The sequence below is a fragment of the Lepidochelys olivacea genome (genome assembly GCF_965140295.1).
Source record: "Lepidochelys olivacea isolate rLepOli2 genome assembly, chromosome: 4".
Classification (NCBI taxonomy): Eukaryota; Metazoa; Chordata; order Testudines; family Cheloniidae; genus Lepidochelys; species Lepidochelys olivacea.
In genome coordinates this window covers 77660378-78682370 of record NC_140414.1, presented here as the reverse complement: position 1 = coordinate 78682370, position 1021993 = coordinate 77660378, and the positions used below count along the sequence as shown (strand labels likewise).

At 41.1% G+C, this 1021993-nt stretch overlaps 1 protein-coding gene across 1 annotated transcript; it reads right to left on the bottom strand.

Annotated features, from left to right (window-relative positions):
• Positions 1-60578: 60578 nt before the first annotated feature.
• Positions 60579-1004122, bottom strand: GALNTL6 (polypeptide N-acetylgalactosaminyltransferase like 6). Its single transcript, XM_084626308.1, has 14 exons — positions 1002781-1004122; positions 1002319-1002441; positions 1001387-1001697; positions 639423-639531; positions 565473-565611; positions 501643-501809; positions 193467-193652; positions 186928-187111; positions 141276-141393; positions 124724-124831; positions 98395-98616; positions 85097-85213; positions 66360-66509; positions 60579-61318 (listed from the first exon to the last, which is right to left on the bottom strand). Exons 3-14 carry the CDS (start codon positions 1001537-1001539, stop codon positions 61151-61153), a joined length of 1821 nt encoding a protein of 606 aa, XP_084482434.1. The 5' UTR covers positions 1001540-1001697; positions 1002319-1002441; positions 1002781-1004122; the 3' UTR covers positions 60579-61150.
• Between the last annotated feature and the right edge of the window lie 17871 nt (positions 1004123-1021993).

Below are 1021993 nucleotides of genomic sequence, written 5' to 3'. Positions count from 1 at the left end.
AAAATCCAGGACATTTCCTGTTTGAGAAATCCGCCAGGACAGAGGATGTAGCCTCGCTCTCAAAAAAGGCAATGTCCTGCAAAACGAGGATGTAACCCTAATGTAGTGTCATTCACGAGTTTACACATAGATCCAAGCTAGGATATTGCCTTAATATGAATTACTTTTCTTTAGTTTCAGATAGCTGAATATATTTTAAAGAAAAAAAAAGTTAAACGTTTGTTGCCATGTTTCATACTAGTGATGATACAACTGATAACTGATTTGAAGAGTCTTACTACGCATTAGACTATCAGTAAGTTATCAGTAATGACTGGTTCAAACACTAAAGGAATGTGAAAATCTGGACAGATTTCATTGGAATTTAAAAAAAACAAACATTTAAATTTTGTTTCTCTTTTAACATAACTTAAATTCTGGATCTAAACAACCTGACAAAACTACCTTTAAACTCATTTGTTGATTTAGCTTTTACAGCTAAACTATATGTTCAGTCATGTTTTGGTGGAAAAGCTGAATCCATAGCTGAAATGCTGGTGTGTTACACACCTTTTTACCTCCCTGGCATGCATAATAAATTGCTGTAACCACACCACACATTTTGGATACAAAAATTCCCTCCTGTTCAATTTTCTCATGCCTGATTCAGAAAAGCACTTAAGCTTGTGCTTAAGTCAATCTCTGTTCTAATCACACACTTAAGTGTTGTCCTGAACAGGGAAGTTTTCCTGTATCAAAGCCTTAGTAGTGGTATAAAACAGTTAAAACTATGCACCTTTTGGTCACTCCACGGTAAGCAATTTCCAGAACAAATAGCAGTTTTAAAACTATATAGTCGAGTATATTGCTACTTCGCATCTTTTAAAATTTCTCAATACTGCTTTGGAGAAAAGTAGAAGAGTTTTACTCTAAGTAGCATGAAACTTATGGGAGCAGGATTATTCATTTTACTGCCAAGTATATTTGATGGAACCAAAACCTTTCAAGGATCATCACCACACATAACGTAATATTTATTATTATTGAAAGTCAGAAGCTTTACATTAATACATATTAAGCATAAAAACATGCTCCTAGACAATTTCTTAACATCTGCATATCTGTGGTGATTACAGAAAGTAAGAGCCTGATCCTGCCAGTAGCTGAGCACTCCTCCTGGATGCTGAGTGGCTTCCACTCCTGTAGTGTTCCCATATGAAAAGAATGCTTAAACAGTGGAAGGCATGGTTATTCCAATTAGTATGCTTTCACACCAGAAATTTGATTAGACTTTCACTCTGTTAGACATGGGACAGTCAGTGGGAATTGCAACTGTGTAACTCGGAGCAGCAGCAGCTGAGGGAGCACAGCATCTTGCATGATCAGGCCACCTATTACTAGATTTAGATTTATCAGATTTTCAGTAAGTAAAGTACAAATCAGTAATGTTGTGCTAAAACCTCCTCTCTTTGACGTTTCAACATATAAAACAAAGCCACCTGGATGACCATTAATCCGGTTTTGAGAAGATGCAATGTTCCCAACACTCATCATTTTATAACAAGTATTATATTTATTTTCCCGAAAGGTTTCACTCATTCTAGCCTTCATGGTTTTGGAAAAAGGTTTGAAAATATGAACCTTAAAGGCACAAAATACAAAAGGCAAATAAAGTTTTTTAATCTCATGATTTTGGGGTGGGAGGCCTGACTCATGATGTTTTAGCACATGAAGTCAGTAATATTGATGATGGCACAATCTCACAAAGCTCAGTTGTGGTCCAACCCTGCAAACCTTTATTTATATAAGTAGTCCTAATGACTTTAATGGGACTGTCAAGGTTCCTTCCCCACTCTGAACTCTAGGGTACAGATGTGGGGACCTGCATGAAAACCCCCTAAGCTTATTTTTACCAGCTTAGGTTAAAACTTCCCCAAGGTACAAACTATTTTACCTTTTGCCCTTGGACTTTATTGCTGCCACCACCAAGCGTCTAACAAATATATAACAGGGAAAGAGCGCACTTGGAAATGTCTTTCCCCCGAAAATCCTCCCCAAATCCTACACCCCCTTTCCTGGGGAAGGCTTGATAAAAATCCTCACCAATTTGCATAGGTGACCACAGACCCAAACCCTTGGATCTTAAGAACAATGAAAAAGCAATCAGGTTCTTAAAAGAAGAATTTTAATTGAATAAAAAAAGTAAAAGAATCACCTCTGTAAAATCAGGATGGTAAATACCTTACAGGGTAATCAGATTCAAAACATAGAGAATCCCTCTACGCAAAACCTTAAGTTACAAAAATATACATTCCATTCAGCACAGCTTATTTTATCAACCATTTACACAAAACAGAATGCAACGCATAGCTAGCTAGATTACTTACTAAGGTCTAAGACTCCATTCCTTTTCTGTTCCCGGCAAAAGCATCACACAGACAGAGAGCCTTTGTTCCCCCCCCCCCTCCAGCTTTGAAAGTATCTTGTCTCCTCATTGGTCATTTTGGTCAGGTGCCAGCGAGGTTATCCTAGCTTCTTAACCCTTTACAGATGAAAGGGTTTTTCCTCTGGCCAGGAGGGATTTTAAAGGTGTTTACCCTTCCCTTTATACTTATGACAGGGACTGTTCACATAATTTGTTTTCACAATGGGGCCAAAACATTGTTTTCCACAAATGCCCAGGTACAGATTGGAGGACAAAAGCAAATCTTTATTTTGTACAAATATATACACTGCATAGTATAACTTAACTGTTTTACTTTGAGTTTATCAATCAACAGAGAAACCTTCCTTTAGAAAAAGAGGATTTACAGTGACTAGATATTAAGCTATCGCCTAACTAATTTTTCCCACTTTGTAAAATCATTGCTCTTGAAACCAGTTTAATTTTTCCATCTACTTGTAAGATTAAAAGAACTGGGAAGGAAGTTATTTGTATTTGCATGACTTCAAATAAGAACAGTAGCAATTAGATATTCATTCTCAAATCTATCCTAAATACTCAAGGGGCTACTCAATGGGAACTGCCCCAACATAACTTGGGGCAAAACTGATCCCCTTACTGCTTTTAATTTCACCACCTTCTTCAACAACATAATGGAAAATATGCCTAATTGTTTGTAGAACAAACACAATATTGTTGAAATTGGTGAAAAGCATTTTTGTTTGCAAATTAGGCCCCTGGTAATAAACAAGAGGGCTAAGGGCAAACTGGGGGCTACAGAAAACATGCATAATGTTAAACAGCCTTCTTCCTCCTTGGGAGATGCATTCTGAACCATTTGTTAGGGGGCTTATTCCTTCACCCACTTACTTCCCTGGTCCTTCTCGCATAAACAGAGAGCAACAATACCTGAAGTCCAAAGGTGCAAACAATTCGATGTTTATTGGGGTGAACTTCCAGCAAGCATGATTCCAGTTTCCTTCCTTAGTCTCCTCCTTCCCAGCTCTGACACCACAGAGCCTTACACCTGTGTCCCTGTTCCCATTCCTGCCCTTAGCCAAACATGATTCCAATTTCCCCACTCCCATTCCCTGTTCCCATTTCCCCCTTTAGCAAAACATGATTCCAATTTTCTTACCCCCATTCCCATTTCCCTCACCCGCATGCCCACCCCTCTACTTCCTGATTGACTGCAGACTATATAGTAAAACTCGAGTTCTGCTTTGCTATACCTTAACCAATCATGTTCCTGAAATTTAACTAACCAATCCTAACATATTGTAACATGATTATGTACCCAATTATATCCCACCACCTTAATTAGTTTACACCCAGCAAAAATTAATTATACAGCAGACAGAAACAACAAACAGCAAAGCGGGAACTATAATGACAAAACATACAGAAGTGGGGATTTCACATCCCAGCTATTGATAAGTGAGTTCTTGCCAGACAGGATGCTATCAAACTAAGTTTTCTTTTACATTTTCTAGGCACTTCCCTTTTTCTGGAGGTGATAGGAATACAATCCTGTCCTGATAGTGCCTAACAGCCCAATAGTACCTTATTTCAATGTGACTAGTTTGGAATGTGAGGATGTGACTGTTCGCTTCCTAGCTTATGGCTGCCTCTGCTGCTTAGCCAAAGGCCTTAGCCTAAGAACAGGGCCACAAACTGTCACAAGTAAGAGAAGGCCCTTACACCGGCAGACAGTGATTTTGATTCTTTCTTTTGTACCTCTATAACTAGCCAAGTGATAAGAATACACCTAAATTCTTAGAGTATAGGCCTTTACAGACAGTCCTGAATATCTATATCCTAACACCATTGTTTGATTCACAGCCGGGCCAAGTAAAAAAAATTGGTTGGCTCCATATCAGCTAACAAAATACACCAAGATAAGGCTCAGGTTTTAAATGATTTTTTTTTTTTGGTCTTTTATCTTCAGGCCATCAAACAAACAGGTTTATCATATAAATAAAAAGGAAAGCAATAAGTTACCTTTCTCTCAGGCTTATACCCCAAAGCCCCTTCTCTTCTGACTCATAGGGCTCAGCTTTGGGTGTCAGAATTGATTATTACAACGAAGGAGAGAGAGAGCCTCCCTCTCTCTAATATTTAGGTCAGCTCTGATATTCTCCCTAAGTATATCTGGGCCACATCTTTAATTAATCCCGGAAGATTCCATCATTGCTGGGTTATCTCAGTCAGCCTCACCTAGAGGAACACCTATCTTCATTCCTGGCAGTAGAGATTTTACCTCAAGGAACAGACAACTTCTTTTCTTTACTCCAGGGAAGAATTTTAACTTCCTAACCACCATAAACAATGTAGTCTTTATGCAACTCTTCATACAAGCCATATGCAATCCACTTGGCACCTCTGACTGAGAACAAACTCAGATGGTGTGGAGCATTGTGGGGGACACAATAACCCTTGGGGAGCCCCCTTCCATTTGGCCATGTCACTGGTATCCTTGGCTCCAGCACCTCTGGCTCCAGGTTGTCTGTAGCTCAGCCCTCTGACCAAGGCAAAGTTCAAACCTCTTCCATGGTATTGGAAACATGTCCAAATTAATCTGAATAAATCTTCTGCTCCTTTGGCTGTTGAGGTCTTCTCCTTCTACTTGCAAAACTCTATCTCAGAGTTTCTCTTTCACTACATCTGTAGTATACTATATCATTATATCTGGCTATTACCCTAACCCTAGGTTTTTCAACCAGAGAAACCTGTTCCCTCTGCAGTGTCTCCATCAACTGAGCTTCAATCTACTTATTATGGCTGACCTCAGCCCCCTCTGGCTGGGAGCCAATTAGCTGCTCACCCCCCTTGTGCAGAACATGACTAATTGGGTGTGTTTGCTAGCCTAGTAGGTGATGGGGGTTAAGCCCCATTGCACACACACACCCTCAAGGTAGTACCCATCAGGTTACTCTCTCCCTGTGTCTCTACAGGGCCCTGCAGTTGCTCCAGCTCTTCCTCTAAGTCATATACTTGGGTGAACTAACATCTAGCACATCAACATAACATAACATTCCTTCCAGTATTCTCCATCTTGGGTGTGTATATGCAGGGCCTCCTCTACAGCAGTTAAAACTCCCTGATTTGTGTACTCTCTATGACTGGTCTGGCCTCCTGTGGTCACCCTTGGAGTGGCAGGTCAGGGTCTACGATCAAGGCATCTTCTCCTTTCTCCTCACTCAGGATATCCATTCCCTACAAACTCACTCAATTAGTTTCCTCTTCCACCGGGGCCTGTTCTTGGCTTCCAGAGGTCAGGGCCCCCTTGTCACATTTCCATGGTTCGCAGAGCAGTTTGCTCCCCTTCAAGTTGCTTCTGACAGTTCTTTTCATAGACCAGATCTAGTCTTGTCTGAATCAATTCTTGTTTTGCCAGATCCCATAAATGTGCTGCCTCTCTAGGCGCACCCTCCCTACAACATAGGAAAGACTCTATCCTAAACCAGCGATGGTATGCTTCAGAGGTCAGTCCCAAGCTATCCAGAATGGCTCCTTTTCCAATTTTGTAAGGCTGTGCCTGCTCATCAGACAAAGCTCCATAGGCCGCTTGAGCTGCTCCTAAGAGGAATGGGGCCACTCAGGCTGCCCAGGAGGATTCACCCTCCTGCCCACCCTCCTGCTGTTGCTACCCTATTGAAAGTGTGCAAAAACACCTCTGGCTTATCACCTGGACCCAAGTTTGCCAGGGTGGGTACTGGTCTGGCAGAATTTTCTTCTCCCGAAATTACCCAGGTCCTTAGGGTCCATTTTCTAGGCATTGCAGGAAATGTTCTTGCTGTCCTTGTAATAGATATAATAAGGAGCACGCAGCTGCTCCTGTTGGGCTGCCAGCATGCAGACTACATCCTCCATGTTCCCCAAAGGAAATAAAAAAGCCTTAGTGTGTCCAACTGCTCCTGCCCCTAAAGTAGTTGGTATCTCCCTTCTTCCTTGGGGTCCCCAGAATCCTAATTCTGGTACCAATATGAGGGGGCACATTCACCCTTGAACTGCCGCCTTGCATCCAGGTGCAATGTCAGTGGAATCCAGTTCTCTTGCTAGCCATCTGCTCTGGCTCCAGGTCTTCTGTGGCTCAGCACTCAGTCCAAGTCACAAAGTTCAAACTCCTTGCAGGGTATCACAAACAAATCCAAATGAATCTGGATAATTATTCTGCCCCCTTGTACTACCGAAATCTCCTTCTACTGGCAAAACCCTACCTTGGGATTTCTCTTGCAGGAGCTATGCTGTCCCTATGTGTGCTACCCTTGTTATCTATTATCCTAATCCTGGACTTCTCTCAGGGGCAGAGACCTGTCTCTCCTGCTCCTTCAGTCTACTAATTATGACTCAGCTCTGCCCCCTCTGGTTCAGAGCTAATTAGCTGCTCACCTCTCCACATGCAGAGTCTAGTTGGGTGCATTTCCTAGCCTTGACAGTGGTGGGGATGGAGGCAAGGTTAAACCCCATCACAAATCTGCTTTACATCCTGAGGTCCTGGGTCATTCTACCGATGTGGGTCTCCCTGCTGGGGAAATCAAACTGCTACTCTAATGCTGGTGTCTCTTGGGGAAATAATGAGTAATCCACCCTAACAGTTGATACTGTACTCCCTTCATAAATAAGTATGCAATTCTTAAATAACCAAACAATTCCAATAATATTTATTTAAACAATGGAAATTATAAACACAACAAATGCAAGAACTAGTTATACTCTCTCTCTCTCCACCCTGAAGATGAGTCATTCAAATGAATTTCTCCCATCAGCTGAGTTTGCAGATCAGAGCAAAAGGGGGGATAGGGAATTAAAATCTCTAATAAGAAGGAACAGGATCTTTATGCTGCTTGCACTCTGAGGGTTTTTCTAGGCATAAGCAAAAGAACCAGAGTGCTTACCTGGATTTACCCTAAAGGACTTATAGCATTTGCTTATTAAAGAAACTTCTATTACCTTTTGAAACTTAAGATGGTAACTCATTTGCATATGTATGTTTAGCTGCTTTTACCTTGTAAATAACTCTTGTTTCCTTTTCCTAGTTAATAAATTCTTAGATAGTTTACTATAGGATTCGCTAGGAGTGTTGTCTTTGGTGTGAGATTTAAAGTGAAATTGACCTGGAGTATGTGACTGGTTCATTGGGACTGGGACTAACCTGAATATTGCTGTGATTTGTGCTGTAAGGGACCATTTATCACAAAGGTAGGCTTACCTGGGTGGCAAGACACATTGGAGTGTTAAAGCTGTTATATTTGCCTGGGGAGTTTACACTTAATAAATGGTTCATGAAATCTAGAACTCACAACCCATTTGGAGTTTATGCCCTGATTCTTAACAGTCTGTCGTGAAGTTAATATTCATGCTCTGAAGTCATGGCCGGCAGCTTGACAAATATATACAAATATGGCTAGATTTTTAAAATATATGTACATGCCATAACTCTGTTTTATTTTTCTGTTCTGATCACTTTACACAATCACCAAGTCCAGGTACTGGTTGGTGTTGCACTTGTAGACGTTGCAGGCACTGTGTGGTCCAGTGTCCATCTTGTCAGAGGGGTCCAGAGCAGTCTGGATCTCAAAATAGGTTCTTAGTTCCAAGTGGTAGTCTGACGCCTGCTCACGCTGGGGTAACAAGCTTAGCTATAAGCTTTCTGCTTTCCTCCTGGCTGAGGTAACTGTCAATGAGTCGGCTGTAGAAGGTAGCTGGCTGAACTAGCCATTGGGCAGTCACTCCCTTCACAATGGTGTGGTAGGCCCTTAGGTTCCCAAACTCAATGGTTTCCCAGTTGCAAATTGGGAAAACTGAAAAAAACGGTCAATCAATCACTCTGTGAGAGGAACTGGATGTCCCTTGCCCTCTCTCCCTTTTCGACTGACACCCCAGAGGGAGGGACTAAATCCTCTCTCCCAGCCATATGGTCCATGGGGTAAAGAACCAATCAGAGCTCCCCTCTTTTGGGAAATCTTGGGCTGCTGCTTTAGTTCCCTCCCTCCAGCCTCCTCTCTGCTTAAATGAGGGTCTCCTAGCAATGGGACAGCAATGCTTCTGGGATGCAATCTTTGGCCCTGGCAGTGCCCCGGTAAGTTTCACAGCCTCCCCCTTAGGATAAGGGATGTGTATATGTTTATAATATATTGTGATTGCAACTACATAGACAATCAAGTCAAATGTAATCGTCTAACTGTCTCTGTGACGGGGTTTGCTACTCACGGCTGGGGCGTCTCCTAGTAATCATCTGGGGATTAGCTCTCAGCTAGTCTGACAGCCCTTCCTTTAGTTGCTTGCCCCATCTCTCTCCATCTTTCTCTCTGGACATGATTGCTCCCTCTTTGTAACTCAGGATCCGTATAATGCAAAGTAGACATTGGAAACTCAGGTTGGGACCCAAGGTTCAACAACCTGGGGTTGCAAATGAGCACAGATACTCAAGCCCTAAAATAATAAACCCAGGGTCTGCTAACTTGAGTTTTACTAATCCTGGCCTTATGTTGCAATGTAAACATATCCACAGTGTCTGTGCATTGGCTTCCCAGATAGAACCAACTAATTTGCTGATCAGGTTGATCAGGGCCAAATCGCACCTGGAGCTGCAGCTAGCCAGAGATGTCAAGAGTAACAAGAAGGGTTTCTTCAGGTATGTTGGCAACAAGAAGAAAGCCAAGGAAAATGTGGGCCCCTTACTGAATGAGGGAGGCAACCTAGTGACAGAGGATGTGGAAAAAGCTAATGTACTCAATGCTTTTTTTGCCTCTGTTTTCACTAACAAGGTCAGCTCCCAGACTGCTGCGCTGGGCATCACAAAATGGGGAAGAGATGGCCAGCCCTCTGTGGAGATAGAGGTAGTTAGGGACTATTTAGAAAAGCTGGACGTGCACAAGTCCATGGGGCCGGACAAGTTGCATCCGAGAGTGCTGAAGGAATTGGCAGCTGTGATTGCAGCGCCATTGGCCATTATCTTTGAAAACTCGTGGCGAACCGGGGAAGTCCCGGATGACTGGAAAAAGGCTAATGTAGTGCCAATCTTTAAAAAAGGGAAGAAGAAGGATCCTGGGAACTACAGGCTAGTCAGCCTCACCTCAGTCCCTGGAAAAATCATGGAGCAGGTCCTCAAAGAATCAATCCTGAAGCACTTGCATGAGAGGAAAGTGATCAGGAACAGTCAGCATGGATTCACCAAGGGAAGGTCATGCCTGACTAATCTAATCGCCTTTTATGATGAGATTACTGGTTCTGTGGATGAAGGGAAAGCAGTGGATGTATTGTTTCTTGACTTTAGCAAAGCTTTTGACACGGTCTCCCACAGTATTCTTGTCAGCAAGTTAAGGAAGTATGGGCTGGATGAATGCACTATAAGGTGGGTAGAAAGCTGGCTAGATTGTCAGGCTCAACGGGTAGTGATCAATGGCTCCATGTCTAGTTGGCAGCCGGTATCAAGTGGAGTGCCCCAAGGGTCGGTCCTGGGGCCGGTTTTGTTCAATATCTTCATAAATGATCTGGAGGATGGTGTGGATTGCACTCTCAGCAAATTTGCGGATGATACTAAACTGGGAGGAGTGGTAGATACGCTGGAGGGGAGGGATAGGATACAGAAGGACCTAGACAAATTGGAGGATTGGGCCAAAAGAAATCTGATGAGGTTCAATAAGGATAAGTGCAGAGTCCTGCACTTAGGACGGAAGAACCCAATGCACAGCTACAGACTAGGGACCGAATGGCTAGGCAGCAGTTCTGCGGAAAAAGACCGAGGCGTGACAGTGGACGAGAAGCTGGATATGAGTCAGCAGTGTGCCCTTGTTGCCAAGAAGGCCAATGGCATTTTGGGATGTATAAGTAGGGGCATAGCGAGCAGATCGAGGGACGTGATCGTTCCCCTCTATTCGACATTGGTGAGGCCTCATCTGGAGTACTGTGTGCAGTTTTGGGCCCCACACTACAAGAAGGATGTGGATAAATTGGAGAGAGTCCAGCGAAGGGCAACAAAAATGATTAGGGGTCTGGAACACATGACTTATGAGGAGAGGCTGAGGGAGCTGGGATTGTTTAGCCTGCAGAAGAGAAGAATGAGGGGGGATTTGATAGCTGCTTTCAACTACCTGAGAGGGGGTTCCAAAGAGGATGGCTCTAGACTGTTCTCAATGGTAGCAGATGACAGAACAAGGAATAATGGTCTCAAGTTGCAGTGGGGGAGGTTTAGATTGGATATTAGGAAAAACTTTTTCACTAAGAGGATGGTGAAACACTGGAATGCGTTACCTAGGGAGGTGGTAGAATCTCCTTCCTTAGAGGTTTTTAAGGTCAGGCTTGACAAAGCCCTGGCTGGGATGATTTAACTGGGAATTGGTCCTGCTTCGAGCAGGGGGTTGGACTAGATGACCTTCTGGGGTCCCTTCCAACCCTGATATTCTATGATTCTATGATTCTTGTCTTTATTTTCAGCAAGGTTTTGGTAAGATGTTCCATGAAAATCAAGGTGCACTCCCGTGTAACATCTAGATACACAGCATTGGTGTGTGATCCAGCCTGTGTCTATTCAAAAAGAAGTTGAGCTGCTTATTGGCCTTTGTGTGATATAGATGGAGCAGCTGGAAACTGTCTTTTTGATACAAGGTTTAAGTACCCATCTTTTGTAGTAGGGGGACATCTCTTTCATGTCAGCATTCAGGACTTCTCTAGGTGACTGAAATCCTGGTCCTGTACTGCCAGACAGATGTAATCTGCATAAATTAAACACCTGGCGTGGTCTTGAGAAGGTCATTTTTGAAGAGGTTGAAAAGTGTTCGTGTTAGAAATGAGCCCTGAGATAGACCATTGTTTTGGGACCTCCAGGAGCTGTTTCTTTGTCCAAGTAAAACTTGGAACCAGTGGCTGTGACAGATATGGCAATTTCCTGATTTATTCTTGGGAGCCCTTATTTAGTTAAGTATCTTTGGGGTCCATTGTATTAAATGGAAAGTTTATGTATTATTGTGGGCTAGAATTGTATGTAACCTCTCCAGGTGAGGGGATGTGATTCAAAAGACAATACTGAAAATGTGCCAGGCAAGAATGGACTTTGGGGACAATAAGTGTGAAGTTGATTTTCTGGGGCATACCTAGAGAGAAGTAAATGCAAATTCCCCACCTCCAGTTATGCAAAAACCTCACCTTTTCAAGGTATGTCCTGAGGAGTGAGTCATTGTCTGCTAATTACCTGTTCCTTGAGACTTGAGCTCCTAGGCCTGAGCTGTATAAAGAAAGAGCTGATCTGTTCAGCCACTGTTCTGGTTCTGAATCTGAGACAGTGATGAACTTGTAACCATGCGGAAACCCCAGTTGTGGGTTTTGAAGGACTGATACCTACCAGAGCCCAAGGATGGAGTGGGGCTGACCTCACGTACGCATTGTAGCATATGTGTAGGTTCTCTTATTGTTTTTAATATGTTTTCCCTGTAATGCTTGTAGAATACAGGTACTTGTTTAGAAAGAGCTGTGGTAAATATACTGGTCATAGCCCTTGGAGAGAAAGCAAAGCTGTTTCCCACTGCCGGGAAACACTTTCCCTGTTGTGGCGAAAGGCTCCAGCAATGGGGAGCTGCCCGAACCTTTGCCTGTTGCTGGAGCCTTTCACTTCAGCAGGGAACGGCTCCAATTGCGGGGAGCTGACAGAGCCTTTCCCCACAGCCAGAATCTTTACCTGTGGCTCGAAAAGGTTCTGGTGGGGGAGGCAGTGTGAAAGGTGACGCTTTATCAGATGCCTCCTTCCTGCCAGAGCCTTTCCCCGCTGAGGAAGTCTTTTCCAGCAGCAGCAAAAGGCTCCAGCAACAGGGAAGCAGTGGGACACTACACTGCTAAAAATAGCAGTGTAGACAGGAAGACATAACTTGGGCAAGTAGAGAGCATGTCGGTATGTACTCACATACATACCCATGCCCTTCAAGCATGCCTTAACTCTACTTGCCTAAGCCCTGCCTCACCATTCACACTGCTATTTATACAAGTACTGGGGTTATGCAGGTATGTACTCTACATGCCGCCAAAAGAAACATGCAGTCCAGTGTGGCTTGCTGGAGCTATCATAGTGTAGACAGGGAATTGTGCAGCCTTAAAGAACCCAGTCAGGAGCTAGTGAGACAAGGATCTCTCCCCAATAGAAGTGATAGCTGGGAGCCAGAAAGCTTTAAGCATGTGTCCTCAAAGGACCACATAAAAGAAAAACAGATGCAGTTACCCTGAAACTGTGAGAGTGGTTTCTCAGTAACAGCTGCACAGCCAGGACACCCCACGTCGGTAAGATCAATGATAGCTTGTACATGGGTCTGTATGCCAGATTGTGTCATATGAAGCAGTAAGATCTAGAAACATTGCGCCTGTCTTCTGCCTGGGCATGGAAGCCATTCTTGATGTAGATGCTGAGTGCCAGTATTTGGTGAGACTTACTGTGGTTTGGCTGAAATATGCTTGACCTACACTCAGGACATCATCAGCGATGGGGCAATTCTTTGAAGGATAAGCCTTTCAAGTAACTTATACATTCAACTTAACAAAGAGATGGGGAGGTAAATTATTGCAAGTTGAGGTCTTTCTCAGATTTTGGCAGGGCTATTACTTTGGCTCTCCACAAAATCTTAGGTATTAGATGATCTAGTGGCCCCTTCAGGTCTCAGAGTCATAGAGTTTATTTTATTCCCCTGGATGACTCTAGAAGAAAGATGGCTAGCCTTTGTCTGCTAGTTATTCCAAAGTGCTTCAGGAATTTGAGAGAGATGTTATCAAGTCCATAGGCTTTACCTATTTTCAGTGTTTAGAATTACCTTTCTATTTCATCTGTGGTGAAAGGCTGGAAGTCTTCTGTTTCAGGTATGCACTGTTTATATTGCTGCCATTTCTTCTTCACTTATCCTTCAAACTTTTTGTCCTTGTCTGCCTTTGCAACATTTATTAGGTGGGTAGCAATACTGTTTGGAGAAAATGGTGCTGTGCTGGAGGCTTCTGAGCAGCACAGAGTTTTCTGATTATGCCCAAGCTTTGTGGCTGGATCTTTCCATGTTTATTTCCACTGTGGCCTGCTCTCATCATGCTCTTCTAAAAGAATTCAAGCTGTCAAAAAGATATGTGGCGATGCCTGGATCACCACTCTCTTAATATTGCTTGAGCAGTTCTGCACACTCCTCACCTAGGCAAGGGAATACAGGTCTGACGATAACCTCGTGGAATTGACTTAGTGGCAGCTTCATAAATGGCTATTGTGAATTGTATGTAAGCTTCTTCCACAGGGATGTGTGGGATACAGTGATGTAGTGGTCAGTGAATTGTGCAAAACTGGGCCAGTTTGCTTTCTGATAGTTCCAGTGAGTTTTATTACTGCTCGCAATAGGTATAGTTACTCCAACTTCAGTAAGGATTGGATGATGTTGACTATGCGGGAAGTTTTTCAGTACACTTGAAGTAGATGATTGCCTTTGCTAGTGATCCAGGTGAGGTCAGGGGAGCATCACAGAGGTCTGAGTTAGATGGGAATGGTTCTAGGTCAGCAAGATGTACTCTAACATAGGTAGCACAGCCATATTTAGTATGCAGAGAGTAACTCACAACTCACCTTTGATGTTAAGGCAGTGGGCAGAAAAGGAGTTAACATGCGTTTTCTAAAGGCAGATTATATCCATGTTTCATTTGGAGTCTATGAACTGAAGAATGGAGCATTTAGTAGCTGAGAAACCTTCAATGTTTAGCTGAAGTATTTTCAGGAATGGGCCAATGTCCAAGGTTTCTTGATCATGGTTAAGATCACTGAGATCACTTGAAAGTCCATGCTGACTAGGATCTGAAAGATTTGGCCTGCTTGTTGCAGCTTTGGCATATATGATAGGAATGCAGCTGCTTTATACCCCACACAACCCATAGGATATGAAGTATATATCAGGGGTGGAATCCTGACCCATTGAAGTCAATGGGAGTTTTTCCACTGACCATAATGGAGTCAGGATTTAATTCCAAGTTTTATTGGGATGGATTACACCAAAGATGATGTAAAACTGTTGATAGTGGGGTGTGGGGGACAAGGTTCTGGTGGTATGCAGAGGGGTTCAAGGCAGGGCATATCATCCCTGGCAGTAATCTGGGGGAGCACATGACTCTGTGTGCCTCCCTCCCCATGCATCACATCTGGATTCCATTAGGTATCCCCAAATCATAAAGTTTTTTCTGTTCTTTTTATAAACAGACCTGGTATACAGGATAAAATGTTTACTCAAAATATAGGCCAGAAGATTTCCAAATATACAAGTCACCTAACTCCCGTTGAAAGTCAATGGGCATTAGGGGCCTAAATCCCATCTGTGCTTTTTAAAATCTACCCCATAGTTTTCTCTGTTCACTTACTAGAATTATGTAAACATTCTGTTTTGGGGAGTAAGTTGATCTGTTCTGTGAGGTGCCTGAATCAAGCGTGCAAGTTCCCACAGGTGCTATGAAACAGTGCATACATAAAAGGTTAGCGGAGATGCAAAAAATGAAGTCTTGTCCCCAAATCAAAAGTGACCAAGCATGTTTTGAAATGGGATTGAACTAGGAAAATAATATATCGATAATCAGTTACCACAGTCCATACATGTACTTGAAATCATAACACTAAAAGCAGCGCTAGGAAATGCTCTGAGCGGTACCATGTCTCCACACAGCAACTCTCTAGATTGTGTCCAAAAACATAGCAATACATTGCAACAAACTCTTTTTCAATCTTTGATTTATGAACTCAGTCCTGTAATGTACTGTACATACACATGACTGTTTGACACAGAAGTATTCTGTTTAAAGACATGCCACATTTTATAACCTATGAGGAACAAGAAATTCCTGTTTTTAATACTTACTAATAACCTATTAAAATAACAAAAACAACAATCTGGGCGTTTTTGTAGCTAATGGGGTTTTCATTTTTTTACCCCACCCTTAGTTTTGAAATTTATGTCCTTGAAATCTCAAGTTCTCATACAGCAAAGATTTTTGTTGCATTTTATACAACACAATTGTCAAGAAAACTTTTAAATAGCTTCAGCTAATAGCTTATTGAATTTCATAATATTATAAATGTAAATAGGATGCAAATTGTTTTACACAATACTTATATTTCCCCACGTGACTACAGAGACAGGACATTCTATGAATAAATGCTCAACACCTGCATATTAAAAATATTCATTTTGAAAACATGCATTTTTAAAACTAATACACTGTCAAAAGCCAGGAGGGATGAATAAAAGAAAGACCAACCATACTGTATATTAAGAAGAGTTTTGCCTGAGTAAGTGGAGAAGTATCTTTTGATCTGCAGGATCTTCCCTCACTGATTTTTTTCATTAGTAAATTACTGTATTATTCATATCCTAGTCAGTTTCTTTGGAAACCTTCATTCAGTGACCATCATCCATATTTCAAGTGCTGCACAATTCTTCTGACAATTAATTTTTGCCTTTGATAAGCCAGGCTTCACAGCAAACTGTTTATAGGTCCCATTACTGTTAAATCACTTAGTTCTCCAAGAGCCCTAAGAATTGAATGCATACAACTGCTCACCACTATTTATATGCAGTTTCAAGTTCAAAAATGCAAGTATTTTTGGCATATGAAACATTAAACTGTACCTTTTCTGAGTTTTTTTTAAATAAGCTTTCACCACTTGTTTATTTGTACCCATTCAGACTTAAGCATCATGGACTCAGCTGGTGTAAATCGAGTCACTCCAGTAAAGCTAAAGGAGCTATATTGATTGATACCAGAATCCGGCTCTTTTACATTAGTTGGAGTGAAGTCTGGTAAAACTGACAGTAATCTCCCAGCCGCCTTAACCGCATCCACATCCTTCTGTACCCCCCGAATCACTTTCAATTACCTCCTTCTTAATACATAACCCTCAGTAATTCTTTCCTTCCAAAGCCGCCTAAATCCTTCTAGTATTTTTTTTTAAACTTAACTAATTGTTAGAAGCATTTGTAGCTCTTTGAAATCATACTTCAGAATGTATTGTGGTATGTTGACTCTGAGGGCTAGAGTTTCTAAGCAGCTTTCAAAATAATGAGATTTGTGTGCAAGGCTCCCATGGACTGCTTTGAAGATTTACTCTTTATAGTTAAAAACTTTTTAAAGAATCAGTTTCTTTGTGATGTTCTCTTGTAAACAATGTGCCAAAGCATGCAGTCTTTACAGTGAAGATTTCCCCCAAGATATTCCACTTTTTTTGTCATATATGCTGTACTGTTACAACAGTTCTGCTTCTTAACATAAGGATGTAGTGCCTTTTCATCTGATATACTGTGTGGTTTTGATGCCAGACTTGCCTGAAGCCTGCTTTCAGCCTTGTTGTATACACATTCCAAACAGGAGTCTGATTCTGCTTTCTCTGCACACCCAAAGTCCCCAATATCTTTGATAAGAATTTGGGCTATAAAAGGAATATGTGAAGTATACGATGTATTTCACATTGGCAAGCACTTGGATTGTGCAGATTTTTATTGTTTAACACTGGAAATGAATGTTGTGGTAATTGCACTATGATATTTTACATTAATAGTGTTTCTTTCATTTGCTGATCTCAAGATGTTTTACAAAGATTAAGTATCTCTCCCATTTTAAAGATGGGGGGGAAACTGAAGCACAGAGGGGTTAAGTCAGTGGAAGAGTTGGGAACAGAATCTATTTTTCAGACCCCCTGCTGTAGATACTAGACTTGCTCACTCAGTTGAAAGTTGCATAGTAAAATTGAATGTCATGCCTGTCATGAGTCACGTGATTTTCATGTTTGATTTATTTTATACAGTATTTCCATGACTTTTGACATTGTGGGATTTTCAGATGATGATGATGATGATGAGCAAGAACAAATTGTAATAGTACAAACTTTGGGCCACATTCTGTCAGTGTTACTCCAGTTCATAAATGTCTTACTTTACAAAACAGTCCCACTGACTTCAATGAACTACTTATGAAATATGGTACTGCTCAGAGTAAGAGTAGCAGAATCTACCCTTTTCAGAGAACAGCCAGTAAGACTAAATGGATGTCTAATAGGGCCAGATTATGTAATGTGCTGAGCATCTCCTGAGATATGCTTAGCACTTCAGCTACCATTAAATGTCAATAGATGTTGAAGAGACCAAGCATTTCATAGGGGCATTTGATGGGTTACAGATCAGATCCTTAGAGAGCAAAAGATCAACAATAAAAGTGCAGGAACACAAGGTAAGACTGGTAGAATCTAGACACAAACACTAGAGTAATAGAGCTTTACAGGACAAGGAGGTAAAAGGGAAAAGCTGTCAGAAAGACACCTTTAATAAACACACACAGATGGAAAAGTGACCATCTACTATATATGGCTACACACACAGAGTTACAATATTGGTAAGAGACAGTAGCTAGGTACCCAAGAGCTAACAATGTGGAAACAAATAATTTAGGGAAAAAAATACATGTAGAGGCCTGATTCTGTGGTTCGGTACCCACAAGATGCGTTTGTGATGTTTCAGAATTTCTGCCCTGACTTGAGGAGGGTTGTGGGGCTGTCACGGTTCCTCCCCCACTCTGAACTCTAGGGTACAGATGTGGGGACCTGCATGAAAAACCTCCTAAGCTTATCTTTACCAGCTTAGGTCAAAACTTCCCCAAGGTACAAAATATTACACCTTGGACTGGCCGCTACCACCACCAAACTAATACTGGTTACTGGGGAAGAGCTGTTTGGACGCGTCCTTCCCCCCAAAATACTTCCCAAAACCTTGCACCCCACTTCCTGGACAAGGTTTGGTAAAAAGCCTCACCAATTTGCCTAGGTGACTACAGACCCAGACCCTTGGATCTTAAGAATAATGAACAATCCTCCCAACACTTGCACCCCCCCTTTCCTGGGAAATGTTGGATAAAAAGCCTCACCAATTTGCATAGGTGACCACAGACCCAAACCCTTGGATCTGAGAACAATGAAAAAGCATTCAGTGTTTTACAAGAAGACTTTTAATAAAAAATAGAAGTAAATAGAAATAAAGAAATCCCCCCTGTAAAATCAGGATGGTAGATATCTTACAGGGTAATTAGATTCAAAAACATAGAGAACCCCTCTAGGCAAAACCTTAAGTTACAAAAAAGATACACAGACAGAAGTAGTTATTCTATTCAGCACAATTCTTTTCTCAGCCATTTAAAGAAATCATAATCTAACACATACCTAGCTAGATTACTTACTAAAAGTTCTAAGACTCCATTCCTGGTCTATCCCCGGCCAAGACGACTACAGACAGACACAGACCCTTTGTTTCTCTCCCTCCTCCCAGCTTTTGAAAGTATCTTGTCTCCTCATTGGTCATTTTGGTCAGGTGCCAGCGAGGTTACCTTTAGCTTCTTAACCCTTTACAGGTGAGAGGAGCTTTCCCCTGGCCAGGAGGGATTTCAAAGGGGTTTACCCTTCCCTTTATTTTTATGACAGGGGCCAACCACATGTGACACTGTGATGGGCTGGATCACAGAAACCCCCTTGGGGCTACCAACTGATGTGCCAAGATTACTTCTGCCCCTGCCTTCCCTGCCAATTTGGGACTCCAGAGCCCTGCCTGGTTGTGCCAGACACGCTTGCCGGCTACAAACACAGACCCAGGTTTGAACCACAAACTGCAGGCTTAACTGAAAGCAACATAAGAAATGTTCCTGTCTCTAACACTCAGATGCTTAACTCCCAATGGGGTCCAGACCCCAAATAAATCTGTTTTACCCTGTATAAAGCTTATACAGAGTAAACTCATAAATGGTTTGCCCTCTATAACATTGACAGAGAGCTATGCACAGCTGTTTCCCCTCCCCCCAGGTATTAATACATACTCTGGGTTAATTAATAAGTAAAAAGTGATTATATTTAATACAAAAAGTAGGATTTGAGTGGTTCCAAGTGATAACAGACAGAACAAAGTAAAATAAAACATGCAAGTCTAAGCCTAATACAGTAATAAAACTGAATACAGATAAAATCTCACCCTCAGAGATGTTTCAATAAGTTTCTTTCACCAACTGGACGCCTTCCTAGTCTGGGCACAATCCTTTCCCCTGGTACAGCCCTTGTTCCAGCTCAGGTGGTAGCTAGGGGATTTCTCATGACTGCAGCCCCCTATGTTCTGTTCCACCCCCTTATATAGTTTTGGCACAAGGCAGGAATCTTTTGTCTCTCTGGTTCCCCACCCCCCATTCTAAATGGAAAAGAGCTTTAAGATGGATTTCAGTACCAGGTGACATGGTCACATGTCCTGTGAGACCCCAAGCCATCATTCCTCCCAGCCTGACTCACAGGAAGGCCTGCCTGCAAACACAGCCATCCACAGTCAATTGTCCTCGTTGATGGGAGCCAACAAGATTCCAAACCACCATTAATGGCCCACACTTTGCATAATTACAATAGGCCCTCAGAGTTATATTTCATATTTCTAGTTTCAGAAACAAGAATGATACATACGTACAAATAGGATGACCACACTCAGTAGATTATAAGCTTTGTAATGATACCTTACAAAAGACCTTTTGCATGAAGCATATCCCAGTTACATTATATTCACTCATTAGCATATTTTCATAAAATCATATAGAGTGCAACATCACAGACACTTCCAAATATTTGATATGACAAATCAATACCATCACAGTTAACTGTCTGCATTGTGCTAGATCCAGCAGTTTGCGCTTGAGTTTTGGAGCTTTTGTGTTTGGCTAATATTGTTTTGCTAAGGGTTTGTTTGCTTTATTAATTTTTCACCTTTTTATCCAGGCTTTAGCAAGGCTATTTGTTCAACCTTGAAGTCACACTGACTTATTATGCCAAACAAGGTTTGTTATTGCTGTTGGTGGCTAGTTACTTGAATGGATTGAACTAACAAATGATGACTCTGCCATCCCATGGCTGTTGCTGTGTGTGCACCAGCAAATTACTGCAGGCAAGACTGAATCCAGAAAGGAACCTCTTTATTTGTTTCATGACTTTGGCTCTTGTTCTTTTTTGAAAGTGCTTGTGGTTGTAACAGGACCACCTGCCCCTTTAAGAGGCAGGAGGCCTTGGGCCAGCCAGCCCTGTTTTGAGGAAGAGCCCCTTAAAGAACAGGTGTCTTGAGCCAGACCCAGTGAGGAAGGGATAAGGTGATTACAGGTGAGAAGCACCTGATTTCTATAAAGTTTAGAAGAGTTCACTCAAAGAGGAGTGTTATAGGAAGAAAGTTGGAGCCTAGGGAAGGGTTACTGCCAGAAAGGCATGCATGAGCTGTAGAGAGCAGAAGACCCAGGCTGGGACGAGTGATGTGCTGAATTTGTGTTATTTGGAAGAAATACAGTTGAAGAGCTGCAACAGAAGGCCTGAACCAGACTCCAGGTGGGGTGTCAGTCCTGGAGCTGTGGGGACAGGTCAACAGTACTATGACCTCTTATAGTTTTGGGGGAAAATAATCAGAAAAAGAGCTAATCAAGGTGTATGTCCAAGCAATTTGCATGCAGCCAATTACTTTCCTTTGCAATTTTACATCTAAAACTGTACACTCCTGTCTACTTAGCAGTTCTAATGTGAAATTATCAATCCTCTTACAGCTAGATTTCTGAAGGGGACTTAGGTGCCACTGGCATTCATAAAACCACAACTCAGCTGCTACCTATCCCTTTAAGTGTCAAAAGTCCTCATGACACCTGAATTTGTGCTGGTGAGTACATGCACAGCCATGTAAGTCCTGACCCCATTGAACAGCTTGGCACCTAACTTAAACCTGAGTCCTGGTGGAATTCATAAATGAGGCATTCCCCTACTATCTCACCAGTGGAGCCTGATGCAGTAGATGTGCTCAGAGGCTGCCTAAAAGCCCACCTACCAAATAGGGTCCTGTGTGAAACAAAGCTGGGGAAGTGGTGAACACCTTGTACACTATAACCCAGTGATAGTCACCCAGGTTCAAATCCTGACTCTGTCTGAGTAGGAGCAGAGACTTGAACTGGGGGTCTCCCAGGTGAGTATGCTAAGCACTGTGTTATTGGGTATTCTGGGGTAGGTCACGCTCAGTCTCTCCTGTTGAATCTGTTCCACTCTGTATGAAATATGTAAATATTTATTGGAGCACGGACTGGAACCTGTGCACTAGCCACTAGACTACAGAGTCAGTCTCTGGCTCAATGAATATTTAAGTATTCTTACAAAGTGGAACAACTTCAACAGGACTGATTGAGAGCCCCACCTAGAATAACCTCTAGCCCAGTGTTCGGGGCACTCTTTTGCAAGGTGGGAGACTGATTCAAGTTCCTGCTCTGAATCAGGTAGAACAAGGATTTAAATCCAGGTCTTCCACATCCTGGGTGAGTGCTCTAACCATTGGGCTATTGCAGGGGAGGCACCTCTTCTTTCTCTGAAACTTTTCTTGAGAAAGGACTGATCTGCTTTAGGCGCCAGTTTTCAGGTGAGGGTTCACAGTTGTGAATCCTGAGCAGAGACAGGTCCAGAATTAGGCATGTAACTCTCTTTGAGGGGCAGGGTTTAGGCTACACCCCTCTCCTAAGCACTGTTTACTGGCTGTCTTAGGCAGCTCCCTGCTCAGCACGATTGCTTCTGTGAATTTTTTTAGGTGCCTAACTCTCATCAGGCATTTTATAGAGAGCTTGGTTGCCTAATTTGGGGTTATGATTTCCACGACTGCAGGATGACTAAAAGTCAGACATTGCAATGCTTAATTCCCCCTTGTGAATGTAGCCCTTTTTTTCACCCAGTTGGTTTGATTACTGACTTTAAAGGGGTAACTTTGAATTTCCCTTCCCCTCTATTTGCTATGAATATACATTCGGGAGCTTGGAGGAAAGTAGAAAGGGGGTATGAAATTTACGGAAAAGAGGTAGTCTATAGGAGGTATCATCTTATATAGCTCTTCCTCCAGGGCCTGAATAAAAAACAAACAAACAATAAAACCATTTTATCTCACCCTCAGCAAAGAAGTGAATCCCATCAGTGACCACGTAAACTAGAATGACTTACTTTTAATTGTACATTGTTTACATTGACTCCAGCCTCCTTTAGAACTATATACTGTATGAAGAAAAATCCTTTAAAAATCCTTGTTGGATAACTAGATTACTGAAGGCAAGCATTCTCTACTCTCCATTAAGACTCCAGGGGCCACCAATTATACAAAGAATATTAAGGATAATGCTAGTGTAGCTATATATACACACTTCCTAGACCCTAGATCCTGAAATTATAGTGCTTACACGTAAAGGGTATTGGAGTGACTAAGTATTACGCTTAATAATGGAGACATATAGGTCTGGAACCAGTTATAAAAATCAGTGCACTGTGGGGCACATTTTCAATACCACCCCCTACAAGCTGTTCCAGTACATTGTCTCCTCCACATTTAAGATGTCTGTAACCATTTCTTTCAGCCTTAATGACCTTCTCATGGGAGGGAGAGACAGTGAAGGAAAATGGGAGGATGGCAGTGGTACAATCACTCTGCTAGTACAATTGCTTCTGTACACACTTCTTAAAGTCTTTGTAAGGTATATTATTTTTGGATCAAGAGCATTTTCCAAAGTAGATATTACAGGAACAAAGGAAAGATGGGAAACTGGAGTCTCTGAGGGCAGATTTAAGATTGTTTGGGTGACCTTAACTGTGCATTTTCATGCTTTCAAATGTTTAGGGTTTTTTAAAGATTAATCATTAGTCAGAATTGCAGGGTTCTAATGCTTGGGTTTTGGTTTTTTTAATCGTGACAGTATTCTCATAAGGTTTGTTTTGTTTTTTATCCTTAAATTACTGTCATGTAACTTCTAAAAGATTTTGGTTGGGAATTTAATAATCTTAGTCTTCTTTGATTTCATTTAAAAGAACTGCTGTACTCAGATATATCTGCTTCCTTATATTCACAAGGAGTAGAGGATTCTGCAAAATTGCATTGTTATATTCTCACAATCCAAATCCCCATCAGGTTTCTCTCATTTAATTGTCTTCAAATGCTGGGAAGCAGTCTTTGTTGCAACATCCGAGAGCTCAGTAAATAGTTAAGTTACTTGGCACGTCCCTTTAACAGAGATGAGTCAGCAGGGACCTAGAAACAGGCTTTTGTTCTTGTGAATAGTTCCATGTTATAGTTCAGTAAGCAAGGGTGTGTCTATTTGATGTATGCGTAGAGCCTCTTGTATATGTATTAACCTCAGCAATCTTAACACACATCTCAAAAAAAAAAATAGCATTCTCCCTAGAAAATGGAACTTAAGTTAGCATACATTCAAAGGTAATTTCTACACTCTTAAAGAAATATACTGTACGTAGATGCTTTACATTATTATGGCTGTCCAGTACACCAACCCCCTCAGGTGTCAGCAGCAATGCCAGGTGTACTGCAACTTGGAGACAAGCACAGTAGGTGCTTTACCAGGGTGGCCTTGTAGATACTAGCCTTGGTGCGTCCCCATAACTACTGAGACACATGGTTAAGGGAAAGGGTGTTTTCCTAGTGCTGGCTGGAAAAGGAAAATTCGTCGATACTCTAGGTACAGAGGCTAAGGGCATGTCTTCACTAGCAACATTAAAGTGCTGCTGCGGCAGCGCTTTAACATAGTTGTCTAGTCACGGCACCAGAGCTGGGAGAGAGCTCTCCCAGCGCTGTAAAAAAACCCCACCCCCTACAAGGGGAGTAGCGAGCAGCACTGGGAGCGTGTGTTTTTTCACATCCCTGAGCGAGAAATTTTCAGGGCTGTAAAGTGGCAATGTAGACAATGCCTAAGACAGTTACAGTGCAAAATGAAAAGAACAAGAGTACTTGTGGCACCTTAGAGACTAACAAATTTATTTGAGCATAAGCTTCCGTGGGCTGAAACCCACTTCATCGGATGCATGCAGTGGAAAATACAGTAGGAAGATAGATATATACACAGAGAACATGGAAAAAATGGGTGTTGCCATGCCCACTATAACGAGAGTGATCAGTTGAGGTGAGCTATTATCAGCAGGAGAAGAAAAATCCTTTTGTAGTAATAATCAGGATGGCCCATTTCCAACAGTTGACAAGAAGGTGTGAGTAACAGTAGGGGAAAAAATAAACATGGGGAAATAGTTTTACTTTGTGTAATGACCCATCCACTCCCAGTCTTTATTCAAGCCTAATTTAATGGTGTCCGGTTTGCAAATTAAGTCCAATTCAGCAGTTTCTCATTGGAGTCTGTTTTTGAAGTTTTTTTGTTGAAGAATTGCCACTGTTAGGTCTGTAATTGAGTGTCCAGGGAGGTTGAAGTGTTCTCCAATTGGTTTTTGAATGTTATAATTCTTGACATCTGATTTGTGTCCATTTATTCTTTTATGCAGAGACTGTCCAGTTTGGCAATAACAGTTATTGTTTGAGCTCCTGGCACTGTCCAAAGCAAGAGTCAGGGCTCTTCAGGCCTAGTGCCTAGGGTGCCCTCTGCAGTCCAGGCTCTATTTCAGCAAGTAGGTACTTGCAGTGTTCCAGGCCAGGCTCAGTTAGTGTCTCTCATTGGACTCCCTATCCAGCTGCTGCTGCTTCCCAGTAAGTCCCATAAAGACCTGCATCCAGCTGTATCATCTGACGGCCACAGCCTGCTCCACATGTGGCTCTGTCCTCTTCCTCGGGCTTCTCTCCAGCTTCTTGCTGCCACGAGTCTCCCACTCAGAGGTGAAAGTAAGCCGGTACACCCCAGTACGGTGTACCGGCAAGAGCCAGTGCGCCGTCCTGGGACCGGCTTTCCCAGATGGCAATTTAAAGCCCTGGGGTAGCGGCGGTGGGGCTCCCACAGGCATTTAAAGGGCCCCACTGCTCCAGCCACTGCTACCGCCCTGGCCCTTTAAATCCCTGCCGGAGCCCTGCTGCCGAAGCCCTGGGGTAGTGGCGGCGGGGCTCCGGAGGGGATTTAAAGGCCCGGGGCGGTAGCAGCGGCTGAAGCCCCAGGGCCCTTTAAATTCCCGACGGAGCCCAGCCTCTGATACCCCAAGGCTTGGGCAGCAGGGCTCAGGCGGGGATTTAAAGGGCTTGGGGCTCCAGCAGATGCTACCACAGCGGAGCCCCAGGCCCTTTAAAGCTCTGCCAGAGCCCAGAGCCCCAGGGTAGCCATGACAGCCAGGAGCCCCCAGGGCTCTGGCAGTGATTTAAAGGGCCTGGGGCTCCACTGCAGTAGCGGCAGCTGGAGCCCTGGGCCTTTTAAATCGCCCCCGAGCCCCAGGGCTCCTAGCCACCTCTGCAGCTGGTAGCTCGGGGGTGATTTAAAGGGCCCGGGGCTCCCAGCTGCCATTACCGCAGCTGGAGCCCCAGGCCCTTTAAATCAAGATTTAAAGGGCCCGGGGATTTAAGGCCCTGCCTCTTCCGGTTCAGGCCACGCCTGTTCCAGTTGAGGCCACGTCCCCTCCTCAGGAGTCCGGCGTACCGATAAGTCTTTTAACTTACTTTCACCTCTGCTCCCACTCCACTCCCGTCCCAAATGCAGCCAGCCACTGTTTCAGGACCTTTCTCCTTACCCGGCAAGGGAAGTGCAGTTGGGATGGGGCTGATGGGAACTGTAGTTCTCTGCTTTGTTGATCATCGCAATTCACAAAAGTGCCCAAGAATTTAACTTTTGTAATCATACACAACTCTCACCATTACAAGGGTTGTCATCAGCATTCACATATTTAAAGGCTTTATAACTAAGCAGGGGTTTCTTCTTTGACCTGGAAGGCTGTCAGGGTTCCTTCGCCACTCTGAACTCTAGGGTACAGATGTGGGGACCCGCATAAAAGACCCTCTAAGCTTATACTTACCAGCTTAGGTTAAAAACTTCCCCAAGGTACAAACTTTGCCTTGTCTTTGAATAGTATGCTGCCACCACCAAGTGTTTTTTAAACAAAGAACAGGGAAAGAGCCCACTTGGAGACGTCTTCCCCCCAAATATCCCCCCAAGCCCTACACCCCCTTTCCTGGGGAAGGCTTGATAATAATCCTCACCAATTTGTTACAAAATCATCAGAAGACCCAAACCCCTGGATCTTGGAACAATGGAAAAATCAGTCAGGTTCTTAAAAGAAGGATTTTATTAAAAAAGAAAAAAGGTAAAAATCATCTCTCTAAAATCAGGGTGGAAAATAGCTTACAGGGTATTCAGATTCGAAACACAGAGGATCCCCCTCTGGGCAAAACCTTAAAGTTACAGAAAACAGGAATAAACCTCTCTCTTAACACAGGGAAAATTCACATAAAATAAAAGATACACTAATCCGCCTTGCCTGGCTTAGCTATCCTGGTTGCAATATTGGAGACTTGGATTAGGATGGGTTGGAGAGGATGGATTTCTGTCTGGCCTCTCTCAGTCCCAAGAGAAAACCAACACGTAAACAAAGAGCACAAACCAAAGCCTTTCTCCCCCTCCAAGATTTGAAAGTATCTTGTTCCCTTATTGGTCCTTTGGGTGAGATACCAGCCAGGTTAGCTGAGCTTCTTAACCCTTTACAGGTAACAGGATGTTGGCTCTGGCCAGGAGGGATTTTATAGCACTGTATACATAAAGGTGGTTACCCTTCCCTTTATATTTATGACAGAGGCAGACTCAATTTGGAAAAAAATCTCTTTAAAACAGAGTGTAACACTAGCTTGGTCTCATTCTTCCCCTATACAATACACAACCCCAGCTTTTGTCTCTCTCTGCCATTCTAAAAGTCACTGCTGTGTGTCCTGCAGAGGGACGCCATGTCACCTCTTTGCCCGTGCAGGTGTGCCATTTTGTGAGCCGCAGTCCTCGGACGTTAAGCAGGAGACATGGTTCTACTAGCCAGGAGGATAAGTGTGGCACAAGAATAAAAAAGGGGATTCCTCCAACTCGGGAAACAACCTTCACCCCATGAGCACAGCCTTTCCACAGCCCTTAGTCCTTACTTAGCAGGCAAACCCAGCATAACTCACTGAACTAATGGGAGCAATGCTTACAATCCAAGGGGGTCCATGAAGCACAGGACAGTAAAATCACAGAATGTGGGCAGTCCACCCTGAATGGCTTCATTTAAACTAACAAGGGAGTAGAAAAGCTGAAGAAAAAGTCTGATTAAATAACTCTATTGGAAACAGTCTAATACTATAAAATCCCACCATCAGACCTTTCCAACAGAGACCACCCCACACTTCATTCAAGGACTAATTTCGAACACACACGAGGTGGTGGGCTCATTGCAACAGGCAATGGACTCCAGCGACAGGATGGAAGGGAGAGGCACAGAGCCGTGATAGGGAACAGATACCTCTGCAATCATTAAGGCTGAGTGTGAGGCTGAGGCTGTAGCACCTACTCTAACCCTGGCGGGCTACTTTCAAAAAGGTGAGCTCTTGTTGCTATGGTAATTGGAGCTAAAGCCTGTACTCCAATCAGAAGGCCTGGGGCCGGGGTAGGGGTCCAGGAGTCACTGTTGCAAGTTGGACTGCAATTATATGAACCCCTGAACTCTACAGAACTCACAGAAATATGGTAAATTCCACCCTGGTTACATGACACAGTGCTTTCGCTATGAGTTTTGCTTATTGAGGTCATATAGAAATGTTACATATAGCACTTTCTGTGATCTTTAATTTCCAGGTTCAGAAACTCAAGTAGTAATTTTTTCCATACTTGTAATAGTATCCATGGCTTCTTTGTGAGACCTAATTCCTAGTGCTCCTCTATACCTCATCCATTCACGGTTCTCTAGAAGCCTATGCTTCTACTCCACAAAGCTATTATTTATTTACAGCTGTTTTAGAATAAAGTTTCTGATCCTAAATATATGGTGCTTTTCTGCACTACAGTATGCCCACTCAGCATCCCCACCCTTTCATATTGCTTACATTTGATGCTAGACTACGAAATTTCTCTCTCTTGCTCTTACTTTAGCTGATGCTAAAATTGTCAGTAATTGATCTGTCTTTGTGTTTATGGTTTTCACAAACTCACATTGATCCTTCGTGCTCGAATCTTCAAAGAAGTGAACTGTCAGCAGTAGAGCAGTTGTCTCCATCTGTCAAGCTTAAGTATTTTGTTTTTACTCTTTGTCACCTTGGGAACTTTCTCTGCATGCCTTTTTTATGCAACCAGAGGAACTGAGGGCATCTCCCAATTTGCCTGTAAAGTTACATAAGTTTTAAATAAAAATCAGTGCACCCTATTATGTTGTTTACCTGCACTTGTATTTCCCTTGATATAGGAGCTCAATCAAAATTTTTCTATTCATACGCAATAAAATCATATATTGTAGTTGATTAGATTTGCCTTCTCCTTACAGTAACCGTATGTGGTAGAGAGAGAGAGCCTCCATTGCTCAGTTTCTGTTTCATGATCCTGCACGCCACATGTGGCCTTTTTGTCACACTTTGCACAGCCCACCCCCTTATCCATATCGATGTTCTTCAGTAGCAATTATTGCCTATAAGCTGCTGCATAAAGGTGGATTTTGTATCAGACTCTGTGAATATTCAGGCTAGGGTTCTTTCTGATCTCCTCTAGGTTGTGTTCAATAATAAAAACCTAGCTGCAAGAATGTTGCATTCTGGTTCCTGAAAGTTTCACACTTAACAATGAAGGTTTCTAATATATCTTCATTGAGACTTACCCAAAGAACCTAACTCTGTCTCTGTCCCCAACTATTCAAATTTGGGGAAACTTATACTTCTATATACATGTGTTGGGTGGCCCCATCGAGGTAGTAGCAAAAAAAAAAAAAAAAAAAAAAAAAGAACACTAGTTTCAAGAGATTTTGCATTCAGAGTATTAACCTTACTTAACCTTAGCTTCATTTAACTGCATCTTGACTGGTTGGACTAATGTTTTATTGCTTAAAAACCTCTTCTTGAGGTATTTGTGTCATGCATACAAGTTTCTGTGGATTTTTACAGTAACAATAAATGGAAAACAGGCGTAGAAAGGAATCCAAAGAAATTAAAATAACATGTTAACAGTTGTAATGACTATGCAATTAGAATCTAAATTCCTGTCCCAGATATGTTGTTATTCAAAGACCCCTGGAGTAAGGTAACTTTATTATTCAGCTGCCAACCTGAATCCCCTGATTACATTGATATGTAACTACTGGAAATGTTCAGTTGTCTTCTGTTAGGGTATTTCTAGGGATTTTGCTAGTGTAAGGTTTAACTTCTGTAGAAAGCTTGGAAGGTTATTATTATTTTTAATGAAATGTGTGGCTCAGTTTACCTACCTACTTTTGTACAGAGACTCAAAGGGTTAACTCCTGCTCAGAGTTCTCCACCCAGGAGACCAGAAAGAGAGGCAATGATCTAAAGTAGGGCCTGCTTAACTAAGCATGGAGAAGCTAAAAAGTAAGGTAAGATTCATGTGTACAGCCTTAGTTACTTCAACCCATATCTGACTTCTGGGTTCCTGTTGACACATCATACATTGTTTTTGAAAAGCCTGAAGTGTGTCACTGCATACATTTTCTGGTTACTAAGATCCCAAATACTTAGTCCTGCCATGAGTGCAGGAGACTGGATTAGATGACCTCTTGAGGTCCCTTCCAGTCCTACAATTCTATCTTTCTAAAGAAAGAAGACTCTTTCAGGGAACCAAACCTGGCTCTGCTGCAGGAGCCGCAGTGTGAAACAGGGATGCTGAAGCTTAGGGACCCAGTATGAGAATGGCAGAGTCACAGGACTCCCCCTTTAATGAAGCAGAGGCCCAGGACTTATCACCAGGAAGGGTGCACTCATGAGAGATTGCAGAAGAGTACAAAGAGTATTGTGTTCTGTGACCCTTTTTGATTGGTTTCAGAGTAGCAGCCGTGTTAGTCTGTATTCGCAAAAAGAACAGGAGTATTTGTGGCACCCTAGAGACTAACAAATTTATTTGAGCATAAGCTTTCATGAGCTACAGCTCACTTCATCGGATGCCACAAGTACTCCTTTCCTTTTTGATTGGAATTTCTCAAAGTGGATTTGTTTTAACTCATGATATCATATACTACTTGCATAATCTTGGTAACCCCTTTTCTTAGCTCTCCTGCAAGAATTAGCCATGTTGATGGTATGAAAAATGCCTCTTAATACTCTCAGAAGAGATAAAATGCAACTCCTTTTAAAAAATTGTGAGACTGTTCTATTTTACACATCATGCCAAAATCACTGACGATAGAAGTTAAGCACCAATAAGATTTTACTTGCATCATTCTTTATTTTGTTTTAAAAAACCCCAACAAATTGGATAAAATTTCTGTCCCACAGACTCTGGTCTTGATTTCATTAAAGCCTGTGTTTAAGCCTTTGTTTTCACTGATTAAAAATTATGTTCTGGCATTAACTAATAGCCAAGATGTTGTTATCACTGGTTCTGGATGTAATAAAAACAGTGACAAGATAAAATGACTCTTGACTTTAGTAAAATGAACTGTAAAACGTTACAAAACAAATTCAGTTGAAAAGTGGGTAAGGCATGAAATATAGATCACTTCCCCAACACTCAGCAGCAGTGTGCCAAGTTCAGAGAGAGACAAGGTGAGTGAGATAATATCTTGTATTGGACCAACTTCTGATGGTGAGACAGACCAGCTTTCAAGCTTACACAGAGCTCTTCCTCAGGTCAGGGAAATGTACTCAGAGTGTCACAGCTAAATACAATATGGAACAGATTGTTTAGCATAAATAGTTAACACAGACAGGCCAGTCCTTACTTACAGACAGCCCCCCAACCTGAAGCAAATACTCACCAGCAACCACACACCATACAACAGAACCACTAACCCAGGAACCTATCCTTGCAACAAAGCCCGTTGCCAACTGTGTCCACATATCTATTCAGAGGACACCATCATAAGGCCTAATCACATCAGCCACACTATCAGAGGCTCGTTCACCTGCGCATCTACCAATGTGATATATGCCATCATGTGCCAGCAATGCCCCTCTGCCATGTACATTGGCCAAACTGGACAGTCTCTACATAAAAGAATAAATGGACACAAATCAGACGTCAAGAATTATAACATTCAAAACCCAGTTGGAGAACACTTCAATCTCTTTGGTCACTCGATTACAGACCTAAAAGTGGCAAAAGAACTTCAAAAACAGACTCCAACGAGAGACTGCTGAATTGGAATTATTTGCAAACTGGATACAATTAACTTAGGCTTGAATAAAGACTGGGAGTGGATGGGTCATTACACAAAGTAAAACTATTTCCCCTTTGTTTATTTCCCCTCCTACTGTTCTTGTAAAGTGCTGGAAATGGCCCACCTTGATTATCACTACCCACTCTCCTTCTGGTAATAGCTCACCTTTCTTGATCACTCTTGTTACAGTCTGTATGGTAACACCCATTGTTTCATGTTCTCTGTGTATATAAAATCTCCCCACTATATTTTCCACTGTATGCATCCAATGAAGTGAGCTGTAGCTCACGAAAGCTTATGCTCTAATAAATTTGTTAGTCTCTAAGGTGCCACAAGTACTCCTTTTCTTTTCACATATTTCAAGGGACTATTCAAGTTGAAGTGGCCTGTTAACACCCCTCCAGCCATGGGGGTTGGGAGGGGATGCTGGGGAGGAAAGGAAGGGTAAAAAAGGTTCAGAAAGTAATACTTTTCAGCTCCCAAGCAATTTTTGATCTCTTTAAACTAGTCATGCTCTACCTCTCCCACTTAGGCCATAGCTATGCTCGAGATACCTTACAGTGGCATGGCTATACCGCTGCAGCTGCACCACTTTAAGATGTCCCATTTAGCTGCTCTGGGCCGACAGGAGAGAGCTCTCCCATCAACATAATTAAACCACGCCAACATAGCACTGTCCACAGTGGTGCTTCTGTTGGTGTAAATTATGTCACTCGGGGTTGTTTTTTAACACTCCTGAGTGACATAATTTATTCTGACAAAAGTGCTAGTGTAGATATAGCCTTAGATTTGAGAAAGAAATACTGCCATGACACTTTAAAGCCTACCTGATGACAAGATCCCGTTATTGGGTCTTTCTATATTAAACATGGAACATATTGCAGCTAATGATGTGTTCTGGAGACATTTTTAAAAAACATTGATCTCCTTGAAGAATTTAAACACAGATAAGTTTGTTACAATAGAATTTCCACTTAGCTTTTTTAGCTGCTTTGATTGCAGGAGGATGGAGAACATCGCTCACTCAGATATGGCTAGCATCTTCAGACCGGACCATGTTACTGTAAAGGATCACCAAGCTCTGTTTTTCAGTTTTCCCAATTTCTTCCTTATCAGTTGAATCTAATGTCAAGTTGACCCGTCCAAGAGCAGCAACTATCTGGATTTCCTCCTGTAAGTGAAATACACCACTCATTGGCCCCTCTGCGGCCCTTTCACAGAAGGAAATGTAATGTTTCTTGACCTGCCAAACAGAGAAAGAAGAATGGAAATCAGCCTGCCTGTTGAATTGTGGACCCTGTTGTCTCATGGCAGGCTGCTTTGCCTTACCATATAAGGAGCAAATAGTATGCACCAAGACAATTCTATCAAATAACCTAAAACAGCCTCTGACAAGTTCAAACCAATATTAGGCATGAGATACCTGTTGCTGTCCATAAACAATCTTAGTTAATTCAGTAAACATATTGTTTCATTTCACACCAGAAGGGAAATCCAATTATTTAACAATTCTTTACCACTTTCTCTGATGAAAACAGCAGGCTTGTAGTTTCTAAGGGCAAATCTACACTACAGTGCTATATTGGTGCAGCTGCACTGATGCAACTGCGCTGCTGTAGGGTGTCTGGTGAAAACATGCTATGCTGACGGGAGAGCACTCTTTCGTTGGCATAATTACTCTATCTCAGTGAGAAGCAGAAGCTATGCTGGCAGGAGAGCATCTCCAGTTGACATAGTGCTGGTGTGGACAGCACAAAACTTGCATCGCTTGCAGGATAGGGCAGACTTTTGCACACCCCGAGTGATGTAAGTTAGAGCGACTTAAGCGGTAGTATAGACCTACTCTAAGTAACACATACCTCACATACCTCAGCTGTTTGTTTTGTCCAACCAACTTTACTTACTGACACATTCTTTTGTGTAGTGTGTTATAACTTCCTATTTCCCTTCCTCAATAGGTCCCACTTTTATTGAATGGAGGCCTTCTGTTAGTGGGTGTTGTCCTGTAACCGATATCTGTTTTTTTAAAAAAACAAACATTTCAGTTGTGTGAGCAGCCGCTGTTCTCAACCAGTTCTACAAACATAGTGCGTACACTTCAAAGTTCAAATTCCCTTAGTAGGTTTAGTGACCCCACCCCACTCTGCCCTGCCCATAAAAGTTACTCTTAGGAGTCAGTCATAAACCTTTGCTGTCAGACTTTGTCCAACTGCTGCCTCTTAACCTGAATCTTCTCATTCTCCCATACAGCTTTCCAGACACCTTTTCTCTCCTCAATTTCTGCTTGGTGTCCCCTTCAGGTTCCCTACTTTTGACCCTTTGACCTTCACACTTGTCCTTGCTTTCTCTTTTGTTGTCCCCCATACTTATTTGAGTCCTGGGCTCAATGGCCCCTCCCCTTAGGCTGGGGGAGGAGCCTTTAGCTGTGGGTAGGCTTGTAGCTGTCCATTTCCTGGAACCCAACAGGACCTTTTCGCTCCTCAAACTGTGTTGATCAGATCATCATCCATTCGTTCCATTCAATTTTCATAAACTTTCAGGTTTTGAACCTCAGATTCTTTGAAAATTTGAGCTAGATGCCTGGGGCATGGGCCTCCTGCTACGTTTAAGTATAGTTCCTACTCTGTAGGCACCTTTATAGCCTTTTCCTGCCCATATAATTCATAGCTTCAGTTTTGGTTTCATTCATTGTATGACTTCAGATATTCCCTTTTGGGACCAAGTAAACTTGGTATAGAGACAGTTGTTTGTAAAATAGGATAAAATATAACCTGTAGAGAGGGATTTTTTGTGTCTCATCAGTGATCCCACGGATGTCGTATTCTTTGTGGATATTGTTAGCCAACAGTTATAAGACCATGCAAATAACAAAGGTGAGAGACATTAGCCTACTCTTGTAACATGCTGTAAACTGAAAACATGTGAGCTTGAGTTATTAACCCCGACTTGACAAAATGGAAAATAACAAAGAATCTGTTTCTTGCAAACCCTTTTAGTCTATGGTCTGTAAAAGACCATGCCCATTTACAGAATGGTATGCTTTAACTGCTCAATAATAGTTAGATATTTCACATATTTTGTATATATCTAGTCTCATCCATCAACAGATATTATGAAATCTAATCACAGCTACATATTTGAAACTGCTCAAATGGTCAAAACCTAATCTATGTACTAAAAATGTTGTTTGGTGAGCAAATTAACAAAAAGCTGCAGTAAAAATTTAGCTGAAAACTTTCAATATATGTATACAGCATAAACAAGGATCTCAAACTGCTGGAACACTGTTCATATTAATTGCTAATCTTTTGGTACCAGTAATGATTGTTTGTGATTACTTGTAGTGGCTTGTTGCTTCACCATTTGAAATGCAAATCCTTTTTCCATATTAATAATGTTGTTGAAACTCGCTCTGTTGCTTTTCTTTATAATTTAATTAGATAGTTTTCTAAGACCTGAAAAATACTCGTACTGTGCATCAGCTTATGCATTTTTTCATTGCTTGTATGGTAGTCTCACTTCCATATGCATACGTATGCAATTAAATACTACACTGACGAGTGCCATACAAGAACCTAAAAGAAACCTATGTAGTTCAGTGTTCTGGATCTGTGATAGAAGATGAAATATTTGACTGTGTATCTCCACCTTGATGGTGTCTCTCAGGGTAACAAAGTGGATATGCTTAGTTTTAGCCAAGCCTGGACTTTTTTCTTTTGTGTCACTTCATCCTCCATCCATTTTTGACAATCCTGTATTTCCTATGAGGGAATTATTACATCTTTAATCCTTTGAAAAAGATCTTGGGGAGGAAAATCTTGATAAACGGTTCAATGAGTCACCAGTTCAGAAAGGAGAGGGTTTCTTGCAAGGAGAAGAGACTCAGCAGCAGCATGAGGGCATGGAGGAAGAGGATAATTGGACCCTATCTGTTCCCCAACCACATGTAGCCAGTACTTTAGGGACACATGGCCCCACGAGCATCCCTGTCCCTTCCCTGAGCACTATATTGTTGACTGGAGCCCTTTGTTGAACTCATGGGAGGGTGACTATTTAAGGATAAACTCATTTGTAGTAACAGCACGGGGAGGGAGCTAGCTGAATGCCTTCTTTCCACTACCCCACCTGCAGAGACAGGAATTTGGAGGCACATGGAGTTGGCATCTTTACAGTGTAGGAGTCCTGATGATGTCAGCAGTTCTGTGTGCTGTCTTTCAGTGTTGGGAGACAGACTTTGGAGTGATAAGGGCTATAACTGAGAGAGGTTAGGTTATGGGCTGACCAGGGTGACACCTCCAACAGCCTTGGTTGCAGTGACATTAGAGTATAGGTTCCAGGATCAATGTGCCCTCTTGTATCTGACACCTGCAAGGATCTACCCTTGCCCCCTGGGTGCTGGAAGTGGCCTGGGAGAAACCTGAGGACAAGGTGGCTTTCCAGCCTCCCCGTGGAAGCAGAATCTTAAGGGAGGGAGCGTAAGGCAGAGTGGGTGGGTGGGGCAGGTGGTACGATCATGTCAGAGTGTTATTGATATAGTTGTTTCTTTGTTAAAGCAATCTAGACTATAAACTCTTCAGGATAGAGGCTGCCTCACAGAGTGTTTTTGTGAAGTGTCCAACACAATAGGGAGCTGATTTGACTGGGGTTTCTAGTTTCACTGTGATATGACTTGTAATCACTACTTGCTAGGTAAAGAAGTGATTGGGGATAGTCTACACGGAGAGGCAACCTAGTGACAGAGGATGTGGAAAAAGATAATGTGCTCAATGCTTTTTTTGCTTCTGTCTTCACTAAGAAGGACAGCTCCCAGACTGCTGCGCTGGGCATCACAACATGGGGAGTAGATAGCCAGCCCTCTGTGGAGAAAGAGGTGGTTAGGGACTATTTAGAAAAGCTGGACGTGCACAAATCCATGGGGCCGGACGAGTTGCATCCGAGAGTGCTAAAGGAATTGGCGGCTGTGATTGCAGAGCCATTGGCCATTATCTTTGAAAACTCGTGGCGAACGGGGGAAGTCCCGGATGACTGGAAAAAGGCTAATGTAGTGCCAATCTTTAAAAAAGGGAAGAAGGAGGATCCTGGGAACTACAGGCCAGTCAGCCTCACCTCAGTCCCTGGAAAAATCATGGAGCAGGTCCTCAAGGAATCAATCCTGAAGCACTTACATGAGAGGAAAGTGATCAGGAACAGTCAGCATGGATTCACCAAGGGAAGGTCATGCCTGACTAATCTAATCGCCTTCTATGATGAGATACTGGTTCTGTGGATGAAGGGAAAGCAGTGGATGTATTGTTTCTTGACTTTAGCAAAGCTTTTGACATGGTCTCCCACAGTATTCTTGTCAGCAAGTTAAAGAAGTACGGGCTGGATGAGTGCACTGTAAGGTAGGTAGAAAGTTGGCTAGATTGTCTGGCTCAACGGGTAGTGATCAATGGCTCCATGTCTAGTTGGCAGCCGGTGTCAAGTGGAGTGCCCTAGGGGTCGGTCCTGGGGCCGGTTTTGTTCAATATCTTCATAAATGATCTGGAGGAGGGTGTGGATTGCACTCTCAGCAAATTTGCAGATGATACTAAACTGGGAGGAGTGGTTGATACGCTGGAGGGCAGGGATAGGATACAGAGGGACCTAGACAAATTGGAGGATTGGGCCAAAAGAAATCTGATGAGGTTCAATAAGGATAAGTGCAGGGTCCTGCACTTAGGACGGAAGAATCCAATGCACAGCTACAGACTAGGGACCGAATGGCTAGGCAGCAGTTCTGCGGAAAAGGACCTAGGGGTGACAGTGGACGAGAAGCTGGATATGAGTCAGCAGTGTGCCCTTGTTGCCAAGAAGGCCAATGGCATATTGGGATGTATAAGTAGGGGCACAGCGAGCAGATCGAGGGACGTGATCGTTCCCCTCTATTCGACATTGGTGAGGCCTCATCTCGAGTACTGTGTCCAGTTTTGGGCCCCACACTACAAGAAGGATGTGGATAAATTGGAGAGAGTCCAGCGAAGGGCAACAAAAATTATTAGGGGTCTGGAACACATGACTTATGAGGAGAGGCTGAGGGAACTGGGATTGTTTAGTCTGCAGAAGAGAAGAATGAGAGGGGATTTGATAGCTGCTTTCAACTACCTGAGAGGTGGTTCCAGAGAGGATGGTTCTAGACTATTCTCAGTGGTAGAAGATGACAGGACAAGGAGTAATAGTCTCAAGTTGCAGTGGGGGAAGTTTAGGTTGGATATTAGGAAAAACTTCTTCACTAGGAGGGTGGTGAAACACTGGAACACATTACCTAGGGAGGTGGTAGAATCTCCTTCCTTAGAAGTTTTCAAGGTCAGGCTTGAGAAAGCCGTGGCTGGGATGATTTAATTGGGGATTGGACTAGATGACCTCCTGAGGTCCCTTCCAACCCTGATATTCTAAGATTCTATGAAAAGCAGCAGCATCCCTTGCCTGCTGGGTAATGGCGTAATGGGAAGTGAAGGTATGGACTGAAGACCATGTTGCTGCCTTGCAGATGTCCAGGACAGGGACCTGTGCCAGGAAAGCTGCGGACATCGCTTGTGCTCTGGTGGAATGCGCTGTAATAGGTGGAGCTGGAATTTTAGCCAGGTCATAGCACATCCTGATGCAGGACGTGATCCATGATGAGATTCTTTGTGATGAAATAGGAAACCCCCTCATCCTTTCTGCAATTGCAATAAAAAGCTGTGGTGATTTACAGAACGGTTTTGTGCATTCAATGTAAAAGGCTAAGGCCCGTCTAACATCTAAGGTGTGAAACATACACTCCCTGCTGGTGGCATGGGGTTTAGGGAAGAACACAGGCAAGAATATGTCCTGGTTCCCATGAAACTGGGAGGCCACTTTGGGCAAAAATGCAGGGTGGGGATGTAGCTGCACCTTATCTTTATAAAACACTGTGTATGGGGATTCGGAAGTCAGGGCTCTGAGCTCGGACACCCTCCTTGCAGAGGTTATAGCTACTAGGAAGGCCACCTTCCAGGACAGATAGGAGAGAGGACAGATAGCCATAGGCTCAAAGGGGGTCCTCATGAGAGAGGATAGGACCAGGTTTAGGTCTCGGGGGGGTGGGAGGGAGGCAACGGGCTGAGGTACATGTAGGTAAAGTCTGTCAAGGCCCTTAAGGAACCTGCCCACCATAGGGTTACTGAATGCTGATCCCCCGCCCAGCATTCCCGGCTGGAAGGCTGAAATAGCCGTCAGGTGTACCCTTAGGGATGATATCGCCAACGCTTGGCTCCAAGAGGTAGTCTAGGACAAGGGGAACTGGGGCTGATTGTGGTTCAGATCCTCTTTGTTGGGACCAAATGGAGAAATGCTTCCACTTGGCCAGGTACGTGGCTCGAGTGGAGGGTTTTCTGCTTCCCAACAGGACTTCCCTGACTGAGTTTGAGCACTAAGTTCCAAAGCACGAGTTCCAAAGGGTTCAACCATGGCGTTTCCACACTGTGAGGTGGAGAGACTCCAGGTTGGGGTGCTGCAGCCAGCCGTGGTCCTGCGAAATTAGGGATGGGAAGATGGGGAGCACTATTGGTGTGACCACTGAAAGGTTCAGCAATACGGTGAACCAGTGCTGGCGGGGCCACGCTGGTGCTATCAGGATCAATGAGGCCCTGTCCTGGTGAACCTTGAGGAGCACTCTGTGTATGAGGGGGAATGGTGGGAAAGCATACATCAGGTGCCCTGCCCAAGATAGGTGAAAGGCATCTGCAATGGAGCCTGGGCTGTGGTTCAGGAAGGAGCAGAACTTCTGGCACGTCCTGTTGCCCCGCATGGCGAACAGGTCCTTATGGGGAAAGCCCCACTTCTGGAAAATTGAGTGCGTCATATCCGATCTGAAGGACCACTCGTGTCCCTGGAACGAGTGGCTGAGGCGGTCTGCCAGCTCATTCTGCACCCCAGGAAGGTATGATGCCTGCAGGTGGATGGAGTGTGTGATGCAAAAATCCCACAGGGCAAGGGCTTCCCAACAGAGGGGAAAGGAGCAAGCACCACCCTGTTTGTTTATATAAAATGTTGCTGCAGTATTGTCTGAGTACTGATATGCACCTCTCCCAGAGATGGCTCTGAAATGTCTGGAATGCAGGCGAACTGCTCTCAACTCTCGGACATTGATGTGCAGCAACAGCTCTGTCTGGGACCAGAGGCCTTGGGTTCTGACACTGCCCAGATGAGCCCCCCAACCGAGCGCCGAAGCGTCCGTAACCAGGACAATCGTCAGTTGGAGCTTTGCGAAAGGTATTCCCGCACAGACCATCTAAGGTTGGAGCCATCAGTGGAGGGAGCTGAGTATTCGCGGGGGGAGGGTCACTATTGAGTCCAATGGATCCCTGCCCTGCCTGTGCACCGGTGCTAACCACGCTTGTAGAGGTCAAAGGCGGAGCCTGGCGTGTTGCACCACATATGTGCAAGCAGCCATATGTCCCAGAAGCCCCATACAGTTTCTGGCTGTGGTGGTTAGAAAACGAAGGAGGGTATGAATAATGTTCACAATTGCTTTGAAGTGTAGCTCTGGGAGGAACGCCCTCACGACCGTAGAGTCCAGGAGGGCTCCAATGAACTCTATCCTTTGAGTGGGGGTCAGGATAGACTTGCGTTCATTCAATATAAGGCCCAGCCTGAGGAATGCTCCTGCTTTGAGCAGGGGGTTGGACTAGATGACCTACTGGGGTCCCTTCCAACCCTGATATTCTATGATTCTATTCTATGATTCTATGAATGTGTCCCTGACCAGGGATATGTGCTGCGCTACCCTTGTTTGGGATTCTGCCGTGAAAAGCCAGTCGTCCAAGTATGGGAAAACCTGGATCTGGCGCCTGCAGAGGAACACTGCCACTACCGCCACACACTTGGTGAATACCCGAGGAGCGGTGGAAAGGCCGAACGGAAGCACCCTGAACTGGTAGTGATGGCCACTGATTACAAACCTGAGAAAACGCCTGTGGGAAGGGATAACTGAAATATGGAAATACGCGTCCTTCAAGTCGAGGGCGGCATACCAGTCTCCCTGCTCCATTGAGGGAATGATGGTGGCCAGAGAGACCATGCGAAACTTCACCTTTTTTATGTATGAGTTGAGGTCTTGCAGGTCCAGGATAGGCCGAAGCCCTCCCTTGGCCTTGAGGATAAGGAAATAAGGGGAGTAGAACCCCTTGCCCCTGAATTCCTGAGGGACCTTCTCTATTATCCCTAGTGCTAGGAGTGACTGAACCTCCTGTAAAAGAAGTTGCTTGTGAGAAGGGTCCTGAAGAGGGGTGGGAGGGCGGTAGGAAGCAGAATTGGATAGAATATCCTGCCCCTACTGTGCTGAGGACCCAGCGATCTGACGTGATCTGAGCCCAAGCCCGGTAGAAGTGGGACAGTCAGTTCACAAAGAGACGGGAAGGATCTGGTAAGGCGGCTGGTGCGCCATCCCCGTGCGTAACTTCAAAAGTTAGGCTTAGGGCCAGGGAGCTGTTTAGTCGAACCCTGGCCTTGGCCCGAAGAAGACTGTGGGTGCCTCCTTCAAGGTGGGTCCCATCTAGGGGGTGCTTGGTAGAAGTGAGATGGGGGCTGAGGCCTAAAAGGTCTTCTCTGAGGTGCAGGGGTGTGCAGCCTAAGAGATCTCCACCTCAAGGACTCAGGCCATGCTGAGTAAACGTTTGTCCGTATTTTGGGCAAACAGGCCCTCACGGTCAAAGGGAAGGTCCTGTATGGTATTTTAGACCTCGGGAGGGATACCCTAGACCTGGAGCCATGCACTACGTCTCATAGTGATGGCAGTGGCCATAGTTCTAGCTGCCGAATCCGCTGCATTGAGGACTGCTTGAAGAGGAGTTCTAGACACCACCCTGCCTTCCTCCAGGAGGGCTCTGAACTCCCTACATGAATCAGTCGGGATAAACTCCTGGAACTTGGCCAACACCTACCAGGAATTAAAGGCCTAGCACTGCCTGTTGGTTAGCTATTCGAAGCTGAAGACCCACAGTTGAATAGACTTTATGGCCGAAGAGGTCCAGCTTCTTTACGTCACATGACTTAGGAGTGGAACCTGGTTGACCCTGCCGCGCCTTATGATTTACTGCGTCTACGACCAATGTACCCGGTTGGGGGTGTGTAAAAAGGTACTCACAGCCCTTTTGTGGCACAAAGTAGCATCTCTCCATACCCTTAGCCGTCGGTGGTATAGAGGCTGGAGTCTGCCAAAGCACGTTGGTGGTGGTCTGGATAGAGACTTTATGAGGGGCAATGCAACTCTGGAGGGACCCTCTGGGGCGAGGATATCTACTATGGGGTCTAAGTCCTCAGCAACTTCCTCCGCCTCCTAAGTAGGTCCTGGTGGCCCTTGACATCCATTGGTGGTAAAGCGGTGGACGTGCCTGCCACAGCCTCATCAGGCGAAGAGGAGGAAGATGTTCCCGGAACCAGGTCCTCCTGCCCCTCCGGGTGTCTAGAGTCCGGACATGGTAACTCAGGAGTCCTGACAACGATCGGCTGAGTGGCCTCTACCATCGGTGAAGTGGGAGCTGTGGCCGTCTGCGGCTGATAGACAGTCACATCCTGTGTCAGGTCCTCCAGTGCCCTAGAGGAGCGGTGTGCCATCGATGACGCTGATGGAGGGGCATGGGGCCCCGATACCACCGACACAGGTCTAGAACCTTGGCCTTGCACCTGATGATAGGCCCAGGGGGTCCAAAAGAGACATTGTACTGGGCCCTGCCACTGGGGTAGCCAAGTGGCTACCGGCGCCGCTTGCTCCCCTGGCCGATGGTGCCGGAAACGATGTTGGGACTGAGATCGGTAATGACTGCATCGGGACTGTGAAGATTCGGCCTCTGACTCTGAAGAATACTCTGACGCTGACCACGGTGAAGCGGAGCCCGACAGTGCTGGAGAACGGTAGCGAGGGGACAGAGACCGGCACCGTAGCAACATGGCTTTACCACAGTGCTGGATTAATGGTGGTGCCGGCATTGCTGTCCCCAATGGTGCCGTAGCCATCGGAACCGCCATCATCGGTGCCACTGTTATTGGTGCCGCCATCATCGGTGCTGCCGACATTGGTACCAACATCATGCTGAAGTCATTGGTGGTATAGTGGTGCCTCTCGGTGCCGGGGACACTACTACGGTTGGTACCAATGCTAGTAGCTGAGTCTGCAGGCCCGGATCACGCACATGCGGGGCTGGATACTGCGACATTATATCAATGAGGTCGTGGGCCGCCTCATAGGTGTCCAGACTGGAGGAGAGGTCGAGCTCTTCCTCCAATTCCCCACGGGTAGGAGACTCCATACCCGCCGGACTCAAGGTCTCTGCAGCCGGGGCCGAGGCTGACAGCATTGGCTCTTGAGGGCCTTGACAGGGGTGTCCAACCAGAGGACTCACCCCATTGTGATAGCCCTTCGGCTTCCTGACAGGGGAACGACCTCTGTCCGGCTTCTTTTTCTTATGTGGCACCGGAGACTGGGGTCGGCGCTGATGCGAGGCACTGGCCTTGCATGCCAAGAAACGGTGCCGGTGGCTCCTTGCCGGGTCCTTCCTTGGTGCTGGGACATCCCGCATCGAGGGCGGCACACTATGTACCAAGGAGACCGGCGCCGGTTCCGTCTGCGGCTGAAGGGCCGACTCCCTCAAAAGGAGTTTCAGGCGGTAGTCCCGCTCTTTCTTTACTCTGGGTTTAAAGCCCCTGCAAGTAGGGCACTTATCTGTTTGATGGCCCTCGCCGAGACACTTGAGACAATTGGCACGTGGATTGCTTGTGGGCATAGGCTTCCCACACCTCTCGCACGGTTTAAACCCCTGCGGCCAAGGCATGCCCGAGTAGAGCAAAGGCGGGGAACCCCCTGGGAGAACAATAACTACAACTATTAACTTGAATAACTATCTACACTGAAGACAAAGGTAATCACTAGGCTAAGTAACTTGCCTAGAGCAAACACTAAGCTGTTCCAACGACCGTCATGGGCGGTAAGAAGGAACTGAACGGGCGGCAGGTCAGCAGGCTCATATATACGTCACCATGAGGGCGCCACTCTAGGGGTCTCCACTGCTGACCTGACGGGTACCACAAGGGAAAAGCTTTCGGCACTCGTGCATGCGGCGTGCGCACACACCTATTGGAACGCACATGAGCAATCACTTGAAGAACCCCAAGATTCATACATGCTGGTACTAGGGGTGCTGGGGGTGCGGTAGCACCGCCCTGGCTTGAAGTGGTTTCCATCATATACACAGTTTACAGTTTGGTTCAATGGCTCTTAGCACCCCCACTATACAAACTGTTCCAGCACCCCTGCAAAGATCTCTGTCCTTCACCTAAGAAGACAAAGGCACCAGCAGCTTTAGGCCTCTAGGAGTGACCCTGACCAGGGAAAGGGTCAGTCACCATCTTGCTAGAAGACTGTGGGTGAGAAAAGCCATATTAAACAAAGACTTGAACGAAAGCTTTGCCAGAAGCTGGGACTGGGCAACAGGGGATGGATCTCTTGATGATTAGCTTTTCTGTTCATTCCCTCTGGGGCACCTGGCATTGGCCGCTGTCAGAAGACAGGATACTAGGCTAGATTGGCCTTTGGTCTGACTCAGTATGGCCATTCTTATGTTCTTATTAAGTTTTAGACTTTGACAAGTGTTTTCACTTTTATTGTCTTATAACCATTTCTAACTTTTGTCTCTTATACTTGAAGTCACTTAAAATCCTGTCTTCTTTTGTGAACAATCTCATTTTATTTTTAATCTAAACCAATCCAGAGCTGTATTTAAACTGAACTGTTTAGTAACTACAGTTAAAATAACTAACAAACAGTTGAATATTGACTCCATGCTGGGGCAATTAACCTTCATATATGAACTGACTGGGAGATGGCTGGACAGTGCAGAACACACATTTTTGGGAAAACCTGGGTTTGGGCGTGTGTTGGAGTCACCCTGCAAGTAGTAACCATGTCTGGTGGAAGCCTGTTTGTGACTAGTGTATTGTTGGCAAGCTGCTGGACAAGGGCTGCACCTATACACACTCAAGGTGTGACCTTCATGCTGTAGGCTGTTTGTGAGTGGCCCAGGCTGGGAGCTGCAGCAACAAAGCATTATGAGGCACCCACGGTTACCCACCAGGGGAAGCTGGTGACACAACCCCTCACTGGTCTGGACTGCACCCAGAATGTGACGGCTTGATGTTTCGTGTTATGTTAATTGAACAGTAAGGTCACACCTACCAACCTCAAAAGGGTTTTAACCCAACCCATGAAAAGGTTTCACCCACCTAATAAGCTATGTTGAAAGCAATATTATATATTGTTATCTTAAAGACACCAAGCAAGGCTAAAATAAAATGAAATGGGAAACCTTTTTAATGTTCTTGTCCTACCGCCTATATTTACATTCTGCATCCTGACCTGATAACGAGATATAAAGTAACAAATAGAAAACCAAGAACTTTTGAATTATGTTAGTCAACTTACACTTTAGTCTTACTGAAAATGACACTCTGGCTTCCAAAATGATAGCTGTATGAATTTTGGGCTGTGCCTACACTTGAAGCTAGTAGGGTGATTCCTAACTCACATAGACATATCTGTTCTAACTCTTATCAAGCTCGTGCACTAAAAGTGGTAGTGTAGCTGTGGTAGCCTAGGCAGAGACTAGATGCCCCAAATACAAACCTACCTGGAATCTGTGGCTAGGCTATTTATTTTAGCATGCTGGCTTGATGAGAACTAGCAAGTATGTCTACACAAGCTGGGAATTACACCCCTAGCTCCAAGTGTAGACATAGTCATATTGCTAATAATGTTATGATGGAAAATTTACAGTATAGCGATTTCTAGCCCCGTATCTAATAAGATTCTAGTTGACTTCAGTGGGTTTTGGACCAGGCCCCATGCTACCTATATTTTCAGTGACCACACACTCATTTTGGGTCTTACCACACAGTGATTTTTAGCCTACGAAGTTGTGCAAAGAGGGACTGACCAACTTCATTTCTCATGTGGTCCAGAAGTACGGTGAGAAGCCGGGCATGTGTTCCTCTTCCCTCCATCTTCAGACAGGCATATGTTCCTCTTCCCACTCCAACTCTCATCACGTTCCCCACACATGCCCTTGCCTGCAAAATGCTTTCAAAAGCCTTTTTTGTAGAGTGTCTGCATCTGATACAATGTTCAGATAAGCCTGTCTTGTATTTTATACAAGTCCTTTCCTCAGGCTGGGAGTTCCTGACAATACTGAGGAGAGAAACTTTAGCTATCCTATGTTCTACTTCAGGCCATGTTGTTTATCTTAAAACTGATGTCTAATTGTTTGGGGGTGGTTGGTTTTTTTTTGAGGTGTCGAAAATGGCTTAATGTTCTTTTAATAACTGTCCTTTGTTGCCAGTTGTTCTCTTGCCAAGCTTAGTTCCTCTGATCTTAACAACTCCCGCCTCCTTTGGGATCCGGAGCTAATTTTTGCAGCTGTCTTGCTATTCATGAATTCTCTTCATTTAAAGCAGTGATTCAGGGATATTTGTTAAGTACTACACAATTGAACTCCCTATAAAGGCTTAGGCCCAGATAACTTCGTTATTGGATTGGCTAAAATGACAGTTAAGATAATCAATCAATTTTTTCCTCCTCAGTTGGCTGCTATTATTTTTAGTTGGGTTTTGATTATAGGCACCTTTTGTGCCTGTTAGAGAAGCAGCAATCAGTTATTTTAATGGGCGCTTGTAGTCTTTCTTGTCACCTATTATTTTTAAAGGGCTTGAAAACCAAAGCTTGCTTCATTGAAGCTTCAGAAGAGTGTTACAATAAACAAATGCTACCCAAAACAAATTGTGCCAAATTAATCCCTGGTGAAACTCCACTGACTTCAGTGGAATGTCAAGTATTAATTTATTGAGAATAATTTTTTAACCACAGCCCTGTGCAAGTGAAATGTGTGTGAGGATATACATATAAAAGAATAAAAAATGGGAAAGAAACAAAAAATATCATTCCTTGCTTGCCTGAAAGAAAATGAACATACATTAGCAAAAAATACCTTGAAAAGACGATTGATTATTGTCATCTACACAGCATGAGCAATCAATTGCTGCATTGCATGTTCAGATTGGTTCAGTAGGCAAAAAATTCTATTACCAACAAAATGGATACAATTTCTATTTTATAGATAGAAGTTGGAACTATTTACTGTCTGTTGAGGTGATTTCTGTTGTTATTCATCTTCAGTTGCAATGGAGTTGAATAAGCATGTTTCAACCAATCTAATGAAGTAAGGACATGACAAGAAGAATCATCTCTGATGTACTTAAATAGCTAAGTCAAGCAAAAATAATAAAAACACTGGGTAAAATCCCAGCTCCGTTGACATCAATGGGAGCTTTGCCATTGACTTCAGAAGGGCCAGGAATTCACCGGAAGAGCCTGTCTCAGCTTTCACAGAGAATATACATAGGTGTGACACCATTACTTCAGTGAAGATACTCCCAATTTACACCATTGTTAGATCAGAATCAGACCCCTACTATCTTTTTCAGCTCCTTTGTTTCTACTTTATATTGTGTGGGCTAGTGTGTATGTATACAACTGCCCTCTATAAAATGTCAGATATATTGAAGTGTGTATGTCCATATCTCCTTCCAGTGGCTGAGCCACTGAGGATATCAGCCCTAACATTGCTATAGCTAACAGATTCTCTTTCAGTGATAAAGGCTTGTGTTTTTTGGAGAAGAAGATGCTGAGTTTTGTCCCTGCTGATGATCACAAAGTCCATGGGGTCATGGCGTGTGGAACTGCAAACAGTTATGAATTCCTACGAAGCCACATAATTGTTATACATGGCTTACTCATGAAAAAACTTTTCACGTTCTTCATCCACTTGACAGAGCAGGTCATTCTAATACAGTTTCTTACCATCTTGCAAGTCTTAGGGCGGGGAAAAAAGCAAAAGAAACAACAACAAAAAGACAGGAACATGCAAAGCACCTTATTTGTGTTTCTGTTCTGTTTAGGTCCAGTAAAGAATAGAGACAACTGTAAATTATTTTTATTACTGAGTCTGAAAACCCCCCTATATAAATAAATTACAATGATTTGGATGTGTGTATGTGAATATTTATTTGTTTTTCCTAAAGTTAATTAAGTATTTTAGGAAAAATTGTCAGTGTTGCCACCAGCAATAGTTGGTGGCCACACTCCGAGGTCACCAAAAAAATTGTTGTTAGAACCCCTGTAGCAATGTATACAAGGCAAATTGAAAAAATAAATACTGTGATTTCTGAGAGGTATTTATTCATTCAAATCAAGGTAATTTTTTGGAGATGGTACTTCAACAATTTTTTCCTTTTGTGTCCCATAACTTAATACAATTGAATATAAAACAGGACAGGCGAATAATTTTTATTCCGTATTTCAAGATCTGCATTACAGTCTAGTAATTTACAGGCATGTGCTCTCTGTAAATCCTTTAGGATTGACACTGAAATGTTATTTTAATGAATCAAGTTTATCAAAGCTTCTACAGCCATGATTAATTAAGATCTAAGCCAACTATTTTAGCCTAGTCAGCACAGAATGTAGGCTTGCATTTTATTCATTATAAAGTATATATTATTGGTCATAGTCCAGTATATAATACCTTAAGTGCACACACCTGAAAAATAACATTTTCCCACAATTTCAGAAAGATTTAACAAATTACAGTAATCATTTATTGTACTGTCAACTCCCATGGAATTAGACAACTTTGTCTTATCTGTTAATTGGTCATAATTGATGTAGATTGCCAGTGGCTGGCATTGCCTACTTGCTGACTGGAGTAGGAATATGCCAATTTCTCTCACTGAGCACAAGTGGCGCTTTGTGAATGTCTTGGCACCTTTTAAATTTTCCTCTGTTGAGGGAACGGGGGGAGCAATCCAAAAAAAAGGCGCCACTCGCTGCAGCGCTTTTACTCACCTGGCGGCGGGACCTTCAGTCACTCACTCACTCGCGCCGGGTCTTCGGCGGCACGGTGGCGGTGGGACCTTCAGTGCCGAAGACACCCGGAGCAGGTGGTTCCTTTTTTTTTAATCGCTCGCCCTGTTCCCTCCACCTGGCTACGTGGCTGCAGAGAATATCTGTTTTGGGTGGTGTGAAATAGTAAACCTTGTGGGTACACTCAGGAGCAGTGTGGTGGACAGTCCTAGAAGAATGGAAGAAAAGGATCCTTGCAGGAAAGGGTGTCTAACTCACTGATATGTCTGGAAGAGGAGATGGCTGTTACGTAGGTCACTTTGATTGTAAGAACATAAATGAAGCTTTTGAGAGGTTCGAAGAGGGCTTTAAACCCGACACTGAGTCTCCATTTTGTCACTAGATACCTGGTAAATTCAGTGTAGGTCTGTCATAAATATAAAGGGAAGGGTGACCACCTTTCTGCATACAGAACTATAAAATCCCTCCTGGCCAGAGGCAAAACCCTTTCACCTGTAAAGGGTTAAGAAGCTAGGATAATCTCACTGGCACCTGACCAAAATGACCAATGAGGAGACGAGTTACTTTCAAAGCTGGAGCGGGGGAGGGAACAAAGGGTCTGTCTGTCTGTGCTTTTGCCAGGAACAGATCAGGAATGCTCTTCAGAACTCCTGTAAAAAGTTAGTAAGCAATCTAGCTAGAAATGTGTTAGATTTTCTTTTGTTTAATGGCTGGTAAAATAGCTGTGCTGAATGGAATGTATATTCCTGTTTTTGTGTCTTTTTGTAACTTAAGGTTTTGCCTAGAGGGATTCTCTATGTTTTGAATCTGATTACCCTGTAAGGTATTTACCATCCTGATTTTAGAAAGGTGATTCTTTTACTTTTTCTTTAATTAAAATTCTTCTTTTAAGAACCTGATTGTTTTTTCATTGTTCTTAAGATCCAAGGGTTTGGGTATTCACCTATGCAAATTGGTGAGGATTTTTATCAAGCCTTCCCCAGGAAAGGGGGTGTAGGGCTTGGGGCGATATTTTTGGTGGGAAGACGTCTCCAAGTGTGCTCTTTCCCTGTTCTTTGTTTAACATGCGTGGTGGAGGCAACATAGGGTTCAAGGACAAGGCAAAGTTTGTACCTTGAGGAAGTTTTTAACCTAAATTGGTAAGAATGAGCTTAGGGGGTCTGTCATGCAGGTCCCCACATCTGTACCCTAGAGTTCAGAGTGGGAAAGGAACCTTGACAAGGTGCTAGACTACTTTAAGTAATTAAGGAATGGGATTGCCAAATTATCCAGATATCTGGTTAAGAATAGAGCTTCGAGGGCTGATGTTTGTATCCACATGGAAATGTGTCAGTCCAATGATGAACCCATCCTAAAGGAAATAATGAAAGGAATTTATAGAAGTTTTGAGAGGATAGAGACCTATGGACTCGAACCACTGGAAGATGACTCCCCACGCTGATCAATAGGTTCATATGGTCAAAGCTTTATTGGATGTAAAGATATCTCTATAATAATGGGGGAATAGCCAAAAGAATCCCAATTCAATTAAATTCTGCCAACCTCTTAGTTATAAAGACTACATTGGCAGGATACAGATAGAGAACGGGACCCTTGTGGAGAAACATGGTTATGACTTGGATGGTTACTTGGTAAGAAGGCAAGAAACCAAGATCTTGGAGGCCAGCCCTTGAAGTTAGTCTGTGATCTGTTAACCTCCTGTGGGGAATCTTTTTTCTTGGCCATCCTATGAGATTTTTTAGTGAACAATGTTCATGTATGGCAGTTAGACATAACAGACTTTGTAGAAATGGCATTGTGAAGTTCCGTGTTGGCTGTATTTCAGCGATTTAGCTGCCAGCTCTGCAAATTCAGCTTGAGTTCTGGGAGTCTAGCTGAGTTCTTTCTTTTCTGTCATCTGTGACAGCCACCATCTTGGCAGATAACTTGGGACATCCAGAGCTAAAATCATGAGCAGCTACATCTTGAGCTAAGGACCTGTAAGTGGCTTTGTGACAGATTCCTATGCTCTGAAGATCAGCACACAGCGGTACTTATAACACACTCTTCACTGCATTATACATAGTCACTTCCACTACACTTATATAACACTTCAATATATTTTCACAGGTGTGTCTTACTGGAATTTAGTACAATTCTGTTTAGAATACACAAGATGGAAAAACATTCAACTCAGTCTCGCATAACTCTGACTCTACAGGGTTAATTTTGTCACCAAATTAAGCAGATACTCTGAATACACATAAGAAGCAGACCTGTTAAGATGCTTTTTTTTTTTTAAACATACAGTCCCTTTTCAGAGTAGAACTGTATTTTATGGAGGCAAGAGACGATGGGATACCTGCTGCTAGATGGTGCTGGGCCTATGGAATCTTCCCCCTCCCTCAGTGAAGATATAATGCCACCTGTCCTGCTAGGCTGGGAACTTTTACTCTGTCAGAGACAGACTCTGCAGAAAGATTGAGTTGGAAGGATGAGAGCTCTGAGCTCAACTGCTGTGGTGGGTCACTGGCTAGTGTAGCAAGTGGGTGAAGGCTGGGAGACAAAGAAGGCAAAGCAGGGAAGAGGGGAAAAAAAAGAGAATAGTTGGCGGCGGTGCGGGGGGGGGGAATATCTACAGTGCAAATGCTGGAAGTTTTGATGCTGGAGAAGGAAGACTGGGGATGAAGGCATCAGCTGACTTTTAAAGGGCTAAAGAGAATGCCTAGAGAGAAACTTGCATAATCTTGCCTCTGGACAGCAAGTGGCAGAGCTACTTGGTAGTGATCTGGATTGGCGGCTCCTGGAACATCTGGGTACTGTTTTTTCTCCATCTAGAAAAGCCTGCGATGCAAACTGCTTTCAGAGATAAACCTTTTATTTTAAGTTGAGATGAGAGCATTGATCCCAGTGTTCTGCTTCAGCCTATTTGATTTGCAACACATACCCACAAAGTTAAAACTCAGTGCTGGTTTGGTCACCCAACAAATCACCACTTTAGTTTTACATTTTGTCATTAATGTATTTTGGACTCTGCAATTGTTCTCGTCATTCTAAAAATGAACCTGTTGGAAAATACTGGTTACCCATCTGTTCCTGCAGATTAGTGATGGACTAGTTATAAAAGGTTTAACATGAATAAGCACCCAAAGTTTCCAGTGGTTGACCTTTGGAATAAAGGGAGGTCCTTCTCCCTATATTTCAAAGGTTAGCCTATCTATAATGTGTAGGGGAGAAAAGCTGTGAGATCATGGTGGACTTCAATTTGAGTGTCATATGCTGGAGGTCTCATGCTGCCAGTAGTAAAATATCCCTGGAATTTCTGAATATTATAGATGACAATCTTCAAGTTTAAAAGAGTGTTTCACCCAACACAGGGAAATTCTATACAAGACTTCATTTTGACAGATAAAGAGGAACTGATCATAGACCTAAAAATTAATGGTAACTTAGGTACAAGTGATCATGACTTGATCACATTTATAATGAATAAATTCTCAGCCAGTGAGAAAGACAGATACTTGGTGCTTTAAAAGGAACAATTTCACAAAGTTGAAAATAATTATGAGCCACATCAGCTGGGAAGAATTTAATCAGAAAAATATGAGTGATAATTGGGAATTATCTAAGAACTCGTTACTTGATGCCATAAAAGACACAATGGAGGAAGAAGGCCATATTGGTTACAAACTCATCTGGTTAGAGGGGAAGTGAAGGCATCTATAAAAAATAAAATACATATATATATATAACAAATGGAAGAAAGGGGAAGTCGATATTATTGAATATAAATCAGAAGCTAGGAATTGTAGAAAATTGATAAGAGAAACAAAGGGACACAAGGAGAGATTAATGACCAGAGTTAAGGACAATAAGGAGGAGATTTTTCAGGATATTTGGTACTGGTCCATTACAAGATGGAAATAGTAGAATTATCAATAATGCAGAAAAGGCATTATTGTGTGTAATGAATATTTCTGTTCTGTGTTTGAGAAAAAACAGATGATGTAGTCATATTTTATGATAAAACTCTTTCATTTCTACTAGTATCTCAGGAAGATGTTAAATAGCAGCTACTAAAAGTTAGACATTTTAAAATCAGCCACTCTAGATCACTTGCTTCCAAGAGTTTTAAAAGACCTTGCTAAGGAGCTTGCTGGACCATTAATGTTGATTTTCAATAAGTCTTGGAAAATTGGGGACATTCCAGAAGACAGGAAGAAAGCTAATGTTATGCCAATATTTTTAAGAAGGGTAAACAGGATGACCTGGGAAATTATAGGCCTGGGCAAACTAATAGTAGATGCTGGGCAAGATAATGGAGTAGCAGATACAGAACTTGATTGATAAATATAATTAATGCCAATTAACATGGGTTTATGGAAAAATAGATCCTGTCAAACTAACTTGGTGTTGGTTTTTTTTCATGATATTACAAGTTTGGTTGATAAAGGTAATGGAGTTGATATAATAGGCTTCTCTAAGGCATTTGACTTGGTATTGTGTGAAATTTTTATTAAAAACCTAGACGGATATAAAATTAACATGTCACACTTTAAATGGCTAACTGACAGTGTCAACATATGTAACTGTAAACATGGAATCATCATCAAATGGGTGTGTTTATAGTGGGGTCCCACAGAGACTGGTTCTTGGCCATACACTAGTGAACATTTTTATTCTGGAGCTGGAAGAAAACATAAAATCATCACTGATCAAATTTGCAGATGAGAAAAAAATGGGGGAGTGGTAGATAATGAAGAGGACAGGTCACTTATACAGAGTGATCTGGATCACTTGGTAAACTGGATGCAAGGAAACTAGGTCTTTTAATAGGGCTAAATATAAATCTATACTTCTAGGAACAAAGAATATAGACCATACTTACATGATGGGGGACTCTATCCTGGGAAGCAGTGACTCTGAAAAGATATGGAGATTGTGGTGAGCTCCCAGTGTAATGCTGTGGACAAAATGGTGCAATCCTGGGATGCATAAATGGGGAATCTCAAGTAGGAGTAGAGAGGTTATTTAACCTCTGTATTTGGCACTGATGCAACTGCTTCTGGAATACGCTGTCCATTTCTGGTGCCCACAATTCAAGAAGGATGTTGATAAATTGGAGAGGGTTCAGAGAAGAGCCACAAGAATGATTAAAGGATTAGAAAACATGCCTCACTTTAATAGGCTCAAAGAGCTCAATCTATTTAGTTTAACAAAGACAAGGTTATGGGTTGACTTGATTACAGTCCATAAGTGCCCAGATGAGGAACAATTATTTAATAATGGACTCTTCAATCTAGCAGAGGAAGATACAACATGATCCAGTGGCTGGAAGTTGAAGTTAGTCAAATTTAGACTGGAAATAAGCTATACATTTTTAACAGTGAGAATAATTAACCACTGGAACAGTTTACCAAGGGCCTTGGTGGATTCTCCATTACTGACAATTTTTAAATTGTTTGGATGTTTTTCTAAAAAAAACATGCTCTAGGAATTTTTTTGGCGGGGGAGAGTTCTATGACCAGTGTTATACAGGATGTCAAACTAGATGATCACAATTGTTCTTTCTGACCTCGTAATCCATGAATTTACTCCCTTCACATTCAGGGAGTATACAAGGCTTATGTGATTCCTGGTCCTTACCTGTTCCAAGCTATCTGCTTCCTCCCTCCTTTTCCAACTAAATTGGCAAGACATAACCTCCTTGCCATCCAGCTTCGCAAATTCCTGTATGTAGGCTTGCGACTCATGATCTTCCTAATTTAGGTTTATTCCTGCAAATCACTTTCCTAGGCTAGCAACCTCAGTTTTACTGAATGAATCATGGGCCTAGCAGATCTCTACTCTCTCCTGTAGCCCAGACCATTGTTTTATTTTAGTTTTAGTTTCATTTGGGATTTCTAAGCAAATTGTATCCAATATCCTATTGCGCAAATCAGATGGGGATGCCCAGGGCTCAGAAACAGACAGACTGGACATTTGTCTGTCTGTGATTCTTTCAAGCTAGGGAGTTATGGGCTCAAATTTAAAAAAAAAAAAAAGGTTCAGGGATAGGACTGAGGTTACTGAGAACCAAGTTTTGCCTCCAATTGCAAATGTCTCTTAGATACTGGCATCACTTATCTAACATTGACTCATCACATCTCACTTTACATCTCCTCCATTCTACCCATAATGCCAGCCTCAATACCCGGTCTTGTCTCTGCTTCTCTGACAACCATCACTGTGCCCTTTTCCCATGTCACTCGCAACACATGGAACATCCTTGGCTCAGTCCACAAGACCATTTACCTCTCCTCATTCATATCCCCCCAAAGATCCACTTCTACCAGGATGCCTACAAATAGTAAATCATTAAACACATTTATTTATGTACATAATTGAAAAAAATAACCTGTTTCACTGTGCTCTCGCACATACCATCACTAATCACCCCACAGTCCTAGTGCTTAGCTCGTGCTTTCTTCACTATCCCCATCCTATTGTCTTCATTCCATCACTGTTTGAAATTAGACTGTAAGCTCTTTGGGGCAAGAACTGTTTTCTTATCTGCACAAGGAGATGCCAAGTACACTGTTGGGCACTGTAAAATAATAAATATATATATCTAAGATAGCTAGACAGATGTCACCAAAGGTCTCTGGCATACCTAACCATCATGGCAGAAAGCTCTTCCTTAAAGTACCATCCATGGAAGGAGATACTTTCTCTATTAAAATCACACCGTCAGCCAATCAGCGTGCAGAGTGCTGCCACATAATATTTGGAAGTTCCACTTTACTGGGTGCTAGTACTGGTATTATTGATGCCTGGCAAGCTTACTGTAGGAAAGTAGTGCCCAAATATACACCTTCAGCAGTTTCCTCTGGACAACACTGAACTTTGGGAAGCACCTGAAATGTTTTTCAGTTTATCTCTAGCTAAAAGTTAGTTAGTATTCAATTTAACATTTTGAAAGACAAAGTTGCTTTTTCCTGCTTAATTCATTTTCTTGGGTATTGTGCCCACAGAACACTCACAGAGGTAATACCATAAGGGTACACATACTCATCTACGACAGTTACAAGGCGGACAGAGTTGGTTAAAAATAATGCCATCAACTACAGAGGTACCAAACTCTGATTCAGATCCAGAGTACAACTTGTAATTAGAAAATACTGCATAGGGTAGAACCACTAAGTAGCCATATTACTTACTCATTCAAAGTTTTTCCAGGTGAGAACTTTTGTTTGGGAACAAGAAGTCTGATGAACCTGTGATTGCTGTGTGCAGAGGTGCCAGGTATTTTTCCTGTTAAACCTGCATCTCCACCAGCAGCCACTACCTTAAATATTATTGCAACTCCATATTGCAACTCCTCATTGGTCTATACTGTGAGATCATTTATGGAAGCTCATTCTTTGTTTCAAAGAAGATGAGCTCTCAACAATGATGTACAAAAACAATTCTGGGGTTCTTGTGCTCTTTGAACCAACAGATACAGCACAGATTTGTGGGTCAGCTAGGCAAGTCAGGCTTCCTAGTCCAGTCCTAGCCAGCCTCTACGTTGTGAGCAGTACATGAGCTGTATATGTCTAGTACCCATCACAAAATTGCCTCAGGTCAGTTTGAAGGCTTTGAAGTGGTTTTTATAGCCACCTTGACTGACTATTAAAATATATTTTTTCTTTTTAATTTTCTGATTTAATGTGGATGTTGTACGTTCATATAAAATGCTGGATGACAGAGGTATAGCATGGGTGGTAGCAGCTGTGCAAACCTCCTAATACTGCCCTGATCCGACTGGATAAGATGAAAGGGGAATGAAGTCTCCATCTTATTCAATCTTCAGCTTCTGCTGAGACTGCCAACAAGAATGCAAACTGGCATCAGTTATGATGGGAACACCTGTCCTTTGTGAAAAGGACTGAGACCACTAAATTCATTTCACTGAGCTAGTTTGAACCTTTTTGCTACTGGTTTTCCATGGCCCCAGAATTTCACTTAGGTCAGTGGAATGTAAGCACATACTGGGTTAAGAAATGCATGCCCATTTTCTTTTAAACTGAGATATCTTTATCATGATGAACAGTTCTGAACACTAAACATTTATTTCAATATTTAAGGAGCATTTTGTCTATAAACTGACCTTATTTAGATACAGAAATGTGCATTACGTTATGCTATTAAACACCCTTAATCATTGTATCAGAATGGGATTGCTGAAAGCATTGTCTCAAAACAACCTGGCCTTTCTGAAATCAGATCACGACTAAGAAGAAGTGAAATCTTGTCACAATGTCAGGACTTCTTCAGCAAGATTACTTCTCTGACATGTCAATCACTGTGACAGATTAAAGAGCTGCTGATGCTCCTGGAAACATTTGAAAATAATTCTATAAGAAATAGCTGTGCTGACATGACTTTATTTCGCCTCCCACCCCACTTTTGTTATTTTATGACTTGAGATATTTGCATGAAAACAAGACCTTGCTTTCTTAAGAGTTTTAGATGGACCTGTTGCTTATTCCTCTTTCTCTAGTTAAGGTCCTATCCTTTGTTACATTATAATTTTTGCAACAATTACATTTGATGTCACAAATAGATCTAATAACATTAAAGTGAAGAATGAACAGCAGGAGCTGACGAACTCTTACAAACTAAAGATTTTATTTTCATGACCATGTAAATAGAATCTCTCCTCCCAAAAAACCTATGTTTTTAGAAACAGAAAAAATATAGGGACAGTTCATCAGTTGGTGTAAACTGGCATAGCTCCATTGAAATTCATTATATGTAGAACTAACTCTAAATGGTGCTTTTAGGGAGTTGCTTTATAAGATATGGAGAAATACAACATTTGATGTGATTTTTAGAAAAAAATTAATTACGTGTTTAGTGGGAGTTCTCAAAGGACCCAAGTCTGCCATTTTGGAGAGATGCATGCTGACGCTGAACAATTCAGTAGGCTCTCTTGCATGCAATAAAGGAGACAAAATTTATTTTTCTTTCTGCCCTTTGAGCTGTGCCGATTTTTGCGGGGTGAGGGTGGTGAAGGGGATATGGCTATGGGAAGACTTGTAGAATTTCTACACATAAAATCACTAAGGAACTCTATTGAGATCCATGGGAGGCTTTTCTAAATATTCAAGGCAGGATTTGACTCTCAGTTTAACTTCATGCCGCAAAATCTCCCAGCTGCAGATGACAATTTATGACTAACTTAAGCTTTTTGGTGAAGGAACCATTGTTTTGGCAGCCATGTCCCATTCTGAAGACCTGTTATCACAAATGAGATTGTCTGAAGTACGTCTGAGCTACACTTTTTGAATGAATTTTAACTAGCTAGTTGTAAGTCTCCTACACTCTTAGACCCTTTTTCCCTGCTGCACCAGAGTTTTGCTCAGCATAGCAGTAGCCAGTAATGGTGGCGGGGAGCTGGGTATAGTTGCCTGATTCTGTGCTGTGACCAGCTGGTGGAAAGGTCCCTAGAGTCTAGCATGCTCCAGCCACTCCTCCTTCCCAATCCTCCCTGGCTTCAACATGTTCCTCCCCCTTCCACCACAGAGGGTGTGGGGGTGGGAGAGAGGTGGTGGGAGAGGAGCCAGCTATGTTAACTCTAGATCTGTTAGAATTCCCCAGTACCAAAGGAATCTTCAGTAGGGAGGATGAAGCCAGCTTCTGGCCCCTTTGCGCTGGCTCTGGTTATGCAAAGGGGATAGAAAGAGGAAACGAATCTGGCTTTCAACTTTCACTTGTATGTGGTGGGGATATGTGGTAGAAGTTTTGTCCCTTAGGACCATGTGCCTGAAATCTGGTAATTGATTTAAGCACTTTTTTTTTTTTTTTTCCATTTAAGGTGTCTTGTTCAAGTCACACCACATACTATGGGCTCCCTGATAATTTCTCTATGTGAAATTGCACTGACCTTCTTCTTATAGAAACTGAAAACATTATCTGGAGCACCATTATGTTTTGTTAAAAGATCTTAATTTCAATTATGTGGAAGTTTGTTCATTAATAAGATGGATTTTAGAAAAACCGCCAGATTTCACTTGTTTAATTGCAAATAATGGGAAGTTTTCCTGTGGCAGAGGTTAGTTTAGAGCCAGAACAATACTGAGCATCTGGAAGAGGCATAGAATGTCTTTGCCAAAACAGCAGTCTAGTGCCCTTTAAATATTTTAAACAGATGATTAGGATACATTCATACACTAAATGCTATAAGCCGTGCAATGGATTGTTTAGCCAGGTATGCTGGAGCATTTAGAGCAGTTCTCCTTTGCCCCTTCCACCTCAGACACTATTGATACCATGGCTTTGAGGGTTTTGGGAAAGTCCAAATAGATATCCTGGGAATTTCATTTTCACCTTCACACTCTAGACATAATTTTTTCTTCTATTTTCAGATCTTCTTTCCTCATGCTCAAGATGCAAATGAATTGTGCTATGAGTCCTGCAGCTGAGAGGGTGGACAGTGTGTAATGACCCGTTGGGGGGTCTAACTACTGGTAGCTATATTTAAAAAAAAAAAAAAAAGTCAAACCCTTTCTGATGAAAACTCAGATTATCATCAACCTCTCCTGGGCTCAGGTGTAAGAGACGCTAAGGTTAAAATCTGGAGTCTTGTCTTCCATGCTGCAGCTTAGTGAGTCTTCAAATTAAATCTGAACAGTAACATATTTACAGACGTAATGGTAATAGTTTAACTCTACAGACAGATTGCTCCTTGAACATTTGAAATAGATCTTTACTCCCTTGCTGCAATTCTCCAATACTGTTGTATTTCATACAATTGATTTTTCAGGACATGCATCCTGAAGGCTCCAGATCTGACATGCTCCTCCTAAAATGTCCCTGTGACCTAAGGTTTGGAACCCATAGCCACAAACAGCACACAAGTGTGGATAACAGTCATCATCCAGGTACAACTATTGCTCTTCCCAGATACAGCTGAAAGAGTAATAAACAAAACAAAATCACCTTCTACTGTCAGGTTGGACAGTTGAAATATGAACATTTTGGTTAGCTGGCCACATTTCTAGCAACAGAAGACAAAGTTTTCAGATTAATTACATACATATTTTTGAAAGTGACAAGTGCTATTACAGCCATCTTTTGTAAGCTTTAATGTCTGCATTCACGGTGCTTTCATCTCTTGGTTCAGGTTTCAAGTAAAACCAGGCCATTTAAATGTGCTCTTAATTTTAGAACTTCCAGAAACTCTCTACTATGGCCCACATTGGTACTCATTGATTTCCACTGAAGAAGAAGAACAGGCCTCTCTAAACACATTTTTAACCCACTAACTCTCCCCCGACCATGCCAAAAATATATAAGAGCTGATGGACACTATATGCCAAAACGATAATCAGTGCAAGAAAATTCTGTGGTGGGTTGGATAGTTTTGTTTATGCTACTAAAAGGTGAAAATACTGAACTGTTTTTGATTTTTATACTTGTTTTCATTTCCTAACTCTCCCATCCAGAAATTTACAATGCCTTAGCTGAAAACTGTGGCACAATCACGGTTTTTACAATGATTTCATCACGTTCTTGCAAAAGAGTTAGCTAGTTTTACAGGACTCCCCACCTCCTTGCAAAAAACAAAAACACCCCCTCTCTCCCTAAAACTCCTGTAATTCCTGCAGGATCCTGTAAGCTGCAGTGCAGGGAGCCGACACTTTGTAACTGATGCCAGTGTACCAATGCTTATTTGGCTATAAGTCTCTATGACTTACAATAAACAATTAGCCTGTCACGCCTGATGCCTCTTATGTCTCTGAATATTGTTCTTTGATTTAAAGCAATTTTAGTTTTAATAAAAATACTGGAAAAGTAAATCTAGATTTCCAGGGGAAATCCTTTCTGCAAACCTTGCATTGTGCTGCTATTATTGGTGCATATACCTGCTATTGAATGACTTCAAGATTTGGTAGCCTTGTTAATCTTTTGGCCTTTAATTTAGATGAAGGCTAGATTTGAATCACAGTTGATGAGTGTTAGGTAGATTATATCATCTATGGAAGTCTGATTTAATTACTTTGATGGACTTTTTTTTTCAAATGCTGAGGAGAAATGGGACTTTTGAAACCTTGGAAGTCTATTTCATGCTTCGTTACAACACAATTCTAAACCCTTATATTTCTACCATTCCTATTTTGGTAATGAAAGGAATGTAATGGGGAAGTGTTTAAAATCATCATCTGAGGGTTAATCCCGCTTAACCTAACCTTTATTAAGAGAATGGCACCAGATCATATAGTTTGTCTGGAGTACTGGGAAATTGTTAACATTCCACCAGTGTGGGTTAGTTCTTAACCTGTGATTTCTGCAGGTTCCCATAGCAGTCATGCACACCATATACCCACCCCAACTAATAGCATCCATTCATAACTACTCACTACAGCAGGATTTGACCTGAGAAACTCTAGAATTTTGTTTCAGTTTATTAACTCAGAATGTTTTGAAAAGTTTTTTTAAATAAAGTTTTCCCTCGGCCAGCAAGGGAATTGTCAGATTGAAGTTCTCAGCAGCATCTGGTGAGGCTCTCAGCCAAGTTCTTCAGATACTGTGCATCCACAATGACAGCCCATTGGCCTTTGCCGTGGCATTTGCTTAATCCTCAGAAAAGACTTCCTGGATCTAGGAAATTTAAATTCCTGACTCCTTCGACCCAGATGCTGGCCAAAATGCAGTTTGCAATCTGTATTTTTCCCTAGGAACTGGCCTTGCTGTTAAATTTTTCTAAAACAGTCATATTGATATGTTCAAAAATCCACTGCTGAGTTTCAGATAAAGGATCACATCTGTTCATGAAAATCTTCTTCTCAGCTGGGTTGCAATCTATGCAGCTGTTGCTTACTGGATGGAACAAAGTTTTGTCCTACGGGAATGAGAAAAAATAGAATTAAGTAGTAAATACCAAGTGATTAAAAGTGTTCTCATTTTCTAGAACTTGGATTAACACAACCCTAGCTCAGATTATTTAGTTTTCTGTAGATATTCTTTGAGCAATAATCTGGAGTGAAAAACAAAGCTATTATTGGGGAGATATAGATAGCTGAGTGATTTCTTAGGACAAAAAGTGTTTGTCTTTTACCTCAGAGAATAAAAGCACAGAGACAAATGGCAACAACCAGTGATCTAGTTTCCTATCTTCCCATCTTCATGAGACTCTAAGAAAAGTCTGATGTGCTTTCTGTATACATCTGACACAGATTCCATGTGGCATTGGTTGGACAAGTCACTTAAATGCTCTACCTCACTGTCCCCACCTGTAAAAAGGAGATGATAATATTTGTTTCCCTGCCTTATGGAAGTTTTGAGAGTATTAATATTTGTTAAGTTGCTTAGAAAACAAAAATGGATATTTATTATTAACTGGGAGTTTTGGTTAGCTGGAGTTTGGTAAAATGAGGACTGCACTGTAAACAATGCAAACTCGGTCTCTTACAATTTGGTTTACATCAGTGTAAATTCCAGTTGCACTGCTTGTTGAGAACACTGAAGACTAACGCACTGAATTTGAATCTTAGGTAAGGAAGAAAATATTCACTGGGTGCTAATATCTGAGGGTTGCAAAGCTCTAATGTATTTGGATTTTGTGTGGCGTGGGGCTGATTAGATAGCTGGAAAGTTTCTGATGGCTGTACAATACACTTACTCTAGCTGCTGAAATAACATTTCAGATAATCCCTGGTAAGCATATCCAGGTTTCTCCTTCTGTGCCAGGCATGACCCTGCCAACATTTAATATTAATCCAGGATGTGAACACTTGCACAGCCACAGAGTAGAAGGCAAGAAAGAGAATAAGAGACAAACAAGAAAAGGTTCCTGTAATTTGGTCTGACCTATTTCTGTTTTCAGTACCGGCAACAGACAGACCAAATTCAAAAGTCCAAGACTCAGTTCTGTCCTTCTGACCTTCCTGAGGCTTCTCACCTCACATATCATCGCTCCCCCAAACTGGCAGCTGAATACATCCTGTTTCAATATATTTAAAGTAAAAATAATTGACAGAGACTGTCAGTGCTGACAGGGCTAACCTGGACCTATAGGCTTTATTTGGATCACTTGTATGCAGGCTCCCACCTTGATTTCCCTATCTCTGCCTGTCCATTCCATTTGTGTGAGCTGGCAGAATATTTCAATTCGCAAGGATCCTGGTCTTTCAGGGCTAGGCTGTGCTATTAAAGCAGTGCCCTAAGGAAGAAAGGATGCAGAGCCATGCTGCCCAATGAGAACATGAGACACCCTGGTGCAGGTGTGCCCTTCTCTTTGTGGTTGACCAGCTCTAGCGGTCAGGGCTAAACGGGTGTGGAGATTGCCCCTCCTTGCCCCCTCTGTGGCAAGCAGCCAAGCAGCCCCTGCACTCAGGAGAGAGCTGTGACTGTAACTGGCCCCTAGGGAGAGAAGACTCCTTACATCCTTCCTAACCTTTTCCACAAGGGCCAAACACAAGCACAAGCACAGTCTGGTCCTCTGTGCTTTGAGATATCAGGATCCCTGGAAACTGAAATACCCCTGTTGTGCACAAGCAGAAAGCACCCTGTTCCAGCAGGAGAAATGTGCTATTCAAGAGCACTGCTGCCTTCCCAAAGAAAGCCTGTGCACTTCTGGGTTAGTATCTGCAGTGCAAATTTTTGGATTCATTATGGTTGCGGCTTGCCTTTTACAAGTTTTCGTAATTAGGAAGCAGACAGTGTCCCTTTTAAGAACAGTTTTTTATTACTCTGAAAAACTTCTTGGTTTCTTAAACAAATGTTTATCCATTGCCATCTCTAGTTTTCTCTTGCCTAAGGTTTAATTATTATTGGGTCATGGACTTCAACGGACATGGAATCAGGACCATTTGTTTGTAGTTTGTGCTGTAAAGCATAATTTTCCACTTGCAGCCAGAGGGGCATAGGCATAAATCCTCCTTCACAGCCAGCATAAAAAGCCACAAGAAATCCTCCTGTAGATTTCAGTCCTGTCGGGGAAGAGTAATGAGATTTTTTTCTCTGCATGTAGGCAAGTCTGAATACTATTTTAGAAAGAAAACCTTTTCCATAAGATAATGGACTTACTAGCAGGCCTGGACTGCTCAAGTAGTTGGTTCGATGTCTCATGACCTTTCACTTCTTCTTTAACTACAGCCAAGGTCAGTAGTGACTGAAAGTCATTATCCGTGGATGTCTGCGGTAGTTTATTTAACAGGAGGTGGTAGAGCACAGTTTCTCCCAGACAGGTGTCCACATGATAAAAACCACCGTAAGAATGATACGCCCATTAACAGTCTCAGGGAAGAAGCTAAGGGCCTAATGGGCATGGTGAGAGAATTCCTCTGACAGTTTTGCTCCGACTGCCCGACAGAGATGTAGGGACAAATTCTCTTTGTACATGCTTTCTGGATAGAGAACTTTAGTTTCTGATGTTGTAAATCTAGCACATTTCCTAATTACTACACTTAGAGTAAAATTATAGTATCATTAAATTGATTTTTCACAGCTGGCTTTGTTTTTTTAAAATCTACTAAATCTGTCCCTACTTAGATACTCATAGAAGCTCTACAAATAAAGGTGTCAGAGTGCATAAATTGAATCATGCTGTATCAGACTCAAACCACCTGGAGTAACGCTAAAATAAAAACTGAGGGCAGGTCCCTTTACTGGGAGAAATGGAAAATGACAGGGATTGGCTAATATAGCAAACATGGCAAAATTTGCTTTATTTGAGCATTTTATAAGATTCATGACAAAAACTAAAGTACTTCATGTGACATGAGAAGAATTAAAAAAAAAGAATTCCAGGTGATCACTAAGAAGGTGTGGGGGAGGGTTGGGGTGGGGTGGAGCAGAGTAACAGATGTGGTCTTTGTTTATGAAAACGGGCTGTTTGTTGCCTCCCTGTAGGCTGTTATTCTTATGGATACTTTTGCACGATTAGTTTAAAATTAATAGACACTTGTAAAAAAAAGTACAGCCAGATCTATGTTAGGAACATTTGCCAGCATAGTAACATTGGTTAGAGGTGTGCTTTTTTGAGACATTTCCATGCCAGCAAAAACCCTAGTTCAGATACAGTTATATCAGCATAGAAGTGCTTTTGCTGGTATAACTTATTCCTTCAGGGAACTAGTGTAAGCACTTTTTGCTGGTATAACTTGCATCTACATTAGGAGGGGTTTTGCTGGTATACTTACATTGGCAAAAGTGTCTAGTGTAGATCTGGCCTACATCTGATGTGAGGCAATCAAAAACTATTTAATATACAGTCAAGCTCAGCTGAGAAATCAGCTTAGACCTGAACAAGGGTAATATATTTAACCATTAATTTTGCAGTGTCAGTGGATCCTTGTTTTGAAGTTATGTAGTCAAACCAGAGGCACTTGTGTAGTATGGCAATTAAGAAGGTAGATTGCTACCCGGCTTGTATTATGGTTAAAATTGTGCAAGCACTTTCATTATAAAAAACATTTTCAAGGAATTTCTAATTCAGATGTAAACATTTGACTTGTCCCGAGAATTTTTATGAGATCTCTTCCCTCTAGATAACAAAAACAAAGCAGTACAGGGAACTTTAAGGGACATACGCTGCAGTGTTTTTGAAAGTGATACTATTTCATTGGCTGTCTACTGGATTCTGTCCACATCAAAAGTGATGAACCGGGTACAGAAGACAGCTCCGGAGCTGCATTTTGTCACATGTAACTGGTACACTAAGCACTAATGAAGTGTTAAAGTTGTTAAAGCTTCTTGCTAGCAGTTTGGATAGGCACAAAGATAAACTGGAAGTGGATCTGAAGCAGGGAAGAACTATCATAGGGTACAAAGTAAGATATTCAGCTGGTATACGTTGGCATAGCTCCACTGACTTCAATGGTGCTCTGCTGATTTACACCATCTGAGGAGCTGGCTTAGCTAGTGTAGCTGGATTATAGATGCTACCTCAGTTTCAAATATATCACATTTCTGGAAAACCCTTTGGAACGTCTCTGCTTGCAATGTAAATACTGGATTAAATGGCGAAGGTCAATAACTAGACACCTGAGGAAAATGTCAGTAGCTAAACTATTTCTAACGGTTATAGTTCAGTTTACTAGAATACATCATCTCAAACTAGAAAGTACTACTGAGACATGTGCAGTAAAATCCAAATCCTTGCCATTACGCTCAGCTCGAGTAAATGTAGGCACACAGGTGATGGTGATTATGTGGAGGTGATCAATGGGTGGGAAGGGATCCCTCAGCATTTCAAAGAAAACTGCATAGATTGCAAAAGTGAAAGGGTTAATCAAAGTCAGTAATGTGTTAATAATGTTATTTGAAATCCTGTTAGTATTACTGTGGCACTGTTTGCCCTGAACACAGTTTCCAGCATGACCACATATTTTTAGTGATTTATAAAAATGGGTTGAAACAGCAGATCAAAGGGACACCTAAACTGCTTACGCTTGATTTGTAAACTCCCTCTTTTTTGTGGGCTTACAACAATGCTTTTAATGTTAATTTTTTTTGTAATTTATCTGCCAAATATACTCTTTAAAGTATAGTAAAATATTAATATTTAACTCATGAGCAGCATTTCTTGCTGCTGTCACATACAATAAAAATATTCCTTGTGATGCCTTTGTTAAAATGACACATGTCTTAAAGTGTCAAAATGGTAAAGCATCTTTCAAGGACTAAGGGCCAACTCTATGTTGGATCAAATCCATATTAATTTAACTTTGACCTAAGTACCTGCAACTGCACACAATGTGCATAAATGCCTTCTACATATTAAAAGAAACATGCTCTACAGAGATTTTCATTTAAGCTAAATTGGAATAAACCATAATGGTTTTTAAAACCAATGTCTTTTGACTGGACAAACACATTGTTCTCCAAATACAGACTCAAGATAGTATGAATATCTGAAAATGACCCAAGGTGACTCCAACCTTCCTATAGCTCCAGTGCTGGTTACCCTTCATGCCATGACAGTCATACAGTGTGACAGGGCTACTGTGCGAAACGGAATCGAAGCAGAATTTCCTGGTGTGAAGAGGTTCCCCAGGGCGGATGTCTTCTCTCCAACCAAAGGTAAAGAGCTACAAAAACAACCAGGTAAAATGATAATATATGGCTGCTGAAAGACATTTAAAAACAAAAACCAAACCAATGTATATGCCCTTTCTTTGCATGTCATGGAAAAGGATTAATTAGACACCAGTTGATGATATAGCATTTTCCTTGTTTGGCCCTATGCTGTGCTTATTATTTCCTCTTTCCCCCAGAGCACTGTTTTACATTTATCTACAGCAAAGGACAGTGGACAGCTTCAACATGGTTTTTAAATCAATCTTTGCTTTGTAAAAGGTTAAGTCATTTTCTGCTTTTTGTTGTGCTTCTTGAACAAAGACTCCCACACCTCCTGCTGAGGTACCTTTTTATGTCATCAGCAGTGGGAGAAGCAGGAAGTGGCACTGCAGAAGCAAGGCTGCTGCTTCAAAAAAGTATAAGTCTTAAAGAAAAAAAATTATCATTGTTAGTCTGCAAGCCAAGTTACAGGCCTGCGGCTCAAAATAACCAACGATAGACACCAATGCTGAGAATCCCAGCTTTCCAATGGTGTGGAACAGAGGTTCTGAAACTCTCTCACTCTGTTGACTACTTTGTAAGAGATAGAGCCTCTCGTGGGCCATTTTCTAATCTCTCTCTGCTTAATTCTCAAAATATTTCATTCTGCATATCAGCAGGAAGGGCGCCACAGACACTGGTGATCTATGGACCTTGAGAATGTATTGATACTCAAATTACCATACAGAATGCATTGATACTCAAATTACCAGCTTGTGTCCCTCATCTCCCACCATTTCAATAATTGCATGATTTCTCAATATGATTGCTTGGGGACTGCTAGAGATAAATTTTGTGCACCATGTCCTGTCTGAAACCTGAGAATTCTGATTTTCCAACATATAGCTTTCATTTCCAGCCCTGGAGGTCTGAGCAATATTGGACCTTAAACATCCGGGCTTTTTTTTTCTTTGTCTTCTCAAATTGTTGCCTTTTGAAACAATATCTACTCTTCTTTTTGCAAGTGCTGCCTCTCCCTGGTGTTGCCATAATAAAAGCAATCTCAGTAGAGACTGGAACTCCTTCTTAGAACTTCGCAGGAAAGGAGAAAATTAGATTGGAGGGGGGACCAACCACCCCAAAACAACTATTAAAATCCTGTATTCACAGAGACAATTCAGTGGCATCCATCACTCTTTCAATCTCATCACTTTACACTGGCTCATCGTTTTGTGATTTCAGTCTATCTTCCACTGTCCTGGGAATTCTGCTTAGCTTGATATCAAATCTGGTATTTTATCCCCCAGATAATGTGTGAAGATATTACATGGTAATAGTCCAAGTGATGAGCTTCATGACACTCCACTTGTTACTTTCCTCATAATCTGATGCTGTTGCCCGTTTGACTCATACCATTAGCCAATTTTTGGGGACTGCAGGACTGTTTTCATTAGGAGGAGAAATGGATGATAGAAATCAGTCTTGTTTATTTACAAAGAACAAACACTATTTCCTTGAACACAATAGGAACAAACAGGCAGTTTCTTTGTTCACAATTTCCAAGTGTGCCCCTCCAGTCAATTCTATGCCACAGGGAGCTCTCTCTCTCTGTGCTCCTTCTCAGGACCACAATCAACTCAACACACACATACCACACCCTGCCAAACAATCCCTTAACCCATTGTTTAGCTTCTCATCAGGAGTTGTGCCAAGTGCCATGCTTCCACAATTGCCTCAGGCAGAAGCTTCTATTGTTTCCAGCTGTTCCTTCCATTTAACCTGAAAGAAGGGTGCTTTGCACACCCGTTGGCTTTAACCAGGTCTGTGATCTGCTTTAGATCAAAGGCCTGCTCATGGTAGTCATTAACAATTTCCATCATAACAACATTGTTCTGTTAGTAATTACACTTGTTTATGGTCTGTCAGTCAGTATTGTGTCCACTGTACAGTATTAGCTTTAGCCAGACAGCACATTTCCAATTTTCTACTAGTTTGTGATATGTGACTGTATTAAAGTCTAGACAGTTATATCCACTGAATTCTCTGCATTCACTAAAGCTGTAATAGCGTCAAGACAGCTAGAGTTTGTTTGACACAAATATCCTTTATGAACTCGTGTTGCTTATCATTCATTGCCTTTTTCTTAGGCCTTGATCTGGTGTGGTATAGGAAACCTCTGCTGAACGGTTTCAACTCTCACTGAAGTTGGTGGAAACAGAGCAAATAACGTCGGGGGTCTAGACTGTGACTTGGATTACATGCCTATGTAAGGGATTAGGAGCTCCCCCATCCCAGTTTAGACTGCTTGGATGTTTGTTCAGGGTGTTTAGGAGGAAGCAGGTGTGGAGTGCCCACCTTCTGCCTGTCCCTTCTTCCCCAGAGAATATGACCAGGGAGGGCACAGAGCCATGACTTTACTATTTGCTAACCAGCACAGCTGAGCCTGGACAGGCAGGCGTTATTGCTGCTGGCACATCCCAGTTTACTTTTGTCTGATCCCTTGCCCAGGGCTCTGCCCGAAGTCAGAATCTAGCCTTTAGAAGTAAGAGCTGGAAAAGAGCTATTAACTCATCCAGACTGGCTCACTGCCAGTACAAGCTTGTTTCCTACAACATATTCTTTTTATTCTTATTCTTCTTATTTATTTAGTTTTCCTTTCCGTTGAAGTTTCCTGGATCTTCATTTTAAAACTCTGAAACTACAGAGTTGCACATCTCCAGCCCTCTGATCCCTCACTCCTCACCAGGAAGTTAAAAACAATCACAAGCCTTTTGTCTTCAGTTTTGCCTTTGGAATCTTGCGATGGAAGGTCATCTTTCAGGCTACTGCAGGCTCCATAAATTAGAATGGAGGGAGTGCTGCCAAGAGATTCATCTTGATTTCCTGCCCCCAGTTACATGATGTGAGTGAAATCCTACAAAATGTTATATCACTGTCTCACGGCAGGGTCAGCATACATTAACTCCTGTTATACAGGTCATAGAATCATAGAATATCAGGGTTGGAAGGGACCTCAGGAGGTCATCTAGTCCAACCCCCTGCTCAAAGCAGGACCAATCCCCAACTAATTCATCCCAGCCGGGGCTTTGTCAAGCCTGACCTTAAAAACTTCAAAGGAAGGAGATTCCACCACATCCCTAAGTAATGCATTCCAGTGCTTCACCACCCACCTAGTATCCAACCTAAACCTTCCCAACTGAAACTTGGGACCATTACTCCTTGTTCTGTCATCTGCTACCACTGAGAACAGTCTAGATCCAGCCTCTTTGGAACCCCCTTTCAGGTAGTTAAAAGCAGCTACCAAATCCCCCCTCATTCGTCTCTTCCGCAAACTAAACAATCCCAATTCCCTCAGCCTCTCCTCATAAGTCATGTGTTCCAGTCCCCTAATCATTTTTGTTGCCCTCCGCTGGACTCTTTCCATTTTTTTCACATCCTTCTTGTAGTGTGGGACCCAAAACTGGACACAGTACTCCAGATGAGGCCTCACCAATGTCGAATAGAGGGGAACGATCATGTTCTCTTGATCTGCTGGCAATGCCCCTACTTATACATCCCAAAATGCCATTGGCCTCCTTGGTAACAAGGGCACACTGTTGACTAAATTGGAAAGAGTCCAGCAAAGGGCAACAAAAATGAGTAGGGGTCAGAGCACTCAGCTGATCAGTCCTATGAGTCAACCATGACTTTGTTCAAGGTGCTTATGTTCTCTCTGCCCTCCAGGGACAGAGTCTTTACTCCCTGGACTCCCAGCAGCAACTGACCCTGCTCTTCCCTGCGGCTCTTTTTATATGGGCCTGCTGGGCCCCGATTGGTTGTTCCTCACAGCCCTTCTCCTATTGGCTGCTTCCTGTGCAGCCTCCCCAGGGCTATATTAACCCCTTTTTAGCCAGTGGGGGTGAAAGCCCTATCATACCCTGCCACAAACATTTTGCAGGGTGGATGACCTTCCATCAAGATTCTCAAGATCTCTTAGAATGTATTTGAATCTTTAGCTTCATATGGTCACTAAAATAATCCAGAAACCAGTATAATGTAAAGAACGACTAAGAATAATCAAATAAAAAGCTGCTCACCATTGCAATGGTAAGCACTAAGCCTCCCACTACAAATATTTTTGCATAGTGAATCTTCTTTGCTTCTTCAAAACTGATTTTTTTTTAAGTTTAAAAAGGAGAGGTTACTCACCCAGTGTAGTAATGGTGGTTCTTCAAGATATGTGTCCCCATCGGTGCTCCACTTCAAGTGCACGTACACCCCATGTGCTTTTGAAAGGCAATTTTCATTAGCAGCATCAGTTCGGTCTGTGCATGCACCCTAGACATCATCACAACCCATACCGAGGGAATATAGGGCTACGTGGGTGAACTGCTCTCACTTTCTTCTCCACTGCCCAGTCTCACAAGAAACTCCAAAGCAGAGGGCGGGAGGGGAGGGGGTAGTGGAGCACCCACAGGGACCCACATTTCAAAGAAGAACAGTTCTGCACAGGGTGAGTACATTCTTCTTCTTCAAGTAGTGTCCTTATGGGTGCTCCAGTGCAAGTGACTCCCAAGCAGAACCCCCGAATGGAAGAATGAGTTTCAGAATCTAGAATTACATCACCAGCTGCTGCATCCAATCTAGAAGCATTGATTAGGGTGTAGTGTCTTGAGATGGTATGTACAGAGGATCATGTAGCAGTGCTGCAGATCTCAGTTATAGGGACTGTGATGCTGTATGGAATATGTGGGACACTTTATGATATTGTTGACACCAATATTATAAAATTGCAAGGAATCTGACCAGATATACCGTGTGAGGTCTCTGCGAAAAATGTTACAAATTGCCAAGTATGATAATCATGTTTATATGTTTGTATTAAGAGTTATAGATATGTATGGTATATCTGTATTTCCAAACTTGTGCTGTGTTTCTGGAAGACATCCCTGGACAGATTGGCACCAGCACTGCCAAGCTGTTCAATGGTCCATCAAGGGTCATCAACTATACAATGAACACACTGTAAAGAACTAGGGGATACACCTTATGAGTCAGCAAGGTATGTGGTATCATAGGCACTGACTTCCCCACTTTGCCGTGGGCGCTCGACCCCACCTCTGCCCCCAGCTCCACCCCCACTCCACCCCTTCTCCTTTTGGATAAGATCCAACCTAATATTGACCTGGCAATATGGCTGGCCCTTTGGGGTCAGAAGAACATTTTGTATAGTTTTAAAATAACTTCTCATTGTACTGGACCTAGGTGCTGATTGGGGACCAGAGAAATGGAATACGATAAGGGGGCTGTGTGATTACTCTTTTTTGCTTCTTGAAAACCAGTGTGGAAATCAGAGCGCAATTTCTGGCTGGTTGGGTAATTTAATTTCCGTGTTACTCACCAATCTTGGGAGTATCTGCTCTCCTTTTTGCAGCCTGCCCTGACCTTGGCATTTTCAGTGAGGGCTCCCCCTGGCACCCCTGGGTCACAGGGACATTTTTTAACTATGGCCATAAAATGTAGACTGTGACGAGCCTGTAGAAGGAGCTAACACTCTGGGAGGAGGTGGAATGCTAGCAGCACCATAATACGCAATAATACATCTGGAGATCCATTTTGACAGTCTCTGGGTAGAAATAGTAGATCCTTTAGATCTGTTCGCAAACGGAATGAACAATTTAGGAGATTTTCTGAATGATGTAGTTATATCTAGGTAGAAAACCAGTGCCCTCCAGACACCTAGAATGTGGAGATCAGTCTACAAAATGGAATTAAGATGGTTTTGGAAAGAAAAATGGTAGATGAATAGTCTGATTCAAATGAGATTCAGTTGATACTTTAGGAAGGAATCTGGGGTGTGGCATAGGAAACCTTGTCTTTGTAGAATTGTGAAATGAGAGTCTGCCATTAAGGCTCCAATTTTGTCCACTCTTTGGGCTGATGAAATAGCCACTAAAAAGGCGGTCTTCATAGATAAGTTCTATAATGAGCAGGTTGCCATTGGTTTTATGAGATTGCTAAGAACCAGATTGAGGTCCCAAACTGAAGTAGGGGCTTTCACCTGTGGAAAAGTGTTTTCCAAGCCCTTCATGAACCTTATAATTGTAGGATGAGCAAAGAGCGATAACATCTCAATTGTGGAATGAAAAGCTGCTAATACAGCTAAGTGAACCTTGAGAGAGCTAACCGTCAACGATGTTTCCTTTAAATGCAACAGGTAGTCCAGAACCAGTGGAAGAGGGGCAGATTCAGGAACAATTTTCTGGAGGTCACACCACTCACAAAATCTTTCCCACTTTTGAAGGTAAGTAATTCTGGTAGACTCTTTTCTACTATTTAGTAATATCTGCTGTTCCTCTGCAGAAAAGGCTGACTCTAACTCAATGAACCATTGAAGAAGCATGCCTTGAGGTGGAGAGTTCTCAGATTGGAATGCAGTAGTCAACCAGTGTCCTGCAAGAGGAGTTGAGGAATGATTGGAGGATTTATTTCTGGACAGAGAGCTAGGTGAAGCAGGTCAGGAAACCATGTCCACCTTGACAATGTCAGGCCACTAGGATAATTCTGGCTTTGTCCTGTCTGATCATCTTCACCACCTGAGAATCAGAGGTGTTGGGGAAAATGAATAAAACACCTTCCTGTCCATGGGAGGAAGAAGGTACTCCACCAATAAATCACAGCCTAAACCGTCCCTTGGGTAGAAGAGGTAGCATTTTTTGTTTGAGGCTGTGAAGAAGAGGTCCAACTTGTGGGAACCCCCAAGTTTGAAATATGCCAATAAGTATCTGAGAGTCCAACTCCCAATCTTAGTCTTGGGGAAAAGATCTGCTGAGAGCATCGGCTGTGATATTTTGCCTGCCAGGGAGATATACTGCCAAATTCTTATGCAATCCCATATACAGCAGTTCTATAACTTTATTGCTTTGGTACAGGGTGAAGGGGACCCCTTCCCATCTCCACTAGTTGATGTAAAACATGCAGGCCATATTGTATATCATGACTCTGATAAAGATGAGAAGCAGAAAATGAAGGCAGGCATTTCTGACCACCCTTAGCTCCAACAAGTTGATGTGGAGGGTAGTTTATTGGGGTGACCATCTGCCCTGTACAGTATGAATGGCAAGGTCTGCCTCCCCATCCTAACAGAGATGCATCTGTCATTGCAGTTACAGTTGGCATCAGTTGGAGGAAGGGAACTTCCACACCTACACTGCGATGTTTTCTCCACTAGTCTGGGGAGTGTTTCACTTGCTGGGGAACTGATACCTTTCTGTATAAGCTGTGTCTGCTTGGTGAGTAAATTGTTCTGAGCCATCCTTGGATGGCATAATCGTACATGATCTGTCACAAAAGTGCAAGAACATTGTGGGACCCAGAAGCTGAAGACCGTTGTTGACTGAGGTTTGGGGGCTCATCTGCATAGACCTGCCAACATTTAGTAGCCCTCAGCATCTGTCCCTAGGAAGAAATTCACTGACTACCAGGGAATCCAAACATGTCCCTATAAACTGTATATTTTGTACTGGAGTCAGGGTGAATAGTCCCACATTCAATTGCAGGCCCAAGTTCAGGAAAAGACAAGTGTCCTCTGTATAGCAGAAAGCACCTCCACGTAAGACCAACTGTTGGGGTATGAAAACAGTATCATTGCCTGTCAGTGCAAGTAGGTAGCCATTACCACTATAACCTTTGAGAACACCCTCTGAGCCAAGGAAAGGCCAAACACAGGAACACTCGGTACTGAAAGTGATCCTGACCTATAATAAAATGCATATATCTTTTGTGAGATGGGTGACTTGCTCTGTGGAAGTCTTTGTCTTTGGCACAAAAGTATTTTGTGTAGAAACCTCTTCTCTTTGTGCTGAGCAGGAACAGGTTCTGTCGCTCAGCTAGAAAGGAGGGAGTTTATTTCCTGTCTTAATAAGAGCTCGTGAGGGGGTCACTGAAGAGGAATGGAGAAGGGAGATAAAGTGAATGGTGTAGACTGTTATTACTTCTAGCACAAATTTGAGGTGATATGTTCCCAAGCTGGTTGAAAATGGGAGAGAGGTCTCCAAATGGGGAGGAGGTGGGCAAATGATTGTAGCTGACAGTCAAGAGAATGGGGAGGGTTTAAATTCTTGACTATCCCATAAAAACTGATGATTAGAAGAAGCAGCAGCCTGCTGTGAACTAGTGTCAGATGGATTAGAGTATCTCTCTCTCTGGAAACTGTCTCTCTCTTTTTTGGAGGTTCCAGAGGTCTCTGAAACCCAGAGAAATGCATCGGTCAGGATCTTTGGGCTGTTTGGGATCTACTACATTTCCTTTTGTTCACAGGAGTGTAGGTACCCATTGAATCCAATGTGGCTCTAACGTCTTTTAAAGCATGGAGTGATTCATTAGTATTCTTTTTGAACAACTTCAGTCCATCAAATGGGAGATCCTCTATTGTATTCTGGGTTCCCCAGAGAGGTCCAGATAATTGCAACCATTTAATTGCCTTGTGCATCACTTCCGCAGTGGAGACAGAACAAACTGATGTATCTGCAGCATTTAAGATCCTTGAAGGGCTGTCTTGGCCAGTAACTGTCCCTCAGCAATAATAGCCTGGAATTGTTTCCTTTGGTCTGGAGGAATGTGTTAAAAAAAGAATTAAACCTCTCATAATTTGTGAAGTTGTATTTGGCTATCAACACCTGGTAACTTGCAGTGTGGAATTGTAGGGTTGCATATGAGTAGAATTTTTACCTTAGAAGGTCCAGATGCTTCTGGTTTCTCTCACACGGGTTGCACTTATGTCAGTGGTGGTTACTTCATTCATTCACCACATCAAGCACCAAAGAGTTGGTGGAAGGTAGGAGAACAGGAACTCACAGTCCTAGGAGGGAACATAATATTTTTATCGGCTCTCTTATACATAGGTGATATTAAGGTTTACCAAATTGTTTTTGCAGGTTCCAGGAGAGCCTTATTCAGAGGGCAGGTGTCTCTGGATGGAGTTGCAGAGTGGAGAATATCCAACCATTTGGGTTGTGATTCTTTGATTTGATTGAGAGGTATCTGTAGGGAGTCTGTCATCTGTTTGACAAGCTCTTGGAATTGCTGAAAAACATCATCCATAGAAAGAGAAGGATACATTACCACCTCATCAGGTGATGAGGACAAGATGGTAGTCTGAGGGGTAACTTCTTTGCCTGCCCTAGCCTCTTAATCCACAAAAGTATCCTCCTGTTGAGTGATGTGTTGGGAAGGAGAATTTTGTGCCTCTCTATCATTGTGATGGGACAAGGTTGGGGCCCTGGAGAATTATTCGTGATGACTGCCCCTGGATCCCAATATGGCCACTGAGGTCTATATGGGGGTGGTGGTGGCACCTAAGGTTGCTGCCACCAAGCAATATGTGCTCCGCTGAAGTAATCCCTGTCTCCTCTGTGGCTCTTGATACTGGCAAGCAATGGAGACTCTGGATCAGCAGTCACCGATAAGTTTATTGGGTACCTCAAATGTTGCGGTACTGCATGTAGTTGTGTAGAGCCGAGCAGACTGTACTTCTCCCTGACAGATGGTACTGAAGTTTTTGAGTGCTCTGAGGTAGCTACTGATGTAGACCGGAGCTTGGTCACATGTGGAACTGAAGAGCCTGTTACAGGAGATACAGGAAGAGTGATTATGTCCGAGAGTACGGCTCTTCTATGCTTTCTCTGCCTATCTCTTCCAGATGGGACTAGTGCCTTCTTGGAACCAGGTTTGCTGTTAGAGCTACAGGGTCTCCCTAACCCACCAGTACTGGAGGAACCCTTAGCCTCTGTTGTACTATGCCTCAAGGTGGAGGCTTGCGAGCCCATTGATTTGCTTGGAGAGCAAAGTCTTTTCAAGGACTCATTAAAAGGTGAGTTAGAGCTTCTCTTCTTTGCATATTTAGAGGAGGTCTCTGAAGCCTTCCCCTCTCTAGGGGAGTGCTGGGCCGAGGTCAGCTGCACACTAGATACTCCCGGAGACTGATGTACAAGGGGTTCTACTGACCTGGCTCCGCACCAGGTTGAACCATCATTAACAGTCACAGCTTGATTTCCTGTTTCTTTCTTGTCCTGGATTTGAGGGCTAAACAGAAGTTATATTTCAGCAGAACATGGGCCTCTCCTAAATAGTGAGCACACTTGAAGTGTCCATCGCTGAATGGGATGGCCTCATGTTAGGTGAGGTAGCGTTTAAAACACAGTGAACTGGGCATGCCCCTCTCTGGAAGGAAGGGCTCCCATGAAGTCCTCCAAATAAAAGTAATTAACTAACTAATTAACTAACTAGAACTAAATGAATCTAATCTAAAATAAATGAAACTAACTAAAATTACCAGAGGCAAAGTAGCTGACATGCACTTGCTGCAGTCACACTAAGGCACATCACAGGCAGAGACAGCTGAGAAGGAACTGAGGGCAATTTGCCTGTGCAGGGCTATATAGCCTCGGTGTGTGACATGAGGATTTCTAGGATACATGCATAGGCTGAATGGATATTGCTAATGAAAATCTCTGGTCAAAGGTGTGTGGGGCTTGCATGCACCTGAAATGGAGCACCCATAGGGACACTACCTGAAGATGAAAAATAAGTTCCTCTTCAGATGAAAATTAGTCTGCATTTATGTTGCTTTAATTTTCTTTTAGAGATGATAATCCTCATAGTATTTATACTTTGAAACATTTATTTTATTTAAGACTTTATGCTGAAAGGTGGATAAATTAATCACAACTCCGTTCCCCACAATTGAAAGAATAACTTTCGGTCACAGTGTAATCTCATCTTGAAAAGAAACCTCCAATTCGTTATTGCAAAATAAAATATAGACTGTATCATTTTAACCTTAGAATCATATTTACTTTTCACCTGAATTTTAAAAGTGATCAACCTTTCCCCTCTTCTGTTGGCCAAGTTTAATCTCTGAAAAGCTCCATCTTTATTGGTTTGGAGGATTGAAAATCTCCTAGAGTTAAAAATGTATTAACCTTTCTATCTTCCTTCACCCTGTATGGTGCTCTGCTTGTCTAGAGCTGCCCTCTGCTGATAAATGTTTGAACTACATATTTCAAATTTCAGCCAATCTATTGAAAAGCAGAGTGGAATGAATACAAATATAAACAACTCAGAGCTTGATTCTATGAGGTGCCTTCAACACCCAGGAGTCCAAGAGAGTTGAAGGTGCTCAGCACCACCCAAAGTAGCAGTCTGCCACTTGTAGGACTGACCCCTAAATTATTAAATACAAACATTAGTACTATATACTTTATTTGAATTTATGCACATTAAATATCTGCACTAGAACTTACCAGTTTTTTCTGAAGCAGTTAATCAATTACACTTATCTGTCTGCTAAAGTTAGGGCTTCAATAGTCCTTTCCCAATGAAACCATACTGTTATTTTCAAGGACATAATCTCTTGCATTGTTCCACGTAATATTCTGTTGTATGAATGCATATATGATTATGTATCACCCACACAGGAATAATTCAGATTGTCTGTGAAGCATAGATCAGTCAGTTTAAAGAGACACCATTGTTCTGATTCTATTCTTATACTGGTTTTACATTGGTTTAACTTCATTTACTTTGATGGAATTACTACTGATCATTAATGTTGGGGAGAACAGAATTAGACTCATAGTATTTTTTAAAATTAAATCTACTTATAGTCACTGTAATATTGAGAAAATCCTGCAGTCATTTATTTCCAACCATTGACTCTTCCAAAAATTCTCCCACCTTCCTATCCCCTTCCCTCCCTTTCCACACAGGAATTTAATTTCAATGGGAGTTAGGTGCCTTGGTATGTCTACACTATGAAATTAGGTCGAATTTATAGAAGTCGGTTTTGTAGAAAGCGTTTTTATACAGTCAATTGTGTGTGTCCCCACACAAATGCTCTAAGTGTATGTAGTCGGCGGAGTGTGTCCACAGTACTGAGGCAACCGTCGACTTCCGGAGCGTTGCACTGTGGGTGGCTATCCCACAGTTCCCGCAGTCTCTGCCGCCCATTTGAATTCTGGGTAGAAATCCCAATCCCCGATGGGGCTAAAACATTGTTGCGGGTGGTTCTGGATACATATCGTCAGGCCCCCCCTTCCCTCCCTCCTTCTGTGAAAGCAAGGGAAGACAATCGTTTTGCGCCTTTTTTCTTGAGTTACCTGTGCAGATGCCATACCATGGCAAGCATGGAGCCCACTCAGCTAACCATCACCGTATGTCTCCTGGGTGCTGGCAGACGCAGTACTGCATTGCTACACAGCAGCAGTTTATTACCTTTTGGCAGCAGACAGTGCAGTATGACAGGTAGCCGTCGTCGACATAGTCCTGGGTGCTCTTTTAACCGACCTCGATGAGGTCAGCGGCGCCTGAGCAAACATGGGAGTGACTCAGCCAGGTCATTTCCCTTTTAAGTTTCGTCTCATGGCGATTGAGTCCTACCAACAGTACACTGTCTTTTAATCAGCAGCTAGAAGAAGACGACGGCCAGCAGTCATACTGCACTGTCTTCTGCAGAGCACCCAGGAGATGATGATGGCTAGCGGTTGTACTGCACAGTCTGCTGCCAGCAAGATGTATAAAGATAGAGGAAATGGCTCAAAACAAGAAATAGACCAGATTTGTTTTGTATTCATTTTCTCCTCCTTCCCTCCATGAAATCAACGGCCTGCTAAACCCAGTTTTGAGTTCTGTCCTTGAGGGGGCCCAGTTTCTCACAAAGCCACCCCCTTTGTTGATTTTAATTCCCTGTAAGCCAACCCTGTAAGCCATGTCGTCAGTCGCCCCCTCCCTCCGTCAGGGCACCAGCAGACAATCGTTCCGCGCCTTTTTTCTGTGCAGACGCCATATCACGGCAAGCATGGAACCTGCTCAGATCACTTTGGCAATTAGGAACACATTAAACACCACATGCATTATCCAGCAGTATATGCAGCACCAGAACCTGGTAAACCGAAACCGGGCAAGTAGGCGACATCAGCGCAGTGACGAGAGTGATGAGGACATGGACACAGACTTCTCTCAAAGCACGGGCACTGGCAATGTGGGCATCATGGTGCTAATAGGGCAGGTTCATGCTGTGGAACGCCGATTCTGGGCTCGGGAAACAAGCACAGACTGGTGGGACTGCATAGTGTTGCAGGACTGGGACGATTCCTAGTGGCTGCGAAACTTTCGCATGTGTAAGGTCACTTCATGGAACTTTCTGACTTGCTTTGCTCTGCCCGGAGGCGCAAGAATACCAAGATGAGAGCAGCCCTCACAGTTGAGAAGCGAGTGGCAATAGCCCTGTGGAAGCTTGCAACGCCAGACAGCTACCGGTCAGTCGGGAATCAATTTGGAGTGGGCAAATCTACTGTGGGGGCTGCTGTGATGCAAGTAGCCCACGCAATCAAAGATCTGCAGATATCAAGGGTAGTGACCCTGGGAAATGTGCAGGTCATAGTGGATGGCTTTGCTGCAATGGGATTCCCTAACTGTGGTGGGGCAATAGACGGAACCCATATCCCTATCTTGGCACCAGAGCACCAAGCCGGCAAGTACATAAACCGCAAGGGGTACTTTTCAATAGTGCTGCAAGCACTGGTGGATCACAAGGGACGTTTCACCAATATCAATGTGGGATGGCCGGGAAAGGTACATGATGCTCGCATCTTCAGGAACTCTGGTCTGTTTCAAAAGCTGCAGGAAGGGACTTTATTCCCAGACCAGAAAATAACTGTTGGGGACGTTGAAATGCCTTTATGTATCCTTGGGGACCCAGCCTACCCCTTAATGCCATGGCTCATGAAGCCGTACACAGGCAGCCCGGACAGTAGTCAGGAGCTGTTCAACTACAGGCTGAGCAAGTGCAGAATGGTGGTAGAATGTGCATTTGGATGTTTAAAGGCACGCTGGTGCAGTTTACTGACTCGCTTAGACCTCAGCAAAACCAATATTCCCACTGTTATTACTGCTTGCTGTGCGCTCCACGATATCTGTGAGAGTAAGGGGGAGATGTTTATGGCGGGTTGGGAGGTTGAGGCAAATCGCCTGGCTGCTGGTTACGCACAGCCAGACACCAGGGCGGTTAGAAGAGCACAGGAGGGCACGGTGCGCATCAGAGAAGCTTTGAAAACCAGTTTCATGACTGGACAGGCTACAGTGTGAAAGTTCTGTTTGTTTCTCCTTGATGAACCCCCCTGCCCTTGGTTCACTGAACTTCCCTGTAAGCTAACCACCCTCTCCTCCTCCCTTCGATCACTGCTTGCAGAGGCAATAAAGTCATTGTTGCTTCACATTCATGCATTCTTTATTCATTCATCACACAAATAGGGAGGTAACTACCAAGGTAGCCCAGGGGTGGTGGTGGAGGAGAGAAGCACCGGGAGGGGTGGTGGAGGAGGAAAGGACAAGGCCACACAGCACTTTAAAAGTTTAAAATGTTAAAACTTATTGAATGCCAGCCTTCTGTTGCTTGGGCAATCCTCTGGGGTGAATGGCTGGAGGCCCCCCCCTCACGTTCTTGGGCGTCTGGGTGAGGAGGCTATGGAACTTGGGGAGGAGGGCAGTTGGTTACATAGGGGCTGTAGCGGTGGTCTGTGCTCCTGCTGCCCTTCCTGCAGCTCAACCATACGCTGGAGCATATTAGTTTGATCCTCCAGCAGCCTCAGCATTGAATTCTGCCTCCTCTCATCACGCTGCTGCCACCTTTCAGCTTCAGCCCTCTCTTCAGCCCGCCACTTACTCTCTTCAGCCCACCACCTCTCCTCCTGGTCATTTAGTGCTTTCCTGCACTCTGAAATTGTCTGCCTCCATGCATTCGTCTGTGCTCTGTCAGTGTGGGAGCACAGCATGAGCTCAGAGAAAATTTCATCGCGAGTGCGGTTTTTTCGCCTTCTAATCTTCGCTAGCCTCTGAGAAGGAGAAGATCCTGTGATCCTTGAAACACATGCAGCTGGTGGAGAAAAAAAGGGACAGTGTTTAAAAAGACACATTTTACAGAACAATGGGTACACTCTTTCACGGTAAACCTTGCTGTTAACATTACATACATAGCACATGTGCTTTCGTTACAAGGTCGCATTTTGCCACCCCCCAGCACGTGGCTAGGCCCTCCCCCCTCCCCGTGGCTAACAGTGGGGAACATTTCTGTTCAGCCACAGGCAAACAGCCTAGCAGGAATGGGCACCTCTGAATGTCCCCTTAAAAAAAGCACCCTATTTCAACCAGGTGACCATGAATGATATCACTCTCCTGAGGATAACACAGAGAGATAAAGAACGGATGTTGTTTGAATGCCAGCAAACATACACTACAATGCTTTGTTCTACAATGATTCCCGAGTACGTGCTACTGGCCTGGGGTGGTAAAGTGTCCTACCATGGTGGATGGAATAAGGCTACCCTCCCGAGAAACCTTTTGCAAAGGCTTTGGAAGTACATCCAGGAGAGCCATGAATGCCAGGGCAAATTAATCATTAAACATGCTTGCTTTTAAACCATGTATAGTATTTTAAAAGGTACACTCACCAGAGGTCCCTTCTCCGCCTGCCGGGTCCAGGAGGCAGTCTTGGGTGGGTTCGGGGGGTACTGGCTCTAGGTCCAGGGTGAGAAACAGTTCCTGGCTGTCGGGAAAACCAGTTTCTCCACTTGCTTGCTGTGAGCTATCTACAACCTCCTCCTCCTCATCATCTTCCTTGTCCCCAAAACCTGCTTCCATGTTGCCTCCATCTCCATTGAAGGAGTCAAACAACACGGCTGGAGTAGTGGTGGCTGAACCTCCTAAAATGGCATGCAGCTCATCATAGAAGCGGCATGTTTTGGGCTCTGACCCGGAGCGGCCGTTCGCCTCTCTGGTTTTCTGGTAGGCTTGCCTCAGCTCCTTAAATTTCACACAGCACTGCTTCGGGTCCCTGTTATGGCCTCTGTCCTTCATGCCCTGGGAGATTTTGACAAAGGTTTTGGCATTTCGAAAACTGGAACATAGTTCTGATAGCACGGATTCCTCTCTCCATACAGCGATCAGATCCCGTACCTCCCGTTCGGTCCATGCTGGAGCTCTTTTGCGATTCTGGGACTCCATCATGGTCACCTCTGCTGATGAGTTCTGCATGGTCACTTGCAGCTTGCCACGCTGGCCAAACAGGAAATTGAAATTCAAAAGTTCGCGGGCCTTTTTCTGTCTACCTGGCCAGTGCATCTGAGTTGAGAATGCTGTCCAGGGCGGTCACAATGAAGCACTCTGGGATAGCTCACGGAGGCCAATACAGTCTAATTGTGTGCACAGTACCCCAAATTCGACCCAGCAAGGCCGATTTCAGCACTAATCCCCCTGTCGGGGGTGGAGTAAGGAAATCGATTTAAGAGCCCTTTAAGTAGAAAAAAAGGGCTTCATCATGTGGACGGATGCAAGGTTAAATCAATTTAACGCTGCTAAATTCGACCTCAACTCCTACTGTAGACCAGGGCTAAGTACCTCTAGGCCTAGCTGTCTTCTTAAAAGATCAGTTCCATTCTCTTTCTCCACTATTCTTTCCATAAGCACCGACTCCATGGGTGCTCTGGGGCTGCAGCACCCATGGAAAAAAAACTGTAGGTGCTCAGCACCCACCGGCAGCCCCGTGGATCAGCTCCTCCCCCTCCGCCCTCCCATTGGCAGGCCCCACTGCTCAGTTCCTCTCCCTCCCCCCCAGCACCTCCCGCCTGCCTGTGATCATCTGTTCAGTGGCATGCAGGAGGCACTGGCGGGGGGGAGGGAGAGGAGCGGAGGCAGGAAGAGGCGGGGCTGGGGTCCAACACCTCTGGAGAAATCACAAAGTTGGCACCTCTGATTCTTTCCTCCAACAAACTCTCTCCCCTGTCACCAAGTTTCTTGTGTCTTCTCCTGCACCCCCTCTAGCATCCTTGCCTGACCTCATAGATTATAAAGCCAGAACAGACCATTGTGATCATCTGGTCTGATCTCCTATATAACACAGGCCATAGGACTTCCCTGCATTCCTATTCCTATTCCTATTTGAATTAGAGCATCTGTTTTAGAAAAATATCCAATCTTAATTTAAAAAAATACAATAATGGAGAATCCACCACAAACCTTGGTAAATTGTTCCAATGGTTAATCCCCTCATTGTTAAAAATGTGCACCCTATTTCTGGTCAAAATTTATCTACTTCAACTTCCAGCCATTGGATTTTTTTTTTAATACCTTTGTCCGCTAGATGGAAGAGCCTTATCAAATTTCTGTTCTCCATATAAATACTTATAGACTGATTAAATCAATCCTTAACCTCCTGGCCTCACTCTCATGTCTCCACTGCTCTCAACCTTCTCTCTCTCTTCCTTGTTTGCCCCCCATTCTCAAAAAGCTGTCCCTTTACCCCAACTCATTTAAGTACCATCCCAGCACCCTTCTTTCCTTTGTTTCCAAACAGTAGGAGCAGAAGCAGCCAAAGGATAGTTGCACTGGGATGGGAGAGGACAAAATGGGGCTCTGGCCAGGCCGGCCCACCCACCCACAGAATCTCCCTGGATTCAGGACTGTGCAGGGACTATGACCCAAGTGGTGCCTCCCCTTTTTCCTTCCCCTACGCTCCTCCTCAGCATATGGCCTTGGAGAAAAATAGCACAGAGCAGCTGGCCAACCAATAATGGTAGTAGTGGAAGCAGCCAACCAGGGATCTTTCAGTGTTCAGAGAACTTCCTACAGTTTTGACTGCACTCTCTCTCTGCCCTGTGCAGATTGGCTGTTTGCTCCAACCCTCTGCCTCCCTCCATCTCTTTACCTCATCCTTATTCCTCTTCACCTGCCCCTTTTACCTCTTTCTCCCCTGACCTGTCCTCCTCACCCTCTTGCCTTCCCTTTCCATTTAGCTTATCCCCTCCTAAGTAAACCCCCTAAACCCCCCCCCGCAAATATTGGGAACTAACACAATGTTTGTTGCCATCACATGGTTCACCCTCCTTGTGTATTGAGACTGTAAACTCTTCAGGCAAGAGACTATCTACTAGTACAGTGCCTAGCGCAATTATTGATTGGCTCTTAGGCACTGTCCTAATAAACATGATTGATAATTAATTAATTATTTCTTTTCTTGATTGAATCCATATGGTTACTATTGGAAATACATATTTCTTCCTTCTACCCAAAATTCATTTAAAGCACAGCTGCTCAGATCATTTTCTTGGCCACTGACCTGACCCACTTGGAATCCACCATATTTGAAATCTTTTGATCTTATTTCCAGTCGTTAGGGTTATTCGGCTGAAGGGACAAGGAGACATGTCTGGTAGGCTCCTCTGCTCTTTTATAATACAGATGTGGATGTTTCATGACAAACATGTCTACTTTCAGAAATGCTGAGAGCTAAATGAATCAAGTCAACATTTTTGTGTAACTAAGCAAAAATCGGAAGCCTAAAGAACTTCTGGGCATAACTCCTCTTTCCATAAATGAAGCTAGGGGAAAACAGCAAAAAAGATGACTAGCGGAGAACCTAAGGTAATATTAAGGTTTGCTCTGTAAAAGCTATTAAGGCCAACAACAGATTTTTAAAAATTCCACACCGTGTTTAGACTTAGGAGGAGGAGAAAACCTCAGAAAAGTCTTTAGAATCTGGGGAAGAGAAGCAACAATTTTACGCTGCATTTTTATGTCATTAAAATACCTGTTCATGTGACCACGTCCGTTCTGAGCCATCCTTCACACAAACATCTAGCCTCAGCTCTGCCCCTGTGGCCCCATGTTTACTGTCCACACAGAGATTGGCTGCCACATTTCGAATCTGCAAAACCAAGCAGCAACATTTCACATTATACAGCAGGCTGCAGAATAGGACTTGTGAGGATGAGGATGTTGAGATTTGACTCTGTCTTGGTTCAGTCAGAAACTAGAGATATGGCTATAAGCACATTGCTTATGTATCATCAATGGGGCTTTGTATGCGGCAGAGAGGCTGAAGAGACTGTATCCGGGAAGTGATCTATTCCTTCCTCTGCTCCAGTATTTGAAAAATTCTGTAAAGAAATTGAGATTACGTTTTTTATTGGAATAGTTTGGGGTATAAGGACTGGAATGAAAAAGAAATCTTGGGAGGATAAAGTTTAGTTTGTTCCTCTCCTGCCAACAAAGCAAGCAAGATCAAGTTCATTCAAAGGAATCTCCTGTTTGAACCTCTATCAGAATTCAGGGTGATAGTTTTCTAAAGCTCAGACACACACAGTTCCAGTGCTTGTGGGTGTGTGTGTTGGGGGAGTGCTATCTCTTTAAGCAGAGCACTCAGGCAGCAGCTGCTGTCAGCAGCACTCACTTCTGAGCCAGCAGCAGACTGGATCCCTCTGTTCCTTGACCCCCTGCTCAGCGGTGACCGCATACATGGGTGGCAGAAAAGGGACATCCCAACATCAGCCCACCTCCCCAACCCCCACTCTGTGCAGCAGACAGGAGGCAGGCTCCTGGTCCTAAGCAGCTTGGCCAGGCGTGGCTCCATGGGAGGGAGGTAGGAGCAGCAGTGGAGCAAAGCATCAGGAGGAGGGGCATTCCTGCCCCAGAGGCATGCAACGGTGCAGGGCACCTGGGTGATGGCTCCCTTTGCCACCCCTCGGACCGGCCCTGTCCAGTGGGGGAGGGGATGGTGCAGACAAAGGGGTGCCTCCCTCCCCACCCAGCTTCTGCTGAGCCCCATCTCCAGAGGTGTGTGATTAATGCTCACTAAAAAAAAAACGCATTAATTTGTTTTGAGTTAATCACATGCGTTAACTGAGATTGACAGCCCTAACATATATATATATATATATATAATAATATATAATTCTCACAGCAAAATGACTGACCAAGTATTATTATTTTATCAACTACAGCTGGTTAACAACATTGTAAAAGCATCCTGATTGGTTAATAACTTAGATTGGTTAATAATTAAATCATACAGTGTTTTAATATCATGTGCTGCAAAGAGTTTCAAGAGAGACATTAAAGAGTCACTTGTGGCTCCTGAGCCTCAGCCTGAGTATCACTAAACTAGACACTTAATTCCTCTGTTTCTCCCTCTGTAACATGGGGATGATAGTAACTATCTAGCTACCTTCAAATAGTGTTCTGAGGGTTAATTAGTTATTGTTTGTACAGTGCTATATACAATTACTATTTTAGTTTCTAAGATGTCTTCAAGGGAAATAGTTGTCTAGTGTTACTGTAATGTGTGACCATATAGGGAATCTGAATTTAGGTTCTGAACACAATTGATGACTCCCCAGGCAAGCAGGAGCTAAGCAGCACATTAAGCTCTCTAAGAGGATGGAGGAAATCTCTCTCTCTGTCAGTTCCTGCAGGCAGCTCCAGGAGTAGCATTGATAGACTCTAAAGGGAGTCATATCTAACATGGAAGGATGATTCAGATCTAGACAAATAATTTGAAGGGAATAAAGAAGAAAATGGGCAGAACTCATCCCTTTAGCCCTTCTGTGATTTAAATTAGCAGAACACCTTTGAAAAGAATTTAGAGAGAATAAGATGATGCTGAAGAATCTTGATTTCTACAGGTCCCTTCTCCTCCACAAGAAGGAAGGTATTAAGGCAGATAGAATTTATGGCACCCCAGCTGGGATCAGGAGTTCTTAACAAAATGCTAGTCATTAGTCAGTCAGTCAGAATCCTGGTAACTGATATGTCTGGCTTCATCTGGTAGTAGGTAGCAATTGTGGAGAAAGGGAAATTATTCTGCAGCATATGGGAAAGGGTAGCTTAAATAATCACACAGAAATAACCACTGTAAAAGGAGTTTACAAAAACAAATAACTTCCACTTATGAAAAATGCTGCTAAAGCTAAGTGCATGGGAGACGGAGTGCATGTCAAATTTCCTTGAAATTACAATACAGAATTAGAGCCTGTTTTTCAAAGATGCTGAGCACTCATCTCTCCCATTAAAGACGAAATGTGTGTGCTGATATGTTCAGATATATATATCCATCTTCAAAAACCAACTGTGAGATTCTTGCAAACTTAGAAATGAAAACAACTTTTCCACATTTGCAGAGAATTGCGTGCACACTATTGCCTGGGCAAAATGACCTGACTTGCAACTTTGATTATTTAGCTCAAAGAATCTCAGCGCTCAATCCCTCACACAGACTGTGTAAGACTGAGCTGAAGGCTCAAGTAGTGTAAGACTGAGCTGAAGTAGTCAACCAGGTTGTCAAAACTCTGCCTTCATTTCACATGTTCTAGAAAAACACAAACTAGCAAGATCAGGGAAACATTTTAATTTCAAATTTTCAAGGTTTTAAAACTGAAGTTAAAGATCAATTTCAAATACAGTTTTGACTGTTACCTCACCAGGGCCTCATTCAGACACCTCTAATGTGATTAATTTCACTTAGTTCAAATAAAGAGTATCTGTCCTACTGGAAAACTCTTAGCTGTTTTCTTAATGTTTCGCTCTTCATGTTATATACTCAAAGCATAGTCACCAACTAAAACAGAGAGGCTATGAAACTAGTGTTAACAGTAAAATAAATACTATTTCAATGTTTCACTTTTAAAGCCTTATGGTATTAGTAGGGCTTTCATATTTTTGTCTGGTGAGGGAATTTTCTTATCCTGTTCTACATTTAAGGGATAGATTCAATCTATCATATACTGTTCTGGAGAGAGTTTTCATTTTTAAAGTTTCCTTTAGCTCACTTCCTATCTGCCCAGTTCTCTCTGTTTCCCCTCTCCTCTTTCTACTAATGAAATACTCTTCAGCATTTGCTTCTCTGTTCTCTGCATTGTTGTATGTGTCTGTCCCAGTGCCATATCTCATCCTTTCTTTGCCTCAATCTACTCTTCCAGTCAGAGAGCATTGTTTTATTTGGGGTGGAGAGAAGGGTTTGATGATAAAAGCATTTAAATCGGGCTCATACTCCTGCTTTGTGGTACTTCTATGCGGCCTTTGCCATTGTTAGAAACTGAATGGAGCCGTTCAAACTGCTGTCAGAACGACAGGGAATATTCTACAGAGAATCAGCACCATGCTGCTTGCAAATCCTACAATATTCTTTTGTATAACAGGGCAAGGAAAGCAGGAAGTCTCAGACAGTGTGTGGCTTGTTGTTGTTTTTTCTTGATTAAGGAAGCGTGCATCTGAGACCCGCATTTCCAATAACAGGCTAATATGCATTTCTAAGTTACTGGACTTTGAGTTAAAACTACTGAAAAAGGCAAGTCTAAATTTTCAAGAAGTTTTCCTCATTTGTACATATGCAATTATTGAGCAGCCTTCTAAGACACAGGGGCAGATTCTGATAGTCATATGTACAAAAGATAGAATGGTTACATGCAAAGCGCATTTGTTCACTCCCAGTTTCTGTTACCTGTACACACACAGCTGAGTATGCTAAAAAAAAAAAAAAAAAGCACTCAAGGGTTTTTTATAAATATCTCTACCCAAGAGATTTGGTGGAAAGTGTAATTGTAATTCCTCCCACTGATAAAAGAAATAGGGAAATACTTTAATTAAACATTCAAAACTCTAGATTGTAAAATTGAATATTCTAATATTTGATAAATAACCCAATACTAGTTCGTAGTTGAGTTGGCAGTTCTGGGCAAAAATGCAGACAGAAAAGTGAATGCCTGATTGAGGCCCCTTTAGAAATCTGGCCCTTAAAATCCTCCATGGTAGAATTTGATGTAGTGGGAAACAATGTTGTCATTCAGAAAACACTGCAAACTTTGTATTTATGCCTTAATGTGCATCAAGATTCTGAACACCATCACACTGCACGCTGAGACACAAACACTAGTGAAGAGTGCAGGAGGTCTTAAATAGAGTCATGCAGCAAAATCCCACAAAGGGTCCCAATCGTAGAGGAATGAAGGGGAGGATACTAGGAGTCAGGGGACTGGCAGGCCCTGGCTCTCCCTGCTTTCCTTGCTGCTCCTGCACTTGGGAAAAAGAAGGTATTGACGGAGAGGAACTTTTGCGACTGTTGGCTCCAGCTCCTTGTGCTTAAAGGGTATATCTACAAAGCAATAAAAGACCTGCAGCATGGCTGTGGCTGGCCCGGGTCAGCTGACTCAGGCTCACAGGGCTTTGGCGGTGGTACTAAAAACTGCAGTGTAGATGTTTGAGCTGGAGCTTGGGCTCTGAGACCCCATGGGGAAGGAGGGAGAGAGTCACAAAGCTTGAGCTCCAGCCCAAGCCCAAATATCTACACTCCAATTTTAGCCCTTGAAGCCAGAGTCAATTGACCTGAGCCCTGAGACTCGGTGCGGCAGGTTTTTCATTGCAATATGGACATACTCTAAGTGTCCAGGCCATGAAGATCAGGCACTGGCTCCTCACGGGCCTAGTGAGGGTCAGGTTTTCCTTGACTGGATAACATGTTAAAGCTACAACTTGCCTTGTCTATACTAGGATTTTAACAATGGTTAGCTAACACATGTTAACAAGATACCTCTTTCATAGTGTAGACAATACCTAGGAAGAATTTTGCTGAGACGGAAGGGTCTTGGCACACTGGATTGTGAGGTCATTCAGTACATAGATAGAGCGAATCATGGGAGGAGGGACATGCCATGAAGCAGAATCTGAAACATAGGCCAAAGTGGGATTGTGGAAGGCCTTAGAGGCAAGACGTTTAAGCTGTGGCAGGCCTTAAAAGTGAGGATGACGGGACATCATCCCTTGCTAATCTTCTGCACCATGACTGTCTGAAGCTAGGGATATTAGTCTGTTAGCTATGAAAAAAACAATATCCTCCACCGTAACTGATAAATGTTCCTGTTTCTTGGGCACCTCCATAAAATGCGGGAATTGTAAATACAAAATATTTTTGGCACAAAGTGTCAAAACTGCCAGCTCAACTACGAACTAGTATTTATCAAATATTAGAATATTCAATTTTACAATCTAGAGTTTTGAATGTTTAATTAAAGTATTTCCCTATTTCTCTTAATCAGTGGGAGGAATTACAATTACACTTTCCACCAAATCTCTTGGGTAGAGATATTTATAAAAAACCCTGCACTTTGTAGAGGAAGCTGATTCATGGGATCTGAAGCACTGGTGGAAGCCTGTGATTTAAGTAAGCATTGTGCTACTCAAGGCTTTGAATGGTTAATATACGTAAAGATCTGGTTGACAAACTTTAGGTTGCTAAAAATGTCTAAATATGTTGTAAAAGTTAAAGACATATTTACACCCTGGTTGTTGGAACAAGCCCAAATGAGTTCTGTAGAAGACTGTTCAATATTAAGGACATTTAAAGGATTTTTTCCCTTTATACTGACAGGTTTCAGAGTAACAGCCGTGTTAGTATGTATTCACAAAAAGAAAAGGAGTACTTGTGGCACCTTAGAGACTAACCAATTTATTTGAGCATGAGCTTTCGTGAGCTACAGCTCACTTCATCGGATGCATACTGTGGAACCTGCAGAAGACATTATATACACACAGAGACCATGAAACAATACCTCCTCCCACCCCACTGTCCTGCTGGTAATAGCTTATCTAAAGTGATCATCAAGTTGGGCCATTTCCAGCACAAATCCAGGTTTTCTCACCCTCCGCCCCTCCACACACAAACTCACTCTCCTGCTGGTAATAGCCCATCCAAAGTGACCACTCTCTTCACAATGTGTATGATAATCAAGGTGGGCCATTTCCTTCACAAATCCAGGTTCTCTCACCCCCCTCCAAAAACCACACACACAAACTCACTCTCCTGCTGGTAATAGCTTATCCAAAGTGACCACTCTCCCTACAATGTGCGTGATAATCAAGGTGGGCCATTTCCAGCACAAATCCAGGAGAGTGAGTTTGTGTGTGTGATTTTTGGAGGGGGGTGAGGGAGTGAGAGAACCTGGATTTGTGCTGGAAATGGCCCAACTTGATGATCACTTTAGATAAGCTATTACCAGCAGGACAGTGGGGTGGGAGGAGGTATTGTTTCATGGTCTCTGTGTGTATATAATGTCTTCTGCAGTTTCCACGGTATGCATCCGATGAAGTGAGCTGTAGCTCACGAAAGCTCATGCTCAAATAAATTGGTTAGTCTCTAAGGTGCCACAAGTACTCCTTTTCTTTTTCCCTTTATACTGTAAACCCTTTCTTTTATGCTGAAGATTAAATAAGAACTTCTCCTTTTATCCTGGTTTGGGTGGTGATATATGGGTTGGAAATGAGTGGATGAGGCAGAGCCTGGAAGCAAACATACATATTTTTCTTACTATGCACATTTTGATGTGCCAGTTAAAACCATGCTGATCTGCAAAAATGCTATTTTATAAAACAAATTCTTTCCAAGAAGGTTTGTTATTAAGGAAACCAAAATCTTGATTAATTTTAAAAATGCATACCCCTTTCATGAAAACCATCAACGTTTTCTACCTGTAATTTTCACAAAATATTTCTCTAAAGGAGGCTGCTTGATTTTCTGCCTCTTTGCAGGCACCTGTCTGTACTCTGCCATGATATGATTCACAGTCCTCTCAGGTCCTAGTTGAGTAGTTTCTCTTTGTCACTCCTTACATTCATCAAAGCTTAGGGGAGTTTTAAATGGCTCGTGCACTCGGATAGCAGCCCCTATCAGAAGAGAACAGAAACCGGAAATCACTGTTCTGTGAATCCCTGCGACTGAACTGCAGCTATGAACTAAATAGTATGCAGGATTCTATGCAGAAATTTAAAACAGCACAGTCTTCTAAATTGGAGTTGGGGAACTTATTTGGAGAATGGGCTGAGGCACTGAGAGTCGGGGGCAGAACGATGAGACTGCAGAGTTCCACTGCATAGTGCAGACACTTTTAAAAAGTGATCAGGAGTGCAGAGAGGCCATGCCCACTGCGTATTTGCCACACCATCCAAACGTGGAAAGCAGATTTCTGGAATATTTTTGCTAATTGATTAGCTGTGAAGATAACTCATGTGATGTTATTCATGGAGGGTGTGAGTGACAATGCACAACTGATCAGTTTGACTGGGGACATTACAAGACAGAGTGCATCTTCTGTAACTGCTCATCATGAAGATCCAGGTTGCTCCAAAACACAGGTTGACAGCCAACAGCTGTCGCACATTATGCAAATTGCTGCTGCCACTACTCGTGGCACCAAATTTTCCCGACAAGACCAAAACGAAGGGATAGATTTTTTTCAAAAGTGACTAAGGGATTTAGAAGCACATAATACATAGAAAGCCCATGGGATTTATGCTCCTAAATCCCCTAAGCCAGTTGGAAAAATCTTTTCTTAAATGCTTTATCCACACTTGGTAAATTTAGAATTGATAATGTACAAAAAGTCAGTGTCTCTTATGTTTAAAAAATATAATGACAGCTCAGTGACAGGGTAGTCACACCTTAAATTCCTTTATCTAGTTTAAAAAACAACATGAGAACTTTTTTTCCCCTTTGAGGAAATTTGCATTAATTTATGTCAAAAAAGATGCCACTGAGATAAACAGAACTTCCAGTGCTAACATAGTGACAATTCCTGCCTCTGATTAATTAAAAATACAGAAAACTATATTAAATTAATATCCCTTTTAGGCATTGAAAGCAATGCTCAGCTTTCAGCTCTGACGAGTTTCACTTGAGACAGAGTGAATTCCTGGCTTCACTGAAGTCAATGGCAAAGTTCCCAGTGACTTCCGAGGAGCCATGATCTCACCGAGGATGCTTACGTGTTCCTGATGAAGGCAAGTGTTGTGGTGAGTCAGAAAGGGAGAGGCAGTCCCTAAGGCAAGTTGGATCTCAGTTTTGTGCACTGAAGGTCACAAAAACATCAATTTCAAAATAAATATCAGTACTCTTCGGAATGTGTAACCTTCATCTAAAAATAACTTTATGTGGTACTATGGAATAATACCAGTTTAATGACATTTAATAACTGCAAGTGCATGTCTAGGATTCAGGAAATGACTGAAACAGAGTTCTCAAATTAGGTGTTTAAGTTATCTCCAGTACATGAAATGAATGGCAAATCATGTCAGAACTACTGCTCAGTTTAATAATCTGTCCAAATGATGTATTGCCCTTGAATAGCAAAGATGATGCCCCGACTCTGTTGTCAGGGTCACGGCAATTCAATACAGCATCATAAGAGGCTTCCAATTGCTACCAATTTACAGAATGCTTTTCACACAATGTGGTTTAGTGCCCTGAATACCATAGTGGCTGTATCTCCTAGAGAGAACATGAGCAGCATTCACTTGGGTGCAAAAATGGGAATGCCTCTGTTCACCCTCTGCCTTTTAAGTAAGCAGTACTTATACTGGCTTTACTACACTTATTAGTCCTTAGATTTATTATTTACTACACAATACTATTATTATTTACAACACAATATGCCCTTAGATAGTCTTTCAGACATCAGAATCTACAGACTGAATGCCAAGCAATGAGCCTCCTTTCATATTAACTGATATGCAGTAACTTAAAAGGTCCTGTTCTTTGTGTGAAACATAAAAAAGGAAAAGGCCAGGTTAAAAGAAGTCAAGCACAGCCTGAATGAAACATAGAGAAAGCAGGGGACTGTCGATCACAGGTTGACACTAACCTTGATGAGAGAATTTGAGTGGTGCAGAAAGTGTGCATATGCAATATGGGGCTGGGTGAATGTTATATTGCTTTTGTACAACATAAATATGACAAACTGATGGACTGAGATTGACTCAAAGTCATTAAGGATATGAAGCGGACACTTCTAAAAAGACATCTGTTTCTCTTTCAGAGAGAAGAGAGTTACTCAGTCCTAAAACTTTGATGCTTTTTCATATAGGCTATTTGGTTTAATTTCAGTGTTTCAGTTCTGGGATTTCCCATCACTGTTATAAAGTGGTTCTATGAAATCCGTGAATTCTCATTGGGGGCCAGAGAGGAGTGGGTTCAGGCCCCATGACTTAGCATGAGCGCAATGCCAGACAGACTTACTGAATATTGAACAAGGCCTATAGCAGAACAGAGCCAAACCTTAACATTTAAGTTTTGGATCAGGAAAAGGGATGATTTTCCTGTAGGATCTTGAAAGCAGGACACAAAGTCCAGAACCAATTTACTCATGGTCACCATTTTATGTTTCGTCTTTTAAAAAACACGTTCCCACAGACAATGTTAAAAGTTTGAAATGATTGTAAATACACATTGGACCATAAGTACTTTGAATCTAAGTTTTAAAACTATTAAATCATTCTCATGACAAATCTCATCCACCCCAGCACCATTTTTTACTTCACTGGACAAGACTTCAAGTACCAGCACTGCATGAAATTACATTTCTTTGAACAGAAAGGAGTGTTTATGCATCATTTAATGGATAGTAGACATACCCTTCAACTGGTAGCACATACTTGGCAATCCAGGACACAATCAGAAGGATCAAACTAAGCTGTTTTAATTTGCATTTTTCCCATGGTAGCAGTAAAAATGGTGTTACCCTCCTGTATAGATACAAAACTAATAGTAATATACTCAGTATATACTAAATCTCTCCCACATCTATTATACAACTGCCATTTTGCATGCATTTCAGAGCACAATACCAGATGGAGCACATACACTCTTCCAGCTACATAGGACAGCTACATAGGACAGTGGCACAATTAATTCCCAAAGATCAGGCAACATCAAGGGTGAAAAGGAGTTTGTTTAATTTACTTCTTTTCTATCATGAATAGAGTTTGCCAAGACATTTACCAGTCAAATTCCCAGCAGGTGTGTTTGCAAAAAGAAGGGAGAAGTTGCGAAAAGAAGGCTGCACACATCATTCACTAGGTATTAAGATGCTGGAGCCACAGATTGTCTGAGGACTTCATTGTTTACCTTGTCTCAGATTGGCACAGGGAAGCAGATGTAAATCCTTTCCAAGTACAAGTGGAGAAGGCAGTGAATGACAGTCCATCTTGGCACAGATGTCCCATAAAAGATTCTTGATATGCATAGCCAGTGAAGTTTTTCTGGCTGCTCAATTCTTCTAAAGTAATAAGGAGCAATCTGTTTTCCTTCCTTCAATTTCTAATTATAACAGCCATTGGCCTTTAAGTTTGTTCAAAGTCTCTGCAAGTGCTGACAAATTAATTAAAACTTTCCAGGAATGGGAAAGTCTCAAAAAAATATAGAGTAGCAGGAAAAAAACTTCAGCTAAGGTTAGTTTACGGATGGAACATATTTTTAGGGGAATGGGAGAGCCTTTGGGTCTCAGTTCCATTCTGTGGTGTCTGGGGGTATTTTTAATAGGAAAAAAGATACACAGTCCCCATGATTCATTTTAAAAACACCTTAATATCATATCAGACCAGGTGCCAGCTCATGCCAAGGCCCTCACTGAATACTCACAAATGCATAGCAGGAAACCAGTCTTGCTTACAGGGTGTTAGTATTATCAAAATAGATATTAGATGTTAAGTTGATAAAGATGTGTTCAGATTTTATGAAATGCTGGTAGACTGCTGCAAATATTTATCTCACTTATAATCCCTACAGCCCATGGTATAAAGTTATACTGAGTGTTTGCACTATAAACCTCTGTAATTTTTTAACTCACCAAACAGGAAAAGAAGCATTGATTAAGGTAAAGTGTTTGTCCATGGCCTACTGAAGGCAAATGACGTATTGTGTAGCATCAAAGGACAGAGACTTTGTTGATTGCATTCCTAACTCCTTCCGGGAAGGAGAGATGGATGCATAACTCAGCCCATAACTTTGGACTCTGGACCAGAGAGGATAAAAATCCCTGACAGGAGAAACTGAATCTTTCTTCCATGCTGTCTGAACTCTGAGGGGCAAAGATTCCTAAACATAAGCAAAGAGATCCCCATGCTGCCTGGCAAGAGTTAGCCCTGAAAGACATTTAGAACTTACAGATTACTATAACTGTCACCTTTTGAAATGTAGACTGAAACTTATTTGCTTGCTGTAAACTATAAATAATTCTCATTTATTTTTCCTAGTTAATAAATTCTTAGTTAGTTTAGAATTGGCTACCAGCATGGTCTTTGCTGTGAGATCCAAGGTCCAAGACCTGGGGTAAGTGACTGGTCTCCTGGGACTGGGAGCAACCAGAATATTTTATGATTTTTCATGTAAGTGACCATTTATTACTAAATCCAGCTTACCTGGGTGGCAAAATAGACTAGCGAGCCCAAGGGGTCTGTCTGTAACTCCATGGTAAGACTGCTATAATGATTCAGGAGTTGACATTAATTACTGGGTTGGCGAAATCTAATGATAGAACATACCACCAGTTTGGGGTGTCTGCCCTGCTTTTTGACAGTCTGCCCTGAGCTTGGCACGCACAGTCGTGAGCCACTCCAGACAGTGCATCATGTAAAATGTGTATTAATTGTGTAAAGCATGAATATCTGAATCTCACAGGTCTGGATATGGTCCTTTTTGCCTCTCTGGAACATTGAGTGAGGATTGTACAATAGAGCAAGGTAGGTATATATCACATGTTCAAAGTCCTGCAGCTGCAGAGATGTGTCTGAGTGTGGGTTTTGATGGAGGGACATGGAGGAGTTACTGAACTTTGGTCTTTCCTGACTTCTTCTATTAATTTTCTATTGCCTCTGGGTATAACCAGTTCAAATGAAGTTTATGAAACGAAAATGAGGGAATTCACAGTGTCAGGAGTTTGCATATGTCAAGGCACTGGCACCATCAAGTACTTTGAGGTACTGTAGTTGGGGGCTAAAATAAGAGTGCAAAGGCCCAAGTGACTGTAATCTGAGAGGTTATTTTAAAAATCCTGCTACAATATGTAAAAAAATTGGTTTATTTTAAAATGTTCTTAAGAGAAAGGGACCAAAAAGTGGCTAGATCTCCCCTCCTGGAGAATATCCTGGCATAATGGGGACCCCTGGAGGTTTAGGGGATTTCACCAAAAACATTTGTTCCAATTTAAACCCTTTCATTCCTTCAATTCATGTGTAAAATCTTATAATCTGAGAGCCCCAAGAAGTCCTCTAGCAAAACCAGGGAAGGCTAAAATTGACATTACTGATACTTCCAAAGTTCTTAAAAAAAAAGACAGAAAAATATGTTAAAAAGTCAAGCCTTCTTTACAAATCATAATCAAAAAGAAAAAAAATCTTTTGCATCTCTCCTTTAAAGTGGAAGATGCAAAAGGCCAGTGCAATTTTTCCAACAAGACATATAAATTATATTCCTTCTCTACAGCCCTTGTGTATTAATTTATTTCTAATACATAACGCAACCTGTCGCCACAAGGTGTGCATTAGTAGGCTATTGGTGTGCTCCCCCAATATGTTAAGAGGAATAAATCTGAACGCAGAATGCATCTGAGAAGCACCCCAGCAACCTGCTAACACATACCCCAGCATGGCATAATAATATTAAAGTATGGCTCCTTATTTCCTTTTTGTTTAAACTCCAGCTGTGATACCACTAACTAAAGCCAACTATCAGAACATAGAATGAGGCAAGATGGGCCAATTTTTTTAGGAAAAGAACCCCACTCATTGTTGCATATTTACATTTGCATGTGCAAATCTGACCAGACAAAACACTAGATAGGTACCTAACGAATACCTAATTTATGCATGTAATTTGTAATAACACATATAAAAATGTGCACTGACCTCAGGCTTCCCTTGTCAAAAATCAGATTCTGAAAGCCATCCTGTAATATGCTGTAATGACTATTTGTTCTTTCTGAACCTCCTGTCCTTGTTGTGCATGCACATCATGGTGCACGGAAGATTATAAGGGATTATACCGGGAACAGCCATAGACATCAGACATGTCAGTTTCTTATTTTAGTGGCTGTTTCATAGATCATTCCAATCACTACAAGCTCCCTTAATGACACCACTAGTAATAGGAGCCAAACCTCATTTCATAAGGGCTTTGTTATAATGTAAAAAGTTTCAGTAACTTCATATGAAATTCGGTGATCTACCAAATTGCTTTGCAATAAAGATGGAACATGCAGTTAAATTTAGTCTAGCTTGGGTATTCCTTACCTCCCCCCAGGCAGCAGGTGGGGGCTCCACAGGAGGGTAATATTTAGGGACATCCCATGCCACTGCAGCCATGAACCACTTGAAGTCCTTGCACTTAAGGTGCTTGCGTAGCTCCTTCTGGGCTGAGATATCGCCTGTTGAGAGATGCCTGTACTCGGGCCGCCGCTGGTAAACGTACTCTGCAAACTCATCCATCCATGTCTCTGCCACACGCTTCAGGTTCTGTGTAGCAGAAAGAAAGAGTCATTAACCTGTCCATGCTTTGACTAGATGATATAATTGACACGAAGTAAAAAAACAACAACCCTGACTTGGAATCTTATCATGTTTTGGATGGTGGTGTATTAAATAAATGGTAAACCTCTTTGGAATTAAACACAGTTAGGAGCATGATTTAATTAGACAGATGGCTTCATGCAGTTTGTTTTTCTAATACTTCAGTGCAATTGCTGAATGGGGATTTAATTAACCAGATACAGTAAAAATTCAGCTAATTATTTCAATTGGCATCTCACTGTGAAGCTCCCATTTTTTTTTACTTGATTGCTAATGTTGTTTTTCCATAGTTTTGATGCAGTTGAATTTTGAAATTGGAGTTTTGCTTCATATAGTAAAATATTATACGCAGTCCAATTTTTGAACAATGCATCTCCTTCAGGGCCCCAAAATGTCCCCGATCTTTCAGAAGCCAGAGTGACATATCTGCAAAGACAGGCTTAGTAACAAGTCTGCTTAGGCTCTCTAGTTACACACAGCTAACTGGGCATTATTAATATATTCAGAAGGTAGGATGAATTCTGAATACACAACATTACATAAACTACTAATGCCTGTAACCAGTAATGCTGCATAGAAGGATGAGCTTAGGATAGTCAACAGAACAATGAAGCCACTTCCTTTTCTTGCATGGGTGTTTGCTCAGGTAGCTTGGAGGGGCCTGAAGATTGCTATTAGCAAATATCTCCAACGACTGCAGATGGGATACCAGATGGGGAGGGTTCTGAATTACTACAGAGAATTCTTTCCCAGGTGTCTGGCTGGTGAGTCTCATCAACATGTTCACAGTCTAACTGATCACCATATTTGGGATTGGAAGAAATTTTCTCCCAGGCCAGACTGGCAGAAACCCTGGGGTTTTCCCATCTTCCTCTGCAGCACGAGGCATGGATCATTTGCAGGTTTAAAATAGAGTAAATGGTGGATTCTCTGTAACTTGAAGTCTTTGAACCATGATTTGAGGACTTCAGTAACTCAGCCAGAGGTTATGGACCTATTACAGGAGTGGGTGGGTGAGGTTCATTGGCCTGCCATGTGCAGGAGGTCAGACTAGATGATCAGAAGGGTCCCTTCTGGCCTTAAAGTCTCTGAGTGAGTTGCATCCCCATAAAATAGGGGTCTCAAACTCAATTTACCTTAGGGCCAGTGCCAGTCCTCAAATCCTCCCAGCGGGCCAATAATGTCACTGAAGATGGTGTTCAGAAAAAAAACCACATTTATATTGTATGTTTTATTTCAAATTTCTTCGAAATAATAAAACTGTCCTACAACTTTATACAATTCTTCGCCTGCCAGAGAGTTTTTAGTGTTTGCCAGACACCTGGCAACGCTTCAGTTCTGCCAGTTTGTTGATGTTTGACCTCAGTGACTGAGCAGTTGAAACCTTCAGGATTGCAGCAAGAGGTGCAACAGATAGTTGTGTTCGGTATTTTGACTTGTTTATATTCATTGTGGAAAAAAGTGATGCTGCCTCCATGGCTGACTCTGCCCGGCAACTAATGATGGTGTCTCTGTCCCTCTCCCACAGCCAATGGGAGCTGCAGGAGGCCACACCTGCAGCAGACAGAGCCGGCAGTGTAGCTACATGCATCTCTCCATGGGCCGAAGTGGGGAGGTTCTCGGGACGCAACAAAAGCCATCCAAGTTTAGGTTGCGTTACCTTTTTTGGATCGTTTCCACAGAGCTGGTGAGAGGATGATGTGGCCCCTCTGGACCTACCCGTACCCCAACTACTCCCTGGTCCAAGTCTGCCACTCCCCTCCCCTTCATCTGCATGGATCACAACTATGAAATCAATTGTGAATTCACCAGGGCTAGAATGCCACTGCCTATGCAACTGACTCCCCCATCTGTGTGGGGCAAGGGAAAGTTGCATGTGAATGAGGCTCAGTCCAGATTTTTCTCTTGCCTGTCAAAAAGCAGGACATTCAGAGTAGAGGGTGACCCCTTCAATGTACACAGACACTGCAGCATGCATGGGTTTATGAGAGACCTTAAAATGCTACTTTAAATATTTTTTGAGTGGTTTGTATCTTTTTTTTTGGTATTTCATAAAGCCCTCTGATCATTTTGGTGCATGACACCACTGGTTCCAGTACACTTATATAGGCAAGGGATTAAGTATGTCCTATTACACTTCTACAAGGGCGAAAAGAAATACTATTATGGCTACACATTATACAGACTTGCGGTCTAACTTTGCATCCTAAAATACATAATAAAAACCATGGACAAAGACTGGTAAGTTGTGGGCCAAACCACTGAGATGTTGAACACTTTCTGTGAGGTGCTGAGTGGCCTAAATACACTCCATAGGGGTGTGTCTTTTGCCTATTGAGCACCTTATTTTTCATCCTGCTCTTTCTGCATCTTAAACTTCTGTTTGCTTTTCTGACTGTCATTCCATGTTGAGCAGTAGTCTTCATTCAGCTGTTCCCTATGATACCCAGGACTTTTCCTTTGTTAGTGAGTTTAGAACCCAGTAAACCAGAGGTGGACAAACTACGAGGGCCTTCAGAACCATCCTGCCCAGCCCTTGAGCTCCCGGCCCGGGAGGCTAGCCAGCCCCAGGCCCCTTCCCTGCTGCCTCCCTTTGCCCACAGCCTCAGCTTGCCATGCTGCCAGCGCTCTGGGCGGCGGGGCCGCGAGCTCCTGCCGGGCAGCACAGCAGCATAGCTGCCAGTCCTGCTGCTCTGAGTGGCATGGTAAGGGGGCGGGGAGCGGGGGGGTTGGATAAGGAGCAGGAGCCCTGGGGTGCAGTCAGGGGACAGGGAGCGGTTGGATGGGGTGGAGGTTTGGGGGGGGGGCAGTCAGGGGACGGGGAACAGGTGGGGTTGGATAGGCGTGGAGTCCCGGGGGGCCTGTCGGAGGTGGGGGTGTGGATGGGGGCAGGGCAGTCAGGGGACACGGAGCAGGGAGGGTTGGATAGGAGGTGGGGTCCCGGGGGGCAGTTAGGGGTGGGGAGTCCCAGGAGGGGGTTGTCAGGGGACAAGGAGCAGGGGGGGTTGAATGGGTCAGAAGTTCTGAGGGGGGAAGTCAGGGGGCGGGAAGTGGGACGGGGCAGATAGGAGGGTGGGGGCCAGGCTGTTTGGGGAGGCACAGCCTTCCCTACCGGCCCTCCATACAGTTTCGGAACCCCGATGTGGCCCTCAGGCCAAAAAGTTTGCCCACCCCTGCAGGAAACAGTATGAGTAGTACAAAATATTCCTTCCAATGTGCATTGTCTTGCATTTGTCAGCATTCATCATGTTGCCTATTCACCTGGCTTTGTTACATGCCTCTTAAGTTTCTCTCAGTTTTCTTTAATCTTGACTAACTGGAATAATGTTGTCTTCTGCAATTTTCATGCCTTTGCCTCCTTTTTCATATAATTAATAATGTTAAACACTAGTCCTAGCATGAAACCTTGTGGTAACATGGTGCTAACCTCCGATGATGAAAGCTGACCATTTATTCCTATATTTTGCTTAGCCAGTTTCTCAACCTGTGGCTATTCAATTTTTTTTAAATTTTGAGTGACAGACTTTGACAAAGACTTTTGTGAAAGTCCAAATAAATACGGCACCTGGTTCTCCTTTATCGACTGTTTTGACAGATTCAGAAAGAGGTCTTATAGATTAAGGCGGCAACAGATAATTGATACAACCAAACCCCACAAAATTAATATTATCTGTTCAGCATTGGGTATGGACTCAGTACATTCATCTCTCCCCCTCACACACTTAACGTGCATCTTCACAGATGCCCCTTTTTCCAGAAGTTTCTCTAATTGGCTTTCATTTTCTTTCTCTGTCAAGTTAAAATCTGCACTTCCACAGCTGTCCAACGCAAAACAAAAACACCATACGCACATCACATTGGGTGACATTCTGACACTAAAGGAATCTTATAGCCTTGTTTGTAAAAAACAAGATCCTCAAACCGTGTAATGTTCTGTTTATAGAATGCTAGAGCTGCAAAATGCTGATATGTTCTGTAATAAGATAGAGGACAATATACATCTGAGAATCAGCAACAGAAGGTAATGTAGCCTTTCAGAATTGTCTGTGCATATTTGTGAGCCTGATTCCTATTCTGATTTGCTTTCAAGATTCATTTGAAAACCACTCTCCTGAATTTTATTAATTTAGTTTGCTTCAAGCATCTGCACAAACCTAGATATCTCAGAACTAATAAGGCTTATCTGAATACAAAGACAGCGAGATACATCACAAATGAAGTACATTCGGCTGGTGCTGTAAGATAAGTTACTGTGTGCTTTGTCTCTGTGAAGCAAACACATTAAAACCAGAAGAATGGGGGCATGTGCAATTAAGGGAGTTTAAGAAATCACAACACTGAAGTCCCTGTTCTGAATGACTTATGCCCCACACAAGGTTGAATTTTGTTGCTATTTCATTGGAAACAAAACAAGGCAATTCTTCTGGGTAATTTACATGAAATTAGCCTTCAATAGCAACGGAATGGGGTGTTGCCATGACAAAAGGAAATATAAATCTGATATAAGAATGACAGCTACAAAGGCAATATGACTCTCTTTCAGGGAACATTATAACATGGAAATCTCCCAACCACGTGAGCATACTATTTGCCCTTGCCTGTGTAGACAGAGCTAAACTAGATTTTAACCACATTAATCGGAAGAGGCAAAACCATGAGTGCTAATATTGCCTTTACAGTAGCACATCATCCTCTCATGTATTCTGTTTATCCCACGTTTTAATTGAAAACTATTTTAGACGTGTTTTAGAGTTTTAAAAGTATTATGATACTATTTTTTTTAAACGATGCCATCCGATCACTGACTTAGTACCATGAGTCCTACAGGACACCAAGGAAGAGGAAACTGGTAAATAACTGTAGCAGTGGCTTACCTCTTCAGTAGCAAATGTAGCTACTGCCTCAGTTTCCCCCTTCCTTTGTAGAGTAGTCTAGATCTCTGGCTTAACGAAATATACTCCATCCTTTCTGAAGGAACGAGTCCAGCAAAATAAAAGTCCAAAAGAAGTCCTTTAAACCTCCACTTGTTGGTGCAGGGGCTCACAAATGGTCTTTCACCAAGACAAATCATCACCCTTCCATGCACGGACTCCCAATCAACCTTTACTATTCGGCTTCTTCACAGCCTTTTGGTGGAAAACCATAAGCAGTGAATTTCTTAAGAGGATCGCCTAATCTTTTGAGGTCTTTCTCTACCCTCCCACTGAGCCTCTGGCTTTCTAGCCCACAACACCAACCTTTCCTCAGGGTACTTTACCCAACTCTTTGATTGTTGTCTTTTATAAGACTCTTTTAAAACCCCTCCCAGGCACCTTGTCTGGAGAGACTCAACAGCTTGCCCTATTACCTTCCATTCCTACCTCTTTCTGAAATGGCAAAATTATACATCTCTGTCATCCTTCCCAGTATGCACTGCTTCCCAACCTATCATTCCCCTACTATAACAATAAACCCCAGAATACCTTGATTTTGGACTGAACCTGAAACAGGGCCAGAGCTCGATCTTAAATGGCCAGAGACACCAATACATTTTAGAAATTTCTAAAAGTGCCTAAAGTAGTCTTTCCTTACATAATAATGTCCAACATTGAGATGCTCAAGGTACTGACTAGGCCCAAGATTTGTAGGAGTGGGCATTGGGACTCTTTAGATGACCAAGCAGGATGGCAAGCTCATCATACTCTTGAAATCTTCCTAAGACTCATGAGAACCCCTGAAGAGCCTATCTATGTAGCTATTCATATCACCATCATATCTGAGGACATAACAGGAATTTTAACATTCCTTCTGACATTCGTTGCTTGGTACTTAATAACTTTTAATATATAGTTAAATCCTTTCCTCTTAAATTTTGGAATGTGTAACCAGTGGACAATTTTTGCACCTACTCAAATGTTTTCAGATATCTATTTTAAAGATCTAGGACATAGAAAATAGGTATTAATGCTTTCTTATTACATTTTAGTTATAACATGTTTTATCTTCTAAGAGATTTCAAATTATATTAATTGAGGGGAGATTGAAAAGTATATTTTTTAGTGGGGAAGAGGCACCATTGGGCTTACAATGGAAAGTAGAATGCAACATTAACCATGGACCAGTTTTTGCTCCACAATATTTGAACCACTTCCCTTTAAAATACACAGAATCTCACAAAATACTGACTAGCTAGCTACAAAGCTTCAACTTAAGAGGGTCTAGACCTTTTAGCCCTGGTCTACACTAGGACTTTAGGTCGAATTTAGCAGCATTAAATTGATGTAAACCTGCACCCGTCCACAAGATGAAGCCTTTTTTTTCGACTTAAAGGGCTCTTAAAATTGATTTCCTTACTCCACCCCGACAAGTGGATTAGTGCTTAAATCGGCCTTGCCGGGTTGAATTTGGGGTACTGTGGACACAATTCGAGGGTATTGGCCTCCAGGAGCTAACCCAGAGTGCTCCATTGTGACCGCTCTGGACAGCACTCTCAACTCAGATGCACTGGCCAGGTAGACAGGAAAAGGCCCGCGAACTTTTGAATCTCATTTCCTGTTTGGCCAGCGTGGCAAGCTGCAGGTGACCATGCAGAGCTCATCAGCACAGGTGACCATCCAGAGCTCATCAGCAGAGGTGACCATGATGGAGTCCCAGAATCGCTAAAGAGCTCCAGCATGGACTGAACGGGAGGTACAGGATCTGATCGCTGTATGGGGAGAGGAATCCGTGCTATCAGAACTCCGTTCCAGTTTTCGAAAAGCCAAAACCTTTGTCAAAATCTCCCAGGGCATGAAGGACAGAGGCCATAACAGGGACCCAAAGCAGTGCCGCGTGAAACTTAAGGAGCTGAGGCAAGCCTACCAGAAAACCAGAAAGGCAAACGGCCGCTCCGGGTCAGAGCCCCAAACATGCCGCTTCTATGATGTGCTGCATGCCATTTTAGGGGGTTCAGCCACCACTACCCCAGCCGTGTTGTTTGACTCCTTCAATGGAGATGGAGGCAACACGGAAGCAGGTTTTGGGGACGAAGAAGATGATGATGATGATGAGGTTGTAGATAGCTCACAGCAAGCAAGTGGAGAAACCGGTTTTCCCGACAGCCAGGAACTGTTTCTCACCCTGGACCTGGAGCCAGTACCCCCTGAACCCACCCAAGGCTGCCTCCTGGACCTGGCAGGTGGAGAAGGGACCTCCGGTGAGTGTACCTTTTAAAATACTATACATGGTTTAAAAGCAAACATGTGAAAGGATTAATTTGCCCTGGCATTCGCGGCTCTCCTGGATGTACTCCCAAAGCCTTTGCAAAAGGTTTCTGGGGAGGGCAGCCTTATTGCGTCCTCCATGGTAGGACACTTTACCACTCCAGGCCAGTAACACGGACTTGGGAATCATTGTACAACAAAGCACTGCAGTGTATGTTTGCTGGCGTTCAAACAACATGCGTTCTTTATCTCTCTGTGTTATCCTCAGGAGAGTGAGATATCATTCATGGTCACCTGGTTGAAATAGGGTGCTTTTCTTCAGGGGACACTCAGAGGAACCCGTTCCTGCTGGGCTGTTTGCCTGTGGCTGAACAGAAATGTTCCCCGCTGTAAGCCACGGGGAGGATTGAGGGGGTAGCCACGCGGTGGGGGGCGGCAAAATGCGACCTTGTAACGAAAGCACATGTGCTATGTATGTAATGTTAACAGCAAGGTTTACCCTGAAGGACTGTAGCCACTGTTTTATAAAATGTGTCTTTTTAAATACCACTGTCCCTTTTTTTTCTCCACCAGCTGCATGTGTTTCAATGATCACAGGATCTTCTCCTTCCCAGAGGCTAGTGAAGATTAGAAAGAAAAAAAAAACGCACTCGTGATGAAATGTTCTCCGAGCTAATGCTGTCCTCCCACACTGACAGAGCACAGACGAATGCGTGGAGGCAAATAATGTCAGAGTGCAGGAAAGCACAAAATGACCGGGAGGAGAGGTGGAAGGCTGAAGAGAGTAAGTGGCGGGCTGAAGAGAGGGCTGAAGCTCAAATGTGGTGGCAGCGTGATGAGAGGAGGCAGGATTCAATGCTGAGGCTGCTGGAGGACCAAACCAGTATGCTCCAGTGTATGGTTGAGCTGCAGCAAAGGCAGCTGGAGCACAGACTGCCACTACAGCCCCTGTGTAACCAACCGCCCTCCTCCCCAAGTTCCATAGCCTCCACACCCAGACGCCCAAGAACGTGGTGGGGGGGCCTCCGGCCAACCAGCCACTCCACCACCGAGAACTGCCCAAAAAACAGAAGGCTAGCATTCAATAAATTTTAAAGTTGTAAACTTTTAAAGTGCTGTGTGGCATTTTCCTTCCCTCCTCCACCAGCTCTCCTGGGCTACCTTGGTAGTCATCCCCCTAATTGTGTGATGAATTAATAAAGAATGCATGAATGTGAAGCAACAATGACTTTATGGCCTCTGCAAGCGGTGATCGAAGGGAGGAGGGGAGGGTGGTTAGCTTACAGGGAAGTAGAGCGAACCAAGGGGCGGGGGGGGTTTCATTAAGGAGAAACAAACAGAACTTTCACACCGTAGCCTGGCCAGTCATGAAACTGGTTTTCAAAGCTTCTCTGATGCGTACTGCGCCCTCCTGTGCTCTTCTAACCGCCCTGGTGTCTGGCTGCGCGTAACCAGCAGCCAGGCGATTTGCCTCAACCTCCCACCCCGCCATAAACATCTCCCCCTTACTCTCACAGATATTGTGGAGTGCACAGCAAGCAGTAATAACAGTGGGAATATTGGTTTCGCTGAGGTCTAAGCGAGTCAGTAAACTGCGCCAGCGCGCTTTTAAACGTCAAAATGCACATTCTACCACCATTCTGCACTTGCTCAGCCTGTAGTTGAACAGCTCCTGACTACTGTCCAGGCTGCCTGTGTACGGCTTCATGAGCCATGGCATTAAGGGGTAGGCTGGGTCCCCAAGGATACATATAGGCATTTCAACATCCCCAACAGTTATTTTCTGGTCTGGGAATAAAGTCCCTTCCTGCAGCTTTTGAAACAGACCGGAGTTCCTGAAGATGCGAGCGTCATGTACCTTTCCCGGCCATCCCACGTTGATGTTGGTGAAACGTCCCCTGTGATCCACCCGGGCTTGCAGCACTATTGAAAAGTACCCCTTGCAGTTTATGTACTTGCCGGCTTGGTGCTCCGGTGCCAAGATAGGGATATGGGTTCCGTCTATAGCCCCACCACAGTTAGGGAATCCCATTGCAGCAAAGCCATCCACTATGACCTGCACATTTCCTAGGGTCACTACCCTTGATATCAGCAAATCTTTGATTGCGTGGGCTACTTGCATCACAGCAGCCCCCACAGTAGATTTGCCCACTCCAAATTGATTCCCAACTGACCGGTAGCTGTCTGGCGTTGCAAGCTTCCACAGGGCTATCGCCACTCGCTTCTCAACTGTGAGGGCTGCTCTCATCTTGGTATTCATGCGCTTCAGGGCAAGGGAAAGCAAGTCACAAGGTTCCATGAAAGTGTCCTTACGCATGCGAAAGTTTCGCAGTCACTGGGAATCGTCCCAGACCTGCAACACTATGCGGTCCCACCAGTCTGTGCTTGTTTCCCGAGCCCAGAATCGGTTTTCCACAGCATGAACCTGCCCCATTAGCAACACGATGCATGCATTCGCAGGGCCCATGCTTTCAGAGAAATCTGTGTCCATGTTGTGATCACTCACATGACCATGCTGACGTTGCCTCCTCGCCCGGTATCACTTTGCCGGGTTCTGGTGCTGCATATACTGCTGGATAATGCATGTGGTGTTTAATGTGCTCCTAATTGCCAAAGTGAGCTGAGCGGCCTCCATGCTTGCCTTGGTATGGCGTCCGCACAGAAAAAAGGTGCGGAACGATTATCTGCCGTTGCTCTGATGGAGGGAGGGGTGACTGATGACATGGCTTACAGGATTGGCTTACAGGGAATTAAAAGCAACAAAGGAGGTGGCTTTACATTAATGAGTATTTCAGGCAGGACTTCAAGGAGGGTTCCAATAAGAAATGGTGCACTTAAGTAATTGTTCTTATTGGAACAAGCAGTTTGGTCTGGCCTCTGATTGATACATGGCTAGATTTACCTCGCTGCACCTTCTCTGTGAGTGACTGCAGTGTGACCTAGAGGAATGAGTCCCCTAGATGGGGGAGGAGGGGAAGCAAATGAGTACAAAACAAATCTGGTCTATTTCTTGTTTTGATCCACTCCATCTATCTTTTACATCTTTGGCTGGCAGCAGACGGTGCAGAAGGACTGCAAGCCATCCTCATCTCTTGCCTGCTTGGCAGAAGATAGTACAGTAGGACTGCTAGCAATCCATATCACCTGCCTGCTCACCATAAGATGGTTCAATAGGACTGACTGCAGGACTAAAGAGAATGACCTGGTCAAGTCACTTCTAATGTAGTCCCTGCACCCATGTCTGCCCAGGCATGTCTGCCCACCTCGGGCATGACGATGACGGCTACCAGTCCTACTGCACCGTCTGCTGCCGCAAGGCAAGGGGTTGCTGCTGCTGTGTAGCAATACAGTACCACGTCTGCCAGCATCCAGGGACATATGGTGATGGTTACCTGAGCGGGCTCCATGCTTGCCGTGGTATGGCGTCTGCACAGGTAACTCAAGAAAAAAGGCGCGAAACGATTGTCTGCCTTTGCTTTCACAGAGGGAGGGAGGGAACGGGGGCCTGACGATATGTACCCAGAACCACCCGCGACAATGTTTTAGCCCCATCAGGCATTGGGATCTCAACCCAGAATTCCAATGGGCAGCGGAGACTGCAGGAACTGTGGGATAGCTACCCACAGTGCAACGCTCTGGAAGTCGACGGTTGCCTCGGTACTGTGGAAGCACTCCGCCGAGTTAATGCACTTAATGCACTTAGAGCATTTTCTGTGGGGACACACACACTTGAATATATAAAACCAACTTCTAAAAAAACCGACTTCTATAAATTCAACCTAATTTCGTAGTGTAGACATACCCTTAGTGTAAGTGTAAGGAACTTTATTCCCTGGACTCAGCTATCAGTAGGAAGCTCTTTCTGAAGTAGTCAATTACAACGTTCAAATAATACAAACCAGCTTCCTCATAGTTTGACTGCTCTAAAGGAGGTTTGTTGAATCAAGTCATCTTGAGCTCATTATCCTGGTTATCTCTACACATGCTGACAATATAGCCTTAATAATTACCACACACCTTTTTGTTTAAAGGAGTAAAGTCCAATGCTGAAAAACACATTCAAGAAGCAATCAATCTTAATACGTCACTTGAATGCATGTTTGCTCTTACGAAAACTAGAGTAAGCTCCAACCATATATTAAAGAAGTAACACAAATGGTTTATTTGTAAATGTTTAAAAGACCCATATTAGGGTCTTATCCAAGCAAAAAATATTTGTGCCCTTCCAAAATGCATGAGCTTTGGAAAGTGGTAGATTCTGGTTCCTGTTCTGGCTAATATATTGGAAGGTAAATTGGTCACTGCCAGCTCTCAAAAAAACCCCACCAAAGCTTTTCTGCAGTGGAGAGCTTTTCAGAGCAGCCCAGCAGGAGGAGAACATACATCAATAAGCACCCCTCTTTCAGTGCTCCACTTCTCTGGACTTTCTGACCCTATGCTTCTCTCACCTGCAATGTTAGGCAAGCAGGAAATACTCCAACTCTAAACTGGAATAACCCACCTGCATGGCTGCTGGTGGGAAACCATGAAACTTGGTTAAATCTTTTTTTTTTAAAGAAAAAAAGAGAGAGAGAGGAGTTAATGGTAGGAGGACTGACTAGAAAATGGGAGGGCAACAGGTATTTCCTCCTCCCACATGTTGTAGGGCTGCGTTACTTGGGAATCATTCCCAGCCAATGCACCCATTAAAAATGGGGGGTTTAGGAAGTTTCAATTTTAAAATATGCTAATGTTGTAATAAAAAAGCCTTGTATTAACATGAGAAGACTCCATGGTTCTAAAACTAAACTGGATATTTTATTAAGTGAACTATCTTAGCCACGTGCATACAAACTGACCACCTGGTGTCTTCTTCCCTCCTGCAACCTGTGCTTCTCCCTCCATGTTCCATGCAGGTTTCTACAAGCACAGATCTGGGGTTCAGGGTTTTTGCTGACAGGGACAACATTTGCTTGTTCTATACCAAATTAAAAACTCGTTTACTATTTGTTAGACTCACAAAAAAGTTAAAGTATTTAAAACAAAAAATAAATAAATTCACATAAATCATTACTTCTCCCCTAGTCCCTCTCTCCCTATTTATAGAGTCTTTTAACTGGAAACTGTGTGTGACACTCTCTCAAATGGCGTCAAATATCTTTGTCAAGAAGAAGAGTTAGTTTTGGGCGGCATGGTAGATCTCAGGTCCCCAACTTCAGTTATTACAGTGTGATCCTGTCTCCTCCAATACCTACCTAGGGCGGAGGGAGTAAAGAATAGCAAAAGAAAGGAAAATGAAGCTTTTGTTTCTGGGTTGTACGTGAGCTACTGGAAAAGCACAGATACAGCCCCTAGCACTTTTTTCAGCATGCCAAACTGATCACAGCAAAGCATTGCTAGGTTAGATTTGACCTGGCTGGTTAAGCCAGACTCAATAAGGAAAACAAATATAGAAAGATTAAAAAAAAGACATAGGAAAACAAGGTTGGGAATTGACACGTCAGGTAGGGAAGTGGCAAGAATCTTAGCCCTGGTCTACACTAGGACTTTAGGTCGAATTTAGCAGCGTTAAATCGATTTAAACCTGCACCCGTCCACACAGTGAAGCCCTTTATTTCGACTTAAAGGGCTCTTAAAATCGATTTCCTTACTCCACCCCTGACAAGTGGATTAGCGCTTAAATCGACGTTCCCAGCTCGAATTTGGGGTACTGTGGACACAATTCGATGGTATTGGCCTCCAGGAGCTATCCCAGAGTGCTCCATTCTGACTGCTCTGGACAGCACTCTCAACTCAGATGCACTGGCCAGGTAGACAGGAAAAGAACCGCGAACTTTTGAATCTCATTTCCTGTTTGGCCAGCGTGGCAAGCTGCAGGTGACCATGCAGAGCTCATCAGCACAGGTGACCATGATGGAGTCCCAGAATCGCAAAAGAGCTCCAGCATGGACCGAACGGGAGGTACGGGATCTGATCGCTGTTTGGGGAGAGGAATCCGTGCTATCAGAACTCCGTTCCAGTTTTCGAAATGCCAAAACCTTTGTGAAAATCTCCCAGGGCATGAAGGACAGAGGCCATAACAGGGACCCGAAGCAGTGCCGCGTGAAACTGAAGGAGCTGAGGCAAGCCTACCAGAAAACCAGAGAGGTGAACAGCCGCTCTGGGTCAGAGCCCCAAACATGCCGCTTCTATGATGAGCTGCATGCCATTTTAGGGGGTTCAGCCACCACTACCCCAGCCGTGTTGTTTGACTCCTTCAATGGAGATGGAGGCAATACGGAAGCAGGTTTTGGGGACGAAGAAGATGAGGAGGAGGAGGAGGTTGTAGATAGCTCACAGCAAGCAAGCGGAGAAACCGGTTTTCCCGACAGCCAGGAACTGTTTCTCACCCTAGACCTGGAGCCAGTACCCCCCGAACCCACCCAAGGCTGCCTCCTGGACCTGGCAGGTGGAGAAGGGACCTCTGGTGAGTGTACCTTTTAAAATGCTATACATGGTTTAAAAGCAAGCATGTGAAAGGATTACTTTGCCCTGGCATTTGCGGTTCTCCTAGATGTAGTCCTAAAGCCTTTGCAAAAGGTTTCTGGGGAGGGCAGCCTTATTGCGTCCTTCATGGTAGGACACTTTTATCACTCCAGGCCAGTAACACATACTCGGGAATCACTGTAGAACAAAGCATTGCAGTGTATGTTTGCTGGCATTCAACCAAAATCCGTTCTTTCTCTCTCTGTGTTATCCTCAGGAGAGTGAGATATAATTCATGGTCACCTGGTTGAAATAGGGTGCTTTTCTTCAGGGACACTCAGTATAGCCCATTCCTGCTGTGCTGTTTGCCTGTGGCTGAACAGAAATGTTCCCCGCTGTTAGCCACGGGGAGGGGGGAGGGTTGAGGGGGTAGTCACGCGGTGGGAGGAGGCAAAATGCGACCTTGTAACGAAAGCACATGTGCTATGTATGTAATGTTAACAGCAAGGTTTACCCTGAAAGAGTGTAGCGACTGTTTTATAAAATGTGTCTTTTTAAATACCGCTGTCCCTTTTTTTTTCTCCACCAGCTGGATGTGTTTCAATGATCACAGGATCTTCTCCTTCCCAGAGGCTAGTGAAGCTTAGAAAGAAAAAAAAACGCACTCGAGATGAAATGTTCTCTGAGCTAATGCTGTCCTCCCACACTGACAGAGCACAGACGAATGCGTGGAGGCAAATAATGTCAGAGTGCAGGAAAGCACAAAATGACCGGGAGGAGAGGTGGAGGGCTGAAGAGAGTAAGTGGCGGGCTGAAGACAGGGCTGAAGCTCAAATGTGGCGGCAGCGTGATGAGAGGAGGCAGGATTCAATGCTGAGGCTGCTGCAGGACCAAACCAGAATGCTCCAGTGTATGGTTGAGCTGCAGCAAAGGCAGCTGGAGCACAGACTGCCACTGCTGCCCCTCTGTAACCAACCGCCCTCCTCCCCAAGTTCCATAGCCTCCACACCCAGACGCCCAAGAACGCGGTGGGGGGGCCTCCGGCCAACCAGCCACTCCACAACAGAGGATTGCCCAAAAAAAAGAAGGCTGTCATTCAATAAATTTTAAAGTTGTAAACTTTTAAAGTGCTGTGCTTAAAGTGCTGTGTGGCATTTTCCTTCCCTCCTCCACCACCCCTCCTGGGATACCTTGGTAGTCATCCCCCATTTGTGTGATGAATGAATAACGAATGCATGACTGTGAAGCAGCAATGACTTTATTGCCTCTGCAAGCGGTGATTAAAGGGAGGAGGGGAGGGTGGTTAGCTTACAGGGAAGTAGAGTGAACCAAGGGGCGGGGGGTTTCATCAAGGAGAAACAAACAGAACTTTCACACTGTAGCCTGGCCAGTCATGAAACTGGTTTTCAAAGCTTCTCTGATGCGTACCGCGCCCTCCTGAGCTCTTCTAACCGCCCTGGTGTCTGGCTGCGCGTAACCAGCAGCCAGGCGATTTGCCTCAATCTCCCACCCCGCCATAAACGTCTCCCCCTTACTCTCACAGATATTGTGGAGCACACAGCAAGCAGTAATAACAGTGGGAATATTGGTTTCGCTGAGGTCTAAGCGAGTCAGTAAACTGCGCCAGCGCGCCTTTAAACGTCCAAATGCACATTCTACCACCATTCTGCACTTGCTCAGCCTGTAGTTGAACAGCTCCTGACTACTGTCCAGGCTGCCTGTGTACGGCTTCATGAGCCATGGCATTAAGGGGTAGGCTGGGTCCCCAAGGATACATATAGGCATTTCAACATCCCCAACAGTTATTTTCTGGTCTGGGAAGAAAGTCCCTTCCTGCAGCTTTTGAAACAGACCAGAGTTCCTGAAGATGCGAGCGTCATGCACCTTTCCCGGCCATCCCACGTTGATGTTGGTGAAACGTCCCTTGTGATCCACCAGAGCTTGCAGCACTATTGAAAAGTACCCCTTGCGGTTTATGTACTCGCCGGCTTGGTGCTCCGGTGCCAAGATAGGGATATGGGTTCCGTCTATAGCCCCACCACAGTTAGGGAATCCCATTGCAGCAAAGCCATCCACTATGACCTGCACATTTCCCAGGGTCACTACCCTTGATATCAGCAGATCTTTGATTGCGTGAGCTACTTGCATCACAGCAGCCCCCACAGTAGATTTGCCCACTCCAAATTGATTCCCAACTGACCGGTAGCTGTCTGGCGTTGCAAGCTTCCACAGGGCTATCGCCACTCGCTTCTCAACTGTGAGGGCTGCTCTCATCCTGGTATTCATGCGCTTCAGGGCAGGGGAAAGCAAGTCACAAAGTTCCATGAAAGTGCCCTTACGCATGCGAAAGTTTCGCAGCCACTGGGAATCGTCCCAGACCTGCAACACTATGCGGTCCCACCAGTCTGTGCTTGTTTCCTGAGCCCAGAATCGGCGTTCCACAGCATGAACCTGCCCCATTAGCACCATGATGCATGCATTGGCAGGGCCCATGCTTTCAGAGAAATCTGTGTCCATGTCCTGATCACTCACGGGACCGCGCTGACGTCGCCTCCTCGCCCGGTATCGCGTTGCCATGTTCTGGTGCTGCATATACTGCTGGATAATGCGTGTGGTGGTTGATGTGCTCCTAATTGCCAAAATGTGCTCAGCGGCCTCCATGCTTGCCTTGGTATGGCGTCCGGACAGAAAGAAGGCGCGGAACGATTGTCTGCCGTTGCTCTGACGGAGGGAGGGGCGACTGACGACACGGCTTACAGGGTTGGCTTCAGGGAGCTAAAATCAACAAAGGGTGTGCCTGTACATCAAGGAGTATTTCAGGCAGGACTGCACGGAGGGTTCCAATAAGAAATGGTGCACCAAAGTTATCATTGTTATTGGAATAAGGAGGTTAGCCTGGCCTCTGATTGATACATGGCTAGATTAACCTCGCTGCGCCTTCTCTGTGACTGACTGCAGTGTGATCTAGACAGGGGAGGAGGAAAATGAGTCCAAAACAAATCTGGTCTATTTCTTGTTCTGACTCACTCCATCGATCCTTTACATCTTTGGCTGGCAGCAGACAAAAAAGGCGCGAAATGATTGTCTGCCCTTGCTTTCACGGGGGGAGGGAGGGTGGGAACGGGTCCTGACGATATGTACCCAGAACCACCCGCGACAATGTTTTAGCCCCATCAGGCATTGGGATATCAACCCAGAATTCCAATGGGCAGCGGAGACTGCGGGAACTGTGGGATAGCTACCCACAGTGCAACGCTCCAGAAGTCGACGCTTGCCTCGGTACTGTGGAAGCGCTCCGCCGAGTTAATGCACTTAGAGCATTTTCTCTGGGGACACACACACTCGAATATATAAAACCGATTTCAAAAAAACCGACTTCTATAAATTCGACCTAATTTCGTAGTGTAGACATACCCTTAGGTTTACATCTCAGGAGTTTCTCAGGGCACAGCCCACAAAGATAATAATGCCATCTGGGTCTCTCTCCTTGTCATGTCTGGTCAGAACAATTTTCTGGATAAGGATGAAGAAAGCTTAATGGTGAGATGGTACATGCATATGTGCTTGTGTGGGGTGGAGACAGTTGTGGTCATGAAGCGATGTCTCCAGAAGTGTTGACACTCTCACTCCACTGAAATTGAGCAATCGAAGCAAAGTATCCAGTTGTCCCATGCATGAATCTCATCTTGTTTTAATTACACTTTACTTTGTTGCTACAACTCTTACCTCACTAGGAGCCTTGAAAACCCTTAATCACCAGTTCTTTTAATTTAGGCAAACTCACTTAAAATAATTTTGTGACTCTGTTCTATGCTTTTTTTTTAACAATAATTTTACATCACATGTTCGTTAAATTAAAATTACTTTCTCCCTTTCACTTTCTTTGGACAGTTCAGGACTTCAACACAAGGTAGAGTTCAACACAGCTACAGAGAGAGATAAATGTGCACTTTCTTACTCAATTGCTATTCTTGTTGGAATGTTTTGGGCCATTTTCAGTTCCTGTTTTTTTTTTTCTTTTGTGGCTGACAGATTAATCTCTCCCACCAAATCCCGTATACCTCTTCATTAAACATGTTCAGGTGAGTCCTGTGTGACATTATGATTATGGTGATTCAGGCAACTCAGCTGGGCAGAAGCAGAGACTTTATTCTTGGGAATGGAATGACTGCTTAACAGCTGGGGGCTGCATAGCACAACTGCCTGGTAAAGATTCCAGGGAAGCAAAATTTAAATGGATCTGTCCCTAACAGGAATATTATAGTTTCCTGTTTTAGAGACAGGGATGGTATGCCAGATTGGAATGACAATATTTATGAGCAATACACAGAACCCTCCATGGTGCATGAAACTGCATGGATCTATCCTATGGATTTTTTTTCAATTGACTTTTTAGACAGTTGTTAAATTATCATAAAAATACTATTTCTGCTCCCAATTTCTCCAGCAGTTATTAGGCAGAAAATGGTTTTTCCCCTGGCTGTAAAGCAGTACAATGCTTTTATTATTTGTGCCATTCCACCTTCATAACCCATTTCTTTTCCTTTGTGCCTACCTCACTCTCTGCACATACGCCAGCCTGATCCCCAATCCATGCACTTTGGTTTTTGTCACTATTAAGCTGTTGTATCCTATTTGGGTCCTGTAACCAGTTCCTGTTGCTCTAGTGGCAATCTAAACATGTTCCAGGAAGCTGGCAGTCATAAGCAGGACCTCTTTTAAGCAGATTGCGTATCTTACTTATCACAATAGGTTTTTCTCTCATTGGCTATTTATTCTAGATCCTAGTTTTAGTTTACTGTGTCAATGAAGTGTCAATCACCATAGTACACAGGCACTCCTTCACTCAGGGATTCTCTGCAGCTCTGATATCAGTGCCTTGGAATAGAGTTGGAAGCCACAGTGCAGAATGAGAGGTGCCGTATTTCAGATGTGAAATAAAACAGAGGCCCTGACTGTTACATTCATTAAAAAGCTCATGGCACTTTCTGCAAGAAAACCGATATTAATCCCTCTTCCAGCCTAAATACTGTGGTACTGCTGCTGCTGCAAAGTAGATGCCATGTTTTGCCCCGGAAATGTTTGCGTTTGATTCAGACACAATTAGTGGTATATATTAACTGCATTACTGGAAGAGTAAGGAGCTAGAAACTCAAGCTGCTTTCTGTATGCTGGGGAGAGTCACTTTGCCATGTGGCTTTACTGCCTCTATACACTGCTATTAATATGCTCTGTTATTTTTATTCACCCTCAGTTGCATGCTGTAACCACATCTTGCAATGGAAGCACTATGCAGTGCATGCAGAGTTTGGATACAGACTGTTATTTACCCCTTCTATTTCCCTGGCCATGAAGCCCTGTGACAGTTTAGCAACACCTCTTTAAAACAGGCAAATAGTTTGATGCCCATTTTATAGAAGGGCATAATGAGCCACAATGAGGCTAAACGATTTACCACAGGTCACAGCTTGGGAGTGGCGGAGCTAGAAATACAATCCAGGAGTCCAGACTCCCAATATGTTTCTCTAGGTACTAGACAACATTGCTTTGATAATCCAGCAAATAAATTCCAAAAAGTAGTTACTGCCATTGCAAACTGGATAGAATATATTTATCAGTTTTAGTTTTTCCTTTTCAAATGATTAATAGACCATGAATAAGCAGGTAGTTTCTTTCTCCCCTTTAAAACAAAACATTTTTGTTAGCTTGAAGAAAGCATCTAAAAACTGAGATGCTGATTGTTTTGTTTTTCTTGCATTCAAAAATTACCATGCAGATATTTATTCAAACTTCCTTCTTAAAACAATTGAGACCTTGATTGTTGAGACTGGGTTGAGACTTTGATTCAACTATTAATTAATTTTGACTATGGACTTATAAATATGTCTAAATGTTATAAGAAGTACTATAATGAAAACTCAGAACTTAAGAGGGAAAACTGCATTGTTATGTTATATATAATTGTGTTACTGCAAGAGGATAATGCCCCAAATGACCCGCTCATTCCAAGCTGATGTTTCTGTCATTTATGGTGACTGCTGGATCACAATTGAAGTCTATTGCTTCTTGCTGGGCTAAAGGACTGAGTGACTGCAAAGCTACCTGTGCTGTCACCTTACACAGGAGCTGCCTCAGTCTCTTTTGTGAAGACGGCTTTAAAAAAAAATACAAAAGGAGCCATCTGTCAGTTTGCATTGAGGTCAGTGGATAATGTAACTTTATGGATGTGCTTCGTCTAACTCACTGATTCTACTTTGTCCTATAACGTGTCTGGAAACCGACAAAAATGTTCAAAAGTGCTGTTTTCAGCAAACCCCAGTCATTGTTTACAGCTAGAAAAAAAAGTCATCACGCCTAATGCTCTGGCTTTGGGAATCACAGCACAAGATAGTATGCCTACGGTATCTCGGTCTACAGAACCCTTTAAAAAGCCACAGGAAAAGGCTGAGCAAGTGGTTCAGCTGGGAATCTGAACCCACCTTAATCCCTGCCTCTTGAACTGAACCCAAACTCTTGCAAGTTCCAATTCAGCAACATAGTGCAATGAGGCAAATGTCATCATGCTGTGCCTGCTGGGTCAGAGGATCACTGGGCTCTGGGATCCCAAGCCCTAGAGTGCAGGGAGGAATTCAAGTTAAGATTAGGATTCACCACATTTTCGGGTTAACATCCAAAGTTGACTTTCACTGGGTTTGCCAATCCCTAGTTCAGAAAGACCTACAGTAGTGTAATGCTCTGGAGACAGTGCTAAAAGTCTGATTTAAAATGTTTGCAAATGAAAAAGATTGTTGTAGACATGTATTGAAATTCTAAGGTCATGGAACAGTGAGTTTTTATTGATAGAACTCTTATGTTGTTTAGGCAATCATGAAGAGAAAAATCTATTAGTATGGAGTTTACAAAACCTGTCTAATAAACTGGAATGTACCTATAACAAATTGCTGATCTTATTTTAAAATCTGTTTTACCAGATAACTGGCTAGGAGATGATGGCTTAGCTAGAATGCATAAAAATGAAGCAATGTTTCTGAATACCAAAGTAGTTAAAATAATGTAGCAAAAGAATCCAGAACTTATATATTGGGGCAGTGTCTTGTATGAGGTTTCAAGACTTCTTTTAGTGAAAATTATTTCACATAAAACAATCAGACAAAAATAGTTATTAGTAGCTGTGATTTTGTGCCAAGACAGTAGGGTTTGGAATGAATGATAATCAGTTTGTGCTTCCTTAGGAAGTGGAATCACTGTTAACATCTGTACACCCGTTAATCTTGCTCTGTGTGCAATTACCTGTAAATTGGGGACTGACTGTGTTTGGCAGGCAGCAACATCCTGAGGCATCTACAAAAAAGTCTTTTTCTTTAGTAGTTCTCTCTTATTTTGTTTGTCAGAGTCTGCTTTATAAATGTGGTATTTATTTTTCCAGTTTGTTTTGCTCACTTTTTGTGACACTGAATGTTTTCACTGGCAAAATATTTTTTACATGGAGATTTCCTAGTTTATAGATCACATTTCAGCAAAAAAAGTATGTCTAGGTTTTGCAGGGCTTGACTGATAGCGTGAGAATGTGTGAAATGTGATCCTAAAAGAAAGAAGACAAATGACACCGTGATACATACTAGGGTGTATAGTATGATACACTAGTGATGGTTTGCAGTGCTTACTGCCCAGATGAATGGGATTTTGATAGGCCAGTATAGTAGAGACTGTGATCCTTATGCCAGTTTTTGAATGAACAAAAGAATGGCTATGCTGGATCCGACCAATGGTCCTGCTAGCTCAGTATCCTGTCTTCTGTCAGTGGCCAGATGTGTCAGAGGGAATGAATGGACCAGAGCAATTATCAGGTGATCCTTCCCCTGTCATCCAGTCCCAGTTTCTGGTAGTTGGAGGTTTAGGAACACCCAGAGGATGAGGTTGCATTCATGACCATCTTGGCTAATAGCCATTGTTGGACCTCTTGTCAATGAATTTATCTAATTATTTTTTGAACTCAATTATAGTTTTGGCCTTTACAACATCTCCTGGCAATGAGTTTCACAGGTTGACTGTATGTTGTGTGAAGAAGTGCTTGCTTGTGTTTGTTTTAAACCTACTGCCTATTAATTTTGTTTGGTGACCCCTGATGCAATAGGAAGGAGTAAATAACACTTCCTTATTCACTTTCTCCACATCATCATGATTTTATAGACCTCTATCATATCCCACTTAGCCATCTCTTTTCTAAAATGAAAAGTCCCAGTCTTTAATCCTAAATTTTAACCCTAATCTCTCCTCATATGGAAGCTGTTCCATACCCCTAATCATTTCTGTTGCCCTCCTCTGTGCCTTTTCCAATTCTGATATATTTTTGAGATGGGCAACCAGAACTGCATACAGATTTCGAAGTGTGGGTGCACCATGGATTTATAGAATGGCATTATGATATTTTCCGTCTTCTTATCTATCCTTTTTCTAATGGATCCTAACATTATTAGCTTCTTTGACTGCTGTTACACATTTAGTAGATGTTTTCAGAGAACTATCCATGATGATTCCAAAATCTCTTTCTTGAATAGTAACAACTAATTTAGACCTGATCATTTTGTATGTATAGTTGGGATTATGTTTTCCAATGTGCATTACCTTGCACTTATCAACACTGAATTTTATCTGCCATTTTGTTGCCCAGTCACCCAATTTTATGAGATCCCTTTGTAACTCTTTGCAGTCAGCTTTGGACTTAACTATCTTGAATAATTTTGTATTGTCTGCAAACTTTACCACCTTATTGTTTACCCCCTTTTCCAGATAATTTATGAATATGTGGAACAGCGCAGGTTCTACTACAGATTCTTGCGGGACCCCACTATTTACCTCTTTCCATTGTGAAAATTGACAGTTTATTCCTATCCTTTGTTTCCTATCTTTTAACCAGTTACTGATCCATGGGAGAACCTTCCCTCTTATCCCATGACTGCTTACTTTGCTTAAAAGCCTTTTGGTGTGGCACCTTGTCAAAGGCTTTCTGAAAGTCCAAGTACATTATATTGACTGGATCATTCTTGTCCACATGCTTGTTGACCCCCTCAAAGAAATCTAGTAGATTGGTGAGGCATGATTTCCATTACAAAAGCTGTGCTGACTCTTCCCCAACATACTGTGTTCATCTAGGTGTCTGATAAATCTGTTCTTTATTATAGTTTCAACCAGTTTGCCTGGTACTAAAGTTAGGCTTTACTGACCTGTAATCAGCCCTGTCCCTATAAATTATGGTGCTATACCAGCCAGAGCACCTGCTCTCCTCTCCCATGGGGGGTCCAGCCCCTCCGCAGGGTCTGCTCACGCTAAAGGGCTGCAGAACCACAGAGGCAGGAGCTGTAGGGGGCTGCTTTGGGAGCCCCACATGAGTTTGTTGCATTGAAAACAACTGTGGAATTGTATGTATTTCCAGGGGAAGGGTAAATAGGAGAGCGGGTGGGGACGACAACTAGACCAATTCACTCAGGTTATAACATCTCCAGAGAAGCCACTGGTGCACACATACTAGTTCAAACTGGACTCTCCAGAGACTGACAGACAAAGAAAGGGTTTTTTGATAAATAGTCTTGCTTTAAATTGGGTCAGGGCCTTCTTCCTGACCTAGCAAATGGACAGGACCCAAGCCCTTTGGGTAGGGTTGGAAGGACTGGGCCTGCTAGAATCCATGGATTAATTCTAGTAAGTTTATTAGAAACTGTGCAGGTTTTTTTTATTGTTTTTAATATGTTTTCTCTATTATGCTTTTTACCTTAAGAATAAAGTAGGCTTGCATAGGAAGTGCTGTGGGGTAGCTTATAACTATTGACAATCACTCTGTTATCAGTCTCTGAAGAGAAAGGAAGCAGATGTCCTTGGGCAACCTATCAGTGAAGGCAGGGAACTGTGCACCCTGGGAATACCCCAGTTAAAAGGTTAAGGGGCACAGGTCTCCATCCAGAAAGGCAATGGCTGGGGAGTGGGAAGCTGGGAGTGGGTGACCTTGCTCAACCACTGTGGGGAAAATACAGGTGCAATTCCCTGAACTGTGAGACCAATCTCACATGATCTTGAACTGGAGAGCAGTTTTAAATGAAGCATCTGAAGGGAAAACAAAAACACACACAAAAACACCTGCAGCATCCAGATCATCTCTGTGTGCGCCCACTTGGTTAATAACTTCATATAAGGCAGTTGATTCAGAATTAGAGGGAGACTAGCTCAGTAAGGTGGGGCTTCCCTGTTCCTTAAAAGACTATATATGATCTTGATAACTGTTTTAGTTTTGGACTGTCTCCCCAAACCTTTATCTTTTGGACTTTGATCAGCCAATGGGGATAAAGTTATGCCCATGCTGAATTGCTTTGCTGGATCAGGGACCGAATGCTCTTCCTTGATTGACAGATTATCTATTTATTTAGATTGATATGAATGCTGAAAAGGGAGTAGGCCTATTCATATGCTCTAGGTGTCCCTGACTCAAGTTAACATTACACTCTAAGAGCAGCAGTACTATTTAAGATAACGTACTACAAGTAAGCCTGGAAGCTTAATGACTCAAATTCCCCTTCAAACAAATGCCTACCAAGAGGTTCCCCTAAATATCAAGCAATGTATTAAGACCCATTAGTCAAACAGGAAGGATGGAATGTTCCCCATTAGGGCACCAGCTCTTTCCCCACAACATGCTTATCAGTTCTGAATGACGCCAGGCAATCATCCTGTGCATGGTCAGAGACTCTATTCTGCAGGATATGGAGAATTTTAATGTAATATTTCATGGCTGCCTTATTACAAACAGAAAGGCAGAGAGGACAGGACTATTTTGCCTAATGAATCCAGATTAGCCACCATGGCTGCAGAGGTTTTGTGGAAGCTAATTAACTGTTGAACTGAGCCATATGATAATATCTCAGATAGAAAGGATGGCATTCCACCTCTACAATTAACGTAGAGTAGAGAGCATTCTAGCCATCCAAATATTCTACTCTGTTTTAGTGCAATAGGGAGAAAAGAAACTAATGTTCAAATCTCCTGTTTTAAGGTGTTTATCTAATGTCTCCATTAGATAAACACTCCATTATCTGGGTTCCAATAGCAAGAGACAGGTCACTACAATGTAAAGCGGACTTCTGGAAAGTCATCTTCCTGGAAAAGCTGAGAGAATGGACAAGACGGAATTATTCTTAGTGGAGGCATAGATTTAACAGCATTTCCTACAGTATGTTCAAAGCATTTACAGTGGCTCTTGGTTTATTTGTACACTACCTTATCAATTCACTCATGTTCCATATTGCATCACATATTAGGACTCCTACTTGCTGTGCTTACTGCCAGCACGCATGCTCTTCCAGGGCAGGGCTTTCTCTCTTACTTTAACTACCTGAAAGGCAACTTGACTGCATGCAGTTAGCAGATAGAGTACAATTCATTTCTTGTCTCTCTTATTAGGCTTATGGTCTGCTAGGCTGTGGAATCATTATAGTGAGTGTAGTCCTGCAGCACAGATGTCAAGAGCTTCTCCTCCTTAAAGCAAGAGACTTATTTTTCATTCATACATATTTTCATTAGTAAGAAAAAATATGATTCATAAGATGTTCCCTATGGTGATGGGCAAACACCAATATTTATGCCATTTTATGTTCTAAAAATGGAAATAAAAATGAACCATCTGGTAACATTTTAAATGGAAAAGATTAAAATTAAGGATTAATAAATACTAATATTTGCCTGGAAGTCACAGCAGTGCCCTTAATTTCCCATTTTTGACATTCCTTGAACAAGCCCCTCATTTCTCTCAAGAAATGTATAGTTTTCATAGGTCCATTTCCTCTAAAGAAGGAAAACCTCATGGATATAGAGATGTTTAATCTCTTTGAAAGAGTATTGTGATCTCATAGTTCCCTACTCTCTCATGGTAATAAGGTGGTCAAAATCCTCACAGAGGTTATAACCAGTCATTTAAATCACTGCTGATCAATTCTTTTGTTCCAAAGAATATTCCTTTCACAAGATGTAGGCTGTTGGATTAATTTGCTGACTGATCAAAATCCTGCCTAAAAATCAACCATCAAATTCCCAGTGACTTGTCAGATTTTGCTTATAAAACCATTACTGACAATCACAGTGAGTGTGTAAAAGGCAATCCTGTGCTTCAGGTAATTCATATATTCTTTTGCATGAATGTGAAAGTAATATGCCTCTGTTCTGAAGCCTCTAACTTTATTTTTTACTGAGCACTGTTTTGTTCTTGGAAGCCTTGCCTTTAGAAAGGCGCGATTACAAAAGTAATAGCACATTATATGCTAGTCAGAGAAATGGAGAATTGGATTGTTTTATTCTAAATAAAGAAATCGACCCATAAGGAGTGAAGTGACTGACAACTTAAAGACCACTTTAAAGATGGAAAATTTCAACTAGCAGCTACTCACTCGTGCCAGGCTGGTTCCAGATGGAACTTTATAAGGGACGTACTTCCTGTAAATGTGTCCAACCCTAGAACATGGAACATCAAACATGCCACCTCCACACATCCAAACCTGAAAAGGAAACAAACAGTGACAACTGAATGCCAGCAGGGAAGATAAAAATCCAGAAATCATTCTGCAATGATCCCTCTTAGTGACAGTCCTATTTCATTCTGAATAGCTAGGAATGAAAGATGAAGGAAAATCCATGTTTTGATACTTGGGGTCTCGCTACAAAAAGAGATCACATTAAAAAAGAACAATACAAACTATACTATAAAGAATAGTAGCTACTGTATCTACCAACCATGCTTTTTACAATATAAACAAGATGTCTTTATCCAAGAATTTCCAAATTTTTAATACTCCTAATTAAATTTACTAATTACGTTTTTAATTCCAAAAAGGCCAAATTTTCAAAAGTGGTCTCATATTGGCAATATGCAGTTAAACATACCTATCAGGTGATTATTTAGAAGTTAAACTCAGGACCCTTGGCCTACAATCTATAGTATATAATCAGTACAAGGCTTGGTTCTTTACTAGGATGTACTTTTCTAAAGAAAAACTGAAACAGAAGTATCAAAATAGATTATCTACCCAAATTCATATATATACAGAAAGTGGCATAAGTCACTTGTGTGTCATCTTTAGTGCAAGCTTCTGATACAGAAAGAAAGTGCGCCAACTGGCATATTCATTTTCAATGTTTAAGGGCCTGATTTACAAAAGTGCTGAACAACCACAAGTCTAGTTGAAGTTAGTGGAAGCTGTAAGTGTACAGCATCTCTGAAAATCAGGCCACAGATGTGTGTGCTACAGGATGATGAGCCATGAGCAATTTCACTCTTCACAAGGGCTTCAATATTGCTTGTTTTTAACAGATGATTTTGTCAGAGGGGGAGACTGAATCATGCAATAGTCACAGTGGAAACCAGCCCAGCAACTCTGATAGACATGACTTTATATACTTCAGTGACATGAGAACTGGTGTACTTCAGTTTGTCAGCTAACCAGACTACTAATATGGTAGGTTGGCAAAATGGATCAACATACTTGTAGGATAAACATACTGATTTTAAAGAGCGTATTTTGACTTTCTACTAACAAGTCAGTGGGAGCATCAGAGACGACAGTAAATAGGATAGCAAAACATATAAATAGGTTTTAAAACTAACCACTGTCTAAGGGTTCAAAATGCACTTGTAGACCTAGTGCTGGGGCTACACAATCCTGCAGCAGCCTGCTGAATATGTCAAGTAGTAAAATCACTTTGCTTTTCATAACCCTGGCAAAACAACTTTCTCAGCTCCCTGAGTCTGCAAATTGTTCTGTAAGCAGAACACCCACGATTCCGCACTAGTTCTGTACAGACCACTTGCAGTCTCAGCTTTTTCAGCCTCCAACCTGTGAGATCATCAGCAAGCAAACCACCCCCATGTGCACAAAGAGAAGGAGGAAACCATTAGCAACAGAAAAACAGAGTCTTACAGACAGAGAACTGCAGCCACAGCGTAATGCTGATTTATTCAGTTCTTGGAGGTTTGAAGAGCAAAAGATTTGTGATTAAGACTCTTTTGTTATCTAGGTTAGTTAGAAAAACTGTTTTTGTATAGTGCAAAATTTCCATGAACCCCCACCTCATCCCCCACGTTTTCATGGTACAGTAACTCCCCACTTAATGTCCTCTCGCTTAACGTTGTTTCGATATTATGTCCCTGCTCCATTACTGAACATGCTCGTTTAAAGCTGTGCAATGCTCCCCTATAATGTCATTTGGCTGCCTGTTTTGTCCAGGACTGGCAGCCCCGCCCCCCCTCCCGGTGCCTCCTGTCTGCCGGCGTACCCCATGGATTAGCGCCTTCCCCTTGCTCCCCCTGCCTCCTGCCCGTGGCAATCAGCTGGTTTACGGCGTTCAGGAGGGGGAGGGGATGGGGGAGGAGCTAGGACGCAGCATGCAGAGAAAAGTGGGAGGAGGTGGAGCGGAGGCGGGTTAGAGAAGAGGCGGGTTAAGGGTGGGGGCTTAGAGGAAGGGGTGGAGGGGCGGGCCGAGGGTTGAGCTCCCCAGCAAAGTCGATGCCTGTGCTTGCACAGTATACCTGTATTAAACTGCTTGTTTAAAATTGTTTAAAATGTATATAATGCCTTTTGTCTGGCAAAAAAAAGTTTCCCTGAAACCTAACCCCCCCCCATTTATAGTAATTCTTATGGGGAAATTGGATTCGCTTAATATCGTTTCACTTAAAGTCACATTTTTCAGGAACATAACTACAACATTAAGTGAGGAGTTACTGTAGATTATTTTGGGGGAAATAGTCAAACTTTGGGAAAAGTTCTAGAGTAGAAGAACTTGACCTTTTAAGAGTTCTCCTATTCCCTAAATGTTACTCTGCAGCATCTGCATTCTGTAATCAACTAGGAAAGCATATAACGACGCCTAGCTTCACTGAGAAGTCAAGCAAGGTCACTATGACAGTATGTTCTCTATTGACACTGTGTGGAAGCTGCAACAGTACACTTCATAAACATCTGGAAGGATCGCTCTGGAGACAATGAAGAACTCAGTAAGGAGGCATGAAAGATAAGTAAAAAAAAAAAAAAAGACATGATGCTGTATCTCCCAGAATCTTGTCAGAGCTTCCATGTTGCAAGGTTCAGTCTCTGCATATGCATAGCCACATGCGAAGGGCCCAGTTTCTGCATCCAGTGTGTTCTGTACACATGAGGCAGAGAGAAAAATGTGCTTGTGGTCTAAGGAAAGGTAGAACACAATACATAGACAACAGCAGTGAGATGCTGGCCCTACTGATCTCAATGGGAATTTTATGATTATTTCAGTAGAGCCAGGAATTTACCCCAGAGCTGTTATGCTCTCACTGAAAAAACAACATGGGATGTGTGGAAACCAGATAATTAACGATGGGAATATGTAGCATACACCATCAGAAAAGGTAGCATAGTTAAGACACCTGTTGTTATGCCTTTTGGCTATTCTAAATATTCCTCCCAGAGAGCAGATTGCAAAAGTGCTCAGAGGAAGTCTAAGTAAAACTTCCCCAGCCCTACAGTGAACACAACAGCATGCATTCAAATTCATACAAGACCAAAAGGTACAACAAATTAGTGCTGGCAGACGAATGAGACAAATAGAGAACACAGCAATAGCGCATGCTGATCATCTCAGCATCATCGTCACCTTAAGTCAGGACAGTAACAGGAAACGTGAAGGTCTATGTAGACTTGTAGAGCCAAGGTCTAGGATAATGGTGATTTTGCTGGGTAGGGTGAACTCTGCAATGGGGGACACACATTGTGTACAGCAGCTGAGTAAGGGAACAGTTACCACCACAGTGCTGTCCCTGTATGGTGTTCAGGGGCACCATCTTCTCTATCAGCCTCCAGCTAGCATATGCCTAATAAATGTGAAGCCCCACCCACTGAAAATAATTACTTTTGGAACAGAGAAGGACCATTCCCTCTCTATTCTCACCTCCTATCCTGTAGCCTCCCAGTTGCTATGAAGAGGAGGGTTCTCTTTTACTCAGCTGCAACTCTAGCTCTCTCTCTGCCATTCTACTCCTTCCTCAACATTCTGGCTACTGAAATGGAAATATTTCCACTACTCTGCAACTCCCCTGTTTGTCATTTCTGAATCCATCTCACCAAACCTTTTTCATTTTCCAGATCTTCTCTACTGCTGGCTGTTGTGTCTGTTTTTTCCCCAGCTACAGCAGAAAACAAAAAGTGACTTGATTATTGTCAGCTTCATTACTGCTCAGAAAAGTCTGAAAAAACAATAGTTAAAATTGACAGGTTTTCACTCTGAGGCGGCTAGCCAGTTCACCTTGCTTACACTGTTCTCCTCCTACAAGCCCTTTCTTAAAACATCTCATCAAGGCCCTTAAACCCTTGTCCATCCACTCTCAACTCTCCTAACTTACTGAAAAACATGTGCACAAACACACAAAAATACATAATGAAACTAACAAGATGTGGTTAACTTCACCATTCCTTCATGTTCCATTATTCCCCTTCCTGACAATCCTTTGGTTGTATGTCTTCTTGTCAAACTGTAAGCTCTTTGGAGTAGGGACTATAGCTGACTGCAAATAACCTAGCACACTGATGGCACTATACAAGTAAGTTTAATATTATTTATTACTGTAATAGAGTAGCTGGCCCATTAGATGAAACTGGGCTCAGCTCTCCTGTTTCAGTCCAGATGATCCCAGATGATCCCAGCCAATTCAAAGCATGGGGCAGCACCTGGGGGATCTATAAAAGGTCAGTCAGGAGTCAAACCAGAACTGAATCAGATAGGAGAAGAGAGTGGCCAGAGACAGAAGGTGGCTCCTGGGAGATGGCTGAAGGTAAGAGAGAAGCAAGAGGAGTTTGCCAGCTGGTGTCCCTGAGCCAGGACTGGAGAGGGCTGAAGTTAGGGGGAGCAGCAGAGGGAAGTTCCTGCTAGCTCTAAGATGGAGAGCTGGAGACAAGGGCCAGAGAGGACTGAATGAAGGGGGAGCAGAGGAGGGGCTTACCCGCTGATTTCTCCTTGCTGGAGAGCTGGACCCAGAGAAACAGTGAGAGAGCCAGGGGAATGGAGGATTGCTCCCCTGGTAAGGATGCTCCCAGCACAGAGGCTGTGAGACTTCCCACTGGGAAAGGCAGGCTTGCGCTCTAGAAGGAAGGGTTGGAGTGGTCAGCCTGGCAAAGGGATGGAAAAGGACAGATAGGAGCCTAAGCTGTGATGGAAGTCACTGGGGTACGGTGAGAACAAGGACCCTTTGCATGGGGTGATATGAACTATGTTTTGGGACTTTTGTTGAAGACTATTTGCAGAAGATTTTTGTAATAAACTGGTTCCCAGGAGCAGTCCTGGTTAAGTAGGAGCCTGAAGTGGAGTCCTTTGAATTAGTCAAGAGGGAATGTAAGGCGAGGGGCTGCCCTGAGGCCACAAGGTGGTGCCCGGGAGGAAACCACTCATTTACAATTACTATTAATTTTTATTACGACAGTGTTTCTAGGGCATGGGAAGACAATAAAAGGATTAAGGCTGGTCCTTGGAAAAGATGACAGCCTAGCAGATAAACTCAGTGGAAGGTCAGCTCCCTTTTACAGAGCACATACATAATGTGAGGAAGCAGAAATCTATCTAGGTGCTTTATTACTGTAACATATGTAATAAGTATTGAAGTACACATATATTGCATCTTCTTGATGCTGCAGGAGATCAATAAAAAAGAAAAGGAATTAGAAAAAGGCTATCAGATACACTGAGGCAATAACAATTGGGAGGAAATATCACTGCATGTTAGGCTTGTATTTGATAGATATAAAACTTAATTTGAAAGTGCTGTGCTGCACCTGAGGTGCATTTTGTAGCATAATTGGAATGAATCTCAGGCCAGCTTGCAGGATATTTAGCAGCTGTTCCTGTTTATCTTTTAGCTTCAGAATGACTAAAGGAATTTTTATATTTTCTTGGGAAGATCAATGCTGGGAACCTTGTCTTTAAATGTGTATTTTTATGTCACCTGTGCTAAATGCTGTCAGAAATTGGAGAAACAACTTGAAATCTTCTGTGTTAAATATTGCAGACCTCAACTGCACCAGAAAAGGAATTCTGCTGGTGTGGAGCTCCCAAATGCTGTCACAATGTTGATGCCTCCGTTGGCCTAACTAGCAAGCAATAAAATTCTCAATATCTCTAATGTCTCATATAATAGCAATGAATATGAGCTGTAGCCAAGATAAAATAACCCTCCCCCCAACAAAACAAGTCAATTTAATTTAGAAAGCTCAGAACAGGAATATTTTATGATGCAGTGGTTCCCAAACTTTTTACTAAGTTGACCCACCAACAGCATTGTAAAGAAAAAAAATGAGTACTTGTGGCCCCTTAGACTAACAAATTTATTTGGGCATAAGCTTTCGTGGGCTAAAACCCACTTCATCCGAAGCATGCAGTGGAAAATACAGTAGGAAGATATATATACACAGACAACATGAAAAAATGGGTGTTGCCATACACTGTTATAGATCTACAATCTATCCTGAGGGACGATCCCTCACTCTCTCAGATCTTGAGAGACAGCCCCTCAACCTGAAGCAAATCCTCACCAGCAACCACACACCAAAAACACTAACCCAGGAGCCTATCCTTGCAACAAAGCCCGTTGCCAACTCTGTCCACATATCTATTCAAGGGACACCATCATCACTATTCACATCAGCCACACTATCAGAGGCTCATTCACCTGCACATCTACCAATGTGATATATGCCATCATGTGCCAGCAATGCCCCTCTGCCATGTACATTGGACAAACCAAACAATCTCTACGCAAAAGAATAAATGGACACAAATCAGACATCAAGAATGATAACATTCAAAAACCCGTCGGAGAACACTTCAACCTCCCTGGTCACTCAATTTCAGACCTGAAAGTCGCAATTCTCCAACAAAAAAATCTTGAAAAAACAGACTCCAACGAGAAACTGCAGAACTGGAATTAATTTGCAAACTGGACACCATTAAATTAGGCTTGAATAAAGACTGGGAGTCGATGGGTACTTACACAAAGTAAAAACTATTTCTCCCTGCTAATTTTCCCCTATTGTTACTCATACCTTCTTGTCAACTGTTTGAAAAAGTTGTTACACTTTGTCAACTGTTTGAAAAACTGTTACAAAAGTTTTTTTTTCTCCTGCTAATAATAGCCCACCTTAATTCACTAGTCTCATTACAGTTGGTATGGCAACACCCATTTTTTTCATGTTCTCTGTGTATAATATCTATCTATCTATCTTCCTACTGTATTTTCCACTTTGTGCATCCGATGAAGTGGGTTTTAGCCCACGAAAGCTTATGCCCAAATAAATTTGTAAGTCTCTAAGAGGCCACAAGTACTACTCCTCTTTTTTTTTTTTTGCTGATACAGACTAACACGGCGACCACACTGAAACCAACAACATTGTGTCTTTTTGGCAATCTGCCATTATACGTATGCACCCTCTACTCTGGCACTGAAACCCTAATCCAGTTTGATGCAGAAGGAAGCCCCTGGTGGGGAGAGGAAGGGTGGGGAGTGTGTTCCAGCCAGGCCAAACCTGAGTGGTGCTATGACCCAACTGAGGGCTGAATGTGGGATGGGCTCGCTTTCAACCCTCCCCTGCACCCTGGTAGAAGTGTATTTGCCTAGGGCGCAGTGATGGGTTAATGTGGACCTGGATGTGGCAACCCATCTCAAACCTTCCTGTCATCCATGGGTGGGTTGGCTTCTACCATTTGGGAAACACTGCACTAAATTATAGTTTATCAGCTCCTTAAGAACATAAGAGCGGCCATACTGGGTCAGACCAAAGGTCCATCCAGTCCAGTATCCTGTCTGCCCACAGTGGCCAATGCCAGGTGCGCCAGAGGGAGTGAACCTAACAGGTAATGGCCAAGTGATCCCTCTCCTCCCATCCATCTCCACTCTCTGACAAACAGAGGCTAGGGACACCATTCCTTACCATTAATGGACTTAACCTCCATGAATTTATCCAGTTCTCTTTTAAACCCTGTTATAGTCCTAGCCTTCACAACCTCCTCAGGCAAGGAGTTCCACAGGTTGACTGTGCGCTGTGTGAAGAACTTCCTTTTATTTGTTTTAAACTGCTGCCCATTAATTTCATTTGGTGGCCCCTAGTTCTTATATTATGGGAACAAGTAAATAACTTTTCCTTATTCACTTTCTCCACACCACTCATGATTTTATATACCTCTATCATACCCCCCCCCCTTAGTCTCCTCTTTTCCAAGCTGAAAAGTCCTAGCCTCTAATCTCACCTCATCTGGGACCCATTCCAAACCCCTAATCATTTTAGTTGCCCTTTTCTGAACCTTTTCTAATGCCAGTATATGTTTTTTGAGATGAGGGGACCACATCTGTATGCATCTGTACTCCATCACAGAACACTTCATTGAGAGGGTCAAAGAGAAAGGCATAAAGGCAAGCTTGAAAAGAGAGGATGCAGTGGTCTGGTGGTTAAGGCACTGGTCTGGGTTTTGGTTGATATGGGTTCATTTCCTGGCTCTGCCACAGACTTTGAGAGACTTGGGCAAGTCCCTTAACTTCTTTGTGCCTCACCTCCCACTCTTTATTTTGTCTATGTGGATTGTAAGCAATCCAGTTCAGGGACTATCTGCTATGTGTAAGTACAGTGCCTAGCACAATGGGGCCAGAGTTTTGGTTGGGATCTCTAGGTGCTACTGTAGTACAAATAAATATAAAGGAAAGGACTCATGGGCTTGGAGATGTGAATTGGAAGATGCGGGAGAATGAGTTTGATAGATGTGGTAGTACAAATAAAAGATCAGTCCTTCCAACTGCAGAGTGCCGTGGAGAAGGGACAAGGAGGAGCCCAAGACTGGAAGAGCACAGAGGGACAGGGAGTTAATGGATGCCCACTAAGGGTATGGTGGAGTGACCCCAGAGAGACTTTTGAACATTCAGGAAACGACCAGAATTCTTCCTTGCAGTGTATTTTCTATTGCTTTGTGCAGTTATCATGTTACTTTATGAAAATGGAACAAAGAAAGCAAGAGAAAACTAATAATATAAATTTAATAATAACAAGATAGTAAATCGTGGGCCTAAAGGTACATGATTTGCAGTTGGGGGAGGAGAGGGAAGCGAAGTGATTACTGTGTACGTTGCTGAGAGGAGAAGGCCCAGGCATAGCTCACTTATAAAGAAGCAGCGCTGTGCCCACTGCTGTGTGGCTCTTTCCTGAGCTAACCTGCATCAACAAGATGCAGTATAGACAACTCTTGTGACCTGACCATGAATCTCATTAAGCTTAATATTTTTCTTAAAAGCCCAGTTCCTGGAGTCCTTTGATTTTGAGAGACACGGAGCTTTTATGTTAATAAAAGGAAGTTTCTACCCCTATTATTGTAGCGAGAAGCTGGAAAACATGACCCATTGAAGGCTCAGAACAAGGAAACCAAATAAAGAGACCCCAATTTTATTATTTTTAAGCCAATATCATACATTTTTGGATCCTGACTCATTATTTTTGAAAGCTCAGGGTTTAGAAACACCACAGGGCTGGACACTGCTCTGCTCCTCGCCACCTGCAAAGGACCCATTTCACACAAATGTACACCCCATGGCAACCCCGTCAAGATAACTGCCTTCATTTTCAGTTCTTGGAGCCACTGGGATTTTACAGATTTGCCCAACAACTTAACTGTTGAAATGCAAGACTGGCATTTTAGGTTGTTTATTGCATCATGTGTAGTGAAAATATACATTTGCATGGCATTTGTAATTTGCTTTTTATTAAATACCTAACTGAAGTGCTATGAAGGGGTTAATTGACAGTTTCACGTAGAACAGATTACACTGAAATATTTTTTTGTAGAAAGACCCACCTCTAGTTAAATTTCTGAACATACGGTTTATTGGACAATTGTGGTTCCAACATAAACCTAGCTGTCTTATTTGATCAGTGTGGATTATAGGAGTATTCCTTGTATATTTTGCAGCATTTGTGTGCGGTAAAGCCACAGGCATTGAAAACTCTCCAAAATTAACTAATTAGTATCACTAATTGTGACTAATTAGCTGCTTCCCAGGTGATGGGTTTGATGCCATGGATCAGATAGTCTGCAGACCACCTGGTTCTTGGCTTAAAAGACTAAGAAACAGCTCAGAGAGAGAAAGCCCTGCAGAGAGCAAGTCAGTTCCTGCAGGTGAGCCTAGGTTAGGGGAAAGGATGGGGCTAGAGATCTTGCTGGAGCTACTTCCAGTGATGGGCAGAAACCTTAAGAGAGGCAGAAGCCTTAGTGGAGGAGGACTGAGGAAATGCCAGGCAGCAGGACCTGGGATTTGTGAAAGAACTTTACAGTCAGCACGAGGCCAAGAAATTGTAGAGTTAGAGAAAGACTTTAGTTCAGTTGACATTTGGATTGTGAAGTTTTAATAAAGCAGATTCCAGATTACAAGAGTCTTTATGCAATTTTTAAGAAGTCCAAGAAAGGGAAACCGAGTCAGCAGTGAGATTCAATGCTGGATCTGTATGACCCTACTGAAATGCTTGCACAGTGCTAGTCTGAGCTATACCTTAGTCTAAGCAGTGGTGTTAGTTCTTTGCTTTCATGTGCACTAAATTTGCTCACAAACTAAATAAATAGTTCTAAAATAGAGAAGATATAATCATGAAATGTTAGTTTTATGATGTGTTTCAAATAAAAATCAATGAAAGGATTGTACATATACATTTCCAAGGCTGATTCTGGCCTCTTCCAGCTAGTAAGAGGAACAGGTTCCTGGAAGCCCATTCCTAGCTCTATCTACACTAACTAAGGAAACTTTGAAAAAAAATCCTCTGAATATTCCTAACATTATTTCAGGGGTACCAGAACTGGGATCTCTGCTGTAAATGGCCACTGGCTGCCACCAGCATTTTAAACACTAGGGTTGAAAGCCTGGCCTCATTAAAATTAGTGGGAGTTTTGCAATTTGCTTCAACAGGAGCCAAAATTCACCCAGTGTCACTTAGATCTTTTAGAAGGGTGAGAGAACAGTTCTTAAAACAGCAACAGCAGCCAATGACCAGTGTTCACAAGAGCTCCCAATTTGCTTCTGGAGCTGAACCAGTGTTAATTATGTTGGGAAGTTATTGCAAAAATTCCCTAGAAGTTATAAGGCTTCTGAATGGCAAGAATTTACAGTAAAACAGGGGAAAGGAAAGTGAGACAGCATGATATAGTGTACTGAGTGCAGCCTTGGGAACCAGAAACTCCAGAATTCAAATAGCGGATCTATCACCAACTCAGTTCCCTTTACGGTATCATTTAATTACACTGTGTCTACGGTTTATCATCTATAAAATGAAATTATTAAGTATCAGAAGGGTAGCCCTGTTAGTCTGGATCTGTAAAAGCGGCAAAGAGTCCTGTGGCACCTTATAGATTAACAGACGTATTGGCGCATAAGCTTTCGTGGGTGAACACCCACTTCGTCAGATGCATGTAGTGGAAATTCCCAGAGGCAGGTATAAATATGCAAGCAAGAATCAGGCTAGGGATAACGAGGTTAGTTCAATCAGGGAGGATGAGGCCCTCTTCTAGCAGTTGAGGTGTGAATGCCAAGGAAGGAGAAACTGCTTTTGTAGTTGGCTAGCCATTCACAGTCTTTGTTTTATCCTGAGCTGATGGTGTCAAATTTTCAAATGAACTGAAGCCCAGCAGTTTCTTGTTGAAGTCTGGTCCTGAAGTTTTTTTGCTGCAGGAGGCTACCTTTAAATCTGCTATTGTGTGTCCAGGGAGGTTGAAGTGTTCTCCTACAGGTTTTTGTATATTGCCATTCCGAATATCAGATTTGTGTCCATTTATCCTTTTACGTAGGGACTGTCCAGTTTGGCCGATGTACATAGCAGAGGGGCATTGCTGGCACATGATGGAGTAGATTACATTGGTGGACGTACAGGTGAATGAGCCAGTGATGGTGTGGCTGATCTGGTTAGGTCCTGTGATGGTGTCGCTGGTGTAGATATGTGGGCAGAGTTGGCATCGAGGTTTGTTGCATGGATTGGTTCCTGAGTTAGAGTTACTATGGTGTGGTGTGTAGTTGCTGGTGAGAATATGCTTCAGGTTGTCTGTGGGTGAGGACTGGCCTGCCTCCCAAGGCCTGTGAATGTGAAGGATCATTGTCCAGGATGGGTTGTAGATCACTGATGATGCGTTGGAGTGGTTTTAGCTGAGGACTGTATGTGATGGCCAGTGGAGTTCTGTTGGTTTCTTTCTTCGGCTTGACTCGCAGCAGGAGGCTTCTGGGTACACGTCTGGCTCTGTTGACCTGTTTCCTTATTTCCTCTTGAGGGTATCGTAGTTTTGAGAGGTTTCAGAGTGGCAGCCATGTTAGTCTGTATTCGCAAAAAGAAATTGGTTAGTCTCTTAGGTGCCACTAGTACTCCTTTTTCTTTTTGTAGTTTTGAGAATGTTTGGTGAAGATCTTGTAGGTGTTGGTCTCTGTCTGAGGGGTTGGAGCAAATGCAGTTGTACCTCAGTGCTTGGCTGTAGACAATGGATCGTGTGGTGTGTCCGGGATGGAAGCTGGAGGCATGAAGGTAGTCATAGCAGTTGGTGGGTTTTCGGTATAGGGTGGTGTTAACGCGACTGTCACTTATTTGCACCATGGTATCTAGGAAGTGGTCCTCCCGTGTAGATTGGTCTAGGCTGAGGTTGATGGTGGGGTGGAATTCTTCCAGGGTTTCCTTCCCATGGGTCCAGATGATGAAGATGCCATCAGTGTAGCATAGGTAGACAAGAGCTGAGGAAGCATTGTTCAAGGTCAGCCATAAAAATGTTGGCATATTGTGGGGCCATGCAGGTGCTCATAGCGGTACCACTGGTCTGGAGATATATATTGTCGTCAAATTTGAAATAATTTTGTGTGAGGATAAAGTCACAGAACTCAGCAATCAGTTGTGCTGTGGCATCATTAGGGATACTGTTCCTCACAGCTTGTATTCCATCAGTGTGTGGGATGTTTGTGTAGAGAGCCTCTACATCCATGGTGGCTAGGATGGTGTGTTCTAGAAGATCACCAGTGCATTGTAGTTTTCTCAGGAAATCAGTGGCATCACAGAGATAGCTGGGAGTTCTGGTGGCGTAGAGTCTGAGTAGAGAGTCCACATATCCGGACAGTCCTTCAGTGAGAGTACCAATGCCCGAGATGATGGGGAGTCCCGAGATTTCCAGGTTTGTGGATCTTGGGTAGTAGACAGAATAACCGCGGTCGGGGCTCTAAAGGTATGTTGATTTGTTCCTATGTTAGTGTAGGGAGTGTCCTGAGTAGATGGTGCAGTTTCTTAGTGTATTCACAGTGTAACACAGCACTTTCCTACTGGTTACTGAAAAAAGGCATTGTTAATCTGTCCAGTTCCAGCCATTCACTAGCTTGAAAAATATTATCACATGATGAAGAGTATCAGCAGGAGTCTCTATCTTTTTAATTAAAAAATGATCTTGGGGTTACACTGTCAGAAAAACAAAATATATTATTTTTTATTAAAAAAATTAATCTGGAGACTGTCTTCTGAAGACTTAATATGTATAAGACACAAGGCATGGTTCCCTCTCCCCCAGGAGCCACCCATTATGCTGGTATACTCTGATTCTGAAATTTCAGTTAATCAACACGATATCAGAGCTGTGATAACTTCTGCCATCTCTGATGATATTACATGGAGACTGACACTAACAAAAGGGAACCACGTTGCCTCCTGCAAACCGAGAAACAAGTGTCAGGCAAACTTTAAAAAATCTGAGTGATTACAAAGCCTTATTCAAACTGATTTATAAATAATACATAGGGGTCACTTCATCTGTCACTGAAATTAGAGATGGGCCTGAACCAAACCTCCAGATCTGAACACCCCAAACTATGGGAAAATTCAAATTTGACTCCATATCTTCAACTTTGTGACCTTTAACTGACATGCAGTCAAGTCTGAGGTGAAACCTGACAGTTTAACAACACACAGCAATATTACAGAGCCATTTGGGACAGGAAGTGCAAAGAATGCTGTATCTAGTTGACACTTCAGGGGAAACTGTAGGTAGGCTAAATATAATTACTCAAACTGGCATTTGGCCAGGATATTATCTGTACTCTCATTAAAGATCCCACAGAACTTTTGACAGTCACAAATTGTCAGAATGTCAGGCTTAAATCTCATGCAACAGTTGGCATCTGTGGGACACATCACTCCCTGTAACATCATGTTTTGCAGCTATTAGTTCAATACTGACTTCTAGGGAAAAATATTCCTGATCCTACAAAACGTCTTTGTGCTGAAGTCTTTGTGAATGAGACAGGTTCAGTACCAAACACATACATCATTGCAATTTGCAAATGTTTTGTCCACATGCCAACTGGGCTTGACAATGCTTAGCTGTGAGGAAACCATAACCGCAAGATCATAGATGTAATAGAGGCACAGCAAATCAAATTTAGTATATCAAGTAGTTTTAGAATTTTTATTTTCACTTGTTGGAATGTTTGAGGTTTATTTTGTAGAATTCCTATTTATTCCTGCCCATAGCGCATTGGTGTTGTAATAAATTATCCAATAATGCTCAAAAACTGACCAACTCCAAGGCTGATTTTTGCTTTCAAGATTAATTGGGGCTTATTTTCCAATGTTCCCAATCACGAGTACCAATAGTATCAGACTATGTCTACACTACCACGGTAAGTTGATCTAAGTTACACAACTCAAGCTACATGAATAATGTAGCTGGAGTTGATGTAGCTTAAGTTAACTTACTGTCAGGGGTGAAAGTGAGCTGGTACGGGCCAGTATGGCGTACCAGTAAGAACCGCACCGGCCCATACCCAGCCCACATTAAAGCGCTGGCATGGCAGTCTCCCCAGTAGGTGGCCCTGCTGGTAGGGTCCGTACCAGCAGGGTCACTGACCGGGGGTGGGGTGTTGTGGGGGAGGACTGTCCTTTGCCGTGGCAGCAACATTAAAATGCTGTTGCGGCAAAGGACCCTGCAGAGCTTTAATGTCCCTGCCCCTTTTGCTCCTCCCCCCCCCCCGCTGATTGGTGGGGGAGCGGGGCAAAGGGAGCAGCTGCCCTGGGGCTGGTGATTTAAAAGGGCCCGGGGCTCCGGATACTGCTGCCGCTATCGTAGCAGTGGCGTCCGGAGCCCCGGGCCCTTTAAATCAACACAGGAACGCTGGGCAGTGTGGGCCGGGCAGCCTGGAAGGGCTGGCTGGGGGATGCTGACCCCCAACCCCCACCCCTTCTGCCTGAGGCCCCGCCCCAGCCCTGTACCAGTAAGTGTCCTGACTTACTTTCACCCCCTGCTTACTGTGGTGCCTACGCCGCACTGGGTCGATGGGCGAGTGACTCCAGTTGACTTATCTTACTCTTCTCATTTGGGGTGGAGTACCAGGGTTGACCGGAGAGCGATCTGCAGTCGATTTGGCGGGTCTTCACTAGACCCACTAAACTGACCCCCGGTGCATTGATCGCCGGAGTGTCGAGCCAGTAGTAGTGTAGACATAGCCTCACTTAATGACCTATATATCAAAAAGTATTTCTCGGTTGCTTTCTCTTGCTCTGCTGATCTTATTTTTCCTTTCACTATTCCATAGAAAGCAGTGACCTTTCTGCTTTTGTTGAACATCCACAAACAGAAAGTTGTTATTCCTTCTAGTCAAATGCTACAAAATCCTGTTTAATGTTTTTTTTAACGCTAATAAGGAGGGACAAGGAACCTAAGGTAAATATACAATAATGAGATGAATGAGGAGATACGACTGAAATAGGACCCAGTGTGACATAGTTGTTTCCAAAAAATCTGTCGCTAAAACAAAACAGGCTGGGTCAATTTAGTATCTGAACTTCCAGTGCCGTTACTATGGTTTCTACACAAAGAGGAATGGGCTGCATTCCAATTTTATTCTTCACAATGACAAATAACAGGAATATGGGAAATGGTCAAATAAAATCTTATGAGTATACGAGTATACAGAATGCAGAATTGGTGTATCCGAACAACCCGTTCATCCATTTATCTTGTGAGTTTCTCTTGCCCTCCAGTCTTATTTTGCTCTTATATAAAGCTGATTCAAACTAACATGATAGCAACACAGTTATGCAAGTCATTTAGCTGTTCCTAAGAACATCCATTAAAAACAGCCTAGCAGTTGGGAGTACAGACTTGCTAGGTTAGCTTCTGTGCATTTCATTCAATACTTTGTTCTCTCCAGCATTGAAACTCAGATGTAGCTAGGTGTACAATGTAGTCTATGATTTATGTACTATATTTCTTCCATTGTAAATTGGGGTTGTGCTTTGTGGAAGTTTAGAACTAGGCTGGGAAAATCCTGAAGCTAAATGTGAACTGTAATGTTGATGTGTCATTTGACTATTCCCTGCTACAAAGAGAAAGTTATTATGGTGAAGAGGCTAAAAGGCAAAGTCTTTAATTCCTTGGGTACCTTATATTTGAACATAATGCATTACATATTCTAAATTAGGTACATTTGCATACACCTACTTAATGCATACAGGTACCTGATGTGCTTGTGGAAGTTAATATGGCTGCCAACTAGACATGGGCAAATAAGCAACTTAAGCACATAAAAAATGCATGCACACACTCAAAGGACACTTGTGTACATAGGTAGGCATACACAAAAGCAAATATGCAATTAACGTATCATGGGATATTGAAAAACTGGCCTGAAATATGCAATTATTTGACTTTTGTATGGCCTCAGGGATCTATGGCATACATTTTTCACTGAAATTAGTGGAAACTCCTTTATAAAACAAAGGAATATTGTACAGAACGAGGTCTGACTATGGAGCAATACGCAGTATGAATAAAGGCAACACGATGATAAAGCGCATCACAAATCTGGGTTCGGATAACTAAACCCCAAACCTTTAGAGTCATACCAAACAGAGTAAGTAACTATTAAATGGAAGTGACTTGACTTACCTTAAAGGAGATTTCATACTGCTCTCCTCCCCATATTTCTAAGCCTGGATCATAGCCACCCAGCTCCCAAAACCACTTTCGGTCCACAGCAAACAGACCTCCAGCCATAACAGGAGACCTGAGGAATAATTAAAACAAATTGTAAATGACAGGTACCATCATGTCATGCCTGAAAAACGGAGAAGATCAACAATGCCAATTGACAGATAATGATGAGGCTGCTAGCCGTTGTCAGTATATGTTTGTGTGTGTGTGTGTGGGGGGAGGGTGGTGGTGGGGGGATAGATGTCAGGTTGTTTTAAATTGCTGGAGAAAGGTGGATCCTAGATCAAAGTTTCATGACTAATCTCTCAGAAATCATCATCTAGAGCTACTTTATCCCATGATGTTTAGATACTACTGTAGCTGAGAGCTATTTTATGAAGAAAAATATAGCGTGGGAGAACATGGCAGACATCTTTTACAAATAAGTTTTATTATTAATCAATTCAGCTATATTTGCTAAATCAGGATTTTTTTTGTTCGTAGGAAAAGGACTCAGGAAACATGCAAAAGTGCTTCATGTAATTCCCATATTCCATATGAAGTTATGCACTTTTGAACCTTCCCATCCCTTCCCACCATTAATATGTGAGCAAAACAGGTTAGTTCATTTCAGTTTCACAGTTGCTCTCTTAAAGAGAACAGAACAGTGAAGGGGGCTGGCTGCAGAGCAGTGACAGTGGTTAGGAGCAAAACATCTGCTTGAAATTAGTCCCACATTGATAATTTACCTCTCAGGCGAATACCTCAATTTTTGTGGGGGTGAATATTCACATGAATACATTAACTGAATTTTCATTAACTGTTTTCTCACTCCTTTGTATTCACTTTCCATAGATGACAGAGCAAATGAGTTTACAGGAGGAAAGTTTTAAGTTAATATTAGAGAACATTCATGGAAAAGTGAGTTTTAAATTCACAAACATGAGTATTTGTACTGGAAATCTGACAGTAAGAGTTATAACTCATCTAGTCAAGGAGCAGAGATCCCGATTCTCCAGTGTGTCTGAGCGCATAGGCAGTCACAGGGAATCAGCACTGACTCCCAGTCCCTGGCCACTGAGCCATTGTGGAAGTTAGAGTAGAAGGGGCCTTACTCTTACTTGTGTTAGATGTGTGAGCTCAGATCATATCCCAGCATGGCATCACGTGTAGTGGAACTCTGATCCATCATAATCCCCTCTTACTTCATTCTTCCCCACAGAGCACTTTCCCTCCCTCTTATGCCATGGCAGGAAGAGCTTTACAGTGGCAGAGCATCCCCCTACACATGGTATTCTGAAAGCATAATAGGAAATGATTCTCTCCTCTACGTTACAGATAATGAACACAGGATGGATAGAGGTTTTATCTCTTGCTTCCGCTAAACAGTTTGTTTTTGTGCAGTGTTTAATTCTTAAGATTAAATTACATTGTGTATTAATTATTCTGTAAATGATAAGAAGTTGTAGTGGGAAGCCCTCTTTTTTAAAGGATAAAAAGTAAGGTATTTCCCCAGACAGCCCATTTTTCAAAGTAGTTAGTAGCTCTTTTTCAAAAAAGATTCAATAGTTAGCTGGCGAAGCCACAGCCTATAACATACTCTGAATATAAATGGGCTTTTTACTTTTATTGACTTTTTGTACCTCAAATATTGACTGACTGTCCCACAAATGAATAAATCCAGTGAAATCCTATTAGAAACCTTCCTCTGGGGTTTTTCACTGCTATAATACATTTTCAACTCCAACCAAAAGTAATTCTAATTACAACAGGTCCCTTGTGACTTCAGGTTCAAAATAATCAAAACACAATGTCCACTTAGAAAGTGGAACTTGCATGAAGGAAGCTTATAACTCGATCTTTACAAGCATGTGAAATGGAGCCTCAGAAATCACTGGGGGGCACACAGGCTCTTTAGTGCTTTTATTCAGGTGTTTTTCATGACCATTCCTCTGGACACAATGAAAAAGGCAGCCCCCCACAGGCCCCGATTCAAAGAAGCCAATCAGATTTCATTTGTCTAATTAGGGACTTCACATTGGGAAACAATTGGCAGGCATTTACTGTACAAATGATACTGTGCAGCAAAAGCTTATATACAGACTTTACACCTATAACATAGGATAAAACTTGCTTATTTCGTAGATGCTGGTTCATTAAAATTCACAACATTTATTATAATTAGGCAAACTATTAAGAAAGAGACTGGAACAGCAACCTTGCACACTCAGTCATTAGAGGGCTGAAGTGATAGTCTGGACAATTTTTTTCCGTTCAACTGTAATTCCTGGAGCTGAAGCCAATTGGTATGGTTTCTCTTACTGTTTCCAATCATGACCCCTGGTTGGACAGTTTCATATGTGGTAATGGGTTTGGTATAAACATCTATATAGACTGATAGCTTAGTGCGCTAACTAATCTAGTTATACGGGCATCTCTGCAGGACATCCCTAACATCATGCATTAGGCTTGCTTTTGTCTCCCATCTCTTCTGGGAGTAATTGTGATACACTACACCCCAGGGGAGCAAGATGCTGAATGCATATGAAGTTATGAGAATTGTGTTGTATGATTGTCACTAAAATATGGGAAGTGCCCAGAGACTAGCCCCCCAAAGACAGGGGGATAACCAACCCTCAGGCGGGTGTCGAACAATTGTCAACTGCCATTGTCCAGCAAGGGAGTTACAATTCAATGACTCACTTGCACAAGGCCACGCTAGGGGAATTGCTCAACCTTGCCCAGTAATTCAGCAATGCTCACCAGACATGCCTGGACTTGTGTTCTCCAAGCATATAGACCAGGGGTGGGCAAAATATGGCCCGCAGGCAGAATCCAGCCCATCTAAAATTTGTCTGCCTGCCATGACTAATATTTCTGTCTGGACTCCTCTGCCCCCTTGTGATCTCTGAGTCCGGGCTGCTGAAAGTCCCCCAGCATAGTGGGGCGTTCAGGCAGGCTGCCTGCCAGCTGTGGCCCCATGCAGCACCCAGAGTGGCTGCAGCCGGTTGCTGCTGGCATGTCTCCGTGCGTCAATGGCAGGGGGAGGGAGGCGGCTCCACACTTCTGCCCCCACTCCCAGCACCATCCTCACAGCTCCCATTGGCCAGAAACTGGCCAATGGGAGCCGTGGTGGTGGTGCTTGCGGGTGCTGGCAGTGCATGGCGACCCTCTGCCCCTCTTTCCCCACAAGGGGTGCGCAGAGATGTGCCAGCAGGCCGCAGCTGCTTCCGGGAGCAGCATGGGGCTATGGCAAGCAGGCAGCCTGCCTGAGCCTTGCTGTGCTGCTGGCCGGGAGCCGCCTGTACCCCTCACCCTCTCCTGCACCAGCCCTGAGCTCCCTTCTGTACTCAAACTCCCTCCCAGACCGCACACCCCCTCCATTAATATAGTAGAAATGTGCGGCCCATGACTACTTACCAAAATTTGTGGAGTGGCCCCCGCTCAGAAATTATTGCCCACCCCTGACATAGACGAAGGGTAAAAAACAGAACACAGTGGGCATATGCTTGGCCTTTTCTCCTCCCCTGACCTAAGCTGCAAGCAACAAGAATGCTCGGAAGACTGAAGGCTCCAACAGAGGAGACTGGCCCAAGTTTAAGAGACAAGCCTGTATATTAAGGACTGTAAGATCCAGTAGGGTGGGAACATTGCTCCATCTTAATACTGTCTAGTGTGATAAGGGTTAAGGTTTAGACTGCGTGCTTATATTTTCTTTTCTGCTGGTAACCACTCTGACTTTTTGCCTATCACTTAGAATCACTTAAAATCTTTCCTTTGTAATCATTACACTTGTTTTACTGTTTATCTTTACCAGTGAGTTTGCCTGAAGTTTTTGGAAAATCTGCTCAGGTTTACAAAGGCTGGTGTATATCCACTTTCCATTGATGAAGTGGTGAACTTGCATTGTTCAAGAAAGGGTCTTGAGCATGGTATATTTCTGAGGTAGAAGGCTGCGAGCTGGGGCGATTTGGCTGGTGCCTTTTTCTGCGTGATTCATGAGTGGCTCAGGGAGAATTCATTGATTTTTTTGCTGGGTGTGGGGCTCCACATGCTATTGTGCTGAGTGATAACAGGGCCTGGAGGGGTTTGCTGCTTGTCACTAGCAAAGCATTGTGAGAGACAGCCCAGGCTGGAGAGATAAGGGGGCGCCATGGTCCCAGGTTGCACCCCAGGGATACTGTCACAGTAATATTTTCTTATCCCATCTTTTTTGAGACAAATTCCAGTTACCTAAGCTCACATTTGAATACTTCATCCAGCAGAATTTGGTCCATCAGCTCTAAGAACCAGATCATTACACACATAAAGGTTTTTCTCTGAATCTGCATCAGAGTCTGTGTCCAACTAGCCACATTCAAGTCCTAAAAAAGTTCTGCCCCTTAATGGTAGGAGATAGTGAGTGAGTAAGACTGGTCTGAAGTGTGGAGAAATGACCAGTCCTGTGCTTTTCTCTTTGATTTTGGCCTTTTAGAATATTTGGATGTCTTGTTTTTTTTCATGGTTGAGGAGAAATGGGAAGACAGTCTTGGCACCTCTTGTGGCTGAAATATGATTTGCATTTGGACTTTGCAATCCTTGCCCTACTCCAATATAAGTAGAAGGATCTGGAGCCTGAGGATTCATGATATGCCCATTTGGTAGGGGAGTAGGAAGCAATGACTTATGGCTAATAAAGGGAGAGATCCCTGACTGCTTTCCTAGCATGGACAGTAATAATTTTAAAAGCTTATAGAAGAATCTTCCAGACCAGGGGGATTCTGGGGAACCCAGAAGTCTCCCATACTTTGAAAAACATTGCTCCTTCTCTTCTAACTCTGCAGAGATAGACAGGTGCACATTGTGGCTCTCTCTTCTCTTGGTGGAGCCACTTTAGCACACCAAAGCGTATCTCTGTTGACCTCTGCTCTGGGGAGCAGGAGTGGGATGACCTGTTCTCTACATGTGCCTGCTCTCCTGATGGTGCATCACCTTTCCTTGCCTGCAGAAGAGTATCTTATAAATGCAAGATGACTTGTATTAGGATTAATAATATTCCTCCTAATTATGCATTAATGTAAGAAGAAACTATGATGATTCTTCTTCATGGAAAACACCAGAATTATTTACTAAGGTCTTACGTACATCAGACAAAAATCTGCCTCTGGCATCATTCTATGCATTAAGTAAATGCAAAAATGTAAAAAATGATGTTTCATTGCGATTAGAATGGAACATAGGGCATTAATATAATACCACATGCCATGTAGCACAGATGCTGGAGTCCAAGATTAGCAATGAAGTGGTTAACCCTCTTTCCAGGCCTCTTTCTGAAGCCTGGTAGGTTTATAATTGTATCACATTGCATTCATTTAGAGCACTTATTTTTTTCCTGAGAGAGATTCACCAGTACCAGACATCTAAGTTCTACTAAGGTCTAACCAGAGCCTAAGATCTCATTTGTTTTTGTTTGTTTGTTTATCATATTTTTATACAAAAAAATTCTGCTCACTAAGTTTGCTGATTTAATTTGGTTCTCACTACCATCAGACTTTTGTACAGTAATTCTTATATCCTCACTATGAATCTTTCATTGTTGCTTTAATGTTCATTCTCCCATTCTCTCCCTATTTTTGCATTAACAGTATGAGTAATTTATTAGTGAAAGTATTTTAGAGCCACTGTCAAACTTAGACTAACTTTAAAACAATTTATATTTTGTATAAAGCCCATGAAACAATCATATAGTCTTCATTATTTTATCCCTACCCTTTCCATTGCTAATCAGGCAAATTCTAGTGTACAAACAGGAACTCTTTTCTGATCAGTGACCTGACTCTGTGTGTCTCTAGCTATTGCAGTAATATATCCCATCACCAGACATAACTAAGACTTACATTTTAACTTAGGCCTAGTAAACCCAAATTGACTACCCAGAATTCTGCTGCTTAAGGTCTCAATTCTGCACTGGGATCTCAAGTTTAAGCATGTGCTTGTTGAATTGAGGCCCTAATGAGGATCCACACACTTTTGCAGGGTCAGGGCCCCATTTATTTTTCCTGGCTGTTTCATTCATGGATACCATATCTGCCGCCAATGACCATTTGTCACTATGGGAGAAATTCTCCTGTCACACTTTGAATTGTGACATCACTGAACAGAGTTTTTAGGATGCAATCTATAAAGGAGAGATCTTACTTCTATAAACTTACAAGTTGTCATTATAGATGGTGGAAATATGATAATAATGTAACATGATTTTAAAAATGTAACAACAAATTTTTATATTATCTAACAGTTTCTGTAACACTCTAGTGTCTTTCATTATTTATGGCTCCACGCAGTCTGACCATCTTGCAACCTTCCCTCTCATACCGTCATCTCAATAATTTGGGTAAATGCATTTTTTTTTTAAAGCTGCAGCTGTAACATCAATTCCATTTCAAGAGTATGCCCTATGTTTCAACCTGTAGCAAATTTTCAGTCCAATGAACTCTCTTTCCTCTTATTTCATGACTTTGTTCATTTCACAACAATAAGTTCCAGGGTGGAACATAACAAATATATTCTGAAAGTCAAAGCATAAATGGTGTCAGTGTCTGTTATATCTTCTGACTGTGTCTTGGAAACAATAACCTCAAAGAATTCTACTAGAAGTTAATAGACTGTCACGAAGCATGTCAACTGTGCAAGGTAAGAAGCTACCATAAGTTCAGTGTGCTGCCAAGTCCCATAAATGAGATTGGAAGATGCAATTTTGAGGGATTTAAGCAGCCTAAAACCTCCCATACTGACTCTTGATGAAGGAAGATGCCGTGCAAGGGATGAGATGGAAGTCCATTCTGCGTGACACACAGCTACATCATAGCCATGGGAAACTGGTGCTGCCAGCGCCACCCAGTCCCACTCCATAAGTGGCTGCACATCAACTCACCAAGTCAGTGTTTTCTGACACCCATAAGTAACACACTATGTACAGTCAAAGCAATAGACACAGTACATTTCCTGCCCTCCTTTCTCATCTTCTGGATGAGTAAAACTGAGGTCCTGATCACTTGAGGGGACGTAAAGTCCCATAGCAATTTTCACACGAGCAAGTGTGTGTGATGTGGGATGGGGAGTGGCGGAGGGGGAGCGGGGGGGAAAGCGGTGATAGCCCCTTTTTATTGGACCAAATTCTAATTTCTGTACTTCTGGTTTGTGTAATTGTATTCTATCTACTTAGACTCCCTCTGTAATTTTAGAGGGCTTTAATATTCTGCACGGCCTAACCTGGCCTACCATTGTGTAATGGTATTGTCACTGTTAAACAGCTGCCATGTTTCAATGCTGCTTTTCATTAATAGGGGAAACATTTCCATTTATCTCTCTGTTGAATTCATCACATCTATCTACAGTATCAACAGCTTTAAGCTCAAAGCCATCCTCTAGAGGCAAGACACAAAAGATTAAATACCTGAAGAAACCAGGGGTAAGATACTCATGTCTGCTCTGGCCCCCTCTAAGAGGCACAGCAGAAAATCTCACCTTATTTTGCTACCATTGTCTAAACTATGTTTTGCTGAATGTTACCTTGAATTTTTTTAAAATTTTTTAAATGTTTCATTTAGCTTAAATAAAAATAATACTGTTAACATACCATAAAATGGCTATAAACCTATAGTGATAAATATCCTTCTAATTATTAATTCGTATTTTAATTCATCCCTAAAGTAGCATTTTGATATTAAATATAAATCATCCTTTCTGTACATGGATGCAATTAGGTAAGAAACACAAGGACTGATTCTCATCACACTGATCTTACACTCGTGTTATTCCATCAACCACAATGGAGTTACTGTCATGCCTAACACTGCCTAATTCTAATTTGGACCCTTCAATGCATCCTCATCATTGTTCCCTTCTCCTTCAATTTAATAGTTGAGTTCCATTAATTCTCACTATAAAATAATGCTTTTTTGGTGAATTTCATACTTGTGAAAAGATGCTGCTATAATAGCCTTTAAGACTGGATACCTCTAGGAGCAGGATCTGGAGGGGACACACAGCAGCCACACACACTTTCCTATAGTACCCTTGCCACTGTGCCTCAGACTTGACCTGGAAGATACACCACTAAGAGCGGGAAGGTAGCTCAGTTTCCATACCCATATAATCGATTGCGTCTCTACTAAGACTGCCAACAAGAGTTCATATTGGTGCCAGTTGTGGCATAAACTTGCCCACTAGGAACAGAACTGAATAAACATGATAAAACTCTGCATTTATACAGTGACTTTCATCTACGACTATTAAAGTACTTTACAAACATCAATTAATTTAATCCATGATAGCTTTGTGAGCTGTTATATCAAACAAGTACATTTTAAAGTAAACATTAAATAACATTGTGGTCACTTTGGCATTTCAATAAATACTTTGGTATTATAAACACTAAGAAACTAGGAATTCTCTTACCTAACCTATCATTTATATTCAATAGAACACTGCTGCAATGTATAAAAGTCAAGCTTACGTTTCTTTAATTAGAATTTAATGAAAATCTAATTATACATATATAACTCATGTAGACATGTATATATGATACACACACACACACACACAGTAAAAGCAATGAAAAAGCAAGCTTAAATATATGTATTCATATGCACGTGTGTATATTAGTATTTTTAAGGAACTGTAAAAGCAATAACTCAAAAAACTCTAACTGATCTAACATGAATGTCAGTCCATCCTCCTGCTCCACCAAAAGCAGTGTGTGTAAAGAAGAGAAGAAAGTCCTTGAGGTGTGAGTTATAAATATTTTAAAGTCTTGTTTTAAACCAGGCTTCTTTGTATATTTTTCCTAGCATGGAGCCCACAGTGGATAAACTTTTAAGTTATACTTTCAGTTAGCATAAAAGATACCTGACAAAATCATACCTTGCAGTTGAACCACAACAAGAAATCTAAATATAAAGTATGGAGCATTTTTTTTAAGTGAAAACTGGACTTGGATCCTGGCTCCTCTTAATTTAAAATACATTTTTTTTCATATATTCATAGATATTTAGGTCAGAAGGGACCATTATGATCATCTAGTCTGACCACCTGCACAACGCAGGCCACAGAATTTCACCCACCACTTTTTAATCAATGGAAGTCATTTGTCAGGGTTGTTCTCTGTGAAAATAATCAGCTTTGAAAATTAAAGAAAATTCCATCTGAGGCAAAATATTGCACACTGTCCAAAACCGAGAACCTACATTTAGGCCTCTTTTTGAAAGGGTTCAGTGTGAGGCATGTCTGAAACTAAACAGCTCTTTTTGAAAAAGATACAATCTTCCTCATCTTGTCAGAAGGAAAAACTATGTTAGATTTTGCTTTAAAAGCTGACTCAAGGTCAAAAAGCCAGCAGAGAGATTCTGGGTAGGCATTCTTCATAGCCACAGAATCTCAGAAGCCTGGCAAGTTGCCCTTCTTTGTTCATGTAAAAATCCAATTATTTACATTATGAAAGGGGACTCCACAGGTCAATAGGAGGCACAAATGAGGGTCATGGTGCAACTACAAGTCTCTTCTCTATTCCCTGAGGGGTACATTGAGCTGGAATTTTAAAGCTAGGCCAATGTTCTGCCTTAGAATAAATCTTGTTTTTTTAAACAGGAATAAAGCTGTTCTAGCTAACAAGGGAGTCTATAGCTATAACAAGTGGTACTTTACGCCAAACTGACATCTTAATAGAGATTAAACTTCTACCTTCAAATGAAAAGCAAGGCCAGCTATATATCATCTAGGTCAGTGTTTCCCAAACTTGGACGCTGCTTGTTCAGGGAAATTCCCTGGCGGGCCGGGCCGGTTTGCTTACCTGCCGCGTCCGCAGGTTTGGCCGATCGCGGCTCCCACTGGCTGCGGTTCACCGCTGCAGGCCAATGGGGGCTGCGGCAAGCGACATGGGCCAAGGTTGTACAGTAACTAACACCACCTTACCAGTCCTAAGGAATAACGATAGTTCAATATATTCCGTCAATATATTCAAGCAAATGCACTAAGAATATACAGGGATAGTCGGGCAACAGAATTAATATCCGTTCACAATATGTACCCTCTTTGTAGACAGTAAATGAATAAATCAGAGAACTATCTTCCTTGTCCAAGGCCTACTTTTGCTTTGTTTGTGTTCTCAGTAGTTTCATAAGCAAAGCAAACAAACATTTTGAGATTCTCTGTTAAAGATGGCTGTATGTACAGATGATCTACTTCTGATCCATGAGTATGCTTTAGGTGTGGGCTAGCTTCATATGACTTTTCTCAACTCCCAAGGACTCCATACTTAGTAGTGTTCTCCTTCGCTCCCCTAAAATGTTTGAAGATAAATTATTATAACAGGTTCAATCAGCATGGAGAGTTTATTACTGAGTCATTCTTAATTAGTTTACTCCTTTAAAAATGCTAATACTACAAATGTAATATGTTATGAATTTATCCTTCAGATAAATACATGGACCAGATTCTGAGCTATGCCTCTCAGGGAGGTGCAGCACAAGGGGAACAGCCCAAAAAAGTGACTTTACATCTGTATGTAAATGTGACGTTTCACCCCCAGAATTCTAGGCTGCTCCAGGGCAGGCATGTCTGCTCCCCACATCCATCAATGGACTTCTCTATAGATCAAAAGACTATGAGCTTAAAATTCTCCAGCCACACTCTGTCCCACCTTGCTGCTTCATAGACCAAAAGAGATTGAGCACAAAGAGATCCAGCCATGCCCCCTCCTACTCCTGGCATATTCCCTGTGCTGCAGATAGCCCAGCATAAGGCTGCCTAAGCTAGATCTACATGACACCAGTACTGGACCTATTCACAGAATGTTGTTTAAGATAGCTTGAAGGATCCTTTAGGGCAGTTAAAGCCACTGTAAAGGAGACGCAGTGACATGAAGAATTTGGTCCCGTTATTTTTCAGAGTACCGTCCATCCTAGAAACCCTATTAGAAGAAATGCTCTGAAAGACAGAGAGATTTGAATGACAAAACTCAAATACTCAATGAAATAGAAACACTTTCCCCACGCCAAACTCTCCTCCTCCCCAGTATTCAGACCTAGCGTCTCATTGCAAACCAAGGCTTTATATGTATGACAGTGAATATTATAGGGTGCAAATGTGTCAAGTCTATGCTTAGTTGACCAAAGCAGAACGATGACAAGGGTTTTATTCCCTCGCACAAGATCATCTTGAATAATGGAGATTTTTAAAAAGAAGCCACACAGTTACAATACGCCGCTCCTTTTCTTTAGAGAAATCCTTTCAAATGCTGCTGCTGGGCACACATTTGGATGGAATCAGCTTTTTCTTCAGGCTCCCTTGAACATGCACACAGTGATACTGATTCAAGCAGACGGGGCCTTACACTTTGCTAAGCAGATGAGACACACCGTTAATGATATGGCCTGTGATCTGCCATGGAGCAGAGGATGTGGATGAATATTATTCCTTTGATCAACCTATCCATAGTACTGTCAGCAACTGCACCCACACTCCCCCCTACTGCCCTAATCCAGGCTTCAGGAATGGGCATAAAAGGTAATTTTAATATTTCATTTACTCTAGTCTTTGGGGATTAATATGGAAGTCTACAGCAATTACATGGTGGCGAGGATGAAGACCAAAGCCTACGTAGCTTCACGTCTGTGCTACATAAAGCAGGTCATCCAGTTACCAGTGGACAGCAATTTTCAGAGAATGCTGTAATTAGATTGTGAAAAGCCAGCAAACACCATGAACTGAAGAGGCAGATATGTGGCCAAATGTAATTTGGGCTCCTGAAATGTACTCTTAGCCTCATCCTTGCTATTTATTAAAGCTTTATAATATACTATGTTACACTATAATGGAAGGTAATGGGAAAGCAGGCATACCCTATTATGGAGGGTAACAGGGAGGCAGGCAGTTAACTATAATGAAATTAGATTCCTCCTTGCCTGCACCAGAAGCACAATGACATTTTCTTGTAAAAGCTGTGAAAGCAGTTTGTCAAAAATGGAATTGACAGAAAAACACTGGAATCCACTTCACAGTGAAGGATGAAGGAGCTGAAAGCTGATGAGATTGAGCACTTTGTTGTCCCATAGTAGTGTCTGCTTTTAATTTGATGTTGTTGTAAAGATGGGCAGGCACTGCTGTGGAAACCAAAGGAAATGAACCTTCCTTTTTATCACTCCACAAAAAGGGGAATTGTTTTCTCATTCCTAGTGAATCAAAAGGAAAAAAACAACCCAAAAACCCCAAACAAACAATTCCCATCTCCATGATAATAAAAATAAAATGAAAACCAGGCATAGGGACATCTCTCTACACTTGCATAGCTCATTTGTTATATATTAAGAATCCAGGAAAATGTGTCTTACCAATATTATATGTTAGAGAGAGAGAGAGAATCCATATTTTGATCTATGTATAAGAATACCTCAGAGTTTTAACTTCAGGATCCTGAGGTATTTCTGAAAGGTTTCCATTACCTTATTTTGTTCCTTCACTTAAATAATGATAACAAGTGTCTGATTTTTAGAATTCAGATGTGAATTTGTCATTCCCTATAATAATATACAGTAACTGATAACAAAACGTTCCGATGGCAAAACAAAATCTTAAACAGCGGTTGCCATTAGAAAGTAAAAATTTACCAGTGGAGATACCACAGCTATCTCCTATTCTAAGTGTAGGGAAATAACACAGTGGCAGAGATATAGTTGCTACATTATTTATTGGTAACTGTCACTTTTTAAATGTGACTGTGATGCTGTCTCACAGGTTGCGAGCAGACTAATTCACTCACATGGTAATAGAAATCAAAGGAACATTAAAAGGTCATGGTGTGTTCAAACGGATTCACTTGTAAGATATAACTGTAGTGTGAAGCTTGGCTATGTCCTCTTGTTTATTTGCTATTATGCACGTCCGATAATAAATAACCCTAGATCAAAAGGTACATTAGTGTGAGAATGAGAATTTACTTAGGGTGCAGAACTTCATGAATACTAATGAAGGATACTTGAATTGTTTCCACTTATCCATCCCTATTGTAATGAATGGCCGGCAATTACATTATATATATTACTGTAACTGGATTACTTGTGTATGCATATGAAGTAGAATGTTAATTTCAAAGCAAGCTTTGTTTCATGTTCAACACTGGACATTCACAGGTCAATTGGCCACTGCTACTCATCAAAACCCACCTGGGTGGAGATACCTGTCAGCTAGTTTGCTGTGAGCTAGATCTATAAATACTGGTTTAAGGGAATAATCCTTCATCTCTGAACTGCTTGGATTGTGATGGGGGGAATCCATAGTGATTGACTGAGGTCCCCAAAGGCATTTTGGGAAGCCTTGAGAGACTTATGGAAAACTAGCAGATTACTACAGCACTGCTTACAAACTTTAATTGCTCAGACACTGTGACAGTGACTACCATAGATCTAAAATTCAGAATATAGAGATTCTGATTCTAAACCTAAAGATCTTGGGAAGTTGGGACTAGACCTTCAGATGGTTGGGACTAGACCTTCAAGCACACACACTTGCTCTATCTCTCTAGTGTACATACACACACACACACATTGCAATTCTATCTACATAGTTAAGTCAAGTGTGTTAGTCTACATGTCTTTTTAGATGGTAGAAGCTAATGTAGCAAAGTAAAGTCAGCAGAGTTATGCTATGGATCTGGCCCTTGAAGACCAGATAATGATGAAGAGGAGTTTGCAATAATTTTCTGGCATGCTGGGTAGCTCTGGCACAGGCTACTATGAAAATTAACTGAAATGAAGCATGTCAGTCTAAGAAATGACAAGAATAGCACCTACATACTGCATCATCGGTATCCGATGAAGTGAGCTGTAGCTCACGAAAGCTTATGCTCAAATAAATATGTTAGTCTCTAAGGTGCCACAAGTACTCCTTTTCTTATACTGCATCATAACTGCCCTATATGTAGTGGAATATCTACAGCACATCCATAGTGAAATCTCTGCAAGGAATGCTGGGAACCGTAAACAATAATTAAGAAACCATACTACAAATTTATTGTAGCTTATTAAACCTCAAACCTCAATGTGTGTTCCTGTGTAGGAGCACAATGCAATGCTAGACTGCTATATAAATTCAGTAGTATTTGCAGAAGATATAATCTTTTTTGTGATTTAGCTAGACAAATAATATATAGCTAAAATAAATATAGATTTCTTTTAGCAAATGTTTGAAGAGCAGGGAAAATTGTGGGCAACCTGTTATCCTGATTCATTTCCAACTAATCCATTAGTGAAAGCCCCATTACTTGGGACATTTAAAACAAGACTTTTTTTTTCTTTTTTTTAAAGAAAGCACTGACAAACATCCTGTACAGAGCAATCAAGCATTAGCAGGGAAATGGACTGGATGATAATAGATCTTTTAAAACCAACTTACAAGGTTCTATAACTATTGTAGATACAAAAAGAACAAGAAGAGAAAATGTTTGTGTAGTAACAAGTTGGCCAGGGAAACTCCAGTTTCCATCACTGTTAGAGCTGGCTTTACAGTCACCACTGGACTACAGGTCACACACCAGGTCTCCTCCATCAAGGTCAAATCCTACATTATAACTGAGTAGCCCTCAATTTGACTGCCCAGTTGTTGAAAGGTAGGGCTCTGTAAGGAAGGGATACTCAGAGGCAGCAGTTAAGAACATTATTTTATAGAGAACACCAAATGTGGTAGGTTTTTCTAACACGGCACCCTAAGGAAATCTTTCTGATACTGGTGCAAAGATAGTAGTAATAGCTCTTGTAAAGTCCAGGAATCAGATTTAGAGCTGCACACACTTAAACCAAGTCTGAATGTAACTCCAGCCCTTTCTAATGCTTAGACTTCACGCAGGGCTTCAATCTGAGCCTCAGTTACTTCACAGTCTAAAATGGTACCACAGCCATCACACAGTATAAATGCAGGAAGTATAGACTGGCGTCATAGCTTATATAGTTTAACTCTTCTGGGCAGTCAAACTCCTCAGGCTACCTGACACAATTTAATCCTCCAGGCACTCACATCATCACCATTTTTACTTTTCTGCGCCACATCCTTACTGTTCCTATTGCTCAAAGTGTAGTAGGTTCTATAGTGACAACTGCATGGGTCGGAAGGTGTTGGAGTTAGGAGCTGTTAGCTGAGGAAAAACTGTATCTTCCAGAAGGGCAAAAGTCTTCTTTGGGACCCTAAAGGATTTCCTCTCTAAGGGGAACAGTAAGTTCCACGAGTTCATTCTACCCTTGTTATGTCCCACTCCCAAACACCTATGGAATGGCAGTGGTGCAAGCAGATCTTTTTAACTTCTGGATTTTGGAAGGGGAGTTCTACCTTTCTGCACTTTTCCCTATACTTCTGAGGGCCGCAGACACCTCTTGCTTTTTTGATTAGCTGCTAAAATTTGTATATTTTTGCCTGCCACTGGAGACATCTATCTTTCTTTGTCGGGATAGGGGGCACCTGGCTGGCTAGTCTACACTGGCAACCCATATGGGCTGATCTACACTGGCAATGCTAAAGCACTGCTGTGGCAGCGTAAAAAACCCCACCTCCACGGGGGGCATAGCTCCCAGTGCTGGGGCACTGTTTACACTGGCGCTTTCAGCACTGGAACTTGCTGCGCTCAGGGGTGTGTTTTTCACACCTTTGAGCAAGAAAGGTGCAGCACTGTTAATTGGCAGTGTCGACAAGCGCTAGGACTTCCTTCTCTCTTCCTGGATTGGGCAAGACTGCAGGAAGTGAGTGCAGCAAACAACAAGTTCCCCCACTCCTGCTCAGGAATATCAAGACCTGGGTGAGCGGGAGGGGAGAGTGTTGCAACTGGAGAAAGAAAGAGCAAGAGCTATAAGAGGTTTTCAGTAAGTTTCAATAACCATTTTGATAATCATTTTGGGGAAAAACTGAAAATGGTAAATTTGAACACGTCAAAATTAAGTCCTATACACTTCATATTTTTTCACAAAAAATATATTTTTATTTTTGACCAGCTCTAGTATCAATTTGTAAATATTGGCTGATTGTTTTAAAATTTTCAGCTTCCTTGTTTTCAAATGTTTTACACATTGCTCACTAGTCAAGATTTGTTGGATCACATGGTATTGATTTTTCTCTCTTAAGCTTATTAAGAAAGAGAGCACAGAATGTTGAATGCTAAAAATGCACGTCTGGTACAAATTCATGCCATTTTTGAAATTAGCAGACATTTTCAAGAATACTTGGTAGGTGTCTATATCCTGTAAAGAACAAATGGCATGACCCCACAAATAGCAGCAGATTGAATTTAAGTAATTTATTCATGAACATATTTGCAAAGCATTTATTTCAATATTTAATCAGCTATATATTTTTTTCCCAAGAAAACAAAATCAGTGGAGGATTTTTTTTTAAAAAAAAATCACACACAGACACAGACACACACACCCACACACCTAAATTCAATGGAACAGATTGAAATGTGAAAAACAAGAAACAAATGTTGCGATAAGCTTTGATAGCATCCCTTTAAAATCTTTTCTAGGATTGTGAAGTTATTTAAAAAAAGCTCTTTTATTAAATAAATCAAATAAGATACTCCCCCCGCACAAAAAAAAAACAAAACAAAACAAAACAAACCTCCAATCCCCTGAACATATTCACTAGCTAGTTTTTTCCCCTCAGAGCTGTAATTTACAAGGCAACCTCATAGTACCGCTGTAATTACAGAAGATGCTATTCCATTAACAACTAGTGTTGGGAGAAAGCAGAAAGAAAATAAACTAAGGAAGAAAGAAAAAAAATCCTGTGTATCATTAAACAACCCCATTCATAATGGTGTTTGCTGTTTCAGTGATGAGGCTTTATTTCTTATTGGAGCCAGAAAAGCAATACAGTCAAAACGAAGTTGTCTTTTGGGGTCAACTGAAGTGGATTCTTGACAAGGTCATTTAATCACTTATGAATGCACCTATTCCTAGAGGGCAAGACCTCCATTGGCAGTAAGATACAATTGCTTGGCAATGAATAAGAAAGAGAAAGAGAGCCTGAGTGCATTTCCTTTAAAAAAAGGGTGAGTCTAGTAGAGGTCAGCATTCTGTCTCTGTCTGTTCTGTTCCCAGAACACAGACAACAACTTCAGGCAAATCTGACACAGCATGCTCTGTATTAGTGATTTGCTTCCCTTGTACATCATCCTTTCTGTACTCATACCCTTTAAATACCCTTCTCTTAGTCTGAGAATGGTTCACATACCTGCATTTCCCAAGGTGACAACTTGACACAATCCAACTCCCCATTTAGAAAAAGATATGAAATAACCTCCCTCTCCCACTATTGAGAAATTCATCTTGAGATTTGATTTCACTTCCTGCCAGACTTAATGGATTTGAAAGCAATGAACCAAACGGTGCACCTCCTGTTTAGATTCAGTTGCAGAGAAGAATGCTGTAGGATAAGATTTCAGTAAATGTGGAACACGCTGTTATACACAGTAGAAACTTCTTCTGAAATAACTATTGAAGAATAATGAAGGAACAGTGAAAACTGCCATCCTATTTTGGCTGCCCTAACTTCAGGAACACTGCAAGCACAAGGTAAAAATGCCACTAGAGGTCCACTTTTACAATAGTAGAAAGCCGATATGCTGCAGAAGTAGGTATGTAGCTTGTGTGTGAGATCATGAGAATTATTATTTGTTATGTGCCCAAACAATAAGCTGTACAATACTCCAGGATATATAAATGCAACACCTACAATCTCTTGCTACCATGAACACTGGCATCCCCACAATGAACATTACACAAATGAACCAATAATGATCATTTAATAGGCTCTCCAAAGCTCTTCAGACTGAAGTTCACCACACTATGTTGATGTATTCACGTACATGTATGTACGTATTCAGACAAAAGACAAATATGCCTCAATGAGTATAAATCATGTGCTTGACAAATAACTTATGTGAACGAGAAACGTATGTTTCTTAGAAAGAAGTGTCAATTTATTTAATTCCCCCCCCACCTCTCTTTTCTGTATGAATAGCTTGAAAGTACAGAAAAGTGGTTCATTGATGAAGCATGAACAATGCATACTCTAGGTGGAGATTAATGTAATATCTTTCTAATGTAATATATTTTGCTAAATAAAAAGTAATTATTCACTCTATTGTAGCACTTTTTGGATAGAGAAATAATATATTTTCAGGAAGATCACAGCTAGATTTGCCAATTCAAAGGTTTACTTAAATGTAATTTCCCACACATTAGGCTTGAAAACATTTTGCTTAATATTCTTTTTTAATTCCTATTTTTATTTTATTTTATTTATTAAAGTATTTTAATTCTTAATCTTTAAAAATAACATTTTAAAATAAAATGTTTCAAATTATGGCCATCTTGGTAGCCTGACTGCAACACACAAGGTGTAATTGCTATGCTGGGTTTTTCCCCCCTAGGAGACACATACCTGAGTGATTAAGTGATTCAGGAAGATTCTTCCCCCACATATCATCTACTAAATTATATTCCTTGATCGTGTTAAAGAGTTTAACAAATTGCTGAAGACTGTTCTTTATTCAGGAAAAGGCAGTTTTCTTAGTACAATAAACTGAAGCCCAGTGTGAATGGATCACAATATTAAATAAATCAAACCTTCTGTGTAAATTTTCAAAATCCTACACACGAGGGCAGGACTGGTACTTACATTCATACCAACATATCAAATGTTATATTTTGATCATAGAATCATAGAATATCAGGGTTAGAAGGGACCCCAGAAGGTCATCTAGTCCAACCCCCTGCTCGAAGCAGGACCAATTCCCAGTTAAATCATCCCACCCAGGGCTTTGTCAAGCCTGACCTTAAAAACCTCTAAGGAAGGAGATTCTACCACCTCCCTAGGTAACGCATTCCAGTGTTTCACCACCCTCTTAGTGAAAAAGTTTTTCCTAATATCCAATCTAAACCTCCCCCACTGCAACTTGAGACCATTACTCCTCGTTCTGTCATCTGCTACCATTGAGAACAGTCTAGAGCCATCCTCTTTGGAACCCCCTTTCAGGTAGCTGAAAGCAGCTATCAAATCCCCCCTCATTCTTCTCTTCTGCAGACTAAACAATCCCAGCTCCCTCAGCCTCTCCTCATAAGTCATGTGTTCCAGACCCCTAATCACTTTTGTTGCCCTTCGCTGGACTCTCTCCAATTTATCCACATCCTTCTTGTAGTGTGGGGCCCAAAACTGGACACAGTACTCCAGATGAGGCCTCACCAATGTCGAATAGAGGGGAACGATCACGTCCCTCGATCTGCTCGCTATGCCCCTACTTATACATCCCAAAATGCCATTGGCCTTCTTGGCAACAAGGGCACACTGCTGACTCATATCCAGCCTCTCGTCCACTGTCACCCCTAGGTCCTTTTCCGCAGAACTGCTGCCTAGCCATTCGGTCCCTAGTCTGTAGCTGTGCATTGGGTTCTTCTGTCCTAAGTGCAGGACCCTGCACTTATCCTTATTGAACCTCATCAGATTTCTTTTGGCCCAATCCTCCAATTTGTCTAGGTCCCTCTGTATCCTATCCCTCCCCTCCAGCGTATCTACCACTCCTCCCAGTTTAGTATCATCCGCAAATTTGCTGAGAGTGCAATCCACACCATCCTCCAGATCATTTATGAAGATATTGAACAAAACCGGCCCCAGGAACGACCCTTGGGGCACTCCACTTGATACCGGCTGCCAACTAGACATGGAGCCATTGATCACTACCCGTTGAGCCCGACAATCTAGCCAGCTTTCTACCCACCTTATAGTGCATTCATCCAGCCCATACTTCCTTAACTTGCTGACAAGAATACTGTGGGAGACAGTGTCAAAAGCTTTGCTAAAGTCAAGAAACAATACATCCACTGCTTTCCCTTCATCCACAGAACCAGTAATCTCATCATAAAAGGCTATTAGATTAGTCAGGCATGACCTTCCCTTGGTGAATCCATGCTGGCTGTTCCTGATCACTTTCCTCTCATGTAAGTGCTTCAGGATTGCTTCTTTGAGGACCTGCTCCATGATTTTTCCAGGGACTGAGGTGAGGCTGACTGGCCTGTAGTTCCCAGGATCCTCCTTCTTCCCTTTTTTAAAGATTGGCACTACATTAGCCTTTTTCCAGTCATCCAGGACTTCCCCGGTTCGCCACAAGTTTTCAAAGATAATGGCCAATGGCTCTGCAATCACAGCCGCCAATTCCTTCAGCACTCTCGGATGCAACTCGTCCGGCCCCATGGACTTGTGCACGTCCAGCTTTTCTAAATAGTCCCTAACCACCTCTAACTCCACAGAGGGCTGGCCATCTCTTCCCCATTTTGTGATGCCCAGCGCAGCAGTCTGGGAGCTGACCTTGTTAGTGAAAACAGAGGCAAAAAAAGCATTGAGTACATTAGCTTTTTCCACATCCTCTGTCACTAGGTTGCCTCCCTCATTCAGTAAGGGGCCCACACTTTCCTTGGCTTTCTTCTTGTTGCCAACATACCTGAAGAAACCCTTCTTGTTACTCTTAACATCTCTTGCTAGCTGCAGCTCCAGGTGCGATTTGGCCCTCCTGATATCATTCCTACATGCCTGAGCAATATTTTTATACTCTTCCCTGGTCATATGTCCAACCTTCCACTTCTTGTAAGCTTCTTTTTTATGTTTAAGATCCTCTAGGATTTCACCATTAAGCCAAGCTGGTCGCCTGCCATATTTACTATTCTTTCGACTCATTGGGATCAGTCCCTTTTCAAAAATATTGAACCAAAAATATTTTTGGGATACTATCCATCAAAGTTTTTATTGTTAGTTCCTCATCTCTTCTCTTCCCCCGCCTCACAAAGAGAAAAAATATTTATTCAGGATAATGTAGCAGATGCCTCTTTTCCTTATTGAGGAGCCTTCTGCATTAAGTATCCTTCATGCTAACCCATTTCCCATGGGAAAACTGCAGCATTTCTAAGGCTGGGTCCAGAGAGTAGCTTCTAGACTGTAGGGCCATTACCAAGCGGCACAAGTTGTATGTTAGAAACCTCACTGCTGCCTTACTCCCTATAGAACTGAAGAAAATTGGAGTATCCCCTTATGCTTTTACTGTTTCCATAGAAGTTAATGCAGAGATTGTCAATTCTGCGGGGCTGCCACAGAGTTTACAATCACTATGTCAGTAGCAAACTCCACATTGCCTGAGGAAGCTGTGGAACATCAGGTTCCCTCAAAACTCTTACGGGGTGTGTTGTAAAACCACTTTATGCACTCCTCCCATACAACCACTACAAAAGAACCTCCCTCCCTCCCCACCATGCACTTCTTCCAAGAGACCACCATACTCTAAAATGAAGAATGTAAACTATCTGTAGAGTGTACAGATTCTGAATTAACCACTATGGGACTGTAATTTCTACAGGGACGGGGACTGAAGAAGATGCGGAGCTTCTACGTTCTCTCCCAGTTTCATGGGAGCTTATACTCCATGCAGAGATCAGTGCAGAGATTAAACTCTGCAGGTGCTAGGATGGATCATAGAACTTCTGCAAGTACTGGGATGCAAACAGTCAGAAAATCAAGACATTTCATGTGTACAACTGTGTCCATTATGTGACACTGCCATCTTGACAAAAACAGCAGGTTTTCCGATTGAACAAAATTAGGAAAATGGCATACTGGCAACCATATTTCTTAACTGCAGCTTGACTGAGTGAGTTGTGTAGTATGTCTAAGATTTTGTGAAGTCAATAGTGATCTTGTTTATCATGTAACTGAAAATGAGATGCCTTTTATGTAGCTGTTGCACAGACTTCTAGCACCTGACATTATATTTCACAGAAAGTACTATACTATTGTAAGTATTATAGTAACACCCATTGAGGATTATGGCCCATTATTCTAGGCTCTGTACATGCTTCCTTCCTTAAAAAGCAACAGACAAAGGAAAGGACATGAGTGGCTTCCACAACCAAAAAAAGATATAGTGCCCTTCCAGCACTGACAAAAACCCACCAGCGTGAGGAAACCCCTTGCTTCTGTGCTATGAATTACACTACATTAGCGCCTCCAAAGGAATATCAGAACACAAATTCCACAAATAGGAAGCAAAAAGAAAAGGAGGACTTGTGGCACCTTAGAGACCAACAAATTTATTTGAGCATGAGCTTTCGTGAGCTACAGCTCACTTCATCGGATGCAACAGAGACTGCTGAATTGGCTGTCTTGTTGGAGTCTATTGCATCTGATGAAGGGAGCTACACGAAAGCTTATGCTCAAATAAATTTGTTAGTCTCTAAGGTGCCACAAGTCCTCCTTTTCTTTTTGCAGATACAGACTAACACAGCTGCTACTCTGAAACAAATAGGAAGAATGCTCAACTGCCACTGTTCATCCTTGAAAGTTCAACGAATGCTGCCAAATATCAGAGCACCTAAAATTAAAGTCTTATCCACCCCCAGAGGCAAATGAGTGGAAGAGCTGATGAAACATTATGAACTTTCATTGGCTGCTACCATTAACACATTAGTTCCTATATACTTCCTTCCTCTCACTGCCCTTGCAGATCACCAAGGTTCTCTGATGCGCTGTACTAGATGAAACAGGAAGGAAACATGATTCAATCTAGATTACCTCCAACACAAAGATTTCCTGAAATCATACCAAATAATTCAATTATCACCTTACAATAGACCACAGTGAATGTAGAATCCTGCAGCATTTACTGTGTACCTTATGAGATGTGCAGTAAGGACCTGTCCAAAGCCCACTGAAGTCAATGCAAGTCTTTCCATTGTCTTCAGTGGACTTTGGATCAGGTCTATAAACTAGGCAAGGACTTCTGTTGAATCCCACTTCATTCCCTGTGCATGTTCACTACATATTTTCACTGCTTTACTAAGTTAGGAATGTACACATGCACAGCCTATCTTTGTTCAAAACACTGCTACAGAGTGTTAAAAATCAATATGCTGTACCTGCAAAAAGTGTGATTTTCAAAGGATCACTACTTGATCAAACCAAAAACAATTTTCACCAGAAGACTCCAGGACATTTCACTTCAAAGACAGATATTTCCTTATCCAACTTCAGATTTCTTTCCCAGACACTTTGGCACTGGAATTATTAAAAAAAACTCACAAAAATTAATACAGTTAAAACTTTCAGTTATAAGGCCAAAAATAGAGTGAGAGAGAAATTGGGAGGCAAAGGAAAGGAAGAAAGCATTTTAAGAGGCAATTTGGACAGAAAGTGATACAATGAGGCAGAGAAGCACAGGTAGGCTGATCAAGAAGGGAATAGTTTCAGAAGGGCAGGCTTTTGATCCTACCAGGGATAGAGAGGAATTGAGTACTAGAGGAATGGAGGAAGAGAGACTGGGTCTGTGAAGTGGGCAAGGATAAGACAATGCAGAGATTTAAAAATAACTAAATGTTCAGATTATAGTATAGTTGCTTGGAAGTAAAAGTTAGAGGCCACATCTCTGTAAATTAAGGACTGACATAATATATGTTACACTTAATGGGTTAAAGTGGACCACTTTCACCTTGACTTGCGCTCAGCCATTTGTTGATATTACAAACAGTAAAAGTACATGAAATTGAAAGCAAGGACACAGGCACACAACCTTTTAAAAAAGGTCTCTCCACCCCAGCTCAGTTTTAATGAATCCAATTAATTACATATTAGTTCTGGAGAAAATTACACTAATCCAAGAAACCATTTCACTCAGGAAATGAATAAGTTAATAGAAGAGTTATACCAAAAATCCATCCAAAATCTCTGCCACTAAATTTTAAAAAGATGAATTAATTCATACTCTGTTTTCTTATGTATATTGTACAAGAGACCAATCGGCTGAGATTTACAGAGGTATTATAGTTACTTCAGGGTTTTTTTTAATGGCCATAAAGACTTTATAACAAGCGAGTATTTCAGCAGCAAATGGATTTTCTTTTAATGACGTAAAGCATGAAAGAATTAGTAAGAACACATACATAATACACCACTGCAGTAACTCAGTATCTGCCTTTATTAGAGACTCTGGGATTGTGAGGTCAAGGCAGGCTAGAAGGCACAGTATAACTGCCCTCCTGACAGTCACAGTTTGATTCTACAGGAGTTTATACAGGTAGTGAATGTTGAGATACAGTATAAGAATATCTGCAGTAGATCATTTAGCTTTTATGCAAGTAATAATAAATGTAAGTAACAGGGATGATGCCTGGTGTTCTTGTGGCAGTATTCTGACCTTCTATACAGAAGATGATTATTTTTAATGAAAACTCACTTATGTGCTTTAAGGCTTGATTACAGTGTGCAGTTTTTTTGGTTATGGGAAAATGAGGGGAGACTGAAGTATTACTTTAATAGATTTTTCAATCAAAAGCTTTAATTATTATGGTCGAGGTGAGCTTCCCACGTTTGCCACATTTTAATTAGTGTTGGAATAGTAATATGCTGGGGTTGCAACACAGCGCCAAAAGTTATGTGTTTCTGTGCAAATGTGGGGCAGTATACTTATTTGTAGGGGTGCTATAACCATGAATTATATTAGCCCAATATTAACAAAGAGCCAGGATCCTACAATTCACTGCATGAGGGTGCACTGGAGAGCTCCACTGACTTCAAAGAGGTCCTGCACCCCTGCAGAAATGTGCTCAAAGGTGGCGAATTGCAAGATGAGTGCCAAAGCATGTAAAGTATAAAAAGAACCATGTGTGCAATTCATAATGTTTAATATGTTTGTCAAACCAAGTACATTTGAGTGTCTTTGTTATTTCAGAATTATTCAATTAATATTATTTTAAAATTTGTCTCTATGGACTAATAAGTCATATTCAAAATTTGAGTTGTGTGGCTTGTCATTGGTCAAATAAGTCACATGGTACAGAACTGTTTCTGCTCCCCGACTGGATGAGCATGCACATAGGTGCGAGAAGAAGGGATGCGCGGGCGGGGGGGGGGTGCTGGTCCTGCACCCAGCCCAACTGTGGCCCCAGCCTTGGCCTCCTTACCCCTGTCCGGGTCCGCCGCTCCTAGAGACACATCTCTGCTCCCGGCCCCAGCTCAGGGCGGGGGGCGTGGACAGGGGAAAAGGGATGGCTTTCAGCACCCCTACTCTTGAAATTTTTTCCAGTGCCACTAAGCATGAACGCATTCCAGTGTGAATATTGACATGCATACATTTAAAATGTGCTTTCTGAGAATGCCCATGCAAGCACATTTGAAATAGGATTTCCATAAATATTTGGGCAATAAAATTAAACGGCTTCGACATCACTAAAAGTGAACACAAAAGAGGAGGCTGGAGTGTTTTCCCTTTAAAAGTTCAATCCAAATGTTTGGGACATTTTTATGTTATTTGCCTAACTCTACTTACAACTAACTGGCAGAAAATATTTTGGGAGATGCTTATACTTAACATTTCATGTGTCAAAGAGGCAACTTACTGTAGTGCACTGAATAATTAACAAAGTGAGTTCAGAATATATACTCTAGAAATATCGTTGCTGGAAAGGATTGGGGCAAGGAGGCCTGGGAGATGGCGTTTTAAATGGGAGTGGAAGTTGGCCTCTGCCATGTGTTTTCACTTGCATTAGAATTTAGCACACTATTGTATTATGCATTAGGAAGTTTTATCTGAGATGCTTCATAACAAATACCATGATGGCATACCTAACTGAAACACAAATGGCAGCAAACAGCAGAAGGATAGTATGTTGAAGGCCCAGTGTTTATCTGGTGCTGCTAGTTCCATAATCACAACATGAATGGCTGTAGTACTTTCAATTCCTTATCTGAAGGGAGAAATTTCCTTCCTCCAGGCCCCAGAAGTGATGTTGGGAGATACAGCAGAAGCCATAACTGCCCAAATCCACTGCCTAGAAAGGGAGGACGCTTTTGTGATTATAGCTCTAGGCTGGGGCTTATGGGCTCAACATTACTAGCTCTGACATGCACTTCCTGAGTCACACTGGGCAAGTTACTTACTCTGTGCCTCAGTTTCACACCCAAAATACAGATAATAATATTTCCCTACTTCCAAAGGAATAATACATTCACTAACGTATGTGAAGGAAAGTTTTAAATAAGACCACAATCAAAAGTTCCATGTGAGAAGTCAAACAAACAAACAAAAACAAAAAGACATGCCCATAGAATTAATAAACAAAAAAAATTCCTTGCTAAGGGATTTATTTCAATCAAGAGGAAAAATTGCAGCGAAGCATGTCCATGTTCTCTCAGAGTTTGGCTCAGATGCTCATCATAGCTATGATCCACAAAACCATTACAAAAACAAAAGTATTACAGAATAATCAAAGAAAGAAGGTTTACTTGCTATGTTTTAGGAGAGACCATCAGCAAACTCTGCTTTCTTCCAGGTCTCTCTCAGCTGTGGAGGAGGAAGATTTTATATATTCCCTGACCTTCCAACATGTCTTGCAAAAGGCTAGGGCTATAATATGACCACGAGGGAGGACTGTATTTCCCAGAAAACCTATGGTCTCCTGGATGTCAGAAAGAGACCAACTGGAAACTACTCTGAGTCAGCCTTGTCCCTCACTGCTGAGGGAAGAAGGGAGTTCCAGCCCACTCACTTCACAGAGCTCAGACCCTGGACACTAAACGTGGAATAGTGTCTTCTTTAAAAACTGCGGACCACTCCCTAAGGCCACTTCTCCCCCCCTCAATGACCACATTCCCTGTCCCAGTGGTACTTTTAAGGAGCAAATCTGGAATAGAATAGAGCTAGCTAAGAACTCCCCCACAAGTATTAAAGGGCCTGCACTTTAATAATAATTAGCCCAACACTGGATCAATTTCCAATTCCAGAATCTTCGTCCTAACTTTACTGATGCAATCATACTCACAATGCTGAAAAAATATACACCTGAAAGAGTATAAACCTGGGTTATAACAACTTTAAAAAATAAAAAGAGTTGATGAAGACCAGGAACATGTTGTACAGCACACTGAGGGGGCTACTGATAGGTTAGTATAAAGATCATGTCACCTCTCTCTTCTGCTCCCCACTCCTACTCAACTGGTTGCAGCTATTGTACCAACAAAGAGCAACCAGGCACCAGGACATAAAATCCTTAATTCAGACCTCACAGGAAAAGACTGAGGATATTCAACTCCAATTCCAACCAACAATGATATGTAGAAAAAATACTGAAGAATAACTGAAAAAATAACTGAAGAATTTAGCTAATTCACAGAAGTGAGAAACTGAAGTACCTTCAGAATGAGATGTGAGACACACAAGTGCTACTGTTTAGATTATGCCTCCCTGTTCTTACATCTGTTGGGTGAAATCTTTGTCCAACTGAAGTCAATGGGAATTTTGTCATTAACTTCAATGACTTACCGCTGGAGTTTCTCTAATCCTGCCTTACAGCTTTCTCTACTGACATTTTAAACAACAGTTCCAAGTATTCACAAAATAATTAATAGATAATTGGGAAATTTCTTTCTTCCTGATTTTAGCTGTTTGGCTAATTATCATCCCTGGAGATTCTTTGATTTAGCAGCAGCAGCAATAATGAATAATTTAAGCATATGGAAAAATCAAACGTGCAGAAAAGAAACCTGTCATGAAATTCCCTTGATGTTCTCTTTTGGCCAACCACTTTGGCCAAACTGTCAGTCACAAATACTGCTACGTCACAGTGATGAGCTGTCACAGCTCAAGCTGTGGTTCACAGCCATAGATTCACTCTTCCTTTCTCTGTCCCAATAAAAGTATCTCTAAAAGAATAAGTTATTAGGATTAATTATCCATGTTGGAAAAACAGATAAAAGACACCCCAAATCCCACTCTCTCTCTTATCCTCTACTTTAAGTCAAAGTATAAATCAATTATCTATCTATCTGGCACATTACTGCGGTGCAAGAAATCAATACCTGGAGACAATACAAATAATAGACTGACGGAGATGAATTTACTATTTAATACAAATGGATTTTGACCTTCTAGATAACACTAACGTTTACTTAAAATTTACTTTGTTTACTTAAACGTATATCAAATTGACAATGAGGTCAGAAATCTCATAGCATGGTTTCAATATCAAAATCATTTTCAACAGTATTACTCTCCCTAACTGTCTTCAGAATGATGACTGTGTTATATTTACAAAGCACATTTTAGGATTTGTTTACTTACATTTCTTAACAGTACAACATCTCTACTAAATGGTGAATTCTCTGTAACATGAAGTCTTTAAACCATGATTTGAGGACTTCAGTAACTCAGCCAGAGGCTAGGGGTCTGTCTCAGAAGTGGTTGAGGTTCTGTGGCCTGCAATGTGCAGGAGGTCAGACTAGGATGATCACGGTGGTCCTTTCTGCCCTTAAGATCTATGAGGTTAAATGAGAACGATCAACTAGTTTAAGCTCAAAGTTTGCTCTTTCCTAAACATTTGTATGGAGAATATGCTCTGAATTCTAAATATCCTTCTAAATGTAGTGCTGCAAGGCATTGAAATGAAAGGTTAGATACTTCAGAAAGTTTCAAATAGTTTAGAAAACAAAAATATTTGGTTATATGGGACCTACCTAAAAATAGTTTGAGCTCCCATCCAGCAGCTAGATAAATGCTATTCCCACAGCTGTGCTAATATTATCAATGTTGTTGTAAACAAGGAAGCAAACAAAAAGCTGTGTTAATTTCAAGCTTCATTAGAAACAGAAGGAAAAAAAAATCGATGTTTGCTGAATGGAAATGGACATTTCAAAGGCATGGTGCTGAATATCTTGACTCACACTGTATATACTACACTTACATTTCAGCAAGTATAGCCCTCTATCATGGGTAACATATCTGATACATACAGCACTACAGTGATATGTAATACATTTAATTGCTACAGAGCAATCAGGATATCTTGCCTACCTTCCTTTTGTCCCCATTGGAAACCAACATCAATAAAATTCTATGGATCATCTGGCTGGACGTTTTGTTAGAGTAGATGTTTTTCATCATTCCCCTGGATCCTAATGATCATAGAATCATAGAACTGGAAGGAACCTCAAGAGGTTATCTAGTCCAGTCCCCTGAACTCATAGCATAACTATTATCTTAATTATGTCACCTTTGTGACGTTGCTAAGTTCCACTGACCAATATACAAAGAAGCCTTTTGAGACATCCTCTAAATCTGGTTCTCTGACATGTCAGTGTATTCCTGCTGACAAGATTCCCAGTCTGACTCTAAATAGAAACATCCATGTTTCTGCATTAGAATATTAGAATACCTTTTTCTGTATTAAGCTATGACTAGTCAGTATAGATCAATGAATTTAAGGTCATTGGCTTAATCAGTCTGAATAAAGTCCCACTGAATACTCTATCTAGAGATGATTTGCACTTAAAATCTCTCCTTGCACTGTGCTTGGATTTTTTAAAAGTAGCATTTGAATTGAGACATTATTCCTTTTACCAGTAGATGGAGATAGAAGTCCAGCAATTTCTCCAGGAAGCAGCTTTTTGGTGGTCTTTGCCATACTCCAACATTTGTACACATTATCTAACTATGAGGTTAGATTTCTTAACAATAATTATCTAATAATCATAATAATCATTAGATGAGACAGATAGGATTTGTCTACAACTGAAGCCAATCAATCATCTTACCGGGCACAGCCATTCTTATATACTAGTCAAGTATCTCAGCTTTACCCTGGTATTTTTAAAGAAACTTTCATATTCAGAAAAATATTAATGAACTTCAAATAGTGCCAAGTTAAACAGGGGGGAAAAAAGTAGATTTGAAAAAACTGGACCTTATACTGTCAAATTTCTTAAATGTGTGATCAGTATTCTATTAATTTACAGAACTGTGATTAACAGAGGAATGACAGCATTATAGGATATATGACACCACTGTCCTCAGCACCATACTGCTAACAAGTTTCTGGTTTTCTCTGTGCCATTAGGGGAAATGGGTAAAATTTTCAGAAGTGCATAATTCACTTAGAAGCCTGATATTGACTGCAAATGGAAGCTAGGTTTTGAAAGGACTTAGGTGATTTTGAAAATGTTTCCCAATACCATCAAATGATCACAATGGTCCATTAATCTAGGAAAATGTTAATATTGGGATGAATATAAAAAAGCAGCTATTGTAACAATAATATATTGCATTTATAGCACCTTCAACTGGGAATCTCAAATCACTTTACAAACATTAACTAAGCCTCCCAATAGACCTGTGTGGTAGCTAAATATTATTATCCCTATGTAACAAACTCAGGGTTTGTCTATATGGGAACGTTCTAAAGATACAAGCTAAGGCGTGAATTTAAGCCAATGCAGTTAACCCGGTATAATCCCCCATAAGGATGCTCTTATTCTGGTATATTTTTTTGGTTCAGCTTGTGGCTTAAGAAGGGGTTTAAGCATAACCAAAAAAAGGACACTTTTATACTGGAATTAAAGCATTCTTATGGGGGATTATAGTGGTATAACGATACCAGTATAACTGGTAAAACTTTCCTGTGTGGACAAGCTCTTGAAGACAAAAGACCATTCTTCCTCCCCTGAATTTGCTTTAAAATGTCATGTAAAACATACTCAAATGCACTTCAAACAGCTCTACCACTGAAATCTGTTGTTCTCAGAGATAATCATCACATTCTGCATACTTAATATCTCCCCCACCCCCCAAAAAAACATTGCCTGCATTTTGTCCTGCTTTTCAGCTTTTATAACCTTTTCTTTGGGTACCCTGTAAAGCTGCTAAATGGCTTTTTATATATTCTAAATGGTTCAAGTGGAAGAATGTAGGCGACTGTTAAAATCTTCTGAGTCTTCTGTTCTCTCCCTCTATTGCTGGTTTGGCATTGACCCTACAGACCCTAATTTACTACACATCCCTATGTGTTCGTACTCACAGGAAAACAAAATTCCTATATGCACTTGCACAAAATAGTCTTGAGTGGGTCTTCAAAATCAGCTAAATTGTCTGCCGTGTGGAGCCAAGAGAAAGGTGGGTGATGTGCTCTGTTCATTATTTGCTAGCTCTATTGGTGGCTAATTAACTTTGGTAATTAAAAACAAACAACGCCTTGCCAACACTGGAAGTAACAGTTACAACAATCAGACAATTAAAAAACACCAAAGATACTGATCTCCAAAATCATTTACTTGAAGGAATGATTATACTGTATTTTCCTTATATGTATAGAGCCATACGCAGTTTCCACATTGGGTCTGGGTATTTTTGGAAATGGGCAGAACTGAAAGAGCAATCTGATTGACTAATAAAGGTCACAGGCCTTGCAATTTATGGAACAGCTACTGGCAAACTCTGTTTAGCCTTACTCTTCTTTGTCACTCAAAAAAGACAATGGTAGCATTTTGTAAATGAAATAATGCACTGCAGTGAATGTTGGGAGCTTTCTTGATAATTATCAGAGGGGTAGCAGTGTTAGTCTGGATCTGTAAAAGCAGCAAAGAGTCCTGTGGCACCTTATAGACTAACAGATGTACGTGAGCATAAGCTTTCGTGGGTGAATACCCACTTCGTCGGATGCTTGAGGCACCTGGTCTTTGACTCTTGCATCACAATGCCTCTGAAATGTGCAGTTATCTCACAGCCACTATAACTATAGCCTCAAAAATCCCACCTGTCACGGGGATGTATACACTACACACTAGACCTGTGCTTGAGTGTCCACACTGCATTGTAAACCTAGGTTTACAGTTGGTAGACCTAGGTCTCACAGCCATGCTAACGCAGCCATACTGTGCTATGGAGACCTTTTGACTCGGATCAGTGGCTTGACCTGTATTCACACTGCAAAAAGACAGGACTTGGACCTGAGTCAAAGCAGGATGTGGGCTCTTACTTACCCCCTAGCAGGGTCCGAGGTGCTTGCTGATCTGAATCAGACTAATCTGTGTGTGAATGGAAGGGGGACTTGGGCTCAAATCTGAGTCACAGTCTGGGTTTAGTGTGCACTATAGACACAGTGTCTAGGGATACCTCAGAAGGTGATCTTGTCTATCCGTCCATTTTATTTCTGAGGCACCTATCACGTTGATATCAAATATTCTCCAGATATTTTTAACAAATGATTTTCATAAACTTTCTTTTCTGTAGCCTGAGATAAAACCTTGGTACTGGGGATAGCTGCAGGGGTTAAAGTAAAGGAGAGCAAAGTGGGCACAGCTTTCCTGCTAATGCTAAAAGCAAATGGAGAGATCTCCTGGTTGGATAAAGAGTGCTTCCCTACAGCTCCCCCTTCTTCACTCATATGGTGAGAGCTTTCCCTTCCCGTTTCCATCTACTGTAGCCACTGGATACACATGCTTGTACAGTGAAATAATAAGGGACTATGGATTGGAATCTAAGTATAGCTCTCACTCCCCCAAGCCCCTTAATCCACTGAAAACATTCCTTGCAGGAGGCACACATGCACAAATGAAAAACACGATTGCACTAACAATGTGAATATTTTACCTCACCCATCAATCACATTGCATTAGTTGGTCCCCCTGCCACTCTCTCATCTTGTTTGATAGGTTATGTAACTAGACTGTAAGCTACTGGGACAGGGACCTTGTGTTCATATCTGTCTATAAAGTGCCAAGCACAAAAGAAACAACAATATGCATTTAAACAAATAACCACATGGTTTATCTCAGTCATAGGTAAGAGAGCAGGCAATACCACTTGGCAGTATTAAGCTGTACTTTTCTGGAAATGTTTATACTTTCCCCCCTGTATAATATACTGTCTCTATGTGTGTATATTATATACATATTAGCTATCTAACTGATAGGCTCTATCTACATAATCCATCTACTCACCTATAGAATTATATTGTACCCCATCACCATGTAATACATTGATTTCTGCGTACACGATTTGAGAAGTATTTTAAAAATACCTGACTTTTGAAGGAATTTGTATGCCCCAAAGGTAAAATATTTGTTGTTCAGAAATACAGTATGCTTACTAGTCATTTCTGCCATGGTCATCTCTAAATTTGTTTATAAATCATCAGAAGGAGAGACAAGGTGGGAGACAGTGTAAGCTCATCTCTCTCATTAACAGATGTTGGTTCAATAAAAGATATTACCTTACCCACCATGTCTTTCTAATATCCTGGAACCAACACGGCTAGAACACCACTGCATACAGGAAGAAGTCATCTATATGTAGTATATAGAAATGAACTCCATGTAAGTTCACGCCAACACTTTCTTCTATTCTATTATTTCATGTTTTCTTATATTGCCCTCATCACCTTAGTATGTGAGCGCCTTCCAGGATTGTGTTAAGCAATGTGACTACCATCTGTCACATGTGGTTCATTCTGTCTCTCTATCTTTTCCCAAGAAAATTGTATGTACAGTAATAGAATCATAGAAGATATGGGTTGGAAAGACCTCAGGAGGTCATCTAGTCCAACCCCAACTAAATCATCCCAGCCAGGACTTTGTCAAGCTGGGCCTTAAAAATCATTAAGGAAGGAAATTCCACCACCTCCCTAGGTAACCCATTCCAGTGCTTCACCACCCTCCTCGTGAAATATTTTTACCTAATATCCAACCTAAACCTCCCCCACTGCAACTTGAGACCATTGCTCCTTGTTCTGTCATCTGCCACGACTGAGAACAGCCTAGCTCCATCCTCTTTGGAACTCCCCTTCAGGTAGTTGAAGGCTGCTATCAAATCCCGCCCTCAGTCTTCTCTTCTGCAGACAAAATAAGCCCAGTTCCCTCAGCCTCTCTTCATAAGTCATGTACCCCAGTCCCCTAATCATTTTCGTTGCCCTCCATTGGACTCTGTCCAATATGTCCACATCCTTTCTGTAATGGGGGTGGGGGGCGGGGAACTGGATACAATACTCCAGATGTGACCTCACCAGTGTCAAATAGAGGGGAACAATCACTTCCCTTGATCTGCTGGCAACGCTCCTACTAATGCAACCCAATATGCAGTGTAGGGTTTTGTTTTGTTTATTTTTGGTGTTGGACTTTTTGGTATTTTTTTAATTTAATTAATTTCAACCAAATATGTTTTTATATTGGAGAATGCAAGGTTGAAGAAGTATACCTTGTAGTTGGAGTGGGAAGATGGTGTGGTTTATGATGGTCTTCAATTCCTATGAAAGTTCATTTCACAGTCTTGGACTGGCTTCCAAGAAAGCTCCGTTTCCTGCACAAATGAGCTTGAGCCTTATGGTAGAGAATACTACAGGACTGGAGCTGTTTGACGCAGAGTATTCAATTTGTTAGTGGAATTTTAGCAAGCGGCTCCTGCTTGTCCCCTCCAGCACATGACTGAGTTAAACAAGATGTAAATCAGATGTGTTATCAGTTCAGTGTTCAGCGTTGTAGAAATAAAATGATAATATAGCCAGAGAATGGATTAGATCTACATCATGTTTGTAGATATTGGAAGAAATGATGATTTTTAGGAAATATGGAAGGCTAGGAGATTTACAAAGCACAGACTGATAAACAACCTCTAGTGACAACACGTTGTGTAGACTCTAAGGAATATAGGTTCATTCTGGCCAATATTGACATTAATTTGCATCTATAAAACTTGCTAAACAATCTGGTTTGGAGGCTATCTATTCCTTAATGGGGGTTCTGGCTGACATTGGGTTACATCACTTCTGCTTTTGGGAGCTTCTACAGTACAAACACAAATGAAATGAAGATCTGTAAATCTGTAATTTTGTAAGAATGGCATTTTACCTGCACAGCTGGAATTTGGTGCACAAACTGCTCCCAGGCTCCCATACACAGAAACACCACTAAAAGTGACAAATCTGCAATGGGATTCTGACATTATCCTATGACCCTTAGAAGCACAGGACTTGCAGACCATCAAAATCTGGGCCAAAATTCTTGTGTCCCTTGGAAAGTATATTAAGGAAAAAAAAAGTAGCTCATCTTTTCTCTTAAACTAATGGTAAGCTTAATTTTCTTCACTGGAATTTTTTCAATGGGATTTTTCTTTTTTTATAATTTTAAAAGCCAAGTCATTTAAATCAATAGGATATTGACTGATTCAAATGGTTCACCCTAAGGCAGTAAGTAACCTGGTCTCTTACTGATTTTCTTTTTCTTTTAGAAGGAAATTAAGGTCCTTAAGAATTTTCCTTTGGACTTCTCCAATTTAAATGTGTTTATGTTGGTTTCAGTAACCCATTCTATAGATATGCTGCTGTGTATAAGAGGAGCTGTGTAGTGTGGTACTTTGTAAATTAATGCAATACTTGTGGGAGGCAGCAGGTTGACAACTGTAGAAATTGGTGATTTCATTTAAGATATCCTTTCAGTTTTTGTGTTAAAATCCAAAATCCAAAGTGAAAGTGATATTTGGAGAATGTCAGCTCCCACATATTGAAACCAAAGAAAATGATTACACAGCTCTAGTCATCTGAGACAGGCCATCAAGTAATTGTGAGCAGTTTGATAAGTACTGTTTTGGGAGGGATTTGAACTGCTTATTGGCGGTGTATTGAAAACTGCGTCAAAATGGTAGGCTCTCTGAAAATTTCAGGGATTTTTCCTGGTCCTGCTTATAGGCTAAGGGACTCTGTAGGGAAGCATGCGATCTGAGCCTAGCAGCAATCAATCAGCACACAGCTGGCCTCTCATAAGGTGGGGTTAGTTGTGCTTCTATGATTTAGGGAGCAGCCTGATTTGTTTGTTTCTGTTTTGGGGGGCTTGTGGGTTATTCTGACTTTTAAGAAATAAAGTAGTGTTACATTTCAACCTTCCATCAAGAGTATTTGATGTTTTTATCTAACTTCTCAATCAAAATTGTTTGCTGGGGTAACTCTAGAAAAGTCAGTGAAGTCACATCAGCAGAAGGTTTGGCCTTGATGAACTTTACACCTCAGATTAACACAATGTTAATTAAACATACATATCTGTCTCTTATTCACTTATTTTTGGTGAAAACTTATTGGGTTATACAGAAACATTGTTCTTCACTCCCACAGGAGGTAGAGCCACATTAACAGGGGGAGGGAATATGGGTGTGTCATGGGTGTGGCAGTTTTTGCCTGTGGGTGTATCAGTTTTTCCATTTTTCATTTCAAAAATCTTATGATGTTCATAGTACCACAGGATTAGGAGAACACAAAAAGGTATCAAAGTTATTGTTGACTGTCTTTGATCTTCTGCCAACCACAGCTTAACTAAACCAGAAAATCTGGCCCTTAGTCTATGCAAACTCACATGGTCTGGAGGCTGTCTTTATGCTGTATATCCTGTGAATACCCAGCATGGACTAAAACACAACCGAACTATGCTCAGATAGAAAAAGAAATACTGGCAACTGTTCCTGGTTGTGAGAGGCTTTATGAATATGTTTATGGGCAGAGATCAGTCATAGAAGACACAGACTATAAAGCAGCGGAAGCCATATTACAGAAATCATTGTCCAAAAGCACTACCTAAACTTCAGAAAATGATCATAAAATTGCAAAAAGCATTTGTCAAATGTGAAATACAGGCCTAGTAAGGAGTTTCTGTGAGCTGACATGCTTTCAAGAGAACGTATAAATAGTGAAAGCAAGGAGCTGCAAGAAAAGGGTCGAGAAGTAAATATGACTCCATTTCTAAAATAAAAATGTGTCAAGTTCAGACAAGACACAAACCTTACAATAGTTTGCAAGAGTAATTCTAGATGCAATTCAAAGAGAAGGTGACTGGCAATCAGCTATGCCATCCACTCCAAATTCATATGTCATAACCAACCTGAAGGTCTGTCCCAGAAGAGGAACCAAAGACATCAATACAAATTCAAGGAAGCTACTGGTTTCCTTTTCTTGTGAAGATCCAGAATGCAACTGAAATTCTCTCTCTATATTGATGCCTCACTGCCCCAACAGTATTTGAGTGTCTCACAATCTTTAATGTATTTAGCCTCATAACACACCTGTGAGGTATGGAAGTCTTAATACGCCTATTTTACAGATGGGGAACTAAGGCAAAGAGAGGCTAAATGACCTGCCCAAGGAAGTCTGCAGTGGAGTAAGGACTCACACCCAGATCTCCCAAGTCATAAGCTAATGCCCTAACCACTGAACCATTCTCTCTCTCTTATGATCTGAAAAACAACACACACTCATCCTGTCTAGTAAAAAATTCCAGGAAAACAACAGGTTTGAAGGTGGCAGATCTACTTCAGCAGCTGATCAGGGCACTTCAGAAAGAACTACGCTGAAGGCAATATGTAGTTCTAGGGCCACATAGACATGGAGTTTCACAGGTGGAAGTCGGCAGTTCAGAGATCATAGCTATTGACAGATGTCCATTAAGGAGCAGAATAATCCTCTCAGCTGTCAGGTCATTCCAATAACATATTATTATTATTATAATTTATTTGTATTCCAATAGCTTCTAGTAGCACCCCCTTCCCCACCTCCATCATGGCTGAGGGCTCCATTGTGCTAGGTGCTGTACAAATATATAACAAAGAGTACCTGCTCTGAACAGTACCCTATCCTTCCTCCTATATAGCTCTGTATGTTTAATGCATTGGTTTTATTAGTTTGTGATTGCTAAGTGGTTGTTTTGAATTGATATTGTAATTTATTTGGATCTGATAAAAATGAATTGTAACAGTAGCCACTGGTATCGATAATTACTAATGTCTGCCACATGCCAGAGGTATGAACATTTTGTAACACTAATCAATATCATCTGATGGGTGCCAGGGAATAAAGAGCAGTCTCTTCCCAGCACTGTTGTGTATCAAACCACTATTATATTTAGCAGACCCATTTAACTTAGCACAGAAAAGCTGGGAAGCCTGCATGATCCCTAAGGATCACCATATATATGTTACTGTCATAAATATAAAGGGAAGGGTAAACACCTTTAAATCCCTCCTGGCCAGAGGAAAAACCCTTTCACCTGAAAAGGGTTAAGAAGCTAAGATAGCCTCACTGGCACCGGACCAAAATGACCAATGAGGAGACAAGATACTTTCAAAGCTGAAGGGGGGGAAAAACAAAGGGTTCTCTCTGTCTGTGTGATGCTTTTGCAGGGACCAGAGCAGGAATGCAGGTCAGAACTCCTGTAAAAAGTCAGTAAGCAATCTAGTTAGATATGCGTTAGATTCTGTTTTGTTTAAATGGCTGATAAAATATGTTGTGCTGAATGGAATGTATATTCCTGTTTTTGTATCTTTTTAAAACTTAAGATTTTGCCTAGAGGGATTCTCTATGTTTTGAATATGATTGTCCTATAAGGTATTTACCATCCTGATTTTACAGAGGTGATTCTTTTACTTTTTCTTCAATTAAAATTCTTCTTCTAAGAACCTGATCACTTTTCATTGTTCTTAAGATCCAAGGGTTTGGGTCTGTGTTCACCTATGCAAATTGGTGAGGATTTTTATCAAGCCTTCCCCAGGAAAGGGGGTGTAGGGCTTGGGGGGATATTTTGGGGAGGAGGCGTTTCCAAGTGGGCACTTCCCCTGTTCTTTGTGTAACACTTTGGTGGTGGCAGTGTTTAACCTAACCTGGTAAGAATAAGTTTAGGGGGTCTTTCATGTAGGTCCCCACATCTGTACCCTAGAGTTCAGAATGGGGAAGGAACCTTGACAGTTACAGAAGAGATTTTAAATTTCATTGGACAAACTGCTTTCTGGGGATGTATACCGGAGCTTCGATGGAAGAATTTAGCTTGTAGGGATAAATCCTGGTCCAGTGAAATCCATGGAAGTTTTGCCATTGCCTTCAATGGGCTGCACATTCAGGGTACATGCACTGGCATCATAAAATCAACATAGTTTGTGGGATGGGCTGCTGGGTCACTCACACATTTCCAAAGTCATAACCTTTATGCAAGTTTTAGTCGAAAACCAATTTGTGATGAGCAAGTTACAAAGGAATGAAAGTGGGGGTGCCTGATTGAAAAGCTGACAGATGCACTGCAGCTATGCTCCCAGTTCTGCTCTAATTAGGAAGGAAGCTGCTGCTTGAATGACAATGTGGATGTATGTACAGTAAGACATACCCACACTTTTGTTTCAAATGGCTAAAACAGTCCAGATTCTTCCCAGTCAAGTGAATTTTATACAGAAATACAGTGTCCAGTAAGAAGATGCAACTGTCATACGTAATCAACTGCCAAACTGCACGACAGTAAAAACAAAAACAAAAGTATTTTGATTCCAAAGTTACCAGCTCAGCTGGCTATGGAGTTCAGCAAGCTGCCAAATACTGTCACAGCAAAAGCCTACCTGACAACAGTTCCAATTGTTAGGGGCTACTCACACAATTTTCTCTGCTTGTGTCCACTGCAGCAATATTTTGATTGTGTGCAGACAGAACGCAAGTCTCTTGTTCAAATAATATAGAAGCTGTGCTTTAGTCTTCAGTATTGTGGTCTGCTTTCTGATGTGCAGCACATCTTAGGCTGAGGTGACCTTCCATGCTAAAACACACACTGTGCCAGCATCTTCAATAGGGGAGAAAAAACAAACCAAAACAAAAAAGAAAAAACCACCACCACCATTTTTGAATCACATAGCTATTAACTAGTGGTATCTTATTTAAAAAGTTGGCAATTTCTCAGTTCATTAAGAATCTGCCCAGATCGGAAACGGTTGGCAAGAAGTACAGCTATTAGAATACCAATGGCAAAATATTTAGCCTAACAAAAAACAAAATAAAAATAAAATCCCTACTGCTCACAGAATAGTAGTGTGTTGTTGGTTGAATCTGCCTTTAATGTCAGTACACACATACCTAAAGGGAAATGGTTCAACTTTACTGCTACAAAAACTGTCAAGGTCAATTAACTTTCGGATGGTCTAGGCTTGTAATGTTTACCTTGTTTGTCATATGCTATGTATTAAAAGCATCAGATATTTTTCAGCCTGTGAAAATAAGTGAAGTAGAAGCTGTATTTTTTCTGCATAAAGAAAAGCAGTACTGGCTTTGAATGACAAAATAATAATAGCTAGTCAAAGCAAAACCACGCTGCTTTTTAGCAATGCTTTGGTCCATTTTGTTCTTGGAAAGAAAGTACTTCTGAATGGAAGAACTGACCTAGCACAAAATGCCTAGGGTTGCCACGAATGTTCCCTCTAATTTTTGACAGGCTGTGTGTGCAAAATATTTCTTCTGTGCAAATTTTTGTACTTGTATTTTTGTACTTGTATTTTTGTATATGATGAGATTACTGGTTCTGTGGATGAAGGGAAAGCAGTGGATGTATTGTTTCTTGACTTTAGCAAAGCTTTTGATATGGTCTCCCACAGTATTCTTGTCAGCAAGTTAAGGAAGTATGGGCTGGATGAATGCACTATAAGGTGGGTAGAAAGCTGGCTAGATTGTCGGGCTCAACGGGTAGTGATCAATGGCTCCATGTCTAGTTGGCAGCCGGTATCAAGTGGAGTACCCCAAGGGTCGGTCCTGGGGCCGGTTTTGTTCAATATCTTCATAAATGATCTGGAGGATGGTGTGGATTGCACTCTCAGCAAATTTGCGGATGATACTAAACTGGGAGGAGTGGTAGATACGCTGGAGGGCAGGGATAGGATACAGAAGGACCTAGACAAATTGGAGGATTGGGCCAAAAGAAATCTGATGAGGTTCAATAAGGATAAGTGCAGGGTCCTGCACTTAGGACGGAAGAACCCAATGCACAGCTACAGACTAGGGACCGAATGGCTAGGCAGCAGTTCTGCGGAAAAGGACCTAGGGGTGACAGTGGACGAGAGGCTGGATATGAGTCAGCAGTGTGCCCTTGTTGCCAAGAAGGCCAATGGCATTTTGGGATGTATAAGTAGGGGCATAGCGAGCAGATCGAGGGACGTGATCGTTCCCCTCTATTCGACATTGGTGAGGCCTCATCTGGAGTACTGTGTCCAGTTTTGGGCCCCACACTTCAAGAAGGATGTGGATAAATTGGAGAGAGTCCAGCGAAGGGCAACAAAAATGATTAGGGGACTGGAACACATGAGTTTTGAGGAGAGGCTGAGGGAGCTGGGATTGTTTAGCCTGCAGAAGAGAAGAATGAGGGGGGATTTGATAGCTGCTTTCAACTACCTGAAAGCGGGTTCCAAAGAGGATGGCTCTAGACTGTTCTCAATGGTAGCAGATGACAGAATGAGGAGTAATGGTCTCAAGTTGCAGTGCGGGAGGTTTAGATTGGATATTAGGAAAAACTTTTTCACTAAGAGGGTGGTGAAACACTGGAATGCGTTACCTAGGGAGGTGGTAGAATCTTCCTTAGAGGTTTTTAAGGTCAGGCTTGACAAAGCCCTGGCTGGGATGATTTAACTGGGAATTGGTCCTGCTTCGAGCAGGGGGTTGGACTAGATGACCTTCTGGGGTCCCTTCCAACCCTGATATTCTATGATTCTATGATACTTCTGTGCAAATTTTTGTGCATGCGGTGTTTCGCCATGTGCGCGGGGTTTAGGATCTGTGTGCGAGTGCACACGCGCACAGCTTAGAGGGAACAGGTTTTCCCAAGATTGCCCCTTTTTTGAGATAGCTGTTCCAAGAAATATAGAAGCCTTTCCAGGACATTAGAAGTTCTGGTTTTTGTTAGCAGAGTCACCTCTCGAGCAGCTGCTAGTGGGATCTCTTCTTCCTTTTCCTCCTGTGTGGTGATGCTGCTCACCCTCTGTCCTTGCTGCTCCATGGCTTTCCGTCAGGAGCCTCTAAGCAGCCACTGCTTCCTACCTAACCAATAAGCCGATGAAGAGAGCAAAAAGAGCTCATGTCAGCAGCTTCACTGTGCCCTGTTCCTCACCATGGGGTGACTGCTTCTGCTCAGCAGGGGCCCGGCTCCGCCTCCTGGAGCCACCTCCTGTCTCCCACACTGCTGCCCACTTCTGTACTCCCCTCTCCTAGCTCAGAATGGCCCCTCTTTTGTACCTCAGAGGTGGCAGCCCTATGGCTACCTTGTATTCTGCCTCCCAGTTTGTGATGTAAAGTAGTGGTCCCTGGGAAGTTAACAGAAAGACTCCCATTGCCTTTGGTAAACACTGGATCAAACCTGATATTGTCTACTGCAACCAAGAGAACTCAAATCACCTCAGAGGTGCCAAGTACTACAGGCCTGATTAAATCCTTCCTTGCACCTGGTGTAGTAATTTACATCTGTGATGAATGAAGGCAGTCAGTGTCAGATGCTACCATTCTGACTGAGTAACATTTTGTGCAAACTTTGCACAGAGCTCTATAACTACACACTTGTTTGCACTGCAAATTTGAACCGCTTTAACTATACTGGTACAGCATAGTCCCTGTCAAGGTTCCTCCCCAACTCTGAACTCTAGGGTACAGATGTGGGGACCTGCATGAAAACCTCCTAAGCTTACTTTTACCACCTTAGGTTAAAACTTCCCCAAGGTTCAAATTAATTTTATCCTTTGTCCTTGGAATAACCACTGCCACCACCAAACTCTAACTGGGTTTACTGGGAAACGTAGTTTGGACACGTCTTTCCCCCCCAAATCCTCCCAACCCTTGCACCCCACTTCCTGGGAAAGGTTTGGTAAAAATCCTCACCAATTTGCATAGGTGACCACGGACCCAAACCCTTGGATCTGAGAACAATGAAAAAGCATTCAGTTTTCTTACAAGAATACTTTTAATAGAAATAGAAGTAAATAGGAGTAAAGGAATCACCCCTGAAAAATCAGGATGGTAGGTACCTTACAGGGTAATTAGATTCAAAACATAGAGAATCCCTCTAGGCAAAACCTTAAGTTACAAAAAAGACACACAGACAGAAATAGTCATTCTATTCAGCACAATTCTTTTCTCAGCCATTTAAAGAAATCATAATCTAACACATACCTAGCTAGATTATTTACTAAAAGTTCTAAGACTCCATTCCTGTTCTATCCCCGGCAAAGCAGCATACCAACAGACACACAGACCCCTTGTTTCTCTCCCTCCTCCCAGCTTTTGAAAGTATCTTGTCTCCTCATTGGTCATTTTGGTCAGGTGCCAGCGAAGTTACCTTTAGCTTCTTAACTCTTTACAGGTGAGAGGATTTTTCCTCTGGTCAGGAGGGATTTTAAAGGGGTTTACCCTTCCCTTTATATTTATGACAGTCCCCTAGTGTGGACACAGTTGTATTGATTTAAAGATGTTTTTACTGGGATAGCTATTTCCATATGGGAAGGAAAATAAGCTGTACTGTTATAAGACACTTTGTACCCATATAACTGTGTCCATACTTGGGCTTGTACCAATATAACTATATTGGCAAAAAAAACCCATCCCCCGCCAACCATCATGTCTACACTTGGATACTGTGTAGAGTACACACAGCACAGGTATAAATAGCAATGTAGATGGTGAGGCACTGCTTAGGCAAGTAAAGATGCACCTGAACCCTAGGATATGTACCCCACAGAGGCTGTCTACAAGATGTGCTTCCCATGTCTACACTGCTATTTTTAACAGTATAGTGTTCTGCTGTCTCCCCACAGACAGAGCCTTTCCCTCACCACAGTAAAAGGCTCTGGCAGTGGGGAAAGGCTCTGGCAGCTTTATAGATTACAGCATCTAAAGAAGCTGCCTGTATATGTATGATATTGTATTTTACTTGTCTTGTGCCTGTGTTACAGGTTGTTTTGACATTACTAGACTACATATACCATGTAGACTGTCCTTGTTTATGATGCCTCTTTATAAAAGACATTATACAAAGATAATATTTTTAAAGATAGTGAATAAACACAAGAGTTGTTTTTCACCCAATGCACTTTGTTTTTGTCTTAAATGCACACACCATTTCTCATCTTTCTTCAGTTACCAGATTTTACCATTGTTTTGGATATAAACTTTTAAAAAACACATTAACTTTTGCAGAAGCAGTCTGCATATTGTTTAAATGGTATATTTAACCATGGAGAACTTTATTCTAACCCATCCCTTTGGAATCCAAAAAAATTCAAAAGTTTATATAGGGACTTACAGGTGCCATTACTCTAAGGATAATATCTGCTATGCCATATTGTAGTGCTTATTTTTGCCATTTTATTGACTACAGGAAAACAGTGAAAACCTGCCTTTGACTTGCTAGTATAAAAGCTAGGGCTGCCTGGAGATGCATTAATTATTTCTTTGTTTTGAATAGAACATACTGATTTAATGTCTCCCTTTTAATTCTTCTTTTTTCTCTCCTCTGAGAGTTGAGTACTGCAAAACATTAGAAAAATGCAAGTGTTACAAAAAATAGCTCTGAACAAGAGCTGGAGGACTGCAATTGCTGGTGGTGGAAGCCATGTGTAAAGGTGGGGCTCAAAATCTGGACTAGACTATTCGAAGTGCTAGGTGACTTCTGGTCTGGAAGCAGGGAATAGGTAGATGGCAAGCAAAGATGACTGTCCAAGGGACATAGGAGGCATCGGGAGTACATTTTGTAGTACATTTCCCAGTGGGAAGGCATTGGAGGACTAGTGGCTCTTGAGCATTGTGCTGCAGCACTAGCCTGCATCCACATTACAGAGTAGTCGTGTTAGCAGCTAATAAATTGTGGTTGCTCTGACACCGTTGCACATGAGTGAGGGGACTTTGTGTGCAGACAGGGTCAAGATAACTGGAGCAATCTAGTTATAACACAACTTAACTTTGCAGTGAAGATAAGGCCAAGGAATCAGCATCTCTTCCCCCTGGGACAGAACCTGTCAAATCCACAGAAACGGTGCTGCATTCTGCACAAATCAGACCCAATGTTTTAGGTAGTGCTGGGCTTTGAGACCAGAGAAAGTTTTTTTGATGTTTTTAGACTGTGCAAATCTGAATGGCAGGTCTAGCTACAATGCTGAGTTTCAGTAATGGACAATGAGAGCATCAGAGCAAATCTCATTGCCAGCCCTGCTGGGTTGTGAGCTGCATGACTGATTCTGAAAGTTTAATGAACTAAGCCAGGTTTCTCTCTCTGCTGATGAGGATAAATCCTATGTTGTCCTTACATGACAAGAATAAAATAAAATAAAAATAGATCCAGCTTTGTGGAGACTAGTAGGTCATTACTATGAATTATCAGATCCATACAATACCAGGATCTGACAAGGTCTTATCAGATATTATTTACAAATCAGCTTGATATTGTTCTGCTTTGATGGGACTGTGTTTAAATGATAGCAATACATAGACAGTAGCAATACCATCCATCATAAACAGAGCCTTTTCTAGCAGAATGTGGACTCAGCTATTAGTGCAGCTATTGCATTAATCTTCAGCAAAAGAATCAAACTAAAGTATGTTCCGGAAATATTCTGAGGAATAAGATGACAATAACTACAGTCACATTTATTTCTTGTCCTCTCCCAACTCTTCTTTCCCACTAACTACAAGTATGTGTTTCTGTCTTGGTCTCTCTCTTACTCACAAAGTCCTCTTCCCTGCCCTCCTCCCCGACATCCTGCTGACACATGCCAGAGGCAAGGAAACTCTGTGCATCCAAGCACACCCTCTGCTATTTCATAACTTGTTACACTGACCTTTTCTCACTGTTCTGCCGTTTGTGGCTTTTTGCTTTTATTACCTTTAATTAGGGCTAATTGGTCTAGAAAGCCCTGGGCTTGGTGTTTCTGTTATCACAGTTACCTTATTTGCTCTCTCTGCCTTTTGCTCGAACTCTTCCCTTTACTGCTACTTACTCAAAGGGGTCACTGGGATCAGACCTCTGGAGCTCTGGAGGAATCGGTATTCTTTTGTAGTACATTTCCCAGTCGAAGGCTCCTCGCATGGCATCCCCCGCCTGTGCCTCATAGCCAAAGTGATTGTGGTCAATGACATCAATCATGGGACACACAATGGTTTTGTGGTTTAGTGCAATCTGGTCTGAAAGATGAAAGCAGAAAATAGGAAATGGCATGTCTAGTCAAGCCATCTATCATATTACAAATCCCCCAGGTTTTTTGAAGTTTGAAGATTGCCTGCTTAGTTCCCTACGGCCCCCAAATCATTTCACTTTTCAAATCTGCATCAGACCTTTATCTAAAGTGGACTTAATGCAGTTGGGCATTGATTAGAAGCAATTATAATTCTTTAAAGCTAGTCACATCCCAGTGAGACCCAGAGAAGTCCAGTCATCTATATCTCTGTCATTTGCTACTCTGGGCTGTCCCCAATCTGTCAACAAAGAAACTAGCCAGTAAGTAAAATATAAAAACACTACTTGTTTAGTGTGAGGTCTGTACAGTGGGAACTTGAAGAGGAAATGCTTTCCCATTTATTTGTGTTTCAATGTATGAATACAGGACCTCGCAGTAATTCTGCATCTGCTGTTGTGGCATTTTAGTGTGCACCAGTTTCTAATTCAAACACTGAAAATTAAAGGTGGACTCCAAAGCCAGAAGCAACAACATGCAAAAAAGTATTGCTCGTTTCTATGAGGAGTGAAGAAGGCTCCAGTGTATTCTTTTCTCTCCCTCTCTCTTTTGAGAAGTGTCAGTGTGAGACTCAACTTCCCACCTTTCCTCATTTGAGGTTTGGAAAAGGGGCAGCTCTGAGATGTCCAGTAGCGTGAAATGGTTACGTCGGGAAGTTGTGTCGTCTTTTCAGACTTACCCCTCTAATGGTGAAACACAGTAAAAACACGTAAATTATCTCACAAAAATCTGCAGGCCTCCTCTAAAAAGCTGTAATGAGGTTTCCTATTATTAGGATATAATTACTAAAAGTAACAACATGGACTAGTGCGCCAGGTAGTATTATACTTAATTACCACCACCATGTCAGTTTTAATACCATCTTTTTTCAATGGCAGTCCTGGCAACAGTCAACATGGGATTATGACATTTTGGCTCTGATGCTCTCCTCTAGTTTCACAGATGGAGGGAAGCTCAAGCATATGGGTTTGGGGGCATTGGGCAGGTAGAGAGGTGGCTTACTAGCATAAGCCTATCCCTTCCAGGAACCTGCAGAAGCCTCTCCCTGAGAACAGATGGCAGGATTGGAACCCTCTGCATCAGAAAAGGGCACAGATAAGCATAGAGAGAACTGGGTTAGAGTGGTACTCACTCACCTTGGCATCATCTTCCTTCAAACCTGCAATACTGGCAAGTGTGGCACTGATCTATGGAACCCATTCCTCCCTCAAGAGCACTGTAGTGAGGTAGCCTGCCCCTCTAAAGCTTAGTGGTCTGCCCCATACAAGTAGCCCTGCCTACCACACCTGGGATGAGGTGTACAGTTTAATTAGTAGAACCAGTTGGATAAGGAGGAGCTGATTCTCCTATAAAGAGGAACAGGACACTTCAGAGAATTGGGGGGATGGAGAGAATAGGGAAAGAAACATTATAGAGACTGCTAGGAGTGAGTAAGCTCCAGCAGGAAACCCTGAGTCTTCAGGAAAAAAGACTCCAGGGAGGGGAAACCTCAGTGTGAAAGACAGAGTGAATGAGAAAGAGTTGCTGAAGATTTGAGGACTTTTGTTTTGGGATTGATTTTGTTATGTTAATAAACTCAGCTCCAAGGAGGGGTGTGTTGTCTCGTAGTTTGTCTCGTAGTTTCAGGGGCCCTGAGTTGAAGAGACGTGAGAAAACTGAGGCAGGACTGTTGAAGAGTGATCTCAAACCATAAGGGCATGCTCAGGAGGCAGCCCGCCAGCCCATTTACAGGGCTCTTTCATGGCAATATGGCTCTTGATGGAACCATATTATTGCGTGTGCGTGTGTGAGGAAATACCAATCCACCGTTCAAATTGATCAGCCTTCTGCAGAAGGGCTGAGAGTAACTGCGCTCTCTCTCTCTCACACACACACACACTTGAAGAGGTACTGTAATGACAGCTGAGCTATGGTTGAAATCCAGTGTAACTCCCTTTCCAACTGCTCATAATTCTCTCAAAATTCCTTTTTGTCTGAAAATTTCTGTGCTCAGCTTTTGCCCAGAGGCCATTTCTTTTGGAAAGTTTCAACAAAATCTGTTCATTTTTAAATTGTGCATTTAAAAAAAATGCACCAAACCCCCCCCCCCCCAAACCAAAAAGCGTATGTGCTAGTAATCAGAACATTTCACTGTTGCTATACTGCTCTTGTGGTGAGAGAGAAGTCCTGGTCTATATGAGAACACTGCACTGCTTTAACTAAAGGTAGAAGGCGGGTCTTTGTCTCTGTAATGTTCTGGGACCGACATGGCTACAACTACACTGCGTTAACTAAAGGAGTGACTTTGAACCGATCTGGTTAAACCACAGCAAACAAACCTTGTGTGGACGCTCATTTCAGTATAAGGGTGGCTTATTTCTGATTAGTGTAGATCAATTAGGAATCAGTTTAAGCTAACCCCAAATAAGCCACTCTTATTTTGTATTAAAAGTTTCCATACATGGGCTTGCACCAGTTAAAACACAATTTGACTTAAAATGTTGCAACTTTCTCATGTTATAAAACCCTAAGTGATTATTCTTTTCTCAGCCCTAGTATTTGTGAGGTCTCAACCAGAGGAACTGTTCAGAAATAGGGGCAGGGTAGGCTGATAAACACAGAAAACCTTCACACTAGAACACAGTTGAGTTTGTCTCACTGTCAGGACTTTTCAACATGCTCTGCAGATCCATTCAGACATAATAAGGGCAGCCTAGCTCACCCTGTGGATGCAGCATCAGAGCAGTAAGTGCCAAATGTGCCATCTGCTTCACTAGAGTTTCATCTAGAATCATTCAAAAAATGCAGGAGGCGTTAAAAGAGCTACGAGGTGCATCCTTCGGTTAAAAATGTACAAATAGGTATTTAGAACCACTGTCAATAAGAGGGCCAGATGCTGCTCCCATTTAAGCAACTAGAAACTTTTCATTTACTTTAAAGGGAGTAAGACTGGTCCTGAAATGGTTTATTCCTCCCTTTAGGAAGACATAGTGCAGGCTGCCCTTGAAACTTTTTTTTTTTTGTTCATCTTACGTTTGCTTTGCTTTATTTTCTGTTTCAAGTTCCAGGTCTAATGGGTGATTCTTGGTAGGGTTGCCAGGTATCCGTTTTTTGACTGGAATGCCCGGTTGAAAAGGGACCCAGTTGGCTCTGCTGACCAGGCCATTGAAAATTTAGTTGGCCGCCTGCAGTGGGGCAGACAGGTTGCCTGAGTGACTCCCAGAAAGCTGCTGGCATCTTCCTCTGGCTCGTAGGCTTAGGGGTGGCCATGAAAGCTCCATGTGCTGCTCCCCTGCTCCAGTACTGGCTCCGCAGCTCCCATTGGCTGGGAACTGTGGCCAATGGGAGCTGCGGGGGCAGCCCCTGCACCTAGGACACAGAGGGAGATGTCGGCAGCTTCCTGGGAGCCGCCTGAGGTAAGCGCTGCCCAGAGCCCACTCCCCCCACACACACCTGTCCCAATCCGAAGCCCCCTCCTACACCCCAAACACCTCATCTCTGGCCCCGCCCCAGAGCCCGCACCTCCAGCCCAGAGCCTTCACCCCCTCCCACACCCCAACCCCCGTGTCTCAGCCCGGAGCCCTTCCTGAACCCTGAATCCCTGATTTCTAGCCTCACTCCAGAGCCCACACCCCAACCCCTGCCACATTCCGAACCCCTTGGCCCCAGCCCAGAGCCCTCTCCTGCACCCCAAACCCGTCATCTCCAGCTCCACCTCAGAGCCTGCACCCCCAGCTGGTGAAAATGAGCAAGTGTGGGGGAAAGTGAGTGACGGAGGGAGGGGGATGGAGTGAGCGAGCGGGGCTTTCAGAGAAGGGGTGGGGCGGGGTGGGGCAAGGGTGTTTGGTTTTCTGCAAATGGAAAGTTGGCAACTCTATCCTTGGTTTCTGCAAATAGAAAGTTGGCAACCCTATCCTTTGTAATATTTAAAAACCAGACACACCAGCAGTAATTCTGCAACCTCTCCTTCCCTTCCCCATCTCTCCAAAGCCCCGTCCCTTCCCCACCCCTTCCCCTAGGCCTCACCCCTGCCCTGCCCCTTCCCCTAAGGCCCCGCCCCATTCACTCCTCTTTCCCCATTGCTCACTGCTTTTCCCCTCTCCTGCTCTCCCTGCGTGGAGCTGGAGCTGGGATCTGCAGCCACCCGATCAGGTAGGAGGCAGCCCTGGCTGAGTAGCGGCTGGTGCAGTTGATGACTTGGTGCCTCCCCCCCCCCCTCAGTAACTGGACTTTGGGTGTCCGGTCTGATCTGCACCAACAGGTCCCCTTTTCAACCTGACTTTCTGGTCAAAAACCAGACACCTGGACGTCCTAGCCTTAGGCCTCAGTAGGTCAGAAGCATAAAGATTTTTGCACTAGTTGAGGGATGCACTGAGCAACACCCAGTTAACCCTTAAACCTCAACAGCAGGCAGAAGACTTCCATCTGTGCTAGATAAGGTGAGCTCATCCAGTGGTTTCAGCAGTGACCTGATCGTGTAGCTTGTGGAAGTCTACTGGTCTCTGTGCTCCTTCACACGACCAGCAGCTTGAATTTTACATGAAGATGGTGCGCTTCTTAATAAAAGGTTAATGCTGATGCTGAAAATAAGGAAAAGTGATAACTAGGGAATAGACTGGATACATAATTTGGGTACCCTAACAGGGGTACTATTTCAGATTTCGGTAGGTAAGGGGCAACTTTAACCGTGATTCTAAAGGTTATGTAGGCACCTGAAAGCTGTCAGGCTTTTTTTCAAATAATAGGGGGGATGCAATCAAAAATTATAACTCAAAGAGTGTGTGTGTCTCAACTCAAAAAGTTTGAAAACCGCACAGGGTGCAGGCAGGGGATAGCTAGGGGCTGTGTGCAGAGAGGCTAGCTCAGGGTGCAGGCAGGGGGTAGCTAGGGGCTGGGAGGGGTGTAGCTCGGGTATGGAGAGGGGCTGTGTCCGAGGGGGGCATGCTGTTCTGGGGCTGGCTGTGCGCTCAGTCCCTAGTTGGCACAGTGGTGGCAGCTCCGCAAGGCAGGAGCTGTGATGAGGGGCATGCTTTGCTTGCTTGGCTACACAATGGGTAGGAGGGAGGGGGACACCCCAACATGAGGCCCTGTTGGCTCTGCGCAGGAGATTGGGATTCAGGCTCCCAGTCCTGAGCAGCTTTGCCAGCAGCAGTTCCATGTCAGGGGCAAGGGGCAATGCTATGGCTGCAGATGGCAACGGGAGGAGAAGGGCTGCATCTTCCCCCCTGCTGAGAACTTCACCCAAATATGGTAAAAAACCCAACCCGGGGTCTCCTCCTGCCTTCCCTAAATGGTGCCCCTGTAACTCTAGTCAGAAAGCATATGGGCTTAAATTTTGTGAATTATGTTGGTACTGATCTGACAGGGATATTTAGGGAGACTGTTTATTGGCCTTCTGGGTTATGTTGCATAGTTCAGAAACAGAACTAGGCATTTTGCTGCTTGAATATGTTTAATCAGCATGTTTTGCCACAAAACCAGTTCCAGCAGCAAAACTCAAGACATAATACCATTCACTGAGGAAAGGCTAAACTGCCATCCTTATGAGAGATGCTTTTACTGAAAAAAAGAAAAAAAGTTTCTTGTCTGTACTCAAGTAAGGAAGCACTACTCATCTTTCTCTGGAGGGGTGAGTAGTCAAGTGTGTAGGGAAGGGAGCATTATTTCCTGACTTAAATCCTAGACTACTTACAACTGTTTCTTCCCATGCTTTGACTAATGGAGCTTCGCTGGTTCCAGCTAGAATCCAACAAATAGCAAATCATCCTTTCTGAGCTTCCTATTGTGAATGCAGTTATTGGGTTTAACTCCAAAATCTGGGATATATTTACAACAAAAGCTGATTTAGTGGACCGTGGAAGACTAAGGAGTACAATAGTGCATACCAAACATTACTTAATGCTCTTAGGTTTACAGTACATTCCTTACCTAGTATTAGATTTAGAGGTCTCTTTTTAAAAAAGGAAATTAAGCTATGGGAGAGCAGAACTATATTGCAGAAGTTATACTAGTCATCTCTGGAATAAAGAAGCTCAGATTCCTGTGTTTTGTCAAACAAACAAGCTCTTTCTTATACAGACTTTTTCCAGGTAACCAGTATATATATCTGTCCAATTATTGCAGCAAAAATCAGTGGTGTATTGTATATGAAGGTCTAGAAATCTCATGCTGTGTGTGGGATATCAGAATTGTCACAGGCCACCTGCAGTACAGTACTAACCTTTTTATATAGTGCAAGGATCTGCTTATTTTGGGGCACAAGTTTAATTCTTGGAACTATACCATGTGTTCTGACATTAATGGCCAATTAATGTTCAAGCACTTACTAAGCAATGGAGGTAGCCAATTCACGTTGACTTCACAATGGGAGTCCAGGAACGTCAAGACTTCTCCTTTAGCCATTGAGGCTCCCAGCAATCTGGTCCGAATCAGTCCTTCTCGTTTCTTGGTGCGCACAATCCTCACTTTGGCAAAACGGGCCATGTACTCCTCCAACTTCTCTTTCAAGTGTTCTGGAAAGAAGGGGAAAAGGGTAGAGGTGTCAGCCATGGAGGGCCAAACTAAGAATGGGCATGTGCAGATACCACTATAAGCATTCAGCGCCCTTTTATTTCTTGTAATTTCAAATCCTTCAGTATCTGCTGTAAACCCTTTCTGAGATGGTTCTTAAACTGCAAATGATCTTTGTGCTAATACACAGAGGAAACCACTGACATTCTAGACCTTTTACTGCTACTTAACTGCTACTGGCAAGTTGCCATGCACCATATAATCACAGCCAAAACAACTGCAGAATGTTCACCCATTCTCTAGTTCCTGCAGCCCAAGGCCAGATGATCATCCTGACATATGGTTTTCAAACAATGCCCTTTCCAAGCAGGCTTTCTACTTTTATTAATTATGTAAGAAGATGCATGGAAAGCAATTTTTAAAAATTAAGTGTTAAATCAGCATGACTAAATTATTTTTTTATGAGGAGGGCAAATAAACTAGCAAGTGGTAACTGGCTAGGAGCTTGAAGCAAATGGATGGCTGCCTTGCAAATAAAATTAAGCTGTAGAAGTACAACAATTGATATATTCTGTACTATTCTGTCTGTTTAGCCTGACTGTGTATGCATCACATAACAGCACATTTGGAATATATTTTCTTCTAATTAGAAATAAACAATAGAAGTGAAATCACCTCCTACAGTTTTGCCTCACCGTAAATAAATTACTGAAAATACTACAATCGGGAAAATAATCCACTGCCTATGATGAAACACTTCAGTTTGTCATGTTCATTCCTGCTCTGAATAAATTCAGTAACTATTTGGCAGGGAAAGGAGGAGGGAAAAGCTTGGTCTCCAATACTTAGCACTTTTGACATGTTGCATTCAGGGCCGTCTCTAGGGAGGATGAGAGGCCCGGGACAAATCAGCCCCCGCTGACTTGAGGGCTCCACTCTGCATCAGCGGCTGGGCCGGTGGGCCACCTGCTGCTGCTGGCAGTTGCCGGTGCCTACCCTGGGGCTATCGTTGGCCATAGCGCCACGGCGGCTCAGGGCTCCGGTCAGGTCGGGGGACTTGCTGCACCGAAACGCGGGTGGCCGAGCCGGGTGCTGTCTCCCGCTAACTGCCAACAACAGGGTAGTTGCGGAAGTGACAGATTCATCTTCCAGGACCAACTGTGCCGGCCAGTCACACCGGCCAATTTGCCCTATCCAAGGGACGGCTCTGGCTGCATTTACTGATGCTAGTGGATACAAGCTAATGCACATCAAAAATGACTCTAAGATTCTGATTGTTTGTCTTTGTTATGCTGTGGAATTTGGAATTATTTTGGAATGCTGTTGTTCCCAATAGTCTCCATGGACTTTGGATCAGGCCCTATATTATTATAGATAGTAGGAAATTTGCCATCAACCAAGATTTCTTTGTTTTGGTCTTATGCAGGTATCAAGGTGGTGGGAGGGGGATAGCTCAGTGGTTTGAGCATTGGCCTGCTAAACCCAGGGTTGTGAGTTGAATCCTTGAGGGGGCCATTTAGGTATCTGGGGCAGAAATTGCGGATTAGTCCTGCTTTGAGCAGGGGGTTGGACTAGATGCCCTCCTGAGGTCCCTTCCAACCCTGATATTCTATGAAAAAGGCCTATTATTCAGCAGTGACCTCAATCTGAGGATGCTTCCTATTGTTTGAAGAAGCCTACACTGGCCATATACAGGCTGGGTAATTGCATGTACAATGGGGCACTTAGATGCACAGTTCTTCTTTAAGTTCCATTAGCAAGGGAATAAAATTTGCAGAAGCACATTCTCCAGTACATATCTCCTTTAAGCAATCCCTCACCAGGCTTCTATAACAAAGGATATATGGATATTTCCATTCTAAACCACTTTTGGGGGTTTATGATATAGCCTTTACAGTTTGCTTTGGGCATGTAGGATTTTAATCTGAAGAATAGTGCTTTACCAGATGTGGTATAAAAAGAGCATTTTTTCTTTATTCCTTATGCTCTATGGGGGAAAAAACAGGGACTTCTGAAAAATGATTTTTTTCAGGGGTCTTTTTCCTTTGAACCTCTGTTTCTTGGTAACTAGGGCAGCTGAATTAACATTGGAATACTGGCTACAACAAGTCCTGATCTTTTTATTTTACCAATTTTTATGGTGGAGAATGCTCTTAGCATTTAATAGCACTACTATCTCGGTTTTGTAACAATACAGCATTCAGATGTCCATCTTGTTCTTCAACAAGTGTATTTTGTAGCACAGATACAGCAATAGCAGAAGCATTAACAGCAAAAGCATATCCTTTCCACTGAGCTTCGGCTGGATATAAACATCATTCCTGGCTTTTAGGCACTAAGCCCCACCAGTATTGTCACAATTCAATGCGGCAAATATGCAGTACCACCTTGTACCACTAGGAGACTCTTGGTGGACTGTGGAGGCTGCACTACACCTGACGACACCAGAGTCCTTCCTACCCTACCACAAGCAGCAGAGAGATGAGAGAGAGAGCAGGAAATTCAGGTGTGTGGCACTAGCCCCACTTAAGCAGAGTAAACAGCTGTCTCCACATGCTCTCTGCTGCCTCTGTTTCTGCCTTTGCAGACCCACAGGCTGGAGCTGGGGACTTCTGAGCCTCAGTGTCAGAAAAGAAGAATTGACTCTGGGGATGAGATGTCTAACCTGGAGGGGTACGAGTCGGGATGAGTGTTTTCTAAGCTTGAGACCATTTAGGTTGAGGGGGTAGTTCTGAGCTATGAAGAGGAATTGGCCTGTAGGTGTTTCTGAGCAGATGGAGTTTGAGTTGGAGCAGTACTGAACTAGGAAGAGAATGGGTTGAGTGCAGGAGGTAACAGTCAAATAGTGAATGACGATGTGGGCAAACTGGTTGTGTGTGTGTGTTGGGGGAGGAGGAGATGGTGGGATAAGATCTAGATTGGAGGGAGAGAGACTGGTGCTAGGAGAGGATAATAAAAAGGATGGAAGAAGGATACATACTGCTTTCTCCTTGACTGTAAAGTGTCCCAGTTTTTGAAATTCTGAAAGAGGTGGAAAGAAGCTGCCTCCCTCCCCCTGACTTTGCAGACTGTCCCAATTTTTCACTTTGAAAGTATGATCAGCCTCCATTCATAGAAGCAGGGATGTGTGTAGATTACTACCTACATCCCTAGCACTTATCTTGGGCACCAGCTGACACTAATCACACCCCTGGCAATACTCTCTTTACCTGCTCAAGAAGTACACGCTTATGATTTGTCAGCAAACCACCTGGATTCAGCATCATGACTCCTAAATTCAAAGTTATCCTTGAAACATTTTGTTTCCACTTGTAAGACCCTTTAAAGTGTATATTTACCCCACTCCTTCCTTGGCTTTTAGGAGCTCTCTTCATAGTTATTCTTTGAGCATAAGAATACAGGAAAAGGTAACAATACCTAAGAACAAAGGCACAGATGTGCCTTACAGCAGCATAAGAGAATTTTTAAAGGGTTCTGAGCCAGTTTTCTCTTTGTAGTAGTTTTAATCACCCTATAGCATTAAGAAATTGAACAGCTTTAATGCTGTTGAGAATTGCAAATTTCCATGGTAAATCAAGCCAAAGTTAGTTGGTACAGTGCTTCTGTGAAATTCTGAAAATTTACCACAACTCAACGATCACTTCACCCCCCACCTCCACCTAGAAATCTAGTTAAACTTACTGTGATTTTTTTGTATGAAAACAAAGGAACCCCAGTCTAGGATCTGGGTCCCATTGTTAGGTACTGTACAGACAAGTACTAAGATGACAGCCCTGGCCTCAGGGTGCCCACAACCTATATTTCAGACAGGATGAAGTAGACACATGATGAGGATAACATTAAAGATGACAGGTTTCAGAGTAGCAGCCGTGCTAGTCTGTATTCGCAAAAAGAAAAGGAGTACTTGTGGCACCTTAGAGACTAACACATTTATTTGAGCATAAGCTTTCGTGAGCTACAGCTCACTTCATCGTAACAATAAGATAAACAGAACAGCTGTTAGGTGGACTAACAATTTCTATTTGAGGACAATGTAGAATGAATTTAATTGGCACAACTGCACTAGTAAGCAGCGCAAGCAAATAAATCATTCACGAGTCCTACCATCACAGGGAAGAAAGGAAAAGATAGAAAGGGCAGTTGGGATTTGGAATAAGAGCGGAAGAAAAAGGCATTCTTCCTTGTCCTCTGCAGGATCCTGCTTTAATTCCTCTGAGTTTAAACAACACTTCTTCTTTTGATTAACCCTGAAATTGTTTCTTGCCTTGGTTAAGTACAAATGGACACCCAGTACAAAAGGACTTCATTCTATTCCCCATGTTTTGGTAAACCAGGGTTTCCCAAGCTTTTAAGAGTTGCGCCTTTCTTCAGGAAAATGAAACCAAATCACATCCTCTCTGCAATGCTGCCATGCATTGTCAGTGGCCTAACATCGGAATTTATCCACCTTCCATCCCCCCACATCCTCCAAAAAAACACATAACCCAACAAAACCAAACTCAAACACTCTGGGAAATGCTGATGCTTCAGTGTAGGCACTATTTACACTGACAGGCGGGGTTCTCCCATCAGCATAGGCAATCCACCTCCCAGAGGCAGTAGCTAGGTCAATGGAAGAATTCTTCTGTTAACTTAGGTGATGTCTACATGGAGACTTGGGTTGGCTTAATTATGCTACTCGGGGGGTATAGAGTTTTCACACCCGCGAGCAACATAATTACACTGACCTAATTTTTTTAGTGTAGACCAGGCCTAGGTCAACAGAAGACTTCTTCTGACAATCTAGCACTGTCTACACGAGGGTTAGGTTGGCACTGCTATGTCTCTCAATCCTCACCCCTGCCAATGTAAGTTCCCAGTGTAGACCAGCCCTAAGGTATTTCTCCTTTCTTACCGCATTTGCTAAGCAGTGAAAATGTTGGAGTTTATAGTATCTTCATTGACATCTGAGTTAGCAACCATTGAAATGAAATCCCAGAGCTATGGTTTTAGGCTCCCTGCAAACTCATTCAAGCATCTCTGCGTCAGTTGTGCTCTTCATATTTTGAAAGTTTTTTTGCACAAACATAACAGCCAGAGACTTAAAGTGAAAGCTGAGACTGGAGAGATCTTGATGGGCCATCCTCCTAACTAGCCCTTCATGTCTACCAGGGAGCATATCCCACACTTTGGGAAACACTGTGTTAAATAACTCAGCACATCTTTGAATGTCAGGATCCAGTCTTCCTAAGTTGGGCTTATTCAAAAGGATAAAACTATTTTTGTCCTGTGACCTAGTCGTTTTATTAGGTTTATAGTATGGCACCAGGAGCACAAAAGAGTTGACTATACAAATGTGTACTATTTACATAGTATTCTAAGTATAGCTTTACTTAGATTTGTACCTACAGAGTCATCCTACTTACTCAGAAAGTAAAAGTACTGGATGTCAGAGAATACTCATTTTTAAAGAGATCAGTTTGACTGATGCCATCAAAACACCAGAGCTCTTTCAAAAATTCAAGAAAATTAGTGATTACTAAAGACATGTAAAGTGTCTAGACTGAGTAACCCCTGAGCAAATTAGGAAATTAAATCCATATAAGCAACATTCTAATCCTAAACATTGATACAGAAGAAGAGAGTATCAATAACTACATCTAATACATGTCTAATTTTGAGATTTTACAAAGATGAAAGATTTAGTACATAATCCATAATCTCTTTACTACAAAAGCTGCATGCAGAACCCAGTTTCAACAATCTACTATAATATGGTTTAGAGAAGGAAGATTTCTCAAAATAAAAAAAAATCGGGTTCACAGATAATAACACTCCTCAAGTTAAATCAATATGCAAGTGCTTCCATACTACACTTCCATTTCAAATGTATGTCTCAGGACACTCGATTCCAGTCCTGCCAATCTCAGACACATAATGAGACCTAACACAACAGATGCCCCTCTGGGCCACTGCCCCAATATTTTCTAAGGTTATATAAATGCTAAATATAAAATCTTGATGGTCAGTCACCGACATATAAGCAACTAATGCACTTCTCAGAGTGTTGGCAAGACCCTTGGAAAAAATCATGCTGTTTTTGCAAGAGCAGCACTTTGTAGTTTGTTTTCAAGAGTTGCCCCCACATAAAACACCTCACAACCTAGTGGTCATGAAGGTCAGTGCCCAGAAGAAAGGCAAAACTGTGAAAGCCCCTTTGGCTAAGGATCATTGAAAACTAGATAGTACAAGCATTTGAGAATATGCTGTAGGAAATAACCCTGTCCTAGCAAGATCTCATCTAGTAGATCTGTTAGTATTTTCTGTTACTAATTTCTATGAGCTTTGGCTTTGAACATCACATTTATCCATAATATCAAAATAAACTGCCCCTTTACCACAGAACTCCAGTTTGAGTTTCCCTTCATAGTGAAAGGGCGGAGCGTGGGATGGGGGAGGGGGAATCTGATTTTTACCACACACATCTCAATTTAATTTTTATCACCAGCCTGATAAGACTATTCTATTGCTGTAGATATCATCTTCCAAGAAAGTCTCCTGTATACACATGCCCTCTGCATTATCCATGTACATTGAGAAGCCAGTAAGCTGCATCTCCAAACACACATGCACATCCTTCAGTGTCAAGGCAACACCATAATTTTGGGAGAAATTCTCTAAAGAAATTCCAATGTGATGCGCAAAATAGAAAACAAAATGAAATGAAAGGCCTTTATATCTCCCAGAGACAACACATTCAGGCCATTTATTGCCAGCAGAATCAGTTCAAGCAAGCTTGCCATGGCAATAAAACACTGAGGTAGGATGGCTTCATTTATATGCGGCAATATTACATAAATTTCACTTTCAGAGGCAGGCATGAGAGAGTATTTAAATTCTTCACTGAGCAATAAATGGGGCACCTCAGATGTAAAAAAAGTCAGCACTCCTGTCACTAAAAATAGGGGGAAAGATGCCTAATTTGTCATTTAAAAAGAAAAGATATCATTCTTTCTTTCACAGTGTTGATTAAATGAGGTAATAAATCATATGTCTGATACATGCCAGGCATCTGCCAGGGCAGGAGCTGGCGCAGAAGATGACAAATAAAGAGTCGTGCAGGAGCAAGAGTTTTATAGGCTGTCACTAGTATGACAAGTGATGATAAAGGGCAGCATTATGTCTGCATTGCTGATAGTCTATAAACAAATTCTCTATTGTAATTCTTTTGTGTGGGTTCTTTATCTTCATTTAAAGCCTGGAGGAGTTTTTCTAAAAGAGCAGTGAAGAGAAAATTGTTTCGTCCTAGTAATTAAAGGTCTGCTCAAGTAGAATACCCAATTGTTAATTCAGTGTTCAAAAGTATACACTTTGAATTGATAGGGATGACAGAGGAGGAACTTGTTTTTTTAAATGGAATTGTTGTTCTTCCCTCTTCTTTGTGTGGCTAAAAGGTGTAATGTTTCTTACTGATTCCTCCTGGTGGCAGAAGTGCTAGGTGAGCACTTCTTCACCTAGACCCTCTAAGTTTCCCAGGAAGAGCATGGAGAGATTTTAGAAAAGACATCAAAGCCACAGATCTTACAGAGCCAGAGATTGATTACATTCTTCTTTCCCAGACTCAGGGACTAGTGTGGCTACAGTGCAGACATATGGTGAGGCCAAGAAAAGAGGAAGTTACTTACCTTGTGCACTTCAAGATGTGTCCCCCTAGGAGTGCTCCACTGTAGGCGTGCTTGTGTCCGTGTGCTTCTGATCAGAGAACTTTGGTAGCAGTGTCCGTTTGGCCCACACATGCACTGTCCCCCCACCTTGTGCTCTGCCGTGAGGCTAACTAGCACTGCACAGGTTACCCACGCTCAGTTCCTTCTCTACTGAAGAGTCATTGACATGAACTCCAAAGTAGAGGGGAGGAGGGTGGGTCGTGGAGCACCCATAGGGACACTCGTCTCAAAGAGCCATTGTCACTGCACAAAGTAACTCCCTCTTGTTCTTTGAGTAGTGCCCCTATGGGTGCTCCACTGTAGATGACTCCCAAGCCGTGTTCCCAATGGAGGTCTGGGGCTTTGGAGTCGAGTCTGTTATGGATGATAATACTGAGGTGCCAAAGTTGACGTTGGAAGTTGAGTCACCTGTAACCACATAGTGTTCTGTAAAGGTATGTACAGATGCCCAGGTGGCTGCTCTGCAGATTTCCAAAATAGGGACATTCTTGACGAAGGCAACTAAGGCGGAAATTGACCTTATGAAGTGTGTATGGATTTCAGATGGAAGAATGACTCTGCGAATCTCGTAGCATTGTTTAATGCAGTTCAAGAGTCTCTGTGCAGATATATGTGTACCTTTTGATTTGTCCGCAATGGAAAGAGAGCGCTTAGGAGAGTTTCTAAAGGTCTTTGTCCTGTCCAGGTAAAAGGCCAGAGCCCCTCTAACATCTAACGTGTGTAGAATAGCCTCCCTGTTATATCGGTGAGGCTTAGGGTAAAAAGCTGGGAGGTGAATCAGTTAATTTATGTGAAAAACCGAAGTCAACCTGGGGACGAACTTTGGGTGTAGCATGAGTGTAACCTTGTTCCAAAAGAATACTGTAGAATGGGTGTGTGCCTGACATCATTGCCACTATCTTCTCTATTCTCCTCACCGAGGTGACTGCCACCAGGAATGCGGTCTTCATTGATGTGTATGTGAGCGAACAAGGAGCCATAGGTTCAAAGGGTGGCCTAGTCAGAGTATTTAGTATTAAGTTTAGGTCCCATGTTAGGGTGGGATGTCTGGGTTGGGGGACAATGTTTATTATACCCTTGAGGAGTTGCTTTGTAGTTGGGTGCAAGAACACTGAGTATCCCTCTATTTGTTGATGGAAGTATGTTATGGCTGCTAGGTGTACTTTGAATAAACTAAGAAATAGTCCTGATTTCTTGATAGTCAGCCTGTAGTCTAGGATCATTGGGAGAGTAGCAGATGTCAGGGGAATTTGTCTAGAATTACACCAAACCTGAAACCTGGTCCACTTCTGCAGGTAAGTATGACTTTACTACACAGTAGGAAATCAGCTACACACTTCCTGTACCTCCTCAGAGCAGGATCTTTCTATGTGTTGGGACCATGAAGGAGCCAGGCCTTGAGCCACAGTATCCACATGTTGTGGTTGAGCGTGCATCCTTGGCTGTGCAAGAGAGGTTATGAAGAAGGATCAGTGGACACTTTGCCAGCTGTGACCGGTAAGGGTACTATGTCTGTCTTGGCCATGTGGGAGCAATCAGTATGACATTTGCTCTCTCTCTTTATTTTTAAACAGGACTTTTGATAATAGAGGGATTGGGAGAAAGGCATATAGCAGGCCCTTGTCCCACAAGAGAAGGAGAGTGTCCCCTAAGGAGTGTTGTCTGAGGCCTTCCAGGGAGCAGTAGAATGGACATTTCTTGTTCAGGTAAGTGGCGAATAAGTCTATAGTTGGTGTTCCCCACCATCTGAATATCTCATGAAGTACTGCTGAGTTCATCTCCCATTTGTGGTTGTGTGGGAACTTGAGACTGTCCACTGTCGTGTTCTGTACTCCTGGAAGCTAGACTGCTAATATTGTGACACAGTGAGAAATGCACTAGTTCCACAGCTTTAGTGCTTCTGCACAGAGGGAGTGAGATCCGCCCCGCTCCCAGACGATTTATGTAGTACATGCATGCTGTGTTGTCTGCGATGACTCGTGTGTGTACCTCTGATTAGCGGAAGTGAGCACAAGCATTCCTGACTGCTCTGAGTTTGAGGAGGTTGATGTGAAGAGACATCTCCATGAGGTTGTTGAGATGTGCACCCCACGCCTTGAGGGATGCATCAATGGTGAGAAATAATGATGGGAAAGGTTGTGAGAAGGACATCGCCAGGCAGACATTTGCTGGGTCTTTCACCAGTCTAGGGAGTGTTTGACTTTGGTGGGCCATGAGAAAGGTTTGTCTAGTCTGTCTCTGTTTGGCCTGTAAACCAAGCTGAACCATGTCTGGAGCTACCTCACGTAAAGCTTAGCATGAGTTATCATGGACATGCCCGCAACCATGTGCCCCAGAAGTTAAAGGCAGTGATATTTGTACGGACTCTGAGCATGGACAAGTTGTGAACCTGTGCTGTGGAAGGAGCACCCTTGCCTGTAATGAGTCAAGATCAGCTCCTATGAACTCTAGGTAGTGTACAGGGGTTAACATTGATTTTTGGAAGTTTATCTGTAGGCCCAGCTCCACGAACAAGTCCACAGTAGTTTAGGTAGCCCAAAGGGCCTCAATGAATGACCAGACTCTGAGGAGACAATTTTCCAGGCATGGGGTAGATCATGATCCCCTGGGAACATAGGTGAGCTGCCATGTCAGAGAGGACCTTGGAGAATACTCTTGGAACTGATGAGACTCCAAAGGGGAGTACTCTATACTGGTAAGGGTCCTGGCCCAGGGTAAATCTGGGGAGTTGCTGTGGAAGTAAGCATCCTGCAGGTCGAGGGCCGAGAACCAATCTTCCTGTTCCAAAGATGGAATAATCATTGCTAGTGTGACCATTTTGAATTTTTGAGCTCTGATAAACTTATTCAGTGCTCCAAGGTCTAGCATGGGACTCCAACTTCCCTTCTTCTTGGGCATCAGGAAATAATGAGAGTAAAAACCTATGCCTCATAGATGCAGAGGCACAAGTTCTGTGGCTCCTAAGCAGAGAAGGTGATCTATTTCTTGTTGCAACAGACTCTCGTGAGAAGGGACCCTGAAGAGGGAGGGGGAAGGGCGTTGATGGGGAGGGAGGTGAAGTACCCCTTGGGTGGAGTACCCATTGCAGATGATTTCCAGAATCCATTTTATGTATGTTATTCATTCCCAGTTGTTGTTGAACGAAGCAAAGCAGCACCCAAATGGATATGATGGGTTGATCAGCTGCAGTTGGTGTTGAGAGGAGTGGTCACTAAAGTGTCCCAACCAAGGTGTCAAAACTGATGTTTTGAGGTGAATGGTTGTGAAGAGGAAGACTGTGGGCCTGATGGTTTACATTTTGAAAACCTGGATTTTTTCCTTTGAGGCTCATAATAGCACTGAATTGGAGTGCTGTGATTTATGCAGAGGTTGAGGACTAAATTTTCTTTTTTGTCCAGGTATATAAATCCCTAATGACTGAAGAGTAGCTCTGGAAACTTTGAGTGTATGGAGGGATGTGTCAATCTTTTTGGCGTCCTTGAATGGAGGTCCTCTACAGTAGTCTTCACTTCCTTAGGGAAGCCGAACAGGTGCAACCATGATGCTCACTGCATAACAGCTGTGCAGATAGATTGGGTTGCTGTGTCGACTGCATCAGGTGCTGACTGGAGTTCTGTGTTGGCCACCAGTTGTCCTTCATTAACAGCAGCATGAAACTGTTCTTGGTGTGACTTTGGGAGCTGATCAATAAATGCGTTGAGCTTAGAGTAACTGATGTAATTGTATTTTGCTTACAGAGCCTGAGAATTTCCAATTCTAAATTGCAGTATAGCAGATGAATAGGTCTTTCTCCCACATAGGTCAAGGTGCTTCCAATCCCTGTCATAGCGGGTGGACTTCACCCGGTGTTGACAACCTTGGGAGTACAGTGCATCCACAACTATCAAACTAGGGAGGGGATGGGAAAAAAGAAATTCCATATCCTTACCCTGGATGTAATATTTTTTATTGGTCCATTTGAAGGGAGGCATGACCGATGCTGGAGTTTGCAAAATAAGCTTGGCTGAGTCCAGAAGGGCCTCATTGCTGGGGAGAGCTATTCTGGAGAAAAAGGAAGTGTGTAAGATGTCCATGAGTTAATGATACGTGTCTTTCCTCTCAATAGGAATCTGCAAAGTGTCTGTCACCCGTTTTGCTAAATCTTGAAATAGCTTGAAGTTGTCTGCTAGAAACAGCAGAGAAGACATCACTGCCCTGTCTGGAGAGGAGGAAGAAATGTTGGTCTGTGGTGTGACCTCCTCCTCAAATCCAACCAGTGGTGCTAGAACTAGGGGTGCTCCTGCTTGAAGCAATAACAACAAACATAAATACATGATTTCCATCATCGGCATGCACTGTGTAAAAATTGTTCTAGCATCCCTGAATCTGACATCCTGTTCTTCCATGATTTTTTTGAGAGGTTCAGAGGCTCTGGATACCATGGCTGAGGGAGAGCACCTCAAAGGCTCACGGTGGGCCACGCTAGATGTTTGGTGTGGAGTCTGTATGCTGCCTAGGGATCCCAGTAGGGCTACTGGGGTGGTGTAAGGGGTCATGGTGGTTGGGCTCATGGCTGGCCATACCATGGTGGTTGCGGAGCAGGGGAAGGGTATGACTGAGGGGACCCAGATTGGTAGTGGGCACTATAAGGAAAGTGAGAGGAGTGATGGGAAACAACCTCCTCCTGTTTACTCTCCAATTCTCCACTAGAGGTGTACAACCCAGTACTGGTGGAGATTCCTGTGTCCGACATAAACTCGGTACCAGGGCCACAGTACAGAGCAGGGGAGACTCTGGTATCTCAGCTACCATAAGGTCCTTTGAGTGTCTGAACTCTTATGGTGCTGTCATACTCGGTACTGATGGTGGTTGTTGGTGCTGGGTCAATGGCATTGAGGGGATCAGATCTGGGACATACTGAGTGCTCCGAGGCTGGATGGCATGTTGTTGATGGTGCCGACGGTAATGCCTGTACTGGCAGCATCTTCCCAGAGGTAGTGCAGTCTCTATCCTTACCTTTCCTTGTCGGTACTGTTGCTTCGGTGCTGATGCCATCACATCCTTAGGTGCATCAATGGTATCTGTACACCAGAACCTCATGAGCTATGGGTACTGTGTTTGGATGGCCTTAGTGCCCTTGGAGCTCACGACATTGAATGTGCCAGAGATATTTTTTGACTAGCCTGGAGATCACTCTAAGGACTCATGACTCTTTTTTGAAGCCTTATGTGAGGGTTCCACAGCTGTTTTCTTTGACTCATAGACCTTAGATGTTGAGGACTTTGGGGAAGGTTCACACCATCTAGAGGGGTCCAGGGACAGCTTGAGGGCTATCTCCATGAGGAAGAGTTTTAGTCTCAGTCCTTCTGAGATCTGGACTTTAATTGTTGGCAGAAACCACACTTTTAGGAAATGCAGCTTTCCCTGAGACAACGGATGCAGCAGGAACATCTGTCCGCTACTGGGATGGCCTCTTTGCATGAGAGGAACCTCTTAAACCCCAGTGAATCGGGCATACTTTGCACTAGGGCAAACCCCAGACAAAGGGAAAAAAGATTCATTTTTTTAAAAAAGAAAAAAACAAAACAAAACTAGAGGAACTCCAAGGCTATGTCTACACTACAGCTTATGCCAGCAGAACTTGTGTCATTCAGGGATGTGAATAAACCATCCCCATGAGCAACATAAGTTACAAGGATGTAAGTGCCGGTGAGAACAGTGCTATGTTGGTGGGAGATCTTCTCCCGCCACCATAGCTTCTGCTGCTTGTGGAGGTGGTTTTATTATGCCAAAGGGAGAGGTCCCATCAGCCATAGGGTGTCTTCACAGACATGCTGCAGCACTGTATGTGTAGACATGCCCTCAGACTAACTCTTTGAATTCCTATAGGAATAACAATCCGATAAACAGACTGCTAATGGCTCCGTCTCTTGCCGGGGTGGTTGAGAAGGAACTGAGGTAGGCTCATCTGCGCAGTGCTGGTTAGCCTTGTGGCAGAGCACGAGGTGGGGGGGGGCGGTGCACACACGAGCCTAACAGACACTGCTACCAAAGTTCTCTGATCAGCAGCGCAGGGACGCAAGCACACCTACAGTGGAGCACTCACAGGGACACTACTTGAAGAAGTAAAGGCCCTAGAGAGACACCTGGGAAATTAAGCCCCCTTGCTCTGCAGATTTTGGGTCAGAAAATTAATCCCTAGGGGGACTGTTCCATTAGGTGTAAGTTAGAGCAGTCCTATGGCTGCTCTAACTTGAATATAGAACTGTTTCAGCCCTTGGCCAATCCTATGATCAGGAAGGCAGAAAGGTGCCTTGAAGACATCTTTTTCTCTTCCATTAGCTGCAGAGATTGTGAGCTCAGAGCAGTTAAAGACCGAGGTTCAATACACACAGTAAGGATTGCATACATTTACATAATTTATTGAGCTCTCATTACTGAAAAGAGAATTGGAATACTATGAAAACATAATACAACAGCTAAAATCCTGTTTCACAAGCCAAAGTTAAATACAGAAATCAAATTCTGTTCATTAAATTTTAAACCCTTTTAGAAAGGTTACATAGGGAATCTAAGCTGTTCTTTACTGAAAGTTTATTTCATGTCATCCCTGTAATGAGAAACCTTGCTATTTTGTACTACCCATTTCTGCTAATTGTGCTGACTGGCAGTCTTCTTTCATTGGTGTTCATGACTGACAGCAAAATATGTCCCCAAAAAGAAAGACAGTGATGAGAAGAGAAAGACTTGGAAAAATGGTTTTTGTTACAGTAACTTAGCAACATTCAAGCATATTATCCTTTAATATACACCCTTAGCCCTGTTTGTGTCTATGCTTAGGGAAAGTCTTTGAGAATCACTGGGAAAATCCTCTCACCTTCTTTACTTTAAGCTTGCCTCTACCTTTCACTGTATGTTTCTTGTTATGTATAGCAAACTACAAGTTCTCTTTCTAAAGAGAGATAGTATATAAATATAAAATACTCTTTAGTTCTGTTCATCCAGAAAGATCCAAAATTCCTTACTAACTACTGGTACACAGAGGAATCATTTTTCTCACCATAGCAATGGTAAATTGTGAAATGCAGCCACCTCTACTCAGAATGACGCACACAGGAACACTGCAAAACCACCTAGAACAGGAAGTTAAGAATAAACTAGCTGATAATTTTCTTTACAATTAAGCATAACAATTACCTTAATTAGATTATGGGCAGGAGACCAGGACTAAGCAGTGGTTGAAGCAGATTGGAACAGGAGGGGGAGTTCTCACCACATAAGCCAGGGAGAAAGGAGAACTGTGCTCCACTCTGTTCCAGTGGTGCTAGAACAATTTTTATTGTACGGGTGATGAAAGCGGAAAATGATGTATTTGGGTTACTACTACTATTTCAAGCCTGGGAGTGTGGTAGCACCCCCTAGTTCCAGCACTGAGGCTCGGTGTCCCTCCATGTTTTAACTTCTGGGGCTAATACCCCCTGTGACACAGGCAAAACAGGTGCGAGCTCTGGCCAAGGCTGTAGGAGTCAGTTGAGCACTGACGGATTCATAGCTGGAAGCCAGACCAGCTCACCTGTATATTAGTATTGTTCAAGTTAGGTCTTGTTAGACTTGTAAGAATGTTTTAGGGTTTAGATTCTATAAAAGCTTGTAAGTTGCTGCATGCATTAATCTTACTTGTAATGTCTGAATCCCTAAAGGTAATACGAAAATTTTGCATTATAGCTGTAAAAATGCCTGCTCTTAACTTGTGAACTCAGACTGGAGGAGTGGTTCCCCCCATCCATCAAGAAGGACTATCAAAACTAAATTGGCCATTGTAGGACAAAAACTTTGATGATTGCCCCATCCACCCCTGAAGAAGTTATGTGCAGGAGCACTCGTCCCACAGGTTTGAATTCTGGGGGAAGGGCATATAAAGATGCTCACAAGAAGAAATAGTTATCTCTTTGTTGTTTGGATTCTTACAAGGGCTGCAGCTAAGAAACAAGCAGAGATCCCCAGGGTCAACCTAGGTTAGCCTGAGAAGACATTCCATGGACAGATTACTACTGCTTTGTCACCTTCTGGAACCTAGGATTGCAACTCATTTGTGCATATATGTTGCCCGCTTTAACCTGTAAATAACTCTCTCATTTCTTTTCTTAATTAATAAATCCTTAGTTAGTTTACTATAAGATTGGTTGCCAGCATTGTCTTTGATATGAGATCAAAGGTACAAACTGACCTGGGGTAAGTGACTGTCTCTTGGGACTGGAAGCAACCTGAATATTTTGTGATCTTTGGTGTAAGTGACCATTTATCACTAAGTCCAGCTTGCCCAGGGGCAACATAGACTGGAGTGCCCAAGGGGACTGTCTGACTCCATAGTAAGACTGGTATAGTGATCCAGGAGTTCACACTGGTTACTGGGTTGGTGAAATCTAATTATAGAATGTACCACCAGTTTGGGGTAACTGTTCTGCTCTTTGACAATCTGCCCTGAGGTTGGCACTCACTGTGAACCACTCCAGACAGCATGACACCCCCAACAGGTGTAAGAATAGTACTGAAGACAAACGTATCGAAGCCCATTCAGCCATCCTGGGTCTGCTGTGTGAGTGGCTGCTCCCCTGATTTAAATTAGAATAGCCTAATTTACATGGGCTGCTAATTGCTTCAAAAAGCCCTTGTGCCAGCTGGGGATCAGCAGGGCTTACAGAAACTCTGGCTGTTTGCCTTTTCTCATGGCCATGACCCTCATGCCCCCACAAAGAGGGAAGTGAAATAGAAGGTGTTATGTTGGCTCTGTGTTGCTAGAGGATCCCCCTGTACCGGAAAATCATTCCAGGGCAGACTGCACTGGCTTTCAGATTTCCTCACACTGGTAGTGCAACAAAAGTGTGTCCCGAAGTCAGTGGAGGATTTGGACTAATATCATTTACAAGGAAAACTATATATTAAGCGTGCGGTAACAAATAAATCTAAGGCTTCCCTACAGATAATTCTTCTGGGCATAATTATACAGTTCAAACCTGTCAAATGGATGACCTTGTTGCATTAAAATTTGATTCTTTTAACACTTCTGTTCATTACACAAGTATTTATACAGTAAACTATCTCCAAGGAATGAAAGTCTGAGGTTCCTCCTAGGACACAATTAAATGAGGTTACTGAGAACTGAAATGGAGAAAGCATCATTTTCTTGGATAGCAGTAAATTAGTCATAAATGTCATCCTTGTATTATCAGCGTAACATGACTGACTAAACTGCATCATGACAGCATTAATTGTTAACAATTATAAACTATACTTGACAATAACATGTCAACAAGGACAATTTCTAGATATTTATAACACAGTGAAAAGTCTTGCAGATTTGAGACCTGTCATTATACTGACATTTTCTCTGCGTTGCCTGAAACTATCTGACATATTTTTAGTTCTTCCTCCGAAACATACCACTGGCTTCTATACTAGGCACTGTCATCTTAGAAAATTGTTTTTTCCAACATTGCTTTTTTTAACCCCTCAAAAGCCCTAGACACAGCATGCTGGAGAACTTTTGCATAAAGGATAGGAACACAGGCACTTTCAAGGGTGAAAGGAGGTCATGCAGCTCATGTAATCCCTGCACCTTTTTATTAAAATTGGCACTAGATTCAGATTCCTTTACTCACACTGAATAGCACCCTAGGTGCTACTAAACGTGGATAAGGGTTTCAGAATTTGGCCCTTAGCATTCCGCTAACTTTCTGCCTAACAATAGACATGTGTGCTACCATTTTTGTTGTCCATTTCATATACTAATCATAGTGAGACAAACCCTTAAGTCCTTATTCAGCCTCTAGTCCTTTTACTCAGGCAACATTTCAGTGGAAGTTTTCCCTGAGTAAGGATTGGCTGTCTGTGAGCAAGAAAATTCCTTGCATGTTCTCTTTGAGCCCAGAACTGCCTGAGGTTCAGTTTAAACCACCCGACATTAATCCTTGTTTTAGAACAGGGATATTCAGATTGAGGCTCGGGAGCCACATGTGGCTCTAATGTCTCTCTTGCAGCTCTTTGCAGCGCATGATATTAAAACACGGTGTGATTTAATTATTAACCAATCAGGATGCTTTTACTATATTAACAACCAATTGCGGAATACTCGGTCAGTCATTTTGCTGTGAGTATATAGAATAATAAATGAAACAATGAATTAACACTACTGTGGCTCTTTTGGGTAATGCTGATCACTAATTTGGCTCCTGAATCACTGAGATCTAAGTATCACTGTTCTAGAGTTTGACATCCTTGCTTTGTTGCTTTGGCTTTACAACAACATAACAAAATGTGTTTCCTTCTAAGGTAGTTTCTAATGTAGGGTCCAATACTGCATGGTGCTGAGCCCCTGTTCAAGACACTGTACACCTTCAACAGATCACAAATTGAGGATGCATAATACCTTGCAGCATGGACTCAATACCGCACAGCATGGCACCCTGCATTTCTAAGCAATATAAATCCTAGAATTAAACACCACTTTTCAAAGATATTTAAGTGTACGGATATGTTGCATCTTTCTTATTTCTTCAATATCTTTTCTAAAATATAGCTCCCACATTTGAGAACAACTTTGGTGGCCAGAAGGGGCACAAGCTTTGAGAAATTGTGCTAATTTATTTTATTGCTGAATCTAAGCACCTGGTTAACTTTCTAGATTGCTTCATGCTACTGTCCTGACTTTCTCTTTCTCTCCTTTGTCCGTGTTCCAAGTCTTTCTTGATTAACTTCTTGCCATGTAGGACTGCTCAGGGAAGGTGCATTCCCTCTTCTGACACTTTGACTCAGTTCTCATCAGCTAATGCTTTTACAATCCTGTGACTGCATTAGCTACTTGTTTGCTTGTAGTGGTCTTTCTGTATCCTGTCACTTTCTTTTTTTGTAATGGTTGAACTTCCCACCATCCTGATTTCTCCCCCTAAGCTTTTCCCCCCTTCACCCCCTCTCAGTTTGAAAATGTTAACTCTGCTTTAGGCATTGCCTTTCAGGATACTGCTATGTAATGAACCACAGTGAATGTAGCAGAAGCAAGGGACGCAGTGGATTAACATTGCTGAGAAAGTCTTTCGAAATCTGCAGCTGATGGTATTCCTCTGAAAACCTGCCCTAACTGTAACACAGGAAAGTGATCTGCTCAAGATTAATTCAAGCAATCTTTCTTTGGTCATTTGCAGTGAAGAGTTTGCCTTCTAGGCTAGGTATTTGGGGGAGGGGGTGTCGCGATTATATAGCTACAGAGCTAACCTGTTGTTCAGATTCAGTGCTCTGTTTGAGAAGGAAAGGAAGCACAAGGAATAGCTATCAAAAAGGTATCGGTTTCTCAATTCACAAACTAATCTGCCATCATATTGCTTCACGACATAATGAGGCAAACACTGATGCATAATTAGGCATCAAGTAATGACAGTACGAGCAGTTAATCAAACAATAATTCCATAGTTTTTCCATGGATGGATGCTCAGCTCTTTTTTGAGAAAAGTGAGCTGCTGGGTATATCAAGTTTGGGAATAAAGGCATTAAGTATTTTTTGTCTTTAGGATCTTTTCTTTCTTGTTTATCCAACTGAACCAACCTGTTCATTCATACTTCTCAGTTGCCAATATTGTTTTGGAGTGTCATTGATGTTCTTCATTCCTCCCTTTAGTCTGGCAGGGACCCTCATTAAGGACGGGAATTTGAGAAGCAGAAAAAACACTGAATTTTAAATTAACAGCTGAGGTCTGGAGTTTTTAAAAAAAATTAACTACAGGGTCCAGTTCTGCTCCAAGTGAAGTAAACAGACATTTGCTGCTAACAACAATGGGAAACAAGATCAGACCCACAGTCAATTTTCTAAATTTGTATATAACTTTTTAAAAATAAAAAGCCCCAGGAGACTGCATCTGACTTAAGTTTTCCTCTTTTTTTGCCATGTCCAAGAACAGAGTGTCAGAGTACCAGCCACTGGTTTTTATTTTATTTGGTGCAAAGGAAATTTTAGTTTTGAATAGAGTTACTAAAGAGATTAGGCACTGAAAGCAAGGAGTAAGACTAGCATGGAAGATTATTTTCAATTCCTATAGGTAGCTGTCTGTACACTCCCTCTAGAATAGGTCTACAAAAATGGATGACTGCTTCGGCCAAACCAAAACCCTACATCCAAACGCCTGAACATTTCTCAGGTCTGACCTTTGCTCTGACCTTTGTACTACCCCAACAGACTTTTCAAAAACTTCCACTAATAAAGGTTTCAGGTAGCTGTGCTGGAAATTGAGGGAATAGATTATTAGAGGGCAATGCAGCTTCAACACAGCACAAGTGTGGATGCTTGGCTAAACAGCAAAGAGCAGCGCATGGCTAGCATGGACATGTTGCACCATTGATTCTTACACCAGCACTAAACCACTGGTTCAATTACCCAAATTAGGAACAGCTCATGTCCCAGGACTATACAACAAACACTGCACCTTTGTGAGAATCTTGTACTCACCTGTATATATCCCCATAAATCACAAAAAGATATTTACAATCTTATGTTACTGAACCTCCATAAAGCAATCCTATGCACTGCAATACCAAAAGAGTACTGACAAACTGGAGAGTTCACAGAACAACCACAAAAATGCTTGGGGCCTGAAAGGATTGACTTAAGAGAAAATGTTAAAAAAAGGCAAATGTGGTATTGTTTGATAACTGACTGCAAAGGGAGGACATGATAATGGTGTACAAACATTTGAAGAATATGAAACATGGAAACCAAAATGGAGAGGAATTATTTATTTAGGATGGTACCTGCCAGCATAAGTAGAAATGAACAGATGATATTAACAAAGGGGAAAAACAGAGGAAAGACCTCTGGACCCATTAGATTACATAACTTGTCAAAATAACCATCACCTGGGATATTTGAAACTAACCTTAACAAAACACTAGCAAATGTGCAACAGAACAATCCTGCATAGCCAGAGGGATGGACTAGATAATAAATATTTTTCTCTCTTCTTTTAATGATTCTACAAACCTTTAAAGGGTTAAATGACATGCAGTATCCGCATTTACCACCTTTCCTTCCTGAAGACCTGGACTGGGTTATAAGAGATTCAAATACACCATCTCAGTTTAATTTCTGCTGGAGATTTGTCCACAAAACATAGCGTTTTAAAAATCTTTGTTCAGAACTGGGCCAGCCTGGGTTAGTATGGATAACACATTGTGAGAACTGCAAGGGGTAGCATGTATCATGCCTATCTCTGGATACTACAGCTACAGTCCTTCATAGATTCTAAGGCCAGAAGGGACCAGTCTGACCTCCTGCATAGCACAGGCCAGAGAACTTCCCCAAAATAATTCCTAGCATAGCTTTTAGAAAAATATGCAATCATAATTTAAAAATGGTCAGTGATGGAGAATCCACCGTGCCCCTTTGTAAATTGTTCCAATGGTTAATTATTCTCAATTAAAAACATACACTTTATTTCCCATCTGAATTTTTCTAGTTATAGCTTCCAGCTATTGGATTGTACTATACCTTTTTCTGCTGGAGTGAAGAACCTATTATTAAATATTTGCTCCCCACATAGGTACTTATAGACCGGGGTTTTCAAACTTCATTGCACTGCGACCCTCTTCTGACAAAAAAAATTACTACACGACCCCAGGAGAGGGGACTGAAGCCTGAGCCTGCCCGAGCCCTGCCACCCAGGTGTGGGACCCAATGCCAAAGCCTAAGCCCCCTCACTCTGGGTGAGAAGGCCATGTCATGCTGTACAAAAGGGCTTCAGACCCAGGCAGGAGGCCCATAACCTGAGCCTTGCTGAAGGGCTGTGGTGCTGCAGCTTCAGCTTCGACCCCGGGCCCCAGCAAGTCTAAGACAGCCCTGGCGACACCATTAAAATGGGGTCCTGACCCACAGTTTGAGAACTGCTGTTGTAGACTAATCAAGTCACCCCTTAATCTTCTCTGTAAGTTAAATAGATTGAACTCCTTGAATCTATTATAGGGCATGTTTTCTAGTCCTTTAATCATTTTTTTGGCTCTTCTCTGAACCCTCTGCAGCTTATCAACATCCTTCTTGAATTGTGGGCACCAGAACTGGACACAGTATCCTGTACACCAGTCACACCAGTACCAAATACAGAGGTAAAATAAGCTCTCTGCTCCTACTCAAGATTCCCCAGTTTATGCATTCCAAGATCGCATTAGCTTTTTAGGCCACAGCGTCTAACTGGGAGCTCATGTTTAGCTGAATATCCACTATGACCCCCAAATCTTTGGGGCCTGCAGTATGGCCTGCAGTCTTTGTTGCCAGATGTATACTGTTACATTGAGCCATATTTAAAAGCATATTTTCCTTGTTCCTAGTTTACCAAGTGATCCAGCTTGCTCTGAATTAGTGACCTGTCTTCTTCATTATTTACCATTCCCGCAATTTTTGTGTGATCGTCGAACTTTATCAGTGATAATTTTATGATTTCCTCCAGGTCACTAATGAAAAAAATGCTGAATAGTGTAGGCCGAAGAACCAACCCCTGTGGGACCCCACTGGAATCAATGACGATTCCCCATTTACAGTTACATTTTGAGACCTCTCAGTTAGCCAGATTTTAATCCATTAAATGTGTGCCATGTAAATTTTATATTGTTATAGCTTTTTTAATCAACTGTCATGCTGTACCAAGTCAACTGCCATACAGAAGTCTAAGTATATTACGTCAACACTATTATCTTTATCAACCAAACTGGTAATCTAATCAAAAAAAGATATTAAGTTAGCTTGACAGGATATATTTTCCACAAGCCCATGTTGATTTGCATTAATTACATGACCTGCCTTTAGTTTGTTATTAATTGAGTCCCGTATTAGCTGATCCATTATCTTGTCCAGAATCAATGTCAGGCGGACAGGCTTGTAATTACCAGGGTCATTTTGTTTACCCTTTTAAAAAAATTGGCACATTAGCTTTCTTCCAGTCTTCTCAAACTTCCCCAGTGCCTCCAGACTTATTGAAAAGCAACTTAATAGTTCAGTGAGTGCCTCAGCCAGCTCTTTTAAAACACTTGAATGCAAGTTATCTGGACCTGCTGATTTAAAAATGTGCATCTTTAGTAGCTTCTGTTTAACATCCTCCAGAGATATTGATGGAAAGAGTTATCTGCAGCTGATGAGACCGCATCACCTGTTTTTTCCCTTAAATACAGAACAGAAATATTACTAAGCACCTCGGCCTTTATTGCATTATTATTGATAATTCTACCATTTCCATGTATCAATGAACCATTGCCAGGATTCATTTGCTCCTAATATATTTTAAAAACTTCTTATTGTCCTTAACCCTGCTGGCCATAGAGCTCTCCTTCTGTCCCTTGGCTTTCCTTATCAATTTGTTAGGATTCCTAACTTCTGGTTTATAGTAATTACTTCCCCTCTCTTCCATATTTGTTGTATATTTTTTACAGCTGCCTTCACTTCCCCTCTAAACCTGGTTAGTTTATCTAGTGCAGCCTTCTTCGTGGGATTGTGGCTTTTGAGGCATCTAGTAAAGCACTCTTAGATTATTCCAATTATCATTCATATTTTTATGATTAGTGTCTTTCTCCCAGCTGATTTTGCTCAGAATTTTTTTCAGCTTTGTGAAATTGGCCCTTTTAAAGCAATACATACATACATACATATATATATATATATATATAAATAAAATCTCCACATCACTGGTCACGATCACTTGTATCTAAGTTAGCATTAGTTTTTAGTTCTATGATCACTTCCTGTTTATCTGTCTAGATGAGGTCTAATATATAACTCCCCCATGGGCTGCAACACTTTGAGTTAGAAAATGGTCATCTATAATGTATAGAAATTCTAAGGATGTCTTACTATTGGCAGTGTGAGACCTCCAGTATATGTATCACTCAAATTGAAATTCCCAGTGATCACAGGCTTCCCCCCCACCTTTTCTATAAATTGTAGATAGGTGCATAAGGAAGTGATCATCCTATTCCCTAGTGTAATTTGGTGGTCTATAACAGACACCAGGAGGTACCCCATTTTGTGCTTTATCTGTTAGGATCCATAAGAATTCAAGATTATTTTCTTCTGAGTTATTCGTGACTTGGAAACAGCTAACACCATTACTGACAAAGAGTCACTTTCCCTGCCCTTCTGCCCACTCAATCAGTCCTAAATAGGTTATAATTGATTTTAACATTCCAATTGTGCGAATCATCCCACCAAGTTTCAGTAATACCAATTAGATAGAATTTATGCTCATAAATGAGCAATTCCAATTCCTCTTGTTTGTTACCCAGGCTCCTAGCATTAGGGTATAGGCCATTCAAGAATTCCGTCTCTTCATGTCCTTTGATTCCTTGATTAATTTTGTTCTCAACATCTCAAATTTGTGCTGAATGCTCACATCGTCCCGATTTTTACTCTTTTGTGGTTAGTTTTACCCCCTCCTGACTACTCTATCCATCCTGTCTCCAAGGAGAGTGGTCCCCCTTCTACTGAGGTGGAGACCATCCAAATTATACAGTTACCTCTCCCCATAGAAGATGGGCCAATGTTTCACAACACCTAAGCCCTGCACCACTTATTTAGCCAGTGATTCACTTTCAGAATCTTCTGTCTTCATCTTCCTTTGCTTGTGGGACAGGAAGGATCTCAGATGATTGCTTGGATATTCTTCTTTGGCATGCTTCCGAGTTCCCTGAATTCCCACAACACAGTGTCATTAGTGCCAACATGAACTATCACCAATGGATCCTTGCCAGTAGAACTTCAGAAGCCTATCCAATCTTAGAGTGACATCTCTCGTCCCTGCTCTGGGAAGGCAATACACGGTCCTATTGTTCGCCTGTCCCTTGAAGAATGTTCTTTGAATTCTTCTGAATATTGACTCTCCACTAAGTATCATCTGTCTACCATGGACAATTGGAGAACTCTTTGAAGGTAAGCTTGATTTTCTTACAGGTTGGTCTAAGCTGTTGTCCACGTGTTCTGTACATCTCAAGATCCAATGGAAAGGAGAAAGATATCTTCCGTAGCTTCCACCCTGAGGACCTGATATCAATTTCAAACTTCTAGCGAGGGGGAATTCCTGTTAGTTTTCCTCTCTCTGATGACCACAGTATGCCAATCATCATACGTCTCCAGTCACATAGAATACTGCTATGACATCTTGCTTCTGATGATTATGAAGTGCCAGACCTCCTCTCTGATTTCCTTTCTCACAGATTTATTTGTGACCAGCTCCATTCTTACTTGAACCTGAGGTACAGATAGATTCCCAAACATGGATGTCTAGAAACTCCTCAGCTTCTCTAAGTTTTAGCAGAATCTCAACTTGCCCCTCTAGTCCAAGAATCTTTTCTTTCAGCACAACCACCAATGTGCACTTCATACAGAGAAAGTCCCTTCTGTCTTCAGGCAGGAAACAACATGGGGCATCTAGTGCAGGTCACCATCTCTGTTCGTCTTGATATCACATGTAGTGCAGAACATGGAAAGGAAGCCTCTCACTTTCCCTCTCTCAACTCCCTCTAACTTCCATTAGCTGCCTTTGTTCACGCCTCTCCCATCTGCTTAGCAAGTGACTTTTTATATTAAGTCTTCGCTACTTAGCTCAGCTCAGGTTTGCCCTTCACTACCAGGCAGTGATTAACCACTCAGACTTTAAACAACTGGGCTATTAAACTGGGCTATCAAAGGCTAGTGCTTTGTTACCTTTAGGAAGGCACTGATCAAAGGTCTAAGGGCTTTTTCAGGGCGGTGTCACGGAGGACTGCCTCCATTGGCCCAGTGCAGGGTTGGTACCCCCGTCACTGTTTTCGGGACTCCCTATGGAGTCAGATAATTGCAACAAGGAGGGCCCAGGACCCCTGGTGGGGCTGAAAAAACAATCAGTCCATAGCCTCCAAGCGGGGTGGAGCAGAGCAAACAAAGAGTCTATGGCCCCCGAGCCTCCTGGCTGGGGTTCTGACACTCTCGGTAGGGCAGAAGAAATAGTCAGTCTGTAGCCCCCAAGGTGGGGCAGAGCAAATAAAGAGTAGCCACACCTCGTGGCAAGTGGGGTTTGGGGAACCTGGGACCACCCTACTCCACTGGGTTCTAATCCAGGGCTCTATGAAGCGGGGAAACTCCCCGTTAAGGATTTAAGCATCAGCTTCTACTGGGTCACTTCCTCCCATAAGGCCCATCTAGGGAATCTCCTTGGCTGGCAGTGTCTTGGCATCCCAGTCAGTCTCTGTGATCGGCTGGTCGTCCACAGCATAGTCTGGGTCCACGGTGTGACCTGGGCTGCCTCCTTTTATCTGTCCCTTCCACCTGGAGCATGAACAGCACCAGCAAGGGGGAGAGGCCAGTGATTGATCCGGCCCTGTTGGTCCAATGTGGGCTTGGTACATCCTGTCTCAGGCTCCATGGCGCAGCTACATAGCCTGTATACAGAGAACAAGCAACCAATCCACCAGTGGACCAAATTCACCACTCACCAAGTCCTGCTACCTCCAAGCACAGAGTTTATAGCTGGACTACTCCAGCTGACATTTCCCAGTTAGCTGCCTCTCTTCGCTGCTCTCTACAGTGCAATGCCACAGAAACCTATAGTAGTGTCCAAAATGTAACAATAGATCCTCCCCTCCCAATTTTGGGGGAAATCTGGACTTGGATTTCACCCTGATGTAAATGCCACAGCTTCAGCCAATGTGTTTTTTGTTTTTGAAAGGGGTTAAGAGTCTCATAGGAGTAGAAACTGAGAAAGCACATTTATTAAGTTCATGTAGTCACTCGTTATTACTATTTCAGAGAAGAGAGTATAGTGAAATTGGACCAATGGCTCTTTAAAAGGTCTTGTCATATATGAAGTGAAAAATACAAGCATCTGAAAGAACAGTGTCAAAGAATAAGCTGCACACTCCATCAAAGAGCAGTTATACATTAGCAGTGATCAGCGGATGTATATATTGCTAGTGTGACACTATCTTATTGTGAAGATCTCACATCTGTTTCATGGTTCTTAAAGAGTAATCAAATCCATTTCAGTATCAGTCTGGTCATGTCTGCTTTAAAGTAACTGAGATGTTCTCTGAGATAGATAAGATTGCTTAATTTTAAAGGATAATCCTTATACCTTTATTAATATAAGGACATGTAAATTAAATTAAGGATACAGATCATAATTTACATTTACAATTAAACAATCTGATAGTATGAAATATACCCTATCCAAGACTGCATATTTTAAATAGCTACAGTGGATGTACATTAATTGAACCATGTACATTTATTTTCCTGAAATTTTAACATTATTAGGTAATTGCATCAGGGTGTCCATGTACCTGAAATCCCAGTCTTCACTGCTCCAGGGGCTCCCAGTCTGGGGAAACTCAAGCCCATCCCACAGGTCCCTGACCTAACATACCTCTGAAGCCTGCTTCCTCTCTCCCACCTTGTTCCAATCTTGACATTGTTGGTTGCATTGCAGGGAATGGATAGCTCTAGCCCATTTGTAACATACAATTTATAACCCTTCTTGCATTAGTCCAGTGTGCAGTTTTCCAGCCACCGGAGGCTAATCAACAGATGAAGGAAGAAAAAAAAAATAAAGGGAAGATGATCTTCAGTGCAAGTTATACACCTTAGAGATTTTGGTTTTTACTTCTTGACTTCAAGCTAGTTGGTTTTAGTGCATCAAGGATTATTTGACCTCAGCAAGCTCCTGTCCTGATCACAAACTGTGTGAACACATGTGTGGCTACTCTTGTTAATGCCTTCTGAGGTACTTGTAATTGATGTCCTCCTGGCAAAAGTAGATCTGTTCATAGTGTTGAATAAGAACAAACACTGGCTAAACAGCGCTCCCAGGACAGCCTTCGCTGTTCCAAGACAATTCCTTACAGCAGTCATTCTGATTTTGGATAGGGAATTACTAGGGGGGAGACGGGACCCAAAATAACAATTTTTAAAAGTCATGTTGAATGACCAAACTATGTGTAGCCATCACCATACTAACTGAAAGATCATATGTATGCATATGATCAGTGGAGCAGCATTGTTTCCTTTTATTTTGTCTGGGAGTGCTTGAGTGCACTTCAGAACAAAGCCACTTGTACAACAATACACAACAGGCATAATGACACAGTGGAGCTTCTTGACACAGTGGAGCTTGTGCTTTAACTGGTGCCCAGTCCAATCATCAGAGTGAACAGCAAGAGAAAGTTCTGTAGCATTCAGGACTTAAATATGAAAGTAGAAAATATTCTCCACATGAAGTTTTTTCAACTGAGTCACATGTGAATAGATAAATGTTATGCATGACCTCTCTTACCATTCACAATCTCACAGGCAACCTCCCCTTCCCATTTGCAATCATGCAACATCCCTGTGGCAACTACAGCAATTACTTGCATGGAAAAAGTAATAGGAATTTTTTTTGGTATTTTATCTGTCAATCTGACAAGTGTTTTGTCCTTTCTGAAAATCTCAATCACACTCTGCTTTTTTGCTCTCTCTTTCATCTCCTCCTCCCATTTGATCTGTTCCCTTCATGCCTGTGATCCACCAGCTCTTCTACACCAGCTGGAAGTGTTTTGCTGGTACCAGTGGTCTATGGACCACAGTTTAGAACTGCTGCTATTATATAGATTTGTTAAAAAACAAAACAAAAACCCTTAGAGTCCAATTTTTAGAAGTGCTAAAACACTCATAGCTTCCATATCTTTCATGAGAGCTTCAGGTGCTCGGCACCTTTGAAAACCAACTCATATTCTTACTACATTATTTATGGATCAATTTGTTTTGGTCTGTTTCAAACCTTGCTTAACACAGCAGCTTGGAAGTTTGACTCAAGCTCAAATGTTTTGGGGTTCACATTTTGCTTAGGAGGCAGTAGGGAAAAAAAGCAGTGAAGAGAGGACAAAAGAAAATAATAAGGTGAACAGTGGAGGATGTAGTGGGTAAAACTGAGTAAGAGAAACTAAAAAAGAACAGAAGGGCGGAGAGAGAAAATATTAACACACATATACAATGTACTGTATGCCATATATAGGGCACCTACTCTTACCAGACTAACATTTTACTGGAGAAAATGGAAGTAGAAGGGGGCTTTTCTCTCAACTGCATAGTCCAGATTTCCCTTAGTAGTGTTTTTTTTTAATTGGTTCTTTTTTTGGGGGAAACACACACCAGCAACTCACAATATTAAAATACAGGATAAAAGTTTCCAAATGAACTAGGTTTGCAAAACAAAACAAAAACATTTTTTTTAAGATGTTCAGAACAAGGAATGCATACATTTCCTACTGATGCATGGGGAATTAATCTGCCCAATTTGCTTTGGACTAACAGGAATTACTTGTATAAATCTTTTACCCATTAAGAGGAAAGGAGTCCCTTAGGGTGAAATTTATCCCAGCACAGAGAGCCACTAATGTGTATTATTCAAGACCTCTTTAAGCCAAGGTCTTTGCACAGGTCTGAATTTCACCTTTGGGGAGTTGCAGTTGTTCATATAGGAATATTATGTCACAATATTACTTCCGAAGGATGTCTGCATATGTGGGAAAGCTAGAAATTGGTAACATATAACCTTTAAGCCTATTTCAGTTTCCTTGGAAACTATTTCTGAGTTTTCAAAATTGCTTATTCCAATAATCCTACAGTGTTTTTAATGTCTCTGCTATTGTAGTAAAGCTCTGCAGAATATTATGAAAACAACAAAGTCAGCAAGACAGTATTTTACCTAGTCCATCAATGTCAACATTAGCTCCATTCTAAGAGCCTCTATACACCAGTGCTATCTGTTTAATTAGACAACGGTGTGGGGTGTGACCAGGATGCTTGTTCATATCATGCCATAAGACTAGGGTAGGTTTATGAAAACAATTTATATATATAAAACTTTAAATTGAAATGAAAATTTACTTTTGTTTCAAACAAGTGCCTTTTTCAAGAACCTTGTAGTGCTTTAATTCAGTGCAGATAATTTGTAAAACATAGTGGGAAAATCTGAATACAAAGAGCTAGATGGTGACATTTATGCCCCTTCCTTGGTGTATGGGAAGCTTTTTATTGATGGGGGTGGTAGACAGATGAGCAGCATTAGGATGGAGCAGATCACTCTTCTGGTGTGTTGGTCCTGCTACTTGAGTTGGTGAGGGAGCAGGCCCATTCCTCCTCGCTCCCTTTTTCTGGGACTCGCTCCACCAGCAGAGCAGGGAGCACAAGGGCTGCTACTGTGGGAAGCCTTGCAAACCTTATTGATGAGTGGGGAGGAAGGATCTTCTTGCATTGCCCCTCCAAGGCTATTCTAACCCACAGAATATAGTAGTAAGAGTTGGACATGTACCTAAAAACAATGTCTGCAAATAATTGCTTGAATTAAAAATGGAACCTGCTTTCTCTGATCATGAACAATCTATGAACAATTAACTTTGCAGAAAATACAAATTTTAAGCAAAAATTAGAGAATCTTCAGAAAAGAATGTTGAACTAGCATTTGCAAGTACGTGCACCTGACTAAGTTACATAACAAGTGAACAGAAACAATACCCTCACATCTACATCTTCAGTCAAAGCCAGCCAATAAAACTTGACTATCCAGTACTGAGTATTTGCAATGAACTTGCTCATAAACACATCAGAGACAAAAACTGTTCATAAATATTGATTGGTAAATGATTTTGAATAAGATATAAATTTGAAAAAAATTGTTCATGGACAAAAAACAAACCAAAAATGAAGGCACATGCATTGAACATGTTATTTGTTCAGTTCTAATAGTGACATGGTGCTGAAAACATCAGCTGTACAAGAATAAATGACCAAGATATTGGTGGGATTAATGTTTTGGGATTAATGTCGTGAGATTAATGTAGCAAATAGTTTGACTAAATAATACAGGTCATATTGAATGATGAGCAGTTTTTTCTGGTTCTGCTAACTAGAACAGGTATTTAAGCTTTCACTACATCAGTTTGAAGGCTGTGGCTATATTTGTTTACATATGCAATTAAAATATAGTTTTATCATCCCTAGATTTGATCTAAACATGTTTAGAATGTACACATGCAGAATAACTGCAACAGACTTTAAATAAGTTAAAGTCAACAAAAGTTATTTGTTTCCATTTATTTTTCTAAGAGTTCATGTCAATCTGCCTGTTTGTTTGGGGTCTCTGTACTTCTTTTCATCATCTCAATCAAAATTTCAGTTCTTTCTGGACACAGGTCTGCTCTAAAACCTGCTGAAGGGTTTTAGAAATCAATTAGAAATTCAGACATACTCTGCATATACACATACAGCAATACTCAACTTAAAACTATATTTATGCAACATGGAAGGGATGTAACTGGAGCTTGACCAATATTGAAAAAGCATTTGACATTGTTTAATATTATACATGATTAAAAGCTGATCTCAGGCTACTTTTCACCCTTTCACATCATGCCCCTAAAAGCAAAGCTGATTACTTACTTGAAAATGGAGAACAGTTGCTATTGGCAAGTATGTAAAATAGTGATTTTTATTCTAGGTTGTCTTTCATCACACATTTGACCTTGGGTAAAACTGTCAAAAGTGCCTAAGTGAGTAAGGAGGCTACAGGCCAAAATTTTAAAGGTGTTTAGGTACCCATAGGTGCATATCAGTTGATAGTGGGATTTTCAAAAATGACTAACTCCCATTCAAGTCAAAGCAATGGGAGTTCAGCCCTTAAATATCTTTAAAAATCTGGCCCTTAGGCACTTTTGAAAATTTTACCTCTTGTGTAAATTTGTGAATCCTCTTGAAAAACTGGTAAAAATAAATAAAGCATCAGCGCACGGTCTAGAATCCATGTTTTTGGTCTCATCGTACATACTTTTCCATTGTCACGGTCATGGGGCAGCTGGTCTCTGTGTATAAGATGAGCCCAGCTCCCCTGGAGAGCCTAATCCAGCTCATTAAAGAGGGCTGAGCTACATCTAGGCCTATAAAGGGCTCCTAGCAGGCAGCTGAAAGGAGGAAGGACTGAGGCAGGCTGAGCCCAGGGAGGAAAAGGTACACTGGAATGGAGCTAACTCCTGTGGTGGGTCCAGTGGGGAGCAGAGCTGACTGAGGCTGGGAGGCAGCCAAGAGCTGGAGTGCCAGACAACTCGGAGGTGGGGGTGTAGCCCTGAAGCCTGAGGCCAACAACTGAATTAAGACTAATTGCTGTTTGTTTCAGAATCCTTGGATAAAAAAAAAAAAAGCCTTCTTGACTGAGCCTGGTTGTGGCAGCATAGGCTTTGGATCCGGGGAGAAGCAATGGCCTTAGTGACAGTCACTTCTGATAACAGCATATAAAGAACAACTCATTTCTTTATAAGTATTGCAGCCTTCTAACATTCAATACCATTTAGCATTTTAAACCATTAGTATGAATTGAATCTATGTTTTGAGGCGTTATATTTTCTCTGGGTCGTTGTATTTGATATTTACTTACTTTTCATGTCATCTAAATGACTCGCCTGCTACCTGTTCATTGCATTTTTCCTTTAATTGCCACATTAACACCTGCTGTGGAATCAGAGCTGTCCACTAGGTAATATACAGTTGAAAACTACAGCTGCTGTTCCCACAAATCAAGGCTCAAGGGAACTATGTAGCACTTCATCCTCTGGTAGCAATTAAACTACTGTCCTAGAGACTAAAAAAATCTCTCTAAATATAATCCAGATCCTGAAAATGTTCTCATTGAAGCTAAAGTGTGAAGACTGTTTTAAATAAGACCTTCCTGATAGACTCATGAACTTTTCTCTGGTACAGTTAACCCCTGCAATAATATCTTATGAAAGGCTAGTTAGCTGCAGTTCCTTACATTAACAACTGCAACCAAATGTGAACTGCACCCTAGGCAGAAAGGTTTTTCTGAATAATCTAAAATATTCTTCCACAGTTCACCCACATTTTTAAGAACACCAGAAATAAATATGCCATTGATTGCATTTCTTAATAAAAAAAAACTACTTTGTGTTACTTGTAGAGAGGCTTTTATGTTTCCCCGAGCCCAGTACAGACACCCTCAGGCTTCTTGCTTTACAGACAGAGGGATACAAAAGTAGTCTCAATATTTTTTTAAATTTGAAAAACTACCACACTGACCAATATTGCCTCATTGTTGACTTGTACTCCCATCAATCTCTATCCACCTGTTGTCTCTTGTCTTACGTTTAGATTGTAAGCTCCTTTGGGGCAGGGACTATCCTTTTGTTCTGTGTTCAGACAGCACCCAATGGGGTCCTGTCTCGTGACTGGGGCTCCTGGGTACATAAAAACTGATAAACATTCCTGAAGTAACTTTTCTATAATATATGTAGCATATACAAAATACATGATGGTGCAGTGTTACAACTATAATACCCACCTGCAGAAGTGAAGAAACAGATTGATAGAGCCAGAAGAGTTCCCAGAAGTCACCTACTACAGGACAGGCCTAACAAAGAAAATAACAGAACACCACTAGCCGTCACCTTCAGCCCCCAACTAAAACCCCTCCAATGCATTATCAAGGATCTACAACCTATCCTGAAGGATGACCCAACACACTCACAAATCTTGGGCGACAGGCCAGTCCTTGCCTACAGACAGCCCCCCAACCTGAAGCGAATCCTCACCAGCAACCACATACCACATAACAGAACCACTAACCCAGGAACCTATCCTTGCAACAAAGCCCATTGCCAACTGTGCCCACATATCTATTCAGGGGACACCATCACAGGGCCTAATAACATCAGCCACACTATCAGAGGCTCGTTCACCTGCACATCCACCAATGTGATATAGGCCATCATGTGCCAGCAGTGCCCCTCTGCCATGTACATTGGTCAAACTGGACAGTCTCTACGTAAAGGAATAAATGGACACAAATCAGATGTCAAGAATTATAACATTCATAAACCAGTCGGAGAACACTTCAATCTCTCTGGTCACGCAATTACAGACATGAAAGTTGCAATATTACAACAGAAAAACTTCAAATCCAGACTCCAGCGAGAGACTGCTGAATTGGAATTCATATGCAAATCAGATACAATTAACTTAGGCTTGAATAGAGACTGGGAGTGGCTAAGTCATTATTCAAGGTAACCTATTTCCCCTTGTTTTTTCCTACCCCCCTCAGACCATCTTGTTAAACCCTGGATTTGTGCTGGAAATGGCCCACCTTGATTATCATACACATTGTAAGGAGAGTGATCACTTTACATAAGCTATTACCAACAGGAGAGTGGGGTGGGGGGAGAGAAAACCTTTTGTAGTGATAATCACCCATTTTTTCATGGTTTGTGTATATAAAAACATCTTCAGTATTTTCCACAGTATGCATCTGATGAAGTGAGCTGTAGCTCACAAAAGCTTACGCTCAGATAAATTGGTTAATCTCTAAGGTGCCACAAGTCCTCCTTTTCTTTTTGCGAAGACACACTAACACGGCTGTTACTCTGAAACCAAAGATTATACTGACACTCATCTGGGATGACCTACATGATTCAATAGTGGCTTTGTCTGTTGTGAGCAATACAGACATCCAAAGTGGAAGCTAGTTAAAGTCTTTATACCTGACTAGTCTTCTGTATACTCCATATTATGTCTCTTTATATGCAGATACAGACACATATGTAACATCCGTGTGTTGCAACTTCAATTAACATCTAAAAGGACTTCTTCATAACCAGGTGTCAGGGTTCCCTCCCTACTCTCAACTCTAGGGTACAGATGTGGTGACCCATATGAAAGACCCCCTAAGTTTATTTCTAGCAGCTTAGGTTAAAACTTCCCCAAGGCACAAATTCCTTGCCCTTGGACAGTATGCTGCCACCACCAAGTGATGTAACAAAGAATCAGGGAAATACTTGGAGTTCCCATTCCCTACAAATATCCCTCCAAGCCCTTACGCCCCCTTTCCTAGGGAGGCTTGAGAATAATATCCTAACCAATTGGTTACAAAGTGATCACAGACCCAAACCCCTGGGTCTTAGGACAATAGAGAAATCAGTCAGGTTCTTAAAAGAAGGGTTTTATTTTTTTTTTTTTAAAAAGGTAAAAATCAACTCTGTAAAATCAGGATGGAAAATAACTTTAGTCAGAAACACAGCAGAACTTCCTCTAGGCTTAGTTTCAAAGTTAGAAAAAACAGGAATAAACCTCCCTCCAGCAAAGGAAAAATTCACAAGCAAAACAAAAGATAATCTAACACACCTTGCCTGGCTTTTACTTACAATTTTTGTAATATGAGAGACTTTTAGGATGGTTTATAGAAGAAGGAGTTTTCTGACCTGATGCTTCTCTGCATCCCAAGAGAAAACACAAAATAAAGCCTCCCCCCCACCCCCCAAGATTTGAAAGTATCTTCTTTCCCTATTGGTCCTTTTGGTCACGTGCCAACCAGGTTATTTGAGCTTCTTAACCTCTTACAGGTAAGGAGGAATTCTAGGCTACCCTTAGCTGTATGGTTATGACACCAGGGATGAATCAAACAATGTCTGACTGAGACTAAACAAAGGAGTACTGACAGTCTTGTAAGACATCCAGACTTTAGTAAAAATGTATTGTGAATGTGTTTTGAAACAAAAACAGAGGATTTAGACACCACTAAACATTAGAAAAATTCAGCCCCAATGATAGATTTGGGCTTCATAGCTCACATCCATCTCTAGCTCAGGTATGTTTAGAGCTAAATCTCCACACCTTTGGAGGTTCATCACTTGTGAATCAAACAATTACAGATCAGTGCCCTGATCCTCAAAACGTTTATGCAAGTGCTTAACTTTAAGCACATGGGTAGTCTCACTGAAGTAAATGAAATTGCTTATGTGTTTAAAGTTAAGTAGGTGTGTAGGTGGTTGCAGGAGTAAAATAAATGCAGTAACACTGCTAGAAGAAAACATGGAATCAAACTGCCGGTGTTAAGTTTCCAGAGATGTCTTTAAACACTTCTTTCCTCAGGTGAGCTCTATTATTTCATACTCTATTGCTCAGGCAAGTTTTAGATTAGAGAACTGGGTGACAGACATGAGTCAGGTATCTATTCAACTTCACAGAGAAAAACAGGACTCTCAAAAGTAGGGTGACCAGATGTCCCAATTTTATAGGGACAGTGCTGATTTTGGGTCTTTTTCTTATATAGGCTCCTATTACCCCCCACTCCCCGTCCTGATTTTTCACATTTGCTGTCTGGTCACCCTACTCAAAAGGTCCCGCAATATGTCTGTAAAACAATTTGTAATTTAGTGTATGTATTATTGCACTTAAATAGATTTAAGACATATACAGGGATGTGGATTGCTAATGCTTCTCAAAAGGAAAAGAAATTGGATTTAAGTTTTTACAATAAGTCGAGTGCAAAGTGGTGCTATTGAGTATCACTAATAGAAAAATCAAATGTGACCATGCGAAATAGTTCTTTCTACCCACACAAGTTATGGTTATATAGTCAACATGTGGAATTCCTCATTAGACTGTCAACATCAGGAACTCATGTATAATACCTTACTATTTAATTAAATACTAGAAGCTTCAATTTTATGACATTCAAGCACCAAGGAGTGAGATAGCTGCCCTTTGACTCCGTGTTTCCACTGCACATATAAATTTCTTCCTTAATGAAGTAATTCTATTTTGTTCACTAAGAAAATTACTTTGCAGTGTAGAGCTGAAAGAGAATGGTCAAAATAAAAGATCTCAGAAAATAAGTACTCTCTCTGGCAAGATCCCCATGGAATTCATTAGCAGTTTTATCCAAGAATGGAAATCTCCACTTTGTAAAGTTTTGATTCTTCAGGTTTGCTTCAGTTGAGGGTACCATCTACTACTGATTTGTGCACAGACCTGTCTGTTGATACTGCCAAGAATTACAATTGCAATAGTAGCAATAGGAGAGTAGAACTGCAAATACACAAGAAGAGTGTGGATATGGAATATAACGGTGCCAAAAAAAGGCTTTAGAGGTTAAATGTTGTGAATCTATAGTTCTCATCTCAAAGAGAATGAAAATTTGGCTCAAACTACATTTGCACTAATGTACAACGAAACACTGTTTATTGCACCAGTTAATACAGTTACCCTTCTAGCTGATGAAGGGTATGGATGGTAGTTGGGAATGTTTATGTTTTTCTTCATTATGAGATGTGCTGAGAAAATGGGTTCAAGGCATAACACATTATTTTTTTCTAATATAGCAGATGGCTGAAGATACAAGCCATAAATGACAAATAAAATCCAGGAGAGGTCAAAGCGGTAGATGATAGTAAAATACATACCACCACTCCCATGTTCTGAGAGTAACTTCCTTTCCTAAAATAATAATATACTCTCATAATGCAGTTCATGCCAATGGACTGCCCAAGTGTTAAAAAAAGTCTGTATGAGAATCCTTTAACCATCTTCAAAATCTCTACGTCTGTGGGAGGTAAAGGTGGAGCACTGCACAGCAGCTTAGAGCATAAAATGAAAAAGAATACTGACTGACACTGCAGGGTAAATTTCAGTAGGTAGGATGTGGTGGAATTTGACTGGAGCATATTAACAGTCCCAGTCTTGTGAAAAGTGCTATAGATCTTTAATGAGAATGAGTTGTCGGGATGTCAATGTTACTTATCTGAGAGAAGGCATTTTCAACAGGAGACTGCCCCTATGCATCCATTCTTTCTGAATGTTTGTGACTGCCATTTGCATCTCTCTATTTTGGAAAAATAAGCTGAACTGAAACAGTAATTTGGCAGTTACCTTTATGAAGTAATAGATTTATTACTATTTGTTCCAGATTTATCCAGTGTTTTACAAGGAGGAAAAGGGAAGCTTACTACACTTGAACTTTAGTCTTCAGTCCTCTTCAAGTGTTCATTTTCCTTTAGTAGCTTTGTATAATTTCCTAAGTAATGTCTGAATAATCAGATCTAACACTTTCTTGTCTTTTGATGATCATGCTCTAAGCAGCTTCCATCCTTCTGCAAGATGAATGTCTGAGTCTTTTGTTAACATCTGTTCATCTTCCCCCTTCGCTCTGAGCCCTAGCACTCCTTGCAGACAAAAGTTGAACTCTGAAATGTAGTATTCACATTGGTTTCTGTTTGCACGTTCATAAGATCTATTGAAGTAATGCAGATTTTGGTGCCTTACTTAGCACCAATACACTTTCTGAAGAATAAGATTAAATGAATTATTTTTAAATGCTGCAGAAAAATACTGAAGAAACTACACCGTGAGTTACTAATAAATATAATTATTCTAAAAAAATCACAACAACATCAGGCATTTTTAAAGGTGAGACATGTTCTTATGAGAAACATGCATAGAATTGGCATGTTATGACATTACGGTCAAATTTGTTTCTTTTCTGTTTTTCATATGTTAAATAAATTAAAGATCAGCACAGAACTCAGTAAATATCCTGTCACTGTTGATTGTAATCAGTACAGTTTATCTCTATTTAAAATATTGCTTTAATAAGATAGCTTTAAGGCTTTGATGATCTTGAGCAAGTCCAGTCTCCAGTCAGAGACATGTTTCTGAACCTTCTACCTAGTAACGGTGCAGTGTTATGACTACATTAGTCTCAGTGTAATGGTGTAAAGTACATGTTGTGTACCTACATGTTGTAGGTAAGGTGTTACATTATGGCACTGCACTCTAGCATCTAATTCCTGATTCTGTACTCACTGATTATTACCCAATTTCTCTCAGTCTGTGAAAACAAATTAGGAGCTGTCTGTATCTTGCCTCAGTTGGCAGAGCAGCTCACTCAATGTTTCTGCTCCATGAAGCTCAAAGACCTGATGAAGCTCTTAATGCAGAGAAACATTAAGAAATATAAGCTACAGTGGCTCTGTAAACATTTTCCATAGTACTAAGTCAATTAAGAAAAAATAAATACATTTAACTCCCCCATCACAGAATATACCTCTGCGTTTACACCCTACAACCTATTGTAATAATGTTCATACAAGGTATGCTTTCTGAAGTATCATTTAAAAACTCAATTTCCTGATAAATATTATCATGGCAAAATGCATGTAGCAGCATTATATGAAGTTAGAAACAAACTGAAATCATGACTAAAATTAGACTTTCCAGATAAATCTGGGGAGTGGTCAAACCAGTTCCTCAGAGACAAAGGGCAAGCTGACACCTCAGCCAGGCATATGGACCATTACCTGCTTAGTGGGTATTCCTCGGCAGGGAAGAGAGCAGAGGAAAAAAAAATCTACATTTTAGCAAAGAAACAGCATGGAGTTTCCTTCCACACAGACTTCCTGTCACCTTGCTCACAACTGGAAATGCTTCTCAAAGGGGGACCAGGACTATAAAATGAAGGGGTAGACACTCAAGACACCCTCCTCTGTCTGCCAATTACATTATCTGCACCTGAGAAGAAAACAGCCATTGGACTTTGGAGGAGAGCCAACCTGAGAGTTTGGTCAGTAATCTGCTGGAGCATGTGGTGAGAAAGTTTTCTTCACAACTGAGATAGTTTAAGATACTAGTAAACAGTTTCTTTATTTTTCTTGTAACCACTTCTGACTTTTATGCCTCATTACTTCCACTCAAAAATCTCTGTGTAGTTAATAAACTTGTTTTACTGTTTTATGTAATTCAGTGTGTTAAAACTGGAGCATGTGGGTACTCTATTTAAAACAATAAAATGGCATATTATTCCCTTAAAGGAATAGCAGACTTCATATATTTGTACAGGAGAGGGCTGTGCAAGAAGGACATACATTTCTGGGGAAGACCTGGGACTGAGGGTGTGTCGGTGTCACCCTGCAGCAGAACCAAGATTGGTAAAATTCAAGGTGTGGTTGAGTGGCTGCAGCACACACAGACATAGCTGGGAGTGATTTACATGCTGGAAGCAGTTTGTGAGCAGTCCAAATTGGAGGATACAGCAGCAAGGCATTGTAAAGGTACAATAAAGAAGCTTTTGGGGTCAAACTCATCTTGGAGAGACTTATCAGAACCAATCCAAATGTTCAAAAGGGTTCATGATTAGTTTGGTTTCATGTGAAGTTTGAACCAATGAACAATTTTGCCAATCTTTATTATTTATCCTCAAAAGGTATTTAGGAACTTAATTCCTGTTGATTTCAGTGGCAGGTAAGAGCCTAAGGCTTTGTCTACACTACAAAGTTAGAGTGATGTAAGCTGCCTTGCATCTGCCTAGTTGTGCACAAGTCTACACTTAAATTTGTCTCCCACCGATGTAAGTGTCCTGTTATGGTGACATAGTAACAGCACCTCCAAGTGGCACTGACTCACGGTCAATGTACAGAGGTTAACGAAGTGCAAATGTAGGCACTGTGTTACCTATGTCAACCTCAACAGTCCTTCAGGAGCTGTCCCACAATTCCTGACACTGACCACTCTGGTCACCATTATGAACTCCACTGCCCAGTGGTCATGAAGACCAGAAACCGCCGGCTTCCTCTTTAAAGCCCCATGGATTTATGAAATTCCTTTTATTGATTGCCTGGCTTGGCAAACACATCTAGCAGCTCACCATCCTTGAGTGCAACTACCCAGCTAACTACATTGGCTGCACACATTAGACACTCTCCTGCCCGGAGTAGATGAGATATTGGATCTCCTGGTTCTTGTGGGGTGAAGAGGCTGTGCAGGCACAGCTCTGAATCATCCATAGAAATGTGGACATCAATGAGCAGGTTGTTCGGGTGATGCAGGAGAAACGGTACAACAGGGACCAGCAGCAGTGCTGTGTGAAATTCAGGGAACTGAGGCAGGCATACCAGAAGGCCAGGGAGCTGAACTGCAAACTTGCTGTTTTTATAAAGAGCTGCATGCCATACTCAGCAGAGACCCCACCACCTCCAGCACTGGATAACTGTGAGAAGCCTGAGTCACAGGCCCTACTCTGAACAGTGAGGAGAAGGAGAAATAGAAAGACAATGGGAAAAGGTGATCAGGCGTCCACCTGTGTAGTGAGACAGGACCTCTTTTTGTCTCCATCACAGTCCAGAATAGGCAAGCCTGATGCAGGGGAAGGAATCTTAAATAAATGTGTAGATTAATTTTCATTACAGGGAAGGCACCCCCAAATTAGGACAGAGCATTTGTCTTTTCATTAATTTACTCGTGTTATAAGAGGAGGTAGTGGTACAACCAAGGGAGGTAGAGTTGCCATCTGCTTTTCAGTCACATCTAGATTTAGGTAGGTGGGCGGGCGGTGGGGGGTGGTGGTGGTGGTGAGGGAGCAGTTTATGTCCACAGTGATGTCCCTTGAAAGATCTTGCTGAAACTTTCATGGAGGTACTCTGCAATCCTATCCCAAAGGTTTCTAGGGATGGCTGCCTTATTTCGTCCTCTGTCGCAGGACACTTTCCCATGGCATTCAGTGATTACTGCAATTGTGCTTGTCTAAGTTAACAGGCTAACAGCCTACAGGCCTGGCTGGCTTCAAGACACCACCAGCAGCTGTGCTCTCTGCTTTTGTTGCCCTCAGGAGAGAGATATCAGCTAAAATCACTACTTGTTGGATACAGTGCAAGTATTCAGTGCCATTGCCTTATACTGGAAGATTCATGCAACTGAGCAATTCTTTCCTTACTTTCCCTAACCCCCAGAGGGATATACTCACCATATCTGGTGCCATGACTGGCATATTGCACAAGCAATCCCAAGCAAAAACGATAGTGTAGTGCTTAAAACTTTAGGGGATCAAGGGGAGTGATTTCTGCATCTTAAGTTTTGCTTTCCACAGTGAATAGACTGACAATGGTACCTTGTGTGTTCTATCTGCAGCTGCTGCCAGTGTGGCCTTCAGGGTCTCCCCGTTCACACTCCCAGAGCACCTGAGTCAGATGAGGAGGAGAAATAAGAGGACTTGGGATGACATGTCCAATAAGATCCTGCAAGCACTGGGCCATGAGCACAGGGCCTGGAAGATGAACATAGCAGACAGCCTTGACAAGGAAAGAATGGAGATGAGAAAGGCCCAGAATTCCCAGCATCAAAAGGAGAAGGAGATGCCTCAGGACATAATGGGGCTTCTCAGGTAGCAAAGAGATGTTGCAGACTCTGGTGGACCTACAGGTTCTGCAAACTCAGGCTCACCTCCCTCTGCAGCCACTGAAAACTGAATACCAGACCTCCCCTATACAACCTCCTCATCATTCCACACGGCATCAGGGATCACTGCCCTACCCCTACCAGTTCACCCACTGAGTTCAAACTCAGGAGACAGCCGTTCCACCTCCACCCATGTGGAACTATTCCTGCTTGCTTCACATATATTATACAGGGCACAGCAGACAGCTATAACCATTGGGATATTTTTCTCAGTAAGATCCAATGTTTTGTGTAAACAATGCCAGCATCAACCAAGAGCACATTCAACTGTCATTCTGCACCTGCTGATCCCGTATTTGAATTGTTCCTTGGTGCTGTTGAGGTGGCTGGTGTATGGCTTCAGAAGGGAGAAAAAAGGGGTAGGCTGGGTCACCCAGGATCACTATTGGCATTTCAACATTGCCAATGATAATTTGCCAGTTGGGAAAGTTCTTTCTTTCAGCTTTCTGAAAAGTCCTGTGTTCTTAAAGATCTGAGCATCATGCACCATCCCTGACCAGCCCACATTGATGTTGGTGAAACATCCTCAGTGGTCCACCAGCACTTGCATAACCATAGAAAAGTATCCCTTTCTGTTGATGAACTCTGGGGCAAAGTGGCCTGGTGCCAAAAGAGAGATATGCATGCTGTCTGTTGCCCCACCACTGTTCAGGAGCCCCATTGCTGTGAATCATAGAATCGTAGAATATCAGGGTTGGAAGGGACCTCAGGAGGTCATCTAGTCCAACCCCCTGCTCAAAGCAGGACCAATTCCCAACTAAACCATCCCAGCCAGGGCTTTGTCAAGCCTGACCTTAAAAACCTCAAAGGAAGGATATTCCACCACCTCCCTAGGTAATGCATTCCAGTGCTTCTCCTAGTGAAAAAGTTTTTCCTAACATCCAAGCTAAACCTCCCCCACTGCAACTTGAGACCATTACTCCTTGTTCTGTCATCTGCTACCAGTGAGAACAGTCTAGATCCATCCTCTTTGGAACCCCCTTTCAGGTAGTTGAAAGCAGCTATCAAATCCCCCCTCATTCCTCTCTTCTGCAGACTAAACAATCCCAGTTCCCTCAGCCTCTCCTCTTAAGTCATGCATTCTAGCCCCCTAATCATTTTTGTTGCCCTCCGCTGGATGCTTTCCTATTTTTCTACATCCTTCTTGTAGTGTGAGGCCCAAAACTGGACACAGTACTCCAGATGAGGCCTCACCAATGTCGAATAGAGGGGAACAAATCACGTCCCTCGATCTGCTGGCAATGCTCCTACTTATACAGCCCAAAATGCTGTTAGCCTTCTTGGCAACAAGGGCACACTGTTGACTCATATCCATCTTCTCTTCCACTGTAACCCCCTAGGGTCCTTTTCTGCAGAACTGCTGCCTAGCCATTCGGTCCCTAGTCTGTAGCGGTGCATGGGATTCTTCTGTCCTAAGTGCAGGAGTCTGCACTTGTCCTTGTTGAACCTCATCAGAATTCTTTTGGCCCAATCCTCTAATTTGTCTAGGTCCCTCTGTATCCTATCCTCCCCTCCCCTCCAGCATATCTACCACTCCTCCCAGTTTAATGTCATCTGCAAACTTGCTGAGGGTGCAGTCCACGCCATCCTCCAGATCATTAATGAAGATATTGAACAAAGCTGGCCCCAGGACCGACCCTTGGTGCACTCCACTTGATACCGGCTGCCAACTGGACATGGAGCCATTGATCACTACCTGTTGAGACCGACGATCTAGCCAGCTTTCTATCCACCTTATAGTCCATTCATCCAGCCCATACTTCTTTAACTTGCTGGCAAGAATACTGTGGGAGACTGCGTCAAAAGCTTTGGTAAAGTCAAGGAACAACACGTCCACTGCTTTCCCCTCATCCACAGAGCCAGTTATTTCGTCATAGAAGGCAATTAGATTAGTCAGGCATGATTTGCCCTTGGTGAATCCATGCTGACTGTTCCTGATCACTTTCCTCTCCTCGAAGTGTTTCAGAACTGATTCCTTGAGGACCTGCTCCATGATTTTTCCAGGGACTGAGGTGAGGCTGACTGGCCTGTAGTTCCCAGGATCCTCCTTCTTTCCTTTTTTAAAGATGGGCACTACATTAGCGTTTTTCCAGTCATCCGGGACCTCCCCACAGTCGGCATGAGTTTTCAAAGATAATGGCCAATGGCTCTGCAATCACATCCGCCAACTCCTTTAGCACTCTTGGATGCAGCGCATGCAGCCCCATGGACTATTTGTTCACTATTTCCTGCACTTTGCTGAGAATCACAGTCCTGCATAGCAGGAGACTATTAATTGCTCTGCACACTTAAATGACAACAGCCCCTGTTGTAGATTTCCCAACAGCAAATTTATTTCCCACTAACAGGTAGAAATCTGGTGTTGCAAGTTTCCAAAGTTCATTCACCACTTGCTTCTTCACTGTCAGTACAGCTCTGATTTTGGTGTCCCTAAGGTGGATGGCTGGGGCTTGGTGCACCGATCCAGGAATGTGGCCTTGCACACAGATCCAGGAATGTGGCCTTGCACATCTGAAAGTTCTGCAGCTACTACTTGTCATCCCAAGCCTGCATTATGATGCGATCCTATCAGTCAGTGCTCTTTTCTCAGTCCCAGAAGCAGCGTTCCACCATCAGCAGCTACTCTATGAACACCACCAATAATTTTGAATGCTAAGTCTCACAGCAATCTGTCCTCCAAGAAATTGTCATGCTCACCATTGATTTGGTTCTTCTTGTGGCTCTACATATATAGATGGAGAAAGTTGCAAACGGGGAACTTGACTCCATGCTCCCAGTCACCCCAAGAGACTTATTTCAGGCCCATCATCCATTACCAAAACTTCCCAAATGACAGGGTGCTGGATGGTGGTGAGTTGCACACTGGGATACCTACCCATCATGCACAGCACTGTGCATCCATACAAGCACTTCTGGTGAGTACAGACAGTGTTGGCACAAGAAGCAATGTACTAACTGCGGCGGCTCTATGCAGACACAAGTTATGTTGGCGTAAGTTTGTAATGTACACATGATCTAAACATCTTTGACGACCAGGGTCTTAATCCTTTTTTCTAAAAGTCTGTGGGTGAAAAGCTGTAATCCTTACTTAGGCAAACCTCCCATTGACTTCAAAGGGGGCTTGACTCAGTAAAGGCTGCAATTTTGGGCGCTAAGTGGTACGACCCTGCAATTCTGGTTATATCTTACTAAAACCTCAAGATTCACAATGCAGTTAAATATATATTGCCACTTGCTATGACACACCTGTGGGTTAAATCTATACTACTTTGTCCAGAAGGTACCAATATTCTATTTAAGGAGTATAGAAACTGCCTTTCATGGGAATTCGCCTTGGGTGAGGGAGCCAGGAGGCAAAGTACTGAAAGAGTCAGTTAAAGCAATGGCGATAAATTCCAATCCATTTAAAATCCTAAATATGGAATTGTGTAGGTTAAACGGAGTGTGGATTACAAGCTTTTGTACAAACACAAAATCTGTGTCAATTATTGGAACCATTGCTATCTGAAAAATGATCTGCTCCATTCTGAAGCTACTGCATCATTTCTGATAATATAGGCACCAATTCTGCAATGAGAGGCTTGTGTTTGCACCACTGGACCCACAGAGTTCCACAGGCTTCAATGGGGCCTGGGCACATCCCATTGCAGGACTGGGGTCAAAAATAGCCATCACCTGATTAATAGTAAATTACTTACAGTGTTTCTCATTCCAGTATATTATGACCCCCACTTTGAAGACAGAAAAACAGAAGCCCAGCCTGACTTACTTAAGGTCACATCTAAGTAAGAAACAGAATCCTGATCCTGCCAAAATGGATTATAGGTCTTATTAAAAACCTTAAGATTCACAATACAGTTCTCCATGTCCACTGACTGTAGGACAAGTAATAACTAGCTTAATTTGCAATGAGAGATTCAGATAGCATATTAGGAAAAAATTTCTAACTATAAGGGTATTTAAGCACTGTCACAGGTTACCTATGGAGGCTGTTGAATTCCCATCATTGGAGGTTAAGAACAGATAAGACAAACACCTGTCACACATGGCCTAGGTATATTTGGTCCTAACACAATTGGGGGAGATATACTCGATGACTTATTGATGTCCCCTCCAGCCCTACATTTCTATAATTCTATGACCTTAAATTAATGCACTCTGGGTAGTCCCAATGACTTCAATGCAGCTACTCATGATGCATAAAGTTAAGCACATTAATAAGTTTTTGCTAGATCAGAGATCATGTTTCTCTGCTCCAGTCACATGAACGAACCATTGTCATTGTCACCTACCTAGTGTAACAAAATACTAGTACATTTTTTTAAAAAAATCTCATCTGGTACTGCTTTATAGCCATGGGAATCCATTCAAAATATGTTTTTTAAATTTAAAATCAAATGCAGATGCAAGTGAAAGAGAAAGAATCACTAAGCCCCATGGGCAGGGGAGGGTGGAAGTTGCCACTTCTTAGTGTGTAATGAAGGAGTATGTAAATCCCATCTAAAATGAAGTGGTATAACAGAATGGGAGGTTTTTTCCCATTTGTGGATCTCCCGAGGACACAAAAGCTTCGCACGCTATATGGTCACAAGTGTGCAGTAACATTAATCACAATTCTGTAAATATGCAGTATATGTAGACCAGTAAACTTCTCTAAATAAAGAAATACACTGCATCCAGCTTGCTTTCTTAGGCACTCCAATTGCAATATTTTGGTTACCAAGCAACAAAATTATCCCATTATACAAAATCCTAATGCTACTGGCGGAGTACGCTTGTAGTAAGGCTTAATACAACTTTTATTATCTCAGTTGCTGCATTTGCCAAGCATGTGCAACAGCAGATCAGGGATAACTGGAAGGGGAGTGGACGATTCTACAGTGCAGTCGCATCCTGAAAAACAAATAAAGTATTGATTTTGATGATTCCACTGACAGCCATTTAATAGGCACAGCTAATATTATCTGAATTGATATGAGTGCAATCTAAATCATTGCTAAATGTGTCCGGGGTATTGGCTGAGCAACTGATGTTCAGCCTTCATGACTGCGAATCATACATGGTTATGAAACAAAATTAAACAAACAATGTGAAGGAAAATATTATGGTTGATACATCTCACAAGCATGTAATTTTAGGTGTCAAAGAGTACTGAAATACCTGGGAACTAATGTGGCAAATGAAGGAGACTATGGCCAGTTCATGTCAGAATGTCTTATATGATGATGATTTATTGATTTATATAGCACTATTCACACGCATTATGGTGTTTTAATAAAGGTTACAAATGCCTTTTCAAACTACCACACACACAGACAGAGTGAAATTCTGCTCTCAGTTCCACCAGTGCAAATACAGAGCAACTCTACTGAATGTAGAGAAGTTACTCTGGATTTACACTGTTGTAGATGAGTAAAGAATTTGTCTCTCACTCTGTAGGAATTGTTTCACTCAAGATGAAGTACAGCTCTCTCTCAAGTGAAAGAATGGCAAATGTTTAACAGCACATTGCATCCTTTTGTGAACTATTGAGTAAAGACTATTGCGTCTAGTTTAAAGTACAGAGATGATTTTTAGTTAAGTAGAGTAGAATTACTGCAGATGGAATTTGTCCCAAATAGTAAATTGAATGCCCTCATTATTATAAATCTTAAAGAAATGGACCAGATTTTGAACTGATTTACATTGGTGTAAATCCAGATTAATTCCACTGACTTCACATCCTGAAGCCACATAATTCCTTTGACTTCAGACAAGAAGTTACTTACACTGGCATCAATAAGATGAGATTCAAGTCCCTGGAGTGGTCAGGACTTCACATCATACCCAAAAGGCAAAAGAGTGAAAAGAAAAAACAACACCCAAGCACTTGTCAGTCTGTTCCTCAATATTAAGATTATGTAAACATTTTTTGTCCTACAGAATTCCTTCATTTCCTTTTTACCCCCATTCCCAGTGAAACTATCTGTATTTTATTAACTCGTCCGCCAGACAAAAGGGACTGGAGGTGACTCCCTTTAGAGGTCTTATATCAACACATCACACACAATATTCTAAATAGCAATAGTGTAAAATAGTTTTAGAAAGGCCCTTTTCTCTGTAACTTATTTTGGGAATATACGATTATTTGGTAATGCTGGTAGTGAGGAATAATACACACTTGCATAAATGAACAAATTACAGTGGTATACCTACAGGTGGTCTCATATAGGTAGGATGTATAGATTAATTACTGGCTCCAAATAATGCCAGGATTATATACTGGATTACTGAAGGGGTGGGTCAGATAATTCTGTATGCACCCTTTCAGATAACACACACCATGCTATAATGTTTCTGTTTTATGCCATACATAAATCTAGAGGTATTATGGACACTAGAAACTCATTTTTCCATCATCGCAACAGAAAGGCTATATATGTTCAAACAAAGTGGGTCCTGTAGTTCATGACAAGAATTCCATGTATACAAAACAATGAAAATCCATTGTGGCATAGAATCCAAAGCCAGAAGGAACCATTGTGATCATCTAGGGTGACCTCCTGTATAACACATGCTGTAGCACTTCCCCAAAATAGATCCCAGAATGTGTCTTTGGGGGGGGGGGGAGGGGAAGGGAACAATGACCCTGGGTAAATTGTTTCTCTGAGTCCTCACTGTCAAAGATGTATGCCTTATTTCCAGTCTGAATTTGTCTAGTTTTAACTTCCAGCCATTGGATTGTGTTATGCCTTTTGTCTGCTACACTGAAGAGCCTGTTATCAAACATTTGTTCCCCATGTAGGTATATATAAAACTGAGATCAAATTACTTCTTAACCTTCTCTTTGTTAAGATAAATAAATTGAGCTCCTTTAGTCTATCCCTATAAAACATGTTTTCTAATTCTTTAATCATTTTCATGGCTCTTTTCCTGTCCCTGTCCCAATTTATCATCAACATCCTTCCTGAATTGTGGACACCAAAACTGGACACTGTATTCCAATAGTTGTCAGTCCAATGCCAAATACAGAGGTAAAATAACCTCTCTACTCAGATTTAAGATTTCCCTGTTTATACATGGTCTGTAGATTCTACCCCCAATGATTCTTGTACAACCCATTGTCTTCTGTAGGCTTGCAACTGCAACTCATTGGAACTTAGTGAAACAATTCTGTGGATACACAAGGAATAGATTCCAGTTCATTCACGCTTAGCTGTGTTGGCTCAGCAGAGCTACCAGGAGTAAGTAGATGTGTGGCCACACAGGAAGACATTTTTGTTTAGTAACATTTTAGACAACAGCAATTTAAGTTCTGTTTTTAAAACTACGTTATAAAGCAATGCTTTCATTAGTCTATTATTGTCCAATGTCACAAGAAATAATAGTGCAATGTACCACATTAACCCTGGCAACTGTTGTCTTGTGCTATTCTTCTGCAGAAGGCAATGTTTCATACCAATAATTTAATAAAGTCTAAAGATGTGTTGTTTTTAATCCTTTGAGTCATAACCAAATTAAGTCATGTTGAATAGTTCAGTTTAGATAGCCTTTCACAAAGAAGGGATCATTCCCGTATGCATTTCCTCATCCAGCCTAATTTTTCTTGTTTCTGTTTTAATGCCTGTTCTTTAGTTGCCCTCTAATATTCACTTCTGTGATATTAAAATTGGTGCTTTCTGGACACTTTGTGAATCAAAAGACACACAATGGGTGCTACTAAAGGTACTGGGGCTACCAAGTAGCCTACACAGTGGGAATAGTGCACTGCCAGGAGGGATACCCATCCTGAATTCCTATTCTTATTTTCCAAAGGTTGGAAGTTTATGCTATTGCAGTATGTTCACCAGGGGGAAAGAATGATTAGGACTATAATTTGGCTTTCTTGCACATATAGGGGAGCAGATCATAAGCCATTTTAAATGGGCAGAGCTCTGTTGACTCCCGTGGAGCCAACATCAGTTTACACCAGCTGAGGATCTATCCCTATAGCATTTTGAATGGACAACAGGGGATGGATCACTTGATGATTAGAATCATAGAAGATTAGGATTGGAAGAGACCTCAGGAGGTCATCTAGTACAACTGCCTGCTCAAAGCAGGAGCAACACCAATGCCAAGGCTTTGTCAAGACAGGCCCTAAAAACCTCGAAGGATGGAGATTCCACCACCTCCTTAGGTAACCCATTCCAGTGCTTCATCCTTCTCCTAGTGAAGCAGTGTTTCCTAATATACAACCTAGACCTCCCCCACTGCAACTTGAGACCATTGCTCCTTGTTCTGTCATCTGCCACCACTGAGAACAGCCTAGCTCCATCCTCTTTCGAACCCCCCTTTCAGGTAATTGAAGGATGCTATCAAATCCGCCTTCACTCTTCTCTTCTGCAGACTAAACAAGCCCAGTTCCCTCAGCCTCTTCTCCTAAGTCATGTGCTCCAGCCCCCTGATCATTTTCATTGCCCTCTGCTGGACTCCCTCCAAATTGTCCACATCCTTTCTGTAGTGGGGGGCCCAAAACTGGACACAGTGCTCCAGATGTGGCCTCACCAGTGTTGAATAGAGGGGAATAATCACTTCCTTCAATCTGCTGGCAATGCTCCTACTAATGCAGCCCAATATGCCATTAGCCTTCTTGGCAACAAGGGCACACTGCTTACTCATATCCAGCTTCATCCACTGTAATCTCCAGATTCTTTTCTGCAGAACTGTTGCTTAGCCAGTCGGTCCCCAGCCTGTAGTGGTGCATGGGAATCTTCAGTCCTAAGTGCAGGACTCTGCACTTGTCCTTGTTGAACCTTATCAGATTTCTGTTGGCCCAATCCTCCAATTTGTCTAGTTCACTCTGGACCCTATCCCTACCCTCCATCGTATCTACCTCTCCCCACAGCTTAGTGTCATCTGCGAACTTGCTGAGCATGAAATCCATCACATCATCCAGATCATTAATAAAAATGTTGAACAAAACTGGACCCATTACTTGTTCTGTTCATTCCCTCTGAAGCACCTGGCACTGGCCACTGTTGGAAGACAGAATACTGGGCTAGATGGATCTTGGGTCTGACCCAGTATTGCCATTCTTATGAGTAGTTCACATTGTTCTTCCAATGCACATTACCAGTGCTTGTTTACATGTAATTTTATTAGGAATCATGCTGCCCAATTACCTAGCTTTGTTAGCTACTTTTAAAGAGCTTTATAATACCCTAGATTTAAGTAACGTAAATAAATCTGTTCCATCTGGAAAGTTTGCTGTCTTGCTGTTCAACCCTCTTCCAGATCATTAATATAGTAAATGATACCAGTTCTACTTTGCTCAATTTAATTTCTACATATTACTTGAAAAGTGGAAAAGAAAAATCAAAATGAGAAACAAAACTGCATTTACAAGGAAAAAATAAAGCTGACATATTTTATAATAGATTTTTATAGAAGTTCCATATTCCTCATCAGAATGTTTTGTACTATGAAAACAATTTTCTTCCCTGGAAGAAGAGATGACCCATTTCATAGAACTGTTAACATGACCTACACAGAGAGTTGTGCTGACATTTAGATTGAGATATAGCAGAGCGTCCATGGTGACACTGCTGAAGGTTGAACTTGGCATATTAGATGATGTGTCTATATATGAAATGTCTTGCTGTAATAGAAATACCACCTTTAGCGTCAGTGACAATTAAGGAACTGTTAATTTAACATGACCAGCACATAATTATTTGGATATGAATTTTTTCCTATACTTTATCATGACTTTCTTATTTGCTAATATCTGGTATATGTCTGAGAGCAGTTAAATGACTTTGATAACATCTTTAATCCAGGGATTTCAAAACTTTTACCTCCTTCACAGGTTTAATTGGAATTTGTTAATCTTCTGAAATACAGATGCTTATAGGATGAAACAAGCTACCGTACAACAGAAGCAGAAAACAGAAAGCACCGGAAAATCGAACAGCAATACATCCAGTTGATACAAATTGTGGTACGTATGTAATTATCTGAACTGAAATTAATATACGTATATTTAGAAAAAAAGTTTCATGGGATATTTAATGGCCCCAAGTGGAAGACTCCTGGTTTTCAGTATTACCCCAAAAATGTCACCATCAACACCACAATGCCTGCAGCACCATACTGGTGCATTACTTGAATAGTGATGCATAGGGAAGAGTCATCCACTGAATCCCAATACCCCTTGTCGTATTGACTGGGTTTTTTGTAGGTCTCCCTTGTAAATATGGTCTTAGTCCAACCCAGGAATCTGCATGAGAAATGATTGCACCATAGCACAAGGCGGTACAGATGTTAACCAAAATCTCAAATAATTGATTTTTGTTATAAATTCTGAAGAAACTTTTATGTTACCAGTTTCAGAGTAACAGCCGTGTTAGTCTGTCTTCGCAAAAAGAAAAGGAGTACTTGTGGCACCTTAGAGACTAACCAATTTATTTGAGCATGAGCTTTCATGAGCTACAGCTCACTTCATCGGATGCATACCGTGGAAACTGCAGAAGACATTATATACACACAGAGACCATGAAACAATACCTCCTCCCACTCCACTGTCCTGCTGGTAATAGTTTATCTAAAGTGATCATCAAGTTGGGCCATTTCCAGCACAAATCCAGGTTCTCTCACCCTCCGCCCCGCCCCCCCACAAACTCACTCTCCTGCTGGTAATAGCTTATCCAAAGTGACCACTCTCCCTACAATGTGCATGATAATCAAGGTGGGCCATTTCCAGCACAAATCCAGGTTTTCTCACCCCCCCACCCCCATACACACACAAACTCACTCTCCTGCTGGTAATAGCTTATCTAAAGTGATCATGAAGTTGGGCCATTTCCAGCACAAATCCAGGTTTTCTCACCCTTCGCCCCGCCCCCCCCTCCCCACAAACTCACTCTCCTGCTGGTAATAGCCCATCCAAAGTGACCACTCTCTTCACAATGTGTATGATAATCAAGGTCGGCCATTTCCTGCACAAATCCAGGTTCTCTCACCCCCTCACCCCCCTCCAAAAACTACACACACAAACTCACTCTCCTGCTGGTAATAGCTCATCCAAAGTGACCACTCTCCCTACAATGTGCATGATAATCAAGGTGGGCCATTTCCAGCACAAATCACAGACATGAAGGTCGCTATCTTACAACAAAAAAACTTCAAATCCAGACTCCAGCGAGAAACTGCTGAATTGGAATTCATTTGCAAATTGGATACTATTAATTTAGGCTTAAATAGAGACTGGGAGTGGCTAAGTCATTATGCAAGGTAGCCTATTTCCCCTTGTTTTTCCCTACCCCTCCCCCCCCAGACGTTCTGGTTAAACTTGGATTTAAACTTGGAGAGTGGTCAGTTTGGATGAGCTATTGCCAGCAGGAGAGAGAGTGTGTGTGTGTGTGTGTTTGTTTCCCGGGGGGGAGTGGTGAGAAAGCCTGGATTTGTGCTGGAAATGGCCCACCTTGATTACCATGCACATTGTAGGGAGAGTGGTCACTTTGGATAAGCTATTACCAGCAGGAGAGTGAGTTTGTGTGTGTGGTTTTTGGAGGGGGGTGAGGGAGTGAGAGAACCTGGATTTGTGCTGGAAATGGCCCACCTTGATCATACACATTGTGAAGAGAGTGGTCACTTTGGATGGGCTATTACCAGCAGGAGAGTGAGTTTGTGTGTGGAGGGGCGGAGGGTGAGAAAACCTGAATATGTGCTGGAAATGGCCCAACTTGATGATCACTTTAGATAAACTATTACCAGCAGGACAGTGGGGTGGGAGGAGGTATTGTTTCATGGTCTCTGTGTGTATACAATGTCTTCTGCAGTTTCCACGGTATGCATCCAATGAAGTGAGCTGTAGCTCACGAAAGCTCATGCTCAAATAAATTGGTTAGTCTCTAAGGTGCCACAAGTACTCCTTTTCTTTTTATGTTACCAGTGTGACCCTGTAAATTGCTGCTCAAACACCAAAGTGCCTCTGACAGGTACTGCAGAAGCTTTTGGCAGTATCATCTGCCATATGTGCCACGATATCTTGATATAAGAACATGAGCCAAGAATGGATTGGCAGCACTTCGAATTTTTGTTGGTACAAGTTAAACATTTAATGTCAGTTTAATGTAGCTCACTTTACCATAACAGGTATGACAACTCAAGCATTTCTCAAAATCAAAGCAAAAATTCAAGGCAAGACAGACTAAGTCAATTCCAAGCAGTCCGAACCAGAGAAAGTCTCCAAAGATATGCTCATTAAAGGAATGGGAGGGGCAGGGGGAGGAAGCATTTTGAGTGCTGTGATATATGGGTCATTTTTCAAGCAGTTTTTTTTTTAATCTTTAGCTTACAAATTAAGGTTGCTGAAAGATTAAAGCATGGGCTCAGAGTGCTGTCAGTTCTGCCCCAGCTAGTTGGATCATTGTACAATCATGTTTTCCTACCTTACCAGGATCTCATAACAAGCCCTTGTTTTTGAAGAAGTAAAGATTCTTCTCTGGTGGTGGGGTGAGCCTCATGATTGTTCTCCTATTGTGATTTTTGCCTCTTTTACCAAGAGAGCCTCAAATGGAAAGCAATATTAAGAGAGCTGGTTTGCAGTGTTTTTTTTTAATCTTCAGAATAGAAAAGGAGACTTATTTACTTTGACCTGTGCTAAAACAAAAAAGAAAATGACCTTCATGTCCCTGCTGCACACTTGTTTTTGGTTCTTTTTGCTCGTTTAATTCATGGGCAGAGATTCACAGGCAGACAAAGAGCCTTCTGAGTAATTTAACTCCAGTGTCCTTCAGCGCTCTAATAAGCAGAATCTCTCATTCAAAACATTGTTGGATTAAAATCAGGAGAGACCTTATTAAAAAACAAAAACAACAACCACCATGTATTGAAAGAGAAATCAACAACAGCTCTTACTGGGAAGGGAATATAATGGCCTTTTCAGAAATTTTCTTTTGCAGTGATTTTATATTCAATCCTCCTTCAAATTTGGCACTTCACACTCAAAGGCCAATGTTTCCCTACAGGAATTCTTCCCATCTATAGACTGAAAAATTCCACACAATTCCACTCAGAGTTTCTTTCCAATTCTTCTTTTAAGGTGGGGGTGAGGGACAAATTTGCCCCTAAAAATGGTAAGATGTTCAGCCTCTGAAAGCTGTGGGTCTTCCAAGATCTACATAGAGTTAATTGGAATTAATTTTCAAACTGGACACCATTAAATTAGGCTTGAATAAAGACTGGTAGTGGATGTGTCATTGCACAAAGTAAAACTATTTCCCCATGTTTATTTTTCCCCCTACTGTTCCTCACACGTTCTTGTCAACTGCTGGAAATGGCCCATCTTGATTATCACTACAAAGGGTTTTTTTCCCCTCTCCTGCTGGTAATAGCTCACCTTAACTGACCACTCTCGTTATAGTGTGTATGATAACACCCATTGTTTCATGTTCTCTGTGTATATATCTATCTTCCTACTGTATTTTCCACTGCACGCATCCGATGAAGTGGGTTTTAGCCCACAAAAGCTTATGGTCAAATAAATTTGTTAGTCTCTAAGGTGCCACAAGTACTCCTGTTCTTTTTTGAGGATACAGACTAACATGGCTGCTACTCCGAAACCATAGATTATGACGAAGTCTCATGATGGAAGGACCTACCATTTGAAAGGACTGTGCCCCCACACTGCCACAAAGTAGCTGTCATTCTCCCAAGAGGAGGAAGGAGGCTTCAATGGTTAAGGCCCAAGACAATGGAGATCCAGGTTCAATTCCCTGATCTCCCATGGACTTCCTGTGTGATCTTGAGCAAGTCACAGTCTCTTTATGCCTCAGTTCCCCATCTGTAAAATGGAGACTGTAGTTCGTCCCTACATCACAGGGATGCTGGGAGGATAAATACATTAAAAAGATTGTGAAGCACTTTGAGATTTACTGATGAAAATTGCTATAGGTTCACTATAGGACTGGCTAGAACCTTTGCCTATGGTATGAGATGTAAGGTACAAACTGACAAAATGACCCTCCTCTCTTGGGACTGGGAGCAACGTGAATATTTTGTGATCTTTACTGTATAGCAACCATCTACCATTAAGTTCATCTTGCTGGGTGGCAAGATGTACTAGAATGTCCAAGAGGGATTATCTGTGACTCTGCAATAAAACTGTTATAATGCTTTAGGAGTTGACACTTGTTACTGGTGTGATGGGTTGGACCCCCATTCCAGGGTGCCATCTGACGTGCTGGGGTCCCACTGAGCCCACTTGTCCACCAGCCTGGGTTCCCCTTACTCTGTGCTGCTGTGACAGGCTCTCAAGCCCCTTTCCAGCACACACACACAGGTAGGGACACACCCAGCTGCAGAATCACACAGAGTCTGCAATCAGCTCTGTATGGGAGGACTCAGCTCAGAGATTGCCCAGTGCTCAAGTGCACACACCCTCTGAAGTGTAAACCCAAAATGATATGGTCTTGGGCTATACAGAGATCTATACAGGGTAAGCTCATGAAATTCGCCCCCCTCCCTCAATGTGGAGGAAGATATGCATAGATTTTTGCTCCCCCTGCCCTAGTTATGAATTGCACAAATTGGGTTTTAGAACAAACAAAAAACAAGTTTATTAACTACAAAAGGTAAATTAAGTGATTATAAGGGATAGCAAACAGAACAAAGCACATTACTGAGCAAATAAAAAAACCACACACACAAACTAGGCTTAATACATTAAAGAAAATGGTTTCAAATAGTAATTTCTCAGCCTCAATGTTGTTTTAAGCAGGTTACAGAGTTTCTTGAAGGTAAACTGCACCACTTGCAGCTTAAATCTCTAGCTATACACTTCACAAACTGACCTTTCTCCCCCAGCTTAGTTCTTTTGTTTCTTCAGGTGTTTTGAACCGTCTTCTTTCTTGGGTGGGGAGGCAGTGGAGAAGAGCCATGATTAACTCACTTCACAGCCTTAAACAGGATTTACATATGGCGGGAATCCTTTGTTTCCTTGTTTGACCCACACCCCCTTCCAATGGAAAATACCAGAAGTCCAAAATTATGTCCAGTACCAGGTGACATGATCACTTGATCCTGCAGTGTCAAAGCAGCATCCCAAGAAACTTCTCAGGAAGGGGGAAAGATTAGTATCTTCAAAGTCCTATTGTCCTTCCTAATGGCCCATCCAAGCTGTTTGCCTACTGTCTGGTGGGTGTTCCCCAGCTGCAAGCACTTTTGTAATTGATACGTAGTCCATATTCCTGACTTCAGATACAGAAATTATACATGCATACAAACAGGATAATCACATTCAGTAAATCATAACCTTTCGAATGATCTCACGTGACCCATCTTGCATAAAACATATCTTAGTTATACCATATTCATATCATAACAATATTTCTATGAAGACTACGGGGCATAATGTCTCAAATGCATTGGTGAAATTTAATTATAGAACATACCGCCAGTTTGAGGTGTCTGGCCTGCTTCTTGATAGTCTGCCTGGAGGTTGCCACTCATGGTCATGAGCCACTCCAGACTGCATGACACCAGCCACATCACTGAAAAGGTACACAGTATGCCCACTACAATATAGCAAAACTACAACTAAATCTTGTGGCGGAGAAATTTCAAAAATTTGGAATTATCTGAAATTTATTACTCTCTGGAAAATTAGGTCCCTTTGGCCCCGAGAGAGACCCTCCAGTTCACATCTGATCATAGTTACCTTTTGACACATGGCTACTGTATGCCTTGTCCCAACTGTGTTAGTATTTCTATAAACATCTCTTTTATAGCATGTACCTTTTCGCCACAACACACACACACAGTATGCTTCTAGTGTGATATGCATAAAAATTAGTCCTCAGGGTTCCCAATTCCAATCACTAAAAGAAAGCTTAGATTTCCAGCAAAATGTTTTAGCATAGAGGGACCAGACAACGCCTGAGGAATTATTCTACTTTAACTAGTGCTAAGTGCCAGAACCCTCAAACTGCAGCAAAATTTTCTCACTGCAAAGTTTAGTCATTTTGTCCATTCATACAGCAAGTGTTTGAGAGTAAGAGAAGGAAGGAGAAAGATGCCTAGGGTTACTAGGAAAAATATAATTTGGAAACTATGACTTCCCTTGAGGTTAAAAGATTTGTTATTACACACACAGAGCGTGAGCGCAAGCGAGAAGGAGAGAGCAAAAGGGCACAAGTGCACACACACTAGTTTTTGCAGCTAGGATATGGAGCCCTTTAAAATACTCCCCACACTTTAAATATCTTCTTTACAAATCAGTCCTAGGATTTCCCTTCCCTCAGCTTCCTCCCTCAACACTCTGGGTGCAGAAAACTGGGGACAGACTCTGCAAAGCCTGTCATTGTCAGTTGGAACACCAACCAGAGGAGGATGGTAGAATGAGAGAACACAGGACAGAATTTTTTTTCTTGGATTCATGTTATCCCAAGAATACAATTTAGTACAATTTTAATTGTTATAAATACACTTTACTGAATTGTACAAAGTGGGTTGAATTATCGCTGTGGCGAGGAGAACATACACTTTATAAGCTTCAATAAAGAACTTCAGAATATGTGGTTGCTACTGAGTTTAACTTCAACAGTGAGGAAGAGATTGTAAACATTAAATTAGGAGGTGACTGGATTAACACCCAGAGCAATTTGGAGGAGAGGGAGGTGACAAGAAACAGTATTAATATTGGTTTATTTCACTCTGTACATCAATGAGGTGGAAAAAGGCACTGGCAATAAAGTGATAAAATGTGCTGGCAATACAACATGGGAGGGATGGTCAATGCAAACGAGAGGAGTCAGTAAAATAATTACAGATGGATTCTGCAACCCTTATTCTTGCAGTAAGACATACTCAACCAAGTAGTCTCATTGACTTCAGTGAGTAAGTGCTGCTCAACAGGAGTAAGGTTTGCAGAATCTGTTCCATATTGACTTGGATATAAATGAGAATGGTCAGATAAGTGGCTTATGCAGTTCACTATATTGAAAACTAAAGTGATGTTACAGTTGTAGCAAAGTATTAGAAGAATGTACTCTCAATGGTTATAGACCATGAATAGGAGAAGCAACAAGATTGAAGGGAAGTGAAACTCAAAACAGTATGTAATAGCAGCAAAAAATAAAAACAATTCCAGGAGTGCAAAGAGTTAACTAGACTTGAAAAAAAACTTTTTAATATTGTATAAGGGATTCATGTGTGGAGACAGGAAGCATAAAATAGCCAATGCATCAAGAATCTTACAACAACTGATTTACATGGGGGTATCCTAAACACCAGGAAGTCATTAAGTCACTTCAAGAAGAACAGCCTTTACAAAAAAAAGTACCTCTGATAGGGGAATTAATAGAATCAACAAGTTGTACCTGCCAGTATTAAAGGCACTCCTGGAAACACTACTTATTTATTTCAACGTTTTTGCATCTAGTCCAAGCTCTAGACAATTTATAACATTTAAAACTAACAATGTTTTATACAAAAATTAAAAGATCTATAACTAAAAGACATAATCCAACCTAGACATAGCAAGCAGAAATTTGAAATTAAGTCAAGTACTCAGGAATCTATGAAGATCTCTACATTTGCCTCTTGATGTCTCAGATCATAGAATCATAGAATATCAGGGTTGGAAGGGACCCCAGAAGGTCATCTAGTCCAACCCCCTGCTCGAAGCAGGACCAATTCCCAGTTAAATCATCCCAGCCAGGGCTTTGTCAAGCCTGACCTTAAAAACCTCTAAGGAAGGAGATTCTACCACCTCCCTAGGTAACGCATTCCAGTGTTTCACCAGCCTCTTCATGAAAAAGTTTTTCCTAATATCCAATCTAAACCTCCCCCACTGCAACTTGAGACCATTACTCCTCGTTCTGTCATCTGCTACCATTGAGAACAGTCTAGAGCCATCCTCTTTGGAACCCCCTTTCAGGTAGTTGAAAGCAGCTATCAAATCCCCCCTCATTCTTCTCTTCTGCAGGCTAAACAATCCCAGCTCCCTCAGCCTCTCCTCATAACTCATGTGTTCCAGACCCCTAATCATTTTTGTTGCCCTTCGCTGGACTCTCTCCAATTTATCCACATCCTTCTTGTAGTGTGGGGCCCAAAACTGGACACAGTACTCCAGATGAGGCCTCACCAATGTCGAATAGAGGGGAACGATCACGTCCCTCGATCTGCTCGCTATGCCCCTACTTATACATCCCAAAATGCCATTGGCCTTCTTGGCAACAAGGGCACACTGCTGACTCATATCCAGCTTCTCGTCCACTGTCACCCCTAGGTCCTTTTCCGCAGAACTGCTGCCTAGCCATTCGGTCCCTAGTCTATAGCGGTGCATTGGGTTCTTCCGTCCTAAGTACAGGACGCTGCACTTATCCTTATTGAACCTCATCAGATTTCTTTTGGCCCAATCCTCCAATTTGTCTAGGTCCTTCTGTATCCTATCCCTCCCCTCCAGCGTATCTACCACTCCTCCCAGTTTAGTATCATCCGCAAATTTGCTGAGAGTGCAATCCACACCATCCTCCAGATCATTTATGAAGATATTGCTTAAAACCGGCCCTAGGACCGACCCTTGGGGCACTCCACTTGATACCGGCTGCCAACTAGACATGGAGCCATTGATCACTACCCGTTGAGCCCGACAATTTAGCCAGCTTTCTACCCACCTTATAGTGCATTCATCCAGCCCATACTTCCTTAACTTGCTGACAAGAATACTGTGGGAGACCGTGTCAAAAGCTTTGCTAAAGTCAAGAAACAATACATCCACTGCTTTCCCTTCATCCACAGAACCAGTAATCTCATCATAAAAGGCGATTAGATTAGTCAGGCATGACCTTCCCTTGGTGAATCCATGCTGGCTGTTCCTGATCACTTTCCTCTCATGCAAGTGCTTCAGGATTGATTCTTTGAGGACCTGCTCCATGATTTTTCCGGGGACTGAGGTGAGGCTGACTGGCCTGTAGTTCCCAGGATCCTCCTTCTTCCCTTTTTTAAAGATTGGCACTACATTAGCCTTTTTCCAGTCATCCGGGACTTCCCCGGTTCGCCACGAGTTTTCAATCACCCAGGTTTAGCAAGGCCACATTCTAACTTGTCGTGAACTGATCTTTTTCATTATTAAAAGAATATCTTAGAAATGGGGAAGATACAGAAAGGGATAATCGGCATAATCTAAAAGTATGAAAGATCTTTAGTCCAAAGAGTCAGAAAAGACGGGTCTGTATTCCATGGGGGAGGGGGAGAAAAAGAGAGATCAGGAGGGATCCAAATTAATAAGAAAATAGCTAGTGTAGATATCACTGCACAGAGCTATCTGAGCTAGGGTCTAATACAAGAACAGAACGGCGTGAATTTCAGATAAGAAAGTCCTGACCTAAAAGGAAAGTATGCCGAATTTCTTTACACCAACACATTAATATATGGAATAAACCACCGCAGACAGCAATAATAGTATGTGCTTTAGGAAGAAGTATGAAAATAACTGCCGGGTCAAAGAAGAGAAAGACCTAGATAGGACAGAATCAGGCCAGGAAGCCTATGTTCTTACATTCTGTATAGGAAACATGGAGATTTTATTCAAAATAATAGCGGGTGTCTAAAGCTAATACTCAATAAATAATTAGGATTATACATTTCTTTATGACCCTGACATATCTGTGAAATGGTGCACCAGCTGAAATGACTTATCTTTCATAAATTTCATTCCCAGACTGAAAAATGCAACTCCCCCACTACTATCTAGATTATGGATACGTGAACTAGCCCTCACAAAAACTGGTTCATACCATATAGCTATTCCTGAATCAAACTTGAATCCTTTTAAAGGTTTGGATGAGGGACACTCTCCCCTGACAGACATTCCTGCCCTTGTCTAGATGAAGCATCTAGTCAGTTTTTCTTCCAACAGACTTCTCTTTTTTCATCAGGTGCCTCTTCCACTTACTTTTCCACAGAATTACTCTCCTTTTTTATGATTCCTCCCATTTTCTTTGCAGCAATCTTTTATCTTAAGCACTCTGTGTGGCCATGAGCATCAAGCTATGATTTTGTTAGCACTGATTCAACTATTAAGTGTTTTAGGGTAGATGAGTTTGTCTGCATGAGAGTATTTTACTGGCTAGACTGATAGTTATACCGGTGAAACACCTCATATGTACAGTGGGGGAGGAGGCTGGCTCTACTTCCAGCTGCGAGGAAATGGGGAAAGATCAGGGCTTCATACCTCCTTGATGTAAGAAGTGCACTGCTGAGCTGGCTCTGTGTAAGATGGAAGGACCTTGTTTTACTCCCTTCAGCAGTATTCCTTCACTTGCTGCTTCTTTCTTATTGGTGAAGAGGCTTGATGTGTTCCTTTCTTCCCTTCACCCATATCTGTCACTAGGTATGTGGGAAAGATACAGTATATGGACATGTGTTTTTAGCAAGCTGAATTTACCACCTCTGAGGCACAAGCTTGGCAAAAGCTTTATCATACAGCCAAGGTTTATGAATTGCACCAGCAAAAAAACCTGATTAATGGTCACCTCACCACATTGCTTTTTGCTAAACAAAAGATTGTAACAATTAGTTCAATATAAAGTATGGTTCAAAGCAAATGGTATAGGACCTTCCAAGGAACTAGGCAATTGACCATGTATATTATTTATTTCATCAGTCCTCTCAGAGTACTCTGGGCATGATTCTGGTACGTTTTACCCTGGTGCATACCAGGAGTAACTTCACGGTTGTCAAAGGAGTTACACAGATGTGTAAAACCAGGGTGAGGTTTGAATCAGGCTGTTGCTCTTTCAATTCTATCTGATTGCATTACATTTAAACAAGAACTCTTTATATCCAGTTGACTGGGTAAAAATATCAGATGCAGAGAAAACAATGGAAGGGTATTCTGCCCTTAAGAGAGCCATTTCAAATTTCTATCTATAAATATCAAACAGCATTTTAATTACCACCATTTAATGCCAGATCCGAATAGCTCCCCTCCCCAGCTTTGTGCTAAGGAAGGCAATCAGATAAAGCTCCTGCCATGTGTACTCACAGCTCTGTTTATGGGCTTGAAAAATACATATTTTCTGACTTTACAGAGGAAATCAGGGATTTTAATATTTATGATACTGTGAATATAGCACAGATTATTGCTGTCCTCAAGCGCCTTCACACAACCTTAAGGAAAGAAATATAATATTCCCTTAGTATCAGGCAAATACTGTAATACACTTTTTTATATCTTAGCATTCTCACTCTCTCAAGTAGTTTGTACAGCCTGGAGGAGCAACCACAGAATTACAAGCTCAACAAGTTCTCAGCAGAATGTCTGAACCCCTTCTGTGCCTGCCACAAACCGGAGACATACACGATACGGCAAATGAGCATTTAAGCCTTAAAGGTGACCTGAGTGGGGAGGGGGAAGAGGGAAAAAATGGCTTGAGTCTTTGTTTTGCTTCCTTTGATGTTAAAGGCAGCCTGACAGTGGTTTTACTTTAACTTTTAAATAAAAGTTATGGTTTTGCTGATTTTGATGGTTTAAATTAGAAATTTAAGTCTTTCTGGCCATGAAAAATTCTACGATGATGGCGGAACTACTGAAATAATGTCATAACAAGAATCAGAAGAGTGAAAGGTGAGTGTCTGAGAGGAGAAGGAATTTGTAATCAGATTGATTAATGTTCTTCAGGTCAGATCCTTGGCCCCATTCTAGCCCCTTTACACTACTCTAAATTTGCCAGAGACCAAATTAGTTCCTAGCTGACCCCAAATTCCAGGGGCCATGATGGTGGCATACAATCCTTTACTCTTTTTCCACTGAGGGCCTCAGCCTCCACCAGCATGCAGAACAACAGAATGGGATCACGAATAGAAGCTTGGATCCTGCTAGGCAAGGCTAAGGTGACCAGACAGCAAATGTGAAAAATCGGGACTGGGGAGGGGGGTAATAGGAGCCTATATAAGAAAAAGACCCCAGATTTTATAGGGACAGTCCGGAGTTTGGACATCTGGTCACCCTAGACAAGGCAGATCACCACCAATTTGGGCCACTGAGAAAAGCCTGTAAATTACATTTTAATCAAGAATTCCCAGCGAGTTTGGACTGCATGTGATGTTTAACCAAGAAATAGGAGATGTGATTTTCAAATCACTTCTTCTGGCCAGGCTTCCACCACCGATTCTCACCTTACCCTTCAAACACCAATACAGTACACACAGACACACATTTTAATTCAAGGAGGTTGAACAAGTGCTAACAAACTGCATATACAACATGAATCTTTCACTACTGACTCTCTCATCAGCCCATACTGTCTCCTTAGTTTGTAATCCCTTGCTGAATTAAATCTAATGTAGCTTCTATGGGCCAAATTCAGCTCTCAGCTATATTTATGTAAATTTTGGATAATTCCTTTAAGCCCCTCAGGGAACAGACATTTGATTGCCAAGCACCATAGCACTGTATAAATGCAACTAATGAGGATATGGATTCACTGTGGTAATTAAGAGGTTAGCCAGCATGCTATCTGTAATAATAATAGTAAGTCAATAGGTAATTACTAATAAGTCTGTTGGAGAGGTCATTTGGTTTATGGTAATGGCACTGTATTGGGACACAGGAGTTCTGTTTCTGGTTATGGCAGACTTCATATATGACCTTCAGCAAGTCGCATGTTCTCTGTGCCTCAATTCACCAGCTCAAAAAACAGGACTAGTGATAATATTTTACTGTCTCACAGGGATGTTGTGTGTATAAATTCATTAATGTCTGAGGTGTTCAGACACAAAAGTGAAGAGACCATAGAAAGCCTGTAAACAGATAAATACAATTCACAGATTTTTAAGGCCAGAAAGGAAAAATACAATCACCTAGTCTGATCTCCTGCATAACATAGCCTATATAATTTCACCTAGTAATTCCTGCACTGAGCTCAAATAAGGGTAGGAATATCCTCTTTCCAAGAATTTATAGACAAACCAGTGTGGGATACCAGGCTTTGTCATAATATAAACTTCTTGCTATTTCCTTTTACGTTCATTATCATCTTAAATTCTAATTGTAGTTCATTTGAATTTAATGGTAAACTGAGTTAAACTGGCAATGGTTCAGACTTAGAGACTAAAGTCCAAGTGGAGCAGTTTAAGCAGAAGAACGAGTCTCCCCATACTTTTTCACCATCTGTATCAACTGAGTTGTGGCATCCACAGCTAAGTGGTCTCTCGGTCTATTCAGCCTAGTACCTTGGCACTAGCAACTGGTCATCTGACTTTTGTGATGTGGACATCTGGAGTGAAATTCTAGGCCCAGTGGGAAATCCCTTCCCAATGGGAGTTTTGCCATGGACTTTAATGAGGTCAGGATTTCAGACATGTTCACTGGGAACTGGATTGAGACCACCAACTCATGTCAGTTAGGCCAGCAAACTGCCATATCACAGTAACGGCCTTCAGCTGAAAAGTTCCATGTCCCATTATTTCTCAAACACTGAGCATACATGAATGCAAGATCGCCTTCAAAACTTTAAGTGTCAGACAGTTAGATCACCTAGTCTGACCAACTGTATAGCACAGGCTATTAAATTTCACCCCAAAACAACAAGGAGTCCTTGTGGCACCTTAGAGACTAACAGATTTATTTGGGCATAGGCTTTCACGGGCTATGTCAAGGTTCCTCCCCCACTCTGAACTCTAGGGTACAGATGTGGGGACCTGCATGAAAAACCTCCTAAGCTTATCTTTACCAGCTTAGGTCAAAACTTCCCCAAGGTACAAAATATTACCCCCGTTATCCTTGGACTGGCCGCTACCACCACCAAACTAATACTGGTTACTGGGGAAGAGCTGTTTGGACGCGTCCTTCCCCCCAAAATACTTCCCAAAACCTTGCACCCCACTTCCTGGACAAGGTTTGGTAAAAAGCCTCACCAATTTGCATAAGTGACTACAGACCCAGACCCTTGGATCTTAAGAACAATGAACAATCCTCCCAACACTTGCACCCCCCCTTTCCTGGGAAATGTTGGATAAAAAGCCTCACCAATTTGCATAGGTGACCACAGACCCAAACCCTTGGATCTGAGAACAATGAAAAAGCATTCAGTGTTTTACAAGAAGACTTTTAATAAAAAAATAGAAGTAAATAGAAATAAAGAAATCCCCCCTGTAAAATCAGGATGGTAGATATCTTACAGGGTAATTAGATTCAAAAACATAGAGAACCCCTCTAGGCAAAACCTTAAGTTACAAAAAAGATACACAGACAGAAATAGTTATTCTATTCAGCACAATTCTTTTCTCAGCCATTTAAAGAAATCATAATCTAACACATACCTAGCTAGATTACTTACTAAAAGTCCTAAGACTCCATTCCTGTTCTGTCCCTGGCCAAAACGACTACAGACAGACCCAGACCCTTTGTTTCTCTCCCTCCTCCCAGCTTTTGAAAGTATCTTGTCTCCTCATTGGTCATTTTGGTCAGGTGCCAGCGAGGTTACCTTTAGCTTCTTAACCCTTTACAGGTGAGAGGAGCTTTCCCCTGACCAGGAGGAATTTCAAAGGGGTTTACCCTTCCCTTTATATTTATGACACGCCCCCCAAATCTCAGCTAGGGTGAAACACTGGCTGGGATTTCTTCCTGGAGCTCTAGGAAAACAGAGTTAATAAGACACATGCATCTCTAAATATACTACCAAGTACATAAAGACTAACAATATTTTCCACATCTCAAGGACGATTTTAACCAGTTGATTCTGGGAAACTTTCACGGGAGAGTGCATCAGCCACTTTGTTAGAAGCTCCTGAGATGTGTTGGATGTCGAAATCAAAATCTTGGAGAGCTAAACTCCACCGAAGAAGTTTTTTGTTAGTTTCTTTGACGGTGTGAAGCCACTTTAGTGCAGCATGGTCGGTTTGCAGGTGGAAACGCTGTCCCCAAACATATGGGCGTAGCTTTTCCAGAGCGTAGACAATGGCATAACATTCTTTTTCAGTGACTGACCAGTTGCTTTCTCTCTCAGACAGTTTTTTGCTGAGAAACACTACAGGGTGGAATTCTTGATCAGGTCCTTTCTGCATTAAAACTGCTCCCACACCACGCTCGGATGCATCTGTGGTTACTAGGAACGGTTTGTCAAAGTCTGGGGCCCTTAGTACAGGGTCAGACATGAGTGTCGCTTTAAGCTTGTTAAAGGCCTTCTGACACTTTCCGGTCCACTGAACAGCATTTGGCTGTTTCTTTTTGGTTAGGTCTGTCAGTGGGGCAGCGATTTGGCTGTAGTGCGGTACAAATTGTCTGTAATAACCGGCCAAGCCTAAGAAGGATTGAACCTGTTTCTTTGACTTTGGGACAGGCCACTTTTGGATAGCATCCACTTTGGCCTGTAGGGGGCTGATAGTTCCTTGACCCACCTGGTGTCCAAGGTAAGTCACTCTGTTTAGGCCTATTTGACACTTCTTAGCCTTAACAGTTAGTCCTGCCTCCCTTATGCGCTCAAGGACTTTTTGTAGATGTTCCAGGTGGTCTGCCCAGGAATCCGAAAATATGGCCACATCGTCAAGGTAGGCGACTGCATATTCTCCTAATCCCGCTAGGAGACCATCTACAAGTCTTTGGAAAGTGGCGGGTGCATTTCGCAGCCCGAAAGGGAGTACATTAAATTCATACAGCCCGAGATGTGTGATGAAGGCTGACCTTTCCTTGGCAGATTCATCTAGCGGTACCTGCCAGTACCCCTTGGTTAAGTCCAAGGTAGAGATGAACTGGGCCCGTCCCAGTTTCTCTAATAGTTCATCAGTGCGTGGCATTGGATAGTTGTCTGGGCGAGTTACAGCATTTAGCTTACGGTAGTCCACGCAAAAACGTATTTCCCCATCTGGTTTGGGAACTAGAACCACTGGAGATGCCCATGCACTTTCAGAGGGGCGGATTACACCCATCTGTAACATATCCTGGATCTCCCGTTCTATAGCAGTTTTAGCTTGAGGAGACACCCGGTAAGGGTGGACCCTAATTGGGTGAGCATTACCTGTGTCAATGGAGTGGTATGCCCGTTCAGTCAGTCCTGGGGTGGCTGAGAACGTTGGCGCGTAGCTAGTGCACAGCTCCTGGATCTGCTGTCGCTGCATACGCCCAAGGGTCATGGAGAGGTTCACCTCTTCCACACCACCAGCACATTTCCCTTCGTAATAGACACCTTCAGGCCACTCAGCGTCGTCTCCTCCCTGGGCTGTAAACTGACAAACCTTTAATTCTCTGGAATAAAAGGGCTTTAGAGACTTAATATGATACACCTTAGGCTTTCGGTTGGAGGTGGGGAATGCTATGAGGTAATTAACAGCTCCCAGGCGCTCCTGGACCACGAATGGCCCTTCCCACGATGCTTCCATTTTATGGGCCTGGAGCGCCTTTAAGACCATGACCTGGTCTCCTACTTTGAAGGAACGCTCTCTGGCATGTTTATCATACCAGGCTTTTTGCTCTTTTTGAGCATCCTGTAAGTTTTCTCTAGCAAGGGCTAAAGAGGTTCGGAGGGTGTTTTGTAGGTTGGTTACAAAGTCCAGAATGTTAGTTCCTGGAGAAGGTGTAAATCCCTCCCATTGCTGCTTCACCAACTGCAATGGCCCCTTAACCTCACGGCCATATACAAGTTCAAATGGGGAAAACCCTAAACTGGGATGTGGTACAGCTCTGTAGGCAAAGAGCAACTGCTGCAATACTAGGTCCCAATCATTGGAGTGCTCATTTACGAATTTACGTATCATGGCCCCCAAAGTTCCATTAAACTTCTCCACCATGCCATTTGTTTGATGGTGGTAAGGAGTGGCAACCAAGTGATTTACCCCATGAGCTTCCCAAAGGTTTTTCATAGTTCCTGCCAGGAAATTAGTCCCTGCATCTGTGAGGATGTCGGAGGGCCAACCTACCCTGGCAAAAATGTCTGCTAGTGCCTGGCACACACTTTTAGCCCTGGTATTGCTTAGAGCTACTGCTTCCGGCCATCGGGTGGCAAAATCCATGAAAGTCAGTATGTACTGCTTTCCTCTGGGTGTCTTTTTCGGAAAAGGACCCAGAATATCCACAGCTACTCGCTGAAATGGAACTTCAATGATGGGGAATGGCTGGAGAGGAGCTTTGACCTGGTCTTGGGGTTTTCCCACTCTTTGGCACACCTCACAAGACTGGACATAGGTAGAAACATCCTTGCCCATTCCCTCCCAGTGGAATGATCCCCCCAAACGGTCTTTGGTCCTGTTCACCCCAGCATGGCCACTAGGGTGATCATGGGCTAAGCTCAAGAGCTTGGCCCGGTATTTAGTTGGAACTACCAACTGTCTCTGAGGATGCCAGTCTTCCTGGTGTCCCCCAGAAAGAGTTTCCTTGTATAAAAGTCCTCTTTCTACAACAAACCTGGATCGATTAGAAGAGCTGAGAGGCGGTGGGTTGCTCCGTGCCGCCGTCCACGCTCTCTGGAGGCTTTCATCTGCTTCCTGTTCGGTCTGGAACTGTTCCCTTGATGCTGGAGACATCAGTTCCTCATTGGATTGGGGACATAGGCTTGGTCCCTCTGGAAGCGATATAGGGGATGGAGCTGTTTCTGTTGACTGTGAACCGCTCTCCGCTGGTGCACTATGTTGGGATTCAGGCTCCGGCTGAGCCTCTTGTGTAGGGTTATCGGCTGCTGCCAGTTCAGGTTCGGTGGGGCCCTCTGGTGTTGAGGTTGCAAGTACTGGATTCAGTGCTGGCACGGGGTCTGGTGTTGGTTGTTTGGCTGGTTCCGGTTCTGGGACTGGTTCCGTCTGGGTCTCTGGGACTGGATCCACTACTGCTGTTGCAGACATTGGCCTGGGGTCCGGGTCCATCACCTCTGACCGGGCCCTGATAGAAGTTTCCGGAACAGAGCTAGGCCCCACGGCTTGTTTAGCCTGGCTGCGGGTGACCGTTCCCACCCTCTTGGCCTGCTTCACGTGATTGGCCAAGTCTTCCCCCAACAGCATGGGGATGGGATAATCATCATAGACTGCAAAAGTCCACATTCCTGACCAGCCCTTGTACTGGACAGGCAACTTGGCTGTAGGCAAATTGAAAGAGTTGGACTTGAAGGGTTGAATCGTCACTTGGATCTCTGGGTTGATTAAATTGGGGTCCACTAAGGAAGCATGGATAGCTGACACTTGTGCTCCGGTGTCCCTCCACGCGGTGACCTTCTTCCCGCCCACACTCACAGTTTCCCTCCGCTCCAAGGGTATCTGGGAGGTATCTGGGCCTGTGGACCTCTGGTGTGATTCCGGTGCAATGAACTGTAATCTGTTGGGGTTCTTGGGGCAGTTGGCCTTTACATGCCCCAACTCGTTACATTTAAAACATCGTCCAGCTGACGGGTCACCGGGGCGAGGTGGGTTGCTGGAGAACGGGGTGGTGGGACGATAAGGGGTCTGGAGGGTTCTTTGGGAGGTAGGTGGGGCTTTGGGCGGCCCCCGGTAATAGGGTGTGGTCTGGGGTGGTCCCTTCTGGTCTCCGCTCCAACTGCGACCAGTTTTCTTCTTCTCTGCCACCTCCACCCATCTGGCTCCAATCTCTCCTGCCTCAATTACAGTTTTGGGTTTCCCATCTAGGATGTATCTTTCTATTTCCTCAGGAACACCCTCTAAGAATTGTTCCATTTGCATTAGGAAGGGCAAATTTACTGGAGATTCAACACTTGCTCCTGATATCCAGGCATCCCAATGTTTCACAATGTGGTAGGCATGTCGGGTAAATGACATGTCTGGTTTCCACCTTAGGGCTCGGAACCTCCGACGAGACTGCTCGGGTGTTATCCCCATTCTGACTCTCGCCTTGGATTTAAACAGTTCATACTTGTTCATATGTTCTTTAGGCATTTCAGCTGCCACCTCAGCTAAGGGTCCACTGAGCTGCGGCCTCAGCTCTACCATGTATTGGTCAGTAGAGATGTTGTACCCAAGGCAGGCCCTTTCGAAGTTTTCTAAGAAGGCCTCAGTATCATCACCTGCCTTGTAAGTGGGGAACTTTCTGGGATGGGAAGTGGTACCTGGAGAAGGATTGCTAGGGTTTGTTGGTATATTCTGCTGGGCCTTTATCCTCTCCATCTCCTCCACATGCTTCCTTGCCTCCATTTCCCTCTTGTGGGCAGCCTCCTGTACCTCCTTCTCCAGCCGCATGAGTTCTATCTGTCTTTCATGTTCCCTTTGTTTTTCCTCAGCCTGAAATTTGGCTAATTCCAGCTGTAGTCGAGCCGAGGATTTGGCCATTCTAACCTCTCTGTTTTTAACTAACTTTACACCCGAGGTTTAGAAATAAACAAACAAAACTTGGCTGTAAAATTTTGCTGTGCTGGAATAGAATACCTATTCTCTGATAGTGATTGTCAGCCTACAGAAAAAGACAATTCCCTTGTCTCTGCTCTGGGCCCAAATTAAAGCAAAAAACCTCCAACTACTTGGAAACCTGCTTACCCAGCCCAAAGGAAAAAAAAATTTCTTTTCAAACCTGTGCTCCTTGTAAAACAAAAAAAAATCAAAATCCTAAAAAAAAACCCTGCCACTTTTGTCTCCAGGCAAATGGGTAGAGCACACACCCCCTATTTACTTTTAGGAAGAAAAGAAAAAAAAAAAAACCTCTGGGTTGGAAGACTGTGAATTTCCCTGCAGGAGTTAAGTACCCTGCCTCCAGGCAAAGAAAACCTGCAATTCACAAGATAATCCCCTTTTGTCTCTGCCTGGCCACAAAGCAGAGAGAAACCAAGCTGCTTTCAGTTTCAAAGCTGCTTTCTGGACTTCCTAAAAATTCCTTTTTAAAATCTGTATTTCTAGTTCAAAAAATCTCAACTGGATCTCAAAATGATTTCAGGTTAATCCCACCACTGTGCCACCATGTCACGGTTCCTCCCCCACTCTGAACTCTAGGGTACAGATGTGGGGACCTGCATGAAAAACCTCCTAAGCTTATCTTTACCAGCTTAGGTCAAAACTTCCCCAAGGTACAAAATATTACCCCCGTTATCCTTGGACTGGCCGCTACCACCACCAAACTAATACTGGTTACTGGGGAAGAGCTGTTTGGATGCGTCCTTCCCCCCAAAATACTTCCCACAACCTTGCACCCCACTTCCTGGACAAGGTTTGGTAAAAAGCCTCACCAATTTGCATAGGTGACTACAGACCCAGACCCTTGGATCTTAAGAACAATGAACAATCCTCCCAACACTTGCACCCCCCTTTTCCTGGGAAATGTTGGATAAAAAGCCTCACCAATTTGCATAGGTGACCACAGACCCAAACCCTTGGATCTGAGAACAATGAAAAAGCATTCAGTGTTTTACAAGAAGACTTTTAATAAAAAATAGAAGTAAATAGAAATAAAGAAATCCCCCCTGTAAAATCAGGATGGTAGATATCTTACAGGGTAATTAGATTCAAAAACATAGAGAACCCCTCTAGGCAAAACCTTAAGTTACAAAAAAGATACACAGACAGAAATAGTTATTCTATTCAGCACAATTCTTTTCTCAGCCATTTAAAGAAATCATAATCTAACACATACCTAGCTAGATTACTTACTAAAAGTCCTAAGACTCCATTCCTGTTCTGTCCCCGGCCAAGACTACAGACAGACACAGACCCTTTGTTTCTCTCCCTCCTCCCAGCTTTTGAAAGTATCTTGTCTCCTCATTGGTCATTTTGGTCAGGTGCCAGCGAGGTTACCTTTAGCTTCTTAACCCTTTACAGGTGAGAGGAGCTTTCCCCTGGCCAGGAGGGATTTCAAAGGGGTTTACCCTTCCCTTTATATTTATGACAGGCTAAAAGCCACTTCATCAGATACATGGAGTGAAAAATATAGTATGCTGTGATACATATACTGCTTACTGTATTTTTCACTCCATGCATCTGATGAAGTGGGTTTTAGCCCGTGAAAGCCTATGCCCAAATAAATCTGTTAGTCTCTAAGGTGCCACAGGGACTCGATTTTGCTGATACAGAATAACACGGCTGCCACTCTAAATTTCACCCAGTTAGAGTCCAATAACTTTAGAGTCAAATTTAAAAACAAATATTTCTGCAATGCACTTTTCTTTCTAAAATAGAGTGGAATGCTTTAAACCTAAAGTGGAAGTAGAGTCAACTTCACTGCAGAGTCAACTCCACAATTTATTTGATCAAAAATTAAAATGAATTTGCCCAACTGTAATATACAGCACTATAAGGTGGGTAGAAAAATGGCTAAATTGTCGGGCTCAACGGGTAGTGATCAATGGCTCCATGTCTAGTTGGCAGCCGGTATCAAGTGGAGTGCCCCAAGGGTCGGTCCTAGGGCCGGTTTTATGCAATATCTTCATAAATGATCTGGAGGATGGTGTGGATTGCACTCTCAGCAAATTTGCGGATGATACTAAACTGGGAGGAGTGGTAGATACGCTGGAGGGGAGGGATAGGATACAGAAGGACCTAGACCAATTGGAAGATTGGGCCAAAAGGAATCTGATGAGGTTCAATAAGGATAAGTGCAGGGTCCTGCACTTAGGACGGAAGAACCCAATGCACAGCTACAGACTAGGGACCGAATGGCTAGGCAGCAGTTCTGCGGAAAAGGACCTAGGGGTGACAGTGGACGAGAAGCTGGATATGAGTCAGCAGTGTGCCCTTGTTGCCAAGAAGGCCAATGGCATTTTGGGATGTATAAGTAGGGGCATAGCGAGCAGATCGAGGGATGTGATCGTTCCCCTCTATTCGACATTGGTGAGGCCTCATCTGGAGTACTGTGTGCAGTTTTGGGCCCCACACTACAAGAAGGATGTGGATAAATTGGAGAGAGTCCAGCAAAGGGCAACAAAAATGATTAGGGGACTGGAACACTTGAGTTATGAGGAGAGGCTGAGGGAGCTGGGATTGTTTAGCCTGCAGAAGAGAAGAATGAGGGGGGATTTGATAGCTGCTTTCAACTACCTGAAAGGGGGTTCCAAAGAGGATGGCTCTAGACTGTTCTCAATGGTAGCAGGTGACAGAACGAGGAGTAATGGTCTCAAGTTGCAGTGGGGGAGGTTTAGATTGGATATTAGGAAAAACTTTTTCACTAAGAGGGTGGTGAAACACTGGAATGCGTTACCTAGGGAGGTGGTAGAATCTCCTTCCTTAGAGGTTTTTAAGGTCAGGCTTGACAAAGCCCTGGCTGGGATGATTTAACTGGGAATTGGTCCTGCTTTGAGCAGGGGGTTGGACTAGATGACCTTCTGGGGTCCCTTCCAACCCTGATATTCTATGATTCTATGATTCACTACACAAGATACTGCATAATGGCCCAAGTGTTCGCAATTTGCTTAACAGACTAAACTAACAAAAATTACAAGAATAAGCCATTAGACTTATCCCATTTCTATTTCTGAACTGAAATGGCTTTGGTTGAAATTAGTTGCAGCACCTGTTGCTGTATCAGATGGACAAACAATTAGATCAGTATCTTTCCTATTAAGGGAAAGAAGGATTATTTCCTCCCAAAACTATCTACCAAAATAGACACAAATTCTCTCTTAGAGACCATGTCAGAAAAGTGAGGATAGGGTTTATATTCTGTGAAAAGATACGGTTACACATATACCATACAAAGTTATAACACAGACAATGTACCGTAACATACTTTGGATGCGGATGCAGCTCCAAGAGCTAAAGAGCGTGTGGTATGACTTGATATCATTTTTCAGCCAGTAAAAATACATAATATTTAATACATTTGACCCAAATATATAGATTTGTAGATATTACAGTGATGGGGTACAAATTACTTAGCCAGACAACATAAGTGTGCTTTGTTAATCTCTTGCAGCATTCTGATCGGCTCAGTCATCCCTTACCTTGCCCAGGCCCTCTCCCCACAGCTAGGCTTTCCCATGCCGGTATTAAGGCGGTAGACATGAGTGCTAGTCTAACAGATTTCTTCAGTTCTATCGGTTTAGTACTCTTGCCTTGGTAGTTGCAGGATGTATTACAGAGAGCAGTGGTCTCCAGAGCAGAATTATTAGCTTTTCTTGTGAGGCATCTGGAAATCACACATCCTGCCATGATCTATTAGGGCATAGGCTGGAAGCAGAGAGAGGAGCAGACTTGCAGGTCAAGATGTTTCAAGGAGCAGAACTCTGCTCTGGAGGCAGCTTCTCCATAAGGTTAGCTTCTTGTGGATTGTCAGACCAGAGTCCCTGTCTGAGGGATCTAAGGGGGCCTTGTCAAGCTTGAAGTCCTACTAGGAAAGGTTAAAACTCCCAGGAAACCTTGGAGGCATGATTGACATTCCCTCAATTCCCCATTTTACTGCTCACCTCATATATAACTGGTCTCTCTCTCTAACACACACACAAGTTTTTCCCTTTCCCCTTGCACCTCCCTTCTTTTTCCTCATCCCTTAGTATACCCATGGCCTCAGAGGAGGAGAAACAGTCTAGATACTCCACCACGACAAACCTCCTATGGTTCATCAGAAAAATGTATGGTGTATACTTGTGTTACACCCTAAATATCTAGAAATAATTTTGAGTCAATACAATTAAGAGTGTTGAGACTGGAAAATTCATTGTGCTATAGCAGGAAACTATAATTATAACTTCTAAAGGAAGCTGAGCTTACTTGCATGAAAAAAAACAAATCAGGTCCAGAGCAATTAGGGAGTTAGCAATTATTTTCAGATAACACATGAGCTATGATAACCTATGAGACTGACAGCTTCTAAGGCAAGAAACAGAATCTTGGATTATTAAAAGCATATGCTAAATAGTTTACTATTGGTTTAATATTTAGTTTAAGTAATTTACTATAAGATTTTAAGTATTTGGTTTGCAGGTGGTTATACCAATTGTGAATTGCAAGAGAAATCAGAAGCAGTTTTGAATTATTAACTATATACCCTGGTTGGTGTGAGACATTTGTATGTGTGGGATAAAGAAAAAAAAGGCTTAACTGTGAATTATTGTCTTTTGACTTATACTGATATTTCAGTAATTAAGTAATTGTTTAAGTTTATATCTTTAGAATTACTTCTGGTTTAACTTTCCCTGACAGTCATGTAATTTTCAGTTGACTGATGCATTGATAAGCATTTGTGTTAAGAATCCATAGACCCATACTAGTATGTAAATCACTTCTTTAGAGTAGTACGTTGACAAATTTGTGATAAGAATTTATTATGATTGAATCTATTACTTCTTAGTAAAGTTTTAATAGCCTGTTAAATTCCTTCATTTAAATTCTGTACTCAATAACATGTATCCAACTTTATTTCACTTTCTCTAAATTCCTAATTATCTTTACGTTCCATTTTAATTAATAAAACTGATACATTTATAAGAATTCTCAATTCTGTAAATTAACAAAACCCAAAATTCAGTCAACTTATGAGAAACCTGATTAATTACAATTACTTAACTATTTCATACTATATTTATTTTAATTATCTCACACTTTAAAATACTGCACATTCTAGTATGGTGATTTTATACTAGTATTTAAAATGAACATTCTTCTAGTGAACAGATAACCACTCTGGTACTGTTGCTTATAGGTGATGTATGCTGTCAGTGAAATAAATAGTTTAGCAATTAATGGAGTGAAGCAAGACCTAGTTTTCATGACTACCACATTGCAATATCTTTATAGGTTACAACCTGCAAGCAACATGACCAAGGCTGGAAACATAGCATTATGGGAATGAGTTAGACTTTGTGCAAAGGATCTAAGGAACTGAACAGCTGCATTTCATGTAAGTGATTGTTAAGATTCAAGTCTCTTCCTTAAACAGCATTTGTGCAATAGAACAGAAAACATTTCTGCTTCATTATCTGTCAGAAATTTAAATGTGATTAGTTATGCTTGAGTACCAGTCATCACTTCCAGAGAAGTAGCCCCAAGAGAATAAGTAGCAGGCTCAAAGGTAGTTTACTGGTACTAGGGAAAGGCCACCTAAGGCTCTCTTCAATCAGAATGGTAACCTGCTGAGTTGGAGTAGACATGTAAGTACCCGACAATAAAAATAAGATTTATTCTCATTCTCTCTCTTTCTCCTCTGTTTTTGTCCTTCTGCTATATTTTTAGTGCTTTTCAAAAGAAGTCTAGCAGTTGCTGATTCCAATTCGGAGTGAAATATATTTACTCATTTCAAAGAATCATTCTGCCAATTGATTGTTTTATAATCCCTGAATTCTACTAATTTCTGATGCATTCTTCCCAGGTTGAGTCTCTAGATGGATGACAGCTAGCTCTGCTGGCTCTCTGCCACCCCCCTCACCCCTGCAGAAACCCTCAGTGCAAGGGAAATGTGGGCAGCATACCCCAGGAAAAGAGATGTGAGGTGCTCCTCGCTGACAGTTCCCAGCAGCCAGACCTATTCCTGGGGGCTGTAGTCAGGTGGGTTCAAATTAGGGCAGCCCTCAGAAAGTAAGGGGTGTGAGAGGAAATAGAGGGGCTGAGGCAGGAGGAGAGGTTGCAGAAAGGAAAGAAGAGACTAAAAATGTTAAGAGTAATCAGTAGTTGTACAGAGTCTGTAGAGCACTAAATATTCCCATTCTTGAGGTCAGTACCTTTGTGGAGAATAGCTAGTCAGCTTCTTTCAAGTGGGGCAAATCCTTGGTTGCACTGAACTCAAGGTGAACTTTCCTGTTGACTTCAACGAGACCAGGAAATGGTCCTGTGTGTTCAAAAAGATTTTCTTGTTCTCCAAGCCTGTTCTATCAATTCAAATGTTCCCTGAGTTCATGCTAAAGGTGGTTGCAGCAACATATACACGCACCCAAAGAAAAGGAAAAATATATTTCCAAATACCTATATTTAGTAATTGATGTTAAGTTTAGTAAATAATTTTTACAATCTACAAGTAAAATTACAGTTATGTTTATTCCTCTAAATAATATTTTAGACACCTATAGCAATTTCTGAGGATCTCATAATTTACTAATGCTCATAAATCACTAAGACTGAACATCCCATGAGGTACAGAAGAATTGTTTTATATAGGAGAAAAGCAAGGCACAGAGACACACCGTGGTCCCAAAAATTAGACTGTAAACTTATGACAGAGTCAAGAACAGAACCAAGATCTCCCGACTCCCACTCCTGTGCTTTAATCACAAGACTACCCTTTCTTCCCCATTAGTAATAGCAGCATTTTGTTTATATTAAACTAATTAATTCAGTTACCCATTAACATACTTACTTTATGGCGCTTACAGGGGTTTCTTATAGTTTTATTGATTACAATTTACTAAGTAATTTCCTGAAATATTAGAATATTCTATAGAATATTAGGGCTGGAAGAGACCTCAGGAGGTCAACTAGTCTAATCCCCCACTCAAAGCAGGACCAACACCCACTAAATCATCCCAGCCAGGGCTGTGTCAAGCTGGGCCTTAAAAACCTCAAAGGATGGAGATTCCATCACCTCCCTAGGTAACCCATTCCAGTGCTTCACCACCCTCCTAGTGAAACAGTGTTTCCTAATATCCAACCTAGACCTCCCCCACTGCAACTTGAGACCATTACTCCTTGTTCGGTCATCTGCCACCACTGAAAACAGCAGAGCTCCATCCCCTTTGGAAGCCCCCTTCAGATAGTTGAAGGCTGCTATCAAATCCCCCCTCACTCTTCTCTTCTGCAGACTAAATAACCCCAGTTTCCTCAGTCTCTCCGTGTAAATCATGTGCCCCAGCCCCCTAATTATTTTCATTGCCCTCTGCTGGACTCTTTCCAATTTGTCCACATCCCTTCTGTAGTCAGGGGACCAAAACTGGTCGCAATACTCCAGGTGTGGCCTCACCAGTGTTGAGTAGAGGGGAATAATCACTTCCCTCGATCTGCTGGCAACGCTGCTACTAACTCTTAACAAACAAGTAATTGCTTTACTTTATGTCAGTAGTTAAAAATGACAGAATTTTTTTTCTTTTAGTATAAGCCCGCTGTTCTTTACTGACTTATGCCTGAGTGGCAGTATATAACTGAACTGGTTTGGGTTGAGAGTTCACCTCAGGAGTCTGCGAGGAGAGTAGATATGATGATATAAGCATTTTTAGTTTAGAAACTTTAAGGAAGATTTTTTTTAAAATCAAAAAGTTTTTATCTAACATTCGATTTTCAGTGTTTTTAATCTGCTTTCCATTTTTTTCTAATACTTAAATCTAGGGTAAGTGGCAAAAATGGAAATATTCATTTTAAGGAGGTGTTAATTCTGACACCCTAATAGTGATCATTTAAATGTAAACATAGCTTACTGGTTTTGCTAATCAAGCACACGAGAAAGGAGAGGCATGATCTTGTACTGAAGATTATGCATAAGTGACTAAGTTTCATTTTATTTTGGCATCATGTGTAGGCGGAGCTTGGGATAGTACCACCATTTTTCCCTACAATATGCTCCTATCCCTCCTCCTCATAACTACTAATCCCCAGACAGTCTTCTCAGGATTGTTGTTCAGTGTCTTATTTCATGTTCTTTTGTCTTATCTTATTTATATGGTAAACTCATGCAAAAAGGCAACATGCCCTGAGAATAAAAATTTGAATGATCAGGCAAAGATGAGGCATCTAACTTTAGTTGAAGTCAGTGGGAATTGTGCAGAGAAGAAGAAAGTAGTGACAGCTGCAATTGGTACACAATCCCATGCAGTATTGTTAATGGGCCCGATTGTCTACTGCACTATGCTAGTTTTAGGCTGATGTAATTTCTTGGATTTCAATGAGTTACAGTGTCATGATGTGCAGTTGAGTCAGACTCATCATCATCTGAGTCGGGGCCCTTCCTTTTGTTTCTTCTATAGCCTTACTTCTCATCTCACTCTGAGGTTTGTGCAGACCACTGAAAAGCAGGGCAGGTTCTGCCTACTCTGGACCAGCTACCTTTGACACACAAGACCCACCAAAGTCCACCTGACAGTGGCAAGAAATGTGTACTGTGTAATAAGCATACCTGGGATGTTGACTGCAACGTGTTTCAAAAATATTTGTATTGTACAATTTTCTTTGGAAAAAAGTATAAAGTTGGTGTGTGTGTGTGTGTGTGTGTGTATTTTTTTGCCCAAAATTCCAAAATATTTTAAGAAACTGCTCTGGGTGTTATCCACTTTTATCTTCCACAAAACTAATTTCCCAGTTGTGTTTTATGACTAAAATGCATAGACACAGGTAGATGCAAAATCATTAACAAATGCAAACTGAAAATCAGTGATGGTGGTTGAGGCTCAGGTAGATGAACTATAATAAAGTATACACTTCCTCACTGGTTCCCAAAACCTAGGATCTAGTGCTCAACTGGGTTTTTACTAGTGTTAGAAGTACAAACCACAGATTTTTTGGCTCACCAGAAAATCTGAAAAAAAATCATACTGGGTCGAACAAATGATTTTATCTTGACAAAAACAAATTCAATTAAAGGAAATATTGAAATAGTCATTTTGAACTAATTTTTTTTTAAATTGGAATTTGTTTTTAACCAAAACAATTCAACAAAATCCACAACAAATTGGTGAAACATTTTGGTGTTGTCTAATCTGCATTTTTCACTTTAAGTTTTCTATGAAAATTTTCACCCACCTCTAGTTAGACAGAAAGATGTTATGTACTTAATTACTATTAAAGTACGTTACACATTGAACAACATGTATCCAATGCTTGGTTCATCTGAGATTGCCATAGCATAGAATGCAATTTGATTTATTCAGTCACTTTTGCTGCTGAATGGTTTAGGTACTATGGAGAAAATGAACACAAAATCATATATGCCTCTTTAAACTGAGGAGGGCAGTCACGTGTTTTTCTGCTCTTGGATCACCGCTGTGCAACATCTAATATGTACGGCCAGTGCCATCCATAGAGTGCCTCTAAAATTCAGCTTAGTTGATAAAAGGGTGAATGCGCTTTCTGGGGAGGAATAGTGGTGGAAAATCTGAAATTAGTGTTCAACCAACTAAGCATCATCAAGTTTGCACTGAGTTAATGAAGATTTCACAAAAACACTTTTAGATCAGTGACAATGATGATCTCCAGTTTGACATTTGTCTGTGCTCCTATTCCACTTGATAATGGTCCTTGGGAGACTCTCTAATTATTTGATTATAAAGTCATTTAAAAAATAAAATATGCTCACATGGCTAAGTAGTAAAAGTTTAATTTAAAAGCAGCAGACCATGCCGTAATTTGAGTTTAAAATTAACCTCCTGGGCTGAGGCTAATTAAACTAACTTCTGGGTCACAATGTACACACTTCACTACTTAAAAATACTACTTAAAATTATAAATAGCTTAACACATTTTGCCTTTCGGCTGTTATATTTTATATAGAAGAGCTCTGTTTATCAGAAGAGATTCACAGCATTCTGTGATCTATTTTTCAGAGAAAGTCCTTAAGATTGGCTAATCTAATCTTTCAGTAACTGTCCGTTGCTGGAAGCCACATTCTCCTATGGACTCTGAGCCACAGGGCAGAATAGAGGTTGAGAAATAAGGGGCCCGATTCTCCACGATCTTGCACATTGTGTAACCATTAACACCAGCACAAAGTGAATGCAAAGCGGGTGTAAAACGCTACAAAATTAGAATGCTAATGTTCCACCACCATGCTAAACTCCCACAAAACAAACTTATTGGCTGGGAGCACAACCATATGCAAAAATCCAGTAGATATCAAATGTATGTAAAATTTTTATAAAAATTTAAACATGTATAAATTTAAATATCTAAATCTAGAAATAAAAAGTCAAAGCCAAAGGAGGAGAGGGCAATAGAGGGAATGGGAGACTCCAGCATTTCATTTTATTTCCCGAAGTATTTCATTATTTTTCCATCCTAGAATCAGCAGTTCATTCCAACCCACCCCTGCTTGCAAAACCACCTCTTGCCTACTCCCACTTCATTGCAAAAAAAAGAGAAACATCCAGCCAACATCTTGGTTGGGATAGAAAGAACTGTATATTTTTGCAGTGGAGTTATTAAAATCTACAGTAGTGATGCTGCTTTTCTGCTCTGGGGAGTTAGAGCAGAGGAAGGACTACAATAAGGGGTAAGGGGCAATTTAAAGTTGCTATTTTTCTTCTCCAGCCCCCACTTTGCTCTCCTCTCCCCTAAATTCTTAAGAAACTGACTGAAGATCTTAAATCCAAAAACGTAAGAGCCTACAAGCAGCTCTGAGCTTACACTAAAATTTAGATTCAAAGCTGCTCTTCCTGATTACCAGCTGGGTTTGGAGGTGAAATATGAATCCACCATTTCCAAATCCTACTCTTAGAATCCGAAACCCTCAGAAATATACCCGTTTCTTCCTTCTTCCCCAATCCCTCCCCTACAAAACCCCCCTCCTCAGCCCTAATCACTGAAGGAAACATCTGCAACATCCTAGGAGGCCCCAAATTTTGCTTTCTACCACCCAGTCCTCAGGTATTCAGCTCATGCCCTCCTCCGCACACACATTCCAGTTTTCCCAGGAACAAAAACCTGGATCCCCAAATCCCTTCTCAAGGGTTGCTTTGCTCCCCAACTCCTTCTGAGAAAACTACAGGTATTAGGGAACACATTTTTATAATCAAATACCAACACAAAGTTTCTTCGTAGTACAATCGCCATAATTATGAGCCCCAAGGGCCACAGGCTGGACACCCTTGCTCTACAGCATATAGAGTAATAAAATAATGGTTCAGGTTAAAATGATCAAATATATTTTCTCCTCCAGAGGCTTTTAAGGCCCAGCACCCTGGCTGGGATGATTTAGTTGGAGTTGGTCCTGCTTTGAGCCAGGGGTTGGACTAGATGACCTCCTGAGGTCTCTTCGAACCCTAATCTTCTATGAGTCTATGATATTTTGAAAAGAGGATACAACCGAATATAATTAATGGGAACCTCTTGTAGCTAGCAAAACAGAGGGAACAATCAGTATACCTTTCACCCTCCAACAGAATGGGCAAATTCTTTGCCACAACAAACAGCATTAAAATACCACTTTGGAGCATTTTATTTATAGTTAAGGCTGCAAGTCTTTCACAGATTCCGTGATTTCTGCAACTGCAGAAACTGCAGTGGCAGCACCCCGGACTGTCCCCCTGCCTAGAGCAGCAGCGGCAGGGTCCGGGACCCAGGGCTGCCCCCCCCCCACCAAGAAGCATCCACTGGAGCACCCCTGCCCCCAGCATCTAAGATTTAGGCACGGGTATTTTTAGTGAAAGTCACAGACAACTATTATTATTATTAGGAGATCAGAAAGACCACCTCTCTTCTTGACAGCATGCCAGGATTTGGAGAGAGAAAATTAAAATTGAAGGCCCAGTTGTGTAACTTGTTACAAGGAGTACTACTTTCACACTAGGAGTTCCAATGCGTGCTGTGGAGTGATGTGAGAGTGATACAGTATTACTCAGCATGAAACATAAGGGTTGGAGAATCAGACCTGTGAGCACGCAAATTATCTCTCCCTACCAAGATGCGGCTGTACCTGACTTTCTTCCTTCTCTGTTTTCCCTCCTGCTGAGTCCTCCCTTTTTGGGAGAAATTATGTCTCATACCAATGGCCATACTGCATCAGACCAATGGTCCATCTAGTCCAAGATCCTGTCTTCAGACAGTGATCAATGTCCGGTACCCCAGAGGGAATGAACAGAACAGGCAATCAAGTGATCCATCCCCTATAATCCACTCCCAGCATCTGGCAAACAGAGGCTAGGGACACTCAGAACACGGTGTTTCATTCCTGCGCATCGTGGCTAATACCCATTGATGGCTCTATCCTCCAGAACATATCTAGTTCTTTTTTGAACCCTGTTATAGTCCTGGCCTTCACAACATCCCCGGCAAAGAATTCCACAGGTTAACTGTGCCTTGTGTGAAATAGTACTTCCTTTTGTTTTAAATCTGCTGCCTATTAATTTCATATGCTTGCATTATGTGAAGCGTAAATAACATTCTTATTCACTTTCTCCACACCAGTCCAGATTTTATAGATCTCGACCATATTCCCCCTTAGTCATCTCTTTTCCAAGCTGAAAAGTCCCAGTCTTTTTAATATCTCCTCATACAGAAGCTGTTCTGTACATCTCATCATTTTTGTTGCCCTTCTCTGTACCTTCTCCAATTCCAACATATCTTTTTTGACATAGGGCAACCAGATCTGCATGCAATATTTACGATGTGTGTACACCATGGATTTATATAGAAGCATTATGATATTTTCTGTCTTATTGCCTATCCCTTTCCTAATGGTTCTGTTAGCTTTTTTGACTGCCGCTGCACACAAAGCGGATGTTTTCAGAGAATTATCCACAATGACTCCAAGATCTTTTTCCTGAGTGGTAACAGCTAAATTAGACCCCATCATTTTGTATGTATAGTTGGGATTATGTTTTCCAGCGTGTATTACTTTGCATTTATCAACATTGATTTCATCTGCTATTTTGTTGCCCAGTCACCCAGTTTTGTGAGATTCCTCTGTAACTCTTCGCAGTCTGCTTTGGACTTACAGAATTACTCAAGATAGTTAATGTCTGCAAATTTTGCCACCTCACTGTTAATAAATGATCTGGAAAAGTGATAAATACATTGAACAGCACTGGTCCAAGTACAGATTTCTGAGGGGCACCACTATTTACCTCTCTCCATTCTGAAAACTGGCATTTATTCCTACCATTTGTTTCCTATCTCGTAACCAGTTACTGATCCATAAAACGACCTTCCTCCTTATCCCATGACAGCTTAACTTCGCTTAAGAGTGTTTGATGAGCATCTTTCAGTGTACTTTCAAGAAAGCCTTTAACAAAGTACACTTTCTTGAAAGTATCCACTAAATTACCCTTGTCCACATGTTTCTGAGCCAGGTCAGGCTTTATTTAGCATGCCATGAAATGGACAAAGGGGTGGAGTCCTGTCTGATCTTCCTGCTATGACTAAACTGTACCTTGTAAAGATGGGGATAGGCTATAGTAGTGAACTCACTGCTGGCTGCTCCGGATTGGCTCCCAGTCTAGCCTTTCCATTGATTTGCTTAGTTCACTATAAATCATAAGAGCCATCATGGGGCAAGGGTTGCACATCTTGTCTCCAGTGGCAGAAATCCCAGATGTAAAGATGAGCTTGCACAAATGAGAGCTCTGAGATTGGTCAATTATTGACAAGAGATCAATATTATGGCCATATATTTTATGATACTTTTCAGTTATCCTAAAAAAGTACACAATCTGTAGGCACCGTCTGCCAACATCAGAGAAGGGTAGAACAGCAGTTGAGTAGGGTGGTGAAGAAGGGGAGGGAAAAGGAAAAAGGAACAGAAAAAATATTAATATATGGAAGGACATGAGGTCACAGGCGAATAAGGTCTTCGAGACATTGTGTGAGAGATGGTAGAGTGTTGGTGGTACTTTGAGATCACAATAATGAATGCTGATGCTCCTTTCCCCTCCTCCATGCATCTTCACTACTACTACCTGAGTATCTGCTGCCCTATTCTGGGAACCACTACATTTGCCTGAATCCATCAAAGGTGATGGGATACTGCTAGTGCTTTGTAGTCCTGTAACTCTGATGTTGCAGAAGTAAAACTGCATTGCTGCCTGGAGGACAATGGCTCCACAAGAACCAAAGAGAAGTCACATAACTACCAGGTAGCTGCAAGCGCTCTAGTGGGTTTGACTTCCCCTGCTGCCTGTAGCCAGTTGCAACTCCAAATGTCTTGGAGGCTCCATCCTTGCTGGGCACAGCGCATTCAGTGTCTCAATGTGGATGAAATGCTGGGGTATCAATTGTCCTTGGATACATTGAAAAAGTATGGTGGCAGATGTTTGTGTATATATTTGTCACATTATCCAACACATGAAACTTCTCCCTAGGCAAACAGCATATTTAATACCAATGGTACATATGAAAGATGCTAGGGTGTTAATTTTAGTCTCCAAGTAGTCCTTTGACTCCAGAAAATCATTGGACTTAAATGCACTCTCACAATCACTTGTCTAGCAACTTATCATGAAGGAACACCAATCATTAACATACCCAACTGCCTAAGAATGAGAAGCAGTCCAACAATGTGCACAGTTTCCAAAAAGGGAGGCAACTGCACTGAACATTTCAAGGTACATGTACTTTACGCAGCTGTATATTTAACCTAAAATATAATAAGCTGAGGTCCAACATGGAGCTTCATCATGGTAGAAGACAAAAAGGTAAAATCTTCAGTAAAGTATAGTGCTCAGGACCAGAGGCGGATTAAGGTTTTCTGGGGCCCTGGGCCAGAACAAGTGGGGGGAGCCCCTCCCCATCCCTTCTGCCTCTATCCTTACCCCCAATTCTGCCCAAACCCTTCCCCTTTCTGCCCCTGCCCTGGGGCCTCCCCAATTCTGCCCCGCAACCCCCTTTGCTTTCTACAGCCCCAAGACCAGAGAAGCTCAGTCCCCACACCATGGCCCAGGGGCTGCAGCAGGCAGTGAGAGCTCCTCCAATCCCATGGCCACAGCAGAGGTCCAGGTGCTGGGGTTCCCACCCCCCACATTTCTGCAGGGAACCAGGGTTGGGGCTTCTCCTGCCCTGTCTGTCTATGGGGACGGGGTCGGGAGCCACGTGAGAGGGGTTGGGGAGGGGGAAGGGCTTCCCTCATCCTGCCTGCCCAGTGGTTGGGGTTCCAAGCTTCCACTCCCTGGAAGCGAATTTTTTATGGGCCCCCACAGTTGGCAGGGACCTCCGGGCACAGGTCCCGTTGGCCCAGTGGCTAATCCATCATTGCTGGGAACTATCCATGGAACAACAAAAGGAGGACAATATTTATTAGGCGTCAGGTCTTATCAGTACCACAGCACTATGCCATATGATCCAGGAGCTAAATGGCAACTGAAAATTTTAGGGGAAGCTTTCATATATCTTGCAAGGCAATCACTTCCATGAGACTACTGCTTTTTGAGTATGGCAAGTGATATTTGGCTCTCTTATGTTCAGCCCTAGTATTATTTCCTTTCTCCCCCATCACAGAACTATTTGAACTATACTATCACTTTTATTGTGCAGAATCCAATTCTTACCTTCCATTCCATACTAAAAAGGAATGTATTAATAATTAAGAGTGCTAAGAGAGCTCTTCAAATGGGTTTCCCCCCCCCCACCCTGACCCCTTATCAATTCTGTGAATGATTTCACCAGGCTCTGTATATGATTTTAAAAAAAGTGAAAAAAATGGAAAGATTGATTGGTAAACAAGAGCTATCATCTATAGACTCATTATTCCTCATGCTCCAACCCTGTACTGCCCTTTAGAAGATAAATTTCCTCTGCTGTGTAACTGCTGCTCTATGATTAATTACCAGCAGCCACATGCAAAATCCACCATGATGGATTGTCTGCAGGCATCAGCATAATTACCCACTATAACCATTGACAGTTCTTGTCACTTGAGCAACCAACCATCAGGACACAGAACTGAAAAAATGCCTTGTAAAAGTGGGTAAAGAGAAGCAATTAAAAAAAAGCAAGACCCATCCACAGTAGTTGGCATGGTCTCTTAGCTGTAGGGATCAACTCTTTAGCTGACAGCTAAAGCTGTGCGAGTAATTCATAACAAATAATTTTCTCAAACGTAGTTTCTTTTTCAGCTTGCAGACCAGGCACGAGCAAGCTGAAGTTTCTGCAGCTGTATTAATTTTTGATAATTACACAACAATATTTTACAAGACTTTTAATTCTGTGATTTGATCATGAACAGTTAGTATCGGATAACGGAAATTTCAAGTATGTCAGCCACTGGTCACAAAAAAATCATGAAGTATTGTTTCTGTTCCTTGATTGAATGAACAAGTGTAATCTAAGGGAGGGTTTGAATAAGTGCCTGGGCTTCGGACCTTTCAGATTGAGCAAGGATAGGAGTTTAAAGAGAAGTATAGTTCATAATTCTCTAACGAACTGTAAACCCTTCGACTGAGTCACACAGGCTTTGTTTAAGGCTTTATTTCTAGAAAAATTAGGCTGCAGTAGATTTAGGGTCTAAATCAATGCCCATTGAAGTTAATGGAAAGACTCCTAGTGACTTGGTTTGGACTGCATTTACTTTTCCCAACACTCCCACGAACAGAATGTACGTGTAGTCCTAGTGTCAGATTTTTTTTGTCTGCCTTGATTAATTGCCTCTCTGCTGGACCCCTTACAGGGGGGTTTGGGTATTCAGTTCCCTTGCTGTGTCAAATGGCGTGCCACAGAATCAAGGCCAGCCACAGAATGAAAAACGAGCACAGGAGTCACCAATTTAAAATAGCGTGAGTGATGTCACTAGCCATCAAAATGTCCCTTGAGGTTTTTCTATGACTGTGCATACAAAATATCATACATGACACATGCCTATCACATGGGATGTTGTCAAGGTTCCTCCCCCACTCTGAACTCTAGGGTACAGATGTGGGGACCTGCATGAAAAACCTCCTAAGCTTATCTTTACCAGCTTAGGTCAAAACTTCCCCAAGGTACAAAATATTACCCCCGTTATCCTTGGAATGGCCGCTACCACCACCAAACTAATACTGGTTACTGGGGAAGAGCTGTTTGGACGCGTCCTTCCCCCCAAAATACTTCCCAAAACCTTGCACCCCACTTCCTGGACAAGGTTTGGTAAAAAGCCTCACCAATTTGTCTAGGTGACTACAGACCCAGACCCTTGGATCTTAAGAACAATGAACAATCCTCCCAACACTTGCACCCCCCCCTTCCTGGGAAATGTTGGATAAAAAGCCTCACCAATTTGCATAGGTGACCACAAACCCAAACCCTTGGATCTGAGAACAATGAAAAAGCATTCAGTGTTTTACAAGAAGACTTTTAATAAAAAATAGAAGTAAATAGAAATAAAGAAATCCCCCCTGTAAAATCAGGATGGTATATATCTTACAGGGTAATTAGATTCAAAAACATAGAGAACCCCTCTAGGCAAAACCTTAAGTTACAAAAAAGATACACAGACAGAAATAGTTATTCTATTCAGCACAATTCTTTTCTCAGCCATTTAAAGAAATCATAATCTAACACATACCTAGCTAGATTACTTACTAAAAGTTCTAAGACTCCATTCCTGTTCTGTCCCTGGCCAAGATGACTACAGACAGACACACAAACCCTTTGTTTCTCTCCCTCCTCCCAGCTTTTGAAAGTATCTTGTCTCCTCATTGGTCATTTTGGTCAGGTGCCAGCGAGGTTACCTTTAGCTTCTTAACCCTTTACAGGTGAGAGGAGCTTTCCCCTGACCAGGAGGAATTTCAAAGGGGTTTACCCTTCCCTTTATATTTATGACACGCCCCCCAAATCTCAGCTAGGGTGAAACACTGGCTGGGATTTCTTCCTGGAGCTCTAGGAAAACAGAGTTAATAAGACACATGCATCTCTAAATATACTACCAAGTACATAAAGACTAACAATATTTTCCACATCTCAAGGACGATTTTAACCAGTTGATTCTGGGAAACTTTCACGGGAGAGTGCATCAGCCACTTTGTTAGAAGCTCCTGAGATGTGTTGGATGTCAAAATCAAAATCTTGGAGAGCTAAACTCCACCGAAGAAGTTTTCTGTTAGTTTCTTTGACGGTGTGAAGCCACTTTAGTGCAGCATGGTCGGTTTGCAGGTGGAAACGCCGTCCCCAAACATATGGGCGTAGCTTTTCCAGAGCGTAGACAATGGCATAACATTCTTTTTCAGTGACTGACCAGTTGCTTTCCCTCTCAGACAGTTTTTTGCTGAGAAACACTACAGGGTGGAATTCTTGATCAGGTCCTTTCTGCATTAAAACTGCTCCCACACCACGCTCGGATGCATCTGTGGTTACTAGGAACGGTTTGTCAAAGTCTGGGGCCCTTAGTACAGGGTCAGACATGAGTGTCGCTTTAAGCTTGTTAAAGGCCTTCTGACACTTTCCGGTCCACTGAACAGCATTTGGCTGTTTCTTTTTGGTTAGGTCTGTCAGTGGGGCAGCGATTTGGCTGTAGTGCGGTACAAATCGTCTGTAATAACCGGCCAAGCCTAAGAAGGATTGAACCTGTTTCTTTGACTTTGGGACAGGCCACTTTTGGATAGCATCCACTTTGGCCTGTAGGGGGCTGATAGTTCCTTGACCCACCTGGTGTCCAAGGTAAGTCACTCTGTTTAGGCCTATTTGACACTTCTTAGCCTTAACAGTTAGTCCTGCCTCCCTTATGCGCTCAAGGACTTTTTGTAGATGTTCCAGGTGGTCTGCCCAGGAATCCGAAAATATGGCCACATCGTCAAGGTAGGCGACTGCATATTCTCCTAATCCCGCTAGGAGACCATCTACAAGTCTTTGGAAAGTGGCGGGTGCATTTCGCAGCCCGAAAGGGAGTACATTAAATTCATACAGCCCGAGATGTGTGATGAAGGCTGACCTTTCCTTGGCAGATGCATCTAGCGGTACCTGCCAGTACCCCTTGGTTAAGTCCAAGGTAGAGATGAACTGGGCCCTTCCCAGTTTCTCTAATAGTTCATCTGTGCGTGGCATGGGATAGTTGTCTGGGCGAGTTACAGCATTTAGCTTACGGTAGTCCACGCAAAAACGTATTTCCCCATCTGGTTTGGGAACTAGAACCACTGGAGATGCCCATGCACTTTCAGAGGGGCGGATTACACCCATCTGTAACATATCCTGGATCTCCCGTTCTATAGCAGTTTTAGCTTGAGGAGACACCCGGTAAGGTTGGACCCTAATTGGGTGAGCATTACCTGTGTCAATGGAGTGGTATGCCCGTTCAGTCAGTCCTGGGGTGGCTGAGAACGTTGGCGCGTAGCTAGTGCACAGCTCCTGGATCTGCTGTCGCTGCATACGCCCAAGGGTCATGGAGAGGTTCACCTCTTCCACACCACCAGCACATTTCCCTTCGTAATAGACACCTTCAGGCCACTCAGCGTCGTCTCCTCCCTGGGCTGTAAACTGACAAACCTTTAATTCTCTGGAATAAAAGGGCTTTAGAGACTTAATATGATACACCTTAGGCTTTCGGTTGGAGGTGGGGAATGCTATGAGATAATTAACAGCTCCCAGGCGCTCCTGGACCACGAATGGCCCTTCCCACGATGCTTCCATTTTATGGGCCTGGAGCGCCTTTAAGACCATGACCTGGTCTCCTACTTTGAAGGAACGCTCTCTGGCATGTTTATCATACCAGGCTTTTTGCTCTTTTTGAGCATCCTGTAAGTTTTCTCTAGCAAGGGCTAAAGAGGTTCGGAGGGTGTTTTGTAGGTTGGTTACAAAGTCCAGAATGTTAGTTCCTGGAGAAGGTGTAAATCCCTCCCATTGCTGCTTCACCAACTGCAATGGCCCCTTTACCTCACGGCCATATACAAGTTCAAATGGGGAAAACCCTAAACTGGGATGTGGTACAGCTCTGTAGGCAAAGAGCAACTGCTGCAATACTAGGTCCCAATCATTGGAGTGCTCATTTACGAATTTACGTATCATGGCCCCCAAAGTTGCATTAAACTTCTCCACCATGCCATTTGTTTGATGATGGTAAGGAGTGGCAACCAAGTGATTTACCCCATGAGCTTCCCAAAGGTTTTTCATAGTTCCTGCCAGGAAATTAGTCCCTGCATCTGTGAGGATGTCGGAGGGCCAACCTACCCTGGCAAAAATGTCTGCTAGTGCCTGGCACACACTTTTAGCCCTGGTGTTGCTTAGAGCTACTGCTTCCGGCCATCGGGTGGCAAAATCCATGAAAGTCAGTATGTACTGCTTTCCTCTGGGTGTCTTTTTCGGAAAAGGACCCAGAATATCCACAGCTACTCGCTGAAATGGAACTTCAATGATGGGGAGTGGCTGGAGAGGAGCTTTGACCTGGTCTTGGGGTTTTCCCACTCTTTGGCACACCTCACAAGACTGGACATAGGTAGAAACATCCTTGCCCATTCCCTCCCAGTGGAATGACCCCCCCAAACGGTCTTTGGTCCTGTTCACCCCAGCATGGCCACTAGGGTGATCATGGGCTAAGCTCAAGAGCTTGGCCCGGTATTTAGTTGGAACTACCAACTGTCTCTGAGGATGCCAGTCTTCCTGGTGTCCCCCAGAAAGAGTTTCCTTGTATAAAAGTCCTCTTTCTACAACAAACCTGGATCGATTAGAAGAGCTGAGAGGCGGTGGGTTGCTCCGTGCCGCCGTCCAAGCTCTCTGGAGGCTTTCATCTGCTTCTTGTTCGGTCTGGAACTGTTCCCTTGATGCTGGAGACATCAGTTCCTCATGGGATTGTGGACCTAGGCTTGGTCCCTCTGGAAGCGATATAGGGGATGGAGCTGTTTCTGTTGACTGTGAACCGCTCTCCGCTGGTGTACTATGTTGGGATTCAGGCTCCGGCTGAGCCTCTTGTGTAGGGTTATCGGCTGCTGCCAGTTCAGGTTCGGTGGGGCCCTCTGGTGTTGAGGTTGCAAGTACTGGATTCAGTGCTGACACGGGGTCTGGTGTTGGTTGTTCGGCTGGTTCCGGTTCTGGGACTGGTTCCGTCTGGGTCTCTGGGACTGGATCCACTACTGCTGTTGCAGACATTGGCCTGGGGTCCAGGTCCATCACCTCTGACTGGGTCCTGATAGAAGTTTCCGGAACAGAGCTAGGCCTCACGGCTTGTTTAGCCTGGTTGCGGGTGACCATTCCCACCCTCTTGGCCTGCTTCACATGATTGGCCAAGTCTTCCCCCAACAGCATGGGGATGGGATAATCATCATAGACTGCAAAAGTCCACATTCCTGACCAGCCCTTGTACTGGACAGGCAACTTGGCTGTAGGCAAATTGAAAGAGTTGGACTTGAAGGGTTGAATCGTCACTTGGATCTCTGGGTTGATTAAATTGGGGTCCACTAAGGAAGCATGGATAGCTGACACTTGTGCTCCGGTGTCCCTCCACGCGGTGACCTTCTTCCCGCCCACACTCACAGTTTCCCTCCGCTCCAAGGGTATCTGGGAGGTATCTGGGCCTGTGGACCTCTGGTGTGATTCCGGTGCAATGAACTGTAATCTGTTGGGGTTCTTGGGGCAGTTGGCCTTTACATGCCCCAGCTCATTACACTTAAAACATCGTCCAGCTGACGGGTCACTGGGGCGAGGAGGGTTGCTGGAGAACGGGGTGGTGGGACGATAAGGGGTCTGGAGGGTTCTTTGGGAGGTAGGTGGGGCTTTGGGCGGCCCCCGGTAATAGGGTGTGGTCTGGGGTGGTCCCTTCTGGTCTCCGCTCCAACTGCGACCAGTTTTCTTCTTCTCTGCCACCTCCACCCATCTGGCTCCAATCTCTCCTGCCTCAATTACAGTTTTGGGTTTCCCATCTAGGATGTATCTTTCTATTTCCTCAGGAACACCCTCTAAGAATTGTTCCATTTGCATTAGGAAGGGCAAATTTACTGGAGATTCAACACTTGCTCCTGATATCCAGGCATCCCAATGTTTTACAATGTGGTAGGCATGTCGGGTAAATGACATGTCTGGTTTCCACCTTAGGGCTCTGAACCTCCGACGAGACTGCTCGGGTGTTATCCCCATTCTGACTCTCGCCTTGGATTTAAACAGTTCATACTTGTTCATGTGTTCTTTAGGCATTTCAGCTGCCACCTCAGCTAAGGGTCCACTGAGCTGCGGCCTCAGCTCTACCATGTATTGGTCAGTAGAGATGTTGTACCCAAGGCAGGCCCTTTCGAAGTTTTCTAAGAAGGCCTCAGTATCATCACCTGCCTTGTAGGTGGGGAACTTTCTGGGATGGGAAGTGGTACCTGGAGAAGGATTGCTAGGGTTTGTTGGTATATTCTGCTGGGCCTTTATCCTCTCCATCTCCTCCACATGCTTCCTCTCTTTTTCCTTCTCCTCCTCCTTCAGCCGCATGAGTTCTATCTGTCTTTCATGTTCCCTTTGTTTTTCCTCAGCCTGAAATTTGGCTAATTCCAGCTGTAGTCGAGCTGAGGATTTGCCCATTCTAACCTCTCTGTTTTTAACTAACTTTACACCCGAGGTTCAGAAATAAACAAACAAAACTTGGCTGTAAAATTTTGCTGTGCTGGAATAGAATACCTATTCTCTGATAGTGATTGTCAGCCTACAGAAAAAGACAATTCCCTTGTCTCTGCTCTGGGCCCAAATTAAAGCAAAAAACCTCCAACTACTTGGAAAACTGCTTACCCAGCCCAAAGAAAAAAAAAATTTCTTTTCAAACCTGTGCTCCTTGTAAAACAAAAAAAAATCAAAATCCTAAAAAAAAAACCCTGCCACTTTTGTCTCCAGACAAATGGGTAGAGCACACACCCCCTATTTACTTTTAGGAAGAAAAGAAAAAAAAAAAACCTCTGGGTTGGAAGACTGTGAATTTCCCTGCAGGAGTTAAGTACCCTGCCTCCAGGCAAGAAAACCTGCAATTCACAAGATAATCCCCTTTTGTCTCTGCTTGGCCACAAAGCAGAGAGAAACCAAGCTGCTTTCAGTTTCAAAGCTGCCTTCTGGACTTCCTAAAAATTCCTTTTTAAAATCTGTATTTCTAGTTCAAAAAATCTCAACTGGATCTCAAAATGATTTCAGGTTAATCCCACCACTGTGCCACCATGTCAAGGTTCCTCCCCCACTCTGAACTCTAGGGTACAGATGTGGGGACCTGCATGAAAAACCTCCTAAGCTTATCCTTACCAGCTTAGGTCAAAACTTCCCCAAGGTACAAAATATTACCCCCGTTATCCTTGGAATGGCCGCTACCACCACCAAACTAATACTGGTTACTGGGGAAGAGCTGTTTGGACGCGTCCTTCCCCCCAAAATACTTCCCAAAACCTTGCACCCCACTTCCTGGACAAGGTTTGGTAAAAAGCCTCACCAATTTGTCTAGGTGACTACAGACCCAGACCCTTGGATCTTAAGAACAATGAACAATCCTCCCAACACTTGCACCCCCCCCTTCCTGGGAAATGTTGGATAAAAAGCCTCACCAATTTGCATAGGTGACCACAAACCCAAACCCTTGGATCTGAGAACAATGAAAAAGCATTCAGTGTTTTACAAGAAGACTTTTAATAAAAAATAGAAGTAAATAGAAATAAAGAAATCCCCCCTGTAAAATCAGGATGGTATATATCTTACAGGGTAATTAGATTCAAAAACATAGAGAACCCCTCTAGGCAAAACCTTAAGTTACAAAAAAGATACACAGACAGAAATAGTTATTCTATTCAGCACAATTCTTTTCTCAGCCATTTAAAGAAATCATAATCTAACACATACCTAGCTAGATTACTTACTAAAAGTTCTAAGACTCCATTCCTGTTCTGTCCCTGGCCAAGATGACTACAGACAGACACACAAACCCTTTGTTTCTCTCCCTCCTCCCAGCTTTTGAAAGTATCTTGTCTCCTCATTGGTCATTTTGGTCAGGTGCCAGCGAGGTTACCTTTAGCTTCTTAACCCTTTACAGGTGAGAGGAGCTTTCCCCTGGCCAGGAGGGATTTCAAAGGGGTTTACCCTTCCCTTTATATTTATGACAGATGTACTTCATCGAGTGCATCAAATGCCCCTACAACAACTATGTGGGTGGAACCAGACAATCACTGTGCTCTCGAATGGACTCTCACAGAAAAATGAGAAAAGACAAACATACTGTAGCACTTGTGGGCAAACCCTTTTCACAAAGGGATCACTCAATATCTGACTGCTCAGTACTTGCTCTCAAAGAAAACCTATACAACACCTTCAAAAGACGAGCGTAGGTACTTAAATTAAAAAGTCTGCCGGACATTAAAAACCATGGACTTAACAGAGACACTGGTTTTATGGCTCATTACAATTTGTAACACACCCTACTGCCTGCTAATCTGTAATTACCCACTTCATTTTAAGGGGTGTACTACAGCAGTGGTTCTCAACCAGGGGTCCATGGCCCACAAGCAGGTTTCAGGGGGGCCGCCAAGCAGGGCCAGGATTAGATTTGCTGGGGCCCAGAGCAGAAAGCTCAAGCCCTATGGCATAGGGCTGAAGCCCAGGGTGCTAAGCCACGCCACACAGGGCTGAAGCTAAAGCCTGAGCAATTTAGCTGCATGGGGCCCCATGTAGCATGGGCAGTTACCCTGTTTGCTACTCCCTAATATTGGCTCTGGTTTTTATATGCAGAAAAACAGTTGCTGTAGCAGAAGTGGGCCGTTGAGTTTTTACAGTATGTTGGGAGGAAGCTCAAAGAGGAAAAGGAGAACCCCTGTCCTATAGCATATGTGAACCCCTTATGCCTACCAGTCGGTCTGTCACGGGTAGAGTGACCAGATGTCACGATTTTACAGGGACAGTCCCGATATTATGATGAGTGTTTACAGAAAACCAATTTCATCAGATATAGGGGCCTTCCAAGCCCAAGGGATCAGTCACTTAGCCAGGTCAATATATAAAACTCAGATCATACCCGATGATCGCACTGATCCAATACTTTAGTAACTAAAAACCAAAGGTTTAAATAATAAAAGCAGAATAGAGAGTCAGAAACGGTTAATAGATCTTATACATACAAATGATTTTCAGTGTTCATAGATCAGGATCATAGTAGTGATGGAATAAACTGCTAGCTTTCAAAAGTCTCTCTGGAATCACCCAGACAGATTGGGGGTCACCAGTCCTTGTTAGAAATCCAGTCCAGAGAGAAGTGAGAAATGAAGACAAAATGGAGATGTCTCAAGTGCCTAGAAATTTACTGTCCCAAATGAAGTCCATAGCCCCTGTTTATAGAAAGTTACTGGCTCAAGATGGAGTCCAGTGTCACGTGAGCACATCACATGTCCTTGCACATTTTGCTGAGTCACAAGGGATGGCCATTGGCCCCTTGGAGCCTGAGGCATGTGCAGGAAGACCTACTGGTAAGGATGAGTTTCTTCAATGGCCCATTGTTAGAGTGAAGTGTTCTTAATGGGCCCTCAACACATAGCTGTCTAGCCTCCAGGTGAATGTATTTGGGGGATGTCACCCAGGAATACAACACATGCATAAAATACAAGTACATGCCAATATTCATAACTTTTGATACAAAGATGATACATGCATATGAACAGGATAATCATACTTAGCAAATCACAACTTTTCCATTGACACCTTATATGACATACTTTGTACAAGATCTGTTTCAATTGTATAACAGTGGTAGCAACAATGATACAAAACAGTCATCTTTCTTATACACAGCATTGGGGGAGAAACAGAAAGAGAAAGCACTGGAAAGGAGAGCAAGGTCACACATCTAGGGAAGAGAACTGCATGAGGGAGAAACATCCTAGAATGCAGAAGTTTGTGAGGCAAAGGACCCTGCCTGTCTTTCTGGACAAAGATGTTTCCCCTGCCCCTTACAAGGGCTCTTAAGGGAGGAGTGAGTTAGTATGTTTATTATCTTATAGGATCTTTACTTTTTATATGATTAAATAAAAGAGCAATCACGTTAGACTTGTTCAAAGTGTCGTGTGTTTCACAACCACCACATTTTAACTCTCTCAGGGAGGCAAAGTAAACCAGAAGGTTCACACCTTGTGGTGGGATTGGTATGTTTAAGAAATGGGGGAATCTGAAGGGTCAGTGCTGCACCCAGAGGGCTAGGTAGCTGGACAGAGTTCAGAAGAGTTTCAGAAGAGAGAGTGTTAGACACAGGGGTCTGTGCTCTGAGAGTGTGCCTAGGGACCCCAAGATTGGGGCGCTAGGATTTGGACTCTATTCATGCCCTGAAGGATTGAAACACTTGGGATCCAAGGATTGGATTAACCTCACAGTAGTCTGACTGGATCAGTGACAAATGGGTTTTACACAGATGTCACAAAGAGAAAAATTACCCTGTAACGATCAGAGGAGCTGAAGAGTAAAGAGTTTCTGAACCCTACATCCCCATCTCAGTTTTGATCAAGGGGCATGGGCAAAGGAACTTGTTCAGCAGGGTAGTGGGGGAGAAAGACATAAGATGACCCAAAAGCCTATGAAGGAGAAGAGAATTGGCAGTGATGTTGATTAGAATGATGTTAATAAAAGTTCAAACACACATCACCCTGCAGATTCAGGGCTGATCCTACAAATCCTTTCAGGCAAGTAGTCCCATTGATACTAAATATACACAAGGCCCATATGTTACATTCAGACCAGCCAGACTGTAATTCTTTTAAATACTCCACAAGTCTTTACCTTCAACACTAAACCTCCCTGCCATCTCTTCTCAAATTGTCACTGTGATAAATGAAGGGGTGTGGGGGTAGCTCCCTTCTATGGACACCCAGCCAGCTGTAAAATCCCTCTTGGTAGCTATTCTCTGCTTTACCTGTAAAGGGTTAAAAGTCCCACAGGTAAAGAAAAGGAAGTGGGCACCTGACCAAAAGGCCCAATGAGAAGGTAGAACTATTTAAAATTGGGAAAGAAACTTTCCCTTTGCCTATTGTTCTCCAGAGAAGGACACACGGAACAGCAATGCTATAAGCAGGAATGCTTTGTAAGGCTTGAACTAGGTATAAAAATTCATCTTCCACACCTTGAAGAAATCATTGGACAGGGCATGTTTAAATAGATGCGATTAGGTTTACTTCTTTATTTTGGTGTACGGATATCCTCTGTGCTAACCCCAGATGCTTTTGTTTGCTTGTAACTTTTAAGCTAACCCCAAAGAAAGCTATTTTGGGTGCTTAATGTTTGGAATTGCTCTTTTAAAATCTAGCAAAAGCCTAAGTTCGATGTATTTTTTTTTGTTTTTAATAAAATTTACCATTTTAGGAACAGGATTGGATTTTTGGTGTCCTAAAAGGTTTGTGCATGTTTGATTAGCTGGTGGCAACAGCTAATTTCCTTTGTTTTTTTCCTCAGCTCTTCCCCAGAGGGGGGTGAGGTGAAAGGGCTTGAGGGTACTCCACAGGAAAGAATTCCCAAGTGCTCCTTCCTGGGTTGAAGGTTTTTTCTTGGCGCATTTGGGCGGTGGCTGCGTTTACCAAGCCAAGGTCAGAAAAAACCTGTAACCTTGGGGAGTTTAATACAAGCCTGGAGTGGCAAGTATTAATATTTAGAATCTTTGTGGGCCCCCACCTTCTGCACTCAGAGTGACAGAGTGGGGATTCAGCCTTAACAGTCACCCAACAACAACCTTATAAAATGTTAAATGTAATTTTAAAGCTAATGATATCAAAACACAAATGATATTCCAGCTATACAAGAGCATCCTAGCTTGAGTAAACTGTGGGAGTGACAGTAAATTGTAACTGAAGAAAAAGTCACTGGATGCTTGAAAGCAGATGGCCTTATTGGACTCACCATATTACATTTTAAAAGGTTAGTTTAGGTCTTGCTTAACTTGGGATAAAAGTACATAGTACTTGTTCATAAAAAAAGTCAGCCTATAGCTCAATGGTACTTGAGATACTGCATTTCTCTCAATTTAGATAACTGAATGACCTTAGATACCACTGTAGGACAACATTGACATTCTGATGGTGACCACTGTATTGAGCATTCTAGGGCTATTGCTTCTCCATTATAACAATAGCTGATTTTAGAGTCCAATCCAAAGCCTACCAAAGTTAACAGGAGATCTTCCAATGGGCTTTGGCTCAGGCCCCTAATTGTTTTTTATATATAATTAGGAATTAATGAAATATTTAATTTAAACCATTTGATGTCTTTCCTAGTTAGCTACTGGTAGTGTCCTGCAGCGCTAAAGTAACAGACATGATTTGAGTCCTGTTCTTGTTTCTCCACTCCCTCGGGTGTCAGTCAATAACCATCAGCAAACTAACAGTAGCTTGCAGTCATACAACTACAGTCTCTAATTTTGTCCCATATGTAAAACAAGAATGAGGTTGGCCACACATACAGTATCTTTTAGCAATGAGAATGCAGTTAGTATTTAATCACCTACATAAAGTATTCCTTCAATTCTAGTTGAACTTCACCTATTCATATTTTTCTTTTCACACTTAAAAGAAAATATGCAAACTACATTAATGCTATTGTACAGATGCGAATTGCACAAGAATCAGAAATTCAGAGTTAATATTGTAACCTAACTCTGCCTCCATTGGTACATACAGTACATGTTTTCATTATGTAATCATGGGGAAATGTGGCACACTGTTCACCAAATACTACTAGTGTAACAGGGGAAAAAAGTGTACCTTTCTCCACAAGCATACAGTAGATCCACATATGTAGCTTTTCCTATTTTTTGCTTAATTTTAATTTTTTCCATTAAGACCCATAAAAATGAACAGTGTAGGCACAATTTATGTTTAAAATGCACCTTTTTCTATTGCCTTATGTAATATAAATATCTTAAATAACTTCTATTCACTTTGTTCCCCCACACTGCAATGAAAGGTCTAGTCACAGTTCAAGGCAAATGTATTTGTACTTCCCCTTAGTGACCCAGCAAGGGCACTCAATTTCAGTCTTCCAGTGCTGAAGCTGTTGCCTCTTTTGGGCAAAGACATGCTTCCCTCACCCTTCTGACTGGGGTATTTTTCAGGCTGCACAGTGCCTTGCCTGAACTGCGTTATTCCCAGCCCACACAGATTGCCCAAAGATACTTCCTTGCTTTCTCTCTAGATATGATAAACAGGTGAAGTTACTACAGTTATAAAGGTATCACACAGCACTTCCTATGTAAGCCCATGTTATTAAGGTAAAAAGTATTCCTGAGAAAACATAGAAAACAACAAAAGAACCTACATGCATGCTAATAAAATTACTAGACTTAATCTCAACCCGAACACGGATTCTATGGGTATCTCTGCTAAGGTGTGGCTTCAAAGAGCTGGCAGTGGATGAAGTACATTAAGATCCCCCTCCTGACTACAGAAGGTCTATACAATGCCCTAATAATACGTACAGTGTGACCAAAGGTATTAACCCTAATTTGATATGGTTTAATTTAATAAATAACATTTATCTTAATTCCATATGAACCCCCACCCTCCAAATCCCTAGAATATGACTTCTAGACAAAATATCCAATCATGATTTAAAAATTTCCAATGATGGACAATCCACAGTAAGACTTGGTAAATTGTTCAAAAGGTTTATATAATCAGAGCTTGTCAAAAATGTTTTGAATTTTTGATGAAGATACTTTGCATTTTTGATCCACTTATAAATTGGTTGAAATTTTTAAAAAATGCTAACTTTTCTGCTTGTCACAACAAGCTTTATGAACAGCAACTGCACAAAATTACATGGAACTCAACTTTGTGACCTTCCAACTACCTGTGTATTTAACAGACAGCTGTGCGGTAAATCTTTCAAAAAATGTTATTTGATCAGTGTCAAAATTGCCTTCATCCAAGTTACAATAGGTGACCATTAGATAACCTTCTTCCCACTCCACTTTTAAGAGCAATTAAAGAAATCTCACTCTTTCAAAGCCTTGGAAACAGTGATTCAATGTGATTCAGCCAACAGCTGGATTAGAAAAGACTTCTCAAGATGGACAAGCCCAGAATAATCAATAGTTCTTTATGTAGCCTATAGTTGCTTATACAAAAGATCAAAGAATAGCAAGAGAACTGCAGGTGTTCAGTGACTGCCCTGTGAGATCAAAGAGAAATGCTGTAGCTGATTTAAAAAATATAAAATACCAGCAGGCTAATTTTATGACCATGCATAACATTTATATCTATGCAAGCTAAGATAATAAGGGTAATCAAATCTCATGCTTCAGTGTGTCAAATGATTGCCAAATCGTCAGAAAGACATTCCCTCCCCATCCATGCCTACCAATGCACAGAATTGGCTAGATGCATTATTGGGCCGTTAGTCTGAATTTTGTTTTATTTTCTGGGGGGAGGTTTACTCTTAAATGTTGAGAATGGTCTGCTTTTGAAATCAGGATGCCATATGTTTGATATATGTTCTGAAGCACTTAGAGGAGAGGAAAGTGATCAGGAACAGTCAGCATGGATTCACCAAGGGCAAGTCATGCCTGACTAATCTAATTGCCTTCTATGACGAGATAACTGGCTCTGTGGATGAGAGAAAAGCAGTGGACGTGTTGTTCCTTGACTTTAGCAAAGCTTTTGACACGGTCTCCCACAATATTCTTGCCAGCAAGTTAAAGTAGTATGGGCTGGATGAATGGACTATAAGGTGGATAGAAAGCTGGCTAGATTGTCTGCCTCAACAGTAGTGATCAATGGCTCCATGTCTAGTTGGCAGCCGGTATCAAGTGGAGTGCCCCAAGGATCGGTCCTCGGGCTGGTTTTGTTCAATATCTTCATATATGATCTGGAGGAGGGTGTGGATTGCACCCTCAGCAAGTTTGCAGATGACACTAAACTGGGAGGAGAGGAAGATACGCTGGAGGATAGGGATAGGATAGAATACAGAGGGACCTAGACAAATTGGAGGATTGGGCCAAAAGAATTCTGATGAGGTTCAACAAGGACAAGTGCAGAGTCCTGCACTTAGGATGGAAGAATCCTATGCACCGCTACAGACTAGGGACCGAATGGCTCGGCAGCAGTTCTGCAGAAAAGGACGTAGGGGTTACAGTGGACGAGAAGCTGGATATGAGTCAGCAGTGTGCCTTGTTGCCAAGAAGGCCAATGGCATTTTGGGCTGTATAAGTAGGAGCATTGCCTGCAAATCAAAGGATGTGATCATTCCCCTCTATTCGACATTGGTGGAAAACAATTAAAACCTGTCACTAAGAATATCTCAATTCCATCTGTATTAAAATCCAGAGTGGGATAGGGAAGACTCCTCATTGCAAAACATGGCCAATGTAACAGCTGTAAGAACTGTGACTAGATATTGGTATCTGTGACATAAAAGAGGAGATAACAGAAGCTGGGCAAAACAGTAGAGTACATAAGTTATAGAAAGGAGGAAAAACTTGAACACAGCGCCCACCCCACCCTCTGATGCAGTAAGAGCTTGCATGATATAACTTGTAGTTTTAAAAAACTATGAATAAATGTGCCATTCGATTTTGAGCTAATACAGAAACTTTGTATTTTGAGTTTCAGGCTCCTTTATACTCCCAGACCATGGCTTGATCTGTTGGATCAAGGCTGCTATTTCTCTGGGTTTGTGGAATGTACGTGCCACATCATCTTTTAGACCTTTTAGCACTGCTGGATACAGGTGGGCACAATTAAAGCCTTTACCCATCAGGGAGTTTTTGACTTCAGCACATGCCATCCTCTCTTTCCACAACTGGGGAGAAAAATCTTGAACACAAATATATGGGGCTCACTACTGACCACTGGCATGCCTCCTCATAGCTTATCTGGGGATTAGCTCGAACAATGCCTGTTCCTTTCATCATTAAGCCATTGTTTCAGTCTCTCACTCTAGGACTCAGAGTGGTTATCTTCTCTGTGACTTAGGCCTCTGGCCAGGTCACCACAGTCCTCTCCTTCCTGAGTTTGTCAATGGTTTCTGGATAAGCTGTCTCTGCCATTCCAGGCAGTCCTCCATTCTATATCCAAGGTTGTGACACTCCCCTAGTGGTTGGCAGAAAAACCTGGTCTTACCCTCTACTCTGGTGTCCAGTCCTATGGACCCTATGCTTCACAACTATGGTTTACTTGTTCCCAAACCTGGTTGTCATCTCCTTGGGCTATGTCCTACTCCCTCCTTCTATCCTCTGGCACCTCTGGGTTTACCACCCATCTGTGCTTCCTCCATTCCCTGTGGCTACTTTGCCCTTTGGCTTCTTGCCAGACTGTCATCTCTAACAAACCTCCCTTCTGTCAGAAAATGACTGGAGACTATTTGTTCTCAGCTTTATCAGAGCCCCCCACCAGTTCCCACCCAGGTGAGCTTCATGCTTAATTAAGTATTATCAAGCTCTGGGCTCCCCTCCAGGTGCAGTGTATGAGGTTAACTGGCCCATCTAGCCTATGCTAACCCCTTCAGAACTGGGGTGGCATGAACACCTCAGCTCAACCAAAACAAACAAGCAAACTAATTTTACCTTGTGTTCTCACTGCTCTTGTATCCATGATGCTGCTAGGATTTTCACCTGATCTGTGAAGTTGTGAAGCCACAGTACAACAGCTCTTGGCCAGTGCATTAAAATCAACCAGTGTCATTATGAAGTGATGTGTTTGCATTCCAGATTTAAAATCTCAGGGAGTCACTTATCCAAAGCAGGTTGTAGGTTGGGGCCTCCTGGAGACCAACAATGAGCAGTGTGCTCCTTCCATCTCTATTTTTCTGTCACGTAGGCACTTTACCATTTTCACCACCTCTTGCTAGAATTGGGGCAAACTGATGAAGTAGTAGCCTCTCACTCTCTAAATTAGAGACACTTTTCTCTGCCTCCTCCATTTTCTCCATTCATTTATTAATTTTGCTAGCTATCTTTTCCACCAACTAACAGCAACGGGAGGCAGTGCATCTGAGATTCCCCTGCTGTTGCTGTCTGTTATGAAGCAGGTCAGGGAGCACAAGAAGATGGTAGATATTTCTGTGGAGAAGCAGCTGGGGGGTATCCACATTCTCTGCCACTGGTGTTCATATGCTTTAAATCAATACTCTGCTAGCAGAAACATCTTGAGTCTGGCCAGAGTTGAAAACAAAGTCATTTGAAAATAACTGCCTTAAAAAAAAAAACTTGACTCTATAAATGCTATTGGTTTAATCATTCTATAACACTGTTCATAAGGCGTCCAAAACACAAATTATACAATAGCCTAAAAGAAATTGATATTTCAACCTGGGCAAGCACATAAAGGAAACAATTCTGATTCTACAGGCGAAACATCCTGATTTTGTGGAGCTCCACATAAAAGTACAGAAGACAAATCAACAGGTGGTGCTGCTCCAGGATCAGACCACAGACAGATCTAGAGCAACAAAACATATGATCAGCATCTTCTAATCTTTGCTGATTGACTGCATTGGCAACTGTAAGCCAGAGTGTTTGCCTCTGAAAGGCCATACCATTGCAAGAGGTGAAGATGGGGACCAAGCATGCTGTGTTGTACATCAGCATTTGACAACTTCTTTTCATGAGTATGAGTAAATTGTGACTTTGTGATAATTTGGTTTGGGAAAGTAGCCAGATTTTTGCTTTCAATGGATTGCACAGAAAATCTGAGTTTCTGAATTAAAGTTTATAACCATTCCTTTTCAAATGCTAATGGAGTCTCTGTAACTAAAAAGTCAGACTGTCTTCTGAATTCAATCCTATAACAGAATCATATCCAGTGAAATAAGCAACACCTCCCATCCTGCAAAAAATAATTTTCTGTACTTAAAACTTTTGTTTTAACCTTTCATTTGGAATGCTGACAGTTTAAAACCATATTAAAATGTCTATCTTGTTTGTTTTCTATATTGCTGGGTGATAAGAGCTAGTGTTCCTAATAAATGGAACAAATGAGTAGAAAGCAAGACTGCCACAAATCTTCAGTAGCAATCTTTAAAAATCTGTTATAAAAAGCTTAACAAAGGGAAAAATTATATGAGAATGACTTATGTACTTGCTGAGTTATCTGAAGCTGCTGGCCTTTCTGATAGAACAGGCTCATTAACAGATCCCTATACACAGAGGATAGTTTATAATGCATTTTTTATTGAGCAAGAATTGACATGTAGGAATGGAAATTTACAAGGGTTCTTACTGACTGCATTAGCAGGATGTAACATTTTAATGGTAATACCACGTACTGTATGGTTTCTATTATTTATGATGGAGTTACAGCATAGTCATTGCAAAATACTGAGCTTATTTACACCAGCATAAAATTGGAGAAACACAGACTGGTGGGAGAGACAAATATGAGGGGTGATGCTCGCTGATAAATCAAAAATACCTAGAGAAACTAATTATATGCCAACACAGTAATACGCAGTTTTGGATAGGATTCCATAAGTGCCTGAAATTTTGTTAAGGCATGGTTCTACTCTCAAAAATAACTATTTGTGTCAGTCATTTTGACATTATATTTTCTTAGTTTACAAGTTTAAGGAATTTTTGTTTAACTGATAAAGTCGCTCAGAGCTGGAGGTTAAGCTCTATTCTCTCATCTTCAAGAATCTGCACACAAAATTATGCTCTTTGTGGACACCAGGATCTTTAATAGGGTTGTTCAGGTGTAAAACGTAGATAGCATTTGACCCTGCATTTGGAATGCAGGGAACAACTGCTGATGGCTCATGAGCCAGAATAGAATCCAATCCCACTCCAAGAGCTATGCTGGCTCAGTGGCACTTAGGGAATAAAAAACAAACATTTTTTTCTCTAAAGGAAGAAGCTGTGGCTTAGAACACACTCAGGGTAGATTTTGCTAATAGCACTTAACCCACAGCAAGGGATAGCAAGAAGCTGGACAACCCTATGGACACCAACACAGGCCTTTTGCCTCCGAGTGCTCAAGGAAGCAGAATACTTCCCAGGGCTCTCTGGTTGCACCAGAGCAACTCACTCTGTGACAGCTCTTTTAGGAGTGTCATACTCCCATTCACTTCTCACATGTCTGGCCAACGATTGGAGGCTTCATATATTTCCCCATCCCCTTTCAGGAGCATCTCAGTTGCCGTCCCTATGATTCTCCTTACTCCTGTCCCCGCTCCCATTCCATGGTGCGGACCTAGCCCACAATGCCATTTTTCCCAGTAACTGCACAAAAGAACTTCATTTTGGGCAGACCTTATAGTCCTTACTCAAGCAAACCACGATTGATTTTAGTAAATGTTTTGTCCCATTGTAACTCCTGCCTGACTAAGAACTCAGAAAGGACTTCAGGTTCTTTAACTGTAGACAATAAACTGATATTTGCAAAAAAAAATATATTTTTTTTTTGCTATAACTAGGGTGCGACACTGGTAAACCAAGTCAAGCCAAGGCCGTAGGCATTAGCTAAGAACTGACACTCATAGCTGAAAACCAAACCAGCTCACTTGTACGTTAGTTTTGTTCAAAACACGTATTAGTCTTATAAGAATGTATTTAGTGTTTAGACTCTATGCAAATACTTGTAAATTGCTGCATGCATTAATCTTACTTGTAATGTCTGTTTTTTATGCTACAAGGTAAAAGATAAATTTTATAATTGTAAAAATGCCTGGTCTGAACCTGTGAACTCAGATGGGATGAGTGGCTCCCCTCACTTATCTAGGAGGGCTATCAAAAATGAAGTGGACCATCACAGGACAGAAGCTTTGTTAATTGCCCCATCCATCCATGGAGAAGTCAGGACAAGGCCCTCTTCACAATCAGTTTGAATGCTGAAAGAGGGAAATGGAAATAGCTAACATGATTTTTCATCTCTTTGCTGTTTGGACTCTCAAGGGCTGGAGCTAAGAAACAAAAAGCAGAGATTCCCAGGGTCAGCTTGGGTTAAGCCCTAAAAAAAACAAAAACAAAAAAACCATTCAATGCTGACAGATTACAACATCTGTCAACTTTTGAATTACAGACTGAAGCTCATTTGTGCATATTATATATACATACACACTTATTTTAACCTGTAAATAATTCATTTCTTTTTCCTAGTTAATACATCTTTAAGTTTATAAAAGGATGGGCTACTTCTGTGGTCTTTGGTGTGAGATGAAAGGTATAAATTGATCTGGGGTAAGTGTCTGGTCTCTTGGGACTGAGAGCAACCTGAATATTTTGTGATTTTTGGTTTAAGTGACCATTTATCACCAAGTTCAGTTTGCCTGGGTGGCAAGACAGACTGGACAGCCCACGGGGACTGTCCGTGACTCAGTGATAAGACTGTTACAATGATCTTGGGGATCACATTTGTTACTGGGTTGGCAAAATCTAATTGAAGAATATACCACCCAGTTTGGGGTGTCAGCCCTGCTTTTGACAGTCTGCCCTGAGGTTAGCACTCTTGCTCCTGAGCCACTCCAGACAGTGTGACTGGTGAACTAACAGCATTCAAACAGATGATTAGCCCAAAATTAGCAACGTAAACAAAACCTTATAAAACCTTAGACCAACAGAACTGCTACCACTAACATAATCTAACGAAAGCAGCAACAACAAACATTGTCTGAACCCCACAAACTGTAGCATTAGGAACCTGGAAATGCAGCTGAGCATAAACTAAAGTGAAAATGACTATTGATTTCCAGTGTCTAAGCTGCCAGAAATGCAAAAAGTAAACAAAAACATTAGGCAAGAAGAGAGATAAATTAATGTGTTTACACAGCATGCTAAGGTGACAGTTTCCCATTCATTTTACATAGTTATGATGTGCGTGGAAAACAAATTCTAGCCAGCTACTCCATTTCCTTTCATTTACGATATTTATTTACTGATTTATAAAATACTCCCAATTAATAAACAGAAAAACAAACCGCAGAAGAAATGGAAACTACATATGGGTTTAATTTTAACACGTATAGTTTGAGAAGTTTAACACATACTGGTACTATATACGATGTTTTCTAAACTATTATAATATCAAATTCATATTGCAGCATTTTGGCTGCCAGTAATTTATAATAAAGAGAACATCAGGCTTGTGCAGAATAGAAGATGAATTTGGAGTTAAATGGTGTGCTTCATAACTAGGTACCATAGAGACTAATCTTCTGACAGGCCCAGATTAACCAATGTGCACTTGTTCAAGTTCACCAAGAACCCCATTTTAGGGGGAATTCTGACCAGTGGGCAGCAAACAAAAAACTGAGTGGTTCTACAAGCCTGTGTGCCAATTACAATGCCACCCGCTCAAATTTGGCCTGGCTGCCCATCTGTCAGGACCATGCTTTGCAACAACATGAGTAGAGCGGGGCTGCATGAAAGCAGGGCAGACAATGGTAGTCAATGGAATTGGGCATCAGAGATTGGGAGGGACAGCCCTAGCCTGGGATTGGAGTGGAACACTGAGCTTAGAGCAGGGGAAAGGGTCATGCTGGTAAGTGGCCAGAAAGGTCCTGGGGCAGTGGGTGAGGGGCTAGGAGTGAGTGTAGGAGGGCAGAGGATGGGGGTCAGTGGAAGGGATGTTGGGGCTTGCGGTGAGTGGGATGTATGTCAGGCTTCTAGGATGTGTGGGGACTGTCAGACTAAGTGGGGGCTAGTGGAGGGTTATTAGGGTATATGTGAGGTGGGCAGGGCATTTGGGAGGGTCTGTCTGTGTGGTGGGGTTGGTGCATTTGTGGATGGGGTGTTTTGCCGAGTGGCTGTGCAGGAGCTCAGCATACTGTTCATGCCATGCAGGCCTGGCAGCCAGTGGAGCAGAGCTATAGTTTAGGGAAGGTGTGTGTGTGTGTGTGTGTGTGTGTGTGTGTTAGTTAAACATACAGCTAAGGGTATTATAAAATGCCTCCTTACCTGTAAAGGGTTAAGAAGCTCAGGTAACCTGGTTGGCACCTGACCAAAAGGGACCAATAAGGGGAGAAGATACTTTCAAATCTGTGGGGGAAGGTTTTTGCTTTGTTCCCTTTGTTGGTTCTCTCTAGGTCAGCGAGGAATCAGGACAGGGAAAATACATCTCCCAAAGCCCTATTTGAACTAAGCATCTAGATTATAAAAATTATAAGTAAAGCAAGGAAATGCGTTAGTTTATCTTTTGTTTTAGCTTGTGAACTTTCCCTGTGCTAGAGGGAAGTTTAACCCTGTTTTTTGTAACTTTGAAGTATTGCCTAGAGGGAAAGCCTCTGTATTGTGAATCTCAGTCTCCTTTAAAATGACCTTCCATCTTGATTTTACAGAGGTCCTTCTTTTACTTTTTTTTAATAATAAAGTTCTGTTTAAGAATCTGATTGGGTTTTTAGTGTCCTACAAACCCAAGGGTCTGGTTTATGCTCACCTTGTTTATTTTTCAAGCCTCCCCAGGAAAGGGGGTGTAGGCTTGGGGGATATTTTGTGGGAATAGGAACTCCAAGTGGTCCTTTCCCTGATTTTTTGTCTAAATCACTTGGTGATGGCAGCATACCTCAGCCCAAGGACAAATAGAGATGTGTGCCTTGGGGAAGTTTTAATCTAAGCTGGTAGAAATAAGCTTAGGGGATCTTTCATGCCGTTCCCCAAATCTGTACCCTAGAATTCAGAGTGGGGAGGGAACCCTGATGGGGGGGTCCCCCCAATTTCCATAGCACACAAGACCCCACAATTCTTTAACCTGGGCCTGACCTCTGACTAGGATTTCACCTTCACTTACAGGTAAAGTGATTTTAAAAAGAAAAAAAAAAAAACAGGCTCCACTTGAGCTGCAACAGCAGGAGCTGGCCCTGAAAGTCAACCTGCAGTTTCTGATGCAGCAGATTTTTTTGTGGTCTGTAATTTGCAGACTATTAAAGGGTGTCAGGTTTAGCATGTATATTTTGCATGAAATAACATTCTAGAGCATAGAACTGCACTAATTGGCCACAAGGAAATAAAACATTGCATTTACGGATGAGAATCTTCCTACCCACCTATGAACTCAGATAGAAGTTTAAAGTGAAGTTAGAGAACATTAAAATGTGATACATGGTTACGTAAATATACATTATAAATGTGTGGAATCTACATTGTAACTAACAAACATTTTGTATGTATGCAACCCTACTGTGGAGAGAATTTTATTAGAAAATAGGTCTAAATTCTTCAGCATCGACACATAGCAAATGCCTTTAAGAAAAAGATAAGAGTATGGAAAGCCACATTGCCCCTGGAACAAAAAGAGATAAGCTGTATGTGTTATGTTTGCATGAAGCATAAATGCTCTTAAATTAGGCCAATCTTCAAGCTCTAACACTCAGGTACCAATCTGGACAATGGACTGTATGTTCTATTCATAATGCAACTACAGCTTGTAAGCAACCTATATACAAAATCTTTACCTTGCTCAGTTCCTGATTCTGTGCATATAAAACAATTGCCGAAGATGCCTATCACTAATAAATTCACAGTGCAAGTACGTTGAACAAGTTAAATCTGATGACGCAGAAGGCTGCAAACTATTGCCAAAATGAGATGGTTGCATAAAACAGATTTGGCTTTGCTCTTACAAAGTGCTGCTATTGTCTTCCTTTTTTAACCTAATTTTTGCTGAAGTAACTTTTGATGCTATTTTCATGCAGGTCTCAGTCAGCTGGAAAGTAATAAATGTATTTCACTACAATATCTGAGTCTCCAAAAGCAAGTTTTATAAACTGTAGCTCACCCTGCACAAAGAAAATGAAACTTGCATAATAAAAGCTCTCATGTTAAAATATGTTACTGGTAAAATTCTTACTTTTTTCTAGCAAAGATGTAATTAGAGTCTTTTGTTCCTGGTCATTATCAGGACATGGCCATCATATGGAAAAAAGGCACTATAATCTGAATGTTACTTAAATAATGCTACAATAATTCGGGTAGCACTTGAGATGTGACGTGTTCTACAATTCTTGGCTGAAACAGAAAAGCTAAAACTTTGCATGGATATTAGAATTAGGGTATATAATCACGTATTCTTATTTATTAACTACTTTGACTGCAGTGAGGTTCCAGGCAGGCACAGGGAATCCCCTGGACAGACCTGATTGCAGGTCTTTATCTAATCTATCCGTTTTATACTGCTGCACATAATCATAGTATCTGAGCACCTTCAATCTAAAATCAAAAGCAATAGTGAAGTCCCTATTGTACTTCATGGAGTCTCTGGCGTGTCTTCCTTTTTGGGCTCAAAACTCTGCTTTAGATAGGATATTTTGTTCATTTTGAGGGTTTTTTGGGTGGGGAATGTGGAAGGTTGGTAGAGATGTGGAAATAGAAAGAGATGTTTATATTGTGAGATTTGTCAAATTAAACAGCCATGACTTAGAAGAACATACATAAATATGTGCTAAAGATATAGGCTTGTTTACATTTATCTAGTCATAGTTAAATTAATATATTTGAATACGCAAACTAGAAAGGATTAGAGAGTAACCAAGAGTCTCCAGAAGGCTATACCTCACCAGCTGCTGGTTCTTGAGGATACTGGGCCAGATCTTCACCTGGTATAAACCAGCATAGGTATATTGACCTCAATGGAATTATACTGATTCCAGCTGAGGATACATATACCAGCTGAAGATCTGGCCCATCAAACTCTAGTGGTAAACTAAGACTATCTGATAAAGTTGCATACCAGTTGTCAAGGTTCCTCCCCCACTCTGAACGCTCGGGTACAGATGTGGGGACCTGCATGAAAAACCTCCTAAGCTTCTCTTTACCAGCTTAGGTCAAAACTTCCCCAAGGTACAAAATATTCCACCCTTTGTCCTTGGATTGGCCGCTACCACCACCAAACAAATACTGGTTACTGGGGAAGAGCTGTTTGGACACATCTTTCCCCCCAAAATACTTCCCAAAACCTTGCACCCCACTTCCTGGACAAGGTTTGGTAAAAAGCCTCACCAATTTGCCTAGGTGACTACAGACCCAGACCCTTGGATCTTAAGAACAATGAACAATCCTCCCAACACTTGCACCCCTCCTTTCCTGGGGAATGTTGGATAAAAAGCCTCACCAATTTGCATAGGTGACCACAGACCCAAACACTTGGATCTGAGAACAATGAAAAAGCATTCAGTTTTCTTACAAGAAGAATTTTAATAGAGATAGAAGTAAAGAAATCCCCCCTGTAACATCAGGATGGTAGATACCTTACAGGGTAATTAGATTCAAAACATAGAGAATCCCTCTAGGCAAAACCTTAAGTTATAAAAAGATACACAGACAGAAATAGTTATTCTGTTCAGCACAATTCTTTTCTCAGCCATTTAAAGAAATCATAATCTAACACATACCTAGCTAGATTACTTACTAAAAGTTCTAAGACTCCATTCCTGGTCTATCCCCGGCAAAGCAGCATATAGACAGACAGACCAGGCCCTTTGTTTCTCTCCCTCCTCCCAGCTTTTGAAAGTATCTTGTCTCCTCATTGGTCATTTTGGTCAGGTGCCAGTGAGGTTACCTTTAGCTTCTTAACCCTTTACAGGTGAGGATTTTTTTCTCTGGCCAGGAGGGATTTTAAAGGGGTTTACCCTTCCCTTTATATTTATGACACCAGTGATTCATAAGAAAGCCATATAGGAGAAGTTATATAGAATAAAAATAACATTAGCTCACTAGACTAAAAAATGACTAAGAGACAGGAAGCCAATTGTACTTATAAACACCACCTTAGTTCATGGCTGGGATAAAATGCTTTATTGTTTCTAGAAATAGCTGGGCATTGTAAGACTCCCATTAGTGCAGCTACACTGGTGTCATAAATATAAAGGGAAGGGTAAACCCCTTTGAAATCCCTCCTGGCCAGGGGGAAGCTCCTCTCACCTGTAAAGGGTTAAGAAGCTAAAGGTAACCTCGCTGGCACCTGACCAAAATGACCAATGAGGAGACAAGATACTTTCAAAAGCTGGGAGGAGGGAGAGAAACAAAGGGTCTGTGTCTGTCTGTAGTCGTCTTGGCCGGGGACAGAACAGGAATGGAGTCTTAGAACTTTTAGTAAGTAATCTAGCTAGGTATGTGTTAGATTATGATTTCTTTAAATGGCTGAGAAAAGAATTGTGCTGAACAGAATAACTATTTCTGTCTGTGTATCTTTTTTGTAACTTAAGGTTTTGCCTAGAGGGGTTCTCTATGTTTTTGAATCTAATTACCCTGTAAGATATCTACCATCCTGATTTTACAGGGGGGATTTCTTTATTTCTATTTACTTCTATTTTTTATTAAAAGTCTTCTTGTAAAACACTGAATGCTTTTTCATTGTTCTCAGATCCAAGGGTTTGGGTCTGTGGTCACCTATGCAAATTGGTGAGGCTTTTTATCCAACATTTCCCAGGAAAGGGGGGGTGCAAGTGTTGGGAGGATTGTTCATTATTCTTAAGATCCAAGGGTCTGGGTCTGTAGTCACCTAGGCAAATTGGTGAGGCTTTTTACCAAACCTTGTCCAGGAAGTGGGGTGCAAGGTTTTGGGAAGTATTTTGGGGGGAAGGATGCGTCCAAACAGCTCTTCCCCAGTAACCAGTATTAGTTTGGTGGTGGTAGCGGCCAGTCCAAGGATAACGGATGTAATATTTTGTACCTTGGGGAAGTTTTGACCTAAGCTGGTAAAGAGAAGCTTAGGAGGTTTTTCATGCAGGTCCCCACATCTGCACCCTAGAGTTCAGAGTGGGGGAGGAACCGTGACAACTGGTCATTCTTAAAACTTGCTAATTCCTTTAAGGAACAGTAGCTGAGATCACCTCTTGCCCTATGGATTGGCCATAGGACAGTAAGGAAGTATAAAACACCATCTTATTCCCAAACTTATTCACTCTTGCAAACAATTTTACTAAGTATTAATTTAAAATTAATAAATCTTGTAGCATTCAAGGAATCCATATAGTGAGTATTCTGTAGAGAAGTATAAGGCCGTATTGAAGATACTGAGACAAAATTTATACATTCATGGAAGGTAAAATTAGCAATTTTTAAGGGTGGCCACCGCTATTAAACTATAAAAAAAAGCAAATAATGATTTTCAATAAAGTAGTTATATCACCAAAATACTCCATTGGTCCAAGTCTAAAAGTAAGAGACTCTTTATCCTACTTATACCTCCATGTTGAAGATTTAGCTTTAAGTCCAGCCTAAGAGGGAATGTCGCAGATTCTCCCCAGCTTGTAATTTTCAATAATAGTATTTAAATAAGCAAAATTCCTGCTTTAAAAAAAAAAAGTAAATAAAGCTCTTGGGTATTGTTGTGTAACAGGATTTCATGAGGGGATATTAAATCAAAATGGTACAAATAATTAATATTTAGGATAGTGATCGTAAAATCCAACTTTAAATTTAGACAGCATGTTATGTAGGGCCTTTGCTCAGTGACTGGAAGAATAGAATAAATATAGGAAAAGCATATTATAGTAAGATAGATAAGTAATGCTGTATTTCCATTTTATTTCAGGTGATTCATTAGTCGGACAACTCAGTTTTAGATTGGATTTAAAACACATTGACATACTTGCCATATATAATAAAACTAATTGTTAATAGCAGGGCAATAAATGCAATGAAACTCATTTCTTTCACTTCAGAAACAAAAATGGCATCTTTGGTTTATAAAAGATGCTGGATCTGCACAGAGCAGCTGACTCTAGAGAGAAAGAAAAGAAAGCAACAGCAAGAAATCAGTGTGCTACACACGTAAAAAAAAGAACAGAACTGCCCATGTGACTTGTACTTGTCCTCCCTGCTAAAGTTGAGAGATACACTGGACAAAATGAGGAAGGTGGGTTAACATTTTCCAAGTTTTGTACAACTTATTTGGAAACACCTCAAAATTTATAACCATTATCTCCAGTGACTGGCACCATTCCTCAGCACAGGCTGGGCAAGAGCATGACAATTTCATGTTACATTGTGGTAAGCTTTTGTGCAAAATAAACTAAATAAATAGAAATAAACTTTCTATTGTACTGTCTGCAGAAAAATCCCTCAGTTCTTTTAGATTCCATTTGTTTTACCTGCCCCCCTCCTCTTTTCTATATCAGGCTGCAGAGATTTGTACTCTCTACTAGGAGGTGATTTATTAAACAGTGCAATGCACTGGAACTTTGTTTCAGTTTTACTGTTTATTATCATGCATATTAAACCCCTTTATGCAGCAAGTACTGTATCTCTTAAAAGTGCAGTGTAATTTAGGCCTGGTCTACATTAGAAAATTAAGTTGGCTTCACTCCACCACTCAGGGGTATGAAAAATTCTTCCGACAATCTAGCTACCACCTCCTGGGGAGATAGATTACCTATGTCAATAGGAGAGCGCCTCCCATCGGGGTATGTACAGCCTACACTGAAGTCGGACAGAAGTGCAGCTGTGCTACTGAAGCATTTCAAGTGTAGACAGTCCCCCATATGGATGCTGTGGGCACAAACTAAAAGATTACTAGTTTGCATTAATGTAGTCCTGTTTGAAGAGGATTACTTTAATGAGAACCAGAAACCTTTTAGTTCACCCCAAGCATCCATATGGGGGAGTACAGAATAGCAGTTGTGTGCCATGCTGTTTACACCCCCATAATCTGAACTGCAGGGCAGTGTAGACAAGCCCTTAAACTTGCCATAGGCACACTATTGGCTCTTATGGGTTGTCACTGAGATAATACATTGCTAAAAATCAATTAGAACTAAGAGAGAATGAACTTATACTCATTAGTAATTTGGAAAGTGGAAAGTTGCCCTGGAATACATATTTTTCATAATTTTGGATCATGCTTGACCTCACCAATTTTGTTTAAACAAGCCCATTAATCAAATACATCCAAGAGGCAGCTCATGATCTTTCAGAATTAAAATAGAAGCAGAAAGTCAAGGGCAGCACAAATTGATCCACATTACCTACCTTATTAATGTTACGATCCTGACAATGCTTCCCTCATCTTACTCAGAATTGCGGCCCATCTGGCCTGCTGTTTTAACAATTTACCATACTCATTCTCCGACTGCATAATAGTTTTAGTCTCTGCACAAAGATAATATATAGTACAGTACACCCCCTATAAGATATATGTTGGAGCTTTTTTCCTTCTTATGCAAAGTTATCATACTAAGATTTTCTCTTTTAAGCACCTCTGAAAAATGCATTGTGCTATAAAGGCAAAGGGCCAAATTCTTCCTGGGAGTACGCTGACTACAATTGTGTTACCCCAAGATGAGATTGATCCAAACTGTTCACTTAATTTCTTAGCAAATTCTTTTTCTGTAGAAAGTTTCAGGTCATTAGGCTACCACTTACAGACTATATACTGATAACTCTTCATTTTCCATGTATCCCTGTAGAATTTTTTTCTCATATGATCAATAAGTTGAAAGTACAAATGGTAAAATGAACAGATGAACAAAATATGAATCAAGAGGATGATTGTGACCAGTACTACTGTTCTCCATGGACCTTACAAAGAAGCACACCCTGAAGCTTCTTAGTATTAGGTTTGGCAAAATAGGGAAGTAGGACACAATTTTCAAAGTGAGGCTTCTTGAGAAGGAAATCCCAGAGGGGATGAGACAGATTCATTGCTACAACTTTTGTAGGGGTCTAGAGTTAAATAGATGCTGTAAAGGTTCCTTCCCCACTCTGAACTCTAGCGTACAGATGTGGGGACCTGCATGAAAGACCCCCTAAGCTTTTTCTTACCAGTTTAGGTTAAAAACTTCCCCAAGATACAAACTTTGCCTTGTTCTTGGACCCTGTGCTGCCACCACCAAGCATGTTAAACAAAGAACAGGGAAAGAGCCCACTTGGAGAAGTCTTCCCACCTCCCGCAAAATATCTCCCCCCAAGCCCTACACCCCCTTTCCTGGGGAAGGCTTGAAAAAAATCCTCACCAATTCACATAGGCGAACACAGACCCAAACCCTTGGATCTTAAGAACAATGAAAAATCAATTAGGATCTTAAAAGAAGAATTTTAATGAAAGAAAAAGTAAAAGAATCACCTCTGTAAAATCAGGATGGTAAATACCTTACAGGGTAATCAGATTCAAAACAGAGAATCCCTCTAGGCAAAACCTTAAGTTGCAAAATGAAAAAAAAACCGGAATATACATTCCATTCAGCACAGCTTATTTACCAGCCATTTAAACAAAAGGAAATGTCACGCATTTTTAGCTAGCTTACTTACTAACTTAACAGAAGTTTTGAAGAGCATTCTTGACCTGGTCCTGGCAAAAGCATCACACAGACAGACAGACCGACCCTTTGTTCCCCCGCACCCCTCCAGCTTTGAAAGTATCTTGTCTCCTCATTGGTCATTTTGGTCAGGTGCCAGCGAAGTTCTTTTAGCTTCTTAACCCTTTACAGGTGAAAGGGTTTTGCCTCTGGCAAAGAGGGATTTTATAGTTCTGTATACGGAAAGGTGGTTACCCTTCCCTTTATATGTATGACAGATGCTGAAATACTGCTGTAGTGAAAAATATGCTGTTTATATTTTAACAGTAAAATGAGGAAAAGAAAGAAAATATAAAACAAGAACATTGCTGCATGCATCACAGGAATAAGAGAAATGGATGACAGCTCAATTTAGGGGCCTACCATATGCTATATATAATATTGGTTGTGTGGCAAGGGATGATTAGCAGAGCAAGGCAAATACAAAGAACATGAGAAGGAGAGAATTAAAAAAAAAACATTACTTAAAGAAAATAACACTGGTGAGACATCTTAACTTGAAAGCATAAAAAGTAATAAAAGCAAACCTCAAGGAGTTTAAGTTTGAAACAAACCCAAATTAAAGCAAGAAACTTATGAAGCCATTAAAAGTCATCCCATTGTTCCTTAGTACAGTAGCTTGCATTACAAGGCCTATTCCAAAAAGACAGATAGGGAAGCACAGCAAAACATTTTAAATCCTTCTTCCTATAATACTTAACTGTCTTCTTAGGGATGCAATTTTCAACTTCAAATGTTAAATTTATAGCGTCTGAACTGATTTTCTTTGAACATTGCTTGATTTTTAATCTCAACAAGACCTACATGACAAGAAAAGTTTGAAGAATACAGATTGAGTAGACTTAAGTTAGTGACATTTGGAAGGGGTAGATGTGTACTGATCTAGGAGGGTCTCACAGGTGCATCCAAAACTTTTCAACATGGTCCATAATTTGTGATGGCCCAGTGTTTGAGAGGCCTACAGCTTCAGTACGGCCCAGAACTTGAGGTTTAGTCAGGGATGAAAGTAACATAAAAGACTTACTGGGATGGGGGCCTGCTCCAGGCCCCCAGAAGGGGCAGCGCTGGGGGTCAGCCTCCCGCAGCCAGCCCTTCCGCGCTGCCTGGCCTGCACCACCTGGGGCTCTGGTGGCAATTTAAAGGGCTTGGGGCTCTGGCCGCTGCCACGGTAATGGTTGCCAACAGGGGGGAGTGGCAAAAGGGGCAGTGACATTAAAGCACTGCCACTGCAACACTTTAACAGCGGCTGCGTATGGGCCGGTACTGGCAGCTACTTCTTACCAGTACACTATACTGGCCCACTTTCCCCTCTGGGTTTAGTCAAGAACGGCTGCATTTATGAAGCTTGAATTAGAGAAATCCCATATCAAGCCAATTGGATTGGGGGGTGGGAGGGAGGAAGCTAGTATTTGTCTGATAGTAAGGTTGAGAAATCAAGCTCTCAAAATCAGGAAATTGCAAAAATTAAGGTTTAAGAGGTGCAGCCTTATTTTTTCCTCTTTTGTGTTTCCCTTAATATAAGCTTCTGATGTAATACTGTATGGTACTTGTCAGATAACACAGGACGTAACTCTAGGCCAAAGTGCAGGTAGACGCAATCCTGCTGGCTCTATTTTAAATATCAGACTGTCAGGATCTGTCTTTGTAGTGTTGGAGTGTTTGCACAGCACTGACTGTAACGGTGTCCTGATCCGGATTGAGGCCTCCATCTAAACTATTTAGTGTTTGGGATCTTGAGTATGACAATAAAACAAACCAATCCCAAACAATGTCTTTAAAGAGTTAGAATAAAAAAAAATATATTGCATAATATATTTAAATTTGTGTAATTAAAAGGAACAGCATGTGGAATTACAATTTATATGCCACAGTGTGTAGTCTCCTCCGAATATGTACACACAAAGTAATTACAGGAGAGCGAATTATGGACCCTATTTAAATCTAATTGATTTTAAAGGTATAAACCCATTTCTCTGGTTTAAAAGCGGTAATGTCCATTTAACTTGAACTATAGTTGCCAGTACCACTAGAATTGCTCTCTCTATACTGTCACATAGACAAATTTAATATTTGTTTTAACATAATCTTATATGCTACAATATACACATAGCCAATTCTAATTTAAAGAAACTAGAATCTGTCACAATACCACTTGCTTTAGTAAGAAGGCAATTGATGTATCCTGGAAATATATCCGTTAAAGCCAAGTGTACAGTACCTGAAATCACCCAAAATTTTCAAGATTATGTTAACATAACAATCTTTTATAGAACACTGTTGCCACATTTTTGATTTCTTCATTCATTGTCATGCATTCCCCTACCTACAAGAGACTATCTGTTCCAGGTTTCTTCCAGAGCTCTCTCAAATAAGATTATACTGCAGCTACCGGAAAATATGGCAGATATTTTTAGTGCCATGAGTATGGAATTTTAAGTAAACAACTCATAAACATCTTTAAAACCGATTAAGCAATGATCAAATTACTTTCAGCATGTTTCTTGAAACAAATGAAAACAAAATTAAATCAAATGGAAGATGGAGAAGGTAAGCAATAATAGTAGTAATACAGGGAGAAAGGATGCTCCGGAATAGAAGTATTCTGGGACTTGGGAGACCTGGGTTCAATTTCCTACACAGCCACAAACTTCTTGTGTAACCTCAGACATGCCATTTACTTTCTCTGTGCTCTAATGCTCCATCTGTAAAATAGGGATAGAAGTACTTCCCTCCCTCAGATGAGTGCTGTGAGGATAAATACATTAAATACTGCTCAAATATTACAGTAACTGGTGTGTGGGTCACAAAAATACTTAATGTAGATAGTATATTTCAATCTGTCATACCTGTAGAAGAGTATCTCAGGATTTTCTATAGTCAAAGTGCCTATCACCATTTAAGTGCTTACCAAATAAATGAAATCTGCCTAAAAATGCCCTTAATGGACTAAGCTGAGTGTCCTACTCTTTTTCCTCCTCCTCTGGTTATAGGAAGCTCTGCTTGGGGGGTGTGTCATTCTTGTTATGATACAAAAACTTTATCAATGAGGAAGGTGTTGCAGCATGCTTTAAACTTGTTCAGAATCTAGAAACAGAGCAGACTAAGTTCTGTGGAAGCTTCTTTCAAGGCCAAAACTCATAAACCAAGAATGTTTTATTTCTATCTCTCACATACTTCATCCTTGGCCTGGTTAGCTGCATGTCCCTGACAATATCAATTATACGGCAAGGTTATGGATGGAGATGTAGTTGCTGATGTAGCTGAGCCTAGTCCTTCTGATATATCTTTGAAGATCATCGTTTTTCTGGATGGAGTGTTGACAGAAGGATAGACTTTGCATGCAGTGAAGGGGTAGAGTTGTTGGGGAGGGGGAGTGTGAGTGTATCTGTGCACCTTTAAGAAACAGCTGTTTAGCCAAGAGTAGCCTACCTCACGGGGTCTTTTAAGGTTTACTGCTTGTAAAACAGTTTGAGTCCCATGAATGAACAGAGCTATATGCAAACACATTTATTACCATTAAAATAAATAAGGATGTGATCCTGCAAAGTCACTGAGTTTTTGATCTAAATAAGGTCTTGCAAGATTAAAAATATTAAGGCTGATTTCTGTTAACCCAAAACACTGAACATAGTAGAATTTCCCCAAACCTAGTTCCACGTAGCCTGCCAAGTAAATACTTCCAAATTGGATGGAACTATTTAAAACTATTTGTCAATATTTTAATCCTAACAGCTGGATGGTTCATTCCCAAACAAGGTACTGTATTACACATGGCAAAAATAATTTATTTAATGGTACTATAGCTCTAGCAGGCCATTGGTTATTCCTGAAGCATTTCTCAAGGGATTAGTAAAATACAATATGATTAATAATCTGCATTAACACAAGTACTTATATTAGTGAGAGAATCATATCAGAGGCTGCCCTATAGTAATTTGATATAATGTAATTTCTGGAATTGAATGAAAATAAATCAAGTTACAGTAAAGACAACTGAACAGGGATGTGTGCAGAACCAAAGCAGTGTCAAGCCCAAGTAATGTCCCCTGCTAGCAAATCCATTAATTTCGTGACTAGAGCCTATGAGGTGGCATACTAATAGGGTGGTGGGAACATTAATTACGTGTGGCAATATTTATATAGCTAATATACTCATTTATATCACCAAACAACAAAGTTCTGTTAGCTATTCATTTTGACTTAAGGCTAAAAGAAAAAGCTTTAGCAAAATAATATGCTTCAGAAAATCAGTTAGATGTCACAGAATTTTGTGAAACTATTAGAAAGAGCTGACTCAACTTCAGAACTGTGGGTTGCTTCATAATTGCAGAAGTTTTGCAGCCCTCTTTTCTTATAATGAGCACCACCTCATTAACCAAATAACAAATACAGCCTAATTACAGGCACAGGCTTACATTATGAACTTCTGAGTCAGTTAATTGAAAACTTAATCTTCTGCAGGATGGTCTTCCTTTACAAAGCTGATATGAGGAGACATTTTACATGGTTTCATTATTTGAATCTTTTGTATCACCAGGGTAATTCAAAAATATCCTTCTTAGTTCAAATTACTTCTCTTTTATGAGTTAATATTTATTGAGGAAAACCAAACAAAAACAGTCTAAGTCAAATCCTGAGGAGTTACTGAGGGCTCTACTCTATAACCTCTTCTCATGGTGAACAGGTTTCAGAGTAGCAGCCGTGTTAGTCTGTATTCACAAAAAGAAAAGGAGTACTTGTGGCACCTTAGAGACTAACAAATTTATTTGAGCATAAGCTTTTGTGGGCTAAAACCCGATTCATCGGATGCATGCAGTGGAAAATACAGTAGGAAGACACACGAAAAAATGCCATACCCACTATAACGAGAGTGATCAGTTGAGGTGAGCTATTATCAGCAGGAGGGAAAAAAAACACTTTTGTAGTGATAATCAGCATGGCCCATTTCCAACAGTTGACAAGAAAGTGTGAGTAATGGTAGGGCGGAAAAAAGTTTCCCTTTCAGTGGGCTAACTTCTGCTCTCTCCTGAAATAATTTTGTCTATATCAAGTACAATCATACTCTCAGGGGTGTGCAGAGAAATTTAACTTTGACCCCTTTTGGAGGAGGCATGTTTTGTGCCCTCTCCTCCGCCCCATCCCAGCCCCAGAGGATGGGTCTCTTCCCTCCCCCTGGCAGGAGCTTGCTCTTCCTTCCCCCCACCCTGGCCTAGCAGGAGCTCGCTCTTCCTTCCCCTGCCTCACATCCCTGGGGCTGGAGGAGTTCTGTGCCTCTGACTACTCTTGTGGGCCTGCTTGCCCCTCTTTGCACATGCCCCTGCACACCCTGATTTTCCTGAAGGCTTTATAAAGCATGTGAGCAGCCAACTAGGATGCTGAAGGCTTAGGAGACTACCAGCGGAAAAAGAACAGCTCTAAAGTGTTGGCGTTGGTATGTACTTTCTATCCCCTTAGATAGAACTGTACAAATAAAGCAACAGATAGGAAATAAAAATTGTTGATGTAGAAAAAAAATAAAATGCAGCTGTGGGTAGTGGTCAACTCCTAAATAAGAATCCCATTCATATTCCCTGCATACCCCCTTTCTCCATCAGCAGACTGCAGCTAGTCTTTGTGGTACAGCTGGAGGAAAGGGACTATTTTGATAAAGACATCCCCAGTGATTAAAAAAGTTACAAAGGACAAGCATCTGTCCCTTCCTCCCTCCAATGTTTCTACCTATGCACATCCATGTTTTGAAGTGAAAGGCTTTTTCTCTTATCACCCTCTCATAAAACCCAGTCCCTGAAGACAGATAGGTATCATATAGGTCTTGCAATCTGTTTTATAGCTTCCTGAAAAGGAATAATATATGCATTGATGGAAGACTTGAAAGCAGGAGCAAGGAGAGAGAAAGATGGTGGAACATGACAACAATTCATGTCCAAGCCCAATCACCCTCCACTGAAAAGAGAGAAGCACAAATAGAAACAGAATATAGGGCACTCTGATACTGAAGGCTCTTTTATGTACAGAGATCTTTGTGTTAATTAGGAAAAAAAATCTCACGATATATTTGCAGCGAGCACTAACATGGGATGAGATATAGCTAGAAGCTTTTAAGCACTTAACTCTCCAATCTAGAGAAGCAGATTTTGAATTAGCTACTTCAAAACAGAATTCTGTGCATCAGTGAGGCTAAAAGAGGCAGGGTGAAAGGAGGACTTATTTTTCTTCAGTGGGAATCATTTTCTAAAGCACTTTGCTAATCTTTACTTTAAAACATCATTACATCCTAGCCTATTTGTATTTAATCTTATTACTTCATTTCAGCCTTTTTGAAGTGACTCAACACTCAATGCATCAGATGTTGAGCCTTCATTTTAATTCTAATAAGTAGCTTTTGTTTGTAGCATATATAACAGTCTTTAAAATGCAAGTTCAAAATTGTACTTAATGGGCTAAGTTCTGTGCTGAATATGCTGGCCCACTGAACTATAGGCAGAATTTGTTTCAATGACTAACAGCCTAATTCCTGGATTCTGAGCTCTCTGGGGCAGCAATCATCCTTGTGTTGTTTGCCTGTATAGTGCCTACTACAAAGGAGTCCTGATCTCTAACTGGGGTTCTTCGATGCTACTGGTACAGAATTAACAGTCGTTGTGAACAACTAACTATAGTGTATTTCTTGGTATAACCCTCTCTTTGGTAATGGATTAATTAAAAAAAGTTGAATAGCGCTTGAGGTCATGAAAATAAAATGCTTTTCCTATTTTAAAAATTTTTTACTTTGGAAAAGAAATGGCACCAATCATTTTTTATGGCAAACTTTCTGATTTAGAGCTGTACGAATATTCTGGAAATTCTCTATCTGCTTATTCACAAAGTGTTGTGCTCATTCTGATCTGTCTGTACATTTGGGAATTGCTTGATGGTGCACAAGGCAGATACTCCATACTTTCCACGATGTGCACCATGTACTATTGCATTACACACCATTTATGAGCTTATTAGCTTCTATAGAAGCTGTTATTTCTCATTTGTAAGAATAGTACTGAATTTTTCCAAGCAGAAAAAAGTCTTGTAGCTCTTCATTTGCATTTCAGAGGCTTCGTTTCTGGGCATTTACTGTATGTAAGTAAACAGATTTTAAAAATATTAAAAATCCATTTGACTGAAAACTTAAACACCTACAGTCCCCCATTACAGAATCTTTGAGTGTGAAATTGAAAAGTATATTATAATATTCTGTCAGAAGGAAGTTTTTCCAACAGTCTGTTAAACTGCAAAGAGCCTTATTTAAAAATGCAATCTTAAAAAGACGCACGCTATGTAGGTACTAAATTTCCACTTCCAGTTCTTGTCCAAATAAATTAGATAAAAATATTTCATCAGGTAAAATGTAAATCAAAGCAATTTTTTTTTAAATTAAAGAGGCAGCAACTAGAGGTGGTCAGAAATTTTCTGACAGAAAATGGCCTGTGAGTAAAATCAAACTTTTCCGTGGGAAGATTTCAAGATTGTCCCCCTCCCAAAAAAAAACATTTTGAAATGACGACTGCCCACCTGGCAGGCTTTTGTTAATTCCGCTTGCAGGGAAAAAGCAGAATTAATGAGAGCCTTCTAGACAGGCAGCCAGGAAGCTGAAGCCAGGCTGGGGGAGGGGGAAGGCAGAGAAGCTGAGTGTTCTGCCTCTGTCTTCCCAATAGGCCAGAGGCCTCTCCAGCAGCCAGGTGGTTGGGAGTGGGGGAGGTACCAGGGTGCTGAATATTTAAATCTCTGGCAGCCTGCCTGGAAGGTTCAGTTAATTTTGCTTTCTGCTTGCAGGGAGAAAGTGAAATTGACAAGCGCCTTCCAGGTGGACAGCAGGGAAACTGAAAACATCTGTTTCAGTTCTCCAGAAATATAGTTTCTCTGAAAATCCATTCCCATGAAAAAGATTCACATTTTTGACTGTCCCAATTTGGGACACACAAAAAAAAATGTACAAAATTGCATTTCCTGCCCCCCCAGGAATGAATTTCAATTTTCTAGACCGCTCCAACAGGAACATGTACTTTAATGTAAACTCCCAACATACTAACTTGATATAAAGGACCCATATTCCCTTTTTCCTCACGTTTCCATAAATGTTAACATCCGACTTACTCTAAACAAGTAAATTCAGAATATGGTATGCTGAATTCATTCTACAAAGCCTTCATCATGAGGTATTTGAAGACCCAAACAAACTCACAGCTTCATTGGTACTCTGTAAAAACCTTAGATATAAAGTAAGAGTTGGGAATGGATCTTAACTTTAAGTTGTAATGTATTCATCTTCAGGTATTAAAACAGACACTTAGGGTCAGACATGTTAATGCAAGCCATGTACATGGACTGAGGACAACATAGCCCTTTATTCACAAACATTCATTCCATTTTTAAAAATTTGCGTTGACAGTGTTTGTATTCTGTGTGTGAAGATATCTTAGCAAATAAATGTACTGGCAGGAATAATGCCTGCCAAAACAGCAAATTTGAACTGAATGTTTTCTATTAATATTCCAAAACATTCAGTTGAAACTCCTAATTGTAAGTATTTACATTGGAAATCTTATTCTAAGAGTTATATTTGCCGAATAAGGAAAAGTATATCATGTGACTTATGTCTCCATTCAAAATAACTTGAACATTGAATTTGGAATATTGACTAATCAAAGCAGTTTGTGAACAATTTAAGGATAAAATTTGTTTGCATAAAACATTCATGAAATAATTTTGAATAGTGAACAAATGATACAACTCAATCAGTGAAAAGGAGTTTATGTTAAATTTTCCAAATAAACTGTTCACAGCCTATTGTTTGTTCAGTTCTTTATTTCCCTATATGTTATTGGGATTTAGGGTTTTGGCATTTAGATTTAATATTCCTGGTTTTGAGTGTCATAATAAAAACAAAAAAAATAAGGAACTTTCCAATAATGTATACCTTTAAGCAGTATGTAGTGTAAATTCTGTAAAAAAAAAAAAGGTTAGTATGGTCTTCCACGTATAACTGTACACAAACCATTACACAAAATATTACTTGTCTAGATAGATCATAAAGCCTTTTGGTCATTACATTGACTTGTCCGTATCTTGAAATATATTGTAGCATTACATCGTGCTGAACCCTCAGATCATGCCCAGTAGTGAAAACCTTGCTCTGTCAAAACTCCATTTGAGTTCATAGAAAAAGGAGATAATGATTTGACCCAACACAAACAAAACACATTACAAAAAGGTGGGGAGGGGCACACTGAGCTTTCCGTATACATTGCTGAAGGCTTGAGGCTGATGCACTATCCCAAAAAGCTGCATTGTCATCTTAATCCAAACTTTCTGTATTGCAGAATAGGGCACAACATTATAGAAATCTTCTTGCACACTTGGGTAAAAATGTTTTAAGCTGTTTTTGTACAGATTTCTGTGAGGTGCTGCTGACCTTTGTAATTTTGCTGGAGGAAAATGAATCTTGATCTCTCATACTCATGAAACAATAAGAACAAGGTGATGTCTTGGTTATTTCAATGATACACTGTCAAAAACAAGGCTTATGAGTCTGAGGAATGTGCATTCATGCAGAATAGGGAAAAGGCCACATTTGCATTAAAATTCAATTTTTAATTGTTTTTTTTATTGATGCTTGGTGAATTGGATTTGTAAAGAGCCATATTTAAGTAGAATGAAATTTGACAAATAATGTAGCTGTGTAAACAGTTTTAGCAATTATAACAGTAATTACACACTGCTCCATCTCTCAGTAACATAAAGAGAAGAAAGTGAAACTAGATCCACTTTAGAAATCCTGAAGGCCAAAGAAACTGGTGTACCAAAATCTGTGCAAGATAGGTTTGGTAGAGGTTAAAAAAACCAACACACAATTCATGTCCACAGTGTTAAAAAGGAAGTAGTGAATCTGGCTCTCTTAGGGCAATCTACAGAAACTAATTGGTTTAGTATCTGAAGTACTGCTGTCCACCTAATTAATCTTTGGTATTTAAACGAAGGTGAAAAAAAATTCTGCAGTCAAAATATTCTTAGTGTTCTTATTTTCTACAGTCATACGGTTAGTATACTTTTTTTAGAAAATCTGTCACTCATGTTGGCCATGGAGGACCCCACAGGCATTCGAGGTATGTTTAGCCTATTTGTCTTATCAGATAGAAGGTCAAGAATTGATCATGCTCTGTAATTACCTAAATGAGGAGATGATTTCTCATAGCAGAGGCTCTATAATCAAGCAGACAAAGACATAACAGGACTTAAAGGCTAGAATTTGAAGCTAAACAAATTCTGTCAGACTGAAAGTTTAACAGTGAGGGTAATTAACTATTAGAACAACTTACTTTAGTTGGTTTTCCATCACTTGGAGTGTTTACATCAGATTGAATGCCGAGACTGGATTTTAAAATATATGCTTTAGCTCAACCATAAATTATGGGCTAAATGCAGGAATTACTAGGTGAAATGCTATGCTAAGGTCTGTGCTATGCAGAAGGTCAGACTATAATAGAACAATGATCCATTCTTGCAAAAAAAAAATCTATGAATAATTCATTATCCAAAAGTTTAACCACTCTGGCCCAACAGACCACCACTTTCCTCCCTCTTGCTCCTCACTAACATAGGATTGGGCTAACTGGGAGTCATAATATACCATGTCCTTGGAAGATGAGCTCTGAGGATGCCAGGTGAACTCCACACCAGGCATAGAGCTTTGAATCCAACCAATTTATAGGAAGACAAAACCACCACCACTCCAAGATGCCTAAAGTCCATCCCACCCATTAAAATAAAATGAATAAATAAAAGTACAAAATGAGTCTTAGTAGCAGAAAATGATATACTTAAACAAAACAATGGCTCCTTCTGATACTTGGAGACAGCAATAGGAAAGTCTTTGAAACCACAAAGACTTGTTCAATCTATTACAGAGTAAGTCACTAGCCTTTCTTCCAGCTTCTTGTGGCTTTCTGAAACTTGGAGCCACCCACTGTGGAGAAAAGCAAATTTCTGTGACCTGACCATTCTGAAGATATAGTGGACTGTTAGAGATGGAAGGCCACAGATCTCATTTAGCACATACCACCAACCCTCAGTCATTTCACTTCCTCTCAAACAATACAGAAGATTTTAGCAGTGCTTATTGCACAACTCCTTTACTTATTTTTGTAAATAACATGGGCCAAATTCTGCTTTCACTTAGAACATAAGAATGGCCCTACTGGGTCAGACCAAAGGTCCATCTAGCCCAGTGTCCTGTCTTCTGACAAAAAGACCAGGAGGACTTGTGGCACCTTAGAGACTTAAATTTATTTGAGCATAAGCTTTCGTGAGCTACAGCTCACTTCATCAGAATGCATCCGATGAAGTGAGCAGTAGCTCACGAAAGCTTATGCTCAAATAAATTGGTTAGTCTCCAAGGTGCCACAAGTCCTCCTGGTCTTTTTGTCAGAAGACAGACTAACACGGCTGCTACTCTGAAACCTGTCTTCTGACAGTGGCCAGTGCCAGGTGCCCCAGAGGGAATGAACAGGTAATCATCAAGTGATCCATCTCCCATCACCCATTCCCAGCTTCTGGCACACAGAGGCTAGGGACACCCTAACATACAATAATAGTCACCTCCCCGCACATTCCTCACCACCCAGCCTCAAATCCCCTCCCATTGATCAATTGCTAACATGGAAAAGAAAGTATTTAATGTATTTTAGTGGCCTTTTAATAAACTTTAGCAGTTGGAAACAAGGAAGAGAGCAAGCACCATGTGCTCAGCCAGCCTTCTTTGGAACATCTGATCTATGGACCCTATTCCAATACCTTATTGGTTTAATTTTAACTTAATTTACTGAACTATAAATTAAGTAGTTCAACCCCACTGACATTAGGAGTTACACCTGTGGAACAGCTATAGGGCCACTTACCGCTAAATAATTAAGAGCCAGATTATGCCTTTAAGGCATAGATAGCTTCACTGGGGGTTGTGCTGGGCAGGGCACAATGCCTCCTCAAGATTCTCGTGCACAAGAAAAAGGACACCTAGCACGAGCCCTTATGAAGGTCAGGGTATACTCACTACTGCAGCCAAACAGATTTGCTGACACAGCTGGGAAGGGAGTAGGGCCATTGCCTCAGTTCCTCCCCTCCTTTAGGAAGTCCCAGGAGGTGCAGATAAGAAAGAGTTAGTAAGAAGAAGCGAACACAGCAACTGCAATAGGGCCTGACTCATGCAGAGGAAGACTGGGGGTGCCCATCTGTTATTACTGAGGTCCCAATCAAGGATCAGGGCTCCAATGTACTAAGCACTCTACACCACAGATAATGAAAAGATGATCCCTGTCCCAAAGAACTTACAATCTAAGCATAAGACAAGAGCCAATAGGTGGATACAACAAACAGATGGGAAGAGCACAAGGGACTATTGACACAGCTGTGATTAATGTACTAAGCAAATTACACCAACTTCTCAACCACCACAGCGTAGGTCACTGTGGAGAATAAGTTCCATACCATGACTTGATGGGATATGTTACCAATGCACAGCTGTGAAAACATAGATTGGAACAGATGAGTAACTTACACAGCAGGCAGAAGACCCTTCCTGTTCAGTGCAAAACACCTGACAAATCAGTTGCTTTTCTATTTGCTCTGGAGACTCCTTTGTGTTTTCCTTCATACTGCTGAACTCCTTTCAATTCCTAGAGTGTAGCAGACTCACTTTCACTTCATGGACAAGCTGCCTTCTCGGAGATGGATGCCAGTTCTGCCCCCCATTAAATCAGTCAGCAGGAGGTACCAGTAAAGCAGATGGTTGTCACCTTCCCCCTCAGAGTTCAACCACACCCTCTCTATAATATAGAGCTCCTGGACACTACCCCACTGTCAGATGAGAGAACCTTACTTTTATACTTTCATGTTATGAATTACCTTCCTAGATTAGGAATGAAGATATGTTTAATTAGCACATAAGTGGGGACTACTTCAAGAGTAAGACTTGAGGGTTGATGCATTAGACAATCTAATGGTGGAAAGTAAAGCTTAACGGAGCACAGTTAAGCATAAGGGAATAATATCACAGAATAATGAATAGACTATAATATTACTTACACTTTTGCATTTTGAATATTAAAATGATCAGAAAATCAAGCCAAGCTCCTTTCTAGCAGAAAGATGGGAATGAAGGAAGGAAATCCTGCCTTCTTCCCTTCCTCCTCCTTTAAAACAAAAAAATCAGTGGACCTAATTAATGATGTTTTTATTTTCTAAATATAAGATTCTCTGCATCTTGTGTTCATGGCCACACACCCTCTCACAATTTCATTACATTTGTCATTTTTATCATGAAATCCATGATTCCCTACCGCAGCACACTCTCTAAAGGTCTAAATATAAGTACAGACTAGTCCTAATTCCCCCCGCACCTCTCCCCCAATCACATTTTGTTCAAGCATATGCTCATATAAGATTCTTTTTGTAGTTTAGCAGCACACCTTGTTTGTAAGACTCTTTCAAATCAAGCTTTTTATTCCTCATATGACATTTACAAAAAGGTTTCCTTCACCATTTGTTTGGCAGTCAGATGCCTTAATTATAATTTACTATCTACAGCCTTTTCTCTCATTCTCAACTGTGTAAAATATAAATGCAAACTAAATGACAAACACAGCAAAGCAAACAGCAGGGAATGTTCTCTGATATTTATCATTTCTTTTACTAGCATTAAGATGTTAACAACTAGTTCATTTAATTCATCCAGCCAGTGATCTCAAGAGCTAAGTCTTCTGGTTTCTAGTTTCAAAACACTATTTTAAATGTCATTAATTAAGGTTAAAAGCAGTATGGTGGGATTGGTAGTGTGGTACACAACTAAGCTACACTCAGCTACAGCTAAGTCAGTCAAGACCTGGAGGGATGTTGCAGAACACAGATTAACCCATCACAGAACTCAGGGGCTGCAATATTTAATAGAATTAAATGCTTGATTTTGTGAGCTACTGAGTAATCTGTAGGGTTGGACTCTAAGAGAGTCTGAAGAAAAATTAGAAAAAAAACTGCTTTTTAGACGTTTAAGTGAACTTCATTGAACTCAATCCCCCAAACTCTCCAGCAAGCAATCAAGTGACAACATATTCAAATAATGCTATACGAAGTTATAACTATTCCATCTCACAAAACCACAAACTTTCTTTGAACTCAGACATTGCAAGAATTACAAAGTAAAGACTTCACATAACTATTCTTGCTTAATGCCGGAACAAAAAGCAGTTTTGACCTGGTAAAAACAAATCCATTTCTCAAGAGCAAATATTTGGGTCAAAATCAACAAACCTGCATAGTTGTGATACCAGTTTCACCAGGAATATAGAATATGAGCTCTTTAGGGCATTAACTGTCCACACTACGTGCTTGTACAGATCTTAGCAACTGATCCTCAACTGGGCCAAAGTAATACTATCCAGGTTGCAAAGTCAAGCACTTGAAAGTTAGGAAATGCCAAATTTATAATTTAATTCTGTTCCTTTGTGCATCCACAGGCAGAGGTCCTGTGGAAACCATCATAATCCTAGCCTTTTATTTTTTTTAAGGTAAAAAACAATTATGTCTACAATCCCCATGAACACCATATCATCTGCAGGGTGTGGACTCTGAGCCTTACATACTGTAGCATAGACTGCTACCACTTGGGTTACTGGCAGCATGAGAAGGCTGTTATCAGCGATGGGGAGGGGAGGAGGATGGGGGAGATAGGGGACGGGCTGTTGGCATCATGTGCTGGGGCAGGATGAGTCCAACCTGATTATTTTCCCCATCCTGGGAGGTGAGGGTCTCTTGTCCCTATGGGCTACTGGGTCCATGTGCCGAGTCTGGGTGGTTTATGAGCGGAGCCTGGCTCAGCTCTTTCCCCATCACCTTGGGGAGAGGTGCCCCTAGGAAGGGGAGGGGAAGATAAAAAACTGGGGCCTTATATTTCGGAGGGGGATGAGTAGTAGAGGTGCTTGTCTCTTTCTCTTGAGCTCCTAGGGGTTGGTGAAGATCATGCCCCATGTAGTAGCCTCTGAGGGGGAATGGGAGGCTAGGCTCATGTGCTGGTTGGGGATGGCGATGAAGGGAAGGGGTGGGTGAGAAACCTGTTTCTCTCCTCCCCCTTCCACTACAGCTGCTCTTGCAGCTGACAGGTGTTCCGAGTGCCGTGGCAAATGTCCCAGCCTTGGAATGGTAATTTCAAAAAGTTGAGAAAAACCTGTTTTGTCTCAATTTCAAAGTATTTAAAATAAAATTAAAGGAAAATTTTGAAACAAACTTGCCTCAAACAAAAAGAATATCAAAAGGGGTAGAAGAAAAATGGGAATTTTTACACTGTACTTGTAAGCCAAATCTGAATGAAATTTCACAAGACAAAAGGAAGGACACTGCTTTACCCCAAGAGGATTCCCAGGGCCAAATACCAGAGGGCTGCTGTAAACAATAGACACATGAGAGCTTCTGAAAGAAAGGCAACCTAAATATAATGGTAGGTTCAGAGACACCCTTTACCCCATATCAATGTAGAGGTACCCCAGAAAAGTAACAACAAATGGCAGTCTTTTTGCACAGATTTAATTAGTAACTTGCATGGTCTTCAGGCAACAGTTCTATCAAATAAGATAAAGAGAAGTTCCTTCCTGTTTGACCTACATTAAAAGCTATATGGCTAATCTTTTCTAAATTGTACAAAGTTTTGACATAAATCATAGTCATTACATCAAAAAACAACATTCCTCCAAAACACAATAAGCTTTTTATTGGGTATTTTTCAGATGTGTTCCTTACTGAAATATTTACAGCCAGTTTTATTGTCTGCACATTTGTGATGGTGCAATTGAAACACATAAGACTGAATTAGTAAACCCTGACCATCTAAAGAAGGTCATCTTAGTTAGGCAGTATGTGAGCTACTTAAAACTGTTTTCATTCTAAATGCCAGGAACTAATTTCATATCCACGTCCTCATGCAATGGCCACAGTAGACATACATCACATCAACATACACAAAATAAATGCTTCAGAAACAGTTGCTAGACAGCCATCAGGGAAACAAGAGTCCCAAAAAGATGCAAGAATGGTAGAGAGTAAACTAAGGAGGAGTTTAGTTTACCATTTACTATTGTAAAAAAAAAAAAAAAAAAAAAAAAGACACACACAAAACAAGGGAGGTAATACTACACTATCAGTCTATAAAGGCCTGGAGCTTCATGTTTCTACTCAGTCCTGGGACAAGTTCAGTAGTGCAAACATAGTTCCAATCCTCTCTACGTACTCCTGTTGTGGAATGATGTGAGCAATTCTGGTCATCAGATAAGAACAGTACAGGGAATCTACAGAAAATGCAGAGAACATCAACCCAAGTGGTGTGAAGACAGGATGATCTGGCCTATGAAATTTGTTCCCTCAGCTTCTCCTATGAGTAAGGGCAAGTGGGGCACACTCCTGGGAGGCACGATGAGGTAATGACAAAGGTGTCGAGCAGCACAGAGCAGAGGTGCTTCTGGGTCAGTCACATCCTGCAGGCTGCTGCAGGCCTGCCTGGTTAACACAGATAGGAAACTGCTTCCATCTCCTGACTGAAAATTTTGCCTGGGCTCTGGGAAGGGGTTTTGCCCAAGTTTGAGTTAGGCAGGCTGAAATAGAGGAAGAGACACCATCACTGCAGATATTCAAAGAGGTTAGGTAGAAAATGAGTGGGAATGAGATTATGAATAATTATGAAAAATTCATGACCCAAGCAGGCTTTTTTGTCCTATTTTGAATGATTTGGTGTTCTTCTAGAACAATCAAAGTCTAGAGTTATTTTAAGTCATTGCACAGGAGTAAGTAAGTTACACACACACACTATATATATATAACTTTCAGTTATTCCTCTGTGTGACAAGGTTGGGACTCACCACTGCAGCACCGCTTGCTGGTTCATCAGGGAATTAGCTCAGTCCAGTGTGGAGCGCCCTTCACTGGTGGTGTCCCATCCCTCCCTTGGGACCTGGACCCATGTTACTCCCTTCTTGCGGCGTCCTCTTTAAGACGCTGCCCTCCAGTAGTACCCCTTAGTCCTTGCTCTCCCCCTTCCAGGGGATGGGGGGGAGGAAGGTTATCAGCAGTCTTTCACTTCACCCAGCTGCAGCAGCCACCCACACCCCAAAGTCTAACCTCTTGGGCCAGGGGTCTGGTGCAGTCCGCTATCACCACATCCAATGGCTGGGTGTATGTGCAAGGGGGGGACCCAGGCCCACCCTCTACTCTGGGTCCCAATCCAGGAACCCTTTGGCAGCAGCCTTCCTGCCCTTCTTCTCTCCCTGGGCTGCTTCCTATTCAGCCCCTTTGTACCAGCTAAGCCCTTCCCTCAGGGCCTGCAGCCTGACAGGTAACAGGCTGGAGTTCCCTTCTGCTCCCCTTGCCGGTACCCTCACACAGGAGACAGACCTTTACCCTCTGAAAGCCTGGGAGAGACTGACTACTTCCTTCCTGAGCAGCCTTTATATAGGGCTGAGCCTGGCCCAGATTGGCTGCCTCTTACTCAGCCTCTGATTGGCTCCCTAGCAGACCTTCTCTGATTGGCCACCCACTAGCACATCCCCTCTGGCCTGCTGACGCCCTATCTACTATACCAGTGGGGCAGCCACCCCACTACACTCTGCAATGACTTTTATATACCTGCAGGTAAAGTTACAGACATAGTGTAAATCCCCTTCGCCCCCAAAAGTAGAGGTATGAAAACAGCTTGCCTCCCACAACACCAATTGATTGTTGATTGTATTCGTAAGTCTTTGATTTTTCCTGTTTAAGGGATCATCTCCATTACTATACAGCAGACAAGGCAGCAAACAGCTGCTGCAACTGATTAAATTAAAAAAAAAGAGAGATCTAGTCAATCACCAAGGCTGCTTATTGTAAGTATGCAGCAAAGCAATTGAGATATTTGCTATTCTAAAAAAAAAGGCATAACAGAAAATATACATAAAATGGTATATTTTCAAAATCTGTATTTTCTGTGTAGATGAATTGCTTTAGATTGAGCCAAACAATAAAGAAATAAAGAAGTATGAAATATTTATAAGAAAGCAAGGTGTCTCTCTCAATCTAGCTTGAACTCCCTTACAGCCCTGTCCTTCAGGTACAATATACGTTTAGTGGTGGTTTGTGACTTTCTTAAATATGTCAGAACACACACATTGGGGCACTTGAATAAGTTGTCAGAATAGTGTTAAAAAGGATAGTATTTTTAAGGATTGACGAGTCAGCCATTGGAGTGTTTTATGGAGTTTGCTGAGTAAAGGACTGGCTTGCATTCAATGGGCCAAAATTCTCATACACTTCTTTGTATTAGGTAGTACCATGCTGCTTGAAAAGTCTCACTAAAATCACTAAGACTACTCAAGCACTAAAAATTGGTCTACAACTAAACTTAAGGCAACCTAGATACATTGTTCCAAGGTATGAAAAACTCACACCCCTGAGAGATGTAGTTAAGATGACCTAAACTCTGGTATGGACATTTCTAGGTCAACCAAAGAATTTTTCAGTTGATCTAGCTGCTACATCTTGAGAAGGTGAATTAAATACAGCAATGGAAAAAACTCCTGTCACAAGTGTCTACAGTGCAGTGCTGTAGCGGTGCCCCTGTAGGTATACACAAGTCCTAAGGTACAACTAAGACCTGGTATACATTTAAACTTTAGTTTGACATAGCTGCATTGGTTAGGGGAGTGAAAAATCCACACCACTGAGTGCTGTGTAGATGCACCTAGGTCAACGGAAGAATGCATTTGTCAACCTAAGTACCATCGTTGGAGGAAGTGGTGTTCCTTCTCCAACAGAAAAGCCCCTCCGTCAGTTAGGCTGTGTCTACAGTATGGAGTTACGCCATCATAGCTATGGTGATGTACCTATGTTGGTATAGTCCCCATAGCATAGACATACCCTGAATGTATGAGATTCTAACCCAATATGAATGAAGGAAGCAAGTCTATTGTGAAAAGTGATAGCTAGCTGGGAGGCTGTGAAAATTAACAAACATACAAATCTCACTTTTCACAGCAGACTTACTAGTGCCTCATTTCACATTTACTTCTGCGCTGCTCCTGGCAGTAGGCGTTGCCTTAAGAGTTGGGTGGTGGAGAGCGGCGGCACAAGCTAGCTGAGCCCCCAGCTCTGAAGGCAGCACTGCTGCCACCAGCAGTGCTGAACTGCAGAAGTAAGTGTGGCAATGCCAGACCATGCCACCATTTTGCCATTTGAATTTGTGCTGGGAAAGGTTTGAGAATCCCTGTCTTAATGGGTGCTACTAATATCTGCTCGTGCTACGTCACTTTTTACCTTCAAAGCTCTTCAGAGACATGAACAGCTTAATTCTCACAACACCCCTGTGAGATTAGGATACATTGAGGGTGAACTCCAACCATTAGGCCAGGGCCTATGCACAGGTCCACATACCAAAACAAGACACCTCATACAATACACACATTTTGCAGTAAAGAGTTTCCACGTAGTAGTCATGACAGAGTGGCATTTGAGCTCATAATATGCCAATGAGAAACTATGAGGGTGAGGTAGAGGAGCTTCTGATCCACTGCAGATCCAGAAGCATACAAAGGGGGGGGGGTGCAGAAGGGTGTCTGGCACTATTCTCTTATCTTTTTAAAATAGTTTCTGTTCTGCCTGATTCTTGATTCTTTTGGATATTTTGACTTCTTATTCGAGAGCAAAACCGGGATAACCCCTGAAAAATGTCCGTTATTATTGTAGTGAAGTGTTCAAAACTCCACAAAGCTTTTAAATTGCATAGCGTGAAATTCAGAAACATGCCTGTCTTCTGTTGTATATAATGCACCTTTCTCAGAAGCTTCTGCTGCTAGCCATTATTGAGGCAGGAAACTGGGCTAAATGGCCCCCTTGGTGTGATCAGATATTGTATTTCCTGTGTTCCTATGTATTCATGAAGATTAGACCCCTCAAACTGTATGTTAGTCAGAGTTGTATCCTGAGTGTGATGATTCTTGGGGTTTTTTTTGGACAATTTGGAATTCTACTCTTAGAGAAATACAATTAGCCATACCCATACAGCTCTAGGCTATCCTAGAAGAATGCAGAAACTAATTACTGTACTGTAGGTCATCAAGTCCCCACTGAGAAATTACTACACAGTCACCTGTAGAAGCTGCTGCTGAGATTTTTTTAAAAAAACTCTTATGTATATCAACAGAATTGCAATTCTGGCAGTTATCCAGCAGGCTAATATAGCATTTTATTGACAGCATCTAGAACACAACAAGTTCTAATACCGTTGTGTCATAATCTTGTTTACTTATCTACAGTATAACAGAAGCATCACATAGAATTTTTTGTCAAAAACAATCTCTCTTCATAAATCTAGTTATAAGTTGTGTAGTGCCATAAAATATTTACCTGTTCCTTTAGATTCAGATTAAAAAAGTATTATTGTCTCACATTAAATGGAGAGAACTGATTTGGAAGAAATCAGTTATAGACCACACTGACAGTCTGTAGGATTCAATTGAAGTAGACAATTTTGGGCCTGTCTTCATCCAAACCCCATCCAAGCAATCTTTGTGTAGTAAATATATGCTTTCAGTGTTGTAGCTGTGCTGGTCCCGGGATATCGGAGACACAACGTGGATGAGGCAGTATCATTTCTTGGATCAACTTGGGCTGGTAAAAGAGAACATGTGAGCTTGAAAGCTTTTGTCTTTCACTAACAGAAGTTGGTCCAATAAAAGATATTACGTCATCCACCTTGCCTCTAGAGTAAGTACTAGCACTCAAATTATAAACAATGGAAACAGAATCGAATATCAAATTTGCTTTGGGGTTATGATTAATATAAACAGTCATTATTGGTATTGATAACATCTTTGTTTAAAAAAAATACAGATAGAAAACCAAAAAGGGTTTAATTCACCTGCAAACTAAGATTAAGTATGTTTGCAGCATCAGGACCCAAAGGCTCAATCCAATGCCCAGGAACATCAATGGATTGGATCAGTCCCGCAATTACTTGTGCTATGAATAAGAGGAGAGAGAGAGAGAGGTTGCAATAGAGGCCGCTATTCTTATTGTACATTCAAATCCTGTATGTTCCCATTACAGTTCTGTTAGGTAGCCTGAGGGATGACTGTGCTCCCTCCCATTACTATGAGTACAATATTCACTAGCATATAGAAGCTGTTGTTCAAAATGTAAAAACAAGACCTGGATAGTTTATTAACTCGCATTACTTATTTGGCTTTTCACAGGTCTTTACAAAATACAATTTAACGGTAGTGAGGGTTTTCAATGTTGTTTGCCTGACTGCAGCTTGATTCTCCTTGACTTTGTTAAGGAATGTAAAAAACAAAGAAGAAAATCTCCTTTCATTTCCATCATGCATTTGGAGTCATTTCTTCTGCATATTCATTTCTAGGAGTGCACAAAAATCTTCATAATGACAAGGTAAAAACATAACTGCAGTGCATTTGAATTTCAAAGCCACATACACTCTCTGGGCTTCCAGGTATTTAAGGGCCTGATCCAGAAAGGTGCTGAGCATCCTCAACTCTCAAATGAGCACCTGCAATTGCAGTTGTGACCTTACAGGACCAGCCCTAATTAGTACTATAAAATGTGAAATTCAGTGTTTCTTTAGCATTAGGGAGAAGATTTAAAGACACAAAGCAAATCACTTTGAAGTCAGGGCCAACATTAATTCAGATCTCTGTGGAAAAGCACAAAATATGATTGTCTCAGTTAAGAGTGGAGTGCCAGCTTTGTCTGCTTAAAGAAAACCCTTAGTGTTACTTAAATGCCATCTTTACGTACTTAGTTGCATTAAAAACATTTGAGAAAAAAATCATGAAAAGTTATAAAAAATATATTACTCGAGAGACTAAACAACCCCTGTGTACAGTATTTAGGCTTTTATTATGTATCTGAGACTCTAATGCTTCTTTATGAGTCAATATAGCGTATGTGGTAAATAGGCTTTATAGCTGTTTTTAAAATACCTGCATCATATATTTGAGGTATGTGAGCCAGGGAGCCATTTCACCCTAAGTTAATATGTGTTTCAGCACTTAAAGAAATTATTATGGACTGAACATATTAAAACTCTATAGGGTAAAAGGGACACTGCCAAATAGCTTAGACTAAATGCTGCAACATATTTTATCATTTTTATGTATTTTAAAGAATTAAGGATTTGAAGTATTTTAAAAACAGAATTCATATTTCTGACACATTAGCCACTTAACACAATAGTTGTAACATGGGTGTTACTCAGTGACTGTGTGTATACATGAGCATGTTTGGAGACCATGTTTGTATAAGATGACTGGACTGACACAGTGAAATATAGCATGTGTAAGACAGGGCATCATCTTGCATGAGTTCTTTCCCACCCCAGATATCTTTGTCTCTCTCTGGCACTGACCTGAAGAGTTTTATTTTGATTTCTGCTCTTGCATAATGACCTTTAGCATATATTGTCCTCTGGAATTTGCGGCTCCAGAATATCAGTATATTTTTATATACACATTTATATATCAATTAATCTATATAAGGAATGTAAGGTTGGTTATTAAGTATTTAATCCTTAGTGCTCTTTACTAAGAGGCTGATGCAGAATAATTAAAATAAACCCTTTCCCAGTTCCAGTCTCTCTCGGCGGCTGTTGTAATTTATGGCATCTTCTTCATAGCTGTCTATGGGCTACTCTTCAACCAAGAAGAGCTCAGGGCACTCTAGCCATTCCCTCTGCTACCTGGAACAGGTGAGCTGTAGCCATCATCAATTTGGTTGACTTATTGTATCCTCTCCGTCATTCCCTGCCCCACGGCATTTGAAAGCTTCCGGCGACTAACGGAAGTTACTAGATCGCAGGCCCTGGTTCTAATGGGAGACTTCAATCACCCTGATATCTGCTGGGAGAGCAGTACAGCGGTGCACAGACAATCCAAGAAGTTTTTGGAAAGTGTAGGGGACAATTTCCTGGTGCAACTGCTAGAGGAACCAACTAGGGGCAGAGCTCTTCTTGACCTGCTGCTCACAAACCGGGAAGAATTAGTAGGGGAAGCAAAAGTGGATGGGAACCTGGGAGGCAGTGACCATGAGACAGTCGAGTTCAGGATCCTGACACAAGGAAGAAAGGAGTGGAGCAGAATACAGACCCTGGACATCAGAAAAGCAGACTTTGACTCCCTCAGGGAACTGATGGGAAGGATCCCCTGGGAGAATAACATGAGGGGGAAAGGAGTCCAGGAGAGCTGGCTGTATTTTAAAGAATCCTTATTGAGGTTACAGGGACAAACCGTCCCGATGTGTAGAAAGAATAGTAAATATGACAGGTAACCAGCTTGGCTTAACAGTGAAATCCTTGCTGATCTTAAACACAAAAAAGAAGCTTACAAGAAGTGGAAGGTTGGACAAATGACCAGGGAGGAGTATAAAAATATTGCTCAGTCATGCAGGAGTGAAATCAGGAAGGCCAAATCACACTCGGAGTTGCAGCGAGCAAGAGACATTAAGAGTAACAAGAACGGTTTCTTCAGGTATGTTAGCAACAAGAATGTCAAGGAAAGTGTGGGCCCCTTACTGAATGAGGGAGGCAACCTAGTGACAGAGGATATGGAAAAAGCTAATGTACTCAATGCATTTTTTCCTCTCTGTCTTCACGAACAAGGTCAGCTCCCAGACTGCTACACTGGGCAGCACAGCACAGAGAGGAGGTGACCAGCCCTCTGTGGAAAAAGAAGTGGTTTGGGACTATTCAGAAAAGTTGGATGAGCACAAGTCCATAGGGCCGGATGCACTGCATCTGACAGTGCTAAAGGAGTTGGCAGATGTGACTGCAGAGCCGTTGGCCATTATCTTTGAAAACTCATGGTGATCGGGAGAGGTCCCGGACGACTGGAAAAAGGCTAATGTAGTGCCCATCTTTAAAAAAGGGAAGGAGGAGGATCCGGGGAACTACAGGCCAGTCAGCCTCACCTCGGTCCCTGGAAAAATCATGGAGCAGGTCCTCAAGGAATCAATTCTGAAGCACTTAGAGGAGAGGAAAGTGATCAGGAACAGTCAGCATGGATTCACCAAGGGCAAGTCATGCCTGACTAATCTAATTGCCTTCTATGATGAGATAACTGGCTCTGTGGATGAGGGGAAAGCAGTGAACGTGCTATTCCTTGACTTTAGCAAAGCTTTTGATATGGTCTCCCACGGTATTCTTGCCAGTAAGTTAAAGAAGTATGGGCTGGATGAATGGACCATAAGGTGGATAGAAAGCTGGCTAGATCGTCGGGCTCAACAGGTAGTGATCAATGGCTCCATGTCTAGTTGGCAGCTGCTATCAAGCAGAGTGCCCCAAGGGTCGGTCCTGGGGCTGGCTTTGTTCAATATCTTTATTAATGATCTGGAGGATGGCATGGATTGCACCTCAGCAAGTTTGCAGATGACACTAAACTGGGAGGACAAGTAGATACGCTGGAGGGTACGGATAGGATACAGAGGGACCTAGACAAATTAGAGGATTGGGCCAAAAGAAATCTGATGAGGTTCAACAAGGACAAGTGCAGAGTCCTGCACTTAGGACGGAAGAATCCCATGCACTGCTACAGACTAGGGACCGAATGGCTAGGCAGCAGTTCTGCAGAAAAGGACCTAGGGGTTACAGTGGATGAGAAGCTGGATATGAGTCAGCAGTGTGCTCTTGTTGCCAAGAAGGCCAATGGCATTTTGGGATGTATAAGTAGGGGCATTGCCAGCAGATAGAGGGATGTAATCGTTCCCCTCTATTTGACATTGGTGAGGCCTCATCTGAAGTATTGTGTCCAATTTTGAGCCCCACATTACAAGAAGGATGTGAAAAAATTGGAAAGAGTACAGCGGAGGGCAACAAAAATGATTAGGGGGCTGGAACACATGACTTATGAGGAGAGGCTGAGGAAACTGGGATTATTTAGTCTGTGGAAGAGAAGAATGAGGGGGGATTTGATAGCTGCTTTCAACTACCTGAAAGGGGGTTCCAAAGAGGATGGATCTAGACTGTTCTCAGTGGTAGCAGATGACAGAACAGGGAGTAATGGTCTCAAGTTGCAGTGAGGGAGATTTAGGTTGGATATTAGGAAAAACTTTTTCACTAGGAGGGTGGTGAAGCACTGAAATGCGTTACCTAGGGATGTGGTGGAATCTCCTTCCTTTGAAGTTTTTAAGGTCAGGCTTGACAAAGCCCTGGATGGGATGATTTAGTTGGGGATTTGTCCTGCTTTGAGCAGGGACTAGATGACCTCCTGAGGTCCCTTCCAACCCTGATATTCTATGATTCTATGTCTACTTTGAAATGAGGTTTGATATGACCTGTCATAAAAAAGGGGATAAACAATGACATCATCAACATGTTAAAATGACAACTTTGAAATATTTGCATGTGTTTCTATTAGTTTAATAATACTCTATGTATTATTTCATGACATAAAATTGGATTTCTTTGTGACCTCAAAGTGTCACAATAACAATCTAAAGGGTAAAACAAAGTCTAATAAATTTGTACAGGTATCAATGAAATGTAATAGTGTTGGTGACATTTCTAGTCAATCATCATAATCTTGTTCACTATTATGATCTTTGTTGGTGTCCATGGGTAACCAGAGTCTTCTTTGCTAAGGCATGTACACAGTTCTGTGCAGGGATGATTGTTTGGACCACAGACAGTTGATTGTGCAATGACTCTTACTGGTACAGACACATATAAGATCTTGCAGAAACTCAGATGCCATTTAACCCTTGAAGAATACAGGAAGTAGTTCATAAACATTTTTCTGTCCATGTTGCAATGGTGATCCAATATCTGGTTTACTTGTGTGTAAAGACATCCAAATCTTTGTTTGTCAAAATGCTCTTTTGACATGCTCTTCAAAAGTGTCCTCATAGGTGGAAGTTTGGTCAGTGACTTGTCCTTTCTGATGCATACACTGAGGTGCAAACTATTCCGGTTTCTGAGATTCTTCTTTTCTTTCTCACTCTGGTCATACAGCAGTGCTAACCAACCTTCTTGCTGCAGAAATTTCAGCTTGTCTGTCACTCACAATTTGGCAAGATCTCTTACGTGGTAATCTCCCTTGGTTTTAACAATATCAAATACAGATCCCCCCTCCTCCCAATATCTAAGGAAGACACAGTCTGTTGATGCATGTACAGCAGGAAGTATGTTGCAGAAGTCAGGAATGAGTGCATCACAAACTGCATCCGCAAGTATGAAGTGACACTTGTTAGTTGTGCTGGTAATGGTGTCTGTTTCAATCCACATTACCTGTGTGTTTTGTTTTTGGAAAGTAATAAACAGAAAGGACCAAAACATCTATATCAAGTGAACTAATTACTATCTATTCTTTGACACACAGAAACCCAGAGGAATTTTACAACTGATTGCTTGTTGGATTCCACATTTGGAGACTTTTTCCATAGAGGCACAAGGTGTCCACCAATCAACTGTTATTTCTTGCATCTAACCTTAGATCCTGCCCAGCACTGTCTTTCTGAAGTTTTCATAGTTACTGCCATCTGTCAAAATCTTTGATTACAGAATTAGCTTTGTCAAATTCTTTTAGGACCTGCATCAAGTACTCAGCAGCAAATTCATCAAATGTGTTGAATTTATCTCCAGACATCATTTGTATGGCATCTCTGATGTACACTGGGAATTCTTTCTTAGTTTATAGATTCTTTCAGTTTGAGCTTCCAGCTGATGCTTTAATCCAGTTTTGTCTGTTCTTCTCATGCTTCCATCAGCATGGAAGAGGAACATAGTTACACCCAGTAGGACCTGTGCCTAAGAACAGTTGCCATTGAATCATATTTGCATCTTTTTAAGGACAGGGATCTGTAGAAAACAATTTCTGGACTCATAGCTACTGTGATTGTCTCTTCCTTGCCAGACTTACAGTTGGTCTTCTCGGTCATGTCAGCAAAATGTTTTGATACCAGATTTCTTTACTGGGCTGAAGAAGCTACATGTCCCATCAGAATCAAGTGCATATCTCACAAATCTCTCCATTTCTTCTTCATCAACATCTGTTATTTTCAGTAGTGACTCTTGTACATCTGATGTTACATGCAGTCCAGTAGATACGTCGATCAGCACCTCTGCATGTGATTCAGGGTCAAATGGGTTTGTCACATGGTTGCTGACATGGCTGGTAAGAGCTGTAACTTGCTCTTCATCCCACTTAGTGCAGAGGCAAGGACTTGTTCTTGGACTTTGTCATCATTACTTCTTGTCATCATTACTTCTTGTTAGGCCACTTTTTTCTCTCATAACTTTGCATATTCGTAATATGAAGCTATGTATTGTCATGTCTAACACTAATACCTTCCTTTGTGTCAGTGAATTAAAAAGCTAGTTTCTAGAATACTTCAAAGGCTAATAGTGCATGCACAAGCAACCACAAATTAAAACCTTCTACCCGCAGACTAGATACTACATTGTAAGCTTAAAAAATGGAGAAGCATTACATTAGGAATTCTAGTACATATATATCTACCCACTATGCAGTACAACTGTGAGCATGCAATCTATTGCTGCTGTTGCACAACCTTCAGCATGAGACTGATCTGGTCTGCAAGTTTCAGCTGAAAATATAGATAACTATTACAATCACTTGAGAGACTTTGACAATTCTTATATGCACCGTGAAAACATTTCACATTAGCATATTGCAAAATGTTGCCAGTTGCCTTTTGACACATACTAAGCAGCTTCTTCGTTTCCAAAAAAAAAAAAAAAAAGAAAAAGAAATCTTGCCCATGCAAATCCAGTAAAAAATAATCTTTTAATACATTGTCATTTGGTAGCTTTGACCAATAAACACCATCATTAAGATGTTGAAATTAACTTCAACTGGAGTCAGTCGTGTTGCAGTGTTCCTGGAACTGTGCAAAAAAATGACACACACACTCATTTTGATCTCAATTTATGATTTGTGCATGTGTCAAATATATGTATGGTGGAAGGCTCCCTGCATCTTTCTTCTGTACGTACAAGGCCAATGGGCAGCCTCTTACAGCACCACTTGCCAGCTCCACATCATACCTCACCGAATCGTATTTAAAATAAGCTTTCAAATACTATACAATGCGGGTGTATGTAGTGTGGGTGCAATAAACTCCAAAAATATGACCCTTTTTAGAAAATTGCTGCACACTTACAATATACTTCCTCCTGTCCCTGGAAACACCAGTACCCAGGGGGCTGAGGAAGGTTGTATCCTGTGCTGGGACAGCTCCCCCAGAAGCCCTGTTGGCCCCTTTATGGACCCCACACTCCATTACAGCAGTGTGCTGGAACTGGGATCAGAATTTGGCTCTGATGTTGAAAGTTCAGCTGGGAGAAGCCAGAGGCACACTTGGCAGCGTGGAACTGGGTTCTCCATATGCTCCATCTTCCAGGAGCTAGAAACAATCCACCTTTAGCACAGTGCTCTCCAGTGATCTGCCTCAAACATCAGAAAACTGTCCAGTCTCCAGTGTGGCTAATCACTGTCCCTACCTGAGTATTATCAAAAGTCCTAAAGGTTAAATTGTTTTGTGTTATTTTCTGTATTTCAGCAACATACTCTGACGATACTAAGGGCTGTGTTCTGGCTTTGATTGTCAAAGTCCATGTGGGTGGCTGGGTATGCACAGGCGATTTGACTGAGCAGCAGATCTTAAAGGCATGCTGGTCAATTCAATTTCACTCAGCATGCTAGAGTGAAAGCTGCAATACCCTCTGAAAGGCCTCAACATGTCTTCCTATGCTAACTCTGCACTGGAAACCTGGAATGCTGGACTGAGATTATGGCTGCCCATTGGCCTTATGGGTACAGAAGAAAGATGATGGGAGCCTTCCACCATACATATATCTGGCATATGCAGAGATCATACATTGAGATCAAATCCAGAGATTTTTTTTAGCTGTGAAAACTCCAGCCTTAGTTAAGAATATAAAAATTGTCATATCTCTTTCTATTGAAGATATGAAACCAGACAAAAGGGAATAAAAATTTCAGTGCTAATTACAGACTGCGAAATAAAAGGTATAGTAATATGAAATAGGTTTCAGAGTAACAGCCATGTTAGTCTGTATTCGCAAAAAGAAAAGGAGTACTTGTGGCACCTTAGAGACTAACCAATTTATTTGAGCATGAGCTTTCGTGAGCTACAGCTCACTTCATCGGATGCATACCGTGGAAACTGCAGCAGACTTTATATATACACAGAGAATATGAAACAATACCTCCTCCCACCCCACTGTCCTGCTGGTAATAGCTTATCTAAAGTGATCATCAGGTTGGGCCATTTCCAGCACAAATCCAGGTTTTCTCACCCTCCACCCCCCCACACAAATTCACTCTCCTGCTGGTGATAGCCCATCCAAAGTGACAACCCTTTACACAATGAGCATGATAATCAAGTTGGGCCATTTCCTGCACAAATCCAGGTTTCTCACATCCCCCCCACCCCCATACACACACAAACTCACTCTCCTGCTGGTAATAGCTCATCCAAACTGACCACTCTCCAAGTTTAAATCCAAGTTAAACCAGAACATCTGGGGGGGGGGGGTAGGAAAAAACAAGAGGAAATAGGCTACCTTGCATAATGACTTAGCCACTCCCAGTCTCTATTTAAGCCTAAATTAATAGTATCCAATTTGCAAATGAATTCCAATTCAGCAGTTTCTCGCTGGAGTCTGGATTTGAAGTTTTTTTGGTTTAAGATAGCGACCTTCATGTCTGTGATTGCGTGACCAGAGAGATTGAAGTGTTCTCCGACTGGTTTATGAATGTTATAATTCTTGACATCTGATTTGTGTCCATTTATTCTTTTACGTAGAGACTGTCCAGTTTGACCAATGTACATGGCAGAGGGGCATTGCTGGCACATGATGGCATATATCACATTGGTGGATGTGCAGGTGAACGAGCCTCTGATAGTGTGGCTGATGTTATTAGGACACAAATCAGATGTCAAGAATTGTGAGTACAGATATGACAAGTTGGTTTTTTTTAATTGTCCTTTTGACATATCATGGCTGCTGGTGGTGTGGGTATAGTTGGATCATATCCAAGTGCAAGAGACACAGAAAGTCATTAATTATTTTAATTAGAATAATTTTTGTGTGGCAAGTCTAAAGTACTTGAATCCACAGTAATCAGAATTCTCAAATAATAATTCTTGTTAAGTCCTAAAGATTCAAGAACAGGGTGTATATATGTGATGCTGCACCCGATAATGCTTTATAGAAATATGCTTATGAGTGTAAATATGACATAACTGGAATATGTTTTATGCTAGATATGCCATGTAACATATCTTTGTAAAGGTTATGGTCTACTGCATATATTCATCCTATTTATATGCATGCATCATTTTTATATCTGAAGTTATGAGCGTTGGCTCTATGCTTGTATTGAAAGTGTTTGCTGTAGAAAGCACCTAAGGCAAATTTGGTCAACATAGCGTGAAGGGGTTATTCAAGTAATTGGGAGTACTTGGCTAGCAATGGACCTTGATAGACACCAATCCACATCTGAGCTTTTCTGGGAACATTCGGGCTAATGTGGGCAATGGCATCGGCCTGTAGAGAACTGAGTCATGCATGGACTTGTGACTCCAAAACTCCATCTTGTAGCTGTGATGCTACACAGGGGGAGAGAGGGGTTTCCACCCACAAGAGAGAGATTATATATACCCCTGGAAACCCTCCATTTGTCTTCAGCTGACTCAAGAGATAGCCTCTCCACTCCAAATAGATAGCTGAAAGAAACTGGAACAAAGGACAGTAACTACAGGGGTGTGAGTGATTGCTGGACACAGACTAGGAGGAAGTCTAGTCTGTAAAAGAAGCTTATTGGAACATCTCTGAGGGTGAGATTTACCAGCATTTAGTTTCTTACTGTATTAGGCTTAGACTTGCGTGTTTTTGTTTTATTTTGCTTGGTAATTTACTTTGTTCTGTTAATACTTGGAACCACTTAAATCCTACTTTTTATATTTAATAAAATAACTTTTTCCTTATTAATTAACCCAGAGCAAGTAATTAATTCCTGGGGGAGCAAACAGCTATGCATCTCTCTCTATCAGTGTTACAGAGGGTGAATAATTTATGAGTTTACTCCGTACAAGCTTTACACAGTAAAACGGATTTATTTGGGGTTTGGATCCCATTGGGAACTGGGTATCTGGGTGTTGGAGACAGGAGCATTTCTTAAGCTGTTTTCAGTTTAGCCTGAAGTTTTTGGGGGACGTGGTTCAGACCTGGGTCTGTGTTTCTAGCAGGCTAGCGTATCTGGCACAACCAGGCAAGGATCTGAAGTCCCAAGCTGCCAGAGAAAATGGGCTCAGAGGTAGTCTCAGCACTTCAGGTGGAAGTCCTAAGGGGGTCACTGTGACCCAACCCATTACAATATTCTTTAAACTGTGTGTACAGTCAACCTTTGATTAAGGAACTGTAAAAAACAAATCACCAGGAATGCATTCATGCAATATTATTTACAACATATGGAAAGTAATTGGTCCTTGCTACAATCAACATTGCTAATAAAACATTGCTTATACTTCATTATAAGTGTATCTATTCCACTGCAGTTGGTGCTTTTCTTTCTCTTGACATTAATCAGGATTTAGTAATATTTATTTTGGTGCATCATTATCAAACACTATGACCTGTGAGTGTTAAGTTATACAAACGTCTTACCGAAGACACTGTAGCTTTCTCTTTAGACTGTCTTTCATTCATCAACAAATGTTACTATGATTTTTTTAAAGTACCTTGAGTTTATCAAGTGGACTTGTACAAAAGTAAAGAGTACTGTGTTATATTACCATGTTGTTATGTGACTGTTAAAACAAAATACAGCGTATTTACCTATGGAAAAGAAGCAAACTGGAAACAAACTGAATTAAAGCCCAAAAGGTGCTGAAAAATTAAAAAAAGAAAGGCACTTCAATAAGGAATTTATTTTTAAACCTTTCTTTCAATGTCACTGTGACTACTGAAATTGAAATGTTAGTCACTGAACAGTCTCTGAGTACGAATATTTGAGGAGGAATGGATATAGCAGTCGATTTCAAGAAAGCAGGTTTACAGAGTGTGACCCATCATAATCCTGTAATTTTCCTGCTAGCTAACAAGCAGCAGTTAAAATTTTTCAAAATAGCAGTGCAGTGTTTCTGGGAATAAAATGATGATGAGAGGATAAGAAAAATTATGGCAAAAAATTGTGGTTAGCTTTCATTTGCTTGTTGCATGAAAAATATAGACAGTTATTACAAATCTAATGCAAAATAATAACAATAAAAATGCTACAGCCTCTGGTATATCAGCTTTCAAGCTCTTATTATTAAAAAAGAATCCGAGGCTTTTTGGCAGTGTTGTTTTGATACATGAGATCTCATCATCATAACGATGAGAGCTTTAGTCTCTGAAAAGATTATGGAGGTTTCTGCATTGGTCAATTGCATTTTATTGCAAAGACATGAAATTAAATGACTCTGATACACACATTAGATGAGAGGATGTGGATATGTTAGACTATATCCATGTTTCAAACGATAGCTCACACGTTCCAGGTACAGAACTCAAAGGACAATATTTTTCTTTAGGAAAAAAGAAAGGAGAATGAAAAGCGTTTAGATGTTAAAATGGGTCTATGACCTGAGAGGCTCTTTTGATGTTTGGGGTAGTAAGAATATTGGTCTATAGATATGGGCCACATAGCACTGATAGAATATTCTTTGATGACTAGTTAACTAAGATTCTCTCCTTCTGTCTTCTGCTTTTCTTAGTGGCCAGCAATGGTAAAATAGCGATAGCTGAGATTCAGTATATGATAAATATGAATTCCAGAGGTGAGGTAGCTGGATTTCAGGCTGGGTAAATACAGTTGATGCACAGGGTACTGTAGCCCAAGGCTTTTTCTCAGAATGGGTGCATCAGGCCTGATGCTTGAAGGGGTGCACTCAGAGAGACTGGAATGAGGACAGAGGTGCAGCTAGTTCTGGAACAGATTATATGACAGGAAATTAAGTATAGAGCAGTCACTGTAAAAGAGTGAAATGTCAGTCATGTCAGCAATTTCTAAAACTCCTACAGTAAGCTGTTTATATTTGACATGAAATGCTTTTGTTTACCATACGAACAATAATTACAAATGTGCATTTACATTCATGGTTTTACATTCATGGTTTGAAGTGTAAACTTTGCCTTAGTCACCCTATTTGGATATGCTTCAATCTATATAAAAAGGAACAGGAATACTTGTGGCACCTTACAGACTAACAAATTTATTAGAGCATAAGCTTTTGTGGGCTACAGCTCACTTCATCAGATGCACAGAATGGAACATATAGTAAGAAGATATATATATATATATACCTACAGAGAAGGTGGAAGTTGCCATACAAACTGTAAGAGGCTAATTAGTTAAGATGAGCTATTATCAGCAGGAGAAAAAAACTTTTGTAGTGATAATCAAGATGGCACATTTAGACAGTTGACAAGAAGGTGTCAGGATACTTAACTTAGGGAAATAGATTCAATAAGTGTAATGACCCAGCCACGCCCAGTCTCTATTCAAACCCAAGTTAATGGTATCTAGTTTGCATATTAATTCAAGCTCAGCAGCTTCTCGCTGGAGTCCGTTTTTGAAGCTTTTCTGTTGCAAAACTGTCACCCTTAAATCTTTTTCTGAGTGGCCAGAGAGGTTGAAGTGTTCTCCTACCGGTTTTTGAATGTTATGATTCCTGATGTCAGATTTGTGTCCATTTATTCTTTTACGTAGAGACTGTCCAGTTTGACCAATGTACATGGCAGAGGGGCATTGCTGGCACATGGCATATATCACATTGGTAGTTGTGCAGGTGAACGAGCCCCTGATGGCGTGGCTAATGTGATTAGGTCCTATGATGGTATCACTTGAATAAATATGTGGACAGAGTTGGCATCAGGCTTAGGGTGGCAATTTTGCAACAGAAAAGCTTCAAAAACAGACTCCAAAGATAAACTGCTGAGCTTGAATTAATATGCAAACTAGATACTATTAATTTGGGTTTGAATAGAGACTGGGAGTGGCTGGGTCATTACACATATTGAATCTATTTCCCTAAGTTAAGTATCCTGACACCTTCTTGTCAACTGTCTAAATGGGCCATCTTGATTATCACTACAAAAGTTTTTTTCTCCTGCTGATAATAGCTCATCTTAACTAATTAGCCTCTTACAGTTTGTATGGCAACTTCCACCTTCTCTGTAGGTATATATATATATATATATATATATATATATATATATAATCTTCTTACTATATGTTCCATTCTGTGCATCCGATGAAGTGGGCTGTAGCCCATGAAAACTTACGCTCTAATAAATTTGTTAGTCTGTAATGTGCCACAAGTACTCCTGTTCCTTTTGCGGATACGGACTAACACAGCTGCTACTCTGAAATCAGTCTATAGAGAATATCATCCATCTCTGAAGAAAAAAAGTCACTAAAGGTAGCAACTGAAAACCCAAGGAGTTCACACTGCCTAGCTCTTTCAGCGACTAACAATTATGCTTAGGAGAAAACAGATATCGGGTAACTGAATTGAACAGAAGAGCTAGGTAATATTTTGTTACCCCCACAGCGGTCTAAAGACAAAAGCTATGTGGTGGTTTAGGTCCAAACAACGAATCTAAAGGAAATGCGGGTTTATAATTCCAAGCAGGTCTCCCCCGTGTCTTTTGAGACAGTCCATACAGATTGTTTTAAGCCTTTTCATTTACTCCTGCATAACCACTTTTGCCAAGTTCTATAGCTCCTTGCTAGCATGAAGAATGCATTAGCCACAGATAATTACAATAAGTATTTTTCCTAAGAAACATTTAGAACTCTGATTGAAATATAATAGACTTTCTAAAAACCCATTAAGATCCTTAAACTCTTCCAATCTGCAAAGTGATAACTTTGGCTGCTATGCTGTCACCTTACGTTGTCCAATTTAACTTGCTTCACAAACTGGCAAAGACCTTCCTATATCAGTTTTCAGTGATGTACAGTTGTTATACATTAGTTTTCTTGTTCAAAACAAACATTGTTGGATTCATCTCTGTGTTCATCCAAAGTACATTTTCCATAAAATAAAACATTTATCTTTATAAAAAGTACTAGTTGCTTGGCTTTTGAAAGTTTTTTCCCCCAACCAGTTCACAAAATCATTCTTATATTGATCAAATTCATCCAGACAATCACCTCTATTCTCTCAGATTTGTTTAGATAATTTAACCTAGCAGGAGAGATTAACAGTGCACAGAAATGAAAGAACTCTCCATTACACAGGAGTAAGAGGTTCAAAGGACTTTAAAGATCACTAAACTAATTGAGCCTGGCTTTCATTTATTTTCATGGACATTTGACATCTGGATTATATAAAGTGGCATTTAGTGGTTCACTACAAATAGAAAAGAGGTTATTACACTTGTGCATTATTCATTTATGACCACCTTGTCCATACACATTATCTATTCTACTTAACATACTTTTTATCACGAAAAAAAGCATGTCAGAAAAACATTAAAACCTTAAACACTATAGTGATTCAACATAATATCTTTCAAGGAATCCAGTTATTGTTTGTTTCAGGGATGTGACATAATTACAACTCTCATAAAAACCATAATACCATAATTAAGATCTCAGGCAGAAGGAATGCAAATCATAATCTTTCAGAAACTATTTAAATGGCACTAATTCTCACTTCGCTAATCTGCAAACCTACACCTCACAAAAATTCTTCAAGAGTCTCTATCAGAAAATGATTTTCTCAGGATCTAAAGAAAAGATAGTCATTCCAGGAAAACTGTGGGTGAAATTAAACAAATCTTAATACTACAATTTTCCTTGCCTTTCAAAAGGAAGATTAAAGAAAAACACAAGTCAAAATTAAAAGGTTTTTCCATTCTCTCAAAAAATCGCACAATCCAGTGGTAACCAAAACTAGAGCCTCAACTCAGTAGATATCTGTCTTTAGGGTATAATCACTTTGTAAAATGTATGAGTTCAGGACAATGATTTTGTCCTTGTTATGTTTGTTTCTATCTAGGGACATTAGAGAAAGACGTGCTTATTGACGAGTAAATGCCTAAGTAGATCATAAATTAGTGGAGACAGGAATCTTGTCTTCTTTTATATTTATAAAGCTATATGCACTTACATAGTGTCATAAAACAATAATATAAATGAAGTTTTATCCTATGCCCACTGCAACATGACAGTCCTGCAAATAAGGCCTACTACTGGGAACTAGGCAATTTGGATTGTGTTTCTGGTTCTTCTACAAAATCCCTGTGGTCTTGAGCAAGTCACAAGACCTTTCTGGGCACCAGCTTTTCCAGGGATAACATAATACTACAGACCTACCTTGCTGTGTGGCTAATTCACTAATGTTGGGAGATGCTCACACACTACAGTGACAAGCACATTAGAAATGCCTACAAATTAAGATAGTATAGGTGGACTAGTCTATTAAGGTGACCTGACACATTCCATTATAAGACTATATTTTCAGTTACTCATAACTTTGCCAAACTTTAACCACCTGGGCTGAAATTTTCCAGGCTGGGTGTCTGCCTCTTATTTTATTTAATTTATTTTATATATAAAATAAAATTTCAGCTCAGATGGTTCAGTTGTTTCTGAGAACAAGAGTAGGGGAAAATGTGCTCTTTCCCCCATGTTAAAGAATTCTGGAGACCTTTTCCTTCAAAAGCTCTACTGTCCCCATGCTTTGCAATAGACACTGAAATTTGGCAGGAGGGGTGGCCTTTTTGCCTGTGATGTTTCTATTGCTGTCCCAGTGAAAATACATTTAAATTTGACTAAGGTGGCAGTGAGGGTGAGAGGAAAAGTGGGAGTGGGAAACAGGGGAGACTGGATAGCTGGGCAAGGAGACTGGCAATGGCAGCCAGGGAGGCACTGGGAGCAAGTTGATGGTGGGAAGAGGCTGGATAAGAAGCCCAGGGAAGACTAGGACTGATTGGGTAAGGAGATAGTTATAAGAATTCATGGGTGTGTGTGTATGTTGGGGGGTGGGGGGGGGAGTCAACACTGAATTTGCCTAAGGTGCCTTGGGAGGGAGACTAGGTCTGGAATCCGAGTGGGGAAAGTCAGCTGAAGTCCTGTAAGAGAGAGAATAATTGATTGGGGAAGGAGCTGAACACCTGCAAAACTAATTCCTTTTCCTCCTTTGCCATGAAGCCTACCTACAAAAAGCTAGACAATGATTTAGGCTGCTGGTATGCTGAGACCACTGCCTATATCATGCTGACCAATATTGTCTCGTTTCCTTTTACTCTGTTGTCTGTCTAAATCCATTAGTTGTCTCCTGTTCAGTACTTAGATTGTAAATGCCTTGGGCTAGGGTCTCTCTGTTCTGTGGTTGTATGGCACCTAGAACATGGGGGTCCTGGTTTATGACTAGGGCTCATAGGTGCTACAGTAATACACCCAACCAATGACAGCAGGATAGTAACTAAATAGACAGAGATGCATTAATATCTTTTTTAAAAAAATATACAGCTATGTCCCATGTTCTTTGCATCAACATTTCCTAACTTTTAAGTGATTGATTATGCAACCATAATGTTCTTTTCGGGGCTTTGGGGTGTAATTATTTATGATCTGAAGCAATGAGAGACATTCACGTGATTTCTGTGACATAGTAAGCCTACTTCCTTTATAGCACTCATGGCAGATCTCCACGGCCCAGGATTTGTATTATGTTTTAGCCTAAAAACTACCTTGTGACTGGCTAGTTGGAACTATTTGGTGCTGTTAACTGAAGCTGTGTAACGAAATTGGCACACAGCTCCATAGAACATCATCAAAAAGACAAAGACAAACATGGCTCTATGATTATTATGTTCACCAGCCAGGGGAGGAAGTAAAACAAGTTAAAAGGTTTTTCTCTTTTTCCAGCCAAAGTCAGGAATCCCTCTCCTTTCCTTGTCTCTTAACTGTTGTCTCTTCTTTTTGGTCCCTGTTCCTGCTCACTGCTTTATTAAACATAACATTTGTCAGAAACTGAATTAGGAAACCTAAACCATTTCCTGCTCAGTTAGAAGCACTTTGTCTTCCTCTAAAAACATTCTGGAGAGTCATGTCTGGCTTTGCAGAGGGAAGCAATGATTTTCCTTTGAAGTCACCTAGGCATCTAGCACATTCTAGTACCCGCTCAAGCCACCAACTATGTAGTCCAAAGGCATGATAGAATCAAACCCAGAGAGTTTTGGAATTAAACAGGATACTAAACACCCAGGGTGATCATCAGTACAAGTTCTCTGCCACATTAGGAGATTAGTAAGACCCTGAAGGTGCTGCTGACTGCACCACAAAAAAAGCACGTTCCCTATCCCCAATAGTGGTAGCCAGGAGAAAGATCAGATCTGGAGAGAAATTACCTGAGTTAAACTCATGGTTGACATGACGGTCATGGGAGCCTGGGTCATCATTAGAAATGTAATCTGCATAGACCATAAAGTCCCCCAGAATAATCAGCCATGGTGTTTTGATAACTGGCATCTAATGAGCTCAGGTCAGAAGCCTGTGGAGCAACCAGGTGGCCTATACATGATCAGGATTTGCACACTGGTTTTATCCCAGGATTCACATACCAAATGCATGAGCTCAAAGGATGTCATTCTTGGAAGAGATCAAATGCAAAAAGGAAGGGCCAGTCACCATAGGTGCCAACTTCCCCTCTTTCCCGTGGGTACTCAACACCCCACATGCCCCCCCTACACCCCTTCCATGAGGCTCCACCCCTGTCCTGCCCCTTCCCCACCTCCGTTCCAACTCCTTCCCCAAATCCCCGCCCTGGCTCTGGCCACACCTCCTCTGAGCGTGCCATGTTCCCGCTCCTTCCATTCCCTCCCGGAGCACGCTAATGCTGCCAAACAGCTGTTTGGCGGCGGCCGGGTGGGAAACACTGGGAGGTAGGTGGTGGAGTGGGGACACGGCAGGCTCAGGGGAGGAGGATGACGAGGTGGGGCAGGGGGTGAGGGGAGCTTGGCTGCTGGTGGGTGCAGAGCACCCACTAATTTTTCCCCATGGGTGCTCCAGCGCCGGAACACCCACAGAGTTGGCACCTATGCCAGCCACCCTCCCTAGGCGGCTTTTATGCTTATGATCTGAACTATCAATTAGCCAGCTGGAGTTAGTTGTAGCCTCACAAAGCACAGATGAGTCATCAAATCCTGTCTTGGTGATACAAGCAAAAACTTATGTCTAATCATAGAATCATAGAATATCAGGGTAGGAAGGGACCTCAGGAGGTCATCTAGTCCAACCCCCTGCTCAAAGCAGGACCAATCCCCAATTAAATCATCCCATCCAGGGCTTTGTCAAGCCTGACCTTAAAAACTTCTAAGGAAGGAGATTCTACCACCTCCCTAGGTAACGCATTCCAGTGTTTCACCACCCTCCTAGTGAAAAAGTTTTTCCTAATATCCAACCTAAACCTCCCCCACTGCAACTTGAGACCATTACTCCTTGACCTGTCCTCTTCTAACACTGAGAATAGTCTAGAACCATCCTCTCTGGAACCACCTTTCAGGTAGTTGAAAGCAGCTATCAAATCCCCCCTCATTCTTCTCTTCTGCAGACTAAACAATCCCAATTCCCTCAGCCTCTCCTCATAAATCATGTGTTCCAGACCCCGAATCATTTTTGTTGCCCTTCGCTGGACTCTCTCCAATTTATCCACATCCTTCTTGTAGTGTGGGGCCCAAAACTGGACACAGTATTCCAGATGAGGCCTCACCAATGTTGAATAGAGGGGAACGATCACGTCCCTCAATCTGCTCGCTATGCCCCTACTTATACATCCCAAAATGCCATTGGCCTTCTTGGCAACAAGGGCACACTGCTGACTCATATCCAGCTTCTCGTCCACTGTCACCCCTAGGTCCTTTTCCGCAGAACTACTGCCTAGCCATTCGGTCCCTAGTCTGTAGCTGTGCATTGGGTTCTTCCGTCCTAAGTGCAAGACCCTGCACTTATCCTTATTGAACCTCATCAGATTTCTTTTGGCCCAATCCTCCAATTTGTCTAGGTCCCTCTGTATCCTATCCCTGCCCTCCAGCGTATCTACCACTCCTCCTAGTTTAGTATCATCCACAAATTTGCTGAGAGTGCAATCCACACCATCCTCTAGATCATTTATGAAGATATTGAACAAAACCGGCCCCAGGAGCGACCCCTGGGGCACTCCACTTGACACCGGCTGCCAACTAGACATGGAGCCATTGATCACCACCCGTTGAGCCCGACAATCTAGCCAACTTTCTACCCACCTTATAGCACATTCATCCAGCCCATACTTCTTTAACTTGCTGACAAGAATACTGTGGGAGACCGTGTCAAAAGCCTTGCTAAAGTCAAGAAACAATATATCCACTGCTTTCCCTTCATCCACAGAACTAGTAATCTCATCATAGAAGGCGATTAGATTAGTCAGGCATGATCTTCCCTTGGTGAATCCATGCTGACTGTTCCTGATCACTTTCCTCTCATGTAAGTGCTTCAGGATTGATTCTTTGAGGACCTGCTCCATGATTTTTCCGGGGACTGAGGTGAGGCTGACTGGCCTGTAGTTCCCAGGATCCTCCTTCTTCCCTTTTTTAAATATTGGCACTACATTAGCCTTTTTCCAGTTATCTGGGACTTGCCCCGTTCGCCACGAGTTTTCAAAGATAATGGCCAATGGCTCTGCAATCACAGCCGCCAATTCCTCTAGCACTCTCGGATGCAACTCGTCCGGCCCCATGGACTTGTGCATGTCCAGCTTTTCTAAATAGTCCCTAACCACCTCTTTCTTCACAGAGGGCTGGCCATCTACTCCCCATGCTGTGATGACCAGCGCAGCAGTCTGGGAGCTGACCTTGTTAGTGAAGACAGAGGCAAAAAAAGCATTGAGCACATTAGCTTTTTCCACATCCTCTGTCACTAGGTTGCCTCCCTCATTCAGTAAGGGGCCCACACTTTCCTTGGCTTTCTTCTTGTTGCCAACATACCTGAAGAAACCCTTCTTGTTACTCTTGACATCTCTTGCTAGCTGCAGCTCCAGCTGCGATTTGGCCCTCCTGATTTCATTCCTACATGCCCGAGCACTATTTTTATACTCTTCCCTGGTCATATGTTCAACCTTCTACTTCTTGTAAGCTTCTGTTTTATGTTTAAGATCCGCTAGGATTTCACCGTTAAGCCAAGCTGGTCGCCTGCCATATTTACTATTCTTTCGACTCATCGGGATGGTTTGTCCCTGTAACCTCAACAGGGATTCCTTGAAATACAGCCAGCTCTCCTGGACTCCTTTCCCCTTCATGTTAGTCCCGCAGGGGATCCTACCCATCCGTTCCCTGAGGGAGTCGAAGTCTGCTTTCCTGAAGTCCAGGGTCCGTATCCTGCTGCTTACCTTTCTTCCCTGTGTCAGGATCCTGAACTCAACCAACTCATGGTCACTGCCTCCCAAATTCCCATCCACTTTTGCTTCCCCCACTAATTCTTCCCAGTTTGTGAGCAGCAGGTCAAGAATAGCTCCCCCCCTAGTTGGCTCCTCTAGCACTTGCACCAGGAAATTGTCCCCTACGCTTTCCAAAAACTTCCTGGATTGTCTATGCACCGCTGTATTGCTCTCCCAGCAGATATCAGGAAAATTAAAGTCACCCATGAGAACCAGGGCATGCGATCTAGTAGCTTCTGCAAGTTGCCGGAAGAAAGCCTCATCCACCTCATCCCCCTGGTCCGGTGGTCTATAGCAGACTCCCACCACTACATCACTCTTGTTGCTCACACTTCTAAACTTAATCCAGAGACACTCAGGTTTTTCTGAAGTTTCGTACCGGAGCTCTGAGCAGTCATACTGCTCCCTTACATACAGTGCTACTCCCCCACCTTTTCTGCCCTGCCTGTCCTTCCTGAACAGTTTATAACCCTACATGACAGTACTCCAGTCATGTGAGTTATCCCACCAAGTCTCTGTTATTCCAATCACGTCATAATTCCTTGACATCACCAGGACCTCCAGTTCTCCCTGCTTGTTTCCAAGGCTTTGTGCATTTGTATATAAGCACTTGAGATAACCTGCTGATCGCCCCTCATTCTCAGTATGAGGCAGGAGCCCTCCCCTCACAGACGTTCCTACCTGTGCTTTCTCCTGGTATCCCGCTTTCCCACTTACCTCAGGGCTTTGGTCTCCTTCCCCCGAATCAGATCATGGATGTTGTTAGCATTATTGTTAACTAGTTTTGCATTAATTATATTTACCAGTGACTAAAAAAACCCCCTCATGATGATAAAAAGCTTGTTAATTTTAGAGACCATAAGCTAAGTGAGCATTTTACAGCTCTCTATTGCACTTGTGCTAAATTATGTCATTCTGGAATCACCCAACCTTATTCTCTATTTAGTTACTAAAGCAATGAATTATTATTTTGAGAGAGATAAGGTCACAAAAAGGGCTGCCAGAATGTCAGAGAATCACAGAATCACTCAAGGATTATCTAAAATAAAACAAAAACAAAAACAGTTTCTCTGACAACTGCTCCCAATCAGGTATTAGGATCTGCAGTACAAAACAGTACAGCAGATGTAGCATCTGGTTGGATTAGCCTTTGACATCTATTCTGTAGAGTGTGGTCAGATGCTTTCCATTCATGCGCCACCACTTAAAAAGGCATCACGAAATAGATAATTAAATTGTTTTTAAAAAGTAATATGATAAGGGGATAAGAGAAAGAAACTGGATAGAATACTTTGAAGGAGATGAATAGCTATTTTTGTTTAATGCAGCAAAACTAAAGAGCAAATAATCAACACTCATGTCTTGTCTACGTAGGGCAAAAGCATAGAGTAGTTGAAGTGCATTAGCTACTCTGCACTAATTCCCCATGTAGACACACCTACAGCACACGAAGGCCTGGTCTACACTAAAAAGTTAGGTCAAAGGAAGCCGCCTTAAGTTGACCTGTTAATATATGTGTCTACACTACCGGGTCCTTTACGCCAACCTAAGTCACCTCTAATGTCGACTGCTATAATCCACCTCTGCGAGAGGCGTAGCACTTAATTCGAGTTTCATGGGTTGACTGTGAGGTAGTACAGATGAAGCGTTGTGCAATTCAACTTAATTGGCCTCCAGGTGGTGTCCCACAATGCTCATCTGTGCTTGTTCTGGGAGTTCATTCTCAACTCTGCTGCGTTGTAGCCAGGTACACAGGAATCAGCCCCTCCCCTGCTAAAGTCCCAGGAATTTTTGATTTCCATCTCTTGTTTGATCAGCATTGGGAGCATGACAGCTTGAGCACTGCTGATCAGGGAGACTACATGCCCCAAATGCTCTCCAGTCTGGTCTGCACAGGAGGTGGTGGATCTCATCGCTGTGTGTGGGGAGAAGAGTCTGTGCAGGCAGAGCTCCGATCCAGTAGAAAAAACACTGACATCTATGCAATGATCACTCATGGAATGGGGGAGAAGGGCTACGCGAAGGACACACAGCAGTGCTGTGTGAAAATAAAAGAACTTCGCCAACCATACCAGAAGGCAAGGGAGGTCAACAGTCGTTCTCGTGCTGAACCCCCCACATGCCTGTTCTACAATGAGCTGCATGCAATTCTCGGGGATGACCCTACCAGCACCCCCACAAGCAATGTGGACAGCTCACAGGTGTGAGAGTCTAGGGACAACAAGGAGGACGATATGGTAGATGAAGAAGAGGAGGAGGAGAATGGGAGACTGGTGAGTGGTGGATCCATTCTCCGCAAGAGCCAGGAAATATTTTTAACCCTGGAGCCCTGTGGGTCGCAGGACATCATGGTGGCTGACCATGATGCCAGGGAAGGCACCTCTGGTAAGTATACAGTTACAATCAAAGTCCAGTTAAACTTTAGCAGGCAAACACATTCACTGGTATTGCATATTTACTGTGAAAGAAAAGCTAGGTGCTGTGGTTCTCTGCTTACAAGAGACTGCTCCAGCTATGCAGAGGTTGGCCCCAGAAAAGACTGTTTATGTGGACTGGGATAGCCTGGGAATCCTCCATGGCTATCTCTAGGAAACCTTCATAGAGATACTTTGTAATCCCTTGCAGAAGGTTTCTGGGCAGGGCAGTCTTATTTCTTCCACCATGGTAGGACACTTTTCCATGCAACTCCTGAATTAATTCTGCTGGCATCATTGCAGTACACAGCATAGCAGGATAAGGACCAGGTCTATACCCAGACATTTGCAGCATTTCCTTCCTTTCTGCCTCTGTTCCCCTCAGGAGACTGATATCACATAGGGTCACCTAGGGGAAACAGGGGAAGTTCTCATTAAAAGTACTCTTACAAAAAATAAAACAAAGGGCATGTAAACCTGCCCCACTCCGCCACATTCCGGATCACCAAACCATGCAGCCACTAATGTGCCTTTTCTGTGCTCAGCATGGGTTGGCAAGTAGTTTAAAGTGGCTGATAGGGAACTGGGACCTCACATGAGAGATTCCACAATTTGGGAGTGAAAACATTCGCCCCAGCCCTGTTCATAAACAACTTCCCATGGTGCTATGGGGAAGGGACACTGTTTGATTAGTTACTTCTGCTCCTGACATGAGCCTGCCATAAACTTCATTAAAAGTAGGTCCCCCATGACCCAGGGGGGCCTACTCACCAGGGCTGGAGCAGCAAAATGGCACAGTGAACGGTTACAGATTCTGATTATGTAATGGCTTGCACTTAGTGTAATAAGGGTGGTGGGTTTTGTTGTTGTTGTTTTTTTTAATACAAACAGCTTTGCTATGGAAACATTTTATTCATATACAATGGCTCCTTTATTTTTTCCCATGACTGATGGCTGGAAATGTGTCCTTTGGCATGTCATCAACACCTGAAAGCAGACTTTCGCTGATTGGAAGGAGGAGAAAGAGAACGCGGGAGGACATGTTAGCTGAGATAATGAACGCCTCTGGGACAGCAGACACAGAACTGAGAGCATGGAGGATTTCATTGTCCAAGAAGTTAGACATGGACATGGAGAGCAGGAAAGCTTCCAATGAGCAAGAGCATGCGGGGCAGAGGTACCAAGAGCAAGAGCATGCTTTGGAATGAGGTACCAAGCAGACATGTTGAGGAGTCTGGTTGAATTGCAGGAACAGAAGCAGGAGGGTACAGTCCTTCTGCAGACCCTGGTGGACAGCCAGCCAGCATGGCCTGACACAGAATCACCCTCCCACAAGCATTCCCTGAGGCATGGGAGAAAAGTCAATTATCCCTTTCCCTTAACTCAGGGGTAGGGTACAAGGAACAGACCTTTGATGGCCTGGAATGCGGTTTTATGTTACACAGCTGAAAATGTTTCTCCCATTCCAACTTTACAACCCCTTTCCCACAAGGTTACCTTTTTTTTCGGTTCTCCCTTTTTACTTATGTTTGTTAAAGAAAGAAAATGGATTTGAGAAATAAATGTTCTTTATGGAGTAGAAGCAGTGGGCTTGGGCGGAGGGTTGCCTTTACAGGGACAGTGATACAATCGAGGTGAAGGTTTGGGAAAGCAGAATGGAGACAAGCAGCTCACATTACTGTGACTCATTACTGAAATGGCTTCTCAAAGCCTCGCAGATAGGCAGCGCCCCTTGCTGTGCTCTTCTTATTGCCCTGGTGTCTGGCTGCTCAGAAATGGTTGCCATGCGATCTATCTCGCATGCTCACCCATGCAGAAAAATTTTCCCCTTTTTTACAGATATTATGGAGCACACAGCAAGCAGCTAGAACCATAGGGATGTTCTCTTCACTAAGGTCCAACCTTGTTAGTAAATTTCTCCAGCACCCTTTTAAATGACAAAAGGCATGTTCAACCACCATTTTGCACTTGCTGAGCCTATAGTTGAACCATTCCTTACTGCTGTTCAGATGGCCTTTGTATGGCTTCATGAGCCATGAGAGCAAGGGGTAGGCTGGGTCCCCCAGGATAACTATAGGCATCTCAACGTCATCAATGTTCGTGGTCTGGAAAGAGTCCTGGTTTGCAGTTTTTTGAACAGACCCGAGTTCCTAAAGATGTGTGCATCATGAATCTTTTCTGACCATCCTACGTTGACATTAGTGAAATGCCCCGTGATCCACCAGCACTTGCAACACCATTGAAAAGTACCCCTTTCAGTTTAAGTACTCTTTCGCAAGGTGGTCTGGTGCCAAGATGGGGATATGCGTGCCATCTATTGCCCCACTGCAATTAGGAAACCCCATCGTGGCAAAACCATCCACCATGTCCTGCACATTTCCCAGACTCGCTACCCTTCGTAGCAGAAGTCAATTAATGGCCCTGCACACTTGGAGCACAGCAGCTCCCATGGTTGATTTACCTGCTCCAAATTAATTTCCCACTGACCGGTAACTGTCTGGCATTCCAAGCTTCCAAATAGCGATTGCCACTCACTTCTCCACTGTCAGAGCAGCTCTCATTTTCGTGTTGCTGAACTGCAGGGCAGGAGAAAGCTCTGCATAAAGTTCCTGGAAGATGGCCTTCTGCATTTGAAAGTTCTGCAGCCACTGCTAGTCATCCCATACCTGCAAAATGATGCAGTCTCACCAGTCAGTGCTTGTTTCATGGGACAGAAACGACGCTCAACAGAGTGCAGCTGCTCTGTGACTGCCAGCAGAAACTGTGAATTGTTTTTTTTCAATGGCTTGCAGCAGGGTTGCTTGCAGGACATCACAATGTTCCAAGCAGCGGACCCTACTTCGGCTCTGGAAATACTGCAGGAGAAGGCGTGTGGTGTTTGAGATGCTCACAGCAAGAGTGCACAACTGAGCAGGTTCCATGCTTCTGGGGTTATGGAATACACGTGGCAGTTTTAAGGCACGTAAACCACTGGGTTGTTTGCCATTGAGCACAGTGCGTCATGGGATGCCGATGCAATGTTCCCATTCTCCCCTGTGACAATGTTTTGATCCCATGAGGCATTGCACAAACTTCCCAAAACACACTGCAGCAAGTTGCCCTTTGGGATAGCTACCCACGATGCACTACTTTGTGAGGATGCACTCCATCAAGAGTGCTAGTGAAGATGCACACCATTGAGACAATGAGCATTGTGTGGTCATGCATAATCGACTTAATTAATTGAGAGGATCGAGGTCAAATTAGATAAAGTCGATTTAATTTTGTAGTGTAGACAAGCCCTAAGAGTGCCTTAGTGTGCACTAGCTTAATGCACTTTGGAAGTGTATTAAGTTAGCCACCTTTTAGTGCACAGTAAGTGTGTCCACAGTGGAAGTTAGTGTGGAGCTAATGTGCTGTAAATTCACATTCTGGATCTGTGTGCACTAACTTCCCCATGCAGGCAAGCCTTCAGTTAAGCCAACCACCTGCAGCAGCTTTAACCTCAGATCACTGCACCGTGGAAATTAATATTATCCTGAGTCCTTTACAAACAGATGCCAGATAAAAAGGAAAGATGCCAGCCGCAAATGAACAATCTGAAGGTAGTTTGCAAAAAACTTTTAAAACTATTTCTGAAGTAACATTTAAAATTCTTTCAGAGAAATGCTGGCTGTTTCCTGCCCTCCCGCTTCATATATACATGCATCCCTGCAAATACACCACCATATTCTGCTCTTACTTACACCAATTTAAATGCTCTATAGTCATAACAACTACTTCAGATTTTCTCCAGCATAACTAGGAGCAGAATTAGGCTCACATTCCCGGAACAGGTGAGAAGTTAGGAGAGGCCAGTTAGTGAAATAGTTGTGCTAAAGCAGGGGCGGGCAAACTTTTTGGCCTGAAGGCTGCATTGGGTTTCGAAAATTGTATGGAGGGCCGGTTAGTGGAGGGGGATGTGGCCCAGTTCCCACCCCCTATCTGCCCCCCGACAGCCCCCCCGACTCCTGCCCCATCCAACCCCCCCGTTCCCTGACGGCCCCCCCGGGACCCCTGCCCCTTCTCCCTGTCCCCTGACTGCCCCCCGCCGCCCCATCCAACTCCCCCCATCCTTCCTGACTGCCCCTCCCCCGGGACCCCTGTTCCCGTTCAACCCCCCTGTTCCCTGCCCTCTGACTGCCCCGACCCCTATCCATCCCCCCATCACCCCTCCGAACTCCCCTGCCCTCTATCCAACCTGCCCTGCTCCCTGCCCCAGGAGCTCACAGCCCTGCTGCACCGCCCAGAACATTGCACCGGTGGTGCAGTGAGCTGAGGCTGTGGGTAAGGGGGAACAGCGGGAGAGGGGCCCAGTGCGAGCGTCCCGGGCCAGGGGCTGGGCCGGATGTGGCCCGCGGGCCATAGTTTGTCCACCTCTGTGCTAAAGGTTACTAAATACTATTCATTGAAATATTTACACTGTTATAAAGTGGGGGAAAAACACCACACAACAGCCACACAGACCGTCATATTCTCTTGTTGTCAAAATTTGATTTTGTGACACCACCACAAAAGTCGATGTGCAACCATATGACAAGTGTTGTCATACTTCTTGTAATTCTGGTTTCAGGCACCTGATTATACCTTCATTGAAAAGTGAATTCAGTGTCCTGAGTTTAAAATACTCTTCTTTGTATAAGGCTGGCACTGTATTCTCCATCTCTTCTGTGGATAGAATGAAAAATGTACCTGGAAGTCATACCGACATAAGGACGATAGCCAAGAACTCAGTTCCAAACTCTCACAGATACTCACAAGTACGGAAGAGCACTGCTGCTGCTGCAGGAAACACTGCTGAAATTCCAGAGACCCTCACAGTTGCCTGCAAGTTAGATGTCTTGCTTGGTCTTACAAATGAATTCATTTGCAGAGCAGACACTGATTGAAATTGTATTCAGTGAACGGAAGCTTAAACTGGAATTCTTTTCATGTTGTGCTGAAAGTCAATTTGCATAATTTATTTACATATTCTTAGCAACAATTTGCACTTTAAATAATACTAACTAGTAAATTAATTATATCATTTTAGAATCAAGTGAAATGTAAACATACAGTTTACAGAATAAAGTGAATATCTGAACAGCATGAGAAATAATGTATGAATGCCAACTTTAATTAATAAATGTTTATCCCTTGTCCTATACTTAGACTTAGGAACAAGTCATACTTGTACGAACCAGAGTGTTAAGATGAGCAGCAAGCAGGGGTGAAAGTAATTTAAAGGAGTTACCAGTACTCTGGAGTCCTGAGCAGGGGGCGTGGCCTCAACTGGAAGAGGCAGGGCCTTTAAATATCCAGGCCCTTTAAATTAAGATTTAAAGGCCCCGGGGCTCCGGCTGTGGCTGGGAGCCCCAGGGCCTTTAAATCACCCCCGGAGCTACCAGCTGCAGAGGGAGCTGGGAACCCCTGGGCTCAGGGGCAATTTAAAGGGGGAGCTACCGCAGTGGAGCTCTAGGCCCTTTAAATCACTGCCAGAGCCCTGCCGCCACTACCCCAGGGCTCCGGCAACGGGGCTCGGCGGTGCTTTAAAGGGCCCGTGGCTCCCCGCAATGGCTGGAACCCCTGGCCCTTTAAATCACCGCTGGAGCCCTGCTGTCGCTACCCCGAGGCTCCGGCACCGCTGGAGCCCCGGGCCCTTTAAATCGCCAGCCTGGGGAAGCCGATCCAGTCCAGCACGGCGTACTGGCTCTTACTGGTATGCCTTACCGGACCGGACCGGCTTACTTTCACCTCTGGCAGCAAGTTACAACAGTACAGTAATGGTCTACACTGAAGGCGATTTAGAGACTCAACAAACCACTATCTCCAAAACCCTATACTATATGAATTCTAAATTGGGAAGATAACATTAATCTAAAGATTACTCTACAAATTACATTCTGCTTCAGACTTCTTCCCTTACATTGGAGGATCGGTGTGATGGGTGAAGCCAAATAACTACACAAAATGAAGTACGTAGATAGGCTGGAATCCTTATGGTGCAAGATTCACTCAACCAAAACCAACAAATAGCTCATGGCCTACATAGAAACAACCATAAAGCTAAAAAGTATTCCTCTTGGATGCAACTGCATCAGCCAAACGACAGAATGGTGATGCTAAAGCAGTTAATCAACCCAGAATATCTACACTTTTTTCCTGATCCAAGTGTGACCTCACACAGTGATCCCCTCAAGCTTACTTCACAGACAAAAATCACTAAAATTATAGTGTACTTATCTCTTTCTTTGCTAAACACAGAGAACTAGGAACTTCTCCCAGACCATTTGACTTGATGGAATTTTGATTGTCTCATATCATAGAATCATAGAATCATAGAATATCAGGGTTGGAAGGGACCCCAGAAGGTCATCTAGTCCAACCCCCTGCTCAAAGCAGGACCAATTCCCAGTTAAATCATCCCAGCCAGGGCTTTGTCAAGCCTGACCTTAAAAACCTCTAAGGAAGGAGATTCTACCACCTCCCTAGGTAACGCATTCCAGTGTTTCACCACCCTCTTAGTGAAAAAGTTTTTCCTAATATCCAATCTAAACCTCCCCCACTGCAACTTGAGACCATTACTCCTCGTTCTGTCATCTGCTACCATTGAGAACAGTCTAGAGCCATCCTCTTTGGAACCCCCTTTCAGGTAGTTGAAAGCAGCTATCAAATCCCCCCTCATTCTTCTCTTCTGCAGGCTAAACAATCCCAGCTCCCTCAGCCTCTCCTCATAACTCATGTGTTCCAGTCCCCTAATCATTTTTGTTGCCCTTCGCTGGACTCTCTCCAATTTATCCACATCCTTCTTGAAGTGTGGGGCCCAAAACTGGACACAGTACTCCAGATGAGGCCTCACCAATGTCGAATAGAGGGGAACGATCACGTCCCTCGATCTGCTCGCTATGCCCCTACTTATACATCCCAAAATGCCATTGGCCTTCTTGGCAACAAGGGCACACTGCTGACTCATATCCAGCTTCTCGTCCACTGTCACCCCTAGGTCCTTTTCCGCAGAACCTAGGTCCTTTTCCTTTTCATCTTTCATGACGCTCCAAGATGGCTGCATTCCACAGGAACATTGCAGCTTAGAGAAAGCCTATGTTTGACGGTGTCCATGCCCAAATGTACAACATCTTTCGAAAAAGTTGTTTATTGGTATTGTGCATGAGACGTTACCACCACCATATAACCACTGAACATTTAAATGAACACACTTCTAGTCATGGTGGAGCGAAGAATGGAAAGAATAATATAATTTGTGTTACAGATTTTAACATATTTTTTATTTTTTACTGTACTAGGGTAGAACATGAGTCTTAGAAATATGATGGCTAAAGAGAAGTTTATGAATGCTCGTTATATTATTAACGTAAGTAGAAATCTCAGACTGCCAGAGAAATTTTACTCACTATTATCCGCTGACTGGCCTAAATAAATGGAAACCTAAACCACATTGTTCTGGCTGGCTCCATCCTTTGACCAAGCCTCACTGTGTACCTCATTAAGTTACAGTATTATTTTAAAAATGGCACAATTCAGAAAGAATGATTGAAGAATAAATCCATTAAATTATGAGGGTTAGTCCCATTACATAGGGAAAACATATTTTTAAAATGGTATTTGGCATTTGTCATAAATATAAAGAGAAGGGTAAACACCTCTAAATCCCTCCTGGCCAGAGGAAAAAACCCTTTCACCTGTAAAGGGTTAAGAAGCTAGGATAACCTCGCTGGCACCTGACCAAAATGACCAATGAGGAGACAAGATACTTTCAAAGCTGGTGGGGGAGGGGGGAACAAAGGGACCTTTCTGTCTGTGTGATGCTTTTGCCGGGACCAGAGCAGGAACGCAGGTCAGAACTCCTGTAAAGAATTAGTAAGCAATCTAGTTAGATATGCATTAGATTCTGTTTTGTTTAAATGGCTGATAAAATAAGTTGTGCTGAATGGACCGTATATTCCTGTTTTTGTGTCTTTTTGTAACTTAAGGTTTTGCCTAGAGGGATTCTCTATGTTTTGAATCTGATTACCCTGTAAGGTATTTACCATCCTGATTTTACAGAGGTTTTTCTTTTACTTTTTCTTTAATTAAAGAAAAGAACCTGATTGCTTTTTCATTGTTCTTAAGATTCAAGGGTTTGGGTCTATGTTCACCTATGCAAATTGGTGAGGATTTTTAACAAGACTTCCCCAGGAAAGGGAGTGTAGTGCTTGGGGGGATATTTTTTTTTTTGGAGGGGGGAGACGTTTCCAAGTGGGCACTTCCCCTGCTATTTTTGTTAGACGTAAAGGTTCATGCATAAAGGTTCAATGACAAAAGGTAAAAGTTTGTACCTTGGGGAAGTTTTTAACCTAAGCTGATAAGAATAAGCTTAGGGGGTCTTTCATGCGGGTCCCCACATCTGTACCCTAGAGTTCCGAGTGGAACCTTGACATGCATAGGGAGAGCATATTTTTAAAATGGTATTTGGCATTATGATGGTGTTTTGTGCTAAAACTGTAATGCCAGACAAAAAGAAAATGTATCTATCTGAAAACAAAGTGTTTAAAAAGTGTTTACCTTCTATGAACTTTGTGATGGACTTGAAATCAAAAGATTTTGTGAAACCACCCTGAAAAGTGCAAATACAGGTGAATGAGCTAATTAACTCCAATCCTCTATTCTGGGGTTTAAGTAGTACATTTTCTTTACCCTTTATCAGCCTGATCCAAAATTGATTGAAGTCAGTGGAAAGACTCCATTACTTCACCGACTTTTGAACAGGCTATTTGCCCTTCAGTCTATTTACTATAATTAGAAGCATTATCAACACTATCTTCTGTCATTTATAAAAACTTATCTATGCCCACCCCATCGTACATCTTAAATAGTATTTAAATGAATACAATGCTGTACCTACTGTAACTAAAGAAGTTAAATTAAGACTACGGAGATCAAACACAGAATGAGAGATTATTATTTTTTGCATACCTTTATAACTGAAAAAACAAACAAACGTGTCACTTAGGATAAGTCAGCTTCAGTGAAAAATAGGATTTTGATGAAATAATTGCATATGGGTTTGTTTAAAATAATTTCATTTTTGCTTTAGTGAAGAAGGCTTTAGAGCAGATTTCTTCATTATTAAACCTGTCTTTCTTGAAGAAGCTTAATTTTATCTTCTAACTACCTGCATTTGCTCAGCTGTTTTAAGCATTTTCTGTGTTGAATTTGTAGCTTTTTGCATAGAAAGCACATCCCATTTCCTCTTTATTATTTAGGTATATATTTTTTAAATTAAAGTAATAATGGCAAATTAAGTTTTGTATTGATTCTTGCTAGTTCTCTTTCAGAATTAAATGCCAGTCTAAAAATCTGGTAATACAGCACAGAATATAATTGCTTCCTTATAACACCATAATGCACAGAACCAAATAGAAAGAATTCCAGTGAAAACAATGAATGGTAGCCATCTACTTTACCTTATATTACACTGACTGCTTCATATAATTTCATTTCAACATAAAATAGAGAATTCTATTGTCTTCTCTGCTGCCATTTCTCTTGATATTTGAAATATATTTAATTATACAAGGTCACATCTGAATAGGTAAGGCTCTCTGGAGAGAATGAAATTGAACTTTTTCATATCAGATCACTTCTCTCTCCAGAAATGAATTCTTTATTACCCTAAAATTACATGATATTACCCTGAAATGACATGATATGTCTTATTTCTCATCTAGCACATTCCTGGAATTAGACTGGAGTATAAAAGAAAACTAATGGTTCTGAGAATTGGCTGCTCCAAAGGGTACACTCTTTCATTACTTACTCTTAATAATTGGCAGTCCACAGCAGGAAAAGCTGTAAGGAATAAGCCAGAGATGGGAGTTATGGCCTTTTCTTTATGATGTAGCATAAAAAATTACAGCAAATTATAACAGCTGTTACGGATGTGTTAAATCTGCCAAAGTTCTGTTTGTGCTAAAAGGTTCCATTCCAAATTGTAAATTAAGAGAATTCTCCAATTGTTCAGATACCGAAAGGCTTAGAAACACTGTTTGCAGAGAGATGTCACAATTAAAACAAATCATTATGGTGCAGAGAAATGGCACTAAAGAGCAATGAAGGCTTTTTTTCCAAAATTTCCTTTAGACAGTAAACTTTTGTTTACTGCAACTGAATAGATGAAGTAAAATCCAAAGCATCAAGGATTTATGGCTGTAAATATTAACAATTTGATGCATTTTCATCAGGAAACCCTCATTTTCTTGTCTAATTATGCAAAGTGAGTGCATCTGTGTATGTCTGATTAAAATAAATGGCTATTCCCTTTTTTGCCATTGGAATTCATTGTTAGATAGTATTTATTATAATTTTATCAGGAAACAATTATATTGGTTCTGTATTACCAGATTTTTAGATTGGCACTTAATCATATTAACTCTGAAAGAGAACTAGTAAGAATCAATACAGAATCTATTTATTATTACTGCTTCAGGTTCCCAAACTTATCTGTTGAGTCTTCCAGATTATGTGGAGAGGGTTTTTGTTTGTTTGTTTGTGGGTTTTTTCTGGTTTGTTTGGGGTTTTTTTTGCATAGAAAGAAAAGAAATTTCAAAACAGGAAATACCCCAAAACAGCTGCATATACACACCCCGCCCCCCAGGTGTATGTAGGCTTGTATATGCCCGCATGCACTTCTATAGTGGAATCTCAATATAAGATTGATTTTGGAACCCCAGCTTTGGTCATCTATCAAAATGGTTACTGCTTCTATATCCATAAAACAACCTCCCAAATCAGTACATAAGTAAAATCTCCACCAAGCAAAGACACTCAAATTCTAATAGGCATTTTCATGCCCTGAAAGGTCAAATGGTTTACAACTGTCTCTGTCTGACAGTCTCATCTTTTGTAAATTCGTTGAGTGAAATGTTGGCCCCCCTGAAATCAACAGGAATTTTACTATTGACTTCAGTAGGGCCAGGATTTCATCTCAACCCTGCAGATAGGTTGCACATTAGAAAATACTTTTGTATCTTCTGCTGTACCTCTGATAGCATGAAAGAAAATTAAAGTATCATTTCCAGTTCTAACCTCACTACACAATGCCTCATGAAGTAATATGAAAGAAGACAAACAACAGAACCAACAGGCAGTATCTATCAATATTTTCAATTCATCACTAAAACCAAGATGCTAACATTTACAAATTGAGTTTTATAATTATAAATAAATGGAACCTGCAAGAATTAATTGGGGAGATTTTTAGGGATACTCGAAGAAGTGGGTCCTGAGCAATGTTCCCTCTAATTTTTGACAGGCCGTGTGAGCAAAAAATTTCTTCTGTGCAAATTTTTGAAGCAGAGTTCAAATTTGTGCCCCATGAGGCAAATGTCCCCAAGAGAGTAAAATGCTTATACATTTAAAATTTTTAATTTGCAATTTGTGTCAATTTATATGGGTTTTCAGATTGACACATCATAAGTAAAAAAAGAAAAATAGGAGTTTGTGTTTTAAATTGAAAGTTTTCCTAAAAAATATCAATAAATGATTATCAGCCAAGAATAAGATATGTAATTACAAGTGAATTTTAATTTCCCTATTGGTTGAAATGTCAAAGACTGCTAAACTAACCTTACTGTTTTGCCCTGCGATCTTTTTCATTTGCCCATTCAATATAAACTCTGTCCAGATCTATCAGTCCTCCAGCCAGCTGGTAACTCTTAATACACATCAGCATGTCCAAATGATCTACTTGTAAACGATTCCATAGTTTGTTTTTTAGAGAGTTCATTAAGCTAAAGCCACACTCACAGCCTGCACTTGATGTTCAGAATGTTCCTCCAATATCTATCAACTTTGCAAGATCCTGAAACTGTTCGTTCTGGTGAGCAAATGTCACCATATCCAGGAAACTTAAAACCAATTGGCTTTTGATTCTTTCGGCTACTGCAAACTTGAAGTCATTGTACTGACTGACTATAACAATCTCTTCAACAAGAAAGTCTTTGTATTTTGAACATAGGGATTTGACCTGATGAATTCCAAAACTGAAGTCACACTTAACTATTGCTGCACAATCAAAAGCGGACCATTCCTGGACCAAAACCTCCCCCACTGCCCAACACCCTCCACACCCTCACAGCCGAGCACGCCACCACAGACCTCCCAGACACTCACTCCATCACGCCCTGCCCGCATCCCTGGCCGCACTCACCAGCCCCGCTGGGAGGTTTCTGGCTTCTAGGGTCAGAGCAGCGAGGGGCCGGGAGAGGGGTGAGTGTCTCCAGACTCTCCACGTGCTGCACCTGCCACAAATGCGAGCTCCGTGGCTCCCATTGGTTGGGAAAAGCACCAATGGGAGCTGCTGGAGCCGTGGAGCGGGGCTTGCAGGCGCCAGCAGCGCACAGAGACCCTAAGAGCCAGCAGGTCCCTCTGGCTCCTAGGGTCGGGTCGGGGGGGAGAGAGGGCAGAAGGTTCTCTGCCCACTGCCAGCACCTGCTAGCCCCGCACCCGCAGTTCTGATTGGGCAGGAGGGAGCCAGAGCAGCACACTGAGATCCCTTCCGCCTCTGTGCCTAGGGGCTGCCCTCACTGCAGGCTCCTGAGGGGAGATTTGAGAAGGTAATGACATCACTGATCTATTTAGGAAAGATGTTCCATGTGTAAGAGGCAGCAAGGAAGAAGTCACGGGGGCATTTGTATGAGAAGCAGATAAGTGGGCAAATGGTGCTAGCACCATTTTGTAAATGTAAATACTCACCATTTTGTAAACTGTAAATACTAACTACAGAAGCACATGTTTGAAGATCAGCACGGAGGTGAAGAAGAAGGTGTCTGAAGAAGGCACGGAGGCATTCGTATGAGAAGCAGATAAGTGGGTAAATGGTGCTAGTACCATTTTGTAAGCATGAAGAGCTGCAAAAACTGTAAATACGAACTACAGAAGCACATGTTTGAAGATCGTTTGTGCACACAGTACTGTGGTTAACTTGCTACGTGACACTACAGCTGGTCACAAAATAAAGATTTTTCTCTATGGAAAATTGTGAGTTTCCAATAGTAGTTTTCATCCACAAGCAGATAGGACAAGCAGAAATCTATAGCCAGCAGAGTTAAGAATACTTAGAAGGGTTTTGTGAATATATTAGGCACAAAAAGAATTCTAACGAAGATATTGGTCCAATATTACATGGAAACAGTAGAATTGTCAATAATAATGCCAAAAAGGCAGAAGTGTTCAATACATATTTCTGTTCTGTATTTGAGACAAGCCAGGTGATGTAATCATTATCATGGATGAAGATGAAATACTTTCTATTCCAACAATAACTCAGGAGGATATTAAACAGCAGCTACTAAAATTAGATATTTTAAAATCAGCAGGTCAGGATAACTTGTGTCTAAGAGTTTTAAGAAAGCAGGCCCAAGACCTCTCTGGATCATTAATGTTGATTTTCAATAAGTCTTGGAACACTGGAGAAGTTCCAGAGGACTGGAAGAAAGCTAATGTTGTGCCAATATATTAAAAGGTTAAACGGGTGACCCAGGCAATTATAGGCCTGTCAGCCTGACATCGATCCCAGGCAAAATAATGGAGCAGATTATATGGAACTCAATTAAAAAAGAATTAAAGGATGATAATATAATTAATACCAGTCAATTTGGGTTTATGAAAAATAGATTTTATTGAACTAACTTGATACCTTCTTTGATGAGATTACAAGTTTCACTGATAAAGGTAATAGCATTGATGTAATATACTTACACTTCTGTATGGCATTTCACTTGGTACCAAACATTTTGATCAAGAAACTAGAACGATACAAAATAAACACAGCACACATTAAATGGTTTAAAGGCTGGCTAACTGATAGATCTCAAAATGTCATTGTAAACAGAAAATCATCACTCAGCGGTGTGTTCCTAGGGTTCTGAGGGATCAGTTGTTTGGCCTACAATCCCTAAAATTTTTATCAGTGACCTGGAAGAGAATATAAAATCAATAAAGTTTACAGATGACACAGTTTGGGGGACATGTTAGATAATAGAGAACAGATCACTGATACAGAGCAAACAAGATTGTTTGGTAAACTGGGCATGAGCAAACCCTGTGTTTTTTAATATAGCTAAATGCCAAGTAATATAACTAGGAACATATTTACAGGATTGAGGACCTTATTCTGGGAAGAATCTGAAAAAAGATTTGGGGTACCATGGTGGATAATCAGTTGAGCTTGTGATCCCAGTGCGAAGCTTTGGCCAAAAAGGCTAATGTGATCATTGGATGTATAAAAAGGGGAATCTCGAGTAGGAATAGGAGGTTATATTACCTCTGTAATTGGCACTGGTGCAACAGCTACTGGAACACTGTGTCTAGTTTTGGTGTCCACCCTTCAAGAAGGATATTTAACAGCTGGAGAAGCTTCAGAGAAGAGCTACAAGAAGGACTGGATTAAAGGGTTGGAAGGATGGTTAAAGAATTGGAAAACATGTCTTATAGACTGTGCTCCTTTAGCCTTTCACTATCAGCTTATCAAAGGGAAGGTTAAGGAGCAATTTTATCAGCGTCAATAAGCATGGAGAACAAATATTTGATAATAGAGAGCTCCTCAACCTAATAGAGAAAGGTGTAACAAGATCCAAAGGCTGGAAGTTGAAGCTAGGATGTCTATAATCATGGGGAGAGTTTTGAGAGACATGGGGTGGGGACGGGAGGGATACTGTCCCCTCCTCCCCCCAAACTGCAGTGCCATAACCAGAGCACAGCAGCCCCAGGGGTGACTCCAAACCCGACACCTGCTCCTTTTCCCCCACCCACGGCCCTGCCCTCTGTGCAGGTCAGAGACCAGAAACCTGAGCCGGGCAGCACGGGGCATCTGCTGCTCTGTCTGATGCTGTGGAGCAGGCAGCCTCGGTGTTCTCCCAGCTCCTCCTCCTGATGCTGGTGCCCAGGGCTGTGGATACTTCTCAGCTCCTTATCTCCTTTGACTACTTGCACAGCTGGTAAGAGCCACTCAGGTGGGGAGACCCAGCTCCAGGGCTGGCAGAGCCCTCGGGGAGCAATGACCTCAGTGCGAGCCTCTCCCGACACACAGTCCCTAGCTACCCTCTGCCTGCACCCTGATCAGTTTTCAAACTTTTTGAGCTGACTTCCCCCCGCACACCCCTTGAGTTATAATTGTTGGTTGTGCCCCTCCCCCTCAACCCAGACAGGCTAGGTGGGCTGCTGAGGCAAATCAGGAGTGGAGGTGGCACTCCCTCCCCAGACCCCACTGTGCAGAGCTGGCCTGAGCCCCACTGAGTCCTGCCCCCCTCACATATAGAAGTCAAACTATGCCTATATGTCTATAATGCAATCACAGGGTGTGATTGCAGCTTGAGTAGACATACCTGAGCAAATTTTAATCTAGCTAGCTCAGGTTCTGGAGCAGTAAAGTGGTGGCACGCAAGCACCAGTGTGAACTGTACGAAAGCACCAAGAACCTAGGGTTATGACTCACGGCGTTCACCCACATTAAATGTGGGCTGCTGCAGCTTCCCTGTTCCAGGTCCTGAGTTAGCTCAGGTATGACTGACCTGTCATTACATCCTGTTATTCTAAATAAAGTATAATTGCTTTTTTAAACAGTGAAGGTAATTAATGATTAGAACAACTTGATAAGGGTTGCAGTGGGTTTGCTATCATTGGAAATTTTAAAATCATGATTCCTAAAAGAATTGCTCTAGCTCAAACAGGAATTAATTCAGTTAGTCCTATGGCCCATGTTATGGAAGGCGTCAGATCAGATGATCCCTTTGGCATTATCCATGAATTTTGAAATAAAATTTCTCACTTTGTTTCAATTAGAACTGACATTTTCAAATGAAAATATGCTGAAAAAGCAGTTCAAATACGAAAAGTTTTTTCCTCCTAGAGTTTCACATACACTCAAATATTTTCCTCTTTCTTCTGCAGGAAGAGGAGGAGGGGATGGAATTAAAAGACAGGAGGAAAAAAATTCCAAATTCAAAACTGAAAGGAGATTCCCTCCACATCCCCCCAAACGGAAACAAAATGACATGTTCAATCAAAATGAAAAAAAAAAAGTTTTATCTTGACGTGTCAGTTCAAAAAGTCATAGGGCTGGAAGGAACCTTGAGAAGTCATATAGTCCTGTGCTTGAGCAGGACCAAGTAAATCTAGAACATTCATGACAGGTGTTTGTCTGAAATCACCTGTTCTTTAAGTCTCTATGACAGGCATTCCACAACCTCCCTGGAAGCTTGTTCCCTTGCTGCAGATTAAGCCCATTACTTCTTCTCCTACCATCAGAGGACATAAAGGAAAACTGATCACTGTCCTCTTTGTAACAGTCCTTAAAATATTTTAAATTTATCAGGTACCCCCTCAGTCATCTTATCCAAAGAATAAAAATGCCCAGCTTTTTTAAAAGCTTTCCTTGCAGGTCAGGTTTTCTAAACCTTCTATCATTTTTGTTGTTGTCCTCTGGACTCTCTCCAATTTGTCCATATCTTTCTTAAAGTGTGGTGCCCCGAACTTGTCACAGGCCTAATCAGTGTTGAGTAGAACAGGACAGTTGCCTCCTTTTCTTACATACAACACTCCTGTCAATACTTCCCAGAAAGATATTAGCCTTTTCAGCAACTGCATCACATTGATGACTCATTCAATTTGTGCTGAAGTAGATCTTGAGTTAATAGAGGGATAGCTTCCAGATCCACTTCAGCAGTCTACTGCCTAGCCAGCTATTCCCCATTTTGTAGTTGCCCTTTTCATTTTTCCTTCCTAACTATTGTACTTTGCTCTTCTCTTTACTGAATTTCATCTTTTTGATTTCAGCCAATTCTCCAATTTGGCAAGGTCATTTTTAATTCTAATCCTATCCTCCAAAGTCTAAGCAACCTCTCCTAGCTTGGTGTCATCTGCAGATTTTATAAGCACACTCTCCGTTCCATTATCCAAGTCATTAATAAAAATATTGACTGGTACCTGAACCAAGACAGGCCCCTGCAGAACACCGCTAGATACAGCCTTTCAGTTTGACAGCAAACTATTGATCATTACTGAATGAATTCTTTTCATTTTGAATTTTCCAGTCGGAGAATCAGACTGGTTCAATGCAATTGACATTTTCCTACTGAAAAAGTCAATGTTAATGAAATCTCCTTTTCTACAGGGAATATTTTTCATTCAAAAATTTCAAACAGCTCCAGCTGAAACCTTTCCATCTTTTTATTACACTAGATACCACCCTGCTTCCTTTGGATAATAAGGACCAAATTCTGCTCTCATTTACATCCATACAAAACCAAAATAAATCCATTAAAGAATGAGGCAAGGATTATTATTTGCATGTTAGTAGCACCTAAAGACACTAATAATTAGGGTCCCATCATGCTAGAAACTTTTGGTAGCAGGCTCCTGAGGCAAGAACAGTGTAATCCTATGTGCCTCTGCTGTGCCTTGGACATTTGAGGCACAACTGTAAACAAATTATAAAAATAATCCCTGAATCTGTATGAGTTTGTAAACCAATGAGAGTATCTGAGTAGTCAAAGCATTTGCAGTTTCCTAGTGCTGAGGAAATGCTGTACATTTTTTATATTAACAAATTTCTTGACAATACAAGGTATCATCTTATATATGTAGAAAGGGCATCAATTATACAAGATGAGAATACAGCAAAATTGAGTTAGTAAAAATTATGAGTTATAGTAAATGTATGCTGTAAAAGTTAGATCAGTTATTTGCTTTTAATTAGTTCACCCCAATTTCTCCTCTCTTCTATTTTTAATTTCTCTGCTAACACCTTCTGTGCTTTCGCTATACAGTAGGTTTTCTTTATCCAACTTTGAGGCAATTGAATTCAATTTCAAATCTCAATTAAGCCTAGTTCATGATATTTTTGACATGTTATTCTATTTCAGCAGATCCAGAGCAAAGACAAAAATGAACAAGTAAAGCCAACACAACTGCCACTGCTTCGTAGAAATAAAAAGGGAGAAGACTTCTGAGGAATAGTTTGCTAATGACTTCTACTGTGGCAAAAGAGGGAGAGGGTAAAGGGTGAAATACATAACATTCTGAAAAGTGCAATGTATGTTCTAAGCTTTCCTGGAGCTTTGAAAGAGAAACTTCTTTGGATTAGTCTAATCCACCTAATAACAAACAGGAACAAGGTTCAAATTCTTCTCTTTAATAAAGCAAGGGTAAAACTGGAATAATCCCAGAGATGTCTGTGGAGTTACTACAGATTCACACTTAAGAACAAGAGCAGAATTGGTCCTGAAATCACTAAAATTTACAAAAGGGTTTCTTAAACTTAGTGCATTGACCATTTTAGGGGAAATTGTCATCATGACAGTCTGATGACATAGTTGGAGACACAAGAAATGTTGAACTACTCTTAAATTTAACCTCTTAATTTCCCTAAATAATATAAGTTATCTTGCAAGACTTGCTCTTTTCCTGTTACGTATTCAAATACTGATTTGTATTTTCTGTGTCTCAAACTATATCACCAGACTGGATTTCCCGTTGGAAAGTTATAGTAAAGTGATAACTCACTGAACTGGACTTGATCTTGCAGTCATGATATGGGAAAAATTCCAATTAACATCAAAGGAAGTTAATACACACCAGTGTTTTAGGGCTCAGCTATGTTCCCAGATGAGAGAAACCAGCACCATTAATAGGGAGAGACATTGAAACTAGTATTTCTTAAGCTGGTTTTAAAATTCATTTTTAACATATACATTGTAGGCCTCTATTCTGACTTCCGTGGGACTCAGAGCAAGGGCCCATGTAGGAGTGGGCCCTAGGGCGTGATCCTTACCCAATAAAGTCACTGAAAGTTTTCAGTGGGAACAGTATCGAGCCCTTAATTAGAAAAAGCAAACTTCCCCTCCTAGTTCCACACAGCAGATCTCACCTCGAGACATTCTGCTCTTTCTTCTTGTGTGGATCTCCCATCAACATGACTGATAGTTCCACAAACACACAGAGAGTATACTATCCAAGCTGAGAACAAACACTGCAGATGTGAAAAAAAATGAGGAGTCCTTGTGGCACCTTAGAGACTAACAAATTCATTTGGGCATAAGTTTTCATGGGCTAGAACCTACTTCATCAGATGTATGAAGTAAAAGATACAGGAGCAGGTATAAATACATGAAAGGATGTGGGTTGCTTTACTAAGTGTTAGGACAGTTTAACAAGATAAATCGATTAACAGCAGGATACCAAGGGAGAAGAAATAACTTTTGAAGTGGTAAGAGAGTGGTCCATTACAGACAGTTGACAAGAAGGTGTGAGTAACAGTAGGGAGAAATTAGTATTGGGTAAATTAAGTTTAAATTTTGTAATGACCCTACCACTCCCAGTCTTTATTCAGGCCTAATCTGATGGTATCTAGTTTGCAAATTAATTCCAGTTCTGAAGCTTCACGTTGGAGTCTGTTTCTGAAGTTTCTTTGCTGAAGAATTGCCACTTTGAGGTCTGTTATTGAGTGACCAGAGAGATTGAAGTGTTCTCCTACTGGTTTTTGAATGTTATGATTCCTGATGTCAGATTTGTGTCCATTTATTTTTTTGCATAGAGACTGTCCGGTTTGGCCAATGGCAGAGGGGCAATGCTGGCACATATCACATTGGTAGATGTGCAGATGAATGAGCCCCGGATGGTGTGGCTGATGTGGTTCAGTCCTGTGATGGTGTCCCTTGAATAGATATGTGGACAGAGTTGGCATTAGGGTTTGTAGCAGGGTTTGGTCCCTGGGTTGGTGTTTTTGTTGTGTGGTGTGTAGTTGCTGGTGAGTATTTACTTCAGGTTGGGGAGCTGTCTGTAAGCGAGGACTGGTCTGTCTCCCAACATCTGTGAAAGTGTGGGATCGTCCTTCAGGACAGGTTGTAGATCCTTGATCATGTGCTGGAGAGGTTTTAGTTGGGGGCTGTAGGTGACGGCTAGTGGCATTCTGTTACTTTCTTTGTTGGGCCTGCCTTGTAGTAGGTGACTTCTTGGTACCCTTCTGGCTTTGTCAATCTGTTTCTTCACTTCACGCCATTTTAAAAACGCTTGATAGAGATTCTGTAGGTTTTTGTCTCTGTCAGAGGGATCGGAGCAAATGCGGTTGTATCCTGCTGTTAATTGATTTATCTCATTAGACTGACCTAACACTTGGTAAAGCAACCTACATCCTTTCATGTATTTATATCTGCTTCTGTATCTTTTACTTCATACATCTGATGAAGTGGGTTCTAGCCCACGAAAGCTTATGCCCAAATAAATTTGTTAGTCTCTAAGGTGCCACAAGGACTCCTCATTTTTTTTTGCTGATACAGACTAACACGGCTACCACTGAAACATGTCACACTGTAGATGTGAGAGCAGAATGTATAAACCCCATACTGAGCACAGGTAGAAGGAAGGAGAGAGTGCGCTTTCACTTCACACCTTTAGTTAGTTCATCATAACTTTCCTGAGTGTCCCTGCATAGACAAGCCTTCAGATACCCTAGTGATGAACAGAGTATAGGAACCAAGACAAGTAGATTAGGAGATAACACCAACTCTCTCAGCCTTCCCTTCTTTTACTACATCACTGCTTCTTTCAATAGTCTCTCCCTCTTTCTTATTTTTTTAACTATGTCCCCAATTTGATATCAGAGTTAAATTAAATTATGTCATGTAGGAGTTAATCTCTTAAAAATTAAAAAGGTAAGTAAAATGCAAGCAATTAAATGACAGGCTTTCTCACAGAGAATGTGATTTATAGGGTAAATATAATGTTGAAGGGATAGTGAATAAAAGAGTTATATATGCCACAATGCTCCAGGCATTCTACAAAAATTCTACAAGGAATTTTTTTTAGTCATCCTAGAATCATTTTTTAGTCAGCAAAATATCAGAGGGCATTTTTAAATTGCTAACTATTTCTGCAGCCAGTTGGTTCTTGCTGATCTATGAGATAATCTCTCTTTGAAGAAGTTCTCAACATACTAAGAGTATCTACACTATGGCTATTATATCAGTATATATACAGCACTGTAGCTATGCCAGCATAACCCCTAAGGTAGATACAGCCTACACTGATGGAAGGGATTTTTCTATCGATGTAGAGATATTACTCCCCACCCCCTCCGAGCAACAGTAACTATATCAATGGAAACATTCTTCCATTGACCTAGTTGCGTCGTGGCCCATGACCTGTCTATGAATTTTACTATAAACCGCCCTGACTAAAATTTATCAACTCCTAGGGCTCTGGGGTGCTGCTGCTGCTCCAGGTGGCCCTGGGACACCACTGTTCTGCGGGGCCCCAGGGGCCGATGGCTGGCCCCTGCTTCAGCAGTGGGGGCTGACTGCCCCCCCCACTACTCTGAGGCCCCTGGGGACCACTGCTGCTTCAGTGGCCCCTGGGGCTAGTGGCACTGGCCACTGCTTGAGTGGCTCTGAGGCCAGCTCCTCGGGCAACCCTGGGGTCAACCACACTGGCAGCTGCAGAAATCACAGAGGTCCCAGAAAGTCATGGAACCCGTGACTTCTGTGACAGACTCACAGTCTTAATAATAATTAATAATTACTTCATTTGTAGAATAAGGTAGTATTCAATGTCAGTAAAGAAATTAAAATCAGGCCATTATTGGGTTGGTAAGAGGCTGAGATGTCTGCAGCAAGGTATCAAAATAACTCTGGGTACAAACATATATCTGTGATCTGCAGCAGGAGTGAACATTTGCTAATTGGAGCTAGAAGAACTACTGCCATGCTGTGACAAACTTTAAAAATGGTAATTCCTTCTTAATTTCTTTCTCTTTATAAAACAGTTACAAGGATATGTGTGCACAAATAGTTGATTTTTGCTTTATCATCAATCTGCTTTAACTGCCCAGTTCCCTCAGTGATGTTGCTTTGTGATGTTTATGGCATCACAATTCAAACAGTCGAAGTGGCTGAGCTGTCAAAATACCAGGCTAGTGAAACGGTGAATGAGTCAGACAAAGGAACAGGTTGGTTTGAAAGATGACAGTTTCTGTTCCCGCACATCTTGTCACAGTCATCAGCAGCAATAAGAAAGCAACATGACAATTTAATGGAGGTTTAAATAAAATATTACATTTTGTAAAGTTTGCCAGAACACGGCTGTGTTTTATTAAGAGAACAGTGATATATAATTAGCTGATAAGTTGCAAGTACTTCCTTCTTCCCTAAGGGCGTGTGGGGTGCGAGGGGAGGAAGAGAGTCAAACCAACTTAAAATGTCTAAACAAGCCTTGAGAACATAAAGGTGTTACACATCCTATGTCACAAACACTATAAAATATTTTTAAAGTATCCGACACAAGTAAATCATTTTGCATTAAAGAGTTGTTTAACTCTCATTGTTTAACACTACATTGGAACTGACATTGCTACACAGAAAGGAAACAGTGAAAGCAAGAACTTTTCTCCATCCTAGTTATCTAGAAAAACCAAGAAAACAAAAACAACACCCCCACCCCAAAACAGATTTTAGTTAGATTTTTACAAAGAAGGTCTTCTAGTAATACTACAGAAAGCAGAAATAATTAAATAAAACAATGCCCAATATTGCATGGGATTCCATTTGGGGAAAGGAAGGGAGAGAAGTGATATTTTGAGATGCAGAGTTAAAGACTCTTTGATTCATTGAGCTTTTCCAGATAGAAGTGGCCAGAAAATAATTCCTCAGACCACAAAGTTTAGAGACAGTCTTGAAAAAGTGATGCGTTTGTAATAGGTGTAGAGGTGTTGCATCTCCAGTATCTCTGACTCAGAAATACTAGGAGAGATTTTTAATATTTCATGAAACTTTAAAGAGAAAAGTGTCTGGGGCTGAAGTGGCGGGGAAATGAAAACCAGAGTCTTGGCCGCATGCTTAGAATCATAGGCTACAGGCATATAATAAGGATGTCACTAAAACAATGCATTCTCAGGAGCTGAGGTCTAGCATATATAACAAACACCCTTTCCCTATCATCCTGCAGGATAATATTAAAGCACACATTCATTCTGAAAAACACCGGCAAAAATTATATTGTTGGGATCCATATATACTTTCCTCAATTGACTTTGATATCTAATTTGCTCAATTTACAGATGCAACATTTTCCATAATATTGCATATTCCGTAATATTTCCAACATTGACCATAATATAATTAAATTTAACATCCCTGTGGTGGGGAAAACACCATAGCAGCCCACCACAGTAGCATTTAATTTCAGAAAAAAGAACTACACAAAAATAAGGAAGTTAGTTAAACAGAAATTAAAAGGTACAGAGCCAAAATCCCTGTGAGCTGCATGGAAACTTTTTAAAGATACTATAATAGAGGCTCAACTTAAATGTATACCCCAAAGTAAAAACCATAGTAGGAGAACCTACAAAAGTGCCACCGTGGCGAAACAACAAAATAAAAGAAACAGTGAGAGGCAAAAAAAGACATCTTTTAAAAAGTGGAAGTCAAATACTATTGATGAAAATAGAAAGGAGCATAAACTCTGGCAAATGAAGTGTAAAAATATAATTAGGAAGGCCAAACAAGAAGTTGAAGACCAGCTAGCCAAAGCCTCAAAAACTTATAGCAATTTATTTTTTAAGGAAGCCTTCTAAACAACCGGCAGGTCCACTGGATAACTGAGATGATAAAGAAGCACTCAAGGACGATAAGGCCATTGAGGAGAAACTAAATTAATTCCTTCCATCGGTCTTCACAGCTGAGGATATGATAGTGATTCCCAAACCTGAGCCATGCTTTTTAGGTGACAAATCTGAGAAACTGTTCCAGATTCAGGTGTTTATAGAGGTGGTTTTGGAACAAATTGATAAACTAAACAGTAATAAGTCACCAGGACCAGATGGCATTTACCCAAAAGTTCTGAATGAACTCAAATGTGAAATGGCAGAACTACTAACTATGGTATGTAACCTATCATTTAAATCAGTTTCTGTATCAGATGACTGGAGGATAGCTCATGTGATGCAAATTTTTTTTAAAAAGGCTCCAGAGGTGATCCCGGCAATTACATGCCAGTAAGCCTAACTTCAGTACTGGGCAAACTGGTTGAAACTATAGTAAAGAACAGAATTATTAGACATATAGATGAACATGATTTGTTGGGGCAAGAGTCAACATGTTTTTTGTAAAGGGAAATCATGCCTCACAAATCTACTAGAATTCTTTGAGGGGGTCAACAAGCATGTGGACAAGGGTCATCCAGTGGAATATAGTGTACTTAGATTTTCAGAAAGCCTTTGACATAGTCCTGCACCAAATGCTCGTAAGTAAAGTAAGATGTCATGGGATAAGAGGGAAGGTCCTCTCATGGAGCAGTAACTAGTTAAAAGGTAGGAAACAAAGGAATAAATGCTCAGTTTTCAGAATGGAAAGAGGTAAATGGTGGTGTCCCCCAGGGGTCTCTTCTGGGACCAGTACTATTCCCCATATTCATAAATGATCTGGAAAAAGGGGTAAACAGTGAGGTGGCAAAATTTGCAGATGATGCAAAACTACTCAAGATAGTTAAGTCCCAAGCAGACTGCGAAAAGCTACAAAGGGCTCTCACAAAACTGGGTGACTGGGCAACAAAATTGCAGATGAAATTCAATGCTGAGAAATGCAAAGTAATGCACATTGGAAAATATAATCCCAGCTATAATATGAAATGATGGGGGTCCAAATTTGCTGTTACCACTTAAGAAAGATCTTGGATTGTGGATAGTTCTCTGAAAGCATCCATTCTATGTGCAGCAGCAGTCAAAAAAAACCCCAAAAAACTAACAGAATGTTGGGAATCATTAAGAAAGGGATAGATAATAAGAAGGAAAATATCATATTGCCTCTATATAAATCCATGGTATGCACACGTCTTGAATACTGTGTGCAGATGTGGTTGCCCCATCTCAAAAAAAGATATATTAGAATTGGAAAAGGTACAGTAAAGGGGAACAAAATGATCAGGTGTATGGAACAGCTTCCATATGAGGAGAGATTAATAAGACTGGGACTTTTCAGCTTGGAAAAGAGATGACTAAGGGGGGATATGATAGAGATCTATAAAACCATGTCTGGTGTGTAAATAAGGAAGTGTTATTTACTCCTTCTTATAACAAGAACTAGGCATCACCAAATTAAATTAATAGGCAGCAGGTTTAAAACAAACAAAAGGGAGTATTTCTTCACACAATGCACAGTCAACCTGTGGAACTCTTTGCCAGAGGATTTGTGAAGTCCAAAACTGTAACAGCGTTCACAAAAGAACTAGATAAATTAATGGAGGGTAGTTCCATCAATGGCTATTAGCCAGGATGGGCAGGGATGGTGTCCCTAGCCTCTGTTTGCCAGAAGCTGGGAATCGGTGAGAGGGGATGGATCACCTGATCATTACCTGTTCTGTTCATTCCCTCTGAAGCACTTGGCATTGGTCACTGTCGGAGGACAGGATACTGAGCTAGACGGACTGACCCAGTATGGCCGTTTCTATGTTCTTATGTATTATACAATAAAACCTTCATTCTGACCAATTTTTACCTAGCACATCATCTTGCACAATCTTTTACCTTAACATTGGGGCTACTTGCTTGAGGAAGGATTGCTTGCAGGAGTAAAATTTTGAGGAACGAAGCCCCCATTCTGTGTTTGAACCATGTGTCAAGAGGCTGGAAACAAAAGTGAACAACTGACAATGCTGGCAAAGGAGAACCAAATCCTGATATCTTAAATATCTTCACCCCTTTAGTGGAAGCAGTTCAATTCTTGAAAATGCAATCTTCTCTTGGCACTTTGCCAAACATCTTTCAATCATTTTTTATTAAGCTAGGTTCCCATATTGTTTCTGTTCTGTATGTCTTGATAGTGTACTCCAGCTAATGGCACCAAAGTATTCAATTCCTTTTTAAATTTGTAAATGCTTTGAACTGAGAAAAGCATTTGTTGCTATTAAATAAGAGATGATTTCTTTTTCAAATCCAAAAGGTCTCCATTAGGATATTTTACTTCCAGTTAAAATGTACTTGGCTTTTAGATAATGTGGGGGAGAGACAGACAGCAAACAAACAACAGGGAGGAATTTGGTGAACTATCATACCTTTAAATGGTTGTGTCAAATATTATTGCATGTAAAACTTTGCAATAGATTTTGGTCCACAGAAATGCAACAGGTAAGTCTGTTAGATAGAGAAAAACAATAGTTTGCAAGATTAAATCTGGTTTCTATTATAACTCATACTGAATAAAATTACTATTATAAAATGAGTGCTGTATTTTGGAAAGGAAATTTTCATAGTCACAAAACTCAGTTCTATAACAGGCATTAAATATGGAATGCTAATTCTTGGATTAACTCAATAAAATCACATGAGGTTGCTTGGATTTTAAAATATAATTGTTTCAATTTTTTTTTAAAAGCCAGAATTCTGAAATGTTAAATAAACTTTCTGCCATTCACCCATGAAATACACTACATATGGAAACACAAAACTGCTTCCATTTAAATTGTGTGCTGAAATTTTATTTTCAGTTCGACCTCTAAAAAGCTTATTTCCTTCTGATGCTGTTCCAATCACTCTCAGTAGGAAACAATAGAGTTTATATATTACTCATTCATTTCAAAACCCTGAGGCAGCACCCCTGTGCAGTTTCTTCAGTAATTGGTCTCCAGATGCTGGTGATGTACAGCGCTCTGAGAGTCCTTAAACATCATGAGAACACAATTCCATTGGCTTCAAAAGTTGCATGTGTTTAAAGCAACAGCAGATTGCTCATATATGTTTCACAGTGCTCTTACACTATCTAATTATTCAATACCTTATATGTAGTGTGCTACAATTTACTAGTCTAACTCAACAGTGTAACAGTTTGCAAATTAGGTAAATTGTGTATTATTGACTAAAGATACAGCATAACTGAATACTTCATCCAGAAAAATCAGTATGTGTTAGAAATAAATGGTCAGGTGTCAGAATAAACATAGTCTTAAATCTCATTCAATTCAGTGGGCTATTAGCATGTACTGAAGTGATCTGCTGAAGCAGGACTAAAGTTATTTTATTTAAGATTATAATGGTTACATTCAATCTCCATTTTCACAAAATAACTTTGCAGAAGATAACTGAATTCTTCATAACATTTGTTTGATGAGATATTTACCAACATTTGTAGAGTTAACATTTTAAAATTTCCTCTTTATAAATTTTCCCTGAGTCTGACATATTTCAGACTCAGGGAAATCATCCCTGTCACCAAAACATCAAATTTCACACAGTCTCATAACATTTCAGATGTTGGCCAAATTTTATACCTAAACATTAAAAGAGTTATTCCATAACTTGAACTGAGATCTGCAAAGCAGAGCTGACAGCTCTCCAGAATCACCAACAGAATGGCTCTACTTGCTGTACTAGCCGTTCTGACCCACCTCACTCCCGGGTTCCCAGCTACAGCCCACACCCAACTTGCTTCTATGCTTCTCTCTACATCCATACCCCTCCGTGACCTCCCTGCAATGTGACAACCTTTAACAGCGAGAGTCCCAGTCTGACAAACCCATTAAACCCTGTAGGGACGGAGTTGTCCTTTGGCTAACAACAGGATGTTCACCAGACTGAGAAGCTGTTGAAATAAAAGCTGCAATCCCAGAAAGCTCTAGCTGCAAGTTTCCCCACTCTGCATTAGTCTGTCTCCTCACTACTCCCTGTAGGTAGTATGGGCCAGGAATGGTGCAGGGGAGTTGTAGACAAATTTGCCTGAAAAACACAGCTGACAAGTCCACCATGGTGGCAGTTCTCTCTTTGGTAAGCCTGTTACATGTTCTGACCAACCTCAGTAGGTCTTTTAGGCTGGGAGTACTAATACAGTCAATGGTGGCTTGGTTGGAGGACTACTCACATGAGCAAAGTTTAATGAGTGTTTGTATTTGATAGCATTTACTTGGTGGCATTTGGTGGCCCTTACTTGATAATAACCTTTCATCTTCACAATATAAGCTCTGTCTGTTTGTTCATGATAATTATTTTTTACACTCCAAAAAGCCTGGAGAAATTTCCTCCAAACCCTCAGCTCACCACAAATACTCTGCATTAACCTGCAGTAAATGTTGCCGACATCTGTACCTAAATCAAAATTCACATAAGCAGCCTTATTTCTGATCATGTTTACATGACTGTTTCTCCTAATAATGTGACATTGTTTGTTATTTATTTCGGGATAAGGCAGTGTTGTGTGTGGAAATACACCGAACATAAGGGGGGCCCCACTCCTGGATGGAGCTTTTAAGCATTACTGGGAGTATAAATAATAATCTTCAACTGTTGTAAACTGTCATAGATCCATTGAAGTTAATGGAACTATGCTGATTTACAGAATCTAAGGATCTGGCCCTTAATGCCTGCATTTTAAGGTTATACTTATTCCATGAATATTAAAAATATCAGATGTTTGTATAAATTTATTTCCTTTCAGTTTCACTAATATTTTTTGATATATGATCAATGACAGGGCAGAATATTGAGTGGATGTATCACTGGTCTGAACCAGTATTAGCAATTCCTATATTCAAAAGGTCAATGAATGTGTTAACCATGATGGTTATCCTCTGATCTTGGGAAAAGGTAGGGTATGGGGGGAAAGAGTAAGGAATTCTGTAAAGTAGACTTTGTATCAAAAAGACCTTCAAGACTCGGTGCGTGTGCTGAGAAAATGGAAAATCCTTCCTCCTAGGACCCCAAATTTTGAGGACAATCTGTATTTGAGTGGACAATACTGCACAGGGAGGATGACAGAGAGACAAAGAAGTTGACTTGTTTTTGTTCACATGGGCAAGAGTGGAAATCTTACTGAGGACAGAGATAAGGACATCTCCAAATAATCCTAGGCTTCGGAAAAAAGAACCAAGGATATGCATTACAAAAGAAACCAGGATATTAGCTCATAGCCAAACATGTCATGCAATCTGTTGACCATTTGGGGTCTAACTCAGGTTCAAGCTTAACACCCCTTCTGTTTAACACAAATTGTGCTAATCCAGGACTCAGACCCAGGGTCTGAGACTGAGTCAAGTCGGAACCCAGAATTCAAACCCTACTGCCTTGCAGTGTAGATGCAGTCCCTTGGAGTTGTTCTCTGGGTGTCCCTAAAAGTATCTAACAAGCCCATGGGCTGACTTTCTTTGTCCTCTAGACAGTCAAGTTTTTAACAGTCAAGTTTACCAAGACTGTACGACATACAAAAGTCTAGAATGCTCACTTTTTGGGAGGGTACTAAGAAGTTGGATGGTTGGACTTGAGCCCACATAATGCAATGAAGATGCTAGAGCCACAGGTTGGGATCCTGGGTTCAGTAATTCCTAACCAAATGAGTGTATATGCTCGTTCCTAACGTAACTCCTTACAAATGAGTGTATATGCTCAAGCCGTCGGGTGACAAACTCAAGATTTGCTAACTTGAGCTCTACCCTGGGCTTACATTGCAGAGTAGGCACACCTTAGAAGACACCTGAGTAGATTCCTGTACATCAGTTTGGGAAGTCTGAAATTCAGTCAGTCCTCTGGGTGAATAATATGCATGTATATCCTATAGCTATATGGGTAGACCCTAATTCAAACATTCTCCTTACAGCACTTCACCAGGCACCAAAACGTTTATCATCTGGATTTGCTGTGTGAGTGACTGCCAGAAAAGGGAAGGGAATCCAGGGCTAGATTTCCCTTTCATTTACACTGGTAAAATCAGGTTTGAGAGAGGAATATAGCCCTTAGAGCCTGTATCAGCAGAAACTACATACCAGAAACATTGCTATTTAAACTACACTTACACATCTGGGAGGTAAGAATTAAAAGATACAAGCAAGCAAGCCAGTCCTTTGTTATACTACATACTAATTTGTCACTAATTGCCATTATTTCTTAGGCTGTAGCTTTAAGTTAAAAATGCTACAAGAGGTGCTCTTTACCTACACTTCTTGGAGCAATATTGGTCAGAGTATAAACCGTGTATTTTTTTCAGTACAGGGATATTGCTGTGACTATGTGTGTGAAAGGGCATTTCTTATTACAGAGATGTTAGTACAGTATCACTATTTTTTAATTTACAAAGATATTAGAAGTTTTAATAAGATCCTCTAGAAAGAGTGAGATAAGGACAAGGTTTTCATATTGTATTAGTGAACTCTGTCTACTTCTAGTGACTTTCATTTCTGTTATGAAAACTGGCTATCCACTTTTGCTACACTGTGCCAATAATATTAAGAAAAATAAACCTGGTCAGCCTGCTTTACATTCATGAAAGTATTCCAACCAAAAAACACACACAAAAAAGGAATCAGGAGGCTACCATTAGAGGAGAGATTACATATGACAGAGGAAATATGGATAGAATACATGGCCTGATTTTAATACAAAATCAGTCCCTCAGACAGTAAAAGAAATCCTAGAATGTCTTTTATGTCACCATAATAGTACAAAACTAAACTGATACTTCCTTTTCCACATAGCAAACTTAAAAAGCAACATTAAGCTTGACGTCCAAGTCCGTAATTTACTCTATGTCTTCCAGTGACATGGAATGGATCAAAGGCTGTCCCTCTAGAGAAAATCTTAGAGGGCAGTGGTTCATTAGATGTTCCATACTGTGGATGTCTTCTCCACATTTGCATACCAGGCCATCTCTCAGTTTTTATTCGTGTTGTAGGTAATTGCAATGACGCTGGGAGGTTCTGATGCAATTTATTGTGACCCATATCTTGTGTGCCATGGTGAAGCCCAGTGGTTGATTTATAGGATCTATGATCTAGTCTTGATTCTTAACCCCACTGTTTTCCCACAACTTCTACCACAGTTGACCGTCCCAAAGTTTTGAGGGTTTTGGTCACTAACCAGAAGGGGGGTTCCTGGACTTAAGGCGGCACCTTGGGGATGGGAGCTTAGGGTGGAGATCTTTGCGGATGGGGTAAGTCTGGATTTGTTATCATGTAGTTATGTTCTTGTATTATTGCTGGGACAGGGAGCCAACCTGTCTGTGTTTATTTTAATTCTTCAGTGACAGTTCTCATAGTAGCATTCAAATGCATGTCTACAATTTTTGAATATTTCATGTGAACCATAGAAAAAGTGGTTTGCCAAATACCTATGAACATAGCCAACTACAATATTTTTATTAACCTCCTTAAATTGGCTACAAAAAGGAACATCTCCTGTGGCTACAGGAAACCCTGCATACCCTACTGCTCAGCAGACAGTGAGGCACTACTATAGAAGTACAGGACAACAGGTAATCCTGTTGCTGCAACCACTCTCCTGGAATCACTGAACTCTGCTTGACGAGAGCAATGGGCAAAAGCTATGCAGAGCCTAGATTTTACTCACTCAAACAGGAAAGCCTGGAGGCTTTTCCATAACTTCTGCAGAGCTAATCTTCTCCAAAACAGAGTGCTACATGTTACAGCTGACGTCACAATCACTCAAATTCTCCTGAACTCTGTGGTTCAAACAGAGCATCATCACAAAAGAAAAGTGAAAAACGAGCTTCATCACTCTCTATCCTGCTGCCCAGGAACATAAAATTTATCACAGCCATTCAGTAAAGAAGAAGTGAACAAGACCATAACACTCACCAGACTTTGCAAAGCTTCAGGCTCAGAAGGCATCTTCCCAAAATGTCTGAAAAACCTAGATCAGCATGGCCACAACTGACTGACATGTTTCTCTACCAACGCATATGCCCTTAGCCAAATGCCAAAAGTATCGCAGCAGTCAACAGTCACTGCCATCCTGAAACCAGGAAAAGCAGCCAATGAGCTGAAAAACAACTGGCTGATATAATTACTACACTTTATGTACTAGCTCTTGGAAAGTTGCTATTCCAGACACTTGACCATGTCTTTGAGGACTACATCCCTACAGAGCAATTCAGGTTCATATCAGGATGAACCACCTGTGATCAAGTAATTGTACTAACAGCCCATTTTGAAGCCCACTGTCAATGAGAATTCAAAACAGCAATGGTCTTTGTGGCTCTCTCCCTGTCATAAACACAGTTTGGCAGGATGGCCCACTCCTGAAAGTGTTGAAAATAGCACATTGCAGAACAACACTGAGCCTATTGCCAGTTACGTTCACCAACCACAAGTTTTGTGGGCATCTAAGGGAACAGACCAGCCGATCTCACCTACTGAATGTAGGCTGGGCTTGCCATGGGTAATTAAACATGGGGGAGGCCTCATTTCTTGGGAGACAGGCTTAAGGAGGTAAATGGATTAGCTGAAAACAGAATGTCTGCACTAGCTAAAATAAGGGGGAACACCCAGGGAACCATTTACAATGGACAAGATAACAATGGATGAGATAAGCCAGGAACATAAGATGAGGTAAAGAGTAAATTCTGCATGGACAGAGCCTGGTGTACAGTGATGGGTTCCTACAAAGTGTCCAAGCCAATTCCAAAACATGTAATGCAATGTGTAGTAAATATGATATAACATGTAAATGTATACAAGAGAAGAGGTTTGCTGTGTATAAGAGAAGAGATTTCGATGTGTTGCATGCCCTATACCCACCCCCTATTCTTGAGCCTGATCAACTCACGTGTAGTTTGATTGTATGCCCATAAAGAAACCTCAGTTATGAGTTTAGAGTAGAACTGAGTTCTCTGGGAAGCAAATGGAAGAGGTCTCTGAGGCTACCCCAATATAGTGGTGCCATGAGTCGGATCGGATCCATTAGTCCGGAACAGGTAACATATAGTTTATAATCCATCAGTTTAGCAATGGCATTGAAAGCTTTTAAATTTGGGGAGGTTACCAGGGCACTGGAGGAGTAGGTTAAATCAAAGAGTGAACCCTATGGACTCCTCAGAGAGGTATAAGGGGGAGACTGGGGCCAAGTGGAAAAGAAACTCCAGTAAATAACGTTGAATAAAAATGCAAAAAAGAAAAAAAATTGTTATTGTAGTGACAAATCCTGGGAATAGAAACTCTGTGTAATGAAATAAAAGAGTTAATGATTATATTAGAAATCTTGAGGGAAAAAATGAGCTGGAAGAGCAAAAAGAGATAAATACTGTGCATGCCAGGCAGTCAAACCAGGCATTTTTAACACAAAATAGAAACTGTGAGAAAATTAGAAAGGTACTTTAAATACCTGTGTAAAAGAATGTTTGGCAAAGCACAGCAGAGGACTGTTAAATGACACTAAAATGTCCAAAAATAGGATGCATAGGCAGGCATAAAAAAATTATTTTTTTATCCTATGGCAAAGAAAGACCAAATCAAGGCAGCAGTTTCACAAGGATTATTTCAGGTGACTGACAAAATGTTACAAATGAAATGTGCCACCTTAAGGAATGAATGAAAAAACATAAAAAGAAAATCCAAGTTGTAGAGGAGGAAACAAACTAACTAAAAACAATCCTAAAAGTTTGAGGGGAAAAAGACCAATGTTAGCTATTTACATAAATCTGAACTAAAAGGCAGATGTCCTTCAAAGACTATATTTAGTGAGTACAGCTTTGCAGGAAAAGCATACTGAGATAAAAAAATAAGACCAAAGCCTATAAAAAATAAGCTTAAAGTCACCAAAAAATTCAGCTGAAAAAGGTATCACAAAAAAAAAAGTGTATATTTACAGTTAGGAAAAGCTTTTGCACAAACTAACACTACAAAGTTTGGAAGGAATTAAACAGTTAATGTAAAAATGTTAAAAAAATAAGTGTTGAAAAAGGCAATAAATTAAGATGTTAAAAAATGTTTCATTTAATAATGAAACCTAGTTATGGCCGCACAACTCGGTGCAGCCATGCCCGGTAAAACCCTTAGTAATAAAACAATTTGTGAAAAGGGGAGGTCAGGTGGTAACAACTACCATCACTTCATGCTTATTTCCCTGAAAAGCCTTTAGAGCTATTGTGTAAGAAATAGGCCTTTCCCAATAAACGTGTCTGTAAATAATCAGTCGTGCTAGCTGCTGCAGGCAGAGTAACAACCCAATTTAAATTATTACACTATACATAGTTTAATCAAAATCACTTAAAAATAGAAATCGGTATATTGCTTAATTGCTTCCAGATGTATTAGTGGGAATGTAAACTGAGTATAGCTGTATAAAAAAAAATTAAAGGCAATGCAAGGGGTGTTAATGAGCTCAAATAACAAATTATTTAAAAAAAAAAACACAGGGATCCGTCTTGGCACCACCACTCTTTAATATTTATATCAGCAATATGCCACCACCCATTTTCATGGAAATTTGGAGATGCTGATGATCTTTTGCTCTCCATCCAAGTGAGCACTTTCACCCAAGTGGAATGTGTGCTCAGAAGATCTGAAAAAAACTGGTTTCAGAGTAGCAGCCGTGTTAGTCTGTATTCGCAAAAAGAAAAGGAGTACTTGTGGCACTTAGAGACTAACACATTTATTTGAGCATAAGCTTTTGTGAGCTACAGCTCACTTCATTGGATCAGTGAATGCATCCGATGAAGTGAGCTGTAGCTCACGAAAGCTTACGCTCAAATAAATTTGTTAGTCTCTAAGTGCCACAAGTACTCCTTTTCTTTTTGAAAAAAACTGGAATACCAACATTGGTCATGGCGACTCCAATCGAACCCTCAAAAAACCAATTGTCTCCATGTTCCACCTCAACACCACCATGCGAAGAAGTGCCTGAATGTCACCTGCTGTGACTCTAAACTCAGGCATGTGGATTTTCTGAAATATTTTGGCGGGATTCTGGATTGCAGCCTTACATATCGCCAACATTTGACAAAGACTGCTGCCAAAATAAAGGGCTAGGGATAATTTAATCTATCAAGTGGCCAGGATCAGTTGGGGAGCAGATACTTACACGTTGCGAAGATCCACATCGTCCTTTGGCTTCTCAGCAGGGTGAATACTGAGTGCTGGTATGCCAGTGCCATTAGCACACACAGGAAACTGATGCTAGAAGCAACCTAATCATTTACAGTGTTACCAAATCATAAAACACATAGTAATGATGGCAACACATGGCTCGGTGCAAGTTTGGGTAAGTAACCCACAGTAAGTTTTCCATATAAAATATAGAAGTAGCAAATATTGAAGGTAAACTGAGAAATAACATTGCTACTGTTACAGCTTTAAGGTTCCTGGAAGTGCACCTTAACTGAATTTTAAAATGACTTGTATTTCCACGAACAAGGACACGAAACTTTAGGGAAACTGAACCACTCTCTTGGCATCCAGAACTTGTCTCAGAGCTATAAATACCAATCAGAGCCATATTATTATATTATGAACGAGTTTTTAAACCTATATAAAAGAAAGCAGCGTACAGCACAAACTTGTATGCCTTATTAAAGTATGTAATTTCCACAACTATGTACTGCTGACTATCTAGAAATCTGTTAACTGTAAATAACTACTTTTAACAGCACTGCTCAATTTTCCTCAATACATTGCAAAGCAATTTTTGTTTGGAAGTTATAAATGACTGTCAGCCAACATTTTGCCAATCTACTGCTTCATGGCTTATACAATCAAATATTTTCACTTTCTTATAAACTCCTTAGTTTCTATTAAAGTATTAATGATACCACCACTTTCAATGAGATGTGAAATCAATCACAACTGCAGTAGGTTATTTCTCAATATTACTTAGTTATCTAAGTAATCATAAATGATCTGGAGGATGGTGTGGATTGCACTCTCAGCAAATTTGCGGATGATACTAAACTGGGAGGAGTGGTAGATACGCTGGAGGGGAGGGATAGGATACAGAAGGACCTAGACAAATTGGAGGATTGGGCCAAAAGAAATCTGATGAGGTTCAATAAGGATAAGTGCAGGGTCCTGCACTTAGGACGGAAGAACCCAATGCACAGCTACAGACTAGGGACCGAATGGCTAGGCAGCAGTTCTGCGGAAAAGGACCTAGGGGTGACAGTGGACGAGAAGCTGGATATGAGTCAGCAGTGTGCCCTTGTTGCCAAGAAGGCCAATGGCATTTTGGGATGTATAAGTAGGGGCATAGCGAGCAGATCGAGGGACGTGATCGTTCCCCTCTATTCGACATTGGTGAGGCCTCATCTGGAGTACTGTGTCCAGTTTTGGGCCCCACACTTCAAGAAGGATGTGGATAAATTGGAGAGAGTCCAGCGAAGGGCAACAAAAATGATTAGGGGACTGGAACACATGAGTTATGAGGAGAGGCTGAGGGAGCTGGGATTGTTTAGCCTGCAGAAGAGAAGAATGAGGGGGGATTTGATAGCTGCTTTCAACTACCTGAAAGGGGGTTCCAAAGAGGATGGCTCTAGACTGTTCTCAATGGTAGCAGATGACAGAACGAGGAGTAATGGTCTCAAGTTGCAGTGGGGGAGGTTTAGATTGGATATTAGGAAAAACTTTTTCACTAAGAGGGTGGTGAAATACTGGAATGCATTACCTAGGGAGGTGGTAGAATCTCCTTCCTTAGAGGTTTTTAAGGTCAGGCTTGACAAAGCCCTGGCTGGGATGATTTAACTGGGAATTGGTCCTGCTTCGAGCAGGGGGTTGGACTAGATGACCTTCTGGGGTTCCTTCCAACCCTGATATTCTATGATTCTATGATCTATTAAAATCATTAAGCAATAATCAACAGTACTACAGAGTATAACTGCATATTCAATTAGCTTCTGCAATCAATACTTTCTCATTAAGCCTTTTTTGATTGTTCTTCCTATCACCATAATTACTTATAGGTTTCATTTTCATGAAGTGAAAAGCAGATATGGAAAAACTAAAATATTAGCACATCCTAATTAAGGGTCAGATTATCACCAGCCCAAATCAACCATCCAGGACAGTGAGGTGCCAGAAGAAGTGGGTGAGGAGAAAGCAGTTTCTTTGAGGCCACTGCTCCACCCACCCTGGCAAGCAAGTGCATGGAATGGGGTAGAGAGTGATGGAGGGGGCTGGGGGGGAGAGTCTTGACTGTCCCTCTGTCCTCACACAGTGTACCACCTTGCAGAATCTGGTTGGATGTAACTGGGAAGTGTGATATATGTTGTAAAGGGCTGTAGCAAAGTATTTCTTTCGAGGGACAGCCCAGGAGGAATTATGAGTCACAATTCCTTCCCAAATCTTCTTTAAGGTTAGTACAGCTGTGTGTCATCTTTATTCAGGGGTAGTAGCAATATCTCATATAGCTATATATTAAAATCTTCTAATAAGTGTGGTTAGTGCTTATTTCAGACAATTTATAGAAAAATATAGAAATATCTTCTCCCAGTTTATTTGAATTATTTTTGAGAATGTTTCACCACATGCGAAACTCTAGTCCCTTGCAAAAACAAGTATCAGAACAGGTGGAGCTAAATACACCCTTTTTCCTGTCTGGGTTGTAAATGTTTAGTTAACTGAGGTTAAGAACATAAGAACGTCCATCTAGCACAGTATCCTATCTTCCTACAGTGCTCAATGCCAGGTGCCCCAGAGGGAATGAACAGGTAATCATCAAGTGATCCATCCCCTCTCACCCATTCCCAGCTTCTGGCAAACAGAGGTTATGGACACCATCCCTGCCCATCCTGGCTAATATCCATTGATGGACCTATTCTTCATGAATTTAGCTAGTTCTTTTTTGAATACTGTTATAGTCTTGGCCTTCACAACATCCTCTGGCAAAGGGTTCCACAGGTTGACTGTGTGTTGTATGAAGAAATACTTCCTTCTTTTTTAAACCTGCTGCCTATTAATTTCATTTCGTGACCCCTAGTTCTTGTGTTATGAGGAGTAAATAACGCTTCCTTATTTACTTTCTCCACACTAGTCATGATTTTATAGACCTCTTCCATATCCCCAATTAGTCATCTCTTTTCCAAGCTGAAAAGTCCCAGTCTTACTAATCTCTCCTCATACGGAAGCCATTTCATACTCCTGATATTTTTTGTTTCCCTTTTCTGTACCTTTTCCAATTCCAATATATCTTTTAGGAGATGGGGCAACAACATCTGCACACAATATTCAAGATGTGGGCATATCATGGATTTATATAGAGGCAATATGTCTTATTTTATGTCTTATTATCTATCCCTTTCTTAATGATTCCCAACATTATTAGCTTTTTTGACTGCCACTGCACATTGACTGGATGTTTTCAGAGAACTATCCTCAGTGACTCCTAGATCTTTCTTGAGTGGTAACAGCTAACTTAGGCCCCCATTATTTTATATGTACAGTTGGAATTGTTTTCTCTAATGTGCATTACTTTGCATTTATCAACATTAAATTTCATCTGCCATTTTGTTGCCCAGTCACCCAGCTTTGTGAGATCCTTTTGTAGCTCTTCGCAGTCTGCTTTGGACTTAACTATCTTAAGTAGTTTTGTATCATCTGCAAATTTTGCCACCTCACTGTTTACCCCTTTTTCCAGATCATTTATGATATATTGAATGATAGTGGTCCTAGTACAGACTCCTGGGGGACAAGGTTCCAGATGTACTGGGGGAACGTCATCTCACCATTTGCACTAGAACTTTGCTGTTTATACCTGGTAGAAACCAACAGATATGAGAACTGTTAATAACTCCGAGAGAGGCCAGTATGCCACTAATAAAAATATGGTTTTTAAACTCTCCCTTAGGAAATTATCCTTTAACATTAATATTTTTCATAACCACTACCCAGTCTCTATCTTTTCTTTTCAGAGAAAATGGTTTTTCAAGAGCTTCAGTTATACCTAAATTCTATTGCTATTCTTGATCCCCACCTGTCTGATTTCAGACATGGCTGTTGTACCAAGACAGTGATAGTATCTTATTGACAATCAGTTGTTAGTGAGGCACACAACAGAGGTAAGGTATCTGTGCTGATTATGTTACACCTAAGAGCAGTTTTTGAATCCACTGACCATATGGTTTTGCTGATTCACTTGTGAGCCTAAGTAGGGATGGTGGGGAAATCTTATAATATTCCAGGGGTGGGCAAACTGCAGCTCTTGCTGGGGGTTCAGCAAGAGCGGTGCTGAAGCCCCAAGCCACGGCAGGCGGGCCCTGAACTTCTGAAGATTGTTGTATGCGGCTCGGAGGTTCAGTAAGTTTGGCTACTCCTGTACTCTTCACTTTGTCTCTGAGAGGACTTAGGAGGGCAGTTATTCCCCCTAATAATAAGCTTTGACATATGGAAACCCATGTGGTTCCATTATGTCAATCCTCTTCTTCAAAGCAGATGTAGAGTCACAAGGGAAGATTGCAAGATGAAGGGGCACCAATATATGGCTGATACCCATCTCTGCAACTTCTTGTTGTCAAACTTGCTTACTGTGATATTTCTGCTATCCCAGTGCCTGACAGAGATGGTACATAGATAAGGCCTGGTGTATACTACAAAATTAAGTCATCTTAACTACATCACTCAGGGGTGCGGATTTTCTCCAGAGTGGCGTAGATAAGCCAAATTCTTCCGTCGACCTAGTTATTGCCTTTCGGGGTGTTGGATTACCTATGCTGATGGGAGAACCCTTCCCGTCAGACTAGGTAGTGTCTACACTGAGATGCTGCAATGGCGCAGCTGCAGCAATGTAGTGTTTTAAATGTAGACCTATCCTAAGGATGCTGAAGCTCAATGCAGGTAAAATCAAATAATGCTGGCCTGTAGGGAAAAATGTATGGGGATTATGCCTACTTTCACTAGTCTTTATAAATTCACCATTTGTTGGCACAGTTTGAAGCCAAGTAGTCACATTCAATTCTTTTATGCTTTTGGATTCTCACCTAATAACGATGACTCAAGTGGTTTTGTTCTGGAGTTTTTTTGGGGTCATTTATGGTTCACTAGGAAATTGAAGCAAATTGCTCTGAACCTTCACTATCATTTCTGCAAAAGAAATGTGAATTTTCCATGTATAAATTGTAACTTCCCCAAATGGGAAAAGTCAAGAAATGGGTGTTTTACCACCTATGAGAGGAATCTCAAGCAATTTAATGGAATATATGACATTCAGATTTCCTCAGATGTGGCAGATATAGTAGAAAATTAAATCTGTTAACCAGTTCACTGTTTTAGTCTTTTGCAGCCTCTGCACTGCAAGTGAACATGGCCATATTTTCTGTTATATGTTACCACTTTAAGGCTCTGAATAGCTCTTAGATGTTCCTAACAGCACTTTATGCTCCATATCCACAGTTATTAGATCCGCCAAATTGGATATAGGAGATTGGAGGCTGTGCCTTCTGCATTTACATCAATGCAACTGTTTGGTAATTCAGGCCATGATTTTAAATAAAAATTGAAGTTATTCCTTTAATTTTTCCTCTGCTTGCGTTGGAGTGACACTCAGAAACTTTCTGTAGAGGGTCAGAAAAATAACATTTATTTATTATTATGTACCAGTACCCCACACAGATAGTGGCATTTCACCGAAATATACAACTTACATGGACAGCATTAGAAGTGAATTGCCCTACAATATCTGGTATGTTAGATAGCACGTAAGTTATTAAAACTTGAATTATGACTCACAAAAGTGAAGTTTGAAGAGATTATATTTATTTTCCTAGAGTAAATCATTGTAGTACTATGAATCAGCAATTTCAAATTTACAATTTAAGAGAAATGAACAAGTGAAAAATCCTAGGAGGACTGGAAACATGAAACAATTATTGCTATAGGCAGCTTTATGGATTTCTGCTTTACAGACATTATATCTCAAATTGCAGTGAATAAGGAGAATTTTCAAACGTATTTGCTAGAAAATGGATGTAAAGAGACAAAATATTAAAATATATGAAAAAATGTGACATAAAACAGGGGTTCTCAACCGTATTCTTTCTGAGGTCCCCCACCCAACATGCTATAAAAACTCTGTGGGCCACAGAGTGCCCCCACGAAGCTACATTCTCAGGCTTCGGCTTAAGCCCCAGGTAACGGGGCTCAGGACCCCAGGCTGCAGCCTGATGTGGTAAGGCTTTGGCTTTGTGCCCTGGGCCCCCATGAGTCTAACACTGACCATGCTTGGAGGACCCCCTCAAACTTGCTCATGGCCCCTCAAGGGGCCCCAGACCCCTAGTTGAGAACCACTGATATATGCTACATTTTTACATTAAGTGAGTTTAAACAACATGGTGACTTTTGCATTAGAGGTTAATGCGGGTTAGTATTAGCTAGGAGACTGACACTAGTTTATATTTTCCACAAATGGGGAAACTGTCATTGGAAAACAACAACGCTGGGTGAAGTTCAGAGTTCTCCATATCTTTTGCAGTTATTTTGTGGGCTAAATGTTAATCACTTATTATGTGATTTTGATTTAATTTGGGTGTGATCTTTTCATACATTTTATGTTTTGTTTTCTTTACATAAGAGACTCCTGCAAGTAATTACTGTAATAGAAGAGTGAGTTACAGAAAATTCATTCATATGGCTTGATCACAGAAGCTAACTGAGTATATAGGTATATAGTGTTTATATTTCTTTCTCTCACTCTAAGATGGACAAAGTGTTCATCAAAGACACCAGAATGACTGAAATGGAAACAAAAGTCCTCACTACTTACAGGTCCTGTGTAGCCATAAGTAATGACAAGCTTTTCCACACTGCACTTACAAGTACATTACTTCTGATTTGTATGAACTTCCTTCAGAGATAAGAAAATAGTTTAGTACCCATGGATTATTCATTCCTTTAGTTCCCTGTTGAGAAGGCCAACCTGGGTGCAACCTGCAATAAGATGTAGTGGTGATGGTTGTATTTGGGTTGTGGACTCTTTCCACTTCGATAAGAACTGAGACCATCAGCTTGTGCTGAATGACTTTTAGCAGAGGACTAAGAAATTGATGTTGATGAGAGAGTAGATTGAAGGAGTCAATCTCTTCATATCTTTTGTACAGTGATGATGTCAAGATTTCACGAGTGGAAACCACGTGTTTTATAAGGGAATGAAAATATTTAATGATATAATCCCTCAAGGAGGTAGATATTTCCAAAATATGGTTGATGGGCATTTATATTCCAGGTAAGTATAGATTTAAAATACATGAACAATTTACAAGCAGCTCTGTTTAGGAATAGGAATCAACATGATGGCTATGCCTGAGCTCACAAATAAGTTTTAACATTTTGGTTTAACTGTTTCTCTGTACACAATGGGCCGGATTCTAAGATGGTGTAAACTTGCATAGCTCCATTTAAGTTAGTTGAAGCAATGTGGTCAAGTGGAATAGGCACTGGACAGTGATCAGGAGGCCTAGAATTTATTGTCTCTGTGCTACTTACTTATTGCATGACTTTGGATAAGTCACTTCACTTCTCTGCCCCTCTCCTTCCTTTCTCATAGTTTGTCTGTCTGGTCTATTTAGACAATTAGATCATTGGGGTAGGGGCAGTCTCTTACTGTGCATATGTAACAGTGTCTAGCACAATGGGGCCCCTATCTTGGTTGAGGGCATCTATGCACTACCATAATACTAATAATAATTATGTAGAAAAATACATTAAAAGAATGTGGAGCACAGGAGAGAGAGTCTCCCTGCTTTGCGTTCCTGGAGCTGGCTATCTGAAATGTCTCTTCCCAGGAAGTCCTAATCATTCACTGCATCCCTGGGCTGGAGCATTTTCAGTACAGACAGATTCTTGAAAGACTTTAGCTGCCTAATTCTAACAAGTGTCTACTGAGCATGTGTGAGCTGCAATTTTTCCAGAGGCTTATAACATTGCCAAATTTGAGCACATTTTCAAAGGCACAACCCTAACACCAGTGCAATATCCCTGATAAATATCAAGCTTCTACTCCAAAGCATGGAGATGATAGAGCTTCTGAATGAAATGGTGGCAAGAATTTTTTTAAATGAACAAAGTAATACATTTTTCCCTAATCTGATTCTCAGAAAAGGTTGAGCCACTTTTGCTGAAGATTTCCATACAAAATTCAGCCTGAGGCAGATATCCAGTGTGGAAAATTTTAGCTCAAGCAGTTAAAGTCTGACAACTATATAAGCTATAAGCAACTGAAAATAGGGTCTTATAATGGAAAGTCTTAGGCAGCTTTAAATATAGGCAGCACCTGTAAAAACTACAAATACTTCATGTGAATGTAGCAAAAGGAAATGAATCTTAAGTTTGCCTCCAATCTTACCTACTTTTTTTGTTTTTGTTGTCTCAGGTTTGGCCTGACTCAAATGGCACAGAAAGGAAACTGTTTCAAATGCCCTAAAAAACTTGAACCCTCATCATAGAACTCTAAACTCCACAAAGTTCTCCCACTCTCCTGGAGTCAATCGAAGGACACATAACTTGTTTTTGGCCTCTCCTTTATCGCAACTGTGCTCATCGAGTTAGGAAGGAGCTGTAACACCTTGAGACTAAGCTGACTATTCACAGAGAGGTAACAATCAATAATGAATAACAAATACATGCGGTGAATATAATTTACAAGCAATACATAGCCTAAAATGTATGTGCAAGAACCACTGTAAAAAATTTCAAATGATAAAATAAAATAAGTATGTTTGAAAAAAGAGCAAGATTTGTCTTATTTTTTTGTTTTTTGTTTTTCTGTGGATAGCATGGCCAGCTCAGCTAACAACAATAAATTATTTAAATCAAAAGCAGTCCACATTTTCTTTTTAAACTCAATGCACAGTAATGATAATTGTGTACATAATTTCACAAACTAACTACTGAAAATGCACTCCTGGGAAATAAAGCAGTAAAATAAAATTGGCCTATTAGGAGGTATTTGGTGCTTTTGAGAGCACTTCATTCCTATTGACAAAAACAGTTTTGAAAATAAGAATCTATATTATGTTTCATTCATATATTTCTCAAGGTTTGCAAAGACTGATTGGAGAAATAAAATATAAGATAAGGAATTTATTAATCTAATATCCACACAATTATACTTAAAAGCAATGTAGAGCTATTTAATGACAAAATATATATTCACAAACACTAGCCCTGTCTAACATGTAAGTTCATTAGCCATCACTTGGTTGTTAGAGTCAAGTGCTTATCCTGGCAATGCTCATTTATTCTGTATTTTGAATTCCCATATGCTAAATGGAATAAAAAGTCTAGTATCACTGTAAGTGAACAGAACAATCATAAGGGTTGGACTAAATGATTTAAGTTTGAATTAATTTATGTCCAATTTGGAAGGCAATATGTCTATGATTCAGTAATCCATTGTTATCTTCTTAAAAAAAAAAAGAAAAAGAAAAAAGACATATATGAAGTCTCAACATGGTACAACTGGTTAACATGCAGTCTTGTTTTTCTAGTATTTGTCACTCTTGTCTTCCCCTCCACTGTGGTCTATTCCCACCTATTTCTATTGTGATCTCTATGGCAAAAGGCCTATCTTTTAATTTGTTTGTTCAGTACACAACATAACAGAGAGTCACAATCCTGACAGAGGCTACTGTAATGCAAATAATAAATATAACAGCAGCAACAATTTACCTAGGGAGGTTGTGGAATCTCCATAATTGGAGATTTTAAAGAGCAGATTAGACAAACACCTGTCAGAAATGGTCTAGATAATACTGAGTCCTGCCATAAGTGCAGGGGACTGGACTAGGTGACCTCTGAAGGACCTTCCAGTCCTACGACTATGATTCAATTAATTTTAAATTGTAATGGTAATTAAAATGTTAAATAGAATGTTTAACTACATAAATGTAATTACATTTTGTAATCTCTGTGTAATTGTAAACAGGGAATAGTCATTGACCAGGTGTGTTTCCAGTGGGGTCCCACAGGGATCAGTTATTGGCCCTATACTATTTTTGTCAGTGAGCTGGAAGAAAACATAAAACCATTGATAAAGTTAGCAAATGACATAAAAACTGGAGGAGTGATGAATAATGAAGAGGACAAATTACTGATTCAGAGCAATCTGGATTTCTTGGTAGACTGGGTACAAGCAAACAATATGTATTTTAATGTATATATTATATGTAAATGTATATATGTGGGAACAAAGAAGGTAGCCCATATTTATAGGATGAGGGACTCTATCCTGGGAAGCTGTGACTTTGAAAAAGTTTTGGGGGTTGTGGTGGATAGTATTGCTACAGTAGATTTCTTTTTGTACAAATCAATGGAAAACATCTTACTAAATCAGAGGTCAGATAGAGAAAAACTATAAAAACCCACAATTCCCCATTGTAGAAGCACTTATCTTTTATCACTGAACTTTAATTGAAAGATTTGGTTAGGTTTTGACCCTCTAAATAGATGGAATTTTTTCCCCTTCCCATTCCAGAGGATCAAAACAGAATCTAGAGTCTAACAGGAGACACTTGGTCAAATCCCAAAGTGATGACAATATGTAGTGAATGTATTACAGACGTGCTTGATAAGGACATGCAGACAGAGATGTCTACTCCTGTCCCATAGAGAATCCACCAGAGAATAAACATAGAAACATCCCGGTCATTCCCAAAGTATGGCAAATCTATCTGATCAGCAAAATCTTTCCTTTTCTGGACTTCAGCAGTTAAAGGATATAATCTCTAAATAGGATCACTGATGTGCTAGATCAGGGGTGGGCAAACTTTTTGGCCTGAGGGCCACATCAGGGTTGTAAAACGGTATGGAGGGCCAGGTAGGGAAGGCTGTGCCTCTGCAAACAGCCTGGCCCTGGCCCTTGCCCTCTATCCGCCCCCTTCCACTTCACGCCCCCTGACTGCCCCCTTAAGAAACCCTGACCCAGCCAACCCCCACCCACTCCTTGTCCCCTGACTGCCCCCTCCCAGGATCCCTATTGCTAACTGCCCCCCCCCCCGCTCCCTGTCCCCCTGTCCCCTGGGACCTCCCAGGATCCCACCCCCATCCAACCCCACTGCTTCCTGTCTCCTGACTGCCTCCCCGACCAAACCTCCACCCCATCCAACCACCCCGTCTCCTGACTGCCCCCTGGGACCTCCTGCCCCTTATCCACCCCCTCTCCCCCCACCCTCTTACCTTATTGGAAAGCCTGGGATGTCGGCGGGTGCAAGCCGCGCTGCCCGTGCGGCGGTACAACTACAGGGGAGGGGGGACAATGGGGTAGGGGGCGGGGGCTAGCCTCTGTGGCTGGGAGCTCAGGGGCTGGGCAGGACGGTCCTGCGGGCCATAGTTTGCCCACCACTCAAGATTTTTTTTTGTGACAATAGGAACTCTGTTAAATCATTGAATTCACCGAAGAAAACCCCCTGTAGGACACAAAGGAATTTTAAAGAGTTAGGATTATAGTGTGTAAAATTACTTTATACAGATTAAATTTTTGATGGTGAAGTAAATATTTATTGTAAATATTTATATTTATTTATATTATTTATTGTCTCACTGTCAGCCAGATGTCCTGTAAATGTTTCTGGGCACTCTCAGCCCCCAGGAGGTGAGTGTATGAGATGAAATTCATGTACTGCAGGAGCTGAGTGTACTCGACACTTCTGAAAATCAGGCCAGCCATTTAGGTGCCAAAATATGGACTTCTTAAATATCTAACTTTAGGCACTTCTGAAAATGTTGATCTCAACCTAGATATTGTATAAACTAATACAGAATATAAAAAAGTTAAAACAATTTAGATGCACACTGGAGTCATGCAACTGTAAATTACTTTAATCTGATATGTTTAGTATAATATGGTTATTAGGAACAACAATAATAGAAAGATATCTGAACAGGATCAGAGAGAAACAGAAATAAAATGAATAAATAAGGCACAATGTAAGACAACTTAGAAGAAGGGAGTTGTAACTATTTTAAACCTTTCAACTTGCAGTATTATCCAGTTCCTTTCTTCTATGAAAGCACACTGTCTCAAAGACAAAGTGCTATCAGGAAAGGATTAAGAAAATGAACAAAAACCAGCCCAATGCTTAGAGGAAAAACAAAAAATGATCAACAATGCAAAAAAGACAGGGCTATGCAAATCAGGAAAAGACAAAATATGTTTGAAGTACAATAAATGACTTAAAAAACTCCAGGAAAAAAGACTCGTTAGAAATGCAAAACACAACTGATAGGGTTTTTTTCCAAAGCTTCTAAAGGACTGGAGTATACTAAGTAATGAAAGAGGAAATGGTAATTTTATAGGAAAGAAAGTCCAAAATAATCACATTACTTAAAATATTATTTCAAAACTGAATTTTAAAAATGCTTAACAGATACTGACTGCTTTTCTACTCTTCCTAAATCCTTTCCAGGTCAGTCAGGGATGGTTGATATGTACATTTTGGCAATGCAGTATCAATGCAAATTTAGCTTCTGTCAGCCTACTTGCCAAGTGCCCTAAATTTGGCAGCAAATCAAATGTTCCAATGCCATATCCAAATCTGAATATTCATCTGTTGATGCTGCCACATTTCCTTAATAGGCAACAGCAGCTGCACATATGAGGTACTCTGTGGTTGCATGAGGGAATGTGCTCCCTCCACTCATGAGGCATTTGACAGCATATACCCCAGCAGTTCCTGAACAAGGACAGGAAATCCAGTAACAAATCCAGCCACTATGTAGCCATAGGGCTCTTTGCTAATCCCTCTTCCTCTGATACAGCTGTCATGAGCTTCCATCTTTTCTTCCTTACCATGCAATGCCTTCTCTGTCTCAACCAATCCTTTAATATCATAATTTATTGTTCATCTGTCTTCATTCATTAGTCTCCTTTTCTCCCCAAAAATCTGAAAGCCTCATAATGTGCTTCCAAGATAGATTTTTTTGTCCCTATTTTACAGCTGGGAAAACTAAGGCAAGTAATTTAAAATTATTTGTTCAAGGTCAACACAAGGAATGAACAGAATATAAGAACTCAGTGACCATAGCTCAGAGGCCACTGCATAAACTGCTTACCATGCTGTTTTCTCATTAGCATTCACCTGGAGTTCTTCCTGAATGTGCCTTAGATTCCTTTGTGCTGGCTGCTATAGGGTTATCAAAGAAGGGCATCAGGAAGGTATTGAAAAACCTAGTGCAAAAGATCCTGGAGCAGATTTAGGAGTATCTGAGAATGTGAGTCAGGGAATTGAGTGGGTTGCTGATCTGGATGTGGATGGGAATTAAGAAAAGATTAACAGCATTGAGGGAGACTTGTGTTGCAAAAAAGAGAAAGGGCTAATGTATTGGGTATGAAAAAAGAAGGAAAATAATACACATGGAATAAAGGAAAGAGGCAGAGAGAACGTATACAACATCATTTTAATAAGGACTATGTTTTAAATCAATGACCAACATTTAAAATCATTTTGTCTCCTTTACACACCATCTTTTGTCTCCTTTACTGACCTCATCTTCTTTATTGATTTGAACCATTTTTCTTTATCTTAACCTCTTGCACAACTAGGCACGATAAATAAGGAGAAAAGTTTCAAGCAGATAAAGAAAAAGAGGTCAATGAAGGAGACAAAAGGGCTTAAAAGGACTGTAAATGTACTTTATTAATTAAAAGGCATAGCTCTTCCGCCATCTTTTCTTTTAAAGGAACACTGAGGAGCAACTCACACTTACGTACATTCCATCTTGTGATGTGCATGATGCTGTCAAACCTCACAAGCTCAGAAAGAGCAAACCTGGATATATGTGGATGGGAGACCTACAAGGACCACCTGGAGTAGGTGCTGCAGGATGTGATGCTAATGATTTAGTATATTATGCTTTTCCCTTTGAGTCACAACATAACCAATGCCCCGGCACAGCATTTAAAGAGACAGGGTGCACGTCTATGGAAAGACCTCATAGATTTCATGGGATTTGGATCAACCCCATACTGCTTCCAGGTGTGCCATCGTTTGTCTGTTGTACAAGACTAATGCCTTGCCCTCATGTGGTCACTGAAGATCCTTTGACATTTTCAAAGCATAGGGGTGAATTCCTGGCATCTTAGTAATTACATTCTGTTTACAAAAACAATGAGGAGTCCGGTGGCATGCTGTTTTTATGGATACAGACTAACACAGCTACCCCTCTGATACTTGATTCCATCTACAGAAAGCCTCCCTGAAGTTTATTTGCATATGGTACTCTTTACTTCCTGTCTTAAACTATTGAGAAGTGCTGCTGTTAAACAGCTATCAGCCAGTAGGAGTGACATGATCCCCATATATCATTAGACTACCAGGTGTTTTGAGGAAGAACTATTTCATATTTGTCATGCTTGGATGACAAGCTCTATATATCTGCAAAAGTGTGTTACTTGTATATTTTCTCCAGTAGTGCAGAGACTGGATATCATCTGCAAAGATCTAAAATATGTTGCAATTAGTGTGAATTTATTTCCCTTGTAAATCTGCCTATTTACACCATCATTCTATTTTTTGAATAAAAAGCTGCACTTATACCACATCAGCATTAAAAAGCATAGCTCTTCCTTATTGCATGGATGTTAAAGATACTTAATCCCCCCCCCCTTCTTTCCCACCTTCTTCAGTATTTTCATATGCAGGGACTAAAGCATGTCTTTATTAGCTGCATTAACATTCATAGACTGTAGTAAAATCTGACAGTGAAAAGGTCTCCCTACCCTACCTTCAGTTACACAGTATAATACCCCAAGAATTTATATCTGCTAATGTCTCAGTTAATGCTAGTTTTCTTTCTTGTGGATATTGGAGTCATGTCAGTAAGAGAAGGTAAAAAAAAACAAAAACAACTGAATACAGGTGTGTGTGAAATCCCGCCCCTCCCACCCCCAAACATTGGGCCAAAATCTCAGCTGGTGCAGCTCCATTGAAGTCAACAGAACCACATTAATTTACATCAAGTGAAGAGCAGGCCCTGTTGTTGCAGAACATAGAGAATGTCATGCATTATTCTCCCATTATCCCTGTGTGCACACACTTGCCCAAACCACAGGTAGGGCCAAGTTCTGATCTGAGTTATGCCAGGCTAAATCCAGGAAAAAAACCCACTGTACTCAATGGAGTTATTTCACTGGTATATCTGGAAGCAGAAACTATGTAGCATATTGCTGTGTTATAGCTGACTTTATTTCTTACAGTTTAATCTATTAAACATTGTAAATTATTTATTCATAAAGCAATGTTTCACACGTTGCCCCATCTGAAGACTGCCAGGACTCATAAGATTATGTAATTATACAATTAGAGGGTTTTTTTAAATGTAAACAATTAATAGTTCAGAATAGGCTATTGTAGCCTACCAAGTTTATATATATTGAGAGACTTGTGATAGTGAGAGTTGGGTGAAACGGTAAAAGAGGGGAAAAAGCTTCTGAAACTGTGTATTCCCCCATCCCTCTCCCCACCTGCTCTCTCTCATTTTTTTTTTAAAAACAGATGCCTTAGTCCATATTTAGGCATCTACATAACTGGCCTGATTTTCAGAAGGGCTGAGGACCCATCAGCTCCCATTGATTTATTTATTGGAACACATGGATCTCTGGTCCAATCCAGTGTGGCCTAAGAATTCAGAATTTTTACTAATGTAATTGCCTTCTTCATGAGGACTCCATCCACTGCACTCTGAGTAAGGGTGCCATATTTTGTATAGCGGTCTTTAAACATTAAGCAGGAGACAAGGATTTTAGGCCATAGTGCAAACTCTCCAAGAGGATAAGTGTCATACCAGATTTAGAAATGTGATGTACTTCCACTTGGAAAGAAATCTTCACATACTAAGTGTGAGGCTTAAGTTTCCCTTGAAAATATTATGGCAAACACAAAATAAAGTAGTAAAGGAAAAAGTTTCTTTTTCTGACTTGTGTCAGAAAAAGCAAATTTAGATGATGAAAACAAAGATGATGAGCAATCTACCTTGAGACATTCTATGTAGGGATTTAGAGCCTGTAAATTTTAAGTAAGACTTGATGAAATGCCCTTAAACTACTAAGCCAATTGCTTTGAGCATTTACTCAAAATAACTCCCAACACACTATTATGGGTTATCTAAGACATTTAAAGAAAGTCCACAGTAGCTAAAAACCATTAAAACACTTAACAGTGCACAAATGTTGGTCAGCTATTAGTAGTAATAAGGATGAGAAAGGGCAGGTCCTTATCTGGTTTACAGTATTGCCATGACTCCATTGATTTCAGAATCTCTGTGTGTGTAAATATCAGTCTCATACAAAAACTACATTAAAGGAATGTTAAGGTTGCAAAGTGAAGCACTCAAAAGTTTGGAAATAACCAAGTTTGTCTCCTGCCCAAACCTTTCATCCCCTCAGGGAGGGTGTTCTATCTCCTTGGAAAGGGTTAAGCAGTTGTTACTATGAGCATTGCTCTGAACTCTGCCTATGAAATATATTTACACCCCTACCTAGCTCATGTTTACATTAGGCTACCTGGGCTAAATATACCTCTGCTGTAGCACCATTGATTTCAGCTGACTTACATTAAGAACAATATAGTCCCTATAATATGTTTAACTGATTGCATTGGGGAGGCTGTCTGGAGGATCCCATAAGTCAGCAAGTTTCTCTGTCAACTTTATCAGGAGTAAGTCAGTTGGCTTGACGTTAGAAATGTGCTAATGGATTGCCAGAGGACAAGCTGGAGCAGAGGGAAAGATAGAATAAAGAGGTTTAATTTAGGTTTGATCCCTATTAACAGAAAATTAATTTGGGGCAAAACTGAAAATAGCGGTGGTGTTCAATTAGTTAATTTATTTGCTCAAGAAAGGATAAAAGTTGTTTTTCCTTCTATTCAGAATTTCTGTCCCAGAAGAGTACATTGATTATCCAAGCAAGGAAAACAGAGAACTGGGAAATGAAACAACTCTTGAAGAAGACCTGCGTAAAAATGACAAAGGCGCAGTGAAAGAAGAGTAGAGCATTTTCTGAGAGAGAGAGAGAGAGATTTAAACACGTCTTTGTTTCAACTTTTTAAAGTGTCTGGCTGAACAAAGAATTTAAAAATTTACTGATGTTTTTTAAAGGAAGGCTCTTGCTGAGGAAAGCTCTGCCTTTAGCTGCAGGCATCCCTGATGCTACACTGAGCAGCTGGGAGAGAACTGCAGGCTGGCACTTTGATCCCTCATTGGAAACTGCTGCTTAGTTGGAGAGTTCTGGGGCAGATTCGGAAGTAGAATAGAACAGCCCCATAGAGTGCTATCATACCCAGAGTGCTTTCAGCCTCCCTCTCTTTGGAGCTGCTGCTCCTATGGACAAAAACAGAGGAACCAATAAAACATTGATAGAAAAGCACTGAAAATTACAAGCATTAAAACTGCCAAAATGGGAAGAGTTGCCTCTTCTGCTCTGCCCTCTAGAAAGCTCATTGGAGAGATAAAGAAGAGGGCATAGTCTAGGTAGCTAGAAGGGTCCAACATTTTGGAGATTCTTCCTAGATGTTATTTTTGGTTGCAGCTTTGACACAAAAAATGCCACATAAGGTAATAGCAGGACTCTCTCAACAGAGAGTGTTCCACACAATTAAATGTTTTCTACCATTCAAGCTGGAAAATGGCTACTAGTGGTACTGCCTACTACATTAATTTTATTGAGGAACTAGACAGTTGGCAGGGGCTGACAGCCCATCTGTTATTCTTCTAGCAGTACCTCAGTGGAACAGCTGATCTGATGGTGAGCTGCTCTTTCTTACCTCAGATATGATGACTCTCCTATGCCAAAATTTTGGTACTCATGGATACTGTTCAAGTGAAACAGTATTTCTACAACCACTGGGGTCATTACTATGACAGAGAATATGTTGGTCTTGTTTTTATCATCATCATTATTTTGTTGAGACAAAGATTTTTTTTTAAAAAAGCACTGAAAATAATTGAATACTTTATGTTTGTTTGGTGAACATTTGTCTTTCTGTAAGGGCAACAGCACACTCCTGGTCACTTGAAGTTTTTCCATTGTCTTAAATGAGCTGTGGATCAGAGGGCATTTTAGAGGACACTCAGGTTCAGGCTGTTGAATTTGCTTATATAAATTTACACTAGCAAAATATTTTAATCTTCAAGTTGTTTAATATGAGTGTCCCCCTTTATTATGGCAAGATGGAATATAACACCAACCAGGGAAGTGACAATCCCCAATTTATCTTGCAAACTCAAATATTTATCTTAATCAATACAAATATCCATTTAAAATGTTAGAAGCTTGATTCATTCAGGGCTAATGGAAGAAAAATGGCTCAGTTCCCCTATAGCTCTGATCGTACAAGCTGGTACATCACTAGGAGTACGAGCTCCATTGTAAGAGGACTAACCTGAATACAGCTTTCCTGATTAAGCAAATGGACAAAAAGACCAAAAGTTATATGAGTTAATTCTACATGGATTTTATCATTACTTTTACCAGGAAGTTTGTACAGTATTAATACATTAAATCACAGACATATAATATTTAGAATGCAGAATTGACACCCTTATTGATTAACTGATGATCAAGAGTTACATATCTATTAGGTAGGAATGGTTTTCAAAGTCATCACAGTTCATAATTTAAATAGTAAAAGCCTAATCCTGCAAGATGCCCAGCCCTTTCTGAGTAGTGCTGAGCATCTATTATTTCCAATGACTTAAAAATAAGTCAAAGTGCTCAGTAATGCTCAAGATCACATCCTTAGGGTCTGATCCTTCACCCATTGTAGTCAATTGCACTTTTGCCATTAACGTCAACATATGAAGGATCAGATCTTTAAAGAGCAATGCCCTGGTCCTGCTAACTCTTGTGCATCTATAACGCCTCTACTTCAATGAGAATCAGCAGTGCTAAATACCTCACAGAATTGGGTCCCATTTATGAACATTTTAGAGGAAACATACTTGCAAGTACAGTTCACAGAGTACTTGAAAAAGTAATCAGTGTCACTTGCTTTATAGGTCTCTCTTGGTCTAAAAGAGAAAAATACGCTTTCTAAGGAGAAAAGGACTACACTTTAATTGAAGGATTAAATTTATTCAGAAGTTCTATGGAGGTCCAGATTCTTCTCTGTGCCACGAATTATTAGTCTTGAAGGACTCAAAGCATTCCTGAGTACTGCCCCAAAACCATCCGTAAAATGGTCTGTAATATGCAGAAAGAAATTACTGACTGGAAAAACACTCCAAGATAGTGAAGAAATAAGTGCCCTTAAAGTATACACCGTTTTTAAGTCCTTTTTTCTAAAATTTTAGTTCACAAATTCTTTTGATAAGGTTATCTCTGTTAGTATGTTAATGGGAGAAGTATTTTTTTACAGAGGAATACAGAGCTAAGACAAACTGACTTAGAACATTCTGCCAGCACTGAATAATGGAAACTCAGCTGCCTAGAGGTTGAGCAGCTAATTGTTTACCCACTCTTATCTATTGTTAGAATTTTTCTTGTTCAGATCATAGAATCATAGAACCATATGATTCAGGGTTGGAAGGGACCCCAGAAGGTCATCTAGTCCAACCCCCTGCTCAAAGCAGGACCAATTCCCAGTTAAATCATCCCAGCCAGGGCTTTGTCAAGCCTGACCTTAAAAACCTCTAAGGAAGGAGATTCTACCACCTCCCTAGGTAACGCATTCCAGTGTTTCACCACCCTCTTAGTGAAAAAGTTTTTCCTAATATCCAATCTAAACCTCCCCCACTGCAACTTGATTACACATTTGAGCCTGCAAAAGACAACATATGAGGTACACCAAAGTAATAATTTAAGACTGCTCTTTACTTCGAACACCACACTGTTATTTGATGAGTTTACTGTACCTCTGATTGAGAGACAAAAAGCATGGACTAAAGTTTGGGCAACTAGGATTTTCTCTTAGTAAAACAAAGTGCTCCTCTCAAGTAAAGTACACTCGATATGCATTAGACTCTCTCCCCCCCACATCGGTAATGCATTATCTGGGTATAGCTTTGTAATATACACAATTCAATAAACTTTATACTGTACTTAGCCATCATATAAAAGCATTACACAACTTTTCAATCACTGTCTACAAACACAGGTTAATTACACAGGCTACGTTGCATATAGAATTAGCACTGGTGCCAAAAAAAGATCACCAGTGATGGACACAGAATATCCAGCCAGACTGTCTAATGGATCTAGCTAGAAATCAATCCATGATGTGCCTGATCTGCAAGGAAACTACACCCCTGTGGGATTTGCCTTGAAGCTGATGATGATGAGGAGTGCAGGAATGAAGAGAGATGATGTGACAGATGAAATAACCTGTGAACTGTGAAATAACAAAGTTTCAAAGGAATGTGAAGAAGGGGCCCCTCTCTCACAGAGTCTATTCCAAGTTTCCATCCCTTGGTTTGGGGTGGAGAACTCTCTCACAACCTTTTGGGAGGTAGCAACGACAGTCACTCAAATACAGAGATCTATTCCAAAACCTTTAGCAGCATGGAGAGAAGAACCACAGTGCCATTAAATGGAATAATTAATTACAATATAATGAAATAAGAACATAAGAACGGCCATATTGGGTCAGACCAAAGGTCCATCTAGCCCAGTATCCTGTCTTTTGACAGAGGCCAATGCCAGGTGCCCCAAAGGGAATGTATAGAACAGGTAATCATCAAGTGATCCCATCCCCTGTCATCCATTCCCAGCTTCTGGCAAAAAATCCACAATGCTTAACAAAAGAGCTCTTATTCTATCCAAATGACAACAAACCATCCAAATGACCCCATTAGCTCCAGGTTAGGGCTTCTTTGGTCAGGGGCCAATTAATGCATGTCACACAATGAGAGCTTGTAGAAGCCATCCGCACCCAGGCTGCTCTCTAAATCCGTCTCCTAATCCACAAACTCAGCATCGGGGTCTGCTTCATCCCTGCAAATGAAAAACAGGTCTGTATGCAAGATCCTTTCTAGAGTGACATTCCCATCCTTCAGTGGGAGGGGAGCTGGCAGAAGGTAGTAAGGGCGGCATTTCTGGTCAGTTCTCTAGCCAGCTAGGGCTTTGTGGGTAGGTTAGGAAGGACCTACTCTTTCTACTCCTGCCCATTCCATAACCAATCAGAGCTCTAATTACAGGGTTGCCTTTAACAACAATGTTGCTGACATATGGAGTGGGCAGGAGTTTCCCAATATTTTTTCTCTTTCTCTGCAACAGCTCTATGATTCCACCCCCCCCAAACCAAGATGTACACTAGTAAAATACACTTGATAATGTATATAAGTACAAAACATTTAGATCTTCTCTCTTTGCCTCCCACCCCCAATGAATCTATATTGCTTTCTTTTAGTATATAGGCATATAACACAGAGACTAGACTATACCATGAATATTCAGCTCACCTGCATTTCAGGTAATGTAATGCTTTTATTTCACAATTACAGAGTATTTTAGTTGCTGAGAAAGGTGTTATTTTTATTTCTATTTCAACATACCAAAATAAACTATGCAGCTACTAAATTGTTTCATATAGTATGTCTTGCTTGACAGCAATTTAGAACATTATCAATGGCAATATTATGAAATAATATAGTAAATAAAATAGTATATGAAACAAAGAATAATTCACTTGTACATTACATTGAAGGTGTTCGTTTGCCATGGCAGCATTTGAGCTGACAAACAGTATTTTCCTCTGTTAGAATTTAGCCTTCTCAGCTATAAGCAAGACTTGGATTTAGATCATATCTGGAATCAATATTGATTGAACTGAAAAGCTGCAAATCCTGTCAAACTGATTATCCAAAATTTTACAAAGAAAACTTAGGCACACTGATAAATTTGTCATTCCTAAACACTTCCATTACTGTAAACAATAAAACCTGCTCTGATACAGAGGCATTTACACTGACTCATCAGATGAATACATTGTCATGCACTGAGCAATGCATATATGGCTCTTTTCAGGTTTATGTTAACAACAACTTTGGCATGAAAAGTCATTTGGGACACAAGCTGTAGTTATCCCAATAACTGGGGACTTTTATGCTGTTCACAAATAATTATTCTAAGGTATCTCAGTTTGTTCCTCTTTTGAAAGAGATAAAAGCTTTAAAACTATGGTTTTGGAAATGCCTCAGACATTTCAGTAAAAAGTTGTCCTTACAAAGAGAAAGATCATATTAAATTGCAAGCCTGCGCTCTTTGTGTATGCATGTGAGGGACTACATACACATATGCAGTAGGCACACTAGCGGCTCCTGCTGGATCCCTGGATGCAGAAATGTACCTAGCAAACAACAGGAATAGGAAGAAATGATTGGTAGGAAGATCCCCACAGTTCTAGCATTACAGTCAAGTGCTCAGGTAATGTTTCTGTTAACTCAAGCCTGCAGGGAACCTTCAATCCACACACAAAAAAGGATAACCCTCATGCCAAACCTGAACTGCAAAGTAAGAGTTTGGCGCCATTCTAATTCTGTTTGACACAAATCACTCTACAGTTTCTCAGAAGGAGGGGGAAAAAAGGACCCATGTTTTATTTGCTGAGTTTTAGGGCAGGTCTACACCACAGGGTTAGGTCGACTCATTGCGGTATCTACACAGCGCTGGGTCAACAGGAGAAACTCTCCCGCTGACTTACCTTATGCTTCTCATTCGGCTGGAGTACTGGAGTCAACGGGAGAGTGATCTGCAGTTGATTTAGCGGGTCTTCACTAGATCTGCTAAATCGACTCCCGGTGGATTGATCACCGCAGCATCTATCCACGGTAAGTGTAGTTACTAGAACTCTATCAATAGCAACATAGTGAACAAAAGAGTAAAATCTCTGTTTAATAATTTTTTCTTTTAGTTTGCCTTCACCATCCACCCCAGGCAGGTAAATAATTTGAAAAGAACCATCTAGTTGCAGGAACCAGAAAATATACATCAAATGGGCCAGCCTGATCTCACTCAACAGTGTGTAACCAGAGTAACATCACTGAGTCAACTGAGTTACTCTAGATTAACAAGGGTGAGAGATCAGATACTAATAGAAGTACTAAATAGAAGTGTTAAATATATTCAATATACAATCAGAGGAGGGCGAAGTGTTCGCAGTGTCACTTGACTGGCTAATTAATGACAGCACAAGTACCACAGCCATATTCAAGCAACTTTTCATTTGCCTTCTCTAATAAGGTACAGTAAAATGCTCCAGGATAGACGCTACCAGCAATCATAGGAGAAAAAATTATGGTGTATTTTATAAGAATTTAATGTGAATACTGGCCACAAACTTCTTTAGAAAGAAAATGAAGACTTCCATTATTTCTGAAGAGATGAGCCTGATTCTTTAGACTGGGAATCAGGAGGACAAGGTTGTACTCTCAGCTCTGCCACTGACTTGCTGTGTGACCTTGGGCAAATCATTTCACCTCTCTATGCCTCCGTTTCCTCTGTCACCCTTTTTCTGTTTTGTCTCAATAGACTGTAAGCTCTTTGAAGCAGGGACTGTCTCTTACTGGGTCTTTGTACACTGCTTAACACAATGTGGTCCTGATTGGGACCTCTCATCACTACTCTAATAAGTAGTAATAATAATTCAACTAGCTATATAATTTTAAAATAACACTATTTCTAGACATTGATGGTGCTGTATAAATGGGGATCACAGGTGAGGGCCAATTTTTTTTGCTTGTGCACATATTTGCATGTGATGTCTTGCTCGCATGTATAAATACAGGTATTTCACATGTAATGAAGAGCGTTGTAGATACCGTTTTGGAGGCCTGTTGAAAAAGTTTGCCCCGGAAGAGTCAAGAGTCTGACTTGAAGTTTTAAAATATAGAAGACTTCTGGGAGATTGGATTCCTAGATATGGTGATTTTTGTATGGCACTTTCCCCATGTTAATTTACAATCAGAGTTCCAGAGGGAGCCACTCAATCTGCCTTCTATTGGCTTGTTGTGCAGAAGACAAGCAACATGCACCATGAATGGAGAGAGAGAATGAAGCCTTTCAATAATCTCAATTCACAGCCATAATGAAGACAAAGGGTCATAAGGAAATCTCATTTATACAAAATTATACTTTGGTGACAAAATCTAGGAAAGGGGAAAAGCAAAATAAGACAAGATAAAAGTGAAATAATGCAGATTTATATTTTTCCCCAAGGGTGATTGGATGATAGAAACATCATATTACATCCAAAAGTTATACTCACTCCAAAGCTGATGGAGAGTATCATATTGGAGATCTCATATTTACACACCCAGAGAGAAAACTTAGCACTTCTTGATTGTGCTCCGTCTCCAGCAGCCTTCTGACTCCACATAGCAACAGTAGTTAAAGCTTCCCAAAAAACAGATCTTTTCTGAAAGTCATTATACAACCGAACGAAATGGCACAGGATCAAACAAATGCTCACCCTTTCGATTTTCACCAGAAGGAAAGATTATTGAATTATTTCCCCCGCAGATGTTCCCTTGCCCCAGACACAAGGAAACAGGAAGTGGAAAACTGTTGTATGCCAATAATTATTTTTGCTTCCCTTATCCAGCCATGCTAGAACCAGCAGACTATAATGCACTGTGTGAAAAAGTTCCTCCTCTACCTCCGATGAAGTGAGCTGTAGCTCACGAAAGTTCATGCTCAAATAAATTGGTTAGTCTCTAAGGTGCCACAAGTACTCCTTTCCTCTACCTTGGTGGGTCTTGCACTTATTGGCAGATTTGCTCACCTCGGAGATTCATGGCAGCCCTCAATTTGGCTGTTTTCGTGAACCCACAGTCCAGGTCAACTCCTCGTGTGTCTGATCAGGAGTTGGGAGGTTTGGGGGGAACCCAGGCCCGCCCCCTACTCTGGGGTCCAGCCCAGGGCCCTGCGGAATGCAGCTGTCTAGAGTGCCTCCTGAAACAGCTGTGCGACAGCTACAACTCCCTGGGCTACTACCCCATGGCCTCCTCCCAACACCTTCTTTATTCTCACCATAGGACCTTCTTCCTGCTGTCTGATAATGCTTGTACTCTTCAGTCCTCCAACAGTACATGTTCTCACTCTCAGCTCCTAGCACCTCTTGCTCCCAACTCCTCACACACGCAGCACAAACTGAAGTGAGCTCCTTTTTAAACCCAGATGCCCTGATTAGCCTGTCTTAATTGATTCTAGCAGCTTCTTGATTGGCTGCAGGTGTTCTAATCAGCCTGTCTGTCTTAATTGTTTCCAGAAGGATCCTGATTGTTCTGGAACCTTCCCTGTTACCTTACGCGGGGGAAAGGGACCTACTTAACCTGGGGATAATATATCTGCCTTCTATCACTCTCCTGTAACCGTCTGGCCCGACCCTGTCACAACTGGAAATTGTACTCCATAATTAGACAGTGGTTGGTTGAGAACTTGAATAACCACCATTCCCTATTTAACTAGGCTTTTATGATTAGTTGTTATATCAGTTTGTCAACGAGGAGTCCAGTGGCACCTTGTTGTTTTTGTGGATACAGACTAACACGGCTACCCCTCTGATACTTGGTAATATGTCACTTTGGAAACCTTAGAAAAGGGCTACAACAACTTTCACTGTCTACAAAATCCGCCTCCCCGCCTTCTCATGGGAACTCAATGAGATGTTATTTGCAGAATCTCTCCTCGCAACTTAATGCAGTTGATATAATACAGTTCACGCTTCACCTGCCTGCCTTTACACCAGAGCAAAACTGAAAGAACAAGTAGGATGCCTGCAGTAGACTTCCAAATAATGTATGATCTATTACTTTTCTTTAACTGCAGATTTGAGAGAGAATAAAAAATAAGCTCATTAAAGAAAACAGAACTTTCAAATTCAGGAAAAGCCTTAGGGAAGTTACAAGTCAAAATAGGAAAAAGAGTGGCAAAAAAAAATCATTTAAAGTGGGTTATCCTGATAAAAAAAAAATCTCCAGAACAATACCCAAGAAATATTATCTTCCCTTGGAAACTGAATTTACCTTTTAGTAAAAACTAAACTGAGGAAATGTAATATCTGAAAATAGAAATTTTATTTGGAGGGATAATTAAGTGAACTTTCAAGTTTGCCAACAGACTTTCAGCATTTATCTTTCTTAAAACAGTTGCGCTCTTAAGAAACATTAACTAATTAAGCCCCCAATCCTGCGATGTGATCTACACAGGTGGACTGATGCAGAACCCCACTCAAGGTAATGGAGCTCCATGTTGATGCACCAGTCTATCTGCATGCAGAATCAGGGCCTTTTGTTAGTTTAGTGCAGGGGTTCTCAAACTTCATTGCACCATGACCCTCTTCTGACAACAAAAATTACTGTACGACCCCAGAAGGTTGGGACCAAAGCCGCACTGCCCCGGGTGGGAGGGGGCAAAGCCCAAGGGCTTAAATCCCAGGCAGTGGGGCTCAGGCTTCAGCAAATCTAACCCCAGCCCTGGTGACCCCATTAAAATGGGGTTGTTACCCACTTTGGAGAACTGCTGGTTTAGTGAAATACTTAAGGGTTATCTAGGACAGTGGTTCTCAGTCAGGGGTATGTCTACCCGTGGGGGTATGCAGAGTTCTTTCAGGGGGTACATCAACGCATCTAGATATTTGCTGAGTTTTACAACAGGCTATGTAAAAAGCACTAACAAAGTCAATACAAACTAAAATTTCACACAGACAAAATGAGAAAGTAAGCAATTTTTCAGTAATAGCATGCCATGACACTTTTGTATTTTTATGTCTGATTTTGTAAGCAAGTAGTTTTTAAATGAGGTGAAACCTAGGGTACAGAAGACAAATCAGACTCCTGAAAGTGATACAGTAGTCTGGAAAGGTGAGATTAACTGATCTAGGACACTTACCACTGAAGTGCATTGGATGTTTAATGCTGATCTATAAACAACCAAAGAGCACTGTAGGATAAAACACAAACTAAAGTTTAGAACATGCAGTAAAGAATATGGCAACCAAATAATAAACATACTTTGTACTTCTGATGTGCATAATAGCACTGTAGGTAGGTCGAAGTAGAAACTAGAATCTGGCTCAAGCATCACAATTGACACCCGTGTCTTAACATTAAAAGTGGTAGCTGCTGACAATGATCTTGATTCTATATGCTATGACATTGGTCCAGCATCAACTCTGAAGGACGAGTGCACAGGAGACTTATGCTACTCAAAAATGAGTAAACATAAAAGGAATATTAAAGTCAAAACAGAAAACGCAAAGCCTTCTCTGAAGTGCCTCCACTGAAGAGTGCCATCATTTAAATCACTAACACCACTTTTCTGTAGCATTCTGGAACTAAATTAAATGCAGCAATGACCATTTACACTAGCCGAGGACCTGCCCAATGGTGTTTATTGGAAATATGTTCGTGTAATTAATCCAAAATTAAAGGATAGCACTTCTTACGGTATTCAGGAATTAAGATACCTGACTCACATCAGTGTTACTGGGAAACAAGAAATTAAATCCTTGCACATGGCATTGAAAATACACCTCTCTATGGGCCATTTTTTCTCATTTGAAGCCTATCTGTTCTTCCTTATTTAATACTAAACAGAGCATCAGTCATCATCAAGGTTCCTCCTCCCCAACAAGAAATAATTAAAACACTTTAATTTTTATTTTCTTGTTCTATACAAGCATATTTATGATCATTAAGTGACAGTTCCTGAAACACATTGCTGAGTCTAATATGGCCAGTCCTGTAGTGAAATCACTAAGTTAAACTGTTTATTGAAAGCTAGCTTTTAAGAATTATCACATTACAATCTAAATCTGAGTCAATGAATCCTATTTCAGTACTCCGTTATGATTCTGCAAAGCCATCAAAATTCAATTAGACTTTACATCCATACACATTCAATAGATGTGTCAACCTAAAGTTCATAATTAGTAAGAGATGGAAATTGCCATCCTTTGTCTAGCCATAAAGATACTTATTGGATGCAGTGTCATCAAAAGCAGAAACCTATTGTTTAAAAGAGTCAATTATTTTGACTAATTCAAGTAGTCAGTGACTTCAAATTGAAAACCCAGAAGCCCTTTCACTACACTTCATTTAGGATTAGCAACATTTATGACTGGGATATTTTATAAATGATGGCTGTTCATTAGTCACTGGTATAATTAGACTGTACACAATTGTTCAAGTCAGATTTGAGGAGTGCTATTTTAGGAAAGCTAAAACCTGCAGAGTGAATCTGAAAATGTTCAGCTATGACCACAAAGAAGAATATTAAATGACATGATCTGGAGCTCTGTTACCTGTGTAATTTTCTCAGTTCATATTTTAAACTATAATAAAGGTATGGTACATAAAAGCAATTGAAATATACCTTAAGACAAAGAGGACCAGATTCTCTGCTGGTGAACAATGACATAGCTCTACTGTAGTCACTGAAGAGATATACAATCCAGTGTCTCACAAGTATGAAAGCTAACCTTATCCTCTCATGGGAACTTAATAGCTTGGAAGTGATATAAATAATCGCATATGTTTGGAAACAGAACAGACTCTACTTGCAGTGAGAACAGAGACTGCACAAATCTTGTTTTGCTATTTCTCCTTGATTTACCTTCAGAACAAAAACAGACAAACTAATCACTGATATATTTAGAAGATCAGATTGGATTCATGAGAAAATGTAGAATATGGCTTAGAACCATTGCTTAAAAATAAATAACCATGGCAAGGTGTGAAAAAAAAAATAAATTAATGTAGTAACTAACACTACAGTGGGATTATAAAAATGTTATGAAAAATATCTAGATTTCCTGCATCTTATTTTCACCTGTTATGAAAATGTGTTTTAATTTAAAATGTATGGTAACAAGTTAACATTATCTATGGTCTTCAGAGAAAGTGATAAACATAAGCTCTTGTGACAGATATTGCAATCTCATGAAATATCTTTGGGTACCATATTGTATTCAGTTATGGATCAGTGCCGGCCAGGGATTGTATGCAATTCCAGTGGAGAGAGTTACCACAACTCCTCCAAGAACCAAAAATAATGGGAGAGATTAAGCTGAACCACTCAAGTTGTAAACTCCTCCAGGGAGGTACCATCCCCTGGGGAGGTTTGCATATACTGGTTCAGCAGGGTTTTCCAGAGATCAACAGACAAAGAAAGACTTTTGGCATAAAAAGGCTGTGTTTAAACTAAAGGAGTACTTGTGGCACCTTAGAGCCTAACCAATTTATTTGAGCATAAGCTTTCGTGAGCTACAGCTCACTTCATCGGATGCATACTGTGGAAAGTGTAGAAGATCTTTTTATATACACACAAAACATGAAAAAATACATCCTCCCACCCCACTCTCCTGCTGGTAATAGCTTATCTAAAGTGATCACTCTCCTTACAATGTGTATGATAATCAAGTTGGGCCATTTCCAGCACAAATCCAGGTTTTCTCACGTCCTCCCCCTCCCACACAAACCCACTCTCCTGCTGGTAATAGCTTATCTAAAGCGACCACTCTCCTTACAATGTGTATGATAAGCAAGGTGGGCCATTTCCAGCACAAAACCAGGGTTTAACAAGAACGTCTGCCCCGCCCCCCCACCCTCAGACGTTCTTGTTAAACCCTGGTTTTGTGCTGGAAATGGCCCACCTTGCTTATCATACACATTGTAAGGAGAGTGGTCGCTTTAGATAAGCTATTACCAGCAGGAGAGTGGGTTTGCGTGTGGGGGGGAGAAGGGGGGTTGAGAAAACCTGGATTTGTGCTGGAAATGGCCCAACTTGATTATCATACAGATTGTAAGGAGAGTGATCACTTTAGATAAGCTATTACCAGCAGGAGAGTGGGCTGGGAGGAGGTATTTTTTCATGCTTTGTGTGTATATAAAAAGATCTTCTACACTTTCCACAGTATGCATCCGATGAAGTGAGCTGTAGCTCATGAAAGCTTATGCTCAAATAAATTGGTTAGTCTCTAAGGTGCTACAAGTACTCCTTTTCTTTTTGCGAATACAGACTAACACGGCTGCTACTCTGAAACCTGTGTTTAAACTGACTCAGATCCTTCTTTATGATTCAACAAATGGACAAGATTGTCTGTCCAGTGGTACTTTGGCCTACAAGGGTCCCATAAAACTGATAGGTGACTCCTGGTCTTTTTAGCATGTGTTTAAATGTGTGTTTATTTAAAGATGTCTTTGTAATTCTTTTACTTTAAGAATAAATGTGCACGCTTAGAAAGAGCAGTGTGGTAACTTGTAACTGCAGGATCAGACCCCTCAAAGAGAAAGTAAATCACAGGTGCTGGTTTATAGGCAGACTGTGTAAGGGACCGGGGTGTAGCTGGTCTGGCCCAGCAGTCATAGCTGGGCTGGAGCCCATATGTCAGGGATGGTAATCAGTGAACCGGGGGCTCAGAGGAATTGCTAGAGTCAGGTTCAATAAGCAAGAATCAGAGTCAAAGGCACGCCAGGGTTGGAGACTGGAGATCCAAGGTAGTACCAGGCTAGAGTCAGGAGATAAGAGTCAGTGTCAGAGTCAAACTGAGATCAGAGGCTGGAGATTGGGGGATGAGATGAGGTCTGGAGTCAGAGCAGGCCCAAAGTCTGCGAAGTTGCCCCACATAACTTTCTGGGGCACCTTACAGGGTTAAATGGTGTGGTGAGCCAATCAGAGGGCCATGGAGTACTGTCACTCTGATTCCTTCGGGTGGTACTGCCTGTGGCACCTGTTCTCCACAGTGCTACTTGGCTGTGGCTTTGTATGGTCTCCTGGTGGCACTGTGAGAACGTGAGCCATCCCACGTACTGCAGACCTGGGTTGTAGTCTTGGCATCCTTACAGACTGGCTTGCTGGGGACATCACAGTGTAAAGCAGGGGGCTGTCCAGCCTTAAGACCCCTGCTCAGAAGGGAGTGGGACCTGCCCAGAAACAGGTAATGGCTAGAGACCTGACTGGGCAGTCCTGGACTAAACCATGTGGGGTGGGAGTGTGTGAGAGGGATACAGATGCAGTTACGCTGAAATTGTGACAACCCTGATTTTGAAAGGTACTTATTGCAGGCACAAGCACCCATCCACACTCTGCACCCTCCGGGATCAGCGCCTACTACTTTCCTTCACAGCTCATAACTAAAGATGTGTGTTGGAAGACTTATGTACAGCGATTTCACAAATACCATATGTGATTCACTATTAACAATGAAAACGTTAGATAATGAGGAAATACATACTTTTTGTATATAATGGAAGTTATTGGTGGGGGGGCGCTGGGAAGAAGGAAGTGCTTTTTAAAAAGTGGGATTTCAGTTGTATCATGCACATCATAGCAGGGATATAACATACTGTTAAGACTAAAATTTTTATCCTGGATGCTTATTATATGAATAGTCCTTACTGAATCCAATGACATATCATGTGTAATAACTCCTCACATGAGTAAGGGTTTTCATAATCAGACACTACCATTTTAAAATGGTACTCAGCCTAGCCCATAATTTTAGAGGCACAATCTTCCCTGTCTTTAACTGTACCCACAATCAACTGCAGGCAAAAATGATAGGATTTAACCACAATCAGGTAAATATCGTTTGTCCCCGCAATCAACTGCAGTTGCAAAATTAGAGGCACTCTTTCAAAATCAGACCCTTTTAATGGTCTGCGTTTGACATAACCAGGGCCCAGGTGTGATTTATCATAAGGCTGCTTGGGAAATGTGAAAGACGCACGTTTTCTAGACTGTAATTTATTATTTTACTTTTAAAAAATAGTTTTGGACTACCAAAACTGGGTTGGACAAATAAATGCATACATTGGATATAACAAGGTAAAATCTTGTTAGATATGTATAACTATTTACTTGTAGTTATTATAATTTTCTTACTCCTACAGATAACAGATAGCAATCGCTGACAGTTCAGCACTCATAGCCAATCATGCTCATTATACAAACACTTTCAGCAAAAATCTTGGGACTTATGTAAAAGCAAATTAAAATAAAAAAGAGATTAGATGATGATAGCCATACAGAAATGGCTATATTAGTTTCTGCTACAAAAGTGCTAACTACAGGTAGTCTCAAGCTGTAAAATCCATATCTGGGCTCAGGTTTGTATTTTAACCCTCCGCTCTCCAAAGGTTAGGGTTGTTCAGAAATGAAGCTTTGGTTCAGCCCAATTCTGGGAGAAACTTTAATTGTGAAACTTGTATATGAACTCAGTTCTGGATTTCAGACGCCCCACAGTTCAGCCTTTGGTGCTAACTGGATCCTTTTTCACTTTATACCTGATAAAATGAAGAAATTGATTCCTTTTCCAAACATCTTGTTGATTGCTGACTGCTAACTAGCTCAGCTCTAATGGTCTGGATTTCTGACTATGTTGATAGAAAGGGATCAATCTACTATCTTTAGACTTTTGATGAGTTTTATCACATCATTTCTGATGTGTGCGTAAACTGGAAAAATAAATGAAAAAGTTGTTAGGTGAACCACTCAAATGCTGCTCTGCTTGGGAACCCACTGACATTGCTTGCTTTAGAGGGTCTGAAATATGTTCAGTGGCTTGTTTTAACCAGTAGTCCTCATTCAATTCACCAGTTTGCCCTCCATCGTAACTCCTAAGGGAGAGTTCACAAGATGGTTTTGGTGGGTCTTGACTAAAAAATATTTTTCCAAAACGTTTTCTCAGATTGCTTTATTTAGAAGTTCAAATTAAATTTGGAGATGGCAATTATAGTTTTCTCCTATTTACACACATGCACGCTGTAAAGAACACAGGACGTATCTAGATTCAGGTGCGAGTGACTTTGTTTGACCAAATGAATAACAGAAGTCAGCATTGCTAAGAGATACTTAAAGATACTTTTTGTTTGTAGGCAAAGTGTTACTAGCATAAAAGCTATCTACTTGTCCTAGACAACATGTGGGAACGTGTGAATGCATATCCTTGAATAATTCATGAATGCTTAAACAGTCAAATCTTATCACATGGCTACTTCTGCCATTCTGTTTTCAAGAGACATCTATTTGCAGTTAGTAAAGAATTGGGTTACAACATGTACAGCCTACCCTGGAAACTTGGATGTAACTCCAAGACCAAAGTGTCAAGTCATTGGTCCCTGGTGACCTACACCAACATGCTGGAACCCCTACCTGGACAAGAGTATGCCTGAGGGTGGAGCAGAGGAATCACTGATATCCAAAACTAATGCCAATCATGTGGAGAAAAAGAGTGTGGGGACTCTCTTGCATCAACAAGATACCTGAAGCTGTATCCTGTTCTGTTCCCTAGACTGGCCACCTGGTGGAGAAGTGAAGAGCTCTGACACTTACTAAGTCAAGCCAGAGGTGTAACCAAGAGAGAGGTAAAGATCAAAATCCCAGTGCATATGAAAACGCAGATCATGTCTTATCAGTTTAAAGCCAAACTTGGACCAATCATGTGAGTTACAGCCATTAAAAAGAAGGTGGTCTGAAGAGCCTTCTGTAGAGCAATTTGAGGATACTCAAATCACTTCAACACCCACTAGTGTGTTTGTGCATGTGTGTATCTCTGTGTGTGTTACTAACTGTTCCTCAAAGTAGACACTAAACCCATAATTCTGTTATGGAAACAGTGAGGGATCCACAGGTTAAATCAGTGACATTTTAAAGCTTCTCTAAGGCTGGAGTTTAATAAATAATTTTGTGTTTGTGCCAGATTATCAGTGATTTATAGGCATTGTGTAACATGGGAAGGGGAATATATTAGACAAACCAAGCTGAATATAATCTTTGTGATCAGCCAAGCTAAATGGGAGAGACATAGCCAAAAGGAAGCTACCAGGAAAGCATTGTTCTTCCTTAAAATCAAGGTGAAGTAATAACTGCTGCTTTCAGCAAATTGAGTTAAATTAAATCTAACAATTGACTTTTTGATTGTGTTCCAGCTGCAGTACCAAATTGACCATTGTAATGTATTTCTTGTAAATTAAGTAAGGAGAACTAAGTTCACCTAGCTAGTAAAATATTTCACTGAAACTTATGTTTGTTTTATAATTGCCAGCCTAATCTTTTAATTTATACAATACACACTGAACTGGTTTATTTTCCAAATATTCAATGCAGACAAAGTTACCTATAGTAGAGAAAAGGTAAAATCCTTTATAGTAATTCCTGAGCCCATTCTATATTTCAGTAATTTAAAATATAGCCCTATTATTCCAACAATGCACATAAACATATACATACATGTCTAATAAACACAGTATCACCTAAAGTTCTTTTGGATGCTGATTTTCATTTATTTAGCTATCTAATATACCTCTCTCATGGTTTAGTTTCTGCTGTCCAAAAGCCAAATGTTCCATATTACCTAAAATGTAAAATGGTGGAAAAGCTTTTACATTTTTAATTTTGATAAATCGACTTTTTACTGATTTTGAATCCAATGGTTCTTCAGCAATTGAAGCCATCAGATTCTAAATGATGTACAGTATGTTTAAGTAATGCACCATGAAGCTTTAGCCTGAAGTAGTTCTCTAAAATTCTTCAACAGGATCCTGGCAAGTCTTGATAAGACACTAAATAGTATTGCAAGGTAAAAGCCTTGCTTATTAAACCCTAATGCTGTGGATTTTGACGTGAAATTTCTTTTTTTTAAATGACCAATATGGCTTTTAGAATAATTAGACTTTGTTGTACATTTTCCCTTCCAAGGAAATAATACACAGTATTTTAAAATTGTGTGTAAAGCTAAACACTGCATTGTCAAAAGAGCTTCTCTGTGCCATGGCTGCAGGTAGAACTACTGAAAATTCTTCTAATGGCCATCTGGCTCAAGAGTGAAGGTTTTTCAAAGTAGGTGAAAGTCTTACTTCCTAATAGGCTGCTGTCTTTTCACGGCTGCCCTAATATCTTCATTAGACTCAGTGTACAGATTAAGTCTGAAAAGTTTAAAACTATAACCTGCCAGCTGGGTGGAAATTTAAAGATTTGTGTGCATGGAATCCAATGGGGATGATAGCACAAAATGCTTCTTTTTATTACAATGTTACAGTATTGCCAGCCCCAGATATTTGAAAATCATGAGCTAGGCCTTAAAAACCCATGTTTAAAACTTGATTAGATTTTTATAAAAATCAGAAATCTGGAAGTCTTTTCCTTTGCATTCTGCTTTCTGAACTTTTGGGATATATTCAGGTTACATTTTCACATTATTCTCTGCAACCATGAGGGCTAGAAGCTTACTTTTTAAAACAAAAGCTGAGTTTCTCGCAAATAACTTGACTCCAGGAGCTGCGGCATTAAGAAAAAATACCCAACATCTACATACTCACATTTTTTTAATACTGAGGTCATGAATATAATTCTTTTCTCGGGGGGGGGGTATGATAAGGTGAACTTAGTAGTGGCTTGAATCAAACAGTTGCAATGAAACAGTGTTGTGAATTAAGAGTCTATTGCTGTCTCCTAATATATGTAGAAGTCACTCATGCGCATGGAAATTAAATGTGTGCCTAGAGAAAACAGAACCCACTAAGACTCTAAAACAATATTGCTAGATCCCTCTTTTTTTTGCTAAAAAACACAGGGGAAAAACAGTTTAGCAACTGAATACTGGAGGAAGAGAGGAGAGAACACAACAATGTTATTGCTTAAATTTGCTTTCTTTTCCTTCCAGAAATACCTAGAAGTAGTATTTTTCCATTTTGGAATTATTAGGATCATCAAACTTACCAATGTTTTGAGCTACCACTTGCATGAATTTTTTTCTATCGAATAATACATTTGTTCTTGAAGAATATGAAGAAATCCATATCCTGCACTTTCTGAGATAAGTATGAAATCTCACAACCTCACTGCTCACTCTGCTTTCCAGATCATTAATAAATATATTAAACAACATGGGACTTACTTATTACTGAACCTTGAGGCATCTCACTGTTAACCTTTTGCCACGATGAAAATCAACCATAAAATCCAATCTATTTTCTGCCTCCTAGCCAGTTTTTGATCTAAGAGATTAAGTTCCCTCTCACCCCATGAAAACTTAACTTCTTTAGTAGTTTCTTGCACTAGACTTTGTAAAGGCCTTTCAGAAGTCTAAATAAATTATGCAAACTGGTTTTCCTTTATCCTTGTTCAGTAATTGATCCTGCATACCCATATGCTTTAAGTATATGATTGTGAGTAGCCTTATTGACTTCAGTACATAAAGTTAACCAGGTGGGTATTTTCAGGATTGTACCCAGCATAGGTATTTAGTTTTTTTATTGGCTCTCAATAAGCATAACAAGAATATTAGTGTTCCAATCACTTCCTTTTTAACTTCAAGTTTTTATTCAGATTGAAATCAAAGCCTAATGTTCTTAGTATCAAAGTAAAACAAGAATAAAACCAACAAAACTTTCAAATATATATTATGTTTATGCAAATACTTCAGAATTCCAGAAAGGTTAAAAAATACCACTTTCTCTTTCTCTCAAAAATAAACATATATGTGGCTCTAACAACAGGAGTGAAACAAGCCATTTGTTCCAAACAGAATTTTTTTTTCATTATATATAAAAACAATACAATTTTTGTATAAGCTATTCACATACACTAAGTGAACCTTAACCACCAATAGCTAACTTTGCACTTTTGCCTACTAATCCCCACTTTTGATACCAGATGCTGTAGTAACACATGTGGTTTCATTAATGAAGATAGTTACCTAATTCTATATTTGGTGTTGAAAGTTAAGCTGCATTAGTAGTAAGTGAGAAAAACTTATCTAAAATTGGCAAGTTATTTCAAGGGAAATATATACCAAATGAGAAAAACCTTATCAATCAACTTTTTGGAATAAGAGGCAATGTACCTTAAATTGAGCTGCACAAGAAATGATAGTTATGCTCTAAGACAAAGGTTCTCAAACTGTTGTCCATGGACCACCAGTGGTCTGCAAGCTCCATTCAGATGGCCTGTGGATAGTTCCCTCTAAGGTACATTCCTGGACAGCCACACACAAGAGAATGAAGGGCCACACACCTAATCAGTGGAGCTGCACAGGCATGGCTCCAGTAATTAGGTGTCTGGACCCTAGAGAAGACGCACATATAAGGTGAGATGGTGGCCTTGGGGAGCAATAGGAGGTAGGTGGTAAGGGGCAGTGGGGTGAGAAGAGGGGGTAGAGGGAATTTGGTACGTGCGGGGCTGTGGTGGCCAGAGAAAGAGGCAATTTTCCCTGGCTCCAGGGCTGGAGCTGGCTGGGAGAGACAGCCCTCCTTCCCAGCTCCAGCTTGGGGGCTGCCATGGTCGAGGGAGAGAGGGCACATCCATCACATTAAAAAGGTAAGACTACTGATAATAAAATATGCGTTGTGTGCTTTTATTTGTAGAACAAAAAAAAGTTTATTATTATTAATTTTTTTATATAGCGCTTTTATCCAAAGCGCTTTACAATAGTTAGCTAGTGGTACAAACAACATTTGGAAAGATCATTAAGTGATCCGCCGAAACCCGCAGCAATTTTCAAGTGGTCCGTGAAAAAAAATGTTTCCATAACTTGTGGAAAAATATCGGAAGGGCTATACAAATATTAACACTTTTAAATTTAACAGATGCTCATGAAGGTAGCTTAAGATGTTTCAGATAATTTTTAAAAGGACAATGTCAAGGCTGACAGATCCAATATTTAACTGACTCTAAATATAACATCATTAAAAACTTAGCTTGGGCCTGAAAAATCTATCATCCCTTCTAACCTAAGAGCTGCAATGATTACAGATTTACCCTATTAGATAAGGCCATTGTTCCAACCTGTCCTGTTCCTTGCTTTCCTCACTGTCCAAAGCAACCTGATTCTAGAGAGGATAATTAGAAACACACAATGCATCTAGTCAACTGTGCAATGCTTTACATGAGAGAACAAATCTCTTTGGATCTCTGCAGTAATCAGCTTATACCCTGAAGTGGGAGTTCTAATTTACCCTTCCATTATCTTAGCTTGCATAGCTGTGAACATTGTTAATGCTATAAAATTAGCCCTAGTATTTGACTATGACTTCCTGTGATACTGATGCCAACTACACTGCTATTGGGTTTATCACTAACAAGCATAAAGGCTAGATTTGTTTGCCATTTATTAATCAGAACAAAGAAAATACACAACACTTCACTCAACCCTTCCTGCTCCCTAAGAGAAAATTTATATTTGAATAACTTTTACTTCCACACAATTGGAGAAATAAGACCAAAAAAACAACAAAACAAAAAAACCCAAAACTGATACTGGGCTAACCAGCAGCTGGTTCTTGTTTAAACCTAGAATATTGCCAGCTAAGGTCTGGTTCTGGGCAGTGATGAGCACCTCACCATCTCGATTAACTTTGCTGGAATTATGCATGCTAAGTGCTTTGTAGGATTGGGTCTTTAGTAAACTTAAACCTCTTGTTCACACTCGTGGTCTTTTTAGCCTGTGGGCCAACAGCTCCATACAGACGAATAATTTGCATATAAGGTCCTAATCGAGCAAAATGCATAAATTTAAAGCATGGTCATAGTCCCATTTAAGTCAAGACGAAGTGACAAGAGCCTGCACTGCCTATAAGTCATGCCTACAAGTCATGCCTACAATCATACAACATCCACAAGCTTACAAAATTAATTCTGACAAGCTAAAATTCTATTAAAATTGGGGATGGGAAAACCCACTGGTGCTTTGGGCTTTGCAAAACCTGTGATTTCTGAAACTTAAAAAAAAACAAATGTGTTTTGAATTTTACAAAATAATCGCTACTTTTAATTTAAACCCTTGGTTTCAGAGGAAAAAATTAATAAAAAACAAACAGAAAATCAAGTTTTCCATTAAAAAGAATGGAGTAACTTAAGAGCAGGAAATGTTCTGTAAAACACTAAAGGCTCAGCAAAACCCCAAACTTAAATATATTCTAAACATTTAACTGAATTAATTAGAAACTTGTTCTATGCAAATAATAGAGCTTCATGCTTGAAATGAACCCTTTCTTAGGTTTCTTTTGTGGATCTACCAGAGAATAAAATAAGCTTACCAAAATGTACAGGATTCTTATTTTGCCAGAAACACCATAAACTCAAAACCTCAAAGAATTCAATTTATCATAATCAAGAATCCACCTAAATGAAAACTGCCTAGCAATTAATTGTGATCACACAACTTTTTTGTAGAGGAGAATATTTGTATGTACAAACACTGAAAAAGAAGAACAGCAGCACTTTTAAAATGATGCAAAACACAATGATTGCTTTCCAGAGCACTTTTCAATTCATGAGTGACATTTGAACAGAAATATCATAAAGCAGATAGGTCTCCCTCAAGTTAGTTAGATGCTATGGTTGGCTGAATGGAAAAGGCAATGGAAGACATTTGTACAACTTGCTAGATATCCATTTGAATTAAGCAACTAAGAATGGACTGCTGCACATGAAAATTATTTCATTCACGTCTGAGGACAGTAGCACATAAGCCACACAAGAAAGCACTGATATCCCCTAGCTTTTCAGGATTTAAATGCCAAGCATAATAATTTGTTCTTCATTTCCATTTGCAAAGAGCTTTTGCATGGCATTTCTTTATTAAATACTTTGTCAGTTAATGTTTATCTGCTTATTTGCTTAAATCTATTTATGCTGAGAAATTCCATATCAAAGATGTCTATTCTAAACTATTCTTCACAACGGATCCCAACATTCTGACCATCCTTTCTATATTTTTGTTGGCTTGCAAAACACAGAAAATGTGGTGATGCTGGGCTGCAATTCTTATGGCTATGTCTACACTACAGGGCCTGTGCAAGCATAGTCCTCAATGTAAATGCAGTTCAGCTGTGCCACAGAAGTAGTTCTGTTGGTTGCATGAACACAACTTCCTAAACGACGTCTGCTATTGATAGAAGTGCACTTCTGTCAGCATAGTTGTGTCCACACTGGGGGGAAGAGGAGGGGTTGTTGGCAGGGTTATGTCTCTGTGCGTGTTTTTTTTTTTATTTCACAGCCCTGACTGAAAAAGCTCTGCCAGTATAAATTTTTAAGTATAGACCAAGCCTATGAAATACTGGTGAGAAGTGAGCTGGAGAAACATTATATCTGCTTGCAGTGGATGACCAAATTATTTTGTTTTTAATTTTGAGAAACGAAGTGGTAAATAGACATCCACCTTCTGATGCTAAAACCTAAAGCCTCTAGCAAGCATTAAAGCATATGCTTTCACTAGATTGGGGCAAAAATATATTCCTAAATTACATGCACAGAATATTTAATTCCATATGAAAAGCAGGTAATGCATGTTAATTTGAAATGTCCATAAATGCAAGTGCATCTTTCATACATAACAGCATGTGTTTTCATGCTAAACTGAGGAATGCAATTATGAAAAAACAGTCCCCAAATGTGTCTGTCTTCAGAGTTCATGTACACAGTGGCACTGTTGAGCTGTGCAGCAAATTTAAGAACTCCAGCCAGAGTAGTAAATGTTCTGCTAAATATATTGTCTTGTATCTTCTGAGATATTTTTCTGCTGCTGTGTATGTATCTCGGGAAACAATTAAAAAAAACCGTGACAAATGTTCTTGTCAAAAGAATACTCATGGAACAGATGTTATGATAAGTGCAAAGCCCTTATCAACACATTTGTTATTTGAAGATTCCACTCACCAACAACTTCGGAGATGATCATTGGGTTTTTTGGTTATAAAAAGCAGCTTTTGTTTCTTCTATTTGAATCAAACAGACTTTAAAGCATTTCAGAGAAAATTTAAAAGCAGAAACCCATTGCCAAAATATTGTAAATAGCAGCCACCAGCAGGTATCACCACAGTCTTCTAAGGTCTTTGAGTGGGAGCCAACGGTCAGCTGTGGGAAGACAAGCTATGTTGTTAGTTTTCATTACACAAAGTTCTCTGTAGAGGCAGTGCTTGCTGGACAGTTTGGTCTCTGCTTTGGTCTCTGATTAGAGTCAATGCCTTAGGCAGCCTTGCTTTGTGGGAATCACAGAACTGGAAGGGACCTCGAGAGGTCATTTAGTCCAGTTGCCTGCACTCATGGCAGGATTAAGCATTATCTAGACCATCCCTGACAGGTGTTTGTCTGACCTGCTCTTAAAAATCTCCAATGATAGAAATTCCACAACTTCCCTAGGCAATTTATTCCAGTGCTTAACCACCCTGACAGGAAGTTTTTCCTAATGTCCAGCCTAAACTTCCCTTGCTGCATTTTAAGCCCATTGCTTCTTGTCCGATCCTCAGAGGTTAAAGAGAAATATGTTTCTCCCTTCTTCTTGTAGCAACCTTTTATGGACTTGAAAACCTATCATATACCCTCTCAGTCTTCTCTTCTCCAGACTAAACAAACCCTTTTTTTCAATCTTCCCTCATAGGTCATGTTTTCTAGACCTTTAATTATTTTTGTTGCTCTTCTCTGGATTTTCTCCAAGTTGTCCACATCTTTCCTGAAATGCCCAGAACAGGACACAATATTCCAGCTGAGGCCTTATCTGCGCAGAGTAGAGTGGAAGAATTAATTCTCATGTCTTGCTTACAACACTCCGGCTAATACATCCCAAAATGCTGTTTGCGTTTTTAGCAACAGTTACACTGTTGACATATATTTGCTGTAATTCACTGTGACCCCCAGTTCCCTTTCTACAGTACTCCTTCCTGTGCAGTCATTTCCCATTTTGTGTGTGTGCAACTGATTGTTCCTTCCTAAGTGGTGTACTTTGCATTAGTCCTTATTGTATTTTATCGTATGGGGCACTGGTGTTAGGCTGAGACTTCTGAATGAAAAGATTGCCCTATGAGCTCTTTGACCATCTTCGTTTCAGGGCTGGTTTTTATGTGTAAATAAAACAAGTTACACGTAGAATATACCTAGATTCCGCATCACTGATCTTTCCTCAGCTGGGAAGCCAACCTTCCAACACCCACCACCCTTTGACAGAGAGGCAACACTGATGTTGGAATAGAACACTGGTGTCAGAAGGACCAACAGAAGCAAAACAGAGCATGAAGTATTTCAGATAATTTAGAAGCAGAATTCCACTGGCAAAACATTGTAAACGTTCAGCTGCCCAGTTTTTAAAACATGAAATGATGTAAAACTTCCTAATCAAGTAAGTTAAACACGATGGAAATTTGCAGGCACGCTTTTAAGGCAAAAGTGCATTCCTAATCATTAATGATTTGAAAAGGTACTAAAAATTACATTACAGTACCAGTAATAGGCATGGTAAAAGGGTTTCCATGTTTTTTTCTTTAAAAGAAAATCACTGGTTGAGCAGTACTTAAGCATACAATCCTCCTCACCCTCAAATGGATTGGTAGGTTTTACACCATGGTCGGGTAAAACCGATCTGTTGTGCCATGAAGGAACATATGTAGAATATAACAGCTTACAACTGAAGGTTTGATGATGCTGTTAGCTTTTGCAAGATGTACTGTACTTTATGTCCTTAGGAAGGAAACTGACTTCTTTTTAAATGACATATATGAAAAGTCTTGTTGCTGATGACTTACTGTTAATCAGGTAATCTATGATGATCCATCTGATGGGAATGTTCATAAAATGTAGCTTCCCTTCATAATGGAAATCTCTCTCATGATATTCAAAATCTCTTTCAAACTCAAGTCAAAATTACATACTGAATTGTTTAAGAGAAAAGGGCATTACTTAAACCATAATTCATAATGCAAAGTATAGAAGGATTGTTAGTGTCATTATAAATTAAAAAGTTGCTGATGCCTCGGAAAAATGTGGAAAAAGTCATCGTATTTAGGAAAACAAGTTATACTTAGAATATACCCAGACTCTGCATGATGTGTCATATTTTGTGATTTCTTCCTTGACCTTTATTACTTTTGGTAAGGAATTATGTATCCTAATTGGGGCCTCTGAGTGCTACTGTAATACAAATAGTAAGCACAGTTTATTTCAAAAGAAAGAATAAAGGATTTTTGCATGAAAACAAAATCTAATTTTTATAAACAGTTGAACTCTTATGAACTGTTTCTGTTCTTGTTTTTTATTCCGCACAAGAAGTAGAATTCTTTTCATGTTGTCTTTTCCATAGCAACTACTTGTAAAGTCAAAGAAGATTATGATTTCAGGTGGGGAATAAAGAGAAGAAGAAACTCTTACCAGTACAGATCTCCTGTATCTGATTTTTCACTACCTTGCTATTGATGTAGTCACATTCACTATTCAGAATAAGTGCAAAGTGAGTATAGCAGCATTTTTCACCCTCTGGGCACTCACTTTGGACAAGAGTAAATGACTACATATGGTGCAAGACAGTGAGTCCCAATTTTCAGAGATTTACCTATATTTATCTAAAAATAACTACAGAAGAAAAGGTTTCAGAGTAACAGCCGTGTTAGTCTGTATTCGCAAAAAGAAAAGGAGTACTTGTGGCACCTTAGAGACTAACCAATTTATTTGAGCATGAGCTTTCGTGAGCTACAGCTCACTTCATTGGATGCATACCGTGGAAACTGCAGCAGACTTTATATATACACAGAGAATATGAAACAATAGCTCCTCCCACCCCACTGTCCTGCTGGTAATAGCTTATCTAAAGTGATCATCAGGTTGGGCCATTTCCAGCACAAATCCAGGTTTTCTCACCCTCCACCCCCCCACACAAATTCACTCTCCTGCCCTAACCCTAAGTTGGCCCAACTTGATTATCATGCTCATTGTGTAAAGAGTTGTCACTTTGGATGGGCTATCACCAGCAGGAGAGTGGTTAGTCTCTAAGGTGCCACAAGTACTCCTTTTCTTTTTACAGAAGGAAAGTTAGCATACACATAATGCCCAATTTTCCAAGGCCTGCCCTACAGATATGCCAAGCAAAATGCACACACAACTCGTGGATGCACAAAACACTATGGGCGAGATCCTCACACCTATTCTAGCCCCTTCATGGTGGGTAAAAGGACTGGAGTCATGTAAACAGTCTGAACATCCAGGATCTGCCTCAGGGAGAATTTCTCTGGCACAGGAACAGAGGAAGACAGTTTCAGGCTGCATTTTGAGAACCACTCATAAGCCCAGGGATGGAGATGTGCTGGGGTGGGGCTGACAGTTAGAAAGGCATGGTAAGGCAGAGACCCCGCAAACAACTCGGTGGTGATACTGAACACTGCCGACAGGACAACACAGGGAGACTGCCATAATTTAGAAGTGCCCCATGGTGTCCAAATTATGGCTGGAGCTACAGACAGCACAGAATTGGGAGGATGTAATGGTGGCTTGTCAACCTGTCTCCCTCCCTGGGCTGGGAATTCTGTACTGTGCCTCCTAAGATATGTCTTCATTGCAACCAAAGGTGTGATTGCAGCATGGATAGGCTTACTCTTGGTAGCTTTAATCTACCTAGTACAATAGCAGTTACAGTGGCACTTGAACTAGATGCCAGGGACCCTGGATCCACACTCAGGTTGCTAGCCCAGGCTGAAGCCCCTGCCACCATATCTTCATTACTATTGTTACACAATGTTTTAGATTGCTAGCTATTTCAAAGAAAGCACGGGAATGCCCAATAATGCTAAAAAATCACACCTTCACTTTGTAGTAAAGACATACCCTTGAGCTGGAGGTATAATTTCCAGCTTGGTTAGATGTTTGTACGCTATTTTGATCATTAAAAACAGAACTGTAGTCATGGATGGGCTAACTGCCCCAAATTTTAATGGTTTTTATCTTTAACTAATTTGTTTGTTTTTCTTTCATTCCAACATCAGATGCATCACCTGCACCTAAAATGTAATTACTAAACATTTAGCTTCCTGGCATTACCAGCACATTGTCATATACTGACAAGCTAATCCCTCCTCTAAACAGTCAAAATGAATAATACAAACATATGTTAGACAAACATTAAACAAAGTAAAGGCAGACCAATTGGTGCAGAAAGAAGCCGGATGATCAGGCAGGTTGGCTAGCACCAGTCAGCTTTGTCACTGCACTTTTTGTTGAACATGACCTTGCCTTTTACTTGAAACTGAGATCGCATCCCTATCTTAGCATATTGTCTTGTCAGAATACAAAGTGCAGATGATCTGTATCTCAATCAAATTTGCATGTCATGAATACATGTATGGGAATGTTCCAAATCTGAGGACTGATGTCATTTTTATGTTTTTAATAATCATAATTCAATTTTATTGGCTTATTCAATTGGAAGGAAACTAATTAACTTTAAATGTAGTGTGTCTTGGAAAAAAATGTGTTTTATAGGTTGGGAAGGATATGATCCACAGCTCTAAGTCATTCTGGAGTAGTGAAGAATTTAATGAAAGTGAAGAGACATGGCAGCAATGGTAAATGAAATTCTGCATTTATTCTGACCACGCACATTGGAGAGACCCCAAGGGGGCTACCCAATAGTCTCTTGTTTGACTTTAACCCTGTTTTGGAAGGACAGGCATAGTATGTCCAGGTTACTTCTTTACTCCTTTTTGGAGGACTTAGAGTGAAGAGTGAGGATTCCATCAAATAGCATATGTTGTAAACTGTGGACTAATAATTAGAGACTAAATATGCTGGTACTAGAAAGTATCTGTTGCACACATGCGTATATGATTACAATGACTATCATCATTTCAGTTACTCTAGTATTAGAGGCCTCACATGGGTATCAAGGCCCTGTTCTGCTAGGAACTATGTGGGGCAACAGCCCATTTCAAAAGATGATGGTGCAAGCACCAAAGAAATTCAGTTACTATGTATCATGCTGCAGCATCATGAGTGATTAAAAAATCCAATTCTTTAGCAAGAGTCCTTGCCACTGATAATGCTGGCATAAAACGCAGGACAGATGAAGTTGGTGCATTACTAGTGCTTAAGGCTTGCTGCATTTTCCTCTTTGCTTTCCTTTCTCTCAGCCACCTCTCAGCCTTGGCTCCCTGAACAGGCCTCCACTGTGGCCACATCTTCCCAGCTTGAAGTGTCAATGTTGGACATTTTTAGCTAGGAACTATAGATGTATATAATTAAAATCATTGTCAAACTGTAGATAAACATATAACAGGAGTAAGAGGGGCAGGAGGATGAGGAAACCAGTGAAACAATCCTGTTTAGCTAAATAGTAGTGTCAAAACAATAACTGCATAAGGTCCTAATTCAGCAAAGCACTTAAGCATATGCTTATATTCCATGCCTATAGTACTTCGCTGGATCAGGGCCTAACTTGATATTGGTAAAAATGACTTTTAATCTCTCTCTGTATATTCTATTTGATGTTCATGGAAATTTATGGGAGAGATGAGATTATTTGTCACAGGAATCTGAAAAAGATGCACTGCTTAAAAAAAAAAAGATTACAGGATCTCATCATGAACCTATCATTGCAGACATGGAAACACATTTTCGCAAGTGCACATCTGCTACTGTGCTTATTTATCAAGTGACATTTAGTTGCGTTCATGTTGCTTCCAAAGTCCTTGTCTTACATATTAAGGGACTTGGATTTATTGTTTCTATGTCCAAGCTTACAGGCAATATTGTGGGTGAAATAACAATGACTAAACATTATTCTACATGTAAGGAGATGTGATGCTGATAAAACTAGACATGGTTGACAATGAGTCAATGATGGGAGGATGTGCAACTGCTGAAGAAAATTCTAATTTCAACATTAAAGTTTAAAATGTTCTACTAAAAATGTTCATTGTAGAATCACTACTTGAGGAAAAAAAAGTGGAGCTGGAATAACTCAACCACAAGGGCGTGCAGGCTTGTGTTTTAGTGGCTATGTTCTTGATTAAAAATGTCCAGATTCATTCAGGGGATTCAAAAGGAGATGCTTAAGAGTTCATGAAGGAAACATAAGGGCTAGCTATAGCATTTTGGAGAGGAAATAATTTTTGTCCCATGTGCCTCTTAAACCCATGATCATAATATATCCATGAGATATGGATAAAAAGAAGAGTGAGAGATGCTGAAAGGGAAAGAGTTTTGCTAACTTTTTGGCTGAGTGTAGCCTAAATGTCAACACAAAGTGTTTAGCAAACTTACAAAAATGGTTGGCTTGTTTATTTATGAAATGTGAACAACAAATAAAGAATGTTTCATTGTAGTCCACGCTGGAAGGAACTGATGTTGCTTCTACCTTGTCTCAATTCATCCTTAACCTTAATCTTGGCAATCAAATTATATGCACACTGAACTAGTAAAAATATATGAATTATTTTATAGAAAGGCTCCACAGTCCCTGCCAACCAACTCTCCTGCTACATATGCACTTACTGTGTATTTTGAAATGTCTGTTAGTGTTGTAGCCTATTTTCTTTTTCTTTTAAAAGCTTAGATGAAGGAAGATCATTCTGTTAGCAAAGTATAATTTATCAATATTTTTCTGGACTAGAAGTCACAGATGATAAACGCCAATTTTCCATTTCAGGGGACCTGGACTGAAATATAGATAAGGGCACAAATGAAAATAAAGCTGGAGGACAGCTGTTGCTTATCCCTAGTGACTTTGTAGCCCATATTACAATTTAGCACAATCATGCCCAGGAGATACCTAGGGATGGAATAGTGAAGGGTTTATACCCAAGGGGCACTGACAGAGCAGAGAAGAGAAATGTATGCTACATTATGTTATAGAGGTAAAGACTTTAAATATGGAGTGATGTGCGTTTTCACTGTACTCAAGCCCCCACCCAACGAATCACAATGTAAAAGGGGAAACTCAAAGGTATCAGCAAGAGGCTCAGAAGAAAAAAAATTAGCATCAGCAGGCAATAGATATTGAGAAAAAATGGACAAGTGGTAATTATGTGAGAAACAGCACTTGCTTGTCCGATCTTTGGCTCCAGAGTCAGTCTGGATCCCTTTTCATTAGCATTAGGATTTAATGGGTGTAATGTTGTATGATTGAATATGACCATTTATATCATTTATACAATTGCAACAACTCTTGTACAAAATATGTCACATACGATGTCAATGGAAAAGTTATGAATTCCAAAGTATGATTATCCTGTTTATATGCATGTATCATTTTTGTATCTGAAGTCATAAATATTGGCCATATACAGACATCATACATATATACTCTATTCCTGGGTGACACCCACTAGATAAAATTTATATTGAGGCCAGGCAGCTATGTACTGATGGCCCATCAAAGACTCTTAGCTCTCACAATGAGCCATAGAAGAAACCCATTTCGCCCAGATAGCACTTCCTGTGGGAGCCTCAGCAAAAATATGGGCAATGGCACCCCCTGTGACTTATCAGGACATGTGATATGATCATGTGACCCTGGATTCCGTCTTGAGCCAGTAACTTTCTACAAACCGGGCTATGAGCTTTGTTTTGAGACAGTAAATTTCCAGGCACATGGCAGAGGACATAAAAGACCCCATAGATATCTCCATTTTGCCTTTTTCCAGCCCTGATTCTCTGGACTGTGGATTTACAACTAAAAGGAGCATTTTGAACTATGGACTGAGGAACTTCCAATCTCTTGGAAGTTACCAGACATACTTTACAAGAGAGCAATCTAGTCCATCACTGCTGAAAACCTGATATGAGTACTTTGCAATTATTTCTATGCATATGATCTATTAACCATTATTAACTCTCTTCTTCTTTTCTTTGATTATTAAACCTTTAGTTTCTAGTTACTAAAGGATTGGCCTCAGCATGACTATTGAGTAAAATCTGGGCTATATATTGATCTGGCTAAATGGCTGATCTCTTGGAATTAGAAGACCCTATAGTTGATTAAATTGGTTTTCAGTAACCGCATATAATATAGTCCAGTATCTGGGTGGTGAGACAAAGGCTAGAATTCCTAAGGAGACTGCATTTTTGACTTCCTGTTTACCAGTGTGGTAAGACAGAAGTTTACTTTTGTTACTTACTTGTTACTTGTATAATCTAATGAGAAAACAGTCAGTTTGGGGTGAGTCTGCCCTATTTTTCAGCAGTTTGTCCTGAATTTGGCTCTCTCAGCTGTGACTCCCTGAAGCACGGTGACAATGGGCGAGGGGAACATATCTTGATTATCCACAGCAACTAAAGGTAGAATCTTCAAAATCAGTTTAACTGTCCAGTTTGACATGTGCTGCCACAGCAGCTCACATGAAAAAAAAGAATTATATCCTTTATTCTTTGCCACTTGTGCCTGACATGAGTGAATCAATACTGTCCTTGCATTATTTCTGAGAATACATTTTGTTATACAGGCCAAGAATAGACAACCTACTGAAAGAAAATTCAACAGAGAATCAACAGAGAGTATATGAAATTAATTACTGATGAATGATTGGTAATAGTTAGAGCTGGGTGAAATTTTTTCAGTCAAAACTTATTTTTATTTATTTATTTCAACCCCTCCACTGCCCCAAATGTAGAATCAGTGAATTTGTGGCAATTTTGACAGATTGTTTCAATACACTCCCTCTCTCTAAAACCTATCCCCCCAAAAAGTTTAAACATTTTGTTTCAACAGGTTTTAAATTCAACATTTCAGTTTCTCATTTCAAAATGCCTGTTTCAAAATTTCCTTTCATTTTATTAAAAACAATTAAAAATGGTCAAAATAAAAACAAAACATTTCAGTTTTGTTGAAACAAAATGTGTTTTTCAAACTGAAAAAATTTTCTCAACATTTTGATTCACTGAAAATTTCAAAAAAATTCATTTTGACCCCAAATATTTTTTTTTTGGATTTGCCAGTAAACTGAAAAGTACATTATTTTTGCAACTCTTATATATCACAAACAGTACACAGTATTCCCATATGGCATCTGTAAAAAATGACAGATTAATAAATGCAGAATTAGGATGAATAAAAAAAAGAAGTGTAGCAATAACTCGTGTGGAATAGCACATTTAAAGTTATGAATGATGGGCACCATAAATGGGGAGTATTTTGGCTGAATCAAAAATACCATATTTAATTAAAGTTCATTTTTAATACTATGAATTATATTATGGTAGCAGCTAGAGATCCATAGTAAGAGAGCCTAGAGTCCCTGCCCTAAATAGTTTACATCCCAAACAGATAAAATGGACCAAGGATGGGACAAATAAAAAGATTATTATCCCCATACTTTACAAATGAGAAAAAAAGATTCACAAAGATTAAGCCACTTGCCAAAAGTCATGCAGGAAGTGTATGGAAGATTCTGGAACTGAACCAAGATTTCTTGAATCCTAGTCCAGTGCCATAACCACATATCCTCTCTATATTGTTCACCATTAATTGTGCAATCATCATAAATTAATCTGCTAAAAAAACAGTCCCCATCAGACCTAGTTTTAACCCTTTGTCTTGTCCCATGTCAGACTCTGATACTTCATTTACTATATGCTATCCACAGTACTTCCTTGAGCCAAAATTCCAATAAATCTATGTTACACACAACATAAAAAATCATAGCCAAGGGCAAATAAGACAATCATTTTGTATGTGTCATTAAAGGTAACATCTGATCTCTAGTTGCATACCAGTGTGGAAATTCAATTATAGACTCCTTCTGATATTTATATTTAGCTCAAACTGTGGACTTGAAGTTTATGACATCAGAAATATTACCTGAATTATAGTCTTGTATTCAAATCAGAGATCACATATCACACTTGGTAATAAGGGCAGACCTTCCAGTGTTTGTACAAATCTCTTCATACTACAAAGGGACAGCCTATATTCAGTTCAGCAGTGTGATCAGGGCATAAATATTCAGGAATGTTGAATCAGTTCATGTCTTCACATTTTAAATATGCAGATATACATTTTATTAGTCAGTAAACTGAACCATGTCAGAATAATATACATTTCACCTCCATTTTTCCTCTCAAAACATCTTTTTTAATCAATTTTTTGCATTTAAGTTAGAATTATTTGCACAAGCTGAATTTGAATTTACTTCTTCCACCCACTTTACTTTTTTTCCTGAATATTCTCATTCAGTTCAGAACACAGAAGTTACATAAGTGACTCCTTTCTTTGCTTTATAATAAAGTGCCAAACACAAAAATGTTGCGGGGAGTACTACAGCCATAACAAGGTTATTTGAATCATAGAATCATAGAATATCAGGGTTGGAAGGGAACTCAGGAGGTCACCCAGTCCAACCCCCTGCTCAAAGCAGGACCAATCCCCAATTAAATCATCCCAGACAGGGCTTTGTCAAGCCTGACCTTAAAAACTTCTAAGGAAGGAGATTCTACCACCTCCCTAGGTAACGCATTCCAGTGTTTCACCACCCTCCTAGTGAAAAAGTTTTTCCTAATATCCAACATAAACCTCCCCCACTGCAACTTGAGACCATTACTCCTTGTCCTGTCCTCTTCTACCACTGAGAATAATCTAGAACCATCCTCTCTGGAACCACCTCTCAGGTAGTTGAAAGCAGCTATCAAATCCCCCCTCATTCTTCTCTTCTGTAGATTAAACAATCCCAGTTCCCTCAGCCTCTCCTCATAACTCATGTGTTCCAGACCCCTAATAATTTTTGTTGCCCTTCGCTGGACTCTCTCCAATTTATCCACATCCTTCTTGTAGTGTGGGGCCCAAAACTGGACACAGTACTCCAGATGAGGCCTCACCAATGTCGAATAGAGGGGAACGACCACATCCCTCGATCTGCTCGCTATGCCCCTACTTATACATCCCAAAATGCCACTGGCCTTCTTGGCAACAAGGGCACACTGCTGACTCATATCCAGCTTCTCATCCACTGTCACCCCTAGGTCCTTTTCCGCAGAACTGCTGCCTAGCCATTCGGTCCCTAGTCTGTAGCTGTGCATTGGGTTCTTCCGTCCTAAGTGCAGGACCCTGCACTTATCCTTATTGAACCTCATCAGATTTCTTTTTGGCCCAATCCTCCAATTTGTCTAGGTCCCTCAGTATCCTAACCCTGCCCTCCAGCGTATCTACCACTCCTCCCAGTTTAGTATCATCCGCAAATTTGCTGAGAGTGCAATCCACACCATCCTCCAGATCATTTATGAAGATATTGAACAAAACCGGCCCCAGGACCAACCCCTGGGGCACTCCACTTGACACCGGCTGCCAACTAGATATGGAGCCATTGATCACTACCCGTTGAGCCCGACAATCTTGCCAACTTTCTACCCATCTTATAGTGCATTCATCCAGCCCATACTTCTTTAACTTGCTGACAAGAATACTGTGGGAGACCATGTCAAAAGCTTTGCTAAAGTCAAGAAACAATACATCCACTGCTTTCCCTTCATCCACAGAACCAGTAATCTCATCATAGAAGGCGATTAGATTAGTCAGGCATGACCTTCCCTTGGTGAATCCATGCTGACTGTTCCTGATCACTTTCCTCTCGTGTAAGTGCTTCAGGATTGATTCCTTGAGGACCTGCTCCATGATTTTTCCGGGGGCTGAGGTGAGTGAGGCTGACTGGCCTGAATTTGAATTTATATGGACTTGGTTGTGTGCATGTAAACAGAAAGAATCAAAGTATCACATCATTCCTCTTGACCTCTTTACAACAGAGAAGAAAATAAAATGAAAAGGTGCAAATAAAGTTCCCAACTGGCATGAATGACCATGCTAATCTTACACACAGATCAGTCAACTGGAAAGTTTCAGTGTAATTTCACTTAAAATTTATTCTGGGGCCAAAACAAGGGTGGATTTTAATTAAGATCCGTGATATGAGATGGTTATGAAATAATTTCTTCTGTAGAGTTCTCCAGATGAGACGTTTTACTGAGATTTGAAGGCTATTTATCAAGCACATTTTTCTGTAAATCTATTGCATGCCAATAACTATAATCTCCACAGGTCATCCAGTCACAACAGGCTTCTTGTCAGTTTGGATGAAACTTTGTAAGAAAAAAAAAACTCTCTCTAGAGATACCTAATATTTCCATAGGCACCTTAGGAGATAAAAGACAGCATGCATTTTTAAACTTTCTATTTTCATCAATATACTAGAACAGTATAACTGAGAATTAGTGCATACAAGAATTACAAGACTTTTTTTTTATAAATATTAAACTTACAGATTTCATTACTTCAGAAATCTATGATAACTGAATCCAATTCAGAAAATTTCAGAACAACTAGAACTTTGTGGATCAGAAATTTCTCACAGGGAGTGATGTTTCTGAGCTTTGCACTCCATTGTTAATGGCCTATTTTAGGCTAAGAAAAAATAACAGGTAGGGAAAAACTGGTGGACATAAACGTTTTGTTGCAGTTTAGTCAACTCTTTGTACTATACTAGCTATAACTGTTTGTGCACCACTCCACTCCACTGAACAGAATGTCAGACTGTTTAAGTGTCACCATGTAGTGATGGGCCTACAGAGAATGTATGGACCTGATACTACTATTAACAGATCTTCCTTGACCTTAAAAAGCCTCTTTTTGGGGGGCTGGAGTTGCTGGGTTTTATCTCCACTTCTGTATATTAGTAGTTTCAGTGGTATTCATGGTAATTTGTGGGTATGGCTTTTTTACAACCTCCCTCCAGCCAATCAGTATCATAGGCAGGGGCGGCTCTACCAATTTTGCAGCCCCAAGCAGTCGCCGCCGAATCGCCGCCACCGCAACAGTGGCGGAGCTGCCGCCGCGGGACACAGACTGCCGCCCCATTCTCATTGCCGCCCCAAGCACCTGCTTGGAAAGCTGGTGCCTGGAGCCGGCCCTGATGATAGGATAGCAGTCAAACTGCAGAGGCATTAGCAAGTGATAAGGAAAGGAGACCAGGTGGGGATAATGCCAGAGAAAATATACCGGAATCACAAAAGCACAAGAAAAGTTGTGTTACTAGGTGCCAGATCATAACACATATTCCATTGCATTGTTCTGTAACTAGAGAGGTCTACACAGAGCCTAGGGTGACTACCCATCCCAAATTGGGTGGGACAGTCCCGAAATGCAGAATTACTCTGGGACAGCATTTGTCCCAGATTTCCTGTGGTGCCCCTCTACGCCTGTCCAAGGCTCAGGGGCAGTGCCAGCCTCTTCCCAGTGGGAAGGGTGAAGTGGGCCTTAGCCTCCCTTGCCATAAGGCCCAACCCCAGCTCTTCCTCTGAGCCCCCACCCCCTGGGCAGGACAGAAGCCAGAGTCGGGCAGTAGTAAGAGCCACTCAGGCAGCCCGGGCCACTGTGGGGAGCCCACCTCTAGCCCCTCCACCTGCCCTAGACAGTGTGACCCAGGAGGCCAGGACACGGGCCAAGGGTGCTCCTAGGCACCCTGGCCTCTTGGCTCCTGGCCTGGCTAAGGGGCGGGGCCTTGTGGAAGAGGAGGAGCAGAGGCAGGACCCCTGCATGTGTCCCACTTTTGCCATCTAAATAGGTGGTCACCCTAACACAGCCTGAGGGGGGACAATTCTGTGTTCCATGAGTGCCCACCTTTTCCCATCTCTCCAGAGTCACACATACAATTGCAGGGTGAGCTGAGAGCTGGAGGACAAGTTGGGCCATACATCTAAAGAACTTTTTGCTGAGTTGTAGAGGGACACCAGATTATCAGTGGCATGTGTTGTGGATTTTCCATCAATTAAAATCTTTAAATTAAATTGGATGTCTTTCTAAATGATATGCTGTAGCTCAGCCAGATGTACTGGACTAGATGCAGGGATTGCTTGGTGAAAGCCTATGGTTTGTACAGTCCAAGAGGTCAAATGGGGTCCCTTCTAGCCTTATAGTCTTTGAATCACTCCCACTACAACTGGTAAAAGATGGTATGTTGTTTTCTCCAACTATAGAAGACCCTTTCCAACCCCTCTCTCCTCCCAGGAGTATAATTCAGTGCCTGTGCAGAGAGAGTGGTTGAGAGATGCTTAGAGGGGAGTGCACTTGCATTGGATCTCTGCTTGCTCAGGCCTCTTTGAGAGTCCAGACTATGAGTTCATACTTCTGGGAGCTTAGCTTAGTTGACTCTCACCCAATTCCAGTGATCATAGAAATTTTAAAGCTGATGCTTAAACCTTTCAGTCATCGCCCCTTTCCTGGTAAACCAGTCTGGTACTATGATTATTGTATTTATTAAATAAAGAAAAAGTGTAGAATATACTGTTCTGTCAGTTGGGGCTCTAAGCAATTTTTCTGCCTTTCTGCTGTTGCACTACTTGCCTCCCTTCAATCCATGTGGCTTGCTTCCAGTGAAATGCTCCCTATTTTTATTTTCTTTGGCTTCAGACCTTAAACACAGTTAAACTTTGCACAGTAGTTATACTATAATCAGTGCCATAAGTGTTCAAAATAAATGAAAAGCCACGGTCCCTGCCTTAAAAATCCCACAGTCTAATACATGGAAGATGATGGATATAATACAGTTGAGTAATTTCGTGTATGAAGATTCTGTAGAAGAAATGCATGTTAAGGAAAGATCTACTGGTGGGAAGGGAGAGAGACCAATTGGTAGTACTGAAAGAGGAGGATGTTCTAAGTATACGGTTCAGGGTGGTGAAGGGAGATTAAAGGGACATAGTGACAACATGAAGTAAGAGCCTAGTATTTATTATTGTATTTCAGTAGCTCCTAAAGTCCACAGCTCCTTTGTGCTTGGTGATGTACACATGTAACTAAAATATGGTCCGAGCCCTGGAAAGTTTATAATTAACTATAAGATGGGACACAACAGATGAATTAAAAAAAAGCAAAACAGAGAAACATAAGATACCAGTGAGAGGATTATAATCAGCATGATAGGCAGGAGTCACAACGCACCAAGGATTGCTGAGCATTTAGTAGGCAACCAAGAGAAGTGAGTTTTAGAGGAGGACAAAGTGGTGGCTTTGTGGATTTTTATAGCAAAATCAATTATTAAGCCATTTTCATTAGCCAAAAAGACAAAATATTTGTCCTGGGCCAGGTGTGTAGCATTGCTCAAAAATCTGTTATATTTTCCTCTCTGTGACTTGGTGCTGGGCAAGGAGTGTTTAATCAGCCCCTTGCCAGGCCCGCTCCAATGAAGAGGAGTAGATTGGAGCTGGCTGAATAGGCCTGTGCCTGCCTGACAACTAGCAACAGCTGCCAGGTTAATTAGCCAGGGGCTATAAAAGGGGTGGGGGGAGGAGCAGGGGGAAAGGGAGAGGCCAGAGGCTGAGAGGGACTGGCGGCTCTGGTCTTCTGCTTGTGAAGCCTGGCTCCAAAATCCTGTATATAGATAGTAAGGTGGTGGTGGGAAATAGATATAAATAAAATATGCTGGTGATTGCATCACCCTGAGGCATCCCTGACTGGTTTGTGAGGGCAGCAGGGGCAGAAGCAAGAAGGGCCCACCAGCTGCGCCTCGATATACTCTCCAAGGTGATTCTTACACTATATCTTGCCTCGTGGCTAGGCACAGGTGCCTCCTTTACTTTTGCTATTCAAGTAACCCTTTTCAGCACATAAATATAAAAAGAGTATCATGATAGACACGTTTGTCAGCACTGTCAAAATAGATGCCCTTCCTATAGCAGGGATGGTATTTGCAGCAATATGCAGGTTTCCTCTCTAAAAACATGTTGATTTGGCACCTATTAGAAATGGGCCCCATGCCATCTTCACAGAGGAGTGCAAGTGTTCACCACCAAACTATCATGTAACATACCAGTTGTGAGTCAAGAACAGAATTCTTAAGTAAGAACATGCACATGCTGTCAAATTTCTATTTATACACTTCTGGTTAAAGCAATCTGCCATTGCTAATTCTGCTCTGAGCTAAATTAACCTTCCAAGTGTGAAAAGTTAATTCTGTAACATATTTGAGTTACAAATAATGATATATGGAGAAGGAACAAGAATTATATTATCCTTAGCAGTCCTGTAAAGAGCTCCTTTGTCCTCAGAGTGATCTACAAATAAATGTTATTTGTAAAATGGGGAAAATGAGGCAGAGAGCGCAAGTGACTTTTCAAAACCAATGAGGAATACACTGAGGATAGGAGCTAGAAATGAGGAGTTTTTAACTCCCACTTCTGTACTCATACTCTACAAACTATCTATCTTTCTCTCATTCTCCATCGTGGGGGTTGTGGTTGCTAAAGTTAGGGATGCCAGGTTCCATTCTAGCCCCTTGTGGCATGCATATGTATGTAAGGTTTTGCAGAAAAAATGGAATTAAGCTTAATTGATTTTTACCTTAAAAGTAATAGGCCAGATTATCAGAGTTTAGTCATGCCATTAGGTGCTGGAAATGCTCCTGCAATTACACACTCAAAGGTTATTGTGATTGTGCATGCACACTTACTCACAGTGAGTGAATTAACTAAAAGACAATAAGAAGAGTTACAGAAAACAGGAATAAACCTCCCTCTTAACACAGGGGAAATTCACATAAAACAAAAATAAACTAATCCGCCTTGCCTGGCTTACCTATACTGGTTGCAATATTGGAGACTTGGATTAGGATGGGGTGGAGAAGATGGATTTCTGTCTGGCCTCTCTCAGTCCCAAGAGAGAACACACACATAAACAAAGAGCACAAACAAAAGCCTTCCCCCCACCCCAATATTTGAAAGTATCTTGTCTCCTTATTGGTCCTTTGGGTCAGGTGCCATCCAAGTTAGCTGAGCTTCTTAACCCTTTACAGGTAACAGGATGTTGCCTCTGGCCAGGAGGGATTTCATAGCACTGAATACAGAAAGATGGTTACCCTTCCCTTTATATTTATGACAAATGGCGACTGTCAGAGTATTTTCTAGAATGTATTGACATTGATGATACTACAGGAGCTGGTATGACAAATGTGCTTCTTAAAAAGCTGGAAGATATGGGAATTGCAATTGCTGACATGAGAGGTCAGGGCTACAATAATGGTGCCAACATGAGAAGAAAGAACAGAGGAGTGCAGACACGGATCCGAGAGTTAAACCCTCGAGCTTTTTTTGTCCCATGCAGTTCTCATTAATTGAACTTGGTGGTCAGTGATGCAGCATCAGCTTCTAGTGAGGCTGCTGAATTTTTTAATGTAATTCGAAGCATCTATGTATTTTTTTCTGCATCAACTCATCGATGCCAAATTTTGAAGCAACATCTGGGAACATCCTCTCTGACACTGAAACCACTGAGTGCCACATGATGGGAAAGTGGAGTGGAAGCGATAAAGCCTATCAAACACCAAATTAGGAAGATAGATGATGCCATAGTTGCCATTATGGAGGATAATGCTATGACAGGAACTGTTCGTGGGAGAACATTGGCAGAGGGAAATGGAATCTCTAGAAACATACATAACTTCAAATTTCTGTGTGGCTTAGTGTTGTGGCATGACATACTGTTTGAAATAAATGTTGTAAGCAAGAGACTCCAAGGTGTTGACCTTGATATATCTGGAGCAATGGAACAACTGGACAAAGCAGTCATACCTACAGTCTTTCCCGTCAGATGAGGGATTTCAAAAAGTTCTGAAGAGTGTACAGAAGTTGGCAGAGGAACTTCACACTGAAGCTATTTTCCCACCCATTCAAGAATACAAGAGTCACCAAAGAAGACACCATTTTGATTATGAGGTATGGGATAATCCCATAAGAGACCCCAAACAACAATTCAAAGTTGAATTCTTTAACGAGGTGCTAGACTGTGCAATACAGTCAGTTGAAGAACGTTTCATGCAGCTCAAGGAACACAGCAGTATATTTGGGATGTTGTATGATATTCCAAAACTCCACACTATACCTAAAGGCGGCCTACACCAGCAATGCAGGGCACTAGAGACAGTGTTGACACATGACGACATGTGCGATATTGATGCGAGTGATTTAGGTGATAAACTGAAAGCCCTTTCAAAATACATTTCAGCAGGATCAAATCCAAAGGCTGTTTTGGAATATATGAGCACGAAAAAGATGACCACCCTCTTTCCAAATGCTTTTGTTGCTCTGCACATACTTCTAACACTCCCTGTAACAGTTGCTAGTGGAGAACGCAGCTTCTCCAAGCTGAAGTTAATAAAAAGACATCTATGCTCCACAATGACACAGGAGAGGCTGGTCGGCCTTGCAACCCTCTCAACAGAGCATGAGCTGGCTCAGACTGTGGACCTTCAGCCGGAAGCAGTTCAAATCTTTGCAACCAAGAAGGCATGGAAAGTACCACTTTGATTATTCAAACAGATAAAAATGCCAGTGTTTAGTATGCAGACAAGAAAAGTTACATTTGCTGTTCAGGTGTTTGAAAGTTAAGTGTTACTTAACATTTTTGAATAAGGCATTTTAAGTTGTTAGTTCTCTTTTATTGGGGTAGGTAGCAGAGCAGTACCATGAGAGGAATAGAACAGGAAGAAGTCAGAATTGAGACCTTTCAAAGTTTTGGCCCAAGCGAAGGGGCATGGGGGCATCATTTGAGCTCCCTGCCTCAGGAGCCAAAATGTTGTGGGCCTGCCCTGAATTCAGGCACAAAACCCGTCACGCAGCTGTTGCATCAGAAAGGAAGAATGGATCACCTCACTCCCTTACTCTCAAGAGACTCTACAAACCAAAAAGGACACAATGACGTGGCTGCCTGATTCCCCTTGAATATCTGATTATGAAAAAATAGATTGTCAAAAATAGAAGCAACAGCTAACACAAGGTGAGACTGGGAGTTACAGTCAGAATGGAGGAGGAAGAGAGCCACAGTAGCCCTAGAGGGATTAATATAAGCAAGAAGGGCCAATTAGCCATAAACTGCACCTGGAGGGAATCTAGGCCTCTATGAGGCTTAATTGGGGATGAAGCTCACCTGGGCAAAAACAGGCAGGGCTTCTATAAAGCCAGGGAGCTGGCAATAGAGCTCTAGCGCAGCAGTGAGAAAGTCTTCAGTCAAATTCTCTAATACAAGGGTGGCACATAGGAGCCAGTAATAGGAGTGTAGGAAGCAGTCCAAGGAAGGAACAGTAAAAGGCTGAGAGAACAGACCATAACTGTTGGTTCGAGGACCCCGGGATTGGAACCTGGTGTAGAGGGTGGGCCAGGGTTCCCTACAAGCCACTGTGGAAGTGGCACAGTTGACATGGAGACTGCATAGAGTAAGACTGGTGGAAACCCTGAATAGGAGAATGATTGTGACTTGGCTGGAGGACTAAGCCATGAAGGAGAGGCATTGCAGCTCCTGACCAGTCAGAGGGGGACCACAGAGCAAGTGACTGAGGCAACAGACTGAATGACAGCTGGACAGGGCATGGAGAGTGGCGAGCTAATTCCCCATATAAGCCATGAGGAGGGGCCATCAGAGCTGTGTAGAGAGTGGTGCCCTGCCACAGGCCTGCTTATCTCAAATGTTGTACAGGTTCAGAGAAGCTTCAGTTGAGAATACTTTTCTATACTTATCTGAATTGAACCTCCCAAGCTTCTGGAGTTTGTCTGTTACTAATATAATTGTTTACAATTTGCAATCATTTTATGGCCAGGCTTTTAAGTGTCCATTAATTTTGGGTTTGACCTCCGTTTCTGAAGTCCATTTTGAGATATGGAGGGATGATTTTCAGAAGTGCTGAGCAAAACAATTCTAACTGAAGTCAATGGAGCCACTGAAAATCAGGCTGTAGATTTCTAAAGTTGGGCACCTGAATCTGAGATACCCAAAAGTACTGGACACTTACAAACAATTAGGTCCATACCTCTACTTCATAAATCACTAGCAGAGCACTTAAAGCATTACCTGTGATTTACTCCTTTTAGTGCTCAGTGTCCATGGCTTCTTTCCAAGCTTTATGCTTCATTTTCCAATGAAACACTGCATTTGAGAGTAAGGAATCTCAAACGGCTTTTGCAACTGAAAACAAAAGTTCTAAAACTTAAATAGTGCTCAGGAGAATTCACTGCTGAGTAGAATTAACCCAAGATGATAACCAGAATATCAGTTCCCACAGAATTCTTCAAGATATTACCTTGGTACCACAGGGCACAGCATCTTAAAGCAATAATAATGTAATTATATTTTTATATTGCAGTAGCTATGGTAATGACCTCTATAATTAAAGTTGACATGCAAATTCCATCATAATTTTTCCATCTGTTGTGTTGGGGGGAGGGGGGAAGGCACAGAAATCTTTTTGGGAAATTTTTTTTCCCCAGCAATCTCAGCCCAGAAATGAGTGTAGTTTTTTTTTTTTAAATTTCAACCAAATTCAGTCAGCCACTTGAGTTGTGAATGTGTAAAAATATTTCCAAATTGGAAATGTGTACATATCACTCAGTGTAACAGCTGACGTCTTGTTCAAATATAACTTGTTTCTAGGTATAAATCAGATGAAAGGTACAAGCCAAATTCATAGGATTTGTCAGACCACTTGTTATTATGTGTAAGTGCATCCATTCAGGCATCTTTTGGGAAGGCAACTTTAACAGGGAGAAGGGGCATTAGTACTAAAATGGTATTTATAAAGGTGCCATACTGTGCATTTTACAGTTTTCAAAAATCTCATAAATTATGTAGCCTGTTGCACAAACAGGTATGTTAGTCAAGTAACTGACCTGTTCCTCTCGCTCTTTCCCTTGGGTTTGTGGCTTCTGGCAATGGAACCAATGCAATTGGTTTCAATATGAAGATGCTCAGAGTTTAAAGTGACTTGTATAGGAGGCAAGGAAGTCTACTGGATTATCCAGGGAGTGAATCAGAAGAGCAGGGTTCTCTAATCCTACTTCTGAGATTGACTTGTGTAACCTTGGCTGCCATTTACCCTCTCTTGCCTCTGCCTTCCCAGCTATGAAAAGGGGATAAAAGCACCCTCTTATCTATAATCATAGGAGGATTGTGAGGGTTATTTGATATGTGATATTTGAAAACATAAATCACTATTTTAAGAGTATTAATAATTTCCTCCTACAGTGCCAGGGTTTACTCAATCCATCTTCTACAGAGATAAATAAAGTCATCTATAGTTTATTATAAAGACTTTTCAGACAAGTTCCTAAAAACTTAAGCTCGGACTACACTGAGCCAATGTTAAAGAGCCTGTGCTGCATATTGTAAAAATGTGTGTTTGCCCCAATGTTATTGTTCAAAATTTCCCCTCTCCCCATTAAACTGCAGTTTCTTAGGTGCCAGTTAGCAGCTGCCCTCTACCACAGAGGCAGCTGTAGTCCAATAGTTCTACACATGTGTCACAGAGTGTGGGGGAGTCAGGACCCAGCACCCTCACTTCCTGTGGTTCACCATGACTCTCAACCAGCCAGTAACACAGAAGGTTTATTAGACGACAGGAACACAGTTCCAAGCAGGGCTTGTAAATACAACCAGGACCCCTCAACAAGGTCCCTCTGGGGGGCAAGGAGCTTAGACCCCAGACTTGGGGTTCCCTGCATCTTCCCAGACAGCCCAAAACTGAAACTCCGCTTCTGCAATCTCACTCCTCCTGGGCAAAGGTGTCACCTGGGTCCAACCCCCTCCCAGCTCAGGTTACAGACTCAGGTATCCTCACTCAAGTTGAGTCATCCCCTGCTCTCCCATCCCCCATGCAGACAGTCCCAGCAGAACTAGATGACATTCCCGGGTTAATCCACCCCGCTCCCTACTGTGTCACAATATGTAATCATCATGAAACACTTCAAGAGAAGTGCTGTGTAAGTGTAATATTCTATTACGAAATACTCTGCTTAACTGGAACATGCTGAACTGGGACTGTCACTTTACTAAGATATCTCCCAGAAAACTGATTTAGCTAATGATACTGAATGGCAATAACCATTGCTTAAACAGGACACTATTAGCACAAATTCAACATAATGGGGATGAATGTAGATAGTGTTAAGTGGTGTTTAACCAACTGATAAATTGGTATGAATGTATAATCTCTTGTCTTTTAATACACAAGTTGCCAAATAAATTTTAAGGGATATATATTCCTGCAGAGAAGGTGTTAATCAAAGACAACTGGATTCATAAGGCTTTAAACCAAGTAGTTCCAGAAAAGAAAGGGGGGGGGGGGGAATGAGGAAGCTTCCAGATGATTTTCTCTGTTGCCAAAAAACAACAGACAAATCATCCAGTAAAGACTACTGCATGTATGGCAACATGAAAAGAGAGATATACCAGTTGCTGACCTCTCTCCTCTCCTCAAATGTTTTATGCCTACTTTTAAAAAACAAAACACTTGACATACAAACTAGAGATTTTAGACCATAAGGGAAACTTTTAAGGGGAATGATAAATCTAATATATTTTATAAGGAAAATCTTAACTGTATATCTCATGGTTTAGCATTTTTATATATATTTACCACATGTAATAATTCTCTGCTAGCAAGGATGGGAGCTTTGTCTCTTTTTGTTCCTCCAATGCCTTTTATGAAACTACTCATCTACACAGCTCAAAAAAATCAGCCCCCTAGAATAGATATTGGAAATTGAATATAATTAAAATGGTGAGGCACTAAAATATGAAATGACAGTAATGCTCATAAAAGAAATGCCACATTTACACATATTAAACATTAATATAAAAATTCTATGGCATTGTTGTCATAGAACCTGTCAAGCGCATGAATAATCCTGCATTCTCGTGTATCCGTTTATCATCTTCAGCCTTCTGAGTTGCCATGTCTTTGGAATAAATGGTGCTTGCTATATGGGCCAAAGCATTTATCACTTGTGTAGTGTCATTCCACATAGTTTTACAGCTGCAATGAGAACTTTAGGTATTGATTTTATAAAGTTCACACTAGATGTAATCATAAGCATGGAAATTAAAAGACTAATAAAATCTAAGCAGTAAAGTAATGAATAAAAATATAATACAACTGCAGCCTATAGAAACTGGATGAAATAATGGGTAGAGACCTTGAATTGTATTGTCACATTAACTTCTGTAGGCTGAGGAACTTTATATGATCCTCTCCAATGAGGGCCTCTCACAGAGAGCCAAAACATAGCGATTAATTACAATCTAGGTTTTTGTCATGTCAACAAATCAGGGTAATAAATACATGTGGCAGGAAGTGGAATGAAAGAGGTGAGACAGGATAAAGGTTCCAAATAAAGTCATGCAATTAGATCAGGCATGTGTACATCTTGATGTTTCTGTTTTTTTCCTGGGGGATGGGTGTTTTCTTATTTAATTCAATTCTTGTAGGGAACACACTTACTTTAAAGGAGGGATATGAGAGCGTGGTAACTTGGTGAAGAGATTGTAAAGACAGGCGTTGTTTAAAAGAAGGCATGGGGCAAGAAAAAGACAAGGAAATGAATGTGAGATTGAGGTTGGTATCACTGAAAGAGCGGGGGATGGTGAGGAGACTCGGATGAAGATGTAGACCAGAGCTAAGCCATGGAGGTTCTTGAAAATGTGGACAAGGCTGGACGACACGTGTAAGATAAGAATAGAAAACTATCAGTCCTCCCAGTTGAGAAACGTTCCTTCAACCAACCTACTACTTTTCCTGATTGCTCTGATGCCCGGTACAGGGCCAACGGAAGCCAGCTGAAAATCCTGGATTCTATTTCCACTGACTTCAGTAGGATTAAGATAGGGCCCTTTGGTGACAAGTGCTCTATCATAGGGCAGAGATATCACATCAAGATGGTTAAAATGGGTTAACTACAAAATTCTGCCAGCATTTTTTTGGGTGGGAGGTGAGGGTGGGGGAGAGGGAAGAGGAATCTGTCTTCTGTTGAGGAAGGCACATGACATTTCATTTGATTGAATCAATTGACACTTGTAAGACGATAAATCAGCTATCCTGAAATTCCAGTACCTTCTTTCTTTCTGCTCCTCTGATGTATAGTCTAGTGTGGAAAAAATACTTTGCTAAAAAAAAATGTTTTACAGCTCCATCCCCATACTCTTGGGGAGAGACAAATGGAACATTTTAAATGAGTGAAACAGATAGAAATATGAAAACAACTGTCTTGTTTCATTTCATAAAGATGTAAAAGGAGAAATAATGGCCCCCTCTATAGTGCTACAGCCAGAGGTGAAAGTAAGCCGGCACGGTGTACCGATAAGAAAGTGGCTGCTGGTAAGAAAGTGGCTGCCGGTACAGCTGACATTAAAGTGCTGCCGCAGCTGTGCTTTAAGGACCGTACCAGCAGGGCCACCAACATGGGGGCCTGGCAATTTAAAAGGGCCTGGGGCTCCCAGCTGCCACTGCTGCTACTGCAGCAGTGGCCGAAGCCCCGGGCGGCACAGGCTGGGCAACAGTGAAGGGCTGGCTGAGGGAGGCTGGCCCACTGCCCCACCTCCCCACCCATAGGCATGGGAAGTAAGGGTGTTGGGGGCGCTGCAGCACCCTCAGACTTTCTGCCCAGAGTGGTCCCATGCCCAAGGGCCCCACCGGTGCCTGGGTCCTGGCCACTGGCCCCTCACCCGCTAGCCCCGAGGTCCCGGCCCCTCACCCGGGGTCCTGGCTGCCGGCTCTCCACTGTTGCCGGCCCCGGGGTCCCAGTCATGGGGCTGTGCTCCTGGCACCAGCCCAGGGTTCAGCAGCCGCGGTGGTGAGAGGCGCAGACAGGAGTGGGGGGGGGGATTCAGCAGCATCACCACCCTAAAAATTGTTCCAGCACCACTGGCCCCACCCCTTCCACCCGAGGTCCTGCCCCTTCTAGGGGCCTGAAGCAGGCCCCCCCACCACCACCACCACCTTGCCCAGGGGCCTGGGAGACCTGCGTAAGAGATTTAAGTTACTTTCACCCCTGACTACAGGAGATGTGAGCATATTACTTGCAAGAGGAAGATCTAAGCAATAACTCAAACAATGCTCCAGGTTTTAGGTTATAACATAGTGCTAAAGACAAGAACAATATACAGTATCTTTTCTATTCTAAAATACTCCTCTTGTAAACTATTTTTCATAGTGTATGTATACATATAAAGGGTCTGGATCTAAAAGGTGCAGAGTTCAATGGGAGATGTATTCATGATCTCTTGGGACCAGGCCTGTGACCCATAAGAAATATATATTTGAAATGCAGCTATACAAAACCAAAAGCACCCTAGAATGAAGGTATTTATTTATAATTGTGGCACAAATTCAGAAGACAGTCTAAAAACACAGAATCAGGAATTAGAACACTGATCTGATTTAGCACAGTAAAATGTATGTCTTTCTGGAATGCTAAAGTTAAATCTCAGAAATCTCTCAAAAAAGTCTGAGTTGTATGATTATGCCCATTTCTGCAGATCTGATAAGTATGTGCATGGGGATCTGTATTTTTGGTCCTTACCCAAATCAAATTAGAATACCAAGGTTTACCTATTGCTAAGTGGATTTATAAGGTAAATAAGATGACACTGCAGATTCACAAGGAAGAAATTGTATTTAGTGCTATTGCGCCAGGTTAGAAAGTATATGAGGCAATTTCATAGGACATCAGGCCAAATGCACCATTTAACTGATGACAAGGTATCAAAACCTTTGTGCAAGCTAGTATTCCGTCTACTGTGAGTGCCAGGCTTTTAAAAAACAACAGCAACAACAACAAAACGCAGTCAATTGCACACATCTATTCAGAAATAAATAAAGTATTCTGATATTTTGAAGCTACCTCTAAGAAGGTACACTTCATAGAACTCAAAGAAATTATTTAAAAAACACTGATTAATAAAGACTTCGGAATAGTCAGAAAACAGAACCCAGACATGCATCAGCCCAATGACTGGTTCAGATCACCAACCGATCCAGTTAATCAAGGCAATTAATAAAATTCAGATTAAGTGCTAGAGCTATTGCACCAGCACACTACCATTTCAAGCTTAACTGGAAGAAAATATCCACATCCAAACTAGAATCTCTCAGCTAGTATAGGGCTGACACAAACAGGAGAATGGCAGCAGTCAGCTGTTGGTCTTGTGACTTCCCATTAGACATGTGACATCACAGCAATAGCAAGAATTATTTTAGAGGTCAGAGCATTTGAAAGCTGACATACCAGACTTCAGTTGTCACCAATGGCATGACACCTGAAACAGCTTCTAGTCAAATTTCAATTTCCAGAACACACCTGGCATAAAGTAGCACACATGAAAGGCTGACAAGAAGGCTTTTCAAATAATTTCTAAAAATGCCATTTAGTTCTTTCCAAAAAAGTGGCAAAACTAAATCAAACACCATTTTCTTAGTAATTATATGGGAAAGCATGTAATCACCGTAGCCTCCTGAAACGGAGAGAATGGTAGGCTTGCAACTGGGCAGTGTTCCACTGTTGCTTTTGTTAATGTATTAATGAGCCATTTTCACACTAGAGCCAACCTGGCATCAACAGTTACAATAAATTTACTGCAAGAACACTGCTGTTTGTAATTAGCTCTTCATTACACAATCAGGCTGATGTAGAGAAACTGTCTTATGATTTGCTCAGCAAATGAAGCAATATAATTACACCTCACTTGAAATCAACAAATTAGACTGCTGTTTGCAATTGACTATATTATGTATTATTAGCACTCCAGCAATTGCCGGCCTGTTGCAGCCTTTAGCACTTAAATAAAGTAAGCCTAATTAAAGTACAGAATATTTTTGAATTTGCAAGATCAGCTGCATAATAGTCACTATTTTTGCAATTAAAGAAGGAGCCAAGATGTATGTGTCGCATATTCGTCACAAGTTTAAGTCTTGGTCATGCCAATATCTAATAATACATGTAGGAATCACACAGATTAACATTTTATTATATATTAGGTATGAGAAAAGGGAAAACATTTACTTTGTAGCAATTTATATTCTAGCCAGACACAGACAACTTCAGTAAATTCAGATTAAGAGGAAAAGGCATCTGTGAACTATTTGTTCAATTTCAGTTTTTCTGACAGTAAGATGCTTTACTAATCTTAACCTATTGTGACATTTCACAAGTACTTTCCTTCTGTTTTGGATTTCTGGCTTAGTGCCATGATTTCTGCCTTAAAATAAGATCAATAAGGAGTCAAATGAGCTATTTGAAAGTTACAAATGTGTTTTGCATAAAACAAAAATAGTGAACAGCCATGATGCAAGAAAGACTTAATCCACATACATGAGCACTCACCTTCTTCTTATGGCACAATTACTGTGAAATGGGAGAGATGCTTTTATATCATATTGGTAAACTGAATGCCAGAGAAAATATTTTATTGAAGGGGTGACTTTTTTTTTTTAAATTCTCAATGTAAAATTATGAGAGACTTAAAATGAGCATTGTGGGGAGAGAGGGAGATAAAATACAATGATGGTAACCTGGTTACAAAGATCTTCATATAAAAATTCATGGTTGAAAAAGCAAAAAATATAAACATCCATATAATGCTGTTGGAAAGTTCACTCTCTCATGTTGCTTCATATACTCTTAATACTTTTTAATTCAACACAGAAGAGAAAATTGAATTTTAACAAATTAATCTGGAAGGAAAAGCCTTGAAGAATAAAACAAAAAGCTAACTTTCTTCTGAAGTAAAAAGAATAGATAAAACACAAGAATATGAAATTATATGGTGAATGCTGTGAGGAAACAATAGGTGTTCACAGATTAAATGATTCCCCTATATTTGGCAGATCATTACCAGAGTCTACCCAGCAGAGAAAATCAGGTGTGAGGACTTCAACAAGAGCAGTGAGGGCCGAGTGTCAAAGAGGAGGCAAACTTGAGGCTAGGAGTAGCCGAGCAGTTTGTAGTCCGTTCCAGGCCAGGGTCAATACTGAGAGTCCAAGTCCAAGTCAGGTTTCAGAGTCCAAATCAGGAGGCAAAGTCCAAAAATAAGCAGCGCTCAAGCCAGGAGTTCAAAAGCATAGAATAGGAATAGTTGTGGCAGCCGCAGAAGATACACGCTGTTGCCTGAATATTTCCTGGAAGCAGTGCATAATTTGTAGTGAAAGAGGTGCTGGGGCTCAAGCAATTTTTTGACTTTCAGAACTGACACAGCAAGCCCAGAGGTGCCGGGTCTCAGCCCTGGCAAACCCTGGCACAAATTAAACACTGCCTGGAAGGCCCCTTGGGTTTATATAGTGCACGGAGCCAATCAGGAGGGCTGCTGCCTGTCAAACCCTTGAGGCAGCACTTGCCATGGTCTGTGTCCGTAGCAGGTCATGGGAAGTGCAGCATGCATTGGTTATAGCTGCCACTTCATGGTAGCCTGGAGATGTTAATGGTCTGATAGCTCTACAGGTCTGGTTCTAGAACCATGGGGCTTTACATCAGGTATAATTCAGCATATTGCATTACATTAATGCAAGAGATCTAAATCTTAAGGATGTTAAGAATTATGTTGGCCAACAATAAAATGGCAACCACGCAGCAACAAATCTGACATTTACTCCTGTTAGACAGCAATAATTTTTTTTATGAAAAAGTATAAAACCATAATCTGCTGGTCCATTCAGTTTAGGCAGGAGCTGTATTTCTCTTCCAGGATCTGGCCAGTGCATTCTGTACATCAAGCATGAGATGTTTACAGTGTGACAAAGTTTCTCCTCTACCTTGGTGGGTCTTGCGCTTATTGGCGGATTTAGTCGCCTTGGAGCTTCACTGCAGCCCTCAGTTTGGCCGTTTTCATGAACCCACAATCCAGGTCAACTCCTTCTGTGTCTGACCAGGAGTTGGGAGGTTTGGGGGGGAACCCAGGCCCGCCCTCTACTCCGGGTTCCAGCGCAGGGCTCTGTGGAATGCGGCTGTCTAGAGTGCCTTCTGGAACAGCTGTGCGACAGCTACAACTCCCTGGGCTACTTCCCCATGGCCTCCTTCCAACACCTTCTTTATTCTCACCATAGGACCTTCCTCCTGGTGTCTGATAATGCTTGTATACACCAGTCCTCCAACAGTCTGCGTTCTCACTCTCAGCTCCTAGTACCTCTTGCTCTCAGCTCCTCACACGTGCACCACAAACTGAAGTGAGCTCCTTTTTAAACCCAGATGCTCTGATTAGCCTGCCTTAATTGATTCTAGCAGCTTCTTGATTGGCTGCAGGTGTTCTAATCAGCCTGTCTGTCTTAATTGTCTCCAGAAGGTTCCTGATTGTTCTGGAACCTTCCCTGTTACCACACCCAGGGAAAAGGGACCTACTTAACCTGGGGCTAATGCATCTGCCTTCTATCACTCTTCTGTAGCCATCTGGCCCGACCTGTCACAACAGGTTTATCTCAGCTCATTGTCAGGACCTGACACAATATACCCAACAAAATTAATGTATGAGATTAAGATAAACAGCCCAATAATTTGCAAGAACATATTTTTAATCAAGCCTAGCATGCGTAATAAAAGAACTCTTCCACCATACAATTTCACCACAGCTCTTCCAGCAGAGATACAAGAAGAAGTTATCAATTTAAAGTTGTTTCTTCAAGGTAACAATATAGATGTTATAAGTTAGTTTTAGTTTCTTTACTGATATAGAAAACAGAAAAATTATGAAGATACTTCCACATCACAGTGCAGTAGCTGGATGTATTTCTGACTGTAAACTGCATATAATGTCCTATGTGCATTGTATATTTAAAGATGATTACTTGCATGTATATTTTCATAAAATCTTAAAGAAATCTAGTACTTTGCTGCTGATTGTGAATATAATTAATAACAAAATGTCAAAGTTGAAGGCATTAGACATATTTCTTCTCAGGTCCTATAAAGACCTCAGCTGACCTTCCATGAAAAGTTGAGACAGAATTGTAATATTCTTAGTGCTAAAAGACTGACCAGTCTTTAGCACAGTTATTGTCCTTCCTGCTGGTAAGATCTCTGTGAAAATATTGTGTTCTTTGCTAATGGAAATTGTCAATATCTCTCGAGGCTGATAGGTTACAGCTTGTTTAAAGGAAGTATATATTTGGTCTCTGCTAAATGATTGCTAATGATGCTGGCAATCTGTCCAGTTATTGACCAGCACTGAATCTTCCATTTTTGGTTAAGATTAGAGAAAAGATGGCAAAACCATTCTCATGTAGCTAGAAGTTTCCAATTACCTTGATCCTGGCAATCTAGATTCCAACACAGAGAGACTCCTTTTGTTGCATTGGTTGATAATTTTTTGGCAATGGATAAAGAGCTAGTGTCCATGCTCATATTAGATCTATCAGCTACCTTTCTCCTGCTGGTAATAGCTCATCTTAAGTGATCACTCTCCTTACAGTGTGTATGATAACACCCATTTTTTCATGTTCTGTGTGTATATAAATCTCCTCAATGTATTTTCCACTGAATGCATCCGATGAAGTGAGCTGTAGCTCACAAAAGCTTATGCTCAAATAAATTGGTTAGTCTCTAAGGCCCCACTAGTACTCCTTTTCTTTTTGTAAATACAGACTAACACAGCTGCTACTCTGAAACCTTCATGCTGTTGATGCACTTGTGTTCTCTGGCAGGAGAGGCTGTTCTTCAGTGACTTTGTTTCTTTTAAAAGGGAGATTGCAGAGGGCACTAATAGGTAATTGGTTTTCAGGCCTAAGGATCTGTTTTATCACTCCCTTATGAGATGTATACAAGAAGTTGTTACAAAAAGTATCAGAGAGGTCTGAGACTATCATGGTGGGTTGGGAGCAGCTAGCAGAGGAGCTTGTGGAGGTAATAGCATCCCCCAGACTTCTGGAAGATGCATGCCCATGATTTGTAACCAATATGAATAACCTAGGGGTCTGGTTAGATATCCAGCTGCTTCTGAATGACTACAGAGATGTGATTCACGTCTGTCACCTTTAGATTGGATAACTGTAATAAGGTGAGCATACACAACAAGGCTAATGCTCAACAAAGGATCTCACTTTTTAAGTGGGGCTTCTCAACATGAGTAGGTGATAGTGTCCTGAGATCCACCACTGGCTGCCTGTTGGTTTCTGAGGAGAGCTTAAGGTGTTGCTTTTAACATGTAAAGCCCCAAATGACTGGGACATTCCTATGAGAGATATACTCTCTCTCTTTTCCTGTCATACTGCTGCGATTGTGATCAGACCCGCTCAGGCTAAAATCCTCTGGATCAGGGATGAGGCTGCAGAGTGTTCTCTGCAAGTGCCCCTTGAATTTGGAACATGTTCCACAGCTTGGCCCAACGTATTCAGAATCTATTGACCTTCCAGGCTTGCTGCAAAATTCATCTATCTGAAGGGGAATTTGGGATAGGAGAGGCTGGTGAGAATGGATCTTTAGTATGAAAACGTGATGGGTGGGAGTTTGATTGTTAATAATTGTGCTTACAGGTGATTGTTATGTGATTGGTGGATGAGAGAGAACTCTGCTGATGTTTTAGTTGTGCAGTTATTTTGGTATTGTACTTTTAGTTAATTTTAAAGGTCACCCAGGCCCCTAGGTAGGAATTTATGTTGTGTTTTAAATTCATCTATTTATGTTCACTGCTTTTCTAACATTATTATTGCCATGATAAATCCCACCTAATTACAATGAACTAAATATGTCATTACTTCCTCAGATAGGAAGCCAACGTTTTAGAAAATATGTTAAAATCTGTATTCTGAAGAGAAATACCTCCATATCTTTCTCTGCAGTATCACTGTAGCTATGTCAGTCCCAGAATATTGGAGACACAAGGTGGGTGAAGTAATATTCTTAATTGGATCAAGCTTGTCTCTTCACTCTTCAATAAAAGATATTACCTCACCAACCTTGTCTCTTTAGTATCCTTCTGACAATTTATTCTTTTTAAAACATAATCATAAGGTAAGAGTGGTTTCATACAAGGTTTCGGTCCTTTTATGGATCATTAATGGTTTGTTTAAAGAGTGGGCCAATATAGGTGCTATAGCATAAGCCTGATCTGTACAGCATTCTGGAAGAAACCCATCAGGAACTCTATGAAGAGATTAAATTAGATTGATTATTTCCTAGGGTAAAGTATCAGAATTTAGAATGTTCAGAAGTGATTATTGGTAATCGAACCCCATCTAGCATATTGTACATCTGTCCATTAGACTGATCATAGATGTAAAGTATTGTGGAAAGGATTCCAATTTGTTTTTATTTACTGATATTGAAGTAGAAGAAGCTTCTGTGACTTCAGTGGAGGTGATTCAATTGTTACTTTTTTAAAAAAACAGTCATGCTGAAACTTATCATCTTTGTTATTTTTTTCCACAATAAAATCCTTCCAAAAAACCTCTTGTGTGTGTCTCTAAGGCATCAGTTTTACCACAAAGATTAATACATTTTCTATCCAGGTGTATGGATTTTTTTAAAGTGAACTTTACATACTTTCTAAAGAATGCAGTTTGCTGTAGAACTGTGGTAGCTTTTCATTTTTTTTTGAATGTGTAGACATTGACATTTCTCTCCTATTGCTATTTTTGAAGTTTACTAATAAAGAGACACACTAACTTCCTGTGTATCATTATGTGACAAAATCTTCAAAAGTTGAATTTAGTTCTTGTATGGCTGTTCTGTCATCAATTTTTTCCCACAATGGCAGGTGAAAAAAATATATTACAGGTCATGGATTAACCTAACCAAAACAAACACACAAAACAGTAAATATACAGCCATCATCACAAAGGGAGATTTTGTTCCCACAGCATGCTTAATCCAAAGATCTCGGTCTCCTATACTGGATAAAATTAAGCCTATTCTCAAAAAGAAAAGTGCTTTGCCTTAAGGGAGAAAGAACAGTTCTTTGTATTGGTGGGCAGCTCGTCCCCATACATATGAAAGATGCATGTCAGTAATACAGTCTTTGTGTAATATAGAGCTTGGTGAGAGAGGTAGTGGGAAAGCCAGACCTATTCTCCAATCATAGAACACAATTAAGGTGATCTGAAAAGGTTCTGACAAATTTCCTGTTTAGTGCATATGTAGCAATTATAGCCACACTACATCTGGTCAAAAAGTTTCCAATTCAAAATGTTCAGATGAAAAATGGGCAAATTTTTCACAAAAAAAGTTTCCCATTTCTCAACAGCTCAAATCTAGACCATATACGATGACCCAATCTCGTAGTATCTTCAGTAGTGGTTTTCATGTGTTCAAAATGAATATAATGTTCAACAACTCTAACCATTCTTCCAGTATTTTTGTAAGATGAGTAGGAACCCCTGCTCATCTATGTGCTCTGTAATTGTTCACAATCATCTGAAGAAGAGTGAGTTTCTTGAAAATCAAAGAAATCTGATTTAAAGGTATTTAAGGAAGAGAATCCTTTTCTTCTTAATTAGATGGTTTGGCTCATTCACATTTACAGAGACAAACTCATCTATGAGAGCTAAGCACCTCACTGCCATTTATACGTTTTAAAAAAATCTCCCACTACCCATTCATTTTGAAGTTACATTAGTTCAATGTATGTGGTGTGTGATGTGTGACAAAATGGCTGATGAAAAAAAAATAATAATCAAACAACGCCCCTTCCCCTGCACACACATTTTGTGGATGATTTCAGAGCTGTCTGGCACCTGAACAATATTTGAAATACCAGCTGCTAATTTCATGTTGTGTGTGCATGTGCGTGCACGTATGCACCCACATTGGTGCATTCTTTTGCTTCACTTTCATTATGTGTGGAAATGGGGGTGTAAAAAGTGGGGGGAAGCACACATAACTGGTCCCGAGGGAGGGCTATGCTTTCCCTTTCCAACTCTCTCCTTTGTGTGTTAAACAAAAAACCAAAAAGGGGTCACGGTTTGCTCTACTCAGGTGCAATAGCTCCTTTGTCTTTAAGTGGTTTGTTTTTGTTTTCTGGGTTTGTTTGTACTGTTTGCTACTTCCTTTTCTGATGTACCATAGACCACTCACAAATAAGACCCAGGAGTCAACCACCCACTCTTCCTATACACTAAAAACAAACAAAAAAGCTAAACTGTGTCTTTCTTACTTCATTTACAGAAAATTATTCAAGACAGATGAAAATGCTTTGTAAAATTTCACAAATTTGCCACCACTTCTCTTTAGGTTTCACATTTCATGTCATAAGTAAAACAATGCATATGAAATCCAGCTTTGTGTCACCCTCTCTAGTTGAGAAATACCATGCAGGAGAGCTAGGTGGCAGAATGGCTTAATACTAGGTTTTCTCCTTGAAAGATTTAGCTTTAATCTGGCTTCAAAAACTAAATGAATTTGGTGGCCTTATTCATTTATCCACATGTCAAAACCATCACAGTGTGTGACAATTCAATACAATTGACAACCTCTGCTCTTGAGAGGCCAAGAACTGTAATTGCAGGGGTGCTGCACTATACAAGGGAGAGTGAAATGCAGTAAAATTTGCAAAGCACTTCCTGGTTTTAACCACCACTGCTTTCTTGAGCATTACAATTTCTCTCACCCACAGATAGAAATAACCACATACCCTAATTAACAGGACATTTAAAAAGATGACAATGACAGAGGGTCAATAATGCACATTAGCACAGAAAGAAGATTATCAAGTGCAGAAAGCCTTTTAGGAGACTTTTTGGTAATTTGCATGGTTCTACATAGATAAAGTTTGCAGAAGTTTTCTAGCATGGTATATTTTGAAGATGTTGGGAGCACATGGCACATAAAGATAGGAAAGAGGTGAAGTCACCCCAATCTGGAAAGCAGAAAAGCAAGCATCTTATTACTCATGGCTTGGGAAAGGATCACCCTTGTGTTAAGTGGCCTGAAGAGAAAAAATGACTGTAATCCATTAGAAAGCAATCTTAGTATAAAACAAACAATTCCAGCACTGCTAACTCCCAATGTTTAAAAATCATCGCAGACCTCCCACCCCCAAAATCATGAGATTGATTTAAAATCATAAGATTTAAACAAAATTACATATTTTGGGTTCTTTTCATTTGCCTTCTGTGTTTTAAGCCGGTCCCATTTTAAATCTCTCTCTACAAACACAAGGGCTAGAAATTTTCTTATTTTAAACAAAAGCCACAATACTCAATCATTTGTCTCCAGAAGCAGAGGCTTTAAGTAAAACACCAAACAACACGAGACTCTACTAATTCAGGATTCTAATCTTTCACTAATACTCAGATGAGCAGTCTCACTGGGTAACAGACATAAACCTCAGTTTTAATGAGACCGAGGAATGGCTGGAAAATCAGGCCTCAATGTAATCAATTATTGTGGAAAACAAGAATCAGGATGTGGCTTCCCATCGAAGTTTTTGGGGAGTGTTGGTGCCAATGCTGGAGGAATCAACCAGGGCTGTGCTCTTCTTGACCTGCTGCTCACAAACCGGAAAGAATTGGTAGGGGAAGTAGGAGTGGGTGGCAACCTGGACAGCAGTGGTCAAGTTCAGGATCCTGACAAAGGGAAGAAAGGAGAGCAGCAGAATACATAACCTGGACTTCAGAAAAGCAGACTTTGACTCCCTCAGGGAACTGATGGGCAGGCTAATATGAAAGGGAAAGGAGTCCAGGAGAGCTGACTGTATTTTAAAGAAGCCTTAGTGAGGGTGCAGGAACAAACTAGCCTGTTGTGCAGAAGGAATAGCTAATATGGCAGGCGATCAGCTTGGCTTAACAGAGAAATCTTTGGTGAGCTTAAACACAAAAAGGAAATTTACAAGAAGTGGAAACTTGGAGAGATGACTAGGGAGGAGGATAAAAACATTGCTCAAGCATGCAGGAGTGTAATCAGGAAGGCCAAAGCACAACTGGAGTTGCAGCTAGCAAGGGATGTGAAGGGTAACAAGAAGGGTTTCTACAAGTATGTTAGCAACAAGAAGGTGGTCAGGGAAAGTGTGGGACCCTTACTGAACGGGGAGGAAACCTAGTGACAGATGACGTGGAAAAAGCTGAAGTGCTCAATGCTTTTTTTTGCCTCGGTCTTCACAGACAAGGTCAGCTCCCAGACTGCTGCACAGGAACAGTCAACATGGATTCACCAAGGGCAAGTCATGCCTAACCAACCTAATTGCCTTCTATGACGAGATAACTGGCTCTGTGGATATAGGGAAAGCAGTGGACATGATATATCTTGACCTTAGCAAAGCTTTTGATAAGGTCTCTCACACTATTCTTGCCAGCAAGTTAAAAAAGTATGGATTGGATGAATGGAAAGAAAATGGAAAATGGAAAGAAAACTGGCTAGATTTTCGGGCTCAATGGGTAGTGATCAATGGCTCGATGTCTAGTTGGCAGCCAGTATCAAGCGGAGTGTCCCGGGGTCTGTCCTGGGGCCAGTTTTGTTCAACATCTTCATTAACGATCTGGACGATGGGATGGATTGCACCCTCAGCAAGTTAGCGGATGACACTAAGCTGTGGGGAGAGGTAGATACACTGGAGGGTAGCGATAGGGTCCAGAGTGAGAGACAAATTGGAGGATTGGGCCAAAAGAAATCTGATGAGGTTCAACAAGGACAAATGCAGAGTTCTGCACTTAGGACGGAAGAATCCCATGCACTGCTATAGGTTGGGGAGTGACTGGCTAAGCAGCAGTTCTGCAGAAAAGGATCTGGGGATTACAGTGGATGTGAAGCTGGATACATGTCAGCTGTGTGCCCTTGTTGCCAAGAAGGCTAATGGCATATTGGGCTGCATTAGTAGGAGGATTGCCTGCAGACTGAGGGAAGTGATTATTCCCCTCTATTCAACACTGGTGAGGCCACATCTGGAGTACTGTGTCCAGTTTTTGGCCTCCCACTACAGAAAGGATGTGGACAAATTGGAGAGAGTACATACCTGCAAAAAGTTTCAGTTTTGACAAATCGGTATTTCCCAGTGAGAAACCATTTAATAAATTCATGACTAGCTCTAGTCAAACCCTTCAGTGTTTCATTTTTACAATCTATAAAGTGGTAATAACAGTACATATTCACTTTTGGGGAGCACAGAGATTCTGGGATGAAAGAGCTCATTGATGGGAATGCCTAGTAGATAGAGCACCAGGCCTCGCCTCCAATGTCAGCCAATGTCTCTCACTGGCCATTCACACTTGTGGCAGTCTGCCTTTTGGTGGGTATTGACATAACCCTCCAGCAGGCCACTAATTTGTTACCCTGGAGAGGGATAAAACTGAGTCCAAAGATGATATTGGATCCCACGCCCTCACCATTTGTCTATTGAGCTCGGCATGTGTCCAGTCCCAGCTAGAGTTTTCAAGTCTTTACCCTTCCCTTGCTTCCCCAAGGGGGAGCCTGGAAGTGAGGGTTTTCATGCTTTTTGTAACAACGGTAGTTGGTAGGGAGACCATTCCACCACGCTCTAGCCCAGGGCCCGGTAAGAGGCAACAATGTCCAGCACCCAGGAGTGCCTTCAGGCTGCCTATTTGGGCCACTTTCAACCATCCACTTTCCTACCAAAGTCTTACAGTTTGACACAAAACAGCAAAGAAAAAGAGTAACTGAACCTTTCGCCCCTCTGGGTTCAGCAGGCAGGCTCAGTCTCCCAGGGAAAGGCTTCTGCAGCACCTTTCTTCAGGAGATCTGTCTCTGCCCTGTCAGGCCCTTTTTGAATTATCTGGTTCCCTTTTTAAGCTCCACCTCCAGCTGGGGCACGCCCTTCAGTTGGGGTCACCTGAACCCAGAGTTGCTCTCCTTAACCCCTTCATTTCCAGTGGAGGGTTTAAACACCCCATCACAGTGGCAAAAGGAACATGTCTCAGTTTCCTTTCCTGACCACACAGTACCATAATACCAGATGAGCAAGAATCAAGGTTCAGCTCTTGAGGCACATGGGTTGTTTACTAGTGATATTTCTAGTACCATGTTCCAAGATGTGTGAGCCAATCTAAAAGAGAAATTCAAATTCACATTTAATCTAAAGAGCAGGTATACTCCAGATATACAATGCATATTTTATAATATATTTCTTTCAACCTGTCTCCAGTGTTTTAATCATTTGTTTGAATAGCAGTAAATTCTATTTTAAAAATATATATTTTATACATTATATTTTAACAGCTATCTTTTATATACATTAAAATATAATTTATTGCTTTTCAAACAAGTGTTTTAAATGTTAAAATAGATGTCTGAAGTAACCACAGTCTTCTTGACTGAAATTTAAGCAAGGATATTGTCATGAATTTGTTATCATTCCTTTTTGTCCCTTTTCTTTTTTCAGTCATGTCTTATAGTCAGTTTAAATCACATCTGCCAGGCTGGTGAGAGAGCTGTAAAAGCACCAATTAGAAGTGCTGAAACTACCCAAATTATTTATTGACACCAAGGGATCAATTTGTGTCAGCTGGTGAAAAATGTTGTAGTCCATCGCCTCAAGACAGCCCTGGACCAAGTCATCTTTCAAAGTCAAGAAAGAAAAAGGAGGATATGGTGATGGGTTGGGAAGAAAAGAGGAAAAGAGTTTAGCAGGGACTGAGGGCCGTGCAGAATTGTGCACAACAATACTTGGAAATGGGATGCATAAACACACAGCAATCTATCTGCTTTCTCTTCTCCAACAAAACAAAGCCTAGGAGTTACAAAAGCTTTGTTTATATTAGAAACCGCTCATTGCTCAGAAGAAAAATAGAATATGATGTTTGTGTAATGCTAAATGAAGTGTGAAAAAGTCAATTCTAGAAAACTCAAGGTAAGGGATAGCAGTATCAGTATAGTCTATTTGACTGTGCAGTATTAAATGTCTTAATCTGCTGCAGAATATTCTAGGTAATTTTTGCAAAATCCTTCCATTCAACCCTGAGTCAAGCAAGAGTAAGTATGTGGGTGTCAAGGTTCCTCCCCCACTCTGAACTCTAGGGTACAGATGTGGGGACCTGCATGAAAAACCTCCTAAGCTTATCTTTACCAGCTTAGGTCAAAACTTCCCCAAGGTACAAAATATTACCCCCGTTATCCTTGGAATGGCCGCTACCACCACCAAACTAATACTGGTTACTGGGGAAGAGCTGTTTGGACGCGTCCTTCCCCCCAAAATACTTCCCAAAACCTTGCACCCCACTTCCTGGACAAGGTTTGGTAAAAAGCCTCACCAATTTGCCTAGGTGACTACAGACCCAGACCCTTGGATCTTAAGAACAATGAACAATCCTCCCAACACTTGCACCCCCCCTTTCCTGGGAAATGTTGGATAAAAAGCCTCACCAATTTGCATAGGTGACCACAGACCCAAACCCTTGGATCTGAGAACAATGAAAAAGCATTCAGTGTTTTACAAGAAGACTTTTAATAAAAAATAGAAGTAAATAGAAATAAAGAAATCCCCCCTGTAAAATCAGGATGGTAGATATCTTACAGGGTAATTAGATTCAAAAACATAGAGAACCCCTCTAGGCAAAACCTTAAGTTACAAAAAAGATACACAGACAGAAATAGTTATTCTATTCAGCACAATTCTTTTCTCAGCCATTTAAAGAAATCATAATCTAACACATACCTAGCTAGATTACTTACTAAAAGTTCTAAGGCTCCATTCCTGTTCTGTCCCTGGCCAAGAGGACTACAGACAGACACAGACCCTTTGTTTCTCTCCCTCCTCCCAGCTTTTGAAAGTATCTTGTCTCCTCATTGGTCATTTTGGTCAGGTGCCAGCGAGGTTACCTTTAGCTTCTTAACCCTTTACAGGTGAGAGGAGCTTTCCCCTGGCCAGGAGGGATTTCAAAGGGGTTTACCCTTCCCTTTATATTTATGACACGCCCCCCAAATCTCAGCTAGGGTGAAACACTGGCTGGGATTTCTTCCTGGAGCTCTAGGAAAACAGAGTTAATAAGACACATGCATCTCTAAATATACTACCAAGTACATAAAGACTAACAATATTTTCCACATCTCAAGGACGATTTTAACCAGTTGATTCTGGGAAACTTTCACGGGAGAGTGCATCAGCCACTTTGTTAGAAGCTCCTGAGATGTGTTGGATGTCGAAATCAAAATCTTGGAGAGCTAAACTCCACCGAAGAAGTTTTTTGTTAGTTTCTTTGAGGGTGTGAAGCCACTTTAGTGCAGCATGGTCGGTTTGCAGGTGGAAACGCCGTCCCCAAACATATGGGCGTAGCTTTTCCAGAGCGTAGACAATGGCATAACATTCTTTTTCAGTGACTGACCAGTTGCTTTCCCTCTCAGACAGTTTTTTGCTGAGAAACACTACAGGGTGGAATTCTTGATCAGGTCCTTTCTGCATTAAAACTGCTCCCACACCACGCTCGGATGCATCTGTGGTTACTAGGAACGGTTTGTCAAAGTCTGGGGCCCTTAGTACAGGGTCAGACATGAGTGTCGCTTTAAGCTTGTTAAAGGCCTTCTGACACTTTCCGGTCCACTGAACAGCATTTGGCTGTTTCTTTTTGGTTAGGTCTGTCAGTGGGGCAGCGATTTGGCTGTAGTGCGGTACAAATCGTCTGTAATAACCGGCCAAGCCTAAGAAGGATTGAACCTGTTTCTTTGACTTTGGGACAGGCCACTTTTGGATAGCATCCACTTTGGCCTGTAGGGGGCTGATAGTTCCTTGACCCACCTGGTGTCCAAGGTAAGTCACTCTGTTTAGGCCTATTTGACACTTCTTAGCCTTAACAGTTAGTCCTGCCTCCCTTATGCGCTCAAGGACTTTTTGTAGATGTTCCAGGTGGTCTGCCCAGGAATCCGAAAATATGGCCACATCGTCAAGGTAGGCGACTGCATATTCTCCTAATCCCGCTAGGAGACCATCTACAAGTCTTTGGAAAGTGGCGGGTGCATTTCGCAGCCCGAAAGGGAGTACATTAAATTCATACAGCCCGAGATGTGTGATGAAGGCTGACCTTTCCTTGGCAGATTCATCTAGCGGTACCTGCCAGTACCCCTTGGTTAAGTCCAAGGTAGAGATGAACTGGGCCCTTCCCAGTTTCTCTAATAGTTCATCTGTGCATGGCATGGGATAGTTGTCTGGGCGAGTTACAGCATTTAGCTTACGGTAGTCCACGCAAAAACGTATTTCCCCATCTGGTTTGGGAACTAGAACCACTGGAGATGCCCATGCACTTTCAGAGGGGCGGATTACACCCATCTGTAACATATCCTGGATCTCCCGTTCTATAGCAGTTTTAGCTTGAGGAGACACCCGGTAAGGTTGGACCCTAATTGGGTGAGCATTACCTGTGTCAATGGAGTGGTATGCCCGTTCAGTCAGTCCTGGGGTGGCTGAGAACGTTGGCGCGTAGCTAGTGCACAGCTCCTGGATCTGCTGTCGCTGCATACGCCCAAGGGTCATGGAGAGGTTCACCTCTTCCACACCACCAGCACATTTCCCTTCGTAGTAGACACCTTCAGGCCACTCAGCGTCGTCTCCTCCCTGGGCTGTAAACTGACAAACCTTTAATTCTCTGGAATAAAAGGGCTTTAGAGACTTAATATGATACACCTTAGGCTTTCGGTTGGAGGTGGGGAATGCTATGAGATAATTAACAGCTCCCAGGCGCTCCTGGACCACGAATGGCCCTTCCCACGATGCTTCCATTTTATGGGCCTGGAGCGCCTTTAAGACCATGACCTGGTCTCCTACTTTGAAGGAACGCTCTCTGGCATGTTTATCATACCAGGCTTTTTGCTCTTTTTGAGCATCCTGTAAGTTTTCTCTAGCAAGGGCTAAAGAGGTTCGGAGGGTGTTTTGTAGGTTGGTTACAAAGTCCAGAATGTTAGTTCCTGGAGAAGGTGTAAATCCCTCCCATTGCTGCTTCACCAACTGCAATGGCCCCTTAACCTCACGGCCATATACATGTTCAAATGGGGAAAACCCTAAACTGGGATGTGGTACAGCTCTGTAGGCAAAGAGCAACTGCTGCAATACTAGGTCCCAATCATTGGAGTGCTCATTTACGAATTTACGTATCATGGCCCCCAAAGTTCCATTAAACTTCTCCACCATGCCATTTGTTTGATGATGGTAAGGAGTGGCAACCAAGTGATTTACCCCATGAGCTTCCCAAAGGTTTTTCATAGTTCCTGCCAGGAAATTAGTCCCTGCATCTGTGAGGATGTCGGAGGGCCAACCTACCCTGGCAAAAATGTCTGCTAGTGCCTGGCACACACTTTTAGCCCTGGTGTTGCTTAGAGCTACTGCTTCCGGCCATCGGGTGGCAAAATCCATGAAAGTCAGTATGTACTGCTTTCCTCTGGGTGTCTTTTTCGGAAAAGGACCCAGAATATCCACAGCTACTCGCTGAAATGGAACTTCAATGACGGGGAGTGGCTGGAGAGGAGCTTTGACCTGGTCTTGGGGTTTTCCCACTCTTTGGCACACCTCACAAGACTGGACATAGGTAGAAACATCCTTGCCCATTCCCTCCCAGTGGAATGACCCCCCCAAACGGTCTTTGGTCCTGTTCACCCCAGCATGGCCACTAGGGTGATCATGGGCTAAGCTCAAGAGCTTGGCCCGGTATTTAGTTGGAACTACCAACTGTCTCTGAGGATGCCAGTCTTCCTGGTGTCCCCCAGAAAGAGTTTCCTTGTATAAAAGTCCTCTTTCTACAACAAACCTGGATCGATTAGAAGAGCTGAGAGACGGTGGGTTGCTCCGTGCCGCCGTCCAAGCTCTCTGGAGGCTTTCATCTGCTTCCTGTTCGGTCTGGAACTGTTCCCTTGATGCTGGAGACATCAGTTCCTCATGGGATTGTGGACCTAGGCTTGGTCCCTCTGGAAGCGATATAGGGGATGGAGCTGTTTCTGTTGACTGTGAACCGCTCTCCGCTGGTGCACTATGTTGGGATTCAGGCTCCGGCTGAGCCTCTTGTGTAGGGTTATCGGCTGCTGCCAGTTCAGGTTCGGTGGGGCCCTCTGGTGTTGAGGTTGCAAGTACTGGATTCAGTGCTGACACAGGGTCTGGTGTTGGTTGTTTGGCTGGTTCCGGTTCTGGGACTGGTTCCGTCTGGGTCTCTGGGACTGGATCCACTACTGCTGTTGCAGACATTGGCCTGGGGTCCAGGTCCATCACCTCTGACTGGGTCCTGATAGAAGTTTCCGGAACAGAGCTAGGCCTCACGGCTTGTTTAGCCTGGTTGCGGGTGACCATTCCCACCCTCTTGGCCTGCTTCACATGATTGGCCAAGTCTTCCCCCAACAGCATGGGGATGGGATAATCATCATAGACTGCAAAAGTCCACATTCCTGACCAGCCCTTGTACTGGACAGGCAACTTGGCTGTAGGCAAATTGAAAGAGTTGGACTTGAAGGGTTGAATCGTCACTTGGATCTCTGGGTTGATTAAATTGGGGTCCACTAAGGAAGCATGGATAGCTGACACTTGTGCTCCGGTGTCCCTCCACGCGGTGACCTTCTTCCCACCCACACTCACAGTTTCCCTCCGCTCCAAGGGTATCTGGGAGGTATCTGGGCCTGTGGACCTCTGGTGTGATTCCGGTGCAATGAACTGTAATCTGTTGGGGTTCTTGGGGCAGTTGGCCTTTACATGCCCCAGCTCGTTACACTTAAAACATCGTCCAGCTGACGGGTCACTGGGGCGAGGAGGGTTGCTGGAGAACGGGGTGGTGGGACGATAAGGGGTCTGGAGGGTTCTTTGGGAGGTAGGTGGGGCTTTGGGCGGCCCCCGGTAATAGGGTGTGGTCTGGGGTGGTCCCTTCTGGTCTCCGCTCCAACTGCGACCAGTTTTCTTCTTCTCTGCCACCTCCACCCATCTGGCTCCAATCTCTCCTGCCTCAATTACAGTTTTGGGTTTCCCATCTAGGATGTATCTTTCTATTTCCTCAGGAACACCCTCTAAGAATTGTTCCATTTGCATTAGGAAGGGCAAATTTACTGGAGATTCAACACTTGCTCCTGATATCCAGGCATCCCAATGTTTTACAATGTGGTAGGCATGTCGGGTAAATGACATGTCTGGTTTCCACCTTAGGGCTCTGAACCTCCGACGAGACTGCTCGGGTGTTATCCCCATTCTGACTCTCGCCTTGGATTTAAACAGTTCATACTTGTTCATGTGTTCTTTAGGCATTTCAGCTGCCACCTCAGCTAAGGGTCCACTGAGCTGCGGCCTCAGCTCTACCATGTATTGGTCAGTAGAGATGTTGTACCCAAGGCAGGCCCTTTCGAAGTTTTCTAAGAAGGCCTCAGTATCATCACCTGCCTTGTAGGTGGGGAACTTTCTGGGATGGGAAGTGGTACCTGGAGAAGGATTGCTAGGGTTTGTTGGTATATTCTGCTGGGCCTTTATCCTCTCCATCTCCTCCACATGCTTCCTCTCTTTTTCCTTCTCCTCCTCCTTCAGCCGCATGAGTTCTATCTGTCTTTCATGTTCCCTTTGTTTTTCCTCAGCCTGAAATTTGGCTAATTCCAGCTGTAGTCGAGCTGAGGATTTGGCCATTCTAACCTCTCTGTTTTTAACTAACTTTACACCCGAGGTTTAGAAATAAACAAACAAAACTTGGCTGTAAAATTTTGCTGTGCTGGAATAGAATACCTATTCTCTGATAGTGATTGTCAGCCTACAGAAAAAGACAATTCCCTTGTCTCTGCTCTGGGCCCAAATTAAAGCAAAAAACCTCCAACTACTTGGAAACCTGCTTACCCAGCCCAAAGAAGAAAAAAAATTTCTTTTCAAACCTGTGCTCCTTGTAAAACAAAAAAAAAATCAAAATCCTAAAAAAAACCCTGCCACTTTTGTCTCCAGGCAAATGGGTAGAGCACACACCCCCTATTTACTTTTAGGAAGAAAAGAAAAAAAAAAAACCTCTGGGTTGGAAGACTGTGAATTTCCCTGCAGGAGTTAAGTACCCTGCCTCCAGGCAAAGAAAACCTGCAATTCACAAGATAATCCCCTTTTGTCTCTGCTTGGCCACAAAGCAGAGAGAAACCAAGCTGCTTTCAGTTTCAAAGCTGCCTTCTGGACTTCCTAAAAATTCCTTTTTAAAATCTGTATTTCTAGTTCAAAAAATCTCAACTGGATCTCAAAATGATTTCAGGTTAATCCCACCACTGTGCCACCATGTCAAGGTTCCTCCCCCACTCTGAACTCTAGGGTACAGATGTGGGGACCTGCATGAAAAACCTCCTAAGCTTATCTTTACCAGCTTAGGTCAAAACTTCCCCAAGGTACAAAATATTACCCCCGTTATCCTTGGAATGGCCGCTACCACCACCAAACTAATACTGGTTACTGGGGAAGAGCTGTTTGGACGCGTCCTTCCCCCCAAAATACTTCCCAAAACCTTGCACCCCACTTCCTGGACAAGGTTTGGTAAAAAGCCTCACCAATTTGCCTAGGTGACTACAGACCCAGACCCTTGGATCTTAAGAACAATGAACAATCCTCCCAACACTTGCACCCCCCCTTTCCTGGGAAATGTTGGATAAAAAGCCTCACCAATTTGCATAGGTGACCACAGACCCAAACCCTTGGATCTGAGAACAATGAAAAAGCATTCAGTGTTTTACAAGAAGACTTTTAATAAAAAATAGAAGTAAATAGAAATAAAGAAATCCCCCCTGTAAAATCAGGATGGTAGATATCTTACAGGGTAATTAGATTCAAAAACATAGAGAACCCCTCTAGGCAAAACCTTAAGTTACAAAAAAGATACACAGACAGAAATAGTTATTCTATTCAGCACAATTCTTTTCTCAGCCATTTAAAGAAATCATAATCTAACACATACCTAGCTAGATTACTTACTAAAAGTTCTAAGGCTCCATTCCTGTTCTGTCCCTGGCCAAGACGACTACAGACAGACACAGACCCTTTGTTTCTCTCCCTCCTCCCAGCTTTTGAAAGTATCTTGTCTCCTCATTGGTCATTTTGGTCAGGTGCCAGCGAGGTTACCTTTAGCTTCTTAACCCTTTACAGGTGAGAGGAGCTTTCCCCTGGCCAGGAGGGATTTCAAAGGGGTTTACCCTTCCCTTTATATTTATGACAGTGGGTGAGTAGAAATAGACCAGGGAAGGAGTCCTTTCCTTTGGCAGAGGCTACACAGCAGCTGCATCTCCTCTGCATCCTTGCTCCGCAGGAAACACGGATAGCAGATCTGAGTGGCTGGATCCCCACTGTTCTTTCCTATAGCCCTACTGTGATCCTGCACACAGAAAGTCACTGCAGAACTGGGCTCCAGAGAAGGCCACAGGTGTACTTTGTGCAGGATTTCTGTTGCCCGAACACATTCAAACACCTTGAGTGCAATGGAAGGCATGAAGTTAAAACTACCTGAGAAGCCTGTTTGAAAAACAACTGTATCCTCATAAAAAGAAAAGGAGTACTTGTGGCACCTTAGAGACTAACAAATTTATTTGAGCATAAGCTTTCGTGAGCTACAGCTCACTTCATCGGATGCATGAAGCTCACTTCATCGATGAAGTGAGCTGTAGCTCACGAAAGCTTATGTTCAAATAAATTTGTTAGTCTCTAAGGTGCCACAAGTACTCCATTTCTTTTTGCAGATACTAACCAACACGGCTGCTACTCTGAAATGTATCCTTATAACTGGCACTATATTAGGCAATGTATTACTCGGCTCTAGAAACTTTGCACTTAAAGTTTCAAAATAATGCATTTCACATGACTAACATTTATTTGGCCTTCATATTTTCCACAAATTAATATTTTAACTATGTATTTTATTAGTTGTACAAATAGGTTAATCTCTTACTGGCAGTCACTATTTCTAATTGTTCCATGTAATAGTTTAAAAATGAACAGTCTATTGCCAGTATTGAAATGTACACTGATTCCGGATAAGCACATTTGGGCTCACAGCTCAAGAGGAACATTTGGTTAGATCGTTTTAGCATTCGGGAAATATTTCGTTCCTAATAATTGATACATGTAATGAACTAAGCAATTCTTGCATCTACTTGCTATAGTTGATTGCATGCTGTCATTAAAACCAAAACAGAACTCTGGACATAAGATATACATTTTAGATTATTGTATGCCAAATTATCCCAAGCCAAATGCAAAAGAGGCCTGAAAACTACACCCAAACCAAGAATTGCCTTATAGATTTAATCAAAAGCCTATTTTTCTCTTTGCATGTTTCACTTAATTGCAAGTAGTCTGGGACATATGTACCAGCTGGTATGTGAAATTACCTCTACGAAGTTTGGTAAATTTTGCCTTGTGCTCACTTCAGATTAGCTGTGGATTACATTGATGTAATGTACTAGCATAATATGACAGATGCGTTCTTAATTCAGTGTTTATCATGCATCCAACATTTTAACATTCAATTCTCTAGATTACCAGATAGAAACTAATATGCACAATTTGAATAGTCAACTGTCTGTAGTCATGCTGCAAACTATTAAAATTAATAAATAACTTTTAAAATCCTCAAATAAATATAAGAATCAAGTTTTCAAAAAAATTGAGAAGCCCTTATTTTAATCTGCAAGTAGTCATTTGCAATGGCAAAATGGTTAACTGCAAGCATATCAAACTACTCATTTAGTGCTTTCAAATGGTCTGAATTTTTGCCTTGCAAATCAAAATCAAGACATTTACCCAGTGTATGGTATTCTACATTGTGTAAAAATAGTAAGAAAAAGTAAATTTTTTGCCTTGTTTACTAATGCTTACTGAATATTGTGAAAAATTAAGATCTTTTTCATGTTTACATTGAGACTAAATTTTCATTACCTCTGTGCTCTAAAAATGTTATGAATAACACAGTAATAAATGTCAAAACAGAAAGGCCTTCAGTATGGAAAAAACAGCTCAAAGATAGATAAATTATACAATACATTCTTTCAAAAATTGTAAAGAAAACAACATTTATAACTCTCAGTTGTTAGTTCCTTTGTTACTAAACAATAGAGAAAAATACAGAAGTACATTTATTGAGAAAAATAAATCGACACATTACATTAAAATATGGAATAAAAATGCTGCAGATAAAACGAACATGTCAGACTAGTACTTAGTCATTAATTAAAGGTACTTAGTCATTAATTAAAGCACTTGTATAATTTCATCAATATTCCGAAAATATGTGGGTATTTTACACACATTTTCTTACGTTATGGGCATCAATAAACTGTCTTTTACGATATTTTGGCTCTGATTCAACAAAGCATTTAAACATGTGCTTATGTCCCATTGAATGGTTTTCTTAACAGTTATGGACATGTGCATGCAAATAAATAAATAAATAAATGCAATCTGGACCTTAATTTACATCAGAATTATTGCAGTTCTGAGACCTGGAGTAAAATTTTCAGAAGCATTGAAGTGACTTAAGCTCTTAAAATCCAATTTTCAGAAATGACTTAGGCCTTTTCTATACACAAAAGTTGTATCCCTTTAACCATAGCAATACCAATAGGTAAGATCTTCCTAATATGGACACAATTATACTGATGTTAAAGTGCTTATGCTGGCATATCTCGTTCTTATATAGAAGAGGGACATGTATACCAGTATAAGGCAACTTTATACGGCTACAATTGTGTCCATGCTGGTGGTTGTACCAGTATAACTCTATCAGCAAAAATAGCACATCCCCAACTGAAAGAGTTATAAGGGTACACAATCTACGTGTAAACATGCCTTTGTCTCCTAAATCACTTAGGCATTTTGAAAATTGTACCTCAGGAAGCAAAATGGCTACAACAGGACTCAGCTACAGAACTCAATTGAATTTAACAGAAACAAATCCAACAGTGGCCAGTAAAACAAAAAGTAGCAGCAGTAACTGAGAATTATACAGTCATTCTAGTAATAGTCATATTCCCATGATGCGGGGGATAGGGGGCATCTGATCGGTATAACATACTTTAATAGGAAATGAGGAAAAAACATTTTCCCACACCTTGTTCAAATCAATATAAACTTTGCTTATTATTCACTGTTTACACAGGGCCACTAGGGTACAAGCACTTCTCACAAATCTTGTTTTCATGGTCTCCCACAGCCAATATATATATTTTTACACTGTTCAAATGATGGAGTCATTAACATGTGCTTTGAGACATCACAAACAGAATATTTTCAATTGCTGTACTGTAATCTACTGGTAGGGCAAGAGATCTGATTAGAGAGCCGTGGGAACACTGCAAAAGTTTAAAATATAAAAGAAGCATAAACATATGTTAATCCTGGGGCCCACCTGAGAGCTTTCCACAAAGTATCTTCTGCTGTTCTGCTCATATTATGTTAACAATAAGCTGCTCTCTTGAGTCTTTATAATATCACTGTAGAACAACAACAGTATCTCTTCAGCATAAAGTTCCTCAAATGCATAATCTTATCTGCTAGGTTACAATTCCAGCTGGCTAGAAATATTTTCAGGCAAATAAATGAATCAGGTATTCTCCCAGGAATGAGACAGTTTATTATAATAAATAGGAGTTTTAGGGAGCTAATTTCATTCTGCTCCATTAGGTAAGATATTGTTGGTCTCCCAGTTGCAATATCTAATTAAACACACCTGTGAAACATGTTCAGTGCACAATCTCAAAATACCATAAAATACCATAGCAAGGAAAGACAGACCTCATGCAGTTTGCAATCCATAATGCTGAAGAAATTAAAGACAGAACTTGTCTTAAAGCTTAAATCTGGAGTGGGGGCCATGTATCACCACCCAGGAGAATCTCTAGTTCAAGAGAGCTCCCTAAAGCCATGAAACTGAGCTGCAAAGTGGTAGTAACAATGCAGAGTGCCTGATGAGAAATTCTGAAGTGTTTGCCAAAAGCTCAGTGCATTTCATCTTTCTCTACCTTTTTCTTTTTCTTTTAAGCTTTCTGTAGCACACAGGATAGCTACCCATATGCAACTTACGTTCACTAAGATTGTTGCTAAAAGCACTACAAATCATAATGGTTGTACTGCGCATGCAGAAAGTACAATTTTTTAAAGCATCCATCACTGCTCATCTCAAAAAGTAAGATACACTACTCTTCAATCAGGGTGGATAAAAATCAATGATTTTTTTTTAAATCAGATTTTTTTTTTATTTAAATAGGATTTTTTTGATAAAATGCTTTTTGAGGAAAAAAAGACCTATCTAAAGATTGAGCTATGATGTATCTTAATTAAAACAAAGATCTCTCATCATGGAATAGGGATTATAAATTTTAATTCTATAGTATGAGACAATATATTCATGTAATGTTTAAGAAGAGTTTTGTATATGAGTTCCAATAGTTCACAGATTAGGGACCCAATTTTATAGGGTTCCAGGGGCTTCTGTATAGATTATTTAGGTTAATCTTTCTATCTACCCAGTGGGACTCAGTGCTCAGTCTAGAAGATACCATCAGAGATGCTTAGTTTTGCAGTTCTCAAACCGTGGATTTGTGTCTTCAGAGGTAACATGCTTGTTAACAGCAAAAATGTTTTTAAATAAATAAATACAGTAATATATAAAGACAGGTTTCAGAGTAGCAGCCATGTTAGTCTGTTCTTGTCAACTGCTGGAAATGGCCCTTGATTATCACTACAAAAAGGTCTCCCCTCTCCCCCGCCCCCCCGCTCTCCTGCTGGTAATAGTTCGCCTTTCCTGATCACTTTTGTTACAGCCTGTATTGTAACACCCATTGTTTCATGTTCTCTGTGTATATAAATCTCCCCACTGTATGAGTCCGATGAAGTGAGCTGTAGCTCACGAAAGCTTATGCTCAAATAAATTTGTTAGTCTCTAAGGTGCCACAAGTACTCCTTTTCTTTTTAATATATAAAGGTGAGCAATAACAGACCTCAACTCTACTTTCCCTCTGCAAATTTGTGTACACAGAGTCAATCCCTTACCTCTCTCTAAAAGTGCAAAGTTTCAAAAAGTTCAATGAATAGAAGATTGTTGGGGGCGGAATAGATCTGGAGAAGGAGGAGAAGTCTGGAGATAAATGTGAGAAGTGAGGGACATATGCTTGTTTTGATAAAATATTATAATGTTCGCTGTTGAAGAAAAAAAATCCAGAATACTTAACGTTTTTGTTTCAGTTAAATAAAACAATTTAAATTTCCTTCTGGTGATGTTCTCCTCCTAATACAGCATGGCAAGAAAATTCTCCAAATATTAATGATTAACCTTTTGAATTGGAGATAGTTCACCTCCCAGTGACTTCATAAATATCTACTTCAATTACCTTTGGTCAATGAAATAACCAATCATTCATTTTCTGATATAGCTATAAAACTAATCTGAAAAGTTTTCAGAATAAATCACTGTTTAAAAATGTATAGTGAGTACCTTCTAAAAATGAAACCTACATCTATCTCTGAGTTGTGAAGAGGTTATAACAACCAACAAGAATGCACTTTTATATAGAAAACCATGATTAAATTGAGTCTTCCTGGCTAGTGATTTAAATCAAATCCACCTATCCTAAACTTCAGTGAAGACAGGCTCTCTTATTTGAGCTTCCTGAGATATGTAGGAGAGGGCTCCCTCCTTCAGATCACAAAAACTGCATGGGATTCCATGTTCCAGTGATGTCTAGGCAAATAGTTCCACATAGGGTCCAATGCTGTCCCCTTTTTGGGCATTCTGAGTAACACCTTATTCCACTGTTCCACATATTCCATTCCATTGTTGTAAATGGCAATACCTATGGACTAAAGTACTACTCAACATTTATCAAACACAGAAGAAAAAGATAGCCCCCTCCCAGAACTGCTTATAATATAAGGTAAGAGACAACAGATGGATACAGACAGACTGAAAATGAGTACAAAAAACAAACAAAAAAAAGTCAGCATGATAGGATGGCTGTAGCACCCCAGTAGCTTTTTGTTGCCTTCAGGGCAGAGGAGAATTTTAAGAAGAGATCTGAAGGAAGATAAGGAGTCAGATGTTCACAAAGAGCTGCTCCCAAATTAGAGGGGCAGCATACGAGAAAGCACAAACGTGTTCATTTAAAAGTCTAACAAATGGGCAATGGAGGCTGACATCATGGGTTGATCAGAAATGGGAGCTGACCTTTCTATACAGAATGAAAGATAATAGGTAGGGTGGGGATAGGTCTGGAATGACCACGAAAGCGAAGACAAGTAGCTTATGTTTGATAGGGTAGAAAAAAGGGAGCCAGTGGACAGATGCAAACATGAATGTATGAATAGGGAGGAAAAATGGAACATCATATCCAAAGGTTATTTTTTTCCCTTTAAAACGGAAGTAAATTATACTAATAGAAGATTAAGGTTGCCTCTGCCTAGCAGTCAAAAGTCAGGAAATGTACAACTTTAATTCTGCCTCTCTATTACCATAACTTTGTATATCCATTACAATTCATGTTACTTCGCTCATATTTGAATCATAAGTCAAACATATAAAACATGTTACATGGTATTCAGAGACACGATACATAGTTTTGCTGGAAGTTAGTGAAACACTAATTCAGGGCTTTTTGAAGATCTGCTCTGCAGGAGACATCAAATCTGCTGTCATTTTGGTTGACCTGACAGTATATGCAACTGACAAGCAATAACATGGCTCCATATCCAGTTAGAAAATAATTGTTCCTGTTGCAAGAAATGAATTCTTTATGCTACACAATGAATATAAAGATGGTTTACTTGTTGTTGTTTCCTACAATAAATCTCTCAATTATGCTCTACCCTAAGGTTGTTTGGTTTTCATTATCATCACTTATATAGATTTTTGGCTCTGTTTGTAAAGGAAACAGTCTTGATGAATACTGTATTATCTTGGTTAATTCTTCTATCTTATTCTACCTCATGTATAATCAATCTACTTTAAGCCTTCCCTTGCAAAACAACCTATGTACTAAGAAACTTCTGGGAGGAAGATTACATCACCTACTTTTTACCTTATCACATCAATCGCTCTATTTCAATTCTCCTTGACAACTACTAGTTCCCTGAAGCCATGAAAAACAGCAAAAAATGTTTTTTATAGTCCCAATGCTTCCTCATCAGAGAAACAGAAAGGAGCCGTTTTGCCTCTCTTTGATTTACCATGGCTTAATCTAAGTCTTTTAATTAGCATCTGTACTCTCCAACTCTTACATAGCAGAAAAATCAGATTTACAGGTCATTATTATTAGTTTAGCTAATTCATTCCATCTGCATATTTAAACACTTACAATATTAAGAAAAGTTGACTGTATTTGGGCTACTTTGCATAGCAGTCTACAGACAGTCACTTTCAAGAGAAACAGTGAAACAGCTGTTAAAGACTGTAACCAGGAGCTGACCTTGGTCTTGAAGCAGCACAGCTCTGTTTAAAACAAAACAAAGTGCTTTCCTCAGCAGTTTTCAGCAGTGGCACCCACACTCAAGTTCTGAGGAAGCAAGTTCACAGCCCACAGATTCATCAGTGTAATCCTTCATGCAGTGCATTTCTGTAACTAAACTGAAGACAGCAAAACGGAATAGTGTAGGAGAGCCACAGCCATTTGGAAAAGTTAGGTTCATTTGTCCTTTCAAAAACAAGATGATGATGTTTAGCTTTTTTCACATTTTTCACAACACCAAACCAAAAAATGAATAAACCACTTTCCAAACAAAAAGAACTGTAGTACAGCTAAGTTAAGTTTGAAGGCACATATCGGTCTATTACCGAGAATGTTAAAGTTAAAAAATCCAAAAGACAACAATTAAATAAAGAGGAAATATTAGAAACCCAGGAAATTAAGAGCACTTCTGCAACAAGTTACATGCACACAACAATCAGAACCTTAATTCTGACCCGCCCAAGTTGCAACAATATCGTCTCATATTGATTCAGTAAGTATTGCAGAATGTTTTTTTCCCCACAGTATGGTTAAAATATTTGTTCAGTTGGATGTCTTGAATTGAGAGAAGTCAATGCTGTAGTCATTGAGAGTAATGGTGCAACTGTCTACTTGGTTTATGGACAAACTAACGCTTGTTTATGATCTTCTGAAGTAGAGGATTATTTGACATTATTTTCTGTTGGTAAATATTTAATTTAATAGATTTATTATTTATATTATGCTAATGTCAAGAGAGTCCGATCAGGTTTGGAATCCTATTATACTAGGAGCTGTACAAACAAGGGTTACTCTCCCAAAAGTTTTATACTTCAGCTTGCAGAATTCAATTTTCTAAATTTAATTTGACACAAAGTCAAAGTTTATTTTTAAGCATTTAAATTTCCAGTGTTGCAGGAAATTATGGGGGAAATTATGAAAATTATTTAATGATAGTAACAATTGATTTTCAAAAGATTAAAGCTTTATAACTGTTAAAATACATATTTTCAGCATGACTTGTCAAAATATACAAAGTAAATATCCGTAAATCAAGCTCCGAGTTCTCAAGCAGTATGTGTGTGTGTGTCTGTATACATATTTAGTCGGTCTGTGTGTATGTGTTTTGTAAAATTAACATTTAATGACAATACCAATAAAACTCATACTTCCAAGCCTTTTTATACTCCACACACCAAAAGAAGAACCAGTGCACCTCCACACTGAAGGGACATGCTGAGCTGCTCAAAGCGTAGCAAAGCGAAATCACAGCCACATCATATAGTTACATAATGGCAGCTAGAAAATCTGCGTCCACTGTCCTACTATATGGGCACTGGCAGTGAGCAGCACTGTGCTGTGGAAACATGCAAGCAAAACGTTCATAGAAGATCAACATATTTCTTGACATCCAGCTACCAGACAGATACCTGACACTCCAATGTTCTAGAGTGACAAATACACAAAAAAGCCTCACATTTTTCTACTAAAGAAACATTTTGCCTGTTCACAAAAGGTGAAACACAGCCATGTGCAGAAGGCCAACACAACAAATAGATTGGCAGTTTAAAAAAAAAAAAGAGGTAAGAGAAAGTTATTTCATATAGACTGGTACAAGTACAATAATATGAAAACCAGTAACTTATGATGCAAATCATTGTGAGCAAGAATATATGCAATAAAAAACTAGTGTTCTATAGTTTAATATTCTCCCATCACAAAAACAGTGCACAGTTGATGTTACAAAGCACAGAGGCTCTATCCTGCGGGCCTCCTTAACAGGCTATTACAGTAAAAATCATCATCATAAAGGAAAAGAATAGTGATATTAAACTCTTTTCTCCCAATTTGTTATTTTCAGAGTTCATAATAGAGTATACTGATTTTTTTGTAGTGCTATTTAAGCATTATCAGATTGAGTTTCTTCCCACAAGCAGGTTGCTAAAACTCAATGCAGTGTGTGCAAAATTAATTAGATATCCTACATGAGTTGCAAGCCATTTCATCATAGATTTTTCCATCAACATAATTGTTTTATTACCAGGACAAGCACATTCCTTCTAATGGGCTTTGCATGAATTCTAAAAGTATTCAAATAGAGAAAATAAAAACCATTACAGCAGACTGGAATACAAGTCATTTTCTGTGTTAAAGTGAGGAAATGGAAGTGTGAAACCACAGTGGACAAAAACAGTTTATTATTGACTGACTATTTACATACAGCATGTTGCTTTGTTTATTGAAGTATATATTCCCCACTTGAAAGGGTTTTAAATTGTGAGATATAACCTCTTCCACAGATGTTCTAGTTTTAGGTAACAAACAAAGCCCAAATTTTGACTTTGTTGGATTCCATTTTATAAAACACTATTTTGTGGTCATCTATGGTTAAATCACATTTTTTTACATGAGAATGATAATTGCCCCTTCTTAATATAGCTTGAATAACAAAAAGCGTGACAATTACATGAAGAGAAGTTGTCCACCGTAGGAAGGAGGCAAGGTACAACTAAATAAGAGAGAACAGTAGTCTAAGAATAGTATAGGTGGTGGCAGGAGAAGGAGAAACCAGTCCAGTTTTCTTGCAGCATGAGTTCAGATCCTAACCTCAACTAGGCTGACACGGACTAGAAATTCAGCAGAAGTAGTGCATTCAGTCCAAGAGAAAAAGGTGCCATTTGCTTTCGAGGAATCTTATTTATTGATTATTTTCATTATTCATGGTAATTATTTTAACACAAGGACCAATAAAGAATGGGCCCCATTATGCTAACTCAGAACAGTAAACACTACTGATTGGCACTGATAGGTTTGAGATGAAACAGTATCCAGTCTTTCTTCAGTGGATTGCCCAAGGAAGAAGTTCAAGAAGAAAATAGGGAATGAGATTTCAAAAATCTTGGGAGAATTCCATCCATTCAAATAATATATATTTAAATAGCACTCTCAACAACCTATACATTGCAGCATATTAGACAATAATCACAGACAACCGATGATAGCCACTTACAATAATGATGCAACTACCAATGCAAAAAACAAGATGGAAAGGGTTATGGAAAAAATGAGTGCATCAATTATAGTTTCCAACTGCATACGGATAAGTCAATTGTTTTAAGCATTCAAATATGGTTTGTTTGTTTGCATGCACTATCTTTGCTTTCTTTATTGATGTAGGCATGAAATATTTTTTTAAAGGAATAACAGTCAATAAAAGGACTGAAATCAGTTCTGAATTATTCTGTAAAGATTAAAGAATACTAATTTTCATTACATGACTACTTCACTTTCTTGCTCCTTTTCAATCCCTGTCTCTCTCTCACACTCACTGATTGGAATGGATACTGCACAGATTGTAATTAAATATATTTAAAAGTTTTAAATAGATTTTTTTCAAAAATTTTATTTAAACAGATCAAAAGTATTAACTGAAGTATGCTATAAAGCACCAATTCTTTCAGAAATGGATTAACTTTTTTTTAAAAAAAAATTTAAAATGACCATATCAAAAATAAAATTTGTGAACAATTGTTCATACTGTCAAATATTTTACAAAAAACTAGTCCTTTTATTTTTTAAATTTTTTAATCAAAATTATTACAGAAATGGTTACAGACAGATTTTGTTTATTAAAACAAGGCTAATTAAAGCAGAAAAAAGTTTCTATAGGATATACACAAATCAAAAGTTATGTTTCTATACTGAGCTCTCACCCTGTGATTAGCGTAGGATCCAGTTTTTTTAGTCTGCTATGAGCATTGCACTATGGATTTTTAGAAGTGGAAGGGAATTTTTCCCTTACTGCCAGATTGGCTGGGCCAGGGAGAGGTTTTTCTTCTTCCCTACAGCAGTTCAGAGACCTGGTGGGGTAGGTTGCGAAATGAGATGTTCTTGTCTAGAAACAGTATGGCCAATGAATGACCACTCACTCCCTGGCCCTATCCCTTTCTAAACCCTTGAAAATTTGCCATAGAAGAGGAGGTTTGTTTGTTGCCACAGTCAGTGGTTTCCATGATAGCCTGGATCCTAAGGGACCTATTAGATTGAATGGACACTGGTGTTTCTGGGAGGGCCAAAGGTTGTATCTGGAAGATCAAGAGAGTAGTGGACACTGGGAGGACCAGTCAACGCCTGCATCTCTATCAGTAGCTCCATGGGATGGTAGTCCCAGGAGCAAACAGAGTCACAATCTTCTGTCAGCTGAGGTGAAAATGACTCTCCATCTCTCAATGAGAGGATTAGCTGGGAACGCCACAAGTTTCAATTTCAGGATTCATTAGTCCCTTGGTTTTTTGTTTTGTTTTTGTTTTGTTTCCCCCCCCACACACAAGATGATTTGGCCCCAGGTAAATAATGCACATTTTGGCCCATAGTTAACATTACAGGTTGTTGGTTTACTCTTTTCAAAGCTAAAAAATGACATGGAAAAGTGCACAGGAATATAATTACCAGTAAGTATAATTAAATCATCCTTCAAAAATCCTGACTATTAAAGCTTTGATGTTTTGAAAATGGATATAACCGCAGGCTACGAGGAATGAACATCACCTTAAAGAATGTACATATTAGAAGCAGATGTTGTGGACATAATTAGCAATTCATATTGTGTCATCTCTGATCTGACCTTGCAATAAAAAAAGCCCTAGGGATCACAGATATTGAAATGTGGGAGTTTGCTACACTAGATAGAATACTCTCAGTTTGCATCCTGCATGAGGCAGGATTTTATTTCTGTTAGGTGGCTATGCATTTTCAGGTTACCTGTGCCAAATGATGTAATGCTGGCTCGATTTCCCCCCCAACCCCCAAGGTTTTAAATGATATATCCACAGGTTTTCATTAAGGGTGAAATGTATTTTTGGAGATAGACACATTCTGTTCTACACCACCTTGGTTGCAGATCACAATCCTTTTCTTTAAAGTTAAGTTCTTGAATACTGAATTTGGCACTTTTCTTTTTTTGTAGTTGCTGTTGAATGAAAGTCACCCTTTACTGTGAGACAAAATAGTACAGCTCAAGTGCACAGCCTGTATCCTCAGGAAAATTCAGAATTTTTTTTTTCTGTGGGACAAAATATTCAGCCCCAATATGCATTAGCCAAAATACCAGCAGGAATATGCCATTATTTAAAAGATAAAGGATTTTTTTTTCCTTCCAACTAAGGTGTTTTGTCTCAAAAGGCCCACAGCGTACACTAGCCACAATCTGGCCCACTTCTATTCCTCCATGCTTGCTCTTCCTTCTTCTCCATAGCCTTTCCACTATGTCTGGACCTGCACACAGGTTTGGAATTCTGATTTAACCCAGTCCTATTAAAATAAATCATGTACAATTTCTAGCAGCAAGTTACTCATATTTTTTTGCACAAATCAGCAACATTTTAAAAACCGGACAAACTGTGTCTGACAGATTGCTAAAGCATGCACATATTTATAAACTTCCTAAATTGCCCATCTGCAGCAGGAAGATACTTGGGCATAGTTTGAAAAAAAAAGTAGACCAAAATAATTTCTTAAAATCCTGAATGCCATAAAATATTTCTCTCCTCCTGAATCCTATCAAGATGATAATATTGGATAATATATGGGATGATTTGTAAATAGGACAACTTCATACATTGTTAGTGTCTCTTATGGTACATCTAAGGAGCACATAGCAGTAAATAAACATGCATAAGTACTTTTTTGGTCTTTGTCTGCACAAAATACAATCTATCTGCATAAACACATATAGATGCCAAAGAAAAGAGATAGTGATGGCAACATGACCTTCATTTATGCAAAGAAAGAAATATGGTGGAACTGTCTATTAGCTAGGGAAGAGTCATCAAAAACAAATGCTGTCCAATTATCTATTGCAATGCTCTCCACAGGCATACAACAAGATTAAATGAATGTAGATGAATTACAGCTTTTTTCACACTAAGATATAAAAAAAATCCTGTTTTTTCTTTTTTTTTTGACAGGATCAGGACATAACAAAGCCCTAATGGAATCAGAAATTGCCTTCAGAAAGCAAGGTCACTGTAGCTTTTTAAGTTCTTTAAAATGTCTCAGATTGTCAGGGTTACCAAATTAATTTGACAGAACAAACCTTTTGTCCCTGTTAAATGTAAAATCTTAGAGGCATGCATTTACTACACATTACCTACCTCCCCCCACCTTTAGATTTTGTAGTAGGTTAGTGATGAAACACACAAGTTTAAGTAACAGCCTGCAAAAGGTTTGAACAATAAATTGAGAGACATTTCTGAAAGTTTCTGCACTTTATAGAAAATTCAATCTTCTTATATGTACATGCACTGCCAAACGAAGTGAACAAGAGCTTTTATTTGGAGACATATCAGATCTCCCCTAAATTTCCTTTTCTCAAGACTAAATATGCCCACTGTAATATTTTTTAAACCTTTTATCATTTTTTGTTGCTCTCCTCTGAACTCTCTCCAGTTTGTCTACATCTTTCCTGTATATTTTACAAATGTAGACCAAGGTGCATTCTAAACATCACCATTTGCTTCTTTGCATATTGGTGCTTTCCCTCACATCCTATCCTTTCCGAATCTGTACTTCATCTAGTTTGACTATTGGAGAGGAAGGATGATCCCGTGGCAAGGGCTAGTCAAACTCTGGAAACCTGTGGTCAGGTCTCTGCTCTGCCACAGACTTCCTGTGTGACCATGGGAAAGTCAGTTAGTCTTTCTATGCCCCGGTACCTTACTTCTCAGGGATGTTCTGAGGAAAAATACATTACAAATTGTGAGGTGCTCAGATATTACAGTAATAGTAGGTATATGCGAATTTGAGGTAGATTGTAGTATCTCTGGGGCAGGAATCTTTTCACCTTTCTGTAAAGTGCCTATCACTTTCTTTGTTGGTGCTGAGTAAACACATAAAAATAACCTCATGGTATTTAGTATTAGTGGCAATGTATACACAGGACTAGAATAGCAGGATTATCACAGTTAAGAAGGTATAGTCACAGTTAAGAAGGTATAGATGGGTCTAGAAAGTATACTAAGAACAAATTTTTAATCTAAGCGATTATTTACTCAAGAAATTTAGCATTAGTTGCTATACTTAGTTTATTATTCAATTTTAAAATTTTCATTCATGCCATCAGGGAACAGAAACAATACCATGTGACTTAGGTGACAAATTACACACCTCAGTTACCAACCAGCAAATAGCCAGAGTGAACATGTCCAGGAAGAAGGATGAAAATTGTTCATTCAAACTGTTTCACAAAAAATTAATCCATTTGCAGAAATTGGTATCCATTCACAATGATAGTCAACAGAAAAATATGATAATCAGTTGAATAATTTATTCACAGCATATAAATTGTACCAGTTCTAGGAATGGTGTCACCCATTTTTAAATAACTAATTTAGCCAGAAATGCAGAATAATTAATTCTGAATTATACAGTGCTGTTGTCTGTTCTATTACTAAATTCACTGTGATATTTGTGGGGAGTGGAGTGTTTGTTCTGTCTGTTTTTCAGGGCCTATAACTCAGTTTTCAGGTGGTGTGGTGTGTGCCGGGTGGGGGAGAGAAGAGGCAGACAGAGAAAGAGAGATGCTCAGTAACTTTAAACACAATAATTAATGAGGCCCAGATCAACATTTTAGTACCCAAGAAGAAAAATCAAATCAGAAACTTAATCTGAAAATTGTAAGACAGGGAATACATCTGGAAGCTGCCAAAAGCCTGATTATAAGTAAAAATGAACAGACAGAGTATTGCCCCACATGACCAGGGACAAGTTTCTCATATATAACATGACAATTCTGGGGATGAATTGAGACTGATATGGCCCAAGGCTTATTGGATTGGCCACCATTCTGCTCACACCAATTGCAGGTGTTAACAGATTTTGAGTCTCTGATAGCTCCATCGAAAGCTTCTGTGATTTCCAAGATCAGATATCACAGCTTCAGCTAAAGCGGGCTAAAACATCACCTTTATTTTATTTTACAGCTTGAAAACAAATTTAACATAAATCCTAAATGAAAATATACAAAAATATGAAGAGAGCTTTGTTATAAATACCCTAGGTTTTCTAGCTTTTGGACTATTTCTGATTTATTCATATTTCAGCAATGATGACAGCTGAAGACGGTAACCATGAGTTAATTGTTCAAGCCCATTTTTGGGTTGTTGGATGTTTCAGTGTACTGTCATCATCATTTTCTTTGGAGTGTAAAGCAAACAGCTGATGCTGGAGAGAGAAACTAATGCAGAAATTAATGTTCACCCAGGTTTAGCAATTTTCTCTGCTGTTTATGAAATCCAAGTCTAAATATTTCACATGGAGAATTGGGGGATAATTTCCTCTTTAGCTAATCTTATTTTAACTCCATAACACCCATACAAGAGCATTTCAGGATCCGTAACTGAATAATTTAAAAAAGAAATAGAAAAAAGTAGGGTGAATATAATTTACAACATGAGAAAAGAGTTAAATATACTCTCACAGTATATATAGGGAGATATTTCATAACTACAAATTTGGTTTACATTACAAAATAGTCATACAGACATTGTTCAGAATCCTCACTTAAGTCTTTAGCAGATATCTCAAAAGTCAGAATGAGATCATGTGCAACTAATGTGTGTGCGTGCATTTTTGGAAGCAGACATAAAGAAGCCCCAGTTGGCAGCATGTTAACACCACCTTGTTCACATTCTCCTTAAAATCCTTATGTTCACACTGGGGAGAAATGCAGTCTGAAGTCACCAGCAGAAATGTACCCTTCACACATTTCAGAGGGTTGGGCAATGGAACTACTCTAGAGACTCTCAGATCCAAAGATCATGGAAACAAAGCCTCCATAATTGTGATTCTACAAATTCTTGAAGTAAAATTACCTGTCATTTGCAACATCTTATGCATGGGACTGTGCAAGGAATAAGAATGGGTCTTTTCATAACACAGCTGAGTTGGGCTTGAGATACCTCATATAAAGGCTAGTTTTGCTTTTTCTTCCCCTTTAAAATTACATCTCCTATTCCAGCCACACTCACAACCAGTTCAAAGCAGCTGGACTATGTGATTTCAATTATTTGAAATTGCTTCTTTCCCGCGTCCCAACATGACAATATTCTACCCCGTAGGGAATGAAATCCATTTTGAGATTGGCTGCAGATGTTCTCAAGATGACCATCAGTCTAATGAGTGCAACTACTGTTGCTGGGAAAACTCTCCTGTTCCCCACAGGTACACCAAGTCATTCTGCCAAGCAGTAATGCCTTGGTAATGAAACTGATATGGGTGGGTTCACTTGCTGAAAGCAAAAGGCTGTAAGCTTCATTTCAGGAAAAAAAACAACAATAGAAGGATATAATATTAAATAATCAAAATGGGGATGAGGGAGGGAAAGAGTAATGGAAAACTGAATATTCTGTCAACTGGGAATCTTGGAATGGAAATCAAAAGCATTTTGTTCCTACTGCTGCTTACATGTCCTTTTATGATGCACTTATGCAATGCAGCATTAGCAGAAATAACCTACGTTATTTAAACTAGAGATGGACCTAATAGCAAAATTAGATTTGTAATCTAATTGAAATCAGAATATCCCCAGACTTGGGGGCTTGGCCCAAGAGATAACTCATAATCCCAAACTTAGGGGTGATTTGAACCCCATGTCCTGGGTTGGGCAATCAAACCTTGTCAAGGTTCCTCCCCCACTCTGAACTCTAGGGTACAGATGTGGGGACCTGCATGAAAAACCTCCTAAGCTTATCCTTACCAGCTTAGGTTAAAACTTCCCCAAGGTACAAAATATTACCCCCGTTATCCTTGGAATGGCCGCTACCACCACCAAACTAATACTGGTTACTGGGGAAGAGCTGTTTGGACGCGTCCTTCCCCCCAAAATACTTCCCAAAACCCTGCACCCCACTTCCTGGACAAGGTTTGGTAAAAAGCCTCACCAATTTGCCTAGGTGACTACAGACCCAGACCCTTGGATCTTAAGAACAATGAACAATCCTCCCAACACTTGTACCCCCCCTTTCCTGGGAAATGTTGGATAAAAAGCCTCACCAATTTGCATAGGTGACCACAAACCCAAACCCTTGGATCTGAGAACAATGAAAAAGCATTCAGTGTTTTACAAGAAGACTTTTAATAAAAAATAGAAGTAAATAGAAATAAAGAAATCCCCCCTGTAAAATCAGGATGGTAGATATCTTACAGGGTAATTAGATTCAAAAACATAGAGAACCCCTCTAGGCAAAACCTTAAGTTACAAAAAAGATACACAGACAGAAATAGTTATTCTATTCAGCACAATTCTTTTCTCAGCCATTTAAAGAAATCATAATCTAACACATACCTAGCTAGATTACTTACTAAAAGTTCTAAGACTCCATTCCTGTTCTGTCCCCGGCCAAGACGACTACAGACAGACACACAAACCCTTTGTTTCTCTCCCTCCTCCCAGCTTTTGAAAGTATCTTGTCTCCTCATTGGTCATTTTGGTCAGGTGCCAGCGAGGTTACCTTTAGCTTCTTAACCCTTTACAGGTGAGAGGAGCTTTCCCCTGGCCAGGAGGGATTTCAAAGGGTTTTACCCTTCCCTTTATATTTATGACAAACCTCTAGGAATTAGTTCACAGCATTTCCTGTTATTTTCCTCTTTTATTCTCTTCCCACGAATTTGTGTCAGGAAGACTGCATCCTTTTGGCTTAAAAGAACTGTGTATGACCTTCTTCTAGAGTCAGTCAATATTTTCCCTTGAATGGCTCTAGAGGTCTCTGCTGCAAAAGTGAAATCAAGTGCTTCCATCTGCACGGATAGAGTGCCTCATTCCTGTAAGGTAGCATCTCCTGCCATTCTAAAGCGCCAAACATGGATCTTGCAAGCAGTAATATGTTACTACTAGATCACTAGGCTAAACAGCTTGAAGGCCCACCTGCCACTAAGGAATTAATATAAGTAAGTATTTTTCAACACATCGTACAAAACATGGAGTAATATTACATTGTTTCAGATTATATAAATTTGTACTTTAAAATTTTGCAATCCTTTGCAGGACCGGGGCAGGGACTGTTATTCAGTGTACATCTGTGTAGTTATATGCCTAGTATAATGGGGCCCATACCAGACTAAAACCTCAAGATGCTTTCCCATACAAAGAAGACAAACACATGGCTATAACACAATAGAAATTTGCATTCAAATACTGTCTTACACATCAAATCCAAATGATTTGGCTCCGGTAGCTGGAGTAAGTAGCAGCATCGTGTTTATTGAGAGATTTGTCAATTTGATTGGGGAGCAAAGGCTTTAGGATACAGCTTGCTGGCGGCTAGTCCATTCAATCCTACAGAGCCTGAGGATCTAAAGTTGGCATTCCTATTATGACAAGCTCTCTATCTATGTAGTTTCACTGGTATCCTCCCTTCCCAAATAGCATGCCTCCTATCGGAGGCAGATTATTATTAGTAAGGTCCCTCTATGGACTATTAGTAGCAACTACAGAGACAACAGAGATGAACTAAAACTGTTCCAAGTTGCATTAACTACTGCCTAGATTTTTGGGCAGAAACACAATAGGTCTGCAGGGAACAGACCCACTAAGTGGAATGTCCCCTCCACTGCTCACCTCTTTCCTGCGCTGTATGCTGCATACCTTAGAGCCATTTGCTTTCTTTGACAAAGGTTTCCAGAGGCTTAAGGAGCAAATTAAATGCCATAGAGGCAGCACCCCCCACTTATACATGGGCATGGTGAGAAATAGCACGAGCCTTTTTTAGAGCAATAGATTCAGAGTCATCTTCTGTTGAAATCAATATGAATTCCCCTCCCCCCCCCGTCCATGTATTTCAGGATCTGGCCCAATGCTTGTACTGGTTGCAAACTATTGTTCCAATTGACATTACAGTGCTCTCCATGGCACTGTCTCAACTTGCTAGAGTCATGGAGAAGAAATAAGTGCCATGTGTGAAAAGGAGTTATTGCTTAAATGTCAGCTCTAGCTATAGCTCACGATATACAGCATGTCCCTCACTGAGAGGGAAACAGCCATTTCAATCATTTCAGAAATTAAATGAAATAAAGGGCCAAAAGATTAAGAAGAAGTGCCAGCTTTTATCCAGGAATTCATATTAATCCTTCCTTTGCTGCCTTTGGCTAGCAGTTCATTTGGAGTGAGTTACAAGATGCTGTCAGGATTTTGGCCTCTCTGCTGGGCAAATATGGCTTTATTAAAGCACTGACCAAAGAAACTCCAAAAACAAACCCCTCCAAATTACTTTTGGGCAAATGAAACAAAGATACAAAAGAGGTGGGATAAAAGTGATAGCTGAAGGCAGAAGTAGTGAATCTAGGACTCAAAGAGAGGGACCAGTCCCGTGAATCCGTTACTTTTAATATGCCTCAGGTATTCCACATATTGCTTTGTTCACCCTTACTTATTCACTGACCCTTTCCTTTTTTAAAAGGGAAGTTATGTATTTTGACATACGAGAACACCTACTGTGAATAAAGAAAAGGAGTACTAGTGGTATATTAGAGACTAACCAATTTATTTTAGCATAGGCTTTCGTGAGCTACAGCTTATGCTAAAATAAATTGGTTAGTCTCTAAAGTGCCACTAGTACTCCTTTTCTTTTTGCGAATACAGACGAACACGGCTGCTACTCTGAAACCTATTGTGAATAGCGATCATTCACAATATCAGAAACCTCCTTCTACTGCAAAGTTTTCCTGTGGCAAGATAGCTAAACATGCAACATAGAATCATAGAATATCAGGGTTGGAAGGGACCTCAGGAGGACATCTAGTCCAACCCCCTGCTCAAAGCAGGACCAATCCCCAACTAAATCATCCCAGCCAGGGCTTTGTCAAGCCTGACCTTAAAAACCTCTAAGGAAGGTGATTCCACCACCTCCCTAGGTAACACATTACAGTGTTTCACCACCCTCCTAGTGAAAAAGTTTTTCCTAACATCCAACCTAAACCTCCCCCACTGCAACTTGAGACCATTACTCCTCATTCTGTCATCTGCTACCACTGAGAACAGTCTAGATTTATCCGCTTTGGAACCCCCTTTCAGGTAGTTGAAAGCAGCTATCAAATCCCCCCTCATTCTTCTCTTCCGCAGACTAAACAATCCCAGTTCCCTCAGCCTCTCCTCATAAGTCATGCGTTCCAGCCCCCTAATAATTTTTGTTGCCCTCCGTTGGATGTTTTCCAATTTTTCCACATCCTTCTTGTAGTGTGGGGCACATAGCCTTAATTCAATCGCTAAAAGTTATGCCTGCCCAACATCTGAAGCCACGCACCTATAAACTGGTGTCACAAGTGACATCCTACTCAAAAAGCTTCTGCAAGTAAAATAAATGGGATTTAATCTGCCATAAAACAGACTGAATTTATTATTCTTGAGAAAGACATACAGTTCTGACGCTGAACTACAACTGCTTTGCTTTTAAAACAGGCAGCCCACAACCTTGCCAAATCACTATTTGCAATCTTGCATGAAGCAATAAAGTCAGACATGTGCTATATGGCCAAACTGGCTGCTGCTGGATATTATTATCTGTACATTGATGGTGCTCTTGATTCTCTACAGACACTGAGGAAGATATAGTCCCTGTCCAAGGAAAGTTAGAAACTAAACAAAATAGCCAACAACTAAATAAACCAGGCAAGAAACCCCTGGAAAATTGGGCATGGAGCTACATGAATGAAGAATGTGTGAAGTATTCCCCAAGGGGAATACAGTGAAGAGCCAGTGAGATGCTAAACTACACCTTCTATAACATACCAGTTTTTAATCACTGGTGAGCACTGCATATAGCAGTGGTGGGCAACCTGCGGCCCTGTCAGGATAATCCACTGGCAGGCTGTGAGACAGTTTGTTTACATTGACCGTACGCAGACATAGCCACCCGCAGCTCCCAATGGCTGCAGTTTGCCATTCACGGCCAATGGAAGCTGCAGGAAGTAGTGCAGGCCGCAGGGATGTGCTGGCCACCACTTCCCGCAACTCTCATTGGCTGGGAACGGCAAACCGCGGCCACTGGGAGCTGCGGGCGGCCATACCTAAGGGTGCTCAATGTAAACAAAATTTCTCATGGCCTGCCAGCGGATTACTCTGACGGGCCGCGTGCGTCCTGTGGGCTGAAGGTTGCCCACCACTGATCTAGACTATTTTTGAACTCCTGGATGTATAACTTGAAGAGGCTTGCTTGCACTATATGCAAAAAGAGGGCTTGCATGGATCAGGTACTGGAATATTCTTCACCCGAAGATTTTCAAAGATGTTTCACATTTCTTCTGAACAAAATTAGAATTAGATCTCTTTTGCATTCTTTTACATATGTAAGATTTAATGAAATCTTATGAAAGCTTATATGAAAGCTGTTTTCTAGCTTTCAGTAGACAGCAACTTTATATGGCAAAAATACAGTAAAACAATTTGGAAGAAAATATTGTGCATCACCAAATGATTTTACAGCTGATAAAGGTCTTAATTAGAAGAGGGCTTTACAGAAAAATGATCATATATATATTTTAGAAGTATAAGTCGTACAATGACACAGAGCTGGAACACAGTTAAACAGAAATCAGTGCAGTTTTCTAACTGAGAGAACAGACTTCAGCTCATTAGGAGAAGAGAAGCAAACCCCCTGATTCTAGAGGTCTGCTGTAATCTAGTACTATTAGCTCCCAAGTTAGTGCCTTTTCAGACAAATCATGCCATGGAAATAAAACACTTGTCTCTTATAGAGCTTGTTAAATGACAGTATATTCTTTTTTATGTTTTGTATTTGTATTTTGAATTTCTCTCTCCCCCCCCTCCCCCGCCCCGATCACCCCTTTACTTACGTTCTTTTAAGACTCAGGCTCATTTCTCTTTGACCTTGACAACACACTATGTTTTACATTCTTGTTATGATCATATAAAACACTATGGCTCACCTAAAGTTTCACATCTCTTTTTTTACCGCATTGTTGTTAAGACAACCAGAGAAAAGAACTATTTCTACTAAATACATCAATACATTTTTCTTTGATTTCTTCAGATGTAATAGGAAATATATGAAAAAAAGGCTTTTTAAGATACTGTGACTTCTGAGATATACCAAAATGTAGATTTCTGCCTCCGGATTGTGAGAGCTTCTTTCATTCACACAGTCATCAAATACTGAATCTTTTCATAAATAAATATTGCATGGCAATATTTTATAACGTTTGTTTAGCTTCCTTTTTTATACCAGCTCCCTAGATTTGGTTATATCAAAATTTAAAAGGTATAGTCATTCTTCCAGTTTTATATCATCTAAATGTCATAATTTATTGCTAATGTTATGCATGAACAAACCAAAGGTTTTGGTATTGATAGCTAAAGCTGAAGGAATAAATGTGAATAAAATCAAGGCACACAAACAACTTTTCATAAATAGTCTAGCCAAATGCTCAGTGGTATGCTATGTACTAAAACATTTTTGCTGTCTGTCATTTAAGACTCTTTATATGCACTTCAGTGTTAGCATTAGGTAAGAATATAAAATAAGAAAAGAACTGACATTCCTTCATCTATTTTTACAGTCCTGTGAAGTTAAGTGTTCTCCACTTTTCTAAATAATTGTATTTCCAACTAGTTTGTCTGTCGCTTAGTAATCTCTCCTCAACAGTGTTTTGAAGAAGAGTTGATTAATAAAGGGACCTGTGAGGGAATGCTAGACACCTACCATCAGTTTTAAAATAATTTGGAAGGGATAAGTACAGTTTAAATGAACCTACTCCCATCCTGAACCACATAAAAACTTTAATGGCAGAGTGCACTAATTCACGCTTTTCAGTTGAATACCATGGCACAAATGTAACATTATTTAAACAATATAACTGGGTCCAGAACAAGAGGAACTAGAATAAATCAGGCACCCACAATATGGCACTTATTAGGAAAAAGGACAATGACACTAATGGATACACATTCATCACTAGCACATGTGAAAACATCTCCAGCACAGAGGTGATAGAGTACAACAATTTGCTCTCTATTCCCATGGATTTCAATAACACATGTATCCAAGAGATTAATTAGCCCTAGACTGTTTTAGATATGCCTTCTTTGCTTCCTCTCCTAGTCTTCCAAAAAGTTCCCGTACAGGATGAAGAAGGGATTTTACTAATTACAGATAAGGTATTTCTACTATTATGGAGCTGGAGAGCCCCCACAGCAATTCAAGTTTCCATGAAATGTTTAGATACTATTGAATCAGCATTTTGCACTGGAAGATTTTTTTTTTAAACACTATTTTAGTGTCAAGCATCTTTGAGGTAGGAACAGAGGTTTGGCAAGTAATTTCTTTAAACTAGTATTTATTTTTCAGAAGGACACAGTCTTGTACTGTCTCTTTCAGAAGCCTTATCTTTATCCCTGTATTAACAACAAATGTCTTGTTGGGTTAAGACTTTCTCAAAGCTGCATGCCGTTTTGAACTTTGTGACTCCCATAGAGTTTGGCTAAAACTTTGCACAATGTTTTGAAAATGTACTCTAAAAGTTGAAATGAGGTGACACTTATTCACACAAAATATTTTCACCCTGGTAAAGAGAGGTCTTGCTTACAGGAGAGGGCCCTCACTAGAAACAAACCAACACACTGAAAACTGCTAAAAGAGAGACAAGATTCTTTGATTAATTGTAACTGACTCTCTCTCGTAACCAGGAGGTAGATTTAAACCTGGTAGACCAATAACATTTAATATTATAAAAGCTACTTTTATAGTCAGTAAAACCTTCATAAAACACCACTAATATACAATCATATTCCCAACACATATATGGTCATGAGTGATTATGAGAGAACAAGGTCTCAGTAACAATGTTCTCTTGTAGTAAAATTATTCTTTTTAACTTCTAGTATGTTTTCAGACAACCAGTAAGACTTCTCCTTACAGATGTCTCTACAAATTGTTTACTACTGGAAAATCACTTGCCTGTCGAAAAATTGCAATGCTACCTTATGATTCTTGTCCCAGAAAACTCTGGTCATAGTATAGAATCTATCAAGTAGGGAGCAGCCAGCATTACACTTGCTTACTTCATGATTACAGTTAAACTACATTATATGTAGAAGGACAGTTCATCAAAATCTATATGGCAATAGAGATGACAGTGATGAGAAGCCAAGATAGATGCATGTGTCACCATTCCCTCCACCCCCAAATATTATTGTGAAATAAAAATCTTGCTGAGAAATGCTCTGTCACAGCAATGGTCCTCAAACATTTTTCTCAGACACCTAAAGGCTTCCTGCCATCATAGTTGTAGGTCAGAAATTTGCTCTGATAAATTCCATACTGAGACAAAAGCTAATTATCTAGAAAACTACCCAAGAATGCAGTTTCCCCTTTATACCACATATCAATCCATTTGGAGATGAGCAACAACTTTGGTGGATTGCAGTTCAGAGAAAGGTTCACCTAAATCAAGTACCGACTGATAGTTTTAATATTCAAAGTTGTTTACAAGATTTAGGATCAGAAAAATAATGTACACTTGAAAAGAAATAATTATTTGATTTTTTTATCAAAATCTCAAGCTGCCATTGTTGGATTTTACCAAGAAGAGAAGGGACTTCATGATATTGAATTCAAGAACTAATGATGGAGGATGACGAACACATTCAGCAACTCAGAGGCTAAGGCTTCAAAACAAAAAAGGAGATTTTTTAGTTTTACTGTATCCAGACTTCTAGAAATTTCAACTAACTCATGTTCTGAAGCAATTATCCCTTTCTAGTCAAAAGACTAATATTTGGAAAAAAATATATTGTCATTCTTCGGTATGGCTATTTTGTACAGTTAAATGGAGCTGCCTCATGCAATAAACATAAGTTAAGAAATCTGTCAAGTCACATCCAAAAGGTGAAAGTTAATAGGTTTTTACTGGAGAGAATAAAGCCTAGAGAAAAAAAGATGTTTACAACATTACAATTTGCAGCATTTCAGAAAGATACACCAATTTGAACATTTTATTAGTGGGAAGGCATGAGAGAACTTTTATCTTTTTCTTCTTCTTCTTAATCTAATATATATTTCACCCTTCATCCATAGTAACACACAAGCTATCCATGAAAACCTAACTAAACAAACAGTGCTCAATGCATGAGCAAACTATAACAACTAAACTAATCTTTTCTGGGTACAACTGGTCAAACAGATTTTGTTTCTTTATATTTTCCTCTCCTTTAATTTCTACATAGTCACAATCTTACCCACTGGACCTTACCTCTGTCACTGAAGTCATCCACAAGAATGATTTCAGCTATAAGGATGTCTGGAGTCCGGTTGATAATGCTGTATATGGTTCGCAAGAGTGAAGTCCATCCTTCGTTATGAAATGGGATAATTATGCTAGTATTTGGCAGCTTTTCCAAGTATACCTTGTGCTTACAGCTGAGAAGGGGAAAAAAAAAGGAGGTGTATAAGAACACAGAAGAGTAGAATGGACTTCGTATATACAACTCAACTGTTTGCTCTCTTCAGCCATCACATTTTCTGGTGTGAAATGACTCAGTATATCCAAACAGTGTCTTTAACTCTTCAATCAATCACATCACTAACTAAATTATGTATTTAATTAAGTAGCATTAACTACCTAAACAGTACCTGCCACGAAACTAATATTCAATAACTACTGGGTCCTTTTTTATTCAAGTACTCAATAGCAAGGATTTTACAAATATAACACTTTAAATTAGAAAATTTTGAAGGTACAATAGTGAAATGCTGATGTAAACTCAGAACTAGATTATCTGGCTTCAGTGGGAATTTTTCCTGAGTAACTATTGGAGGATGTGCATTCTATATACTATTTCTCTTTACACGGATATATTTACTCAAAATATTTTTGGAATATCATATGAAAAGCAGAATTTGAATGATCCCTTTATTATTCAAAGGGAAGAATTGTAAAATTAGTTCTTTACTCAAAAAGGCAAAACTGGTAGACAATGAAAAGTTATTTTACTAGATGGTATATATTCAAACAAAGACTTACGCAAGTACAACTCCAGCTCTACATCTAAATATTCAATACAATGGATGCCACTGTGCTATAAAAAATATGTCTCTGGATATCAACACTAATCTTTTGCAGCTAACTTCAAGACAAAGGTATTTCAGAACTGTTAATCAACAACTGCATTTATATAATGCCATCCAGTAAAAGACATACTTAAAAGCTCATCATTTTGCAACAATGTCTCAAAGCTCCTTAATTCTGAGGTAAACTTTCAAACCAAATAACGTCTGGCATGGATAGCTACACTGCATTTAGTGGGCTATAGAGCCTTTTATCTCAAGGTCAGTATTTCAAAATCAGCTCCAGTCAACAGTGATGCAAAGTCATTATGATCCCATATCTTTTTAGTAACCCATGGGAAAGAGTTGGTGACCTCAGCCCAGTCCCTAATGGATGTTCAGATCATAGTTGGCATGCCTTCTTATCCAGTGCAGCAAAGAAGCCAAAGATTGTATAAGTATGGTACCTGATTCATCCCCTCACACAGAATTCTTGGGTCAATACCCTCTGGTCCCAGTGATTATTACTGTTTAATTTATCAGTTTGTTCCCAAAACATCCTCTATTGATACTTCAATCTGGGGCAGTTCCTCAGATTTGTCACCTAAAAAGAATGGCTCAGATATGAGAATCTCCCTCACATTCTTCGTAGTGAAGAGAGAGGCGGAGAAGCTAAATATATTCTTTGCAACAGCCTTATTTTCCTTGAGTGCTCTGTGAGCCCCACAAGTAGCCCCACGGATTGTTTGGCAGGCTTCTGGGTCTGTTGTAGTTAAAAAAAAATTGCTGTTGGTTTTTGCTTCCATTAGTTGCTCTTCAAATTCTTTGTGGCCTGCCTAATTACATGTTTATACTTGACTTACCAGAGTTTATGTGCCTTTCTATTTTCCTGAGTAGGATTTGACTTCCAATTTTTGAAAGATGTATTTTGGTCTCTAATGGCCTCTTTTACTCTGCTGGTTAGCTATGGTGGCATTGTTTTGGTACTCTTCCTTTTTTTAAAAAAAAATGGGATACACATTTAGTTTGAGCTTCTATTGTGGTATTTTTTTAAAGTTGCCATGCAGCTTGCAAGCATGTCATTCTTGTGACTGTTGTTCCTTTTAATTTCTGTTTAACCTTATCCTTACATCAGTAGTAATTGCAGAAGAGACTCTATTAGTGTTCTTTGAACAATATAATGAAACTTGGTTTTGGTCTTATATTTTCCAGGAAACATTAATTAAAAACTCAACAGTCTTGGGAACAGATGCGAGGCACAACTTTCATTATCACATTCTCCTCACAAGTATCCGTGACATTGAGAAGCACTCTTAACTGTTAGCAAGGTACAGCCAGCTCTTAATTTCTTCATTGCCATATAAACTGAGACAAGTACTCCTTTTTCTGCACAACCCCCACTTCACTGGAGGAGAAAGAAATTGGAATGGAGCAGCAGTAAATTCTATAGCTACAGACACTACGGTGAAGAACACCAATAATAAATAAAAATATCCGTGCCATGGTTGTGGCATTGGGAAGCTTAATCCTCAGAACAAATGGTGTGATAAATGAAGAGGGGGTAGCTCCCTTTTATGGACACCCAGCCAGCCAGTTAGCTGTAAAATCCCTCTTGGTGTCTGTACTCTGCTTGCTTTACCTGTAAAGGGCTAGAACTTTTTTAAATTTGGAAAGAAGCATTCCCTTGTGTCTGTTGTGTCTCTCCAGAAAAGAGGGGAACAGAGGGCAGCAGGAATGCTGTACAAAGCTTTAAGCCAGGAATGATCGTCAGATCATACCTAGAATTACTTATTTGAAATCTCCCAAATATGTAAGTAAATTAGGAATGTTTAGATAGATGTGATCAGGTTTATTTCTTTATTTTGGCATGTGAATCTCCTCTGGGCTAACCCCAGATGCTTTTTGGTTGCTTGTAACCTTTAAGCTAAACCCCCAAGAAAGCTATTTTGAGTGCGTAATTTTTGGAACTGCTCTTTCAAAATCTAGCAAAAATCTAAGTTCCAGATGTATTTTTGTTTCCTTTTTGTGTTTAATAAAATTTACCTTTAAGAACAGGATTGGATTTTTGGTGTCCTAAGAGGTTTGTGAATGTTTGATTAGCTGGTAGCAACATCTAATTTCCTTTGTTTTCTTTCTCAGCTCTTCCCTGGAAGGGGGCGGGGGTAAAAGGGCTTGAGGGTACCCCACAGGGAGGAATTCCCAAGTGCTCCTTCCTGGGTCCAAGGGGTTTTTTTGCATTTGGGTGGTGGCAGCGTTTACCAAGCCAAGGTCAGAGAAAAGTTATAACCTTGGGAGTTTAATACAAGCCTGAAGTGGCGAGTATTAGTTTTAAAAATCCTTGTGGGCTCTCAGCTTCTGTACTCAAAGTGCCAGAGTGGGGATTCAGCCTTGACAGGTGGCCTATCACTGGCATTAGTTTTTGTTCATGAAAACAAGAGGTTATGTTAACTGATCATGATATAAGGAAAATATACTTAAAGCTTTACATTCAAAGAGTTCTTAGAAAAATGTGTGCTGTCTTCTAATCTGAAAGAGAAAATATGAAGTTTCATATGTTTAGTGTCCATCATTAAAAGTTTCCAGCCCCTAACAGTCTGCTTTTCTTCATGTCTACATAATCTAGTTATTTTTAAAAGACTAAATTACCTGTAATTCTACTTATCTGAAGATATCAGGGCATATCAGCTGGTAAGAATTATCATAGTTCCATGTGCTTCTTTGGACCTATGAAAATTTACATCCTGATGCAGGAGGCTTACTCCTGCGTCTCATGCCTCCAGCATAAATCATTTCGGAAGCTTTCCTACCTCTGAAGATTTTTGATCCTCAGACATCTGTAGATTGCTTCAGGGGTCTGCCCTGTTGATCATGTTTCAGCTTCAGGATGAAAGAACCCCCTAATCTTTAATTACACATAAAAATACAAGGCCAGGGTTTAGTTGAAATGGATACAAGAGCATCTAAATCATTCCTGAACAAGGACTAGATGCAGGACAAATGAGTACTCCTTTGATGACTCCCTACATATCACTTCATCATTCAAGCCCCACACTCTGCAGAGAGAAGGGTGAGTGAATGAGTGAGAATCCTGGAAGCTGTTGTCCAGAGGGAAGCAGAGTTACATATATAGACCAGGTTCTCTCACTATATGGGTCTGACCAGTATTTTGGTGGGACTTGGAACTTTCACCTAGTTATAAGTGGTATTATACTTAAGGTTGCCCAATACTTCTCATTTTAAGACCTGGCTTACAACTGCTTATAATTTTGCTAATCTTTAACAGTTTGAGTTGAAATTTTCCATGCTAAGTGTCTGCCTCCAACTGATATTACTCTGGGGGGCATTCTGTGCCAAAAAATTAAAAATGCTATGCCAAATAATTAAAAATTCTGCAAACAATATTTTAAAATTCTGCAAAATTCTGCAAATGTTATTTGTCAAAATAACACTACATAATCATGCCAGCTTCAATTATTTTGGTAATTTATTTCAAAATACCTGCCAGCAAGTATGTCTGTAACAATACAGACACACACACAAATTTCCCCAGAGTACAGTGTTAAAGAAACCCCTATGAGAACCCAGTTCCTGTTTCTCTGCTGCCTCGCCCCCCCAGAGCCCAGCTAGGAAGTCACCCCCCCAAAGCCCACCTTCAGGAGCCCCCCAGCTCACCCTAACTGTCTCCTCCCCAGAGCCCAATTGTGGGGGCTCCCCCAGCCCAGGTACCCGCACATCCCTCCAAACCCAGCCGCAGGCCCCCCAGCCCAGATACCTGCACCCCGTCTCCCCCCAGTCCTAGCTGAGGGGCTCCCTCTTTCCCAGACACCTGTCCCCCTCCACCCCCAGAGCCCAGGGATCCAGAGGGAGAAACAGCCTGATGCTCGGTCCCAGGCTTGCATGGAGTTCCCTGCGTTCTGCCCTCTCCTTCCCTCAGGGCATACTGGGAACTCCAGCTGCCAGGAACCATCTACCTCCCTCTCCTTCCCTCCCTCCCTCCCTCTGTGTCTTCGATGTGCAAGCTGGGCTCTTCAGGGTCCAGCAGACCCTAGTGATGGCTAGCAGCACTGCAGCTCATTTCTGTGGGGGGAAAGGAAATTCTGAGCGCACATTAATTTCTGCAAAATTCCACATTGCGCAGTGGTGCAGAATTCCCCCAGGAGTATGATATATCTATATCTATATCTGTATATAAAGTTGCATCTAAAGTGATTCAACTATTTCCGAGAATTGGATAAGGGAAAATATTCAACTATTTGGAAATTTTCTGACAGAAATTTTTTCCATTGGAAAATGCCAGTTAATCCAAAACTAAATGTTATGCGAAAACCATGTAAATTTCAATTAAATGTCATTTGGAAAAAACAGGGACTTTTCAATTTTCCATTTTGCAATGACTTTTTATTCAATTTTTAATTTTATAGATATAAAATCAGTCAATGGGAACATTTTGATTTTATTGAAACAAAATATCAAAATGTTTCACTCAACCTGAAACCATTTTTGGGGGAGGGAAAGGAATTTTGTTTTGTGAGAAATTTTCAATTTTTTTGGTTTTGTTCTGTTTTGGAGTAGAAAAAAATGAAATCATGGAATTTCTCACAAAAATCCAGTTCCTGGCCAGCTATATTTAAGTTTTACCCAGGTTAAAAAATTATTACAACTTCTTTGTTGGGAAGCTCTAATGCCTCCATACATTGGAGCAGGGCCTTGACATTTGTCAGAGGGGGTTTCTTTCTATCTGGGATGTGCCTTTTGCCATCTCTGTGAAAATTCACCCAAATTTGGCCAAGTTATGAGTTTCTGAAAAAAAAAAATCACAGTTCATATATGCTCAATACAGACTTTTTAGAGTTTGGCAGCTAAAGTCTCTGAAGATTCTAACTGCCCCAAGATGGACTTTCCCTGAAACTGCAGCATCTGGCAACTAGGATCCATAGTCTCACAGTAAGATATACCAGGGACACTGCCTGTCTTGTGCTCTCAACCTCCCATTACTTCCAGCAAGGCAGCAGAGAAGAGAAACCGGATGCAGACTGATTTGAATGCAGAGTGGTGAGGGAAAAAAGAGGAAGAATAGGAGGAGGGTTGCAATGAGTCAGAGGTTGGAAGTGTGCAGAAGTGGGGATGGGGGTTGAAGGTGCTTACAGGGAGAGGGGACAGGAGCCAGCTCAGGGAAGGGTGGCTAGGAGAAAATGAGGATGGGGACAGGAGGAGTCAGGGTATGGAGGGTAGCAGAGGGGAGTGGGATAGGAGCCAGGGAATGGAGGTGGGATAGGAAGACGGGAGAGGAGTCCAGTGGCTGGATAATAGCAGCAGAGGAGTGGGGCAGGAGAGTGGATAGGAAGAGAGAAGGGAATGGGGACAGGCAAGCGGTACAGGGTGAGAAGGATATATAACCAGTAAAGCATAGAGGATACACACACAATGTCTTTGTGTACTAATATACGTAAGTATCTTAGTATTTCATTCCTTGCACCCATATACGAATATTGCCTCTAGCGCACAGGAAGGCAGGGCCTGAGCTCATTTTATTTAATAAAAATGGGGACTGAAAGTACATTTGGGAAGTACTGCTGCCCAGACTGTCTCTTTAGAGGAGTCTCATTCATGGATGGTAAATATTGTAACTCAAGGGATGTATAAAAGAGATAAAGAAGAACACTGCCGTAAGCACTGTAAGTAAGATCAGTGTTAAACTACAAAGAAATGGGAGAATATGAGCTCTGCTTCTGTGGAAACATGTTTTCTAAGACTGAGGAACCAAAACAAGGTTCCTCCCTGTGATCTGAATGCAAGCAGAAGAGATTTACTAAGTATGAGTGAGGACATGCAGCTGCTTTTGCCTAAAATCCAGATTTAAAATTTCGTAAGTTAGACAGTAGAAAATATTCTGCCTCAGATAATATAAGCCTTGACATGACCTAACTGTCAGCCAGCCAGGTCATAGCAGTGAAAAATGCAGTTAGACAGCGCTTTAGGTATGGCTTTAACGAGAGCATTTCCCAAGGAATTAGTATCAAAGAGACAAAAGTTGAATGGACATTCTCAAGCCTTTACATCCTGCTCCAAGTAGAATCTCAAGGAGCTTTAAAGCTTGGAGTGTGGCAAGGGGTCTCCCTGGGATGGGCATGGAAAGAACATGGAGCTTTATTTTATAAAAGAACCTCAGACAAGACTGAAGCACCATCTTATCCATGCAAAGGTTATGTCAACCTGTAATTAATCTATGCAAAGGTTTTGTCAGTCTGTAATTAAGTGCCTCCTAAACCCATAAGAGCTTTTGTAAGTTTAGTGTCTTTCTCTTCTGAAATATGTGCTTTATTTTGATCCAAGTTCCCTTTTGACTTAGTGCAAATATAAGAAGAGCCATACTGGGTCAGACCAAAGGTCCATCTACCCTAATATCCTGTCTTCCAATAGTGGCTAATGCCAGGTGTCCCAGAGGGAATGAACAGAACAGGTAATCATCAAGTGATCCATCCCCTCTCGCCCATTCCCAGCTTCTGGCAAACAGAGGCAAGTGACACCATCCCTGACCATCTTGGCTAATAGTCATTGATGGACCTATCCTCCATGAATTCATCTAGTTCTTTTTTGAACCCTGTTATGCTCGTGGCCTTCAGAACATCCCCTGGCAAAGAGTTCCACAACTGCAAAGATTGACTGTACGTTGTATGAAGAAATGCTTCCTTCTGTTTGTTTTAAACCTGCTGCCTCTTAATTTCATTTGGTGACACCTAGTTCTTGTGTTATGAGAAAGAGTAAACAATACTTCCTTATTTACTTTTTCCACACCAGTCATGATTTCATAGACCTCAATCATATCCCCACCTTAATCATCTCTTTTCCAAGCTGAGCAGTCCCATTCTTATTAATTCTCCTCAGATGGAAGCTGTTCTAGACCCCTGATCGTTTTGGGGTGTTTTTTTTTTTGACATTTTCTGTACCTTTTCCAATTCCAGTATCTCTCTTAAGAAGGGTTGACTACATCTGCACAAAGTATTCAAGATGTGGGCATACCATGGATTTATATAGAGGCTTGTGGTTGTGGGAGAGGCCGCGATGTTTGACGTTGTGAATGTCATTCTATTTATGATGGAAAAGCTGAGCTGCCAATCATTTCTGTTTTTTTTAAAAAAACAACAACTGAGTGTGAGGCCGATCATGATTGTAGAAAAATATTTTATCTTCTACAACTTACTTTAAGACTATGTTGGGTATTTGTTCTTTCTCAATGAAGATTAAATAGTGTGAGGAACACTCAAACAGAAATTTAGGAAGATTACATCTGAGTGGCACTCATCTTTTCCATTTGTTTTAGTTGTCTGAGCAGAAGGCAAAGAACTAATTTTCTCTGTTTCTGGATGACATCCTCAGCAACTTCGATAAAATATTCTGCATTATTGTTTGCTCACCCAAGATGGAAATCCATATCAGTAAGTAAAAATACATGACATTACTGATTACAAGTCACAATAAAAATCAATAAAATTTAGGTTAGGACTCAGAACTTCTAGGCATGAGAATTTCAAATCGGTTTGTTTTCTTACATCATCTCTTGACATAAAAGTGTCAATGCTTATTTTATTGAGAGGACTACTATGAATATCAAATATTACTTTAGGTTATAACATTGATTTACAAACATTTTCAGTTCAGTTTGTGTTTTGAATTAAATGTCATTTAGTAGAATCCATTTAGAAGTCAATAGTTGCTGACTTACCACACAGCTGATATAGTTATCTTGTATTCTAAATAGAGTGGAAACTGTTGCTGTTATAACTATTATTATGTGGTAACTGCTTTAAATGGCCACTAGTGAATAATCAAGGTTTTTCAAGTTGTTTTAGCAATAAAATTGATCTGAACTACTTTTTGCTTCACTCATGTGTTCCTAAGACATGGTAACAAAGCTGCCAATTTAACAGCAATCAGTTTGTATTAATGACCCCTAAATATTACTCCTGTTGAAAACTTTTTAACTTAGATACAAACCATTTAATAAACACATTTGAGAAAATGGTTACTTAAAGATTCCAAGGCATGGAGAAAATATTTCTTATCTTCCAGGGTGAAAAAAACCACAACAGATTGCACAGATTTTTAAAATGCAAAAGATCTTTATTCCACAATGTAAGAATCAAATATGGACTTTTTTTAAAACAATGCATCAACATTTATGTAGAACAGCATGAGGACTGAATGTAGGTGAATTTTCATTTGTGCTGATCTATAAAAGCATCTTATAAACTGATTTTCTGTTCTAGTAGCAGAAAGTATTTCAATTTGCAAACAAAGGAAAGTGAACATGGAACACTCATTGGACTAGACTCCAAGTTTTGTTGATTGTGCGCATACAGTTAAATTTCCTGGATAAGCATAATTGCATTACTCGTTGCATTTCTAAAAGCAAGCTTTTAGTTTAGCAATTATCTAAGACTCTTATAGCTAAAAATTGTGTTGTTCTTCACAACTAACCATTTCAAAAAGGAAAAGAGCACGCTCAGCACAGGGTAACTTTTAACTAAGCAGAATAATAATAGTAATGAGAGTGACCATATGGTGGACTGTTTACAGGCCCATATATGCCAGCATAGGACTTAATCCAGTTCCTACTGAAATCATGCAAATAGTCCTATTGACTTTAAAGGGAGCTTAATCAGGTCTACATAGAGGTGGTTTAGGTTGGGTTGGATGAGGGGCAAGAATACGCAGAATTGATGGCCAACACAGCCTGTATAGAGATTGCATAGTGGTAGCTACTGTTATGCCAGTTTATGGAAATATAATAGCAACATGGAAGGATTAAGTTTACTGTGCTGCATTCCTCCCAGTTTGTGAGAAAAATTCCTTCCTGCTCATAGTGTCCTCTATGAAACACTACTGCTTGGAATGTGAGGGGGGAATTTCACTCTAAACGTTTCTACTCTTTTTCTCTCAAATATTCCGTTCTCATGTTTTCTCCCCCCCACCCCCCGAATCTTTCCTTTTGATAAGTATTTGCACAGGCTTTAGCAGGAGATGTCTTGTCACATATGAACCAACACCAAAGAGCACAACACTAAGGCTATGGCTATACTGAGACAGGGAGTGTAATTTACAGTTCACATAGATGTACCCATGCTAGCTTTAATCTAGCTAGCTCATTAAAAATAGCAGTGAGCTCACAGTTGCAGAGTCTTCTGAATCACCTGTAAAGCCCACGTGGATCCCAGCTATGAACTCATGTATCTAATCCACATTGAAATCCATGCTATTGCAATCTTACTGCTATTTTTAGAGAGCTGTCTAGCTTAAAGCTAGCACAGGAACATCTAAATGAGCTGAGAACTACAGCCCTGGTTACAGTATAAATGTAGGAACCTTTTAAATATTTTTTCTTCTTCTGAGTTGGGTTGGTCAGGTTTCCCCAATCCTCCACGATGGGTAAAAGTTAGGAGTGCTTATACCTTAACTTTCACACTCTTTCATATAAGCACACCAGATAAACTATGAACTATTGGCTGAACCGTACAGTCCTTATTCAAGGTCAAATGCTGGAGCACCATGTAGGTTATATTGTGGTTGGTCAACCAAAAGAGTGTCCACTGTATTCATAGGCCTGATGCTCCGGGTAGGGCAAGGCCTCTAACAGCTGGTAGGTTGACACAGGATAAGAGGAGGAGAACTTCTAAGAACCTCTGCTTAGAGCCCATTACATACCCTCAACTCTCTTCCTTAAAACCTTTCACTATCGCTACCACTCCACCCATTGTAGCAAATTCCCACTAGCTTAGAAAGGGCACAATCATTTTGTACCTCTGTGTTCTTTAACCATGCTCAGAGCAGGTCTTGATGAAACAATAATAAGAATGCTGTCAGATATCAGCACTCCCACTCTTGTTACTGCTAATGGAATGACAACAGTTGTAGCAATGGTGGGAAAAGTGTCTTAAGAGACAATAGCTGGAAAGGATGATGGGGAAAGAAAGGAGGACAGCATTTGGCGTTCAGTCTTGAAAACTGAAATGACTGTGAGGTTTTTCTGATTTCAGTGTAGTTATAGCTGTGTGGGTCCCAGGACATTAGAGACACAAGGTAGATGAGGTAATATCTTTTATTGGACGAACTTCTGTTCTTGAAAGAGAAACTTTCAAGCTACACAGAGCTCATCATGCCTGGGAAAGGTACTTACAGGTAAATCCAAAGTGGAACAGATTACCATAAGTAATTCACACATTTTGTAAGAAACCATTCAAGGTGAAGTGGTCAATTAACACCACTACAGTCACAAGACAAAGAAGCCCCTGAAATCCATCCACCAGACAGCAATCAAACAAGCAGACAAAGGGGGTGCCATCATAATTCTCCACCAGGACAACTATGTTAACAAGGCAAATCAACAGCTTTCTACTATAAAGAACTCAAACACAACCCCACACCACAAATCACCCAGGAATTTAAGGACACAATCAAATCCTTTCCCAAATGACCCCAAGAAAAACTCTACAACCTCATTCCTCACACACCCATCCCAGGTATCTTCTACATGCTTCCAAGGATACACAGACAAGGGAACTCAGGCATCCCCATCATATCTGGCCATGGCACTCTTACTGAAGGAGTATCAGGGCTCATAGAAACCATCCTCAAATCACTCAGCACACAAAAAGTCCAGCTTATTCCAGAACACAACCGATTTCCTCCAGAAACTCTGCAACATTAACAACCTCCCTCAGAACACTATCATTCCAACCATGGGCGTCGCCTCCCTCTGCAACAACATCCCTCACAATGACGGGTTAGCTGTCGGTAACAAATATCTGCAAGACAATGAACAATACTCAGATATCCACCCTAAACACATTGCCAACCTCATCCATTTCATCTTCATCCATAACAATTTTATTTTCAACAAACACTTTGTCCAAACCATGGTAACAGACAAGGCTCCCCAGGATGGCTCCCCAAAATTCCAACCTCTTCACCTTGAGGAAGACTTTCTGGATAAGGGCAGAAACTCAGTGATATACCTGGGAGATATCAATGACATTTTCATCCTCTGAACAGACTACGTAAACTCCTTCACAGATTTCCATCACAATGTCAACGACAGTCACCCTTTCAAACAACTCTCTAGAATACTCCTGCATCAGCATCAACTTCATGGACACCATGATCAGCTACAACAATTGAACCCTGCAGACAACTATATGCAAGAAACGAATGGATCACCACACTTACCTACCAGGAAGGTCACTTACCAGTAACCATACAAAACACACCAAGAAATCTGTTATCTACAGCTAGGCATTCAGATTCACTGAATATGCTCCCAGGAGAAAGTTTGAGATATACAATTTAACACACTTAAAACTGCCTTCACCAGACAGGGACATTCCAGAGAAGTAGATTGCATCATGGAATGACCCTCCCAAATACCTGTTTCAATACAGAAACTCTGCCTTCCAACTACATGCCCCTACTTGTCACCTATTGCCCCACACTGGAACCCATACAAGGCACCAACAAACAATTACAAGTCTGGGAGGTTAAATTCCTAACTTTGTTAGACTTTAAAAATCATTGTCTAAAACAGATACTGGATTTGTGGCTTATTACAATAATCTGGAATCTGCTAACCCTGTTTTTTGTCCTATGGCTGCAGAGGTGTTAACTGGCCACTTCACCTTACATGGTCTCTTACAGTATGTGTTAACTACTTATGCTAAACAATCCGTCCCATGTTGTATTTTGCTGTGATACTCTGAGCACCTTTCCCAGATGCTGAAGAAGAGCTCTGTGTAGCTCGAAAGCGTGTCTCTTTCAAGAACAGAAGTTCATCCAATAAGAGATATTACCTCACCCATCTTGTCTCTCTAGTTCCATCCGAGTAAGAATTGCAGGGTATGGCCCAAAAGTCTGGAACCCCTGACAAATTTAAATGGGAGTAAATCTGTCAGTGCCCTGTTGCTCTTGACTTTCTGCATTTTAGAAGAGATGTCTAATAAAAGGTGGACTGCAATGATACTGTTCAACACTATGTAACACCATGACTTTTGGAATTTCTAAATATTACAGATGACAATTTCCTAACTCAAGAAGTGTTGCATTCAACGGGGGACTTCTATATTATACTTCACCTTGACAGATAAAAAGGGACCAATCACAGAACTAAACATTTATGGTAGCTTAGGTGCATGTACTCATGAATTGATCACATTTTTTATGTGCAAACAGAAGGAAGTCCAAATGAGTACCACATATACTTGGTGTTTTAAAATGGCCAATTTCACAAAACTGAACACAACTGAGAGTCAAATCAGCTCTGAGGAAGAAAGTAATCAGGAAAAACTGTGCATGATGATTGGGAATTGTTTAAGAATATTTTTTACTTAATCCTCAAAAGTCATAATACCACAACTAAGGAAGAAGGTTATATGGTTAATATACCAACATGGTTCATATGGGAAGTCAAAGCAGATATCTATATAAAACAAATGGAAGAAAGGGAAGTCAATAGTAATGAATTGCAGTCAGAAGCTGGGAATTGTAGAAAATTGATAAGGAAAAGAGACAGAGAAATCTATATCCAGAAGAGTTAAGAACAATAAGGAGTTTTTAAAGTATATTAGGAACAAAAAGAATCGGTCCATTACTAGATGGATATGGTAAACTTGTCAATAATAATGCAGCAAAGGCAGAAGTGTTCGATTTTTTTCTATAGTTGGGAAAAAAAAACAGATATCGCATGATGACATTTTCCATGGCAGAGGTGCTTAATGACTTCTTTGTTTCAGTTTTTCAACAAGAAGATTGGTGGCAAGTGGACATCTAACATAGTGAATGAATGGCAGTGAAAATGAGGTACGATCAGAGTCTAAAATAGGGAAAGAACAAGTCAAAAATTACTTAGACAAGGTAGATGTCTTCAAATCCCCAGGGCCTGATGAAATGCATCCTAGAATACTCAAGGAGCTGACTGAGGAGATATCTGAGCCATTAGCGATTATCTTTGAAAAATCAAGGAAGACGGGAGACATTCCAGAAGATTGGAAAAGGGCAAATACAGTGTTCATTTATAAAAAGGGAAATAAGGACAACCTGGGGAATTACACACCAGTTAGCTTAACTTCTGTACCCGGAAAGATAATAAAGCAAATAATTAAGCAATCAGTTTGCAAACGCTTAGAAGATAATAAGGTGATAAACAACAAACAGTCAGCATGGATTTGTCAAGAACAAATCATGTCAAACCAACCTGATAGCTTTCTTTGACAGGGTAATAAGCCTTGTGGATAGGGGGAAAGCAGTAGATGTAGTATATTTTGACTTTAGTAAGGTTTTTGATACTGTCTCGCATGACCGTCTCATAAACAAACTAGGGAAATACAACCTAGATGGAGCTCCTATAAGGTGGGTGCATAACTGGTGGGAAAATTGTTCCCAGAGAGTGGTTATCAGTAGTTCACATTCATGCTGGAAGGGCATAATGAGTGTGATTCCACAGGGTCCAGTTGTGTTCAATATCTTCATCAATGATTTAGATAATGGCACAGAGAGTACACTTATAAAGTTTGCGGACAATACCAAGTTGGGAGGGGTTGCAAGTACTTTGGAAGATAGGATTAACCTTCAAAATGATCTTGACAAACTGGAGAAATGGTCTGAAGTAAATAGGATGAAATTCAATGAGGACAAATGCAAAGTACTCCAATTAGGAAGGTACAATCAGTTGCACACATACATAGGGCAGTTTAGATTAGACATTAGGAAAAAATTCCTAACTGTCAGAGTGGTTCAGCACTGGAATAAATTGCCTAGGGAGGTTGTGGAATCTCCATCACTGGGGATTTTTAAGAGCACGTTGGACAAACACCTATCAGGGGTGGTCTAGATAATACTTAGTCCTGCCTTGAGTGCAGGGGACTGGACTAGATGACCTCTCAAGGTCCATTCCAGTTCTATGATGCCACTAGTATCTCAGAGGGATGTTAAAAAGTAGTTTCCTAGGTTAGATATTTTAAAATCAGAAGGTCCAGATAACTTGCATCTCAGAATTTTAAAAGAGCTGGCTGATGATCTCATTGAAACATTAATGCTGATTTTCAATAAGTCTTGGAACCCTCCCTGGAGAAGTTCCAGAAGACTGCAAAAGAACTAATGTTGTGTCAATATATAAAAAGGATAAACCGGATGACCTGCGTAATTATAGGTCATCAGCTGACATCGACTCTGGGCAAGATAACGAAGCAGCTGATATGGGACTCGATTAATGAAGAATTAAAGGAAGATTATATAATTAATGTTAATAACATAGATTTATGGAAAGTAGATCCTGCCAAACTAACCTGAATTTTTTATGATATTACAAATTTGGCTGATTAAGTGTATTACATCAACACTGTTACCTTTGACTTCTGTAAGGCATTTGATTTGTTACCTCATGACATTTTGATTAAAAAACTAGAATATTCACATGGCACACATTAAATGGATTAAAAAGCTGGATAAGTCTCAATTTATAACTAAATGGGGGATCATAATTGATTGGGTGTTGTTTCTTGGGGGCAGTCTCAGAGGGATCAGTTTGTGACCCTATGCTATTTAACTTTATCATCAGTAACCTGGTAGAAGACAAAAAATAATAACTGATACAGTTTGCAGATGACTCAGACATTGCGGGGAACGGTAAATAATGAAAGACTGCTAAAAGATCTGAGCAATCTTGACTGTTTGGTAAGCTGGACAAGCAAACAATATGCATTTTTAATATAGCCAAATATAAGCATAACATCTAGGAAAAAGGACGGTCAGCAATACATACAGAATGGAGGACTCTATCCTGGAAGCAGTGACTCTGAAAGAGATTTTTGGGTCATGGTGGATAATCAGCTGAACATGAGCTCCAAGTATGATACTGTGGCCAAAAGGGCTAATGAGATCTTTGGATGCACAAACAGAGGGTTAGGAGCAGGAACAGAGAAGTTCTTTTACCTCCAAATTTGGCATTGTTGCAACCGCTACTGGACTTCTACACAACTGCATCTAGTTACGATATCCACAATTCAAGAAAGATGTTGATAAATTGGGGAGGAGAAGAGACAAGAATGATAAAAGGATTAGAAAATATGCCACACAGGGTATGTCTATACTGCAGCTGGGATGCTCCAGATCAGGGAGACAGATTCATGTTAAGCAGGGCTTGAGATAGTACAGTGAAATTAGCAGTGTGAATATTGTGACTCTTGCTGGAGTTCAGGCTCTCAAGTGTAGGGGGTCATGTGGGCTTCAGAGTCTAAGCCACAACATTCACACTGCTATCTATAGTGCATTAGATCAGACCCCACTAGCATGAGTCTGTATACCCAGTCTGAAGGCTTGCTCCCAGTTGCACTGTAGACATACCCATTTTCCTGCCGGCAGACCAGGTGCTGGTTCATTCCAAGCTCTGATGCCTCACTGAACGCTTACAAATGCACAGCTGGAAACCTGTGTGTTACCTTTGTTTACCTGTGTGTTAGCATTATCAAAATAAATATGCTGCATGTATTATTCTCACTCAACTATACCCTATGTTATACTGTAACAGCAAACATTCACATTGTATATACCCCTGTAATTAAGTAACCCATCAAATGAGAAAGAAGCCTTGTGTAATGCAAATGATGGTCTCTTACAAGATTATGTTAAATCCTGTTCATTAAATGCAAATGAGCCATTGTGTGAGTTCAAGGATCAAACACTTTGTTAAGTGTGTTCCTCTCCCTCCTCCAGCACCTAATGAAGAAGAGACCTGTGTGGAAACTGTTGTGATCACTTCGTTTCTGTGAGAAGAAGCTATAAATATGGACAGAAGTAATAATTCTTCATCTCTGAACTGTTTGGATTCTAACAGGGCAGAATAACTGAATACAAAGATGGAGATCCTCAGAGTTACTCTGTGTAGCCCTAAAAGACATTTGGGAAACTGGCCAGATTACTACATCACTGCTACCTTTTGAAATTATAGACTATACATACATTTTACCTGCTTTAACCACTCAATAACTCATTCCATTTTCTTAGCTAATAAGCCTTTGTTAGCATTGCCTTTGGTGTGAAATCTAGGATGCAAGTCAACCTGTGTGACTGACTGGTCTCTTGGGACTGGTGTAACTTGAAAATATTGTTATTTTTGGTGTAAGTGATCATTTATCACATAGTCCAGCTTGCCTGGATGGCACAATAGACTGGAGTGTCTTGGAACTTTCTGTGGTTCCATTATAAGACTATTGTGGTACTTTGGGAGTTCACATTTGGTACTGGTTTGGTGAAATCTAATTATAGAACATACCACCAATTTGGGGTATCTGCCCTGCTTTTGACCGTCTGCCCTGAGGTAGGCACTCATGGACGTGAATCACTCAAGACAGTGACACACCCATAGTGAACAATTCCAGGATCCTAATTTATTCAGCTTAACAAAGAGAGGGTTAAGGGCTGACTTTATTATGGTCTATATGTACCTACTCGGGGAAACAAACGTTTGACAATGGGCTCTTCAATCTAGCAGAGAAATGTATAACATGATCCAATTGCTGAAAGTTGAAGCAAGACAAATTTGGACTGGAAATAAGGTATAAATTTTTCACAGTGAGAGTAATGAACCACTGGAACCATTTTCCATTGGTCATTATGGATTCACCATCACTAGTAATTTTTACACTGAGGTTGGATTTTTTTTTTTTGAAAGACATGTTGACGTTCAAAGACAATTGTTTTGGGGAGGTGTTTTTTTTTTTTTTTTTGCCTGTTTTGTACAGGAGTTCAGACAAGATGATCACATTGCTATCTTTTGGCTTTGGAATCTATGAAAATGGCTTATTGAGAATCATTGGTGGTCTTTAACAGTGACTATTCCTTCCTACTAACTAGGATGTCAGGAAGTTTCACTGGACAGAAATAATTTTGTAAATAGAACATCATGAACTTTTATAGTGTAAATGATGCTTGGAACCTACATATGGAATTTATCAGTTAAAACAATCCAGATAGCCCTAGGACTTACATGAAAATACAAAGATAATAGTTCTAATGATGTAAAGGGCCAAAATCCATGTGCTGTGTATGTAAAATCCTAACACAGGCTATGTCACCAACTTTTCAGAGGCCCAAAGTCCAAAGCTTGGTCAAAGAGGCTAGAGGCCTAGCAAAAAGTGAACAATATTAGCTAAGAGAAGTAGAACAAACAAGAGACAACCTTGTTTTTTACTAAGATAAGCATGGTAAGCAAAACTCCAGATGGGGAGCAGTAATTCACACTCTTATCTGAAGCTGAAAACAGACCAAAGTATTGAAAGGGGCCCACTGTGTCTATGCCTGTGTCTAGGTCTACTCCTTTTGCAGGAAGAGATACTGACACTCTCCCTTACATACCAACCTTCAGTTCATGGAGAGGTCCAAGCATATCGGTATGAGATCTGACATCTCCTCTTCTAATTGGTGCACCTCCTCCCTCTGAGATGCCAATGTTAGCCTTTTAGAAACACAATGAGCAACCTGAAAAACAATTTCTATTGCCATGTACTTTTCAATGTCTCTTTGCTTTAACCCCCAGGAATGTACCTGTTGGACAATCAGAGGAGCTAACTCATTCCTATGGACCCCAAGTCAGAATTCAACATATATATTTTGTACTTATACACTTTATACATTGTTTAAAGGAAAACACCTGTGTACAAACAATATATGTTACATGTTAACCTGAAACCATGGGTGGAGACATTATATAATCATTAGACTATCGGCTTACTGTGCATATCTTGTCTTGCTGCTAGACCTATACAGGGGCTCGGGACCTCCCACCCCATCACTTTCCTCCGCCCATGATGATTCCATAAATCCATCGTATTCAATTGTTTGGCAGTGTCTCTGAGCCTAATAAGCAAAGTAACACTCCGCCAGTGCTATGCTTAATAAATCCACGTGCTTGATTCTACACAGTGTCCATTTTGTTCCTTCATGATGCATCCAAAGACTTGAACTAATTTGCAAGTCTTGAAAGAATTTCTTTTGGCTTGTTTCTTCCCCCATCTCTGTTTTACTGATAGGAATCAAATAAAAAAACATCAACAAGTTCTTATTAATAGAGGCTGTCTTCCATTGCAGGTCATATTGTTACTACTTACTGAATAATTTTTTAACTTATTCTTACATTTATTCAAAGGATGAGGAGACAAAATATCAGCTCAGAATTTTTAGGAACCAGCTTTAGTCCTACTAAAATGTATTTTGAAGTGTACCTATTTTCTCCTCAGCATTAAGCAATCAAAGGACTTTGGAATTAGCAATGTTAGTTATTTCAACATTTATTAATTCATTTTCAAGAGTTTTGGAGTGTATATTTTGAGTGCTGCTGCACTAAAACTACTTTGCATTATAACCTTGAAATAACCTTGTTTAAATTCAAAGAAAGCTTCAAGTTGGAACGGTTTCTGGCAAGTGCTTTATTATATTCATAATGGCCTATTTTATTTTTCAGCCCACACGTAGTAATGGTTTTTAATACAGGAGCATTATGCTCTTAAAGACGGTCATGATCAGATAAATCAAATAATTAAAATTCCCTAAAGTATTTGTTCAGTGAGTAGATATAGGCCCTGATTCAGCAAAATTTTAAGCATATGTGTATCATATTAAGCTCAGTGGGACTACTCACATCCTTAAAGTTAGGCATATACCTAACTACCTTGTAGAATCATGGTCTAAAAAGGGAGTTCTTTGTTGTTCTGAAGTAGCAGTAGCAGCAAGAATACCTGATATTTACTACAGTGGGCTCAGGAATTGCCTATCAGTATCAACCAGAAACTAACAACCTAAAATAATCTGGGTCGTTTTATGGTAGGATGGGAGAAGAAAAGAATGTTTTTAATAAAATTCCACATAGCAAGAGATTGCCTTTCTTGACCTTTGAAACCCATATGTTGTGCCTCAGAGCACTACGTATCAATTTCAAGATGCCAACATAATTGACATCTCATGTGTTCTGTGAAAGTTACTTGAATATTATCACAAATATGTTCCAATATTATTCTATGATTCACAATATGGGATTTTTGAAACCATTTACACTTCAATACAGGGAATTCTGCCAGACTTACTTACTCAGGTAAGAATACTTACTTGGAAAATGATAATGCTCATGTATATTGGCCTCAATGCAAAGTGAATAGTAACTGTTCCTCCTTGTCATGAGCAGACTGCAGTGCTTAGCAAATGCACACCTTTAAGTAACTATGGGCACCCAGGGAATTGAATTCAGAGATAGTGAATACATAGTAACAAGGTTATTTGAGTACACAGAGGCTAATAGTAGCCAGAGTATTTGAGCAATTGGCTATGTTACAATATAAGTTTCTAAAAGTACTTTTTGTGAACATAGAAGAGATTGCCCCAGAGGCTATTCTAAATTTTTTCTCTCTATATATACATATATACACACACCCACACCCCCCTACCTGAAAGTGAGTATTAACCTTTTGAAACCTTTAAGAACTAGTAAAGAATGAGGAGTTAGGGTCTGGAGCTATCAAAAAGTGTCCCTCACCCCACTAATTTCTTATAAAGCCAAATAGTAACACCAATCTTATTATTCATTAACACATTTACAATATTAGTACGATAAAATATAGTGAGGTGTACAGTTTTTACGTGGCTCGGTTTTTTTATATATATTTTACATTTGTTTAATTTAACAAGACAGCCAGTTGAAACTAAGGTGAGGTAAATTGTGAAAGCCTTGTACAGTGTTCTGAGCTGCCCAACTCAAACTGACTCAAAGTTTACCCAAATACAGGTGATCTCTTGAAAGTCCCAGAAACACAGTATTGATTAGTGCTCCTTAACTCTGTTTTACTTTGAAAAATGAATAAAAGTTACTTTCCAATATTAACACTATTTCCTAAATGCCTGCAGGCAGCACACAGAATATCTAATACTGTAAATGTATGCATAAAAATTCAGTGACAGTTAATTAAAATATGTTGTAAGCTATGTGACCATCATGGATTATATAAAACGTTCTTCAAAGCCACCCTTAGTTTAGTAAAGACACTATATACTGTTATTATGATCAGGAAATTCACATTGTCAATATGATACATTATAAGCCATTCCTGTGTTGATGGGACTGAACTATCTACATGTCGAAATTCTTAGGAAAATTTCCATCCCCAGGCACAGCAGTGAAAATCTGAATGGAGTAGCTTCATTGGTGTTAATGGAGTAACTCTGTTTCTATACCATTATAATTGGCCCTAATTCATGAAATCATTTAAGCATGTACTTAGGTCCATCCCTATTCAGGAAGGATGCTGAAGCACATTAACTTTACACATGCACTTTAATTAGAGTGATGTAGCAGGGTGGTCACCCTGCTCCGGCCCAGAAGGAGTTAAAGCAGCCCTGGAGAGGGCTGTGGCTGGGAAAGGCTAGGCTGGTTGGGGAAGCAGCCACAGGTGTGGCCAGCTCCATCAGCACCCAGCTGACCTTTGTAAGAGGACTGGGGGCCAGAAGCACAGGAGTCTCACTCTAGCCCTGGAATGGGAAGGGCTAGCTTCCTGGGAGCAAGTTACCGAAGCAGAGCAGTGCGGGGGAAAAGGGCAAGAGCAGTTGGGGAGCTCCAACCTGGTAAAGGTGAAGGCCTACAGAGGTACTAGGGCTGCAGAGATACCGCCTGGGAATAGGCAGAGGCAGCAGGTCCTAACCCCTTGCCAACGATGAGTGGCCATTACAGACTGCAGTCTGCCCCAGTGAGCTGGGGCTAGATGATGACTGGCAGTAGCCACTGAGGCAAGGTGGGTTCAGAGGGTTGGGGGTTCCCCAGGGAGGGGAGACCCAGAGAGAGTGGATTACTTCTGGGGGGTAGAACCCTGAGGAAAAGGGGCACTGGGATCCAGGAGGGACACAGGGCCTGTGGCAGGTGAGACACTGGCCTGCCGAGGGCGCTCAGAAGGCTGGAAAGAGCTAATTCCTGAGACGACCAGCAGAAGGCGCCACACTGGCAAGTCTTGCCTTGCTATAGGTGACCAGATGTTCTGATTTTATAAGGACAGTCCCGATATTTGGGGCTTTTTTTAAATATGGGCTCTTATTACCTCCTACTCCAGTCCTGATTTTTCACACTTGCTATCTGGTCACCCTAACTTTAATCACATTAAAGTCATGTATGTGCTTAAGTGTTCCTCCTGAATAGGGATTTTTCCCAAACTAGGGCCCTTGAGAGCAGGATATTCTGTTCCACAAGTCCCCATTTATTTATTTATATTATAGTAGCTTGGAGAGAGTTGCATAATCCTGGAGAAAAGCCATATTAGCTATAATACTACTAGATTTTAATTTGCGCTATAGATTAATATTTATATAGGAATAAGGAAATTTACAATGGGGAATTGTAGATGTGTAGTTTTGTTTAGGAAGTACAATACAGATGTAGACTGGAGTGATTTAAAACAAGGAAATTTAAATAATTTATTTAATTCATTTTTACAAAGCATCAACCCGATTGATCCATTTTAGGGCTGTCGATTAATCAGTTAACTCACCCCATTAACTCAAAAAACTGATGAAAATTAATCACAATTAATCAGTTTTAATTGCACTGTTAAACAATAGAGTACCAATTGAAATTAAATATTTTGGATGTTTCTACATTGTCAAATATATCAATTTCAGTTACAACACAGAATACAAAGTGTACAGTGCTCACTTTTATTATTTGCAGTGTAAAAATAGTATTCAATTCACATAATTCACATAATACAAATACTGTAATGAAATCTCTTTATCATGAAAGTTTACAAATGTAGAATTATGCACAAAATATAACTGCATTCAAAAACAAAACAATGTAAAACTTTAGAGCCTACAAGTGTCAGTCCTACTTCTTGTTCAGCCAATCGCTAAGACAAACAAGTTTGTTTACATGTACGGGAGATAATGCCCGCTTATTTACAATGTCACCTGAAAGTGACATGGGCTTCACCCATCCTGGAACAGGCTTACCTAATGTTGGGCTGCTTTGAAGAATTCATTTGATCCCTCTCATTAGTATTAGATGACCCCAACTGAGCCTGTGCCACTGAAGCAGCCCTACAATTCCTCACATAGGGATCATGACCCCTCTCCACCGCCCACTTCCAGCTCCTGACCATGGATTCACCCTGGAATGAGATGGCTCAAGTATACTATTTTCATCAGGGATTGAAGGACACCTTGACCTGTATTGTGGCAAAAAATGGCCACTTTGCCTCAGGGTGCCCCCACAGGCCCAGATCTCCTACGGTGCTGGGAAACCATCCCATCCAGCCTAGGTAGGGGGTTGCAGTTGGACATGACCCAGGCACAGGCTAGACAAGGTCTACAACCAGATCCCAACAACCACACCTGCAGGTCCTCCTCCAGATCTAGCCCCCTACCACACGAAAGCAACTGTACCTAACTCACACTAATAGACGCTGGAGCATCCAGCAATTTTATGGACCTGGTCTTTGCCTAGGCCAACCATCAACGCATCCAGAAGAAGCATGTTATGGAGCATGCAAAGACTATTGATGGCAGTATGCTGACCTTCAGGCCAGTTGCCAACTAGATGGCCCCTCTCGAGGTCAGGATTAGGGACCATAGAGAAATTATATAATCGACCTAATTCTGTCGCTGCACTTTTGAGTCATATTGTGTGTCTCCTGGCTCTCTATATACAACCTGAACATTTTATGCGCTGCATGGCAGGTATACTTAACTCTGGATTCTGTCACAGCTGCAATGCCTCACATGACCCTCCCAGAGAAAGGCATCACAAGTTCCAATGGCTGGAAGATGAAACTAGACAAATTCAGATTAGAAATAAGATGCAAATTTTTAATATTACTCATTGAAGCAGCCTACACAGTGAAATTTTAAGTTCTCCATCACATGCATTCTTTAAATCACGATAGGATGTCTTTCTAAAATATATGGCCTAGCTCAACCAAAAGTTAGAGGTTTAACGCAGGAATTATTGGGTAAAATTCTAAGGCCTTTATTATGCAGATCAGACTAGATTATCCTAACAGTCCCATCTGGGCCATCAAAGCTATGAATTAGAATTACAGTAAAGTCCCATTTGTCAGTGTTGAATAGAGGTTAGTCAGCAGCCCACAATGACAGGCACTAAGGCCCCAGTCTTGCAAATTCTACACAGAAAAAACTGTATACCCAGGAAAAACCCCACTGATGTCAAACAGGATTCCAGAGGGGTGCAGAGATTCATCTGTGAAGAACAAGTTTTAAGATAAAGCCTGAGCTGGCATAGTTAAGTACTGAAAACCAATCAGGAAATGCCAGAGTTAAGACTGGTTTCAGAGTAACAGCTGTGTTAGTCTGTATTCGCAAAAAGAAAAGGAGTACTTGTGGCACCTTAGAGACTAACCAATTTATTTGAGCATGAGCTTTCGCTGTAGCTCACGAAAGCTCATGCTCAAATAAATTGGTTAGTCTCTAAGGTGCCACAAGTCCTCCTTTTCTTTTTAGAGTTAAGACTGTAACTCTGTCATCTTTTCCATATGCATCACAATAGGATTTTTAATGATATAATTACATATTATCCTCCAGCTACCATAAGAATATCAGAATTTTTTTTACAACCATGGATACATGTGTACTGTCTTTGTATTTTCAATTCTTTCACATACAGAAATGGAAATTACCATATCCAAGGTGGAAACAAAGTTCAGAGTTAAATGTCCTCAAGGTAGGGGGAACAGGTAATCTCCATCCCAGAATACTATGAGAACCAACACATGAAATTACAATTCTGGTAGCAAGGATTTTTAATAAATCTCTCAGTTGGGGATGGTACCATATGACCAGCGAATAGCAAATGTGGTATCAATGTTTAAGAAGGGGGAAAAGTGATCTGTGCAACTTCAGACTCATGAGTCTGAACTCAAATATGCAAAGTTTAAGAATAACTATTCTTAAAAAGTTGAAGACAGAGGTAAATGGAAATTGGAATAAAATGCAACATGGGTTTACCAAAGGCAGACAGTGGCTAGATATTTTAAATCAAAGAAAGATTAATCTAACTGATTTCTTAGACAAGGGAAATGTAGTAGATCTAATCTTTATTTCAGTAAAACACTTGACACAGCATGGGAAATTACTAGTTAAAATGCAGAAGATGGAGATTAGTACAGAAATTGTAAGGTGGGTAAGGAACTGGCTGAAGGGGAGATAAATTGTGCTGAAAGGAGAACTATTGGGCTGGAGGGAGATTAATAGGGCTATGCAGACACTACAGTTTAAGTCATTATAAATTATGTCACACAGTGGTGTGAATAAACCTCCCCCCAAGTGATGTAAATTACACTGACCTAAGTGCCAGCGTGGATAACACTACATTGGGGGAGAGCTTCTCCTGCCAATGTAGCTACTCGTGGGGGCTGCAGTACTTGTGGGGGCTGGAGTAATTAAGTCAACAGGAGAGCTCTCTCCTGGCGGCGTAGAGCATCTGCATTAGCAGAACTACAGCAGTGCAGCTGCACCGTTGTAAGCTCTGTAACGGAGCCATAGTCTAGTCGAGTTCCTCAAGGATCAGTCTTGAGACATTTTTATTAGTGACTTTGGCACAAGTAAGATTGTACTAATGAAATTTGCTCATGACACAAAGTCGGGAGACAATACAGAGCTGGATTGGAATATTATACAGGAAGAACTGGATGACCTTGAGGACTGGAGTGATAGAAGTAGAATGAAATTGAATATTATGAACTGCAAGGTCATGTACTTAGGCTCTAACAACAAGAATTTCGGCTATAAACTGGGGGGGAGGGCTCCTCTGTTGGAAGCGACGGAGGAGACAAATCTAGTGTATTATTAATCAATCACAGGATGATTATAAACCAACATAATGTGGCCATAAAAAAGTAAATGTGATCCTAGGATGCATCAGGTGAGGTGTTTCCAGTACAGCTAGGAAATATTAGTGCCACCATACAAGACAGTGGTAAGACCTCATTTGGAATACCATGTACAGCTCTGATCATCCATATTCAAAGAGATTAATTCAAACTTCAATTTATATAGAAAATGGCTAGTAAGATGATCTGACAAGTGGAAACTAAGAACTTGGCTTATTTAGCCTTGCAAAATTGAGGCTGAGAGGGTATATGATCTCTCTATAAATATATCCGAGGGGGGGGCGCGGGGCAGGAAGAGTAAACACAAGAGAAGGAGAACTAATTTAAACTAAAGAACAATGTAGGCACAAGAACAAAGGGATATAAACAGGGCATGAATAAAGTTAGGTTGGAAATTAGAAGGAGGTTTCTAACCATTATAGGTGTGAAGTTCTGGAACAGAAAAAATTAAATCAATAGTGGGTGTTATTCTAAAAGTTGTGCTCTGGAAAATGTTTTGGGGAAGTTCTATGATCACAATGATCCCTTCTGGCCTCGGAATCTATGAACATAGCTTGTCTGCCCCTATTACTTCTAAATTTTGTGATGGAGCTTGATAATTTTATGAACGAAATTATCCATGAAGCAGGGGACTAGACTCAGTGAGCCTAGAGGTCTCTCGGTCAATGTACCTTTATAAGCTTAGGGCTTGTCTACACAAGGACTCGGGAAAATTAATTCATATTAACTGAAGGTGTAAATTAAAAGTGGATTAAACTGCATTAAACACTGTGGGGGGACACAGCCACAATTAGAATGGTTCTAATTTGGTTTACCTTATTTCACTCTGAGAAAACCTTAAGTTAGATCTACACTACACACCACTGACAGTGGCGTGAAGTATATGTTTAGCTCTATGCTACTGTGAAAAGCAGACTGCATCCATACTGCAATGCATATCTTCACATGTTAGTGAAAGGCTCTTGCAGAGGGATGCAGCGGGGAAAGACTTCACAGCTCCCTGCTGCCAGAGCCTTTCATTGTAATGAGAGAAAGACTCTGGCATGGGGGAGGCAGCAGCGAAAGGCTGAGCCCCCTGCCACTGAGTTTTTCTCTGCAGTGGCAGAAAGACTTCAGCAGCTGGGAGCCAGCAGAGCCGTTCCCCGTTACTGGATTCTTTCCCTGCAGCAGACTGGGGAGGTAGTGGGGAAAGGCTAGTCTTTCCCAACTGCTTAAGACTTCGCCTGGGGGAAAACTCAAGCAGTGGGGAGGCAACAGGACACTACATTGCTAAAATCAGCAGAGTAGACAGGGACAGGACTTGGGAGAGTAGAGAGCCATGTAGCATATGCACTCTGGAACTTACCAACAACAATCAGGTACGTCTTTACTTGTCTAAACTCTGCCTTACTGGCTACACTGCTATTTATACCTATGGGGAGAAGGGGGGAGGAGAACGTGTGTATGTACACTACAAGCCACTGAAAGAAGAGTGAAATGTAGAGGTACCCTAAGTGAGAAAATCCGGTGAAAAATCTATTGTACATGCAACATGATTTTCAAAGGTTCAAAACTGTTAAATCAAAATCAATTCTACCAGAATGCTCAAAGCACTTCAGAATTTTAATACCAAACTGCAACTTTTTATACTAAGCCATTTTAGCTGTAGATCTACTTTTTCAAAAACAAACGAAACAAATGTAAGGATTTCTTGGTAATTTATTGTTTTTTAAAACCATTTCCCCCCCATTCTTCTATTCAATTATTTATTTTTTAAAGAAAGAAACATTCACCTTCAGATGGTGACCAACTCTGGAAAATTTTCAGTCCAAGAGGTTAGTTTCAAGAAAGCTGACTAACTGAAAACAAGGTATTAGAATGATAAACATGATTCAACCGAACACTAGTGGTTGCTGTTGCTTGAGGTATAATGAGAAATGTACAGTCAATGTTTTTTCCATAGAAAAGATCCACCTCAGGCAAGAAATGAGAAACTGAGCGCTATTGAATGAGTTAATTTAACACCCATAATACACATGAGAAAATTTACAGTCCAACAAACCTTAAATTGCCATTTATATTCCATAATGACCTAGTGTTAGTATGATGGGATTTAATATCAGACATGCAGGATTTTTGACTGGTCAAATAGTTATGATAGGTTTGATAGAAAAGGCTCTCCAAAGATGCAAAATAGCAATTGTGGAAGCACATGCCAAAGAGCTGAATTCACCAGAAGGAATTATCCATGTACTAAAGTGGAAAAGAATATAGCCCTAATAGATCAAATGAAAGAGTGGAACCACTCACTATGAAAACCACTCCTAGGAGAAACTGGGTACAGCCAGCCATGTGGAAAGTGTGGGGATCACAGCATGGCCCCAAACAGTGTGTTGCCTTTGGAAAACTGTCATAAATGTGGGGAAAATAATCATTTTGCAAAATGTTGCAGATCCCAAATGCAGAAAAGTGTATTCAGTTAAAGATAATCTGGTTGAGGAATATTTCATAGACATGGGATCCAGCAAGCCTGATGAGGGGCTGGATACTGCGTATCACAGTGAATGGAATAATTATTCCACTGAAACTGGATACAGGAGCTCAGGTTAATATTCTGTCTGAACCTGATTATGAGAGACTGAAAATAAAACCAAAACTGGGATGTTGTCATGACTCTTGAGTCAGAGAGTATCAGGTGCAGGCTGTTGGTACAGAAAAGCAACAAGGGAAAATAGTGCTGTAAAATCCTGTGCATAGTATCCATTTTATATGTTTCACCTCTCACATGTCCCCTTGAATAGATAAACCAGAAGGCTCATACCTTTGGGTAGAGTTCTGGAAAAGAATGTATTAGCTCGGGGTGTAGTCTGAGTGATCAGCAACTGGTTTCAGGGACTGGGCAGTGGGCCATGCAGCTGCAACTCTCAGGATAGGGTGATAGAAGATCTTCACCCTCAGAATACGCTAAGATGCCTTAAAATAGGGGTGGGGCCTGGTCTCTGTTCAGACTCTGGAGTCTTAAAATACACACTGTCCGGTGGCTGGATCACCTCACAGCAGCTGGTGAATAGCCAAGAGAAGATACACTATTGTTAAAATTTACCTTATCTTGAAATAATACAGTCCCAAAAAAGTTGTTTCCCATCCTGGAAGTTTTGCAGTTTGGCGTGCTCTTTAATCAAAGCACAGTCAATCACTGGAGTGTCTTGTGCTTTGAAGAGGAAAGTGTAGGTTAGGCTTTGTCCTTAAGACTTAGGCCCATGACTTTTGAGGAAACCTAGTTTATTGACTGTGTGCCCATTTAGTTGCTGTTTATGATTGGTAAGTTTAAATACTATAGTGTGCTTTTACTAAAGGAATATGTGCATTAAAGGAGAGAGATTACCTATCCGGTCTGTTTGCACCATGGAAGTTAACCAGGGGAAGCAGAGATGCAAGGATTCATGATCTACATTTAACTGTCACAGTTTTTGCAGACTTTATGTTGCAGACTCTTCATTTTCATTTAACATCCTTATTGAATTTTAAAAGATAATACAAATGACATAATAGGCATAAAGAGATATCTAATATAAAGCATTAATAAAATTTCAACTGATGTAAAATGGGGTTGTAATAATCAATCCTACATTATGGAAGTCTTCTGTTTAATACAAATTAAATCAAATAGTCAGTTACTGTATTCCAAATGTTCAGAAATCTCTCGTGTTCAAATGCATATCTTTTGTACATGTACATCTAAAATATGGGATAAAATCATTAATCAATTTTGCAGTTGCATTGCCTTTACAATCTTTACAATCTTTACAATGTTGAATGTTAGGTTCACTGGTTGAGGTTAACAGAATGTCAATTTCTTAGTGAAAATGTGAATACATTCTATTAAACTTATTGATTAAATATAAGCTCAAAGTAAATTTTGCCTTTGTTATTATGTGATATAACTGAAATCCAAAATGCCTTGGTAGAGATATTGGAGGAGGAGATAGGTGAGAACACCAGTTGTAACATACCATGATAGTCAGGAATTATTGGATCATTCATATACATAACTTAATAAAAATGTAAGTAAGCCTTGTACAGTAGAAAAGGGAAAGATAAAGAGTACAAGTATAACAAGATGCATTCTGCATGTTGCCTGCACACTACATTTTGCACCAGTTTTCATAGAACAGTGAAATATTAGTAGCAGTTTCCTGTGTTAAATATAGCCCTATTTATTGACAAAAGAAAATCTAGGACAAGATCTTCAGCTGTTGTAAATCAACGTAGTTCCATTGACACCAACGGACTATTTGGCTGATGAACTGGTGTAGTTTTCTTGTCTAAGCAGAGAATTTGAGATATCAAGACTCCCACAAATCATTGCTTCAAAATTGTCAGTATCGAATAATTTTTTCAACCTTCTGTGATAGCTTAATTGAGTTCCACACCATTAATGCGGGGGTGGGGAGGGCAGGAGAATGGGGACTTTAAGATAAAACTTTGGAAACAGAGATCCTGTCTGCTTTTCGTGAGCACTACACATTTCATAGCAGTTTTCACAGCAGTAAGATTCTTCCCTGGTATCCTTAGTTAAAATTTATTTTTCTATGATTAGTATGCAACATGTTGAGCCCCAATCAGTTATGATCCTGTCATTTCAGAGATCTCAAATATACAAAGCATAGTTGATGAAGTGCTTTTGGAAACTTTGGCAATATCAAACTGTTCTATATTGGAGAGGCACGAAAAAGATTATAGTTTTGTTTTGAGAACTTTATTGATTTCATAAGACTGGAAAAAGTCTATTAATTTGTTTTCAAATGGTTTAATTTAACAGCCAAAATGTGCTGTTTATTAAATTTAAATGGAACAAAGGGCCCAAAGAGTAAAAGATGTTAGCCCAGTCATTTGCCAACGTTAGTCTGCCTGCTTAGTACCATGACAAACATCATTAAAATCCTTTAAACTTTTTATTCAAGACACAGAAGAGAAGGAAAAACAGTTAAGGAATTTGGCATGTAAAGTATTAAATAAGACTTTCATTTTACCATCCCTTGTTCCCTTTCCTTTTAGCTGAAGGGAGTTTTTAAGAAGGAAAAACTTCATTGTCTTAGATAACAACTGTCCTTTTGGGTAAAAGAGAAAAAGTTAGTTGAGATGAGCTGGACATGTAGTCATTGCTGCTACTGGTAAAGTCTGATCCCATTTCCTAGAAGACAAAAGAATACAAATGCACACAAAAGGGGAAGAAAAGAACAGCAAAGATAGAAACTGCAGCTTCTGTCCTTGGTGTTGATTCTCACTTGCAACTTGGTGTTGAGAAACACAGGCACAGCACATGGTCTTATCAACCACATCAAAACCTGAGAAAGCTGTACCAGCATCAGGCTGCTTAGGACATTACTATTAATTGCCTCTTTCTGGCCACAGGCTTACAGCAGTTTAGCTAAATATATAGTCTTGTCCAGCTAAACAAAACTCACAGAATTAGAAGGGACCACAAGGATCATCTTCTCTAATGCCTATATGAGACAAAGAAAAAAGGAAAAGGATAGCAAAATAAAGAAAAAGTGGAGAAGGATGAGGACACATTTGGGGAGGGAGACAGTCTCATATCCCAGATGGTTGTTTAAAAATCTAGCTGGAGTCTTTGGAGGTAGCAGTGTTATCTGGGTCTCTTTCTCTGGCCCATTACGATCAGGACATCTCTCAGGATTAGGATGAAGGTGGTTGGGGTCCCAGGAGATGGTGGGGTGACAGTCATGATGGTGAAGCTGGCTCTGGTAGCCAATTTTTCTCACCAAAAACTCTTTAAGGAATCAAAAAGGGAGCGGTGGACAGAATAACCCATTCTCCCAGGATTTTGTCCCTGAATCAGGCCTAGTTTCCAACACACTAATTTTGGCTCATTGATATTTGGTTCCACACTTTTCTTGTTTACTATGCATGATCTTAACAGTCCTTGAGTTATATTCTGTAAGCCTGTTTTGTTTGCACTAATTCAGTCTGTCTCCCTTTTGCAACTTTTCCCATCAACGCTCGTAGTATTACAGGTTATTGTGACACTTTCACTCACTTTTTACAGTTTATCTTTAAATTAAATTTGTAAACTCAATTATGACAACAGTCATCTGTGTAGATAAGAGGAAACTTCATGGGCCAGATATCCAGTTGGTGAGTGTTTTTCTCCCTTTTGCTAGTTGAGCAGAGCATTTGACCCTAGATAGTTTTATAAGACTTTACTGGGCATATCATATATGGTCAGAAGATCGTTAAAGGATTATGACTTCACATTGCAAGTGCAATCTAGACGAGTAAAAGGTTGTGTCATCACCTGTTCTGCAACCTTGGTTGCCTCACAATGGTTTGCTATTTTAGGTCCCAACATGGGGCCACTCAACAAACAGCTAACCAGCATGCAGGTCAAACGCTGAGGGTCTGTGTATAACTGAAGCCCGGTCCAGCAACTGTGACCCCAGCAGTCTGTCAGTAACACCAGCCACACCCGGGTCTACAACAGCCTCACAGAGTGACCCCAACACATTCCCAGTCCCAAATTTTCCCAAAATGTGTGTTTTACACTTTCCAGCCCTCTCCTGGACAGTTCAGATATAAAGGTCCATTTCCCCTGTAAAAGTCAATATTCAACAGTTTGCTACTTTTAACTGGAATTACCATAGAGTTTGGTTTAAATACAGTATTGGATTAGTTTAGATTAAAAATAGTACAAGTATTAAAATCAGAAACAGTTACAAGGAAAAGACTAAATGCTTTGTAGTAGCTAAAACTTAAGCTAGACTTGATTCAAGATAAAGTCCTTACCACAGGTTCCCAGCAACATGACTGACCAAATTCTCAGCTCAGGATCTGCCCCAGAGACAAAGGGCTTGTTCCTTTGTTCTCTAAGGTGGGTGAGAGCGTGAGTGTACGCACTTCTGCGGCGTTCTGTCCCTCACTTTTATAGTCCAGTCACCCTTTAAAATGCATTTCCCTGAGGGTTATCCCTAGGTAAAGTTCATTCCAGCTGTGAGGACAGAGACATGGAGTCTCATGGTGAAAGAGGTTCTATGCTGTTTGCTAAAATGCAGATCAATTTGTTCCTACCCCCTCTGCGCTGCCCAAAAATGGCCACTTGCCAGGTGATTGCCAATCAACTTTGAAGATACCTGGAGGCATTAGCTTGTCCTTTGTCTTTGAGGAACCAGTTTACCCCCTCCCCAGACTTGCCTGGTAAACATATTGTAGTCATAATTTCAGCTTTTGTCCATAACTCTTAATATGCATTTTGTACATACATAACACCAATCATGAATATTCTTGTGTAATTTGTTTAAAGGATACCTCACAAGGCATATTTTGCACAAAGATTACTACAATAGTGTAGGTTATGAATATAGGGGTGCTTTTATTCACAGATATCACATCCTTACCTAAACTTCCTAGATACTTAATACCATGAGTTAGCCATTCATTCTAAACAAGTTTATTTCCTATGTTTGAATGAGGATTGAGAATCAAGGAGTTTGTTTATAATAGAATCTTTTGAAATCAAGTTAGCTGTCCTAAAAGACTCAGTTGCAGGGACAGGGTGGGATTTTCCTGCACACCAATCTGACAAGGAAAACATGAATGCTAAAAAATGGTGCCCACAAAACTTTTTAGCAATTTAAAATATAAAAATGTCCCCTATCTCAAATAGAGGTTCTGAAAGGAGGCGGGAGCTCAGCCAGCTCACTCAGCTGCACAGGAGCCTTCTGCCTGTTCCCTTCCCCATATGCACATGGAAATCGTGCCAAGGTGGGCAGGGACAGGAGGAGAGGTTCCACTGCCTTTCCCTGCTGCCAGTGGCTGGTATATGGAGGGGAAAGGGAAGGGTTGACTGTTTCTTGTAGTCCCCTCCTTGCTGTATCTGAAGCCCTCAGAGCATCCAACAATCATTCTGCAGTGGTTGATATCCCACCCTCTCTGCCCTATAATGGGTGTTTGAGTATTGGGTATTTGAATGGGTATTCAAATGGGTATTTGAACTCTGTTTTTAGGATGCTGCAGTTCTGACCAATTACTAGTCTTGATTCTCAAGACGGAATTTTTCCCTCAGGGCAAAACTGATGAAGGTGCCTGGTGGTTTTTTCCCCCACCTTCCTCACAGCATTCTGTAGGCCTGTTTCTAGGTTAATTAGAAGTAAGGACAGGAATTTAAGAAGGTGTATGTTTGTAAGTGGAGTCTGTAGTATCAGAACTCACTGTTCTGGTGTAGGTGAGAGAATCAAAAGAGACTGCTCCCAGAGCTATGATGAGACCTGGGAGATAATCAGTGGCCTTGTCATAAATATAAAGGGAAGGTTAACCACCTTTAAATCCCTCCTGACCAGAGGAAAAACCCTTTCACCTGTAAAGGGTTAAAAAGCTAAAGATAACCTCACTGGCAGCTAACCAAAATGACCAATGAGGAAACAAGATACTTTCAGAGCTGGGGGTGGGGGGGGAATGACAAAGGGTCTGTCTGTCTGATGCTTTTGCTGGGACCAGAGCAGGAATGCAGGTCAGAACTTCTGTAAAGAGTTAATAAGCAATCTAGTTAGATATGCATTAGATTCTGTTTTGTTTAAATGGCTGATAAAATAAGTTGTGCTGAATGGGATGTATATTCCGGATTTTGTGTCTTTTTGTCACTTAAGGTTTTGCCTAGAGGGATTCTCTATGTTTTGAATCTGACTACTCTGTAAGGTATTTCCCTTCCTGATTTTACAGAGGTTTTTCTTTTACTTTTTCTTTAATTAAAATTCTCTTTTAAGAGCCTGATTGCTTTTTCATTGTTAAGATCCAAGGGTTTGGGTCTGTGTTCACCTATGCAAATTGGTGAGGAGTTTTATCAAGCCTTTCCCAGGAGATGGGGTGTAGGGCTTGGGGGGATATTTTTGGGGGAAGACGTCTCCAAGTGGACTTTTCTCCTGTTCTTTGTTTAACACGCTTGGTGGTGGCAGCATAAGGTCCAAGGACAAAAGGTAAAAAGTTTGTACCTTGGGGAAAGTTTTAACCTAAGCTGGTAAGAATAAGCTTAGGGGGTCTTTCATGCAGGTCCCCACATCTGTACCCTAGAGCTCAGAGTGGGGAAGGAATCTTGACAGGCCTCTATTAGGCCTGGAGGAAAAAGGGAAGTCTTAAATCTTTGCAGGCTGACTTACCTTTCATGTGTACCTTTTATTGTCTGACAGGTAAGGGGAGGGGAGGAAGAGAATTCAGAATTGGACTGGGGTTTAGGCTGAATGGGGCCAATTCTGAATATTAGTTATTTGACAGATTATATTTAACACTACACAGGATCCTAATAAATGCTTTGTATTTTGGGGGCCAGGGAGAAGTTAATCCTCCCCCCTTAGAGTTACAAGTTAACTTTTGCTTTAAAATCCATCCCTAAATCTATGTTTCATTCTCCTGCATTTCCTGACAACAGGATCATATTTCATACAATTATTAGAGGTAAAAAGGATCATTAATAAAATCTCCATGTGTAAAAAAAAAATCTTTGAAGATGTGCAACTTTAAAACTATGACAGTTAGTATCTCTAAGAGACCTAACAAAGCTCTGTAGAAAAGCACTGAAAGAAAATGAGCTTCTAAAATGATGAGAAAGGAGGGCAGTGCAGGCACCATTTCAGTCAGTTTATAGCAAAAGTCAATTCATAAAAGCTGCAATTTGTTTTCCCCTTTGGTTATAACAACAACATTTTATACACATTAAGGGAAACCAGTGGCAGTACATTGGCCAGCTACCAGATTTTACGCCTTCTAGACTTAACTGCCTTGTAAAACTGCCCTTTCTGATGGATAATGGCACAGGAAAAGTTAAGTGCAACAAAGGTTGTCTGCAAAACATTTTAGGAAGCAACCCGCTATAGCAGCTAAGAGATCATAAAAGTAGATTACTCACAATATTCTCTTTTAATTCTTATAAAAGCATGTCAGACTAAGTCACAGCAAAGAAGAAAAATAGTTTCAATTTTCTTTTGAGTTTCTGTCTACACATTCTTTCCTAGCTGAAATCAAATTTCAGAGAATACAGTGCCCACCTGGCATCAGGCTAAGGACAAGCATGCAACAAAACAAAAACGCCAAAACAAAAAAAAACCTTGTACAAGACATTTTTCTAGTGAAGATTTACATAATAATTGTCTCAGAGTGTTAAAGTATTCAAATTACAGTGGCCAGCTTCAGTTATACTGTGTTTCTGTGTTGCCTTGTCAGTTGGACTTGATAAAGTAATAAGTGGTAATTTCTATTTCCATTTAACAAGCCTGTAAAGTTACTTTGGATGCAAGCAGAGGGAAGTGGGGAAGGGGAAGAAAAATCTTTAATTTTCACTGTAGCTCTCAGCTGGGCAGTGAGCAAGTATTAGTCAGTGAAACCTGACTGAACTTCAGAAACTTCTGTCAACATACTACCCTCATTCAGAGATTTACCATCATTTTCTGAATCGATGCTGGCCTGTACAACATAAGTGCCCAGTGAGGGCAGCATATTTGTTATTAAAGCACTATAAAGTCACAGACTCATTCCATGATTGAGTTTACACTTCACATGTGCCTAAAGCCTCTAGCACAATGGTGTTCAGGCACTAGTACAGCACAAATATCCAAATATATTTATATTTTTAATAATCTCACAACTGTTCTATATATTTTTATCTTCCTTGATTCACAGAAGTTGCTTACTTATTACCTTTTATTAATCTGTAATGGGGCATGTCACTCACCACCACGGCACCTCCTGCTGGCTCTCCTGGGAATTAGCTCTGGTTCGCAGGTGCGCCCTCATCTAGTGGTGTCTTGCCGCTGTCGCTTCTGCCATTGGGACTCATGTCACTCTTAGGACCATGGTGTCCTCTTCTGGACACAGCCCTCTGTCTGTGCCCCACTCTGGGGGGCTGGCAGTCCTCTGTCCAGCCACTTGCCTCAGTGGCAGGCTGCAGTCCAGGGTCTAGCCACCTGCTTCAGTGGCAACTGGGGCCAAAAGGGGAGGGGGAGGGACCGGCAGTCACATTCTGCGTCACCTACAGCTCCCGCCGTCTGTTTCCTTGGGCCGCTTCCCTACAGCCCTAGCACCTTCTCCGCCCTTCTATCAGGGCCACAGTCTGGCAGCAGTCAGCCGGGGTTTACTCATGCTCCCCTGACCCCACCCAACACTACTCAGACCATGGTGCTGTCTCTTCTCTCTCTCTTTCAGGGCAGCCAGTTCTCCCCCCTTGAACTCCAGAGAGTGACCCCTTCTGCTTTGCTCAGCAGCCCCTTCTTATATGGGCCAGCCTGGCCCTGATTGGTTCCTCCAATAAACCTTCCCCTAATTGGCTGGCACTACAAGCCTTTTCCTTATTGGCTGCTTGCCATACAGCTTCCCCAGGGTTGCTTTAACCCCATATATACCAGTTGGGGCAGCCACCCCATCACACAACCTCCCCCTTAAAAGCACACATCCTGGGGGGAGGGTTCCCCCCCCATCTTTCCAGCTTCTCTCACAGCTGGGCCCATAGGGTGTCTCTCTCCTGCCTCAGGCTCTCCACCAAGAGGAGCAGCCTGTCTCCCTGTTTCTGGGTTCCCAGAGTAGCCTGTCCCGCTCCCGTGTGGGTTTCCCTGTCTGTCTGGGTCCCCACCATAGCTTGTCCTACTCCCATGTGGGTTCCCCTGTTTCTCTGGGTCCTTTCTGCCCCACTCATCTTACCCATCGCCTCCCTACCTCCCCCTGCTGGGTGTGGTAGATGGCTGTCTATCAGGGCCTTGGTCCTCACTGCTCCCTCATTCTTTGTCTCTGACTGAGCCTGGCACTCAGGCATCCCCCCCTTCTCCTCTGGGGGCAATGCCTTTTTATATGGTCCTTCTCATGGCACAGAAAGCACAGCCATTGTCTCCTCTTGGCCATGGCCCTCTCATCGTCCTTCTCCTTTTGCTTGGGCCCTTTCCTTAGGTTAACTATACCCCTAAAACCCAGAGAGAAGTTCCTCCACATGCCCAGTGCCTCCTTGTTCTCCTTACAAGGGGGTCTCTCTTGGGCTCTTTTGCTTTCCTGTTCTCCAGATGAGGCCTCTGTTCCTCACTCCCACAGGGACACTCCCCCCACCCACAGGCAAAACATTCTCCCACCTCCTGGTCCTGGGGCCTGAATTCCCCTCTTGCTTCCTGTGATTGTTATGGAACCCCCCATTCCCCCCCGCTCCACCCTGCAGTGACTTAAACAGGTACAGCTGCTGCTTTGCTAGTCCAGACATAGAGGTCTGCAGGTACTCCTGTGCCTCCCATTGTCTCTGCTGGGCTGTGAGCACCTGCTGTACCAGGATCTGAAGTTGCCCTTGTAGCTTGTCGGCCCCTTTCTGCAGGGGCACCAACATTGGAGTCCAGTTCAGGAAGGCTCCAGAGCCCTCCACAAAGAAGGCCTCTGACTCCATTTTCTCCACCATACATGTACCTTAGTCTTGCAAACATCTATACCAGGCAGTAGTGCCCACTGTCTTCTATCTTCCCGTGTATTAGGGGTGACCATATGCCTGCATTCTCCACCATGTGTAACGCGATGTGTCACTCACCACCGCAGCACCTTCTGCTGGCCATCCTGGGAATTAGCTCAGGTTTGCTGGTGTACCTTCATCTAGTGGTGTCTCACTGCAATAGCTTCTGCCCTCAGGACCTGTGTCACTCTCAGGACTGTGGTGTCCTCTTCTGGACACAGCCCCAGTTGGTTCTCTCCCATCCCACCTTCTGGGAGTGGGGGGCGGGCAGCAGTCCTCTGTCAAGCCATTTGACTCAGTGGCAAGCTGCAGCCCAGGGTCTAGTAACCTGCATCAGTAGCAACTGGGTCACCTCCAATTTCCACCATCTGTTTCTGTGGGCCTCTTCCCTGCAGCTCTAGGGCCTTCTCTGCCCTTGTATCAGGGCCTCAGTCTGGGAGCACACTCATGCTCTCCTGGCCCCGCCTAGCACTACTCAGACCATGGTGCTGGCTCTTCTCCTTCCTTCAGGGCAGCCAGTCCTCCCTCCTTGAACTCTGCTTTGCTCAGCAGCCCCTTCTTATATGGGCCAGCCAGGCCCTGATTAGCTCCTCCAATAAACCTTCCCCTAATTGGCTGGCACTACAAGCCTTTTCCTTATTGGCTGTCTCTGGTACAGCCTCCCCAGGGTTGCTTTAACTCCTTATATACCAGTGAGGGGTAGTCCTTGTTTGTTTAAAAACCTTCACAGAATTGGAGTAACAGACTCAGGCTTTGACCTGACTAACTCATGTCATAAATATAAAGGGAAGGCTAACCACCTTTAAATCCCTCCTGGCCAGAGGAAAAACCCTTTCACCTGTAAAGGGTTAAGAAGCTAAAGATAACCTCGCTGGCACCTGATCAAAATGACCAATGAGGAAACAAGATACTTTCCAAGCTGGGGGTGGGGGGTGTGAGGGGGAACAAAGGGTTCTCTGTCTGTGTGTCTTTTGCCGGGACCAGAGCAGGAATGCAGGTCAGAACTCCTGTAAAGGGTTAATAAGCAATCTAGTTAGATATGCATTAGATTCTATTTTGTTTAAATGGCTGATAAAATAAGTTGTGCTGAGTGGAATGTTTTCCGGTTTTTGTGTCTTTTTGTAACTTAAGGTTTTGCCTAGAGGGATTTTCTACGTTTTGAATCTGATTACCCTGTAAGGTATTTTCCATCCTGATTTTACAGAGGTGATTCTTCTACTTTTTCTTTAATTAAAATTTTTCTTTTAAGATCCTGATTGCTTTTTCCTTGTTCTTAAGATCCAAGGGTTTGGGTCTGCGTTCACCTATGCAAATTGGTGAGTATTTTTATCAAGCCTTCCCCGGGAAAGGGGGTGTAGGGCTTGGGGGGAAAGACGTTTCCAAGTGGGCTCTTTCCCAGTTATATTTTGTTAGATGCTTGGTGGTGGCAGCAATAAAGTCCAGGGACAAAAGGTAAAATAGTTTGTACCTGGGGAAGTTTTAACCTAAGCTGGTAAAAATAAGCTTAGGGGGTTTTTCATGCAGGTCCCCACATCTGTACCCTAGAGTTCAGAGTGGGAAAGGAACCTTGACAACTCATTAAAAATGTCTGTGGCCTGTTCCCCAGCATCTAAGTTATAATGAACAAGGGATTGTACAACTGGGTGTTTGGCCACATGTCAGATGCTGTTGCCATACAATCAGAGTTAAAGCAACTAGAACATGGAGGAGCTCTAATATCCTGGGACCAAACACAGTTACAACAACAATGCATTGTTTCAGGTTGTTTATTAGATTAAATACTTAAATGGTATGGATAAAACTGAGGATTCCTCTCTCTCCTCCTCCCCATGCCTTTGTTTGGCAATAGCAACAAGACTATTACTGTTCACAAAATATCCCTGGTCCTTTTCAAGGAGTTGCAGATTGAATAGAAGTGGCCTGAAATGATTGAAATGTCCAGTAAGACATCACCACATCCACCTTGTCTCTCTGGTCCTTAATATCAGATGAAACTCAGAAACATTATAGATAACATCTCCATTTCCAAATCCTTCAGTTAGAGTTCCACAAAGTCCGTGTTCTCCATAATATTATTCAGCAACTTCATGAAGCAGTTGGAAAAGCCAGTAAGAAAATTTGGGCATAAGTGCCAGCGGTGCCAGGATGACATCTGTGCCTACATTTCCTTTACATCAAATGTACTCAGCATTATCTCCCCGGGTTTCTCAATGCCTACTCCAAAGCAAGACCTGGATGAAGAGCGACTGGCTGAATCCAGGCAAGACTAAGGTCATGTCAATAAGAAGAAAGTGCTTCTAACATACCTCAAAATCAGTTGGCATTTTACCTCCAATTGCCAGTCAGGCTTCAACAGCACTTGAAAAACAAAATAGCTATGGCAGCAAAAAAAAAACAAAACAAAACGACACACCCCCCCCGATTCTCAGGTGTGATTATCCAAAAATTTGTGACCCAGCTTACCAGATAAACCTAATCATAGAGATCAATCCACAAATGACTTTCAGGTTTGATTATTGCAACCTATGAAATCCAGAAAAGCCCTAAAAAAGTTCCCAGTAGTACAAAAGGCAGCCAGTTCTTGCTGTCTAACAACAATGTCACTGCAAAAAACATCATCCATCTGTTTAATTCTCTGCATTAATCCCCACTGATTATAGCATCCCGTTCAAGTTAGTGTCCCAATATTCAAACCTGAGAGACTGTCCCTAATTACCTGAGAGAATGCCTCTTCCTCTGTAACCATGTCGTTCTATGCTGGCTATATTCCACTGAAACTTTGATACTGTGTGCCAATGGGAGAAGGCTTGTGAGTACGGGACACAAAAGTTTCACAGGAGCTGGACCTAGACTACGGAACTCACTCATACAAAAGTTAATGACCATTATGGAACTGACCACTTTCAGAAATAAATATAAGACTCATTTCCTCAACAGTCTTCATACCACATTCACCCACTCTCAAACACGAGCAAGCAAGCAAACAACCTATAAACCAATCATCCTATTTCTCTTACAGGCAGGGAAAACAGAAAGCAAGAGACAGACAGCTATTATTCCTATTTTTAAATACTTGGAAGGCCTTCTGGTACTACAGAGATGGGGGGCATATAAGTAGTTAAAGATGTAATAATAATTATTTCAAATTACATATCTACTGTTACAAAATAAATCCCCATTTGTCTCTATACCAGTTCTGTGGTGTATCTGGAGTAGAATTGGGTGAATGCAGTAAAATTATTTGCCTACTCTTGCAACTAAAACCTAGTAATTTACAATTTATTGCTTTAAAAATATATATTTATAAACTTTCAAATGAGGGAGACTTCTGCCTCATCCCTTCTACCAGAATTTTCACAGAAAGCAAAGGCATCACAAATACTTATGGAAATAAATATTTGTGTCTGAGTATTCTGGTGACCATTTTGTAAAGCTTTTTTTATTAGTTTTCCAATAGATTGAAATAATTACAGACTATTTGCAAACAGTTAATAAATATTTATTAGGTCATCCAACCAGAAGCAATACTATGGAAATTTGTCATCAACTTCAGTAGGACCAAGATTTTACCCCTTGTGCTTTAGGTGACCAGAGAATAAATAAGGAACGTCAACTATTCAGAGTGAATTGTTTTTGAACGAACCATAGGCTAGTTTGCTCATAGTTAATTATTTGAATAATTATGTCAAATTGAAAAAATGCTCTATTTGCAGATAATTTGAAAACAGAAAAAAGGGCTGAGTTTGTAAGATAAGTTATTCGCACATATTTCAAGAAGTTCTTACCCTGAGTCACTTTAAAAAAAAAAAACACTCCCTACCCTCTCCATACCAAAAGTGGTCTAGATTAACCTAATCTTTGCCCTGTTGTTGTGGGCATTATTGGCTGGATTCATATCAGATTGAATTGCACTTGAGGGGAGAAGTATAGTTGATTTTTTCCCTCTGCTTACCTAGAAACTGATGCTCATACACATCCTTAACAAATGTTGTCATTCCAAGAAACACCATCCATGAAACTATACTTCCAGGAGGCATGTCACAATGTCAACTTTGTCAGTCAATTTGTCAGTAATCATGAGCTTCTTCCTAGTGCTTGTTGTATTTTGTAGTGCAGTCAGCAATCCCTTCCATGACTGCTTAAATTTTGCCTAAGGTTTGTAGCTAATCTGGGATCATTATAGGCATTCCTTTATGGCCAATATTTCAATAAAGAGCTGCATTCACCACAACAGAACTTGTCTCTTTCTCCACCATGAACAACATTGAAACTTCACATATTGAAAAATTGTTCCCTATTATTTTGAGGATGTTATACAATATTGCTTCAGTCCTTACTCAAGCAAAACCTCTACTAGGGGCTAAAAGATTATTTTTTTATGAGATATTGCAGGTTTCAAAAAACCTGACAAGCTTCCCGACAATATCCTTTCCTCTATCCTACCACCTTAAAAAAAAAAAGAAAAAGAAAAAGAAAGACAGACACCTAAAATATTCAGGTCATGAATCTGGTCGCACTGAAGCTAGTGACTAAACACCTCAGTGTCTCATGGCAGAGGAGAAATAGGTCTCATTTGCAGTGAATTTCAAAGGGATTGCTTTACTTAAGGTACAAGAAACAAACAAAAATCATGTCGCTGTCCATGACTCTAATTCCCAGGCTACCTAAGCAGCCTGTGCTGGCTAATGTCACTTAGGGGGATCAGATAGCAAGTGTGAAAAATTGGGACAATTTTTTGGGGGGGAGAGGAGGATGGTAATAGTTGCATACATAAGACAAAGCCACTAATATGCAAAGCTATGGTTTTGGCCCATTATTGATTTTTTCCAGCTTTTTTAGCTCTCATACTAAAAATGGACATTATAATTGATTTTTCTCTTTTTGAAGGGGAAGAAGATGCAGTTTTCTTATCCAATTAATAAAATTTGAACATACAAACATACACAGAATGCCAAAACAAGAATTGGAATAAATTCTTAGGCTATTTAAGTTGTTTTTATCTTCACATCAAAATGTAATTGAAAAATAAATCTACTTTAAGAATTCATTACATCCAAGAATTTCATTAAATATAGTTAAATTTAGAACATGTATATTAGGCAAATTTATTTCCTCTTAAGTATCTTGGAGTTCTAGCACTAATCTGCCATGAGGTATGCAAACCTAGATTGTCAGTAAGTCAAGTGAGACTCAAGGAGCAGAATCTATTTATCTTAAAGAGAAGATTAAGGGGTAACTTGATTGCAGTCTACAAGTACCTACATGGGGAACAAATATTGAATAACGGACTCTTCAATCTAGCAGAGAGAGGTATAACAGTCCAATGGCTGGAAGTTGCAGCTAGGTAAATTCAGACTGGGAATTAGGTGTAAATTTCATCTTAAAGTAATTAACCATCGGAACAACTTACCAAAGGTCTTGGTAAATTCTTTATCACTGAATTTAAATCAAGATTGGATGTTTTTCTAAAAGGTATGTTCTAGAAAAAGGGCTGCCCAGAAGGGTGGGGGGGCAAGTGGGGCAATTTGCCCAAGTCCCCGCAGGGGCCCCCAGGAGAGTTGTCAGGGTCCCACCCCCCCTAAAAGTTTTCTGCGGCACTTCAGCGGCGGGTCCTTCAGTGCCGCCAAACACACCCGGAGTGAAGGGCCCGCTGCCGCAGACCCGCCGCCGCTTCTTCTGCTCCGGGTCTTCAGCGGCAATTTGGCAGCAGGGGTTCTTCCGCTCCACGTTTTCAACAAAGTGCCTTGAAGACCTGGAGCAGAAGGACCGCCACCGCCAAAGACCCCAGGCCCCCTGAATCCTCTGGGCGGCCCTGTCTAGAAATTTTGGGGGAAGTTCGAGGGACAGTGTTATGCAGGTGGTCAGACTAGATGATCACAATGGTCCCTTCTGGCCTTTGAACCAATAAATCACAGATTTCTGTGGGAATTTACTCTGAAGGAAACACTTATTTAGCAGCATTTCTCGTGATTTGAGGTAGAACCTCAAATCATTTTTAAAAATTGAAATTACCAGATTCATCAGTATGCTGTGGCTGCTTTTTGACACTCTAGAGCAAAACGAAGCAGCCATAACATACTAGCTAACTAAATTCTGCTTACTGCCACTGTTTTGCTGGAGTATTTGAAAATTGATGGCATGTACACTGTCATAAATATAAAGGGAAGGGTAACCACCTTTCTGTATACAGAACTATAAAATCCCTCCTGGCCAGAGGCTATTAAGAAGCTAAGATAAATTCCCTGGCACCTGACCAAAATGATCAATCTAGAGACAAGTTACTTTCAAAGCTGGAGGCGGAGGGGGGAGGGGGGACACAAAGGGTCTGTGTGATGCTTTTGCCGGGACCAGGTCAGGAATGCTCTTCAGAACTTCTGTTAAGTTAGTAAGTAATCTAGCTAGAAATGCGTTACATGTCCTTTTGTTTAATGGCTGGTAAATAAGCTGTTCTGAATGGAATGTATATTCCTGTTTTTGTGTCTTTTTGTAACTTAAGGTTTTGTCCAGAGTTCGTCTAGAGATATGTTTTGCATCCGATTACCCTGTAAGGTATTTACCATCCTGATTTTACAGAGGTGATTCTTTTACTTTTTCTTGAATTAAAATTCTTCTTTTAAGATCCTAATTGATTTTTCCTTGTTTTTAAGATCCAAGGGTTTGGGTCTGTGTTCACCTACGCAAATTGGTGAGGATTATTTTCAAGCCTTCCCCAGGAAAGGGGCTGTAGGGCTTGGGGGGATATTCTGGGGGGAAGACGTCTCCAAGTGGACTCTTTCCCTGCTCTTTGTTTAACACGCGTGCTGGTGGCAGCATAGGGTTCAAGGACAAGGCAAAGTTTGTACCGTGAGGAAATTTTTAACCTAAACTGGTAAGAATAAGCTTAGAGGGTCTTTCATGCAGGTCCCCATATCTGTACTCTAGAGTTCAGAGTGAGGAAGGAAGCTTGACATGGTGGCGGAGCGGTGGGATAATTTTAAGGGTTTTTTTTTTAAGATCATTTTGAAGCAGAAGCACAGTAGAATTTTAAAAGGACATTTTTTCCTTTGGGCTGTTTGGAAACAGGTTTTAAGCTGAAAGAAGTTAGAGTTTTTTTGTCTCTGCCTGGGGGCCAAAGCAGTAAGCATAACAAAGGGACTTGTCTTTTTTGAGCTGCAGTTTTCTCTACCTCAAGACAGGGTAGTTAACCTCCTGCAGGGAAATTCACAAGTTTTTCACAGATCTGAAGAGGTTTGGGGGTTTTTTTTTAGCTAAGAGCAACTAGAGGGGTTTTCTGTCTATTTGCCTGGAGACAAAGGATTTTTCTGTAGGCTGAGAATAGCTATCAGAGAACATAGGTATCACATTACAGCACAAAAAAAATTTTACAAGCCAGTTCTTTGGGGTTTTTTTAACTCTTGGCTGTAAAGTTAGTTAAAACAGAGAGGCTAAGATGACAGAACCCAAGGCAGAAAAAGCCAAAGAGGCTGCCCACAAGAGAGAAATGGAGGTAAAGGTAAAAGAATGGAAGCTTGCTGAGGAGGAAAAAGAGGCTGCCAACAGGAGAGAAATGGAGGCAAAGGAAAAAAGAGTGGAAGCATGCACTGGAGATGGAGAAGGCAAAGGCTCAGCAGAATAGCAATCCTTCTCCAGGTACCGCTTCACATCCCAGGAAGTTCCCAACCTACAAGACACGTGATGATACCAAGGCCTTCTTAGAAAACTTCGAAAGGGCCTGCCTTGGGTACAGCATCTCTACAGACCAGTACATGGTAGAACCGAGGCTGCAGCTCAGTGGACCCTTAGCAGAGGTGGTGGCTGAAATGCCGAAGGAACACATGAACAAGTATGAACTGTTTAAAACCAAGGCGAGTGTCAGAATGGGGCTAACACCCAAGCATTCCCGTCAGCGGTTCAGAGCCCTAAGGGGGAAACCAGACGTGCCATTTACCCGACATGCCTAACACACTGTGAAACATTGGGATGCCTGGATATCAGGAGCAAGTGTTAAATCTCCAGAAGATTTGCCCTTCCTAATGCAAATGGAGCAATTCTTAGAGGGTGTTCCTGAGAAAATAGAAAGATACATCCTAGATGGGAAGCCCAAAACTGTAATCGAGGCAGGGGAGGTTGGAGCCAAATGGGTGGAGGTGGCAGAAAAGAAAAAAAACTGGTCACAGTCGGAGCGGATACCAGAAGGGACAACCTCAGACCACACCCTACTACCGGGACAGCCCAAGGCCCCAACTACACACCAAGGAACCCTCCAGACACCTTATCATCCCGCCACACCGTTCTCCAGCAACCCACCTCGCCCCAGTGACCCGTCAGCTGGACAATGTTTTAAATGTAACAAGCCGGGGCATATAAAGGCCAACTGCCCAAAGAAACCCAACAGATTACAGTTCATTGCACAGGAATCACACCAGAGGTCCTCAGGCCCAAATACCTCCCAGATACCCTTGGAGCAAAGGGAAACTGTGAGTATGGTTGGGAAGAAGGTCACCACGTGGAGGGACACCGGAGCACAGGTGTCGGCTATCCATGCTTCCTTAGTGGACCCCAACTTAATCAACCCAGAGATCCAAGTAACAATTCAACTCTTCAAGTCCAACTCTTTCAATTTGCCAGTCCAGTACAAGGGCTGGTCAGGAACGCGGACTTTTGCAGTATATGATGATTATCCCATCCCCATGCTGTTGGGGAAGACTTGGCCAATCATGTGAAGCTAGCCAAGAGGGTGGGAATGGTCACTCGCAGCCAGGCTAAGCAAGCTGTCACGCCTAGCTCTGTTCCGGAAACTTCTACCAGGACCCGGTCAGAGGTGATGGAACTGGACCCCATGCCAACATCTGCAACAGCAGTAGTGGATCCAGTCACAGAGACCCAGACAGAGCCAGTCTCAGAACTGGAACCGGCGGAACAACCGGCACCAGAACCATTGCCAGCACTGAATCCAGTACTTGCAACCCCAACACCAGCAGGACCCACCGAACCTGCACTGGCAGCAGCAGATAACCCTACTCAAGAGGCTCAGCCGGAGCCTGAACGCCAACATAGTGCACCAGCAGAAAGCGGTTCACAGTCAAAGGAAACAGCTCCATCCCTACATCGCTTCCAAAGGGACCAAGCCCAGATCCACAATCCAATGAGGAATTGATGTCTCCACCCTCAAGGGAACAGTTCCAGACTGAACAGGAAGCAGATGAAAGCCTCCAAAGAGCTTGGACGGTGGCACGGAGCAACCCACAGCCTCTCAGCTATTCTAATCGATCCAGGTTTGTTGTAGAAAGAGGACTTTTTACAAGGAAACTCTTTCTGGTGGACACCAGGAAGACTGGCATCCTCAGAGACAGTTGGTAGTTCCAACTAAGTACTGGGTCAAGCTCTTAAGCTTAGCCCATGATCATCCTAGTGGCCATGCTATGGTGAAGAGGACCAAAGACAGTTTGGGGAGGTATTCCGCTGGGAGGGAATGGGCAAGGATGTTTCTACCTATGTCCAGTCTTCTGAGGAATGCCTAAAAGTGGGAAAACCCCAAGACCAGGTCAAAGCCCCTCTGCAGCCACTCCCCATCATTGAAATTCCATTTCAGCGAGTAGCTGCGGATATTCTGGGTCCTTTTCCAAAAAAAGACACCCAGAGGGAGCAGTACATACTGACTTTCATGGATTTTGCCACCCGATGGCCGGAAGCAGTAGCTCTAAGCAACATCAGGGCTAAAACGAACAAGGTCAGCTCCCAGACTACTGCACTGGGCAGCACAGCATGGGGAGGAGGTGACCGGCTCTCTGTGGAGAAAGAAGTGGTTCAGGACTATTTAGAAAAACTGGACGTGCACAAGCCGATAGGGCTGGATGCATTGCATCCGAGAGTGCTAAAGGAGTTGGCGGATGTGATTGCAGAGCCATTGGCCATTATCTTTGAAAACTCATGGCGATCGGAGGAAGTCCCGGACGACTGGAAAAAGGCTAATGTAGTGCCCATCTTTAAAAAAGGGAAGAAGGAGGATCCAGGGAACTACAGGCCAGTCAGCCTCACCTCAGTCCCTGGAAAAAATCATGGAGCAGGTCCTCAAGGAATCAATTCTGAAGCACTTTGAGGAGAGGAAAGTGATCAGGAACAGTCAGCAAGGATTCACCAAGGGCAAGTCATGCCTGACTAATCTAATTGCCTTCTATGACGAGATAACTGGTTCTGTGGATGACGGGAAAGCAGTGGACGTGTTGTTCCTTGACTTGAGCAAAGCTTTTGACATTGTCTCCCACAGTATTCTTGCCAGCAAGTTAAAGATGTATGGGCTGGATGAATGGACTATAAGGTGGATAGAAAGCTGGCCAGATTGTCGGGCTCAACGGGTAGTGATCAATGGCTCCATGTCTAGTTGGCAGCCGGTATCAAGTGGAGTGCCCCAAGGGTCGGTCCTGGGGCTGGTTTTGTTCAATATCTTCATCTTCATCAATATCTGGAGGATGGCGTGGATTGCACCCTCAGCAAGTTTGCAGAGGACACTAAACTGGGAGGAGAGGTAGATACGCTGGAGGGTAGGGATAGGATACAGAGGGACCTAGACAAATTGGAGGATTGGGCCAAAAGAAATCTGATGAGGTTCAACAAGGACAAGTGCAGAGTCCTGCACTTAGGACAAAAGAATCCAATGCACCGCTACAGACTAGGGACCGAATGGCTCGGCAGCAGTTCTGCAGAAAAGGACCTAGGGATTACAGTGGACAAGAAGCTGGATATGAGTCAACAGTGTGCCCTTGTTACCAAGAAGGCCAATGGCATTTTGGGATGTATAAGTAAGGGCATTGCCAGCAGATCGAGGGACGTGATCGTTCCCCTCTATTCGACACTGGTGAGGCCTCATCTGGAGTACTGTGTCCAGTTTTGGGCCCCACACTACAAGAAGGATGTGGAAAAATTGAAAAGAGTCCAGCGGAGGGCAACAAAAATTATTAGGAGACTGGAACACATGAGTTATGAGGAGAGGCTGAGGGAACTGGGGATAGTCTACGGAAGAGAAGAATGAGGGGGGATTTGATAGCTGCTTTCAACTACCTGAAAGGGGGTTCCAAAGAGGATGGATCTAGACTGTTCTCAGTGGTAGCAGATGACAGAACAAGGAGTAATGGTCTCAAGTTGCAGTGGGGGAGGTTTAGGTTGGATATTAGGAAAAACTTTTTCACTAGGAGGGTGGTGAAACACTGGAATGCGATACCTAGGGAGGTGTTAGAATCTCCTTCCTTAGAAGTTTTTAAGGTCAGGCTTGACAAAGCCCTGGCTGGGATGATTTAATTGGGATCGGTCCTGCTTTGAGCAGGGGGTTGGACTAGATGACTTCCAGAGGTCCCTTCCAACCCTGATATTCTATTCTAAAAGTGTTTGCCAGGCACTAACAGACATTTTTGCCAGGGTAGGTTGGCTCTCCGACATCCTCACAGATGCAGGAACTAATTTCCTGGCAGGAACTATGGAAAACCTTTGGGAAGCTCATGGGGTAAATCACTTGGTTGCCACTTCTTACCACCACCAAAGAAATGGCATGGTGGAGAAGTTTAATGGAACTTGGGGGCCATGATATGAAAATGCATAAATGAACACTCCAATTATTGGGACCTAGTGTTGCAGCAGTTGCTGTTTGCCTGCACAGCTGTACCACATCCCAGTTTACGGTTTTCACCATTTGAACTTGTATATGGCTGTGAGGTTAAGGGGCCATTACAGTTGGTGAAGCAGCAATGGGAGGGATTTACACCTTCTCCAGGAACTAACATTCTGGACTTTGTAAACAACCTACAAAACACGCTCTGAACCTCTTTGGCCCTTGCTGAAGAAAACCTACAGGATGCTCAAAAAGAGCAAAAAGCCTGGTTTGATAAACATGCCAGAGAGCGTTCCTTCAAAGTAGGGGGACCAGGTCATTGTATTAAAGGCGCTCCAGGCCCATAAAATGGAAGCGTCGTGGGAAGGGCCATTCACGGTCCAGAAGCACCTGGGAGCTGTTAATTATCTCATAGCATTCCCCACCTCCAACCGAAAGCCTAAGGTGTACCATATTAATTCTCTAAAGCCCGTTTATTCCAGAGAATTAAAGGTTTTTCAGTTTACAGCCCAGGGAGGAGATGATGCTGAGTGGCCTGAAGGTGTCTACTATGAAGGGAAAAGTGCTGGTGGCATGGAAGAGGTGAACCTCTCCATGACCCTCGGGTGTATGCAGCAACAGCAGATCAAGGAGCTGTGCACTAGCTACGCACCAACGTTCTCAGCCACCCCAGGACTGACTGAATGGGCATACCACTCCATTGACAGAGGTAATGCTCACCCAATCAAAGTCTAACCTTACCGGGTGTCTCCTCAAGTTAAAACTGCTATAGAATGGGAGATCCAGGATATGCTACAGATGGGGGTAATCCGCCCCTCTGGCAGTGCATGGGCATCTCCAGTGGTTCTAGTTCCCAAACTAGATGTGGAGATATGTTTGTGTGGACTCCCATAAGCTAAATGCTGTAACTCGCCCAGACAACTATCCAACGCCACGCACAGATGAACTATTGGAGAAACTGGGAGGGGCCCCGTTCATCTCTACCTTGGACTTACCAAGTGGTACTGGCAGGTACTGCTAGATAAATCCACCAAGGAAAGGTCAGCCTTCACCACACATGTCAGGCTGTATGAATTTAATGTGCTCCCTTTCGGGCTGCGGAATGCACCTGCTACCTTCCAAAGACTTGTAGATGGTCTCCTAGCGGGATTAGGAGAATATGCAGTCGCCTACCTTGAGGATGTGGCCATATTTTCGGATTCCTGGGCAGAACACCTGGAACATCTACAAAAAAGTCTTTGAGCGCATAAGGGAGGCAGGACTAACTGTTAAGGCTAAGAAGTGTCAAATAGGCCTAAACAGAGTGACTTACTTTGGACACCAGGTGGGTCAAGGAATGATGAACCCCCTACAGGCCAAAGTGGATGCTATCCAAAAGTGGCCTGTCCCAAAGTCAAAGAAACAGGTTCAATCCTTCTTAGGCTTGGCCGGATATTACAGGCGATTTGTACCGCAATACAGCCAAATCGCCGCCCCACTGACAGACCTAACCAAAAAGAAACAGCCAAATGCCTTCAGTGGACCGAAGAGTGTCAGAAGGCCTTTAACCAGCTTAAAGCGACACTCATGTCTGATCCTGTGCTAAGGGCCCCAGACTTTGACAAACCATTCCTAGTAACCACAGATGTGTCCGAGCGTGGTGTGGGAGCAGTTTTAATGCAGAAAGAACCAGATTGAGAATTCCATCCTGTAGTGTTTCTCAGCAAGAAGCTGTCTGAGAGGGAAAGCAACTGGTCAGTCAGTGAAAAAGAATGTTACGCCATTGTCTACGCTATGGAAAAGCTACACACATACGTTTGGGGACAGCATTTCCACTTGCAAACCGACCATGCTGTGCTACAGTGGCTTCATTCCACCAGGGGAAATAAGAAGAAACTTATTCGGTGGAGTTTAGCTCTCCAAGATTTTGATTTCGACATCCAACACATCTCAGGAGCTTCTAACGAAGTGGATGATGCACTCTCCCGTGAAAGGTTTCAGAGTAACAGCCGTGTTAGTCTGTATTTGCAAAAAGAAAAGGAGTACTTGTGGCACCTTAGAGACTAACAAATTTATTTGAGCATAAGCTTTCGTGAGCTACAGCAAAGTGAGCTGTAGCTCACAAAAGCTTATGCTCAAATAAATTGGTTCTTCTCCCGTGAAAGTTTCCCAGAATCAACTGGTTAAAATTGTCCTTGAGATGTGGAAAATATTGTTATTCTTTATACGCTTGGTAGCATATTTAGAGGTGCATGTGCCTTATTAACGATGTTTTCTCCAAGAGCTCCAGGAAGAAATCACAGCCAGTGTTTCACCTTAGCTGTGATTTGGGGGGCGTGTCATAAATATAAAGGGAAGGATAATCACCTTTCTGTATACAGAACTATATAATCCCTCCTGGCCAGAGACAAAACCCTTTCACCTGTAAAGGGTTAAGAAGCTAAGATAACCTCGCTGGCACCTGACCAAAATGACCAATGAGGAGACAAGTTACTTTCAAAGCTGGAGGGGGCAGGGGGAAGAAAGGGTCTGTCTGTGTGATGCTTTTGCTGGGACCAGGTCAGGAATGCTCTTCAGAACTTCTGTTAAGTTAGTAAGTAATCTAGCTAAAAATGCGTTAGATTTCCTTTTGTTTAAATGGCTGGTAAATAAGCTGTGCTGAATGGAATGTATATTCCTGTTTGTGTCATTTTGTAACTTAAGGTTTTGCCTAGAGGGATTCTCTATGTTTTGAATCTGATTACCGTGTAAGGTATTTACCATCCTGATTTTACAGAGGTGATTCTTTTACCGTAGAGTTCAAGGACAAGGCAAAGTTTGTACCTTGAGGAAGTTTTTAACCTAAGCTGGTCTTTCATGCAGGTCCCCACATCTGTACCCTAGAGTTCAGAGTGGAGAAGGAACCTTGACATACACTCTTGGGTAGCTCCTTCTCTCTCCTGTGCTCCAAGTTCTCACTGCTTCTTCCACCTACATACATTTCCCTAGATTCACACATCCTAGTTTGCCCTTCCATCCTACAGTCCACATTTTTCTGTACCTCATATTCTCCATGTTGAGTAGATCTAGTGCAACACATAGGTTTTGAAAATTTGTGTTTATGATTAATGGTCCTTTTTGCTGTTATTTTCATAATGGAAAGTTTAGCTGTCCAACAAAGGTCAGTGCATAAAATCTACATCTTCAGGACTCAAGAACTCAACAAATTGCCCTATTTTAAAATGGCGATGTTCTCAGGGGGACTGAGGACACAGGCTTATGCCCTCTTTCAAAATGGCCACCATTTCTCATTTTCAGTTTAAGGTATTCTCTATAGAAGAACATTTGTTAGTTTCTGCTGAAAAAGAAAATTTCACATAGGCAGAACAGGTTAAGATTATCATTAATTCTAAAACACACCTTCATATGTAGTTTGAAGCTTGAAACATCTGCATTATTCTATTAAGATTCATGTGTATATTTGTCAGTGCCAAATGTAAAGTAATAAATCTAGGAATAAAGAATTGAGAGTCACAGGATGACAAACTGTACTTTGGAAAGCAGTGACTCTGAAAGGAATGTAAGGATTATGGTAGATAAGTAACTGAACATGAACTCTCATAACACTGCATGACAGGGATAACAGTCCTGCAAGTGGCATGCTGCTTAAGGGTATTTTTTCCATGACAAAATCCAGACTGACTAGCTAAAAATATCACTAACTCTACTAATGCTACCTGATTATGAGAACTACATATACTAAAGGTTTAAAGTTGGTTAACTGAAGGAAAAGCTACAGGGAGTTCCAACTCTGACCATTGCAAGCAAGAAGGAACTGAGAGGGAGGTGGCAGACACTCCTCTTTTTATATCCTTGGCTCAGCTCAGCTCATGACGAGATTGGAGGTAGGAGCAGGCAGCCTAGTGGCAAAGGCCTCTGACTTGAGTGCATTGGGTGCGCATACATTCCACTTCAGGTGTATATGTGCACAGTTACTCAAAGGAATACAAATTTTTTTTTCCTCTCCAGGAGAGTTCAGATTTCCAAGCTTTTATAACAAGCCCTGAGCCCTTGTGCTTCAAGCTTAACTTGATTTTTCTTCAAGGAAGAACATGACTTTGCCAAGTTTGAGCTGAATTGCTATAGTTTTATCTGAGTTATAGGAGACAGAGAAAGGAAAGAATTTACAGTAGGAAAATGGGCCTGGGTTTTGACATCTGCGTACCTCACAAATAGTGCAACAATCTACCTTAATCATTAAAGCAGGAAAAATTCATCTTTGGGCTAAGACCAAGGATGGAAATTACCAGGTTGAAAGGAACATTTTGGAGATAATGTGAGAAACCAAAAAACATTTCTCAACTTTAATTGTAGTGTTCACTATCCATTAATGCAATAATAAAGGATTAATTTTTAAGTGTACTTCTTGAAGTATCCCTGCTAAAAGCACAAAAGTGAAGACCATTCCATCATGGCTGTTACAAACTAACCCCTCCCTCACCATCTGCAAATACAATGATAATAAGTCTTTTCAGACTGAGGTGAGAACAAAATTGGTTTGGAAATGAAGTTCTAGCCCATGGAGAGAAAAGAAGAGCCAGACACTGGAAACAGCTGTCTGATGTTTCAGGGATTAAAATGATGTTACAATGTGAATATTAGATATTTTTGTAATATTTTTCTGAATATTTTCTAGTTGTCAGCTAGGCTTTGGAGCAGAGAAATGAGTCTTAGTTTACTGTTGGTATTCCTGATAAAAACAGTAAAGACCTGTAGGCATGTCCGGCCTGGGGTTATTACTCTCTGGCGAACCAGACCACCTCACTACTTCTGTCAGGTGTGTCGGGGAATTAGCCTGCCTGAGCAAAGAGTTCAATAGCAAGGGTCAGGGCAGGGCAACAATCACTCAGTAGCTCAAGGCCCTCAGACAGGGACTGAGCAAAGAGTTCAATAGCAAACCCAGGCTCCTGGCTCCAAATGGCCTGGGAGAGGGGGAGACTGCCACCTGCGAGATGGGTGGCGGGGGGACGCAGGCCCATGCACTCCACTGCATCCCAGCCCAGGGCCCTAGCAGCGGCAGAAGACCCACTGCTGTGTTCCTGGCTGCAACACACTGACATTGGCTCTGGCAGTGTTGCAGCCTGACTATGGTCAGCTGCCCCCGGGCTACTTCCTACCTCCCCCTCCAGAGGTACCTGGGTCCGGCCGGCTGGCATCCTCTAAGGGGTCACACACCATGGGCTCCTCGGGGTAACTGGCGCTCAGTTGGCTTGGCGGCCCTCAGGGTAACTGACGAACAGCAAGCTTGGCAGCATCTCTGGGCTCGGGCTAGCATCAGGCATTGGCTGATCTGGCCAATCCTCGGGTTGGCCACCAGTCACCGTGGTCTCGTGGCTGGGAGCTCCGCCACATGTGTCTGGCCTCTCCGGTGGCTATGTTTCAACTGAGCTCTGGGGTCGGGCTTTTATACTTCCGGTCCTGCGCCTTGACCTCTGAGGGGCAGGTGCAGGGTTCGCTGGCTCCGCCCACTTTGGCATCCAGAGAGGCTCATCCCTCTCCGGGGTGGCGGGGAACCAGACCACCTCACTACAAGACCAGACACCATAGTCTCATGAACTCTTCAGGAATTTCCACAAGGACACTGCTTTTTTTTAAGCTCTGAAGAGAACGCAATGCCCCTGTGCACAAAGTGGGTCACTGGCACAGCAGCCATTCTCAAGGAAGAGTTCTACCTATTTAATCACCACTTATTGCCACACACAGAGTTAGGGCTTGTTTGCAAGACAACATTTACTGGCATAACCATATTCTATAATTATATGTCCGTAGTTATAGTTTTCCAGCTCCGTGTGTGGAGACATTTATGCTAAACTGGAGAGAGACCAGAATATCACTTTGAAAGCAGAATAAACTAATCCAGAAAAGGTTGTACACACAGGGAGCTGCACATTTATAACTATAGAGGTATAATTATACTACTATGGTTCTGTCAGTAAACTTCCCTGTGTGGACAAGCCTTCCATTAATCTCCCAGCCCCTGGATGACCACACCCAAATCTGCTTAATTTGTGAGATCTGACAAAACAGGCCAACATGGTATATATTTTTAGGAAACTTGCTGTCAAATTGTAGCATGTAACTTATTACTAGGTATAAGAACTATGTTTACTTGGCATAGAGTTTTAGTTTACACAAGTAAATCTATTTGTAAACAAGCATATTACTTACATTTCTCAAATATAATAAAATAGCTGGCAATGGGGATGAAATACAGTTTTCAAATTTCTAAAAGACAAGCTCATTCCATGTTAAACACTTCTATTTTAAAAAGAAAAGGAGGACTTGTGGCACCTTAGAGTCTAACAAATTTATTTGAGCATAAGCTTTCGTGAGCTATAGCTCACCTCATCGGATGCTGTCATAAATATAAAGGGAAGGGTAAACCCCTTTGAAATCCCTCCTGGCCAGGGGAAAGCTCCTCTCACCTGTAAAGGGTTAAGAAGCTAAAGGTAACCTCGCTGGCACCTGACCAAAATGACCAATGAGGAGACAAGATACTTTCAAAAGCTGGGAGGAGGGAGAGAAACAAAGGGTCTGTGTCTGTCTGTAGTCGTCTTGGCCAGGGACAGAACAGGAATGGAGTCTTAGAACTTTTAGTAAGTAATCTAGCTAGGTATGTGTTAGATTATGATTTCTTTAAATGGCTGAGAAAAGAATTGTGCTGAATAGAATAACTATTTCTGTCTGTGTATCTTTTTTGTAACTTAAGGTTTTGCCTAGAGGGGTTCTCTATGTTTTTGAATCTAATTACCCTGTAAGATATCTACCATCCTGATTTTACAGGGGGGATTTCTTTATTTCTATTTACTTCTATTTTTTATTAAAAGTCTTCTTGTAAAACACTGAATGCTTTTTCATTGTTCTCAGATCCAAGGGTTTGGGTCTGTGGTCACCTATGCAAATTGGTGAGGCTTTTTATCCAACATTTCCCAGGAAAGGGGGGGTGCAAGTGTTGGGAGGATTGTTCATTGTTCTTAAGATCCAAGGGTCTGTAGTCACCTAGGCAAATTGGTGAGGCTTTTTACCAAACCTTGTCCAGGAAGTGGGGTGCAAGGTTTTGGGAGGTATTTTGTGGGGAAGGACGCGTCCAAACAGCTCTTCCCCAGTAACCAGTATTAGTTTGGTGGTGGTAGCGGCCAGTCCAAGGATAACGGGAGTAATATTTTGTACCTTGGGGAAGTTTTGACCTAAGCTGGTAAAGATAAGCTTAGGAGGTTTTTCATGCAGGTCCCCACATCTGTACCCTAGAGTTCAGAGTGGGGGAGGAACCTTGACAGATGCATTCAGTGGAAAATACAGTGGGGAGATTTATATACACAGAGAACATGAAACAATGGGTGTTACCATCACTCTCATTTACAGTGTGTATGGTAACACCCAATGTTTCATGTTCTCTGTGTATATAAATCTCCCCACTGTATTTTCCACTGAATGCATCCGATGAAGTGAACTGTAGCTCACGAAAGCTTATGCTCAAATAAATTGGTTAGTCTCTAAGGTGCCACAAGTCCTCCTTTTCTTTTTTCGGATACAAACTAACACGGTTGCTACTCTGAAACTTCTATTTTAGCAATCATATATCATCACAGGTATAATGCTATAAACATACACTGTGCTGAACAACAACAGGTTGGTACCAGTTATCAAGTTCCTTCCCTGTTTATTACCTAAAAGCACAAGGGAAGATCATTCATACAGGGACTGCTTCAAGACCCATTAAAGTCAATGGAAGTCTTCCCATTTACTACAGTGAGCTTTGGATCAGGCCTTCAAGGCCTGAGCAGTGGACATTAGAGCTTTAGTGTCTGATTCTGCCACCCCAATTCACATGTACCTTACTGCACAAGTAGTTTCACAGGAAATCATTTCTGTCCTATTTGGGGCAGTCAGTTCTGCAATGGACGATTTGTGTAATAAGGTACTTGTAGCAGGGTGGTCACCTGCTCCTAGGTCAAAGGGGTTAAAAGCCAGCCCTTGGAGAGGGCCAGGGCTGGGATCCTTAGGCTGGGTTGATTGAGAGGCAGCCTCAGCTGTGGCCACGCCCCCCTCAGCTGACTCTATAAAGGGGCTGCAACTCAAGAGACTCTCTCTAGCTTCAGGGGTGGGGGGACCTGGCTGCAGGGACCGAAGCAGAGTACCTAGATTGGAGCAGGGCTGGGGAAGGGCCTGAGGAGCTGGGGGAGCTCCAGCCAGGAAAGTCCCAGGCTGTGGCCTAGTATTAGGCCCAACAGGTCCTGGGGTTGCAGGGGACAGCCCAAGGTTAGACAGAGGCAGCAGGTCCAAACCCAACCTTGCCTGTGATGAGTAGCTTATACAGCAGTCTGCCCCAGGACGTGGGGGGCTTTCTGGTGACTGGCAGTAGCCTATGACTGAGGTGAGGTAGGGATAGGGGGTGGGGGTTCCCTGAGGAGGGGAGACCCTGCAAGTGAGGGGTTACTGACAGGGGGCAGCACGCTGGCGTACAAGGGGCACCAGGTCTGGGAGGGACATGGGGGCCTGGCGTAAGCGGGACACTAGCCTGCAGAGGGCGCTCCAAGGCTGGAAGTAGATCTAATTCCCAGGACACTAGCAGAAGGCGCTGCAGGGTTGAGTCCCGCACACTCACAGTACTACATAACATGAGTAAGGTTGGCAGAGTTAAGCCTTGTTTGCTTTTGCAAATCAAGTCATACAGATATTACCAAGCCTAATCAATTGTACAGGGCTACACTGAATAGTATAATAATCTGGTTGAATCAGAACAGGAGAATGATTTGGGTGCCTGAGGACTGTGGTTTTCCAAATGAGCTAGTTGGGGTTGTCATAAATATAAAGGGAAGGGTGAACACCTTTAAAATCCCTCCTGGCCAGAGGAAAAACCCTTTCACCTGTAAAGGGTTAAGAAGCTAGGATAACCTCGCTGGCACCTGACCACAGTGACCAATGAGGAGACAAGATACTTTCAAAGCTGGAAGGGGGAAAAAAACAAAGGGTCTGGGTCTGTCTGGGTGATGCTTTTGCCAGGGACAGAACAGGACTGGAGTCTTAGAATTTAGTAAGTAATCTAGCTAGATATGTGTTAGATTATGATTTCTTTAAATGGCTGAGAAATTAAGCTGTGCTGAAAGGAAAGGATATTTCTGTCTTTGTGTCTTTTTGTAACTTAAGGTTTTGCCTAGAGGGATTCTCTATGCTTTGAATCTAATTACCCTTTAAGGTATTTACCATCCTGATTTTACAGAGGTGATTCTTTTTTACTTCTATTAAAATTCTTCTTTTCAAAACTGAATGCTTTTTCATTGTTCTTAAGATCCAAGGGTTTGGGTCTGTGGTCACCTATGCAAATTGGTGAGGATTTTTACCAAACCTTCCCCAGGAAGTGGGGTGCAAAGGTTGGCAGGATTTGGGGGGGAAAGATGTTTCCAAACCACTCTTTCCCAGAAACCCGGTTAGACGTTTGGTGGTGGCAGCGAAAGTCCCCAAGGTACAAACTATTTTACCTTTTGCCCTTGGAAGTTTTAACCTAAGCTGGTAAAAGTAAGCTTTGGAGGTTTTCATGCAGGTCCCCACATCTGTACCCTACAGTTCAGAGTGGGGAAGGAACCTTGACGGGGTGAAAGTCACTTACTAAGAAAAAGAAAGCGGTCACTATAGTGCTGACTGGTTCCTACTAAGTCACTGCTGACAATGCCTTGCTTCTGGGGAGATTCTGAGAAATGCTGTGCCCCATGTGACTAGTTGTGGGTAAAAAACAAATTACTACCAGATATACAGGCAAAAACAGGGAAATGGACACTTTATCTTCCTTTTGTCTCTTACGATTTTCTGCATTGTTTCCATTCACACTCTTTTGAACACCAACACAAATTAAGATATTCTGTTGTGGAGAGGAGATTTCTTTATGAGCATATTTATCATGCCAACAATGTAGTTTAATGGGACTTTGATGCTGTGCAATTATGCATTTAAATTCCTTCTTACTGGAAACATTCTTGGTCAGGGGGAATTGCTGAAGACAATTTCAGGCAACCTGGGGATAATTTTGCCAGCCACAAGACAAACAATTTTTTTTAAAACATACAGTTTAGGAAAAAAGGGTTAGTTCTTTGCATTCATCCTATGGAAATCAACATTGGGATATGGAAATTAATATACAGTCCTACAAGGACACTGTTTGTTTTTTAAAATAAATTCATACAATATGGTATTTAGATAGGAAAACAACAACAACAAAATACATTCTTTTGGGGATTCTCCTTGGGTTAATTCCTCCTCCGTACATTTTGAAATTCTTTATTTACCCGATTATGTTGGCATTTATATAGTCTCTCTTTGTTTTTGAATTTCAAGAATGTTACAAAAAAATTCTCAGTTTTCGAGATTTCCCCTCACCTCCCACCCCCACCATTTCCCATCCAGCGTTATTAATTCCATTCAGTTCTCTGAACATTTCAAAATAGATGATTACCTCATATGATGCACACCTGTCCTGAGGAGTTTATACACCTTCAAAACTGACCATTTTACTTGGGTATGATGCATCATGAGGTGGTGAAGTAAGGGCAGAGTCAGGACTCCTGGACAGAGCTAGTCTGTCTGGCAGGGAACCCGCCTCTTTCCCCCAGCCTGGGTATAAGAGTTACTAAAGAAGTGTAGGGAGAAAGGAAAGCAATAGATTGAGGTAAAGACTTCCTGGCATGAAAACCAGAAATGATTCCATGTTGAAGAGGTAACTGATGGAGAAAGGAAAAACAGAGGGGGAGTTTGAGGCTGCCATCAAACAGGGATGAAGGGAAAATTTTTAGCAATTGCAAGTGGAAGACAACATGGGGAAAAATATCACACACTTTAGTTTTTAAGTATGTTTTTGGGTTTTCCCCCATATTCACAGTACTTGTCAATATTATTAGAGCTGGTTGAAAAATGTGCCTTTTTTGTCAAAAAAAATCAGCATTTGAAGGTTTCTATTAGATCTAATATTTATCACCATTGATGTGTTTGATTCTTTGCAATTAAGTAAGAGGTTCCCTGGTGCAAGTTGCTTATGATCTTTCAGACGGATGCAAAACCAAATCAGGCACAAATATATGATGTACTGACAGCTGTCAGAGGTGATGCCTGAATGTATAGAAGTGGTCCGTTTTAAAGATTTATTTTATTAGAGAGTTCTGTTTAAAATGTGAGAAATAGTGTCCTAATAGTGAGTTGTAAGTGATAAACTTTCTAAGGAAAGGTTTCAGAGTAACAGCCGTGTTAGTCTGTATTCGCAAAAAGAAAAGGAGTACTTGTGGCACCTTAGAGACTAACCAATTTATCTGAGCATGAGCTTTCGTGAGCTACAGCTCACTTCATCGGATGCATACCGTGGAAACTGCAGCAGACTTTAGCTGTAGCTCACGAAAGCTCATGCTCAAATAAATTGGTTAGTCTCTAAGGTGCCACAAGTACTCCTTTTCTTTCTAAGGAAAAGGAAACAGTTATTTACTTTTCTGATATTTTCTTTCCACCCAGCCAAAAGTGAGCCAATAAGCTGCCAGAGGTAAATCACTGCAAAAAAGTGGGAATAGGACCTTTTAGGGGTTGTAGTGAAGCAGAGTGGCCTCCCTCTCGACTTGAGAGCGAGGTACCACTACCCTCCCCCGATAGGTGGAGCCAAACCCCCACCAGAAGTACCAGGGCAGGACAGCAAGTATAAAAAGTGTGTCCTGCAGCTCAGTTGTGGCTGCACCACAGAAGGAGATGGATGTCTCTTCTAGAGAGCCGAGCCTTCTGTGGGACCCTGGACCAGCAGCCAAGCAGACCAGTGCCCTACTGAGTGAAGAGTCAAAGGACCCCAGAAAGTGGCTGAAGTTGCCACTGCCCAATGGTGAGGCGATGAGACAAAGCCCCAGCTCAATGGAGGAACACCGACTAAGTGAGGTAGGAAGTAGACCAGGGGAACAAGACTTCGGTCAGGTTGTGCTGCTGAGAAACCAAGCAGCAGATTTCAGTTTTCCTGCTGACGCAGTGGCAGCACCATCCACCAATAATAGGGTCCTGGGCTGGGATCTGGTGGAGTAAGCTGTGCCGTGGTCTCCCTATCCCCTTTTCTGGTATTCCACACTTGAGGATTGGCAACACACTCACCCTTCACCCGGAAGGCTGTACCCTGATGGTTGGTTGCCCCAGCCAGGAGGCTGTGGGCTCTAGACTGTCGACTGCTGTCTTCCTTAGCCAGGAGGCTCGAATCTAAAGACTCTTTATTTCTCTGCCCCGTCCAGAGGGCCAGAGCCCTAGACTGTAGATTGCTGTCTGCCTTTTTTTCGGTCAGGGGTATGAAAAAAACCACAAGTTGACTGACAAAAGCATCGGTGTGGGCAGCGTCTCCTGCCAACATAACTACCGCCACTTGTTGGAGGTGGTTTAATTATACCAGCGGGAGAGCTCTCTCCAGCTGGAATAGCTGTGCTGCTGTAAGGTCTGTAGTGTAAATATAAGCCTAGAGTCTCCTGGCTAAGGCTAAACCCAGAGGGCCAGAGCCCAGACTGTGTTTGCTGTCAGCCCTAGTCAGGAGGCTCAGAGCTAAGACTGCTTGTTGCTCTACCCCAGAATCAGGCCAGAGCCCCAGACTTAACACTTTGCACCAGCCAGGAGACTGAAAACTATAGCTTTTTGCTCGGCCCTGACCAGCAGGGCCCAAGCCAGACTTCTGTTGCCTGCTGGAGAGAGATGGAGTGGCCTCCCTCCCCACTGAAGAGTGAGGGTCCACTACAGGTTAAAAGTTTAGATAGTCATCTATTCTTGTTCTGAACTTTTCCCCTTACATAGTATCCTTACTTGTTGCTGGTTGCATCAACTTTTTCCTACCACAGTCTCTCATTACTTCTGCTGTTGGGAAGGTCAGGAGACCATATTCAGAGACTGAAGTTTTCATAAATAAAACTTCTCTAAAAAAAGCAGTTGCCAAAATACTGTATACCAGAAGCAATATGACTTGTCACCCTTCCCCACTAAAGATTTGCTAGGATTTTTCAAACTCTCATTTAACAATAGCAGCAGGAGGCTCTAACATACTATGACATTTATCTCTGTCTAATAAAATACTGCCTGATAACTCAGGGGGAAATCATTCTGTAAATAGAAGAGCAGTCTGATCAAAAATGAAGTCCTGGAGAATCATTAAAAAATATATACAGATGCATTATTATTTCAAAGATATGCTAATTTATCTTAAAGCAAGCTTTTTAGATGAATTGAAAACATATTTTACAATTCTTGCCTCTTTCTGATCAGAAATTATCAGAGGATTTTGATTTTAAATTTATTATTTTTTCTAAATGATTCACTATTTTCTTCAAATATTTCTTGTAGTGTAGATTGTAAACCATTTGTTGTGAAGAGTCAGCATTTGAAATTTGAATTGTCTTGATTGATTTGGATTGGTTACATGAGTACATTTCTGTTCCCTGACTAGATGACAGGAACAAACAGAATCAGGTTTCTAGCACAATTAAATGTGTTTGAGTTCAAATTTCACACTCTGAATATTCTGCATTATTTGTTTAAAAACATACAGAATAAAACTATTAGAATCAGGTTCCTAGTGAACATAATCAAACAAGCTCATGAGTTACTGAATATTCAGAATATCAACTACTCACTTAAAACTTATAGTTTCGGCAGACATTTCTGCCATGGAACACAACTAGAATATTCAGGAAAATGGGATATGGGCACAAACACAGTGAAAACTTGTTTAAAAATACAAGTTAATATTCACAAATTGTTTGCAGGATTCACCAAGATCCAGCTTACAGTATTTATTGTGAGATCAAATCAGATTCGAACAAAACCCCATAAAATCCACAAACCAGAAAACTCTCACCCCCTCAACATAAGGCTGCCAAACTACTGCACTGCTTGTACATTTAACTCCAGCAAATAGTTATATATCTACTTTTGGCCAACTTGGACAAAATACCTTCATCACACAGCACCACAGCTACAGTCACATTTCCTGTTAGGCTGCGAGGTACTTCACCAGAAAGGCACAACAGGTGAATACATAGAGTGAAATATTTGATCAAATATAGTTTACTTACTTGGGATGTCGAATGTCTGGTAGCGATCGTTCCAGGGCTATGTTGTTACTAACAAGTATGTTGAAGCCATTCTCCCTATAAGCAGAATCATCACGGTCTTCCTCTGTTAGAGGATACGGCTTTCCATGCTCACCTTTCCCTGTACAAAATGAAATAGTTACCGGTCTCTGTTATTTGACATCATAGAGAAGGTTCAAATTTGGCACAGTAGACAACGATATAGTGAGGAGGAATGGAACAGGAATAATCATAGAGCAGATCTCAGAGACATGTGGGAAAATACAGGTCTGCGATGATTGTCATAGAGGACAAAGCTTTGGAACCAGAAATGAAGCTGATGAGGATATCTTTGCGTTAGCCAGAGCTCATTGTTACCAATATGTACTTCGTATAGAGAGAGAAGTATATTTAATTTAATTATATAAAGAGCAACAGCAACAAGTCCCAGATCAATTATTTTCTAACAATAGGAAGAAATTTAAACAAAACAGGAGAAACTGTAAAGTGACCTTAGGAAAGCAGATTGCAGACCAACATAGATTGCTTGTAATGGATATAAAGATGAAAAGTCTAGTGGGGGGGGGGGGGCAAAAGAAAAGTTGTCGAACAAAGGATAAAATGGCAGAGAAGCATGGCTAGAGAAGTTAGTCTGAGATGCAAGGATGAGGTCCTATAGAAGATGCACAATGACCAAGTCAATTACTAAGATACCAACAAGGTTTGGGGGAAACTTATTACAGAAAGTGCACAAGGTTCTGTAGACAGCCCCGCAACCTGAAGCAAATACTCACCAACAACCACATACCACACAACAGAACCACTAACCCAGGAACTTATCCTTGCAACAAAGCCTGTTGCCAATTGTGCCCACATATCTATTCAGGGGACACCATCACAGGGCCTAATAACATCAGCCACACTATCAGAGGATCGTTCACCTGCACATCCACCAATGTGATATATGCCATCATGTGCCAGCAATGCCCCTCTGCCATGTACATTGGTCAAACTGGACAGTCTCTACGTAAAAGAATAAATGGACACAAATCAGATGTCAAGAATTATAACATTCATAAACCAGTCGGAGAACACTTCAATCTCTCTGGTCACGCAATCACAGACATGAAGGTCGCTATCTTAAAACAAAAAAACTTCAAATCCAGACTCCAGCGAGAAACTGCTGAATTGGAATTCATTTGCAAATTGGATACTATTAATTTAGGCTTAAATAGAGACTGGGAGTGGCTAAGTCATTATGCAAGGTAGCCTGTTTCCTCTTGTTTTTTCCTAATCCCCCCCCCCCCCCAGATGTTCTGGTTTAACTTGGATTTAAACTTGAAGAGTGGTCAGTTTGGATGAGCTATTACCAGCAGGAGAGTGAGTTTGTGTGTGTATGGGGGTGGGGGGGATGTGAGAAAACCTGGATTTGTGCAGGAAATAGCCCAACTTGATTGTTATGCACATTGTGTAAAGAGTTGTCACTTTGGATGGGCTATCACCAGCAGGAGAGTGAATTTGTGTGGGGGGGTGGAGGGTGAGAAAACCTGGATTTGTGCTGGAAATGGCCCACCTGATGATCACTTTAGATAAGCTATTACCAGCAGGACAGTGGGGTGGGAGGAGGTATTGTTTCATATTCTCTGTGTATATATAAAGTCTGCTGCAGTTTCCACGATATGCATCTGAGGAAGTGAGCTGTAGCTCACGAAAGCTTATGCTCTAATAAATTGGTTAGTCTCTAAGGTGCCACAAGTACTCCTTTTCTTTTTGCGAATACAGACTAACACGGCTGTTACTCTGAAACAGATTAATGAAGAGGAAGTGAAGAAACAGTTGAAGGAAATATGTGCAAGCAACAACCTCACATGATGGGGGGAAAAGCAGTGGGATTGGACAGTGTACCAGCTGAGGCTTATAAAGCATTAGGTCATGAGGGAATGGTGATGACGACAAACTCTCCATATTTGTAAGGATCAGCAGGACTTGAACCTGGGCTCTCAGAGCTGCCAGGCAACCAGCATTTCCACCTGTTGACAGCTGTAACCTGGCCACTCCGTGACCCGCAATCCACAGAGGTTACACACCACACAAAGCTAACCTCTTGCGTGATCTAATTGACAGTTGCCTTAGTGATCCCCGATTTAATCACTGATCCTCTATAAGACCATGCAGCATACCAGAAAGTGTCCAAGGAACAACACGGATCTCTAGCTAGCTGCCAGCACTGCCTTGCTTCTCTGTTCTGAATTCCCAGTATCTGATATTGACCCTTAGCCTGCTTCCTAACTCTGTCTCTGATTTGGACGCTTTCTATGTCTGTTGGCTTCAGTTCCTAGCTCCCAAGCTCCTGATACTAATCCTGCCTACCTTTCCTCAGAATCCTGACAGTACTGGAAAAATGCTGGATGAGTGGTGGAAGAGCACATTGGTCCCCATCTTCAAGCACAAAGGAGATGTACAAGAATGTAGTAATTACTGACCCATCAAGCTAACGAGTCACATGATGAACTGTCTAGAAAGAATGATCAAGAAAAGACTTTGGATGGAATTGGAGGATCAAGTAAGTGACAGCCCATTTGGCTTTATGCCAGACAGGTCAACAATAGATGCAGTGTCTGCTCCCCAAATATTGCTGGAAAAGTACCAGGAGAAACTCCTAGTTTTGGTGGATTTAGAGAAGACTTAGACAGTGAAGGAACATAAATTTACACCGTGTAGAGTTAAGCACAGCAACCTTATTAAGTACAGGTTTCAGAGTAACAGCCGTGTTAGTCTGTATTCGCAAAAAGAAAAGGAGTACTTGTGGCACCTTAGAGACTAACCAATTTATTTGAGCATGAGCTTTCGTGAGCTACAGCTCACTTCATCGGATGCAAGTGCATCCGATGAAGTGAGCTGTAGCTCACGAAAGCTCATGCTCAAATAAATTGGTTACTCTCTAAGGTGCCACAAGTACTCCTTTTCTTATTAAGTACAGCACTGACTGAGTGTTACGTTGCTTATTAGGCTTAGACACTGTTAATTAATTGATTACAATGGAATATATGGATTTTCCATGGGCGGGGGAAAGTGACGGGGTAGGCAGTTTTACACCCCCGGAGACGTTTAGCAGCAAGACAAGATAGCACAGTGGCCAATGGTTAAAAAGATTACATAATGTTTTTGCCCATGGTTTTAAGTTAACAAGTTAACATTTAATTAGTACTTTAATAAAATGTATTAGTATAACATATATATGTGGAATTTTGATTTGGGGTTTATAGGAATGAAGCAAATTTTTCGATTGTTTAACAGGGTACATTTTTAGGGGTTAAAGCAAAGAAACAGTGAAAGTATGACAAAGATTGAGTTGGTTTTTTTGTTTGTTTGTTTTAAGGCAGGCATTGGTTTTTGGGAAAGGGAGGATGCCATATTTTATACTGACATGTTTTAACCTTTTTATAAACTTAAGGTTGGATGTGTGGGAAGAACATTTTTTTTTTTTTTTTTTTACACAAAAGAAAGTAACACAACAGAACCAGGGCTTTTTTGTTTTATTTGCAACTTTGCATAAGACACAATTATTTAGTACTTAGCTTTAACATTTGGCAGTTTGCTCACTAGGCTTATTTTAGCAAAGCAACGTGTTTTTTTTTTGTATTTTGCGTTTTTAGCTAATTACTATTTGCTAGGCCTTTGACCTTTTGACCAAACTTTGGGCCTGTTATAGAGCTGACACAATCCATATACCAGGTGGTTATGTAAACAGCACATGGATTTTAACCCTTCAGAAAGGATTCCTAGAGAGCTGTTATAGTAAAGCATGAGGTTATGCAATCTGCCAGAGACACATGCTCAGACTATCATGGGCATGTACAAGGGTAGCACAACAGTAGCAAGAAGCAGTTGCAACTACAGAAAGGATAGGTCTACACGAAGGATCAGCCCAAAGCCCATTCCTATATGTGATTGTAAATGAGCACCAGGACACAGGAGATTAGTAGAGAGGCTCCATGGAGCATGTTTTGTTGATGACACGCAGGAAGATAAATATAAACTGGAAAGGGACCTAGAACTATAGAGAGCTGCATTAGAAGAAAGTGGCTTACGAATTAGCCAAACAAACAAACATAAAAGACAGAATACATGCAGCGCTTCATTGGAAGGGACTATGAGAAGCCAGTAAAACTGGATGGTGTAGAGTTAAAGACTATGCAACACTTTAAATAGTTTTTGACATATGGCAATTTCCTGGACAAATCTATTGAATTAAATTTAATTCCTTTTGGGTTCATTGTATTAAAATGTAATTGTTTGTATGTTGTTGTGAAATTGTAGGTAAATTCTCTTAGAGGAGGGGGCTTGCTAATATACTTCATCTGGTTATCAGCCTTTTGAAGCTTCATACAGGGGAGAGGACCCATTGTCTGGCTCATTACGTAGTCATTGTCTCTTCAAAGGTTCAGACTGGATTCTCTTGGAACCAACTGACAAAGAAAGAATTTTTGAATACATAGGCTGAGTTTAAGCTGACTCAGGGCCTTTGTTTTGATCAAGAAAATGGACAGGACTCATGGAAAACCCCAATCCTTAGGAAAGTCTTGGAATAACTGACTTCAGCCAGAGCCCTTATGGAGTTGGGGGTGATCTCTGGCAAGCTTATTAGCATGTGTGTAGGTTCTTTTATTGTTAATGTTATCTCTGTAGTGCTTTTACCTTAAGAATAAAGTATGCTTGTTTAGGAAGAACACTGTGGTAACTTATAACTGGGGCAACGACACTGTTTATGGTCTCTGAGGGGAGAAGCAAAGCAAGCCTGCTGGGAATAACAGTGAAGTCAGGGAACTGTTGAGCCTGGAAATACCTGATCAGGAGGGAGAAACAGGTGGCTCTCCCCTTGTGAAGGCAAAGTCTAGGGGGCTGGAAGCCTGATAGTATGTGCCTTGCTGGACCACTAAGGGGAAATACAGGTACAGCTGCCCTGAACTTTGACACCTTGTTTCAGTGTTTAACCATAAGGGGAACATGGATGTGAATGTTAGGAGCCACATGAAGAGTGGCTGGTGTAAATGGAGGGAGTTGATAGGAATTCTCTATGATAAGAATATGCCCACGTATCCTAAAGAGCAAATTGAAAAGATCATGATTAGGCCAAAGATCTGTGGGTCAGAACAAAGAGAAAAGAACTACTTCATACTGCTGAAATGAGAAAACGTAGGTAGATTCTGAGTAAGATGAGAGCTGATAGGCTATGCAATAAAATGGTATGATCCCTGATACAGGTAGCCCCGATCGCAGAAAAACTGAGAGTATCCACTCAGATGGCAGGCTCATGAGACGATGAGATGTGGAATATGCCGGCCAGGGAGCACAAGGACTAGCAGTCACAGGGCAAAGACCATGAGGAAGACCTAGGAAAGGATGGTTTGAGATGATATGAAGAAGGATGGTGTCAGCTTGAAGATGCACTTAACAAAAATGCTTGGAGCTGAAGAACAAGAGCCACTAACCCTAATGAATGGGAAAAGGAGAAGGCAAGGACGAAAAGGATATAGCAGAGATGGACTCAAACCAGAACCTCACACCTGAACACTTCTAAGGAAATTTATGATCTAGATATGCATGTTGATATAAACATCATGATTCAGGTCTAGTGCATATAATGGACTGAACATCAAATCAGAACTAATCTGAATTTCCCGAAAGTTCTGGGGTAGTTTAGATTAAGATCCAATTCTGGACCTTAACTTTAAAGAGTGTTTTCATGTCTTGTTTTCAAATTTATATTTAAACTTAGAAGTTTCAAAAGCTTTTCACATTTGTTTCAACATTATTGTCCTTGATATGGCCTACACTTAAATGATGGTGTCATTTAAAGTTGGTGGGAAAATTCAGACAGAATATTTTTTGCCAGTTCATCTAAATAGAAATGTTTGATGGAGGCAGTTCGATTACAATGACTTTGCATTGGAATCATGGCTGGTTTCCTCCCAGATCACCTACTTTGCTCCACTGCCAGGGAGCTGAAAGCCATGGAAGTCCCGGCACCCAAGTCTGTGGCTCCTTGGCAGCCTGGGTTCCCAAGGCTTCCAGGTTCATGATGCCTGAGCAGCCTGCCAGCCCTAGAAGGCGCTCTGGCACCCAACTTCCTGCGCCCATGGCTCTGGGGCAGCCCATCATGCAGACTATGCCAAAGCCAGGGGTCCATTTCCCTTCATGGAGAATTGCAAAATGTTTCATTTTTGTTCTGAAACAGTGAAATCAAATTTTGAAAAAAAATCTAAATTCCTCTATGAAACTGAATTACCTTTTTCTGCTCAGCTGTGGTGTCATCTTCTTTAGTTACAAATACCATTACAAAAATATAAAGGGGAAGGCAATCATTATGTAATAAGTAGTAGTAGCTAGAGTAGATTGAAACGAGTAGTAGCTAGAGTAGATTCAAACGAGGGAAACCCCTCAATGAACCAGCCAAGGAAGAGAGGGAGCCGTAAGGAAGTGCCACTCTAAGTTAAGTATAGGAAAAAAGGAGTTCATTTTTAGTAGAGGGCGGGGAACTATGGTCCTTAGTCATATCCCCTTAGTGTAACCTTTAATTATAAAAGACATAAAAGATAATTTGTCAACTTCTGTAACTCTTAGTTTGGGGTGGGGAGAGGGCAGGATGTTGAATACCTGACTAAATGGCTGTAAGTTCCCCCATAGTCATGTGAACCAACAGCTGGGAAAGAATAATTTCCTACAGGGTTGTTATAACAATCTTGCATTACATTGTTCAGTATGTGCATGAGGGTAAATAGCTGCCCTCACTTGCACAGTTGTGCAGTACAAATTTGACTAATAGAAAGCCAAAAACTCTCCTCTGCAATGTAGACAAGGCAGCAAGAAAAGAAAAAAGTGATCTATGCCTTTAAAAGACAGATGATCTAAGGTCTAGCTTGTCATTCCTCTGAACCTTGTAGGCCTGATCCTCTGCTCCCTCACACTTTGAGTAGTGTGGCATATCTCGCTATATTCCTTTTTTAAAAGGGGAAGGATATTTGGTCTTTGGCATTACAAGACCATCTCAAAGTGCGATAAGGTGTACTAGTCAGAAAATACTGATTTTTCTCTCCTGCCCTTGAGAAGAATATAACTTGATTTATTTCATATGCTTCTTTCACATCTGTACTGTCGACTCAAAAGAAAATTTTATATTTCTGGAAACTTAATTTATACTTTTTATTGTATTAGGAGAAAAGTAACGGATTGTACATTTTTATTAAAACCAAAGATCTTTTGGCCAAATGCATGAAAAGTTCCCTTAAATTCCACAGAATTCTAGTATTGTCATATCCATAATTCTACAGAGAGGACCCTGCATTCATGTGAGTGAGAGCTAGATTTGCTGACAATGTGAAGATAGCCTCCAAAGAAACTGCATTAGGAATTTCTTCACATAGTAATACCTCCAAACTTTTCTTTAAAATACTCCTTAAATCCAGTGCCACTGATTCTAAATTTTAAGCTTAATTTTGTAAACACTTATGCATGTGCTTAACTTTACACAACGGTTAAACCAAAATTTTTCTAAGGAGGGGGCCTGTGGAGAGGAGCCATCTGCAGCTGGGCACTTGTCCCGGGGTAAAGACAGTAGGGCACAGAGTGACCTGTGCACACAGCATAGCTGGGCACATGGCTTGCAGAGGGCAGAGCCTGTCACAGGCAGGTTCGCAGTGCTGGAATGTGCCAAGACAAGGCTCTGAATGCCAAGGAAGGTGGAGCGCGAAAAGCACAGTGGGAGGTACAGTGCAGTCCAATGAACCCCCAGCACTTCTGCTTCCTATAGAAAGCCCCAGAATCTGGGCTGCCCAGAAGAGGGGGCTCGGGGAAGTGCTGGGGCCTCCCCCGCAGCCCACAGCTCCACGACTCAGGTAGCAGCTCCCCAGCCTGTTACCTCCTGTGCAGCTGCCCTGCACTTCTGTTTCAGGCAAGGTTAGGAGTGGAGGGGGCAGCTGCTGGGTCTCTGCTCAGAGCTTGCCAAGGTGGGCAGGCCTAGGTCTCCCTTGCTGTATCCCAATTTTACACTAGTAGTCCTAATGAACATAAGCATCATTTTTTTGCAGGATCGGGGCCTTCTATATTAGATTGTACACCACCAGTTTCTTATATGTCCATCTCAGCTCTTTTGATATCTACACAGCACTCACTCTCTCTGAGACCCTCACCAGGTTTTAGAGCCCAGTCTCTCACCCATGCAGCAACATCCACACTGTTATTTTTAACTCCAGTGTGTGTTTCCAAGTCAATTGACCTGGTTCTGAGACTCGCTGCTGCTAGTGGTGTGTGTGTGTGCGTGCACACAATGCAGACTTTCCCAGACTCTCTCTGTTAACTTCAGTGGGCTTGTTGGCTTTGAATCAGCCCCAAAGGGTTTGAGAACCCATGCGAATTACTCTTTCTGAGCCACATAACTTTCTCTAAATCTCCCACTTCTCACTCATTCCTGATACTTCCAGGCTGTAGCCAGTTTTTAGAGGGGAAATTCTTGAACCTTTAAGGGAAAATATATTTAGTATGGTGACAGCAGTTAATGTTGCCAGCTCAATCTCTTTGCATTGGCACCAAATACTTAACTTTGCAAGTAAAATTGTGAGGAGCCCTAAGTATTTTCATTATTTACTCTGGCTTCATTTGTAATGGTGCCGATAAATGATTATTTCAGGTTTGGAGATTACTGACATTTATAGGTTTTGTTATTCACGGTTAACTTATTTCTATTCAAAAGGAAAATATCAAAATCCCTAAAGCTAATATGGACACACAATCCCTGAAATTATGATTCTATGTGAATCTTCATGAAATTCACACGAAATAGCTGTGAGATGAATAATCATAACAAAAACTGCTCATTTATTGATTACAGTACCCCGCTTTAATACAGAGCACTAGTCAAAGTCTACCGGTGGATTAATATTAGATCTGAATGATAAAAAATAGCTATATGCTGTCACATTTCAGTCCAACAAGGCATTATATAGTGGTCAATGTGTATAAATCTCTCAGCATGTATCCCAAGTAGACCCCAAGCAGTTTTTATTTGGTTGTAATAATTCACAATTTGGAAAGTACTACTGAGGAAATCCCAGAACAGACAGCTTGTATAATTAAACTAGTTTCAGAGTAACAGCCGTGTTAGTCTGTATTCGCAAAAAGAAAAGGAGTACTTGTGGCACCTTAGAGACTAACCAATTTATTTGAGCATAAGATTTCGTGAGCTACAGCTCACTTCTCTAAGGTGCCACAAGTACTCCTTTTCTTTTTATAATTAAACTAGACAGCTCACACATCCTTTTCACTAATTAATGTCCCTTATAATCCCATTGCTTGCTCTCTTTCAAGTCAGGTGTTTTTTTCTTTAAAGGAGACTATTTCCTCTGAAGTTTCCTCTAACTAGGAGAGAGAGACAGTTCACAAGACATTGTACCTTTCCTGAAAGACCAGTCACAAAGGGTGATGAATTACTCTTCTACCAAGGAAGTGTCAACTATTGTACTTTGAGGGGGGGAGCTCTGTAAGGATATAAGGGATGGGATCCTCCCCAATCCTTTGCCTCTGTAGCTCTGTTCCAATATATAGTTTGAAATAGCAACAATTTCTGTTCCCCATATACTTTGTGGTGGTAATGGGGCACGAGAACAGTACAAAGACATCACTTTAACTGGGCATCCTAATTAGCATAAATCAGCATTGTCAACCCCACAATTTCAAAGTCATGGGTCAGAGCTGCAAACCTCAAACAAATTGGCTTGAAAATCATGAGCTGTTAGAAACAAGGTTTTTATTTATTTATTTATTTATTTATTTATTTTCTCGTTTTCAAGCCTTTGGGGTTCACATTTTCAAGATTCCCTCTGCCACCATCAGAGCTAGAAAGTTAGTTTATTAAGGAACCATGAAAGCTGAAATTCTCAGATATTGAGAGATTTGTGATAAAATGGCAACACTTGATATAAGAGTATAGTATAGAGCAGCAGTGGCCCACTCCTTGGTCTTCCCCCAATTCCTCTCCATGTTGAAATATTTGGAGGATGTCTTTGCTCATTGCTAGCACAAAGCTTCCATGACACAGAATGCCTATTACAAGCCCTTCGTTGTAGGGCTGTGGAAGTGTGAATTTCATCCTCTGGACCAAAGACACTTGGAAAAAATACTTCTGAGTTCTATGCCGTTGAAGTACGCAATAGTCAGAAAGCTGTAAAAAGTAAACTTTTGAGGGCTTCAGTGACATTACATGGTGCATTTACAAAAAGTGTAAACTTTTTAAAAATTAGGTTCTAAATTAGATAGTAGAATTCAAAGGTGAAGAAGTTAACATTGTCTTTATCTCAATTCTAGACCTGAACTCAAGGCAGCATAGGAACAGCATTTTTTTTTAAAAGAGAACAAACAAACAAACAAACAAACATTGGATTTGAAATTTAATATTTGTCTTCCTTTAGGTTCAAACCTAGAGCCCTTTCCTACATAAGTTATACCTCTATTTCCCTCTTGGGTAGGGTTCAGTTACATTTTCTCTGATACAAGCTGTGGCAGAGAAAATATATAGCAGCTCTGAGACATAGCACAGCTTTCCTTTTAAATGCTGTCTTGCTACTCTGGTTTCACATGTTATTTGGTTTAAGTGAATGTATTTCAGTCAATGAATTGCTTATGAAATATTTGCCATGACAACTTCAAATATTCACTATTCACAATGTCATATGATATTGGTCACATAAGTCAGTGTCATATTTCTAGTCCCAAACACAACTTTGGGGACAGACACATTAACACTTTCAGTGGAATTATATATCCACAGAAGTATCTACAACACATTCGCTTTTCACAAGCTTTCTTGGGGAAAAAACCTCTCATATAGATGCTAAGAAAAAATACAAGAAGTTCGTTCATACCACAAAGTTTGGCTCACTATCTCTATCAGTGTCATTTTATCAAAAGTTCAGGGATGTTCAGATTCAGTACAACAATTCATGGCCATCTCCACTAATTACTGGAATTCTACCCTTTTATTCCATAAATTAGTTGTTCACCTGCAGCAAAAATGATGGCTACTGATCAAGAAGAAAGTCATTAATAAACCCTATCACTGCCTGGAACAGAAGGTGGTGCAGGACTGCAATCTTGACATGTTTCTAGGACACAACCCAGATATAAAACTCAAGTGTTGTTTAATTATTACTTTTTAGATCAGACTTCTCAATTCACTACTCAGGTCTAAACAATCTGAAAATAGAATGTTCTTATTCCCTATCACACAAGGGGTTTTATATTTCCTAAAATAGTGTAATTTTTTTTTTTTTTTTGGAATATGGCACTTCCATGTTAGTTAGCCGAATGCTATTGTAAGTATATAAATGCACATGGAACTTAGAATAATAAATATTTTCTAAAAGCCACCAAAACCCTCAGATAATCTGATTGTAAAAGAGAAGGTGTGAGGTTACAGAAATTCTCTGGAAGTCTGCTTTTATCAGAGTGGCACATATACAACAAGGCTTCTTCAGTCCCAATGGAAGAGCTCTTATGTCTCCTTGGAATGGACATGTATTCCAGGGGTTTGAGCTCTTACGCTCAGTTTGTGATGCTGGTAGCCAGAAGTGTCTGAATCAAAACATCTGCATATGATGGAAGATGTCAGATACAGCAGAGAGAGGGAACACTTTCTTGCACAGTAGACAGCATGACAGGGGATTGTGTGAGACAAGAAAAGGAACATTATTCTCAGAAGTACAAATGCACAACACTGTAAAAATGGCACAGTATCAGTCAGAATGGCACAGTTGCCAGATATGCCAATTATTAAGAGAACAAGAGCAAATCAAACTGTACATTTAAAAAGCAGCAGTTCTGTGCAACTTTAATGTGCACTAGATAAAAGTACTGTTGATTAAAAAACACTGACAGGTTCTGTATTTTAAATTTGATGTTATTTATGTTTCCATAGACAGCAGAAAAACATTGGCTTTGCTACTGAGAATAATCAAGGTTCATCAACTGCAAACTTGGCATTCTAGCACATGGGCTAATAGAAGCTAAATGGATAAGGGATATAATCCACTCAAATCTCCTAGACTATATACAAACCTCATTGTTTTCTTATATTCAATCTACTGCTACAATATTCACTTACACTGTATATCCATTTCACTGCACACCAAACCCAGGCCTTGATTCACTGAAGCACTTCACCACATGTATGTGTCCCATTCACTAAGGGCAAGTGATTGTATTTTATGACGCGATAACTGGCTCTGTGGATATGGGGAAACTGGCAGACGTCATATAACTTGACTTTAGCAAAACTTTTGACACGGTCTCCCATAGTATTCTTGCCAGCGAGTTAAAAAAGTATGGATTGGATGAAGGGACTATAAGGTAGATAGAAATCTGACTAGATTGTTGGGCTCAGTGGGTAGTGATCAATGGCTTGATGTCTAGTTGGCAGCCGGTATCAAGTGGACTGCCCCAGGGGTCTCTCCTGGGGTTGGTTTTGTTCAGCATCTTCATTAATGAGCTGGTTGATGGGATGGATTACACCCTCAGCAAGTTTGCAGAGGAAACTAAGCTGGGGGGAGAGGTAGATATGCTGGAGGGTAGGGAGAGGGTCCAGAGTGACCTCGACATATTGGAGGATTGGGCTAAAAGAAATCTGATGAGGTTCAACAAGAACAAGTGCAGGGTCCTGCACTTAGGATGGAAGAATCCCATGCACTGCTACAGGCTGGGGACCAACTGGCTAAGCAGCAGTTCTGCAGAAAAGGACACGGGGATTACAGTGGACGAGAAGATGGATATGAGTCAACAGTGTGCCCTAGTTGCCAAGAAGGCTAATGGCATATTGGGCTGCATTAGCAGAAGCATTGCCAGCAGATCGAGGAAAGTGATTATTCCCCTCTATTTGGCACTGGTGAGGCCACATCTGGAGTACTGCGTCCCATTTTTGGCCCCCCACTAAAGAAAGGGTGTGCATAAATTGGAGAGAGTCCAGCAGAGGGCAATGAACATGATTAGGGGACTGGGGCACATGACTTATGAGGAGAGGCTGGGGGAAGTTGTCTTATTTAGTCTGCAGAAGAGGCCTTCAACTACCTGAAGGGGGGTTCCAAAGACAATGGAACTAGGCTGTTCTCAGTGGTGGTAGATGACAGAACAAGGAGCAATGGTCTCAAGTTGCAGTGGGGGAGGTCTAGATTGGATATTAGGAAAAAACTATTTCACTAGGAGGGTGGTGGAGCACTTGAGTTGGTTACCGAGGGAAATGGTGGAATCTCCATCCGTAGAGGTTTTTAAGGCCCGGCTTCACAAAGCCCTGCCTGGGATGATTTAGTCCTGCTTTGAGCAGGGGGTTGGACTAAATGACATCCTGAGGTCTCTTCCAACCCTAATGTTCTATGATTGTATGACTTCAAGAGGACTTAAGCATGTGCTTCAATGTAATCACACGCCTCAGTACTTTGCTGAACAGGGCTGGGGTTATTATGTGTTGAAGTGCTTTACTAAATCCATGTCTTAATGAATGTGTGCTATTTTCATTAAATCACCTATTCCCGTTGTTTCCTGGTACTTTTAGAAAAATTCTTAACACACACAAATATAAGAAAGATGGGGTATAAACGAAACCATAGCTAAGCATACTGCTTAACTGATTACCCATCCTGCCTTTTTAAGGTTCTCTTAATTTTGATTGCTTACCTAAAGATAAAAGCCTTGAGAGTTTAACTGTATAGTGTTCTATTAACTATTCTTATAAACAGCAAATAATAGTATCGGATGCAAGATGGCAAAAATAATATTGGACTATGATTTTGATAAACTAGAAAACTGGTCGATACACTAGCCATCCATGTTTTCAGAATCAAACACCACAACCACAATAGACAGTAACACTTATGTTCAATCACTGTCTTGGGAAGGTGACCTTGTTTATACTTTTGACTAAGAGTCCTTCAGAATAGGGCCTCTCTTGTGCCAAGTGGTTATCAACTCCAGTGTTGCTATCACAGAGGGAGGACAATCCAAAGCTAAAGCATAAGACAATTTGGTGAATTATTTACATGCCAGTTCATCAAGGTCTCCTTCTGAATGAATATATAATAGCTGATCCTTTTAGCCTATTTCCCCACAAATGATATTAGCTCCAGGGTTTGTTAGATAGTTAAGGATTTTAATCAAACTTACATTTTTATGACAAACTACATAGACTGGGTACAGGTCAAGAAGCTTGCACGCTTGGTCTCATTTTAGGTCTGTATATACCTAGAACTTGAAAGGCTATATGAAACCCTTAACTAGGGAGACATATGCAGTGTTCCACAGCCTTAATTAACAATAAATTGTTTAGTTTCAAAATCACATTACAACCACGATGATGGGAACCTGTTACAAAACACCACACACTATAACTCTGACAATCTTTAAAGCATATACACAAAGATTTACACTTCCTTACTGCTTAGGTACCCTGTTTCAGGAAGTGGTCAATTGACTGACTTCGGTCTTTACACAAGAGAAAGCATGTGTGCTACTTTTCACCAGATCTTTACTCAGCCCTCACTCCGTTACTGTTCACATCAGGACGTGATACAGCAAATGCAGGTGGATCAAAGGATGGACACAACTATAGTCTTTTCTCTGTGAGCTAGTGGGCAAACCAAATTGCTGGAAAATAGAAAGAGACAGTTAAATCATGTGTCTACAGGAGTTGGGTACTTAATATCACCAGGTTGATTCCCAGGTGGCTGAGCCAGGATCCGAGTCATCTCCATTCCAGGAATCTATGGTTTGAGAAAGTGATATGCTGAAGAAGAAAAGCATTTCTGCTGGGTAGTCCAAATTGGGTTATCTTCTTGGTCCATACCAGCATCTCCAGTCAGATAATGACCCATATTCATGCCAAAAATTCAAAGTGTCCAGCCAAAATGAGAGTTGTCCTCTCACCAGGGAACAAGGCATGCCTTTTGAGTTCTTGCAATTAGGGCTGAAATTTTCTAGTCTCTTGGTGCATATCAGCTTGTGCAAGGCCATTTAGGCCACAGCTGTTCATACAACCATCTTGAGACATACATTGAACACTGGCTGATTTGCTCCAAAAGCAACTTACTTCTGCAAGTCACGTTCCATGGGCCTCTTTATAATGCACCCCTTGGCCAACTTTGCACACCATGCTTGCTCAAGTTGCCACTCTGCCAGCTGCTGAAATTGCCAGTTTAAAGTTCATGTAGTTTATACAAAGAACTGTCTACATGGTTAACATCTAACAAGATATATTAATTGTATGTGTCTATTTATTACTTCTAATCCTCTAACAATACAGGTTTGCATTTCAAAGCTCTAGTCTATCTAAATGGAAAAGTACCAGATTTAAGATGGATTTCATCATCAGGTGACATAGTCACATGTCATTGTACGACCCCTAATCTACATTCCCCATGGGCTGGCCCACACATACACAGGAAGGCTTTCAAGTAACTAAGGCCATTTACAATTGATTGTTTCTGGAGTACCCTTAAATGGCCTCCACTTAATATGTTTAAATCAGTGATACAAGTTTATATCTTATTCTCCTAACTCCAGACATAGAAATAATACATGCAAACAAATAGGATGAACACACACAGTAGATTATAAGCTTTGTAATGATACCTTACAAGATACCTTTTGCATAAAGCATATTCCAGTTACATCATATTCAAATTCATAAGCATGTTTTCATAAAGTATATGAAGTGCAACATCACATACTATTTGCTTCCTGTCCCTTTTAATTACTGTCTTTCAGCATAGGTGAATTTCACTAACTTAATAGCATAAGTTTCAGAGTAACAGCCGTGTTAGTCTGTATTCGCAAAAAGCGTGCTTGATTCCAAATATTAGCCTTAGTTCTTCACTTCCATCACTAAACTGAAATAAATTAATATGAACTACTTCTTTCCTTAACAGGATTGCTTAAGTTAAACCCTGTCATTAAAGTTTACAATATTTTGCCCAAAGCTGTATCACTTCCCTTTTACACATTTAATCACAATAGGTATTCTAGTTCCCTATTTTTCTCATTATTTATCTGGCACATAATACCTCATATTGATATCTATATTTTAATTCATTCATTCACAAACATGGAAGAAAGGGAAGTCTCTTCAGCTGCAACAACAGCACACTCTGGTGAAAGGCTGAAAACTATTTGGAAAGTTTGAAGAAGCCTTGCCGTTAGACTTTTTTAATATTATTCTTATCGTCCTCAGCCCTGTCTTTTCTTAAAAGCCTTGATGTCCAGGCAATTCTTAAATAGTAATCAATCATAATTTTGGGGTCCCTAGTCCTTACAAAAAACAAATGCAAAAAAATCCAGAAGTCCAAATGAAGAGCCCAGTCCAAACCATCCAAGCTAGATAACATTCCAGAATAACCAACGACAGTACCGGACACATCCTGCCTAAACCTACTCCCTAACCAAAAGTTAGAAAACAGGTGATCCTTGTAGCATGCAAAGCTGGAATAACAAAAAGACCTTAACTTCAATGGACCAAAGCAGCAAGCAAGTTCCAGAGCGGAGGACCTCTCACCGAGAATGGTCTACCACTATTCCCTCTTTTTCATCAAGGGATCTGTTAGTGCAAGAGCTTAGAAACTAATAGTGCAGATTTCAGAACACCAACCAGCGTGCTGTCTACACACAGCACCATTTGTAAGTGGACAGCCACATTGTGACTTCTGAAAGTTCATCTCCCCATAGTGCTTTATAGTAATTTTAGTGCAAGGAGAAGATTGCCATGTAAAGTTGTAGTGAGTTACACGTTTGAAAGAAAAAGTCAAACTCTTCTCACCAGGGACAAAGGGGCGGGGGGGCGACACCATTGGCCACAAGCTTAAAACTGGCCAGAAAAGAGGCATGTAGCAAGAACAACAACAAATAGGAAGTCGGAACTTGAAGAAGACATCCTCTTATTTAATTTACACATCTTCCAGCTCCTTATGTGTAAGAACCTTTTACACTCACTTTCACGAGTCAGTGAGCGTATGGATGTGGGTTTAAGAGTGTCAGAATGCAAGAGTCAAGTTAATGTAAGAGACTCTACAGTACTTTCCTCCTCATCTCTGATATTGCCTAGTGAAACTTGGTGATTTAATCTTTTGAAATAGATTCTGTGCACAAAAATAAATCAGAGTCAGAACTCTGTTAAAGTAAACACTTCAGTGTCACACCTGGCTTCAAATCTGCTATCTTGTGCATCTGCAATCGAGTGTTGCCGATTTCCTTGATTAATAATCTGCAATCTGTTAGACTCTTTCCCACTGTCAGTGCAGAGTGCCACCATCTTCTAAGATTTGGAAATGTAATTTCTTCTTTGAGGACCAAGAAACCAAATTCAATTTATTTAATTTATTTATTTAATCGGAGGCTTTTCTATATCAGTCATCACCATAGTGGAAGAAAAAAAGTGTTTTCTGCTGAGGATGGTTGGCCAGTTATCTATGTGGATGGAGGGATCATTTTCTAAATACACAGTATAAGATTTGGTTCATAGGACAGAAGTCTTGCATGTTCAATGGGCCTCAAAATGTGTTACAATGTAAGGGATAAATAAGTAATGCAATGATCGGGTGAGTAGGAAGCCTTTATTAAGTTCAACATTAGCTGAAACACAGCCTTAGAAAATATAACGGCTCTGAATAAAATCAGTTGTAATAACCAGGACTCAAGAATTATCATGTGAACTTTCAAAAGTAAGATAGAATATTTTATTTTCATCTTCACAGTTGGATGAGACTTCAGTTTAGCATCTCAGGAGTACAGTGCCACACAAATATATAATGCTATAGAAATATTTTAAAAATTTAGGTTATAACTCTATAAGGTCAACTGAAATCAACGACTTGAGTAAAATCTGGATGAGAGCATCTGGATTTGACCCAAAAGAAAATAAAATAGTTTCCATTTTGGACAACAGAAACAAGGAGGTAATTTTGGAAACCACTATTTAAGTTTAGATCATCATCACTGAGTGGCTGAACATATGATTTTTTGTTCTGATTTAAATCCTGCTGCACATATTGTTGCTGCCAGCTCCCTGATGAAAAAAATAAATGTAAGACATAAGGGAGAACACATCCTGAAAATTTCAAAGGGATAGCCCATATTGTAAGATTGCTAGCAAGAGTGTGACTTGCTAGTGTGTATTACTACGGTAGAATCAGAAAAGGTTTTAACAAATATAGTCTTATATTGGTTTCCCATTGGAGGTAAAATCATTGATCTACAATCTGGGTATTCTCTAGGTGTAACTTGTTTCAATTTACAGTATATACAGCAGTTCTTTAACAGAGGTGGTCAAAACCAGCTTGCAGACAGACAATCTCCTCTTTGGTGTTTTGGCTGATATTCATTAATGTCCAGTTCCCAAAGAGCAACTCTGCCTCAAAAACTGACTAGTTAGAGACACAAAGGCAGTGAGTGAACTTTTCTGCTGCTCGCAACTGCTCTCCCCCAAAGAACTGCACCACAAAATGAACTTTATCTTCAAAGACAGAACAATGCTTGTACATTACAAAAATATATACAATGATGTAGAACAGCACCATCCCATGACAGCCATGATCACTATGTATTTTGAAACATTTTTATTTCATTATCTAATATTACTTTCCGATACCTTCCTTGATTTAATTCAGTCCAGGAGATAGCATTGGGGAATAGGTTGGGGAGGCACTGAATACTGCACTGCTTCCCCAATGTCTTTGCAGGGGTTGGATACTTTCCCTGGCTGGCTGATGGTCAAACAGGAAAGAACATGAAACAGGTAACTTAGCTGAAAGCTCTGGATAGAAATCAGTCAGCAAAACATGGAGGAACCACTGAATTGAAGATGCCAGAGTTATCAAGGGAGGGGACAGATCTACCCAACACCTGGCTGTGACATTAAGCCAGAAAGGGTTAAGCAACTAGCGGGCTAAATGACGCAAATTCTACTTTTAGAGATTTGTCAGAAAAGTATGTAAATGGTAATTAGGGCCATTTCATGTTAGATAGACTAGAGCTTTGAAATGCAAACCTGTATTGTTAGAGGATTAGAAGTAATAAATAGACACATACAATTAATATATCTTGTTAGATGTTAACCATGTAGATAGTTCCTGTCTGTTACTGTATCTATTGATTCAGAGATCAAAAGGGAATATTAACTTTTAGATGAAACTTGGGTGTAATAATTTCATTGTCTATGTTTCTCTTTGAAGTTTGTAGTAATATGTCTATAAACTACTTAATGCATAATGACCTTATGCTGATGAATGCAACTAGTTACCTATGTAAACATAGGAAATAGGTGATTCTACTTCAAAGCCACTGTTCTTAACTCAAGGAATACCTGCTATCAAGAAGCTATCATAGCTTGCCAGTGAACTATATAAAGAACTCTTGGGCTCTGATCCTATTATCTCAGATTTGCTTAAGCTTCATCAGGGGATGTTTGAGTCTCAAAACCGACATCCCCAGCTCCAGTCTGGCTCACCCTGATATTGGACATGAGACTATGACCTATGAAACTAATTCAGAAAGAACTCTTTGCAACACTAAAGCTCACCATCACTACTATGAAACTGACCTAAGAACTCTACTCATATCAGTATGTATAATGATCTTTTAACTAATACACTCTCTCTCTTTTCTTTTTAAATAAATCTTAGTTTAGCTAATAAAAATTGATTGTAAGCATGTATTTGGGGAAGATATGAAATATTCATTGACGTGGTTGGTAATTTGTCCAATCCTTTGGAATTGGTAGAACTTTTTATATGATGAACAAGATTTTCAGTAATCCTCCTCATATTTGACTTGGCTGTCTGGGTGGAAGCCCAAGGCTGGGTTGCTTTAAGGGAACTGTGTTTTTGGCTTCTAGATAACCACTAAGGTATTGTAGAAGCTGTTTCATTGCTGGCTTGGTAAACCACCTTTGGGGATTGTCTGCCCCATTCTTTGCATTTTGTGCTAATTGAGCAATCTCAGAGTGCCCCCCCGGGACCCTGGTCACACTGGCATTTGTATAATTTTAAATCTGAGAAGTGCCCCTGTTCTTACCCTTCTGCCCCCTACCCCTTCTTTAAACTTGAACCAATGATGATTACTTCAGCCCAGTGGGAGACGGGAGTCTGGATACATATATAGATACCTGAATGGTCATAAATCATTTACATGAATTTGCCATTCTTGGCAACTCTGCATGAACCCACCCACAGAGTGGATGGAGGTCTATTCTGATACCTGTCAGCTCTATCTTCTTGGGGAACCAGGGCACAGTATCCAGCCTGTTTGACTCATGAAGGACACATCCCCGCCCCCACACCAACCTCTGCTTGAACCAAAGCCAATCAGAAGAAAGACTTACAAAAAGCAATGAAAAGGCAGTGGGAGACACATCTAAACTCCTCCAGACAAGGGTGATAGGATTAAGGCAATTCCCCTAACCTCATTTGCATCAAAGATGGGACAGGGAGGCATCCCCATTAGCATACAGAATGGAGAACAGAGATTCCAAGGCAAGAACCACACTGAGTTCTGGGATCAGAAAAGCAGGGAAACACTGCGTGATGGGAGATCTCTGCTCCAGATGTTAATGAACCCATGCCTACACACACCCAGCTCAGTAGTTTTCAGACCAATTCTAGTAATAAATCCTTTATTGGTATCCAAAATACTGAAGCTGCCTAATTGCATTAGGAGCTCCCTCGAAGTAACACTACCCATAGCCAGGAATGATCAGTCCCTATTGCCTAGCCTGAACAAAGCAACTTTGGTTTATTCTCTTGAGCCCTCAGTTCACCCACAAACAAATCTAATGTTCTCCCTTGAACCATTGTTGTTTCCCTGCAAAAATCCCTACCCAAGCTCAAGTAAGTGTTCTGATGCCTGGATCCAAAATCTGCATCATTTCCATAGGGACTTCATCTTCTCCAGACTAATCAGGACTCTGCCTTTTCTCCAGCACTCCGGACCCTCAGCTACCACCACCATCTCGGAACCCCGATTGGTTCAAGCTTCGCGGAGTGGTGAGAACCCAACTCTCTCTCTCTATTTTTTTTCTACTCTAGGTATAGCTTTGTAACTCTGACTTGTGTGATCAGTTACAATTTTCTAAACCTGACTTTTGTAATCAAATTTAAGCTAGATTTAATATTGTAACTGTTTTGTTTGTTTGGCTCTCCTTGTATGGTTATTATCTGGCAATAAATAACTTTTATGGCTAAGCTGGTTGCTTCCCTTCCTCCCTCTTTTGTGTTTTTGGCTTCCCCATTTGCTCTGCAGCAATGCTTCTCTTACCTGTGGTGCCCAAAAATCCTGTGGGGTTTGCTCATCATGTGGGTTACTACCAGAACAATTGTACCGTGAAAGTGGGGATAGGGACATGCTGATCCTGTGGCACTGGAGGGTGGTAGCTTGAAAGTGCTGTTCGACTCAGCCTGCTTAGTCCAAAGGCATATAAGGGTGACAGCTTAGAAGTGCTGCTTGACCCCGCTGCTGAGTCCAGAGACACATAAGGGATCAGCTTGGGAGTGCTGATTGACCCGGTCTGCTCAGATGTGCTCTGTTAATGTGCGTGTGTGTGTTCATCTGATTCTGGGGTTGGAGGAACCCAGCCCTGGGGAACCTAGGTCCTGCAGGATAGCTCCATTGGGAGGAAACTTGCAGCAGGGAGAAGTAGAGCTCCGTATGAAAACACAAGTGACAGAAGCAGTACATCAATAGACCTCCCCCACCTCCAGAAGAGCAACCCTAATAAATTAGCATACCCCAAAATAATGGGCAAATCTGCTAACACTTCCTCCAGGCCTTTTACATCAGACTGTTGTGCCAGGATAGGTCAGCCTGGTGCCTAGTAGTTCACATGACCAGTTGAGTCTTACAGCACACCTTCTATTGCAGCATAAGACAGCACTGAGTTTCTTCCTTCCTAAGAATACATAGTCCCAAATCATCCTCACCTTCCTTGCTGTTTATGAAAGATTCAGAAAGAAAGTATCCACCAGAAAACAAAAGCTTAAAGCTGGCTTTAAAAGAAAGAGACATACCAGGAAGGAATAGAACTGGATGCTGAAGTTCTCTCCCACAAAACCTTCTTCCCCTCAGAAACTCAATGTCTATCCCATTTTAATTGATAGTTGTGGTGGTAATTAAATATACAGATTCTGAAAGAGTAGCACATATGGATATGTCACATTTTCTAACAAACAAAATACTCATTTATCATATTTAGAAAGGGTTTGTTAAAGTACTTGACAAAAACAACAGGAATGTAATCTTTCCTTTAACAACCAGTAAATTTTCTAGCAATAGATGTAAGATGTTAAAGAAGAAAATAATTAAGGGGCATGGACCTTCTGTTCTCCTCTGTACACCAGTCAAATCTGTCCTCTTTTAATCCTGCTGTAGCTCTCTATGTCCTGGTCTACACTGCGGGCGGGGGGAAAAAGGGGGTGAATAATGTAGCTGAAGTCGACATACTTAGATCTACTTACCATGGTGTCTTCACCGTGGTAAGTCGACAGCTGGTGCTCTTCTGTCGACTCCGCCTGCGCCTGTCACCTTGGTGGAGTATTGGAATCAACGGAAGAGCACTCGGCGGTCGATTTATCACATCTAGACTAGGCGCGATAAATCGACCCCCCACTGGATCGATCACTGCCCGTCGATCCTGCGGGTAATGTAGACAAGCCCTATGTTCACTAGGCTAATGATGCTCTCTGTAACTAAGAAACCAATCCTATAATTATGACAGGCTATCGTATGTATTCTAAATGTACCGTAAGTCATGATTTTGAGCTAACAAAGGCAAAAACAATAAATGCCAATACTGTAAACTGAGATGTCTACAAGCTATTGGGCAATAAATTAGTGATAGGCAAATCTCAAGTGGTTCTGCATCTTGGTTCGGAGAAGCTTCCGAATGTGAATATTTTCAAACTTCCAAAAAGAAGTTTAATTTAGTTCAAGGGTTGGGGGGTATATGTGACGCAGGACAGGTTTTCACCAAGTCATTTTGCTCTTCTTTACTAAGTAAGCAAATATTTGTCTGAACTATCCCTCCAGTATATCTTTTTATGGTCTTATATTTATTTTTCATTAAAAACAAAACTAATGTTCAGATTTTAGGTCTACAAAGGTATCATACAAAGCCCCTGGATACATTATTATCAGAATGTTAAACTGCTGTAGGCAGGTTTGATCCTTTAAGATATTGAGCACCCTGCCCCCAATCCAAAAATCATTTAAGCATGTGCTTAACATTAAACACTTAATACATTTCAATGGGATTATTCACATGCTTAAATGCTTTCCTGGTTCAAGGCCCAAGAGACTGGCTATATGGAAATTTCATATTCTAATCTATTAAGAATCTTTCTATACCTCCTGTTGCTTTTTTCAACAAACGCATTTTTTACTCAGACAATTTCAGGAAAAAAACAGTGATGTATTTAGATGATGAAACCCTTCCCTCTGAATTGTGTTGGTACTGGTTCCATGGCACCTAGCTGTAGTAGATGATCTACTTCTAGCCTTAGGAGGTGCTTGTGAGAAGTGTCCCTGAAGAGGGATGGGGAAGGGGATAGAGTAGGGGGGCAAGGAGTAAAGGGGATGGAATAGCCTGCATATATGATTTCTAAAACCCAACGATCTTGTGTGATGTGTTCCCAAGCCTGGTAGAAATGTCTCAGGCGGTGGCCAAATGGGCACAGTGGCGCTGGTGTTAGAGGGAGGTCATTCAGACCGTCAACCAATCCTTCAAATTGCAGCATATTAGATGGCGGTTGAGACACCACTTCCTGAGGTTTTGGTGGCATGGGTAGTGGTGGTCTATTTCTCTGCCTGCCCCACTTGGACCGTCTGGACTGAAGGCAGGTGTATTTTGTGTCCCTTGTGCGGTAGTAGGGTCCCGGACCCAGTCCACACCAGGCTCTAGCCTTCAAGTTGTTACAGTTAATGCACTTCTGTGGTATGCATGTTTCTCCAAGGCATCTCACACAGAGGGAGTGCCCATCGGGCCATGGCATCGCTTCTCAAGGAGGAGCCACATCTCTTAAAGCCAGGGTATCCTGCCATGTTTGGGGTAGTGCCTCTAGGAAACGGGTAAATAGAGAAACTTTTACGGTTGGTGCTCCAAATGGAGCAGGGAATTGGAGAAGAAACTATTGTTTTTAAACTACTAACTAACAAACTAACTAAACATTACTATAAACGTATCTAACAACTACATTTCTATTTTGTCTATAGGGGGAGAAGCTGTCACAGTGCCCTGAGCTCTGTCTTCAACCAAGGATGGTTGAGAAGGAACTGAGGGGGTCAGGCCCTGTGCACACTAAACAAGACTCCAACGATGCCACGAGATAGCTACTGCACACGAGCGGCCCAACTGAGCACTGCTACTGAAAATCTCTGATCAACAGTGCCGGGACGCACTGTCACCTGAAGTGGAGCACCCACAGGGACAACACTTGAAGTAAATCAACTTTTTATTCCTACCTGCATTGTTAGCATTTTTAGGGGAAACAGATAATATTTCTTTTAAGGACAATTATGAAAATTTATTCAGACTGAATAAATTTTCATTCAGGAATTTGTGTTATGGTTTTGGCGGTTTAAGATGATGTCTTAAAATTTCCTGAGTGAGAAATTAACTCAAGCTGTGAGAAAGATGGTTGGGAGCTCAGTTCAAGTCAGTTTGTGATCTTCAGTGGAATTAATGATGCAATTTCATTAACAAATTTATATTAACTTTTAAAATGACTTATAACATCAAATTATGCACACAGATAGCCTATGTAAGCCATTGTTCTTATGACTTGTATGGTTGTCAGCCTTCCCTCCCTCTCCGTTACTGTTTGTTACTCTCCCTTGTCTCTTTTCTAACATTATATTATAAGCTCTTGGGGCAAAGACAATTTCTTCCTAGATGTTTGTACAGTATGTAGTATAATAGGTCTGTCATAAATATAAAGGGAAGGGTAAACCCCTTTGAAATCCCTCCTGGCCAGGGGAAAGCTCCTCTCACCTGTAAAGGGTTAAGAAGCTAAAGGTAACCTCGCTGGCACCTGACCAAAATGACCAATGAGGAGACAAGATACTTTCAAAAGCTGGGAGGAGGGAGAGAAACAAAGGGTCTGTGTCTGTCTGTAGTCGTCTTGGCCAGGGACAGAACAGGAATGGAGTCTTAGAACTTTTAGTAAGTAATCTAGCTAGGTATGTGTTAGATTATGATTTCTTTAAATGGCTGAGAAAAGAATTGTGCTGAATAGAATAACTATTTCTGTCTGTGTATCTTTTTTGTAACTTAAGGTTTTGCCTAGAGGGGTTCTCTATGTTTTTGAATCTAATTACCCTGTAAGATATCTACCATCCTGATTTTACAGGGGGGATTTCTTTATTTCTATTTACTTCTATTTTTTTATTAAAAGTCTTCTTGTAAAACACTGAATGCTTTTTCATTGTTCTCAGATCCAAGGGTTTGGGTTTGTGGTCACCTATGTAAATTGGTGAGGCTTTTTATCCAACATTTCCCAGGAAAGGGGGGGTGCAAGTGTTGGGAGGATTGTTCATTGTTCTTAAGATCCAAGGGTCTGGGTCTGTAGTCACCTAGACAAATTGGTGAGGCTTTTTACCAAACCTTGTCCAGGAAGTGGGGTGCAAGGTTTTGGGAAGTATTTTGGGGGGAAGGACGCGTCCAAACAGCTCTTCCCCAGTAACCAGTATTAGTTTGGTGGTGGTAGCGGCCATTCCAAGGATAACGGGGGTAATATTTTGTACCTTGGGGAAGTTTTGACCTAAGCTGGTAAAGATAAGCTTAGGAGGTTTTTCATGCAGGTCCCCACATCTGTACCCTAGAGTTCAGAGTGGGGGAGGAACCTTGACATGGTGGCACAGTGGTGGGATTAACCTGAAATCATTTTGAGATCCAGTTGAGATTTTTTGAACTAGAAATACAGATTTTAAAAAGGAATTTTTAGGAAGTCCAGAAGGCAGCTTTGAAACTGAAAGCAGCTTGGTTTCTCTCCGCTTTGTGGCCAAGCAGAGACAAAAGGGGATTATCTTGTGAATTGCAGATTTTCTTGCCTGGAGGCAGGGTACTTAACTCCTGCAGGGAAATTCACAGTCTTCCAACCCAGAGGTTTTTTTTTTTTTCTTTTCTTCCTAAAAGTAAATAGGGGGTGTGTGCTCTACCCATTTGCCTGGAGACAAAAGTGGCAGGGTTTTTTTTTAGGATTTTGATTTTTTTTTTTTGTTTTACAAGGAGCACAGGTTTGAAAAGAAATTTTTTTTTTTCTTTGGGCTGGGTAAGCAGTTTTCCAAGTAGTTGGAGGTTTTTTGCTTTAATTTGGGCCCAGAGCAGAGACAAGGGAATTGTCTTTTTCTGTAGGCTGACAATCACTATCAGAGAATAGGTACTCTATTCCAGCACAGCAAAAGTTTACAGCCAAGTTTTGTTTGTTTATTTCTAAACCTCGGGTGTAAAGTTAGTTAAAAACAGAGAGGTTAGAATGGCCAAATCCTCAACTCGACTACAGCTGGAATTAGCCAAATTTCAGGCTGAGGAAAAACAAAGGGAACATGAAAGACAGATAGAACTCATGCGGCTGAAGGAGGAGGAGAAGGAAAAAGAGAGGAAGCATGTGGAGGAGATGGAGAGGATAAAGGCCCAGCAGAATATACCAACAAACCCTAGCAATCCTTCTCCAGGTACCACTTCCCATCCCAGAAAGTTCCCCACCTACAAGGCAGGTGATGATACTGAGGCCTTCTTAGAAAACTTCGAAAGGGCCTGCCTTGGGTACAACATCTCTACTGACCAATACATGGTAGAGCTGAGGCCGCAGCTCAGTGGACCCTTAGCTGAGGTGGCAGCTGAAATGCCTAAAGAACACATGAACAAGTATGAACTGTTTAAATCCAAGGCGAGAGTCAGAATGGGGATAACACCCGAGCAGTCTCGTCGGAGGTTCAGAGCCCTAAGGTGGAAACCAGACATGTCATTTACCCGACATGCCTACCACATTGTAAAACATTGGGATGCCTGGATATCAGGAGCAAGTGTTGAATCTCCAGTAAATTTGCCCTTCCTAATGCAAATGGAACAATTCTTAGAGGGTGTTCCTGAGGAAATAGAAAGATACATCCTAGATGGGAAACCCAAAACTGTAATGGAGGCAGGAGAGATTGGAGCCAGATGGGTGGAGGTGGCAGAGAAGAAGAAAACTGGTCGCAGTTGGAGCGGAGACCAGAAGGGACCACCCCAGACCACACCCTATTACCGGGGGCCGCCCAAAGCCCCACCTACCTCCCAAAGAACCCTCCAGACCCCTTATCGTCCCACCACCCCGTTCTCCAGCAACCCTCCTCGCCCCAGTGACCCGTCAGCTGGACGATGTTTTAAGTGTAACGAGCTGGGGCATGTAAAGGCCAACTGCCCCAAGAACCCCAACAGATTACAGTTCATTGCACCGGAATCACACCAGAGGTCCACAGGCCCAGATACCTCCCAGATACCCTTGGAGCGGAGGGAAACTGTGAGTGTGGGTGGGAAGAAGGTCACCGCGTGGAGGGACACCGGAGCACAAGTGTCAGCTATCCATGCTTCCTTAGTGGACCCCAATTTAATCAACCCAGAAATCCAAGTGACGATTCAACCCTTCAAGTCCAACTCTTTCAATTTGCCTACAGCCAAGTTGCCTGTCCAGTACAAGGGCTGGTCAGGAATGTGGACTTTTGCAGTCTATGATGATTATCCCATCCCCATGCTGTTGGGGGAAGACTTGGCCAATCATGTGAAGCAGGCCAAGAGGGTGGGAATGGTCACCCGCAACCAGGCTAAACAAGCCGTGAGGCCTAGCTCTGTTCCGGAAACTTCTATCAGGACCCAGTCAGAGGTGATGGACCTGGACCCCAGGCCAATGTCTGCAACAGCAGTAGTGGATCCAGTCCCAGAGACCCAGACGGAACCAGTCCCAGAACCGGAACCAGCCAAACAACCAACACCAGACCCCGTGTCAGCACTGAATCCAGTACTTGCAACCTCAACACCAGAGGGCCCCACCGAACCTGAACTGGCAGCAGCCGATAACCCTACACAAGAGGCTCAGCCGGAGCCTGAATCCCAACATAGTGCACCAGCGGAGAGCGGTTCACAGTCAACAGAAACAGCTCCATCCCCTATATCGCTTCCAGAGGGACCAAGCCTAGGTCCACAATCCCATGAGGAACTGATGTCTCCAGCATCAAGGGAACAGTTCCAGACCGAACAAGAAGCAGATGAAAGCCTCCAGAGAGCTTGGACGGCGGCACGGAGCAACCCACCGCCTCTCAGCTCTTCTAATCGATCCAGGTTTGTTGTAGAAAGAGGACTTTTATACAAGGAAACTCTTTCTGGGGGACACCAGGAAGACTGGCATCCTCAGAGACAGTTGGTAGTTCCAACTAAATACCGGGCCAAGCTCTTGAGCTTAGCCCATGATCACCCTAGTGGCCATGCTGGGGTGAACAGGACCAAAGACCGTTTGGGGGGGTCATTCCACTGGGAGGGAATGGGCAAGGATGTTTCTACCTATGTCCAGTCTTGTGAGGTGTGCCAAAGAGTGGGAAAACCCCAAGACCAGGTCAAAGCTCCTCTCCAGCCACTCCCCATCATTGAAGTTCCATTTCAGCGAGTAGCTGTGGATATTCTGGGTCCTTTTCCGAAAAAGACACCCAGAGGAAAGCAGTACATACTGACTTTCATGGATTTTGCCACCCGATGGCCGGAAGCAGTAGCTCTAAGCAAAACCAGGGCTAAAAGTGTGTGCCAGGCACTAGCAGACATTTTTGCCAGGGTAGGTTGGCCCTCCGACATCCTCACAGATGCAGGGACTAATTTCCTGGCAGGAACTATGAAAAACCTTTGGGAAGCTCATGGGGTAAATCACTTGGTTGCCACTCCTTACCATCATCAAACAAATGGCATGGTGGAGAAGTTTAATGGAACTTTGGGGGCCATGATACGTAAATTCGTAAATGAGCACTCCAATGATTGGGACCTAGTATTGCAGCAGTTGCTCTTTGCCTACAGAGCTGTACCACATCCCAGTTTAGGGTTTTCCCCATTTGAACTTGTATATGGCCGTGAGGTTAAGGGGCCATTGCAGTTGGTGAAGCAGCAATGGGAGGGATTTACACCTTCTCCAGGAACTAACATTCTGGACTTTGTAACCAACCTACAAAACACCCTCCGAACCTCTTTAGCCCTTGCTAGAGAAAACATACAGGATGCTCAAAAAGAGCAAAAAGCCTGGTATGATAAACATGCCAGAGAGCGTTCCTTCAAAGTAGGAGACCAGGTCATGGTCTTAAAGGTGCTCCAGGCCCATAAAATGGAAGCATCGTGGGAAGGGCCATTCGTGGTCCAGGAGCGCCTGGGAGCTGTTAATTATCTCATAGCATTCCCCACCTCCAACCGAAAGCCTAAGGTGTATCATATTAATTCTCTAAAGCCCTTTTATTCCAGAGAATTAAAGGTTTGTCAGTTTACAGCCCAGGGAGGAGACGACGCTGAGTGGCCTGAAGGTGTCTACTACGAAGGGAAATGTGCTGGTGGTGTGGAAGAGGTGAACCTCTCCATGATCCTTGGGCGTATGCAGCGACAGCAGATCCAGGAGCTGTGCACTAGCTACGCGCCAACGTTCTCAGCCACCCCAGGACTGACTGAACGGGCATACCACTCCATTGACACAGGTAATGCTCACCCAATTAGGGTCCAACCTTACCGGGTGTCTCCTCAAGCTAAAACTGCTATAGAACGGGAGATCCAGGATATGTTACAGATGGGTGTAATCCGCCCCTCTGAAAGTGCATGGGCATCTCCAGTGGTTCTAGTTCCCAAACCAGATGGGGAAATACGTTTTTGCGTGGACTACCGTAAGCTAAATGCTGTAACTCGCCCAGACAACTATCCCATGCCACGCACAGATGAACTATTAGAGAAACTGGGAAGGGCCCAGTTCATCTCTACCTTGGACTTAACCAAGGGGTACTGGCAGGTACCGCTAGATGAATCTGCCAAGGAAAGGTCAGCCTTCATCACACATCTTGGGCTGTATGAATTTAATGTACTCCCTTTCGGGCTGCGAAATGCACCCGCCACTTTCCAAAGACTTGTAGATGGTCTCCTAGCGGGATTAGGAGAATATGCAGTCGCCTACCTTGACGATGTGGCCATATTTTCGGATTCCTGGGCAGACCACCTGGAACATCTACAAAAAGTCCTTGAGCGCATAAGGGAGGCAGGACTAACTGTTAAGGCTAAGAAGTGTCAAATAGGCCTAAACAGAGTGACTTACCTTGGACACCAGGTGGGTCAAGGAACTATCAGCCCCCTACAGGCCAAAGTGGATGCTATCCAAAAGTGGCCTGTCCCAAAGTCAAAGAAACAGGTTCAATCCTTCTTAGGCTTGGCCGGTTATTACAGACGATTTGTACCGCACTACAGCCAAATCGCTGCCCCACTGACAGACCTAACCAAAAAGAAACAGCCAAATGCTGTTCAGTGGACCGGAAAGTGTCAGAAGGCCTTTAACAAGCTTAAAGCGACACTCATGTCTGACCCTGTACTAAGGGCCCCAGACTTTGACAAACCGTTCCTAGTAACCACAGATGCATCCGAGCGTGGTGTGGGAGCAGTTTTAATGCAGAAAGGACCTGATCAAGAATTCCACCCTGTAGTGTTTCTCAGCAAAAAACTGTCTGAGAGGGAAAGCAACTGGTCAGTCACTGAAAAAGAATGTTATGCCATTGTCTACGCTCTGGAAAAGCTACGCCCATATGTTTGGGGACGGCGTTTCCACCTGCAAACCGACCATGCTGCACTAAAGTGGCTTCACACCGTCAAAGAAACTAACAAAAAACTTCTTCGGTGGAGTTTAGCTCTCCAAGATTTTGATTTCGACATCCAACACATCTCAGGAGCTTCTAACAAAGTGGCTGATGCACTCTCCCGTGAAAGTTTCCCAGAATCAACTGGTTAAAATCGTCCTTGAGATGTGGAAAATATTGTTAGTCTTTATGTACTTGGTAGTATATTTAGAGATGCATGTGTCTTATTAACTCTGTTTTCCTAGAGCTCCAGGAAGAAATCCCAGCCAGTGTTTCACCCTAGCTGAGATTTGGGGGGCGTGTCATAAATATAAAGGGAAGGGTAAACCCCTTTGAAATCCCTCCTGGCCAGGGGAAAGCTCCTCTCACCTGTAAAGGGTTAAGAAGCTAAAGGTAACCTCGCTGGCACCTGACCAAAATGACCAATGAGGAGACAAGATACTTTCAAAAGCTGGGAGGAGGGAGAGAAACAAAGGGTCTGTGTCTGTCTGTAGTCGTCTTGGCCAGGGACAGAACAGGAATGGAGTCTTAGAACTTTTAGTAAGTAATCTAGCTAGGTATGTGTTAGATTATGATTTCTTTAAATGGCTGAGAAAAGAATTGTGCTGAATAGAATAACTATTTCTGTCTGTGTATCTTTTTTGTAACTTAAGGTTTTGCCTAGAGGGGTTCTCTATGTTTTTGAATCTAATTACCCTGTAAGATATCTACCATCCTGATTTTACAGGGGGGATTTCTTTATTTCTATTTACTTCTATTTTTTTATTAAAAGTCTTCTTGTAAAACACTGAATGCTTTTTCATTGTTCTCAGATCCAAGGGTTTGGGTTTGTGGTCACCTATGTAAATTGGTGAGGCTTTTTATCCAACATTTCCCAGGAAAGGGGGGGTGCAAGTGTTGGGAGGATTGTTCATTGTTCTTAAGATCCAAGGGTCTGGGTCTGTAGTCACCTAGACAAATTGGTGAGGCTTTTTACCAAACCTTGTCCAGGAAGTGGGGTGCAAGGTTTTGGGAAGTATTTTGGGGGGAAGGACGCGTCCAAACAGCTCTTCCCCAGTAACCAGTATTAGTTTGGTGGTGGTAGCGGCCATTCCAAGGATAACGGGGGTAATATTTTGTACCTTGGGGAAGTTTTGACCTAAGCTGGTAAAGATAAGCTTAGGAGGTTTTTCATGCAGGTCCCCACATCTGTACCCTAGAGTTCAGAGCGGGGGAGGAACCTTGACAAGGTCCAATACTGATTACAGCCTTTGGGTTTGACCACAACAGAAATAATAATGTGCTTCATGTTCTTCATAATACAGCTCTAAGTAAAAGTTCACTTGATGATGACCTGAAAAACTGAAAGTCAGATACACTACATAAAACACACAAGGCCTTTGGATTTCTTAAGTGTCAGTTAAGTCCCACAGATTAAGTGGGACGGGGGGGGGGGTGCATAGACCTTTGGCTAGTCTGTAATACAGGGGCAAAATATCACTATTTTCAGTGTTCCTGTACCTAGTACTATAAGGAATACTGCTAATACTCAGATAACATTATGTAGTTATCCAAGGGTTACCAGTGGATTTCCACCATCTCTGCGTACTGCTGGGGAACTTGTCACTTGAGCACACCAGCCACCCAGAAACGTATTTCCCTCATTTTCATCACTCAAAACATCTTGATTAGACACCTCCATCTCAGCTTCTATTTTTAGCTGAATAGACTGGAGGGCTGGAGGATAGAATGGGAGAGTGCAGGTGGTTGCTAGAATAATTTCTTATTTGTAAATCAATAGACCTTGTACTTGAGACAGATGTTTATCACAATTCTCTACTGTCTTTCCCAGAGTTCTCAAAGGATCCCACTATTTACACAACTTTCTGAATGCAATTCTGATCTGTCATTACATAGGAATCTAGCTCCACTGTCTTTACACTGGTGTAAGTGGGATCAGAATCAGGCCCATTGTTTTGATTTTTTTACTACTTTAGTCCAATAACATATTGGAAGTCTCTGCCAATAAAAGATTCAGAATGCTTTCTAAAATATTTATTATGTACCTCCGTCAAGGCCTGGGGGCAGCAGAAGGCTTTTTCTTGGCACAATATCTACTACTGTTGAATTCAGAAGTTGTTTATATCACTGAAAAGGCACATTTTTGCTCAGGAGTTCCCTGACAGAATTTCTATAAGTGTTTCTGTAATAATTAAAAAATCATAACAGTATTTCTAAGCCCTAGAAGAAAAAGCCCTGGAGGCCTGATCCAGTAAAATATCAGTGGCCTCTTGGACTATAAACCCTAAAAAGTCACAAATGCGGACTCTGTATCTAAATGGCCTTGGTCAATTTGTTCTGCTGCAGAAGCCAAAACAACCAGAAATTCACACTAGTTACCTGGTGGGAAGAGTTCCTGTGGAAATGAAAAAAAAAGGAGTACTTGTGGCACCTCCCCGCAACCTGAAGCAAATACTCACCAACAACCACATACCACACAACAGAACCACTAACCCAGGAACCTATCCTTGCAACAAAGCCCGTTGCTAATTGTGCCCACATATCTATTCAGGGGACACCATCACAGGGCCTAATAACATCAGCCACACTATCAGAGGCTCGTTCACCTGCACATCCACCAATGTGATATATGCCATCATGTGCCAGCAATGCCCCTCTGCCATGTACATTGGTCAAACTGGACAGTCTCTACGTAAAAGAATAAATGGACACAAATCAGATGTCAAGAATTATAACATTCATAAACCAGTCGGAGAACACTTCAATCTCTCTGGTCACGCAATCACAGACATGAAGGTCGCTATCTTAAAACAAAAAACTTCAAATCCAGACTCCAGCGAGAAACTGCTGAATTGGAATTCATTTGCAAATTGGATACTATTAATTTAGGCTTAAATAGAGACTTGGAGTGGCTAAGTCATTATGCAAGGTAGCCTGTTTCCTCTTGTTTTTTCCTACCCCCCCCCCCAGATGTTCTGGTTTAACTTGGATTTAAACTTGAAGAGTGGTCAGTTTGGATGAGCTATTACCAGCAGGAGAGTGAGTTTGTGTGTGTATGGGGGTGGGGGGATGTGAGAAAACCTGGATTTGTGCAGGAAATAGCCCAACTTGATTGTCATGCACATTGTGTAAAGAGTTGTCACTTTGGATGGGCTATCACCAGCAGGAGAGTGAATTTGTGTGGGGGGGTGGAGGGTGAGAAAACCTGGATTTGTGCTGGAAATGGCCCACCTGATGATCACTTTAGATAAGCTATTACCAGCAGGACAGTGGGGTGGGAGGAGGTATTGGTTCATATTCTCTGTGTATATATAAAGTCTGCTGCAGTTTCCACGATATGCATCTGATGAAGTGAGCTGTAGCTCACGAAAGCTTATGCTCTAATAAATTGGTTAGTCTCTAAGGTGCCACAAGTACTCCTTTTCTTTTTGCGAATACAGACTAACACGGCTGTTACTCTGAAACCTAACAAATTTATCTGAGAGCAAGCTTTCATGAGCTACAGCTCACTTCATCAGATGCATGCAGTGGAAAATACAGTGGGGAGATTTATATACCCAGAGAACATGAAACAATGGGTGTTACCATACACACTGTAACAAGAGTGATCAGGTAAGGTGAGCTATTACCAGCAGGAGAGCTGGGGGAGGGGGGGAAGCCTTTTGTAGTGATAATCAAAGTTGGCCATTTCCAGCAGTTGACAAAGTGGGGGGAATAAAGTGGGCCATTTCCAGCTGTGTGTGGGGGGGAATAAACATGGGGAAATAGTTTCACTTTGTGTAATGACACGTCCACTCCCAGTCTTTATTCAAGCCTAAGTTAATTGTATCCAGTTTGCAAATTAATTCCAATTCAGCAGTCTCTCATTGGAGTCTGTTTTTGAAATTTTTTTGTTGAAGAATTGCCACTTTTAGATCTGTAATCGAGTACCTGAATCTGAATAATCTGTATTATTAATCTGAATACCGATCAGGGGTATTCTATCTGCTACCCAAGATCCATAAACCTGGAAATCCTGGACGCCCCATCATTTCAGGCATTGGCACCTGACAGCAGTATTGTCTGGCTTTGTAGACTCCTTCCTCAGGCCCTATGCTACCAGCACTCCCAGCTATCTTTAAGACACCACGGACTTCCTGAGGAAACTACAATCCATTGGTGATCTTCCAGAAAACACCATCCTAGCCACTATGGCTGTAGAAGCCCTCTACACCAACATTCCACACAAAGACGGACTACAAGCCATCAGGAACAGTATCCCCGATAACGTCATGGCAAACCTGGTGGCTGAACTTTGTGACTTTGTCCTCACCCATAACTATTTCACATTTGGGGACAATGTATACCTTCAAATCAGCGGCACTGCTATGGGTAACTGCATGGCCCCACAGTATGCCAACATTTTTATGGCTGACTTAGAACAACGCTTCCTCAGCTCTCGTCCCCTAATGCCCCTACTCTACTTGCGCTACATTGATGACATCTTCATCATCTGGACCCATGGAAAAGAAGCCCTTGAGGAATTCCACCATGATTTCAACAATTTCCATCCCACCATCAACCTCAGCCTGGACCAGTCCACACAAGAGATCCACTTCCTGGACACTACGGTGCTAATAAGCGATGGTCACATAAACACCACCTTATACCGGAAACCTACTGACCACTGTGCCTACCTACATGCCTCCAGCTTTCATCCAGACCATACCACACGATCCATTGTCTACAGCCAAGCTCTACGATACAACCACATTTGCTCCAAACCCTCAGAGGCAAACACCTATAAGAGCTCTATCAAGCATTCTTACAACTACAATACCCACCTGCTGAAGTGAAGAAACAGATTGACAGAGCCAGAAAAGTACCCAGAAGTTACCTACTACAGGACAGGCCCAACAAAGAAAATAACAGAACGCCACTAGCCATCACCTTCAGCCCCCAACTAAAATCTCTCCAACGCATTATCAAGGATCTACAACCTATCCTGAAGGATGAACCATCACTCTCACAGATCTTGGGAGACAGGCCAGTTCTTGCTTAAAGACAGCCCCCCCAACCTGAAGCAAATACTCACCAGCAACCACACACCACACAACAAAACCACTAACCCAGGAACCTATCCTTGCAACAAAGCCCGTTACCAATTGTGTCCACATATCTATTCGGGGACACCATCATAGGGCCTAATCATGTCAGCCACGCTATCAGAGGCTCATTCACCTGTGCATCTACAATGTGATATATGCCATCATATGCCAGCAATGCCCCTTTGCCATGTATATTGGCCAAACTGGACAGTCTCTACGTAAAAGAAATAAATGGACACAAACCAGACGTCAAGAATTATAACATTCAAAAACCAGTCGGAGAACACTTCAATCTCTGTGGTCACTCGATTACAGACCTAAAAGTGGTAATTCTTCAACAAAAAAACTTCCAAACCAACTCCAACGAGAGACTGCTGAATTGGAATTAATTTGCAAACTGGATACAATTAACTTAGGCTTGAACAAAGACTGGGAGTGGATGTGTCATTACACAAAGTAAAACTATTTCCCCATGTTTATCCCCCCACCCCTGCTGTTCCTCAGACATTCTTGCAACTGCTGGAAATGGCCCACCTTGATTATCACTACAAAAGGTTCCCTCCCCCCGCGCTCCTGTTGGTAATAGCTCGTTTTAAGTGATCACTCGTGTTACAGTGTGTATGGTAACACCCATTGTTTCATGTTCTCTGTGTATATAAATCTCCCCACTGTATTTTCCACTGTATGCATCCGATGAAGTGAGCTGTAGCTCATGAAAGCTTGTGCTCAAATAAATCTGTTAGTCTCTAAGGTGCCACAAGTACTTCTTTTCTTTTTGTGGATACAAGCTAACACGGCTGCTACTCTGAAATCTGTGAAAATGAATTTCCCCATCGTTGAGTTGCTCTTCAAAAACAAACAATCCAGACAGTCTGTTTTCTCACCAGCAGTCATTTCAATCCACAATAGTTCATACGTCACTCGGTGGTGACACAGAGTAGCCCCAGGCTCTGCCCTACAAACCTTAAGGTAACTGGGAGTGGGGATGAACCTTGCTCGTTTCATGACTGCTGGTCTAGGAGTGGGAGTAACGTGAATCCTGATGGTTTTCTTTCTGCCTTCCCACAAATTGCTGAGCAAATGTGTATCTGGGATCAATGTTTGGACTTCATGACCGCTTCTCCTATCTGCCTAGTTCATCTCCAGTACAAAAGTCATCAAGCAAGAAGAGATAGCTGCCCTTTTAAAGCTCTTGAAGAACACATCTCCCTCAGTATATGGGGATCTACTCTGTGTTGTCTAGGCATCATTCCATGATCCTGCTGATCTAACATGTCAATCATGTGGACAGTATCACAGACTCTGCCACCCCTGGGAAGCAGGTAGCTCTGGGTAGCTTTGAGCTGCTAATGCCCAACTGTTAATTAAGAGGTGGGAGCAGTCTCTGTGCATGTGCAGTTTCCAGTCTAATTATATTCTGTCAGCAGCCACAGGTGCTCATTTGGGCTAGATAGGGCCTATAGCAAAGGTGGGCAAACTTTTTGGCCTGAGGGCCACATCTGGGTTGGGAAATTGCATGCAGGGCCATGAATGTAGGGCTGGGGCAAGGGGCTGGGGTGCAGGGTGCAACAGGGGGCTATGGGCAGGGGGTTGGGGTGTGGGGTGCAGGAGGAGTTCAGGGTGCGGGATCCGGCCTGGCGCCGCTTACCTGGAGTGGCTCTGGGGTGGCAGAGGCACGCAGCGGGGCTAAGGCAGGCTCCCTGCCTGCCCTGGCCCCATGATGGGCTGTGCCACTCCCGGAAGCGGCCGACACCACGTCCCTGCGGCCCCTGGGGGAAGGGGCAGTGGGCTCCATGCGCTTCCCTCGCCTGTGGGTACCTCCCCTGAAGCTCCCATTGGCCACGTTTCCCCATTCCTGGCATGAGACCTTCCCCAGTACACTTCTTATCACAAAAGGATGGAGAGAGAGAGAGAGAGACTTCACTGCTTTCAAGTGTACCATGAATATAGCCTGTATTTTTCCACATTTTATTTCAGTACACATGTATTACAATAAATGAGTACTGCAAGCTCATATTTGAAAACTTATATTAAAACTTCATAAAAAACCCAAACTTGAGTGCTTGGAACAACCACCCCCACTAGTACAAAGGAATTACAAAGAAAAAAAACACTGAAATCTAGACTCTTACCTATCATCATAAGCCAAGATTCCAAAACAACTGCTATACAGTATGTCCAGTGTATTTGAAATACCATAGTGTATAATGCATGATAATAAGCAAAACATGCTGTTCTCATAGGAGTTGACCCGCTGTCACCATACTGGACAAGCTATGTCCACAGCAGCATGCTACAGTCTGAGCTAAAACTAATCACAACTCTCTAGCCAGGAGGCTCACAGTACATCTTCTATTTAGTCCAGCTACTTATTACCAAGTGTCACAAGCAGAAGAATGCTTTTCTTTTTTTTCTTTCTTCATTTAACATTAGAACAGACTGGCAGTAGACCATTATGCAGAGCCAAGCATTGTAAACAGTGAGTGAGCAAGATGTGAAAAATACCACTGATCTCAACCATAAAGCTTTGCAATTTGGTTCAATCACATGGATAAAAGAGACCTAATATGGACCTAGATCATCTAAAGAAATTCAGCTAACAGAGTGAGGAGGATTTCAGCTTAAATAAAGGTTTCAGAGTAGCAGCCATGTTAGTCTGTATCCACAAAAAGAAAAGGAGTACTTGTGGCACCTTAGAGACTAACAAATTTATTTGAGCTTAAGCTTTCGTGAATAAACTAATTCACAAAAGTTGGCTCACAAGTAGCATTCTAATATTCTCTTTAATAACAGTGTTTCTACTGTAACTAATGTGTGCCTCCAACCTGATTTCTTTGAAGCACTCGAACTAGACTGTCACAAATACTGTATATAATTAAATGTTAAAAACCCTACCTTAATGCAGTATTACAATCTCAGAGTTACAAGTTTAAGAGATCAGGAAATGCAAAAGTTAGGATTCCTACACTTTAAGTTAATTTAGCCAGAATTATTGGTTTTTCATTCTTTTATTCCTCTCTCTCTTGTTCAAGGTATTTTATATGTTATAATATATACATAAGATATACAGTGGAGCAATTAGGTTGTAAATTTCTTAACTTTTGGATATTCTGCCTTTTTACACTACTATGAAGTCTACAAACCTGAGCCCTTCCCTTGAAAGAAACTATTGCTGTAACAGCAGCATACATTTCCCTGGCATGGAAATATGGCTGCTCCCCCAGTTTCCCCTTTTCCAGTTGGTGGTTCAAAGTGCTCCCCATGGATAAATCATTTGGGGGTTTAGCCCTCCAACCAAAACCTGTGTCCTTCCCTGGATCAGAGTCCAAATAAAAGGCTAATGAAAGGAAAACAATGCAGAAGTCTTCTGCCCACTCTGTATTGGGGAGGAGTGGAGTAGGAGGGATCCAAGGCTTCACCCATGCATGAGCTGGTTGGCCACATGGAGAAGAGTATGCTACGTCCTTAAGAGGGGCGTAGCAGTGCATGCACTTTTCCATGCATACCAGGAAAGCCAGTTGTTCCTCCTGGCACAATCTAGCCCTAATGGGTTTAGTCTCACAAGACCCATAGTAAGGAATCTATTCCCATTTTACAGATGAGAAAGCCATGATATGGAGAGATTAAGTGACTTTTCCAAGGTCACGCAGTAAGTCTGCAGCAGAAGCAGGAAAAGCAGCTACATAACCTGATTCCCACTCAAGTGCCTTAGCCACAAGGCCAGCCTTCCTCCCACAGTGAAGTCAATGGGAGTACTTATGTGAGGATTACTCAAATGACAGGAATTTGCAGACAGGGCCTTAGCTGGTAAATTCTTCTGCATAGCATGTATTTATTTCATTGTCCATTTATCACCGAGCATATTTATAGCACAATAAAAATACATTGGAATGTATTTTAGGCTTTAGTAAACAAAAATACATTAATATGGAGTTCAAGTTGAGGGAACATATCATTAATCCTGGAGAAAAACAATATTGTAGAGGTATTGAGAGGTATTGTAATTATGCTCAAAACCAAACATTATAAACCAAGGACATTCAGAGTTAAGATTTGAAAAAAATTCTCAACATTTTAAGGCATGGCGAAACACATTTATGGCACCTAAACACTTAACTCAGCACTGTAATGATATTATGCAACCACCATACTTTTATGATTAAAATGTTTTTTGAAGACGTTAGATTCTTCCCTCCACCCCAGAGTGTAACACTGAATCACCACGTTCTTTTCCCATGGCTCCTTCTTTTTCACATTTTCTTCCAAGTCATTTACTCCCTCTGCTAGTGGCATGTGCACAGTACTATTAGCAAACTTACATCAGTAAATCCTAACTTTCAATAATCGCTTTTTCCATCTTCTTACAAATTACTATTGCAGCAGTCATCAGTGTTTTCCTTCCTCATTTGCTTTTCGTTATTGAAAACAAATTCTTTATCTGAAAAAATCTTTTACTGGAGTTTAGTAAATATGCTCTGAGCACGCACTGTCTCTGTCCTGTTGTGGAAACAGCAAAACATATTGATTGAACTAACATGAACACACACAACTGCTGCTTCCCATGCCAAACCTTTCTTCCATTATTTCACCTTTTTCTGACTACGTGAAGTCTAACCATTCCATCACTATTTTCACTTCACCCGTGGCAACACTTAAATTCAATCCTATTGCTGGTAAGTGAGTTAAGCAGGGGCAGATCTTGTGGACTCATGAATCACTCCCTACCACCATATACTGAACAGTTTGCCACGTACTTTATAAAATATACTTTATATCAGAAGCAGAATTCAGCATCTGCAGCAAGTCACTAACAGCTCTGCTACAGCCCTAATCTCTGCAGAAACTTAATATTCTCTGACATGCATGTAGCAACATTTTCAGTAAACTGCTGCATTTAACTCTGAGAAGCCTGAATACATCACATTCCTATACACAGATGCATGCGGCAATTACATGTCCCATGAGAAGTTCTCAATAGGACTTCTCTAAAAGATGAGAGAGACCAGGCTGACTCCTTTATCTTTTCTCTGTAAATGGAACTCCATGAAATGGCAAGTTGAGATTCTTCAGTGAGTAAGAAAGCAACCCCTAGCTCCATGACCACAGGCAGAAGGCTAAAGATTCTCTAATCCATGCCCTACACTTCAAAGAGTTTCCTGAAATTATTTAACAAGGTGTGAGGCACTTGGAAACACAAGGAGGAAGAGAAAGAGAGGCAGGCCCCATGCATTTTTGGTAAATATGGATTATTTTTGCCCTTAAGTCATCTCTGCATTCATGAGACACTCCTTTGGATGAAATGACAGTATTTTCTGACTTTTTGTTTTAAAATTAATCCATCTGTTAATTATTGTAAAAGCATGGTGAGAGATTGGTGACCCTAAACTTGAAACCGGAGTTAAGCATTATTTAGGACTGTGATTCAAACTGTGTTTCAAACCACATAATATGAGTTGTTGTTTGAAATGGCTCCAAGTATTCTGTTAATATGGTTTTCTATCTATTTTTGAAGGTACTTATCACCTTCCTCTCAAAAACCCCACTCCATCTAATATTGTTGTTATAATTCAGGCAGAAATAGTTTGATTTCAATGAAAGTTTCCGGACTGCGAAAGGCTCGATGGCCCAATTCAGTACTTACAGAGAAATAGTGGATTTAGTTCTTTGAAAAGTACTTCAAGTGTATGTAGAAATGAAAATTGGGCCTGCTCCTTAAACAAGATTAAGCACACAATTAAAATAGTTTGAGAAGGCAGCTGAGCAACTTGACCTGGGGTCTCCAACGTGTCAGGCCAGTATCCTAACCACCAGTTTATAGAGCATTAGTGAGTCAAACATGATCAAATCACCTCTAGTGGAAATATTAACAAAGACAAAATATAAAATCTCCACAAAATATAATGATAAAAATTTATTATAGACTTAAGTGAAAAGAAAGTGGACTTTTGAGGACTGCCCATTAATTTTCAAAATACAATCTAAAGTAGTACTAAATCCATTTAGTGCTTTGGCACCATTTCTAATGCTGTTGAGATAGAAATACATCTATACAGAATTGAACCACTGACACTAATTGCTAATTAGTATTAGACTGATATCACTGGTTACTATGGGGGAACATTTATTTTTCCCTTCTTAAAAAAACACCCTTCATTTACACAAAGAAAACAGCCTGGTGCCATGGACTCTTCTCTGTTCCCAACCTTAAAATACTGAATAAAAAATTGGGCCATTTTGTATATCAGACACTTAAATGTTCTTTTATGCTGGACTACATGTTTGAAAGTAAGTTTGGTGCCTGGCAGAATGAGTATTCTCATTCAGGAGACTCACATGAGATGATACTACTTGTCGCTCTCGGGCTACGTACATTAGAACAATGCTTTCATTCTTTCTGGAAGGTACTTTAAATACACTTTTGCTGACTACAAAAAAACCTGTTTAAAAAAAATATTAACCCAAGTTTCAGTTTTGCTAAGAAGCCAAAAATGGTGCATATTTTTCTCTATGAATCAGTTAACCAATCAATTTAGATTTTTTGTTCATGAAATGATCTTTAATTGACCCTCATTACTGAGAATTTTAAATGTGCGCCAAATTATTTAGATATGAAAATCTGTTCATTAGTTATTCATGGGCTGTTCATCGATAAATCATGATGAATGAAGGTGAATAGTGGGGAGGAGGGATAAAGAAGGACAATACTTTAAGCAATATGATCTCTTGATGAGAGTTTGGGCATGTGCACATCTTGATGGTTCACTTGATGATTTTATTTATATACAGAATATTACAATTACTCAACTCACTTCTTGTGAGGATCAGAAGACATGAGTGTTAAAGTGGTACTCAGAGTAAATTGTCTTACTGACCAAAACTTGAGAGAGCATTTATATTAAGTGCCATAGAAAAATATATCGAGACAGGTGTGAGAGAAGCTGAGGAAGGAGGCCTGCCAACAATTGTGAAGCAGAGCAGTGGGTGGGTGGGCGGGCAACACATTAGGTGAAGATAGAATAACAAAGCCTTCAGGCAAGGACAAAAAGTTTTAAATTGAAGTAGTTGAGACAAGGGAGGCACTGGAGAGATTCTAAGGAGGAGTGGTGATATGGCAACACCAAAGGATAAGCAGCTCAGTTTTAACAACTACACTTTGAATGGACTGGATGGGAGGTATGTGTGGAGCAACATGGAAGAGCTGAAGTAACCGAGATGAAAGATAAACAATGCATGGACTAAGTGGATGACTAAAACCGGAGAGGTTGCGAACAAAGAAACTGCAAAGTACCAACACAACCTTGTTGAACGGGGAAGAGAGAGAAAAGAATCAAATAAGATAAAATAGTTCTTAGTCTTTGAGATAGAATCCAGTGGCTCTCTCTGAAATGCCATTTCTCTTCAAATCAGGATTTATCCCCCCCATGGCCCTGCAGTAAAAGTGTGTTTTGGTCAACATCTAATATGCTAAGGACCATGAAATGGTAGTTCATGCTATTAGTACAAGTGTTTCATTAAATCAGTTACTAACTAGTGTGGCAGAGCTCCATCCTTGTCCCCGTGGGTCCCTTGCTTCTAGGCAGTTTATGCTAGCCTCAGAGGCTCACTGTGATGCTCCTCGTAGCCCTTCTCTCTCTAGGGCCAGGGTTACAGTCTACTGAGCCCTTTTCATCATAAGCCAGCAAGGAGGTTGGTGAGAGAACTCCCACAGTCTCTGTTGTCCCTATGGGCTTATTCCTGAACAGTTTAGCCTCCTGTCCCGACAGGGGCCTGTCTTCCCCTCCCAGGAGGTGTTTCTGTAGTGGTAGGTTGGGGGGAACTCGGGCCCGCCCTCTACCCCAGGTTCCGGCCCAGGGACCCTAATAGTAGCAGCTGTCGGCAGCCAGTCTTTCACTGCCAGAGTTGCTACATTTCCCTGGACCACTTCCCCACAGCTCTCCCGCTTCTCTCTTCTTCACCCTTACCTTAGGGCTCCCTTACTGATGGCTTGAGGGTAGCATCATTAACCAGCCCTTCAGCTGCACTTCCTCTCCTCTACATCCCTGACTCTCCTCTGCCTGACTGGAGTGAGCCCTTTATCGTATCAGAGGGCCTTAACTAGAGTCAGGTGGTCACATTAGCTTAATGACCTCACCTGACTCTTTGCAGGTTAATTGGAGTCAGGTGTTCTCATTAGCCTCGAGCAGCCCCTGTTCAGGGAACAGAAAACTTAATCCAGTGGCCAGTATATCTGCCTTCTGCTACTCTGCTCTTCGCAACTGGCCTACGTCTATCACACTAGCTATATTAGAGGAAACTATTCAAATTTCCAATAAGGGGAGGGGGGAGAATACACCAAAATTGCATTGACTTTGCCCTTGGCACTTGCAGGGAAAGCCAGGCTAAAAATTACAATCCTCTACCTTCAGTTTAGATATTTAAGACAGTGGAGGTAGTTAAAATAGACAATGATTAACAGGCGGGAAGACAATGATGTAAGATATCAGCATTCTACAATGAAGAAATGTAACCTGTGCCAGGTTTTGAGTCCAAGTGAAAATCTCTGAATCTTGAGTAATTAGACCTGAGCATATAATTTACAAAATATTTTTCTCAATGAACATAGCCTTTTTTGGGGATAATGTCACTGAACAGATCACAGCTCCTATTTTAAAATTACTCAATTTTTGGTGAGACTTTTATTTTTAAAGTCTACAAATTGATCATTAACAAGCATGCTGAAAATGTCTGATAATAAAATATTTAAAATGAAAGCTATGGTATTTGACAGTCACACCTAGGTCATATAGTACGGAATTTGTTTTATGATTGGAAGAGCATAACTTTTATGCCGAGGAAGCAACTTTAAAGGCAGTACTAATGCTCTGAATCTCCTGGGAAAAGGACAGTAAACCATTCAGAGAGGTAGAAAGCCAGGCTACTAGAAGCCATTGTGATAATCTATTCTGCCCTCCTCCCTGACACCGGCCATAGAATTTCACCCAGTAATTCCTGCAATCAAACCAAAGATTAGGGAATTTTATATGATTTTAAATCTTTTGGATTTACAGGGTTCATCTGAAGCATCTTTCCAAGAAAAAAAAAAGGTTTACTGGCTGTGTATAAGGTAATTAAATCATCTATCATCTTATTTACACCAGTCTGTTTAATTGTCCCCAGCAATTAAGGCTGGATCCTTGTCTGCCTTGATTAATTGTCACTGTTTCAAGGCTCTGGCGAGAGGTGTTGTTGGTAATCCCATCTACCTACTTTGTCAAGCAGTGTCGCATCCCACATACAAACATTCCATGTGTCATGAGAATGTTTGCATGTACAAGTTTTATATTGTACTGTGAGTATTAGAGCAGGTAAGCTTAAATTTTGTTTTGCATCTGCGATTAAAACACGATCAAGATTGTTGTGGAAAGTGATGACAAGAGGTCTGAGCACACTTGAAGCAAGATCACTTGTAATTTCAAGCAGATGCTTAGACTATTTTATTTTAGCACATTCACCTAGCTTGCTACTGGAAAATATCAAAACAAAAAAAAACGCACAATAATTTTACACTATTCCATAGAATAATCAACCCTTTCCCTCAGTGTGGGGACCCAGGACTAAATTAGTAGTAGGAGGTCTTCCAGATCAAGGTAAATGTGAGTTAAAAGAGCTGTGCTGACACCCCTCACCCCTGACTTCAGATAGCTCTTTCAGACACTTTTAGGATCAAATTCATTCCAAGAGGACAAAGGAATGGGAAAGTGGTTGGATGTGGGAGAAGATAAACCAGTTCCAGTCTATAGTTTGTAACATACAGACAAATGGTGATTTCGTATAGTGGTATACTAGGTTGTTACAAGTGTTTAACAACAAGGTCGTTTGTAGGACTTCAGTGTTATGAAAAAAAGTTTCTTAAAAAACCCTACTCTGCAACTCTCAGTTCCAGAGAGTGCAAGCATACCTATTTACAACATTGTAGCTACAGCTGAGAAAAGGATAAGGATTTGGCTGGATTAGTACATGATGTTTCTGTGGGAAAAACCTGACTTTGCATATGATTCAGTTTTGGCACCACACAACATATGTGGCTCTGGATACATCAGACAGAGTTGGTCCTAACTGCTGAATCCAGACATTTTTTTGTGTACACGCCTTTCAGAATATATTTTTCAAAATTCAGAGAAAGCTTCATGAAAGACTTGAAGCTGGCAGAAATGACTAGTAATGAGCTTACTTCCATAACAATGGATTCATCATCATGACAACGGCTGGTGAAAATATATGAAATCAACTTCAGGTCATAGAAGGATCTAGTTCAGAGTGTGATTTTTGTGGGGGGGGGAGGGAGGGAAGGGCAAGTTTGAATATGAAGGTAACAATTTAATGACCCACCGAGAGAATCTCTCAAATTCTCTTTTGTTGGGGGCCTCCAGGACCACTTCTGTCCATTACAGGGGCTGTAAAAGGGGAAAGAGAGACAGACCCAGAAGAGGGCAACACGATTTTCTCTATGGGATGAGGGAGGTGAAGGTATTTTCTCCAAACAGTATTCTCATCATGCCTCCTTGCCCTCTGGAGGCTGCTGCTGAGCTGGGAGAGTCACCACTATCCAATGTCCTGGAAACCAATCCCCATTATTCTGGCATGTGAGGGCTGCCCTCCAGATCACATTTCACCTCTGGGATAATAGCGTAAAGAATGTTTGAAAGCAAAAAAGTGTTTTTATATGCATTCTACGATTATTTGGTTAAAAGCAATAATTTGGGAGTTATCTATGCAAAACAATATTACCTGTTCAAAGCATTAAACTTGTTTTAATGACTTGAAATGAGGTTAGGAAACTTTTTTTAAAAAAAAAATCTTTATTTTGTAAGGGTAGCTTAACCTCATTTAAGTTATTAAATATATTCAGTATTTATTGATGGGAGACCGTGGTAATCACTTTAAAAAATATTTTGGACAATGCAACTTCCAAGTAATTATTTTTCAAAAAAAAGTTAAAATCTGATTGTTGTAGTCTATTATATTTCACCAGTCAACCTGATGATAGACCTTATGATTTGTCCTGCAATAGCACAAAAACCTCTGTATAGTAGTCTGGCCTCACTGTGATACTGTGTCTGAACAGCACTTAAGTAACACCGCTTTTGTTTCAGAGTTCTGCTGAACTTCCAAACAGATGGGTGGAAGAAGTTCCATTCAATAAGAATGTGTTTTCTATTTTTACACCATTTTGGTGGCAAAGAGAACAAATCCCTTTACAAGGATACTGCCACATGGGTAAGGTGGGAGTACATTTAATGGGTAGCCAGGGTCTGCACACAGGCAGTGATGTCAGGAGCTTTAACGAGCTAAAGCTTATAAAATACATTATAGCATAGCAGCACATACCTCACCCCTCACATTTCTAGGTCACATGTCAAACAGCAGTATCACACAGAAAAATTGCAAGGCTGGTGAAGCAAATTATATTTTATGCAAACTTAGACCCATAGACCCTATCACAGAAATCCCTCACAAGCTGCAGCAGTAACAGAGACACAGTCTCTTTATCATGTACAAAAGGAGTTATAACCCACCCTTGCTCCCCAGAGTTGATGGCACCAGTTCTATAGTGCACCTTCAGGTCCACAGCCTGTTTGCCTTTTCCCATAACAGAATGAAGATGATCAGACAGGTTTATGCAGAGGGCAGTCACAGGATCATACATATATATAAGCACTTTATGAGTAATGTGACTAATTAGTGGTAACAATATAAAATACAGACCAGTAAATTAAATGTGTCCACTCAGGAACGTATATCATATTTCTGCCATGTAGATCACATAGGATATGGAATTTACAGTAAGTCTCTAATCCCCGTTGGCCAGAACTCTGCTCCTCAGACATTTAAATTGACAAGACAAGAGCAACTACACCCTTCATAAACAGGACTGTGCACACACATACAACCACTGTGTGTCAATTGAATGTAATGTCTGCTAAAGAGACAATAGATTTGGCTTATACCTGTCTGTCACCCTTGATAGGAGCCCAGACTTTTTAAATGAGGTATCCAGGTACCAGCACAATCCACACAAACTCAGCGTGACTCTCTGTCCCATTCTGGTAGCTAGATCACATACATGAGTCTGGCCACTGCCACCAGAATGATGGGCCTGGTCCTTTAGTTCAAATACTGCTCACACACATTTACTTCTGAAATCACAAGTTCAGTCCATACAGACAAGCAGGCCAGAGATATTGCAGCAAAATATAGTTTATTTCTTGTGTAAAAGAATAAGGAGAAAAGCTTTTCAAATGTAAAATCCCCTAGGCCTGCTCTTCTTACTCTCCATCAGAAAATACATCCATTCTCTCTATGTGGAAAGGCAAAGCCCCACTGAATTGTTCAGCTCTTGCTTACTACAGCTGATTGTAAATTTTCTTCAACATTTGGGCATTTTTCCAACAAGCTTAGAGCAGACAATAGTATTTGCAAATTTGAAATTTTGACCAAAGATGTTGGTGAAATTATGTATTTTTTTGGACAGTTCGGCTGTGTATACAACCATGAAACAGAAATATCAGGCTATTTGGGTGATCAAATAGCTAATATCGAAGTAACAAGTAACAAATACAAATTATTCTAGTGAGTAACAGTTCAAGAGCAAGTTATTAGATCAACTTTAATGGCACAAAATCCCTGGTGGCAAGGTCAAGGGTCCCATATGCCATTGCTTGAGGAATGACAACTGAATGAACTCTGGTGGGGACCTAGATCCGGCATGGTGGCAGAGACAAATGCAGAGGTGGTGGCATACAGGTGTCCCTACCCATCACCACTGTAATCCCTATAGCTAGATTAGGTGGTAGAGCCTGAGAATCTGCATTGAGATGAGAGATTGTGAGAGGATACACAGAGAAGATGGTGGCCAGCTGTCCCTAACAAACATCACTAAAATGGTAATCCCTATAGCTGGGTCGGGTGGCAGAGCCTCTGGACTGGACAGCATTACATCAAGAGACGACTCAGAGGCAGCAGCCAGGTATCTCTTCTTGGAAGACAAGTAGCACTTCCTCCTAGAGATTGGAGATGGACCTGAGTGTGAACTAACCACTGGCAACAAACTGTGAGTAGGGGGCACAGAAAAGGATGGAAGTGGCATTGATCCACTGAACATACACAGTGGAAAGTAAGGAACCTGAGGAAAAGAACTACTTCAGAAGAAACTGTATGTAGGTGTGTATGTGGGGGGAGTGGATTAGTTACTAAGTGTTTAAATATACTGTTATTCATTGTTTCCCCAAATAAATGCGGTGTCCTTTCCGCCTTTATATCATTTGCTTGGTTGTATACACTGATCCACTACTTGCGAGAGGGGAAATATTGCTTACCAAGGGCATCTAGGCAAGGTGTTTCATTTTTCCATTTCCTGGAGTGGGGGCTCAAGCCAGAGGTGTAGGCAAGATTTTAGAGAAACCCATAGGTATTTGAGGCCAGCCTTTCTGCTGCAGACAGAAAGGTTATACCTGTTTCACAAGTAATATAAATATTTAAGAAGGGCCCCATTCACAAAGTATTCATGGCAAATTGTTTGCTCAGCTCTACCATTTCAATTTCAGAGATTATTCCAATATATTTGAGAAATATAGCCATAGACATTTGGCAAAGTATTTAAATTGAAGCTTTTATGCTAGGTCTTTTGAAATATTTCCATGCCCTTATGACAAATAGTCTTTAAAGTTAATTGACAATAGCTTTTTCTGAGATACAAAGTTTTCTTAGACATTAGTAGTTGGGGGAAAACTCTTTTGTAATGGTTGAGATGAAAAATATGATCTAGATTGGCTATAATTGCTGTCAAGTTTTTGTACAAGTCCTTTGCCAATATTTATTTTAGGACGCATTCTCTTTTCTTTTAAAATTCGACTTCCCATATCAATATGAAGAAGATCACTGACTTTTTCTTTGTTCTGCTGGGCCCAGTCACTGCCTGTTCTTAACTGACAGGGTTGATAATTTTTACAAATACTAGCAAAGTCAAGTCGACCCCATTTAATTGGTCTATCAATAGTGTCCCCCTTCTTATGCCAAGTTAGGCATTTTATTTTGAGGAGCTTTCAAAAATTTGAAATGGAGAAGGAATACTCCAGAGGAAGTCCATTCAGGCATGAATGCCCCAGAGGAAGTCCATTCAGTGGTTCACAGTTATGCTGGAAGGGCATAATGGGTGGGGTCTCTCAGGGATCGGTTCTGTGTCCAGTTCTGTTCAAGATCTTCATCAATGATTTAGATAATGGCATAGAGAGTACACTTATAAAGTTTGTGGACGATACCAAGCAGGGAGGGTTTGCAAGTACTTTGAAAGATAGGATTAAAATTCAAAATGATCTGGACAAACTGGAGAAATGGTCTGAAGTAAATAGGATGAAATTCAATAAGGACAAATGCAAAGTACTCCACCTAGGAAGGAACAATCAGTTGCACACATACAAAATGGGAAATGACTGCATAGGAAGGAGTACTACGGAAAGGGATCTGGGGGTCATAGTGGATCACAAGCTAAATATGAGTCAACAATGTAACACTGTTGCAAAAAAAAAAAAAGCAAACATCATTCTGGGATGTATTAGCTGGAGTATTGTAAGCAAGACATGAGAAGCAATTCTTCTGCTCTACTCCACGCTGATTAAGCCTCAACTGGAGTATTTTGTCCAGTTCTGGGCGCCACATTTCAAGAAAGATGTGGACAAATTGGAGAAAGTCCAGAGAAGAGCAACAAAAATGATTAAAGGTCTAGAAAACATGACCCATCAGGGAAGACTGAAAAAACTGGATTTGTTTAGTCTGGAGAAGAAAAGACTGAGAGGGGACATGATAACAGTTTTCAAGTACATAAAAGGTTGTTACAAGAAGGGAGAAAAATTGTTCTAAACCTCTGAGGATAGGACAAGAAGCAGCAAGGGTGGTTTAGGTTGGACATTAGGAAAAACTTCCTAACTGTAAGAGTGGAATAAATTGCCTAGGGAGGTTGTGAAATCTCCATCGTTGGGAATTTTTAAGAGCAGGTTGGACAAACACCTGTCAGGGATGGTCTAGATAATACTAGTCCTGCCTTGAGTGCAGGAGACTGGACTAGATGACCTCTCAAGGTCCCTCCCAGTTCTTTGATTCTAGGAGGTTCATTCACTGTCAGATGCCTCACACTTGAGGGGTGGGGGGAAGGCAGCTGGTCTTAAAAAAAAAACCCTCCCTAATGACTTATTAGTGTATAGTTTATATCAAATTAGATTTAATTTACTTAGCGGATACAGAAATATTGAAGTGGCCTAGGTAAAATGAGAAGGACAGTAGGGTAATTACCAGATAATTTTAATAGCAAAAATATTAGCAATACCAGATTGATACACAGACTCAGGCCCATGCCAAAATATCAGTGATTAAAAAAAAAAAGAAAGGAAAGGTCCTCCACCCCTCTCATCTTCTCACTCCAATTACCCATACCACAGAATATTACATTCAAACTAAAGAAATTATTGAGTACCAGGCTCTTGGTAATTTTAACGTTTGCTGGCAGTACCTCACCACTGTGGAGAAGCCATGATGTTCAGTAACACTCTTGTGACTGCAGATAATAGATCAGTTCATTGGTCATCAATGTGTTCCTTATTTTTTCAAAAACTAAATAACTACATTGACCTTGAAATTCAGTAAGTGGTAAAAGGTACTGGAGGGAAGTTCTTGGAACAATTCTTGCTCTACAAAAGCTTCTGGCCACAAGAGGTCCTTTTGTTTGTGTAGATAAGAGATTTGTCCTCTCTAAATACATAGGAAATCTAGGATACCTGGAATATTTGAGCAACTTTGATGATTTCCTCACAGAGCACTAATGGAAATTTAGAAATGCAGGTAAGGGATATTGCAAATTGTGACACATCATTGGTTAATGATGAAATAATTAGGAAGTATTATTAGGGGTCGACATTTTCTGTGCAAAGATCATGCTAAAAGTCAACCTCTCAGTGCCCATCATAAATGTACATGTTCAAGCTTTCAAGACAGTATAAGCCAAAATGAAACCACAAGAATGGCCATATTTGGTCAAACCAATGTTCCATTTAGCCTGATATCCTGTCTTCCGACAGTGACCAATTCCAGCTGCTTCAGAGGGAATAAACAGAACAGGCCAATTTTAAAGTGTTCTATCCCACATTGTCCAGTCCCAGCTTCTGGTAGTCGGTTTAGAAACTTCCAGTGCATTGGGTCGCGACCCTCATCATCTTGGCCAATAGCCATTGATGGACCGATTCTCCATGAACTTATTTAATTATTTTTAAGCCAGTTAAACATCCCTGTAAATGAGTTTCACAGGTTGACTGCTGCCTATTACATTAATTCGGTGACCCCTCGTTCTTGTGTTATGTGAAGGGGTCCTTCCCTATTCACTTTCTTGACTTTATAGACCTCTATTATATACCTCTCCTAGTCCTCTCTTTTCTAGGCTGAATAGTCCCAGTCTTTTAAATCTCCCCTCATATGGAAACTGTTCCATACCCCAAACCATATTTGTTGCCTTTCTGTATTTCTTTTCCACTTCTAATGCATCTTTTTTGAGGTGGGTTGATCAGAACTGTACTGGGCATACCATGAATGTATATAGTGGCATCATGATATTTTCTGTCTTAGTTTCTGTCCCCTACCTAATGATTTTTAACATTGTTAGCTTGACTGCTGCTGCACATTGGGCAGAAGTTTTCGGAGAATGATCCACAATGACTCCAAGATCTCTTTCTTGAGTGGTAACAACTAATTTAGATCCATCATTTTGCATGTATAATTTGGATTATGTTTTTCAATGTGCATTACTTTGCCCTTTACCAACATTGAATTTCATCTGCCATTTTTTTGCCCAGTCACCCAGTTTTGTGAGATCTCTTTGTATTTAACTATCTTGAGTAATTTAGTGTAATCTTCAACCTTTACTACCTCACTGTTTAACCCTTTTTCTAGATTTATGAGTATGTTGAACAGCACTGGTCCCAGTACTGATACTTGAGTGACCCCACTTTTTACCTCTCTCCACTGACCATGTATTCCTACATTTTGCTTTCTATCTTTTAACTAGTTACTGATCCATGAGAGGACCTTCCCTCTTATCCCCTGACTACCTCTTTTAGTTAAGAGCTTTTGGTGAGGGACCTTCTCAAAGACTTTCTTGAAGTCCAAATACATTTTAGTCACTGGACCACCTTTGTCGGCACCCTCAAAGAATTCTAATAGATTGGGGGAGCATGATTTAGAAGAGAGGAAAGTGGTCAGGAACAGTCAGTATGGATTCACCAAGGGCAAGTCCTGCCTGACTAATCTAATTGCCTTCTATGATGAGATAATTGGCTCTGTGGATGAGGATGTGTTGTTCCTTGACTTTAGCAAAGCTTTTGACACGGTCTCCCACAGTATTCTTGCCAGCAAGTTAAAGAAGTATGGGCTGGATTAATGGACTATAAGATGGATAGAAAGTTGGCTAGATTGTTGGGCTCAACGGGTAGTGATCAATGGCTCCATGTCTAGTTGAAATCTGATGAGGTTCAACAAGGACAAGTGCAGAGTCCTGCACTTAGGACGGAAGAATCCCATGCACTGCTACAGACTAGGGACCAAATGGCTCGGCAGCGGTTCTGAAGAAAAGGACCTAGGGGTTACAGTGGACGAGAAGCTGGATATGAGTCAGCAGTGTGCCCTTGTTGCCAAGAAGGCCAATGGCATTTTGGGATGTATATGTAGGGGCATTGCCAGCAGATCGAGGGACGTGATCGTTCCCCTCTATTCGACATTGGTGAGGCCTCATCTGGAGTACTGTGTCCAGTTTTGGGCCCCACACTACAAGAAGGATGTGGAAAAACTGGGAAGAGGGCAACAAAAATGATTAGGGGACTGGAACACATGACTTAAGAGGAGAGGCTGAGGGAACTGGGATTGTTTAGTCTGCGGAAGAGAAGAATGAGGGGGGATTTGATAGCTGCTTTCAACTACCTGAAAGGGGGTTCCAAAGAGGATGGCTCTAGACTGTTCTCAGTGGTAGCTGATGACAGAACAAGGAGGAATGGTCTGAAGTTGCAGTGGGGGAGGTTTAGGTTGGATATTAGGAAAACTTTTTCACTAGGAGGGTGGTGAAGCACTGGAATGCGTTACTTAGGGAGGTGGTGGAATCTCCTTCCTTAGATATTTTTTAAGGTCAGGCTTGACAAAGCCGTGGCTGGAATGATTTAGTTGGGGATTGGTCCTGCTTTGAGCAGTGGGTTGGACTAGATGACCTCCTGAGGTCCCTTCCAACCCTGATATTCTATGATTTCCCTTTACAAAAACTGTCAACTCTTCCCCAACATGTTTGTCTAGGTGTCTGATAATTCTGCTCTTTACTATATTTTCCAACCAATTTGCATGGTACTGAAGTTAATTTTACCAGCCTGTAATTGTTAGGATTGCCTCTGGAGCCTTTTAAAAAAAATCAGCATTACATTAGCTGTCCTGCAGTCATTTGGTACCGAGCCTGATACAAGCAATAGATTACATGCCACAGTTAGTAGTTCTGCAATTTCATAGTTGAGCTCCTTCAGAACTCTTTGGTGAATACCATCTGCTCCTAGTGACTTATTAGTATTTAATTTGTCAATTGGTTTCAAAACCTCTTCTAGTGACACCTCAATCTGGGACAGTTCCTGAGATCTGTGACCTACAAGAATGGCTCAGGTGTCGGAATCTCTCTCATATTCTCTGCAGTGAAGACCAATGCTAAAACTACATTTAGCTTCTCCGCAATGGCCTTGTCTTCCTTGAATGCTCCTTTAGCACCTTGATTGTCCAGAGTCCCCACTCACTGTTTGTCAGGCTTCTTGCTTCTGATGAACTAAAATGTTTGGCATTAGTTTGTGTCTTGCTAGTGGCTCTTTAAAAAACAATGGCCTCCCTAATTATATTTTTACATTTCACTTGCCATAGTGTGTTCCTTTTTATTTTCCTCAATAGGATTTGATTTCCAGTGAACTCCCACTACTGTGACCTCTCTTTGCTATTAGAAGTAATGTTACCAGTTTGATATGAGAAATATCATTGTATTTGTGGAAAAAGGGTAGGGAAACTCAAGGAAGAAAATTTGAAACTATACGAAGGGCTACATCTTTATTTTCAGCACTGATTTTGGGCAGCATGTACATGTGCTGTCCAGGAATAGCTCCAAAAAGCAATTCTGATTTAGAGGGATTCTTGTAAGGCAACTCCTAATAATCTCATCTGGGCACAAAAAACCTCTTGTCTGGGCTAGGGTCATCTTGCCACTGACTGGTTCGAATAGTACCCCCATGTATATTAGTGCTAGGAAATGTTGCTGGTCTCTGTGTATGATTATGGGCCAGGGAAGGTTTTCCAGCTGACCTTACATCTCCCTCTATTTCTCTTGTCCAGTAGAACCAGGTCTTGTTGTGTATACAAGAAATACTTACCAGCACGTGTCTGTCTATTCTTGCTACCTGGAAGTGTTTCCCTGACTAAGGGCTGCCCACATGTGGAGTTGATCAAGTCTCTCATTTCCCATCCAGCTACCTTAACACGTACTACATAAGATGGGGTGCATACCCTATGGAGAGAATGTCCCAAATAACAAGCTTGACTGTAAGCTGTCCAAACAGCTACACTCTGTAAGCAGGCAATCCTCTCTTATATGACCCAATGGGCCATATCAGAAACACACAACCGCGTTCTCCTGACTATCTCCGAGTTTGGTTTCCTGTTTTGTTTTGTTTTTTAAAAAAAACAATAAGCGAGTTGATACTTCCACCAGTTTTCTAATTCTACAACTGTACAAGAATTAGTCTCTCCATATGTTCCCTTTGCCACACAGGGTTAGGGTTCTCAGTCCTCATTTTCTTCAACATGATTCATGCAATCTAATCCCTTGTTCGGGTGGTTCAGTATCAGCAGCTTCCAAATACACTGTAGGCCTCTGTTCTCACTACAGCCTTGTTAGTGGAAACCAGCCGAAACCTTTGGACCCAGCTTTGGGCTCTAGCTGGCAGGATCATTAGAAATTGTTCTAACACTTGAAAAGTCCACAGCTTATGTCAGGCTGCTATCATTGTGGCACTAGACGTGATATACTTCATTAAAAATGTAAACTTAACCTAGGTTGCAAGTGTTTTGTGAGAAGCAGCATATTTTCATGGGGGAGAGGGTGTATGGTACCTAGTTGTTCTATTTATATATTACATAGCTCACGGTGATAGGATTTTATGCAGTGAAACCCACTTGAAATGCTATTTAAGTATTTGAACTTTTCATTTTTACTGCTGTTAGTGAAGAACGACAGGAGTAACTCATTTCATACAGTACTTACAACTTTTAGATTGTAAACGTAACTGCTACACAACAAATATTGCCTTTTCATAACCCATTGGGAATTACATTTAACTCTGCTATCATATTGGTGCAGCGTTATAATACTTCTAGAGGCATCTTAATACTAAGCTTTGCTTTGGCAAAGTTCCTCTACATTTGTAAACAAGCATAATTTAAAAACAAAAAGGATTAACCAAAAACTTTTGAGGGAACGCTTCTATTGCTCTTCACTCTAAAACACACTGTGGGAGTGCTGATGAATCCCCTCAGAATAATAGAAAGTAGGTCATCTAACAAGTCAAATCCCTGTGCACTCTAGTTTGGTCAGAGCTGTACATGAATAATCCTGGCATATTTTAAGTCAGTAATCTGAACAATGATAGTGTTGCACTCCTGGATATTAATCACAAATCTTGTGATATTTGGAGTGGTTTTGTTTTTGTTGTTTAAAGTTCGCCTTCTGGAATCATAGTGGCATAAGAATCTCAGCTTTAGTTTGAAAGAGAAGTTTGCAGTCCTCATAGTTGCAGAGAAAAGCTTGGAATGAACCTTCTTTCACGTATTGCACACTAGATAACATAGGATTCATATCCTGGGGGCTTGGTGCGTTGAGCGAGGCAACCCCCATTGGTCCAGTGTGGGGTTGATAAAACCCAACACGGTTGTTGGGATACCCTGCTAAGTCAAATGATTGTGATTAGGAAACTCAGGACCCTGGACAGGGCTGAGCAACCAAATAGTCCGTAGCCTCTGGGCCATGGCAAAGAAAACTTTCAGGTCTATTGCTTCCCAAGCCATCTGGCTGGGGTAAACAAAAGCTGCCGAGGGCTCTGACCCTATGGGCAGGGCAGCACAGGACAGGGCACTCTGTAGCTCCTGGGGTGGGGCAGAACAAATGCTCAGTCTATAGTGCACAGTGATTGGTCATCCCCTGTTGACCCACTACGGGGTCAGTCACAATTCCATATTTCTAAAACTTAAATGGCTCTTTATTAAGAGAACTATTTTACGGAGATGCTGCAGCTAAGAGCCCAGTTATGTGAACAGACCAACTTCCTGCTTGCTCCCTCTGGCAATCTGTGCTGCTTCCTTGAAGTTCCATGAAGGTGACTACAAACCTTAAAGGCTCAAAAACTGGAAGGCAAGTAAAATGGACCTCCTCAAAATATTTTTTTTTACTTTTAGGACAACCTCATGATTCTTTGGGGTCTACATTGGAATTGGTAGTACCGTCAAGAGGAAAAGGATATTGCTCCCCATTCTGCCCACTGCTTGTTTTGAATTTGTCCTTTGTTTTTTTTCAACAATGCCATTTTAAATGTTTATCATCTCCTTTTTAAAATGAAAATGGCCACCCTTTCTTTTGCTGAAGATAATGGTCTCTGTTTTTAGATTTTGTTTCCTAGCAATTCATATAAAAAGGCATAAAAAACAGGCACTACTTCATTAGTAATCTGCAATTACAGAAGTAACTGACACAGAGATCAGAATAAGATTTGTACACAGTCTTGATCTTTCCTAAACTCCCTTTGTGAATTTTACTGATTAATAATTAACAATTTGTAAGTGTCACTTGAACACTAAACTACCTTTAAAAATCAGGCCCTTAAGCTGCAGAGAGGTGCCTACTGGCATTTTTAAAGGTGGCTATGTACTTTTGAAAACGCCACGAGGCACTTAACAATATTTGGTGGCTAAATAGCTTTAAAAATCTGGCCCTAGCACGTTTAGCCTCATTACAGTAACTAGAACATACTAGTCACTAGAGCACGGGGGTGTTGGAACTAGGGGTGCTGAGGGTGCAGCAGCATCCCCAGGCTTGAAGTGGTTTCCATTATACACAGGGTTTACAGTTTTGTTCAATGACTTTCAGCACCCGCACTATAAAAATTGTTCCAACGTCACTGCTAGAGTCCAATAAATAATTTGTATTTAAGAGGTGATCATGAGATTTATATGGGGAGAGCACACCTCACAGTTACACTGACACCATCAGTCAGGATTGCTTGTGTACGGCTTCAAAATTTTAAAATATGATTTTTATCTCCAGCATTGGACTGAATACATAGGAGAAGCAGTTCCTTCCCCCCTTCCAACATCTACTTCCCTTTAAAAAAAAAATAAAAGCAGCCACCATAATAGCTCTCACAGCCAAAGAAATAGAGAATGTTAGAATAGCTGCCAAGTTAACAACTGGGAGATTGAATATGTTTTAAATATCTCTTTCTGAGGGAGCATATTTGTACACAAGAGCCATGTTCAAACACAAACTATCTTTGAAAAAGGCATTTTAAAATCACTTGTGTTTTAACCAACCTCCTTTGAAAGCTAAGTCTGTCTTTAAATTATGTTCAATGCTACAGCACAGATGTTTAGCAGTTAGCATCCTTTTTCCACAAATTAACTATCTTTCCATTATACTGAATTTTCTGTGATAGCCATTTAAGAATACAAATGGGAACACTAAAAACCTGGTAAAATATGTATCTCCAAAATTATGAGGAAAAGAACAAAGAATTTTTAAAGAAAATTGCCTCAAAATATTCATTCAGTAACAATATGATACTCGTATATTTGTAAAAAACAAAGACTTCAGTAAAACTTCAGGGTGTGAGTTTTCCAAAGTCACTTCAATTGCCTTTAATTTTAAGGGGACAGCTTCTAAATCAGAGCAAAAGAGAATTGGGTACATCTTTAAAAGGCTTGATATTTTATTTCCACCAGTTCTGCTTGACTGGAAAATTTCATCAATTTTCCTGTCTCTTAGTCCTCCAGCATTTCATAATGCAGAAAGCTTGGCAATCAAAAATGGCTCTCCCACATTTGAATCACTAATTCTGTGGCACAAACGTTACTTGGAATCTGTTTGCATTGGTGGTAGCCCACTGAGAGCTAGAGCCTGTATAGCCTAGAGCACCTAATGGATTCTAACTGGCATTTGTAATGCACAGAATATGCCAGCAGCCATCTTTTTAGTTGCTTCTAACTGTGGCAAATTTTAAACATTTGGTCTGTAATTTCCCCCCCTCTCCATCTGCCACAGGCTGCCATTTTTTTTTATTTAAGCCAAAAAAGGTTCAAATGTTTCAGAGAACAAACCTAATGTAAATATGATAAAGGGACTCAATCCTATAAGGAGACATGTGATTTAGGGTGGATTCAGGGTGAATGTGCTGTCGTTCTCTGAAGAAGACAAACTCTTCCCTTCAGTGGGAGGGAAAGTGACAGTTGGGGGAAAAGAGAGGGTGGGGGGGGAGCTTGAAAGAGAGATGGAGAGAAACATCATCTGTGAGCAAACAGAGAAACGGGATCAGAGAGGAGGGGGCAGCCAGAGGGATGGAGGGAAACCAGGACAGAGAAACAGAGTAAGTGGAGAGGCTGAGGCGAAGCAGGACAGATGGGCAGGAGAAGGTCCCTTTGGTTTAAAACTGGCTGGTCAGGTCAGTCCCTGAGTGATGGTGTGTTCCTGAGTCTCGGATTTGCTCGTCCCTCACCACTCAATCCATGTTATCCTGGATATCCAAAATGGAGAACCAAAGGTCCTTCAGATCTTGTGGATCTGGTCTGCTGTGCACCCCCTCGCCCCAGCAAGCAGCACTGAAATCAAGTCCATCCCTTCCGGAAGAGATGAGATGCTTGAGGCTCAAAGACTGACTTTGGTGTTAAACAGCACCTAGTGAGATATTTAGGGAAAGGGGAGCCTTAAACTAATAACCCATAATAGCCTGTACAAAGAAGTAGATATAGATTTTTTTTTAATTTAGAAGGTTATATTTACTGTAGTACGTGTAGTAGTAAGTTTAGTATTTGCGTATTCACTTTTTATGTACATTCTTCATATATTTAGCATTATTGTAGATATGTGGAATCCACTTCTGGTTTTTTTCCCCCACAACCATTAGTATTGTTTTGTCCATCATTAAATAATCTTTTATCACAGTGTAACATCTCCTCAGCTCTCACCTGCAATGTGAATTATACCACCACTGTGACAGACCATTATTAAACCTTGGTCCATAGTTTTGGGAGGCGGTGACCCTGGGATGTATTTCAAATCGTAACACACTAACTCTACTGAGAGGTCAGTTTATAGTAAGAGTAAAATATTAGGGCTGTCAAACAATTTAAAAAATTGCAATTAATCATGAGATTAAAAATAGGCATGATTAATTGCCATTTTAATCACACTGCTAAACAACAGAGTACCAATTTAAATTTATTATACATATTCTTGGATGTTTTTCTACATTTTCAAATATATCAATTTCAATTCCAATACAGAATAAAAAGAAAAGAGTACAGTGATCCCTTTTAGATTTGATTCCAAATATTTGCACTGTACAAAAATAGTATTTCAATTCATCTCATTACAAGTACTGTGGCACAATCTCTATTGTGAAAATGCAACTTATAAATGTAGATTTTTTTATACATAACTGCATTCAAAAACAGAACAATGTAAAATTTTAAAACCTACAAGTCGAAGCATGAAGGGACGTATGACTGTTTAACATATGTGGCACGCACATACTTTGCAACACCGGCTACAATGGTGCCATGTGAATGCCTGTTCTCACTTTCAGGTAACTTTTTAAATAAGAAGTGGTTATCTCCCATAAATGTAAACAAACTTGTTTGGCTTAACATGAGGTAGGACTCAGATGACTCGCAAGGCACACATTAAAAGGATTAAAAACTGGAGTCTCCAGGAATTAATGATTAATCTTTAATTAAAGTTTGTGTCATGTGATGAAAACTCCAGGAACACATCTAACCAAAATTGGCAACCCTATTTATCAGTGATCTGGAGGAAAACAAGATCGGGGTAAGGAGAGTAGTATATAATGACAAGGATAGGTCAGTGGTACAGAACAATATAGATTGTTTGGTAAGCTGGGTGCCAGCAAACAGAGTGAGTGAGTATGTGTGTGTATCTAGGAACGTAGGCCACACTTACAGGACGGGGGACTCTATCGCAGGAAGCAAAAACTATGAAAAACATTTGTGGGTGGAGCTGGACAATCAACTGAAGATGAGCTTTCAGTCCAATACTATGACCAATAGGACTAACTTCTCCCTCCAGACTTGACACCCCTGGCACAGTAATAACAGGGAGAAGCTGATTGAGCCCACAGGGCTCTCATTAACTCCTTCCTGGCCAACATAGGGTCTGTATACCCCAAAACAGTGTCATTCTTATGCTTCATAATCAAATTTGTTTCCCCCCATTGTATTTTAAAAAAAAAAACGCAAAGAAAATACCACAGAGAACGACTTTAGAAAATAATTAAGGTTGCAAAATGAAGCACTCAAAAGTTAGGAAATGCCAGAATTAATGTTGTCTGTGCAACCTTAATTCAGCCCTTGTGCATATGCATTTTGATACTGTCTGTAATTGAAGTCTTTAAACCATGATTTGAGGACTTCAATAGCTCAGACATAGGTGAGAGGTTTTTCGCAGGAGTGGGTGGGTGAAATTCTGTGGCCTGCATTGTGCAGGAGGTCAGACTAGATGATCATAATAGTACCTTCTGACCTTAATATCTATGAATCTATGATCACACTTTTTCCCCCCCACAGGACTACTGCGTCCTTCAGTGTACACATAACGAGCAGCTAATATTTAGTTTTTCTCCCATTGCTTAATGTGTGGTCCTACACTTTATTTGCTGCACCCTTTTCAAACACTGTTTTAAAAACAAATTTATCAATTTCCTTATGGGGTTTTCTACAGCACTCACTCTAACCCAGTGGTAGACAACCTGCGGCCTGTGCCACTTCCCACAGCTCCCATTGGCCTGGGAGCTGCGGGGAGCCATGCCTGTGGTCGGTCAATATAAACAAACTGTCTCGTGGCATGCCAGCAGATTACCCTGACGGGCCGCAGGTTGCCCACCACTGCTCTAACCTCTGCCAGCTTCAAAAACATCATTTTGTAGTCTAACAACACCCCTATGAGGTGAGGAGATGGTATTATCCCCCTTTCAAAAATAAGGAACAGAGGCACAGAACGATTAAGGTCAAAGTATCCACCAATTTTGTATGCCCATACTGACACCTACTACCTGACTTTTCAGAATCTCTTTGCATTATATAGCACTTCCTATGTTCAAACCACACCACATCAACTTCAGTTGCAGATCTGAATGTTCAGCACTTCTGCAAACCAAACCTCAGTATCTCAGATAGGGAACCCAGAAAATAAGAAACAATTAGAGATCATCAGGACTGTCCCTAAGGGGTGTGTGGGGCCTGGGACACAGAAATTTGGCACCTAACCTGCCGGGGGTGCTCCCCCCCTGCTCTGCCCAAGGCCCACCCCACTCCACCCCTTCCCCCAAAGTCCCACTCCTGCCTCGCCTCTTCCTGCCCCACCTCTTCCAGCCCTTGCCCCAGCTCTTTCCTCCCCAGTTCTGCCCCTCCTCTGAGCGTGCTGAGCCTTTGCTCCTTTCTCCTCCCCAGCATCTCCTGGTACCACAGAACATCTGATCCATGGTAGGCATGGAGAGGGAAGGGGAGGTGCTGATTGGTGGGGCCCGCCAGCGGGCAAGAGGTGCTGCAGGGAGAGGGAGCTTCTGGTAGGGGGGATCCTCCTTGCCCACTGCCTGTCTGCCACTCGTCTTCCTGTTTGCCTCCTCACCTTGCTCGCCTGCCTCATGATTTTATCAAGCGTGGGCCCTGGGGCAGTGGCCCCGATTCGCCCTACCCAAGGGATGGCTTTGGAGACCATCGCTGAGAAATTTGGTTTATGTGACTTGCTCAGCACCACAGAGGAACTCTGTGGCAGGGGCAAGGATAGAATCTAATTCTCCAGGGCAACGTTCTACTGCCTTAATGGCGAGAGACTGTCCTTCCACTTTCTTCAACCCCTGCTTCATTCACTGCACGCTTTCCAATTTCTGTAACAAATGAGGCAAGGGTCCTAGAGACAACAGTCTACACAAGCCTGATTCATCCCAAGAGCACCAATAGTCCTGTGCAGTGGGAGAGAGATCCTCCAGAAAAAAAAATATGATCATGCAATTAAAGACTATCATAATGCATATGCACAAGGGGGCTGAATTAAGGTTGCACATTTCTTAGGCTTTGATGTTAACGTACTCACGTTGCCATGCATACGGGTCATCTGCAGGGTGGGAACTTTTGGATGCACCACGGAGACCTCTGCCACTTGAGCTAATAGAGTGACTGATAACAGTAGTATGTTGTCATCCATTATGAGCAGCAGTACTAGAAAGGCATGGGACACTTGGCCAGTGCCTTCCACAAATATTTGTGGACCAAAATGGTGAGACACAGAAATTTTATAATAATTTCATTCCAGGTTCTGGAGCGGGCCATGCTCCAGTGGTTACAGATTCTTCTGCCCTGTTCCCACCAATCTGTTCTAGTCCCAGACCTCTCTCTCCACTCTCAGCTTCTCATCCAATCTCAGCATGCTGCCTCCACTAGCCAGTTCTGATCTCCACTTATCAGGAGCCTCATACTTGTTCCAGTTTCTCCCTCTGGACTCTGTTCCAGTTCTCCCCCTTCCTGGCTCCTCATCCAATCAGTCTCTCTCCATCCTTTGTCTTCCAGTTTCCCCCATCCCCACTGGCTTCCAGTCTCCCCCCTTAGACTCTTTGTCCAATTCCAGCATCTCCCCTCCCTTGCCTTACCTCTTTGTCTCAGGGCCTTTGCTCAGCCTGTTAATCTCTCCCTCCCACTCCTTATCTCAATCCATATCCCACTACACACACACGCACCCCACCCTAATCCACCTCTTGTCCCCTCTACATTTGAATCAGACAGCTTCCTCCTCTATGTTGTCTAGGCTCAAAAAATAATCAACCTAAGAGGTATTTGGCATGGAAAATTTAAGCCCAAACTGTTTGTGTTTGGCAGTCTTCTAAGCAATTGAAAACAGGATCTTGTAAAGGGAAGTGTTGGGACAACCTTAATTATAGGTGGCAATACCTGCCCTGCCTGTAATACATGCCATATAATTTCACACCCCTGCACTCCACTAAATTGAATAGTAAAAATCAATTTTTTTGGCAGAACCAAACTGAAAATTTAGGTAAGCAAATTAAGTCTAGTCCAGCAAGGTACTGAGCAACTGCAACAGCCATTGACTTTAATAGGAGTCAAGAATACACAGCCCTTTTCAGGAGGCACACATCATCTTGCAGGATTGGGATCAGTGTAAAAAATAAGATGAAGTTTGCTAACAGGAGGATTAACATCCCTACTTAGAGGGTGATATTTCCAGTTTGATTCAGAAATGCCGATGTGGCTTACTGCTCAGTACTCATCTGAACAGAACTATGCCATTGTACAGTTTGTGCCTTTCACTGTTTGCTTTTTTAATGTAAATTAAGCAGGTTCCTCATCAAGACATGTCATCTGTTTCTTAGTTGAATTCCCAAAAGAGCTTAAATTAATAGGAACTATTCTTAGCTTAATGCTGATTTCTTATCGGAAATAAGTCATGACACCAGCTGCACTAAAATCAGTTACTCTGATTAATCTTTTTTTAGCAATTGTAATCTTTGACTGCTTTGCTGAACTGCTTAGCAAAAAGGCAACAAAATTAGGCAAAAATAAAATCAGAAACTGTTAAAATGTCTATCAAAGCTATTTATGTTTTGTTAGGTTTATGAGAAAGACTGACTTATCTCTGAACATACACTCTCCAATGCCCTTCGCTAGTATTTCTATTACAGGTATTAAAGTGCAAAAACAGAGATCCATGCCTTTCTTTGAATACAAGTACTTGGCAAGACTAGATGAAATAACACTGGTTTCACTAGGGCTGTACTCTGATAGGCACCATAGTTTATTCAAAACATTTTTACACATTGTTTTTCACTTTCCATCCTTTGCACAGCCTGGGGCTTGGATCACTAGCAGTAACTGGCTACTTGGCTGGTCCCTTTGCCCCAATAGCAGCATATTCTCCTGATTTGCTCCTCTCACTGCAAGATTCAAGAACTAAAATGAGGAGAAGCATGGGCAAATCTCCATTTGAAAAGAGACTGAGAAGATTAGGATGGTTTTGCTTAGAGACATATGAAGAAATGTCTAGAGAAACTAGTTCAGGTGTTCCTATTTACCGTCTCATAACACAACAAGATTGAAACTGAAAGATTGAAACACCCATACAAACCTCAAAATTTACCTGTAGACTTGTTCAACAAAAGGAGATTATTGAGGCCAAGAAGTTAGCTTTAGATATTTGTAGGAATAGCTACAGTTACAGAAGACAGTTTTCATTCTATATCAATATAAAGGGATGCAAATGCTCAAACTTCATGGCATCAGTCAACCACTGAGGACAGTTAGAAAGCTTTCCCATCTATGAGCAACATAACCAAGCACAGCCTTCCACTTCAGTAAGAGACAGGAGGCTCTGATTAATTTTTTCCTTGAAGTGTCTTTGGTATATGTAGAGGTGCTCTTTTTTGTTAGGCTCTTGCAGCACAAGCAAAAAATATACAACCCAGAAATCTGTTTTGTGTCCCCAGGCCACGTTCCTTTTATAGTCTTGAGCAGCAACAAGTTATTAGGGGTAAGTGTTTCTACAACCATGGCAGACTCATCCCTCCCTGTTATCTGGACCAATAGTCTTACTGCGCACTGCTTAGCTCGTCTATGAGTGGCCAGGACTTCATGCAGGTAAGGTCAGCCAGCTATAGTGTTTCATACTTGCCACACACGCCTAGTTATTTACTCCCTGATGATCTGAGTAACACCTGAAGCAGAGGCAGAAGAAGGGTTTCTTTCTAGGGACCAGGATTGGGGCAGGGTACCAATGGCCAACAATGGTTTATTCCTTGAATGCCAGAGGGTTAGTACAAATGCAGTGTGATAGCCTACCCTTATCTGCCAATTCCTATGGTCATATAGTCACATCACATGCTCCACTTCTACTTCCTAGAACACTAAATGTGAATTAGAGCACATTTTTTGGCATGTGGTGTTGCACCTCTTCAGAGGAAGAGGGATGAATAGGTATCTGTGAGACATACACCTGGCCACCCAGGTACTCTAATTCCTTAGTCAAGGGGGCAGCAGTGCGTGAAGCAGAAAGATGCTAGAGGGAGGCACACTCGCTGAGGCTTGGGAAATAAAAGGGAGTTCTGTGCCACTGCTTTTTGCAGAGGAGGAAGTTGTCTTCAGGATCATTTAAACTAGTGAATGTAGGTGATGTAACCGAGCGTCTCTTAAAAGGGCAATAATTAACTGTATACCTTCTACTTTAACTAACTGAATTATACAGAGTTACAAGAATACTTTACAATACAATAAGAGGCAACCAAAAAGAACAAAAAAAAGCAAGGGCACACCCAACGATCTCGGAAAGAAGAAAATCTCCTAATACTGTCTCACAACCCCATCTCTACCACCTCTTCAATCACATCTTTTATAAAGTAGGCTTGTCAGGAAGTACCCAAGGAGAATAGGTGAGTTACCTATTCTGGCCAACAACATGGGTTCTGAGAGGCCAGGGAAGAAAGCCAGTTCTAAACCCTTGCTAAGACTGCTCTGCCACCAGCCCACCTCATTGTGCCAGTAAATGCTTTTAGCTTAAGTGCTTTACATAATCTCAAATGCCACAATCACTGTAGTGCCCAAGAAATGTGGTCTCTGAAACCGCTGGGACCCACATCATTCAAAGGTTACAGTGTAAATCTTAAACTTCAACAGGAAGTTGATCGATTGCTTGTCTGATCAGTGTTCTGAATAGACTATGTGCTCTACAAGAAACTCCACTTAATAAGCAGGGCATCGTATTCTACACTACCTCCAAATGGCTTGTTGACAGCCTACGATAGAATACACTCTAGTAATCTAACCTCAAGTTGACAAAAGGCACAGATAATACAGTAAGGTCTGTCTCTGAAAGGAAAGACGGCAACCTCCTTTCTGGATGCCTAAGAAAGATATTACTGAACCACCAGAAATCATGGGTAGGGCTCAGTGTTTGTCATAGAGATCACGGAAGTCATGGATTCCATGGCTTTCTGCAACCACCATGACTTCTGCAGTGGCCAGTGTGGCTGACCCCAATGCCAGACTGCTCAGGTGTCCCTGGGGACGGCCACACCAGCTGCTGCTGGAGCAGCTCTGCAGCCAGATTCTCAGGCGGCCCCGCAGACGGCCACATCGGCCACTGCTGGAGCGGCCCCAGGCAGCTGACCCCAGGGACGACCCGAGCAGCGGTGGCCAGTGCTGCTGGCCCTGCCCCAATGCAGTAGTGGCTCCCTGCCCCAGCAGGTGCCCCAAGACAGGGACAGGTTATGGGGGCGTGGATTTTTATTGATTGCCCATGACCTGTCAATGACTTTTACTAAAAATACCCATGACTAAATAGTAGCCTTAATCATGGGAAAAGAACACAGAAACTGCTTTTTTAAAAATCATGAATAGCCACACCTGAGAAGCAATATGGAAAAATAAACATTTCACATACAGTTTAAGCCATCTGATATTTGCTGCTACCTGTAAATCCAGAGCCAAGTAGAGTTCCAAGAATACCATACAGTAAACCACCTTCACTTTTGTTTGTATTTATATATCATGTGCCAGATGGAAATTTCAGTCACTATGAGAATGGTGAACCATACACCATGTTCTTTCAGAAATATACGTTTCCTGCCTGATTTAAATAGAATACTTATGTGGACTAACTCTCCAGGTGTACTGGGTTAACCAACAGCTATCAGCACAGCCAGGTATCAGAAGTTATTATTCAGCTATTCTGCCATTGTCAAAGTTCTGGCAGCTGATGAAAACACATTTAATTAGGAAAAAGGTGGCTCAGACTTTTATTTATTCAGGGCATCATTGCCCAAGCCTTCGCTGTGTTGAACTCTGCTTCATGCACAGATTGAAATATGTTAAACCTACCACTGGTCTAGCCCCAGGGGAGAAGAAGCTCTGAAAAACCACACAAAATACAGCCCTAAATGAACAATGTATGACTCAAAACAAAAGCCCGCTCAATGTCATGGCTGGCCTGATATTTCTCAACACCAATGCCCATACTTCCAGGACAGGACTCTCTCCAATTACATTGATATTCAACTCAAATATGTGTAGTCACCTGAAACAAAGAACTAGATTCCTTGTTCTCCCAAAAGGGACACATTCTGCTACGAGCAGAACCCTCAGAATCTGACTCTAGAACCTTTGAAAAGCAGCAGTTCTATCTAATATTTAATTTAATGTTGGTGCTATAGATACATTTTAACAGAAAGAAGATCAAAAAGTGTTGTAAATCAACTTCTATTTTGATCACAGATGGAGAACTGTAGGCAGAAAAAGGTGTAGTTTCTTTTAAAAAAGATTATATATTTCCTAAGGTACAGTACAGGAGGAAGTTTGGGGTCAAGAACAGCATTATTCTGGTTGGAACAGAACTGTCCACTGGCAAAATCAATGGGACATTTTGCTGTTTCACAGAAGTGTGTTTGTCTTAAAGTTTTTAAATAACCATGTTGAAAAAAAGTGTAAATAGCGATGTGGGTTAATTTTTGTTTACATAATATCTTTCATCCCAACGATTCTCAAAGCATGTGTACAAACTATAGCCTTGATCCGACAAGAAAAAACACTCAGGTGGATCCCAAACCCTAAGCTGAGCCCTCACTGGGGCTTTTATGACCCTTGGATGAATGAGCCTGAGGCAAATCAAGTCTGACCACCCTTCTGCCTCTGTCAGGTACAAGGGATGGTGTTCTGCACCTGGGCTCATCCTTGAGGTGGTGCTCCTTTCTGTTGATATAACATAGTGGAGAACGAATGCAGCCTTTGAGTGGATGTCTCCCTGGAGCTCAGGACAGAACAACAGCTCACTGATGCACCGAGAGACTAACCCAATGGTGGAGGCCTTTCGTAGCCTTCCTCTCGGTTTCTGAGGTGGCCAGTTCTGATCTCTCTAGAAGAGAGAGCTCCAGATGTGCCTCCTTCACTGTGAGTATTCTGGAAAAGAGCAACAGACTGAATACTACTCTGGGACATGTCCTTCTCCAAGACAAAGCAGACACTGGAAGTGCAGTCATTAATAGATGTTGATATGTTTCATGAAGGACAGGTCTTAAACCTTGGTCTTAAATCTGCTATAATGCCAATACCTTGTACATGGGGGTGGGTTCTAGTTTAACAGACTTATATTTAAATATGTTTTTCTTTGCTGGCTGGTATAAAAAGAAAATTACACATTTTATAAAAGGCTAAGGAAGACTAAACTGCACTATAGGAAGAGCAAGCCAACAGAGTAGGGGATTCAGGTCTGCTGCCATAAGTAATAAGAAGGCATGGGGCATGGTTGGGCCTGCTTTGGCCTTTATGCTTCCAGGGGAGTGGATACAAGGGGAACTAGAATGCAGGCCCATCCCCAATAGACACTGCTGGCCAAAAGAATCCGATCTCGTGCTGCATATGGGTCACATGCATGCAAAGAGTGGAATCTGTGTGGATAATCACTCAAAGAAGAAAGGTTAGTTTCTGAGGGGCTCAATCTCTGCAGCAGCCCACAACTAAGGGTATGTCTATACTGCATTTTAAAACCTGTGGCAGCGAGTCTCAGATCACAAGTCTACAGACTTGGGTTTGCGCTGCTGTTAAAGGCAGCAGTGTAAACACTGCAGCCAGCGCTGCAGTAAAGGCTCTGGAACCCATCCCCCCACATAGGCTTCAGAGCCCCACCCTCCAGCCCAGGCTGCAATGTTTACACTGCTGATTTTAGCACTGTAGTGCAAGCCCAAGTCTATAGATCTGGGCTTAGACTGGGTAGATATAGCCCAGCTCTCACCTTAGTCCTCTGCTACATCAAGACCTCATCACGGCCTGTCTCTTTCTTCCAGCTCAGAGCCATCCCACACCTACACCCTTCTTGGATATTATCCCTGCTCAAGATGTGACCTTGGAATATAGTTATGAGACCTGGAGACTGTGAGCACACCACAAATGGACCTCCACAGCCCACAGAGGGGCAGTCCTGTTGAGGAAACAAACCAAATTCTGAATTTCATAATAAATGCAAAGGCATTTAAAAGATATGATGTTAAAAAGATGGGCTAGAATATTTTGTATAAATTGAAATACATCTGTCATGTCTTGCAAATGGCTTGTCTATTTAACCTCAAAATTGTCCCAGTTTTCTTTCCGGATAGAGAACCACAAGTGCATAAGTACAGGCACATTGGTTTTGTTTCAGTGAAACTAGAAGAGGGTCAAACTTTGGCTTTAGAACAAAACTTGTAACAATAACCTTAATCACAGCTAGACTAGCATCTCACCATAATTAGATTTATGAAATTAACATCCCCTGTACCTTGGAAAATGTGAGCTTTAGAGATAAACAGTGAAGCTGAATTTTAAAAAGACTTCATTTATATTTTTCAATGTAGTGAGCTGTGACTGACATTTCTGAAATCTCAGGAGAAGTCTTTTCATTGCTGCTATTTTAATGTCTTCAGATTGAGAGGATTATTCCCTAGATAATTTTAACCAGAAGTAGATTTCAGATAAATTTTCTTCTGGTAGTCAGAAGAAAAATAATACAGTATGTCCCAACAGAGTGCATTCAGAGTCTCTTGCACTCCAACCTTGCACCTGCTTTATTATATTGTGACTGTCAAAGGAAAGATTTCATTAAAAGTTAATTTTAATCTAATGAATAATAATGAATACTGCTTAGACATTGCCTGCCAAAGTTGACTGTCTAAGGAATCTTGCAGTGATTGCTATGGCAAGGAAGCTAAAGCCATAAATACATCAATATATTTTAATTAATTATTATTGACAATAAGAAAAGATATTAGAATTTTATTTAACTGCTACTGACATTCTCCTAGAGCTAAGCATGCAGATTAGGATGATGACTCTTGGATGCTGCAATTACATTACAGTCTCTCCTAATTTCTCAGTTGACATTATACTACAGACTATGATGATTATTAGTATTCATGCAATGCCACAGTTGTGCATGGCTCTTTACAGACAGTTTAGAACTCCAATTCCTTGGATAGGAATTGGTAATAATCTAATTAGTCATAATACAGCGGATCAGTGACATGCTGCCAAAATATCAAGTGGTTTGTTAAAAAAATTTCCACCTCAGTTAGCAAACATATCACATTCCTCAGCAAGCATGCATGCAAGATAAAGCCCCAACAACAAAAAATAAACACACAAAAATAAAAATACTTTTAATTCCATTGTTTTTTTGCACCTTCCTTTGAAGCATCTGGTACTCTGTCACTGTCAGAGATTGAATACTGAGTGAACACTTGTCCAACCTGGTATGTCAATTGCGTATTTTCCTGTAACAACTTTACATGCTCCACTCCTATTCACTTAGGACATACATGGGGAGATTAGAGGATAATTTTTTTTAGAAGCGGTGTTGCACTTGATAAAAAAAAGCCAGTGAGATTATAAAATTAAGCACATTTAAATGCTTTACTGGATTGCAGTGAGTGCTCAGAACCTTGCAAGATCAGTTACTGAGCCTAACAACACTGTCAATTAGAATAAGCTGTAACGGTACTTTCTGGGATGTGGACACTGAACATTGGCAACTTAATTCAGACAACAAAACTCATTTCACAGAAGCCAAACTGCCACAGCATATGGACTTTCAACCACTTTTCTGATAAGGGCAGGATTTGACTATTGCTCCTCACCTTTTTGACAGGGTTAGTGACCTAGTGGATATAGGGGAAACAGTGGAAGAGATCTTGATTTTAATAAGGTTTTTGTCACAGTCCCACATGACATTCTTATAAATCAACTAGAGAAATGCTGCCTAGATAAAATTACTATAAGGTGGGTGCACAATTGGTTGACAGACCATACTCAGAGTAGTTAATTATCAATGGTTCACTTTCAAACTGGGATGGTGCATCTAATAGGGATCCACAGGAGTCAATCCTGGGTCTGGTACTATTAAATATTTTCACTGATGACTTGGATAAAATGCTTATCAAATTTCAAAATTTGCAGAGGACACCAAACTGGGAAGAACTGCAAGCACTTTGGAGGACAGGATTAGAATTCAAAACTTTGACAAATTGGAGAATTGGTCTGAAATCAACAATATGAATTCAATAAAGACAAGTGCAAAGTAACATACTTAGGAAGAAAAAAACAAATGCACAGCTACAAGATGGGCAATAACTGGCTAGGCAGTACTACTGCTGAAAAGTATCTTGGGGTTAGAGAGGATCACAAATTGCACGAATCAACAACATGATGTAGTTCCAAAAAAAAAAAAAGTCTAATATTCTGGGATGTATTAACAAGAATGTTGTAAGTAAGACATGGGAGGTAATTATTCCATTCCACTTGGCACTGGTGAGGCCTCAGATGGAGTACTGTGTCCAATCCTGCATACCAGACTTGAGGAAAGATGTGAACAAATTGGAGATTGTCCAGAGGAGAGCAACAACAATGTTTAAAAGGTTTAAAAACCTGACCTATGAGGAAAGGTTAAAAAACTGGGCATATTTAGACTTGAGAAAAGTGGTGAGACTTGATAACAGCCTTCAAAATATGTTAAGGGCTGTTATAAAGAGAATGGTGATCAACCATACTCCATGTCCACTGAAAGTAGGGCAAGTAGTAATGGCTTAATCTGCAACAAGAGAGATTTAGGTAAGCTATTAGGACAAAACTTTCTAACACTAAGAGTAATTAAGCTTTGGAATAGCCCTCCAAAGGGAGGCTGTACAATCCCTGCCTTTGGAAGTTTTAAAGAACAGGTTGGACAAAACACCTGTTGGAGATGGACTAGGTTTACTTGGTCCTGCCTTGTCACAGGGAGCTGGACATGACTTCGAGGACCTGTCCAGCCCTAAATTTCTGTGATTCTAGTACTCCTTTTAATTTAACCCCTTTCATATAGGGTAGTTATAAATTACATTAAGCAACAAAAAAGTGGTAAATTGGAGCATATTCCTGTGTTTATGAGTGGGAGGGAGGAGCACTTCAAGGAATACCACTGACATTTTTCCTCCATTTGTGGTATAAAGCCATATAACAAGGGTTATCATACTATTAGATCTCATTGTGATCTGAAGGCCAGAATAAATGAGACAGACTAAGACCACAAGTAGAGTCAGTGTTACTAACATATTAGTAGGCTTAGAACTTATTTGGATTCCTTTGTGCCCAATAGAACCTTGAGGTTCTTGATACTGGGTGAGAACTGACCTTCCAACAACAATGATTTTGGAACAGTTCAAGTAAAGCATCTTTTTTTCTCTCTCTTTTTTTTTTTTTTTTGAAAACATGACTCCTAGTCTATTTAATTATGATTTCAAGAGCGGTTTAAAAAAAGAACAGAATAAATCATTTTCACTTATAGCTAGCATGATAAAGATGCAACTACTATATAAGGGCTAGTAAAACCTTTTTTTCTTTTCACCTACCTATTCTGCCAGTCAAGGTATTATTTCTAGTTGGCCAAAAAATCTCAACTTGAAATCTCATGTCCTGATGAGATAGTGCAGTGAAATGTGAGCAAACATCAGAAAGCTAGCATCTGCAAATACTCTAATGGAAAAATGCCTCACTGGAAAAACGAGTGAAAGATTTACATTTACTTTGAGCACCATACCTGTACGCATAGCATCTTTCCGAATACTTTCATAGTTATGCCAGTCCTTTCTTTTCAAGCCATCTGTCCAGGTATAGAGTTGTCCATCTCCCAGGCCCAGTGGAAATGTCTGTAGAAAAGGAAGGGAATGATTTTTATTATTAAAGCATAGAGGCATTTATGATCTAATACAGGAATTGAGGCATCCTTTTAACTGAAAGTTAATATAAAATTGGTTTCTAACAAGTTTAATTTTGTACCAGGTATTGTACAGCAATACAACTGTAAAGGAGATTAAATATTTTGTAGCACTGCTTTTTGAGTCTGCCATTCTTGTCTGCAAGGTATTTGGCTAATACAAGGCACATATTGAACTCCACATGCAGTAAATCAAGTCTAGCTGGACCTGAAAATTTAGCAAGAAAGCTACACCATTTCTTTCTCGACTAAATGACTAACAGCCACACAACAACAGTAAAACTGTACCACTTCTTCAGCCTTGTATTTCTCACTCCCATGGATTTTTCATAGCAAGAGGGTAAAGGGAAGGAAGATGATTCACTGAAAGTGAGCAGTTTACAAAACACCCAGGACACACAAAACACCTCCCAACCCCGTAAACTCAAGAGCTGTCCAGCAATTTTTTAAACTAATCATTGCTCACAACGGGAGATTTAAGTGCTCAGCACCCCTCCATAGGGCTCTTAAACGCAAACTATTGGTACACACAAAGGACCACATTCTTGGGTCTATTCCAGCCCTTTCACTTTGCTCCACTAATACAAAAGGCCTGTAAAGCCAGTAGATGTGGCCCTGGTATAGTGGGAACCAGAGGAGGGCAAGAGGTACTGCTGGCATATTGGCCTTACATATTCCAGCCCTCAGTTTGTTGGGAGAGAATATTTCTATGCTATGGCTATTCTTAAATGTCAGGCCAGTTCCTTGGAATCATAGGAAGCTAGGTGTATTATAAATTAGAACAATTTAGGGCCACTGTAATTTATGTTGGAGGTCAGTTGGCCAGCCTCAGAATTGTGAAGCTTCAAAAAGGTGGCATAAAGCCTCCTTTACTTTTACTCCCACTTCACTGCCTCAGGTCCCTGCCCAAGCACAGTTTATCGACCCCACTTTCGGGGCCAATACATTTAACAGTAGTGAATGCTATAACCTTTCAAGTTATAGTCATGAGATATAGTTATGAATTAAGTCGTCACCACAGGACACAATTGTGCCATCGGTTTACAAACATGCTATTCCTACTGATTTCAGAGAGTCTCACAGTTAAAGGGCAGAATTTGTCTCAGAATATACACTGATTAGCAGCACATTTCCACTGTGTTTAATCACATGCACACCAAACTTTGATCCCTTTTTTCAGTTTCGAATATTATTTCACCCACATAGTAAAACATTTTTGCTTTAAAGGATCAAACAGCAACATAAGAGAGACCACAGTAAACTGACAGGAAATGCTTCCAAAATCTTCAGATAAAGATTTGAGTACCCCCTACTAGGCCTGACTTGTAACTGACACACACAGTGCAGGTCTACACTATGGGACTAAGTTGACTTAAGTTACACAACTCCAGCTACGGGAATAATGCAGCTGGAGTCAACATACTTTAGGTCGACTTATTGCAGTGTTTACACCATGCTGGGTTGACGGATTATGCTTCTCATTCCGGGGGAGTATAGAGTTGATGGAAGAGTGATCGACAGTTGATTTAGCAGGTCTTCACTAGACTCACTAAATCGACCCCCAGTGGATTGATCGCCACGCATCAATCCCTTGGTAAGTAGAGACAAACCCTCAGAGACAGGTCTCATCTGGAATAGGTAGATCGTGCATGACAATTTCCATGGTGACTATATAAAATCTAGTCTTAAGATTACTGTCCTGCATCTTAACCCCTGGACCATACTGCCCTGTCCAATATGCTATCTCCTACCCAGTGAACCATAACATACTCCCCATCCTTTCTTCCTTGGATAATGGAGCTGGAATTTCTATATGGCCCTTTCCACATCCAGTTAGAAGCCAAGTTTCCACCTTACCCCCTGCCCTCAGATTACTGGGGTCCTTAGGCTCAGCCATACCCCTCTGCCTGAGGGAACAGAATGGTTAACAGTTTTCATGCTCTCTGCCTAAACACAGTCAGAGAAAACAGAACACCAGTCAGCACATTTCCTCATGATGTGGAAACTAGCCCAAGCAATGTTCCCTGCCACTTTGTCAAGGCTCTCTTGCAGGTAATAAGTGTGGAAGCAGTAAAGATAAATGGTGCCAACATGTGCTAGCCAATTTTGAGCCCTACTTCTACAGTATATTTCACCTGCCTCCAACAGTAAAAGACTTTTTTGTCTCGGACTCTTTTTGGAAAAGGCTCTCAAAAATGAAATGGTAAAGTATCATTAAATAAAAGTAGTAGATAGCAAATAAAATCCGAATCTGACAGGCTATATGGCACTGAAAAGGTAATTTCAAATGCCACTGGAGATTTTTTTTCGAACCCTTAATTTAAGAAAACTTGCTCTGAAATTATGTAGACATGGAAATACAAGCGAAGTGGAATATTATACATTTTTACTGCTATCTACCCGATATGAAAACTGCCACTTAAATTGAAGGTAAAAAGTGGGTCTGTTCTGTTAATTGCAGCTTCAAGCCAAAAAGTTATGCAAAATGGAAAGCATATTCATATTTATGCTTCTTACAAATGTTTTCAAGTGTGCATCAATGGAAACATAAAGATCTGCTTGAAAGGCAACCCTAGGGAAGCAACATTTGATAAGCATTCCACTGAACAGTGCAACAATTCCAACATCTTATATTGTGCTAAAAATGGTTATAAATCTCATATGCTTAAAGTATATGAACTAAATAAACACAGGACTCTGTCCTATTCCATTAATGATGTAGACACTTAGTGTTACTGGCAGCCCCAAAATGGGTGATACTCAATGGTTTTGCAGTACAAGACTAAAGCATATCCAGCTTATTACATGTAACAGGAGGGTGGAAGGAAAAAAAAGTAGGACAGCTGCATGCATTAGCTCAGTGATGGTTGATTGCTTGGTTTTTATGTCAGAAATGTGCATAAACATTTTGGCAACCAGATTTAGATCCATCAGTCATTCTTATTTGATTTTACTTGATTGTTTGACATACTGTATTTTCTGATGACAGGAAACTAATACTCAAATTCATTGAGTATCAAGTATCTCTAATTACTGCAGTAGTTTCAAATGTCCTAAGAGTACCTATTAATAGATTGAAAACCGAGTTGAGGAGGGAAAGGAAAATCTCTTTCACAGAAGTAATTCATCATGTTTTATCCACCTTTCTATCATGATGATTTTAAATTCTAACATGACCTAATATAGGTCATTGCTTAATTCTTACAGTATGGGCAAGTAACTTACAAACCTATCACTGGAAATGCAATCCAGTCTGTATTACTGAGGTCAGAAAAGAAGTCATTCCATTATCTTTTAATTAAAAATGCATATTCTTAGAAACGACAAAGCTAGAGGAAGTGTTTAAACTGTTTTTAGCAAAAACAAAGCCCAAGATGTTTATTTAGAATCCATACCTTCCACGTATCTGTTCTCTACTATTAAAGAGAATTGTGAAATTCATTGCAGATCTCCCTTCTATCGAAACCATTTGCTCCTTCACATAAGATTCACGTTGCAACTGATTTTTGATGAATGCCAGGAGCAATTTGATACTTACTTTAGTATTTTCACCAAAATAATAGATTCTAGTGTTCTGGTAAGAGACAGTTTCTACTTGTTAACATAATACAGAGAAAATTGGTTAACAACTGAGAAAACTACTGAACACAGTTATTGCTTGATAAACTGTCACTTCTGTAGGTGAAAATGTTCCTACTCAAGCACTGAGCTCACTGATATGCATTCTAATAATTCCATGTGATTGATTCAGTTTACAGTCCATATGAGTGTTGAACTAAGAATTTAAAAGTTCATTTTCAAAAGAAAATGGTGTCCATGCTGTACATTACCCTAACAAAATTAAGTACAACTCTGCTCTGAGACCATACCTTCCTGTGAAACCCTGCATCTGGGGTCATTCTGGCTCATTGAATAAAATTTAAATAAGATCACACCACATTGAGAGCATTGAGTGTTGCAGCCTACAGCTAGTTTGCTGGGGTCTCCAACTTGCATTTAGGCACACTCTTGTTAATTATTTGCATTTACTTTACTTGATAGCATTTACAATTCTAATGTACTATGGATCTTTCTTGCAACCACAACATAGTTTAATAAAAGTGGCAAAGAGTCCTGTGGCACCTTATAGACTAACAGGCTTATTGGAGCATAAGCTTTCGTGGGTGAACACCCACTTCGTCAGATGCATGTAGTGGAAATTTCCAGAGGCAGGTATAAATATGCAAGCAAGAATCAGGCTACTGATAATGAGGTTAGTTCAATCAGGAAGGATGAGGCCCTCTTCTAGCAGTTGAGGTGTGAAGACCAAGGAAGGAGAAACTGCTTTTGTAGTTGGCTAGCCATTCACAGTCTCTGTTTTATCCTGAGCTGATGGTGTCAAATTTGCAAATGAACTGAAGCTCAGCAGTTTCTCTTTGAAGTCTGGTCCTGAAGTTTTTTGCTGCAGGATGGCTACCTTTAAATCTGCTATTGTGTGTCCAGGGAGGTTGAAGTGTTCTCCTACAGGTTTTTGAATATTGCCATTCCTAATATCTGATTTGGGTCCATTTATCCTTTTATGTAGGGACTGTCGGGCTTTGGCACACTCACTGAAGGACTGTCCAGATATGCGGACTCTCTACTCAGACCCTATGCCACCAGCACTCCCAGCTATCACCGTGACATGACTGATTTTCTGAGAAAACTACAATGCATTGGTGATTTTCCAGAAAACACCATCCTAGCCATCATGGATGTAGAGGCTCTCTATACAAACATCCCACACACAGATGAAATACAAACTGTCAGAAACAGTATCCCTAATGATGCCACAGCACAACAGATTGCTGAGCTCTGTGACTTTATCCTCATGCACAATTATTTCAAATTTGGTGACAATACATATCCAGACCAGTGGCACTGCTATGGGCACCCGCATGGCCCCACAATATGCCAACATTTTTATGGTTGACCTGGAACAACGCTTCCTCAGCTCTTGTCCACTCATGCCCCTTCTCTACCTACGCTACACTGATGACATCTTCATCATCTGGACCCATGGGAAGGAAATCCTGGAAGAATTCCACCACGATTTCAACAGCTTCCACCCCACCATCAACCTCAGCCTGGACCAATCTACATGGGAAGTCCACTTCCTAGACACCATGGTGCAAATAAGTGACGGTCACTTTAACACCACCCTATACCAAAAACCCACCAACCGCTATGCCTACCTTCATGCCTCCAGCTTCCATCCCGGACACACCACATGATCCATTGTCTACAGCCAAGTGTTGGGGTACAACCGCATTTGCTCCAACCCTTCAGACAGAGACCAACACGTACAAGATCTTCACCATGCATTCTCAAAACTATGTTACCCCCATGAGAAAATAAGGAAACAGATCCATAGAGCCAGATGAGTACCCAGAAGCCTCCTGCTGTGACACAAGCCCAAGAAAGAAACCAACAGAATTCTACTGGCCATCATAGAATCATAGAATATCAGGGTTGGAAGGGACCTCAGGAGGTCATCTAGTCCAACCCCCTGCTCAAAAGCAGGACCCATACCCAATTAAATCATCCCAGCCAGATGATCACATACAGTCCTCAGCTAAAACCTCTCCAATGCATCATAAGTGATCTACAACCCATCCTGGACAATGATCCCTCACTTTCACAGGCCTTGGGAGGCAGGCCAGTCCTCACCCACAGACAACCCGCCAACCTGAAGCATATTCTCACCAGCAACTACACACCACACCATAGTAACTAACTCAGGAACCAATCCATGCAACAAACCTCAATGCCAACTCTGCCCACATATCTACACCAGCGACACCATCACAGACCTAACCGGATCAGCTACACCATCACCGGTTCATTCACCTGCACGTCCACCAATGTAATCTACACCATCATGTGCCAGCAATGCCCCTCTGCTAAGTACATAGGCCAAACTGGACAGTCCCTACGTAAAAGGATAAATGGACACAAATCAGATATTAGGAATGGCAATATACAAAAACCTGTAGGAGAACACTTCAACCTCACTGGACACACAATAGCAGATTTAAAGGTAGCCATCCTGTAGCAAAAAAACTTCAGGGCCAGACTTCAAAGAGAAACTGCTGAGCTTCAGTTCATTTGCAAATTTGACACCATCAGCTCAGGATAAAACAGAGACTGTGAATGGTTAGCCAACTACAAAAGCAGTTTCTCCTTCCTTGGTCTTCACACCTCAACTGCTAGAAGAGGGCCTCATCCTCCCTGATTGAACTAATCTTGTTATCCCTAGCCTGATTCTTGCTTGCATATTTATACCTGCCTCTGGAAATTTCCACTACATGCATCTGACGAAGTGGGTGTTCACCCACGAAAGCTTATGCTCCAATACGTCTGTTAATCTATAAGGTGCCACAGGACTCTTTGCCACTTTTATAGATCCAGACTAACACGGTTATCCCTCTGATAGTCTAATAAATACATTCACTGACATTAATTTAGGAAAAGGGTAAATATAAATCCAAACACTATGTAACAAACAAGCTGGAGCTCCAGCTCATTAATCCAATGCATGAGTAAATACGGTGGTTAGCCTATATCCATCTGAAATCCTTTTCTGGAATTTTGTTAGGACTAGGTGACCCTTCAAAAATAACTAACAGGAAAGGAAAACAAAACAAACAAAACCTCACAATATATATACACATAGCTGATGCTGTCAAAAGAATAATTGGAATCTGTGTGTATAGATCCCCCACCTCCCTTATATCAAGTTAAATACAGTTAAGGGGAAAAAAAGATACCATGGTGATTTTTGAGGCTTTATCTTACATGCCTTCATTCATTCTAGAGGAGAATTAAATATAGTGATTTTGTGAGCCATTTCCTAACTATTGCATTCAGACAGCGTAATATCTCTAATGAAACCTGTTAATGAGAAGCGGTTAGGGGATTAGATTCAATTAAATGTACATGTACACCCGTCTGCCCTCCCCTGCCCCCCCACATACACCACAGTGTTGCTTATGAACACAAAGCACGTTTTTTGCAATTTTGTACTATTTCAGAGCCAAAATTCTGTGGAAAAGAGTGAAGGAATTTTGCAGTAGGGCAGATTCTATGGCTATGGAAACTTGAGTTGAAGGACTGCAGACATCTCCAAGATTTCCCTTGTTAGCAACTGAGGAAAGCCTTTCCTTTTGTTGTTTCTATACTGCTTAACAAGTTTTTAAAACCATTTGAAAAAACTGTTTCCTGGACTTGGCTCCTTTTATTTTTATTTTTTTTAAAAAGAGGCCAGTCTGACAGGTTGTATCACAGAAACCCCCTTGGGGCTGCCAACTGATGTGCTAAGACTATTACTGCCCCTGCTTTTCCTGCACTCCCAGCTTGGGACCTCGTGCCCTGCCTGGTTTGAGCCAGACCCACTAGCCTGCTGCAACCCAGACACAGGTCTGAACCACATCCCCTAACAGCTGTAGGCTTAAACTGAAAGTGGCTTAAGAAGTGTTCCTGTCTTGAACACTCAGATGCTCAACTCCCAATGAGGTCCAAACCCTAAATAAATCCACTTTACCCTGTATAACGTTTATACAGGGAAACTCAAATTGTTCGCCCTCTATAACACTGATAGAGAGCTATGCACAACTGTTTGCCCCGCCCCCCCCCCGCCAGGTATTGATACATACTCTGGGTTAATTAATAAGTAAAAAGTGATTTTATTAAATATAGACAGTAGGATTTAAGTGGTTCCACGTAGTAACAGACAGAACAAAGTGAATTACCAAATAAAGTAAAATAAAATGTGCAAGTCTGAGTCTAATACAGTAAGAAAACTGAATACAGACAGAAAAGGAGTACTTGTGGCTGTTACTCTGAAACCTGAATACAGACAAAATCTCACCCTCAGTGGTGTTCCAGTAAGCTTTCTTTTACAGACTAGTCTCCTTCTTGTCTGGGTCCAGCAATCACTCACACCACCTATAGTTACTGTCCTTTGTTCCAGTTTCTTTTAGGTATCCTTGGGGGTGGGGAGGCTGTCTCTTGAGCCAGCTGAAGACAAAATGGAGGGGTCTCCCACGGGCTTAAATAAACTTTTTCTTGTGGGTAGAGATCACCTACTCTCTCCTATGCAAAGTCCAGCTCCAAGACAGAGAGTTTTGGGCAAGTCACCTGGGCAAGTCACATGTCCATGCATGACTCAGTTTTTACAGGCAGCAGCCACTGTCTGCATGTTACCTTGAACGTCCTCATGTAGACGTCTTATGTGGATTGGAGCTTTCCAAGGTCCATTGTGCATTAAGTGCTTCTTGATTGGGCACTTAACTTACAAATTCCTTTCTAAACAAGCTGACCAAATGTCTTACGAAGGCTATTTAAAATCAAACAAGTATACAGCCAATATTCATAACTCCGAATACAACAATGACAGATGCATACAAATAGGATGAATATATTCAGTAGATCATAACCTTTACCTAGATATGTTACATGGTATATGTAGCATAAAACATATTCCAGTTATGTCATAAATACATTCAGAAGCATATTTCCATAAAACCTTATGGGGGGCACCATCACATCCAGTTACACACAAATTAATGGAATATGATTTTAAGACTGATGAAAACTGACTTTTAACCTCATGTCAAGGAAAAATTCTAAAAGGTCAGTATTGCCCCAACAGCTCTTTAATGACTTTAAACAAAAATAAAAAATTCTATCCTACAAAAAAGAAACAAGGACAATTTGCTCAGGTTCATGTGGCAGATATAGTAGTTTCCTGAAATATTATTGGAAAACCTTAATGAATTAAGTTGAAGTATCCTTGAATTTCATTGTATTAAAAGCAAAAGTTATTATTATGGGTCTGGATGATCAAAAATCTGTACTGAAGAATCACAGAATTATAGGCCTTAAGGTCAGAAGGGACCATTATGGTGGTCTAGTCTGACCTCCTGCACAACTCAGGCCACAGAATCTCACCCACCCATTCCTGTAACAAATGCCTAACCTATGTCTGAGCTATTAAAGTCCTCAAATCATGGTTTAAAGACGTCAAGGTACATAGAATCCTCCAGCAAGTGACCCGTGCCCCACACTGCAGAGGAAGGTGAAACCCCCCTGGGCCTCTGCCAATCTGCCCTGGAGGAAAGTTCCTTCCCAGCCCAAATATGGCGATCAGCTGAACCCTGAGCATGTGGGCAAGATTCACCAGCCAGATACCTAGGAAAGAATTCTCTGTAGTAACTCAGATCCCACCCCATCAAACATCCCATCACAGACCATTGGGCATATCTACTGCTAATATTCGAAGATCAATTAATTGCCAAAATTAGGCTATCATATCATCCCTTCCATAAACTTATCAAGCTTAGTCCTGAAGCCAGATATATCTTTTGCCCCCACTGCTTCCCTTGGAAGGCTGTTCCAGAACTTCACTCCTCTGATGGTTAGAAACCTTTGTCTAATTTCAAGTCTAAACTTCCTGATGGCCAGTTTATATCCATTTGTTCTTGTGTCCACATTGGTACTGAGCTTAAATAATTCTCCTCCCTCCATGGTATTTATCCCTCTGATATATTTATAGAGAGCAATCGTATCTCCCCTCAGCCTTCTTTTGGTTAGGCTCAACAAGCCAAGCTCTTTGAGTCTCCTTTCATAAGACAGGTTTTCCATTCCTTGGATCATCCTAGTAGCCCTTCTCTGTACCTGTTCCAGTTGAAATTCATCTCTCTTAAACATGGGAAACTGGAACTGCACACAGTATTCCAGATGAGGTCTCACCAGTGCCTTCTATAACAGTACTAACATCTCCTTATCTCTACTGGAAATTCCTCGCCTGATGCATCCCAAGACCACATTAGCTTTTTTCACTGCCATATCACATTGGCGGCTCATAGTCATCCTGTGATCAACCAATACTCCAAGGTCCTTCTTCTCCTCTGTTACTTCCAAGTGATGTGTCCCCAGTTTATAACAAACAATTCTTGTTATTAATCCGTAAATGCATGACCTTGCACTTTTTACTATTGAATTTCATCCTATTACTATTACTCCAGTTTACAAGATCATCCAGATCTTCCTGTATGATGTCCCGGTCCTTCTCTGTATTGGGAATACCTCCCAGCTTCGTGTCATCCACAAACTTTATTAGCACATTCCCGCTTTTTGTGCCAAGGTCAGTAATAGATAGATTAAATAAGATTGGTCCCAAAACCGATACCTAAGGAACTCCACTAGAAACTTCCTTCCAGCCTGACAGTTCAACTTTCAGTGTGACCCGCTGTAGTCTCCCCTTTAACCAATTCCTTATCCACCTTTCAGTTTTCATACTGATCCCCATCTTTTCCAATGTAGCTAATAATTCCCCACGTGGAACCCTATCAAATGCCTTACTGAAATGAGGTAAATTAGATCCACTGTGTTTCCTTTGTCTAAAAAATCTGTTACCTTCTCAAAAGAAGGAGATCAGGTTGGTTTGACATGATCTACCTTTTGAAAAAACATGTTGTATTTTGTCCCAATTACCACTGACCTCAATGTCCTTAACTACTTTCTCCTTCAAATTTTTTTCCAAGACCTTGCATACTACAGACATCAAACTAACACACCTGTATTTACCCGGATGTGGCAACAAGAATAGTCTTTTAGGACAATAGATGTGAACTATTTCCTGGGCAATATTTAGGGAGAGGTAAATACAAATTCTCCATTCCCAGTTATGCAAAAAACTAGCCTTTGGAAGAGTGGGCCTTTGTCTGGTGATCACATGTTGCATGAGGCCAAGATCAAGGCACAAGCTGTATAAATGATGAACTGCACTATTCATGGTTGTTCTGGTTCCGAGCTAAACCTGTTGTGAACTTGTAACCACAGAAAAAACTCGTGGTGGGATTTGAAAGGTGGGAATCCTGTGGGAGTTTGCGGAGGTGTTGGGGGAAAGGTGTGATCTCCGATAAGCTTATTAGCATGTGTGTAGATTCTTTTACTGTTTTTAATATGTTTTCTCTTTAATGCTTTCACCATAAGAATAAACATGTTTTTTTAGAAAGAGCTGTGTGGTAGCTTGTAATGGCTAGCAATTACAGATGTTCATAGCCTTCAAAAAAAAAAGCAAAGCACAGACACTAGCCTATTTAAGCAGCCTGGCTTGCTGGGATCAGTACAGGTCAGGAGAGAGATATGGACCTTTGCCCAAGAATGGTGAAGGCTGAGGAGTTGGGAGCCTCAAGTAGGTACTCTCAAGGGATCACAGAGGAGGAATACAGGTGCACTTATTCTGAATTGTGATATGAGTACAAACATGTAGGGACAAAATCAGAAAGGCTAAGGCACAAAATGACTTACACCTAGCAAGGGACATATAAGGAAGTAAGAAGAGGTTCTATAAATAGGAGCAGGAGAAAGACAAAGGAAAGTGTAGATCCTCTACTTAGTAGTGAAGGAGAAGTAACAACAGAGGACATCAAGAACGCTGAGGTGTTTGATGCTGATTTTTCTTCTATCATCACTAAAAAGGTAAATTGTCAACAGACACAACACAGTAAATATTAACAAGAGGGAAGAAACATGAGCCAAAATACAGAAGGAACAAGTTAAAGAATATTTAGCTATGTTGGATGTATTCAAGCAGGCAGAGCCTGATGAAATTCACCCTAAGGTGAAGAACTAGCTGAAGCAATCTTGGAACTATAAATTGTATTTGAGAATTCATGAAGGACAAGAGGTCCAGGGAGACTGGAGAAGGAAAACATAGTACCTATATCTAAAAAGGGAAATGAAGAGGATCCAGGGGATTATAGACCAGTCAGTCCAACTTCAATACCTAGAAAGACACTGGAACAAATCCTTAAGCAATCAATTTGTAAGAATCTAGAGGATAATTACATGAAAACAACAGCCAACATGGATTTGTCAAGGACAAGTCACACCAAGCCAACCTAATTTCCCTTTTTGACAAAGTTACTGGCCTGGTGGTTAGATGGGACATGGTATGATATCTTGATTTTAGTAAAGCTTTGACACAGTCCCACATGACATTCTTAAACAAATTAGTGAAATGTGTTCTAGATGAAGTTACAAGGAAGGTGCACAACTGGTTGAAAGACTATACTCAGAGTATTTATCAATGGCTCACTGTCAAACTGGGAGTGGGTAGTTAGTGGGGTCCCATGGGGGACAGTCCTAGGTCTGGTATGAGTCAATATTTTAATTAAATAACTTGGATAAGGAGGCAGAGAGTATGCTTATAAATTTTTCAGATGACAGCAAGCTGGGAGGAGTCACATGCACTTCAGGAGGACAGGATTAGGATTCAAAACTACTGTGATAAACTGGGGAATTTCTCTTAAATCAACAAGATGAAATACAAAAAAGTCAAGTGCAAAGCACTTTACTTAGGAAGAAAAAAAATCAAATGCACAACTACAAAATGATCTGGGGCTTATACTGGATCACAAATTGAATGTTAGCCTACAATGTGATGAAGTTGCTAAAAAGCCTAATATTCTGGGTTGTATTAATAGGAGAGCTCTATCCAGTGCTGTTGAGGCTTCAGCTGGAGTACTGTGTTCAGTCCTGGGCTCCCTACTTTAGAAAAGAAGTGAACAAACTGGAGAGAGTCCAGAAAGGAACAAAAATGATAAAAGGTTTAGAAAAAAATACATCAGATTTTCCCCACAGTTCTATTGAAGATCATCTAACTATTCATGATCGCTTAACGTGAGCCAGGATTTAGTAGGATGAGGCTTTCTTCTGGCATCCCGCAGAAGCTACTAGATCACACGCCCTGGTTCTCGTGGGTGACTTTAATTTTCCTGATATCTGCTGGGAGAGCAATACAGCGGTGCATAGACAATCCAGGAAGTTCTTGGAAAGCATAGGGGACAATTTCCTGGTGCAAGTGCTAGACGAGCCAACTGGCGGGGGGGAGCTTTTCTTGACCTGCTGCTCAAAAACAGGGAAGAATTAGTGGGGGAAGCAAAAGTGGACGGGAATCTGGGAGGCAGTGACCATGAGTTGGTTGAGTTCAGGATCCTGACACAGGGAAGAAAGGTAAACAGCAGGATACGGACCCTGGACTTCACGAAAGCAGACTTCGACTCCCTCAGGGAACGGATGGGTAGGATCCCCTGGGGGACTAACATGAAGGGGAAAGGAGTCCAGGAGAGCTGGCTGTATTTCAAGGAATCCCTGTTGAGGTTACAGGGACAAACCTTCCCGATGAGTTGAAAGAATAGTAAATGTGGCAGGCAACCAGCTTGGCTTAATGGTGAAATCCTAGCGGATCTTAAACATAAAAAAGAAGCTCACAAGAAGTGGAAGGTTGGACATATGACCAGGGAAGAGTATAAAAATATTGCTCGGGCATGTAGGAATGAAATCAGGAGGGCCAAATCGCACCTGGAGCTGCAGCTAGCAAGAGATGTCAAGAGTAACAAGAAAGGTTTCTTCAGGTATGTTGGCAACAAGAAGAAAGCCAAGGAAAGTGTGGGCCCCTTACTGAATGAGGGAGGCAACCTAGTGACAGAGGATGTGGAAAAAGCTAATGTGCTCAATGCTTTTTTTGCCTCTGTCTTCACTAACAAGGACAGCTCCCAGACTGCTGCGCTGGGCATCACAACATGGGGAGTAGATGGCCAGCCCTCTGTGGAGAAAGAGGTGGTTAGGGACTATTTAGAAAAGCTGGACGTGCACAAGTCCATGGGACGAGTTGCATCCGAGAGTGCTAGAGGAATTGGCGGCTGTGATTGCAGAGCCATTGGCCATTATCTTTGAAAACTCGTGGCGAACGGGGAAAACCCAGATGACTGGAAAAAGGCTAATGTAGTGCCAATCTTTAAAAAAGGGAAGGAGGAGGATCCTGGGAACTACAGGCCAGTCAGCCTCACCTCAGTCCCCGGAAAAATCATGGAGCAGGTCCTCAAAGAATCAATCCTGAAGCACTTACATGAGAGGAAAGTGAACAGGAACAGTCAGCATGGATTCACCAAGGGAAGGTCATGCCTGACCTATCTAATCGCCTTCTATGATGAGATTACTGGTTCTGTGGATGAAGGGAAAGCAGTGGATGTATTGTTTCTTGACTTTAGCAAAGCTTTTGACACGGTCTCCCACAGTATTCTTGTCAGCAAGTTAAAGAAGTATGGGCTGGATGAATGCACTATAAGGTGGATAGAAAGTTGGCTAGATTGTCGGGCTCAACGGGTAGCAATCAATGGCTCCATGTCCAGTTGGCAGCCGGTGTCACGTGGAGTGCCCCAGGGGTCAGTCCTGGGGCCGGTTTTGTTCAATATCTTCATAAATGATCTACAGGATGGTGTGGATTGCACGCTCAGGAAATTTGCAGATGATGCTAAACTGGGAGGAGTGGTAGATACGCTGGAGGGCAGGGATAGGATACAGAGGGACCTAGACAAATTGGAGGATTGGGCCAAAAGAAATCTGATGAGGTTCAATAAGGATAAGTGCAGGGTCCTGCACTTAGGACGGAAGAACCCAATGCACAGCTACAGACTAGGGACCGAATGGCTAGGCAGCAGTTCTGCGGAAAAGGACCTGGGGTGACAGTGGACGAGAAGCTGGATATGAGTCAGCAGTGTGCCCTTGTTGCCAAGAAGGCCAATGGCATTTTGGGATGTATAAGTAGGGGCATAGCGAGCAGATCGAGGGATGTGATCGCTCCCCTCTATTCGACATTGGTGAGGCCTCATCTGGAGTACTGTGTCCAGTTTTGGGCCCCACACTACAAGAAGGATGTGGATAAATTGGAGAGAGTCCAGCAAAGGGCAACAAAAATGAGTAGGGGTCTGGAACACATGACTTATGAGGAGAGGCTGAGGGAACTGGGATTGTTTAGTCTGCAGAAGAGAAGAATGAGGGGGGATTTGATAGCTGCTTTCAACTACCTGAGAGGTGGTTCCAGAGAGGATGGTTCTAGACTATTCTCAGTGGTGGAAGAGGACAGGACAAGGAGTAATGGTCTCAAGTCGCAGTGGGGGAGGTTTAGGTTGGATATTAGGAAAAACTTTTTCACTAGAAGGGTGGTGAAACACTGGAATGCGTTACCTAGGGAGGTGGTAGAAGCTCCTTCCTTAGAAGTTTTTAAGGTCAGGCTTGACAAAGCCCTGGCTGGGATGATTTAATTGGGGATTGGCCCTGCTTTGAGCAGGGGGTTGGACTAGATGACCTCCTCAGGTCCCTTCCAACCCTGATATTCTATGATTCTATGAGATCCCATGTAACAACATTGCAGCATAAGCTGTGTTCCTCAGCCTGCATACAGAACCTCCAGTTATGAGTTGGGATCTGATTTTCTGCTCCATCTGTAGTTCGGCATGAAGTTCTCCCACATGTCAGAGAGCTAGCAGAATGGCTCTACACCCTGCTCCCCTCACACACACACACACACTTGTGGCCCCTAGTGTGGGGGAGAAATGGCCAAATGCTGGGAAGAGGGTCTAGGCTATGGCTATTCTCAGCTGCCCATCGTTCCTAGGAGACCGGGGAAGTCCAAGTAAGGGTACTCTACCTTGTTCTGAGGACTAGGTAGACCCCCAAATGGCTTGAAGTCATTTTCCCTTCCCCATTCCCTAGGGAAGATATTCATAGATTTTAAGAGACTTATGAAAATATATACACACACCAATGAAGAAAAAATTGCCAACCACTAATGTGATACTATAAGAAGTTCTAAAGAAGGATCAGTGAGATTTCAAAAGTTAATGCTATATGCCTTGCCAATCTCCTTTTTTGCTTTGTCCTTTTCAACTTGGCCTTTTCAGATGCCAAACAAACAAATAAATATCACCACTAGTTTCTGTAACACCTTCTTTGAAAGACTATAGGACAAGGCACCTGCTCAGAAGTAGCACAGGTATTTTTGTGTACTGGTTCCTACTACAGAACTGTGATTTTGTATTACTGCTGAAGAGAAACACAACATCATCTCAACCATAAATTGATGGCTAAACTGGAATAAGGGAAAATCAAACAGCACAACAAAGCACAAAAGAGAAGTAAAATGGAGAGTGGGAACAAACTGTTAATTTTAACCACCGAGCAGTTCAAAGACTGAAAGTGATCAGATCTCTCTCCCCGCACACACACACACACACACAAAATCCTTTTTAAAATGATTTAACAATCAAGCAAGAGTCTTTAAAATAGCAGACATTTCTTCCTGTAGTGTATTTTACTAGCTTTTTCAGAGAACGAACAATACACCTTGCCTTTTCTAGGCAGGAATTTTAACTCTTAATTCAAGAGCTGAAAATATCACAATGTAAAATATGAACCAATTTGTAAGGGAAGCTACTGCTCCAGTGGAAACAGGACTAGGTCAATGGAAGAATTCTTCTGTCAACCTAGCTACTACCCATCAGGGAAGTGGATTACCTACACAGGTTGGAGAATCCCTCCTGGCAGGGTAGGCAGTATCTACACTAAAGTGCTGCAGAAGTGCCACTCTAGTGTTTTAACTGTACATATACCCTTAAACTGCAGGTTTGTATTCCCATTGTCTAGGACCCAGAGACTGGGGCTGTGGCTGGACTCTTTTCAGGCTCTAAAAGCTTAAAAGAGGCTTGGATTCCCCTCACAGCAGTTTGGTAGCTGGCTGAAAGGGAGCAGCCAGCCAGATCTGTGGCACAGAGATCAAGTTGTTTTTTTGGTTTGTATGTTTTAAATGGGTGCCAAATGTTAAGCTAAGTCCATACTTAGACACCCATGTAAATGGCCTGATTTTCAAGAGTGCTGACTGGCATCCAGCACTCCCACTGAAATCAGCCCACAGTGGGAGGTATAGAAGGTGGGAGAGAAGGTTTGTTCACCACTGAGGCCTTTAGACAGAAGTTGGGCTTTTAGTTCTCATCTCAAGGGGTTGAGAGTCCTCTGCTATCATCTTAAATGGATAACAGACTCCTCAAAAGGTACAAAAATAATGTGGCATTTTTTGTCAATGTGTAACTGAAATACTCTAATATGCATGTCAATGAATGTTTTCTGCACATTCTGAAGTCTGTATGCAGCTCTTATATGTTGGTATTCTTATTTTATAAAATCAGTAAAGTGTGATCCTGCTAGGTACCCTGGATATTAATGATCCTGAGTATTAGCTTGGGAATTAATGATATAAGGCTTGTTTTGTTTTAACCTAACTATAGTGAAATTTATGAGCCATGAGTACTTATAAATCTGTATTTTAAGCCCAATCTGGCACACACTTCTATACATTCATAGTCATATTGAAGTCAATAGGACTACTAATGTGCAAAGAGGTTAACATGGGCATAATTCTTTGCAGGATTGGTGCCTTAGGCTATTATCTTTTCAGCCAAATTTTGGAAAAAGTGTACATAAAGTTAAGCTGTTACTGTAATAGGTCTAAAGCTCTTTCTGCATGTGAATCTGGTTTTTGACTGACTGTCAAAGATTCCAGAATATTTTATACTCCAGCTGTTTGTTACACCTAGTCAGAATCTGTAAGCTGCAAATTTTTAAGTGTTTTGGTCCATGAGGAATTGTCAACACACAACAGATTACACGCAGTGTCTACCTCACCATTTGATTTTGATATTAACCTCAAACCGTATGGAATGCCAGCCTGATAAAACACTATATGAATTCAGAAGATCCATCTCCTCTAGAGAAGATTTAACATCTGGTTTAATTAGAGACTATGATGAACCAAAAAAGGAGTGTGATTAAGAAAATTTGAATCTTTTTGATGGATGTCACAGGCAAAGAAGCCATGCTTTGTTTCTTTGCGGAATCTAACTTTTTTAATTTCACTGTATGGAGGTACACAATTAGAATGAACTTCTTAGGCTAAAGTAAACAACAACATGGAAATACAAATTTCTTAAAAAATGTTATCAAACTTTCGGGGGCCATTTGACTCTCATTTAAAGGGTATTTTAGTGATCTCCAATGCAAATAGAAATAATGCCATAAGCAGGAAGTACAATTCAATGTAGAACTGTAAAAAAAGAAAAAAAAAGTTAAGTGTCTGGGTAAGTTTCACCTGTCTAAAGATATTCTATGCTTACTGTAGCTGGGTGAATACTGCAAAACTTTCAGTGATTTTGTTCAGCCTGAAAATGAATTTGCTTTAAATGTGCTTTTGTTGCTTTGCTATTTGTCTAACATGAACATCTCAATGATCATGGATAAGAAACCGATATCACTGCTGTGACTATTTAGTTATAGAGATGGGACACTAGTCAATACAGCAGAGTTAAGATAGAATAGATTTTCCCAAAACCACTTACCAAAGCACTGACACAGAGGCAGTTAAAGGAGTCAGATGAAGATCCGATTGCACCTTTCACAGCCAGGTCCACATAATATTCTTTTATCACATTTATATCAAATAATTGTAAATTTAAACTCTGTGCCCAATCAGTAAGTGTTACAATAATTTTCTTTTTAGCAATTATATCTATTCAAAAAGAAATAAAGATTTAAACGTCTAGAATCCCCTCATCTTATTTATCTACTCTCTCTCTCAACTGCTACCTCTCATTGAGAGATTCAGAGCCCCATTTCCTTCAAGATTTCCTCCTGAATATAAAAGAGTTACAATAGTCCAATCAGGAATGGGTTTTATATGACCAACAACAATGAAAGAACAGAGCTAAAAATGTCAAATGCTTACAAGTACCTGTTCATAATCAATCCACGAATGCTTCAAAATTTAGCATTCCACAAGAAGGGACACAGAAGATTGGGCAACAAAATGGCAAATGAAATTTAATATGGATAAATGTAACGTAATGCACACTGGAAGAAATAACCCGAACTATACATACAATATGATGGGGGCTAATTTAGCTACAACTAATCAGGAAAGTTCTTGGAGTCATTGTGGATAGGTCTCTGAAGACATCCACGCAGTGTGTAGCGGCAGTCAAAAAAGCAAACAGGATGTTAAGAATCATTAAAAAAGGGATAGAGAATAAGACAGAGAATATCTTATTGCCCCTATATAAATCCATGGTATGCCCACATCTTGAATACTGTGTACAGATGTGGTCTCCTCATCTCAAAAAAGATATACTGGCAGTAGAAAAGGTTCAGAGAAGGGCAACTAAAATTATTAGGGGTTTGGAACGGGTCCCATATGAGGAGGGATTAAAGAGGCTTGGACTTTTCAGCTTGGAAAAGAGGAGACTAAGGGGGGATATGATAGAAGTATATAAAATCATGAGTGGTGTGGAGAAAGTGAATTAGGAAAAGTTATGTACTTGTTCCCATAATATAAGAACTAGGGGCCACCAAATGAAATTAATGGGCAGCAGGTTTAAAACAAATAAAAGGAAGTTCTTCTTCACACAGCCCACAGTCAACCTGTGGAACTCCTTGCCTGAGGAGGTTGTGAAGGCTAGTACTATAATGAGGTTTAAGAGAGAACTGGATAAATTCATGGAGGTTAAGTCCATTAATGGCTATTAGCTAGGATGGGTTAGGAATGGTGTCCCTAACCTCTGTTTGTCAGAGGGTGGAGATGGATGGCAGGAGAGAGATCATTTGATCATTACCTGTTAGGTTCACTCCCTTTGGGCACCTGGCATTGGTCACTGTCGGCAGTCAGGGTACTGGGCTGGATGGACCTTTGGTCTGACCCAGTATGGCCATTCTTATGTTCTTAAGAAATTCATTAAGTGAATTATTTGCTCCGTTCTAAGTCATATACAATAGCTCTTATTCATATTGCAGCCAAAGACCAAATTAAAGAGATAGTTCAAAACCAGCATCTACAATTCAATCCATTGACAATCCTGGACACTTTCAGTGTTGAACTCAAATCCTTGGCTACACATATACCTCCCTAGTTTTGGTTCCTGGTCAAATACAATATTGTAAGAAGCCTATTTCACTTTTTCAGTACAGATATGGCTGCAATCTTATGAGGACAGATATTCCTGTAACAGTATAGTGAAACTATTAATTTCACAAAGCTCTACTACTGATCAGGATGGGGAAGCTATCTTAACATCAAAATTACCTTTCTGCATATTTTGTCTAAATTCTCACAAAAAACCACCACACTAAATGTCAGCACAACCACATCTAATTTTGAAATCTAGCCCCAAACTCAAGCCTGGTCCCAATCTAGTTCCACTTACAAACACCATCTATTATGACAAGATAGCTTGCCATTCATGGGACTATAGTAAGATTATGTACAGGATGCGTATTGTACTTTCTGAAAGCGCTGGATGAGAAAACCGCATCTATGGAGAAAGACGAAGCCTAACTGACATACTCTCTCACTCACTCTCTCCCCCTTAATGTCCGATCACTAAACACTGACTGGTAGGCTTATCACTACTTAAATGTCTTTCAGTTTAGCCTGACAAATGGAACCAAAAGGTTATATCTGAACTGCCAGCCAACTGAGTGGTCCATCTCTCTTCTTAAGTACTAGATCAAGAAGAGTGAAGCAGCTATCTGTTAGGTAATGGGCACTCTACACAGAGGTGAAAGTAAGCTGGTACTGTCCGGTACGGCATACCAGCAAGAGCTGGTATGCCATGCCAGACCGGACTGGCTTCCCCAGGATGGCAATTTAAAGGGCCTAGGGCTCCCGAGCCCCACCACTAGAGCCCTGGGGTAGCGGCGACAGGGCTCCGGTGGTGATTTAAAGGCCCCAGGGCTCACAGCTGCAGCCCTGGGGCCTTTAATCTTGATTTAAAGGCCCCGGGTATTTAAAGGCCCTGCCTCTTCCAGTTGTTGTCACACCTCTTCCAGTTGAGGCCACGCCCCCTGTGCAGGACTCTGGTGTACCAGTAAGTCCTTTAAGTTACTTTCACCCCTGACTCTACAGGATTCATAAGTGTTAGATTTAGTGATTTGGATCCACACAACATAGGCCATTGCTGGATTAAAGTTATGTTAATCAGTGGCTTTTTTGAAATCTCAAACAGTTGGCATACAATGTTATTCTTGTGAGTGGCCATTAGCCTTCTATCTAGGAGGGTATATATTTGGTGACTGCATTGCCCCCTGCCCCACTCCTCTGCACTTCTAGTCACCAAGCAACAGCAAGTATTACTTGATTCAACAACACTTTGAATTAACATACAGCATATAGTGATTACCTAAGTTTCCAGCGGACAATAGGAAGTTTGTGGCAGAGATGCAAAAACAAAGATCTTTAATTCACAGTCTGGTAAGCATAAGACTGTTCTCTTCCCCCCCGGGATATCAGGACTATGTTCTCGCCTCATCAGGCATTCCTATAGTACCTATCCACATTAAACACAAGATGTGTACAAAATTAAGAGTGAGCAAGTTGCCTGTCTGCAAGCGAATACCTTTTCCTTCAAATTTCGATACAGTTCCCTATTAGCTTCAATAGATTTTGAGGACACTCAGACACAAGCAGGAGTTGCTCAGAACGCTGTGACATCAGGCTCATAACTGCAACCCATTACCAGTAGGCAGAAGTATGGGAACTGATCTTTGGAACCTTAGAAAAGAAAAGTCATCCAGAAAATAAAAATAATGCTACATGGCATCAAATAGTCCCTCTTAAACACACTTAAAACATTGTAAAAAGAAATAAATGAAAGGTTGCCAAGATACACACACACTTATTTCCATTGACTATTTGTAGCCAGTTTATTTAATAACAAATTTCTTCACCCCCACTGTCAAGGTTCCTCCCCCACTCTGAACTCTAGGGTACAGATGTGGGGACCTGCATGAAAACCTCCTAAGCTTACTTTTACCAGTTTAGGTTAAAACTTCCCCAAGGTACAAATTAATTTTATCCTTTGTCCTTGGAATATCCACTGCCACCAAACTTTAACTGGGTTTACTGGGAAACGTAGTTTGGACACAACTTTCCCCCCAAAAACCACCCAACCCTTGCACCACACTTCCTAGGAAAGGTTTGGTAAAAATCCTCACCAATTTGCATAGGTGACCACAGACCCAAACCCTTGGATCTGAGAACAATGAAAAAGCATTCAGTTTTCTTACAAGAAGACTTTTAATAGAAGTAGAAGTAAATAGAAGTAAAGGAATCACCTCTGTAAAATCAGGATGGTAGATACCTTACAGGGTAATTAGATTCAAAACATAGAAAATCCCTCTAGGCAAAACCTTAAGTTACAAAAAAGACACACAGACAGAAATAGTCATTCTATTCAGCACAATTCTTTTTTCTCAGCCATTTAAAGAAATCATTATCTAACACATACCTAGCTAGATTACTTACTAAAAGTTCTAAGACTCCATTCTTGGTCTATCCCTGGCAAAAGCAGCGTACCGACAGACACAGACCCTTTGTTTCTCTCCCTCCTCCCAGCTTTTGAAAATATCTTGTCTCCTCATTGGTCATTTTGGTCAGGTGCCAGCGAGGTTACCTTTAGCTTCTTAACCCTTTACAGGTGAGAGGATTTTTCCTCTGGCCAGGAGGGATTTTAAAGGAGTTAACCCTTCCCTTTATATTTATGACACCCACCCAGATTTTCTGTCCCATATATTCATTATGCTACAATATCAAGTTACTGTTTATTTCATTGACATTTACATTATAGAAACAAAACAAAAACAAAACAAAAAAGGGAAGCATTTGATTTCAAATCAGAATGACTCAAGGTTATTTAATTTTCGCAAACACTTAAATCAATGACTGTGTTTTTAGTTTCAGATATTATGGGCACCACTGCAGGAACATCAGGTCATTAAATGCAAATGAAAAGAAAAACCTTTAAAAGCCATTTAGGAAATACCAAGCTCCAGGTCATTTCATTACCATGAAGTTTTCTAAAGACACACACATTATATCAGGCCTATTACTGCAAGATTACCATTGCACTGTTTTAAAATCAGAAAAGCAAAGTAAAGGTTCCAGCAGCAATGTTAACTCAACCATGCTGTGTTTTTCATGGTATGGATTTTATTACAAACAGTAATATAGTAACTTACATAATTAACAAGGAAAAACACAGGTATTGAAAATACCATGTGAAAAATATAGTTATGTTAACTTTTGCATTTCCTGGGATATGGAAAGAGGAACTAGTTTGTAATCTTACTTTAGTGTTTACTTACAAACAACTTACTGCCATATCAATACTATTGACCATGTTGGAAGAAGGCATTCAGTTAAGGAGTACTCTCAGGCAATGGAATTGACATGTTAGAAAAATGCCAGTGATGCATTCTAACAAATCAACTAACTAACTAAAGCTTATCTAAAGCACCTCCTTACTTTCCACCCAAACAAATCTCTCTTCTTTCCCTTAACTCACCTCTTTAGTAAACCTCAACCATATATTACTGTTCTCTAACTCCCTCTTCTTAACACTTGGTCACTAGTGTTCTGAGATTACTGGCAAGTTTCCTGAACGTTAGAGTTTGTCAGGTATTTTATAATCACACAACCAATTTAACCAGACATCTGAGAGCTCTGTCTTATCCGAATGGAACATTGGGTCAGCACAGTTTCCAAGGACTACATTTTAGGGTATGTTGTAGAGCTGATCAAAATATTTTGGGATTTTTTGCATTGAATATTATTTTGTTAAAACAAAAAATGTTATGTAGAAATGTATTGATTTGACAAAAAAAAAGTTTAATCAGGAAGCTCTTTCAGGTCCAGATTCAAGTGTAAAGTCTGTGGTTGCAGATGCACCTCTGTTCTCTTGTAACTCAATTATGGCTTTGATGCAACACAGAAAATCTGTAGACTATTCCCCCATCCTTCCTAAAACAGCTTAATACCTTACAACACTCATTTCCATTGCTGTTTGATTGAAAAGCTATCAAGAAAAATCCATGAAGTTCTATCATACCAATGTTTTTTTCCCCAGACTACAGCCAACATTCAAAATCTGTGGTGGCAGAGAGGAAGTTTACAGTTGGTTTGTCCCCATCTGCCCTGCTGCTAGTTACATGGGTGAGGGAGGGAAAAGGAGGATAAGTTGCATCCCCACCTTACCCACAATGAAGCCTACACACTGTATAATAGGGGTGGGTGAACTATGGCCTGGGGTCCGCATCCAGCCCTTCAGTTGTTTGCATCTGGCCCTCGAGCTCCCGCTGAGGAGTGGGGTCGGGGGTTTGTCCCATTCCAGCACTACAGCCAGGGAAAGGGTCAGGGGCTTGTCCTGTTCCAACCATGCTGTGGCTCCACAAAGCTCCTAGAAGCAGTGGTGTGTCCCCTCTCCAGCTCCTATGCGTAGGGGCAGCCAGGGGGCTCTTCATGCTGCCCTCATCCCAATCATGGCCCCCACAGCTCCCATTGGCCAGGAACCGAGGCCAATAGGAGATGCAGGGATGGTGCCTGCGGATGGGGCAGTGTGCAGAACTGCCTGGCTGCACCTCTGCGTAGGAGCCAGAAGAGGGGACATGCCACTCCTTCTGGGAGCTGCTTGAGGTAAGCACTGCCCAGAGCCTGCACCTCTGACCCCCCTCTCCCCCTCTGAACCCTTGGCCCCAACCCAGAACACCCTTCTGCACCCCCAATCCCTCATCCCCAGCCCCACCCCAGAGCCCGCATCCCCAGCTGGAGCCCTCACTCCCCCCTGTGCCCCAATCCACAATTTCATGAGCGTTCATGGCCCCCCCTACAATTTCCATACCCAGATGTGGACGTTTGCCCACCCCTGCTGTATAAGGTCAAACTCACATCTTACCTAGGGTTTTGCTGTACTGGTAACTCAAAAACCTTAACTATCATCCTAGGCTTTCTCCCCAAACCAGCCAATTCCTAACTTCCCTCTCTCCCCAGCTTTCCCTGAACAATAGAGGACTTAGAATCATAGAATATCACTGTTGGAAGGGACCTCAGGAGGTCATCTAGTCCAACCCCCTGCTCAAAGCAGGGCCAATCCCCAATTAAATCATCCCAGCCAGGGCTTTGTCAAGCCTGACCTTAAAAACTTCTAAGGAAGGAGATTCTACCACCTCCCTAGGTAGCGCATTCCAGTGTTTCACCACCCTCCTAGTGAAAAAGTTTTTCCTAATATCCAATCTAAACCTCCCCCATTGCAACTTGAGACCATTACTCCTTGTCCTGTCCTCTTCTACCACTGAGAATAGTCTAGAACCATCCTCTCTGGAACCACCTCTCAGGTAGTTGAAAGCAGCTATCAAATCCCCCCTCATTCTTCTCTTCTGCAGACTAAACAATCTTAACAAGCCACCATCTGCTGAAATGAGTCAGGTGAATCTACTCAGCAGCTTCCAGAGGAATGTAACTCTTCCAAACATGGTCAATCAGAGGAGCCCCATCTGGGGTAGATCCAGCTACCACAGGTCAATCAGCTCTTCTTAATTTGGCTGCTATTTACGAAGCGGTAATAAAGTTTTCACTTAGTTTTTAAATGGGGATGGGGAGAAATGAAAGCTATCATCCTTTTATGATTAGAAGAGGTAAGAGGGGAGAGACTTCTAAGATGCAGGCCTATAGGAATAAAGGAAATCAGTAACACCAGTACCAGTTCATAGTCTTGGTACCTCGGGTAAGTGAAGGAGATGGGACTGGCAGTTACATTCCCCCTCATCCCTGCCCCCAAAATGACTAATGCTGACAGCAACAAAAATAACATCGCAGATAAAATCTGCCAAACAGCTAACCAGTTTGAATCCCTTCCCCTTTCATACACTAAATAAGTTCTTCTGCCACCACTGCTCCCTAACTCCTTCTGAAAGTGAGCAAGTAGCCCCCGTTTCCACTTTTCTCCTTCCACCTAAAGAAGAGCCAGCTCTGCTCCTCTCTCACCTGATCAGAGTTAGTTCTTCCTTACCAGTTACAGGATACGATCTTCTGTCTCCTTGAAGTCACAAGTCACCCAAGCTCCTCATTCCGTCTACCTCAGTTTCTTCTGCACCATTTGGGCCACTGCTGGTACTTCTATACTAAGGCTTCACTTGCACTCATCCTCTTGGCCTGATCTGATTCTCTCCCTCGCCGAGTATTGAAAAGAGCAGCCTGAGAGCATGCTTGGATTTTAGCACTGTTCAGCGGAGAAGAAAACATTGTCTCTTCCTCCTCAGATTGTGGTACACTGCACAAGCTATACCCCCAATCCTTCATACCTCCCCAATTCACTCCAGGAGAAAAGATTTTTTTTAAAAATTAGCCGCCACCACACAAAAGATACGAGATGAACTCTTGAAGTCCCTACCCAGTTTTTACTCAAGCAGATTCCCATTAACTTTACAATTTGTCCCAAGGAAAGAAGTGTTAGGTTGGGATAGGGAATAAAAGTAAAGACACTTATTTCCTAAGATAGCCTGCAGAGTGAAGGTTAAAAAAAAAATCTACTGTGCAGTTATAATGATAGTGTATTCATGAACTCTCATTCAAAGAGCTTTACAAAAATCAATGCATTAAGCCCGTATACTCCTATCAGGAAAGTATTATCTTCATTTTACAAATTTAAAAATGGAGGCACAGAAAGAATTAGTGAAGTCTGATGCCCTTCTTTTCCACTTTATATTTTCAAAACGAGTATTAACACATGCAATAGCTGTGCATACTCAGTACAGTATGAAGTTTACAGGATGAATTTTAAAAATGTTTCCCATTAACACAGCAAACAAATGTTGCAGTAACCTATGAATTAAAGCTCCCTAAATCTGTATTTGCATATTAGACTCCTGATTTATCAAGTCAATTTTTAGAAGATCCCTAATAATATGCATTTTCATGATCAACTAACAGATTCATTGGTACAGGTAGGGTCTTTTGAGACCATTATCCGTGGATGAAGAGCTCTCAGCATTCACTGACGTTCAGAGTAGTACTGCCTATTTGGTTAAGATGCTATAGATATTGGGTAAAGGAATTTGTGAACCTTTCGTTTACTGCATATTGCCGGGCTTCCTGAGTATGCCAAGGAGCACCAAGAAAAATGCTGAGCTTTGGTACCCTTTGACGCATGTTGAAAACATCTCCCACATACTTCTGGCAATGTTTTATATTCCCTTTGAATTGTAACATGATCTATTATCTCCTCAATGGAAAAACTATGGCAGTTTCAATTACAGTGGCATATAAACAAGGCCTGGCACCTTCTGTGGGCATGCACAAGGGAGGAAAAGAGGGCATCTGAAGGCAGCCTGAAAGTTGATTCCTGCGCTCTCCAGCTGTTGAGGATGGGTTGAATGGTGCAGCCAGCAGCATTCAGAGCCAGAAAGGGGGCACTGATGAATAGGGTGGAGCAATATCAGGGCTCCTCCATGTACACCTACTCCCACTCAGATTGGTACCTAGAGCGAGCACCTGCCGTAGGCCTAAAATTATACCAAAGTTACTTATTTGACCCCCACCACCAGCACACTATCTGAGCACCTCACAATCTTTAATGTATTCATCTTCACAACAGTGTGGCTCAAGTCCCAGGCTAGCACTCTAACCACTGGACCATCCTTCCTCTGAAGTAGTATTGAAGTGTATTGTAACTGCGATACCTAAGTGAGCTCCCCACACCTGCTTCTGTCAGCTGTATAGGTCTCCAACTCAGGTATTACATCTCTCTACCGAAAACAACCCTGTCCCACGCTGAAGCCAATAGAAGGGGGGGGGGGGAAATGCCTCCCTGACAGCCTTTAGGTGTATGTGTAGCGCCTTTCACATGAGCCCTCTCCACCCTCATCTGGCAGCAGTGGCTCCTGTCATGCAGGACTGGACTCATCCCTACCATGACTGGCCTGTGGCGGGGAGAGCGTGGCACAGCCAAACCAAAATGTGGTGAGACCTTGTGTGCCAGGTTGCAATGCCTGGATTGATGAGCTGGGTCTAGCCCCAAAGGACAGGAGCTGCTGCTGCTGCCACCCAGGGAGTGCAGGGTGAGCTTAGTAGCTCTCCAGCCCACCACCTATGACCCATTGACTTCAGGCTTTGAAAGACAGATCAGTGGTAGAGCCAGGTTTTTCACCAGAAGAGAGATCTATTCTTACAAATCCAAATGAAAACAGTATGAAATTAAACACAAAGCTACTTTAAAATAACTTATGATTGTCTAATAAACCCAGAGGAGCTAGAGAACACATAAATTAAAGCTTTTTATATTGTCTCATAACATTGGGCATGCCTCTTCTTGGACTTGAGGATAGTGTAGAGATACAATTGCATGAGCTAAGGGAAAGTCCACAGAGTGAATTTTCAAACTTTGTAAAATTTAGAACCGAACCTCTAAGGTTATTTTAATATTTCATTATGTTGTTAATAGCTACTTGATTCAGTAATTATTTTTAAAGCAGAAAAATATGAGGAGCGTTAAAGGGGAATTCACTGGCATTATTGCTATTGTTTATTACTTGCAGCAAGTTCCATTTCTAACAGTAGCTGCGCTTAGAATATTTACATATCAAAGTTTTTCCCCCTCCACACTTTTCAGCATTCTCTATTGAGATTCGTGATGAACGTTATCAAAATGTGTTTATGAAAATCTGAGTGATTCTTGGACATGCAGATGAGTAACGTGTTGTTTATGTGATGGGTGATGATTGAATATTAATTTTTCCTCACCATGTTGTGTTGCTATAACAAATTTTAAATAATAGTTTTATATAAGACAGCCTTTCACCTTTCTCTTGAAAAAGTTCTCAACATCAACAGTACAGGATAAAAAACAAAACATTCTCTAATGACACTGTCAAGAACAAGCATTATACTGACTGGACCTCCGCAGTTCACATCACTGATTGTTTAAATAGCACTAGAAGAGAATGGAAACTACTTGAATTTCCTTATGGTGTTTTCTTAATCACATTTTTAAAAATGTATCATTTATTTTTACAAATAATTGCAAGTGATTAATTTATTAAACTTTCATATCACAGAGGAATGAAAATGCAAATTCAGGCTGCAGTATGATTTATGACAGCCCAGTAAATATACAATTTGGCAGAGTTCATGTGCTAGGTATTTTGAAAATCAGGCCACTGATTTAGGTGTCCAAAGAAGAATTAAAATATGTATAATCCTGGCGGGATTAGGGAAGTAAGATGGAGATAGGAAAGAAAGAGCCTGGGACTTGGGAGACCAGGGTTCAGTTCAATAGCAGACAACCCATGTGACTTTAAGCTAACAGTCTCTCTGCCTGAGTTTTGCATCCATAAAAATGCACATGAGTATACTTCACAGGGAAGTTATGAGGATAGTGATTGGGGCCATATAAATAGCTTACACATCAAACAAAAAACAAAAGAAAGGAGGAAACCAAAACAGGAGTCAAGATTTCCTCCAGCATACCAAGGAAGTTTCTCCTCAAGCCTGTAGCTGAAATCAGGCATCTCTGCTTTGGTGACAGAATTTGTAGCAAGAATTCAATGTAACAATATTTGATGTTTTTATTTAAAGCTCCAGCTTCTGGAGTCAGGTGACTGCATGAGAATCTCAGCTTTTCTTTTTGAAAATAAGTAATTTTATACCATTCATGTTTATGGAGAAAAGCTTGAGAAGGTGACCCTTAAATGTTCAGGAAACAAGGCAAATAAAGAACCCCAAAAGTATTAAAATATTTTAAATCCAAATTTGATATATAGAGTCCAACTTAAGTCCTGACCACTTGGAGTTAGCAATGATGCAAGAAGGAAGCACTACCTTGAATTGTAAGAGCACTATATCATAAGCATTTAAAATATGACCATTAAACTATATCAAAAACAAGTATTATGCGTTGTGGAGGTCCAACAAGGACTTGATTTAATTTGGGAGACACTCTGCACGGATATTCACAGAAGTTTTGTATGTTACATTATACTGTAGTCTATAAAAAAAACAGAAGTCAGATTTGAACATATAAAGTAATTTGCACATATGACCATCATCCATGCTTTTCCAATAAAAATGAAAGCAATGTTACATACTTTAATTTCCTGCTGCATGCTGCAAATTAAATTTGTCCCTCAGTGGGTATACATGTGCTGACAGAAAATTAGCTTTTACAGTTCCAGTTTTTTACAGTGAAATCAATAGATCATTAAAAACGGCTTTTGTCAGCTTTAACACCAAATCTTTGTATACATTCTACCATACTGTCAAGTCATGGTAAAACATGATATCCCTGTTCCGTTTCATATCATATTTCAAGGTTTTTGATAAATACTTCAACACAGTAAGAAGCAGTCAGTTTAAAAGTGTATTTTGGGCTGTTTTGTTGATTTGTGATGGAATACAGTAGAACTACATATACTAATATACATACTAATGTTGCTTTCTGCAGTGCCAAAACCTTCGAGACTTTAATAGAATAACCAAAATTTACAAAGAAAGCATGGCATTAGAATATTTTCCTGAGTATCAGAGTGTTGGTTTGGCAATGGACACTCTAAATTAAGCCATTCTACAAAGTAATCTTTTACACTGGAGAAAATTGAACATAGTACTGTTTCCATCAGATGTCTTTCTTCCTGCAACAAGATCAACTGGGCATAGGAATTAAATGACATACAAAATTGGCATGTTTCAGCACTTAATTTTGGGGTCTGGAGCAGTCATATGGCTTATATTATACTGGAATAAAAATGACAAAAAATTAAAACTAAAATCTCATCTCTGAACAACTAATATTAAATTACATCTTAAAATAGTCCTTCTAAGTCAAACTAGTCTCTTGCTAAACCCCAAGTGCTGACTGTGCTCAGCATGCTACCAATGTTCCAATTTGTGTGTGATTACTAGATCTCAATATATTCTGTTCCCGCCCTTGTTTCAAGCAGCAGTTTCCATTCACTAATGGACTCTTAAAACACCTTAGACTTCTGAAGAAAATAAGTTAAATTAACTTAATTGGCAGGTTTACATTGTAATTGTCTTGTTGAAGTCTCAGATAGAAAGTGGCTTGATAAGGAGACCTCTTCTAAGCTCACTGGCAAATGTTAGCATGCAAACTGTTGTGTTTTCAATAGGCATTTTTGTGACATTTCCGAAAGTGGGAGATTACTGGCCTGATCTTGGACCGCTGAAACCAATGTTTGTTTTGCCATTGATCCCAGCATGATCAAGGTTGGACCCAGAGAAGTTCCCGAAGTTCCTGCAGCTCCTATTGGCTAGGAATGGCAAACTGTGGCCATGCCTGCAGACGGTCAACGTCAGCAAAAGTCTCCTGGCCTGCAATCAGATTACCCTGATGGGACACATGAGGCCTGCAGGCCACCCACCACTGTATTAGGGATGATCAGAGGAACGGAGAACCAGCCTTATGAGAGAACACTTAAGGAGGTTTGCTTGTTTAGTTTAACAAAATGAAGGCTGAGGAGTAATCATCAGAGAGGGAGAGGAGCTATTTAAGTTAAGGGCTAATGTTGGCAGAAGAACAAATGGATATTCACTGGCCATCAACAAATTTAGGCTTGAAATTAGATGAAGGTTTCTATCCAACAGGAGGAGTGAAATTCTGGAACAGGGGGAGTAGTGAAGGCAAAGAACCCAACTCTTTTCAAGACTAAGATAAATACATTTATGGAGGGGAGGTATATGAGGTTGCCTACAATGGGATATGGCCCATTCATATCTGCTATTACCAAATATCTCCAATGGCCAGAGATGGGACACTGAATAGGGAAGGCTCTGCATTACTACAGAGAATTATGTCCCAGCTGTCTGGCTGGTGGACCTCACCTATGTTTTCAGGGTCTAACTGATTGCCATGTTTTGAGTGGGGAAGGAATTTTTCTTTGGGTCAGATTACCAGAGATCCTGGGGTTTTGTTTTGGTTTTTGCCTTCCTCTTTGGTGTAGGGCATGGGTCATTTGCTGGTTTGAACTAGAATAAATGGTGGATTCTCTAACTCGAAGTCTTTAAAACAAGCTTTGAGGGTGTTAAGTGGAAGTGTTAGTAAGTATTAACCTTTTTTCTGTATGTTAACCAAAATCCTTTTTATGTTGTGTAACATAAAAATTGAGTTATCTATATAGTCAGTGCCTTATACCGACATTGAAAATGTTGGTCCTTCAGTTGAACCTAATGGGTGAAGGGAAAATGAAGTCAATGGAACGTGTCTCAACTTTTACCCTGACCTTACTAACAAAGCCCTGATATCCAGGGAAGGGACCCCTTGAAACTAATGAAGGGACCCTACAGAAGTATGTCATAATAAACAAGACTGGGCAATAGATGAGGGGTTGCAATCCAATTATCTCTTTATAAATTACAGAACATATTTATCAAACGTTTTCTGTGACTTATGAAATGATCCATTCCCAGATGTTTTTAACTCATTAGGAAGTGTTTATTACAACAGGTGTTCTTAATGGAATTAGAAATTCTTTAGCTTGTAAAGCTATGCATGCAGGATCCATAATAAATTCCATAAATAGTGAGGTAAAATGAGGAACTAGAAACACAATGAAAGGAGAATTTGTCTGAAACACTATAAAAGGAAAGAGGTTTTGGGAGTTAGTTTGGGAATGAAAAGAGTCAGCATTCCACCAGTTACAGAGGGAGGTAAAAGAGGCTAACTCTTCAACATACAAAGACTGGTAACATTGGTTCTTTTTCTGTACAGTGCTTTAATCTTTGATAACCTTTGATTAAATAATTCCATTTGCACCTTTTATTTGATGGTCTCAAATTGTTACTAAATGCAACAGAAGTATCAAGTTCATCTCAGGAACATGTCAATCAACAATACTGCTGGAAGTACTCCGATGACTCGCGGTATTAAGAACATACATCTCCACCAAACCCCCCCAATTTGACTCATGAGGGAGAATGGACGTACCGTATGTTAATACCAAACAAAGCTTTCTCCAGTAAATTAGCTCACCTCTACTACTTCCCCTGGCAAAATCATGAGTAGTAAATGGTACAACTTTTCTTGGAATGCTGAGTGTGCACATTAGATCTCCAAGCAGTCACAGTGGACTTATCAATTTCTGAGTCAGATCAGATGACATGAAGCAGAGGAATTTTTTACAATGCAGTTAAGAACTCTGATTTCTATGTTATTTTATTTGTTTGGACATTAATGTCCTGCTGTATCTGAAAAGCTGATATTATGCTGCCTTTTGTGGAGATTTCACTGTAGGAAGTAAGTATTGCCAATCTGAAGCTTTTAATGGCTGATATGGAATAAAGTAGTTTGTGCTTTGCCTTGTTCTCTAAATTGATTAAAATACTTTGATTATCCTTACCAGGTGTTTATATTTTCTGCATAATATATATTTAAAGGCATTTAGATGGGAGTTCACAAATCTGTACAGAACAACACTATGTACATAAGACTTGTTAATTTTTTTACTTCTTCCCCAACAGGAACATAGGCTGTTTTTGAATAGTTTACATGTGAAATGTTTCCCTGTACAATATGTTTTTATTATAAACCTAAATTTATTGAAGAAAAAGATACAAAGATTAAGAGAGAAAAAAAGGTAATCAGCCACCACATTTCCAAAAGTAAAAACCACATTCCTTACATAATCACCAACAGCTATGTAATTTGGATTTACTACTGTAAACAGATAAACCAATAAGCCAGATCATAACATGGTATGAGCAGAAGGAATATGACTGCATATTCAAACTGAGACAGAATCACTGGATTACATAGATATTGCCATGAGATGTTATAAGTGACCAAAAGAGACAGACCAAAGAAAGATCAAATCCATTGTTCAAGCACCGTGAAATGCAGTATCTATGCCTCCATAATATCTTGTGAGACATAAGACAGTCACAGCTATGCTTTTCCATCACACATTTTTTTAATCACACAATTTTTGTCAAAAGTACCTACAGTCTGAAATTTTGACCTGACTGAAGTCAATAGGAGTTTTGCCATTTACTTCAGTGGCACCAGGATTTTATTAAATGTCTATATTAGACCTTTCTGAATTATTGAAAAGCCTTTGGCCAAAACTTTAGAGGTGTGAAATGGAAGAAGTTACATTAAAATAATCAGAAGCCTTTATGAAATTATGTGCAACCCATTTTTCCTACCAACTCAACTGCATACTTTTCTGGCAACTTTTTAGTATGTTTTCAAAGTTTGAGCAAGATCAGTTGGTTGCGATTGGTCACAAGTCATATGGTATTCATTTTGGTCTCCTGGGTCGCTCCAGTGGTCAACACGATTATCATAAGCTATTTGGATTCATTTTGTCACAAGGAATGGCAGCATTTCCTGACCTGCATCTGACCCATTTATTAAAAAAAAAAAAAAAAAAAAAAAAAAAAAAAAGTCAGTGGCAGGATTATGGAGTGGTTCCATACTGCTATCCCCAAAGAACATCCTAGATTTTAATAGGACAGTGACCTATCATGGCAGCCTACCAAGGGAGACCAGTCCATTCATGAAAGATGGTTGACAAAGGAGCAGGTTACAGGAGCAGGTTACAATTCCAAGAGATAGGGTTAGAGTGAACTTGTGTCGCGAGAGATGGTAATGTGGTATTGTGAGGTCCTACATGAGTTTGGATAATTTGAACAAACCACATTTTGAATCTTTTGAGGTTCCTTCATCCCAAAATTTATGTCCTAACACAAACACTACATTTTGCAATCAAGAAAGCCAGTTATATTTATCAAATTATGACACTTGGAACTAGTCAACAACTTATAGAAAGCACAATGTTTATCCAACCACATTTAAAAACTTTGCATAATCAATTATATTCACACACAAATACCTCCTCAAAATAAGGGATTAGAGGACTCAGTGGATGAAGTGGAGGAAAGGAAAAAAATAATGGTATTGCTTTGAAAAGAGGGAGGAAACAGGATGAGAAGAGGGAACAAATTTCAGGTAAGCCAAGAAGTGCTTCAGATAATCATCCAAACTTTGGGGGTCTTAGTTGGACCTTCTTAGGTTTACACACACACACACACACACACGTTGAACTTTTTCTACTGAAAATTATGTCAAAAAAGAAAAAAGGTTAATCACATTTTTCTTAATCTGATGGCATGACAATTAAGCACGAGGAGGATTTGAGGTTGACAGGTTCCAGTGTGAAACAGTCCTGTATCTTATGTCAAGACATTCATTCTTGAGAGAAGAACATGAACATGGAAAGAGCATTAATGTTGCCCATATAGTGGTTTGCAAATCATTTGGACTAAAATTAATTTTACCTCCCCTTCGTATGATGTTAATGGGGCATGTTACCTATAGTACAAATTCTATTACTTAGAATTTGTCATTAAACAGGAATAGATTTAAGAAACTTATTTGAAATCCTCTAAGTAGAGAGATAATGAAGAGGTGATTAATTTATGTATGGGTCTTGTAAAAAGATAATGCAATCCATAGCGTGTAAGTGCACAGAATGGCCTGTTTGGACATCATAGCTGTTGTCCCGCAAAGAGAAATGCAAGAGGATGATTAAAACTCATGGAATTGGATCAAGAAACAGTAAAACTCTCCAAGTGGTCCGTTCCTCCAGGTCTCCGCAGATGTATTTCCATTTTCTGATTCAATCAGAGTTTTATTTTCATTTCAGATGAGGTAGTCCCACTTATCCTAGGGCATCCCAATGGATTTTGCACCAATGCTGCATTCTGTATGACGTCAAGACCATTGGCCAGATCTTTGCATGCAATGCAGTGCTGCGACCATAAAGGTGTACCTGCCTATAAAAATGGCTTAAGTGGTCCAAGGAGGATCACTCCAATGTGAGGTGATCCTTTTCTGGCATAGAACCAGTGCCGAGAGACTTACACTATACCACCCTACCTGCTGTCAGCAGGAAAAGAGGGATGGTAGGGACATCCGTATACCATGACGGTCCTTAAGCTGTTCTCAGCCTCTTGTCGCCATCCCAGCTTATCAAAAATTAGGGTAGTGTTCACAATGGTGTAACAGTAGAGACAGAATGGCATGCACAGAGCAGCACCACAATTAATGCACTGCTACAGTGAGCTTTAAGCCATCTGGGAACACTATACTCTCATACTGTTCAATCTGCCTGTAAACCACAGATGTGATCCCATACTTGGAAAGGCATTATTTTGGTAGGTGCATGAGGTAGGGCAGAAGAGGGTAAAAATTAAATGAAGTAGAGCAAGGGAAAATAGATTTTTCTAATAGATAGCCTAATACTTCTGACAGAAATATAATAGGCTGTGCAATAGTCTCATAGGGGGAAGTACTGGGACTAGACAAACAACTAGAAAATGTACCATCAGTAATAATCATGCCCTGGCAACAGGATGGATTAAATTACCTACTGTAATAGGTCTTTTCTGTCTAACTTTGATGATGCCACTAACATTTAAACCTACATTAAAATAACCTCAGATACTAACAAACCACTAGTTCAGCCAACTACTCATACATTGTATGAGCTAGAAAGAAACCTCTCTAAAATTATTTTAAAATGGACATACCATTGAAAGGGTGATTAAAATAATCTAAAAGTTTTGTTACTACCCTGGAAAGATCTCTGTGTTAAAGTTTAATACATGGCTAAGGGTATTTAACATTAGACCTGACAAAGCACCAGAAACGGTGGATTTATGATCTAACAGGTCTCTTCCATCTCCAACTTCTGATATGTGGGGATTCAAAAATATCAATAAATAGCTGAAAGAGAGCTGATTTTTCTTTAATATTGAGACTATTAAAATAATCCAGGGCTGCATTAAAGCTCTTCCATTTGTGCCAGAGTGTGAGAGAAGGGGGTTACTAGGGGGCAGAGGGAAAAGATTGAATGAATTGCTTCAAATCTAAGAGTATGGCCAGGCTGTAATTTTAAACCAAAAACTTTAAGACTGAACAAGTAGATATTCTCTCCTTTGTCTTATGCCATTTAAATTGACCTTTCCATTTTATGCTGATATTTTTCAATTACAGAAGCAATCATGGTATATTTCACTAAACAAAGTACTGTGATTAATTAATCTAATTGTATAAACAGCCAGACTGTGAATAGCATATTAAAATAGGATGAAAGAACAGCTTTGATTGAAACTCGGTGTATCAATTTATATTTCCTTGTCTCCCGCACTTTTTGTGGGAATTGAAGGTTACACCTCATTGAGCACACTAAGCTACTGTAACTCAAACGGAGCTTTAGACATTTAACCTTCAGCTTTTGTCTGACATTTCCCCCAGCACATAAGCACCAAACTTAGGTTTGAAGCTCTTTCAATTGCTTATGTCACAACATGCACAGTGCTTGCACCAAAATAATCTTTAAAAGTAATTATCATAGTCTTCGTGGCACAGGTGCTGTTAGAGTCTCAGTTTTGCTACAGATTTCTTGTGTGAGTTGAGACAAGACACTTACAACAAAAATTTTAAAATGCCCAAAACTAGCACCTAAATCCGTATTTATTAATCTTTATAAAAATGGCCTGATTTTCAGACAACCGCCCCATGGACTGAATTTCAATTGAATTTGAAACCACTGGCCGTGGTATCCCCATCTGTAAACTAGTACATTTCATTTCCTCACAGGGCTATTGCAAAGATTAATTCATTAATGCTTGTAATGCATTTTGAGAACTTATGAGCTAGTATCTAGATATTGTAGTGATAAGTGCTTTAAAATTGTGATTAAACAGACAAATGGTACTGTAGCAGGGGCTTAGCCAGTAAGGTTTTTTTCCACTGCCTTAGTTTCCATTCTCTCTCAGGGAAAGAAGTTTTGTACTGCGGATGTTTTCTTAATAATCCTCGGGTTGTTAAAGTTTAAGGCCATTCTGGGTCACACTACTTGGTGCAGGGCTTAACCTTTTCCCTACTAAAGCTTTCCTCAACAGGCTAGCATTCCCCCAGCCTTTCTGAGTCCTATTCCCCGCAGGCTTGCTCTCTCCAGGTTCTCCGGTTGGAAGTTAAGGAGAGCCTCTGCTGTTTTCTCCAAGCCTGACTCTATACAGCAGCTTATAGAATCCTCCTGCTCCTCTGAATTTTTCCCTGGCCCTACCCAACATCAAGCTGGCCTTATATCCCTCAGCAGGTCTAATTCCTAATCACATACTCTGCTGGCTGAGAGGTTCAATCCAAGGCTCCCTTAAAGGGACAGCTCACCCTGCAATAAAAACAATTACCACCATTATAAAGTCAACATTTGCCACAGGGAAAAATATATGTCCTCAAATACCATTATGCAGAAATTGTTTCAAATGCTAACTTTTTATTGGTGACTACTGTAAGAACAAAGGATTAGTATTATTAGCCCTCTTTTTCCTGTCCCCTGACTATTACAATTTCAAACTCCAGCCAAGATGAACTTTTAAAACGTCCTGGGTCTGGGGGAGGAATTAAAGGGGGAAATGGATTAAGTTGTCAGTTTAACATATCTTATAATACACAGGCTTTTTACTAAATTTCACTTTCTATCTGTAGATATGAAGATGGAGATCTCAGGTACAAAGACATTAAAGTAGAATCAGACAAATTTGACAGCGTGAATGAGTGAGAGAGCACCCACACCAGGGTAGTTAATGAAAAGCACATGCCTAGAATTGCCATTGAATTGCCATAAAGTCCAAGCATAGAAAAGGTAAAATATGATTAAAACTGGTTTAAAAACCAACATTTATACATTTCCATACTTGGAGCTCACATGTGAAATAAAGGATCGTGAAATACTGAAAATATTAGAGCTATTACATACAGTATAGAATGCTACTCACTAGGATTTCTAATTTATTAATATTTAGATTGATTGGTTTACAGACAGACTTCTTGTATTTGGTTTCCTTTGGGGGAAAAGGAGAACATTAGCTGGAAGAGTTTATAACACAAACAATGCCATGGAAATGTCTTGTTCCTGTTGCCCTTCCTCCCTCTCTCTGGGCATATTTCTGAAATGCCACCCTGATGCCATCAGCTATAAATTATATTAAAGGACTAAATTTTTGTGTGTCTCAAATGGTGATGTAACAGTTAGCACTCCCTTTTGTGAATGCCTATGATCTTATATTGATAACTGAAATTTTCACAGTTGTCAAACTATTTGGACAACCTCCCAAGGTGCTTCCCAGCACTCCCTACCCTCCCTATTTTCTGTATGGGGTTGTTGTGGTATAGGGTCAGAGAGTTTAGTTGGAGTCCTGTTTCATACAGACCAGAGTGTCTTTTTGCACTGCATTATAGGTGTTTGTACTATTAATAAAGATCCATGTACCTTCAAAGAAGAGATTGACTTTAAAATGTGTTACATAAATGAGACAAAGTAGGTACAAACAGTTAAGTAGTGTAACTTGGAACCACTATGGCATTCATTGGGTATGCAAAGTACACAGAGAAAGACAGGGTGAGTGGGAAAAGCAACTAACAGTAGGGATTATTTTAAAGGAAGTGGGCAGGAGGCAGCTTTATCTTATACATACCTGTTGCTTTTCCTGCTTCATCCCTCTATTTGCTGTCTTAGCTGGTAAGTTACAATGACACTGCATCCACTGAATGCCATACACTATTTTGCCTGTTTTACAGCTCACATGTTGCATTTAAAGCTACTCTAAAATTTGAGTTGTATTCCCTGTACTTAAAATGAGGAATACCACTGGAGTCAGTAAAAATCTGAACTATAATTTGCACCTCAATAAGTCACCAATGTCTTTGTCCAGTTTCTGATGGGAGGAAATTGACCATGAAAACCAGAAAATAAGTGCTAATTTTTATTTCCAGCTAAAATGAACCAAGCTATTCTTGCCATATCAGACCTGTTGATACAATATAAACATTTGCATCCCTGTGATTTTAGTATGAAAATTTGTGAAAGGATATTGGAATATATGGCCAGGTCAACTTATTGCAAATTCAACTTTTGTCAACAAAATGCTTAATAAGCCCCACTTCACTCTGAAACAGGGCATAGTAGGATACCATGTTGATTGTCTAATGACATTTTTCCCCCATAGCAATTTACAAGTAACTTTTTTCCTTTAACTGTCAGTTCTAACACCTCAACCACAGATCTGTAGTTCAGGCTTGACTCTTTGATTCTCTCACTTCCACCTCCAGAAACTGGGATTCAGCAGGTGAAATTTTGTGTTCAGTTAAACCTGTGCAACCCACTGTTCTCCACATTAGTCTCTCAGAAACACCTATGAAAGTTCATGCCTGTTCACGGGTTTACACAGGTGTAACTAATTGACCCTATAATTGCATTTTAGTAACAATTCTGCTCCCAATGCACAATAAGGAATAGAATGCAATTCACACTTTTAGCTGCCTTAGCTCTGCAGTGTTAGCAGTAGCAGCAAAAAGTAGTAAAAACTTAACTTTAGACACAAAGTCAAGCAGCTATGACTGAATCCACAGAGAGCAGATGTGTTAAGTAGAAGGTGCCATTTTGACAACACTTTTCAGAGTAGAATTATACCTCTGTAAACTTTTGCAATAGAGAGGATTTCAGGCACTCAGTGAGCCCAGTAGTTATTTATTTGTATTATCATTGTGCCTAGGAGCCATGGTCATGGACCAGAGCCCACATTGTGCTGGGTGCTGTAACAAATACAGAAGAAAAAAAAAACAGTCCCTGCCCCAAAGAGCTTTTAATTTAAGTAGAAGAAACAGATGGATACAGACAAGTGCAAAGGGAGTACAAGGATGCAGTAAGGCTACATTGCTCGGCCCAATAGGTAGTGATACCATCACACCAGTGGCCTAACCATTGTCAAGGTTTTTGTAGGCATCATGGCAAAGAGAGATTTAGGGAAGGATTTGAAGGTGGATAAGGAAACAGCTTGAGGATGTTTATGGGCACCCCCTCCCAAGCATGAGGGGCAGCACTGGAGAAAAGCACCTCTTTTGAAAATGTAACCAGTGAGCGATGGAGACTGGCATCATGGGTTATTTGGAGGTTGGAAGTGACATGTCAGTAGTGAATGATTATAGGTAACAAAGGGCCTTGAAAAAAGTGAGGATGAGGAGTGGATAAATTGATAAAGAAGGGGGATCCAGTGGAGGGTATTCAGAGAGGGTTGTGACTGAATGTAGCCTGTATTCACATCCCTACACACTAATGTAATAATTTTTGCATCAAGTATGACTTGTAAGATACCATTTCAAAACCCTGGTCAATATTACGGTGAAGTGTATGTGGCAGCATTATATATGAAGTTATGAATTCCCCCTGAATTATGTGGGTGGGTCATGTTCAAACTGAGATAGCAACAGTTAGGCAAATCGAGTCAAGCAGGTCTTAAAAGGGATGTGTGTTTACCTCAAATTCACATACAATGGTAAACAAAGTCCTCAGACAATGTAAGGAAGAAAGCAGGAGACAAAGGAGATCTGCATTTCAAGGATGAGAAAAAACAGCAGGAGAGACTCTTCACCAGGAGACTTCATGCTGCCAGGCTTTCTGCTGGAGAGAATTTTTACCTAGAAATCATTCTCAAGAGCTTACACTTTAAAGGGAGAAATGAATTATAAAAATGAGAGGCAAACACTCCAAGGTACCCCTCTCTTTGTCTCTCTTTGCACCTCAGAAGACAAAAGAGCCATTTGACTTTGACCTTTTTGGTTAGGACCTCTTGCCCAGTCAGTAAGGCGGTGGGTATGATCTTTGCTTTAAATCAAGCCTAATTTGTTAAAATTTTAGCATCAGAAATTCTTTATTTTTCTTGTAATTTCTAACTGTAAAGCCTATACTTGAACTCATTTTAAAGCCTATCCTCTTTTGTTAATAAACTTGTTTTACTGTTTAATCAAACCCAGTGTGTTTAAATTAAACTGTTTGGGTAACTATTTAAGGTGGTAAATTGTTGTGTTGTACCCTTAAAGGGACAATGGACCTAATATATCTTAGCCGTCCAGGAGACGGTTGGACAGAGCAAAATGCACAATTGTGGAGAAATTTGGAATTGGGAGTGTGTTGGGGTCACTCTGAAAACAGCAGCTAAGACAAGCAGAAGCCAGGGTGTGGCTGGTGTTTGCTGACAGGCTGCTGGGATCAGAGGTTCTGGACCAGGGCTGTGGCTGCACACAGACACAGGGGGAGTAAATGCCATGAGGGCAGGCAGTTTGTAAGCAACTCTGGGGAAAGTGACAACAGCAAGGCATTGTAAAGCACCCAAGGTTGAAGGGTAAGTGGCGACACAGCATCTCACTGGTCTGGATTGCACCCAGGAGGGTAACAAGAGGTGACATGATCAAAGTGACATGCTAGGAGAATGACCTACTATCTTTGCAGCAGCAGTCTGAGTGGATATGAGTGAGGCAAGATTGCATTTGTCTGGCCAGAGTAAAAGATGCTGCAGTAACTCAGATGCAAGATGGGGACAGTGTCAACAAGAGATTTTGCTATGTAGATGGATAGGAGAGGCTGTATTTGGTGATGTTATGTAAGAATCTGCAAAATTTAGATGTAGCCTGGATGTGAGGACCTAATGAGATGTCTGAATTAAGGATGACACCCAGATTATGGGACTGAGTGACAGGCAGGATGGCGATGTTGTCCACAGTGATTGAGGAGGGGTGGGGGGAAAAGTTCTGTTTTAGCCATGTTGCGTGTGAGCTAATGACCAGATAGCCACAAGGAGATGTTAGAGAGACAAACAAGGAGATGTTAGAGAGACAGGCAGATATTTTATTTTGGACAGAAGGAGACCTGTCCAGTGCGTGCAAACATGCACACAGAGCAAGAGAGCACGAGACTGATGAGTTGTCAGCATGGAGATAGTGGTTGGATGTGTTTGTGGATGAGATTACCCAGCTATAAGGTGTAGTGGGGGGAAGAGAAGAGGCCCAAGGATAGAACTCTGGGGTTGCTCTGTGGAACCCCCAGGAAAAGCTGGAAAAAAGCTGAAGATCATCTTCGGAAGGACAGGCTGATGAAGTAATGAGAGGTATAAGGAGAACCAGGAGAGGACAGAGTCATGGAAGTGAAGAGAGGACAAGATTTCAAGAAGAGCATGACTGGCTGTCAACGATGACCAACAAATTGAGGAGGATGAGGATTGAGTACTAGTTCTGAGCTTTGTCTAGGAAGCACTAATTAGAGACCTTGGCAAGAGCAGTTTCAGTGGCATGGAAAGGATGGAAGCTAGATTGGGAGCAACTTCAGACTGATCACAAACTACTTATTCACTGAACTCAAGTGAAATAGAGAAGGGAGCTGGAAGAAGCAAGTGGGGTTTTTAAGATGGGAGAGGTTAAAACAAGCTTCTATTGTGAGGGGAAAACAACCACGGGAAAGTGTCAGGCTAAGGAGAAAAGAGTATGAGAGGGAATGAGAAAGGGAAGGTGAGCCACTGAGAAAAGGAAGATTACATTGTATTTTGTCAGTTCTCTTGGGGAAAAAAAACAACCAATGATGGCAAAACTGAAGCAGCAGAGGATGAATTTGTAGAGAACGAAGTCAGCCTGCTCAGGGGTTAATTGAACAGCAAGTAAGGCAAGAACCCCAGTTAAAAAAATAAACAGCTAAATGTCTGATCTGTTCAATCATCCTGGGATTGAGCACAGGATCTATTTAATTAGCCAGCATCAATCAGGGATCTTCCCAGAGACATTTGGAGACTGCTAGACGGATAGTGAGATAATCAGCTGGTGGGTCAGTCATCCCTAAGACCTGGCATAAAAAACCATCACTAATGCACATTCAAACAGAAATGTGGGCAGTAGCGAGTTAGCCGAACATGAAAACTGAGGGTGGAATCCACAAAACTAACCAGAGTGCCTCAACACAGATTAAGGCACCTAAATCAAAGACAATACTCTTGAACCCTGTAGGCACCTACCCTCACTTGGCAGCTAAATTTTTCAAAGCAAACGTTTCCTAGGTTCTTAGGTTTTTGCCTGTCAGCAAGCATGTTGCTGCATCACTCTAGGTCTCCAGACACCTGTCTCCTGCCTAAGACAGCGTGATTCATGAACCAAGGGAAGACAGGCAGTCGGCAACCTAACACTCCCAATGGGGCCCAATCTAGTAGGGGCCCTCTGAGCACACTTACTGGATCACGTTCCATTCCAAATCCAGCTAGAGGATGTGATGGTGGTATACCTTTTAGCCTGGTGGTGAGGGTACTCACCTAGGATGTAGGAGACCCAGCCACAAAACTCCCCTGTCCCTGAGAGAGGGGGGGAAAGGAGACCATTGTTCAAAACCTCTCTCTGAGGCTGCTGTAACCACTGAGCCATAGGGTATTGTGATGTGGGTGCCCTCCGGTTGAAGATGTCCCACTGCGGATAAACAAACAAACAGTGATTGGGCCATAAAGAGAGAGAGGGAATGACTCTGCACTTAGTGGTTAGAGCACCCACCTTAGGCACAGGAGACCCTGGGTCAAGTTCCCCTGCTCCAATCCCTTTATTTATCCACAATAGAACAGCTTCAAGAGGAGAGATTGAGATAGACAGATACGAGTATCCCATAGCTCAGTGGTTAGAACACTTTCCTGAGACATGGGAGACCCCCTTCTGCCCCTCTGTGAGGGAGGAGGGAATTGTACCTGGGTCTCAAATGTCCCAGATGAGTACTCTAACTACTAGGCTAAAAGTTATAAGATGGGCACCACCACCTCTTCCTCCTTAGGCACCTGTCTTGCTTCACAAAAAAGCAGCCAAACTCATTCCTCAAGAAACTGCAGAGGTACCGAAGCCAGGAGAGGGAATCCTATGGATTGCTAGCAGAGGAAAGTGCCTCCCTGCAGTCTAGATTTAGACTCCTATCTCTGAGACAAATATGGGGCACATCTCCCATTGGCTAGCTTAGGTGGGGGATCCACCCACCTCCATTCATTGTATAGGGAGCCTAGGAACCTAACTTGGCTTTGTGGATCAGTGTTACTCCTGTGATTTTCTAGGCACCTAAAGAGTTAGGCACCATGATGCTAACTGTTGCAATGCCCAAGTCCCTTTGAGGATTCCACCCAGAGTAATCAGCACACCATGGTGCTACCATTAGACAAGAAACAAAGTACAGCAGCTATGAGATTGACATAGGTGAAGTTCAAAGTGCTCAGTTCTGGGCATCGGCGCAACTGCATCTGGAATACGTATGCACTTCTGGTCAACAGTTCAAGACAGAGGTTAATAAATTGGAGAGAGTTCAGAGAAGAGCCATGAGGATGATTAAAGGATTAGAAAGTGTGCCTTATAGTGAGAGACTCAAGGAACTCAATTTATTTAGCTTAACAAAGAAGGTTAAGGGGTGATGATTATAGTCTAAGTACCTGCATGGGGAACAGATATTTGATAATGGGCTGGTCAATCTAGCACAGAAAGATGTAACATAATCCAACGGCTAGAAGCTGAAGGTAGACAAATTCAGACTGGAAATGAGGCATACATTGTAATTAACCCCTGGAACAATTTGCCAAGGATCAGGGAGGATTCTCCATCATTGACAATTTTAAAATTAAGATTGGATGTTTTTCCAAAAGCTCTGCTGTAGGCATTATTTGGAGGGAAGTTCTATGGCCTGTGTTACAGAGGAGGTCAGACTAGATGGTCAGACTGGTCCCTTCCAGCCTTAGATTTTATTACTTTCTCTTCAGACAAACTTTTGCACAATAACTTGAAGCTAACTAGAACTCTCACCACCTCATGGATTTGTAAAATTGCTCTGAAAGTTTAAGAAAAGAGGTGTCATGAGATGTCTTGCGTGTTGGCTCCCAGCTGCAAATGAAACAATAGTGGAGTGGGTTTTTTGGCACCTCAGATTCTGGTCTCACTCACATCTAGAGCCCAGAAGGGAAAAATATGTGCCAGTTAAACAAAATACTATTCTCTTAGGCGTGGTCTACACTCAATATTTATGTCAACTCATCTATATTGCTCAGGGGTATGAAAAATCCACACCTCGGAGAGACATAGTTAAGCCAATTTAACCCCCACTGTAGACAATGCTAGGTTGACAAAAAAAAAAATTCTTCCATCAACCCACCTCTCTGAGAGGCAGTAGCTAGGTGACCTTTGCAAATAGGAGAGCCCATTCCATCCATGTAGGTAGTGTCTATCCCTAAAATGCTGCAGCTATGCTGCTGTAGCATTTCATGTGTAGACAAGTCATAACAAAGGCAAAGCTGGGTGTGGGGATGGTTGCATTGCCACTGCATGTGACATTTCAGGGTTAAAAGCAATCTTTATATAAGAGCTACATATTACTAGTATTTATAAAAACATGTTAACGACAGACACTGAGGCTATTTTGGGCCTCGGTATAATCTGTAAGAACAGATCAGCAGAGAGAATTTAAAAACTTCCCCCTCTCAAAGAAGAGGTCACCCAAGAGAACTACTTTAAAAATAATATTTTTTTAAAAATCTGCCATTGCTTTGTTGTCCGAATTCATGAAAACAGATAGCATGGAAGCAATCTGGGATAAAAAAAATGCTGTTTTTGTTCTTTCATCCTGTAGATATCAATATTTCTAATGCACGTTATTGCTAATGCTCCAAGGCTAGTACCAAAAGTGTTTCTGAACAGGTAAGGAATAACTTAGAGTAGAAGAATTCAGCTGTTTTAATTCCTCATTTCAAAGAGCCAACCTTAAAAATGAACTAGTAGTCTTTTCTGGAAGGAAGACTTTCACTATTGTTTTATCTAAGTCAAATGGAAATTTTAAATGAATGTGGTCTTATTCAATTCCTGCAGAAAATGGCTGCAATTTACTTCTGACATGTTAACATATATTACATCTGTTTAAAGGATGGGATCATTAGCACAGCAAAGACTGAGTGCTTGAGTAATTGCCCGACTTCTGTTGCTAACGTACACAATGAAAAGAAAGGCCCAGAATTAATCCTTGCTGAACAATCTGATAAATGTGTAAGGTTTTTTATTATAAAATATATTTTGCTTTCTTTCAATAAACTATTGTTCTAGTTCTGAGACTATTATGACTATCAAAAGGAAATTTTGCTCACTGTAATATCAAAGTTATGATCCACTAAGTCAAAAGATTTCTCATAGATCTATTGTACACAATTCACATCTAAAATTAGAGTAAAAGTGAACCTTGAAAATAAGCAATCCCTTCTTAGCAATCCTTAAAGTAGTATTCTAATGCTCAAGCTTTTTACACAGAAAACACCACGTTATCTACAAAGATTAACTTACTACTTAAATTATTGAATCTCCCTACGTTGCAAACATTTTAAGATTTCTCCTTTTTCAAAAAGATTAAAAGTGGGTTTGAAATTTTTCAGGAATCCACAGTAATATCTAACTTATAAGAATGACTAGGGATTTCAAACCATTGGCATCTTCTAAAGAAATTTAAATTAGAAATTGTTAAAATATGGAAATAAAATAATCCCACAATGCAAAATAAGAATATACAGTCAATGCAGAGGATCAGCTATATGTCCAGAGCCTCACTTGTGAAATCCAGACAGACTTGTGAATTGCAAACTAAGATAAGGATGAACTCTCAGGAAGATCAAAAAGGTTAAAGACATTGCACTGTATCTTCCAGAAATTTGCTCTGGAGAACTGAAAGTAGTCTGAATTATTATTTGGACTGCTTCAACAAAATTACCTACAGAGGTCCATCTGCTCAAGTTGTGTTAAATGCCTTGTAAGGTGTATGGTAAGCCTGAGGTGAATTGATTCTGCCCAACAACAGATGGAGGTCAATTTTCTATTATCTTCAAAATTCTCTTGGTGAGCCTGGGTTTAGTGTAAATGGCCTAGGGCCTTCTTCAGTCTGCTTCTGGTGAAGCTACACTATTCATTGAGGTCTGGACTCAGCACAAATTATTTACAAGAAAATCATCATACCGCAAAGGTCATAAAATGCTCAATTATATTAATGTATGTGAGAACACAAGCTACAAACATCAGTCTGTCTTTGTGGAAAAATATGATGCTACCAACATATTGTACTACTTGTTAAAGAGGAGCAGTACACATAGGCTTATAAATAAAAACAAAAGGAAGGGAAAATAATTAAGACACATAGTTTCCACTCTTAGTGGGTCACATCAGTATTTAAACAAATTTATTGTATCAGGATACCATATAAGTTAGTAACATTATAAAACCAGGGACTATATGAAAGGGCAGAGAATGGATATATTTTATCACTGTAAAAATGTAAGTCTGACACAGCTGATTGATGCTTCCATTCACTGCAGAAAGGAGTAGATTGGCACAAGGATGGAATTTATGTTTTTTCAGTTTGCTTTAAAAAACTGAAACAAAAAATCCCACAAAACTAGGAAGTTACACACAAAAGCTATGTGATGAAAACATCAAGTTTGCAAAAGTCAAGCACTCAAAATTTAGAAAATATGTAACATTAATTTGACTCCTTGTACGTAGGTATGCATGCAATGTGATTAGGGCCCTACCAAATTCACGGCCATGAAAAACACGTCACGGACTGTGAAATCTGGTCTTGTGTGCTTTTATCCTATACTATACAGATTTCATGGGTGAGACCAGGGTTTCTCAACTTGGGGGTCCTGCCCCAAAAAGGAGTTGCGGGGGAGTGAGGAGGTGTCACAAGTTTATTTTAGGGGGGTCATGGTATTGCCACCTTTACCTCTGCTCTGGTGCTTTCAGAGCAGGGCACCTGGCCAGCAGCCGCCACTTTCCGGCTGCCCAGCTCTGAAGGCAGCACCATCACCAGCAGCTGCACAGAAGTAAGGGTGGCAATACCATACCCTGCCACCCTTATTCTGTGCTGCTGCCTTCAGAGCTGGGTGGCTGGAGAGTGGCAGCTGATGACTGAGGGCCCAGCTCTGCAGGCAGCAGCGCAGAAACAAGGGTGGTGATGCCATACACCATGCCATCCCTATGTCTGCTCTGCTGCCTGCTTCCAGGTGTGGTGTTCTGTCCCAGTTAGTGGCACCAAGACCACTTAGAGTTAAATGAGTTTGATCTATAGCTTTAGCTAAGAGACAGTTGACTTTTAGCTCATGCGGTAGAGTCTCATGCACTAAGCACCAGAGGTCCCCAATTCAATCCTGCCCACTGACAAACAGGGTATTTGGTGTTACACTGGCAGCAGCTCTCCCTCCAGAGCTGGGCTCCCGGCCAGCAGCCATCACTCTCCAGCTGCCCAGCTCTGAAAGCAGCACTGGCAGCAAGCGCAGAAGTAAGGGTAGCAGTACCGCAACCCACCCTACAATAATCTTGTGACCCCCCCACAACTCCTTTGGGTCAGGACCCCTACAATTACAGCACCATGAAATTTCAGATTTAAATAGCTGAAATCATAGAATTTATGGTTTTTAAAATCCTATGACTGTGAAATTGACCAAAATGGACTATGAATTTGGGAGGGCCCTAATTATGATATGGTCTTTAATCATATGATCACAAACTAACACCTACTTCACTACATACCCCTATTCATCCCCAGAACACAGTCAATTCTGTACCCTGATTAAGGCATATGCACAAGAAGGTGAAATTAAGGTTACACAGACAACCTTAAATTTTGGTATATCTTAACTTTGGAGTGCTTGACTTTGCAATCTTAACATTGTGTTACAGGCCTCCCTTGGTGGTGCCCCCTTGTGGGCATTATTCACCCTGTCATGGGGTCTGACAGTCTATTGCCACTTCTCAAATGTCCAGTACAGTGGGTTTTTTGCCCTCTAGCTAAGCTACTTTTGAGTCCCACTCCTTCCAAGCCAAGGAATAGAGTGAACTGAAACCCATGATCATCCAAGGAGTCCTGGTCATGAGTCCACCGTTCTTGCAGGGCTTGTCTTCATGCAGCCAATACTTTTAGTCAGTCTTCCTGGGCCTGGTCATCCCACCTACCGGGAGACTCATCCAGGCAGCAAGCTGTCTCAGACTTTTGGCTGAAACCAGGCTTCCCTCACCAAGGGAGAAGTAGAGCTCTACTTTTCTTCTTTGTCAGACCCAACCTGATCTGGTCTCCTCCTTTTAAACACCCATCTGCGCTCTTGACATCTAATACAGGTGTCATGGGGCCAATCGAATCCAGAGGCCCTCATTAACTCCTTCTTGCCAGTGTGAGGCCTGTATGCCCCCATACAGATAATTTGGGTGTATTCAGTAATATAAATTGCATATTTTAAACTAACAGCAAAGATACACAAATTAATATATTTAGAGTTGTTATAGTTGTGCACTGAAGTTTTCTAAATCCCATATAGAGCTGATCTGTTAAAATACAAAGATTCTTTGCTGTGACGACAATGTAAAATATGTAAAGGAATTTGTTCATTGATGAACCTTCAGGTAATTTTAATTAAGTTTTATTTTAATTATTTAAAACAAAAAACTTAATCTAAATCTTGAATTGTATAAGCATAACAAAATGCTACCACATTAGCTAACTTCAATTCTAACCAAAGTAATTAATCAGTGTGATAAAGTAATAATCAAAGCATAAAGCTTGAATGCTTCCAACACCTGTTTTTAATTTGTCGAGTGTCAAAGTAATTCTTGAAATGTCTGCTGAAAAGGTTGCAGCCACTGCTAGTAAGCGGTGGTACGCTGAGGAATACACAAATGTACTTTGATGATTGTGGTTAATTCTCATGGTCACTCAGTATTCTTAGGGGATTTTCATCATTGCTACATTTGAATTCAGATAATGTGAATGTCTGACAGGTAATCAGATGTTTAATATTCTGTAAGATTTTAAAAGATCACAAAACACATTTATTTTTGTCTATAAGACAATGTCTCCTGACAAAGAAATAAAGCCTCTAGTAATGTTACACACCATGCAGTGGTTATCTTTAAAAAGTGGACATTTGCAATTTAAAAGTAAAATAGCATTACTGGAGTATTACAAAACAAAAACACAAAAAACAAAAACAAAAACACCACAATGAGGAGTACTTGTGGCACCTTATAGACTAACAAATTTATTTGGGCATAAGCTTTCGTGGGCTAAAACCCACTTCATCAGATGCACAGAGTGGAAAATACAATAGGAAGATATATATATATATATATATATATATATATAGCAGTACATGAAAAGATGCCTTACCCAGTGGGCAACAGGATGAAAAAGAAAAATCACTTTTGTAGTGGTAATCAGGGTGGCTCATTTCAAACACTTAACAAGAAGGTGTGAGCAACAGTGGAGGCAAATTAGCATGGGGAGATTAGTTTTTTTGTTTTTTTTTTTAAGTTCTTGTAGTGACTCATCCACTCCAGTCTTTATTCAGGCCTAATTTGATGGTGTCCAGTTTTCAAATTAATTCCAGTTCTGCAGTTTGTCATTGGAGTCTGTTTTTGAATGTTTTTTTGTTGAAGAATTGCCACTTAAGTTTGTTATTGAGTGCCCAGAGAGGTTGAAGTGTTCTTTGACTGATTTTTGAATGCTATAATTCTTGACATCTGATTTGTGTAGAGACTGTCCGGTTTGGACCAATGTACATGGCAGAGGCACAGTGCTGGCACATGACGACATATCACATTGGTAGATGTGCATCTATGTAGCGTAAGTAGAGTAGGGGCATTAGAGGACAAGTGCTGAGGACGCGTTGTTCAAAGTCAGCCATAAAAATGTTGGCATACTGTGGGGTATGCCATAGCAGTGCCAGTAACTTGAAGGTATACATTGTCCCCAAATGTGAAATAGTTGTGGGTGAGGACAAAGTCACAAAGTTCAGTCACAAGGGTTTGCCGTGACATTATCGGGGACACTGCTCCTGATGGCTTGTAGTCCATCTTTGTGTGGAATGTTGGTGTAGAGGGCTTCTACATCCATAGTGGCTAGGATGGTGTTTTCTGGAAGACCACCAATTGATTGTAGTTTCCTCAGGAAATCAGTGGTGTCTCAAAGATAGCTGGAGTGTTGGTAGCATAGAGCCTGAGGAGAGAGAGTCTACATAGCCAGAAAATCCTGCTGTCAGGGTGCCAATGCCTGAGATGATGGGGCATCCAGGATTCCCAGGTTTATGGATCTTGGGTAGCTGATAGAATACCCCTGATCGGGGTTCTAGGGGTGTGCCTGTGTAGATTTGTTCCTGTGCTTTTTCAGGGAGTTTCTTGAGTAGATGGTACAGTTTCTTTTGGTAACCCTCAGTGGGATCAGAGGGTAATGGCCTGTAGAATGTGGTGTCAGTGAGTTGCCTAGCAGCCTCTCGTTCTTATTCTGTAATGTACATATTACAGATACTCTATATTCCTATAATTTAACATATAAAAATACCTTTACTATTATATCACTGCTAATAGATTTCAAATGGTATATGAGAACAGCAAATACTGTAGTGATCAATGCACCAAATGTGCCAACCTATTAAATAAATAGTTAAAAAAAAGATTTGTGTGGGAGGCGGCTCTGGGCTGAGACAGGAGGTTGGGGTGTGGGAGAGGGTATGGGCTCTGGGCTGGAGGGCGGGCTCCAGGTTGTGGCCAAAAATGAGGGGTTCAGGTTGTGGGAGGAGGCTCCAGGCTGGGGCAGGAGGGGGTGAGGGTTTTGTCTGGGGGTGCAGGAGGGGGAACCGGGCTGGGACCAAGGGGTTCAGAGAGAGAGAGTGTGAGTGTGGGAGGAGCCTTAGGCAGGGGGTTGGGGTGTGGGAGGAGGTTTGGACTGCAGGCGGTGCTGACCTCAGGTGGCTCCTGGGAAGCGGTGACATGTTCCTGTGGCTCCTAGATGGAAGCGCAGCCAGGAGGCTCCAAGCGCTGCCCCTGCAGCTCCAATTGGCTGTGGTTCCTGGCCAATGGGAGCTGTACAGCTGGTGCTTGAGGTGGGGGCAGCACATGGAACTCCCATGGTTACCCACACACCCCGAGCTAGAGAGACATGCCGGCCCTTCCCGGGAGCTGCGCAGAGCTGGACAGATAGCCTGCCAGCCCCACTGTGCCACTAACCAGACTTTTAACGACTGAGGCAGCGGAGCTGCCCGGAGCTGACAGGGTCTCTTTTCAACGGGGTGTTCAGGTCGAAAACTGGACACCTGGCAACACTAGATGAAAGGCACTATATCAGTACTGAGAATTATTATTCTGAAATTATATGTTTTGGCTTTTGACATTTTGCCTTTTATTTGCTCTCACCATTACTTTCCCCAACAATTTAGATGACAAATACAATAGTTTAGTTATTTGTTTTCCAAATAGAAATAAAGAATATTTAAAAACAGGACTCAATCATTCCCTTACATCTGTGTGTAGGTGTCCCCTAGCTTAATGGGAGAAGAGGTTCAGATGTGTCCTTGGCACCATTCCCTCCATTTCTGTAGTCTGAATTCTATAAAATAGGAAAGAAGCAAGGTTGAAGGAGGAACATATATAATCAGAATACCCCTCTTCCAGAAACTTACAGGGAATTCAGGAAAAACAAATCTAGTAGTCCAGTCCATGGTCACCTCCCCTAAAGATGGTTTCTAGAGGCAGATGTATTCAGGATTCCCGGTTTCTTCATTGAAGCAGTGGAGTCCAGGAAGAAGAGGTTTCAAAGAACACTGCAAAGAGTCACAGTTACCCTCTCCTTTACATTGAACAAAGAATTTTAGTTTAGTGAAGAGAACAATATTATCCTTATAACTGCTCTGTCTCTGCTTTGCTATAGATCTGTTTGTTGGGCTACTGGACGTGGATTTTCAGAAACAGTACACTCAGTAAAATCTATCATATTTTAGAAGTGGAAAAATAAGTATAATTGTTAGCCCAATTATGTGCTTTAGTGAAATGAGGATCAGTTCAGGACAAAAATGTTTCTGTTAGGCATCAGAAGACATTGCTGCAGGACACTTATTGTTTGTTTTAAAGGAAAGAAAAGAGGATGAACATAACTGTCAGAACATGTGCCTCATCCAACCATCTCTGGCATTTCCCGGTTTGCTGGGCAAGCTATCTGGATGCTCAGGACTAGAAAAAGCAGCAGTTAGCACTTAATTTGTAAGCTACTACAAGTCCCTAAGTCCCTGAACTCCCGCTGATAATTTAGGGTCCTTTGAGTATTGCCATCTGTGCAACCGAGTACTGCTTGGCAAACAGATGGATGTAAAGGCATAACATTTCCATACAAGGTTATCCCATGGGTGCCGGTATAAGATGGAGAACCACAGAATAGGGCACTTTCCTACTTTTTGTTCTGTCTCTTAATTAGATCATTCCCATTAACAGGGAAATTAAACAGATTATATATTAGAATAATTAATATAAAGGCTCACGTTACGTTCAGAGGTAAATATTCTGAATTTACTACTGGTAATTTACTATTTGCAAAGCCATTAACCCAGGATCTCATGGGTTTGTTCTGTACCTTATAAAGGTATTTTAGTAAAATACCACATAGGAATAAATGTGAATCTTGACTGAAGAAAAAAAAAAAAAGCAATCCTGAGGAGAGGATAAATATATTTGTGCTACAAAAATCATTTATATACAGGCCAAATTCATCACTGTTTCAGAAGTTAATCTCAGGTTATTCCCTTAACTTTCAGCCAGTAGATGGAGAAGGTTAGGGTTTTTTTGGTGGGGTGGGTGAGGAGGAAGAGAATGTGTACCTAAAGGCTGTTTAACCCATCTATAGGCCAAATCCTTTTATGTCTATCCTGATAGGGCTCCCTGCTTCCCTTTTGTGGTTAGCTCCCCCATGCAGTCACTCAACAAGTTCTGCAGAGCACAAGAGGCATGGAATCTCCTTCCTTAGAGGTTTTTAAGGTCAGGCTTGACAAAGCCCTGGCTGGGATGATTTAACTGGGAATTGGTCCTGCTTCGAGCAGAGGGTTGGACTAGATGACCTTCTGGGGTCCCTTCCAACCCTGATATTCTGATTCTATGACTGCTGGAAGCAGAGAGAGGCCAGGCTGGACCCTGGGGAGGATCTGATGTAGGAGCTGTCCCCACAGCAGCAATGAGGCAAAGCAACACTGGCTGCCCCATTTCCCTCTCATGTCTGGCCCCGCTATCCCTATGTAATGGGGTAGTCAGCCAGTCATTCAGATTTGGCCTTTGTGACCTGATGCATGGGGTTGCAGCACCACTCAGGTTGCTCCCCACCGCCAAGACATCCACTGGGCCCTCAGCATGTGTCTAGTTTGCCTATGCCTTAATATGGCCCTGTGTGTGCCTTGTCACCTATGATGGATGGTCTAGATGAGGGGTGGGGAACCTCCAGGCCGCAGGCTGGATCCGGCCCCCTGCTTCATTTCATCTGGTTCGCAGCAAGTCTCTGTGCTGTTGGCTGGAAGCCCCAAGCCTCAGCACCCCCTGCGGGGCTAGCGCTGTGAGCACTGGCTCACCCCACTGTGGCAGGAGGGTTGCCAGGCCGTTAGAAGTCTGGTTGGCTCTGCACAACAGCTGGAAGGACTCTGGCTCCTAGATGCAGGGGTGATAAGGGAAGCTCTATGTGCTACCCCTACCCCCAGCACCAGCTCCCCAGTTCCCACTGGCTGGGAACCACGGCCAATGGGAGCTGTGGACTGCCCAGCGGCCAGACACAGCAGACACTTCTGGGAGCAGCATGGAGTCAGAGCAGGCAGGATGCCTGCCTTAGCCCTGCTGTGCCACCAACCGGGAGCTGCCTGAGGTAAGTGCTATCTGGCCAAAGCCTGCATCCTAAACCCGCTACGCCTTGTCAGAACCCCCTCCTGCCACGCTAACTCCTTCCCGGACCCTGCATTCTACACCTCATCCTGCACCCCAACCCCCTTGGCCCCAGTTCAGAGCCCCCTCTTGCACCCCAAACCCCCTCATCCCCAGCCCAACCCCAGAGCCTGCACCCCAACCTCCTTGCCCCTGCCCAGAGCCCCCTCCCACATTGTGAACCCCTCATTTCTGGCCCCACCCCAGAGCCTAGGGAAATTTCCGAGCCTCTGTGCCCTCGTGCAGAGTTGGAGCTGTGAGTGCAGACTTGCCCCACTGCGGGGGCAGGGGAGAAAGCCAAGAGACTCCACGCTTCCCCGCAGGGCTATGTGGGGCCCATGACTGATTTTTTCTGTGGGTCAGTGACCCTGATAGAAAAAAAGGGTTCCTCACCCCTGGTCTAGATAATACTTAGTCCTGCCATGAGTGCAGGGGACTGGACTAGAGGACCTCTCAAGGTCCCTTCCAATCCTATGATTCTATGTATATTAACATTGAAATTAATCCCTAAACTGATTGTACTGAGACAGAATAGGATGCGTCTGTATCCAATTGCAGGAGATAGGCTAAATTTCACTTACTTTCTTACTCTTCCCCCCCCCCCATAACCCTACATTTAAAACTAAACTTTATGGGTGCTGATTTTGACCCTAATCCTGCTCTTTTTGCTGCAACTAAACTAGAGTTGGAGGAGACTAGAGGCCAAGTGTAGGTGAGAGAGGTTAGTGAGGAAATGGGGTGAGGTGAGGTTTTTAAAAGCAAGCAGTATGGATAGGCAGCACAAATATACCCACTAGCCAACAAAGCACCTTCCCTCATGGATTTTTAGCTGGCAGCTGAAGCCCACTTTGGACTGAAGCAGAAGGGACTATGGACCCCGCTCCCAGCACTTAATTCTCTCTGGAGCATTTCGTAGGTATCCTGGCTTATTGCTCCACAAGCTTCCTGTGGGAATGGGAGAACTTAAAAAACCCTCCCCCCTCATTTCCAAAACAAAGGTCAGGGTGCAGCAATATGTAAAGACAAAGCATAAACTTAAGTGGCTGTGCACTGATATGTGACAGTTAGGCATGTGCTGCTTTGAATGCAAAGCAGGGTCAGGCAAATGAACTGGATTTATAACCAAGAAAAAGAATACAAAAAATCCCAGCATTTTTTTTTTCATGTTAACTATCTTTGAATAACATGAAAGCAGGCAACGGATGTGCTAGTAATCAAGTTCTATGTAAAATAGAATATTTCAAATACTAGTGAGGAAATGGGGTGAACACCCATTGTTTCATGTTCTCTCTGTACATAAATCTCCCCATTGTATTTTCCACTGAAGGCATCTGATGAAGCGAGCTGTAGCTCAAGAAAGCTTATGCTAAAATAAATTTATTAGTCTCTACAGTGCCACAAGTACTCCTTTTCTTTTTGCGGATACAGACTAACACAGCTGTTACTCTGAAACCACTCATAAACCAGGGGTGATTTTGAATGCCATCTCCTATTTACATCATTATCAGGCCTGGCATGGGACCCTAGTCCCACCCACTCACCTCCTCCACACTATAAGTAGGAGAGAAAAGATAAAAGGAGTCATAAGCTGCACAAGAAACAGAAGCCTCCCCCTCACCAGGTATTGCAGTGCCCAGGATTAATGCCCAGGCACTCTACAAGGACCTCAGTCAAATCCTTTCTAACCCATCAACTGCCTTGGAACCCACTGAAATGGTTATACTTATAATTTAACTCACCAAAACCAGCTCTTTTGGGTGGTGGATTGCAGGTGAAAAACCTCACAACAGTTTGTCATTTTGCCATGTGGGAAAAATCTGTTCCAGACCCCAAAACTGGCAATTAGCCTTGCCCCTAGTATTACCAGAGGTCCTACACATAGAGGAAGGGTAGGGCTGAAACAGGGAGCCTGCAATGATTACCTGGCTGAAACAGCAAACTGCATCAGCCCCCCTGCATCAGACTGCACCTCCACCAAACGGGAACCAATCACCCTGCCCCAGCACCATCCCCAGCTCCCAATGGTGTCAGCAGCAGTGGGCAAGACGGGTCATAAAGCCTGGGCCCTAGATCCAGCATGTGACACCACATTCCATGCTCTTCAGCATAGGAAAAGAAGGAAGAGGGGTTAAGGGGAAAAAGACAAGTAGCCCCCATATGCTGAAAGCAAAGGTCTGAGAAGGGGGAGAGAAAAAAAGGAAAGGAGATGGGCCACATAGAACATTGCTTTGAGATTTCTCCCCAACTGCCCCAGAAGATCTCTCCACTGCTCCCAGCCCCATCAAAGCCTCACCCCAGCTAGCAAGGTGAGCAACTACAGACAACTGTGAATTTAGAGAGAGTTATGTAGATCATTCTGCCCTAATGACATTCCATGCACAGTAACAGTAGTGATTTGGGTAATCACAAGAACCCTGAAATAGAATTGTAACTCAGTCATATAAAATGTAACAGTTTAATTTTATTTCATACAATACTTGGATTTGACCCTCTCTTCTGAATGACTGATTTTCCAAAAGTTTCCTCCTAAATAAATTAAAGCTTAATTTAAAAGATTTCTTTGGATGTCCTCTTAACGCAGAAGTTAATCAGATCTGATTGCTACAGTCTAATTATTTAAATCAGTCAATCTCTACTAAATTTTTAAAATAAAACCTCGTCAACCTGCAGATAGCATAAAAGTTATCACTATTTACACTCACATTAGTATTGATATCATGCACTATCAATGCTAACGTGAACTTTTGGAGTATAAAATGCAAACAGGCAATGATTCATAGATAAATATGGTACCAACATTCTATTGTAAAAATGACATTAACAAATAGCAGTGTATTATGAGAGGATTCCATCTTGAGTTTTTGGGTTGAGTGTTCACATGGAGATGGTGCTGAGGTTGACGTGTATAATAGAGATGGGTGACCTTATGTCCCAAATAGAAAATGAGACACCACCGCATGGGGCTGTCCCAAGCCGCTTACTCAAGCCCCACTCCCCATGTGGGGTTGGCATCACTGCTCACCTGATCCCTGACTGCACCCCACGTGAAACTGGCATTTCTGCTTGCTTGATCCCTGCCTGTCAGCCTCATGCAGGGGAGAGCAATGGCATCATTGTTTGCTTGAGCTCTCTTTTCTCCCCCTTCTACCCTATGCAGGGCTGGCTTCACCACACTCCACCTTTTTGACAGAAGTGGGCATTTGGCCCATTTTCTCTTGCCAAAGTTGGCAAGAGAAAATGGGCCAAATGCCCACTTTTGCCAAAAATGTTGGGACAGTCGGGAGAGGGCTTAAAAAAGGGACTGTCCCAGTAAATACAGGATGCATGGTCACCCTAAATAGAGACTATATTGGTGACCTCCATTTTTTAAAACTCCTTCTAAAGGAGACAGAATTGAATAAGCCAATATAGTAAAGGTCATGATCAAAACATATCTGGATAATGGTTTGTGTTACTTTAGCAATGCTATAAACAGCATGATTAAACAAGCCTTTCCCCATCAATACAATATTGCTAAGATATTTCATAATCTTTGTTAGAATGCTGCTGCCGCCTTTTTCACTCAAGATAAACACTTCCTGAGTCACTCTCCCCATGACAGGGGCTGTGTCCCCTCCCACATTCCCACCTACCCCACCCAATTAATATTTTATACTTATCAGAAGGTAGGGGCTTTGGTCTCCCCTTTCTCCCCCTGAAAAAATCAATATTGTTCTGGCCCAGAACAGTCCCTGAAATTTTGGAATTGATCAGATGTGCTGTGGAAAGTTACTGCATTACATACAGACAGAGAAATGCTGTCATGTAAAGTGTAAGGCCTTCACAAGATCAAGATCTGGCTCTGTGTGAATAAGAACATCCTATGCATTACATTTGCTAAGATAAAAGTGATAGAGTTATCAACCCTAATGCTTCAAGATGTAAACTGACCTCCAATGACCACGAAGAAGCAATTGCCTCCAGAAGCATTAGAATTTCACTATTTAGGTGCATTACAGGCAATTTATGCCCTCCATCAGGCATATACATGGTTCATGGTGGAGACAGAATACTGGATTAGCTAGATCATGGGTGGTAATTCTTACATTTAATTCCTGTAAGTGGAGCATCTTAAAATCCCATCTATCAAGTATCTATCAATACACTGCACTAATGGATGCGTGAAACTGAAGGAAAATTGCTAGAATCATAAAGCCACTAAATACTATTAAGTGCACTAATGCAGAAAACTAATGTAAGTGTTTTATCAAATTCATGAATTTGACCAAAAAAGCATCAAGTGCTGATAAATTGCTGATCATTCTGAACTGAAAAGTAGTATCAAAATTATGGAAAAAGCCTCCTCCTTTAAAAAACACACAGACTACATCTAGACGACAAGCTAGGGGTATGATTCCTAGCTCATGTACACTTACTCACACTACCGCTCATTGGTAAGCAGTATAGCTACGGGAGCACGAGCAGCAGCACTGCTTAGTTGTGCAGAGTATAAATCTGCCTGAAACCCCTGGGTATGTGTAACGCTGACAGACCCTGGTTGTTGGCGGGCGGGATCGAACCTGGGACCTCTGGAGCCAAGTGCATGAGCCTCTACTGCATGAGCTAAAAGCCAGCTCCTGTTAGCCAAGGCTGTAGAGCAGATTCATTTTATCTCTTTCTCTAAATGATCTCAGTACTACTGGATGGGAGAGAACACCACACCCAGGAGGCGTGTGGGTTACATATGCACTCAGCATGGCTTAGAGAGGATGGTGACCAATTGTTCTCCATGTTCACTGATGATAGGACAAGAAACAGACAGACAGTCTGTAGCAAGGGAGATCTGGGTTCAATATTAGAAAAATCTAATTATAAGGCTAGTTAAGCTCTGGAATCAGCTTCCAAGGGAGGTTATGGAATCCCCATTATTAGAGGTTTATAAAAACAAGTTAGGCGAATACTTGTGAGGGATGGCCTAGGTATACTTTGTTCTGCCTCTCAAGGTCCCTTCCAACCCGATCTTTCTATGATTTCAGAGGGGTTGAAAAAAAAAATTAATCATACACGGAAGAAAAAAGTTGCTCATGCACACACACTCCCATTCAATATGGATGGCTCTCCATTTCAATGAATTTGCTCTTCAGATACAAACAGGAATGCAAGGACAGAGTAAAAGTACATTCTAGAAAGGTAGAACCAATAGAAATAGACAGTCATATATAAATGTCCAGTTTGGAGCAGCATTTAGCTTTTTTCTTGATCAAGCTGCAGTCATTTTCATAATCATTCCAATTATGAAGCATATACTGTATCATTCATATGCAGCTATCAACTTAGATATTCTTTCCAACGAGTGGGATGAGCTTACAAAAATGCCATATTTATCAACACATTTGCTTTGAGAGCAACACTTTGTGACTTTCTGCATTTTATTATATATATATATATTATTGTGTACCCTGCCACCACAGGAATAGCTTTAAGGTTATTTCCTACATAGAAATAGTGTCAGTTGTCTAACTTACTGTGTAGCAAACTAGAATAATACATTTTTTTCAACTGAGCTGGCATCTAGGGCTTATCTTAAATTGGATACATAAATATATACCACAAGCACACTGATTTATTTTTTAAAGCACCACATCTCAGAAATTCTTATGGACTCAGTAAAGGTCTACAAAATCTACTACTTTTTTCCTGCATCATCAGATGAAGTAGAAATTAATGTTTAGAACGATAAGGCTTGACTGCTGATTTCCTTGGCAGGGGAAAATGCAAATATTCATTAGTACAGGTTTATTCCACGTACCTCCAATTTGTGAGTATGCATATAGTGGAGTGAGTAAATTCAAAGATTTCAGAGTAACAGCGGTGTTAGTCTGTATTCGCAAAAAGAAAAGGAGTACTTGTGGCACCTTAGAGACTAACCAATTTATTTGAGCATGAGCTTTCGTGAGCTACAGCTCACTTCATCGGATGCATGCCGTGGAAACTGCAGCAGACTTTATATATACACACAGAGAATATGAAACAATACCTCCTCCCACCCCACTGTCCTGCTGGTAATAGCTTATCTAAAGTGATCATCAGGTTGGGCCATTTCCAGCACAAATCCAGGTTCTCACCCTCCACCCCCCCACACAAATTCACTCTCCTTTACAGGATTTAGCTCCAATGAGCAATGCGATACTCAACATGATTTTTATAGCACTATTTCAATGCAAAACAAACACAAAGTGAATCTCACAAAGAAGCTGCACCTACTGATAAGTCAGAGTACCTATTACACTAGCTCTCCTGATGAAACACTTCAGTTCAGTACTGGATCCACATCCAGACTCCTGAAGCCCAGGAGAGAAACAGTCTGGCACCCTACAATGACTAAGCCCAGGTTTAAACATGAAGGAGTGGAACAAAAGCCTTTTAGCAACAAGCTGTGAGTTCTGCATCACCCTTCTGATGAAGCTCAGGAAGATCCCTATACTCACCACCTTCAAAAATATTCCCCCTATCAAAAACAAAATGGAAGAAAACCTTGGGTGTTCAATCACATCTCTAATGCATAAAACATCGAAAATTCATTATAGAATTGAAGAATTCAGTGACTGGATTCAAGTAGCTGAGCCCATATAGTTTGTGTTTTGGTATAGGCTTGCATCTAACCAGAGAGAGGAGATGCAGAGGTAGATTGCTGTTATTTGTTGCCATGGTAGCAGTATCACAGAAATGCAGATGTTGGGTGTAGTAGGTGAGGACAAAACGGAACAGAGATAGAGAAGACATGCAGTGGCAGAGTGTTGCCATGGTAATGGCAGCACCACCATGGTGGAAGGTTGTAGGGGAAGGTAGAGAGCTGATGAGCTTACAGCTGGACACTCACCATACATTCTTTTCAGCAGATTATACATTAACTGTGAAAACATATTTGTAGAAAAAATATCTCCAGTTCTGCGCTATGTTCTCTTTTTAAAATTTGCATATGTGGTGAGTATAAAAAAAAAATCTTGTTAAAGCTCCTAGACTGTGTATCCTACCAGTGCAAACCATAAACAAAGGAAATAAGCCATTGCCTTATTCAAGGCACCCTCTATAATCTAGTCATCAGTTCCCCTTCTCAGCATCAGATATTTCCTTTCCACCATTCAGAGATCATTTTGTTGCACTGGAATTTCTGTCAGGAATCTTGGGGGACAAGGAGGGAGGAATGGTTAAGAGGAGGAGGCCATGAGAGTAAGGAATAGGGTTGAGTAGACACACTCCCATTGACTCCCTGGGCCCTTCTCTGCCCAGTACACAGAGTACTAACTACCATGATTGTTAGCCTGTTTGGAGATGGAGAGCAGCCCTGTAGATATTCATTTATGAAATCAGGCCAATGCAGTTAACATTCTCAAGTGTATCTTGTTTTCAAAAAGTCCAGTTGCTGGCATTGTATTATTATTTTGTTTAATAGTCCACTGAGTGCATGATAAAGAGGCCCTAGAAGGCAGACAGCAATTGCTGCAGGATAAGAGACAACATGCACTCAAAAAAAAAATGGTATGGTTATGTGCTTCAAGATCAAGTCTCTCTCCCTGAGTTTAGCCACTCATTTGCAATTCTGAATGGAAACTATGTGGGCAGGCCTCATTATTTCCATGCGCACACACCTGCACACGGATGAATTTAAAGGTTGACTTAGTAACTATTGGCAAAATTATTATATAAGTAAATGAAGTTAAGGAGGACTCTAATCTTCTATTTTAGAGCTGTTAAAAGTCTTCTCCGGATGTAGATTAAGATAAAGAGGATGCTTATGAGTATTAGAAGGCAATATCCCGCAGGAGACAAATTTATAGGAACAGATTTCCCTCTTGGACCTCAAGGAAGAATATATTTCCAATGATACACAGAGATGATAAACAGACCATTCTGGATGTCTGTGAACAATTTAAATGTGATTTTTAGAAATCATTTTTTTCCTTCAGTGGTAGCAACAACTTTAGCCTCCTTAGCATCAGACTTCTACAGAGAAGTAACCAGTAGGGGAATACAAACACAGGGGGGAAGTAATACTTGTAACCCCCATTACCATTAACTGTAATTACCACAAGCATTAAATTAGGCAGGGACCTGTGGAAATAACATGTGCTCATGTTATGAAAGACTATACTGTGGTGCATAAGCACAAAAGAGCAGAGCTAAGTTTACAAGTGCAACCTAGCTTCAACATTTCTGGATTTAAGTGAAAAGTGTACTGGTGTGCTTGCAGCACAGAGTATTCTTTGAATATTGCAAGTCTTTTTAAAAAAAGTTCCTTCCATTGACAATGGATCACTCCAATATAAGGTGCTTTCTGTGAGACAACATCTCATTGGAAAAGAAATAAAAACAGGGTGACAGAGTACTCAATCAATGGAGCTATCTGATCAGCTAGACAGTCGGCTTTTCAGGATGACCACACAAACAACTGGCTTGAGCTATAAAATCGTGCAAATTCAGATGCTTAGTCACATCAATAATCCTAAAATATTAAAAACTTCCAGCACTTTCCATTGTTTTTATTAAATTGTTCTTTATTGTTTCTTTGTGCAGTAGATCAATACAAGCAGAAATCCAGTGCTATCTTCAGAACCATGCTTTCAACCTCAGAAACAAATAAAACCATCCTCTCCTCCTCTCTCATGAGTGATATGAATTCATATTGAGTTGTGTTTATGCTTTTGAAAATGTAGCTCTACGTTTTGACTGTTATTTAGGTAATTAAAGATCCTTTATTTGTCCACTATTGTATTGTCATAGGATTTAATATTTTACACTATACTCCCTTTTGTTAGGGTCTCATGTTACAAATCAAGGGAAGTGTTTAAGCTTATACTTCTAATGTTTACACCAAACTGAAATGATTTGGGTGTCAATAATAGCCTGATTATGACCGTTTTAATATCTGAATGGTGCTGTGATGTAGTGCAATTTACTATTAGCAATTCATATTCTAAACAGCTCATCTTACTATTCAGCCACCTTCAATTATTTTAAAACTACACTGCAAAATTAAAGTACATTACAACTGTAATGCCCCAGTACATGACATGCTACATCTGTGTGGAACAATTTTCTGGAAATTAAGTCAAGGTTAAATTCCTATTATAATTCCCACAAGAGGAACTTTCATGTAAAAAAAGGACAGACTTATTAAGCTTTTGAGCCCAATGCATCCTCCATAAAAAAAATTGACTGAGACAGACTAACAATTCCTGGCCTACATCACTGGTGGAAAACAAAAGAATTAATCCTCTATTAAGCCTAAGACGGCACAGAAGCTTAGGTGCTAAAAATATAGACGGTCATAAATGACCATATATATTATAGCCATTATATTATATCCCTGCATTATTAGTTTTAGTGGCAAAGGGATAGGTCAAAAGCAGGAGTTGTCTCAGTCTTGAGAGCTGTAAAATAAAGTGATACTCATGTTTTATTTCCTTTTTCATTCCATATAATCAGGTAAGGGGCGGGAAGGAATCACTGACTAAATTTAAATCTGTCCAAATTCTATTCTGCAGTATTCATAATCCTTGCTTTCATTTTTTTTTGGGGGGGGGAAATGAAGTGAAGGTGAGATGATCTAGACCAAATGTACAAAGTTTAAGAGCCTGTGAAGAGAGAAGGTAGGAGATTATGTAGCTAGGATAGATATTTGGATACGCATTTGATCTATCACATTTCCCTTATTTCTGGAAATTGTCCCAGAAAGCATTGCTGAACCCCTCCCCCCCCCACAAAAAATCCCAAATCCCACAACTCCACGCCCCACAAATACCTAAAGGAAGCATACAACTAATCATAGTGCCAGCCTGTAAGTATCTGACACCGTTGATTTTCTTTACGTATTTGTATTTGATGGTGTTTTCCTTTTTAGGTACTGTGTTTCTAGGACTAACTGCTATACTTTCATAGCAGCTTTGCTTTGGAGGTGAAGTATTTTCAGTCATGTTTTGGAGGCAACAATAGATATTCTAAAAAAATATTTTGTGCCAGTTCATTTCTGGATTCTATGGTGTCTACTTCCAATGAAAGCCTCCATATTGCACACATTACATTGGTGCATGTGTTACAGAAACCTGGTTGAACAACACTGCTGAACTCATTTTGGCAGAATTTATTCCAGCTAGGAATTTGATGTAGCATGAATTGAAAAGTATAAGTGTGTGTGGCTGTGCTTACCTGCATTTCAGGTTGAATGCAGGTAGCCTCCCACTACAGAACTGGATTGAAAGCAGATCACCCACCGTGTGCGAGTTAAGTTAATACTGGTGGTTACGTACTGATCACCCCACTCTAAAATCCTTAAGTGAGCAGCTGGCATTTATGGTCTGTACTCCTGTGTTCACAAATTTTACAGGATTATGATAAATTTTGTACAAAGCATGCCTTGTGAGATATCATTTGAAAACTCAATTTGCTAACCATTATTGTCCTGGTAAAATATGTGTGGCAAAAATTATATGTAAAGTAAAGATTGTTCTGTACGATATTACTAAGACGTGTTCCAAGTCTGGCAAGCGACCGCAAACCAGTTTCCCAGAGACAAAAGGCAGACTGAGGAATCAGCCAGGTGTCAGCAAAATCAAATGGACCATCACTTGGTTAAGTGGCCATTCTTTGGCAGGAGAGGGGTGTAGTTGGAAGAGAGCCTGAGACATAAGCCCTTGAATTAGAGTCCTGGTATGAGGCAGGACCTACTTACAGAATTTGGCAAGAACAGGGCTGATATTGCAGACATACACGTTTCCGAGAAGTGCTAGTCACAGAATACTCAGGCAAACATATCCCAATATCAAGTGGTTCCAGAACATTCCAATATTAAGAATGGTACAAAAACATTCCCCAAGGATAACAGGAACACACTGACCCCTGCTAAAAGATAAGGTCAGGATGACCGTATGCAATACAGATGTTTTAATTGAACAAATATGTACAAAATGATTGGTGATAACTAGCAACATCCACAGCAGTAACGAACTATGACAAAGGGGCAGTATTAACTTGTTTGTATCGGGGTATCTCAGAGGGAGTGTCTTTGGCCAGCCTAGGGAGCAGTGGAAAGTCCCGCCACTGACTGAGCTGCGTCCATTGTCACAAGTATACATGTCTTAATATCCTCGTGGAGTCTGCCAGATGCTATTACCGTGCTTTGTTAACAGTAAACCTGGCTGGGTGCCTTCACTAAAAATCAAGTCTGTGGATTTATTGGGTAGTTTAATTGAGGTCTGCTATCTCTGCTATCTGCACAGAGCTGGGACAGCACACCAAATGCACACACACACAGTCAACGTCTGACCACAAGGGGGTGTAAGTGAAAAATCCCCATCTTGGCAAAGAAACAGCTTGGGGTTCCTGTCCACAGACTTTCTCATATAAGAGAAAGAACTACAAGAAGGGAGAATAAACTCCCCAAATTAGTCCTCCCTTTCTCTCTATCCATGGAACCCACAACCCTTGAAGGACAAAGGAAGCAGCATTGGACTGGGGAAGGGATCCTAACTGAAAAATTCAGCCAGTAAGACTGCTGAAACATGTGGTGAGAAAGACCTTTGCTTTGAATTTACTTTAGTTTGTTAAGTTATGCATTAGTTGCATTTTACTTTTATTTTTCTTGTAACCAATTCTGACTTTTATGCTTCATTACTTATAATCTATCCTTCTGTAGTTAATAAATGTGTTTTATTGTTTTATCTAAACCAATATGTTTAGACTGAAGTGTTTTGGAAATTCCATTTGGGATAACAGGATTTGTGCACATCATTTTCTATTAATGAAATGATGGATTTTATATGAGCTTATATTATCCAGGAGGGGCTGGGCAGTACAAGACTCACATTTCTGGGGAAAGTCTGGAACTGGGAGTTTGCTGGTGTTGCTCGGCAGTGTAATTCAAGAGTGGCTGGCCAGAGCATTCATACAATATAACTATGCGCCATTTACATGCTGGAAGCTATTCGTGAGCAGACTAGGAGTGGTAGCTCTCACAGCAAAGCAGTGTAAAAGGCACCCCAGGTTAGAGAACTGAGGTGACACAGCTGTTCATCAGTCCAGATTGTACCTGGGTATGTCTCAGCATTCCTCAATGAGATGGCACTCTAGGTGTATTACACTGTGTGTGTAATAATATCCACAGATGTCCATTCTGTGGAGACAGCTCAAAATATTTTAAAAATCCACAGTTAAATGAAAACACTTTATATAGTGACAACATAATAATATGGTTCCTACAAACTAAAGTCCGTTAACATTCCTTGCATCCCTTATTTGTTACTAGCTAAACTAATCTCCATATAACGTGCTCATAGCCATGATATTTGAGCAAAAACATAACAGCTCTAAGACTGAATGTCAGAAAATTTTACAATAAAGCACAGTAGTATCAATTCATATTACAGCTCAAAGAGGCACAATAGACACCTTTTTGCACTCTCCACTTAGCTAATGATTAATCTGGAGCTGATTCTTTTTTCTAAATTTGTGACGTTTGTTAAGGTCAGGTTCCCACTTTTTCCACAAAGAGTTTGAGTCGTCCAACTCATAAAATCCATTCTTGTGCCCTTGCAGTAAAGGCTTCTGCTAGTTAAAAAGCTCTTATTATTGCACTGAACTTTCTTGACTTCTCTTTTAACTTCTTTCGTTAGACCTGTGATAACTTATTTGCAATCCTGGCAATACATGTTGTCTGTACAATGTTTTAGAATGCTGCAGCTTAAAACTTGGCAAATACAGCATGCAGAGCAATGACTAGTTCAGGAAACCTCAAAACTATTTGTCAATTATTTGTTATCAAATTAACAGTGCACATCTAGCCTTCAGTCTAGGTCAGGGGCTGGCAACCTTTCAGAAGTGGTGTGCTGAATCTTCATTTATTCACTCTAATTTAAGGTTTCGTGTGCCAGTAATACATTAATGTTTTTAGAAGGTCTCTTTCTAGAAGTCTATAATATATAACTAAACTATTGTTGTATGTAAAGTAAATAAGGTTTTAAAAATGTTTAAGGAGCTTCTTTTAAAATGAAAATGCAAAGCCCCCCCGTGACCAGTGGCCAGGACCCGGGCGGCGTGAGTGCCACTGAAAATCAGCTCACGTGCCACCTTTGGCACGCGTGCCATAGGTTGCCTACCCCGATCTAGATAATTTCTGCCCTGAGCTTGCTCTTAAAATTACACACAGAAAGTCTAGCACATTTGATAGATTTTAAATGATTTATCCTGAATAGCAATTTTTGGTAGAATATGCAAATAAGCAAATTCACTACAGTCACAATCCCTCCCGCATGTCTGTGCGGTATCAAATTATTCCCATGGTGGGGAGAGATTATGGTCTTAACTACCACCATTGTCTTTTGAAAAAAGCAGGGTGGCTTTTGTAAACAGGCAGTGAATATTGATTTAAAGCTTAAAGTAAAGCCTTTCTGAAAGCACTTAAGAAAATGGAGTTGAAAATATTTATGGTAAGAATTGGGAAAATGCATAATCATTTTTATATATTATAAACTCACTACTTTCATACAAGTGTAGCACATGAACACTACATTCAACACCAACAAACAAAGCTACTTTCAGTATGTTTCTGAAAGTATTTGTGATAAATGTTTTCAACGAACCTCAACTAGGTGTTCATTTTGGGTTTTTTTTAGTTATTTTGTTGTGAGCCGGTGGAGTCCCTCCCCAACTCTAAACAAACACAATCTGCACATTTCGCAGAGTCAAAAAATGATCCCTTCAGGGGTCTCATTTTATTAAAAAGGTGTTTTCAATATAGTGTGACATGAACCTCGCCTTCTCTCTGACAGCTGCTGTACGTAGGGGTTCCTTCCCCACCTCCTTTAAATTGTTATGCAAGAGGCTGCCAACAAGCAGGTCTTTGAGCCATAGGTAAACACAGACCCTGTTGAAATTGATGGGTGTGCTAGCCAGTGGCGGTGAGTACGGAGCCCAGGTGGCACTGGGCTCCCAGCAGGGAGCTTCACACAGAGCTGAGAGTCCAGACCCTCAGCCCCCCACACTGCCCCTCTTAAGTCGGTGGAAGTGCTCCCGGTGAGGATGCGCACAGCCAACAGAAGGAGGGTAGTGTGGACAAGAAAAAACGCGGTAATTACTGCAGTGTCTGTAAGTTGACCTAACATAGGTCGACTTAAGTTTGTAGCGTAGACATACCCTGAGCAAGGAAAAATGTACTGTTTGATTATACTGTATTAAGGGAAATAGGATTTGTGTACATACTTTGTAAATTCACAAACAAAAGACAGTTTACTGTTAGAGTTGTTCTAAATCAACTAAATCACAAAAAAATTTGGAAATACAAATGAAAGGATTAAAAAATATATTACAAGGTTGCAATGTCAATCACACTGAGGTAAGGAAATTCCAGAATGAACACTGCTATGCAACCTTAATGCATATGAACAAGGGGGGCAAATTACAATACAGCCTTTAACATCCAGAAGTGACTACTGTGACAAAGCTCTGACCTTGCCTCCATGGGTCCCACATTTCCTGGTGGATTTCACTAGCCTCAGAGGCTCACTGTGGCCCTCCACGTAACTCTTCTCTCTCTAGAGAGAAGGGTCACAGTCTACTGAGCCATTTTCATCATAAGCAGGCAAGGGAGGGGAGAAGTTATCCTTCCTTGCACAGTCTCTGTTGTCTCCCAGTCTCAGTGATCACTCAGGGGCAAAGGTGGGGGGGAGCCCAGGCCCACCCTCTACTCCAGGCTCCAGCCCAGGGACCCTAATAGTATCAGCTATGATAGTTGACCTTTTAGAAACATGACATGTACAATTCCCTGGGCTACTTCCCCCACAGCAGGCCTCACTTCCTCAGGCTCCACTTCACCCTTACCTCAGGGCTGCCTTCCTTGTGCCTGATATGGTGTGTACTACTCACCCTCTCCAAAAGCACAACTTCCTTCCACAGCTCCTGACATACACACCCACCTGACTGGCTGGGAGGCTTTTAACTAGTTTCAGCCAGCCCCTGATTGGCTTCAGGTGTCCCACTCGACCTAGCCTTCTCCCTGCCTTCTGGAAAGTTCTTAATTGGCCCCAGGTGTCTTAATTGACCTGTAGCAGTTTCCATTTCACTTAACCTGGTACCAGGAATTTGTATAGCCTGGAGCTAATATATCGATCTCCCATTACTTTTCTATAGCCATCTGGCCTTGCCCCGTCACACTACCTTTGACAAGTTTGATGTAAGTGACTTTGCTGATATAACATAGGAACCGAGTGGCAGCAACAGTCTCCAAGATAGCATTCATATTCAAAAGATCATTCTCTCTTCCTGCAGTCCCATGCCTCATTCATTACAAACCTTTCAGAGTATGCAACAAAAGAGAGAGGAGTCTTCACTAAACAACCTTGACTATCCTTAGAGCACATCCATCCTGTGCATTGACTGAAGCAGGGGTTCTGTGGATAAAATAATATGGGTAATAATAATCAAATAAGATTGAACCAAAGATTACCAGATATCATCCATTTCTCCCACTAACAGGAACAACCTGGCTACATCCCAAATATTAGCTAACCGCTAAGGCCAAGGGGAAACAATATTCAGAGTAGAGTCTAATGAACCATACTTGCCCAATACATAAACCATAGTTAACAGCAGCTACTCACAGTGTTTCAGCATCTGTTTACCAGCTGGGGAAAGAGTAAAATCTTACCTTCTTGTTACACATACTTCAAAGCAAAACTGCAATTCATAAAATATGACTTACAGAAGTTAAGCATTCCTGTTCTAAAAACAGAAGATACTGTAGGGTACACAGCTAAGAGTATGTGCATTTATGAAATTACAGAATGGGTAAAAAATTGAGGGGAAAATTGTAAATGTTTTTGAAAAAAAATCATATTTTGGTTTCAAAAATTTCCAACCAGTTCTACTGCTCTCTATAAATGGTCGAAAATGGGAGGAATTTTACAGAAGCATTTGCTGAAAATTCCTTCTTTCATCAACGTTTGTAATTTCAACCAAAAGTTTGGTTGAAAAAAAATCAAAATTCAGAAAAATTTATACCAGTTCTGTGGAATTAGTTTCACTAAATGTTAGTGTTACTCAAAGTATCAAATTTTGTGCGTATACATTATGAAAACTACTCTTTTCATTGCTATTACTGAACAAAATTGTGCACCTCTGTACAACTTCTGGCTTGTCTACACATTGCATTAGGCTACAGCAGAGGGGTGTAAATTCTAGTGTGCACTAGCACATTGCCTACTGGCACACCTCGAAAATTTCCTAGTGCATATTGAGGTTGTGCTATTTGAAATGAGACTACATTAATGCATACTTGGGAACCTTTACTGCATGTCAGCAGGGTCCACATGGGCCAGTTAGTGCACAGCACACTAGTGTGCTTTAGAATTTACACTCCTCTGCTAGACTAATGCGGTGTATAGTTAAGCCCTTGAACTGCTGTGGAAGTGCCATACTTCTGTTGTGTAGGGTGTGCTTATTTCTGAGCTGAGAGCATTGGGTGAAGGAGGAGGATGGAGACAGGCAATGCATGAGGACACTGCAACCTTTAGCATGCTATAAACTCTATTTTACAATTGCTCTATCCATAGGAGCGTGTAGGAAGAGTTCATAGACAGGCTGGAGGAAGAGTTCATGGATGGGCTGGAGAAGTTACAGAGGCTTGGTTAGGAAGGGTTGTCATAAGCACAGACAGGCATTTCATACACTGGTTTCTAGTAGAGGTGGAGGATAATCCCCCTGCGACTCTCCAGATAAAACTTCCATGTAAATCCCATTTACTCAGACTTTGTGCTGATCAAATTAATTTCTCTATTCATGTTCTTGATAGAATAGTAATTGCTACTACCTCAAGTCCCACCAAAGTTTGAAGTGTGATGAAACTCCAAGCTGTAACTGTGAGAGAGTCAGTAAAATTCACCAGAGCATCCTGGCAAAAATCTAGACTTTGTTTGTCCCAAATGGTCTTAACTTAAATGGTTATGTTCTGAAATGCTTTTTCCAGGAAGGGGGAAACCCCTAAACACAACAAATCAATACAATTTGTGTTTACTTAAACTTGCCAAATAATATATTTTTAAATTACAGTGGTTCCAAGGTGAACTTATTTCTTTTAATAAAAAAGTTACACAAACAACAACTGTTTAAGATCTTAAATCATAAAAAGATCACATACTGTGCCTTAAAATTTATACCGAATGTGTTGGTAAGAAGGATTAGTACCCTCCACAAGTTCTAGCTTGACACCCATGGAGATAAATACTTCTGTTTCTCTCCCGTTACAGCATAAACAGAGTCAGGCTTCCCCAAAGTGCCCTGTCAATGTGCTTCTTCTCTGAACTCAACTGACGAATGAAAAAGGCAAAGGCGGATCATTTGTTTCTTTACTTTTCTGCTGATCGTTTTCTGAAGTGAATACCATTGACTTCTGTCATAAAAATAAAGGGAAGGGTAACCACCTTTCTGTATTCAGTGCTATAAAATCCCTCCTGGCCAGAGGCAAAACCCTTTCACCTGTGAAGGGTTAAGAAGCTAAGATAACCTCGCTGGTACCTGAACAAAATGACCAATGAGGAGATAAGATGTTTTCAAATCAGGAGACAAAGGGGTAGGGGGGGTGAGAGAGAGAGAGAGAGAGAGAGAGAGAGAGATGCTTTTGCCGGGAACAGATCAGGACTGCAGTCTTAGAAACTCTGTTAAGTTAGTAAGTAATCTAGCTTGAAATGCGTTAGATTTCCTTTTGTTAAATGGCTGCTAAAATAAGCTGAGCTGATGGAATGTATATTCCTGTTTTCGTGTCTTTTTGTAACTTAAGGTTTTGCCTAGAGAGATTCTCTATGTTTTGAATCTGATTACCCTGTAAGGTATTTACCATCCTGATTTTACAGAGGTGATTCTCTTACCTTTTCTTTAATTAAAATTCTTCTTTTAAGAACCTGATTGATTTTATATTGTTCTTAAGATCCAAGGGTTTGGGTCTGTGTTCACCTGTACAAATTGGTGAGGATTTTTATCAAGCCTTCCCCAGGAAAGGCGTGTAGAGCTTGTGGGGATATTTGGCGGAAGACATCTCCAAGTGGCCTTTTTCCCTGTTCTTTAGCACGCTTGGTGGTGGCAGCATAGGGTTCAAGGACAAGGCAAAGTCTGTACCTTGGGGAAGTTTTTAACCTAAGCTGGTAAGAATGAGCTTAGGGGGTCTTTCATGCAGGTCCCAACATCTGTACCCTGGAGTTCAGAGTGGGGAAGGAACCTTGACAACTTCTGTGAACGGGCCTGAGACCAAACTTCTTACATGTAGCTATCCACTGAACTATCAGAGATCAAGATATTTTGATTACAAGGGATGTCAACTGGATTTAAACTGGCATCCTAACCTCTCTTACCACCATTCCTTTGACCCACAAACTCTTTCCAAATAAATACATTTTAAAGTAATCTGAATATTTTTATAAAAATAGAAAACAAAAGAACTGTTAAGGCCTACATGCAGTGATCTTTGTTTCTCCTGGAAGTTGTTGACATAAATAAACCTCATCAGTCAGGGCAGAGAGATGCATTAGATTTGATTACGCATTTGACTCTTAAAAAGGGGGGGGGAAATGAATGCCAGTTTAGGCATGTAAAAGGAAATTATTTTCACCTATGGTGAGTCTAAAAACATGTATTTGCCACGGAAGTTTACACATATATTTTGTTAACTATCTAGGATTAAACACTAGCCAGTGTTTTATGTGTAACCTATATCAAGTAATACTACTTCTGGTTATTTTGGAGGTTTTTTGTTTAAAATATATTTTTGCTTCACCTCCAACATCATTTTCTCCTTTACTGTTCCACTAAGAACTGTTTTTGTGCCCCTATAGTATATTTCTCCAGAAGGTCAGAAGCCTCTTTTCACTATTACAAATCTATTGTAAGGTGATAAGTGGGCTATGCTAATTATTAGTTCCTTTTTTCAATTACTTTTCTTTAATAAAGCATTTCATTTCACCTTTAATAGCTCTTCCTATAAAAGAAGTGTGGTTTTTCTTTGTTTTCAAGCATATTTGCAAACCATGGGAAAAATAGTATGTTTGATAACTGTGCACCCACAAATAATGCAACATTATCACAATGTTTCTATTACCACATATCTTTAGGTTAATAATCTATCATATTTTATAATTACAACAGCCCATGAATATAGATCATCAATAAAGGGGCCCCAGGTAGAAACTGTGGCTTCACAGATCAGAGGGGGTGGGGAGGTTAACTAACTGTAGCAGTACCCTGAAGCAGTTCTCGGAATGAATCAAACACATAAGATACAACCAAGTAACAAAGGTAGCAAATAACATCCAGGGTTGGGCCTGAAATTCAGTTTGCAAAAGTAGCAAAAACTGATTATTCAGTCTGTTAGCACAAAACAGGCTGTGGAGAGAAGGAATAACTCCTGCAGTGGTTCTGAATTTTGGTAAAAGCCCCTGTTCAGTTTAGATTCAAAGCACAATGCATGAGGCCCTGACTTATCAAAACGTATTTAAACACATGCTTTGTTTCCCATGACTTCATCAGAACTACTCATATACTTCCATGTAAGCATGTTTTGATGGATTGGAACTTGAGTCCATTTATATATACATTTACTGAGTAATATCTTTTTCATTTGCAATTCTCCCAAAGCATTTGTGTGTGTATGCACGCACACCACTAACTTCTACTGGCTGGGAAGTCAGTCATAATCTAGTTTCTATTAATATATTCCCTCTCTTATTGTTGGCCTAAAGGGAATGGAAACATAGTCACGGGAAATTTCTCCTTTCATTCTACTAAGAGATGGAGGCCTTTTGTACCTGATTGTCTCCCTATGCGATTTAGCTCATGACTGTAATGACTACATATACTAGATGCAATAAACTAATTACAATATTTATTCATGGTATTAAACCAATAAAGCCAGTCATTAAAATGTCAGTGATAAAAGCCTTTTCTGCAATTAAGAATCAATATTAGAAAAAAAAAGTAAGAATGTTTTGTTGGGTTTTTCTTTTTGTTTGTTTTTTTAAGAGTAGGGTGGTAGACCCTCAGAACAGCAACATATGTAAGAAAAGATCGGAAAAATATACCACTTTGTATTAGCTTTAGGTACATATATAAATATTGCACACACCCAGACAAATCAATGCTAACTAGATAAAATCAGATTCAATCCGTAAATAAGATATAATGCAGGCAATTTTAATCCATGAAAAAATTAAGGCTACTCATAGCAAGAAACGTTCAGCTCTGCTGCCAGGTGAGAGCAGCCTGGATTCATTAAGCTATCATTCAACCTCTCCTGGATGAAACTTTGTGAATGGTCTTGCTGAGAAGAAAAACATCTCCTCCTCCTCCTCCACAGTGACAACATAGAATTTTAATAAATGTCTAGCTGTAATTGGTTTAGTTTGCACTGCAATAACCTCCCACATACTCTAACTTCTGTCTCACATATTTAATTTGTGGCAGGTTCTCTGTATTCCAGGGAAACCTCTGCCCACCTAGTCGCAGAATACGAAACAAGCCCCACCATCTCCATGGTTGTCATAGTACCCATAACATCTTGAGTCAGCTTAGAAGAGCTGTCACCTGATGGACCCTGAAGTCTCCCAAAACTGTGTATTTAGGCAACTCCAATCTAAATTGCATAAAAGTCAGTCAGCTCAACTGGATCTTGTGTACCTCAACTATTGCCACTTTAAACCAAAATTTAAGATTTTCATAACAGGGAATTAACATTCTTCTCCACTACCATCTGAAAATTCATGCTGTGCCTATTATCCATTTGGAGCAAGTTCCCTGATAGAAAGCCTGCTATACCTTGTGGCCACATCTCAGCTATACAAGAAAATATGTCAGACAAATCCATCATCAAATCAATCAGCAAACTAATCACGTGTTGTATAGTCATTTTCTTGACCGCACTTTGGTTCATTACAAAATATACCAGTTTCTGGGAAGCCACCTCATGCAGAGTTTTTAAATTCACCTTCAATAGAAGATGCACTTCTAAAGTTATACCCAACCTGCATACGGTATTCTTTTACTTGTAAATATTATCTTGGGCTAGATTTAACTGGTCATCTTTCTACCTTGTTTCTCTGGTACTACAGTGTATCCCTTTTCTCTTTTCCTAAACACAAGTATTCTGGGTGCCAAGATTGTGGAGACATGTCCTAGGCCTGTACCACAGTAGAACACTCATCTTGATCCTGACAGTTTTCCTGTCTACTTAAGATCAAACTTACTTTATCTTATGCACGGTGTTATGGGATACTTAGCATAAATGAACAGCATTATAAAATGACATAGGCCAATTCAGGCCATTTAACTGATAGCATATATTTGCACAATATCATGTTATATGGATATATTAATGTGTTAAGCACATAATGTGGTACATAAGTCCACCTTAGTTAGTCAACACATACAAGAAATTATAATACAAATATTAAGGTCCCTGTCATCCGATGCCCTTTGCTCCAGAAATGAGAGCCTAGCAAGATCAGTGGGACGGATGATAAATTTCACACACTTAAAAAAGTTTCTCTTTCAATTTTGTCTTCCCATGCCCATTATAGCCCTATTTAGGAACCAATCCCTATTCAGAGCAGCATTTAAAGAATATGCTTGAAGCATATTCTTAATTCCTATTGAAATCAACGGGATTTCAGCACATGCTTGTCTGAATGGGGTCCCATTCAGGGAGCAAAGAACACATACTTCTCAAAATAGTGAATGCCACACCCAGTCTTCACAGTTGCAGGTGCATTCCTGGCTCCACTGAACTTAATTGCACAACTATTATTGACGTATATGAGACAAGGATTTCACCCCAATCCATAGTAATATTACTCAACATTTTCAGCCATTTTACAATGACTATTGAAAATGTTCTCAGACTTGATTGTACACATGCACGCACATGCACACCTCTGTGTTAGAAGAACATTATTAAGGTTGCAAAGTCAAGCATGTAAAAGCTAGGGAATGTCAGAATTAAGGTTATCTGTGCAACCTTAATACATCCACTTATATGTATGCATTATGATACAGTCTTTAATTACATGATCACATACTGATTCCTCCCCGCCCCTCGGACTCTTGACTCATTCACTGCATAGGATGGACAGTGCTCTGGGGATGAATCAGGATTCTACAGTGAAGGAGGCTGTTGTCTATAGAACACCTAACCTCCTTTGTTGCAGAAGTTTGCACAGGCAACCTTAATTCTGTCTTTCCTAACTTGAGTGGGAAGACATTTTGCTAGTCAATTTCACAGCTGTTTTCTGACAGCAGAAAACGAGTGAGATTCAAGAATCTTGGGTTCCATTCCAAGATAAGGAAAGTGTTTTCTAATGAAAACTGTCTTTTGCCTGTCTCCCACAAGCTTGACCTGTTCTGCCCCATCTCCTTTAATCTGTCTCTGTCCCAAGTCTTGTCTCTTCCCCACATTTTGCTTCATGTCCCAATCTCTCAGCCTCCATTCTCCATGCCTCAGGATTCTCATCCCAGTTCCATCTCCTTGTCTTACCAGCCCTACTGGGTTTACTATCTGAATTCCCCAACTCCTCCCCACCACCATACCTAGTTCCAGTCTCCTTGCCCAGCCAGTCTTAGTTCCCCACTCCTGGCTCCTCATGAATCTGCCTGTCCCAGCTCCTAGACCAAGTATCCTCCCCCAGGGCCCTCATCCAATCTGTTTTCCCCACATACCTCCCCAGCATCTTTTCCCAGGTCCCTTGCCCTCCCTCCCCTCCAGTCTTTGCCTACCCACTCCCTATTTTCCCCTCACATGCCAGCTCTTACTTTTATGTCTTCACACCTGCCCACCCCCATTTCCCACAAACTTGTTCTAGTCCCAGTCTTTGTCCAGCCAGTCCCACCCCTCCCCACCTCCTCATCCAATCTGTTTCCTCGTCCAAATCTCCCAAATCTCAGTCCCAGTCTCTTCACCCAGCCAGTCCTAGTTCCTCTCCCACTGCAGTATGAATCTCACTAGACTGTATCATAATCTACTCATTTCCCACCTCTCTGTAGTCAAGTCATATGATTTCTTCCTTCACACTGCCAGGGGCATGGAGGGCATTGAGACCATACAGTAGCCTGCTCGCAGCTCCAGTGCCTGGCCCCACCCATGCTTGGAGCAACTGGAAGCAGTCACTATAGGGAAAGCCAGACTTTCCCCCTGCAGCTCTAGGATAGGGAGAACATGTTCAGTTGATCTCAGCTGGGGCATATGTGTAGTCTGGTCAGACATAGGAAATAGCAGGGAAAGCAGCATGTTCAGTTGCTCAGTGGAATGGATCATACAGAGTCTGGTCACCACTAGGAGCTGTGAGAATCTGGATCAGGCTTAGTGACAACACTAAAGCTGCTCCGGTGGCCCCTGGCAGCGGTCCCTGGGTGCTGCTGCCCGCCCCCCACCCCTCCGGCAGCAGCAGCCCTCTGGGTCCCTGGCCTGCAGCAGCAGGCACCCCAAGATTTAGTCAGAGGTGTTTATATTACAAGTCATGGACAGGTCACAGGCATGAATTTGTGTTTATTTTCCATGACCTGTCCATGAATTTTACTAAAAATACCAGTGGCTAAATAGTAGCCTTAGTTACCAAACAGCAACCCAAAATAGTATCTGATAATAGTTTGTGTGGTGAATCTAAAAGCTCCAAGTCTACTGATGACTCACGTGGGTATCAACATGATGGATTTTTTTTTTCAAATCTAGGAAATTGCACACACAAAAACATTAGAAGACCACTATTAGAGTCGCAAAGTTAAGCACTCTGAAGTTAGGAAATGCCAGAATTAAGGTTGCCTGTGCAAACTTCTGCAACAAGTGATATAGAGCGTCCTACAGCCAACCCCACTTAATAATTCTGACTACAAAAATCTGTGATAAATATCTTGCTGACATAGTCTGGATCATTAGAGTTCTCTCACAGAGATTGCCAGGTTGCTTTATTATAGTATTAATTGTTAAAGGCAACAAAAGCAGTCTTCTCTCAAAAATATTTTTAAAAAATCAGATTAGAGATTTAAAATGATTTCACATGAGAACGGCAAATATTTTTTACAAAGCAGTGTGCACTTAAGCATATAAAACACTTCCAGTTGTACGTTGCTTCACTTAGCTAATTTTTCAATAACAACAGAGGAAAAGAGAGAATACATGAAGCTTTCGTTTTGTTACTTTTTTTATAGACTTCAGATTTTGAAATAATTTACTTATTTTGTTTTAAACTGTTTTACACAACACAAAGAGAGTCAGGTTCAATTTTTATATATCTATAGGACCATGACATGTTTGCCTCTTAAACAGAATCAGTACAATTGAGCCTTAAAGTTGAGAGAACTTTATTTGTTATGTGCAAAACCAAGTCGCTGAAAAGCAAGGACATATTATATTTGTGTTTGTTATCTTATCCAATATAAAGAAATACATATTTCATCACAAGACCACAACTTTAACTCTGACCATCAGTTCATCAAGAGGAGGGTTTTTCTGGTAAAGCATTTAAACAATGTTATTGTATAATTAGTTCAATAGTAAAAGTGTTTAACAGTATTGGTTTGGGAAAATTATGTTTGCATATGGACTTGTATTTGAGGAGTATTAATCTGTGTATTTTTTCCAAATGTTTATTGTTTTCATATTTTGAAATGGCTGATTTTTTTTTTTTTACAGTGTTAAGGTTCACCAAATGGAAAACACCTCATGACAACACAGCAGGGAGGACTGTAGACCACCCTTCTTATTACAGACACAAAAAAGAGTTTCAACAGCTGAATGAACTATGCAGACTGGATAGCTTGTATTTTCACATGTACCTTCCGTTGTGACACACGTTTCACCTTATTCCTGACTGGGGAAATACTGATCAGCTTATGACCATATTTGAAACTGAATTGAGAAGTCCTGCAGAAAGCAGGAAAATTGGAGAACTATATCCACACTTCATGAAGTCCTAAATGATGCAGAAGCATACAAGTAACTGCATATAACAGAGAAAAGAATGAGACTTCCAGATTCTCACAGAAGGCTGCACTTGGACAGATGCCCTCATTACTCATTACATCATCTCCTCACAATCTTAGAGAGGACTGCAAGAGAAAATATCATACATATCTTCTACACTCCAGTTATTAACAAAAAATGAATACGAAGACCCTGTAACAGGATGCTCCATTAACCACTAGGATAACACCTTCTCCTAGTCATTCTGGGGAATAGCTTGTGAGGTTGATGCCCCTTCCCATGGTTACACACGATCTCTCCACCCCTCTCTTGCTTCACAAGCTACTGCTGCCTCTTCATGCCAGTCCTCCGGACAGGTCACTGTTAGATTTAGAAACCCTTTGGTACCCTGGAAGGGGAAAACTTTCTCCATACTAGAAGTCTCAGGTAGTCTTCCCCTTCACTGCCCCATGGTACCACTCCCTCACTAGCTGGTAGGAGAACCCAGGCCCACCCTCTACTCCGGGTTCCGACTCTGGGACCTTCTAGCCAGCGGTTAAGGTCTGTTCCCTCCTGGACCTTACTGCCTTTCCCCGAGCCCTCTCCTACCCCATCAGGCACTCCCCTCTCTGGGGTTTGCCAGCCACCTAACTCACCTCTCCCAAGGAGTAACTATAGGCTACCTGTCACTGTAGCCTCAAAACTCTCCTCCTAACAAGTGACTGCAGACTTTCTCAGCCACCCCCTTCTATTTCCAATTTCCTGTCTTTATACTCTCAGCCCAGCTTGTTCCTCCTCAGCTGGGCTCCCTCTTTCAACCAGGAGATTGCTTAGCCATTTGATTCCCTTCAGCTGTTGCCTGTTGGGATAGTTAGCCCCCTTGTCAGTCTGCCTTAACCCTCTCAGGGCAAGTGTGGGGTGAACACCCCATCACAGACCCCTGATTCTCTTTTGGAGATGGGTGCAGATAAGTTACTCAATCATATTTTTCTGGGACTGGTCTCAAATACAAAATTTCTGGTCACACAAACAGTAGTCTGCAAAATGTCTTTCAATCCGTTTTACTACTAATCCAACCTTTTATATTCTGGTAAGAACCCTTCATGTTCTTTACAGTAATACAAAACAAAATTTGCACAAAATTGTAACAGTAGCTGGTGGGGTGTGTCACCTTCTGTGGCATACAAAGAGAGCCCCTTCACATGAGATATGGCTAGACAAGATTCAAGGAATGCAAGACATGGAACAAATTACAGCCTGAATCTGACAATCATGGGACTGGCATGAGTAAAGATGGGCCTTAGCGGGCTACTTCTCGCAGCATCTAAAAGAACTAATGTGCCCCCCCTCCCCTTGCCCCAAAAGACACACAACCATGAACTCAAAAAAAATATTGCAATAAAGTATCAACTCAAATTAATTTGGGCAATATGACATAGCCATTCCAAACATATTAAAAACTGATCCATATATAATGTGACTACACTAAGGATATGTCTACACAGCAGTTGGGAGCTCATGTAGATGTACACTCATGCTAAAAATAGCCACACGGCTGTGTCAGCAAGGGCTGATGCTCAGGTGAGCTGCCCAACTACAGTCTCTCACAATCCCCTGATTATGTACTGGAGTGGCTAGCCTGAGTCACTGCTATTTTTAAGTGCTAGCCTGAGCAGAGCTAGTGTGTAGGTCTACCTAAACTGGGAATTACACATCCCAACTGCTGTGTAAACACCCCCCAAACTTTGCATATAGACTGGCTAATCTGCAAGTGTGTCTACTATTTGTGTTCAAACTGACTTATTGTACCTAATATTCATTTGACTTCCTACGACCAGTGTAAAAAATAGATTGTTCATTTTCCTGTTACTTTCTGTCGACATAATTTTCTTGTGAAAACATGCATATTCTCTGCAACTGTTTACAATATTTATCTTAGATATATTCTCTTTGCCTTCCTGAAATGATGACTTTGAATCAGAAAGAAATGGCTGTAAAAGAAGCAAAAAATACTCCCCACCCTCATACAACCCTCCAAATACACCTCACTGTTTGCCAGTTGCCTCAGGAAACTGGTGTATTAATATTACTTATGATGATGAATATTAGATTTGTGTTGGTGGTGGTATGAGCCAATTGGAACGAAGGATTTCCTAGTACCATTTTACAAACAGGAGTTTTGTTTGAACAACAGCTGTTAGTCTTGGTCTGATATATATATTTTTAAATATTAGCTTTACTTCACTTTAATTTTACTTAGTATGAAAACTTTAAAGACAAGTGCATCAGAAGCCAGTGAGGATTGTATGTGAGAGCTGCATAATTTTAAAAGCACCAGAAACAGTCCTTTCTTGGTTTCAGAATCATTTACACTGGAGTCAGTAGGTCAGTTTAAAACGTATGGTAGAATAGCTGATGCTAGCTTCTAATCCTTCCCACCAAGATTTTGCAGAGGTACTGAAGAATTGCTTTATTAATGATTGCTATTACATAGTCCATAGATTTTAGGAACAAACAGGCTCCTAAGATCTGTAGCATTTTATCATTAAAATAATCTGCTTCTCACTCTTTCTTAAGAGAGTGGATTTCAAGGGTGTAATGAAGCTAATGAATCCGAACTCCTGAAAGAGCACTGTGGTATCCAAACAGCTTGGAATCCTCATTGGCCTGTCAGAGTCCTACTTTTATCCTTTTAGCTTATACCCTAATAAGAGATAACTAATAATGGTCTTGACTCTACTTTGGGAACTTAACTTTCTGACATTGCTAATGCTTTGGTGAAATTTTCTTAATTTAGATGACTTTAAAATATACATGGGCATGTTCTCTTCTCTCTGTGTGGGAAGTACCATGTGTATATTTATACACATCAACAAGAGCTTATGCACATCCCCTGAGCGGCAAACAGAGACAAATGTTCTGCTATGAAATTATTCAAAATATTAAAGGAGGCTTTTTCATTGGAAAATAAACCCTTACAAGCCAACACACACAGACTTCTTTGCGACTTGCAATACTGCAGCAAGTATCTTCCTCAGTTTTGTTAAGGCTAAGGACAATCTCAAAGGTTAACAAATTATTACCCTCATTGTTTGGCCTTACTAGATCTCCCAAGGCAGTTCATCCATTAAAGAAAGCAGGCAGAGAGAATATTAATGACTTTACCTCTGACATAAACTCAAGCTGTAATAAACAGAAAAACTTCTCTGGCATAACAACAAAGATTAATCAGTATTGCATTCAATAGTAGCATGTACTATACTGTGAGGGGAAGGGAAGGGGCATATCCAGGGAGAGAAGAGAAAGCTTAGACATTTATGTCTTGTGAATGTTTGGTAACAAATAAAGCCACACTACAGGAAAGGAGCCAATTTGGACTGGTTACCCTAGAGCCGAGCTGGAACTGCACCTCCTTACAAGGCCCAATTCTAACCACTAAGGAGATTCTTTTTAAAATCAGTGAGTGTTGTGTGGGGACTGAGCACAACATCAGGCATAAAACCTCTTTCTTAACATTCCTGAGCATTTAAATAACAAATATAACACAGTGAAAAATAAGATCATATTGGTCCTTTAAGCTTACATGCACTCTCTACTATTGGAAAGTACAAATTAAAACCTTTGTAAAGCTTTAAGCATATGGCAATATAAGCAGATACTGCTGAGACGCAGTGCTTTTTTACATTCACGTTCTTACGATGAATGTAATCTCTGAAGAAAGGAGATGATAGAAAATAGGTTGTACTATATACACGTTCCCTCTATGGATTTCATGTGGAGATTTGACTTCTGCATTGCAGATTAGACATGTATAAATGTGAGAGGTACCAGACTATATGGGCTAGATTGGGCAAACTTCACACAGGTGAGCTCTTATCACATAAGTATTTCCATTGATGTCAAGTCATTGGCAGCTGCTGGAACAGCAATCCAACATTTTGGAAAGGCAACCCTCTAATGTAGGCACTTCAATATGGATTTAGGATCATAACTTTAGGCACCCATTTTTAGTAGTCTTGATCTATAAGCATTTATTTCCTCTTAGATTGTAACATCTGTAGTAGGAAAAAAGCCTGAGTCAGAAGCCCTTGTATCAGAAGCCTGGCCTGAGGCCTGGGTTAAAGTAGTGGTCAAAGCTTTGCTAATATAAAGCAAAGTCGAGCTGTGAACTAAAGGCAGGCCCTGCTCACAGAATCTGGCAAGAACAGTGCTGATATTGCAGAAATAAACATGCCTAAGTAGTGTTAGGCACTCATGTAAACACATTCCAGAAAGGTGGTACCAGAACACCTTGATACCAAACATTCCCAAAAGACAATGGGACATGCCATCCCATCTTAAAGATATGACAGCATGATGGATAGAGATGTTTTGATCGAACCAACATGTACAACGCAAGGGGCGGCTCCTGGATACATCAGAGGGTGGCACCTGGTCGCGTCAGTGGGGCAATACAAAACTTGTTGGTATTGGTGAATAAAGAAGTATCTCAGAGGGAGCGTCTTTGGCAAGCTTAGGGGATAATGGAAAGTCCTGCCATTAACTGAGCTAGTCCATTCCAACAGACATACATGTGTTAGTGTACCTGTAACCATTGAGCCAGGACATTAGGCCCATGCTTCATTGACAATAAATCTGACCAAGTGCCTTTGCTACGAACCGAGTCTGTGGATTTATTGGGCAGTTTGATCGGAGCCTGCTGTCCAGGTTATCTGGCCAGAGTCAGTACAGCACGCAGAAAACACACACACAATTAAACATCTATCAACAACATCTTTAGGATAAGGATGATGTCTTTATATGTGTTGATACTACACCAAGTATAATGGAACCCTACTCCTCATTGGATTACAATGATATAAATAAGAAGAAATGCATGTATAAGGAAAGGTCAAAAGAACTAAGCATATATATCTTGTCTAGAAGAATATTAAAGGGAAAAGGATAGAACTCCATAAATATTGAAAATGAATGCATATTAAGGGAGGTAGAGGATTGTCTTTAGATAAATGATTAAAAGTAGGCCACAGTTTAAGGAGAACTGAGATTAGGCATCACGAAGGAGGTCCTAAAAATAAGATTAATTAAAATATAGGATAGTCCTCCAGTGGAAATGGAAGGCTTCTTATTACTAGAATAATTCAAAATGTAGGTTTGAGAAAGCACTTGAGAAAGTTTTGCATTACTAGAATTATGAACTGGAAAATCAAATAGACCTTTACAAACTAAAATTCTATGTTTCTCCAAGCTGTCAAGTTGCATTCAGAATCTGAAGAGTGGATTGTAGCCATGGTGAAATGAAGTTATGCAGGATTAGGAGAACTGGAACTTTGCCTTCTTTCTTCCCCCATTATACATACATTTTTTTTAAATTCCATAAAACACCCCCCTTAGGTTTAATGTAATGTTAAGGCTGAAAGCTCAGCTCCAACTCTGCCTCTTTATGTAAGTCTTGACAGATGGTCTTTTCTTCTATCATTAAATATGATTTGTTAAACAATACAAAGTAAAATTTGTGTACATCCTTTCACACAGTAAGTTACAGTAGAGACAGCAAAATTCCACTGTGCACGCATGAGCTGTGCAAATGTCAGTTCTCATAGCTTTATATTTATTCAAATGATTCAGTCTAAACTTTATTTTTTCCTTAACCATCAAGGAAATAGAATAATAGAATATCAGGGCTGGAAGGGACCTCAGGAGGTCATCTAGTCCAACCCCCTGCTCAAAGCAGGACCAATCCCCAATAAATCATCCCAGCCAGGGCTTTGTCAAGCCTGACCTTAAAAACGTCTAAGGAAGGAGATTCCACCAACTCCCTAGGTAAATGCCAAACTAATGTTTCTACTTTCAACCACTGAATTACTCATGTGCAAAATTTCAGAGATACAGATGCTTTAAAAATGTACATATGCATTTTTATAAGTACCATATCATATATTTAACACATATAATAGAACCCCATGTATTTGCATGAATGACTGGAAGAGCCACTGCAAGTTACTAGATTTTTCAAATTAGAAAACAAAATGAACAAACAAAAATAAACAGGGATAATGCACTACTAACAGTACTTAATTTATTTCACAAGTGTTGTTTAGATGAAATGATTTAAAAACATACTTCACTGAGTATAATTGTAAGTGTTATATAATGAATTTTGTAAAAGGAATGAAGAATTAGTCATTTAAAGACCTCACCGGAGAATTATGCTGAGAAGTACCATAGGGAAAGATTACTGTTTTTGTAGGGCCGGTATGATCCTCACAAGTATGTATGGTTTCAGAGTAACAGCCGTGTTAGTCTGTATTCGCAAAAAGAAAAGGAGTACTTGTGGCACCTTAGAGACTAACCAATTTATTTGAGCATGAGCTTTTGTGAGCTACAGCTCACTTCATCGGATGCATGCCGTGGAAACTGCAGCAGACTTTATTTATACACAGAGAATATGAAAAAATACCTCCTCCCACCCCACTGTCCTGCTGGTAATAGCTTATCTAAAGTGATCATCAGGTTGGGCCATTTCCAGCACAAATCCAGGTTTTCTCACCCTCCACCCCCCCACACACAAATTCACTCTCCTGCTGGTGATAGCCCATCCAAAGTGACAACTCTTTACACAATGTGCATGATAATAAAGTTGGGCCATTTCCTGCACAAATCCAGGTTCTCTCATCCCCTCACCCCCCTCCTAAAAACCAAGTATGTATTCAATGGCAAATATCTATATTAATACAGACTTAGGGTTGATTCGTTGTATGTCATCCCCCTTCAGAATGTTGAGCTGAGAAAAAACAACTTTTGAAAGCCAGGGAATGCACGGTTAAGGTTGCCCAGGCAACCTTAACTCTACCTTCTTTCACCAGTGCGCCCTCTTCACACATACACGCACATTTATCCCACCAACCCCACAGTTGCTGAAATGTACAAGCACTTCTCCTTTTATAACCCATTCTCTCTCATCCACAGAATTTTATCTAACACTACCACTGGTGAGCCAAATTATTAGGATTATGTAGGAGCAATAATCATGGAATAATAGAAGTGTAGGACTAGAAGGGACCTCAAGAGGTCTTCTAGTCCAATCCCTTGTGCTGAAAGCAGGACTAAGTATTATATAGACCATCCATAACAGGTGTTTATCTAACCTGATCTTAAAAACTTTCCATGACAGAGATTCCATAACCTCCTTAGACAATTTATTCCTAATAAATAATGGTCAGGCTTGAGTCTGCTTAAAGTCAAAGTGTGACAATGTTTAATGGGTAATTGTATTGATTTAAATTTTAATAGTGCAAAATTATGCATTATATGCTTTCTTATTTTTATCTATTTAAATATTCACAGTTGTGGGAAATTATGGAGGTAGGTCAGACAATTATTTAACAACCTCAGATGTTGAGCTTCAAAAAGTTAAAGCTTTACAACTGTTAAAACACAAATAGTCAACATCACATGTCAAAAAAAGGAAGTAAACATCCTTAAACTTCTCAAGCAGCATTTTTCTTACTTTGCCGATCCTAAATGTTGATCATCATCAATGGAAATATTTTTTCATTGGTTTGTGCATGTGTGATTAAATCAACATTTACCAATAAAATGGCCAAGCTTATTAATGTTCGAGGATAGAAAATTTCTGTGAAAACTGCAAAAGTACTCAAGGTAAAAGTTGTATACATAGTTTGCTTTTTAAAAAGCAAGTGCTTATAGTTGTGTTCCCAACCAGGTCAGTGACCACAACAAACAGGGAAGTGGGGTTAAAACAGAAATATACCACTGAGGAAACTAATAATGGGCTAAGTAGTCAATAAATGGTGTGGCTATCATATATGGCTTACATATAATTGATAATTAATCAATGAAATGGCTAATACTGTGTGTCTGATTTAATTGGAAAGTAACCGTTCATTATCTTTTTCTGTATATCTGTTATTGCTTTAATAGTTAATTACAGGGTATGCTTTGGTTCAAATAAAGGTTTACATTAATAAACTTAAGTGTTTCAACCCAAGTGGGTTAATGGACTTGGCACTCGCCAGTGCAAATCATTTGTGTACACTCCAGATGCAGTCAGTGTGTTAAGTGTACCTATGCTAAATGGCAGAGGCAATAGTTGGCTTGCTAGGTAAAAGAATGTTTCTGATATGGGGATGTGTGGATTACTTTGAGATGCATGACAGAGCTGTGATTATGATTTGAAATCTATGTTTTGCACCCTCTGATGTGTGTGAGGCAAAGGAAGAGGTGCCTCTGTACCTTCAGAATGCAGTATACATCATGTCAGTACAGAATTGTGTCGATCATGTTGGTAGCAGTGGCTAGGGCTTTTCTTACCCATGATATTATTAGCAGTGAAGTGGAACATGAGAGAATTCTTACGCATTAATAATAGTTAAGTGAAAGTTTAGGTTGAGTTAGTATCTTATAAATGTAAGGGAGCTATAAAAGGCTGTCAAGTGGTATGTAAATTGTAGACATGTGGTATTTGTCTGGGGAGTGAGAGAGTGTATGCCAGGATCTGGAACCTCCTGAATCTTAAGGGCCAGTGTACGTGTTACGTGCATATTGAGGCATTATTTAAAAGGGAAAGGAGTACCTGTGGCACCTTAGAGACTAACCAATTTATTTGAGCATAAGCTTTCGTGAGCTACAGCTCACTTCATCGGATGCATACTGTGGAAAGTGTAGAAGATCTTTTTATATACACACAAAGCATGAAAAAATACCTCCTCCCACCCCACTCTCCTGCTGGTAATAGCTTATCTAAAGTGATCACTCTCCTTACAATGTGTATGATAATCAAGGTGGGCCATTTCCAGCTCAAATCCAGGGTTTAACAAGAACGTTTTGGGGGGGGTAGGAAAAAACAAGGGGAAATAGTTTACTTTAGATAAGCTATTACCAGCAGGAGAGTGGGGTGGGAGGAGGTATTTTTTTCATGCTTTGTGTGTATATAAAAAGATCTTCTACACTTTCCACAGTATGCATCCGATGAAGTGAGCTGTAGCTCACGAAAGCTTATGCTCAGATAAATTGGTTAGTCTCTAAGGTGCCACAAGTACTCCTTTTCTTTTTGCAAATACAGACTAACACGGGCTGTTACTCTGAAACCTATTTAAAAGGGGTAGAGTGAAGATAACATGAGCAACCTTCCATCCACGCCGTTTTTGTCCTATAATAATATTAGATGGAATCTGTTGAGCGAGATTGTATGAGTTGTAAAAGAAGGTGAAGAGCTTGTACATTTCAGCTCCTATGGTGTTAGCAGAGTAAAAGTTTGTGCATTAACAGAGCCTATAGGAGTACTGCTGAAGGAGGGTGGAGTCAAGGTTCCACAGGATGTCTCAGACATTTGAATTTTGCTCAACTCAGCTTCCTGGCAGGGGATGGCATTTCACCACAAAACTTTAGCTCTGCATTGCTGTAGGTTTTTGCCATTGAATTTCTGAGTTTGTTGAACAGGAAAAGTTGTTATAGGCAGGAGTTAGTTGTCATTTAGGCAGTTTTACATACCATGTCTTGCAATTAGCATACAAAGTCAAATCAGCCTGTAGTCAGCAGTCCCCACATCATGGTGTACTCCTTGCTGTCTTCAAATTTCTGCAACCTCATGATTGTGGAATCACTCAGAATCCACATATTGGCAACCCTGGCCATACACATTTAATTTCCCTCAGCAGGTAAAGGTAGCTGTACTCCCAGTTCCAAAACTCTGCACTGTGTGTCTTGTGTCTTAATCTGCCCCAAGATCAGGAAGTAACCATTTTCTCCCCCTTGGGCTAGTAAAAATACAGATTTTCCTCAAATACCCAATCCAAGGCTTGCCTTCCACCACCAGTCCTCATTGTTCAATCCTCCACAACTGCAACCCCTTTCCCCATACCCTGTCTTCTCCCTATCACCACAAAGTCCTCTGTCTCTGGCTCCTCCCCACCTGATATAACAAAAGCTTCGGTTAAACCGGTTTCTGACTATACTGCTGTGTTCACAGTAAATAAAAACTTTTAACAGAGAACTCTTGCTGCTTGCCACAAGTTAATAAGTCTTTATTTCACAGGTGTACAAAGGTTCTGACTAGAAACATCAGAGATGTGTTCACTAAGCACACTGCATCAGCACATGTCCTCAAACTACTCAGGTAACCATGAAGTGGCTGCCTAAAATCCTCTTGCAATTTGTTTTCTTTATTGGTGCATGCATATTGTAGTCCTTCCAGACTGCAATTCTACACAAACAAAGGAGTGAACATGTTCTTAAATGGCATTCACAATTTGGGTTCCTGTAATGGGCTCCTTCCTCCACCCTTTCGGACCACTGTAGGCTGGATACTTCCAAGCTTATAAGCACCTGTGTATTATGTATTGGGTCCCCTCCAGCAGGTCACCAGTGCAACCTTGTGCAGCAACATACAATTGGAAGTAAACTTCCCCGGTAGCCCACTCTCTGGGGATGGAAAGGGCAAGATCTCACCATCCAGAGATCCCATATCCTTGCCTCCTGTGCTCCCCCCTTTTCTTAGTGAAGTAGACTTGACTGGATAGTCCATAGTGGCCACCAAATATATATATTTTGTCCTCCCCTGTTTGTTTTAGGTAATATACCTTTCTAATACTATCCCATTTCCCCAATATTTTCATTAAATAAAGTAATGTAGCTTCTTTTCTCTTTGTTTATCAAAGTCCTTACATACCCATAAAGTTAGGTCCAGGAGTTTCATTCATAGTGGAACAGGAGTTCACTAGCAGCTATCTGTAGCGCACATATGGGTGTTGTAAGAAAAGCACTCCACACAACATGTTATAGCTGTGCTTTCACTAAACCTAATTTTTTAAGTTTTGATTTTGATGCTGAACCAAACGCTTGGCAGCTATATTAAATAAGTCGTCTGATTAAGGCTTAGTATACCATCAGCACTGTTTTCTTACCCACTCCCCAATTAGTCCTTGCAACAGCTTTTAAGTAGGTTGATCCTTCTTTGCATTTATCTCTAACATAGGCTATATGATCTTTCCAAAATACTTTAATATAAAATATTGTCTGTAGGAATGTAAACCTTTTAACTATATCTCTTTGTTCTCCATACAGGTAAAGTTTGCATTCCTTTGTAGCTTTTCTTTTTGTGAAGATCAATCCTTTCGTTTTAACAATGGAGAACTTTAAACCCCATGCATTTCCTCAGCCTCCCCCTTGCTGCTCTAGTGCTACATCGAAGGCATTACTATGCAGATGGGAGAGAGTCTGCCGGTGTAGTTAATTCACCTCCCCAAGAGGCAGCTGCTGTATCAGTAGGAGAAGCTCTCCCATTGACATAGCACTGTCTAGACGGGGAGGGGGCGGGGGGGGGGGGTTAGGTCAGTATAGCTGCGCCACTCAGGGCTGAGTGATGTCATTATATCCATATAGGTCTATAGTGTAGACCTGGCCTGAGAAAGGTCAACCTTTAAACAGACATCATGATGCAACCTTAACTGTAGTGATGTGGCTATGGCATTATAACATGTCTTTATAGTAACCACTTGTTTCAACTATTAGCAGAATTTGAACCTGAGACCTTCAGAGGTAGAGCCTTTCCTCTAATGTGTACTAATGAGGGCGAATCCATAAATTTGTAAAGCAGTGTTTGGCTCTTTAAATAAAAGGTTTATTCTCAGTTTGGTTAAAAAAACAGAATTCATAACAATGAACATTACAGATATGAACAGAACATCTTGTAAATGCAGACTTTGCCACCAACCTGATAAGCCCACCTGACTATCCTTTGTGTTTTATTATATTGACATATATTTCAAAGCAGTTTGGAGGGAATCCAAAGAGCTTCCAGATGCTGTTTCCCAGAGATAACCACAGATTGTCTCATGATAGCAGACTGCAGATCAAGATTAAAAATGAATCATCAAACTCATTTTAGGGGCTCCATTTGGTTTTTATTTTATTTATTGAATGTGTGTCTATTTCTATAGGGTTATTTTTCACAGTTGGATTCCTTGGCTACCATATATTCTGCCCAAATTACAGCCAAAATATTCTACCCCATGCTAGATTCTGTAACATTATTAGCTGCTGGCATACTTGAACCTAGATTTCTCCATGCCAGTATCTGAAGTGTGAAGAGCCGCTGCCTCCATATTCTGTTCGAAGTGCCAATGAGCACCTCGGAGATATGACACTGGACACATATCCAGGATTTTCACAAAACAAAATGAAGATAATTAATCTCAAAAACATAACAGTTTGAAGGGCATAAAGAACATCATCAGCAGAACTGGAGCTTTAAATAAGACAATTCTTGAACTTCCGCTATAATGCTGTGAAAATGCTGACTAAATTTGAAGATCAGACTCTCAGTGTTTCAATGGAGGCACCCAAAATTAGTGAACCCTTCTGAAAACCTAGGCCTAAAGTAACTCACCTCAGGTTACAAAGGAAGTTTGCAGCAGATGTCAGAAGAAAATGTAGATCATCTCACATCCAGCCTGGTTTCTGGCCTTATCCATCCTCCATGATTACCACTCTCCTGCTGGTAATAGCTCACCTTAAGTGACAGGTTTCAGAGTAACAGCCGTGTTAGTCTGTATTCGCAAAAAGAAAAGGAGGACTTGTGGCACCTTAGAGACTAACCAATTTATTTGAGCATAAGCTTTCGTGAGCTACAGTTCACTTCATCCGATGAAGTGAGCTGTTGCTCACGAAAGCTTATGCTCAGATAAATTGGTTAGTCTCTAAGATGCCACAAGTACTCCTTTTCTTTTCACCTTAAGTGATCACTCTTGTTACAGTGTGTATGGTAACACCCATTGTTTCATGTTCTCTATGTATATAAATCTCCCCACTATATTTTCCACTGAATGCATCCGATGAAATGAGCTGTAGCTCACGAAAGCTTACACTCAAATAAATTTGTTAGTCTCTAAGGTGCCACAAGTCCTCCTTTTCTTTTTGCAAATACAGACTAACACGGCTGCTACTCTGAAATCTGATCCATGATTTATGCCATTCATGACTGGGGCAGCTTGAACTTGAATGGATTCCAGTGGAGTTGCAGTGCCAGGGAATCAAAGAAAGAAGCTTACAGGGGACTGAGCAGTATGGAGGCACAAGACCTCTTTACAGATAGCCCAGGTTACCATGCAGCCTTGAGGAGCTTCAGGTTTGTGGGTAGGTGCCACAGCCACTATTGTACAGTGGGGCAAATCCTGTGTGCCTCATGATATGATGGGGGAAAATCTTTGTGGAGAGAGCCTCACAGAGCCCCCTCCACATTACGGTATTTTGCCTCAGAAAAGGAAATGTGTGTGTCCGCTGGCAAACGGTGATCTTTTGACATTCCCCATTATAAAAACACCCGCACGCACACATTGTATGTATTTTAGTGATACAGGCCCTTGGAAATATGAACCTGTAATAACTTATTAGATTTTCCTTTCTTGAAATTAAAAAAAATCTTCTTTAGAAACTGTATAGAACTGAATGATGATAATAAAATTTGATTAGAACATTCACAAAACTAATACTTTCTTGCAGTAGTACAGTTAGCCTGCCACATAGGCCTGGTCTACACTGGGTGCGGGGGGAGGACGAGTTAAGTCTGTCTAAGTTACACAACTTCAGCTACAAAAATAGCATAGCTGAAGTCGACGTACTTAAAGCTACTTACCGGGGTGTCTTCACTGCGGTAGGTCGACTGCTGACACTCCCCCATTGACTCCACATATGCTTCTCGCTCCGGTGGAGTACCAGAGTCGACAGGAGAGCGCTCGGCAGTTGATTTATTGCGTCTTCACTAGACGTGATAAATTGACCCCCGCTAGACCAACTGCTCCAGAGGTATGTGTAATCATGACCTTAGTCTGAGATTCTCTCTCACCAACAAGTGATACACACTAGGCTGTGTAAAATGTGCTCTCTGGCTGCTAGAGATATCGCTGCTACTGGAGAAGACAGCACATATTTCCATGTTGATCCAGTGATGAATGGAATTTTCTCTCTGCTATTTTCCATTCACTAAATCAGCTTATGTGTAATGAGTGGTACAGACCTTTGGACCTTATTAATTTTGATTTATAAACTGTTTTCTAAAAGGTGTCTGTCTGAGATGCTAGTCACCTCTGACATAGGTTACTTACCCCCAAAAATAGCATCTAGCCCCACAACAATTCAGACAACTTGACCTCTCAAACTCTTGCAAACTCCCCAACCTTCCCATAGACCTCAACCATCAGCAAACCTTATCTCTACAAAGCCAAAAGAAGTAGATGTGCTTTGCAGGACAAATGATGGATAACGGACATGGGCTATTTCAGACAAAGATGGAGAACTTGTTCCCAAATTAAAGGCTCCTCATGAAGAATACTCAGCCACCAGGACAGCTCTTAAATCAAGAGGGATACATCTCAAGATCAGATTATTAGGGTGCTTCTCCTGAGGCAATAACAACTTATTCCAGAATTGACTAAAATATCTGTGCATCATTGAAGGGCAAGAATTTTTCTCAGGGAGGTTTATAAAGAAGTCTGGACTGACCCTGGCTTCAGTTCCTGGGGCCAGATATTATATGAGTGGCTGGGACTCCCCAACTCCTTCAGTGGTTAAGGATCAGGCTGGCTGTTGTTGGTTTCAGCCAGTCTCTCTCTATGAGAGCCAAAAACACAGGGCAGGATGGACAATGCAATGACTTCTGGCAAGGCAGGATGGAGAAAAAGGGGAGCATATAAACTGTCCACCTTTCCACAAGACAGAGAGCTATCTGGAGGTGTGGTGTTCTACCTTCCTATTAATGTGTGGACAAAAAAAAGCCACTCACTTTTACTCTTTTAAATTTTGTAATCCTTTGCTTTATGATGTTTTTGGAGTAGACATCTTTGAAGAGTGTCTGAAACAGCCTACGAAACTGTTGGTGCATTTTGCTGTCTACTTGGGTAAATTGAAATAAAGAACCCCCTTACTCCATGGAGGGGAACTTTGTAATTTGTGAATAGAAAGGATGTGTGGTTTTTGTTGTTGTTGTTGGGCCTGATACCCCCCGCCTTGCGGAAAACGTACCACAAACTCTATTGATTCCAGTTTTGTTCAACATCTCTGTTCTCAGAATACAATCTACATAATTAGCAAATAGCATGACTTTTGTATCTAGCACACCGGGAGGGTAGAGATATTGTGCTCTTGCCATCATTTCATATGCCAACTTCTAAAACTCTGATGTGATAATAACATACTTTCAATTTAATAATGGTAATGGGTGTGCTGAATTCCCTGTGCAGTAAAATCAAATGAAACAAAGGAATGCTATGAATTTATTAAGACAAGTGAAGCCTCACATTTAACTTAAATGTCAAGTAAAATTTTTGAAAATTGCAATACTTCAAGACAATCACAATAGCTGTTCTGTCACCCAGAGTAAATGCAAGACAAATGGGACACACAGCAAACTTCTTATAAAACAGTCCATAGAGTATTCAAAGAATTATTTATGCTGAAGTCATAGCTTCCCCCCCTCCACCTCTGCATTGTGGAGCTCACGTTTATATGCAAGTCTTAGATCTTAATTCCCAGATAAAAGAAATGCTATTCTAGATAGTTCCCTACAAACAAATCTTGTTGGCTCTTCTGATTCATCGCCTCCAAAATGCACCACTTCCTCTCCATTGCCACAGCTATAACCCTTTTCCATGCCTTTGTCATTTCATGTATTAACTACTGAAGCCTCCCCCTTCTTAGCCTCCTTACTTCTCCTGTCTCTGCTCTCCAGTTTATCCAACATGCCACTGCTAATATTACCTTCCTCCATTGTTGCCGTTACCCTTTTGTCGTGTTCCAACTAGCTTCCATTCCTATTGATTTCCATCTCACAACCTCTGCCTTCACCTTCAAAGTTCTCTGCCCTGCCAAATCTAGTCCTGCCAATATCTCTGCACTTGTTCCTTATTTACTACCATCCCTCTGCCAACTCAACTCACCTTTACGACTTGTTGTTTTATGCTTTCTTATAACCATTAGAGACTCCCTCTTCTTTTGTACATCATGCAACCTCCTCATAACCCATTTCCTCTTCCAACAATATAATTTTCTTGGGAGCTCCTTATTACTTAGCCTGTGCTGCCAATAAAACAAAAAATACATTTTACAAGAATACAAAAGATATTTAACTTGACAGCTCAAATGATATATGCATTCCATCAACACTTCTCAACACATTGATTATTTCTAAGTTACTTGTGTGACGATGCCTCCCATAAGGCTTTATAGAAATATGCTTATGAATGTATATATGACATAACTAGAATAGGTTTTATGCTACATATACATAAGATATCTCTGTAAAAGTTATGATCTACTGAATCTATTCATCCTATTTGTATGCATGTATCATTTTTGTATTCGAAGTTATGAATATTCGCTTTGTACTGACTTGATTTCTAAGTAGCCTTCATAGAGTATTTGGTCAGCTTCTTGAGAAACAAATGTGCAAATTAGGTGCCCAATCAAGAAACACTTAAAGGACAATGAATCTTGTAAGGCTCCAATCCACATAAGAAGTCTACCTGAGGACATTCAAGGAAGCATGTGAACCGTGACTGCTAACTAAGTTCTGAGTCATGTGTGGACATGCGACTTGCCCATGTGACTCCAAAACTCCATCTTGGAGCTGGACTTTGCATAGGAGACAGGAGGGGGTCTCCACCTACAGGAGAAAGTCTATTTAAACCCCAGGGAGACCCCTCCATTGTGTCTTCAGCTGGCTCAAGAGAGGCTCTCCACCCCCAAGGACACCTGAAAGAAACCAGACCAAAGAACAGTAACTACAGGGGGTGTGAGTGATTACTGGACCCAGACTAGAACTAGTCTGTAAAAGGAAGCTTATTGGAACTGGTGAGGTTTTTTCTGTATTTAGTTTTCTTAGACATAGACTTACATGTTCTATTTTATTTTCCTTGGTAATTCACTTTGTTCTGTCTGTTACTACTTGGAACCACTTAAATCCTACTTTCTGTATTTAATAAAATCACCTTTTACTTATTAATGAACCCAGAGTATGTATTAATACCGGGGGGGAGGGGGGGTGCAAACAGCTGTGCATATCTCTGTCAGTGTTATAGAGGGCAAACAATTTATGAGTTTACCCTGTATAAGCTTTAGACAGGGTAAAACGGATTTATTTGGGGTTTGGACCCCATTGGGAGTTGGGCATCTGAGTGTTAAAGACAGGAACACTTCTTACGTTGCTTTCAGTTAAGTCTGCAGCTTTGGGGTATGTGGTTCAGACCCTGGGTCTGTGTTGGAGCAGACTGGGGTGTCTGGCTCAGCAAGACAGGGTGCTGGAGTCCCAAACTAGCAGGAAAAGCAGGGACAGAAGTAGTCTTGGCACATCAGTTGGCAGTTCCCAAGGGGGTTACTGTGATCCAACCTGTCACAACTTGCATGTAGTATTTCCAAAAATGTTGTGTTTTATATAATGCCAAACTAATGACTCACTTGCAATGAAATGGCCTCTTGTCAAGCCAAAGGGGTCGCAGGGGAGGGGGCTCAGATATACTTAATGAAGCCACACCAGGTGCATAGTATAACCGGTTTTATTACCAAAGTATAAGAAGCTTCCTAGTCTTCACACATTATTAAATATGTGCTTTTCAGCAAGGAAGCAAGCATCAATGCTTATGCCCCTTCTGCTACGGACAGTCCCGGACCCTCCAACCTTGTCCTTGAGGGCTCATAGCAGGCGCTGCTCCAGCGTGGGGAATTCCTGGGCACCCACAAGGCCAGAGTCCGCAGGTGAGACTATTCATCTAAAGCAATCTGCATAGCTGTTTTTAATTATCTCCTTCTAAGAGATAATGTACATCCACAAGCAGGCTCGGGCAGGAAACACTACTGTTTTCTATTCCCACACTTAACCCTCCTTATCTTTTTTCTGGTTTGACCGGCCAGGCTGGCTTGCAGCCACATGACGGGATAAAGCCAGGTCACTACTAGCTCCCCCCAAGCCATTCTGTAACAGCCCCACAAGGTAACTTGCAATCAGCCCCAACACCTCTTTGAATATTATATTATCTCAGAGATACTGCAGCTAATTCTTGATCAACAATTAAATTGGAGGAGTAACATAATGCTACCAGAATGGGTGTAGTAGAGGAGATATATAGATATATATAGCGATAGATAGATAGTCTCACTTCCAAAAATAATATCTATGTTCATCTTTGGCAGGTGAAAGTTTTGCAATATACTAGGGGAAAATATGATATACATTTCAACTGTCTGGTTTTACCAGAACTATAGTTACTTTGTTAAAACTCAGAAACTAATGCATAACCCTGGAAAGTTTAGAACCTTCATCTGATCCTACTGGGTCTTTGCTTTGGAAATATGTTGCAACTGACTCCTGGTAGCCCTGACATATTATCTCAGAGGCAAAGTTTTTTGTTGAGACGAGTTCTTATTTATTGATTGGCTTTTGGCAGTTATTTACTGCCAACTAATAAATTAGAAAAGTTCACTGGCATTGATCACATCAAACTTGTAAGTTAGAACACCTTTATCGGGAATCTGAGCTCAACAACTATGAGTCTAAGTGTTAAGGAATAGAAAACTTTTGATTTTCAGTTCAAGCTGAGTAAGTCTTCACCCACCTTAATTCTGTGCTATAAAATCGGTTACAAATATTCATGCTTGTAGTACTACTAAGAGTCATAATTTTGATATCGCCAATTGTTTTCACACCAGAAATGCATTGAAAATTAGAAGTTGCAATGCTGGCACTTTTTAAACGGATCACAGGCGCCACAAAATTCTCAATCTGTATGATACACAATAGCACACTTCTGAAATTGCTTTTATGCTATTGGTCACTACTACATCTGCTGCAGATCTGTCACTGCATGCAAAATGATAAACCGGTTCTTGAATTTACATCTCTATCTTGTATAAATGTTTCTCAACCAATTTAATGGCACATTTACATTATCTTGAGGCAGTAAATGACGTTACATTAAATTAAGTAACATATATTATTATTTTCCTAGGGCCACATGGTGCCACTGTACTCACACTAAGTAGTACCTTACTCCACTGAAACCAGTGGGAATAACTTCAGAGCAAGCTATTATTCTTTGTGAGTGATGATGGTATAATTTGGCCACAAGTGAGCAAAGTTTTGTAAAATAGTATACATTTTGGCTTTAACTATCAATATACTTGACAAATAATATGGTTTATATTAAAGATGCAATCATAAAAGCTTATAAAAGAAAGAAATCACCTTTCAGGCATATAAAGGCAAAGATCTGTTGTATTATGTTTTATTGGTTTCTGGTAATTCCCACAAAGTGCTAAGTGCTGTATAAGACCACCATCAAAAAAAAAAATATGGTCCCTGCCCTTACACTTTAAAATGACAAAATGGAGGGAGGTGGGAGGGAAAGGTGCAGCATACAAGTAAAAGGGTCAAGCAGGAATTGGCCACATCTTGACAATACAATATTATAACAACATAACTTGTATTTGTTTGTTTTCTCTCTTTTTTAATTTGGAAAATAAATAGTTCAGAAGCTTGCTGTATCCTGTTTCTTCCCACCAACCCCAGATCAGCGTATGTTCTACCAGATCACATCCATCAATTAGCGGGCACAACAACTTTATCCCCTGTGTGAAGAAATAATGCAAGCTGACAACATACTCTCTCTATGCACACACTCACAAGGTTTTTAAACTGAGACATCCAATCATAATTTCATGCCACATTCAGCAAGAGAATGTTACATGCTGTCCTTTTTTGTACACAGCTGATTCAAAAACCAGAAAATACTCAATTTTGCTGGGTTACTTATTGCTTGTAACATCCCAATATAAGTTTAGTTAGATGTAAAAATAATGAATAATTGACATTTGTTCTTCCTGATTTCTTCTTCCAGTGATTCCTGTCCAGTGAGGATATCATAGCTACAGAAATTATCTCCATAAGAGGTTAAAATCTCTCTCCATCTCTATAGTACTAACAACTGAAATATGTCACTGATTGCTGGTCTCAGAACACAAGTGTTACTCTTGAACAGCATCAAGGGCTCACTCACCAAGATGAAGAGCTGCTGAAGAGTGCTAATTAAGTATCTTGAAACAGGTGGTAACACCTCCATGCATCTAAATGTAGTTCAAATCCACACAGAAGCTGAACAGAAGAGCACACAACCAGAAGGCAACACTGATTCAATGTCAAGTGTCAAGGAGGGGAGTGAAAGTAGTGGGTCTAATTTAAGCATTAAACCTATAAAGTAGGCAGATGATCATTGCTTCTTGGGACAACTTATTGATTATTTTTCTGTAAAATAACTGAATCTACATGCTTTGGGTTACTGGCACAGTCACTTTCAATTAGCTCCTTTTTCCTCTGCTAATACCTGCCAGACTCACCAACTACGTTATAAAGTATTGGTGCGAGGATACACTAGAGAAAGAGGTCCTCAGCTGGAATAAATTGTCAAAACCTCATTGTTGTCAATGGAGCTATAACAACAATTTACACTATCAGCCGAGTATTTACTACAACATAGCTAGAGTATAATAAGCACACTAAGCAAAAAGGAGGAACAGGAAAGAGACCAAATTAATATATACTTAATATATGTAGCTGTAATATTAAGTGCTGTAGTATCTGGATATGCAGTGCATCATGGCAGTGTGGAATCAGAGAACTGCTGTTTATGGCCCATTTCAGAAAATTATTTCAGCACACGTTTAAATCCATCCATATTCAAGAAGGGTGATTAAGCACATACTTATTAGTAAGTATTAGCTCATGTTCCATTGATTTCAATATGACATTTTCACATGTTTCATGCCCTTCCCAAATTTAGATGTTTTCCTGAATTGGGACCATTAAGGAGATACATCTCCTCAGTTTTGAGAAGAGGAGAATGAATCTTTTTGCATTGAAGGGAAGGACTACCTGCCTTGGTCCCAAAGGCCACAGGTGCTGGTGTGACCAGGGCTATAGCCATGTGTATAAATAATTAATACTCTTTATATTATGGTATCATAGTGCCTAATATGTGCAATAGGAAGGCAATTCCTGCCCTAAATCTGAAGGCAATGAGGGGAATTACTGAAAGATGCATAAAACTGGCTCAAGGATTATAAACAAAGATTAATTACCAGTGTTCTGTCAAATATGAAAGAGACAGAAGAACAAGAGTCAGGTTTGGTTTTAATATAATTAAATATCTTCAGAAGTCTTTTAGCATTAGGAGCAGAAGTCATGCTGTAAACATTTGCTTACAGTGTGAAGAGAAAAGACATGGCTAACACTATGGCCCTGGGATTTTAAACAGATGGGAAAATAAGTAAAAACCATTTAAATGAGCTTTTATCAGAATACATTAAGAGGACATTCATTTGGAGAGGAAAGAATCTAAGGGACAAGTATAAAGAAGTGAAAATATTGATTAGGGAACTGTATTACAGTAAGTAACCTCAGAAGAATTGGAGACAAAGTACTGAATATGAAATACAATGTTGCCACAAAAAGGCAGTGTTACAGCATGCTGAATATATCTAGAGAGAGGTGTTACATCCAGCACCAGGGATAATTATTTCTCTGTGCACAAAATCCATGAAGTAATAGACAGAATCCTGTGTGAAGCTTTGGGACACATTTTTATTTAAAAGAACTACTACTAAGCTGGAGAGAGTCCAAAGAACAATTTTAAAAAAGGTTAGAAAACATAAAAAAAAGTAGATAAATTTGAGTTAGTAGACACTAGAAGAAAAAAACAAAAACAGTGAAACAAAACATGGTAATTCTCTATAAATAAGAGCGAGGAATTAATAAAATTGGAAGGCATTTCAGTAGTTATTGAGCGTGCTGCAATATGCAATGGCATAAAATTAAGGGGAAAATGCAGGCTAAATAATGGGATGCTATTTTAGTGAAGTTAATTAATAGCATAACCTGCCAAGACAGGCAGTGGGATTATCATTTTAGGAAGCATTCAAGGCAAGAGCTAAAAAAAGGGAGAGAAGTAATGAGGAGTCTGTAGAAATCCACATATAACTAAAGCCTTTGGATGAAGGAACTGACCAACAAGGTCATTACCAACCTTATAATTAATGAATGTAAGTATTCAATTGGACAGTATGTTTCAATTAACAATAAAGGTCTCTCCAAAGATAAGTTCAGTCAGCCAAAACAAAACAAAACAAAAAGGTTAGAAAAACTGACACACTGAAAAGAACAATAGACAGTTTGTGATACGGGGTCAGATCCACTCCCATTAAATTCAATGGGAGTTTTTACCACTGACTTCAACACCACAACAAAATAATAGGGAAACAGAATGTAATGCCAATAAATATGAAGTCAGTCTAACTACCATGAACCAAACAGAAGAGCACTTTTATATATTACAAGTAGGTAATGTAGTTAGGGTACATCATCTAATGTGAATGCTTGCTTCAATCCTTTTCAAATATGTTACAGTGATCTGCAGAGGCAAGTATGTGGCCATGCAAGAAGAATGAATGATGCATTGGTTAGAGTGCTACTCGGTACTGGATAGATTTGAAGTAAATTCCTTCCTCTGATACAGATTTCTTGTGTAATCTTGGGCAAGTCACTTATTTTCTCTGGACTAGGTCCACAAAAGGCACTTAGGGGTTTAACTGTCTCTTTAGGCACCACAGACCTCAAACCGCTATTTGGCTGTAGGTGCCTAAAGTCCTCTAGGCTCCTGAGTTTCTGCCAGTAGGCATGCGCAAAGCCACTTAAGTCAAGGGCACCAGAACCTTTGTTGAAGTGTGGAGTGGGGAGGCAACACATAGCTGTGGCTAGCAGCAGGGAAGGAGAAACAGTCCCATGGGGGGAGGAGCTCAGCTGGCACCCGGCAGCCAGCCGCCCTGAGCTTCCTCTCTCCCTGTCCAGGACACACACACGCGTACATACACACAGTGCAGTTGCTAGAAGAGCGCTGCCTTCTCGCTACTGCTGGGTATCCCATCCAGAGGGGTCCTGAGAAATCTGGGGGAGGCACATGACCCTGCATGCCCCCCCGTGTGTCACCTCTGCCACAGCCAAGCCCAAAGTAGATTACTGTGCCCCTTCTCCCCAACCCCATGCATTCCCTCATAGCCCTAGCTCCCCAGCCCCTCAGGTACTTGGTACAACCAGTCTCCTATCTCCAGTGACTGCACTTAGCTCGCCAGGAACAAGCCGTGCAGCCCATCTTCCTCTGCCCTTCCCACCAGTTGCCATTCAGCACTGTGATCAGCTGCAGAGTGCAGTCCCTGCTGGTGCTACTCAGTGCCTGCCTGAGGCTTGCAATGCCCCCCAAAACTACACCCATGTTAAAAAGTGAGAGTCATGGCCTCCTGCTCCTCTCCCATTCCAGTGCTGGAGACCTAAGTCCCAACACTGCCCCACAGCTAATAAGCTGCTCAGAGCCCTAGCTCATATCTAAGCCCTGGAGGGGTGGGTGGGTGGGTGGGTTGGGGAAGTGGTGGGATAGGAGGGTGTTCGCCTCACCTATCTCCCTAATGGAGCCCAATCCAGTAGGTATTCTCAAAGCAACACGTATAGGATGGGGCTTTGCACAAAAGAAAGCCAGGGCAAATATGTGAGTGTGCATTACGCAGCACTGTCCTCTTCATAGCTTAGCCCTCTCAACCTTTTTGAGGCAAACTGTCCCAGGCAGTCTGCTCCCCACTACCTGGTCTGTGCCACTCCACAGTGGCTGGTAGGAGACTATGGGCCCACCCTCTACAAAGGGTTCCGGTTCCAGTTCCAGTCAAGGGACCCTCAACCCAGAAGCTCTGGGCCCTTAACTGCTACTTCCCTGGACAGCTTCCTACTCTGTTCTTGCAGCTTCCTGGTATTCTCCTTGTATCAGGAAGTTCAACTGCAGGTTTCCTCCCCCAACCTGCCAACCTCCTCTCTTTATAGGCCCTACTCTGTTCCTTCCCCCAGCTGGACTTTATCTGCAGTTAGGCTCCAGCACTTCCTAGGTTTCCTCCAGGTGCAGCCTAAGGTTAATTGACCTAAGTTACCCCTTCAGGCCTTGCGTGGGGTGGACAAAACATCACAGGAAGGTAGAACACATTTCATCTGCACAGGACATCTATTAATACTGTGTATAAAATTGTGTATAAAACAAGAATATTTAGAGTTTGGACTGGAGTTAGAAAATTGACTTTTTCAAGAAAGATTAATTCATCCTAACTTACTTAAATCCACCTGAGCAAGGTGAAACAGGTAATTTCTGGTTCCATCTTTACAACTCTACCAATAGGTTATAGATGCACACAGACAATGAAATACAGTCTACTGTATATTCATATAGGTCAAATATCATTACATTTCATGACTCCTGAATCAGACCATTGGATCCCACAATAATAGAACTTTGTGATCAAAATCTGAACTTGGCCAAGAACATCAGGCTATAGAAACCAGATTAAAAAAATCAAAAAACTGGAAAGAGTGATTTTCTTGTACTGGGCACAACAAAACTTTGTTTTATTTTTAACAAGCAAAAAACTCAAGAGAACCTCCTAATCTTAGAGAGAGGGAAATGTGCTAACTTGCAATGCAGCATACAATCCAAACAACTTCTGCACTTTGCAAATTTACAAGTAGCAACAAAGATACAGGTTTGAACCTCATAAATTCACTGCAGCAAGTCAGTTTGCCAAACAAGACAAGGGTTTCAATGGATGTATAAGACATAAAAAGCATCAGGATTGTACTCATAGGGCTAGAACCATGAGGAATCTGCACATCCCAGTTTTAGAAAGGTGACTTTAGAATACTTGGTCCATATAACTTACTCAGGATTTTGCCTGCATACAGTATTAATGGGATCTCTTATCATTAGTCACAGCTCTTTCATAGAATATTTGAACATCGATGCCCTGTTAATTCCTTTTCAAAACTAAATATCAAATTTGAAAATGGGAACATCTTGGAAGCAGTGTTCCGACATGCATAGCAGGTGTTCAAAGCAGCAAGTATTGTGTATGTACAACTGAAGTACAGACAAATAGCTTGAAAAGTAAGTCCATGCCAGAGAAGTCTAAGATCTGCTTCTATCACTTTGTCCAAGAGTCTTGCTAAAGGACATCCTGAATGTCTAATCTTTTTGTATCTCTCTCACAGAAACTAGAAACCTGCATTGTGTCTTGTAAAGGTGAGACCAGAAGTTTAAATACGTAGGGCCTTATTATTTTCTCATTTAGACCATCCATACAAACCCATTAATTCTAGCCTACTATCCCCAGAATAAGATGGGCTGAGCTTAAGAGTTGCTTGAGTGCCCTCAGCTCCCTATAACTCCTTTGCAAGATCCAGCCCTTTGCAGGCACATCCTTTCCATATTTTTTCACCCTCTGAAAAGGAGCAACACTACTCTGAAAGCATGAATTCTGTGTGTACATTGTGTAAACTTGTTCGCTTTCATGCTATCAGCAAGAATAAAGCACATTGCTTTGAATCAGTATAGAAATCACTATGTTCAACTCATATATGTGTGTGGCTTTGAGGCATCGACTAGCAGCTTTTTTTTTAATACCTTAGTATCAGAAACCATTGCTATTATTCTCTCACCCTATTGTACCTATTCCCTGTCATACTGCATCTCTACTCAATAGGGTTTTTAATATGTAATGATTTCAGAAATCATAATACTCCTACACAATTATCCTACAATAATTATGTATAATAAACCTTTTCAGTAATACTTAAAGCTTCTAAACACCTTGGAGTAGAAAGACCACACAGCTAAAAATAAAACAACCCACCTTAATTAATCCAATGCTAAATTGAAGGATCCTCTGTCACCAGAGAGCTTCAGAATAAGTAAGGGAAAAAAGCCCCACATAATGTTACTCTCATGACATCAACACTGTAATGGAGACTATGTTACCATTCCAAGTTCCTTGCAAAATCATCAGAAAAAGGCTCATTATTCATTTTAATTATCAGAAACTCCTTATATTAACCATAATCAGAGAAAAAAGCATTTTCATTGTCTTTAGACAAGTGTAGCTTAGTGCAAGAAACACTTAAAGCAAGTAATAACTTCTGCCTTCTAGCCTATGATCTTAGAAAGACTGAAAAAAAGAAAATAGAGAACCTGTAATCATTTTATAACCTCATTCCTTTTCTTACCCATACTTGTTACATAATTCTCTCAAATTGCAACTGACGTAGTTACAGTGGAGGAAATACTTGATCTGGAAGAATTAGATATGGATAATTAGAAAATTCAGAGTTGTATTACTAAGGATTAAAAAAAATGTTTGGAAGGGATATAAACACTTATGCTTCGGGACATACGCCAATACGTAAATGATGAGTGTCTGAAAGAAATTCCCTAGTAAGTTATTCTGTTACCACCTACTGTGGGAATCTGGCCCTTGCTACTGTTAGAGGCAGAACAGTGGACTTCAGAGACCCCTGGTCTCATCCACCATGTCAGTTCCTGTGCTTCTAGTAAGGCTTCATTTGATTTCCTAAATACAAGTAGTATCAAAACACACCTATAGAATTTAAAAAGGCAGATGTCAGATCAGAAATGTTCTCCCATCCCAATGGGTCAGTGGAAATCCCACTATACTAATTCAAAGATCTGAATGCCATGAGGGACCAGTGTGACCATCTAGTCCGACTTCCCATGTAATATAGTCTATACAGTTTCACCACTTAGTTTTTTAATATAATTTTTAGAAATATTGATCTTCTCACGTATCTGGAATTAACCTTCAGTCATTTATCTGGAAGAGGCTTTGAACTACGTTGTTCAAAATTTCAGTTCACTGTAAGTGTTCTGTGAGTTTTCAAAGTTCTTTTCAATTATTTCTCCCTCATTTTCCCTGAAAAAAAAATGATTAGAGTCTAATTTGGGGTCAACCACATCAACCCGTGCCTCTAGTCCCTGAATTGCAAGAACTATCTTTTCAAAAGAAACCTCAGCCGTAACGGCAGCAGTTGACCTCAGAAGCCTTACTGGTGCGTTCTGTGGTAACAGCCTGCGATCATGTAGACAAACTGAATATAAGAGAATGTCTCATTGATATTTTCTATGGGTCTTTACAGCAGATTCGACTGTAACATTTTTCCATAATAACCCCATTTCCCTCCTCTGGAGAACTTTTAAATGTAATACTATGATGGGAAAATATATCCTCAGTATAGCACTGTATAAGTTAATAAAGGAGAATCATTTCTGTAAAGCCCAAGCTCGGCTGCGTTAGAGGTAGCTGCACAGTGTTGACAGTCAGAATAAGAGTAATAACAGTAATAGTAAATCAAGGATTATAAGAAATAGGAACTTTACAAAATACCCCCAATCCTTCCTAACTTGGTTTTAAATGCAACAGGAAACAAGGGAGTGATATAACCCTGATAAAACAGCAGAAAGAACAATGGGGAGAGAAAGTAAGTAACCCTTTCTCCCTGATGTCCACTTCAAAGCAACTCTGACAGTCTTAGAAGTCCTTCTGATAACGTCACTTTTTTATGAAGAGATCTTCCTCTTACACTCCTGGGCAACACCAGAAGCTGAGGAGACTTTTTTTTTTTTTTTTTTTTGCTTTTCCCCCTCAGTGATACTACTTCTTGCAGAGATGCAGTGGCTGAGAGAAGAGGGTTCCTCTGATTTCTAGTCATCGCCAGTCTCTACATAGCAGTTTGTAATCTTCTCTGCAGCATCTTATTTCTCAACACTAATGCAAGTTTTGGAAGTAGGCCTGTAATGGCAATTTTCCAGGAAGGTGAGGGCTGTAACAGATTTGCACAGAGTTTACATAAAAGTTATTAACATGAAATGTACACAGCCATGATACTTGATTGTACTTGTATCCTTCTTAATAGATAAATAGAAACTGCTTCTTGTTCAAGTTCACCAGTAACAAAAACCTTCAGACCAGCTTAATTCTAATTTTCATTTATAAGTAGGGGATTGGGAAGCCCTGTAGCTTGAGTTCACCCAAATTTAGGTATGCCTTACAGAAGGAGCCAATTCACTTCCTTCAGCTTTGCTTTCCATTTGAACTTAAAAACTCAAAATGCAACTGTACAAACCCACGTGAGTTTCCGATTAAGCCAGTTTTATCCACCTGTATGCCCTTACCTCCCAGAGAATTTATTTTCAGGATGGCCTGAGGCATGCATGCTTACTGCTTCCCACAAATGAGATAACTGCATGCACAGAAAGGTATATAGAATCATAGAAGATTAGGGTTGGAAGAGACCTCAGGAGGTCATCTAGTCCAACCCCCTGCTCAAAGCAGGACCAACACCAACTAAATCATCCCAGCCAGGGCTTTGTCAAGCCAGGCCATAAAAACCTCAAAGGATGGCGATTCCACCACCTCCCTAGGTAACCCATTTCAGTGCTTCACCACCGACCTAGTGAAATAGTGTTTCCTAATATCCAACCTAGACCTCCCGCACTGCAACTTGAGACCATTGCTCCTTCTTCTGTCATCTGCCACCACTGAGAACAGCCTAGCTCCATCCTCTTTGGAACCCCCTTTCAGGTAGTTGAAGGCTGCTAACAAATCCCCCCTCACTCTTCTCTTCTGCAGACTAAACAATCCCAGTTCCCTCAGCCTCTCCTCCTAAGTAATGCATTCTAGCCCCCTGATCATTTTCTTTGCCCTCCGCTGGACTATCTCCAATTTGTTCACATCCAAAACTGGTCGCAATACTCCAGATGTGGCCTCAGCAGTGCCGAATAGAGGGGAATAATCACTTCCCTCAGTCTACTGGCAATGCTCCTACTAACGTAGTCCAATATGCCATTAGCCTTCTTGACAACAAGGGCACACTGCTGACTCATATCCAGCTTCTCATCCACTGTAATCCTCAGGTCCTTTTCTGCAGAACTGCTGCTTAGCCAGTCGGTTGCCAGCCTTTAGCAGTGCATGGGATTCTTCCATCCCAAGTACACAACTCTGCACTTGTCCTTGTTGAACCTCATCAGATTTCCTTTGGCCCAATCCTCCAATTTGTCTAGGTAACTCTGGACCCTATCCCTACCCTCCAGCATATCTACTTCTCCCCCGAGTTTAGTGTCATCTGCGAACTTGCTGAGGGTACAATCTATCCCATCGTCCAGATCATTAATAAAGATGTTGAACAAAACCATCCCCAGTCACTATTTAAAAAAATAAATAAACAGCACTTGCCTGTTGCAGTATTGTCAACCCCAACTCTACAAAATAAATCAAGAATCAGGCCCAAAAATCATGAGGTTGATGTTTTTATAAGATACATTTTGGGTTATTTTTATTTGCATTCTGTTTTTTCAGCAAGTTAATATTCGGAAGCTTTTCTCCATGATGGCTAGAAACGTACACCTTTTTATAAATGAAACCTGGGATTCTCACATCATAACAAGATTTCACGAGCTTTAAGGAAAAAATAAAATTGTGAAAGGTGGCAATATTGCAATAGTTATCAAATAAGAGAGCTCGAGATGGGGAGACATCTGTAACAACAGTTGGCAATACTGTCTTTTGGATGGTTTCTACTGCAGATTAGCACACACTTACCTTAACGTCCATGCACCAATGCCTGTTTGCAAAAAACAAAAACAAAACAAAAACTCCTCACCCTCAATTTCCATATCTCTAGATAAAGGGAGACTAACATACACAACAGTATAAGAATAGAATAGAAATATATTTTTGTGGGTGTAGTAGAGTCTTCCTTAGGGAAAAATTGCCCCTTTTGTCAGCTTGATCTATAATATTTATAAAGGTCATAAGAATAACCATACTGGGTTGATCTAGTCCAGTATCCTGTCTTCCAACAGTGACCAATACCAGGTGCTTCAGAGAGAATGAACAGAACACGTAAGCATCAAGTGATCATTCCCATAATATATACTCTACTATAAACACTTGTATTAGTGGTGCCTAGATGGTATGGTGACTGGTGCGCTATAAACATCAGAAATTGAATTTATTGTCCCAAGGACTGAAATACTTTGGTCTACTTAAAGTCACTGGGCTCCGTATAGGGGTATGTGGATGAAATGTAATGACCTATGATATACAAGAGGTCAGATTAGATGATATAATGGTTGCTTCTGGCTTTAAACTGTTAGATTTTAAATGAGCACTTAGAGAGATTAATATAGGATCAACACATTCTGACTCGGGACTTTGAGAACTGCTTGAAGTACAATAAATAAAGAATAATTACCAAAGATTAAGCTCTTAATATGTATTTGGCATTTCCTTACTTTCCCCATATTTGCCACATTGTTGTGTGACTATTTCAAAGAGAAGGATACTTAACTGTTAGTACTGCAAGTTTTAATTAGAGATTTTCTGCCCACTAAGTCCAGTATAATCAGCACTGAAGCCAATAAAAGCCAAAAGACTTGCTCAAGATCTGAGTACCTGATCTCTGGCTATGTGGATAAGGATGGTTCTGATAACTGGGCTTACAAATTTACACTAATGGTTAAGATTAATTGTAAAAATAGGTACGCTCATAAGATGTTTGTTACAATAACCTACAATATAAGAAATGTTGACGGAAAGTAGGTCAAGTTGTTTTTAATAATGAATGTTATAAACAGGTGCCAGAGGACCAGACAGAGAGACTAAATTGGGGCAAACAAAAAAGGCCATGCTGATGTGATTCAAGGAACATGCTGAAATCAAATTTGCTAAAATCAGAAAATATGGAGCTGGAAATTTATGAACCAAAATTGATGTGTTGAATATTAGGCCTAACTAGTGGACAAAATAATGAGGTGATGGGCTATTCCATACATTACTCCCTTTATGGGTCCTTAAAAAATAGGCAGAAGAAAATTGGAAGGACAGGCAAAGCTTGCTCCAGTAGCTTTGATGATCATGGTTGCCACCCCATCTCCTGGGACCCAGCCTTTCTTTGTCCTAATCCTGAGGGAGGTCCTGACCAGCTCGGGCCAGAGAGAGGTATCCATATGACATTGCCACCCTTACTAGCTCCGGCTGAATCTCAATCAACAGCTGAGATAGAACGAGATCTGACTTTAACCGCAGCAGCAGCAGCAAGTATCATGCCAGCCCATTTTAGCTAGTGCCTTTTTCCCCCAGAAAGGACAATTTCAGACTTAAACAGTATTAGCAACAATAGCTCCAGCTCATAACAACTCACTTAAAAAAATACCCCACAGGACAGTTATTACCATCTTTAATACTATTTAAGAGATGGTCAAACAAGTGGCTTTTTCTTCTAAAACTCTCCAGCAAAAGGAAAGAACAAAAGATGGTGTTAAAATAAAAGCCTGACTTAATACTTTACTTTTCAAATGCTTTCCCTGTTTGCCTTTCTATTCTGCACCTTTAATAAACGGTTTAAAGGATTGTTAAGTAGGCTAATGTCTCTGTATACCAAACCCGGGAACTTGTTTAACACTGTTTAATGTTGGACAGTGACCGGGTTATATTAACACCCTTAGCCCATATATTCCATTAAAATTAATAAAACAGGTCTCAGATGACCTTATATGGAGAGCAACATTTCATATGTACTATATATGTATGCATATTTTAAATCTGTAATATCAGATTCAGTGCTTCCACTTGGCTCTCACCTTAACAATGCTTTAAAATCTATATCAGAATATAAGAATATAATTTGGGGTGGAGAAATGAGCTATCCTTTCTCTTCCACAGCCACCTAAATCTTCTGGTCAAGCAAATAGCTCACATGCCAGAGTTGTCCAGGAAGTAGAAACAGAACATAAATCCCATTCTGCATTCTAACTGAAAAAAGTTGGCAAGGCCATAAAAGGGGGTTATTTACAACAGTACTGACAAATATTATAGGTACCTAAACTTCTACACCATGCAATGTTGTAAGTAAATCCAGCATATTAGTCTCTGGATTCTGAAGATGATGTTCTTCCACAAGGAGGATTTGTTCTTCTCAGAGGCGAAAGCAACAGTTACCTAAGATGACTGGACTCGGTCGATACTTTCATTATTTTGTTTACATTTTATGGGTCAAATAAATGTGGGTAGACATGAGATCTTGGCAGTCTCCTTTGCATTAATTAATTCAATTATATTTTTGTATAATCAATTAATCCAAAGTAATACATTAATTAAATTAACTATGCAGTTTAAACAAGCCTCGTGGATTTAGACCTTTAAATACTTACATGGTTTAATGTCACAATTGTACAACCCCCCTTCTGAAATTTTTGCAGTAGGTTAGTTACCTGATCACTATACTATTATTCTTACCCTGTGGCAGATCATTGGGCTACAGAAATCATTAGTTGCCTTTAAAAGGCCACTTCTTGTTCTAGATCTGAGACACAACCCAAACCATGGAGGCAAGTTTGATCCTCTCCTACAAAATGTGATGGGGTTATATAATTGGGTGCTGCCCTTGAGCACACACCCTTGTGTCCCCTCATGGTCCTTCAGGCACATTGCCCTCAGCATCCATTCCAGTTCTTTCTATTACCTAGAGCATATTAATTCAAAGCAAATACCCCCTTCATGGGGTTTGGTTTATCAACAGTTTCTACAGGGTGTAACTTTCTTCTTTAGTTGCTCATGTTCATGCCCGTGCTGGCTCCATATAAGACACCTGGAAGGTTTTCTTGCCCCTGCTCAGGAGGCCTCAGCCCTCCTCCTGTGGCTGGGTTCTACTTCAGGCAGGAAGTCTCTCTTAAGACAGGACATCTTGTCCAATCCCCTGCTCAAAGCAGGACCAACACCAACTAAATCATCCCAGCCAAGGCTTTGTCAAGCCGGGCCTTAAAAACCTCAAAGGATGGAGATTCCACCACCTCCCTAGGTAACTGGACATCGTCATCACCAACGAGGACTGGAAGAAGATCATCATGGTGGATGTCACAGTGCCATTCAAGAACAGGACCCCAACCTTCCACGATGCCCAAGCTCAAAAGATAGAGAAATATGCCCCTCTGGCTGAAACCTTGAGAGCTAAGGGTTACCAGGTCCAGGCACATACACTGATCGTCGGAGCCTTAGGCGCATGGGACCCCAGTAATGAGCAAATGTTGCAAGAATGTAGAATCGGTCAATGCTACGCTCAGCTGATGTGGCAACTCATGGTGTCGGACACAAATCAGGTGGTTGAAGGACATCTACATAGAACACATCACCAGACATCGGCAATACCAGGAGGGATGAGCTGGAGTGCCAATGAGAAGCACAGTCAGGAAAGTAACTGAAATACTTTCCCCATGGATTGTATTTTCTAAATAGACAACAAACCTAATTTTCAATTATTGAGGGACCATCTCCACTCATTGATATATTTTGCTTTCCACAACCAAATTGCTTTACAACTTTTCATGAGTGATGTACCCAAGTACTCGAATTCTAATATCTAAACTGTATTGTTAAATCTATTCACTTAAATTTGGGTTATTGCTGATTGTGTACTCTATGTATCATATGACTTTTAAAAACAAACTTTGTATTTGTGGATAATCTAAGCACTATACTCAGATGTACAGACACTGTTTTCCGAACCTATGTATTATACAATTTTTTTTAACATTAGCTTTAATAAAAATTGTAAATATATTCTCAATGTGGCCCTTTTTTAGTTGTAATAACATGAGTTTGTTGTAGAATGCATATAATAAAGATCAATATAAGAAAAGCTTCTTAGAACTAAACAACCCTTTCTTCGAACTAAACAATCCTAAAAAATAATGTTTTCAGGATAAAACAAGTGGGACTATAAAATTTAGAAATAATTGTATATATAACTTAAAACCAAACGAAGAAAATATTTTCCTATTCTTTTCATTAGCCTTGCAATATTCAGTCCAATGGCTTATCTTATTCAACTGCACTCCCGCTGTAATCAAAATAAGATGGAGACATCTGCGAATTCCTATTTTATTTTCTTCTTTCAGCTAGTCTTTTTTAAAGTGTTGAGCCAATCTCAAAACATCATCATATATTGCACAGTCATTCATGTGCTAAATAAGTATGCATCTTTGACAGGATAGTATCACAGTTGCAAATAGAGAATGCACGCAGAAGCTTAAAAGCCTTGATGCCTGAAAAAATTAGTCTGCTTGAGGTGTTAGGGAAAAACAACAAAACAAAAACACCTTTCTAAATTATAGTTGATCCAAAAAGAAATATTACAAAAGCAGGATCAAAAGTAGCAGCCCCCTGAAAGCTCCTTCTCAGAGTGCCAGCAGAGTTGGAAGAAGAAATTCATTGCTGCTCTGTATTAATTGTTTTCCAAGGGTTTGCTAAGCAGACAGAAATATGGAATCCCGGCAGGGAAACAAGAGGCTCAAGAGAGGTTCAGCAAAAGTCTAAAAATTGACAGCTGTGTGCACTATGTTAATATATAAAATAAAATTTTATCTGAGTTTCCAGCCAATGGAGAACAGATTCTACAACAACCACAGGCAAGCTTCATACCTATTTCCTCCAGCAACAAAGATGTTAAAGACAGATTACTCTCCCTCATCCTACCGCTTTCTGCTTTTTGTTCTTTTCCACTGTACACCTGTCAGAAAGATTGAGAAAGACCGGATGATGCTGGAATACAGTGCAATTGAAATTTTTGGTATGGTTATCCTAGTGTTATCATGCTAGAGCAGAAGTCTAGGAGTCCCATCTAGTCCCAAGTCTGCCATTGACTCTGTGTGACTTAGGATAACTGATTTACTCATTTATAACATAAGGCTCATGATACTTAAAAACACAGTGTGTTATAAGAGGCTTAGCTAAAGCGCTTTGAAAACCTTATAGTGCTAGCTCTTTCGCACAGCAACTGTCTCTTATAATGTGTTTGAACAGCCCCCCCTGCACAATGGATCCTCAGACCAACTGGAGCTTCTGAGTGCTACCATGTTGCAAATAGGTATAAATAAAATTAACATATATGTAAGCACAGATTTTATATAACTTCTGTTTTCTTTTGTACAAATATCTTTCCTATAATCCTTTTCTTCTTGTACTAATTTTTTCAAAAGTAATCAAGTACATTTTTAAAAGTGATCTGACAATCTGCCTGAATATTGATCCTGAGCCCTGAGGAGTAACATTTGTCTAGACTGTGATCATACTGAGTGGTACTTTATTCCACAAATTGATTGCTTGACTTCAGTGGGACAATTTGTGATGCACACTACTATTTAATGTGAGTAAGTCTGTCTCTTACAATCTATAATGCAATAATACAATAATAATTACAATAATACAATCTGTCTCTTAAACAACTGGGAGAGAAAGGTAGATGAGGTACAAAACTTTACAATGTATCAAATTCATCAGCAAGAGGTTGCAAGGACCTCACAATTCCCATGGGCAGCATGCCACTGAAATGAATGAAAAGGGACGACAGTGAGATTAAAAACCTGTGAGTAAAGCTGGTTGGAAAATGGGATATTTTCTGTGGAAAATGTTGACTTCTTTATGAAAAATGAAAAGCCAAAATAGCGCTGCTGAAAATTGAAATACCTTAGAACCCTGTTTATCTGAGCCTCCATTATCTGGCTTCCCGCATTAACCAAACCACCAGCACACACACAGGAACATGGGAAATTGACACTTCAGCCCTGGGGCAGCAGAGCTCAGAATCTCACATAGAATCATAGAATATCAGGGTTGGAAGGGACCCCAGAAGGTCATCTAGTCCAACCCCCTGCTCAAAGCAGGACCAATTCCCAGTTAAATCATCCCAGCCAGGGCTTTGTCAAGCCTGACCTTAAAAACCTCTAAGGAAGGAGATTCTACCACCTCCCTAGGTAACGCATTCCAGTGTTTCACCACCCTCTTAGTGAAAAAGTTTTTCCTAATATCCAATCTAAACCTCCCCCACTGCAACTTGAGACCATTACTCCTCGTTCTGTCATCTGCTACCATTGAGAACAGTCTAGAGCCATCCTCTTTGGAACCCCCTTTCAGGTAGTTGAAAGCAGCTATCAAATCCCCCCTCATTCTTCTCTTCTGCAGGCTAAACAATCCCAGCTCCCTCAGCCTCTCCTCATAACTCATGTGTTCCAGTCCCCTAATCATTTTTGTTGCCCTTTGCTGGACTCTCTCCAATTTATCCACATCCTTCTTGAAGTGTGGGGCCCAAAACTGGACACAGTACTCCAGATGAGGCCTCACCAATGTCGAATAGAGGGGAACGATCACGTCCCTCGATCTGCTCGCTATGCCCCTACTTATACATCCCAAAATGCCATTGGCCTTCTTGGCAACAAGGGCACACTGCTGACTCATATCCAGCTTCTCGTCCACTGTCACCCCTAGGTCCTTTTCTGCAGAACTGCTGCCTAGCCATTCGGTCCCTAGTCTGTAGCTGTGCATTGGGTTCTTCCGTCCTAAGTGCAGGACCCTGCACTTATCCTTATTGAACCTCATCAGATTCCTTTTGGCCCAATCTTCCAGTTGGTCTAGGTCCTTCTGTATCCTATCCCTCCCCTCCAGTGTATCTACCACTCCTCCCAGTTTAGTATCATCCGCAAATTTGCTGAGAGTGCAATCCACACCATCCTCCAGATCATTTATGAAGATATTGAATAAAACCGGCCCCAGGACCGACCCTTGGGGTACTCCACTTGATACCGGCTGCCAACTAGACATGGAGCCATTGATCACTACCCGTTGAGCCCAACAATATAGCCAGCTTTCTACCCACCTTATAGTGCATTCATCCAGCCCATACTTCCTTAACTTGCTGACAAGAATACTATGGGAGACCGTGTCAAAAGCTTTGCTAAAGTCAAGAAACAATACATCCACTGCTTTCCCTTCATCCACAGAACCAGTAATCTCATCATAAAAGGCGATTAGATTAGTCAGGCATGACCTTCCCTTGGTGAATCCATGCTGGCTGTTCCTGATCACTTTCCTCTCATGCAAGTGCTTCAGGATTGATTCTTTGAGGACCTGCTCCATGATTTTTCCAGGGACTGAGGTGAGGCTGACTGGCCTGTAGTTCCCAGGATCTTCCTTCTTCCCTTTTTTAAAGATTGGCACTACATTAGCCTTTTTCCAGTCATCCGGGACTTCCCCGGTTCGCCACGAGTTTTCAAAGATAATGGCCAGTGGCTCTGCAATCACAGCTGCCAATTCCTTCAGCACTCTCGGATGCAACTCGTCCGGCCCCATGGACTTGTGCACGTCCAGCTTTTCTAAATAGTCCCTAACCGCCTCTATCTCCACAGAGGGCTGGCCATCTCTTCCGCATTTTGTGATGCCCAGCGCAGCAGTCTGGGAGCTGACCTTGTTAGTGAAAACAGAGGCAAAAAAAGCATTGAGTACATTAGCTTTTTCCACATCCTCTGTCACTAGGTTGCCTCCCTCATTCAGTAAGGGGCCCACACATTCCTTGGCTTTCTTCTTGTTGCCAACATACCTGAAGAAACCCTTCTTGTTACTCTTGACATCTCTGGCTAGCTGCAGCTCCAGGTGCGATTTGGCCCTCCTGATAACATTCCTACATGCCCGAGCAATATTTTTATACTCTTCCCTGGTCATATGTCCAACCTTCCACTTCTTGTAAGCTTCTTTTTTATGTTTAAGATCCACTAGGATTTCACCATTAAGCCAAGCTGGTCGCCTGCCATATTTACTATTCTTTCGACTCATCGGGATGGTTTGTCCCTGTAACCTCAACAGGGATTCCTTGAAATACAGCCAGCTCTCCTGGACTCCTTTCCCCTTCAAGTTAGTCCCCCAGGGGATCCTGGCCATCCGTTCCCTGAGGGAGTCGAAGTCTGCTTTCCTGAAGTCCAGGGTCCGTATCCTGCTGCTTACCTTTGTTCCCTGCGTCAGGATCCTGAACTCAACCAACTCATGGTCACTGCCTCCCAGATTCCCATCCACTTTTGCTTCCCCCACTAATTCTACCCGGTTTGTGAGCAGCAGGTCAAGAAAAGCACCCCCCCTAGTTGGCTCCTCTAGCACTTGCGCCAGGAAATTGTCCCCTACGCTTTCCAAAAACTTCCTGGATTGTCTATGCACCGCTGTATTGCTCTCCCAGCAGATATCAGGAAAATTAAAGTCACCCATGAGAATCAGGGCATGCGATCTAGTAGCTTCCGTGAGCTGCCGGAAGAAAGCCTCATCCACCTCATCCCCCTGGTCCGGTGGTCTATAGCAGACTCCCACCACTATATCACTCTTGTTGCACACACTTCTAAACTTAATCCAGAGACACTCAGGTTTTTCTGCAGTTTCGTACCGGAGCTCTGAGCAGTCATACTGCTCCCTTACATACAGTGCTACTCCCCCACCTTTTCTGCCCTGCCTGTCCTTCCTGAACAGTTTATAACCATCCATGACAGTACTCCAGTCATATGAGTTATCCCACCAAGTCTCTGTTATTCCGATCACGTCATAGTTCCTTGACATCACCAGGACCTCCAGTTCTCCCTGCTTGTTTCCAAGGCTTTGTGCATTTGTATATAAGCACTTGAGATAACCTGTTGATCGCCCCTCATTGCCAGTATGAGGCAGGAGCCCTCCCCTCACAGACATTCCTGCCTGTGCTTCCTCCCGGTATCCCGCTTTCCCACTTACCTCAGGGCTTTGGTCTCCTTCCCCCGGTGAACCTAGTTTAAAGCCCTCCTCACTAGGTTAGCCAGCCTGCTGGCAAAGATGCTCTTCCCTCTCTTCGTAAGATGGAGCCCGTCTCTGCCCAGCACTCCTCCTTCATGGAACACCATCCCATGGTCAAAGAAACCAAAGCCTTCTCTCCGACACCACCTGCGTAGCCATTCGTTGACTTCCACGATTCGACGCTCCCTACCTAGGCCTTTTCCTTCCACGAGGAGGATGGACGAGAACACCACTTGCGCCTCCAACTCCTTTATTCTTCTTCCTAGAGCCACATAGTCCGCAGTGATCCGCTCAAGGTCATTCTTGGCAGTATCATTGGTGCCCACGTGGAGAAGCAGGAAGGGGTAGCGATCCGAGGGCTTGATGAGTCTCGGCAGTCTCTCCGTCACATCACGAATCTTAGCCCCTGGCAAGCAGCAGACTTCTCGGTTTTCCCGGTCAGGGCGGCAGATAGATGACTCAGTCCCCCGGAGGAGAGAGTCCCCGACCACCACCACCCGCCTTCTCCTCTTGGGGGTGGTGGTCGTGGAACCCCCAACCTCAGGACAGCGCATCTCATGCCTTCCAACCAGCGGAGTCTCCTTCTGCTTTCTCGCCCCAGACATATCATCTGGTCCACTCTCCGCAACGATACCTGTGGAGAGAACATCCCCCAATCTTCCCCCAGGTAGCGGGGCTCTGGCTCTCAGTCCCTCCCCTTCTTCTCCTGTGTTATTTAATATCACCTTAGCTTAGTTATTATAATGATAAGCTTTATAAAAAATAAAATATATTTTGCAACCTGGATGCAGTTTGTTTACTTTTTGCTCTTCACTCAGCTTGAACAATGAAACTAGCAAGCTGCACTGAACTTAAGGTATGTCTACACAGCAGTTGGAGGGTGCTTCTCAGGGTGGGCAGACACACATATGCTAGCTCTGCTTGAGTTAGCATGCTAAAAATATCAGTGTGGCCATGTAGCATGGGTGGCAGCCATGAGCTGGCTGCCCGAGTACATATGCAGGGGATTGGGTGAGACTGAGCTGCTGCCTGTCTGTCAACCTATGCTGGGAAGCACCCTCCCAGACACTGTGTAGACATACCCTTATGGTATTTCACTTTCTGGAACACAGATTTTGAATGAGTATCCAAGAAAAAGTACTCCCTTTTAAAATGTGGGTTTGAAATAATGAGGGAGTATGGACAGAGAAGTTTGGGGAAGGATAGTTTTCTCAGTTAAAAATAAATTCTTTCTAGCAGGTCAACAGGAGGACCTGGGTGATTTTCAGAGATGGTGCCAAACATCCTTCAATTATTCTTACTGAAGTAATAGAGCCAAATTAGGGAGTTTTAGACCAGCTGCTAAGGCAGAGTGAAGAACCACTTTTCACTTTACACCCACATCCTCTTACATTTGCTGCCATTTAACTAAGTTGGACAGCAACTTTCAGACAAAATTCTAACCATGCCTGTGTGAACCCGCTACAAAGTAAACATAAATCTCTTCACCACTTTATTTCCATGTCTGCACCAATAAATATATCCTGCCATTTTTCTTCACAAATTTTACTTTTAACTAAATCTTATCAACCACATTATACAATCAAGTTGCCATGTAAACAGCCTTGACTCCATCCTAAGCCAGTTATAAAGTGTCACTAAAGAGAGAATGACATTTAACACAAACACAAGTTTCTTTCCACTGCATCTAGGCATTTGAGCTTCAGTAAAGAAGTTGTTTAACACATTCAGTCAGGAAAGAAAGTAATATCCACAGAGAGCCACGTTCTAGCCTCAGTTCTGTTTTCCCTCACTTTTTATTCAGACCCCTCGTCAGAAGACCTAAGATGGGATAGGGTCTATGCTTTAATCCAGCCCTGCTTATCCTGAGTGAAAAGTAAGTGAAAATCCACTTCTGAAATTTCCTACAATACAAACCTCCACAAGCTATTTTGTACTTCAACTGTTCATATCAATCTGTTTTCTTGTCTGTTGATAATGGTATTGGATTAAAAATAAAAACAAACAAAAACAAACAAAACAATAAACGAGAAAATTCTAACAATTCACTCTTATCAGATTGGTAGTTGCTTTTGATATCATTTACTCCACAACTCCATCTCTAATATTTCTCTAACCACAGTTTTCTTATTCTCAGGTAAAAAGGGGCAGAAAAAAAGCTGGGGAAAATTCAACTAATGCATCATTTTGACACATTTGTTGTTTAGCCAGTGGTGTGCAGTCTGCTATTTCTCATATAATAAATGTTTACTGTATTTCAAATTTAATGAGTGCTCTAGGCTACAGCAATTGTTTAATATACTTCTATGGTATATATATAAATATCTCTGTTCTGAGAGAATACCACAAGATGTCTGTTTAAACTAATAAAAAGCAAGGTTGAATGGAAAAAATAAGATTCAAGTGCATTGGTCTCAATGAACATTTTCCAAAGAGTCATTAGAGAGCTGCAGAGAGTGCAGCAATAGAAAAGTGGCAGTAGATGGGTCAGTCAATTACTGTGGTGGCAGTGAGCAGGAGGAGGAGGAGGAAGGCAGGAACCATTTTTCGAGATTTAGATTCTATGTAATGATGTCTGGGAAGCATTTTGTTCTCTTATGGACCCCAGATACAATCAGACTCTGATTATAAGCCTGATCCTGAGTATAACCAGAGTTTAACCTGATTAGGAATTGCAAGGTCTGGCCCTAAAGCAATAGCTTCTGCTCACAGATGAAGACAAAGAAGTACTGACTTAACAGAGTCCATAAAAAGTTTGGAGTGTATTCATATGTAGCTTCGTACAAAAGAAAAACATTATTGTTAGCTTGGAGGTAAGGTTTCTCAAGTTCAAATTCTACCAAAGTCATCTCTAAAAATCTAGATCTGTGAAATTCCTCTCTCTTTTCCCCATTCCACAATAATAATAATACTAAAATCTGTCCTTTTATTCACCTATATTTAGCCACTATGCATGTACCACCTCCATCACACTCTGAAGAAATGTGCAACCTTAATTCTCACCCCAACAACCTCTATCAGCCCCCAAACCATTCCACTTTAAAGCATATTTCCTAAACACAAAATAGTGACTTCAATATACTTTTCTATGTAGACACTCCAATTACACATGCACATCTTAAAAATTCATTGTTATTTCCTGTTATTCCATTCCTCTGCCACACTAACACAGTTCTAATGCAACAAAAAGTGACACTGAAGAAATAAAGAATGACAGGGAGAGATGATGCATTTTATAAAGTGGGAATTTCCTAGATTTTTAGAGATTACATACAGTACAAGTGGAGTTTGCACTTGAGGAACCTTATCACCAAATTAACAGTGCTTTTTGTTTTGTTTGCACTGTTTTTGGAGGAGGGGGTAGAGGGGAGGTATTATAAGTATATATCAATGTTCTCAAAAACGTATTTGATCTTGCCCCCCTTCTTTGTATCTGTAGTAGTTTACGCCCTGCCTCCCCCACACCTACCCAGACAGCAGGTGTCAGTCTCTGGCCACCCAGCTCTGAAGACGAAGTGGAGGCTGCTGGCCGAGGAACCCAGCTCTGAAGGCAGCACTGATGCTGATGTAGGGAAGAAGCAAGCATGTTGAATGGCAGGGCTATAGGGATGTATGTAGGGGAACAAGGATGTATGAAGAGCAGATTAGAACATTGGGTCAATACACTGGAAGGCATTGGGGGCTTAAGAGGAAGGGAGAAAACTTTGTTGCGGTGCTGTGGGAGGACTTGGGGACCATTTTGAGAGGAACATAGATATGTATGGGGTGATTTGTGTCATGTTTGGGGACATACTAGGTGTGTGGCCTATAGGTGGCGGCAGTGGGCAGAAGTGGGATTTGAGTTAGGCCATGTTCTCTGGTCTGCTAACAACAACTTGCACCACACTGGCAAAAATGGTGTAGCACAGTACATGTTAACTTGGCTCAGGAAGGTCTTCGGGGTCAGACATCTAACTCAAATCCCACTTCTGCTCGATGCCCCCACCTATAAGTTCACACCCATTATGTCCCCACACACAGCACAAACCACCCCTACATAGCTATGCTCCTCTCAAAATGGTCCTCAAGTCCTCCCACTTTCTGCTACGAGTTTTCTCTGTTCCCCTCAAGCCCCCAATGCCTCTATCAAACTCATGTGTATTACTAAATGAAATGCATACATTTGCAATCATTCTGTCTGAAAGTTAAATAATTTACAATAAATAACTTTTGTGGATATAAATAAAGAGAGAAGAATGGTTTAATTTAATTAAGTGATTATTCAAAATAACACAGCCTATTCAATAAAATGTAATTGAGTCATACTACCTGAGAGATTAATTTTCCACAGCATACTTACATTTTAACACACATTATATTTATGTACAGTATTTAGGCTGCTACATCGAATTAAACAGCACTAGATATTGCATACATTGGAACTGAATGAAGATTTCTGAATTCCTTTGCTGCTACAGACCTTGGACAAGCAGGTATAAGCAGCTGTTACCTCCATCACTGTTTTGTTCAGCTTCTCCCAAAACAACAACATGCATCCACATGTACTAAAATAATAAGTTCTGTAACTTTGGAAATGGCCAGAGAGTAGCCCAAGTCTGAAAGATCAAAATCTAAGCATCACCTACAGTGTTCATCTTAGGTCATGTACCCACTAGCTCCTATGTCTGCAAAACTTTTGTTGCTCATGGGTGTGAAAAAACACCCTGAGCGATATAAATTTTGCCGGCTTAGGCTCTCATGTGCACAGCGCTAGGTTGGCGGGAGACACTCTCCTGCTGACATAGCTACCACCACTTTATGTCAACCAGAGAGCTCTTTCCCGTTGGCACAACACAGCTACAGGAATTCTCTTACAGAAGCACAGCTGTAAATTTATCAAATAAGTGTACTAGCAGTATTACTCTCTGGTCTGAAGCAGCTGCACTTAAATGAAATTGACATCAGAAAGTTAGAGGCAGTAGAGATGACAGGTGTAAAGTGGAATGAATTTTAAGACAAATGAAAAAGTCAGAAGGAAAGTAGGATGTGAAATCAGGGTACAGATTGGTTATAATCAAAACAATTATAATAGTGGGGACACTGCAGAAGACAAAAAGAAACAGATGATAAGATGCAAAAGAAAATAATATAAACACAAAACCAAGGTCAGTCTAACCCAGAGGCTGGGCACTGACTAAATGGTGAGACATCATACACAGGGATATGACCAGGCGAGGCTTAATGGAGGAACAAGCCACATACAGGAATGCATGGTTACTGTCCTGCTCCCCATGTCTGCAAAGATGCTTTGGGATGACAACAAAAGGAATGGTTTGTGGGTGAAATACACATATAATAAATGTAAGTACATGTGTCACACGAGGATATAATAAATCATACAAGATGCTAATGAGCACTTGAATAACACTATATTCAAGGTGCTTTGCAAATAATGATCCTCACAACAACTTTGTGAGTTAGGTAAGTGTGTATTTCAAAGACAAAGAGATGGAGCCAGAAAGTTTAAGTGACTAATACTGGGTCAAAGTGATAAATCAGAAAAAAAATTAGAACTCAGAATCTTCCAATTCTGTGTTCAGAGCAACTCTCACATGTCACAAACATGATGACTTGAGTCATGCTGATATGTCTCCCAAGCTCAAACTCACAAAAGTTCAGGCTGGAAGGTGATAGGTTCAAGTTTGCATTTCAACCATTTGCCAAGAATGCCCTTTTGTTTCTACTAACCTCCAGGGCTTCTAACATTTGAAATGTTTTCTGGCAAATTTACCTACTGTCTCCATGAAATATGAAGAGCTACAATATACAATGCAGTTGCCTCTTCTCCCAATTTGTGTTCTCATGTCCATTCAATATTAACATATCTCCTCAGTAATAAGACTTCATTGGGGTGGGAGGGAGAAAGGTCAAAAACTGGCCCTGGCAAAGAGTAACTTCTCTTGGATGACTTATCCCACAGTAAATTAAGTGCTTCATCTATCTACCAGCATGATTAATGACTTATTATTGATTACTAATATGCAAGTTCACTAAATTTAAACAAATTACCTTGTGGCTTTTTTTTTTTAAAATAACCTAAAAAGGTCTTGTGGATTAAATGCACCTGTATGATCTGGTAACCTTCTCACACTTTTTTATTTTGTCTGATGTGTGTTTTATTAACCCCTTTCCAATAGACTTGGTGCAAGCAGGTTAAGATGAAAAGCTCAGCAATTTAAGATAACATCAGAGTGGCCAGACTATTAGCACACAATGTCCTGATCTTATTTTAGCTGGCTGTAAATGAAAAACTAAAACTGCCTGCTTTTGTGTGACTTAAAATGCTAAGCATTGCTTTTAATAGATCCTATTTCCTCAGCTTTCAGCAGGTTTATAATGAATGTTCTCTCGAGAGATGTTGAAGCCTGAAAGGACATAATTTACTCTTGAAAGTTTATATTGGTCCAAGGAATTTACTTTCCTGAGCAATAGCTCTGGAAGCATGTGTGCATATGTGTACATTTTGAGATTTTTGGTTTTGTTTTAAAATAAGAACTAACTGTTGCAGATTATCTCTGTACCAAGAGCCCCTCACTATGATCAGCAATACTAATTCTATGTAAACTGGAATATACTTATAGTGAACTGAAGTGGAGTGAAAGTCAGTGCATATCAGTGGATTTTCATTCCTTCTATAGGGAGTATTAGCATTACAGACGGCTGTGTTTGACATCAGATTTTAAATATGGCAGCCTTCCTTCCTCTCACGTTAGTGTGGGTGCTATGTCCTGTACCTGCAATCAATACGGTACGCTCTGTATGGAATCTGTCATGGTATAGGCTGTGTATAGAAGCCAACATTCCTCACTAAAATTCTTCCACTTCTTATTTTCACAACTGATTTGTAATTTGTTGACATCCAGCCAGATTCTGCTAAACATATGCATATACTGAACTGTATTAACACAAGTAATCTCACTGACTTCTTACATTAATGTCCTGGGGATTACTTGTGTGAATAAAGTTCAATATATGCATACATTTTTATGAAATCAGGCCCATGGTTTAAATACAGATTTTGATATTTGGCTACCACTTTCCTCAGCAAAAAACACCAGGCTCTCTTAATCTTTGACTTTAATTTTAAAGTGTAGGACAAAGGTGAAATAATCTGCAGTTTAGTCAGTGAAAATTAAAAGGAATTTAATGACTGACATCAGTAGAGGGATACCTTTTACTGACATAACTTAAGTGGGAACCAGATTTACCAGAGGCGCAGGCTTACAATAAATTTGACTTCAGCCTTGTGCAAATCAGGGTGAGAAATACTGCCATGTCACAGAATTTCTCCAATATGGTTCTCTTTGCATAATGGCATGTCACAAGCGAATATTATATTCTCTAATCATCCATTCCTCATCCAAATGATAAAAGCACCTGATTAGCTACGGAATACTAAACTGGCATATTTTTGAAAAATGTGCTGATTGCGTAAGACACATAACAACTCTGCACAGTTGCAAAAGTTTTCATTCGAAAAACAAATATGCCACTCCAACAAATTTTAAGAGAGACAAAATTATACAAGGATAAAACAAGACAACAGTATTATTATTTATACAGTACCTAATGACACCTAAGTTACTGTTATTATTTTGACTGCAGTAACAGGAGGTTCAGCGTCATTGACATGGAGTGACTCACACAGGCACTTAATTTCTGATTATTGGGGCACACGACTGATGATTAGCACAAAATTCACTGTATATACATGGGCTCGGCAGAATTCAATTTTTATGTAATTTCTAAAGATATCAACGTTTATTCTTACACATGTTTATTATTGATTTAAAGTTTCACAGTCGCACAAAATTATGGCTTTTACGCTTTTTTTAATCAATGTAAATTTTCAGTTTGGGATATTATGGGGAGTTGGGCAAAAGGAAGAGGAGGGGCAGAAAATTATTTAATGACAGTAGACAAATTCAAAAAGTTGAAGCTTTATAACATTAAACCACAAATTTTCAATGCTGGTTTCTTTTGGAAAGCATGGTACCTGGGGAGATGGAAAGGGTGGAAGGGCTGATGAGAGTTGTCAGCCAGGGAATTTTTCACCCATTTGGGGGAACTCCACTTTCCCAATATGGATGGACCTCCAAGTCATCCTCAACTACCCAATGGCTCCTCCCAATACACCTGAAGATACAAATCGTTTCCTTTCCCCTTCCCTAGTTTAGAGTGTACAGTCCTGGTCCCACTCTTCTGTTGTTGTGCAAGTTCTAAAAGTCATGGAAGCTCTAAGGCTGCAATAAATTCTGCAGCCCTGAGTGGAGGGCAGAGAGAAGCTCAAGATCTACGATGGGCTGTTCTTTCACATGAGCTCCTCTCCTTCCCCCAGGCAGCTCCAGACTTTGACTGCAGAATGAATACGGAGCCCATATGTTGTAGTACCATACCTGTGGAAAAATAGGTATTGAATTCTTCATTGCTTAAGTTGCAGGTTATGACTATTTGCATATTATGACTGAAATTTTAAAAAAGGAGTATTTGTGGCACTTAGAGACTACCAAATTTATTTGAGCATAAGCTTTCATGAGCTACAGCTCACTTCATCGGATGCATTCAGTGGAAAATACAGTGGGGAGATTTATATACATAGAGAACATGAAACAATGTGTGTTACCATACACACTGTAACGAGAGTGATCACTTAAGGTGAGCTATTACCAGCAAGGGGGATGGGGGGGAACCTTTTGTGGTGATAATCAAGGTGGACCATTTCCAGCAGTTGACAAGAACATCTGAGGAACAGTGGGGGGTGAGGGTGGGGGGAATAAACATGGGGAAATAGTTTTACTTTGTGCAATGACCCATCCACTCCTAGTCTCTATTCAAGCCTACGTTAATTGTATCCAGTTTGCAAATTAATTCCAATTCAGCAGTCTCTCGTTGGAGTCTGTTTTGAAGCTTTTTGTTGAAGAATTGCAACTTTTAGGTCTGTAATCGAGTGACTAAAGAGATTGAAGTGTTCTCCAACTGGTTTTTGAATGTACAGAACAACTAACCCAGAAACCTATCCTTACCACAAAGCCTGTTGCCACCAACTGTGTCCACATATCTATTCAGGGGACACCATCATAGGGCCTAATCACATTAGCCACACTATCAGAGGCTCGTTCACCTGCACATCTACCAATGTGATATATGCCATCATGTGCCAGCAATGCCCCTCTGCCATGTACATTGGTCAAACTGGACAGTCTCTATGTAAAAGAATAAATGGACACAAATCAGACGTCAAGAATTATAACATTCAAAAACCAGTTGGAGAACACTTCAATCTCTCTGGTCACTCGATTACAGACCTAAAAGTTGCAATTCCTCAACAAAAAACTTCAAAAACAGACTCCAACGAGAGACTGCTGAATTGGAATTAATTTGCAAACTGGATACCATTAGCTTAGGCTTGAATAGAGACTGGGAGTGGATGGGTCATTACAAAAGGTAAAAGTATTTCCTCATGTTTATTTCCCCGCCCCCCCACCATTCCTCAGATGTTCTTGTCAACTGCTGGAAATGGCCCACCTTGATTATCACTACAAAAGGTTTTTTCCCCTCCGCTCTCCTGCTGGTAATAACTCACCATACCTGATCATTCTCGTTACAGTGTGTATGGTAACACCCATTGTTTCATGTTCTCTGCGTATATAAATCTCCCCACTGTATTTTCCACTGAATGCATCCGATGAAGTGAGCTGTAGCTCACAAAAGCTTATGCTCAAATAAATTTGGTAGTCTCTAAGGTGCCACAAGTACTCCTTTTCTTTTTGCGAATACAGACTAACACGGCTGCTACTCTGAAACCTGAAATTTTAAAGTTGTTGAGGAAGATTTTCTTTACCACTTAGCCTCATTCACATAAACTAACTACAGCTGAAAGGACTCATGACTTACCAGTGTCCAGATGAATGAACATTTTCCCATATGGAATAAAAAAATCATTACTAACTTTAATAAGCTTCTTCTTATTAAGCTGTCGGCTGGAGTTTTTTGGCCCTTAGAAACTCCATTAGGTTCATGAGGTTTCTGAGCTCCACAGATGTGAGGATGACTGAATGGATGACACTCCGTGTTGAAAGTACCCTTTCTCTGGCAATCACAGAATAAAATTTACACACTTGCTATGTTGGGCTGCCTAAATGAACAGTCAGGCTCCATAGCTTTTCACAGCTCAAAAGGACACACATACATACTACCTGTTGAACTGGATCTATTGCCTGATGATAGTTGACGTATTGTTGTGGATTCACAATTTAGAAAGAAGCAGTGCACAAATTTCAGGTAAATATTAATGTTTATTATGACACTCACATTATGTTTTCTTTTTATTCTTTAGAGCATGAAGAATATTAGCTCCCGGTGGATTTTCTGTGTGTGATATGAAAGTCCATCTTCTATCATAAAGAGCATGGTATTACTATTGTAATTTAAATATTAGGACTGTAGAGCTAAAAAGATGAGAGCAGCCGTGTGTGATGGACAAATATTTCAGTTACATATTAAAATATTTTAATGAAAGAAATGTGGAGATAGTACATGTTTCAAAGAGATTGCTAATGTAAGCATGTTTGGATATGTGGGTGAGTGAGTGGCAGAAATCAAGTCAGATTCCTTCCTGATAAAGCCATTTCTCTAGTTGACAACTGTCAAAAACACCTCAGAAATCCATGAATATTGAAGTGCTGTTCACTGGCACATCTGGCATTCTGAAGCCAGGCAAATAGAACTCATGAAATATGAAAGGAGTGCTTCATGTCGCTTTGTAGAAAATGTTGCCATTAAGATGATGTATGGGGAAGTTCACACCTTCATCTTCTGGGAGTGCTATACTGTATTTTCAATCAGCTGTATTACTTTGCTTTGAAAGTATTACTGTTGGCCTATATTCCTTCTCTTCTGGCTGCAGGATCTCTATGAAACTAGAGCTATACTCAGGGTTTTAAATGTCTGTTAATACTGATATATGTACTTATCTAAAACAAGTGCATATTTTATATAAAATATAATGAAACTTCCTGCTGAGAGCAGCTTTCTAAACCAGGTGTTTTCATACTTACTAATAGCCACCATGTGGCAGTTATTTCTGAAGCCAGTTTTGCCTCCTCAACTTTTATGATTCAAAACCTTATCAGAAAACAGAAATAAGAGGTGTTGTTTTTCTTCATCTAGACAAGTGGCAAAGAGTCCTGTGGCACTTTACAGACTAACAGATGTATTGGAGCATAAACTTTCGTGGGTGAATACCCACTTTGTCGGATGCATAAGCTCCAATACGTCTGTTAGCCTGTAAGGTGCCACAGGACTCTTTGCCGCTTTTACAGATCCAGACTAACATGGCTACCCCTCTGATACTTCATCTAGACAAGCTCAGAATCAATTTTATCTTCTTGCCCTTTTCTTGTTACTAAACATCATGGACCAGTTCCTTAACTGGTGTAAACTGCCACAGTTTGATTGATTATGGCAATTTACACCAGCTGAGGATTTGGCCACTTATTAAGGAGGTGCAATTGTGCCTCTACAAATTTATTATGGTGGGTCTCAATTTTTCACTTAATGAATGGATCCAAGCTTTCTGTTTTGTATGAGGGATGCAGTGTGTTATCTCCAAATTCACAGCACATAATCTGGGAGAGGGGTAGGGGTAAAGATTAAATTTTCTGAGGATTTTCAACTAAATTTATTGTCTAGTTTGAGTTAAATTTCATTTAAAATTTAACCTTTAAGACATTTTTCAATGTCTGACCTTTTATTTGAAGCTTTTTTTAAAAAAAACATTCACACATTCAAACACATTGCCAGCACTCATCAAATGTATAAAGAAATTAAGTTGTAATTAAGCAAAGTAATAAATAATTGTTCTCGGTCTTTCCCACTGTGTTTACATTTTCCCTTACTCACAGTGACCATACTACACCTGAAGCAGGGGAACATTGTCCGGGCTTGCTGAAAGAATACAGCAGTGCTTAATGGCAAGGGTGGGGGAAGGAGGTCAGAAACCGCTGCAAAGGTGAGCAGTGGTCAGCTTTGCGGCACTGACTCACCCCCCTGGGGAATGTGACGGTGGAAGGCTATAAAGGTGCAAACCCTGGGTGTTGGAAGCCTTTTCTCCACATAGCAGGCAAGGCAGCACCCACCCTTCCTCCCCGAGAGGTGGCAAATATCAGGTTGGGTTAGGACCTGCTGTGGGCATTGTGCTAGTCACTCCTTTTTACGGGGGCTAGAAAGGAATTTTTCCCTCACAGCATATTGGCTTTGGTGGAGTAAGGTTTTTCTAACCTTTCCCCACAGTGGGTGTCAGGGAGGACCTTTTCTGGTAAGAAGAAAAGATGGTAGGCTATATGTCACAACTTATTTAGTAAGTGTGGGTGGATGTCCTGTGCAGGTACTTCATGGAGAAGGGATACAGTGACCAGATAAATGGCCTGGTAAAGGACTTAAAAGGAGGTTCTGGATAAAAGAACAGAATGGGACAGGGGGGTTGGGGACTGCTACAACTGGTATGGCAGCGAGCCAACCAATCCCCCCCACCCCCGTTCCTATAGCCCATCTTAACCCTCCTACAAGGGGGATGGATAGTAAGGTCCAAGCCATGGGTTAGCTGGGGGACTTGGATGGAAAATGAATGGGGGCTGGTGGAAGCCCCAGATAGTGATTTGAATAAATATGGATTTGCCTGCACTGTACCCTTTATCTGCTGGATAGTCCCAGACATCTATATAATAAAGTTGCGGCCTGATTAAATCCATATCAAGTGTCTCCTGCCTCCTCCTCTTTCAGTACAGCTGGACAATGTCCACCATTTCCCATAACTTAATGGTATGGAAGCTACCCATTTCCTCGCAATGTAATGCAAAACACTATGAACTCATACTTCCTCCACAAACACATCTTTTAAGTAAATTTGTAGAACCATAGAGACCTCAACATCATTTAGTCTAATCCCTTGCCAAGATGCAAGATTTGTTGTGTCTAAACTATCCAAGACAGATGGCTATCCAACCTCCTCTTGAAAACATCCAGGAAAGGAGCTTTCGTGACCTCCCTGAGCAGTCTGTTCCATTATCCTACTGTTCTTAGAGTTAGGAAGTTTTTCTTAAGATTTAATATTCCTGAGGGAATTCGGTGCCAAAAAATTAATTCTGTGCAAAAAAAAATGTACACAATATTTTAAAATTCTGCAAATTTTATTTGCCAATAAATAAATGTGTCTCCAGCATGGCAGTGGGGAACACAGGCCACTGGCTGCATTGAGGTGGGAGATCACCCTGAAGCCCCCATGTCCCCTGGTACAAGGACTCGTCAGTGAGGCTGCACCTGACCCTGACACAATGCAAGGGCTGAGCCAGCCCCTCTGTGCCAGGTGCACCAGACGTGGGTGGGCAGGCTCAGCCCATCAGGATACAAGTATGGAGGGACTTAGTGTGTGGAGATCCAGGCGTGGGGTGAGAGGTTTCTGGGGGGGTGCAATCTGGATGCAGGTGGCTCAGTGGTGAGAGCTGGATGCACAGGGGCTCATTGTGGGGCTCTGGGTGCAAGGGCAATGGGACTCTGCATGAAAGTGGTTGGGGCTCAGCAGGGGGGGTCTGGGTGTGGAGGGCTCATTGTGACAGTCCGGGTGCTGGGGAGTGGGGCTTGATGGGGTGGGGATGCAGGTGTGGCTCGTTGGTGATCAGTGGGGTGGGGGGCTCATCAGAGGGGTCTAGGTGTAGGGGCATGGGCTTGTCAGGATGAGGGTTTGATGGTTTGAATAAACATGGAGAAATAGTTTATTTCCCCCTCACACACACACACACTGTTCCTCAGACGTTCTTGTCTACTGCTGGAAATGGCCCACCTTAATTATCACTACAAAAGGTCCCCGGTTCCCCCCCTCACCCCCCGCTCTCCTGCTGGTAATAGCTCACCTTACCTGATCACTCTCCTTACAGTGTGTATGGTAACACCCCTTGTTTCATGTTCTCTGTGTATATAAATCTCCCCACTGTATTTTCCACTGAATGCATCCGATGAAGTGAGCTGTAGCTCACGAAAGCTTATGCTCAAATAAATTTGTTAGTCTCTAAGGTGCCACAAGTCCTCCTTTTCTTTTTGCGGATACAGACTAACACGGCTCCTACTCTGAAACCAGGTATGTTATGTTCACCACATTCCCCCTACCCACCAGACCTGTTATCCTGTCAAAGAAGGAAATCAAGCTGGTGTGGCATGACATGTTCTTAGTAAATCCATGCTGGCACTAGTAATTAACCCTTCATCCTCCAGGTATTTGCAAACTGAATGTTTCATGTATTACCCTCATAGCTTCCCAGGCATTGAAGTCAAGCCTGAAGTAAACCATTAAAATCCATGCTAAGTCATTGACCATTCAGTACTTAAGAAATTGTGAAGGCTTGCATTTCACAACAGTCCATATGTACTCACAAAACAAGATCAGATAACTCTCTCACATCAAAACAAGAGTAAAATTCACTAACAGATCCACAAGCAATATTTTGTCAAAATTGAGGCTTTTTTCGCCCTATTTTTTCCTGTTATGTGACTATAGTAGAGGCTTGTTCTTTAACTGCTTATCAAAGTCAAAATATCTAGGCTACCTCAAGACATAAGCATCAGATTTGTACCATTCATTTTTTGCATATCTCTATCATGTTCCCCTTTATTCATCTCTTTTCTAAACTAAAGATCCCTACTCTTTTTGGTCTCTTCTCAAACACAGTCTCTCTCTGTCTCTAATTATTTTAGAAACTTTTTTAAAAAAAAAAATGGTGAACAGAATTTAATTTGGGTGCACCATTTATTTATGTAATGGTATAAAATATTCACTATTTTGTCCCATTTTTGACACCATTTTGCATATTTTTTATGTGGTGGTGATGCCTTGTTAAAAGTTTTATCTTGAGCTTTCCACAAGGACACTCAAGTCTTTTTCTTGAATGTTTACAGTTGATTTAGAACCCAACTCTTTGGCTTTGAATCCAAACTTCTCGTTTTTCTCCCACTCCATTTACTTGTGTCCTCATTACAAGTCAGGATTCAGAGACAGCATACAATATTAAAGCTTAAAATATTGATAACAGCTGAGCTTTTAGTTATTTATTTTAAACTAAAACATATTAAGTTTGTGTGAGTTTGTCCTTATGTGGGTTTAATATTGTATCTGCCAAGCCTTAATTTGGTTTCCAGTTAAAATAATTCTACAAATTATATCAAATCTAATCTATCTATCTATGGAACTGTGTATAAATTATTTTGAAAAGAATGGGGATTAAGATTTCCTTTTCTTGAACATAATCTCATTTCCCTGAAATACAATACAAACTGTGTTTAAAAGAAATGAGTTTCATCTTCACATTGAGACAGGAAACTGGAAACTTCACAAGTTAGTCAAAAACTAGATGGAGGGAGATTAGAGAGACACAAGGTGGGTGAGGTCATATCTTCTATTGGACCAACTTCTGCTGGTGAGAGAGACAAGTTTTCGAGCCACAGAGAGCTCTGCTTCAGGTCTGGGAAAATAACACAGACTGTTACTGCTAAATATAAAGTGGAACAGATTGTTTAGCACAGTATTTAAGGGACCACTTCAAGGTTAAGTGACTCGTTAACACACCTCCAGTCACAGGGAGAAAAAGAAGGTGGGGAAGTTGTTGGGGGAGGGTGGCTAATGGGTTACAGATTGTTGTAATAAACCATACATCCAGTGTTTCTATTCAGTCCATGATTTTTAGTGTCTAGCAAAGTTATGAATTTAAGCTCCCAGGCTCATCTTTTGAAAGTGTTGAGCAGGTTTCATTTGAGGATTAGAATTGAAAGGTCAGACAGAGTGATCGCTTTTTGTTTGAAGGCCAGAAGAGGAGGTTCAGCAAAGATTTTTTTTCCAGGATGGGTTCCCCATTGAGTATGGGTTTGATGATACCCAGTATGGGTTCCTGCGTGGGGTGGTAGGTGACAGCTAGGGTGTGCGGTCAGAAGGTGTTTATTTCAGTACTGAAGCAGGTTCTCTCGGGGCATTTGGGTGGCCCATTCCATGATTTGATCTACTTCGATTGTGGAGTGTTCTTGCTTGGCGATGATGGTTTTAAGTGTATTAAGGTATTTATCCCAGACTTTCTCCTTTGAGCATATTCTGTGATATCTAGTGCCTACCTAGCCATAGGTACTGGAACTAGAGGTGTGGGGGGTGCTGCAGCACCCCTGACTTGAAGTTCCTCAAGGATCAGTTTTGGGACCAATCTTATTTAATCTTTTTATTACTGACCTGGGCACAAAAAGTGGGAGTGTGCTAATAAAGTTTGCAGATGATACAAAGCTGGGAGGTATTGCTAATTTAGAGAAGGACAGGGATACCCTACAGGAGGATCTGGATGACCTTGTAAACTGGAGTAATAGGAATAGGATGAAATTTAATAGTGAGAAGTGTAAGGTCATGCATTTAGGGATTAATAACAAGAATTTTAGTTATAAGCTAGGGACGCATCAACTAGAAGTAACGGAGGAGGAAAAGGACCTTGGAGTATTGGTTGATCATAGGTTGACTATGAGCTGCCAATGTGATATGGCTGTGAAAAAAGCTAATGTCGTCTTGGGATGCATCAGGAGAGGTATTTCCAGTAGGGATAAGGAGGTTTTAGTACCGTTATATAAGGCACTGGTGAGACCTCACCTGGAATACTGTGTGCAGTTCTGGTCTCCCATGTTTAAGAAGGATGAATTCAAACTGGAACAGGTACAGAGAAGGGCTACTAGGATGATCCGAGGAATGGAAAACTTGTCTTATGAAAGGAGACTCAGGGAGCTTGGCTTGTTTAGCCTAACTAAAAGAAGGTTGAGGGGAGATATGATTGCTCTCTATAAATATATCAGAGGGATAAATACCAGAGAGGGAGAGGAATTATTTAAACTCAATACCAATGTGGACACAAGAACAAATGGATATAAACTGGCCACTAGGAAATTTAGATTAGAAATTAGACGAAGGTTTCTAACCATCAGAGGAGTGAAGTTTTGGAATAGCCTTCCGAGGGAAGTAGTGGGGGCAAAAGATCTATCTTGCTTTAAGATTAAACTCGATAAGTTTATGGAGGAGATGGTATGATGGGATAACATGGTTTTGGTAATTAAATATTCATGGTAAATAGGCCCAATGGCCTGTGATGGGTTTTTAGATGGGGTAAGATCCAAGTTACCCGGGAAAGAATTTTCTGTAGTATCTGGCTGATGAATCTTGCCCATATGCTCAGGGTTTAGCTGATCGCCATATTTGGGGTCGGGAAGGAATTTTCCTCCAGGGCAGATTGGAAGGCCCTGGAGGTTTTTCGCCTTCCTCTGTAGCATGGGGCACGGGTCACTTGCTGGAGGATTCTCTGCTCCTTGAGGTCTTCAAACTACAATTTGAGGACTTCAATAGCACAGATATAGGTGTGAGGTCTTTTTTAGGAGTGGTGGGTGAAATTCTGTGGCCTGCATTGTGCAGGAGGTCAGACTAGATGATCATAATGGTCCCTTCTGACCTAAATATCTATGAATCTATAAGTGGTTTCCATTATATACAGGGTTTACAGTTTGGTTCAATGGCTCTCAGCACCCCCACTATAAAAACTGTTCCAGCACCTCTGCACCGAGCAGAAGAGAAAAGATGTCTTGCTGTGTTTGGGGTAGTTACTGGATCTCTGAAGATAGGTGTGGTGATCCATGGGTTTCTTGTGTAAAGTTGTTTGTCGGCTTCCACTGCTGAAGGTGATTATGGTGTCCAGGAAGCTGATGCTAGTGTGGGAGTGTTCCAGAGACAGTTTAATGGACGGGTGGTGGTTGCTGAAATTGTGAGGAAGTTTAAGCCATCTGTCCAAAGGATGAAAATATCCATGTACCTTGGGTATATCATTAGTTTCATGGTGCATTTGTCCAGAAATTCTTCAAGGGGTCCCACAAAAAGGTTGGTATATTAGGGATCCATTCTAGTACCCAGAGCTGTTCTCATGGTTTGGACAAATTGTTTGTTGTTAAATGTAAAATTGTTATGAGTGAGGATGAAATGGGTGAGTTTGGCGATGTTTTTGGGGTGGATATCTGAGGATCGTCTATTGTCTTGTAAATATTTGAGGCAAGCAGCTATGCCGTCATTGTGAGCGGTGTTGGTGTATAGGTAGGGGATATCCATGATGAGCTGTGAACTTCAGTGAATTAAAATGGGAGCTGGGTGAATACTGCATAAAAAAAAATCAGCAAAAATGCATTTGACTATTTAAATGAATTCATTTTGGTCATGCCCACATACTTTTTTATTTTAACATTCTATGAATAGCTATGGAACTGATGTTACTAGCATGAATGCTCAAAGAAGCAAATTTTAAGTTTCCACAATCAAACCCTTGCAAAAAGAACATTTTAAATGCACTTCATGGAGCATTAGCACCAGAAATCTGATCAGAAGAATTTCATTCATGCAGCCATTGAACAGAAACAATTTTATCTGACTTATGGGACTGATTTCACCTAAACAACATATCTTGAATACCATAGCTTTAATTTTAAATAGCAAGCAATATAGTAAATTAAATGCACAGAAAAAAATCTACATAATATGTAGTGTATAGCACGGTATCTCTTTACATATTTTGAAAGCCCTCTGGAACCACTCACTGTGTTCTCGGTGTTGGAAAGCCTCCAGAAATGAGTTAGAGAAGCAGTATGTAGGTAGGTCTTGCATGTTTTCATATAATTAGTGTAAACAGTTATTTGGAACCCGATTGCACTGATGCAGCTTCTTCATATTGTTGTTTACAGAGCAAGAGAACACAATAATGAATATATTTCAGAAATTTAGTGTGTTCTCTCAGATATTTTGCAAACAGAAAGAGATGCAATATGTTGTATAAATTATTCATCACAAAATACTCCCTCTGGAAAAGAGACCACTCACACTTTTTACCTTACTGTCAAAAAGTTGCTAGTTTTTCCACGTACTGTAGAATCTAATTTGAAATACACAAAATATGCACCCTAAGAATGAATGAAGTACTGTATAGTATTCCAGGACAATACTGTTCCCTTCATAGTGGACTGTTTGTTTTTCCTTACAATTACATCCCTATAAAAGCCTTACTTTTCTCATAGCTATGCCTCATTTAACAGTGTGCTGGGTCCTCTTTTGAACTGTGTGTAAACCGGTATTTCTTATACTTGAGAATTAATTTTGACAGATACTTCCAAAGGCTGGAGCTCAACAGCTCATTGACAAGCAGGGTAACCCCAAGTTGTATCTACCAAAGCAAGGATGCTATAGTACATATAGTATCCTTATATACAAGAGACATCATGTATTCTCTTTAGGTAAACAAAGCCATTCCTTCCTTGCGCTGTGAAAGTGAGATGGAGAAGGAAAATGGCATTGAAAGCCCCTTTGCCTCTAGTTCAGCAGCAGGAGAGTACAAGATCCAAAGCCATTTAACGTCAATGAGAGAACTCCCGTTGACTTCAAAGGGCTTTGGATCAGGCCCCTAGTGATTGCTTAGGGGACTGCTGCTACCTTGCCAGTTGGTATATGACTGCAACGACATGGTGTGGTTTTCTGTATGCTGCAATCTCCATCACACAGTAGTGAAGGGTGCACACTATTCCTTTATGGAGCAGAACTAAATTGGAGCTCACTAAGTAACTTATCTCTGGCTTCCCTGATCGTAATAAATGACCAACTATGCAGTTGCATTGGGCCCTGTTCAAAAATCCCTACTATCAAAGGAGAATATGACCCTAAAAATACCCGCAGACATATATTAGATGTGCCATTGTTTTTTAATCGAACCTTGATTGGAAGCTAATCTTCTTTAACATAAACGTGTTAGGAGACACTACTCTCATTAAGGAATTACTCCTTGAAGATGCAAGTCACAAGAGTTCTTTCCCATCTATACCTATTTATTATGTAACCTATATTGTTCTTATGTTTTGGATCAGGTTCACTAGAGTTACTATGGTGTGAGAGAATTAATGTGTATAACTCCAATTAGTAGCACCAACAGTTAGTCAAGCTACTCACCATACTGAAAATACAGCACTCCTATAGAACTATCTGTTTTTCACTCTTGTTCTGAAATCTACCAAAGTTTGTTTGTTTTTTTTAAAGTAGCGTTATCTTATTTTCATCTTGATGTAAAAACTCCTTTTTGGGGTCTCAAACTCCATACTCTCAGCATGCGTGTTAGCTACAAATCAATATACCATTTTAGCAATGAGGATTTTAATTAAGATAAACAGGCTGCTAAATATTTGTTTCTTTATCTAACTGATACCCCTTTGAGGTTTTGTAATGCCTTCCTGCATGTTTCTGCAAATATGCAGAAATACAAAAACAAAAAAGATATGCAGTGAGGTGTCAGCGGATGTTATTTTGCATGAATCAGGATAATTGACTCCAAGGATGTCTTTGTGAACAAAGACACTAATATTTAGCAGCTGGTTTATTAAATCCTTATTGCTTGAACAGCATAGGATTTTGAGATGACATGCTAAAAGCACAAATTTACAGACCTACTGTAAATGCAAATGAAAAAACTCTCCATCTATAGTCTGTACAAAATGACTCCTGCCCTTTCGGTATGATAAAATGATCTTCAATAAATACTTCTCATGTTCCTGTATCTTTTAATAATTCACTTTGAAAAGCCAACAATAGCTGTAGGCACAGTCTATTTTGATTAATGACAAAAGCAATGGCCTTTGTGTAACAATGCTGTACTCGTACAAGGAGTTTTCAAGGTCATTATTTCTTTCTGAAAAGTTTAACTCAAGTTAAATATTCATAAAACATGACCTGGTTTTATGTGGGGTGCCATATTTGTTGTCTCAGACAGTATGCTACAAGAAATCTCCCAGGAAGCTTAAGATTAATAAAATTCACATGCACTTCAACAGCAGAATGTAATTGAAAGGTTTTGTTATTGTCCTCCATTAAGTGTTGGGGAATGAACCAAGACATAGAAGTTTTAAGGAAGCCTCTCTCCATGGTATCATTTTTCACTGCACTAATGTTACCTTCAAAAGCCAGAAACTACATTAAACTACCTTTGGTATATTCTGTTATGAGAGTGAAATGCTAATTAAAAAATCAGTCTTTAAAGAATTTTAAAGAACGCCTCATGTCCTTTAACAAAAGCCACTGACAACCTTTAGAACACAAGAATGTAAGAGCTGCCATACTGGGTCAGACCATGGTCTATCTTCCCCAGTATCCAGTCTCCAAAAGTGGTCCACACAATGTACAAAATAGGGCAATTATGGAATGATTCACTCATCTTCCACTGCTGGCTTCTGATATTCAGAGGTTTAGGGTCACCCCAAGCATGGGATTGTGGCTAACAGACACTCTTGGACCTATCTGCCATGAATTTATCCAGTTCTTTTTGAACCCAGTTGTACTTTTGACCATCACAACATCCCATGTCAATGTGTTCCACAAGATTGTTGTTGTGTAAAAGTACTTCCTATTGTTTGTATTAAACCTGCTGCCTATTAAGTTAATCAGGTAATCCCTGATTCTTGTATTATGTGAAAGGGGTAAACGCACTTCTCTATTTACTTGTCCCACACCATTTATGATTGTGGAAACCTCTATCACATCTCCCCTTAATTGTCTGTTTCCCGGATGAGCAGCCCTAACTTTTTTTTTAGTTTCTCTTCATATGAAACCATTCTGTAGCCTTGGTTAGTTTTGCTACTCTTCTCTGAACCTTTTCCATGTCCACTATATCATTTTGAGATGGGGCAATACTGAACACAAGATGTTGGCACACCATAGATTTATATAATGGCATTCTGATATTTTCTGTCTGATTTTGTATCCCTTTCCTAATAATTCCCAGCAGACTGTTAGCCTTTTTTGATCTCTGCTGCATATTGAGGAGAAGTTTTCAAAGAACTATCCACAGTGACTCCCAGATTTCTTTCTTGGTTGGTAATAGCTAATTTAGACCCTATTATGGCATATGTCTACTCAGGATTATTTTTTCCAATGTGCATTATTTTGCACTTATCAATAATGAATTTCATCTGTTATTTTGTTGCCCAGTCACCAAGTTTTGTCAGATCCCTCTGTAACTCATCACCATCAGGGTTGGACTTAACTATCTTGAGTAATTTTCTGTCATCCGCAAACTTTGCCTGTTCACCGTTCATCCCCTTTTCTGGATCATTAATGAATATATTGAACAGCACGGGTCCTAGATTCTTGGGGGATGGTGCTGTTAACCTATCTCCATTGTGAAAATGGACCATTTATTCCTAGCACTTTTTCCCTTTCTGTCAACCAAATACTGATCAATGAGAAGAACTTCCCTCTTATCCCATGACTACTTAGTTTCCTTAAGAAGCCTTGGAGAAGGTCCCTCAGCAAAGGCTCTGAAAATCCAACTACACTATATCGACTGGATCACCCTTCTCCATATGCTTGTTGACTCCCTCAAAGAATTCTAATAGATCGGTGAGGCATGATTTCCCTTTACAAAAGCTGTGTTGACTCTTCCCCCAACATATCGTGTGGATCTGTCTAAGAATGTTCTTTACTATAGTTTCAACCAATCTGCCTGGTGCTGAAGTTAGGCTGACCAGTCTTTAAATTGCCAGGATCTTCTCTGGAGCCCTTTTTGTAAATAAAATGGTATAACACTAGCTACCCTCCAGTCATCTGGTACTGAGGCTGATTCTAGTGAGTTTTCATACCACAGTTAGTATTTGGGCAATTTCATATTTGAGTGCCTTCAAAACTCTTAGGTGAATACCATCTGGTCCTGGTGACTTATTGCTGTTTAGTTTATCAATTTGTTCTAAAACCTCTTCTATTGACATCAATTTGAGACAGTACTTCAGATTTCAGACAGTACCCCACTCCAAAATAAATAGCTCTCAGGTGGGTATCTCCCCTTATTCTCTGCAGTGAAGACCTATGCAAAAGAATTAATTTAGCTTCCGTTCAATGGTTGTGACTTCCTTGAGTGCTCCTTTAACATCTTTGTTGTGTAGTGGCCCCACTGCCTATTTAGCCATGGTGGCATTCTTTTGACCCTCCTCCTGCATTTCTGATTTGGTGGATACATTTAGTCTGAGCATCCACTATAGTGTTTTTAAGTAGTCTCCATCCTGCTTTGCAGGGATTTTATTCTTGCGACTACTCTTTTTAATTTCCTTCCAAGTAGCATCCTCATTTTTGTGAAGTTCCCCTTTTTAAATTGTGCTGGTGGATTTATTTTATTTTTGTATTTTCTCCCATAAAATGTGACATCCTTTAACTATGTTATGGTCACTATTACCAAGCAGATCAGTTATAGTTATCTCTTGAATCAGATCCTTCACTCCACTTAGGGCTAAGTCAAGAATTGCCTCGGTCTTTGTGGGTCCTAGAACTAACTTTCCAAGAAGCAGCCATTGATGGTGTCTAGATATTTTCTTTCTGCATCATGCCCTGAGCTGACATTTACTCAAGCAATGAGGATAGTTTCAATCACCCACTATTATTGCGTCTTCTGGTCTTGTAGCCTCTCTAACCTCCCTTAGCATTTCACAATCACTGTAACCAGCCTGGTCAGGTGGTTGGTAATATGTTACTGCTGTTATACTTGTATTGTTCAAGCATGGAATTTCTACCCATAGAGATTTTATGGTACAATTTGATTTGTTTAATTTATTTTACTATATTTGATTCTATGCTTTCCTTCATATATAGTGCCACCGATCTCACTAGCTCGACCTACTCTGCCATTCCTATATATTTTGTATCCTGATATTACAGTGTCCCTTTATGTATCCTCATTCCACCAAGTTTCTGTGATGCCTATTATATCAATATCCTCATTTAATGCCAAGCAGTCTCGTTAACACATCTTAGTATTTAGACTTCAAGCATTTGTCTATAAGGACCTGTACATTTGGTCAATATTTAATTGCTTGCCTTCATGTGTTATGTTTAAGTAGGACCCTTATGTTGGACTGTTCCTCACTAGTTCCAACCTGTACTTTACCTACTTCTTTGCTATCATCTATGCTAGGAAATTGAGTTCCCCCTGAAATAAAATTCATTCCTAGAGGTTGTCTCTGCCCAAACTGTGTGCTTCTCCACACCTCTTGGCTTTTCCCCAGCCCTTAAAGGATTTTTTAAAAAAACAACAACCCTATAACCTTTTGATTTTAAATGCCAGCAGTATGGTTCCATTTTGGTTAAGGTGGAACCCATCCCTCCTGTATAGGCTATTTCCTCCCCAAAAGGTTCCCCATTTCCTCATAAACCTAAACCCCTCTATTGTACACCACCATGTCATCTATGCATTTAGACCATGCCTATCTTACTGGCCCTGTGCATGGATCTGGAAGCATTTCAGAGAACATTACCATGGAGGTTCTGAACTTTAATTTCTTACCTAGCAGCCTAAGTTTAGTCTCCATGACCTTTCTCCTACTTTCCCTATAGCAAATGCTTTGTTCTTTGTCTTTATATAGTAACAATCTATGGTATATCACTCAGAAATCACTACCACTTATATACTGCAACATATGTGGTCCAACATGAAAGAAGTTCAGCAACACTGCACTTTCCACCATAAAACATATATTTCTGTTGATTTCTGCTCCTCTATAATTTTGTACAAATTATTATACAGAAACCATTTAATATGGTTATCAGCAGGGTTTTGCAATCTTAAATACAATGCCACTTTATTTTGTATAATGCCTTTCATAAAAAGCACAAGTCAAATTAAGAAATACAAGACAACAGAAAACAGTACAGTTAAAGACCACTGTAATCAGGTTTAACCCTCATCACCTGCAAGGCTAGCAAATGCCCCAAATGAGTCCTGCTTTGCATCTGGGGAGGTGAGTAGCTAATTAGCTTTGCTCTGCCTTCTCTGGCTGGGAGCCATAATAAGTAGTCTGAAGGAGCTCAGTTGAGGGAGAGAGAGAGCAGAGGAGACAGGTCTCACTGGCTGAGAAAAACCTAGGGTGACTACACATGGAGAAAAGGGGGAAATGGAAGGGAAGGGAAGTCCTGAAATTGCAAGTATAGAAGAAATGACTTCAGCAGCCCAAGAGGTTTGGTTTGGACTTGTTTATGATAACCTAACTTAAGTACCTTGGCCAGAGGTCTGAGCTGCAGAAGACTTGGGGCCAGAGGTAGGGGGTTGTCAGGAGGAGCCGAAGATAGCAGCAACAGCCTGCACTGATGCAAGGGGATGCATACCGAGGGTGAATGAGCTCTGCCACAGTAGTGTATAGCAAATACATTAAAGCCTGCTGTCATAAGTACAACATATGGAGGAAAATATGACTATGTAAAGAAGGAGGCGGCTTAAACATAGATAAGGAACAGCTTAGGTACACACAACGGAAGCTGTTCTAGATGACAGGAGCTACAGAGGAAAAAGGTTCTCATCTCCACAGTGGAGAGATCAGATAGGAAGCAGATATTCAATATGCAGTGAGAGTAGATCGAAAGATGCTCTATGAGATTAAGACTGGTACATGGAGTGCTTCTAACAACGAAGGACGTTTTGAACAGCCTCTGGAAATAAACAGGAAGCTAGTGTAGTATTGCCAACTCTTGGTTTTATTGGAACTCTCATGCTGTTTGCTGTTTTTTCTTAAAGCCCAACTCTATCCCTGATGTGAAGAGATGCTTGAGAACATGACTCATGTACTCTAAAGGCTCAAAAACCAAAAGGCAAATAAAAATAACCACGCTTTCTAAAAAAAATGGATTTTTAAACTGATCTCATGGTTTTAGGGCTTGAGTTAGGAGTTTTGACTGCTTGGGGTTGGCATTGCTGCCAGGGTGTTGAGGATGGGGATGATGTAGTCATGCTTTTTGATATGTCTGTGCGGTTGATTAGAATGCTGCTACTTATCTGATGAACTCGCTGAGTCCTTTTATGGCTCCTTGTGAACCAGCTTCCTCTTCAGCTCTTGGAAACCCTGGCTGGTAGGCCTTTTTTGTGTGCTGCTTAATTCACACAGTCCACCAGGGTACCTCCAACAAGTGCGTTTATTACTGTTTATGCTCCAGGTACATACACAACATAGCAGCAGTAATGGGGAAGCCCCCTCTCTCGTTCCCTGGCCAAGTCTTTTATACTGCCTATTTTCTTCTCAGAGCTATAAGCTGGTGAGCTAGTTACCATCATGCTCCGTACGGGTGCAAAGAATCCCTTCTACCCTTCCAAATCCAGACTAAGTCCCTCCTACACTAAACTACATCCAGTGCCCTGTGTGTTCTACATGACCAGCGTGCTGTCTTCCAATTTATAGCTGCTAAGAGTACCCTGCCACACCTGTTTCCACAATATCTCAGCACCTCATAATCTTTAATGTATTTATCTTCATAATTTACAGATGGGCAACTAAGGAAGAGACTTAGTGGTTTGCCCAAGGACACACAGAAAGTCTGTGATGCAGCAGAGAATTAAACCTGTATCTCCAGAATCCCAAGGTAGTGCCCTAACCTTCCTTTTTAAAATGGACCTTAGAGGGGGCTATACAGGAGGGAATTACAATTGTTAAGTCTAGAAGATGGATTAATCTTACAGGAAAGGTTGAATCAAAGCAAAAGTGGTCACAGGCAATGTCACTGAGACAATGAAAATTGGATTAAACACTTCAGAAATTTTGGAGGAGGAATGTCCACAGTCAAAAATATGTTCCAGGTTATAGATAGTGAAAAATAATGGGAAGAAAATTGAGGAGGAAGACCAAGGACATAGATTTATATGGGGTTACCAGTCTTGCCTAACAAAAGCACTTGTGGTTTCATGGACACTTATGGTAGTTATAGTTAAACAATTCTACTCTGAAAAATTACAAAAAAGCAGTAACTTCTTATTTCACAGACCTGTTCTCTTCAGGTATATTAAGTCACGTCTGCTTATACTACAATAAAAATAAACTGTTACTGCATTTTACTCCTGTTACTATTGCAGGTCCTGCTGAGAGTCTGTTACAGATCATTTATCAGCAGAACTGTTAAATTCCAGTTGCAGACTTTTTTTAACCTTGTTGGTACCTTTGCCAGAAAGAACCTAGCTTGATTTTGAGTTTCTAAATGGAGTTTGCAGGGCTTAAAGTTTACAAGCAAGAGGTAGCTTTTAAACAGCAGATTCATTGTGGAGATATTCAGAAATAATAAATAGGGAAACTAATTTTTTCAGAAAGTTACACTTTAACCAAGTCTGAACTTTACTTGAACAAGTTAGACAGAAACATTGTGTAGCGTTATGATGAAATTTCAAGCATCCCGGAATTCTAATAGGATTATGAGATAAAAGGCCAAATAAAATGTGATTATGGGCCACTGTGATAAAATGAGAGTTTAAAAAATGCAACTACTTCCAAAATTTCAGGATACAAATTAGAGCTCAATTAGATGCAGGAAAAAAAATGAATGAGCTGGATCCTTGGTGTGAAATGATATAAATCAACTGAACTCATGGGAGGCATGCTGATGATCTGGTCCAATACATCATCCAGTATACCTCCTGCCAATTGAACCAGTTCATCTGCAAAATCCTCTTGTAAATCAGCACTAGATTTGTTTTGTAGTTTAACAGCTGAATCACGTAGTTCTGATGCAGAAAGTAATATGAAGATTATTCATAAATCCAAAGTAGCCGCATACCCCTTTGTATCCTTCATACCTGCGATGCAACTCTGCAACAAATTTATCAAACAACAACATTGAAAACCTCCACGCAAAATTTCTCTCAGCCTGGCAATTTTCAGTCCATCTCCCCAAACTCATCCTGTTTTTTATGCTTCAGTTCATGGTGCTTTTCCGGTTTATACTGTTGAGAAACTCGAGGTGTCATTTGTTTAGCGATCGTTTCAAAGCTGTCAAACTGAACTCGTAGACCAGCCACAAAATCCTTTAAAGAGCCCACCAACTTTACAGCATTAGGCAAGTCAAGGTCAACAGCCTGAAGTGCACTGCTAGTTGCTTGAAATCTCTGCAGAACTGTGTTCCAGAGGTTACAAAGAAAAGCAATTTCCAGCTTGTCCATTTTCATGACTAGTGATTGAGCATCGTTGTGCATATTTGGATTCTGATTTGGATCATCGGCTAGTTTTCGGAGAGATTCCTGAATATTTTCATAATTCAGCCGTAGTGCTTTTGTAGTCTGGGCATGTGCGAAGCGCCTTGTATCTGAAAGAGCTTTCAGCATCTCAATTCACTTATTGTCATTTAGCTCTATTCCTGCAGTAACAATTTGCCAGTGAGTGGTTGATCTTGAGCAGAAATTAAGAAGCGACTGAACAAAGGAAAAAAAATCGTTTGCCTCCAAGCAGCAGTTTACGCTCGTAACCCCAACTAAATTGAGAGTGTGAGCTGCGCAAGCTACCCACTCTGCTAAGTGGCTTATCTCCAGAATTCATGATTGCAGATATTGTATGCCCCTCACATATTACTAGCATTGTCATAACAGTGATCTCTGCAATTTGCTATGTCAATGTCCATCTTCTGCAAAACTGAATCACAAAGCAATTCTCCAGTATGACTTGTTTTGAGAAATTTAAGAAAATGCTCTTGAATCTGCCCCTCTTGCGACACATAGTGGACAATGAACGTAAGTTGATATACGTGGGATATGTCAGGAATGGAATCTACAATAATCGAAAATTACTTTGCAATCTGCAACTAACTGTTTATTTCTGAAAGCACCCTATGTCCCATTAATGTTATAAATTCCTCACAAATCATTGAAGAAAAGTATGAAGACCTTCCTTTACCAACGTTCCCATATTTTTTTTATATGTTCATTTAGAAAAGGATCAAAGTGACTCAATAATTCCGGCGAGCCCAATTTCCATTACTGGGGGATCCAACAGCTTCATTGTCTCCTCTGAAAGAAAGCAGACGCTCTGCCAGAAACCTAACAACCCATCTGAGGACCTCTTTCCAATAAGCAAGGTGAGTTTCAAACTGTTTTTTCATTTCTAAGTTGATTTGCCCTTTGGCTTGTGTCAGAGAAATCTAGGTAAGCATTACATTTATGTGACAAATGTTGCTCTCGTGCTCAACAAGAACTGCAGAGTGTTTCCAGTCATTAAAGCCATAACCACTAAATGTTGTTGTATTAGAAGACAAATCTCCAAACAACACACACAAAAAAACCCAGATCCTGTCGATGGAGAATACAGAACCCAATCACAAGGTATAAATCCCCCATTTTGAAGAGTACATGTGAAGAGGGTTTTCGATAAACACTTTTTCTGTTGTGTGTATTGTTTTTTAGACACTGAAAAAAATCAGTTTTTGTTTTGACATAGTATTGGCCCTTTTGTGATCCAATAAGATTGCACTGTTTCATTTATTGGGCCACAGCATGCTGCATCAGTGCTGTATGGGTCAAAGTTAGCTGCATTTTTACCTTCATCACATGCAGCTATTTCAATCTTGTCCAAAACTGGCTGACTGGCTGTGTCTGGACTGTCTTTTGGGGTTGCTGTCATTCCCTCGCATGGATTTGTGATGCTTGTTGACTTATTTTCTAAATCACTAATATCTAGTGCATTTGTTGGTGGTTTACTAAAATAGCCTGTCAATTTTGGTATTTTGTTTAACAACTGTTCCTCACGAATCTTTTTTAACTTCTGCACTTTCCTCTTTTGAGCTCGCTGTCATATTTTCTAGGTGCCTGTGCACTATCATCCAACATTTTTATGAAACCCCTGCAGAGGCGCACAGATCCAACCAATAAGAAATGGCACGTGATAGGATTTTATCACTTGATAATTATGATCAGGAGGGAAGTTGTTTTAATAAGATACGTTGATAAAATAGATTTGTTCTATGCTCATTTGTCTATTTGCACATGTAATTGCAATAATTGCCCATATAAATTGGGTATGCAAGGACACATGCTTCCCACAGCTCCCATTGGCTGGGAACGGCAAACCATGGCCACTGGGAGCTGCCTGCAGACGCCGACACTCAACGTAAACAAACTGTCTTGCGGCCTGCTAGCGGATTACCCTGATGAGCCACGTGCCAAAGGTTGTTGCCAACCCCATTTTTTCATACATATAATTGGATTTATTTTTGCGGGGCTGGGGTCCCCCTTAGCCCAAGGCCCTGGGCTGCAGCCCCTAAAGCCCCTGCATTAATCCAGCCCTGGTAATAACCAGGAAATGGATCAGTGGGCAAAGAGGAAATGAACATGATAAATGCAATTTAATCACAGAGTATATTATTTCACATATACAAGTATATATCACATAAATGTACCTAGATTAAGGCAGTAGGCCAGTTTTTAAAAACAGGCAAATTAAAGTACAGTTGCAATTGGGCAAGTGATTGTACAATTATCCAATCTGCACGTGTTAATTTTGCATTTGTAAATACACATGTAAAAATTTGGCCCTGTACATGGATTTCATATGTCTGAGATTAATTAAATCAATCAAAATTAGCCACCATCAGCACTGTGTCTGTACATCGTGGGGTATATAACAAACCGCAGCATAAGAAAAGCAGAGCTACAAGGGATAAGTTTGCTTTTACACATTTAAGGCTCAAGAGAAGCATCCGACCCCATAATGCTTCAGGGTTTCTTTTGAGAAAATATTGAATGTGACCTTTGATTCACCAGTTATTAAGATCTCACTTATGTATCACTTACACTCTTAGCAGTCTTTGGGGTTAAAGCAAAATATCCATCTTAATGAATACCTTTCAGACCAAGTATTTCTCAAAGTAGTCATTTTCCAGTACTACTCCTCACAGACACAGTTGGTGCTTTTATAACAGTATAAAACATCTCAGGCTGGTGTTGCAATAAAAAATTCAAAAGTTCCCACTGCTCCTTGTAGGCAAGAGGAGTTGTAAAAATGCCATTTTGTAAACTGCATACTTTCTACTTCATACAAAATGTGTTTTATTAAGTGACTGAAAGGGCCAGGAGTTTACTTTGCATCCAGCACTACCTGAAAAGGAGGAAGAACAATATATCCAAAAACTATTCTGTATATATACTAAGAAATAGAAAAAACAGCCTGCACATGGATTGAAGGATCAAGAGCTATATGTGCCATACTCAATTTCTTTTTTTTGGTACTATCTTAATTTTGATTCCATGCCTCTTCCAAAGGCCTCTCATACCAGCAACTGTATTAGTTTTTGTTGATATTTGGTTGAGCAGGAGATAGCTCCTAATGCAAGAACATACTGGTACAGAAATGCTCTTTTCTTCCATGGGAAAGACAGTAATCAGCAAGTTTCCATGGAGATCTTAAAGTTTACTTCACCTCCACCAACTTGCTTGTAATTTACACCAGAGAGATATACAGCTTTCTCAACATTTCAGAATGTGGTGTTCTCCTGCGGAAACTACCCATTTTAGCATGACAGAATCAGCTTGAACATCACATGTCTACCTGAAATGTGTGCTTTTATAGTTCAAGTCATACCCTTATAGTAATCTCCTAGGTAAGATGTTGACTATATTCTGTATTTTTTTGGTTAGTTTACTTTGTGCATTTGAGAGTACAGAGTGGGTAGTCAGTGTTACTGTTTCCTTCTACATTCACTGGTTTCTCCTTTACTGTAGAAAAGCCTTACAAACATCAGCAAGGAATCAGAAAAAAAATCTTATATGCAATTTTAAAGGATTAATACAATTTGATATGGACACATTCGAAGGAAGCTCTATTAAATGGAAAAATCAAGTTGACAGTGTCCCAGTGACTAAGCCATGGGCTTTGAAGGATCAAGACCTTTGGCCATAAGAGCAGGAGTTTACATCCATTGTAGATTCAAATGTACTCAAGGACATAGCTATCAGATAAAATAGTTTCTCTGATGAGGAAAGGAGAGCAAGAGCATCAAAATATATCTGGTTCCCTGGAGGTTTAATTTTACAACCATAGGGAAGTGAGAGGAATTAGGGAATGAGGATTGTAGTTGAGTAAAAAGGGGTAACCTCAGAACTGAGTTGCACAACAGCCAGATGGATAAATGTCTAAGGAGCAACCAATACAAATGATCAGTTTGATATGTCCACTATCTGAGCAAACCCTGCTATGCTCAAGAATGGCAACAACAAAAACCTTGCTCTTGCCATATGAGATGTGTAGTCATTAAGAACATTTGATAATCTATATTTGAACACCTAAACAGAGGTTTCACTAGATTGGTGTTGCACTGGAATTTTAATTGACTAATTGGTATAAATCCTAAACTGGGAATTTAAATGATTATCCATAACTGAGGTCATCATATGACCTAATTAAGGTATTTGCTTTCTCTTGAATCCTTTGAGTGATTGTCTACACTGAGTGCCAAATTTATTATTGCCAACACTAGTTCCACATACAGTAGCAGCAATGTGAAGTGTAGTATCCTTTAGCATAAATCCCTGTTGGTATTTTTAAAATTATATTACCTACTTTAGTTGCTCTGGTCCTGGTCAGCATGGCCTACGACACTCTAGTTCAATTTTGTCAAGTTAGACGGATCATTCCAACTGTGTGCACTTTAACTTGTAATAGTTTCAGAGACTGGCAATATAACCATAACATTAGCAATCTTTTACCATTGTCAAAATATGAAAAGTTAACTTTGTGAAAATTATGCAAGACAAGCTACCTTAAACTGTAATAACTGGTGTAGAAATGCGGATTTTCTCTGGCCGTGTTTTCTAGCTCCATTTTCAGGGTGCCCTAATCTCCAGGCAACAGGCCTTTAATTGTCTATGTTATGCTCAGAAAGTGACATGGTAAAAATAGCTGATGGTTCTCCATGTAACTGCTCTTAGTTGTCCTTCAAAAGATACCTGGTTAGTTTATTGACAATTTGTTTTTTACACTACTAGCAGCAATGCAAAGCTAGTATAACACTCCACTTTCTGCATCGTCAAGAACTTCACAAACACCACTGATTCTAAAGTCTTTACTGTTGGTAGGACTTTGATTATTAGGGCTCAAACATTTTTTATAAGGGGAAAGTCTGAATTTGTTGTTTAAAGATTCCCTTCATATATTCCTGGAGATTCCCCAATTATTAAGGCATAAAGTTAGTATTAATAATTACACTTCTACTGAGCCTTTCCTATAGGGGTGTCAGAATAATTTATAAACACAAACCCACCTTATGTTTATATGTGTGTAAACTGAGGCACAAACCAGCAGTATGGTGGTCCGGCATAGATACAGATGTACAGGGGAAAATGGAGAGCGGGACCAACACATCTGAATAAAAAGAACCACTTCTTACAACTCCACTGCTATTAGAGTTGACAGAACATTCCAATGGATGTTTTTGAACAGTTATTGTAGATATTATTCAATGAAAATGATACATCTGCTCTAGACTACCAATGAGGTTTTTGATAAAGAAAATGTGACCTGTACCATTATAAAACTTAAGCTGTTAAAGATGACAAGTCCCAATTTATTAGTTTACGTAAAATTGGCATTCCTATGGGCTAACCTCTCTGCTTCCCCATTGTTCAGAAAGCAGAATGTTGGCAGGAAAAATATGTCCATGCTGGCACATTTTAGAAAGAATGCAAAAAAAAAAACCCCCACAACTCATTCCTTTAGAAGAATACAGATCTTGTTGGTCAATTGGGAAGCTAAAAGGAGCATAAAAATGTGCATAAACCCCTTAAAATGGTCCTTTCTTAAGCATGTATTTGTCTGCCCTAAATTTATGTTGTTCTTTCAAGGTTTCTTGCAGTATTGAAAACTCCATTTTTTTTCTCCTTTCTTCTCTCCCAGTGTCTGTCACGAGTCTCATAATTTTATGTTTTATTTAGATTCCCAGCTCCTTAAGTCCTGTGATTACATGAAAATCTCAGCACATTTTTAAGAGGTATGTCTCTAGCTCTCACAGTTGCAGAGAAAAGCTTGAAACTGTGACCCAAACACTCCCTAAAGGCTCAGAACCCAGAAGACAAAACAAAACCCCCAAATTTTATTTTTAAAAATTATCCTGATTTTTTTTAAGCCTTGATTTTTGGGGAGCTTTGATTCATGATTTTTGAACTTTTGGGGTTGGCAGTATCAGAGATGCTGGAATCAATTTTCAGACTATAACTAGCACTGCTACTACAAAATAATATCTAAAAATAAGAACACATTAAAGTTCTGCAAAAGTGTAATTTTTCTACAAGCCAAAATTTCTGGCCCTTCTGCAATTCCTCAGGACTCAAGTTCCAGATATAGATTCATAGATATTTAGGTCAGAAGGGACCATTATGATCATCTAGTCTGACCTCCTGCACAACGCAGGCCACAGAATTTCATCCACCCACTCCTGCGAAAAACCTCTCACCTATGTCTGAGCTATTGAAGTCCTCAAATCGTGGTTTAAAGACTTCAAGGAGCAGAGAATCCTCCAGCAAGTGACCCGTGCCCCATGCTACAGAGGAAAGTGAAAAACCTCCAGGGACTCTTCCAATCTGCCCTGGAGGAAAATTCCTTCCCGACCCCAAATATGGCGATCAGCTAAACCTTGAACATATGGGCAAGACTCACCAGCCAGATACCCAGGAAAGAATTTTGTGTAGTAACTCAGATCCCACCCCATCTAACATCCCATCACAGGCCATTGAGCCGATTTACCAAGAATATTTAATTACCAAAACGATGTTATCCCATCATACCATCTCCTTCATAAACTTATCGAGTTTAATCTTAAAGCCAGATGAAACTCTATACATCTGGAGCCTAGAAACTGTGTAAGTGAGAAAATTCTTGTGGAACTACCAAATTCTGCAAGATGAGAGCTCCTCTGACCATGGCCAATAGCCGATGCCCCAAAGGGAATGAACAGACAGGTTATCATCAAGTGATCCATGCCCTGTCACCCAATCCCAGGTTCTGGCAAACAGAGGTTAGGGACACCATTCCTTCCCATCCTGGCTAATAGCCATTGATGGATCTATCTTCCATGAATCTATCTAGCTCCCTTTTGAACCCCATTATAGTATTTGCCTTCACAACACCCTCTGGCAAGGAGTTCCAGAGGTTGACAGTGCATTGTGTGAAAAAATACTTTCTTGTGTTTGTTTTAAAGCTGCTACCTATTAATTTCATTTGGTGGCCCCTTGTTCTTGTATTATGAGAAGGAGTAAATATGATGATGTCATAAATAAAACTTATCTGCTCTTGCTTGTGGAGTTCAAAAGTTATGCTTATGTATTGGCAAAGTTAGTTAAATAGTCAAAGTCTTTGCTAGAAGTATTTTAAGAAATATGGAGTAAATAAATAGAGTATGAAGCATGTGAGATTTTAGTTTGTTAATTTGCATTTATTTCTTTGGGGATTAAGCTCAGCATGAGCCACAAAATACAGGTCAGTACATGTTCTGAGTTTCTCATGCTCTCTCTATTGATGGATAGAAAATCTCTTTTGTTCAAGGTGACCTGTCCAATTCAGAGGCAAGGAATAGGTTGATTTGGGGAGAGAAAAAAAGTGGGGAAGTTTGATAAGCCCGGTAATTAAGAAGCTGGGGGCAGCAGGGACCCCAACACAGCCAGAGTTCCCTTGTTCCCCCTAATAAGTGGATCCCCTGCAGATATACGTGTCTGTTAGTAAATAGTAACCCTTTAGTCCTTTACTTTCTTGTATATTTGATTCATTTATATATCAATGATTTTAGAACCTTAATGATATTAACAAGGAGTATGTCCAAGTTTTAAGGCCCAGAACACTGGTCCTTGACAGATAAGTAACACTATTCATGAATTTTATGCATTAAGCTGTATTTAATATGTGGTGCACTCATGATTATAATACTCTAGATATTCTTGGAAACTATCTCCCAGTATATTTTATTCATACATATATAAAATGCTTACATAAGCATTATATAAACTTAGAAAATTAATAAGGGATGATTCTTACAGAACATGTTTTCTGTTGGGCAATTAAGAGGGAAGAATGATTATGGGGGTAAGAAGGACCCACTGAGAGAGATTATCTTGATGAATTGTTAGTCCTCTCAGCTGTAAATAATCATGCCTTCATACATAAATCAGGTAAATTGAGAATGTATAGAAATGACATCAAAACATGTGTTTCTTAGACAAAGAGGTTTTCTTTGTCTGAAACTCTACATCAGAAGCAGATTACTCTTTTGTGGGGCCCTGGGCCAGAGCAAATGGGGGCCCCTCCACAACCCTTTCACCTGCAGTGTCCCCTAGCACTCCTGCAGGAGAAATGGGGTCATGGCGTGGGGGCTTGACTCTGCTCCCCAGCAGAAGTGCTGGGGGTGTGCATGCGTGGAGCAGGTCAGGGTGCATGGGCGCCCATTTTTCGGGTGCCCCCAATTGGCCAGGGACCCTGGGCATGGGCATCTTGGCCCAATGACTAATCTGCCACTGCTCTATATAATGACCCTAGTATGGGAACTTAATGGATGAATGAAACTGTGCATCCTTCCAGATACAGTGAAGGAGAGAGAGAACCAGCTTCCATCTAACAACAAGGAGTGGTAACATTTCTATTCTCTCTCTATAGCGCTGTACTAATCTCCGATCAATAATCTTTGATTAAATAATTCCAATTGAGCCTGTGATTTGACAATCTTGAGTTGTCATTAACTCAGACATGCAACAATTTCACCTCTCGTGTGCACCATGCCGCCAGGGTCTCCCCCAAGCCATATGGACAAGAAAAAGGAAGGATCAGATCCAGCTTCCAGAAACAGAAACCTGCCAGTAGCCACAGGGCACACACAGTGTTTGAGGTTTCATTCCTGTGAACGGGAAGTGATCCCGGGCTACAGGTTAAAGGAATTCTGGAAAATGTATTTGAGTAATTAGTGACGATTTAATTTTGTCCATTGTTTGTTTGTAACTGGCTGGATTCAAAGTTATGATTTTAAGAGATTGTGGGTTTTTCTTTTTGTTATGTTTCTAATTTAAAGCATGTAATAAGTTACCTGTTTTCAAGTGCATTTGCTGATTTAATGATGTAATTTTCACAGCAAGAAAGGTTTTGTTAACACTGGAGAAGCGGGTATATTGATTCTAATAAAAAGAATAGTATGGGCAAGCAACTATAGCAGGCTATTGTATTAAATCCCTGCCTTGCTGGGGCAAAAAATGGGGTCAGACAGAAATCTGATTCCAGGAGCGTGCCCTGAGTTGTAGATTTTATGTGAGCTACATTCGAACAGGACCTCTTTAAGTGAATACCTTCTATTGTCTCGTATCTGGATAGTCCTCTCTACTTTTAACGTTTTCATATACCTTCCCAGTCTATTTAGTGAGACAGCCCAGGCTTTCACACGGAGTATGAAAGACGCTTTCAAGCTGGAGTTACAGCCTTTTCCCCTCCACGTCTCTGGCCACTAGGGCGTTCCTTGATGTTAGGATGAAAGAAGTTACGACAGGGACATTGGCTATTTAAAATGAGCATATAGGAAGCCTGAACAGCAGCATATCTTGCATCAAATATCTACTACATTTTTTTTCAATTAAATGATGCTTCTAGAAACTCAACAAAAGTGGAAGAAAGGGGGTAGCGTTACAGCTTACCCACAGAAGTCAGGTTACAGGCTCATGGAGGAGGGCAGAGTGACAGAGTAGTGAGCACAGCTAATACTTTTAGGGACTGGCAGTAACCTATTTCTCACTGAAGCAGTTGTTCTGCCATAGTTTTTCAAGGCTACAATAGCCATAGGAAAGAATCCACCCAGCCTTCCCTGCCTTATCCCCACACACCTGTCTGCCACCCTAACTTTTATCCATTATGTATCTTTGCATCTGTGGGGGAATACCAACCTTTGCAACCTGAACACACTTAATTACACACTGCAAGTTATATATATTTTGCCAGCATGAATGCTTCCTTTTTTCTAAGACAGAAAATTATACTTAGAATGTAAGCTCTTCAGGACATGGCCAAGCCTTCCCCTATGTTCTGTACAACACCAACGACATGGGTCAGCATTCAACAAATAAGTCTCGCATGTCAGCATTGCAATTTGTGATTTAAAATACATACTATAAAAGTGAACTCTCATTACAGATAAAGTAACAAACAAGCAGAACAGATCACTTCCTTCAAATGCAGAATACAATTCCAGATTTTATAGCAGTATCTGAGTCAATCTTAGCCAACAGGCCATGAGGGGCATATGAAATATGATGTGAAAATCTTGGAACTTGAATAAATATCAACAAGGAAAAGGAAACTGTTGAAAGTTAAAGGGACTTATATTTGAGCATGATCCCATTTAACTAGTCTACTTTGCATCTTATATAAACCTAAGAGAGAGACTACGTGACCGAGTTCCACCAATATTAGGGTTCTTTTTTGATCTTTCCCAGCTCTTTCCAATTATTTTGCTTGAATTTAGCCTTGCAAGTATCTTCACTAAAACAGCATTCCCAATTACCTTAGCCACAGTACACAAAACATGCATTCTAAAATTGCACAGATCACATTTATTCCTGCAGAAGGTAACCTCGGAAACTAATAAGTTGCAAACAAAATTTATTTTTGGAAAAGAGTTGTCGTCACCTATTGAATGTGATAACGAAACATTGATAGTAGTTGTTAGCTCTAGCAGATGTATAGATAAAAGCCACTACTGATTTTTCAGCAATGCACATTGAGTTCCAAAGGTCTAAGATTCTCTAGCTCAGTACGTATAAATATAAACAAGTGCAAGATGGGCATCGCACAAGAGTACTGTACAGGTTAGAAGGGGAAAAAAAGACATCGGACCTATGTATGTTGTTATTGCTGCATGGTCAACATTTGATTGTAGACTGTTCTTTAATTTATCTATTTAAAAAAGACAAAATTCCTGAGGGTGCTGAAATTTGATTCGATAGCCATCAATTTCTGTTTAGGTCTGAATTTTCCTCTGCAGCCCCTCAAAATCCTATGGGACAAATTCTGTCTTCAGATACATGTGTCCTTTCCCTTGAAATCATCAGAAATTGTGCATCTACATTAGAGGGCAGACTTTTGCCCTATTTTAGAGGCTAGCACAGACACCCTATTGAAAAATGTGCTTCTATCAAAGAGAGACATTTGAATCAAGGTGCACTGTGCTCAAGCTTGTAGCATTTTAAGTAACTGAAAAATCAACTTCAGGTTATGGTAAAATTCATAACAATATATCTGGTATCTCTGTCCTCAACTTACTGTCATCATTTACTCCAGTGTCTGTAAACTTGGCATCACAGTTTCTCCTTCTCCTATATCTGAAACTTGCCTAAAATCACCTTCACAACAAGATCCATAAATCACCCTGACTCTACCTCTGCAAAAATCCTTCACCTGAGACACTGTAGCTTTTCTGCTCTCTACGCATTCCAGCCCTCTTGCCTCCAGTATTCTCCCCCATTTGAAAAAGCACACACACATTACCCCATACATACATGAACTCTTCAACTGCCTAAACATATAAGTATCTAGTTCCAAAGGATCCAACTCTGTGTGGGTCTAGGTGTGTTTTAAACTTGGACTTCATCCCTCATTATCCTTGTGATTTTTAAAGCTACCCTGGACCATGTTACTCTGTCCTGATCACCTACTCTCAGTTTCTTCTCTCTTCCTTTACACAACAGTCTCATCACAGTTGGTGCAAGAACTTTCACTACGATTCTTTACAAATAGAACAGACGTCAGTAGCTCTTTTCCTCATCAGCAATCCATCATATTCTACGCAGCACATCCTCAGCTGGTGTAAATTGTCATTCAGCATACAAGGCATATAATCTACCATTTTCTGTGATGATCATTATGGTTAATCAATAAAACATGTTAGTTGTGGGTCTTTTGAAAATTAAGTCATATTTCTAGGTTTCAGTTTCTGTTTAGGATCTTTTGTTGTTTTACCTTCCCACTATCCTTGGCACTGATTAAAGAACTACTCTTAGCTCAAAGTAATTGCAAAATAATCAAATTCCTTCTGTTTCTGCCAAAAGATGAAAGGGGAATGACAAAATAAAAAGTAACTCCTCTTGCTAAATACCACTTGCATGCCATCCCTGGCTCTGCTAATGAAACTTGTATTCTGGTGACTTGCTTAAATTAAACAAATTGCTGTCAGTCAGAAACCCACAAACTGTCAGTTGATCTCGTTCATTAGTTGTTGGCAAATGGGAGAACCGAAGCCAATTCTGACATGTACTTATCATAAGTTTATTACTATGTCTGGCATGTCCAGCTTGAGGGTAGGGAAAGAAAAGGAAGTCAATAGGAAAAGTGTAGTAGGAGTTGTGGGTTTTATATTTGTTTATTTTAAAAAACTACTTGTTCAAAGAATAGTTGTTTGTATTACTCAGTTCTCTACAACATTTTGGGATCTAGTTCCTATGAAAGATGATATACAAAGCAAAGTTATATAAAGTTGTACCATTTAATACAGTTGTTTTGTTACATGGTTTCTAACTTTTTTAAATTTTGCTTTCTTAGATTACCTCAGGAGATACACATCTATCCTTAGCTGGTGTGAACTGCCATAGCTCCATTGTCATGACTTCATTCAAGTTATGACAATGTATCCCAGCTGAGGATCTTCTAGTTTCCTTCCAGCCATATTACTACAGCATTCTTCAGTACAGTTCAAAAATATAATTTTCATAAGAGCTACTCAAGGGAAAAAAATCAAGTGTTTAAGTAATCAATTTTTATGTAAGTAATTATTTATACTATTATATTGGACTTTTATTTTTAATTGTATTGCTGTCTAAGTGGAATGCTCAATTTTGATTACTATAATTGTCAAGAAACTAGTATATCATTTCTCGAGAGAAAATTAAAATCTTCAAAGCTAATATCAACTTGAAGTGACCTTCAGTCAGAAGAGTGACTACGTAAATTGGCACTTTTTGATTCCACAGAGATGTTGCATCTTTGTTTTCCATACCAATCCTGTTTACTTCACTGGCAAGAAAAAAAAACACCCAAAACAAATGAGAGAAAACAACCAACCAACCAACCACATACAAAAACTTCTAGCGTCATTTTACTTTTGGAGCAATACAGTGATGGAAGAGTAGCTGAATTCTATTCTGGTTCACACATCACCAAACTTAACCAAGTTCTAATGACAGGACTTTTATGACTGGTGATAAAGAGCCAGAAACACAACAACCTGATTTTCAGACCCCAGGTTGAGTTTTCAGGGTTGGAAGTGTAGGCTTAAATTCATAGGCTGTTCCAACTTAAGTGGAGCTAGAGCCAGAGTCATTTGACTTTTTCAAGGAACCTGATGGTCATCTCCCTTTCCTGTGCCAAGTGAATCTTAGTAGAGGAAAAAAAATCCTACCCAATGTCGTCATATAATTTCTGAGATGACAATGTTAAAAAAAATCCGTAGATCGGTAAATCAATAAAAGAATAGTCCATTCAATGCTCTGGGCATCCCTGACAATGCTTGACAAATACACTAACAAACCGTTGCAAGAAGTGCAGCTACTCCAACGAGACCCTACCCCACATCCCATGCAGATGCATGCCCCACTCCAGAGCCTGGCAGCTGTGCCACAATGCCATCCAGAACCGCCTGATGAATGCCATCGCACCGTGTCTGGGGGAGGTTGCCGTGAACTGCGCCATTCCTGGGACTGACAGCCAGTTGTGACCTGACAGTCACCGACGAGGCCTAGAAAAAGATCATCTTCGTCGACATCACAGTCTCCTTTGAGAACAGGACTCCCGTCTTCCGCGAAGCCCGAGCTCATAAGCTGGAAAAATACCCCCTCTTAGGCTGACACCCTGAGAGCGAAGGGCTACGAGGTGCAGATGGATGCCCTGATCGTCAGAGCCCTGGACACTTGGGACTCCTGCAACGAGCGTGTGCTGCGGACCTGTGGGATCAGTCGATGCTACACACGGCTCATGCAGCGCTTCATGGTCTCGGACACCATCCGATGGTCCAGGGACATCTACATCGAACACATCACCGGCCACCGACAGTACCAGGAGGTGTGAGCCGGTATGACATCGTGCGTCAACTATGGGAAAGGGACTGAGAGACTTTTTCCATTGGACCATATGAACTGGAAACATAAACTCACTGAACATTAAATCTCACCAAATGAGAGTAAATCCATCCTTATCATCCATTCCACTATTATACTCCACACTTGAACATAGCCATTATATGAACAACATACCTCCATATCTCAATGTCTGTCCTTTGTCCCTTTAACCTTTTACCCCCCATTAGGGAGACTGCAGATTATGTATTCCATATGCCACCCGTTCCTAAACCGAATTTCGCACCCATTGATAATCTGTACCTTATTCCCTGATAACCAGAAACGTTTAAGCTTGAACTCTGTACCGTTTTCTTTTTATTTCAACATCATCTTAAAAAAATTATTAAATCTGCCCTGGAGGGTTGTTACAGGCCTCAGTAGGGAGTGAGTTCAAGGCCCAGGGCCCTAATGGTAAACTCTGCCAGCTGTCCCATCTCTGATTCTGATTTGGTTTCAGCTCAGGTGCTTCCATCCGAGTTTCATAAAACCTTTCTGAATAAACTTCTAATCTGCATTTCTATATCACATTTCTATAATTGTATTGCAAATCTCACTTTCATAATTTCAGAAATAGATTCAGCAATCTGTTCAACTGAACAAACTGAAGACACCAATGTTTTTAAAAAGTGCTTTTTTCAGTCAGAACAGTCAGGAAACCAAGACAGCAGATTATTTTTTCTCCCTCGGCTTCATGAAACAAACATGAATCAGGGTGGTGAAAGGTTAACAAAATCCCTACAGAAAACAATCATGTCATTGACTAATATATTTTCAGTTTTGGTGTCCTGAACAATTTTGATGTGTTTTTATCCAGTAGCAAATCCAAAGTGATGCCGTTGTTATCCCTACAGCTGATCAATCTTCCCAGTTTCCAAGGGGGGAAATCCTGTAACCCTTCTTCTTTCTGCACATCCATCAGGCAGGCAAAACAAAAGGCAAACTTGGCAAACACTGCCTGCCCAAGGTAAGCATTAATCTTAATAGCTGGCTGTAATTAGGAACAAGATGTATGAAGAGACATAAAGCAATAAATAACTTTAAACCAGAAAGGCGATAAGATTAAACCCACAGACTGAAATTGGTCTGCATCAGTGCTGTTCCTGGTATGCCTCTCTCTAGTGGGGTCTAAATTGCCTAGATTAATTGTCCTGGATTATTTCAATTTTTGGATACCAGCCACTGTGAATCATCTCAGGATTTTGTGGACTCCATGACAACCAAGGCACTGGCCCCCATGTGTTTTGACTCCACTCATGCATGGGGCACTCCGGATTTTGGAGGCCCATTCCACTCCCGTAATAAGATTTAGGAAATAAGGGTGGTTGCAACCCCCATCTGGAGATTCCCCCGCAGCATATCCAGCTCCTACAGTATCCTGGCCACTTGTATATAGCACTTGGTAGGGATGGGGAGGCAGTATGGCTGGAGCACACTGCTATCTAGTTACATTCAGCTGACAGTCTTTTGAGGACTTCTGCCAGTTGTTGAATGCTAGAACAGCCAGCTGCCCTGACCATAGTTCTCCACTGATGCCCTTTGTAGAAACTGACCCCATGACTTGGTGACTGCAGTAGAGGAAAGAGGGATTGAAACTGTATGCTTATTGACCATTACCTCTCCTGTCCTAGCTTCAGTATGATGACACACACTATTTCTCTTCTGATACAGCCATTGTAGTAGAATGACTCACCTAACAGAAACTGGGGCAGGGTCAGAGTTAGTTGGCTGACTACAATGGTAGAATAGCATGAAATCATGCTGATAGGATGGAAGAAAAGAAGTTGAGGGAGTTATATCAGCATCTTTGACTGGTGGGATGTGTCTGTAGTTCGTTTCCCCAGTTGCTTCTGGAAACTCCAGCACAAGTATCAAAAATAGTTCTTATCGGACAAGCAATTATATGTGCCTTATTCACCTCAAAGTTGGATTAATGTAATACATTGTACATGGAACATCATCTTCAAATCATCTAGAAATGGAAGCTAATGCACATTGAAGAGGCCTTTCATGCAGGAAACGCATTATTCCTATACTTAATAATTTGCATCTGGCTACCATTCAGTTTCCAAGTGAAGGTTAATATGCTAGTTTTGATCTCCAAATCCCCAGTGGTTGACATTCTGTCTATTTGACATACTTTCTCTGCCTCTATCTGATATCAGAATAGTTGTGATTGTTATGACATTGCACTCCATATGTTTTATGGAAATATGTTTATAAATTTGAATATAATGTCCCTGGAATATGCCTCATACAAAAAGTCTCTTGTAAAGTATCATTACAAAGCTTATAATCTACTGAGTGTGTTCGTCCTATTTGTATGAATGTATCATTCCTGTATCTAAAACTAGAAATATGAAGTATTACTCTGAAGTCGTATTGTAAGTATGCAAAGTGTGGGCCATTAATGGTGGCTTGGAATCTTGATGGCTCCCATTAACTAGGACAATTGGTTGTAAGTGACTCTATTTAATAAGGGGGGAGGGATAGCTCAGTGGTTTGAGCATTGGCCTGCTAAACCCAGGGTTGAGAGTTCAATCCTTGAGGGGGCCATTTAAGGATCTGGAGCAAAAATTGGGGATTGGTCCTGCTTCAAGCAGGGGGTTGGACTAGATGACCTCCTGAGGTCCCTTCCAACCCTACCCATCTATGATTCTATTTACTTGTAAGTCTTCCTGTATACGTGGGTGCCAGCCAGTGACTAATGAAGTCTCATAGGACATGTGAACATGTCATTTGATACTGGAATCCATCTTAAACTTGGTGCTTTTCCATTTAGAAGGAAGGGTGGGAGCTCAGAGAGAGACAAAGGATTCCTGCCTTGTGCCAAAGATATAAAAGGGGGTGGAACAGAACAAAGGGGGCTGCAGGCATGAGAAATTCCCTAGTTACCACCTGAGCTGGAACTAACAAGAACTGTACCAGGGGAAAGGATTGGGCCCAGACTAGGAATGAGTCAAGTCTGTGAAAGAAGCTTATTGGAACATCTCTGAGGGTGAGATTTACCTGTATTCAGCTTCTTAAATGTATTAGGCTTAGACTTGGTGTTTTGTTTTATTTTGCTTGGTAACTTACTTTGTTCTGTCTGTTATTACTTAAAACCACTTAAATCCTACTTTTTATACTTACTTAAAATCACTTCTGTTTATTAATTAACCCAGAGTAATTGATTTACACCTGGGGGAGCAAACAGCTGTGCATCTCTCTCAATTTATGAGTTTACCCTGTATACGCTTTATAAAAAGAGTAAAACGAATTTATTTGGGGTTTGGATCCCATTGGGAGCTGGGTGTCTGGATACTGGAGAGAGGTGACCTGATAAGCAGTTTTTGGTTAAAGCCTGCAGCTTTGGTGCCGTGGATCAGACCTGGGTCTGTGTTGCAGCAGACTAGCTTATCTGGCTCACAATGTTCCCTCTAATTTTTGACAGGCCGTGTGCGCAAAAAATTTCTTCTGTTGAAATTGTTGTACTTCTGTGCAAATTTTTGTGTGCGTGGTGTTTCACCATGTGCATGGGGTTTAGGATCTGTGTGTGCGTGCACACGTGCACAGCTTAGAGGGAACAGTGCTGGCTCAACAAGGCAGGGTTCTGGAGTTCCAAGCCATCAGGGAAAACAGGCTCAGAGGTAATTTCAGCACATCAGGTGACAGTCCCAAGAGGATCTCTGTGACCGAACCCATCACAACTGTCTGATGTGCTCCTGGCTTAATTTGTAGGATGTTGGTGAGTGCCTGATTTTGGAATTTTTCCTGTACTGCTTTTCCAGAACCTGAATTTGGAGATCTTCAGGAGATGCTTCAAGACTCACCTGTTTTCAAGGGTATTTCAGGGGAAAATTATTATGGTGTCTGCATTAGCTGTCATGTTGATAGGCTGGAACATTTGTAAGACAGTAACCAATGTCCATATCATTGGTTTTACACTGCTTGTATTGGAAAAGCTTGCACAACATATTGCTGTGATTCATTAAAGTCAGATAACTTGATTAAGATACAACCTGGCCGTTAGGCATCAGTGGTTATTTATCTAAGGCCAGAAAAGTCACATTAGAGAACTCATATATTTCAGAGCTGTTGTCCGAATCTTGATGGCTCTCAGTCTTCAGGGATTTCTCAATTGCTTTGTGAAAGTACTATATACTGGCACACAGGAGATCTGTTTGGCTGCAATTTCAGGAAATCATTTCATAGCCTGACGGAAAAGAATCCTGTTGGGGTCAGGTGGTCTTTCCCATAATCATTCACTAGATCACAGAGAACTGTTATGGTTTCACATGAGATACCTTGTCTTTCAAGAGGCTGGATGTGATTGTGGATCAGAAAGGAGAAATGAGAAACATTATCAATATGGGGTTAAAAGGATAAAATGTAGCCCAACATATATATATATATGTAGAAAAAAAATCCAGGACTAAATTAGACTAGCTATTAGTTTCCTTGGGAAGGTATAAGCTTCCTTATAAACTATGTACAGGATTTAAGGGAACATCAAAGATCAGATAACTGAAAAACACGCAAGTCATCTCCAACTGTAATGGTCAATTTGGTGGAGTTATAAGACCTAAGGAGAGAGTTTGCCCTTTTTAGGAGTTGCATTAAAACCCCCCAAAGAACACTTTTAAACATGTCCTTTTTATTTTATTTTTTTTACTTGCACATTGAAGGGTAGATCATTGGAAAGATTGCTGGCATACACAACTGAATCATTTGGACCATGACCATTAAAAACAAATGCTTTTTATTTATTTGCTTATTGAATATATGATTGTTAATCTGCTTAATTCATTATAAATAAATCCTCTGGGAATATTGTATGTTCCAGTTTAATCCTCTGCTCTTTATGCTTACATAGCCTATTCTTCTAAACAGATTTTACCATGTTGGTTTTTAGACATTATTAGTATTATTTAATATTATGGTTAACATATGTAACAAGGGAGAATATTTCCTGCCAAATCTCCACCAACAAGCTTTCGGTATGAATAATGCTTTTCTAAGGAAATGTATAAACAAGAAAAGAAAAATATACTACTGCTTGTGAACTGTTCTACTGAGTGAAGGATTGTTGCATAATAAGTACACAAGTTACCAAGGGAACTGACATGCTTAGTTGGTGTTTGCAGGATCACCTCTGTAGGTGAGGGAATCCATTCCATTAAACCTAAAATCCAAGAGCCTTGGGAGAGAGCCTCTGAGTGAGAAGTAGAGGAGAAAAGCAGGCTGTGTATTTATTCCTTACTGTGTCACCTGTAGACCCCCCCTACCCCACAAAAAATAAATAAAAGATCATGCCTATGGTGAAACCAATAGGAAGAACCTAACAATGTGATTCTGAAGAAAGTACCACCACATAGCTAGGATGTGAAATAGAGAATATGTTTCCAGTTGCTGAGAACACTAGACAACTAGTGGACTGTGGCCCAGATTTTTAAAGATATTCTGGTGTTGCTCCACTCAGTGTTGCAAGACCCAAGGCCCAGATTTTAAATGTATTTAGGTGTTGCAAGGTGTAATCATTTAATGGTATTCAGCTTTGCAAGGTGTAAGTGACTTAGGAATGCTTATGTGCCTAAGTCACTTCTGAAAATGGGACTTGGCTGTCTAAATAACATAGACCTAGCAACACTGAGTGGAGAAATGCGTAAAAAAATTTAAAAATCTGGATTACACCCTTTGTATGAGACTGCACATGGAAAACGGAAAGCTGGAAAGAATCAGAGCATTTACTTGCATCCTATATAATTTTGCTTGAAAGAAAAAGTACTTTGAAAACAAAACAGTCTTACTGGAGTATTATGGGAACAGAGAAATCTAGGAGGATGCCATAGGATTTTCTGAAGGACACAAATGTGATGCTTACAGAGAATTTGCTTGGGCTAATAGAACATCATTAGAAAAAAAGTTTCGCCCTAGTCTGAGTGCTAATAAAACTATAATCCTCCAAGAATGGTTGAAATCCTGGAGAGTCTGATAGGGTCATTAGGAGAGCAGCTGGAAGGGCTTATAAAAATAAGTTAGAATGACAATGAAAAACCAGCCAAAGCCCCAAGATCGAACAAAAAAAAAAAAAAAAAGCAAGCAGGAAGTCTGTGAAGAGCATGAAGCCAAAAATTCCCAAACCAAAACACACCTTATAATTTTTTTCAGAAAAATCCATGTAACTAAACCAACAGCTCTGTCACATAAATTAACTCTGATTGAAAGATTTCTTCTCTTGATAAAGGAATAACCAAATAATGCTTCTGAGATGAAGTCCTATGTTAATTCAAATGAATTTATTCCCTCTTCCAATATACCCGTAGGGACAAGATTTTATAATTGTACTATAAAAATTGATGTAAACTTTGAATTAATTCTCCCAGCCACCCTTTTTGAATAACAGAAAGGAATGACCGTCTGAGACTGGGATCTTGTTTCCTATATGCATTATAAACTTCCCTCTAGTCATTTCTTTGGTTTAAGGTTTTGTGAGTAAAAGACAGGATCTTGTATTGTGTCTATGTTAATTAGATTAAAGAAATGTTAAACGCCTGAGCCACAATGTAAAATGTTTTGACCACAAGATTTAGTGAAGTTTAATTTACAATGTATTCTGCTGAATATAAAATACTGCTGTCTTCTCTGTGAGAGATTGTGTGAATGAGGAGGAATGCATGCATCAAGAAAAGATAAGGTGTGAAAGCCATCACAAACGTCCAGATGGTCAAGAAAAAGTGAGACTTGGAAACACCAGGAGACAATCAGAAAACATCCATTGTATCTGATGCTAATCATGTTAGCAGCATTGAAGGGCTCAGAGGTGAGGCAACCACCCTGGAAGGCAAGACAACAAATAGGAAATAATGATGGAAAGCCTGACAATAACCATCAAATTATAAAAATGGAAAACCCCAAGATTACCACCACTTAAGGACTAATGATTAAAGGATGACATTGCAAAATGCTTGGACTCAAATGGGAATTTACAAGTATAAAGCTGGGGTGTTTTGCCACGAAACTCTGGGTTCAGTCCTGCCAAAACCTTGGAGCAACAGATCGCGACCGACAGAGCCCAGCTCCTCACTCGTGTTCAATCTAACTGGTCGTTAGATTGACTCAAGCTACAACAGATTGGTAACTATAAAAACATCAACTGGCAGGACTGTGTGCATGATGTGTATGTGTGTGACTGAAAAGCATATGCTAACTATTGTATTCTCAGTAAATATGGCGTATTTGCCTTCTCTCTTAAAAAAGATCCCGTGTGCTTGGTATAGCATAACATCCCTTATTCGTGTGAGAAATCTGGGGAGATAAATAGGAGGAGCAAATTAAAAATTGGTTCATACAAAATGACAGTTAAGAAACTTGTAGTACTGATGAATTATCCTGATGGCATGAAGTGTTAGATGTTTGTTTTGTTAAACTAAACGGCATCAGAAAAAGCTATAAATGTAAGGATATGTTAGTTTCTCTAGCTAGTTGGCGAAGCTAGTTTGACACGCATTAGTGTTCTCTGACAGGCAAAACTCTCTCTCTGAGATAGAATCTTTTTCTGCTTTTCTTTCTTTTAGGTGTGTTTATTCTTTCTGACCATGAAGGGGAGGAAGGCAATTTCATGTGGACCAGGAAGAATCATTGAAGACGTGGCCACTCTGCTTCCTTTCTGTCTCATTGCTCCAACTCCCTGATGGGCCAAGCAGCAAGGGAAGATCTCAGAATCTGCATGCCTGTTCTCCATCTTGCAGCTAATATGTACCAATAGCAGCATATAAAGACTTCCAAAGATTTACCAGGTTCAGTGTTTTAACTGAAAAATCAATTTACCTGAAGGCATGCTATTCTAAAACAAAGTGTTTAATGACGGTGTACAGTTTTTAAGACTCAAATGGGCAAATTTTCTTGTCAGCCACTGGAACTGAATGGATGTAAGTGAAGGCACTATTTGGCCTCATTTTTAATACCTTTCTCTGTGAGAAGATTACTTTACGAGAAAGCTTAATTAAAATATACATTATTGTGGCACTGCTGAGGTCAGAGAGAACCTCTTCCTGCAGTACAGACTTCAGATCGTAATCAGCTTTTAGAGCTTAAAAATAAATAACTCTGACATTAGCAGTTCAGTTCCAGTTTAACATTAAAGACTGTGCTCACAAATTATCTGAAGTCAGCTCAGGTCTATTTTTTCCACTTGCAAGAGCAGTCTTTATAGACATCTATACTGTAGGAGAAATTTCATAAGCTATGTTAAGAGTCTTCCAAGCAGACTCCTTAAACATTGTTATTTTGAAATAATAAGGCACATGTAAGCTTTTCTAAGGGGGGGGGGAAGAGGTTTCAGTACAGGCAGGAGTACAGAAATAATAGTTTAACTGCTATTTTTATATTTGATTTCCTTAACGTGACTTTTTTTCTATTTTTGTAAATATGCATGATCCCAAAAGTTCCTCAATAAGATAATGGAGAGTGGTTTGCTAGCTGTCATGCTGAGGGAAGCCAGTAGTGCAGTGCTAAAAGCTGCTACTGCCAGCTGTGGTAACACATTGACAAAAGTGCCACAATCTGAGCTCTATTATGCTTTAAAATAACTCAGAAATAACTGAAGTAAAGCATGATAATAGTTAAAACTTTATTATAGTAATAATGTCAAAAGTAATAATTATGGGGTTATTTGTTTAAAACTGCAATGCAGTAACAAAAAGCTGTGAACACTGGAAAAAAAAGACAAAACAAGCCCTCTAAACTTTTTTTTTAATGCAGATAGATGGAGGAGCCTGAATTTCACAGTGGACTAACACTGCTTTTTCACTGGAGAAACTCCATTTATTTCAAAAGAGCTATTTCAGATTTACACCACTATAAGTTACATCAGAACCAGGAGTGCTTTGCCTGCTAATGCAGGAGATGGGCCCAAATGATAGTCTTGAAGTTTAACACACAGATTACAAAATACTACTTCCAATCTCTGCACCCCTTGTCAAAATTTATTTTTTTTACAGGACAGCTATGATCAGGAAAACCCAGACACTATGTTGGAGCCATCCTATGGCCAGACCTTTGTAAAATGTGTAATTATACATGGCCAGAGAGCAGGACACCGAGACTTACTTGTGACTCTCTAGCTACCAGGTAATAAATGAATGACCAGCATCAAAAGGTACTCCATAAAATGACCCGACTGTACACCACTCAGAAGGTTTTCAAAGAAGTTTTAATAGTCCAAACTTTGAGTACTATTTCTATGCCAGGGTGAGGAAGTCAGTAAAACTGTTGGGTTTGTTCAAACAAGGAGAAAATTCTAGCATGAAGAAGCTGTTGCCAAGCAAAACCAGTCTACCTACCCTGCTTGTGCTGCCTCTCAGTTTTACCATCTACTATTCAAAAGTTATGAACAGAGCTCTCAAAGGAGGATAACAGCAATACCCATGACATACATTGAACTAAAAGAGCTTTTTAGAAGGTCATAGTAGAACAATGACAAACCCTGTAAAATATGGACACTACCCCACTGTGAAGGGGAACTGACCAGCAGTGCTGCCTAGTGATCAGGCCAGCATGTAGCACGATGTTTTCCTCTCAGACATTCCCCTTTCTCACTGTAGATCTACTGTGTGGGGGTCTGTCCTTTTAGCAACACAGCCCTCTGGCTGGGTTACACATTCGAGCCCACCCCTTTAGGGGTGCACAGAGTACAATGAGATGGAAGTCTGTAGAACTCAGCAAAGGGCTTCCCCCTGGAGTCAGGGTCTTAGGGTCTGAACTCTTGCAGCTTCAGGATCTTCCCCAGCTTGGGTCCCCACAGAAGGATAGACTTCTGTCATTGTTCCCAGTTTAGGGATTGGGAATGGAACCCAGGCCCACCCTTTCCACTTTCCACCTTTTCCAATCACTTCTTACCCATGTCCCCTCTTTCTGTAGGGTAAAATAAAGAGCCAAACCCAAAATTAAAGTTTCTAACCTTCAAAAGTCACCAGTCCCTCCTCTGCAGGCTTGGACAGGTCAGCATTTCCAAGTCTCAGGCAACAAGAGCTCCTGGGACACTCCTTCACAAGAGCTCAGGTCTGCTCCCTTCTACCACCTGCCTCCCTCTAAGCTGCTCTGCTTCCCTTTTAAGCTCTGCCTCCTGCTTGTGCAGGCTTTGCAGGTGCAGCAGGGCATGGCTACCTGGGCCCAGAATTGCTCCTTAACCCCTCCTTCTTCAGTGTGGGGTTTGTATACCCTATCACACCCCCTAAACAGCAGCAGGGTTTATAGAACCATAGCACTAGAGATGCATCCCCAAAACACGATAGAATAAATCTGTCATAAAATAGTGTAGGTACTTTCAGAGCCATTAATGTATAATGCACATCTGTACCACAAATCCTGCTACACATTTATACAAATTTCAGAACAAAACAGTACTGTACAAGGTATACTACACACATTCATATACAAATTTTTGGAAAAAAAATATCAAATTGACTACTTTAGAGCCATTAAGATATATGTGTGTATTTATGCAATGGAGATACTAATACAGAGATCTTTTACAAAGTATAGAGCTCTTAAATTGTTAGCTTTTAACATGGCCATTAAATGGTTAATAGAGAGAAACAAATTAGGGAACAGTTACTGAACACACAGAATTTGATTTTTTCAAAAGTTACCAGTGTAGCTGTTTCACTTTAGCATATATCCGAGGACTCTAGAATATGTTATGAATTATTATGATCTGTGACTATATCACTGGGAGGGAAAAAAAGAGGTGTATATACTAAACCCAAGGCAAATTCTGCTGTGTCATCTTTTAAACCTTTAAAAGGCAGTGTCCAAAGCACTGAAGAAGCTACCTGAAGTAAAATGCCATGGCAGTTGAGGCTACCACCACTGTACCTGATGAAGCACCATCATGATAATCCAACCTCAAGATATATTGTCCCAGGGATGGATACAAATAACCACTGTTCCAATTCTGTTCTGACTTTTTCACTTCTAAAACATAGACTGCTAATTGCTCTTGTAAGAAAGCTAGTTAAGCAACTTGAAGAGGTATTTGTAAATGTAAAGAGCATAAATTAAATTAGTATTAAAGAGCTAAAATAAGGATGCCCTGGAGCATGAGTGTGAAGAATGGGAATTTAGCAGTAGTGAACTGGAGGAAAATTGAAGACTTATTCAGTTTACAGCTGAATAAGCCTGGAGCGCTGTAAAGCAGCCCTAAATCATCACATTATCTGTCAGCAGTTTGAATATTACAGTACCATGGGTTTCTGAATAATTGGACAGCAGAAGAATTCTGTTAACTGGTTGCCTAACAGCAACAGTTCAAGTTACATGAAGAATGAAGCAGACACTGTGAAGCTCAAGAAGGGGAACCTTCAAAAGGAATTACTACAGCTAAGCCACACAAAGCATGAAAAGAATGAAGAACGAATTTTCACCTTACGTCCCTTTCACAACAAATCCCATTTTGACTTCTTGGGTTTTTTTTTCAAATTTTACTAAAAGATTTATTTCTCATTTTAAAGCAGATATTGTCAGAATGAAAGCAGTATTAATAAAGTCATTTCCCATGCAAAGAGCACCATAGGTTACTAAAAGAGAGAATTTTTAACATGCAGTTTACTTTTCCCCTAGATTTTTTACTTTTTGTTGTTTGTTTGTTTCATTCAGCCTGAAAGGTGAAACGACGTTGAGTTGCTATGAGGATGTGCGGATGGACATATGGGAATATGGGCTGTGCCAGGGTCCTGGGATTGCTGTTTTGTTTATTTTTATGTTGATGTTTGTTTGCTTGTTTGTTTTTAAAGCTGCTAGTTGCACTTCATACAAGTAGCAGCAGAGGGCGCCTGAGTTCCAACCACCAGACACTTCATGACTCTCCCTGTAGAGGAGCCAGCGTGGATCAGAGCTGTATGACTCTGAAAGGTGTACTAAAAAATCCAGTACAGGGCAGGGAGAGGCAAGAATGATTCCCAATCCTTGCAAGCAGCATGCGATAACAAGAGGTTGAGGAGGAAAACCTGGAGGAGATATGCAGGGGAAATCCTGCTGCTCCAGCTTTTGGATTCACTAGGAAATAGAAAAAACTCCTGCTCCCTGAGGTAAGTGAGGTCCTCCTCGTCCCCTCGAAATCTGCAGTGTTGTGGTGGAGGTGACTGGGCGAGGAGAGGTGTGGGTGTGTTGATGAAGGATATGACTGGAGAAATAGGTGAAAGTGAAGCGATGGCTAGTTGAGTGGAATGTGTCACCATGGCCAACAACTTTACTCCTCTGGCACAATGGAACTCTCTGAAACAAGGGTAACATCTGTATGGGAGGCAGAATTTTCTTGAGGGCCAGTCCCAGACTGTGGAATGAACTACCCCTGGAAATAAGGACCCTCACAAAACATGATCATCTTCCACTCCAAGTGCACATTTCCTTGACTTTACCAAAATGAATAAAAAGCAAGATATATTTTAAACATTAAGCCCGAAAACCTTGCCAAAACAAGGCATCCCACTGCACATGCTTCTTTCCCAGGAGAGAAGATGAGAGAACAAACAAGACCTGACCAATGTTAGTCACATTGCTTAATGCATGACAGCAAGGCGCTCAGATACTACAGAGATAAGTGCGGTATAAACCTGAATAGACTACAGTGTGTGGTGTTCGCTGGGTGAGTGGTGGGTTTAGTAGGGTAACTAGGAGATGACTGTCTGGGATATGTGATGATGTGCACATGGTTTACAGGTGGGAAGGTGTGGTGTATGTGGCACTGACTGGGAGCGAACGGTGGTATTTTTGGTTATGTCAATTAATTGGGATTGACTAGGTGAGTTAATGAATGGTGAGGGGCACAGGTGGATGTTTAAGGGGTTGACAGACAGTGAATTAAATGTCTGAGTGTTCTGCTTAGGGGAGAATAGGGATTTACCCAGCTGTGTTCTACACCATTTTCTTTAGTGACTGGAAGAGTAAGGAACTACCTCCCTGGAATATGCTGGTGTGGTCATCTGCCTGGAGTGCTGCCCCTGCCTCAATCTTAACATGTGCAAATGTAACCCACACACCTTCTGGGTGTGGTGTTGTGTCCCATCTAGTGGCATCAAGACCACTTAGTGAGAGAGATAAAATGAGTCTGCTCTATAGCCTTAGCTAACAGTCAGTTGGCTTTTAGCTCATGCAGCAGAGGTTTATGCACTAAGTTCTAGAGGTCTCTGGTTCGATCCCGCCCAACAATGACTGGAGTCTGTCAGCGTTACACAACTAGCAAAATAAATCAGGATACAAAAAATAAGAGGGAGATTAAATTATTGAGGATAGATAATTATGTTTAAATATAAGAATGTAGAACCTACTGGTTGAAGATGACAAAATCATGGTGATGGGAACAGGGAACCATGAAGACGAAAAACTGCAGTGGGAAAGCGAGGAAATGCTGAAGGGAAGGCAGTGGGGCAGGGAGAGAGGTTTCAAAAATCGTTCCAGTCTCTGACACTCCTGAACATGGTCCTGCGCTGGTTGGTCAGTTTCATTTTCTGGTTCTCAAACATAGAGAGTTATTGTGTCTTCAACAGAATAAATTTAAACCCTTCCCCCCAAACACATACACACTTTTGTGTTTGTTTCATGATAACCTTTTTGTTCAGTTTAGGTTTTGTAAAGCTTCAGTATTTTTTTTAACACAAAAAATTAAATTTGGGACAGTTCATTCTGTCCATTTTAAAAAATAAAACAGGAATATTTATGAAAGAATGGGAAGTTTGGTGAATGAAATGGATTCATTTTTCACACCACAAAAATGTTCAGTAAAATTAGATATTTATGCTTAATCATGAAAATATGTTCCATCTCTAATCTTTCATAATGTACCACTGACTGGGCACAGGTACAAACTATTTCACTTTAAGCAAGTAAAGGTGGCCTGCCCCATCCCTTGAAGTCCATCCCACCTCCCCCCCCAAAAAAAAATAAAGTAAGCATCATAACAATGATGTCTACACTGTGCAACTTACATTATGTCAGCCTTTTCATTAGAAACCCAAAGGGGTTTTCTCACTTGGTTGTAAAATTTCTCTCTGGGTTATGCCTGCTATAGTGGCTTTTAACTTAAGAACATAAGAATGACCGTCTGGGTCAGATCCAAGGTCCATCCAGCCCAGTATCCTGTCTACCGACAGTGACCAATGCCAGGTGCCCCAGAGGAAGTGAACCTAACAGGTAATGATCTAGTGATCTCTCTCCTGCCATCCATCTTTGCCCTCTGACAAACAGAGGTGAGGGAACCATTCCTTACCCATCCTGGCTAATAGCCATTAATGGACTTAACCTCCATGAATGTATCCAGTTCTCTTTTAAACCCTGTTATGGTCCTAGCCTTCACAATCTCCTCAGGCAAGGAGTTCCACGGGTTGACTGTGTGCTGAGTAAAGAAGAACTTCCTTTTATTTGTTTTAAACCTGCTGCCCATTAATTTCATTTGGTGGCCCCTAGTTCTTATATTACGGGAACAAGTAAATAACTTTTCCTTATTCACTTTCTCCACATCACTCATGATTTTATATACCTCTATCATATCCCCCCCTTAGTCTCCTCTTTTCCAAGCTGAAAAGTCCTAGTTTCTTTAATCTCTCCTCATATGAGACCCGTTCCCAACCCCTAATCATTTTAGTTGCCCTTTTCTGAAGCTTTTCTAATGCCAGTATATCTTTTTTGAGATGAGGGGACCACATGTGTATGCAGTATTCAAACCATGGGTGGACTATGGATTTATATAAAATATTCTCCGTCTTATTCTCTGCCCCTTTTTTAATGATTCCTAACATCCTGTTTGCTTTTTGACTGCTGCTGCACACTGTGTGGACATCTTCAGGGAATTATCCACGATGACTCCAAGAGCTTTCTCCTGATTAGTTGTAGCTAAATTAGCCCCCATCATATTGTCTGTATTGTGGGGATTTTTTTTTCCAATGTGCATTACTTTAAATTTCATTTGCCATTTTGTTGCCCAATCACTTAGTTTTGTGAGATCTTTCTGAAGTTCTTCACAGTCTGCTTTGGTCTTAACTATCTTGAGCAGTTTAGTATCATCTGCAAACTTTGCCACCTCACTGTTTACCCCTTTCTCCAGATCATTTATGAATAAGCTGAATAGGATTTGTCCTTGAACTGACCCTTGGTCACCACTAGTTATCCCTCTCCATTCTGAAAATTTACTATTTATTCCTACCCTTTGTTCCCTGTCTTTTAACCAGTTCTCAATCCATGAAAGGATCTTCCTTCTTATCCCATGACAACTTAATTTACATAAGAGCCTTTGGTGAGGGACCTTGTCAAAGGCTTTCTGGAAATCTAAGTACACTATGTCCACTGGATCCCCCTTGTCCAAAAGTTTGGTGACCCGCTCAAAGAACTCTAATAGATTAGTAAGACATGATCTCCCTTTACAGAAACCATGTTGACTTTTGCGCAACAATTTATGTTCTTCTATGCGTCTCACAATTTTATTCTTTACTATTGTTTCGACTAATTTGCCCGGTACTGACATTAGACTTCCCGGTCTGTAATTGTCAGGATCACCTTTAGATCCCCTCTTAAATATTGGCATTACATTAGCTATCTTCCAGTCACTGGGTATAGTAGCTGATTTAAAGGACAGGTTACAAACTAGTTAACAGTTCCTCAATTTCACATTTGAGTTCTTTCAGAACTCTTGGGTGAATGCCATCTGGTCCTGGTGACTTGTTACTGTTAAGTTGCTCAATTTCTAAACCTCCTCTAGAGACACTTCAATCTGAGACAATTCCTCAGATTTGTCACCTACAAAAGACGGCTCAGGTTTGGGAATCTCCCTAACATCCTCAGCCATGAAGACTGAAGCAAAGAATTCATTTAGTTTCTCCGCAATGACTTTATCATCTTTAAGTGCTCCTTTTGTATCTCGATCTTCTGTGTTTGTGTGTTTGGTGGTGGTGTTTTAAATAATAATGGGCTGTTAGGTGTACTCAGTTTTGAAGTTCCTTTCATTTGGGTCACACTCTTAACATTGTTTATAGGAAACAATACATATTTAGTAGACAGAAATGTGGCTATGGCATAGATTGCACGCTCAGGTGAACAGCTGGTTCAGTTAATCTAGAAAGATTAATGTTTTCCAGAAAAAATTGAATCACTTACTAAGTACACTGTCCAAAAGGGTTCTAGTTTGGTTACAATACCATGTGGTACATTCCCTCACATTTTGTCATATTACTTCTTCACATATCCCCCTTAACTCATAGCACTGCATAACATTACAGAAATCAACAAAGCAAAATTATTTAATTCTCACGGCTTTTAGATCTAGTATATTGCTAGTTTAGATATTTGAAGACAAATTATGGTACCCTTACTCATGTTGAGTAATACTTACTCAAGTAGTCCCATTGATTTCAATCAGAAGAACTGCTGAAGACAAGTAAGGATATCACAATCCAGCTATTGAAATGCTGATTAATTTTACAGTGGAACATGGAAGTAGATAATGGATGTAAATAAGTAAGCTTCTAGCATCCTTACTGGTATAAAAATAAGATAAAAGAAATTGTTGACTTCCTATTAACTGAAATAAACTTCAGGAATAACAATATGAAGATGCCTCTGTGATGGGTTGGACGCCGCTTCCAGGGTCCCACTTGATGTACTGGGGTTGCACTGAGTCTGCCTGCTCCACCCAGTCTTTCCCTTTCACTGTTTTGTTGAGCCAGGCTCTCTGGCCTCCTCCAGCGCACACACATAGGTAGGGACACACCGAGCTATAGAACCACACAGAGTCTGTAATCAGCTCTGCATGGGAAGACTCAGGCCATGCTAAGTTGACCTACTCTACACAACTCCAGCTACGTTATTCAGGTAGCTGAAGTCGATGTACCTTAAGTCAAGTTACCGCGGGGTCTACACCATGAGGGGGTCGACGGGAGAAAATCTCCCATCGACTTACCTTACTCTTCTTGTCTTTACTAGACCCATTAAATTGACCACAGGTGGATCGATCTCAGAGTATTGATCCTAGCTGTAGTGTAGACCTGTCCTCAGCTAGGAAATTGCCCAGCACTCAAGTGCACACCCCCTGTGGAGAGTAAACCCAGAATTGTATTGTCTTGTACTGCATGGAAATCTATACAGCATAAGCTCATGAACTCTGCCCCCTCCCTCAATGTGGAGGAAGATATGCACAGCTTTTTGCCCCTCCCCACTCCCAGTTATGAATTACACAAACTGGTTTTAGAACAAACAAAAACAAGTTTATTAACTACAAAGGATAGATTTTAAGTGATAAGGGATAGCAAACAGATCAAAGCAAATTACTGAGTAAATAAAAAACAAAACACAACAACTAAGCTCAATACACTAAATTAACTGGTTAATAGTAGCAAATTCTCACCCTAAATGTTGTTTTATGCAGGTTGCAGAGTTTCGTGAAAGTAAACTGCACAGTTTGCACCTTAAATCTCCAGGTATTCCTTTCACAGGCTAGACCTTTCTTTCCTGGGCTCAGCCCCCACCCCCCACTTAGTTCCTTTGTTTCTTCAGATGTTTTCAGCACTCTTCCTTCTTGGGCCAGGAGGTAGTGGAGAAGAGCCCTGATTACCACTTCCCTGCCTTAAATAGGATTTACATATGGCAGGAATCCTTTGTCTCTCAGTGGTATCCCCCCCACCCCACCTAGTGGAAAAATACCAGAAGTCCAAGATGAAATCCAGTACCAGGTGACATGATCACATGACCCTGCAGTGTCAAAGCAGCATCCCAGGAAGCTTCTAGGGAAGGTAGGAGATTAGCATCTTCAAAGTTCTATTGTCCTCCCTAATTGCCCATTGACTAACCAGTCAGACTGATTGCATTTTGTCTAGTGAGCATTCCCCAGGTGCAAACACTTTAGTAATTGATACATAGTCCATATTCCTAACTTCAGCTACAGAACTGATACATACATACATACAAAGAGATAATCATAACCTTTCCAATGATATTGACCCATCTTGCATAGAACATATTAGTTATGCCATATTCACATCATAAGCATAGCTCTTTGAAGAATATGGGACGTAGCGTCAGAGACTCCAACTAGGTAGTGATATCAAATCAGAATATTACTATAAATAATTTACTTCTGTAGTTACCATACTGTGAGTTAATCTTTCTGGTTTAAAGATGTCTGAAAAGTTCTTACCTTTCCATATCTATATTGACAGGTTTCAGAGTAACAGCCGTGTTAGTCTGTATTTCCAAAAAGAAAAGGAGTACTTGTGGCACCTTAGAGACTAACCAATTTATTTGAGCATAAGCTTTCGTGAGCTACAGCTCACTTCATCAGATGCATACTGTGGAAACTGCAGAAGACATTATATACACAGAGACCATGAAACAATACCTCCTCCCACCCCACTCTCCTGCTGGTAATAGCTTATCTAAAGTGATCACTCTCCTTACAATGTGTATGATAATCAAGTTGGGCCATTTCCAGCACAAAACCTGGAACCTTTTCTTTTTTCCATATCTATATTGTACACTGAGAATCTTATATTCTCAGTTGTCAAAATATTTAAAATGTCCAAGCCCCCATCTTTATCTCTTTCCAATTTGCACTCCCTCAGTAATTGTTGGTCCACATTTTTTCCTCATGACTTAGAGATACAAGACCAGATTAAGGCTTGCTATGTCTTGACATAAGAGCAATAGGGAACCAAGACAACAAAAAAGAGAATGGTACTAACAACATTTCATTGTTCTTTGGATTAACACTAAACCCAAGGAACAGGGATTTATTCTCCAGTATCTAAGACTGAAAGTAACCTTCCTTAGTCTAGCCATAACCCTGACAGAGCTACCATCCTTTTTTATTCCCTGAGAACTAATTTAGATTCTGTAGCTCAAAGTCCTCAACAGCATTAATACATCATGCTTTCAGTATTCTAATACACTCTGACTTCTCTGCACAGTGGTTCTCAGAACAGAGGTATTAGAAAGATACATCATATTAGCAGTGTGCTTATCAAAGGGTCTTTATATTAAGGAACCTGAATATCTTAGGAGTCAAGGATCCAAAGTGAGTTGAATTCTAGCTTCTCCTCAAAGACAAACCATTTCTTAGAATGCAAACTTGAAAGTGGCAATGTAACCACACATGGGTTTTGTTCACTTTAAGTCAAATTAAACAGAAGCTGTCTCACACATCTCTCATAACAAAAAGTTATACTGCAGGAGGCAGGCATATCAGTTTACAACTGGTTGTGCAAGGAGCGTAGTGCCATTAATTCACATGGATTTCAAGGGCCACTCAGGAACTTGCAAAATTGAGCCCAGGCTGTATGTTAATCTGCTGAAGATCTTTCTGGTTCCATACACCTATGACACTTGTACACAAAAAACGCAAGACATACACTACTGGAATGAAAAGAAGAAATAACTGGAAAGCAGGTTCTTTTGTCAGTATAGCTGGTCTCTGAATTGAGCTGTTTTAGAATTAATCTATCTTGTGTGTAAATTGAAAGAGCATAACTTTAATTGGCAGCCAATTCATGGCCTTCCATTAGATAGCTATCTGCATTATGAATTGTAATGAGGGTTTGCTTTCCGGCATCTTTTGGATGCTGGTGGCACCTTATCTAAAAAGCTATAGCAGGTAAAAGAAAAGTTGCACACAAAATGCTTTATATTTAAGGAGAGGAACACTTTCTCATAATTGTTGGTTAGTCACAGTTTTCAACTACTTAAAAGCTTCACTTACAATCATGAAGAATAGTGGATTATTTTATTGACTCCCCCCCCCCCCCGGTAATAGCAGCAAAGCTGTTTATCAGTATAAGAAAGAACACTATTTTTTCTTGCTTTTGCCATTTCCCCTTGTATACACTTACAGTATGATTGCTGTGTCCATTCATCAATTTCAAAGAGCTAAAGCACAAAACAACAAAAACCCTTTGTAAGAATCAAAAACAAGGATTTTGTTCAGGCATGAAATTCAATGCACAAGTAATCAGATTTATGAAGAATTCAAGAATATATTACTCCTCTAAGTAGAATAATGTTCCTTTGGAGAGATTTAGGCCTGGTCTACACTGCAAAATGCAAGGCAGCTTACAGTGGCCTAGTTGTGGAAGCGTCTTCACTTAAACTTCGCTCTCGCCAACATAAATGCCCCACTACACTGACTTAACACCACCACCTCCTCAAGTGGCATCACCTCCCTCTGCATCCCATAGAGGACTCTATATTGGGATCTCCCTATACCCCACCTCAACATACCACGTGGCATCTGGGGTCAATGCACTACCCTGACCATTCTACCCAGGGAGACATTGAAGAAAAGGACAGCTTCATATACACTGACCTGTGAAAGACATGGTTGGTGTATGTACACCTGAAATAACTTTTCTTTCCCCTTCGTAAGTTCTGATCCCTTGTTTTATTAAGTTCTAAATATGGGGTTTTTTAATTTTCCTGGTTCATGTTACAGAATAATATTCTGTTTTTTTGGAACATAATTCATCTTTGTTAGTTCACAACATATGGTGGCTGGTGATGAGCAGGTCTGACAGCAATCGATTTCTTGTTTCTGCACTGTGTCACAGAACCCATAACATCATTCACAAACAATATCAATAGGTGCATTGACAATGTTAGATTCCTACATATACAGCAATGACTGCAAAATTCATTCCAGGCCGCAAAAGAGAGAGGCCCGGTGGAGCATGCTACAGCAACTCATACCACTATAGCTCACCATAGTTCAGCTCTTGTATCTGGCCACTCAAATTCAGCAGCCTGCCTCTACATCTCCACCTTAGCGGAAAATTTTCTCCCTTTGTTTCACAGATATTATGCAGGACACAGCAGGTAGCTAGAGCCTTTGGGATTTTTTCTCACTGAGATCCAATCTCATAAATAAATAATGCCAGTGATCCTTCAAATGACCAAAGGCACATTCACAACATTCACTTTGAGAAAAATGTTCATCCACAGGTATTGTGGGTTTTTTGGTCTTTTAATCATTTTCCTATGTAAGTCCATTCAAGAGGGCATTGGATGGGATATAGCACATATGTTGTGATAAGAATGTGTAGGATCCATTGGTCTTGGAAGATGTGTTGTGGAAGGTGTTGATCATTGTAGCAGTGGAGATATAGCTGCAGGTTTTGTATTTGTTTTTCTGGCAGGGTTTGATGCCACTTTGAGTTGGTGTGTCCTAGTCTGTGGGCAGCTTGCTTCTGATGATGAGCTTGGAGAGGCTGGGGGCAGAAGTGGTGGTTCAGGGAAGATTTCTTTCAGGAAGGGGTCCCCCTTGAGTATGGGTTGTAATTGTTTGATGATACCCTATATGGGTGCCCATGTGGAGTGGTACCAGTGGCTGTGACAGTCTATACCTTGAGGGTATACCCTGTAACCCCCATATTATTCATTATACATTAATTGTGATATTGGATATAAAGCATGCCATGTCAGGTATCATGGGAAAGGTTATGATCTGCAGAAGCCATTGTTCCATCTAAATGTGTGTACCATTAACGCATATAAAATTATAAGAATTGTGTTTTATAGTTTTCACTCAAATACACCGTGGGTTTGGGAAGTGCCCAGATACTAGTTCTCCAGAGACAATAACAAGGGAAGAGGTAACCAATCCCCAGGTGGGTGCTGAACAGACATCACCAGCCATTGTCCAGCAGAGTTACAATTCAATGACTCACTCACAGGAGATACACTAGGGGTATAGCTTTACCTTGTGACTCAACAATGCCCATGAGACATGCCTGGACTAGTGTTCTCCAGGCACATGAACTAAGAGTATAAAACAGAACACAGTGGCCCCATCCTTGGTCTTATCTCCTCCCCCATCTATACTGCAAGCAGCAAGAACAGTCAGAAGACTGAAGACTCCAACAGAGGAGACTGGCCTAGGTTTCAAAAGTGAAACTTGTGTACTATGAACTGCACTATCCAGTGGGGTGAGAAAAACTGCTTAATCTAGACGTTGCCCAGTCTGACAGGGTTGAGAGTTTAGCCTGCGTGCTTATATTTTGGTAACCACTCTGACTTTTTGCCTATCAGTTATAATCACTCAAAATCTCTTTTGTAATGAATAAGCTTGTTTTTACTGTTTATCTTTACCAGTGAGTTTGCCTGAAGTGTTTGGTAAATCTGCTCAGGTTTACAAAGGCTGGTTGTGTATATCCACTTTCCATTGATGACGTGATGAACCAAACAAACTTGCAATTGTCAAGAAAAGGTCGTGAACCATGCAAGATGGTATATTCCTGAGGAAGGAAGGCTGGGAGCTTGGGTGATTTGGCTGGTGCCTTTCTCTGTGTGATTCATGAGTGGCTTTGAGAGCATTCATGCACTCTAGCTGGGTGTGGGGCTCCACATGCGGTTGTGCTGAGTGATGACACCACCTGGAGGGGTTTTCTGCTTGTCACTAGCAAAGCATTGCGAGAGACAGCCTAGGCTGGAAAGATAAGGGGGCACAGTGGTCCCAGAGTCCCAGATGGCACCCCAGGGATCCCATCACAGTGGTAGTTCGGGATGTACAGTCAGAGGGGTTTTATTTCTGTATTGAACCAGAGTCTCTTTGGGTATTTGAGTGGCCCATTCTACGATGCGATCTACTCCTCTTGTGGGGTGTCCTTGGTTGATGGAGGTGCTTTTGAGGGTCTTACGGTGAATATCCCAGACTTTCTCCTTGGAACATATTCTGGTATCTGAGTGCCTGGCAGTAGATAAACAGATTTCTTGATGTGTCTGGGATGGTTATTGGATCCATGAATATAGGTAGGGTGATCTATGGGTTCCTTGTATATAGTTGTTCATTGGGTTCCATTGTTGAAGCTGACTGTGGTATCCAGGAAGTTGATTTTAGTGTAGGCTGGGGGGAGGGAAGGTTCCAGAGAGTGTTTAATGCATGGGTGGTGGTTATGGTGACCATAAGTCCGGATTTTCCTGGACTTGACCTCATTTTTGGTTCGCCCATCTCCATCCAGGCGGATTTTTAAAATATCAGCAATTGTGGGGGATTTTTCTCCTCCCATGAGGGGGCTGACAGTTGGAGTTGCAGCCTCCACATCAAATACCACTTTCTTTCCTCCCTCCCACCCCCCAACCTTCCTCCTCTCTGGCCCTGTCTTATTTTAGGGAACCTGAAATATGGTAACCCCAATGTCAGTTGTTGAAGTTGTGGTAGAAATCTATGAGGAAGTTTAAGCTGCCTCTTTAGAGTATGAAAATGTCATCTATGTATCTCAGGCTTATTACTGGTTTCATGGTGCACTTGTCCAGAATTCTTCCTCAAGGTGTCCCATGAAAAGTGTGGAATATTGGAGAATGGAACCCTACAGACAATCATATACAAGAAACCTGCAGCCATATCTCCACTGCTACAATGACTGAAACCCCCCACTCCCACAACACACCTTTCAAGATCCATAGATCCTACACCTGACTATTGAAATAACTTTGTGGGTGAAACCAGCTAATCACTGTGCTCTTGAATGAATTCATGCAGGGAAATGATAAAAGACAAAAACACCACATCACTTGTGGGTGAACACTCTTCACAAAGTGATCACACAATCTCTCTCCTATCAGTCCTCATCCTCAAAGGAAACCTGCACACTTTCAAAAGACGAGCCTGGAAGCTTAAATTCATTACTCTGCTAGACACTAAAAATCATGAACTGAACAGAGACACTGAATTTATGGCTGATTACAGCAATCTGTAACCCACTGACCCCCTCTTTTTGTCCTATGTCTGCAGAGGTGTTAATGGGCCACCTATCTTGAGTGGTCCCTTACAATATACACTAACTACTTATGCTAAATCTGGTCCATCTTGTATTTTGTTGTAAGGGTAGGAATACTTTTTCCCAGAACTGAAGAAGAGCTCTGTGTGGCTCGAAAGCTTGTCTCTCTCACCAACAAAAGTTGGTCCAATAAAAGATATTACCTCACCCATATTGCCCCTCTATCATTGTGGGACACCCCTCCGCCCCCCGCAGTTATAACTGTACTACACAGGTGGAATATATTCATAGCAGAGAACATTATAGTGACAGTAGTGTTCCCTTTTAATGCCATGAAGTTTCCATTATAAAAAACTCATGCACTTAGTCATGACTACACTGAAATCCATTATAAGAACCACTTTTATGATTATATACCTTACTTATTATTAGAGATGGTAAAATAATTCATGACGAACAATTTACCAGTCAAACTGAACATGTCACAATTTTTACAAATGCATCTGTGATGGATGGTCTGGGGTCTGTTGCTAGGAACCTGCCTACGCTTAAAAAGTCTTGCTGCTTTAATTATGGTTGCATAGTCAAAGTGGCGACTCCCACACCCACCCTACCATCTTACTGTGGATGCAATTATACTGGTTTAAAAGTTCTTCTACTGGAATGGCTTATTTTTGTTCAGGAACAAAAATAAACTATTCTGGTGTAACTGCACTAGGACTTTTATCAGCATAGCTTTGTCAGAAAAAATCACATCCCAGCCAACATAGTTATGCTGGGAAAACTTAAGTGTAGACCAACTGATATTTTATAATAAGGGATAACATGAAAGAGGGCTGGCTATGGGAGAAAATACATTCTGCCTGTTTGAGAGACCTGAATTAACCAAATAATCTTAGAATTACTGTATTTGAGCCAGGTGGCTAAGCATTTCAAAAGGTAGCTATTTAATAGTTCTAATTGGCCTTCTTTCCTGCCCTTATAGGCTCCTGGAGGACAGGGAAATCCACATGATTACCAATCCCTACTGTGTATACTTATCTTCCAAAAAATATTTGTGAAAATGGGAGCCTGCTGAGACACTGCCAGATCCAGTGCCGATTGAAGTCAATGCCCCCATTTAGTTCAGGGGTGCAGAATCGAACCCTAGCCGACTCTAGGAGCTGCTTGGATTGAAAGACTTCATGAGGAAGTCGTGATTAGGAAAGTTTTTAGATACAGCATAGAAGGCTGTCAGGCTGAGGGAGGGATTGGATTTCAAGAGATGTAAGATTTTCTTGTACTCTGTAACTAAGGGTATGTCTACACTACGGAATTAGGTCGAATTTATAGAAGTCGGTTTTTTAGAAATCGGTTTATATATTGGAGTGCGTGTGTCCCCACAGAAAATGCTCTAAGTGCATTAAGTGCATTAACTTGGGGGAGCGCTTCCACAGTACCGAGGCAAGCGTTGACTTCCGGAGCATTGCACTGTGGGTAGCTATCCCACAGTTCCTGCAGTCTCCGCTGCCCATTGGAATTCTGGGTTGAGATCCCAATGCCTGATAGGGCTAAACATTGTTGCGGGTGGTTCTGGGTACATATTGTCAGGCCCCCGTTCCCTCCCTCCCTCCATGAAAGCAAGGGCAGACAATCGTTTCGTGTCTTTTTTCCTGAGTTACCTCTGCAGACGCCATACCACGGCAAGCATGGAGCCCACTCAGGTAACCGTCACCCTATGTCTCCTGGGTGCTGGTAGATGTGGTACTGCATTGCTACACAGTAGCAGCAACCCATTGCCTTCTGGCAGCAGATGGTGCAATACGACTGGTAGCCGTCATAGTCATGTCCGAGGTGCTCCTGGCCATATCAGCCAGGAGCGCCTGGGCAGACATGGGCGCAGGGACTAAATTTGGAGTGACTTGACCAGGTCATTCTCTTTAGTCCTGCAGTCAGTCCTATTGAACCGTCTTATGGTGAGCAGCCAGGCGATACGGATTGCTAGCAGTCGTATTGCACCATCTTCTGCCGAGCAGCCATGAGAAGTGGATGGCATGCAGTCCTCCTGCACCGTCTGCTGCCAGCTAAAGATGTAAAAGATAGATGGAGTGGATCAAAACAAGAAATAGACCAGATTTGTTTTGTACTTATTTGCTTCCCACCCTCCCCCATCTAGGGGACTCATTTCTCTAAGTCACACTGCAGTCACTCACAGAGAAGGTGCAGCGAGGTAAATCTAGCCATGTATCAATCAGAGACCAGACTAACCTCCTTGTTCCAATAAGAACAATAACTTAGGTGCACCATTTCTTATTGGAACCCTCCATGAAGTCCTGTCTGAAATACTCCTTGATGTAAAGCTACCCCCTTTGTTGATTTTAGCTCCCTGAAGCCAACCCTGTAAGCCGTGTCATCAGAAGCCCCTCCCTCCATCAGAGCAATGGCAGACAATTGTTCCGCACCTTTTTTCTGTGTGGACGCCATACCAAGGCAAGCATGGAGGCCGCTCAGCTCACTTTGGCAATTAGGAGCACATTAAACACCACACGCATTATCCAGCAGTATATGCAGCACCAGAACCTGGCAGAGCGATACCAGGCAAGAAGGCGACGTCAGCATGGTCACGTGAGTGATCACGACATGGACACAGATTTTTCTGAAAGCATGGGCCCTGGCAATGCATGCATCATGGTGCTAATGGGGCAAGTTCATGCTGTGGAACGCCAATTCTGGGCTCGGGAAACAAGCACAGACTGGTGGGACCACATAGTGTTGCAGGTCTGGGACGATTCCCAGTGGCTGCGAAACTTTCGCATGCGTAAGGGCACTTTCATGGAACCTTGTGACTTGCTTTCCCTATGCCCTGAAGCGCATGAATACCAAGATGAGAGCAGCCCTCACAGTTGAGAAGCTAGTGGCAATAGCCCTGTGGAAGCTTGAAATGCCAGACAGCTACCGGTCAGTTGGGAATCAGTTTGGAGTGGACAAATCTGCTGTTGGGGCTGCTGTGATGCAAGTAGCCCACGCAATCAAAGATTTGCTGATATCAAGGGTAGTGACCCTAGGAAATGTGCAGGTCATAGTGGATGGCTTTGCTGCAATGGGATTCCCTAACTGTGGTGGGGCCATAGACGGAACCCATATCCCTATCTTGGCACCGGAGCACCAAGCCGCCGAGTACATAAACCGCAAGGGGTACTTTTCGATAGTGCTGCAAGCCCGGGTGGATCACAGGGGACGTTTCACCAACATCAACGTGGGATGGCCGGGAAAGGTACATGACGCTCGCATCTTCAGGAACTCTGGTCTGTTTCAAAAGCTGCAGGAAGGGACTTTATTCCCAGACCAGAAAATAACTGTTGGGGATGTTGAAATGCCTATAGTTATCCTTGGGGACCCAGCCTACCTTAATGCCATGGCTCACGAAGCCGTACACAGGCAGCCTGGACGGTAGTCAGGAGCTGTTCAACTACAGGCTGAGCAAGTGCAGAATGGTGGTAGAATGTGCATTTGGACGTTTAAAGGCACGCTGGTGCCGTTTACTGACTCGCTTAGACCTCAGCGAAACCAATATTCCCACTGTTATTACTGCTTGCTCCACAATATCTGTGAGAGTAATGGGGAGACGTTTATGGTGGGGTGGGAGGTTGAGGCAAATCACCTGGCTGCTGGTTACGCGCAGCCAGACACCAGGGCGGTTAGAAGAGCACAGGAGGGCGCGGTACGCATCAGAGAAGCTTTGAAAACAAGCTTCATGACTGGCCGGGCTACGGTGTGAAAGTTCTGTTTGTTTCTCCTTGATGAAACCCCCCGCCCCTTGGTTCACTCTACTTCCCTGTAAGCTAACCACCTGCCCCTCCTCCCTTCAATCACTGCTTGCAGAGGCAATGAAGTCATTGTTGCTTCACATACATGCATTCTTTATTCATTCATCACACAAATAGGGGGATGACTACCAAGGTAGCCCAGGAGGGATGGTGAAGGAGGGAAGGAAAATGCCACACAGCACTTTAAAAGTTTACAACTTTAAAATTTATTGAATGTTAGCCTTCTGTTTTTTGGGCAGTTCTCGGTGGTGGAGTGGCTGGTTGGCCGGAGCCCCCCCCACCGCGTTCTTGGGCGTCTGGGTGTGGAGGCTATGGAACTTGGGGAGGAGGGCGGTTGGTTACAGAGGGGCTGCAGTGGCAGTCTGTGCTCCAGCTGCCTTTGCTGCAGCTCAACCATACACTGGAGCATACTGGTTTTCCCTCCAGCGGACTCAGCATTGAATCCTGCCTCCTCTCATCATGCTGCCGCCACATTTGAGCTTCAGCCCTGTCTTCAGCCCGCCACCTCTCCTCCTGGTCATTTTGTGCTTTCCTGCACTCTGACATTATTTGCCTCCACGCATTCGTCTGTGCTCTGTCAGTGTGGGAGGACAGCATGAGCTCAGAGAACATTTCATCACTAGTGCGTTTTTTTTTCTTTCTAATATTCACTAGCCTCTGGGAAGGAGAAGATTCTGTGATCATTGAAACACATGCAGCTGGTGGAGGAAAAAAAAGGGACAGCGGTATTTAAAAAAGACATTTTATGAAACAGTGGCTACACTCTTTCAGGGTAAACCTTGCTGTTCACATTACATACATAGCACATGTGCTTTCATTACGAGGTCGCATTTTGCCTCCCCCCACCGCGTGGCTACCCCCTCAACCCTCCCCGTGGCTTACAGCGGGGAACGTTTCTGTTCAGCCACAGGCAAACAGCCCAGCAGGAACGGGCTCCTCTGAGTGTCCCCTGAAGAAAAGCACTCTATTTCAACCAGGTGACCATGAATGATATCTCACTCTCCTGAGGATAACACAGAGAGATAAAGAATGGATGTTGTTTGAACGTCAGCAAACATACACTGCAATGCTTTGTTGTACAATGATTCCCGAGTACGTGTTACTGGCCTGGAGTGGTAAAGTGTCCTACCATGAAGGACACAATAAGGCTGCCCTCCCCAGAAACCTTTTGCAAAGGCTTTGGGAGTACATCCAGGAGAGCCGCGAATGCCAGGGCAAAGTAATCCTTTCACATGCTTGCTTTTAAACCATGTATAGTGTTTTAAAAAGGTACACTCTCCGGAGGTCCCTTCTCCGCCTGCCGGGTCCAGGAAGCAGCCTTGGGTGGGTTCGGGGGGTACTGGCTCCAGGTCCAGGGTGAGAAACGGTTCCTGGCTGTCGGGAAAACCGGTTTCTCTGCTTGCTTGCTGTGAGCTATCATCTTCTTCGTCCCCAAAACCTGCTTCCGTGTTGCCTCCATCTCCATTGAAGGAGTCAAACAACACGGCTGGGGTAGCGGTGGCAGAACCCCCTAAAATGGCATGCAGCTCACCATAGAAGCGGCATGTTTGGGGCTCTGACCCGAAGCGGCTGTTTGCCTCTCTGGTTTTCTGGTAGGCTTGCCTCAGCTCTCTTAAGTTTCACGCGGCACTGCTTCGGATCCCTGTTATGGCCTCTGTCCTTCATGCCCGAGAGATTTTGACAAAGGTTTTGGCATTTCAAAAACTGGAACGGAGTTCTGATAGCACGGATTCCTCTCCCCATACAGCGGTCAGATCCCGTACCTCCCGTTCAGTCCATGCTGGAGCTCTTTTGCAATTCTGAGACTCCATCATGGTCACCTCTGCTGATGAGCTCTGCATGGTCACCTGCAGCTTGCCATGCTGGCCAAACAGAAAATGAGATTCAAAAGTTCACAGTTCTTTTCCTGTTTACCTGGCCAGTGCAGCTGAGTTGAAAGTGCTGTCCAGAGCGGTCACAATGGAGCACTCTGGAATAGCTCCCGGAGGCCAATACCGTCGAATTGTGTCCACAGTACCCCAAATTCGACCCGTCAAGGCCGATTGAAGTGCTAATCCACTTGTCAGGGGTGGAGTAAGGAAATCGATTTTAAGAGCCCTTTAAGTCGAAATAAAGGGCTTCATCGTGTGGACGGGTGCAGGTTTACATCGATTTAACGCTGCTAAATTCGACCTAAAGTCCTAGTGTAGACCAGGGCTAAGCTAAAGGCAAACATCCACACTGGGCTTTGTAGAGTATTCAACTAAAGTAAATGTTACACAAATCGTCTTTTGTTTTACTACCATTGCAGTGCCTCAAGGGGGTTATAGTCCAGGTGCTTCATGCACCCATTTTCTATTTTGAGCCAGGTTCTCTGCATTTCCCATGATGCACCACAATGGCTCAACAAGAGAGTGAGACCCTCGAGCATCATGGGAGAAGTCATCTGACCACAGATTCCAGTCCATAGAGGAGAATGGGCGCATGAGGCACAGTGACAGCACTTGCAAATCAAAAGATTTTTTGTCTAAAAACTTTTGGTTAGCAGCCAGAAGTTTTCAGTTTTTATTTTTTTCTGAAAGATTAAATTTTTCTGTGGACAAAAAAATCCCATCAGCTCTAGCTGAGGAAACAAAATGTGCTTCTGAAACCCCCACACTCTTAGTTTTGGTCAAATGAGCCATTGAGAGGCTCTCCTCTCCTATGAAAGTGTAATGCAAGGGGCCGTGGTGGGTGAATACAACTCAGAAACCAAAAAGAAGGTTTCAGAGTAGCAGCCGTGTTAGTCTGTATTCGCAAAAAGAAAAGGAGTACTTGTGGCACCTTAGAGAATAAATTTGTTAGAGCCTAACAAATTTATTCTCTAAGGTGCCACAAGTACTCCTTTTCTTTTTGCAAAAAGAAGGTGTGAGGTGACAAGGGTGCAGATGACAGTACTCCTAATTCAAGATAGTTTACTGGATGATTTAGGCAAATAATAATCACCTCATGAATTGTTTTCTATTTTGCTGCAATAATTGTAGTATTTGGAATTTACTGCTTGAACTATGTGACTGGTTACCTAACTCACATAGTTGTTTTTTCCCCCCCTGCTTCAAGATTGGATGATCTCACCTTTATAAAGAGGAGGAGTACATTAAGAAAACTTTGTGGTTTGATCCTGCAAGGTAAAAGGTGGTAAGGAGATACAGCACCTAAGGAAGAGATTGCAAGAGATCCAAATAAGTGATATTAAAGAAATATGTTTTTGGTCCAACACCCACGGAATTCAATGGAAAGGCTCCCATTGACTTCAAAATGAGTGATGGATCGAGCCATTATTGAATCCCTCATGGGGAGGGATAGCTCAGTAGTTTGAGCGTTAGCCTGCTAAACCCAGGGTTGTGAGTTCAATCCTTGAGGGGGCCATTTAGGGGTCTGGGCCAAAAATTGGGGATTGGTCCTGCCTTGAGTAGGGGGTTGGACTAGATGACCTTCTGAGGTCCCTTCCAACACTGATTCTATAAATATAGTGGTCTCCCATTTTCTGTCACCATCTAGCACCATATACTACATTCAGTTACACACACACACTTATATGCACTGACTGCATGTAGGTGTGTGCATGCATACACATGCCTGCTCCTTGGGAAAAGCACAGTCAGATCCAGGAAACACTCTTGGTGTTGGACTCTGTATAAAGATTTGGGGAAATATCACAAGTTTGTCCTCCTACAGTGGTAACTAAAGCAATGTCTCATTCCCATTTGTAACTGCCATTACTTATCAGCACATTCATTACCACTCTGAATATTTTGAATAGATTGCAAGAAGGGTTTGAAGGGAGGAATTTGCCAAAAGAGCCAGGTTAGACCATAGACAGAAATTTGGAGTCAGTGTTATATGGTCACCGCCAGCACAGCTTTATTCTCACAACTAAGCGCTTCTGCTGGTGGAATGGTGATTTACCATTGGTGACAATGGTGATTTACTGCAAAGAAACAGATTTTTTTTTTAATTGGACAAAGATTAGGAAAAGCCCAAAGTTAGAGGCCAGAGATAACTGCTTAAGAGGAGTACAAGCTGTTGTTTAATCTCCAGAGAAGAAATATCTGCGGTGGATCAGAATGACAGGTTTTCAAGTGAACTGGTGATAAGCAGGGATCCGTGATAAAATTTTCCATGATAAAAACCCCAACATTTTCTCTGTAAAAAAAAACAAACACTATGCTGAACTTTAGTTTCCCTAGTCACTATATATATAGGTATCAGATGAACGCTTACTGATATATTCACAATTTTTAAGCAAATTTGAAACCTACCAGTGCCATCAATTACAATAATAAAATAAAATAGAATGATTCATTAACAGTGCATTATTTCTTTACTGTTGTTTATGGCCCTGCTGTTTCAGTCTCATTTTCATTCAATTTACATTTAGCGCTTTCCATGTGTTCTACAGTTGTCTGCCTTTGAATGTAACCTATACCCTTGCTGCCTATAGTAGAGAACAGCACATTATAGTAATGTGCAATTTGTCCTTGCCAAAGACTCACTGACATGGTCTTTAGAGGTGATTTTTAAAGTTTTCTGCACCTTTTTGTAATTTTAGTTACTCATGTCTGGAGGCTAAAGTGAAATTTGAGAGGCATTACCATAGGAACCCCTATACACCATTGAATAACCGCTATACACCAGAAGCAGTTTATTGTGGTATGTTTAGCTATGTAAATTTAAAGAGCATTCAAAAATCAAACCACAAGAGGGGGATGTTGTGTGCATTGAATATGTGACACTGGTACTTTCAGTAAAATTTAGTTAATAGTGAATATATGTTTTTATTTTTTCACAAAATTTACAAGATTCTCTGTAAAAAGGCAAATTCTGCATTTTTCAGTGGCAAATGGATTTCTAGGATCCCTGGTGATGAGGATGACCAAGCTAACAGTGGAAATTATTCCTGAAAACAAGGAGGAGCATAACTGTCATCTTGCTGAGTGCAAGTGCTAAAAGCAGGCTGGGAGGAAGAGCTCCCCATAATAAGCTGCTGAAATTTTACTTGCTCAGTTTCTTAATAGAAAGAAAAGAAAACCCAGGGGAGGAGTAAGAAGGTAGAGAATGATTGTGCACCATTGAAGTCAATGGAAGTTTTACCTTTGACTTCAGTAGGGCTGGGGTCAGGCAGTTAGTGGATCAATGGAGACTGCGGAGAGCAGTGAGGGAGATTCCCAGGTGCTGTCTTTAGCACACCAACAACTAGCAGCAGCAGCACAAGATACAGAACTGGGCAAATTGGCTGGAAAAATATAATCAGGTTTCCAGCACTCGGATTCCTTTACCTTAAAAAAAAAGGGGGGGGGGTAAAACTGGATTCTCCAATAATTCAGAAAAGACCCCATCCATACAACAATAGGCTGAGTGCAGATAATTGTGATACTTATTCTGCTTGCACAATGATGCTTGCTCTATCAATGCATTGTTTATTTTAAATTTAAGCAATTTAATTTATTTTCCCGATGTCACTGCTGAAATGACAAGAACATTACTTGGAGGGTGATGCTTGCGCAATGAAAGAACAAGCTATAGTAATTTAAACAGTCGTCATTACGATCTAACTGTTAACAACATTGGTTCCCTCACCAGTGATTTAATTATACGTTAAATGAAAAAAACGTTCCTACTCTAGTAATCAAATGATTATATCCACATTTTCTGGATGTGAATAAATAAAAATCACACAAATATTTTCTTGCATCCATTGCCCCTCCCCTCCTTAAATAGAATTTGACGACTGTCTATTGATAAACATTGTACAATTAAAATACCTTTTTTCAACTTTATTATTTTAAAAAACCATTAAGGACCTGACCCTGCTCTGATCCCTGTGTGGCTGCAGGCATCTGCCTCCGTGGTGGCCAGTGTAGCACCATGGTCTACATAACTGAAAAACATCAAACAAGCAGAAACTTGTGGACACTTCTGAACTCTGAAGAGGCTGGCTTGTTCAGCAGAGAGTAACTGTTCTAGGAACAGTAGGAGTCTTGGAACACTAGAGGCATCCATTTATGGTAGTTACATAAACAGAAGCGTCCTCCTTGCTAGCATCAGGAGCAGCAGCATCCACTACATCCATCAGAATGGGAGGGGCAAGTAGGGAATTGCAAGAAGCCTTTGTTCAGGGCTTCATTTCATGCGTAGCTTGTACACAAAAGGTCAGATCTTTTAGATCGCTACAGCACGTGAACTATACCACAGCCTGTTGATTAGTTAAACTTTTGCTTGTTTATTAGCTGTCAGTTTAAATATTTTCAATTGTTTGCTTCCTAGTGTACTGCTCCCACTACAGATCAGAGTCAGGTAAGAGCTGGTATATAAGATATTTATTAGGATATTAAGCTTTTGCTTGTTTCTGACCCAAATGCAGTTTATGTTGGAATAAGAATCTCCTGTTGATTGTTTAAGAGTTAGTCTTAATTTATTAACAACCTAACTTTTGTTTTTTTCAGGATCAGCACAAGTAATACTTAGCACGGTGGTGTGCTTAAAAATTGGATTCTGCAGATGGGAACTGAGTAATGAGCGATTTTACTTCAAATAGTTTTTTAGGTTAGTTAAGTTTTTCTTAGAATTTTTGAAAGTGGATTTGCATTTATATAAAACTAAAAAACAATAATTCTCTCTCATTTTCTTTGACACTTCCCACTCCCTCAACTCCTGCTGAAGACAGAAAAAATTTACCAGGGTCATTCAGGAAGTTGTCAAGAAAAACTTATAAATTATACCTATGAGGTCCTTTCCTGACATCTCAGAAAAAAAAAACCCAAAAACAAAAAACCCCATATGCTTACACAGTCATAGCTACCACAAAGACCAACAATTAATGTTGCCTTTGATAAACAGCAAATGGCAACTTGATGGCTAAAATAGTAGAAATGTTTCCAATTGGAATATGAATCTCATGCTGATTTCAAGATAGATTTATTTATTATTTGTTCATGGTAGTGCTAATGAGTTGCTAGGTTCTTTCCATAGATGAGGAAGGTATGATCCTTGTCCCAGAGGCCTCACAGGTCGAAGGACAGACAAATAAGCAGAGAGAGGTTAGGCGAAGGGGAACAACAAATAGGGATTTTTAAAGTGGTACAAGTCACCTAGATTCATAGGAGGAAGCACAGCAGAAGTGGGTTCCTTAGTAGAGATTTAAATGTGGACGGGGAGATATCATGCAGATGAGTGCAAGAAGATCATATTATGAAAATGGTATGGGTTGAACTAGACTGTTTAAAATAAAAAGACTGATGCAATGATGTGACAAGCTGGCAAACGGTCGGTCAAACGTGAGAACAGTTGCAGAGCAGGGGTGGTGATGTAGGTAGTGCACACAGTTTGATATAGGAGAAGCAGAGAGTTATATAGGGCTTTGAAAGTGCTAAACTTGGATTTGATGCAATAGCAAATGGTGAGACAGCGGACATGTTCAAGGATCAAAATCACATGATCAAGTTAATGGGCAAGGATGATGACTGAATGTTGTATGGACTGATGTGGGAACGTGTGGGAAAGTCAGAGAGTAGGATATTACAGTTGTCAAGGCGAGAGATATCCTTGATTCATCTCGGAATTTAAGCATGAGAGTCAAAGGCGGAGAGAGTACAACAGAGGGAGTGAACAACTGACTGTACTGATCTCAAGCAGAGGACAGTTTTGAGGAGGGAGATGAGGGTGTCAGAAAAGTCAAGCATATTGAAGTATGGTAGATCATGGTAGGCCGAAGTGGTGGGAGAAACAGGTTTGAATGACTGATGTTGAATGCGATGAGTTGTTGGCCAGAAAAAAAGAACTCTGATATTGATAAATCAGAGAAAGACCTGTGTTTAGTGTAAACAAGGTTGAGTAAGTGGCCATTTTGGTGTGTGGAAGAGTAATCCATGGCTGAAAAAATGGGAAGAGGTGAGGTGGCTAATGTGTTGCAAGGGATGTCAATATGGAAACTGCAGTCAGCAAGGGTGATGGCAGGAGACTGAGATAGAGAGAAAGTTGATTGGCAATGGGGTGAAGGGTAGGTGACAACAACTACTTGGAAGGGTAGATGAGAATACAGTCTGATGGGGTGTTGGTCAAAGGAAAAGTAGTGGGAGGAAATTAGATGTTACCATATATAGACAAAGGCTCTGGAGTTAACATGCTTTCTGAAAAAACAAACAGTTTTACTAACAAATAATGCCTTAAAATTGAAGTGGCCAGTTAGCGGAGGGCTGATTTAGTTGGGGATTGGTCCTGCTTTGAGCAGGGGGTTGGACTAGATGACTTCCTGAGGTCCCTTCCAACCCTGATATTCTGTGATTCTATGACACACTATACTGGCAAAGATAATGAATTTGTGCCGTTGTAGCATTAGCAAAGCATACAATTGCTATTTTATGCTGTGCTAGTGGACTGTACAACTTTGCTCGTTATTACACCAAACATTCAGTAATACCATAAAGGTCTAGATAATAGCTTTTAAGCCACAGTTTTGGGTACAAGGCTGTCCCAACTCAGGAGGAAAACCCAAGAAATCGTTCCTCAGACAGGCACAAATCACTCAGAGGCTGTCCTTGAGCATGGGATGCTGCTCTATCCATTCGGATAGGGAAGATTGCTCCCTATGATGAACTGGCTACACTCTGCATTACTGGAGGAGAGAACAAAACCATGGTCCAACCTTCCCCAGTCTCACTCCCTTTTTGGCATTCTTCTCCCCAGGGTTTGTTGTGGGGACAAGCAATCCCTAAATTCCCCAGGGCATAGGGACAGTCACTGAGAGTTATCTTTACATACCTGTGCAAGGAGGTTGGAAGCTTGTTGTCCATCACTTGGCCCTTGAACACACCTTGTATGGGTGTACATGATCCAGCCTGAAATATATAGTTCTGTCTCCTTAATCATAGCATCATAAAAGCAGAGGGCTAGAAGGGACTTTGAGAGGCATCTAGTGCAATGTTTCTCAACTACTGGTCCGTGAACTGGTGCCGGTCCCTGAAATCTCCCTGACACAATTTAGGAGGGCAGCAAGCCAATAAACACTGATTTATAGTCCATCTCCCCACTCTGGGGCAAGACCAAGTATACTGAGGCCATGCTCTAATGAACATGTATAATCCTGTGGCAAGACAGACTCTGAAACAATTACTGAGATATTTAACTTGTCTTACTTTGCTGATCTACTGCCTGATACAATGTCAATGCACATTGAGTATCCTGGATCCAGAAAAATGAAGAAGTCCATGGGCAGTGCTAAACTAAGCACTGAAATACAGCAATATATGTTGACACTGGCATTTGGGGAAGTAAAGATAGTCTTCCATTTTCTCTGTTCATACTTCATCTCTCTTTTAAGGCACCTAAAAATCGCTGAGTGCCATCTACCGCACTCAGTGAACACTGCACTGTTACAAAAAAAAAAAAAAAAAAAAAGGGACCAACCCTAAACTTCTGACAGACTGCTGAAACACGAAAAGAAGAGTAGAATGGATGTGAAAATTTAAAACAAGTCACCCAACGGCCATTATACTCAGCAACAACACACTGCAAATTATAGCAACAGACCTGCTGCTGTTTCCAAATATGTAAGCCTTCAGCAAGGTCTTTAGTGCTGCAGACTTACATTACCGTTTCTAAAATAAAAGTGCTGATGACATACCCAGTTTTAATAGTAAAACTGTAGTCATCTCCTCTGGAGTTAGAGACGGTGGTTACTGACAGTTAGCAGTATTGATGCATCAACCAAGCTACAACTCTGGTAAAAAAAGGCTCATTGTTCTTAATGTTCTTGAGGGAATATGTGAAAGCAGACACAAGATGACAGAAATTAGAAGAGGTGCCTATATGTTTTCATTGACTCCATAGCATGAAAACCATTTGTAAAAGACATTCCCTGACTGTTGCATGCTTTCGTCTGTAAGAAGCGAGTGAATGAAGCAATTTCTTAGATGTGTGTAAATCTAAATTGTACTACATTGCGTCATCGGTCTTTCACAAGTCTCACTATCTGCTGAATTTACAAGTAAAAATAGATTTCCCCCCCCCCCTTAATGGCCAATGCTGCAAGCTTATCCTGGGCTCAAAAAATCAAGATGCATTGTCAGCAAAAACATAGATTCTGTAATCCACGTGTGTGGCACCACTGAAGAGACAAACTGTGCAAGTGTGACTGATAAGGTCTTAGTTAATCATTCTGTTGATGATGCACAAAATGGAATACAATCCACCTCACTCACTCAAAACCTTGATTAACTGTGTAGATGTAACATGAATTGAAACCCTAATAATATTTTGTAAAATACTGTTGTCATTAAAGTTAGCAGATATGACAATGAATACACAAAAAGAGGCAAATTTGTTGAGTAAGCTGGTATAATTTTTTACATGGTTATTCTTTGAAGTAGAGTAGTGGTGGGCAACCTGCGGCCCATCAGAGTAATCTGATTGCGGGCCATGATACATTTTGCTGATGTGCTGGCTGCTGCTTCCCACAGATGCCATTGGCCGGGAACAGCAAACCGTAGCCACTCGGAACTGCCAGGGGCTGTGCCTGTGGACGGTCAATGTCAACAAAATGTCTCGTGACCCACAATCAGATTGCCATAATGGGCTGCATGCGATCCTCAGGTTGTCCACCACTGAAATAGAGCCACACTTTGAGAATGACCCAAAACCCATTAAAATCAATGACAGTCTTTTTGTTGATTTCAGTGGGCTTTTGATGAGGCCCTTCAAAGATTATTCCAAATCAATACTTCCTTTTGCATGATCTCCAGCCATGTAAAAATTTTTACAGTGTGTGCTAGAGCAAAGCCAAGTGGCACTGATGAAAAACCCGCAAACTATGTTATTCATTTTACATGGTACAGCTACTTAAGATATGCCACCTTGAGCTTTGCACATTCCCCTTCATTAAGCATCACTAAGTGCGGATACGTTCAGAGTTTGGGCAAATGAACAGCAGATATGGTATTTTTTTTCTTGGTAGCACGAATACCAGAAAATAGCAAATTCAGCCACATGTTGTAGTCAAAGTTTTATATTTCTGAGAACAATTCTTGCTGGATGTTTTGCCTTATTTCAAAACTTCAAGATCCTGACATTTTTGAACCACAAAGACATTACTGAAACAAACTCAATTTCCCTGAGTTATGACAAACATGTGCCAGAAGAAATACTCATGCCTCCCCCAATCACGGGCATTGCTGGGGGCCAATCAACTGCCAGCACTGCAGAACAATTTTAGGACTGCTCTAACTTGTGCCAGTGGATAGTGTTTCCTTAAGAGCCACTCCACTGGCTAGGACTGCTGAATCATATTGTACTTCTGCCCTTTCCTTACATGGCCGTTCCACGTCTCAGGGCACAATGTAATAAGAACATAAGAACTGTCATAGTGGCTTAGACCACTGGTCCATCTAGTCCAGTATCCGGTCTTCTGACAGCAGCTAATGCCAGGTGCTTTAAAGGGAATAAACAGAACAGGGCAAGCATCCAGTGACCCTTCAGTTGTCATTCAGTCCCAGTATCTGGCAGTCAGAGGCTTAGGGACACACAGAGCATGGGGATGAATCCCTAAACATCTTGGCTAATAGCCATTGATGAACCCATCCTCCATGAACTTATTAATTCCTTTTGAACCCCGTTATACTTTCGGCTTTCACAACATCCCTCACAATCAGTTCCACACATTGACTCTGTGCTGTGTGAAGAAGTGCGTCCTTTTTATTGTTTTAAACCTGATGCCAATTAGTTTCACTGGGTGATCTCTGGTTCTTGTTAGGTGAAGGGGTACATAATACTTCCTTATTCACTGTCTGCCCATCATTTATTACTCTATAGACCTTTACTATATCCCATTAGTCTTTTCCAAGCTGAATAGTCCCAGTATTTATCTTGCCTCGTAGGGAAGTTGTTCCATACTTAGTCATTTTTCTTGCCTTTCTCTGTACCTTTCCCAATTCTAATATCTCTTTTTTGAGATGGGGTAACCAGAACTGCATGCAGTATTCAAGGTGGGGACATACTATGAATTTATACAACATTATGAGATTTACTGTTTGATCATTGATCCCTTTCCTCATGGTTCTTAACATTTGTGTTAGTTTTTTTGACTGCTACTTCACATTGAGCAGATGTTTTCAAAAGAACTTTCTTCAGTGGTAATAGCTAATTGACACCCCATTATTTTGTATGTATATAGTCAGGATTAGGTTTTCCGATATGCATTATTTGGCATTTATCAACACTGAATTTCATCTGGAATTTTGTTGCCCAGTGACTCAGTTTTATGAGATCCCTTTGTAACTCTTTTGCAGTCTGCTTTGGACTTAACTATATTGAATAATTTTGTAACATCCGCAAACAGCAGTTGCCACCTAAGTGTGAGCGGCCAGATACTGAAGTATCAACAGCCTTCAGCGTCAAGAAGCTGGAGGGTGGGAAGTGCCATCTTGGCAGGAGTAGTCTTCCTGGAGACCTCCATGGAAGGAAGGGGCACTGTCTTGCTCTGGATGCTGGTAAGAGAGCACCCAGGGAAAGGACTCTAATGGACACTGCTTGTTTTACTGGGATGCCTTGTGAGAACTTTTGGACTCAGACTCACATGTGTCCGAAGAGCAGGTGAAGGCTGAAGGGCAACATACCCCCCACCAGGCCAGAGGTCTGAGTGGCTGCAAGCAGAGCAGAATGCCTCACCAGGTTACTGCATCTCAACTTTATGTGCACCACGAGTAGGGTTGGAGACTTTAGTTAGGGGCTAAAGGTTTTAGACACGGAAGGAAGGAATTGTGCTACTATTTCACTGTTGTCTAATTCCCTTTAATCTTCTATTCACTTATAGCCCACATCCATTGCCTTACCTAATATTCTTTTATATAAATGGTTTCAGAAATCTTCTGGTTCGATTGAGTCTGTGTGACAAGGGCATCTGGAGTCATGTATTCAGTGGGGCCCAATGTCTGACGTGAAGAGGAATAGGTGGAGGAGGCTCTTTACTTTAGGACATCTACCAGAACCTGTGATCAGTATGAAGGAGGAGTGGGGATTGCGTAACTCTTATGCTGGCTGAAGATTCCTCTATATGCACGGCAATTCTTCCTTACTGTTGTGAGGCAGTTTTATGGGATTGGATGCAAGAACTAAATGATGTTTTTTATGATTTACGAGCTGCAGGGGATTAAACTAGATCTTAATCGTTAATAGATTCATAGATTTTTCAGGACAGCATTAACTCCCCGTGGGCTTCTGCAGTAACTGGAGAAAAATCCCTGAAAAGTAGAGGCAGAAAGTGAAAGAATGGCAAGAAAAACCTGTCTTAAAATGAGATGACCCATGAAATGTGGGGAACTTGAGAGTTCTAGGTTGTGTTTAGTTGCCAACAGCCACTTGAGTCTGAAGATAAGGAACTTGTTCTGTGACAGCAGGGTTTTAATATTTGTAAGCCTGATCCAAGTCAGCTGACTGGTGCCAGGCAATAAAGTTCAGTCATCTCTTACCAGTATTCCAGCATGGCACATTTTTATCATAGGTAGATGAACCATATATGAAAAAGGAAAAATAAAATTGTGTCCAATTTCTAAAACACCTGGACAAGACATCCTGAAAATCTGGTATATTTCCTTTGGGCCTATTCAATGGCAACAACCAAAGATCTTCTGTACTCAAGGTCAGATCTTTAAAGATATTTAGGTGCAAAAAAGATGTAGATAGATACCTCATGGAATTTTCAAAAGCACCTACGCACCTGAAATCCATGGGAACGAGGCATCAATGCCCATCTGATAATCCCACTAGATGCCCATCTGCATCTGTGGGTATCTAAATACCTTTAAAAACTGACCTTAAGTATCGAATGATGATGATGATGATGTACTGATTCATTCCGAGTTTATCTGAAAAATCTTCAGGTGCTCAGGTTTTGTTATTCACCAAAGGGTCAGCACCAAAATCATCACACAATATTAAATGTTCAGGAAGTATAAACACTGTAGAACGAAAAGGAGTACTTGTGGCACCTTAGAGACTAACCAATTTATTTGAGCATGAGCTTTCGTGAGCTACAGCTCACTTCATCGGATGCATACCGTGGAAACTGCAGCAGACTTTATATACACACAGAGAATATGAAACAATACCTCCTCCCACCCCACTGTCCTGCTGGTAATAGCTTATCTAAAGTGATCGCAAAAAGAAAAGGAGTACTTGTGGCACCTTAGAGACTAACCAATTTATTTGAGCATGAGCTTTCGTGAGCTACAGCTCACTTCATCGGATGCATCGATGAAGTGAGCTGTAGCTCACGAAAGCTCATGCTCAAATAAATTGGTTAGTCTCTAAGGTGCCACAAGTACTCCTTTTCTTTTTGCGAATACAGACTAACACGGCTGTTACTCTGAAACCAAACACTGTAGAACAATGCTTCAGTCTTGGTATACAGGCTTTTTACGTTGCTTGGGATTGCTCTATAAAATGGTTCCAACTAGGGTCTATTCTCTGAAAAGTTTTATACTAAAACCTAAAAATAATTTTTTTATATATATATATATATATATAGACACACACAGAGAAATTACTACACGTCACATCAACAGTATTACTGAAATTTGTTGGAAAAAGCAATTTGTTAGCAAGATTATTGATCATCTCTCAAAGCATATCTCAGTTACCTCAAGATTTTAATAGCCTCTAATCGTGATTGCTAATATTTACTTGCAACTGTGGCTAAGTCTTGAAGTAGGATGGTCTTATATTCTTAAACAGTCCTTCCATTCTTTTATCAGCTATTATATTTCTGGAGATACAATGTAGTTCAAAAACAAAAGTGCAAAATGTATTAGGTTAGATTTGACAAGGGACTTGTTGTAGTAATGTGGTAAGACAGACCTGAACAGATGTCAGCATTAATAAGAGACTCAAATGAGGTGTACAGAGATAAATGTACTGCTCTGGCTGTGCCGGCAGGCCAGACATCATTGGTAGCAGTGGATGGCATGGATTCAACAATTCTTTGATTGAAAAAGCTTTTGGTAGGATCTTTGGTAAGCAGGAGCTCTGATACTACTAGCTACTGTATATGCCATGACTACAAACAAAAATTAGGTTGTGACCAGATCTGGTATTTATGCTAGCAATGCTAGCAAACAGCAATAAGTCACCAGGACCAGATGGTATTCTCCCAAGGGTTCTGAAGGAACTCAAATGTGAAATTGCAGAACTACTAACTGTAGTCTGTAACCTATCATTTAAATCAGCTTCTGTACCAGATGACTGGAGGATAGCTAATATGATGCCAATTTTTAAAAAGGGCTCCAGAGGTGATCCCGGAAATTACAGGCATGTAAGCCTGACTTCAGTAACAGGCAAACTGGTTGAAACTATAATAGAGAACAATATTGTCAGACATATAGATGAACATAATTTGTTGAGGAAGAGTCAACATGGTTTTAGTAAAGGGAAATCACGCCTCACCAATCTACTAGAATTCTTTGAGAGGGTCAACAAGCATGTGGACAAGGGTGTTCCAGTGGATATAATGTATTTAGATTTTCAGAAAGCCTTTGACAAGGTCCCTTACCAAAGGCTCTTATCCCGTGGGAAGTACTCTCATGGATTGGTAACTGGTTAAAAAATAGGAAACAAAGGGTAGGTATAAATGGTCAGTTCTCAGAATGGAGAGAGGAAAATAGTGGTGTCCCCCAGGGGTCTGTTCTAGGACCAGTCCTATTTAACATTCACAAATGATCTGGAAAAAAGGGGTAAACCAGTGAGGTGACAATTTGAAGATAACTATCTTTAGTAATTTTGTATTAAGAGAGACTGCGAAGAGCTACAAAAGGATCTCTCAAAACTGGGTGACTGGGCAACAAAATGGCAGATGAAATTTAATGTTGATAAATCCAAAGTAATGCACACTGGAAAGCATAATCCCAACTATACAGATAAAATGATGGGGTCTAAATTAGCTGTTATCACTCATGAGAGAGATCTTGGAGTCATTGTGGATAGTTCTCTGAAAAACATCCACTCAATGTGAAGCGGCAGTCAAAAAAAGCAAACAGAATGCTGGGAATAATTAAGAAAAGAATACATAATACGACAGAAAATACGTTGCCTCTATATAAATCCATGGTACACCCACATCTTGAATACTGTGTGCAGATGTGATCGCCCCATCTCAAAAAAGATATATTGGAAAAGGTACAGAAAAGGCAGCAAAAATGATTAGGTGTATGAAATGGCTTCTGTATTAGGAGAGATTAATAAGACTGGGACTTGTCAGCTTGGAAAAGAGATGGCTAAGGGGAGATATGATTGAGCTCTATGACTGGTGTAGAGAAAGTAGATAAGGCAGTGTTTACTACTTCTCATAACACAAGAACTAGGGGTCACCAAATGAAATTAATAGGCAGCAGGTTTAACGCATATAGGAAGTATTTCTTCACACAACGCACAGTCAACCTGTGGAACTCCTTGCCAGAGGATATTGTGAAGGCCAAGACTATAACTGGGTTCTAAAAAGAACTAGATAAATTCATGGAAGATAGGCCCATCAATGGCTATTTGCCAGGATGGGCAGGGATAGTGTCCCTGGCCTCCGTTTGCCAGAAGCTGGGAATGAGCAACAGGGGATGGACCACTTGATGATTACCTGTTCTGTTCATTCCCTCTGGGGCACCTGGCACTGTTGGAAGACAGGATACTGGGCTAGATGGACCTTTGGTCTGATCCAGTAGGGCCATTCTTATGTTCTAGGGAAGAAGGAGGGTTGAGTGGGTTGTCTCCAGCTGCCTTGGAGGAGACATTGACAGAGACACCCTGAGGCTATGTCCACACTACACAGCTTTTAGTAACATGGCTGTGTTACCACAGCCATGTTGCTAAAAGTCGAACAGTGTCGCTGCTGTTTGTTGGCTCTCCTGCCAACAAAATACTTCTACTCCCAATAAGCGGAGTTTGTGTTGTTGGCAGAAGAGCTCTCATGCCAACAACGCACTGTTCCTACTGCCATTTGTCACGGCAAAACTTTCATCTTTCAGGGGAAGCGGGAAGACACCTCTGAAAGACACAACGTTGTCATCGTTCAATTGCCAGTATAAACATAGCCTGAGAAAGAGAAACTTCAGGAAGAAAGCGGTCCGTCCCAGGCAGACATAGGGGTAAATGAGTGAGGAAAACTTAAAAAAGCTTGCAAGGAAAGATAATATAGGTAAAACCCAGGCATATAGCCTTTTATTGTTTTAACCCTTTGCTCTTTATACTACTTACCTTTGGGCTGAATACATTATGCTTTGTTTTGAAGAAATGTTTTTGAACTCACTTTAATCAGCTACTGTCTCAGACTCCTGGAGGAAAACTGCTTTAAGGTGCCAAACACTCATATTTACATGGTTGATAAACAGGGCTGCAGCCCACAGACAGTTCCAAAGCAGTCGAACTGTATGAATCCACCCTTGAAAGAGGTGAATGAACCTTGTCCTATAATCTGAGTGATGCACTTTAGAGGACTAAAAAAGGGAGCTAAAACACAGCTTGCCCTGCAATTCTGACAGTTGCGTTGCCATATACACATTTTATTTTACTTGAAAAATTACTAAACTTCATATTTGGTAGAGGATAACCAACACTAAATGTACAGAAATAAATGGAAGTAACATGGCTCTGTTTAGCTGGAATACAATATTTCTAGAAATCATCATAAATACTAGACTTCCGATTGTATATTCTTTTACAGAAATTCAAGGTACAGCACACTGCCAGCAGGCAGTTTAACTATATTGTTGGAAGAACCCTAAATCAATGCATTAGTATCAGTTTTCCAGCACCATTGCTGGAATAGGTAGAACTGAATTCATAGTCGATATTTTGGAATAGATGCACACAATCTGTATACCAGTGATTTGTAGGTGCCCCTCTACTGCAGTGTAACTTACACTTCCCAGTCAGGAAACAGATTAAACTAAACTAACCTGGAAATTAAGATGTTAGATAAGTAACTGACATCCCTGGTACTGTGTATTTGCACAGCTTCAGGCTTGGATCATAAACCTATCTTGAATGTTTGAATTACACTGTCTATACTTGCTTCAGGCCCTGATCTTATACTCCCTGGACAGTTTTATGTACACTATGACTGCAAGGCGGGACCCTTGGATTATAAACTTTTTGGGGCAAGAAGAGTGGGCCAGATTCTACACTGCTATGTGTCATGCAGCATCCTTTCCACCTATATAGAGTGAGTGCAAAGCGTGCGTAGAATACTGCCATTCTGATATGATAGCATTTCACATCCTAGGTTTTCATACTTTATACAAGGTGTAAGACAGAGCAGAGTCAGGCCCCATGTCCTCCTTTCCTTTATGTTTTCTCATAGCAAAATGGTCTGATGAGATTCAGAAAGTAAAAAAATAAAACATTAGTATTTGTATAAATTTTTTTAAACCAAATTAGCCCCTCACAGAATAAGCTTTCCACTCACTTGTTTGGTAGACTCTTTTTGAAGTGGGCCCTGTGAAGCACTCACATCTTGATCGGTCATCTGAAAAGCAGGCCGATAGCAGACTCAGAACAGGTTTACCTTTAAAAAGCTGCACTGCTGCAGAGCTTTAGAGATGCTACTACGTGGATGGGGAGCTTCTCCCATTGGCATAGTTAATTCACCTCCGCGAGAGGCAGTAGCTATGTCAACAAGAGAATCTCTCCCATCAACCTCGTACTGTCTACACTGGGGTTAAGGCGATATAACTGCACTGATCTTGGGTGTCGATTTTTCATACCCCTGAGCAATCTACTTTTACTGATGTAAGTTTATAGTGTAGACCTAGCCTCAGACTTCCAGGCTTATGGCCGAAGGAGAAATGGTGCCTATTTCATAAGAATTGTAATGTACTCAGTAGATAAGAATGGTCAGGAGAGCACTGGCTGCAATGACATTACACAATATGTCCTGTCTTCTGGCAGCTCTGAGGGCTTGTGTACACGAAGAAAAAAAGCCCAGGACAGCTTGTGCAAAATAGCTACTGTTGAACAGATATGCTGCTCTAGCTCCCTATGCGGACACTCTTATTCTACATTAAGACCGTGTCTGGGGTTTGGATTAACTTCCCTGTGAATTCTGCACAAAGACAAGCCCTTAGTATGAGTCCTGTATGCAGCCATGGCCCCAAATAAAGATGAATGCATATGAAAAACTGTTTATGGCATTTCGATAGAAAGCCACCAGGTGAAAGCCTACAACCCTGAAAACTTCTCTACCAGTTAGTAAATAGGACCTTCTCTCCATGCAGTAATAGGTTACATTTGAACCATCTATGATGGTGCATAAAACAGCATTCAGAAATAAAGGGCTGTGTTCACAAGCCCTAACTGACACTTCTATAAATCCAAGTCACTGTAATCTGTAATTCATGTATCAAACTTTAGTAAATCTTTCAGAAATTGATCATTAACTGACAAAGATTAAATAAAAAGTTGATCATTTCGTTTGCAATTGATCATTTGTGGTTCCGCAAGAAGTCCTATCTTATTGCCTGGAGTAGTGTATATATCTTTTTAAAAGATAAAAAATTATATTTAATAGCATGCCCAATGACATCACTCTGAGCTGCCAAAAAAACCACTTATTTTTCTACTTTTATTTTCTACCTACTCTTAACAGGAATCATTCTACTCTTTTGGAGCAGAGTGCAGAAAAACTGCAGCTTTTAAACAGTAAATTAATAAAAAATAGAAACATCATCTTTTCCTCATTACAAGTTCATGGTGTGCTTATACCCCTAGGGCCTGTTGCAAAGAAACATTGAAGACAATGGGAGTCTTTCCATTACTTCAGCATGCTTTGGATCGAGCAAACCCAACTCATTTTCCATTACAGTTCAATTTTGTGATGAAACATTTCACAATTTTATCTGCTTCATTTCCTTAATATTAGAGCTGTGTAAGGCTTGCATTATACCATTAAGAGCCTCTTTCAACTGACAGATTACAAGTTTCATTAGAAACTCAAAATGCAAGCAAGATCCATGATTGCTGGTCCTCTTTTAAAGAGGCCAGGATGGAGTTAGGGTTTTACACTGAACTGGTTGATTTGATTTGGGGGGGTGGGAGATGCAAGATGCTGCTCACTGATTTTTCGTATTTCTTCTTTTTGTGAATGATTCACAAGCTTAATTTGATGTTTATAAATCTATTCATTATTCTTAATTAGTTTATGCACATAAATTTCAGCCTATGGGGCATTCATGAACAGTATAATAATGAATAATGTAACAGAATAATAATGAATAGTGAACAACAAATAATTTTGTTCTCATGTAAATAGTGGCATGTATCTACAGCACAATCTTTCTGCAAAAAGAGTTGCAAACAAAAAGCAGCTTGTGCAAATGTCCATGATATCCAACAGTAAGGACCATGAAGATGGTTGGATCAAACAGCTATTCAGAGTTTGCAAAAGTTTGCAAACCTTATTTTAGATTACTCAATTAATTGTGGTGCGAAAGTGGGTATTATCTCAGTTATTCTACATCTGTGTGACTCCACAACTATGCTGATTTACATCAAGGATCTGGTTCCAAATATTAAATGCAGCTGGTCAGAATATGGAGAGAGGGGATTATGAAGTTTTAAAAAGAGGTTTTGTATTTATTGAAATTTTCTGACCATCTCTGATATTAAATACTAATAATCAATTATATTAACAAAAAATCAAAGCAAAAGTTCAGATGGATGTAGATACATGCAATTTGAAAAATGAAGAAGAGAGTTTTATAGGCAACTCTGGAAAATGAAATTTCTGAATCAGCCAGAGATCTCCTTAACATCTCTTAAGCTTTGGACAATGACAACGGGTGCTTTATATTCAGAAGCTTGAGTCTCCTGCAGATTGTTTCGACCATATGCATTCTATTGTAATTTTTTTTGTTACTGTTCTATGGTTTGTTGCCTTACATCACCATGTCTGTCTCTCCTTTAAAAAACTGAATCAAAATGACAACATTCAAAAACAGTTAGTCACACATAGGTCCTTGAGAAATCATGCTATTTCTTGCTCTGTGTGGAATATTCCAAATCCCAAAACAACAAGAGACAGTAAAACACTTTTTCAAAGCTCTTTGAGAAAAAAGGAAGGGGGTCTGTCACAGGATGCACCACTCACCACTAGTGTGGGCCTCCTCCTGGTCACTCTGGGGATTAGCTGTTGAGGTCAACGCCCCCTTCCTCAGCTTGCATGCCATTGCACAGCCTCTCTCGCGCTTCTGCGGCTCCTCTCTCATCCCAGGAACTGCAGTGTCCTCCAGCTAGGTTAGTCAGTGTTCCCCCCCGCTTCCGGAGTAGCAAAGTCCCTTTTCCCCAGCAGTTCTAGGTGGTCTTCCCTTCCCCTACTCCTTCAGTAGCTGGTAAGCTCAACTCAGCAGTTTTAGGCTTTCCTCTTTTAGCCCTCACTGCTCCTTCTCTGGACTGCTTCTTACCTCACGTGGTTCCCCTTCTCTCTCTGGGTTTACCAGCTACAACCTCCCCCTACTCCTCTCTTCCTAGGGAGTAACTTCCCTGCAGCCTTCCCCAGCAGCTGCCATCTGTTGCCAGCTATCAGTTCCTGCACAGCTGAACCTGCTTCCAATTAGTTACTTGCTCCCTGTCTCTTCCTCCAGGTGCAGCCTGTGGAGTTAATTGGCTTGCCTGGCCACCTTAACCCATTTCAGTTCTGTGTGAGGTGGTCACCGCACAACAGGGCCCTACGTGAAACTCATGTAACAAGAGAAATATTTGTTACAGTCTGTCACTGCTACATAAAGAATCATAATCATTTAAAAATCATAGTAATTTCCACTTCTATAGCTCTTTCAGTCTCAAGCTCTCAAACAACACTACAGACATGGATTAATTTAACTTTATCACGCCCTTGCAGAGTTTTAGTTGCATTAGCCCCAGATTGCAGATGGGAAAACTAATGCATAATGATTTTGAGTAACTTTTCCAGGTTGTGCTTTGAATCTGTGGTAGACCTGAAAACGAAACCAGGGCTCTCGATTCCCTGTGAGCTATCTAATGAATGTTCTGATTTATATATGTGTTAATTTTCAGCTGTCTGTGATTGCAATTTGACCATACTCAAAATAAACATATATCTGTCAGCAAACTGATCAGTCATTTGACCAGCTAATCTAAATTGAGATAACTCTAGAGAGGATTTCATGCAGCTGAAAACTCTCAAAAGGAAAAGAATGTCACTACAAGCAATTCTCAAAAACTGAAAGAAAATATTAGAAATAAATCAGAAAGGATATCTGCTGGTAATTAATATTGTAACTGAGAAGAGGTATTTGATTTTGCTTCCCTAGCACCAATGGGCTACATAAGCATAAAATCTTTTATTGCAGTGTTTATGCTTCCATTTTTCTAATGCACTTGCTCTCACACTATTTTATTCAGGTTCTTGTATGTTTTATATTCTCAGGGTACAGTTCTCATATAATTATATTTTATAGCTACTTTTATTTAAACTAAGTTAAAGAAAAACAAAAGAAAAAACAGAAGGGGAAACAGGCTTTGTTTTGAATATTGCCTATTTTAATGTGGATTGGTTTGTGAACCACAAAACAATAAAGGTGCTCAAACTAAACACTGTGGTGTCAATAGTAAAAGTTATTTTATAAGCAGGTTTATAAAAGTACAAAAATAGTTATAAACATTCAAAAGATGGTAACACAATGCTACATTATGGTGGACTACAACATTTTCTCTCATGTATTGCTCTTTGGGGGCTAGTTTTGAGGAGGATGAAAGATTTCTGTGGAAAAGCACTTAAGGCAGTGCCTAGCATATCTCCCCTAAAAGTGGTAATTCTAGTTGTTAAGGGCCAAAAGCACAATGGCCCAGCTGGGAAAATAGATGATCTGCAAGCTAAGAACCTACAGATTCTTTTCTTCTGAGGCTATGATCCAGAACACCATATATTGATTGCAATGCCAAGCCACAAAAGTGGTGCAGCTGTTGACATTCAGCACAGCATTCTGTACTGGGGAGTATTTTACATAAGCTAGCAGCCATTTATCAAACTGAACTATGTGTGATACAAAAAGACACCACACAACCAAATCTTAGCAATGCTTGAAAGAGTAACTGGCAAATGTAAGCGGTTATGGGATGATTGGTGCTGTAATACATTTTGAGCTTTTTTCTTTTTTTTTTTTGTTAAACTACCACCTATTATTGTTCATACCCTTAAGAGTTTTTAGACTGCAAGAAACAGATTATTGTTGTGGCATCTGTTTCCATAGAGTTCTTTTACACTGCCGTCCTGCTAGGTTATTATTCTAACAACTCTTATCTTTTTGGCAAGTTAGATGATTGTTTTAGGAGATGATTCTTATTTCTCAGGCCTCCATTGTATATGGACAATTCATCTCACTTGACAAAGGTGATGTTTATATGCATTTATATCTTTTATTTTCTCTCACTAAATTCAATATAGTCATCAGAGTAGGATTTCTATTCAGCTTAATCTTGTGCTCTGTGTGCAGACACAAAGTGCAAGCAAACTAACGCATGCTAATCCGCTTCTCCTATTTGCTTGATCTACCTTGCTCTTTTGCACCCTTTTTAATATTAATAATAATTATAGCTGTTTTCCTCTTCAGATGTTCTTCTAAGCCTCCTCCAGCAATGATTGTAGCAGGCTGGAGTCTGGCTCGTTTGGATACAAAAAAGAGCACAGCTAGAGCTCTGGCTGAGTCAGAGCGAGGAGTACATCCATTTACAAAATGATGCTGCAATGTCAAGACATTCTCAGTCTCCCAACAGCATTTCTGACATAGTCTCATAAAGTTCCTCATGTTTGAAAACCGTCATTTTTGTTTCTGAACTGTTTAGAATAAAGCACATGGGGATGAGTAACGGTCTACCACTGATGTCCAGGGCTGGTTTCCCCTTCCTCACACTACCTGTAAATGTCAACAAAATCATCCTTAGTCAATTATTTTAATACATAAAAAAGGGGAAAAAGAGAACCCCCGTTCCCTACCCTTCCCCCCTTTTTGTTCTGAACAGTTCTGTAAGATCTATATCTATAAGTGGACTGAAAGTTGTATTCCTGGGTTATTGTAACGAGGCGGTGTGGTTCCCTGCCGCCCTGGGGGGGACGAGTCTCTCTGGACACCAAAGTGGGCAGAGCCAGAGAGTCCTGCACCCGCCCCGCAGAGGTCAAGGACATGAAATATAAAAGCCCAACCCCAGAGCCCACCAGAGGGGCAGTTGCTGGAGAGGCCAGACACACACCTGTGGCCTAGCTCCTGGGTGGGAGACCCTGGCAACCGGCAGTGGACCCAAATACAGGCCTGCCCGACCAATCCCTGATGCTGATGAGAGCCCGGAGGAGCCACCAAACCTACCCCTTGCCAATTACCCTGAGGAAACCATGGTGCTTGGCCTCTCCCTCCGGGAGGACACCATCCAGACCCAGGTACCTCTTAGGAAGTAGCCCTGGGGTAGCTGACCCTAGTTTGGCTGCAGCACTGCCAGAACCTATGTCAGTGTGTTGTGGCCAGGATCCCCACTGACTCAGCAGCCAGCCATCTGTTGTTTCTAGGGCTCTGGGCTGGGATGCAGTGGAGTGGGTGGGGCTGTGTCCCCACACTCCACCCCACCACCACCCAACTTGTGGGTAGCAGTCTCCCCCTCTGAGCCAAGAGCCTGAGTTTGCTGTTTACCTCTCTTTGCTCAGTCCCTGTCTGAGGGTCTGAGCCATTGACTCTTTGCTGACCCAGGGCCTGGGCTGGCTAACTGCATGAACTGTTGCTCATCTCTGGCCTGAGGACCTGAGCACCTGACTCACTATTGCCTGCCAACCACAGGCTAGACACAAATAACTGCCTGTGTTTGACTCTACTGCTGCCATGGTGAGAAACTCCCATGGCCCAGCTTATTCCCCATCAACCACTGGAAGGAAGTAGCGAGTAGTTTGGTTCCCCGCCGCCCCGGAGAGGGACGAGCCCCAGCCAGACCCCTCTACAGTTATGTTTCCAGTTCTGCCATTGACTCACTGTATCAACTTGAGAAAGTCAGCTAACTTCACCTTGTGACCTTGAGAAAATCAACTAATGTCTCTGGGGTACAGTTAATCATATGGGGCTACTAATTCTTACCAGTCTCTCTGGGGTATTGAGAGACTCAAACTAGGGCCAAATTCTGTTCTGAGATCTTCTCTAATGATCTATTTTGCATCTTCACCATTATGGCCCTGAGAAAATTCCCAGTAGTTGTTAGCGCTGGGAGTGTGCAGTATGCCAAAGCTATATAGTTATAGGGACTCTCAGCACCTCTCAGGTTCAGGACCACTGAGCCATATTTTCAGCTAGCCTAAATAGGTGTGGTGCCACAGTGAGCTAAAATGATTTACATCAGCTGAGAAACTGGCCCCCTTTGTTTGCAAAGCCTGTTGACATGCTTGGAAGCAAAGTGTTATGTGGGTGCAAATATTTTTGGCAGCAAGAAATGCATAACCAGAATGATCATGTAACATTTCATGAATAAGAGAATGTAATTTGAGTTATGCTATATGACTTCACTTATGGAAATGCAGTAACAGTAAACAGTGCCCCTTAACTACGTGTTATCATTCCATATACAATACCCCAGTCTGCCTGTGGAATGACATCCCTAAGTGACCAATATGTTATGAAGCAAAAAATACAGATTAAGCTGGTGTTCAGAAATTCTGGAAGACACAATAAACTTCCCAACATGGTTCTGTATTTTCCTTTTAAATGGCAATGTTTTACTCTTTCTTCGGCAATAACTGTTTGTGTGATTCAGACAAGCTTCCCCAGCTTGTGTTGGCTTTGCAGCACAGAAACTAGCTGTATTTTTTGCAGCATCTATCCTTACGTGATTAAGCATTCAGACCATCTGTATGTAAAAATACTTTCACACACACACAACATATGGGGCGGGGGGGTTGGAGGCGATTTTTTTATTTTGGCCATTTTGTGGCATTTAAAATCATAATTTGAAAGAGGTATTTCCAAATATATTCACCAAATGCTCTTTTTTTTAATATACAAGTTTCCCTTAATAGGGGAGCAAGTGATAAAGCAGAAATGCAACCAAACAGGAAAAAACACCTGATTTATATTTTGTGCATATTCATATTGCTATAGAATAATAAAAATAATAATTAATAATGGCATATGATAACTGTATATGCTTAGAGTTATGGCCCCAGCCCTAACAGTTAGCAGGTTGTATTTAGTCATTAAAGCAAAATATAGTACACAAACGGATGAAAGAATTATGCTGAGCACATGGGGAGGAGAGAGATTAAAAGCCTTTAGAAAAGTGATTGTATCACTGATTATAAATGTACCAGATGCAGAGAAAATGCCTTCTTATATCAGAATCTATTATAAAGTAGCCTTATTTTTTATGTAATCATGAAGAAGATTGCTATATTTGATTGGAATTATGGGGTTTATTTCTGCTGGCAAAAGTAACTGGTTAAAGGCTGGCCCTGTCATGCTTTATGCTCTAGTCCTAAAGCATCTGGCAATCTCTAAAACACCAATTAAAAGTTTGCTTTTATTTTTCTGTTGTCCAAACTACTTTCTCTCAGGAGCCAGGCTTTCTGATTATTTTTTTTTTTACGTTCATAAGTTTGGCGTATCCCTTAACAAAGAAACTTTGTGGTCCTAAGAGAACTCACCTGACTGTCATTTTAATCCAATGTAATACTTTCTACTAAAGAGGGAACCTTGTATATTACCACAGTGGTTGTAGTAACAGAATGTTTCTTTCCACACTTCCAGTTTTAGCCTGAGCCTGTTAGTGACTCATGGGTGAGCAAGTGAAAGGTGTTGTTTGTATTTTAAGTTTTACTGCTCTCCTGTACAAGTCTCATCTCTGTTTATCCCTGTCCTTTTTTCGTCTGTCCTAAAGTTCTCTTTGGTTCACTTATATTGCAAGGTCCTCAGGGTAGAGACCATAGAGCAGAGCATGCAATTATGTCCATCATCTACACTGGTTGAGGATCTGGCACTAAAGATCCCTCTACGATGCCAGATAGCGTTATAGGTCTATATTACAATTTACTCATAACAAAGTATAACAACAACAGGAGAGCCAAGGGCTTAGTTTCTACCAGTCTGCTATGAAAGGGCTAATCTCATTCTATTTCTTTTTAAAAAAATCTGAGTCTCTACCCAAAAATAAAGGGAGAACAGAACAAAAATATACACAAAAAGTAAAGAAATGAGAAGGGAAGATTTAAGAGAGTGAACTCCAAATAAACACAACATAAATTTAATTACTCCTATAGTAAGAAATAATAGGCAGAATAAACAGTTCTCTTTTCCCTTTGTAACTATGCTAATAAAAGCTAGCAAAACAGTTTGTCATTTCAAGTTTAATAGATTGGTTGGATACCTGGTCAGTTTACGTAACATACTTTTTTAAGGCTGATTAGTTGTGAGAGTCTATTAGTCAGCATTAAACTATTTACAGCTAGGGATGATTATGTTAGTACACATGCAGTCTGCACAGGATGCTGATGGAAGAAAAGAATTCACAGCAGTTCTTGTTAAAAAGTCTCAAGTCATGCTGCTGTTTGTTAAGTGATTAGAAGGACGCATGTGTTGCAATGACTCTCTTCCATAAGGGTGACTTCTTGGAAATCAATATGCACTAATCACTCTATGTTCTCCAAAGGGCTACATGAAAGTTTTGGTAATTTCCTTTTATGCAAAATTACAGATTGAAATGGTTTATTCAGGAAACATTTCATCCCAAAAAATATTTCACATGAACATCAGAGTTCTTAAGGCAACCACTGTATTATTTGCACTTTGATGGCTAGCAAGTTCTGCTCCTGAATTGCTTCTATTCACTCTAATTCAGATTTTTAGTGGATTTTTTTTTTGCAAGGACTGCAACTGAAGAATAGGCAAGAGATGGTTTGTAACAGCACATTTAGCTTTGATAGCTACAGTGAGATCTGGATAGGTTTATGAGAATCCCCACCTCCCTAAATTGAGCATACTGAGGAATGAGAACTACCTACCTTTAGTAAAGGCAAATAGGGAGCATGCTAGGGTATTAAATAAGGTCATACACTCTAAATTCAAAAGAACCTAAATGCAGCAGGAAGTTCCCTCACTGCCATACTAAGGATTGTCTGACTAGCTCCTTGTGGAGCCTGAGAAGGAACATGATCCTGCAGAAGCTTTTATTCCCCTGTCATAGGTGTTGTCAAGGTGAGATTACAGATTTGTCCCAGATAATACCGAGGTGAAATCAAACAACTCCCACAACCAAGACTCCAGAGCATTGGTTACATCTTTTGGGTCCCAGGGACCTTTACTGGATCCCTCCAATATAATAAGGACACTGTAGAAGAGAGGTACATCAGCACTCAAAGACCCATACTGGCCATGAAGCAGTGAGAGTCTAAGTCAGAATGACCAGTATTAGTAGACCAGCTGGAAGTGCTTTCAGAACTGAATAAGATGGAGCAGAGACGATGGACCCACCCATACACTCCCAAATCCACTGTAACATTTCTTATTCTTAGAGCTGGTCGGGAATCATTAGAATGATTTTCCAACAGAAAATCCAGTGTCAACAGGAAAATTTCAGTTTTGCAAAATAAAATTCTTATGGGAAAATCAAAACAAAATATTTTGGTTTGGGTCCATTCAACCCAAATTGGAATATTCAGTTTTATTGAATGAAAATAATTCAATAAAACATCAATACGCTGTTTCATGAGAGTTGTCTCCTGTGGGCTGTGGTCACTGGAGGGGATATATCTCCTATAATGCAATGTCTATTCCTCTCTGACCAAGTTGTGTGGTGCATCAAAGAAGAGATAGTCCGGTCAAGGAGGCTGGCTACGGGTGTGTGTGTGTGGAGAAATAGGGGCATTAGGATCCCACATAATTTCCATAAGGCAACATGTCGCCATGAGAAAAGAGAATTTAATGTTGAGGTGACTCAAAACAGCGTTTGGGTCAGTTCAGCAAACTGAAATGAAACATTTAAATTTTGGAATGTCAATGCTTTTTTTCAACATTTCTAATTAGAAATTTTTCGGAATATTTCATTATGGAAAAGTTTTTGATAATTCAGCTTTCTCCTGATTTGGGACAAAATTAATTTTTTAAAAATCAGAATTTCACATGGGACAAATTCTGAACTCCCAGAGTTCTAATTATTCCTTCCTTTGGGAAGCACCACATTCACCATTTTTAAGATCTACTTCCTCTGTCATTATGCTTGAGGACAAAGGAAAGTGGAACTGATGCCGCTATAGATGTGAGCCCAGATCCAAGGGAAACTCAGCACTAAAACAAATGTGACACCATCACCCCCTACCTGGGAAGGGGCACAATTAATTTCCCTGGCACCTACAGTTACCTATCTATAAAGTCTAAAATACAGTTTATTTGGGGTTAAAACAAAGAGAAATCTCTTGAGGTGGAACTGCTACATTTGCAGCACAATCTAAAGTTTTTTTTTAAAAAAGAGGCAGTTCCTTGGCCTCTTATAACCTCAGCTACAAACACTCAGTGCCACAAGGCCTCAATCCACATTACTTTTTCAGCACACTGTCAGAGCTCAGGGTGCTAGGCAGAATTGGGGATACATCTGAATAATGGGAATATGTAAAGGCCACCTTGAGGAAAAATTAATTTGTCCTAATTTCTATGTGACAGACATAGTCACTCAAGAAATGTTTGTCTCAGGCTTGGTTCTGATTGAAAACTGCACCAATTTCCCATGAATGGGGCCCTGTTTTTGTTTAAAGTATTTGGAAAAAAATTCTGCAGAAATGTCTTATGTTCAAGTCCCTAATGAAACATGATGAACCTCAATTTATGTAGTTTGACTTTGTCCCTATAAATTTGTCACACCTCTGGTGGTGAGGGGAAAAGGGGTCCACTTAGAGGGGTGTGTTTGTAAAAAAAACTCAACCTTCAAGCATACAAGCAAGTGTTAATTCATTTCTAAACTTAGTGCACTGAACCTTGAAAAGCTCTAAGTATACACCCCAATTTTGTTTGATAAAAAGTAAACAGAAAATATTCTTTTAAAGGTTTGGGCATTCTTCAGTTTTCAGAATAAAAAAATAAAGTGAGTAATGTTTGATTTGTCACTACATTTCTGTAAAAAAAAAAGATGGTAAATATACAAAAATGTCAACATCACAATGTAAAAAAACCTTTGGTTAGGCGAACAAGAGATTCTTCCTCTGTTACAGCTCAAAGCTTGTTACAACCACATGTAAGAATATGAAGTGAGAAGGGATACACTGCACATTTTTTTGAAGAGATCAACCCATTAGTAACTCCACTGTGAACAGTGCTGAGTATGGGTGAATTCAGGTTAGTGAGTGACTGCCTCTGTTGGACAGTAATTTGAAGTAATGATTGATTTCCTCCACAGCAATGATGACACTGATTGAGCTGACAGTAGAGAAGACCATTTTGACCTTCAGCCTTGAAAATTTCTATCAGAAATAAATCTGGAAACTGTGAATTACTACAACAGGGTTTGACACTGATGCCTAAGACATCGGGTGCACTGGCCCTGTGTTGACAAGGTACAATAGTAACAAAAGGTTTAAGGTGGTTTCCTTTCCAAGGAAACAAGACAAAAGGGAAAATAGCTCTATATTCTGTAAAGAATCCTACCAAAATACATAGAGCCAGGAATTTTTGTCCACTATCACTTATATTACAAGATAAAACCAAAAGATTTACCATCTTCTTAAAATTGGCAGAGTAGCTTTATTTTGCAAAACCAGAAGTCATCTGTGTACAGGAGTTGTGCTATTATGTATTTTAGTTAGGTCAGTCAGAAGGAGGATTAATTTACAATACATGATAACTAGGTTTGCAGGTTTTTAGTTAGAACATACACCTGAATTTATACTTTAGAAGGACAACATAAAGGATGGTGGACCAAAAATTTTACCTACCCTTTTTTTAAAAAAAATCTATTTATAAAATCCATAAAACTTTTTGTGTGTCAAACATTTCTACGGGTTAATTCATAAACAAATTCAATGGCAACGGGAAAACACTTCTATGTCTTCAGTATCAAATCAGTGCACATCTTGGAACAAATCATATTTCAGTAAGAAATAGATATCAATTTCAAGTTTCCAGTGGGGGGTTATAAATCAACAGTAACAAACAATTAATTTAAAAATAAGTCAAATACCGTCACATAATCCTTTGAATCAAACATTAATTTGGCAATACTCTCCTCTCTCCCAGTCAGTAACTGGGATCTCATAGAGGAATCAGTCTTGTAAGGTACTTGACACCTTCTGAGGTACTAAACTCTTTGAACTATTATTGAAGTCCAAGGGTTTAGTACCTCGCAGGTCCAAGTTTCCACAGATAAGTAACATGTCCCTTTAACAGAGTGACAAATTCAACAAAGGAATTTAAGCACATAATTTTAAGCAGGGGAATTCTATACTTGAAGTTAAGCAAGCATTTAAGTGTTTTGCGGAATCAGAGCCTATGTTAAGTGATACTTAAATAATATGTTTCATTTGAAATGCCAGCATTCCAAGGAGTGCAGGCTCTTGTATGTGGACCACCTTTCCTGCCGAGGAGTTCTGGCAGTGGCGAACAACAGAGATGTTAGAAACAGATATTTAAAACTATTCAGTGCCTGACCCTGCAGAATTCCCACAACCAAAACTGTCACTGAAGTCAAATTAATTCCGTCTTCAATTGTGCATAATGAACTTCAAATCTGAGCACCAAATTTTCAAATTATATGTGCAATCACTCAAAATTAACCACCCTACCACCCCAGTTCTAGTTATTACCAAAGTTAGGTGATTGTTAACTGGGTGGAAATTAGGCATTCAGTTGTGCAGCTAATTTGTCTGAAAATGTCCCCCATAAAGTTTTGATTATTACTAGGACACCTTTTTAAAAAGTTTAACCAAATGAATTACCAACCATCTATTGTATGCTCATGTAAGAGTTTAACCACTATTAAACTTACCCCAATATTTCTGAAATCACATTTTAAATTCATTTGCAGTGCTCAATTCACTGGCACATACAAATTACTATACATACTACTTGTTACAGTTTAAAATTGAAGCCTCCCATGCTGTCAGAGCTAATAAAACATTCTGTAAAGACTTTTTATTCCTTCCAAGTACCAGAGGCTAGCACAAAGCAGTGCTTTTTGTGTGTGTGTGGCTCCTACTGGTTCAAAAGATATAAACAAAATATCTGTCCTGTTCACTTTCATTTTTGCAGCATATTATAACTTTAACTTGATTCTCTTTGTAAAGCCTTCACAAACAAAGAGGAATAAAATGCTGTATAATTCTTCATTCCCTGTAGAGAAACTTCCTTTTTTTCCTTCAGAAAATTAAACAGATAGCTTTAAAAAAAATACCAACCAAAACAAACAAACAAAAAACAACAACAACATACTTGTCATTTTCTTTGAAAGATGCTGTGTAAAAATGTAACGCTGGACCTGAACCACACAATTAAAATATGGAACCACATTTCAGAGAGGTTTGGATTCAGAGCCTTAGTTGGCCCTTGCATACATATGGGCCAATCATAAAGTTCAGATCGAGCCCTGGCCAAAATCAGAGGATGTCTGGATGAAGGACTTTGGTTTAGTCCCATCTCCAGTACAAACACTGTGTGTTGTGATTGTTTTGGGCTGCCTCCTAATAGTTCATATTATATGAAAGTTCATGACTCTTTTTATGCATCAAAAAGATTTTAATGGGTTAATAAATACATAAAATCATTGGCAACAGGACCACACTTCTGACTATGCCTTACTCCTTAGATGGAAACATGGAAGAATTAAGAATGAATGCTTTGAGTTTTTGTGTAGTAATTCCTTTACCCCATTCAATGGTAGCACTATCAGTCACATCCTATCGTCAGACTTGGAGGACAACAGTCATAAGGGGGCCCAGAATAGCGCAAACAAAAGAAAACCTCAGGGATCTAGAAGGTTTGCAAAAGAGCCCCATAGAGGGGAAGGAAAGGCTTCTGCACTTGCATGCTGCAGTCTTTAAATAGTCCCAAGCTAACGTTAGTTTTATTTCAGATATTCTGGATCACTCACAAAGCATTCATTGTAACATCTTTCTCCTTAGAAACTTATGAACTCTTAGATTTAAGAAAATAAAACAAATAGTAAGCAATTTCCAACATTTTTCCTTAAATATTTTGTCCTAACTCTTTTTAATTAGAGTAATTAATTAAATGGGTTTTCTTCATTCATAACATGTTAACCAGAAAATTAGATTTATCATCTGTATAGACCCATAGGATCTGACCATTTTCACAGTGGTCGGAGCCGATGTTCTAGTAACTACACATGACCAGATGCAGCAACTGTGATGGTAGCACTGGGTGCTGGTATCACAGTGGTCATACACATGTCCTCTTCCCACACACATACAGCATGAAACTCGAGCTAGCATCACTGTCGTCCTCTGACCTTTCTGTGCTAGTGCACTGGGAGATACAGGCTGGTGACTATTGCAGTGATGCTGGTGATATATGTGGCAGTTTTTAGCTTTCCCACAGCTACAACTAAAACCAACCAAGATGAAGAGGGGGAAAAGAACACAGGCATGTAAAGACAGAATAATGAGGAAGGGGGAGGAACTAACAACCAATGACCTATATTGCCAGGGGTGCTGGCACAATTTTTATTGTGGGGGTGCTGAGAAACCCTGAAAGCCCTGTATATAATGCACTCCACTTCACGCCAGGGGGTTCTACAGAACCCCTAGTTTCAGCATCAATGCATATTGCCCATGGGGAAACAGAGAAGAAAATCAGAACACTGGCCTGTTGTGATATCTCTTTGGAGATGTTCTAATAGTACAGTGATGGGCATCATTACATAAAACGATTGTAGATATAGAGAGAGAGTTTTAAGTATAATCTAGAAATCTGACTAAAATTTAATGGTAAGTTTACCTTTTAATTCCCATCCCCTCAAAAGAAAGTAGAATAACTGCAATTCACCAGAAAAAGGGTCAAGGTCCCAGGCAGTGTGTTGTCTGAGATGCTAACAGCTATTGTGAGCAAACAATCAGGATCCTTACCCAATGCCAGGCTTGGAAAGCTCACTCATCCAGTTGCCAGTGGTGAGTGAGAAGCTTTTCCTGGTGAACATGGGGTCTTCAGCCACAAATTTCTACAGAATGTACACTTTCATTAAAAATATTTTTATCCCTGATGGTTACAAAGAAATCAGATATTAATTAATGCAGTGTTGTCTGATTCTACACTCAAATAGCCCTAGTGCTTATGGTTTTGCCAAATGGCACCAAAGTTTAAGACTCTAGTCAGTCCCACTCCTGCAGTTCAGAACTCTGTAGAGAACACTGAAGCTGTGAGGAATCATGTTGTAACTTGGGAAAGTTATGAACAACAATGGGCAGGCACTGGAATTACTTTACATTCCTCTTCCCTATGGAAGGAATAAGAGGAAGGAAGAGGCAAAATAGCAGAACTCTTGGAAATTCTAGGGCACAAATAAAGTAACAGAGACCTTCCCACAAGCAGAGCTAGCAGACTCCAGAGAGACTACCCTTTCTCTTGTAAAGCTATCTGTTAAGCCAGAGGCTAATACAAAACAGAATTCCTAACACATCAAAGGGACAGCAGCCTAGTAGAAATGCCAGCACATTTCCCCTTACCCATCATCTACTGGTAGCCGGTGTAATGGCTTTCTCACTGCTAGAGCTGCCCTATTCTCATCTGTCCTATTAATCACAGTTAGTCTTTTTTAAGACCTGTACAATGAGATGTGTCATGTATTCCAGAAGCAGTTAACAGGCAACTTTTGGAATCTAGTCTTGTATACTGATAAATTTCAGATCAAATCTAAAAGCCAAAAATAGATTACAGCGATTTTTACTAGTTGTCTTGTATCCTCATATCTTCTTTTCCCAGTGAATCCTTGCAGCACACCACATAAAATGAATCATCTGATGAATCATTTAACACTAATTTTTGTTGCCTATATTGGTATGGAAGGGAGTGCAGTAGGCTACACAGAAACAAATGGGTGTTAAGAAATACATTATGAAAAAAAAATCCTTGATATTTCATGGAGATTCAAGATGTCAGTGTCACTCAGAACTCAGGGGCAAAATCAGATGTTTAACATATGTGGAAGATCTAAGAGTCTATCACAGAAAGACAGGGGCAAATAGCAGCATTTACTTCAGCAGGCAGAACAAACAGTTTAGAAACTTAACTGGCAGCCTTGGAAGCAGAGGTAGAAAATGAGAAACAAGAGGAAATCAGATTATCAAACCTATTTTGTAAGGGACAAGTAATGGTAATAATGAAAAGGTAGCCTCATCTGTGAATGAGAAAATAGAATATAAGGGGAACCTGTGGAAGGAAATAGTGTAACCAGTTTGGATCTTACTTGTAAATCAGTCATAGTTCAGTTAAAGTCAATAGAGTCCTTTCCAGTGTAAAGGAAATCAGAATCTGGTGTATAGTTTATAGTGTTCCTTTTTGAATTTATTGTGAAAATGTATTTATTAAAAAAAATAAAGTAGTTTACTTTCCTGCTGATGATGGACACTAGCACAGACAATTGCTAGTATAGCATGATTCAGAGGAGGGAACTTTTATATTCATTACAATATAGCCGGTGAAGCAGGTTTGGGTTATGTAACAAGAGCCATGTATAGGAGCCAATATATACATTCTATATATTGTGCATAATTCCTATTATTTTATATGGTTTTCATTTGTCTGTTGAACACAATGTAACCTTCAGGATTAAGCGATATACAGAAAGCAAAGAGGGAGTCTAAATCTGTGCAGTCATGATTTAGAAGTTTGCAAGTTGTTAGTGACTTCCACAATATACAGAATGCAAGATACATAAAGTAACAGTCCGTTAAAATTGAATATGAGAGCTAACAGAAAAATAGGATCTCTGTCTCACAGAAAATTCTGGTATTTTGACATTTTTTTTTCGTCCCAAATTGGAACAAAATGTCAAATATCAAATATCATGGAACAAAAGTTCAAAATAATTGCAATTCAGAAATGTCAAAACTGTTCATTTTCATGTTTTTGGCCAAAATGTAACATTTCAACATTCCTGTTGAATGTTAACATGAATTTCTGCAACTGCCTGAGCCACATAATGTTTTATGGGAGGCCCCTCATGCGTCTGTTCTCCACATTTTGACATGGGCTACGCTCCCCAGCTAGATTACATCTCCCAGGATGCCCAAAGGTCTTTTCCTGAGGCAGAGCTGCACTGGTTCATCATGGGAGAATTTTTTCAGAACATAATGTTGCAGCTTCAATCATATTTCAAATGAGGTCTGAATTTCTGAGGCATATTTTTGTTCTTAAACATTTAGTAGTATAATATTTAATTAAGAATTAATACACACATGTATGCCACTATCAGACCTCTCTGAAACCTACATTTTGAAATACAGAATTTACTTTAATATTTAATTAAACAAATCTAATCTTAGTCACTTGTTTTTCCATTTGAAAGTGCACTCTACATCTATTTTGAATGTCAGATACTGTACAAAATAAGACAGAAGCTGTTAAGAAAAACTTAGCATATATGCATATGTGACTCCATTTTAGTTTGAGGCCCACCATTGTCTAAAAGCAAACACATCATGCACCAGAAGAAGCGTTCCTTAAATACTGCATTCCTGTGAAAACCCCCGCCCCTTGTCTCCAGCCTGTCTTGATTCCCGGTTTCTGTTCTTTGTCTGTTCCTAACTCCCTGCCTCCTGGCCTTGATGTGAGCCTCCCATCCTAATAAGAAAGGCTACTGGTGCATTGGTTTAGGACCACGTTGTGTAGTTAAAGTAATAGTCTAGCACGAAGAATGTACCTAGCAAAAATAAATAGTAAATAAAAAAAAAGTTTGTCTATTGGCTAAGGTTTCCGATGCACGAGGTCAACATGCTTTGCTAAAAGGTATATAATCTCTGTATAACCTGCATTCGGGGTCCCCTCCTAATTAGCAGGGGGGCACCATGCTTGAGCGTAATAAACTTAGTATCTTTGGGAACTCTGCAGTTGTGGACTTTGTTCATGTGCCTCAGCCTAGACTCAAACTGTGCGTGACCTATTAGGTATAATTCACAGCAGTTTGTGTGCGTGACCTGTAAGGTATAATTTGTAACAAAACTGATAGTGCTCTAGGTATCTCCAATAGAAATGGTGCTTGTGGATCAGGAACAATGGATGCTTTACATGCAGAGTGATGTTATACTTAGGCTTTACGTTTTCCTTAAACTTTAATTAAGCTTTTCATTTTTTTCCTAAAGAATATTTTCCCAATTTCTATCGGTGTACAACAAAACTTGCATTCACTTTTCAAAATGTTCAGCTTTGTTTTTAACAACTCAGTTATCATCACTTCCTAATTACTACTTGTGACCTGTCATTGCTGTTGGGAAATGAGCTGAGCTGTCCTTTTTAAAGAGCTGGAAAGCCACATATTTTTGGCTCAGCAATGGAGAAGTGTGGGATTAAGGTAGTGGCATTCCAAACTCATTTCTCTGTCACTCGTTTTCTTGAAAGCCCAGGAATGATAATATTCAGTTCAGACAAGAAGACGGCCACAAAATCTTTTGGAATGATAAAGTAATGGAAATATCAAGGAGAGCGATCCACAGATCTGGGGCTGGATTCAGCAAATCTGTATTTCCCACATTCCCAAATAATATTTTTATTTGTCCAATAGCTGAAATTCTTGATCTGAACTACTGAAATTGGACAGTTCACAAATAAAATGCTAATAAGCAAAAGTGTAAAACATCATAACAGGAATATTAAAATACCTAAGGACCACCTGCTGAAACATTTCTAAATCTGTTTCTCTAAGACAACACCATTGGAAAATTCTGCTCTTACTGTAGCTTTCAGCAGTTAGCTTTTACATTTTCAGTCAATGAAATAAATATTTTTTTAAAAAAAGTATCCATACTGCATATTCAGAAACGTCACCAGATAAGAAGGCTGACATAGGTGCTGGAACTAAGGGTGCAGGGGGTGTTTCAGCACCCCCTGGCTTGAAGTGGTTTACATTATATACAGGGTTTACAATTTGGTTCAGTGGCTCTCAGCATCCCCACTAGAAAAATTGTCCCAGCGCCTCTGAAGGCTGACAATTAATAATGTTTGATTAATCAATACAATAGGATTTAAATGTTATTTTTTCCTCTTGGAGAAGAGCCAAAAGAGATTGGGGATGAAGTGGTGGTCAACTTTAACACATTTTAATGGGGATGAAATTCATCACCCAAAAAGACAGATTAAAAATACTAAATAGAAATCTCAAAAATAACAAAACATATAATCTATTTAGGGATTTATGTGGTCAGATTGTGCTTTCCCCAACATCAGTGCAAAGCAAAACTTTGATGAATCCAGTTGTGTTCTTTCAGATTTACACCAGGTAACTGAGCAGTACTGGCCCATAATCTTCAAGATCCATCTATGACACGAGTTAACTTTTTTTTAAACACACACACACACACGGTGTATTCTAGATAAAAATAATAACTTTGCCTCAAGTTACTAATTCCAGCCTACACACATTTGTAAACTGTGGATTGTCAATGGTATTTAATTTCTTCCTCTTCTTTTTTTTCCTTATGTTGAAAATAAATGTATCTGTCTGCTTAAAACACTGAAAAGCTTTATATTACACAAAATCATGGGCAGATAACTTTTTATAGTAGGTATTTTGCAGAAATCTGGGATATTATCATAATTTCAGAATGACATCCATTCCATATTTCTACAAATAGAAAGGAGGTGTGGGGGTTCTCTTCTCTTCAGTTTTAGGAACTCACAATGAACACCTTTCTGGGGTATTTAGAAGATTGAGCCTGAAAAGTGGCCTTTGTTCTGATAATAATGAGTGGGTTTCTAGACATGTGGCATTAAGAAGGAAGAACTTTGAAGATGATTTACTGACATCTTAGAGGAAAACTGCCAGTGTAAAGTCAATGAAATAATTATAATGTATCCATACTGAATATCTAGGGGCATCACTAGATAAGGAGGCTGACAGTTATTAATGACTGCTTAATCAATAAAAACGTATTAAATGTTATTTTTTTGTTCGGAGATATTCATCTTCTACTGTGCAGGACTTGATACAAAGAAAGCACATTGAGGTGATTAAAGTGAAAATAGAATAAGCCCACCTGCTCATATTTATGTGAAACTGGAAAATTGTACTTCTGGAGAATTGCCAGATTGTCATGTGTGAAAGTATCAATTTGAAATAGACTGCTATATACCGAATTTGCACCTCAACAACTGGGATAAAGGGGAGTGGTGGCCATGCCTCAGCTTTTAAATGTTCCTGTGACTTCTCAGGATTTACAAGTTTAACCTCAAAATATTTGCTGTGCATGTTACGGGTACTAGAATTTATACCAGATTCTACCCTTTGATGTTTGTGATTATGTGCATGTGGCTCTGCATGTTGAAAGGCCTATCTGTTCTTAAGTCACCATCTAATATTCAGACAGGCCCACTTAAAAGTAGTATACCTATACATCCATAACTCCAGGATGGTCTTTGTTTCTACTGCTAGGCACCAAACTGGATCGCTGTTCATTTCACCACTTCACCTACAGGGACACAGATCAGACTCTGAGGTGAGAACTGATTATATTGTTATTATAGGCAGGACTGATATTATTAAAGTTGCCTAACATTTCCCATTATAAGATCATATTTTCAGTTGCTTATAACTTTTCCAAACTCTAAGTGTTTGGACTGAAATTTGCCATCGTGCATATCTGCCTCAGGCTGATTTCCCTCCTCTCCATGTTCAGCAAAGTTATAAGTGTTTGGAAAAAAAATCACAATTTGCACATTCTTCATTTTTAAGAGATAAAACCTCCCAAGATTCCATGTTCACTGAGAGCACCTCAAGCCCACCCACTTTCTAGTGCTGACCAGATTTCACATGTGCCACCCCAGACAGTGAATAAGCATGGTCCAGACCAAGGCTACATGACTTTCCCTCTAATGGCCTTCTCAGGACTGAGCACTGGAGTGGAGAGCAGGGAGCCTGTCTCTCCTGTGCACTCAATGTCTCACTCCACTCCGGTGGTGCCCAAGCAGCGTGGAGAGGGTAGCCATCCATCTTAATGCATAAGGGACAAAAACCAGGTGAGTGGGACAGAAAGGAATAGATTGGGACAAGAAGTCTGGTTAGACTGGGACTAGAGAGAATTGCGGGAAGAGAAACTGGGACTGAAATTGGTTGGGCAAAAGATTGGGACTGAGACATGGTGGGTATCAGATGGCTGGGAATTCTTGGGCAAGGAGACTGGGACTGGGAGTTGGGGGGAGGTGGGTATGAAGAGAGGAAGTTAAAACTGGTTGGGCAAGGAGTCAGAAAGGTGGTAGACGGGAGACTGAAATTAGATAATGAGTCCAGAGAGGGAATTTAGGACTGGGAGTCACTGGAGAGTTGGAGGGGAAGAGGCACAGAAACCTAGGAATTATACACAAAGAAACGCATTAAAAGGAATAGTATTAATGTTGCAAAGTCAAACACTCAAAAGTTAGGAAATGTCAGAATTAAGGTTGCTCGTGCAACCTTTATTTGACTCTGTTGTGCATATGCATTGTAATACAGTCTTTATGGTCACATACTATTTTTTGCAGAGAACCCCTGCCTTATTCAATGTATAAGACAGACCTGCTCTGGGGATAAATAAGAGTTGTACAGAAGAAAGGATAAGAAGTGATTATTTTTAAAATAAATACATTGGATATTTTATTTGAATTAAATATATTTTTCAAGGCCTTAATGTAGGTTGTCATAAACTGAATTTTAATTTTAAAAAATCTCACTAGGCATATATCTGCATTGTTAGACACATAAATACCTTTGAAAATCTGGCCCATGATGACCAGAAACACTCCATGAATTCACTAACTACAGTTAATGCTTTCTTTATGTAATAAATCCAGCATGTTTAAGTAGTTTCATTTAACTAATAAAAACAATTAAAATGCTGTTTTGTGCTTTCAATTGAATTCTAATTTCCATCCAAATGCAGCTTAACACAAATAATGAATAAAATATAATCTAGTAAAGAAGAAATGTGTAATTACCATTTTGTTACATAATAAAAAATGTGAATAATAAGGATCTGGATAAATGTATGTTGAGGTATATAATAGTTTAAATAATTGTGTATAAATACAGCATTTTATCCTGGTTCGCAAAAAGAAGTAACAAATTTAGTGTAAGGGTTACATTTAGTTGTGAATCAACAGGTTCTAATGGTTAAACCAACCAATATACCTTTCTTTAGGTAAATAACCAATATAAATACAAAACAGTATTTTAATCAATGTTTGGTGATTTAAATTTCCTATTTAAATCAATCCACCCTGTTGTATATTAGAGGACACTGCTGAATGTAGGACCCCTACCTTATTTGTTGTAGATGTTGGAAGGTGTCTGGTGAATGCAGCAGGGGATTGCAGGAAGAAAAAGGATGGTCTCATGGTTAAGGCAATCGAATGCTGCTCTGGAGAACTAAATTCTATCTCTGCCTTTGATACAGAGCTCCTACATGATGCTAGTGAGGTTACTTAAACTGATTATTTCACAGATGGTCACCAATTATATGTTCCTCATTTTCTTGCTTCCCAATTTGATACCCTGACGTTGGAGGGAACAGCTTAGGGAGTCCACACCACTGCCTTTAAAGACATAAAATGTATGAAGCCCCTGTTCACACAAATCAGATAGTGATGTGTGTAAAGGTATCAATTAAGTTATTTATCATTATTAATTTTTAGTTGGATTCAAAGAGTTGAATAATTTTAGCATCTCTACATCAGAAATCAAATCAGTATGGTTTCTTTGCCTCACCTGAGCATATGGAGTAGTCTCAGCCCATCAGAAAACTAAAATAAATACTATAGAAACTCATTCATCACTATTATTGTGTATTTCAATCGAGGCCAGGAGTTCCAGTCATGCACCAGGACCCAATTGTGCTAGGCCCTGTACAAATAGAACAGAAAGTTAAATTATTTATGACAGATTATAAAAAAGAGACTACTAGTGGATACGGTCAGGGAGCACAAGGTAACAATGAACTTGAGCAGCAGGATAGACAGCAATTTCAAAACACCAGCAGCCTAACAGATCTCCATTTTTTTAAGCATTATGTCAAAAGTGTTTTAAGGAAGGACTTGAAAGTGGAGAAAAGTAGTTTTTGGAAGTTTATGGATCCCATCTTTCTTGTGAAAACTCTGCAACTTTTCCTTTAACTTGTAAATATGGGGGTTGGGGGGACTGGGTGTCTCAAGGCAGATCTCAGAAGTTTTCTGCATTTCACAATACATTGGGCTTTGAGATTATGTTCCACCATACTACAGGCACTTGGTCTGTTCTTCATCTAATTACTTCTCCTCTCCCATTTCCGTATATTATGGAAGGGTCCTGGACCCTCCATAATTAAGGTTGGAATTAACTTTCTATTTTTAGTCGAGGATACACAAGTAGCCCCTGTCTCAAAAAAATCTCCTTAATTGGCTTGTGTTTCTGGATATGGACCTGAAGCGGGATTAATTCGGACTAGAGAATAAAGTGCACATTTAAAAACATTGTAGTGATTAACCATTGGAACAACTCACCATGGGATGAAGAGAAGGAGTACTTGTGGCACCTTAGAGACTAACAAATGTATCTGAGCATAAGCTGTAGCTCACGAAAGCTTATGCTCAAATAAAATTGGTTAGTCTCTAAGGTGCCACAAGTACTCCTTTTCTTTTTGCGGATACAGACTAACACGGCTGCTACTCTGAAACCTGTCACCATGGGATGTGCTGGATTTTCCATCATGTGAAGTATCCAAATCAAGACTGGTTGTCTTTCTAAAAGAAACTCACTAAGTCAAGCAGAAGATATAGGATTGATACAGGAATCACTGGGTGATGTTTTCGGGCCTATGTTATAGAGGAGGTCAAACTAGATGATCATAATGTCCCTTCTGTCTTTAACAATCTATTTAATCTATGTGACCAATCCCAATTCAAAATTCCAAGCACACTGCGAACAAGTACCTAGGGAAATCTTTGCTTAGTGTCAGAGAGTGCAAAAAAATGAATAAATTACATATTGAACTTCTTCAAATGTTTTACTGATTATTATTAAAATATTTCTAGCAAAACATGGCATGTTTATGGAAGTTGCTCAAAAATTAGAAGCAAGGACTTTGAGTACAACATTTTACCAACAGTACTCCTCTCATAATCACACTCCGTCCCAGGAACCCTATGAGTCTATTTCCCAACATACTTTATTAACAGCTAGTAGTCCCAGATCTTCTACAAAAATAATCAACTCCAAACTTTAAAAACTAACTAGTGTTAATACTGCAGCAATCTAAGGGCAAAGCCAGCCCCTTGTGTTTGTCAGAAAGATGCTGGGGATCACTATGAGGAAAGGAATCAGATACCCCACTCAAAATTATGGATGTGTTGTAAGAATTTACTGTCAGAGACTCACCATCCTGGAGGCAGCCTCTCCTGGCTGGCAGTGGCATAGCAGGCTCTCCTTTCCTGCAGCCCCCTGTCAACAGCTGCTCTGGCCCTGTGGTGTGCTGCCTCTTCTTAGGACTCAGCACTCCTGCCTGGTTACCACATCTTCCAGTGTTAACAGAGAATCCAACAGAAGTCCTCTAGCTTCATATTGAGTCTTTGATCCGAGTTCAGAGTCACTAGTCCTTCCTCCCCAGGGCCTTTGCATCACCTTTGTTGGTGGCTTGCAGGATCCCCCTCTCTACCTAATAGTACTAGCTCAACTAGCTAATAGTTGTAGTAGCCCTTGCAACCAGAGCACAGTTGGAGGATAAAGACTGGATCCATATGGTAGTGGTGGATTATCCAGACCTGATCTGAACACATGCTGTGCACTGTTGCACAGGGAGCCCTAGTAGAAATGGGCTTCTATGCACCTCCCTGCAATGCACTTTCATATCTTGCTTTCCAGCAACAGCCAAACGGAATCAGTTCCAGTCAAGGACATGATACATACATCTCATAAAACACAGTATCAACAGAGACTCTGCAGAATAAGCTTTTGTGATACAAGAAACACTCAAGACACAAGAAAAGTGAAAGCAAATTATTCATTTTTGTCTTATCTGTAAGTATGAATCTTCTAAAACATTTTCTAAAAATGTCACTGAAAATTATTAATTACTGAGTCACAGTGGCTCTAACTTAATGCCAATTTATCATATTTCATTTGATTACAACATGACAGGTAGTATATTTACCTTGTAGCCCTGAATCAGGAACCAGGGGCATGGGGAGGAGGAAGAGTGAAAGGGAAGAAATACAAGCAAAAAAATAAAGGTGAGGTAAAAATCAAGCACAATCAGCAGTATTTTATTTAAAGAATATGCCCTTTGAAAATAAAACACAAAAAACAAATCTGCCAACATTACTGAAATGGTGCACTTGCTGCCAACAACTTTACACATTTGCAAAGGTAAATGGAGACCATATGTTAGATGCTTCTGTGAACATCATAAAATGCAAGTCCCATTGAGGAATCAAATGATTTTTAGTAAATGTCAAGGATTTCAGAACATTTCAGTAATTTTTTTGTAATAGTTCCAGCTGTCCAATAGTTTTAGAACATAACAGCATTTAACAGCCACTATCTTATGTTCAGAAAGATACAGATGTAACATTTATTGATTTCGGCAAAGAAAATGACTTGAAAACTATTTCTATCAAAATACCAAGAATTTTTCCCCAGCAAAGAAATATGGGCCATGTCAATAAATATACTGGCAATGCCCACTTGGAGTTTGTCACTCCAGCTCCTAGAACTCTGGACTGGCCTACTGGGGGAGAAAGGGGCAATCTGATCCCATGGACTACAATAATAATGGCTACTAGAACCCTCTGACATCATTTCCCAGAATGCCTGGAGTCAGGGAGAGGATAGAATGGACTACAATCTCCTCTTGAGACCATTAGGGACTCTTCTGCATGGGGGGGTGATACCAACAAGCAGTTTGCTGGGCCAGTAATGAGACAGTTTCTCAGCCCCTCTCTGAAACAGGACAGCTGAAAATGACTGACTGAGAAAATGAGACTAGTTCTAGTTTCAGTTTTGAGCTTGGGAGCTGAGACAAGCAGAACAGCTCAAAGAATCTCTGATTAACTCTCCTCCCCACAAAGGGAGTCTTTGAACTGTTGTGGGAGCCCAGTGCATGAGTCAAGCAGTTACAGGCCTGCTAAGGTCCAGCTACAGAGAGCCAACTGAAATGTCCACAGGACTCCAGACCCGGGAGCCTGGAGAGGACCCTGCCCCTCCCAGGGCTGAAGACACTTTAAGAGGATCCTCCTTTTTTTGTTTCAGCCAGCCAACATTCATTCACAGTGCTGCAGCAGTCATCTCTGGACTCATCCTCAGCAAGCCATCTGTCTGAGAAGGTGCCAGCCAGGTAGCAAGGGGTTTGGAAAAGTTAAGTGTTGGGAGATGAGAAATTTGTTGATCTGTTAGTATTTATTAGTTATCCTAACCCTTTCCTTCCCCAGGTGCTATTTTCCTGTTACCAATAAAGCCCCCTTTTGTTACATTGTTATTTTGGGTGGGTCATTTCTTTCTGGGGTTTGTGTTGATGCACTTTATTGTTTTTTATGCACTGTGTTTTATACTTCTTGTCTGCGGTGGTAGCATTATTCATTTTCCCAACAGACAGCACCTTATGTTTCAAGCACAATGAGAAGTCACCTTTGGTGGAGGCACCAGGCATCACAAAAGAACCCAGGACCCAACCCATGTAGGAAGAAGGAAAAAACCATTCTTAGCAGCAAATACCCTGGAGGATTCTTGTGCCACAACTCAGAGCAGGAGCTACGTACTTTCTCGGTTCACCAGAATTTCACATTTGTTTAGCTAACTGATTTATAGATAAAAGTAGAATGAAAACAGCAGGAGGAGAATCATACTGAAAGATTAAATACCAGGAGAATTCAGTTAAAACATAACCGAGAGGTTCTTAGTCTGAGCAGTTTCTCACAATCCCTATTTGGAAATGTTCAATGTTGAAAACAGCTCTGTAACCATCTGGTTTATTTATACTAAACATGTCTTATGTATACTAAACTGCCTATTTAAAAGGAGACTTTGAGATGGAAGGAAATGTAGACATCATGACACTCTCCATCCCAATCCTACAGGTTAGTCTACTTCAATGGTGTCAAAGCCTGTTGCTCATATAGCCTGAGCCTCAGGTTGTTCTGTACTCAAACACTCACTGACTTTAAAGTGAGTTCCGTGTATGGAGCAATTTGCAGTGCCCTGTCTACGTAATGCAAACAATGTACATATACAGTATGTTGTTTTATTACTTGCCTTCACTCATGCCCATATGTTTGGATGGGATGTTGCTTTCACACAGTTTGACTTTTTGAATAAGCCAGGTAAAAAGCTTTGAGGTTCAGCAGGAAAGGATTACAGGATAGGCATAATAAGAGCATACCACTGGCCTCAGCTCAGAGTCACGGGATGACAACAGAATCTAAGCTCTCCTGTTGAAAAAAATTATGTTTCTATCCAGAGGCACTGACTTCCCCAGTTCCCGGGGAGTGCTCAACCCCTGCTCCCAGGCCCAACCCTTCCCGCAAACCTTCACCCTTATCCCTTCCCACCCCCTCCTGCCTCTTCCTGCCCCCCAGCACCTCCTGCATGCTGCTGAACTGCTGATTGCAGCAGGTGGGAGGCACTGGGGCAGACAGGGAAGAGCTGATTCATGGGACTTCTGGTAGGTGCTGAGCACCCACTATTTTTTCCTGTGGGTGCTCTAGCCCTGGAGTGAATGTGAACGTGAATGCCTGTGTAACATTAATTTTGGCACTTCCTAACTTCTGAGTGTTTGATTTTGCAACCTTAATAATGTTCTTTTAACATCTTTTTTGTGTCTATAATAGCAAATTCATATTATATAGAGAACATTTTATGCCCAAATGCAGATATTATGGGTTTTTAATTTTTAAAATGTTATATATGTAGAGAGAGAGAGGCAAAACATCACATTAAAGGCCTCCCCCACCGAAAACCAGACATTTTAAAAATATCCACAAAATATGCCTTTAGGGGCAGATGCTCTACAGTTTTCCTTTAAAGAAAATACTATAGTAGCTACTGTAATAAACATTTAAGTAGGAAATAAAATGTTTGATTGAAAAAACATTTTTTCCAAAACATTCCAAAACGGTCCAAAGCTCACATGACATACCATTAAATGCTTTTCTTTAAGGTGTTTTGTACCTTAAAGATAACTGAAAAATTACAGGGTGAGGGATATGGCAGTTGTTATGGAAACCATTGCCATTGAACAGACAAGCTAGAAGTCATATAAAAATCAGCATATTGGGTTGGCAAATAGAACTCTTGTTTGCAAGGATATGTTAATTTTCTCTTGCTACAAATTAGATGCAAAAATTCGATAGGCTGGCATGTTACTTAACATATCATTTACTTCCCCACCCACAAAAACACAACCACTTATCAGATGGGCCTACTAAGATTGGACCAAATATTGTGTAACCAGCCTTCAGCACTACTATCATAAGATGAGATAAAAACAAGAAATAAGAGGGAAAAAGAAAACACTTCTGAACTCTTATTGAGACATCCTTGCTCTTGTTAAAACACACACTGCAGTATTTTATGGTAATATCCCAAAAGACTGGGGTATCACTAAAGTAAGTGGAACATGCACTATAGAAAACTATTATATTTAAACAAATTACAATGGTGCTCTTGTCAGTCATTGTGTTATATCTCAATTTTCCCATGATAAACAATGTCCAGCAAATGGCTACTTCTACTCTTCATATTTAGACCAGTGGCCAAAAAAAGCTCTAAGCCTTCACCTTGGTGTCTTTGTGGAACCCTAACATAACCTTTTGTGTAGGGTTAAGATCACCAATGAGGTTGTATAAATGTTGACCCAGAACCTCAAAACCAACTGGGTAGGTATTATTGAAACTTGAGCTGGGTAAAAAACACGGGGAAAACTGAACGCAAAATGTAGATAAATTGTGTCTGTTTCCTGAAAAAGCTTTGAGGAAATTTTTCAGTCAACTCTAATTACAATCCTGAGTCTCAATCCTACAGGTTTGAGGTGGCCTGCTGTGCTTTGCAGATTGAAATGGGGCTCAACCATAGCACTAAGGGTCTGCCAACTTTGATTCAATTGCAGGACCAGAGCCTTGAGAAACAGCCCAGGTCTACAGAATTTCAGTGAAACAGTCCTAGTTGAGTTCACACACAGCATGCCCTATCCCATACAAATAGCTTCCTTTCCTGCAAATATCCCCCCTCCCACAACACTTTGGTTGTCTTTGCAGTGTAGTAGCCCTCTACACCAACATTACACACAAAGATGGACTACAAGCCGTCAGGAACACTATCCCCGATAATGTCACGGCTAACCTGGTGGCTGAACTTTGTGACTTTGTCCTTACCCATAACTATTTCACATTTGGGGACAATGTATACCTTCAGATCAGCGGCACTGCTATGGGTACCCGCATGGCCCCACAGTATGCCAACATTTTTATGGCTGATTTAGAACAACGCTTCCTCAGCTCTCGTCCCCTAAAGCCCCTACTCTACTTGCGCTATATTGATGACATCTTCATCATCTGGACCCATGGAAAAGAAGCCCTTGAGGAATTCCACCATGATTTCAACAATTTCCACCACCAACCTCAGCCTGGTCCAGTCCACACAAGAAATCCACTTCCTGGACACTACAGTGCTAATAAACAATGGTCACATAAACACCACCCTATACCGGAAACCTACTGACCGCTATTCCTACCTGCATGCCTCCAGCTTTCACCCTGACCACACCACACGATCCATCGTCTACAGCCAAGCTCTGCGATACAACCGCATTTTCTCCAACCCCTCAGACAGAGACAAACACCTACAAGATCTCTGTCAAGCTTTCTTACAACTACAATACCCACCTGCAGAAGTGAAGAAACAGATTGATAGAGCCAGAAGAGTTCCCAGAAGTTACCTACTATAGGACAGGCCTAACAAAGAAAATAACAGAACGCCACTAGCCGTCACCTTCAGCCCCCAACTAAAACCCCTCCAACGCATTATCAAGGATCTACAACCTATCCTAAAGGATGACCCAACACTCTCACAAATCTTGGGAGACAGGCCAGTCCTTGCCTACAGACAGCCCCGCAACCTGAAGCAAATACTCACCAACAACCACATACCACACAACAGAACCACTAACCCAGGAACTTATCCTTGCAACAAAGCCCGTTGCCAATTGTGCCCACATATCTATTCAGGGGACACCATCACAGGGCCTAATAACATCAGCCACACTATCAGAGGCTCGTATACCTGCACATCCACCAATGTGATATATGCCATCATGTGCCAGCAATGCCCCTCTGCCATGTACATTGGTCAAACTGGACAGTCTCTACGTAAAAGAATAAATGGACACAAATCAGATGTCAAGAATTATAACATTCATAAACCAGTCGGAGAACACTTCAATCTCTCTGGTCACGCAATCACAGACATGAAGGTCGCTATCTTAAAACAAAAAAACTTCAAATCCAGAGTCCAGCGAGAAACTGCTGAATTGGAATTCATTTGCAAATTGGATACTATTAATTTAGGCTTAAATAGAGACTGGGAGTGGCTAAGTCATTATGCAAGGTAGCCTATTTCCTCTTGTTCTTTCCTACCCCCCCCCCAGACGTTCTGGTTTAACTTGGATTTAAACTTGGAGAGTGGTCAGTTTGGATGAGCTATTACCAGCAGGAGAGTGAGTTTGTGTGTGTATGGGGGTGGGGGGATGTGAGAAAACCTGGATTTGTGCTGGAAATGGCCCACCTTAATTATGCACATTGTAGGGAGAATGGTCACTTTGGATGAGCTATTACCAGCAGGATAGTGAGTCTGTGTGTGTGGTTTTTGGGAGGGGGGTGAGGGGGTGAGAGAACCTGGATTTGTGCAGGAAATGGCCCAACTTTATTATCATGCACATTGTGTAAAGAGTTGTCACTTTGGATGGGCTATCACCAGCAGGAGAGTGAATTTGTGTGGGGGGGTGGAGGGTGAGAAAACCTGGATTTGTGCTGGAAATGGCCCACCTGATGATCACTTTAGATAAGTTATTACCAGCAGGACAGTGGGGTGGGAGGAGGTATTTTTTCATATTCTCTGTGTATAAATAAAGTCTGCTGCAGTTTCCACAGCATGCATCCGATGAAGTGAGCTGTAGCTCACGAAAGCTCATGCTCAAATAAATTGGTTAGTCTCTAAGGTGCCACAAGTTCTCCTTTTCTTTTTGCGAATACAGACTAACACGGCTGTTACTCTGAAACCGTTCCCTAGGTAGTGCACCAAAGCTTATGGGCATTATTTACTGCTAGAATCATAGTGAAGAAAGAAATGTATTTCCTTTAGTGCTAGAAGAAGAAAGAAAAAAAAATCCACACATACTTATTCCAGTTTTGGGAATTCACAAAGCAGGGTCTCAGCTAACTTTAGTTGAAACTTATTCTTTATCGATATATCTACATGTTGTGGTGTTAAGCAAAGTGCTGATCCCTAGTTGAATCTTACAAGCTGGTGTGTACTGTTCCTTTGGGAACAGCAGTCCTGGTAATTCTGTGTTTAGCGGATAAGGGGCTCAATGCTGCAGGGAATGCTCTCAGTATTTGGAGGTTGGTGTGTGCCTGTCACTATCTGTGCAGACAGAACAAGGTCTGCGGAGGCCTGGAAGGCAGTTTTTTGTGTTGCTAGAGGCTGTTGGTTTTAGGGAGCAGTTCCACTGCAAGCACAAACAAAACTCCTTCAGGCTAAGGGCAGGTAGTGGTGGCCTCACAAACCTGCGTACTCCTGGGACATATCACAATGTGGAAATGGGGATAAATAATTCCTTCCCTTCAGTACCACCAGCATCCTCTCCTCCCCCTTATCTGGAGGCTCTCTATCCCAAAAATCTTGATATATTTTAAGCATAATGAGCATTTCAGGGTGCAGCCATGGAGGTATCCACCTTGCAAAAAAGGTAAGTTAACTGTGACACTGACAATATGAGAACAGTATGGAATAGACTATAAATGGGTGTCCAACCTACTTAACAGCCAGCAGAAAAGCTTTACTCTTTATTGAGATAACCAACTACCAGAGAAGGTGGCCAACAAGAGCGGTTGCAGGATCAGTTTAAGCAGGGACTGTTTGACGTTGATAATGTCAGAGTATTTTCTACAGTTTTGACTGGACATTCTGTCCTGTGTGCTGATTTGCTCTTAGTTCCAACCTCCTTTCAGGTCCTCCGTCACAGTCTCTTCACCTTGGCCTCACTTTACACCTGCCTTTCATATGCTTCTTGTTCCTCAGGTGCTCTGTTTCTCCACCTCCCTCCCTCCAATGTCCCCACTCGCTTTCCGTGTCTTTCCATTCAGTTTGTCCCTTCCGAATTGAATCCCTGTACCCAAATAAAACTTGTGGGACTAGTGACATTTGACACCATCATATTGTTCTCTCTTCTTGTGTGTCATACTCCTCCCCTTTATCTTTCCTCTGTTCTGTCTATCTAGATTGTAAGCTCTTTGGGGCAGGGACTGTCTGCTACTCTGCGTTTGTACAGTTCCAAGTACAATGGGAACCCATTTTTGTTAGTCACTAAGCGCTACCATAATAAACATGATTACTAATAATATTAAATGTTACACTCATTTATATATTAGATTTCTTGTATTGAATGTTGCACTACTATTTCCATATTACCTTTAGTATCTATTTATTAAATCCTCATTTTTACTTTTAACTTTTATGGAATTTCTCCATTAGTTCACACACAGGGGTCACATTAATATTTTTAATAAATTATGCCAAGTATCCCACAAGGGCATTCTGCCTGCAAAACACTTCCTTTGAACAGCTGTGCAATGACCCCTGTTGCATAGACAAGGCACTTCATCTACCAATTGCTTCCTACATAGGACAGAATTATTCTCAGAAAGATGCCGCAGGCCCACTGACTTTGAGCTGCTCACCATTGATAATGAACTGTGCCAGCATTTTCTGTACACAATACCAGGCTTTCACCAAGGACAGTCCACCCACTGGCTGCCACATAAAGAACGAGGACAAATCTTCTGGTAAATGCAGTTCCTCATGCAAAACTCCAAGTAAATCATTCTGATCTTACTCCATTGGTGACAATTCCAAGAAGGCTTCCTTGTGACTAGTATTATAAATGGAGAGCATCAATGTGCACATTTGAGTGAGACAAACTCATAATAAACAAAGAAACAGATTTACAATTCCAAATACATTTGTACTATGTTTTATTTGAAGGGTACTCAGTAACTTCAATGATAGTACAATCCGGAATGACATATGGTCTATTAAAGCAATCCTCATCCCTACTTTGCTATATATAGAATCATAGAACTGGAAGGGACCTCGAGAGGGCATCAAGTCCAGTCCCCTGCACTCATGGCAGGGCTAAGTATTATCTAAGACCATTCCTGACAGGTGTTTGTCTAACCTGCTCTTAAAAATCTCCTATGATGGAGATTCTACAACCTCCCTAGGCAATTTATTCCGGTGCTTAACCACCCTGATGGTTAGGAAGTTTTTCCTAATGTCCAACCTAGCCCTCCTTTGCTGCAATTTAAGCCCGTTGCTTCTTGTCCTATCCTCATAGGTTAAGAAGAACAATTCTTCTCACTCCTCCTTGTAACAACCTTTTATGTGTTTGAAAACTGTTTCATGACCCCTCTCAGTCTTCTCTTTTCCAGACTAAACAAACCCAGTTTTTTCAATCTTCCCTCACAGATCATGTTTTCTAGACCTTTACTCATTTTTGTTGCTCTTCTCTGGACTTCTTCTATGTGGGTATTCAACTGCTTTGCATTGCAACAACTCTATTAGAAGAGCAAACAGCTGAAAGATCCAAATGAAAGATAGCAAAAGAAGAAATTAAAACACTGACTGTGTAAAAAAGATCTGAATTAAACCTTATTCAGTCTGGAAAACTCAGACTTCAGAGCAACTATCCATTTATATTTAATGATAATAAAAGTCACTGATTCACAAGAACTGTAATTTGTCTTTTCTACCCTGGTTTAGTCTGGAAACAAGTATTCACTAGGAAAATAAAAACACGTGACTGAATTTTTCAACTTCATTCACTAACGGTATATTTATGCTAAATTATTCTTCTGTGCATCGCAAAGAAATCAGATTCAGGATATCATACATACATGGTAGAAATTGTAGCTGTAAATGAATAAAGTACAGTTATCCCCATACATTTTGATAGGTATTTCATGTCATCAACTGAGACACCAAGCTGAATTGCATTCAAAAGGCTGAGAATATTGTCACCGGTTTTTAATATGAAAAGAACTGCTAATGGTGTTTGTAATGTTAATCCAATAAATACAGAGAAAAAAAAGTGCTAAATATAAAAAGGTTATAAATAAATATTCCAAGTTTAGGCTCTGATTTGTGAAACTAAAGGAAAATAAGATTTGCCTGGATATTCTCTAATTAAGTTTAAATGGAGTTATGGACATGAATTTGGTCAATGTAAATCAATCCAAATTTATTCACTTTCTATATCTTCCATTCCCTGCTCTCAGCACGCTAAGCATTTCTGTGGTTACTATAGATCACGAGGATCACTGCTTTGGGCTTCTCATAATACAAGCTAACCAGATCAAATACAGGATCCTTTCTCTACTTTTATATTTTAGAGATTCAGATCTTTAAACTGCATAGTCAGGAAAAGGTTCATTCATGTCCTTAATATGTGAAATATGTTTTTTGCTTTCTTTGCTTCTCTTACAATAGTCTCCTTTATACTGCCCCTGAAGAGTTCAATTCACACCCATGTATACTACTTACACTTCCATACATCTATGTGGAGTACAATAATTCAATTTTGTTACTTCATTTTCTCATTTTAGCAGAATAGTATGCTGAAACCTATAATACTGGTGGGAAGGGAGTATTAAAACATTTTGCTAAATTTTAAAAAGCTTTGCTAAAGTGTCTCATTAAAAATCCCCTGTATAATGGAAGAACCTAGCCTTCAGCAAAGGCCCCACAGCACTGATATTCAGGTGCCTTCACATTCATATTTCTACAAACTCCTTACTAGTATCTTTAGATATACAAAACCTTAGGAACAGTAGGCCTGAAATCCTTAAATTCACATTCAGAGCCAGATTCTGCCATCCTTACTTATACTAAGTGATTCTTTACTTCATGAATTCCAAGCATGAGTTCCATTAATTTCAATGGTGTAACTGCAGAGTAACTGTCATGAACAAATGTGATAAAATTGTGCCTTCAGTTTTTACTCAGCTATAACTCAGGCAAAACACATATGCCCCACTCCACAAAACACCATTAAACATGAACACAGGACCAAGGTCTGCCTGGCCCTTACATGAGCATGCAGAGGTTGAAAGGAGAATGTAAGGATTCTGCCACCCCCTGCATTCTTGTACTGCTAGCGTAAGAGTCTGGAGGAATTCCAGTTCCTATGGTCTGAGATGTCTCTCCCCCCACCTCTGTTGGCAAGATTATTGCCTATCAAAGTAAAATCTATTGGAGGAAACTCAGGGATATGTGGGAGGGAAATCTCTGCAAGGATGGTGTCATCCAGAATTTCCTACTCCCATCTCATTCAAAAGGACACAGGATCTGCTTCAAACTTTTTAGTGTTTCAAAGAGGGATGGGGGGGAAGTAGGACTACCAGGTGAAAATCCTTTGTCTCTGCACCTGCACTGGCCTCCCTGGCTCAACTGTAGCTGCCCATATAGGAATTCCTTCTGGTTGCACTAACCTGAGGGGGAACTCTGCAGAAAAGATAATGCAGCCTCGGGCTATGTTATCTTTTCAATTTACACTGTGTAAGGACAAAGAAGAGGGGGAGGAGGATAATGTGTCCATTTCCAGATCTGTCTTCGCCCATCCACTCACTCCTCCTTCCCAATCTACCCAATTGCCAATCTCTACCCAATTCTGATCTCCAAACCTCTTGACTTCTTGGTTCCCAAAGGGAGGAAGGGCATGGTGCCTCAGAAGTAGCTGAACCTCCCCTTCCATGCTGTACAAAGAGAAATTAGGATGGAAGGGGCATCATCTGTGTTTTGTGTGAAGCTGCATAGTATTGCATGCTGTGTATTTCTTTCTGTTTACTCTGCAGCAACACTAATGCTGGCTGGTTCAGTATCTCAGTCAATAGGAAGGTAGCCACATCCAGACATAATGGTTCAAAACTAAACTGTACATAGCCAGACAGCAGTAATCTAACCTAACCTCAGTACAGTACATAAAGATATCATAAGGTCTCAGAATTAATTTAATTCAAAATTATTAGTTAATGGGTAGAAATATATTTAATTCATTCTTTGTTGTTCGTAATTCAAAATGGATTCCCATTGCAATTAAAATTAGGATTGCTATAATATTGCAACTAATATGGTATCAAATATTAATTAATATTATTTTATCTATCAGTGTTGGAATGCTTTTTTCAAGTGTCCTATAGGAGGTGTGGGGGGTTTCCTAACAGATTTTATTTCCCTGACATGTAAAAGGGAAAAAATATATACGTCCTTTCAAAAGATTCCTACAAGTACAATAAAAAAATTTGCCTGAAGATTCATTAGGGAATTCTTTGACATGACAACTTAAAATGAATATGTTTTGGAGTGTGCTGTTGCAAACAAACAAGCATGCAAAAAGTTGCATGAAGGAATTTATGAAAGTGATATGTAGATTGATTAGCTATCCCAAGTTTCCCTATTAAGTGTGCTCCATCTGTTTAGGGCATAGCTTCCATATTATCTCAGTGCTGTCTATTTTGAAAGTTATTTACAAAGAAAGAAAAAAGTCACATGAGACTGGATGAAAGTGGAAGTTTCCCTGCTTAGTAAAAGTTTAGCAATGAGATTTTTTTAAAAAAAACAAAAACAAAAACACAAACCACAACTCTTTAGAGGGAGCATCTTTCTGAAAAGAAACTTAGACACTAATGTCTTCTTTATGGGTGAAATTCACCCTGGCCAGAACACCAACAAGGCTATGCACACTGTGGATCACTTACATTTTATCTTGAAGACTAAGACCTCAGTCTTGCAAGCTGCTCCATACAGGCAGACCTCAATGACCCTGCAGAGTCTCACTGACTTCAAGAGGTCTGCCTGCATGAAACAGCTAGCAGGATTCAGGCTGTAAGCAGGACTTAAGTGGCACATAGCTGGTGCCCTACAAAGGGGTGAAATTCACCCTAATGGAACATACTGTGTCCTTCCACAGAGAGAGAATTCTCTGAGCATTTTGTGGTGTAATAAAATTTATTTTCAATGTAAATCGAAGGACATATTACTCAAGAGTAGCTAATCCCTTGTTAGTTATGCAGGTCACCCAGTAAAGCAGCAATACGATTTTTATGCATCACTATCATGCACTCTGTATATGCCACAGTTTTTACAGCAAACCTATTTTTAGGTTATTAGAGTTATTAGTTTTGATTTTTTGTAATTAATGTAATGTATATATAATTTAGACTGAATGCTCTTCCAGGCAGGGAAGTGTATCTTACTGTATTTTCTAAAGCCTGTTTTGGGGGCTTGTTCTTATAACCTCTTTTCCTGTAAAGCCAGCTGTCTGTCTTAGAACTACAAGTCCAACTGTTCACAATTCTGAAGAAGTGGGGAAAAACACATAGTTAATAGTGTAGGTGACCCTAAACTTCTGACTGCCAGATGTCAGGAGAGAAAGACATGGATGGAAGGCTCCAAAATTGCACTATTCTGTACAGTTCCCATAAAGCCCTGGTACTGGCCACTGTTGGAAGACAGGATACTGGGCTAGTTGGACCACTGGTCTGACCAAATACGGCCGTTCTTACGTTTTTACTTTAAAACCTCTAAAATACAGCCTAAAATAGCTTTTCTATAAACATATATATCAACATTTTGATGCCATTTTTTTCAGGCTATTCCAGGGATAGAAGCTTGTGCTTCTTACCCTACGGAGCTGGGAAGCCTCCTTTTTCAATGGCATAAACCTCTCTTTTTTCACCCTGAAAGTTCCTAATATATCAGAACTTCAATCGGCCACTGGTCCAAGTACTAAATATTGCAAATCTTGCACAAATGTAAGTTTTTAGGAGAAATTCCACATTTGGGAAAGGAGTAAACACTTCTCAGGCAGGTTGATTTTTCTTTGAAAATGGTGGCTGTTCGAAGTTACTCAGAAGTATGTGGTGAAATACTGGCTCGGGTGACAAAACTCGATTTTAGTGGGGTAGAACTTCACCCATGGAATACTGGACGTAATCCTGGTGGAGATGCTTTAGTGGGAAGAGGGTTAACAAGACACTCAAGGGGGGTGATTTATTGCATGGCTCTGTAATATATCACATAGATATCACCAACACATATGTAGTACACACATACACACACTGTTTTTCTCTCTCACACACATATGCACCTGTGAACCACAGACCATGGTGGTCAAATAGCTCACCAAGAAAAGCCACCAGGCTGCCTAGGGCCTTTTAAGCAGCATCAAGGCTTCAAAGAAAATGACCCTGCTTAGCTGAGCTTTAAATGAAAAGAGCTAAAGTGCATCACTTTTAACGCCACAAAATCACCTGAACAAAACTGTCTCATCAGCATTTTCTCTGAAGTTCCACAAGCTCTTGGAAAGGTAGAAGGGAGGCCTTTAATTTTCAGTCTGGAAGATAAGAGACAGATAAGCTCAGATTTCATATAAGCCCCTGTTAGTAGGCTCAGAATACCTACAATTCTGCTTTCATACTGTGACTGACTTATGGTACATTCTTCCACAGATGCAGATATGAAAGTACAGAGGTTAAGTGACTTACCCAAAAGCCATGACCCAGTTTTGCTCAGTAAGTCAATGTCAGAGCCAGGATAAGGATTCAGGAGCTCTTCCCTTAGTACAAGCTGCCTTTCTGTATTGCAAAGACAGATTGCTATCTACTCAAAGGAGGAACTTCCCCTTCTGAAGCAGCCACATAATGGCTGCCATAATGTCTAACCCTATCCACACCTGCCTCCCTTACAGGAATAGAGAGATGTGGCAACCATGCTCATAGGAGTGACATTGGTGGATGCACAGTGCAATCACAGACACCCTCACTCAAGGGCAGGTTATTCTCTGGCTGACTGGAAAGACATTTACGTGAAAGGGATTGCATAATGCAAAGAACCGCCCAGTGGCTGACAGCTCTGAAGTGCACTTTTTATTTCAGAAATAAAAATCAATTATAAAAAGGGAAAGTGCATGAGTATTATCTAGTGCGGTACAATGGTGTTGTCTATGGCTATCAGTAGACTAGTGAAATTAGGTAAAATGAACAATTTAAAATAAAAATAACTGGAACTGAAAGCCTAACTTTATAAAGGATCAATTACATATTAAGGAAAATGCATGTTATGAGAAAATACTACCCACATTTATCTTTTTCATTCTGGTCTTACTAACGGGAATAAAATCTATTCCCCATCTATTTTTTTTTCTCTTCTGTGACATCTGGAATTTCCCAGGGAACCACATTAGGTCTTTTAAAATTTCCTCTTTACATGTCAGCCGTAGGCAAGATTATGGTTAGTTATGCCCTCCAATTTCATTGTTATGCTGATGACACTCTGATCTATTGCTCTAATGATCATTTCTTTTCAAATGTATTTCTAGTAGTAGAAAATTCAAATACCAGTGCCTATTAATTCTTTATATCTTAATGCCTGGAATACAAAATTACTCACAAATAAATCTTCTAAAAGGCTCTATTCTGTAACACTTGTTAACCACTTGAAAACAAAATAATGTCTATATTTGATGACAAATTGCAAACTTCTTTTTCCTTTAATATTCATCCTATGGTACCTGTTAGAGACACACACAGAGGTATCTGCTCCCACAGTAGCCCCTGAGGGCCAAGAGCAGTACATTCAACTGTATTTTAATGAGCAGAGACTCAAAAGTTGCAGAGATTTGTTTCTTTTTTATTAAAAAAATGATTAATAGTAGTAATATCTTGCATCACTAAAGTGCCTTTCTTGCGAATCTCCTAACACTTTACTAATAATTATTTAAGATAGGGGTATTGTTTTGCTCATTATACAAAGAGATGAACTGAGACACAGAGAAGCTAAATGTCTTGCCTATAGTTACACAAAAAGAGTCAGAGACAGAGCTGGGATTACAGAAAAGAAATCTTGATTCCCAGTCCACTGGACCACATTTCCTCCCTATTTGGTTGTCAAATAGTTCAGGGATTGGTCATGCTGCATGTCCAACCTTGCCAATTCCTCAACCTCAGCAGCATATCAGTTTGCCTTGTCTCTTCAGTAATCTTTCATAAAATGTCAAATGCAAATACTTTATGGCTACTTTATGAGATAAAGGGCTTGATCCTGCTCCCATTGGGGTCATTGGCAATACTCTTATTGAAGCTAATGGCGCAGGATCAAGCCTTTTATCTCGGCCTCCTTATCGGGCAACCAGCATCCAGGATTCCCCAAAATTCAGCAGCAATCTTATTTTCTTAAGAGTATCGTTTCAAGTCACCATCAGACAACTGAGGAATCCTCATTGATTGGTAAGTTAAAGGAACATTATTCCTTTCCAAAAAAACCAAACAAACATACAAACAAACCTTAAACAGTAGCGAATGTTAATTCATATAAATGTTTCCACTGATTTATCATTAGGTACTAACAATAACAGAAAAGTTATATTTTTTAAAGAATCTGGCAAGGCTGAAAGTATGGAAGGGGTTGCATTAAAGTTCATCATCTACAAAAGCTTAAAAAGGACTTGACTATTCAAATAATTTCTCAAAATGCCCTGGATCTGGTTTGCTTTCCAGTGTCCATAACAATATCATGACAGGTTTCAAAGTTTCCCTCTGCACAATTTCACACTTATTGGGCATGATTCTCATTTACATTAACATCCCTTTATAGTACTCTGAAAGAGGGGGATTAATATAGATGCAAATTACAATTATGCCCATTTTAAGGCCCCTTTATATGGCCAGAGTGTTGTGCAGAGGCCTTGGTGTTACTGAGAAATCAGGCCATTTTCTCTTATGACAATATTCATTGCACTTGAGATTTGGCACTCCCTGGTGGCAGAGAAAGACACTGTTCGCTCAATTAAGGACACTGCCATCCTTACACTGACTAATACCGTCCTCCATGAGTAGTCCAATTCATTTCAATGGAACCATTTGTGGAGTAAGGTACTATTCAACTTGAGTAATGATGGGTAAATATGGCCTACAATGTTTTTCTCTCATGTTTGTTGTATATGTTTTTTTTTTAAACACTTTTTGTGGGTAAGGAGAGTTCAGTTACTGTTAGTTAGCCCTGATTTCTACCATAGCAAATGAATACATACTATCTCTCTCTCTCTCTCTCTCTCTCTCTGTATATATATATATATCTTAGAATATGACTGCCAGTGTTTCCAGTTCTCTCATCCACTCATTACACAAACATCTAATGCCATATTTATATGAAAATTGATAGTATGTAGTATTCTAGTCTCCTGTTTACTTCAAGCATTCATCATACTTATTTGTCTTAAGCTAAAATAATATGTATTACATGTTCTTCTGGTCTTCCTGTACATTTCAGCAATCACATACAGCTCTTAACCAGAAAGTTTGCAGTGTTTTGCTTCACAATCTGATAAAAACAGAGGGAACTGCTTTATCTATTTACTCTCCTAGGTTTTTGTCCCCACTTCAGTAAGATCAAAATACTGTACTACCTAGTAAAAAAACTGAGACACAAGGATCCACTTACTGCCTCTATTAGATAAACATGTGAATTATATTAGAAACAATTTTAACCTGATATATAAACAACAAAATCTATACTTATGGTGACCATAACTTATATTGCCTTGACTGCTGTACTTCCTTATCATGTCTATCTTGCATGCTCTTTTAACTGCTTGTTTAAGCAAATAATTTGTACAGTCAGCAATTCTGTGTATCTTTAATATAACAAAAGAAAAATGGTCCATTTTGCCCCTCCTGTATTCCTTAGCATTGTAGCCCAAGCAATTCCCATAAGAGAAACAATTACCTGAAAGGGACCTGCAGAATATAAATTGCATAAGATCATTCAACACAGGTCTGTTGAACAAATTCAGTGGGACAACTCATGTACATACTCATAGGCAGGCACAAGACAGTGTTTGTAGGGCCATCATTTTGGACAGAACCATTTTTGGTAGACTCAATAGATACCCACCCAGTTTTAACTGATTTGAAAGATCCTGCCATTTCCAGCAGAAGTTCCCATTAGACAAATAGGGAATAATGATGGAAATAATAGAAGTTTTCTGCTTCTCCACATTTGTAAGCAAAATATGTTGTGAATATAGATTAGAAAAAATAGGGTCACATTACCATCCCAACAATAACTGTTACTCCTAAATTTTGCCTATTACAGTAGCATCCAACATTTTCAGCCTTACAGTTGTGTGTGTGCCTGAGCATGAGTGTATGCACACACACACACACATATATGTATATTAAATTAAGAGGACACAATCAATGATTTGGGGAAGTTTTTCTGCCTATTTTGCTCCCATTTTGGCACTCCGAAAGACAAAAGAGAGCAAAAACCATGGTCAAGTCCCCAGCCTGTGATTCACAGCCTTGTCACAGCAGGTATGCTGGAATAGGGAGGAGCTTGTTGGGCAAGAGGAAGGGAATGAGTTTCCACCCTGAGATTACTTCAACCAGTCTGCCTATGCAGTTCACCTTGCAGGATCAGGCCATAGATATGAATCTCATTTACATTATGTTTAACAAAATACACAAACTATATAATTACATGAGAAATGTATATAGTTTCCCAAATCGATGCATTACACAGTCACACCATTGTGCTACTAAAGCAAAGTTCAGAACTCTTATAATTCCAATTTTCAATTCTAATTCACTATTCTGTAGCTATGTCTAGTGTTTGCATTTTTCTCCAGCACAAAATGTTCCTCACTGCTTCACATCTCTTTAATGAAGATTTTGTTAGTTACACAGACCTAGGCTCTTCTTCAAGTCACTGTCATCTGAGTTTGACTTCAGCAACATTAGAATTGGGACGTGAAAGAAGAAAGTACAGACAGTGGCCTCATTATCTCATGATCCTCCGATGGCAACGATCCTTCCTTAGTCACAAATCTGTTGAAAGTATAATACTTTACTTTGTCCATGCCAAGAAACAAACTACCTCTCCTTTATTTTAGTGATAAATAATTCAGATAAAAATTAGATATTGAAGATTTCTCTTGCCATATTTTTCCATAGTTTTCTGTTATTAAAACATAGTTTTCTGTTATTAACATATAGAAGACATTCTATACCCACAACTCTGTTTTGCTACTATTTTCTCAACAAATAGGACTGTTTGAAGACTTTCCAATTTGTAAAAGTCCTGCTTGCCATATTCTAAGGTAACAGCAATGGGCGAACAGCAAACAAGTACAGAATAAAATCTATTTACATAAATCAGTGGCAGTATTCTGGAAGAACAGCTGTTCCAAGTAGCATTTAAGGTTCCTATGAAATTCATTGTGAGAACCCATCAATTTAAGAAAATTAGAAATTTAAGGATTAATTGGCAATAAAGAATCATTTTAGCAATAATTGTCAATCAGCTGATGAAGTTCATGCTTAAAGTTGTTCAGGCTGCAAATTGCTGCAATTTTACCCAGAATACTATTTATAGGATGATGATATCTTATAGCATGTTTCATTAACCAGTATAATGGTAATCTCCCATATAGCCTATTACTTTGTGGCCTACATAGCTTAACTAAGTTTTCATAAATTTGAAAGAAAACACATCTGTGACTTTTACTAAAAATAACCATGACAAAAATCTTCACCTTAAGTATCATGTACGTCTTAGTTTACCTCTGTAATGTTATCCTGCCCAAATGAATAGAGTTACATCAAGGAAGGTATAAGAGGGACAACAACAGAAAAGGTGACAATGGCAAAGATATCATAAGGGGGTCCATGAAGAAACGATGGGGAAGCTATTAAGTGGAAAATACCCCCTGCCTTTTCACACACTAGGCTGGCAAAGTTCACTCTTCCCAGAGCAAATCTAAGGTCAAAGGGCATACTAAAACCTTAAAGATGCTGAGCTAGGCAGAAAGGGTAGTTGAGTGGGTTGTCAGAAGCAGCTGGAGCTGGGTCTCTGACAGAGAATGTCACAGGCTGCTCCTACCAGCCTAGATATTGAGGTAACTAGGGTGAATGGAATTTACCAAAGTTTACAAGGAAAGAATAACATGTGGGTAAGAGGAAATATGAATATAGGCCTTTAATGGTTTTTACCCATTGCTATGCACATTTGGGTGAACAAATAATGCATTGTTTTGAAGAAGCAGTTTTTGTGTCCCTTCAAACTTATTCTGGTCATAGACACCAAACCCAGTTAAGACTGTTGGATTAATATAGCAAACAGGATGGCTGCAGCCAGAGATCCAGTCTAAGAGTGGTAGGACTGCATGGTTCCCCCTTGAGAAAGGTGCAGGAAGCCAGACCTGTCACTAAGGAGTGCATTCCAGAGGGACTAAATGGATTCTAAAGCACAGCTCCCCATGTAACCATGAAAATTTGTTGGTAAACAAGGGACAAGTAAAGGTTTATGAACTAATAAAAGTCCAAGTCAACTACTTGTATTTTGCATATATCTTTAATAATTATTACAAAACACATTTTCTTCAAATGTTAGTCAGTTACTAAGGCTAGTTGAGACTTGACAAATACTCATTTTTAACTAAACGGTGAATCAGCTTTCCCTAATTTTCTCTAAATCTTAGGCACAAATTAAAAATCTCCAGCAGATTGTCTTGGCAGGAATAACAAAAGACAAAATATATAAAAATATCGGTTTTATTACCGTATCACCTAGGAGCTCTAGGTCATGGACTTGGATCCCCACTGGGCTAAGAGCTGTACAAACTGGAATAAAAGGGTAGAGATAGCAAGAATGCGAAGAAGTCTTAACTGAAGCTGCTTTTGAAAGTGTATTCTCTCTTCTTCTCTGCGGAAGGGATTCAAATCTGAACATGTAAAAACAGTACAAAATATAAATAATATTTTGTACTTATTTTTATATCTTTAGAATTATGGTAAAATTGTCCAAAGAACTTAAGTGATATGGAAGTCCAATTTTGAAAAAAAGACTTACGAGTCCAAGACCCACTGACTTTCTGTAAAAGAGACTCCAGAGTACCCCAGTAACTTTTGAAAATGGGATATAGATGCCTTCTGTAAATGTCTTATGCAACAGTGTCTGACCCTCAATAGATACTTATCTCATTCTCCAGGTGCCCATATGACAATTAACTTTGCTATCTCACATAAAAACATAATAAATTACTCATCCCACCACAAATACCTAACACCCCGATTATCAAGATAAAAGCTCCACAACCCCAGACAATTTCTACCCAGATGCTTAGGAGGAAAAATGGGCCTTGAACCCTGTGTGAAAAGTTAACAAATCTGGGCTCTGGCATTCTAGAACAGAGAGGCCTTCACAGAGAATGACCTTCTGTTATCTCTGTTTAGCTCCCTACAACTACAGCTTTCATTCCTCAGCTGATGAAAACTCGAGCAGTATAGAACAAAGCAGAAAGTCTCTCGGGTAACATGATCTCAAGCCATTTAGGGTATTAAAGGCTAAAAACAACACCTCGGATTCCACCTGGAAACTGAAAGGCAGCCTATACAGCCTCCAGAGCATTGGCATTATGTGCTCTTAATGTGGTTGAAGTGCTATAAAACTGTACAGTAGGAGGACTGCCATATTCTGAACAAGCATCTTTCTCAAAGAGGTATGAAGATACAGTCCTATGTAGAAGCTCATTCCAGAAGTCTAATCTTGAAGAGACAAAAGTAAGCAAAGCAAGATCTTCATCCAGAACCAACAATCATATTCATCTCACCCAATAAAGATGAAAGAGCCTTTTTGGCTACAGCTGCTGCTTGAGCATCTAATAGTAGCCTGAAGTCTATCAAACCCAGAAACTGTGAAACCGAGACACAAATATCAGAAGCACTGCCTCAGTCAGGGTGCTGATATGATACTTATTATTTCATGTAACTGCTTCCCTCAATTTACCAACAATATCTCTATCATATAGGGATTGAATCTCAGCCAGTTACCTTTATCTAGATCCCATGATCCTGCAGATTCTAAGTAATTTGTTCCACTGCATCAACAGGATCAGTTGAAATAGAGATGTAGAGCTGAGTATCATCAGTGTTCTGAAGATATCTCACAACTGTCTCTCAGATGCCTAATATAAAAAGTTGAGCAGAAAGGAGGCAGAATAGTATTCTGTGACACTGGCATTAGAGTACCCTCAGGTCAACTGACCTATACTCCATGATTATCCTGAGTTCTCTCAGCTGCAAAGGAATGAGCCATTCTAAAGCAATCCCAACTATGGTCTATGGATCACAGATATGTGACGAGGGAGCAACAGTATCAAAGATTGATCTGATAAAATCAACTGAGACATCACCTATTATTAGGAAGAAGTCATCAACCAGTATGTCTAATGATGTTTAGCTGTATCCAAAGCCATATCTAAAACTGGATTGACCAGCATTAAAGAAATGAGGATTCCAGATATTACCAGAGAAGCTTTGCCAGAACTCTATCTCAGTAAGCTTTCCCAAAAAGAGAGAAAAGTGGCATAGCTAACATAGTCAACAAGATTATAAACATCGGATTATAGTTTACCAACTGAAAACCTCACCAATTTTTGAGAGCACCTGGCACTCTACCCTCATTAAGGGAGGTATTGATAATCTCATTCAACAAATGTCTTCCCACTGGGTTTAGTCAGTTATGATGGACATGTGTCCAAAACCCATGTAATGCCCTAAAGGGCTTCCAATAATCAGCAAAGGCGCTGACCTTAAGCAGCGAAGCCTTTGTGTTTGGCCAATCAATATAAACAAACACATCTGAGCAATATGTGAAGTTAATAGAAAATTTCTCACAGCAAGAAAAACTTCATTTTGTAATCAAGTCAAGGCAGCCTGGGTTAACTTGGCTCTTCTCCCAAAAGTTCTGCTGTGGATAATTTTGAAGATGCTATGGTAAAGGCAAAGAACACTTTCTTCTACACAGCTTCGCACATTACTTAAAAAATACTTTATTCTAAAATCAGACTCAGCACTAGCCTTCGCTTACCAGGATTCTAGCCATCTCCCTTCTCAGTTCTTCGATAGCTCTTCTTTATAACTTTTTGTTCTAGACATCTGCTAGCTGTTTAAGTGCACATGCAGTAAGAGTATGAGCCAAAGAGTAGATGATGTGTGTCATTTTTTCCTCACAGTGAAAATGTCATGATTGCTCTTTGTCATGGCTCCTCAAATTGTTTGACATCTTATGTGATCATGGATCAAATGCTCTTCTTGCCCTCAAAGCTGTCCTTGGTTGCAAGCACATCTCTGAAAGAGATATACAGTGCAATATGACAGTCCACTGCATTGCTTAATAAGAAGTTCCAGCATTTATCGTATTTCTAGGTTGAGTAGAGCTGGTCGGAAAATGTATTTTTCCACACAGAAAAGGTTGGGGGTTTTGTGGAAAATTGAAAACCAGGACATTTTGTTTGAAATGGAAATGCCATTATGGTCTCTTATGAGAGCTGGAGTTAGGATGACTCATGCCTCCATTGTCTGGTATGGGCTGGTCTTCCTGGCCAAACTATTTTTCTGTGATGAACTATGGTCTGCCCTTTCGGTGTGCTGCTGAAGCGCATCATGGGAGCCCCTGCTCATAGTGCATAAGGAACCCATATCCCAACTCCTATCAAGCACTGTGGCAGTATTTCCAAATCAAAATGTTTCAATTTTTACCTAATATAACCCTTCTGCCAGGTGGAGTCAACAGCAAGAAAGGCCAGGTTCAATATCTAGGGGTTCCTCTTAACATTACAAAACACAACTGGCTTGAGGCTCCACCCAGTAATCTGGGAAAATTAACCACCACCCCAGGCACCTCTAAAAGGCAATACTTCCCCTCTCACAGGCCCTGAGTCTGTGTATAGCAAACAAAACTTTTAATAAAGAGGGCGAAGGTGGGAAACAGAACCATGAATCAGCCAAACATCCACCCAAAAGTACACTGGGCAGCATCCTTTGCCTCAGCTTCTCACCATGTGGAGTGAACATTTGACAAACAAATGTTCCTTTAACATGCCACTCCCCTCTCTCTCCATTGCACCCCTCTCGCAGTTGCAGTCCTTGGTCAGCGAAGACTCTGAATTCAGAGGTGCAATTATATGAGTTCACCTCCCAAGCTGGGTGGCGGAGGAGGCATTTAGCAACACCTCAGCTGCTGAGGCTGCTGCTGCAACTGGCTCAGAGTTGCCACCATTCGCTCTGCCACCGTTCCTCTATCATCACTCTCTGCCACAGTGTCAACTTTCTGAGATTCCATCACTTGACACAGCTCTCAGTGATTTCAGCATGTATTGGAGAACCTCACAGCCAGTGCAGAATGTGCAGTCTCTTTCACTGCAAGACTATCTCATGCCAGGTCTAAGGCTCAGCACCTGGTTATCCGTAATTTCACTCCAGTGATCACTGAACAAAGCAAGGACTCTCATTTGAGTCTAATCAGCCCCGCCTTTAAACAGTGGAGAGGGGAGGTTCAAATGGTGTAGAGGGTTGCATAGGCAGAGGCCACACCACCACATAGGAACAATAGTCCCCATCCTCTCTCCCCTTCACTGGGATTTGGCATCCCTACTCCCTGCCTAGCAAGTGAGATTCAGTTTAGGCTGACCCTCTCCATCAGGGCAGGCTAAGTACAGTTCTGCTGCCTCCCATTCATACAAAGACTATAACATTTCTTTATCTCCACACTCAAGTTTAATAATTTTATTAAGATAATGTTGAAATAAGGAACGGTACAGAGTTCAAGCATAGAAGTTTCTGGTTGTCAGGGGATAAGGTACAGATTATCAAGGGGTGCAAAATTCGATTTAGGAGCTGATGGAGCAAGGATCACATAATAATCTGCAATCTCCCCGACTGGGGGAAAAGTTTAACCGGTCAGAGTACAGACATCGAGAAATGGGGTAAGTTATCCACACAGCGGCTATGTTCAGTATCATAGAATATCAGGGTTGGAAGGGACCCCAGAAGGTCATCTAGTCCAACCCCCTGCTCGAAGCAGGACCAATTCCCAGTTAAATCATCCCAGACAGGGCTTTGTCAAGCCTGACCTTAAAAACCTCAAAGGAAGGAGATTCTACCACCTCCCTAGGTAATGCATTCCAGTGCTTCACCACCCTCTTAGTGAAAAAGTTTTTCCTAATATCCAATCTAAACCTCCCCCACTGCAACTTGAGACCTGTTCTGTCATCTGCTACCATTGAGAACAGTCTAGAGCCATCCTCTTTGGAACCCCCTTTCAGGTAGTTGAAAGCAGCTATCAAATCCCCCCTCATTCTTCTCTTCTGCAGGCTAAACAATCCCAGCTCCCTCAGCCTCTCCTCATAAGTCATGTGTTCCAGACCCCGAATCATTTTTGTTGCCCTTCGCTGGACTCTCTCCAATTTATCCACATCCTTCTTGTAGTGTGGGGCCCAAAACTGGACACAGTACTCCAGATGAGGCCTCACCAATGTCGAATAGAGGGGAACGATCACGTCCCTCGATCTGCTCGCTATGCCCCTACTTATACATCCCAAAATGCCATTGGCCTTCTTGGCAACAAGGGCACACTGCTGACTCATATCCAGCTTCTCGTCCACTGTCACCCCTAGGTCCTTTTCCGCAGAACTGCTGCCTAGCCATTCGGTCCCTAGTCTGTAGCTGTGCATTGGGTTCTTCCGTCCTAAGTGCAGGACCCTGCACTTATCCTTATTGAACCTCATCAGATTTCTTTTGGCCCAATCCTCCAATTGGTCTAGGTCCTTCTGTATCCTATCCCTCCCCTCCAGCGTATCTACCATTCCTCCCAGTTTAGTATCATCCGCAAATTTGCTGAGAGTGCAATCCACACCATCCTCCAGATCATTTATGAAGATATTGAACAAAACCGGCCCCAGGAACGACCCTTGGGGCACTCCACTTGATACCGGCTGCCAACTAGACATGGAGCCATTGATCACTACCCGTTGAGCCCGACAATCTAGCCAGCTTTCTACCCACCTTATAGTGCATTCATCCAGCCCATACTTCCTTAACTTGCTGACAAGAATACTGTGGGAGACCGTGTCAAAAGCTTTGCTAAAGTCAAGAAACAATACATCCACTGCTTTCCCTTCATCCACAGAACCAGTAATCTCATCATAAAAGGCGATTAGATTAGTCAGGCATGACCTTCCCTTGGTGAATCCATGCTGGCTGTTCCTGATCACTTTCCTCGTATGCAAGTGCTTCAGGATTGATTCTTTGAGGACCTGCTCCATGATTTTTCCAGGGACTGAGGTGAGGCTGACTGGCCTGTAGTTCCCAGGATCCTCCTTCTTCCCTTTTTTAAAGATTGGCACTGCATTAGCCTTTTTCCAGTCATCCGGGACTTCCCCGGTTCGCCACGAGTTTTCAAAGATAATGGCCAATGGCTCTGCAATCACAGCCGCCAATTCCTTCAGCACTCTCGGATGCAACTCGTCCGGCCCCATGGACTTGTGCACGTCCAGCTTTTCTAAATAGTCCCTAACTACCTCTATCTCCACAGAGGGCTGGCCATCTCTTCCCCATTTTGTGATGCCCAGCGCAGCAGTCTGGGAGCTGACCTTGTTAGTGAAAACAGAGGCAAAAAAAGCATTGAGTACATTAGCTTTTTCCACAGTATGCTGGGTACAGTGAGTGAATACGGGGCTGGAGATGGGTCTACCCTCATTTGGTGGGGTTTAATATTCAGCGGGTTTATGGTTCCAGTTCATACGGTCCGATGGGGAAGGCCTCTCAGTCTGTTTCCCACAGTGTGTTGCACAATGTCGTACCAGCTCACTCCTCCTGGTACTGTCGTACTAAAGTGATTTGCAACCCAACAACAGGCACAATTGATCACTTTGGCAAAGCAGCTACATCATGCTATGCACCTAGGCAAAGTAGGGTGTGTTTATGCAAATAAAGTCTGTTCCTGAAGTCTTTCCCCTGCAGCTCACCACTGGATGTAAAGAGGGTGTAAATGAGCTCCCCCTTACACTAAGAACTCTTTTTTTCCAGTTTTTGGATGTTTGGTTTTTCAATGAAAGGTTGATATTTTCTGCAGAACACAGACATGTTTCATGAAAAAAATTTGTTTAGTTGAAAACCTATATGTAAAAAAAAAATGTTTCAAAGGAATAGTTTCAATAGGCCCAATTTTTTTCTGGCTGCCAAGAGAGAAATAATTCTACCTGTGACCATTTAACAGAGGAAAACAAAAAATATGAAATAGCACTTAGTGGGAGGAGTGGCCATTGTAAATCAAGAAATACTACTGGTTTAACTCAATCTCTACCCTAAACCCAGCTGTTGTGCTTAATGTAAGCGGGGGAATAGTCCCGCTCTTGTGGGGAACTTTCCTGGCTTCTGCACTACCCCGGTGAAGTGGGCTAGCGAAAGGATCGGAGTCCTCGCTCCCACTTCCTTTACCCAGTGTGCCTTTGAGGACTCCCCTTCCACTCTCCTGTCTGGCAGAGTCCTCGTAACGCCAACAAGGCTGGGCCCAGGATTCCTGGGGGCTCGACCCCCAACCCTGCTGTGGTCACCTAGGTCAGGGGCTAGGGTGTCCCCACTCCGGGGCACTCTCTCTGCAATGGGCACTTCTCTGACCCACTGACCATTACATACAAGTTAAAGCAAATGCAAGTTATTTAATCAACAATTAATTTTAAAAAGAATAAGGAAAAATGGGAAAGGTTAAAGGAAACACATCAACCCGCTCTGTGGCAGGGAACATCACAAACAGTGTCTCTGGAATGTCAGGGCAGTTCACAGTCTGTTCCTTGTAAGTCCCAGGCCGCCTTCTCAGGCCCTGGCTGTGCTGTAGGGATGCTGTGGGTTGGACACTTGCTCTGGTGGTGGCCACATGCTCTCAGGCTCTAAGCAGTAGGACCCTCCGTCCCAGTGTCGCCCCCGCCCTGTCGAGGTTACGATCCAAGCCTGGCCTGCAGAGCCTCTTGGCTGAGGCGTCTCTCTGTGCTGGGCCCGCTGCCCAGGGTCCCCCTCGCTCTTCCCAGCTGCTCACCGCACCCAGCTCCAGACTGCTCCAGCCCCAGCTGCACCACGCTGTCTCCACGCTGCTGCTGCTCTGCCTCCAGCTCCCTGGGCTGCTTCTTTGGCCCCTCTGGCTCTGGTTGCTGCAGCTCTGCTCCCAGGGCAAGTCTGCTCTCTCTGGGTTGTGCCTCTGGCTTTGGGGCTGCAGCTCTGCTCTCAGGACAGGGTCTGCTCTCTCCGGGCTGCTTTTCTGGTCCCTCTGGATCTGGCACAGCTCTGCTCCGCAGCTTAGCTTGGGCCCCACTCTGTCTGGCCCAGGCAATTCCAGCTCACATGGAGGATGGGACCTCCCTAGCCTCCTGACTCCCTGATTAGCCTGCTCGCCCTGTCATTCAGGCTGACCTGGAACACTGTCCTCTCCCCATTGTTCCTGGGCGCTGTCAGTCTCAGGTTCCTGATTCCCCATCAACCCTTCCCCCTTTTTAGTACTGGGAGCTAGCCAACCAAAACACCCCCACTGAATGTTAGTAAGGGGGCAACAGTCCCCTTACATTAAGAAGGACAAGTGGTAAGCAGCCATTTAATGTTACTGTTGAATAATACATTTATTATGTATGATTGGGAGAATGGGTTGACAGCAATGGAGTGTGCCTTGCATCTGGAAAAGAATGTGAACCAGTCACTCCTTGATCTGCACAAGCTGGCAACTGACAAGAATGACCCTCATTTGTGTGACTTCATTGCAAAGCATGATAGAGCTTGACTCCTACAAAATATATTGTGTACTGCTTGACAAAAAGCTTAAAACCTTTTCATGTGTTGTGCTTTTAGACCAAGAGGTTATAAACATAAAAGCTGCATCACAAATAACTTTAAAGGTTTGTATTTTCAAACATTTCAAAGACTTAAGCAGATCAAATTGAGGACACAAATCGATTCTTGGTGTTTCAAAGCCAATGTGTTCTTGATGCTTCAAACATTAAGATGGGTATCTGATGCCAATGTACTTGCACCAGTTTAGATCAAAGTTAACAAAATCCTTTGACGTTGTCCAGCAATAAAAACAGCATTTCTAAGAGAGGCCGACAGTTATTTTATCCTGTGTCAGGAGAGGGAATTATTTTAAGAGGTTATATGTTATACCGGGAAAAAATGGTGTCTTCTGTCTGACAGGGGAAGAAGTGGAGAGGTCAGTGGGAGCCTGCTAATACTGCAACAAGTAAATATGAATCCCTCCTATAAGGTGTCAAAACTCCAAGGATAAATATTTTTGCACAGTTCTTCCTCAGCATATTTAAAATTTCCACAAAGGACTAAAAAATGTCTCTTTAAAGTCCTAAACCTCTGATTTGAAAAGTTTAGAGAAAGATTTCTTAAATTAGAATGATCTCTCAACGTTCCATTGCTACTTTCTTTGTTTACGGTAGGTTTCTGTACTATGCATATGCAAAACATGAACTTTTGCAATAAAACATTAAAGGAGTTTAATTATCTCATCTGGAAGCTGCCTACAGAGTCAGATAATGCGTAGGCAGGGAGAAAAGTCACTGTGCATAGTTGAGTGTAGGGAACCACTAGCAGCCGGACACATGAGCATACTATGCTGTCAGGGAGCAATGGGACTGGTGGGTGTATGGAAGGTCTTCAGCTTCATGTACCTGCTTAGGGATCCATGGTCTTTGGATAGCCTTGCAGGCATCTCCATCCTACATGGGGATTACAGGCACCAGCTCCTGCCTTTCTAGAGGCCTTCAAACCTGCCTCACTAATGATATAATGTAGCAAAAAAATCATTACTAGCACCTCATGGATTGTTTCAAATCAGTTTTACTCTCTCAAGAAAAGGGAAGTAACTAGAAATTAAAGGGTCATATTTGATTTTGTTCTACAAACAGCACTTTAAAACAGAATGTTAGATGTCTTCTAGAGGCCTGGTCTACATTTAAAAAGGTCCACTGGCATAATTATGTTGGTAAGGGATGTAATATTTTTTACACATATAGCATGCCAGTAAAATGATTAGAGTAGAGGCAGTTATACAAATATATGGTGCTTTATATTGGTGTAGGTTATTGCGCTTTGCGGAGCTGCAATATGCTATATTGGCATAAGTGTGTCCATACTAGAACAACTGCATCTACACTAAGGAAGTTTTGCTGCTTTGAATATGCTGGGAAATTGTTAGTGGCAAAATTTAAGTGCAGACAAGGCTTCACTTTCACTAGTCATGCTGTTTGTTTACTTTGTACAGTTTGTGGACATTGAAAATAAACAAGTTACTGTTCCTTTTTCCTGAGTCTATTTCATTTTCAAATTCTCAAGAACTAATCAATATCTGAAGTGCTTGTGTTCCAACACTTTGGGTAAATATTTGGGAAAAACTGCTTTCATCTTATATTCTGATTAGATCTCAGTGAATAGTTGGGGTTTTTCGTTCAAGACCAAATATGGAAGCTAATTCTTTTTGGTTTCTCACCAAAATGAAAAAGAAAAAAAATGGTTTCCAACTAAAATAATACCCAAAACAAAAGAAAAAAATATTTCATTTCATTTCCAGAGTGCTTTTCACCCTTTTTTTGGTGGAAGAGATTGTTTTTGTTTGTTTTTTAAATATAGCTAAATTTGTAAATGAAATGTTCTGACTTTTTTTAAAAAATTGCAAATACTTTCAGCATTCCTGAAAATGCATTTTTCCAGTGAATTTACTATTCACGCAAAAAAATTCACATACCTCTAGTTCTGATATGTAGACACTAACAAGCTTCTGTTACTTCATTCTCTTGAGTAGTCTGATGGACTTCAATGAATAAAGAGTATAAAGTTCACATGAATAAAAACAACAAGGAATCTGGTGGCACCTTAAAGACTAACAGATTTATTTGGACATAAGCTTTCGTGGGTAAAAAGTCCACCACAAAAGCTTATGCCCAAATAAATCTGTTAGTGTTTAAGCTGCCACTGGACTCCTTGTTGTTTTTGTGGATACAGACTAACATGGCTACCCCCTGACACATGAATAAAGCCACTCATTTGTGTGTTTGCAGGATCAGATGTCTAGATTATTTTAAGGTTCTCAAGATAGACAGTTTGTCTTGCTTGGTATATGAACAATGTCAAGCATATTAAAGTTAATGGGTTTTAAACACCTTCTTAAAGTTACAAATATATTTAAGATAGACTAGATGACCTTTGTGGTCCCTTTTAACCCTATGATTTGAAATGCTGTGTTGAATGTGGATCTTTGAATCCTCCTGCTTACAAATCATACACATTTAGGGCCCAATCTTGCATTACACGATAACAATGGGACTTCTGCCTGAGTAGAAGAATGCAGGACCAGGCCCTTTTACTCAAAAACTACCATGGGAAATGTTTTGTTAGAAGTGAGACAAAATGCTCTAGCTTTTACAAGAAGACTTGATGTTATAATTATGATGTCAAAGTAATCAGCACATCACTGAAATATTTTAGATGACAAAACATTATTCTTCATCTTCATGTTTCACACTGCATTTTAAACATTGCTGGTTAAAGCGGAGATTAGAGCTTGTAATAATTTTCTATCTTCCCTTTGAATTATTCAGGAAAGGGCAGAGGCCTCCACTGCAATTTGGTGGAAGAAAAACTGCTGATGTCAAGAAAATCAGCAGCATGTCTCATCATTAGTCCTTGAAGGCACAGAATACATACCTTTTCAAATATAACACTCAGTACTTAATTAACAAAATTAGATAAGCCAAAAATGTGGAATGTAATTTTATTACTGTTAGAGATCTATAATGATAGACCTGCATTGGCATGCACAATGAATGCATTCACAGCGAGCAAAACCCACCTATTCCATTGGGATACAGATTACAATTTGCAGAGATATTTTCTCTCTCCAAACATGAAGGTTATATCTCTAATTTCATTCAAATCACAGTGAAATTATCTTTCCACTCTCTGAATACCTACAAAATATTAGTCATTATAAACAGGAATTAGTCATTGTGGCCTATGTCATTTATCTCAATGACCCTCTGATCTAATTAGTTAGGAGTTTCAAAACAATTTTGACAAATGAAGAGAACATTATGTATTACAATTTTAGGGCTCTATTCCCCTATTATAAATCCTGTAGAGTATTGTCAGACTTTTGTGTAATCTGAACAAAAAAATGGCATTAGGCTGGCTCTCATTCAAATTATGTAAGATCAGTACATTTACTTATAGAATTTATGAAGCATTCCCAGACAGATGTGTGCATGTGTGTACGTGCAAGTAAGAGAGCATGCGCACACATGCATATGATTTCATGAAATTTAAAATTGGTAAATTTGAAAAAGTATACCATCTTGTACAACATTTTTCATAAATCAACATTCTGCCCTCCACATTAATTTGTGAAACAAGAACATTTCACTCAAAAGATCACAATAGATGTCACTAATTTTCAAGTTAGCATTCTGCCCCATGCACATACTGTATTTCCATTAATAGGACGAAAAGAGGTGGACCTGCAGAGCCAGACAGTACAGTGCTGTGAAAAGCAGGGTTAGGACACAATGTAAAATGCTCAAATCTCTCTCTCTCAAAAAAAAGTTAACATGTCCCAAGTACCTGAGCTGGGAATTGGAAAGATGTGCCAGAGGATGAATGTTCTTTGGTTGGACACAGAGCTACTTTGTGGAGACAGCAGCAACTCAATGGCTGGAGTAGGCTCTGCAGTCCTTAACACACCTACGCAAGTCAACTTCACAGCTCTCATTCACCACCAGTGGTACCAATAGAAGCAACCACACTGTAGAAAGGATTTGGGTGTTTTTACCACTGTGACATCTAACCTGCAAGATCAGGGTTGAAAGAGACCTCAGGAGGTCATCTAGTCCAACTCCCTGCTCAAAGTAGGACCAACCCCAACTAAATCATCCCAGCCAGGGCTTTGTCAATCTGGGCCTTAAAAACATTGAAGAATGGAGATTCCACCACCTCCCTAGGGAACCAATTCCAGTGCTTCACCCTTTTAGTGAAATAGTTTTCCTAATATCCAACCTAGACCTCACTCACTGCAACTTGAGGCCATTGCTCCTTGTTCTGTCATCTGCCACCACTGAGGACAGCCTAGCTCCATCCTCTTTGGAAACCCCTTCAGGTAGTTGAAGGTTTCTATCAAATCCCATCTCACTCTTCTCTTCTGCAGACTAAACAAACCCAGTTCCCTCAGCTTCTTCTCGTAAATCATGTTCCCCAGCCCCCCTGACTTTTGCTGGACTCTCTCCAATTTATCCACATCCTTTCTGTAGTGGGGGGCCCAAAACTGGACACAATACTCCAGATGTGGCCTCACCAGTGCCAAATAGAGGAGAATAATCACTTCCCTTGATCTGCTGGCAATTCTCCTACTAATGCAGCCCAATATGCCGTTAGCCTTCTTGGCAACAAGGGCACACTGCTGACTCATATCCAGCTTCTCATCCACTGTAATCCCCAGGTCCTTTTCTGCAGAATTGCTGCATAGCTAGTCTGTCCCCAGCCTGTAGCGGTGCATGGAATGCGTCCATCCTAAGTGCAGGACTCTGTACTTGTCCTTGTGGAACCTCCTCAGATTTCTTTTGGCCCAATCCTCCAATTTGTTTAGGTCACTCTGGACCCTATCCCTACCTTCCAGTGTATCTACTTCTCCCCCAGCTTTTCTTTGTCATCTGTGAACTTGCTGAGGGTGCAATCCATCCCATCATCCAGATCATTAATTAAGATGTTGAACAAAACCGGCACCAGGACCGACCTCTGGGGTACTCCACTTGTACCAACTGCCAACTAGATATCGAGCCACTGATCACTTTCAGTTTCTTCCAGAGAAGCCTTTGAAAACTGCTCCTTCATTTCTGCTGTTGCTGAGCATTCTCCCATCATTGCTCTAGCACAGATGTAGATCCATTGGTTCTAGCAATGGGAGTGCTAATGCAAACCAGCTGCTGGTGTTTCTACCACTCTCCTCTGGACAGGTCTAAAGGATGTACTGATGAAATTGCCTGTGTCTGCTCTATCACTCAGCTTATTGTGTGTCTCACACATACTATTTAAAAGCAAAGTTTACTCTTTGAATGGAAATAGGAAATTTAAACAGGAATATCGCTAGTACCAGTAGTAGCAATGCAGCAAATTGTCCTTGATTAAGCCTGGTAGAATCAGGTGATTAACCCTTTGAGAAGACTACTGAAAGATACAATAACCATTGAAAAGAAAAGGAGTACTTGTGGCACCTTAGAGACTAACCAATTTATTTGAGCATGAGCTTTCATGAGCTACAGCTCACTTCATCGGATGCATCGAAAGCTCATGCTCAAATAAATTGGTTAGTCTCTAAGGTGCCACAAGTACTCCTTTTCTTTTTGCGAATACAGACTAACACGGCTGTTACTCTGAAATAACCAGTGAGAGCTACTTTAATGCTTATTTGAACAGTTGTTCTCTTGTTGAAAAGCACAGCAGAGTTCAGTGACTGGTTGGTTATGTAAAAGTGATGGAGATACAGTTGCATTTTTTCTTCTTCGGTGCAGGCTCTGAACGATGTAGAGACATGTAAGGTCTTCTTAGAAGCAGAAGATCTCAGGGTTGCATATGAGTGTCATGAGTGTCTAACGACCCTCCTAAACCAATTTGGTTCATTCTAAGTAGTGACCAGCACCACTTACAGAACCTGACTGGACTTCAAAGAACAAAAGCACCAGGGAAGAGTCTATACGTTTTCTACTGGCATTAAGGCTAATGTCTTCATTTCAGCCAACATAAATACGGCAGCTTATGCACAGAAAAGGATTTGTAGCGGTGTGAAAAAATTATACTGCAGCAGTAGATCGACTATTAAAGAAGCTGCCACTGAAGGACCAAACGTTGCAGAATTTAGTGGTGCCTCCTCCTGTGAAGAAGACACACTATGGTGCCAAACCAATCATCTCCTCCTTCGGAAGTTTCCCACACTAGTCTCCTTTGAGACAGAGAAGGAAAATTCTGCCATAAATTGAATGAATGTCAAGTATACTTGCCTATGTTCAGACCTTGGGAAAAAACAGATGTGTGGTGAGGCCAAATATTTGCTAAGAACTGAGCAAAAACGATTATGCAAGTGTATCCATACTGACAAAGAATTGTTGACTTTGCCAGATAAGCAGGCCAGTGTTGAACGGGTGTTTTCAGACACACACAGAAATAAAATTGTGTTCCAGGCATGGGTATCTAGTGAAATAGTATGCCCAACTAAATCTGCAAAACAGACTGCAGTGATATTAACTGTTTTGAGTGTACTTCAAATATAGAATTGATGCAACTGGCAAAGCAAGCCACCAGATAAAATCTTTAGAGCTGTATGACTAATGGTATTTAACAAAGCAAATACATATATATATTTGCCTCATCAACTGCTCTTCCCCACCCCCGTGTTTCTATTTCTTATTTTTCTACTGCTGAGAATTTTTATACATGAACAAGATATCAAATGACCAGAACAAATGTCTATTTGCAAATATTCTGGAAATGTTTCCTCCAGCACTGATAGTGTTCTTTAAAGTTGCCAACCATAATGATTTCTCCTGAACCCAGCTATCAAGATAAATGATTATATATTAAAAACAAAGGCCAGATCCTCCACTGATCTATGTTGACATATACCACTGAAGAACTAAACCAAAATCCTAAAAAATATGTGGATATATTCTGCACTTTGCCCACACTGCTTGAAATGAACTGTATACAATTATAAGATATTTGTTAGGTCTGGTGTAAAATGAATTGTTGGGATTGGCAATCCTATGACAGCAAGATTATGGTCTTGAACAAATCAAGAAACGAAAAATTAAGATTTCATGGTAATTTGGTAGCATTTTCTATCGCTGCTTCTCTCTCTTTCTGACCTACAAATATACTTTTAAAATAAAATAATGTTAGAATTAGGTACAACATGTATCAAACATGAGTATTCAGCATATTTTCCCTATAAAATTTAACTTTTGATTTTCAGTCCCACAAAAGTCAGATCCATTGCTATTTGACACCCGCTGCTCAGGATGACATCTTTGACTCTTTTGTGACACACTGTGCAGAACCCTACTAGAGACTATGGGTAGATTCACAAAGAAACATAGGAGTAATAACACTCAACATTGTCATGTATAACTTTCAGGTGTCTTTAAAAATCAATGGGATTCACAAATCCTGGATCAGGCACAAAGACTTCCTATACCATAAATGGGGAGAGGTTGGGGCCTCAGAAAGGGACTCACAAAAGCCAGCATGCTAGGTGGCTCCATGCCTAAACTAACCAATGGGAGGTACCACACTGAGAGGGGAGTGTTAATCCCTACTCCTCTCCCAGTGATAGGCACCTAAACCTGGGCTGCAAGGAGGCACCTACATGTGCTTGGGTTTTACAGCTACAAATCCTCTCTTGAAGTTAACATCCATGCTATCTTGCAAGGAGAAGGAACAACTCCCTCAAAATTTTTAGATAGTGGCCTCACCAAGGAGGCAAGAGACCCAGGATCCAGACCCCCTGTGCCAATTAATTTTAAATAATATTTATCCACAGTGGACCAGCTTCAGTAGTAAAGAATGAGGGAGCCCCACATCAGCATATCCCCTAATTCAGTGGTTTAGGCACTCTCCTGAGAAATCCCTGTTCAAATCTCATCTCCCCCAGTCAGAGGGGGGAACCTGAACAGGGGTTTCCCAGTTCCCAGGTTAAGTGCTCTAACCACAGAGTTATGAAGAAGTGTCTCCTCCTCTTCTTTCCCCTTCTGTTTTGTGTAAGCTTCTTTACAGTGACCCAATATAGTAGGCAAGCTCTGAGAATGCTTACCAGGTCAGGCCCAGCAGGTGAGTTAGGGGGAGAAACACCTATCTTCCCCACAGTTCATGGGTTTTAGGTGTCCAGATGCCTGTAGTGGCACTAATATGCATGCACACAAGTAGAAACACAGGCTCCTGGAGAACGTTTACTGTAAACATTTGGGCACCAGGAGAGTTTAGCTGCCTATAGAGTTTGGGGGCAGCTGAGAGCTTTGTGAATTCCTGTGGGGCCTGATTCTGGGATTAGTTGCCTTACAGCGGGAATTAGGTGCCCAAGTGTTTGTGAATCTATCCTTACACATACATAAACTCCACTGAGGAGAGGATGGGAGAAAGAAGGAAAGAACCACCCATGACAGTTGCTAGTCACATAACTTAATGCTGTACTGGAAGGCACTCAGATACCACAGTGATGGGTCTAAGATTCTGAACGGAACAGAGTACACCCCTGTAATGAGGTCAGCACTCAATTCTCATAAGTGCCCACTCTGGTTGGGTGTTTCCATAGTTAAACTAGTCCGAGCCCTGCCTTCATGCCATATCCCCAGGGCTTCCTCTCTGGAGGCAATGTTTTTGCCCTCCTAGTCTGTTTTGGCCCCAGTCTTCAGCTGGGACTCCTGACAGTTCAGTCCACTTCTAGGGGTTTTCTGATGTCCAATTGTAGGCCCTTCCCCAGCAGCCTACGGGGGTGACCCAGGCGTGCCCACTACTCCAGGCCCTGGCCTTCACCAATGTCTTATGCTTAGCTCAGGGCACTTCTAAGCTCAGACCCAGTAGTCATCCAGAAGCTCTTCCTTGCTCCCCCAGTCCCTACTAGCACTGGAATGTCCATTGTGTTGCAGTTGCCTCAGCCATCCACACTCCTGCAGCTCTAGTGAGGAACTGTCTTGTCTCTGTAGCTCCTTTTATGTGGCCCTCCTTGCCCGATTGGCTGCTTCCCCTGCAGCCACTCTAGCCTACTTGGAGGACCTCTCTTCTGCTCGTTTCCTGGGATGGTTGTGGCAGAACCCGGAGGCCTCCAGCAGGGGGCCTTTCAGCCTAGTCCACCCCATCACAATCCCTTAAAAAGAATTATTTAAAAAAATCACTTAAAAGTATATTTTAATTTTATGTGGCATGTAAACTACATGAGGACTTCAGATTCACATAAAGAGGATTTCTCAGATTTTACTATTTGAGTTCATCTTGCTGTCTTTCTGGATTTTTCTACAGCATCAGCTTTCCCTGTATTAAAAACAGGAACTAGCCCCCTTGTGGCAAAACATTAACAGCACAGTCAGACAAATGAACAACACACTTAAATATGGCATTTTGTCCCCTTTTGCAACTATAGCAATTACTAGTGCACTCCAGAACAGAAAAGATTAAATTTGGTGCTCCATTTTACAAAGTAATGATCCAGCTCTCAGATGGATAAACTATGAAGCCAAAGGCCAGATAGTTCATTGCCACGACAGAAGTGGATTACTGCTGAATGCACACCTCTTTATATCATGGTTAAACTGCAAATATAACATTAGACATTTATTAATGGAAATAAATTTCTCATTTACCTGAGTACCCAATTGCATTTTAAACACCATCTTGTAAAGACTTTTGCTAATGTATATAAAGTATCCAGCCATTCCCTTTAGTTCAGTAGTTCTGTTTGAGACTAATTTAATAAAATGTAAAAAAATTAAATCTTGCCCATTTTCTTTTGTCTGCAACTCTACTGTGCTAAGTATCTTAAATGCCTTTATAGTATCCTTTCATTCAATCATGTATAAAACAGATTTTAAGAATAACTGTTTAGACAATATACAATAATTAAGTTTATAGAAACCAGTGAAAGCTCCTGAAATAAATATACAAACATCTAATTTGTCCATGCTTCTAGAATTTAAAAATAGCCTGACAATTTTTATTTAGAAAATCATAAATCTGCATATGGCCTGCTTTCAGGCTAAGAGAGACCAACTTGAGATCTATTTAATTAAAGAAAAGAGTTAAAGCAGTTTCAGGAACTTTGCCTGCCGTCTGAGTCTGTTTTTCCAATTACATTATTTTATATATACTTCTCTGTTCTGTTGCTTTGTGAAATTGACTAGTCAGAAAAAAAACAGCAAACAAAGATTTTTCCCCTTTCATTTCTTTCATTTATAATGATCTTTGGTGCCACTTGTAACAATGGGTAAAAGGTTTGCAGACATGATTTTTATGTTGATGAAAGTCAATTCAGAGAGAGGATTGCTTCAGTTACATTCTCCTTACTCTCCAACTCTCCTGTTTTGTCCATATTCCCGTGACAGTAGTCCTGGAATAGACTCTGTCCCAGAGAGCTCTGTGGAATAATGATTTTGTTTCTTTTCCTATCTTTCCTTAGTTCCCCATACTTCTCCTTTAAAGTTGTCGGTGAAAAGATTTTTCCTTCTAATGACAGGTTTCAGAGTAGCAGCCGTGTTAGTCTGTATTCACAAAAAGAAAAGGAGTACTTGTGGCACCTTAAAGACTAACCAATTTATTTGAGCATAAGCTTTCGTGAGCTACAGCTCACTTCTTCGGATGCATACAGTGGAAGCTTATGCTCAAATAAATTTGTTAGTCTCTAAGGTGCCACAAGTACTCCTTTTCTTTTTTCCTTCTAGTGCACCTTCTTTCCCATCATTTGCCATTTCATCCCCTCAAGCCCTTGTCCCCACCTTTTATCTGTCCATTTCTTTCTATTAGCTTTTTCTCTTTCACTTGTTTAGCCTGCTACTGGCAGTTTCATTGCACCAGGACCTGGCTTTGGGCTAAGCAAAGGATCCACAGTGGATGATGGGAAATTTATAGAATCAACCCAAACCACAGAAAGCTTTGTGTAAGTAAGAAGTATAGTTTTCAGAGTAACAGCTGTGTTAGTCTGTATTCTCAAAAAGAAAAGGAGTCCTTGTGGCACCTTAGAGACTAACCAATTTATTTGAGCATAAGCTTTCGTGAGCTACAGCTCACTTCATCGGATGCATACTGTGGAAAGTGTAGAAGATCTTTTTATACACACAAAGCATGAAAAAATACCTCCCCCCACTCCACTCTCCTGCTGGTGATAGCTTATCTAAAGTGACCACTCTCCTTACAATGTGTATGATAATCAAGGTGGGCCATTTCCAGCACAAATCCAGGGTTTAACAAGGACGTCTGAGGAACAGTGGGGGGGGGAGAGGAATAAACAAGGGGAAATAGGTTACTTTTTATAATGAATTAACCATTCCCAGTCTCTATTCAAGCCTAAGTTAATTGTATCCAATTTGCAAATGAATTCCAATTCAGCAGTTTCTCGCTGGAGTCTGGATTTGAAGTTTTTTTGTTGTAATATCACAACTTTCATGTCTGTAATTCCGTGACCAGAGAGACTGAAGTGTTCTCCGACTGGTTTATGAATGTTATAATTCTTGACATCTGATTTGTGTCCATTTATTCTTTTACGTAGAGACACCATCACAGGGCCTAATAACATCAGCCACACTATCAGAGTTGGAAAATGAAGAAGGGGCTCAGCAGGTAGTCACTGAAGGTGACAGGGCAAGGAAGAAGAGAAGAGCGGTTAGTCCTATAGGAAAAGGGGAAGAGTTAATGGAGATTACACCAAATATGAGCCCCAGGAGGATACAGGATGGGTTAAAAAGGATTACAAGGGAGAATGGGAATGGAAAGAACTTGCAGCCAGAGGGAACAGGGGATAGACTGGAGAATAGCACCGTCACTAGGAAAAGGCAGGTCTATGTGATTGGGGACTCTTTACTGAGAAGAATAGATAGGCCTGTAACCAGAGCTGATCCAGAAAATAGGAGGGTGTGCTGTCTTCCAGGTGCTAAGATACGGGATGTAGACCTGAGGTTGAAAAGGATTCTAAAGGGAGCGGGAAAGAATCCCCTAATTATCCTTCATGTGGGAACAAATGATACAGCTAGATTCTCGCTGGAAAGTATTAAGGGAGACTATGCTAGGCTGGGGAGGACGCTTAAGGAAATTGAGGCTCAGGTGATCTTTAGTGGGATTCTGCCTGTTCCTAGAGAAGGGCAACAAAGGTGTGACAAGATTATGACTATCAATAGATGGCTTAGGCAGTGGTGCTATAAGGAGGGCTTTGGGATGTATGGCCATTGGGAGGCATTCATGGATAGAGGACAGTTCTCTCGGGATGGACTTCATCTGAGTAGGGAAGGAAATAGACTTCTAGGATGGAGGCTGGCACAACTGATTAAGAGAGCTTTAAACTAGGAATTTGGGGGAGATGGTTGGGAGATGTCCAGGTAATCTCCACGCCAGAATTTAGCATAGAGTGGAAAGAAAATGAAGTAAGAGTGGATACAGCTGTAGGTAGGAGGAAGGGCAGTGTAGATACAAGTCTAATAGGTTATACTGGTAGTAAAATAACCGTGCCTAATAGGGTACAGAATGTGAGTGAGGCCAAACAGCAAAAATTAAGATGTTTGTACACTAATGCAAGGAGCCTAGGTAACAAAATGGAGGAACTAGAGCTACTGGTGCAGGAAGTGAAACCAGATATTATAGGTATAACAGAGACCTGGTGGAATAGTAGTCATGACTGGGCTACAGGTATTGAAGGGTATGTGCTGTTTAGGAAAGACCGAAATAAAGGTAAAGGTGGTGGAGTAGCACTGTATATCAATGATGAGATAGAATGTAAAGAAATAAGAAGCGATGAAATGGATATGACTGAGTCTGTCTGGGCAACAATTAAATTGGGGAAGAAAACTATTAGAGCCTCCCCTGGGATAGTGCTTGGGGTGTGCTATAGACCGCCGGGATCTAATTTGGATATGGATAGAGCCCTTTTTAATGTTTTTAATAAAGTAAATACTAATGGAAACTGTGTGATCATGGGAGACTTTAACTTCCCAGATATAGACTGGAGGACGAGTGCTAGTAATAATAATAGGGCTCAGATTTTCCTAGATGCGATAGCTGATGGATTCCTTCAGCAAGTAGTTGCTGAACCGACTAGAGGGGATGCCATTTTAGATTTGGTCTTGGTGAGTAATGAGGACCTCATAGAGGAAATGGTTGTAGGGGATAATCTTGGCTCAAGTGATCATGAGCTAATTCAGTTCAAACTGAATGGAAGGATTAACAAAAATAAATCTGCAACTAGGGTTTTTGATTTCAAAAGGGCTGACTTTCAAAAATTAAGGAAATTAGTTAGGGAAGTGGATTGGACTGAAGAATTTATGGGTTTAAAGGTAGAGGAGGCCTGGGATTATTTTAAATTAAAGCTGCAGAAGCTATCGGAAGCCTGCATCCCAAGAAAGGGGAAAAAATTCATAGGCAGGAGTTGTAGACCAAGCTGGATGAGCAAGCATCTTAGAGAGGTAATTAAGAAAAAGCAGAAAGCATATAGGGAGTGGAAGAAGGGAGGGATCAGTAAGGAAAGCTACCTTATTGAAGTCAGAATATGTAGGGATAAAGTGAGACAGGCTAAAAGTCAAGTAGAGTTGGACCTTGCAAAGGGAATTAAAATCAATAGTAAAAGGTTCTATAGTCATATAAATAGGAAGAAAACAAAGAAAGAAGAAGTGGGACCGCTAAAAACTGAGGATGGAGTGGAGGTCAAGGATAATCTAGGCATGGCCCAATATCTAAACAAATACTTTGCCTCAGTCTTTAATAAGACTAAAGAGGATCTTAGGGATAATGGTAGCATGATAAATGGGAATGAGGATATGGAGGTAGACATCACCATATCTGAGGTAGAAGCGAAACTCAAACAGCTTAATGGGACTAAATCGGGGGGCCCAGATAATCTTCATCCAAGAATATTAAAAGAATTGGCACAAGAAATTGCAAGCCCATTAGCAAGAATTTTTAATGAATCTGTAAACTCAGGGGTTGTACCGTATGATTGGAGAATTGCTAACATAGTTCCTATTTTTAAGAAAGGGAAAAAAAGTGATCCAAGTAATTATAGGCCTGTTAGTTTGACATCTGTAGTATGCAAGGTCTTGGAAAAAATTTTGAAGGAGAAGGTAGTTAAGGACATTGAAGTCAATGGTAAATGGGACAAAATACAACATGGTTTTACAAAAGGTAGATCGTGCCAAACCAACCTGATCTCCTTCTTTGAGAGAGTAACAGATTTTTTAGATAAAGGAAACGCAGTGGATCTAATTTACTTAGATTTTAGTAAGGCGTTTGATACTGTGCCACATGGGGAATTATTAGTTAAATTGGATAAGATGGGCATCAATAGGAAAATTGAAAGGTGGATAGGGAATTGGTTAAAGGGGAGACTACAACGGGTCCTACTGAAAGGTGAACTGTCAAGTTGGAGGGAGGTTACCAGTGGAGTTCCTCAAGGATCAGTTTTGGGACCAATCTTATTTAATCTTTTTATTACTGACCTGGGCACAAAAAGTGGGAGTGTGCTAATAAAGTTTGCAGATGATACAAAGCTGGGAGGTATTGCTAATTTAGAGAAGGACAGGGATACCCTACAGGAGGATCTGGATGACCTTGTAAACTGGAGTAATAGGAACAGGATGAAATTTAATAGTGAGAAGTGTAAGGTCATGCATTTAGGGATTAATAACAAGAATTTTAGTTATAAGCTAGGGACGCATCAACTAGAAGTAACGGAGGAGGAAAAGGACCTTGGAGTATTGGTTGATCATAGGATGACTATGAGCTGCCAATGTGATATGGCTGTGAAAAAAGCTAATGTCGTCTTGGGATGCATCAGGAGAGGTATTTCCAGTAGGGATAAGGAGGTTTTAGTACCATTATATAAGGCACTGGTGAGACCTCACCTGGAATACTGTGTGCAGTTCTGGTCTCCCATGTTTAAGAAGGATGAATTCAAACTGGAACAGGTACAGAGAAGGGCTACTAGGATGATCCGAGGAATGGAAAACTTGTCTTATGAAAGGAGACTCAGGGAGCTTGGCTTGTTTAGCCTAACTAAAAGAAGGTTGAGGGGAGATATGATTGCTCTCTATAAATATATCAGAGGGATAAATACCAGAGAGGGAGAGGAATTATTTAAACTCAGTACCAATGTGGACACAAGAACAAATGGATATAAACTGGCCACTAGGAAATTTAGATTAGAAATTAGACGAAGGTTTCTAACCATCAGAGGAGTGAAGTTTTGGAATAGCCTTCCGAGGGAAGTAGTGGGGGCAAAAGATCTATCTTGCTTTAAGATTAAACTCGATAAGTTTATGGAGGAGATGGTATGATGGGATAACATGGTTTTGGTAATTAAATATTCATGGTAAATAGGCCCAATGGCCTGTGATGGGTTTTTAGATGGGGTAAGATCCAAGTTACCCGGGAAAGAATTTTCTGTAGTATCTGGCTGATGAATCTTGCCCATATGCTCAGGGTTTAGCTGATCGCCATATTTGGGGTCGGGAAGGAATTTTCCTCCAGGGCAGATTGGAAGGCCCTGGAGGTTTTTCGCCTTCCTCTGTAGCATGGGGCACGGGTCACTTGCTGGAGGATTCTCTGCTCCTTGAGGTCTTCAAACTACAATTTGAGGACTTCAATAGCACAGATATAGGTGTGAGGTCTTTTTTAGGAGTGGTGGGTGAAATTCTGTGGCCTGCATTGTGCAGGAGGTCAGACTAGATGATCATAATGGTCCCTTCTGGCCTAAATATCTATGAATCTATGAATCTATGAATCAGAGGCTCATTCACCTGCACATCCACCAATGTGATATATGTCGTCATGTGCCAGCAATGCCCCTCTGCCATGTACATTGGTCAAACTGGACAGTCTCTACGTAAAAGAATAAATGGACACAAATCAGATGTCAAGAATTATAACATTCATAAACCAGTTATAAATTATAACATTCATAACCAAATAAATTGGTTAGTCTCTAAGGTGCCACAAGTACTCCTTTACTTTTTGTGAATATAGACTAACAGGGCTGTTACTCTGATATAAAACTAATGGGATTTTACATGCATTGTTTTACTTATCTGTATCCTGTCATAATGTAATGGCAAACATTTACATTGTAAATACCCCTGTAACTAAATAGATATCAAAGAAGCCTTATGGAATGCTAATGAAGGACTTTATCAGAAAAGGTGCTAATTCCAAAGCAAATGGCCATTTGTGTGGGTGTGATGACCTGAGGTCAGAGATTCAAAGTGCATTACTCACTCAACATCATCAAAAGAAAAGCCCAGGTGGGCAGAGACACTGTCAACTTGTCTTCTGTCAGAAGAAGACATAAGAATGGATTCAAAGAAAGATCCTTCATCTCTGAATGGATTGGATTCTTATAGGGAAGTGTACCAGATGCAAAGCAGAGATCCCCAGAGACAATCTGGGTACCCGAAAAAGGCTTTTGGGAATGCCAGCATCTGGACTTACAAACTGTGACTCCCGTGTACATATACTGTACCTGCTTTAACCTCTCAATAACTCAATTCTTTTTGTCTGAGCTAATAAATCTTTAGTTAGTTTACTATAGAATTGGCTGCCAGAATTGTCTTTGGTGTAAGATTCAGAATACCAATTGATCTGGGGTAAGTGACTGGTCTCTTGGGACTTGGAGAAACCTGATGCAGTGTGATTTTTAGTTTAAGTGACTATTATCACAATGTCCAGTTTGTCTGGGTGGCAAGATAAGCTGGAGATTCTAAGGAGTCTGTGACTCCATGGTAAAACTGGTATAGTGATCCAGGAGTCCACATTTGTTACCGATTTGGTGAACCCTATTAGAGAACATAATACCAGTTTGGGGTGTCTGTCCTTGTTTTCTGATAGTCTGCCCTGAGGTTGGCACTCATGGTTGTGAGTACTCCACACAGCATGACAGCTTCATAAACCATGTGTGTTGCATAAAAAACCCCTTGAACACAGGATTGTTAATTATCCCTTTTTGTTCCTCATTCATGATTCACTATGATAGTGTCTCTTCCCTTATTTTCTATGCTACCCTTACTCTGCCTCTCCACATATATTCATGATGGCAGCTTCATTACATGATCACATTATCCTGGGAATGGGACAGACAACTAAATAAATATTTATTTTACAATCTTGGTTGCACAGGACGGAGGTGTGGAAATATTTCATACGTAAACCAATAATCCAGTGTAATCAGTTTAGATAGATAAATTGACACAGGAGAGGTTCTCTATAATGTTATGCTATATCATGCATGGCATTAAGAGAGAGAGAGAAAGACACCAAGGTGAGAAAAGGATCAAAGGGAATAGAGAAGAGGAAGATAGATGAAACAACCTTATCTCCTTAAATTAAACATGGGAAAACCCCAGGTCTGGCTGTCTTTCAAGTTGAGTTTGTAAACTGATGACATCAAACTTGGCTCTCAAAAGTATTTATAAATCTTTTGAAAAAAGGACTTCGCCATTCCTTCTAACACAGCATGTCTCTCTTTAAATATTAAAGCCCAGATGAGGATGGGGATTAATCCATTTTGTTTGTTAATAAAGATGTTACTTTTCTTCACAAAGATGCTGACTAGCCATTTGGATTCATTGCTCTCTTTTGTTTGGTCCAATCAGGTAAATTTAGTAAAGCTGCATCACTTACTTTTACTATTCAGTATCTCTTAACATATATGAGGCTGTCCACATCCAAGGGGTAAGCTGATTTTGATTATATACCTAGAGACAGCGGAAGCCTTTGACAGTTATTACTAGAGATCAGAGGAGAGCAACCAATTGAAAATGGGTACTTGTTTTATGTGTTTCCTAGGGGCCACAATGTGCCAAGATTTATGTTCTGCTCTTTGTTAGATGGGACTGAGGAAGTTGGCAGTGTTCTCTCTGCAGTTGGGATGGGCTGCTTCCTCTCCCTGAGTTATTGTATGGCAAGATGGACTTCAAAGACAGCTGGATCAGGGCACACAGGAGAAGAGTTTAACTGTCAGGGACATTTAGGGGCATGTTTTCAAAAGTGGCCTCTGATTTTGGATGCCCAATTTGAGCACGATAAGTGTCTCAAGTTGGGCACCCAAAAAGTGGCACATTCAAGTCACCTGCTTGTGGTCTGAGAATTGAGAAACTTTATTGCCATTTTTAGTCCTTTAAGTGTGATCTTTCCTGAAAGGAGGACAATTATTCAGTAGAATTCACCCTGCAAGAAGTTTCCTACAGGACCCACAGAAATTTAAGTCTCTAAGACAGTAGAATTGCCCTATTGTATGCATACACATACAATACATAGATAGCAAAAAGAAAAGGAGTACTTGTGGCACCTTAGAGACTAACCAATTTATTTGAGCATAAGCTTTCATGAGCTACAGCTCACTTCATCGGATGCATACTGTGGAAATACAAAAGATGTTTTTATACACACAGACCATGAAAAAATGGGTGTTTATCACTACAAAAGGTTTTCTCTCCCCCCACCCCACTCTCCTGCTGGTAATAGCTTATCTAAAGTGATCACTCTCCTTACAAGAAACTCCCTGAAAAAGCACAAGATCAAATCCACACACCCCTGGAACCCCGACCTGGGATATTCTATCTACTACCCAAGATCCATAAACCTGGAAATTCCTGGACGCCCCATCACCTCAGTCCCTGGAAAAATCATGGAGCAGGTCCTCAAAGAATCAATCCTGAAGCACTTGCATGAGAGGAAAGTGATCAGGAACAGCCAGCATGGATTCACCAAGGGAAGGTCATGCCTGACTAATCTAATCACCTTTTATGATGAGATTACTGGTTCTGTGGATGAAGGGAAAGCAGTGGATGTATTGTTTCTTGACTTTAGCAAAGCTTTTGACACGGTCTCCCACAGTATTCTTGTCAGCAAGTTAAGGAAGTATGGGCTGGATGAATGCACTATAAGGTGGGTAGAAAGCTGGCTAGATTGTCGGGCTCAACGGGTAGTGATCAATGGCTCCATGTCTAGTTGGCAGCCGGTATCAAGTGGAGTACCCCAAGGGTCGGTCCTGGGGCCAGTTTTGTTCAATATCTTCATAAATGATCTGGAGGATGGTGTGGATTGCACTCTCAGCAAATTTGCGGATGATACTAAACTGGGAGGAGTGGTAGATACGCTGGAGGGGAGGGATAGGATACAGAAGGACCTAGACAAATTGGAGGATTGAGCCAAAAGAAATCTGATGAGGTTCAATAAGGATAAGTGCAGGGTCCTGCACTTAGGACGGAAGAACCCAATGCACAGCTACAGACTAGGGACCGAATGGCTAGGCAGCAGTTCTGCGGAAAAGGACCTAGGGGTGACAGTGGACGAGAAGCTGGATATGAGTCAGCAGTGTGCCCTTGTTGCCAAGAAGGCCAATGGCATTTTGGGATGTATAAGTAGGGGCATAGCGAGCAGATCGAGGGACGTGATCGTTCCCCTCTATTCGACATTGGTGAGGCCTCATCTGGAGTACTGTGTCCAGTTTTGGGCCCCACGCTACAAGAAGGATGTGGATAAATTGGAGAGAATCCAGCGAAGGGCAACAAAAATGATTAGGGGACTGGAACACATGACTTATGAGGAGAGGCTGAGGGAGCTGGGATTGTTTAGCCTGCAGAAGAGAAGAATGAGGGGGGATTTGATAGCTGCTTTCAACTACCTGAAAGGGGGTTCCAAAGAGGATGGCTCTAGACTGTTCTCAATGGTAGCAGATGACAGAACAGGTCTCAAGTTGCAGTGGGGGAGGTTTAGATTGGATATTAGGAAAAACTTTTTCACTAAGAGGGTGGTGAAACACTGGAATGCGTTACCTAGGGAGGTGGTAGAATCTCCTTCCTTAGAGGTTTTTAAGGTCAGGCTTGACAAAGCCCTGTCTGGGATGATTTAACTGGGAATTGGTCCTGCTTCAAGCAGGGGGTTGGACTAGATGACCTTCTGGGGTCCCTTCCAACCCTGATATTCTATGATTCTATGATCTCAGGCATTGGCACCCTGACAGCAGAATTGTCTGGCTATGTAGACTCCCTCCTCAGGCCCTACGCTACCAGCACTCCCAGCTACCTTCGAGAAACCACTAACTTCCTGAGGAAACTACAATTCATCGGTGATTTTCCTGATAACACCATCCTGGCCACTATAGATGTAGAAGCCCTCTACACCAACATTCCACACAAGGATGGACTACAAGCCATCAGGAACAGTATCCCCGATAATGTCACAGCAAACCTGGTGACTGAACTTTGTGACTTTGTCCTCACCCATAACTATTTCACATTTGGGGACAATGTATACCTTCAAATCAGCGGCACTGCTATGGGTACCCGCATGGCCCCACAGTATGCCAACATTTTTATGGCTGACTTAGAACAATGCTTCCTCAGCTCTCGTCCCCTAACACCCCTACTCTACTTGTGCTATATTGATGACATCTTCATCATCTGGACCCATGGAAAAGAAGCCCTTGAGGAATTCCACCATGATTTCAACAATTTCCATCCCACCATCAACCTCAGCCTGGTCCAGTCCACACAAGAGATCCACTTCCTGGACACTACAGTGCTAATAAACAACGGTCACATAAACACCACCCTATACTGGAAACCTACTGACTGCTATTCCTACCTACAGGCCTCCAGCTTTCACCCTGACCACACCTCACGATCCATTGTCTACAGCCAAGCTCTGCGATACAACCACATTTGCTCCAACCCCTCAGACAGAGACAAACACCTACAAGATCTCTATCAAGCATTCTTACAACTACAATACCCACCTGCAGAAGTGAAGAAACAGATTGATAGAGCCAGAAGAGTTCCCAGAAGTTACCTACTACAGGACAGGCCTAACAAAGAAAATAACAGAACGCCACTAGCCGTCACCTTCAGCCCCCAACTAAAACCCCTCCAACGCATTATCAAGGATCTACAACCTATCCTGAAAGACGACCCAACACACTCACAAATCTTGGGAGACAGGCCAGTCCTTGCCTACAGACAGCCCCCCAACCTGAAGCAAATACTCACCAGCAACCACATACCACACAACAGAACCACTAACCCAAGAACCTATCCTTGCAACAAAGCCCGTTGCCAATTGTGCCCACATATCTATTCAGGGGACACCATCACAGGGCCTAATAACATCAGCCACACTATCAGAGGCTCGTTCACCTGCACATCTACCAATGTGATATATGCCCTCATGTGCCAGCAATGCCCCTCTGCCATGTACATTGGGCAAACTGGACAGTCTCTACGTAAAAGAATAAATGGACACAAATCAGATGTCAAGAATTATAACATTCATAAACCAGTCGGAGAACACTTCAATCTCTCTGGTCACTCGATTTCTGATCTCAAAGTGACTATCCTTCAACAAAAATCTTGGAAAACAGACTCCAACGAGAGACTGCTGAATTGGACTTAATTTGCAAATTGGATACAATTAACTTAGGCTTGAATTGAGACTGGAAATGGTTAATTCATTATAAAAAGTAACCTATTTCCCCTTGTTTCAGAGTAACAGCCGTGTTAGTCTGTATTCGCAAAAAGAAAAGGAGTACTTGTGGCACCTTAGAGACTAACCAATTTATTTGAGCATGAGCTTTCGTGAGCTACAGCTCACTTCACTATTTCCCCTTGTTTATTCCTCCCCCCTCCCCCACTGTTCCTCAGACGTCCTTGTTAAACCCTGGATTTGTGCTGGAAATGGTCCACCTTGATTATCATACACATTGTAAGGAGAGTGATCATTTTAGATAAGCTATTACCAGCAGGAGAGTGGGGTGGGGGGAGAGAAAACCTTTTGTAGTGATAAACACCCATTTTTTCATGGTCTGTGTGTATAAAAACATCTTCTGTATTTTCCACAGTATGCATTCGATGAAGGGAGCTGTAGCTCACGAAAGCTTATGCTCAAATAAATTGGTTAGTCTCTAAGGTGCCACAAGTACTCCTTTTCTTTTTGTGAATACAGACTAACACGGCTGTTACTCTGAAACAATACATAGATAGGTTGTGTTTATTCTGGGTACATACTCCTACAATTAAATCTCCTTTTTATTCTAACTAGTGAGGTACCCTAGTCAGATACAGTCTTCTCCTTAAAAACAGATTTGGTATAAAGGTTATAGATCATGGTAAAGCTGATGGGCGCAACTGGCTAGATCTTTTAGCCCCAATACTGCAATCAGGATTTGTTCTTCTTAACCTCTGAGGATAGAACAAGAAGCAATGGGTTTAAATTCTAGCAAGGGAGGTTTAGGTTGTACATTAGGAAAATCTTCCTAACTGTCACAGTGGTTAAGCACTGTAATAAATTGCCTAGGAAGGTGGTGAAATCTCCATCATTGGGGATTTTTAAGAGCAGGTTTGACAAACACCTGTCAGGGATGGTCTAGATAATACTTAGTCATAGAGCCATAGAATATCAGGGTTGGAAGGGACCTCAGGAGGTCATCCAGCCCAACCCCTTGCTCAAAGCAGGACCAATCCCCAATTTTTGCCCCAGATCCCTAACTGGCCCCCTCAAGGATTGAACTCACAACCCTGGGTTTAGCAGGCCAATGCTCAAACCACCCTTAGTCCTGCCATGAGTTCAGGGGACTGGACTAGATGATCTCTCGAAGTCCCTCCCAGTTCTATGATTCTATCCCCCACTTCCTGAAGGTTTTACCATAGATGGGATTGATCTGGCCAAATATATTTGTACAGATGAATACCTTCCCTCTTCAAAGCACTGCATATACATTCATTAATTACTCCAGACACACCTGTGACTTGGTATTATCCTCCCCCTTATACTGATCGAAAAACGAAGTTCAAGAAGAAGAAAGTCTTGGCATACATACGAAGAAGTGAGACAAAAAACATCAAATACTGTTGCTGGAAGGTTGCAAGGCAACACAACTTTATTTCTCAGAATTCAGAACCATAACACACAGTAACCAAAAACAGAGAGACAAAGCAGGCTTCTCCCTAAGGCAGAGAGGCATATCCCACCTGGTTCTAGGTAAGTTCCTTCCAGAGTGATTCTCATCACACACTTTAATGCAGAGCCCACCCCCTCTCCATGTTTTTAAAGTGAAAATTTGCAATTCCAACACAGTCCCCAATATACCACAGGACAGTTCAAGGTTCATATCAGTGAGTCAATGACAGCAATGTAAAGAGAATTCAGGAGCTTTTTCCTTCCAGCTCTTTGCTGATCCTTTTAGGCCACTCTGCCAAGTAACTCTCTTAGAGGTCACAAAAGTTTTTTGATTAACTTTTTTTCTGGGGGAAAAAAATGCAGATTTGGATTGATTGAAACATTGTAAGAACTTGTGACAATTTGGCTCAATTGTTTCAGCTCTGAAAAAAACAAAATATTTCATCTGATATTTTTTAAATGAAACATTTAGATATTTCAATTCAAAATTATTTTTAGTTTTGAATTTTATTTCAATTTTATTAGAAAAAAGGATAAAAAAACTCAAAGAAAACATTTTTCTTTAGGCCAAATGAAACATATTGTTTGACTCAAATATACTGTACACACAAAACATATTTTTATTCAGTATATAGCTTTTTTGTTTCACTGAATTTTTTTTTAAAAAATATTGACCGGAAATGATTTTTTACAATTTTTTTTGGTTTGACTGTGAATCAAAAATTGGTTACTTTCACAGTTTTAGTCTCCCTCTAAACAGAGTTAGCAAAATACTATTTTTATTTTATTTCATGTTTGAAGGATAATGTCAATGCTTATAATCACTTTAGATTTTATTGCTGAAAATATACATTAAAACCCAAGGTCACGAAAATGTCTTAGATTGTTATTTTGAGTGGAGAATACTTCTGTGCTGTAGGAAACAAGCACATACCCTCAGACTCTTGCTTAGGTGTATATCCAAATGCAGGATCGGGGCCTTATATACTCTCTCATGCCTCAGCTTCAACCCTAGCTTGTCTTCACACATCTTACACTTATTTTTAAGCTTATGTAAATGAGAAAAACATTTTTGTTGCTTTGCATTTTTATTACTGAAATTGATTTTCATCAGTTTCTAATTTGATTGCATTTACTAATTGAAATCAAATCCTACCTTAGACCAGTTGATTTCCCTATGAACAAAAACTCCACTCTTGAGTCTACGTATTATAGGCATCCTTCTCATTTACACTAAGGCCACTTTATATTGCTCTGGCAGTGCAAAATGGGTGCAGATTATGTTACATTTTAGCCCACTTTAAGTCCCTTTTCACTGCCAAAATGATGCAAAATGGCTTCACAGTAAATGAGAATCAGGACCTATTATATTATTATTTTTTTAAAAAGAGGTTTTCCTCTACATGGGTCTGAAAAGAATGGGAAAGAATGGGAAAAGAAAAAGAATATAGAAAAGAATGGGACCCTTTCCACTGACTTCAGTGATCTATGGATCATGTCCACTGTGCTGAAGCTTCAGTTACTCTCTGTGAAACATCTATATTTTAGCTGACAAGAATACATCAATAGTGGAGCTCCATCATGAGTCATCTAAGATAAATGCAAGAACAGACAGATCATTTTCCACACATTTTACAGCTTTTCTTCTCTCTTTTACTTTAAAGTCTTGGTCTCCATACTATAACATCTTACCCCTGTGAGTATTCCTAATAATTCCAATAGGGCTACTCCTGTGTGTAAGATTTTACAGGATATGTTTTCCTGGGTGTATTCCAACATCTTTATTAACTGTATTACTTTTTTGGATCATTTTTGCTTCCTTTATTCAAGTCTTTTAATACTAAAAAATATTTATTTGCTAAGACTTTGGATAGCAAGTTTCAGCCAAAAGTGAATATTTATAGCTGAGTTACTATTCTTTAGAAAATAGGGTTTATAATGAAAGGAGTAAGGTCGCCTTATTTATCTCGCTTCTATTACGCCCTGCTGCATCCATGAAAGGATTTCCCTGCTGCTAGGAAAATACCACACAGTGCTGACATTTTCCCCTCTTTTATTAGTTTTCTAATCTTGTGCCCATGCTCTCCAAAGACAAATTGACAGGGAGTTGATTCTCAGATTCTTTGATGTGAGAGTCTGTAAATAAGCAAAGCAATATTACAGAGTAATCAAACGCTTGAGGTCCTCTTTTTATTAAAGTAATGAAATTTTTAAAACCCTTTCATTTCCCTAAAATTAACAAGTTCAGAAGTCTAAAGCTACACCATTTGTGCTTAGAATTAATAGCTCCCTAGTTCTAACAAAACTGAATTAATTTCCCAGTTAATTTAAATCTGTTGAAAGTTTTTCATATCTTTTGGAATTATGTAAAATTTCAATCAGATAATGGTGGATCGCTTTCCAAATGTAGTTTGTGTAAATATTTAACGTAAGTGAAACAAGGAAGTAATTTTAAAGTTAAAATCCACTTTAACAATTTCAGAAAACATCCCTATTCAAGACAGTACTAAAACTTTGTGAGAGACAGATAGGGCAATTTCGTTTAATATTCTTGGGAGATGTTATGAATTAAGTTTAAATATGTTTGGGGTCCATTGTATTAAATGCTTAGTTTATGAATTATTGTGGGTGAGGATTGTATGTAACCTCCCTTAGGGGAGCTGAATGCAAATTCCCACCTCTTTTTCTGCAGAAAACAGGCTTTTGAAGCTACGCTCAGAGGAGGGGACCATTGTCTATTGATTACTTTCTCCTAGAATCTGAAAATCAAAAGGTCTAAGCCTAATAAAGGAAAGACTGAACTATTCATGGCTATGCTGGTTCTGATCTAAAGTTCTTATGAACTTTTGAACACAGAAAAACCCATTGGTGGGATTTGAAGGACTGACACCTACCAGGGTCTTTGTTAGAGTCTGGGACAACCTTTGGTAAGTTTATTAGCATTTGTGGAGGTTCTTTTATTGTTTTTAATATGTTTTCTCTGTAATTCTTTCACCTTATGAATAAATATGCTAGTTTATAATGGGCTGTGTGATAATTTATAACTGCTGGCAATTATGCAGTTCAGAGCTTTCAAAAAGAAAGCGAAGTGTAGATGCTAGCCTGTATAGGCAGTCTGGGTTGCCTATTCAGACTATCAGATACAAGATACAGATACAAGACTATCACAGAATAGGCATGGAATTGTGCAGAGTCTGGAAAAACCCTGGTCGAGTGGGAGAGACACATCTGAGGGGGCACCTGAGGAGACAGGAGCCCATGGGCGGTGGGTATTGTAGGCCAGGGGAGGCTAAGCCTCACTTAGCCCAGGCCTGTGGCCCCACCCTCTCTCCCCCTCCCACCTGAAGCCAGAGGAGGCTCTGCTCCAGCCAGTGGCAGGGACTGGGGTGACCGGGGCACTTCAGGTTGGCCAGCAGCCCAGAGAAGCTTGTCCTGGTGCTCAGGCCCGCCAGCATAGCTGGGGCAGCTAGGATGGGCGGGCCGGGTGTCCTCCAGATGTGTTGGGAGGGGATGCCAAGGGAAGAAGGGGAGGGGCTGAAGGGCTAGCCTCCCCAAAGGGGGGGGGTTCACCCATTGCCCATGCTGAGAAGCCTGGAGTGGGTGCCCTTGCTGAACCATGGAGTGGGAATATAGGTGCCATTGCTTTGACCCTTGACAATGTGTATAAGTCCCATTGACATAAGGGGGTCTTAAATGCACACAAAAGAAAAAAAAAGAGAAAGAAACCACCAAAGTAATGACAAATAATGGTACTGAAGGAAGATTTGTTGTTAGGATGGCCACAAATAAAAACAGGTGGGAAAAATTCTCTTATCACCTCCTTGGGGTGGATTGATGGAGACATTCTGACTTCTTATTTGTAACATGCAAATGTTGCTAAGGTTTAAAAGTAGAACACTGGAATAGAAATAGCCCTCAATGAAGAGTAATGCACAGCCCGGTTCCAGGAGAAACTGGTTTTCATGTGAGTTATGAGTTTTTGAAAACAACACATCAAATGATTTTTTTTCCCACCAAGCTTGTTAGGGTGTGATCCAAAGCCCAAAGTTTGGATCAGGCCCTTTAAGTGCACCACGCCTGTACTGTGTGTATCTATGAACAATGAACAGGCAAATCAAATGGATGAAATCAATAGGATAATCTCGTGTTGAAGGAATAGGACCTTGTAAGGCATCCTGGCAAAGGCTCCACAACCCTTGTGGATTTTGTGAAGTATGAAGGAGGTGGAAAGGTTGCTGTTGCTGTGAAATGTATATGGTATGTAGGAAGGAGCCCAGCTCTGATATACCTCAGGAGACTTGCATTTTGGAAAGCTGAAAAGTGCAACCTTCATTTTGGCATTTCCTGACTTTGGAGTGCTTATGTGCATAACCTTAACTTAATTTCCAGTCAAGTTATGGGTATTTTGTACAGATTCTATATACATTACGACCATTCAGAAACTAAAGCAAGTGCAGAATGTACCATGACTCTTGAGCAGAGTTTCATACCTGAAGCGCATAACATCATCACTGCAGGATCTGCACTGGCTATCAAAAGATCTGTGTGGAAGTCATGGTATTGTTTTTAACTTACAGGGTCTGCATTTGAGATCTGGCCACTTATTATTATTTTTATTATCATAGCACCTAGGAGTCGCAATCATGGATCAGGTTTCAGAGTAGCAGCCGTGTTAGTCTGTATCCGCAAAAAGAAAAGGAGGACTTGTGGCACCTTAGAGACTAACCAATGTCGATGAAGTGAGCTGTAGCTCACGAAAGCTTATGCTCAAATAAATGTGTTAGTCTCTAAGGTGCCACAAGTAATCATGGATCAGTGTCTCAGTGTGCTAGGTACTGTACAAACACAGAACATGATTCAAGGTCCACCTTCTATGCCCTTACATAGGTTCTGTGCTAAGAGTGGGAGGAACACAATGTGCTGAAGAGGCTTTAAAAAAAAAAAAGGCTCACACTGCATATTTGTACATATGTCCAGTGATGTTTTACTGTAAAAGTATGTTAATGTGCCTGCAACATGGGGTGGGTGCCTGTCTACATGTTATAAACTGAAAACCTTATAGCAGATCCTTTTAAAACCTCCTTCAATCAGTTATCAATTGTGAAGTGACCAATACCATGTGCATTTTGCAAAAACCTGCAATTATATTGTTACCCTAAAATCCATGAGAATATCAGATGGGCCATTACAGCCCATCCAGAAATTATATGCAAATCAAGCTGCACATAATTACTTAATTATTCTACAGCTAAGTATACTGTTGTCTTGAGGGGCATATTATAATACTTATATACACATATTCAAAGATGATATAGGCTATATTCATGTCCCTGCATTACATTACAAATTCTGATTTAATTTTATTTATTTATTTATTGCTGCTATAGGTTTAAATCAGACCTGGTTTTAGCTTGTTATTATACATTTTCCCTGCTGTGTTTCTGGATAAATGTTTTCAAAACAAAATCTGTTTTGTTGATTTTCAAGGACAGTGGAGAATGATATTTTAATGAGACAGTGAAGGCATGGCTCCAACAACAAACAACCACCACCACCACCACCCTCTGGTTTGTGCTGTTCCTGAGACAGACAAACAAAAGGAGTGAAGAAAAAGTGGTTTGTATGTTACTGAAGTGCTGGATTCTATCGTCAGACATAGAGATTTGCTTGACCATCTTGCAAGCTCAGAAACTGGTTTGGCAAAGTACCAAAACTGATTAACTGTATGCCCACATAAATTGGACCAGTGATCAAAAACAAACACCTCCCATCCCATCACTCAACTGAACCAGGACTCTGTTGAGTTGGGGGAAGGAAAGGGAGCACACTTCAGAGTAAAAGAACCCACTCAGGAAAAGTGTCCCATCCCTAGCCCCATCCTTTTTAAATTAAGAAGCTATTAGCTCAAGTGACTGCACCTGTCACAACTGTCATGGCATCACATGGACAGAGAAGTAGTCTCTCAAGTAGCCAGGATTAAATCAAATTAAGCTTGGTTTACTGCTGTTTTGAGTCACTGGAGCAGAGCAAAGCATCCAGAGGGTACTGCTGAATCTAACCCCATATCTCTTAGCTATCTCTGGGGAAGCTATAGTAACTGTTCGTTACAAAGGAGAATTAGAGGATGTTCCAAAGAAAATTGCACGCTTATATTTCTCTTGTAACATAAATCTTCCCTAAATTATACCATGCAATTATACTATTATTCTATAACATTATGTTTACAGTAAAAACGAAAGACAAGGAAAAATGGAAGCCTTGTAAAAATGACAGTGAATGATATTCCAAAATAATAACCTAGTCAATGCTTTCTTTATATCTTCGGCAGCTTTTGCAACTACATTCACCGTAATGATGTTTCAGCCGCCTCATTTTGGTAAATTTGATTTAACGACATTTAACCTGACATCTTCTCATTTTTCATATGTTGACCTTTCCATACCCCCTAATTGTGGACTTTGGCTGAAAACATATGAAATGATAACTGGATTAGTCTTCTTTCCTTACCATGAAAACCATTTCACAGGAGCTAAAACTAGCCTTTGGTTCACAAAAACACTAAGAATTATCAATCTCTTTCTCTGTCTGACCTGAATATTCCTGTGTGATTATAGAAAGCTGTGATAGTCTATTGGGCTACATTCTATAAAACAAAATTATTAATCATTACTTCAGTAGCACGCACCAACTATCTTTCAAGTCTGCTATCACATGGAAAATGAATGCATTCTTTACTGAAACCACTGTTGTGCTCCATTGGGGCTGTTTGTCAGTTCCTCCAGAGTGACACTAAATCAAGTTGCAAAGTACTGTAATGTAAATCTCAGTCTAATTTACTTGTCACTGTGTTGTGACATTTGGTTAAAAATGCTTTTTAATTGTGACTATAAATTATACATTAACAATTCTTAGTGGCAGTCTTAATACTGCATCAGATTATTTCACTCAGGAAAAAAATTGAACAACAACAAGTTATGATAGAAAATTTTTAAATTCTAATTTTGTACGGATCAATGGTGATGACGACGATGAGTTCTGTCCCCGCACAAGCCCTCCCAAAAATAATAAGAGCTTTTTACGTTCTATAACCCATAAAGGAAAATTACTGTCTTCTTGAACCCTTCAGATCACTCCAGCTTCTCACTTGTGGATTATTAGTCAGAATACCTAAAGTAATACAAAGTGGCTCTCAGTCCCGAACATTGGTGGAGCCGGGCCCCTGGGCACCACAGGCCCATATAATTTGATGCCACTGTAATTGACACAGTCATATCATATAATGATGATGAAACACTTCCCATTCCAATACTGACTCAGAATTATGTTAAACAGAAAATGCTAAAATTAGACATTTTAAAATCAGTATGCACTGAAAACTTGTGAATGCAAGTTATCTAAGAGCTGGAAGAGGAGGTCACTGGACCATTAATGTTGATTTTCAATAAGTCTTGGAACACTGGGGAAGTTCTATAAGACTGGAAGAAAGTTAATGTTGTGCCAGTATTTAAAATGGGTAAACAGATGACCGGGGTGATAACAGGCCTGTTGGTTTGACATTGAATCTGGGCAAAGTAATGCAATGGCTGATATAAGACTCAATTAATAAAAAAAAATTAAAGGAGTATAATATATTTAATCCAATCAAAATGGATTTATAGAAAAATAGATCCTGTCAAACTACCTTGATATATATTTTTGATGAGATTACAAGTTTGGTTGATAAAGACAATAGTGCTAATATAATATACTTAGAGTTCTGTAAGGCATAAGACTTGGTACTGCCTGACATTTTGATTAAAAAACTAGAGCAATATGAAACAAACATGGCACACCTTAAATGGATTAAAAGCTGGCTAACTGATAGGTTAGCAATTACAATTGTACAATTGTACTGATAGGTTAGCAAATACAATTGTAAATGGGGAATCATCAGTAAGCAGGTGTATTTTTAGAGGGGTCCGGCAGGGATAAGTTCTTGGCAATACGCTATTTAATACTTTTGTCGATGCCAGGAAGAAAAAGTAATCACAGATGAAGTTTGCAAATGACACAAAGATTGGAGGAGTGGTAAATAAAGAAAAGGACAAATCACTGTCACAGAGCGATCTGGATCACTTGGTAAACTGGATGCAAGCAAACAATATGATTTTTAAATGGTTGAATGTAAAGTCATACCTCTAACAACATGAAATATAGGCCATACTTTCAGGATGTGTCATGCTATCATAGGAAGCAGTGACTCTGAAAAAGATCTGAGGGTCATGGAGGATAAACAGCTGAACATGAGCTCCCAATGCATTGCTGTGTCCAAAAGGGCTAATGCAATCCTGGGATACATAAGCCAAGAGAGAGTCTCAGGTGGGAGAAAGATTATTTTAGTTGGCACTGGTAGTACCACTGCTGGAATAGTGTGTCCAGTTTTGGTGTTCATAATTAAAGAGAGATGTTGATAAATTGCAGAGTGTTCAGAGAAGAGCACTGAGAATGATTAAAGGATTAGAAAACATGCCTTATAGTGGTAGACTTAAGGAACTCGTTTTACTTTACAAAGAGGTTAAGTGCTGTGATTACAATCTGTAAATACCTAAACGGGAACAAATATTTAATAATGAGCTCTTGAATCTAGCAGAGAAAGGTATAATATGATCCACCAGTTGGAAATTGAAGCTGGACATTTCAGACCTGAAATAAAGCATACATTTTTAACAGTGAGATTAATTAACCATTGGAATAACATATCAAGGGTCATGGTGGATTCTCCATCATTGGCAATTTTTAAATCAAGAATGGATGTTTTTTTCTGAATGATATGTTCTAGAAATTATTTTGAGGATGTTCTATGATCTGTGTTATACAGCAAGTCAGACTTCATAATCACAGTGGTCCCTTCTGGCCTTGGAATCTAAGAATTTTCTTGCGGGGAACAATTCTACGGCAGTAAGTGACATAACGTCACTTCCTAGGAAGGAAACAGCTAGGGATTCCTTCCCCAGAAGCTGGAGGAGGGGAAGCTTATTTGGAACCATGCCCAACAAAAGAGAGAGGGGTCATGGGAAGGAGAGGAAAAGAAGACTTTCCCTCAATCTTTCTATACTAAGAGCTTTGAATCCTCCCTCTCAAGCAAGAGCAACCTACATTTTCTTTCCAACAGCATCTGGTCTGCTTCTGTGCAATGCTCCTGGATTTCTGTGTTGCTGCAATCACTGAAATTCTTCAGTAAGTTGAAATGCATACAGTCACAAAGCTATAGCCATGCATTTCATACTACTACACAAATTTCAGATTTATGCAGAATTCAAAAGGCTCTTGCTGCAGGACAGTCCTAATGTTCCATAGACTACAAAGAACCCTGTCAATATTTCAGTGGCTAATAGAATTAATGAGCAAAAACGACTTGGTGACCTTTTAAATACATGACTGAGTTAGTGCTCATTACTGAGAAATATATAGATTGTAAGCCTATAAAGTGTATGTTTTAATCCAACATTCACCCTATATGGTCAGGCATATCTCATGGTGCTTCAGATAGGAACGTCCTGGGTTTTGTTTTGTTTTTGTTTTCTTCTGTGGGGGGGGGTCCCACTCTTTTTTCCTGTAATTTGAACATTTCATCTTCCTCTCTCTCCTTCTCCCCATACTGGGTAAGGACTTTCCAACTGAAGCAGAATAGAAAGGGCAAACTGACACACTGGGTACCCTATATGAACACACCATATTTGTTTCTTGCTTCTCCTGCACCCCGACTCTCCCCTCTACATTCATATTTCCCTCTTTGCTGAACATGAAGCCAATAATGTTTGACTCAAATTTGGGGGATTATGAGATTTAAAAGGTTTACAAATTAGGCAAAGCAGATTAGCTCATTTTTCATGTGACTGGCAAGAATATACACAAAGGACAATATGCTTTAGTAACACCTCACATATATTGGGGCACATCAATGTAACAGGCTAATGAGCAGGCGTGGCTAGGCAGAGGATATACCGGGAATGTGACTCACATCAAGGGACACGAGTGCAGTTCATTCCGAGGGAGTTCAAAAGGCGAGGAGTGCATAAGTGTATCTGAAATTAAAGCCTATGCTTGTATCCCCCAACCACAACAGGTTCCATGCAGTTACACCAGGGATGGATTTGGTTCCTTTATTAGTGGAGGGGGCCTAGAAATCAAACCTGAAATACAAAGAATGCTGTACCAACCTAATGAGAGTACTTTGGCCTCGTCCCACTGCCAGAGTAGCATGTGCCAAACCAGTGGGCAATATCACTGGGCCAGTTGGGCCCTCACTAACCCCCCTTGAATCACTCAGTGCACAATGTGGCCCTATGAGTTTGAGTTGCTTCCCCGGCCCAGCATGTCAGTTCCCCACTCAGAAAAGAAGGTTAAGGGGGGACTTGAATATAGTCTATAAATACATACATGGGGAGCAAAAAAAAAAATAATAATAGGCTCTTCACTCTATCAGACCAAAATATAATAAGATCCAATGACAGGAAGTTGAAGCTAGACAAATTCAGGTGGGAAATAAGGTATAAAACTTTAAGCGTAATTAACCATCCGAACTTACCAAGGGTCATGGTGGATTCTCCATCACTGTCCATTTTTAAATCAAGTTTTGGTGTTTTTATAAAAGAGATATTCTAGTTAAAATGGGAATTAATTTAGGGAAGTTCTATGGCCTGTGTTATGCAGTCAAGATCAGACTATATGCTCATAGTAGCCCCTTCTGGCCCTGTTATTATGTTATTCCTTACAGTTATTAATTTTGCATAGTTCAGCATATTAATTGAAAGCATATTTACTCATCATCCCAGAAAAAAAAATTAGTATCATTTAAACCTAAATCATTGCAATCATGTAATTTCAGAGTAAGTAAATTCCCAGGTTTTATCCCAGTTATGACAGGATCTAAAATAGACCCAACAGTAACTGTTAAAAAATTAAAGTTTCTCTCTCTGGAGATTTGTGTTGCAGTTTCCACCTTACAGTGACTGAAGATTTCAGTTTATTTAGGAAATTGTTTAATATCTCTTGGTGTAAACTATATTAAAAATAATTAAATAAGTCCAATTTGTGACTTGTAGATTGTCTTTTACAACAACAAAAAATCAATACAAGATATTCATTTTATATATTCTTTTGCCTGAGAAAGCTTTTTTTTTTTTTTTTGGCTGGTTGAGTCCAACAAACCTTAAATATACTACTAAGGTAAAGCTGCCCGGCTACACAGAAACAAAAGAAGTTATATCAGCCGTCAGCCGTTACCAGTTTTGAAAGATTTATGCGCATTTTAAAGTAACTAAGGCACATACTTTTTCCTTTTTCCTGTACCTTTTTCCTGTACTGATTCTCAGACTCCATTTGGTATACATACTGGTGAGTAAATGAACATGGATAACATACACTATTACAAAAACTCAATACTTCTCTAGATTTGCACACCTCTCATTCTTCTATTCACAGACTTTTTACAGCAGGTCTGGAAGAATGTTCCTTTTCTCACTCAGAAATCATTATTGCCAAAGAAAAATGCACAGGAGAATTGGATGGCTCAGGGAGCTGGTAACAGAATACAGATATAAGTAAGCTTCTGGCTTTCTAGGGACCTTCCCGGTAAACTGAAAGACTCTCATTAGCTTCAGTGGAAGCTGGATCATGCCCTAGGTCCGTGGTTCAGGGGCAGACAGGTTTTAGGGCGTCTGCCAAGCATGGCCCAGGGCAGAAAGCCAAAGCCCCACTGCACAGGACTGCAGCCAGGGGCCCCAAGCCCCATCACCCAGGGCTGAATCCAAGCCTGAGCAACTTAGCTTTGTGGTCTCCCCTGTGGTGTGGGGCCCCGGGCAATTGCCCTGCTTCCTACTCCTTAACACCAGCCTTGGCTTTTATATGCGAAAAAAAAAAACCCAGTTGTGGCACAGCTGGGCTGTGGAGTTTTGATAGCATGTTGGGAGGGGACTCAGAAAGAAAAAGGTTGAGAACCCCTGCCTTAGGTGAACTGTTCTCACAGACCTAAAGACTGCAAATTCAGCCTAATCTGGATGTGACTGAAAACCTCTGGTACCTGTTTGGTAACCTATGTGGAGTAAGGTTCCAGGGGAATGTTCACATCAAAGAGCAGAATCGAATTTTGAACTAATCAGCACTATTGTCATTCTCAACTCTGGAAGTGATCCTTCCAGATCAAGTTTGAGGCACACTGGCCAGGTGGTATGGGGAAACTGGCACTATCATTCTCTTTACTGTACCTGTAAGTGTCAAATTAGCTCTGAGGGAGCTCCCCACAACTCCCTTGTGGTCACTAGAATTTTGCTCTCATTTTTTGTTGTTTAAATTATGGGGCAAAGCCTGGTATGAACTGTCATAGCTTCATAGAAGTAAATGGAGCTATGACAATACTACATGGCAAATATCTACCCTCATATCTTTTATAGCTAAATTGACAGAGTTATGTTCAAAAATTTGCTATTCTGGAAGGGAAGCAATAAGATCAGTGCAAATGGCTTTCCTTTCCCTAGCACAATTCTTCAGCAAACATGAAGCATGACTTAAGTAGGAACCATAGCTGCTTCTCAGCACTTAGGTGCCTAACTTTAGGCACACAAGTTTGAATATTTGATCTTAACTCTCTTTAATTAACCTATCACCACATTAATTGATCTATTCTGGTTTCAGACACAGTCCAAGTCCAGATAGAAAGATCTGTCAGTGGCTCTTTAGGTATGTCTCAAAAAATGCATGACACTTGGGAGGACAGATCCAGTTTCTGAGGGTCAAAAGAGGAGTTTGACTGAAACAAAAAGGGAGAAGTAATATCTTACTCAAGCAATGCTTACTCAAATAAAAATCTGCATGGATGTTGCACTCAAAATAGAATGATTCTTCAAGCCGAATTCTAGAAAGAGGGAGAACACCACCACCACCAAATTCCTTGTTAACTGCTTGTAAATGTAGAGAGAATGTTTCTCTCAGTGACTCTAAGAAGCATTTGCAAGTTTGTGCTGCTTAACCCTAAAAATATCTGCTCCCAGAAATGGGCTCCTCTCTTTCTACACATAACTTGCATTCAAAAACTTTGAGCCATTTAGAGCCCGCTCCAGCCAAGCACTTTAGAGCTGCGTGAAAATCATTTTCTGTATTCTCGGCCTATAGAATATCCAGAGCATGTTGGAGGAATCTGTTGCAGGCCAAAGGGAGTCATTTGTTTTCCTCTGTGAACAAAAGTCATATTTGGAGGATAAAGCTATATTAACACATGCTCCACCTAACCACACAGGGCTAAATATTCAAAGCATGGCTTCTAGTTCTGCATACATTCTCATTAATCCCCACAAATGACAGAAGTTCCATGAACACCTGATGTTTGTGCATTGCAAGCACAGGCATTGTCATTTAGGTGTTCACTTTCTATCCTTTGGACATACAAATGATAAAATGGTAGTGCATGTAAGTTGGCACGCACAAATGTTTTGATTCATAGAATTAGCGGCCAAGTTGAGGTCACACAAAAACATAGCTCAAATAGTTTGTAGTATGTCACAAACATATGCCCTTAGCTAAAACTTGGCAGTAGCTAACGCTACAAAGGTCTTAGCCAGGGAGAATAATTTCAAAATCCTAACCAGATTTGCCTTTTTAAAATAAAGTATTTAAGTTACTGCATTAGAGCTTTATACTGTAATACACGAAGTGAATTCAGCTCCTCAGGTAAATGGAAGTTGAGCACACTCAGCACTTCACAAGACTAAGCCTTCTTTAACACTTTATTTGGTTTATTGATTTTGTGCCAAGCTATTCTGTGTGGTAAAACAGGTCACCACACATGGACAGTAAAACTTTTCATAAATATTTACAAAAGGAATTTTAAAACGCAGACTTAGTGTGCATGCCAGGAAACCAAATTATTAGCCCAATCGTTCAGGGCCCAGTCCCAATGGGCTTTGGATCTCGGCCTCAGTAAGTGAGTTAGGCACCTTTTAATGGGAGTAAGTCATTTAACCTGACTAGGTGCTTTTCTAAATCCCAGCAGGTGCCTCTCTACTTCTTTAGATTAATACCTCTGCAAATATTCAATCACAAAAAAAATCACAACGGAAATGAGAAGAACAGGATGCTATCGGTACAGCCACTGAATGAATTTCTAAGAGAAAAATATTCCGATTGCACTTTATGATAAAAGATTCATATCGTAATATAAATCTGCACATTTGTCTGCAGCTTATGGAGCCAAACTGACAGAAAGATCTTCTCACAAAAGGATTACAGTCTGTGTTATCAGAAAGGATACATACAGTTGTGCAAATTTTAGTCTTTTAAACTGAGCCAGAAAAGACTCTGAAAAAGAATATTTTTACTTTGTGTCAAAAGGGGAGACCAATTACAACTGCATATGTGACAACTAACTTTAACAAAGCAGTCAGCAACTTCATTATTGTTGAGCGTACCAGCATATTATAGTTTGCATAAGACACCAACTAGATAGGGATATTATACAGATCCCAAGGTACTTCTTGCAAATGCAGGATGTAGGGCTGTAGCTGAACCTGCTTAATCTAGGGTTGATTTTGGTCTGTTAACTCCAATGTCCTAACCAAATCCCAACCTAGGTATCTACCTACCTAAATAAATAATATAATAATAGTTTGTACTGGATAAAATATTCCTCATTTCCTGTTCTAAAACTATAATTTATACATGCTAGAGATGATACAACAGGTGCCATATCCCCAATTCTGTGTAGAAAGGATATATACATCAAATACAATATATTAATAAATAACATTTACTTATATTCATAGTAATGTCCAGAGGCCTCAATCAAAATCGGGACTCAATTGTACTTGACATTTTAGAAATACCTAGACATAGTCCCTGCTCTGGTGAGCTTTCAACAGAAGAAATAAGATCAGTAAAATAAACAAAATCTCACCAGCACATAGACAGTGTCAGAACATAAGTACATGGGAAGAACTGGAAGGGAAAGGGAAAAGGAGACTTGGACTGAGAATGGCCCCAAATAGAACAAAAGAAACTGAAAACAACCTAGGAAAGTGAAAGGCCAGGGAAAGATAAGAGAAAGTGACTGGCCTGACATGGGGAGTACAGAGAATGGATCTGAGCAAGTAGGTTGAAGTGGTCAGTATAGCACAGAATAGCATCAAAAGGCCTGACTAAGTACATACCAATTTTACACTGGTGTAATTCCATTGCTCTGGATTTACACTGGTGGAATTAAGGGAACAATCAGGTCTAAAGTGTCCAGGAAAGCAGTGAGAGAAAAGGACAATTTGAGGACTTCAATAGCACAGATATAGGTGTGAGGTCTTTTTTAGGAGTGGTGGGTGAAATTCTGTGGCCTGCATTGTGCAGGAGGTCAGACTAGATGATCATAATGGTCCCTTCTGACCTAAATATCTATGAATCTATGAATCTATAAGGACAGATCAGAGTAGCTTTCACAAGCTCAATGAGCACTGAAGGGACCAGGAACCTAAACAAAAACAAAAAATATTTGAGGACAGCCATGAGAAGTCGAGACAGCAAGTGCAATGTCATTTCTGCTCACAGGAAAGGAGAAAGGGGGTGGGAGGAGGGAGAGAGAGAATCAGAGTAGTTAAGATGGCATCTAACAGAAACACAAAACAGCCCAAAGGGAGTCAAGTTTTGCAGTGGCCCAGGAAAATGCAGAGAAAGCATTGAAACAGATAAGGGTGCACAACAAGGGCATGAAAGCAGGCAGGAAGTTCAATCAAGGAGAAAAGAGAAACTCAGAGCTAAGTGGGAAGCACAAAGAGAAAAAAAATCACAATTATAGTGCAGACTTGCTGCTTAAACTGAGAAAAATCAGAGCTTGTTTGAAATAACTTATGTTAAACACAACCTCTCCACAGCTTCTGTCTCCTGCACAGTGAGGACTTTAGAAAGAGAGAAATAAGGGGAAAGAGAAATAGATTACACCATATGTGCAAGCCATTACCTGTGACTACATTCAAATATACAAACAAAATGTAATTTCTTGAACACTTATCTTTTCTTTTCTCCCCTCTAGAGGTTAATATAACATGAGTGGGTGCACGTGTACCTGCTTTAGCTTACTTCTAAATTAGACAACACAGTGCTTTTTTCTTTGCAAATGAATTGGCTCATTTGTCTTTAGATGCCCTAATTTAGACCCAAGTTAATTAATAACAATTCTTGTACACTGGACACTTAATGCTACAATAAGAAAAAGAGACTGAACATCCGAGTCACAAGTGAATTAATCAGAAAGGTTTTAGATACACTGGACCAGATTTTCATCTGCTGTATATTGGCACAGCTCTGTTTAAGGCAAAGGAACTGCGCAATTTACAAAGGCTGAGGATCTGGCCCATTATTTTGCTTTAAGCTACCTGTTCATCCTCGAGACTGATCTACATTGTTTCAAGAGTCAGTGATCACCAGCGCACAGACCCTCTCCATGGCAGACATTCCCCTTGTGCCAGGGGCAGGCAGAGGACATGATGCAAGAGCCACATCAGTGGCTCTATCCCACCTAAGAATTTGCCAGTGCAACAAAGGTTCTCAAGGGACTAGTTAAGATGGTTTTAATGCTTCTTTGCACTGCCAGTGTGGTATACAGCAGCCAGAGCAGGGTCAAAGACCTGGTCTACAGTCTGCAAAATGTGCTACTTCAGGAAGAAAGGTCCTATTTAAATGTAAGCTAGTGCAGAGAAAGTGACAGTAATATGAAAAATACACTTCTTGTTATGTCATATACAAAATAGGTGAGAGGGACAACCACTGCAGATTCACTCAACTCCTTACAAAGTTCAGTTAATGCTATACTTAAATGAGAATAATTATGCCTTCAAACAGGAAGCATACTTAAGGGTGGACATGAGTCCTCATTTTAATGGCGTTTACACTGTATGCTTCCTTCAATGGCATGTAGTATACATACCCATGTAGCGCCCCTAGCATAGGTATAGATAGATAGTAGACAGTGAGCCATGGCTTAGGCAAATAGAGCACAGACACATCTGAAGGGCATGGGTTGGTACTCGAGGACATACCTTACATGGCTCTCTACTCGCTCCGGCCATGCCTCCCTGTCCAGATTGCTATTTTTAGTGTCCCCTTGCTGGAGTCTTTCCCCAGAAAAGACTCTTGCTGCAGGGAAAGGCTGTGGTGGGGGAGACAGTGGAGAAACGCTCAGACTTTCCCTACTGTGTCCCACCACCAAAGCCACCACCAGAGCCTTTCCTCGCCAAAATGAAATCCTCACCACTGCCGCAAATCCTCCAGCATGGGGGAGTTGCTGAAACCTTTCCCTGCTGCTTTGTCTCCACCACAGCCTTATGCTGACACAGGTAGCTGCACGCCATAGTGTGGACGTGGAGTGTTTTTCATTGCAGCATGTAGCTGCACGTACAGTACACGCTGCCGTCAATGGTGTTTAGTGTAGATGTAGCCTAAGATAAATGTTTTTTGCTTTCAAGTGGTCTTTTTGTGCTGCCAAGCAGCTATCAGCAAGAGAGGCAACACACCTGCCCAACCCATAGACTATTCCACATGCTTTGGGTGTTAGTACCACTGTGGCTTTGTACATTTGTAGCACTATAAGTGTATGATCAGTTGTTTATTGACAGATCAGGAACATGCCTATCACCATATCGTCCAAATATATGTCAATGGAAGGAGATGCGTGTGGTGTAGACCTTGCTTGGCATCTCTGGTGGCACACAGTTGACATACTACCTACCTTCCCACAGAGAAGTCACTGAATGTCAAGAAATGGAACCAGAAGGTGACAAGATGCATCTAGAATATTTCCAGTACATTTTACTGGTAGCAGACAGCTGGATACTAATAATCAGCTGACAAATATGGGGGTTCCTCGCCAGAAGACAGTCCACATCTTAGAGATACATGTATCTGCCTTTATTCTACCACTCTAGCCCTCTAATACAGGGGTCTCAAACTCACAGCCCACAGATCATCTGCGGCCTGCGAACCTGCGCACGTGGCTCCAGCAGTTTTGGGGCCAGGTCTCTCCCTTGGCCCCCCCTGCCGCCCCTAAGTGCTCCCCCTCCCCCAGGCGATTTACAATGGCCTGGGGCCACTCACCACCGGCAGCACATGTCTGCTGGCCCCTCCCTGTGGCCCCAGGACAGGGCTGTGCCTCGGCGTGTTGCCCCTGCCCCGAGCACCCCTGCGACCAATGGGAACCTGTGGGGGCAATGCCTGGGGGCAGCAGCACATGGAGGCCCAGGTAAGCACCGCACCCCCCCAACCCCCTCCCAGAGCCTGCACCCCTCCCCACACACCCCAGCCCTGAAACTCTCTCCCAGAGCCTGCAACCCCACCCCCAGCCCAGAGCCTGCATCCAGCACCCAAACTCCATCCCAGGGCCTGCATCCCAGACCTCCTCTCCCACCCAAACTCCCTCCCAGAGCCCAACCTCTCACCCCTTCTGCACCCAAACTCCTTCCCAGAGCCTGCACCCCAAATCCCTTCCCCAGACCTGCTCCCCCACCCAAACTCGCTCCCAGAGCCCTAGGCAGGTCGGGGGCGGAGTTTTGGGGGGCAGGTTCTGGGAGGCTTAAGTGACGTTATTGGCCTATTGGGAGCATTTGAGGACTGGCACTGGCCCTAAGGTAAATTGAGTTTGAGACTCCTGGTCTAATATATTTCCAGCCCATACATAGTGAGTTAACATGGATAAGGGGCAGAACTAAAGTTCGTGCAGAAAAATAATTCTATATTTCTACAGCCTTTAGACTTTAGAGTAAAAAGAAAAATAATCTAAACTGTAACAATATTCTCTTAACATTATTTCAGGGAGCAACATAATAATCAACCTTAGCTCTGTCTTAAAGATTTTTGTCTTGGACTATTCTGTTGAAACAAGCTACTTGTTCAGCCCTGCATCAAACAAGAAGCCTAATTCTTAATTATTCAAATAGTTACCAGACACAGATCTAGTTCCAACACATTGCTAGCTTAACACAGAAAAAAAAGTATATTAAAAGCTAGCATTCTTAGCTAGTGAATCACTTTATTAAAATCTTGACAGATCTGAAGAGAACAGTGGGGATTATGAAATGGTCAAGGGATGCACCTTTGCGGATTAAACCAAATTCCTCTCCTCTCACAAACTCTGCAGAATGTCGTCAATGGAAATTAAAAGGAAGTATTATTGCTAGGAGATTTGTTCTTAGAGATGAGCATGAAGTCTTCTGAACAATTAAAAAAAAAAACAATTCCCTCCAAACATGATTTTATCAATATTTATTCATTAGGCATTGAATTTCTACTGCACTGGGGAAACCAGAAATAGAACTTGGGACATGAGAAAAATATTAACACTGAGAAATTCATATCTAAAGGTACATAATGTTTCTAATACTATTTCAACAAAAATACCTTTCCAAACAAAACTGGACATTAACTCAAATTCACAAAAGAAATTGGAAGGCTGATAATAGATGTGTGTCTTGACAAATACAATTACAATTAACCCAAAAAACGGAATGTACTATATAGGATTTGTAGAGCTGATTGAAACTTTTACTGAAACTTTCACAAGCTAATTGAAACACATTTAATTTCAGTTTGTGTTACAAACTCCCTCTACTGTCCATGTCCAGAAGGTTGCCATGTTTCACCAACCCATTGGGTGAACTTGGGCTAAGTTTCAAATAAATGTAGACCTACCTAGTGTCAAACACATTTGGGCTGAACTTTGTGAAAATTTCTGAAATATATGTAACTGAAACTATGTGGGACTGGATGGTTTGGGCACAACTGACTTTCAATATGACTTAGACTCCTAAGTGCCCAATTCACTTATGAAAATGGGTCTCAGATTATTAAGACACTTAGGTGCTTTTGAAAATGTCATAAAGATAAAGGGAAGGGTAAACCCCTTTGAAATTCCTCCTGGCCAGGGGAAAGCTCCTCTCACCTGTAAAGGGTTAAGAAGCTAAAGGTAACCTCGCTGGCACCTGACCAAAATGACCAATGAGGAGACGAGATACTTTCAAAAGCTGGGAGGAGGGAGAGAAACAAAGGGTCTGTGTGTCTGTCTATATGCTGGGTTTCTGCCGGGGATAGACCAGGAATGGAGTCTTAGAACTTTTAGTAAGTAATCTAGCTAGGTATGTGTTAGATTATGATTTCTTTAAATGGCTGAGAAAAGAATTGTGCTGAATAGAATAACTATTTCTGTCTGTGTATCTTTTTTGTAACTTAAGGTTTTGCCTAGAGTGGTTCTCTATGTTTTTGAATCTAATTACCCTGTAAGGTATCTACCATCCTGATTTTACAGGGGGGATTTCTTTATTTCTATTTACTTCTATTTTTATTAAAAGTCTTCTTGTAAGAAAACTGAATGCTTTTTCATTGTTCTCAGATCCAAGGGTTTGGGTCTGTGGTCACCTATGCAAATTGGTGAGGCTTTTTATCCAACATTTCCCAGGAAAGGGGGGGTGCAAGTGTTGGGAGGATTGTTCATTGTTCTTAAGATCCAAGGGTCTGGGTCTGTAGTCATCTAGGCAAATTGGTGAGGATTTTTACCAAACCTTGTCCAGGAAGTGGGGTGCAAGGTTTTGGGAAGTATTTTGGGGGGAAGGACGCGTCCAAACAGCTCTTCCCCAGTAACCAGTATTAGTTTGGTGGTGGTAGCGGCCAGTCCAAGGACAACGGGTGGAATATTTTGTACCTTGAGGAAGTTTTGACCTAAGCTGGTAAAGATAAGCTTAGGAGGTTTTTCATGCAGGTCCCCACATCTGTACCCTAGAGTTCAGAGTGGGGGAGGAACCTTGACAGAAAACTTTACCCAGTATCTCAGATTCTGATCTTTCACACAATTATGTACGTGCTTAATTGAGTAATCCTACTGCACCAGCTTTGCTTTTAAATACAGTAATACATGTGCTTACATGCTGGCAGGATCCAGACTTGATAGCTCATTTTCAATGGGAACTGATATGGATACTTCTGGAATTCAAATCCGTGATGATGACCAATTTTTACATATTGTAATATGTCTGTGTGTGCAAAAAATTGTGTAATTCAAAAATGGAAATACATCAACTTCTCCATGTGAAAAGTCCCCCTCCCTACCTTCCGGAGAGAGAGAGACTCTGATGAGTATATGAAAAAATAATCTAAAACAACTGAAAAAAGTGACAGGACATTTACAGTCATGTGATACCCACTTGATCTTTATTTGATTAAACTATAATTTAATTCAGGACAATATAGCTCTTTAATATTAAGCCATTATCCAAACAACCATTGGAGAAAAAAACATATATTAAAGGCATTTTAGATTAAAGACGCTGTAGCAGGGTGGCTTGTCCCATAGACTGAAAAGCCTGGAGCTAGTGAACCCTGATTACAAAATGAGCCTTATGAAGAGCAGCAGGAGACTGCAGTGAAAGTCGGGACACAAAGGGATGCTCAGGGAGAACAGAGACTACTAAGAGCAAGAGGCTCCATTTGGGATTTAGTGTATGTCAACACTGCAATTAGACACCTGTGGCTGGTCTGTGCAGGTTAACTCAGGCTCATGGGGCTCGGGCTAAGGGACTGTTTAATTACAGTGTGATGTTTGGGCTTGAGCTGCAGTCTAAGCTAGAGACCCTCCCACCTTGCAGAGTACTGGAGTGCAGGCTCCAGCCTGAGCCCAAATATCTAAACTGCAGTTAAACAACCCCTTAGCCCGAGCACAGCAAGCCCAAGTCAGCTGGTATGGGCCAGCCAGTGGATTTTAACTGCAGTGTAGACATACTGTAAGATTCCAGCCAAGAAGGGCTCAGAGTAGTCTGTTAAGGCAGGAGACACCCTGAGTAAACAGTGGAAAGACTGCAGCGCTCCCGAGGCAGAAAGGACAGGGAATAGGAAGAAAAATGTTCATTTAATGGACTTTATTTTGGACTGAGATTTCTTTGGGGGTTATTTTCTGTGAATAAACACAGACCCAAGGAGGGGTATTTTGACCACAGAGAAAAATGTGTGGAGACTGTGCAAGGGAGCCTCAAGAGGGGGAAACAGAGGTAGGGCACTGCAGAGTGACTCTGAGCCATGAAGGGGTGCTCAGAAGGCAGCTGCCAGTATTACAGATATAAAAACAAGTAACTTATTTTCTTAAATGTATCAACTAGACAGTTAATAAAAACACTTAATTAGGAACATAGGACAGGAAGGGACCTTCTGGGTTATTGAATCCAGTCCCCTGCAATCACAGACAACCCCATCACCTAACCCTGTTCATAAACTTATCAAGCTCCACATTAAAACTAGCTGGAAGGCTAATTAAAACCTGTTGGGAGCCTGTTTCAGAACTGCACACGTCTGAACGGTAGAGACCGTCTTCTAATTTCCAATCTCATTGTATTCGCACACAGTTTATATCCATTTGTTCTTGTGCCAACATTTTTCTTTAGCTTAAATAGATCTTCTCTCTCCCTGGGGTTTACCCCAGGATGTATTTATAGAGCTCAATCGTATCCCTTCTCAGCCGTTGTTTCGTTAGTTTAAACAACCCAAGGGTCTTTTAGTCTCCTCTCATAAGACAGGCTCTCTATTCCCTTGATCATCCTCGTGCCATTCTCTGCATCTATTCTAATTTGAATTAAACTTTCTTGAACATGGGTAACCTGAACTGGATACAGTATTTCAGATGAGGTCTTGCAGTGCCTTGTACAATGGCATTAATACTTCCCTATCTCTGCTGAAAATGTCTCATCTGATAAATGAGATCCTGGGATGTGTCTTTCACCACCATACCACATTGTTGGTTCACAGTCATGTGTGGTTGACTAACACACCTAGGTATTTCTCCTCCTTTGTTGGTTCCAACTGATGAGCCCCAGTTTATAGCAAAAATTCTTGTTATTAGCACTTGCACTCTGTACAGTTACATTTTATCCTACTTCTATTACTCTAGTCCTCTATGTCATCTATTTCTTCCTGCATAGTATTCCAATCCACCTCTGTATTGACAGTGTTTCCCAGCTTTGTACCATCAGAAAATTTCATTAGAACACTCCTACTTCTTGTGCCAACATTATTAATGAAATTATTAAATAAGATGGGCCACAGAGATAGATCTTTGAGGAACTCCAATAGTAAGAGTCCTCCAGCCTGATAATTTCCCTTTCTGTACAGCCTGTTGCCTTCCTTTTAGCCAGGTCCTTACCAACTCTGTAATTCCTGTACTAATCCCCATTTTCTCCAATTTAACTAATAATTTCCCATGTGGTACTGTGTCAAATGCTTTACTGAAGTCCAGCTAGATTACATCTATTGCATTTTCCTTATGTAAATAATCAGTTAGTTTATCAAAGAAAGGTATCTACCTTTGGTAATACCATGTTGCATTTTATCCAGTATTCCATTTACCTACATGTCTTTAATTATTTCTTCCTCTGTTTAGTCAGACAGAAAGGAAAAAGTACAAAGGGCCCTTCATGACTGGCATACACAGCAGTTAAAAAATTCCATTTGTAATTAACTGTATCTAAATTTTATATCCAAGCATGCAGTTTTGAAAATAAATAAGACTGCTGAATTCCTTTTTGTTTAATGTCATATCAGGCTCAACAAGTATTCACTTACTATTCTCATTATTTTGTGACAACCTAGCATCACACAAACTGCATGGGAAAAGCCAAATTAACTTGAAAAAATAATTTTTAAAAATAAGTTTGGGTCTCAGAGTTGCCCTAGGATTATTTTGATTAGTTCATTATCTTTCTCTGCGTGGCAAAACAGGAGGCCTAGGATAATAATTCTATATTCTCCTTCAAGTATTTTTACTAAATTATGAATGTGACACAAGAGAATTCATTTAGGTTTCATTAAAATATTTTGATTAGTGCCTGTGCATGTTGTATTGTTCCTTAAAGACCAATAGCAGCCATTTAGTAGAGAAAAAATAGTTTATGATGGTGGACAGCAGGATGGCTACCAGATTACACTCTTTCATAAATGCAGAGCTCAGTGTGGGTCTGACCATGGAAATGGGAGCAGCCACTGGGGCGTGCAGTGGGACTTGTCCCTCCAACTTCCCTCCTCTTGGCAACGCAACTGAGTCAGACAACACAACTGGAAGGGTGGCAGAAATTAAAGTTTGGCTTCCTCTTCCAATGTCTCCGCTCATCCCATTCTCCCTCACCCCCAACACCCAGTGCTCCTTCCACGCTGCCTCTAGGTCTTGCTGAAAGTTTTTGCCACTATTCCTTTTCTCCCTTCCACAGGCCAGTACAATGTCAGAAAATGTGTCTTTATCACATTTTCTTCCTCTAACACATCATCAGTTCGCTCCTCTATATGTTAGACTCAAAGACTCAGACTTTAAGGTCAGAAGGGGCTATTATGATCATCTAGTCTGATCTCCTGAACTTTTCAGGCCACAGAACCTCCCCAACACACTCCTTAACCTCTGGCTGAGTTACTGAAGGCCTCTAATCATGGTTTAAAGACTTCAAGTTACACAGAATCCACCATTTACACTAGTTTAAACCTGCAAGTGATCTGTTCCCCATGCTGCAGAGGAAGGCAAACCGTGCACCCCCCACTCTCTACCAATCTGATCGAGGGGAAAATTCCTTCCCAACCCCAAAAATGGTGATTTAGATGCTGATCTAGTAGGTGAGACTCACCAGCCAGACACCTGGGAAAGAATTCTCTGTAGTAATTCAGAGCTCTCCACATCTAGTGTTCCATCACTGGTTGCTGGAGATCTCTGCTGCTAGAAGTCACAGATTGGCAGTCTCGTCATACTCCATACATTTATCAAGCTCAGTCTTGAAGCCAGTTATGATTTTTGTCACCACTGCTCCTCTTGGAAGACTGTCCTAGACCTTCACTCCTCTGATGGTTAGAAACCGTCATCTAATTTCAAATTAAATTTGTTGATGGCCAGTTTATATTCATTTGTTCTTGTGTCCACACTGGTGTTTAACTTAAAGAACTCCTATCCTCCCGTGGATGTATTGTTTCTTGACTTTAGCAAAGCTTTTGACACGGTCTCCCACAGTATTCTTGTCAGCAAGTTAAAGAAGTATGGGCTGGATGAATGCACTATAAGGTGGATAGAAAGTTGGCTAGATTGTCGGGCTCAACACGTAGCGATCAATGGCTCCATGTCTAGTTGGCAGCCAGTGTCAAGTGGAGTGCCCCAGGGGTCGGTCCTGGGGCCGGTTTTGTTCAATATCTTCATAAATGATCTGGAGGATGGTGTGGATTGCACTCTCGGCAAATCTGCGGATGATACTAAACTGGGAGGAGTGGTAGATACGCTGGAGGGCAGGGATAGGATACAGAGGGACCTAGACAAATTGGAGGATTGGGCCAAAAGAAATCTGATGAGGTTCAACAAGGATAAGTGCAGGGTCCTGCACTTAGGACAGAAGAACCCAATGCACCGCTACAGACTAGGGACCGAATGGCTAGGCAGCAGTTCTGCAGAAAAGGACCTAGGGGTGACAGTGGACGAGAAGCTGGATATGAGTCAGCAGTGTGCCCTTGTTGCCAAGAAGGCCAATGGCATTTTGGGGTGTATACATAGGGGCATTGCCAGCAGATCGAGGGACGTGATCGTTCCCCTCTATTCGACATTGGTGAGGCCTCATCTGGAGTACTGTGTCCAGTTTTGGGCCCCACACTACAAGAAGGATGTGGAAAAATTGGAGAGAGTCCAGCGAAGGGCAACAAAAATGATTAGGGGACTGGAACACATGAGTTATGAGGAGAGGCTGAGGAAACTGGGATTGTTTAGTCTACGGAAGAGAAGAATGAGGGGGGATTTGATAGCTACTTTTAATTACCTGAAAGATGTATCCAAAGAGGATGGATCTAGACTATTCTCAGTGATAGCAGATGACAGGACAAGGAGTAATGGTCTCAAGTTGCAGTAGGGGAGATTTAGGTTGGATATTAGGAAAAACTTTTTCACTAGGAGGGTGGTGAAACACTGGAATGCGTTACCTAGGGAGGTGGTGGAATCCCCTTCCTTAGAAGTTTTTAAGGTCAGGCTTGACAAATCCCTGGCTGGGATGATTTAGTTGGGATTGGTCCTGCTCTGGGCAGGGGGTTGGACTAGATGGCCTCCAGAGGTCCCTTCCAACTCTGTTATTCTATGATTCTATGACCACGGCATACCAAACTCTCCTGTGACTCATACAGTTCTCTCTATCGAGAACCCCCTGCATAACCAAAACTGACACCAGAGCACATCTGCCCAAAGTTGCACAGTTGTTTGAATGCTAAGAAGAAAAACTTGGAAGAGTAGATGTAACACAGCCACATACTAACACCTTCCATAACAATGTATATTCGCTGAAACTAAGGAATTTGCAATTTATTGTTGTCTTCTATCTCTTGGTCTAATAATGGATGGATCATGAGACTGGGTTCTAATCCTGGCTCTGCCACTAGCCTGCTGTGTGACCTTTGGACAAGTCACTTCACCCCTTTGTGACTCTATTTCCCTTCACACCTTTTATATGTATTGTCTAAATAGACTGTAAACTCTTTGGGCCAGGATGGTCCCACACAGCATTTACAGACTGCATTGTAATACAACTATCAAATTATTATTATTCTCATATACAGATGTAAAGAAGTTCTTCCCAACTCATTTTGTTACCCTTCCCTTGGCCCTTCCTATTTCTTCTAGGAAATAACTGCACAGGTACAAATGTTTAAGTGTGTGTATTATACCAGACAGAGTCAGCTTTAAGGTATGCTCCAAATTTTCCTCACAGCTTTGAGCCAATTTCTGCAGATTCCATTCATATTTAATCAAATCTTGCTCCCTTTTGTAAGACATAGGGAAATGGAGGTCCATTGTTTTTGGTGGACTGAGCAGAGATGCACTAGTGAACAGTGCAGAGTCTAAAGCTGAGCCACTGAATATTTATCTAAATTCAGATTTTGCATATCCTCAATGTGGATCTGATGGTATCATATAATCCTAAATGTTTTTTCTTACACATATTCTGCAAGCCCTTTTCACAGCACCTTACTTGCTCTTTACTCATATAAAACTCCCCTAAAAGGGGTTCCTAAATTATTGAAAAACCATTGAGCAAAGCTAGGCACAAAGCCACGTACATAGTCCATTATTTTAAGCTGATTTGTATTTCTTAAAAAAGAAAATCTGATACAAATGTCTTTGAAATGCCTGGGCTTGATTTCCCACAGCTTTGCACCTTGTGATGGTAAAGCAAGAATAAAGTGGGTCTAAAAATCTCACCATATGGTAGCATTTTTATTCCCACTACACAGGTGTAATATGACTACACAAGGTGCAAGGGGAGGAACAGGCCTCTTGTGTTTAGGTGGCATAAAAAACCCTCTTGGATTGATGCTGGCCTTGAGGAATGTGTGGACTAACTTGTATAATGTGATAACACTGAAAATAGAAATACTCCTGTATCTGGCAATACTCCAATATCTGACTAAACATAAAAACATGTCGCAGTCACCTTCCCTGTTATACCTCGATTTTCATCTGCTGATTAAATCGGATGTTTCATTGTCATAAATTATTTTCCAAATAATTGCATTGCTTTATTGCATGTTGCCCAAACGTAGCCAGTAAACAGTATGCTTGGCAAGACATTAGCTTTTCAGTCAGAACCCCCAGATCTGAAATTGTATTACATTTCAGGATATATTTTTATAGGAATTATAATGACATTTCAGCAAGGTTGTTCTCTCAAGTACTTTAACTATCAAAAACAATTATGCGAAAGATGTGAATCACACTATTCCATTTCCTAAGATATTCAGATTGTAGGTTGATGTCTTATGCAATAATGATCAGGGCACAGAACACTTCCTAGAGATTAATTTGCAACTAGGAGGCATAGACAACCTGAGGTGTAGTCAAGAGCCACTAACCTACAACTGCTCATTAATCCTATGAAATGCCCTGTGCCAAAGTCAGCATTACTATCATCAACTGAAAATGATAAACAAAGAAATACGGATTTTTTGCAGGTGATGCTGTTTCAATTGCTTTGTATAGAGTGATTCTAGGGAATCAGGACCATTTATATTAACCAAGCAGGTTTCTTGAATCATCTCTCAACATTCCACTCATTTATTTTACGCCCACCATGTTATTGATTAGACTTGTCAAATGGTGCACTGCACATAAATTACCTGATAATTTAGTCCTTTTTCTGTAGGCAAATCATTCACAAACTGATCCTGCTTTGAAAGAATGCATGCTGTTCATCAGAATCCATCCGTGGACAAATAAATTTCATCCTATGTTTATGTCAGGTATCACTTTGACTCTTGTTCGTGGTAGAGAATTGGTCATTTTAAGAAACATGTTTTTACTCCCGGATTAGATTTTTTTTTTTAAACAGGAGAAGAATGAACAAGGAGAGAAAATATCTGCTGGCAATATCATTAAGGCCCCAATCCTTCAAATTATTCTGTTTAGGAATGGAATAACTTCCAGGAAATATGTTTTTTTAATACTGTCATGAACTGAAGAGTAGCAACCTTTATATATGCTTGGCAGCTGTACTGGATTGCCTTACCTGTAAAGGGTTAAGCAGTTCAAATAACCTAGTTGGCACCTGACCAGAAGGACCAATGAGGAAAGAAGATACTTTCAAATCAGGGTGGGGAGGAAGGATTTGTTTTGTTGTTCTGTGGGTTGTTCTCTCTACAGATGGAGGGAAAAAACAGCAGGTACGCTATCTCCCAAAAACCATACCTGGAATAATTCAAGTAAACCCACAGAAACTGTAAGTAGGGCAAGGAAATGTGTTAAGTTATTTTTTGTTCTGGCTTGTGAATTTTCCTATGCTAAAGAGGTAGTTTCATTCCTGTTTTATAATTGTGAAGTTGAGCCCAGAGGGGAATCCTCTGTTTTAAATCTTTTGATTACCCTGTAAAAGTTACCTTCCATCCTGATTTTTCAGGTGTGATTTTTTTACTTTTTTTCTTTATAAATAAAGTTCTTCTTTTAAGAACCTGATTGATTTCAGTGTCCTGAAGACAAAGGGTCTGGTCTGTGCTCACATTGCTAAGGTAACTGGTTGGTATATTATTCTCAAGCCTCCCCAGGAAAGGGATTGAAGGGTCTTGGGGGGATATATTGGGGGATAGGGATTCCAAGTGACCCTTCCCTGAATTTTTGTGTAAATCACTTGGTGGTGGCAGTAATATACCGCCCAAGGACAAGGAAAGGAATTTGTGGCTTGGAGAAGTTTTAACCTAAACTGGTAGAATATAAGTTTTGGGGGGTCTTTCATGGGGGTCCCCACATCTGAACCCCAGAGTTCAGAGTGTGAGGGGAACCCTGACAAATACCTATCCTTAATGGGGAAAAAAATCATCCTAATTCTTGCTGCTCCATTCCTTTTTGTGGCGGAAGGGGGCTGTGGTGGAGGGCTGATCACATGGGGAAATCGTGGGTCCACTGTTTTTTGCTGGTTTGGAGAATATCAGTAAGTGGTGCAGAGATGTATGAGTAGAGGTGAAAGTAAGCCGGTACAGGCTGGACCGATGCACTGGTAAGAAAGTAGCCGCCGGTACAGGCCAGTACACAGCCGTCCATACTGGCAGTGCTGCTGACTGGTGGAGGTGTAGGAGGAAGGGGCGGCTGCCCCAGGGCCTGGCAATTTAAAAGGGCTTGGGGCTCTAGCTGCTGCTGCAGTAGCAGCTGGAGCCCCAGGCCCTTTAAATTGCCGCCAGACCCCCAGGCGGTGCATGAAAGGCTGGTTGGGGGAATCTGGCTGCAGCCCCATCCCTTCCACCTGAGGCCCTGCCCCTTTTGGGGGCCCAGAGCCACCCCTCCACCACCACCTGGCCCAGGACCCCATCCTTCCTGCATACCAGTAAGTAATTTAAGTTACTTTCACCTCTGTGTCCGAGTGAACAGTACAGAGGCTAATGTTAGCCTATCAGATGCCTACATGAAGCCAAATAATGGAAATGCAGGGGAGCCTGCAGAGCAGCCTTTTTGGGGAAAGGGCAGGGTGAGAGGCAGTGCCATAGAGTTTAAGGCCAGAAGGTCCTACTTGATCATTTAATCTGAGCTCATGTATAGCACAGACCACCAACAGCACCCAGCACTCACCAGTACAAATGAAACCAATTACAACCCACAGGAGACTAGACTATTATGTACCACAAGCAGAGAATAAGAGGGACCAAGGTGCATCAGTGCCCAAGGCCTCTGGAATGGCAGTGGCTAGGCCATTACCATTTGGAGTGTGTGTGTGGGGAGGGGGGGGTGGCAGAGTGTCAAGGACTACCATGGAAGTGGCCATGGAACATTTATGTTGGAATTCTATAGCCTGTTTGAGATGATCCCTCCCCCACAACATCCTCCTCTACCAATCCAAGTGATTCAGGATCACTTCAGGTTGACAGGATTTAGCTTTAAGAAAGTGATTACATTATAGGGCCCATAACACCACATCCCTGAACATCTCTCTCATTTTTATTTGCCTGTTACACCACACATATATCCTCCTTCATTTAGAAACTCAATTGATTTTCTGTTGAACTCATTGAAGCTCGTTGCCTCTGTTGCCCTCTTTGGTAATTTATTCTGTACCCTTTATTACCTTTCAGTTTAAACTACCTTTTTCACTCTCACATTCCTAATTTTAAGATCATGTAATCTTGGCTTCGTATTTGTGTATTCTTGGCAAGCATCCAGAGTTTGTTTCAATCAATACTATTTATCCTTTCCATCCCTTTAACAACTTCAGTAATGTCACCATGATGCTTTTTGTTTTCTAACAAGAAAAAGACAAAAATCCCTCAAACTTTGCCCCCAAAACCAGTTGAAATGTGTGAGATTGGACATTTTTCTAGTTACTCCTCATTGCTGGTTCCCTGTCCTGCTCTGTATTGAACCACTGGGTTTCAGGCTTTTATGACTGGCATTCTAAAGCATACACTCCCTACCTTAGATCTAGCGACTTCGAGGAACTAAGTGCTCTCAACTCTCATTCACTTCACTGGGAAGACAAGGGCAGTCAGTAACTTCCAGTGCCAGTCTGTGTGGGGCAGCACTGGGCCTCTAATGAGTATCTGTGCTAGGGCCTTAGAGCATCATTGCTGACCACCTCCCACTCATGCTCCAAACCTCAACAGAATTAGAGCCATTCCAAACCCTAGTATGCACCAAAGTCTAGCAATCACAGGACTCACTGCTGGTGAGAGCAAACCCAAACGAAAAGGAGGTGGCAAGTATTGCCTGGTGCAGACAATGTCAGTTCCCTGATAACATTTTGAACCCACTGGTCTGTACTGCCATCCACTCTCACCTGACACCATCGTGTTCTTTTCCTTTTTAAGAGAAGGTCTAGTATATTATACACACAGTACGGAACTCTAAGGTTTAAAGAGGGCTTCAGTCAGAGTAACACTACTTTTCATTTTCATAGAGTTCCTTTGGCAAAATAAAAGAGAAGCTTGTTTTTTCTTCAGTACGGATGCATTTTGGATGTAAGGCTTTAGGGCATTTTTCTCTCATGAAATGTCTGTGTCTCTTAAAAAAATTTAAATCCTGATTTAATCTGATACTACAAATTGTTCTGACAAATAATTTAACACCAGAGCCCAGCTCTTTACTATAGCCTGTAACCACCTTTAGATATTTTCATAATCTAATAAACAATGTTTTTGCACATTCTGTACTTGCATTAGTTTGATATTAAATTTATGCACATACTTTTCTTTTAATCCTGAGTATATGATACTCATCAACAAGGGAGAAACTGACTTTATAGTTGGGAAGTGAGTTGACCAACAAGATACCCATGAACTCCCAATTTCAGAAGAGAGAAGTTTCCTTTCCCTAACTAGCAACAACTCCAGATCCCCTCAAGGCTTTCCTCCAGGATTTCTCCCAAAACATATTCCTGTTCACTCGTGCAAGATCTGATGCACCCCTTTCCTGAACAAAAAAGTCACTGATAATAACATGGATTCCCAGCTGATTACTTCCCCTTCTCATTCCAAACTCACATCCCTTCCCCACACACCCTTTCCTCCAGATCTCTAGTCTATGCTTTCTTTCTCTGTCTCCAGCAACTCTGAATCCCTGATTACCACCCTGGACCCCTTTCCCAATTCTTCAGGAGCCAGAGGTTATGTCTTTTGTGGGAAGCCCACCGTCAGGGCTCCTCCCAGGAGAAACAGATTTTCTTTTGGAGAATACCCATGGCTGGAACTGTTCCAACACCAGGATGCTGGGAAGGCTGGCTAGAAGGAGCTCTTCTCTCCCTGAAAGAGGTAGAGAGACATGTCAGACTCAACAGATCATCTTCTCCCTCTGCAGGTAAGGACAGGAAGGTTTGAAATGGCTGCCTCTCATTTGCTCTAGCCCAGGCTCCCTTCACTCCTTCACATGTCATAGACACAGATTAGAGATAGAAAAGATCTATTGCTGTGGGTCATTTTTTCCACCCCTTCATCAGCACAGGAAGACTGCCAGAGGTGGAGCAGAGGATCCAGACACAGCATAAATGAGTACTGTCATTTGGATCACCAGCTTTGAGAGAACGTTCCTGGTATGGAGATATAACCCTTTATGTTTTCAGGTGTAAAGTGTGAAAGACTTAAAATCCCTATAAACACTAACAGTTATTGATAAAATAATAACAATAAAGAATCTCACCATAAAATGAAAACAGTTTCCTTAAGAAGTTAAGTAAATTCAGTGCTCATTAAAGTTCTTCAACTGACAGATCAGAAGACAATATTTCAACTTGTCCACAGAATAAATATTGCATGGGAAGTGCAAGCTGTATTCAGGCCAAACAGGACTTTCTGTTGTGTTTGGTTGTGAATTTATCCCATGTTCCTGAGATGCTAAGAAAATTTTGGATAAAAGCAGGGAAATGAAATCAGTAAGGCACAAACCAGTTAGTGTCTCAGTGGAAATTTTCAGTTTCAGGGCTGTCCTAAAGAGAACCCATATTGCTTAGGCTTAGTTTAGATCACTTGCACTTACCATCTGAAAGTGAGTTTGAATTTTTAAACTACCTCCCTCACTGCTACTAGAAACTTTTTTTTGGTGGGGGAGGGAGAGGTGTTAAAATTGATCAGTTTAACTGAGGGAATCATCCTGCAAAATGCAGAGCACTTCTGTGAGCCACTGAACTGCTTCATTATCCACTGAAGAAAATGGCAATTTAGCACATGCAGCACTTCACAGGATAAGGGCCAGATTCATTTAACCAACAATTCAGTGAATTGCCACAGTTTCTGTTAAAACTAATAATCTAATCATGCTGAACCTAGAACTGCTCAGAGACAACTGGGAATGCAAACAGGTTACACTATGTTGGTCTAAGATGTTAAAAAAAAGAGTAAATGGAAACAAAATATGTCTGGAATATTCTCGCTGCATTTTTGTCTGATGTTTTCGAAACTACATTAAAAAGGATCCCTAATGTATCATCACAGCTTGGTAACTACTAAAAGGATAATTCTCCATCACTACGATAAGGCAGCATACGCTAGCTGGAATTGCACAATGCTCCTTTTTAAATGAGCATCTTGCAACCAGCATGCCCCTCTTTGCTCAGTAGGATTTGCAGAGCAGAGGATGCATCAGGCAGTGTCTCTGCTTGACAGAACAGGATTTGGATAATAGTAGGGAACATTTGCTGTATAGCAAGAGGCACCAGCTGAAAGCATAAGGTAGGGAACAGACCATAAATTGGCTGATGACTGTCTATATTCACAGGTATTGTTTCTATTCTAACCAGAATATATTAAAAGTAGATATTACTTCCAAAACACTACATTAAAAAAATAAAATGTTGCAAAAAGTGAAGCTCACATAAATTAGGAAATGCCAGAATCAAGGTTGCCTGAGCAACTTTAATTCAGCCTCCTGATGGGTTATGCATCATGATACAACCCTTAATTACACAATCATATAATATTTTTTTTCCACAGGACGTCTGCCTCGTTCACTGCACAAGATAGTTGGTGCACACATAACAGATATTCAATATTTTGTTTTACTCTTATTGTTCAATGTGGCCCCATGAATTATTTACTGCACACTATTCAACGCCTGCTCAATGTGCCGCCCCCTCAGTTAATAACTTCCTCATGGCTTTTCTAAGGTGCTCATCACTATAGTATCTGAGTGTTTCCCAGACATTAAGGAATTTCTTTTCACAACACCCCCTGTGAGGTGAAGGGCATTATTATCCCTTGTTTACATATGGGGAACCGAGGCACAGAAATTAAGCATTCTATATAAACTTTCTATGTTTGAAAAACATTGACTTCAGTCCCAGCTCTGAGTGCTCAGCACTTCTACAAATCAGACCCCAGGGTCTCAAGACAGGCACCTAGAAAATGAGGAAAACACAATTAGTGACCACCTGTGAAAAGTCTGGTTTAAGTGACTTGCCCAATATTCCATAGGGACTATGTGGCAGAGGAAGGGGTAGAATCCAGTTCTTCAGGGCAGCATTCAACTGTCTTAACCCTGAGGCCATTCTTTCATTTCCTGCAACCTCCTGCCTCATTCACTACCCATCTTAAATTTCTGCAACAAATGAAGCAGAGTTCCCACAGTAGGGTAACCAGATGTCCCAATTTTATAGGGATAGTCCTGATTTTGGGGTCTTTTTCTTATATAGACTCCTATTACCCCCCCACCCCCATTTTTTACATTTGCTGTCTGGTCACCCTATCCCACAGACAACCACCACAGACAACCATCTCCTTTACTAGCCAACCCTGATTCATTCCCTGAACATTGTCCATCGCACATATTGACTGAAGCAGGAGTCCTGTCCAAAAATTATTATGTGATCATTTAAAGACTGCAGCATAATGCAAACGGCCAAGGGATCATATTAAGGTTGCAGAGGTGACCTTAATTTTGACATTTCCTAGTTTTTGAGTCCATGACTTTGCAAACTTAATGTTCTTTTTACATAGTTTTTTGTTTGTAATTCCTACTTTTAAAAAAAAGTAGACTAAAATGTAGAAAGTGCAGTACATGGACCCATATGGTCCCACAATTTGACTCATCAACATAGTTGGAACTAGAGTGGGCAGAACACTAGTGGGGGCTGAAACACACACACTTTGTCAATGGATTTCACAGCTACTTGTTGACATCAGAGAAATATAGTGATTTAGGACTCCAGGTTTCAATTTCAGGTTCTGGAAGAGTATGTGTCAAGTGGTTACAAACCATTTTACCCCTGGACCCCAACCTTATCTGTATCCCCTTCTGCTACTCTTCACCCCACAGCTCCTGATTCCCTCCCCCTCTGGTCCTATCCACCTTCATGCTGGATCCTGGTCCTATTCCTCTCTACTTCTATCCAACGTCTCCCCCACCTTACCCTGGCTCTGGCCCTGTGCCCCCATCTCCTCTGCACCTATATAACCCGCTAGATATTACTGCGTTCAAGTCAGGTTATTTAACGTCTTCTTCTCCTTGCTGCATGGGCACCAGCAGGTGCATTGAGAGAACAAGACTGTCTCCTTGGTCTCGGTTGCAGTACCTGGTGCCACTGCAGCCCCTTGCAGGTAGGGACAACAATTGCAGGGAAACACCTGTCCAGAGCCTACAGCTGCAGGCTGCACATGCTCAGTCACTCTGTGGGGATGGTACAAATATAGTTTGGTTGACACACAGCTCTGAGGAAGTGGAGCATGCGCAGTGTAGATGGACTCTTTGGAGAATTTAACTACCAAATGCTAACATGTCTCTATTGAGCTTGTCTCAACTGAAATTTTTTGAAAGCTTGTAACTTGGCCAAATGTAAGCACTCTTTCACCAGAACAGCTAAATGAAAATTCCTGACTCCACAACAATACTCCTACCACCCCACCTTTCACATCCCACCAAATTTCTAATCCCTGCTTTGACATTAGAAAACAGGAAGTCTGTCAAAGCCAACATACATGAATGCTGTGTCCTGGCACAGGCTGGGATGTACCTCTCTGTCCAACTGGTCTGGAAGGTAGTATCCAAAACAAAGATAAGAAAAAAGTAAAGAATAAAACAACAAGTTAAGGAATGCTTAGGTGATGGTGGGTTGGATTTTAGTGTTGGGTAAAGAGCTTTGTAACTTGTAAATATCACAATATAAATACAACTAGCTGAAATGCATTATCTTTGAAATACATTTTCTGTGAAAGGTGAACATGCTGAAAGATAAGAATTGCTTCTTGGAAGGAGGGCATGCAGCTGTTCTTTCCATATTGTACTACTTTGTCTTTAGACAATACCTTTGGCTCAGTTTAGTCTCTTGAACATTTTTAAACAATGACCCATGAGTATAGTCAAACAATTGGTTACATCTTTCAGTCTATATTACATTTTTTATTTTAAAAAGGATCTTCTATGATGGTTCATTTCAGTCAAGCCACTTCTACATATAGTGCATCAAATTATTTTCTCAATCACAGTGGCATAACTCTGTTGAGGTCAGTGGGATTACAGAGACGTAAACGATAGCACACTTTGCCCTATTATGGATATGCAATACTTATTTGACAGAATATATCAGGCTACTGTAGAGATTGGCTGTTCCTCAGACAGTGACTTAATAATTACCAAATTTGAGTCTCTTTCTAAAACTATGATAAGTTTGACAAGCACCATTTTGTTAATGGATTAGACAAAGGAAGCTGACAAAATACATTCTAGTAACAGAACAAACTGGGAGCTTGACACAATGAGTGTTTTCTACAGCATCTACTAAGGCCTTCACAGTGCAAATTTTGTTGATACATCTAGTTTGATAGGCTGGGAGAAATTCATTTGATTGTTGCCAAACTGACAAAGAAGTCTGATATCTATTTCTTCAGAGTCAAGAATATTTTGGCATAGTGAATGCTCAGTAGTGTCTAGATCCTGTTCCTACTGAAGCCAATTGGAGGTTTACCCACACCAGAAGCCCAGACTTTTCTCAACGACTCTGAAGTTGGGACAATAATTTACATCCCCCCACTCTCCCCCCAACACACACCCTCTTTATCCAAAACCACTTTAGTAGCCTGATTTTCAGAGTTGCTGAACACCCACATCTCCTGTTTCCATCAACTAGGAGGGGTACATGCTGAGCACTTCTGAAAAGTCAGGCCATCTATATACAGCACCACATAAATGAAGTTATGCCCTTAGGGCAGAGAGTAGCAACCAACTAATTCACTGTGTGTTTCACAACAGCAGGGAAAAGGTAAATTAAGCCAAAGACACTTGAGCAATGCTTTGTTCTTATACAAAGTTCCATGGACTCTTTAATATTCAATCAGAAAGGAAAGGATCCCTGGTTTGAAGGTCTCATCCAAAATATCTCAACACCGTAAGTTTCATGGTACTAAGCCAACTTGTACTCTTCTGTTGATTTCAGTGGGAGTTGGAAAAAGCTTTGTACATACCTCTGAAGGATGAAGGGCTATGTCAGGCTGTGAATCTGTAGTTCCGAAGTGGGGAAAACTTCCATTCACTTCAATGGGGTCAGAATTTCATCTGAGGAATCCAGATTGGCCTATTCATCAGGTTTGTCCTCTAAAATATTCCTCTTATCATGAGGTCCAAGACATACAATACTAGAATCGCACATTTTGAGAAATAATTGGGCCACTTTACTCAGCATAATTCAGTGTCCAAAATTAAGCCTTGAGGTTTTTTCCAGAGGATTATCAGAAGTAACTGGATGAGAAGTGTCCTGCCTTGACTTTTCTAACACATTTCTTTAAGAAGCTTTTCTTTAGAGGAATCCATTGTGTGTGTCATAATCATACACATTGTTTCAGGTGAATTTACAAATTGAACTAACATAGACCAGAGATGAAATACTGTATTCTTCTGCAACAGGTTATTACAATAAGTTTTTAAAGCTTATATATGGAATTAAAAAGGAAGAAGAAATCACAGAAGACTCCATGTCAAGGAAATGAGACCTGAAGTGCTTTAAAAAATTGATGGTTTAATATGGTCAAAATGAGAAAAATATAAAAAGCCAATAGGATTAGCTTACTACTTTTGCCAATAAGCATTCATTTGACAACCTAGTCACTTTTCTAAGTAGTTATTAAACATACTTGCTGTCATAAATATAAAGGGAAGGGTAAACCCCTTTGAAATCCCTCCTGGCCAGGGGAAAGCTCCTCTCACCTGTAAAGGGTTAAGAAGCTAAAGGTAACCTCGCTGGCACCTGACCAAAATGACCAATGAGGAGACAAGATACTTTCAAAAGCTGGGAGGAGAGAGAGAAACAAAGGGTCTGGGTCTGTCTGTAGTCGTCTTGGCCAGGGACAGAACAGGAATGGAGTCTTAGAACTTTTAGTAAGTAATCTAGCTAGGTATGTGTTAGATTATGATTTCTTTAAATGGCTGAGAAAAGAATTGTGCTGAATAGAATAACTATTTCTGTCTGTGTATCTTTTTTGTAACTTAAGGTTTTGCCTAGAGGGGTTCTCTATGTTTTTGAATCTAATTACCCTGTAAGATATCTACCATCCTGATTTTACAGGGGGGATTTCTTTATTTCTATTTACTTCTATTTTTTATTAAAAGTCTTCTTGTAAAACACTGAATGCTTTTTCATTGTTCTCAGATCCAAGGGTTTGGGTCTGTGGTCACCTATGCAAATTGGTGAGGCTTTTTATCCAACATTTCCCAGGAAAGGGGGGGTGCAAGTGTTGGGAGGATTGTTCAGTGTTCTTAAGATCCAAGGGTCTGGGTCTGTAGTCACCTAGGCAAATTGGTGAGGCTTTTTACCAAACCTTGTCCAGGAAGTGGGGTGCAAGGTTTTGGGAAGTATTTTGGGGGGAAGGACGTGTCCAAACAGCTCTTCCCCAGTAACCAGTATTAGTTTGGTGGTGGTAGCAGCCAGTCCAAGGTGTAATAGTTTGTACCTTGGGGAAGTTTTGACCTAAGCTGGTAAAGATAAGCTTAAGAGGTTCTCATAGCATTCCCCACCTCCAACCGAAAGCCTAAGGTGTATCATATTAATTCTCTAAAGCCCTTTTATTCCAGAGAATTAAAGGTTTGTCAGTTTACAGCCCAGGGAGGAGACGATGCTGAGTGGCCTGAAGGTGTCTATTACGAAGGGAAATGTGCTGGTGGTGTAGAAGAGGTGAACCTCTCCATGACCCTTGGGCGTATGCAGCGACAGCAGATCCAGGAGCTGTGCACTAGCTACGCGCCAACGTTCTCAGCCACCCCAGGACTGACTGAACGGGCATACCACTCCATTGACACAGGTAATGCTCACCCAATTAGGGTCCACCCTTACCGGGTGTCTCCTCAAGCTAAAACTGCTATAGAACGGGAGATCCAGGATATGTTACAGATGGGTGTAATCCGCCCCTCTGAAAGTGCATGGGCATCTCCAGTGGTTCTAGTTCCCAAACCAGATGGGGAAATACGTTTTTGCGTGGACTACCGTAAGCTAAATGCTGTAACTTGCCCAGACAACTATCCAATGCCACGCACTGATGAACTATTAGAGAAACTGGGACGGGCCCAGTTCATCTCTACCTTGGACTTAACCAAGGGGTACTGGCAGGTACCGCTAGATGAATCTGCCAAGGAAAGGTCAGCCTTCATCACACATCTCGGGCTGTATGAATTTAATGTACTCCCTTTCGGGCTGCGAAATGCACCCGCCACTTTCCAAAGACTTGTAGATGGTCTCCTAGTGGGATTAGGAGAATATGCAGTCGCCTACCTTGACGATGTGGCCATATTTTCGGATTCCTGGGCAGACCACCTGGAACATCTACAAAAAGTCCTTGAGCGCATAAGGGAGGCAGGACTAACTGTTAAGGCTAAGAAGTGTCAAATAGGCCTAAACAGAGTGACTTACCTTGGACACCAGGTGGGTCAAGGAACTATCAGCCCCCTACAGGCCAAAGTGGATGCTATCCAAAAGTGGCCTGTCCCAAAGTCAAAGAAACAGGTTCAATCCTTCTTAGGCTTGGCCGGTTATTACAGACGATTTGTACCGCACTACAGCCAAATCGCTGCCCCACTGACAGACCTAACCAAAAAGAAACAGCCAAATGCTGTTCAGTGGACCGGAAAGTGTCAGAAGGCCTTTAACAAGCTTAAAGCGACACTCATGTCTGACCCTGTACTAAGGGCCCCAGACTTTGACAAACCGTTCCTAGTAACCACAGATGCATCCGAGCGTGGTGTGGGAGCAGTTTTAATGCAGAAAGGACCTGATCAAGAATTCCACCCTGTAGTGTTTCTCAGCAAAAAACTGTCTGAGAGGGAAAACAACTGGTCAGTCACTGAAAAAGAATGTTATGCCATTGTCTACGCTCTGGAAAAGCTATGCCCATATGTTTGGGGACGGCGTTTCCACCTGCAAACCGACCATGCTGCACTAAAGTGGCTTCACACTGTCAAAGAAACTAACAAAAAACTTCTTCGGTGGAGTTTAGCTCTCCAAGATTTTGATTTCGACATCCAACACATCTCAGGAGCTTCTAACAAAGTGGCTGATGCACTCTCCCGTGAAAGTTTCCCAGAATCAACTGGTTAAAATCGTCCTTGAGATGTGGAAAATATTGTTAGTCTTTATGTACTTGGTAGTATATTTAGAGATGCATGTGTCTTATTAACTCTGTTTTCCTAGAGCTCCAGGAAGAAATCCCAGCCAGTGTTTCACCCTAGCTGAGATTTGGGGGGCGTGTCATAAATATAAAGGGAAGGGTAAACCCCTTTGAAATCCCTCCTGGCCAGGGGAAAGCTCCTCTCACCTGTAAAGGGTTAAGAAGCTAAAGGTAACCTCGCTGGCACCTGACCAAAATGACCAATGAGGAGACAAGATACTTTCAAAAGCTGGGAGGAGGGAGAGAAACAAAGGGTCTGGGTCTGTCTGTAGTCGTCTTGGCCAGGGACAGAACAGGAATGGAGTCTTAGAACTTTTAGTAAGTAATCTAGCTAGGTATGTGTTAGATTATGATTTCTTTAAATGGTTGAGAAAAGAATTGTGCTGAATAGAATAACTATTTCTGTCTGTGTATCTTTTTTGTAACTTAAGGTTTTGCCTAGAGGGGTTCTCTATGTTTTTGAATCTAATTACCCTGTAAGATATCTACCATCCTGATTTTACAGGGGGGATTTCTTTATTTCTATTTACTTCTATTTTTTATTAAAAGTCTTCTTGTAAAACACTGAATGCTTTTTCATTGTTCTCAGATCCAAGGGTTTGGGTCTGTGGTCACCTATGCAAATTGGTGAGGCTTTTTATCCAACATTTCCCAGGAAAAGGGGGGTGCAAGTGTTGGGAGGATTGTTCATTGTTCTTAAGATCCAAGGGTCTGGGTCTGTAGTCACCTAGGCAAATTGGTGAGGCTTTTTACCAAACCTTGTCCAGGAAGTGGGGTGCAAGGGTTTGGGAAGTATTTTGGGGGGAAGGACGCGTCCAAACAGCTCTTCCCCAGTAACCAGTATTAGTTTGGTGGTGGTAGCGGCCAGTCCAAGGTGTAATAGTTTGTACCTTGGGGAAGTTTTGACCTAAGCTGGTAAAGATAAGCTTAGGAGGTTTTCATGCAGGTCCCCACATCTGTACCCTAGAGTTCAGAGTGGGGGAGGAACCGTGACACTTGCTTCAAAGCCTGTTTTTGAAATTTTAGATTTCTGACAACAGTCTAACATTACTATATCCAAAATCAGCCCAGGATGTGCACCACTATGTCACCCTTACACTTCTGTTGAAAAATATATTGGCTGTTAAGAGGTGTTAATCACAATTCCACAATGGTGTTGTTTAGCTGCTGCTTACAGGAAACCTGACAGCTGTTATAATACATTAATTGCTTTGGCAAAGTAGAATATACAAAAATTACAGCTTTATTTTCTGAATTTTTTTTTTTTTGCTTAGTCATGCATCTCTTTTCCCTACAGACATTCTGTCAAAGGACAGATTAATTTGATGCATAGTAATCTGCTGTCAGAACATATCATAGAGGGAAAAGAAAAACCACTTATCTGTTTTAGTCGGTAGTATACAAGATGGTGAAGGCCAGATATTATGGTGTGGCTGAGCCATACTTCAGTCAGGATTGAAGGACGAATTTGCAAAGGTGGCTTTAAGTTACCTTGCAGCTCCTGGATACAATCTGGTCAATGAGACACTTGGTACAATTAAGAGCAGCCTGTAGGCTACTCTAATTTATGGCAGTTGCCCTCAGCCCCCAAGGATGTTGGGATTGCTAAGGTATATAAATGACTTGACCACAACCCCTACTCCCTCGCTGGACTACAGTGGCCAGAAGGTGTGGTATATATGTTGGTATGGTGCTTTTACACCACCCCAGGATTCATCTAAGCAGAAGGATTCCTGATCTGCCAGCTTTAATGTTGCTTTTTGCCCATGGATAAGAGGGTATGAAATTCACTTGGAAGACAGTGGGAGTTGCATATATACATCTAAGAGCAGAATTTTGCCCTCATGTATTAATATTTTCAAAATTACAGTAGTTCTGAAAAGACAGCACATGTAACTTGTTGCTTCACTCACCCTTTTCTATTTTCTCTGCTATTTGGATATCCTACAGTGCCAGACTTGACCCCCGCCCCTCCACACCAGCCAACCAATTACTCCCGACATTTTCTGAAGTATACATCAAATTCTAGGAGGGAAACCAGTAACTTCATATTGTTTGAAAAGAGCAATTCCCAGAATCAAATGTTCATTCAAATTATGTGAAAATCCAGGGTATAAAGATAAAGATGGCTCAGAGTTTCATGGATTCAGAATTCTTAAAGGTTCTGGACTGCATTCCATTTTGCATTTCCATTTATGTTTACTGCTGTATGTGACATGAACCTAAATGATGCTAGTAAAGTGAAAGCATATCACAGCAATAAAGTAAAATGACTGGCAGTTGGAACATGGAAGATGACAATTCAACCAAACAGAAATATCCAATGTCACTTTCTGAATCTAATTTGACCATCTCAGTATAGTTCCTATTAGAATTTATACTCTAAGAAACATCTGCTTATTAATTTCCAAGGTACTGGTGTACTGATATGTCTTAAGACTATCCGTAACTTTGGTTTTCTGGTTCAGTTGAAACCCATATAAGCTTTCCCCTCACTTTTCTGTGAATTAGAACAGTTATAGCAATCTGAGTGTATATCTTAGTTCTGACCTACGTTAAAAACAAAAAAGTACTCATCTTCTATAGTTCTCTATTACTTGTATTAAGAGCAGTTCAAAGACACTAATTAAATAACTTGATCTTCTAACTATTTAGCTTTGAAAAGTACATTTGTCTTTTCAAGCTTATTACTATGGAACTAACCTAGTTCCTCAGAACTTTGCATTTGAGTAGGAAATGGAGAGGCAGAGTAGGTCAATCTCAGACAAATAAATTTCTGAAATTAAATAAAAATGATTTTTCTTTTTATTCACTTCACAGCAAATCATTAGAAAACAGGGCCAGTGACATTATAGTCCTGGCTCATACATGTCATTAAAGTCTTAATAAAAGACACAGAGGTTTTCAGTATGTGCGCCCTCAAGCAGCCAGTGATTCTTGTTATAGTTTTTCCTCCCCTCCAAAAGCCAAAATGTTATTTCCAAAGAGATCTTTCAGCTCACAGTCCCTTACAACAAGAGAACAATCTTTTTCCCCTAAATGTAAGCACTGTTGGGAAGCGTTATTGCTTTCTTCATGCTGCAGACTAAGTTTAAACAGAACAATAGGTTCTAAAAATAAACATAATATATAACAGTCTTTCAGGCAATGTCAAAATGCAATGGAAAAAGAGTGATGAGAGTTCTTCAACATGAGTTTTAATGAACCTTCTCCCTTGAATCAGTGCAAGTATCATTTATTTTTAAAGCAATTGGTCACAGCTTTCTATTAGAATGATGGCCTCTTGACTGAATCTGCCAAAGTGCAGAACAATAAGGAATAATAATATTCCCAAGCTGGAAATCAGTAATGAACAAAGTTTGATGTCAGCTAAAATGAAGTACTGGATGAACTTGGTTGTACAATATACAGGCTATAAATCCTCATGCTTCAGGATATAAACCAACCACTTAATGACATGGGTTAGGAAGAAACTTCCTCTGTGTGCAGGTTATTCCATAATTGTCCTTTATGGGAATTCATAAAGCACCTTGTACCGGCCAGTATCGGAGACAGAATACTGGTCTAGATAGACCAGTCATCTGTTCTGGTTTAGCAGTTCTTATGTCCCCTAACTGAGAATGCTCATTCCTTGTGGAATGGCGTAAATGTAAATGGTGAATAAATACCAATTGTAAAACACAAAAAACAAAACAACAGTAATAAGTTAACTTCTATCTTTTCTTTCTATTTTTTACATAAATGTTACTTCTATTTTTGCCCTATTGCTACAATGGTATCTCACTCTCTGTGATAAGGTATGCAAACCCCATCCAAGGCCTGAAGTGGTTAAAAGGCAATACTGGGCCCAAGTAGCTCTACCCCTACAGGCCTTCTGAGCACACGCTAGATGGAGAAGCGATTGAAAGGAGCTCAGATGCTCAGGCAAGGAGTGATGGACAGGCTGCAAGGAAGAAGAATCTTTTTCCAGGAAGCCAGACAGAATGTGAAGCCTGAGAGGGGACCACATAGTGGGTAAGGCCCCCAGAAGTGCCTTCTCCAACCACCAGACACTTCAAGATGCAGCAGGTCTTGCATGCCCCACTCATTTGGGACTTTGTGAAGCTCTTGACTGTTTGGACTACAGAAGTCATGCCCCATACTGAAAGGGCACACAGATAGGAAGCAGCCCAGGGTGGCAGATGTAGGCTCTCTATGGGGAGGAACGTGCTAGTGTTACTTCCTACAGGGTCCTTGGCTAGGACCCCGTGGAGAGGGTAGAATGAGGTCCTAGGTCTCTGTTCCATGCCCTGCTTAAGGACAAAGACACAGTGGGGAGATCCAAACACTCTTGGTCTGGGGTCATGGACCAGACATTGCTACCAACTCTCCCGGCATTCCCTCCCTCAACAGCAAGACAAGGGGTTGGAGGTCAGGAGCACTAACCACTCGGCCATCAGGCCCTCCAAGCACCCTATCGCATTCATATAGAACTTTTCACAAAATACTTTACCTGGGTTACAGATAGAATAACTGTGCTTCAGTTTCCCTATCCTCGCCCCAGCAGGTCAGTGGCAGAATCAAGAACAGAACCCAGGTCTCTTGAATCTGCATCCAATATTCTTCTGCTAGGCCTTGCTGCCTCCTAATAGATAACGGAGTTATTTCATGATTATAGTAAAACCGGTAGCTAAAAAATGCCATGTCAAAGCTCCAAAAAATAAAGATGTTTCTTACAATAAGTACTGTTTACAGTATTTATCCAGAATTCCTTACGAAAGCTTAACTTTCGTAAGATAAAACCAATTTTTCCTTACATCCAATCTTTCGCAAAAGATATTAGAACTTTTTAAAGCTTTTCAATTTTTTTTTATGTATTAGTACTTACTCAAATAAGATAAAGCCTTTTCAAATCTGTACATTAATCAGGAACTGTAGAGTAAATACAAGCAGTAAATTCAAATCTGAACGTCTTGTAAAGAACCGTTTTAGATTTTGGAACTAATCTGTTTTTCTTTAATTCCTGTGTCCACTGGAACCGAGTGACCTGGAAACAACAGATGTGCTTGGATGTCAACTCCAGTCTACATGTCTGGTATTTAGGACTCCTGTATTTGCTTATAATACATTTTGTGGCAAACAATACATTTGTCCAGAGCCCCAATTCTCCAAATGCATCCACAAGCATCTTCCCTTACTCCTCCGTGGGGAGACTCACTGAAGCAAACCGATGGGTCACTAGCTTGGGAGGAAACTTACTAAAGATTGTTAAAGGTTACCACTATTATTATCCAGGTTTTTTTAAAAAACTATCCTATGCACTTTTCTAGGCTCCATTACTGTAGTGACTAAGTGTCTCACAATCTTTAGTGTATTCATCCTGCCACTTTCCTGTGATTACGTGACTTGTTGAAGATCTTTCTGTGCCTTGGTTCCCCATCTCTGCAATGGGGATAGTAGTACTTCCCTTCATCAAGACAGAGAGAATGTTAGGCTACGTCTACATCGCCCCGCAGTTTGAAGTAGGAGATGTGAATAGCAGCGCACACCAAAGTGCTGCTCTGTAACTGTGTGGACGCTGAAGGCATGAACTAAAAGGTTCCTAGAGGACTATATTAAAACACAAACTAGGAAGCTATTAGTTCGCATCCGCAGCATACACCTGTGAGAATTACAGTGCAGAACTTTGGTGCATGGTGCTAGTCATGCCCGTGCACGCCAAACTGCAGGGCAGTGTAGATAAGCACTACGTGATTTGACCAAGATCACAGAGAATCTCTCTGATAGAGTAGCAATTGAACCCTGCTCTGCCAGAGCCTGGCTAATACTTTAATCACTGGACCATCCTGTGCCAGGTTTGGAGCTGCTCTGTAATAATTTATGAATACCGTATGTTGTCCTGGTTACTGGGATGTTTACAGTATAACATTTTGGTTTAGTTTAATAGGGAGCTGTCAGGAAAAACAGGTAGGAAGTGGAAAAAAAGGCTCATGAGAAGCCATTTTTCAGCACGCACTTGACGGTTGCTACAGAACAATGCCCGAACCATTGGACCTGAGGATTGTGCCTTGATCTCCTGGTTAGCCTACAGGAGGGCCAAACCCCAGGAACAAAAAGGAATTTAGCAGGACTTTAAAATGGTGTCTCTCTCTAGACTGCAGGACATTGTTTGGGTAAACCAGACTGAGGCAGAAGTACCCGAGTGAGTTAGGACTGCAAAGGTTACCATCAGGGGATGGTAAAACTTGAAGTGAGATAGACATATGTGTAGACTGTTGTAAAATCCTTTTTCATGCAATAATTTGTTTCTACTGTTAAAGAATCAATAGCATGTTTTAAGAAGGCAGCCTGGTTGCTATATAAACCACTGGTTACAGATTCCTGAAGGGAAGTACGGCAGGTATCCAAACTCAGTCAGACCCTGCTGATACTGTAGCCCAGGAACCAGTCTAGGCATTGGACAGTTGGGGAGGTCTGACCCTGGATAAGTAAAGGCATGCAGTCTGACACCGGGGGGGCTGCACTTGGAAAGATTAGAAAGGGGACTGAGGTGCAGCTAGCCCTGCAACCATGACACAAACTCTCTCTCAAACTCTAGTTCCTTAATCTGAAAACACATTACTCTGTTTGTTGAGTTTTAAGTGACAGCAGCCAACATTTTAATTTTACAGCGGTTGCTGTGTGACAAAATCCTGTATTTGAACAGGTCCACCTTACCTACAAAATGGCCTCACAAACTAACTGGCCAATCAGAGGAGTAGCAACACAAAAAACAATTAAAATGTATGGAGGGAGGCATTTCAGTAGCAGCATAGAGGGTATCATGAGAATGATTGCTGCTCTGTTTAATTTCTGTCAAGAACAGAGGAGCTGAATCAGAGAAAGGAGTGAGTGAGACAGATAGAAAGAAGCCAAACTGAAGTGCTGACAGGCTTCCCTGTGTTAGAGTTGAAGCTGAGCCTTCACAGAGCTGCTGAAAGCTGACACAATAGGACCAGATTCTGCCACCCTTATCCATGCTAAATAGCATAGCATTCTGTGAGCAATACCCCTGGTTTCACAGTGAACAGGCTGTAAAGAGATCTGATATTCTCTCTTCATGTGTATCTGCCTGTGAAAAATGACAGTTTTATGCCAGTGGAAATTGCCGGTTCTTTTTGGGTGGGAGAGGTGGAGGGATTTAACCTGAGAATGAAACATGTTTTCTCGTGTCACTAACCTGCAAGAACAATATCTCACTGGCTTTGCTGGAAGCAATAATTTCTTTATTCAGCACTGAAGATGGAGAAGTACAGTAAAAGTAAGCCACAGGGTCAGCCCATGGAGAAGAAGGTCATGATAACCACAGCTACCTCAGCCAGGAAAGGAAAAGAAACAACTCCCAGAAGTGACCAGTGCAGCGAGCCCCTTGCAACAGCAGGGTTGTCAGTCCTCTAGGAGCAACCACAAGGGAGAGGCCTCCCAGCAATGTCAGTCGTAATAAATAAATGATAAAATAATATCCAGCTTTTCTATACCATTTTTCCTCTGTAGTTTTACAAATGCTTGACAAAAGAGGTCTGTATCATTCTCATTTTACAGATAGAGAAACTGAGTCAGAGAGCGGTGAAGAAACTTACCCAAGTGGCAGCGATGAAAAACAACCCATATTGGTCCACACTGCTCAATGAGAAAGGAGAGAAAGATCTCAGCAGCAACAGAACAGAGGAGAGAACTTATCCCCCAGTATGCAGATATTAAATAGAAAGTCGTACATGTTTCTGTTCAGCCTCTGAACAACTTTATTTGTTTTACTTGTATCTTAAATACAGCTAGACAAATTAAGTAAGGGCTTCACAATCAGTATGTGTTAATTTTTAATTGTTCAGCAATTAAAATGTACCTTTCTGTGTTGCACTCTTGCTGTTACTAGTTTTTTCACATAAAAATTAGCAGATCTGTGGTTTTATTGGGAAGTCCTTACCAATATACAATTTATATTTTAATACTCTGTGATGAGATTGCTCTTTGTCACACTTCTCAATATTTTTAAAAGAAAAGATGGATGGTCTAAGTTGCAGTAGGATGTTCTTTCCCATGGTTATTCATTTCCAGGGTCAGTATGTTAATATGTACATTTTATATTTTTATTTCTACATGCTTGGTGCCTGGCAGCATTCTGCATATACAATTTTTAATCCTCCAAAAAACAGTTCCATAAAATTACTGTCATTACATCTGTATGTATTGTTCAGGTCAAATTACAAGCAATCCCAAATCATTCTTGGTTAGAGATCAAATTATATTCATGAGCAGACAATGGTCTGCTCAAATTTTGTTTGAATGAACTGTTCAAAGAAGCCTGTTGTAAACATGTCTGCTCTGTTTCACTCCATGCATCCGAAGAAGTGGATTCTAGCCCATGAAAGCTTATGCCCAAATAAATCTTTTAGTCTTTAAGGTGCCACCGGACTCCTTGTTGTTTTTGTGGATACAGACTAACACGGCTACCCCCCTGATACTTGACTGCTCTGTCTAGATATCCAGATTTCCAGGTGTCATATTTGGTGCATTCCACAAGATATCCTTTTTCTAGTTTAACTCAGTTTTTCCACATAATTTTAAATGTTATTTCCAGATGCTTTCCCACTCCTTCTAGAATTCATAGCCAAGTAATTAGCCAACAGTGCAGTTTCTTTGTTCTCCTTCCCCTGGATTCACCAGTGTATCTCATCTCCTGCGTGTCTATCTTTTAAACTCGAAGGCCTTTGTGTCCAAATCCCAAATTCATATAGTCTAAACTCCTTAAGTCAAAGAGCATTTTAACATTTGTTTTCTGTTCTGAGTGCTACAACACTCCCCTGTCTAATCCACCAGAAATACAAGCACTATGCTCTGCTCAAAACAAAGCTACAACAAAATAAAATAAAATAAAAAAGTAAAACATTGTGCAGGATAATAAATTATTGTACGTTTAGTTCCAGTAGTGCTGTTCAAAAGAGGAACTCCACCGAACAAGTTAGAGCTCCCTTAGAAAGGCTTTTACAGTGTAGAAGAACAATACAAAACAGGACAACACAAACCAAGCACAGTATGGCCTGGACTACTTATAGCTAGAGTGCTTCATGGAGTAGATGAATTTTCAGAATTTATTTGAAAGAGGCACAGTTTTGGAAGACTGTTTCAGGCATAGGAGAAAACATGAGAGAAGGTACAATGACAGAAGTTGGGAAGGAGTCAAATCAAGTAGTCAAACAGATGCTACCCAAGAAAAGAAGAACCCTGTATTGGGGAACGAGAGGGAAAGTCAGCCCAAGATGGTGAGTAATAATTATAACTGTTCCTATTGAAATCAATGGGCATTTTACCGATTATTTCAGTAAGTGCAGAGTGAGGCCAATGATGAGTACTTTTGAAAACTCCACTCCCAATTGTTTTGGCAAGAAATAGACTGAAAACACTAAAAATGACTAAGTAGTACAAGACTCAGGAGTCTGGTAATTCTAAAACAACTGCAAGGCAGGTACAGTGTCATACTCTGAGTCATTTACATGTGAGCGAGATCTGTGAACTACATACATGTTTAAAAAGAAACAGGACAATTTTTGTCCTGTATGTAAAGCTTGATTTTTCTAGTATATAGGTAGGTTTTAGCAAATGAGCATTCATTAGGAAACTCCTTTTTGTCTTACGAATTAGATGCACTCTTCTGTGCATTAGCAACTGCACACTGCGTTATGCACTGGAAAAATATCAGCTTTTATTTCCACCAGTAACTGTCAGCAAGCTTTAAGTAGTATTCTGGTAAGCACCTGGCAAATCCCTGACTAGCACATCCCATACAGAATTCTAATGAAAAGGTTTCCAGTAAGTAAAACATGTACTTAAGGGAAAAGATTTTTTTCTTTATTCTTGAACAGCTGAGTTGCATACTTCTGGGATAGATTCCATTCATACTGGCATCCAATATATTTTCTTGTATATCAAACAAAGTTTAGAGCTGAAGAACAAACGTGTATAAGGCAGAAGTAACAGAATATCATTCATATTGCACAGAGTACTAACTACAGTCACACATGTACAACTCTGCCCCACAGCATAGTCCAAACAAAATTTTGAGATCCTGAACTCACCCCATACAATTATGCATTGATGCAGACAGACTTTTCCCCATACAGGAAGAATCAAGCAACTGTTTCACATGTACCATGCTAAAGCAAGACAACAACTTGACCTCTGGTTGCTGCCTGGCCATCAGCCCTGTCCAAGATTTTTCTACTTTACTCTAGGAAGGGAGGAGTGGGGGAAATGACATTGCAACAATATTAAGTTGGTTTGTACATATTCCCTCCACTTTTGCTGTCTTTTCTAATTAAGCATGCATGTAGATTTTGGGGGAGATATTGCTAATGCCCAGCAGAAAATGGGGAAGATTTTCAAAAGCAATAATGATAGGTGATGCTCAATTCCCATTGACTCTCAAAGGGAGTTATGTGCCTACCTGCCATTTGTGCCTTTGAAAATCTCCCCCAACCACCCCTGCACTTCAATTTTCTGCTACTGAGGTTTATCTCTCTCTCTCTCTCTCTCTCTCTCTCTCTCTCTCTCTCTCTCTCTCTCTGAAGCAGTTTGGCACACAGAAATACTTTTTTTAAATAAGAAAACGCATATAATTACAGATATGTTCAGTCCACCATAGTTTCACATCATCTCTCAATTTGCTACACCTCAAATTCACTAAGAAACTGCAACACTATGAATCTTATGCCAACTTTTACCATCCTTTCTGGCATACCTGGATATTTTCAGCCATCCAGATATTTGGTGTCTGAAAAGATATTTTCAGACATCCAGGTAATTAATTTAAAATCTCTTCACTCCGTGTGGCTTGATCTCCCAACACCACCTACTACACGTAATCTGAAGTTACATGTTACTCAGTTTAAGGCAAATTGTTCACGCTGAGGGCCAAAGTCATGGATAAGTGCTAATGAATACCACAACTTGTTTTTTAGGTTTCTTGTAGATTCTGATTCTGCTCCGAAGACCCAATCTGTACACATTATATAAATGTGATCGATGAGAAAATGCTTGCTGCAGTTAGTGTGCTGAATGTCGGGTTCAACATTTGGTAAGGCCAGAAAAACAGGTGGGCAGGATTCCAAGCACAACTTAAAAGTGAGGATCCTATCCTACACAACTTTCTGTCTGATGCTCTGTCCCTTCCTCATCTATGGAAAGAGCCCACCCTAGTGCCCCTCCACAAGTGGCTATTGGTTTCCACATTGATTATTTACCTATCCAGGTGTTTCCACCACACATATCATTGTAGTGTCTGAGCACATCACAAAGAGTTAATAACAAAAACAACAACAGCAGCAGCAGCAACAAAAGACAGTGGTCTACTTTCCCCTCCCTCCTTCTTCTGTGGCTGCTGGGATTACGCTTTTTTTAAAAAATAATGTATTCATTTTTTTCCTCCACTGACTGGGCTCCTATAGTGACTCTTAAGATCCCTGTTGGTCTCTCATGGGCCTCAGTCACCACCAAACTCCCTGCTTCCTAGACTAGTAAACTGAGTTCCTGGCCTTATAACTGGCTACCATACCCTTTCCTCATAGTCTGGCTGCTCCAAGCTGGTGGAAAAAGCTAAAGTTTCTCTTCCTCTTCTACTGCTGAGATGGAGGGTGGGATTATTATAGATCTGCTTGGCAAACCTCCAGCATCATTCTCCCTTCTTTTACAGAAGACTGCCCCATTTGTTGTCACTTGTTATGTGCAGTAGTAGAGGTAGAGTTTTGTGGTGGTGGTAAGAGGTTATCACTTCTCCTCCAAGGACTGCTCCTCTTCTAGATATTGAAGAAGAAGAAACACCACCACCGCAGTTAAAATTATGTGGGTCATGCTGACGCTCCAAGACCCAGAGATGACCCGTGCCTGCCTATAGTGGGAGGTGCAGAATGAGGGCAGCCGGCTTCAGCAGTATTAATGAGCATGCTCAGTACAAGCCAACCAGCAAATCTGGGGGAGGGGGTGCACATGACCCCGCATGCCCCCCCATGCATTGCCTCTGGCAAGACCCGTGAGTCCCCAAAGCATATAGGACTTGCAGACAACAGTGTTATATAGCTGGGACTACCTGATTATAAAGTATAAGTGGACAATCCCAATGTCATTGGAGGGTCAGCTGTCATTAAATGCTGCCATTGAGATGACTTTCTATCTGTAATATAGCTAACCAGAAGACCTGAAAGGGAGATGAATGCTCATAGGAGGAACAGCAATACATCTCTATATTCAAAAGTAAAATCAGTTAAAATATGGGGGGATTTACTGACAACAAATAAATTGATTGTGAAAAATTTGTCCCTTTCTTCAATCAAAATTATTTTAAAAATGTAATTTTTCAACCAGCTCCACTCAAAAATAAAAAGCAAATGGAAGTGACTCCTTTCCAAAGGAAGAAAGGAAGCCATGTCTTCTGCACATAATTACCATTATAATCACTAATGCAAACTTCATCACAAGAAATTAGATGTACTGTTTTTGTGAATGAAGCTTGGGGGAGGGAGAAGTTCTCTGATGCTCTGTTGTTGCACAATAGTCTCACACAGTGCTAGGAATTATCCTTACTTCCCATTCAGGTGCCAGCACATGACGGTAATTCACCTTCATAGTATCTCTTATGATTTCCTGTTTAGTGCACCTCATAGTCCATCTCAATGGCAATATCACTAAGGATTTAAATTTGTTCGCCACCGAAGTCAATTTGCCCAAGAGAGATCTGGGTTGTGGTTTTTTCAGTGCACTGCCCTGCACTGTGTGACTGTGGAACACATAAGTCCATGTTTCTCTCCACACACTGTCACAGATGCCTTTGCTACCCCGGAATTTGAGAGGAATTGAAGGCCTGCTTCTATCCATGAGCTTCAGAACAATCTGATGATTCTCCATTTTGACATCATCATCTGCAAACCTGTAGCTGTCTGCTGCTGTCTGAAAGGGCACAGCATGTCAGAAACATAATAAAAAGTCATTCAGAATCCCTGTTTTGCCTTTGACTTGATTTTAGTAGGAGTTTAAGGAGTCGTTACCAACAGTATAGTAAAAGTTTGGGAATCTTACTTTTACCTCAAGTTACACCCACTACCAAAAATAAATAAATAAATAAAACCCCACTCTAAGCTACTCAAGCTATTTCTCCCTGGGAAGGAAGAAGGAGAGATTATATCTATTTTTAAATACTTGGGAGGCACTATAATATTACTGAGCTGGAGGCTATGGAATTGAAAGAAAATGCAGGATTACCTAATTGACCATAAGCGGCACCTGTGCCTCAGTAAATTCTGCCTTTTTATCACAAAGGTCAGACAAGCCTGCTCTACTCGGAATCAGCACAAAAACAGTGACCATACATATACTAGAATAGAATGAGACTGTAGAGTCTGCTTGCTGAATGCCAAGTCTGAGCAGAGATTTCAGGGTTTGGTTTTTTTAATGGAAAAAAAGAGTTTGAAATATGCTATTTTGAATTCAGTACAACATTAAAACTTCGCAGGTCATATTTGTATGATGTGGTTAACATAAAACTAAGAGCTTACTGCAATCAAAATAAAATATTCCTCACTGGCATTATTTCAATAATTGACCTCGCCTGGGGTCATTTTAAAGCAGTTTAAATGCATCATTAATCCATGGCATTCCAAAACAGCTTTACTACTATACTTTAAGAAATTACAGTGGAGAATTAAGGTAGAGCTGAGCTGTGCACACACACATTAAAAAGTCATCAAAATGATATGGAAAACAGAAATGTGAAATAAAGAAAGGAGGTTAACAATAAGACATGGCGATTTCGGAACATATTACACAAGGGAAATATGTCCCCCACCCCTGACACTGCTTTTCCTCCTCCTCTCTGTTACTTTTATGCCTGCACTAATCCCCCTTTCTGTGTATTTCCTCTTATTTTCCTTTCACTCCCACCAGCAGCTTCCCCCTCACTTTCCAGCATCACTAAACAGAACAGCTTGGCTCTCCCAAAGAGTAGGTCAATAAGTTACAGATCGGCCTGTGACCTGAAAAAGGTAACTAAGCTGAGAGGATCAAGCCAATTGATTTTGTTAGCAAGCACATGAGGAGGAGAGAAGGATGGCAGACAAGATCTTTGAAACCTTTTCTTCATGACCAAACTGGAGATAGACTTCGTGACTGAAAGGGAGAAATAAAAGGTAGAATCCACGTGCAAAGAGTAAAGATAACTAAATGTCAGAAAGGAATGAGTAAGATTAAGATTTTGTCATGGTTACTTTTAGTGAAAGTCACGGACAGGTCATGGGCAATAAACAAAAATTCGTAGAAGCCTGTGACCTATGACTTTTACTAAAAATAATGGAGGCGGGGAGGCTGACTGCTGGTGGAACTGAGTGTTCCTGAGCCCCATCGGCAGCTGATAGCTCCCAGACACCCGCCGTCCCAGGGCATGGGGCTCCAGCTGAAGCGGAAAATATCATGGAGTTCTCTGAAAGTCACAGAGTCCATTACCTCCATGACAAAATCTTATTCTTAGTAATGAGAGTGAATGTGAAGAGCCAACAGCTCCTCTAGCAGATGATTCAATAGCTCCATATCTTACAGAACATCAAGATAATCAGAGAGCTGAAGCATTCATTAATAGCAAAGACTCACAAAAGCATAGTAAAGAATCCATGACGATCCCTAAGGTAAATCATCGTATAGAACAGTGGTTCTCAACCAGGGGTCCAGGGCCCTTAGGGGGCCATGAGCAGGTTTCAGGGAGCAGGACCAACATTAGACTCAATGGGGCCTGGGACTGAAGCCTGAGCCCCACCACTCAGGGCTGAAGCTGAAGCCTGAGTAATTTAGCCTCACAGGGCGCCCTGTGGCATGGAGCCTGAGGCAGTTGCCCTGCTTGCTACCCGCTAATGCTGGCCCTCGTTTTTCATCTACTGGATATGCAGAAAAAGAGTTATTGTGGTACAGGTGGGCTGTGGAGTTTTTATAGTATGTCAGGGGAACCTCAGAAAGAAAAGGGTTGAGAATTCCTGGTATAGAGCAACCTTTGCAAAAGGAAATGTGTATAAATAGTCTGTGAAGGAGCAGGCAACAAAAAACATTATGTAACACCATGTGAGCAGAAAGACCCACTGGCAAAGGGTCCCCCTGCTCTTTGTAAGCAGCTCTCACCTCACACCTGACAAACTCATTACACCAAACACATATCTGGCAGGGTATTTATCCCTAAAGGATATCATGTGTGGTGTCTAAAGAATGCTTGTAACTTGTCAATGTATGGGTAATATTTAAGAAATGATGTATTTATACTGAAAGCATGCTTTATGGACTTGGAGTAAAAACTGGTCTCCAGAGATAATGTGTCTGGGTGATGACACATTCAGGCAAGGGGAATGGTCATTCCCCTCCCTAATCAGCTGGTGAGATAATAAAAGGCTCAATTGAACAGCCTTGCTCCTTCCCAAAACTATCAATGGAAAACCATGAGAGGTACCACCAAACAATCAAAACCTCTTAGGAGGTGAAAAAGGAACAGCTTTGCCGTTGTTGTGAACAGAAACAAAAGATTGTTTTCAGTGTAACAGAGCATAGGACACTCTGAATCCATTCACTGAGGAAAACCCCTGGCTGAGAGGAGTTTTCTTTCATGAATGTTTTGGATCCCAGTTCTTGAGAAATCAGCCAACTTAGCAAGAGACTGCTTTTTGGGGGGAGGGGAAAGAAGCGGGGAGTGAAAATCTACTTTATTGGAAAGGAAAGTTAACTATTGATAAGTGTAGCCCCAGGTTTTATGATTTTGTTTTGTATTGTAACCAGTTGTTTTCACCACTCACTCTTTTTTCTAGTTAAATACTCTCTCTTAAATCAACCTACTTTTGGTTGGTTGTAAGTGCTCACCTGAGTGCTATGTGGCTTACAGCAGCAACAGTTTAAGGTAAAACTGGTCAACTGGGCTACCCTGCACCTTTAGGTGCAGAGGATCTGGAATTTCTGGGAGTAGCCAGTGTCAGAGGTGGATATCACAGGGGAACAATTCAAGGGGGCTCTGGGATTGGGGTGCACCTATTGTTAACCTGCAAGCAAAGTTAGGGCTGGCATAGCCCAAAGAAAAGTGCTGGAATGGCTAAAATGCTGGTGGTGTTAGGGAGCTCACCCCCAGGAGCTACTCCAAGAGTCCTCCTCACTGGAGGTAAGGAATAACAAGATGACTCACAGTCCTGGGTACCCCAAGAATCATCACACATGGATAAAAAGGTAACACTGCAGAATGGCAGAAATAGGAAATAGCATTTTGGATGTTACTAAAATTAGTTTGCAAGCTCTTTGAGGACAGGGACAATGTTTTTCCTATACATTTGTACATTTGTATCTAGCACAATGGGGCTCCATTCCTGTTGGCACCTTTGACACTCACTACAATAATAAATAAGAATAGCACAGAGGACTAATAAGTATTTCTATAGAGTCCACTCTTCTAGTGGATCAAACAAGGCTGAAAACAAAGGAGAGCTTCAACACACTGAGTCTTATTCTGTTTTCAATTCAATATGACTTGAGTTGCTATTCATAACAATAAAGTGTTGACAGAGTGGAAGAAAACCACAGGCCCATCAAGTAGATTTTGAAAGGCAGGTATGATGCACCCCAAATAGGACTGTACACTCTGTTTGGGTTCTGGCCCCCCTCATGTCCATTTGTCATTGCAGACCACTGAAGATCTGGTGGCAGGTTGCTATGTAGCACAGTGACATCTGCACGCTCTCTCTCTCTCTTCCAGCACCAGACAGTTTTTCCTCATCACTTTTGGATGAGATGTCCTAAGGTTCCAGATCATTAGAGGAAATATTTGTCTCCCTTCCTCATATTTGAGACATTTGGAACAGAAAGGTTGGTCTGTCTTAATCTGTCCTCTGTTACACGGGCCATGCAATCACACCTCTCTGGGTTTAGACTGTGCTTTGTACATCCTCATTTCCACCTCTAGGTTGTGGTCACTGATTTGGTGAGAATCTGCCTTAGTTTTGCATATTTCATTGAAGTGAGGTGGTCTCCTAGTATGATAGCTCTGTGCAGGGATCTGAGGCAGGCCAGCTTGCTGCTGCTTATGATTTATCCCTCCCAGTAACTTATCTATTGGTGGCTTAGGGTGTGGGCCTTGCGTTTTGAGCATCTTTCAGTTTTGATTGTTTGATCTGCTGGTCAGGAGTTTGGATTTGTTGAGCCCAGGGAGTGATGACAAATGACTGGATTGTGTTTTCATTTGGATATAGCTTTTGATCCTCTAGTGGTTTGTGGTGAAGGGAGTGTTTGCTCCTTTGACTGAGGTGATACCAGAGCCTGAATATTCTTTTCTTCTTTGATTAGCATGGGGCATTAGCCCCATCATGCTCTGCAACTATTGTAGCTGGAGTTCCTGTACACCTGCAGTGTTTGTAGAACTGCAACTGTTGGGTTACTGTTGGGGTTTTATGCTAGTTAGTGCAAGGTATTGTTAGAGTTAGATCCAGATTTCACTCTCATATACTAGAATGGGCTGGATTCATAGAATCATAGAATATCAGGGTTGCAAGGGACCTCAGGAGGTCATCTAGTCCAACCCCCTGCTCAAAAGCAGGACCAATCTCCAATTAAATCATCCCAGCCAGGATTTTGTCAAGCCTGACCTTAAAAACTTCTAAGGAAGGAGATTCTACCGCCTCCCTAGGTAACGCATTCCAGTGTTTCACCACCTTCCTAGTGAAAAGGTTTTTCCTAATATCCAACCTAAACCTCCCCCACTGCAACTTGAGACCATTACTCCTTGTCCTGTCCTCATCTACCACTGAGAATAGTCTAGATCCATCCTCTTTGGATCCACCTTTCAGGTAATTAAAAGTAGCTATCAAATCCCCCCTCATTCTTCTCTTCTGCAGACTAAACAATCCCAGGTACCTCAGCCTCTCCTCATAAGTCATGTGTTCCAGACCCCGAATCATTTTTGTTGCCCTTCACTGGACTCTCTCCAATTTATCCACATCCTTCTTGTAGCGTGGGGCCCAAAACTGGACACAGTACTCCAGATGAGGCCTCACCAATGTCGAATAGAGGGGAACGATCACGCCCCTCGATCTGCTCGCTATGCCCCTACTTATACATCCCAAAATGCCATTGGCCTTCTTGGCAACAAGGGCACACTGCTGACTCATATCCAGCTTCTCGTCCACTGTCACCCCTAGGTCCTTTTCCGCAGAACTGCTGCCTAGCCATTCGGTCCCTAGTCTGTAGCTGTGCATTGGGTTCTTCCGTCCTAAGTGCAGGACGCTGCACTTATCCTTATTGAACCTCATCAGATTTCTTTTGGCCCAATCCTCCAATTTGTCTAGGTCCCTCTGTATCCTATCCCTCCCCTCCACTCCTCCCAGTTTAGTATCATCCGCAAATTTGCTGAGAGTGCAATCCACACCATCCTCCAGATCATTTATGAAGATATTGAACAAAACCGGCCCCAGGACCGACCCCTGGGGCACTCCACTTGACACCGGCTGCCAACTAGACATGGAGCCATTGATCACTACCCGTTGAGCCCGACAATCTAGCCAACTTTCTACCCACCTTATAGTGCATTCATCCAGCTCATACTTCTTTAACTTGCTGACAAGAATATTGTGGGAGACGGTGTCAAAAGCTTTGCTAAAGTCAAGAAACAATACATCTACTGCTTTCCCTTCATCCACAGAACCAGTTATCTCATCATAGAAGGCGATTAGATTAGTCAGGCATGACCTTCCCTTGGTGAATCCATGCTGACTGTTCCTGATCACTTTCCTCTCATGTAAGTGCTTCAGGATTGATTCTTTGAGGACCTGCTCCATGATTTTTCCAGGGACTGAGGTGAGGCTGACTGGCCTGTAGTTCCCAGGATCCTCCTTCTTCCCTTTTTTAAAGATTGGCACTACATTAGCCTTTTTCCAGTCATCCAGGACTTCCCCCGTTCACCACAAGTTTTCAAAGATAATGGCCAATGGCTCTCCAATCACAGCCGACAATTCCTTTAGCACTCTCGGATGCAACTCGTCCGGCCCCATGGACTTGTGCACGTCCAGCTTTTCTAAATAGTCCCTAACCACCTCTTTCTCCACAGAGGGCTGGCTATCTATTCCCCGTGTTGTGATGCCCAGCGCAGCAGTCTGGGAGCTGACCTTGTTAGTGAAGACAGAGGCAAAAAAAGCAGTGAGTACATTAGCTTCTTCCACATCCTCTGTCACTCGGTTGCCTCCCTCATTCAGTAAGGGGCCCACACTTTCCTTGGCTTTCTTCTTGTTGCCAACATACCTGAAGAAACCCTTCTTGTTACTCTTAACATCTCTCGCTAGTTGCAGCTCCAGGTGCGATTTGGCCCTCCTGATTTCATTCCTACATGCCCCAGCAATATTTTTATTCTCTTCCCTGGTCTTATGTCCAACCTTCCACTTCTTGTAAGCTTCTTTTTTATGTTTAAGATCCGCTAGGATTTCACCGTTAAGCCAAGCTGGTCACCTGCCATATTTACTATTCTTTCGACACATCGGGATGGTTTGTCCCTATAACCTCAACAGGGATTCCTTGAAATACAGCCAGCTCTCCTGGACTCCTTTCCCCTTCATGTTAGTCCCCCAGGGGATCCTACCCATCCGTTCCCTGAGGGAGTCGAAGTCTGCTTTCCTGAAGTCCAGGGTCCGTATCCTGCTGCTTACCTTTCTTCCCTGTGTCAGGATCCTGAACTCAACCAACTCATGGACACTGCCTTCCAGATTCCCATCCACTTTTGCTTCCCCTACTAATTCTTCCTGGTTTGTGAGCAGCAGGTCAAGAAAAGCTCCCCCCCAGTTGGCTCCTCTAGCACTTGCGCCAAGAAATTGTCCCCTACGCTTTCCAAAAACTTCCTGGATTGTCTATGCACCGCTGTATTGCTCTCCCAGCAGATATCAGGAAAATTAAAGTCACCCATGAGAACCAGGGCGTGCGATCTAGTAGCTTCTGCGAGCTGCCGGAAGAAAGCCTCATCCACCTCATCCCCCTGGTCCGGTGGTCTATAGCAGACTCCCACTACTACATCACGCTTGTTGCTCACACTTCTAAACTTAATCCAGAGACACTCAGGTTTTTCTGCAGTTTCGTACTGAAGCTCTGAGCAGTCATACTGCTCCCTTACATACAGTGCTACTCCCCCACCTTTTCTGCTCTGTCTGTCCTTCCTGAACAGTTTATAACCATCCATGACAGTACTCCAGTCATGTGAGTTATCCCACCAAGTCTCTGTTATTCCAATCACGTCATAATTCCTTGACATAAATCCTTGGATTATGCTGATGAATGTTTGGCAGTAGTTTTATTGGAGGCTTTATCTCTTTATGGGCCTTCTATGCCATAAGGAAGATTCTAAAGCTTTTTCTTGTTGGGCTTTGATAAACCAAGAAGGAAAATAAGATTTGACCATTATAGGATGGAGCTTCTTGACATACTTAGAGAAAATTCCCTACCACTCAACATCTGTTGGCAAAATGTGTCTGAAAGTTTCAATTATTTTTCCAGGATGCCCTTACTATTGTTGGGGGATCTACTATGCTGAACAAACTAATTCTGCATGCAACAAAAGTTAAAAAAAAAAACTATTCAATATTTTGCTGTGATGCTTTCATACATCAGTTTTATAGAGGGTTCAGGTAATTCTTATAACTATCCCAACTCCTTTTTATATCCCTTTCCTTGTTGTGCTTTGTGACCATTATTTTAATAGAGCACTCTTGGCTTTACTTAATGTCAAAAGTTCTGGATTTACATTTTTATATCCATGTTATAATTGCAAAATTTGATCAGCAATTTGATTGTCACTTTAGTTTATACTGAAGCATTTTGGATAAACAACATCCATTCAAGCTTGTCATTCATTTTGTGTATATATCAAAGACAACTTAAAATGTGGTTGTTTATCAGAGCCTGTAAGATAGCAATATACTTCTTGTAGTGTGGCATTAATGTGTGTTCTTCATGCACGCTCCATGCTAATGTGTAACAATCACTCCTTAGAAAGGCAATCTACAAAGTTCCAAGATTCAAGGAACCAAATATAATAATTTTTCACAGCACTCAAATGAGAAATCCAAACAATAATTAATACATTGAAATGTATTTCTTTTTAGAGAGAGAGAGTGTGGTATGCTGAGAGACTGAATAGGGGAGATCTTTCCCCATTACATGACCAGTGTGTGTGCTTAACCTTTCTTAAAAATCTTTAATACATGTTTAAATTGCCATAAAAATGGTTAATAAAATCAACAAATGTGTTAGGCTGTGACTTTAAGAACTACCCTGTGCTGGAAGACAATGCAAAGTAGCTGAGTCACAGCTGGAACCCCAGGAAAGAAATCCTTCTGAGGCTTCTGGCTGGCAGGAGATCAGGTGCAGATTGCACTCACCTCTCTGGCTGACTAGCTTTACTAGTTGACCCATGAGCTGAGAGAGAGTTTCAGAGTAGCGTGGCAGGACTGTGCAAAAGGTAAAGCTCTTCTGTGCAAGAGACAGAGCTTTTTGTGGGGTTACTACCAGGCTGTGGAACAAACTCCCCCAGGAACTAAGGACCCTAACAAACCTTCCAATTGCATGATTCACTTTGACCTTGCCTTAATATAAACACAAAATAGCAGTGCATGCGTGCGAACACACACACACCTGTGCTTAATTTGTGCCAGGGCTTGCTGGGGCTGAGCCCAAGCCCCTCTAGGCTTGGCATTTCAAAGACTTCTGGGCTCCCAGTCAGCAGCCACCACTCTCTGGCTGCCAGCAGCAGTGCAGAAGTAAGGGTAACAATCCACCATACCACGCCACCCTTCTGTGCTGCTTCTCGCAGAGGCACTGCCTTCAGAACTTAGCACCCGGCCAGCAGCCACCCCTCTCCAGCCATCAAGCTTGAGCCCGGACACCTCTTTCATTACAAATTAAGCACTGACACACACATATTTAAACAACCACTACCAAAACCAAACACTGAACACACAACTTTCTCCTTAGGGAGAGGTTTGAGAGAACCACACAGGACAGATGTTAGTCACACCACCTAGTGGAAGGTGCTGGGATAGTCCACTGATGAGAGCAGTGTAAACACATTTATAATAGAATACTCTCATCCATCCCACCCCTTCTTGGGAGATTAGCACTGCTGACAAGGATATCTGGCCACAGTGTCTGCACTCCCCATCCACACTGTCATTAGCTCCCAAACAGGTATACAAGGCATTGGGAATGCTCCTTGCTTCTTCCCCACCTTGTATAACCAGTCAGGAGCCCATCACAATCTGGCTATAAGGTTTCAGTACATATGTGATCACTAACCACCTGTTTTCATACTCTTATTTCTCAAAATAAATTCTTTATAATGCTCTTTTGTGGGGTGAGGAAGGAGGAATGGGTCACAAAAACAGATTAACCCATTTTTCATTTTAAATAGAGCTGTGAAACATACGATAAATTCCTACTGTAGTTTCCTGTTCTGTCCTAAACTTTTGTACGGTGTTGATATAGGTTGTTAAATAGTCACTATGTTTTAGCCCAGAACTCACTGTTTTTCAGTGGTGGATGAAGTAATGTATGAACTGTATGGGCCAGAGTATCTAGTCCACTAAGACCAATTTGCACTGCATAAACAGTACGAAGGGGCCTTAAATTCATCAAAAGATGGCTAATGGAAAAGGCTCCCTCTGTATGGGAACTCTCTGCTGCTATAAATCTGGTGGAGGTGGCTCTACTATCCTGTATGAGAGCTATCTATTCCTTCCCAGTGTAGTGATAAGGGGAGAGCATGTTGGAGACATTCCAGAAACAGGGTGTGCGGAGGAGAGGAAGGGGAGGGGGCATTGCAGGAGAAAGTTCTACTCTGTCCAATTCTCCACTGGTATAAAGTCCTCTGAGGTACCTTACACCGGTGGCGTAAGTTTGTGCTGTCCATGTACATCCCTAACTTGTGCTGGGACCGGGTAGCTCTGATTCAGGGAGTTACAAACAACTCTTGGACAGAGTGGACAATCAGGGACTATATATCTTGTATATTAGTTCAAGCTTATAGACCACTTGGAATCCTTCAGTAGTAGGAAAGGCATTACAGAAATGTAAGTTCATAATTCATATAGAACCACTTTGTACAGGTCACTTTATATTTCTTTTTCACACAGTGCAATTGTATGGGGCTTGGCAGCTGACATGATTGTCAAGGCAGGTATTTGTCATTGGAAAAATCAGGTCAGGTCAGTGGTTGAGAAACTAGATATGAGTAAGTTTGGAGGCCATCATCTAATCCATTAATTCAGTATTTTTTAATAAGAGTCAGAAAAACTCAGTTTAAGATCTGTTGATGCCATGTGAGAGAACTTATGAATGAGAAAGGCAGACAATTTTCAGTTAAATTCCTACCTACACGACGTTTGCCTCCTGCCTCCTCCTAGTATGGTATAACTACATCTGTTGAGCAAGCTTTCTCCTCCCCTTCAGAATACTACTCTGTAAGTAATGCTTGGCAAGCTGTACAAATGTCCTCAGAGAAGAGAGTTCATTCGCTCCTCCATAATTGCAGAACTATTTTGAGGAAGGTTCCAGCAGAAGAACCTTCTCCAAAAAATGGCAGCACAAGGTCCTGTACAGCATGTATAGCAAGCCATAAATCATAAGAGACTTGGGCTTGCCAGTATACCATGTACTCTGAGGTTACTCTATTAAAACATTTTCAGACGGGAGCTGGTATATTAGGCTGAGATCATGTCAACCAAAGACAAGGGAAAGAGTTTACTGGACTGGTTCCACCGCCCCTACACGCTGCCCAAAAAAAAAAAAAAAAAGCATCCCATTAATTTTGAGGGAAGGGCAAAGATTTATGCTGTAGCTTATTTTAGTCAGCCTAGTCTGCTCTGCCTGACTGGCTGCGGGTGAGGTGGGGTAGGTGTGGGAATCTTAATTGAGAATTTCCTGAGTTCCTTTTCTGAGTAAATTATCAACCTTCAAATTCACTTTTCTGCAGTTTTTTTTAATGTGACCATTCAAACATGCCCCTCTCCTAGGCCCCAATCCAGCAAAGCATTTAAACGTGGGCTTAACTTTATGAACATAGAGTTATATCACTGAAGTCAATACATGCCTAAGTGTTTTGCTGGATCAGGGCCATAATGTAGCTATTTTTTGACATTTTTATATAGCTGAGCTGTTCTTTTTCTAATTTAGGTCCCAATTCGGTACTGTGCTCCCTGTGGACAGACACCTGAGCCCACAATAGCTCATTGACTTAAATGGATCTCTGTATGGATGCAGAGGTCCACATACTCTGAGTTCAGTGCAGGATCAGGGCCTTAGATTCTTCATGGGGAAAATGTTTTGGATTATTTTTAGATTTTTTTTCCTAGAAAAAATTGTCAACAATTAATTAATCTAAAATAGACAGGGGAAAATGTTAACAGGATTTGTATAATAGACATACATAAAATTTAAATTGGACTGTAGTTTAGATATAGAAAATAGTCATTTTATCTTCAAAATTATACCCTTCTGGGTAATATCCGTGCAAAGAGACAGGTATCAGATTAGCCACAGGAGGACTTCCTCTGGTATACTGAATTCAACATAAAAATATTGTTAGGTGCCAAAAGTAAAAGTAATAAAAGTTCTATCATTTTAAAATGAGACTTTTTAAGATCACACCAAGATGTACAGGCACGCAAAAGTAGATATAACACGTTTTCCTCCTTTAACTGCATTTTTAACTATTTATACTGCAAGTGAAATTCACCCCTGTACAGACAGCCAGTAGACAGAACTTTATACCATTTAAGCTCTGATTTGTGACTGCCAGGCAGGCTAGGAGTCACTGGATCTGCATTTATATACTTTCAAGATTCATCTGCATTAACATTCTCTCTCTCACTCACTATCAAGATACTGATTCCTGACTCCAATCAGTCCATGATGCCAACTTTCAGTACCCATTTGTTAAATTATCAAACAAGCACCTTTGTGCTTTCTCCCATAATACCTTGCAGGCTGGGGGAGTAGCTCCCCATAAACATTGCCAAAACTATCTCATTTTCCTGCTTCAAAACTTTCCTTTTCCATGATGCCTGCAAAAACCTGGCAATGGTTAGACCACTGGTACACTGAGATCATAGCCTATCATGCTGACCAATATTGTCTCATTGTTTCCTTCTATTTCCCCATCTGTCTCTATCTTTTATCTCATCTTATACTTAAGTTGTAAGCTCTTTGGGGCAGGAACTGTCTTTTTGTTCTGTATTTGTAGAGTGTCTAGCACAATGTCTGGAGGTCCTAGGTGCTTTGATACTACAAATCAATAAATAAATAATTTTGAAGGGATGTTCCACATGAAAAAGGCTGGAAGTTTTAAATATGCAAATATCAGTGAATATTCTATCACACTTGGGGAGGAAAAACTATTATTTCATTAACAGAGAATCAACACTTCTCTTAGTAGGCCACAGGGTCATCAAAGATCATCACAAGTTACTCCATTCTCTATAGGGCCCCTTGCAGGTCAGTAGACAGAGAAAATGAAGTACCAAGTAGTAATGGAGCTTCCACTACCCAGCTTCCACTATACCAGTAATAAAAAGAATATAAGATGGCTCTTTTCATGGAGATGTTTGCTATGGGACATAAAAAAATAGGGCATAAAGTGATGTTTTCACTCAACTTGCAGGTTCCCTGTGGTGCAGGCAAGACTACTTTGTAAAAACTCTGTAAAGATTGTTCCTGTTTTCATGATTTTCCTTGTGGCTTACAATAGTATCTCATATTAGAATATAAACAACAAATCCAAGCACAATAGAAAATAAATTACTGCAAACATTCTGGACATTTGGTAAAATCCCCACTAATTTTTCTACAAATTTGTGTAAAACTATCCCAGCATATTTCTCCAAATGCCCTGTAGTTTTCTATATTCTCTGGCTATTGCTGAGTTCTCAACAGCTGCCATATTTGCCTATACAGCCCCTCGGTTATCATTATCTCACCTGGAGCTTTACAAAATGCTTTGGGATAAAAAGTGGCTAGGGAAAGCGGAAGCATAGACTCATTGACACACAAAGTTGTAGTAATTTAACTAAAGGTGTGACTTAAAACTGTATGTGCATACTCTTACATTGCTTATATCCTGTATCTTAGAGAGAAAGGACAAACTAGAGAGGAAGGCTATTTGCATTGGACTTCAGAGACCCAGACTCACTTCTTTGCTCTGCCACAGATTTCCTGTGTGCCCTTGGGCAAGTCAATTAGTCTATGCCTCAGTTGTCCATCTGGGAAGTTGGGACAGTAGTAGTTGGGACAGAGGTGTTGTGAGCATAAATACCCTAAAGTGATTGTGATGTGCTCAGATACTCTGGTGATGGGGATCATATAAGTACCATAGACAGACATATCAGTTCAGCCTGCCCAAGCTAACCTGACATAATCAATTTGAAATCAACCTAGGTGTGTCCACGTAGGAGTTTGAACCAGCTAAATTAAACCAGTGTAAATTTGCACAAGACATTAGATTTAGATGCAGTGTTGGTGATGGAGGAAAGAGCAGGAGCTGGGAGAACAAGGTGACTTCTTTAATGACCCCTGCCAACCTACCTTCCTTACCTGCTTCACTCATGACAAAGCCCTGCTCACTAGTGTACTGCTGGGAGAATGGAGTAGCCAGTGCACCTAGGGAGCTAACTTAAGTACCCACTCATCTCTGATCTGTTCTGCTCTTGTGCACAGCAGAACATTGTGGAACACAGGCAGATGCTGGACACCCAGAGAAGCAAAAAAGTTGAAGCACTCTTTCCTATAGACTCTCCAATGTGGAGAAGTCAGACAGACAGACTGGGGAGGGGGAGGAAAAGAGAGAAACAGTGGAAAGGGTATGCAAATAATAGGAGGAGGGGAATGATGTGAGAAACTAGGGGCAGGGGAGGTGGGGGAAGAATTCAAGCCAGTAGGAAAAGGATATTCTAGCAACCAAGAGGGAGACTTGGAGGTGAGAGAAGGATTTAAACAAATAGAATAGGGGTAATAGAGGAGTTTTCTAGCAAATAAGAATAAAGAGGAGTTACTTGACTTGTATAGTAACTTGAGTTCTTCAAGATGTGTAGTGCCTATCTGTATTCCATTATGGGTGCACTTGTGCTTTATGCACCTGAGACCAGAAGATTTTTGCTAGCAATGTCTGTTAGTCCATGCCTGTGCCCTTCTCCTTCTTGTTCTCCAAAGAGAGGACATATGGCATGGTGCAGAACAATCACCTCTCCAGTTTCTTCTCTACCATGAATCTTGCATAAAGGATCCAAAGCAGAGAGGATGGTGGGTGGGTAGAGGAATACACAGAGGGACCACATATCTTGAAGAATTTCAGTTACTTCATGAGGTAAGTAACTTCTCCTCCCCCTCCAAGCGATAGTCCCTGTGTATTCTGCTGTAAGTGACTGACAAGCAGAGCTAATTAAAGGAGGGTACGAGGACTTCTGTGGTATCGATGACTGGAGGGCTTCTGTGCCCAAAGAAGCATCAGCTGAAGAAACTTGCAACAGGGTGTAATGTCTCATGAAGGTACAAACAGAATGCCATGTTGCAGCTTTACAGATTTCAGTAAGAGGAACATCTCAAAGTGAGATTACCAAAGCGGCTTTGGTCCTAGTTGAGAGTCTAAGCAATTTCCTAAAAGATTTTGTTCTTTGTAGGTAGAATGCCAAACCTTGATGGATCAGCTCACCTACCTGTCTAGCTGAGGTGATGGCGACCAGAACCTTCACAGATAGGTGGATCAAAGAACATGAGGCCAGTTGTTTGAATGGAGGTCTTGTTAATTCTGAAAGGACCAGATTGAAGCCCCATGATGGAGTAGGTTTCATTATATCAAGGAAAGGCTATGATCAGACCTTTCAGACACTGTACATACATTGTACAGTGGTTGTAAATTAGGGAATGCCGGGCAGAAAAAGCTGTTGTGTGTACCCAGATCTAAAGTCTTTAAAGAAAGGATATATTAGAATATCTATATATTCTAAACACAATGGGGATGTTAGAGAGTCATCAGATAATATTGACCCCAGACAGAACCTTTTCCACTTCTCTACGTAGCACTTTCTAGTGGACTCCTTCCTACTGTAGTTAAGAATAACCTCAACCATTTGTGAATGTGTCCTTTTTAGAGTCAACACCCATCCAAATACCAGCCTGTCCTGTGATGGGAAGTTGTACTGAGATGCCTGACCTTGCCTGTCCTAAGAGAACAAGTCCAGGGACATCTGAAAAATATTGGGCAAGCAGAATGGTCTAGACCATCTGGGAGCAATCAGGATGACCAACACTCCGTCTAGTTTGAGGCATCAGCTGTCCCAACCAAATGACTAGGAGTGAGTCTCCCTGACCTTGAGCTCCTCTGGAACAGTAGATCAAGCATTTTCAGTCCTCTTGAGATGCAGACAGATACTAGGATGGAACACGCCCTCCCCCCAAAATTGGGAAAATATGTCTATACTATGGAATCATGTAGCTCCCATTCATGGTCCTTGGAAAACTGTCCGTTGAGGCTGCCTGCCAATGTGTTGTGTATTCCTGAGAGCTGCACTGCCAACAGAGTGATCTGGTGGCAAATATACCGGTTCTAAAGATTGACAGTTTCTATACATAGAGGTACGGATATCATACCCCCTTGTTTGTTGACGTTGAATACTGTAATCATGTCTGACATCACCTGACTATACAAGGTCTGTATGAATGGCAGGAATCGCTTGCAGGCTTCACGGACTGCACACAGTTATAGTTTTATGTGCATCCAGGACCCTTGAGAAGTCCATGTCCCTTAGGGTGGAGTGCCTATCTAGATAAGCATATAGCACAAGGAAGCACTGTGATTAATGTCTTCTGAGGCAGGGGGCCTTGTTCTCCCACCAGGCTAGAGAAGCTTGCATTGTGTGTGGAAATCAATGCTAGCTTTTCCATACTGTGTTTGCTCAGCACATATACTGTTCAAAGCCAATCCTGGAGACAACAAACGCAAAGTCCCATGAAGGGTGTCACACAGGTGCAGGAAGATATGTGACCTAGGAGAATAAGAATGAATGGATTGATGTCTGTGGGCTCAGCTGAAGTTGTGTGACAAGTTCTTTATAGATTGGAATCTGTCCTGAGGAAGGTATGCCTTGGCACTGATAGAGTCCAATATTGCCTCAATAAAATCTAGTCTATAGTCTAAAATGGACTTTTGTACGCACAAAACTTTATGCAGATTCCCAGTGAACTCAGAAGATTGACCAAAGTTGAGGTTGCTGTCAGTTCCTCTTGATGAGATCACCCCCTCAGTAATCAGTCATTAGAATGAGCTGCTACGACAAAGTACTTTTGTAAATATCCTTGGCATAGTTGCAGGGCTGAAGGGAAGCACGTATATTGATAATGGTATGAACATACAGTGAACCTTAGGAATCCTCTGTGGGAGGAATGGATGTCTATATAGAAATAAGCATCCTTCATACTGAGAGCTGTGAATCAGTAGTATTTTGTTCAGTGAGGAAATTACTGAAACTGAACCTCAGTTTGCAGATACAGTCATGGAGCTATCTGAGATCCATGATGAGACTCCATCTTACCTTCTTTTTGGGGATGAGGAAATATTTTGAGTAAAAATTCCTTTCCCTGGTATTACAACAGCACTGCCTCTATTTCTCACAGATGAAGCAGAGGATCTAGTTCTTGACTGTGCATCCTTTTGCAAGAGGCGTCCCTGAAGAGGAACAGGGAAAGGAACTCTATAGTGTAGGCAGTATGAATAATGTCAAGTACCCATTTGACTGTTATCAGACAAGCTTGGAAGAAAAGAAACAGATGGCCATCAAAACTGGATATTATAAGTTTGGGTAGATGGACATGGTATCTGGAGTGGTTCACAGCTCTCGGAAATCCGAAAGTGTTTCTTAGTGGCAGGTTAGCGTTGGAAGGAGGAAGAAGGGGAAATGTGTTTGTTTTACTGCAACTTCTGTCATTTCTCTGGTGATTCATAAACCCTTTATCATTAAAGTGTTGAGGTGCGAGTCATGGCTTATATGGTTCTGGCCTGTGGAATTTCCTCCTTGTTGATGGAGTATAGATCTCTAGTGAGTAGAGGGTTGCCCTTGAGTCTTTCAGTAAGTGTAACAAATCAGTTCTCTTCCCACTGAACAGATTGTTCCCTTCACAAACAAATTCTCCACAGTAGGCTGGACTTCCTTGGAAAATCCTGAGGACTGAAGCCACAATGTCCTATTCATGACAATAGCTGTTGCCATCAAACAGGAAGCTGTGTCTGCTGCATTGACTGAGGTTTGAAAATGACCTGGCAGCTTGGAACTGTGCTCTGTCCTCCTGCAGGAGCTTGTTAATTATTCCAAGTTTGCAGAATTTACTAACAAAGTTGCATTTAACAATTAATGCCCCTGACAGAATGTTATGTGGAACTATAGGTTGGATGAAGCAAAAACTTTCCTCATCAACAGGTCCAACCCTTCAGCTCCCTTATCGGAAGGGATGGATTTTGGCTAATATTGCCTGTTTCTTTCAGAGACTGCTTGGCCTAAGGAGTTCAGGGCAGGGCATGTAAATAAAAATTCTGCTCCCTTGGCTGGTACAAAATATTTATTTTCTGTCCTCTTTGGAGTGGGACTACATGTGGCTGGAGAATGCCAGACCACCCTGCCAGATTCCGAAATATCTTCATTAACAGGCAGTCCCTTGCTAGGTCCCATGTGCTACAGAATGTCGAGGAATTTGAGATGTCTCCTGCATTTCCTCCAGGAGAAGGAGACAACCTTAATAAGTCTTGGAATTGCCTGTAATCAGGAGGAGAAAGTGAGGCCAGCACAACCACCTTATCGGGGGATGATGATGATGATAACCCCATCAGTTCCGATTCTTCTTCCCCTTCCATTAGTTCCTAAGCAGGTTCAGATTCCTCTCTCTAAGGAGAGGAATGTCGTGATTTCTGACAGGTTGTTCTGACACAGGATAGCATATGTATCGGTCACATTGTCCTCATTACAGCCATTAAGGAGGGTCAAATGGTGGTTGAGGTGGCCCTCATGGAATAGATCCCACACCATTGGTCCCAACATCGGTGCATTGTATTATTAGAATGGAAAGGATCCCAAGAGAGACTCTAAATCTTATATCTTGACTAACCTCCTGACTCCTCCTTACTGCAGGCAGTGATGGTCTCTTGCCCATTTTTGATGCACCTGAGGAGGAAAAGATAGATCCCACTTCCATGGGTGGTGTTATTGGAATCACAGAACTTGTGAGATCATTGCTGGGGAAGATATCAGGGAGCAACTCTCTCTTTTGTGCCACCCCTGGTCTGGTAGTATCGATCCTTGTGAGGATTGAATGGGAGACTCTACATCCTGGAGGATGACAATATCCTCATTGGTACTGTATCTCCCTGCAGGCTTGTGGTGGCATGGAGGACTCCTGTCTCTCTGTCTGGAAGAGTCAGCATTGTAAGAACTTTCAGCGCCAACAATTCCTTATCATAGTATGACTATACAATAGTTGGAGGGGGAAGAGCTTGATACTTCTCTTTCGTCAGTACCATGGATGGTTCCATTCCAGCAGATGGTGCCAGTCTCAAATTACTCTTGCTCTTTAGAGCCAGGAGATTGGTACTGTGTCTCTTGTGAGTGCCTCAGCTTCCTTTTACCAAGGGTGCAGAATCTCACCCAACTTTAATAGCATTGAAAAAGGGGTCATCTTCTTGAAAGTGGACCTAGAGGAGGATTTATTTAATCATTGAGGAGTATGTTTTCTACCCTCCTAATGTCCCTGTGTGAAAGAGAGTCTTCAGGTCTACTCCTCTTGGCCTTGGAATCTCAGTGCCTCCACCTGCAGTCTGACCCAGATCAAACTGGGGCCTCATAACACGATCCATAAGATATCTTCAAAGTCTACACTCATGGACTTGTTGAGTCCTGCTGCAGAAGGATCAGCAAACCCTGCACTTCAAGAGGATGTGAGTTTCCCCAAGGTAGTAAGAGGCACTTCAGATGGTTACTGACAGGGAGGGCCAGGAGAGACAATTCTTGAATCCCAGGCATTCAGGTCACCCTGTTCAGAAGAGAGTGTGAGGGAGAGAGGGAACACCCAAGCCCTAAGCTTATTTAAACTAACTAGGTACTAAGAAATAGCTAAAACTATCTAAAAGTATTAAAGGAACTTTTTACAATTTTAACTGTAAATAAGCTGAAGAAAGTATCAAGTGCTGCAGACACCGAGTGGTTCCATCGGCAGCGGAATGGAACTGGAGAGTCAGTTGGTCTGCATCGCCCCTTATGGCCTTGGTTCGGAGCAGTAGGGCACAGGCATTACGAATGGATATTACTAACAAATCTTCCAGTCTTAGGCACATGGAGCGCATGAGCATGCACAATGGAATACATGAAGACCATCACTTGAAGGTGGGCTCTTACTTTACCATGTTACCTTCTCCACCCCACCTCTCCCTCAAAAAACAAACAAACAAACAATAAAAAATAACACAGTAATTTTCAACATGTACCTATCTTTGGGATACCTTGACTATGAAAGGCATTACAGGACATTCTATCCTGTGGAATAATTTTTCCTACATTAAAGAATAGTTGCATAGAATAAACATGGATAAAACTGTATTACAGGTGCATAAAAGTGTTACAAAGATACCATTTGTGATAGACTGTCCCCCACTGATGGGGTGCCACCTGATGTACTGGAGTCCCACTGAGCCCGCCCATTCCACCAGCCTGGGGTCCCTCACCCTGTGCTTTGCCAGGCCCTCAAGCCTCCTCTAGCACACAAGCAAGTAGGGACACACCCATCTGCAGAATGACACAGACACTGAAATCAGCTCTGCATGGGAAGAATCAACTAAGGGATTGCCCAGCACTCAAGTGCCCTCCCCCTCTGTGGTACAAATCCAAAATTGTATTGTCTTGCTCTGCACAGAAAACTGTGCAGCGTAAGCTCATGAAATTCACTCCTTCCCTCAGTGTGGACGAAGATATGCACAGCTTTTTGCCTCCAGTTATGAATTTCACAAACTAGAGAGAACCAAAAAAGTTTATTAACTACAAAGGATAGATTTTCAGTGATTATAAGGAATAGCAAACAGATCAAAGCAGACTATTTTAGTAGATAAACAAAAACTGCAAACTGAGTTTAACACACTAGATAGGTAGGTTATAAATTAACAAATTCTCACCCTGAGTGATAAACAGACTGGCAGAGTCTTAAGGCACAAATTGCCTTTGGTTTCCCAGGTTTTCATACACAGGCTAAAGATCCTTCTAGTCTGAGACCATCACTTTCCAGGGTGTTTCCAGGTGTGTTGTTGCAAGGACAGTGAGGTAGCCTCATGATCGCATTATCCCCCTTTTATATCTTCTTCACACTTGCTGGAAAGCTCTTTTGCTGAACTGGGTCAAACGGTTCCCATTGTGTAGTGCTATCTCTGAGAGGTCTCTATTGTACACAGTTCCTGGGGTAATCCTTGTGCCTGTGTGCATTTCCTCAATAAGCCATGAACATTGTTTGGCCTTTTCACTGTTGTACCTGAAAGGCTGCTTGTGGGTGTTTTCAACCTCACATGTTTCAGTAACACATACATAGCCAAACTTCATAACTTCACACACAACAATAACACATATAATGCAACGAGATATTAATGTCTAGCAGATCAAGACTTTTAGAATGATACCTCACAAGCTATACTTTCTATAAAACATACACTAATTTCATGGCAGAGGTGAATACTGGGGTGTCAGGGTGTCACACCATCCAAATTAAATAGCTCTGTATTAGCACTATATCATAGTGGCTACAGGAGTAAGCAACAACAAGCACTCCAATAAGAGAAAATGAGAAGTGAAATTAAAACAGTGAATCAGAGTAGTTTAATATCCAAACTCCTTTCCTTGGGCAGGTGATAAGAAGAGATCAGACAAGACACTTAAAATAATGTATATGAATATTTCAGTGACAAACAATACAAAGGAACAGAATGAATGAGTTACAATAAAGTAACGCCAACTGTAAAAACTGTAAATAGAACTCAAATACACCATGATGTGCTAAAGAATTAACAAGGCCATTAAAAAAAAAAAGAGAGAGACAACCTGGTCTATTACATGTATCTTGTTTCCATGGTATAAAAAGGAAGACTGATTTATAGAGAGTAAAAGAGAAATTCAGTTTCATTTTTGAGATTTATATTTAGGGTTTCTTAATTGCCATTTAATTGTTAAACAGGATTTTTAGGGAGAATTTAATATTCTTTCCTGTCATTTTAGAACCCTTGGTCTGTGCCACTGTGCCTTTGGAGTCTCTGTTTAAATACTTGTGATGATAATTGATCGGTTTGTGTTTATCAGCAGAGTGATAAAGCTACCAAAATGTAAATAATCACTCCAGAAAACTACAAGAGACCAGAGAAATAAAACTGTATGAAACACTCAAGGATTAGTACTGCATATAAAATTAATGCACAATGACTAAAGTGATGATATACTCCGAAACAGTGCTGCCAGTATCATATTTCCAAGCTGATTTTCCATTTCCCTCTCATAAGAGCAAGCTTTGATGTTAACAATAGCTATGCAAGACTTCCATGATACAAGACTTTCACAATGTGATCTGAATAAGTTTAAGGATGGTCTACTAAAATTCTATTAATTATTATTAGGAACTGTAAAATCATCATTTCACTGTAACATAGTCTATCAGCTCAGGTATATAAATACCACAGATTTTCCCCACATGCAACCATACCATACAGCAGGGCCTCTTTCCTATATATTGATAAAAACAGACACCTCATTTAACCATGTGATCCATTTTGAGTAGTTTTGTTGCCTGCTATTGTCATGATGTCAATGCTTCAGTCAGCCCACTATCATTCCTCGCATCCTATTCTGTAACTAGCAGATTCGTAAGGTAAAAATGGTTGACAGAACCTTTATTCACCAAGTAAGTTGGAAGATATCTTCTTTAAAAATTCACTGGTAATTTTTATGCAATATATAGAGTCAAAGTGCCATAAAACTATACCGTACCCTCCAGTGAAGGACAGCTGATGCTTATTCAACATAATGTTAGCCTAATTTTAACAAAGTAAGATATCAGCTCTATAACTAGTACAGACAATGTCAAAATATACTATAAAAAAGTTGGACACATGTTTTATTCATGACAGCAAGCGTCACTCCTGATTCAACCAATTGTTCACCTATTATTTTAAGGTCATAATTCTCTCTTCTTTCCCCCTCTTCCCAATCATATCCATGTTGTACAGTAACAGACTAATTTTTCCAAGTTATACATGCTTTCTCTGACATCACAACTAAAATACATCACAGCTAACTTTTTCGATATCGTACTTAATTAGGCTTAAAATTAACTTGCAGCATTCATTATTGATCAGTTTAGAATGTTAATATAAAAAGTCTGTAAGAAATATAGTTTCACGGCTAAACAGTTATTCTCTTTGCACAGTTATTAGAAAAATGGGTCAGCAGATTGTTAACATTGTTTTACCAATTCTCTTCCCTGAGATTACCTTAAAATATAAAGCAAAAAAGAAGATTGTAAGTATTTAAGTTGTTTGATTCAAAACTATCTGAATCCTTTGTTCCTTTTGTACACCTTTGTCTATAATATAGCATACATTAAATCATGACATCAACTGGACGAGTTAAATGTACGGAAGTAACATTACTCACCTCTACTTCAACCTGATGTTCTTATTTGTTATGACATCTTCAACAATGAACCTCACTTATGATAGTGATATTGGACTGTAGGCAACTGAACAGATCCAGATCGTTTTGTAAAGTTGAAGTCAGGGCTGAAAGTTTCATTGCCAGGTTTTATTGTTTTTACCGTTCGTTTCCCGCAGTCACATTGCTGTTCAATTAGCATTAGAAATAAAACTTACTCAATTTTAAAGTTGCTAAAATCTTATTAATAAGACTCATTAGCTCTTCACACATTCCACCAGCTGATCTCTCAGAGGTGGCAAGTTCACTCTTGTAGTATTTGGTTTTTTTAATTGTTTCCCTTTTTTTCTTATACATGTTGCTCTACTTAGGCTGTAATCTCTAAAACTGGAAAATATATTTCTAGCCATGATTTTTTAGAAAACAGAAACTGTTTTTGTGCGTCAGTCATTGAAAGGTTGATTTCGCATAGAACACCTTACCTTCCTTAAATCACCAGCTGAAGAAGAAACTGAAAAGATTTTAAAGTGGTTTTTTTTCCCCCCTTGTACACTACTGATAGCCACCAATCAATATTTTAGACTTTCTTTCGAAAAAAATATTTCTAGCTCCTAATAATCTGAGATCCAATGTATTTTAAAAAAATCTGTAAAGACAAAGGATTCTGCAAATAGAGGAACTGACATTGATTTCCTATTATTATAAAGTAGTATCTTCATTCACAACATTTTACAACTATACATAATAGGTATGGTAATGTGAAGAGTAAACTTTAGTAGTAGCAAAACTCTTTGATTGTTAGTGACATATGTCATTGTTCAACTGAATAGGATGACAAATACATTCAATATGTGCAAATTGTACGATGTATATGGGTGATGACCCTTGAAATTAAGAATATTAATATACTAAGATGATACATGATGCTATCTAATAAACTCATATCAATGCTGTGGAAATGGTAAACAAGCTAAAAGATCAAACTAAACTTTTTTTTAAAAAATAACCAGCCTTAAAGCATACCAAAGATTACACAGTGGAAACACAGCAGTGTTATGCAAAAGAAGTAATTATGTAATTTAAGAGCAGTTAGTGATTAAAAATATTGAATTATAACAACTCTCAATATATATAATTTAATGAAAGTCTTATTGAGATTTATGAGCAATATATAAATCTAATTAGCTGAACCATATTAAGAAAAAACAGGTTATAACAACTGCTGCTAATAATAACTATGACTGAAGGACTGTACTTTTGAAATATTTAAGTGCATATTATGACATCAAACACACAGCCTGATCTCTGTATACATTATCTACAGTTGTAGCAGGCCATATTAACAACATTCAGTAGAAAGGAGAAGACTGACAGTCACTTCTTTAAGTTTCTAGTAGAAAAAGTAAAAGCAGTTCCTAGCAGGAGAAGAACAAATGACAGTTAACTTGATTGGATGATGAGCAATTTTAATAGACACACTGCTGTATTTCCTTCTAGGAGGCAACATTGACTGCATGCTGGCTAGATGGAAGTTCTGATGTCTGCACTTTTTGTTTCCCCCTAGTGAATATTACAGAGTTTGGGGGGGCAAATTTAGCCAGGATACAGCCACTGGACTGTGCCTGTCTAAATCAGAGTGTGCATTTGGTCCCAGCTCTTTAACATTACATAGTCAGATTTTGTAACCATTCATGCAAGTGTTCTTCTGAGAAACTTAAATCCATAGATTAATTTGCCTTCTACAATATCCTCGCTAACGTTTTTTGTATAATGCATGCTTTCCTTTTCTCCACATTATATTTACCATTTGGGATATCAAAGAGTCATCAAGCTATTAAATATAATTTGGCATTCAAAGCAATCTCAAGTTAAAAATGACACATGAGCATCATTAAGTGCAAACTAGCTTTTTATAGCAGCCACGGATCAGGCTAAATGATGCTTTTAAATCTTAATGGTTGGTTACTTAGCAAACAAAACTATAACTCCCCCCCCACACACACACACACACCTCACTCACCTGCTGCTCTCCTGGCTCTGGGGATTTCACCAGGTGCTTATCCTTGTACAAAGACCACAGGCCAATATTAGGCAGGAAAATTAAAGCCACCATGAACAACAACGTCATTTGCAAAAATCTCTTCTGTTTTCTCTTCATGGCAAATGGCAGCATATATAGAAGAAGAGGCGCTATTCCTTGCACTCGGGGCCAGTTTCCTTTCCCCTCTGTCTCTCCCCGTCACCCCGAAACTGGGAGTCGGTTAGAAGAAACTTTTGTTACAAGCCTCGAGTCACCACCAATCCGCGCAGTTCACAGGGCGAGTTTGTAACCTGCGGAACAAACGCAAACACAGATTCACTTAATTCCCCCACAAATGCGACTGAAATCATCGCCCATCGGCTGAGGCTTTCCCGAGGAAACTGTGAAGCACATGATCGATCCACGTTATTATAAAACAAGAGAGTAAATATGATCGGCAGATAGACTGATCAGAAGTTACTGAGAAATCGATACGACAATAAATGGTTTACGGGAAATTGGGTGGGAAGTGGGGGCCACGCGCTGGTCAAAGCACGCAATTCCGCAACCCACTGATCAGAGCGGGACTGCCAGGGAGCAATTTGCAAGCTCTTCCTCTGCGAGATGAAATGCTACCTCTGCCTCTAGCAGGAAGAGATCATCTCCCCCATCAGAACAGCTGCTTCCCACCACGAAAGAAATCCGGAGCTACAAGGTGCAACTCCAGCTGGGACCGAAGGAGGGAACAGGAACTCCCGTTTGAAAGGCGAGCTCTGAACTCCTTGAACCAAACACACACCCCTCCGGAGACGGCCTCGGTTTCCCCTCCTCGCCCTCAAGCCTCAACTGCACTTCGTGACAGAGGGAAAAGAGCCCTTGAAGGAGACAGCTGACATCATTACCAGCAAAATACCAACTAGTCTGAGACTTACCCTCCCCCCTTCTAGGCACTGTTAGCGTATTGCAAAGTGCATTCACCACCGCTCGGTCTCTCTCCCTCCCGGACAATATTTTCACACTCTGATGCGGTTCGTGTTACCATTCTTCTCCTGGGACTGATCAAGCAGAGAAGAAAGAAAAACATAATGAGCTCACCAATTTATTAAATAAAAAATGCGCAAAGGTGCAAAGCTCTAAGTGTGCAGGAGGGACTGGCGAGGGGATGATCAAGGGGGATGAACAGCTCCCTCCCGAGCCACCTCCTCCAGCTCTCTCTCTCTCTGATGGCTTTCAGCTGAGATGTGAGCGGGTGTACAACATGTGCACGGGATCTGAGCGGGGGGGAGGGGGAAATCTCTCCCAGCTCCAGTTTAAACAAAGCCGGAGGAGGCGCAGGATAAAACCCTGGATCTCTAGGCTCCGTTCCTCCCGGACTCGGCCCACAGCGCCCTCACCTCAACCCAACGGCTCCGGGCCACAAGGAAGGCGCTAAAGGCCAGTTGTTTCCTGGGCTCTTTCTCGTCGCCTCCTTCATGATGGGTTCCCGGGGAGCAGCAGCTGCGAGCTGGCTTCGCCGGAGAGGAGACCGGGAGGAGGGTGGGAGGAGGCGGGGGGAGAAGAGGGTTACTTGGCACAGAAAGCTGCTCTTCCCGACGCCTTATTAGTGGGAGCAATTCCAGAGCCGGCCGGGGCAGGTAAAGCGTCCGGCTCCTGATCTGCTCCGCCCGGCTCCGCTCCTGGCCGCAGAAGCCGGGGGCGGCTGGCGCTTCTCGCCTCCCCGTGCTGGAGGCGGCAGCGGGCCCGGCCGGGCGCGCCCCGTGCAGCCCCTGGCTGGTGCTGGCGGTGGACGCTGGCGAGGCTGGTCCGTAAGGAGCCTGGCGCAGCAGGCCGAGCACTTGCATGGCGTTAGCTGCGGAGCCGCGCCACCTGGGAGCCAGGGAGAATCCACCCCACCGCCGAGCTCTGCGCCCCACCGGCCTCCAGGGGGCCGACGGGCTGGGCTGGGGCGGCAGCCCAAACCCCGCGGGCCCGCAGCGGCGTTGGCGGAGGCACCGCTGGCTTGGCCAAGGCCGCCGGGGCCGCGGCGAGAAGCCGGGAGGCAGCATCTCAGGCGCGTTCCGGTAATAAAGGGGCTCGATCCATCGCTGGGGTGAGCGCGGGGAGCCTGCGGGGGCCGGGCCCCAAAGTGTGGGCTTTCGTTTCAGTCCCCTTCTGCACCTCCCCGGACTGAAGTGCGCCCGTGGTGTCAGTCACCTTCCCGGAGGCTCCTCTCCCTAGCCCACCCCCTCTTTGTTAGCCTGATTGGGGGGGGGGGCAAATGGGGCGAGAAGCTGCTCCTAAAGCATGTTGTCCTTCGTGTATGTTTATGCCAGCCACCCAAAACGTGAGCAAACCTGCTTTGCCTACGATGTAAGCCTTTGAAATACCATAAACCTCCAACCTGAGTCAAACATTCTTGGTTCAAGTTTAGCTCAGGCAGGAATGTGGAAGGGGGATAGAGACTTTAAATAGGGCTCCGTGCATAGAGCATACAGTGTGCCAGTCTGCCCTTGCTATGCTGGTTATTAGAAATTCCTCCCCATAGCTGAGGAGGGTGGGTATTTAAATTTAAATTACATGAAAAGAGTTGCAAGCCTCCGCTCCCCACCCGGATCAAACAGGACTTTCAAAATCTCAAGGCCCATGATTTATGCCTGATTGTGCACAGGGTGAATGTTGGATTACAAGGTATGCTTGACAGGCGCACAATCTGTATATTTCTGTGTAAAGAGCACTAACTCAGTCATGTATTAAAAAAGTCACCAAGTCGTTGTTGCTCATTATTTCTATTAGTCACTGAAATATTGACAGGGTTCTCTGGAGTCTGTGGAGCACTGGAGCTATCCTGCAGCAAAACCCTATGCTTAAGTCTGAAAATTGTGAGGTGGTATGAAATGCCCGGCAATAAATTGTGACTAGTACTGTGCATTTCAACTTGAAGAATTTCAGTGGGTGGAGTGACAGAGAAATCCAGGAGCATTGCACAGAAGTAGAGAAGAATCATATAGAAGGGGTGCAAGTTGTGCTTGCATCACAAAGTGGGGTTCAGGGCTCTTAAGTATAAGAGGAGTGAGGAAATTATTCTTTTGCTCCCCCCCCCCCCCTTTCCTCTAGCTTCTGGAGAAGAAATCCCCTAATATCCTTCCTGGAAGATGATATGTCACTTGCTGCCTGAGAATTGGACCCTGCAGAAATAGATTCCAAGGCTAGATGTGACCACTGTGATCATTTAGTCTGACCTGCTATATAAAATATACTATCAAATCTCTCCAAACTAGAGCCTATATTTCATGGAGTTGTTAACCCTCACTGTTAAAATAGTAGATCTCAGTTTATCTAGCTTCAACTTCCGCTCATTGAGTGAGCTAGATTCAAGAATCCATTATCAAATATTTGTTCCCCTGGATATACTTACATACTGTAATCAAGTCATCCCTTACTGTCCTCTTTGTTAAGCTAAATAGAGTGAGCTCCTTCTGTCACTATAAAACATGTTTTCTAATCCTGTAATCTTTTTTAGAAGTCTTCTCGCAACCCTAACTGTGGACACCAGACCTGGACAGAGTATTCCAGCAGTGATCACAAAAGTGACAAATAGAGGGGTAAAATAGCTTCTCTACTCCTACTTGAGATTCCCCTGTTTATGCATCCAAGGATTAGCTCTTTTGATTCAGGATTCAACAGGAAGCTCATGTTCAGTTGAATATTTACCACAATCCCCAAACAGTTTTCAGGGTCACTGCTTCCCAGGATAGTGTCCCCCATGCTCTGAGTAGGCTCTACATTCTTTGTTCTTAGATGTATATGTTTACCTATATTAAAATGGCTGTTTGCTTGGATCCAGTTTACCCTGCAATCCAAATTCCTCTGTATTAATGACTTTCCCTCTTCATTATTTGTTTCTCCAATTGTGTCATCTGCAAACTTTAGTAGTGATTTATGTTTTCTTCCATGTCATTGATAAATATTATAGGTCATATAACCCATCCGTATAAGACCCCACTGAAAATGCACCTAGTTGATGATTCCCTCTTTACAATTCCCTTTTGAGCCCTACCAGTTAGCCAGCTTTTAATCCATTTAATGTGTACCATGTTAATTTTATATCTTTCCAGTTTTTTAATCAGTGTTGTGCAATAATAGTGCAAATGTCTTACAGAGGTGTAAGTATTTTACATCATACCATTAACTTTATCAACTGAACTTTTAATTTCATCCAAAGAAATCAAAGTTTCACTGGATCTATTTTCAACAAACCTATTTTGACTGGCATTCATTTTATTACCCTCCTTTAGTTCTTTATTAATTGAGTCCCATATCAGCTGCTCTATTATCTTGCCAGGGATCGATGTCAGACTGACAGGCCTATAATTACCCAGGTCATCCTGTTTACCCTTTTTAAATATTGGCACAGCATTCACTTTCTTCCAGGCTTCTGGTACTTCCCTGGTGTTCTGAAACTGTGTGTAAGGCAACTCAGGGCCAAAATGGAAGTCAAGTGCATGAAGTCTGGTGGGGCATCTGAGTCTAGTCAGGAGAAGACCATCAAACCCCATGGATTTTCTGGATCCCCATTTTGGGAAAACTGAACCTTGAGAGCACATGGTAATAATGTGACTTTTCTGATATGGTTGGAAGACCACCACCTTTTTCCCACCTAAATCTGCTCCCTGGATGGTGTTTCTTTCTCTCCCTCACTTCATAGACCATGGTGGTGGGAAGTTTCCATCCCATATGGACACAGGGACAGAAAGTCTAGCAGCTATAGTGGTGGCAGACATTGGCACTTGTGGCAGCAGGTATTGATTCTTTTGATCATGACTTTACCAACATGTTAGTCAGTGTGTAAACCAGGGGTGGGCAAACTTTTTGGCCCAAGGGCCACACAGGGCTGCGCAACTGTGTGGAGGGCCAGGTAGGGAAGGCTGTGCCTCCCCAAACAGCCTGGCCCCTGTGCCCTATTCACTCCCTCCCACTTCCCACCCATCCAACCCCCCTGCCCCCCGCTCCTTGTCCCCTAACCACCCCCTCCCAGGACCCCCACCCCTAACCACCCCCATCTACTCCCCCAAGAACCTCTGCCCTATCCAACTGCCCCCCAGGACCCCACCCCCTATCCAGCTTCCCCCTGCTCCCTGACTGCCCCCCAGGACCCCCTGCCCCTTATCCAACACCCCGGCCCCCTTACCATGCCACTCAGCAGCATGTCTGGGAGTCATGCCGGAGCCAGACGCGCTGCCCTGCATGAGCGCGCCGCCCAGAGCGCTGCCAATGCGGTGGCGTGGCTGCGGGGGAGGGGAGACAACAGGAGCTCAGGGGCCGCGCAGGACAGTGCTGTGGGCCGGATGCGGCCTGCGGGCCGTAGTTTGCCCACCTCTGCTGTAAACAGTACTGATCAGCCCTGTCTTGGTGTTGGCTTTCTCTTAGGGAATCCACTTTCTAGGGGATATGTTCTGTGGCAAAAGTCCAGTGCTGCAGAGCTGAAGTCACAGAAGACATGGTACTCAGTAATAAGGCACATTATTATAGCTTGCAAAAAGGAACTTGCTGTAGACCATGAATGAACCCTGCGGAGTTAAGATTAATAACCTGTAACTTTCCGATATAAAAATGTAACTAAGTTCATGGAAATAGAGAGAACAATGATTGCAATATCTAACACCAGTTGATATGTTAAGTCACGAGAAAGTGAAATGACCAGATTTCCAGCCTGTTGACCTATTGCATTAGGCTGCCTAGCTCTAAAAAAGAGAGGAATGCTATGACTTTCAGGAGGGTTTTCCTGTGACCTTTACTACCTAGGTCTGAAGTAGGATTGTTAGCCAGTAGTGATCCAGATACTTCTGGGACTGACTTGCTTTTAAAAGGATGCTTCCTCTTTGTTCAAGTACTTGTGGGTCCCTCTCAGCCCATTTGTCAATCTCTTATCACTTGTCCTAAGTCAGGCTAATATGAGGGCAAGGACACTTTTGGTGTTGTATTGGTAATAAATATAAGCAATATAAAAAGAGAGGGAACCACTTATTGTAAATACTTACACACACAAACACAAGAATGGCCGTACTAGGTCAGACCAAGGGTTCATCTAGCCCTGACTCCTGACAGTAACGAGTGCCAGAGGCTTCACAGGGAATGAACAGAACATCTGGCAAAGAGTTCCACAGCTTGACTGCATGTTGTACGAAAAAAGCACTTCCTTATGTGTGTGTGTGTGTGAAACCTGCTGCTTATTAATTTCATTCGGTGACCACTGGTTCTTGTGGTAACGTTACCCAGAGTACAAGCTGGACCAATGAACAGCTCTCTCTCCTCAATTCTCCAGCCTTGGCTGCCTTCTACACTGCTTTGCGATAAGAGCTACCTAGGGTGACCAGATGTCCCGATTTTATAGGGACAGTCCCAATTTTTGGGTCTTTTTCTTATATAGGCTCCTATTACTCCCCCCCCCCCATCCCGATTTTTCACATTTGCTGTTTGGTCACCCTAGAGCTACCTCTCGTGGTCTGCTCCCATAGCTGCAGCATGTAAGTTACTCCCAGATCTATTGTATGAGTGCTATGCCACTCAGAAATTAGACTGGATCCTGTGCTTCACATAGGACTAAAGCAAGAACTGTCTCTTCCCTTGTGGGTTCCAGGACTAGCTGCTACAAGAAGCAGTCATTAATGGTGTCTAGAAATTTTATCTCTGCATCCCATCCTCAGGTGACAGGCTCTCATTCAATATGAGGATAGTTGAAATCCCCGATTATTATTGCATTTTCTGTTTTTATAACCTCTGTAATCTCCCTGAGTATTTCACAATCACCATCGTGGTCAGTAGTATATTCCTAATGCTATATTCTTACTGTTCAAGCATGGAATTTCTATCCATAGAGATTCTATGATACAGTTTGACTCATTTAAGATTATTACTACAGTTGATTCTATACTTTCTTTCACATAAAATACCACTCCCCCAGCAGCATAGGTGCCAATTCCTTGGGTGCTCCAGGGCTGGAGGGGAAAAATTGGTGGGTGCTCTGCACCCACCGGTGGGTCCCTGCCCCATCCCAGCTTGCCTTCGCCACCTCCCCTGAGCGTGCCGCCACGTCCTGCTTCTTCCTGCTCCCTCCCAGCGCTGGTGCCGCGAAACAGCCATTTCACGTGGCAAGCCTGGGAGGGAGAGGGAGGAGGGAGAACGTGGCATGCTTGGGGGAGAAGGCAGGGCCGGGGCTGGGACTTGGGGAGGGATCCAATGGGGCAGGGAGGGACGGAGTTAGGGTGGGGACTTGGGGTAGGGGCAGGGCCGGGTAGGAGGCAAGAGCACCTACCTGTGCAGAAAAAAGTTGGTGCCTGTGCCAAGCAGTACAACCTAATCTGTCATTCCTATATGTTTTGTACCCCTGCTATTACCATATCCCATTGATCATCTATCAAGGTTCTCTGCTACCTATTATATCAATATCCTCATTTAATACCAGGCACTGTAGTTCACCCCCTTAGTATTTAGACTTCTAGCATTTTTTTACAAGCATTTATAAAATTTGTCAACATTTAGTTGTTTGCCTTCATGTGATATAATTGAATGGGACTCTTGTTTGACTGTTTCTCTTCAGTTCCTACCTGTACTTCAGCAACTCCTATCATCCCCTCTTTACTAGAATATAGAGTATGTCTTGAATAAGTCCTCCCTAAGAGATGTCTTTGTCCAAACTGTATGTTCTCCACATGTGCCAGCTTGGCCCCAGCACTCAGTGTAGACTCCTCTATGCTCTTTTTAATTTTACATGCCACCCATCTCGTTCTATTTTGGTTTAGATGGTGCCATCCTTCTTGTATAGTATCCTCTTTCCCAAAAAGTTTCCCCTGTTCCTAATAAACCTAAATCCTCGTTCCAAAACCATCATCTCATCCACACATTTAGACCCTCTAGTTCTGTTTGTCTGTCTGGTCTTGTGTGCAGAGCTGGAAATATTTCAGAGAGTGCTACCACCGAGGCCCTGGACTTTAATCTCTTATCGAACAGCCTAAGTTTGGCCTTAAGGATCGCCCTCCTATCTTTCCCTATGTCACTGGTACCTGCATGTACCACAAACACTAGTGCCTCCCCAGCACTGAATACAAGTCTATCTAGAAGTCCCAAGAGGTCAGCAACCGTTTTTAATGATTGAATCCCCCATTCCTATCGTCTGTCTCTTCCTAATAACTGGGGTCCCCTCCCAAGAGGGGTAGCCTCAGAGCAAGAGGAAACCATTACATCATCTAGAAGGAGGGATTGGTTTCCTCCACTCCAGCTAAATGTTTGCCTTTTCCCAAGACTTTCCATTCTCCTCCATAGCACAGAGACTGTCAGACCGGGAATGGGACCATTGCACTATGTCACTGGAAGTCTCCCCTAGGTACTTGTCTGTCTCCCTTAGCTACTCCAGTTCAGTCACTCTGGCATCAAGAGCCCATACTCTGTCTCATAGAACCATGAGTTGCTTGCACACTTATGGCACCTGCCCACAAGGCACATAATTATACATGCTGAATTCAGAGCAATGAACTGGATAACCCCCACCTTGCTGCTGGAATTCTGCATGCATTATTATTATTTTTTTATTCTTGCAGGATCTTTTTTCTGTGTGTGCGGGGGGAAGTATTGGCCTAAGTTTACAGTATGCTAGGTACAATTGGCTTTTCATACTCCCTCACAAACTCCCATGGTTGTTGCTCCTGTTCGCTTAAGAGCTATTTCATTGAGATACATCTCATATTAGACATATTTACCTGCACGCTGAGATCAATTCTTACTGCACTATTGGTTTTTAAAAATTGAAATGCTTATTTTGTATATAAATTCTGGGTTAAACGGCGCCCTGCTCGAAGCAGATTTAACGCCAAAGGTATACCCACTTCTACCAGGGGTGAATTTGGCCTAACGTTTCACATCATTTTAGGCTTCCTTTTGTCGTCATATTTTAAAACCAGCATCACATCTTTGTAGTATTGTCAACTCTACCAACTTTCTCACAAATGTCATATTTGGAGGTGAGGGGGGAGACTAGTTACTAGACCTCAGTGGAAGAATACAAAGAAATTGAACCCTAAAAATTCAACTCAGAGGGCAAATAAAAGAACCAAACTTTTTTTTATGTGATGACTTGGAAGCTAATCTCATGATTGTGGAAACCTGACTCAGTTTTTCAACCCTTGGGGTTAGTGATATTACAGGGGTGGCCAAACTTACAGGCCCTCTGAGCTGCATACAATAATCTTCAGAAGTTTGAGCACCACAAGACACACACAACCTGTCCTGTGGAGCGGCACCCACCATCTCCTCCCACCCATGCAGGACTAAAGCCCCCAGAACCTCTCCATGCAGGGAAGAGCCCCTAGTCCTATCACCCTGCCACAGGACAGAAGCCCTACACTTCCTCCTCCAGTCTGGTAGGTGGAGAATGGGGTGGAGGTTGGGGGGGAGCTCAACGAGCCGCACTTTAACTGTGCTCAGCTCGCAAGCTGCAGTTTGGCCACGCCTGCAATATTATGTTTGGGCCAGTGAAGATTTGTTGGAAACTATGTCTCAACACATATTAAAACCTTTAGTAGGAATAGACCTAAAATATTTCTTCTTTCCCAAACCAGTAACCTATGATTCTTCCACTTTGTGTCTAAAATGTAGTAAACTATCAAGGGAAGAAGCTGGGAATCTATGAGCTTAAAAGCTTTAGATAATTTAATAGACATGAAAATAAGATTTTATAAAATCTCCTCTGAAAACCTATAGAATTTAGAAAAGAATGTTATCCATATTAGAGAATGCTACAGGTTGGTTTTTAAAGAAATCCATAGAAAAGTTATTGCTCCATCAAGTTCTATAGGACTCTTACCTGAGTAATGCTAAAGCCATGGATTATTTCCACTTTCAAATCTTTATTCTGTCTGACGAGCCAGCTGATAGATGGTTGCTGTGCCACACTACAAACTCAAAGAAGCCAAAAAAAAAAAAAAGAAATATGCAGATAAACCCAACTCTTCGCTAGTTACCTCACACACTGTAGAAAATCATTGAAAATGTGGTAGTAGTCAGATAGAAAAGTTGATTTTGTGAGAACATGAGTAAAATGTCAAATAATTAAATAGCTTTTAATTCAGCAAAGTGCTGATCTCTGGAAAAAAATTCTCACTGTTCCTCTGCCTTTGAAAGTTTACATAAATCTCAAACCTAAGCATGGAACATGAGCACTCTATTTTCAAGAGGAGAGTTTAAAAAGAAAATATCAATTACAAGAAGAAAAATGAAAACAAAATGGCTTTGGAAAAAAATAAGAACAAATGCACAAAATCCCAGGCTGGAATGCAAACTGGATTCTGTATTAACTAGGAATTGTATTAGACTTTCTCACAGACCTAACCCCTTTGTAGGGCTCTCCTACATTTACCAGCACAAACTGAATTTCAAAGAATATACCTGAAGCAAATGGTAATGTTTATGCTATCCTATAAATATGATTGTTTTTAGATCCTTGTCATATGGCTGATTTCATAGTTCCCTGTTCATCTTTTGAGGTTAATTGGGCACTTGGCTCTTTATCATTACTTTTTGTACATCTGGGTGAATTAGCTCCCTGTGTGCTGGTATGCAGGCATGGTCTGTGGACCCTGACATACTCAACCAGCTTGAGTCCAAAGCATTATTGAGTCACTAGAAATAATAGGATAATAAAGCATCCTATTTGTAATATTTCCACATGAAACTGAAAATATCATTAATCTTGTAAAATATGAATATGTTTGTGCACTATTTAGACACTACAGCATATCTGAAAGGAAACAGATGTGAACAACATTATCGCTGATCTTTTACTAGGGACCTTGTGAAGAAACTTGATTTTTTGTTGGACCAAAACAAAATATCCCCTCCCCCCCACCCAAAGAAATTTACACAATAGATTTCAAGGCCATGCAGAACATTATGAACATCTAGTGTGATCTGCTTCATAATACAGGTAATTTAATTTCAGTCATTAATTTCTTCAGCCAGCTTTTAGCTGCTGGTTGAGTTAGAAAATCTTTTCAAAAAATACGTATGTATAAAATTACAGTTGTGCACTTTAATACCCCCAAAAGCTTTTTTTGTGGTCTGGGCCAGTTTCTTGCCTCTGTCACAAGCTTATAATTTAGAGTGAGTGTGCAATGGGGAAATGAACAGCCCACACAGAGAATGAGGCATTTGGATGATGGAAGGAGTTTTGTATAACCCAGAGGACTCTAAAAGACAGAAAACACCCACACCTTCTTGGTAGCTGTCTCTAACCATAACAAAGATAATGTCAGTAAAAAATATCTAAGATAACTTGTTCTGAAAGTTTTCTAACAAACTGGCACAAGGACAAACTGCTTTTTTGAAAAAGCAGTTGTTGTTTATTGACCATGATATGCCTCAAACTTCTATATGGTAATGTGGTTGCCCTCTCTCCCACAAAGAGTTAGGAATCTTACAAGTGAGTGATAACTGAGATGTAGGAGTTATTGTGCTTGGGGAGCTGTGTTTATGAAATATTACTGAACGGTCTAACTTCTCTGCTCTCAACTATTGCAAGAAATCAAGCACTGAACTGAAGGACTGGAGAATTTTAATGGCAGAAACTCAACTCAAATGATTTTTGTTTAGATGTGTTGTCTGGGGACCAAATGGGATGTTTATCTCTCTGACTGTACTGTAAGTATTGGTGTCTGAAGAATGTTAGAAATTTGTTTTAATTAAGTGAAGTAAGGTTTTTTGATGCTGCTTGAGTATAATCATTATTCCATGCTTTTCTAAAACAAAACATAGTGAAGGCATATTAATTATCTGCAGTTTATTTTAATCGTTTTTGTAAGATATCAACTTAATCAGGTAAAAATGTTGGTTCTCATATTACCAAGCACTTTACTGTTAATAACATTTAGCCTTTATATAGCACTTACTCTTGACAGACATTAATCCTTTTAGCAATCTGTGAGGGTAGGAAAATATTATCCCACATTTAACAATGAGTGAACAGAAGCAGAGAGGTTAAGTGAAGGCAATAGAAGTCGTCTTTGAAAGAGACATGGTTACAACTCAAGAGTTTGTGTCTATGTCCTGCAGAGACATCATGCTACTTCCTAGTGATGTATAGTTACATGAAAGGCAAAGCAAATAGAAGTATCCTCTTCATATCACAGCATTATATGACAGCACTTATATTAGCAATAAACAGGCTCCCATATTTGACAGAAAGGCAACATAAATGCAGGGTTTCTATATGTTTTTAATATTTTATTTTTGCTTTTGCTACTTAATGCCTGACAATTAGAAGGTAGGTTCTAGTGATTTTGGAATGTGTTACTTCATTATGAAGGGGAATAAAACAAGGCATGTCATCCTGTTTTATATTAGGATTACCAAGTGTAGTGATTTGCAATCAACTGTATAAATATAATTTCCAATATTATTTTCTTATTTGACTATAATGGAAACAAGTTTTAAAAATGTGGATTAAATTAGATCACAATATTTTCTTATTAGGAAGCTTGGGCATATATTAATTATTTAACTGGTGTAAGTAAGCTATTAATTATTAAATGGCAGACATCAGTTCAGTTCTATAATGTTTTATAATTGTCATATTGTTTTCCCCTTAGAATATGTATATTAAAGTTAAAAGGATTTTCTTTTATTTACACAACAAAGTAAGAGCAAAAAAGGCATATGGGAACATACTCTATTCAGGTTCAATCCTGCAGCCTTTTCTCATATTAGTCATTTGCTTATGGAAGTAGTCCCATAACATTTAATGGGACTATTTGGGTGAGTGGGAGCTACCAATGTAAGAATCACAGAACTGTGGTCTTACTGCATGAACCCTACTACACCTTACATTCTACGGGAAATGTGTTAAAAGTTAGTCTGTAATGTGTAAGATACCAAGCTGGCAGCACTCCAGGCTGAAGTCTACTACCCACGAAAAGACAGTATAAGGCTTGATTCTTCCAAAAAACCTAAGCCCCTGCTACGGGAGTTGTAGGTTATCAGCACTTTGACAAATCTGGCCCACAGAGAGGGGGAGGGGGGCTAATTTGAGCACAGGACTAGAGCCAGAAACTCAGGAGTTCTGACTTTTAAGCCTAGAGCAAATGACTTAGCCTTAAGTCCTGGTCCTAATGAAGTCAACTGTAAAATTATCTGCTGCCATATCAGTACAATAGGAATAATATTACTTATCCAGACATTTAGCTGGTTGAAAGTTTTTTCAGTGGAACAGTTTTTCCATCAGAAAATGCAATTTGACCAAAATCAAAGCATTGTCATGTGTTGTGAAAAGTGTTATATTTGTGCTAAGGCTTATTGTTAGTGCACGTGCAGCTGCAATCTCCATTCTGCCCCAGAAATCTATACCATACCCCTGTTGCTGAGGTAATTCCCTGGTAGCTAGTTCCAGCAAGTTTGTTGTCTATTTGTGCCAGCATACCTGGTCTAAAAGAGCAATGATGAATCAGGCCTTAAGTTCCTATAGTTGAGCTTCCACATATCAAGGCCTCCAAAATTAGAAGCCACTTTTGCAAATTAGCCCAAATTACTTCTAAGGCTATCTCCTAGACAAGTGAAAGACAAAACTTTTGTCATTCAGAGGTGTTAAAAAAAAAACAAAATAAAAAACCAACCCACTTCCCTGAAAGACAAAAGTTTTGCTGACGACAAGCACCAATGTGAACAGCACTGAGAGCGCTTCTGCCAACAATGCTTATGGCGGTCGTTGGGGTGGAAGTTTTTTGTTGGCAGGAGAGCCAACAAACAATGGCGGCACTGCATATCTTTTAGTGGCACAGCTGTAGCAGCACAGCCATGTTGCTGAAAGCTGTGTAGTGTAGACATAACCCAAGTCACACAGGAAGCCTGTTGCAGAGCCAGGCGAAGTTCAGCCACAGAACTCTCTTTCCTCTTTTAAGGTTCTTTGGCTCCAGGCATTCTCCCCTGTTCTTTTTTCATTCTAGAGTTAGGGCTCTTAAGAAAACAATGGCTTGATTTTCCTCTTACTTGTATTGGGGTAAGCTAAGTGCAACTCCATTGAAGTCAATGATGTTAACTGGTGTAAGTAAGAGGAAAATCATGCCCTAAAGGTTTAAAAGCTGCATTTGCCACATACAAAGAAAAGCTACTTTCTGCATTATGTGCTGAATTTATTTTAAAAAATGCATACTCGCAACTAATTTTTGTTAAATATGTTTTAATGAGCTAGCACTGAGAGTGTTTAATTTTAGTAAACAAATTAGATTTCTGCTTTTTATATATTATGTAGAAGGAGGAAACATGATTAAACCTAGGAAATACTGAGGATTTCTCACTTTCTGAGGGAGTATCAGGTGATAAAATTAGAAGTATTCAAAAGGGACTGCTCCATGTCAGAGGATAACAATAGCTGAGAGCAGAGCCAAAAGCATTTTCTGAAAGCTTTTGGTATTTCATTTAATGATCACTTTAGAATAAGTGCTGTTAAGGTCACCTCAGGTCAGTGACTAAACTGGTTAGTCAAGTAGTAAATGCTGATTTCTCTGGAGCCCTTTCTCATATGCATGCTTTCTCCTTGAAAATATATATTTATTGTTAGAAAGTGCTACAGTTCTTCGTTAGGAAGATATTTATTCATTCAGAGAAAGAGCAAGCACTACATTCCCTTTTGCCCCTTCTCTGTTTGAATATAACTTGTATTGAGAAGTCATTAACGCTTTTTGAGTTTGCATGTATAATGTTACATTAAAGTTAAATCCGGACCCTCATAACAAGTTCAGGGCCTAATCCTGCTCTCACTGAAGTTGGTGAGAATTTTTGTAGATTCCAAGGCCAGAAGGGACCATCGTGATCTCGTCAGACCTCCTGCATAACACAAGACTTAGAACTTCCACAAAATAGTTTCTAGGACATATCTGAAACAGACATTCTATTTTGATTTAAAAGTTGTCAGTAATAGAAAATCCACTGCAATTCTTGGTAATTTGTTCCAATGGTTAATTACACACACTGTTAAAAATGTATACCTTATTTCCAGTCTGAATTTGTCTAGCTTAAACTTCCAGCCATTGGATCACGTCATACCTTTCAGTGCTAGACTGAAGAGCTCATTATGAAGTATTTGTTCTCCATGTAGGTACTTATAATTTAATCAAGTCACCCCTTAGTTTTGCCATTGACTTCCAGGAACTTGCAAGCCTTGTTGGTCTTGTGGTTGAGAGAAATTATTTTTTTTTAAGCACACACAACCCCTCTAAACCATGTCCCCTCCTTAATCAGTGAATGTCATTCTGCAGCAACAGGTCACTGTATTCATCTGAAACATCTTGTAAAAGAGCTTTAAAAAGACAATATGGTAAGCTACACATTGAGCGTCTGTATTTCACTAATCTTATCACAATACCCCCCCCCCTTTTTTTTTTTTCTCGAAGTCTACAGACAACTGATGGCACAGACAGGACAGTCTGGTGAATGATGCAGTGAAGGGTGTATCACTGCTCAATATGAAGCAAAGCCTTTCTCTTTCCCTGTCATAGAAGGACCTCCATCTGTAACAAGCAAGTTTACTTTCTGCAGATCTAAACCTTTTCTTTTTTTTTTCCCCGTAAAAAGCCTTTTTACCTTTTCAAAAATGTTCTCTCCTGTGGTGTAGGTTAGTGGTATTAAGCACAAAAATTCTTCCTTGAAAATTTCACCATCATAAGATCTAACAAACAGAGATAGCTGGCCAATGTCACTTAAATCACTTGATTCATCCACTGCAAGAGAGATGTATTAGGTGTTTTTTAAAATTGGAAAGCAGTGCTGACAAAATCCTTGTGAACTACCTCCAATCTCTGCACTGCCGTGGAACTAGAAGGGGAACTTGCTTGATATGGTTCACAATGTCATCTTTGTTTTTATCCCTGGCAAAAAGCTCCTCCTGCATTTCCAACATGCTCAGCATTCAGGAAAGTCTTTTCCTTTTACCTTACAAACATTATCTGAAGAGAAACATTATCCAAAGAGAAGCAGCTGTTGCTTTTTCCCATACAGTTGCTGAGATTGTGAGAATGATGTTTGAAGTGTGATACGAAGACTTTAGATTTTCAATTTTGTCACGTCTTGCAACACTGCCAGGAGGATCAGCTGTATTGAAGTTATGTGCTTTAATTCAAAAAGTGGCACTTCCCGTTGACTACCTTACAGACTAATGTAGTAGTTTGGCATATTAAACACAAAGGTTTTGTGTTTAAATGAGGTAGCATAATTTAAAAAAGTTGACTGTCCAGTTTGGGTTACCAGCTCAGTTTTTGCTGTGAACTTTGCAATGTTTACTCCCCATTGCATTCATTTTTTGCTCCATTTCCATCATGAATGGAAAAATGGGTGGTGTTCTAGCTCAGTCATAACTAGTGCTATCAGGAGATCTTAAGATCCAGTAAATAATGCTTAATTTGTGCCAGGACTGAGCCCGGCACCTCTAGGCTTCGCTGTTCATAGCCCTGGCACCACTGGGCTCCCGGCCAGCAGCCACCACTCCCCAGCCATCCAGCTCTGAAGGCAGCGCTGCCATCAGAAGCTGGGCAGAAGGAAGGATAGCAATACACCATACCATGCCACCCTTACTTCTGATCTGTTGCTGGCGGCTGAGCTGCCTGCAGAGCTGGGCACCAACCAGCAGCTGCCACTCTATGGCTGCCCCAACAGTGCTTCATTTTTGCCGGGGCTGAGCCCTGGCACCTCTTTCATTACAAATTAAGCACTGCCAGTAGGTTACTTACTAAGGAAGTCATAGGCAAATGATAGGCTGTGCATCACTGTTCATGAATTTAATTATAAACATTTTTTAGGGTGAGCTGGCCCATGGGCCACTGTTGAGTATCACTGCGCTAGAGTCTCTTTCAGAATCTTGAGGCAAAAAGACAAAATAATTACCCCTCCCCGCTTATGAGTATTCAGTCACTGAACTACTGTATTGGTATATTCACAATAGGAGTTGAGTGCCAAATAGATATGTTTCCTGCCCCAAAGAGCTTACTATAGACCTGAAGGCAAACAGTACATAAATACACATCAAGATGGGGAGTGGCCCATAGAATCTGAATGCTTTAGGGAATAGGTAGATATTTAGAAGTTTCTTATACGCCTTCAGAAGCACATTCACATAGTAAAGTATAATCTGACTCAACTGAATTAAGTGGTTTAAAAGCTTTAGGCAGACCACCAGAGCAGTGTTGGTATTGTAATTATTAGGAGTAAATGAGAGGGTTTAAGCCCTGTAGTTCTTGCCCTTTCTACAGTCAACTCATAGAGCAAAGAGGGCATTAATTCCAAAATGGAAGGCGTTAACCATTACTTCTCTGTGTCAATAACATATCATGGCATCACAGGCCACTGTACAATAATGATAGAGATATAGTTTCTGTAAAAAGTTATATACTACAGTATTCTTAATCTTTGTCCTCCCACTGTGCCCCCAATTTCAGTTTCTCTTTTTGCTTGGCTGTCTGCTAATGGAGATCTTCCTTGCCAAGAATGCGGTCCCCATCTGTCATTCACCTTTCATGTTTCTTAAAGGAGGTAAGGAGCCTGACAGTTTCCATGAATAACAATGACATATATTCCAATATGTCTCACAAAAAGGCAATTATATTGATGAAAAAGGGAAAAAGCCACAATTAACAACATTTTTTTCTGGCTATTATTCATGTCTGGGTTTGAGCAAAGGAGACGTTGTCCTCATGCATAAATCACCATCCTGTCTAGATCAGAGTATATCTGCTGACTTAGGCTACTGAAATTCAGGCCTTATCTACCCTATAAAGAGTACACATTTGTTGTAACCAGGACATGATAGCTCCATATTGAGACATTTTTCAACAAACAAGGTTGAGTGATAGTCACAAAAATAACTACATATTGACCATGTTTATGCTTCTGTACCTATCTAGCTGCTTTACTGTGTTTGCATGAATGAATTCTAGGAAGCTATCCTGTAAGTCTCAGCAGGAGACAGAGTACCTGAAGAACATGAACACAGAGCGGCATGTAGGAAAGTGTATTCTGGGATAACTTACTGCTCTGTAAACTGGAGGTGATGGAAGGATCACAAAAGCTGGTTGTGCAGATGCAGCTATAGGGTGACATCCATGCTGCAAAATGAAGCAACCTGTTTTTCAGGAAGATGTCACCCTAACAAGGACAACATATGGTTTGATGCTACGTTTATTGTGTGGACACAAATGTGTGGGAGATGGGAGGGGTGGAATCACCAAGTGCTGTAAAGCTGAGGTAGCCAAACCTACACCAACCACACCTGGTCTTCCCCGTGATTGATGCACTGCTTCTTTCTCCCAATCTCTGGACAACAACAGTTCTACCATATTATATATTTCTTGTGCAGCTCCAGCTAATGTGCACTTGAGACTCGGGGTGGCACGACAATGCAGGGATAGACAGCACTCAGCCACCTTTCCTCTAATCTCCTTGGTTCCTGCAGTGAGTGTGAACAACTTTTTGTATTATTAATTATTACTGTAGGAAAGCTGTATATGAGAGAGAAGTCTTGCATTCAGTCCTAGAGGAGGAAGGGTTTTCATTTCTCTCATTTCTTGCCGAGTTCAATATTCAATTTTCCTCAGCCACATTTTTTAACTTCACACTCTGGGTCAATCAGGTTGGATTGTGATGTCTGAGCAGTTGGCGGTATGAGATGCTTCAGCTCATGTACCTTTTCCCTTCAGAAACTTCTCTATTCACAGTATACAGACTCTGTTATCTCATCTGACCTGAACTACTTCAAGGCTCCAGTAATACTGCTCATGTTTACAGTGTGCTAAGTGATATAAAGAGACCCCTGAATTCATTCATTTTACTCCCCTCCAAGAGCTAAGAGCACTACCTCCTCCCAACATTTTCTATCTGACTCAGGCTTGCAGGAATGAATCAGCTTTTCTTGTGGTTAGCCCTTAATTGACACCCAGCTTTTGATAGCGTAACTGCTTGGCTGATGCTGCTAAATTAAGTTACAAGCTGTGAAGCCCCCCTCTCCCCCTCACACACAAAAAGTGAAGTAGCTAAAGTTGAATTGGCACAGTGAGAAATGTTTCCCTTGATCAAAACCCTATCAGAAATATTAGGGTCACCTATACATACAATGCAATGCTTTCAGGCTCGGACTGGGCCAAGGTTAGATTTCAGGGAGAGTACATAGATTCTTACATGTAGTTGGTGACATGAGCAGTTAGCCTGTCCTCAGATCAAGTCCCCAACAGGGAGAAATAAATGCTAGGAGACATAATTTGGCAGTAGCATGTAGTGTAACACTTGAAGATAATTTGTGCTACTACTTTCAACGTTGATTGTTCCTCTTTATGGGACAGTGTGTGTAGTCGATGTAGGAGCTGAAGTCGATGGCGCTCTCGTCCTCGTACATGGCCAGGGCGGCGGCGCTCAGCTCGGCCAGGCTGCTGCTGCCGCCCCCCTGCTCCTCGGCGCTCCTGCCCCGCTCCGCCTTGTGTCACAAGTATACCAAAAGAGGAAAGATACTGAGGCACATCGACATACACTCACATACCTCACAGTGCCATACAGTGGTCTCTTTTTGTGACAAAGACCATTAAGTCAGACATTTAACTAGCCCATAGAAACATGTCCATAGAACCTTACATGTATAGTTGCTATTAACATATTTTCAAATTAGGATGTCAGCTTCAGAGGACTTCATTTGGGAAAAAGCCTTTTGGCTTCATTCAAATTGCTCACCCAACAGCCCCTGTAATGTGAAAAAAACCACAGTAATGTGAAAGTTTATATATACCTAAACACAACCCTACATTTTTTAGTCTTTAAATACAGGTTGGGAGTTTTCTAAAATATCCCACCATTCTAAAATGGAAACAGACCAAGAATAGTCTCACAACCACATAAACTTTTGGAACAAAACTAGATCAAATTCAATTTGTTGGGCAGTTTGTTACTAGCTGAAAATGTAGTTCTGCTTTGCCGAACTAGGTAAGTCTTTCAGATGAAACTTGCCCTAGTTTCAGACAAAGCTTTCTCCACAAAGTCTCCATCTGACTCCACAGCGTGGGATGTGTTTCTTTGAATTTTCTAGTTTGGTCAAACTCAAAAAATAGTCACAGCAAAATTCACATGTTCACCCAAACCCAAGGCCTGATCTTGCCAGGTGCTGAATGTCCTCATTTTCCAGTGGAGGACCATCTGCACCTACCAAGATCTAGCCTCAAACCAAATTTAGCTGACCCCCCCCCCATGCAAAATGAGATTTAAGAATGTCACACAGTTCTACATCCTGGTCTGTAAGTGGGGTCACACCACTGTGAAAGAGCAGAATTTGGCCCTGCACATTTAGTGTATCTATTAGTATTGCATGCTTTATTATTCAAAAAAAAGTCAAAGGTCCTTAAAATTGGAAGTGACACAGAAAGCAGCTGCCAGGATCTGAGAATATTGGAAACCATTTCATTATTGCAGACACCTTGTAATGCCGGATTAACTGTCCATCATGGGATAGGTCTAGTTGAACACAGTCCTTGGCTCATCCAGAAATAACATTCTGTGTCAAAAAGGAAGATAATTGTAGGAAGATTTAATGAAAGATATTAGGCTTTTCAAGTCATGTTG

Bases quoted from the DNA above. Each gene is read 5' to 3' on its own strand.
- GALNTL6 (XM_084626308.1), bottom strand. From the start codon at position 1,001,539: ATGCTGCCATTTGCCATGAAGAGAAAACAGAAGAGATTTTTGCAAATG. The intron at 501,810-565,472 runs GTAAGTAAACTA...TCCCCTTCTCAG, and splicing joins CCAGACATTCGACATCCCAA to CTGTAAGCACAAGGTATACT. The intron at 187,112-193,466 runs GTAAGTGCTTGA...TTCATCTTTCAG, and splicing joins TTGGCTACCTCCATTGCTTA to ACCAGATTGCACTAAACCAC.